At 50.2% G+C, this 1153433-nt stretch overlaps 3 protein-coding genes and 1 long non-coding RNA gene across 12 annotated transcripts in view; 1 reads left to right on the forward strand and 3 right to left on the reverse strand.

Moving 5' to 3' along the window:
• Positions 1-78617: 78617 nt before the first annotated feature.
• Positions 78618-253667, reverse strand: slc22a16 (solute carrier family 22 member 16). Of its 6 annotated transcripts, XM_072500019.1 has the most exons (11): positions 253495-253659; positions 176945-177036; positions 172932-172997; positions 172372-172451; positions 171595-172068; positions 165497-165614; positions 158145-158697; positions 108203-108330; positions 104587-104696; positions 95133-95232; positions 78618-87923 (listed from the first exon to the last, which is right to left on the reverse strand). In XM_072500019.1, the coding sequence occupies exons 4-11, from the start codon at positions 172422-172424 to the stop codon at positions 87660-87662; spliced, it is 1800 nt and encodes a 599-aa protein (XP_072356120.1). In that variant the 5' UTR covers positions 172425-172451; positions 172932-172997; positions 176945-177036; positions 253495-253659; the 3' UTR covers positions 78618-87659. The 6 variants fall into 6 exon arrangements, 3 of the variants coding, with proteins under 3 accessions (XP_072356120.1, XP_072356121.1, XP_072356119.1); XM_072500020.1 differs by lacking the exon at positions 176945-177036; XM_072500018.1 differs by lacking the exons at positions 172932-172997; positions 176945-177036.
• On the reverse strand, positions 178774-206336 carry LOC140411041 (uncharacterized). The gene is made up of 2 exons (XR_011940793.1): positions 201740-206336; positions 178774-178962 (listed from the first exon to the last, which is right to left on the reverse strand). It is a non-coding gene; the product is annotated as an uncharacterized lncRNA (long non-coding RNA).
• Positions 252886-578219, forward strand: LOC140411039 (uncharacterized). 4 transcript variants are annotated; one of them, XM_072500021.1, is made up of 14 exons: positions 252893-253132; positions 271047-271154; positions 362592-362662; positions 377814-377930; positions 380912-380977; positions 382292-382391; positions 382532-382648; positions 385404-385498; positions 417969-418090; positions 420393-420452; positions 421699-421862; positions 449607-449717; positions 500706-500872; positions 577144-578219. In XM_072500021.1, the coding sequence occupies exons 2-14, from the start codon at positions 271070-271072 to the stop codon at positions 577267-577269; spliced, it is 1401 nt and encodes a 466-aa protein (XP_072356122.1). In that variant the 5' UTR covers positions 252893-253132; positions 271047-271069; the 3' UTR covers positions 577270-578219. The 4 variants fall into 4 exon arrangements, with proteins under 4 accessions (XP_072356125.1, XP_072356122.1, XP_072356123.1 ...); XM_072500024.1 differs by lacking the exons at positions 500706-500872; positions 577144-578219 and adding an exon at positions 461865-462098 and having other exon boundaries at positions 252886-253132; XM_072500022.1 differs by lacking the exon at positions 380912-380977.
• Positions 578220-708984: 130765 nt separating this feature from the next.
• Positions 708985-1153433, reverse strand: part of cdk19 (cyclin dependent kinase 19) — a 509018-nt gene continuing 64569 nt past the window's right edge. The window contains exons 3-13 of the mRNA XM_072500031.1: positions 1087366-1087476; positions 1077157-1077297; positions 1004850-1004907; positions 990196-990327; positions 933405-933548; positions 880263-880332; positions 878063-878135; positions 869093-869190; positions 811969-812047; positions 759889-760119; positions 708985-712564 (exon numbers count right to left, since the gene is read on the reverse strand). Of these exons, the coding sequence (XP_072356132.1) occupies positions 712439-712564; positions 759889-760119; positions 811969-812047; positions 869093-869190; positions 878063-878135; positions 880263-880332; positions 933405-933548; positions 990196-990327; positions 1004850-1004907; positions 1077157-1077297; positions 1087366-1087476 (1263 nt within the window). The 3' untranslated portion in view covers positions 708985-712438. The remainder of the gene's footprint in view (positions 712565-759888; positions 760120-811968; positions 812048-869092; positions 869191-878062; positions 878136-880262; positions 880333-933404; positions 933549-990195; positions 990328-1004849; positions 1004908-1077156; positions 1077298-1087365; positions 1087477-1153433) is intronic.

Below are 1153433 nucleotides of genomic sequence, written 5' to 3' on the forward strand. Positions count from 1 at the left end.
TCACTGAGCTATGTCAATGTGTCAGGTGCCAGACGAGACTGTCACTGAGCTCTGTCAATGTGTCAGGTGCCAGAGGAGACGGTCACTGAGCTATGTTAATGTGTCAGGTGCCAGAGGAGACAGTCACTGAGCTATGTCAATGTGTCAGCTGCCAGAGGAGACTGTCACTGAGCTATGTCAATGTGCCAGAGGAGACAGTCACTGAGCTATGTCAATGTGCCAGGTGCCAGAGGAGACTGTCGCTGAGCTATGTCAATGTCTCAGGTGCCAGAGGAGACTGTCACTGAGCTATGTCAATGTGTCAGGTGCCAGAGGAGACTGTCACTGAGCTATGTCAATGTGTCAGGTGCCAGAGGAGACTGTCGCTGAGCTATGTCAATGTCTCAGGTGCCAGAGGAGACTGTCACTGAGCTATGTCAATGTGTCAGGTGCCAGAGGAGACAGTCACTGAGCTATGTCAATGTATCAGGTGCCAGAGGAGACTGTCACTGAGCTCTGTCAATGTCTCAGGTGCCAGAGGAGACAGTCACTGAGCTATGTCAATGTGCCAGGTGCCAGAGGAGACGGTCACTGAGCTATGTCAATGTGTCAGGTGCCAGAGGAGACTGTCACTGAGCTATCTGCTATGTCAACGAGTCAGGTGCCAGAGGAGACTGTCACTGAGTTTTGTTAATGTGCCAGAGGAGACAGTCACTGAGCTAAGTCAATGTGTCAGCTGCCAGAGGAGACGGTCACTGAGCTATGTCAATGTGCCAGAGAGACAGTCACTGAGCTATGTCAATGTGTCAGGTGTCAGAGGAGACTGTCACTGAGCTCTGTCTATGTGCCAGAGGAGACGGTCACTGAGCTATGTCAATGTGTCAGGTGCCAGAGGAGACTGTCACTGAGCTATGTCAATGTGCCAGAGAGACAGTCACTGAGCTATGTCAATGTGTCAGGTGCCAGAGGAGACTGTCACTGAGCTATGTGCTATGTCAATGAGTCAGGTGCCAGAGGAGACTGTCACTGAGCTATGTTAATGTGCCAGAGGAGACAGTCACTGAGCTATGTCAATGTGTCAGCTGCCAGAGGAGACGGTCACTGAGCTATGTCAATGTGTCAGGTGCCAGAGGAGACTGTCACTGAGCTATGTCAATGTGTCAGGTGCCAGAGGAGACTGTCACTGAGCTATGTCAATGTGCCAGAGAGACAGTCACTGAGCTATGTCAATGTGTCAGGTGCCAGAGGAGACGCACTGAGCTCTGTCAATGTGCCAGAGGTGGCTGTCACTGAGCTATATCAATGTGTCAGGTGCCAGAGGAGACTGTCACTGAGGCCTGTCAATGTGCCAGAGGAGACAGCCTCTGAGCTATGTCAATGTGTCAGGTGAAGAGGAGACTGTCGCTGAGCTATGTCAATGTCTCAGGTGCCAGAGGAGACTGTCACTGAGCTATGTCAATGTGTCACATGCCAGAGGAGACTGTCGCTGAGCTATGTCAATGTGTCAGGTGCCAGAGGAGACAGTCACTGAGCCAAGTCAATGTCTCAGGTGCCAGAGGAGACAGTTACTGACCTATGTCAATGTGTCAGGTGCCAGAGGAGACTGTCACTGAGCTATGTCAATGTGTCAGGTGCCAGAGGAGACTGTCACTGAGCTATGTCAATGTGTCAGGTGCCAGAGGAGACGATCACTGAGCTATGTCAATGTGTCAGGTGCCAGAGGAGACTGTCACTGAGCTATGTCAATGTGCCAGAGGAGACTGTCACTGAGCTATGTCAATGTGCCAGAGGAGACGGTCACTAAGCTATTTCAATGTGTCAGGTGCCAGAGGAGACGGTCACTGAGCTATGTCAATGTGTCAGGTGCCAGATGAGACTGTCACTGAGCTATGTCAATGTGTCACATGCCAGAGGAGACTGTCGCTGAGCTATGTCAATGTGTCAGGTGAAGAGGAGACTGTCGCTGAGCTATGTCAATGTCTCAGGTGCCAGAGGAGACTGTCACTGAGCTATGTCAATGTGTCACATGCCAGAGGAGACTGTCGCTGAGCTATGTCAATGTGTCAGGTGCCAGAGGAGACAGTCACTGAGCCAAGTCAATGTCTCAGGTGCCAGAGGAGACAGTTACTGACCTATGTCAATGTGTCAGGTGCCAGAGGAGACTGTCACTGAGCTATGTCAATGTGTCAGGTGCCAGAGGAGACTGTCACTGAGCTATGTCAATGTGTCAGGTGCCAGAGGAGACGGTCACTGAGCTATGTCAATGTGTCAGGTGCCAGAGGAGACTGTCACTGAGCTATGTCAATGTGCCAGAGGAGACTGTCACTGAGCTATGTCAATGTGCCAGAGGAGACGGTCACTAAGCTATTTCAATGTGTCATGTGCCAGAGGAGACAGTCACTGACCTATGTCAATGTGTCAGGTGCCAGAGGAGACTGTCACTGAACTATGTCAATGTGTTAGGTGCCAGAGGAGACTGTCACTGAGCTATGTCAATGTGCCAGAGGAGACTGTCACTGACCTATGTCAATGTGCCAGAGGAGACTGTCACTGAGCTATGTAAATGTGTCAGGTGCCAGAGGAGACTGTCACTGAGCTATGTCAATGTGCCAGAGGAGACTGTCACTGACCTATGTCAATGTGCCAGAGGAGACTGTCACTGAGCTATGTCAATGTGTCAGGTGCCAGAGGAGACTGTCACTGAGCTATGTCAATGTGCCAGAGGAGACTGTCACTGACCTATGTCAATGTGCCAGAGGAGACTGTCACTGAGCTATGTCAATATGTCAGGTGCCAGAGGAGACTGTCACTGAGCTATGTCAATGTGCCCCATCAGTCTCGCGGCAGACACGGAGGAATTCATCAGGCGAATGAGTCTCCGGGAATTCTTCCACAGACCCCAAGAGGCCAACAGCGAACTCAAGCAGACTACCAATGAACTGGAACAGCAGACCGAGAGATCTGCGGTGCGGCAACCGAAGAGGAAAGAGTCGAATTGGATCCCTCCGGAAGGCCGCTGCCTTAGACTCGACATGTATGCTCAAGCCGTCAGGAGTCGCGTCAATGATAGATTCATCAGTCGCATCCACAAGACAGCCCCGAACGTCACCCAAGCACAACGCAACGCCATCCGCGCTCTCAAGACCAACCGCAGCATCGTCATCAAACCAGCAGACAAAGGGGGGGCCACTGTCGTACTGAACAGAACGGACTACTGCAAAGAAGCATACCGACAACTGAACAACCAAGAACACTACAGACAGTTACCCGCAGATCCGACCAAGGAACACACCCGCCAACTCAACAGACTGATCAAGACCTTGGATCCAGATCTTCAGAGCACCCTACGTGCTCTCATCCCACGTACTCCCCGCATTGGAGATCTCTACTGCCTCCCGAAAATACATAAGGCCTACACACCAGGCCGCCCTATCGTTTCAGGCAATGGGACCCTGTGTGAGAACCTATCTGGCTACATCGAGGGCATCTTGAAACCCATCGTACAAGGTACACCCAGCTTCTGTCGCGACACGACGGACTTCCTGCAGAAACTCAGCACCCATGGACCAGTTGAACCAGGAACATTCCTCGTCACAATGGACGTCTCGGCACTCTACACCAGCATCCCCCATGACGACGGCATTGCTGCAACAGCCTCAGTACTCAACACCGACAACTGCCAATCTCCAGACGCAATTCTGCAACTCATCCGCTTCATTCTGGATCACAACGTCTTCACCTTCGACAACAAGTTCTTCATCCAGACGCACGGAACAGCCATGGGGACCAAATTCGCACCCCAATACGCCAACATCTTCATGCACAAGTTTGAACAGGACCTACTCACCGCACAGGACCTTCAACCGACGTTATACACCAGATACATCGATTACATTTTTTTCCTTTGGACCCACGGCGAAGAATCACTGAAACGACTACACAATGACATTAATAAGTTCCATCCAACCATCAGACTCACCATGGACTACTCTCCAAAATCAGTTGCATTCTTGGACACACTCGTCTCCATCAAGGACGGTCACCTCAGCACTTCGCTTTACCGCAAACCCACGGATAACCTCATGATGCTCCACTTCTCCAGCTTCCACCCTAAACACATTAAAGAAGCCATCCCCTATGGACAAGCGCTCCGTATACACAGGATCTGCTCAGACGAGGAGGAGCGTAACAGACATCTACAGACGTTGAAAGATGCCCTCGTACGAACGGGATATGACACTCGACTCATCGATCGACAGTTCCAATGCGCCACAGCGAAAAACCGCACCGACCTCCTCAGAAGACAAACATGGGACACAACCGACAGAATACCCTTTGTCGTCCAGTACTTCCCCGGAGCGGAGAAACTACGACATCTTCTTCACAGCCTTCAACACGTCATTGATGACGATGAACATCTTGCCAAGGTCATCCCCACACCCCCACTACTTGCCTTCAAACAACCGCGCAACCTCAAACGAACCATTGTTTGCAGCAAACTACCCAGTCTTCAGAACAGTGACCACGACACCACACAACCCTGCCATGGCAATCTCTGCAAGACGTGCCAGATCATCGACATGGATACCACTATTACACGTGAGAACACCACCCACCAGGTACGCGGTACATACTCGTGCGACTCGGCCAACGTTGTCTACCTCATACGCTGCAGGAAAGGATGTCCTGAAGCGTGGTACATTGGCGAGACCATGCAGACGCTGCGACAACGAATGAACGGACATCGCGCAACAATCACCAGGCAGGAATGTTCCCTTCCAGTCGGGGAACACGTCAGCAGTCAAGGGCATTCAGACTCTGATCTCCGGGTAAGCGTTCTCCAAGGCGGCCTTCAGGACGCGCGACAACGCAGAATCGCCGAGCAGAAACTTATAGCCTAGTTCCGCACACATGAGTGCGGCCTCAACCGGGACCTGGGATTCATGTCGCATTACATTCATCCCCCACCATCTGGCCTGCGAAATCCTACCAACTGTCCTGGCTTGGTACAATTCACACCTCTTTAACCTGGGGTTACCCCATCTCTGGATCTGTAAAGATTTAATCACCTGCTAATGCTCGCATTCCTAGCATTGTTTGGCATCTTTGAATTTGTCTATATATGTGTTTCTGGAACAGACCTCTTCATTCACCTGAGGAAGGAGCAGCGCTCCGAAAGCTAGTGACATCGAAACAAACCTGTTGGACTTTAACCTGGTGTTGTAAGACTTTGTACTGTGCTCACCCCAGTCCAACGCCGGCATCTCCACATTATGTCAATGTGCCAGAGGAGACTGTCACTGAGCTATGTCAATGTCTCAGGTGCCAGAGGAGACTGTCACTGAGCTATGTCAGTGTGCCAGAGGAGACTGTCACTGAGCTTTGTCAGTGTGCCAGAGGAGACTGTCACTGAGCTATGTCAATGTCTCAGGTGCCAGAGGAGACTGTCACTGAGCTATGTCAGTGTGCCAGAGGAGACTGTCACTGAGCTATGTCAGTGTGCCAGAGGAGACTGTCACTGAGCTATGTCAATGTCTCAGGTGCCAGAGGAGACTGTCACTGAGCTATGTCAGTGTGCCAGAGGAGACTGTCACTGAGCTATGTCAGTGTGCCAGAGGAGACTGTCACTGAGCTATGTCAATGTCTCAGGTGCCAGAGGAGACTGTCACTGAGCTATGTCAGTGTGCCAGAGGAGACTGTCACTGAGCTATGTCAATGTCTCAGGTGCCAATGTGCCAGAGGAGACTGTCACTGAGCTATGTCAATGTTTCAGGTACAAAGTCTTACAACACCAGGTTAAAGTCCAACAGGTTTGTTTCGATGTCACTAGCTTTCGGAGCGCTGCTCCTTCCTCAGGTGAATGAAGAGGTCTGTTCCAGAAACACATATATAGACAAATTCAAAGATGCCAAATAATGCTAGGAATGCGAGCATTAGCAGGTGATTAAATCTTTACAGATCCAGAGATGGGGTAACCCCAGGTTAAAGAGGTGTGAATTGTCTCAAGCCAGGGCAGTTGGTAGGATTTCGCAGGCCAGATGGTGGGGGATGAATGTAATGTGACATGAATCCCAGGTCCCGGTTGAGGCCGCACTCATGTGTGCGGAACTTGGCTATAAGTTTCTGTCAGAAACACATATATAGACAAATTCAAAGATGCCAAACAATGCTAGGAATGCATTATAAACCTGTTGGACTTTAACCTGGTGTTGTAAGACTTCGTACTGTGCTCACCCCAGTCCAACGCCGGCATCTCCACACAATGTCTCAGGTGTCAGAGGAGACTGTCACTGAGCTCTGTCAATGTCTCAGGTGCCAGAGGAGACTGTCACTGAGCTATGTCATTTGCAGTTGTAACTCAAGCCTTGTACCAGGGCATGGACAGCACTGCCTGTGTCTCTCGAGATACTATCCACCTTAACTGGAGCAAAGATATCAGTGGCATCTCCCAGTTGCCAGCCAATTGTTGTATCAGGGAGGTCACTGAAGCTTTATAAACCACAGAAAAGACCAACATCTCTTTTGCCACAGAAGCAGGACAATGAGCACCAGAATATGCACCTGTTTCATTCTTCCCCTGGACCAAGGTTGCCTTCTGTCCTCTCCATCACCAGGAGAGGACAAGCAGCCACCTCTCCCATGGAGGTGGTAAATCCCAAAGCCTCAGGTACCTCATCAATCTGCACATTAGAGTGAGACTAGCTGTGTCACTGTAACAACCTTTAACAATCTGATATGCAGATTTGCCAATAAGTGATCCCTCACATTGGGCAGCGTTGGATCTCACGAGGCATTGCAAGCCGGGAAGATCCCAGGATCTTTTATCGGCCATGCTGTGCCGCGGCGAGCTGTTTTTCAGGCGCAGCGTGGCAATTGGATCATGCCCTGTGTGTGGAGCCAGTGAGTGTTGATGTTTCTGTAAAGCCAATCCAGGTCCATGAATCACTTCACATGTATCCCCTTTAAGAAGGGCAGAATAAAATTCCAATTACTATATAAATATAGGCGGCTGGAATCTCCGTTCCTTTTTTTTAAATATAAATTTAAAGTACCCAATTCATTTTTTCCAATTAAGGGGCTATTTAGCGCGGCCAATCCACCAACCCTGCACATCTTTGGGTTGCGGGGGCGAAACCCACGCAAACACGGGGAGAATGTGCAAACTCCACACGGACAGTGACCCAGAGCCGGGATCGAACCTGGGACCTCGGCGCCATGAGGCAGCAGGGTTAACCCACTGCGCCACCGTGCGGCCCTTCTCCATTCCTGAGGCGGTGTGCTGACGCCGGGGAAGGATTCATGGGCTGGATTCTCCGCATCCCGATGCCGAAATCGCGTCCGGCGCCAGGGCGGAGAATCCAGTTTCCTGCATGGAATCGGGACCGGTGCCGGTTCCTTGAATCTCCACCCCCCCGAAATGCAGCGTACATGGGAAGCACAGCGCACCGCGTATCTCCCATCTGCGGCCATTGCCAGAGGCCCGCTCCGCCATTCTCCGCCCCAAACCAGCCGAAGTCCCGACGGCGTGGATCTAATATGGTCCTGCCATTCGGGATACTAGCGTGGCGGCTGCGGACTTAGTCCACGGCCGCCATGGTCAGGAGCGGGCCAATCGGTGGGCAGCGGGGCCTCATACGGGACCGGGGTATTTTCGAGCGGGCGATCCAGGTTGGGCGCGCGGCCGATCAGGGGCACTATTCAGGAGGTCTGAGGCCGGCATGGAGCACGGCGCGGACGCTGGAGGCCGCCGCCATGCGGATGTGCGGCCTCCGACCCGGAAGTGCAGGGGCCCGTATCTGCAGCAAAAGGTGCGAGATTCCCGATGGGTCCCTGCAGGTCTAGGAATATGGAGCCTTTTGGTGCCAATCTTTCTGCCGTGAAAGGCCACAGTTTTTACGACGGCGTGGGGAACATAGTCCCTGAAATTTAAAATCCAGCACATGGAGCTCCACAACAGCAAAGCAGGCGCCGCACCTGGACCGATTCAACGACCGTTAAGGGGCTAGCAGCAGCGCCAAGTGGAACACAATGGATTCCAATGAGAAACAGTGCGGGATTCAGGAGGCTGAAAAGCTGCAGTCACATATACACACTTCACTCCCCACACATGCTCATCCGAGCCAACAAGATGGCAGCAAGATGTGGAACTGGAGACCCGGCTGGAGGCCATGGAGGAGAGACGGGCAACCCTGTACCCCGGAGTGGAAAACGGGCTGCGAGTCGCCGCCATTCGCCGTGCCTGGGTGCAGGTGGCAGAGGCCGTCAGCGCCGTGGGTAAAACCGTCCGGACCGGCCAGCAGTGCTGGAAGAATCTGCACAACTTCCTCAGGGTGGCCAGGGTGAGTAGGCAACGCTGTGCCCATGGCACCAACCCCCGTCCCACACACCCATAACCTCCCCACCCTGAGGGTGGCCGAACCCCACCCTGCACCACATGCCGGCACCCACACTGGCCGCCATGGCCGGATGCCCTGGACACTGAGGCCACCAGCTACCCACCCCCTGGGCTGCATGTGTCGGACTGTCTAACACACACCACCGCCCCCGGGTGAAGGCCACTGATAACCACTCGGAGTGGGAGCAGACTGGAGGGGGACCACCAGGCCTGCAGCTTTCTCACCGCAGCAGAGCAGCGGGCACTGGACATGGTAACGAAAGGGCAGTTGCCGGGGTGGGGGACGGCATCGGGCAGGGAAGTGGGACCCTGCTGAGTCGCGGTTCCCCATGGCACGTGTGTCACCACCCCCACCCCCATAGCATTCCTACACCCCTGCTTCACCCACAGCACCCAACACCCCCTCAGTACGCCCCCCCCCCGCGATACAATCGTACGTCTTATCCTGTGTCTTGCAGGAGCTGCTGGGGATGGAGTGGGCCTTTCTGGTGTCCCCCGACCCCAGCCACAACCAGAACCCCAGCAGCGAGGACGACAGTGACACGGGCGGGAGCCATCGACCCGAATATCAGGACTAGGGATGACACAGCCGTCCCGTCACAGTTGTCTCCAATACCCTCCATCATCCCGGAGACACTCACCTCATATAACATAGAACATACAGTGCAGAAGGAGGCCATTCGGCCCATGGTGTTTGCACCAACCCACTTAAGCCCTCACTCCCACCCTGTCCCCGTAACCCAATAACCCTATCTAACCTTTTTGGACACTAAGGGCAATTTAGCATGGCCAATCCACCTAACCTGCACGTCTTTGGACTGTGGGAGGAAACCGGAGCACCCGGAGGAAACCCACGCACACACGGGGAGAACGTGCAGACTCCGCACAGACAGTGACCCAGCAGAGAATCGAACCTGGGACCCTGGCGCTCTGAAGCCACAGTGCTATCCACTATGCTACCGTGCTGCCCGACCTCCGTTGGGCACTTGAGTGAAGAGGCTCCTGGGGCACTATCTGGTGGTACCACACATCGCATCTGGTACAGCAGGTGGAGGTAGGAACTCCTGAAGGGGTGGTTGGTCGGAGGGCGGGCCGACCCAGGGACTAGCTGCTATCCAGCGGCTAGGTGCAGTCACAGAGCTAGAGACTACATGAGGGTTGTGGGCAAACATCCAGTACCTTCAGGGTATTTCTATTTATCTCAGTGAACCACAAGTCTTTCCCTTATATTGGTCAAATGTTAGTCAGTTAGTCAGTTCAAAAGAACTGACCAGTTAGTCAGTTCAAAAGATGGTTTATTTACACACACAAGGATTACTTCGACATGCAAACAGAATATCTACTACGAGTTAAACTACACCTATCAGCGACAATAACCTATACTTAACCTCAGGGCGACCAGCACTGTGCAAATAGATAAGGCCTTCATCTTGATTTCACGTGGCTGGTTCGAAGAAGTGGCTCTGTCGCTGCTGGGCTTAGCCGTCAGGTAACGATCGTTGGTCTTAAACTTGGCTGGCTGTTCCTGCTACAGTTGGGCTGGCACAGGCCGGGTCCAAAAGAGGCAGAACACATGGCTGTGTCCCCTTTTATCCCTCTGGGATTTCGCTCTCTTTGGGGCGGTCCTTGATCTTGGACCCAATAGTTCGACAGGGCTCTGATCACTGCCTTCGATATTGGCCAATAAAGGGGCAGGTGCCTTGGTGGCTGGGCGGGTCCTTAGCGGTCATTGACCTTGGCAGTTGGGCTCTCTGAGTAAGGGGAGTGGTGTCGATCAGTCTGTGGCTGTACCGGTTTCTTGATTGGAGTCTTATTGTTCTGGGGAAACGGGCCATTAAAATGCAAATGAGCGGGGTTTCGATCAGGTCCAGCTACCTGCTTTTCAAATTCACAGAAGCTCTGTATTTGTCTGAGTACTGGGTTGGCGATAATTCCCATGGTCCTTTGCAGGTGGCCATCTCAGATGGCTACATCCCGTCCTCTTGATCCTGAACGCGAAGTGTGATGTATCACACTATTGATCCCTATCCATCCTCAGTGTACCAGTCACCCTTGGTCAAGGCCAGGCTCTATTCTATCCTATCCTATGTTTTGGGGCATTTACCTAATATTTATTAACACATCATACATTAATTAATCTCTAACGGGTCACTATAAAACATTTTACTATTAAACATTTACCTTATCCGTACAATTGATTACTAACCAACTCTATCTCAGCTACTCTCATGCTGCTGCCGAATATCAAAAAAACTTATGTACAGCACAAAAATTTTAAAAGAGCAGCATTACATTTCTACTTAATTCTAGTAACGTTTACAGCGGTACATGGCTTTAATTCTTAGCAGCAGTTAATACATTTGTTCAGTTTTGTTGAATTCCAAAGAAGGGGGCTCGGACTGTATATATCGGGGAGCGGGAGGCTTCGACTCGCCTTTTACGGAGTCGGAGTGTCTGAATGACACTGCAGATTATTACAATTACTAGAAGGGCCTCTACTGCGTATGAAAGGGGGTTCCAATTGGTTTTCGCACCAAGTGGGGGTTTTGGTGTTGGTCTGTATGTGTGGTGTGGTGTCCGGGCTAGGGGTGTCATGTTGTGTGGTAGTGTTCGGTCCTGGTGTGGTGTACATTAAAACAGTCCGTTGCGCGCGTAGTTGCAGAAGTCCAGCGATGATCCAAACCCATGTCAGCAGTCCTTGCTTCATCCTGTGTTTTCTGCTTTCCGTGTGATCCTGGGGGTGCAAGCATAGTATCTGTTATTATCTTCGGTCAATATCTCGTTTTATTTGTCTTTCTCTCCTTACTCCAATTTACCCATTATGATCGTCACCATGTGTGACTCCCTCATTTGTTTTTGAAATACTGTTTTGAGGGATAGGACATGCCAAATTTTTCTTTTTAAATGCAGAGATTCTCGCAGCTGGTGGTCGATGCGGGGAGTGGGAGAACGCTTTCTCCGTCCTGTCTTTTCTTTACTACAACCAGTGGTGGTTGAGGCTCATCTGAATCAAATTTTAGGGCGGCCAGTTGTATAAAGTTTCTTTGTCCCAGGGTCCAGAGGTAGTTCGCATGTAGCAGCATATGTGGCAACCAAGTGTATCATATGTGTATGTTGGGATAGCAGGTTGGGAGCGACCAAAGGGTCGCGGAAGGTAAAGGAAAGAGGGGCTGAGTGTACAGAGTGTGGCAAAGGGCATTCTTTAAACCACAATAAAAGAGCAGAGAAGGGGAAACTAAGAGCTGCCACGGACAGCGTAGAGTGTAGGGAACCATTCCAGAGTACTCAAAGTTATGGGAACATGAGGTGAGTGTGGGCCGCTGCAGGGCAAGAATGGGTGGAATCCCTGGGTAGGGCGGTGATCAGTGCCGTTGCTCCACTACCCGAGCTTAACTGCCCAGATGCATTTGGGGTCCTCAGGTAGGGCGGGGATTAGTGCCGTGACTCCCTACCTGGATGACCTAATGGAAAGAATTTGTAGCCATGTGAGATCCAACAATTGTGCCTTTAACGGCCATTGGTCAGTAAATTGTGTCTGTGTCTCTGTGAGATGAATAATTATGACTGTATCAAGAAATTGGGTGTCAGGCCGACATCAATTAAAACCATGTATTGGGAAGAAAACAAGAAGGAAAAAGGCGGGCAGGCTCCATTAGAAATTAGGACACCTTAATACTTAGGCGGTGTCTCTTTCTCATCATCTGGACACCTCAGGGTTCTGTACCAAACAGTGTTGTAAAAGCATTACCGAAACGAGAGTCAATATCTGAATCGTCACCATCTCCCGGTTGCCAGACTCGTGTCTGCCGTTTCTGTGCCATGGCCGTGTGGGCCGTCGTATAATCTGAATCGTCGTGTCTTACCAGTCTACAAGAGTTGTCGCAGTGCCAAAGAGGGGCTTGTTTTTTGTGAGGCGTAGGAGCGGTGGGAGCGGAGGGCGTCACTGTTGTTGGGCGGTGGCTGTGGCGGTGGCTGGGGAGGGGCATTGAAGTGGGAAATGGTTCAAAAGGGCACTTGGCACAGAAGATGGCTGCCTGACACACAAGATGGAGACACAGAGAATAAAGCAGACATAACTGATGCCTGGAGCCCAGCGGGATGCCAGTAGGACAGACAGGAACAGATGCAGGACAAAGGGAGCCAGACAGGAAGATTAAGAAATACATAAATGCGGGACACCACTTGAATAAAGCTGACTTCAGCCGAGGTGTACACAATGATATGCTAATACGAATGTCTTGGGCCATTTCCGAAAACAAAGGGACAATCGATACTACTTTCCTGCTGCTGCCTGTAACCTGTTAAACCTCTTTGACTGTGGCCATGTGTAAATGGCAAAACGCTTACAAATAGCGATGTACAATCTATAAAATGTTTAAAGATTACAAGGTGACAATTGTTTTGTATCTGGGCTCATTGTGAACCCAAAGTATAAAATGAATGACTGCCATTCAAACCGGGAGAAAGGCTGGCTACTGTACCGCGGGGTACGTACGCTTTCTCCCGAAGCTTCATGTAACAATAAAACTGCATTTATCTGATCACAGCAAGTCTGGCTCTTGAAGTGGTTGATTTTTCCCACAACATATTGCCGTAGTCTGGCAGGGTCTTACTTCTGGTGAGTTCCGATCGAAGGCCTCGATCGGAAAGCCGGGGTAAAGATTGTTTCGAATCTGCAGGAGTCAGACAGGTCAAAAGGTGCAGTTTAAAATAAGGTACCTATAGTGATAAGCATAGTGATATAAGTCTTGACTGTATAGTGACATGATAATAGATCAGGTTTGGTACTAACTGCTGATAGTATTAAGGATTTGTGGCTTGTGCTGATCAACAAACGGACAAGGTAGTGCTGCCCCAAACGCCCAGCCTTAGACTGGCTGTCAAGAGGAGGAATAGTGGCTGGGGGATAGTGAAGTCCCTCCAGTAGAGAGCACACTTTACTCATAGTAACCGGGGGTATTGAAGTCTGCGGGATGGCAGACAATGATATAAAAAGGGGATCTGCAGGTTCTCTTATCGAGACATATATGACAGACAGACAAGTGTTGATAAAAAAGATGAAGAAGGACGGCTGGGACACTTCCCAGACCTTAGAACAACAGAGGGGTTGGATAGACAAAGAGAAGAGAAACAAGACTAAAAAGATAGGGATAATGTTAGTACATCAGTTAGCAGGACTAATTGAACAAGTAGGCACCTCTACTGAAAAGTGGAAGGAAGACAAAGAGAAGATCAGGGAATTAGAATCTAGAGTAAGGGAACTGGAGAAACACAACCACGTGCTGAGAGAACAACAAGGGAGGGGGGAAACCGATCCCCTACCCCCTTACGAGCCCACACAGCAGGGGCCAACCGCCCCTCCGGCAGGGTGGGGTGCGTTAGAATACAATTTAACGCCAGTAACCCGAGGGGGGAAAGATGCGCAGCCAAAAGCGAATTATAAACCCTTTACCCCAGGTGAGAGACAGCAGATAATGGCTTCTCTGGGCAAATTACAACCTAGAAGCGCAAACACCAAACTCTGGGAAGAATTAGACACAATCTGGGTAGGACACCAGTTACACCTGAGAGACGTACACCAGCTGGTCAGGGCAGCCTGTCCAGCAGATAAGTGGAGGCAGGTAGCTGGCGGAGCCGCCACTCCTGCAGCCCAGGATTATAACGGGGGACGGTGGACACATGCCGTCGCTTTAACCGCAGAGATAGATGCACAGCAGGACCCCTTCGCCCAATTTAAAACGGAAATCCAGAGAGTGTTAGGGAACGCTGCCACTAACTGGAGCAAGATCACTACCACAAGACAGCAGAAAGGGGAAGCAGCTTCTGAATACGGGGAACGATTGTTCCACGTGTACCAAGAGTGGTCAGGGCTAGGGAACCCATGCCATGGGGATCGGGCGTTCATCCAAGCTTTTAAAGATGGACTCTTTAGTGCTCACCAGGCTATCCTAAAAATGGGAGTGATTATGTCCCAGGATTATGACGAGTTGGTAGAGTGGGCTAGCGGTGTACAGGTAGAGGAGACATCCCAGGTCAGAGCAAGACCAGAAAGAGTAGCAACCCCCAGTAACGGGAACTGAGCCAAGCCAAAACTGCCCTGCCACAATTGTGGCCGGCAAGGGTACTATGCGAGGGATTGTGGGGCCCCACAGAAAGGAGACAGACCAGGAGACAGTGGGAAGTATTGCAGCCACTGTAATAAGTATGGACACTCAGAGGCAGTGTGTTGGGAGAAGCATGGGAGACCCCCGATCCAATCCAGGACCACCACAGAACCGGAGGGATCACGGAACCTCCGAGGTCAGCAGGGCTGACTGTCTGCAGCCCCCAATCAGAAGGGTAAAAAGGAGGGCCAAGTGGGAAGCTGTCCTCCTACCCCCAAGCAAGTCCGTAGTAATAGTAAGAGATATAGGGGAGAATCCAGCAGAAGGGATTTTAGATACAGGAGAGCCACACACCTGTGGAGATGTAGACCGAGATGAAGGAGAAGGTAGAATAAAAGACACATCATTAACAACAGCTGAGGAGACCCTCTTTGTAGATGGGTCACGAAAATATGTGGAAGGATCACCCCGGACAGGGTGGGCAGTAGTGAATGATAAGTTAGAAACCATAAGGTCAGGAAGGATTGACGGAGGTCAATCCACGCAAGTAGCTGAACTAGTGGCGCTCACACAGGTACTAGAGTTATCTGAGGGGAAAACCGTGAACATATACACGGATAGCCGGTATGCATTTGGAATTCTACATGATTACATGACAACATGGGGAAGGAGAGGGTTCATAACCACTGGCGGAAGAAACATCAGCAAAGAATCAAGGCGCTATTAAAAGCCAGTGAGAAACCTCGAGAAGCCACAGTAATCAAAATTAAAGCGCACCAGGAGGAGCCAGGAAGAGACAACCCGGATTGGTTGAATTTCAAAGGAAACCAAGCAGCTGATGCAGCAGCACAACTGGCTCTAGAACAAAAAACGGTTAGCGAGCTACCAATAGCAGCTACAGAACCAGTAGAAGAAGATATAGATATTAGGGAATTACAGGAGAACACCCCAAGTGAGGAGAGAGAGAGGTGGGAAGCGCAGGGTGCAGCCAAAGGGGCTGATGATGTTTGGAGACGCGAGGATAAGGTGATAGCACCGGAATGCATACAGAACACCCTATTGGAATTACACCATGGGCTCTCGCATGTGGGTAGAGAGGCCATGATAACCAGCTTAGGAAGGGAATGGTGGTGGAAAGGGATGGGAAGAGACGTAGCCCGACACTGCCACTGATGTGTGATATGTGCACAACACAACCCTGGTAAACCCATCAAAATTAAAATGGGACACCAACCCAGACCCAAGGGACCCTGGGAACACCTACAAATGGATTTCACAGGGCCACTACCACAATCCCATGGAAAAACTTATTGTCTGGTCATCATAGACCAATTCACCCGGTGGGTAGAAGCATTCCCTACCAGAAATTGTACTGCTACCATGGTAGCCAGAATATTGCAGAGGAAGTAATCCCTAGATGGGGAGTGCCCCTACAAATTGATTCAGACCAGGGGACACACTTCACTGGGAAAGTGATGAAAACAGTATGTAAGCTGATGGAGATAAAACAAAAAATCTATATCCCCTATCATCCACAGAGTTCTGGGGATGGTGGAACGTATGAATAGAACACTTAAGAATACATTAGCTAAAGCCATGCAAACATCGGGAAAAATGTGGACAGAGGTGTTGCCCACTATACTAATGAGGCTAAGAGCTACCACAAACCGGACAACCGGATTAACCCCTTATGAGCTAATGACAGGACGGGCGATGCAATTACCAGAAAGCATCATAACAGGTGGGACCGATCTAGGTCCGCTGAAAGACAGAATCAGGAGATATGTTTCGGAACTGAGCACCCAGCTAAAAGGGATGTGCAAATTCGTAAAAGACAATCAGGAACAAAAAGACACACAAAGGGAGCTTGAAATATTCCCTGATGTCCCAGCAGCGGGAAGTCCGGTTTTTATTAGGACCAGTGTCCTAATAAAAACACTACCTGTTAAGCCAGGATTTGCCCCAAAATGGAATGGGCCATATGAAGTCATAATTAGTGGAGACACCTGTGCCTGTATTGACATAAGAGGGAAGGGAACATGGAAACACTGGACCCAGCTAAAACTGTATAAACCTGAACATGAATGAACTAATCCGATTGCTTTCCCCCAAACACAGGAGGAGACCGCGAGCGAACGACCAGTGTACTCGGAAAGTGGAGAACAGTTCTGCAACCAAGCATACAGACAGATTATAAACTATAGTGTTAGAATTGATACTTGCTCGTTGTAAAAATGTGTGTAACCACGGGGGTGATTATGATACTTTGCGTTGTCACGACTGTAAATTTGACTGGGCTAGAGGATAATCTATTTTACAAAGCCCACATAAACTTACACGGGAATCGAACTGTCTGCTACCCATTAGCGCAGTCGGTCGAAGCCCTATTTGTAGCCACCCCTGGGTGGATCCCGAGCAATTTATATACAGTTGATACATCAGGTGCACCCTGTAAGGGAGAAATCGGAAAGTATAAAAAGGGGATACAGGGGAGATGTGTGAAACTTGTAAATCCCACTGACTCTGGGGGCGGGGAGCTCCAAAAGGAGAGAGGGAAAGCTGGTCAAGATACAGCAAGCTATCCGCTTTGTTTCACAGGGCAGGGATGGGGATGTGCCCATGCCCTGGTCCCCACAAATAATTCCTGCATACAGACGCATTGCATCCACCAGCATTGTCGGGTTAATAAAGGGCAGTTTACTTGCACCTGCAATGAACTAAAAAATGCCTGAACATAACCGCAGGAAGACAGCTCATGTGTGGGCAGTGCAATGGGACTCACGTAAGCTCAGACACGTGGACATACCCGTTTGATACTTACCAGGTGGTGGGATCCAACGGGGAGTCAGGGGAACCGAAATATTGGGAATACAGGCAGACTCATAAACAGGACACTACATGCTACCGGGCAAAGGAGGGATACATCTTCCTCTTCAATGGAACGTACGCGACAGAAACACAACATCTCCCAGGCCTTTTTGCAGTGGGAACCATAGGACCACTCACCGTACCATGCCCTCAGAAGGGACATATTCGGAGAGGAATAGTGACCCGGGCTATCAGCAAGGAATTCTGCGCTGATTGGGAAACCCCGGGCACATTAGGATCATCCTTGGGGTACGGGTTCCTCGGGACTCTATCGCTGGGGGGGAGCAGCAGTTGTGATTAGTGCTAAGAACAGAAATGTAATTGTTTGTGGATTAACAATCTTGGGAAACAGTACCTCAAAAGCGCTAGAGGCTGTCAACCAAGAAATGGCTGAACTCAGATTATATGCACCACAGACACGGTGTGCAGTAGACTACCAGTTAGCCCAACAAGGGGGAGTGTGTACAATCATAGGAGATAAATGCATAACCCATGTCATAGACGAATCCTATAATATTACAGAGGCCATTCACAATATCAGGGAACAACTGGATAACTTCAGACAGGGACCCACAAAAGGAAGTAGCTGGCTAGAGTGTCCAGTGGGAAATACCTGGGGACCCTATTTAATACACGGACTGGTCATGTTCATAACTGTTACACTGATGTGCTGCCTTAGCTTTGGGTATCTAAAAATATGCTGTAGTACCGTAACAAAGGTCGTGTCAGGAGCCAGTGTCCCCCTTAACGAAACCACGATATTCCCCGAAGACTCCAGGAGATGCGGAGAACGACGGGAAGTTGTGGACTTATACCTATGAGCGGTACCGTGGTGTTGGTCTACGGGGCTGTTGGGGCGACAACAGCCCGACCAAAAGGAGGGGTTGAAGTGGGAAATGGTTCAGAAGGGCACTTGGCACAGAAGATGGCTGCCTGACACACAAGATGGAGACACAGAGAATAAAGCAGACATAACTGATGCTGGCTACTGTATCGCGGGGTATGTACGCTTTCTCCCGAAGCTTCGTGTAACAATAAAACTGCATTTATCTGATCACAGCAAGTCTGACTCTTGAAGTGGTTGATTTTTCCCACAACAGGCATATAGGGGACCGAAGATATCTAAGTCGTGATTCCGCGGGCTGGGGTGACTGGGGGCAGAGAGATTGCACCAGTGGTCAGGGATAGTGATCAATTCGGGGAGGCATGCGCTGCCGTTGGAGTCAGGTTCAAGGTGAAAGTCTGTACCTGTGGGCAGAGACAAGTTCGGGTCTGTGGGCGTGGACGTGCTGGCATAGCTGGGGGAGGGCTGGCGTAGGGGTCGGACTAGGTTGTCGATGGGCGGGGCGTGATCGTCTCCTATTGCCAGAGAGATGTGGTGGGAGTGGCTACATTGGGATCCGTAGACTTTGAGTTGGTTGATGTGGAACCAACCAGTTTTGCCATTGGGGTACGTTATCTTGTAGACGGAGGGGCTCACTTTGTCCGAAATGGAGTAAAGTCCTGCAAATTTGGGGGAGAGGAAAGAACTGGGGTTGTAAAGGGAAACCATTACTTGCTGACCGACTGTGTACTCTACGGGGTGGACGGTTTTGTCAAAGCAGGTTTTACTCTGCTTCCTTCTAGCACCTAGTCGGACAGCTGTAGCGAGTTGTGCTGCTTTAATATTATCTGTGACCCGTTGGACTGCTTTTAAGTGGGTGAGGGCGGTTATTGTAGGGCTTGCCAAATCGAGACCTAATAAATATTCAATTCCCTTCATGGGCCGTCCGGTCATGAGAGTGTAGGGGGTGAAACCTGTGGAACTGAAAACGGTGTTCCGAATAAACATAAGGGCAAATGGGAGGGCTGTGTCCCACGTGGTATTATTCTGTTGCACCATCTTTCTAATTGTCGCTTTTAGAGTGTGATTCATTCTCTCGACAATGCCGCTGGAATGGGGGTGATACACTATGTGAAATTTTTGCCTGATTCCAAAAATTGTTAAAACATTTTGCATGACTCTGCCAGTGAAGGGGGAACCTCGGTCTGACTCAATGCTGCGGGGGAGACCCCAGCGTGTGAATATCTGTTGGGTCAAAATCTTAGCAGTGGCCTTTGCTGAGTTTTTGTCCGTGTGGGAAATGCTTCTACCCATTTAGTAAAGGTGCCGATTACAACTAGCGCATATTTGAAACCATTTCTGCAACAGGGGAAGGGGCCAATGTAGTCGAGTTGCAAGTTCTTCATTGAAAATCAAAGGGATATCATTGTCTGAGAAAATGATCTGCTGTAGCAGTGAGGCAACAATGGGCTCATTGACATGAGCAGTGGTGTGTTGTAATCATCCTTTATACAATGAAGGAGCCACAAAGCAAAAAGAAAACTGGCGAGCAGAGATGGTGTTGCTTGATATTGAAGTGGGGATTATGTCGGTGATTAAGGCTGCTGGGGCTCTGGAATTATATTGGGGGTTGAGATGGGTCCAGGGCTAGGTACATCAAAACTTCCTCATCCTTCTTTGGGGGTGACACAAGAGAACTCCAGGAACCTGCGATAGCATGTTTCTAAAGATAAAGCTGATTAACACCTCCGCTCTGTTTTCTGCCCCTGGGACTGCCACTATTGACTGACACCAACTTCAATGCAGCATGCAAGTCCACCTCAAATCCAGCATCTAGTTGCCCCACTTACACTGTTCCACAGGAACCAGCTTACACCAGTAGCTCACAAGGCTTCTTCCACATGGTAGAACTGGCCAAAACTGATTAGGGTGGGAAGGTGGCGACAGACCTGGACATTTGCTGTTAATTAAGTGTGATGTGTGGAGGGATTAGTTCAGTTTTGCTTGCGTAATAATGCCCTGGCACAGCAGCTATTTTCTGGGTTATCTGCCAACATTTCCATAGCAATTTACATCATCCACGCATTCCACCCTCCCCCCCCCCCCCCCCCCCCCCCCCCCCCGCCCCACACACACACCGTTTCCCCTCCAGCCCCACGGCGAGCAGTCAGGAGAGATTATGAGTGATTTTGATATAATTAGAGATAATTACCAAATCATAGTTGACAAGACAGAAACCCCATTTTATTTTTCTGACTTATTCTTTTCTTTTTGAAAATGGTTTCATTGTTGTTTCAAGTAACAGTTACTGAACATAATACAAAAAAAAAGAAAAGAAGAGGAGCTGGGTTTCTCACGGAGAATATCACACACCGATAATGAAGAAAACTGTACATCGGTCTAAACAACCAGCCTCGAGCCCCTCGTCGTCGCCTCGTCCTGACTATTCCGGTTCAATCCAACTATCTGCTTACAACCCAACTAACAACCCCGCCCGGCCTGAGTACACACTCAACCACTTGGGGCGGCACGATAGCACAGTGGTTAGCAATGTTGCTTCACAGCTCCAGGGTCACAGGTTCGATTCCCGGCTTGGGTCACTGTCTGTGTGGAGTCTGCACGTTCTCCCTGTGTCTGCGTGGGCTTCCTCCGGGTGCTCCGGTTTCCTACCTCAAGTCCCGAAAGACGTGCAGTTGGGTAATTTGGATATTCTGAATTCTCCTTCTGTGTACCCGAACATGCACCAGAGTGCGGTGACTAGGAGCTTTTCACAGTAATTTCATTGTGGTGTTAATGCAAGCCGACTTGTGACAATAAAAATTATTACTTATCCCACCCTACCCATTGATGTGTTATGTACTCTGGGATAACACTGGCTGCAACTGGATGCAGCTTTAAACAAAAGATACTCCAGACCTTGAAGTTAGTTCAATCTGATTTATTGAACCAGTAGCACAGTTAGCACAGTTCTCTATGAGTTTGACTCTCTGCTAACCTAAGTGTGGTTACTCTGTCTGACTGAACCAGACTAACTCTTAGCCATGTGCTGGGGGTGTGATACTGTACATACACCCTGACTCACTCTGTAGATGTTCATTAGTGGGAAGAGGCGGAGTGTGAGTGCCTCATGCCTTTTATAGTGAGATACCACCCTTGAGTGTCCTGCCTGCTCATTGGTCATGTCCCGTTCTCTGTGTTCATTAGCTGCCTGTCTATGCCTGTCTGTATATCACCATCACCTGAGTACAGGTCCACAGGTCACTGAAAGGGGCAACACAGGTGGAGAAGGTAGTCAAGAAGGCATACGGCATGCTTGCCTTCATTGGCTAGGGCATTGAGTATAAGAATTGGCAAGTCATGTTGCAGCTGTATAGAACCTTAGTTAGGCCACGCTTGGAGTATGGTGTTCAATTCTGGTCGCCACACTACCAGAAGGATGTGGAGGCTTTAGAGAGGGTGCAGAAGAGATTTACCAGAATGTTGCCTGGTATGGAGGGCATTAGCTATGAGGAGCAGTTGAATAAACTTGGTTTGTTCTCACTGGAACGAAGGAGGTTGAGGGGCAACCTGATAGAGGTCTACAAAATTATGAGGGGCATAGACAGAGTGGGATAGTCAGAGGCTTTTCCCCGGGGTAGAGGGGTCAATTACTAGGGGGCATAGGTTTAAGGTGAGAGGGGCAAGGTTTAGAGTAGATGTACGAGGCAAGTTTTTTACGCAGAGGGTAGTAGGTGCCTGGAACTCGCTACCGGAGGAGGTGGTGGAAGCAGGGACGATAGTGACATTTAAGGGGCATCTTGACAAATACATGAATAGGATGGGAATAGAGGGATACGGACCCAGGAAGTGTAGAAGATTGTAGTTTAGTCGGGCAGCATGGTCGGCACGGGCTTGGAGGGCCGAAGGGCCTGTTCCTGTGCTGTACTTTTCTTTGTTCTCTTTGTTCTCTTTGATCTGCACGTCTGCATATCACGACATCTCCCCTTTTTTTTCATGTTTTGTTGGCACAGGGAACGTACTTACATGTGGTGGCATATTGTAACATATTAACAAGCGGTGGCATATGTGAAAGTATTTACATGTGAAGACAGCTGTCTAATGTGAGAAAACAGAACATAGCAAACAAAACAAATGTTCATAAGTCCAGTCTCTGGGGCTTGCGTCTGATCCTTGTTGACAGGTCGCACAGTTGAGGACCATGTTCGAGATGTCCTGGCTAATACCGGGCCAGTAGACAGCCTGCCTGGCTCTGCGCCTGCACTTCTCGACGCCCAGGTGTCCCTCATGGATTTGGCTGAGCACTAAGCTCTGGAGACTGGGTGGAATGACAATCCGGTCCAGCTTGAGGAGGATACCATCTATCACCGTCAGGTCGTCCTTTACATTGTAAAATTGAGGGCACTGCCCTTTCTGCCAGCCATTGGCGAGGTGGTGCATGACATGCTGCAAGAGGGGTCTTTGGCTGTCTCCTCGCGGATACGAACCACCTTCTCATCAGACGCCGGGAGGGTGCTAGCACACAGCTGCACCTATGATTCAATCTGCCGGATGATTTCCAGCTGTTCACTAGGCAATGTGATGGAGCGGGACATAGCATCAGCGATGATGAGCTCCTTGCCAGGCGTGTACACTAAGTCAAAGTCATACCTTCTGAGTTTGAGGAGGATGCGCTGCAACCGAGGCGTCATGTCGTTCAGGTCTTTGTGGATAATGTGGACCAGAGACCTATGATCCGTCTCGACAGTGAATGTCGGCAGGCCGTAGACATAGTCGTGAAACTTGAGAATGCCAGTGAGAAGACCCAGGCATTCCTTCTCTATTTGTGCATACCGTGTTTCGGTGGGCATCATGGCCCTCGATGCGTAGGCTACCGGTGCCCAGGATGAAGTGTCATCGCGTTGGAGCAGCACCACACAGATGCCATCCTGGCTCGCATCTGTTGAGATCTTCGTCTCCCTGTCTGGGTCGAAAAATGCCAATACGGGTGCAGTGGTGAGCTTGGCTTTCAGCTCCAACCACTCTGCCTGATGTGCTGCCTTCCAGTCTAAGGCAGTGGACTTTTTTACCAGGTTTCGTAGGGCCGTGGTGTGTGAGGCCATGATTGGGATGAACGGGGGGGGGGGGGGTCAGGAGGAAAGGAAAGGCGAACCGCAGGGGGGGAGGAGGGAAGAGACAGAGAACAATAGAGGAGAGCCAGGGTGGTTGGGAGGGGGGGGGAAAGGGAAACGTTAATTAACTTGACATCCACAGGAACAGAGAAAAAGGAGAATACAGGTGGAGGACGGGAGGGCCGGCGGAAGCGGTAGTGTGCACGAGAAGACAACGGCAGCAAAATCAGTCCGGGAGAAGCGAGGGGCAACACCGTCACCAGGCCCACTCGAGGATTGCACTCCGGAAGTGCCTCGCCGGCACCAACGGATGCCTACTTATGTATATATATGTGAGGTAGTCTGTGTTAGAAGGATTACGGTACCTGGTAATGCCGGAATACCATTGGTGGAGAATGTACTTGTTCCCATTGGTTAAGCTTGTATGTTAGCTCCGCCCTGCGAGGCGGGATATAAGAGCCCGTGCTGCCCCAGCAGCTTCCTTCTGTCCTGCGCTGCTGGGGGAAACATCTAGCGTATTAAAGCCTTCAATTGTCTCCAATCTCACTTCTGGAGTTATTGATCGTGCATCAATATAGATATATCATATCCTGTGTACAAAACGGCAAAATATACTCTGTGCAAAAATCCAATAAAAAACATTTTTTAAAAAAGAAAAGGTTTGGGATGAACTTGCCCAGAAAATTGACCATGCCCAGGAAGCGCAACACCGCCTTCTTGTCTTCAGGGACCTTCATGGCTTCGATGGCCTTGACCTAGTCTGTGTCCGGGCGCACACCCTGCTGAGAGATCTGGTCACCTAGGAACTTGAGTGTCGACATGCCAAAGCAACATTTAGACCTGTTCAGCTTCAGGCCATTGGCATGGACACGGCGGAATACCTGCTGGAGACGGGAAACATGCTCTTCAGGGGTCGTGGACCATATGATGATGTCGTCCACGTACACACGAACCCCTTCAATGCCCTCCATCATCTGCTCCATGATGCGATGGAAGATCTCTGATGCCGAGACAATGCCAAACAGCATGCGATTATCGCAGTATCTGACAAACGGTGTGTTGAAGGTGCAGAGCCTTCTGCTGGACTCATCCAGCTGGATTTGCCAAAATCCATGTGACGCATCTAACTTGGTGAAAAAACGTGCGTGTGGCATCTCACTGGTGAGTTCCTCCCGCTTCGGGATGGGGTAGTGTTCACGCATTATGTTCTTATTGAGATCCTTGGGATCAATACAAATGCGCAGGTCTCCCGAAGGCTTTCTAACACATACCATCGAGCTGACCCAGTCAGTCGGTTCGGTTACCATATCACGACACCCATCACACTCACCCATTCACTCATCCATTCATTAACAGGTTGGGCCTTTATTTTTAACCCCCTTATTTTTAAACAGTGACCCCTAGTTCTAGATTCACAAGAGAAACCCCCTCTCCACATCCACCCTGTCAATGGGCGGGATTTACCGAGTAACCTGCCACGAAACCCACGATGGCAGGAAGCGGCCCGCTATTGGCCGGCAGCGGGATCTTCTGGTCCTGCTGTTAGCAATGGGGTTTCCTATTGAATGCACCCCTCTCTGCTGACAAACCCATGGCGGGGGTGCGCCGTCTGAGACAGGAAGATCCTGGCGAGTGAACGGCGGGAAAGTTCCAACCTAATGTTCAATCAAGTCGCCTCTTACTCTTCTAAACTTCAGCAGATACAAGCCCAGCCTGCCCAATCTTTCCTCAAAGGGAACTCGCCTATTCCAGGTATTAGTCTGGTAAACCTCCTCTGAACTGCTTCCAATGCATTGACATCCTTCCTAAAATAAAGTGAACAATATTGTACACTCTACTCCAGATGAGGTCTCACTTGTGCTCGGTGTAACTGAAGCATAACCTCCCTACTTTTATATTCAATTCCCCTTGCAATAAATTATAGCATTCTATTAGCTTTCCTAATCACTTGCTGCACCTCCATACCAGCCTTTTGTGATTCATGCACTGAGGCACCGAAATCCCTCTGCATCTCAGAGCTCTGCAATCTCTCACCATTCAGATCAAACTCTTATTCTTCCTGCTAAAATCGACAATTTCACACCTTCGCACATTATACTCCATTTGTCAGATCTTTGCCGACTCACCTACCTATATCTTTTTGTAGCCCCCTTATGTCCTCTTCACTACTTACGTTCCTACCTATCTTTGTGTCCCCAGCAAATTGGGAACCATCATAGCCTCCCAATGAAGCATTCAAACACCAATCTATTGCAATGGAGATCAAAGGCTATACCAAGATGGAGCCCAGCAGCAAAGGAGCAGGCAGCCTATGCCCACCTCCTAATATGAATAATGAAGTGTTGGTCACATAGTGAGCGCGCCAGTAGCTGGCACAGGTCCTGCCCCTGTATGTAAGTAACCCTGGGCTGGATTCTCTGCAGAAATCGCGTTCGGTGACGGGGCGGAGAATCCCCGATGATGCACAAATCGGGGGCAGCGTGCTTTCACGATGCTCCACCCCCTGAAAAGTGCTGTACTCCAGGAGTGCACCGCATGCCTTATCCACGGCCTCAGGCCATTGCTTGATGCCCGCCCCACGATGTTCCGTCCCCTACTGGCCGAGTTCCCGACGGCATGGGACAAGTATGGTCTCACCCGTCGTGAACTCAGCGTGGTGACTGTGGACTCAGTCCGGCGCCGCCACAGTCGGGAGAGGGCCGATCCGCGGGCAGGGGGGGCTTCAATTGGGACTGGAGCACTGCGGGGGTGCACGGCAGCCGAAGGGGGGAACTATTTTTGCGGTCCGTGTCCGCGGGCTGCGTCCGCCATGAAGCCTGGCTGCTAGACTCCCCCGGCGCAGGGAATCGGCGGCCGTTTTGCGCCAGTTTACGTGACGTAAAACACCACCGTTTTTATGCCGGCATGGGGACTCAGTCTCCCAAATGGAGAATCCAGCCCCCAGGCCCTGGAATTTGAGGCAGGGTCATGACAAGGATAGACGGCGGACAGCTTCTGTCCTGCAGAACATCCAATGGTACATTGGCACTAAGAGAATTGCGAAGCTCGAATCATCCTGCCCCTCCACTAACACCAACATCATCTGCAGTCAATGGAGTTTAGAGGAGCTTCGGTGTATAGGCTGATTTTCAATCTTGTTTAACTTGGACACGTCACCGGTTGTTTGAAAAATTATTTACCAGATCAACCTTCCTTGGATGGTTTACCTAGAACTGTACGAAGTCTTACAACACCAGGTTAAAGTCCAACAGGTTTGTTTCGATGTCACTAGCTTTCGGAGCGCTGCTCCTTCCTCAGGTGAATGAAGAGGTCTGTTCCAGAAACACATATATAGACAAATTCAAAGATGCCAAACAATGCTTGGAATGCGAGCATTAGCAGGTGATTAAATCTTTACAGATCCAGAGATGGGGTAACCCCAGGTTAAAGAGGTGTGAATTGTACCAAGCCAGGACAGTTGGTAGGATTTCGCAGGCCAGATGGTGGGGGATGAATGTAATGCGACATGAATCCCAGGTCCCGGTTGAGGCCGCACTCATGTGTGCGGGACTACCTAGAACTGCCTTCATGCATTAACAGATGGCAGATTTTCAAAGTCTGATGATGTGTGTTTATGGACACGTCATTAACTTGGTTGGAACCCTCATTTGGAAGATGATAGCATCAATAAATTATCCTTGCACTTACAGCTGGGCTTCTGGTCTTCACTTATGGATGATGGATAAGAATATGAAAGCCAGCCTCCTTTTTTTTCCTGATTAAAAATATACTAAACTGCATCTCAAATATTTATTCACAACTAATCTTTATCTCTACAGGGCTCCAATGATACCACAATGCTTAAAACCGATGCCACGTTTACAGCCACTTAAATCCAAGGGGAAAAAAGACTTACAGTTACCATGGTAATGTTACAGTCCATTCGGCCCACCGTGGCTGCACATTCGTCTTTGTCAGTTAACAGTCTAATTCCCTTTTGAATAGCAGCTTATCATGTTTCTCAGGGACCTCTCACTGCTGGAATTGTACCTTTTCTCACCAAACATGGCAGCAGGCAAGAAACGTGGTGTTGAAGCCACCAGCACTAACGGTAGCTTTCTCTGCGATATTAGTGCGAACAGAGGCCATATCATCAGGCGGACAACTGCCCGCCCACAAATTAGTTTTGTAACGATCGGGGCATCATCTTTAAAGTGTAAAAAGGTTAAAATAGACCCCACATCCAACCCTGCAGCCCCCTGCGTAACCCCCACTGCCCCCGTGCAATGCCCTCTGGCAGTGCCAGGGGACGGTGCCAGGGCATTGCAGACCCCTGCGTAACCCCCACTGCCCCCGTGCAATGCTCTCTGGCAGTGCCAGGGGATGGTGCCAGGGCATTACCCTCTTCCTCCCCCGAGCGATGCACCCACCTCAGTTGCAAACAGTGCCGGACATCATCTTGGTTATCAGTGTGGGCGCAGTTAATGAAAGGAGGCAGGTCACAAAGTCCAAAGTTGTGCAATAATTGGTGCCATTGGTGACATTTTGGAGCTCAATAATCCAGTTAATACTCTTAAACTGAACACACGTTGAGCAACTAGAAGGACTCCCCACTATCTCTATTTAAAGAGGTCACAACTACTTACGTGTCATTTATTCCAGCTGGACAGGGTTGTATAGATTTTTAAAGCTTTCCAATGTTCTGTCCTAAGGCACAACTCTACAGAGTGTAGCAGATGCCAAAATACTTATTCTCCACAATCCAGTTGCTGCCAGACATCGATGCAATTGTAGACATTCCCCTGTGAAAGTAAGGTTGAACAGAGGTCATGTAGAGCTGGACAAAATGCTGGAAGAGGGGGAGGAGAAGCGGGTCTCTCAGCAAGGTGGCTCAGAAACAGTCTGGATATCCAGGGAGAAATTCTCCTATCTGAACCTCAGTTAGGAACATGAGACTTCAGTAAGGGCACCATCACTAAAATCTGCCACCAGCCACAGAGCAGGGTGACACCATATTGCCAGTGGCTCTGAAGTAACTGCAGTGATCAACTTTTGTGCGTCTGGGGTCCTTCCAAGCTGGGGCCAGAGATATTTGCAACATCTAGAAATTCGCTGTTGTGTAAAGAAAATCACTGTGACTCTCCATTCAAAGAGACCTAATCTCATTCTCTCTTGTCAGAGATCAGAGGGCACAGACCATTAACCTGCTGACACAACACTTCCACCATCTGGACTGCTCTGGCGCGGAGCAAAAGAGGCCCCCACCATGAGAGGCCGGCCCGCCGATTGGTCGGCCCCGATCACGGGCCAGGCCACGGTGGAGGCATCCCCCCCCCCCCCCCCCAGGGTCGGACCCCCCTCTCCCCCCCCCCCCCGCATCAGGCCGCCCCAGACAGGATGGGTGCCGAGGTCCCGCCGGGTAAGACCAGATATGAACGGCGCCGGCGGGACTCAGGCTTTTCTGGGCGGCCTCCCGGCCCAATCCCGGGCGGAGAATCGGTCACCGGAGAATCGGCGGACCGGCGTCGGGGCGGCGTCACGCGAATCGCGCCCGGCCCGGTGATTCTCCGACCCGGCGTGGGCTGAGAGAATCCCGCGCCGGAAATGCCGGAGTTGATGGAGGGGAAGGGGGCCGATGTTGTGGCCTTCGCTTCTCTGATTGCCCGACAAAGGACCTTGCTGAATTTAAAAAAAATAAATTTAGAGTACTCAATTCATTTTTTCCAATTAAGGGGCAATTTAGCGTGGCCAATCCACCTATCCTGCACATCTTTGGATTGTGGGGGTGAAACCCACACAGACACGGGGAGAATGTGCAAACTCCACACGGACAGTGACCCAGAGCCGGGATCGAACCTGGGACCTCGGTGCCATGAGGCAGCAGGGCTAACCCACTGCGCTACCGTGCTGCCCTCGGAGGTCGGATATGCCGTGAGGGCTGGAGGCCTGGCTGGGGGAGTTGTATGACTTTCTATGGTTCACAGCAACTTCATTGTAGTGCTCATGTAAGCCCGTTGTTGTGTATGTTACTGTTTTTTTATACATTTGTGATAGAATACATTAAATAAAGATAAAATCAAGACTTTGCTCGATTGGATGTTTGCCGCTTCTCAGTAACACAACTTAGCTGTGCCCAGTGGTAACGGACTTTGTGTCTGGTTTTAATATTTATCTACACTGCTCCAGTATAAGATTAATAAGATAGGACAATTGTAAAGCAAGTGCAACGCTGAACATTTGCACTGTGAGGCAAAGGTTTAAAACAAACAGGTTATTTATAAGACGGCTTATGACGTTATTTTGGACGTATTACTAACACCCTCTTGAGCCTCTGGTTTTTCACTTTATAATCTGTAACAACATCATAGAACATAGAACATAGAAAATACAGCACAGAACAGGCCCTTCGGCCCACGATGTTGTGCCGAACCTTTGTCCTAGATTAATCATAGATTATCATTGAATCTACAGTGCAGAAGGAGGCCATTCGGCCCCCTGAGTCTGCACCAGCTCTTGGAAAGAGCACCCTACCCAAACTCAACACCTCCACCCAACACCAAGGGCAATTTGGACATTAAGGGCAATTTTTCATTGGCCAATTCACCTAACCCGCACATCTTTGGACTGTGGGAGGAAACCGGAGCACCCGGAGGAAACCCACGCAGACACGGGGAGGACGTGCAGACTCCGCACAGACAATGACCCAAGCCGAAATCGAACCTGGGACCATGGATCTGTGAAGCAATTGTGCTATCCACAATGCTACCGTGCTGCCCTTAAGAACAAATAAATCTACACTATATCATTTTCCCGTAATCCATGTACCTATCCAACTTTTTATTTAAAGATTTTATTGGCATCAAGGGGTATGGGGAGAAAGCAGGAATTTGGCATTGAGATCAAGGATCTGCCATGATCATATTAAATGACAAAGCAGGCTCGAAGGGCATAATGGCTTACTCCTGGTTTCTATTTTTGTATATGTCCCCCAATCTTTTTCTCCGCCCCACCATCCCACCTTTCCATCCTGAATCTGTTTCTAGCCTCAAATGGGATTACCTGCAAGTCCTTCGATTTATTTGCATCCGCAATCAAACTGCACAGAAATTTCACATAGTCTTCTTCATTTAGCAATGGATAAAATTAAAAACAGGAACCCCCCCCCATTCCTCCAGTAACCCCCACCAAGTTGGTACTCCATTCTTTCACACATAATCATTAAATGAACTGAAGCTTTGCATTTCCAATAAATAATCGCACTGCATGCAGGGGTCTGGTCAAAATCAAGAGCTTGACAACAACGTTTGTGAGTGAATGAGGACCAAGAGTAGATTGGGTAACCCGACACATTGAGAATGAGATATCATCTCCTTCATGTGATCTGTCTACATTATTGTATATGTATTTCACGTACATTTTATTCTGTTACTCCAACAGGCCCAGCTGCAGCAGAACAGAAGTTTGAGGTATGGTGCTAATTCACTCAGTCGTTATTAACATTGGATTCATTTATTCAATTTGAATTGAAGATGGACTTTGGGACAGTTCCATAGTGTGGAGTTGTGTTCACTGCACTATTAATGAAGAAGCCCATTTCAGCCTGGAGGAAATCACCCTTTGGGATGACAAGAAGCAGGCACCATTCTTGCCATGGGCGAAATTCTCCGTTATCGGCGCAAAGTCCGCCGACTGGCGGCAAAAACAGCGCAAATCCCACCTGCATCACGCCGCCAAAAACGTCGCAAAGTCTCCGGCCCGGAATGGGCTAGCAGCGCCGTGATGGGATCCGCGCTTGCTCACGTGGTTCACGCCGTGCGGCGTCATACACGCCGCATGGCGTGACCGGTCATTAAGGACGCGCTGTTCCCCCCACCCGACCAGAACACCCGACCGGATGGCCGCCCGCCGCTCAGCCCCGAGGTTCCAGTCTCGTGACATTGAGGCGCTCCTGGACGCAGTGGAGCAGAGGAGGGACGCCCTGTATCCCGGGCACGGCCGCAGAGTTGCCCCACGCCACAGCCGGCGTCTGTGGAGGGAGGTGGCAGAGGCCGTCACCGCTGTGGCCCTGACACCACGGACAGGCACCCAGTGCCACAAGAAGGTGAACGACCTCGTCAGAGCAGCCAGGGTGAGCCTCCCCTGCCCGATATCCATATCCCCCATCCCCATATCCCCCCTCCCCCATATCCCCCTCCCCATAACCCCCCTCCCCCATATCCCCCATATCCCCCTCCCCATATCCCCCTCCCCCATATCCCCCTCACCCATATCCCCCCTCACCCATATCCCCCCTCCACCATATCCCCCATATCCCCCGTATCCCCCCTCCCCCATATCCCCCATCCCCATATCCCCCTCCCCCATATCCCCCCTCCCCATATCCCCCCTCCCCCATATCCCCCTCCCCATATCTCCATCCCCCATACCCCCATATCCCCCTCCCCCATATCCCCCCTCCCCATATCCCCCTCCCCATATCCCCCTCCACCATATCCCCCCTCCCCCATATCCCCCTCCCCATATCCCCCATATCCCCCCTCCCCATATCCCCCCTCCCCCATATCCCCCCTCCCCATATCCCCCTCCCCCATATCCGCCCTCCCCCATACCCCCCCTCCCCCATACCCCCCTCCCCCATATCCCCCCTCCCCCATATCCCCCATATATCCGCCTTCCCCCATTTCCCCAAGTGAATCCAGCCCTAACCTTAACCTCTGCAATACACGCGCAACTGATGGCGTGCATTCATATACCTGTCTAACACTGTTGCCTTTTACCCCTGCCACCACCCCCCACAGGAGAAGCGCGCACACAACAATAGGGAGCATGTGAGGACTGGAGGAGGCCCAGCTGATGAGAGGCCACTGACCGAACATGAGGGAAGGGCCCTGGAACTGGCTGGCGGACCTGAGGACCGGGAGGTTGCTGATGCAGAGGTCGGGGGCCCACCAGCAAGTAAGCCACCGACAGCCCGTCCCCATATCCCCCCCATCCCCATATCCCCCCTCCCCCATATCCCCCCTCCCTCATATCACCTGATCACTGCCTGATGTCTAACCATGCATGCTTCATTGTGTATCGCAGGAGCAAACGTCGAGGCACCCATCCCCGCAGATGCAGACCGCATGATGCCCCTCGGAGACCACGGGGGACGGAGAGACCCGCACCCTCTGGCATGCGACGCCCACAGGATGCCCCTTGGAGACCACTGGAGATGGAGAGACCCAGACCCTCTGGCATGCGACGCCCGCAGGATGCCCCTTGGGGACCACGGGAGATGGAGAGACCCGAACCCTCTGGCATGCGACGCCCGCACGATGTCCCTCAGAGACCACTGGAGATGGAGAGACCTGGAGCAACAGGGAGACGACGCCCCCGTCTCGTGCGGGTGCGGTGACGCAGGCGTGTGCCACCCAGCGACGAGATGAGCAGCCACAGGCCCCCATCACTGCCGAGCCACGAAACCACTACCCAGGACACCACTACCCAGGACACCACTATCCAGGACACCCCTACCCAGGACACCCCTACCCAGGACACCACTACCCAGGAAGACGAAATACCGGACAGTGACTCAGAGTGGATGGGCGGAGACGAACCCCCACCCCAAAGTGCCAAGGACTCAGAGTGGGACGAAGAGCACGACACAATGCCACTGCTGTCACCAACACCCTCCACCATCTCAGAGACGCTCACCTTGGTTGGGCACTTTAGTGATGAGGCGTCTGGTACACTCACTGGTGCGCACAACACAGCCGTCCCGGTACAGCAGGTGGAGGTAGGAGCAGCAGAGGGGCCGGGCGGTCGGAGGGCAGCCCAGCCCAAGCGAACATCTGCCGCCCAGATGGATCCCGGGTTCCTGCAGTTACCACACCCACCCATAGCCCCGATGCAACCACCGACACGGAGACGAGCGAATAGGGTGACGGGTGGCTTGCGGCGGCTGCGGTCGCAGGTGGAGGAGTCCACCCGCGTCCAGGAGCTGGAAGTGGTGAAGGTCATGCGTGCCACCCAGGCCGACACCGCACAGGTGGCGTCCGCGGTGGAGGCAATGGGTGCGACGGTGTCAGACGTGGGGAACGGTTTGCGAGGCCTGGGGCTTTCCGTGCAGGCGGCGTCTATGGCCCAGGACATGGCTGCCCTCTCACAGGAGGCCATGAGCCAGTGCCAGCGGCAGATGGCAGAGGCGCTCAACGCCATGGCCCAGTCTCTGCAGGCCATGGCCCAGTCTCTGCAGGCCATGGCCCAGTCTCAGCAGGCCATAGCCCAGTCTCTGCAGTCCATAGCCCAGTCTCTGCAGGCCATGGCCCAGTCTCAGCAGGCCATAGCCCAGTCTCAGCAGGCCATTGCTGAGGGCATCGGTGCCATTGCCCATGTGCGAGCCGGCGTCGCACAGTTACAGACAGGGTTCGCCAATCCCCTGAGCTCCATGGCTGCAAACCTGCAGACCCCTGTCGATACCAGCACGGGCCTCCAGGACTGGCAGCGCCAGATGTCCAGGGGGCGTCGGATGGCCAGTCCGTTCGCATCCCCCACCCATGTAGAGGCCTGGGGGCCATTGGGCACCCCGAGGGAGGAGGAGGTGCTGTGGTCCATCCCGGGTCCCTCTGTAGGGGAGATCCCGGAACACCGCGACACCTCGGATTCCCCCCCCTTCCGTCCCAGGTGCATCGGGTGGGCAACGGGCAGGACAGGCTGGCAGCTCACCATCCCAGTCGCCCGGGCCGCCGTCTGGCCCATCTAGGCCAGGACGCCCCAGGAAACAGCCGCCAAAGGGATCCCGTGTCAGAGGGCAGGAATCACAGGAGTCCACCTCCAATTCTGCTGTACCGTCTGGGGAACCACGTAGACGGAGTCATAGGGTCCGTAAGGCCAAACAATTAGACACTGAGTAAGTTGGCACGGGTGCAGGGCACAGATGAGTTTTAGGGGCTAGGGCACGTGCATGAACTCCTTTGGTTATTAAAGTCAATGTTACACCTACCGAAGCTGCCTTTGTGCTCTGTCCAAAGTGTGCGGGCGTGTCATGTACGATGAGCGCAAGTGTGTGTGTGAGGGGTGGTCTTACCTCAGCCCCAGGTGAGTCTGCCCCCTTCCCCCTGGGCCGCCATCAACATCCCCCCGGGCAGAGGACGGGACCGTGCGCTGCAGTGTCACAGCCGCATGCAGGGATGGTCCGGGTGGATGGTGGTACTGTGGCCATGGGTCAGACATAGTCCAACGATGTAGAGCCAGGAGCTCATCGGAGGCGGGTTGTCATCATCCTCCATGGCCTGCGATAGACACGCGTCCACCCGCAACTGGGTGAGCCCGGCCCGTTGTGCCGCCGGTGGATCGGCAATTGGGGGTGGGGGGGTGGTGTGCATGCGGGTGGGGTGTGTGGGGTTGGGGAGGGGGGTGAGGGTGCTGGGTGGGTGGATGGGTGGGGGGTGTGGGTGGTCGGCTGTTGTCATGGTGTGCGGTCTGTGGCCATACTACCCGATTCCCACGCCCATCTAGTCAGTGAAGCGGGCGTCTATCAGTCTGTCCCGTGCCCGCTGGGCCAGCCGGTAACGGTGGACAGCCACCCGCCTGTGTCTACCCCGTCTGCCCTGACCATTGCCCCCATCCCCCTCATCTGGGGAGGACTGGGCCTCTTCCTGCTGCTCCTCCACTCCGCCCTCCTCTGCCTGCGGCACATCGCCCCTCTGCTGGGCTATGTTGTGCAGGACGCAGCACACCACAATGATGCGGCCGACCCTATCTGACCGATACTGGAGGGCGCCCCCAGAGAGGTCCAGGCACCTGAAACGCATCTTCAGCACGCCAAAGCACCTCTCGATCACTCCCCTTGTCGCTACATGGGCATCATTGTAGCGGTTCTCCGCCTCATTGCGTGGCCTCCGTATAGGCGTCATCAGCCACGATCGCAATGGGTAGCCCCTGTCGCCCAGCAACCAGCCCCTCAGCCGGGGATGGCGTCCCTCGTACATGCCGGGGATGGATGACCGCGACAACACGAATGAGTCGTGTACACTGCCTGGGTGACGGGCGCAGACATGCAGGATCATCATGCGGTGGTCGCAGACCACCTGTACGTTCATCGAATAGGTCCCCTTCCTATTAGTGAACACGGCCCTGTTATCTGCAGGTGGCCGCACGGCGACGTGCATCCCATCAATCGCGCCCTGGACCATGGGGAACCCGGCAACGGCAGAGAAGCCCACGGCCCGGGCATCTTGGCTGGCCCGGTCCACGGGGAAGCGGATGTAGCGGTGCGCCATGGCATAAAGGGCATCTGTCACTGCCCGGATGCACCGATGCACCGATGTCTGCGATATGCCGGACAGGTCCCCACTCGGTGCCTGTAATGACCCCGTTGCATAAAAGTTCAGGGCCACCGTAACCTTGACGGACACGGGGAGAGGGTGTCCCCCGCCAGTGCCACGCGGTGACAGGTGTGCCAGCAGGTGGCACATGTGTGCCACGGTTTCCCGGCTCATCCGGAGTCTCCTCCTGCATTCCCGGTCCGTGAGGTCCTGGTATGACTGCCGGGGCCGGTACACACGGGGCGCCCTCGGGTGCCTCCGTTGCCGCGGGGCCACGACGTCCTCCTCCCCCTCCTCGTCCTGTCGGTCAGGTGTCCCTCCAGCCTGGGCGGCTGCCGCCTGCCCCTCTGCGGCAGCCTGCACCGCCTCTCTGGCACGCTCCTCCTCCTCCTCATCCAGGGCAACATAGACATGAGCGGCTGCCACCACGGCGGCCAACATCGCTGGATGGTCTGAAAACATGACGGCCTGGTGGGGGGGAGGGGAACGACGACATGTCATCATTGCCCATATCCCCTTCTCCCCCCAGCCAGGTGGCATGGACCGCATGGGTCCAACTGTTGGAGGCTGGCACCTGGCCAGGTGGACCAACTCATTTGCCCTCCCATCACCCACCCCGGCACGGACCCCCTCCCCAACCCCCAACCTCCACCCCAGCACGGACCCCCCCCCAACCTCCACCCCGGCACGGACCCCCTCCCCAACCTCCACCCCGGCACGGACCCCCTCCCCAACCTCCACCCCAGCATGGACCCCCCCCCAACCTCCACCCCGGCACGGACCCCCTCCCCAACCCCCAACCTCCACCCCAGCACGGACCCCCCCCCAACCTACACCCCGGCACGGACCCCCTCCCCAACCCCCAATCTCCACCCCAGCACGGACCCCCCCCAACCTCCACCCCGGCACGGACCCCCTCCCCAACCCCCAACCTCCACCCCAGCACGGACCCCCCCCAACCTCCACCCCGGCACGGACCCCCTCCCCAACCTCCACCCCGGCACGGACCCCCTCCCCAACCTCCACCCCGGCACGGACCCCCTCCCCAACCTCCACCCCAGCACGGACCCCCCCCAACCTCCACCCCGGCACGGACCCCCTCCCCAACCTCCACCCCAGCACGGACCCCCCCCAACCTCCACCCCGACACGGACCCCCTCCCCAACCCCCAACCTCCACCCCAGCACGGACCCCCCCCCCCAACCTCCACCCCGGCACGGACCCCCTCCACAACCCCCAACCTCCACCCCGGCACGGACCCCCTCCCGGCACTCCCCCGGAGCCCAGCCTACTCTAACCACCCCCCCCCCCCCCCCCCCCCCCGCCGCACACACACACAAGCCGAGACACACCTCTCCTCACGCAATCAGTCTGCGGCCACGCCATTTCCTGCCCAGAGCCAACCCCCCAGGCCGTCACTCACCTCCTCGCTGGTCGGCGTGAGCCTGGAGCACCGGGTCACGCCGATGAAAAGGAGGTTTGATTGACGTCGACGTGAACGGTCATCACGTCGACGGGACTTCGGCCCATCCGGAAGGGAGAATATCGGCAGGCCGAAAATCGGCTGCCTTGCGCAGACCCGTGACATTCTCCGCGGCAGCGGCGCCATTAACGCCCCGCCGACTTTTCTCCCTTCGGAGACTTCGGCGGGGGCGGGGGCGGGATTCACGGCGGCCAACGGCCATTCTCCGACCCGACGGGGGGTCGGAGAATGACGCCCCAGGGGCGAGATTCTCCGACCCCCCGCCGGGTCGGAGAATCGCCGGGGGCTGCCGTGAATCCCGCTCCCGCCGGTTGCCGAATTCTCCGGCACCGGATATTCGGCGGGGGCGGGAATCGCGCCGCGACGGTTGGCGGGCCCCCCCCCCGCCCCCCGCGATTCTCCGGCCTGGATGGGCCAAAGTCCCGCTGCTAGAATGCCTGTCCCGCCGGCGTAGATTAAAACACCTACCTTACCGGCGGACAAGGCGGCGCGGGCGGGCTCCGGGGTCCTGGGGGGCGCGGGGCGATCTGGCCCCGGGGGGTGCCCCCACGGTGGCCTGGCCCGCGATCAGGGCCCACCGATCCGCGGGCGGGCCTGTGCCGTGGGGGCACTCTTTTCCTTCCGCCTTCGCCACAGTCTCCACCATGGCGGAGGCGGAAGAGACTCCCTCCACAGCGCATGCGCGGGAATGCCGTGAGCGGCCGCTAACGCTCCCGCGCATGCGCCGCCCGGAGATGTCATTTCCGCGCCAGCTGGCGGGGCACCAAAGGCCTTTTCCGCCAGCTGGCGGGGCGGAAATTAGTCCGGCGTGGGCCTAGCCCTTAAGGTTGGGGCTCGGCCCCCCAAGATGCGGAGGATCCCGCACCTTTGGGGCGGCACGATGCCCGACTGATTTGCGCCGTTTTGGGCGCCGGTCGGCGGACATCGCGCCGATACCGGAGAATTTCGCCCCTGATTTCAAAATGTGTCCCCTCTACCACCAGTGTCCCTCAGCTGGATGAGATATTATCAATGAGATATGTTTTATTTCTCTGGGTGTGATCGAATGGAAAGTTTTGAAGTGTAATTTGTGGCGGGTTTGGTGGGAGTTTCTCCCCAGCTCTGTTGGCGAGTTCTCCACCGCTATCTAGCCACACTGAGTCACCTTTTTAGAGCCTTGGGGCTTTTCTGTCCTGGCTAACTCACACTTAGGGTGTGATCTTCCGACTGTTCACAACGCCGGCACAGGGGTTCCCGACGACGAGGGGTCTGCAACCCATCTTCAAGATTTCTTGTTGCTGCTAACATTCCAGTATCATTCCAGACTCATGGCGCCGAGGTCCCAGGTTCGATCCCGGCCCTGGGTCACTGTCCGTGTGGAGTTTGCACATCCTCCCCGTGTCTGCGTGGGTCTCACCCCCACAACCCAAAGATGTGCAGGGGAGGTGAATTGTCCACGCTAAATTGCCCCTTAATTGGGGAAAAACGAATTGGGTACTCCGAATTTATTAAAAAAACATTCCAGTATCTTGGAACCACTACAGTGGAGATGGAGGCCATTCGGCCCATCAAGTCTGCACCGACACTCTGAAAGAGCACCCTAACCAGGCTCCTACCCTATCCCTGCAACCCGGCTGGTTTAGCACACTGGGCTAAATCGCTGGCTTTTAAAGCAGACCAAGGCAGGCCAACAGCATGGTTCAATTCCCGAACACCTGCCGGAATGTGGCGACTAGGGGCTTTTCACAGTAACTTCATTTGAAGCCTTCTTGTGACAATAAGCAATTTCCATTTCCATAACCGCACTTAACCCACACATCCCTGGAGGACACTAAGGGGCAATTGATCATGGTCAATCCACCTAACTTGCATATCTTTGGATTGTGGGAGGAAACCAGAAACCCACGCAGACACGGGGAGAACGTGCAAACTCCAGACAGTCACCCAAGGCTGGAATTGAACCCGGGTCTCTAGCACTGTGAGGCAGCAGTGCTAACCACTGTGCCGCCCAGTAGTGCAGGGATTAACGATCATGCAGAGGTTCTGTAAGGAAATTTCAAACATCTGCAGCCCACTCTTGAGGGCAGATGTTCAGTTGTGTTGGATTCTGCCCCATTTTCTGATCAGGGTAATCCCTGAAAAGTGACACTTTTTTCTTTGTGAATGGAGGTAGAGCTGCTATAACCCCAGCCCCATCCTTCCTTTTAGCCACCTTCTTGGTCACATACTGCTGACCAATTCTTTGTCATACAGAAACGCCAAGGTTTTGATGGTTTTTTAAAAAAATTAAATTGTTCTGAAACATCAGTATTCTGTGTGGGAAAGACTTCAAACTTTGGTGTTTAGTTTTGTTCCAATGGATTCTGGGACGATGACGGCTGTGTTTGAAGGTGAGAGACTTTCTGATTGCAGTGGTTCAGTGAGATCCCTCTTGCTTCTGCGACAGAACGTTGTGGGTTCAAGGCCCCATCCTGGAACTTTCTGTAATGGAGGACTTTTTTCTTACACAAGATAATTACACGCTGAATTGCTATTGGCCAGTAGCCCAAGTTGACTGTTCCTGATGGCATTGAGCTTTCCGTGTAATCTGTTAGCCAGTACATTCCACAGCAATATCAACAGTCTGAAGGGAGCGGGCTAAACATTAACTTTTAACTGTTTTAGATTATTCTGCTATCTGACTGCTGCTTCAGTTTTAGACTAAACCACAGAAAACAGCGGGATTCGCGATGGTATGGGGTGGTGACAATGGGAAATCCCAGATATTGGATCAGAGCATGCAGAAATAAATTAAGTGATTTTGGGGATGGTGGGGGGGAAATCTGAGGAGTAATTCTTCTTAAGGGTGGAACCCCTACCCATCCCTTCATATTCATCCACGCATTGCTCATTTTCCTGACTTGAAACTTGAAGCTTTTGAGGTGGGCTCCTGAGGGCTTTGCCACCATTAAGAGGGTGCATGTGGAGCGACGGCGAGAACTTCCGATAGCTTTGCAGCTGACACAGTAATTTGAAACTGATGTTATAGTGCCACCACTGGTGGTAGGATATAATTACAATGTGACCGGTTTACGTTAGAACATAGAACATAGAACATTACAGCGCAGTACAGCCCCTTCGGCCCTCCATGTTGTGCCGATATGTGAAACCACTCTAAAGCTCATCTACACTATTCCCTTATCATCCATATGTTTATCCAATGACCATTTAAATGCCCTTAATGTTGGCGAGTCCACTACTGTTGCAGGCAGGGCATTCCACGCCCTTACTACTCTCTGAATAAAGAACCTACCTCTGACATCTGTCCTATATCTATCTCCCCTCAATTTAAAGCTATGTCCCCTCATGCTAGACATCACCATCCGAGGAAAAAGGCTCTCACTGTCCATCCTATCCAATCCTCTGATCATCTTGTATGCCTCAATTAAGTCACCTCTTAACCTTCTTCTCTCTAACAAAAACAGCCTTAAGTCCCTCAGCCTTTCCTCATAAGATCTTCCCTCCATACCAGGCAACATCCTGGTAAATCTCCTCTGCACCCTTTCCAATGCTTCCACCTCCTTTCTAGAATGCGGCGACCAGAACTGCACACAATACTCCAAACGCGGCCGCACCAGAGTTTTGTACAGCTGCAACATGACCTCATGGCTCCGAAACTCAATCCCTCTACCAATAAAAGCTAACACACCGTACGCCTTCTTAACAACCCTATCAACCTGGGTGGCAACTTTCAGGGATCTATGTACACGGACACCGAGATCTCTCTGCTCATCCACACTACTAAGAATCTTACCAAGAAGTCTGTGTGGGTTTCCTTCCACAGTCCAAACGACATGCAGGTTAGGTGGATTGCACGGTAGCATTAGGGCAGCACGGTAGCATTGTGGATAGCACAATGGCTTCACAGCTCCAGGGTCCCAGGTTCGATTCCCGGCTTGGGTCACTGTCTGTGCGGAGTTTGCACGTTCTCCCCGTGTGTACGTGGGTTTCCTCCAGGTGCTCCGGTTTCCTTCCACAGTCCAAAGATGCACAGGTTAGGTGGATTGGCCACGCTAAATTGCCCTTAGTGTCCAAAATTGCCCTTAGTGTTGGGTGGGGTTACTGGGTTATGGGGATAAGGTGGAGGCGTGGGCTTGGGTAGGGTGCTCTTTCCAAGATCCGGGGCAGACTCAATGGGCCGAATGGCCTCCTTCTGCACTGTAAATTCTATGATAATTGGCCATGATAAATTGCCCTTAGTGACCAAAAAGTTTAGGAGGGGTTACGGGGATAGGGTGGAAGTGAGGGCTTCAGTGGGTCGGTGCAGACTCGATGGGCCGAATGGCTTCCTTCTGCACTGTATGTTCTAAGTACTACATTTGTTTGTATTATATAAAATTAAAAGAACAATTAAGAACAATTTTCTGTTTGCCGAGCAACATTTACAAGTTGCTCAATCATTTTAGGTGTCCATTCATAGTCAGCAAGAACTTTAGTTTGAGTTCAGATCACTGTACAGTCTCTCTTATTATAAATACGGACATTAAAAATTACAATGGAAAGTGTTGATAGGTTGAAAATCACAATCAACAGCTTTAATGAGGTCCCAAAGTGCTTCACACAATTAGTCAATCTCACATTAAGCCACGTAGGAAGATGACAGAACCACGGAACTGGAGGCCATTCGGCCCATTGTGTCTGCAGCAGCTCTGCAAATGAGCATTCTGCCTTTGGGCCATTCCTCCATACCCTTGCATTTTGTGTTGATTTTTTAAAAATAATTTAAAGTGTCCAATTGTTCCCCCCCCCCCCCACACACAACGTCCCAGCCAAGATGGCTGCAAGGAGAGCAACGCCACGGTTCACGGAAGCAGAACTGGAGACCGTCCTGGACGGGGTGGAGGAGAGATGGGTGACCCTGTACCTCGGCCCGGGAGGAAGGGCGCCAGGCCCCGCCATCCGCCGTGCCTGGGCACAGTCAGCGCCGTGGCAACGTCGTCCGGACTGGCATGCGGTGCCGGAAGAAATTCCACGTCCTCCTCAGGGCGGCCAGGCTGAGTTGTCAGCACTGTGGCCCTGGGCACTATCCCGGCACCTGCACACTCCCGTAACCCGCCCACTCCTCCTCCCGGGGGACAACCGGAACCCCACCCGTCAGCACCCATACCAGCCCCAATGGCCTGGTGCCCTGGCCACAAAAGCCACCAGTTACCCCACCCCCTGGGCTGCATGCGTCAGGCCGTTGTTGTATGAGTCTCTCCCCCCCCACCCCCCGCCTGCCAGGAGATGGCTGTGCACAACAGCCGGCAGTGGGAGAAGACCGGAGGGGTACCACCAGCCCTGAGGCCCCTCACCGCAGCCGGGCAGAGGGCCCTGAAAGTGTCCGGTAGCCCAGAGGAAACGGCGAGGTGGAGTGTGGCCACGGGCGAGGAAGTAAGGCCCCGCTGAGTTGCGGTTCCCCATGTGTTGAGACTCCACCCACACCACCTACCCTCATACAACCCTCACCCTCCACCACCCTCACCCTCCACCACCAGCCCAACCCAGCCCTTCCCCCTGGTATTGTTGCCAGGCACTGCCCTCGCTGGGGGCTGCTGTGGGTGTTCCCCGGGGTGGTCTGCTATTGGGTGGCGGCCGGTTGGGCAGGGAGCTTGGAGAAGGCGGGGATCCGTATGGCAGGGCGGGGGTGAGGGGGAGGGGTGCAGGGGGAGCACCCATACGGCCGGTGTCACTGTGCAGACCCAAGGGCCGAGGTGGACAGTCAGTGGTGCGCACCAAAATGGCCACCGTAATGGCGGTCGGTGCCTGGGCACCACCCCTGTCCCGTGGGGGGATCACCCCGGCTGCCCAGCCTTCCCCCCCCCCCCCCCCCCCCCCCCCAGCCAGCACGACCAGTGTCCGGGCCGGCAGCCCGCCGTCGCTCCTGTCCATGTCCTAGCTTCTCTCTCTCACTCTCTCTCAGCAGCCAGCACACCAAGGTTCAGATTTTTGAGGGCACACGTGGACCGGCCCAGCGGAGGCGGAGAATCACTAATGATATGCACAATTCCCACTCGCTACAATGCTTGGAAATTTCTCCGGAAGATCGTGCCCGGAATATGATTATCCGCTGAATAAGGACCTTGCCTGCAATTATGTGACAAGAATTGCTGACCCTGATCAAACATTCCTTTAGCTAACTGAGACTGCATAGTTTGTACATTTTGTGATAGTCATAACAATATAGCCAGTCCATATCAGCTCTCTTAGAACAATCCAATTCAGTCTCATTTCCCTGCTCTATTTATGTAGCCCTGCTCCTTCACTGTTTAGCTATTTCCCTTTCCAACCATTGATTGTCCACTACTTCCACCACCCTCATAGGCAGTATGTTCCAAATCATTCCCACTCACTGCATAAGAAAAAAATGTTCTTACTCACATCATCCTGTTAAGAAGGGAGAACATTAAGATTAAAAAAAGAAAAAAGAAGGTAAAAGAGAGAGTAAAGCCCACTACCGTCTAGAAGGACAAGGGCAGCAGAAGCATGGGAACACCGCACCTGGAAGTTCACCTAAGTCACTCACCATCCTCACTTGGAAATATTTCACCGTTCCTTCACTGTCGCTGGGTCAAAATCCTGGAACTCCCTCCCTAACAGCACTGTGGGAGTACCTACACCACATGGCCTGCAGCGGTTCAAGAAGGCAGCTCACCACCTCCTTCTCAAGGGCAATTAGGTTTGGGCAATAAATGACAGAGGACCTGGTGAAGCCCACATCCCGCAAAAGTTATTTTTAAAAAAAATGTGAATTTGTCTATCAGTGGAAAACAAAAATTACTGCGGATGCTGGATTCTGAAACAGAAATTGAAAATGCTGGACAATCTGTGCAGGTCCAACAGCACCTGTGGATAGAGAACGGAGCTAACATTTTGAGTCTGGATGACTCGATCAAAGCTGCAGAGAATTGTAAATCGGGGTTTATACTGCTGTGGGGGTAAGAGGTGGGAGAGAGTGGGGCTGGACAGAGCACCAGCGATAGGTGGAAATTGACAAAAATGCCATGGACAAAAAGACAAAGGGAATGTAAATGGTGGTGATAATGACTGAGATAATATCTAAGAAGGGTACGGATAGTGGCACATTACGACGCCTCACAATTACTTTCTTAGGGCAATCAGGGGCAATAAATGCTGACCACATTTCTTGAAGGACTTTAACAAAACCTCCATCTAGATTTATTTCCAAATCCTTTAATTTTGTCCTGTTCAGTTTGTCAATGACCGTTTTCTTATGTTGCCAAACGTTTGAGTAACATCTACTAACTGTTCCATCAATCTTCTTTTTTATTTTTTTTATTTTTTAAAATATATTTATTAAAGCTTTTTAACGCAATTTTTCTCCCTTACAAACAATAACCCCCCCACCCCCCGTGTCAAAATAACAAGAAATCGCGCAGAGCAAGATATATACATGGCAAAATGATATATTTACACAGCTTTGTACACTGGCCCTCTCCCGTACGTGCCAGTTTCCCCAACCCTTCATGTTATCTCTTGCTCATCCGCCCTCCCAGGCAATCCCCCATTCCCCCCCTCCCCTCCACCCCCCTCCCAGGACGTCTCCCCCCCCCCCACCCCCCCTAGGTTGCTGCTGCTGCTGACCGACCTTCCTCTAACTCTCCGTGAGATAGTCTAGGAACGGTTGCCACCGCCTGTAGAACCCCTGCGCAGACCCTCTCAAGGCAAACTTAATCCTCTCCAGCTTTATAAACCCAGCCATGTCGTTTATCCAGGCCTCCACGCTGGGGGGCTTCGCCTCCTTCCACATTAGCAAGATCCTTCGCCGGGCTGCTAGGGACGCAAAGGCCAGAATGCCGGCCGCTTTCGCCTCCTGCACTCCCGGCTCGTCCACTACTCCAAATATTGCTAGTCCCCAGCTTGGCTTGACCTGGACTTTCACGACCTGAGATATTGCTCCCGCCACTCCTCTCCAGAACCCCTCCAGTGCCGGGCATGACCAAAACATATGGACATGGTTCGCCGGGCTCCCTGAGCACCTTCCACATCTGTCCTCTACCCCAAAGAATCTACTCAACCTCGCCCCTGTCAAGTGAGCTCTGTGAACCACCTTAAATTGTATCAGGCTGAGCCTGGCACACGAGGAGGAGGAATTAACCCTACCTAGGGCATCAGCCCACAGACCTTCCTCAATCTCCTCCCCCAGCTCCTCCTCCCATTTACCCTTCAACTCTTCTGCTAGCGCTTCCCCCTCTTCTTTCAACTCCTGGTGTATTTCCGACACCTTGCCCTCCCCGACCCATACACCCGAGATCACCCTATCTTGAACTTCTTGTGCCGGGAGCAACGGGAATTCCCTCACCTGTCGCCTCACAAAAGCCCTCACCTGCATATATCGAAAGGCATTTCCTGGGGGTATCTCGAACTTCTCTTCCAGTGCCCCTAGGCTCGCAAACGTCCCGTCAATGAATAGGTCCCCCATTCTTCTGATCCCCGCCCGATGCTAGCTCTGGAACCCCCCCCGTCCATCTTCCCCGGGACAAACCGGTGGTTACCCCTGAACGGGGACCACACCGAGGCTCCCACTGCACCCCTGTGCCATCTCCACTGGCCCCAGATCCTTAGCGTTGCCGCCACCACCGGGCTCGTGGTGTACCTTGTCGGCGAGAGCGGCAGCGGTGCCGTCACCAACGCCCCCAGGCTCGTTCCTTTACAGGACACCATCTCCATCCTCTTCCATGCCACCCCCTCTCCCTCCATCACCCACTTGCGGATCATCGCCACATTTGCTGCCCAGTAGGAGCTCCCTAGGTTTGGTAGCGCCAACCCTCCTCGGTCCCTATTGCGTTCCAGGAACCCTCTCCTTACTCTCGGGGTCCTATTCGCCCACACAAACCCCATTATACTCCTACCTACTCTCTTGAAAAAGGCCTTGGTGATCACGATGGGAAGGCACTGAAACACAAACAGAAACCTCGGAAGGACCACCATTTTGACCGACTGCACTCTACCCGCCAGCGAGAGCGGTAACATGTCCCATCTTTTGATGTCCTCCTCCATTTGCTCCACCAACCTCGTCAGATTCAGTTTATGTAGGGCCCCCCAACTCCTGGCTATCTGGATCCCCAGATACCGAAAGCTCCCCTCCGCCCTCCTCAGCGGTAGGTCCCCTATCCCTCTTTCTTGGTCCCCTGCCTGTAATACAAAGAGCTCACTCTTCCCTACATTGAGCTTATAGCCCGAAAACTCCCCAAACTCCCTTAGAGTCTGCATGACCTCCACTATCCCCTCCATTGGATCCGCCACGTACAGCAACAGGTCATCCGCATATAGCGACACCCGATGCTCTTCTCCCCCTCGGACCACCCCCCTCCATTTATTAGACTCCCTCAATGACATGGCCAATGGTTCGATCGCCAATGCAAACAACAGGGGGGACAGGGGGCACCCCTGCCTCGTCCCTCGGTACAGTCGAAAGCACTCCGACCTCCGCCGGTTCGTCACTACACTCGCCACCGGGGCTCTGTAAAGGAGCTTAACCCAACTGATAAACCCTCCCCCGAACCCAAACCTACGCAGCACCTCCCAGAGGTACTCCCACTCGACTCGGTCAAAGGCCTTCTCCGCGTCCATAGCTGCCACTATCTCCGCCTCTCCCTCCTCCGATGGCATCATTATCACGTTTAAGAGCTGCCACACATTAGTGTTTAATTGCCTGCCCTTTACGAATCCCATCTGGTCCTCGTGGATCACCCCTGGGACACAGTCCTCGATCTTCGTGGCCAGCACTTTTGCCAGCAACTTTGCATCCACATTGAGGAGTGAGATCGGCCTGTACGATCCACATTGCAGTGGGTCCTTGTCCCGCTTTAGGATCAAAGAAATTGTCGCTTCCGACATTGTCGGGGGCAGGGTCCCCTCCTCTCTTGCCTCATTAAAGGTCCGCACTAGTAGTGGGGCCAACAGGTCTACGTATTTCCTGTAGAACTCCACCGGGAACCCGTCCGGTCCCAGGGCCTTACCCGCCTGCATGCTCCCCAAACCCTTGCTCAGCTCCTCCAACCCAATTGGTGCCCCCAAACCAGCCACCTCTTGCTCCTCCACCCCCGTGAATCTCAGCTGGTCTAGGAATCGTCTCATCCCCTCTTCCCCCACTGGGGGCTGGGATTTGTACAGCTCTTCAGAAAAGGCCTTAAATACCTCGTTTATTTTCGTCGCACTCCGAACCGTAGCTCCCCTTCCATCTTTGACACCCCCTATTTCCCTCGCTGCCATCCTCTTACGGAGCTGGTGTGCCAGCATCCGACTAGCCTTTTCCCCATACTCGTAGGTCGCCCCCTGCGCCTTCCTCCACTGTGCCTCCGCCTTCCCTGTGGTGAACAGATCAAACTCCGTCTGGAGCCGTCGTCTTTCCCCAAGTAATCTTTCCTCCGGGGCCTCTGCGTATCTCCTGTCCACTCGCAAAATCTCCCCCACTAACCTCTCCCTTTCCATGCCCTCTGTCTTCTCCCTATGAGCCCTGATGGAGATTAGCGCTCCCCGATCACCGCCTTCAACGCCTCCCATACCACCCCCACTCGCACCTCCCCATTGTCGTTGGCCTCCAAGTACCTTTCGATACACCCCCTCACCTTCCCACAAACCACCTCATCAGCCAGCAGTCCCACATCCAGCCGCCACAATGGGCGTTGGTCCCTCTCCTCTCCCAGCTCCAGTTCCACCCAGTGCGGGGCGTGGTCCGAAACGGCTATGGCCGAATACTCCGTCCCCTCCACCCTCGGGATGAGCGCCCTGCCCAGAACAAAAAAAATCTATCCGGGAGTAGGCTTTGTGCACATGGAAGAAAAAAGAAAATTCCCTGGCCACGGCCTTGCAAACCACCATGGGTCCACTCCCCCCACCTGATCCATAAACCCCCTAAGCACCTTGGCCGCCGCCGGCCTCTTTCCAGTGCTTGATCTGGAGCGGTCCAGTGCTGGATCCAACACTGTATTGAAGTCCCCTCCCATTATCAGGCCTCCTATCTCCAGGTCCGGAATGCGCCCCAACATGCGCTTCATGAATCCTGCATCATCCCAGTTCGGGGCGTATACGTTTACCAACACCACCCACGTCCCTTGCAGCCTACCGCTCACCATCACATATCGCCCTCCATTATCCACTACGATAGTCTTGGCCTCAAATGACACCCGCTTTCCCACCAATATTGCCACCCCTCTGTTCTTCGTGTCCAGTCCCGAGTGGAATACCTGTCCTACCCATCCCTTTCTTAACCTGACCTGGTCCGCCACCTTCAGGTGTGTCTCTTGGAGCATGGCCACGTCCGCCTTCAGTCCCTTTAAGTGCGCGAACACTCGAGCCCTCTTCACCGGCCCATTCAGGCCCCTCATGTTCCACGTTATCAGCCAGATTGGAGGGGCTCTCCACCTCCCCCCCCCCCCCCCCCCCCCCCCCCCCCCCCCCCCCCACCCCCCCGCCAACTAGCCATCTCCTTTTCTGGGCCAGTCCCGTGACCGCGCCTCCCTCACCCTCCAGTCCCCCAGATGGGGACCCCCGTCCCGACCACCTCTTCTGTGTCCCATTCCCTTTCGGCCAGTGCAGCAGCAACCCTTTCACCCCCCTCCCCCCCCCCCCCCGCCCCGCTAGACCCCTGTCTAGCTTTTTTGCTCCCCCCATATCACTCCCGTAAGTCAGCTGACACCTGCTGACCCCGAGTTCCCCCGCCGTCCCATTGACCTCCCCGTGTGGGAGTCTCCCAATCCATATGCATTCCTTCGTTCCCCTTCCCGCCTCTCTTCCCGTGCACGGGAAAAACCCCGCGCTTTCCAAAGCCCGCCCCGCCCCCTCTGGCGCAGCTCCTGTCGCGGCCTTGTCTCTCTCCCCCAGCCCATGTAACATTTCCTGTGCGTGATTGACCCCCTATATACAACAACCATCACACATCAAACCTCAAACATCCCTTCACCCTCACAAACCCTCAGTTAGAGTCCAACTTTTCGGTTTGTATGAAGGTCCACGCCTCTTCAGGCGTTTTGAAGTAATAGTGTTGGTCCTTGTATGTGACCCACAGTCGCGCTGGCTGCAGCATTCCGAATTTCACTCCTTTCCGGTGCAGCACCGCTTTGGCCCGGTTGAAGCCCGCTCTCCGCTTTGCAACCTCCGTGCTCCAGTCCGGGTATATTCGGATCTCTGCATTGTCCCACTTACTGCTCCGCTCCTTCTTGGCCCATTTCAGGACCCTCTCTCTGTCCGTGAACCGGTGAAATCTCACCACCATCGCCCTTGGCGGCTCATTTGCCTTGGGCTTCCTCGCCAGCACCTGGTGTGCCCCGTCCAACTCCAGCGGCCTCGAAGGGGCCTCCGCGCCCATCATCGCCTCGAGCATCGTGCTCACGTATGCCCCGGCATCGGCCCCCTCCACTCCTTCAGGGAGACCCAGGATTCGCAGATTCTTTCTCCTCGAACTGTTCTCCAGGTCTTCGAGTCTTCCTGCCCACCTCTTGTGTAGCGCCTCGTGCCGCTCCACTCTCACCGCCAGGCCCAAGATCTCGTCCTCGTTCTCACTGACTCTTTTCTGTACCTCCTGGATCTTTACCTCGTGGGCCTTCTGGGTCATCCCTAGTCCTTCAATTGCCGACAACATAGGCGCCAGCATCTCCTTGCGCAGCTCCTCGAAGCAGCGCTTGATGAACTCCTGCAGCTCCGGCCCGCATTCCGCTTTGTCCCCGGCCGTCGCCATTTTGGTTTTTTTCCCTCGCTTCTCCCGCTGCTCCAATGCCGCTTTTTTGGCCGTACTTCTGGTCCGGTCCATAAAAGTTGGAGGGGGACCTCTCTCTTCCCTTCCCCACGGGTTTCCTTCGAAAAAATTCAGTTGGGGCTCCTCTAGCGAGCCCGAAAGTCCGTAATAGCGGGAGCTGCCGAATCGTGCGGCTTAGCTCCGCATAGCCGCAACCGGAAGTCCCCCATTAATCTTCTTCACCATCTTGCCTGACACTAAATTAAATCCCTTGCACTTTAAAGCTTTCTCCAAGTATCTTAGTTTCATTTCTCCTGCATCAGATACATTTATCTTAAAATCACTCTGGCTAAAGTTCACCTAAGTCTTGAATACTCCTCTCATCTAAGGAGAGGCTCTTTCAGCTCCTGTGTCATTTCTCTGAACATGGTAAAAAGTTGCTTGTTGGGAAATCCTGCTTTGCCTTCTCGCCTCTCCGCTGCATCCTGTGTCATAGCAGGGATAAAAGTGAAATAACATCAGTCAATTCCACTCTATAACCTCCTCTCTGGTTCCTTTGAGGCTCCACACATGGTATCGTACAGGTTATTCTCCTTGCTCCAGACTCAAGTTACGTCACGCAGTCCCTTTTACAATCCTTTAAAGCTCAGGTTTGGTATCATCGAATAGTTACTTTCTGATCAGCCGCAGCTTCTATTTCATTTTTCCTACACTTTGAGCCTTCAACAGACGTAGATAAGTTAGCAGAATGGACAGATCAGGAGAATTTAACACAAGAAAGTGTGAGGTGTTGCATTTTGGCGGAGGGGAGAGGCAATTCAGACTCAATGCAGGCACAATTCAAAAGAGTGCGCAGGAATAAAGGGACCCGGGATCTTGGAAGGAGACAGAGCATATTTAGAGGGTGGTTCGCAAAACTTACCGGATCTTAGGATTCATAAATAAAGACATTGTCCGGAATTCTCCAGCCATTCACTCACGGTGGGATCTCCTGGTCCCGCCGGTAGCGCACTCTCGTCTGTGGGTTTCCCGGTGGCATGGGGAGGCTTTAATGGGAATTCCCATTGACAGAGAATTCTGACGCCAGTGAATGGCCAGAAACAGGCAGCTGGAAGGCTGGAGAATCCCGCCCATTGGGTACCAAGGAAGGAACAGATGCTGTACCTTGATAAAGCCCTGGTTAGACTGGAGTATTCTGTCCCGTTCTGGTCAGAAAACTGTTGGAGAGGGTGCAGAGGAGATTTACCAGATGGGGGTGGTTTTAGTTACCAGGTTGGTTGGAAATGCTGAGGTAGTTCTGCTTAGAGCAAAGGCAATTGAGGAGAGATTTGACAGAGGTGAACAAGGATATGACGGGCTGAGATAAAGTAGGCAAGGAAAATCTCTTCTCATTATCTGATGGGGCGGCGCGGTAGCAGTGGTTAGCACTGTGGCTTCACAGCGCCAAGGACCCGAGTTTGATTCCTGGCTTGGGTCACTGTCTGTGCGGAGTCTGCACGTTCTCTCCGTGTCTGCGTGGGTTTCCTCCGGGTGCTCCGATTTCCTCCCACAAGTCCCAAGCGACGTGCTTATTAGGTGAATTAGACATTGTGAATTCTCCCTCAGTACCCGAACAGGCGCCAGAATGTGGCGACTAGGGGATTTCCCCAGTAACTTCATTGCAGTGTTAATGTACGCCTACTTGTGACACTAATAAAGATTACTATAAGAAAGATTATTCTAAACACTAGTGGACATCGATTTAAGATTTTGGGACTGTGAGGAAGAATTATTTCATACCGCGAGTGGTATTGACCTGGAGCCCGTTGCCCACAAGGGTGGTGGAAGCAGAAACAGTCAATGATTTCAAGAAGAAATTCGATGGGCACTCGACGGCAATGGCTACAGACTGAGTCAGAGTGTGAGCCTAAGTAGATGGCTCCATGGGGAGCCAGTTTGGATTTGATGAACCAAAACGTCTCCTTCAGTGCTGTAAATGATTCTATAACCTCGGTTTCCCAGTTACCAGCGCAGTATTAAAATTGCTTTCCAATAGCTTACCAGCAACTTTAGGTTAATTGCCGGCCAATCTGTACTATCTTGCTCCGGCAAAGTCCTGTTGGCAGCATATCCTTGGCAGCATAACCATTTTTTCCTATAAATTTAGAGTACCCAATTCATTTTTTCCAATTAAGGGGCAATTTAGCGTGGCCAATCCACCTAACCTGCACATCTCTGTTGTGGGGACGAAACCCACGCAAACACGGGGAGAATGTGCAAACTCCACACGGACAGTGACCCAGGGCTGGGATCGAACCCGGGACCTCGGCGCCGTGAGGCAGCCGTGCTAACCACTGCGCCACCGTGTTGGCAGCATCACCTTGGTGAGTGACCCCATTTGTCTCAGAGATGGCACAGTAAGCTACATTGATCACATGCACTGAAAATAGCATTCAAGAGCTGAGGAGGTTGGTTGTAGAATGACACATGGACAAGGATGAGCCTGAATTCTCCAGGTAAACGATGTGAGAAAGGAGCTGTACCTGCCAACAGCGGCAATCGCAAAATATTCCCTCCTAAAAGGCGTTCCCATCCGTTGAAGTGAATGTGCCTGAGTTGGAAAATAGTTCTGTGACTGGGAGATGGTTGATTGTGTGAAAGAGTGTGATGTACAGGGGTTTGAGTGCAATCGCACGACAGCTGAAATGATTGTCAAGGCTAACTGAACACACCGGCATTTTAAAAAAGGTTATCTTGAGGTCGGGTTATCTTATACCCTCTTATGATTCACCTAGTAAATCAGCTTTTAGAACATTACACATTTGGGTAACCTGGCCCCGCTTATGTGAAGGGCCTCTTCATCATCGAGTCATAGAGTTTTAAAGCACAAAAAGAGACCCTTCGGCCAATGTGTTTGCGCTGGCCTTCAAATACCTATCTATTCCAATCCCATTTTCCAGCACTAGTACAATAGCCTTGTACGCTATGGTGTTTCAAGTGCTGATCTAAATGCTTCCTAAATGTTGTGAGGGTTCCCGCCTCAACCACATTTTCAGGCATTGATTTCCAGATCCCACCACCCTCTGGGTGAAAATGTTCTTCCTCAAATCCCCTCTAAATCTCCTGCCCCTTACCATAAATCTATGCCCCCTGGTTATTGATCCCATTACTGAGGGGAAATGTTTCTTCCTGTCTACCCTAACCATGTCGGACACCTCAATCAGGCCCCCCTCAGCCTCCTCTGCTCGAAGGAGAACAACCCCGCCCCCTATCTTCTGGCTCTACGTCCTCCCCAACCTCTGCGCTGCCCTGTTACTCGGCCTGGACTTCCAGTGCAACCTCCAAAGTCTAACTCTAAAATTCGGCGGACCCCTACCACCCCTCACCGTATGCGGCCTCACGACCCTTAAGGTCGACCCACCCTCCCTGTTTGCAAACCTCACCCCAGATTGCAAACCCTTCGCCACCAGGAGCAGACGGTACAGTGCCCAGGACAGGACCTTCATCAGGTCGGAGGTCCAGCGGCTGTTGCGGGTAGGCATCTTTGAAGCCAGCAACAGCCCCTGGAGAGCCCAAGTGGTAGTAGTAAAGACAGGGGTGGTTATTGACTATAGTCAGACCATCAATCGGTACACCCTCCCACCCATATCTGATATGGTCAATCAGATTGCACAGTACCGGGTCTTCTCCACAGTGGACCTGAAATCTGCCTACCACCAGCTCCCCATCCGCAAGGCGGACCGCCAAGACACTGCGTTCGAAGCAGACGGCCGCCTTTACCACTTCCTTAGGGTTCCTTTCGGCGTCACTAACGGGGTCTTGGTCTTCCAACGTGAGATGGACCGAATGGTTGACTGGTACGGGCTGAGGGCCACCTTCCCGAACCTCGATAACGTCACCATCTGCGGCCACGACCAGCAGGACCACGACGCTAACCTCTTCAAATTTCTCCACACTGCTAAACTCCTTAACCTCACGTACAATAAGGAGAAAGGCGTGTTCCGCGCCAACCGCTTAGCCATCCTTGGCTATGGTGTGGAAAATGGAGTTTTAGGGCCCGACCCCGATCGCATGCGCCCCCTCATGGAACTCCCCCTTCCCCACTGCCCCAAGGCCCTGAAACGATGCCTGGGGTTTTTCTCCTATTAGGCCCAGTGGGTCCCTAACTATGCGGACAAGGCCCGCCCACTCATCCACTCCACAGTTTTCCCCTGACGGCGTAGGCCTGCCAGGCCTTTAACCGCATCAAGGCCGACATCGCCAAGGCAACGATGCACGCGGTCGACGAGACCCTCCCCTTTCAGGTCGAGAGCGATGCATCGGACGTCGCTCTGGCCGCCACCCTCAACCAGGCAGGCAGACCCATGGCATTCTTTTCCCGCACCCTCCATGCCTCCGAAATTCGGCACTCCTGTCAAAAAGGAGGCCCAAGCCATCGTGGAAGCTGTGCGGCATTGGAGGCATAACCTGCTGGCAGAGATTCACTCGCCTCACTGACCAACGATCGGTTGCCTTCATGTTTAATAATACACAGAGGGGCAAGATCAAAAATGATAAAATCATAAGGTGGAGGATCGAGCTCTCCACCCACAATTACGAGATTTTGTATCGCCCCGGGAAGCTCAAAGAGCCCTCCGATGCCCTATCCCGAGGTACATGTGCCAGTGCACAAGTGGACCGACTCCGGTCCCTACACGATGGTCTCTGTCACCCAGGGGTCACCCGGTTCTTTCACTTCATAAAGGCCCGCAACCTGCCCTACTCCATTGCGGAGGTCAGGGCAGTCACCAGAGACTACCAGGTCTGCGCAGAGTGCAAACCGCACTTCTACCGGCCAGACCGAGCGCACCTGGTGAAGGCCTCCCGCCCCTTTGAACGCCTCAGCGTGGACTTCAAAGGGCCCCTCCCCTCCACCGACACAAATATGTACTTCCTGAACGTGGATGAATACTCCAGATTCCCCTTCGCAATCCCATGCCCCGATATGACGTGTGCCACGGTCATTAAAGCACTCAACACCATCTTTGCCCTGTTCGGTTTCCCCGCTTACGTCCACAGCGACTGGAGATCCTCCTTTATGAGTGAAGAGTTGCGTCAGTTCCTGCTCGGCAAGGTCATCACCTCGAGCAGGACGACCAGCTACAACCCCCGGGGAACGGGACGGTTTGGAATGTCGCCCTGCTGGCCCTGCGGTCTAAAAACCTCCCGGTGTCCCGCTGGCAGGAGGTCCTCTCCTCCGCACTCCACTCCATCCGATCGCTACTCTGCACTGCGACTAATGAAACCCCCCATGAACGTCTCCTTGCCTTCCCTAGGAAGTCCACGCCTGGGGCTTCCCTCCCAACGTGGCTGGCAGCTCCAGGACCCGTTCTCCTCCGCAAACACGTGCGGACCCACAAGCGGACCCGTTGGTCGAAAGGGTACAACTACTTCATGCGAACCCGCAGTACGCCTACGTGGCGCAGCCCGACGGCCGCCAGGACACAGTCTCCCTCAGGGATCGGGCACCAGCTGGATCCCCACCCACGGCCCACCACCACCTGACCCCCCCCCTCCGATTGTCCCGGCGCCACCCACCCTCCCCCCAGCGCACCTCACTACAACCCCCGCCCCAGGACGATCCGTCCTCCCACTGGTTCCACCCGGGGATGAAGATGAGGACAACACGCTCCCGGTGTCACAGGCGACCAAGTCGGCGCCTGCATCACCACCGGGACCGAGGCATTCACAACGGAGGATCAAGGCACCCGACCGGCTGAATTTGTAAATTTTCACCAGACTGTAAACTTAAAAGTTTCACAAACCTGTAAAAAATTTTCAACCAACCCGCTGGATTCCTTTTTAACAGGGGGTGAATGTGGTAGTCACCACTGATTGTATAATAGTTGTTATTAGAGGTAATACGGTAAGGCTCCTGCACTACAGGTATGGGGGTAGATCCCTGCCTGCTGGCTCTGCCCAGTAGGCAGAGTATAAATGTGTGTGCACACCGAGCTGCTCCTATTCTGGTAGCAGCTGCAGGAGGCCACACATCTCTGCTTAATAAAGCCTTGATTACTGTCTACTCGCGTCTCGTCGTAATTGATAGTGCATCAAGCGGGGAGAGGGGGCACCCTTGCCTTGTCCCTCGGTGCAGCTTAAAATAGCCCGACAACCGCTGATTCGTATGTACACTTGCTACTGGTGCCTGATACAGCAACCACACCCAATCAATGAAGCCCTGTCCAAACCCAAACCTTCCTAACACCTCCCACAAATAATTCCACTCCACCCGATCAAAGGCCTTCTCCCTATCCATCGCAACCACCGCTTCATTCTCAACCCCCCTCTGAGGGCATCATGATAACGTTTAAGAGCCTTCTAACGTTGGCCGTGAGTTGCCTGCCCTTTACAAACCCCATCTGGTCTTCCCCTATCACCCCTGGGACACAGTCCTCTATCCTTGTGGCCAGTATCTTAGCCAGCAGTTTGGCATCCACATTCAATCGGGAGATCGGCCTGTATGACCCGCATTGCTCAGGGTCCTTCGCCTGTTTCAGAATCAATGAGATCGAGGGCTGCGACATTGTTGGGGGGAAGACTCCCCTCTCCCTTGCCTCATTAAATGCCCGCACCAGCAGTGGGCCCAATATCTCCGAGAACTTCTTGTAGAATTCTACCGGGTAGCCGTCCGGTCCTGGGGCCTTGCCCGACTGCATGACCTCCAGCCCCCCCATTATTTCCTCCATTTCAATTGGGGTTCCCAGCCCTTCCACCAGTTCTTCCTCCACCCTCGGGAACCTCAGCTGACCCAAGAACTGCCTCATCCCCTCCACCCCAGCCGGGCGTTCTGACTCATATAACTTGCTATAAAAGTCCTTTAGCACCTCATTCACCCCATACTGGGTCCAGGACCGCATTCCCACCTCTGTTCTTTACTCTCCCTATCTCCCTGGCCGCCTCCCTTTTCCTCAGCTGGTGTGCTCGCATTCTACTGGCCTTTTCCCCAAACTCATACACTGCTCCCCTTGCCTTCCTCAATTGTTCCACCGCCTTTCCTGTAGATGACAGCCCAAACTCCACCTGTAACCTCCGCCGCTCCTTCAGTAGCCCCGCGTCCGGGGCTTCCGAATATCTCCTATCCTCCTGGAGTATCTCGCCAACCAACCTGTCCCTCTCTGCTCGTTCCACCTTTTCTCTATGGGCCGTATCGAAATTAACTCCCCTCTAACCACTGCCTTCGTAGCTTCCCACACCGTTGCTGCCGAGACTTCCCCCGTATCATTTATTTCCAAATAGTTCTGGATGGACTTGCTCACCCGCCCACCCCCTTATCTGCTAATAGCCCCACATCCAACCTCCATAACGGGTGTTGCCCTCTCTCCAAACTAGCTCATAGATCCACCCAATGTGGGGCATGATCCGACGCTGCTATTGCTGAGTTCTCGGTATCAACCACCCCCGGTAGCAGAGCCCTACTCAGCATAAAAAAGTCGATCCGGGAATATATTTTGTGGACATAGGAGAAAAAATAAAACTCCTTCACTTTTGGTCGTCCGAACCTCCATGGGTCTACTCCCCCCATTTGCTCCATAAACCCCTTTAATTCCTTCCCTACGGCTGGCATCCTCGGTGTCCTAGATTTTGACCGGTCTAATCCTGGATTGATGACTGTATTGAAATCTCCCCCCATGATCAGATTATGTGACTCTAGGTCCGGGACCTTACCTAACACCCGCCTCATAAATCCCGCATCATCCCAGTTTGGTACATATACATTCACGAGTACCACCGCATCCCCTCAATTTCCCACTCACCATAATGTACCTGCCCCCCCACATCTGACGCGATTCTCCCTGCCTCAAATGCCACCCGTTTGTTAATCAGGATCGTGACCCCCCTGGTCTTAGAGACCAGCCCTGAATGAAATACCTGGCCAACCCACCCCTTCCTCAATCTGGTCTGGTCCATAACATTTAGGTGTGTGGCTTGTAACATTGCCACGTCCGCCTTCAATCCCCTCAAATGCGTGAACACGCGAGCCCTCTTAACCGGCCCATTTAGCACTCTGACTTTCCAAGTAATCAGCTTAGTCGGGGGGCTTCCTGCCCCCCCTGCCGATTAGCCATCACCCTTCTTAGGCTAGCCGCCAGCTCGCGTCCCTCGGCTCCTCGGGCCCGCCCTCGGGCATCCACCGTCCTCGACCTCCATTTGTCCCTCAGCAACAGTTCCTCCCCTGTCAGCAGAGCAGCTCCCCCCTGCCTCCCCCCCCAGTAATAGCACCAGAAATCCAACCCCCCATATCAAACTTATCAGCTGCTCACCCCCCACTGCGCTTCCGTGAGCTAGCTAACCTAGCCAGCCTGGTAGCTCCCACCCATGGCACCAGACATCCTATCTCCCCATTGTTCTGCCTCCCCCCCCCCCCCCCCCCCCCGCTTGGACATACATGTACAAATCATCACAGTCCCCAGCAAATGAACAGCAGAAAAAACCCCTCCACCCAACTTCCAATGGAACAGAGTTAACTTTACATTTCTGAGCAGCTGCTCAAACATCGTATCACAACAAAAACCAAAGTAAAAAGGAAGGGGCAAACAAAAATAACCCCTTGTACAGAGAGCACTGCATATTCAAACCAACACAGAAGTGATTTTGACCAAATCGCCACCGCAATGCCCTCCCACAGGGTTCAGTGACCTTAATCCACTGCTAGCCTTTTGTCCTTGATAAAGTTCATAACTTCATCCGGTGATTCAAAATAAAGTTCCTGGCCCTCAAACATGACCCAAAGACGTGCTGGATACAACAACCCGAACTTCACCCCCTTCTTGAAGAGTGCCGATTTTGCCCTGTTAAATCCGGCTCGCCTTCTGGCCAGTTCCGCGCCCAAGTCCTGGTAGATGCGCAACTCACAGATCTCCCGCACACAGCTCCGTACCTGCTTGGCCCACCGCAAAATCTGTTCCTTGTCCAGGAACCGGTGCATTTGCACCACCATCGCCCTCGGCGTTCATTCGCTTGCGGCTTCCTTGCAAGAGCTCTATGCGCTCTGTCCACTTCCAAGGGTCGCGTAAATGCCCCATCTCCCATCAACCTTTCCAGCGTACTTGCCACATATGCCCTCACGTCCGAACCCTCACTGCCCTCAGGGAGGCCGACGATCCTCAGGTACTGACTCCTGGACCTGTTCTCCAATCCTTCAACTTCTCCTGCAACCTTTTCTGGTGGTCCTTCATCAGCCCCACCTCGACCTCCAAAGCGGTTAAATGGTCCTCTTGCTCGGACACCTTTTCCTCCATCTTCTCAAAGAACTTCACCAGCTGTACCGTCGACCACTGTGCCACCTTCCCAGGATCCTGCACCTCCGCCATATTTTCCTGCGCTGCTGGCGCTGCACGCGTCTTCCTTGCTTGACTATGTCTCCTTACACGGCCACTTCTAGTCCACTGCTCCATACAATGGTGGGGGATTTCTCCTCACTATCTCACTCTCTGATTTATCAAGTGAAATTCCTTAAAAAACAGGAGAAAAGGTCCAAAAGTTTCATCACAAGCGGGAACTACCAAATGTGCGACCTACTCCATGGCCGCCACTGGAAGTCTCCTTCATAGGACTTCTTAACCACTTTATCTACCTGTCTGCTGCCGTCCAGGATCAATGGAAATGCACCCCAAGGTCCCTCTGGCTCTCTGTACTTCCTAGCGTCTTACTGTTCATTGTATATTCCCTTGCCTTGCTTGTGCTCCCAAAATGCATCACCTCATACTTTGCAGGGATAAACTCCATTTGCCACTGTTCTGCCCATCTGACAAGCCCGTCTACATCATCCTGTAATCTGTGGTGGTTTCTCCAATTGGGTACAAGCCACAATGTCAACAGTAGGGTCCTAACTGGCGTTGGGACCTCAGTGAACATTTCTACATGCCACTGTCACTTGTGGTCCACCTCACCCGCTGCCGTAGCAGAGGCGTTAAAATTGGAGTGGGAAGTGGGAGCTGCATCATTTCAACTTCTTGCCCACATTGTTTCCGGCCACCACAAACAAGTTGAAGTTCTGCTCTGGGCATTCCTCCCCACCCCACCCCCAAAGGTGAAAGGTCCAGGTGTTTTTTGAAATCCCGCGTAACGTAAATATATGGACAGTAGGAAACGACACCTGAATTTTAAGTTTCGGCGATCACAATCTAACAGGCAGCCAGAGATGAGCAGAAATTATTTTGTCCACGTTTTGGATGAAAGACAGATTAATCCGTATTAGCTTTTTTCTTGATGCTTAGATTGAAACCAATCAAAAGGTCATGTGGATAAGTATAGACGTTGCAAATGAAATACTCTGTGGAATATGATCATTTGTGTGTGGGTATGTCAACTGTGGAATGTGGCTAGTCAGCGTGAAATATTGTACGCTGTAATATTAGATATACAGATTACCGAGCTCTTAACGCTAGTGACATGAGAGCAATTTTACAGTGGTTTGTCTTCTTTCCTGGTTTTTATGTCTGCGTGGGCACCCCCCCCCCCCCCCTCAGGAGTTTTGGGGTATAGCCCATGGTGGGGTAAGTTGTGGAGAGTTTGAGAGAGGGCAGATGATTTTGGTGGGTGGAATGATGCTTGTTCTTTGAGCTGTACTGACTGGGAATAACGAGGGAAAGATGGGAAAGTTAGAGCCACTCAGCTAGTTCAAATTCCTAGGCCCTGAACATTCCTCGGGCTGGAGACAGCAGGGTCTGATTTCTGCTGTAGGGGAGAAACATTTGGCGAGGAGCCAGGACACACTGGATCCCAACAGAAACTCCTTAGTCATTTCAGTTTCTGGCTACTGCCCCTCCTGTCGTTCTGGCCCAGATTTTCTGGCCCATCGTGACGAGCGCCCCCTGGACAGGACGCAGTGGCCCAGCCAAAAGTCCGTTCACAAACCTGGGGGTGGGCAAGGCTGGAGAATCCAGCCCAATAACCCCCCGATCCACTCCTATTTCAGAGAAGCCCTCACAATTTTGAACATATCTATCGAACCTTCCCTTGACCTTCCCGGCTCGAAGGAGAACAATCCCAGCTTCTATCATCTTGCTGCCGAGCTGAAGTCCCTCATCTCTGGTGCCCAGCCATGCCAGGAATCTGTGGGTGTTAGCAGCACCCTGTGGCAACCAGGGGCTGACATGGGTCCCATTGTGCGGTGACAGCATGACTGTTATATGGGGCAGGTACACGTGCAAATATACAAATTACCCCACTGACGGGACTGGGAAGAGATTTTTAATTTACCGTTTAGGGGGAGATGGTGGTATAGTGGTTATGTCGCCAGACTAGTAACCCAGGCTAATGTTTAGTGAAACATAGGTTCAAATCCCACCAAGGAAGCTGGTGGAATTTAAAGATGAACGAATAGAACTGGAATTGAAAGTTGGGGTGCGACTGAACCACCGTGTTGTGCCTGGTGTGGATCTGGGTGGGCCGGTTAAATAACGGGAAAGGCCAAAATCGGCACGAATCGGTTTGCTACCTTATCGGCCCGCTCCCAATGGCGAGTTCCTGATATCACCCAAATAGGGCGAGCATATCATTAACCTAAATTTGCATTAATTTCCATCTCATTAGCGAGATTGAAGCCAAATGCCATGGCGTCCCAGGAACTAGCTGGCTGCCCAGCGAGAAGTCACACTGTTGTTGTTTAATCCTCCTTTTTAAATACGTGAAGCTGGCGCAATGGCAGCTGAGGGGAACTGAGGAGGTGAGGAGCCATTTCCATTTTCAGGCACGCAGCTCAAGAGCACTGGAGCTGCTGCCCGAGTGCTCGGCGGAGGGAAGGTAAGGGACCCCCCGGGAAGAGGGTGGGGGGGCCGAGCTTGGCCGAGGGGACTGAAGAGGCGGTGAGGGGCTTTTCGTTTTTGAGACCTTCAACTCATCTTTAAACGATGTGGATACCCGTAACAGGGGCAACTGCAGCTGCTGCCTGTCCTCCCAAACACCCCCAGGACAGAGCCTTGTTCTTGGTTCTATGATAAAGGTCACTTTAACTCTCTTTGACCTTGAGAAGCCTCTAGCTTCACAGCTGAAGGCTGTTGTTTGCCCTGCTGGTGGCTGCGGGTGCCTGGAGGCTGCAGTTGCTGTTTCCTTCCTTTTCTGTAATTGGAAAGAAGGGCAATTCTTTCTAAGATGCCTGGGTCGTGGAGCACCAGGCTCGGGGAACGTGTCCAGGGAGCAGTTGGGTTTGGGGCGGGGTATGCTGCTGGGCCTGGTGCGCAACATTGGTCCGGGTGGGCTGCCTAGCGAGGCTGTTGAAGAGATGCTTTCGCAGATTACTAATCCTTTTTTTGCTGATGGTGAGTCCTCCATGTGGTTGACACGTCACTGCAGGTCGAACATGTTTGGAGTCGGGGATGCTCGGCTGCACCTTGAGTGCCAGTGGAGTGTGTGTTGCTGGGATTTGGTTCCAGTGGGGTTGGGATGTGTGGGAAGGCTTGCGTGGCTGCAATTCCTGGATGGAGTATGGCGCTGTTGCTTGGCACAGGTGGCACATTGATGGATGGATAATTTCTACGACTGGTTCCTGGACATGAGAACACATTCTTGGGCTTGTCCTCCGTTTCTGTTGATGAACGTGCCCTGGGGGGGGGGCGGGGGGGGGGGGGGGGGGTGATACTGTGTGTTTTGGGTTTTTTTGTGTGAAAATGAGCTGCTGTAGCTTTGTATTGGTGTCAGTGTGGAGTGGTGGTGTTTCCTTGTTCTTTGGTGTGATGTGCGGAATGTTATGTGGTTGATTTTTGGATCTGTTTTGCTGTTGACCATTTAATAAACAAAATATTCTCAAGTGCTGCTGCAGGTTGTGTTTGCTCATTGCTCCTGCTGGTAGTTGCAAATACGTGGAAGCTATGTTTTTGTTTGTTGCCGCTCTTTTGCTTCTGTGGCCAGGAATGAGGGAAGTAAGTAAGATGACCTTTGTTATCAACGATGGGGATTGGGATGGGGTGCTCTTTCTTCTTCTGGCATGCTCTGCGACAGTTTAACATTTCAATGTGATTTTCCACTGTTGGGAGTCTACGTTTGGGAGCTGCGGGAGGGGAAGAAAGAGGCAGATTGATCCAGATGCAGCTCCAGCTGCCTGGACTTTGTGTTCATTCAATTGAGCAACTTGAGGAAGTGTTGAAGAAATGCTTTTGTAGATTGCTGGTGACTTTATTGGACTGTTTCATGTTTCATGCCTGGAGGCTGTGTATTTTCTTGTTGCTGCCCCTTTTGCTTCTGTGGCCTGGGGTGAGGAAAGGGAGGATGTAAGATGACCTGCTACCAGCGCATCGAGAAGGGGATGGGGGCTCTTTCAATCTTCTGACGTGCACTGCGTGGGTGTGATTTTGCGGTGTTTGTTATGCTACCTTTGAGTGACTTTCCACTGATGCGAGTCCACTGTGGGAGGAACAGAGGGAGTTATTGTACGGTTGACTGTTTAATGTTTCGTGTCTGGAGGCCGTCTGTTCGTCTGCTGCTGCCACTTTTGCTTCTGTGGCTTGGAGCGAGGAAAGGGAGGGTGTAAGGTGACCTGCTACCAGTGCTGGAGAAGGGGGAGAAGTGCTGTTTCGTTCTTCTGATGTGCTTTACATCAATGTGACTGTCCGGTGTATTGTTATGCTACCTTCGAGCATCATTCCACTGTTAAGAGCCTACTGCTGGGAGCTGTGGGACGAGGAGAGGGAAGTGGATTGATCCAATCTAGCAAACTTGCCGCAGGTGTTGAAAAAATATGTTTTCAGACTGCTGGTGACTTTATTGTTCTGTTGACTGTTTAATGTTTAATGCCTGGAGGCCGTGTGTTTGTCTGCCGCCACCTCTTTCGCTTCTGTGGCCTGGAGTGAGGAAAGGGAGGGTGTAAGATGACTTACTACCAGCTCTGGAGAAGAGGAAGGGGTGCTCTTTCTGTCTTCTAATTTGTTCTGCATCAGTTTGACTTTCTGGTGTATCGTTATGCTACCCGTGAGCAACTTTCCACTGTTGAGCGTTTATGCTGGGAGCTGCGTGGGGGGGGGGGGGGGGGGGAAGTAACGGATTGATCTGGATGCTGGTGACTTCATTGTATCGTTGGCTGTTTGGTTTTCTTTGTATCAATGTACTGCTGTAGCTTTGTGTTTGTAACGATATTTTATAGCAGCAAGGTATGCCTTTTATTTGTTGGTTACTGGTTTGTGTGATATGTGGACTTTTGAGTAACTTGTTTTCACCTTTTTTGTATGAAGGTACTGTTGACTGTTTTTGCCGCCTCTTTTGCTTCTGTGGCCTGGAGCGAGGATAGGGAGGACGCATGATGACCTGCCATCAGTGCTGGAGGAGGGGAAGAAGTGCTCTTTCTTTCTTCTGGTGCGCACTGCGCCGGAGTGACTTTCTGGTGTGATTTTCCACTGTTGAGGGTCTACTGCTGGGAGCTGCGGGAGGGGGAGAGAGAGATGGATTGAGCGGAATGGGCAACTTGACAAAGGTGCTGAAGAAATACTTTCACAGATTGCTGGAGCCTTTATTGTACTTTTGACTGTCTAATGTTTGCAGTGTGTTTGGTTTTCTTTGTATAAATGCATTATTGTGGCTTTGTGTTTGTAACAATATTCTGAAGTGAAAAGATATGGGGCAAGATTCTCCGGAAACGGCGCGATGTCCGCCGACTGGCGCCCAAAACGGCGCCAATCAGACGGGCATCGCGCCGCCCCAAAGGTGCGGAATGCTCCGCATCTTTGGGGGCCGAGCCCCAACATTGAGGGGCTAGGCCGATGCCGGACGAATGTCCGCCCCGCCAGCTGGCGGAAACGGCCTTTGTTGCCCCGCCAGCTGGCGCGGAAATGATATCTCTGGGCAGCGCATGCGCGGGAGCGTCAGCGGCCGCTGACAGTTTCCCACGCATGCGCAGTGGAGGGAGTCTCTTCCACCTCCGCCATGGTGGAGACCGTGGCGGAGGCGGAAGGGAAAGAGTGCCCCCACGGCACAGGCCCGCCCGCGGATCGGTGGGCCCCGATCGCGGGCCAGGCCACCGTGGGGGCACCCCCCGGGGTCAGATCGCCACCCCCGCAGGACCCCGGAGCCCGCCCACGCCGCCTTGTCCCGCCGGTAAGGTAGGTGATTTAATTTACGCCGGCGGGACAGGCAATTTATCGGCGGGACTTCGGCCCATCCGGGCCGGAGAATCGCAGGGGGGGGTGTCCCGCCAACCGGCGCGGCGTGATTCCCGCCCCCGCCGAATATCCGGTGCCGGAGACTTCGGCAACCGGCGGGGGCGGGAATCACGCCAGCCCCCGGCGATTCTCCTTCCCGGCCGGGGGTCGGAGAATGTCGCCCATGGTGTCATTTCCTGTTGATTAATGGTTAGTGCAATGCATGGACTCGTGTCGTTTGTTTTCATCTTTCAACCATGGGCTGGATTCTCCGATCCTGCACTTATGTCCGCAGAATCCGTCTGGTTTTATGACTCGTAAGTCAGCACCACCCCCGCACCAATCCTCTGTCTGGTGGTGGACTAGCAGCGTAAAGCCCCCATCTTTCTTTACCTGCGGATACGGCCGCAGAATGTCCGGGTCCGTTGCCGCGCACGCGCATGGCGGCAGCCTAGGTGGCCGTGCCAAAAACTGCCCCCCTGTAGCCATTGCAAATACGTGGACCACTCCCCACCAGTGCCCCCAGCCCCCGCCGAAGCCCCCCACTGCCAGTGGAACGGCTCCCCCCCCCGAATGTGGCGACGCTGGACTCAGTCCGCAGCCGCCACGCAAGGTCCCCGAGCAGTGTGAGCACACGCGAGCGACACCATCGGGGACTCGGCCCATCGGGGACGGAGCATCAGGCGACGCCCTGAGGCCGTCCATAGGCGTGTGGTGTACTCCCCGAATATGCTGTTATTGAGGGGGCGGAGCATTGCAAAAACGGCACCACCTCCGATTCCGGTGTAAACGGGGATTCTCCGGCCGATCTGCAAACACGATTTCGACGTCGGCGATCGGAGAATCTAGTCCCACATCTGTGGCAGCCGTGTGCACCATCTACAAGATGCACTGCAGGAACTCACCAAGGCATCACCTTCCAAACCCATGGCAGTTACCATTTAGAAAGTCAAGGGCAGCAAATACAAAAAAACACCACCACCTGGAAGTTCTCCTCCAAGTCATTCACCATCCCAACTTGGAAATATAGAAACATAGACGCACCAGGGACAGGAGGAATCCGAGGTGCTGCAGTGTTCAGGACCTCCCCTGCAGAACTCCAGGGTCTCCTGGGTCGTGGTGTCCTGGGTCGTGGTGCCCTGGGTCGTGGTGCCCTGGGTCGTGGTGTTCTGGGTCGTGGTGTCCTGGGTCGTGGTGTCCTGGGTCGTGGTGCCCTGGGTCGTGGTGTCCTGGGTCGTGGTGCCCTGGGTCGTGGTGCTCTGGGTCGTGGTGCCCTGGGTCGTGGTGTCCTGGGTCATGCTCTCCTGGGTCGTGGTGTCCTGGGTCGTGGTGTCCTGGGTCGTGGTGTCCTGGGTCGTGGTGTCCTGGGTCGTGCTCTCCTGGGTCGTGGTGTCCTGGGTCGTGGTGTCCTGGGTCGTGGTGTCCTGGGTCGTGGTGTCCTGGGTCGTGATGTCCCGGGTCGTGGTGTCCCGGGTCGTGGTGCCCTGGGTCGTGGTGTCCTGGGTCGTGCTCTCCTGGGTCGTGGTGTCCTGGGTCGTGGTGTCCTGGGTCGTGGTGTCCTGGGTCGTGATGTCCTGGGTCGTGATGTCCTGGGTCGTGGTGTCCTGGGTCGTGATGTCCTGGGTTGTGGTGTCCTGGGTCGTGGTGTCCTGGGTCGTGCTCTCCTGGGTCGTGGTGTCCTGGGTCGTGATGTCCTGGGTCGTGGTGTCCTGGGTCGTGATGTCCTGGGTCGTGCTCTCCTGGGTCGTGGTGTCCTGGGTCGTGGTGTCCTGGGTCGTGGTGTCCTGGGTCGTGGTGTTCTGGGTCGTGGTGTCCTGGGTCGTGGTGTCCTGGGTCGTGGTGTTCTGGGTCGTGATGTCCTGGGTTGTGGTGTCCTGGGTCGTGATGTCCTGGGTCGTGGTGTCCTGGGTCGTGCTCTCCTGGGTCGTGGTGTCCTGGGTCGTGATGTCCTGGGTCGTGGTGTCCTGGGTCGTGATGTCCTGGGTCGTGCTCTCCTGGGTCGTGGTGTCCTGGGTCGTGGTGTCCTGGGTCGTGATGTCCTGGGTCGTGATGTCCTGGGTCGTGCTCTCCTGGGTCGTGGTGTCCTGGGTCGTGGTGTCCTGGGTCGTGGTGTCCTGGGTCGTGGTGTTCTGGGTCGTGGTGTCCTGGGTCGTGGTGTCCTGGGTCGTGGTGTTCTGGGTCGTGATGTCCTGGGTCGTGGTGTTCTGGGTCGTGATGTCCTGGGTCGTGGTGTCCTGGGTCGTGGTGTCCTGGGTCGTGGTGTCCTGGGTCGTGGTGTCCTGGGTCGTGCTCTCCTGGGTCGTGATGTCCTGGGTCATCTCGGGCAGGTGGCTGGTGTTCTGGCTGCTCGCCCCGTCGGTGCTCGGCTGTCTGGGGAGGCGCCGGCCCTGGCACTCTCTGGGGGCCCCAGATGGGCGGGGCCCATCCCCGGTTGGTCCTGTAAGGCACAAGACGGCATGTATGGTTAGACAGCCAGACGGGGGTGAGGCGTGAGCTGTTGAGGGCTGGGGTATGAGGTGAGGGGGATTGGGGTTTGGGGTGAGGGAATGAGGAGTGAGGGGGTTGGGGTGTGGGGTGAGGGAGTTTGGGGTGAGGGGGTTTGGGGTGAGGGGGGTTGGGGTGTGGGGTGAGGGGGGTTGGGGTGAGGGGGGTGGGGGTGTGGGGTGAGGGGGTTGGGGTGAGGGGGTCGGGATGTAGGGGTTGGGGTGTGGGGTGTGGAGGGTTGGGGTGAGGGGGGTTGGGATGTGGGGTGAGGGGGTTTGGCGTGTGTGGTGAGGGGGTTTGGGGTGTGGGGTGAGGGGAGTTTGGGGTGAGGTGGTTGGGGTGAGGGGGGTTAGGGTGTGGGGTGAGGGGGGTTAGGGTGTGGGGTGAGGGGGGTTTGGGGTGAGGGGGTTGGGGTGAGGGGATTGGGGTGAGAGGGGTTGCGGTGTGGGGTGAGGGGGGTTGGGGTGTGGGTGAGGGCGGTTTGGAGTGTGGGGTGAGGGCGGTTGGGGTATGGGGAGAGAGGGGTTGGGGTTGGGGGCTTGGGGTGTCGGTTGAGGGGGGGTTGGGTGAGGGCGGATGGCGTGAGGGAGTTTGGGGTGTGGGGGGTTGAGGTGTGGGTCGAGGGGGACTGAGGTGTGGGGTGGCGGTTGGGGTGTGGGGTGAGGGGGTTGGGGTGTGGGGGATTGGGGTGTGGGGTGAGGGGGGTTGGAGTGAGGGGGTTGGGGTGGGGGGGTTGTGTTGTGGGGTGAGAGGGTTGGGGTGAGGGCGGTTGGGGTGTGGAGTGAGGGGGGTTGGGGTTAGGGTGTTTGGGGTGTGGGGTGAGGGGGATTGGGGTGAGGGGGGTGGGGGTTTGGGGTGAGGTAGGTTGGGGTGTGGGGTGAGGGAGGTTGGGGTGTGGGGTTTTGGGGTGTGGGGTAAGGGGGTTAAGGGTGAGGGGGGTTGGGGTGTGGGGTGAGGGGGTTGGGGTGAGGGGGGTTGCGGTGTGGGGTGAGGGGGGTTGGGGTGAGGGGGGTTGGGGTGAGGGGGGTTGCGGTGTGGGGTGAGGGGGGTTAGGGTGAGGGGGGTTGGGGTGTGGGGTGAGGGGGTTGGGGTGAGGGGGTTTGGGGTGAGAGGGGTTTGGGGTGTGGGTGAGGGGGTTGGGGTGAGGGGGGTTGGGGTGAGGGGGGTTGGGGTGTGGGGTGAGGGTGGTTGGGGTGAGAGGGGTTGGTGGTGTGGGGTGAGGGGGTTGGGGTGTGGCGTGAGGGGGGTTGGGGTGTCGGGTGAAGGGAGTTGGGGTGTGGTGTGATGGGGGTTCGGGTGAGGGGGTGTCGGTTGAGGGGAGTTGGAGTATGGGTAGAGGCGGGTTGGGTGAGAGGGGTTGGGGGTGTGGGGTGAGGGGAGTTGGGGTGTGGGGGTTTGGGGTGTGGGGTGAGGGGGGTTGGGGTGTGGGGTGAGGGGGGTTGAGGTGAGGGGGTTGGGGTGAGGGTGGTTGGGGGTCTGTGATGAGGGGGTTGGGGTGGGGGGTTGGGGTGTGGGGTGAGGGGGGTTGCGGTGAGGGGTGTTGTGGTGTGGGGCGAGGGGGGTTGAGGTGTGGGGTGAGGGGGGTTGGGGTGTGGGGTATGGGGGGTTGGGGTGTGGGGTGAGGGGGGTTGTGGTGAGGGGGGTTGAGGTGAGGGGGTTGGGGGTTGAGGTGTGGGGTATGGGGGGTTGGGGTGTGGTGTGAGGGGGTTAGGGTGAGGGGGGTTGGGGTGTGGGGGGTTGAGGTGTGGTGTGAGGGGGGTTGGGGTGTGGGGTGAGGGGTGTTGGGGTAGAGGGGTGAGGGGGGTTGGGGTGAGGGGGGTGAGGGGGTTTGGGGTGAGGGGGTTTGGGGTGAGGGGGTTTGGGGTGAGAGGGGTTTGGGGTGTGGGTGAGGGGGTTGGGGTGAGGGGGGTTGGGGTGAGGGGGGTTGGGGTGGGGGGGGGTTGGGGTGAGGGGGGTCGGGGTGAGAGGGGTTGGTGGTGAGGTGGGTTGGGGTATGGGGTGAGGGGTTTGGGGTGTCGGGTGAGGGGTGTTGGGGTGTGGGGAGTTGGGGTGTGGGGTGAAGGGGGTTGAGGTGAGAGGTGTTGTGGGTGTGGGGTGAGGGGAGTTAGGGAGTGGGGTGTGGGGTGAGGGGGGTTGGGGTGTGGGGTATGGGGGGTTGGGGTGTGGTGTGAGGGGGGTTCGGGTGAGGGGGTGTCGGTTGAGGGGAGTTGGAGTGTGGGGTGAGGGGGGTTGGGTGAGAGGGGTTGGGGGTGTGGGGTGAGGGGAGTTGGGGTGTGGGGGTTTGGGGTGTGGTGTGAGGGGGTTTGGGGTGTGGGGTGAGGGAAAATTGGGTGTGGGGTGAGGGGGGTTGAGGTGAGGGGGTTGGGGTGAGGGTGGTTGGGGTGTGGGGTGAGGGGGGTTGTGGTGTGGGGCGAGGGGGGTTGGGGTGTGGAGTGAGGGGAGTTGGGGTGTGGGGTATGGGGGGTTGGGGTGTGGGATGAGGGGGGTTGCAGTGTGGGGTGAGGGGTGAGGGAAAATTGGGTGTGGGGTGAGGGGGGTTGAGGTGAGGGGGTTGGGGTGAGGGTGGTTGGGGGTCTGTGATGAGCGGGTTGGGGTGAGGGGGGTTGGGGTGTGGGGTGAGGGGGGTTGTGGTGTGGGGCGAGGGGGGTTGGGGTGTGGAGTGAGGGGAGTTGGGGTGTGGGGTATGGGGGGTTGGGGTGTGGGATGGGGGGTTACGGTGTGGGGTGAGGGGGGTTGGGGTGTGGGGTATGGGGGGTTGGGGTGTGGGATGAGGGGGGTTGCGGTGTGGGGTGAGGGGGGTGAGGGTGTGGGGTATGGGGGGTTGGGGTGTGGGATGAGGGGGGTTGGGGTGTGGGGTGAGGGGGGTTGTGGTGTGGGGTGAGGGGGGTTCGGGTGAGGGGGGTTGAGGTGAGGGGGTTGGGGTGAGGGGGAGTTGGGGGTTGAGGTGTGGGGTATGGGGGGTTGTGGTGTGGGGTGAGGGGGGGCACATATTTGTTGTGAGGACCCGCAACCAGGTGGGGGGGGTGGTCTCACTCCTGGGCGCGCCGCCGACCTCCGCATCCTCCCTCTCCTCTGGTCCGCTGACGAAGTCTAGAGCCTCTGCTCGGGCGCGGTGAGGGGACGCAAGTCCACTGGTTCACCTCCATCTTCTCCCGCTCCTGGCGGTTGTGCGCAGCCTTGTCCTGGGGGGGCAAACACAAACGGCAACAGTGTTAGACGCCCCGACGAATGCAGCCCAGGGGTTGGGTATCTGTTGGCATTAGTAACCAGGGCACCTGGCCTTTGCGGCTGGCATGGGTGCAGCAATGTGTGTGAGAGTGGGGGTCTGACATCATCCTGGGGGGGGGGTCACATGTGTGGGGGGTAAGGGGGTTAGTTGGGTGGTGTAGCGCTGGGTACTCACCCTGTCTGCCCTGAGGAGGTTGTGCAGTTTTTGTCTGCACTGGTCTCCAGTCTGGGCCTCCACGCCGGCGGTGCTGACGGGGGTCCCACCTCCGTCCAGGCACGGTGAACGATGGTGCCTGCTGACCTCCGGCCCGGCCCGGGGTGTAGTATCAGCCTCCTCTCCTCCACGGATTAAAGGAGGGTCTCCGGTTCAGCATCCCGGAAGTGCGGCGCTGCCCTCCTTGCGGCCATGTTGGCTGCGACGCTGGCAAGCGTGAGGGGGAGAATGGGTTATGTGCAGTCGCGGCGTCGCGTCAATCACGGAACCCGCGAATCGGCCGCCAGTCCGTTAACAGTGTGTTGTGGTTCCTGATACCCCCGTGCTAGCCCCTTTGCAGTCTCTGAGTAGCTTCACCTGTTGACCTGATCACACCGTCGTGAAACACCAGCGTTTTCACGACGGCGTCAATATTTAGTCCCCAGAATGGAGAATTCAGCCCATGGAATCAGCTGAGGAGGCATTTTAGGGTGGAAGGGATGTCTGTGCTAACACCGGTGTGAGAATCATGGGCGGAATTCTGCCCCCCCCCCCCCCACGCCGAGTGGGAGAATAGCCAGGGCGCTGCGCGAGACACGCCACGCCGCCCCGGCACCCGCACGCGATTCTCCCCCCCCAACCGGGGCGGCGAGAATCACGGCTGGCCGCTGGGAGAATCGCCGCTTGCCGTTGGTAATGGGCGAGCGGCAATTCTCCGGCCCTGATGGGCCGAATGGCCTACCCAACACGATGGCTTCCCGCCGGCGCCGTCCACACCTGGTCGCTGCCGGCGGGAACAACGCGGGAACGCTGGGGGTGGCGGCCTGTGGGGGGGGTGGTGGGGGAGGTTCCTGCACAGGGGGCGACCTCAAAAGGGGTCTGGCCTGCGATCGGTGTGGGCCGGCCTCTCCTTTACTCCATCGCCCCGCAAGATCCATCCGCCATCTTCTTGCGGGGCAGCCTCGGGGAGGACGGCAACCGCGCATGCGTGGGTGACGTCATTTACGCGGCGCTGGCCACGTCATTTATGCAGCGGCGCTTTTACGCGGCGTCAAGGCCCAGCGCGCGTATATGACGCGGCGCCGCTCCTAGCCCTCCGGGGGTGGGAGAATAGGGGGCTGGGAACGGCCTCCGACGCCGGAGTGAAACACTCCGGTTTTCACTCCGGTGTCGGGACTTAGTCTCCCGATGGGAGAATTGCGCCCCTTGGGTTTGAGCCGGTGGGGGGTTGGATAGTGTATACAGGTAGTGGAGCCGGTGGGGGGTTGGATAGTGTATACAGGTAGTGGAGGGAAGTGGGGCTGGTCAAGGTGAGGGATTTGTATTTGGAGAAAGGGTTTGCCAGTCTGGAGGAGCTAAGGGAGAGGGTAGAGCTGCCAAGGGGGAGCGAGTTCACGTATCCTCATGTTAGGGACTTTGCACGAAAGATCTGGAGGGGGTTCCCTAGGTGTCGGAATACATCCTGCGCGAGCGACTGCTGCTTCCGGATGTGGAAGGGGAGGGAAGAATTGGGGGTATATATAAGTGGCTGGGGGAGCAGGGAGGAGAGCGGGTGGTGAAGATCAAGGAGAAATGGGAAGCGGAGGTCAATTGGGGAGTATGGAGTGAGTCATTCAGTCGGGTAAATGGGATCGCCTCCTGTGCAAGGATGAGCCTGATACAGTTTAGGGTGGTGCACATAAAACATACAGTGCAGAAGGAGGCCATTCGACCAATCGAGTCTGCACCGACCCACTTAAGCCCTCACTTCCACCCTATCCCCGTAACCCAATAAACCCTCCTAACCTTCTGGACACTAAGGGCAATTAAGCATGGCCAATCCACCTAACCTGCACGTCTTTGGACTGTGGGAGGAAACCGGAGCACCCGGAGGAAACCCACGCAGACACAGGGAGAACGTGCAGACTCCGCACAGACAGTGACCCAGCGGGGTTTCGAACCTGGGACCCTGGCGCTGTGAAGCCACAGTGGTAGTCACTTGTGCTACCGTGCCGCCCAGGGTGCATATGACTCGGGCGAGAATGAGTGGGTTCTTTCAGGGGGTAGCAGATGAGTGTGAGAGGTGTGGGCGGGGGCCAGTGAATCAAGCCCACATGTTTTGGGGGTGTGAAAAATTGGGACGATTCTGGGCGGGAGTGTTCGCGGTCTCAGCCAGGATAGTGAAGGAGGAGGTGGACCCGGACCCTTTGGTGGCGATATTTGGGGTTTCAGAGAAGCCGGAGCTCATGGAGAGGAGGAAGGCCGATGTCATGGCCTTCACCTCTCTGATTGCACGGTGGTGAATTCTATTAGAGTGGCGGTCGGCATTTCCATCTGGAGTAGCGGCTTGGTCGGGTGACCTGTACAACTTCCTGCAGTCGGAGAAGATAAAGTATGAGTTAAGATTGAGGGGAGATCTAATTGAGATTTATAAGATGTTAAACGGTATTGTCAAAGTAGACGTAGAACAGATGCTTCCTCTTGTGGGGCAATCTAGAACGAGAGGTCATAGCTTTAGGATAAGGTGTAGCAGATTTAAAACACAGATGAAAATAATTTACTTTTCTCAAAGGGACGTCAATCTGGAATTCACTACCCCAGTGTGAGATGGATACTGGGACATTGAGTACATTTAACGAAGAGATAGACAGAACGGGCAGCAAAGTTGAGGACGTGAGGAGATCAGCCATGATAGTATTGAAAGGCAGAGTGGGCTCGAGAGGCTGAATTGCCTACTCCAGCTCCTAGTTCTTATTTTAAGTTGATCAGACATGACCTCCCCTTAAAACCACACTCACTGGTCTTGATTAATCTCTGCCTCTCCAAATGCAGATTAATTCTGTCTCTCAGAGTTGCTTCCAATAATTTCCCCACCTCTTGAGGTTAGACTGACTGGCCTGTAGTTCCCTGGTTTATCCCTTCCTAGCTATCCTCCAGTCATCTGGCACCTTTCCTGTGCCCAGAGAGGAATTAAAAATTATTGCCAGCACCCCTGCTATTTGCCCCCTTGCCTCACAAGTTTGGGATACATTTCATCTGGCCTGAAGATTTGTCTACTTTTCAGCCTACCAGACCACTCGGAACCACGTGTGTCTATGTCAATCTCTTCAATTTTATCACAGACCTTCTCCCTGATTTCTGTATGTCGTGTTGGGTGTTCTGGTCTACAAACAGGTCAACACGGCTGGAGATGGTGTAACTCTATTTTATTAACAACTCAACTGTAATAACATACTGTAAGCTTGGGTACGTGCATTACCAGCTTATCTGTGGACCCTGTCCTATCACTATCTAGGTGAGGCACTCAGCACATGGTGAATGTCTGAGAAGCAGGCTGTGAGCTCTGTGCTCTGAGCTGGCTGCTGCTAGAATGAGCGGGAACTCTGGTGTCCCCTGTCTTTATAGTGCGTGTGCTCTCACTGGTGATTGGCTGCGATGTGTATGCTGGTTGGTCCTACTGTATGTCCATCAGTGTGTCAGTGTGTGTGTGATTGCACCATGATATGCTGATGTATATCATGACATCCCCCTTTTCATAAAGAATATGTGCCTACATGAGAATAAATAAAGTGTAGCGAGTGTGTCTGATCATGTGTGTGCATTATTTACATCAATATGTACATGTGGCTATGCTATATACACGGGAAGGCGCCAGGTGCAGAGGAAAACTATGTTACACCAAGAACAAAACAAATGCTATGAACAAACGATGAAAAACTCTTAAACAGTACGGCAGAACAAGTCAGTGAGTCCAATAGTGCAAGATTTATAACTCATGTCTTTGGGGTGGGCGACGAACACGGGTTGACCGTCAGGGTGGCACACCACTCGTCCGGATCAATGCTGTGCACCGACAGCGGCTGGTGCGTTCGACTCGGGGACAGCTTGTTCTTGTTGATGACAGCAATGCGGAAAGGCTCCCTGTCCTCAGTGTCACTGGTCTGTATGATGTCAGGATCAGACTCGGTGAACGTGGGTAGAATTGCCCGAACATTTCAGCGAGGCTGGTTAAACTGTTGCGAGTTGCCAGGTTCAGGTGCTCGACAGCAGGCAGCATAGTGGCCAAGCCTGCCACAGCGTAGGCATTGTCGCGCTTTGGCCGGACATTGCTGCTTTAAATGGGCGGAGCCACAGTTGCCACACGTCATGACGTCAGTGCGTTCGTTGCGCCACCGCGCATACGTGGTGCGGTCTTGCGTAGTGCGCGCCTGCGCATCGCGTTCCTTCGCGTCAACGTCCCCTCTTTTGGCGCGTACAAGCGCAGGCCTCGGAAAGCGCGCGAAACGGCCGCCCTCCTCCGGGCCGCGGGCCGGGAGGTACTCGATCGTCTGGACCCGCTCTGCCTCGTGGGGTCCCTGCCGCGCCGTTTCAGCCGCCTGGATGTGTGAGTACCGGCTGTAGACGTTCTCGTGCAGGACGCAGGTCTCGATGGCCGTTGCTAGGGTGAGTTGCTTGATTTTAAGGAGCTGCTGGCGCAGGGTGTCTGACATGACCCCGAAAACTATCTAGTCGCGTATCATGGAGTCAGAGGTGGGCCCATAGCCGCAGGACTGCATGAGGATGCGGAGGTGCGTTAAATAAGACTGGAAAGACGAGGGGGAGACGATGGTAGAGGAGCTGAAGGGAAAATGGGAGGAGGAGCTGGGGGAAGAGATTGAGGAGGGGCTGTGGGCAGATGCCCTAAGTAGGGTAAACTCTTCGTCCTCGTGTGCCAGGCTCAACCTGATACAATTCAAGGTTCTACACAGGGCGCATATGACTGGAGCAAGGCGGAGTAGATTTTTTGGAGTGGAGGATAGGTGCGGGAGATGCGCGGGAAGCCCGGCGAACCACACCCACATGTTTTGGTCATGTCCGGTATCGCATGGGTTCTGGGTGGGTGTGGCAAAAGTGATTTCAAAGGTGGTGGGGGTCCGGGTCGAACCAGGCTGGGGGTTGGCTATATTTGGGGTTGCAGATGAGCCGGGAGTGCAGGAGGCGAGAGAGGCCGATGTTTTGGCCTTTGCGTCCCTAGTAGCCCGGCGAAGGATTCTACTTATGTGGAAAGAAGCTAAGCCCCCGGGTGTGGAGGCCTGGATCAATGACATGGCAGGGTTCATAAAATTGGAGCGGATAAAGTACGCACTAAGAGGTTCGGCTCAAGGGTTCACCAGGTGGTGGCAACCGTTCCTCGACTATCTCGCAGAGCTATAAGGGAAAATAGGAAAGGTAGCAGCAGCAACCCAGGGGGGAGAGGGGGGTGGGGGGCTCATTTGGGTCCTCAGGGGTTTTATGTGTGTGTTTATATATTAGTTATTTATATTAGATGTTACGAAGTTACTATTTTAGTTACTATTTCTGTTGTTTCTTATTTTGTTGTTGGCAGTTGCCGTTAGTTAGCATATTATTTATTTAAAAAAACAATCAATGTATATATTATTACAAAGTTGTAAAATGGGAAATTTTTGTTTGATCGAAAAACTTTAATAAAATATATTTTAAAAAATAAAATAAGACTGGAAAGGCTCGTCCTTACCCTGCAGGCGCTGTTGGAACAGGTACCTTTCGAAGCTTTCGTTGACTTCAACGCTGAAGTGTTCATCAAATTTTAGGAGCACCGTCTTGTATTTGGTTTTGTCCTCGCCGTCCGCGAATGTAAGGGAGTTCAAGATGTGGATGGCGTGTTGCCCTGCCGTGGAGAGTAGAAGGGCAATCTTCCTGGTGTCCGATGCATTCTTCCTGTCTGTGGCCTCTAGGAAGAGCTGGAAGCGCTGTTTAAAAAGCTTCCAATTCACCCCGAGATTGCCAGCGATGCGTAGCGGCGGGTTGATGTTCTCCATGCTGCAGGATGGCGGATTGCTGACAAGTTGCACGCAGGTCTCGCAGGTGCTAGTATGCGTCCACTCCTGGAACCATGTCGTGTTGGGTGTTCTGGTCTACAAACAGGTCAACACGGCTGGAGATGGTGTAACTCTATTTTATTAACAACTCAACTGTAATAACATATTGTAAGCTTGGGTATGTGCATTATCAGCTTATCTGTGGACCCTGTCCTATCACTATCTAGGTGAGGCACTCAGCACATACATGGTGAATGTCTGAGAGGCAGGCTGTGAGCTCTGTGCGCTGAGCTGGCTGCTGCTAGAATGAGCGGGAACTCTGGTGTCCCCTGTCTTTATAGTGTGTGTGCTCTCACTGGTGATTGGCTGCGATGTTGTGTATGCTGGTTGGTCCTACTGTATGTCCATCAGTGTGTCAGTGTGTGTGTGATTGCACCATGATATGCTGATGTATATCATGACACTGTATCCACACCGTCCCTCTCATGAGTGAACATCAACACAAAAGTATTCATTTAGAAACCTATTGACATCCACCGGCTCCACACACAAATGACCCCGACGGTCCTTATTGGACCATATTCTTTCCCTAGTTATCCTTTTACCCTTAGTGTACTTATAAAATAAGTTAGGATTTTCCTTCATTTTTCCTGCCAGTACCCTTTCATGCTCCCTTTTGCTCTCCTAATTTCTTTTTTAAGTTCCCTCTTGTAGATTCTATACTTTTAGGGCTTCTGCTGTTTTGAGCTCTTGATAACTGCTATAAGCCTCCCTTTTTCTTTTTATCCAATGTATATCCCTTGATATCCAGGGTTCACTGGATTTGTTGGTCCCACCTTTCTTCTTGTCTTGAACATGTTGGCCCTACACTATTTCCTTCTTGAATGCGTTCCACTGTTCTGTCACAGATTTACCCAGATGCTCCCAGTCCATTCTGACCAAATCATATCTGATCTTATTAAAATCACCCCACCGCCAGTTTAGAACTTTGATTTCAGGCCCAGCCTTGTCCTTCTCCAAATCTTGAATCTAACGGAGTTGTGATCACTGTCTGCAAAATGCTCCCCCACTAACACCTCAGTCAGTTGCCCAGCTTTGTTACCTAAAATTAAGTCCAGGACCGCCCCTTCTCTTGTAGAACCTTTTATGTACTGGCTTAAAAAGTTCTCCTGGATGCATTTTAAAAATTCCGCTCCCTCTAAACCTTTCACACTATGCTACCCCAGTTAATGTTGGGAAGTTGATATCCCTCACTATCACAACCCTATTATCTTTACACTTCTCTGAAATTTGCCTACAAATATGCTCTTCTATTTCTCTCGGCCTGTAAAATTGTTGCAGCAATGTGATTGCTCTTTTTTGGTTTTTAAAGTTTGACCCAACCCACAGGGTTACATTTAAAGAGCCTTCTTAGATGTTGTCCCTCCTTACTACTGTCTCTTCTAATTTTGGCTGTGCATCTCCCCTGCTGAACCTTCTCTCAGGACCCCAAACCTCCCTGCAAGGAAGCTGGTCCCATTTTGATTCAGGTGCAACCTGTCCACCTTGTACAGGTTCCACCATCCCCAAAACACTCCCAATGCCTCAGACATCTTAAGCCCTCCCTCCTGCTCTACCTCTCCAGCCACGCATTCACCTGGACTAACCTCCTATTTCTATACTCACTAGCACGTGGCACCGGAAGCAGTCCAGAGACACCTTCTGTGTCCTGTTTTTTAATCTACTTTCTAGCTCCCTAAATTCTGTTTGCAGGGCCTCATCCTTTTTTTCTGCCTATATCGTTGGTACCAATGTGTACCACAAAATTTGTCTGTTTGCCCCCCACCCCCACTTTTAAGTAAGCCCTGCAGACATTCAGTGACATCCCTGACCCTGGCACCACGGAGGCATCATACCATCCTGGAGTCTCTTTTGCGTGTAATTCCTATGTAACTGCAGTAATTCCTATTTGCATTTTCAGGTTGAAAAAAATATAGCAAACTTGAATTTTAAAACTAAAAATGTTTTTTATCTTTCGTTCTGGTTTATTCTTCATGGTTTGAATTGTGTTTCCACGCGAAAAGTGATAATTCCAAACATTCAAATAATCTTTCAATAAAATTTATTAAAAGAAATTCATATTATGTATAGTAGTGGAAAAGCGAAGAGAATTTCACAGAATTTCAGAATGAACATCCTAGTTCATAAAGACGGTTCCCACACTCAATACCTTTGAGCACTGATATTAGGATTTTCTGGGTTTATATTGAATTAACCCATTATAAACTTATGAGAACCTATATGAATAGGCTTTCAAACTGACAAATTAATGTCACTTTTATTCTCAAAAGGGGAAACCTAGCCTTGTGTTAAAAAGGGTACATTTAATTATTTTTGAGTAAATGCCTATGGCATATGCTGCATCGACATATCATGCTGTAGAACGCTAGCATATGCTAAGTTTCTGATCTCAATCAAACGGTAGCCAGGCACATCATCCAGGAAACAAGAAAAAAATGTTAGATGGCAAATCACCCTAGCCTACTCCGATGCTTGATGGTAACAGTAAATGCACTGCCCGCCTGTCCTGTGAGATCGTCGCTGATAAGGAATAGCCCGAGGAGATGAAAATCACCAAGCCAGGGAGTTCTCGAAGTTTGGAATCAATTTGGATAAATGCTTTATTTCTTCAGCATTAAGACAATGTCACTCCTTCTACTTGCTCTGCATTCTGGGAAAGATGCCATCCCTGTGGCTAGCCTGTGCTCTAAAACATTCCACAGAACTGTACCATTTTAAAAATTAGATAGTGTTCCCTTTTACTTAAAGCAAAAAATGTTTACTCAAAGCAGTCAGGAAAATATTTCACCAGTATATCTAAAATATTCCAGCAATGATTTATTTTTGTATAGTTTCTTGAAGATTGCTTGGATAGACAATTAACAGAAAAAGCTATATGACACCTTCCAGAACCATGTCGATACTCACATTAACAAAACTAAATGACACTAATGCAAGCTCTGCTTAGCTTTCTGGCTTAAAGCCCACATTTGTCCCACAGTGCGTAACTGAAATGAAACTATTAAGCAAAGCACAAACCAATAAATTGCATTTGCTAAGAGTTAGTCAAAGCTAGTATATACACACATAACTTGAGTTACATTCACAGCAATCAGATTTTTAGGTTTTGTGGTCCAATACATTTTTGGGTACAGTATAAATAATACATATTTTAATACAGTGACTTGAATACAGATTCTCTAATCACAAATACAGTTTAATTTCAAACAGCCACAAGTAATCTGCCTAAACACCTACAGCACAGGTCTATTTATATTTGACCTGCCAAAGTTTTTGATTTGGTTCATATTATGAACGCATCAAACCTAATTTTAATCCAATTATGTAAATACAGTGAGGCACTGTTTGCAGCCCCACTGCTTCTTTCCAGTGCCACTACAGAAGTTGTTCTATTCTAATATTTTTATGTTTGAATGCTGTTCAAATGTTGTAAGTTTACACTGCCCCGAGCACCTGTTTGATCTGATTTAAGTTTGCGTCTGTGTTGGTATTCAGTAGTTCATGGTATCAATAAATCCTTCGAGGATTAGGAGGCAGCATCAAAGTGAATGTGAGTTTAATACTTTTTGTTTATTGAGAGACTACTTTGAACAGGAACTTTTCTCTGATGCATTCACTTTTGGTTTGTATCGTGCCTTAGACATTGACTAGTACTTTTCCATGTAGACTACACTTTAACGGGGGGGGGGGTAATGGACAATCTTGGTGACCACAAATGTCTGTTGCGACATGTTTCCACACATTTTAATACTAATCACTTGAATAGCCTCATAATTTTGAGGACAGCAGAGAAATACTGAATTGAGAACTTTTCAATGCCTTTTCCACAATATTAGTCTCAAATCAATTTCAAATTCAGCATTCTAAAAGTTAGAAATACTTGAAACGATAAACTGTGCATCTCTCAGTGTAATGGATCGTATGGACCAATTATTTAAAACTGTTTTTCTAGACTTGCCTTTTCTTTTAAACCATGCTCTCGAGTATTATTTAAAGAAAATCTTAATTTGCTGAATGTTTGTTTTGTAGTGTTCTGTTTAACAAAATGTATCACCCTAATCACTTTATCCGACAAATTTAAACCACTCCTCTAAGTGGATCTAAAAGAGGTTATATGGTTTCCTTTTCCCTATTCCACCACCTCTCCCCCACCCCCTTGCCCCACACAAGGTCTGTTTAAATAGACATTCTGGACCTACTTAAACACTTCAGCAATGTCCATATTTGTTTCTCAAATCGAAGCACCATTACATTTTCATCAGGCCAGTGATAATAAATCCTGTACTGCCCATGCGACTCATTTCCACTCACTGCACGTGTGAATCTGAAAGTACTTAATGCACGAAAAACTTTGGCAAAAATGACCAGCTCTCTTGAACTTTCTGCAGAAGACCAGAATGTCCAGGACATGCTGTACATTTATCGTTACCACAATGTTTAAACTGACTTTTAAGAATAAAACACAATCTGTTGCTTGAAGGATAAAAGTCCATACCCGTCGACTGCCCAACTAAAAAAAAAACTACAGGGTGTGCCAGCTACCCACCTGTTATGGCAGCAAAGACACTGGAGCTGTTTGGAGGCTTGAGTTTGATTGGGTGCTTGCCAATCTGGAGCCACCAATTAGGGATCACAATGCAACTTGGCAGATTCAGGCAGGGTGGACCCACGGTAATTGGCTTTTCAAGTGGGGACTTATCATTTGAAACAGATGGCTACTCTGGCTGCCCAGCAGAAAGCCTCTGTAAATATAGCCTTTCATGAGTTTTAAAATAATCTCTCAAATTCAAAGAAATCTGCCAAGTAGAATAAGATGTGAATCATTACCACTAACCCACTACAGCCACCATTGTTCAGAGAGATGGACTTTAATGATTCTAGCAGTGCATTCCTACCCCTCTCAATTCCCCCTATTGCCCCAATAACATATAATACATGACAGATGGAAGCATTTAGCATAATCCCTATCACTCTCTGACCTAGAGGGTTCTGGTCAGATTCTAGAGCTGATCATCAAATTCATTACAGAAAGTAATAAATAGTGTTTAAAAACAGTGTCCTTACATGTATGAAGGATACATTAAATTTATATTTAAAATATAAACCAATCTCCTTTTTTAATTATGATATTTTTGAAAAGTCCCTTCAAAGCACTTTGTACTTGGTAGAAAAGATGGCTGTTTAAACATTGCTTTTTATGTTATTTTTGGTACAGGCTCCATTGTTATTTGGAATAATAGGAAACAGCAGGATACAAGTGTTGTGGACAAGTGTTAAAATATCAGTTTTCCTTTGGGCATTACGAACACAATGAGGCATGTGCTAATCAGATTGAAAATAGCGCTTCAAAAATAGTCAATGGATTGAATAGACATCTGGGGCGCGATTCTCCGACCCCCACCGTGTCCCGAATTCTCCGCCGCCAGAGATTCGGCGGGGGCGGGAATCGCTGTGCACCGGTCGGCGGAAATCACTCTGGTCGGCGGGCCCACCCCCGGCGATTCTCCGGTCTGCGATGAGCCGAAGTCCCGCCGCTGTCAACCCACGCCAGCCGGCGTGGATTGAACCATCTTTCGAACGGCAGGACAAGGCGGCGCGGGCGGGCTCCGGGTTCCTGGGGGGGGCGCGGGGCGATCTGGCCCCGGGGGGGTGCCCCCACGGTGGCCTGGCCCGCATTCGGGGCCCACTGATCCGCAGGTGGGCCTGTGCCGTGGGGGCACTCTTTTCCTTCTGCCTTCGCCATAGTCTTCACTATGGCAGAGGCGGAAGAGACCCCCTCCACTGCGCATGCGCGGGGATGCCGTGAGCGGCCGCTGATGCTCCCGCGCATGCGTCGCACGGCAAAGTCATTTCCGTGCCAGCTGGCGGGGCGCCAAAAGCCTTTCCCGCCAGCCGGCGGGGCGGAAATCACTCCGCCGCGCCTAGCCCCTCAAGGTGAGGGCTCGGCCCCCCAAGATGCGGAGAATTCCGCACCTTTGGGGCGGTGCGATGCCGGACTGATTCGCGCCGTTTTTGGCGCCGATTGCGGAGAATACCGCCCCTGCTTTCAAATAACCTAGACTGGAAAAATCTGTACATTCGATTTTAAAACATGGCCCCCCCCCCAACCATCCCTTTTAAAAATCATTTTAGTGTTCCCAATTATTTTTTTCCAATTAAGGGGCAAAATTAGTGTGGCCAATCCACCTGCCCTGCACATCTTTGGGTTGTGGAGGTGAGACCCATGCAGACAGGTGGAGAATGTGCAAACTCCATACAGACAGTGACCCGGGGCCGGGATCGAACCCAGGTCCTCAGCGCCGTGAGGCAGCAGTGATAACCACTGTGCCACCCCCTCCCATCCCCTTTTTAAAGACAAATTATCAGCTAATATTTCACTGTCTGTGCACATGCCTCAAAAGGTGCACAATATTTCGAGAGATGTTACATTATCGATAGAAATCCACTGTGCCCACAAATCAAAGTTTTGTGATTTTAGCACTGTTTTGACTGGGACAACAGTAAAGTGTTACAGAATACAAATCTGCATTAGTTTTCCACTGATCAAATGAGCCACACTATGACCAAATCTAAAGGATCATTGGTCTTCCGTTTGTAGTATTAGTATGTGGCGTTAATAAATGTTGTCAATCTAATTAACGCCCTTATTATTACTAGGACTTTCACAACTAACCTGCCCTCTTAGATCTGTAAACTCAATACCTAATTCCCAACTGAAGGGGCCGTATTGCCTTGTTACACCTGCTGCCTCCAAAGGTTGCCGTGAAATTGTCAGTCCAAGCCGACACTGGCCCAGAAACCAGCAGATTGATACTGTTCTACAGGCATCACAGGACCCACTGAAATGGATTTCAAAATATTGGGCACTCTGATTTGCTTCAGCATTCGCACAACAGTGGGAAAAGTAAACCACTGAAGTTCTGCCTGCAAGTGTTTTTTGTTGACAGTGGGCACCCGAGGTTTGAACAATAGAGGAGTACCAATCACTATGAGCGACTTACATAAGTAAGGTGGCATTGTATAATTCAAATCATATTTGTCTGCCTCCTTCCCCAAGGTGTAATAAGGCATCAAATTCTTCACAAGGATTAAATAATAAAGTCACGGGTTCAAAAAGCAGTAGAGTAAGGACATTCACACTAGATTCTCTATCAGCTGAAATCTTGACTCCGGTCTTAAGGGTAAATGACCAATCAGAGACACTTCAGCAGTGCTTGCATTTCAGATATGTTGTTTGGTCCCGTAAGCATTGTTCTTGTATTCCTGGCCATTAACTAGGTACAGAACTACCAAGGCTGGTAATCTGGAAGATCGAACAATAAAAAATTTAAAAATCGGTCTTCCTAGTAGCTGCTCCAAACATTTAGTTTTGGAGCCATCAGAGTGACATCCGTGCTTGGGCAACCGAGCAACATTGGTTTGGGTGTCGCAGGGAGTCCAGTGCCCATTATTGGAGTAAATATCATGCACAAATATGCTTTTTATTCTTTACTTTAGTGAATTGCTAGTAGGTTTAATGCATTGTTATGGTTCCACAAATCAAAGATTATCTTTGCAGGTCTACTGATAGTTAACAGAGTAATACTCTGGCGATATCTACAATCTGTAATCTCCTACCTTCCTGACTACAGAGGGCAATATGGATGTAAAGAAACACATTTGGATGGATTTTTAAAAAATACCAAAATATTTTCAAAAATACTTCAAACGGCCAAATTTCAAAAGGTTATATGAACCCCGCTTTATGATGACAGTTTTCTAATTTTATTGCTGACACAAATTTGGTTGGTGATGACTAAAAATAATTTTATGGACATTTTATTACTGAGTGATGATGCAGATTCAATGGAAATAAACAGAGATAATATTATACAGGTTGATGATTGACCTGATTAGCTTTGTTTATCTGCACAGCTGCTGCCTGATATGCTGAGGTTTTTCTTTGTTGCAATTTTGTTTCTATTTCAGATTTCCAGCATCCACAGTATTTTGCTTTTGTGCTGATATAAATTTTATCTTCTGCAGTATTATAGGTGGGGGTGCCCCAAAGGCTGACGTACTTCCTCACAGGGAAGGAAGGTCAATTAGAAGGATAATCATATCTGGGCCGCATGTTCTAACCAGCACTTGGTAGTACAGAACATGAATATTGCTGAAAAGGGAGACATGCTGCTGAAAATTTTCATCTTGCACTTACAAATGCAAGAATTCCAAATTTCAAACAATCACAACAATTTATACTACAGAGACAGAGGGTGTTGTTGGTCGGCAAGTTGACTCTTTGATTGGCTGAGGCATTGCCCTGGAGAAAGCAATGGCTCTCCAAGCACCCGGCTAATTCAAAAAAGCAGCAGGGCTTGAACATATTCCTTTTGTTTGCTTAACCTGTTGTTTAGAAATTTGAGATATTATAGGTGTGATTTAACGTCCAAAAAACAGTCCCATTTTGGGTGCATACAGAGGGCTCTTTCTCGACGCCCGCAGTGCTTTGAAGGGATTTTTCAAAACATATGACCCCGCTATCAATCAGGACTCTTTGTTTTTTGGCCTCTGCAGCGAATGCCTCGCCAGGGTCGCACTTGCCTCACTTCCTGCACTGATGAGCTCAGCTTGCCAGTGCAGGAAGAGATTGGAGCGCCCTTTTTAAATGCCGTCCCGATCTCTTGACCACCCTTCAGACTCCCCACCGCGGTCTCTGGATCCCCCCAATGCCCCAACTTACCTCTGAGGAGATCCTCAGGCCCCCCTCACCCTACTCTTAAGAACATGGCACTCCCGGTCCGATTCCTGGTTCCAGCCTGGCATTGCCACCCAGGCATCCTGTAAATGACTTGCGAGACCTTCCCAGCTACTGTTCGACCTGGTCCACATTTGTGTGGACCGGTGCAATTCAGCGCCATGGCAAGGTCTCCCAGGCAAGGCCCGGGCCTTGGGAGAATCAGGCGCAGACACATTTAAATGCCCAGTGAGGGTGCGATCCAGATCGTGACGCCTCGAGAGATCTCACGAGGCATTCTGAGCATCACAAATCTCGTGAGTCAGGCGCAATGAGGTTGTTCGATCATGCCCTATCATGCACTTTTCATTTCGAAAGAGGTGTCCTTTGGCCAATTTGTGAGTATGCGTGACACAGAGCAACCAGTGATCTGACCAGGATACCCACTGTCCCACCAGATAGCTTTTATGTGCTCTATTTCTGCATCTAGCTAGCAAGGTGAGCCAATGGCTGGTGCCCTATTTATCACATGATGTGGAGATGCTGGCGTTAGACTGGGGTGGGCACAGTAAGAAGTCTTACAACATCAGGTTAAAGTCCAACAGGTTTGTTTCGAATCACATTCGAAACAAACCTGTTGGACTTTAACCTATTTACAACAGGTGAAGCATGCCATTTCACGCTGAATCTATACAGTAACTACATAAGTGTTTTTTTCCACTAATTGGATGCTGCCATCGGTTCAAAAACAGGACAACTGGGCAACATTGTGTATGAATTTAAGCGCCATTACAATACCAGGTACGTAGACCCATACATTCCAACATTAGCTGAACAACGCAAACAGTATTTGTGGTTGTTCACAATAGGTAAAATACAGACAATACTCAACCACCTCACACTTGGAAATCCTGAGTGTGTTAATAGCTACATGAAAAACCATTTTAAGATAATCAGTCAAGCTCGTAATATAACAGAGGCTGGTTCAGCACAGTGGGCTAAATAGCTGGCTTGTAAAGCAGACCAAGGCCAGCAGCGTGGGTTCAATTTGCGTCCAGCCTCCCCGAACAGGCGCCGGAATGTGGCGACTAGGGGCTTTTCACAGTAACTTCATTTGAAGCCTACTTGTGCCAATAAGCGATTTTCATTTCATAACTTATTTATGTTTGCCCAAAGTGACTGACATATGCGGGGACCTGTTCTCTGCAAACAGAATGAATATACTCGAGCCTTGAGACTTTTAATTACCCAGGAGCTCAAGGAGCCTATAGTTCTCTTACTTTCTCCATAGCAATAATTCGGCCAATGGGAGTTGACCTGCCAACTAATCAGTGCGATTTTCTCCTGTAGTATAAGTTGTAATAGTTTGAAATTTAGTATTCTTGTGTTTGTCCTGATGGATTCAAGATGAAAAGTTTCAGCAATAGGTTTTTCTTTTCAGCAATATTCAAGCCACATATTTTATTACATTAATGACATTAATGGATAGCTTTTGTCCAGAGTTGTGACCCAGAATGATCAGAAAATGGGAAAAACATCAGGATATTTGCCCTCAAAAATATATTTAAATTTTGATGTAAATGTCAGTCCTATCAAAAATATGACACCACTACCAATGAAAATACAAATGATTGTGTTTTTATGTCTATGTTAAACATTTGTAGTTAAAAATTGTGATACTGATTGAGGGTCAAGCCCACCTTAGTGGATCGCTGGTAGCTGATATTCACAGAACCAATTCCAAAATAAGAGGTGTTTTTTTAGTTGGTTGGTCAATATGATGATAGATAACATAGATGACGATCTTCACTCATGATTTGTGTGACTAATACATCAAAATTAGTCGTCTCAGTTTCCTGCAAATTTGAATTCTCTCTCAAAGTAGCACATCCAGTTCTGATTAATGTTTAAAGAAAATCGCAAACAATTAATTTCTGAGGTGCTAGTTGATCAAAATGTAATAGTTTTTTTTAAACCAGAAGAGACAGTTGATCAGAATAAAAAATGCAGCCTACTGTAGGCCATGAGTTAGACTGTTATCAGTCAATATTTATTTTGCAGTTAAATTCCAATATATCTAAATCAGCATGCACTATAATTGGCAAGTTGTTCTCTTGATGTCTAATAGGACTAATTCTTGACCACTTAACTAGAGCAGGGACAATTTACTAAAAATAATATGGGTTTTACTCATATATATATATATATCTATATAGATATTTTTATTCGTAATTGGTGCCAAACTGCTTGTATACTTTTGTTAATTCACAGATTGAAGATATTAGTATCTAATCAGTACCACCGCCATAATACTTGCCCATTTCAAGGCTTTGTGATGAATAAATTAGCTTTACAACCGTGTTAAATGTTCAATCAGATTCTGCTCTTCCTTTGATTTCTCCATTCCATCGATGATATAGTCTGGTTTCTCAATACTCTCCATGGCAGCACTGCTATCTCCTCCACGTAATGAGGCTTTTTGGGCTTTTTCTTGCTTTATTTTGTCTTGTAATTTTGCAGCTTCCTCAAAGGTCTGGGTCAGGGGTCTCCCAAGAGTTTCCGGGAGCAGCAGAGTCAACAAGCCAGTCAGAAAGGACATGATTCCAACGATCAACTACCACAAAGGGATAAGTAAAATATTAGTATTTTTTTTTCAAATGATCACTGTTAAATTTATTGCATATTTCCAGTGTTCCAGCAGAAAGGATAAATAGGGTGGTCACAAGGACTTTAAACTAGCAAGTGGGGGAGGGGGGGGGGGTTAAACTACGGGGAGTAAAATGGCTAATGGGAAGCAAAGCAGCAGGTTAGCAGGTGGGGAGGTGGGTTCAACTACATGGGTAATTATGAAAAAAGTTAAAGGGAAGAAGAACTCAGGAGATGTTATTAATGGAGGTGTTAGAATTTAAAAGAAGGTATAAAACTAGCATCAGGGCACTTTATCTGAAAGCTTATAGCATTCAAAACAAGGTAAATGAGTTGACCGCAGGAATCATCACGAATGAGAATGATTTAGTGGCCAGAGACATGGGTGCAGGGTGGAGGATGCTCACGACTGGGAGTTAAATATCCAGAAAATGTGATGCCCCTCCATTAAAAAAAGGAGGTAGACAAAAGGTGAGTAACTTGGGTTGTAATCTCAGGATTACTCCCTGTGCCACGTGCCAGTGAGGCTAGAAATAGGAGGATAGTGCAGCTAAACACGTGGCTAAACTGGTGGTGTAGGAGGGAGGGTTTCAGACTGTTGGACCATTTGGATCTCTTCCGGGGTCTGGGACATGTACAAGAAGAACAGGTTGCATCTAAACTAGAGGGGCACCAATATCGTGGCTGGGAGATTTGCTAGAGTCACTCGGGAGGATTTATACTAGTATGGCAGGGGGGTGGGAACCAGAGTGTGAGCTTAGAAGGTGTAATAACTGATGGGGAAACAGAGAACCAAAATAAAAGAACAACATCACCCTCAGGCAGAGCAAAAAAGGTGACAACTGTGAGAAGGGAGGTCAATGCAGGACTGAGGGTGTTGTACCTAAATGCGTACAGTATACAGAACCAGGTAAATGAGCTTGTTGCACACATTGAAATTGGCCGGTACGATGTTGTGGGCATCACAGAGACGTGGCTGCAAGGAGATAAGGCTGGGATCTAAATATCCAAGGATATGTGTCCTATCGAAAGGACAGGCAGATGGGCAAAGGGGGCGGGGTTGCATTGTTAGTATGGAATGAAGTTAAATCGATAGAAAGGAGCGATATAGGATCAGAAGGCATAGAATCTCTGTGGGTAGAGTTGAGGAATCGCAAAGGTAAAAAGACCCTGATGGGAGTTATGTACAAGCCCCCTAGCAGTAGTCAGGATGTGGGGCAGAAAATAAATCAGGAGATAGAAAAGGCATGTAAAAAAGGCAATATTACAATAATCATGGGGGACTTCAATATGCATGTGGTCTGGGAAAATTAAGTTGGTGGTGGATCCCCAAAAAAGGAATTTCTGGAATGTCTAAGAGATGGTTTTTTGGAACAGCTTGTGACAGAGCCTACTAGGGAACAGGCAATTCTGGATTTAGTGATGTGTAATGAGGCAGACTTGATTAGGGAACTTAAGGTGAACGAACCCTTAGGGAGCGGTGACCACCATATAGAACACATAGTGCAGAAGGAGGCCATTCAGCCCATCGAGTCTGCACCGACCCACTTAAGCCCTCACTTCCACCCTATCCCCGTAACCCAATAACCCCATCTAACCTTTTTGGTCACTAAGGGCAATTTAGCATGGCCAATCTACCTAACCTGCACGTCTTTGGACTGTGGGAGGAAACCGGAGCACCCGGAAGAAACCCACGCAAACACGGGGAGAACGTGCAGACTCTGCACAGACAGTGACCCAAGCCGGGAATCGAACCTGGGACCCTGGCGCTGTGAAGCCACAGTGCTATCCACTTGTGCTACTGTGCTGCCCTTATTTATCCTGTAGTTTGAGAAGGAGAAGCTGGAATCAGATGCAATGGTATTACAATTAAATAAGGGTAACTACAAAGACATGAGGGAGGAGCTGGCCAGAGTTGATTGGAAAAGAAGCCTAGCAGGGAAGACAGTGGAACACCAATGGCAGGCGTTTTGGGGGGTTATTCAGGAGGCACAACAGAAATTCATCTCAAGGAGGAAGAAACATGCTAAGAGGAGGACAAGACATCCATAGCTGACGAGGGATGTCAAGGACAGCATAAAAGCTAAAGAAAAAGCATACAAAGTGGCGAGGATTAGTGGGAAGCCAGAGGACTGGGAAGACTTTAAAAGTGAGAAGAGGACAACTAAAAAAACAATAAGGGGGAGAAGATGAAGTATGAGTGCAAGCTAGCTAATAATATAAAGGAAGATAGGAAGAGTTTTTTTTCAATGTACAAAAGGTAAGAGAGAGGCAAAAATAGACATTGGACCACTAGAAAATGTGGCTGGAGAAGTAATAATAGGAAACAAAGAAATGGCAGACGAACTGAATAGTTACTTTGGGATGCCAGGGCCAGCATTTTCCAAGCCCGCACCAGGTCGGAGAATTGCCGGTGGCGCGGCGCCGGTCGCTGAAATAGGCCCCCACGGCGATTTTCCGCGGGCTATCAGCCGAACTCCCACCGGCATGGTTTATATCTGGTACCACCTGGCGGGAGCTCGGACCCACGGCCGCGGTCCTGGTGGGATTGGGGAATCTGACTCGGGGGGGGGGCCTCAGCGGTGGCCAGGCTCGCGATCGGGGGCTACCGATCGGCGGGCCATCACGATCTGGGGGGGGACCTACATTCCTCCGCGCAGGCCGCGCGGTCTGTTCAGCAAGGCCCCGCCGGCAGCCAGAGCTGCGGGACGCACACTGGGGCCCTGCTAGACCCTGGAAATCGGAGAATCAACCCGGACTTTAGAGGAAAAAGTCCGGAGTGATTCTCGCCCGTTTTCCGGCGGGCGTGGGGACTTTGTGCCCAAAAGGGAGAATCCCGGCCCAGAGCTGCAGGAGAATCAGGGGGCAGAGGTGAGTGCAGTGACCATTAGTAAGGAGAAGGTTCTGGGGAAACTGGAAGGCCTGAAGGTGGATAAATCACCTGGACCGCATGGACTATACCCCACGGTTCTAAAAGAGATAGCTGAGGAAATTGTGGAGGCATTGGTGATGATCTTTCAGGAATCACTGGAGGCAGGAAGGGTCCCAGAGGACTGAAAAGTGGCTAATATAACACCACTGTTTAAGAAGGGAGGTAGGCAGAAGATGGGAAATTATAGGCAGGTTAGCCTGACTTCGGTCATTGGTAAGATTTTAGAGTCTGTTATTAAAGATGAGATCGTGAAGCACTTGGAAGTGCATGATAAAATAGGACTGAGTCAGCACGGCTTCGTCAAGGGGAGGTCATGTCTGACAAATCTGTTAGGGTTCTTTGAGGAAGTAACAAGGAAGTTAGACAAAGGAGAACCAGTGGACTTGATTTATTTAGATTTCCAGAAGGCCTTGACAAGGTGCCGCATAGGAGATTGTTAAATAAGTTAAGAGCCTGTGGTGTTTAGGGTAAGATCCTGGCATGGATAGAGCCTTGGCTGACTGGCAGAAGGCAGAGAGTGGGGATAAAGGGGTCTTTGTCAGGATTGCAGCCGGTGACTAGTGGTGTGCCTCAGGGGTCTGTGCTGGGACCACTACTTTTCACAATATACTTTAATGATCTGGAAGAAGGAACTGAAGGCACGGTTGCTAGGTTTGCGAATGATACAAAGATCTGTAGAGGGGCAGGTAGTATTGAGGAAGCAGGCACACTTCAGAAGGACTTGGACAGGAGAGTGGGCAGAGAAGTGGCAGATGGAATACAATGTTGGAAAGTATGAGGTTATGCACTATGGAAGGAGAAATGGAGGCGTAGACTATTGTCTAAATGGGAAGATGCTTAGGAAGTCAGAACCACAAAGGGACTTGGGAGTCCTTGTTCACGATTCTCTTAAGGTTAACGTGCAGGTTCAGTCAGCAGTTAGGAAGGCAAATGCAATGTTAGCATTAATGTCGAGAGGGCTAGAATACAAGACCAGGGATGTATTTCTGAGGCTATACAAGGCTCTGGTCAGACCCCATTTGGAGTATTGTGAGCAGTTTTGGGCCCCGTATCTAAGGAAGGATGTGCTGGCCTTGGAAAAGGTCCAGAGGAGGTTCACAAGAATGAACCCTGGAATGAAGAACTTGTCGTATGAGGAATGGTTGAGGACTCTGGGTCTGTACTCATTGGAGTTCAGAAGGGTGAGGGGGGATCTTACTGAAACTTACAGGATACTGCGTGGCCTGGATAGAGTGGACGTGGAGAGAACGTTTCCACTTGTTGGAAAAACTAGGACACAATCTCAGACTAAAGGGATGATCCTTTAAAACAGAGATGAGGAGGAATTTCTTCAGCCAGAGGGTGGTGAATCTGTGGAACTTTTTGCCGCATAAGTCTGTGGAGGCCAAATCACCGAGTGTCTTTAGACAGAGATAGATGGGTTCTTGATTAATAAGGGGATCAGGAGTTATGGGGAGAAGGCAGGAGAATGGGGATGAGAAAATATCAGCCATGATTGAATGGTGGAGCAGACATGATGGGCCGAGTGGCCTAATTCTGCTCCTATGTCTTATGGTCTTAACTATAGGCTGGTTAGCTTAACTTCTGTAATGGGGAAAATGCTTGAATCTATCATCAAGGAAGAAGTAGCGAGGCATCTTTGTACAAATTGTCCCATTGGGCAGATGCAGCATGGGTTCATGAAAGGCAGGACATGTTTAACAAACTTACTGGAATTCTTTGAGGACATTTTGAGCGCAGTGGACAATGGGGAACTGGTGGATGTGGTGTATCAGGATTTTTAGAAGACTTCGACAAGGTGCCGCAGAAAAGGCTGCTGCATAAGATAAAGGGGTACGGCATTACGGGTAATAAATTATCATGGTTAGAGGATTGATTAACTAACAGAAAGCCAAGAGTGGCTAGTGGTGTGCATCACGGATCAGTATTGGGACCGCAATTGTTTACAATTGTTTTCAATTCCCGTACCAGCTGAGAATTTTGAATTCTCGCTCTGTGTACATGAACAGACGCCAGAATGTGGCGACTAGGGGCTTTTCACAGTAATTTCATTGCAATGTTAATGTAAGCCTACTTGTGACAATAAAGGTTATTTGTTTTATAATTATACATAGATGATTTGGAGTTGGGGACCAAGTGTCAAAGTTCGCAGATGACACATAAGATGAGTGGTAGAGCAAAGAAAGTGTGCAGAGGGATACAGGTAGTTAAGTGAGTGGGCAAGGGTCTGGCAGATGGAGTACAATGGTGGTAAATGTGAGGTCATCCATTTTGGTAGTAATAACAGCAAAATAAACTATTATTTAAATGGTAAAAAATTGCAGCATGATGCTGTGCACAGGGACCTGGGTATCCTTGGGCATGAATCACAATAAGTTGGTTTGCAGGTAATTAAGAAGGCAAATGGAATTTTGTCCTTCATTGCTAGAGGGATGGAGTTTAAAAGCAGGGAGGTTATGTTGCAGCTGTATAGGGTGCTGGTGAGGCCACACCTGGAGTACTGTGTACAGTTTTGGTCTCCTTACTTGAGAAAGGGTATACTGGCACTGGAGGGGGTGCGGAGGGGATTCACTAGGTTGACTCCAGAGTTGAGAGGATTGGCTTATGAGGAGCGACTGAACAGACTGGGACTATACTCATTGGAATTTAGAAGAATGAGGGGGGATCTTATAGGAACATATAAAATGATATAGGGAATAGATAAGATAGAAGCAAGAGGTTGTTTCCACTGGCGGGTGAAACCAGAACTAGGGGGCATAGCCTCAAAATAAGGGGGAGCAGATTTAGGACTGAGTTGAGGAGGAACCTCTGCACCCAAATGGTTAATTAAGAGTCTGTGGAATTCCCTGCCCAGTGAAGCAGTTAGGGCTCCTTCATTCAATGTTTTTAAGGCAAAGATGGATTTGAAATGAAAATGAAAATCCCTTATTGTCACAAGTAGGCTTCAAATGAAGTTACTGTGAAAAGCCCCTAGTCACCACATTCCGGCGCCTGTTTGGGGAGGCTGGTACAGGAGTTGAACCGTGCTGCTGGCCTGCCTTGGTCTGCTTTCAGAGCACTGATTTAGCCCTGTGCTAAACCAGCCACAGAGTACAGATTTTTGAACAGTAAAGGAATTAAGGGTTATGGTGGGCGGGTGGGTAAGTGGAGCTGAGTCCACAAAAAGATCAGCCATGATCTTATTGAATGGCGGAGCAGGCTCAAGGAGCCAGGTGGCCTACTCCTAGTTCTTATAAAACAATAATAATACCTGCTAAAATGTTGAAGCTATACAAGCTGGACTAACAGCACTGCAAATTAATATCGCAGCTTCAGGAACAAGGTTTAGAACAATAGAAGTCCACTCAGTTTACAAAGCTGATTGTTTCTAATTAACCATGGGCAACTGCCACTGTCACAAACTCTCCAACTTAATCAAGCAAAAAGAGAAACACTGAATCAACATTCACCTTGGAAAACAATTGAGCAAAGAAAGCCTCCCAAAATATCAATCTAAAGTTGTTCAACACTAACCTAGTTACATTCCACAGATTACATTTATATGGTGCCAACCATTATTTTACATGGGAGAGTTGAATATAAATACTCACACGCCTTAAGAAAGGAGATGATTGCATTTGAAGCAGTTTAGAGAAGGCAAACTTAACTGATTTCTGGGATGGAGGGATTCTCTTGTGAGGAAAAATTGAATAGGTTGGGCCATTATCCATTGGAGTTTCGAAGAATGAGAGGTGATCTTATTGAGACATATTAGGTCCTGAGGGGACTTGACAAAGTTGGATGCTGGGAGGATGTTTCCTTGTACGGGAGTCTAGAACTAGAGGGTACAGTTTAAAAATTAGGGATCTCTCATTCAAAATGGAGATGAGGAGAATTTATTTCTCTCAGTAGGTCAATAGTGTTTGGAATTCTCTTCCCCATTGGAGGCTGAGCCATTGAATTTATTCAAGACAGATAGATTTTTGATCGACAAGGGAATCGTTATGGAGGCACACAGGAATGAGGAGTTGAGGCCACAATCATATTAGCCACGATTGTATCGAATGGTGGAGCAGGCTTAATGGGGCTGCAAGGCTTCCTACTGCTCCTAATTCTTGTGTGCACACAGTAACTTGTATTGGAAAAAGTTTGCTTAAAAAGTGACAAAAGTGTAGGAAGAACATAGACTTGAGTTTACATCAATGCAAGTAATTTCTATTTAAATCCATTATATGCTAGCTAACTTTTAATTAAGAATCTTAATACCTGTGGTAGAAAGATCCACACTGTTGAAAGGAGAACACAAAAAGGTGCCACTGTGCTTCCAACCCGAGCCATCATACTCCCACTGCCGACAGCCAATGAACTGAAAGAGAAACATTTTTCACCATTTGTAGCCTTTATCCAGAATTATTAAACATAGCTTAAACTGTAGCATCTGGAGTTCACACAGGTTTAAGTAAGTAAACTGGCTGTTTAACTAAGTTGCTCAGGGGATCTGCAATATCTTCCAATCAAATTATGAAATTGGGAGACCCACAGAGAACTTAGGGTCAAGGGCAGTTATCGTGCTCTGTTACCATGCCTCTGAACTGGGTGCTTGATCGACCCATTTTCAAAATCCACTTACACTGACTCCCAGTAAAAAACAACACCTGTAAACTAATTATAATTTACTCTTCGACATGAAACGTCAACTCTTTCTCTCTCCACAGATACGGTCTGATGAGTATATTTAGCATTTTCTGAACCTGTTTCATATTTCCAACATCTACAGTATTTTGTTGCTGTTCCATTAAGAGGAGTTTGTCCACAAAGATCCCTGCATTATGGAAGTCTGAAGACGAACATCTTTTCAACCACAAGGAACGTTCGTTGCTGTTAATTTTAGCAACCAAAAAAAATCAATAGACGAAAGCAAAATACTGCGGATGCTGTAAATTAGATGCAAGAGCAGAAAATGTTGGAAATATTTAGCAGGCCAGGCAGCATCTGTGGAGGGAGCAACAGTGTTAAACTGGCCAAACTTTCCTTTTGGGTCCAGGAAATGGACGTCTTCCGGGTCTCAGCTCCTCCCAGTGGAGGTGGTGGGGATGGGTGGGAGAGAGTGCTGTCACGAGCTGTTAATTAGCTGAAGTGCAATTTAGCTGACCAATTAGCTGACATGGGGGCTGGAATGGAGATGGGACTGAGTGAGCGCAGGCCCAATTTAAACAGACCAGGACAGCCATTAGTGAGGCTGTCGTTTTACTCATTGAATTGAAGTAACAGACATGGAACAGGAAAGGCAGAGAGCCTGGAGCACAGGGATTGGTTGCTGCCCACTTCGCAGATGCAGGCCTGGAGGTCCACCTTGAGGCAGGGAGAGAGAGGAAGGAGGTCCTCTTTCCAGAGGGTGGTAGGAGAAGGCCACTCTCCAAAAGCAAGAAGACATTGATCAAAGTTGTTGACACTGATAGGACACAAAGTGCGGTGAGGAGGAAACTCGGTTCAGTGCTGGAAAAGGTTCCAGAATATTTGTCCAGGTAAGGTGTGTGAATGGCAGAACGTCAAGGTTAGTCTTCTGGTATTCAACCTCCAGCAACCACGGCAACTGGGGACCCTGAGGACACCTGCTACTCCTGAACAACTGGGCTAAATAGCTAGCTTGTAATGCAGAACAAGGCATCAGTGTGGGTTCAATTCCCGTACCGGCCTCCCCGAACAGGTGCCGGACTGTGGAGACTAGGGGCTTTTCACAGTAACATCATTGAAGCCTACTTGTGACAATAAGCGATTATTATTATTACATGACAGCAATGCGTGCCCAAGGTACCTATTGACCCCCTCAGCCAGGCTCAGAGCCCTCGTACTGTTGCCAGCACTGATACATGCAACTTCCTGCATCAAGAAACCAATGGCATGGCCGATCAGGGGAAAAAAGCAGCAGCCAGAGCAGTGGCACCACGGCTGGCTCTGATGTTCAGCAGGGAGGGTCAAAGCGCAGAATAGCAATAGTCATAGGGGACTCTCTCGTCGCTTCTGTGGACGTGAAAGAGACTCCAGGCTGGTATGTTGCTTCCCTGGTGCCAGGGTCCAGGATGTCTCAGAATGGGTAGAGGGCATCCTGAATGGGGAGGGCAAACAGGCAGAGGTCGTTGTACATATTGGTACTAACGACATAGGCAGGAAGGGGCATGAGGTTCTACAGCAGGAGTTCAGGGAGCTAGGCACAAAGTTAAAAGCCAGGACCTCAAGGGTTGTAATCTTGGGATTATTCCCTGTGCCACGTGCCAGTGAGGCTAGAAATAGGAAGATAGAGCAGCTAAACACGCGGCTAAACAGCTGGTGTAGGAGGGAGGGTTTCGGTTATCTGGACCAGTGGGAGCTCTTCCGGGGCAGGTGTGACCTGTATAAGAAGGTCGGGTTGCATCTAAACTGGAGAGGCGTAAACATCCTGGCCTTGAGGTTTGCTAGTGTCACACGGGAGGGTTTTAATTAGTATGGCAGGGGGGTGGGTACCGGAGCAAGAGGTCAGAAGGTGAAAAAATTGAGGGAGAACTAGGAAATAGGGCCAGTATGGCTGAGGAAGAGCAGACAGGGAGATGTTGCTGAAAACAGCGAGACTGGTGGCCTGAAGTACATATGTTTTAATGCAAGAAGTATAACAGATAAGGCAGATGAATTTAGAGCTTGGATTAGTACTTGGAACTATGATGTTGTTGCCATTACGGAGACCTGGTTGAGGGAAGGACAGGATTGGCAGCTAAACGTTCCAGAATTCAGATGTTTCAGGCGGGATAGAGGGGGATGTAAACAGGGGTGGATTAGTTGCACTATTGGTTCGGGAGAATACCACAGCTGTACTGCGGGAGGACACCTCAGAGGGCAGCGAGGCTATATGGGTAGAGATCAGGAATAAGAATGGTGCAGTCACAATGTTGAGGGTTCACTACAGGCCTCCCAACAGCCAGCGGGAGATAGAGGAACAGATAGGTAGAGAGATTTTGGAAAGGAGTAAAAGCAACAGGGTTGTTGTGATGGGAGACTTTAACTTCCCTAATATTGACTGGGGCTCACTTAGTGCTTGGGGCTTGGACGAGGCAGAGTTTGTAAGGAGCACCCAGGAGGGCTTCTTAAAATAATATGTAGATAGTCCAACTAGGGAAGGGGCTGTACTGGACCTGGGGCGGGATTCTCCTGAAATTGGCGGGGCGGGCAGAAACGGCGCAGTGGAGTGGCGGGAACCACTCCGGCATCGGGCCGCCCCAGTGATGCGGAATCCTCCACACCTTCAGGGGCTAGGCCGGCGCCGGAGTGGTTTGTGCCCCGCCGGCCGGCGTGGAAGGCCGTTGGTGCCGTGCCAGCCGGGGCAGAAGGGACTCCGCCGGCCGGCGCGGGTCCACGCATGCGCGGGAGCATCAGTGGCTGCTGATGTCATCCCCGCACATGCGCGGGGGGGGGTTCACCTTCGCACCGGCCATCGCGGAGGCTTACACGGCAGGCGCGTAGGAATAGAGTGCCCCCACGGCACAGGCCCACCCGCGGATTAGTGGGCCCCGATCGCGGGCCAGGCCACAGTGGGGGCACTCCCCGGGGCAAGATCCCCCCCCCCCCCCCCCCCCGCCCCGCCGAGGACCCCGGAGCCCGCCCGCGCCGCCAGTTCCCTCCAGTAAGAGACCAACTCCAATTTACGCCGGCGGGACCTGCATAGAACGGGCCCATTGAGGACCAGAGAATCACCGGGGGGAGCCCTCCGACTGGCACGGCGTGGTTCCCGCCCCCGCCAAATCTCCGCCGCCGGATAATTCGGCAGTGTTGGGGGCAGGATTCACGCCGCCCCCCGGCCATTCTCTGACCCGGCGGGGGGTCGGAGAATCCGCCCCTGGTATTGGGGAATGAGCCCGGCCAGGTGGTAGAAGTTGCAGTAGGGGAGCATTTCGGGAACAGTGACCACAATTCAGTAAGTTTTAAAGTGCTGGTGGACAAGGATAAGAATGGTCCTGGGGTGAATGTGCTAAATTGGGGGAAGGCTTATTATGACAATATTAGGCGGGAACTGAAGAACCTAGATTGGGGGCAGATGTTTGAGAGTAAATGAACATCTGGGGTGAAATTCTCCAGTATCGGCGCGATGTCCGCCGACTGGCGCCCAAAACGGCGCAAATCAGTCGGGCATCGCGCCGCCCCAAAGGTGCGGAACGCTCCGCATCTTGGGGGGCCGAGCCCCAACCTTAAGGGGCTAGGCCCGCGCCGGACAAATTTCCGTCCCGCCAGCTGGCGAAAAAGGCCTTTGGTGCCCCGGCAGCTGGCGCGGAAATGACATCTCCGGGCGGCGCATGCGCGGGAGCGTTAGCGGCCGCTGACGGCATTCCCGCGCATGGGCAGTGGAGGGAGTCTCTTCCGCCTCCGCCATGGTGGAGACCGTGGCGAAGGCGGTAGGGAAACAGTGGCCCCACGGCACAGGCCCGCCTGTGGATCGGTAAGCCCCGATCGCGGGCCAGGCCACCGTGGGGGCAGCCCCCCGGGGCCAGATCGCCCCGCGCCCCCGCCAGGACCCCGGAGCCCGCCCGCGCCGCCTTGTCCCGCCGGTAAGGTAGGTGGTTTAATCTACGCCGGCGGGACAGGCATTTTAGCGGCGGGATTTCGGCCCATCCGGGCCGGATATTCGGCGGGGGCGGGAATCGCGCCGCGCCGGTTGGAGGCCCCCCCCCGCCGAATATCCGGTGCCAGAGAATTCGGCAACCGGCGGGGGCGGGATTCACGCCAGCCCCCGGCGATTCTCCGACCCGGCGGGGGGTCCGAGAATCTCGCCCCTGACATGTGGGAGGCTTTCAAATGTTAGTTGAAAGGATTTCAGGACCGGCATGTTCCTGTGAGGAAGAAGGATAAATATGGCAATTTCAGGAACCTTGGATAATGAGAGATATTGTCGGCCTCGTCAAAAAGAAAAAGGAGGCATTTGTCAGGGCTAGAAGGCTGGGAATAGCCTGTGTGGAATATAAGGAAAGTAGGATGGAACTTAAGCAAGGAGTGAGGAGGGCTAAAAGGGGTCACGAAAAGTCATTGGCAAATAGGGTTAAGGGAAATCCCAAGGCTTTTTACACGTACATAAAAAGCAAGAGGGTAGCCAGGGAAAGGGTTGACCCACTGAAGGACAGGGGAGGGAATCTATGTGTGGAGCCAGAGGAAATGGTCGAGGTCCGAAATGAATACTTTGCATCAGTATTCACCAAAGAGAAGGAATTGGTGGATGTTGAGGCTGGTGACTGGTGTGTAGATAGCCTGGGTCACATTGAGATCCAAAAAGACGAGGTGTTGGGCGTCTTGAAAAATATTAAGGTGGATAAGTCCCCAGGGCCTGATGGGATCTAACCCAGAATACTGAAGGAGGCAAGAGAGTAAATTGCTGAGGCCTTGACAAAAATCTTTGGATCCTCACTGTCTTCAGGTGATGTCCTGGAGGACTGGAGAATAGCCAATGTTGTTCCTTTGTTTAAGAAGGGTAGCAAGGATCCAGGGAACTACAGGCCGGTAAGCATACCGGTGAGTGGTAGGGAAATTATTGGAGATAATTTTTCGAGACAGGATCTACTCCCATTTGGAAGCAAATGGGCGTATTAGCGAGAGGCAGCACGGTTTTGTGAAGGGGAGGTCGTGTCTCACTAACTTGATAGAGTTTTTCGAGGAGGTCACAAAGATTGATGCAGGTAGGGCAGTGGATGTTGTCTATATGGACTTCAGTGAGGCCTTTGACAAGGTCCCACATGGCAGACTGGTACAAAAAGGTGAAGTCACACGGGATCAGAGGTGAGCTGGCAAGATTGATACAGAACTGGCTAGGTCATAGAAGGCAGAGAGTAGCAATGGAAGGGTGCTTTTCTGATTAGAGGGCTGTGACTAGTAGTGTTCTGCAGGGTTCAGTGCTAGGACCTTTGCTGTTCGTAGTATATATAAATGATGTGGAGGAAAATGTAACTGGTCTGATTAGTAAGTTTGCGGATGATACAAAGGTTGGTGGAATTGCGGATAGCGATGAGGACTGTCAGAGGATTTAGATCGTTTGGAGAATTGGGCGGAGAGATGGCAGATGGAGTTTAATTCGGACAAATGTGAGATAATCTGATACAGGTAGGGAATATACAGTGAACGGTAGAACCCTCAAGAGTATTGACAGTCAGAGAGATCTAGGTGTACAGGTCCACAGGTCACTGAAAGGGGCTACACAGGTAGAGAAGGCATATGGCATGCTTGCCTTCATTGGTCAGGGCATTGAGTTTGAAAATTGGCAAGTCATGTTGCAGCTGTATAGAACCTTAGTTAGGCCACACTTGGAGTTCAATTCTGGTTGCCACACTACCAAAAGGATGTGGAGGTTTTAGAGAGGGTGCAGAAGAGATTTACCAGGATGTTGCTTGGTATGGAGGGCATTAGCTGTGAGGAGAGGTTGAATAAACTTGGGTTTGTTCTCACTGGAACGCAGGAGGTTGAGTGGCGACCTGATAGAGGTCTACAAAATTATGAGGGGCATAGACAGAGTGGATAGTCAGAGACTTTTTCCTAGGGTAGAGGGGTCAATTACTCATGAAGGTGTGAGGGGCAAGGTTTAGAGGAGATGTACGAGGCAAGTGTTTTTTTACACAGAGGGTAGTGGGTGCCTGGAACTCGCTGCCGGAGGAGGTGGTGGAAGCAGGGACGATTGTGACGTTTAAGGGGAACTTGACAAATACATGAATAGGATGGGAATAGAGGGATACGGACCCCGGAAGTGTAGAAGATTTTCGTTTAGACGGGCAGCATGGTCGGCGCAGGCTTGGAGGGCCGAAGGGCCTGTTCCTGTGCTGTACTTTTCTTTGTGCTTTGTTATAGAGGTCACCAGTACACCTGGGGTGGGATTTCTCCGGCCTCCCAGCAGTGTGTTTCTTGGCAGCGGGATTCTTTGTTCCTGCTGCTGTCAACGGGAATTCCCATTAAAGCCTCCCCACACCGTCAGGAAACCCACGGCTAAGGGTCCAGGCATCAGAACCACGTCTTCAGAAGCTCAATGGTGATCCCTGTATGTAGTGACTCTGGATGTCTTGGGGTCTAGTAAAGGATAAGTAACTATCACTTCAAGGGATATTCCTTGTCCCTTAGAATCTATCCACGTGGACTTTGAGGTAGAGGTGCAGCATTTATTGCCCATCCCGCGATGACCTTCCGAAGGTCATGTGAGTTGCCATCTTGAACCGCTGTAGTCTCCGAGGTGTAGGTACACTAATTGTGCTGTTGGGGAGGGAGTTCGAGGATTTTGACCCAGCGACAGTGAAGGAACGGCGATATATTTCCAAGTCAGGGTGGTGAGTAACTTGGAGAGGAATCTCCAGGTGGTGGGGTTCCCAAGTATCTGCTGTTCTTGTCCTTCTAGATGGTAGCAGTCATGGGTTTGGAAGAATCTGTCTAAGGAAGTTGATTACACTTTATCCCCTGGGAGAATCCAGCCAGAGACAAAACCCACAGCCTTTTGTGTCTGCGAGGCTCCATCGTCCAGTTCTGATGATAAGGACATCAGTGACCTGCGAGATGTGCTGGTGTGCTGCTGTTCGTGAGATGTCGGCAAAGTTGGCAGCAGATCCTTGGAAGCAACCAGCAGCAAAGTAGTTAGATGGCACATTGATGGCTACTGGCAGTACACGGTGAGCAATGCTGCAAGGTCTGAAGACTTCCACCATGAGGGTGCAAATCTCAGTGAGTATCTGCCTGAAGGGTCGTTGTCTCCTACATGGTTAGCACTGCCTGCATCACAGCGCCAGGGACTCAAGTTCAATTCCAGCCTTGAGTGACTGTATATGTGGAGTTTGCACATTCTCCCTTTGTCTGCGTGGGTTTCCTCCGGGTGCACCAGTTCCCTCCCACAGTCCAAAGTTGTGTATGTTAGGTGGATTGGCCATGCTAAATTTACCCCGAAGTGTCCAAAAGGTGGGGTTACTGGATTATGGGGCTAGGGCGGGGGCTCTTGCAGAGGGTTGTGCAGGCATGATGGGCCGAATGGCCTCCTTCTGCACTGTAGGGATTCTATGATCTTTGAAAACTGGTTCTCTGACATCTCAAGTTGGTGTGGAGGGTATGGCCTACATTGTCATCCTGCCGCTTGTACCTATCCTTTGATCTCCTCGTGCCCAGAGCTCTGCCCCCATGTTGCCTCTCGTTGCCACTCAACTCAAAATCTGACAGCCATGCTCCCATGAACATCTGTTGCCTTCCTTGCGCCCAGCTGTTCCTACCCGGCGGGGCGGAGGGTCCCGGCGGGATGGAGTGGCGGGAACCACTCAGGCGTCGGGCATTTCTCCGCACCTTTAGGGGCCAAGCCCTCACCTTGAGGGGCTAGGCCCGCAGCGGAGTGGTTGGCGAGCCGCCGGCTGGCGGGAAAGGCCTTTGGCGCCACGCCAGCCGGGGCCGAAAGGACTTCGCCGGCTGGCGGAAGTCCGCGCATGCGTGGGAGCGTCAGCCGAGGCGGAGGGAAAAGAGTGCCCCCACGGCACAGGCCCGCCCGCGGATTGGTGGGTCCCGATTGCGGGCCAGGCCACTGTGGGGGCACCCCCCCCAGGACTCCGGAGCCCGCCCGCCCGCGCCGCCTAGTCCCGCCGTTATGAGAGGATGTTTGATTCTCGCCAGTGGGACAGGCATTCCAGCAGCGGGACTTTGGCCCATCGCGGGCCGGAGAATCGCCGGGGGTGGGGGGAAAGGCCCGGCACAGCGCGATTCCCGCCCCCGCCGAATATCCGGTGCCGGAGAATTCAGCAACCGGCGGGGACGGGATTCACCCCAGCCTCCGGTGATTCTCCGACCCAGCTGGGGGGGGATCGGAGAATCCCGCCCATGTCTGGAAGCCTCATCTCTTCTCTTATGTCCCCATGATTTCAGGAGGGTGGGGACTCCCTAACTGCCCAAGTGTATTTTGACCACTTTCCCTGCAACCTGCGTTCTCCTGATGGCTCCCATGTGCGACTGACTGAGTTCCCCTATTGGCCATTCTCCCTTCTATAGGTCCAACTAATTTCAGGGGGCAGCCATGACTTGCTCCCCGTTGCTTTGCAACTCCACACACCTAGTCTGCCCCTGAATCAGCACACAACCCATCCACTCACACTAAAATCCTAAACTAGCCCCCTTACAAGCTCTCAACGAGCTCCTTAACTAACTGAACTGAACTTAATGCCAAATCTAGCAGGCTTCCTGGGCCAGCTTTCCTCTAACCAATATTAAATTTGCTAGCGAAGGGAAACCAGCATGCCAGTCAGTGCCACTATTTTCAGCAACTGCCTGTTTACACTCCAGCCTCTGCCAAGCTTTTCAGTTGTGTGACCTGCATTTGAAGCTTATAGAAAGAGGTGTCAAAGGGGCCCAGTAGTAAAACTCGCCAACTATATGGTTGGATAGATATCCTTTTTTAGCTGTTTGGGTGAGGGCAGGTGCTAAAGAGCTGTGCCAAAGTCAGTGCCTTCAGGAGTGGAGGGAAAATAAAAGATCTGTGCCTCTTTCTAGCACCTTGATGGGGTGAGGTGGAATATAAAGACTGTTGAAGGAGCCTAGCCACCAGAAACAAAATTATTGCATAATTTATCAATCTTGATCCTTGAAAGACTGTAAGTTGTGCATTCCACCTAAAGTTTCCAACATGCTCTTTGTCATGGTAAATAGAAGAGCTTTTTATTATATTCATATCTCAAAGCAATTGGAGCACAGTGTTTGTACCACTTACCGTATTATAGTTGGGTACAGCTCAGCAGTGTACAGATAAATCAACCCAAATGCCACAGCTATGGCAAATTTTCCAATCATGCTTAAAGTGATTGATAGAGCCTCAATGTCCTATATAAAATAGAAAAGATATCCTCAGTGTCACTTCCCCAAAACATTTCCCTCCTGAAACTACTTTATGCTCTGCCAACTTCCTCATCTTGACCATGGTTCACAGGAAGGACAGATAAATCTCTGCATATGGGGAAGAAATTCAGAAGGTGGTCTTTCGAACAACGCCCACTCTCTGTTTAGAGGCCTCTGTTTTAAGTGCATCATTGGCAGCCTTGGAAAACCATGGGGAGGAGGAAAGTAAATTCAAATCAGGGCAAAAAACATGAATTGATAGGCATGGCTATGAAGGAGGTGGGACATAATTATTACACTTGTAATACGAATGTGACCTTATCGTTACACCTCATCTAATGGTTAAATATAAGAGCGCTTTAGCTAAGGTTTCTGTTAGCAAGAGGAACAGAAATAAAACTGTAAAAAATAAAGCCACTTACGAGGTTGTCAAATAAGAATTAATTTCATAAATGAGGGGAATTGAATAATTCAGGCAGCATCAACTCCTGGGCCTCATCTATATGTTGGTAAGTTGACCCCCTGAAACCGATGTGAAGCGATCCCTGGCTGGTGGGCTGGAGTGGAATACCAGACAACAGGGATTGGCCCCACAAGAGAATTTTTTAAAAATTGAGCAACTTATTCCTCAGGCCTATTTTGTCCCAGCTGCATTAACCAGGTTTTACTAGTGCCGACAGAAATATATGTTCAGGTTTTATTCAAAAGAGCAGGTATGTTTTAATAAGAATGATTTTATAATTAGTGAACCATTAATTCAATTGTAGAAATACAGGCCAGGACTTTCCTGCCCTTTCATGGCGGGACCCGCCTTGGGAAATGTGGTGGACCGGCCAAAAGACCACCGGGTAGGCCGGCCCAGAAAATTCCTCCTAGTGTTTCAAAATGTTTGATTCCTGAGAATATAATTCTGTTAGCAGTTTGCTAGTTACAGGATCAATCATGCATGCTCCCACTTTTAAGAGGAATCCACTCGCAACAATGTCTGTTTCTAAAGTCTCTCACTCTAAACAGTGTAATTAATGCCCATCAGTGCAACATTGGGTTAAACATGATTAGAGTTTCTGGCCAAGAAATTAAACTGGCTTCCAAAGTGGCTTTGGAACTATAATTTCCCGATGCAAGGTACTTCGGGAAAGGGTTATCTTTGCCTTTTAATAGGGAAATTGGGCAGTGGGAAATTGTGACCTAAAATTGGTTTCCCTAACGGTAATTCTAAGTTAAAAAAAAGGCAAAGATAACGGGGGCGATTCTCTGGCTGCATTGCACCTGACTCAAATCCCGCTATGTTGAAAAAATTGCAGGACAGCCCCAAAGTGGGATTTGTGCCGGTCGCAAATCAGTTTTCCATTCTCCCGGCCTATTCCAGCTGGCATGATCAAGATCTCCCTCAGAACCTGATCACAACTCATTTGCATTCATTTTCATCTAATTAGCGAGATTAAAGTTGAATGCAGCGGCCTCCCAGTATTCACCCGCAACCTCAGCAGGAAGTCACCCGACGTAAATCACTACTGGACCCTAAAAGCAGGGACCAGAGACACTGAGGGGAAGCAAGGGGGTGAGTACCCTCTCTACACTTACCTCCACTCCAGGGAGGTCCTTTAGGGGAGGTGTGGCAAGTCTTCCCTCAGTAGCCTTGAAAACTTCAAACTCTCTCCCAGCATGTTAATGTCATAAATCTGTCAGATAAAGGTAAAAGTCCCCCGTAGCCTCCAAATCTTTGGGGTGTGATTCAGGGGACAAATGTTTAAGTCCTCTTTTGGGCACGTTTGACGGGGTGTTTCTCGGAGACTGCAACGCCGAGAATCACCTAGCTATTCACCGGCACTTTGTCAGATCATTTTGGCCTCGAGGAGTTTCCCCCCGCCGAGGCTCTGCTCAAGTTGATCTCATAAGCAGGAATGGCTGTTCACAGATCGGGGCACCATTTTGAATGGCAGCCCCGATCTTCCCCCCCTCCTTCCAGGAACCCCACCCTCACACCCCAACCTTCTCTAGGGCCCTGGGAAACCCCCCCTCACCTCCTCTCCAAGTGGCAAGGTCCGCCCAGGCCCGGTGTCAACCTGGCAGTGACAAAAGGTGCCCAGGTGCTATGGGGAATGCTGGGCTATCACCTTGCCCTATCCCATACCACCTGGGGGTCTCTAATGCCCTGTGAGTCCCCCTTCCCCCTGAGGTGCTGTTACTGGTTCACGTTTGTGTAGACCTGTACTAAATGGTGCCCTGGCTGGGTCTTGCAGGTGCAGCATTGACACCTGGGCACCGGGTGAATCCGGCGGCCCGGTATTTAAATGAGCCCAGTGGATCAGATCGCGTCAGGCAAAGCGAGTCAGCTGACTCACAATTGGCCCACTGCGGAGTCAGATTGGGGGCTCTCGTGGGATTCGCTCGCACACTTGGATCCGCGTTGGACGGAATGCGATCAATGGATTGCACCCTTGACGTCTCTCCCAACATGTCAAATTCAAAGGTCTGTCAGATAAAAGTAAAGTCTTTCCCTTTTATGTGTCAAAATTCTTTGAATTGCATTGTTTACATTCAATTTCACAGACAATAACATTTTACAAGCCTCTTGATTAATAGGCCCAGGCTGTTTGGAGGGATTGGCTTTGTTTTTTAAAAATTTTCCCAATTAAGGGACAATTTAGCGTGGCTAATCTACCTACCTTGCACATCTTTGGGTTGTAAGGGTGAGACCCACGGGGAGGATGTGCAAACTCCACATGGACAGTGACCCGGGGCCGGGATCAACCCCAGTTCCTTGCCGCTGTGAGGCAGCAAAGCTAACAACTGAGCCATTGTGCCACCATAGCTTTGTTTATTTTTACAGCTCTTCATGGTGCATTAACTCTGAAGTATTTTCCCTTTTGAGCAGGTGTTGTTTCTAACCGTTGTTTTTTCATAGAGGTTTTTTCTTTATTCTGAAGTACAGGTGTTGTTTCTAACTGAAGTTGTTTTCCTGCTATGGTTTCCTCTGTTCTGAAGTACTTCTAGAAAGATTAGGTGCTCTCTCTAAGTGCTGCCCATCGGCACTGCCAACCTAGCAATGCCAAGGGGCGGGACCTGAGGAGGGCCCTGAAGTGAGGGAAGTATCTTTGGTGAACCCATAGTAGGGTGTGGCTCACTTGAGGGTGGGGGCCTTGCCAGCAATTGGGGAGGGGGATGGTGGTACTGTTGTGTTATTCTGAGACTGGGGCAAAGGCCTCCCCTTCTCGGAGGATACGGCCTTGCCAACATCTTCAGGCCCCATGGCACAAATCACCCTGGCTCCAAAAAAATTTCTAACTGTGTGTGGATCACGGTCTAGAATGCACTGATCCACCTGGTGGGAATTGCACCTCGTTTCCCGCTGGACATCACATTTGGAAATCGTTTGGGAGAACTCAGCCCAATGTTAAATTCCTCCCTCTTTAACAGTTGCTTTCTGTCAAAGTAAAAGATTTCCACCCAGAATAGCTTTTGAAGAAAAGATTATCTTAGAAGCTGACCTGAGGAATCACCATGCTGAGAAAACAGGCCACGCCAGTCAGGAACAGGGATGGTGCCAAAGTATTTCTTCTTCCCAATCTGTCCATCACAAAACAAGCAACAATATAGGAAGGAATTTCCACCGCACCTGTCAATAAATATATTGTTATAGATATTGCACTGCTGACACACAAGCAACTAAGGAGCTGTTTAATAAATCCACATAAAGTTCTTTTAAAATATTTTCTTTCTTTCTCTTCCTTTCTTGATCTGTACATGCCACAACTATATGATAATCTGAGGTTGATGAGAATGTCCTACGTTGATCCTTCCCTGTGTGAATTGCTCAGTCACCCCTGTAGCACGGCTAAGATTTGTTAACTCACTAAGAGGGATCACAGCCATACACAATGAAAATCAAGGTTCGGACTTTTCAGATGATAATGTGATAGCATTCAAACATTGAGGCAGATAACCTCAATTATGTTCAGTAAATATGACTGTTAACAAATGTATTGGGAGTTGAGCGGGGTGAAAAATACAAAAACATAATTAGTGAGCCAGTGTTGTTAACCTCTATTATTTGGTGTCAAGACAAATAGTTGAAATATATAAAAGGTGTTCTGATGCATGGTACACAACTGAAACAGAAATAACCTGCCTTTTCTGTTTCCAGATTTATACACTGTTTTAAAGGGATATAGTTTGCTTCGGTAGACAAAAAGGCTGGAATTAAAGGATTACACTTGGAATAATTGTGTACAATGAAACAGGGCTGCATTCTTCCGCCCCGCCAACCGCAAGATCGCCACGGGCCGAGATGCAGACAATGGAAATGTCCATTGACCTCGGGGGGGATTCTTCGTCGCCGGGCGGGGGCGGCCGGACAAGCCCGCCCAACAAGTTGCACATTAGACAGCCAATGAAACGAGGCAAATTTTATATTACGCTTCATGAACTGTTTTATACTTGCATGGAGACCAGCTGCTAAAAAGTAAAATGAAATGAAAAACTGTAGTAAATATACATACATAATGCGCTTGTAAATAGTTCATGGAAGTCTAATAATCCAACTAGATAACAAGTAAACAATATTCCTCAGTGTATTTTCAGAAGTAAATCTGAATTGCAAACCTGGAGTACTTTGCTTTTATATATGGTTTTACTGCATCCTTACTGGAGTACTCAACCTTGCTTATCTAGTGCGTTCATAAGCATTTAAACCACTTCCATAATTGTACAACCTAAAGGGGAACTTTTCCATTTTGAGAAGGAAATTGCCACTGGCTGCAATGGAAAGGAAAGGTTTGTACTGTGGAAACATTAGACACATTTTCCAACATGGGCCTGATTATATATACACTTCTGGTTTGGATTCACTCTACAAGGGCCCACTCTTATCTGGGAAACCGTAAAGCTGGTGACTTTAAAGGGGTTCATAAACTGTTGCTGTGAAAAAGAAGGAGCAGATTTGTTCCATTTTCAGAAGCATACTTGGAAGTGCTGGCAGAGAAAGTGTAGCAAAGGAGTATTGTTCCCTTGATCATCTCAGGGCATCTTCCTCTCAGAAGCAATGCACCAGTTGTTTGGCTAGTAGGCAGCTGTCAGGATAAATGTAGTGTTAGATGTCCAGATAACCTGGAGGCAGATACAGAAAAAACTTTATTAGCCTCAGTAAGTCTGCCAACACTGCACCATATCAAGAAGATGGGATAAATAATTCAAGTTAATAAAGCAGCGGAGCTGCGTGTTGGTTCATGTGGGTGACTTTGGCGACCAGCTCCATTTTTCTCCCAAGACCTTCTGTCATCTGTCTTCAGGCCAAAGGTTTCCGCTTCATACTTCAGGCTAGGTGTAATCGGCATTCCTCAGTTCCTAGCACTGTCCCTTTCTTGCCAATTAATCACATCTGGAGTGCAACCCCATTAGTCAGCTCCAACATTGGGCCAAGAATAAGCATCTTCTGAACCTGATACTTCTTGACTGAAGCTGCAAACACAGCCACCCAGCCTATAACTCTTTCCAAGCTTTAAAGCTTTAAATACACTTTATTTGACACTTCGAACTGCGAATATATGTTGCAGGACCACAGAGCAGGAATTACAAATAACCTACAGTATGAATGTTCAGTGACTCACACAATCTGTGATGCAGGGTGGCCATTTCATACTGAACCCTGTGTGTGTTAGCTTGGCTAAGTGGAGCACTCTCACCTCGTAAGTCTGGAAGTTGTGGTTTCAAGCCCCAAACTTAATCTATGCTGATACACCAGTACAATTCTGAGAGATCCGGGGCTGGATTCTCCGCCTGGCAGCACCACATTTCTGCCCCGACTCGCCGGCGGGATTCTCCATTACGCCGGCCGGTCAATGGGATTTCCCATTGTGAGGCAGCCCCGCGCAGTCGGGAAACCCCCGGGTGCCGGCAAAATGGAGAATCCCGCCCCTGTACTGTCAGAAATGTTATCTGTAAATGGGGATTTGCTCAGGGGAAGTTTTGTAGAGCAGTGGGTAGCGTCCCTGCCTCTTGAGACATTGAAACATAGAAACCAGGAGCAGGAATAGGTAATTCAGCCTGTCGAGTTTGTTCCGTCATTCAGTATGATCATAGCTGACCCTCTATCTCAATGAAATATTCCCACTTTTCCACCATATCCCTTGATATTTTTTGTAATATTCCCTGACTGCATCACCCCACACACTCCATCCCCTCCCCCAAATCAATCAGGCCCCCCCAGTTCTTGTACCCTCGCCTCATCCACCCTCAGGAACTCCAGTCCATCCCAAAACCGCCTTATGCCCTCATCCCCGCCGGGGGCTCCGAACTGTACAATTTCTGATAAAATGCCGCAAACAACGCATTTACCTCCTCTGGCCCCACTACCAGCTTGACAAACCCCCCCGGTTCATCATCCACCCAATTTCTCTCACTGTTGCCTGCCTCCTCAACTGATGCGCAAGCATCTTGCTCGCCTTCTCCCCATACTCGTACACTGTCCGTCTGGCCCTGTGCAGCTGCCCCACTGCCTCCCCCGTCCAAACTCCATTTGAGCTTCTACCTCTCCCTTCAGCAGTGCCTCCTCAGGTGCCACCGAGTATCTGCAGTCCACTGCCAGAATGGCATCCACCAGCCTCCGCCTCTCCGCCCTCACTTTAAGCACCATAATCAAAATAAAATCTCCTCTAATCATTTCCTTCAATGCCTCGCACAACGTAGCCGCCAACACCTCCCCCGTGCTCCACATAGTTTTAGATAACCACCCCTATCTTCTCGCAGACGTCCTTATCGGCCAGTAACCCCACACCCAATCTCCACTGAGGCCTCTGGAAGCTTGCCCCTCTCTACCCGTAAATCCACCCAGTGTGGCATGTGGTCAGTGTGGTGAATGTATTACTGCTACCATTCACCATTGTATTGCATTACATTGTATTGTATTATGTTGATGCCCTTGTGGGCTCCGCCTATGGCTCCGCCCCCTCGGGGGAGGTATATAGATCTGCAGCCTGTAGGCGGCACTCAGTACAGAGCAGTCGCTGGCAGGCACAGATCTAGCTGATTAAACCCACTGTTCACTTCAACTCTTCGTCTCGTGTGAATTGATGGTCGCATCAATTTAATCAGCTAAGATATCGCTATGGAAGCTGCCCTCAAACCTGATCGACTAGAACTCGACCCGCAGGCTGCTGAAGCAAAGGAATCTTTTTGCACTGGCTCCACTGTTTTGAGGCCTACCTCGCCGCCTCCTCCTCGCTCGCCGTCACCGAGGAACAGAAACTGAGTCTCCTCCACACCCGGGTGAGCCACAGAATCTCTGTGCTGATCGAGGAAGCGACTACGTACCCAGACACGGTCGAGATCCTGAAAAGACAGTATGTGAGGCCGATGAACGAAGTGTTTGCGCGGCATCTGCTCACCACTCGCCGTCAACGCCCCGGGGGAATCGTTGGAGGAATACCAACGCGACCTGAAGGTACTCGCTCGAAACTGCAATTACAAGGACGTCACGGCCTCGCAGCATATGGCACTCGCCATCCGGGACACCTATGTGGCTGGAGTCCGGTCCAACTATGTCAGACAGCGCCTGCTCGTAAAGGGCGCCCTTGACCGAGAAGAGACGGTAAAACTATCCACCTCCTTAGAAGTAGCTTTCCAGAGCCTCAATGCTTTCCCCTCCGACCACACGATTCCTTCGTGGACACCCGGCCAGATGGTGTCCCAGGCCTGTGCCGTGCGGCTGCCCGCCCAACCCGGGGGGCTGCCCTGCTATTTCTGCGGCCAGAACCAGCACTTCAGGCAGTGTTGCCCGGCTCGGAACGCGACGGAAGTGACTGCGGCAAGAAAGGACACTTTGCCAAAGTCTGCCTGGCCAGATCCAAAGCTCCTAAATCGCAGGCCCGACTTACAGACTCACAGACCCCGCAGCGTGGCTGCGTGCCTGCTGGTACCGACCCCTTCGGACACATCATCAGCCTCGTGCTATCCATGGGGGCAGCCATCTTTAACCCTACCCGACACGTGCGACTCATGGGGGCCGCCATCTTCAACGCCGCCCGACACGTGCGACCGACGGGGGCTGCCATCTTGAACACCGCCCGACACGTGCGACCGACGGGAGCCGCCATCTTGGGACCACCCCATTACCTCCGACCACCCGCAGCTCGGTGCTGGCACCCTCGACCAGTTACGGCCCAAGCACCTCAGGAACTCGATGATGACCGTCCGGGTCAATGGGCACAAAATGCCCTGCCTGTTTGACTCTGGGAGCACCGGAGAGCTTCATACATCCAGACACGGTAAGGTGCTGTTCTCTCCAAATTTACCCTGCATTCCAAATAATCTCCCTCGCTTCCGGATCGCATTCAGTGCAGATCCGGGGGTACTGTGTCGCGAACCTCACGATACAGGGTGCCGAGTACTCCAATTTTAAACTATATGTCCTCCCCCATCTCTGCACTCCTCTCCTGTTAGGACTGGACATCCAGTGCAACCTCAGGAGCCTGACCCTGAAGTTCTGCAGGCCCTTACCCCCCTCTCACCGTATGTAGCCTTGCGACCCTTAAGGTCGCCCCTCCCCTGCTTTTCGTGAACCTCACCGCCGACTGTAAACCTGTCGCCACCAGGAGCAGGCGGTACAGTGCCCAGGACAGGACTTTTATCAAGTTAGAGGTCCAGCGGCTCATGAGGGAGGGGGTCATCGAGGCCAGTAATAGCCCCTGGAGAGCCCAAGTGGTGGTCGTCAGGACCGGGGAAAAGAGCCGGATGGTTGTAGACTACAGCCAAACCATAAATTGGTACACGCAACTCGATGCGTACCCCCTTCCCTGGATAGTGGACATGGTGAATCAGATTGCACACTACCGGGTTTTCTCCACGGTAGATCTGAAGTCCGCATACCACCAGCTTCCAATCCGCCCGGAAAAATCGGCACAACAACGGCCTTTGAGGCAGACGACCGCCTATTCCACTTCTTCCGGGTCCCCTTCGGAGTCACCAATGGGGTCTCGGTCATCCAAAGAACGATGGACCGAATGGTGGACCAGTACGGGCTGGGGGCCACATTTCCGTACTTGGACAACGTCACCATCTGCGGCCATGATCAGCAGGACCACGACGCCAACCTTCAGAAGTATCTCCAAACCGCCCAAGTCCTCAATCTCACCTACAACAAGGTGAAATGCGTTTTCCACAAAACTCGCCTGGCCACCCTCGGCTATTTTGTGGAAAATAGAGTCCTAGGGCCCAACCCCGACCGCATGCGCCCCCTCCTGCAGCTCCCCCTCCCCTGCCCCAAGGCCCTGAAAAGATGCCTCGGGTTCTTTTCATATTATGCCCAGTGGGTCCCCAACTGTGCGGACAAAGCTCGCCGACTTATCAAAGCCACCATCTTCCCCCTGACGACTGAGGCCCGCCTGGCCTTCAGCCCCATCAAGGCAGATATTGCCACAGCCACGATACCATCTCCTTCCAGGTGGAGAGCGACGCGTCAGATGTCGCCTTGGCCGGTACCCTTAACCAGGCAGGCAGGCCCGTGGCCTTTTTTTCCTGTACCCTCAACGCCTTCGAGATTCGACACTCCTCGGTCGAAAAAGCTCAAGCAATCGTAGAAGCTGTGCGGCATTGGAGGCATACCTGGCTGGCAGGAGGTTCACCCTCGTCACCGACCAATGATCAGTAGCCTTTATGTTCAACAATACACAGTGAGGCAAGATCAAGAACGATAAAATCTTGAGGTGTAGAATCAAGCTCTCCACCTATAATTACGATATTGTGTATTGTCCGGGGAAGCTCAATGAGCCACCAGATGCCCTATCCCATGGCACATGCGGCAGCTCGCAAGATGACCGACTCTGGGCCATCCACAATGACCTCTGTCACCTGGGGGTCACCCGGCTTCTCCACTTCATAAAGGCCCGCAACCTGCCCTCCTCCACCGAGGAGGTCAGGGCCATGACCAGGGACTGCCATGTCTGCGCGGAGTGTAAGCTGCACTTCTATCGACCAGACAAGGCCCACCTGGTGAAGTCATCCCGGCACTTTGAGCGCCTCAGCATCGATTCCAACGGGCCCCTCCCCTCCACTGACCGCAATGCGTATTTTCTTAACGACGTTGACGAGCATTCCCGTTTCCCCTTTGCCATACCATGCCCCGACATGACCGCGGCCACTGTCATTAACGCCCTGCATAGTATCTTCACCTTGTTCAGTTTCCATAAGACCATAAGACATAGGAGCGGAAGTAAGGCCATTCGGCCCATCGAGTCCACTCCACCATTCAATCATGGCTGATTTCAACGCCATTTATGTCCACAGTGACCAGGGCTCCTCATTTATGAGCGACGAGCTGAGTCAGTACCTGCTCAGTAAGGGCATCGCCTCGAGCAGGACTACCAGTTACAACCCCCGGGAAAACGGACAGGTGGAGAGGGAGAACGGTATGGAAGGCCGTCCTTCTGGCCCTACGGTCTAGGAGTCTCCCAGTTTCCCGCTGGCAGGATGTCCTCCCCGACGCGTTCCACTCCATTAGGTCACTCCTCTGCACAGCCACGAACGAGACCCCTCATGACCGCCTATTTGTTTTCCCCAGGAAATCCACCTCTGGGGTCTCGCTTCCGTTCTGGCTGACAACACCGGGGCCTGTCCTCCTCTGAAAGCACGTGAGGAGCCATAAGTCCGACCCCCTGGTCGAGAAGGTCCAGCTCCTTCACGCCAACCCTCAGTATGCCTACGTAGCGCACCGCGACGGCCGACAAGATGCAGTCTCCCTCCGGGATCTGGCACCCGCCGGTTCCCCTGCGACCATCACCTAAACCCCCCCACCCTAAACCGAACACCGTCCCCGCTTCTACATGGCCTATACCCCCCTCCCCCTGCGACGAGTTCAACACCCGTGCCCGCAGCGAAACCAGAGCTCAGGCGATCGCAGCAAACGAGCAAGGCGCCGGACACACTCAATCTGTGAGCCCACTTTGCCCCCGCCGGACTTCAATTTTTAACAGGGGGTGAATGTGGTGAATTTATTACTGCTACTATTCACCATTATATTGCATTACATTGTATTGTATTATGTTGATGCCCTTGTGGGCCCCGCCTATGGCCCCGCCCCCTCGGGGGAGATTATAGATCTGCAGCCTTCAGGCGGCACTCAGTACAGAGCAGTCACAAGCAGGCACAGATCTAGCCGATTAAAACCACTGTTCACTTCAACTCTTCGTCTCGTGTGAATTGATGGTCGCATCAATCAGACACCACAATCGGCGAATACTCGGTCTCAACTACCCCCGCCAGTAGTGCCTTGTCCAAAACAAAGAGAATCAATCTGGGAGAACCCCCTGTGGACATGCGAACATGGCCTCTCAAATCGCCACGGGTCCACTGCTCCCATTCACTCCATAAATCCCAGCAACTCCTTCACCATTGCCGACACCTTCATAGACCAGGGCATGACCTGTCCAGCCTTGGATCCAACACCGAATTAAAATCCAACCCCCCACCATGACCAGCCAGTACATGTCCAGGCCCAGGATCTCGGCCAGGACTCGCCGCAGAAACTTCACATCATCCCAATTTGGGCCATAAATGTTCACCAGCACCACGGGCTCCAACCTCCCGTTCACCATCACAAATCTACCCCCAGGGTCCGCCACCATGCTCTCCACCACAAAGGACACAAAGGGTGGTCAATCGGGCTTTAAACTAAAGATTGGGGGGGAAGGGAAAGTCAGGGAACCAAGAGGTGAAGTAATCAGCGGGGAGCGTAGCTGCTTAGGAATACAAAAAAACACGAACAGACAAAACTCAACAGTGGTTACGATAGTCCCCATCCCACAAAGACACAGTGTATGGAAAGGCTCAGTAAACCAAGGTCCACCACACTAAGAAAACAAAAAGGGACGGTCAATAGAGAATTAAAGGTGCTATATTTAAATGCGCGCAGTGTACGGAACAAGGTAGATGAGCTTGTGACCCAGATTGTGACTGGCAGGTATGATGTGGTAGGCATCATAGAGACATGGTTGCAGGGGGTTCAGGACTGGCATTTAAACATCCAGGGATTCACAACCTATCGAAAAGACAGAGGTGGGCAGAGGGGGCGGGGTTGCCTTGTTAATTAGGAATGAAATTAAATCAATAGCACTAAACGACATAGGGTCAGATGATGTGGAGTGTGTGTGGGTAGAGTTGAGGAACCACAAAGGCAAAAAAACCATAATGGGAGTTATGTACAGGCCTCCTAACAGTGGTCAGGACCGGGGGCACAAAATGCACCACGAAATAGAAAGTGCATGTCAGAAAGGCAAGGTCACAGTGATCATGGGGGACTTCAATATGCAGGTGGACTGGGTAAATAATGCTGCCAGTGGACCCAAGGAAAGGGAATTCATTGAATGCTTACAGGAGGGCTTTTTGGAACAGCTTGTGATGGAGCCCACGAGGGAACAGGCCATTCTGGACTTAGTGTTATGTAATGAGCCAGACTTGATGAAAGATCTTAAAGTAAGGGAGCACTTAGGAGGCAGTGATCATAATATGGTAGAATTCAATCTCCAATTTGAAAGAAAGAAGGTAGAATCAGATGTAACGGTGTTACAGTTAAATAAAGGTAACTACAGGGGCATGAGGGAGGAACTGACGAAAATCAACTGGGAGCAGAGCCTAGTGGGAAAGACAGTAGAACAGCAATGGCAGGAGTTTCTGGGAGTAATTGAGGACACAGTAAGTAAAGAAAGGTTATCAGAGGGGGGGATTAGGCAGCCATGGCTGACAAAGGAAGTTAGGGAATGCATCAAAGCAAAAGAGAAAGCCTATAATGTGGCAAAGAGTAGTGGGAAGTCAGAAGATTGGGAAGACTACAAAAACAAACAGAGGATAACAAAGAGAGAAATAAGGATCAAATTTGAAGGTAGGCTAGCCAGTAACATTAGGACTGATAGTAAAAGTTTCTTTAAATACATTAAAAACAAACGGGAGGCAAAAGTTGACATTGGGCCGCTTCAAAATGACGCTGGTAATTTTGTGATGGGAGACAAGGAAATAGCTGAGGAACTGAATAAGTACTTTGCGTCAGTCTTCACAGTAGAAGACAAGTAATATCCCAACAATTCCAGAGTCAGGGGGCAGAGTTGAATATGGTAGCCATCACAAAGGAGAAAGTGCTAGAGAAACTAAGAGGTCTAAAAATTGATAAATCCCCGGGCCCAGATGGGCTACATCCTAGAGTTCTAAAGGAGATAGCTGAAGAAATAGTGGAGGCGTTAGTTATGATCTTCCAAAAGTCACTGGAGTCAGGGAAAGTCCCAGAGGATTGGAAAATCTCTGTTGTAACCCCCCTGTTCAAGAAGGGAACAAGGAAAAAGATGGAAAATTATAGGCCAATTAGCCTAACCTCGGTTGTTGGCAAGATTCTAGAATCCATTGTTAAGGATAAGATTTCTAAATTCTTGGAAGTGCAGGGTCGGATTAGGACAAGTCAGCATGGATTTAGTAAGGGGAGGTCGTGCCTGACAAACCTGTTAAGAGTTCTTTGAAGAGATAACAAATAGGTTAGACCAAGGAGAGCCAATGGATGTTATCTATCTTGACTTCCAAAAGGCCTTTGATAAGGTGCCTCACGGGAGACTGCTGAGTAAAATAAGGGCCCATGGTATTCGAGGCAAGGTACTGACATGGATTGACGATTGGCTGTCAGGCAGAAGGCAGAGAGTTGGGATAAAAGGTTCTTTTTCGGAATGGCAACCGGTGACGAGTGGTGTCCCACAGGGTTCAGTGTTGGGACCACAGCTGTTCTCTTTATATATTAACGATCTAGATGACGGGACTGGGGGCATTCTGGCTAAGTTTGCCGATGATACAAAGATAGGTGGAGGGGCAGATAGTATGGAGGAGGTGGGGAGGCTGCAGAAAGATTTAGACAGTTTAGGAGAGTGGTCCAAGAAATGGCTGATGAAATTCAACGTGGGCAAGTGCGAGGTCTTGCACTTTGGAAAAAAGAATAGAGGCATGGACTATTTTCTAAACGGTGACAAAATTCATAATGCTGAAGTGCAAAGGGACTTGGGAGTTCTAGTCCAGGATTCTCTAAAGGTAAACTTGCAGGTTGAGTCCGTAATTAAGAAAGCAAATGCAATGTTGTCATTCATCTCAAGAGGCTTGGAATATAAAAGCAGGGATGTACTTCTGAAGCTTTATAAAGCATTAGTTAGGCCCCATTCAGAATACTGGGAGCAATTTTGGGCCCCACACCTCAGGAAGGACATACTGGCACTGGAGCGGGTCCAGCGGAGATTCACACGGATGATCCCAGGAATGGTAGGCCTAACATACGATGAACGTCTGAGGATCCTGGGATTATATTCATTGGAGTTTAGGAGGTTGAGGGAAGATCTAATAGAAACTTACAAGATAATGAATGGCTTAGATAGGGTGGATGTAGGGAAGTTGTTTCCATTAGCAGGGGAGACTAGGACCCGGGGGCACAGCCTTAGAATAAAAGGGAGTCACTTTAGAACAGAGATGAGGAGAAATTTCTTCAGCCAGAGAGTGGTGGGTCTGTGGAATTCATTGCCACAGAGGGCGGTGGAGGCCGGGACGTTGAGTGTCTTTAAGACAGAAGTTGATAAATTCTTGATTTCTCAAGGAATTAAGGGCTATGGAGAGAGAGCAGGTAAGCCAGTGAGCTTAACTTCGGTAGTAGGGAAGATGCTGGAATCTATCATCAAGGAAGAAATAGCGAGGCATCTGGATGGAAATTGTCCCATTGGACAGACGCAGCATGGGTTCATAAAGGGCAGGTCGTGCCTAACTAATTTAGTGGAATTTTTTGAGGACATTAACAGTGCGGTAGATAACGGGGAGCCAATGGATGTGGTATATCTGGATTTCCAGAAAGCTTTTGACAAGGTGCCACACAAAAGGTTGTTGCATAAGATAAAGATGCATGGCATTAAGGGGAAAGTAGGAGCATGGATAGAGGATTGGTTAATTAATAGAAAGCAAAGAGTGGGGATTAATGGGTGTTTCTCTGGTTGGCAATCAGTAGCTAGTGGTGTCCCTCAGGGATCAGTGTTGGGCCCACAACTGTTCACAATTTACATAGATGATTTGGAGTTGGGGACCAAGGGCAATGTGTCCAAGTTTGCAGACGACACTAAGATAAGTGGTAAAGCAAAAAGTGCAGAGGATACTGGAAGTCTGCAGAGGGATTTGGACAGGCTAAGTGAATGGGCTAGGGTCTGGCAGATGGAATAAAATGTTGACAAATGTGAGGTTATCCATTTTGGTAAGAATAACGGCAAAAGGGATTATTATTTAAATGATAAAATATTAAAACATGCTGCTGTGCAGAGACACCTGGGTGTGCTCGTGCATGAGTCGCAGAAAGTTGGTTTTCAGGTGCAACAGGTGATTAAGAGGGCAAATGGAATTTTGTCCTTCATTGCTAGAGGGATGGAGTTTAAGACTAGGGAGGTTATGCTGCAATTGTATAAGGTGTTAGTGAGGCCACACCTGGAGTATTGTGTTCAGTTTTGGTCTCCTTACTTGAGAAAGGACGTACTGGCACTGGAGGGTGTGCAGAGGAGATTCACTAGGTTAATCCCAGAGCTGAAGGGGTTGGATTACGAGGAGAGGTTGAGTAGACTGGGACTGTACTCGTTGGAATTTAGAAGGATGAGGGGGGATCTTATAGAAACATATAAAATTATGAAGGGAATCGATAGGATAGATGCGGGCAGGTTGTTTCCACTGGCGGGTGAAAGCAGAACTAGGGGGCATAGCCTCAAAATAAGGGGAAGTAGATTTAGGACTGAGTTTAGGAGGAACTTCTTCACCCAAAGGGTTGTGAATCTATGGAATTCCTTGCCCAGTGAAGCAGTAGAGGCCCCTTCATTAAATGTTTTTAAGATAAAGATAGATAGTTTTTTGAAGAATAAAGGGATTAAGGGTTATGGTGTTCGGGCCGGAAAGTGGAGCTGAGTCCACAAAAGATCAGCCATGATCTCATTGAATGGCGGAGCAGGCTCGAGGGGCCAGATGGCCTACTCCTGCTCCTAGTTCTTATGTTCTTATAAATGGAGTTGAAATCAGCCATGATTGAATGGTGGAGTGGACTCGATGGGCCGAATGGCCTTACTTCCACTCCTATGTCTTATGGTCTTATGGACACCCTTTTATTAACCAACACTACCACTCCCCTCGTCTTAATATCCAGCCATGAATGAAACACATATACCCACCCATCCCTTCCTCAGCTTCATCTGATCCACCACCTTCAAATGAGCCTCTTGCAAAAAAACCACAATGTCCGTCTTCAGACTCCTCAAACGCGCGAGCACGCATGACTTCTTAACTGGCCCATTTAATCCCCGAACATTCCATGAAATCAGCCATGCCGGGTAAATCCCAGCACCCCCCCGCTGCGGTCAGTCATATCTCCACTTCAACCAGCTCCCCCAGGTTTATGCCTCCTGCACCTCTAGGGCCTCCCCAAGATGTCCACTGCCACCACCTTTAAGCAACTGCTCCATATCAACTCCGTCCACGTCAACAAACCTGCTCCCCCCCCCCCCCCCCCCCCCCCCACCATTTCCAATAAAGAACAAGAAAAAGAAAATGAAAAACACCCCTCCACCCCCCTGTAACAGATCTATCCCCTACTTTACTCCTTGATGTCCTGATTATGCTCCAATTGGAATATTGTGCCCAATTCTGGGCACCACACTTCAGAAAGGGGTCCGGGGTCTTAGAGAGGGTCAGGATGGGAATTACCAGAATAGTAGCAGGGATGAAATGTTTCAGTTAAATAGAGAGGCTAGAGAAACTGGGATTGTTCTGGTTAAGAACACAAGTAGGAATAGACGACCATATAACCTCTTAAGCATGCTTCACCATCCAATACAATCATGGCTAATCTTCTGCCACATCTTCACTTCTCACCCACTACCCATGCTCCTTGGTTACCTGAAATCAAAAATGTATCCATCCTAGCATAGAATATATTCAATGATGGAGCATCCAGCATGAATTGCATAGAAAAGGGTAAGGAGAAACTTGATACAAGTGTTCAAAACCTTGTAGGGTTCTGACAGTGAATAAGGAGAAACTGTTTCCAGAGGTGGAACAGTTGGTAACGATAGGATACAGATGTAAGGCAGATGGTGAAAAAAACAGAGTCAACCTGAGGGGAAAAAAGAATTGTGCAGCAAATTGTCATGATCTGGAATGCACTGCTTGAAAGGGTGGTGGAAGCAGATTCAATAATAACTTTCAAAAGGAAACTTGGTAAATACTTCAACATATGAACATAGGAATGCTCATGTATTATTCCTTTTGAAAGTTATTATTGCTGTGATCTGGGCAAAGAGCAGGGAAGCGGAGGTAATTATATGGTGGAGCTAATTATATGTCAGAGCCAGCACAGACAAGATGGGCCGAATGGGCTTCATTTTTGATTCTATGTGTAGATCTTGACATCGTCACGCAGAGGTGTCAGAAAAATGGCTGGAGTAGAAATGTCAGGGTGGTAACTCTTCTGAGTTTGGGATTAAGCCACATTGCTGGGGACAAAGTTACAACTTTGGAAAGCCTGATTCTGACAATGGATGACAAGGTCTTCCGTTGCCAGCACTCAAGATTTTTTCCAGGTGAACACAAGAAGAAAAAGTGCCTGCCAGTAGATGAAAGAGGATACTGAAACTGGATTCCAGTTTCATTTCAGGTCTCTGCTTACACTGGAGAGACATGTAATTTATATAGATGAGGTAAGATCTATTGATAGAGATGTCTGTTTCTTTGCCATATGCCCCTGGCGTGTGGATTACAGTATAAATTTCATAATACATCTTAATGTGTCTGAGCGACGGAGAGGGACTAAGTAACATTTGAAAGAACAGTCACAAGGTTTCTATTCTTAGCAAGTTTGGAACATGAATGGGCCAATTACAGGCAGAGGAAGGGTAATGTGTAAAGAGCAAACTGCTGATTGATGTACAAGCACATATGTAGATGGGCCATAAAACTGCAAAAATTGCAAATTCCTGATATCAGAAATAAGATTAATGCTTGGTCGGAATTCCTGAAAAATGCAATAGCCCCTAGAATATGTAATTTGATTAAAGCATCAGAGCAGTTTGAGCAAAGTTAAATGCTTGTGACATCCAATCATTTCTAACAGGTTCAGGCTGTTGGCACGCAAGATCTTGTCAGTTTCTCAGGCTGGCAAAAGTGAAAGCCATTTGTTACATTTCCACTCCCTTTTAGAAAATCTTACACATTGGTGCTTCCAAATCTAACCAAGCTAGGACAAACAGCAAGTTGAAAAATAATTGCAACACCAAGTCAGCAAAACTGAGTCATAGGTGATAATAGTAAATTACTGCGGAGGCTGGAATCTGAAACAAAAACAGAAAATACTGAACAATCTCAGCAGGTCTGACAGCATCTGTGGAGAGAGAAGGGAGGTAATGTTTTGAGTCTGGATGACTCTTTGTCAAAGCCTTGTGTTATTATAAAAAGCTTGAAAATTGGTGCCAGGTTAATAATAATAATCGCTTATTGTCACATTTAGGCTTCAATGAAGTTACTATGAGAAGCTCCTAGTCGCCGCATTCCGACGCCTGTTTGGGGAGGCCGGTACGGGAATTGAACCCGTGCTGCTGCCTTATTCTGCATTACAAGGCAGCCCACGGTGCTAAACCAGTCCCTTACAATCCACCCACCCTGCACATCTTTGGGTTGTGGGGGTGAGACCCACACAGACGTGACCAATGTTTACTGAGGAGCATCTGCAAAATATTGGCAGCGGGAAAAGACCCCAAAAAACCTATGCAATATGGTAGCACAATAATCACAAAATAATAACACACGCAAGTATTGAGTGATTTATCTTGCCTCTGCTGCGTAGAATATTGACAAGCAGAGGCCAAGTACTTCCAGGGTGGAGAGGTATATATCTGCACAGGGCTGGTATTCAGTTTAACAGAGGCTTTGATAAAAGTGCAAACAAACATGTTAACCTTTTGGGCATGTTGAGATGCATAGCTAAAAGGAACCTAGGGGAGGAGGGAGAGGAAATGAAAAGTATCTATGTGGTGGTGGAGTGCTTTCTTGTGTCAACGGAATAATAGAACAGGATAACACAAGTTTCATCTCAGTTAGTGGGAGCTTTACAAAGCCTTCTGGAACGGGGAAGGGGAGGGGGCGGTTGCAGTGTTGTTGACTGCCATCCAGAGGAAATCAAGTGAGAGAACAATAGGTAAAGGCAGGATAAGGCATGATGGTTATGACATTCTCTCCCCCACTCTGATTTCTGTGAGGGCTAGCACTCACCAACCTCACTCTGGCAAAATACCAGCTGCTGCTGATGGCCAAACACAGCATTAGTCATCAGTTTCACGGTAGAAAAAGCACAAGAGAAACTAGAAAGAGATTTTAAAAAGGGAGTGGGAAAAAAAGAAACAAAATACCTTCATAATACTAGGCAATAGAAATCTCTCCCTGCTTTCACCACACCTCATTGCCATGACATAGAACACGTCTTCTGCTGGTGGTATTGTTACCATAAAAAGACACTCACTTCTTGGATGTCAATGGAGGCACAGAATCCAGGTCCTTTAGTATTGGCAGATGCTAGCAATGGAACCCAGCAGGTTCAGAAGTAGAAGAAATTACCTTCGTACCATTTCCCAAATTACCTTTTATACTTGGAAATGAAGCACTTGTATTTTACCGAAAGCTGGCTGTTGTCAAACACAACAATTTTAAGGATATCAAAGGTCTTTGAATCAAGAAATGGATATTTGTACCTGCACCTATTTGTTTCATTACATAACTTCAATAAAGGCCTGGATATGGACCTTGGAGTTTCACACGTTCAGACAGCAGAAAGAAGGGATTCCGCATGTCCTCTTCGGGATTTAATAATGCACATGCACTTAATTAGTGGCACTGTGAAAGTACACAGCTTTATAATCATAGGATTTACAGTACAGAAGGAGGCCATGCGGCCCATCGAGTCTGCACCAGCCCTTGGAAAGAGCACACAACCTAAGATCATGCCTCCACCCTATCCCCATAATCTAACCTAACCTATTGGACACTAAGGGGCAATTTAGTATGGTCAATCCACCTAACCTGCACATCTGTCTCCAGACAAAAACAAGTAGACACTGGTTTAGGAATCTCAATTAGTGACTTTTCTTTAGTCATACCGAAAATAAAATAGCTAAATAGATGTTAAATTCCTATATCCATCCTCAGTTGTGGGATAAGGCAAGTAGGCTAATAATTTGCTTAGATACAAACAAGTTGTCAGCTTTAAAGTACAGCTGGTTTAGTCACATAATTATAAAAGGCTTTGCTTTCAAAATAGGAAACAAAATTATAGCAACAAGTTTTTTCAGGCTCAAAATAAGAGGCATCTGATTACGCAATAATTGTGGAAAGGAGATCAACTATCGTGTTGGTTAATCACAGAGCACCTTTGGCTGATGTTCAAAATCTGTTGTGCCACTGAAAAGGAAAACATATGGACTATTAGAGGATTATATTTAACAGTCCAATTAATTTCATAGCACAGCATTTGGAAAGCAGTGGTGTAATCAGACAAAGTCAGTCTGGATTTATGAAAGGAAAATCATGCTTGACAAATATACTAGAATTCTTTCAAGATTTAACTAGTAGAGGGAGAAGTGGTGGATGTCGCTTATTTAGACTTTCAGAAGGCTTTCGACAAGGTCTCATATAGCAGATTAATATGTAAAGTTAAAGTGTATGGGACTATGGGTAGTATCTTGAGATGGATTGTTATAACCTGCCTGCTTACCACTGGCTGGGGACTAATGGCAATCCCACAATCCTTTGGGAGTATGAGCTTCCCCAATGAGGGGTGACGGAGAAATCATTAGCAGATTCCCTGCATAAATAAAGTTTGGAACCGGCGAGAGGAGAGTGAGCAGCAAGGGAAGTTGCTGCTGCTGTATGTTATTGTAAATAAATGTTATTTCTTTCTATCCTTCAACTCGTGCTGGATTCTTCGTGGCCCTCACAAAACTGGCGACAGGGATGGGATGTGAATAGCTGTCTACACTGCTGAAGCCACCTCCCTGGATTTTTGTTGGATACAGGTTGGAAGTTGTTTTCTATTACACCATGCCTCTGTATGGACGTTTGGATGTTTTTGACGCTGCGCTGGAAAGCTGGAACCAGTACGCACAACGGATGCGTTACTATTTCCGGGCAAACAACATCACCGAAAACGAGCGTCAGGTCATATTGCTCACCGCCTGCGGCTTGCATACATTTGGGGTGATTAGGGGCCTTACGTACCCAGCTGCGCCAGACACCAAAACGTTTGATGAACTTGTGAACTTAGTGGGCAACATTTTAACTCAACCCCGTCCATGATAGTCCAACGTTACCGGTTTAATACCACGGAGAGGTCCCCAGGAGAATCCCTTGCTGAGTTTCTATCCAGGCTACGCAGGATTGGGGGAGTACTGTGATCATGGTGAGACCTTATCAGAAATGTTACGCGATCGTTTGGTTTGCGGTATTAACGATGTGGCCACCCTGAGAAAGTTGTTAGTTGAGCCGACATTGACTTTTCAACAGGCCATTCAAATAGTATTGTCCCGAGAGAGCGCAGAACGGGGAGTGCGAGAGCTACAGGGAATGGACGCGCATGCCTTGGGGCACAACTCCTTCCGTCCGAAAGCATCCCTCCCGCACTCCTGCGGTACCTTGGACAAGGCAATGTCCGGATCGACACCAGTGGCCGTCGGACATTCCTCCCCGTAGGGAGCCTTCTCCAGAACTAATGGATGAGGAGCCATATCCGTGTCAGACTTGTGGGCGCCGACCAGGTCGTGGATGCCGGTCCTGGGGCGCCGTCGTTCCAACAGAAACTGGGGCCAGCCCAGGGGCTGTACCTTCCATTTGGATGAACCTGCGGCGACTACAACTGAGGACGTGGAGATGGAGGACGAATGCCTGCAGCTGCATTGTGTGGCAGCTCCCCGTGTGGCCCCCATTAAGGTGACAGTACGGGTCAATGGTCACCCACTTGAGATGGAGTTGGACACTGGCACAACGGTCCCAGTGATCGCCCAGAGGACATTCGACTGCATCAAGCAGGCTATACAGACCCTTTCACTAACCGACACACAGGCCAGGTTGGCCAAGGGGGAACCATTGGACATTGCAGGAACTACGATGACCCCTGTTGTTTATGGACGGCAGGAGGGGCATTTCCCACTTATCGTGGTGCGCGGCCACGGGCCCAGCCTGTTGGGTCGGGACTGGTTGCGCCATTTGCAGCTGCATTGGCAGCACATCCTCCAAACAGTTTCTGGAGGGTTGACTGAGGTGCTAGGACGATTCCCAGATGTATTCCAGCCCGGTTTGGAGAAAATAAAAGCGGCCGTAGCCCGTATCCAAGTCGAACCAGGAGCCACGCCGCCCTATTTCCGGGCGTGCCCGGTGCCTTATGCCTTGCTCGAGAAGGTAGAAGGGGAGCTCACTCGTTTGGAGACTTTAGGTATTATCAGGCCTGTCCGTTTCGCTGACTGGGCAGCACCAATTGTACCTGTAATGAAGCCAGATGCCACGGTTCACTTGTGTGGCGACTATAAACTTAGTGAATACGGCTTCCCGACTCGACCGATATCCAATGCCTCGCATAGAGGATCTCTACGCGAAGTTTGCAGGCGGACTCTCGTTTACGAAATTCGAGATGATTCACGCCTACCTACAATTGGAGCTGGACCCTGCCCCTTGGCCATATGTAACGATTAATACACACCGGGGCCTGTATGAATATACACGGTTGCCCTTTGGAGTATCCTCTGCCTGCGCTATTTTTCAACGAGTCATGGAGGGCATTTTGAGAGGTTTACCGCGTGTCGCTGTCTATTCAGATGACGTTTTGATTACAGGGACATCTGAGCAGAAACATTTGGAAAATTTGGAGGCTGTCCTTAGACGCTTTTCGGAGGCTGGACTCCGTTTACATCACACAAAGTGCGTCTTTCAGGCGAAGGAAGTAGTCTACCTGGGTTATCGGGTGGACCGCGAAGGTATGCACCCCGTCGCAGAGAAGGTGCGCGCAATTCAACAGGCCCCCGCCTCGACTGACACTTCGCATCTTCATTCTTTTCTCAGCCTTGTAAACTATTACGGGAAGTTCCTCCCCAATCTGGCAACTACGCTGGCCCCGTTGCACCGTCTGCTAAAGAAGAATCACACCTGGGTTTGGGGTCAGCCGCAAGAAACCACTTTCCGGCGGGTAAAACAACAATTGTCGTTGTCTGGGTTACTAATCCACTATGATCCTGGAAAGCCTTTGCTCATCACATGTGATGCATCCCCGTATGGTACTGGGGCCGTCCTGTCCCACAAGATGGAGAATGGGACCGAGCGGCCGATAGCTTTCGCCTCCCGCACATTGACTGCAGTGGAAAGAAAGTACGTGCAGATCGAGGAGGGGGGGCCTGACGGTGGTCTTTGCGGTGAAACGCTTCGAACCAGTATGTGTACGGCCGCCACTTCACTATCGTGACTGATCATAAGTCTCTGTTGGGATTTTTCCGCAAGGATAAGCCAATACTGCCCATTGCTTCCGCACGGATCCAGCGCTGGGCTTTGTTGCTCGCTGCCTACGAGTATTCTCTGGAGCACAAACCAGGAACCCAGATAGCGAATGCCGACGCACTGAGCCGATTGCCTTTATCGACCGGCCCCATGTCGACCCCCACGACCGGTGATGTGGTTGCAACCCTAAATTTTATGGACACCTTGCCTGTCACGGCATCACTGATCCGTGAGTGGACCCAGACGGAGCCAGTCCTGTCAAAGGTTCGGCACATAGTCCTGTATGGTGGGCAGCATAGACAGCTCCCAGGCGAGTTGCGGGCATTTTCCTCCAAGCTGTCAGAATTTAGCGTGGAAGACGGCATCCTCTTGTGGGGGAACGCATGTGATTGTCCCGGAAAAAGGACAGGAGCTGATACTAAGAGTCTTGCACAATGGGCATCCAGGTGTGACCAAAATGAAAATGTTGGCCCAGAGTTATGTCTGGTGGCCAGGCCTCTACACCGACATTGAGAAGGTGGCCCAAAACTTCTCCATTTGCCAGGAGCATCAGAAGCTTCCGCCAGCACAAATTCCCTACATCACTGGGAATGGCCAGGGCGGCCTTGGGCGCATTTGCATGCGGATTTCGCCGGCCCTTTTCAAGGATCCATATTCCTTCTATTAATCGATGCCCAGTCTAAACAGCTAGAGGTGCGTAAGATGGTAGGCACAACGTCCTGCCCAACAATCGAGAAGATGCATTTGTCTTTCAGTACGCATGGCCTCCCCGAGGTGCTGGTCACGGACAACGGCACTCCGTTCACAAGTGAGGAGTTTGCGAGGTTCATGAAGATGAATGCCATACGCCATATCCGCACTGCCCCATACCACCCGGCTTCAAATGGATTGGCGGAGCGCGCAGTGCAGACATTCAAACGAGGCCTAAAGAAGCAGTCTTCCGGGTCAATGGACACAAGACTGGCTCGTTTTTTGATTTCATATAGGACCACCCCACATGCGGTGAGTGGGGTAGCTCCCGCAGAACTCCTAATGGGCCGGAGACTTCACACCCACCTTAGCATGGTTTTCCCGGACATTGGCACAAAAGAACGCCGCACACAAGAACGGCAGGGACATGTTTTTCTTGGCATCGGCCGATTCGGTAGTTTGCGCCCGGTGACCCAGTGTTCGTTCAGAATTTTGCTGGTGGTGCCCAGTGGGTCCCTGGCGTAATCTTTCGCCAAATCGGCCCTACCTCTTACCAGGTGCAAGCCCAGGGTCATCTCCAGAGCAAGCATGTAGATCACGTTCGGTCCAGAAGACCATCCCTTTCAAAGATTCCCCGCCCCCGGAACTCATTTCTACAGCCACAGAGACCAGACACAGTGGAAAGTATTCCTCACAATCTTCCTCTGGTGCCGCACTCAAAGCCTCTGCAGGTCGTTGCAGAACCCCGTGGAGATAGAGACGCCGAGATGAAGGAGGCAGCAGACTCCGACTCTGAGATGGAGACACCGGACGTCTGAGGGGGAATCCTCGGGCCCACGGGCCGTGGATGTACAACCGTTACGCCGTTCATCGCGGAAGCGCCGTTCTCCGTCTCGTTACACACCGCCTCGTGCAAATTGTGTCCGGCCTGCGGCAAAACGAGTCCAACGCCCTCCTTCGCCAGGGTCTTCGGTGGATTCCTTGGACTTTGGGGGGGAGGGATGTTATAACCTGCCTGCCTACCGGGCTGGTGGTGTATTTCTTCGGTGAGAACGGCAATGGGGCCGTCACCATAGCTTGTAGGCTAGTCCCCCTACAGGACGCCCTCTCCAATCTCTTCCACGCCGCTCCCTCCTCTTCCCCCATCCTCTTACTCACCATTGAGATATTGGCGGCCCAGTAGTACTCACTTAGGCTCGGTAGTGCCAGCCCCCCCCCCCTATCCCTACTACGCTGTAAAAATCCCTTCCTCACTCTCGGGGTCTTCCCGGCCCACGCAAAACTCATGATACTCTTTTCGATCCTTTTGAAAAAAGCCTTCGTGATCACCACCGGGAGGCACTGAAACACAAAGAGGAATCTCGGGAGGACTACCATTTTAACTGCCTGCACCCTCCCTGCCAGTGACAGGGATACCATGTCCCATCTCTTGAAGTCCTCCTCCATTTGTTCCACCAATCGCGTTAAATTTAACCTATGCAATGTACCCCAATTCTTGGCTATCTGGATCCCCAAGTAACGAAAGTCCCTTGTTACCTTCCTCAGCGGAAAGTCCTCTATTTCTCTGCTCTGCTCCCCTGGATGCACCACAAACAACTCACTTTTCCCCATGTTCAGTTTATATCCTGAGAATTCTCCAAACTCCCGAAGTGTCCGCATTATCTCTGGCATCCCCTCCGCCAGGTCCGCTACATATAACAACAAATCATCCGCATACAGAGATACCCGGTGTTCTTCTCCTCCTCTAAGTACTCCCCTCCACTTCTTGGCACCCCTCAATGCTATTGCCAGGGGCTCAATCGCCAGTGCAAACAGTAATGGGGACAGAGGGCATCCCTGCCTTGTCTCTCTATGGAGCCGAAAGTATGCAGATCCCCCGTCCATTCGTGACCACACTCGCCACTGGGGCCCTATACAACAGCTGCACCCATCCAACATACTCATCTCCAAAACCAAATCTCCTCAGCACCTCCCACAAATAATCCCACTCCACTCTATCAAATGCTTTCTCGGCATCCATCGCCACCACTATCTCCGCTTCCCCCTCTGGTGGGCGCATCATCATTACCCCTAGCAGCCTCCGTATATTCGTATTCAGCTGTCTCCCCTTCACAAACCCAGTTTGGTCCTCATGGACCACCCTCGGGACACAATCCTCTATCCTCATTGCCATTACCTTGGCCAGAATCTTAGCGTCTACATTTAGGAGGGAAATAGGTCTATAGGACCCGCATTGCAGCGGGTCCTTTTCCTTCTTTAGGAGAAGCGATATCGTTGCCTCAGACATAGTCGGGGGCAGCTGTCCCCGTTCCTTTGCCTCATTAAAGGTCCTCATCAGTAGCGGGGCGAGCAAGTCCACATATTTCCTGTAAAATTCAACTGGGAATCCATCCGGTCCCGGAGCCTTCCCCGCCTGCATGCTCCTAATTCCTTTCACTACTTCCTCTATTTCAATCTGTGCTCCCAGTCCCACCCTTTCCTGCTCCTCCACCTTGGGAAATTCCAGCCGGTCCAGAAAGCCCATCATTCTCTCCCTCCCATCCGGGGGTTGAGCTTTGTATAATTTTTTATAAAATGCCTTGAACACTCCATTCACTCTCTCCGCTCCCCGCTCCATCCTCATCCCTCACTCCCCCTATTTTCCTCGCTGCTCCCCTTTTCCTCAATTGGTGGGCCAGCAACCTGCTCGCCTTCTCCCCATATTCGTACTGTACACCCTGTGCCTTCCTCCACTGTGCCTCAGCATAGTGCCTGTCCACCCTCAGAAGTTCTTGCAGCAACCGCTCCCGTTCCCTATTCTCCTGCTTTCCTTTATGTGCCCTTATTGATATCAGCTCCCCTCTAACAGTTGTCAGCAAGTCAAATTCTACGTGTAGCCTTTCCCTTTCCCTGTACAGTCCCTCCTCCGGTGCCTCCGCATAGTGCCTGTCCACCCTCAGAAGTTCTTGCAGCAACCGCTCCCGTTCCCTATTCTCCTGCTTTCCTTTATGTGCCCTTATTGATATCAGCTCCCCTCTAACCACTGCCTTCAGCGCCTCCCAGACCACTCCCACCTGGACCTCCCCATTGTCATTGAGTTCCAAGTACTTTTCAATGCACCCCCTCACCCTTAGACACACCCTCTCATCTGCCATTAGTCCCATGTCCATTCTCCAGGGTGGGCGCCCTTCTGTTTCCTCCCCTATCTCCAAGTCCACCCAATGTGGAGCGTGATCTGAAATGGCTATAGCCGTATACTCCGTTCCCCTCACCTTCGGGATCAACGCCCTTCCCAAAACAAAAAAGTCTATTCGCGAATAGACTTTGTGGACATAGGAGAAAAACGAAAACTCCTTACTCCTAGGTTTGCTAAATCGCCACGGGTCTACTCCTCCCATCTGCTCCATAAAATCTTTAAGCACCTTGGCTGCTGCCGGCCTCCTTCCAGTCCTGGACCTCGACCTGTCCAGCCCTGGTTCCAACACCGTATTGAAATCTCCCCCCATTACCAACTTTCCCACCTCTAGGTCCGGGATGCGTCCTCGCATACGCCTCATAAAATTGGCATCATCCCAGTTCAGGGCATATACGTTTACCAAAACCACCGTCTCCCCCTGTAGTTTGCCACTCACCATCACGTATCTGCCCCCGCTATCCGCCACTATAGTCTTTGCCTCAAACATTACCCGCTTCCCCACTAATATAGCCACCCCACTGTTTTTCGCATCTAGCCCCGAATGGAACACCTGCCCCACCCAACCTTTGCGTAGTCTCACCTGGTCTATCAGTTTCAAGTGCGTTTCCTGTAACATAACCACGTCTGCCTTAAGTTTCTTAAGGTGTGCGAGTACCCGTGCCCTCTTTATCGGCCCGTTCAGCCCTCTCACGTTCCATGTGATCAGCCGGGTTGGGGGGCTTTTTACCCCCCCCCTTGTCGATTAGCCATTCCCTTTTTCCAGCTCCTCACCCGGTTCCCACGCAGCTGTGTCCCCCCCAGGCGGTGCCCCCCCGCCCATCCCACCCCATACCAGCTCCCCCCTCTCCCCAGCAGCAGCAGCCCAATAATTCCCCCCTCCCACCCCCCCCCGCTAGATCCCCACTAGCGTAGTTACACCCCCCATGTTGCTCCCAGAAGTCAGCAAACTCTGGCCGACCTCGGCTTCCCCCCGTGACCTCGGCTCGCACCGTGCGATGCCCCCTCCTTCCTGCTTCCCTATTCCCGCCATGATTATCATAGCGTGGGAACCGAGCCCGCGCTTCCCCCTTGGCCCCGCCCCCAATGGCCAACGCCCCATCTCTTCCACCTCCTTTCCTCCCCCCACCACCTCCTGTGGAAGAGAGAAAAGTTACCACATCGCAGGATTAATAACATAAAACTCCTCTTTCCCCCCTTCTTCGCCCCCCATACTCGCCCCACCACTTTGTTTCAAACGTTCTTTTTTTTAAATAACCCGCTCATTCCAATTTTTCTTCCACGATAAAAGTCCACGCCTCATCCGCCGTCTCAAAGTAATGGTGCCTCCCTTGATATGTGACCCACAGTCTTGCCGGTTGCAGCATTCCGAATTTTATCTTCTTTTTGTGAAGCACCGCCTTGGCCCGATTAAAGCTCGCCCTCCTTCTCGCCACCTCCGCACTCCAGTCTTGGTATACGCGGATCACCGCGTTCTCCCACTTACTGCTCCGAGTTTTCTTTGCCCATCTAAGGACTATCTCTCTGTCCTTAAAACGGAGGAATCTCACCACTATGGCTCTAGGAATTTCTCCTGCTCTCGGTCCTCGCGCCATCACTCGGTATGCTCCCTCCACCTCCAGCAGACCCGCCGGGGCCTCCGCTCCCATTAACGAGTACAGCATCGTGCTCACATATGCCCCGACGTCCGCTCCCTCCGCACCTTCAGGAAGGCCAAGAATCCTTAGGTTGTTCCTCCTCGCGTTGTTCTCCAGCGCCTCCAGCCTTTCCACACATCGTTTATGGTGTGCCTCGTGCATCTCCGTCTTCACCACCAGGCCCTGTATGTCGTCCTCATTCTCGGCAGCCTTTGCCTTCACGACCCGAAGCTCCCGCTCCTGGGTCTTTTGCTCCTCCTTTAGCCCTTCGATCGCCTGTAATATCGGGGCCAACAGCTCCTTCTTCATTTCCTTTTTGAGTTCTTCCACGCAGCGTTTCAAAAACCTGTGTTGTTCAGGGCCCCATATTAAACTGCCACCTTCCGACGCCATCTTGGTTTTTGCTTGCCTTCCTTGCCGCTGCTCTAAAGGATCCACCGCAATCCGGCCACCTTCCTCTCCTTTTTCCATCCGTATCCAGGGGGGATTCCCTTCTGGTTCACCGCACAGTACTTTTAGCCGTTAAAATTGCCGTTGGGGCTCTTATTAAGAGCCCAAAAGTCCGTTACACCAGGAGCTGCCGAAACGTGCGACTCAGCTGGTCATCGCTGCACCCGGAAGTCAAGTCTTGCTATGATTGACAGGTCCTCACCACATCAAAAGCAGCTAAGTGCTTTGACGTCCTCTTTTTCACAGCAGGAAGCTGTATGAGGGTCTGGTGGGTGGGGTGGGGAGAATTCTGTTTGGGGGGCCTGATGGGGAACTGAGTAGTCTGAAGGCTGGGGTCTAATGAGGGCTCGGGTCACCCTCATGCATGCTGTGGGATTAGTGACCCGGAATTCCTATGGTGATGGTGGTTGGGGGGGATGGGGGTGGGGAGGTGGGGTGGTAGGTAGCTGCCCGGACCTCTGAATTAAGCCGCCCACTCAAAATGACAGCCCGAAACTAGGATTCCAATAGAATACTGCAGGCTCTGCTCCATGCATACATTTGCATGGAAAAAGAGAGGGAATCACTCCTGGATATCACTCTTAGTACCAGGGGAGGCCATGAGCGATTCTACTCCGGCAGGAGCACTTCGGGCGGGACTCTCTAATCCCGCGGCAGAGTGTCCACGCCGTCGCGTTTTACGACGGCGTGAACGGGTCGACCCCATGGCTAATTCTGGCCCCTACAGGGGGCTAGCACGGCACTGGTGCGGTTCACTTCGCTCCAGCTGCTGATTCCGGCGTGAAGTGGGCGTCGCGGGGATCGGCGCATGCGCAGTGGCTTCCTTCAACACGCCGGCCCCAACGCAACATGGTGCAGAACTACAGGGGCTGGCGCGTAGGAAAGGAAGCCCCTAGCCAGAGAGGCCGGCCGCCGATCGGTGGGCCTCGATCGGGGGCCAGGCCACATCGGAGGCCCCCCCCCCACGGTCGGACCCCCCTCCCCCCCCCCCACAGGCCGCCCTCCGACCCTTCTACGCCGAGGTCCCGCCGGCTGAGAGCAGGTGTGGACGGCGCCGGCGGGACTCGCCGTTTTCACGACGGTGCTCGGCCCATCCCGGGCCGCGAATCGGCGGGCCGGCCGTGTAGAGCGGCCCGCGACCAGCGCCGCGCCAACCACGCCGATTCCCTGCTCGAATTCAGCCTGCAGTCTCAGGAAGCTTAGCAACAAGAATAGAAATAGAGATCAATTTACAGTGATAAACTCTTAATACATACTTCAGGAGTTCAAAGAGGGAGATTGAAAGTCAGAAATTGCACCAACATTATACGATTGCTTGTAAATTGTGCGGAGGTTCTAAAGCAGAACAAAAATGAATGGCTATAATGGCCAATTTCCACATTTCTCAGGGCTTTCTCTGGTTACAGCAGGACTCTGGGAGATCTCCAATGCAATAACTTCTGTTGTGAAAAATATTGTTGAATTATTCACGAAGTAATGACTGCATGTAGATTGAGTAATGGAGTAAATAAAATCAGAATAACCACTTAATCCAGGAAACACTAGTGGGTAACAGAAAACTATTTTAATTTGGGACCACTTTGATACAAGATAACAGAAGGAAACTACAAATAGATACCCCAATCTCAGGGGTCAATCTTAAGTACTCTTTTATTCATTCTCAGGGTTACGATCGCTGTTAAGGCCAGTACTGTACTTCTTGTACATCACAGTTGTCCTGTGGACATGAGGGTAGGGCTTCTTCTTGGATTGCAGTTATTCTTTATTGTTTGATTTACTGGTCTAGTGACATAACCACTGCACACATGGTAGCACAGTGGTTAGCACTGTTGTTTCACAGCACCAGGGACCCAGATTCGATTCCCGGCTTGGGTCACTGTCTGTGCGGAGTCTGCACGTTCTCTTCGTGTCTGCACGGGTTTCCTCCGGGTGCTCCGGTTTCCTCCCACAAGTCCCAAAAGACGTGCTGTTAGGTGAATTGGACATTCTGAATTCTCCCTGTGTATCCGAACAGACGCCGGAATGTGGCGACTAGGGGTTTTCACACTAGCTTCATTGCAGTCTTAATGTAAGCCTACTTGTGATAATAATAAAGATCATTACTCAGCCGAGTAGTGAGGTAACTAGTTAGTGGAAGTCACAAGTCCCGAGGTGAAGCAGTCAGCAAACAGGGTTATACATCCAGTAAAGCGGTATTGGAGCTTACAGGCAGGCCATACAGGGACTCAGAGCTCACAACAACTCCTATGAAAACCATAAAGATGTTAAAGTCACACTGGACAAATAATGACTATGACGCATTAAGCTCAATGACTCACATCGACATTCATTGGCCTTGCCATTACTGAATCAGCCACTATCAACATCCTGGGGGTTACCGTTGACCAGAAACTGAACTGGACTAGCCATATAAATACCATGGATGCAAGAGCAGGTCAGTGTCTTGGTATCCTGTGACACAGCTGAAGATGAGGGCCTGGATTCTCTGATTTGAAGACTAACTGCTGACGCTGGCATGGGAACAGTGGCGTTTTACGCCCCAAAGAAATTATGCAAAAGCTGCACCGATCTCCGTCTGGTGGGGGGCTAGCCGGCTTTACCTGTGCATACCGTCAGAGAATTGCAGGGTCCGTAACCGCACAGGCGCAGGGCGGCAGCCTGCAGCGGTCGTGCCGTGCAACATGGCGGCAGCCGCGCATGGATCCGGCCTGCCAAAAACTGCCCCCTGTAATCGGCCTCGCCACCTCCGGAACACCTCCCACCAGTGCCCCCAGCCCCCGCCAAAGCCCCCCTGCCCGTGGAACGGCTCCCCCCGACTGGCGGCGCTGGACTCAGTCCGCTGCCGCCACGCATGGTTCACCAGAAAAAAGAGGATAAGTGTCCCATGCCGTCGGGAACTCGGCCCATCAGGGGCGGAGCATCGGGGGAGGTCCTGAGGCCATCCCAATGGCGTGCGGCGTACCCATTGAGTATGCTGTTTGAGGGGGTGGAGCCACCCCCGATTTTGGCGCAAACGGAGATTCTACGGCCGATCACCGAACGCGATTTCGGGGTCGGCGACCGGAGAATCCCGTCCTTGGTGTCTACTTGGTGAAGCTACAACACAGGACTACCTGTATGACCAACAGCATAAGCAGCAAGGAACAGACAGAGGTAAGCAATTCCACAACCAACGGATTGGATCCAAACTCTGCAGTCCTGCTGCATCCAGCCATGAATGATGGTGGACAATTAAACAATTCACTGGAGGAGGAGGCTCCACAAAAATCCCCATCTACAAATAATGGAGGAACCCAGCACAGCGATGCAAAAGACAAGGCTGAAGCATTCACAACAATCTTTAGCCAGAAGTGCCGATTAGATAATCCATGTCGGCCTTCTCCAGAGGTCCCCAGCATCACAGATACCAGTCTTCAGCCAATTCAATTCACTCCATGTGATACCAAGGCTGAAGGTACTGGATACTGCAAAGGCTTTTAGCCCTGACAACATTACAGCAACAATACCGACCACGTGCTCCAGAACTTTCCATGCCCTTAGCTAAGCTGTTCCAGTACAGCCACCACACTGGCATCTACCCAGCATTGTGGAAAATTGCCCAGGTGTGTCCTGTACACAAGAAAGAGACAAATCCAACCCAGCCAATTACTGCCCTATCAGTCTACTCTCAATCATCAGTAAAGTGATGGAAGGAGTCATCAACAGTGCTATGAAGCAGCAGTTACTGAGCAATAACCTGCTCATTGATGCTCAGCTTGGGTTCCACCAGGGTCACAGTTGCTGACCTCACTGCAACCTTGGTTCAAATGTGGACAAAAGAGCTGAACTCCAAGAGGCGAGGTGAGAGTGACTGCTCTTGACACCGCGGCAGCATTTGACGGAGTATGGTTTCAAGAAGCACGAGCAAAACTGGAATCAATGGGAATCAGGAGGAAACCCTCCACTGGTTAGTGTCATATCTGAGTCAAAGAAAGATAGTTGTGGTGGTTGGATGTCAATCCTCTCTGCTTCAGGATATCACTGTAGGAGTTCCTCTGGGAGTTCTAAGCCCAACCATTTTCACCAATGATTTTCCTTCTATCATAAGGTCAGAAATGTGGATGTTTGCTGATGACTGCACAATGTTCAGACCCATTCGTGACTCCTCAGATACTGATTCAGTCCATGTCCAAATGGAACAAAACCTGGACAATATCCAGGTTCGGACTGACAAGTAATATTCATGCCACACAAGTACCAGGCAATGACCATCACCAACAAGAGAGGATCTTATCTTTAAACTTTTCCAATTAAGGGGCAATTTAGTGTGGCCAATCCACATACACTGCACATCTTTGGGTGGTAGGGGTGAGACACACGCAGACACGGGGAGAATGTGCAAACTTCACACAGACGGTGACCCAGGGCCAGGATCAAACCTGGGTCCTCGGCCCGTAAGGCAGCAGTGCTAACCGCTGCGCCACTGTGCCGCCCGTTACAAGAGAGTAGCTAACCATCACCCCATGGCGTTCAATGGCTTTACCATTGCAAAACCCCCACTATCAACATCCTGGGGTTACCATTAATTAGAAACTGAACTGGACTAGCCATATAAACACTGTGGCCATAAGAGCAAGTCAAAGGCTACGAATCCTATGGTAAGTAAGTCACCTCCTGACTCCCCAAAACCTGCCCACCATCTACAAGGCACATGTCAGGAGTGTGATGGAAAACTCTCCACTTGCCTGGCTAAGTGCAGCTCCAACAACACTTAAGAAGCTCGACACCATTCAGAATAAAGCAGCCTACTTGTTTGCAACCCCTTCCACAAACATTCAATTCCCCCCCCCCACCCCCCACAAAGTCAATCAACATCCTGACTTGGAAATATATCACTGTTCATTCACTGTTGCTGGGTCAAAATCCTGGAATTCCCTCCCGAACAGCACATTGACCGCACCATCGCCTTCTCAACGGAAACTAGGGAGGGGTAATAAATACTGGCCTAGCCAGCAATGCCCACATTCCATAAATGAATGAAAAAAAGAGTAACTTACCTCCTGATTCCCCAAAGCCTGTCCACCATCTACAAAGCACAAGTCAGGAGTAATGAACCGATCGCGCTGACCCGTCCTTGTGGAACCCCGGGGCCCGACCAAATCGTGAACATGCCCCCCGGCGACCCAGACGTTATAACCAGCGCCCGGGACCCCGCCAGAAACGACCCCGAAATTGCAACCAGCGCCCGGGACCCCGCCAGAAACGACCCCAAAATCATAACCAGTGCCCTGGACCCCGCCCGAGGCAACCACTTATCTTCCACAAGATCAGACTTCAGATCCCGGGACCGTCTGGAAGCAGCCGCTGATCGAGGAAGAAAGAGAAACACAGCGGTCTGCAGGTGAGACTAAAATAACGTGGTTTAGATTCTCCTCTCACCAGCATATCCCTGGCAAACGTCCAAGCGATCAAAAACAAGCTGGACGAGCTCAACGCTAGTCTTACCTCTCAGAGGGAAGTAAGAGACTGCTGTGTGCTCTGTTTCATGGAGACATGGCACACCCCCGCCTCACCAGACTGCTATACAACCTGACAGCTTCTCAATACACTGGATGGACCGCAGGGTGCCATCGGACAAGGTGAAGGGTGGAGGGGTTTGCCTCCTCATCAGCTCCTCCTGGTGCTCGGATGTGGCGGCCCTGGTGAACTACTGCTCCCTGGACCTGGAATACCTGACTGTTAAGTGCCGCCCATACTACCTTCCACGAGGTTTCACTTCTGCCATTATTACGGCGGTCTACATCCCACCCCAGGCAGAAGTGAGGAAGGTGCTGGACGAACTGTACACAGTTATAAACAACAATAAAACTGAACACCCGGAGGCCTTGTTCATCATGACCGGGGACTTCAACAAGGCCAACCTCAAGAGTGTACTGCCAAAATTCCACCAACACAGCTCCTGTCCCACCAGGAGAAACAACACTCTCAACCACCGCTACACAAAAATCAAGGGCGCCTACCGTTCCATTCCCCGACCGCATTTTGGAAAATCAGACCATAAGACGGAGCTCCTTCTCCCGGCATACAAGCAGAAACTTAAGCGGGGGAATCCAGTTAAGAAGGTCATGCAATGCTAGTCTGAGTATGCCACCATCATCACAGACTTCATCTGTAAATGTGTAGAAGGCTGCATGCCAAGGAAGGTAGTACGTACATTCATCAACTGGTTGGAAACCATGGTTTATTCGGGAGATTCACTCCCTACTGAAGGCCAGATCTGAGGCGTTCAAGACAGGCGACCCTGACCTAAACAAGAAATCCAGGTGCAACCTCCGCAAAGCCATCAGGGATGCCAAGAGACAATACCAGACTAAGCTGGACTCACAGAATAACGTCACGGACTCAAATTGGTTGTGGCATGGCTTAAACAACATAATGGGCTACAAAGCGAAGCTGAGCAGTATCTCCGGCAGCAGCGCACTCCTCCCTGTTGAACTCAATGCATTCTATGCTTGATTCGAGCAGGAAACCATTAAACCGTTGTCAACTCCCCCAGCAGCCAGGCACATACCCATACCCATCTCACAGCTTCTGAAGTCAGATTGGCCTTCTTGAAAGTGAACCCTCGGAAAGCGACGGATCCTGACGGGGTCCCTGGTCGTGCACTCAGATCCTGCATGGCCCAACTGACGGATGTGTTCGCGGACATCTTCGACCTCTGTCTACTCCTTTCCGAGGTTCCCAGCCGCTTCAAGAAGAGCACCACCATACCAATGCCAAAGAAGAACCAGGCAACGTGCCTCAATACTACCATCCGTGGCCTTGACACCGATCATTATGAAGAGCTTTGAGAGGTTGGTCATGAGACACATCAGCCCCATACTCCTAGAATGCCTTTATCCATTGCAATTCGTATACCGCCACAACCTGTCCTCGGCAGACGCCATCTCACTGGCCCTACAATCATCCCTGGAGCATCTCGACAGCAAGGACTCCTACATCAGACTCCTATTCATTGACTACAGCTCCACCTTCAACACCACAATCCCAGCTAAGCTCATATAAAAGCCCCAAAACCTGGAACTTAGCTCCTCCCTCTGCAATTGGATCCTCGACTTCCTGACCCATGGACCATAATCAGTAAGGATAAACAACACCTCCTCCACGATAGTCCTCAATACCGGGGCCCCGCAAGGCTGCGTACTTAGCCCCCTACTATACTCCCGATACACACATGACTGCATGGCAAAATTTGGCTCCAACTCCATTTACAAGTTTGCTGATGACACGACCATAGTGGGTAGCATCTCGAACAACGACGAGTCAAGAGTACAGGAGGGAGTTAGAAAACATAGTTAGCAAAGCTAAAGAGCTAGTCACTGATATCAGGAAGCAAAATATTGTACACGCCTCTGTCTGCATCAATGGTGCCGAGGTGGAGATGATTGACAGTTTCAAATTCCTAGGTGTGCACATCACCAACAATATGTTGTTATGGGCCAGGGTTTAGAGAACCCCAAAGTGTATCATGGAGTTAACCTGACCCACAACTTTTAATAGATTGTGGTTATGGGGAGCACAAGGGCCTACTTTACAGGTGTGATGCAACAGAGAACTAAAGTACTTTTAAATTAAAACAATGTTTATTTATGAAACCAGTTAACACGTTATAAACCCACAGTAAACATCTCAACAACTATCAACACCAATCATCCCCGATACAATATTCTATAAATAATCCTTAATCTTTCCTTGCAACATCCAAAAGACAGAAGATCTTTTTTAAACACAGAAATCAGGTTTAAATTCTCTACTGAGAGCAGTTATCACTTTGAAATCATCCAAATGATCTGGAGACAGTCTTTAGATTGCAGAGAGATCCTTATACAGCTGCTTGCTTTTCCTGCAGCTATGCAGCTCTCAAAACGAAACTAAAAACCCACAGACATACACCAGCTTTTGTTCAAAGCGAAAATGAAAGATAGCCAGCCCAGCTCCACCCATACTCTGACATCACTGCAGCTATTCGATAAACAGCCATTTCTTAAAGGTACATTCACTGCAGCAATTTAATAAACACCCATTTCTAACAAGTACTCTCACATGACACCTACCCCCACGAAAAAAAACCCATCAACTTCAAGATGGTTTCATTTTTCACTTTTTCACTTTCCTTTAAGAAATATGGACAGTGAATATATGTTTTTTTTGACAAAACAAATCCCGCAAACATTTATAATAACATAGTTATTTTAGTTCTTCTTCCTCCACCGAACCGGTTCTTTTAATCACATTCATGACAAAGCAGCGGCTATCGCGTTTTCTCATCCTGCCACATGTATTACTTTTAAATGAAATGGCTGTAACAATAAACTCCATTGAAACAGCCTTGCATTGTTATTCCGAAAACGCTCCAAAAACATCAATGGATTATGATCAGTATATATACCGTGTCAGACGGATTGCTGGTCACATACATGTGAAAATATTGCAAAGCCAGCACCAAGCTCAAAGTCTCCTTCTCAATTGTTGAATACTTCTTCTGGTGAGGATTCAATTTCTTTGAAAAATAACCAATAGGCCGCTCTCATCCTTCATCGTCGTCTTGTAGAAGCACCGCACGAACGCCCACATCACTCGCATCAATAGCCACTTTGAATGGTTTGGTATAATTTGGGATGGCTAACACAGGAGCAGTGGTTAACACAGCCTTCAGGCAGTCAAATTCCTATTGACACTCCGCTGTCCACTTAAATTTGCTACGTTTCTTTAGAAAGTCCGTCAGTGGAGCAACCACACTGCTAAAATTTAGCACAAATTTCCGATAGAATCCACTCATGCCAAGAAATTGCACTATTTCCCTTCATGTCGAGGGTATTGGAAACTCCCCAATAACTTTTGTTTTCACATACCGTGGGACCATTCGACCCTGTCCGATTGTATGGCCAAGGAAAGTGACGTGGGCTTTTCCAAATTCACTTTTGGCTAGGTTTACCACCAAACCCGCCTCTTGAAGTCGATCAAATAACTCCATCAGATGTTTTAAATGTTCTTCCCATGTCTGGCTGAAAATTACCAGATCGTCGATGTATACCGCACAATTGGGTAATCCTGAAACAACTTTGTTAGTTAACTGTTGAAATGTGGATGTGGCGCTTTTCATGCCAAATGGCATCACTTTGAATTGGTATATACCATCTGGACTCACAAAAGCTGAAATCTCCTTCGCCCTTTCGGATAAAGGTACCTGCCAGTACCCATTAAGTAAACCCAGTTTGGAAATAAATGCTGATTGTCCCACTTTCTCAATGCAATCCTCCAAACATGGGATAGGATAAGAGTCCGTTCTTGTAACTGCATTAACCTTTCTATAGTCCACACACAACCGTTGAGTACCGTCTGGTTTTGGTACCATCACATGGGTGAGCTCCATTGGCTGAAACCCACTTCAATTATGCCAATTTTAAGCATTCTCTCAATTTCTTTGTTAACCTGTGCCAATTTTAAAGGGTTAAGTCTATATGGATGTTGTTTAATTGGAACAGCATTTCCCACATCTACATCATGTATAACCATTTTTGTACTTCCCAATTTATCTCCACAAACTTGCCCACGTGATATCAATAACTCTTTCAGGTCAGTCCGTTTTTCCTCTGGAAGGTAACTCAACAATTTATCCCAATTTTTAAGAACATCCTCGTTTTCCAATTTAATTTGAGGTATGTCAAATTCAAAGTCATCTGGATTTGGTTCTTCACCTTGAGTTAGAATCATTAAAACCTCCTCCATTTGCTCTCCTTCCCTTTCAAAGTACCTTTTAAGCATCTTCACATGACACACTCGGTGAGTCTTCCTTCTATCTGGTGTTTTTACCACATAATTCCCCTCACTTAATTTCCTTTCAATCTGATACGGTCCACAAAACCTAGCTTTTAAAGGCTCACCTACCACTGGTAACAACACTAAACCTTTATCCCCACTGGCAAAACTATGAACTTTGGCTTTCTTGTCCGCTACCCGTTTCATCACATTTTGAGCAACTTTTAAATGTTGTCTAGCCAATCGTTCTATTTAATCGTTCCCTAAAATTTGACACGTAATCCAATAGTGTAATTTCCGATTTCTCACCCACCAATATTTCCTTAATCAATTTAAGTGGTCCTCTTACCTCATGACCAAAAATTAGTTCAAAAGAACGAAATTTGGTAGACACATTAGGTGCATCCCTAATTGCAAACAATACGAATGGGATTCCTTTATCCCAATCCTCTGGATAATCGTTACAATAAGCCCTCAACATTGTCTTTAATGTCTGATGCCACCTTTCTAACGTTCCCTGCGATTCTGGATGGTATGTAGTTGATTTAAATTGTTTTATTCCTAAGCTATCCATAACTTCTTTGAATAAATTTGAGGTAAAATTTGATCCTTGATCCGATTGTATTTCTATGGGTAGTCCATATCTAGTAAAGAATTTAAGTAACTCCTCCACAACCTTTTTAGCTGTAATATTGCGTACTAGAATGGCCTCTGGAAACCTAGTAGACACATCCATTATAGTCAGAAGATATTGATTCCCGCAGCGAAACGGCCAAAAAAACAGCACTGGAGCAGCGGGAGAAGAAGGGTAAAATAAACAAAATGGCGGCGGCCGGGGACAAAGAAGAGATGCAAGAATTCATCAAGCGCTGCTTCGAGGAGCTGCGCAAGGAGATGGTGGAGCCGATGTTGGCAATAATTGAAGGACTTGGGGCAACCCAGAAAGCCCACGAGGTGAAGATCCAGGAGATCCAGGACAAAGTGAGTGAGAATGAGGACGAGCTCTTGGGCCTGGCGGTGAAAGTGGAGCGGCACGAGGCGCTACACAAGACGTGGGCGGGAAGACTCGAAGACCTGGAGAACAGGTCAAGGCGAAACAATTTGAGGATCCTGGGTCTCCCAGAAGGAGTGGAGGGGGCCGACGCCGCGGCATATGCGGGCACAATGATCGGGGCGCTGATGGGCGCGGAGGCCCCCCCGGGGTTGCTGGAGCTGGAAGGGGCGCACCGGGTGCTGGCGAGGAAGCCCAAAGCAAACGAGCCACCAAGGGCGATGGTGGTGAGATTTCAACGGTTCACAGATAGAGAGAGGGTCCTGAAATGGGCCAAGAAGGAGCGGAGCAGCAAGTGGGACAATGCTGAGATTAGAATATACCCGGACTGGAGCACGGAGGTCGCTAAGCGGAGTTTTAAAGTGCCAAAGTGGTGCTGCATCGGAAAGGAGTGAAATTTGGAATGTTGCAGCCAGCGCGACTGTGGGTCACATATAACGACCAACACCACTACTTCGAAACGCCCGAAGAGGCGTGGACCTTTATATTAACTGAAAAGGTGTACTCTAATTGAGGGTTTGTGAGGGTGGGGGGTATTTGAGGGTTGAAGTATGATGTCGGTTGTATATAGGGTATCAAGCACACGCAGGGAATGTTATATGGGCTGGGGACGAGAGACAAGGCCGCAACAGAAGCTGCATCAGGGGGAGCGGGGCAGGCTCTGGAAAGCGTGGGGTTTTTCTCCCGCGTGCGGGAAGAAAAGGGGGAGCAGGAGCGTAGGAACGTCTACTGATGGGGAGATTCCGACACGGGGGGGGGTCAAAGGGATGGCGGGAGAAGCCGGGGTCAGCAGGCGTCAGCTGACTTACGGGAGTGATATGGGGGGAGCAAAAAAGCTAGACAGGGGTTTAGCGGGGGGGAGGGAAGGGGGGGGGGGGAAACAGGATTGCTGCTGCACTGGCCGAAAGGGAATGGGACACAGAAGAGGTGGCCGGGAGGGACGGAGGTGAGGGAGACGCGGACATGGGACTGGCCCAGAAAAGGAGATGGCTAGTCGGCAAGGGTGGGGGGGGGCCTCCAATCCGGCTGATAACGTGGAACGTGAGGGGCCTGAACGGACCGGTGAAGAGGGCTCAAGTGTTCGCGCACTTGAAGGGACTGAAGGTAGACGTGGCTATGCTCCAAGAGACACACCTGAAGGTGGTGGACCAGGTTAGGTTAAGAAGGGGATGGGTAGGACAGGTATTTCACTCGGGACTGGACGCGAAAAACAGAGGGGTGGCAATTCTGGTGGGAAAACATGTGTCATTTGAGGCCAAGACTATCGTAGCGGACAATGGAGGGAGATACGTGATGGTGAGTGGTAGGTTGCAAGGGACGTGGGTGGTGTTGGTAAATGTATACGCCCCGAACTGGGATGATGCTGGATTTATGAAGCGCATGTTGGGGCGCATCCCGGACCTGGAGGTAGGAGGACTGATAATGGGAGGGGACTTTAACACAGTGCTGGACCCAGCACTAGACCGCTCCAGATCAAGGATGGGAAAGAGGCCGGCGGCGGCCAGGGTGCTCAGGGGGTTTATGGACCAGACGGGGGGAGTGGACCCATGGTTTGCAAGACCGCAGGCCAGGGAATTTTCTTTCTTCTCCCACGTGCACAAGGCATACTCCCGGATAGACTTCTTTGTGCTGGGCAGGGCGCTCATCCCGAGGGTGGAGGGGACGGAGTATTCGGCCATAGCCGTTTCGGACCATGCCCCACACTGGCTGAAAGTGGGGCTGGGAGAGGAGAGGGACCAACGCCCGCTGTGGCGGTTAGATGTGGGACTGTTGGCAGATGAGGTGGTGTGTGGTAAGGTAAGGGGGTGTATTGAAAGGTACTTGGAGGCCAACGACAACGGGGGAGTGCGAGTGGGGTTGGTATGGGAGGCGTTGAAGGCAGTGATCAGGGGAGAGCTAATCTCCATCAGGGCTCATAGAGAGAAGACAGAGGGCAGGCAAAGGGAGAGGTTAGTGGGGGAGATTTTGCGAGTGGACAGGAGATACGCAGAGGCCCCGGAGGAAAGATTACTTGGGGAAAGGCGATGGCTCCAGACGGAGTTTGACCTGTTGACCACGGGGAAGGCGGAGGCACAGTGGAGGAAGACGCAGGGAGCGACCTACGAGTACGGGGAAAAGGCCAGTCGGATGCTGGCACACCAGCTCCGTAAGAGGGCGGCAGCGAGGGAAATAGGGGGAGTCAAAGATGGTGGAGGAGCCATGGCCCAGAGTGCAACGGAAATAAACAAGGTATTCAAGGCCTTCTATGAAGAGCTGTACAGATCCCAGCCCCCAGGGGGAGAATAGGGGATGGGAAGATTCTTGGACCAACTGCGGTTCCCGAGGGTGGAGGAGCAAGAGGTGGCTGGTTTGGGGGCACCAATTGGGTTGGAGGAGCTGAGTAAGGGTTTGGGAAGCATGCAGGCGGGGAAGGCCCCGGGGCCGGACGGGTTCCCGGTGGAGTTCTATAGAAAGTATGCGGACCTGTTGGCCCCGCTACTAGTGAGGACCTTTAACGAGGCAAGAGAGGAGGGGTCCCTGCCCCCGACAATGTCGGAGGCGACAATTTCCTTGATTCTGAAGCGAGACAAGGATCCACTGCAATGTGGATCGCACAGGCCGATTTCGCTCCTTAATGTGGACGCTAAGCTATTGGCAAAAGTGCTGGCCACGAGGATTGAGGACTGTGTCCCGGGGATGATACATGAGGACCAGACGGGATTTGTAAAGGGCAGGCAATTAAATACGAATGTGCAGCGGCTCTTAAACGTGATAATGATGCCATCGGAGGAGGGAGAGGCGGAGATAGTGGCAGCCATGGATGCGGACAAGGCCTTTGACCGAGTTGAGTGGGAGTACCTCTGGGAGGTGTTGCGTAGGTTTGGGTTCGGGGGAGGGTTTATTAGATGGGTTAAGCTCCTTTACAGCGCTCCGGTGGCAAGTGTGGTGACGAACCAGCGGAGTACGGAGTACTTTCGGCTGTACCGAGGAATGAGGCAGGGGTGCCCTCTGTCCCCCCCCTGTTGTTTGCATTGGCGATCGAACCCTTGGCCATATCACTGAGGGAGTCTAATAAATGGAGGGGGGTGGTCCGCGGGGGGGGGGGGGGGGGGGGGGAGAGCATCGGGTGTCGCTATACGCGGACGACCTGCTGCTGTACTTGGTGACCCAATGGAGGGGATGGTGGAGGTTATGCAGACTTTGAGGGAGTTTGGGGAGTTCTCGGGCTATAAGCTTAATGTAGGGAAGAGCGAGCTTTTTGTACTACAGGCAGGGAACCAAGAAAGAGGGATAGGGGACCTACCGCTGAGGAGGGCGGAGGGGAGTTTTCGGTATCTAGGGATCCAGATAGCCAGGAGCTGGGGGGCCCTACACAAACTGAATCTGACGAGGTTGGTGGACCAAATGGAGGTGGACTTCAAAAGATGGGGCATGTTGCCGCTCTCGTTGGCGGGTAGAGTGCAGTTGGGAAAAATGGTGGTCCTTCCGAGGTTTTTGTTTGTGTTCCAGTGCCTCCCCATCGTGATCACCAAAGGCTTTCTCAAGAGAGTGGGTAGGAGTATTATGGGGATTGTGTGGGCGAACAAAACCCCGAGGGTAAGGAGAGGGTTCCTGGAGCGCAGTAGGGACCGAGGAGGGCTGGCGCTGCCAAACCTAGGGAGCTACTACAGGGCAGCAAACGTGCCGATGATCCATAAGTGGGTTATGGAGGGAGAGGGGGCGGCATGGAAGAGGATGGAGATGGCGCCCTGCAAGGGAACGAGCTTGGGGGCGCTGGTGTCGGCACCGTTGCCGCTATCGCCATCAAAGTACACCACGAGCCCGGTGGTGGCGGCAACATTAAGGATCTGGGGCCAGTGGAGGCGTCATCGGGGTGCAGTGGGATCCTCGGTGTGGTCCCCAATCAGAGGTAACCACTGGTTTGTCCCGGGGAAGATGGACGGGGGTTCCAGGGCTGGCACCGGGCGGGGATTAGAAGAATGGGGGACCTGTTCATCGACGGGACATTTGCGAGCCTAAGGGCACTGGAGGAAAAGTTTGAGCTACCCCCGGGAAATGCATTCAGATATATGCAGGTGAGGGCTTTTGTGAGGCGACAGGTCAGGGAATTCCCGCTGCTCCCGACACAGGAAATTCAAGACAGGGTGATCTCGGGTGTATGGGTCGGGGAGGGCAAGGTTTCGGCAATACGCCAAGAGATGAAAGAAGAGGGGGAAGCGCTAGCAGAAGGGTTGAAGGGTAAATGGGAGGAGATCGAGGAAGGTTTGTGGGCTGATGCCCTGGGTAGGGTCAATTCCTCCTCCCCCTCATGTGCCAGGCTCAGCCTGATACAATTTAAGGTGGTTCACAGAGCGCACTTGACGGGGGTGAGGTTGAGTAGGTTCTTTGGGGTAGAGGACAGATGAGGAAGGTGTTCAGGGAGTCCGGCGAACCATGTCCATATGTTTTGGTCATGCCCAGCACTGGAGGGGTTCTGGAGAGGAGTGGCGGGAGCAATATCTCAGGTGGTGAAAGTCCGGGTCAAGCCAAGCTGGGGGCTAGCAATATTTGGAGTAGTGGACGAGCCGGGAGTGCAGGAGGCGAAAGAGGCCGGCATTCTGGCCTTTGCGTCCCTGGTAGCCCGGCGAAGGATCTTGCTAATGTGGAAGGAGGCGAAGCTCCCTAGCGTGGAGGCCTGGACAAACGACATGGCTGGGTTCATAAAGTTGGAAAGGATTAAGTTTGCTTTAAGGGGGACTGCGCAGGGGTTCTACAGGCGGTGGCAACCGTTCCTAGACTACCTCGCGGAGCGTTAGAGGAAGGTCGGTCAGCAGCAGCAGCAACCCTGGGGTGGGGGGCGGAGGGGGGAACGAGAGATTGCTTAAGGGGACGGATGAGCGGGGGATAACATGGAGGGTGGGGGAAACTGGCACGAATGGGTGAGAGCCAGTGTATAAAGCTCTGTAAATATATCATCTTACCATGTATATAGCTTGCTTAGGGCGATTTTGTGTTACGGGGGGGGGGTTATTGTTTGTAAGGGGGAAAAATTGTTTTGTTTTGTTAAAAAAACTTTAATAAATATATTTAAAAAAAAGAATGAACAACAACACCTGCTCCACAATAGTCCTCAACACCGGCGCCCTGCAAGGCTGCGTACTTAGCCCCCTACTCTACTCCCTGTACACACACGACTGCGTGGCAAAACTTGGTTCCAACTCCATCTACAAGTTTGCTGACGATGCGACCATAGTGGGCCGGATCTCGAATAACGACGAGTCCGAATACAGGAGGGAGATAGGAGAACCTAGTGGAGTGGTGTAGCGACAACAATCTCTCCCTCAATGCCAGCAAAACTAAAGAGCTGGTAATTGACTTCAGGAAGCAAAGTACTGTACACACCCCTGTCAGCATCAACGGGGCCGAGGTGGAGATGGTTAGCAGTTTCAAATTCCTAGGGGTGCACATCTCCAAAAATCTGTCCTGGTCCACCCACGTCGACGCTACCACCAAGAAAGCACAACAGCGCCTATACTTCCTCAGGAAACTAAGGAAATTCAGCATACCAACTTTTACAGATGCACCATAGAAAGCATCCTATTAGGCTGCATCACAGCCTGGTATGGCAACTGCTCGGCCCAGGGCCGCAAGAAACTTCAGAGTCATGAACACAGCCCAGTCCATCACACGAACCTGCCTCCCATCCACTGACTCCATCTACACCTTCCGCCGCCTGGGGAAAGCGGGCAGCATAATCAAAGGTCCCTCCCACCCGGCTTACTCACTCTTCCAACTTATAGAACATAGAACAATACAGCGCAGTACAGGCCCTTCGGCCCACGATGTTGCACCGAAACAAAAGCCATCTAACCTACACTATGCCATTATCATCCATATGTTTATCCAATAAACTTTTAAATGCCCTCAATGTTGGCGAGTTCACTACTGTAGCAGGTAGGGCATTCCACGGCCTCACGACTCTTTGCGTAAAGAACCTACCTCTGACCTATATCTATTACCCCTCAGTTTAAAGTTATGTCCCCTCGTGCCAGCCATATCCATCCGCGGGAGAAGGCTCTCACTGTCCACCCTATCCAACCCCCTGATCATTTTGTATGCCTCTATTAAGTCTCCTCTTAACCTTCTTCTCTCCAACGAAAACAACCTCAAGTCCATCAGCCTTTCCTCATAAGATTTTCCCTCCATACCAGGCAACATCCTGGTAAATCTCCTCTGCACCCGCTCCAAAGCCTCCACGTCCATCCGGCAGGAGATACAGAAGTCTGAGAACACGCACGAACAGACTCAAAAACAGCTTCTTCCCCACTGTCACCAGACTCCTAAATGACCCTCTTATGGACTGACCTCATTAACACTACACCCTGTATGCTTCATCCGATGCCAGTGCTTATGTAGTTACATTGTATACCTTGTGTTGCCCTATTATGTATTTTCTTTTATTCCCTTTTCTTCTCATGTACTTAATGATCTGTTGAGCTGCTCGCAGAAAAATACTTTTCACTGTACCTCGGTACACGTGACAATAAACAAATCCAATCCAATCCAATCCAACTTTATCGTCACTCTCTGATTTCTCCTCTTGTCTTAACCTGTGACTTTGCGTCCTTGTTACTACACAATCTGGAAAAATCGTCCTTCAACACTTCAGTTATCTGATTTTCCACTGGCTTATCAATCATAGTAGGCATCACTTGCGTTCCAGCTATATCATTACCAAGATAAACTGTATTCCTGGACAAGATAGTTTCTCTATTTCTCCTACTACCACATCACCACTCTTCACTGGAATTTCCAACCTTATCTTATATAATGGAACACTACTCTTCTCACCCTGAATTCCACATATTACCACCCTTTCTGGCAATATTCTTCCCAAACTACATAACTCCTCACCTCTTACCATTAAAGATTGACTAGCTCCCGTATCTCTTAAAATTGTGACTTCTTTACCTGCTCCTTCTGATACACATGAGTAAACTTTACCCACACAAGTAAATTCTTTAAAGAGATCTGGCACCTTCTTATCAATCACTTCTTGATCAGGCTGTGCAATCTTTTGTACCTCCTTCGCTTCACTTGGACTTTCCTTTACCACTTTAACAAACCCCACTGCCGTATCCTGTTTTAACACATCAGCCTTCCAGTGCTTTTCTTCAACCACCAACACTGTGACTTTACAAGGCCTAGTTTATTACAGTGAAAACATTTTAAACCTTTCATGTCTCTTCCACCCTCCTGGATTTCTTTTTTAATCTGAGGTTCCACCCTCCTGGATTTCTTTTTAAATCTGAGTTACACTCTCCTTATGATCTCCCATCAGATCTCCTTTACCTCTACCACTTGAGTATTTCTCTTTTCCCCAGTTTCTATCCCTCACCAGCTGAAACTGATGTCGGAAACCAAGATTTGATTCATGAACTAATCCATAATCATCTGCCATTTCTGCTGCGAATCTCGCAGTTTTAACCCTCTGCTCTTCCACATGAGTTCTCACTACATCAGGAATTGAATTTTTAAGCTCCTCCAAAAGTATAATTTCTCTGAGAGCTTCATACGTTTAGTCTATTTTTAAAGCCCGTATCTACCTATCAAAATTACTCTGATTCTTTTAAACACCATGTATGTTTGACCAGGTTCTTTCCTTAAATTTCTAAACCTTTGTCTGTAGGCTTCAGGCACTAGTTCATATGCACCTAAGATGGATTTTTTCACATCCTCATACGTCCCCGATACCTGCTCCGGTAGTGATGCAAACACTTCACTAGCACTACCTACCAACTTTGTTTGAATCAGTAATACCCACATGTCACGTGGCCATTTCATTTGTTTGGCTACCTTCTCAAATGAAATGAAAAAGGCTTCTACCTCCTTCTCATCAAACCTTGGCCATATTTAAATAGAACCCCACCAAGCCTTTGACTATGACGCTCTTTCTCTTTATCCTCATCACTACCCTCCAACTGTACGTTTCCCTTTCCATCCGCCAATTTTAACTGACTGTCATGTTTCATGGACATTTACTGAAGTTCAAACTCTCTCTCTTTTTCCCTTTCCTCTCTCTTTTTCTTTGTCCGGATCTGTATCTCCCTTCTTCTTTCTTTTTGGTCTGCTAGGGCTATTCTTTCTTTGTTTCTTTCTTCGCTCTCCTTTTCTTTTTCCCTGATCTGTATATCCCTTTCTCTCTCTTTTTCTCCTTCCTCTCTCTCTTTTTCCCTGATCTGTATCCCCCTTGCTCTCTCATTTCTTATTCAAGCTGCTTTAATTCTTTGTCATGTTCCAGTTGTTTAATTTGTAACTGAATTTCTGCCAGTTCTTATGAGTCAGACTGTATCTCAGGCAATTTTAAATGCTCAACTAGCGCCATAAGTACCTCTTTTCGCATGCTGTCAGGTAATGTTAACTGCAATGTTTTTTGCCAAATCTAAAAGCCTTTTCTTATTCACCGTTTGGGGGTGAATAAGGTCACGCAGTACCTTACAAAGGCCTCCGAGCCTCTGAAAGAGCCATTGTCCACAACACACTCCCTACTTAAATTGAAATACCACACCTGAAAAGTAACCACAATATGCTCACCCCTCACTGTTTTTAAGTTCACAAAGCCAACCCAATAAATAGACTTTCATCCCCCTCGAGCCACCAATTTGTTTTGGGCCACGGTTTAGAGAACCCCAAAGTGTATCCTGGAGTTCACCTGACCCACAACTTTTAATAGATTGTGGTTATGGTGAGCACACGGGTGTACTTTATAAGTGTGTTGCAACAGAGATAAAGTACTTTTAAATTATAACAATATTTATTTATGAAACCAGTTAACACTTTATAAACTCACAGTAACCATCTTAACAACTATCAACAACAATCATCCCCACAGATACAATATTCCATAAGTAACCCTTAATCTTTCCTTGCAACATCTCGAAGACAAAAGACCCTTTTTAAACAGAGATCAGGTTTAAATTCTCTACTGAGAGCAGTTATCACTTTGAAATCACCCAAATGATCTGGAGATAGTCTTTAGATTGCAGAGAGATCCTTATATAGCTGCTTGCTTTTCCTGCAGCTATCCAGCTCTCAAAACGAAACTAAAAACCCACAGACACACACCAGCTTTTGTTCAAAGCGAAAGTAAAAGACAGCCAGCCGAGCTCCACCCACACTCATCACTGCAGCTATTCGATAAACACCCATTTCTTAAAGGTACATCAACTACAGCTATTTAATAAACACCCATTTCTAAAAGGTACTCTCACATGACACTGTCCTGGCCCACCCACGTTGGCGCTATGATCAGGAAAGCACAACAGTGCCTATATTTCCTCAGGAAACAAAGAAATTTGGCATTTGGCATGTCGACGTTGACTCTTACCAATTTTTAGATGCACCATAGAAAGCATCCTATCGGGCTGCATCACAGCCTGGTATGGCAACTGCTCAGCCCAAGACCGTAAGAAACTACAGAGAACCCTAAACACAGACCAGTCCATCACGCAAACCCACCTCTCATCCATTGACTCTGTCTACACCTCCCGCTGCTTTGGGAAAGCAGGCAGCATAATCAACGACCCCTACAAACAGGGCTATGCTCTCTTCCAATCTTCCATCGGGCAGGAGATGCAAAAGTCTGAGAACACGCATTAACAGGTTCAAAAACAGTTTCTTCCCCGCTGTTACCAGACTCCTGAATGACCCTCTTATGGACTGAACTGATCTCTTCACACATCTTCTATAATAATAATAATAATAATAATAATAATAATAATAATAATAACTTATTGTCACAAGTAGGCTTCAATGAAAATCCCCTAGTCGTCACATTCCGGCGCCTGTTCGGGGAGGCCGGTACGGGAATGGAACCCGCGCTGCTGCCTTGTTCTGCATTACAAGCCAGCTATTTAGCCCAGTGTGCTAAACCAGCCCCTATTTCTCTATAGTGTAGCACTATACTCCGTATGCTTCAACCGTTGCAGGTGCTTATGCATTTACATTGTGCATTTATGTATGTCATGTGTGGATCGATCTGTCTGGACTGTATGCAGAACAATACTTTTCACTGTATCTTGGTACACGTGACAATAAAACAAATCTAATTCAAGATGAAAAACTCACCACTTGTTTATCCAGGAACAAGAGATGCTCCAACGACACTCAAGAAGGTTAACACTATCTATACAAAGCAGCCTGGTGATTGGCACCCCATCCACAAACATTCACTCCATCCACAAATAGCAGCCGCTTGTACCATCTACAAGATGCACTGCAGTGAACTCCCCAAGGTTCCTTAGATAGCGCCTTCCAAACTCACGACATCTACCATCTAGAAGGACAGGATCAGTGGGTACTTGAGAATCCCACCACCTCTAAGCTTGAGAATACCACCATCATCCTGACTTGGAAATATAGCATTGTTCCTTCACTGTCACTGGGTCAAAATCCTGGTACTCCCTGACAAACAGCACTATGGGTGCACCGCATGGACTGCAATTGTGTGGAGCTATCTTTCTTCTACGTCTATACATTAACGTCCTTAGTTAGATATTGCACTCACGGTTAAGAACAGCTACACAACAAACCTAAATGAAAAGAATTACTTATTCACTCCTTCCTCTCTGATGGTCTCCCCTTACCATGCCATGTCTCTGATTGAAAAGACAGGCGAGAAACTTATTACAAGGCCTCTGTTAATGCCATTCTGCAATCAGTGATCAGGAGGAATGCAGCAGCTGTTTGTCTCTAATGATGCACCTATCCTCTGATTGATGCCTTTTAAAAAGATACCACACAATGTACTATTCAATAGAAAGTTTATCCAGGAACAAGAGATGCTAGTTCATGGTTGAGTGCCTTACAGTTCCAATGAGTTACCAGGCATTATATCACAAATGCCACTTAACACATTAGTTCCTTTCTGAAATTTTATGGTTTCACAGTTGTCTTGTCCCAACAAAATCCTTTGCTTTGCAAGTAAAATGGGATGAACCTTCTCAATGTTATCTTGTAATTTAACAACATGATGTGTGCAACTCTTGGTGGATCTTCCGCTTCTTCATTCACAAAATTAAATAATTTAATATGGCAGGGTGCTCCATTCATGAATCAGGCCAAAAGCAAAATAACTCGGGAATAAATAAATGTTCTAAAAAAGATGTTTTTTAAAAATCACAAAAAATATTGGGCGAGATTCTCCGTCCTGCCGCAGCCGTTTTCCGGATACCTTTTAAAACTGAATAGCTAGGATGCCACTGGAGTAGTTTTACATAAGTTACTTTATTACGGATCAAGATGAATTATAGGAAGTGTACGGAGTAATTGTCATTAACCATTAAACATGTATTTTTAGGACATAGCAGTAATAAGTAATCAAATGGGATTTAGGATAGCGAACTTGACCAAAAGGACGTTACTTCTGATATCCTGTGTTTGTGAAACAATCCAGGATGCGGGTTTTGCTGTCCTGTTTCTCACACCATGCTAAAGTTTGCAGATGACATAAAAATTGGTGGTGCTGTTAATAGTCTTAGGCTACCGACTGATATTGATCAGCTGGTAAATTGGGCAGAGTAATGGGGGGCACAGTGGTTAGAACTGTTGCTTCACAGCGCCAGGGACCCTGGTTCGATTCACGGCTTGGGTTTTCCCTGGAGCATAGAAGGCTCAGGGAGAGCCCCACATCTATACACCTATACATCTTCAGACACTAAAGAGCAACCTAGAATGGCCAATTCACCTAACATGCACATCTTTGGTCTGTGAGAGGAAAACGGAGCACTCGGAAGAAACCCCACACAGAAAAAGGGAGAACGTGCAAACTCCACACAGTCACCCAAAGCCAGAATTGAACCCGGATCCCTGACACTGTGAGGCAGCATTGTGCTACCAATTCTTACAATCTCCCCTTTCTAAACCTCATCATATCCCCTCCGAGCCTTCTATGCTTTCCCAACATGCGACGGCCCTTCCCCATCCGTCATCTTTCCAATTGCTGCTTCACCACATGTCTCACCATCTGGGTCTGATAACCAGCAGACATGCCACTCACGGGGAGAGGGAACTTCTCCTCCACAACTTCAGCTACACTTTCCCGACAAAATTCTCCTGTTTTCGGGTAAAAAGAGCTCAAACACATGCCTTCGAGCCGGAGCTGCCCTGTGTGCAACCCCTCAATCCATAGTGGGCAGCACGGTAGCACAGTAGGTAGCATTGTTGCTTCACAGCTCCAGGGTCCCAGGTTCGATTTCTGGCTTGGGTCACTGTCTGTGCGGAGTCTGCACGTTCTCCCTGTGTCTGCGTGGGTTTCCTCCCACAGTCCAGAGACGTGCAGGTTAGGTGGATTGGCCATGCTAAATTGCCCTCAGTGTCCAACAGGATTGGGTGGGGTTACTGGGTTACAGGGATAGGGTGGAGGTTTGGGCTTGGGTGGGGTGCTCCTTCCAAGGGCCAGTGCAGACTTAATTCGATGGGCCGATGCAGACTCTATTAGCCAAATAGCCTCCTTCTGCACTGTAAATTCTATGGTTCTATGGTCGCCACCGGAAGTCACTAAAACCCTATCCCACAGTGCACTTAAACTGTAAAGGTCCCCTTTCGCTATGATACTGCAAAATTCAGTTTCATCAAGCATATCTATTTTCCAGATTTATTTTACTTACGATTTTCCCCCATTTATAATGTCTATTACTCCCTATCAATCCCCAATATAACACAAATCATTCAGGTGACCAGCTCTTAGGAAATCCTAATTATCATCTTTGAGCTGTAAAATACTTACCACCATTTAACTTTGATGTTAGTGCTAATAAATGAAACTGGATCTGTTAAGCCATTAATAATGCTTTGATCCTTCAGTTCTATTTACAATCTGCCAAGAATAGCTATTCACTTATCACGTTACCTGTACTATAGGGAGAAAAGCCAGTTAAAGAAAACATCATAAGTAAGTCATGTCTCCCTTCACAATGTAACATTGACAGCAAAAAGGATACAAGTGGTGCTTTAGTTTTCCAGATCTGGGTAACTGGAAGGTTTTTAATACTAGATTTAATACCAATGGGGTAACTGCCATATTTATTCCTCAATTAGCAAGGTGAATGTAAACTTTCTCTTACCTGCTAGAAAGAGGTTCAGATATTCATTTCCACCCAGATTGACAGAGCCCAAAGAGCTAACATAATAGCCCAGACTGCCAGTGAACCACACAAGCCAAACTGTGACGGTCCTCTTAGCCAAATTCCAGGAACGGAAAAGATCCAGGATACTGGTTTTCTTTACTTTGATTATGCTTTTCTTTCTTGCAATTTCTTTGTCTGTTGAATCCTCAGGACTATTCATTTGCATCACAGAGACGTGACAAGGGATCTTGACTTTGTTCCATCGAGCAATTGTGTCAATCAGTTTCTGGACTTCTTCAAACCGCCCTTTAGCCAGAAGCCACCAGGGTGTCTCCGGCAATAGCCAGCAGCAAAATATGAATGGGATGGTCACAAGCGACAGTATGAGTTGGTAGAAACGCCAGGTCCGTACCAGGAATCCAACCAAGGCAACTACCATGATGCCAACAGCAAAATAAGCATGGACGTGCATAGATGCCCAACTGCGGGCCTTCAATCCAGTATATTCTGTCACATAGACAAAAACTACCACAAGGTAGCCACTAGAAACCTGTTTCAAATACAAAAAAAGAAAGAATTACAGAGAATTCTACAAACATTTTCATTCTTCTATAAACTTTATGTTACTCTCTTCACTTGCAATCCTTTCTCTCTTGCACATTAGACACAAACTAAAGAGTGGGAAATCATTCTGACTTTTTAACCTTCGTCTATGTCTTGTTGCAGATGATTGCTAGGATCCATGGATTCTCCTGTATTTATTTATTTCCCTACTTAACACCCTGCATGGCCAAGTTCAAAGCACTTACATTTTAAATCTAGGGCATGATTTAACTAAATGGGAACAAAGTCCCATAGCGAGCGCATTTAGCCACGTGATTCCCGGCGCTCGCAATGCTGAGAAACATAATGCTATAAAATGTCACTCGCGTTAAGTAAAGGGCCTTTGCGGGGAACCGGCGGCTGATCCACACATAGTCCCGTTTTGTGCAATGAGGAGCTCTGCTCGCTGGAACGCCTCAGTTATGAGAGATCAGGACACTATTTTTAAATGGCATCCCGATCACTGGACAATGCCCGAACGAACCCCCCACCTCCAACACTCGCGTAGGGCACCCTGGCCCGATCACTGTTCAACAAAATGCCAGCTTGGCACCTTGACAGTGCCAAACTGTCCAGGGCCCAGGGCCTCCGATTACCTGGGAGAACCCCACAAGTGCCATTTGTCTGGTCCCCATTTGTGGAGACCAGTACCGAACAGTGCTCGCTCGAGGTGAAAGACAGATCCCACACCTCGGGAAAATCTGCATATTAAAGTGAGACTAGCTGTCTTGCTTTAATATGGGGATTTTCGAAGAAGTGATCCCGCCCACAATGGATAGGATTTACTTCACAACGTCTCAGGAGATTGCGCTAGACCTCGCAAAGTGTTGCGAGCCGGGTAGATCCCAGGAGCTGGGTCTCCCGGCTTCTATCGGCCATGCTGCGCTGCGGCAAGCTGCCTTTCGGGAGCAGCGTGGCCGTAAGCACAGTGGTTAGCACTGTTGCTTCACAGCTCCACGGTCCAAGGTTCGATTCCCGGCTTGGGTACTGTCTGCGCGGAGTCTGCACGTTCTCCTGTGTCTGCATGGATTTCCTCCGGGTGCTCCGGTTTCCTCCGTAGTCCAAGGATGTGCAGGTTAGGTGGATTGTCCAATCTAAATTGTCCTTAGTGTCCAAAAAGGTTAGGTGGGGTTACTGGGTTGCGGGGATGGGGTGGAGATGTGGGTTTAGGTGGGGTGCTCTTTCCAAGGCCCTGTACAATTGCAGCAACACATCCCTGCTTCTATACTCGAAACCTCTTGCAATGAAGGCCAACATACCATTAGCTTTCTTTACCGCCTGCTGCACCTGCATGTTTACCTTCAGTGAATGGTGCACAAGGACACCCAGGTCCCGCTGCACATCCCCCTCTCTCAATTTACAACCATTCCTGCTTTGCTTCCAAAATGAATAACCTCACACTTATCCAAATTATACTGCATCTGCCATTGGTTTGCCCACTCGCCCAACCTGTCCAGATCTTGTTGTAGGATCCCTGCATCCTCGTCACAATTCACCCTCCCACCTAATTTGGTATCATCTGCAAACTTTGAGATGTTACATTTTGTTCCCTCATCCAAATCATTTATATATATTGTGAATAGCTGGGGTCCCAGCACCGATCGCTGTGGTACCCCACTGGTTACTGACTGCCAATTTGAAAAGGACCCATTAATCCCTACTCTTTGTTTCCTCTCTGCCAACCAGTTTTCTATCCACCTCAATACATTTCCCCCAATCCCATGCGCTTTAATTTTGCACAATAATCTCTTATGTGGGACTTTGTCAAACGCCTTCTGAAAGTCCAAATATACCACATCGACTGGCTCCCCCTTGTCGACTGCACTGGTTACCTCTTCAAAGAATTCCAACAGATTTGTCAAGCATGATTTTCCCTTCATAAATTCATGCTGACTCTGATTGATCCTGCCACTGCTTTTTAAATGTTCCATTATAAAGTCCTTGATAATGGATTCAAGCATTTTCCTCACTACCGATGTTAGGCTTACTAATTCCCTGCTTTCTCTCTACCTCCATTTTTGAATATCGGAGTGACATGAGCTACCCTCCAATCTGCAGGGACAGTTCCAGAGTCTATAGAATCCCGGAAGATGACCACCAATGCATCCACTATTTTCAGAGCCACCTCCTTAAGCTCTCTGAGATGCAGATTCTCAGGCCCTGGGGATTTATCTACCTCCAATCCCATCAGTTTTCCCAGCACCATTTCTCTACTAATGTTGATCTCCCTTAGTTCTTCCCTCTCACTAAACCTTTCATTCTCCAACATTTCTGGGATCTGATTTGTGTCCTCATTTGTGAAGACAGAACCAAAGTATGTATTCAATTGCTCAGCCATTTCTTTGTCCCTTATTAGGCATTCCCCTATTTATGTCTGTAGTAGGCCTACATTTCTCTTTACCAATCTCTTTCTCTTCACATATCTGTAGAAACTCTTAGTGTTAGTCTTTATGTTCCCTGCAAGCTTCCTTTTGTACTGTACTTTCCCCTTCTTAATCAATCCCTTTGCCCTTCTTTGCTGAATTCTAAAGTGCTCCCAATCCTCAGACCTATTATCTTTCTTGGCCAATCTGTATGCTTCTTCCTTGTATCAGATACTATTTCTAATTTCCATTGTAAGCCATGGATTGGCCCTCTTACCCCCTTTGCTTTTGTGCCAAACAGGAATGAACAGTTGCTGTAGTTCCTCCATGCGTTCCTTGAATGTTTGCCATTATCTATCCACTGTCATCCCTTTAAGTAACTCTCCTCAATCTATCAAGGCCAACTCACGCCTCATATCCTCATAGTTCCCTTTATTAAGATTCAGCTCCCTAGTCTCCGAATCAACTACTTCACTCTCCATCTTGATAAAAAGTTCTATCATGTTTTGGTCGCTCATCCCCAAGGGGTCTCGTACAGCCAGATTGGCAATGATTCCCTTCTCATTACACAGTACCCAGTCTAAGATGGCCTGCTCTCTAGTTGGTTCCTCCACATATTGGTCAAGAAAACCATCCCGTGTACACTCCAGGAATTCCTCCTCTACGGTATTGGGCTAATTTGATTTGCCCAATCTATGTGAAGATTAAAATCACCCATGATCACCGATATTCCCTTATTAAATGCATCTCTAATTTCTTGTTTAATGCCATTCCCAACTTCATCATTGCAGTTTGGGGATCTATATATGACATCCATTAATGGTTTTTGTCCCTTGGTATTTCTCAACTCTCCCCATACAGATTCCACATTGTCAGAGCTAATATCCTTTCTCACTATTGTGTTAATTTCCTCTTTAACCAGCAGTGCCACACCACCACCTTTTCTTTTATGCCTGTCCTTCCTAAATACTGGTACATACATTATGTAAATACATAATGGTAGCATAGGCATTTACCAATAGCGGGTAACTTTAACCTAACCCGTTGAATGAGAAACAGGCTGGTTTTAGATTGCCCACCTGTCTTCACCACATCGAAAATTACTCTCCTACATTTTTACCCCGTTAAACAATGCCTTGATTGTAAAATTTTCATCCAAGTTTTCAAATCCCTGCATGATCTTGCCCTCCGTATCTCTAACTTTATCCAACGACAACCCACTGAAATATCAAAATTCCTCCAATTTTGGCCTATTAATCATCCCTGATTTTAATCTCTACATTACTAGCAGTCGTACAGACAAATTAGGATCAGGGGCCACTCAGCCCCTCGAGCCTGCCCCACCATTCAATAAGATGCTAAAGCAGATTGACAGGGTGGGTGTAGAGTGAATGTTTCCACTTGTTGGACATTCTAGAACAAGACGCCATAGTTTTAGGTTTAGCGGTGGCAGATTTAAAACAGAAATGAGGAGGAAGAAGGAGGTACAGGCTTGGAGGGCTGAAGGGCCATTCTTGTGCTGTATTGTTCTTTGTTCTTGAATTACTTTATTCAAAGGGTTGTGAATCTGTTGAAATGTCTACCCTAAAATGCAATGTACGCCAAAACACTAAACAAATTTATGGAGGAGATAGACAGATTTTAAATTAGGAGCAGGATGAAGAGTTATTGAGATGGAAATTGGTAGGGCCACACTTGGAATATTGCGCACAATTCTGGTCGTCACACTATCCAAAGGATGTGGAGGCTTTGCAGAGGTTTACCAGGATGTTGCCTGGTCTGGAGGGTGTTAGCTATGTGGAGAGGCTGAATGGACTCGGACTGTTTTCATTAGAGGGGTGACCTGATAGAGATTTACAAGATTACGAGGGACATGGATAGAGTGGATGGTCAGGCACTCTTTCCCAGGGTGGACGGGTCGGGTCAGTCACCAGGGGGCACAGATTTAAGGTCCGTGAGGCAAAGTTTAGAGGAGATGTGTGAGGCAGGTTTTTTATGCAGAGGGTAGTGAATGCCTGGAACGCGTTGCCAGGGGAGGTTGTGGAAGCAGATACATTAACAGCGTTCAAAAGGCATCTTGACAAACACATGGATATAGAGGGATACGGCAGAAGGAAGTGCTGAGGGTTTTTGGCAAAGGTAGGTATCATGACCGGTACAGGCTTGGAGGGCCTGTGCTATACTGCTCTTTGTTCTTGAATTACTTCATTCAAAGGGTTGTGAATCTGTTGAAATCTTTACCCCAAAATGCAATGGACACCAGAACACTAAACAAATTTATGGAGGAGATAGACAACATTTTTAATTAGAAGCAGGATGAAGAGTTATTGGGATAGCAGGCAGGAAAGTGGAGAGATGAGATCAGCCATGATCGTATTGAATGGTGGAGTAGGCTCGAGGGGCTGAATTGCCTAATCCTGCTCCTAGTTCGTATGTAATGTTCAAAGATCATGGCTGATCGGATTGTAACCTCAACTCCGCCATCAATCCGTTAGCTGCCAATAAACTAACCTCTGAAATTTCCTCCCTAAATCTCTCTGGTTCTCCTTTTTACTGGCAACTCCTGCACACCCATTGGCTATCAATATGAAAATGGCTTTTTCGAGACTAGGAAGCAAATTACCAGCCTACCTAGTGGACGTTGTCACATTGAGGTTTGAGTTAATTTTTTTTCATTCAGAGTAACAAATTCTTTTTTTCCCAATTAAGGGGCAATTTAGAGTGGCCAACCTGCCTACCCTGCATTTCTTTGGGTTGTGGGGTTAAGACCATGCAGACACGGGGAAAATTAGCAAACTCCACACGGACAGTGACCCGGAGCTGGGATCGAACCCAGGTCCTCAGCGCCGTGAGGCAGTATTGCTAACCACTGAGCCAACCCAGAGGTTTGAGTTAATTAGAGAGTCAGCATGGATTTGTAAAGGATATATTGTGCTTGAATTTTTTGATGAAGGAACAGAGAAGGTTGCTGAAGGAAGAGAAATGGATGTTGTCTGTACGGAATTTTTAAGAAGGCGTTTGACAAAGTGCCACAGAAAAGGCTAGTTAATGAAGTTGAGGTCGATGGAATAGGAGGATCAGTTCCAGCTTGGATAAAACATTGGCCTGAACACAAGACAAAGTGGCGCAAATGATTTGTTTTAGATTGGGGGATGGAAGGCAAGAATCATTTGCAATGACTTCGCTGCCTGCTCAAGCACCTTTACCTCTGATGCTCCCCAAAAGCATCTATTCTAGGCCCTGTCCTATTTCTCATCAACAGGCTGCCAAAGGCAGTGTTAGTTTTCACATGTATCCCATCCTCCACCTAAATTATCAGACTGCTGATTCAACTTTGTGACCAAATATGACACCAAGGCTTCATTCTGTACAATTGCCAGGGAGATGGGTGGACTCAAAGCTCGGAACAAAGTTTGTAGCAGGAAGTGAAAACAATGAATTGTCTTCCCAATATTTAATTGGAGGAAATTTCTGCTCATCCAGTACTGGATGTCAGATAAATAGCCTGATCTCATATTCATGCTATCACTAAGACTGCCTATTTTCACCTCCATAACACTGCCCGACTTCTGCCCGTCTCAGCGCAACTGCTGTTGAAACTCTTATTCATGCACTGCACTCCTGGCTGGTTCAATCCACTGCACCCTCATGGTCCCATTCTCACTCATCTGAGTCCAGGGATGCAGTGACAATCCTTGGTGAAATCCCTGCAGCCACCACACCCGGCGGCGCTGCCGGCAATGGAAAGCTCCTGGTTTCGGATTGGTTGGCATCTCTCAGTGGGTGTGATTCCACTGCTGGGGTCTTAAGTCATGAAGAATGCTCTACATTGGCCAGTTAAGTGCCTGCAAGACACAGAATTTGGACGGAACACCGCCATGGAAGCAACCTGGGCTTCTCACCATTTCTCCAACGCGTGAATCATAGAATTTATAGTGCAGAAAGAAGCTATTCGGCCCAAGTCTGCACCGGCTGTTGGAAAGAGCATCCTACTTAAGCCCACACCTCCACCCTAGCCCCGTAACCCCACCTAACATTTTTTGGACATTAAGATTAATTTAGCATGGCCAATCCACCTAACCTGCACATTTTGGACTGTGGGAGGAAACCGGATCACCCGGAGGAAACACACGCAGACGCGGGGAGAACGTGCAGACTCCGCAAAGAGAGTGACTCAAGCTGGGAATCGAACATGGGACCCTGCAGCTGTGATGCAACTGTGCTACCCACTGTGCTACCGCCGCCAAAGTGGGAGGGACCCGCACCACGAACAATTAAATTCCGCCTATAATTTGAAGCCTGGATCAATTCTTTACCAAAATTGACTGATCTACCCAACACCTAGTAAAAGGAAATAAACATATGCGGCAGTTCAATACACACCAGGGCTAGGAGGAAACGGACAACGATGAAGCTGTAATAATCATTGGTGAATGCAACAGCCACTCCAAACACAAACTGAGCTGTGCTTGTGAACCACAGTATAGATCGGCGTCCCACCCTACGGAGGTTAAAAAAAGAGATTAAGAATGACAAATTCAAGTATCTGAAATCTCAATGAAATATGTTACTGTACCTAAAACTGTGCAGATAAGTAAAATATTAGCTCACAACTAACATGAGACAAAGATGTTTCTTAGGAAGAGTTCCAAAGATTCAAATTAAGTGGTCAATGCAGTTTGAATCAGAACTATTTCTGCAGTAAACAGAATTGTACAACTGGAAATAATATTTAAAATATTCATACCTAAAAATACAATAGCAGTTTAATTTTAAAAAACAGGATTATCTAGTTTTTAGCATCGAGACCTATCGTGACAATTGGTTCTTTTTGAATCAAAGTGATTTGTTCGTCTAAAACCTACAATTAATGTTATCAATTTGGATACCTGGCAGGTTTGTTTCGCTATGTTGTTACTTTCAGCTGATCTGAGCAAGATGCCTATCTGCTGGGCAAAGAATTGGGAATTTCACCTTGTGAGACAGCTGTGAGCAGCATTGTTAAGTCACAGGAGGCGGAATCTTAACCATATTTTTTCAAATTGTCAGTTGCAATGAGAAACCAGGGAAATCCCGTTGGCACCAATGACGGGAAACCTCACCGCATGTTCAGCCTCTTTAACAATTTTTTTTTCTCCACGTGTATCACGCCGCGCTAATGGCGGCTTGTCTGGGAACATGCCCGTCCTGAGAAAACTGTAATCAGTGGGGCGCTCCTTTTAAACACTTCCCAGCAATTGTTCCAAGTCCAATCAGGGAGATGGCTGTCAGAATGACTGCACCACGTTTTACAGAGGGCGCTCTCAGCAAACCTCTCAATGTGGTTGAGCAGAAGCAGGAAACCGTCTACCCACAATTGGGTAGACGTCCAGCCAGCAAGGTGACCAGCCCCATCTGGGAGACTGTGGCCGTGATTGCCAGCACCAGCTCAATTCAAAAAAGTATGTGGCTACAGTGTCGTCAGAAGATTAATGACCTTCTTCGTGCATCCAGGGTAAGTCTGCCTCATGTTTCATTCAGCACCCCTTAACACAGCCCTCACACCTCCATGAGCGGCACGGTAGCACAGTGGTTAGCATTGTTGCTTCACAACTCCAGGGTCCCAGGTTCGATTCCTGGCTTTGGTCACTGTCTTTACGGAGTCTGCATGTTCTCCCCGTGTCCGCGTGGGTTTCCTTCGGGTGCTCCGGTTTCCTCCCACACGTACTACTGTTGTTAGGTGAATTGGACATTCTGAATTCTCCCTCTGTGTACCCGAACAGGCGGCAGAATGTGGCGACTAGGGACTTTTCACAGTAACTTCATTGCAGTGTTATTGTAAGCCTACTTGTGACAATAAAGATTTTTTTAAAAAAAAAATCTTACTCACACCCACCTCAGGTGTCACATCACTTATTATACGCCCCCTTGCTTCCACCGTATAATGCCCACAGTAGCCCCGGTGCCCTGAAATGACTGCAGCTAATCACCTGCCACTCATACCAGACTTCATCCCAATATGATGTGTTAAGACTCCTGCCTACACTCTTCCCAGCTACACTCAATCAGTGGACCAGCCCAACCATGCTCGCAGCCCTTGGACACCATGGATCCGAGGTAGACATCTTGGAGACCATCAATCTCACTGCAGTCGTTCTCCCCACATAAGGATCTTCAGGCCTCTTGTGAATGGAAAACACCCCTTGTCTGAGTCCCCCACTGCCAATGCAGCCTAGCATCTCATGGGACCTTACCCATGAACCTCACAGTCGTCCCCAGTGCTGACCCTGTGGATTCACCTGCTCCCATCCACTTTCCTGCTGCCCCTTCAGAAGGACAATCACTCAGAGGTGATATCGCCACAAGCCCAGCAAGGAGGACACTGGAAGCGCTGCCTCCATACCAGACACTAGACCCCTTTAAACCTGGAGGCTTCCAGCCACAAAAGGATGCTAAAGCCTGTGAGTGATCCCACTCTCTGAGGTGCCAATTCTGACCCTCACCCCACACCCGACTCCAGGTTGAACTTATTTGGATCCCCTGTGCTCTCTCTGCTGCCCCCTCTGTGACTGACACCCTGGAGGGAATGGTGATCTGAGCACTCACCTCCAACATCCCCTTCAGAGGAGGTGGGGTCGTCAGGTTCTCGCTTTTATACAGCCGTTGTAAACCATGGACCAATGAATATTCAGTAAGGGGGTAGACCCAGCGGTAAGGCTAGCGAATGATTTTATAATGTATCTAAGTGAGGTTCCTGGCTTTCTGTGGCAGGATTTTCATTCCGCCACTGGCGAGTGGCCTGGAAAATCCGAAAACACAATCTTGCCGGCAAGCATTACATTTCCCGATTCTCGGCATTTTTCTGCCCGCATCAACATATTTGCTGACGGCTAACGCGGGCTGAAAACACCACCCAAGGAGTCAGCTATTAATTTGGTTGTTGATTGTGTGTGGTTTGATGAAAAAAAGAGAGAAATGGAGGCATTTCATATGCAAAATAAATCATTCTTACATGTTTTTAAATGAGATCCAGAATTTAAGTGTCATGGGAATGTCACTTTAAGAAATGTTTGTCTGCTCAAGTGGCTGCAGTGATGTCAGAGTGTGGGTGGAGCAGAGCTCTGGTTCTGCTTTTTAGTTCCGCTTTGAGGAAAAGCTTGGGTGTGTCTGTGTTTTTTAGTTTTGTTTTAGTGTTGGAGCTGCAGCCAGCCAAATAAGGCGTAATTTTGATCTCTCTGCAATCTAAAGACTATCTCTAGATCATTTGGTGAATTCAGAGTGATAACTGCTCTCAGTAGAGAATTTAAACCTGATGTGCTTCTGTAAAAAGGGTTTTTGTCTTATGGATGTTAAAAGGAAAGTTTAAGGATTACTTAAGAGTGTTGTATTCTTTGGGGGTTGTATTTGAATTGATGGTTGCTAATATGTTCACTGTAGGTTTTAAAAAGGTTAACTGAGTTCATAGAATAAACATTGTTTTGCTTAAAAAAATACTTTTAGATTTCTGCTGTTTACCTGTAGAGTATGCTGTGTGCTCCCCATATCACAATCTAGTAAAAGTCATGGGTCAGGTGATCTCCATGATATACTTTGGAGTTCTCTAAACCCTGGCCCATAACACAAGGAAGTTGGTTGATGCTGGGATGTCAGACTAGAATGATGGACCTAATTTCTCAGCTCACTGACTAGAGTATTGCGCATTAATTGCATTATTAAATACAATATAAATCTTTCCTTTTATTATTCATAGCATATTTTATAAACTTGTGTAAATTGTATTGGGCAGCACGGTAGCACAGTGGTTAGCATTGTTGCTTCACAGCTCCAGGGTCCCAGGTTCAATTCCCGGCTTGGGTCACTGTCTGTGTGGCGTCTGCACATTCTCCGTGTCTCCGTGGGTTTCCTCCGGGTGCTCCGGTTTCCTCCCACAAATCCCGAAAGGTGAATTGGACATTCTGAATTCTCCCTCTGTGTACCCGAACAGGCACCAGAACGTGGCGACTAGGGGCTTTTCACAGTAACCTCATTGCAGTGTTAACGTAAGCCTACTTGTGACAATAAAGATCATAATAAATTTTTCAAGCCTGTTTGCCTCAAAACATACATGCCAATTGGTTTATCTGAGTCATATTCTCCTTCAGGTTTCCCTATTAGTTGATCTGCTAAATTGCCCCTGAAGTGTGGAGGTTAGATTACGGGGATAGGGTGGGGTGGACGAGGGAGCAGGCCAGGATGGAGTGCTCTTTTGGAGGGTGGGTGCAGACTCAATGGGCCGAGTGGCCTCTTTCTGCACTGTAGGGATTCTATAGATTTCTCTGCAGTATAGACAATGAACCCAGCAGCTGATTTATAAATGGTGCCTTCCGAGCAGCTACTGCTGTCAGCTGTTGTCTGTGGTACTCAAATGTCAATTTTCTCTCCAGCTGATTGAAGAGTGGAAATTTAAAGTCAGCGCTAAGAAGCAAAGTTTAAGTCAGAACAAAGAGCTAAGACTTGATTGTCGGAAGTAGATCAACAGCTCATAGGCATCCACTGACTAAAAGAGAAAGAAAATGCATTTGGGGACACAAAAGAAGCTTTGGCACTTTGGCCCTCATCTCATAAAAGAGTCCTGGGTTCCTGGTGTCATTTTGAGGGTCTGCTTTATTTGTCATTGCCCTATACTTGAGTCATCCCAATATTTTACTCATCAAATTGGTAAATGCACTGCAAATCTGGCACAAACAAATTTACAAGGTTTTCCTTTCCTTTTGCTATTTTATGACTCTTAAGACGAAAACATCACCTTTGGTTTGCAACTTGATATGCTTCTAGGCTTCCGAGATTGACTACCAGTAGGCTGTACAAGAATAACCGAAGAACAGCAAGTAATTTGAATTTTCCTTCTTAGGGTTTTTGCTAAGGAACTGTGCAAATCTCCACACTGTCACTTAGATTATGCATCTAGTACTGAATCAGATTCAGCATTATCAATCCAGTTTCCAATGAATGTTAAGCTCATTGCACAAATTCTCAGTTACATGGTGTTAGGAGAGTAGATGGTAACAAATCTGTTGCAAGCAGATCTCCAATGTGCGATATAGATTTAAAGGAGTCATGGGTGGTGAAAGAGAACTGGTTCAATCTAGTTGAAACGTCATGTGAACATGGTTTCAGATCAGATCCTCTGTCAATATACATAGCAGATACAAAGTCAACTCAGCCCAACTTTCCTGTTGTCAGTTGAGCATTTACTGGAGGTTTCTATAAAAAGTTTTTGGGAATTTCAATCCATACAACATACATGCAAAGAAAATAGATTGATTGGTTATTCATCTCACTGCTGTTTTTGAGACCGTTCTGCATGCACAATAATTTTCTACTGACAATCGTAAATGTGTGGAAATATTGGGCAGCACAGTAGCACAGTGGTTAGCTTTGTTGCTTCACAGCTCCAGGGTCCCAGGTTCGATTCCCGGCTTGGGTCACTGTCTGTGTGGAGTCTGCACGTTCTGCCTGTGCTGCGTGGGTTTCCTCCGGGTGCTCCGGTTTCAATCATAATTCATTGTTGTCAAGTGCTTTGGAATGTTTCTGAGGCATATTAAGGTGCTTATGAGTATAATGTTTTTCTTATTTCTTGTGGGAACTTAGGCCGGGATTCTCCCTTCTGGGGACTAAGTCCCCACGCCGGCGGGAAAACCGGCGCCAACCATTCCGGCATCAACAGCCCCAGAAAGTAAAGAATTCTCCAAACTTTCAGAGGCTAGGTTGACGCCGGAGGGGTTGGCGCCGCTCCAGCCAACGCTGACGGAACATGCAGCCCCCCTCCCCCCCCCCTCCGTGGACCGCCCCCGCATACTCACCTGCCAGGTCCCACCGTGCATGAGGTGAGTAATTCACGCCGGCGGGACTGGCAACAAAATGGACGGCCACTCAGCTCATCGGGGCCCAAAGAATCGCTGGGGGGCTGTCAACGTCCCCTGACCGGCATGGCAGGAATCCCGCCGCCACCCGGAAAACGGCGCCGGAGAAAGGGCGGGGCGGCGAATCCCGGCCTTAGTATCTGAATACAGCTGCATTTGACCTGGGATACTTTCACAATGAATAGAAGGGTATTTAATTGAATTTTCACAATAGAATCCCAACTTATTTTGAGCTAAATATTCAGAAGTTTTAAAAAGGTCAATTTTCCAAAAGCAGCACCGTTGCAGAGAATCAACATGTTGTATTGAACTGTGGAACTCTGCCTATGATTCCTCACAAAATGAGTTCCCTGTGGCGGGAAAACAATTAACAAAAATCATATTGTTTTATAACAGACAGAAAGTAAAATTAGGGGCTAAATGTCCTTGCTCACTCTCGTGTACAACCCTAGTCGTCAATTAGAGAAGAGCATTGGGAGAAGCCCGAGAGCAAGTTTCCAGTCCACCAACTCAGATGGGGAATGGGAATGATCCTCCTTGAAATAAATCACAAATAAAATGTCAGAAGTTAACAGAATTAGCAACAATAGAAAGAATTACCTGTCAGCAATATCCCCAAACACCACAGCCCCCAGTAGGACTCCAAACATAAAGATGGGCTGGATGAGTTTTGCTAGCCATTCCCTGTCACAGACCAGGTCCCACTCAGTCACAATGCTGTTTTCAATGTGGCTTTGATCATAGTTAAAACCATCAGTGCAGGAATAACGTGTCCTGTTGCCTTTAAAGTAATTCACCAGCTCAAAGCTCCCGTTTCTTTTGAAGCGACTACATTGCTCGGCTTCCCAGATCTCTCCATTTTCCATTTGAGCGATAATACTGCGTGATCCCGGAGTCCACAAGTTCCACAGATCTCCAGGGCCAGCTGTCGTATTTGAAACAAGGATTGTGGTCACATTTCCAGGTAACTTGCACACGAACTGTGGTGTTACAGCAAGAAATACTGAGGCCAAATAGTGGATTCCACATGCTATAGTTTGGAAATTAACCACAAAATATACAGAAGCTTGGAATCTGGAAAATACAAAGACATTCTGATTAGCAGCCAATGAAAGCAAAGTTGCACAGCATAATGTTCTTAGCAAAATCATTACTTCTTAAAATAAACAACTTGTTCTCATAAGATCAAAAGCTAGGAGTGAAAAGAAATTAAAAACTGGACAACAGGAATGAGTATTTTAAGAGGAAGTTGCCTTTAGTCTTCAAATGCTGCTGTGTCTGCTGATAAGTATTATTAAGTAATGTCCCTGAGCAAAACTTTTACTTTTTTCCCCCGATGAAAACAAAAGCCAATAAGTACAAGTGTAAAACATTTACCTTCCAAAGTGGCCAAGTTTGTCAAATAGCTTTTCCAGGGTCTGTGGTGCCATGGAGATCAGTGGTACTTGTTGCCCTGCCTTTTCAGAAAGAGTGAAAGTTTAAGAGGACTGAAGGTAATTGGAGATTTGGCATGAGGACAAAGTAGAAGATAAATGGGGTATGGAGCAGCTTGAACTCCTCCCACAACCCAGTGAAAAAAAACACACACAAATTGCATAAACCATACAGTTACTTTCTTTCACATTTTAAAGCATAACAATGGTTAAAATATTAACGTTACCGTCAGTGTACTGTCCCTAACAAACGTCTTACTCCTGCTTAAAGACACATCCATTCTCTTACCCGCGCCCCACCATCACCCGCCCACCCTCCAACAGATCCTGTTTTTCCCCAACCCAGATCAAAAATTGATAAAACGTTATCATTCAGCCACAGCTTTGGAATACTGAAATTACAGGTTTTTCTTTCATTTTCCAGAGCCTACTGAAATCTACAACAATTTCATTTGAAATATTTCACATCGAGCAGTTTTTGTTTCCCCCATCAGGTTTACTTACCCTACATTTTATCACCGGTACTTGAGGGTCCCGTCACATTTTGAACTTATGAACCTGATCTGAAAGCTGCATGACACAGTCATTGGAAAAAGTGTTACTTAACTTTTCATTGTTTTAGCACAGGGATGACAGCTCTGTTCCAACAGCAGCTTCTTGTTATATTTTAAAGCTGTTTATTATTCAATTGTGTGTTTGGTAACTTTGTAGAGGCTGCTGTGTGGTAACTTGTGTCCCCCAACGTTTCATAAACCAATGATTACAATTTATAAAACATTTTATTTTTTAAAAAAATTTATTTGACTTTTGAATTGACTCACAAATGACATTTAGGCCTCTGTAAATATTTGCATCAGGAGTCTAAAAGGGCACCATGTGATCTGTTCTTTTTACCCCAATAGAAGCAAAAATCATTTTGCTTCACACTGGAGACTACACACAGTTGTGCAATCTTCTGTTATCTTGTGGCACATGATAAAATAAAATATAAAAAAAGCAGCCTCCCTTTCCTGAACTTTTACAGACCTAACTGAAACGGATTAGAAACTGCTGCCTTTCTCAAGGGCAATTAGAGATGGGCAATAAATGCTGGCCTTGCCAGCAATGCTCACATCCAAGAACAAATGAACAAAAATCCCTGGTTTGAATTTCTGCAATTATTTCATTCTTCATTAAGGCTGCCTAATCTTTGGAATACTTGCACTTTTAAATACTCCGTGTAAATTGTGAAAAGAAAATATACTTCTCATCAGGAGAAATCACACATAGGAAAATCACAATTGTGTAACTGGTTGCTGAGATTCAAGTTCACTAGCAAGACATTCTGTAGACATAAAGGGCAAATATATCACCAAGAGGCTCCCAAGATAAAGGATCAACACTCTGCCTTGGTATGGATACCATATTCTACAGTTGTTTCAGACCTCATACAAATCTAACTCATCACCTAGTCCTCTATCCAGTCATGGATCCATTGTACAAGTCAATGCAGCAGTCCGCTCCAAACTGTGACACTCATCATGTGCATTTCCTTTCTCAAAAGGTAAAATATTTTTAAAGCTATATAGGAAAGTGTTCCATTTTGTGAAATGGATCACTTTTACATTTCTAAATCAGCTGTAAACCTCAGGGTCACCTATATAACAGGCTGACTCCAGATAGTTTCTATTTATTGTTCGGTTAAATGCCATTAATGTAGCGAATAAAGTTTTTTTTGACAAGAAAAATGATTTGCTCTTCAATATTTAAGGCATAAAATTTAGTCATCATGGTTTTCTCTCAAGTGTATATTTTGAATATTTTAACCTACTGAAGTCACATTTGCACTTTCTGGAAAATGCTTTACTAACAGAAACAAACCTACGGTTTCTAGCTCCTGAAAAGTAGCCAGTGATGAGGGGCTGCTTGCCCTGATCACACCAAAACTATTATTGAGCAACCTAGGTAAGGGGCCAAGGAGCAGACACAACAAAGATTAAATGAATAGGAGAAAAGAGGAGGTAAATCAAGAATTGATAATTATTAGAAATATGAAGGAAATATACTGTACAATGTTGAAGCTTGACAGGCACATCATTGTAAATGAAATACATTAAATGCTGATTGAGTATGCATTTTTCATACTTGCATTAATCTTCATATTTTTCTAAAAGATTCAAAATTGTGCAAAAATGTCTAGGTAGGGACAAATGGGTGCAAAATTCAGATAATACGTACAAGTTGAAGGTAAGAAAATGTTTTAATCTGTTGGTAACTTTTGTTTGCCCCGTCTCTTTTGTTTTATTCAAGCAGTTATGGAGTTTTGTTATTTCCTGCACCTGGCCTATTTGAAGAACATTGTTAAACACTAGCCTATTTTATCATATTCTATCCTTTTCTGATTTTCACAGTTAAGAATCTGGCATCAAAAGGATATATGTTGGATAATAAACAATTTGCTTCTAGAACTTACAAACAATGTTTCCTGTTTGAGCAACAGTGTCAAGAAACTCTGCCATTTTGAACTGCACTGTGTTCTGCTGATTGGATAGTTATACCACTGTTGCGGGCCTATTTTCTGCTAAGCACGGCTTACTGCATTTCCCACCAAATGAAAGTGAAGTAATCCAATTAGAAAGTTATTGCAAGAATCCACTTTAATTAACTTAACTAGAAATTACTTGGTTGACTTCAAGAGTTAAGGTCTGGCAATAGCAACATTAGAACACTGCAGAAAATGGTAGAGAAGCAATGGGAAAGCTGCATTTCACAAAGGCAGAAGTAGAAATGTCGACAAATGAGGCCATGCCAAAAGGGGTCTCCATATTTTCCACATCTATGCACGCAGAGACATGCAGGCAAGCATGTGAAGAATTATGAAGTGGTGAATGCTATTGCTAGGAATAAAGAAAACACTTTGATGTTTCTAGAGTTAATGATGTTACAATTGAACACAAAATAGAAAGGAAGACATCTGCAATTCAGGAAGAACTTGGCACCTCAAGAAGAGGGGTTTGATAACTTCTTCCTGGAAACTCAGGAGTTTGTGATACCAGCAGCTAGTTCATTGAGTCTGGTTAATGTTGCTAAAATAATTACTATTACATTGAAACTGTATGCTGAAGCAGTTTCTTAAAATATAATGGTGAAAACATAGTGGATCAACATTTCCAGTGTGAGAAAATTCTACTTCTAGATGTACCAGGATCATTGTGACTTGCCTGCATCAGTTCTGCTACAGAACTCACAGAAAGAACTATCACAACTACAAACCCTATAGCATTCAATACTAGCAGCAACCCAGAGAGGCTATACCATTACAATAGCCATATTATCACCACCTACATGACATAAGCACCCATGGTTCACTGTGGATATTGAACTGCACCAGGAGAAGCACCCTATTGGATCATGTGATGACATATAGATACAGTATGAGTCTCTATGTAGTGCAATTATCTATTGGACAAAACTGCTTGGCAGCTTACGATGTTAGAAGTAGGCAAAACAGACCTACAAACATGCAGTGGAGCAAACCATGCAGGAACTGCACACTGACATGCATATTGCCCTTTTGCTGACGGAAATTTAATTTATTATGGAACATAATATAAATGACCTTGTTGACAGTTTGCAATCTGAGCTCACTTGACTGTTTTAACAGCCTTAGTGAGGGATTGCAGACTACACTGATGCATGCTTTGATAACATCAGAGCTACAATGCAAATTGCTCTGATTGTAGCTGTTGCTGATACCAGGGAAACGCTCCGAAAAAATCTGTGCAACAGGTAACAAGACTTTGGGCTATACTTGCATACTGCTGTCCCGATGGGATCTTACAGAACTTAAAGATATTAATCACATTGATCTTTAACCGTTGTCAAGTTAGTTAAATGGGTGGCTCCCAAAATCTGCAGAACACATTTAAGATGAGAATCTTCTGGTTATTGTCTGTGGCTGAGACTACATTGAATGACCTCTGTGCAAAAGTTCCAATAGTATGAACTATAGGCACTAAACAACTAAACGTATCAGAACTATTACTCAGTGGCAATGTAGCCTCCACCACTCTAACGTATGATTCTTCCAAACTGATCTAGATAACAGTCCTTTCTCTGCTGGTAGTGCTTCAAATAGAGACACACAAAGATCACAGACACCAATTCATCCACATATTAAAGAGCAGTTCTAAGACATACAAAGTGTCACATTAGAATCTGCAAACACAATGGGCCTGATTTTCACTCTGTTAACGGAGTTAAAATCAGGCCTAATATTGTTTAAAACACTTCAATCATTAGTTTATGATATCTGTTACTCATGAACTGGATCCTTACATACTGATACAATTGTATCTTTTGAAACTTTAAGTCTATTAGTGTGAAAAAGGTAGATATATTGTAATTTTAAGCATAACATTTTTTCATATTATATCAGTTTTATTGCATTCAGATGGGTGACTTGACTGTGACCATGGAAAAGGGAGAGAGTGCTTTAAGCGAACAATGAACTATTAAAGTTTGAACTAGTCTCTCACCATGGTATCTCCCTGTCTCAGGATGTTCAAGGTCCTCTTCGTCCACTGCCGGAATACAGCCATTCTTCTTGTATGTCGAGATATATGCCCTTCTAGATTACAATGTTAAGCAAAATCCACATGGCATACTTTGTGTGGTGAATAATGTACAGTACCTCAAAACCAAAAGATCAGAATTTATTTCTGGAATAGCTTCTTTACATTTGCATACTTAATTATATTTATACTCAGTTCTACTTTCTGACAATTGAAAAGCGTTGGAAGATGTGTACGAAGATTGTAACTTTGGCTCCTCCAAAAACTATTAAAATGAACTAGGTGCAAAAGGTTATGTATGCATGTGCAATGTGTTGACACTATTTCACAGAACTGAAGGATTATGTTTGATTAAAAAGCACTTGCAGTTAACACATCACTGGATTGGTTGACTGCACCAATATCTGTGTGTGGCTACAATCAACCACTAACAGTACTATGTGAAATCCAACAATTGTATTAAACCTTTGGTGTATGGCCAACTGTTTCAATGCCAGCTTACCGTATCACAAAGGGCTGCAGTTGACAGTGCAATGTCATTGTAGTTTCCTCTACCTAACATGTTGTATCTTTATATTGTCACCACCTGAGCACTCGTGGCTCACTGTAGATACGGATGTGCACCAGAAAGGACATGTAAAGCATCCTATTGGCTTACAGATGTAAAAATGCCATACAGCAAGACAACCTGTTTAAAGCAATTGCCCAGTGGACTATGGGGGTGGCACGTGGCGCAGCGATTAGCACTGGGACTACGGCGCTGAGGACCCGGGTTCGAATCCCGGCCCTGGGTCACTGTCCGTGTGATGTTTGCACATTCTCCGTGTCTGCGTGGGTTTCACCCCCACAACCCAAAGATGTGCAGGTTAGGTGGATTGGCCGTACTAAATTACTCCTTAATTGGAGAAAAAATAATAATTGGGTATTCTAAAAAAAATTTTAAACCTTCCATTATTATATAAATGTGTAGAATATCACCATTCAGCTGAGTTATTAAAAAAGAATCAAGATCTTGTTTCAGCTCCTAACTGATGTGGTTCAATGTTGTCCTGATTAAGCTTCAATCTTTGAACACAATGCTTCTCCAATAAACAGAAGTATGTCATGGTCTGATGATGTACCCTTTGAACAGAATATTTCCGGATTAACCTTTCTTTTTTCCCATCTCAGTCTCAGACCTTCCTTATTCAGTTCCAGCAAAACAATTAAAAAATCTTAGCTGTCACGAGAGTTGTATATCTGATCGAAATTTTTGCAGATCTAGGATAATTTGTCTTTAAATACATACAATATGGAAGCCTTGTTATTCAATGGAAATATATCAATAATTGGTTCAACTGCTTTAATTTAGCAGCAGTAAACATTAAATGACATCTCAAACCTTTGTCAGAAAATGTTAGTAATATTATCATTGCGGCCCAAACTAGCACTTTCACATGGCAGTACCATTCCTGCGTGTTAACTTTTTAATCCACTCTCCTTGCAGTTATGGTGGGGTTCATTTTGTGCCTCTTTGTGTGAAGTGCCATTTTGTTTAAAAAGAGACCTCAAATTCACGACTCTTTGAATAAATCGAAAAGCGAATGAGACAAAAGGGTGTTTCTAAGTGTACAACTATCTCTTTTTAGAACATTTAGAAAATATGTGGGGACATTCAAGTAGAATGTTTTTCCTTTTTAAATCTTTTCCACAGATCAGGGAGGATTTTGACTTGGATAGATTTGATTTCTGTAGAATACTGCAAATCAAACTCATCTATTATCAAAATTCAGTATAAATCCAGTCACAACAACTGAGCTTGACCTCTTTATTAAAAATTGCAATACAGCAAAACTATTTTCCATATGCATATTCTACTGTGAGGCAATGTATTTGAAAATAAGGAGCTTCTTAAATCCACCAGGCAGAAGGTCTTGGTACCACCCAATAGATAATGAAGTCTCCTGGTCCTTAGTCCTGAAGAAGGTAAACAAACTTTCCACCTGTAATCAGATTAAAGAGAACCATTTCAAAATTCTTCACAGAAACCATTCTCCTCCTCTGCTTTCTGGCTGAATAAAATCCTGAGCATAATGGGAATTGCATGTGTGCAAAATTGAAATGAGGCTAATCATGTTCTACTTTCAGCTAAACTATTTACAGCTGCAACTGGATTGCTGTAAATCTACTGATGAAACTGTTGTCTGAGTTTGACTTACTCATTATATAAGACTGTACTTAAAAGTCATATAACGTGTTTCTAGAAATATTTTTTTTTGGCTGTTAAAAACATCCAGTGATGTGGTCTTCCTCAGTCTCAAACATGTCTGGCTGAAGTTCACAATAGACTTGCAACTTGTAAAAAACCTTTTTTTCTAATCAATGTGATCATTTTTCATATGTCTGCTCAAATGTTTTTGAAGAAAGCACAATGGTCACAGATAACCAATATTGTGCCACACATCACATTTCCTTTCAGGCAGCTACAGGAGTGCACTGATAAAAGACCAGGAACAGGTTACATGAGTACCCCCCCCCCCCCTTGCACTTATTCAAGGCTGATTTAGGCAGATTATTGATAGACAACACATTTGAGGGTTATGAAGGGCAGATGACAAAAGTGGATTTGAGACCACAACCAGATCAGCGATGACCTTATTGAATGGAAGAGTTAGTTCAAAGGGCTGAACGGCTTACTCCTGCTCCTGAAGCCTATGTTTCTCCCAGCAACCCATCTGCATGAACACAAAGTTCAAAATATGCCTTAGGGTATTTAATACTAAAAGATTCCATGACACTATTATGAAGAGCAAGGAAACTCTCTGGTGTCCAGGCCAGTATTCATTCCAATCATTATCACTAAACCAGATAATCTGGTCATTATCATATTGCTGTTTGTGGGAGCTCGCTGTGCACAATTTAGCTGCTGAATTTCCTACATTACAATAGCGATTACACTAAGTAGTACCTCATTGGCAGTAAAGCACTTTGGGATGTTGGGAGGTCATGAAAAGTACCGTACAAGTGCAATTCTTTCACCTTCTTATTTGCATTGTTGTTTAGTATATACAATATACTAGATGTAGTTAAATACACACAGCTCTGTGCTTACATTACTGCTAAAAATTGAAGTACTACATTCTTTGGTGTTTCATAAGTTGGTATTAGATGTGGAATCAAGTTTGGTGTATGAATTGCTAGAAGTCATTCACGACGTATTCAAAATAAATTGGTGTTATTGGATTATCATTATTTATTTTGCTTAAAATTGCTAACTGCTTTTTTCAGTTTCTTCCAAGGGCAAAATCTATCTGGACCGTTTTCAATTGTTTTAATTTTGTAATCTGATTATTGATTGCAAAATAAGAAAAAGGTTTGAAAAGCTATTTGTACGCATGGTTTGAAAATCAATCTCTGGTTGCGTTTTGTAATTGTTACATTTTAGCTGTTATGAAAACTACTAAATTGGCTCAGATTTCAAAATAGTGAAATTCTTACTTGAAAATCTATTTGTTTCCTAACATTAAAGAGATGTTCTATGATCTACTGCCTCTTTAAATGAGCCTTTAACATAGTAGCTACAAACGTATCATGCAACAATGCCTCTTCCTACTTTAGTCATTTTTTGTGTCAGAGTGTTATAACCTGCCTGCTTACCATTAGCTGGGGACTAATGGCAATCCCATAATCCTTTGGGAGTATGAGCTTCCCCAATGAGGGGGGCGGAGAAATCATTAGCAAATTCCTTGCATAAATAAAGCTGGCCAGTTTGGAACCGGCTAGAGGAGAGTGAGCAGCAAGGAAGTTGCTGCTGTTGTACATATATGTTATTGTAAATAAATGTTATTTCTTTCCATCCTTCAACTCGTGCTGAATTCTTCGTGACCCTCACAAAACTGGCAATGAGGGTTAAAGTGAATAGCTGTCTACACTGCTGAAGCCACCTCCCTGGATTTTTGTTGGATACAGGTAGGAAGTTGTTTTCTATTACACCATGCCTCTGTATGGACGTTTGGATGTTTTTGACACTGCGCTGGAAAGCTGGAACCAGTACGCACAACGGATGCGTTACTAATTCCGGGCAAACAACATCACCGAAAATGAGCGCCAGGTGGTCATATTGCTCACCGCCTGCGGCCCGCATACGTTTGGGGTGATCAGGTGCCTTACATACCCAGATGCGCCAGACACTGAAACGTTTGATGAACTTGTGAACTTAGTGGGGCAACATTTTAACCCAACCCCGTCCATAATAGTCCAGCGTTACCGGTTTAATACCGCTGAGAGGACCCCAGGAGAATCTCTTGCCGATTTTCAATCCAGGCTACGCAGGATTCCGGAGTACTGTGACTATGGTGAGACCTTGTCAGAAATGTTACGCGACCGTTGGCCGTCGGACATTCCTCCCCGAAGGGAGCCTTCTCCAGAACCAATGGATGAGGAGCCATGTCCGTGTCAGACTTATGGGCGCCGACACCGTCGCGGACGCCGGTCCTGGGGGCGCCAGAGATGCTGTCGTTCCGACAGAAACTGGGGCCAGCCCAGGGGCCGTACCTTCCATTTGGATGAACCTGCGGCGACTACTTCTGAGGATGTGGAGACGGAGGATGACTGCCTGCAGCTGCATTGTGTGGCAGCACCCCGTGTGGCCCCCATTAAGGTGACAGTACAGGTCAATGGTCACCTGCTTGAGATGGAGTTGGACACTGACGCAGCGGTCTCCGTGATCGCCCAGAGGACATTCGACTGCATCAAGCAGGGTATACAGACCCTTACATTAACCGACACACAGGCCAGGTTGGCCACCTATACGGGGGAACCATTGGAAATTACAGGAACTATGATGACCCCTGTTGTTTATGGACGTCAGGAGGGGTGTTTCCCACTTATCGTGGTGTGCGGCCACGGTTGGGACTGGTTGCGCCACTTGCGGCTGCAGTGGCAGCACGTCCTCCAAACAGTTTCTGGAGGGTTGACTGAGGTGCTAGGACGATACCCAGATGTATTCCAGCCCGGTTTGGGGAAAATAAAAGGGGCCGTAGCCCGTATCCAAATTGAACCAGGAGCCACGCCGTGCTATTTCCAGGCGCGCCCAGTGCCTTACGCCTTGCTCGAGAAGGTAGAAGGGGAGCGTGGATGCAGTGGGCGGAGGAGCAGCAGGCGGCTATCCAGCACTGCTTCAGGGAGATCAAAGCGGACCTGCTGGAGCCGATGAAGGCTTCTATCGACAAGCTGCTGGAGACCCAGACGGCCCGGGGGTGGCGATGCACGAGGTCTGACAAAAGATCTCTGACAACGAGGACGAGATCTTAGGCCTTGCGGTAAAGGTGGAGGAGCAAGAGGCACTCCACAAGAAATGGCAGGAACGGTTCGAGGAGCTGGAGAATCGGTTGAGGCGGAAGAATTTGCGGATCCTGGGCCTCCCGGAGGGGTCGGACGTGGGAGCCTATGTGGTCACCATCATAAACTCGCTGATGGGAGCGGGGTCCTTCCAGGGGCCCCTGGAGCTGGAAGGGGCCCATAGAGTGTTGGCGAGGAGGCCTAAGGCTAACACGCCGCCGCGGGCGGTGCTGGTGCGGTTTCATCGGTTCGCTAATCGGGAGTGCGTGCTCAGGTGGGCTAAGAAAGAGAGGAGCAGCAGGTGGGAGAACGCGGAGGTTCGAATGTATCAGGACTGGAGTGCAGAGGTGGCGAAGAAGAGGGCCGAGTACAACCGGGTGAAGGCGGTGCTGCACAGGAAGGGGGTGAAGTTTGGCATGCTGCAGCCGGCGCGACTGTGGGTCACCTACAAGGACCGGCACCATTATTTTGAGTCCCCGGAGGAAGCGCGGGCCTTTGTTCAGTCCGAGAAGCTGGACACAAACTGAGGGTCGGGATGGGTTGTCGGGGATTGCTGTTGGTGTGTTACATTTTGAGGGGGTTCTTTGCTCGTTTCTTTTTGGTTCGGTGTGGGTGGTTAGGGTCGGTTGGGCACTGTTTTGGTTGGGTCTGTCGGGTGGGCTCTTGGGGGGGTGTGTGTGTGTAAGTAAATGGAGTAGGGGTGGATGGCTGGAGTAGGGGTGGATGGCCGGTAGGGGGGATGGGCCCTTGCGGGGGATGGGCCCTTGCGGGGGAGGGGCCCTTGCGGGGAGGGTGGTGAGGGGACTGGGCCTGTAAAAGGAGCTGCGTCAAAGGTGGCGGGGCAGGTGGAAAGCGCAGGCTTTTTCCCGCGCTGAAGGGGGCGGGGAAGCGAGGGTTGTTTCCCGCGCTTGGGATGGAAGGGGGAGGCGGAGAGCCCGCTGATGGGTAATGGAGGAGGGCATGTCCCACAATGGGAGGAGTCGAAGGAGAGGCGGGAGTGGCCGGGGTCAGCTGACTTGTGGGAGTGCAATGGGGGGGGGGGAGCAAAGCAGCTAGGAGGGGTCCTAGCTGGGGGGGGGAACCGGGTTGCTGCTGGTATGGTCAAGGGGGAGCTGGAGCGAGTAGAAGAGGTTAGGAAGGGGGGTCTGCCGCCGGGGGGAACGGGCCAGGCGTGGGGTGCGGGCATGTAGCTGGCTGAGGAGGGGTTATGGCTAGTCGGCGGGGCGGGTAGCCCCCTGATCCGGCTGATAATCTGGAATGTAAGGGGACTGAACGGACCGGTCAAGCGGGCCTGGGTGTTCGTGCACCTGAAGGGGCAGAAGGTGGATGTGGTCATGCTCCAGGAGACACACCTGAAGGTGGCAGACCAGGTAAGATTGAGGAAGGGGTGGGAAGGTCAAGTGTTTCATTCGGGGCTGGATGCCAAAAATCGGGGGGTGGCGATCTTGGTGGGAAAGAGGGTGTCGTTCGAGGGGTCGAGCATTGTGACAGACAATGGCGGCAGGTATGTAATGATAAGTGGTAAGCTGCAAGGGGAGAGGGTGGTGCTGGTTAACGTGTACGCCCCGAACTGGAACGATGCGGGTTTTATGCGCCGCATGTTGGGTCGGATCCGGACTTGGAAGTGGGGGGCCTGATAATGGGGGGGGGGGGTTTAACACGGTGTTGGATCCAGCACTGGATCGCTCCAGGTCTAGGACGGGTAGGAAGCCGGCGGCGGCTAAAGTGCTGAGGGGGTTTATGGACCAGATGGGAGGGGTGGTCACTTGGAGATTTGCAAGGCCGGGGGCTAGGGAATTTTCATTCTTCTCGCATGTTCATAAGGCTTATTCCCGGATCGACTTTTTTTATTGAGTAGGGCGCTGATAGCGAGAGTAGAGGATACCGAGTACTCGGCGATAGCCTTTTTGGATCACGCCCCGCATTGGGTAGACCTGGAGCTGGGGGAGGAGAGGGACCAGCGCCCGTTGTGGCGCTTGGAGGTGGGGCTGTTGGTGGACGAGGCGAGTGAGTGAGTGGGTCCGAGGAAGCATAGAGATACCTGGAGGCCAACGATAACGGGGAGGTCTGAGTGGGGATGGTATGGGAGGCACTGAAGGAAGTGGTTAGGGGGTAGCTGATCTCCATTAGGGCCCACAAGGAGAGGAGAAAGCAGAGGGAGAGGGAGGGGCTGGTGGGGGAGATGGTGAGGGTAGACAGGAGGTATGCGGAGGTGCCTGAGGAAGGATTGTTGTGGGAGAGGCGTAGTGTCCAGGCCGAATTTGACCTGTTGACCACCAGGAAAAGCAGAGGCGCAGTGGAGGAAGGCCCAGGGGGCGATTTGAGTATGGGGAAAAGGCAAGTCGGATGCTGGCGCATCAGCTTCGGATGCGGGACGCAGCTAGGGAGATTGGGGGAGCTAAGGATAGGGGAGGGAGTGGGGTTGGCATCAATGGGGTCTTCAGGGACTTTTATGAGGAACTGTATCGGTCCGAGCCCCCACTGGTGGAGGGAGGGATGGGCCGCTTTCTGGACCAATTGAGGTTTCCGAAGGTGGAGGAGGGACTGGTGGTGGGATTGGGGGCCCCGATTGGGCTGGAGGAGCTGGCCAAAGGGATAGGGAGCATGCAGGTGGGGAAGGCACCGGGGCCGGATGGTATCCCGGTCGGATTCTACAAAACATATGTGGACCTGTTGCTAGTTAGGACCTTCAATGAGGCAAGGGGGGGGGGGGCTTTGCCCCCAACGATGTCCCGGGCACTGATCTCCTTGATCCTGAAGCGGGACAAGTATCCCCTGCAGTGTGGGTCTTACAGGCCGATTTTGTTGTTAAACGTAGATGCCAAGGTGCTGGCGAAGGTCTTAGCCACGAGAATTGAGGATTGTGATCCACGAAGACCAGACTGGGTTCGTGAAGGGGAGGCAGTTGAACGTGAATGTGCGGAGGCTCCTGCTCTTCGCACTAGCGATTGAACCCCTGGCACTGAGGGAGTCGAGGAACTGCAGGGGGTTGGTGCAGAGCATAGGGTGTCGCTCTATGCGGACGACTTGCTGCTATATGTGGCGGACCGGGGGGGGGGGGGGGGGGAGAAATGCCGGAGGTAATGAAGTTCCTCAAGGAGTTCGGGGATTTCTCAGGGTACAAGCTCAACATGGGGAAGAGCGAGTTGTTCGTGGTTCACCCAGGGGACCAGGAGAGGGGATTGGCGAGCTCCCACTAAAAAGGGCGGAGAGGAGCTTCAGGTATTTGGGGGTCCAGGAGCTGGCAGGCCCTGCATAGACTTAATTTCACGAGGCTAGTGGAGCAAATGGAGGAGTTCAAGAGGTGGGACGCGTTGCCGTTGTCCCTGGCGGGTCGGGTGCAGTCAGTTAAGATGACGGTGCTCCCAAGGTTTTTGTTCCTGTTCCAGTGCCTCCCCATTCTTATCCCGAAGGCCTTCTTTAGGCGGGTCAACAGGAGCATAACGGGGTTTGTGTGAGCGCGAGGGACTCAGAGGGTGAGAAGGGTGTTCCTGGAGCGGAGTAGGGATGGGGGGGGGCTGGCACTGTCCAACCTCTGTGGGTACTACTGGGCCACCAATGTGGCGATGGTGCGCAATTGGGTGATGGAGGGGGAAGGGGGCTGCATGGAAGAGGCTGGAGACGGCGTCTTGTGAGGGTACGAGTCTGGAGGCGCTGGCAACGGCGCCGCTGCCGCTCCCTCCAATGAGGTATACCACGAGCCCGGTAGTGGCGGCTACCCTCAATCTGGGGGTAGTGGAGGCGGCACAGGGGGGAAGTGGGGGCCTCGGTGTGGACCCCAATGCGGGGGAATCACCGGTTTCTCCCAGGGAGAATAGATGGAGGGTTTTCGGGATGGCACAGGGCAGGGATAAGAAGGTTGGGGGACCTGCTTGTGGATGGTAAGTTCGCGAGCCTGGGTGAGCTCGAGGAGAGGTATGGGCATCCCCCCGGGGAACACCTTTAGGCATTTACAGGTAAGGGCGTTTGCCAGGCAGCAAGTGGTGGAATTGCCGCGGCTGCTGCCACGCACAGTACAGGACAGGGTGCTCTCTGGGGGGTGGGTTGGAGAGGGGAAGATCTCGGCAACTTATCAGGTGGTGCAGGAGGAGGAGGAGGTCTCGGTGGTGGAGTTGAAAGGTAAGTGGGAGGAGGAGTTGGGAGAGGAAATAGAGTAGGGGATGTGGGCAGATGCCCTTGGGAGGGTGAACTCTTTCTCTTCGTGCACGAGGCTCAGCTTCATACAGTTTAAGGTGTTGCACAGGGCACACATGACTGGGACATGGATGAGCTGGTTCTTTGGGGGTGAGGACAGGTGTGTTAGGTGCTCAGGGAGCCCAGCACACCCATATGTTCTGGGCATGCCCAGCGCTGGAGGAATTTTGGAAGGGCGTAGCGAGGACGGTGTCAGGGGTGGTAGGATCCAGGGTCAAACCGGGCTGGGGGCTCGCAATATTTGGGGTTGCAGGGGAGCCGGGAGTGCAGGAGGCGAAAGAGGCCAATATTCTGGCCTTTGCATCCCTGGTAGCCCGGCGAAGGATTCTTGTTCAGTAGAAGGATGCGAGGCCCCCAAGCGTGGAATCCTGGATCAACAATATGGCGGGGTTTATTAAATTGGAGAGGGTGAAATTCACCTTAAGGGGATCGGTACAAGGGTTCTTCAGGCGGTGGCAACCGTTCTTGGACTTCCTGGCAGAACGGTAGACAATGGTCAGCAGCAGCAGCATCCCGGGGGGGGGGGGGGGGGGGGGGGGTCTATTTTATTTTTGTTTATTTACCCTGGGGGATCTGAGGGGGTGTATATATTTGCAATGTTTGCTTTGTGTTAATTCGGGGTGTTCATTTATTATTGATGTATAGGGAGGAGGGGGGCACGGGGGTTATTTTATTTTGTTCTGTATTTAATTCTATTGGGTTCCTTTTTCATTTTGTTGTTGATATTTTGTGAAAACCTCAATAAAAATTATTTTAAAAAAGAGAAAATGAACGGCATACGCCATATCCGCACCGCTCCATAACACCCGGCTTCAAATGGGTTGGCGGTGCGCGCAGTGCCGACATTCAAACGAGGCCTAAAGAAGCAGTCTTCCGGGTCGATGGACACGAGACTGACTCGTTTTTTGTTTTCATATCGGACAACCCCACATGCGGTCACTGGGGTAGCTCCCGCGGAACTCCTAATGGGCCAGAGACTTCGCACCCACTTTAGCATGGTTTTCCTGGACATTGGCACAAAAGTACGCCGCACACAAGAACGGCAGGGACATGGTTTTTCTCGGCATCGGCCGATTCGAGTTTACGCCCGGTGACCCAGTGTTCGTTCGGAATTTTGCTGGTGGTGCCCAGTGGGTTCCGTGGCCTAATCTTTCGCCAAACGGGCCCTATCTTTTACCAGGTGCAAGCATGTAGACCACGTTCGGTCCAGACCATCCCTTCCAAAGATTCCCCGGAGTTCATTTTTACAGCCAGAGACCAGACACAGTGGAAAATATTCCTCAAAATATTCCTCTGGTGTCGCACTCAAAGCCTGCGCAAGTCGTTACAGAACCACGTAGAGATAGAGACGCCGAGATGACGGAGGCAGTGGACTCCGAGATGGAGACACAGGACGCATCAGAGGGGGAATCCTCGGGCCCACGGGCTGTGGATGTACAACCGTTACGCCGTTCATCACAGAAGCGCCGCTCTCAGTCTCCTTACACGCTGCCCGATCGAGCACCTCGTGCAAATGGTGGCCGGCCTGCGGCAAAACGCGTCTGACGCCCTCCTTCTTCAGGGTCTTCGGTGTATTCCTTGGACTTTAGGGGGGGGGGGTTGTTATAACCTGCCTGCTTACCACTGGCTGGGGACTAATGGCAATCCCACAATCCTTTGGGAGTATGAGCTTCCCAATGAGGGTGGGGGGAGGGGGGAGAAATCATTAGCAGATTCCCTGCATGAATAAAGCTGGCCAGTTTGGAACTGGCTAGGAGAGTGAGCAGCAAGGGAGTTGCTGCTGCTGTTGTGTGTATATGTGTTATTGCCAATAAATGTTATTTCTTTCTATCCTTAAACTCGTCCTGGATTCTTCGTGGCCCTCACAAAACAGAGATTGACCAAAACATAATCAAGAAAATGTTTAAATTGTGCTTCTAATTGATTTAGTTGTTTTTTTTCCCATCAAAACATATAGTGCGAGAGAGGGGAAGATACAACTTGCATTTATATAGTATCTTTAATATAGACAAACATCTCAAGGGGCTTCTTAGCGGCATAATCTTAAAAATTGATGTCAACTCAAAAAAGGTCTGAGGAGGAGTATTCAATAACTTGGTTAAAGCAGTCGGGTTGGATGAGGGAGGCTTGGGGTGGGAAGGCCAAAATTCTACAACCTGAGGAAAATGAAAGCACGGCTTTCAACGGTGGAGATTAGAAGATGAATTAAAAACAAAAATTGGAATAGCAGACTTGGAAGGTTGATGAGCTGAAGGAGGTCATGATAGGATGAATGAAGGAGGTTATAAAGAAAAGGAACGGAATAGGCCATGGTATCTGACTAAAACAAGTGGAGTAATTTAGGATCTAACAAAAAGCAAAACAGAGGGCACAACATAATGGCCACACTGTGCCCAAAAAGCAGCTTACCGTGGCGCAGCGTGACGGAAAAAAGCCGACAGGCCCCGCTCCCGGGATCTACCCGGCTCGCAACATCTCGTTTGTGATGTAAATCCCACCCATTGTGAGCAGGATCACTTTTTAGCAAATCTGCATATTAAAGCAAGACAGCTAGTCTCACTTTATTGTGCAAATTCCCGAGTTATTCCAGGCTTGGGATCAATCTCTTTCGCTTCGGGTGAGCCTTGTTCAGTACTGGTCTCCAAAAATGGGGACCAGATGGAACAGCACTTGTGGGGGTCTTCTAGGATAGGCTGGCACCCAAATGGCACCAGCCATGCCAGGGTGCCAGCCTATCCTAGAAGACCCCCACGATGTTGTCATGGTGGCCAGGTTGGCAATATCAAAGTGTAAATTTGGCATTTTTTGTGTGGGTGTGATCAGGCCAGGGATGCCCTGCAGGGGTTGCTTCGGGGGCCTCGGAGATTCCTTGTTACGTTGAGGAGTTCCAGCGAGTGGAGCTCAGTGCTCAAAATGGGGCTATGTGCGGCCATGGCCGCATGTTCCCCACTAAGGCCCCTTATCAAATGTGAGTTGCGTTTTGTAGCCTTGTGTTTCTTGTTGCTGCAAGCGCTTGCTATGGGACATTGCCATTTAGTTAAATCGTGCCCAGAGTCCGTTCTGGGTGGGATTAGAGAGGTTGTCCCGGTGCTTCTAATGGCATTCTGTTTTTGGGCCTCAAATGGGGAATGCTCTGACGAGGATGCACTCAGTCGCATTTCCTGTACTGACCAGCTGAGGGACAGATTACATAAAGTAGGGTTGCATTCCCTGGAATTTAGAACGATAAGGGGTGATTTAATCAAATTTTCCAAGACACTAAGGGGAACCAATAGGATAGATTGTGAGATTAGATTGTGAGAGATTATTTCCACGAGCTGAGTCCAGAACTGGAGGAATATTTAAAAAAAATTAAATCCAGACCTATCAGGAGAAACATTAGTAAACGCTCTACATACAAAAGGTGGTAGGAGTATGAAATTCTCTTCCACAAATGGCAATTGATACTACATCAATTTAATGTTTTTAGATTGTTAGCCAAAAGTATCAAGGGATTTGGGACAAAATTGGGTATGTGGAGTTCAGTCACGGATCAGCTGATCTCTCTCTGAATAACAGGCTTGAGGCGCTAAATAGCTTATTCCAGTTATGTAACTACATTAGTGAGTTTCGCAGATCAATGCTCAAAAATCTGTTTGATCAGAATCTTACCTGTGTGCTAGTAGGTGGGCGAACCGTCGATTGATGTGATGCAGAGATAATTAATTAGAAAATATTTTAATAAAACAAAGTAAAATTAAAATAATAAAAAAATAGCAAAAGCAAGTGGACAGACAGAAAAGCATTTGATTTTTTATTGTATTTTAATATAATTAATAACTTTATTGCTGTCAGATTTTGGTTTGTTGCAGCAAGACAAACAAACTTTACATGTGAATCATAGAATTTACAGTGCAGAAGGAGGCCATTCGCCCAACGAGTCTGCACCAGCCCTGGGAAAGAGCACTCTGCCTGAGCCCATACCTACACCCTATCCCCACACCTACACTCTATCCCCGTAACCCCACCTAACTTTTTTTTTGGACACCAAGGGCAATTTAGCACAGCCAGTCCATCTAACCTGCACATCTTTGGACTGTGGAAGGAAGCCCGGACCTATACAAGAAATCCAGGTACAACCTCTGCAAAGCCATCTGGGATGCCAAGAGAGAATATCAGACCAAGCTAGTCACAGACAAGTGTTACAGACTTTTGTAGGTTGTGGCAAGGCCTAAACAACAGAACGGGCTACAAAGCGAAGCTGAGCAGTATCTCCGGCAGCAGCGCACCCCTCCCCGATGAACTCAATGCATTCTATGCTCGGTTCGAGCAGGAAACCATCGATCCGCTGTAGAGTGCTCCAGTAGCCCAAAACACATCCATACCCACCGTCACAACATCCAAAGTCAGATCGGCTTTCCTGAAAGTGAACCCTTGGAAGGCGACCGGTCTGGACGGGATCCCTGGTCGTGCACTCAGAGCCTGCGTGGACCAGCTGGCAGATGTGTTCGCGGACATTTTCAACCTGTCCCTACTCCGCTCTGAGGTTCCCACCTGCTTCAAGAAGACCACCATCCGGTGCCAAAGAAGAACCAGGCAAAGTGCCTCAATGACTACCGTCCGGTGGCCCTGACTTCAGTCGTAATGAAGTGCTTTGAGAGGTTGGTCATGAAGCGCATCAACTCCATACCCCCAGAACGCCTAGATCCACTGCAATTCACATACCGCCGTAACCGGTCCACAGCAGATGCCATCTCCCTGGCTCTATACTCATCCCTTGAGCACCGAGACACCAAGGACTCCTATTTATTGAGTACAGCTCCGCCTTCAACATCATCCCAGGCAAGCTCATAGCAAAGCTCCAAAACCTAGGACTTGGCTCCTCACTCTGCAACTGGATCCTCGACTTTCTGACCCACAGACCACAATCAGTAAGAATAAACAATACCACCTCCTCCACAATAGTCCTCAAGACCGGGGGTCGCACAAGGCTTACCCCCCTACTGTACTCCCTCTACACATGACTGCATTGCAAAACTTGGTTCCAACTCCATCTACAAGTTTGCTGCCGACACAAGCATATTGGGTTGGATCGCGAATAATGACGAGTCAGAATACAGGACGGAGATAGAGAACCTAGTGGAGTGGTGCAGCGACAACAACCTGCCTCTCCATGCCATCAAAACTATAGACTTCAGGAAGCAAAGTACTGTACACACCCTTGTCTGCATCAACGGAGCGGAGGTGGAGATGGTTTACAGCTTCAAACTCCTAGGAGTGCACATCACTAAAAATCTGTTCTTGGTCCACCCACGTCGACGCTACCACCAAGAAAGCACAGCAGCACCTATACTTCCTCAGGAAACTAAGGAAATTCGATATGTCCACCCTGACCCTTATCAATTTTTACAGATGCACCATAGAAAGCATCCTATCGGGCTGCATCACAGCCTGGTATGGCAACTGCTCGGCCCAGGACCGCAAGAAACTTCAGAGTCGTGAACACCGCCCAGTCCATCACACGAACCTGCCTCCCATCCATTGACTCCATCTACGCCTCCCACTGCCCGGGGAAAGCAGGCAGCATAATCAAAGATCCCTCCCACCCGGCTTACTCACACTTCCAACTTCTTCCATCGGGCAGGAGATACAGAAGTCTGAGAACACGCACGAACAGACTCAAACAGCTTCTTCCCCGCTGTTACCAGACTCCTAAACGACCCTCTTATGAACTGACCTGATTAATACTAAACCCCTGTATGCTTCACCCTTGTGTACCTGGTGTTGCCTTATTATGCATTCTCTTTTCTTTTCATGTACTTAATGATCTGTTTGAGCTGCTCGTAGAAAAATACTTTTCACTGTACCTCGGTACACGTGACAATAAACAAAGAAATCTAAAAATTGTTTAATATTTGGATATTATCTTATTCCGTTTTCAAAAAAACTGTACTCGGTTTTAACTTTCATAGTTCAACTATCCTCTAAGCAAAATATTTTTCTCTAACCTTCCTTTAATTCTTTATTATCTTCGGGCAGCACGGTGGCGCAGTGGTTAGCACGGTTGCCTCACGGCAGCGAGGTCCCAGGTTCAATCCAGGCTCTGGGTCACAGTGCGTGTGCAGTTTGCACATTCTCCCTGTGTTTGCGTGGGTTTCACCCCCACAGCCCAAAAAGATGTGCAGGGTAGGTGGATTGGCCACGCTAAATTGCCCCTTAATTGGAAAAAATGAATTGGCTACTCTAAATTTATTAAAATAATTTTTTTAAATTATCTTCAATTTGTACCCTCTTGGTATCTCACTCACCTGTGGAAAGATTTTTTTGTTACTTGCCATAATCTTGGACGCCTCTACCACATCACTTCTGAACATCGAGAAAAAGGCCTCAACATTCAGGTATACAATAATAACTGTCACCATTTATTTCTGGTAATATCCTAGTCCATCAATACTACATACTTTGCATTGGTTTTATATCCTTCCTAACAGCGTGCAAAAACATTGCATAAGGTTCTGTGCAAATTTATCATTACCTCCTTGGTTTTATATAAAGGCTGCAATATTTTCTTCGGTGCTTAACTTGTCCATACCTCCGACTTTGCCATGCCTTGTTTCCTTGAGTAGGGATCATTGAAAAATGAATGGTGGGCTTCTGCTATCAAGGAGTCTGCTAGTAGTGAGCTGCAAAAACAAAACTATGCTATGCAAAGCTAGGGTGGCACAGTGCTTGGCACTGCTGCCTCACAGCACCAGGAACCCGGGTTCAATTCCGGCCTTGGGTGACTGTGGAATTTGCACTTTCTCACAGTGTCTGTGTGGGTTTCCTCCGGTTTCCTCTCACAATCCAAAGATGTGCAGGTTAGGTGAATTGGCCATCCTAAATTGCCCCTTCGTGTGCAAAGGTTTAGGTGGGGTTATGGGGCTAGGGTGGAGGATTGGGTCTAGGTAGGGTGCTCTTTTGGAGACTCGATGGGTAGGATGGTCTCCTTCCACACTGTAGGGATTCTATTCTATTCTATAGAGGGGCTGGTGATGCAACATTAGAAAAGGCAGCCAGGTTTTTAAAGCATCGGGAGAAACAAGAAAATCAATGAAACTGAAGCCGTTTAGGCCTACACAGGTAAGCAACTGAGCAGATATTAAGGCCCCCAGAAATATGAAAGTGGTGCTGATCCTTCATCTTAGGCAGTCTCTTAAGGTCAAAATGAAGGAAATGCTTATGTGGGGGGAGAGAAAGAGTCCGAAATTAGGGACAGTAGGGGTAAAACAGTCAGTATTAAATCAAATGAGGAAATCAGGACTGTTTCTCCATTCTGTAAAGATCCTCCGGTTTAATCCTTGCCTGTTCCCATTTCCTCCTTTTAATTTCCGTTAACCTGCTCGCTACTGCCATTTTTTTGACCATGGATGGGTTAATGCCTTTAAGATCTAGCAGCTTATCTTAATTTGAAAAAGGAAACATAAGCAGGATGTGGTGTTTGGTCTGAAACCTCTTAATGGACCCAGGCGGTGGCCAACAAGCTGTTTGGTGCTGACCATTCTAGAATGTTCTACAGAGCTGGGAAGGTTTGATCTCGTTGCAGTTTAAACGTCCAGCAGATCAATATTGCTGGGGCTCTCTCCAGGTAAACGGATCGAGCCACCTGTTCCTCCCTATCCAGCCTGAGTGTTTAATACCCGAAGACAGAGCTAGAGGGAACTCTTTGGGTTTCTCTCCCTGAAAGCTTGACAGACTTCTGTAACATCTCCTGGAAGCTTCTTCTCTGATACTCTATTTTTCCTCAGTAAAGCTAGGAAACCAGTTAAGTTTAACCACAGGCTGAAGCGAGGGAGAAGGTGAGACCGAGAGTTTTAAGAATCAAACTGGTCTAAGGCTACTCTTTAGAGTGAAGTCCCAGGGTAATAAAAGAAGTGACTCCCCCAGAGGAAACCCTACAGGGTTTCAACTCCCTACCTGCTAGAAAATCCTTGTTAGCAATCCAATTGGTGATTTCAATCACTCCGTGTCCTGGGAGGACAGGCTGCCGCAGCGACCTCAATACCAGAAACAAGGACAGTCATCCTTTTTCATCTTGATCCCTATTGCTTTAACTCTATCTCTATCCCTCCCTCAGTGTGTGTCTATCTTGTGTGTTTTGCTAGTGGGTGGGACGGTCAAAGGGGGAGCAGTAGATTACCTGGCCGTTATTCTGTTATAATTATTGCATGTTTCAACTTGATTTCTATTATAAATAAAAAGTTGAAATCTGGTGCCTGTAAGTCATTGGAGCAGCCAAGGGCCAAAGATCTCAGAAATGTTATACAAATTATTGGTTAATTCACTTGTTACAGAACCACAGAATAATACTGCAGAGGAGGCCCTTCACCCATCGAGCCTGCACTGTGCATGAAAAACACCTGACTGGCCTACCTGATCCCACTCCAGACAGACAATGACCCAAGCCGCAAATTGAACCTGGAACCCGGTGCTGTGAAGCAACAGTGCTAACCACTGTGCTACTGTGCCACCCCATCAAGTCTGCACTGACACTCTGAAAGAACAATCTGCCTAGGCCCACTGCATAATCTCCATCCCATAACCCCACACATTGATCATAGCCAATCCACCTAACCTGAACATCTTTTGACTGTGGGAGGAAACTGGAGCACCTTAACCATGCATACACAGGGAGAACATACAAACTCCACAAAGACAAGAAGAATTGCCAGGTCCATGGTGCTGTGATGCTGTGTACGAACCAGTATGCTAACAGTTGAATATTGCTGAAAAGAAACATCTGTTGTTGAGGCTTCTGTCTTGCACTGATCAGTACAAATTCAAAGATGTCAAATTTCAAACTATCATGGTACAAATTGTTGTGATTGTTTAAAATTAGTCAGCTTAGCATGGTCCTGATGAGTGCAAGATGAAAAGCTTTTACAACTTGTCTCTCTAATCAGCAATACCTTAAACTTAGTTACCCAGCTTTTTTGCCACTCGAAAGTTTCTCCTTATTTAACCTTCTATTAAATCCCCCCTGAACTTGCTGTGAACCAACTCATATTTATATAAGCACCTAGAACATAACAAAATGTCCTAAGGAACTTCAACAGAGCATTATAAAACTAAATGTAGTCGATATTTGATCTAGCTTTTGATCATCTGACCTGACAAAGAATGAAAGTGAAGTAGAGGTTTGGTCCCTTGTTCCGCACTGTAACTAATCACCGTTTGTCGACATACCACTTGTCAATGTTCTCTGTTGATTATTCTTTTTATCTACTATGTATGTCCCTCGGCCGCAGAAAAATACTTTTCACTGTACTTCGGTACACGTGACAATAAATCAAATCAATCAATCAATCAGAAGCAGGGAGGTGTGGATAGGGTATTTAACTGTGAAGAATGAATCCAGCTTCCCATGTCGATGTAACTGAATTACAGAATCCCTGGTACCATCAGTGAATAATCTCTGCAACCTAAGCCTTTGGCATCCTGCCTAAAAGGTGCGCCCAGAATTAAGCACAGTAGTCCAGGTGGGGCTTAACCGTGTGGTATACAACGTAATACCCTTGCTTTTACACTCAATTCTTGTTTCAAGTCAAGTATCCTATATGCTTTTTTAGTCATCATGGTACAAGAGGCCATTTAGCCCATCAGGTCCATGGCTACTCTCCAAAGAATCAACCAGGTACCATTCCTCCGCTCTATCTCCATAGCCCTAAAAGTTTATTTCCTACCAGATTTCTTTTTCATATTTTTGATGGAGTTTGCTTGTTAGGCTGAGAGTTCCAGGTCATTGCCATTGGTGTGTAAAGCAGCAAAAAAGACTCCTGAACTAGCTCTTCTATCTTCAAAGATTTGTGCACATACACCTTAGCTTAGAATCATAGAATCCCCAATGTAGAACGAGGCCATTCAGGTTATCAAGTCTACACCGACCCTCTGAAAGAGCACCCTACCTAGGCCCACTCCCCGCTCTATCCCCGTAACCCCGGACATGAAGGGCAATTTAGCATGGCCAATCCACCTTATACCCCTATTACGGTTAAGTGGCCACTTAAGGGCCTTTTCATTCCCAGCCTCAATTTTTGGGTTGACACCAGTTGGAACAGGGTCCCAAACTGAAAATGTTAAAAAAACTTCATCTTGGGTTGGGTGCGCCTCAATCTGAAGGCCCCTTCAGATTTGGGGTCACCCCCCTCTGGGACCTCTGGCCAGCCAATCCCCTGGCCTAGCTCCCAACACCGAGATCACCCCCCCTTCCGGCCCCTCAGGGCATCTCCTACCCTGGACCTAGCTGAAGTGCTGTCCCAGTTATTAGGCTCAGGCAGTGCTGCAGTATTTCTTCTGGCCACTGCAGCACTGTGCCTGGAGAGCTGGCGGGATCCATTCAAGGGCAAGTGAAAGTCCCGCCTACTGCCAATCAACACTCAATTGAGCATAAAATGCCAGCGGGCCTGTTGGGTGCGGGAATGGGTTACACACCGACTCTCAGGATAAATTCAAGCTAAAGGAAGGATTTATAGCTCCAAGATGGCCAATGCTGGCCGAAGAGTTAAAGAATCAAATTTAATCTACTAGCTCTTGGTCCATACTTGACCACCTCAAGTATTATCCAAATGTTTATTTCGGATGCAGTGAGGATTTCTGCTGCTACCATCCTTTCAGGCAATTAGTTTCAGACCTCCATGGAGAGGAATAGAATAGGAAAAAGTAGAATACAAACTTCAGCCACATAGAGCACATAGGGGCAGCACGGTAGCCTTGTGGATAGCACAATTGCTTCACAGCTCCAGGGTCCCAGGTTCGATTCCGGCTTGGGTCACTGTCTGTGCGGAGTCTGCACATCCTCCCCGTGTGTGCGTGGGTTTCCTCCGGGTGCTCCGGTTTCCTCCCACAGTCCAAAGATGTGCAGGTTAGGTGGATTGGCCATGATAAATTGCCCTTAGTGTCCAAAATTGCCCTTAGTGTTGGGTGGGGTTACTGGGTTATGGGGATAGGGTGGCGGTGTTGACCTTGGGGCGGGTGCTCTTTCCAAGAGCCGGTGCAGTCTCGATGGGCCGAATGGCCTCCTTCTGCACTGTAAATTCTATGATCTATGATCAGAGCCACTGTCAGACCACACCTGAAGTACTGCAAGCAGTTGTGGACAATACAACTCGGCAGGATATATGGTCTTGGAGGAAGTGCAAAATGAAAGCTGTATTCTATAGGTTAAATTATGAGGCGAGATCACACAAAGTAGGGAATTCACAAGGTGTTGATTCAAAGTTTTCAAGATATTATGGGAAACAGACAAGGTAGATAGAGATAGGATAGATGCTTTTGCTGGTTAGGGAGTCTAGGAGCAATAACACAATGTAAAAGAGCCAGACCTTTCAAGAGTTAAATTAAGAAACATTTCTACTACAAAAATGGTAAAAATTTGGAACTTTCTTCTGTAAATGGCAACGGTTGCTAGGTTATTTATTGATGTTAAATGTGAGATTGCTAACATATTTGCTCACCAAAGGAATATGGGGTAAAAATGCACTATAGAACAATCATCTTTAGCTGCTTTATTAATAACCTTCCTTCCATTATAAGGTAGGAATTGGGGATGTTTGCTGATGATTCAGTACATTCAGCACCATTCCCAACTCCTCAGATACTTGAGCATATGTACGTTCATATGGACAGAGACAGAAACAAAAGGCAGTAAGGGGGAAAGTGTAAGGCAGAGAAGCCATAGTCAAAAATCAAAAAGGGCAACAGTACAAGGTACAGTGACTGAGGGGAGCTCAGTGAATAGGCCCAGTAATACGAAAAGGAATAAAACTGGAAGTAAAAACATAAATGGAAAGCGACGTGGCAGGTTGTTACATGAAGATATGGGTTCAACGACAAGGAAAATTAGGCGAAAAGTTAAGAGGAAATATAATTTAGGAGAGGTTACTGATCAAGGTGTTAAGATTCAAAACAGAGGTATAAAAGCCAACATAAGTGTACTTTAACTGAATGCTCGTAGTATTCGGAATAAGGTAAATGAATTGATGGCGCAAATCATCATGAATGACTAGGGTTTAGTGGCCATTACTGAAACACGGTTAATGGACGGTCACGACTGGGAGTTAAATATCCGAGGGTATCAAACTATACGGAAGGACAGAGTGGCTGGTAAGGGAGGTTGTGTAGCTCTGTTATTTACATCATCTGTTATTTAACATCATCTGTTATTTAAGGATGACATCCGGGCAATAGTAAGGGATGACATCGGTACTATGGCGGATAAGGTTGAATCCATTTGGGTGGAACTCAGGATTAGTAAGGCGAAAAAGTCACTGATAAGAGTGGTCTATAGGTGGGGCAGGCAATAAACAAAGAAATAACTGATGCACGTTGAAATGGTACAGCAGTTATCATGGGGGATTTTAATCTACATGTCGATTGGTTTAACCAGGTCGGTCAAGGCAGCCTTGAGGAGGGGTTCATAGAATGTATCCGCGATAGTTTCCTCGAACAGTATGTAATGGAACCTACGAGGGAACAAGCGGTCCTAGATCTGGTCCTGTGTAATGAGACAGGATTGATTCAGGATCTCATAGTTAGGGATCCTCTTGGAAGGAGCGATCACAATGTGGTGGAATTTAAAATACAGATGGAGGGTGAGAAGGCAAAAATCAAACATTAGTGTTTTGTGATTAAACAAAGGAGATTACAATGGCATGAGAGAAGAACTAGCTAAGGTAGACTGGGAGCAAAGACTTTATGGTGAAACAGTTGAGGAACAGTGGAGAACCTTCCAAGCGATTTTTCACAGTGCTCAGCAAATGTTTATACCAATAAAAAGGAAGGACGGTAGAAAGAGGGAAAATCGACCGTGGATATCATAAGGAAATAAGGGAGAGTATAAAATTTAAGGAAAAAGCATACAAAGTGGCAAAGTTTGTGGGAGACTAGAGGACTGGGAAATCTTTAGGGGGCAAAAGAAAGCTACTAAAAAAGCTATAAAGAAAAGTAAGATAGATTATGAGAGTAAACTTGCTCAGAATATAAAAACAGATAGTAAAAATTTCTACAAATATAATAAAACAACAGAGTGGCTAAGGTAAATATTGGTCCTTTAGAGGATGAGAAGGGAGATTTAATAATGGTGAGGTGAGGAAATGGCTGAGGAACTGAACAGGTTTTTTGGTTCAATCTTCACAGTGGAAGACACAAATAACATGCCAGTGACTATGACAGGTGAGGACCTTGAGATGATTTTTATCACTAAGGAGGTAGTGATGGGCAAGCTAATGGGGCTAAAGGTAGACAAGTCTCCTGGCCCTGATGGAATGCATCCCAGAGTGCTAAAAGAGATGGCTAAGGAAATTGCAAATGCACTAGTGATAATTTACCAAAATACACTAGACTCTGGGGTGGTCCCGGCGGATTGGAAATTAGCAAACGTGACACCACTGTTTAAAAAAAAGAGGGAGGCAGAAAGTGGACCAGTTAGCTTAACTTCGATAGTAGGGAAGATGCTGGAATCTATCATCAAGGAAGAAATAGCGAGGCATCTGGATGGAAATTGTGCATTGGCAGACGCAGCATGGGTTCATAAAGGGCAGGTCGTGCCTAACTAAATTAGTGGAATTTTTTGAGGACATTACCAGTGCGGTAGATAACGGGGAGCCAATGGATGTGGTATATCCAGAAAGTTTTTGACAAGGTGCCACACAAAAGGTTGCTGCATAAGATAATGCATGGCATTAAGGGTAAAGTGGTAGCATGGATAGAGGATTGGTTAAGAGAAAGCAAAGAGTGGGGATTAATGGGTGTTTCTCTGGTTGGCAATCAGTAGCTACTTGTGTCCCTCAGGGAATAGTGTTGGGCCCACAATTGTTCACAATTTACATAGATGATTTGGAGTTGGGGACCAAGTGCAATGTGTCCATGTTTGCAGACAACATAAAATGAGTGGTAAAGCAAAAAGTGCAGAGGATACCGGAAGTCTGCAGAGGGATTTGGATAGGTTAAGTGAATGGGCTAGGGTCTGGCAGATGGAATACAATGTTGACAAATGTGAGGTTATCCATTTTGGTAGGAATAACAGCAAAAGGGATTATTATTTAAATAATAAAATATTAAAACATGCTGCTGTTCAGAGACCTGGGTGTGCTAGTGCATGAGTCGCAAAAAGTTTACAGGTACAACAGGTGATTAAGAAGGCAAATGGAGTTTTGTCCTTCATTGCTAGAGGGGTGGAATTTAAGACTAGGGAGGATAGACTGCAATTGTATAAGGTGTTAGTGAGGCCACACCTGGAGTATTGTTTTCAGTTTTGGGCTCCTTATCTGAGAAAGGACATACTGGCGCTGGAGGGTGTGCAGAGGAGATTCACTAAATTAATCCCAGAGCTGAAGGGGTTGGATTACAAAGAGAGGTTGAGTAGACTGGGATTGTACTCATTGGAATTTAGAAGGATGCGGGGGGATCTTATAGAAACATATAAAATTATGAAGGGAATAGATAGATGCGAGCAGGTTGTTTCCACTGGCGGGTGAAAGTAGAACTAGGAGGCATAGCCTCAAAATAAGGAGAAGTGGATTTAGGACTGAGTTTAGGAGAAACCTTCACCCAAAGGATTGTGAATCTATGGAATTCCCTGCCCAGTGAAGCAGTTGAGGCTCCTTCATTAAATGTTTTTAAGATAAAGATAGATAGTTTGAAGAATAAAGGGATTAAGGGTTATGGTGTTCGGGCCGGAAAGTGGAGCTGAGTCCACAAAAGATCAGCCATGATCTCATTGAATGGCGGAGCAGGCTCGAGGGGCCAGGTGGCCTACTCCTGCTCCTAGTTCTTATATGCAGCTAGAGCTGAACATCATCCAGACTTGGGCTGGTACATAACATTGACACTACCAAATTGCCAGACAATGGCTATCTCAAACAAGAGAGAATTCAACCATCTCGCCATGACATGCAATGGTATTACCATCACTGAATCCCCCACTATCAATATCCTGGGGGGGGGGGGGGGGGGGGGGGGAATTACCATTGATCAGAAATTTAACTTGGCTAATCATATAAGTACTGCAGCTACAACAGCATATCAGGCGAATAACGCTCAGCCTCTCCATCTACTAGGCACAAGACAGAGGTGTGATGGAATTGTCCAACTTGCCTGGATGAGTGCAGTTCTAACAATACTCAAGAAGCTCTTTCATCCAGGACAGAGCAGCCTGATTGATTGACACACATCCATCATCTTAAACATTCACACCCGCCGCCACCTATGTACACTTGGAGCAGTATGTACCATATACAAGATGCACTGCAGCAACTTGTCAAGCCTTCTTCGATAGAACCTTCCAAACCCGTGGGCTCTACCAGCTGGAATGACAATGTAGCAGATGTTTGAGAATGCCATCTCCTGGAAAATTCCCTCCAAGCCACACAGCATCCTGAGCTGGAAATATATTGCAGTTAGGTCAAAATCCTGGAACTCCCACCCTAACAGCACTCTGCGTATACTTACACCACAACAGCAGTACAAGAAGATGGCTCTACTATCTTAAGGGCAATTAGAAATGGGCAACAAATGCTGGCCTTGCCAGTGACACCAATTACCTATGAAAGGATAAATACAAAATGACAGGTAAAAAGTGTCAGGTTTCTGATTAGCCATGGTACCAGTCCAAAGATGTGCAGGTTAGGTGGATTGGCCATGATAAATTGCCCTTAGTGTCCAAAATTGCCCTTAGTGTTGGGTGGGGTTGCTGGGTTGTGGGGATAGGGTGGAGGTGTTGACCTTGGGTAGGGTGCTCTTTCCAAGAGCCGGTGCAGACGCGATGGGCCGGGTGGCCTCCTTCTGCACTGTAAATTCTATGATAATCTATGATTAATCTAGGACAAAGGTTCGGCACAACATCGTGGGCCGAAGGGCCTGTTCTGTGCTGTATTTTTCTATGTTCTATGGGAAGATCGTGCTGGAACATCCACTGCGATCCGCATTGGTTTTACTGCCTAAAATAAGTCATTTTGGGGGATAATTCTGCCCAAAGAACCATTTATAGTACAGCAGTGGTTATTTGGCCTATTGTGTCTATGCCAACTCTCCAGAGTAATCCAGTCAATCCTACTCCCCACTCAATCTTCAAAGCCCTGCAAATGTATTTCCTTCAATGCCCATCCCATCCAATTTATTTTTTAAAGCACTTGACTTTTTTCCCACTTCTATCATCTTTGTGGGTGGCAAGTTGCAGGTCATTATCACACATGCGGGAAAAAAATTCTTCCTCCTTTGGTTCTTGACCCTTCCATCAATGTACTACTAAGCTGTACCAAACCTGCAACCATACTTTCTTGTTTTATCCAATCAGTGCATAACTGTACTAGACATTACACAGAATTAACAAGAACTAATTTGCACCAGGTAGAAAAGAGGTGACAGAGGAAGAAAGGTTGATTTGCAGGGAAAGGCATGACTCAGGATTTTTTTTAATGGCACTTCAGTTCCTGCTCCCGCCTAAATAAATGGGACAAATCCGCCCGAAGTATCCACATGTCTTCAAAGCTGACTTCTAACCTGCAGCATCTGTTTCAAATGTTTTCCCAGATAGCCAACATGTCTTCAGTGTTTTTAAACAGGAATACAATTAATTTCCAAAGGGGTTCCCTTGAATAGCCACATTATACCACATCTTTAGGATTTCCAGATCTTCTGCTTCATATAAAAGCACCGATCAGCATAATTCGGTCTTGGTGGTCTCATACCAAATCCCACTATATTGACTATTTAATCCCCAGCCATCAATTTTCTAATTTCTCACAAACTGCCACCATTTAATTTGGTCCACATTCTTTAAATGTTACTGAGTCGTGAATGTCACTTGCAAAGCATTTAATGCTCATTCACAGTTGCTTTAAACTCAAGTCTTGCTAGGCTATTTCAGAGTCAATCACATTGGTGTAGGACTGGAGTCAAATATCATCCAGGCCAGATGGCTTCTACTTTCCCAAAGGATATCAAAGAATCAATTGAGTTTTGCAACAAGCCGACGGATTTACATGATATTAAATGGCCAAATAAGCATAAGAGGATGAAGTCTATTCCAGATCGTATGAGAGATTTGTGGTCACTTATTAATTGACACCAGCTTTTTAACTATTACAATAAATATTAAAAATCAAATTCTCAAACTGCCATGGTGAGATTAGAACCCGATTTCTATGATGATTAGTTTAGGACTTCGAATTACTAATCAAGTAGCAATATCACTATTCTATCATACCTCTTTAAATACTTTGCTCTTCATTATCCATTCCATCTTTCCTTACCTCATACTTGATCCCCCACATTTCCACTCCTTCACTGAAATCTAAAAATGGACTCCAGGTTTATTCAGGATAAGACTTGGGTCTGAAGATGTACTCCGTATTTACTCAGGATTAGTACTACGGTCTGAAAATGTACTCCGTATTTACGCAGGATTAGTAAGAGGGCAGCACAGTGGCGCAGTGGCCTCACGGCGCTGAGGACCCTGGTTCGATCCTGGCCACAGGTCACTGTCCGCGTGGAGTTTGCATATTCTCCCCATGTCTACGTGGGTCTCACCCCACAATCCAAAAAGGTGTGCAGGGTAGGTGGATTGGCCATGCTAATTGTCCCTTAATTGGAAAAAAAAGAATTGGGTACTCTAAATTGGAAAAAAAAAGGATTAGTACTACGGTCTCAAAATGTACCCTGTATTTATTCAGGATTAGTACTGGGATCTGAAGATGTATTCAGTATTTACTCGGGATTAGTCCAAGAAGCATAAATGGTTAGGTTAGAACATTACAGCGCAGTACAGGCCCTTCGGCCCTCGATGTTGCGCAGACCTGTGAAACCACTCTAAAGCCCATCTACACTATTCCCTTATCGTCCATATGTCTATCCAATGACCATTTGAATGCCCTTAGTGTTGGCGAGTCAACTACTGTTGCAGGCAGGGCATTCCACGCCCTTACTACTCTCTGAGTAAAGAACCTACCTCTGACATCTGTCTTATATCTATCTCCCCTCAATTTAAAGCTATGTTCCCTCGTGCGAGAAATCACCATCCGGGGAAAAAGACTCTCACTGTCCACCCTATCCAATCCTCTGAACATCTTGTACGCCTCAATTAAGTCACCTCTTAACCTTCTCTCTAACGAAAACGGCCTCAAGTCCTTCAGCCTTTCCTCATAAGATCTTCCCTCCATACCAGGCAACATCCTGGTAAATCTCCTCTGCACCCTTTCCAATGCTTCCACATCCTTCCTATAATGCGGCGACCAGAATTGCACGCAATACTCCAAATGCGGCCGCACCAGAGTTTTGTACAGCTGCAACATGACCTCATGGCTCCGAAACTCAATTCCTCTACCAATAAAAGCTAACACACCGTACGCCTTCTTAACAACCCTCTCAACCTGGGTGGCAACTTTCAGGTATCTGTGTACATGGACACCGAGATCTCTCTGCTCATCCACACTGCCAAGAATCTTACCATTAGCCCAGTACTCTGTCTTCCTGTTATTCCTTCCAAAATGAATCACCTCACTTTTCTGCATTAAACTCCATTTGCCACCTCTCAGCCCAGCGCTGCAGCTTATCTATGTCCCTCTGTAACTTGTAACATCCTTCCGCACTGTCCACAACTCCACCAACTTTAGTGTCATCTGCAAATTTACTCACCCATCCTTCTACGCCCTCCTCCAGGTCATTCATAAAAATGACAAACAGCAGTGGCCCCAAAACAGATCCTTGTGGTACACCACTGGTAACTGGACTCCAGTCTGAACATTTCCCATCAACCACCACTCTTTGTCTTCTTCCAGCTAGCCAATTTCTGATCCAAACTGCTAAATCACCCGGAATCCCATGCCTCCTTATTTTCTGTAGTAGCCTACCATGGGGAACCTTATCAAACGCTTTACTGAAATCCATATACACCACATCAACTGCTCTACCCTCATCTACCTGTTCAGTCACCTTCTCAAAGAACTCAATAAGGTTTGTGAGGCACGACCTACCCTTCACAAAACCGTGTTGACTATCTCTAATCAAATTATTCCTTTCCAGATGATTATACATCCTATCTCTTATCAACCTTTCCAAGATTTTGCCCACAACAGAAGTAAGGCTCACTTTAAGTCTAAAGTCTATAGTTACCTGGGTTGTCTCTAATCCCCTTCTTGAACAAGGGGACAACATTTGCTATCCTCCAGTCTTCTGGCACTATTCCTGTAGACAAAGATGACTTAAAGATCAAAGCCAAAGGGTCAGCAATCTTCTCCCGAGCTTCCCAGAGAATCCAAGGATAAATCCCATCCAGCCCAGGGGACCGATCTATTTTCACACTTTCCAGAATTGCTAACACCTCCTCCTTATGAACCTCAAGCTCTTCTAGTCTAGTAGCCTGAATCTCAGTATTCTCCTCGACAACATTGTCTTTTTCCTGTGTGAATATTCATTTAGCACCTCTCCTATCTCCACGGACTCCAAGCAGAACTTCCCACTACTGTCCTTGACTGGCCCTACTCTTACCCTAGTCATTTGTTTATTCCTGATATATCTATAGAAAGCTTTAGGGTTATCCTTGATCCTACCTGCCAAAGACTTCTCATGTCCCCTCCTGGCTCTTCTTAGCTCTCTCTTTAGGTCCTTCCTAGCTAACTTGTAACTCTCAAGCGCCTTAACTGAACCTTCATGTCTCTTTACATAAGCCTCCTTCTTCTTCTTCTTGACAAGTGTTTTTATAAAAAATATATATTTTATTAAAGTTTTTCGATCAAACAAAAAACATAAATTTCCCATTTTACAACTTTGTAATAATATATACATTGATCGTCTTTGAAATAAATAATATGCTAACCAACGGCAACTGCCAACAACAAAATAAGAAACAACAGAAATAGTAACTAAAATAGTAACTTTGTAACATCTAATATAAATAACTAATATATAAACACACACATAAAAACCCCCACGGACCCAAATGGGTCCCCCTCCCCCCCCCCCCCCCCAACCCTCCCCCCTGGGTTGCTGCTGCTACCTTTCCTATTTTCCCTTATCGCTCTGCGAGATAGTCGAACGGTTGCCACCGCCTGGTGAACCCTTGAGCCGAACCTCTTAGTGCGTACTTTATCCGCTCCAATTTTATGAACCCTGCCATGTCGTTTATCCAGGCCTCCACGCCCGGGGGTTTAGCTTCTTTCCACTGAGTAGAATCCTTCACCAGGCTACTAGGGACGCAAAGGCCAAAACATCGGCCTCTCTCGCCTCCTGCACTCCCGGCTCATCTGCAACCCCAAATATAGCCAACCCCAGCCTGGTTCGACCCGGACCCCCACCACCTTTGAAATCACTTTTGCCACACCCACCCAGAACCCATGCAATACCGGACATGACCAAAACATGTGGGTGTGGTTCACCGGGCTTCCCGCGCATCTCCCGCACCTGTCCTCCACTCCAAAAAATCTACTCAGCCTTGCTCCAGTCATATGCGCCCTGTGTAGAACCTTGAATTGTATCAGGCTGAGCCTGGCACACGAGGACGAAGAGTTTACCCTACTTAGGGCATCTGCCCACAGCCCCATCTCAATCTCTTGCCCCAGCTCCTCCTCCCATTTTCCCTTCAGCTCCTCTACCATCGTCTCCCCCTCGTCTCTCATTTCCCTATATATATCTGACACCCTGCCATCACCCACCCATGCCCCCGAAATCACTCTGTCCTGGATCTCTTGCACCGGGAGCTGCGGAAATTCCCTCACCTTTTGCCTCACAAATGCCCTCACTTGCATATAGCGAAATGCATTCCCGGGTGGCAACCCATATTTTTCTGTCAGTGCTCCCATACTCACGAACGTCCCGTCTAAGAACAAGTCCTTCAATTTCGCAATTCCTGCTCGCTGCCAAGATTTAAATCCCCCATCTATCCTTCCCGGGACGAACCTATGGTTGTTCCTTATCGGGGACCACACTGAGGCACCCGTCACTCCCTTATGTCGTCTCCACTGCCCCAAATTTTCAGAGTTGCCACCACCACTGGGTTTGTGGTGTATTTTTTCGGGGAGAACGGTAACGGCGCCGTCGCCAGTGCTTTTAGGCTAGTTCCCCTACAGGACGCCATCTCCAGTCTTTTCCACGCCGCTCCTTCCCCTTCCCTCATCCACTTACATATCATTGACACGTTGGCGGCCCAATAATAATCACTTAGACTCGGCAGTGCCAGTCCCCCTCTGTCCCTACTGCGCTGCAGGAACCCCCTCTTTACTCTTGGGGTCTTTCCAGCCCACACAAAGCTCATAATACTCTTGTCCATCTTCTTAAAAAAGGCCTTTGTAATCAGTACAGGGAGGCACTGGAACACAAAAAGAAACCTCAGAAGGACCACCATTTTAACCGCCTGCACCCTGCCCGCCAATGACAGGGGCGCCATGTCCCACCTCCTAAAGTCCTCTTCCATCTGCTCTACCAGTTGTGCCAAGTTAAGCTTATGCAAGGTTCCCCAGTTCCTGGCCACCTGGATCCCTAAATACCGGAAATCTCTTGTTACCCTCCTCAACGGTAAATCGTCTATTCCCCTGCCCTGTTCCCCGGGGTGCATCACAAACAGTTCACTCTTCCCCATATTCAATTTATATCCTGAAAATTCTCCAAACTCCCTGAGTGTCTGCATTATCTTAGACATCCCCTCCACTGGGTCCGCGACATACAACAACAAATCATCCGCGTATAATTACACCCGATGCTCTTCTCCTCCTCTAAGTACCCCCCTCCACTTCCTAGAGCCCCTCAGCGCTATGGCCAGTGGCTCAATTGCCAACGCAAACAGTAACGGGGACAGGGGACATCCCGGTCTTGTACCCCTATATAGTCGGAAGTGGTCAGTTCGTTGCCTATTTGTAATCACACTTGCCACCGGGGCCCTGTACAGGAGCTGAACCCATCTAATGAACCCCTCTCCAAATCCAAATCTCCTCAGTACTTCCCACAGGTAGTCCCACTCCACTCTATCAAATGCTTTCTCTGCATCCATCGCCACCACTATCTCCGCCTCCCCCTCCGGTGGGGGCATCATCATCACCCCCAGCAGCCTCCGTTAGCATTCAATTGCCTCCCTTTAACAAACCCCGTTTGATCATCATGCACCACCCCAGGGACACAGTCCTCTATCCTCATCGCCATCACCTTGGCCAAAAGCTTGGCATCTACGTTCAAGAGGGAAATAGGCCTGTATGACCCGCACTGCAGCGGGTCTTTGTCTCTTTTCAGGATCAGCGATATCGTCGCCTCCGACATTGTCGGGGGTAATGTCCCCCTTTCCCTAGCCTCATTAAAGGTTCTCGTCAGAAGTGGGGCCAGCAGGTCCACTTATTTCCTATAGAACTCCACCGGGAACCCATCCGGTCCCGGGGCCTTCCCTGCCTGCATGTTCCCAATTCCTTTTACCACCTCCTCCACCTCAATCTGCGCTCCCAGTCCTGTCATCTCCTGTTCCTCAACCTTCGGGAACTCCAGCTGGTCTAGGAAACGCATCATTCCCTCTTTCCCTTCCGGGGGTTGAGCCTTATATAGCCTCTCGTAAAATACCTTAAACACCCCGTTCACCCTCTCCACTCCCTGTTCCATCTTACCCTCCTCGTCTCTAAGCCCTCCGATCTCTCTCGCCGCCCCCCTCTTCCTAAGTTGTTGGGCCAGCAGCCGGCTCGCCTTCTCTCCATATTCATACGGCACTCCCTGTGCCTTCCTCCATTGTGCCTCCGCCTTACCCGTGGTCAACAAGTCAAAGTCCGTGTGCAATCTCCGTCTTTCCCTGTATAGCCCTTCATCTGGAGCCTCCGCATATTGCCTATCCACCCTCAAAATCTCCCCCAACAATCTCTCCCTTTCTTTACCCTCTTGTTTCCTCTTATAGGCCCTTATGGAGATCAGCTCCCCTCTAACCACCGCCTTCAGCGCCTCCCAGACCACTCCCACCTGGACCTCTCCGTCTTCATTAATCTCTAGGTACCTTTCAATACATCCCCTCACCCTTACACATACCCCCTCGTCCGCCAACAGTCCCAAATCTAATCTCCAGAGTGGGCGCTGCTCCTTTTCCTCTCCTACTTCCAGATCTACCCAATGTGGGGCATGATCTGAAATGGCTATAGCCGAATACTCCGTTCCTGTCACCTTCGGGATCAGCGCCCTTCCCAGGACAAAGAAGTCTATCCGGGAGTACACTTTGTGGACATGGGAGAAGAAGGAAAACTCCTTCTTTACTCCTTGGCCTAGTAAATCCCCAGGGATTCACTCCTCCCATCTGCTCCATAAAGCCCTTAAGCACCTTGGCCGCTGCCGGCCTCCTCCCGGTCCTGGATCTGGACCGGTCCAGCCCTGGGTCCAGCACCGTGTTGAAGTCTCCATTACCAACTTTCCCATCTCCAGGTCCGGGATGCGCCCCAACATACGCTTCATAAAGTTTGCGTCATTCCAGTTCAGGGCATATACATTCACCAGCACCACCACCTCACCTTGCAATCTGCCACTCACCATCACAAATCTACCCCCACTGTCCGCCACTATGGTCTTCGCCTCAAACAATACCCGTTTCCCCACCAGTATTGCCACCCCTCTATTTTTCGCATCCAAGCCCGAGTGGAATACCTGTCCCACCCATCCTTTTCTTAATCTGACCTGATCCGCCAGTTTCAGGTGCGTCTCCTGAAGCATGACCACGTCTGCCTTTAGCTTCTTTAGGTGCGCAAGTACCCTTGCCCTCTTAATCGGCCCATTCAACCCTCTCACGTTCCACGTGATCAACCGGGTTGGGGGGCTCTTTACCCCCCCCCTCGTTGACTAGCCATCCCATTTTTAGACCAGCTCCTCACCCGGTTCCCACGCACCCGCTTATCCCCCCGACGGCGCCCTCCCGTCCCGACCATCCCATCCCCTAACAGCTGCCCCTTCTCCTTAGCAGCAGCAACCCAGTTCCCCACCCCCCCGCTAGATCCCTCTCTAGCTTAGTTGCTCCCCCCATATTGCTTCCGGAAGTCAGCAAACTCTGGCTGACCTCGGCTTCCCCCGTTTATCCTTAGCCTCCCATCATGTGAGGCCCCCTCCTTCCTGCGCCCCGCCCCCTTTACCCGCCACAATTTCCATAGCGCGGGAACAAAGCCCACGCTTCCCTCTCGGCTCCGCCCGATGGCGCAGCTCCCTCTCTCCTACCCCTCCCCTCCCCACCGGCACCCACATTTCTTCGTGTCCACCCCCTTCGAGGGGAAAGAAAATTTTCCCCCCATCTGATTCACAGTCCCTTGCCACCACCTCACTACTTCATTTCAAACACTCTTTCTCCAATCTAGTCCAACTTCTCCTCTTCAATAAATGTCCACGCCCCTTCTGCCATCTCGAAGTAGTGGTGTTTACCCTGGTGTGTAACCCACAGTCTTGCCGGCTGCAACATTCCGAACTTCACTTTCCTCTTGTGGAGCACCGCCTTGGCCCGATTGAAACTCGCCCTCCTCCTCGCCACCTCCGCACTCCAATCCTGATACACGCGGATCACCGCGTTCTCCCACCTGCTGCTCAGTGTCTTTTTCGCCCATCTCAGGACCATCTCCCTGTCCTTGTAGCGGTGGAACCTCACCACTATTGCTTGAGGTATTTCTCCTGCCTTTGGTCTTCTCACGAGGACTCGATACGCTCCCTCCACTTCCAGGGGGCCCGTCGTGGCCTCAGCTCCCATTAAGGTATGGAGCATCGTGCTCACATACGCCCCAACACCCGCTCCCTCTGCCCCTTCGGGAAGACCCAAGATTCTTACGTTCTTCCTCCTCGAGCTATTTTCCAGGGCTTCCAGTCTCTCCATACACCTCTTATGCAGTACCTCGTGCTTCACCGTCTTCACCACCAAGCCCTGTATCTCGTCCTTATTTTCGGCAGCTTTTGCCTTCACTCCACGGAGCTCCATCTCTTGGGTCTTCTGCGCCTCCTTTAACCCCTCAATCGCCAGCACCTCCTTCTTGAGCTCCTCCACACATCGCCGGAGGAACTCCTGCTGTTCCAGGCCCCATACCAACTGGCCTCCCTCCGCCGCCATCTTGCTTCTCACTTCCCTTCTTTGCCGCTGCTCCAGAGGATCCTCCGCAATCTGGCCACTATTATCTCTCCTGTCCATTCACATCCGCGGGGACTCCCATCTATGTCACCTCAGTGGGTTTAGCCTTCGAAAATTGCCGTTGGGGCTCCCGATAAGAGCCCAAAAGTCCGTTAAAACGGGAGGTGCCGAAACGTGCGACTTAGCTGGTCATCGCCGCACCCGGAAGTCCTGACAAGTGTATTGACTGCTTTAGTAAACCACGGTTCCCTTGCTCGACCACTTCCTCCCTGCCTGACAGGGACATACTTATCAAGGACACGCAGTCGCTGTTCCTTGAACAAGCTCCACGTTTCCATTGTGCCCATCCCCTGCAGTTTTCCTCTCCATCCGATGCATCCCAAGTCTTGCCTCATCGCATCATAATTGCCTTTCCCCCAGATATAACTCTTGCCCTGCGGTACATACCTATCCCTTTCCATCACTAAAGTAAACGTAATCGAATTGTGGTCACTATCACCAAAGTGCTCACCTACCTCTAAATCTAACACCTGTCCTGGTTCATTACCCAGTACCAAATCCAATATGGCCTCGCCTCTCATTGGCCTATCTACATACTGTGTCAGGAAACCCTCCTGCACACATTGGACAAAAACGGACCCATCTAAAGTACTCAAACTGTAGCGTTTCCAGTCAATATTTGGAACGTTAAAGTCCCCCATAACAACTACCCTGTTACTTTCGCTCCTATCCAGAATCATCTTTGCAATCCTTTCCTCTACATCTCTGGAACTTTTCGGAGGCCTATAGAAAACTCACAACGGGGTGACCTCTCCTTTCCTGTTTCTAACCTCAGCCCATACAACCTCAGTAGACGAGTCCTCATCAAACGTCCTTTCTGCCACCGTAATACTGTCCTTGACTAACAATGCCACAACTCCCCCTCTTTTACCACCTTCCCTGAGCTTACTGAAATATCCAAACCTGTTATTCACTCCTCTTCTCAGCAAGCACTCACTCAGTAACCTCTGCGCCCTGCACGATAACACCCGAGGGAAAAGAAAAGAAAAACTACTTACCAGTCACCAGCCAATCCCTTACCTGCAGGCTGTGATGTCACGGTTCAACTTCTACCCGCCCTCGAGCCTTCCTCTTGATCTTTACAGCAGTTGGGTTTTTTTTGGTTAGAGGAGGGGGTAGGGAGGGAAACACTGAAGAAGTGTTTCGGGTTTAAGTGCCACTTGACAACAGCTCCTCCACAAACCACCTTCAAGTTAGGGTGAGCACAACAGACGTATGCAAATTGCCCCCACAACAGCCAATCAGCAGCTCCACTCTACTGCCCTCTGCTGGATCCACGACTTGGGGCTGCTCCCCCTCCCCCTTAAGGATCCTGAAAACACGATCCGAGACATCACGCACCCTGGCACCTGGGAGGCAACACATCAACCGCGAGGATTTTTCAAGGAAATTATTATTAGACTATGGAATGCATTATGACAAGTAGGTGTTGGAATCAAGTCAATTAGTACATTTGAGAAAAATAAATAAACTCAGAAAATAATAAGGGCGAGGAGAGTAGGGAAATGTGTTGCATTGTTTTGATCTGCAGCTAGTATGGCACAAATTGGGTCTACTATGGTGCCAATATTTCTATGCCTAGGTCATAAGCAATGTTGGGAATGTCTATGCCTGCAACCTTTTAACTTCTGCTTTCAATTTACACACAACTTATTTATTTCTTTGTCCTACATTTCAACCATACCTGCAACTTTGCATATTTACATAAATTTGAATGTTCCACTAAAGTTCTCCTTATTTAATTCCTGCATGACAATTTTATTAGTTGACGTAAACATGGCAGATTTCTTGGATTGCATTGTTCTGGAAAGGGGACTTCTGCTGTGCATCACTGTTGAAGAGAATCAATACTTGAAAAGTGGTGAACATTCTAATTGGTGATATGATTTTACGGAGATATGTGATGGGCAGTGACAGGTTTTGGTCCATCTAATGTTCGGGAGCTATCGAACCAGAGAATGCATTTTCTGTTAATGCCTGTTCTTGTCAGCTTGTACCTAGTATGTCTCTTTTGTGGAGACCATGAACTCAATTCAATTTGTATTGGAATTGGTTTTTTTTTTACAGCAAGCAAGGCGATGGATTAAGGACATGCCCTGTCCACTCTGCTCATTGGCTTTGTAACTCTGAGAAAGGAACAACATTTTAAAAAATAAAATCAAAGCCAGTGCTGTACATGTATCACTTCATTGCTGTACATTGAAGCACTTCAGAGTGCATCATGCTACATGTAGACAACTTTAAATTATCATTGTGCTGTTTGTAATGACGATTTTGAAATGTCTGGAAAGTTCTTTGATTGCATTGAAGCACCTCAGGGTGCAACATGATCTATGTAAAAATAACTTTAATATCAATGCACGTTTTGTAATTACCACTTTGAAATGTTTTGTAATGTTCTTTTAGATATTTTTAAAGTATATTTTTGCAACAAAAACAAATCAAAGTCAGTGCTGTATGCCTGACCAGAGGCAGTGGTGTAGTGGTATTGTCGCTGGACTAGCAATCCAAAGACCCACAGAGTCATGCTCTGAGGACCCAAGTTTTAATTAAAGTTCAATAAAAGACTAACGATGACCATGAAACCATTGGCAATTGTTGACATGTGACTCCAGCAATGTGGTTGACTCTTAAAAGGCGCTCAAGGATGGGCAATAAATCTTGGCCCGGCCAGCGGTGCCCACACCCCATTAAAGAATTTTTTTAAACTTGAGATGTATAATGTAAAAATCAAATCATTACGATTGTATAATGGCACCTTATAGGTTTCAAGGCACTTTGTAATTTTGAAGTTGAAACGTTTTGTATTTTTATAAATTTTATGAATAAAGTATATATTTTTTGGAAACATGTCAAACCAATTCCCAAGTTTTTTTAATTTTGTATTCAGAAAAGTCTTTATGCTCTCTGGAGCATAATTTAGAAGTATTACCAAAAACTTAAATGGCCAAGCAAAAACAGATGAAGCAAAAGATGACAACATATTTTCACCCTGGAGACCAGGGGCTGGATTCTCCGTTTCTGAGTCAAAGTATTGACGCCAACGGAGAATCCGTGGAGTTTCACATCAGAAAAATTGGCGACACACCTGCACCGATTCCGCTACCAGTCAGGGGCTAGCACCAGCACTGCGTGGAACACCAGCAAAACCCACGAAAAATGGTGTGGGAATCGCCGGGTCCGTGATGGACACTCTCAGGGCTGACAAAACTATACACCCCCCACAGACACACTGATCGCGGTCGAAAAGATGGGTCAGGTTGTGCTGGAGCGCCCATACAGCTGATGAGTCGGCTGAGGCCAGAGGGCACCTGGGGGGGGTGCCCCAGGTTTATAGCGGGCGGTCAGTGGCATGCGCAGCCACATGGCTGCCTTGCCGGCTGCGGTAATGATGTTGCGTACCCAACCGCAACTGCTGGCCACCCCCACTACTTCCCCCAGCCCTGGCAGAGGCCCCCCGGTCATTGGCACGGCTGTCGGCAAAGTATGGTGATGTTGAACACTGTCCGTATGCCCCCTTTCTCTCTCAGCAGCCTCACGATCTGTGAGAGCACACGAGGACCGCAACATTGGGAACGCAGCCGATTGGAAGCGCAGCATCGCAGGTGGACCCAACAATGATATGCAAACGGTGTTTCAACTACGCGCAGCGCGCATCACATTGACGCTGTTATCGAGGAGGCGGAGCATCGCAATTCAGCGTCAAATCGAGGCCTGCTGCAATTTCGGTGTCGGAAGCTATTCTCCGCCCAATCACACGCTCCGATTTCGCCATTGGCCAACGGAGAATCCTGACCCACGGATTTTGCCCCAGCGACAGTGAAGGAACGGCAACATACTTCCAAGTCAGGGTGATGTGTCACGTGGAGGGAAACCTCCAGGTGGTGGAGTTCCCAGGTATCTGCTGCTCTTGTCCTTCTGATATCTAGATGGTAGCGGTCGTGGGTTTGGAAGATGCTGTCGAAGAACCTTGGTGAGTTACCAGTGAATCTTGTAGATGGTGCACACGGCTGCCACTGTTCATCGGTGGTGGAGGAATTGAATGTTTGTGGAAGGGGCATTTTATACAGTGCCACACACAACAGACTTTTAAAAATAAAGAAATAAAGGGACAGTAGCACATGGATACAAAATTGTCTGAATGACAAAAAAGGGAAAGTCGTGGTTAATGGATGCTTTTCGTGCTGAAATAAAGTTTGTAGTGAGTTCCCCATGGGGTCGGTATTGAGACCCTTGCCTTTGCTTATATATATTAATGATTTAGAACTTGTGTACAGTGAACAATTCCAAAATTTGTGGATGATACAAAATTTGGAAGTTTGTAATCAGGAGTGTAGAACCTCAAAAGGACATGGACAAGTTGGAGGGGTGGGCAGATAGGTGGCATTTGAAGTTTTTTAAATTCATTCACGTGATGTGGGTGTCACTGGTTGGGCCAGCATTTATTGCCCTTCAGATGGTGGTGCCGAATTGCCTTCTTGAACCGCTGCAGTCCTTGAGGTGTAGGTATACCCACTGTGCTGCTAGGGAGTTCCAGGATGTTGCCTCAGCGACAAATGAAGGAACGGCGATATATTTCCAAGTCAGGGTGGTGAGTGATGTGGAGGGAAACTCCAGGTGATGGGGTTCCCAGGTATCTGCTGCTCATCCTTCTAGATGGTAATGGTTGTGGGTTTGGAAGGTGCTGCCCAAGGAACTTTGGTGAGTTACTACAGTAAATCTTGTACATGGAACACATGACTGTCATTGTTCCTAGGTTTGTGGAAGGGGGAGCAATCAAGCAGGCTGCTTTGTCCTGGATGGTGTCGAGCTCATCTAGGCAAGTGGAGAGCATTCCATTACACTCTTAATTGTGCCTTATAGATGGTGAACAGGCTTTTTTTAGGGCGGGGCGGGGGGGGGTGTCAAGAGGTGAATTACTCGCCATAGAATTCCTAACCTTTGAACTGCCCTGGTAGTCACAGTATTAATATGGCTAGTCCAGTTCAGTTTCTGATCAATGGTAACCCCCAGGATGTGGGGGATTCAGCGATGGTAATGTCATTGAATGTCAAGGGGCGATGGTTAGATCCTCTCTTGTAGGAGATAGTCATTGCCTGGCACTTGTGTGATGCAAATGTAACTTGCCACTTGTCAAACCAAGCCTCATGATTATCCAGGTCTTGCTGCATTTGGACATGGACTGCTTCATTATCTGAGGAGTCGCGAATGGTGCCGAACATCACGCAGTCATCCATAAACATCCCCACTTCTGACCTTATGATGGAAGGGAGGTCATTGATGAACCAGTTGAAGATGATTGGGCCGCGGACACTACCCTGAGGAATGGATAGAGTGGATAGCCAGAGACCTTTCCCCAGGGTGGAAATGGCTGTCACGAGGGGGACATAATTTTAAGGCAATTGGAGGAAGGTATAGTGGAGATGTTAGAGGTAGGTTCTTTACACAGAGTGGTGGGTGTGTGGAATGCACTGCCAGCAGTGGTGGAGTCAGGGTCATTAGGGACGTTTAAGGGACTCTTAGACAGGCACATGGACAGCAATAAATTGAAGGGGTGTAGGTTAGGTTGATCTTAGGTTAGGATAAATGGTCGGCACAACATCGTGGGCTGAAGGGCCTGTACTTTTCTATCCTGAAGGGCCTGTACTGTCCTGCAGTGATGTCCTGGAGCTGAGATGATTGTTCTCCAACCATCGTCCTTTGTGCCAGGTATGACTCCAACCAATGGAGTTTTCCCCGATTCCCATTGGCGCCAGTTTAGCTAGGGCTCCTTGATAATTCTGCCTTGGTGTCAAGGACAGTCACTCTCACCTCACCAATACAGAGAAATATGAGGTGGTTCATTTTGGTACAGAAAACAGAGACAATATAAAATAAGGGGTAAAAGTCTAAAGGGTGGGTGCAGGAGCAGAGTGTGTATATGCGCGCACGTCATTAAAGGTGGCAGGACAAGTTGAGAGAGCAGTTAATAAAGCATGCAGTATCCTAGGCTTTATTAATAGGAGCAGAGTATTGGTTAGATCTCAGCAAGAGTACTGCACACAGGTTTGGATGTTGCATTTTAGGAAAGCATTGGAGAGTGCAGAAGAGAGTTATGAGAATGGTCCCAGGGATGAGAAACTTTGTTATGGAAGATAGACTGGAGAAGTTTGTACTTTTTACTCCTTGGGAGAAAAGATAGCTGAGAAGAGATGTGATAGAGGTTTTCAAAATCAAGGAGGGGCCTGGACAGAGTAGAAAGGGGAAACTGAAACATGCATGACCAGGCACAAATGTCTGAAATCAAAATCATCCAAATTGCTTTTATATGGATTTGGAATTACTTTAGGTTTCTTCACTAGCTGGTAGTAATTGAAGGTCAGTTAGCTAGACGGCTGATTCATGATGCGGAGTGACGCCAACAGTGCAGGTTCAATTCCTGTACTGGCTGAGGTTATCCATGAAGGCCCTGCTTTCTCAAGCTCGCCTGCCCCTTGCCTGAGGTGCGGTGACCCTCAGCTTAAATTATCACCAGTCAGCTCTCTCTCTAAAGGGGAGAGCAACCTACGGTCTTTCATTTCAGTAAACTATATTTTTGATGTTCATTTCCTTTCTCAGAGAAACACATATTGCATGGATTGAGGATTTGATCTCTGTGCAGCATGGATGCTTTTAACTGTTCAGAGGAACCATGACAATCTCATTCCGGTGTTCTTCCATGCGGTTTCCCAAGCCACATGAACTGATGGCCAACTAAAATCATGGGCTGAGAACTCTTGGCATCCCAGCAGCCTTCATCAGACCAGCTCTATTAATAGCTAGCAATGGGTTGCCTCTGGTGAATCCTTAAAAATTGTTCGTTATCTGATTGAAGATATGCCAGATGGTCTGGCTGCATTCAGGAAGCCAAAACACATGCATGACTTTTAATTCATGAAGCCATAGACTGTGTCAAGCAAGTTGATTTAATATACTTAAAAATATATTCTTTAAAATATTTCAAAGAGGTTGTCTCTGAAGTTTAACATTTTAATGATGTACTACTGCAATACTGCACCTGTAGATAATCCTTTGGAACCTTTACTGGTTTTCATGGCTATGGTCATGACCTTAAAGCTGCTAGTGAGAGCCTATAAAGCCTTTGAGAAATAGTAATTAATTTTAGCAGTCCAAGTTGCAGCACAGTGGCTTCACAGCTCCAGGGTCCCAGGTTCGATTCCCCGCTGGGTCACTGTCTGTGCGGAGTCTGCACGTTCTCCCCGTGTCTGCGTGGGTTTCCTCCCGCAGTCCAATCGATATGCCGGTTAGGTGGATTGGCCATGATAAATTGCCCTTGGTGACCAAAAAGGTTAGGAGGGGTTATTGGGTTACAGGGATAGGGTGGAAGTGAGGGTTTAAGTGGGTCGATGGAGACTCGACAGGCCGAATGGCCTCCTTCTGCACTGTATGTTCCAAGTACTACATTTGTTTGTATTATATAACGTTAAGAACAATTTTCTGTTTGCCGAGCAACATTTACAAGTTGCTCAATCATTTTAGGTGTCCATTCATATTCAGCAAGGACTTTAGTTTGAGTTCAGATCACTGTACAGTCCAGAATAGCTCCAGGTCAAAGGTTACGGTTTGAATTGCCCAGAGATTAATCTTACAGCATTGGCTCAAAAAAAAACTGTAGCACTTGTGATGAACAGCCAGGCTGCTTCAGGATGGTTATGGGATACTGGAATGAAGCTACGCCCAAGTAAAACAGTGCAGAAAAATACAGGCGAATCTTGTTGGTGGGCGACGTCTGTAAAATGAAGTTAACTTTGTATTTGAAATACCTCTTTAACAAAATCTTTGAATTTGCATTAAGTCAAAGCTAGTGACCTTTATGTCATCTGGTTTTCCTGGCATTACACCAACTGTCAACAGCTCCATGTAGCAGGAAAAGTGCTACTATAGTTAGTAGCAGCAGAAATCTGTGAGCACGATGCTTTGCCAGTGTCCATTTCAGTTATTTCAATATTTAGCTGCAGTCATCTTTTGCATTGCTCTGTGGATCTGCATTCGCAAGAATATTTCTCAACACTCCGTGTCAAATATCTCCAGCAAACAGCTGAAGAACAAATCATGATTGGTATGTACAAGTTCAGATTGATACTATTCACATGATATAATGGCCCAAGTCTCCAACTGAGTAATAAACTACTAAATCAATTGCCTAATCAACCTCATATCACTGCAATACATGGACTGCTGCACTCAATAATGCTAAACAAACTAGCCAGCTGAAAAGTAGTTTGTTGTCCGACACACCAATATGTTTATATTCCATAATAGGCATCTATTTCTTTGGGTGCACGTAGAAGCTGGTTGGTATGCTTATTTTCATTTCATACTTTAATGTATCTCAAGTAACCTGTGTACCCAACCACAGTGCTTAGAAACATGTAGCTATGATCGACAGGTTAAGTGCTTTCTACTGAGAAAAAGAGGGAAGTGAAAGCACTTAATTCCTTGATGTTTATAAACATTGCGGTTAGGTTCAAAGCAGGCTACTTGAGATAAATTCAAGTCCGAAGGGAAATTAAAATAAACAATCCAGGCATCTGGCTGGAACCTGTCAATTACAGCCTACTAAAAGCCATTTATCCATGAAGTGAATAGAAGCCTTGCAGATCAAAAGATATGAGGGAGTTTAAAGCCTTATGGTGTGGTTTTGGCTTTCTATGAAGTCACAGCTCCTGTATTCCAAACATTTGCCTGAGGCAACAGGTGTAAAGGACAGGCGAGTGAAAAAGTGATTCTTTTCACCGTTTCTGCTGGACTACTGCTTTCAGACAGAGGTGACATCGAGAGAAGGGATGGGCGGGGTCTCTTTTGGGTGGTTCTCATTATTGGGGGAGGGGGGGGAAAGAGGGTGGAGTGGGCAGGTTAGCATTGGGAGGGGTCCGCCGATAGACATTGGGGGCACCTACCTTAAATACTTACTCGCTTGGCCCACTGCAAGGTCCATACGCAAGCAAATACTTGCACCAATCCACGCCAGCGTGACTCCTGCCTCAAGAGGGCCAAAGCCCTCAAAAGGTATGGAAAATCCGGTCCCGCACATTAATAGGATTCAAATGGGTTATTTTTACCCATTTGCATCCTCCCGCTGGTGTGGGACGTGAACCTCAATGTCACCACCAGTGGCGAACCGGAGCATTGCAAGCATTCTTTCTGCCGACACTGGATTCTCCGTCGCATTGTGAGGTACACTATCGGTGGCGGAGAATCCAGCCTCAACTTTGGAAATGATTGCTAACACAAAAGCAAAGAAGACCGAGCAGCTCATTTGAATTCTGGGACCAAATCCTTCACTACGAAGGCACAAAGGTAAATTCTAGAATTCCTAAAGGGCATCAATAAGTAGCCCATGTAGATGAGACTGCAATAATGTCCATTTCTTCCACTGGCGCTGTCTGTACACGTGAAATGGATTATTTATTTGCTATGCCAATCATAGAGTTTCAGCTAATGGGATACCTATCTGGTAGGCAGAATCAAAAATTAGCAATCCCTATGTGTTTCCTCCTCACCTGAACTAATGATGTGTTCTCCACGAGCACAAATGTGTGATTTTATTCCCCTGCCACGGAGTAAATATTCCTAGTATTGAAGATGGTGATACAAGATTGCACCATCAACCATACAAACATGAAAAGTTGAATGATTTTTTCTCACTATATTATTGGTTAGTCAGACCTTTGAAGAGTCCTACAAAGATGTTCTAACTGCAAAGCTGAAAATCCTTCTGTAAATTCTTCTTTTATAAAAATAAGCTAATAGCTCCTTAATAGTTCATTGTATTTACCAAGAATGCTGAGCTTTAAATTAACTGAGTTTGAGCTATCCAGTGTGGATCTAAAGTGATAAGCACTTTGTTTACTTGTTTCTCAAGAATTGTGTTTATCTGCCGTTAAATTGATATGACCTGGTATGAATTCACAGTAAGGCCTTTGTGGTTGTATAACTGTAATATTGAATCTTGTTCTGTTGTCTTCATAGAAGCTCCAATTGACTTAAGCAAACAATTTAATAGATAGAAATGGTCTCATTTTAAATAAGAGTGTGAGTGAACAGAAAATGACCAATCATAAAGAGCAGCAAGAACTTAGACAAGCAAGAAACAAGGCATAAACTCAACACCAGAGTCACATTCATGATGAAGTCTTGCTGAAGTGGTTCTTCAGGAACTCCTGTAATGGCCATCAGTAACTGGCTGCATCTGTAGAACTGACAGCATGTATAAATATATCTTTTCTTTGTTTTGGATTTTATTTATCCAGCTGTAATACAGATAATGATTGATACAGGAATACGTTATATACAGTTCAGAAACCTAGTATTACAACAGGATAAAACTATATATTTGCAGGAAAGACAAAAATGTAACTAGCACATGGACTAGTCTTTCATTTCTACCAAACACAATAGAAGAACATAATTAGCTTGGGATCAGGTATCTGCCAGAATCTTGATGGCACTTGGGAATCAAGAAAAATAAAGTAATTGACAAGGAACAGCTTCAGAAAACGAGAATGAGAATAACAAGAAACAAATGTGAACATTTAGCAGAGATATAGGTGGAATCTTCCACGAGCATAGATTTGAAGGCAGGAGTAGAAATGAGAATAAGGGGTGGGCCCAATCATAAAAGGTGTGGTCCACTCATTAAATAGGTTTGTGTGAGGAGCACGGTGAATTTTGTGGCAGGAGCTAGTGGGATGTGGATGACCCAGCCGCTGAAGCATAACTAGTAGAAGTACAGGGTTGCCTGATGCCAGTATGCCTGAAGTGATCGGTGAACAAACTGCAACAATCCAACTAGTCAGCATATTCTTTAAAGTCCTTTGGCCCTGAGCATTTCAACGAATGGGAAACGCTGTAGCTGGCATTGGTCTACCCTTGGCCTTCCCCCATCATGGTGAAGATAGCCATGACCCTCCACTTGCTATAAGGAGCTGGTTTAGCACACTGGGCTAAATAGCTGGCTTTTAAAGCAGACCAAGGCAGGCCAGCAGCACGGTTCAATTCCCGTACCAGCCTCCCCGGACAGGCACCGGAATGTGGCGCCTAGGGGCTTTTCACAGTAACTTCATTTGAAGCCTACTTGTGACAATAAGCGATTTTCATTCATTTCATTTCATTCATTCAAGCCCACACCTATTACCATTCTCATGCACACCTTGACCCCTCCCATTATCTTTTTTCAGTTTCTGTGACCCACATATGAAACCGTAACCAACCTAAACCCTGGAGGCACTGTTGGGGCGTGGTCCGGGGTTCTCGAGCCGGCCAAAGGAGGAGGCACTATTTTGCAGGCCGGTTCCATGGCGGCCGCGCCATGTTGCACGGCGTGACCGCTGCAGGCCGCCACCCTGTGCATGCGCAGAGGCGGCAATTCTCCGGCCATATCGGCAGCCACAGCCGGGTGCTGTAGGCTGCCGGCATGCTAGCCCCCAGCTACACGGAGGATGAACGTACATCGCGCGACAATTGCCAGGCATGAATGTTCCCTTCCAATCGGGTAACACTTCAGCAATCAAGGGCATTCAGCCTCTGATGTTCGGGTAAGCGTTCTCCAAGGCAGCATTCAGGACAGGTGACAACGCAGAATCGCCGAACAGAAACTTATAGCCAAGTTCTGCACACATGAGTACGGCCTCAACCGGGACCTTGGATTCATGTCGCATTACATTCACCCCCCCCCCCACCATCTGGCCTGGCTTGAGAAATCATACCAACTAGTCCTGGCTTGAAACAATTCACACCTCTTTAACCTGTGATTATCCTTCTCGCCAGTTGCTCCGCCTGGACCTGTAAAGACTTAATTACCTGCAGCTCACATTCAAAGTATCGTCTTGCATCATTGACTGTGTCTATACATTTGTGTTTCTGGAACCCACCTCTTCATTCAACTGAGGAAGGAGCTGTGCTTCGAAAGCTAGTGATTCGAAACAAACCTGTTGGACTTTAACCTGGTGTTGTAAGACTTCTTAATGTGCTCACCCCAGTCCAAAGTCCAAAGCATCTCCACATCTTAAAAGCATTCAACAAGGTAACCTCAATTGCTTCACTGGGCAGAGAATTCCACAGATTCACAACCCTCTGGGTAAAGAAATTCTTCCTCAACTCAGTCCTAAATCTGCTCCTCCTTATTTTGAGACTACACCCCCTAATTCTGGTTTTACCAGTCAGAAGAAACAATCTCCCTGCTTCTATCTTATCTACTCCGTTCATAATTGTATATGTTTCTGTAAGATTATCCCTCATTCTTCTAAATTCCAATGCGTATAGTCCCAGTCTACTCAGTCTCTCCTCATAAACTAATCCTCTCAACTCCGGAATCAACCTAGTGAATCTCCTCTGCACACTTCAAAGAACAAAGAAAGGTACAGCACAGGAACAGGCCCTTCGGCCCCCCAAGCCTGCTTCGACCATGCTGCCCGCTTAAACTCAAATCTTCTACACTTCAAAGAACAAAGAACTCTCCAGTGCCAGTACATCCTTTCTCAAATATGGAGAGTAAAACTGTCCGCAGTACTCCAGGTGTGGACTCACCAGCACCCTATACAGCTGCAACATACTTCCCTGTTTTCCCTACATCCCTCTAGCAATGAAGGACAAAATTTCATTTGCTTTCTTAATTGCCTGCCGCACCTGCAAACAATTTTTTTTACGATTGATGCACAAGGACACCCAGGTCCCTCTGCACAGCAGCATGCTGCAGTTCTTTACTATTTAAATAATAGTCCATTTTTCTGCTATTCCTACTAAAATGGATGACCTCACATTTACCAACATTGTACTCCATCTGTCAGACCCTTGCCCACTGAAACTATATCCGCTGCAGGCTTTGTGTCCTCTGCACACTTTGCTCTACCACTCATCTTCGTATCCTTTGCAAACATTGACACATTACAATTGGTCCCCAACTCCAAATCATCTATGTAAATTGTAAACAATTGCAGTTCCAACACTGCTCCCTGAGGCACACTATTAACCAATGATTGCCAATCAGAAAAACACCCATTTATCCCCACTCTTTGCTTTCTGTTAGTTAACCAATCCTCTATCCATGTCAATATATCACCCATAACACTGTGCGCCTTTATCTTATGCATCAGTCTTTTGTGCGGCACCTTGTCGAATGCCTTCTGGAAATCCAGATACACCACATCCACCGGTTCCCCGTTGTCCATCGCACTCAATGTCCTCAAAGAATTTCAGTAAATTAGTTGAACATGACCTGGTTTTCATGAACCCATGCTGCATCTGCCCAATGGGACAATTTCTATCCAGATGTCTCGCTATTTCTTCCTTGATAGATTCAAGCATTTTCCACATTACAGAGGTTAAGCTAACTGGCCTATAGTTACCCACCTTTTGTTTACCTCCTTTTTTAAACAGTGGCGTCACATTGCTTTTTTCCTATCTGCCGGAACCGCCCCAGAGTCCAGCGAATTTTGTTAAATTTCCACAAGCGCATTTGCTATTTCCCTCGCCATCTCTTTTAGTACCCTGGGATGCATTCCATCAGGGCCAGGAGACTTGTCTACCTTTAGTCCCATTAGCTTGCCCAACACTACCTCCTTAGTGATAATGATAGTTTCTAGGTCCTCACCTGCAATAGTAGCCTCCTTGCCATCAATTATTGACGTGATTTGTGTCTTCCACTGTGACGACCGACACAAAATACCTGTTCAATGCCTCATTTCCCATTATCAAATCCCTCTTCTCACCCTCTGAAGGGCCGTCACCACTCTTTTTATTTGTAGAAACATTTGCTGTCTGTCTTTATATTCCGAGCTAGTTTAATCTCATAATCTATCCTACTTTTCTTTATAGCTTTTTCCTTGGCTTTCTGTTGTCCCTTAAAGATTTCCCAATCCTCTAGTTTTCCACTAATCTTTGCCACTTTGTATGCATTTTCTTTCAATTTGATACCCTCCTTTATTTCCTTAGATATCCATGGCTGATTATCCCTTTCCTACAGTCCTTCCTTTTCACTGGTATATACTTGCTGAGCACTGAGAAAAATCACTTTGAAAGTCGTCCACTGTCCCACCATAAAGTCTTTACTCCCAGTCTACCTGAGCCAACTCATCCCTCATCCCATTGTAGTCTCCTTTGTTTAAGCACAAGACACTGGTTTAGGATTTTACCTTCTCACCCTCCATCTGTATTTTACATTCAACCATACTGTGATTGCTCCTTCCAAGAGGATTTCTAACCTTGAGATCATTAATTATTCCTGTCTCATTAAACAGGACCAGATCTAGGATAGCTTGCTCCCTCGTGAGTTCCATTACTTACTGTTCGAGGAACCTATCGCAGATATTCTATGAATTCCTCCTTAAGGCTGCCTTGACTGACATGGTTTGACCAATCGATATGTAGATTAAAATCCTCCATAATTGCCTTACCATTTTTACATGCATCAGTTATTTCTTTATTTATTCCCCGCCCCACTGTGATGTTATTATTTGGTGGCATATGGACTACGCCTATCAGTGGCCTTTTCGCCTTACTATTTCTAAATTGCACCCAAATTCTCCATAGAAGCTACATCATCTCGCACGACCCCCCTGATATCAACCTTAAATATCAGAGCCAAGTCACTTCCCTTACTTTCCCGTCTGTCCTTCCGAATAGTCTGATACCCCTGGATATTTAACTCCCAGTCGCGACCACCCTCCAACCATGTCCCTGTAATGGCCACTAAATCATACTCATTCGCGATGATCTGTGCCATCAAATCATTTCTCTTGTTTTGAATGCTACGAGCATTCAGGTAAAGTAACCTTATGCTAGTTTTTTAAAAATAAAGCTTCTCTTTGAATGCTAACACCTCCATTAATAACATCTCATGAGTTCTTCTTCCCTTTAACTTTTTTCATAATTTCCCATGTAGTTGAACCCACCTCCCCACATTCTAACTTCTGTTTTGCTTCCCATTAACCATTTTACTTCCCGTAATTTTACCCTTCCTTCGCCCATTTGCTAGTTTAAAGTTCTTGAGACCACCCTATTTATCCTTTCAGCAAGATCAGTTCAGGTGACAACCGTCCCAACGGTACAGATCCCTCCTGTCCCAATACTGATGCCAATGCCCCATGAAATTGGACCCATCTTTCCTGCACCATTCCTTTAGCCACTTTACTTCTCTAAAATACACTGATTGATTTTGCACACCCTCTTAATAGTGTGAATGAATGCACTTCCTTAACACCGGAGCATGTTTCAAAAGTATATGCCTATTATCACAGATCTCCTTCAAAAATAATTAATTCAACAAATTTCCCACTGTTGCAACAGGAACACCAAGTTACTTTTACTCCCATATCCCACAATTGCCCATTAGATAAACCATGTTCTCAAGAGAGAAAATAATTAAAGCAATTCCCCTTCAAGGAATCTAAAGCATTGTCAATATTGGGTTGGTATAAATGATTCTCCTGTATATATTGAAAACAAAATTGCAACTCTTCTGGACTTTGGCAGGTGGGAAGTAAACAATAAAATAATTCTGGATATTTAAATGTTAAATATATAGATCACAAGACGAACCAGTTAGGCTAAAACTTGGCAAATGTAGTTGGTTTTCATTTGAAGAGTGCTAAAAACTCTTCTGGGTAAATAATGTAACCTGAAGCCGTTCTGCTTCTCTTGAAACCCCCCTACTATGAAGATCAAAACTATCACCTGTCAAGGAGTGTGAACTGATCTACAATGGAAATGTGTGGAGGCATGTCTAAATAATACTTAAGTGTAGAATGATGGTTCCACATGGACATGCACCTGGTGCAAGAACACCAAATTGTAATACAATGTGAAATCCGCTCCTGTCCTCTGAACAACAATTTCACACTGGCTGGCCAATTAACTGCTGCCCAGTGTAAAACGTGCTCAGCAGTGGGGAGCCAGGGCAGGGCAGGTACCAAGCCAAGCAAGGGTGCAGGCAGGATTACATAAGCTCCCTGAAGACTGACAACTGCTATGAAGATACCTCAGGGAGCTGCACAATTGTTGGAAGAATATCAGCACACACAAAAATTGCCCAATATCAATAATGAAACAACGAACAACTGACAAAGAGTAATACTCATAATCATCAAATTTCAAGCACATCCAAGCCTTTTTATCCCGTCACTGATCGAGAATGGCACGGAAACATGAATACCGCTGGTCGATTCGCCCATGGGCCAAGCGGAAGCACAGGTATGTAAAATTCAAGACAATTTCAGGTTTGATGGGCTGAATAACCCTTCTAATGGCGTTTTCACATTCTCCCAGTGTTTCCATGGGTCTCACCCCCCTACCCCAAAGATATGCAGGGTAGGTGGATTGGCCACGCTAAATTGCCCCTTCATTGGAAAATAAAAGAATTGGGTACTCTAAACTTATTATTTTTTTTTTTTAAATCACCCTTCTAATTGTTGGCAAGCATGCTCCCGACTCCAGCAAGCACCCAGCGGCTGTAATATTGCACGACGACGCCATAACATTGGGATGCGTGACTGACATTACCTCAAGCAAGTTTGGGTTGGCCTTGTGCCCAATCAAACCACGTAAAGGTTTTGCCCAAGATTCCCTTATCATTGTGGTTATCGGGTTACGGCTCAAGTTGGGCAGCACAGTAGCATAGTTGTTAGCACAAGTGCTTCACAGCTCCAGGGTCCCAGGTTCGATTCCCGGCTTGAGTCACTGTCTGTGCGGAGTCTGCACGTTCTCCCCGCGTGTGCGTGGGTTTCCTCCGGTTTCCTCCCATAGTCCAAAGATGTGCAGGTTAAGTGGATTGGCCATGTTAAATTGCCCTTAAGTGTCCAAAAATGCCCTTAGTGTTGGGCGAGGTTACTGGGTTATGGGGATAGGGTGGAAGTGTGGGCTTGGGTAGGGTGCTCTTTCCAAGAGCTGATGCAGACTCAATGGGCCGAATGGCCTCCATCTGCACTGTAAATTCTATGAATGATTCTCAATGAAAATACCAATCCACGCCTGAGGAGTAAGGTGGAAGGAAAAACAGTGAATATAAAATGGTCTCTTATTTTCATGAAGACTTTTAGTGGCATCTAAAAATGCTCTATACACATGCCATTCTGGCAGGTTAGCCTTATACCTAGGGCAGAAAAAGGATATGGAATCATAGAATTTACAGTGCAGAAGGAGACCATTCGGCCCATCGGGTCTGCACCAGCCTTTGAAAGAGCACCTTACCCAAGCCCACACCTCCACCCTATCCCCATAACCCAGTAACTCCATCCCACCTTTTTGGACACTAAGGGCAATTTATCATGGCCAATCCACCTAACTTGCACATCTTTGGACTGTGGGAGGAAACCCACGCAGACACGGGAGAAAGTGCAAATATGTGGTGGATTCTCCATTGCCTGACGCTGGTAACGGGTTTCCCGATCCAGCAGAGCGGACGGTTACCAGAAAATTGAATCAGCGCCCTTCCAATGCTCCAGTCCCCCGGCGAGCTCGGACCCGCGGCCGCAGTCCTGGTGGGGGGCGGGGCCCTCAGCGGTGGCCAGGCCCGCGTTCGGGGGCCACCGATCGGCGGGCCATCGCAATCTGGGGGGGGGGGGGGGGGGGGGGGGGGCTATCTTACTCTGCGCGAGCCCGCTGTGTGGCTCCACCATGTCGATGGCGCCCGCGCCGAAGTGGGCCGCCGCACGCATGTGCGGACCTGCTTGTGGCCGCTGTGCGCATGCTCGGCCGCGCGATCTGGACAGCAGGGCTCCACCGGCAGCCAGAGCTGCAGGATGCAGTTTTCGAGGAAAAAGTTTGGAGCGTTTCTTGTCCGTTTTCCAGCAGGCGTGGGGACTTAGTCCCCAAAAGGGAGAATCCTGGTCTATATGTCAGGTGAGCTTCATAATACACTTGAGTTTCTAAGCCCTGGCCCATAACAATAATTAAAAATAATCTGGCACTGGCTGTCTAAATTCAAATGAAAAATGCCTTCTGTAAGTCATACTTAGATAAGCAGTAGCCTCAAACACAATTTATACTTTAGTCAAATTGGGACTAATAAAATCAGAAAACTGACTCCATCTGAGCCATTAGTAAGATCCAAGGAGTGAGGGTAAACCACTGGAAGGCAATTCACTGAGTCACAAAAGAAAGTCATTTTGAGATTCAGTAATTCTCTTTTCTATGGAAAACAAAGAACTGGAGAAACACAATATTGATGAAGATTGTGAAGAAACTTAAGACCGGTCAACATCCTGTTTCATCAATATAGGTATTAGCAGTGACAGACAATTCAGTCTTTTCTGAAACTTGATCAATATAGAGCTCAGGAAGTTATAGACTGCATTAAACCGGTTACTGTCAGAGACACTTGACCTACACCAGAAGTGAGTTGCAAAGCAATACAGCAAATAATCTATTCCTGCTTTTTATCATAAACCATACCAGTGTTTGCTCTCCAAAGGTGGTTTGTCAGATAAGAATTTAAGGGCAAGTTTAACCTCCGAAAATACATCTAAATCCGAATCCGTCTCTATTTTATTGGAGGAGGCACAGGGATAGACAATATCCCACGCCCCACTGCTTCAGCTTTCCAAACAACCCCTGACCTCCTCGACATTGCCTGGCTCCATACCCAGATCAGACCCAGCTCCTGTTTGCACCCACACATCTAATTTTTTCCAGCTCCAGATTCAAACTTTCCTCCTGATCTGCTCCCCGGCTAAGGACTGGTGCTTCTTGACAGCAGCCAGCCTCCCAATCGGCTGGCTGCAGCAGGGAAACAGAAAAAAATACAGATCACATACACTACCATCAAATTTGGCAGGACCTTTTCGAAACCCGTTCTTCTGGGTTTCCTGACCTTAAACCCGAACATCCACCACCACCTCCTGACTTGAGGAATAAATAATATCCAGTCATTCGTCTCTGTAATTGATTTATTTAAATAAACACAAATGAAGTATAAATTAACAAGTGCACCACTCCAGGGTGAAGCTATAATTTAGGTTCATATACAAACGTGGTACTGTAGATCATGGGCAGGATTCACCTTTCCCCCCCCGACGCCGATATTGTAATCAGTGATCGGGTGGAGAATCCCTTCTGACGCCCAAATCAGGAGTGGTGCCGTTTTGACGCTGGGTTCCTAACCTCCAAAATGGCGTCATCGCGCTGCAGGAACAGCATTGGCGCGTCACCTGAAGGCCCTCCCCCAATGCTCCGCCCGGGGGATGTGAGGTCTCAGCCATCGGGAATCCGGCGTGGCGGCTGCGGACTGTGTTCAGTGCGCCACAATTGGCCGGGAGCCATGCAGCTGACTGCGGGAAGGATGGGATGGCCAGGAGGCACTATTTGGCAGGTCGGGTCTGCGCACTGCCGGTGCCATGTTTTACAGCGCGGCCGCTGCAGGTTGACTCCGTGCGCATGTGCGGCCACGGACCTAGCCATTCTTCAGCTGTTTATATAGTGGGAGCTGGGAGTTTTACTCAACACGACTGCTAGCCCCTCACTGGTTGCGGGTTCGGTGCTGATTTTGGCGTCGTAAAACGCCACTGTTCCCATGCTGGCATCGGCACTTAACCTGACAAATGGTGAATCCAGCCCGCCATCTTACTGATGAAAGATTAAAATGTGCCACATCTCCAGGAGAATATTCACCCTCTGAGAAACAGAAAAGCTCCTATTTCCACTTTTGAGAAGGCATCAGCTATCCCAGTGTCCTGGCCAATAGCCAATCCTCAACCAATATCAACAAGGATTAACTAGTCATTCATTTTACTGCTGTTTGTAGGAATTTGCTTTGCACAAATTGACTTGTCGTATTTGGCAGGACTGGAAAGCACTTCAGAAGTTCCCGAGGACATGAGAAATGTTACATAAATGCAAATTAAATTTTTCAGTTGGTGACTGGCTGGCAGATTTGCCAAAATGAAAGATAAAGCTGGTTAGTTACCGAAGCCATATTTTAACTCCACCAAATAAAGTCAAACAAGGCTATCCAAAGCTTTCCATTTAAGAAATAGAGCAATCGGGCTCACTAAAACACAAACTATAACCCACAAATTATTTGACTGTACCTCATTACAGGTGGTAGAACTGCACAGTGTTGAACTTTTAAAGATATTGTCCATCTCACTGTCCTTCAATGCATCAGTATTATTCATTTCAACCATTCCATGATAGCCAAGCTCAACATCCTTGCCACTTTTTGGGTGACTAACTTTCTTCTCATTTCCTATTGGGCTTCTCAGTGACGAGCTTACATTTATGGTGTCCAGTTAAATTTCTCCTCACAAGATACAACATCCTCTCCCAAACCACTCGATCAAAACCTTTCATAATTTTAATGATCTCTATTAATTCACCCATGAGCCTTCTATTTTCAACAGAAAAGAGACCCAGCTGTCGATCCTATCCTGATGATTATACCTACGCATTTCGGGTATCATCTTTGTAATCCCCCCCCCCCCATCTTCTTCAGTGCCTCTATGTCTTTTATATAATACAGCGACCCAGAACGACACACTAGAAGACCTGATGACAGTTCAGCACCAAACACACACAGAACCCCTTAGTATTGGAAGATAAGAAACTAATTGCACTTATATTTATTATTCACTGCTTCGTTGCTTGAATTTTGTTTGAGGGAGGGCTGTTCTTAGTATTTTTGACAAGTTGTTGGCGAGTACACCAACACCAGTTAAAATCTGCAACACAATACATGCAAATCAAATGGAATACAGAACTATATGTGGCTCTCTAGGCTGTGTCTTACATCTCTGAAGGCCACAAAGACAAAATTCTTGGGACACTTCAATCAGATACTTAACATCTTAAAACTTCAATCTGAGGAACTAGGAACATTGCTGTCTCTAGATTTATTTTGCATATTACATTTTGTGAAAACCAGTATTTAAGCCAATATGCATCTGTGATTGTTAATTCATCCGATTAAATTGCCTTTATCACTTAGTGGCAAACAGCACATGTTCCAGGCACAAAGGTGTGGAACAGTAGGCCATTTATTCTTCTATGAGCTGCTCCACCATTCAGTTAAGACTGTGGCTGATTTATTGCTGAATTCCAGTTATCCGGATGTATTCCATATCCTTATCCAACACAGAAATTATCAATCGGTCTTGAAATCTATAGTTCTGGCCCTGCCACTCTTTTGGGGGAATGCTAGCCTTTTTTTTCACAAAAGGGCTTTGTGATTTACTCTTCGATGATTTGCCTCTAATTTTAAAATTATGGCTTGGATTTTCACCGAGTCAGGTTGTTCTGGGAGCCCTTTAAAATAAGCAGGTAGGGTCTGATTCCAGGATTGCCAACCCCAGTCCCAGGCTGTGTAATTTTTTTGGGTTCCATCAAAGATTGTGGGTTGGTTCCATCAGAGGTCCGCATCCAAAACGCCCGACCTAGCCGACTCCCTTAGGCAGCTAGGCATCTCCTACTCCACAATTTTCATGCAGTAGTGCCAAGCTTTTAAGGAGTTGTGGTTCACAGCCTCTTAAGATGAGTTGTGAACTAAAGTCTGCATAAGGGGACCTTTTAAAAATGAAAGTTCAAAAGGTCCCCATGATGACCAATATGCTAAGTTCTGCCCTTCCACACATCCCCAGGCCAAACTTTGCCCTTCAATTCACCTCCCATCACCCCTCATGCTACCTATGCCAAGCTATGGAACTTCCATACCCATTGACCCACTGAATACTTTCTAGAACTAATGGACCCTCTTGTGTAAACTGGCATGTATAAAGAAACCTTGAAAATAAATTGTTCATTGAGAACTTCCCCTATGTTTGAAAAAATGGCTGCAGTGCAAGATAACGAAGTTTTCAAAACCACAAGCCCTATAAATCATGAGTGTAAATAAACATTGTAAAATTAAAAGCAGAACCCAGAGTCCCCGAGCTGTCAATCAACAATGGGGAACAGGCATTCTATTATTCTAATAGCTGTCTGGGTTATTAACCAAGAATACATAATGAGGCTCAGATGGGGCAACAGAAGCTTTCGGAGGGTGATGCGGTTTCCTCCGGATGCTCCGGTTTCCTCCCACAAGTCCCAAAAGACTTAGGTAATTTGGACATTCTGAATTCTCCGTGCACCCGAAAAGGCCCGGAATGTGGCAACTAGGGTTTTTTCCACAGTAACTTCATTTTAAATGTTAATGTAAGCCTACTTGTGACAATAAAGATTATTATATTATTATTATGGTTATGTGAGGGGGAGGGCCTTGTGTTTTTCAATTAGCTGGGACATGGATGTATAGCACCAAGGTGGGCCTTGAAAACAACTCGCCTCTGTACCCAGCAGCCACGGTGGCTGCTTTTCAGTCCCGTGTCGGCACCCCCCCCCCCCCCCCCGGAGTCAGCTGGCCCAGTTTCCCCAATACCCTCACCCGTCTCGAGGATGAAAATCCAAACCCATGTCTTGCTTTGAAATTCCCCACTAGGAGAAATAATTTCTATCTAACTTTTGAGTAGCTATCATTTTAAACATCTGAATATCAATCCTGAGTCTTCCGAATTCGAGGCCATACATTCATCCTTTTGATGAATTGGGTGATATTCCTTCCAAAGCGATTACATCGTTACTGACGTTTGTCACTTAAAACCGAGGCCAGTACACTGGATGGAGGTTTGACCAACATCAATTCTCCATTTTTGACTTTAATTCAGATTATGGCCAACATTTCATTCGTATTTTTGCATGGCTGCACTCTTGCCTGAGTCAGTAGATTATCGTTAAAGCCGCACTTTTAAATCTTCCTTGCACATAACCTAAGTGCACACTGGTTTGTTGCAGCAGGAAGAAATTAAACTTTACAACAGTTCAAGACCCATTCAGAGGTGTGAGAACACCCACGAGAATAGTAGTTCAGTGCAAGGGTGATCTCATGCTGCATTGCTGAGTAGTACTGCCTTTCAAGTGAGAATCAAACTCAGTCTTCACATGCTCTCAGGTTGTGCAAGAGACCCAATGGCACCATTCACAAGAAGAGCACTCAGATTCCGTGGTTGCTAAAGGCGCTAGATAATGCAAGTCCTTTCCTTTGGAAAGGAAATATCTGTAAATTAACAGTGTGCTGGGTATTTGCAGGTACACACGAATGTGAAAAATTCATTCTCCATTACACTTGTGTCAGCATTATTTGACTCATCAGCCAATGTTGTTCCAACACATGGGAAACCTGGATACCAGCTGTCATGTGAGAGTACCTTTACGAAATAGGTGTTTATAAATTGGTGTGTGTATAAATATCTGTAGTGAGAGTACCTTTAAGAAATGGGTGGTTACTACTGCAGTGATGTCAGAGAGTGGGTGAGCTGGGCTGTCTCTCAGCTTTTTACTTTCGGTTTAGGCTGTTTGCTGCAGGGTGTGTTTTAGTTTTGTTTTCACAGCTGGATAGCTGCAGTCATAGCCAGAAGGGGTATGAGTTTCTCTCTGTAATCGAAAGACTGTAAATCGATCCTGGTGATTTAAAACTAATAACAGTAGTGACTTGAACCTGATGTGCTTCTGGTAAAAGGTGTTTTAAGTCGTATGGATGTGAAAAGGAAAGCTTAAAGGATTACTTAGTGTTGTATTCTTTGGGGGTTGTATCTGAATTAATGGTTGCTAAGATGTTCACTATTTTTTACAAAGGTTAACTTGAGTTCATAAAATAAACATTGTTTTGCTTTTAAAAAATACTTTTCCATTTCTGCTGCACACCTGTAGAGTGGGCTGTGTGCTCCCCATACCACAATCTATTCAAAGTTGTGTGTCAGGTGAACTCCATGATACATTTTTGGGGTTCTCTAAACCCTGGCCCATAACAAATTGGGGGCTCGAGGGGGATAAAAGTCTATCTATTGGATTGGCTTAGTGCACTTAAAGACAGTGAGGGGTGAGCATATTGTGGTTGCTTTTCAAGTGTGGTATTTCAGTTTAAGTAGGGAGTGTGTTGTGGACAATGACTCTTTCAGAGGCACAGAAGTTTTTGGGGATGGAGACGGTCACACGCAGTACCTTACGGACAGGGACTAAAAGCAGACTTTTAGATTTGGCAAAAACATTGCAGTTAACATTACCTGACAAAATGCGAAAAGAAGAGGTAATTATGGCGGTGGCTAAGCATTTAAAGTTACCGGAGATACAGTTTGACTCATTGGAAATAGCAAAAATTCAGTTGCAAATTAAACAAATGGAACATGAGATTTATAGCAGCTTGAATAGGAAAGAGAGAGAGGAAAAAGAGAGAGAGAGAGGAAAAAGAGGGAGAAGGAAAAGGAAACAGAAAGAATACCCCGAGCAGAACAAAAAGAGAAAGGGAGATACAGATCAGGGAAAAAGATAGAGAGAGTGTTTGAACTTCAGAAAATGGCCATGAAACATGACAGTCAGTTAAAATTGGCAGGCATAAAGGGAAATGTACAGTTGGTGGATAGTGATGAGGATAGTGAGAGAGCGTCACAGTCGAAGACTTGGTGGGAATCTACTTACATATGTCCAAGCATTGCCAAGGTTTGACGAGAAGGAGGTGGAAGCCTTTTTCATTTCATTTGAGAAGGTGGCTAAACAAATGAAATGGCCACAGGACATGTGGGTATTACAGATTCAAACAAAGCTAATAGGTAGGGCTAGTGAAGTGTTTGCATCACGACCGGAGGAGGTATCTGGGACGTTTGAGGAGATGAAAAAATCCATCTTAGGTGCATATGAACTAGTGCCTGAAGCCTACAGACAAAGGTTTAGAAATTTAAGGAAAGAATTTGGTCAAACATACATGGAGTTTGAAAGGATCAAACAGAGTAATTTTGATAGGTGGATAAGGGTTTTGAAAATAGACCAACCGTATGAAGCTCTCAGAGAAGCTATACTTTGAGGAGTTTAAAAATTCAATTCCTGATGTAGTGAGAATTCATGTGGACGAGCAGAAGGTTAAAACTGCGAGATTAGCAGCAGAAATGGCAGATGATTATGAATTAGTTCATAAATCAAAGCTTGGTTTCCAACATCAGTTTCAGCCTGTGAGGGATAGAAACTGGGGACATGAAAAATACTCAAGTGGTAAAGGTAAAGGTGATCTGATGGGAGATAATAAGGAGAGTGTACCTCAGATTAAAAAAGAAATCCAGGAGGGTGGAAGAGACATGAAAAGTTTCAAATGTTTTCACTGTAATAAACTAGGCCATGTGAAGTCACAGTGTTGGTGGTTGAAGAAAAGCACTGGGTAGGCTGGTGTGGTAAAACAGGATAAGACAGTGGGGTTTGTTAAAGTGGTAAAGGAAAGCCCAAGTGAAGCGAAGGAGGTGCAAATGATTGTACAGCCTGCTCAAGAAGTAATTGTTAAGAAGGTGCCAGATCTCTTTAAAGAATGTTCTTGTGTGGGTAAAGTTTACTCGTGTATCAGGAGGAGCAGGTAAATAAGTCACAATTTTAAGAGATACAGGAGCTAGTCAATCTTTAGTTGTGAGAGATGAGGAGTTACATAGTTTGGGAAGAATGTTGCCCGAAAAGATGGTAATATGTGGAATTCAGGGTGAGAGGAGTAGTGTTCCATTATATAAGGTAAGGTTGGAAAGTCCAGTGAAGAGTGGTGAAGTGGTAGTAGGAGTAATAAAGAAACTATATTGTCCAGGAATAGTTTATCTTGGATCATGATATAGCTGGATCGCAGGTGAGAGCGATGCCTACTGTGGTGGATAAGCCAGTGGAAAATCAGACAACTAAAGTGTTGAAGGACGAATATCCTGGGATTTTTCCAGATTGTGTAGGAACAAGGTCGAAAAGTCATAGGTTAAGACAAGAGGGTAAATCAAAGAGTGAAGATAAAAGGTGAAGTGCAATTATTAGAAACGATTTTTGATCAGATGGTTGTAGGTGGAGGATGAAGCGTGTATTTTTAGTTCAGGAAAATTGGCGGAGTTACAACAGAAAGATATAGAAATAAAACGGATGTATCAGAAAGCATACATGGAAGAGGAATCTGAGTGTATACCAGTGTTATTACCGTAAAAATGTCTTGATGAGAAAATGGAGACCTTTACCTATGCAGACGGATGAAAAGTGGGCAGAAGTTCATCAAGTAGTATTGCCAGTCGGGTATAGAAAGGAGGTGTTGCGAGTTGCACATGAGGTGCCAGTGTGAGGTCATTTGGGAATAAGGAAAACTCGAGCTAATATCCAAAAACATTTTTATTGGCCTGGACTACATAAAGATGTAATTAAATGTTGTCAATCATGTCACACATGTCAAGTGATAGGGAAACCTCAAGCAGCGATCAAACGAGCACCCTTAATACCATTCCAGCATTTGAGGAACCTTACACGGGTCCTAATTGATTGCGTAGGACCACTTCCTAAAACGAAAAGTGGGAATCAATATCTTCTGACTATAATGGATGTGTCTACTAGGTTTCTAGAGGCCATTCCAGTACGTAATATTACAACTAAAAAGATTGTGGAGGAGTTACTTAAATTCTTTACTAGATATGGACTACCCACAGAAATACAATCGGATCAAGGATCAAATTTTACCTGAAGGTTATTCAAAGTAGTTATGGATAGCTTAGGAATAAAACAATTTAAATCAACTGTGTACCATCCAGAATCGCAGGAAGCGTTAGAAAGGTGGCATCAGACATTAAAGACAATGTTGAGGGCTTATTGTCACGATTATCCAGAGGATTGGGATAAAGGAATTCCATTCGTACTGTTTGCAATTAGGGATGCACGTAATGAGTCAACCAAATTTAGTCCTTTTGAACTAATTTTTGGTCATGAGGTAAGAGGACCACTTAAATTGATTAAGAAAAAATTGGTGAGTGAGAAATCGGAAATTACATTATTGGAATACTAGTCAAATTTTAGGGAACGATTGAATAGAGCAGGTGAATTGGCTAGACAACATTTAAAAGTTGCACAAAATGTGATGAAACGGGTAGCGGACAAGAAATTTGAGCCATGTGTTTGTCAAGATGCCTTTTGAACACCATGAATGTATCTGCTTCCACAACCTCTGGCAACGCGTTCCAGACACTCACCACCCTCTGCATAAAAAGCCTGCCTCGCACATCTCGAAACTTTGCCCCAGGGACCTCAAACCTATGCCCCCTGGTAACTGACCCCTCCACCCTGGGAAAGAGTGCCTGCCTATCCATGCCCCTCATAATCTTGTAGACTATTAGGTCCCCCTAAACCTCCGTCATTCTAATGAAAACATTCAGCCTCTCCACTCACCTAACACCCTGCAGACCAGGCAACATCCTGGTAAACCTCCTCTGCACCCTCTCCAAGCCTTCACATCCTTCTGGTAGTGTGGCGACCAGAATTGTGCGCAATATTCCAAGTGCGGCCATACCAAGGTGCTATACAACTGTAGAATGATTTGCCAGCTTTTATACTCAATACCTCGTCCAATGAAGGCAAGCATTCCGTATGATTTCTTTTTAAAAATAAATGTAAGTACCCAATTCATTTTTTTCCAATTAAGGGGCAATTTAGCATGGCCAATCCACCAACCCTGCACATCGTTGGGTTGTGGGGGTGAAACACACGCAAACATGGGGAGAATGGGCAAACTCCACACAAACAGTGACCCAGAGCTGGGATCAGGCCCGGGACTACGGTGCCATGAGGCAGCTGTACCCGTATGCTTTCTTGACTAAAAGCAAATTACTGCGGATGCTGGAATCTGAAAAAGAGAAAATGCTGGAAAATCTCAGCAAGTCTGGCAGCATCTTCAGGGAGAGAAAAGAGCTAACGTTTCGAGTCCGATGACTCTTTGTCAAAGCTCTCTTGTCAAAGCTTTCTTGACTACCTTGTCCACTTGTGTTGCCACCTTCAAAGATCTGTGGACCTCCTCCCCATATCTCTCCAATTTTCTATATTCCCAAGAGTTTTACCATTTATGGTATATTTCCCCTCTATGTTAGACCTATCAAAATGCATTACCTCACATTTGTCCGGATTAAACTCCATTTGCCATTTCTCTGCCCAAGTCTCCAACCTATGTCCTGCTGTATCTTCTGACAGTCCTCAACACTATCTGCCACTCCACCAACTTTGGTGTCATCCTCAAACTTACTAATCAGACCGGCAACATTTTCTCCAAATCGTTTATGTACACTCCAGAGGCCCAAGCACAGATCTCTGTGGAACACCACTAGTCACAACCTTCCAATTAGGAAAAACACCTTTCTACTGCTACCCTTTGCCTTCTGTGACCTAGCCAATAATGTATGCGTCTTACCACCTCACCTCTGATCCAGTGTGACTTCACCTTTTGTACCAGTCTGCCATGAGGCACCTTGTCAAAGACTTTACTGAAGTGCATGTAAACAACATCCACCGCCCTCCCCATATCAATCATCTTTGTCACCGCCTCAAAAAACTCGATTAAGTTAGTGAGGCACGACCTCCCCTTCATATAACCATGCTGTCTATTGCTTAGGAGTCCATTTGTTTAGGGGATCCAGCACAGATCCCTGTGGTATGCCACTGGCTTCCTGTCATCCAGTCACTAAGGCAGCCATCTGTCATCATCCTCTGTCTCCTACAGCTAAGCCAATTTTGAATCCATGTTACCCTGTACCACATGTGCATTTGCCTTCTTTATACAAGTCTCCCATGTGGGAACTTGTCAAAAAGCTTTGGTGAAATCCATGTAAACTACATCAACTGCACTATCCTCAACTACACACCTGGCCACATGCTCAAAAACTTCAGTCAAATTTGTTAGGCATGGTCTCCCTCCAACAAAGCAATGCTGATTATCCTTGATCAAACCGTGCCTCTCCAAGTGGTGATAGATTTCAAAGTACAAGGTCAAAGTATGATGCTAATAAATTCAAGAGTGCAGAAATGAATTAAGCCCATTGATGCCCAGTATTGAGAGAGAACAATAGCATCCAATATTTTCATACTTTTCCATAACATCTTGCTCATGAAGAAATTAGCATCACAAATATTTCTGGTGCAATACTAGACCAGATTCACATTTCATCCTAAGAGACAGGCACTTGATCATGATATCACTCACTGGAATACTTACAGATTATTCTAGAAGGCATTCTACAACTCATTTAATATTTTATATTCACCAATTATCTGGGGACTGTTGTGACTACCACAAAAACAAGGTTGGTCCAATTTTGGGACATAAGAATTATTTTTTCTCTTTATAGAAATGTTCCTCACAATGCATTTATATTATACATATAAATACACATATATATCGATCCTCCAAATTTTTCCAGTTCATCTGCAAATAACATCTCGGTGATGGTATTGGAGAAGTTTTCATTGAAGATTTGAAGCCTAAATTCCAGTCACAAGTCTCTTTAACCTCTCCCACTACAGCCAGATTAACCCCTCCCATGCCAATCCTTTACAGAAATGATGTGTCTAATCCAAAAATTGCTTAAGTACCAATACCAAGATTTAGTGTTGTTCCTTCAATAGAATAAAGGTACAGTATTATGAAGTGACCATTGCACAGGTGAATGGGCCCCATGACCTACAGAACAAAGGTTGGCGTGGCTATGTCTCAATGGTATTCCCGTGTTGCACTGCTGAAAAGAAAGCAGATTGAACACCAACAGCTACTGGCAACAGCAATACCTGCAGGGACAAGCAGTACAAAAACATGTGTATCTGGTGGGCTGGATGCGGTAGGTACACATTCACTGGATACAACATATGTTAGACCTGCAGTGAGCTACTGTCCTTGCGCAATGAAGTTCTGGTGAAGGGGAAGATGATCAAAACTTGTTATCTTGTTATCTTTTGGATCACTGTTCCAACATTCCCTTGTCTGCGTACGTTCAATCGATTTGATTTGTAATTTGCAACATTGTCAATCCATTGCACTATTAGTGCCAGTTCCCAAAACACACCTAAACACCTGCTTTCAGGTCTTACTCAAAATTCAGCAGGCGTTAAAGGTAAAAGGCAACATTCTTAGTACAACTGGAACACAGAAGTTCTTACCAGTATGGTCCCTCCGCCTGCACCATAGCCAGGAAAAAAGAGGAACATCCCCAAAAACCTATATCACAATTCTGAAGGGAAGAATAATAGGTTAAAGCTGGATATTGAATATTTCAAACCAGGCAAAACTGATTCACTGTTGCTACATGCAGTTTGCTCTTTCCTATCATTTACCAAATGTACACAATGTATCAAACCTGAATAATGCATGTTCCACTGGAAAATATGTAGTCAAGCATTAATCTTCAATTATATATGCATTTTATCTGCATGACTCTATTAAACTAATTGCATGGAAATGCTCGTTTGAAATCTAATCTCACCATTTCCATGTTCTTATCTATAAAGAATGCACCTAATTTATAGGTGTTTGAACTTTGGTCTCTAAACGCTGCAAGTGTCTGTGCTTAGGATTTCGATTGGAGCATAACTGGACAAGTACAATGAACAGCTTCTTTTTTTTCTGTAGTTGTTGACACGGCGGCAAAGATTTTCAGTTGTTGTGCACGAATCAGCTTTTTCTTGCAGTAATAATCCAGTTCTTCACCAGAAAGCTGGCACCGATCTTCTGACATGTGTCTGTAAGAGTATGTAAATATCTGCAAGGAATCCCCCCATATAATCTGAAAGTTGCATGTTTGTATTTCTGGGACCCAGCGTCTCAGGTGTGCTGGGAACCCCGATTTCAACAGTAAAAAAAAGTTTTTTTCCTGCAAAGATCATACAAACAATTATCACCTTTGTAGGCCAGCAGGAGGAAAAGGATTTCCAACATTAAGGAGTGCAATTCCTCAGAAAACAAAGCAATTAAAATAGCTGCCAATTGGCAAGTAATCCCACCCATTCTCAAGTTGGGTGTGCAGCGCGAGGCAGGTGTAAAGTGCCTCTTCAGTCTCCAATAGGGCAATCAGTTCCCTGTAGTTTAGTCTGGTTTCACCCTGGCACAAAGGTTTTAACACTGCAAGAGGAAAAAAATGGCATAGCATTGAAGCCAGGTCCAGCAGGTCCTCAAGAAAACAGATAAAAAGATAGAGGAGAGAAACATAAAAAGGATGAACATGAGAGGTAGAGGCATGTTCCACATAATACTGCATCGAAGGATACTTTGATCATGTTCACCGGTGCAAGAAGCAAGCAATAAGTAACTGTTTCTTGACAATTAAGTCAGGGAAGAGCTTCATACATGGTAACACATGCAAGACACATGGTTCATGGATATCCCCACTTACTCTCTAATTTCTATTAACTGAAGTAGTAAGGGAGGAAGTCAGCTCTTTTCAATTATTAGAATACAACATGGCTGCACAAGGTGAAACTATATTTTGCTTTTAACTTTAAGAACTTACCTTCCTTTTTAAAAAAAGTATTGGCGTTCGGTCTACAACCAAGAAAGACTGCACCATCAAAACTGCAGTAACCTAACGAGTAGCATAATACAACATTCGCGAGATATAACTTGAAGTAGCAGGTTCCTACCCTGCAGAGATGCGAACATTAGGGCCAGTGGGGTTACATGAAGCCAAAATTAAAGTAAGTTTGGTTATTCATCTCCATATTTTGCAGGACAGGACCCTAAGTGGCTGGTTCAAAGATCAAGCAGTTATTGCTGTCATCGAAGAAGGCAAATCCCAAGATTCAGTGGCTGAGATCTCATAAAAGACAGATCTGAATGAAGATGTACCTGAAGTACAGGAAGTACATAAAATCACAGAAAACAGGAGCTTCTCCAACTATCATTGCACAAATCAGAGCCAGAAGGCAACAAGAGTATGGGAACTATGAAGCTACATCAGTGCAAGATTGTAAGTTTTGATTGGGATGAGAGTAGACTAAACAAAGTCTGTTGACTGTCAGCATCAGGCTACTTTCCTCTATAATATATATGGATGTCACCATCTTTCTTCTTTGCAGTCACTCTTGTGGGATTGTAAGATGATGGAGATCTTAGATTGCCCTGATTCACTGTTGTACATCTACAAATTAAATCAGGAAACTAACAGCAAAATTACTATTTTATTTTGCAACACAACATAATACATTTACTTTTCAAACAAACAATATTTACTTTTTCAGATAAACAATTTTAAATTTCTTCTGCATACAACTTTTTTCTTTTATCCTGGTAACTAAAGTTACCATTCCAGAGTTTTAATCATGAAAACAAAAACTGCTGCTCAGTAGCTATTCCAACTCCTGAGCCTTCATTTTGTGAAGTGTTTTGGTGCACATGATGCTTTTGTCCTCACGCCCCGATTTCAAAACATGTGTGTGTCAATGTGATGTGTACAATACATGTCATTTGTATTCACAGTAGAATTCTGCTCCTATAAATCAAGTGTACAAAATAATGTAATCATACTTGACAATTTATTTTTTTGTTTAAATGTATAATGCATCAGACAAGATCAAAATTCTAGTTGTACAATTCATATCAGATTCATATTTAGCATGTAATATTTGTGAAAAAGTACGTGTCAGAGGTATGGAGTTCTTCTTTAAATATATGTACCTGCTTGATTAAATGCAATAAATTATCTTCCCGCAAACCCGCTAGAACTCAACATAGTTTGGTACACTTTTAGTGTGACATATGCAGTTGCTTTTCCCTGTGTGCAGGGAGCCATCCATCTTCTCTCGTGGTCACAAACATCATCATCGTCGTGGTACAGCAGAGCTTCAGGTAGTTGGTTGTGTCAGATACAGGCAGTAGAATGAAATTCTACGAGGAAGGAAGCACCAAAGGCGCAGCTAATGTCGCATATTAAACTTTATGAAAAAAGTTCTTAGCATTAAAGAATTATACTTCGCCTGTCTAAAATTGGTATGCTTAAACTTCTTTAGTTCTTTCAAAGTGTTGATGCAATCCAATGTTTTCTGACTACAGGCATTTTGTTTAGACTTTTGTTTGGGGATAAACTATTTCCGTCCATTTTTTCTCATATAAATAAAGGAATTAAAATACTGATGATCAGGTCTAGCTATATAGTGCATGTAGACATTTCTTCCAACATTCCAAGATAACATATTGTTTTGGCTTATATTTGTGAGATTCCACTTCTGAAATAATGAATGTGCTGGACATCATCTTTGAGCACCATAAGTGATTTATTTTGAGGATCAAATCAGGGCTTCTCGTGTACAGAGAGAAATGTATTTCTACAATTCTTGTTTTTTGTTGCTTTAAAAGTTAATGTAGCTTTGCAAGTGTTATAATTGTGTAGTTACTTCTCCTACAAGGGTTTGCTCACAGATCCAATAGCATTGTGAGAATTCAAACAAAGACTATTTTAATTGGGCCCAATTTCCTTTTATAGTATGGGACACCACATGTCCTTTGGTGTCAACGGGTGAAATAGGGTTAGCGGGACTTTATAATTGCAGTGTCCAGGGTCATTGACAGTTAATAATTGAGCTCACTGTTGGATTATCTGAAAGAGGGCTCTGGATTTCCTTTGGTGCATACCCACCATTCTTTTGCTTGTTGGTTTGATTTTTCTTCCCTTAAAGCTTCCTATCTTGACTATAAATAGAAGACCTCCTTTGGATCCATCCCCTTTTTCCTCCCCCTCTTAGCAGTCATGCAATCCTTGAAGTTTCTCTTGAGCAGTTTGAAGTACTTTTAACTTTGTATCAGGTTTTGTATCTTGCTCTGCTCTAGATGGATGTTTATGGTGGACTCCAGGTTAAATGATTCCTCATTGTTTGTTATTTTGCGATCAGAATCTTTCAAAAATTAAGCTAGTTACATCTCTACAACCACATCGGTTTTTAGACTTCCAGTAGTTTACTGGCCAAAAATTGCACCCTCTGCAATCAGTTCAGTTAGTTGTTATGTTATTCAATCTTATGCCTCACCTACAAATGAACCTTACAGGCAGAAAGTGTTCTTAAGTATTAGAAATGAATCAAAGGTAAAAACAAAATCACAAGAAGTGAATCAGAAAGAGACAGAAATGAAATTGTTTAGTTTTTGTTAAGAGTGGTGTTTATTTTAGTAGTTTGCATTTCACATTATTGATATTACGAGTAATTTTGATATTCATCACAAGCTTTGTCAGTGTGGCAGCAAATGAATCAAAAACTTAAAAAATGGATATGTAAATTCATCCACTGATTGGTTGAAAAATTAAAAGCTTGGAATTCCATGCTTCTTTCTGCTGGCATTTTGAGTGTTACTGGGGTAAATATTGTCCAACGTTGTATTACCAGCAGTAATAATATATTGCAATGCTCAGTGACGTGCGCTCGGGTAATGCACACAAAGATAATCAAGGTGAATCACTGACATCCATCCGCTGAGGTGTCACTAAGTAATCAGTTGTTCTTCTTTCCCAAGCACCTCCTGACTACTTTCCCAGCTGGCAAGGATAAGGATTACAGAGCATGATGATATTCCTGGTGCTGCTACCATCATCTTATTTATTCTGTGGATACCTAAACGATATAAAGTCAGAAACGGCAAAGAACGTCGCACTGGTTATCTAGGGTTGCAGGAATGTTACAATGCAGATGTTCAAATGCTTTCTTCTGAAGAAATGACTTGACTAGTAACTCAACTTTTAAGCAGAGTTGCATTGGCAACTGATTGATATTCATCATCAAACGCCAGCAGAAAAATGGGAATTCTTAAGAAACCTCACCATCAGTCATCACACCTGGAAACGTGAGTGACGTAAGACGTGGAATTGTATAACTTTGTTTGGCAGGCTACAGAGAACCCATCTTTTACTTGTGGACTCTAACGTCCAAAGTAATTTAGATCATTGGTTCAGATTAAGTTGACATACTCCATCGTCTGTAACATCTGAGACACATTCTGACAGTCCTCTTCAAGATCATGACTGCAGCAGTACCGCAGGACTCGTTTCTGCTTTAGCTAGGCCTCCATGTTTATGCCAGGAACACAAGAGCTGATGCAGTTGCACTTCAACATCCTGTATCATTCCAAACAGTTGACATGGAATACCAGCAGCAAAGCTTCACATGTTCCTGCTCTTACTTGTGGAGCTCTCTCCCAAACAGCACCGTCACCTTGATGTCTGTCTCGTGCGCAGAAATTCAATCACAGTTAAGCATTACTTATTGAACCTGCGTTGTTAGAGCACACAGAGGCCCTGGAAAAGCTCTGGCTTACCAGCTGGTACTCCAGCAAAATTTCTCCAGACCTTTCAAGTGCTCTAAACAAACCATCAGGGTCAAATTTGAGAGTCATCTGTTGTTGTTACAGCTGCCTCCGGCTGTACCCTGCTGTTATTCCACCTAATATACACACACAGAAAAAAAACACTTGTCACACAGCATTTACTCACATTGGGTTATTAGAAATGTATTTATCTCTGAAAATAGTGCCAGTCAGACCAAACAATCATTAAAACTAATTCAACATCAGTAAATCCTGACAAACTAATCTTTTCACAATAATTGTGCCTGTAACAACAATACCCCCCCCCCCATCTTTGCAAACTAAGCATAACATGAAAACAACCATTATTCAAAATTGCAACTGTCATTTACTCCAATGCAATGCATAACATCTTCCCTGAGCTGGACTTTAGCCACATAGCAATGGAGTAAAGATACTAACTTTTAAACAAAGCTTTCATGAATTGAATTATATAATGTACCAAAATGACTCAATGCATGTGCAAAATACATTCTAACAGCACATCCAATACAGAATATGACACACACACAAATCAATGGCACACAACGGACCTGTACCAAGAACACCGTGCAGCTTTAGCATAAAATGTAACTGCCTAGGACGGGTGGCGGGCGGTGCAATTTACAACAATGTTCATTCAATTTTATGTTTTAGAAACTAATCCCAACCCAGACTAATGTGATAAATTTGGGCAGCCTTAACCTAATCCTAGTTCAAAACTGCCCATAATAATTAGCACCGAACTAAAAACCACAAAGATAGCTGGTGTAGGCAATGGAAATGTTAAACGACTGTGTTAGGAAACACTGAATACCTTCACTGAATTAAAATACTGCATATTCTTTCCTGTAGTCACTCCAGCCTTTGTGACCACAAAATCAACCACCTTTTTAAAAATGTGAATAATTTAGTTTATTGACATGCATTCTTCTACAAACATGTCAAGTGCTTCTTCATCCCAGTATATCAACCTTCTCTTCATCGGGTATTTTCCATCCCCCATCTCATGGAAAAACAACACCCGTCCACATTGCTGAGTCAGAGTTCTATTGACAATAATGGCTTCCCAGTCTCATCTCAGGAGCCTGCCTTCATCCCCAATACAATTCCTTCCCATCCATCACCCTCCTTACCGGCTTCTTTCAATTTTTCAACACGAGTGTAGGCCTAGAATTGTCATCCCATCAAACTTCCCTCCAGTTCCAAATCCGTATTTTGCATGATGCCATTTGCCACCCACCATGGCCTGGCAACCATTCCCATATCCTGTTCCTTCAGTGCACATTTTATTCTCAAATATTTTCAAAAGCACTTATTCCCACACCTCAGGTATGAAATGGCCATTCCCATCCATCCTCCCCAAACCAGCATCTATGTACCTGTATTCTGCCAGAGCTGCACCCTCTGCTTTGTTGTAGGACACTCATCATTCCTGCTCCTGGATTATATTCCACCAGTGGAATTCTACCTTCCCTCTTCACATCAACACTTTTCTTTGTCCTATCCATCAACACGGGAGGCTCATATTGTTCCATTCCCTCACCTCACCAATCACACACTTCCATGGCATATGGCCCCTTTCTTATTTCTATTGCGTACCCTCAGGATCCAGTTCACCCTCACTCTGCCATGCTAAGGGTACCACCCCACTTTCTTCCCCCCACAGCTCCCTGGTTCCTATTCTATTTGTCCACTGCACTCATCTGTGTCTCTGTCCTCTTGGATCACAAATATCGATCACTAACCTCCCTTTCCCGTCAAAGCAACCTCTTTGTTCCTCCAAAAAGTTATTTGTAGTACATTAAGAACAATAGGAGTAGGATTAGGCCATCTAGTCAGTTTTCTTATACCCACAGGAGCAGTTGGTTTTTCAACCATACCTACTCACTTCTCGCCACTGCCCATTTAACTGTGCATGCCCACTTCCTCCAATATTTCTATCACCCACTCTGTACTTCAGCAGCAATACAACTTTCCATATCCCTTCCACATCCAGATTTGCCATGAATTGTTTTCCAATCCAGGTGGGTGTATATCAGGCTGAAAACTAAATTAATCAACCATGCACAATCTAAATCCAAAATTCACTTTCCACCAGAATCCCTGTCTCCTTACACCCTCTTTTTTTCCACATATTCACCAACATTACTTCCCTTTTGGCCCAAACCATCAGACAATTTGCAAGTCTGCCCTCTGATGTCACTTGCCAAACCAATTAGTCTGTTTCCCACTGTTGAACACATGTTGAATCTTCTTCACCTGCCCCTAGTCTTGACCACACCTTACACTTCATTCCACTTGTCACTGCACTTGGCTTCCACCTTTCCCCCCCCCTCCCTACTGTGCATTCTCCTGCCCACCCCCCTGCCTCTTGTCAATGAAACAATTCTCCAATTCCCAGCATACACTGTGCATTCCATTTTCCTACACTTCTGCACCTGCCTTATCCAGCTGCTATTATCAGAATTCAGTCTTGCTTACAACTTTCTTGGGAATTGGGACTGTTTTGGTCTCCAGAGCACAAACAAAAAGAGTTTTATCAACACTATGAATCACATACTAGCTGATGCAGCATTTCTACTCGTACCATGGAGACTCGATATTGTCCCATTTTCCTTTACTTGAAAGTAGCAGTATTGATTCCTGACAATGTCAATCTGGGAATGTAAGGCACAAGGACAAATGCAAAGTACTGGGGATGCTGAAAATCTGAAATAAAGACACCAAATGCTGGGAATACTCAACAGGTCAGGCAGCAGTTGTGAAGAGATTTTTCTGGTTAATGACCTTTCTTCAGTATTGGGAAGAGTTAGAGATGTATTAGGTTTTAGGAAAATTGTTTACAAGTACTTGGGAAAAGTTAGAGATTTAAACCTGTACTTGCAAGCAGTATTCTTAAAACCTGTACTTGCAAGCAGTATTCTTAAAACCTGTACTTGCAAGCAGTATTCTTAAAACCTGTACTTGCACGCAGTATTCTTAAAACCTGTACTTGCACGCAGTATTCTTAAAACCTGTACTTGCACGCAGTATTCTTAAAACCTGTACTTGCACGCAGTATTCTTAAAACCTGTACTTGCAAGCAGTATCCTTAAAACCTGTACTTGCAAGCAGTATCCTTAAAACCTGTACTTGCAAGCAGTATTCTTAAAACCTGTACTGGCGAGCAGTATTCTTAAAACCTGTACTTGCAAGCAGTATTCTTAAAACCTGTACTTGCACGCAGTATTCTTAAAACCTGTACTTGCACGCAGTATTCTTAAAACCTGTACTTGCACGCAGTATTCTTAAAACCTGTACTTGCACGCAGTATTCTTAAAACCTGTACTTGCAAGCAGTATTCTTAAAACCTGTACTTGCAAGCAGTAAACTTAAAACCTGTACTTGCAAGCAGTATCCTTAAAACCTGTACTTGCAAGCAGTATCCTTAAAACCTGTACTTGCAAGCAGCATTCTTAAAACCTGTACTTGCAAGCAGTATTCTTAAAACCTGTACTTGCGAGCAGTATTCTTAAAACCTGTACTTGCAAGCAGTATTCTTAAAACCTGTACTTGCAAGCAGTATTCTTAAAACCTGTACTTGCAAGCAGTATTCTTAAAACCTGTACTTGCGAGCAGTATTCTTAAAACCTGTACTTGCAAGCAGTATTCTTGAAACCTGTACTTGCGAGCAGTATTCTTAAAACCTGTACTTGCGAGCAGTATTCTTAAAACCTGTACTTGCGAGCAGTATTCTTGAAACCTGTACTTGCGAGCAGTATTCTTAAAACCTGTACTTGCGAGCAGTATTCTTAAAACCTGTACTTGCGAGCAGTATTCTTAAAACCTGTACTTGCGAGCAGTATTCTTAAAACCTGTACTTGCGAGCAGTATTCTTAAAACCTGTACTTGCGAGCAGTATTCTTAAAACCTGTACTTGCGAGCAGTATTCTTAAAACCTGTACTTGCAAGCAGTATTCTTAAAACCTATCACATTTCTAACTCTTCCCAGTTCTGACAAAAGGTCAAAAGCTGAAACAGTGGGCTGGATTTTACGGCGTAGGCAGTTCCCCGCACCCTAGCATAAATTTCAGGAGTGAGCCTAGCTCCACTGAGCGGCCTCGTCCCTCTGTAATTTTTTGGGCAACAGTTTTTAATTAGATTGAGTTGGAACCTCCATCCATCTGCAGGAGGATGTCTCACTTCATGGAGCTGTGTGCCAATTGGAGGTCAGCAGCTCTGCACACCATCAGCATCAAGCAGGAATGGTGGCCATTGCCGGTACTGCAGTTAGACCAAGGAGATGCCATTCAGCAATGGTGTGGATCATAGAACACCTACAGTGCAGAACGAGGCCATTCGGCCCACCGAGCCTGCATCGCCCCTCTGAAAGAACACCCCACCTAGGCCCAATTCCCCCGCCCCATCCCCACAACCCACCTAACGGTTGGACACCAAGGAGCAATTTAGCATGGTCAATGCACCTAACCTGCACATCTTTGGACTGTGCGAGGAAACTGGAGCACCCGGAGGAAACTCACGCAAACACTTGGGGGAATGTGCAAACTCCACACAGTCACCCGAGGTTAGAATTGAATCCGGGTCCTCAGCGCTGTGAGGCAGCAGTGCAAATCACTGTGCCCCCATGCTGCCCCAAACATTCAGGCAAACTGGGGCCAGGCTGATAGACCCCAACAAGGGAACATGAAAAGCATGTTGGACAAGGCGAGAAAGGTGGCGGCGGGGAGACAAAGCTGTTGGGTGAGCTCTAATCGATTTAGAGGTCCTCGGAAGGAGCCATTGACCAGCAGCGCACTAGGTTAAACCTGCTGGGCTACACTTTGGGCACTGGTCTCTCCCACCTTTTCTTATAATCGGAGCACCAGCAAGATGAGACCCTTAACTGGGCATTGATTGCCCACTTCAGGTCCTCAATTGAGCGAAGGATGGACAATCCCACCCAACACCTCCCCGCCGCCTGTAAAATCATGGCAGGAGTGGGCAGACAGGCACAGTCCCCTAATTTATGGATCCACCCACCACTTTCACTGTCCAAAGTAGGCCCATAAAAGTCAGCCCATTCATTCTGTTTCCCTCTCCCAGAGCTGCCTCATCTGTCGAGTAGTTCCCAAATTTGCTGTTGTATTTGCAAGGCACAGGCAGATCTGGAAAAGAGTGGGAAGCAAAGGGAATTTTGGGAGATTGCATGGTTTGTACAAAAGCTGAAGGTTGAGAAAAGAAATCTGTAGATGCGTACAAAGTGTACGTGCATTTAGTGTCACATCATGTTGGAACACCAACTTACTGTGGCACTATGTCCACAATTATATTACTCTTCCTTGCCTCTATCAATTTTTCACCCCCATTAAAACATCTGCACCCCAGTAATACTCAACAAAAGCAAGGCCACAAGACCTTCACCACCATCATCATTCTGTAACCAGTTAGGTTTACTGGAGAGCATCTCAACTGGTTTGCCTCCACCCCTTGGTAAGAAACTCACTTGTGTGGGGAAAGAGCATATGAACCCACATCTTACCACTGCTTTACACTCACGATTTTATTTCAATTGCATGATGCCCTCAAATTCTTACAACACATTCCTGTAGAGAGAGAATTTCAATAAACATTATACTCGCCAGTCTTCACGGACTGCAAACCCTGTGTATTTTTTTTTTTTACACAAAAAAAAAAATCAGTCAATGGAATGTTTTTTTTTTTTTGAAGAGACGTGGAGGTTGGCACCATCACCTGGGTAGCAGGCGGAAATGTGTGCTGGCCCAGGGATAAGGGGCGAGCTTTCGTTGAGGTAGACTGAATATGTGTATATTTTAAAACTGGCTCAAAAATTGACAAGCCAGACCACACATGTGGCGAAAAGGGGCTTTTCACAGTAATTTTATTCAGATGATGATTAACAGGGGGAGGAAACGGCCAACTTGAGACGGTTGGTTCATGGGTTGGTTCTAACACTCAAGCCTCCCAAAATAAAGGGGATGGGGAGGGAGAATCTGAAACTTGGGAGGCTCCTGGTTTGCAAAGAGGGTTCTTTTATAAATAAAACATAATGTTAAAAAAAAAAATGATTTCGGGGGCGGGGAGGGGGATAAGACATTGCAATGCAAGCCACTAGGAGGCTTCCCATCCTCACAGGCGTCAATAAGGCATTAGATGAGAACAAGAGCAGCTTTCTCTCCCCTTCCCCTGTGTGCGAGTGACCTGCGGCCATTATCCGCAGCGCGTGGCGCGGGCTCGAGCCTCCCGCACCAGCCGTGTCCCCGAGACCGGGGGGAGGGACCCTTTGAGACCCGGCTGCAGCTCCAGTCACGAGAAGCCCCCCAGCCGCCCCCGGGGCACGTGCCCAGCTCCTCACCAACCGCCCGGCTCCCCATCAGCATTTAAAAAAAAAACCGTGAGTAACGTTCATCTGTTTCCAATCATTTAATTTAAACTCACTCATTTTTATTTTTGGTCGAGGTTTTTGGGGTCAATCGTTGGTTTTCTACCCCCCCCCCCCCGCCCCGCGGTGAATCTCCGGCTCTCATTCCTGCCCGGGATGCAGCCGGTGGGGAATCGGGCATCTTCCCCGCTGATGGTTCCCTGACTGTATTCCCGCCGCCAGGAATCCAGAGGGAGGATTTAAACAGGAGCCAGAGAGAAAAAAAGGGTAACGTGGAGATCAGAAAGAGGGAAAGGATGCGTGTCTGGGCGGGGACCGTGTCCCTTTTTTGTTTTAAATAAACATTAAATGATAACGGTTCTGTTTGTTCTTACCTCGTTCCGATAAAAATCAGAAGTTTTGTGATTCTCCGTCTTGCCCGCCATTGCTGCACCCGCGCGTCCCGCTCGCTCCGCGTCTGAGTCCCGGCTGCGCAACGGCGTCAGGGCGCGGGGAAGGAGCCACTCCTTCAGCATCGTCAGCGCCCCCTCCTCATCATCACCTCCTCGTCATCACCCCCTCCTCATCATCAGCTCCTCCTCCTCATCACCTCATCGTCATCACCCCCTCCTCATCGTCATCGCCCCCTCCTCGATATCACCCCCTCATCATCACCTCCTCATCGTCATCACCCCCTCCTCATCACGCCCTCCTCATCATCATCATCTCCTCATCACCCCTCCTCATCACCGTCATCACCCCCTCCTCCTCGATATCACCCCCTCCTCATCATCAGCTCCTCCTCATCACCTCATCATCATCACCCCCTCCTCATCATCATCATCATCTCCTCATCACACCCTCCTCATCGTCATCGCCCCCTCCTCCTCGATATCACCCCCTCGTCATCACCCCCTCCTCATCATCTCCTCATCACACCCTCCTCATCATCATCATCTCCTCATCACCTCTCCTCATCACCGTCATCACCCCCTCCTCGATATCACCCCCTCTTCATCATCAGCTCCTCCTCATCACCTCATCATCATCATCATCTCCTCATCACCCCCTCCTCCTCATCGTCATCGCCCCCTCCTCCTCGATATCACCCCCTCATCATCACCTCCTCATCGTCATCACCCCCTCCTCATCATCTCCTCATCACCCCCTCCTCATCATCATCATCTCCTCATCACCCCTCCGCATCACCGTCATCACCCCCTCCTCATCGTCATCACCCCCTCCTTATCATCATCATCTCCTCATCACCCCCTCCTCATCACCCACTCCTCCTCATCATCATCGCCCCCTCCTCCTCGATATCACCCCCTCCTCATCATCACCTCCTCGTCACCACCCCCTCATCATCATCACCTACTCCTCGTCATCACCCCCTCATCATCACCTCCTCCTCATCGTCATCACCCCCTCCTCCTCATCATCATCTCCCCCTCCTCATCATCATCTCCCCCTCCTCCTCCTCATCATCTCCTCCTCATCACCATCTCCTCCTCATCACCCCCTCCTCCTCATCATCATCACCCCCTCCTCCTCGATATCACCCCCTCCTCCTCGATATCACCCCCTCCTCATCATCACCTCCTCGTCATCAACCCCCTCATCATCGTCATCACCCCCTCCTCATCACCTCCTCCTCATCGTCATCACCCCCTCATCGTCATCACCCCTCCTCCTCCTCATCATCTCCTCCTCATCACCTCCTCCTCATCATCCCCTCCTCATGATCATCATCACCTCCTCCTCATCATCGTCATCACCCCCTCATCTCCTCCTCCTCATCATCATCACCTCCTCCTCATCGTCATCACCCGCTCCTCATCATCACCATCATCATCACCTCCTCCTCATCATCATCACCTCCTCATCGTTATCATCCCCTCCTCATCGTCATCACCCCCTCCTCATCGTCACCATCATCATCACCCCCTCCTCATCATCACCATCATCATTACCTCCTCCTCCTCGTCATCACCCCCTCCTCATCATCGTCATCACCCATCTCCTCCTCCTCATCATCATCATCATCACCTCCTCCTCCTCATCGTCATCACCCCCTCATCGTCATCACCCCCTCATCATCATCATCATCCCCTCCTCATGATCATCATCACCCCCTCCTCATCATCATCATCACCCCCTCCTCATCATCACCTCATCATCATCATCATCACCCCCTCCTCCTCATCATCATCACCCCCTCCTTCAGCATCATCATCACCCCCTCCTCATCATCACCATCATCATCTCCTCCTCGTCATCACTCCCTCGTCATCATCATCACCCCCTCCTTCAGCATCATCATCACCCCCTCCTCATCATCACCATCATCATCACCTCCTCCTCGTCATCACCCCCTCCTCATCATCATCATCACCCCCTCCTCATCATCACCATCATCATCACCTCCTCCTCCTCGTCATCACCCCCTCCTCATCATCATCATCACCTCCTCCTCATCATCATCATCACCCCCTCCTCCTCATCATCACCCCCTCCTCATCATCACCATCATCATCACCCCCTCCTCATCATCACCATCATCATCACCTCCTCGTCATCACCCCCTCCTCATCATCGTCATCATCATCACAACCGCCTCATCATCATCATCACCACCTCCTGCTCCTCATCACCTCCTCTTCATCATCGTCATCACCCCTCCTCATCACCATCACCTCCTCATCATCGTCATCACCTCCTCCTCATCGGCATCACCTCCTCCTCATTGACATCCCCCCCTCCTCATCATCGTCGCCCCCTCCTCATCGTCGTCACCCCCTCCTCATCATCGTCATCACCTCCTCATCATTGTCATCATCACCTCCTCATCATCATCTCCTCCTCCTCACCTCCTCCTCCTCATCAGCTCCTCTCACGCCCCCCCTCACGCCCTCCCCCGTCACGCCCTCCCCCCCTCACACCCTCCCCCTCTCACGCCCTCCCCCCTCACGCCTCCCCTTCACGCATTCCTCACGCCCTCCCCCTCACACCTTCACGCCCCCCCCCCAACGCCCGCCCCCTCACGCCCTCACCCTCCCCCCTCACGCCCTCCCCCCTCATGCCCTCCCCCTCACGCCCTACCCCCCTCATGCCCCCCCACGGCCTCCCCCCTCACGCCCTCCCCCTCACGCCCTTGTGCCCTCCCCCCTCACGCCCTCCCCCTCACGCCCTCCCCCCCACACCCCCCCCTCACGCCCACCCCCCTCACGCCCGCCCCCCTCACGCCCGCCCCCTCACGCCCTCCCCCACCTCACGCCCTCCCCCCCTCACGCCCTCCCCCCCCTCACGCCCTCCCCCCCTCACGCCCTCCCCCCCTCACGCCCTCCCCCCCTCACGCCCTCCCCCCCTCACGCCCTCCCCCCTCACGCCCTCCCCCCTCACGCCCTCCCCCCCCTCACGCCCTCCACTCCACTCACACCCTCACGCCCTCCCCCCCCACTCACGCCCTCCCCCCCACTCACGCCCTCCCCCCCCACTCATGCCCTCCCCCCACTCACGCCCTCCCCCCCCACTCACGCCCTCCCCCCCCCACTCACGCCCTCCCCCCCCACTCACGCCCTCCCCCCCCACTCACGCCCTCCCCCCCCACTCACGCCCTCCACCCCCCACTCACGCCCTCCCCCCCCCACTCATGCCCTCCCCCCCCACTCATGCCCTCCCCCCCCACTCACGCCCTCCCCCCCCCACTCACGCCCTCCCCCCCACTCACGCCCTCCCCCCCCACTCACGCCCTCCCCCCCACTCACGCCCTCCCCCCCCCACTCACGCCCTCCCCCCCACTCACGCCCTCCCCCCCACTCACGCCCTCCCCCCCACTCACGCCCTCCCCCCTCATGCCCTCGCCCCCTCACGCCCTCCCCCTCACGCCTTCCCCCCTCACGCCTTCCCCCCCTCACGCCTTCCCCCCTCACGCCTTCCCCCCTCACGCCCTCCCCCCTCACGCCCTCCCCCCTCACGCCCTCCCCCCTCACACCCTCCCCCCTCACGCCCTCCCCCCTCACGCCCTCCCCCCTCACGCCCTCCCCCCACACGCCCTCCCCCCTCACGCCATCCCGCCTCACGCCCTCCCCCTCACGCCCTCCCCCTCACGCCCTAGCCCCCTCACGCCCTCCCCCCCTCACACCCTCCCCCCTCACGCCCTTCCCCCTCATGCCCTCCCCCCCACTCACACCCTCACACCCTCCCCCCCCACTCACGCCCTTCCCCCCCCACTCACGCCCTCCCCCCATCACGCCCTCCCCCCATCACGCCCTCCCCCCTCCCGCCCTGCCCCCACCTCCCCCTCACGCCCTCCCCCTCACACCCTCTCCACCCCTCCCCCTCCCCCTCCCCTCCCCCTCCCCTCCCCCCTCCCGTCCCACCTCCCCTCCCCCCTCCCCTCCCCCTCCCCCTCCCCTCCCCCTCTCCCCTCCCCTCCCCCTCCCCTCCCCTCCCCCCTCTCCCCTCCCCCCTCTCCCCTCTCCCCTCCCCCCTCTCCCCTCCCCCCTCTCCTCTCCCCCTCCTCCCCCTCCCCTCCCCCCTCCTCCCCCTCCCCTCCCCCTCCCACCCCCCCCTGTCCCCTCCTCCCCCCTGTCCCCTCCTCCCCCTCCCCCTCCCCCTCCCTTCCCCCCCTCCGCTCCTCCCCCTCCCATCCCCTCCCCCTCCCATCCCCTCCCCCTCTACCCCCCTCCCCTCCCCCTACGCCTCCCCTACCCCCTACCCCTCCCCCTCCCCTGTCCCCTCCCCCTCCCGTCCCCTCCCCCCTCCCCCCTCCGCTCCTCCCCCCCTACCCCTCCCCTCCCCCTACCCCTCCCCCTACCCCTCCCCCCTCCCCTCCCCTCCCCCTCCCCCTCCCCTCCCCCTCCCCCTCCCCCTCCCCCTCCCCTGTCCCCTCCCCCTCCCCCCTCCCCTCCCCTGTCCCCTCCCCCTCCCCCCTCCCCTCCCCCTCCCCCCTCCCCTCCCCCTCCCCCCTCCCCTCCCCCCTCTGCTCCTCCCCTCCCCCCTCCGCTCCTCCCCCTCCCATCCCCTCCCTCCCCTACCCCCCTCCCCTCCCCTCCCGCTCCCCTCCCCCTCCCCCTCCCCTCCCCCCTCTGCTCCTCCCCTCCCCCCTCCGCTCCTCCCCCCTCCCATCCCCTCCCTCCCCTACCCCCCTCCCCTCCCCTCCCGCTCCCCTCCCCCTCCCCTCCCCTCTCCCCCCTCCCCATCACCTCTCCCCCCTCCTCATCACCTCCACCCCTCCCCATCATCTCCTCCTCCCCTCCTCCTCCTCCTCATCATCTCCTCCTCACCCAACCCCTCCCCATCACCTCAAACCCTCCCCTCCTCATCCCCTCACCCTCTCCCCTCACCCTCTCCCCTCACCCTCTCCCCTCACCCTCTCATCATTATCTCCTCCTCCCCCACCCCCTCCCCATCACCTCAAACCCTCCCCTCCTCATCACCTCAAACCCTCCCCTCACCCTCTCCCCTCACCCTCTCCCCTCACCCTCTCCCCTCACCCTCTCCCCTCACCCTCTCCCCTCACCCTCTCCCCTCACCCTCACCCTCTCCCCTCACCCTCTCCCCTCACCCTCTCCCCTCACCCTCTCCCCTCACCCTCTCCCCTCACCCTCTCCCCTCACCCCCTCCCCTCACCCTCTCCCCTCACCCTCTCCCCTCACCCCCTCCCCTCACCCCCTCCCCTCACCCCCTCCCCTCACCCCCTCCCCTCACCCCCTCCCCTCACTCCCTCCCCACACCCCCTCCCCTCACCCCCTCCCCTCACACCCTCCCCTCACACCCTCCCCTCCTCCTCATCACCTCCACCCCTCCTCCTCCTCATCATCTCCTCCTCCCCTCCTCCTCATCATCATCATCTCCTCCTCCCCCACCCCCCTCCCCATCATCTCAAACCCTCCCCTCCTCATCACCTCAAACCCTCCCCTCACCCTCTCTCATCACCCTCTCCCCTCACCCTCTCCCCTCTCCCTCTCCCCTCTCCCTCTCCCCTCTCCCTCTCCCCTCTCCCTCTCCCCTCTCCCTCTCCCCTCTCCCTCTCCCCTCTCCCTCTCCCCTCACCCTCTCCCATCACCCTCACCCTCTCCCCTCACCCTCTCCCCTCACCCTCTCCCCTCACCCTCTCCCCTCACCCTCTCCCCTCCCCCTCCCCCCTCACCCTCTCCCCTCACCCTCACCCTCTCCCCTCACCCTCTCCCCTCACCCGCTCCCCTCACCCTCTCCCCTCACCCTCTCCCCTCACCCTCTCCCCTCACCCTCTCCCCTCACCCTCTCCCCTCACCCTCTCCCCTCACCCTCTCCCCTCACCCTCTCCCCTCACCCTCTCCCCTCACCCTCTCCCCTCTCCCCTCTCCCCTCACCCTCTCCCCTCACCCTCTCCCCTCACCCTCTCCCCTCACCCTCTCCCCTCACCCTCTCCCCTCACCCTCTCCCCTCACCCTCTCCCCTCACCCTCTCCCCTCTCCCCTCTCCCTCTCCCCTTACACCCTCCCCTCACACCCTCCCCTCACACCCTCCCCTCACACCCTCCCCTCACACCCTCCCCTCACACCCTCCCCTCACACCCTCCCCTCACACCCTCCCCTCACACCCTCCCCTCACACCCTCCCCTCACACCCTCCCCTCACACCCTCCCCTCACACCCTCCCCTCACACCCTCCCCTCACACCCTCCCCTCACACCCTCCCCTCACACCCTCCCCTCACACCCTCCTCTCACACCCTCCTCTCACACCCTCCCCTCACACCCTCCCCTCACACCCTCCCCTCACACCCTCCCCTCACACCCTCCCCTCACACCCTCCCCTCACACCCTCCCCTCACACCCTCCCCTCACACCCTCCCCTCACACCCTCCCCTCACACCCTCCCCTCACACCCTCCCCTCACACCCTCCCCTCACACCCGCCCCTCACACCCGCCCCTCACACCCGCCCCTCACACCCGCCCCTCACACCCGCCCCTCACACCCGCCCCTCACACCCGCCCCTCACACCCGCCCCTCACACCCGCCCCTCACACCCGCCCCTCACACCCGCCCCTCACACCCGCCCCTCACACCCGCCCCTCACACCCGCCCCTCACACCCGCCCCTCACACCCGCCCCTCACTCCCGCCCCTCACACCCTCCCCTCACACCCTCCCCTCACACCCTCCCCTCAACATCACCTCAAACCCTCCCCTCAACATCCTCTCAAACCCTCATCACCTCAAACCTTCCCCTCAGCATCACCTCAAACCTTCCCCTCAGCATCACCTCAAACCTTCCCCTCAACATCACCTCAAACCCTCCCCCCAACATCCCCTCCTGCCCTCATCATCACCGCCTCCCCTCATCACCTTAACCCTCCCCTCCTCCCCTCATCATTACATAAAACCCTCCCCTCAGCATCCCCTCCTCCCCTCATCATCATCTCCCCTCATCATCACCTCAAACCCTCCCCTCAGCATCACCCCCTCCCCTCATCATCATCTCCTCCCCTCATCATCATCTCCTCCCCTCATCATCACCCCCTGCCCTCATCACCACCCCTCCTCCCCATATCTTCTCCTCCCCTCATCATCACCCCCCTCCCCTCACCATCACCCCCCTCCCCATCCCCTCACCCCCCTCCCCATCCCCTCACCCCCTCCCCATCCCCTCCCCCCTCCCCATCCCCTCCCCCCTCCCTATCCCCTCCCCCCTCCCTATCCCCTCACCCCCTCCCTATCCCCTCGCCCCCTCCCTATCCCCTCCCTCCTCCGCTCCCCCCTCACCTCATCCCCTCCCCCTCACCCCCTCCCCCTTATCCCCTCCCCCCTCCCCATCCCCTCCCCCTTTCCCATCCCCTCCCCCTCCCCATCACCTCAAACCCTCCCCTCCTCATCACCTCCTCCTCCTCATTACCTCCTCCTCCTCCTCCTCCTCCTCCTCCTCAACATCTCCTCCTCCTCCTCATCATCTCCTCCTCCCCTCCTCCTCCTCCTCCTCATCAGCACGGTAGCATTGTGGATAGCACAATTGCTTCACAGCTCCAGGGTCCCAGGTTCGATTTCGGCTTGGGTCACTGTCTGTGCGGAGTCTGCACATCCTCCCCATGTGTGCGTGGGTTTCCTCTGGGTGCTCCGGTTTCCTCCCACAGTCCAAAGATGTGCAGGTTAGGTGGATTGGCCATGATAAATTGCCCTTAGTGTCCAAAATTGCCTTTAGTGTTGGGTGGGGTTACTCGGTTATGGGGATAGGGTGGAGGTGTTGACCTTGGGTAGGGTGCACTTTCCAAGAGCCGGTGCAGACTCAATGGGCCGAATAGCCTCCTTCTGCACTGTAAATTCTATAATCATCTCCTCCCCCACCCCCTCCCCAACACCTCAAACCCTCCCCTCCTCATCACCTCACCCCCTCCCCTCACCCCCTCCCCTCACCCCCTCCCCATCACCTCAAACCCTCCCTTCAACATCCCCACAAACCCTCCCTTCCCCATCCCCTCACCCCTTCCCCATCCCCTCACCCATCCACTCCCCCTTCCCATCCCCTCCCCCTTCCCATCCCCTCCCCCCTCCCTATCCACTCCCCCCCTCCCTATCCCCTCGCCCCCGCCCCCCTCCGCTCCCCCTACCCCTCACCTCATCCCCTCCCCCTCACCCCCTCCCCCTTATCCCCTTCCCCCTCCCCATCCCCTCCCCCCCCTTTCCCATCCCCTCCCCCCTCCCCATCACCTCCACCCCACCCCATCACCTCAAACCCTCCCCTCCTCATCACCTCCTCCTCATTACCTCCTCCTCATCATCATCATCTCCTCCTCCTCATCATCATCTCCTCCTCCCCTCCTCCTCCGCTTCATCATCAGCACGGTAGCATGGTGGTAGCACGATTGCTTCACAGCTCCAGGGTCCCAGGTTCGATTCCGGCTTGGGTCACTGTCTGTGCGGAGTCTGCACATCCTCCCCGTGTGTGCGTGGGTTTCCTCCGGGTGCTCCGGTTTCCTCCCACAGTCCAAAGATGTGCAGGTTAGGTGGATTGTCCATGATAAATTGCCCTTAGTGTCCAAAATTGCCTTTAGTGTTGGGTGGGGTTACTCGGTTATGGGGATAGGGTGGAGGTGTTGACCTTGGGTAGGGTGCACTTTCCAAGAGCCGGTGCAGACTCAATGGGCCGAATGGCCTCCTTCTGCACTGTAAATTCTATAATCATCTCCTCCTCCCCCACCTCCTCCCCAACACCTCAAACCCTCCCCTCCTCATCACCTCACGCCCTCCCCTCACCCCCTCCCTCACCCCCTCCCCATCACCTCAAACCCTCCCTTCAACATCCCCACAAACCCTCCCCTCAGCATCCCCTCAAACCCTCCCCTCAACTTCCCCTCCTCATCACCGCCTCCCCTCCTCATATCAAACTCTCCCCTCCTCATCACCTCAAACCCTCCCCTCAGCATCACCTCAACCCTCCCCTCTTCATCACCGCCTCCCCTCCTCATCACCACAAGCCCTCCCCTCAGCATCCCCTCAAACCATCCCCTCAGCATCACCTCAAATCTTCCCCTCAGCATCACCTCAAACCCTCCCCTCAGCATCACCTCAAAGCATCACCTCAAGCCCTCCCCTCAACATCCCTTCCTCCCCTCATCATCACCACCTCCCCTCCTCATCACCTCAAACCCTCCCCTCCTCCGCTCCTCAGCACCTCAAACCCTCCCCTCATCATCACCTCAAACCCTCACCTCATCATCACCTCAAACCCTCCTCATCACCGCAAACCCTCCCCTCAGCATCACCTCAAACCCTTCCCTCAGGATCACCTCAAACCCTACCCCCAACATCCCCTCCTGCCCTCATCATCACCGCCTCCCCTCATCACCTAAACCCTCCCCTCTTCCCCTCATCATCACCTCAAACCCTCCCCTCAGCATCATCCCCTCCCCCCTCATCATCATCTCTCCCCCTCCACCTCAAACCCTCCCCTCAGCATCACCTCCTCCCCTCATCATCATCTCCTCCCCTCATCATCACCTCAAACACTCCCCTCAGCACCACCTCCACCCCTCATTATCATCTCCTCCCCTCATCATCACCCCCTCCCGTCATCACCGCCTCCTCCTCCACATATCATTCTCTCCTCCCCTCATCATCACCCCCTCACCTCCCCTCATCACCTCAAACACCCCGTTCCCTCATCATCACCCCCCTCAACATCACCCCCCTCAACATCACCCCCCTCAACATCACCCCCCTCAACATCACCCCCCTCAACATCACCCCCCTCAACATCACCCCCCTCAACATCACCCCCCTCAACATCACCCCCCTCAACATCACCCCCCTCAACATCACCCCCCCTCAACATCACCCCCCCTCAACATCACCCCCCCTCAACATCACCCCCCCTCAACATCACCCCCCCTCAACATCACCCCCCCTCAACATCACCCCCCCTCAACATCACCCCCCCTCAACATCACCCCCCCTCAACATCACCCCCCTCAACATCACCCCCCTAAACATCACCCCCCCTCAACATCACCCCCCCCTCAACATCACCCCCCCTCAACATCACCCCCCCTCAACATCACCCCCCCTCAACATCACCCCCCCCTCAACATCACCCCCCCTCAACATCACCCCCCCCCTCAACATCCCCACCCTCAACATCACCCCCCTCAACATCACCCCCCCTCAACATCACCCCCCCTCAACATCACCCCCCCTCAACATCACCCCCCTCAACATCACCCCCCCTCAACATCACCCCCCCTCAACATCACCCCCCCTCAACATCACCCCCCCTCAACATCACCCCCCCTCAACATCACCCCCCCTCAACATCACCCCCCCTCAACATCACCCCCCCTCAACATCACCCCCCCTCAACATCACCCCCCCTCAACATCACCCCCCCCTCAACATCACCCCCCCTCAACATCACCCCCCCTCAACATTACCCCCCCCTCAACATCACCCCCCCCCTCAACATCACCCCCCCCTCAACATCACCCCCCCTCAACAACACCCCCCCTCAACATCACCCCCCCCTCAACATCACCCCCCCCTCAACATCACCCCCCTCAACATCACCCCCCTCAACATCACCCCCCTCAACATCACCCCCCTCAACATCACCCCCCTCAACATCACCCCCTCAACATCACCCCCCTCAACATCACCCCCCCTCAACATCACCCCCCCTCAACATCACCCCCCCTCAACATCACCCCCCCTCAACATCACCCCCCCAACATCACCTCCCCCCAACATCACCTCCCCCCAACATCAGCCCCCCCAACATCAGCCCCCCCAACATCAGCCCCCCAACATAACATCACCCCCCCAACATCACCCCCCCCAACATCACCCCCCCCAACATCACCCCCCCCAACATCACCCCCACTCAACATCACCCCCCTCAACATCACCCCCCCCTCAACATCACCCCCCCCCTCAACATCACCCCCCCCCTCAACATCACCCCCCCCTCAACATCACCCCCCCCCTCAACATCACCCCCCCCTCAACATCACCCCCCCCCTCAACATCACCCCCACTCAACATCACCCCCACTCAACATCACCCCCACTCAACATCACCCCCACTCAACATCACCCCCACTCAACATCACCCCCACTCAACATCACCCCCCCTCAACATCACCCCCCCTCAACATCACCCCCCCTCAACATCACCCCCCCTCAACATCACCCCCCCTCAACATCACCCCCCCCTCAACATCACCCCCCCCTCAACATCACCCCCCCCTCAACATCACCCCCCCCTCAACATCACCCCCCCTCAACATCACGCCCCCTCAACATCAGTCTGGAGAAGGGGGTGTAGATAGCCTGGGTCACATTGTGATCCAAAAAGACGAGGTGTTGGGTGTCTTAAAAAATATTACGGTAGATAAGTCCCCAGGGCCGGATGGGATCTACCCCAGAATACTGAAGGAGGCTGGAGAGGAAATTGCTGAGGCCTTGACAGAAATCTTTGGATCCTCGCTGTCTTCAGGGGATGTCCCGGAGGACTGGAGAATAGCCAATGTTGTTCCTCTGTTTAAGAAGGGTGGCAGGGATAATCCCGGGAACTACAGGCCGGTGAGCCTTACTTCAGTGGTAGGGAAATTACTGGAGAGAATTCTTCGAGACAGGATCTACTCCCATTTGGAAGCAAATGGACGTATTAGTGAGAGGCAGCACGGTTTTGTGAAGGGGAGGTCGTGTCTCACTAACTTGATAGAGTTTTTCGAGGAGGTCACTAAGATGATTGATGCAGGTAGGGCAGTAGATGTTGTCTATATGGACTTCAGTAAGGCCTTTGACAAGGTCCCTCATGGTAGACTAGTACAAAAGGTGAAGTCACACGGGATCAGGGGTGAACTGGCAAGGTGGATACAGAACTGGCTAGGCCATAGAAGGCAGAGGGTAGCAATGGAGGGATGCTTTTCTAATTGGAGGGCTGTGACCAGTGGTGTTCCACAGGGATCAGTGCTGGGACCTTTGCTCTTTGTAGTATATATAAATGATTTGGAGGAAAATGTAACTGGTCTGATTAGTAAGTTTGCAGACGACACAAAGGTTGGTGGAATTGCGGATAGCGATGAGGACTGTCTGAGGATACAGCAGGATTTAGATTGTCTGGAGACTTGGGCGGAGAGATGGCAGATGGAGTTTAACCTGGACAAATGTGAGGTAATGCATTTTGGAAGGGCTAATGCAGGTAGGGAATATACAGTGAATGGTAGAACCCTCAAGAGTATTGAAAGTCAAAGAGATCTAGGAGTACAGGTCCACAGATCACTGAAAGGGGCTACACAGGTGGAGAAGGTAGTCAAGAAGGCATACGGCATGCTTGCCTTCATTGGCCGGGGCATTGAGTATAAGAATTGGCAAGTCATGTTGCAGCTGTATAGAACCTTAGTTAGGCCACACTTGGAGTATAGTGTTCAATTCTGGTCGCCACACTACCAGAAGGATGTGGAGGCTTTAGAGAGGGTGCAGAAGAGATTTACCAGAATGTTGCCTGGTATGGAGGGCATAAGCTATGAGGAGCGATTGAATAAACTCGGTTTGTTCTCACTGGAACGAAGGAGGTTGAGGGGCGACCTGATAGAGGTATACAAAATTATGAGGGGCATAGACAGAGTGGATAGTCAGAGGCTTTTCCCCAGGGTAGAGGGGTCAATTACTAGGGGGCATAGGTTTAAGGTGAGAGGGGCAAAGTTTAGAGTAGATGTACGAGGCAAGTTTTTTACGCAGAGGGTAGTGGGTGCCTGGAACTCACTACCGGAGGAGGTAGTGGAGGCAGGGACGATAGGGACATTTAAGGGGCATCTTGACAAATATATGAATAGGATGGGAATAGAAGGATACGGACCCAGGAAGTGTAGAAGATTGTAGTTTAGTCGGGCAGTATGGTCGGCACGGGCTTGGAGGGCCGAAGGGCCTGTTCCTGTGCTGTACATTTCTTTGTTCTTTGTTTGTTATCACGCCCCCTCAACATCACCCCCCCTCAACATCACCCCCCCTCAACATCACCCCACCTCAACATCACCCCCCTCATCATCACCCCCCTCATCATCACCCCCTTCATCATCACCCCCCTCATCATCACCCCCTCATCATCCCCACACCCTCCCCTCATCACCCCCTCCCCCCACATCATCATCCCCTCCCCTCATCATCACCCCCTCCCCCTCATCATCTCCCCCCTCATATCTCCCCTCCCCCTCATCATCACCCCCTCCCCCTCATCATCTCCCCCTCCCCCTCATCATCACCCCCTCCCCTTCATCATCTCCCCCCTCATCATCTCCCCCTCCCCTCCCCTCATCACCCCCTCCCCTCATCACCCCCTCCCCCCTCATCATCACCCCCCCTCCCTCATCATCACACCCTCCCCCCTCCCCCCTCATCATCACCCCCTCCTCCCTCATCATCTCCTCCCCCCCACATCATCATCACCTCCCCTCCCCATCCACTCTCCCCCTCATCTTCACCGCTCCCCTCCACTCCCCTCATCACCTCAAACCGTCCCCTCATCACCTCAAACCGTCCCCTCATCACCTCAAACCTTCCCCTCATCACCTCAAACCCTCCCCTCATCCCCTCCTCCTCACCTCAAACACTCCCCTCCCTTCATCATCACCCCCTCCCCTCATTATCACCCCCTCCCCTCATCATCACCCCCTCATCACCTCAAACCCTCTCCTCCCCTCATCACCTCAAACACTCCCCTCATTGCCTCAAACCCTCCCCTCCCCTCATCACCTCAAACTCTTCGCTCATCATCACCTCAAACCGTCCCCTCATCATAGAACATACAGTGCAGAAGGAGGCCATTCGGTCCATCGAGTCTGCACCGACCACTTAAGCCCTCACTTCCACCTTATCCCCATAACCCAATAACCCCTCCTAACCTTTTTGGTCACTATGGGCAATTTATCATGGTCAATCCACCTAACCTGCACGTCTTTGGACTGTGGGAGGAAACTGGAGCACCCGGAGGAAACTCACGCAGACACGGGGAGAACATGCAGACTCCACACAGACAGTGACCCAGCGGGGTCACAGTGCTATCCACTTGTGCTACCGTGCTGCTATCATCACCCCCTCCACATCACCTCAAACCCTCCCCTCCCTATCACCCCTCCTGATCACCTCAAACCTCCCCTCCCTATCACCCCCTCCTCATCACCTCAAGCCCTCACCTCCTCATCACCTCAAACCGTCCAATCATCACCTCAAACCCTCCGTGTATCAACTCAAACTCTCCCCACATCCCTTCCCTCATCACCTTAAACTCTCCCTCATCACCTTAAACACTCCCTCATCACCTCAAACTATCCCCTCATCACCTCAAACCCTCCCCTCATCACCTCAAACCCTCCCCTCATCACCTCAAACCCTCCCCATATCACCTCAAACCCTCCCCTCATCAACTCAAACCCTCCCTCTTCACCTCAAACCCTCCCCACATCCCCTCGCCTCATCACCTCAAACCATCTCCACATCCTCTCCCTCATCACCTCAAACGCTCCCCACATCCCCTACTGCATCACCTCAAACCCTCCACTCATCACCTGAAACGCTCCCCACATCCCCTCCCTCAACATCTCAAACCTATGGGTGGCACAGTAGCACAGTGGCTAGCACAGTTGCTTCACGGCTCGAGGGTCCCAGGTTTGATTCCCGGCTTGGGTCATTGTCTGTGTGGAGTCTGCACATTCCCCCGTGTCTGCGTGGGTTTCCTCCGGGTGGTCCAGTTTCCTCCCACAAGTCCCGAAAGACGTGTTGTTAGGTAATTTGGACTTTCTGAATTCTCCTTCCGTGTACCTGAACAGGCGCCGGAATGTGGTAACTAGGGGCTTTTCACTGTACCTTCATGGCAGTGTTAATGTAAGCCTACTTGTGACACTAATAAAGACAATTATTATTATTAAAATCCACCCCTCATCACCTCAAACCCTCCCATCATCATCTCCATCCCTCCCCACATCCCCTCCCTCATCACCTCAAACCCTTCAATCATCACCTCAAACCCTCCCCACATCCCCTCCCTCATCACCTCAAACACTCCAATCATCACCTCAAACCCTCCCCACAACCCCTCCCTCATCACCTCAAACTCTCCCCACATCCCTTCCCTCATCACCTCAAACTATCCATCATCACCTCAAACTGTTCATCATCACCTCAAACCCAGGCAGCACGGTAGCATTGTGGATAGCACAATTGCTTCACAGTTCCAGGGTCACCTAAAACCCTCCCCACATCCCTTCCTTCATCACCTCAAACTGTCCATCATCACCTCAAACCCTCCCATCATCACCTCAATCCCTCCCCTCATCACCTCAAACACTCCCCACATCCCCTCCCTCAAACCCTCCCCTAATCACCTCAAACCCTCACCTCATCACCTCAAACCCTCCCCATATCACCTCAAACTCTCCCCTTATCACATCAAACCCTCCCATCATCATCTCGAACCCTCGCCACATCCCCTCCCGCATCACCTCAAACCCTCCCCACATCCCCTCCCCTCGTCACCTCAAACCCTCCCCATATCCCCTCCCTCATCACCTCAAATCATCACCTCAAACCCTCCCCTCTCTAATCACCTCAAACCATCACCTAAACCCTCCCCTCATCACCTCAAACCCTCTCCTCCCCCTCCTGCATCATCTTAAACCCTCCCCTCAACCTCTCCAGCATCATCCTAAACCCGCCCCTCATCCCCTCAGGCATCATCACCTTGAACTCTCTCCTCATCAACTTCCTTCATCCTCTCCAGCATCATCCTAAACCCGCCCCTCATCCCCTCAGGCATCATCACCTTGAACCCTCTCCTCATCAACTTCCTTCATCCTCTCCAGCATCATCCTAAACCCGCCCCTCATCCCCTCAGGCATCATCACCTTGAACTCTCTCCTCATCAACTTCCTTCATCCTCTCCAGCATCATCCTAAACCCGCCCCTCATCCCCTCCGGCATCATCACCTTGAACCCTCTCCTCATCAACTTCCTTCATCCTCTGCAACGATATCATCCTAAACCCGCCCCTCATCCCCTCCGGCATCATCACCTTGAACCCTCTCCTCATCAACTTCCTTCATCCTCTCCAACGTTATCATCTTAAACCCGCCCCTCATCCCCTCTGGCATCATCACCTTGAACCCTCTCATCATCAACTTCCTTCATCCTCTCCAACGTTATCATCCTAAATCCGCCCCTCATGCATCATCACCTTGAACCCCTCATGCCCCCTGACATCTTCTTAAGCTCCCTATTCCCTTCCGCATCATCATTTTAAACCCTTCCCTTATCTCCTCCGGCATCATCTTAAACCCTCCCCTCATCTCCACTGGCGTCACTTAAATCTCCCCTCATTCTCTCCAGCATCATTTGAAACCATCCCCTCATCCCTTCCCTCATCACCTCAAACCCTCCCCACATCACCGCATCATCACCTCAAACCCCCCCCCCCCATCACCTCAAACCCTCCCCACATTGCCGCATCACCACCTCAAACCCTCCCATCATCATCTGAAACCCTCGCCTCATCCCCTCATCATCACCTCAAACCCTCCCCACATCCCCTCCGGGATCATCTAAACCATCCCCTCATTCAATCTTGCATCAGCTTAGACCCGACCCACATCCCATCATCATTTTAAACCCTCCACTCATCAGCATCCCTTATCCCCCCTCCAGCATCATCGTCTTAAACCCTCCCCTCATCCCCTTCAGCATCATCACTTTTAGCACTTCTCTCATATACATCCCCTACAACATCATCATCTTACATCTCTCCTCATATACATCAGTATCATCATTAAAAACCTCCTATCATCATATTAAACTCTCCCCTCATCAACATCCTTCAGCATCATCATCTTTAATCTGCCCCTCATCCCCGCCGGCATTATCTTAAACCCTCCCCTCATCTTCAGCATCATCATCTTAAACCATCCCTCCTTTCAGTTGGTGGCCTGATCAATCATCATCACAAACAAAAGTTAATCTGGTTCTTAAAATGTTGCTGTTTATGGGTGCTTGTTGTTCACAAATTATCTACCTCATTTTATTCAGTACAACAATGGTGACACTTAAGAATGCTTTATTGGGTGGCATGTTGGGCAATGGTTAGCACTGGGACTGCGGCGCTGAGGACCCGGGTTCGAATCCCGGCCCTGGGTCACTGTCCATGTGCAGTTTGCACATTCTCCCCATGTCTGCGTGGGTTTCATCCCCACAGCCCAAAGATATGCAGGTTAGGTGGATTTGCAACGCTAAATTGCCCCTTAATTGGAAAAGAAAAAAATAATTGGCTACTCTAAATTTAAAATAAAATACTTTATTGACGTCTTGATGTCATAAAGGATGCAAATTTAACCAGGCTCTACTCTGTCCCACCTGTGTCCAAGATTGAGATTTGCTCTGAATGTATGATTCTCAGACATCCTCCAAAGTTCATTCATTCTCTTTCCAGTATTGACTTGCCCTTTGAGGAGGATGGAGTTACCTGTCTTACAGAATTTGACAGATAAAGTGGATTTGTTAAAAGCCACAGTTGCTGAAAAGTCACCAGATATCCAAGGTTAGTGCGAAAAGTCCAATTGCATTGTAATATTGGAATCGTTGTCATCATCATCATCATTATTACAAGTTCACTGAGGGGCACAAATAATGAATTGATACCATACAATCCTATTGCGGGCAACGTTGCAGGCACACTTCAGGTGCACAGAAATCCTCTCAGTTGAACCTGAAAAAATCAGAAGACTGAACTAAACTGGTCATGTTCTGAGAATGCCTGGCACAAAGATTCCTAAGAAAAAATGGCTCTTTTCCCTTATAGAACATAGAACATAGAACATAGAACAATACAGCGCAGTACAGGCCCTTCGGCCCACGATGTTGCACCGAAACAAAAGCCATCTAACCTACACTATACCATTATCATCCATATGTTTATCCAATAAACTTTTAAATGCCCTTAATGTTGGCGAGTTCACTACTGTAGCAGGTAGGGCATTCCACGGCCTCACTACTCTTTGCGTAAAGAACCTACCCCTGACCTCTGTCCTATATCTATTACCCCTCAGTTTAAGGCTATGTCCCCTCGTGCTAGCCATTTCCATCCGCGGGAGAAGGCTCTCACTGTCCACCCTATCTAACCCTCTGATAATTTTGTATGCCTCTATTAAGTCTCCTCTTAACCTTCTTCTCTCTAACGAAAACAACCTCAAGTCCATCAGCCTTTCCTCATAAGATTTTCCCTCCATACCAGGCAACATCCTGGTAAATCTCCTCTGCACCCGTTCCAAAGCCTCCACGTCCTTCCTATAATGCGGTGACCAGAACTGTACGCAATACTCCAAATGCGGCCGTACCAGAGTTCTGTACAGCTGCAACATGACCTCCTGACTCCGGAACTCAATCCCTCTACCAATAAAGGCCAACACTCCATAGGCCTTCTTCACCACCCTATCAACCTGGGTGGCAACTTTCAGGGATCTATGTACATGGACACCTAGATCCCTCTGCTCATCCACACTTTCAAGAACTTTTCCATTAGCCACATATTCCACATTCCTGTTTTTCCTTCCAAAGTGAATCACCTCACACTTCTCTACATTAAACTCCATTTGCCACCTCTCAGCCCAGCACTGCAGCTTATCTATATCCCTCTGTAACCTGCTACTTCCTTCCTCACTATCGACAACACCACCGACTTTAGTATCGTCTGCAAATTTACTCACCCACCCTTCTGCGCCTTCCTCTAGGTCATTGATAAAAACGACAAACAGCAACGGCCCCAGAACAGATCCTTGTGGTACTCCACTTGTGACAGAATTCCATTCTGAACATTTCCCATCAACCACCACCCTCTGTCTTCTTTCAGCTAGCCAATTTCTGATCCACATCTCTAAATCACCCTCAATCCCCAGCCTCCGTATTTTCTGCAATAGCCTACCGTGGGGAACCTTATCAAACGCTTTGCTGAAATCCATATACACCACATCAACTGCTCTACCCTCGTCTACCTGTTCAGTCACCTTCTCAAAGAACTCGATAAGGTTTGTGAGGCATGACCTACCCTTCACAAAGCCATGCTGACTATCCCTGATCATATTATTCCTATCTAGATGATTATAAATCTTGTCTCTTATAATGCCCTCCAAGACTTTACCCACTACAGACGTGAGGCTCACCGGTCTATAGTTGCCGGGGTTGTCTCTGCTCCCCTTTTTGAACAAAGGGACCACATTTGCTATCCTCCAGTCCTCTGGCACTATTCCTGTATCCAATGATGACATAAAAATCAAAGCCAATGGTCCAGCAATCTCTTCCCTGGCCTCCCAGAGAATCCTAGGATAAATCCCATCAGGCCCCGGGGACTTATCTATTTTCAGCCTGTCCAGAATTGCCAACACCTCTTCCCTACTTACCTCAATGCCATCTAATCTATTTACCTGGAGCTCAGCATTCTCCTCCACAACATTATCTTTTTCCTGAGTGAATACTGACGAAAAATATTCATTTAGTATCTCGCCTATCTCTTCAGACTCTACACACAACTTCCCATCCCTGTCCTTGACTGGTCCTACTCTGTCCCTAGTCATTCGCTTATTCCTGACATACCTAAAGAAAGCTTTTGGGTTTTCCTTGATCCTTCCTGCCAAATACTTCTCATGTCCCCTCTTTGCTCGTCTTAGCTCTCTCTTTAGATCCTTCCTCGCTACCTTGTAACTATCCATCGCCCCAACTGAAACTTCACACCTCATCTTCACATAGACCTCCTTCTTCCTCTTAACAAGAGATTCCACTTCTTTGGTAAACCACGGTTCCCTCGCTCGGCACCTTCCTCCCTGCCTGACCGGTACATACTTATCAAGAACACGCAATAGCTGATCCTTGAACAAGCTCCACTTATCCAGTGTGTCCAAAACTTGCAGCCTACTTCTCCACCTTATCCCCCCCAAGTCACGTCTAATGGCATCATAATTTCCCTTCCCCCAGCTATAACTCTTGCCCTGCGGTGTATACTTATCCCTTTCCATCCTTAACGTAAACGTCACCGAATTGTGGTCACTGTCCCCAAAGTGCTCACCTACCTCCAAATCCAACACCTGGCCTGGTTCATTACCCAAAACCAAATCCAATGTGGCCTCACCTCTTGTTGGCCTGTCAACAAACTGTGTCAGGAAACCCTCCTGCACACACTGAACAAAAAACGACCCATCTAATGTACTCGAACTATATCTTTTCCAGTCAATATTTGGAAAGTTAAAGTCTCCCATAATAACTACCCTGTTACTTTCGCTCATATCCAGGATCATCTTCGCCATCCTTTCCTCTACATCCCTAGAACTATTTGGAGGCCTATAGAAAACTCCCAACAGGGTGACCTCTCCTTTCCTGTTTCTAACCTCAGCCCATACTACCTCGGAAGATGAGTCCCCATCTAGCATCCTCTCCGCCACCGTAATACTGCTCTTGACTAGCAGCGCCACACCTCCCCCTCTTTTGCCTCCTTCCCTGAGCTTACTAAAACACCTAAACCCCGGAACCTGCAACATCCATTCCTGTCCCTGCTCTATCCACGTCTCCGAAATGGCCACAACATCGAAGTCCCAGGTACCAACCCATGCTGCCAGTTCCCCTACCTTATTTCGTATACTCCTGGCATTGAAGTAGACACACTTCAAACCACCTACCTGAACACTGGCCCCCTCCTCCGACGTCAAATCTGAGCTCCTGACCTCTATACTCTCATTCTCCCTTACCCTAAAACTACAATCCAGGTTCCCATGCCCCTGCTGCATTAGTTTAAACCCCCCCAAAGAGCACTAACAAATCTCCCCCCCAGGATATTTGTGCCCCGCAGGTTCAGATGTAGACCATCCTGTCTGTAGAGGTCCCACCTTCCCCAGAAAGCGCCCCAGTTATCCAGAAATCTGAATCCCTCCCGCCTGCACCATCCCTATGATTTCCATTTTTTCTTAGGAATCTTTGTGCCAGGCATTCTCAGAACATGACCAGTTTAGTTCAGTCTTCTGATTTTCCTTTGGTCATTTTCCAGTGGTAGGCAGGAGAGGCAAGCCCCATGGCCCCAGTGAGCCATCTGAAAGGGTTCCCCCTCTGATCCGAGTGGCCTGCTTGACTCCTTTCATTTTTTGTTGAAGCACAGGGTTTCGCTCTGTGCGGATGACCTGCTTCTGTACGTTTCGGATCCAATAGAGGGGATGGAGGAAATCATGGGGACGCCAGGAGAATTTGGCCGGTTTTCAGGGTATAAGCTTAATATTGGAAAAAGTGAGATGTTTGTGGTCCAGGTGAGGGGACAGGAGATGCGACTGGGAGAGCTGCCGTTTAGGTTAGTAAAGGGAAGCTTCAGGTACCTAGGCATCCAAGTGGCGCAGGAATGGGACCGGCTGCATTAATTGTATCTGGCCCGGCTGGTGGACCAAATGAAGGACGATTTTCGGAAATGGGACGCGCTTCCGTTGTCTCTGACTGGGAGGGTGCAAACGGTGAAGATGACGGTCCTCCCGAGATTCCTATTTGTATTTCAGTGTTTCCCCATCTTTATTCTGCGGTCCTTTTTTAAGCGGGTCAACAGAGTGATCACGGGCTTCGTCTGGGCGGGCAAGACCACGCGAGTAAGGAAGGTAATGCTGGAGCGGAGTCAGGGAGAGGCCGGGCTGGCGCTGCCAAATTATAGTAACTATTACTGGGCTGCGAATATAGCCATGATCAGGAAGTGGGTGGTGGGGACGGGTCGGCATGGGAGCGTATGAAGGCGGCTTCATGTAAGGGCACCAGTCTGGGGGCGTTGGTAACTGCGCCTCTGCCGTTCCCGCCAGCACGGTACTCCACCAGTCCAATGGTGGTGGTGGCCCTGAGAGTTTGAGGCCAGTGAAGGCGGCATGTGGGAGCAGTGGGAGCATCGGTCTGGGCCCCAATCTGTGATAATCAGCGGTTTGCCCCGGGAAGTATGGACGGGGGGGTTCCGGTTATGGCGGAGAGCGGACTTCACCTTTAGTACCAGTCTGCCATGAGGGACCTTGTCAAAGGCCTTACTGAAGTCCATATAGACAACATCCATTGCCCTACCTGCATCAATCATCTTTGTGACCTCTTCAAAAAACTCTTATCAAGTTAGTGAGAATCGACGTCCCCTTCACAAAACCGTGCTGCCTCTCGCTAATACGTCCATTTCCTTCCAAATGGGATAGATCCTGTCTCGAAGAATTCTCTCCAGTAATTTCCCTGCCACTGACGTAAGGCTCACTGGCCTGTAGTTCCCTGGATTATCCTTGCTACCCTTCTTTACCAAAGGAACAAGATTGGCTATTCTCCAGTCCTCCGGGACATCACCTGAAGACAGTGAGGATCCAAAGATTTCTGTCAAGGCCTCAGCAATTTCCTCTCTTGCCTCCTTCAGTATTCTGGGATAGATCCCACCAGGCCCTGGTGACCTATCTACCTTAATATTTTTCAAGACGCCCAACACCTCACCTTTTTGAATCTCAATGTGACCCAGGCTATCTACACACCCTTCTCCAGACTCAACATCCACCAAGTCCTTCTCTTTGGTGGATGCAAAGTATTCATTTCGTACCTCGCCCATTTCCTTTGGCTCCACACATAGATTCCCTTGCCTATCCTTCAGTGGGCCAACCCTTTCCCTGGCTACCATCTTGCTTTTTATGTACGTGTAAAAAGCCATAGGGTTTTCCTTAACCCTATTTGCCAATGACTTTTCATGACCTCTTTTAGCCCTCCTGACTCCTTGCCTATGTTCCTTCCTACTTTTCTTATATTCCACACAGGCTTCGTCTGTTCCCAGCCTTCTAGCCCTGACAAATGCCTCCTTTTTCTTTTTGACGAGGCCTACAATATTTCTCGTTATCCAAGGTTCTCAAAATTTGCTGTATTTATCCTTCTTCCGCACAGGAACATGCTGGTCCTGAATTCCTTTCAACTGACATTTGAAAGCCACCCACATGTCAGATGTTGATTTACCCTCAAACATCCGCCCCCAATCTAGGTTCTTCAGTTCCAGCCTAATATTGTTATAATTAGCCTTCCCCCAATTTAGCACATTCACTCTAGGACCACTCTTATCCTTGCCCACCAGCACTTTAAAACTTACTGAATTGTGGTCACTGTTCCTGAAATGCTCCCCTCCTGAAACTTCTACCACTTGGCCGGAATCCTTCCCCAATACCAGGTCCAGTACAGCCCCTTCCCCAGTTGGACTACCTACATATTGTTTATAGAAGCCCTCCTGGATGCTCCTTACAAACTCTGCCTCGTCCAAACCCCTAGCACTAAGTGAGTCCCAGTGAATATTGGGGAAGTTGAAGTCTCCCATCACAACAACCCTGTTGCTTTTACTCCTTTCCAAAATCTGTCTACCTATCTGCTCCTCTATCTCCCATTGGCTGTTTGGAGGCCTGTAGTAAACCCCCAACATTGTGACTGCACCCTTCTTATTCCTGATCTCTACCCATATAGCCTCACTGCCCTCTGAGGTGTCCTCCCGTAGTACAGCTGTGATATTCTCCCTAACCAGTAGTGCAACTCCGCCACCCCTTTTACATCCCCCTCTATCCCCCCTGTAACATCAAAATCCTGGAATGTTTAGCTGCCAATCCTGTCCTTCCCTCAACCAGGTCTCTGTAATGGCAACAACATCATAGTTCCAAGCTCTAAGTTCATCTGCCTTACCCGTTATACTTCTTCCATTAAAACATATGCACTTCAGGCCACCAGATCCGCTGTTTTCAGCAACATCTCCCTTTCTGCTCTTCCTCAGAGCCAAGAGTCAAGACAAGAGGAGAAATCAGAGAGTGACGATGAAGTTGAAGTGCAATTATCAGAAATGATTTTTGATCTGATGGTTGGAAAAGAACAAGAACAGGTGGAGGATGAGACGGATATTTTTAGTTCAGGATAATTGGCGGAGTTACAACAGAAAGATGTAGAAATAAAATGGATGTATCAGAAAGCATACACGGAAGAAGAATCTATGTGTGTACCAGAGTGTTATTACCGTAAATGTAATGGGCGAGATTCTCCGACCCCCCCATCGGGTCGGAGAATCGCCGGGGGCTGGCGTGAACCCCGCCCCCGCCGGTTGCCGAAGTCTCCGGCACCAGAGATTCGGCGGGGGCGGGAATCGCGCCACGCCGGTTGGCGGGCCCCCCCCCGCTCGATTCTCCGGCCCGGATGGGCCGAAGTCCCGCCGCTAAAATGCCTGTCCCGCCGGCGTAAATTAAACCACCTACCTTACCGGCGGGACAAGGCGGCGCGGGCGGGCTCCGGGGTCCTGGGGAGGGCGCGGGGCGATCTGGTCCCGGGGGGTGCCCCCACGGTGGCCTGGCCCGCGATCGGGGCCCACCGAACCGCGAGCGGGCCTGTGCCGTGGGGGCACTCTTTCCCTTCCGCCTCCGCCACGGTCTCCACTATGGCGGAGGCGGAAGAGACTCCCTCCACTGCGCAGACGCGGGAATGCTGTCAGCGGCCGCTGACGCTCCCGCGCATGCGCCGCCCGGAGATGTCATTTCCGCGCCAGCTGGCAGGGCACCAAAGGCCTTTTCCACCAGCTGGCGGGGCGGAAATTCGTCCGGCGCCGACCTAGCCCCTCAATGCTGGGGCTCGGCCCCCAAAGATGCGGAGCATTCCGCACCTTTGGGGCGGCGCAATGCTCGTCTGATTTGCACTGTTTTGGGCGCCAGTCGGCGGACATCGCGCCGTTTCCGGAGAATTTCGCCCAATGTCTTGATGAGAAAATTGAGACCTTTACGTATGCAGGCGGATGAAAAGTGGGCAGAAGTTCATCAAGTGGTATTGGCGGTAGGGTATAGAAAGGAGGTGTTGCGAGTTGCACATGAGGTACCAGTGGGAGGTCATTTGGGAATAAGGAAAACTCAAGCTAAAATACAAAAACATTTTTGTTGGCCTGGACTACATAAAGATGTAGTTAAATTTTTCAATCATGTCACACATGTCAAGTGATAGGGAAACCTCAAGCAGTGATAAAACCAGCACCCTTAATACCCATTCCAGCATTTGTGGAATCTTTTACAAGGGTCCTAATTGATTGCGTAGGACTGCTTCCTCAAACAAAAAGTGGGAATCAATATCTTTTGACAATAATGGATGTGTCTACTAGGTTTCCAGAGGCCATTCCAGTACATAATATTACAGCTAAAAAGATTGTGGAGGAGTTACTAAAATTCTTTACTAGATATGGACTACCCACAGAAATACAATCGGATCAAGGATCAAATTTTACCTGAAGGTTATTCAAAGAGGTTATGGATAGCTTAGGAATAAAACAATTTAAATCAACTGCGTCCCATCCAGAATCGCAGGGAGCGTTAGAAAGGTGGTATCAGACATTAAACACAATGTTGAGGGCTTCCTGTCAAGATTACCCAGAGGATTGGGATGAAGGAATTCCATTCGTACTGTTTGCAATTAGGGATGCACCTCATGAGTCAACCAAATTCAGTCCTCTTGAACTAATTTTTGGTCATGAGGTAAGTGGACCACTTAAATTGATTAAAGAAAAATTGGGCAGTGAAAAATCGGAAATTACATTATTCGGTTACGTGTCAAGTTTTAGGGAATGATTAAATAGAGCAGGTGAATTGGCTAGACAACATTTACAAGTTGCACAAAATGTGATGAAACGGGTAGCAGACAAGAAATCATAGTTCACAGTTTTGCCAGTGGAGATAAAGTTTTAGTATTGTTACCTATGGTAGGTGAACTTTTAAAAGCTAGGTTTTGTGGACCTTATCAGATTGAAAGCAAATTAAGTGAGGTGAATTATGTGGTAAAAACACCAGATAGAAGGAAGACTCACCAAGTGTGTCATGTGAATATGCTTAAAAGGTACTTTGAAAGGGAAGGAGAGAAATAGGAGGAGGTTTTAATGGTTCTAACTCAGAGTGACGCACCAAATCCAGATGACTGTGAATTTGACATCCCTCAAATTAACTTGGAAAACGAGGATGTTCTTAAAAATTGGGATAAATTGTTGAGTTACCTTTCAGAGGGAAAACGGACTGACCTGAAAGAGTTATTGATATCACATGGGCAAGTTTGTAGAGATAAATTGGGAAGTACTAAAATGGTTATACATGATGTGGATGTGGTAAATGCTGTTCCAATCAAGCAACATCCTTTAAAATTGGCACAGGTTATCAAAGACATTGAGAGTATGCTTAAAAATGGCATAATTGAAGTGGGTTGCAGCCAATGGAGCTCACCCATAGTGATGGTACCAAATTCAGACGGTACCCAATGGTTGTGTGTGGACTATCGAAAGGTTAATGCAGTTACAAGAACGGACTCTTATCCGATCCCACGTTTGGAGGATTGCATTGAGAAAGTGGGACAATCAGCTTTTATTTCCAAACTGGATTTACTTAAAGGTTACTGGCAGGTACCTTTATCCGAAAGAGCGAAGGAGATTTCAGCTCTTATGACTCCAGATGGTATATACCAATTCAAAGTTATGCCATTTGGCATGAAATACGCACCAGCCACATTTCAACGGTTAACTAACAAAGTTGTTTCAGGATTACCCAATTGTGCGGTATACATCGACGATCTGGTAATTTTCAGCCAGACATAGAAAGAACATTTAAAACATCTGATGGAGTTATTCGATCGACTTTAGGAGGTGGGTTTGGAGATAAACCTAGCCAAAAGTGAATTTGGAAAAGCCCATGTCACGTTCCTTGGCCATACAATCGGACAGGGTCGAATGGTCACACTGGATGTGAAACAGTTATCGAGGAGTTTTCAATACCCTCAAGACGATGGGAAATAATGCGATTTCTTACCATGAGTCGATTTGATCGAACATTTGTGCAAAGGTTTAGTAGCGTTATTGCTCCACTGATGGACTTGCTGAAGAAATGTCAAAAATTTCAATGGACAGCGGAGTTTCAACTGGCATTTGACTGCCTGAAAGCTGTGATAACCAATGCTCATGTGTTGGAGAATTATAAGGGACTCTGTGATCAGATTGAACTAAAGTATCTGACTTTAAAAATAAATGCTGAGGCTTAGAGAAATGGATGGATCGTGCAGAGACCTTCTTGTTCAAAGAGACTGTCAATCGAGAAGAATTTTAGTTGGGGGAAGAAGAACAAAATGGAATATATTATTATATCTGTTTGCTTGTGTTTTTTGAAGCAAAAAAGTATATTTAACGTGTGCATTTCTTAAAGATGAAAAATGAAACCATCTTGAAGTTGATGGTGTATTTTCTTTTCTTGTGGGGAGGTGTCATGTGAGAGTACCTGTAAGAAATGGGTGTTTATAAATGGGTTTGTATATAAATATCTGTAGTGAGAGTACTTTTAAGAAATGGGTGTTTACTACTGCAGTGATGTCAGAGAGTGGGTGGAGATAGGCTGTCTGTCAGCTTTTTACTTTCGTTTTAGGCTGTTTGCTGAAGGGTGTGTTTTCGTTTCGTTTTCAGTGTTGGTGCTGAAGCCAGACAGAGCAGGTGTACTGTTGATCTCTCTGCCATGAAAAGACTATCTCTTGTTCATCTGGTGAATTCAGAATTATAAATGTTCTCAGTAGTGAATGTAAACCTAATGTGCTTCTGTTAAAAGGTGTTTCTTTTGTCTTCTGGATGTTGTTTGGGAAGTTATTAAGGATTACTTCGTGTTGTATTCTTTGGGGGTTGTATTTGAATTGATGGTTGCTAAGATGTTCACTGTATGTTTTAAAAAAGTTAACTTGAGTTCATAGAATAAACATTGTTTTGCTTTAAAAAATACTTTTCCATTTCTGCTGTACCACACCTGTAGAGTGGGCCGTGTGCTCCCCATACCACAATCCATTAAAAGTTGTGGGTCAGGTGAACTCCATGATACACTTTGGGGTTCTCTAAACCCTGGCCCATAACAAGCCTATGAACAGGTTAAACTAGCTTTACAGTGATACAGTCTCTAGGTTAATTTTGACCTGTCAAAAGAGATAGTCCTTTCCTGCGATATGTTCCTTTACAGAATAGGGTGATTTTGGCACATATGATGGAAGATAGTACAGAAATGCCAATCCGCCTATTCCTTAAGGACTTTGACCAGTGCTGAACAAGCTTACTCTGACATTGAAAAGGGGGGACTAGCCGTAATATTCAAAGTCAAAAAGTTCCATCAATACATCTATGGATGACATTTCATATTTACTGGTCACAAGCTCCTGTTGGAGTTATTTTGGGTGGCATAGTGGTTAGCACGGCTGCCTCACAGCGCTAGGGACCCGAGTTCGATTCCGACCTTGGGTGACTGTGTGGGGTTTGTACATTTTCCCTGAGTCTGTTTTCATTTCCTCCGGATGCTCCGGTTTCCTCCCACAGTCCAAAGATGTGCAGGTTAAGTGGATTGGCCATGATCAATTGCCCCTTGGTGTCCAAAGGTTTATTGGGGTTAGAGGGTTACGTCGATAGGGCAGGGAATGGTCTAGGTAGGGTGCTCTTTCAGAGGGTTGGTGCAAGCTAGTTGGGCCGAATGACCTCCTTCTACACTGTAGGGATTCTATGATAAGGCCACTCCCCCACATGTTTAGATAAGGTCCAACACTGGGCTTTATTGTTCGCAGCCTACATATTTCAACATATGCTGGGGACTCACATTTTGCACGTGGACACATCGAGCCGCCTTCCCCCACCTCGCGACTGCTTCTGCCAGTACCACAGGAGATGTTTCTTACTTTGCACTTTCTTGATACATTGCCAGTGTCGGTATAGGTCAAGCTTTGGACCCAAAATGACCCCTTATCTTGAGTCAAGCACATGGTCCTTCATGGCTGCCATTATGATAACACATTTGAGCAGATATGATCCTTTCAGATAAGAAGAGTCAAGTTAAGTTGTAAAGACAGCATATTATTATGGGGATCAAAGGTGGCCGGTCCCCCTCCCACCAGAAGCCACATTCTACCCATTATGGGATGACTAAGATGAAGATGCACGTCTGCAATTATGTGTGCTGGCCCAGGATGGATATCAATATCAACAATCTGGTCAAACAGTGCGACTAGTGTCAAATAAAGCAACACTTGCCATCCTCAGCCATCATACACCCTTGAGACTTGGCCAGGTCGACCTTTGGTGTGGCTACACATCGACTTTGCAGGCCCATAATGTGCTCCATGTTCTTGCTTACTGTAGATGCTCACTCCCAAATGGTTGGAAATACACAAAATGAAGTCCACAACCTCATCAGCAACGGTTGTGAAATTGCGACAGACCTTCGCCACCCATGGTTTGCCTGAGGTTCTGGTCTCAGGTGATGGATCTGCTATTACTAGTGAAGAATTCCAACATTTTATGAGAACCAGTGGCGTTCAACATATTCAAACTGCTCCCTTGCACCCTGCTTCAAATGGATTGGCTGAAAGAGCCATCCAAACATGCAAGGCTGCCATGAAGAAACAGTCATCATCCCCATTACAACTCAGACTGGCTGGGTTCCTGCTCGCCTATCGAACTACACCTAATGTTACACCCGCCGCGTTACTAAGGGCAGGCACATTAGAACATGACTGGATCTTATATTTCCGAATTTGGCAGGGGAGGTGGAGGCTAAACCGAATGCACAGGAAAAACACAACTCAAAGAAAACTGATCGAACATTCGAGGTGGGTGGACGATGGTTTATGTGAAGAATTTTGGTGCTGACCCAAACTGGATGCCGAAGTGGGAAAAACAGGCCCAGTGTCATATGATGTAGATGTTCAAGCGAGAAGGTTAAAAAAAACGTGGACCATGGGTGCAGAAAAGAATTACACACACAACCAATGCAACAACCTGGTCCCAGTAGACTTGTCAGTATCCTTGTTAGGGATGAAAGTAATGCCGCAGCAAGCTACCCTGAGGATGAACCCAGCAATGTTCCACGGGGAACTGAGGAATCTACCTGCTTGGAGGCACCTTCACAAATCAAGACGTGGTGAGGTTCAAACCAGAGTTACCTCTACTGCTGAAACACCTGTGAGTGAATTGCATCACTTTCAAAGGATTAAGTCTCCTGGCCAACTCAGTTTACAAGAGACTGTTTTGAAAGGCACTTGTTGTATATTTTTATAAATAGTTCCTTTGTTAATTGAAGAATGTTAATCAGGAACTTAAAGGAGGTGGGTATGGGTCATGTGTCCCTTTAAGGAGGCGAGTTCCCGGAGGGTCATGTGACCCAGTGGCCAATGGGGCTGGAGTGCACAAACTCTTGGGCGGCGCATGTGTTTCCCAGTTAGTTTGGGGTGTTGGAATATGGTAGCTTTTATCTCACTCTCTGTAAAGAGTTTCTTTGTTTAGTTAATCTGCCTGGTGGTGCTGTCTATCAGGATTCTGCAAGTAAGTTACAAAGTAAAGATCCGTTAATAATCCATACTCATCTGCCCTAATAAATCGTTGTAATAAGCCATATTCATTATTTCGATCTAACACCTTCCACTTTCTACAAGTGGCCTCATGAAAATAAACATCACTAATCCAATGGCCCCAAAATAACTAAAACATATTAAACCACAATATTACCATGGGCAAGTATAACTTGCATCCATTGAATCCTACAAATCCTGGACCTGCAGATTGCAGTTTTAGCCAAATCCAGGAGCGTTCTGCTAGAAGGTCACATGACCAGGTGACCAAAGAAAGTAAGTTCGGCTAAAGCCGTAAGTTTTTTTAAATAAAAATTTTATTCTCCATTTTCACATTTTCTCCCAAATTTACACCCACCAACAATAAACAATAATCAGTAACGAATGCAATGTCAATCCCCATATCAACAACAACAATCCCATCCTCCCTCCAAATAGCAGCCCACATGTTAACATAAACAAATAACAAAAACGAATCCGGAATCACCCATAATCACCATTAACACATACAGTTCCCCCCCCCCCCCCCCACACAATGTTCGTGTAATCCAATTCTCGATAGTGCATAATGAATAACGCCCATGAATTGTAGAACCCCGCCATCCTTCCCCTCAGCTCAAATTTGACCTTCTCAAGAGTCAAGAATTTCAGCAGGTCCCCCCGCCACGCAAAGGCACAGGGTGGAGAGGTTGATCTCCATCCCAACAGGATTCGCCTTCAGGCAATCAACGAGGCGAAGGCTACAACATCTGCCTCCGCGCCTGTTTCCAACCCCGGCTGGTCCAACACCCCAAATATGGCCTCCCGAGGGCACGGGTCCAGTTTCCAGTGGACCATTTTAGAGATTACCCTAAAAGCCTCCTTCCAGTAATCGTCCAGCTTTGGACAGGACCAAAACATATGAAGGTGGTTTGCGCCCCCACCCCCCAACAACGTTCACACACATCTTCTACCCCCTCAAAGAGCTGGCTCATCCTCGCCCTTGTGAGGTGTGCTCAATATACCACCTTCAGCTGTATCAGCCCCAACCTCGCGCACGAGGTGGAGGCGTTCACCCTCTGGAGCATTTCTCACCAGAACCCCACCTCCAGACCCTCTCCCAACACCTCCTCCCACTTTGCTTTGATCCCTTCCAGCGGTGCCTTCTCCTCTTCCAAAATAGCCCCGCAAACCGCCGACACTACCCCTTCTCCAGTCCCCCTGTCGTCAGCACCTCCTCCAGCAATGTGGAAGCCGGCTCCACCGGGAAGCTCTGCGTTTCCTTTCTGGCAAAGTCTCGAACCTGCATGGATCTAAATATTTCCCCCTGCTCCAGCCCATACTTCGCCCCCAGCTCCTTCTATCCTGCAAACCGATCCCCCAAGAAACAAATCTTTTAGTGTCGTCATTCCTTTCTCCTCCCATCTCTGAAAATTTCCATCTCACTTCCCTGGCTCAAATCTATGGTTCTCCCGAATTGGCATTTCCCTTGACCTTGCCCCCAAGCCAAAGTGCTGGCGAAACTGCCTCCAAATTCTCAACGAAGGTATTACTACGGCGCTGGCAAAAGTGGTAAGTTGATGATTTACACCTTTATGAAATTAAATTAAATGAAAATCGCTTATTGTCACAAGTAGGCTTCAAATGAAGTTACTGTGAAAAGCCCCTAGTTGCCACATTCCAGCACCTGTTCAGGGAGGCTGTTATGGGAATCGAACCATGCTGCTGGCCTGCCTTGGTCTGCTTTACAAGCCAGCTATTTAGCCCACTGTGCTAAACCAGCCCCCCGTTTAGATAGGATTGGCATGGAATGTGATGAACGGTTACTGTAACACTGTACCCTTGTCATCATGTAAGGTGATGTCCCCTTTAAGACCGGGCTTGGAACCCTGGGGAACTCCGCCTCCGGCTCCTCCCATCTGGGAGCCGTATATAAGGGGCCGCCTTGTGGGCAGTGCAGTTGTTAGCACACGTCTCGGCACTAGTCTAGTTCTTAGTTTATTAAAGCCTTCTTTATTGTTTACACTCTAAGTGTTATTGAGGGTACCACAATTTAATATACTAAACTACAACAGGATGGACGCAGGCCTAAAACCAGAGAAGCTCAATGTGGAAGCACGGACACCGGAGGCAAAGGAAATGTTTAAACACTGGCTCCGATGCTTCGAGGCCTGCCTGGACTCCTCAGACTCCCATCCTGGGGCCGCGCAAGCTGTGCCTACTCCACGCCCGGGTGAGTCACAGAATCTCCGCCACGCTCGAAAAGGCGACGACTTATGAAGAGGCGGTCGAGCTACTCGGCAAGCGGTTCGTCAAGCCTATCAACGAGGTTCAAGCCAGGCATCTGCTCTCTACCTGCCGGCAGCGCTCGGGGGAATCGCTAGGCGAATTCGTCGAGAAACTCACCGTGCTTACCAGGGACTGTGACCACCAGGATGTGACAGAGGAAATCCATATGAACCTGAACATCAGAGACGCTTTCGTGTCCGGCATCCGCTCGACCTACATCCGGCAGCGGCTGCTCGAAAATGGGGCAAAAGACCTCCAGGACACGCTAACACTCACCTCCTCGCTGGAGGTAGCCCGACATAACTTGGGTACATACCCCGCGGACTCTGCAAGCCCCCCCCCCGGACTTACTCAGACTCCGCCATATTACAGGCCTGCGCCACACGGCGACCCGCTCATCATGGGGGCACACCGTGCTACTTCTGCGGGCAGGGCCAGCACCCACGCTCACGCTGCCCAGCCCGCTTCGCGATCTGCAGTGACTGCGGGAAGAAGGGGCATTTTGCGAGGGTCTGCCTGGCCAGACCCAGGGGCCAGAAGAACAAAGAACAGCCGGCCTGAAAATCAGGCTCTCAGGCCCGTAGGCCTCGCAATGCGGCTGCGCACCGACCTGACACCCCCCCTTCTGACGCGTCATCAGCCTCGTGCGAATCATGGGAGCGGCCATCTTGTCGGCGGCCATCTCCTCGACCCAACACGCGACCGGCCATTTTATGAGTCCGACTTGGCTGACGATTCCGACTACCCGCGAGTGGGAGCGATCACCCTCGACCAAACTCGGCTAAAACACCTGCAGAACTCTCTGATGCAGGTCCAGGTCAACGGGCGCGACACTGCATGCCTCTTAGACCCCGGGAGCACGGAGAGCTTAATCCATCCTGAAACGGTAAGGCGCTGCTCCCTGCGCATCCATCCTGCGTCCCAAATCATAGCCCTCGCATCCGGGTCCCACTCGGTACAAATCAAGGGGTACTGTATCGCGGATCTCTTAATCCAGGGCGCCAAGTACACCCGTTTCAAATGTTATATCCTTCCCCACCTCTGTGCCCCCCTGCTGCTCGGACTGGATTTCCAGTGCAGCCACCGAAGCCTGACACTGAAGTTCGGCGAACCCTTGCCCCCCCTCACGGTATGCTGCCTTGCGACACTAAAAGTCGCACCCCCCTCGCTATTCGCGAACCTCACTCCCGACTGTAAGCCAGTTGCCACCAGGAGCCGGCGGTATAGTGCCCAAGATATGACTTTTATCAAGTCAGAGGTCCAGCGTTTACTGGGAGAGGGGGTCATCGAGGCTAGCAACAGCCCTTGGAGAGCACAAGTGGTGGTAGTCCGGTCCGGGGATAAGAAACGGATGGAAGTGGATTATAGCCAGACCATAAACTGATTCACGCAGCTTGATGCGTACCCCCTTCCTCGCATCGCGGAAATGGTAAATCGGATCGCCCAATACTGAATATTTTCCATGGTCGACCTCAAATCCGCCTACCACCAGCTCCCCATCCGACCAAAAGAACGTCCCTATACTGCCTTCGAAGCAGCCGGCCGGCTCTTCCACCTCCTCAGGGTCCCCTTCGGCGTCACAAATGGGGTCTGAGTCTTTCAAAGGACGATGGATCAAATGGTGGACCAGTACGGTTTGCGGGCTACATACCCGTACTTGGACAATGTCACCATCTGCGGCCATGACCAGCAGGACCATGACGCTAACCTCGAAAAGTTCCTCCAGACCGCCCGAGCCCTTAACCTGACCTATAATGAGGAAAAATGCGTTTTCCACACAACCCGGCTAGCCATCCTCGGCTATGTCGTGAAAACGGGGTCCTAGGTCCCGACCCCGACCGTATGCGCCCCTTAAGGAACTCCCCCTCCCCCGCAGCCTCAAGGCCCTCAAACGGTGCTTGGGGCTCTTCTCCTACTACGCCCAATGGGTCTCCAAGTATGCGGACAAAGCCTGCCCACTCATAAAGACCACCACTTTTCCCCTCTCGGCTGAGTCTCAATTGGCCTTCAACTGCATCAAAGCCGATATCGTCAAGGCCGCTATGCGCCAGGTAGAGAGCGATGCATCAGACATCGCCCTGGCTGCTACCCTCAATCAAGCAGGCAGACCAGTAGCGTTCTTCTCCCGGACCTTCACCGCCTCCGAGGTTCGACATTCTGCAGTCGAGAAGGAGGCACAGGCCATTGTGGAGGCTGTGCGACGCTGGAGGCACTACCTAGCTGGTAGGAGGTTCCCCCTCGTCACCGACCAACGGTCAGTCGCCTATATGTTCGATAACACGCAACGGGGCAAAATAAAAAACGATAAAATTTTGAGGTGGAGGATTGAACTCTCCACCTACACGTACGATATCAAGTATCGTCCAGGGGAACTCAACAAGCCCCCAGATGCCCTGTCCCGCGGCACATGCGCCAACGCACAGGACGACCGCCTGCAAGCCATCCACAATTACCTCTGCCACCCAGGGGTTACGTGGCTCGTCCATTTTATCAAGTCCCGCAACCTACCTTACTCTACCAAGGAGGTCAAGGCCATGATCAGGGCCTGCCAGATCTGTACGGAGTGCAAACTGCACTTCGACCGGCCAGACAAGGCTTGGCTCGTGAAGGCCTTGGGGCCCTTTGAGCGACTGAGCGTGGACTTCAAGGGGCCCCTCCCGTCCACCAATCGTAATGCCTATTTCCTCACTGTTATCGATGAGTTCTCCCGTTTCCCATTCGCCATTCCCTGCCCCGACATGACCTCAGCCACCGTGATTAAGGCACTGCACAGCATCTTCACTCTGTTCGGTTTCCCCGCTTATATCCACAGCGACCGGGGTACATCGTTCATGAGCAATGAACTGCGTCAGTATCTGCTCAGCAAAGGCATCGCCTCGAGCAGAATGACCAGTTATAACCCGCGGGGAAACGGGCAAGTGGGGAGGGAGAACGCGAGAGTGCGGAAGGCTGTCCTTCTTGCCCTACGGTCGAGAAGTCTCCCAACTACCCGCTGGCAGGTGGTTCTGCCCGATGCCCTACACTCCATTAGGTCGCTCCTCTGCACGGCCACGAATGAGACCCCTCCCAACCGATTGTTTGTCCTCCCCAGGAAGTCTACCTCCGGGGTCCCGCTTCCACCTTGGCTGACGGTTCCGGGACCTGTTCTTCTCTGCAGGCACACGAGGAACCATAAAACGGACCCCCTGGTCGAAAAGGTCCGATTACTCCACGCCAAGCCCAGTTACGCCTACGTCGAGTACCCCAACGGCAGGCAAGATACGGTTTCCCTCCGGGATCTGGCACCCGCTGGATCCCCCACTACAGAAGCCCCTTTCCGCGCCGCTCCCCTGCAGGACCCGACAACCCCTACAACACACCTCCTGGCCCCAACCCCGTTGGTGAGCACCCCCCCCCTTTACACACGGCGCCGGCTCCGCTACCCCCGGCCCGCCTATTCTCCCTGCGCCCTGTTCCCCTGCCCCGACCCGGACCGAAGCTCCGACCGCCGTGCTCCCGGACGTACCCTCAACCAGGACGTCCGTGTCCGCCTTCACCACCGCTCGAACTGAGGAGGTCGATGAGGATGATGCGGCCACCGAGATGAATGGACCTATGATGGCACTTCACCCCCGCCGGACACTTTTTAAAAACGGGGTGAATGTGATGAACGGTTACTGTAACACTGTACCCTTGTCATCATGTAAGGTGATGTCCCCTTTAAGACCGGGCTTGGAACCCTGGGGAACTCTAGCTCCGACTCCGCCCATCTGAGAGCCGTATATAAGGGGCCGCCTTGTGGGCAGTGCAGCAGTTAGCACACGTCTCGGCACTAGTCTAGTTCTTAGTTTATTAAAGCCTTCTTTACTGTTTACACTCTAAGCGTCGGTATTGGGGGTACCACAATAGGATTGGCATGGATGGGCACTGGAGGGAAGTAAACTTGCTGGGCTGTTGGGTTAGAGTGGGAGAATGGGACTCACTGGATTGTGTCAGGGAACCAGCTCTGACTCTATATTTGGCCCTAGCTCCAACCTGATGCTTTTGTTTAATTCTGCTACCAGCCTCTGTGCCATGCGCAAGAATTCTTCAACCTCAGGCATTCCCACTAGTAACCCATTGCAAAGCTGTGCCAGAATTGGTAATTAGAAAACTTCACAAACAGCAACAGCAAGCTCCTGACCCCATTCCTTAGTGCTGCCAATGGTGCCACCACCAACAAATTGACACTTCGAAGCACTCAAGCAAATATTTTCTATCAAAAGAGAAAGGGGAACTTAAGCTGAGGGCATTTAGAGGAATTAATGTCTGTGGGCTGGGCTGAATGGCCTTCTTGTGTGTCAGCTGTGGTTCACTCAATGCCATTCTCGCCTCTTTGAGTAGTAGGTTGCATGTTCAAGTTCCATTCTACGACACAAACACAAAAATGAAGGCTGACACTCGACGCAGTATGAAAATGCTGAACTGTTGAAAGTCCTGTCTTTCGAATGAGATGATAAATTGAGGCTGTCTGAGAAAAGACCTCATGGCATTACTTCTCTGATGTTCTGGCCAATCGATATTAACTCTTCAATCAATATCACAAAAACATGGGACGCGATTCACCCAAATGGGAACAAAGTTCCATAACGAACTTGTTTAACCACTCGTTTCCCAGCACTCTCAGTGCCGAGGCTGCATATAGCCCTCCACTCACCGGAACTCCCTGTGTAGCAAGAGACCGGGATGCTCCCGAAGCAATCCTCGACTCCACACCCCCCCGCCCGCCCAAGCCAGCAATCCTCGACTCCGCCCAAGCCAGAAAGCATGTTGGGAGTGTCCTGGGGCAAACCCCCAATACCCACGCAGGCCGCTCCTGGTCCAATCAAGCACGCAAAAAATGCCAGCTTGGCACCGTCAACATGGCAGTGCCCATGGGCGGCACGGTAGCACTACTGTCGCTTCACAGCTCCAGGCTCCCAGGTTCGATTCCCGCTTGGGTCAATGTCTGTGTAGAGTCTGCACGTTCTCCCCGTGCCTGCTTGGATTTCCTCCGGGTGCTCCGCTTTCCTCCCACAAGTCCCGAAAGACGTGCTGTTAGGTGAATTGGACATTCTGAATTCTCCCTCTGTGTGCCCGAAGAGGCGTACGGAGTGTGGCGACTAGGGGCTTTTCATAGTAACTTCATTGCAGTGTTAATGTAAGACTACTTGTGATAATAAAGATTATTATTATTATGCTGGTGGTGCCACCCGGGCAGTGCCAGGCTGCCACCCAAGTAGAACTGCCAGGGTGCCTAGGTGGCACCAGCAGTGCCGGGGACCACCCTGCCCAAAGGGCATGCAGCTGTGGGCCTCTGATCCCCTGGGGGACCCCCACAAGTGTCGTGCCACCTGGTCCCCGTTTGTGGGGATCAATGCTGAACGGCGCTTGTCTGAGGCGAAGGGGATGACTCCGAAAGCCTCGGGAATCCTCATTAGAGTGAGACTAACTTTCTTGCTCTAATACGTAGATTTGCCAAAAAGTGATCCCATCCACAATGGGCGGGATTTACATCGCAATGTCTCCTGAGATTGCGTTTGATCTTGCGAGGCGTTGCGAGCCGGGTCTCCCAGCTTTTATCGGCCACGCTGTACCGCGGTGAGCTGTTTTTTAGTTCAACGTGGCCATTGGATCGCGTCCATGATCTGCCCATGGACATTTTCCTGTTTGCAGATGTTTGCACAAATTAGCTACTGCGTTTCCTACATTACCAAAGTGACTTATTTCAAAAGCACTTCTTTGGCTACAGAGTCCTTTGGGACATCCTTTTATTCTGAAAAGTATTTTATAAATGCAAGTCTTTCTTTCTTTCCTGCTGTGCTTTAATGTCTATATTTTCACTGAATAAGTCACTAATTAGCGCACTCATCAGATGGGAATCTGTGCTGGGAAAGAAGCTGCTCACAAGCATTACTCAGTGATATGGATCATATGACAAGACAAACTATTAACTAGGGCAGACAATTGCATCAGAAGGTACTCATTAGCTTTGCTGGAATACAATTTAATTCCCTGATGGAATGTTTTAGGCACAAACATTAAAAAACGTAACTGTCTCATTGTTTGCTGCAATGATTGTTGTGAATTGCTATGTCCCGTTCTAGTACATGAAGCGTTGAAGTGAATACAACTTTACCAGATTTTGTCAGTTTATCGGTTCCGACAACATGCCGGCAGTAGCAGAACATAGAGTGAGATCTGAGAGGCCACAGTTATAACTAATTCTATGTTTGCTGGTTAGCTATGTTCTTATTTTTAGTGCTAAGCAATTAAGTCCAAGTACATAAGTTCAAGTCTGGCGACCCTGATCTATACAAGAAATCCAGGTACGACCTCCGCAAAGCCACCCGGGATGCCAAGAGAGAATACCAGACAAGCTAGAGTCACAGCCTAGCGTTACAGACTCGGCAGTTGAGGCAAGGCCTAAACAACATAAGGTGTTACTAAGCGAAGCCAAGCAATATCTCCGGCAGCAGTGCATCCCTCCCCGATGAACTCAATGCATTCTATGCTCGGTTCGAGCAGGAAACCAGCGATCCGCTGTCGAGTGCCCCAGTAGCCAAAAATACATCCATACACACCGTCGCAGCTTCCAAAGTCAGATCGGCCTTCCTGGACGTGAACCCTCGGAAGTCGACGGGTTGGGACAGGATCCCTGGTCATGCACTCAGAGCCTGCGCGGACCAGCTGGCAGATGTGTTCGCGGACATCTTCAACCCATCCCTACTCTGCTCCGAGGTCCCCACCTGCCTCAAGAAGACCACCATCATACCGGTGCCAAAGAAGAACGAGGCAATGTGCTTCAATGATTACCGTCCAGTGGCCCTGACATCAATCCTTGACAATGAAGTGCTTTGAGAGGTTGGTCATGAAGTGCATCACCTCCACACTCCCAGAACGCCTTGATCCACTGCAATTCGCATACCGCTGCAACCGGTCCACAGCAGATGCCATCTCCCTGGCCCGACACTCATCCCTAGAGCATCTTGATCACAAGGACCCCTACATCAGACTCCTATTTATTGACTACAGCTCCGCCTTCAACACCATAATCCCAGCCAAGCTCATATCAAAGCTCGAAAACCTAGGACTTGGCACCTCGCTCTGCAACTGGATCCTCGACTTTCTGACCCACAGACCACAATCAGTAAGAATAAACAACAACCCCCTCCTCCACGATAGTCCTCAATACCGGGGCCACACACGGCTGCATACTTACTATACTCCCTGTACACATACGACTGCGTGGCAAAATTAGGTTCCAACTCCATCTACAAGTTTGCTGACGACACGGCCATAGTGGGCTAGCTCTCGAACGACGACGAGTCAAAATACAGGAGGAAGAGGGAACCTAGTGGAGTGGTGCAACAACAACAATCTATCCTTCAATGCCAGTAAAAATAAAGAAGTGGTCATTGACTTCAGGAAGCAAAGTACTGTACACACCCCTGCCTGCATCAACGGGGCCGAGATTCCTTGGGGTGCACATCACCAAAAATCTGTCCTGGTCCACCCACGTTGAAGCTACCACCAGGAAAGCACAACAGCGCCTATACTTTCTCAGGAAACTAAGGAAATTCGGCATGTCCACACTGACTGACCACAGATGCACCATAGAAAGCATCCTATCTGGCTGCATCACAGCCTGGTATGGCAACTGCTTTGCCCAAGACCGCAAGAAGCTTCAGTGAATCGTGAACACCGCCCAGTCAATCACACAGACCTTCCTCCCATCCCATCGACTCCATCTATATCTCCCGCTGCCTGGGGAAAGCAGGCAGCTTAATCAAAGACCCCTCCCACCCGGCTTACTCACTCTTCCAACTTCTTCCATCGGGCAGAAGATACAAAAGTCTGAGAACACGCACGAACAGACTCAAAACAGCTTCTTCCCCACTGTTCCCAGACTCTTAAATGGCCCTCTTATGGACTGACCTGATTAATACTACACTGCTGTATGCTTCACCCGATGCCGGTGTCTATGTATTACATCGTGTACCTTGTGTTGCCCTTTTTATTTAATTTTCTTTTCATGTACCAATGGTATGAGTAGCTCACAGAAAAATACTTTTCACTGTACCTCGGTACACATGACAATAAACAAATCCAATCCAATAAGATTAGTAAGTTTGCAGATGACACGAAGATTGATGGAGTTGCTGATAGTGCCGAGGGTTGTCAGAGGATACAACAGGATGTAGATAGATTGGAGACTTGGGCACAGGAATGGCAAATGGAGTTTATTCCAGACAAATGCGGGGTGATGCATTTTGGAGGATCAAATCTAGGTATGAATTATACTGGGAACATTAGCACACAGAGGGATCTGGGTGTGCAGGTCCACAGTTCCCTAAAAGTGGCAACACAGGTGGCAAGGTGATTAAGAAGGCATATGGCATGCTTGCATTCATAGCCGGGGCATTGAGTACAGGGGTTGGGAAATCATGTCGTAGTTATATAAAACCTTGGTTAGGCCGCATTTGGAGTCTTGCGTGCAGCTCTGGTCACCACATTATAAGAAGGACGTGGAAGCTTTGGAGACAGTGCAAAGAAGGTTCACCAGCATGTTGCCTGGTCTCGAGGGGGTTGGCGATGAGGAGAGGTTGAATGAACTAGAAGTGTTTTCACTAGAAAGACAGGCTGAGGGGAGACGTGATCGAGGTCTAGAAAATTATGAGAGGCATAGACAGGATAGATAGTCAGAGGCTTTTTCCAAGGGCAGAAGTGACAATTACAAGGGGCACAGGTTCACGGTGAGCGGGGGAAAGTTTAAGGGAGATGTGCGGGATACGTTTTTCACACAGAGTGGTGGGTGCCTGGAACAAGCTGCCAAAGATTTTGTGCTGGAAGCAGGCATATTAGCAACATTTAAGAGGCATCTGGATGGATACATGAACAGGGAGGAAATAGAGGGATACGGTCCAAATAAGGGCTATTTTAGTTGGGGCATCATGATCGGTACAGACTTGGAGGGTAGAAGGGCCTGTTCCTGTGCTGTACTTTTCTTTGTTCTTTGTAAGATGGAGGATGTCTATAATCTGTACAGAGCTAAAACGGAATATGGTGATTCCCTGGAGCTGCATATTGCAGTAATATAATACTGGCTTGCAGCCATCTGCCGGCTTCTGGTCTTGGCTAAGACAAGAGAAAACTACATTTATTTTTACTCAACAAAATCAGGCAGCATCTTTGGATAGAAAAACAGTTAATGTTCCAGGTTGATGATCCTTCATTGTAACTAAAAAAAGATGTAAACATAGAGGGCGGGATTCTCCGACCCCCACCAGGTCGGAGAATCCCCGGGGGGCGGCGCGAATCCCGCCCCGACGCTGGCTGCCGTGTTCTCCGCCACGTTTTTCGGGCAGGGGCGGGATTCCCGCCAAGCCGGTCGGGGGCTGTTGGCAACGGGCCCCCCCCGGCAATTCTCTGGGCCCCGATGGGCCGAGCGGCCGTCCGCTTTTGGCCAGTCCTGCCGGCGTGGGTTACGTATGGTCCCGGGCGGCGGGACCTGGCAGGTAAGTTGGCGGGGGCGGCCCTAGGGGGGGTGCGGCGTTTCCTATTCCGTGGGGGCACTTCTTTCTTCCGTGCGGCCCCTGTATTGCTCCAGCATAGGCGGCACGGAGAAGAGAACCCCCGCGCATGTGCCAAAATACGCCGGCCAGTCTGCGCATGCGCGAGATCACGACGGCCGTTTGGCGCATGCGTGAACTCTCCCAGCTGGTGTGGCGCCAACCCCTCCGGCGTCCACCTAGCCCCCGAGATAGGTGAGAATTCCTCACCTTGGGGGCCCGTTGATGCTGGAGTCGTTGGCGCCGGTTTTCCCGCCGGCGTGGGGACATAGTCCCCGAAAGGGAGAATACCGACCAATAAGTTTGGAGAAAGTGAAAGAGGGAAGTGAAGAGGAAGAACAAAAGGGAAGAAGAGCGGAGAGCAGGAGATGATTGTATATAGCATGTTGCACAGCTCGCCAAGTATGGGGGTTTGGGGGGCGGAGAGGTGGGAGGTGGGAAGAGGAGCTGATTGGCAAGCCGCTGTGAATGCATTCCTCCCAAAATGCTTCAATTGGTTTCCTTGGTGATGGCTGCTGGAAGACAGGGCCCCGTGCAGAGTCCCTGCCCCCTCTCATTTCCGCCTCGCGCACTATACAGCGCATGCGTGTCATGTGATCCTTCGCGTAGTCTCGCATCGAGGTGCCTGTGCATGTATGTAAAAGCATTGGATTTGCATTTTTCATTTGTGTTTTAGATTTGTGCAATTCAAGGTGTAAAGCTGTAATTCAGATTGGTGGTGTCATGAGAATGTCACTTTAAGAAATGTTTCTCTGCTCATGTTACTGCAGTGATGTCAGAGTGTGGGTGGAGCTTGAGCTCTGGCTCTGCTTTTTAATTTCACTTTGAGAAAAGCTTAGGTGTGTCTGTGATTTTTTGGTTTTGTTTCAGTGTTGGAGCTGCAGTCAGCCGCAGTTGCTCTCTCTGCCATGTAAAGACTATCTCTTGGATCATTTGGTGAATTCAGAGGGATAACTGTTCTCTGTTGTGAATTTAAACCAGATGTGCTTCTGTTAAAAGTTTTTTTCAAGTCTTTTGGATGTCAAAAGGAAAGCTAAAGGATTACTTAGTGTTATATTCTTTGGGGGTTATATTTGAATTGATGGTTGCCACGATGTTCACTGTATGTTTTAAAAAGGTTAACTTGAGTTCATAGAATAAACATTGTTTTGCTTTAAAAAATACTTATCCATTTCTGTTGTACCACACCTGTAGAGTGGGCCGTGTGCTCCCCATACCATAATATAGTAAAAGTTGTGGGTTAGGTTAACTCCATGATACACTTTGGGGTTCTCTAAACCCTGGCCCATAACAGTGGGCATTTTTTCTTTGAAATGAAAATACCGATTTTACTGCCAAAATACTGATTTTTGGTATCTGGAATATTGATTTCTGAAGAGGAAGGTTGGCAGCTCTGGGGACAAAGTTGTTGGCAGAAACCATCCTTGACTTGAAATGGACCATTGAACTTTCCCTATCTCGAGAACACATGGAGAAAGGCGTGCAGGAGCTGCAGTGGTCCTCGGGCTATGGTGTCCATAGTTTGGCCCGCCCTTCTTTTTAAACTGTATCACAGGATTGTGCCAGTCTGGCCAGACTTCCTCTGAAAGAGCAGCCCCAGAGGCAAGTTTGCAACAGAGTGCGAGTCTCAGGCATTACCTCTGACCGGTGGGATACCTCGCCCGAGGATAAAGGAGAGAACCGGCCACAGTGCCAACTGTGCGGTTGGCAAACTCTTGGTGGCCAAGACCGACAATTCTGGCGCAGAGCATGCCATCCATGACTGCTGAGGAAGAGGTCGGGGGTGGGGGGGGCATGGGGGGGCTTAGTGGGTTGGGTAGTTCGTGGGTGTGTTCTAAATTGTAAAAATGTTGACAATTTGTGGAATAAAATACTTTATAAAAAAAAAGAGAATGCCAATCACTGAGCCCACCGCAAACCAGGGCCTTGCACATGGACTCCCCGGACGTAGAGGGCTGTTTAATGCAGTTGAACTGTAGGGCGGCACTGCGGTGCAGGGGTTATCGCTGCTGCCTCACGGTGCCGAGGACCTGGGTTCGATCCCAGCCCCGGGTCACTGCCCATGTGGAGTTTGCACATTCTCCCCGTGTCTGCGTGGGTCTCATCCCCACAACCCAAAGATGTGCAGGGTTTGTGGATTGCCATGCTAAATTGCCCCTTAATTTAAAAAAATGCAGTTGAACTGTGTCATGACTCTGGAATTTGCACCGATACTGGTCCCGTTGTAGGTAAATGATCATCCAGTGACAATGGAAATGGACACAGGTGCAGCCGTCTCCATTGTGGACCTCTGCACATTTCAGCGGCTTCGTGCAGGGTTCATGCTACTGACAATATGCAATACCACAACATGACTGGAACCTACATTGGCGAGCATTTGAAGATTGTGGGACCTCTGTGACTTGGGTACCGTACGGGCAGTAGTCGGTCCGTCTTCATTTGGTGGTGGTGCAGGAACCGGGGCGGAATCTGTTGGGGCAAGACTGGTTAGGAGTCCTCTGTTTTGACTGGCAACAAGTTTTTTGGCTGGGACTTGGGACCTATAAGATGTGCTGGGTAAATACCCTGAGGTGCCTGGGCAGGATAAAGGGTGCTGAAGGCCATACCTATGTGGATGCTACTGTTCATTTCCGATATTTCAGGACGAGCCCTGTCCTGTGCACGCTGCTTGCGAAGGTCAGTGTGGAACTCATGCGCCTGCGGGATCTGGGGGATGGGTCATACGCCCGGTTCAGTTTATGGAATGGGCTGCATGTGAGGTGCCAGTGATGAAGCCCGATAAAAATGTCCACCTCAGCAGCGATTTCAAACTTACCATGAACAGGACTTCGCATCTGGACCGTTACCCAATGCCCTGTGTATGCCAGACTGGCTGGAGGATGGTCTTACATGAAGCTAGACATGAGCCATGCTTATTTGCAGGTGGAGCCCGACCAGGAGTCCAGAAAGTTTGCAACTATCAACACTCATTGCAGGTTGTTTGAGTACATCCATCTCCCCTTGGAGTTTCGTTGGCCCTGGCGATTTTTCAACGGGCGATGAAGAATATTTTGCAGGGCCCACCAAAGGTGGCAACTAATCTGGATGATGTGCTCATTACGGGATCCACACAAAAGGAACATATGGCAAACCTGCAGGAATGCTCTGGTGGTTTTCCCGCTTTGGACCCGGTGTAGGATAAGGTTTGTGCTATAAAAGGGGCCCAACCCTGAAGAACGCCACCGAGCTCTAGTCCTTTTTGGGATTAGTTAATTACTATGGAAAGTTCATTTCCAACCTGGCCACTCTGTTAGCTCCACTCCATTAAGGAAGAACTCTGAATGGTGCAAAGGCGCTTCACAGGACAAAGCATGTGTTGGTGTTAAGAAGCATCTGTCCTCTATGCAGCTTCTTTTTTTTTTTTTCTATTTTTTTTTTCCTCCCATACCACCCCCACCCGCACCTCCCCGTTGTCGTTGGCCTCCAAGTACCTTTCGATACACCCCCTCACCTTCCCACACACCACCTCGTCCGCCAGCAGTCCCACATCCAGCCGCCACAATGGGCGTTGGTCCCTCTCCTCTCCCAGCTCCAGTTCCACCCAGTGCGGGGCATGGTCCGAAACGGCTATAGCCGAATACTCCGCCCCCTCCACACTCGGGATGAGCGCCCTACCCAGAACAAAGAAATCTATCCGGGAGTAGGCTTTGTGTACATGGGAGAAGAAAGAAAATTCCCTGGCCTGCGGCCTTGCAAACCGCCATGGGTCCACTCCCCCCATCTGATCCATAAACCCCCTAAGTACCTTGGCCGCCGCCGGCCTCTTTCCAGTCCTTGATCTGGAGCGGTCCAGTGCTGGGTCCAACACTGTATTGAAGTCCCCTCCCATTATCAGGCCTCCTATCTCCAGGTCCGGAATGCGCCCCAACATACGCTTCATGAATCCTGCATCATCCCAGTTTGGGGCGTATACGTTTACCAACACCACCCACGTCCCTTGCAGCCGACCGCTCACCATCACATATCACCCTCCATTGTCCGCTACAATAGTCTTGGCCTCGAATGGCACCCGCTTTCCCACCAATATTGCCACCCCTCTATTCTTCGCGTCCAGTCCCGAGTGGAATACCTGTCCTACCCATCCCTTTCTTAGCCTGACCTGGTCTGCCACCTTCAGGTGTGTCTCTTCGAGCATGGCCACGTCCGCCTTCAGTCACTTTAAGTGCACGAACACTCGAGCCCTCTTCAGCGGCCCATTCAGGCCCCTCACGTTCCACGTTATCAGCCGGATTGGAGGGGCTCTCACTTCCCCCCCCCCCCCCACACACACACACGCCCTGCCGACTAGCCATCTCCTTTTCTGGGCCAGTCCCGTGTCCACGCCTCCCTCACCCTCCAGTCCCCCAGAGGGGGGACCCCCGTCCCGACCACCTCTTCTGTGTCCCATTCCCTTTCGGCCAGTGCAGCAGCAACCCTTTTCCCCCCCCCTTCCCCCCCCCTCCCAACCCCCCTGCTAGACCCCTGTCTAGCCTTTTTGCTCCCCCCTTGTCCCTCCCGTAAGTCAGCTGACGCCTGCTGACCCCGGCTTCCCCCGCCGTCCCATTGACCTCCCCGCGTGGGAGTCTCCCAATCCATATGCATTCCTTCGTTCCCCTTCCCGCCTTTCAAAAGCCCGCTCCGCCCCCTCTGGCGCAGCTCCTTGTCTCTCTCCCCCAGCCCATGTAACATTTCCTGCGCGTGATTGACCCCCTATATACAACAACCATCACACATCAAACCCCAAAACATCCCCCCCACCCTCACAAACCCTCAGTTAGAGTCCAACTTTTCGGCTTGTACAAAGGTCCACGCCCCCTCAGGCGTTTCAAAGTAATAGTGTTGGCCCTTGTATGCGACGCACAGTCGCGCTGGCTGCAGCATTCCGAATTTCACTTCTTTCCGGTACAACGCTGCTTTGGCCCGGTTGAAACCCGCTCGCCGCTTTGCAACCTCCGTGCTCCAGTCCGGGTATATTCGGATCTCTGCATTGTCCCACATACTGCTCCGCTCCTTCTTGGCCCATCTCAGGACCCACTCTCTGTCCGTGAACCGGTGGAACCTCACCACCATCGCCCTTGGCGGCTCATTGCCTGGGGCTTCTTCGCCAGCACCCGATGTGCCCCGTCCAACTCCAGCGGCCTCGAAGGGGCCTTCGTGTCCATCATCGCCTCGAGCATCGTGCTCGCGTATGCCCCGGCATCAGCCCCCTCCACTCCCTCAGGGAGACCCAGGATTCGCAGATTCTTTCTCCTCGACCTGTTCTCCTGGTCTTCGAGTCTTCCCGCCCACCTCTTGTATAGCGCCTCATTCTGCTCCACTCTCACTGCCAGGCCCACGAGCTTGTCCTCGTTCTGACTGACTCTTTTCTGTACCTCCTGGATCTTAGCTTCGTGGACCTTCTGGGTGATCCCGAGTCCTTCAATTGCCGAAAGCATAGGCGCCAACATCTCCTTGCGCATTTCCTCGTGCTGCTCCTCGAAGCAGCGCTTGATGAACTCCTGCAGCTCCCCTTTGTCCCTGGCCGCCGCCATTTTGTTTTCTTTTCCTCGCTTCTCTCGTTGCTCCAGTGCCGCTCCTTTGGCCGTCACACTTCTGGTCCGTTTCATAGAAGTTGGAGGGGGACCTCTCTCTTCCCTTCCCCACGGGCTGCGTCAAAAAAAAGTTCCGTTGGGGCTCCTCTAACGAGCCCGAAAGTCCGTGGTAGCGGAAGCTGCCAAATCGTGCGGCTTAGCTCCGCATAGCCGCAACCGGAAGTCGAGAGGGAATCCTTTTGGCAGTGTTCGCTTCACCAGTCTGCCCCAAAAAGTCTATGGAAACTCCTGAAAAGGTCCGAGAGTCAGTTCCAGACGGGAGCTGCCGAATGCGCGACCTACTCCTCCATGGCCGCCACCGGAAGCCTCGTCCCTGCTTCTTCAATGGCCTTGGTAGATCTTTTCACAGTTGTTCCCTCTGCTGCTAGAATTCACCTTTGATAGAGTCAAGTCAGATTGCAGCTTTAAGCTTGCCCTTCCCCCGCCTGCATGCTGGAGAGGCCTTTGCCTATTGCTGCAGCTCAAGCCAAATCTTTTACTGTTTCTGCCGGGTCTGGTAGCCAAAAGACATAAAATTCCTGGGGGACACTGTCAGGGGAATGCTGCAGTCTTCTTGCCACATCTGGAAATGTCAAACAAATGCCGTGGGGGCCCTGCAAAAGAGCCCAAAAGTCCGTTCCAAGCGGGAGCTACCGAATATGCGACCTAGCTCTGCATAGCCGCACCCGGAAGTTCCTCTACGCAGCTTCTAATACATTATAATCCAGCTAGGCCCATAATTTTGACATGTGATGCTTCGCCTTATGGCATTGTGGCATAAGGAATGGAGAGGCTTTCCCAAGCTGCTGGAGTATGCCATGCTGAAGCGGTTGCTCCCAGATGTGGAAGGGGAGGGCAGGATTTGGGATATAAATGGGTGGCTGGGGAAGCACTGGGGAGTGCAGGTGGTGAGGATTAAGAATAAATGGGAGCAGGAGCTGGGGGGGGGGATGGTGGAGATAGAATGTGGAGTGAGGCGTGCATAGGGTAAATTCGACCTTGTTCGCGAGGATGAGTTTGATACAGTTTAAGGTGGTGCAAATGACTTGGGTGAGGATGAGTGGGTTCTTCCAAGGGGTGGCAGACAATTGTGAGAAGTGTGGGCGAGGACCAGCAAATCACGCACATATGTTTTGGGGCTGTGAGACATTGGAGACATACTGGGAGGGGTATTCGGGACGTTTTCGAAGATTGTGGGGGTAGAGGTCATGCCGGACCCAATGGTCGTGATTTTTAGTGTATCAGAAATGCCGGAGTTGATGGTGGGGAGGAGGGCCAATGTTCTGACCTTCGCCTCGCTTATTGTCCAGTGAAGGATATTGTTGGATTGGCAATCGGCAAAGCCCTCGGAGTTGGCGGCGTGGCTGGGGGGCCTGTATGATTTCCTATGGCTGCAAGCCAAAAGATCAAGTTGGAGTTGAGGAGATCAGCGGAGGGCTTTTGGCCGCAGTTGGGTCTGTTCGTGGCAATATTTAAGATATTGTTTGTTTGTAGGGGAAGAGGGGGTGAAAAGGGGAAAGATTTACGCAAACTGAACTGTGGGGGTGTTGATAATGTTTTTGATTCATGTTTTTGTACTTTTGAATAAGTTTGGAATAAAATACATTCTTTTTAAAAAAGCAGCTTGTTTGATTGGTACCCCATCTACCATCTTCAACATTCACTACCTCCATCACCGATGCACAGTGACAACAGTGTATACAGTCTACAAGATGCACTGTAGCAACTCACCAAGGCTCCTTCGGCAGCACCTAGCTACTCCATGACCTCTACCATTGGTAGCAGATGAACGGGAATACCACCCGTTCCCCTCCAAGCCATAAATCATCCTGACTTAGAACTATATCACCATTCTTCACTGTCGAGTCAGAATTTTTGAACTCCCTTCCTAACAGCACTGTGGGTATATCTACACCACATGGACTGCAGCAATTCAAGAAGGCAGCTCACCATCACCTTCTTGAGGGCAATTAGGGATGGGCAATAAATACTGGCCTCGTCGGCGTCACCCAGTGAAAGAAAAAAAAGGTTGGGGGTGGTAATGATGGAAACAGTCTCAGATGAATATCATACAAAAGGGTGTGTGTAAATATATACAGACTACAACAGAATGTAAATGAATTAAATAAAAGAAAGACTTGTATTTCTACAGCGCCACTCATGATCCCAGGTTATCCCAACATGAGTTACACCAATGAAGCTGCTTTCTTTCACAAATGTAGTCACTGTTGAAATGCAGTTAATGATATCCTTCACAGTGTGTTTGTATCAATATATACATTACTCTTGCCTTAAAGGTGTGTAAGGTGAATACCAATATTGCAGTTAGTATGTGCATTGGAATTGAGAGACCTGGCGCAGACCTGCTCACCACATCATAGATTATCATAGAATTTACAGTGCAGAAGGAGGCCATTCGGCCCATCGAGTCTGCACCGGCTCTTGGAAAGAGCACCCTACCCAAGGTCAACACCTCCACCCTATCCCCATAACCCAGTAACCCCACCCAACACTAAGGGCAATTTTGGACACTAAGGGCAATTTATCATAGCCAATCCACCTAACCTGCACATCTTTGGACTGTGGGAGGAAACCGGAGCACCCGGAGGAAACCCACGCACACACGGGGAGGATGTGCAGACTCCGCACAGACAGTGACCAAAGCCGGAATCGAACCTGGGACCCTGGAGCTGTGAAGCAATTGTGCTATCCACAATGCTACCGTGCTGCCCACATTCTTGATGGAATTTGGCCTGCATTCATTCCCCTCCAACTTGAACTGAAATATACCCCCAGCTGCTTTCATGGATCCCTGCCATGGAATGTTCTATGAATACAATTGCAAGTTGCCAACCATGCTTGGAGTAACTTGTTCCCAAGGAGTTATCCATAATTGTCATGATTTTCGCAAGTACAACGTGTACCCTGGGATGGAGGGTTTAATACTTAATGAACAGTTCCAATTTTGTACAAAAAAATCCTGAATGTTTACAATTTTTTGCTGCATGTTTTTGGGAGATGATCTGAAGTAAAAGGGCAGCCCCTTGAAATTTAATGTTTGTTTCATAAAAGTGAATTTGAACATTTTACAATATTTATTTATTCTTTCTTCAGGCTGTATTTAGAATGAAATCTGTGGAGAAGGGTATAATTTTCAAATATGGGATGTGCATGTAAGTCTCAGCAGTCCCTCAACAGCAACTTGTATTTTTATCACACCTTCAGTGGAATAAAATATTCCAAAGGAATAAAAATCGATGCTCAACAGGTCCAGTTTTCAGATAGAAATTGAAACTGATTATTGGCTAGTGTAGGGCATTGTACAGGGCATTGGTGAGGCCACACCTGGAGTATTGTGTGCAGTTTGGTGTCCTTATCTGAGGAAGGATGTTCTCGCTATGGAGGGAGTGCAGCGAAGGTTTACCAGGCTGATTCCTGGGATGGCAGGACTGTCTTATGAGGAGAGACTAAATCAGTGAGGATTATATTTGTTGGAGTATAGAAGAGTGAGAGGGGATCTCATAGAAACTTACAAAATTCAAATAGGATTAAACAGGGTAGATTCAGAAAGAACTGGTTGATGGGACAGTCCACGACTAGAGGTCATAATTTGAGGATCAGGGATAAATCGTTTAGGACTGAGGTGAGGAGAAATTTCTTTACCCAGAGTGGTGAATCTGTGGAATTCGCTACCACAGAAAGTAGTTGAGGCCAAAATTTTGTTAAATTTCAAGTAGGAATTAGATTTCGCTCTTGGGGCTAAAGGGATCAAGGGATCGCTGATGAGCTCAACGCTTTCTATGCCCGCTTTGAGCAAGAGGTCAGCGAGAGCGCACCCTCCACCTAGAAGCCTCGGATGAACTTGTATCTGAGGTCACCATTGGAGATGTCAGAGCAGCCTTCTCGAAGGTCAACCCACGGAAAGTCACTGGCCTCGATGGGGTACCCGGACGAGCACTCAGGACTTGCACGGATCAGCTGGCGGGGAGTATTCACAGACATCTTCAACCTCACTTTACAACAATCTGCTTCAAGAAGACGACCATCAATATTGTACCAAAGAAAAGCCAAGCAGCATGCCTTAATGACTATCATCCAGTGGCTCTGACATCCATCATCATGAAGTGCTTCGAAAGGTTAGTTATGGCACAAATCAACTCCAGCCTCCCAGATTGCCTTGAACCACTACAGTTTGCCTACCGCTGCAACAGGTCCACAGCAAACGCCATCTTCCTGGCCCTGCATTCAACACTGGAACGCCTAGATAACAAAGACACTAATGTCAGACTCCTGTTTATTGACTACAGCTCAGCCTTCAACACCATCATTCCTATGAAACTCATCCCCAAACTACGTGGCCTTGGCCTCGGCTCCTCCCACCGCGACTGGATCCTGACCTTCCTAACCCACAGGCAACAGTCAGTAAAGATCGGCAACAATACCTCCTCCACGATTATCCTCAACACCGGTGCCCTACAAGGCTGTGTCCTCCGCCCCCTACTATACTCCTTATACACCTATGATTCCCCACCAACTCCAATTTCAAATTTGCTGATGACACCACCGTAGTGGATCGGATTTCAAACAATGACGAGACAGAGTATAGGAATGAGACAGAGAATCTGGTGAACTGGTGCGACAACAATAATCTCTCCCTCAATGTCAACAAAACGAAGGAGATTGTCATCGACTTCAGGAAGTGTGGCGGAGAACATATCCCTGTCTACGTCAATGTGAACGAAGTAGAAAGGGTCGGGAGCTTCAGGTTTTTAGGTGTACAGATCACCAACAACCTGACCTGGCCCCCCCCATGCCGACACTATAGTTAAGAAAGCCCACCAACGGCTCTATTTTCTCAGAAGACTAAGGAAATTTGGCATGTCAGCTGCGACTCTCACCAACTTTGACAGATGCACCATAGAAAGCATTATTTCTGGTTGGATCACAGCTTGGTATGGAGCCTGCTCTGCCCAAGACCGCAGGAAACTACAAACGGTCGTGAATGTAGCCCAGTCCATCACGCAAACCAGCCTCCCATCCATTGACTCTGTCTACAATTCCCGCTGCCTCGGAAAGGCAACCAGCATAATTAAGGACCCCATGCATCCCGGACATACTCTCTTCCACCTTCTTCAATCAGGAAACAGGTACAAACGTCTGAGGTCACGTGCCAACCGATTCAAGAACAGCTTCTTCCCTGCTGCCATCAGACTTTTGAATGGACCTATCTCGTGTTAAGTTGATCTTTTCTCTGCACCCTAGTTATGACTGTAACATTACATTCTGTAGTCTCTCCTTCCTTCCCTATGTACGGTATGTGTTGTCTGCATAGCATGCAAGGAACAATACTTTTCATTGTATACTAATGACAATAATAAATCAAATTTTAAAAAAAAAAGGAAGGTGGGATCAGGATTTTGAACTTGATCAGCCATGATCATCATGAATGGTGGAGCAACTCGAAGAGTCGAATGTCCTACTCCTGTTCTATTTTCTATGATTCTATGTTTCTATGAACTGGTCCCAGATGGCCAGTCGAATAATTTCCAGTTGAGCTGATGAGGTATGACCAGTTAGCCCGGTTAAATTTACTGGTTCCATTCGAGACTAGCCTGTACAGAGTGACCAACACTTTAGAAATTAAAAAAACAAACACTTAAATGGTAACATAGTGGTTAGCACTGTTGCTTCATAGCGCCAGGGTCCTGGGTATGGGCCAGGGTTTAGAGAACCCCAAAGTGTATCATGGAATTCACCTGACGCACAACCTTTAATAGATTGTGGTATGGGGAGCACATGGCCCACTCTACAGGTGTGGTACAGCAGAAATGGAAAAGTATTTTTTAAAGCAAAACAATGTTTATTCTATGAACTCAAGTTAACCTTTTTAAAACATACAGTGAACATCTTCGCAACCATCAATTCAAATACAACCCCCAAAGAATACAACACAAAGTACTCCTGAATAAATTCCCAAACAACATCCAGAAGACAAAAGACCCTTTTAACACAGAGATCAGGTTTAAATTCTCTAATGAGAGCAGTTATCCCTTTGAAATCACCCAAATGATCACTCTTTAACTTGTAAAGAGATCCATGGACACCTGCTGGCTTTCACTGCAGCTCGTCTCTCTGAAAACAAAACTAAAAACTCACTCTGTAGCAGCCTGCTCAAAAACAAAAGTAAAGCAAACAGCCCAGCTCCACCCACTCGCTGACATCACTGCAGCTCTCTAATAGACCCTGCCAGTGGGTTCAGTGGCAGGCGGAGGGAGTAGAATTTAACTGGTGTCCATAATTTAGATTTACGCCAGCGAGAAGTTCCCATGGTACCTGGTGCCTGCCATGGTGGATCGGGAAACCTGCTGGAGGCTGGTGTGAAACTGATTTGCATCCTGGCAATGTGATGCAGATGAAGGCCATACGGAATCTTCCACCGACACCTGGGGATGCATTGGTGCAGTGGTATTGTCACTGGACTAGTAATCCAGAGATCGAGGGTAATGCTATGGGTCCTTGAGTTCGAATCCCACTATGGCAGATGATGATATTTGAATTCAATTGAAATCTGGAATTAAAAGTCAAATGATGACCACAAAACCATTGCCGATTGCCCTTAAAAACCCATCTGGTTCACTAATGTCCTTCAGGGAAGGAAATCTGCCCTCCTTACCCGGTCTGGCCTATATGTGACTCCAGACCCACACAGCAGTGTGGTTGACTCTTAACTGCCCCTCACTAAAATGGCCTAGCAAGCCACTCAATTCAAGGGCAATTAGGGTTGGGCTACCAAATGCTGGCCCAGTCAGAGAAGCCTGCATGTCCCAGATGAAAGAGTTCTGCCCAATGTATCTACATGTGCTGTGGGCCAATGCAACTTGACTGGGCTGCACTGTAAGTTTCAGATTTCATTGTGATGCATAAAACACAACACATGGAGCAAAAACCAAATAAACAGCGGAGAAACACAAAAACAATAGTTAGAGTGCTGAAATGTTGAATTGCAGCAGTTAATCAAAATGCTGAACTATTTACGTTCACACATTGAATGGTTCACCAGATCTTGTTGAGATCCTGAATCTTCTTGGATATTGTGAAATTCCCCTGGGTCTGGAGGACATGGGTGAAATGTGCTGTAAAGTAAGGGAGTTCTAAAACAAGCTGACTTCCTGCTGCGAGAAATTGTACCCTCTATGCTGCTTACAATAAAACAGCTTGCCCTTCAGTTTAAAAGACCCACAGATGCCAACGGCAAAATATTTACCGGATAGTGAATTTCACCTTTGTCTGTGTGCTCCATTCCATATTCTGCCTGGTATCTCAATACGACCTAGCAGTTTTACCTGTGAGTAAAATCAGGGACATGCTCAGTGTTGCTAACTTTTGGTTGGTTCAATTGGCTCTGTTTTATAACCTTTGCTCTCGAGTCGCCAGGTATCTTTATGATACCGCCACGAGGTTCAAGTTCAAGTACTGATCAATAACTCAATACACCGATTAGTAAGATTCAAATCAAAGCACATTTATTATACACAGTAAATCGCTATTTATGCATAAATTCTACTTCTAAGCTACTTCTACAACTAACAAGCCTATACTTAGCTTCGGACTGGCCCACCAGGTCAGGGGAACAAATGGCCTTTCGTTCGGGTTCTGAGTCTGCGGGATTCGAAGGTGGTATGGATTGGTATCTAGGAGCACCTATCTCGTAGCGAGCGTTGACTTAAGACTTACGGCAGCAGCTGCACCGGTCACTGTCAAGGGTTGGTTTGTGTTGCTGAGTGACCCGGTCAAGAAGAACGATTTGAACTTGGGGCTTAACTTTTATAGTCCCCAGGGGCTTCCCGCCTTTCGGGGCGGACCCTGTACCTGGTTCTAGGTGATTGGACTTTGTCCAATCGCTTGGTCGATTTCTCCAAACTGGAGCGGTTCCCTGATCGATGGGCGGTCTTGAGGTGTCCGTTAACCTCTTTTGTGTTGGCTCCTGCTGGCGCCGGGGAGTCTGGCTTAGCTTTGTTTGTCCTAAATGTTGCGATTGTTCCCGGGGATTGCTCATTAGTATGTAGATGGCTGCTACATTATTGTGCTGATGGTCGCTGGTATCGATGCTGTCTGGGCTTTTGCAGAGTTTAATACACAGTAAACCTGCACCTGCTGGTTTCTGCCTGTGTTGGCTGAATTTCCCTTCAGCCTTTGCTGTTCTCCATTTTAAATCGGGACTTGGCCAACTCAGGTGGCTACATCAGGATCCTACATGTAAAATTGGAAGATAATACAGACTTAGATTAACAAAAGACTCTACATGAGGTTATTGAACAGTTCAGTCTCAATGAACGACAAGTCATTAGTGATGGAAACAAGTTTAACACTGCACCTCCATCATAATGATCCATCACTGCTTGCTGAAACCAGTGTTGGTTATCAGCTGTTTTGAAAATTAATTCTAAGAAACATTACCTTGCCATCAATTGCAGTGTATAACTGCCACATTGGCCTCTTTGTGCTCCATATAATGGGTGTGCTGATGCTGCCTGGTGGTTCTGGGGGGCAACCATGTCAAACATACTTCGCTTGCGTGTAGTACATTTCCATGCCTAGCAACAAAGAACAATACAGCACAGGAACAGGCCCTTCGGCCCTCCAATCCTGCACCGACAATGGTACCTGCTTAAACTAAAACCAGTTGCACTTACGGAGTCCGTATCCTTCCATTCCCACCCTATTCATATATTTGGCTAGATGTCCCTTAAATGCAGCTATCGTACCTGCTCCTACCACCTCCCCAGGCAGTGCCTTCCATATATTTACCACCCTCTGTGAAAAAAAACTTTAACAATTTTTTTTTTTCAAATTTAGTGTACCCAATTAATTTTTTTCCAATTAAGGGGCAATTTGGCGTGGTCAATCCACCTACCTTGCACATTTTGGGTTGTGGGGGTGAAACCCACGCAAACACGGGGAGAATGTGCAAACTCCACACAGACAGTGACCCAGAGCTGGGATCGAACTTGGGACCTCGGCACCATGAGGCAACAGGGCTAACCCACTGTGCCACCGTGCAGCCCTCTGTGTAAAATACTTGCCTCGCACATTTGTTCTAAACTTTTCCCCACGCACTTTAAACCTATGTCCCCTAGCACTTGACTCTCCTACCCGAGGAAAGAGCATCTGACTATCCACTCTGTCCATGCCACTCATAATCTTGTAGACCTCTATCAGGTCACCTCTCAACCTCCGTCGTTCCAGTGAAAACAGACCGAGTTTATCTAACCTCTCCTCATAGCTAATGCCCTCCATATCAGACAACATCCTAGTAAACCACTTCTGTACCCTCTCCGAAGCATCCACATTCTTCTGGTATAGTGCCAACCAGAATTGTACACAATATTCCAAATGAGGCCTAGCTAAGGTCCTGCACAGCTGCAACATGACTTGCCAATTTTTATATTCAATGCCCTGACCGATGAAGGCCAACATGCCCGTATGCCTTCTTGACCACCTTATCCATGTGCGTTGCCACTTTCAGTAATCGGTGGGCATGCATGCCCAGATCTCGCTGCCTGTCAATACTCACAAGAGTTCTATCATTTAATTGGGGGGGGCTGGCACTGCCCAACTTCTGTGGGTACTACTGGGCCGCAAATGCGACAACGGTGCGCAAGTGGGTGATGGAGGGGGAGGGGGCTGCATGGAAGAGGCTGGAGACGGCGTCCTGTGTGGGTACGAGTCTGGGGACGCTGGCAACGGCGCCGCTGCCGCTCCCTCCAAGGAGGTATACCATGAGCCCAGTGGTGGTGGCGGCCCTCAAAATTTGTGGGCAGTGGAGGCAGCATAGGGGGGAGGTTGGGGCCTCAGCGTGGATCCCATTACGGGGGAACCACCGGTTCGCCGCAGGAAGAACAGATGGAGGGTTTTCGGGGTGGCACAGGGCAGGGATACGAAAGTTGGGGGACCTGTTTGTGGACGGGAAGTTCACAAGCTTGGGTGAGCTGGAGGAGAAGTATGGGCTCCCCCCCGGGGAACACCTTCAGGTACTTACAGGTAAGGGCATTTGCCAGACGACAGGTGGTGGAATTCCCGCGGCTACTGCCACACACAGTACAGGACAGGGTGCTCTCGGGGGGGGGGGGGGGAGTGGGGAAGATCTCGGAAACTTACCAGGTGATGCAGGAGGAGGAGTTGAACGGTAAGTGGGAGGAGGAGTTGGGAGAGGAGACCGAAGAGGGGACGTGGGCAGATGCCCTAGGGAGAGAGAATTCTTCCTCTTCGTGCGCGAGGCTCAGCCTCATACAGTTTAAGGTGCTGCACAGCGCACACATGACCGGGACAAGGATGAGCCGGTTCTTTGGGGGTGAGGACAGGTGTGTTAGGTGCTCAGGGAGCCCAGCAAATCACACCCATATGTTCTGGGCATGCCCAGCGTGGAGGAATTTTGGAAGGGCGTAGCAAGGACGGTGTCGAGGGTGGTAGGATCCAGGGTCAGACCGGGCTGGGGGCTCGCAATATTTGGGGTGGCAGAGGAGCTGGGAGTGCAGGAGGCGAAAGAGGCCGGAATTCTGGCCTTTGCGTCCCTGGTAGCCCGGCGAAGGATTCTCCTTCAGTGGAAGGATGCGAGGCCCCCAAACGTGGAATCCTGGATCAGCGATATGGCAGGGTTTATTAAGTTGGAGAGGGTGAAATTTGCCTTGAGAGAGTCGGTACAAGGGTTCTTTAGGTGGTGGCAACCGTTCTTAGACTTTCTGGCAGAACGGTAGACATTGGTCAATGGCAGAAGCAACTCGGGGGGGGGGGGTTTACTTTATTTTTGTTTATGTTATTTACACTGGAGGGTCTGAGGGGGTGTATACACCTGTTGTCTTAAGTCGGGGTGCTAATGTTAATTTATTATTTATGTACAGGGTGGGAGGGGTTTGGGGGGTTGCTTTTTTTAGATTGTATTTTGTACTTAACCCTGTTGGGTTCTTTTTTCTTTCTAATTTTGTCATTGATATTTTATGAAAACCTTTAATAAAAATTATTTTTTAAAAAAAGAGTTCGACCATTTACTGTGTAATTCCTACATGCATTGGACCTTCCAATGTTCATTACCTCACACTTGTCCGGATTAAACTCCATCTGCCATTTCTCCATTCAAGACTCCAATCAGTTTATATCCTGCTGCATCCTCTGATAATCCTCTTCACTATCCGCAACTCCACCAAGTTTTGTGCCATTTGCAAACTTACTAATCAGACCAGCTACATTTTCTTCCAAATCATTTATACTGCGAACAACAAAAGTCCCAGAACTGATCCCTGTGGAACGCCGCTAGTCACAGCCTCCTATTCAGAAAAGCACCCTTCTACTGCTACCCTCTGTCTTCTGTGCCCACGCCAATTCTGTATCTAACTTACTAGTTCTCCTCTGATCCCATGTGACTTCACCTTTTGTACCAGTCTACCATGAGGAACATTGTCAAAAGCTTTACTGAAGTCTATGTATACAACATCTACTGCCTTTCCCTCATCTATCATCTTTGTCACTTCCTCGAAAAATCGATGAAATTAGCGAGGCACAACCTCCCCTTCATAAAACCATGCTGTCCATCACTAATAAGTCCATTTGTTTCCAAATGTGAGTAAATCCTGTCTCTAAGAATTTTTTCCAATAATTCCCTACCACTGACGCAAGGCTAAACGGCCTATAATTTCCTGGATTATCGCTGCTGCCCTTCTTAAACATTGGAACATCATTGGCTACACGCCAGGCCTCTGGAACTTCTTCTGTAGCCAATGAGACAAAAATTATTGTCAAGGCCCCAGCAATTTCCTCCCCTGCCTCCCTCAGTTTTCTGGGGTAGATCCCATCAGGCCCTGGGGATTTATCTACTTTAATGCTTCATTCACATATCAGAGTTGGAAAACTTTTGCACAATCCAATTAACTTAATCATTTGTTTCCGGTTAGACTGACTGGCATCAGTCACAGAAAGATGTGGACTGTCTAACATTCATCAAGTTATATCTCACCTATTACTACAGCAATTTCATGCTGTAGCTCATGGTTCATTGCTTCCAGCTGCTATTTCATGGACTGGGAGGCTGTATTGTATCAATTCTTCTGTTTGCCATTGTTGCTCTCAGGCCTTTGTTCAGGTAGACTTCTTAATTCTCCCATTGGGAAGATACTTTTGAAATCATCCAGCTTTGAATTGAAAACTCATAAAGAATCCACAACAGAAATCAATGAGAATATATTTACCCTAACTATATTTGCATCTTCGAGTGCTCTTTCGTCCTTGCAATTGCATGGAGCATTGTCATCACTGTCCTTGACAATGAAGTCCACAATCTCGGCACCCTGAACTTTGAGCTGCTCTGTGCCCTTCGCCTGATCTCTTCACGGCTGTCTGTGGATGAAGAACAACGTAACAGCGTTACCCGGCATATTTTAGATTTACCCGTTGAGACATAGAATTTACAGTGCAGGAGGCCATTCTGCACCAGCCCTTGGAAAGAGCACCCCACTCAAGCACACACCTGCTCCACCCCATCCCCTTAACCCAGTGACCCCAATTAACCTTTCTGGACACTAAGGGCAATTTAGCATGGCCAATGCACCTAACTTGTACATCCACCTAACTTGGGGTATTTTATCAGGCAAATGGTTTCAAGTGCTGTAAGATTCACAAATTTCCTCGCTCCTTTGGATGACAGAAATTTTCCTCATATTTTTGGAATCAGCCTGTGAGCATTGGATAAGATGAGAACTTGAAATCCACTTTCTACTCTACCTCGTGTAATCCACCGCAGTTTTGTGGGACCTATTGCGCCATGCAGGACCTTATGTGCCGGGATTCTCCGATGCCGAATGGCCGGGGGGGGGGCAATCCCGCTAAGGGGGGAGTGCCGGAGAGGAGGTCTGGGGAGAGGATGTGCGGGCCGGTGTCGGGGGCGGGTGGGGTGGGGAGCACCAGGGAGGGGGGGTGCGGGCCGGGGAGAGGGGGGTGGGGTGGGGAGTGTGGGAGGGGGGCCGGTGTCGGGGATGGGGGGGGAGGGGCGTGCTGGAGTGGGGGTCTGGGGAGGGGGTGTGCGGGCCGGTGTCAGGGGGTGGGGGTGGGGTGGGGTGGGGAGTTTGGGAGAGTGGGGCCGGTGTCGGGGGGGGGAATGGGGTCTGGGGAGGGGGGTGCGGGCCGGTATCGGTGGGTGGGGTGGGGAGTGTGGGAGGGGGGGCCGGTGTCGGGGATGGGGGGGAGGGGCGTGCTGGAGTGGGGGTCTGGGGAGGGGGGGTGCGGGCCGGTGTCGGAGGGGGGTGGAGGTGGGGTGGGGAGTGTCGGAGAGGGGGGGCCGGTGTCGGGGGTGGGGGGGGGGGGGTGCCGGAGTGGGTGTCTGGGGAGGTGGGGTGCGAGCCGGTATTGGGGGGTTGGGATGGGGTGGGGAGCTCTGGGGGGGGGGGTTCCGTGGCTAGGTGCTAGCTGGCAACAGTGGGGACCATGTAGCCCATGGCACCTGGTTGCGGAGGGGGGTAATGTGCAATGATGATATGTCGTCTACCCCCCCAACCCCTGCAGGCTGCTTTGTTTGGCCATCACCCAGCGATGTTGGCTGCCGTGGCGGGGGCCGCTGCCCTACAGGTCGCCCTATGGGAGCTGGAGCAGGGGCGTGCCAGAGAGGCGGCGGAGGCTGCCGCAGAGGAGCATGCCACAGAGCGGCGCGTGGCAGCCGACCAGGCTGGAGGGCCGCCCGCCCGACAGGACGAGGAAGAGGCGGTGCCACGGCAACGGAGGCATCCAATGAGGCCGTGTGTGTACCGGTGCCGCATGTCCTTCCAGGACCTCTTGGACAGGGCATGCAGGAGGAGACTCCGAATGAGCCGCGAAACCGTCGCCGATATCTGCCACCTGATGGCACACCTGACATCGCATGGGACTGGGGGAAGGACACCCTCTCCCGGTGGCCGTCAAGGTACCTGGGCAGTGTGCATGACTTGTTCATATTGCACAATCGTTCGTCACCGGCACAATCGTTCATCACCGAGGGACGCTACCCCTGGCTGAGGGGTTGGTCTGCTGCGACCTGCACAACATAGCCCAGCAGAGGGGCGATGTACTGGAGGCAGAGGAGGGGGAGGGGGAGGACCACGGCGATGGGCACGCCTCCCCAGATGAGGAGGAAGTGGAGGGGTGGTGGCAAAGTACGGGACATACGGGCTGGATAGGGACGGGGGGGGCTGCCCACCGATACCGATGGGCCAGCTGGCACGGGAAGAGTTGATAGCCGCACGGTTCACACACTAGTGGGGGCGAGGATCGCTGAGCATGGGCACAGTACGGCACCACCCTCACCCCGCCCACCACTGACCACACTCACCCCGTCCACCACCAACCACCTGCATGCACACCAGCCCTCCATTGTACATCCACCTGCGGCACAACGGGCAGGGCTCACACGCTCGCCAGTGGAAGCGGGTGTATTGCATGGCGTGGAGGATGATGCCAACCCGCTCTGTGATGAGCCCCGGGCTCTACATCGTTGGACAGTGTCTGACTCATGGCCACAGTACCATCCTCCAGCTAGGTGGTCCCTGCATGCGGCCTGGGCGCTGGGGGGCGGGCTGGCGAGGACGACCGGGGCGGGGGGGCACATGCCTCACTCACCTGCGCTCGACGTCTCATCACCCCTCACACACACTGGTACCCACTCCCCACCCCCGCACGCATCGGACAGAGCAGAGAGGCAGCTTCTGTAGATGTGAAAGTGATTTTAATTACAAACTGTTCATACTCGTGCCCTAGCCCCTATAACAAGTCTGTGACCTGCACCCGTGCCAACTTACTCAGTGTCTAATTTCTGGCCTTACGGGCCTTATGACTACGATTAGGTGCTTCCCCAGACGGTACAGCAGAACTGTAGGCGGACTGCTGTGATTCCTGCCCTGTGACTAGGGTCATCTTCGGCAGCCGTTTCCTGGGGCCGCCCTGCCTGGATGGGCCAAGCTGCGCCTCGGGCGAGCGGGATGACGTGCTGCCAGCCTGTTCTGCCCGTTGCCCACCTGATGCACCTTGGACAGAAGGGGGGAAATCCAAGGTATTCCGGGGCCTCCTCTGCAGGGGGACCCGGAACGGGCCCCAGCACCTCCTCCTCCCTCGGAGTGCCCGGTGGCCCCCGGGGCTCTACATGGGACGGGGTTGTGAGCGGATCCAGCACCCGAGGCAACCCCGGCACCTGGCGCTGCCGGTGCTGGAGGCACGACCTGGTATCGACCAGGGTCTGCAGTTTGCAGCCATGGAGCCCAGGAAGTTGGCCATACCTGTCTGGGTCTATGCGACGCCAGCCAGCACCTCGGCAATGGCGCTGATGCCCTCAGCGATGGCCTGCGGAGACTGGGTCATGGCCTGCTAAGACTGGGCCACAGCGCTGAGCGCCTCTACGAGCTGCAGCTAGCTCTGGCTCATGGCTTCCTGTGAGAGGGCAGCCATGTCGTGGGCCATGGCCGCCGCCTGCACGGAAAGCCCCAGACCTTGCATACTGCTACCCATGTCCAACACCGTCGCACCCATTGCCTCCACCGCGGGCGCCACTCGTGTGGTTTCGGCCTGGGTGGAACGCATGACCGGTACCACTCCCTTCTCCTGCACATGGGTGGACTCCTCCACCTGCGTCTGCAGGTGCTGCAAGCTGTCCGTCATCCCCTGCACTTGTCCCAGGGTCCCTGATTGCATCGGATCTATGGGTGGGTGTGGGAACTCCAGGAACCCAACACCCATCTAGGCGGCAGCTGGTTTCTGGGGACGGTCTGCCCTCCGACTGTCCGGCCCTCTGCTGCTCCTGCCTCCACCTGCTGTACCGGGACGGCTGTGTTGTGCGCACCAAAGAGTGTCCCAGATGCCTCATCACTAAAGTGCCCAACAGAGGTGAGAGTCTCAGCGATGGTGGAGGGTGTAGGAGATAGCAGTGGCGTTCCATGGAGGTCCTCATCGGACCCAAAGTCCGGGGTCTCCTGGGGTAGTGTGTCCTGTCCGTCCTTCACCTGTGTCAGAGTGTCATGTCCTTCCATCCCCTGCGTCTGGGTGGCCTGTCCGTCCTTCACCTGTGTCAGAGTGTAATGTCCATCCATCCCCTGCGTCTGGGTGGCCTGTCCATCCGTCCCCTGTGTCTGGGTGTCCTGTCCGTCCGTCTCCTGCGTCTGGGTGTCCTGTCTGTCCAACCCCTGCGTCTGGGTGTCCTGTCCGTCCTTCACCTGAGTCTGGGTGTCCTGTCCGTCCTTCACCTGTGTCTGGGTGTCCTGTCCGTCCATCCCCTGCGTCTGGGTGTCCTGTCCATCCGTCCCCTGCGTCTGGGTTTCCTGTCCGTCCATCCCCTGTGTCTGGGTGTCCTGTCCGTCCGTCACCTGCATCTGGGTGCCCTCTCCGTCCGTCCCCTGCATCTGGGTGTCCTGGGTTTGTGTGTCCTGTATATCGGTGTGGGTCCCCTGTGTCATGGTGTCTTGAGTCGATTGGGACGGGGGACTGTTGGTGTGGCTGCCCTCCCCGTCGCTGGATGAGTCCCTATGTCGTGGCCGCACTGGCACGATATGGGGGCGGCGAACGCCTGATGGCCCGGGCCGGTCCCTGGCTTGTGGTCGTCTGGGCACGGCCTGGGGGCGGTCTGCATCCGCAGGGACGGGTGGATCGCCGTGCAATACACAGTACAGCATGCATGGTTAGACAGGCAGACGGGGCTGAGGGGGTGGTGTGAGAAGGGGCGGATGGGAGGTAGGCAGGGGGGGTAGCAGGCAGGGGGTCTCACTTGGTGGTGCGCCTCCGATCTCTGCATCAGCAGCCTCCCGGTCCTCGGGTCCGCCCACGAAGTCCAGGGCCCTCTGTTTATGAACAGCGAGGGGTCGCAATTCAGGTGGACCCCCTCCGGTCCTGGCCACGCTTCCGGTTGTTATGGGCGCGCTTCTCCTGGGGGGGGGGGGGGGGGGGGGGGGGGGGGGTCGGTGCCACATGGGGAGGGGGTTGGGGGCATTGGTGCCATGAGCACAGTGGGGAGCACAATGACCCTGGCTTGGTCATTGACCTTCTTGTGGCACTGGCTGCCTGTCCTGGGGGTTATCCCCACGGCGCTGACAGCTTCTCCCACCTCCCTCCATAGGCGCCGGCTGGTGTTAGCTGCGACTCTATGGCCGTGTCCGGGGTCTCCCTCCTCTGCTCCACTGCATCCAGGAACGCTTTGATATGCCACTCCTGGAACCTCGGCGCTGCGCGGCGGGCGGCCATCTTCCCGCATTGCACTGTTTCTCTGCTGATGGCGTCCATTTAACAGCGGCGCCGTTCCGGGTTGCACTTCCCGTGACGCCCGTGCTGGCCCCTTCCGTGGCACATAATTTGCGCACTTTTGCTGGCCGCGACGTCGGAGTAGTTCACACCGCTTTTGGCGCCCGCGTTGGAACTTGGCCACAGGATCGGAGAATCCCGGCCATGATCAGTCGCTGAGGTGATGGAAAATTTGACGGACATATTGTTGATGGAAGAATTTGGGCAAACTCAGATAGGCATTGACGAATTAAGTGAAAAATGGGATCTAGGTGTGAAAAAAGAGCAAAGATGTTGGCCTGGATTTTTACAAAGAACAAAGAAAAGTACAGCACAGGAACAGGCCCTTCGGCCCTCCAAGCCCGTGCAGACCATGCTGACTGACTAAACTACAATCTTCTTGACATATGGACGATAAGGGAATAGTGTAGATGGGCTTTAGAGTGGTTTCACAGGTCGGCGCAACATCGAGGGCCGAAGGGTCTGTACTGCGCTGTAACAGAACATAGAACATAGAAAATACAGCACAGAACAGGCCCTTCGGCCCACGATGTTGTGCCGAACCTTTGTCCTAGATTAATCATAGATTATCATTGAATTTACAGTGCAGAAGGAGGTCATTTGGCCCTTTGAGTCTGCACCGGCTCTTGGAAAGAGCACCCTACCCAAACTCAACACCTCCACCCAACACCAAGGGCAATTTGGACATTAAGGGCAATTTATCATTGGCCAATTCACCTAACCCGCACATCTTTGGATTGTGGGAGGAAAGCGGAGCACCCGGAGGAAACCCACGCAGACACGGGGAGGACGTGCAGACTCCGCACAGACAGTGACCCAAGCCGGAATCGAACCTGGGACCCTGAAGCTGTGAAGCAATTGTGCTATCCACAATGCTACCATGCTGCCCTTGAGAACAAATAAATCTACACTATATCATTTAACCGTAATCCATGTACCTATCCAATAGCTGCTTGAAGGTCCCTAATGTTTCCGACTCAACTACTTCCACAGGCAGTGCATTCCATGCCCCCACTACTCTCTGGGTAAAGAACCTACCTCTGATATCCCTCCGATATCTTCCACCTTTCACCTTAAATTTATCTCCCCTTGTAATGGTTTGTTCCACCCAGGGAAACAGTCTCTGACTGTCTACTCTATCTATTCCCCTGATCATCTTATAAACCGCTATCAAGTCGCCCCTCATCCTTCTCCGTTCTAATGAGAAAAGGCCTAGCACCCTCAACCTTTCCTCGTAAGAACTACTCTCCATTCCAGGCAACATCCTGGTAAATCTTCTTTGCACCTTTTCCAAAGCTTCCACATCCTTCCTAAAATGAGGCGACCAGAACTGTACACAGTACTCCAAATGTGGCCTTACCAAAGTTTTGTACAGCTGCATCATCACCTCACGGCTCTTAAATTCAATCCCTCTGTTAATGAACGCGAGCACACCATAGGCCTTCTTCACAGCTCTATCCACTTGAGTGGCAACTTTCAAAGATGTATGAACATAGACCCCAAGATCTCTCTGCTCCTCCACATTGCCAAGAACTCTACCGTTAACCCTGTATTCCGCATTCATATTTGTCCTTCCAAAATGGACAACCTCACACTTTTCAGGGTTAAACTCCACCTGGCACTTCTCAGCCCAGCTCTGCATCCTATCTATGTCTCTTTGCAGCCGACAACAGCCCTCCTTACTATCCACAACTCCACCAATCTTCGTATTGTCTGCAAATTTACTGACCCACCCTTCAACTCCCTCATCCAAGTCATTAATGAAAATCACAAACAGCAGAGGACCCAGAACTGATCCCTGCGGTACGCCACTGGTAACTGGGATCCAGGCTGAATATTTGCCATCCACCACCACTCTCTGACTTCTATCGGTTAGCCAGTTCGTTATCCAACTGGCCAAATTTCCCACTATCCCATGCCTCCTTACTTTCTGCATAAGCCTACCATGGGGAACTTTATCAAATGCCTTACTAAAATCCATGTACACTACATCCACTGCTTTACCTTCATCCACATGCTTGGTCACCTCCTCAAAGAATTCAATAAGATTTGTAAGGCAAGACCTACCCCTCACAAATCCGTGCTGACTATCCCTAATCAAGCAGTGTCTTTCCAGATGCTCAGAAATCCTATCCTTCAGTACCCTTTCCATTACTTTGCCTACCACCGAAGTAAGACTAACTGGCCTGTAATTCCCAGGGTTATCCCTAGTCCCTTTTTTGAACAAGGGCACGACATTCGCCACTCTCCAATCCCCTGGTACCACCCCTGTTGACAGTGAGGACGAAAAGATCATTGCCAACGGCTCTGCAATTTCATCTCTTGCTTCCCATAGAATCCTTGGTTATATCCCGTCAGGCCCGGGGGACTTGTCTATCCTCAAGTTTTTCAAAATGCCCAACACATCTTCCTTCCTAACAAGTATTTCCTTGAGCTTACCAATCTGTTTCACACTGTCCTCTCCAACAATATCGCCCCTCTCATTTGTAAATACAGAAGAAAAGTACTCATTCAAGACCTCTCCTATCTCTTCAGACTCAATACACAATCTCCCGCTACTGTCCTTGATCGGACCTACCCTCGCTCTAGTCATTCTCATATTTCTCACATATGTGTAATGTTCTATGTTCTACACTTCCTGGGTCCGTATCCCTCTATTCCCATCCTATTCATGTATTTGTCAAGATGCCCCTTAAATGTCACTATCGTCCCTGCTTTCACCACCTCCTCCGGTAGCGAGTTCCAGGCACCCACTACCCTCTGTGTAAAAAACTTGCCTCGTACATCTACTCTAAACCTTGCCGCTCTCACCTAAAACTTATGCCCCCCCAGTAATTGACCCCTCTACCCTGGGGAAAAGCCTCTGACTATCCACTCTGTCTATGTCCCTCATAATTTTGTAGACCCCTATCAGGTCGCCCCTCAACCTCTGTCGTTCCAATGAGAACAAACCGAGTTTATTCAACTGCTCCTCATAGCAAATGCCCTCCATACCAGGCAACATTCTGGTAAATCTCTTCTGCACCCTCTCTAAAGCCTCCACATCCTTCTGGTAGTGTGGCGACCAGAATTGAACACTATATTCTGTTGCTCTTATTAGTCTTAGTTTTATTAGCTCTAATTCTGTCACCTTTGCTCACGAGTCGCCAGGTTTCTGATACCGCCACGTGGTTCAAGCTCGAGTTATGATTAATAATACAGCACACCGCTTAGTAAATGTTAAATCAACGATCATTTATTATATACAGCAATAAATACTTACACAATAATACTACCTCTAGACTATTACCTACCACTAAAGGCCAATACTTAACTTTGGTGATGGCCCACCAGGTCAGGGAAACGAATAGCTTATTGAATTGGGTCTGGCCTGCGGGGTTCAAAAAGGCTGGTACGGGTCGATAGTCTGGAACACCTATCAGGTAGCGATCGCTGGAGTAAGACTTACTTGTTCTTTCGTCGAAGGGTCTCGAAGGTTGCAAGTAGGAGAAGAAGGGTCGATCTGAACTTGGCCCCTATCTTTATAGTTCCCAGGGGCTTCCCGCCTCTCGGGGCGGACCTTGACCCTGGTCCCAAGTGATTGGACTTGGTCCCAATCACTGGGTTCGATATGCTCCAAGAATGGGGCGATTCCTTGATCGGGGGTGGTCGTTCACCTTTCTTTGTCTCGGCCACTGCTGGCGCCGAGAGGTCTGGATCGGCTTTCAATTGCTAATTTGTAGCAATTGTTCCCGGGGATCGCCGATTAAACTGCAGATGGCTGGGTTGATGTGCTGCTAATGGTTGCAGGTATCGGTCTGGGCCGACTTCCCCAGAGCCGAATTCACTGTTCTGTCTGCAGCTGTCCGTTTGTGCCCTGTTGGCTGATTTTCCCATCAGCCTTTTCAGTTCGCCATTTTACATCGGGGTTGGCCAAATTAATCGTGAATCAGCCATTTTAGGTGGCTGCAACTCCAAGTGTGGCAGAACTAAGGTTCTATACAGCTGTAACCTGACTTGCCAATTCTTATACTCAATGCCCCAGCCAATGAAGGCAAGCATGCCGTATGCCTTCTTGACTACCTTCTCCACCTGTGTTGCCCCTTTCAGTGACCTGTGGACCTGTACACCTAGATCTCTCTGACTTTCAATACTCTTTTTAAAAAAAATATATTTATTAAAGTTTTTTAACACAATTTTTCTCCCTTACAAATAATCCCCCCCCCACACACCCCCGTAACAAAAAAAAACGAGAAAAGATAGAAACATGGCAAAATGATATATTTGCACAGCTTTGTACACTGGCCCTCACCCGTACGTGCCAGTTTCCCCAACCCTTCATGTTATCTCTTGCTCACCCCACCTCCCAGGCAGTCCCCCCTCTCTTCCCCCCCCCCCCCCCGCCCCAACTCCCAGGATGTCCCCCCCACCCCCCGCCAAGGTTGCTGCTGCTGCTGACCGACCTTCCTCTAACGCTCCGCGAGATAGTCTAGGAACGGTTGCCACAGCCTGTAGAACCCCTGTGCAGACCCTCTCAAGGCGAACTTAATCCTCTCCCACTTTATGAACCCAGCCATATCATTTATCCAGGCCTCCAGGCTGGGGGGCTTCGCCTCCTTCCACATTAGCAAGATCCTTCGCCGGGCTACTAGGGACGCAAAGACCAGAATGCCGGCCTCTTTCGCCTCCTGCACTCCCGGTTCGTCCACTACTCCAAATATTGCTAGCCCCCAGCTTGGCTTGACCCGGACTTTCACCACCTGAGATATTGCTCCCGCCACTCCTCTCCAGAACCCCTCCAGTGCCGGGCATGACCAAAACATATGGACATGGTTCACCGGGCTCCCTGAGCACCTTCCACATCTGTCCTCTACCCCAAAGAACCTACTCAACCTCGCCCCCGTCAAGTGCGCTCTGTGGACCACCTTAAATTGTATCAGGCTGAGCCTGGCACCCGAGGAGGAGGAATTAACCCTACCTAGGGCATCAGCCCACAGAACCTCCTCGATCTCCTCCCCCAGCTCCTCCTCCCATTTACCCTTCAACTCTTCTACCAGCGCTTCCCCCTCTTCTTTCAACTCATGGTGTATTTCCGACACCTTGCCCTCCCCGACCCATACACCCGAGATCACCCTATCTTGAACTTCTTGTGCCGGGAGCAACGGGAATTCCCTCACCTGTCGCCTCACAAAAGCCCTCACCTGCATATATCTAAAGGCATTTCCCGGGGGTAACTCGAACTTCTCCTCCAGTGCCCTTAGGCTCGCAAACGTCCCGTCGATGAACAGGTCCCCCATTCTTCCAATCCCCGCCCGATGCCAGCTCTGGATCCCCCCGTCCATCTTCCCCGGGACAAACCGGTGGTTACCCCTGATCGGGGACCACACCGATGCTCCCATTTCACCCCGGTGCCGTCTCCACTGGCCCCAGATCCTTAGCGTTGCCGCCACCACCGGGCTCGTGGTATACTTTGTTGGCGAGAGTGGCAGCGGTGCCGTCACCAACGCCCCCAGGCTCGTTCCTTTATAGGACGCCATCGCCATCCTCTTCCATGCCGCCCCCTCTCCCTCCATAACCCACTTGCGGATCATCGCCACATTTGCTGCCCAGTAGTAGCAGCCAACCCTCCTCGGTCCCTACTGCGTTCCAGGAACAATCTCCTTACTCTCGGGGTCTTGTTCGCCCACACAAACCCCATAATACTCCTGCCTACTCTCTTAAAAAAGGCCTTAGTGATCACGATGGGAAGGCACTGAAACACAAACAGAAACCTCGGAAGGACCACCATTTTGACCGACTGCACTCTACCCGCCAGCGAGAGCGGTAACATGTCCCATCTTTTGAAATCCTCCTCCATTTGCTCCACCAACCTCGTCAGATTCAGTTTATGTAGGGTCCCCCAACTCCTGGCTATCTGGATCCCCAGATACCGAAAGCTCCCCTCTGCCCTCCTCAGCGGTAGGTCCCCTATCCCTCTTTCTTGGTCCCCCGCCTGTAATACAAAGGGCTCACTCTTTCCTACATGGAGCTTATAGCCCGAAAACTCCCCAAACTCCCTTAGAGTCTGCATGACCTCCACCATCCCCTCCATTGGATCCGCCACGTACAGCAACAGGTCATCCGCATATAGTGACACCCGATGCTCTTCTCCCCCTCGGACCACCCCCTTCCATTTATTAGACTCCCTCAATGACATGGCCAATGGCTCGATCGCCAATGCGAACAACAGTGGGGACAGGGGGCACCCCTGCCTCGTCCCTCGGTACAGTCGAAAGTACTCCGACCTCCGCCGGTTCGTCACTACACTTGCCATCGGGGCTCTGTAAAGGAGCTTAACCCAATTGATAAACCCTACCCCGAACCCAAACCTGTGCAGCACCTCCCAGAGGTACTCCCACTCTGCTCGGTCAAAGGCCTTCTCCGCGTCCATAGCTGCCACTATCTCCGCCTCTCCCTCCTCCGATGGCAACATTATCACGTTTAAGAGCCGCCGCACATGGTGTTTAGTTGCCTGCCCTTTACGAATCCCGTCTGGTCCTCGTGGATTACCCCCGGGACACAGTCCTCGATCCTCGTGGCCAGCACTTTTGCCAGCACCTTTGCATCCACATTGAGGAGCAAGATCGGCCTGTACGATCCACATTGCAGTGGGTCCTTGACCCGCTTTAGGATCAAAGAAATTGTCGCTTCCGACATTGTCGGGGGCAGGGTCCCCTCCTCTCTTGCCTCATTAAAGGTCCTCGCCAGTAGCGGGGCCAACAGGTCTGCGTACTTCCTGTAGAACTCCACCGGGAATCCGTCCGGTCCCGGGGCCTTCCCCGCCTGCATGCTCCCCAAACCCTTGCTCAGCTCCTCCAACCCAATTGGTGCCCCCAAACCAGCCACCTCTTGCTCCTCCACCCTCTGGAATCTCAGCTGATCTAGGAATCGTCTCATCCCCTCTTCCCCCGCTGGGGGCTGGGATCTGTACAGCTCTTCATAAAAGGCCTTGAATACCTTGTTTATTTTCGTCGCACTCCGAACCGTGGCTCCCCTTCCCTCTTTGACTCCCCCTATTTCCCTCGCTGCCATCCTCTTACGGAGCTGGTGTGCCAGCATCCGACTAGCCTTTTCCCCATACTCGTATGTCGCCCCCTGCGCTTTCCTCCACTGTGCCTCCGCCTTCCCTGTGGTCAACAGGTCAAACTCCGTCTGGAGCCGTCGTCTTTCCCAAGTAATCTTTCCTCCGGGGCCTCTGTGTATCCCATGACCACTCTGAAAATCTCCCCCACTAACCTCTCCATTTCCATACCCTCTGTCTTCTCCCTCTGAGCCCTAATGGAAATTAGCTCTCCCCTGATCACCGCCTTCAACGCCTCCCATACCACCCCCGCCTGCACCTCCCCGTTGTCGTTGGCCTCCAAGTACCTTTCGATACATCCCCTCACCTTCCCACACACCACCTCGTCCGCCAGCTGTCCCACATCCAGCCGCCACAACGGGCGTTGGTCCCTCTCCTCTCCCAGCTCCAGTTCCACCCAGTGTGGGGCATGGTCCGAAACGGCTATAGCCGAATACTCCGTCCCCTCCACCCTCGGGATGAGCGCCCTACCCAGAACAAAGAAATCTATCCGGGAGTAGGCTTTGTGTACATGGGAGAAGAAAGAAAATTCCCTGGCCTGCGGCCTTGCAAACCGCCATGGGTCCACTCCCCCCATCTGATCCATAAATCCCCTAAGCACCTTGGCCGCCGCCGGCCTCTTTCCATTCCTTGATTTGGAGCGGTCTAGTGCTGGGTCCAGCACCGTATTGAAGTCCCCTCCCATTATCAGGCCTCCTATCTCCAGGTCCGGAATGCGCCCCAACATGCGCTTCATGAATCCTGCATCATCCCAGTTTGGGGCGTATACGTTTACCAACACCACCCACATCCCTTGCAGCCTACCGCTCACCATTACATATCGCCCTCCATTGTCCGCTACAATAGTCTTGGCCTCAAATGACACCCGCTTTCCCACCAATATTGCCACCCCTCTATTCTTCACGTCCAGTCCCGAGTGGAATACCTGTCCTACCCATCCCTTTCTTAGCCTGACCTGGTCCGCCACCTTCAGGTGTGTCTCTTGGAGCGTTGCCACGTCCGCCTTCAGTCCCTTTAAGTGCGCGAACACTCGAACCCTCTTCACCGGCCCATTCAGGCCCCTCACATTCCACGTTATCAGCCGGATTGGAGGGGCTCTCACCACCCCCACACCCCGCCGACTAGCCATCTCCTTTTCTGGGCCAGTCCCGTGTCCACGCCTCCCTCACCCTCCAGTCCCCCAGAGGGGGGATCCCCGTCCCGACCACCTCTTCTGTGTCCCATTCCCTTTTGGCCAGTGCAGCAGCAACCCTTTTTCCCTCCCCTTCCCCCCCCTCCCCTCCCTCCCGCTAGACCCCTGTCTAGCTTTTTTGCTCCCCCCATGTCACTCCCGTAAGTCAGCTGACGCCTGCTGACCCCGGCTTCCCCCGCTGTCCCATTGACCTCCCCGCGTGGGAGTCTCCCAATCCATATGCATTCCTTCGTTCCCCTTCCCGCCTTTCTTCCTGCGCACGGGAAAACACCCCGCGCTTTCCAAAGCCCGCTCCGCCTCCTCTGGCGCAGCTCCTGTCGCGGCCTTGTCTCTCTCCCCCAGCCCATGTAACATTTCCTGCGCGTGATTGACCCCCTATATACAACAACCATAACACATCAAACCTCAAGCATCCCCCCCACCCTTACAAACCCTCAGTTAGAGTCCAACTTTTCGGCTTGTACAAAGGTCCACGCCTCCTCAGGCGTTTCAAAGGAATAGTGTTGGCCCTTGTATGTGACCTACAGTCGCGCTGGCTGCAGCATTCCGAATTTCACTTCTTTCCGGTACACCGCCGCTTTGGCCCGGTTGAAACCCGCTCTCCGCTTTGTAACCTCCGTGCTCCAGTCCGGGTATATTCGGATCTCTGCATTGTCCCACTTCCTGCTACGCTCCTTCTTGGCCCATCTCAGGACCCACTCTCTGTCCGTGAACCGTTGGAACGTCACCACTATCGCCCTTGGCGGCTCATTTGCCTGGGGCTTCTTCGCCAGCACCCGATGTGCCCTGTCCAACTCCAGCGGCCTCGAAGGGGCCTTCGTGCCCATCATTGCCTCGAGCATCGTGCTCGCGTATGCCCCGGCATCAGCCCCCTCCACTCCCTCAGGGAGACCCAGGATTCGCAGATTCTTTCTCCTCGACCTGTTCTCCAGGTCTTCGAGTCTTCCCGCCCACCTCTTGTGTAGTGCCTCGTTCTGCTCCACTCTCACCGCCAGGCCCACGGGCTCGTCCTCGTTCTGACTGACTCTTTTCTGTACCTCCTGGATCTTAGCTTCGTGGACCTTCTGGGTGATCCCGAGTCCTTCAATTGCCGAAAGCATAGGCGCCAACATCTCCTTGTGCATCTCCTCGCGCTGCTCCTCGAAGCAGCGCTTGATGAACTCCTGCAGCTCCCCTTTGTCCCTGGCCGCCGCCATTTTGTTTTTTTCCTCGCTTCTCCCGTTGCTCCAGTGCCGCTCCTTGGCCGTTACACTTCTGGTCCGTTTAAAAAGTCTATGGAAACTCCTGAAAAAGGTCTGAGAGTCGGTTCCAGACGGGAGCTGCCGAATGCGCGACCTACTCCTCCATGGCCGCCACCGGAAGCCTAGTCCCTGCTTCTTCAATGGCCTTGGTAGATCTTTTCACAGTTGTTCCCTCTGCTGCTAGAATTCACTTTTGATAGAGTCAAGTCAGATTGCAGCTTTAAGCTTGCCCTTCCCCCGCCTGCATGCTGGAAGAGGCTTTTGTCTAAACCTGCAGCCAAAGCCAAATCTTTTACTGTTTCTGCCGGGTCTGGTAGCCAAAAGACATAAAATTCCTGCGGGACACTGTCGGTGGAATGTTGCAGTCTTCTTCCCACACCGGGAAATGTCAAACAAATGCCGTGGGGGCCCTGTAAAAGAGCCCAAAAGTCCGTTCCAAGCGGGAGCGACCGAATATGCGACCTAGCTCTGCATAGCCGCACCCGGAAGTGACTTTCAATACTCTTGAGGGTTCTACCATTCACTGTATATTCCCTACCTGCATTAGACCTTCCAAAATGCATTACCTCACATTTGTCCGGATTAAACTCCATCTGCCATCCCTCCGCCCAAGTCTCCAAACAACCTGTATCCTGCTGTATCCTCTGACAGTCCTCATCGCTATTCGCAATTCCACCTACCTTTGTGTCGTCTGCAAATTTACTAATCAGACCAGTTACATTTTCCTCCAAATCATTTAGATATACTACAAACAGCAAAGGTCCCAGCACTTACCCCTGCGGAACACCACTGGTCACAGCCCTCCAATTAGAAAAGCATCCTTCCATTGCTTCTCTCTGCCTTCTATGACCTAGCCAGTTCTGTATCCACCTTGCCAACTCACCCCTGATCCCGTGTGACTTCACCTTTTGTACCAGTCTGCCATGAGGGACCTTGTCAAAGGCCTTACTGAAGTCCATATAGACAACATCCACTGCCCTACCTGCATCAATCATCTTTGTGACCTCCTCGAAAAACTCTATCAAGTTAGTGAGACACGACCTCCCCTTCACAAAACCATGCTGCCTCTCACTAATACGTCCATTTGCTTCCAAATGGGAGTAGATTCTGTCTCGAAGAATTCTCTCCAATAATTTCCCTACCACTGACGTAAGGCTCACCGACCTGTAGTTCCCTGGATTATCCTTACTACCCTTCTTAAACAGAGGAACAACATTGGCTATTCTCCAGTTCTCCGGGACATCACCTGAAGACAGTGAGGATCCAAAGATTTCTGTCAAGGCCTCAGCAGTTTCCTCTCTAGCCTCCTTCAGTATTCTGGGGTAGATCCCATCAGGCCCTGGGGACTTATCAAACTTAATATTTTTCAAGACGCCCAATACCTCGTCTTTTTGGATCTCAATGTGACCCAGGCTAACTACACACCCTTCTCCAGACTCAACATCCACCAAGTCCTTCTCTTTGGTGAATACTGATGCAAAGTATTCATTTAGTACCTCGCCCATTTCCTCTGGCTCCACACATAGATCCCCTTCCCTATCCTTCAGTGGGCCCACCCTTTCCTTGACGAGCCTCTTGCTTTTTATGTACGTGTAAAAAGCATTGGGATTTTCCTTAACCCTATTTGCCAATGACTTTTCGTGACCCCTTCTGACTCCTTGCTTAAGTTCCTTCCTACTTTCCTTATAATCCACACAGGCTCCGTCTGTTCCCAGCCTTTTAGCCCTGACAAATGCCTCCTTTTTCTTTTTGACGAGGTCTGCAATATCTCTCGTTATCCAATGTTCCCGAAAATTGCCGTATTGATCCTTCTTCCTGACAGGAACATGCCGGTCCTGAATCCTTTCAACTAACACTTGAAAGCCTCCCAGATGTCAGATGTTGATTTACCCTCAAACATCCGCCCCCAATCTAGGTTCTTCAGTTTTTAATATTGTTATAATTAGCCTTCCCCCAATTTAGCACATTCACCTTAGGACCACTCTTATTCTTGTCCACCAGCACTTTAAAACTTACTGAACTGTGGTCACTGTTCCCGAAATTCTCCCCTACTGAAACATCTACCACCTGGCCGGGCTCATTCCCCAATACCAGGTCCAGTACCGCCCCTTCCCTAGTTGGACTATCTACATATTGTTTTAAAAAACCCTCCTGGATGCTCCTTACAAACTCTGCACCGTCTAAGCCCCTGGCACTAAGTGAGTCCCAGTCAATATTGGGGAAGTTGAAGTCTCCCATCACAACAACCCTGTTGATTTTACTCTTTTCCAAAATCTGTCTACCTATCTGCTCCTCTATCTCCCGCTGGCTGTTGGGAGGCCTGTAGTAAACCCCCAACATTGTGACTGCACCCTTCTTATTCCTGATCTCTACCCATATAGCCTCACTGCCCTCTGAGGTGTCCTCCCGTAGTTCAGCTGTGATATTCTCCCTAACCAGTAGAGCAACTCCACCACCCCTTTTACATCCCCCTCTATCCCGCCTGAAACATCTAAATCCTGGAACGTTTAGCTGCCAATCCTGCCCTTCCCCCAACCAGGTCTCTGTAATGGCAACAACATCATAGTTCCAAGTACTAAGTTCATCTGCCTTACCCGTAATACTTCTTGCATTAAAACATATGCACTGCAGGCCACCAGACCCGCTGTGTTCAGCAACTTCACCCTGTCTGCTCTGCCTCAGAGCCGTACTGGCCCTATTCCCTAGTTCTCCCTCAATGCTCTCACCTTCTGACCTATTGCTCCCGTGCCCACTCCTCTGCCATACTAATTTAAACCCTCCCGTGTGACACTAGCAAACATCGCGGCCAGGATATTTATGCCTCTCCAGTTTAGATGCAACCCATCCTTCTTATATAGGTCACACCTGCCCCGGAAGAGCTCCCAGTGGTCCAGATAACGGAAACCTTCCCTCCTACACCAGCTGTTTAGCCACGTGTTTGCTACTGTATCTTCCTATTTCTAGCCTCACTGGCACGTGGCACAGGGAGTAATCCCGAGATTACAACCCTAGACGTCCTGTCTTTTAACTTTCTGCCTAGCTCCCTGAACTCCTGCTGCAGGACCTCATGCCCCTTCCTGCCTATGTCGTTAGTACCAATATGTACAACGACCTCTGCCTGTTTGCCCTCCCCCTTCAGGATGCTCTCTACCTGTTCTGAGACATCCTGGAACCTGGCACCAGGGAGGCAACATACCATCCTGGAGTCTCTTTCACATCCACAGAAGCGCCGATCTGTGCCCCTGACTATAGAGTCCCCTATTACTATTGCTCTTCTGCGCTTTGACCCTCCCTGCTGAACATCAGAGCCAGCCATGGTGCCACTGCTCTGGCTGCTGCTGTTTTCCCCTGATAGGCTATCCCCCCTGACAGTATCCAATGGGGTATACCTGTTCGAGAGGGGGACAACCACAGGGGATTCCTGCACTGACTGCCTGCCCTTTCTGGTGGTCACCCATTTCTCTGCCTGCACCTTGGGTGTGACCACATTTATATAACTGCTATCTATGACGCTTTCCGCCACCTGCATGCTCCTAAGTGCATCCAACTGCCGCTCCAACCGAACCACGCGGTCTGTGAGGAGCACCAGTTTGGTGCACTTTCTGCAGATGAAGCCATCCGGGATGCTGGAAACCTCCCGGACCTGCCACATCTCACAGTCAGAGCACTGCACCCCTCTAATTGACATTGCATCAATTAATTAGTAAATTAAATTTAAAAGTTTTTAAAAAAAAGTTACTGTTAACTATATGTTTCCTCGCACTAGATTTCTACTATAAATGTGAAAGCTAAGTACAGTACTCTCCGACCTCTGGCTTAGATACCCCTCTAAATTATAATTAAGTAATTATGTTTAATTTGTTTACCAATGCTTAATTTTTTTAAATTTAGCGTAGATTCCCAACCAGCCAATCAGGTCACAGCTTTTCTGTGATGTCACTTCAGTTTCCGCCCCCCCGCACACACAATTTTAAAAAGGTAATAAAAGTAAAAATGAGTAAAAATCACTTACTTACCGTCTGAGGGTCTCAGATGCTCTCAGGTTCTCTCCCTGCTGATTAAAAGTTACAGGCCAGAAGAAAGAGAGAGAACAAAACAGTAGGGAAAAAGCACCTTCTCCCACTCTGCACCGAATTACCTCACTGCACCAAATTACCAAGTTCCAAATTCCCACTTTGGATGTGTCTCACTCAGGCTGTGTCTCTTTGACCTGCGCAACGCTTGCTGAGACTACTTGACTTGGGAACCCTTTAAAAATGTCAGGGAGTCCTGATTTCAGTGTTCTGGCCCCATTTCCAGGCTGTGCAAATTTTGAGAGTGACTTTAAAGGTGCAGCTGCTTCATGTCAGAAGCGGCATCTGGTAGTCCCAACCTGCCTGACTCCATTACGGAGATAGGCATGTCCTACACTTCTGCAATTTTCACTGAGTTGGGCATGGCTTTTTAAAGAGTAATTTTTCACAGACCCTTAGAGACGATGTAAACCCTAGTGTGAATGGGCATAACTTTTAAAAGGTAAGTTCAAATAGTCCCCCTCATGCCCCATATGTACCCTCATGTTCATTGTGCTAAGCTCTGCTCTTCCACACCCTTTCAGGCCCCTAAGACAATAGAAACATCTATTAGAATAAAGAGAACACTTTCTCCCCAGAGGAAACATTGTTTGATGAATATCGCAGGGTCCCTGACCTCTGCGGTCAATTTCACAATGTTTATTTAAGTAACAAAAGTGCTTTCAAATGTTTGTAATTTGTGGTTTTTGAAACTGGAGCATTGATACTTCAGTTAGTTTCCCCAAACATTTTTCCTTTTTATCCCAGCGCCTCTTTCTCACTCTTTATCCCTGCTCCACTCTCTCCTCTTTATCCCAGCTCCACTCTCTCCTCTTTATCCCTGCTCCACTCTCTCCTCTTTATCCGAGATCCACTTTATCCCAGCTCCACTCTCTCTTCTTTATCCCAGCTCCACTCTCTCCTCTTTATCCCAGCTCCACTCTCACTCTTTATCCCAGCTCCACTCTCTCTTCTTTATCCCAGCTCCACTCTCTCTCTGTCTCCCAGCTCCACTCTCACCTCTTTATCCCAGCTCCACTCTTTATCCCAGCTCCACTCTCACTCTTTATCCCAGCTCCACTGTCTCACTCTTTATCCCAGCTCCACTCTCTCCTCTTTATCCCAGCTCCACTCTCTCCTCGTTATTCCAGCTTCACTCTCTCCTCTTTATCCCAGCTCCACTCTCTCTTCTTTATCCCAGCTCCACTCCCTCTTTATCCCAGCTCCACTCTCCCCTCTTTATCCCAGCTCCACTCTCTCCTCTTTATCCCAGCTCCACTCCCTCCTCCCTATCCCAGCTCCACTGTCTCACTCTTTATCCCAACTCCACTCTCCCCTCTTTATCCCAGCTCCACTCTCTCCTCTTTATCCCAGCTCCACTCCCTCCTCCCTATCCCAGCTCCACTGTCTCACTCTTTATCCCAACTCCACTCTCACTCTTTATCCCAGCTCCACTCTCTCCTCTTCATCCCAGCTCCACTCTCTCCTCTTTATCCCAGCTCCACTCTCACTCTTTATCCCAGCTCCACTCTCTCCTCCTTATCCCAGCTCCACTGTCTCACTCTTTACCCCAGTTCCACTGTCTCACTCTTTATCCCAACTCCACTCTCTCCTCTTTATCCCAGCTCCACTCTCTCCTCTTTATCCCAGCTTCGCTCTCTCCTCTTTATCCCAGCTTCACTCTCTCCTCTTTATCCCAGCTCCACTCTCTCTTCTTTATCCCAGCTCCACTCTCTCTTTATCCCAGCTCCACTCTCCCCTCTTTATCCCAGCTCCACTCTCTCCTCTTTATCCCAGCTCCACTCTCACTCTTTATCCCAGCTCCACTCACTCCTCCTTATCCCAGCTCCACTGTCTCCCTCTTTACCCCAGTTCCACTGTCTCACTCTTTATCCCAACTCCACTCTCTCCTCTTTATCCCAGCTCCACGCTCTCCCCTTTATCCCAGCTACACGCTCTCTCTTTATCCCAGCTCCACTCTCACCTCTTTATCCCAGCTCCACTCTCTCCTCTTTATCCCAGCTCCACTCTCTCCTCTTTATCCCAGCTCCACTCTCACTCTTTATCCCAGCTCCACTCTCTCCTCTTTATCCCAGCTCCACTGTCTCCTCTTTATCCCAGCTCCACTCTCTCCTCTTTATCCCAGCTCCACTCTCACTCTTTATCCCAGCTCCACTCTCTCCTCTTTATCCCAGCTCCACTCTCTCCTCTTTATCCCAGCTCCACTCTCTCCTCTTTATCCCAGCTCCACTCTCTCCTCTTTATCCCAGCTCCACTCTCTCCTCTTTATCCCTGCTCCACTCTCCCCTCTTTATCCCAGCTCCACTTTATCCCAGCTCCAGTCTCACTCTTTATCCCAGCTCCAATCTCTCCTCTTTTTCCCAGCTCCACTCTCTCCTCTTTATCCCAGCTCCACTCTCACTCTTTATCCCAGCTCCACTCTCTCCTCTTTATCCCAGCTCCACTCTCACTCTTTATCCCAGCTCCACTCTCTCCACTTTATTCCAGCTCCACACTGTCCACTTTATCCCAGCTCCACTCTCACTCTTTATCCCAGCTCCACTCTCTCCTCTTTATCCCAGCTCCACTCTCTCCTCGTTATCCCAGCTTCACTCTCTCCTCTTTATCCCAGCTCCACTCTCTCTGCTTTATCCCAGCTCCACTCTCTCCTCTTTATCCCAGCTCCACTCTCACTCTTTATCCCAGCTCCAATCTCGCCTCTTTATCCCAGCTCCACTCTCTCCTCTTTATCCCAGCTCCACTCTCACTCTTTATCCCAGCTCCACCCTCTCCTCTTTATCCCAGCTCCACTGTCTCACTCATTATCCCAGCTCCTCTCTCTCCTCTTTATCCCAGCTCCACTCTCTCCTCTTCATCCCAGCGCCACTCTCACTCTTTATCCCAGCTCCACTCTCTCCTCTTTATCCCAGCTCCACTCTCTCTTCTTTATCCCAGCTCCACTCTCCCCTCTTTATCCCAGCTCCACTCTCTCCTCTTTATCCCAGCTCCACTCTCTCCTCTTTATCCCAGCTCCACTCTCCCCTCTTTATCCCAGCTCCACTCTCTCCTCTTTATCCCAGATCCAGTCTCTCCTCTTTATCCCCGCTCCACTCTCTCCTCCCCATCCCAGCTCCACTGTCTCACTCATTTTCCCAGCTCCACTCTCACTCTTTATCCCCGCTCCACTCTCTCCTCTTTATCCCAGCTCCACTGTATGACACTTCATCCCAGCTCCACTCTCTCCTCTTTATCCCAGCTCCACTCTCTTCTCTTTATCCCAGCTCCTCTCTCTCTTCTTTATCACAGCTTCACCTTATCCTCTTTATCCCAGCTTCACTTTATCCTCTTTATCCCAGCTTCACTCTCTCCTCTTTATCCCGGCTCTTCTCTATCCTCTCTATCCCAGCTCCACTCTCTCCTCTTTATCCCAGCTTCACTTTATCCTCTTTATTCCAGCTTCACTTTATCCTTTTTAACCCAGCTTCACTGTCTCCTCTTTATCCCGGCTCCTCTCTCTCCTCTTTATCCCACCTCCACTCTCTTCTCCTTATCCCAGCTCCATTTTCTCCTCTTTGTCCCAGCACCACTCTCCCCTCTTTATCCCAGCTCCACTCTCTCCTCTTTATCCCAGCTCCACTCTCCCCTCTTTATCCCAGCTCCACCCTCTCCTCTTTGTCCCAGCTCCATTCCTCTTTATCCCAGCTCCACTCTCACTCTTTATCCCAGCTCCACTCTCTCCTCCTTATCCCAGCTCCACTCTCACTCTTTACCCCAGTTCCACTGTCTCACTCTTTATCCCAGCTCCACTCTCACTCTTTATCCCAGCTCCACTCTCTCCTCTTTATCCCAGCTCCACTCTCTCCTCTTTATCCCAGCTCCACTCTCTCCTCTTTATCCCAGCTCCACTCTCTCCTCTTTATCCCAGCTCCACTCTCTCCTCTTTATCCCTGCTCCACTCTCCCCTCTTTATCCCAGCTCCACTTTATCCCAGCTCCAGTCTCACTCTTTATCCCAGCTCCAATCTCTCCTCTTTTTCCCAGCTCCACTCTCTCCTCTTTATCCCAGCTCCACTCTCACTCTTTATCCCAGCTCCACTCTCTCCTCTTTATCCCAGCTCCACTCTCACTCTTTATCCCAGCTCCACTCTCTCCACTTTATTCCAGCTCCACACTGTCCACTTTATCCCAGCTCCACTCTCACTCTTTATCCCAGCTCCACTCTCTCCTCTTTATCCCAGCTCCACTCTCTCCTCGTTATCCCAGCTTCACTCTCTCCTCTTTATCCCAGCTCCACTCTCTCTGCTTTATCCCAGCTCCACTCTCTCCTCTTTATCCCAGCTCCACTCTCACTCTTTATCCCAGCTCCAATCTCGCCTCTTTATCCCAGCTCCACTCTCTCCTCTTTATCCCAGCTCCACTCTCACTCTTTATCCCAGCTCCACCCTCTCCTCTTTATCCCAGCTCCACTGTCTCACTCATTATCCCAGCTCCTCTCTCTCCTCTTTATCCCAGCTCCACTCTCTCCTCTTCATCCCAGCGCCACTCTCACTCTTTATCCCAGCTCCACTCTCTCCTCTTTATCCCAGCTCCACTCTCTCTTCTTTATCCCAGCTCCACTCTCCCCTCTTTATCCCAGCTCCACTCTCTCCTCTTTATCCCAGCTCCACTCTCTCCTCTTTATCCCAGCTCCACTCTCCCCTCTTTATCCCAGCTCCACTCTCTCCTCTTTATCCCAGATCCAGTCTCTCCTCTTTATCCCCGCTCCACTCTCTCCTCCCCATCCCAGCTCCACTGTCTCACTCATTTTCCCAGCTCCACTCTCACTCTTTATCCCCGCTCCACTCTCTCCTCTTTATCCCAGCTCCACTGTATGACACTTCATCCCAGCTCCACTCTCTCCTCTTTATCCCAGCTCCACTCTCTTCTCTTTATCCCAGCTCCTCTCTCTCTTCTTTATCACAGCTTCACCTTATCCTCTTTATCCCAGCTTCACTTTATCCTCTTTATCCCAGCTTCACTCTCTCCTCTTTATCCCGGCTCTTCTCTATCCTCTCTATCCCAGCTCCACTCTCTCCTCTTTATCCCAGCTTCACTTTATCCTCTTTATTCCAGCTTCACTTTATCCTTTTTAACCCAGCTTCACTGTCTCCTCTTTATCCCGGCTCCTCTCTCTCCTCTTTATCCCACCTCCACTCTCTTCTCCTTATCCCAGCTCCATTTTCTCCTCTTTGTCCCAGCACCACTCTCCCCTCTTTATCCCAGCTCCACTCTCTCCTCTTTATCCCAGCTCCACTCTCCCCTCTTTATCCCAGCTCCACCCTCTCCTCTTTGTCCCAGCTCCATTCCTCTTTATCCCAGCTCCACTCTCACTCTTTATCCCAGCTCCACTCTCTCCTCCTTATCCCAGCTCCACTCTCACTCTTTACCCCAGTTCCACTGTCTCACTCTTTATCCCTACTCCACTGTCTCCTCTTTATCACAGCTCCACTCTCTCCTCCCTATCCCAGCTCCACTCTCACTCTTTATCCCAGCTCCACTCTCACTCTTTATCCCAGCTCCACTCTCCCCTCTTTATCCCAGCTCCACTCTCACTCTTTATCCCAGCTCCACTCTCACTCTTTATCCCAGCTCCACTCTCTCCTCTTTATTCCAGCTCCACTCTCTCCTCTTTATCCCAGCTCCACTCTCTCTGCTTTATCCCAGCTCCACTCTCTCCTCTTTATCCCAGCTCCACTCTCACTCTTTATCCCAGCTCCACTCTCTCCTCTTTATCCCAGCTCCACTCTCTCCTCTTTATCCCAGCTCCACTCTCACTCTTTATCCCAGCTCCACTCTCTCCTCTTTATCCAAGCTCCACTCTCTCCTCTTTATCCCAGCTCCACTGTCTCCTCTTTATCCCAGCTCCACTCTCTCCTCTTTATCCCAGCTCCACTCTCACTCTTTATCCCAGCTCCACTCTCTCCTCTTTATCCCAGCTCCACTCTCACTCATTATCCCAGCTCCACTCTCTCCTCTTTATCCCAGCTCCACTCTCTCCTCTTCATCCCAGCGCCACTCTCACTCTTTATCCCAGCTCCACTCTCTCCTCTTTATCCCAGCTCCACTCTCTCCTCTTTATCCCAGCTCCACTCTCACTCTTTATCCCAGCTCCACTCTCTCTTCTTTATCCCAGCTCCACTCTCTCTTCTTTATCCCAGCTCCACTCTCCCTTTATCCCAGCTCCACTCTCCCCTCTTTATCCCAGCTCCACTCTCTCCTCTTTATCCCAGCTCCACTCTCCCCGCTTTATTCCAGCTCCACTCTCTCCTCTTTATCCCAGATCCAGTCTCTCCTCTTTTTGCCAGCTCCACTCTCTCCTCCCCATCCCAGCTCCACTCTCTCCTCTTTATACCCGCTCCACTCTCTCCTCTTTATCCCAGCTCCACTGTCTCACTCATTTTCCCAGCTCCACTCTCTCCTCTTTATCCCAGCTCCACTGTATGACACTTCATCCCAGCTCCACTCTCTCCTCTTTATCCCAGCTCCACTCTCTCCTCTTTATCCCAGCTCCACTCTCTCCTCCTTATCCCAGCTCCTCTCTCTCCTCTTTATCCCAGCTCCTCTCTCTCTTCTTTATCACAGCTTCACTTTATCCTCTTTATCCCAGCTTCACTTTATCCTCTTTATCCCAGCTTCACTGTCTCCTCTTTATCCCGGCTCTTCTCTCTCCTCTCTATCCCAGCTCCACTCTCTCCTCTTCATCCCAGCTTCACTTTATCCTCTTTATTCCAGCTTCACTTTATCCTTTTTAACCCAGCTTCACTGTCTCCTCTTTATCCCGGCTCCTCTCTCTCCTCTTTATCCCACCTCCACTCTCTTCTCCTTATCCCAGCTCCATTTTCTCCTCTTTGTCCCAGCTCCACTCTCCCCTCTTTATCCCAGCTCCACTCTCTCCTCTTTATCCCAGCTCCACTCTCTCCTCTTTATCCCAGCTCCACTCTCCCCTCTTTATCCCAGCTCCACTCTCCCTTCTTTATCCCAGCTCCACTCTCCCCTCTTTATCCCAGCTCCACTGTCTCACTCATTTTCCCAGCTCCACTCTCACTCTTTATCCCCGCTCCACTCTCCCCTCTTTATCCCAGCTCCACTGTCTCACTCATTTTCCCAGCTCCACTCTCACTCTTCATCCCAGCTCCACTCTCTCCTCTTTATCCCAGCACCACTCTCTCCTCTTTGTCCCAGCTCCACTCTCTCCTCTTTAACCTAGCTCCACTCTCTCTTTATCCCAGCTCCACTTTTTCCTCTTTATCCCAGCTCCACTCTCTCCTCTTAATCCCAGCTTCGCTCTCTCCTCTTTATCCCAGCTCCACTCTCTCCTCTTTATCCCAGCTCCACTCTCTCCTCTTTATCCCAGCTCCACTCTCTTCTCTTTATCCCGGCTCCACTCTCTCCTCTTTATCCCAGCTCTACTCTCTCTTTATCCCATCTCCACTCTCTTCTCTTTATCCCAGCTCCACTCTCTCCTCTTTCTCCCAGCTCCACTCACTCTTTATCCAAGCTCCACTTCATCCTCTTTATCCCAGCTCCACTCTCTCCTCTTTATCCCAGCTCCACTCTCTCCTCTTTATCCCAGCTTCGCTCTCTCCTCTTTATCCCAGCTCCACTCTCTCCTCTTTATCCTAGCTCCACTCTCTCCTCTTTATCCCAGCTCCACTCTCTCCTCTTAATCCCAGCTTCGCTCTCTCCTCTTTATCCCAGCTCCACTCTCTCCTCTTAATCCCAGCTTCGCTCTTTCCTCTTTATCCCAGATCCACTCTCTCTTTATCCTGGCTCCACTTTTTCCTCTTTATCCCAGCTTCACTGACTCCTCTTTATCCCGGCTCCTCTCTCTCCTCTTTATCCCAGCTCCACTCTCCCCTCTTTATCCCAGCTCCACTCTCTCCTCTTTATCCCAGCTCCACTCTCTCCTCTTTAGCCCAGCTCCACGCTCTCTTTATCCCAGCTCGAGTCTCTCCATTTTATCCCAGCTCCACTCTCTCCTCTTTATCCCAGCTCCACTCTCTCCTCTTTATCCTAGCTCCACTCTCTCCTCTTTATCCTAGCTCCACTCTCTCCTCTTTATCCCAGCTCCACTCTCTCCTCTTTATCCCAGCTCTACTCTCTCCTCTTTATCCCAGCTCTACTCTCTCTCCTCTTTATCCCAGCTCAACTCTCTCCTCTTTATCCCAGCTCCACTCTCTTCTCTTTATCCCAGCTCCACTCTCTCCTCTTTAACCTAGCTCCACTCTCTCTTTATCCCAGCTCCACTTTATCCTCTTTATCCCAGCTCCACTCTCTCCTCTTTATCCCAGCTTCGCTGTCTCCTCTTTATCCCAGCTCCACTCTCTCCTCTTTATCACAGCTCTACTCTCTCCTCTTTATCCCAGCTCCACTCTCTCCTCTTAATCCCAGCTTCGCTCTCTCCTCTTTATTGCAGCTCCTCTCTCTCTTCTTTATCCCAGCTTCACTTTATCCTCTTTACCCCAGATCCACTCTCTCTTTATCCCAACTCCACTCTCTTCTCCTTATCCCAGCTCCATTTTCTCCTCTTTATCCCAGCTCCACTCTCTCCTTTTTATTCCAGCTCCACGTTATCCCAGCTCCACTCTCTTCTCCTTATCCCAGCTCCACTTTATCCCAGCTCCACTCTCTTCTCCTTATCCCAGCTCCACTCTCTTCTCCTTATCCCAGGTCCATTTTCTCCTCTTTATCCCAGCTCCATCTCTCCTCTTTATCCCAGCTCCACTTTCTCCTCTTTATCACAGCTTCACTTTATCCACTGTATCCCAGCTTCACTGTCTCCTCTTCATCCCGGCTCTTCTCTCTCCTCTTTATCCCTGCTCCACTCTCTCCTCTTTATACCAGCTTCAGTTTATCCTCTTTATTCCAGCTTCACTTTATCCTCTTTATCCCAGCTTCACTGTCTCCCCTTTATCCCGGCTCTTCTCTCTCCTCTTTATCCCAGCTCCATTCTCTTGTCCTTATCCCAGCTCCATTTTCTCCTCTTTGTCCCAGCTCCACTCTCCTCTCTTTATCCCAGCTCCACTCTCTCCTCTTTATCCCAGCTCCACTCTCTCCTCTTTATCCCAGCTCCAACATCTCCTCTTTATCCCAGCTCCACTCTCTCCTCTTTATCCCAGCTCCACTCTCTCCTCTTTAACCTTGCTCCACTCTCTCTTTATCCCAGCTCCACTTTATCCTCTTTATCCCAGCTCCACTCTCTCCTCTTTATCCCAGCTCCACTCTCTCCTCTTTATCCCAGCTTCGCTCTCTCCTCTTTATCCCAGCTCCACTCTCTCCTCTTTATCCCAGCTCCGCTCTCTCCTCTTTATCCCAGCTCCACTCTCTCCTCTTAATCCCAGCTTCGCTCTCTCCTCTTTATCCCAGCTCCACTATCTCTTTATCCCAGCTCCACTTTATCCTCTTTATCCCAGCTTCAATGTCTCCTCTTTATCCCGGCTCCTCTCTCTCCTCTTTATCACAGCTCCACTTTTTCCTCTTTATCCCAGCTCCACTTTTTCCTCTTTATCCCAGCTTCACTGTCTCCTCTTTATCCTGGCTCCTCTCTCTCCTCTTTATCCCAGCTCCACTCTCTCCTCTTTACCCCAGCTCCTCTCTCTCCTCTTTATCCCAGCTTCACTTTGTCCTCTTTCCCCCAGCTCCACTCTCTCCTCCTTATCCCAACTCTACTGTCTTCTCCTTATCCCAGCTCCATTTTCTCCTCTTTATCCCAGCTCCACTCTCTCCTCTTTATCCCAGCTCCACGTTATCCCAGCTCCACTCTCTTCTCCTTATCCCAGGTCCATTTTCTCCTCTTTATCCCAGCTCCATCTCTCCACTTTATCCCAGCTCCACTTTATCCTCTTTATTCCAGCTCCACTCTCTCCTCTTTATCCCAGCTCCACTGTCTCACTCTTTATCCCAGCTCCACTCTCTCCTCTTTATCCCAGCTCCACTCTCCCCTCTTCATCCCAGCTCTACTCTCTCCTCTTTACCCCAGCTCTACTCTCTCCTCTTTATCCCAGCTCCACTCTCTCCTCTTTATCCCAGCTCTACTCTCTCCTCTTTATCCCAGCTCCACTCTCTGCTCTTTATCCCAGCTCCACTCTCTCCTCTTTATCCCAGCTCTACTCTCTCCTCTTTTTCCCAGCTCTACTCTCTCCTCTTTACCCCAGCTCTACTCTCTCCTCTTTATCCCAGCTCTACTCTCTCCTCTTTATCCCAGTCTACTCTCTCCTCTTTATCCCAGCTCCACTCTCTCCTCTTTATCCCAGCTCCACTCTCCCCTCTTTATCCCAGCTCCACTCTCCCTTCTTTATCCCAGCTCCACTCTCCCCTCTTTATCCCAGCTCCACTGTCTCACTCATTTTCCCAGCTCCACTCTCACTCTTTATCCCCGCTCCACTCTCTCCTCTTTATCCCAGCTCCACTGTATGACACTTCATCCCAGCTCCACTCTCTCCTCTTTATCCCAGCACCACTCTCTCCTCTTTGTCCCAGCTCCACTCTCTCCTCTTTAACCTAGCTCCACTCTCTCTTTATCCCAGCTCCACTTTTTCCTCTTTATCCCAGCTCCACTCTCTCCTCTTAATCCCAGCTTCGCTCTCTCCTCTTTATCCCAGCTCCACTCTCTCCTCTTTATCCCAGCTCCACTCTCTCCTCTTTATCCCAGCTCCACTCTCTTCTCTTTATCCCGGCTCCACTCTCTCCTCTTTATCCCAGCTCTACTCTCTCTTTATCCCATCTCCACTCTCTCCTCTTTATCCCAGCTCCACTCTCTCCTCTTTCTCCCAGCTCCACTCACTCTTTATCCAAGCTCCACTTCATCCTCTTTATCCCAGCTCCACTCTCTCCTCTTTATCCCAGCTCCACTCTCTCCTCTTTATCCCAGCTTCGCTCTCTCCTCTTTATCCCAGCTCCACTCTCTCCTCTTTATCCTAGCTCCACTCTCTCCTCTTTATCCCAGCTCCACTCTCTCCTCTTAATCCCAGCTTCGCTCTCTCCTCTTTATCCCAGCTCCACTCTCTCCTCTTAATCCCAGCTTCGCTCTCTCCTCTTTATCCCAGATCCACTCTCTCTTTATCCTGGCTCCACTTTTTCCTCTTTATCCCAGCTTCACTGACTCCTCTTTATCCCGGCTCCTCTCTCTCCTCTTTATCCCAGCTCCACTCTCCCCTCTTTATCCCAGCTCCACTCTCTCCTCTTTATCCCAGCTCCACTCTCTCCTCTTTAGCCCAGCTCCACGCTCTCTTTATCCCAGCTCGAGTCTCTCCATTTTATCCCAGCTCCACTCTCTCCTCTTTATCCCAGCTCCACTCTCTCCTCTTTATCCTAGCTCCACTCTCTCCTCTTTATCCTAGCTCCACTCTCTCCTCTTTATCCATGCTCTACTCTCTCCTCTTTATCCCAGCTCTACTCTCTCTCCTCTTTATCCCAGCTCAACTCTCTCCTCTTTATCCCAGCTCCACTCTCTTCTCTTTATCCCAGCTCCACTCTCTCCTCTTTAACCTAGCTCCACTCTCTCTTTATCCCAGCTCCACTTTATCCTCTTTATCCCAGCTCCACTCTCTCCTCTTTATCCCAGCTTCGCTGTCTCCTCTTTATCCCAGCTCCACTCTCTCCTCTTTATCACAGCTCTACTCTCTCCTCTTTATCCCAGCTCCACTCTCTCCTCTTAATCCCAGCTTCGCTCTCTCCTCTTTATTGCAGCTCCTCTCTCTCTTCTTTATCCCAGCTTCACTTTATCCTCTTTACCCCAGATCCACTCTCTCTTTATCCCAACTCCACTCTCTTCTCCTTATCCCAGCTCCATTTTCTCCTCTTTATCCCAGCTCCACTCTCTCCTTTTTATTCCAGCTCCACGTTATCCCAGCTCCACTCTCTTCTCCTTATCCCAGCTCCACTTTATCCCAGCTCCACTCTCTTCTCCTTATCCCAGCTCCACTCTCTTCTCCTTATCCCAGGTCCATTTTCTCCTCTTTATCCCAGCTCCATCTCTCCTCTTTATCCCAGCTCCACTTTCTCCTCTTTATCACAGCTTCACTTTATCCACTGTATCCCAGCTTCACTGTCTCCTCTTCATCCCGGCTCTTCTCTCTCCTCTTTATCCCTGCTCCACTCTCTCCTCTTTATACCAGCTTCAGTTTATCCTCTTTATTCCAGCTTCACTTTATCCTCTTTATCCCAGCTTCACTGTCTCCCCTTTATCCCGGCTCTTCTCTCTCCTCTTTATCCCAGCTCCATTCTCTTGTCCTTATCCCAGCTCCATTTTCTCCTCTTTGTCCCAGCTCCACTCTCCTCTCTTTATCCCAGCTCCACTCTCTCCTCTTTATCCCAGCTCCACTCTCTCCTCTTTATCCCAGCTCCAACATCTCCTCTTTATCCCAGCTCCACTCTCTCCTCTTTATCCCAGCTCCACTCTCTCCTCTTTAACCTTGCTCCACTCTCTCTTTATCCCAGCTCCACTTTATCCTCTTTATCCCAGCTCCACTCTCTCCTCTTTATCCCAGCTCCACTCTCTCCTCTTTATCCCAGCTTCGCTCTCTCCTCTTTATCCCAGCTCCACTCTCTCCTCTTTATCCCAGCTCCGCTCTCTCCTCTTTATCCCAGCTCCACTCTCTCCTCTTAATCCCAGCTTCGCTCTCTCCTCTTTATCCCAGCTCCACTATCTCTTTATCCCAGCTCCACTTTATCCTCTTTATCCCAGCTTCAATGTCTCCTCTTTATCCCGGCTCCTCTCTCTCCTCTTTATCACAGCTCCACTTTTTCCTCTTGATCCCAGCTCCACTTTTTCCTCTTTATCCCAGCTTCACTGTCTCCTCTTTATCCTGGCTCCTCTCTCTCCTCTTTATCCCAGCTCCACTCTCTCCTCTTTATCCCAGCTCCTCTCTCTCCTCTTTATCCCAGCTTCACTTTGTCCTCTTTCCCCCAGCTCCACTCTCTCCTCCTTATCCCAACTCTACTGTCTTCTCCTTATCCCAGCTCCATTTTCTCCTCTTTATCCCAGCTCCACTCTCTCCTCTTTATCCCAGCTCCACGTTATCCCAGCTCCACTCTCTTCTCCTTATCCCAGGTCCATTTTCTCCTCTTTATCCCAGCTCCATCTCTCCACTTTATCCCAGCTACACTTTATCCTCTTTATTCCAGCTCCACTCTCTCCTCTTTATCCCAGCTCCACTGTCTCACTCTTTATCCCAGCTCCACTCTCTCCTCTTTATCCCAGCTCCACTCTCCCCTCTTCATCCCAGCTCTACTCTCTCCTCTTTACCCCAGCTCTACTCTCTCCTCTTTATCCCAGCTCCACTCTCTCCTCTTTATCCCAGCTCTACTCTCTCCTCTTTATCCCAGCTCCACTCTCTGCTCTTTATCCCAGCTCCACTCTCTCCTCTTTATCCCAGCTCTACTCTCTCCTCTTTTTCCCAGCTCTACTCTCTCCTCTTTACCCCAGCTCTACTCTCTCCTCTTTATCCCAGCTCTACTCTCTCCTCTTTATCCCAGTCTACTCTCTCCTCTTTATCCCAGCTCCACTCTCCCCTCTTTATCCCAGCTCCACTCTTTCCTCTTTATCCCAGCTCCACTCTCTCCTCTTTCTCCGAGCTCCAGTCTCTCCTCTTTATCCCAGCTCCACTCTCTCTTTATTCCAGCTCCACTCTCTCCTCTTTATCCCAGCACCACTCTCTCCTCTTTATCCCAGCACCACTCTCTCCTCTTTATCCCAGCTCTACTCTCTCCTCTTTTTCCCAACTCCACTCTCTCCTCTTTATCCCAGCTCCACTCTCTCCTCTTTATTCCAGCTCCACTCTCTCCTCTTTATCCCAGCTCCACTGTCTCACTCTTTATCCCAGCTCCACTCTCTCCTCTTTATCCCAGCTCCGCTCTCCCCTCTTCATCCCAGCTCTACTCTCTCCTCTTTACCCCAGCTCTACTCTCTCCTCTTTAACCCAGCTCCACTCTCTCCTCTTTATCCCAGCTCTACTCTCTCCTCTTCATCCCAGCTCCACTCTCTGCTCTTTATCCCAGCTTCACTCTCTCCTCTTTATCCCAGCTCTACTCTCTCCTCTTTACCCCAGCTCTACTCTCTCCTCTTTATCCCAGCTCTACTCTCTCCTCTTTATCCCAGCTCCACTCTCCCCTCTTTATCCCAGCTCCACTCTCTCCTCTTAATCCCAGCTTCGCTCTCTCCTCATTATCCCAGCTCCACTATCTCTTTATCCCAGCTCCACTTTATCCTCTTTATCCCAGCTTCACTGTCTCCTCTTCATCCCGGCTCCTCTTTCTCCTCTTTATCACAGCTCCACTTTATCCTCTTTATCCCAGCTTCAGTTTATCCTCTTTATTCCAGCTTCACTTTATCCTCTTTATCCCAGCTTCACTGTCTCCCCTTTATCCCGGCTCTTCTCTCTCCTCTTTATCCCAGCTCCACTCTCTTCTCCTTATCCCAGCTCCATTTTCTCCTCTTTGTCCCAGCTCCACTCTCCTCTCTTTATCCCAGCTCCACTCTCTCCTCTTTATCCCAGCTCCACTCTCTCCTCTTTATCCCAGCTCCAACATCTCCTCTTTATCCCAGCTCCACTCTCTCCTCTTTATCCCAGCTCCACTCTCTCCTCTTTATCCCAGCTTCGCTCTCTCCTCTTTATCCCAGCTCCACTCTCTCCTCTTTATCCCAGCTCCGCTCTCTCCTCTTTATCCCAGCTCCACTCTCTCCTCTTAATCCCAGCTTCGCTCTCTCCTCTTTATCCCAGCTCCACTATCTCTTTATCCCAGCTCCACTTTATCGTCTTTATCCCAGCTTCAATGTCTCCTCTTTATCCCGGCTCCTCTCTCTCCTCTTTATCACAGCTCCACTTTTTCCTCTTCATCCCAGCTCCACTTTTTCCTCTTTATCCCAGCTTCACTGTCTCCTCTTTATCCTGGCTCCTCTCTCTCCTCTTTATCCCAGCTCCACTCTCTCCTCTTTATCCCAGCTCCTCTCTCTCCTCTTTATCCCAGCTTCACTTTGTCCTCTTTCCCCCAGCTCCACTCTCTCCTCCTTATCCCAACTCTACTGTCTTCTCCTTATCCCAGCTCCATTTTCTCCTCTTTATCCCAGCTCCACTCTCTCCTCTTTATCCCAGCTCCACGTTATCCCAGCTCCACTCTCTTCTCCTTATCCCAGGTCCATTTTCTCCTCTTTATCCCAGCTCCATCTCTCCACTTTATCCCAGCTCCACTTTATCCTCTTTATTCCAGCTCCACTCTCTCCTCTTTATCCCAGCTCCACTGTCTCACTCTTTATCCCAGCTCTACTCTCTCCTCTTTATCCCAGCTCCACTCTCTGCTCTTTATCCCAGCTCCACTCTCTCCTCTTTTTCCCAGCTCTACTCTCTCCTCTTTACCCCAGCTCTACTCTCTCCTCTTTATCCCAGCTCTACTCTCTCCTCTTTATCCCAGTCTACTCTCTCCTCTTTATCCCAGCTCCACTCTCCCCTCTTTATCCCAGCTCCACTCTTTCCTCTTTATCCCAGCTCCACTCTCTCCTCTTTCTCCGAGCTCCAGTCTCTCCTCTTTATCCCAGCTCCACTCTCTCTTTATTCCAGCTCCACTCTCTCCTCTTTATCCCAGCACCACTCTCTCCTCTTTATCCCAGCACCACTCTCTCCTCTTTATCCCAGCTCTACTCTCTCCTCTTTTTCCCAGCTCCACTCTCTCCTCTTTATCCCAGCTCCACTCTCTCCTCTTTATTCCAGCTCCACTCTCTCCTCTTTATCCCAGCTCCACTGTCTCACTCTTTATCCCAGCTCCACTCTCTCCTCTTTATCCCAGCTCCACTCTCCCCTCTTCATCCCAGCTCTACTCTCTCCTCTTTACCCCAGCTCTACTCTCTCCTCTTTAACCCAGCTCCACTCTCTCCTCTTTATCCCAGCTCTACTCTCTCCTCTTCATCCCAGCTCCACTCTCTGCTCTTTATCCCAGCTTCACTCTCTCCTCTTTATCCCAGCTCTACTCTCTCCTCTTTACCCCAGCTCTACTCTCTCCTCTTTATCCCAGCTCTACTCTCTCCTCTTTATCCCAGCTCCACTCTCCCCTCTTTATCCCAGCTCCACTCTCTCCTCTTAATCCCAGCTTCGCTCTCTCCTCATTATCCCAGCTCCACTATCTCTTTATCCCAGCTCCACTTTATCCTCTTTATCCCAGCTTCACTGTCTCCTCTTCATCCCGGCTCCTCTTTCTCCTCTTTATCACAGCTCCACTTTATCCTCTTTATCCCAGCTCCACATTTTCCTCTTTATCCTGGCTCCTCTCTCTCCTCTTTATTCCAGCTCCACTCTCTCCTCTTTATCCCAGCTCCTCTCTCTCCTCTTTATCCCAGCTTCACTTTATCCTCTATACCCCAGCTCCACTCTCTCCTCTTTATCCCAACTCCACTCTCTTCTCCTTATCCCAGCTCCACTCTCTCTTTATTCCAGCTCCACTCTCTCCTCTTTATCCCAGCACCACTCTCTCCTCTTTATCCCAGCACCACTCTCTCCTCTTTATCCCAGCTCTACACTCTCCTTTACCCCAGCTCTACTCTCTCCTCTTTATCCCAGCTCCACTCTCTCCTCTTTATCCCAGCTCCACTCTCTCCTCTTTATTCCAGCTCCACTCTCTCCTCTTTATCCCAGCTCCACTGTCTCACTCTTTATCCCAGCTCCACTCTCTCCTCTTTATCCCAGCTCCATTCTCCCCTCTTTATCCCAGCTCTACTCTCTCCTCTTTATCCCAACTCCACTCTCTCCTCTTTACCCCAGCTCTACTCTATCCTCTTTATCCCAGCTCCACATTATCCCAGCTCCACTCTCTTCTCCTTATCCCAGCTTCACTCTCTGCTCTTTATCCCAGCTCCACTCCCTCCCCTTTATCCCAGCTCCACTGTCTCACTCTTTATCCCAGCTCCAGTCTCTCCTCTTAATCCCAGCTCCACTCTCTTTATTCCAGCTCCACTCTCTCCTCTTTATCCCAGCACCACTCTCTCCTCTTTATCCCAGCACCACTCTCTCCTCTTTATCCCAACTCTCCTCTCTCCTCTTTACCCCAGCTCTACTCTCTCCTCTTTATCCCAGCTCCACTCTCTCCTCTTTATCCCAGCTCCAGTCTCTCCTCTTTATTCCAGCTCCACTCTCTCCTCTTATCCCAGCTCCACTGTCTCCCTCTTTATCCCAGCTCCAGTCTCTCCTCTTAATCCCAGCTCCACTCTCTTTATCCCAGCTTCGCTCTCTCCTCTTTATCCCAGCACCACTCTCTCCTCTTTTTCCCAGCTCCACTCTCTCCTCTTTATCCCAGCTCCACTCTCTCCTCTTTATCCCAGCACCACTCTCTCCTCTTTATCCCAGCTCTACTCTCTCCTCTTTTTCCCAGCTCCACTCTCTCCTCTTTATCCCAGCTCCACTCTCTCCTCTTTATTCCAGCTCCACTCTCTCCTCTTTATCCCAGCTCCACTGTCTCACTCTTTATCCCAGCACCACTCTCTCCTCTTTATCCCAGCTGCACTCTCCCCTCTTCATCCCAGCTCTACTCTCTCCTCTTTACCCCAGCTCTACTCTCTCCTCTTTATCCCAGCTCCACTCTCTGCTCTTTATCCCAGCTCTACTCTCTCCTCTTTATCCCAGCTCTACTCTCTCCTCTTTATCCCAGCTCCACTCTCCCCTCTTTATCCCAGCTCCACTCTCTCCTCTTTATCCCAGCTCCACTCTCTCCTCTTAATCCCAGCTTCGCTCTCTCCTCATTATCCCAGCTCCACTATCTCTTTATCCCAGCTCCACTTTATCCTCTTTATCCCAGCTTCACTGTCTCCTCTTCATCCCGGCTCCTCTCTCTCCTCTTTATCACAGCTCCACTTTATCCTCTTTATCCCAGCTCCACATTTTCCTCTTTATCCTGGCTCCTCTCTCACCTCTTTATTCCAGCTCCACTCTCTCCTCTTTATCCCAGCTCCTCTCTCTCCTCTTTATCCCAGCTTCACTTTATCCTCTATACCCCAGCTCCACTCTCTCCTCTTTATCCCAACTCCACTCTCTTCTCCTTATCCCAGCTCCACTCTCTCTTTATTCCAGCTCCACTCTCTCCTCTTTATCCCAGCACCACTCTCTCCTCTTTATCCCAGCACCACTCTCTCATCTTTATCCCAGCTCTACTCTCTCCTTTACCCCAGCTCCATTCTCCGCTCTTTATCCCAGCTCTACTCTCTCCTCTTTATCCCAACTCCACTCTCTCCTCTTTACCCCAGCTCTACTCTATCCTCTTTATCCCAGCTCCACTCTCTCCTCTTTATCCCAGCTCCACATTATCCCAGCTCCACTCTCTTCTCCTTATCCCAGCTTCACTCTCTGCTCTTTATCCCAGCTCCACTCCCTCCCCTTTATCCCAGCTCCACTGTCTCACTCTTTATCCCAGCTCCAGTCTCTCCTCTTAATCCCAGCTCCACTCTCTTTATTCCAGCTCCACTCTCTCCTCTTTATCCCAGCACCACTCTCTCCTCTTTATCCCAGCACCACTCTCTCCTCTTTATCCCAACTCTCCTCTCTCCTCTTTACCCCAGCTCTACTCTCTCCTCTTTATCCCAGCTCCACTCTCTCCTCTTTATCCCAGCTCCAGTCTCTCCTCTTTATTCCAGCTCCACTCCCTCCCCTTTATCCCAGCTCCACTGTCTCACTCTTTATCCCAGCTCCACTCTCTCCTCTTAATCCCAGCTCCACTCTCTTTATCCCAGCTTCGCTCTCTCCTCTTTATCCCAGCACCACTCTCTCCTCTTTTTCCCAGCTCCACTCTCTCCTCTTTATCCCAGCTCCACTCTCTCCTCTTTATCCCAGCACCACTCTCTCCTCTTTATCCCAGCTCTACTCTCTCCTCTTTTTCCCAGCTCCACTCTCTCCTCTTTATCCCAGCTCCACTCTCTCCTCTTTATTCCAGCTCCACTCTCTCCTCTTTATCCCAGCTCCACTGTCTCACTCTTTATCCCAGCACCACTCTCTCCTCTTTATCCCAGCTGCACTCTCCCCTCTTCATCCCAGCTCTACTCTCTCCTCTTTACCCCAGCTCTACTCTCTCCTCTTTATCCCAGCTCCACTCTCTCCTCTTTATCCCAGCTCCACTCTCTCCTCTTTATCACAGCTCTACTCTCTCCTCTTTATCCCAGCTCAACTCTCTGCTCTTTATCCCAGCTTCACTCTCTCCTCTTTACCCCAGCTCTACTCTCTCCTCTTTATCCCAGCACCACTCTCCCCTCTTTATCCCAGCTCCACTCTCTCCTCTTTATCCCAGCTCCACTCTCTCCTCTTTATCCCAGCTCCACTCTCTCCTCTTAATCCCAGCTTCGCTCTCTCCTCATTATCCCAGCTCCACTATCTCTTTATCCCAGCTCCACTTTATCCTCTTTATCCCAGCTTCACTGTCTCCTCTTCATCCCGGCTCCTCTCTCTCCTCTTTATCACAGCTCCACTTTATCCTCTTTATCCCAGCTCCACATTTTCCTCTTTATCCTGGCTCCTCTCTCACCTCTTTATTCCAGCTCCACTCTCTCCTCTTTATCCCAGCTCCTCTCTCTCCTCTTTATCCCAGCTTCACTTTATCCTCTATACCCCAGCTCCACTCTCTCCTCTTTATCCCAACTCCACTCTCTTCTCCTTATCCCAGCTCCACTCTCTCTTTATTCCAGCTCCACTCTCTCCTCTTTATCCCAGCACCACTCTCTCCTCTTTATCCCAGCACCACTCTCTCATCTTTATCCCAGCTCTACTCTCTCCTTTACCCCAGCTCTACTCTCTCCTCTTTATCCCAGCTCCACTCTCTCCTCTTTATCCCAGCTCCACTCTCTCCTCTTTATTCCAGCTCCACTCTCTCCTCTTTATCCCAGCTCCACTGTCTCACTCTTTATCCCAGCTCCACTCTCTCCTCTTTATCCCAGCTCCATTCTCCCCTCTTTATCCCAGCTCTACTCTCTCCTCTTTATCCCAACTCCACTCTCTCCTCTTTACCCCAGCTCTACTCTATCCTCTTTATCCCAGCTCCACTCTCTCCTCTTTATCCCAGCTCCACATTATCCCAGCTCCACTCTCTTCTCCTTATCCCAGCTTCACTCTCTGCTCTTTATCCCAGCTCCACTCCCTCCCCTTTATCCCAGCTCCACTGTCTCACTCTTTATCCCAGCTCCAGTCTCTCCTCTTAATCCCAGCTCCACTCTCTTTATTCCAGCTCCACTCTCTCCTCTTTATCCCAGCACCACTCTCTCCTCTTTATCCCAGCACCACTCTCTCCTCTTTATCCCAGCTCTACTCTCTCCTCTTTACCCCAGCTCTACTCTCTCCTCTTTATCCCAGCTCCACTCTCTCCTCTTTATCCCAGCTCCAGTCTCTCCTCTTTATTCCAGCTCCACTCTCTCCTCTTATCCCAGCTCCACTGTCTCCCTCTTTATTCCAGCTCCACTCTCTCCTCTTTATCCCAGCACCACTCTCTCTTTTTCCCAGCACCACTCTCTCCTCTTTATCCCAGCTCTACTCTCTCCTCTTTATCCCAGCTCTACTCTCTCCTCTTTTTCCCAGCTCCACTCTCTCCTCTTTATCCCAGCTCCACTCTCTCCTCTTTATCACAGCTCAACTCTCTGCTCTTTATCCCAGCTCCACTCTCTCCTCTTTATCCCAGCTCCACTCTCACTCTTTATGCCAGCTCCACTCTCTCCTCTTTATCCCAGCTGCACTCTCCCCTCTTCATCCCAGCTCTACTCTCTCCTCTTTACCCCAGCTCTACTCTCTCCTCTTTATCCCAGCTCCACTCTCTCCTCTTTATCCCAGCTCCACTCTCTCCTCTTTATCCCAGCTCAACTCTCTGCTCTTTATCCCAGCTTCACTCTCTCCTCTTTATCCCAGCTCTACTCTCTCCTCTTTACCCCAGCTCTACTCTCTCCTCTTTATCCCAGCTCTACTCTCTCCTCTTTATCCCAGCTCCACTCTCCCCTCTTTATCCCAGCTCCACTCTCTCCTCTTTATCCCAGCTCCACTCTCTCCTCTTTATCCCAGCTCCACTCTCTCCTCTTAATCCCAGCTTCGCTCTCTCCTCATTATCCCAGCTCCACTATCTCTTTATCCCAGCTCCACTTTATCCTCTTTATCCCAGCTTCACTGTCTCCTCTTCATCCCGGCTCCTCTCTCTCCTCTTTATCACAGCTCCACTTTATCCTCTTTATCCCAGCTCCACATTTTCCTCTTTATCCTGGCTCCTCTCTCACCTCTTTATTCCAGCTCCACTCTCTCCTCTTTATCCCAGCTCCTCTCTCTCCTCTTTATCCCAGCTTCACTTTATCCTCTATACCCCAGCTCCACTCTCTCCTCTTTATCCCAACTCCACTCTCTTCTCCTTATCCCAGCTCCACTCTCTCTTTATTCCAGCTCCACTCTCTCCTCTTTATCCCAGCACCACTCTCTCCTCTTTATCCCAGCACCACTCTCTCCTCTTTATCCCAGCTCTACTCTCTCCTTTACCCCAGCTCTACTCTCTCCTCTTTATCCCAGCTCCACTCTCTCCTCTTTATCCCAGCTCCACTCTCTCCTCTTTATTCCAGCTCCACTCTCTCCTCTTTATCCCAGCTCCACTGTCTCACTCTTTATCCCAGCTCCACTCTCTCCTCTTTATACCAGCTCCATTCTCCCCTCTTTATCCCAGCTCTACTCTCTCCTCTTTATCCCAGCTCCACTCTCTCCTCTTTACCCCAGCTCTACTCTCTGCTCTTTATCCCAGCTCCACGTTATCCCAGCTCCACTCTCTTCTCCTTATCCCAGCTCCACTCTCTCCTCTTTATCCCAGCTCCACGTTATCCCAGCTCCACTCTCTTCTCCTTATCCCAGCTTCACTCTCTGCTCTTTATCCCAGCTCCACTCCCTCCCCTTTATCCCAGCTCCACTCTCTCCTCTTTATCCCAGCTCCACTGTCTCACTCTTTATCCCAGCTCTACTCTCTCCTCTTTATCCCAGCTCCACTCTCTCCTCTTTACCCCAGCTCCACTCTCTCCTCTTTACCCCAGCTCTACTCTCTCCTCTTTATCCCAGCTCCACTCTCTCCTCTTCATCCCAGCTCCACTCTCTCCTCTTTATCCCAGCTCCACTGTCTCACTCTTCATCCCAGCTCTACTCTCTCCTCTTCATCCCAGCTCTACTCTCTCCTCTTTATCCCAGCTCTACTCTCTCCTCTTTACCCCAGCTCTACTCTCTCCTCTTTATCCCAGCTCCACTCTCTCCTCTTTATCCCAGCTCTACTCTCTCCTCTTTATCCCAGCTCCACTCTCTGCTCTTTATCCCTGCTCCACTCACTCCTCTTTATCCCAGCTCTACTCACTCCTCTTTATCCCAGCTCTACTCTCTCCTCTTTATCCCAGCTCAACTCTCTGCTCTTTATCCCAGCTCCACTCTCTCCTCTTTATCCCAGCTCTACTCACTCCTCTTTATCCCAGCTCTACTCTCTCCTCTTTATCCCAGCTCCACTCTCCCCTCTTTATCCCAGCTCCACTCTCTCCTCTTTATCCCAGCTCCACTCTCTCCTCTTAATCCCAGCTTCGCTCTCTCCTCATTATCCCAGCTCCACTATCTCTTTATCCCAGCTCCACTTTATCCTCTTTATCCCAGCTTCACTGTCTCCTCTTCATCCCGGCTCCTCTCTCTCCTCTTTATCACAGCTCCACTTTATCCTCTTTATCCCAGCTCCACATTTTCCTCTTTATCCTGGCTCCTCTCTCACCTCTTTATTCTAGCTCCACTCTCTCCTCTTTATCCCAGCTCCTCTCTCTCCTCTTTATCCCAGCTTCACTTTATCCTTTATACCCCAGCTCCACTCTCTCCTCTTTATCCCAACTCCACTCTCTTCTCCTTATCCCAGCTGCACTCTCTCTTTATTCCAGCTCCACTCTCTCCTCTTTATCCCAGCACCACTCTCTCCTCTTTATCCCAGCTCTACTCTCTCCTTTACCCCAGCTCGACTCTCTCCTTTTTATCCCAGCTCCACTCTCTCCTCTTTATCCCAGCTCCACTCTCTCCTCTTTATTCCAGCTCCACTCTCTCCTCTTTATCCCAGCTCCACTGTCTCACTCTTTATCCCAGCTCCACTCTCTCCTCTTTATACCAGCTCCATTCTCCCCTCTTTATCCCAGCTCTACTCTCTCCTCTTTATCCCAGCTCCACTCTCTCCTCTTTACCCCAGCTCTACTCTCTCCTCTTTATCCCAGCTCCACTCTCTCCTCTTTATCCCAGCTCCACGTTATCCCAGCTCCACTCTCTTCTCCTTATCCCAGCTTCACTCTCTGCTCTTTATCCCAGCTCCACTCCCTCCCCTTTATCCCAGCTCCACTGTCTCACTCTTTATCCCAGCTCCACTCTCTCCTCTTTATCCCAGCTCCACGTTATCCCAGCTCCACTCTCTTCTCCTTATCCCAGCTTCACTCTCTGCTCTTTATCCCAGCTCCACTCCCTCCCCTTTATCCCAGCTCCACTGTCTCACTCTTTATCCCAGCTCCACTCTCTCCTCTTTACCCCAGCTCCACTCTCTCCTCTTTAACCCAGCTCTACTCTCTCCTCTTTATCCCAGCTCCACTCACTCCTCTTCATCCCAGCTCCACTCTCTCCTCTTTATTCCAGCTCCACTCTCTCCTCTTTATCCCAGCTCTACTCTCTCCTCTTTACCCCAGCTCTACTCTCTCCTCTTTATCCCAGCTCCACTCTCCCCTCTTTATCCCAGCTCCACTCTCTCCTCTTTATCCCAGCTCTACTCTCTCCTCTTTATCCCAGCTCCACTCTCTGCTCTTTATCCCTGCTCCACTCACTCCTCTTTATCCCAGCTCTACTCTCTCCTCTTTACCCCAGCTCTACTCTCTCCTCTTTATCCCAGCTCTACTCTCTCCTCTTTATCCCAGCTCTACTCTCCCCTCTTTATCCCAGCTCCACTCTTTCCTCTTTATCACAGCTCCACTCTCTCCTCTTTTTCCCAGCTCCACTCTCTCCTCTTAATCCCAGCTTCGCTCTCTCCTCATTATCCCAGCTCCACTATCTCTTTATCCCAGCTCCACTTTATCCTCTTTATCCCAGCTTCACTGTCTCCTCTTCATCCCGGCTCCTCTCTCTCCTCTTTATCCCAGCTCCACATTTTCCTCTTTATCCTGGCTCCTCTCTCTCCTCTTTATCCCCGCTCCACACTCTCCTCTTTATCCCAGTTCCTCTCTCTCCTCTTTATCCCAGCTTCACTTAATCCTCTTTACCCCAGCTCCACTCTCTCCTCTTTATCCCGACTCCACTCTCTTCTCCTTATCCCAGCTCCATTTTCTCCTCTTTATCCCTGCTCCACTCTCTCCTCTTTATCCCAGCTCCACGTTATCCCAGCTCCACTCTCTTCTCCTTATCCCAGCTCCATTTTCTCCTCTTTATCCCAGCTCCATCTCTCCTCTTTCTCCCAGCTCCACTTTATCCTCTTTATCCCAGCTCCACTCCCTCCTCTTTATCCCAGCTCCAATGTCTCACTTTATATCCCAGCTCCACTCTCTCCTCTTCATCCCAGCTCCACTCTCCCCTCTTTATCCCAACTTCACTCTCTGCTCTTTATCCCAGCTCCACTCCCTCCCCTTTATCCCAGCTCCACTGTCTCACTCTTTATTCCAGCTCCACTCTCTCTTTATCCCAGCTCCACTCTCTCTTTATCCCAGCTCCACTCTCTCCTCTTCATCCCAGCTCCACTCTCTCCTCTTTATCCCAGCTCCACACTCTCTTTATTCCAGCTCCACTCTCTCCTCTTTATCCCAGCACCACTCTCTCCTCTTTATCCCAGCACCACTCTCTCCTCTTTACCCCAGCTGTACTCTCTCCTCTTTACCCCAGCTCTACTCTCTCCTCTTTATCCCAGCTAGACTCTCTCCTCTTTATCCCAGCTCCACTCTCTCCTCTTTATTCCAGCTCCACTCTCTCCTCTTTGTCCCAGCTCGACTGTCTCACTCTTTATCCCAGCTCCACTCTCTCCTCTTTATCCCAGCTCCACTCTCCCCTCTTTATCCCTGCTCTACTCTCTCCTCTTTATCCCAGCTCCACTCTCCCCTCTTTATCCCAGCTCCACTCTCTCCTCTTTACTCCAGCTCCACTCTCTCCTCTTTATCCCTGCTCCACTGTCTCACTCTTTATCCCAGCTCCACTCTCCCCTCTTTATCCCAGCTCCACTCTCTCCTCTTTATCCCAGCTCTACTCTCTCCTCTTTATCCCATCTCCACTCTCCCCTCTTTATCCCAGCTCCACTCTCTCCTCTTTACCCCAGCTCCACTCTCTCCTCTTTACTCCAGCTCCACTCTCTCCTCTTTATCCCAGCTCCACTGTCTCACTCTTTATCCAAGCTCTACTCTCTCCTCTTTATCCCAGCTCCACTCTCCCCTCTTTATCCCAGCTCCACTCTCTCCTCTTTATCCCAGCTCTACTCTCTCCTCTTTATCCCAGCTCCACTCTCTGCTCTTTATCCCAGCTCCACTCTCGCCTCTTTATCCTAGCTCTAGTCTCTCCTCTTTACCCCAGCTCTACTCTCTCCTCTTTATCCCAGCTCCACTCTCTCTTTATCCCAGCTCCACTTCATCCTCTTTATCCCAGCTCCACTCTCTCCTCTCTATCCCAGCTCCACTGTCTCACTCTTTATCCCCGCTCCACTCTCCCCTCTTTATCCCAGCTCCACTCTCCCTTCTTTATCCCAGCACCACTCTCTCCTCTTTATCCCAGCTCCACTCTCTCCTCTTTATCCCAGCTACACGCTCTCTCCTTATCCCAGCTCCACTCTCTCCTCTTCATCCCAGCTCCACTCTCCCCTCATTATCCCAGCTCCACTCTCTCCTCTTTATCCCAGCTCCACTCCCCCCTCTTTATCCCAGCTCCACTCTCTCCTCTTTATCCCAGCTCCACTCTCCCCTCTTTATCCCAGCTCCACTCTCCCCTCTTTATCCCAGCTCCACTCTCTCCTCTTTATCCCAGCTCCACTCTCCCCTCTTTATCCCAGCTCCACTCTCTCCTCTTTATCCCAGCTCCACTCTCCCCTCTTTATCCCAGCTCCACTCTCTCCTCTTTATCCCAGCTCCACTCTCTCCTCTTTATCCCAGCTCCACTCTCCCCTCTTTATCCCAGCTCCACTCTCTTCTCCTTATCCCAGCTCCATTTTCTCCTCTTTATCCCAGCTCCATCTCTCCTCTTTCTCCCAGCTCCACTTTATCCTCTTTATCCCAGCTCCACTCTCCCCTCTTTATCCCAGCTCCACTCTCTCCTCTTTACTCCAGCTCCACTCTCTCCTCTTTATCCCAGCTCCACTGTCTCACTGTTTATCCCAGCTCCACTCTCTCCTCTTTACTCCAGCTCCACTCTCTCCTCTTTACCCCAGCTCTACTCTCTCCTCTTTATCCCAGCTCCACTCTCTCCTCTTTACTCCAGCTCCACTCTCTCCTCTTTATCCCAGCTCCACTGTCTCACTGTTTATCCCAGCTCTACTCTCTCCTCTTTATCCCAGCTCCACTCTCCCCTCTTTATCCCAGCTCCACTCTCTCCTCTTTATCCCAGCTCTACTCTCTCCTCTTTATCCCATCTCCACTCTCCCCTCTTTATCCCAGCTCGAGTCTCTCCTCTTTACCCCAGCTCCACTCTCTCCTCTTTACTCCAGCTCCACTCTCTCCTCTTTATCCCAGCTCCACTGTCTCACTCTTTATCCAAGCTCTACTCTCTCCTCTTTATCCCAGCTCCACTCTCCCCTCTTTATCCCAGCTCCACTCTCTCCTCTTTATCCCAGCTCTACTCTCTCCTCTTTATCCCAGCTCCACTCTCTGCTCTTTATCCCAGCTCCACTCTTGCCTCTTTATCCTAGCTCTAGTCTCTCCTCTTTACCCCAGCTCTACTCTCTCCTCTCTATCCCAGCTCCACTGTCTCACTCTTTATCCCAGCTCCACTCTCCCCTCTTTATTCCAGCTCCACTCTCCCTTCTTTATCCCAGCACCACTCTCTCCTCTTTATCCCAGCTCCACTCTCTCCTCTTCATCCCAGCTCCACTCTCCCCTCATTATCCCAGCTCCACTCTCTCCTCTTTATCCCAGCTCCACTCTCCCCTCTTTATTCCAGCTCCACTCTCCCTTCTTTATCCCAGCACCACTCTCTCCTCTTTATCCCAGCTCCACTCTCTCCTCTTTATCCCAGCTCCACTCTCCCCTCTTTATCCCAGCTCCACTCTCTCCTCTTTATCCCAGCTCCACTCTCCCCTCTTTATCCCAGCTCCACTCTCCCCTCTTTATCCCAGCTCCACTCTCTCCTCTTTATGGCAGCTCCACTCTCTCCTCTTTATCCCAGCTCCACTCTCCCCTCTTTATCCGAGCTCCACTCTCCCCTCTTTATCCCAGCTCCACTCTCTCCTCTTTATCCCAGCTCCACTCTCTCCTCTTTATCCCAGCTCCACTCTCCCCTCTTTATCCGAGCTCCACTCTCCCCTCTTTATCCCAGCTCCACTCTCTTCTCCTTATCCCAGCTCCATTTTCTCCTCTTTATCCCAGCTCCATCTCTCCTCTTTCTCCCAGCTCCACTTTATCCTCTTTATCCCAGCTCCACTTTCTCCTCTTTATCCCAGCTCCACTCCCTCCTCTTTATCCCAGCTCCAATGTCTCACTTTATATCCCAGCTCCACTCTCTCTTCATCCCAGCTCCACTCTCCCCTCTTTATCCCAACTTCACTCTCTGCTCTTTATCCCAGCTCCACTCCCTCCCCTTTATCCCAGCTCCACTGTCTCACTCTTTATTCCAGCTCCACACTCTCTTTATTCCAGCTCCACTCTCTCCTCTTTATCCCAGCACCACTCTCTCCTCTTTACCCCAGCTGTACTCTCTCCTCTTTACCCCAGCTCTACTCTCTCCTCTTTATCCCAGCTCCACTCTCTCCTCTTTATTCCAGCTCCACTCTCTCCTCTTTGTCCCAGCTCGACTGTCTCACTCTTTATCCCAGCTCCACTCTCTCCTCTTTATCCCAGCTCCACTCTCCCCTCTTTATCCCTGCTCTACTCTCTCCTCTTTATCCCAGCTCCACTCTCCCCTCTTTATCCCAGCTCCACTCTCTCCTCTTTATCCCAGCTCTACTCTCTCCTCTTTATCCCATCTCCACTCTCCCCTCTTTATCCCAGCTCCACTCTCTCCTCTTTACCCCAGCTCCACTCTCTCCTCTTTACTCCAGCTCCACTCTCTCCTCTTTATCCCAGCTCCACTGTCTCACTCTTTATCCAAGCTCTACTCTCTCCTCTTTACTCCAGCTCCACTCTCTCTTTATCCCAGCTCCACTGTCTCACTCTTTATCCCAGCTCTACTCTCTCCTCTTTATCCTAGCTCCACTCTCTCCTCTTTATCCCAGCTCTACTCTCTCCTCTTTATCCCAGCTCCACTCTCTCTTTATCCCAGCTCCACTTCATCCTCTTTATCCCAGCTCCACTCTCTCCTCTCTATCCCAGCTCCACTGTCTCACTCTTTATCCCAGCTCCACTCTCCCCTCTTTATCCCAGCTCCACTCTCCCTTCTTTATCCCAGCACCACTCTCTCCTCTTTATCCCAGCTCCACTCTCTCCTCTTCATCCCAGCTCCACTCTCCCCTCTTTATCCCAGCTCCACTCTCTCCTCTTTATCCCAGCTCCACTCTCCCCTCTTTATTCCAGCTCCACTCTCCCCTCTTTATCCCAGCTCCACTCTCTCCTCTTTATCCCAGCTCCACTCTCTCCTCTTTATTCCAGCTCCACTCTCCCCTCTTTATCCCAGCTTCACTCTCCCCTCTTTATCCCAGCTCCACTCTCTCCTCTTTATCCCAGCTCCACTCTCCCCTCTTTATCCCAGCTCCATTCTCCCCTCATTATCCCAGCTCCACTCTCTCCTCTTTATCCCAGCTCCACTCTCCCCTCTTTATCCCAGCTCCACTCTCTCCTCTTTATCCCAGCTTCACTCTCTCCTCTTTTTCCCAGCTCCACTCTCTCCTCTTTATCGCAGCTCCACTCTCTCCTCTTTATCCCAGCTCCACTCTCCCCTCTTTATCCCAGCTCCACTCTCTTCTCTTTATCCCAGCTCCACTCTCCCCTCTTTATCCCAGCTCCACTCTCTCCTCTTTATCCCAGCTCCACTCTCTCCTCTTTATCCCAGCTCCACTCTCCCCTCTTTATCCGAGCTCCACTCTCCCCTCTTTATCCCAGCTCCACTCTCCCCTCTTTATCCCAGCTCCACTCTCCCCTCTTTATCCCAGCTCCACTCTCCCCTCTTTATCCAAGCTCCACTCTCCCCTCTTCATCCCAGCTCCACTCTCTCCTCTTTATCCCAGCTCCAACCTCCTCTTTATACCAGCTCCACTCTCTCCTCTTTATCCCAGCTCCACTCTCCCCTCTTTATCCAAGCTCTACTCTCTCCTCTTTATCCCAGCTCCACTCTCCCCTCTTTATCCCTGCTCCACTCTCTCCTCTTTATCCCAGCTCTACTCTCTCCTCTTTATCCCAGCTCCACTCTCTGCTCTTTATCCCAGCTCCACTCTCGCCTCTTTATCCTAGCTCTAGTCTCTCCTCTTTACCCCAGCTCTACTCTCTCCTCTTTATCCCAGCTCCACTCTCTCTTTATCCCAGCTCCACTTCATCCTCTTTATCCCAGCTCCACTCTCTCCTCTCTATCCCAGCTCCACTGTCTCACTCTTTATCCCAGCTCCACTCTCCCTTCTTTATCCCAGCACCACTCTCTCCTCTTTATCCCAGCTCCACTCTCTCCTCTTTATCGCAGCTCCACTCTCTCCTCTTTATCCCAGCTCCACTCTCTCCTCTTTATCGCAGCTCCACTCTCTCCTCTTTATCCCAGCTCCACTCTCCCCTCTTTATCCCAGCTCCACTCTCTCCTCTTTATCCCAGCTCCACATTCTCACTCTTTATCTTAGCTCTACTTTATCCTTTTTATCCCAGCTCCACTTGATCCTCTTTATCCCAGCTCCACTCTCTCCCCTTTATCACAGCTCCACTTTCTCACTCTTTATCTTAGCTCTACTTTATCCTTTTTATCCCAGCTCCACTCTCTCACTCTATCCCAGCTTCACTCTTCCCGCTTTATCCCAGCTCCTCCGTCTACCAGCTCCACTTTATTATATCTTCACTTTCTCTGCTTTATCCCAGTTGACCATTTGTTTGAATGAATTATATATAACCTTCCAACAGTGCAATAAGTTAGCTTTTGAAACTGTTACCTTGACCAATTATACCTCTAGAATTTGTAAGCAAATCTTTTCTTTTTCGAACTAGTGACCTCAGCAAGAAGAGACTTTGGGTCGTTTCATTCATCCAATGTGCAAGAACTCCTTAGAGCTGTTCAGGTTTGACTTTTATGTATGACTTTTGGCATGGGAAACAGATATTCCTTTTTTTTTGCATTGTAGATAGTATTATGGAGACATTAATTGAAATATTTGCATTGAAAGCCAGGAATTTCTTCTAACCAAGCAACCAGTTGAGTAATGTAATATAGCGATTGAATATGAGTTAATTACAGCATGTCGAAAAGTCTCAAAATTGTAATATTTAAATAGGAGTTTTATGTGGAGAATAGACTGAAGAATTATTCATTTAGATAGTGTTCCTCTGCCACAATGATTACAGGAATACTTAAGCAATTCTAAACTGTTGCCATTATCATTATAACTGCTTCCTGATCTTATAACAATGTCCAGAAGTTTTATACAGTTGATTTAGCAGCATTTATTGAAAGCTGGTGATCACAGAAAATACAGTGCAGAAAAGGCCCTTCGGCCCATTAAGTCTGCACTGCCACAAGTACAGGGAATCCTAATCCCATTTGCCAGCACTTGGCACATAGCCTTGAACGTTAAGACATGCCAAGTGCTCACCCAAATACTTTTTAAAGGATGTGAGGCAACCCGCGTCTACCACCCAGTAGAGGTATATATTTGCCGGCTATATTTGCCGCCCAGTAGTGGTTCCTAAAGTTCGGCAGTTCTCCCACCTCGGCTCTGCTCCAACAGTACTTTCTTTACACGCAGTGTTTTACCCCCCGACACAAACCCAGATATCACCCTATTCACCCGCTTAAAAAAGGTCTTTGGTATAAAAATAAGGAGGCACTGGAAAACAAACAAAAATCTCGGGAGAACCGTCATTTTTACGGTCTGTAACCTCCCTGCCAGTGACAACTGGAGCATGTCCCACCTCCGAAAGTCCTCCTTCATTTGTTCAACTAACCGGACCATATTCAATTTATATAGCTGTTCCCATCCCTGTGCCACCTGAATACCTAAGTAGAGAAAACTCCCTCTCAGCACTTTAAACGGCAACTCCCCCAGTCTCCTCTCCTGCCCCCTCGCCTGGATCACAAAAACCTCGCTTTTACCCATATTCAATCTGTACCCCGAGATCCGGCCAAATTCACCTAAGATCCAAATAATCTCACATCCCCCCTAACGGGTCAAAAATATATAGGAGTAGGTTGTCTACATATTACGAGACGCTGTGTTCCACCCCACCCCCGGACTAGCCCCTTCCAGTCCTTTGACGCGCTCGGCGCCATCGCCAATGGATCTATAGCCAAGGCAAACAACAGTGGGGAGAGGGGACATCCTTGCCTTGTTCCCCGGTGCAGTCGAAAGTAGTCCAAACTCACCTGGTCCGTCGCACACTCGCCACCGGGTGCCTGGTACAGCAGCCAAACCCAGTCAATAAAGCCCTGCCCAAACCCAAACCGACCCAGGACCTTCCAAAAATATTTCCATTCCATCCGGTCAAAGGCATTCTCCGCATCCACAGCAACCACCACCTCCGCCTCTCCCCCCTTGGAGGGCATCATGATCACATTCAGGAGCCTTCTAACATTGGCCATTAGCTGCCTGCCTTTAACAAATCCCGCCTGGTCTTCCCCTATCACCCCCGGAACACAATCCTCTGTATTCGAGGCCAGAATTTTGGCCAGTAATTTGGCATCAACATTCAGCAGGGAGATTGGTCTATATGACCCACATTGCTCTGGGCCATTCTCCTGCTTCAGGATCAATGAGATCGAAGCCTGTGATATTGTTGGGGGAAGAACACCACGCTCCCTTGCCTCACCAATGCCCTCACCAGCAGTGTGCCCACCATTCCAGAAAACGTCTTGTACAATTCCACTTGTAGCCGTCCGGTCCCGGGGCCTTACCCGACTGCATGGCCTCCAATCCCTCTACTACTTCTACAATCCTGGTCGGGGCTCCCAACCCCTCCACCATCCTCAACCTTCGGAAACTTGAACACTTCCAAAAACTGCCTCATCCCCTCCACCCCAGCTGGGGGCTCTGACTCATACAACTGACTGTAAAATTGAACACCCCATTCACCCCCGCTGGGTCCAAGACCGTGTTACCCCCGCTGTCCTTCACTCTTCCTATCTCCCTGGCCGCCTCCCTTTTCCTAAGCTGATGTGCTGGCATCCTACTGGCCTTCTCACCATTCTCATATATCACCCCTCTCGCCCCTGTGCTACTCACTGCACCACCAAGCTGCCCTGGGGGTAGGATGCTTGGCGCCATGGGAGGGGGCTACTCGGCTAGCTGGGTGGGCTAGCTCACTGAAGCGCAGTGGGGGGCGAGCAAGTGATAAGTTTGTTATGGGGGGTTGGGATTGTTATTTTGTTAAGGGGGGTTGGGAGGGGGGAATTGTTCAGCTGACAGGGGAGGGACTGGCGCTTGGAGACAAATTGGAGGTCGATGATGGTGAACACCCGAGGGCGGGCCTGAGGAGGCGCGGAACGCGAGCTGGAGGCTGGCCTACAAAGGATGATAGTTGATCGGGGGGTGGGGGGGGGGGGGGGGGGGGGGGGGGGGGACCAGGCTGATTACATGAAACATGAGAGGGCTGAATGGGCCGGTCAAGAAGGCTCACGTGTTTGCACGTTTGAAGAGTTTGAAGGCGGTCGTTGCAATGCTACAGGAGATACACCTGAGGGTAGTGGATCAGACTAGGCTGAGGAAGGGTTGGGTTGGGCAGGTATTTCATTCTGGGCTAGACTCTAAAACTAGGGGGGTTGCGATCTTGATCAGTAAGCAGGTGACATTTGAGGTAGGGAAAATAGTGGCGGACTCAGTGGGTAGGTATGTTATGGTGAGTGGGAAGCTGGAGGGGATGCTGATGGTGTTAGTGAACATTTATGCACCAAACTGGGACAACGCAGAGTTTATGAGGCGGGCATTGGGGAAGATTCCGGACCTGGACTCAGATAGGTTGATCATGGGTGGGGGAGGGGACTTTAATACAGTCATTGACCCAAGATTGGATTGGTCGACTTCAGGGACAGGGAGGGTGCCAGCCACGGCGAAGGAGATAAAGGGGTTTATGGAACAGATGTGCGAAGTAGATCAGTGGCGGTTCGGACGGCCAAGAACGAAGGAGTTTTCTTTTTTCTCCCATGTTCACAAAGCGTAATCCCAGATTGATTTTTTTCGCTTTGAACAAGGCTTTGCTGGCGGGCGTGGTGGGTGCCGAGTATTCGGCGGTTGTTGTGTCGGACCAATGCCCACACTGGGTGGATTTAAGGGTGAGCAAGGAGGGGGGTTAGTGCCCGCAATGGAGATTGGATGTACGACTGTTAGCGGATGAGGGGGTGTGAGGACGGGTGAAGGAGGCTATCCAGAGTAATTTGGAGATAAATGACATGGGGTAATTTTGGCAGCAATGGTAGGGGAGGCACTGAAAGCAGTGGTTAGAGGGGGGAGCTAATTTCCAAAAGAGCTCATAGGGAGAAGGTGGAGCGAGCAGAGATGGATAGGCTGGTTAGGGAGAATCTCCAGGTAGATAGAAGGTACTCCAAAGCTCCGGAGGCGGGGCTTTGAAGGAGCAGCAGAAGCTGCAGATGGAGTTTGGTCTGATATCCACAGGGAGGGCGGTGGGGCAGTTGAGGAAGGCTGAGGTCCCAGGTTCAATCCTGGCTCTGGGTCCCTGTCCGTGTGGAGTTTTCACATTCTCCCCATGTTTGCGTGGGTTTCGCCCCCACACCCCAAAGATGTGCAGGGTAGGTGGATTGGCCATGCTAAATTGCCCCTTAATTGGAAAAATGAATTGGGAACACAATTTAAAAAAAAAAAAGTATCCTGCCCCCCACTGATCTCCCTCCCCCCGCTCGAACATACATATGCAAAACATAACAATCCCCAACAAACACAAAGACGATAAGTCCAACCACCATGCCCCATTAAGAACAAAGTTAACCCTCATAAAAACCTGTGCAACGGCCCAAACATTGGTACAAAAACAATACATACAAAACCCAAAGAGAAAAGAAATTTAGCAGCATAGGCACCGAGTTACTCGCCCACAAGTTGAATGTCCTCCATCACCTGCCAGTCCCCTGTCCTTAACAAAGTTCATTGCCTCATCCGGCGTTCCAAAATAAAGTTCTTGACCCTCGTAAGTGACCCACAAACGAGCTGGAGACAGCATGCCGAACTTCACCCCCTTCTTTAAGAGGCCGATTTAACTTTATTGAAGATCGCCCTTCTTTTGGCCAGTTCCGCACCCAAGTCCTGGTAAATGCACAGCTCCCTATCTTCCCATTTGCAGCTCCTCATCTGCTGGCCCACCTCAAGATCTGTTCCTTGTCCGGGAACCGGTGCATTCGTACCACCATCGCCCTTGCCAGCTCATTCATCCGCGTCTTCCTCATAAGCGCTCCGTGCGTCCTGTCCATCTCCAAGGGTCAAGTAAACGCACCTTCCCCCAGCAGCTTCTCGAACATACGTGCCATATATGCCCCTGCGTACGATCCCTCGCTGCCCTCCGGGAGGCCAACGATCCTCTGGTTCTGCCTGTGCAACCTGTTCTCCAGATCCTCCGCTTTCTCTTGCAGCCTTTTTTGGTGGTCCCTCATCAGCCCCATCTCCGCCGCCATGGGGGTTAGCTGGTCTTCGTGCTCAGTCACTGCCTCTTCCACCTCCTAGATTGCCTGGCCCTGGGCTTCCAATCTTTGCTCCACCCAGTCGATTCCCATCTTAATCAGATCCAGGTACTCTTGTCTTTGCTCAGCAAAGCTCTCCTGAAGAATTCCACCAGCTGTTCCGTTGACCACTGGGCTGGCGATCCCAGCCCCAGAGCCTCTGCCATGTTTTTCTATGCTGCAGACTCCAATCCCTTCTTTGCCCTATGATCTCTCCTTATCAGACCACTTCCGGCCAACGCAACAATAAACTGGTGGGGAATTCTTCTCCTCTATCTCACCAGTCTCCTACTTTACCGATCAAATCCCCCATAAGTCGGGGAAAAAGGTCCCAAAATCCACCACAAGCGGGAGCTACCAAATAAGCGATCACTCACTCCATGGCCACCAACGGAAATCCGGGATTTCCTTACTTTTACCAGCTAGAGATTTCTCATATCCCCTCTTTGCTCTCCAAATTGCTTTCTTAATTTCCATCCTGCACTTTCTGTACTCTACTAATGCCTCTGTTGATTTGCTCGCCTTGTACTATTTAAAAAGCCTCTCTCTTCCTTCTCATTGTATCCTGTATTTCTCTGTTTATCCATGGTTCTCTGGGCTTGTTACTCCTTCCTAGTAACCTGGAGCCCCCCCCACTGCTTTCTGTAGACCTCCCCACCAGTAACTTGTTCCAATCCACCTTCGCCAGATCCTGCCTTAGTTTACTAAAGTCTGCTGCCCCCCAATCCAAGGGCGGCATGGTAGCACAGTGGTTAGCACTATTGCTTCACAGCGCCAGGGTCCCAGGTTCGATTCTTGGCTTGGTTTCTGCTCTAGTCCACCATGAGCACTTTGGATATTGTTACCGGAGTAGGTAATCATGGGGCTGAGACCATGGTGAAAGGAGTCTCGTGCTTTTTTCCCCCCCAAAAAATGTGGTCTACAAATGTTTGCCAATTGCCTAACAGATTGCAATATCTTGTGGGCGGGGACTCCTCGTCCTCTTTTGGATGCTCAGACTTCTGAATTTGCACTCTGGAGAACTCTTGCTGCTGCTCCTCCAAATTCATACCTCTGTCAGTTGCCAGGGTGTGCAAAGTGCAGAACACAATGAAGGACATTTTGGTAGTTTAGTACAGCAGAATGCTCCTTGCCCTGCAGACCCACTGTTTCATGCAGCCTATTGTGTGTTCAAAGATGCCTTTGGTGCAGGCAAACAGTTCACTGTACTAATTCTGGGCTGCAGTGATGGAGTAGCGGCATATCTGCCTCGATGTCCCTTGATGGGCAATCTTTAACTCACTTGAAGTAAATAACTCACCACTATTCTTAGAATTCCCCCCATACCAAAAAGGGTCAATAAGACATTCTAAATGGTGAACAGGGATTCTCACTCCCTGACTCCTATGCAGAGTTAGGTGGGTGCTATTCGGGTCAATCTATATTTTCAAGTTATGCCCCGGTATAACCCATACCTTCAGAGATGATATCATCTGCTTACCACTTAGTAGCATCGATCCTGGGTCCTGCGTTGCTAAGTAAGTAAAGTAGACTTTGTAATAACCACTGCTTAAGGTTAAAACTTTAAGTTATTTTATCATTATTTTTTTCTTTTAAAAGATAAAATCACTGTCTTTACAAAAAGTTAAAAGATCTTGTTTCTGGAATCTCCTGGTTGGTTGAAAAGACCTTCAGGTCTACCTTAACAATCTTTCTTCTTTAACTTCTGGTTTTCTCCTGGGGCTGTTCTGCTTGGTTTCTGTGTTCTATCCTTCCCATGACCGGGGGCAGCTATGAGAACTGACTCTGCTGGCTGTTACACAATTATGAAGTTTATATGACGTTATCGTAAAGTAACTTTGTTTTGCTCTTGATTGTACAAGGTACCTTTAATCTTAATTTCTTCTAACATGACTATGTATTCATGTTGAGCATGGCTTTAGCTCATCGAACTCTGATTACATTTTTTTTCATTTGTAATGTTCAAAAGTGCTTTGATCCTGGAGGGGTTCTGGTTCCTGCTACTTCTAAAGTTGCTTTATTACCAAATGGTGCCTTTAGCTTGTCAGAACTCTAGCCCCGATTTGGGGTTAACCTGTGCTGTCGTGGACACGTCGTCTCCGGCTTCCCATATTCAACTGGTGTCAACAGGATTTCGTACCTAGACATTTGTCACCCAATTCAACTGAAGATCCTGGCAATTCTTTTTTAGCTGCTTACTAAAATAATTAACTTCAAAGAAGGTGCAAAATATTTTTTCTTTTCATGTAACTAAAAGTTCAATCTGCTTTGAAGTGAAAGACAGGCATCAGTTTTACAGCTTGAATAGTCACAAGCTGTTTTCTTAACGCCTGTTTGATAAAGGCTATCTGCATTTCAAAACCTTCTTTTGCAGCTGCTGTTAACCCTTCGTGGGATTTTTTCCTACATTTTCTCATGTACCCTCAGGTCAGGTTTTGCCAGACTTCCATGTTTCAAATGACATATTTTCTCATTTTACTTTACACCCATTCTTGGAATTTGAAACATAACTATTTCTTTCGGTCAATTATCCCCCCATCCAATTGTACTGACTAACATAGATCCCCGATCTTTGTCATTTGTATATACATGTCGTGATTTTAAATTGTGTACCAAAATCAATCGTATATTTACCCATATCTCAGACCAGTGTCGCTAGACTCTTTTTTTCGTTCTTTCCTCAAGTCCAATCACCATGAACCATAGCTGTAGCTGCTCAGGAAGGTAACGCAATCACTATATCCATGTGATCCACTACCTCCAAAGCATTTTACTTCCTTGTGGGTAGCAGCACCATAGAAGCTTCCTTGTATCCCTTAGAAACAGCACACAACTCAGTTCATCAGTAACCAAAAAGGTCTTTTGTTCTTCACCTGCTGTCCAGTGTCCCATTTTTCCATCGTCCAAATTGCTTTCCGTTTCTCGTTGGAATCGTAAATTATGATATCCACTGATTCCCTGGCCTCATCAATTTAAAAGGTTCAATCGAAATTGCTTCTATTCCTGACTTCCTCTCATTGATGTCTAACACTGTTCTGAACCATGTACATCTGCTAGCCCCTGCTTTACATGAGATAATATCTTTCTGTCAAGTTTCTTCAGATCCCTTTCTTCTGTTATCATTTCCCTGACCACATGAAGCGTATATTTGCCATTAGAACATTTGCAACATAATAAGCCAACAGTAGTCGCAAAACCATCCCTAGGACATCAGTAGGCACATTTAATACATTCAACTTTTGGGGGTACAACCCAATTGAATCCTCTTTTGTCATATCGAACCATCACTTTTTCTTCTATCCAATTAAATATTGAATTCACCCTATTGTGAAATACACAGTCAAAAAAACAAGTTTTATCTTAACACATTGCTCATTACCTAACCACACAAATAGTTTGTGTGTTACAACTTTACATATTTTCAGCAGTTATCACAATTTCAACACCAAAGGATAAAGTACAATATCGACACATCCCTTTGTGGCTCGAGTGCTTTATAAGCCAACACTTGGGACCAATAGTTCTAACATACAAAATATGGCGAGTTAACAACATCAATATTATTTGTGATGTTGCGTGCAGTTAAATCAAGAAAACACACTAAACTACCACTATTATACTTTGTTTATTTATCCCATGTTTACCCCTCTATTAAAACATTCACACAGTTTAGAAAAATCCTCACCTTTGGTGATTGCTGATCAAGTTCTTGAACGGCACACATACCCCCATTATCATACATACTGAAATCCTTGTACTGGTTCATCTTATGCTACGGCTTGCCTTCTTTCTCAATCTCTATTTAACTCTTGTCAGATTCTGTTCTGCTGCTTTTGGCTGGAAGCTTATCAATTGTATCTGTAGACCTCACTCATCTCTTTATCATGAGTTATGGTCCAACTGCACCCAACCCTATCCTAATTGTTTTATTACTCAACCTGCCACCTATTTTAATTTAGTGCATTTTAAACCTCCCTCTTACTAAAATAAATTCCAGCATTCTTTCCTTATCAATTGGACATCTCTTGCCAAGCCATGTTAAGTCCCTTTCTCATACATATATAACGGTCTCTAACAATATACATGATATTTCTTCCTTAATAACTATTACAGCTCTCCAATGCAATATTGTTTGCTGCATTGGTTACAAATTTCCCGCCGTGGCATCAAGCTGCAAAATATTTTTAAACTATTGTCATTTAGCATGTGGAGGTTCCTCGTCAGTCGCTGCTGTCTGCCGAGACCCTTAATAACTCCACCGTGTAGTACGTGCCCTGTGGAGACTGCAGATCATCCATCAGCTGATGTCCAGGACCATGTCCAGTCAGAGATGTGTGACCAAAGATTTCATTTCTCAGTAATCATTTGATATTTTGATTTGTTTCCAACCTGTAAAGTTTTGCTCCGGGCTCTGTCATTTAATTCTCTCAAATATGTAGCCAATTGTATAATTTTTCGCTCTTTCCGTTGATTAATTTTATTGCAACATTTGCAACATAAGTTTTGACATAATTTAAAAATTCCCAATTTCCAGAGCAATGCAGCGACTATTACTCCTACTTGTGGTTTGGTTTTGTAACGCATTTCCTATCTTAACTTGCCCTTTCTCGGGGTTGCATTGAGTATCATTAGTTTTCCCTGAATACTGTCTAAAAATCTTTTAAATTATCGGATACATTTAGTACTTATCCCAGGCTGCTTTTAAGTGCTCCCCATATTTTAACCAATCTAGCCTACTCCTAGTCCTAGCTTTTTCCCTTCCTTCTTCAAACATGATCCTTATTTTTCTCTGGAGTGTAGTTCTCTTTCTTCGTCCGAACAAGTATGTCTGTATTATTTTTTCCACCTGAAAAATCAAACAAACGGGTCAAACGGTTGGAAAGGGCCCTATTCTTTCATTTGTATTTTCTATTTTTGTTTTGGATACTCCAGAAGTGCCCTCACCAGGACTTCCGGATTTCCTTTGCCATCATTTCTTTCTTTTTTCTTTTTTAACTGGTTTGTTTTCCTGATCATTTATGTATATCATACAAGTGAGGCCTGTTAAGCCTCCTCCTCCTATCATTGCACCCCTGAGTGAGATTCGAAGAATGTCAAACTCCTCTTTTGTTCGCTCAGGGGTCCAATCTGGTCGGAAACTTACCCTGATACATTTCGGGCATTGCTACTGCTTTTACTTCAATTTCTTTATTTTTTTACTATGACCGGATTTTCATGAAAGGTAAGTTCTGAACATGACATTTTAACTTTATCATCTGTCCTATCAATGCTGCTAACAGGTTTTAATTCACTGTCGTCTCACTCTACTTCATCACATAATATTAGTAAGTGCAGTAATCCCCTGACACTCATAACCAAACATTCCTTTCCCTTTAAAGCCTCACCACCGTCCGGGGTTTTCAATCTGTCCACAGAACCCCCTTCCCTCTCTCGGGGTTTATTTTGGTTCATATTTTTTCCAAATCCATATCCCGGGTCAATCATTAATTCTTTTTCTCTTGTCCAAGTGGTTTGGGGATATGATCTATCCTGTGGCATGGCATCATTGCAGTGATACAGTCTCTAAACACTGTTAAGCCTAATGTTACGTCCCCAGGTCATCCCAACATCTTTACAACTATACACTCCCTCACTAGTTGGGACTATAAGTTTGCCACTTCTCCACAATCCTGCACATCCTTTCAGAATTAGATCATCATCAGCTAGGTTTTCTCTGCAGTAATTACAGTTTGTCATGATCACACCATCCCATATACAATTACACCTCCCAGGGTCAGAATCTATGTTGTGGTCTCAAACTTTAATCATTAGTGTTGCCTGATATTTTACACAACAATCGTGGCAAAACTGAATTCCCCAAATTTCCCTGGGAGCCACAGCATTTCCCCATCATTGTTGTTTTAAATGCAGTAACAAATCGCCTGAATACTGCCATTCTCCTGGGTTTCATATGACTACTCCCTGTCCAAACAATTGGACTACAAATTGCACCACATCCTTGACACAATGTTTCTTGATGTTCACAATGAATCATTTTAAACTGAGGTCCTTTAATAACAGCCCTTGATCTCTCATCCCATATTCTCAATTCCTTACTGATTACGTTTCTTTGTTTGCTGCCGTAAGGTTACCTATGGAGTATCTTGATCCCTCTATTATTATCCAGTCGGGTCATGTTTTATTTCTGATACAATTTATTTTGCTACAGACACCATGCTTCTCTAATTCAACTGTAGGTTCACCCAGATTCTGAACGATCTTGTCTTTACATTTTACAGCTTCACTGATTACTTTGCCTGTGGTTTTAGTTGGTAGCTTCACCCAAACTTCGTCTGTGTAATCAATTGGTTTTAATATCTTAATTTTTCCTGCATCTATTTTTATTAAATCTTTCCCTGCCATCAGATTCTCATTTCCTGATACTGCAAGTAATTCTCCTAATCTAACTTCTGGTCTAATATCTTTATTCCCTAAAGTTCCTTCTACAATATATTTAACATTCTAAACATCATTTTTCCTGCTAGTGACTTTCTTGTGATCATCAGGCACTAGGACCCTGGTGGAGTTGTGCCATGTCAGTTTCAACGTGTTAGTTTCAAAGTAATTTTCTGCACACAGCTCTGACTGCTCCCGAGTTAACTTCTTTATGTGTTTATGCTAAGACCAATTTAGTTCTGAACATACTGATTTACTATGTCATAATACTGATCACGGGCGAAATTCTCCCCCAACGGCGCGATGTCCGCCGACTGGCGCCAAAGGCGGCGCCAATCAGGCGGGCATCGCGCCGGCCCAAAGGTGCGGAATGCTCCGCATCTTTGGCGGCCGAGCCCCAACATTGAGGGGCTAGGCCGACGCCGGAGGGATTTCCGCCCCGCCAGCTGGCGGAAATGGCGTTTGTTGCCCCGCCAGCTGGCGCGGAAATGCGGCGCATGCGCGGGAGCGTCAGCGGCCGCTGACAGTTTCCCGGCGCATGCGCGGGAGCATCACGGCCGCTGAAAGTTTCCCGCGCATGCGCAGTGGGGAGAGTCTCTTCCGCTTCCGCCATGGTGGAGGCCGTAGCGGAGGCGGTAGGGAAAGAGTGCCCCCACGGCACAGGCCCGCCCGCGGATCGGTGGGCCCCAATCGTGGGCCAGGCCACCGTGGGGGCACCCCCCGGGGCCAGATCGCCCCGCGCCCCCCCCAGGACCCTGGAGCCCGCCCACGCCGCCTGGTCCCGCCGGTAAATACCAGCTTTGATTTACACCGGCGGGACAGGCAATTTCTGGGCGGGACTTCGGCCCATCCGGGCCGGAGAATTGAGCGGGGGGTCCCGCCAACCGGCGCAGCCCGATTCCCGCCCCCGCCCAATCTCGGAGACTTCGGTGGGGGCGGGAGCGGGATTCACGGCGGCCAACGGCCATTCTCCGACCCGGCAGGGGGTCGGAGAATGACGCCCCACATTTCTACCTGCCGTTTATAACTTCTAATTGGTGTGAAACTCGGTTTTGCAAAATACAACATTTTAAAAACTAGAAACACCAAAGGAAATTCACCAATCCTTATCAAACACACACTCATTCATCCACCCAGATCTTGGATCTCTATTCTGTAGGGTTTTAGGTACTCTAACAAAAATTGAGACCCCTCCATTCTGATAAGTCTCTCTTATCCAGGCGTTTTTTGCCTCTGTTAATTTCTTCCACTCTTGTTTCATTGCTTCATCTCTCTTTACCGTGTTTCAGAGCAAGAGGATTATTCTAATTGCCATTTTTTGGATTTCTAACTTCTGTTCCTGGTTGTCCCTTTCAGGTGCACTCTGAAATTAAGGATAAGTACCCAGGACGAAATTCTCCGACCCCCCGCCGGGTCGGAGAATCGCCGGGGGCTGGCGTGAATCCCGCCCCCGCCGGTCTCCGGCACCTGAGATTCAGCGGGGGCGGGAATCGCGCCGCACCGGTTGGCGGGCCCCCCCCGCGCGATTCTCCGGCCCGGATGGGCCGAAGTCCCGCCGCTAAAATGCCTGTCCCACCGGCGTAAATTAAACTACCTACCTTACCGGCGGGACAAGGCGGCGCGGGCGGGCTCTAGGGTCCTGGGGGGGGGGCGCGGGGCGATCTGGCCCCAGGGGGTGCCCCCACGGTGGCCTGGCCCGCGATCGGGGCCCACCGAACCGCGGGCGGGCCTGTGCCGTGGGGGCACTCTTTCCCTTCCGCCTCCGCCACGGTCTCCACCATGGCGGAGGCGGAAGAGACTCTCTCCACTGTGCATGCGCGGGGATGCCGTGAGCGGCCGCTGACGCTCCCGTGCATGCGCCGCTCGGAGATGTCATTTCCGCGCTAGCTGGCGGGGCACCAAAGGCCTTTTCCGCCAGCTGGCGGGGCGGAAATTCATCCGGCGCCGACCTAGCCCCTCAAAGTTGGGGCTCCGCCGTTTCCGGAGAATTTCGCCCCCTTTCTGGGCCCTATCCAAGGGTACTGAGGCACTATCTTCCTGTTTTAGTTAAGGGTCGATTGATTGGTCTCTAAAGGTTTCTAGGCATCCCTGTTTCTCTTGGCTTTCCCTCACAATCTGCCTGACTCTAAGGATGATTTATTTTTTGGCCTCCTTTTACCAGTAATGGATGCAAGATTTTTAGTGCTGTCACTAAGATGTCTTGAAGACTTTTTCTCAGGGTCAGTATCTTCTAGTCTAGTGATTTTCGCACCTAACTTGAGTTTTATGTTCATCCGATCCACAGAATATCCTTTCAAAAGTCGATCACACATGACTTTCCAAACTAAACTCGACAGGTAAAGTTTGACTTGCACATAGACTAGAAACGTCTAATATTCCAGCCTTTGTGCCGGTTAGAAACTTCTAATATTCTAACCGTTGTTTGGGAACTAGAAACTTCTAATATTCTAGCCCCCACTTCACTTAACTATAAACTTCTAATATTCTAGCCTCCACACTAATGACCATAAAGTAAAAAAACTCACCATTATTCTTAGAATTCCCCCTATACCAAAAAGGGTCAATAAGACATTCTAAATGGTGAACAGGGATTCTCACTCCCTGACTCCTATGCAGACTTAAGTGGGTGCTATTCGGGACAATCTATATTTTCAAGTTATTCCCCGGTATAACCCATATCTTCACAGAAGATTTCATCTACATAACACTTAGTAGCATCGATCCTGGGTCCCGCATTGCTAAGTAAGTAAAGTAGACTTTGTAATAGCCACTGTTTCAGGTTAAACTTTAAGTTATTTTATCATTATTTTTTTTTTTTGAAAGATAAAATCAGTCTTTACAAAAAAGTAAAAAGATCTTGCTTCTGAATTCTCCTGGTTGGTTGAAAAGACCTTCAGGTCTACCTTGACAATCTTTCTTCTTTAACTTTTGGTTTTCTCCTGATGGATTTGCTGTTCTGCTCGGTTTCTGTGTTCTATCCTTCGCATGACCGAGGGCAGCTATGAGAACTGACTCTGCTGGCTGTTACCGATTTAGGATTTATATTTCCCTTACCACAATTATTAAGTTCATATGACATTATCGTAAAGTAACTTTGTTTTGCTCTTGATTGTTCAAGGTATCTTTAATCTTAATTACGTCTAACACAACTATATTCATGTTGAGCATGACTTTAGCTCATCGAACTCTGATTACATTCTTTTTCCTTTGTAATGTTCAAAGGTGCTTTGATCCTAGAGGGGTTCTGGTTCATGTTACTTCTAAAGTTGCTTTATTACCAAATAGTGTCCTTAGCTTGTCAGAACTCTAGCCCCGATTTGGGGTTAACCTGTGCTCTCGTGGACATGTCATCTCCGGCTTCCCATATTCAACTGCTGTCAGCAGGATTTCACACCTAGACATTTGTCACCCAATTCAACTGAAGATCCTGGCAATAATTATTAGCTGCTTACTAAAATAATTAACTTCAAAAAAGGAGCGAAATATTGTTTCTTTTCATGTAACTAAAAGTTCAATCTGCTTTGACTTGAAAGACATGCATCAGTTTTACAACTTGAATAGTCACAAGCTGTTTTCTTAACGCCTGTTTGATAAAGGCTATCTGCATTTCAAAACCTTCTTTTGCAGCTGCTGTTAACCATTCGTGGGATTTTTTCCTACATTTTCTCATGTACCCTCAGGTCAGGTTTTGCCAGACTTCCATGTTTCAAATGACATATTTTCCCATTTTTACTTTACACACTGGATGTTTGTAAATAACAATGCACTGTAGACTACCTTGCAATGAAGGCATCAAATGTTGTCAGGGAGTCTTGCATTCACTTGCATGACCTTGTGCCGATGACCGCACATGAGCTGTGCATTGACATTAGAACCCTTTAAAAATGGCTTTACAAAGAAGTACAAAGGCCATCAGTCACTTCCCAGACCTTGGCAAATCCTGCCATGTGGAAAAGTTTAAATGTCCGTGCATATGGATCCATGCATTCCATAGAAAAGACATAGTGATCGACGCAGCATTAATCACTTGATAAGTGCGCCGAAGCATCAAATATGCTGAATACATGGTTACAAATAGTCATTGAATTTTAAAACGTCTATTCTATTATTCTATTTAGGCAGGAAATTATATCCCTCCTTCATTGCCGTTTAACCTACCTCAGTTTTTGTATGAAAATGGAAACACACCACCATTTGGTCAAGAGATGAGGGAAAAACATTTCCTTCTTGAAGAGGTAGGATTTCTCCACTATTTATGAGTAATTGTATAATTTTCTAGATTTTTAATATCTGTTCTCTCACTTCTCCTTTCACCAGTTTTTCTGAACAGTGATCTTAATTCTCTGACTTATCCTCACAAAGAATGGGACGGAAAGGCTGTGTTGGACCCAGCGGGGGTGAACGGGGTATTTCAGGCATTTTACAGGACAGTGTTTGAGTCGGAGCCCCCAGCCGGGGAGGGGGGAGGGGCTGGAGGGGGTTCCTGGATGGATTGGAGTTTCCCAGGGTGGAAGAGGAGTTGGTGCAGGGATTGGGGGCCCTGATCGGGTTGAGAGAGGTGATGGAGAGTATGGGAGCGATGCAGGCAGTGAAAGCCCTTGCCCGGATGGATTTCTGGTGGAGTTTTCTGAAAGGTTTGGGGGGAAACCTGGGGCCACTGCTGGTGATGGCATACAATGAGACTAAGGAGAGGGAGGAACTGCCCCCTAGGCTATCGCAGACATCCATCTCTTTGATATTGAAAATGGACAAGAATCCGGAGCAGTGTGGATCATACCATCCGATATGGTTATTGAATGTAGACGGGAAGTTGCTGGCGAAGGTGTTGGCTTCGCAAATTGAGGACTGCGTACCGGGGGTGATAGGTGAGGACCAAACGGGGTTTGTGAAAGGAGACAGTTGTTGGCAAATGTGAGGAGGCTGCTTAATGTGATTATGATGCCTCCAGAGGGGCAGGAGGTCGAGTTGGTAGTGGCGATGGATGAGGAGAAGGCTTTCGACTGGGTGGCATGGGAAAACTTGTGGAAAGTTCAGGGGTGGTTTGGGTTTGGGCAGGGGTTTGTGGACTGGGTCCGGCTGCTGTACAAGGCACCGGTTGCAAGTGTACGGACAAACTGGGTGAGTTCGGGATATTTCGGGCTGCATTGTGGGACAAGGAAGGGGTGCCTGCTCTCCCCGTTACTTTTCGCCTTGGCTATAGAGCCACCGGCAATGGCGCTAGAGCATCGAGGGTTTGGAAAGGGATTGTGTGGGGGGGAGCACAGGGTTTCGCTGTATATGGACGGCCTGCAGTTATATATTGTGGACCCATTGGGGACATTACGGGGATTTTGGAGGGCTTTGGCCTGTTCTCTGGGTACATGTTGAACATGGGAAAGAGTGAGGTGTTCCCGATGGAGGCTAGAGGGCAGAAGAGGAGGTTAGGAGAGTTGCCGTTTAAGGTAGTGTGGACGAGTTTTAGGTACCTGGGCATCCATGTGACGGGTTGGGCGCTGCTGAACAAGTTACATTTGACTCGGTTGGTGGAGCAGATTAAGGGAGACTTCAAGAGGTGGGATGTGCTGCCACTGTCGCTGGCGGGTCAGGTGCAGACAGTAAAAATAACAGTGCTGCTAAGGTTCCTGCTCACATTTCACAACCTCCCGATCTTTGTCCTGAAGTCATTCTTTAAAAAGGTTAACGTGCTGACCTCTGGGCTTGTATGGGTGGGGAAGACCCCGTGGGTCAAAAGGGACTTTTTGGAGTGGGGAGGACGAATATAATGAACTATACTACTGGGCAGCGAACATCGCTATGGTTAGGAAATGGGAGTGGGTTGGCAGGGGGGCAGATGGAGGCAGCTTCTTGTAGGGGAACGAGTTAAATGGTATGGTGAACAGTGCCTCTGCCGTTCTCGCCAACCAGGTACTCTGTGAGCCCAGCGGTAGTGTCGGCCTTGAGAGTGTGGGGGCAGTAGAGGCAGCATTTGGGACTGGGGGGTCGGTGTGGGCACCGATCTGGGGGCTGGATGCGAGGTTTCAGGGCTGGCGGCAGGCAAGTATTGAGTGAAATGGTGACCTGTTTGTAGGGGCAGTTTCCTGAAATTGGAGGACCTGGAGGATGTGTATGAGCTGCCCAGGGGGAATGGCTTCAGTTACCTGCAGGTTCTTCATTTTGTAAAGAGAGAGATACAGTCTTTCCCAGGGCTACCGCCCTTGGGGTTGTAGGATAAGGTGCTGTCGAATGGGGAGATAGGGGAGGGGAAGGAGTCTGAGGCCTACAAGGCGCTGGGATTGGGAGGGGGCCAAGGTGGGGGATATAAAGCGGAAGTGGGAGGAGGAGCTGGGTGGGGAGGTGGAGGCCGGGAAGTAGGCTGAGGCCTTGCAGAAGGTGAATGCGTCCTCATCGTGTGCGGGGCAAAGCCTTATTCAGTTTAAAGTACTTCACAGGACACATATGGCACTAGTGCGGATGAGTAGGTTTTTTGAGGGAGTAGAGGATAGGTGTGGGTGGTGTGCGATGGGGTCCGTGAATCACGTACACAAGTTTTGGGCATGTCTGAAGCTGAAGGGGTTCTGGCAGGGTTCTGCGGACATAGTGTCCAAGGTAAAGGTGGCCCTGAGTCCAGAGGTAGCAATATTTGGGGTGTCGGAAGATCCGGTAGTCCTGGGGGCGACTGAGGCCAATGTCTTGGCCTTTGCCTCCCTGATGGCCCAGAGATGGATCTTACTTGGATGAGGGACTCAGAGCCGCTGAAAGTGGGGGTGTGGGTGAGTGACCTCGCAGAATTCCTGAGGTTGGAGAAGGTCAAATTCGTTCTGAGGGGGAGGGGATCAGTTGATGGGTTCACCCAGATGCGGAAACCGTTCATTGACTTCTTTAAGAAGGACTGAGGAGTCAGCAAAAGGGGAGGGGTTAAAATGGGGAAGGCAGGACGGGAGGAGCGGGCGTAGTGGGGAGAAGGGGGGTGGAGTGGGTTTTGTTTATTTGCCATGTTGTACAATTTTGCTTTTGCTCCGGTTTGTTTTTTATGAAAATGCCTGAATAAAATATCTTTTAAAAAAGGAATTTGATGAATACTTAAAAGGAAAAGAAAAATACAAGGCTATGGGGAAGGGGCAAACAAATGGGACTACAGCTCTTTCGAAGACATGATGAGCTAAACAGCTTCCTTTTGTGATTCTAGATGTGTGTTCACAGTAATGATTTTGTAATCAACTGTCTTTGCTTTGCACAGGAGACAACATTTATTAATCACGGTGCTTTTGGCAGTACCTTGAAAGATGCTTTGAATGTTGCCCAGGTGAGATCCCAACGGTATTAGCCAAGAGACTCTAGTTGTCATTACAAAGAAACTTGTTCCATTTTGGGTTACAAGGAGGTATTGAGAGTAGAGAATCGCTAATTGCTGTTTAGAAAAAGCAGCTACAGCGTTGAAGACTTGCACTAATCCAATTAAGCTAATTATCACTACTAATAAGTAGTTATGTGGTAAATATTTCACAGCTACTACAATACTTGTGGCATGTTGCCAACTGAAGTTAAAAACTGCTGTTGCCACAATTTGTGTACCTGTACTGGTTAAACTGCTATGGAGGTGAGTTGAAACTTACACTATTTTGCCGTCCTCTAGGATTTCTGACATAGCAAGTAGCTGATTTTCTAAGGATTGTATGCGGGCCTCAGCTGAGGATGTGACATTTTTGATGTTCTGAATCATTTCCTCCGTTTCTAAAGAGTCTTTTATTAGTATTCTGCAGCTCAGTCACATGAGCAGTAATATTCTGTGTCAGCAAGCCGGGATTCTTGTCTATAACAGGGCAGCATGGTGGCATAGTGGTTAGCACAGTTGCTTCACAGCTATAGGGTCCCAGGTTCGATTCCCGGCTTGGGTCACTGTTTGTGCGGAGTCTGCACGCTCTCCCTGTGTCTCCGTGGGTATCCTCCGGGTGCTCCGGTTTCCTCCCACAGTCCAAAGATGTGCGGGTTAGGTGGATTGGCCATGATAAATTGGCCTTAGTGTCCAAAGGGGTTGAGTGGGGGTTGCTGCGTTACGGGGATGGGGTAGAGCCGTGGGATTGAGTAGGGTGCTCTTTGTAGGGGCCGGTGCAGACCCGATGGGCCGAGTGGCCTCCTTCTGCACTGTAAATTCTATTCCATGAAACTCTAATGATGTTCACAGTCATCATCTGCCGTGTCTTCGAGAGCATTGGCTCGAGGTCAAATCGCCATATTCAAAAGTCAGTTCCACCCCAGTTACATCCTTATTATCGCCAAGATGAGTAGAGCCAGAGCCAGCAGAAATGCTGCTATTCCCGCGCCTGAATCACATGCTCTCCTGCCCTACATTTTTAAATGCGAGAGACCAGTTTAGGTTAATGAATAAACTTTATTTTTAAACTCATAAAAACGCTTGCTGCTGAAGTTATTTAAATTGGGACAAACCACTCTGAGGGTAAGAAAATACAAACACCTCACATACAAAATACTTTGATCACGTACCATAAGAAAACACATGAATTGTGCCAATGGCACAAATTTATTTTAATCTTTGTTTTAAATGAATACAGCATTCAGAAGAACAGAAGTCGCTTAATTATTTTAAACTCTCTTATAGGAATGGCAGGTGCATATTGAACGACAGCCACTGCGGTTTTATGACAGAGAACTGCTTCCTCATCTGGTATTTGTTACCAAGCGATTGGCTGAGTTTGTGGGTATGAAATGTTGCATTTTTATTTTCCTCACTTTTGTATATTGCATACGATCTCTGTTTTTGTCTCACAAGGTTTTGATATTTTTGACACACTACATTAACTGTCTACATCTATTAGAGGTTATTTTTGCTGTATTTCAGGTTGCTCTCCCACTGATTTAGTGCTGGTACCAAATGTTACCATGGCAATGAACTGTGTTGTAAGAAGTCAGGATCTGAGGCAGGGAGACACAGTTTTCATGCTGAATGTGACCTATGGTATGTACACTCTCGTGTTAATTAAATTCTAACTGACAGTGTTTCATAAAAATTAAAACCTGTTTTTGTCATTCGTTGACCCCAAAATTCCTTGAAGCGCTCAATGGTTCTACTGTTGCAGTTTTCCTGGGAGACCGTTAGAACTGCACACCCCTGCTCCCTCCCAGGAAAACAGCAAAAGACCTGGTTATACTGGCTCTGCCAATGTCTGGGAAATTTCTGGTTGAATTTGTCAGGGCTTTTATGAGCCTCACTGGGGAGATTCAGGTAAAACAAGCAGCCCAGACTTCCAAGGAAAGACTTCCATTTTCTTCCCTATAATATCCAATCTTGGGGTTTCTCAGTTGGGACCTCACATTATTGGAGAGGATTCAAGAGACTCCAAGATTAATATCGAAATCTTGAGGACCGAATCATAAAAACTGATTATGTACCTATTTGAGGGAAGACTAAGGACAAATTATGTAGGAGTTCAATATGTGTGTGATGTTCACTAGCGGGGTACCCAGGAGCCTGATCGCTAACATTACCTAACGAGGTGATGGTCTCTGCAATGGTGCAGGTGAAAGCACGATTCTGGTCTTGATCGCGCCGACAGGGCTGGCGGGATTCACACGGGTTTTCGGGGCAACAATGACATTTAAGAAAGAAATAGAGAAGTCCCTGGTATCTAAAAATACAAAATATTATTACATTCCTGAATTATGCATGTAGAAGTATATTATAGGGAAAAGAGGTCATTGAATAATAATCGTTATTGTCACAAGTAGGCTCACAGTGGCTGGTTTAGCACAGTGGGCTAAACAGCTGGCTTGTAAAGCAGACCAAGACCAGCAGCGTGGGTTCAGTTCCCGTACCAGCCTCCCCGAACAGGCGCCGGAATATGGCGACTAGGGGCTTTTCACAGTAATTTCATTTGAAGCCTACTTGTGACAATAAGCGATTTTCATTTCACATTAACACTGCAGAAGCTGGTTTAGCACAGTGGGCTAAATAGCTGGCTTGTAAAGCAGACCAAGGTCAGCAGCGCGGGTTCTATTCCCGTACCAGCCTCCCTGAACAGGCGCTGGAATGTGGCGACTAGGGGCTTCACAGTAACTTCATTTGAAGCCGACTTGTGACAATAAGCAATTTTCGATCTTCATTTCATTTCAATGATGTTACTGTGCAAATCCCCTAGTTGCCAGACATCCGGCCCATGTTCGGGTACTCAGAGGGAGAATTCAGAATGTCCAAATTACCTAACTGCACGTCTTTCGGGACTTGTGGGAGGAAACCCATGCAGACACTGGGAGAAATTGCAGACTCCACACAGACAGTGACCCAAGCCGGGAATCGAACCTGACACTGTGAAGCAACAGTGCTAACCACTGTGCTACCGTGCTGCCCACCCTTCATGTATAACCTCAGCTGGTACGGGAATTGAACCCTTGCTGCTGGCCTCCCTCTGCATCGTGAGTCAGCTGTCCAGCCAACTGATCTAAGCCACAGAGTTAGGTGGCCAGGCTGATAGTTTTCTCCTGCTCCAAACATAATAATGTCAAGTTCACTTTACAGTCCTAAAGTACCCCGCCCAGCAGCCAAGGTAAAAGCAAACCTGCCCAGCAAATTCCTAATTGTATTCTGAATGGAATACGGATGCTCCAATCAACTGTAAATGTTATTTTTATTTGTTTCCCAAAGAAAGGGCCACATTTTGCTGTCAACATAATGGTGAGGTTAATGGCACAAGCCATTATTTATACATAGATGCTATAGCAACTTCAGGTGAGTTCAGTTGAACAATTCAACACAGAAATCCAATTATTGCTGTTCAAGATGTGTCATTCCAGCAGTAGCTGAGAGCAATGACAACTCTCGGTTGACCTTACCACTGAAATGTATTCAGTGTGACATTACTGATGGTTTAGCACAAATGGCTGGACAGCTAGTTTGTAATGCAGAGCAAGGCCAACAGCACGGGTTCAATTCCTGTACTGCCCCTCACCTGAGATATGGTGACCCTCAGGTTAAATCACCACCAGTCAGCTCTCCTCAAATGGGAAAGCAGCTTATGGTCACCTGGTACTATGGAGACTTTACTTTACTGACTTTGGCAAAAGATACAAAGGAAACTCACCACAGAAAGTTAAGTCTTATCCAATTCAGACCAACAACTTATTGTTTCCTCCCACAAGTCCCGAAAGACGTGCAGTTCGGTAATTTGGACATTCTGAATTCTCCCTCTGAGTACCCGAACAGGCGCCGGAGTCTGGCAACTAGGGGATTTTCACAGTAACGTCATTGAAATGAAATGAAAACTACAATTAGTTTTCATTTGTGTGCTACATACTCTCTGGCACTGAAAATTAACTATTTTCACACTTATTCCTTTAGATTTAATTGTTGAAGATTTTCAAAATCTGAATAAAAATTTTACTTTTTCTTTCTATCTTTCCCTCTCTTAATCCAATCTCTTTCTGTACCTGGTTTGACATTGAATTCACCATTCAAATCGATATTTTCTTCTCCGTCCTGGTGCTGTTAATTTCACAATCCTTCAATATGATTGGTTAAAAGGCTTGCCCTGTTCACTCAAGTCCCAGATGCCCACTTTGCCTTGCTGATTTCAGAAACTTGCAGCAGTGTATCACTCTGTTTAAGCAGACAGGCTGAAGTCTAACCAATAATGGATGCTATTTGTTTCATTGTGACAGCAAATTATGACTCATTTTCATTCTTTTAAGTACTTTGCCAATCTTTTTGGCCTCCTTAGGTGCTGTGAAAAAGCTTCTTAAAGAAGTTTGTGAAAACCGAGGAGCAACGCTGCAGGAAGAAAGTCTGGAATTTCCGCTTCTTGGACCCAGTCAGGTGCTGTTACCAGGGCAACTTTACACAGGCAATGTTTTCAAGTCCTGTTCTTTCTGCATTCCCAAGGGCAGCACGGTAGCATAGTGGTTAGCACAGTTGCTTCACAGCTCCAAGGTCCCAGGTTCGATTCCCGGCAGGGTCACTGTCTGTGCGGAGTCTGCACTTTCTCCCCGTGTCTGCGTGGGTTTCCTCCGGGTGCTCCGGTTTCCTCCCACAATCTACAGATGTGCCATGCTAAATTGCCCTTAGTGTCCAAAAATGTTCAGTGGGGGTTACAGGGTTACGGGGATAGAGTAGATATGTGGGCTTGAGTAGGGTGCTCTTTGTAAGGGCCGGTGCAGACTCGATGGGCCAAATGGCCTCCTTCTGCACTACAAATTCTATGATTCTAGGTGCTCAAATCAGAGATTAAAAATGGGGGGAAAAGCATTTGCAGTGCCTTTCACAACAACAGATTGTCTCAATGTGCTTTACAGACAATAAAGTATTTCTGAGGTGTAGTCTTTGTTGTATTTAGGAAACATAACGAGCAATGTTTGCACAACAAGATCCTACAAACAATAATATGGCGATGTTGATTGACGAATTAATATTGACGACAACCCGGGATAACCTGTGAAGGCAGACAGGGGCCTCAGTTTAAGGTCTTGGGCGGGATTCTGCGACCCCCCGCCGGGTCGGAGAATCGCCGGGGACTGGCGTGAATCCCGCCCCTGCCGGTTGCCGAATTCTCCGGCACCAGAGATTCGGTGGGGGCGGGAATCGTGCCGCACCAGTTGGCGGGCCCCCCCCCCCCGGCGATTCTCCGGCCCGGATGGGCCGATGCCCCGCTGCTGGAATGCCTGTCCCGCCGGCGTGGATTAAACCACCTCTCTTACCGGCGGGACAAGGCAGCGCGGGCGGGCTCCGGGGTCCTGAGGGGGGCGCGTGGCGATCTGGCCCCGGGGGGTGCCCCCACGGTGGCCTGGCCCGCGATCGGGGCCCACCGATCCGCGGGCGGGCCTGTGCCGTGGGGGCACTCTTTTCCTTCCGCCTTCGCCATGGTCTCCACCATAGCGGAGGCGGAAGAGACCCCCTCCACTGTGCATGCGCGGGGATGCCGTGAGCGGCCGCTAACGCTCCCGCGCATGCGCCGCCCAGCAATGTCATTTCCGCGCCACTGGCGGGGCACCAAAGGCCTTTCCCGCCAGCTGGCGGGGCGGAAATCAGTCCGGCGCAGACCTAGCCCCTCAAGGTTAGGGCTCGGCCGCTCAAGATGCGGAGGATTCCGCACCTTTGGGGTGGCACGATGCCGGACTGATTTACGCCGTTTTTGGTACCGGTCGGCGGATATCGCGCCGATTACGGAGAATTTCACCCCTCTTATCTCTTTGAGTTGATTTGTAAGATACCAACCGTTCTATTGCCTTTTGGTTCTGGTATGCTTTCCAACATATACTCTGATTTCTTTTGTTGGAGTTCGTGGTTGATTTGGTGAAGTGTGCCGTCCCTTCACATTTTTTTGTGCCTGCACATCTGCTGTAACCTAAAGGGTCAACTTGTGACCTGTACAATAATGAAGAAAAGTGTATGTGTTTGAGCTACAAGTGGAGATATTGACTCAACACTTTGTCAAAGAGGTAAGTTTCAAGCAGAGTCTTAGAAACAGAAAGAGTTGTGGATCGAATCAAGGAGGGAAATTCAAACCATGGGGTTTAGATAACTGAAGGCTGCTCCACAAATGGTGGAGCGATGGAAGGTGAGATGATAAGAAGCAGAAGTCAAAGGATCAAAGAATTGAAAAAAGGGCTGCAACACTGCTACAAAAATGGGGGTAAAGCCACGATGCCATCTGCATTTAAGAGGATAGAGAATGAGAGTTGGGAGCAGGATGACCAGGAAAATATTAAAATAATTGAATCTGGAGGTGGCAAAGAAATTGTTGAAGGTTTTAGCAGATGAGGATTTTAAAAATTCTTTCATGAGATATGGGTGTCGCTAGCAAAGCCATCGTTTGTTACTTGTCTCTAATTGTCCTTGAACTGAGTGGCCTCCTAGGTCATTGCGGAGGGCACTTAAGAGCCAACCGCATTGCTGTGGGTCTTGAATCACATGTAGGCTACGTACGGATGGCAGATTTCTTTCACTAAAGGACATTAGTGAATAAGATAGGTTTTTACAACAATCGACTGTGGTTGTCATGGCCACATTACGAAGACTAGCTGATGCACGATAAATGACACAAAGAAGAGAGTTGGATGCAATCGAGGCTTTATTACACTAAGATGTGTGGCCTCCTACAGCAGCTGGCGAAATGGCTGCTGTACGAGGGGCACACATTTATACTCCGCCCACTGGGCAGAGCCAGCAGGTAGGGAACTACCCCCGTACCTGTGGTACAGGGGCCTTACCACAAAGCACCTAATATACACATCAGTGGTGACTACCACACCAGCTTTGTTAATTAAACTCAAATTCCACCAGCTGCCATGGTAGGATTTGAACCCATGTCCTCAGAATATTGGTTTAGGCCTCTGGATTACTGGTTCAGTGACCATCATGCTACGGTCTCCCCAAAGGTGTAGTTGGGCAATGTGACGGAGGTAGAAATTGGCAGTCTATATAATGGAAAGCAATTGGAATCACAGCTTTAAGTCCAATAGGATACGGAGTTTGTAAGCACCTGGTTCCGCCTCAGAAATGGCGGGTGTGGGTGTGACAATCTTTGACCTGGACGCAGGAACAATAAGAAAATATTGTAATTACTTTAAAATGTCTGTGGAATGAAATGTTTGAAAAGGACATTTAAGAGTTTGAGCATCAGTTGTAAATGGTTCAATTGGAATTTTCTTGGCAACCTGGCGACCCTTGACATGGAAACAGACAAAAGAAGGGCGATTAAGTCATGGAAGCCATGTTGCCAGTCTTGCATGACAATGGAGAGCTGGGAGCAAAAGGCAATCAACACACAGGTGCAGACAAAAATAAAGCAGGCAGAGGACAGAAAAGGAACACATAATTTGTGTGAGGAGAAGCCAACAAAGCTCTCTGTGAAAAGGTCAGTAAAGTAAGAAGAAAAATAGAATTCCAGAAACTCCAGAAGGAATGTACAGGGCGGCACGGTGGCTCAGTGGTTAGCACTGCTGCCTCACAGCGCTGAGGACCCGGGTTCGATCCTAGCCCCGGGTCACTGTCTGCGTGGAGTTTGCACATTCTCCCCGTGTTTGCGTGAGTCTCACTCACACAGCTCAAAGATGAGCAGCGTAGATGAATTGGCCACGCTAAATTGCCCGTTAATTTGAAACAAAGAATGTATGAGGGGGCGATAGGGAACTGAATACTGACAATGTTGTGAATAGCTCTGCTATCAGAGGACTAGAGTGTGAACCGGGTATTGTTGGTTGGTCAATTGAAGATGAACACTGGAAAGCTACGCCAACAGAACTGACATGACTCGAATGAGAGAGGGTTCGTAAACCTGCGCCTTGTTAGTATTAGCTGAATTAGGAGACTTTGGACACGGCTGCCAATGAACATGACTCAGGCTCCATAACGGAGGCCGAGTTAGAGAACTTTGGGACTGTGGGTGGTGCCCCATGTGCGGGGAGTGATGCAGGTGTTTGTGTAAGATGTAGCTTTGTTGTATCAGCTATTTAAACTGAAGTTTACCTTTTTGTTCTGTTACTTTAATTTATATTAGTTCTAGTTCATGTTAAAGTAGAAGATACAAGCAGTAAATCTTGTGGTAATTTCCGACTCCTCGCCGGCGGCGTGAACGAATTCCATGCCAGCGGGAGCATGGAAATAAATGCAAATGGATGGTAATGACCCATTTGCATCTATTTAGCGGGCCCAGCCTGAGGCCCTATGTTCCGCCCTCCTGTGATTCTCACCCATGCAATTCCCAGCTGCGAACAGCTCAACAAATCATTAAGTAGAGTTCCGTTTGCGGCTATGCGGAGCTAAGTCGTACATTCGGCGGCTCCCGCAAAAACAGACTTTTGGGCTCTTTTCAGGGCCCCCAACGGCACTTTTTCAAAGTTTCCCGTGTGGGAAGGAGTCTATTTTTTAATTTTTTTTAAAAATAATTTTTATTAAAGGTTTTCATAAAATATCAATAACAAAATGAGAAAGAAAAAAGAACCCAACAGGGTTAAGTACAAAACACAACCTAAAAAAGCAACCCCCCAAACCCCTCCCCCCTGTACATAAATGGGAAGGAGTCTATAACAGCTCCCCGTCAGTATATGAGCGGGGCGACAAAAAAGGTGGTGGTGGACCCGAAGAAGGTGCGAGGAAAGAAGAACAAAATGTTGGCGGGCGGAGACCAGGCAGCGTGGAGGAGGAGCAGCAGGAGGGTATCCAGCGCTGCTTCAGAGAGATTAAAACGGACCTGCTAGAGCCGATAAGCTATTGATAAGCTGCTGGAGACACAGACGGCCCAGGGGGTGGCGATCCGCGAGGCTCGACAAAAGATCTCTGACAATGAGGACGAGATCTTAGGCCTGGCGGTAAAGGTGGAGGCGCACGAGGTGCTCCACAAGAAATGGCAGGAGCGGTTCGAGGAGATGGAGAATCGGTCGAGGCGGAAGAATCTGCAGATTATGGGCCTCCCGGAGGGGCCTATGTGGTCACCGTGTTGAACTCGCTGATGGGAGTGGGGTCCTTCCAGGGGCCCCTGGAGCTGAAAGGGGCCCATAGAGTGCTGGCGAGGAGGCCCAAGGCTAACGAGCCTCCGCGGGCGGTGCTGGTGAGGTTCCATCGGTTCGTCGATCGTGAGTGTGTGCTCAAGTGGGCCAAGAAGGAGAGGAGCAGCAGGTGGGAGAATGCGGAGGTTCGAATATACCAGGACTGGAGTGCAGAGGTGGCGAAGAGGAGGGCCGCGTACAATTGAGCGAACGCGGTGCTGCACAGGAAGGGGGTGAAGTTGGCATGTTGCAGCCGGCACGACTGTGGGTTACCTACAAGGACCGGCACCATTATTTTGAGTCTCCGGAGGAGGCGTGGGCCTTTGTTCAGGCCGAGAAGTTGGACACAGATTGAGGGTCGGGATGGGCGATTGGGGACTGCGGATATTATGTTATGTTTTTTTTTCGAGGGGGGGCCTTTGTATTGCTCTGGGTTTCTTTTTCTCTGTGTTTTCTCTTTCGGGTCGGTGAGGGGGGCTGGTGCGGGTTGGGCACTGTTTTGATTGGGTTAGTCGGGGGGGCTCTTGGAGAGGGGTAGGTAAACGGAACAGGGAGGGTGGATGGTGGTGAGATGGGGTCCCGCGGGGGAGGGGGAGGCCCGAGTCGGGGGGTGAGGGGACCGGGCCTGTAAAAGGAGCTGCGTCAGAGGTGGCGGGGCTGGATATGTGGAAAGCGTGGGCTTTTCCCGCGCTGAAGACTGGAGGGGGCGGGGAAGCTAGGGTTGTTTCCCACGCTTAGAATGGAAGGGGGAGGAGGAGAGCCTATGGATGGGGAACAGGAGAGGAGGGTGTGCCACACAATGGGAGGAGACGACGGAGAGGTGAGAGTGGCCGGGGTCAGCAGGAGTCAGCTGGCTTGCGGAAGTGCAATGGGGGGAGTAAATCAGTTAGGATGGGTCCTACCCGGGGGGGGGGGGGGGGGGGGGGGGAGGTATTTAGTGGGGGGGAATCGAGTTGCTGCTGCTTTGGTCAAGTGGAGCTGGAACGAGTGGGGGGGGGGGGGTCGTCGAGACGGGGGTATGCCGCTGTGGGGAATGGGCCGGGTGTGGGGTGCGGGTGTGTGGCTGGCCGAGGAGGGGTCATGGCTAGTCGGCAGGGGAGGGGGGTGGGTAGCCCCCTGATCCGGCTGATAACCTGGAATGTAAGGGGACTGAATGGGCCGGTTAAGCGGGCCCGCGTGTTCGCGCACCTGAAGGGGCTCAAGGCGGATGTGGTTATGCTTCAGGAGACACACCTGAAGGTGGCAGACCAGGTAAGATTGAGGAAAGGGTGGGTAGGTCAGGTGTTTCACTTGGGGCTGGATGCCAAAAATCGAGGGGTGGCGATCTTGGTGGGAAAGAAGGTGTAATTCGAGGCGTCGAGCATTGTGGCAGATAATGGCGGTAGGTACATAACGGTAAGTGGTAAGTTGAAGGGAGAGAGGGTGGTACTGGTCAATGTGTATGCTCCGAACTGGGACGATGCGGGCTTTATGCGGCGTATGTTGGGTCGGATCCCAGACTTGGAAGTGTGGGGCCTGATAATGGGGGAAGAGGGACTGGTGGCGGGATTGGGGGCCCCGATTGGGCTGTAGGAGCTGATCAAAGGGATAGGAAGCATGCAGGCAGGGAAGGCACCGGGGCCGGACGGTTTCCCGGTCGAATTCTATAAAAAATATATGGACATGTTGGGCCCGCTGTTAGTTAGGACCTTTAATGAGGCAAGGGAGGGTGGGGCCTTGCCCCCGACGATGTCCCGGGCACTGATCTCCTTGATCCTGAAGCGGGACAAGGATCCCCTGCAATGTGGGTCTTACAGACCGATTTCCCTGCTAAATATAGATGCCACGAAGATTGAGGATTGTGTGCCGCAGATCATCCATGAAGGGGTTTGTGAAACGGAGACAGTTGAACGCGAATGTGCGGCGGCTTTTGAATGTTATCATGATGCCGGCGAGGGAGGGGGAGGCGGAGATAGTGGTGGCGATGGACGCTGAGAAAGCCTTCGATAGGGTAGAGTGGGGGTACCTGTGGGAGGTGCTGAAGAGGTTCAGGTTTGGGGAGGGGTTTGTCAAGTGGGTTAAGCTGGTGTATGAGGTCCCGATGGCGAGTGTGGCCACAAACAGGACGAGGTCCGAGTACTTTTGGTTGCACCGAGGGACGAGACAGGGGTGTCCCATGTCCCCCCTGCTCTTCGCACTGGCGATTGAACCCCTGGCTATGGCACTGAGGGAGTCAAGGAACTGGAGGGGGTTGGTGCGGTGTGGGGAGGAGCATAGGGTGTCGCTTTATGCAGACGACTTGCTGCTGTATGTGGCGGACCCGGTGGGAGGAATGCCGGAGGTAATGAGGGTTCTTAGGAAATTCGGGGACTTTTCGAGGGTGCAGGCTCGGCATGGGGAGGAGCGAGCTGTTCGTAGTTCAGCTACGGACCAGGAGAGGGGGATTGGAGAGCTCCCACTAAGGGGGGCGGGGGAGCTTCGGGTATATGGGGGTCCGGGTGGCCAGGAGCTGGGGGGCCCTGCATAGGCTTAATTTTACAAGGCTGGTGGAGCACCTGGAGGAGGAGTTCAAGAGGTGGGACGCGTTGCCGCTGTCCTTGACGTGTAAGGTGCAGTCAATCAAAATGACGGTGCTCCCAAGGTTTTAGTTAGCTTGGTGTTTTTGTCTCCTGACAGAAATAGGTTATATTTATACAACACAATGAAATGTTCAAAGGCACTTTCCAAGTGTAACACTGAGCCACATCAGGAGATACTGATGGGCCTGAATTTCCTCCAGTGTAAGTAAGAGTTGGATTGCCACTCCACTCCTAGTTTCTTCCCCAAAATCTTTCTCACCCGACCTTCCAACTCAGGCTGGGAGAGATATGAGTAGTGCAGCATGTCCCCGAGCTTAGTGTCGAGTGCAGCTCTAGTAGAAGCAAGGAGGCCATGACCCCTTTTTGAGTGATACTAGCAGCCATGTGCCAGCTAAGTTATAGGTCTCGCCAAGTTTAAAATCCTTGACAGGCCAGGAAAAAGGTAAGTAGGTAGGATGTGGGGGTGGGGGAATTGAGGTGGGTTTGGGCCTTGGGTGGGATCGAGGTGAGGGGGGGAATTGGACCTCGAGAGGGAGTTGGGTCAGCCTCGGTAGGGGTATTGGATTGGGTTCGGTTTAGGGTTAGGGTGAGAGTCTGGTATGGTAGGGGATTGAGAGTCATGCCTGAGGGAACAGGGGATGCGGTCAGTCAGGCCTGGCGGGGGAGGGAAAGTGCCTTGTGGAGATGGGACAATCGCTTGAGTTGTGGAGTTCCAGTTGGTGGGATGTAATCCCTTGGGTGGGTAGGGACTCCTGTGGGCAGTGGGTACTTGGGGAAGGATTGGTGGGAAACCCATAAGGGGCCAGGGGTATGGGGGAGTCCGGGGGGGGGGGGGTCCATTTGGATCTACACCAAAGTTACCCAGAGATTAAAATAAGTTTTCATTGATATTATGTGAATTACATCGCATTTTTGGATGGTTCCCAGTGCAGGGTAAATGCCCAGGGGAAGTTTGCGCTTCCAGGCAATTGCCATGAAATCCTTACCTGTGAATATCTGGAGGGGTTTCCCAATGTATCTTTGAGGTCCTCCCCCTCACCACCACACACACACACACAATACGACACGCTGGAGCTCAGAGGTTACAATCCATTCAGTCATATAACCAAAAGCATGAGCGAAGGTGGAGATGTTAAGTAGTGTTGTAAAGGAGGAAGGCAGAGGTAGAGGAGGGTATTCTAAAGTTTGAGACAACTGAAGGCATTGCCACTAATGGTGGAGCAATTAAACTTGGGAACGTACAACAGGCCAGAGTTTGAGGGACGCAGGTATCTCAGAGGGTTGTGAAGTTAGAGGAGATGCACAGAGAGTTGAGGTTGTGTAAGAATTTGAAACAGGGATGAGAATTTCAAAATCAAGACATTACTTGATCGGAAGCCAGGACGCACAGGGATGATAGGGGAATGGAATTTGAGACATTGGCAGCAGAGTTTTGGAAGACCTTCCTTCACAAAGGAAGACATGAATAATGTCCCAGAAGCTTTGAGAAGCACAAGTTTCAGTGAGGAACTGGAGGAAATTAGTATTAGAAAATAAATAGTTTGGGGGAAATTAGTGGGATTGAAGGTGGAGCAAGGCCTGATAATCTTCATCCCAAAGTACAAAGGAAGTGGCCGAGAAATAGTGGACACATTGATGGTCATTTTCAAAAATTCTTTGGACTCTGGAATGGTTTATATCGATTGGAGAGTAGCGAATTTAACCCCACTATTCAAAAAGGGAGGTAGAGAGATAAAAGGGAATATAGACCAGGAGCCTAACATCAATAGTGGGGAATTTGCTGGAGTCAATTATCAAGGATTTCATAGCACAGCATTTGGAAAGCAATGGTGTAATCAGACAAAGTCAGCATGGATTTATGAAAGGAAAATCATGCTTGTCAAATCTACTCAAATTCTTTTAAGATATAACTAGTAGAGTTGACCAGGGAGAACCAGTGGATGTGGTTTATTTAGACTTTCAGAAGGCTTTCGACAAGGTCTCACAAAGGAGATTAATGTGTAAAGTTAAAGCGCATGGGACTGTGGGTAGTCCCTTGAGATGGATAGACAGCTAGTTAGGAGATAGGAAGCAAAAAGTTGGATTAAGTGGGTCTTTTTCTGATTGGCAGGCAATGACTCATGGGGTACCGGAGGGATCTGTGCTAGGACCCCAACTGTGCACATTATATATATCAATGATTTGGACGAGGGAACTAAATGTATTATCTCTAAATTTGCAGATGATACAAAGTTGGATGGGAGGGTGAGCTGTGAGGAGGATGCAGAGATGCTTCAGCAGGACTTGGACAGGCTGAGTGAGTGTGCATATGCATGGCAGATGCAGTATAACTTGGATAGATGTGAGGTTATCCACTACGGTAGCAAAAATAGAAAGGCAGATTATTATTTGAATGGATGTAAATTGAGAGAGGTGGATAGTCAGCAAGGCCTTGGTGTCATCATGCATCAATCACTGAAAGTAAGCGCACAGGTACAGCAGGTAGTAAAGGAGGAAATGGGTGTGTTGGCCTTCATAGCGAGAGGATTTGTGTATAGGAATAGAGATGTTTTACTACAATTGTATAGGGCGTTGGTGAGGCCACACCTGGGGCAGGATTCTCCGACCCCCCCGCTGGGTCGTAGAATCGCCGGGTGGTGGCGTGAATCCCGCCCTGACGCCCCAACACCGGCTGCCGAATTCTCCGGCTCTGGGGTTTTGGCGGGGGCGGGAATCGCGCCTCGCCGGTCGGCGGCCGCTAACAGCGCCCCCCCCCCCCGGTGATTCTCCGCCCCACGATGGGCCAAGCGGCCGCCCGTTTTAAGCCAGTCCCGCCGGCGTAGATCAAACCAGGTCCATACCGGCGGGACTTGGCTCTGCGGGCAGCCTGCAGAGTCCTCGGGGGGTGGGAGGGGGGGGGCGCAGTGGAGATCTGGCCCCGGGGGTGCCCCCACAGTGACCTGGCCCGCGATCTTTCCCTCCGCGCTGGCCGCTGTAACGGTCCGCCATGGCCGGCGCGGAGAAGAACCCCCCCTGCACATGTGCTGGGATCATGCCAGCACACGCTGGCGCTTCCGCGCATGGGCCAACTCGTGCCGGCTGGCGGAGCCCTTCGACGTCAGTTGGCTTGGCGCCAAACACTCCGCCGCTGGCCTAGCCCCTGAAGGTGCGGAGGATTCCCCACCTTTGAGGCGGCCCAACGCCGGAGTGATTCCTCGGCACCGGTGCGGCCCGCCCTGCCGGTTCACGGGAATCCCGCCCCTGGAGTATCATGTGCAAGTTTGGTGTCTTTATCTGAGGAAGGATGTTCTTCTATGGAGGGAGCGCAGCAAAGGTTTACCAGACTGATTCCTGAGATGGCAGGACTGTCATATGAGGAGAGACTAAGTTAGTTAGGATTAGACGGGGTAGCTTCAGAAAAACTTTCCCGATGGTGGGGGTATCCAGTACTAGGTCATAGTTTGAGGATACGAGTCCTTTTAGGACTAAGGTGAGGAGAAATTGTGGTGAATCTGTGGAATTTGCTAGTTGAGGCCAAAACGTTGTGTAATTTCAAGAAAGAATTAGATATCTACTTGGGACTAAAGGGGTCAAAGGATATGAGGGAAAGGTGGGATCATGTATTGAACTTCATACATCAGCCATGAATGGCAGAGCAGGCTCGAAGGGCAGAATGGCCTCCTCCTGCTTCTATTTTTTATGTTTCTATGACCCCATGCTTACGATGGATTAAATGTGGAAGACCAGCCAGTGGTGAATTGGAATAGCCGAGGAGTAATGCTGGCAATAATGATGGATTTAGCGGTAGATGAGCCAGGGCAAAGTTGGGCGATGTGGAAAGGAGGGGAGTTGGTAGCTACAGAGCGGAGTTTGAAACAAGGACTGAAAACTGTGGTTTTCAGAATGTTTAAGTGGAAGAAATTAGGAAACCAACTTGAGAAAATAAGACTTGGTGTTAACTACCTGATTGAGTTCTTCATTGCAGTAACAACGAGGGTTTTTGATGGTAGTGCAGTTGATGCATATGTGGACTTTGGAAAGGTCTTTAATAAATCACCACATAATAAACTTATTCAGAAAATCAAAGCACATGGGATTAAAGGACGGTGGTACGTAATTGGCTAAGGGATAGGAGGCGGCAGAGAGTACTGGGGAACAGATGCTCTTCTGACTGGAACGAAGCACACACACATGAAATGAAAATTGAAATGAAAATCGCTTATTGTCACGAGTAGGCTTCAATGAAGTTACTGTGAAAAGCCCCTAGTCGCCACATTCCGGAGCCTGTTCGGGGTGGCTAGTACGGGAATTGAACCGTGCTGCTGGCCTGCCTTGGTCTGCTTTAAAAGCCAGCGATTTAGCCCAGTGAGCTAAACCAGCCTCTATGGGGTCCCCAGTGGTCATTATTAGGACCATTTTCTTTTTCTGGATGAATAACCTGGAAAGTGCAATTTAGAAGTTTACAGATGACACAAAACCCGGCAATATAGGTAACAGCGAGTGGGACAGGAGCAGAGTTCAGGAGGGCATAGTCATGGTGAAATGGAAAGGCACATACCAGATGCAATTTAATGCGGACTAGTGTGAAATGATATGCTTTGGGAGAAACAACATAGAGACATAAGGTGGAATATTACGGATGGTTTTCACACCTCCCGCCTGACTGCCAACAACAACTGTTTAAGGCATGGCCAGCACTTTATCAGGATCGATTGGCTTGATACCAAGCTTAATTGACCCGTGGTTACCTCTTTAACTATGGCGGGCAGGTTGCCGATTTTGGTGCCTGCCCAACCCCCATATTATGAGAGTGAGCTTGGGGGATGGGTGGGAAGGTGGTGGTGTGAGCATTTGCTGAAAACGTGCCCAGTGGAGGCATATAAAAAGCAGCCTTTAACTGGTGTGCAAGAGCAGAGGGACTTGGGGTACATATTCAAATGTTTTTGAAGGTGACATGGCTATTTCTTATGGTGCTGAAGAAAGCTTGTATGGACATAGACTTAAAAAAAACAAGAAAGACATGCCAAGTTATTGATTAACCCTCAGCTGAAGTATTGTGTATATTTCTGGATGGCACCTTTTAGCAGGACTTTGCTGCGGGTTCTCGCATTGGGTCAATGTGTCCTGTCTGCCATCTTTAATTGGACAGCATTCTGGGACACGGCCTCTTAATTTGTTGCCTTTGGTAAAATCTCACAGATAGTCAGGTTGACATCATCAGTGGGGCCAGGATCCCCTTTGGTCCTGTGAAAACCCTCAAGAGAACCACGAGGGATCACTCATTGATCTCCCCTTGTGGCTCGTGGAGCATGGGATCTCATGGTAGCAGGCGGAGGCTTGTCCAGCTGGGACTCATTATCAAGCCCTTTAAATACCAATCCAGACCCGGAGCGGGAGTTCCTATTAGTCCTGCATGGGACACTACTGTTATATGTCGTGGGTGCAGCTTTACTTTTGAGTTATATAAATTTGGTTCAACTTTATCTTTGTGTCTCCTGGGTTGCTACACTGGCAGCAAGGAGCAAGAATGGGATTCTGAACAGCCCTGCTTAAGGAAAAAAACGCTTCTGGTAAGAAGTGTGCAAAGGGAGCCCGGAAATCCTGTTATTCAAGAAACGTGATCTGTATGATATGGGCATTGAGGATTGAACCCAGTATGTCAAAAGAATGCACTATTTCTTTCATGTGAATGGAATGGAAGGTGACGACTGACAGAAAGTAATACTTTTGACTGCCTTACCTGACAGCCCTGGACACTAAAACGTTTACTGAGCTGGTAGACTTAGTGCCGAGTACTACGACCCAAGACCATCAGTTATTCTCCAGTGCTGCAGGTTTCATACAGCTGGAAGAGTCCCTGGAGAACCTGATTAATAAGGGGATCAGGGGTTATGGGGAGAAGGCAGGAGAATGGGGATGAGAAAATATTGGCCATGATTGAATTGCGGAGCAGACTCGATGGGCCGAGTGGCCTAATTCTGCTCCTATTGTCATGTCAGGGTACCTTTAAGACATGGATGTTTAAGCAATGTACCTTTAAGAAAACAGTGATGTCAGAGAGTGGATGGAGCTGGGCTTTAGGTCAGCCATTTTGGCAGGTTTTTAATTTCAGTTTTGGAAACACAGCTTGTGTGTGTCTGTGGGTCTCCAGAGAGCTGCAGTTTTTGCAGTTTAGTTTTGCAGGTTTGGAGGAAAGCAGTTTGTGTGTGTCTGTGTGTTTCAAGAGAGCTGCAAGTTTTGAAAAGAGCTTGGGAGTGTCTGTGTTTGCAGGGAGCTGGATCGCTGAAATAATAGATTATCTCTGGATCATTTGTGTGATTTAAACTTAGAATAGTGAAGCCTTTAACCTGATGTGATTTTGTTTAAAGGTGTTAAGTCTCTTGGAAGTTTGAAGGAACATTTTGAGGAAGTATTTACTGTTGCAATATTTTCTGAGTTATCTTTGAAGTAAGGGGTGTTAAGAGATCCAATGTTTATTTAAGATGTTAAGTTGAGTTCATGGAATAAACAGTGTTTTGTGTTCAAAAACCCACGTGTCCATAATTGTAATATCACACCTGGGGAACAAGCCGCGTGTTCGGAAAAGCAACAAATCCATTAAAGGGAGAGGTTGGTTGAACTCCATGATACATTTTGGGGTTCTGAAAACGCCTCGCCATAACAATTGGGGGCTCGAGGGGGATAAAAGTCTATCTATTGGATTGGCTTTTGTGAACTTAAAGACAGTGGAGGATTGTTGCTTTTACGGTGTGGTATTTAGTTTAAGTGGGGAGAGTGTTGTGAACAATGGCTCTTTCAGAGGCTCAGAAGTTTTTGGGGGTAGAGAATGTCACACGTAGTACTTTATGGACAGAAACGAAAAGCAGACTGTTAGATTTGGCAAGAACATTGCAGTTAACATTACCTGACAAAATGCAAATTGATGAGGTAATTATGGCGGTGGTTAAGCATTTAAAGTTGCCTGAGATAGAGTCTGACTCATTGGAAATGGAAAATTCAGTTGCAAATTAAACAAATGGAACATGAGACAGAATTAAAGCGGCTGGAATACGAGAATGAGAGAGAGAAAAAAGAAAGAGAGAGACAGGAAAAAGAAAGAGAAAGAGAGAGACAGGAAAAAGAAAGAGAAAGAGAGAGAGAGGAAAAAGAAAAGGAGAGAGAAGAAAGGAGAAAAGAAAGAATAGCCCTAGCAGAACAAAAAGAAAAAGAAAGGGAGATACAAATCAGGGAAAAAGATAAAGAGAGGGAGTTTGAACTTCAGAAAATGGCCATGAAACATGACAGTCAGTTAAAATTGGCAGACGTAAAGGGAAACGTACAGTTGGAGGATAGTGATGAGGATAGTGAGAAAGAGCGTCATAGTCGAAGGCTTGGTGGGAATCTATTTAAATATCTCCAAGCATTGTCAAGGTTTGACGAGAAGGAAGTGGAAGTCTTTTTCATTTCATTTGAGAAGGTAGCTAAACAAATGAAATGGACACAGGACATGTGGGTGTTACTGATTCAAACAAAGCTGGTAGGTAGAGCTAGTGAAGTGTTTGCATCACTACCGGAGGAGGTATCTGGAACGTATGAGGAGGTGAAGAAATCCATCTTAAGTGCATATGAACTAGTGCCTAAAGCTCACAGACAACGAAAGACAGTGGGGTTTGTTAGAGTGGTAAAGGAAAGCCCAAGGGAAGCGAAGGAGGTGCAAACGATTGTACAGCCTGATCAAGAGGTGATTGATAAGAAGGTGCCAGATGTCTTTCAAGAATTTACTTGTGTGTGTAAAGTTTACTCATGTGTATCAGGAGGAGCAGGTAAAGAAGTCACAATTTTAAGAGATACATGGGCTAGTCAATCTTTAATGGTAAGAGATGAGGAATTATGTAGTTTGGGAAGAATGTTGCCAGAAAAGGTGGTGATATGTGGAATTCAGGGTGAGAGGAGTAGCGTTCCATTATTTACGGTAAGGTTGGAAAGTCCAGTGAAGAGTGGTGAAGTGGTAGTGGGAGTAATAGATAAACTATCTTGTCCAGGATTACAGTTTATCTTGGGTAATGATATAGCTGGATCACAGGTGGGAGTAATGCCTACTGTGGTTGATAAGCCAGTGGAAAATCAGTCAACTGAAGGGGTGAAGGACGAATATCCTGGGATTTTTCCGGATTGTGTAGTAACGAGGTCGTAAAGTCACAGGTTAAGACAAGAGGAGAAATCAAAGAGTGAAGATGAAGTTGAAGTGCAATTATCAGAAACGATTTTTGATCAGATGGTTGAGAAAGAACAAGAACAGGTGGAGGATGAGGCGGATATTTTTAGTTCAGGAAAATTGGCGTAGTTACAATAGAAAGTTGTAGAAATAAAACGGATATATCAGAAAGCATATACGGAAGAGGAATCTGAGTGTATACCAGAGTGTTATTACTGTAAAAGTGGTGTCTTGATGAGAAAATGGAGACCTGTACATATGCAGGCGGATGAAAAGTGGGCAGAAGTTCATCAAGTAGTATTGTCGGTAGGGTATAGAAAGGAGGTGTTGCGAGTTGCACATGAGGTACCAGTGGGAGGTCATTTGGGAAGAAGGAAAACTCAAGCTAAAATCCAGAAACATTTTTATTGGCCTGGACTACATAACGATGTAGTTACATTTTGTCAATCATGTCACACATGTCAAGTGATAGGGAAACCTCAAGCAGTGATAAAACCAGCGCCCTTAATACCCATTCCAGCATTTGAGGAACCTTTTACGAGGGTCCTAATTGATTGTGTAGGACCGCTTCCTAAAACAAAAAGTGAGAATCAATATCTTTTGACTATAATGGATGTGTCTACTAGGTTTCCAGAGGCCATTCCAGTACATAATACATAGAACACACAGTGCAGAAGGAGGCCATTTGGCCCATCGAGTCTGCACCGACCCACTTAAGCCCTCACTTCCACCCTATCCCCATAACCCAATAACCGCTCCTAACCTTTTTGGTCACTAAGGGCAATTTATCATGGCCAATCCACCTAACCTGCACATCTTTGGACTGTGGGAGGAAACCGGAACACCCGGAGGAAACCCACGCAGACGCGGGGAGAACGTGCAGACTCCGCACAGACAGTGACCCAGCGGGGAATCGAAGCTGGGACCCTGGCGCTGTTAAGCCACAGTGCTATCCACTTGTATTACCGTGCTGCCCATATTATTACAATTAAAAGGATTGTGGGGTAGTTACTTAAATTCTTTACTAGATATGGACTACCCACAGAGTTTCAATCGGATCTAGGATCAAACTTTACTTCAAAGTTATTCAAAGAAGTTATGGATAGCTTAGGAATAAAACAATTTAAATCAACTGCGTACCATCCAGAATCACAGGGAGCGTTAGAAAGGTGGCATCAGACATTAAAGACAATGTTTAAGATTATCCAATGTCAAGATTATCCAGAGGATTGGGATAAAGGAATCCCATTCGTATTGTTTGCAATTAGGGATGCACCTAATGAGTCTACCAAATTTCGTTCTTTTGAACTAATTTTTGGTCATGAGGTAAGAGGACCACTTAAATTGGTTAAGGAAAAATTGGTGGGTGAGAATCGGAAATTACACTATTGGATTACGTGTCAAATTTTAGGGAACGATTAAATAGAGCAGGTGAATTGGCAAGACAACATTTGAAAGTTGCTCAAAATGTGATGAAACGGGTAGCGGACAAGAAATCCAAAGTTCATAGTTTTGCCAGTGGGGATAAAGTTTAAGTGTTGTTACCAGTGGTAGGTGAGCCTTTAAAAGCTAGGTTTTGTGGACCGTATCAGATTGAAAGGAAATTAAGTGAGGTGAATTACGTGGTAAAAACACCAGATAGAAGGAAAACTCACAGAGTGTGTCATGTGAATATGCTTAAAAGGTACTTTGAAAGGGAAGGAGAGAAAAAGGAGGTTTTAATGATTCTAACTCAAAGTGACAAACCAAATCCAGATGACTGTGAATTTGACATATCTCAAATTAAATTGGAAAATGAGGATGTTCTTAAAAATTGGGATGAATTGTTAAGTTACCTTCCAGAGGAAAAACTATCTGACCTGAAAGAGTTATTGATATCACATGGGCAAGGTTGTAGAGATAAATTGGGAGTACTAAAATGGCTCTACATGATGTAGATGTGGAAAATGCTGTTCCTATCAAACAACATCCATATAGACGTAATCCTTTAAAATTGGCACAGGTTAACAAAGAGATTGAGAGTTGCTTAAAAATGGCATAATTGAAGTGGGTTGCAGCCAATGGAGCTCACCCATAGTGATGGTACCTAAAGCAGACGGTACCCAACGGTTGTGTGTGGACTATAGAAAGGTGAATGCAGTTACAAGAACGGACTCTTATCCTGTCCCACCATTGAAGGATTGCCTGGAGGAAGTGGGAGAATCTGCTTTTATTTCCAACTTCCACACATGGAAAGAACATTTAAAACATCGTACGGAGGTCTTCAATCGACTTCAGGAGGCAGGTTTGGTCATGAACCTAGCCGAAAGTGAATTTGGAGAAGCCCGAATCACTTTCCTTGCGGAGTTTCTGATACCCTCAAGACGAAGGGAAATAATGCGATCTCCTAGCATGAATGATTGTGATCGAACAGGTGTGCAAAAGTTTTGTGGCGTGATTACTCCACTGATGGAATTGCTGAAGAAACGTAAAAACATTCAATGGACAGAATGTTCCTGTATTGAAGAATTGCAAGGGACTGTTGTGGTCAGATTGAACTGAATTATCTGATTCTAAAGAGAAATGCCGAGGAGTAGGGGAATGGATGGATCATGCAGAGACTTTGTTCAAAGAGACTGTCAATCGAAAAGGATTTCGGTTGGAGGAAGAAGAACAAAGAAAAATGGACTATATTATTATACCTGTTTGCGTGTGTTGTTTTTTTAAACAACAAAAAGGTATATTTACTGTGTACATTTCTTAGTGGATGGTGCAAAAGTGAAAAATGAAACCATCTTGAAGTTGATGGTTTATTTATTTTTCTTGGGGTGAGGTGTCATGTGAGGGTACCTTTATGACATGGATGTTTAAGCAATGTACCTTTAAGAAAACAGTGATGTCAGAGAGTGGGTGGAGCTGGGCTTAAGTCAGCCATTTTAGCAGGTTTTTAGTTTCAGTTTTGGAAACACAGCTTGTGTGTGTCTGTGGGTCTCCAGAGAGCTGCAGCTTTTGCAGGTTTGGAGGAAAGCAGTTTGTGTGTGTCTGTGTTTCCAGAGAGCTGTAAGTTTTGAAAAGAGCTTGGGAGTGTCTGTGTTTGCAGGGAGCTGGATCTCTGAGATACAAGACTATCTCTGGACCATTTGTGTGATTTAAACTTAGAATAGTGAAGCCTTTAACCTGATGTGATTTTGTTTAAAGGTGTTAAGTCTCTTGGAAGTTTGAAGGAACATTTTGAGGAAGTATTTACTGTTGCAATATTTTCTGAGTTTTCTTTGAACTAAGGGGTGTTAAGAGATCCAATGTTTATTTAAGATGTTAAGTTGAGATCATGGAATAAACAGTGTTTTGTGTTTAAAAACCCACGTGTCCATAATTGTAATCCCACACCTGGGGAACAAGCCGTGTGCTCGGAAAAGCAACAAATCCATGAAAGGGAGAGGTTGGTTGAACTCCATGATACATTTTGGGGTTCTGAAAACGCGTCGCCCATAACACTATGTCTTATGGTCTTATATAATGGAGTCTCTGACAAGGCTCAGGAAACACCCATACTGTGAGTATGGGCCATCCCTGCCAGAGATGCTATGGGACCGGCTGGTCTGCGCGATAGACAACGGCTCAACACATGGAAAACTGCTTGCCGAACCTGCTCTTGATCTTAAAAGAGCAATAGAACTGGTGCTGCCCCTGGAAAATGCAGAAAAAGGGGCCCAGGAACTCCAAGATTCAATGGACTGCAGCGTGCTCAGCATCGCATGTTCCCCATATTGGATGAGACTGGGGGAAGGCTAATTACAACAGCATTAGGCAGGATCTAGAGAGTGTTGACTGGGTGAGTCTGTTTGAGGGAAAATCAACATCTGACATGTGGGAGGCTTTCAAATGTCAGTTGATTAGAATTCAGGACCGGCATGTACCTGTGAGGACGAAAGATAAGGGTGGCAAGTATAGGAACCCTGGATAACGAGGGATATTATGAACCTTGTTAAAAAGAAAAAGGAAGCACTTGTGAGGTCTGAAAGGCTTAGGACAGATGAAGCCTTTGAAGAATATAAAGAAAGTAGGAAGGAACTTAAGGAAGGATTTGGGAAGTCTAAAAGGGGTCATGAAATGTCGTTGGCAAACAGGATTGAGGAAAATCATAAGGCGTTTCATACATATGTAAAGATAAGAGGGTAGCCAGAGAAAGGATTGATTCATTCAAGGATATTCGAGGGAATCTATGTATGGAACCAAACGAAATGGGAGAGATACGAAATGAATACTTTGCCTCAGTATTCACCAAAGATAAGGACTCGGTGGATGAGGAGTACAGGGTAGAGTGTAGATATTCTGAGTTCTGTTGATATTAATAAAGAGGTGTTGGGTATCTTAAAAAGCATTAAAGTAGATAAGTCCCCAGGGCCTAATGGGATTGACCCCAGAATACTGAGGGAGGCAAGGGAGGAAATTGTTGGGGCCTTGACAGTAATCTTTCTATGCTCACTAGCTATGGGTGAAGTTCCAGAACAATGTTGTTCTGTTGTTTAAGAAGGGCAGCAGGGATAATCCAGGAAATTATAGGCTGGTGACCCTTACGTTAGTGGTAGGCCATAAAAGCACCGACCCTGCGGGACACGATGGAATTGAAGTTATTCCCAGACCTCATCAATTATTAACCTTACTGGCACCCCTACATGCATTGCTAAAGAAAAAGCAGAATATAATATTTATTGTCACCAGTAGGCTTCCACTAACATTGCAATGAAGTTACAGTGAAAAGTCCCAAGTCGCCACATTCTGGCGCCAGTTCGGGGACACAGAGGGAGATATCAACATGTCCACATTACCTAACAGCACGCCTTTCAGGACATGTGGGAGGAAACCGGAGCACCCGGAGGAAACCCACGCAGACATGGGAAGAACGTGCAGACTCTGAACAGAAGTGGTCGTGGCAAGCACCACAGGAAGAAGCATTCACCAAAGTGAAGGAACAGTTGCTGTCATCCAGCAACTTGGTGCACTACGGTCCATGAGACTGCAGGTACTAATGTGCGATGCATCTCCCTACAGTATAGGGCTGGCACCGAGCGACTGCTTACATATGCGTTGCGGACCCTGGCAGAGGCAGTGAGATGCTATGCAAAAATCGGAAACGAAGGTGGGGAGTAAAAAGTCCCATCTGTACGTCTATGGCCGACTTTATGATAATCACAGACCATAAACTCCTGTTGGGTCTTTTTAAAGAGGACAAGGAGATCCCACCCATTGTTTCGGCTTGGATTCAGCGCAGGGCACTCTTTTAAAAAATATATATATTTATTAAAGTTTTTTAACACAATTTTTCTCCCTGACAAACAATAACCCCCCCCGCCGTAACAAACAAAATTGAGAAATCGCGCAGAGCAAGATATATACATGGCAAAATGATATATTTACACAGCTTTGTACACTGGCCCTCACCCATACGTGCCAGTTTCCCCAACCCTTCATGTTATCTCTTGCTCATCCACCCTTCCAGGCAGACCCCCCTTTCCCCCCCCTCCTCCCCTTCCCAGGACGTTGTTTCCCCCCCCCCCCCCACCCCCCCACCCCCCCAAGGTTGCTGCTGCTGCTGACCGACCTTCCTCTAACGCTCCGCGAGATAGTCTAGGAACGGTTGCCACCACCTGTAGAACCCCTGCGCAGACCCTCTCAAGGCGAACTTAATCCTCTCCAACTTTATGAACCCAGCCATATCATTTATCCAGGCCTCCAGGCTGGGGGGCTTCGCCTCCTTCCACATTAGCAAGAACCTTCGCCGGGCTACTAGGGACGCAAAGGCCAGAATGTCGGCCTCTTTCGCCTCCTGCACTCCGGGTTCATCCACTACTCCAATTATTGCTAGCCCCCAGCTTGGCTTGACCCGGACTTTCACCACCTGAGATATTGCTCCCGCCACTCCTCTCCAGAACCCTTCCAGTGCCGGGCATGACCAAAACATATGGACATGGTTCGCCGGGCTCCCTGAGCACCTTCCACATCTGTCCTCCACCCCAAAGAACCTACTCAACCTTGCCCCCGTCAAGTGCGCACTGTGGACCACCATAAATTGTATCAGGCTGAGCCTGGCACACGAGGAGGAGGAATTAACCCTACCTAGGGCATCAGCCCACAGACCTTCCTCGATCTCCTCCTCCAGCTCCTCCTCCCATTTACCCTTCAACTCTTCTACCAGCGCTTCCCCCTCTTCTTTCAACTCCTGGTGTATTTCCGACACCTTGCCCTCCCCGACCCACACACCTGAGATCACCTTACCTTGAACTTCTTGTGCCGGGAGCAACGGGAATTCCCTCACCTGTCGCCTCACAAAAGCCCTCACCTGAATTTATCTGAAGGCATTTCCCGGGGGTAACTCGAACTTCTCCTCCAGTGCCCCTAGGCTCGCAAACGTCCCGCCGATGAACAGGTCCCCCATTCTTCCAATTCCCGCCCGATGCCAGCTCTGGAACCCCCCGTCCATCTTCCCCGGGATAAACCGGTGGTTACCCCTGATCGGGGACCACACCGATGCTCCCATTGCACCCCGGTGCCGTCTCCACTGGCCCCAGATCCTTAGCGTTGCCACCACCACCGGGCTCGTGGTATACTTTGTCGGTGAGAGCTGCAGCGGGGCCGTCACCAACGCCCCCAGGCTCGTTCCTTTACAGGTCGCCATCTCCATCCTCTTCCATGCCGCCCCCTCTCCCTCCATAACCCACTTGCGAATCATCGCCACATTTGCTGCCCAGTAGTAGCTCCCCAGGTTTGGCAGCGCCAACCCTCCTCGGTCCCTACTGCGTTCCAGGAACCCTCTCCTTACTCTCAGGGTCTTATTCGCCCACACCAACCCCATAATACTCCTGCCTACTCTCTTAAAAAAGGCCTTAGTGATCACGATGGGAAGGCACTGAAACACAAACAGAAACCGCGGAAGGACCACCATTTTGACCGACTGCACTCTACCCGCCAGCGAGAGCAGTAACATGTCCCATCTTTTGAAATCCTCCTCCATTTGCTCCACCAACCTCGTCAGATTCAGTTTATGTAGGGCCCCCCAACTCCTGGCTATCTGGATCCCCAGATACCGAAAGCTCCCCTCCGCCCTCCTCAGCGGTAGGTCCCCTATCCCTCTTTCTTGGTCCCCCGCCTGTAATACAAAGAGCTCACTCTTCCCTACATTGAGCTTATAGCCCGAAAACTCCCCAAACTCCCTTAGAGTCTGCATGACCTCCACCATCCCCTCCATTGGATCCGCCACGTACAGCAACAGGTCATCCGCATATAGCGACACCTGATGCTCTTCTCCCACTCCGTCCACCCCCCTCCATTTATTAGACTCCCTCAATGACATGGCCAATGGTTCGATCGCCAATGCGAACAACAGGGCGGACAGGAGGCACCCCTGCCTCGTCCCTCGGTACAGTCGAAAGTATTCCGACCTCCGCCGGTTCGTCACTACACTCGCCATCGGGGCTCTGTAAAGGAGCTTAACCCAATTGATAACCCTACCCCGAACCCAAACCTACGCAGCACCTCCCAGAGGTACTCCCACTCAACTCGGTCAAAATCCTTCTCCGCGTCCATAGCTGCCACTATTTCCGCCTCTCCCTCCTCCGGTGGCATCATTATCACGTTTAAAAGCCGCACATTGGTGTTTAGTTGCCTGCCTTTTACAAATCCCGTCTGGTCCTCGTGGATTACCCCTGGGACACAGTCCTCGATCCTCGTGGCCAGCACTTTTGCCAGCAACTTTGCATCCACATTGAGGAGCGAGATCGGCCTGTACGATCCACATTGCAGTGGGTCCTTGTCCCGCTTTAGGATCAAAGAAATTGTCACTTCCGACATTGTCGGGGGCAGGGTCCCCTCCTCTCTTGCCTCATTAAAGGTCCTCACCAGTAGCGGGGCCAACAGGTCTGCGTACTTCCTGTAGAACTCCACCGGGAATCCGTCCGGTCCCGGGGCCTTCCCCGCCTGCATGCTCCCCAAACCCTTGCTCAGCTCCTCCAACCCAATTGGTGCCCCCAAACCAGCCACCTCTTGCTCCTCCACTCTCGGGAATCTCAGCTGATCTAGGAATCGTCTCATCCCCTCTTCCCCCGCTGGGACAATGTCCTCATAAAAGGCCTTGAATACCTCGTTTATTTTCGTCGCACTCCGAACCGTGGCTCCCCTTCCATCTTTGACTCCCCCTATTTCCCTCGCTGCCATCCTCTTACAGAACTGGTGTGCCAGCATCCGACTAGCCTTTTCCCCATAATCGTAGGTCGCCCCCTGCGCTTTCCTCCACTGTGTCTCCGCCTTCCCTGTGGTCAACAGGTCAAACTCCGTCTGGAGCCGTCGTCTTTCCCCAAGTAATCTTTCCTCCGGGGCCTCTGCGTATCTCCTGTCCACTCTCAAAATCTCCCCCACTAACCTCTCCCTTTCCATACCCTCTGTCTTCTCCCTATGAGCCCTAATGGAGATTAGCTCTCCCCTGATTACCGCCTTCAACGCCTCCCATACCACCCCTACCTGCACCTCCCCGTTGTCGTTGGCCTCCAAGTACCTTTCGATACATCCCCTCACCTTCCCACACACCACCTCGTCCGCCAACAGTCCCACATCCAGCCGCCACAACGGGCGTTGGTCCCTCTCCTCTCCCAGCTCCAGTTCCACCCAGTGCGGGGCATGGTCCGAAAAGGCTATGGCCGAATACTCCGTCCCCTCCACCCTCGGGATGAGCGCCCTACCCAGAACAAAGAAATCTATCCGGGAGTAGGCTTTGTGTACATGGGAGAAGAAAGAAAATTCCCTGGCCTGTGGCCTTGCAAACCGCCATGGGTCCACTCCCCCCATCTGATCCATAAACCCCCAAGTACCTTGGCCGCCGCCGGCCTCTTTCCAGTCCTTGATTTGGAGCGGTCCAGTGCTGTATCCAACACTGTATTGAAGTCCCCTCCCATTATCAGGCCTCCTATCTCCAGGTCTGGAATGCGCCCCAACATGCGCTTCATGAATCCTGCATCATCCCAGTTCGGGGCGTATACGTTTACCAACACCACCCACGTCCCTTGCAGCCTACCGCTCACCATTACATATCCCCCCGCCCCCTGCCGACTAGCCATCTCCTTTTCTGGGCCAGTCCCGTGTCCACGCCTCCATCACCCTCCAGTCTCCCAGAGGTGGGACCCCCGTCCCGACCACCTCTTCTGTGTCCCATTCCCTTTCGGCCAGTGCAGCAGCAACCCTTCCCCCCCCCTTCCCCCCCTCCCCTCCCCCCCCGCTAGACCCCTGTCTAGATTTTTTGCTCCCCCCATGTCACTCCCGTAAGTCAGCTGACGCCTGCTGACCCCGGCTTCCCCCGCCGTCCCATTGACCTCCCCGTGTGGGAGTCTCCCAATCCATATGCATTCCTTCATTCCCCTTCCCGCCTTTCTTCCCGCGCGCGGGAAAACACCCTGCGCTTTTCAAAGCCCGCTCCGCCCCCTCTGGCGCAGCTCCTGTCGCGGCCATGTCTCTCTCCCCCAGCCCATGTAACATTTCCTGCGTGTGATTGACCCCCTATATACAACAACCATCACACATCAAACCCCAAACATCCCCCCCACCCTCACAAACCCTCAGTTAGAGTCCAACTTTTCGGCTTGTACAAAGGTCCACGCCTCTTCAGGCGTTTTGAAGTAATAGTGTTGGCCCTTGTATGTGACCCACAGTCGCGCTGGCTGCAGCATTCCGAATTTCACTTCTTTCCGGTACAACACCGCTTTGGCCCGGTTGAAACCCGCTCTCCGCTTTGCAACCTCCGTGCTCCAGTCCGGGTATATTCGGATCTCTGCATTGTCCCACTTACTGCTCCGCTCCTTCTTGGCCCATCTCAGGACCCACTCTCTGTCCGTGAACCGGTGGAACCTCACCACCATCGCCCTTGGCGGCTCATTTGCCTGGGGCTTCTTCACCAGCACCCGATGTGCCCCGTCCAACTCCAGCGGCCTCGAAGGGGCCTCCGCGCCCATCATCGCCTCGAGCATCGTGCTCGCGTATGCCCCGGCATCAGCCCCCTCCACTCGCTCAGGGAGACCCAGGATTCGCAGATTCTTTCTCCTCGACCTGTTCTCCAGGTCTTCGAGTCTTCCCGCCCACTTCTTGTGCAGCGCCTCGTTCTGCTCCACTCTCACCGCCAGGCCCACGAGCTCGTCCTCCTGGATCTTAGCTTCGTGGGCCTTCTGGGTGATCCTGAGTCCTTCAATTGCCGAAAGCATAGGCGCCAACATCTCCTTGCGCTGCTCCTCGAAGCAGCGCTTGATGAACTCCTGCAGCTCCCCATTGTCCCTGGCCGCCGCCATTTTGTTTTCTTTCCCTCGCTTCTCCCGTTGCTCCAGTGCCGCTCCTTTGGCTGTTACACTTCTGGTCCGTTTCACAGAGGTTGGAGGGGGACCTCTCTCTTCCCTTCCCCACGGGTTGTGTCAAAAAAAAAAGTTCGGTTGGGGCTCCTCTAACGAGCCCGAAAGTCCGTGGTAGCGGGAGCTGCCGAATCGCGCGGCTTAGCTCCACATAGCCGCAACCGGAAGTCGAGAGGGAATCCTTTTGGCAGTGTTCGCTTCACCAGTCTGCCCCAAAAAGTCGATGGAAACTCCTGAAAAAGATCTGAGAGTCGGTTCCAGACGGGAGCTGCCGAATGCGCGACCTACTCCTCCACGGCCGCCACCGGAAGCCTCGTCCCTGCTTCTTCAATGGCCTTGGTAGATCTTTTCACAGTTGTTCCCTCTGCTGCTAGAATTCATCTTTGATAGAGGCCCTCAAGTCAGATTGCAGCTTTAAGCTTGCCCTTCCCCCGCCTGCATGCTGGAAGAGGCTTTTGTCTATTTCTGCAGCTCAAGCCAAATCTTTTACTGTTTCTGCCGGGTCTGGTAACCAAAAGACATAACATTCCTGGGGGACACTCAGGGGAATGTTGCAGTCTTCTTCCCACACCGGGAAATGTCAAACAAATGCCGTGGGGGCCCTGTAAAAGAGCCCAAAAGTCCGTTCCAAGTGGGAGCTACCAAATATGCGACCTAGCTCTGCATAGCCGCACCCGGAAGTCCCCGCAGGGCACTCTTGATGGTAGTTTAAGAATACTCCTTCGAGCACCACTCGGGAATGCACATAGCCAATGCTGACAACCTGAGCTGCCTACCGTTAACTGCAAACTGACCCGCCCCCTACCAAGAATGGACAAGGTCATCAAGACAATGAATTTTATGGACACCCTGCCTGTGTCTGCCAGGCAGATCCAGACATGGACCCAGAAAGATCCCACGCTGGCGAAACTACTCCACGTGATCCTAAGCAGCGATATCCAAGGACACCCCACGGAGGACCTGAAGCCCTCCCTATTGAAAATCTAAGAATTAAGCGTGGAAGATGGCATCATCCTGTGGGGAGCCTGAGTGGCTGTCCTTCGCCCTGGCCGGAAGCTCCACAATGGTCACCTAGGAGTCTCCTAAAATGAAAATGCTCACAAGGAACTATATCTGGTGGTCCCGGCTTGATTCTGATTTGATTTGATTTGATTTATTATTGTCACATGTATTGGTATACAGTGAAAAGTATTGTTTCTTGCATGCTGTACAAACAATGCATACCGTACATAGGGAAGGAAGGAGAGACTGCAGAATATAATGTTACAGTTACAGCAAGGTGTAGAGAAAAGATCAACTTAATACGAGGTAGGTCCGTTCAGATGTCTAATGGCAGTAGGGAAGAAGCTGTTCTTGAGTCGGTTGGTACGTGACTTCAAAATCTTTTTCCTGGCGGAAGAAGGTGGAAGAGAGTATGTCCAGGGTGCGTGGGGTCCTTAATTATGCTGGCTGCCTTTCTGAGGCAGCGGGAATTATAGATAGAGTCAATGAATGGGAGGCTGGTTTGCATGATGGACTGGGCTACATTCACAACCTTTTGTAGTTTCCTGCGGTCTTGGGCAGACAGGCGCCATACCAAGCTGTGATACAACCAGAAAGAATGCTTTCTATGACGCATCTGTAGAAGTTGGTGAAGGTCGTAGCTGAAATGCCAAATTTCCTCAGTCTTCTGAGAAAGTAGAGTCGTTGGTGGGCTTTCTTAACTATAGTGTCGGCATGGGGGGACCAGGACAGGCTGTTGGTGATCTGTACACCTAAAAACTTGAAGCTTTTCACCCTTTCTACTTCGTTCCCATTGATGTAGACAGGGGCATGTTGTCCACTACGCTTCCTGAAGTCAATGGCAATCTCCTTTGTTTTGTTGACATTGAGGGAGAGATTATTGTCGTCGCACCAGTTCATCAGATTCTCTATCTCATTCCTGTACTCTGTCTCGTCATTGTTTGAAATCCGACCCACTACGGTGGTGTCATCAGCAAATTTGAAAATCGAGTTGGAGGGAATTTGGCCACACAGTCATAGGTGTATAAGGAGTATAGTAGGGGGCTGAGGACACAGCCTTGTGGGGCACCGGTGTTGAGGATGATCGTGGAGGAGGTGTTGTTGCCGATCTTTACTGATTGTGGCCTGTGGGTTAGAAAGTTCAGGATCCAGTCACAGAGGGAGGAGCCGAGGCCAAGGCCACGGAGTTTGGAGATGAGTTTCGTAGGAATGATGGTGTTGAAGGCTGAGCTGTAGTCGATAAATAGGAGTCTGACATAGGTGTCTTTGTTATCTAGGTGTTCCAGGGTAGAGTGCAGTTCATGATGATGGATGTCAGAGCCACTGGACGATAGTCATTAAGACACTGCTTGACTTTTTTTGGGTACAGGGATGATGGTCGTCTTCTTGAAACAGATAGGGACCTCAGATTGTTGTAAAGAGAGGTTGAAGATGTCTGTGAATACCCCTGCCAGCTGATCCGCGTAAGACCTGAGTGCTCGACCGGGTACCCCATCCGGCCAGTGGCTTTCCGTGGGTTGACCTTCGAGAAGGCTGCTCTGACGTCTGCAGTGGTGATCTCAGATACACATTCATCTGCAGCTTCTGGGGTGGAGGGCTTGCTCTCGCTGACCTCTTGCTCAAATCAGGCATAGAATGCGTTGAGCTCATCAGGGAGAGGTGCGTTGGAGCCGGCGATTTTACATGCCTTCATCTTGTAGCCCGTTATGCCTTGCAGACCTTGCCATAGACGGCGGGGATCCGTAAGGCTAGCATGGGACTTGAGCTTGGTCCAGTACTGTCTTTTGGCATCTTTGATGGATTTCTTTAGATCATATCTGGCTTTCTTGTATAGGTCAGGGTCGCCTGACTTGAATGCCTCAGTGGATATCCCTGTCATCCAGGGTTTCCAGTTGGGAAACACGTGGATTTGCTTCTTTGGAACACAATCTTCTACCCACTTACTAATGAAGTCAGTTACTGTAGTGGCGTACTCGTTCAGGCTGGTTGCAGATTTTTAAAATACTGACCAGTCCACTGACTAAGCAGTCCCGTTCATCCAATTCCTCAGACCAACAATGCACGACTTTCTTTGACGGATTCTCCGGCTTCAGTTTTTGCCTATAAGCCGGGAGCAGGAGCACAGCCTTGTGGTCAGATTTGCCAAAGTGTGGGCGAGCGATAGAGCGGTAGGCATGTTTGATATTTGTGTAGCAGTGGTCCAGGATGTTTGGGCCTCTGGTGGAACAGGTGACGTGTTGGCGGTAACTCTTGAGCTTGGCCTGATTGAAGTCCCCAGCTACAATGAACAAGGCCTTGGCATGTTTCGTTTCAAGGCTATTTGTGGTGGTGAATATTTCGCCCAGTGCGATTTTCACGTTCGCATGGGGTGGGATGTAAACTGCCGTCAGGATAACGGAGCTGAACTCCCGTGGAAGGTAGTAGGGGCGGCATTTTAGCGTCAGGTATTCTAGGTCCGGGAAGCAGAAACACGCCAGTGTTGCTACATCTAGGCACCAGGAGGTGTTGATTAGGAGGCAGACCCCACCTCCCCTTGCCTTGCCTGACGCCGTACAGTCCATTTGGTGGATTGAGAAGCCCTCTGGTTGTAGGGCACAGTCCGGTGAAGCAGGAGTGAGCCATGTCTCCGTGAAGCAGAGCACACAGCAGTCCCTTAGTTCTCTTTGAAAAGTGAGTCTGGCTTTAAGTTCGTCTATGCTTATTTTCTAGAGATTAGACATTAGCTCGGAGTAAGCTAGGCGGAGGGGCTTTGGGGCCGCTTTGTTTCACTCTCACCTGCGGGCCTGCACGTTTTCCCCGCTTCCTGGAGTGGCTGCCTCTTTTCGAGCCTGGGAGACGGTGAGAGTATGCAGTGTAAAGGGAATAGTTGTGTCCAATGAGGTTATTCACTCTGGTCGGTGTCTTCTAACCTTCACTTCTGACATTGAATGTTTGGTGAAATAGTAACCTTCATGTCAGGAGAATCTGAAGTTCCCACCATCAACCTTGCTACACCTTTGAGAATGGACAGGAAGGTCTTGGTCAGGGTGCACACGGACTACATTGGGCTATTTATGGGGTCAATGTTTTTGATCTTGGACGATGCTCACCCTAAATGGATGGACATATATCGGATTTCCTCCACGACTTCTAGCGCCACTATAGGAAACTCTGATGAGATACCGGAAGTCCTCATGTCCAACAACAGGAACCCCTTCACCAGCGGAGAATTCCAGGCATTCTCAAAGTTTAATGGGTCGAAGCACATTTGAACTGTGCTCTACCACCTGTCTTCTAATGTCTTGGCCGAGCTGTCCAAACGGTATGAAGAAACAGACAAGCCCAGCGACTATCTCAATATCAAACTGACTCAGTTTGTTTCAACGCCAGGATCTCAACACATGTGATGGTGAGGGTTGCACCAGTGGAATTGCTGGTGAGCAGGCGCCTCCGGACCAGACTCCGTCTACTGTTTCCTAACTTAAGTGGGAAAGTGGAGTCAAAACAGGAGGCTCAGAAAAAAAGTTATGACATCCGACGACACAAGAGGACTTTCAGGTCAGGAGACTGTCTATATCCGCAATTTCAGATATGGGAATCCTTGGATCCCAGGGGTGGTAGTTAAGAAGACTGACCCTGTTTCATACAAGTCAAGACCCGGAAGAGGAACGCAAATAAGAATGTGGGCCATCTTCGTAGCAGGGAATCCTCGATTGCAGAGAGAAGGGTGACGTCCTCAATGTCCAGGAACCAATCACCATGCCGCACTGGTCCACACAAATGTGGACCAGGCATATGGGCACCACCTGGGGAATCTCCCAGGCCATCATAGGCCCCCTCGCGGTCAGGCTCTGGGCAGGGTGGTACCTTGGCACTCCTTCCACCCAGGCATATCAGCACTGCCAGCCTTGCACCTCGGAACTGCTGACAAAACACTGAATTCTTTACCCATCAGTCTGGCCTCAATAAAACTCGAGATGGATTTGTAGGTATAGTATTATTTATTTTGAACCAACTTGCAAGGCCGACTCGCTTCACAATGAGCCTCAGAACACACAAGCTGTCTCCTGAAACCCTAGGAACCGAGTGAGGTCGGAGACAAAGAGATCTCTGCAAATTCTTTCAAATGGCATCAAGTTTCACATACAAGATTCCCATAGGTCATCCTATACCCCTCCTGACCTGGCCATACATCCTGATTGGCTCACTTCGCATTCCTTAACCCTGGGCCTCTTGTTACCCAGCATCCTTTTCCCCATCCTTGCCATGCTTTCTGAATTCCTTTGTCCTTTGTCCTTTGTGAACTCACTACTATTAGACTGGCCCACATCTACATTACTGTAACTAATATTTGAACTAACTATTTTATATCACATTCGTCACTGCCACCCAGGCACCATGGCAGTGTCACCCAGACACCTTGGCAATGGCACCCTGGCATTGCCTGGGTGACACTGCCAGGCTGACTGGGGCATTACCAGGGTGCCAGGCTGGCAGTGCCAGGTCCCTGTGCCGGGAATTGGGTCCAGGTGTGCCCTGCCCTTATGAGGTGGGGTGAGGGAGGGCTTGAGAACCACCTAACAGGTAAATTGGGGCATTGGGAGGGGGGGGGGAGGATCCAGAGGCCCCCACCGTGGGGGGTTGAAAGGTCAGAGCTCATCAGTGCAGGAAATGAAGGTAAGTGAAGCCTCGGCAGGGTGATCCTTGCCGAGGCCAAATAAATGCTGTTATTTGGTCTCCCCTGAACCTTTTCTGTTTGGAGGAGGAGAATTACAGCCTGTTTATTCTCTTCACGCAACTGTATTACCTCGTGTCATCCTACTGAACCTCCCTCCTCTGTACCTTTTCCTAGACCTTCATTGTGAATTGGCATAAGATTAATAGCACCATGAAAATATAACCAAGTGATTAGATTCTGTAGAAACTATTATTTAGTGAAAATATGAATACTAAATACAGTGGGTGCGATTTAACCGGGAAAAAAATAATCCCATTGTGGGCGGGTTTAGTGGGGTGGTTACCAGCACTTGGAATAACCCCACTATCGAACAGGACTCTGTTATTTTTTTCTGGCCACAGCAGGAAAGGTCCCACCGAGGCCGCACTTACCTTAATTTCCTGCACCGAGGAACCCACTCGTCAGTGCATCCCCGATCATTTGATCCCCCAACACGGCCTCCGGATTATGAGGGGTTTGGACAGGATAAATAGGAAGCAGCTGTTCCTCTTGCTTTAGGGATCAATCACAAGGGGCCATAGTTTTAGGGTGAGAAGCAGGAGATTTCGAGGGAATTTGAGAACAAAAATTCACTCAAAGGGCGGTGAGAATCTGGAACACAATCCCTGGGAAGGTAGTGAGGGCTGGAAACCTCACAACCTTTAAGAGGCACTTGGTTGAGCACTTGAAACACCATCACATTCAAGGATATGGGTAAGTGGGATCAGTGCAAAATTAGGGGTAGTTATTAGGGGCAGTGCAAAAAGGATATGGTAAGTGGGATCAGTGCAAAATTAGGGGTAGTTATTGTCGGTGCAGACTCGATGGGCTGAAGGGCCTTTCCTGCGCTGCATGACCCGATGACTTTATCTGCAAACTTTGATTGAAGTTTCTTTTGATTGAACTTGAGAAGCTAAGAGATTTGTGGATCGAATATTGGACAATATTTCAACTCAAAATTAAAGAAACGAAATACAGCACGTTTGCTCAGTATTTATTTTTGTGTTCTTTAGATTATTACAAAAGTGAAGGAGTCTTTGCAACCTGGGACAAAATTGGCTGTGTTTGATCACATTCCCAGCAATGCAGCATTTATCAATCCATTACCAGAAATCATCGACATCTGTCACAAAAGGTAATGTACAAGAAAATCCAAGTGTTTCATGCAGCAATTTTAGTAATAGATTTTGGGGGAGGATTGGGTTGCCAAGTGTGGTTTGGTGTATGCCTGGAGGTTGCAATGCATGACGTTCTTTCTCAAACCATCCCAGCCCCACACTCCCTCCAGTAGTCCATGCTCCAAGCACACATGTTCAAAAAAACTAAAAAGCACATTTTTTGAATACTTCTGTGATTTTTCCTCTGGATTGCTTTTAGCACTGTCCAGGATATCAATGTTTAATTCCAAGCGTCTCCAGGGCACCCCTGGAGTGTTGGCAACACTGTGGAAGAAGAATTATGAAGTAAAATTATGTCTGTTAGAAACTATTTATAGCATTCTTTATTCTTCTGAGAGACAATTTGCCTCAAGGAGAATAAAACGGTGCTTTTTAGCATTCGGAGATTGAGATGTTAATTAAAAAGACAACCAACATGAACAATGCCTTAATCTTTTGCTTTATGTTTTACATTGCCAATTGTGGTTTCATTGATGACACCTTTACTAACTTAATTGATATCAAAGGAAGAATTTGTGCTTTTCATTTGAATCATGTATCATATTATGCCATGTATTTCTAAATGAGCTAAAACTAAATTAAAGCCACCAGTAGCTGAAAAGTTGGCTTTCCTTAATTTCCTTTTTTTTTTCGAGTTAAAAGTGTCTTGAGATGTTTATTACATGAAAGGTAATGTTTAAAGTTGATTTCTTCTGCTGAATAACATATTGAAACTGAAATTTGGTTACCGAGTTGTTAATTTTAACTTGTTTACAAATCCCTACTTCCCCTATCCTACTATTTTCATCCTTCGTCAAGGTTCTCGCATTCAGATACCCTCTCCGTTGACAACCATTAATGGTTGATCAGCCAGAGACTAAATTAAAATCAAGTTTGATGGGCAATATTTCTATCCACTAGACTGTAACGGAAAAGGAAGAATGTGAAGGGTTAAGGGAAGAAGGTAGGAGAATGACACTCGGTGAATTGCTCATTTGGAGAACCAGTACCGACACGATGGGCCAAATGGCCTCCTCTTGCACTGTAACAATTCTGTGATTTTGTGATCTCCCCTCCATTCAACACAGAACTTTCGCTTCTCTCAATAACAAACTCCCAAGGGTGTAGGCTTGATTTATTCATCCTCCCATCATAAGAGCAACACTCCCAGCCCACGAACCTGCCGCGCGCCATATTTATGTTTTACGTAGCGCCGGCTAGTCAATGGGGTTTCCCATTGTGGGGCAGCTCCATGCTATTGGGAAACGCCCGGGCTGCCAGCAAAACAGAGCATCCCGCTGGCGGAGAAGCCAGCCCCATAATCCTGATGTGTGTGCAATACTGCTGTGCCATTCTTCTTCACTTTTCTTATTACAATAATGGGTGTGATTTACTGGCCAAATCCAGCTGGAATTGGGACGGGGACATGCCGGTAAATCCCATAAGAGGCTTCTTCCAGGATTCCCGACGGTCGTTATCACCGCGAGACCTAACAAGATCTTGCGAGACATTACGATCCTGCCCACAATGTGCGGGATCCAGATTTGCATAGTTAAGTGAACTTAACTGCTTACTTAACTATGCCTTCGCCAGATCAAACCAGCCCCCGGGATCTATTGGTCTCGCCGAGGAGACCCCAGCCAAGCGATGGTTAGCACTGGTCTCCACAAACGGGGACCAGCCGGAAGAGCACATGGGAAGTCTCCCTGGAAATTGGAGGCCCCCGGGTTGTTGGGACCTGGGCAAGGTGGCACCCTGGCACTGCTTATGCCACCTGGGCACCGTGATACTGTCAGCCTGGCACTGCCAGGTTGGCAGAGCCAAGGACCCCAGGTGGTATTTTGCCCATGCTGGGAATCGGGCCTGGAGATGCCCTGCCTGTGTCAGTTGGGGTGCCAGGGTGAGGGGGGGGGGGGGGGGGGGGGGTGCTGGCTCAGTGACGCCCCAACAGGTGAGTTGGGGTGTTGGGTGGAATTGGGGGGTCATGGCATGGAGGGCCGGGAAATCGGGGCACCTTTTCCAATCTCTTCCTGGACTGGCGAGCGGAGCTCCTCAGAGCAGGAAATGCGACTGAACGTGGTCTCGGCACTGTGTTCCCTGCTGAGACCTGTAAAAATAACAGAGTCTCGTTCGATAGCGGTGTCGTACCCACTGCTGTGACCCTGTTAAACCTGTCCAAAATGGGTCTCTTTTTTCATTAAATTGGGCCCAATATTTCTGAGCAACTTGTTGTAAATTTATCCATTTTTTAATCAGTGAAATCTGTTATATTTCCGATAGAGGTACGAAAGTACTTATCGATGGAGCACACGCACTTGGTGTAATGGATCTGAAGGTCAGGTAAGTAAACCCACCTTGTTAATTTTAGCTGATACTGATTAGAAAGCTGTGTGTTCCAACATGATTTTATCAAGTTGGTTTTTTGACCCTCTCATTCCAGCTCAGTCTGACAGCTGTTTGAAGTCAAGACTCTGGGTTGTCAGTCCAGTGGCACAATTGCTACACTACTTTATCCTCAGTAAAATTCTATTGCCAGCGAATTAAATATGTTTAACCGGAGGGTGAACAGCCAGAGATTGTGGCCCATGTCTTAGGTAGGATGGGGGATGAGGCCCTGAAAACAGATTTCTGGAAACTAAGAAGGAAATTGATAAACAGGACCTCTAATGCAGTAATTGTAGGGCAGTTAGGAATGGGAAATAAATACTGGCCCAGCCAGTGATTCCCCACATCAAATGAGTGAGTAGAGAAAATTATAATTGCCATTACAAAGAACAAAAAACAATACAGCACAGGAACAGGCTCTTCGGCCCTCCAAGCCTGTACCGGTCATGATACCAACCTTTGCCAAAACCTTCAGCACTTCCTTGTGTTCTTCTATACCCATCCAATCCAGTTATTCCTGTGGTGGGGGAAAGGATGCATCTACTTGTCAGCCAGGGGAGGGTGTGGGGGTGCACAATAAAAACATTGGCCGCAATCATATTTTTCATCTCACGGTTCGCACGATCTTGCGCTGTCGGGGGTGAGGGGCCCGCCGCCGGACCTCGGTATTGGGCCACCAGCTCAAAATGGCAGCCTAATACCGGGATTCTGATGGAATCCAGTGAGTTTTTCCCATAAATTAGCATGGTAAAGGGAGAGACTCACATACCGGGCCCCACTCCTGGCGCCAGCGGAGACCTGTAGTGATTCTACATTGGTGGAAACACTTAGGCTCCAGAACAGAGAATCCCAGCCAATATGTTTACCCTGGCTGTGGAATAGAACCGGGGGATGCCATCTCAAAAGAAGGGGTCGGCCACTTAAGACTAAGATGAGGAGGAATTCTTTCACTCAGAAGGTGGTGAACCTTTGGAATTCTCTACCCCAGAGGGCTGTGGAAGCTAATTACTGACTATGTTCCAAATGAAATCAATAGACCAATGTCATCAAGGATATAGAGATAGTGCAGGAAAGTAGTATTGAGGTAGATGATCAGCCATGATCATATTCAATGGTTGAGCAGGCTTGACACATTGATTCTCCTACTCCTGCTCCTATTTCCTATGTTCCTATGTTTAACTGTAATAATTCTGTATCCCAGCTCTATAGGTGCTGACTACTATACATCCAATTGCCATAAGTGGTTCTGTAGTCCAAAAGGTTGTGCTTTCCTCTACGTAAAGCAGGAGCTCCAAAACTGCTTACAGCCACTTGTGATTTCACATGGATTCGGCTTTGGCTTCAGTTCTGAGTACATCTGGACAGGTAAAGCAGATATTCAGCATGTTTACTGTGAACAGATATTTACCATAAGATGCATTTTGCAAATATTGTTTACAAATAAATATGACCAGTCCCTCAACCAATTAGCTCATGACGTTATTAGGGGCGCAATTTAACTAAATGGGAACAAAATCCCATAGCGAGCTCGTTTAGCCACATGTTTCCCGGCGCTCACAGGGCAGAGTAACAACAACGCTGTCAAATGTCACTCGGATTAGATAGGGGGCCTCAGCGGGGAACACGCGGCCAAGGCCACACATAGCCCCGTTTTCTGCACTGAGGATCACTGCTCGCTGGACATCGTCAGTGTAGTGAGAGATGGCAACCCACTCTCCAGAGCCCCCTACACAACGGATCACACACCCCAGCCCCAACTCACTATGAGGGCTTCCCCAGGCCACACCGCACACTCCCCAACACCCGTGCAGGGCACCACCAGCCCAATCGCCGCCATGTGAAAAATGCCAGCTTGGCACCTTAATAGCGCCAATCTGACCCTGCTAGCTAGCAATGCCACATGTGCACCTTGGCAGTGCCAGGCTGCCAGTAGTGCCAGGGTACCACCCTGCCCAAAGGGCAAGCACATGGGATCCTCCAAATCCCCGGGGGACTCCGCTGAGTGACATTTCATCTGGTCCACATTTGTGGAGATCAGAACTGAACAGCGCTCGCCCGAGGTCTCCGAGGTGAAGGGGATAGATCCCAATGCCTTGAGTAAGAGACATAAGACATAAGAGCAGAATTAAGCCATTCGGCCCATCGAGTCTGCTTCACCGTTCTATCATGGCTGATATGTTTCTCATCCCCATACTCCTGCCTTTGCCACATAACGCCTGATCCCCTTATTCATCAAGAACCTATATATCTCTGCCTCAAAGATACTCAGTGATTTGGCCTCCACAGCCTTCCGCTGTTCCACAGATTTACCACCCTCTGGCTGAAGAAATTCCTCCTCATCTCTGTTTTAAAGAATTGTCCCTGCAGTCTGAGGCTGTGCCCTCGGGTTCTAGTTTCTCCTACTTGTGGAAATATCCTCTCCACGTTCATTCTGTCTTAAGCCTCTCAGTATTCTGTAAGTTTCAATAAGATCCCCCCTCGAGTACACACCCAGAATCCTCTACCACTGCTCATATGACTAGTCCTTCATTCCAGGGATCTTCCTCGTCTGGACCCTCTCCAAGGCAAGCACGTCCTTCCTTTGATACAGGGCCCAAAACTGCTCACAATAGTCCAAATGAAAATGAAATGAATGTAAATCGCTTATTGTCACACGTAGGCTTCAATGAAGTTACTGTGAAAAGCCCCTAGTCGCCACATTCCGGCGCCTGTTCAGGGAGGCTGGTACGGGAACTGAACCGTGCTGCTGGCTTGCCTTGGTCTGCTTTAAAAGCCAGCGATTTAGCCCAGTGAGCTAATCCAAATGGGGTTTGACCAGAGGGTTAGACAGCCTCAGAAGTACATCCATGCTCTTGTATTCTAGCCCTCTCAACATGACTGCTGTCACGTGAGAGTACCTTTAAGAAATGGGTGTTTAAGAAATGTACCTTTAAGAAATAGGTGTTTATCAGTGATGTCAGAAATTGTGTGGAGCTGGGCTGTCTGTCAGCTTTTTACTTTTGTTTTAGGCTGTTTGCTGCAGGGTGTGTTTTAGTTTCGTTTTCAGAGCTGGATAACTGCAGTCACAGCCAGAAGGGGTATGAATCTCTCTCTCTGTAATCTAAAAACTGTAAATCGATCCTTTGGTGATTTAAAACTAATAACTGCTCTCAGTAGTGACTTTAACCTGATATGCTTCTGTTTAAAGGTTTTGTTTAAGTCTTACGGATGTGAAAAGGACAGCTTAAGGATTACGTAGTGTTGTATTCTTTGGGGATTGTATCTGAATTAATGGTTGCTAAGATGTTCACTATGTTTTAAAAAGGTTAACTTGAGTTCATAGAATAAACATTGTTTTGCTTTAAAAAATACTTTTCCATTTCTGTTGTACTACACCTGTAGAGTGGGCCGTGTGCTCCCCATACCACAATCTATTAAAAGTTGTGGGTCAGGTGAACTCTATGATACACTTTGGGGTTCTCAAAATCCTGGCCCATAACAATGCTAACATTGCATTTGCCTTAAAAACTGCCAAGTAAACCTGCATGTTAACCTTAAGAGAATCCTGAACTAGGACTCCTAAATCCCTTTGTGCGTCTGATCTCTGAAGCCTTTTCCAATTTATAAAATAGTCTATGCTTCTACCCTTCCTAACAAAGTGCATAACCTCACACTTTTCCACATTGTATCCCATCTGCCACTTCTTTATCCATTCTCCTAACCTATCCAGGTCCTTCAGCAGCCTCCCTGCTTCCTCAACACAACTTGTCCCTCTACATATCTTTGTATCATCTGCAAACTTAGCAACTTGCCTTGGGAACTGCATAATAGAGTGAGACTAGCTTTCTCGCTCAAATATGTAGATTTGCCAAAAAGTGATTCTGCCCACAATGGGTGAGAGTCACATTGTAATGTTTTGCGAGATCGCATTAGATCTCGCGAGGCGTTGCAACCCGGGAGTGGGTCTCCGACTTCTATCGGCCATGTTGTGCTTTTCGGGTGCAGCATGGCCGTTCGATCGTGCCTTATATTTGTAAAGGCAAATCATATAATATGCTGAATCATGCAACCACAGAAGATGCTGTGTTTGAGCATTGGTTGGTGTTAACTTAGCCAATCTCCTATGACTGTGAGGTTGCTACTGTCGGCCTCAGCAACGCCAAGCTAAGTACACACAAAATAAGCTCATTCTCCGTCAAATGGTGGAGAAGGATTGGTTTGGTCTTGGCTTTAATGCTTCTTCTCTCCCGTCTGTTGCCATGGCCGGCACGGTGGCAAAGTGGTTAGCACGGGGAGACGAGGGGTGGGTCTAGGTAGGGTGCTCTTGGTAGGTCTGTGCAGACGGGATCGGCCGAATAATCTCCTTCTGCACTTAGGATTCTTTGTAGGATGAGTCACCAGGGGCGGCACGGTGGCGCAGTGGTTAGCACTACCACCTACAGCACTGAGGACCAGGGTCCGATCCCGGCTCTGGGTCACCATCTGTTTGGAGTTTGCACATTCTTCCCATGTCTGCGTGGGTTTCACCCCCACAACCTGAAGATGTGCAGGGTAGGTGGATTGACCACGCTAAATTGCCCCGTAATTGGAAAAAAAATTAAAACTCTATATTTATTTAAAAATGGACGAGTCACCAGATGACTGACAATGTCTTCATGACTATGCTTCAGTAAACCGCTAATTTCAGAATAGGCTGACGATCATACTTCAAGGTGTTAAAATTATAAAAGAGAGAAAACATTAGAGGAATTTTGCTGGCTTCCTCTGAGCAGGAACTATAAAGTCAAAAGCACGTTCCAATAGTCATCGGATGTCCTGTATATGAGCAATTATTTTCCTTAAAGCAGATGAAAAATGCATCATAGTTATTCCTTAACATCAGATGAATACATTGTACATTACATTGTATAATAGTTCATTATTTAAAAAGCAATGCATCATCCACTTAACCATTAGAAGTCCCATTACAGTTGAATATCCATTAAAACTACATTTGATCCATTTTCTTTATCTATTCACTGTTATTTCGTCAACGAATTCTATATGTTGGGCCAGTATGATTTTTCCTTTTATTATGCCATGCTGATTCATGTTTCTGAAATCAGGAGTGTGCCATTTAGCCCCCTTGGTCCCTTCTGCCTTTCAATTGGATCAATTGGGCAGCACGGTAGCACAAGTGGATAGCACTGCGGCTTCACAGTGCCAGGGCCCAGGTTCGATTCCCCGCTGGGTCACTGTATGTGCATGGAGTCTGCACATTCTCCCTGTGTCTGCGTGGGTTTCCTCCGGGTGCTCCGGTTTCCTCCCACAGTCCAAAGATGTGCAGCTTAGGTGGATTGGCCATGAGAAATTGCCCTTGGTGATCAAAAAAAAGTTAGATGGGATTATTGGGTTACGGGGATAGGGTGGAAGTGAGGTCTTAAGTGGGTTGGTGCAGACTGAATGGGCCGAATGGCCTCCTTCTGCACTGTATGTTCTATGGTTGAACTTGGTATTTTTTAACTGATTGCATAGTGTTTGTGGAGTAAATTTTCAATGCAGTTGTTGTCAATCATCCTCCTGATGTAAAAATGGCCAGATTTTCATTTCCATTGATTTTGATCGACTGTATTCAGATTGTATATTGATATCAATGCTTAAATAATGGGCTGGATTTTGCCTGAGAGGCATCGGAGTTCAGTGTACCGGTTGCCATGATTCCAGAGGCAGCATCTCAGGGAGTGGGGATTACCAGCTGAGCTCATTATTAATTGAGGGAGGTGGTGGCCTAGTGGTGATGTCACTGGACCAGTAATCCAGAAACCGAGGCTAATGCTTTGAGAGGACAGGTTCATAATCCCACTACGGCTGCTGATGAAATTTGAATTCAGTGTCTCAGTCACAATCCCACCTGCTTCATTCGTGTCCTTTAGGGGAAGGAAATCTGTCATCCTTACCTGGTCTGACCTACATGTGAATCCAGATCCACAGCAATGTGGCTGACGCTGCCCTCAGAAATGGCCTAGGGCAACTAAGGATGAGCAACAAATGCTGTTGAGTGGTGCCTGTCAAAGGGGGAAAAAAATCCCTTCCCCATATCTGCAATTTTTTCAGTGGTGTATGTGTCCCCCACGGAAAGCCAAAGTTGACATTTAATTAACCCCTCAGCCGCCACTCCGAAAAAGTGAACATCAGCTGCAGACCCACACTATCCTGTGGAGGGAATACTACTCCATAATGATCACCTAATAGCTGTGGCCTCACTCATTTAAAAATATTCTAGATGCCTTCAAAAAGCTCCTCCATTTTGAGGAATCCTTACAATCCCCTGCAGGCAGTGACCTTCTCCTGGTGGGACTGCCACTTTCCATAACTTCAAAGCCCTCCAATTGGCCCGCTTGGCTGTGCAATCCACCCAGTATTCCTAATTGGACAGGCATTGTGAGGCAGCCTTTAATTGGCTGCCTCCATGAAGATTCCACAGTCTGGCTGGATTCGGACTGCCCGGACTTGCGCCTTGTAAAAGGGCAAGGCCAACGGGAAAATTCAGCAGTGTGTTTCTACATTTAGACTTATTTCGAGGGATTAGGTCTAATAAATTGTTAATGAGGAACCTGGAATTTGCAGTCAGGTCGTAAGTAGGATAAATTCCATGTCCCACACTCTGAAAAAAGTTTCTACTTCAGCCACATAGAACAATGTGATAGTTCTGCATATTTTTGTGAAATATTGAATCCATTTAGCATTTGACCTTTTCAGTTTGGCAGGCAGCATTTCCTGGCTTTGTGCTCACTAAAACTGCTTTGTTGAGGATTTTTCAAACTCATGGGTATGTATAACTATCACGTTAGTGTATGTGACATGCCAACCGCACCAACTTTTAAATCAAGGAATTGGTATAAAAATCACAAATTGCTTTGTTTTCAAACATAAACCAATTGGCAGTTGATTTCTAAACTTTATTAATGGCTTTTTTATCTCTAATATGTAGAGTTATTTACAACATCCGAAATGTGTTACAAAATGTTTTTTAAAAGTGTCATCTGTTTCCACCAGATTGCCATGAACCTCAGTTTAAAGTTATGATGACTGAGTCAGATAACACCTGCCTGAGTGTTCCATATTTAGCAATTTCCAGTAACATTTGGAAAGGTTCCAGACCCCAGCGGACCATTCTATTTATTCTTCTTTTGAGAATAGTAGATAAACCTTGGCTGCATATTCTGGAAGGTGGTTTTGTCTCTGCTTTAAGGAGAAAAAATGTCCCAGAGTAGTCTGATCGTAAGACACAATCAGAAGGATGACTCTTTCCAAAGAGTTGCATACTTTATTTTTGTGCCCCGATTTGTTAAGATCCAGGGCTTTCTCCACCACTCATAGAACATAGAACACACAGTGCAGAAGGAGGCCATTTGGTGCAGAAGAGATTTACCAGAATGTTGCCTGGTATGGAGGGCATAAGCTATGAGGAGCGGTTGAATAAACTCGGTTTGTTCTCACTGGAACGAAGGAGGTTGAGGGGCGACCTGATAGAGGTATACAAAATTATGAGGGGCATAGACAGAGTGGATAGTCAGAGGCTTTTCCCCAGGGTAGAGGGGTCAATTACTAGGGGGCATAGGTTTAAGGTGAGAGGGGCAAGGTTTAGAGTAGATGTACGAGGCAAGTTTTTTACGCAGAGGGTAGTGGGTACCTGGAACTCGCTACCGGAGGAGGTAGTGGAAGCAGGGACGATAGGGACATTTAAGGGGCACCTTGACAAATATATGAATAGGATGGGAATAGAAGGATACGGACCCAGGAAGGGTAGAAGATTGTAGTTTAGTCGGGCAGTATGGTCGGCACGGGCTTGGAGGGCCGAAGGGCCTGTTCCTGTGCTGTACATTTCTTTGTTCTTTGTTTGTTCTTTGGCCCATCGAGTCTGCACCGACCCACTTAAGCCCTTACTTACAACCTATCTCCATAACCCAATAACCCCTCCTAACCTTTTTGGTCACTCAGGACAATTTATCATGGCCAATCCACCTAAACGGCACATTTTTGGACTGTGGGAGGAAACCGGAGCACCCGGAGGAAACCCACGCAGACACGGGGAGAACGTGCAGACGCCGCACAGACAGTGACCCAGCGGGGAATCAAACCTGGGACCCTGGTGCTGTGAAGACACAGTGCTAACCACTGTACTACCGTGCTGCACTCATCCAATTTTATTACTGTATCTGGAAACTGTGCAGTTCAGAATCTACTTGATACTGGTTCCACTTATTGAAAATTGTTTGCTTTCCCTTGTCAGATTTCATTGTACCACCACAAACAATGTCTTCTATTACTGGTAAATTCTTTAGTAGCCTCTGGACAGCTGCAAAGTAAAATATTGTGGCTACAGCATAGAATTTCTGAATTTCCAACATCAGCTTTCAAACCAGCAGATGACTTCTTGACTTTTTCACGATTGGCCTTGGAGATCCACCGGGGTTATTTCATTGACATTGCTTGACATCCGAGTATAAATCAATCAAGCATTGTTTTTTTTGAGCAGTTTAATACGTTCTTCCCAGAGGAAGAAACCACCACCACCTTCTCAAGGGCAATTATGGATGGGCAATAGATGCTGGCTTAGCCTGCAACACCCTAATCTTATGAACGATTATTTAAAAAAAGGTAGGCAACTCTTGACTTGAAAAAAAAAACATTGCAGGCTAGTAGACCACCCAGCATTTACGAACATACGAATTAGGAGTAGGAGTAGGACATTTGGCCCCTCAAGCCTGCTCTACCATTCAATAAGATCAGGGGAGGTGGTGATGCAATGGTATTGTCACCAGACGAGTAAGATCTGCGGACCCGGGTTTGAATCCCACCATAGCACGTGGTGAACAAATGCTGGCATCCCATCAATGAATAAAACATTATGGCCTCAATTCCATATTCCACCTATCCTCAATAATGTTTGTTCGTCAACAACACATCTACCTTTGCCTTATGCTCACTGAACTCCAATGGATCCAAGCCCAGCCTGTCCAACCTATGCTTGTAAGATAGCCCTCTAACTCGAGCATCAGTTAAGCGAACCTTCTCTGAGCTGCTTCTAATACATTTATATCCTTTCTTAAAAAAGACCAAAATTCTACAAAGTACTCCAGATTTCACCAACTGTAAAACTTCATAGCGAGAGGATTTGAGTATAGGAATAGGGATGTTTTACTGCAATTGTATAGGGCGTTGGTGAGGCCACACCTGGAGTATTGTGTGCAGTTTGGTGTCCTTATCTGAGGAAGGATGTTCTTGCTATGAAGGGAGTGTAGCGAAGGTTTACCAGGCTGATTCCTGGGATGGCAGGACTGTCTTATGAGGAGAGACTAAATCGCTTAAGATTATATTCATTGGAGTTTTGAAGAGGGAGAGTGGATCTCATAGAAACTTATAAAATTTTAACAGGGTTACACAGGGTAGATTGAGAAAGAATGTTCCTGATGGTGGGCGAGTCCAGAACTATGGGTCACAGTTTGAGGATACGGGGTTGATGCACGATCAATGACCACTAAAGCGAGGTTGTAGTCCAACTGAAGGCTTTAATAAGCTAGATGTTTCCCCCAGCAGCTCAGGTACAGAATGAAGGCTGCTGGGGCGGCATGGGCTCTTATACCCCGCCTAGCAGGGCGGAGCTACCATACAGTTTGACCAATGGGAAACATACAATATCTGCCAATGGTGTTCCAGCATTACCAGGTACCGTAATACCTCTACAGAGACCACCACATTCACCCCCTGTTAAAAAAGAGTCCGGCGGGGGTGGTGACCTGATATTACAGCATGGTAACATGGTAGGAATTATAGTTATGGAGGTACCGTAATACCTCCATACAGCGTTTTGTAACTATTTACAATTCTATTTACTATTTACAATTTATGATTCATAATTAAGGATACACTTCAAAATGAAGCAATCAGTCGATCGGGGGGCCCTGGTCGTCCTCTGTGATCGTCGAAGCTTCGGTGGTGACTCCGGTGGAGGCTCGGGCGTCTGTGACTCCGGGAACGTGGCCTCGATCCCTGTGGCAGCTTCGACACCCCTAGACGGCGCTGGTGGGGAAAACGGTTGACCTGGGAAGGGAGCGACTGCGGGGTGCGTCGGTGGGTGGGGGGACCTAGACGGGGCCGGTGGAAGGACCTCCTGTAAGGTGCACTGGTGGGAGGGAGGGTGGGACTGGTGACTGGGGTGTGCGTGGGGCTTCGGCGGGCGCCAGGTCTCGTAGGGAGACCGTATCTTGTCGGTCGTCGGGGTACACCACGTGGCGTACTGGGGGTTAGCGTGGAGAAGATGGGCCCTCTCGACCAACGGGTCCGACTTGTGCGTCCATACGTGTTTTCGGAGTAGAATGGGTCCGGGAGCTGCCAGCCGGGTCGGGAGCGAGGTCCCAGAGGAGGACTTCCTGGGGAAGACAAGGAGACGTTCGTGAGGTGTTTGGTTGGTTGTGGTACACAGCAGTGACCGGATGGAGTGGAGGGCATCCGGGAGGACTTCCTGCCAGCGGGAGACTGGGAGATTCCTCGAACATAGGGCCAGTAGGACGGTCTTCCAGACCGTTCCGTTCTCCCTCTCTACCTGTCCGTTACCCCGGGGGTTGTAACTGGTCGTCCTGCTCGAGGTGATGCCCTTGCTGAGCAGGAATTGTCGCAGTTCGTCGCTCATAAAGGAGGACCCCCTATCACTGTATGTAAGCGGGGAATCTGAACAGTGCAAAGATGCTATGGAGGGCCTTGATGATGGTGGTTGCGGTCATGTCGGGGCAGGGGATGGCGAATGGGAACCAGGAGTATTCGTCAATCACGTTCAGGAAGTACGTGTTGCGGTCGGTGGAGGGGAGGGGGCCTTTGAAGTCCATGCTGAGGCGTTCAAAGGGACGGGGAGCCTTTATCAGGTGCGCTTTCTCTGGCCGGTAGATTTGCACTCCGCGCAATTTGGCAGTCCCTGGTGGCTGTCCTGACCTCCTCGATGGAGTAGGGCAGGTTGCGGGTCTTGATAAAGTGGAAAGAGCGAGTGACCTCTGGGTGACAGAGGTCCTCATGGAGGGCTCGGAGGCGGTCCACTTGTGCGTTGGCACATGTGCCGCGGGACAGGGCATCAGGAGACTCGTTTAGCTTCCCGGGACAATACAAGATCTCGTAGTTGTAGGTGGAGTGTTCGATCCTCCACCGCAAGATCTTATCGTTTTTTATCTTGCCCCGCTGTGCATTATCGAACATGAAAGCAACCGACCGTTGGTCAGTGAGGAGAGTGAATCTCCTGCCAGCCAGGTAATGCCTCCAATGTCGCACAGCTTCTACTGTGGCCTGGGCCTCCTTTTCGACTGAGGAGTGGCGGATTTCGGAAGCATGGAGGGTACGTGAGAAGAAGGCCATGGGTCTGCCCGCTTGGTTGAGGGTGGCCGCCAGAGCTACATCAGACACGTCGCTCTCGACCTGGAAGGGGAGGGAATCGTCGATGGCGCGCATCGTGGCCTTTGCAATGTCTGCTTTGATGCGGCTGAAGGCCTGGCGGGCCTCCATCGACAGGGGAAAAACTGTGGTTTGGATCAGGGGACGGGCCTTGTCTGCATAGTTGGGGACCCACTGGGCATAGTAAGAGAAAAACCCTAGGCAGCGCTTCAGGGCCTTGGAGCAGTGAGGGAGGGGGAACGCCATAAGGGGTCGCATACGTTCAGGGTCGGGACCTATAACTCCATTTCACACTACGTAGCCGAGGATGGCTAGGTGGTCGGTGCTAAACACGCATTTATCCTTGTTGTATGTAAGGTTAAGGATCTTTGCAGTCTGGAGGAATTTTCGGAGGTTGGTGTCGTGGTCTTGCTGGTCGTGGCCGCAGATGGTGACATTATCGAGATACAGGAATGTTGCCCGTAAACCGTACCGGTCAACCATTCAGTCCATCTCGCGCTGGAAGATCGCGATTGGAGGAGAGCCAATGTTGTACCGTTATTTAAGAAGAGTTGCAAGAATAACCCGGGTAATTATGGGCCAGTGAACTTGAGTCAATGATAGTGAAATTGTTGGAAAATATTCTCAGAGATAGGATCTATGCACATTTGGAAGTGAATGGTCTTATTAGTGACAGCCCAGCATGGTTTTGTACGAGTTAGGTCATATCTCACTAATTTAATTTAGTTTTTTGAGGAGGTGACATAAATGATTGATGAGGGAAGGGCTGTGGATGTTGTCTACATGGACTTCAGTAATGCATTTGATATGGTCCCTCATGGCAGGTTGGTGCAAAAGATTAAATCACATGGAGTCAGGGGTGAACTAGCTGGATGGATTCAGAACTGGCTTAGAAGACAGAGGGTAGCAGTGAAAGGGTGTTTTTCCGAATGGAGGTCTGTAATTAGTGGTGTTCCGCAGGGATCAGTACTGGGACCTCTGCTGTTTGTAATATATATAAATGACTTCAAGAAAACGTAGTGGGTCTGATTAGCAAGTTTGCGGAAGATACTAAGATTGCAGGAGTTGCGGATATAGATAGGCTGCAAAATTGGACGGAGAAATAGCAGATGGAATTTAACCTGGACAATGCGAGGTGATGCATTTTGGTAGATCCAATTCAGGTGGCAGCTATAAAATAAATGGCAGAGCCATCAGGAGCATAGAGACACAGAGAGATCTGGGCGTGCAGGTCCCACCTGATCCTTAAAAGTGACAGCATAGGTGGAAAAGGTGGTAAAGAAAGTATATGGCATGCTTGCCATCATAGGACGGGGTATCGGGTATAAAAGCTTGAAAATTATGTTACAGTTATATAGAACGTTGGTTAGGCCACATTTGGAATACTGAGTCCAATTCTGGTCACCTCACTACCAGAAGAACATGGAGCTTTGGAGAGCGTACAGAAAAGATTTACCAGGATGTTGCCTGGTGTGGAGAGTATCAGCTATGAGGAGAGATTGAATAAACTGGGATTGCTCTCCCTAGAGAGACAGAGGCTGAGGGGCGACCTGATAGAAGTTTATACAATTATTAGGGATATAGTTAGGCTGCACAGTTGGAGGCTTTTTCCCAGGGCGGAATTGAAAATTACAAGGGGGCACAAGTTCAAAGTGAGGGGGGAAAGGTTCAGTGGATATGTGCAGGGGAAGTTTTTTACACATAGGATGGTGGTGGCCTGCAATGCACTGTCAAGTGAGGTGGTTTAGGCAGATACGTTAGCGACCTGTAAGACTTATCTGGACAGGCATATGACCAGACGGGGTATAGAAGGATACAGGCAGTTGGTCTAGATATGACATGTGATCGACACAGGCTTGGAGGGCCGAAGGGCCTGTTCCTGTGCTGTATTGTTCTTTGTTCTTTGTGTGTAGGGAGCTAAGCTGCTTTGCGGGGCTCTGGTATTGAGGACTATCGTGGAGGAGGTGTTGTTTATCCTTACTGATTGTGGTCTATGGGTCAGGAAGTTGAGGATCCAGTTGCAGAGGGAGGAGCCAAATCCTAGATTTTGGAGCTTTGATACGAGTTTGGCTGAGATTATGGTGTTGAAGGCGAAATTGTAGTCAATGAATAGGAGTAGGAGTCCTTGTTGTCGAGATGCTTTGTTTACTCTTCCGGGGTCCACTGCACTCTGGGGTAGAGAATTCCACAGACTCGTGACCCTTTGAGTGAAGTAATTTCTCCTAATTTCTGTTTTAAATTTGCCAACCCTTAGCCGAAAACTATGGCCTCTCATTCTAGAATGTCCAGCAAGGGGAAAACATCCGCTCTATGTCTACCCTGTCAATCCCATTTAGCATCTTGTATACCTCAATTAGATCTTCTCTCATTTTTCTAACCTCCAGCGAGTATCGCCTAAACTGCTCAATCTCTCTTCATAACACAGGTCCTTCATTACTGGAATTAACCTAGTGAACCTTCTCGGAACTACCTCTAAAGCATTTACGTCCCTCTTCAAGTAAGAGGACCAAAACTATGCGCAGTACTCCAGAAGCAGTCTCACCAATGCCCTATACAGTTGCAACAGCACTTCCTTACTTTTATACTCTGAGCCATTAAAAATGAATGTCAAAATTCCATTTGCCTTCTTTATTACCTTCTGCACTTGCATGCTAATTTTCTGTGATTCATGCTTGAGGACACCCAGATCCCTTTGCGCCAAAGCATTTTGAAGTTTCTCTCCATTTAGATAATTAGCTGCCTTTTTATTCCTCTGACCAAAATGAATGATCTCACACTTATCCGTGTTTAATTCCATCTGCCAAATTTTGGCCCACCTAACCTATCCATATCCATTTGTAAATTTCCTGTTTCCTCATTGCAACTTGTTTTCCCACAAATTTTAGTGTCATCTGCAAATTTGGCGGCTGTATCTTCTGTCCCTGCACCCAAGTCATGAATATGGATTGTAAATAGTTGGGGCCCGAGGACCGAACCCTGTGGCACCCCACTTGTCACAGCCTGCCAACCAGAAAAAGACCCATTTATCCCAACTCTCTTCTTTCTGTTGTTTAGCCAATCCTCTATCCAAGCGAATATGTTACCTCTAATCCCATGTGATCTAATCTTGTGTATTAACCCTTTGTGTGGCACCTTATCAAACGCCTTCTGGAAGTCCAGATATACTACATCTACAGGATCCCCATTATCTACTTTGCTTGTTACATCTTTGAAGAAGTCAAATTAGTCAAACACAATCTATCCTTCATAAAACCACACTGACTGATGGATGCATTTTGACGTTGCAAATAGCCCGTTACTACTTCCTTAATAATGGATTCCAACAATTTCCCAACAACAGAGGTTAGGTTAACTGGTCTATAGTCTCCTATTGTCTGCCTTTTTCCCTTTTTTATTAAGGGTGTTACATTAGCCTGATTCTAATCCATTGGAACATTTCCAGCATCCAGGGAATTTTGGCATATTATAACCAATACCTCCACTTTCTTGACTGCCTTTATTAAAACCCTAGGATGTACAACATCAGGCCCTGGGGACTTGTCTGCCTTTAATCCAAGCAGTTTGCTCAGTACCTTTTCCTTAGTGATGGCGATTGTTTTCAGTTCCTCCAACAGCCTCTGCATTACCTGTTACTACTGGGAAGGTTCCAGTGACATCCACCATGAAACTGAGACAAAATATTGATTTCACTGCCATTCTCTGTTTCCCATTATTAACTGTCCCGTCTTGTCCTCTAAGAGACCAACATTGACTTGTTGATGTTCTCAGAGCAAAGAAAACAAAATGCAAATTCATCTGAAACTCAACTCAGTGGTAACTGCTCCATTCAGCATGTATCTGCACCTGAAGTATTGGTGCATGCTTGAAGGGTCGTTTTACACCATGCTGAAAGCTGGATTTAATCCTGCATAAGGAAATGTTAATTCGGCACTCTCAGCCTCCTCTCACGTATCGCTCTTTAACTGCTCTGGTTCCTAACATGTCTCTCCTTGTTGTCTTCAGCCACTTCACTCATTTCTCAGCCTTCGCTCTCCTTGTCCGCTTCAACTGCACCACTCCATGCCTCACCTTGTCATGTCCACTTCAACCATGAGGTCCCCAGCCTTTAGTCATCTTCTCGACTTCATCCACACGGCTCCAAGCTTGTCCTCCTTATCCATTTCAACCACTCTGTTACCAAGCTCGTTGCCCCTTGCCTTCCCTCTCTCTGTTCAGATGCTCCACTCCCAGCCTCTTCCTGTTCAGCTGCTCCTCTCCCAGCCTCTTCCTTTTCAGCTGCTCCTCTCCCAGCCTCTTCCTGTTCAGCTGCTCCTCTCCCAGCCTCTCCCTGTTCAGCTGCTCCTCTCCCAGCCTCTCCCTGTTCAGCTGCTCCTCTCCCAGCCTCTCCCTGTTCAGCTGCTCCTCTCCCAGCCTCTCCCTGTTCAGCTGCTCCTCTCCCAGCCTCTCTCTGTTCAGCTGCTCCTCTCCCAGCCTCTTCCTGTTCAGCTGCTCCTCTCCCAGCCTCTCTCTGTTCAGCTGCTCCTCTCCCAGCCACTCCCTGTTCAGCTGCTCCTCTCCCAGCCTCTTCCTGTTCAGCTGCTCCTCTCCCAGCCTCTCTCTGTTCAGCTGCTCCTCTCCCAGCCTCTTCCTGTTCAGCTGCTCCTCTCCCAGCCTCTCCCTGTTCAGCTGCTCCTCTCCCAGCCTCTCTCTGTTCAGCTGCTCCTCTCCCAGCCTCTCCCTGTTCAGTTGCTCCTCTCCCAGCCTCTCTCTGTTCAGCTGCTCCTCTCCCAGCCTCTCTCTGTTCAGCTGCTCCTCTCCCAGCCTCTCCCTGTTTAGCTGCTCCTCTCCCAGCCTCTTCCTGTTGAGCTGCTCCTCTCCCAGCCTCTCTCTGTTCAGCTGCTCCTCTCCCAGCCTCTTCCTGTTCAGCTGCTCCTCTCCGAACCTCTCTCTGTTCAGCTGCTCCTCTCCCAGCCTCTTCCTGTTCAGCTGCTCCTCTCCCAGCCTCTCTCTGTTCAGCTGCTCCTCTCCCAGCCTCTTCCTGTTCAGCTGCTCCTCTCCGAACCTCTCTCTGTTCAGCTGCTCCTCTCCCAGCCTCGTCCTGTTCAGCTGCTCCTCTCCCAGCCTCTTCCTGTTCAGATGCTCCTCTCCCAGCCTCTCCCTGTTCAGCTGCTCCTCTCCCAGCCTCTCCCTGTTCAGCTGCTCCTCTCCCAACCGCTCTCTGTTCAGATGCTCCTCTCCCAGCCTCTTCCTGTTCAGATGCTCCTCTCCCAGCCTCTCTCTGTTCAGCTGCTCCTCTCCCAGCCTCTCTCTGTTCAGCAGCTCCTCTCCCAACCGCTCTCTGTTCAGATGCTCCTCTCCCAGCCTCTCTCTGTTCAGCAGCTCCTCTCCCAGCCTCTCCCTGTTCAGATGCTCCACTCCCAACCTCTCCCTGTTCAGCTGCTCCTCTCCCAGCCTCTCTCTGTTCAGATGCTCCTCTCCCAGCCTCTTCCTGTTCAGCTGCTCCTCTCCCAGCCTCTCCCTGTTCAGCTGCTCCTCTCCCAGCCTCTCCCTGTTCAGCTGCTCATCTCCCAGCCTCTCTCTGTTCAGATGCTCCTCTCCCAGCCTCTCTCTGTTCAGATGCTCCTCTCCCAACCTCTCCCTGTTCAGCTGCTCCTCTCCCAACCGCTCTCTGTTCAGCTGCTCCTCTCCCAGCCTCTTCCTGTTCAGCTGCTCCTCTCCCAGCCTCTCCCTGTTCAGCTGCTCCTCTCCCAGCCTCTCCCTGTTCAGCTGCTCATCTCCCAGCCTCTCCCTGTTCAGCTGCTCCTCTCCCAGCCTCTTCCTGTTCAGCTGCTCCTCTCCCAGCCTCTCCCTGTTCAGCTGCTCCTCTCCCAGCCTCTCCCTGTTCAGCTGCTCATCTCCCAGCCTCTCCCTGTTCAGCTGCTCCCCTCCCAGCCTCTTCCTGTTCAGCTGCTCCTCTCCCAGCCTCTCCCTGTTCAGCTGCTCCTCTCCCAGCCTCTCTCTGTTCAGATGCTCCTCTCCCAGCCTCTCTCTGTTCAGATGCTCCTCTCCCAACCTCTCCCTGTTCAGCTGCTCCTCTCCCAGCCTCTCCCTGTTCAGCTGCTCATCTCCCAGCCTCTCCCTGTTCAGCTGCTCCTCTCCCAGCCTCTCTCTGTTCAGATGCTCCTCTCCCAGCCTCTCCCTATTCAGCTGCTCCTCTCCCAGCCTCGTCCTGTTCAGCAGCTCCTCTCCCAGCCTCTCTCTGTTCAGATGCTCCTCTCCCAGCCTCGTCCTGTTCAGCTGCTCCTCTCCCAGCCTCTCTCTGTTCAGCTGCTCCTCTCCCAGCCTCTCCCTGTTCAGCTGCTCATCTCCCAGCCTCTCCCTGTTCAGCTGCTCCTCTCCCAGCCTCGTCCTGTTCAGCAGCTCCTCTCCCAGCCTCTCCCTGTTCAGCTGCTCCTCTCCCAGCCTCGTCCTGTTCAGCAGCTCCTCTCACAGCCTCTCCCTGTTCAACTGCTCCTCTCCCAGCCTCGTCCTGTTCAGCTGCTCCTCTCCCAGCCTCCCTCTGTTCAGCTGCTCCTCTCCCAGCCCCTCTCTGTTCAGCTGCTCCTCTCCCAGCCTCTCTCTGTTCAGATGCTCCTCTCCCAGCCTCTCTCTGTTCAGCTGCTCCTCTCCCAGCCTCTCCCTGTTCAGCTGCTCCTCTCCCAGCCTCTTCCTGTTCAGCTGCTCCTCTCCCAGCCTCTCTCTGTTCAGCTGCTCCTCTCCCAGCCTCGTCCTGTTCAGCTGCTCCTCTCCCAGCCTCTCCCTGTTCAGCAGCTCCTCTCCCAACCTCTCTCTGTTCAGCTGCTCCTCTCCCATCCTCTTCCTGTTCAGCTGCTCCTCTTCCAGCCACTCCCTGATCAGCTGCTCCTCTCCCAGCCTCTTCCTGTTCAGCTGCTCCTCTTCCAGCCACTCCCTGTTCAGCTGCTCCTCTCCCAGCCTCTTCCTGTTCAGCTGCTCCACTCCCAGCCCCTCTCTGTTCAGCTGCTCCTCTCCCAGCCTCTCTCTGTTCAGCTGCTCCTCTCTCAGCCTCGTCCTGTTCAGCTGCTCCTCTCCCAGCCACTCCCTGTTCAGCTGCTCCTCTCCCAGCCTCTTCCTGTTCAGCTGCTCCTCTCCCAGCCTCTCTCTGTTCAGATGCTCCTCTCCCAGCCTCTCCCTGTTCAGCAGCTCCTCTCCCAGCCTCTCCCTGTTCAGCTGCTCCTCTCCCAGCCTCTCCCTGTTCAGCTGCTCCTCTCCCAGCCTCTCCCTGTTCAGCAGCTCCTCTCCCAGCCTCTCCCTGTTCAGCTGCTCCTCTCCCAGCCTCTTCCTGTTCAGCTGCTCCTCTCCCAGCCTCTCTCTGTTCAGCTGCTCCTCTCCCAACCGCTCTCTGTTCAACTGCTCCTCTCCCAGCCTCTCTCTGTTCAGCTGCTCCTCTCCCAGCCTCTCTCTGTTCAGATGCTCCTCTCCCAGCCTCGTCCTGTTCAGCTGCTCCTCTCCCAGCCTCGTCCTGTTCAGCTGCTCCTCTCCCAGCCTCTCCCTGTTCAGCTGCTCCTCTCCCAGCCTCTTCCTGTTCAGCTGCTCCTCTCCCAGCCTCTCTCTGTTCAGCTGCTCCTCTCCCAGCCTCTTCCTGTTCAGCTGCTCCTCTCCCAGCCTCTCCCTGTTCAGCTGCTCCTCTCCCAGCCTCTCTCTGTTCAGCTGCTCCTCTCCCAGCCTCTCCCTGTTCAGTTGCTCCTCTCCCAGCCTCTCTCTGTTCAGCTGCTCCTCTCCCAGCCTCTTCCTGTTCAGCTGCTCCTCTCCCAGCCTCTCTCTGTTCAGCTGCTCCTCTCCCAGCCTCTCCCTGTTTAGCTGCTCCTCTCCCAGCCTCTTCCTGTTGAGCTGCTCCTCTCCCAGCCTCTCTCTGTTCAGCTGCTCCTCTCCCAGCCTCTCCCTGTTCAGCTGCTCCTCTCCGAACCTCTCTCTGTTCAGCTGCTCCTCTCCCAGCCTCGTCCTGTTCAGCTGCTCCTCTCCCAGCCTCTTCCTGTTCAGCTGCTCCTCTCCCAGCCTCTTCCTGTTCAGCTGCTCCTCTCCCAGCCTCTCCCTGTTCAGCTGCTCCTCTCCCAGCCTCTCCCTGTTCAGCTGCTCCTCTCCCAACCTCTCCCTGTTCAGCTGCTCCTCTCCCAGCCTCTCTCTGTTCAGCTGCTCCTCTCCCAGCCTCTCCCTGTTCAGCTGCTCCTCTCCCAGCCTCTCTCTGTTCAGCTGCTCCTCTCCCAGCCTCTTCCTGTTCAGCTGCTCCTCTCCCAGCCTCTCTCTGTTCAGATGCTCCTCTCCCAGCCTCTCCCTGTTCAGATGCTCCTCTCCCAGCCTCGTCCTGTTCAGCTGCTCCTCTCCCAGCCTCTCCCTGTTCAGATGCTCCTCTCCCAGCCTCTTCCTGTTCAGCTGCTCCTCTCCCAGCCTCTCTCTGTTCAGATGCTCCTCTCCCAGCCTCTCCCTGTTCAGCTGCTCCTCTCCCAGCCTCTCCCTGTTCAGCAGCTCCTCTCCCAGCCTCTCCCTGTTCAGCTGCTCCTCTCCCAGCCTCTTCCTGTTCAGCTGCTCCTCTCCCAGCCTCTCCCTGTTCAGCTGCTCCTCTCCCAGCCTCTCCCTGTTCAGCAGCTCCTCTCCCAGCCTCTCCCTGTTCAGCTGCTCCTCTCCCAGCCTCTCCCTGTTCAGATGCTCCTCTCCCAGCCTCTCCCTGTTCAGCTGCTCCTCTCCCAGCCTCTCCCTGTTCAGCTGCTCCTCTCCCAACCGCTCTCTGTTCAGATGCTCCTCTCCCAGCCTCTTCCTGTTCAGATGCTCCTCTCCCAGCCTCTCTCTGTTCAGCAGCTCCTCTCCCAGCCTCTCCCTGTTCAGCTGCTCCTCTCCCAACCGCTCTCTGTTCAGATGCTCCTCTCCCAGCCTCTTCCTGTTCAGATGCTCCTCTCCCAGCCTCTCTCTGTTCAGCAGCTCCTCTCCCAGCCTCTTCCTGTTCAGATGCTCATCTCCCAGCCTCTTCCTGTTCAGCTGCTCCTCTCCCAGCCTCTCTCTGTTCAGCAGCTCCTCTCCCAGCCTCTCCCTGTTCAGATGCTCCACTCCCAACCTCTCCCTGTTCAGCTGCTCCTCTCCCAGCCTCTCTCTGTTCAGATGCTCCTCTCCCAGCCTCTTCCTGTTCAGCTGCTCCTCTCCCAGCCTCTCCCTGTTCAGCTGCTCCTCTCCCAGCCTCTCCCTGTTCAGCTGCTCATCTCCCAGCCTCTCTCTGTTCAGATGCTCCTCTCCCAGCCTCTGTCTGTTCAGATGCTCCTCTCCCAACCTCTCCCTGTTCAGCTGCTCCTCTCCCAACCGCTCTCTGTTCAGCTGCTCCTCTCCCAGCCTCTTCCTGTTCAGCTGCTCCTCTCCCAGCCTCTCCCTGTTCAGCTGCTCCTCTCCCAGCCTCTCCCTGTTCAGCTGCTCATCTCCCAGCCTCTCTCTGTTCAGATGCTCCTCTCCCAGCCTCTCTCTGTTCAGATGCTCCTCTCCCAACCTCTCCCTGTTCAGCTGCTCCTCTCCCAGCCTCTCCCTGTTCAGCTGCTCATCTCCCAGCCTCTCCCTGTTCAGCTGCTCCTCTCCCAGCCTCTCTCTGTTCAGATGCTCCTCTCCCAGCCTCTCCCTGTTCAGCTGCTCCTCTCCCAGCCTCGTCCTGTTCAGCAGCTCCTCTCCCAGCCTCTCTCTGTTCAGATGCTCCTCTCCCAGCCTCGTCCTGTTCAGCTGCTCCTCTCCCAGCCTCTCTCTGTTCAGCTGCTCCTCTCCCAGCCTCTCCCTGTTCAGCTGCTCATCTCCCAGCCTCTCCCTGTTCAGCTGCTCCTCTCGCAGCCTCGTCCTGTTCAGCAGCTCCTCTCCCAGCCTCTCCCTGTTCAGCTGCTCCTCTCCCAGCCTCGTCCTGTTCAGCTGCTCCTCTCCCAGCCTCTCTCTGTTCAGCAGCTCCTCTCCCAGCCTCTCCCTGTTCAGCTGCTCCTCTCCCAGCCTCTCCCTGTTCAGCTGCTCCTCTCCCAGCCTCTCCCTGTTCAGCTGCTCCTCTCCCAGCCTCTCTCTGTTCAGATGCTCCTCTCCCAACCTCTCCCTGTTCAGCTGCTCCTCTCCCAGCCTCTCCCTGTTCAGCTGCTCATCTCCCAGCCTCTCCCTGTTCAGCTGCTCCTCTCCCAGCCTCGTCCTGTTCAGCAGCTCCTCTCCCAGCCTCTCTCTGTTCAGATGCTCCTCTCCCAGCCTCGTCCTGTTCAGCTGCTCCTCTCCCAGCCTCTCTCTGTTCAGCTGCTCCTCTCCCAGCCTCTCTCTGTTCAGCTGCTCCTCTCCCAGCCTCTCCCTGTTCAGCTGCTCCTCTCCCAGCCTCTCTCTGTTCAGCTGCTCCTCTCCCAGCCTCTCCCTGTTCAGCTGCTCCTCTCCCAGCCTCTTCCTGTTCAGCTGCTCCTCTCCCAGCCTCTCTCTGTTCAGCTGCTCCTCTCCCAGCCTCTTCCTGTTCAGCTGCTCCTCTCCCAGCCTCGTCCTGTTCAGCTGCTCCTCTCCCAGCCTCTCCCTGTTCAGCAGCTCCTCTTCCAGCCACTCCCTGTTCAGCTGCTCCTCTCCCAGCCTCTTCCTGTTCAGCTGCTCCTCTTCCAGCCACTCCCTGTTCAGCTGCTCCTCTCCCAGCCTCGTCCTGTTCAGCTGCTCCTCTCCCAGCCACTCCCTGTTCAGCTGCTCCTCTCCCAGCCTCTTCCTGTTCAGCTGCTCCTCTTCCAGCCACTCTCTGTTCAGCTGCTCCTCTCTCAGCCTCGTCCTGTTCAGCTGCTCCTCTCCCAGCCACTCCCTGTTCAGCTGCTCCTCTCCCAGCCTCTTCCTGTTCAGCTGCTCCTCTCCCAGCCTCTCTCTGTTCAGATGCCCCTCTCCCAGCCTCTCCCTGTTCAGCTGCTCCTCTCCCAGCCTCTCCCTGTTCAGATGCTCCTCTCCCAGCCTCTCCCTGTTCAGCTGCTCCTCTCCCAGCCTCTCCCTGTTCAGCTGCTCCTCTCCCAGCCTCTTCCTGTTCAGCTGCTCCTCTCCCAGCCTCTCCCTGTTCAGCTGCTCCTCTCCCAGCCTCTCTCTGTTCAGCTGCTCCTCTCCCAGCCTCTCTCTGTTCAGCTGCTCCTCTCCCAACCGCTCTCTGTTCAGCTGCTCCTCTCCCAGCCTCTCTCTGTTCAGCTGCTCCTCTCCCAGCCTCTCTCTGTTCAGATGCTCCTCTCCCAGCCTCGTCCTGTTCAGCTGCTCCTCTCCCAGCCTCTCCCTGTTCAGCTGCTCCTCTCCCAGCCTCTCTCTGTTCAGCTGCTCCTCTCCCAGCCTCTCTCTGTTCAGCTGCTCCTCTCCCAGCCTCTCTCTGTTCAGCTGCTCCTCTCCCAGCCTCTCTCTGTTCAGCTGCTCCTCTCCTAGCCTCTCCCTGTTCAGATGCTCCTCTCCCAGCCTCTCCCTGTTCAGCTGCTCCTCTCCCAGCCTCGTCCTGTTCAGCTGCTCCTCTCCCAGCCTCTTCCTGTTCAGCTGCTCCTCTCCCAGCCTCTTCCTGTTCAGCTGCTCCTCTCCCAGCCTCTCCCTGTTCAGCTGCTCCTCTCCCAGCCTCTCTCTGTTCAGCTGCTCCTTTCCCAGCCTCTTCCTGTTCAGCTGCTCCTTTCCCAGCCTCACCCTGTTCAGATGCTCCTCTCTCTGTTCAGCTGCTCCTCTCCCAGACTCTCCCTGTTCAGCTGCTCCTCTCCCAGCCTCTCCCTGTTCAGCTGCTCCTCTCCCAGCCTCTCCCTGTTCAGCTGCTCCTCTCCCAGCCTCTCCCTGTTCAGATGCTCCTCTCCCAGCCTCTCCCTGTTCAGATGCTCCTCTCCCAGCCTCTCCCTGTTCAGCTGCTCCTCTCCCAGCCTCTTCCTGTTCAGCTGCTCCTCTCCCAGCCTCTCCCTGTTCAGCTGCTCCACTCCCAGCCTCGTCCTGTTCAGCAGCTCCTCTCCCAACCTCTCCCTGTTCAGATGCTCCTCTCCCAGCCTCGTCCTGTTCAGCAGCTCCTCTCCCAACCTCTCCCTGTTCAGATGCTCCTCTCCCAGCCTCTCCCTGTTCAGCTGCCTCTCTCCCAGCCTCTCTCTGTTCAGATGCTCCTCTCCCAGCCTCTTCCTGTTCAGCTGCTCCTCTCCCAGCCTCTCCCTGTTCAGCTGCTCCACTCCCAGCCTCGTCCTGTTCAGCAGCTCCTCTCCCAACCTCTCCCTGTTCAGCTGCTCCTCTCCCAGCCTCTCTCTGTTCAGATGCTCCACTCCCAGCCTCGTCCTGTTCAGCTGCTCCTCTCCCAGCCTCTCCCTGTTCAGCTGCTCCTCTCCCAGCCTCTCCCTGTTCAGCTGCTCCTCTCCCAGCCTCTCCCTGTTCAGCTGCTCCTCTCCCAGCCTCTTCCTGTTCAGCTGCTCCTCTCCCAGCCTCTTCCTGTTCAGCTGCTCCTCTCCCAGCCTCTCTCTGTTCAGATGCTCCTCTCCCAGCCTCTTCCTGTTCAGCTGCTCCTCTCCCAGCCTCTCCCTGTTCAGCTGCTCCACTCCCAGCCTCGTCCTGTTCAGCAGCTCCTCTCCCAACCTCTCCCTGTTCAGCTGCTCCTCTCCCAGCCTCTCTCTGTTCAGATGCTCCACTCCCAGCCTCGTCCTGTTCAGCTGCTCCTCTCCCAGCCTCTCCCTGTTCAGCTGCTCCTCTCCCAGCCTCTCCCTGTTCAGCTGCTCCTCTCCCAGCCTCTCCCTGTTCAGCTGCTCCACTCCCAGCCTCGTCCTGTTCAGCTGCTCCTCTCCCAGCCTCTCCCTGTTCAGCTGCTCCTCTCCCAGCCTCTCCCTGTTCAGCTGCTCCTCTCCCAGCCTCTCCCTGTTCAGCTGCTCCTCTCCCAGCCTCTTCCTGTTCAGCTGCTCCTCTCCCAGCCTCTTCCTGTTCAGCTGCTCCTCTCCCAGCCTCTCTCTGTTCAGCAGCTCCTCTCCCAGCCTCTCCCTGTTCAGCTGCTCCTCTCCCAGCCTCTCCCTGTTCAGCTGCTCCTCTCCCAGCCTCTCCCTGTTCAGCTGCTCCTCTCCCAGCCTCTCTCTGTTCAGATGCTCCTCTCCCAACCTCTCCCTGTTCAGCTGCTCCTCTCCCAGCCTCTCCCTGTTCAGCTGCTCATCTCCCAGCCTCTCCCTGTTCAGCTGCTCCTCTCCCAGCCTCGTCCTGTTCAGCAGCTCCTCTCCCAGCCTCTCTCTGTTCAGATGCTCCTCTCCCAGCCTCGTCCTGTTCAGCTGCTCCTCTCCCAGCCTCTCTCTGTTCAGCTGCTCCTCTCCCAGCCTCTCTCTGTTCAGCTGCTCCTCTCCCAGCCTCTCCCTGTTCAGCTGCTCCTCTCCCAGCCTCTCTCTGTTCAGCTGCTCCTCTCCCAGCCTCTCCCTGTTCAGCTGCTCCTCTCCCAGCCTCTTCCTGTTCAGCTGCTCCTCTCCCAGCCTCTCTCTGTTCAGCTGCTCCTCTCCCAGCCTCTTCCTGTTCAGCTGCTCCTCTCCCAGCCTCGTCCTGTTCAGCTGCTCCTCTCCCAGCCTCTTCCTGTTCAGCTGCTCCTCTCCCAGCCTCTCTCTGTTCAGCTGCTCCTCTCCCAGCCTCTTCCTGTTCAGCTGCTCCTCTCCCAGCCTCGTCCTGTTCAGCTGCTCCTCTCCCAGCCTCTTCCTGTTCAGCTGCTCCTCTCCCAGCCTCGTCCTGTTCAGCTGCTCCTCTCCCAGCCACTCCCTGTTCAGCTGCTCCTCTCCCAGCCTCTTCCTGTTCAGCTGCTCCTCTTCCAGCCACTCCCTGTTCAGCTGCTCCTCTCCCAGCCTCGTCCTGTTCAGCTGCTCCTCTCCCAGCCACTCCCTGTTCAGCTGCTCCTCTCCCAGCCTCTTCCTGTTCAGCTGCTCCTCTTCCAGCCACTCTCTGTTCAGCTGCTCCTCTCTCAGCCTCGTCCTGTTCAGCTGCTCCTCTCCCAGCCACTCCCTGTTCAGCTGCTCCTCTCCCAGCCTCTTCCTGTTCAGCTGCTCCTCTCCCAGCCTCTCTCTGTTCAGATGCCCCTCTCCCAGCCTCTCCCTGTTCAGCTGCTCCTCTCCCAGCCTCTCCCTGTTCAGATGCTCCTCTCCCAGCCTCTCCCTGTTCAGCTGCTCCTCTCCCAGCCTCTCCCTGTTCAGCTGCTCCTCTCCCAGCCTCTTCCTGTTCAGCTGCTCCTCTCCCAGCCTCTCCCTGTTCAGCTGCTCCTCTCCCAGCCTCTCTCTGTTCAGCTGCTCCTCTCCCAGCCTCTCTCTGTTCAGCTGCTCCTCTCCCAACCGCTCTCTGTTCAGCTGCTCCTCTCCCAGCCTCTCTCTGTTTAGCTGCTCCTCTCCCAGCCTCTCTCTGTTCAGATGCTCCTCTCCCAGCCTCGTCCTGTTCAGCTGCTCCTCTCCCAGCCTCTCCCTGTTCAGCTGCTCCTCTCCCAGCCTCTCTCTGTTCAGCTGCTCCTCTCCCAGCCTCTCTCTGTTCAGCTGCTCCTCTCCCAGCCTCTCTCTGTTCAGCTGCTCCTCTCCCAGCCTCTCTCTGTTCAGCTGCTCCTCTCCTAGCCTCTCCCTGTTCAGATGCTCCTCTCCCAGCCTCTCCCTGTTCAGCTGCTCCTCTCCCAGCCTCGTCCTGTTCAGCTGCTCCTCTCCCAGCCTCTTCCTGTTCAGCTGCTCCTCTCCCAGCCTCTTCCTGTTCAGCTGCTCCTCTCCCAGCCTCTCCCTGTTCAGCTGCTCCTCTCCCAGCCTCTCTCTGTTCAGCTGCTCCTTTCCCAGCCTCTTCCTGTTCAGCTGCTCCTTTCCCAGCCTCACCCTGTTCAGATGCTCCTCTCTCTGTTCAGCTGCTCCTCTCCCAGACTCTCCCTGTTCAGCTGCTCCTCTCCCAGCCTCTCCCTGTTCAGCTGCTCCTCTCCCAGCCTCTCCCTGTTCAGCTGCTCCTCTCCCAGCCTCTCCCTGTTCAGATGCTCCTCTCCCAGCCTCTCCCTGTTCAGATGCTCCTCTCCCAGCCTCTCCCTGTTCAGCTGCTCCTCTCCCAGCCTCTTCCTGTTCAGCTGCTCCTCTCCCAGCCTCTCCCTGTTCAGCTGCTCCACTCCCAGCCTCGTCCTGTTCAGCAGCTCCTCTCCCAACCTCTCCCTGTTCAGATGCTCCTCTCCCAGCCTCGTCCTGTTCAGCAGCTCCTCTCCCAACCTCTCCCTGTTCAGATGCTCCTCTCCCAGCCTCTCCCTGTTCAGCTGCCTCTCTCCCAGCCTCTCTCTGTTCAGATGCTCCTCTCCCAGCCTCTTCCTGTTCAGCTGCTCCTCTCCCAGCCTCTCCCTGTTCAGCTGCTCCACTCCCAGCCTCGTCCTGTTCAGCAGCTCCTCTCCCAACCTCTCCCTGTTCAGCTGCTCCTCTCCCAGCCTCTCTCTGTTCAGATGCTCCTCTCCCAGCCTCTCCCTGTTCAGCTGCTCCTCTCCCAGCCTCTCCCTGTTCAGCTGCTCCTCTCCCAGCCTCTCCCTGTTCAGCTGCTCCTCTCCCAGCCTCTTCCTGTTCAGCTGCTCCTCTCCCAGCCTCTTCCTGTTCAGCTGCTCCTCTCCCAGCCTCTCTCTGTTCAGCTGCTCCTCTCCCAGCCTCTTCCTGTTCAGCTGCTCCTCTCCCAGCCTCTCTCTGTTCAGCTGCTCCTCTCCCAGCCTCTCCCTGTTCAGCTGCTCCTCTCCCAGCCTCTCCCTGTTCAGCTGCTCCTCTCCCAGCCTCGTCCTGTTCAGCAGCTCCTCTCCCAACCTCTCCCCGTTCAGAAGCCGCTCTCCCAGCCTCGTCCTGTTCAGATGCTCCTCTCCAAGCCTCTCCCTGTTCAGCTGCTCCTCTCCCAGCCTCTTCCTGTTCAGCTGCTCCTCTCTCAGCCTCTCCCTGTTCAGCTGCTCCTCTCCCAGCCTCTCCCTGTTCAGCTGCTCCTCTCCCAGCCTCTCCCTGTTCAGCTGCTCCTCTCCCAGCCTCGTCCTGTTCAGCAGCTCCTCTCCCAGCCTCATCCTGTTCAGATGCTCCTCTGCCAGCCTCTCCCTGTTCAGTTGCTCCTCTCCCAGCCTCTCCCTGTTCAGCTGCACCTCTCCCAGCCTTTCCCTGTTCAGATGCCCCTCTCCCAGCCTCTCCCTGTTCAGCAGCTCCTCTCCCAGCCTCTCCCTGTTCAGCTGCTCCTCTCCCAGCCTCTCCCTGTTCAGCTGCTCCTCTCCCAGCCTCTCCCTGTTCAGCTGCTCCTCTCCCAGCCTCTCCCTGTTCAGCTGCTCCTCTCCCAGCCTCTCCCTGTTCAGCTGCTCCTCTCCCAGCCTCTCCCTGTTCAGCTGCTCCTCTCCCAGCCTCTCCCTGTTCAGCTGCTCCTCTCCCAGCCTCTTCCTGTTCAGCTGCTCCTCTCCCAGCCTCTCCCAACACCCACACTGGGCACCCCTGGGCCGATAGCCGCCGTGTACAAAATGCCAGCTTGGCACCTTGGCTGTGCCAATCTGGTAACTTGGTAGTGGCACTCTCGGGTGCCCAGATGGCACCAGCAGTGCCAGGGTACCACCCAGCCCAGAGACTAGCTGTCTCACTCTAATTTGCAGATTTGCCAAAACTTGGTCCCATCCACACTGGACAGGATTCACTTCTCAACGTCTCGTGAGATTCTGTTAGATCTCACAAGGCATCGTGAGCCGGGTATAGCCTGGGGGCAGGGTCTCCCGGCTTTTACCTGCCAAGTTGCACCATGGCTCGCTGCTTTTCGGGCGCAGCATGGCCGTTCGATTGCGCCCATTGAAACCTTTCCGTTAAATCACGCCCATGGTTTGTGATGCAGAGCGAGGCCAACAGCGCGGGTTCAATTCCTGTATCGGCTGAACTTATTCATGAAAGCCCCGTCTTCTCAACCTTGCCCCTCATCTGAGGTGTGGAGATCCTCAGGTTAAATCACCACCAGTCAGCTCTCCGCCGTCCCCCTCTAAGGGGAAAGAAGCCTATGGTCATCTGGGACTATGGCGACTCAAAATTATACCCCACACGTGGAAATCAACTCATCCACCAGTGAGCCTCGCCTTGCCCGAGATTTCCTCAATTTCCTTTTCCCCATAAGTATACAGGAGAATCTGCCCTCCTACTGCTGTCACTATTGGCTGAAATTCTCATAAGATGAAACACAATGCGAATTCCCAATGGCAGCAAGTGTGCCTGGGATTGATGTTTCAGCAGCTCAATCAATACAGGAGGAAAGCACATTGAATTTTCAATGTTCTATTGCAAGATCATGGATGAGTTTGCTTTTTCCTTACAGTTACAACCCCCATGGAGGCCACGGGGTATAGACCATCCGTTTCCCCGTGTCCTCTACTGAATACGAACTTCACTGGTAACGGGGCGAGGCTTCCCCTTTAACGAGGGGAATCCACATAGTCTAAAAACTCCAACCTGATTGTAGGTTGGGGCAGGAGACTCTTCGGGGAGTGGAATCTGTCTGCTCCTTAAATAAACCTTTATTTTGCATCCTACCATTCATTCTGCATGATCTCTCTGTTCTCATTCTACCCTTACAAACTAATGTGTTTACAGCTTACACACTTTCCCATTGCATTTTACCCAATATGGCCTAATTGGCAACTATTTAATTCATAAATGACAAATTGTTACTATAATGCATCTGACTTCAAAGAACAAACAGTTAGCAATCACAATTTCATTTCCAATAGCAATTTGTAAACTGAGGTCCAAAATGTAATGATCTTGTTGTGTTATGGTACAGTATTGTTCTTAAATAATTGACTTATTTCAGGTTTGAAAGACTACAGTGCTTTCCTGGCTCTTCATACTGTGTTGGACTTCTGGGAATCTGTGGGTTTGGAGAGAATTCGAGGATATATCAATAACCTCGTGTCCCAAGCTGGTGAGTGATATTCATTTTTTTATTATTCCTTTATGTGATGTGGGTTTCGCCAGGTGGGCAGCATTTATTGTTCAACCCTAATGTACTTTGACCTGTCAGCACCAAAACCTGATATTATGGTTATTTCTCATTTGGCATTTAACTATACAGAATTAGGTTTCCACGCTGTACCACTAAGCTTAGTAAATGTACAGGGTCTTGCTAAGCTGCTGCTCCTGTCCTAGAGACATAGAGTTTTACAGCACAGAAAGAGGCCCTTTGCCCCATTGTGTCTGTGCCCACGTTCAAACACCTATCTATTCTAATCCCATTTTCTTGCACTTGATCTGCAGCTTTGTATGCTATGACTTTTCAAGTGCTCACCTGACTGCTTCTAAAATGTTGTGAGAGTTCCCGCCTCTACACCCTTTCAGACATTGAGTTCCAGATTCCAACCATCCTCTGGGTGAAACGGTTTTTCTCAAATCCCCTCTAAACCTCCTGCCCCTTACCATAAATCTGTGCCTCCTGGTTACATACATAGAAGATAGGAGCAGGAGGCCCTTCGAGCCTGCTCCGCCATTTATCACGTCCATGGCTGATCATCCAACACAATAGCCCAATCCTGCTTTCTCCCCATAACCTTTGATCCCATTCGCCCGAAGCGCTATATCTACCGCCTCTTGAATATATTAAATGTTTTAGCATCAACTACTTCCTGTGGTAATGAATTCCACAGGCTCACCACTCTTTGTGTGAAGAAATGTCTCCTCATCTCTGTCCGAAATGGCTGACCCTGAATCCGCAGAAGTTTTTCCTGAATCCTCAGGTTATTGATCCCTCCGCTAGGGGGGAATGTTTTTTCCTATCTACCCTATTTATGTCCCCCGCAGGTCCCCCCCCCCCAGCCTTCTCAACTCTAAGGAGAACAACCCCAGTCTAACCAGCCTCTCTTCATAATTGAAGGTCCTGAACATACCTTGGGCGCAATTCTCTGCTCCCGTGCCGTTTCAGAGAATCGCCTGGGTCGCCAAATGTTCCCGCGACGCCGGTCCGACGCCCTCCCGCGATTCACAGAAGCGGCCAGATCGGCACAATCGCGTTTTGCGCGGCGCGGTCCAGTAAATCGCCCGGGATAGCCAAAATGGCGATTCACCGGTACCCCCGCGATTCTCAGTGCCGGATGGGCCAAGCGGCCTGCCCAAAACGGCGGGTTCCCCCCGGCGGCGTCCACACCTGGTCGCTGCCGGCGGGAACAGCGCGGGAACGCTGGGAGGGGGTGGCCTGATGGGACGGGAGGGGGGATCCTGCACCGGGGGGGCCTCAAATGGGGTCTGGCCCGTGATCGGTGCCCACCGATCGTCGGGCCCGCCTCTCTGAAGGAGGACCTCCTTTCTTCCGCAGCCCCGCAAGACCCGTCTTCTTGCGGGGATGACTCGGGGAGGACGGCAACCACACATGCGTGGGTTGGCGCCGGCCAACCCTCGCATGCGCGGGTGACACCAGTTATGCGGCGTAAATGACGCGGTGCCGCTCCTAGCCCATTTTCGGGCCCTGAATCGGTCGGGATAGGGGCCGTTTCGCGCCGTCGTGAACCTCGACGGCGTTCACGACGGCGCGAACATTCTGTCTCCATTTCAGAGAATCGCGCTCCTTGTGTCCAACCTTGTCCAAATTACCATTATTCATGAGTGTGCTGAGCATTGATATTAGCCTGTTTTGACCTCATGCATACATCTGCATGGCCGAGATAGATTACTGTAATGAAAATTAAAAGCAGTAGAAATACATAGCAGGGTAACATCCATAAAACAAAAAATACAGATACTGAAGGTTATATGCCTGAAATTGCATAATATTTGGTTTTTTTTCCATCCTGTGGACATGCCTGATTAGTGCTTAAACACTTGGGAGCTCTGCCTTTGAGAGGAATGTTGCATTCATGATTTAGTACCTATAATATGCCATAGACAGCAAAGATGGGAAGTGGGTGACAGTGGTGTAGTGGTAATGTCACTGGGCTTGTAATCCAGAGGCCCAGGTATGGTGCCATGGGTTCAAATCCCACCAGAGCAGCTGGTGGAATTTAAATTCAATTAATAAGTTATAAAGCTAGTTTCGAGGAGCTGACCAAAGGAATAGGAAGCATGCAGGCGGGGAAGGCACCGGGGCCGGCGAGGGAGGGGGAGGCGGAGATAGTGGTGGCGATGGACACTGAGAAAGCCTTCGATAGGGTAGAGTGGGGGTACCTGTGGGAGGTGCTGAAGAGGTTTGGGTTTGGGGAGGGGTTTGTCAAGTGGGTTAGGCTGTTGTATGAGGTCCCGTTGGCAAGTGTGGCCACAAACAGGAGGAGGTCCGAGTACTTTCGTTGCACCGAGGGACGAGGCAGGGGTGTCCCCTGTCCCCCCTGCTCTTCGCACTGGCGATTGAACCCCTGGCTATGGTACTGAGAGAGTCGAGGAACTGGAGGGGGTTGGTGTGGGGTGGGGAGGAGCATGGGGTTGGTGCGGGGTGGGGAGGAGCATAGGGTGTCGCTCTATGCGGACGACTTGCAGCTATATGTGGCGGACCCGGTGGGGGGAATGCCGGAGGTAATGAGGATCCTTAGGGAATTTGGGGATTTCTCGGGGTACAAGCTCAACATGGGGAAGAGCGAGCTGTTCGTGGTTCACCCAGGGGACCAGGAGAGGGGGATTGGCAAGCTCCCACTAAAAAGGGCGGAGAGGAGCTTCAGGTATTTGGGGGCCCAGCTGGCCAGGAGCTGGGGGGGCTCTGCATAGGCTTAATTTCACAAGGCTGGTGGAGCAAATGGAGGAGGAGTTCAAGAGGTGGGATGCGTTGCCGCTGTCCTTGGCGGGTAGGGTGCAGTCAGTCAAAATGACGGTGCTCCCAAGGTTTTTATTCCTGTTCCAGTGCCTCCCCGTGTTTATCCCAAAGGCCTTTGTTAGGCGGGTCAACAGGAGTATAATGGGGTTTGTGTGGGCGCGAGGGACTCCGAGGGTGAGAAGGGTGTTTCTGGAGCGGAGTAGAGATGGGGGGGCTGGCGCTGCCCAACCTCTGTGGGTACTACTGGGCCGCCAATGCGACGATGGTGCGCAAGTGGGTGATGGAGGGGGAGGGGGCTGCATGGAAGAGGTTGGAGACGGTGTCTTGTGTGGGTACAAGTTTGGGGGCGCTGGCAACGGCGCCGCTGCCGTTCCCTCCAAGGAGGTATACCACGAGCCCGGTGGTGGCGGCTGCCCTCAAAACCTGGGGGCAGTGGAGGCGGCACAGGGGGGAAGCTGGGGCCTCGGTGTGGACCCCAATATGGGGGAACCACCGGTTCGCCCCAGGAAGAACAGATGGAAGGTTTTCAGGGTGGCACAGGGCAGGGATACGAAGGTTGGGGGACCTGTTTGTGGACAGGAGGTTTGCGAGCCTGGGTGAGCTGGAGGAGAAGTATGGGCTCCCCCCGGGGAACACCTTCAGGTGCTAACAGGTAAGGGCGTTTGCCAGGCGGCAGGTGGTGGAATTCCCACGGCTGCTCCCACACACAGTACAGGACAGGGTGCTCTCGGGGGGGTGGGTTGGAGTGGGGAAGATCTCGGAAACTTACCAGGTGATGCAGGAGGAGGAGGAGGCCTCGGTGGTGGAGGTGAAAGGCAAGTGAGAGGAGGAGTTGGGAGAGGAGATCGAAGAGAGGACGTGGGCAAATGTCCTAGGGAGGGTAAACTCTTCCTCATCGTGCGCGAGGCTCAGCCTCATACAGTTTAAAGTGCTGCACAGGGCACACATGACCGGTACAAGGATGAGCCGGTTTTTTGGGGGTGAGGACAGGTGTATTAGGTGCTCAGGGAGCCCAGCAAATCACACCCATATGTTCTGGGCATGCCCAGCGCTTGAGGAATTTTGGAAGGGCGTAGCGAGGACGGTGTCGAGGGAGGTAGGATCCAGGGTCAAACCGGGCTGGGGGCTCGCAATATTTGGTGTCGCAGAGGAGCCGGGAGTGCAGGAGGCGAAAGAGGCCGGAATTCTGGCCTTTGCGTCCCTGGTAGCCCGGCGAAGGATTCTTCTTCAGTGGAAGGATGCGAGGCCCCCAAGCGTGGAATCCTGGATCAACGATATGGCGGGGTTTATTAAGTTGGAGAGGGTGAAATTCGATTCGCCTTGAGAGGGTCGGTACAAGAGTTCTTTAGGTGGTGGCAACCGTTCTTAGACTTCCTGGCAGAACGGTAGACATTGGTCAATGGCAGCAGCAACTCGGGGGGTGGGGGGGGGGGGGGGGGGGGGTGGGTGGAGGGGGGGGGTGTTACTTTACTTTATTTTTATTTTTGCTTTTGTTATTTACACTGGAGGGTCTGAGGGGGTGTATATACCTGTTGTGTTAAGTCGGGGTGTCAATGTTAATTTATTATTATTTATGTACAGGGGGGAGGGGGTATGGAGGGTTGCTTTTCTGGATTGTGTTTTGTACTTAACCCTGTTGGGTTCCTTTTTCATTTTGTTGTTGATATTTTATGAAAACCTTAATAAAAATTATTTGTTGAAAAAAAAGCTAGTTTCAGTAATGATGAAACTGTCATTGATTGTTGTAAAAACCCACCTAATTCACTCAGAGAAAGAAATCTGCATCCTTACCTGACTCACAGTAATGTTGGTTGACTCTTTACTGCCCTCTGAAATGGCCCAGCAAGCCACTCAATTTGAGGGCAATTAGGGATGGGCGACAAATGCTGGCCAGCCAGCAAAGCCCACATTCCATTACAGCGTTTCCTTGTAGCTGTAAATTGTCCATGTTTCACAGCCACACAACAAGGTGCTGAGAGCACCAGCCTTCTAAACCATCAGCTTGGTCCTAAGAGTTGGCTTGGTGTTATCTCATGTGTGTTCTCTGAGTTGGCCAAATGTGGTAGCTGCTTTCCCTATGCTTGTATTGATCTCTTCTTCAAGGGTTACATTGTTTATCATCACAGAAACAACTGCAGCAGAATTTGCTGCCATTTCCAGAGTGATGTTTTTTTTTCCAGTGGAGTTTGAATAAGTGTTAGCTCTCTCTCAAAGTCTTCCCAATGTTAATTATCGGCCTTATTAGTTCTTTCCATAGTAGATACTGGTTCAGTTGGCATAAGGGTATGTGGGAGGATATTAGGGATTCCCAATATTCCCAGGGGGTATGGGAGTAAGGGGTATTAAGACATTGGGGATTCCAGAGGGATTATGGGAGGAGGCGTAGGGGGCAGATGTGTTCACCGATGCCAAAGATGAACCAGGCAACGTGCCTCAGTGACGACTGTCCAGTGGCCCTGACACGATCATAATGAAGTGCTTCAAGAGGTTGGTCATGAAGGGCATCAACTCCATACTCCCAGGATGTCTAGATCCACTGCAATTCGCATACTGTCGCAACCGGTCCACAGCAGATGGCATTTCCCTGGCCCTACACTCATCCCGAGAGCATCTCGACAACAAGGACTCCTACATCAGACTCCTATTTATTGACTACAGCTCCATCTTCAACACCATAATCCCAGCCAAGCTCATATCAAAGCTCCAAAAGCTAGGACTTGGCCGCTCACTCTGCAACTGGATCCTCGTCTTTCTGACCCACAGACCAAAATCAGTAAGAATAAACAACACCTCCTCAACGATAGTCCTCAATACCGGGGCCCCGCAAGGCTACGTATTTAACCCCCACACACCTATACTCCCTATACACACACGGCTGCGTGGCAAAATTTGGCCCCAACTCCATCGACAAATTTGCTGACGACATAACCGTAGTGGGTCGGATCTTGAACAATGGCAAGTCAGAATTCAGGAGGGAGATAGACTCCCATCGAGTAGAACAGCACGGTAGCACATTTTTTTTTTTTCCACCCCGGACCCCCCTCTTGCCCTGGACCCCCATGCCACCCACTCCATTCCCGCCCGGACCCCCTCCCAGCCTCTCCGCTCCTGCCCCGGACCCCTCCCCTTCTCTCTGCTCCTGCCCGGACGCCCTCCCACTCTCTCTGCTCCCTCCCAAACCCCCTCCCACTCTCTGCTCCCGACCCGCTCCCACTCTCTCCGCTCCCGCCCAGACCCCCCTCCCACTCTCTCCGCTCCAGACCCCCTCCCACGCTCTCCGCTCCGGACCCCCTCCCACTCTCTCCGCTCCCGCCCAGACCCCCTCCCCCTCTCTCTGCTCTGGACCCCCTCCCACTCTCTCTGCTCCGGACCCCCTCCCACTCTCTTTGCTCCAGACCCCCACCCCCTCTCTCCGCTCCTGCCCTGGACCCCCCTGCCAGCCACTCCATTCCCGCCCCGGACGCCCTCCCAGCCTCCCCGCTCCCGTCCCAGACCCCTCCCTCTCTCTCTACTCCCGCCCCAGACGCCTCCCAGCCTCATCGCTCCCATCCGGACCCCCTCCACCCTCTCCGCTCCTGCCCAGATTTCCGCTCCCGCCCGGACCCCCCTCTCTTTGCTCCCACCCCGAACCCCCCTCTCTCCGCTCCCACCCGGACTCCCCTCTCTCCGCTCCCGCCCAGCCCCCCTCCCACCCTCTCCGCCCCCGCCCCGGACCCCCTCCCACTAGCACAGTAGCACATTGATTAGCACAGTTGCTTCACAGCTCCAGGGTCCCAGGTTCAATTCCCGGCTTGGGTCACTGTCTGTGTGGAGTCTGCACGTTCTCTCCGTGTCTGCGTGGGTTTACTCTGGGTGCTCCGATTTCCTCCCACAGTCCAAAGATGTGCAGGTTAGGTAGATTGGCCATGCTGAATTGCCCTTATTGTCCAAAAGAGGTGAGGTGGGGTGACGGGCTTACTGCGTGGAGGCGTGGGCTTAAGTGCGGCGCTCTTTCTAAGGGCCGGTGCAGAATCGATGGGCCAAATGGCCTTCTTCTGCACTGTAAATTCTATGATTCTATAATGTTCTGCAGTCCTGAGGGATGATGAGATTGAGATGGGGGCTGGTGTTCCCTGGTCATGCAAGTTTGGGGCAGACTGTACGGTTTGAATGTGTGATTGATGGGATTTCATTCTGTGCTACATTTACGCCAGGGGTGGACCTTCAGGAATTTGAAGCCAAAATGTTAGGTTCCAGGAATAAAACAGCTAGTCTATTACTGAAATAGTTTGTAATTCAGTTAGGGAAAAACAATTGCAGCTTATATCAATAAATTCCAGGCTGAAGATCTAATATTACATTACAATGCTGTTTAGCAAGCCCCATCCCAGACACTTGAGCACATAGCACAGCCTGACATTCAATGCAGTAATGAGGATGTACTATACTGCTGTCGGTACCGGCTTTCAGATGAAACTTTAAAACAAGACCCGGTTCCTTTTAAGACGAACATGAAATATCCCTTGACAGTATTTGAAGAAGAACATGGGTGTTCTCCTTGTCTCGTTGTCAACATTTTCCCCTCTGTCAATACGACTAAAACACATTTGCCATGATTTTGCTCTCGCATGGCGACGATGTTAAGTAATGGGTTAAGAGACATTGCAATTAGCTGTCTCATTTATGTTAAGTATCCATTAATTGACACTGATATGTAAAGGGGCTTCAGGTGGCCTCTGTCAGGTGATGTAAAGTGAGAGTTTTGTGCAAAGGCTGTTGGAAGGAAATAAATGTGTGTTTGTGAAAAAGGAACAGAACTTTAGACTCTTCATATCACAGCAACTAAAACGTCTAACAATTGGTAGCAGAGGATAGTTGCTGTGTAAATGTGAAGGGTTGAAAGATACAACTTTTCCAGATCAAACCAAGGAGTGAGTGAGAAAAGAAAAAAAAAAGGGATATATGGCTGAACCGAGGATAAAGATGGCTGGATATGACTATCCTCCCTTATTTTCTGAAAGGGAATCGTACGACCAATGGAGAAGTGCAGTAGTTATGTGGACTAAGGTAACTGCTTTGGGAAAGAGAAAACAAGGTATGGCATTGGCTCTTTCTCTACCATATGGCAGTAAAATCCGAAACAAAGGCTTTCTGAGCTGGAATTGGAAGAGTTAGACTCAGAAGAAGGTCTGGAGACTTTATTACATTATATGGATAAGATTTATAAGAAAGATGACTTGTTAAGTGTGTATGAAGCACGGTCGGATTTTGATAAGTTCCGGAAAATGGAGGATATCTCCATGGAAGACTATATAATGGAATTTGGCAGACTATATAAAACGCTGCAGAAACACAATCTGGAATTTCCACAGTCTGTGTTGGCCTTTAAATTACTTGACTGTGCTAGAGTGAGCAACATGGGTAGGCTCCTGGTTTTGACAGGAGTTCAGTTTACTGATAAGGATACTTATTCGAACAGATGACAAAAGCTTTACAAAAGTTTCTGGGGAAACATTCGATTCCGATGGCTCTGATGACCCAAATAGGTCAGCTTGCAATAAGGCAGAATATGGAAGATACACTACTAACAGGATGGCGAAATCGTATGGCTACGAACAGGGCTCAAGACTATAGAAGGAGACTGAGACAAGGAAATTATGAAGACAGAAACCCAGTTAGAACCTATAATAGGAAGATGAACCCCAGAAATGCACGTGGCATGACAAATCGATGTTTTCGATGTGACTCTCAATACCCATTATGCTTTCAACTGTCCAACTCGTTATGATAAAGTGTTTGAAGCAACACATGACACGGAAGAGTCAGAAGAGGAAAAAGATAGTGACCAGAAAGAAGGAATTGTCCTATTGCTAATGATGAGTTTTAGGATATGTGTGAAAACGTGAATATCAGAGTTATGAATATGGCTGCAGAAAGCCCATTCATAACTCTGATATTCATGTTTTCACACATATCCCTAAACTCATCATTATCAAATTCTCCCCCATTGTTCGTAAGGAATTTTGCCGGTGGACCCATTCCTGTCCCTATCCCTTTTTCCACGATTTGATCTTTACATCGTACAATCGTTGATTGACTAAATCTGGTTGCTAAATCTACAAAATGCAAAATAAATATATTATTTGCTTTATCCCAGATCTTAAGGTCCATACGAATACTAATAGGAGTAGAAGCCCACATGCACGTGAGATTTTGGTGGCTTCAAATAAATTAGATGAAAAAGTTATCAAAGAATCTAAACAGCAAGAATTGCATAGTTGGAGTGAATTTGGGGTATACACGGAAGTACCGGATAGGGGACAAAGAGCTCTATCCCACAGATGGATTTGCACGGAAAAGCTTCTTCTGGATGGAACTTATAAGGCAAAGGCCAGGCTTGTGGCAAGGGTTTTGAAGAAAACTTAGAAGATCAGGATTTAAGGGTAGATTCACCTACTGCAGGAAAGGTTATTTTAAAGATCTTCTTGGCTCTGTTAGCCACAAAGGCATGGGATTGCAAATCTATAGATTAAAAGCTGCCTTTTTGCAGGGGCATCAGCTCCAGAGAGACATTTTTCTCCGTCCTCCTAAAGAAGCAGCTAACACAGAAGGGGTACTCTGGAAGTTGAACAAATGTGTATATGGATTAAATGATGCACCTAGAGTCTGGTATTTTTCGGTAATGTCAGTTTTGTTAAAGTTAGGCTGTTGCCAGTTGAAAGCAGATCCTGCAATGTTTTACTGGCACTAGAAAGGAAATCTTTCTGGCATTTTTATGATGCATGTCGATGATTTTTTGTGGGGTGGGACTAGTGATTTTGAAGCTATTGTAATATCTGGTTTGAGGAAAGAAATCAGGGTTGGAAGTCAGGTTTCCGGTGCATTTAAATATATTGGACTGGAAATTGGGCAGACTAAGTTAGGGGCAACTTTACGTCAGCAATCTTATTTGGAAAGCATCAGCCCAATAGCAATTAGTCATGGCCGAGTTTCACAAAAAGACGCAATGGTTTCAAAGATAGAAAAAGAGCAACTGCGAAGTTTAATTGGGCAACTGAACTGGTTAGGTTGACAGACTAGACCGGACGTGAGTTTTGATGTCTTAGAGTTGAGTACAAAAATGAATGATCCCAAAGTGGAAGACATAATAAGAGCAAATAAAGCGTTGGCCAAACTAAAAATGTAGGCGTGTGTTTTGAAGTTCCCGGTTTTAGGTGACCTTAGGCACTTGAAACTCATAGTTTATAGTGATGCGTCCTACGGAAATTTATGTGATGGGGTTTCAAACGCAGGAGGTTTTATGATTTTCCTTTTGGGGAACAATGGTAAATGTTGCCCGCTTGTGTGGGAAACAAAGAAAATAAGGAGAGTGGTAAAAAGCACTTTGGCTGCTGAGACGTTAAGCCTTGTAGAGGTGGTGGATATGGCCTTTTATATAAGTATGATATTAACAGAAATTTTGGGATTCGGGGATTTGGGTAATATACCTATTGACTGTCACATTGACAATAAATCCCTGTGGGAAAATGTGCACTCTACAAAAAGTGTCAATGAAAAGAGGTTACGGATAGACATCGCAAGTTTGAAGCAGATGTTGGACAGAGGGGAAATAACAAAAATTATATGGGTCGACAGAAGCTATCAACCGTCAGACTGTTTTACGAAAAGAAGGGCGAGTTCACAGAAACTTTTGTATAATGTTAATGAAGGGCGCTTGTTTCTGTGACTGTTTTTAAAAAATTTCTCGTCCAAACAAAAAATAAAAGGGGGGGGGGGAATCATGTGTGTGTTTTTGAGTTTCTTGAAATTTTGTTTTCACCTAATTATTATTTTTTTCTCCAAGGAAGGGGAGACTGTTAAGTAATGGGTTAAGAGACATTGCAATTAGTTGTCTCATTTATGTTAAGTATCCATTAATTGACACTGAAATGTACAGGGGCTTCAGGTGGCCTCTGTCTGGTGATGTATAGTTAGAGTTTTGTGCAAAGGCTGTTGGAATGAAATAAATGTGTGTTTGTGAAAAAGGAACAGAACTTTAGACTCTTCATATCACAGCAACTAAAACATCTAACAACGTGGGCACAAAATCTCCCAAGACTCGGAAAACAAGAATCTTGCCGGCAAGATCTTATTTTCCGATTTCCCCCCCCCCCCCTCCCCCCATGGTACCCAGTGCCGGTACTATGCCATAGGGCCCCTCTGGGGCGCTCCATTGGTGTGTGGTTCCCCTTATATATGGTGGGGGGGGTTGCCCTTGTGAATGTTTGGGGTTGGGGTTCCTCATATCCATTGGGGGATGCATATTTTAATTGCAGATTGGGTCATCCTTTGTAAAAGCCTCCCCTATCTCTGTAGAGCAGGCAACATGTCTGTATTAGAACCCCCCCCCCCCCTCCGCCCCCAGGCATGACGATAGGTGAATTTGCATTTCATCATTTCTCAAGACGACTGCCTCTAATAAACCCTATTTTACTTTATTAATCTTTATTTTCCCAGCTCTCCCCTTCAAAAAGGGGAAAGCAGCCTATGATCAAGTGGGACTATGGGGACTTCACATTTTACATTTACGCGCTATCCACGACACTCCACCACGCGAATATTCCACAGTGTCCCCAACCGCCGGTCCAGCTCCGAAGCCTAGGCTTCCAGGCGCTTCAGCTGCGGACACTTCCTGTATACGTGTTGGCCCCACATAGAGTAGGAGGAACACACCATGGTTTGGAACCCTCCTGCCATGACTTGCCCCTTTAAAATAAACCTTTGGAAGATACTTAAAATCAAATAATACCAATTGCCCTCTTCCCTGGTCCTTGTTACTACAGAATATAGCCCTTACAAACCACCATTACAAACTATAAGCGATAAATACTTACCTGACCGTACTCACCAAATAAGCTGCCCCCCACTTGCCCCACGTCACTTTTGAATCCTGATGTACCTCAGGAGCTCCAAACTCCAAGCTTGCATTCTGCTCTCAGTTTGCTGTTTTGTCCTCCCCGGCTCTGCTCTTGGTCTCGCTCTTTAAACTTCTGGGTCCGCTCTCCTGGTTTCATGGCCATCGGTAGACATTTAATTCCAGATTCATTTACTGTTTATTGAATTCAAATGTTATCATCTGCCATGGTGGGATTCGAATCCAAAGCATTTTGCTGGGTCTCTGGATTACTAGTAAGTGACAATACCACTACGCCACTGCCCCCTGAAGCTGCAGTATTATCAGCCTCGAGATATCAAAGATTACGATGGTCATTCAAAGAATGATAAAAATCATGATCCTTTCAGTTTGCTAAGCTCTTATATCACCTTTCCTTTTTAAATGTAATCAATAATTGTCCATTTCTCTTGATATTCTATTTTATACAGATATTTTTATGATGTTCTCTCCAACTTGCTGATTCTCAGAAGTAGCAAGTTTGCCAATTCATGGTTAGCAAGGTACAGGGGAGGGAAGAAGAGAAAAATGAAAGATATCAAAAAGATGGTGAAAGAGACAAAATACAAAAGAGAAGATAACAAAACAAGAAGAAAAGAATGATGGACAGCTGAAAGAAAGGGAAAGAATTATCAGTAGAGAAAAAGATAGCAAAGAGAGAGAAACATAATTACGATGAGAGGTAAGGCTCAAGTTACAGAAAGTAAAAACTGCAGAAAGAAATAATCAATTTGGTGTACATGTAATTGTGTTTTGCCATCTACCAGTTCATGGGAACCCAGCAGAAAAATGTGATAAACTCACTATGATATCTGTCTCCTTATCGTATCTCAAGGAAAGGAGGTCCAGCTGAGTTAGAGAGAATACGAGCACAATTCTAATAAAATTATTGGTTCGGTGTTTTTTGTAAAATATTCCACAGTGGTGTAGGTGCAGGACATTTTTGTCATTTTATTATGCTTTGAGTTTGACATAGAAACAGTGGCATCAGCCACTTCTGTTCGTGGTCTGAGCATTTAATTTTGTGGTGGTAACAGCAATATACATTAATATAGCTCTTTCAGCATTGTAAAGCACCCGAAGATACAGAACCTTTATCGAAAAAAATTGATACCAAGCCATAGAAGGAGGATATGAGAGCAGGTGTCTAAAGAGGTTGGTTTTACAAACAAGTTACAGGAGGAAAGAGAGGCAGGGAGATGGACATTTCAAAGCAGTCTGATTGATCGCTGTGGTGTTGGGTGTTCTGATGTACAGATGAGCCAACACAGTTGCATTTGGTACAACGCTGTTTTATTCTAACATGCTATTTACAGTTCTGTCTTGATACTCTGCACGTGGTGACTTCCTGAGTGTGTTGTTAATCAGGTCCTGTCCTTGTCCTGGTCTCTAGATGGACTCCCCACCAGGTGTTGTGTTTCCTCTCTTATACTGTCTCTGTCCTTGTCTGTGATTGGTTGTCGTGTTGTGTGCTGATTTGTCTGTTGGTGTGTCTATCATGATGTGTGTGTTTGAATATCATGACAATCGCAGCCTGTCCACTTGCTTAAATATTCCCTTCCTCCACCATCGGTACATCATGGCTGCAGTGTGTACCTACAAGATGCACTGCAGCAATTCACCAAGGCTTCTTCACAGCACCTTCTGAATCCCTCACTTCTACACCTATAAAGACAGGAGCAGCAGATTCAAAGAAATACCACAACCTGCCAGTTCCCTCCCACCAAAGGTCACACAGCAGGCGCGATCTAACGGCTGCATCGCACCCAACATTGCAATCTGGATCCCACCCCACAATGGGTGCCCAGGTGGAACTACCAGGATGGCAGAGGCATTACCATGGTGGCAGGCTGACAGTATAAAGGTGCCCGAGTGGAATTTTGCCGCATTGGGGATCGGGCCTGGGATTGCCCTTCCCTTATGAGGTGGGGTGCGGGGGGCTCCAGGACCCCCTGGTAGGCGGGTTGGGCGATGGCGGGGTGTGGGGGTTTGGAGGCCGTGGTGGCGGTGTAGAGATCGGTGCCCTGATCTCTTCCTGCACTGGCAAGCGGAGCTTGTTAAAGCAGGAAATGGGACTAAGTGTGGCCCGGCGGGGCCTTCCTCGCCGAGGCCCCGAAATTAAGCAGGTGGTCTTCAATAACGTGGTCTTTCTCGGCACTGCAAGCGCCGGGAAATACCCAGTTAAACACGCTCAACGTGGGACTCTGTTTCATTTCCATTAAATTGTGTCCAACATCTTGAATTAGAAATATCTTTCATCGTCGCTGCATCAAAATCGTGGAACTCCCTCTGGAGCAGAATTGTGTGTGTACTAATGCCACATAGATTGCACAATTCAAGAAGGTGGCTCATCTCCACCTTTTCATGTAGAGAGAAGTAATAAATGCAATGCCATGTCCCAAGAATTTGTTAAAAAAAACAACAGTGCTTCTTGCGGCCTAACTGCTTTTTCACCTACCTCTGTAAAGGTGAACCAAGCAAACACTTGGTGAGTAACCAAGATATAAATTATTACAGTCCTTTATTTCACAATGGAAATAGCTATCATGGCCAAATTGTTTTCCAGTAATAATACAAAAGAAAGGACACGCCATACGAGCACAAAATAGGGGGTCTCTTGAGAAACAAAATAGCTTCAAACCTTTTCAGTCCTGATGCATGTCCGCCCCCAGCGACACACTTCATCAATAGCTGACTGCAAAAGTGATTAACTGCTCAAAATAGCAGCCAATGCCACTTTATTGCCCGGGATTTATCATACCCCGGGCATTCCTGGGGTTCACCTTCCTATTGTAGGTTCTAACTGGGTTTCTGTCTTCATAATTTCCAGTTCCCGATCTCCTTCTATAGTCTTGGAACCTGTTTGTAGCCGTGCAATTTCACCATCCTATTACTAGTGTATCTTCCATATTCTGCTTTATTGCAGACTGACATATTTGGGTCATCAGAGCCATCAGAATCGAATGGTTCCCCAGAAACTTTTGTAAAGCTTCTGTCATCTGATCGAATAAGGTATCCTTATCTGCAAACTGAACTCCTGTCAAAACCAGGAGCCTAACCATGTTGCTCACTCTAGCACAGTCAAGTAATTTAAAGACCAACACAGACTGTGGAAATTCCAGTTTGTGTTTCTGCCAAATTCCATTATATAGTCTTCCATGGAGAATTCCTCTATTTTCCAGAACCTATCAAAATCCGACCATGCTTCATACGCAATTAATAAGTCATCCTTTTTATAAATCTTATCCATATAACGTATTAGAGTCTCCAGACCTTCTTCTGAGTCTAACTCTTCCAATTCCAGCTTGGAAAACACTTTGCTTCGGATTTTACTGTCATAAGGTAGAGAAAGAGCCAATGCCATACCTTGTTTTCTCTTTCCCAGGGCAGTTACCTTGTCCACATAACTACCGCACTTCTCCATTGGTCGTATGATCCCCTTTCAGAAAATAAGGGGGGGTAGACATATCTGGCCATCTTTATCCTCGGTTCAGCCATATATCTTCTTTTTTTTTCTTCTCACTCACTCCTTGGTTTGGTATCTTTCAACCCTTCACATTTGCACAGCAACCATCGACTGCTACGATTTGTTAGCTGTTTAGCTGCTGTCGTATGAAGAGTGAAAGGTACTGCTCCTTTTTACAACCACCTTTATTTCACTTTAACAGACTCTGCATAAAACTCTATCTTCATATCACCAGACACAAAGGCCACCTGAAGCCTTGTTACATATCAGTGTCAATTATTGGATACTTAACATAAATGAGAGAACTAATTGGATTGACTTAACCCATTACGTAACAAGGGAGGAGAGTGGTTGAGGCTCAGTTTTTGTTTGCTGGAGTCCTGACTTTGGGCTGTAGCAGCGTGCTTAAGTTGGAGTTTTGTGACTGAAGTAAATTAAAGGTTAGTTTCTATATAAAGTGTAGTGTTTCTTTAATTTAATAATTAACTAAAAGTTGCTGTTTAGGTTGAAAGAAGGTGAGTTTTAAGCCAGCTTTAGACCATAAGACAGAGGAGCAGAATTAGGCCACTTGGCCCATCGAGTCTGTTCCGCCATTCAATCATGGCTGATATTTTCTCATCCCCATTCTCCTGCTTTCTCCCCATAACCCCAATCCCCTTATTAATCAAGAACCTATCTATCTCTGTCTTAAAGACACTCGATGATTTGGCCTCCACAGCCTTCTGTGGCAAAGAGTTCCACAGATTCACCACCCTCTGGCTGAAGAAATTCCTCCTCATCTCTGTTTTAAAGGATCATCCCTTTAGTCTGAGATTGTGTCCTCTGGTTCGAGTTTTTCCTCCAGGTGGAAACATCCTCTCCACATCCACTCTATCCAGGCCTCGCAGTATCCTGTAAGTTTCGATAAGATCCCCTCTCATCCTTCTAAACTCCAACGAGTACAGACCCAGAGTCCTCAAACATTCCTCATACGACAAGCTCTTCATTCCAGGGGTCATTCTTGTGAACCTCAACTAGACCCTTTCCAAGGCCAGCACATCCTTCCTTAGATACAGGGCCCAAAACTGCTCACAATACTCCAAATGGGGTCTGACCAGAGCCTTATACAGCCTCAGACGTACATCCCTGGTCTTGTATTCTAGCCGTCTTGACATGAATGCTAACATTGCATTTGCCTTCTTATCTGCCGACTGAACCTGCACATTAACCTTAAGAGAATCGTGAACAAGGACTCCCAAGTCCCTTTGTGCATCTGATTTCCTAAGCATTTCCCTTGCTTTAAAACAGGGTTCACTCAGGCTCTGCTTGCAGCTGCAATTAGTTAATTAAGTAACTGGCTTAAGCTGGTTTTCAGAGGCAATATTCATAAAATATAAAAGAGGGCATCTGACGTGCTGACTTTGGGATGCAGAAGAGTGCTTGGGCGGGATTCTCTGCCCCGTTGTGCCACTTTTCTGCCCCGACCCGCCGGCGGAGTCACCGTTACGCCGGCTGGTCAATAGGGTTCCCCATTTTGGGGCAGCCCCACACCGTCGGGAAGCCCCCGGGCTGCCGGCAAAATGGAGCATCCCGCCGGCGGAGAATCCAGCCCCTTAAGTTGGAGTTTTGTGACTGAGGGAGTTCAGTGAGTTTTGTGACTGAGGGAGGGTGTGAGGTGCTCCTTTCATTTCCTACCTGCCATCAAAGGCAAGCAGAGTCCTTGCAACAGGAACCTGCCACCAACAGCAGCTTTCAGAGGCGACGTCACAGTTCATAAAGTGACGTGGGACCTATGGGCACAGCTGATTGGTGAGTAAGCCCTGATGGATATTTTTCAAATTATATTAAATTGTAAGCCATTGTTTTAGCAATGGTAGGGACTTAGTTGATTTCTTTTTATTTAAATATAAAAGTATTCGAAAGTTTTAAATTTAAAGGCTTTTGTCATGGCAAGAGAGCTCAAAGCTGTGATATGCTCCTCCTGTTCTATGTGGGCAGCCAGGCACATTTCCAGCCCCTGAGACCAGCATGTAAGCAAGAAGTGTGACCAGCTGCAGCTCCTAGAAGCTCTGGTTTCAGAGCTGGAAAGGCAGCTGGGGACACTGTGGAGTATCTGCATGTCTGAGAGCATCGTGGATAGCTCATTTAGAGAAGTGGTCACACTGCAGCTGAAGGGGCTTAAGGAATGAAGGGAATGGGTAACCACCAGGCAGTCCAAAAGAAACAGATAGGTAGTTCAGGAGTCCCCTGGATTCCTGCTCGCAAATCAGTATTCCATTTTGGAGGCTGATTTCTCCAGGGAACCACGTTTCTGGCACCACAAGCAGCCCATCTGTACAGGAGGTGGGGGGTGGGGGGGTAGAGCAATAGTAAGATGGGATTCTATAGTCAGGGGAATAGATAGGTGCTACTGTGGCTGTCAGCGTGACTCCAGGATGGTGTGTTGCCTCCCTGGTGCCAAGGTCTGGGATGTCCCAGGGGGAGGGTGATAAGGCAGTGGTCATGGTGCATGTTGGTACCAATGACATAGATTGAAAGAGGGATGAGCTCTTGCATCAAAAATTCAGGGAGCTAAGAAGTAGACTAAAAAGCAGGATCTCTTGGGTTGTAATCTCTGAATTACTCCCAATGCCATGTACTAGCGAGTACAGAAATAAGAGAATAGCGCAGAAGAATGCATTGCTTAAGAGTTGGTGCAGGACGTTCGGTAGCAGCCATGGAGTGAGTGGTCGCACATTTGGCAGCTCCCGCTCGAGACGGCTTTTACGGACCTTTTCCCCGCTTGATGGGTGAATGTTTCAGTGAAAAAAGGTGTAAAGGTAACTGGTGGATGGATCCACGGACCAGAAGTGGGTCAACAAGGAGGGAGTAGCGGTGGTGTGGACGAGCAGGGCGGCCGCAGCAACAAGAGCTCCCGCCGGTGGCCGCGATTCACGGCGATTTCGGGGAAATCCCGAATCTTCACGCACCCCCCGACTATCGTCGGCCTTTGGGGCCGTCACAAGCAGCCAGCGGGGCCGGTTTACAAACCGGCGAAGAACCCCGCGCGGGTGTCGGGCGACGGGGGCTGAGGCGCTGGGCCCGGCGCGGCGTCGAGGTCAGAGCAGCGGGGGCGGAGCTACGAGGCGGCCGAGGAGGCAGGCCCAAGGCCAAGGCACCATGTAGGGAGGGTGCTCAACGTCGGATGGCTCCCACCTAGGATGAAGAAAGGAGGCTGAAACCTGGTCCCAGGGGAGCTCTGGGTGAATGTAGAGGAGAAAGAAAGAAGGTTTAAGGAAGTTTGGTAAAAGTTTTTTTTTTTCTCCCTTTTTTTTTCTCTCCCCCTTTTTTTTTCAAAAAAAGAGTAAGTCAGATTGATGAAGGACAAGAGGGTGAAGGGGGAGAGAGGAGAAAAAAAAGAAGATAAAAAACAATAAGCCGCTAAAGGATGCGAAGAGCAGCATCGAAGAAAGGAGGAAACGCGGGTTCACCGCTGAAGGAGAAGACTAGCAAAAGTGTTGACAGGATGGCGGAAGCCGAACTGCAAGATGGGGCCACACTACTTAGGGTGGAGAAGATGACCGAGGTGATGGCGGTGGAGCTAGAAAAACAGTTTGTGACGCACATGGAGGCCTTGGGGAAAGAGACGGCGGTCGTGGTGAGGTCATTGTTGGAGGAGGCAATCGGCCCGATGAGGGTGGAGGTGGCAAAGGCATCGGCCGAGGTGAGAGAGCTGGGCGAGAAGATGAAGGAGGTGGAGGAGGCCGTGACACGACACAGCAACCAGGTCACCTCGATGGGAGACGCGCTGCGGAGGGTGGTGGAGGTTAACAGAGGACTCCGAGCAAAGCTGGAAGACTTGGAAAACCGCTCTCAAGGCGGCACAATTTGAGAATTGTGGGCTTGCCCGAAGGGACAGAGGGCCCAAGGCCAACGCAATACTTCGCTAAGAAGTTGGCAGAGCTGATGGGGGAGGGCGAGAGCCCCACCCTGTATGAGCTAGACCAAGCTCATCGGTCATTAAGGCCGAAGCCCAAAGTGAACGAGCCGCCAAGGGCAGTAATTATCTGCTTCCATAAGTTTTGCGTGAAGGAGCAGGTATTAAGCTGGGCGAAGCAGGAGCGTGAGGTGCTGTGGGATGGTACTGCGGTTCGGATCTACCAGGACTTGACGGTGGAGTTGGCAAAAAGACGAGCGGCGTTTGGGTGAGTGAAGGCGGCTTTGAACAAGAAGGGGGTGCGATTTGGTGTGGTGTACCCGGCAAAGTTGAGAGTAACATATAACGCCAAAGACTTTTATTTTGAGACAGCGGAGGCGGCTGAGGCTTGGGACAGACGTGAAGAGCGGAACTGGAAGAGAGACTGTGGACTGTGTTTGAGCGGCTGGAAAATGTATAAATGTTACAACTTTCTTTTTACTGATTTGTATTGAAATTTACTTCTCTTTGCATTGTTACAGAGTTCAAGTTAATGGCGTTCTACGTTGCGACGGTTAAACGTTATGTTAGTGAATTGTTGGGGTTGGATTGTTGGGTTTGTTTTGGTGTTTCTTTCTCTGGGACTGGGTGGAATGGGGCGAGAGGTCTTGGCGGGGGGAGCCACCCGCGCTAGCTAACTAGAGTCAGTTAGTGAACGGGGGTGAGGTGAGAGGAGGACTGCGGACGTTGGTGCCTGGATAGCAGGCTTCAATGGGCCTATGAGGCGAGCGAGAGGGGAGGAAGGGATGGATTTTGGGGGATGTTTTTGTAGGGGGGGTTCTTGGGAGGGGGGGAAGGGGTTCGATGTTAACAATGGACAGGGGCGGGTCAGGCTTATGGGGCAGGGCCCGGTGGTATGGTGATGGTGGATAACAAAGGTGGGGGGATGAGAGACCCCCAATAAGGATAGTCACGTGGAATGTGAGAGGGCTAGGAGGTCCGGTCAAGAGGTCAAGGGTGCTTGCACATCTTAAAAGTTTAAAAGCCGATGTAGCAATGTTGCAGGAGACTCACTTGAGGGTGAAGGACCAGGTGAGACTTAAAAAGGGCTGGGTTAGCCAAGTGTTTCACTCCGGATTTGTTGGAAGGGCTCGCGGGGTAGCGGTGCTGGTCAGCAAAAGGATACGCTTCCAGATGGAGAAGGTGGTGGCAGATCAGGGGGATAGATATGTGATTGTGGTAGGGGTGCTGGAGGGGAGATTAGTGGCGCTGTTAAGTGTATACGGTCCCAATTGGGACGATGTGGGATTCGCGAGGAAGGTGGTTGGGGCTATTCCCGACTTAGACACGCATGAGCTGATTGTGGGGGAACTGGAACTTGGTGCAGGAGCCAAGGTTGGACAGATCACGGCCGCGCTCACTAGTTCCATCAGGGGGGGGCGAAGGCGCTGGCTGGGCTAATGGTGGAAATGGGAGGGGTGGACCCTTGGAGGTTCCTGCACCCAAGGGAACGGGAATATTCGTTTTTCTCAGCAGTCCATAAGGTATACTCGCGGATCAACTTTTTTGTGGTGGGGAAGGCTTTGCTGGCTGGAGTCAAGGGGTCGGAATACTCTGCAATTGCAGTGTCAGATCACGCTCCACATTGGGTGGATATGGTGCTAGAGATTTCAGTCGATTTCGGCGTGAGAACAGCTGGTGAGTCAGTTTCAGCGGGAGCAGTGCGGAAGTGGCTGCTGGGAGGTAAGTCTGTCCTTTAAAAGCACTTGTCTTTGCAGGGGCAGGCCAGTCGATTTCGGCGTGAGAACAGCTGGTGAGTCAGTTTCAGCGGGAGCAGTGCGGAAGTGGCTGCTGGGAGGTAAGTCTGTCCTTTAAAAGCACTTGTCTTTGCAGGGGCAGGCCAGTCGATTTCGGCGTGAGAACAGCTGGTGAGTCAGTTTCAGCGGGAGCAGTGCGGAAGTGGCTGCTGGGAGGTAAGTCTGTCCTTTAAAAGCACTTGTCTTTGCAGGGGCAGGCCAGTCGATTTCGGCGGGAGTGGAGCTGGCTGGTTAGTCAATTTCAGCAGGAGCTGAGAATTTTTTTTTTTAAATTAGTGTTTTAGGCGGGAACAGGAAGTCGACCCGCGGACGTCTGGGAAGACCCTCACCAATAAATTCTGGTGGAGAGGAAACCCGAGACACTATACGTGTAGTGTCTCTCACCCGCCCTCCTCCTCTAACCTAATAATAAAACCCATTGGTCTGGGGTAAGTACCATATTTTATTATATTATTATTATTTTTTATAAAAAATTTAATTTAGTTGTTAGCCAGATCTTGGTAGAAAGTTAGAGGAATGGCAGGGAAGGGAGTGCAAAGTTCCTCCTGCAGGATGTTTGAGGTGAGGGATGCAGTTAGTGTCCCTGCTGATTTTACCTGCAGGAAGTGCTGCCATCTCCAGCTCCTCCAAGACCGAGTTAGGGAACTGGAGCTGGAGTTGGAAGAACTTCGGATCATTCGGGAGGCAGAAGGGGTCATAGATAGCAGCTTCAGGGAATTAGTTACACCAAAGATTGGAGATAGGTGGGTAACTGTAAGAGGGACTGGGAAAAAGCAGTCAGTGCAGGGATCCCCTGCGGTCATTCCCCTGAGAAACAAGTATACCGCTTTGGATACTTGTGGGGGGGGGGACTTACCAGGGGTAAGCCATGGGGTACGGGCCTCTGGCACGGAGTCTGTCCCTGTTGCTCAGAAGGGAAGGGGGGAGAGGAGCAGAGCATTAGTAATTGGGAACTCTATAGTCAGGGGCACAGATAGGAGTTTTTGTGGGAGCGTGAGAGACTCACGTTTGGTATGTTGCCTCCCAGGTGCAAGGGTTCGTGATGTCTCGGATCGTGTTTTCCGGGTCCTTAGGGGGGAGGGGGAGCAGCCCCAAGTCGTGGTCCACATTGGCACTAACGACATAGGTAGGAAAGGGGACAAGGATGTCAGGCAGGCTTTCAGGGAGCTAGGATGGAAGCTCAGAACTAGAACAAACAGAGTTGTTATCTCTGGGTTGTTGCCCGTGCCACGTGATAGTGAGATGAGGAATAGGGAGAGAGAGCATTTAAACACGTGGCTACAGGGATGGTGCAGGCGGGAGGGATTCAGATTTCTGGATAACTGGGGCTCTTTCTGGGGAAGGTGGGACCTCCACAGACAGGATGGTCTACATCTGAACCTGAGGGGCACAAATATCCTGAGGGGGAGATTTGTTAGTGCTCTTTGCATTAAACTAATGCAGCAGGGGCATGGGAACCTGGATTGTAGTTTTAGGGTAAGGGAGAATGAGAGTATAGAGGTCAGGAGCACAGATTTGACGTCGCAGGAGGGGGCCAGTGTTCAGGTAGGTGGTTTGAAGTGTGTCTACTTCAATGCCAGGAGTATACGAAACAAGGTAGGGGAACTGGCAGCATGGGTTGGTACCTGGGACTTCGATGTTGTGGCCATTTCGGAGACATGGATAGAGCAGGGACAGGAATGGATGCTGCAGGTTCCGGGGTTTAGGTGTTTTAGTAAGCTCAGAGAAGGAGGCAAAAGAGGGGAAGGTGTGGCGCTGCTAGTCAAGAGCAGTATTACGGTGGCGGAGAGGATGCTCGATGGGGACTCTTCTTCCGAGGTCGTATTTGCTGAAGTTAGAAACAGGAAAGGAGAGGTCACCCTGTTGGGAGTTTTTTATAGGCCTCCTAATAGTTCTAGGGATGTAGAGGAAAGGATGGCGAAGATGATTCTGGATAAGAGCGAAAGTAACAGGGTAGTTATTATGGGAGACTTTAACTTTCCAAATATTGACTGGAAAAGATATAGTTCGAGTACAATAGATGGATCGTTTTTTGTACAGTGTGTGCAGGAGGGTTTCCTGAAACAATATGTTGACAGGCCAACAAGAGGCGAGGCCACGTTGGATTTGGTTTTGGGTAATGAACCAGGCCAGGTGTTGGATTTGGAGGTAGGAGAGCACTTTGGGGACAGTGACCACAATTCGGTGACGTTTACGTTAATGATGGAAAGGGATAAGTAGGGCAAGAGTTATAGCTGGGGGAAGGGCAATTATGATGCCATTAGACGTGACTTGGGGGGGATAAGGTGGAGAAGTAGGCTGCAAGTGTTGGGACACTGGATAAGTGGGGCTTGTTCAAGGATCAGCTACTGCGTGTTCTTGATAAGTATGTACCGGTTAGGCAGGGAGGAAGGCGTTGAGCGAGGGAACCGTGGTTTACCAAGGAAGTGGAATCTCTTGTTAAGAGGAAGAAGGAGGCCTATGTGAAGATGAGGTGTGAAGTTTCGGTTGGGGCGATGGAGAGTTACAAGGTAGCGAGGAAGGATCTAAAGAGAGAGCTAAGACGAGCAAGGAGGGGACATGAGAAGTATTTGGCAGGAAGGATCAAGGAAAACCCAAAAGCTTTCTATAGGTATGTCAGGAATAAGCGAATGACTAGGGAAAGAGTAGGACCAGTCAAGGACAGGGATGGGAAATTGTGTGTGGAGTCTGAAGAGATAGGCAAGATACTAAATGAATATTTTTCGTCAGTATTCACTCAGGAAAAAGATAATGTTGTGGAGGAGAATGCTGAGCCCCAGGCTAATAGAATAGATGGCATTGAGGTACGTAGGGAAGAGGTGTTGGCAATTCTGGACAGGCTGAAAATAGATAAGTCCCCGGGACCTGATGGGATTTATCCTAGGATTCTCTGGGAGGCCAGGGAAGAGATTGCTGGACCTTTGGCTTTGATTTTTATGTCATCATTGGCTACAGGAATAGTGCCAGAGGACTGGAGGACAGCAAATGTGGTTCCTTGGTTCAAAAAGGGGAGCAGAGACAACCCCGGCAACTATAGACCGGTGAGCCTCACGTCTGTAGTGGGTAAAGTCTTGGAGGGGATTATAAGAGACAAGATTTATAATCATCTAGATAGGAATAATATGATCAGGGATAGTCAGCATGGCTTTGTGAAGGGTAGGTCATGCCTCACAAACCTTATTGAGTTCTTTGAGAAGGTGACTGAACAGGTAGATGAGGGTAGAGCAGTTGATGTGGTGTATATGGATTTCAGCAAAGCGTTTGATAAGGTTCCCCACGGTAGGCTATTGCAGAAAATACGGAGGCTGGGGATTGAGGGTGATTTAGAGATGTGGATCAGAAATTGGCTAGCTGAAAGAAGACAGAGGGTGGTGGTTGATGGGAAATGTTCAGAATGGAGTACAGTCACAAGTGGAGTACCACAAGGATCTGTTCTGGGGCCGTTGCTGTTTGTCATTTTTATCAATGACCTAGAGGAAGGCGCAGAAGGGTGGGTGAGTAAATTTGCAGACGATACTAAAGTCGGTGGTGTTGTCGATAGTGTGGAAGGATGTAGCAGGTTACAGAGGGATATAGATAAGCTGCAGAGCTGGGCTGAGAGGTGGCAAATGGAGTTTAATGTAGAGAAGTGTGAGGTGATTCACTTTGGAAGGAATAACAGGAATGCGGAATATTTGGCTAATGGTAAAGTTCTTGAAAGTGTGGATGAGCAGAGGGATCTAGGTGTCCATGTACATAGATCCCTGAAAGTTGCCACCCAGGCTGTTAGGGTTGTGAAGAAGGCCTATGGAGTGTTGGCCTTTATTGGTAGAGGGATTGAGTTCCGGAGTCGGGAGGTCATGTTGCAGCACGGTAGCCTTGTGGATAGCACAATTGCTTCACAGCTCCAGGGTCCCAGGTTCGATTCCGGCTTGGGTCACTGTCTGTGCGGAGTCTGCACATCCTCCCCGTGTGTGCGTGGGTTTCCTCCGGGTGCTCCGGTTTCCTCCCACAGTCCAAAGTTGTGCAGGTTAGGTGGATTGGCCATGATAAATTGCCCTTAGTGTCCAAAATTGCCCTTAGTGTCCAAAATTGCCCTTAGTGTTGGGTGGGGTTACTGGGTTATGGGGATAGGGTGGAGGTGTTGACCTTGGGTGGGGTGCTCTTTCCAAGAGCCGGTGCAGACTCGATGGGCCGAATGGCCTCCTTCTGCACTGTAAATTCTATGCAACTATGAAGCTGTATAGAACTCTGGTACGGCCGCATTTGGAGTATTGCGTACAGTTCTGGTCACCGCATTATAGGAAGGACGTGGAAGCTTTGGAGCGGGTGCAGAGGAGATTTACCAGGATGTTGCCTGGTATGGAGGGAAAATCTTATGAGGAAAGGCTGATGGACAACAAAGAACAAAGAACAAAGAAATGTACAGCACAGGAACAGGCCCTTCGGCCCTCCAAGCCCGTGCCGACCATACGGCCCGACGAAACTACAATCTTCTACACTTCCTGGGTCCGTATCCTTCTATTCCCATCCTATTCATATATTTGTCAAGATGCCCCTTAAATGTCCCTATCGTCCCTGCTTCCACTACCTCCTCCGGTAGTGAGTTCCAGGCACCCACTACCCTCTGCGTAAAAAACTTGCCTCGTACATCTACTCTAAACCTTGCCCCTCTCACCTTAAACCTATGCCCCCTAGTAATTGACCCCTCTACCCTGGGGAAAAGCCTCTGACTATCCACTCTGTCTATGCCCCTCATAATTTTGTATACCTCTATCAGGTCGCCCCTCAACCTCCTTCGTTCCTCGGACTTGAGGTTGTTTTCGTTGGAGAGAAGAAGGTTAAGAGGAGACTTAATAGAGGCATACAAAATGATCAGGGGGTTGGATAGGGTGGACAGTGAGAGCCTTCTCCCGCGGATGGAAATGGCTGGCACGAGGGGACATAACTTTAAACTGAGGGGTAATAGATATAGGACAGAGGTCAGAGGTAGGTTCTTTACGCAAAGAGTAGTGAGGCCGTGGAATGCCCTACCTGCTACAGTAGTGAACTCGCCAACATTGAGGGCATTTAAAAGTTTATTGGATAAACATATGGATGATAATGGCATAGTGTAGGTTGGATGGCTTTTGTTTCGGTGCAACATCGTGGGCCGAAGGGCCTGTACTGCGCTGTATTGTTCTATGTCTATGTTAGAAGGGGGTAGCGCAGAGACCGGGGTGGAAACTGGATGTGGGGCTTTTGGGGAACCAAATGTTCTGTGAGAAAATTGAAAAGGTAATTAAGGAATATGTAGGTTTCAATTGTACGGGTGAGGTGTCGAAGGCAGTCGTCTGGGAGGCTCTAAAGGCGGTGGTGAGGGGTGAGGTAATTTTGTTTAAGGCCAGGGTGGACAAAGAGGAGAGGTTGGAGCGGCAGAGGGTAATAGATGAGATGCTGGAGTTAGATAGGAGGTATGCAGAGGATGGAGACCCGGCGAAGCTGGAAAAGAGGAAGGAACTACAGGCGAGCTTCGACCGACTGTCCACCAGGAAGGCGGTGCGCCAACTGAGACGAGCAAGGGGTGCAGTTTATGAACATGGAGATAAGGTGTATGTTAGCAGGTCAGCTCCGGAGGGAGGCAGCGGCAAGGGAAATTCTTCAGGTGAGGGATAGGGCAGGGGAGTTGGTGGTGGCTCCAGTGCTGATTAACAAGGTTTTTGAGGAGTTTTATGAGAGGTTGTACAAGTCAGAGCCACCCGGGGAGACCGTGAGGTGCAGGAATTTCTAGATTGGTTGGAGTACCCGAGGCTAGGGGAGGGGGACAGGGCTACATTAGAAGGAGCAATAGTGGAGCAGGAGATAAAGGATGCGATTGGGAGGATGCAGTCGGGGAAGGTGGCAGGGCCGGATGGGTTTCCGGTGGAATATTATAAAAGATTTAAGGATAGGTTGGCACCCCTGATGGTGGGGATGTTTGAGGAGGCGATAGGGAAGGGGGTGTTGCCGCAAACCTTGGGGCAGGCATCGATTTCACTGTTGCTAAAAAAAGATAAGGATCCGATGGAGTGTGGGTCGTATCGGCCCATATCACTTCTGAATGTGGACGCAAAAGTGTTGGCGAAGGTACTGGCGGGTAGGCTGGAGGAGTGCCTTCCGAAGGTAATAGGGGAGGATCAGACGGTGTTTGTGAGAGGGAGGCAGCTGTTTTCGAACATTAGGAGGGTTTTGAACGTTGTTATGGCACCGGCAGAAGGGAAGGAAACAGAGGTAGTTGTGGCATTGGACGCCGAGAAGGCGTTTGATCGGGTAGAAAGGGGATACCTGATGGCAGTGCTGGAGCGGTTTGGGATTGGATCAAGGATTGTGAACTGGGTAAAGCTATTATATAAGGAGCCGAAGGCGAGTGTCAGCACAAATAATATCAGTTCGAGATACCTTTCTCTCTGGGACGAGGCAGGGATGTCCTATGTCCACCCTGCTGTTTGCACTTGCTGCTTGCCATTGGCCGTCGCATTGAGACGTTCGGGAGCATGGAAAGGAATAGTGCGGGGAGGGATAGATAACGGTGGGTGGGGGGGGGGGGGGGGGTGGGGGGGGGGGCGCCGCCAATCACGTTCATATGTTTTGGTCCTGTCCAAAGCTAGGGGAGTACTCGAAGGAGGTGTTTAGGGTAATTTCCAAGGTGGTGCGTGTGAAACTGGACCCGGGTCCCCAGGAAGCCATATTCGGGGTGTCGGACCAGCCAGGGTTGGAAACGGGAGCGGAGGCAGATGGCATAGCCTTCGCCTCGTTGATCGCCCGAAGGCGGATCCTGCTGGGATGGAGAGCAGCCTCTCCACCCAGTGCCCTGGCGTGGCAGGGGGACCTGTTGGAATACTTGACCCTTGAGAAGGTTAAGTTCGAACTGAGGGGAAGCTCGGAGGGGTTCTACAAGTCATGGGCACTATTTATTATGCACTTTCAAGAACTGGAGAACATCGAACATTAGTTGGGGGTGGGGGGGGGGGGGGGCTGTGTAGATTAAGGGTGACTATGTGTAATCCCTGATTCCTTTTTGTCATTTGTCGATGTAAACATGCGGGCTGATGTTTGGGGGTCGGTGGGCGGATGGGATTGTTGTTATTGTTATGGGGGCATATCTTGCTGATTATTGTTTATTGTTGATGGGTGTAAATACGGGAGAAAATGTGAAAAAGGAGAATAAAAATATAATTTAAAAAAAAAACAAGAAGGGAGTAGTTAGAGAAAGTGAATCTCCTGGCACCACAGGTCTAGATGGCGGAGGGTAAAGAGTGCCCTGCCTGCCCAGTGGTCAATGGAGCAGCTGGCGGACTTCTTAAATGAGAAGTTCAGCTGGCAGAGGAAGGAAGCCCAGGAAGATCTAGTCAAGGCGGTGGAACCATTAAAAGTGGGAATTGACCATGCGAATCAGAGGCTGGAGTCCCAGGGTGAGGCCATTCGGGAGGTGGAGTTGACGGTGGGGGAGCACGAGGAGCAGCTTGCCTCATTGGCGGCCGATATTGGAATGATGCGGGAGACTCCGAAGCGGTTAAAGGAGAAATTGAAAGACCTGGAGAATCGCTCCCAGGGACAAAATCTAAGAATCGTGGGGATGCCTGAAGGCATCGAGGGAGCGGCCAAGGTGTTGGAGAAGCTGCTGGGGAGGTCGACCGGCGCGTAGGGCACTGATGAGGAAGCCGCAGGCGAATGAGCCGCCGAGGGTGAAGGTGGTGCATCTTCACCGATTCCTAGATAAGGAGATATTGAGGTGGGCGAGGCAGACGAGGAGCTGCACCTAGGAAGACAACGAGCTTCGGGTGTACCAGGACCTGGGCGCGGATCTGGCAAAGAGGAGAGCCGGGTTCAATCGGGTGAAGGCTGCCCTTTTCAAAAAGTGGGTGAAGTTCAGGATGTTGTACCCGGCCCGCCTCTGAGTGAATTTTCACAGCCGAGAACATTATTTTGGGACACCAGAGGAGGCGAAGGAGTTTTTAAGAGACAATGGACTGGTAGGAGAAGGAGGACATTGAACTGTGGCGGAGGTGTGAGGAGATATTTGCTTCTTCTGGCTTTTGTTTTTCTTCATTTGATTGTTGTTGGAGAACTTTTCTCCGGTGAGATGTTTTGTTGGTTTGATGGTGGGATGTTGAGGGTGAATGCACCTTTTCTTCTTGCTCCATTGTTTGTGTTATGGAGGTACGCAAGCGGGGGAGGGGGGGGGGGGGGGGCGGAATCAGTGGGGGAGTAGGAGGCTCAGTTGCTTTGGTCGGGGGCTGCCAGGTTAGCTGGGCGGGCTAGTTAACCGGAGCACATTGGGGTTAGCCAGGCGGTTAGTGTAATAGAGGGGGATGAGGTTGTTGTTTTGTTCAGGGGAGGGATTGGGGCGCTGCTGCCAAAGGTGCGGTTGTTGTGGCGCAGCAAGAAAAGGAGTGGTGTGCCTGGAGGGCCGCGTGACATTGGCCAGGGGCCGAGGGCTGGCCCAAGAAGTGATATGGTTGATTGGCAGGGGAGATGGGGAGAGTACCACCCCCCCCCTCCCCCCAAAACCAGGTTGGTCACATGGAATGTGAGAGGGCTGAATGGGCCAGTCAAATGTGTGTTGGTGCACTTGAGGAACTTGAAGGCGGACGTGGCCTTTTTGCAAGAAACACACTTGAAGATCAGGGATCAGAGGGTGGGTTGGCAAGGTGGGTAGGCAAGTTTTTCAGTCGGGATTAGACATGAAGACGCGGGGGGTGGCGGTGTTGGTAAATAAGCGGGTGGCATTTGAGGTGGGGAACATCAGGGCAGATTTGGGAGGAAGGTTTATGATGGTGAGTGGGAAGCTGGAGGGGATGGCGGTGGTCTTGGTTAATGTTTATGCCTCAAATTTGAACGATGTGTAGTTTATGAGGCGGGTGCTGGGGAAGATCCGGGACCTGGATTCGCACCTGTTGATAATGCGGGGGGGGGGAACTTTAACTCAGTCATTGAACCAGGTTTGGACCAGCTGAGCCCGATGTTGGAGGGTGTCGGCAGTGGGGAAGGAGCTGAAGGATCATGGAGTGCATGGGGGGGCTGTACTCTCGGATTGATTTTGTTTGTGGTGGGCAACAAGCTGCGGGCGGGGATTGTCGACTCGGGTTACTAGGTGATCGTGGTTTCAGACCACACATCATCATAGAATTTACAGAATATCATAGAATTTACAGTGCAGAAGGAGGCCATTCGGCCCATCGAGTCTGCACCGGCTCTTGGAAAGAGCACCCTACCCAAGGTCAACACCTCCACCCTATCCCCATAACCCAGTAACCCCACTCAACACTGGATGGACTTGCAAGTGGGCCGGGGGGTGCCCAACGCCCGCAGTGAAGACCGGGCGTAGGGTTGTTAGTGGATGAGGAGGTGTGTGAGCCGGTGAGGGCCGCCATTTGGGGGTATGTGGAACTGAACGATACGGGGGAGATCTCGGCCGCCACGCTGTGGGAGGTGCTCAAAGCTGTAGTCAGGGGGGTGTTCGTATCGATCCGGGCTCATGGGGAGGTGGAGGAAGCAGAGACGACAAGGTTGGTGGACAGGATTCTGATGGGTGGACAGGAGGTATTTGGAGGCCCCGGAGGCAGGATTGTTGAAGAAAAGACAGATCATCCAGATGGAGTTCGGCCTGGTGTCCTCGGGGAAGGCAGTAGGGCAGTTGCGGAGGGCCAGAGGGGCAGTGTATGAGCACGGGGAGAAGGTGGGTAGGATGCTGGCCCACCAATTCGGGAAGCAGGAGTCCCCGAGGGAGATTGGAAAGGTGAAAGACGGGAGGAGAACAGTGGTACTGGATCCGGTGGGGTTGAATGAGAGGAGTTTTGAATCAGAGGAGTTTTACGGGAGGCTTTATGAATTGGAGCCCCCGGCCAGGGAGAAGGGAATGCGGCGGTTCCTGTATGGGTTGGAGTTCCCCAAGATGGAAGAGGGCCTGGTTTGGGGGGAGGGTAGAGGTGATGGAGGGCATGGGGGCGATGTAGGCAGGGAAAGCCCAGGGTTTCCTGCAGAATTTTATAAGAAGTTTGGGGAGGACCTGGGGCCCTGCTGGTGTGAGCATATAATGAGGCGAGGAAAAGGGGGAAACTCCCCCCTACATTATCGCAGGCGTCCATATCCCTAATACTAAAGATGGATAAAGATCCAGAGCAGTGTGGGTCCTATCGCCCAATATCGCTATTCAATGTGGAAGCTAAGTTGCTGCTAAAGATCCTGGACTCGCGAATCGAGGACTGTGTGCCGGGGTTGATAGGAGAAGATCAGATGGGGTTTGTAAAGGGCAGGCAATTGTAAGCGAATGTTAGGAGATTACTAAACATGTTCCCCATAAGGACAGAACGTAGAGGTGGCAGTGGCAATGGACCCAGAGAAGGCTTTTGATCAGGTGGAGTGGGAGTACTTGAGGGAAGTGTTAGGACGGTTCGGGCAGCGGTTTGTGGACTGGGTTCGATTGTTGTATAGGGTGCCGGAAGCGAGCATGCAGACGAATCGGGTGAGCTCGGGGTACTTCAGGCCACACCGTGGGACAAGGCAGGGGTGCCCACTCTCCCCTTTGCTTTTTGCCTTGGCAATAGAGTCATTGGCAATGGCACTTAGAGCGTGGAGGAGCTGGAGACAGGTGGATTGTGCGGGGTTGGGAGTTGAGCGCAGGGTCCCACTGTATGCTGATGACCTGCTGCTTAATATCTTGGACCCACTGGGAGGTATCAGGGGAATTATGAGTATTCTGGAGAAGTTTGGCCTGTTTTCCGGACATAAGCTAAACATGAGGTGTTCCCGATCGAGGCCAGGCGGCAGGAGAGAAGATTGGAGAGCTACTGTTCAAGGTGGTGGGGACGAGCTTCAGACATTTGGGTATCCAGGTGGCAAGGGGATGGGAGCAGTGCACAAGTTGAACTTTCCACGGTTTGTGGAACAGGTGAGGGGGGATTTCAAGAGATGGGACACGTTGCCACTGGTACTGATGGGGTGGGTGCAGACAGTGAAAATGACGGTCCTCTTTATCTTTCAGAGCCTTCCGATCATCATCCTTCTTTAATCATTCTTTAATATTTTAATCTTGGGGTTTGTGTGAGCGGGGAAATCTACACGGGTTAAGAAGGTGCTGTTGGAACAGGGGTGGATGTTGGCCATGCCAAACATAATGTATTATTATTGGGCAACATACATTGATATGGTGAGGAAATGGGTAATGGGGGAGGGAACAGTGTGGGGCGGATGGAGGTGGCCTATTGCAGGCGTACGAACTTGGGGGCATTGTTTTTTAAAAAAATATATATTTATTAAAGTTTTTTAACAAAACAAAACAATTTTTCCCCTTACAAACAATAAACCCCCCTCCCCCCGTAACAAAATAACGCAAAATCGCCCTGAGCAAGATATATACATGGTAAGATGATATATTTCCATAGCTTTATACACTGGCTCTCGCCCGTTCGTGCCAGTTTCCCCCACCCTCCATGTTATCCCCCGCTCGTCCGTCCCCTCAAACAATCTCTCGTTCCCTCCCCCAGGGTTGCTGCTGCTCTTGCTCATCCACCCTCCCAGGCAGTCCCCCCTTCCCCCCCCCCCCCTCCCAGGACGTCCCCTCAACCCCCACCCCCCCCAAGGTTGCTGCTGCTGACCGACCTTCTTCTAACGCTCCGCGAGGTAGTCTAGGAACGGTTGCCACCGCCTGTAGAACCCCTGTGCAGACCCCCTTAAGGCAAACTTAATCCTCTCCAACTTTATGAACCCAGCCATGTCGTTTGTCCAGGCCTCCCCGCTAGGGGGCTTCGCCTCCTTCCACATTAGCAAGATCCTTCGCCGGGCTACTAGGGACGCAAAGGCCAGAATGCCGGCCTCTTTCGCCTCCTGCACTCCCGGCTCGTCCACTACTCCAAATATTGCTAGTCCCCAGCCTGGCTTGACCCGGACTTTAACCACCTGAGATATTGCTCCCGCCATTCCTCTCCAGAACCCCTCCAGTGCCAGGCATGACCAAAACATATGGACATGGTTCGCCGGACTCTCTGAACACCTTCCACATCTGTCCTCTACCCCAAAGAACCTACTCAACCTCGCCCCGTAAAGTGTGCTCTGTGAACCACCTTAAATTGTATCAGGCTGAGCCTGGCACATGAGGAAGAGGAATTGACCCTACCCAGGGCATCAGCCCACAAACTTTCCTCGATCTCCTCCCCCAACTCCTCCTCCCATTTACCCTTCAACTCTTCTGCTAGCGCTTCCCCCTCTTCTTTCATCTCTTGGTGTATTGCCGAAACCTTGCCCTCCCCAACCCATACACCCGAGATCACCCTGTCTTAAATTTCCTGTGTCGGGAGCAGCGGGAATTCCCTGACCTATCGCCTCACAAAAGCCCTCACCTGCATATATCTGAATGCATTTGCCGGGATTAGCTCAAACTTCTCCTCCAGTGCCCCTAGGCTCGCAAATGTCCCGTCGATGAACAGGTCCCCCATTCTTCTAATCCCCGCCCGGTACCAGCCCTAGAACCCCCCCCGTCCATCTTCCCCGGGACAAACCGGTGGTTACCCCTGATCGGGGACCACACCGAGGCTCCCACTGCACCCCTATGCCGTCTCCACTGGCCCCAGATCCTTAACGTTGCCGCCACCACCGTGCTCGTGGTGTACTTTGATGGCGAGAGCGGCAACGGCGCCGTCACCAGCGCCCCCAAGCTCGTTCCTTTGCAGGACGCCATCTCCATCCTCTTCCATGCTGCCCCCTCCCCCTCCATAACCCACTTACGGATCATCGCCACGTTTGCTGCCCAGTAGTAGCTCCCTAGGATTGGCAGCGCCAGCCCTCCTCGGTCCCTACTGCGCTCCAAGTACCCTCTCCTTACCCTCGGGGTTTTGTTCGCCCACACAAACCCCATAATACTCCTGCCTACTCTCTTGAAAAAGCCTTTGGTGATCACGATTGGGAGGCACTGGAACACAAACAAAAACCTCGGAAGGACCACCATTTTTACCGACTGCACTCTACCCGCCAACGAGAGCGGCAACATGTCCCATCTTTTGAAGTCCACCTCCATTTGGTCCACCAACCTCGTCAGATTCAGTTTGTGTAGGGCCCCCCAGCTCCTGGCTCTCTGGATCCCTAGATACCGAAAACTCCCCTCCGCCCTCCTCAGCGGTAGGTCCCCTATCCCTCTTGCTTGGTCCCCTGCCTGTAGTACAAAAAGCTCGCTCTTCCCTACATTGAGCTTATAGCCCGAGAACTTCCCAAACTCCCTCAAAGTCTGCATGACCTCCACCATCCCCTCCCTTGGGTCCGCCACGTACAGCAGCAGGTCGTCCGCGTATAGCGACACCCGATGCTCTTCCCCCCCCCCCGCGGACCACCCACCTCCATTTATTAGACTCCCTCAATGATATGGCCAAGGGTTCGATCGCCAATGCAAACAACAAGGGAGTCAAAGGGCACCCCTGCCTCGTTCCTCGGTACAGCCGAAAGTACTCCGACCTCCGCCGGTTCGTCACCACACTCGCCACCGTGGCGCTGTAAAGGAGCTTAACCCAGCTAATAAACCCCCGAACCCAAACCTACGCAACACCTCCCAGAGGTACTCCCACTCAACTCGGTCAAAGGCCTTTTCCGCGTCCATGGCTGCCACTATCTCCGCCTCTCCCTCCTTCGATGGCATCATTATCACGTTTAAGAGCCATCGCACATTCGTATTTAATTGCCTGCCCTTTACAAATCCTGTCTGGTCCTCATGTATCACCCCCGGGACACAGTCCTCAATCCTCGTGGCCAGCACTTTTGCCAATAGCTTAGCATCCACATTTAGGAGCGAAATCGGCCTGTACGATCCACATTGCAGTGGGTCCTTGTCTTGCTTCAGGGTCAGGGAAATTGTCGCCTCCGAAATTGTCGGGGGCAGGGACCCCTCCTCTCTTGCCTTGTTAAAGGTCCTCACTAGTAATGGGGCCAACAGGTCCGCATACTTTCTATAGAACTCCACCGGGAACCCGTCCGGCCCCGGGGCCTTCCCCGCCTGCATGCTTCCCAAACCCTTACTCAGCTACTCCAACCCGATTGGTGCCCCCAAACCAGCCACCTTTTGGTCCAACACCCTTGGGAACCGCAGTTGGTCCAGGAATCTTTCCATCCCCTCTTCTCCCCCTGGGGGCTGGGATCTGTACAGCTCTTCGTAGAAGGCCTTAAATACCTTATTTATTTCCGTTGCACTCTGGACCATAGCTCCCCCACCATCTTTGACTCCCCCTATTTACCTCTCTGCCACCTTCTTACGGAGCTGGTGTGCCAACATCCGACTGGCCTTTTCCTCGTACTAGTAGGTCGCACCCTGTGCCTTCCTCCACTGTGCCTCCGCCTTCCCCGTGGTCAACAGGTCAAACTCCGTCTGGAGCCGTCGCCTTTCCCCAAATAATCTTTCCTCCGGGGCCTGTGCGTATCTCCTGTCCACTCGCAAAATCTCCCCCACTAACCTCTCCCTTTCCATGCCCTCTGTCTTCTCCCTATGAGCCCTGATGGAGATTAGCTCTCCCCTGATCACCGCCTTCAACGCCTCCCATACCACCCCCACCCGCACCTCCCCGTTGTCGTTGGCCTCCAAGTACCTTTCAATACACCCCCTTACCTTACCACACACCACCTCATCTGCCAACAGTCCCACATCCAACCGCCACAGCGGGCGTTGGTCCCTCTCCTCTCCCAGCCCCACTTCCACCCAGTGCGGGGCATGGTCCGAAACGGCTATGGCCGAATACTCCGTCCCCTCCACCCTCGGGATGAGCGCCCTGCCCAGCACAAAGAAGTTTATCCGGGAGTATGCCTTGTGCACGTGGGAGAAGAAAGAAAATTCCCTGGCCCGCGGTCTTACAAATCTCCATGGGTCCACTCCCCCTGAGCATCCTGGCCGCCGCCGGCCTCTTTCCCGTCCTTGATCTGGAGCAGTCTAGTGCTGGGTCCAGCACTGTGTTAAAGTCCCCTCCCATTATCAGTCCTCCTACCTCCAGGTCCGGGATGCGCCCCAACATGCGCTTCATAAATCCAGCACCATCCCAGTTCGGGGCGTATACATTTACCAACACCACCCACGCCCCTTGCAACCTACCACTCACCATCAGTATCTCCCTCCATTGTCCGCTACGATAGTCTTGGCCTCAAATGACACATGTTTTCCCACCAGAATTGCCACCCCTCTGTTTTTCGCTTCCAGTCCCGAGTGAAATACCTGTCCTACCCATCCCCTTCTTAACCTAACCTGGTCCACCACCTTCAGGTGTGTCTCTTGGAGCATAGCCACGTCTGCCTTCAGTCCCTTCAAGTGCGCGAACACTCGAGCCCTCTTCACCGGTCCGTTCAAGTCCCTCACGTTCCATGTTATCAGCCGGATTGGAGGGACTCTCACCCCTCACCACCACCACCACCACCACCCCCCCCCCCCCCACCCTTGCCGACTAGCCATCTCCTTTTCTGGGCCAGTCCCGTGTCCGCGTCTTCCTCACCTCCGTCCCGGCCACCTCTTCTGTGTCCCATTCCCTTTCGGCCAGTGCAGCAGCAACCCTGTTTCCCCCCCCCCTTCCCCCCTTCCTTCCCCCCACTAGACCCCTGTCTAGCTTTTTTGCTCCCCCATAGCACTCCCATAAGTCAGCTGACGCCTGCTGACCCCGGCTTCCCCCGCCATCCCTTTGACCCCCCCCGTGTGGGAATCTCCCCATCAATAGATGTTCCTACGCTCCCCCTCCCACCTTTCTTCCCGCGCGCGGGAGAAAAACCCTGCGCTTTCCAGAGCTTGCCCCGCCCCCCCGACGCAGCTTCTGTTGCGGCCTTGTCTCTCGTCCCCAGCCCATATAACATTCCCTGCGTGTGCTTACCCCCCTATATAGAACCGCCATCATACTTCAACCCTCAAATATCCCCCACCCTTGCAAACCCTATATTAGAGTCCAACTTTTCAGTTAATATAAAGGTCCACGCCTCTTCGGGCGTTTCGAAGTAGTGGTGTTGGCCGTTATGTGTAACCCACAGTCGCGCTGGCTGCAACATTCCAAATTTCACTCCTTTCCGATGCAACCCGCTCTCCGCTGAGCGACCTCCGTGCTCCGGTCCGGGTATATTCTAATCTCAGCATTGTCCCACTTGCTGCTCCGCTCCTTCTTGGCCCATTTCAGGACCCTCTCTCTATCTGTGAACCGTTGAAATCTCACCACCATCGCCCTTGGCGGCTCGTTTGCTTTGGGCTTCCTTGCCAGCACCCGGTGCGCCCCTTCCAGCTCCAGCAACCCCGGGGGGGCCTCCGCGCCCATCAGCGCCCCGATCATCGTGCCCGCATATGCCGTGGCGTCGGCCCCCTCCACTCCTTCTGGGAGACCCAGGATCCTCAAATTGTTTCTCCTCGACCTGTTCTCCAGGTCTTCGAGTCTTCCCGCCCACGTCTTGTGTAGCACCTCGTGCCGCTCCACTTTCACCGCCAGGCCCAAGAGCTCGTCCTCATTCTCACTCACTTTGTCCTGGATCTCCTGGATCTTCACCTCGTGGGCTTTCTGGGTTGCCCCAAGTCCTTCAATTAATGCCAGCATCGGCGCCACCATCTCCTTGCGCAGCTCCTCGAAGCAGCGCTTAATGAATTCTTGCATCTCTTCTTTGTCCCCGGCCGCCCCCATTTTGATTATTTTACCCTTCTTCTCCCGCTGCTCCAGTGCCGTTTTTTTGGCCGTTTCGCTGTGGGTCCGGTCCATACAGTTTAGTGGGGGACCTCTCTCCTCTCTTCCCCACGGGTTGGCTGTGTAAAAAATCCCGTTAGGGCTCTTCTATCGAGCCCGAAAGTCCGTCTTCGCGGGAGCTGCCGATTCGTGCGGCTTAGCTCCGCATAGCCGCAACCAGAAGTCACTTGGGGGCATTGTTGACGACGCCTCTGCCATTCTCACCTGCGAGATACGCACGGGCCCAGTGGTGGTGGCAGCCCTGCGTGTGTGGGGACAGTGGTGGCAGCATCTGAGGTTGGAAGGTGCCTTGGTGTGGGCACCGATTTGTGACAACCACAGATTTTCACCAGGGGGATTGAACGCGAGGTTTTGGGGGTGGCGGCAGGCAGGGCTCGAGCGGTGTCCCGAGTTTAGAGAACTTGTAGGATAATAAATGGAGGGGGGTAGTCCAAGGGGGAGAAGAGCATCGCGTGTCGCTATATGCGGATGACCTGTTGCTGTACGTGGCGGATCCAATGGAGGGGATGGTGGAGGTCATGCAGACTCTAAGGGAGTTTGGGGAGTTTTCGAGCTATAAGCTCAATGTAGGGAAGAGTGAGCTCTTTGTATTACAGGCGGGGGACCAAGAAAGAGGGATAGGGGACCTACCACTGAGGAGGGCGGAGGGGAGCTTTCGGTATCTGGGGATCCAGATAGCCAGGAGTTGGGGGACCCTACATAAACTGAATCTGACGAGGTTGGTGGAGCAAATGGAGGAGGATTTCAAAAGATGGGACATGTTACCGCTTTCGCTGGCGGGTAGAGTGCAGTCGGTCAAAATGGTGGTCCTTCCGAGGTCTCTGTTTGTGTTTCAGTGCCTTCCCATCGTGATCACTAAGGCCTTTTTTAAGAGAGTAGGCAGGAGTATTATGGGGTTTGTGTGGGCGAATAAGACCCCGAGAGTAAGGAGAGGGTTCCTGGAACGCAGTAGGGACCGAGGAGGGTTGGCGCTGCCAAACCTGGGGAGCTATTACTGGACAGCAAATGTGGCAATGATCTGCAAGTGGGTTATGGAGGGACAGGGGGCGGCATGGAAGAGGATGGAGATGGCGTCCTGTAAAGGAACGAGCCTGGGGGCGTTGGTGACGGCACCGCTGCCACTCTCGCCGACAAAGTATACCATGAGCCCGGTGGTGGCGGCAGCGCTAAGGATCTGGGGCCAGTGGAGACGGCACCGGAGTGCAATGGGAGCATCGGTGTGGGCCCCGATCAGGGGTAACCACCGTTTTGTCCCGGGGAAGATGGACGGGGGGTTCCAGAGCTGGCATCGGGCAGAGATTGGAAGAATGGGGGACCTGTTCATCGACGGGACATTTGCGAGCCTCGGGGCACTGGAAGAGAAGTTCGAGTTACCCCCGGGAAATGCCTTTAGATATATGCAGGTGAGGGCTTTTGTGAGGCGACAGGTGCGGGAATTCCCGTTGCTCCTGGCACAAAAAGTTCAAGATAGGGTGATCTCGGGTGTATGGGTCGGGGAGGGCAAGGTGTCGGAAATGCACCAGGAGTTGAAAGAAGAGGGGGAAGCGCTGGTAGAAGAGTTGAAGGGTAAATGGGAGGAGGAGCTGGGGGAGGAGATCGAGGAAGGTCTGTGGGCTGATGCCCTAGGTAGGGTTAATTCCTCCTCCTCGTGTGCCAGGCTCAGCGTGATACAATTTAAGGTGGTCCACAGAGCGCACTTGACGGGGGCGAGGTTGAGTAGGTTCTTTGGGGTAGAGGACAGATGTGGAAGGTGCTCAGGGAGCCCGGCGAACCATGTCCATATGTTTTGGTCATGCCCGGCACTAGAGGGGTTCTGGAGAGGAGTGGCGGGAGCAATATCTCAGGTGGTGAAAGTCCGGGTCAACCCAAGCTGGGGGCTAGCAATATTTGGAGTAGTGGACGAACCGGGAGTGCAGGAGGCGAAAGAGGCCGGCATTCTTGCCTTTGCGTCCCTAGTAGCCCGGCGAAGGATCTTGCTAATGTGGAAGGAGGCGAAGCCCCCCCAGCCTGGAGGCCTGGATAAATGATACGGCTGGGTTCATAATGTTGGAGAGGATTAAGTTCGCCTTGATAGGGTCTGCGCAGGGGTTCTACAGGCGGTGGCAACCGTTCCTAGACTATCTCGCGGATCGTTAGAGGAAGGTCGGTCAGCAGCAGCAGCAACCTTGGGGGGGGTGGGGGTGGAGGGGACGTCCTGGGAGAGGGGGGGAAGGGGACACTGACTGGGAGGGTGCATGAGCAAGAGATAACATGAAGGGTTGGGGAAACTGGCACGTACGGGTGAGGGCCAGTGTACAAAGCTGTGTAAATATATCATTTTGCCATGTATATATCTTGCTCTGCGCGATTTCCTGTTATTTTTTGTTACGAGGGGGGGGGTTATTGTTTGTCAGGGAGAAAAATTGTGTTAAAAAACTTTAATAAGTATATTTTTTTTTTAAAAAGAGAACTTGTAGGAAGAATATGAGCTGCCCAGTGGGAATGGGTTCAGGTACTTACAAGTCCGTTTCTGATGCCAGCGGGGGAAGTGTGGCGTTTTACGCCAGAAAATATGGCGCAACAGCTGCACCGATTCAGCTGCTTTAAATGGTGTGTAACGCAATCAATTCCATGGAAAACGGCGCCGGATTCACCGGGTCCGTGATTGGCACTCATGAGGCTCACACGCCACAGCCGCACTTAAACGGTCCTTCCGCCCACACACACCGTCCCAGCCAACAAGATGGCTGGAAGGAGAGCAGCACTATAGTTCAGGGATGCTGAGCTGGACACCCTTTTGGACGTGGTGGAGGTGAGAAGGATGACCTTGTACCTGGGCCCGGGAGGAAGGCCACCATTCGCCTTGCCTGGGCGCAGGTGGCAGAGGCGCTTAGCGCCGTGGGCATCGCGTCTGCACTGACATGCAGTGCCAGAAGAAACTGCACAACCTTCTCAGGGCGGCCAATGTGAGTCGGCTGCTTCGTGCCCCAGGCACTAACCCCGTTCCTACACCCCCCCGTAACCCGGCCCCTGCCTCCCCCGGCCGAACCTCCACCCTGCCCAACATGCCAGTACCCATCCCATCCAACACGGCCCGGTGTCCTCGTCACTGAGGCCCCCATCAAGCCAACCTCTGGGCTGCATGCGTTGGACCAGCTAACGGTCTCGCTGTTTGTGTGTGTCCTCCCCCCCCCCCCCCCCCCCCCCCCCCCCCCCGAGAAGGCCGCGCAAAACCACCAGGAGCGGGAGAAGACCGGAAGGGGACCAGCAGAACTGCGGCCCCTCACCATGCCCGAACAGTGGGCCCTGAACATGGCTGATGGCCAGACGAAAGGGATGTCGCCGAGGTGGAGTGCGGTCATGGGTGAGAAAGTGAGACCCCACTGTGTTGCGGTTTTCCATGACAACATGTGTGGGCACCTCACCCCCAACCCTCCTCACACGCTCATCCCCCCGGCCCGCTGTCTAATCATACATGTCGTCTTGTGTCTTACAGGACCTTCCGGAGATGGTGCCGGTCCACCCGGAGTCCCCCGTTCCCAGCAGTGCCAGAGCCAGTGTCCCCCAGCCAGTCGAGCACTGACGGGGAGAGCAGCCTGGATACCAGACCTCCACCCGAGACTCAGGACACCCCGGAGCTCGGGTCAGAGGACATAGATTTTCCATCACAGGTGTCCCCTACACCCTCCACCATCCCAGAGACTTCACCTCTGTTTGGCACATTAGTGAAGAGGCTCCTGGGACACTATCTGGTGCGCACCACACATCGCAGGTGGAGGTAGGAGCAGCCGAGGGGCCGGACGGTCGGAGGGCAGGCTGACCCCAAGAACCAGCTGCCGTCCAGACGGGTCCCAGGCTTCTGGAACATCCAGTCCCAGCCAGAGTGCAGATGCAGTCGGAGAGCCAGGGGCTACCACAGGGGATGACGGCAGGCATCCAGCACCTGCAGGCACAGGTGGAGGAGTCCAACCGCGTGCAGGAGCAGGGTGTGGTGCCGGCCATGCGTGTCACCCAGGCCAACATCGCATGGGTGGTGTCTGCAACGGAGACATTGGTGGCGACGGTTTTGGCTATAGACCATCATGCCCAAGGTCTGGCGCATTCTGTGCAGGTGCTGGCTGAGGCCCAGGACAGGGCTGGCCTCTCACAGGCAGCCATGTGCCAGAGCCCCCTGGACATAGCAACGGCGCTCCTCAGCGTGGCCCAGTCACAGCAGGCCATAGCTGGAAACGTCGGTGGCATTGCCCAGGCGGTGGCTAGCGTTGTGCAAACACGGAGGGAGGTGGCCCAGTTACTGGCTGATGTGGCACAGACCCACAGGGTGATGGCACAGTCGCAGCGTAATGTGGTGCAGTCCCAGACAGAGATGATCCACTCTGTGCTCCATGGGCGTGAGCATGCAGACCATGGTCAAGACCAGAGCGGGCCTCCAGGTCTGGCAGCGCCAAGTGGTGGGGGGGCCTCAGGCCAAGGCTCCGCTCGCACCCCAGTCCCATGGAGTAGCCCGGGGGCCATCGGGCACCCCGAAGGAGGAGGTGATGGGGCCCGTGCCGGTGACCCCCGCAGCGGAGGTGGCGGAACACCACATCACCTCGGACTCTCCCTCTCTCTCTCTCTCCCACCCCACTGTCCATGGTACATCTAGTGGGCAGCGGACAGAACAGGACGGCACCATGCCACCCGGGACACCCGAGCAGCGGCCGGGCCCATCCAGGTCGGGTTGCCCCAGGAGATGCGTGCCAACAGGGACCCTTGTCGCAGGGCTGGAGTCACAGCAGGCTGCCTCTACTCCTGCTGTACCCAGACCAGCTGTATGTTCATTGAGTGGCACCCCTTTCGGTTTGTGTAGAGTGGCCTGTTATCTGCAGGTGCCCGTAGAGCGACATGCACCCCGTCTATCGCTTCCTGGACCCGGGGCATCCCGGCGATGACGGTGAACCCCGCTGCCCGGGCATCCTGGTGGGTTCGGTCCACATGGAAATGGATGCACTGCTCCGCCTGGGCATATAAGGCCTCCATGACAGCATGGGTGCACCTGTGCATCGAGGTCTGTGAGAACCCGGAGAGGTCCCCACTCGGCAACTGGAAGGACCCCGTCGCGTAGAGGTTCAGGATGACCGTCATCTTGACGGTCACTGGGAGCGGGTGTCATCCCCCATACCCCAAAGTGCCAGGTCTGCCATCATCTGGCAGATATGTCGGCATGCCCAGTCCGGCAGGTCCTCGAAAGACAGGCTCTGCCGGTACACACAAGGCCTGCTTGGCACCTCCTCCTCCTCGGCCTGTTAGGCGGCCGGCCCTGCTGCCTGTGCAGTCACCACCTGCCCCTCTGCAGCATGCTCCTCTGCAGCCTGCTCCTCTGCATCCCGGTCCTCCGCTGGCCACTCTGCTGCTGCCCACCCCGCTGCTGCAGTTTCCCCTTCCTCTTCGAATAGCTCCCGCTCACACGGCCGCAGGGCTTCTTGAAGAGCTGCGGCCATCACCACGGCGGCCACCATTGCTGGTTGAACGCCAAACGCCATTGTCTGCATGGAGTGAAGTGTCAACATGTTCGCATGGTGCATACTCCTGTGCCCAACCGGGTTCAGTGGTCTACACGGTGGCACCGGCTGGCAGTGCGGGCTCCGCCTACACATGTCCCTCTCCCACGCATGACCCTCCTCCACCACCGCACCATTCATGGCCCCGCTCCTGGCTCCCATCCTTGATGCCAGAGGTACCATTGGCTGTCACTATCCTCGCTGGGGCTGCTGTGGATGTGGCCCTGGGTGGTCCACCAGTGGGTGGCAGCCGGTTGGGCAGGGTGTATGGGGTCGGGGTGGAGGGGGTGGGGGTGTTGCCGAGGTGGGCGCACCCATATGGCCGGTGTCACCGTGTAGAACCAAGGGCCGAGGTGGCTGATCAGTAGTTGTGCAGCAAGATGGCCGCCATAATGGTGGTCAGTGCCTGGGCAACGCCCAGTCCTGTGGGGGTGGGGGGGGGCACCCCGGGGGGGGGGGGGGGCACCCCGGCTGCTCGGCCTGTCCCCCGCCCTTCCCCCGGTCGGCAATCCCGTCCAGGGTCTCCCATTTAAGGCTGAGATGAGGAGAATTTCTTTCTGTGGGTCAGAATTAATCAGGAATTCTCTTCTTCAGAGAGCTGTGGAGGCGAGGTCATTGAATATGTTAAAGGCTGAGCTAGAATTTTGATCAGCAAAGGTTATGGGGACAGACAGGAGTGTGGAGGTGTGGCCACAGTCAGATTAGCGATGATCTTCTATAATGATGAAGCAGCCTCAAAGAGCTGCTGTGTTCTGCTAACTGTCAATTAGTGAATTACCTTGCTGAGCAATTCTGAAAGCCACTGAATTATTGATACTGAAACACTAAACCATCTACATAATGCAGGAATAAATTGAGCTATTATAATATTGCGATATGGTGAATGATCATTTTCAGCACATCATTCCAGTTTGTGTTTTCCACATTAACAGCATAAAATAACTTTACTCTCCAACTTGATATGACAAATTTTAGAGGGGTTATTATTCAGCTAGTTAGGCAGCATTTGTGAAGAGAAACAAGGAGCGGAATGTTCTGGCCCCACTGCGGTGGGCTCCCTCACAGTAGATGGTGGATGTGGCAAGGCAGTCAAACGTCCACTGACTTCAGTGGGACCAGGCGATCCTACTGGCGGGAGGGGCCAAAACATTCCGGCCAGGATTCGCTGATTTCCACCTCTTCGATCAGGAATCCCAAATGGGCGGAGAATCGAGCGTCGAACGAAAACCGGGATCGGCGCCAGGCAGCAGAGCCATCCCAGTCTCCACTTTCACGCCAGCTGGAACATGCAAAGTGCTGACTTGCATGCATCCGCAAGCAATTATTCTCCTGCCTGTTGCTCCGACCCCCACAGCGGGAAATCCACAGGGTGGGCTTTGGTGTAAGTATGGCCAAGCGCACCCAGGACTGCTCTGCCTGACGGCTGATGAGCAGTCCAGGCAGTTCAGGAAAGAATCAAAGCAGGAACATTTTCCATTTCCTGACATCTGCTCCCTCAGCCCGAGGCCTTTGAACCTGCAGCTTTTTGAAGTGTCAGAGCCTTCCGAGAAAGCCTCAACACTTGAAACCGGCTTCAAATCCCCAGAGATCTTTTGAAATGCTAAGCATCCATAAGACCATAAGACATAGGAGCGGAAGTAAGGCCATTCGGCCCATCGAGTCCACTCCACCATTCAATCATGGCTGATTTCAACTCCATTTACCCGCTCTCTCTCCATAGCCCTTAATTCCTCGAGAAATCAAGAATTTATCAACTTCTGTCTTAAAGACACTCAACGTCCCGGCCTCCACCGCCCTCTGTGGCAATGAATTCCACAGACCCACCACTCTGGCTGAAGAAATTTCTCCTCATCTTTGTTCTAAAGTGTCTCCCTTTTATTCTAAGGCTGTGCCCCCGGGTCCTAGTCTCCCCTGCTAATGGAAACAACTTCCCTACATCCACCCTATCTAAGCCATTCATTATCTTGTAAGTTTCTATTAGATCTCCCCTCAACCTCCTAAACTCCAATGAATATAATCCCAGGATCCTCAGATGTTCATCGTATGTTAGGCCTACCATTCCTGGGATCATCCGTGTGAATCTCCGCTGGACCCGCTCCAGTGCCAGTATGTCCTTCCTGAGGTGTGGGGCCCAAAATTGCTCACAGTATTCGAAATGGGGCCTAACTAATGCTTTATAAAGCTTCAGAAGTACATCCCTGCTTTTATATTCCAAGCCTCTTGAGATGAATGACAACATTGCATTTGCTTTCTTAATTACGGACTCAACCTGCAAGTTTACCTTTAGAGAATCCTGGACTAGGACTCCCAAGTCCCTTTGCACTTCAGCATTATGAATTTTGTCACCGTTTAGAAAATAGTCCATGCCTCTATTCATTTTTCCAAAGTGCAAGACCTCGCACTTGCCCACGTTGAATTTCATCAGCCATTTCTTGGACCACTCTCCTAAACTGTCTAAATGTTTCTGCAGCCTCCCCACCTCCTCCATACTACCTGCCCCTCCACCTATCTTTGTATCATCAGCAAACTTAGCCAGAATGCCCCCAGTCCCGTCATCTAGATCGTTAATATATAAAGAGAACAGCTGTGGCCCCAACACTGAACCCTGCGGGACACCACTCGTCACCGGTTGCCATTCCGAAAAAGAACCTTTCATCCCAACTCGCTGCCTTCTGCCTGACAGCCAATCGTCAATCCATGTTAGTACCTTGCCTCGAATACCATGGGCCCTTATTTTACTCAGCAGTCTCCCGTGACGCAGCTTATCAAAGGCCTTTTGGAAGTCAAGATAGATAACATCCATTGGCTCTCCTTGGTCGAACCTATTTGATATCTCTTCAAAGAACTCTAACAGGTTTGTCAGGCATGACCTCCCCTTACTAAATCCATGCTGACTTGTCCTAATCCGACCCTGCACTTCCAAGAATTTAGAAATCTCATCCTTAACAATGGATTCTAGAATCTTGCCAACAACCGAGGTTAGGCTAATTGGCCTATAATTTTCCATCTTTTTCCTTGTTCCCTTCTTGAACAGGGGGGTTACAACAGCGATTTTCCAATCCTCTGGGACTTTCCCTGACTCCAGTGACTTTTGAAAGATCATAACTAACGCCTCCACTATTTCTTCAGCTATCTCCTTTAGAACTCTAGGATGTAGTCCATCTGGGCCCGGAGATTTATCAATTTTTAGACCTCTTAGTTTCTCTAGCACTTTCTCCTTTGTGATGGCTACCATATTCAACTCTGCCCCCTGACTCTCCGGAAATGTTGGGATATTACTCATGTCTTCTACTGTGAAGTACTTATTTAGTTCCTCAGCTATTTCCTTGTCTCCCATCACGGGCAGCACGGTAGCCTTGTGGATAGCACAATTGCTTCACAGCTCCAGGGTCCCAGGTTCGATTCCAGCTTGGGTCACTGTCTGTGCGGAGTCTGCACATCCTCCCCGTGTGTGCGTGGGTTTCCTCCGGGTGCTCCGGTTTCCTCCCACAGTCCAAAGATGTGCAGGTTAGGTGGATTGGCCATGATAAATTGCCCTTCGTGTCCAAAATTGCCCTTAGTGTTGGGTGGGGTTACTGGGTTATGGGGATAGGGTGGCGGTGTTGACCTTGGGTAGGGTGCTCTTTCCAAGAGCCGGTGCAGACTCGATGGGCCGAATGGCCTCCTTCTGCACTGTAAATTCTATGATTCTATGATTCTATCACAAAATTACCAGCGTCATTTTGGAGTGGCCCAATGTCAACTTTTGCCTCCCGTTTGTTTTTAATGTATTTAAAGAAACTTTTACTATCATTTCTAATGTTACTGGCTAGCCTACCTTCATATTTGATCCTCTCTTTCCTTATTTCTCTCTTTGTTATCCTCTGTTTGTTTTGGTAGCCTTCCCAATCTTCTGACTTCCCATTACTCTTTGCCACATTATAGGCTTTCTCTTTTGCTTTGATGCATTCCCTAACTTCCTTTGTCAGCCATGGCTGCCTAATCCCCCCTCTGATAACCTTTCTTTTCTTTGGGATGAACTTGGGATGTACTGTGTCCTCAATTACTCCCAGAAACTCCTGCCATTGCTGTTCTGTCTTTCCCACTAGGCTCTGCTCCCAGTCGATTTTCGTCAGTTCCTCCATCATGCCCCTGTAGTTACCTTTATTTAACTGTAGCACCTTTACATCTGATTCTACCTTCTTTCTTTCAAATTGGAGATTGAATTCTACCATATTATGATCACTGCCTCCTAAGTGCTCCCTTACTTTAAGATCTTTAATCAAGTCTGGCTCATTACATAACACTAAGTCCAGAATGGCCTGTTCCCTCGTGGGCTCCATCACAAGCTGTTCCAAAAAGCCGTCCTGTAAACATTCAATGAATTCCCTTTCCTTGGGTCCACTGGCAGCATTATTTACCCAGTCCACCTGCATATTGAAGTCCTCCATGATCACTGTGACCTTGCCTTTCTGACATGCACTTTCTATTTCGTGGTGCATTTTGTGCCCCCGGTCCTGACCACTGTTAGGAGGCCTGTACATAACTCCCATTATGGTTTTTTTGCCTTTGTGGTTCCTCAACTCTACCCACACAGACTCCACATCATCTGACTCTATGTCATTTAGTGCTATTGATTTAATTTCATTCCTAATTAACAAGGCAACCCCGCCCCCTCTGCCCACCTCTCTGTCTTTTCGATAGGTTGTGAATCCCTGGGTGTTTAAATGCCAGTCCTGAACCCCCTGCAACCATGTCTCTGTGATGCCTACCACATCATACCTGCCAGTCACAATCTGGGCCACAAGCTCATCTACCTTGTTCCGTACACTGCGCGCATTTAAATATAGCACCTTTAATTCTCTATTGACCGTCCCTTTTTGTTTTCTTAGTGTGGTGGACCTTGGTTTACTGAGCCTTTCCATACACTGTGTCATATTTTGTGGGATGGGGACTATCGTAACCTCTCCTGAGTTTTGTCTTTTCGTGCTTTTTTGTATTCCTAAGCAGCTATGCTTCCCACTGATTACTTCACCTCTTGGTTCCCTGACTTTCCCTTCCCCCCCCAATCTTTAGTTTAAAGTCCATTCAATTTCACAGAGCAATACCTTTCACTAGCCAGTGATTGACAGCTTAATAGTTCAGACACAGCTGCTAAGGGGTTATGGAGTCAAAGAGGGCGACAGCACAGAAAAGGCCCTTCGGCCCATCGTGTCTGCGGAGGTCAGTATTCAAATACCATTTTCCAGCACTTGTCTGCCTTTGCAAGTGCACATCTAAATACTTCTTAAATGTTATAAGAGTCTCTGCCTCCACCATCCTATCCGGCAGTTAGTTCCAGATTCCCACCACCCTCTGGGTGAAAAGATTTTCTCTCCCATCCCCTCTAAATCTCCTGCCCCTTATCTTAAATCTATGCCCCTGATCCTCGATCATTCTACCAAGGGGAAAACTTTGTTCCTGTCTACTTTATCTGTGCCCCTCATAATTTTATGCCTCTCAAACATGTCCCCCCTCAGTCTCCTCTGCTCCAAGCAAAACAATGCGGGCGGGATTCTCTAATCCCACGTCAGAGTGTCCACGCTGTCGTAAGCGGCGTCACGTTTTACGACGGCGTGAACAGGCCGCTCCCACGTCTAATTCTGGCCCCGACAGGGGGCCAGCACTGTGCTGGAGCGGTTCGTGCCGCTCCAGCTGCAGATCCCGGCACAAACTGGGCACACCATGCGCGGTGGTGCCGGCGCCAACGAGGACATGCGCAGTGGCCTCTTTCAACGCACCGGCCCCGACGCAACATGGCGCAGGGTTACAGGGGCCAGCGCGTAGGAAAGGAGGCCGCCAGCCAGAGAGGCCGGCCCGCCGATCGGTGGGCCCCGATCGCGGGCCAGGCCACATCGAAGGCTCCCCCCGGGGTCGGACCCCCCCCACAGGCCACCCCCAGACCCTTCCACGCCGAGGTCCCGCCGGCTGAGAGCAGGTGTGAACGGCACCGGCGGGACTCGGGTTTTTTCCGACGGTCGCTCGGCCCATCCCGGGCCGAGAATCGGCGGGTGGACCCCGTAGACCACGCCGGCGCCAATGCCGCCGATTCTCTGTTCTGTGGAGAATCGCGCCCCTGCGTTGGGGTGGCGTGGCGCGATTTGCGCCAGTCGTGGGGATTAACCCGGGCTGAGAGAATCCCACCCCCTGTTCTTAAACTCTGTGTCACGGCTAACAAAGGCAAGTATACCATGTGCCTTTTTAACCACTGTATCTACCTGCTACCATAAGAGACCAATGTATACGCACACCAAGGTCTCCAATCCTCAGTGCTTCCCTGGGTCCTGCTGGTCATCATGTATTCCTTTACCTCGTTTGTGCTGCCCAAGTGCATCGCCTCACACTTCTCTGGATTGAATTTTATTTACCACTGATCAGCCCATCTGACCGACCCGTCTATATCGTCCTGTAATCGAAGGCTATCCTCCTCACAGTTTACCACTCCACAAATTTTCATATCATCCGCAAAGTTACTGATCAACCCTCTTACATTCATGTGCAAATCATTTATATAAACTGCATACAATAAGGGTCCCAACACTGCTCCCTGCGAGACCCCACTGGACACAGGCTTCCAGTTAAAAGCATCTAAGTAGTTTCACTTCCTCCTTTCTAACCGCAGAAAGCCTTTAGCATTGTTGAAGTCAATCGTAACATGAGGGTTTATAAACATTGTGGTTAGGATCAATTGGGGGGGGGGGAGGTACTTCAGCATTCAAGCTGAAGGGAAAGATAAATAAACAAACCCTCCGGCGGCTGTGTTGAACACCATTCAGCTGTCAATCAGAGGCTAGTGAAAGTTACTGACTGAAATTGAATGAATGCTTACCATTTCACCTGAGGAAGGGGCTGCGCTCTGAAAGCTAGTGATTCAAAACAAACCTGTTGGACTTTAACCTGGTGTTGTAAGACTTCTTACTGAGTTCCAAAAGCAGCAGATTTACAATCATTGGGCTGACGGAGTAAGTGTGAGGATAGGCAAAGTCTTCTTGACTGGAACCTTCAATGAACTGTCTGATCCGTTCTGAACCTAACAGGCAGAGCAGTTCAGAGTGAGAAGGCCACTTCAGCATTTAAACAGACCAGACCAGGATGAAGAATTTGAAGAGAGGCTGCCTGAGATCACCATGCCAATAATGATCTACAGGCTTTCCAGGACTTTAAAGGGGAATACAGACACAGGGAAGGTCCCGGTACCCACAGCCCAAGCCTACCCAAAACAAGAACCCTTGAAGAACCTCCCACCTCTGAAGCCTGGCAGCGGCATTAGCAATGGGATAATCCCCTTGACCCACCCCCCTCAGGGTTCATCACACCAGGCTAGGGTGTCACTGCCAGGGTGTTAGTGCTGTGGTGCCAGAGGGCAGAGCACCATTGGCAATGCCAGGGGGCGGGGACTGAAGGATGGTGACTGAAGGGAGGTGCTGAGGGGGAGGGGGGGAGCTGGGGCTGGGGCTGTCGGGTGGGGGATTTGGCCACCCAGTGCATACGTGGTGTGGGGTAGGATTACCCATTATTCCTGTGGTGGGGGGAAGATACCCCTCCTTGATGGGTGGTTGGGGCTGCTCCTCTTGTCAGCAGGTGGTCGACATTTGCACTGCGGGTGGGAGGGGGGTCCAGCTGCTGGACTTTGAGATCGGGGTACCCATTCCAAATTGCAACCCGAGCCAGGGAGTGAGGAGAGACGCACTTGCCACTCTGCATATACATATATGCAAGCCAGAGGTTCAGGCTGGAAATGGTGACGAGATATCTGCAATGATTTTTCTTCTCGTCTTTTATATTCAGAGTTCCTGTTCATTGTGCCCAATTACTTGTTTGTATTTTCACTCTTTTCGTGTGTGTAGAAATAGAGCTCATTTGCAATTATTATTTAAATGCCCAAGTAACCTTTTTGCCTTTGCCCAGTGGATTTACTCGTGAATCGTTGGAAAACTGGATTGCTGGTCCCAAGAGAAATGCTTGGCTCTATGGCATGTGTTCGGCTCCCAGAATGTCTATTTAAATATGGATATGCAAATTATGAGCAAGCAGAGATCATCCAGAATGTCCTTTACAGCCGGTATAACATTGAGGTATGGTCGATGATATTTATCTCACAATTCCTGTTTGTTTTTCACATTGCCAGCATGAAATATTTTAGCTTTCACCTCCTCATGTAACTAAGGATCATTGAAACCATTGAGGAAACCTAGAAGGCCACACAGGTAGCAGTCCCATGGCATTGTCAGTCCCCGGCTGACGTAGTCTGCCTAGCGCCACATTGAAGTGGCTTTACCTGAATGAATTTTTCTCACTTTGATTTTTACAGGTAATGGTGCAGGATTTTTGTCTGGGCAGATTCTAACCAGCAATCTTTTAAATATAATATATGCCTACCAGAATTGTAATTGAGATGTCCCTGGGCTCATGTTTATTTAAATTCCCTCTGAATGAGATCATGCTGCAGTACCATGGCTGAGATGACAGCAGCACCCCTGCAATGTGCAGGGCAGCACAGTAGCACAAGTGGGGGCAGCACGGTAGCACAAGTGGATAGCACTGTGGCTTCACAGCGCCAGGGTCCCAGGTTTGATTCCCCACTGGGTCACTGTCTGTGCGGAGTCTGCACATTCTCCCCGTGTGTGCGTGGGTTTCCTCCGGGTGCCCCGGTTTCCTCCCACAGTCCAAAGACGTGCAGGTTAGGTGGATTGGCCATGATAAATTGCCCTTAGTGACCAAAAAAGGTGAGATGGGGTTATTGGGTTACGGGGCAGGGTGGAAGTGAGGGCTTAAGTGGGTCGGTGCAGACTCGATGGGCCGAATGGCCTCCTTCTGCACTGTATGTTCTATTTTTTTTTAAATCTTCCTTGAAAGGGATGAGTAATAGCGACACTGTAGTTCTAAGCAGGAGGTAAAGGGAACAGGGTGCAAAGAAAGATGGCACGGTGGCACAGTGGTGAGCATGGCTGCCTGACAGCGCCAGGGACCCATATTCGATACTGACCTCGGGTCTGCGTTCCCCCCATGTCTGTGTGGGTTTCTTCTGGGTGCTCTGGCTTCCTCCCAAGTCCAAAGGTGTGCAGGTTAGGTGAATTGGCCACTCTAATATTGCCAAAAGGTTAGGTGGGGTCACGAGGATAGGGGTGGGGGATTAGAGCACTTCGGAGCAGAGGCTGGTGCAGACTCGAAGGGCCGAATGGCCTCCTGCACTGTATGGATCCTATGATTTCTATGATGTGATATGGGTGGATGAGGGTGCTAACCCTCCCAATTTGGATGGGACTCTAGTAGAATTAGTGATAGGCCTCTTGAATGCTGGTGACTTGGGAGATGTAATGTTCTCTGTATGTACGGATGGCGATGTCTTTGTGGGTGAAGTGCTCCGGGAACATATGGCTTTATAAATGAACAAAACTGTTTATTAACTAACTAAACCACTAAAGGGTTTCTATGATGTCTACTATGATTACAGTTGAATACTATGGCTAAATACAAATAACTTTGATTAACTCATTTTAATTACTATTGACTAAGGAGCTACTTGATAAGCGACTAGACTCTACACCTGCTCTCCATGTTCTGCCTCACCTGTGTCTGTGTTCCAGTAGCATTCTCCTGTCGCCACACCACCTGTGGTTGGATGCTAGAATTGTAATCTATACATGCAGGCACAAATGTTTATATACAGTTTGGTTATTATAGTCTAATACAATTCACATATCATCACAGGAGAAAGGGTTCTTGTTTGCATGAATTGTCCATGCGCAATATCCTGATTATCATCGCTTACAATCAAACTGCGTTGCCTGAGCTCACAGGTCTCCCTGCTATTTGGAAACATCACTTCATTGTCTATTATGAGGTTGACATTATTGAGGCATAAGAACATCACAAAGCAAATAAGAGCAGATGGAGGCTATTTTGTCCCTCAAGTCTACTCCGCACTCCTAGCATGGTATGATCATTCGTGCCTAGAGGATGAGGCTGAGATAGACAGATTTTTAATTGGTAAAGGAATCAAGGGTTATGGGGATAAGAGGGGAAAGGGGAGTTGACGATTATCATTTCAGATCAGTCATGATCTCATTGAATGCTCTGGGGACCTGGGTTCGAATCCCACCATGGCAATTGGTGTAATTTGAATTCAATAAAAATCTGGAATTAAAAGTCTAATGATGACCATGAAACCATTGCCAATTGTCGTAAAAACCCATCTGGTTCACTAATATCCTTTAAGGAAGGAAATCCTTACCTAGTCTGGCCTACATGTGACTCCAAACCCACAGCTATGTGATTGATTCTTAAATGCCCTCAGGGATGGGCAATAAATACTGGCCCAGCCAGCGATACCCACATCCCAAGAACAAATTTATAAAAGAAGAATAGCAGAGCAGCCATAATGGGCCAAATGGCCTACTTCTGCTCTGACATCTTATAAGATCATTAATTCATCACTGTCTCATTGCACATTACCAGACCAAAATAGTCTGTTCCTGGTTGGTTTCAGAACATATTGTTCTAAGAAACTGTCCCGAGTACATCTACAAGCTCACCCACAACTAAACCTAGCTTTACCAATTTGAATTGTTCAATCTATAAGAGGATAAAAATCTCCCATGATTATTATGCTACTTTTTTTACAAGCCCCCATTATTTATTCATTTATACTCTTCCCTACAGTGTAACTAGTGTTGGGGGGGGGTGGGGGGGGGGGGGAGAGCCTATAAACTCCTCCATTTACTATTTTCCATTGCTATTTCTAATGTCCACCCAAACTGATTCTACATCTCCACCATCTGAGCCAAGATCATTTCTCACCACTGGATTGCTCTTATCCTTAATTAACAGAGCTCCCCCACTTATCTTTCCTTCCAAAATGTCAAATTAATTTGAATATTCAATTCTCAGCTTCGGTCACCTTGCAGCCACGTCTCTGTTTCAGGTTCATATGAGGGGAGATGTGTAATGAGGCAGACTTGATTAGGGAACTTAAGGTGAAGGAACTCTTAGGGGGTAGTGACCACAATATGGTAGAATTTACCCTGCAGTTTGAGGAGGAGAAGCTAGAATCAGATGTAATGGTATTACTATTAAATAAAGGTAACTACAAAGAAATGAGAAAGAAGCTGGCCAGAGTTGATTGGAAAAGGAGCCTAGCAAGGAAGCCAGTGGAACAGCAACGGCAGGAGTTTTGGGGGTTATTCGGAACTAGAACGAAGGAGGTTGAGGGGCGACCTGATAGAGGTATACAAAATTATGAGGGGCATAGACAGAGTGGATAGTCAGAGGCTTTTCCCCAGGGTAGAGGGGTCAATTACTAGGGGGCATAGGTTTAAGGTGAGAGGGGCAAGGTTTAGAGTAGATGTACGAGGCAAGTTTTTTACGCAGAGGGTAGTGGGTGCCTGGAACTCGCTACCGGAGGAGGTAGTGGAAGCAGGGACGATAGGGACATTTAAGGGGCATCTTGACAAATATATGAATAGGATGGGAATAGAAGGGTACGGACCCAGGAAGTGTAGAAGATTGTAGTTTAGTCGGGCAGTATGGTCGGCACGGGCTTGGAGGGCCGAAGGGCCTGTTCCTGTGCTGTACATTTCTTTGTTCTTTGTTCTTAGTGGTGCGCCTCAGGGGTTGGTGTTGGGTCCACATGTTTTCACAATACACATTAATGATCTGGAAGAAGGTACTGAAGGCACTGTTGCTAACTTTGCAGATGATACAAAGATCTGTAGAGGGACAGGTAGTTTGAGGAAGCAGGCGGGCTGCAGAATGATGTGGACAGGCTAGGAGAGTGGGCAAAGAAGTAGCAGATGGAATACAATGTGTGGAAAAGTGTGAGGTTATGCACTTTGATAGGAAGAATGGAGGCATAGACTATTTTCTAAATGGGAAAAGACTTAGGAAATCCGAAGCACAAAGGGACTTAGGAATCCAAGATTCTCTTAAGGTTAACGTGCTGGTTGAGTCAGCAGTTAGGAAGGCTAATGCAATGTTAGCATTCATGTCGAGAGGACTAGAATACAAGAGCGGGGATGTGTTTCTGAGGCTATATATGGCTCTGGTTTTGGGCCGCGTATCTAAGGAAGGATGGGCTGGCATTGGAAAGGATCCAGAGGAGGTTCACAAGAATGATCCCTGGAATGAAGAACTTGTTATATGAGGAGCGGTTGAGGACTCTGGGTCTGCACTCGTTGAAGTTTAGAAGAATGAGGGGAAATCTTGTTGAAACTTACAAGATACCAAGAGGCCCAGATAGAGTGGACGTGGAGAGGATGTTTCCACTTGTCGGAAAAACTAGAACCAGAGGCCGCAGTCTTAGAAGTGAATGAAAATGAAAATCACTTATTGTCACAAGTGGGCTTCAAATGAAGTTATTGTGAAAAGCCTCTAGCCGCCACATTCCGGCGCCTGTTCGGGGAGGTTGGTACGGGAATTGAATCCGAGCTGCTGGCCTTGGCCTGCTTTACAAGCCAGCTATTTAGCCCATTGTGCTAAACCAGCCTATATGAAGGGACTAAAGGGACGATCCTTTAAAACTCAGATGAGGAGGAATTTCTTCAGCCAGAGGGTGGTGAATCTGAGGAACTCTTTTCCACAAAAGGCTGTGGAGGCCTAATTACTGAGTGTCTTTAAGACAGAGATGGATAGGTTCTTGATTAATAAGAGAATCAGGGGTTATGGGGAGGAGTTAGGAGTATGGGGATGAGAAACACATCAGCCATGATTGAATGGCGGAGCAGACATGATGGGCCAAATTACCTAATTCTGTTCCTGGGTCTTATGGTCTTATGGACAGACAGATCAAACACCAAATCAAACATAGCAAAGGCATTGAATATTTTCATGGGACAGATGGGGGCAGTGGACCCATGGAGGTTCACGCCCCCAGGGGGAAAGGAGTTCTCCTTCTTCTCCCAGGTACACAGGGTATATACCAGGATCAACTTCTTTGTAGTGGGGAAAGCGGTGCTTCCAGGGGTAGTCGGAGCAGAGTACTTCGCACTCATAATCTCCTGGCATGCTCCACGCTGTGTGGATGTGAGGTTGGAAATGAGCACCATTTGGCAGGGCCAGTGCTGGCTAGAATTTTATGCAGAAGTCCGCCGGGAATCATCTGGCCCCGGTGCCTTTCCCACCTGCATCCCCGAGGCATTTTTTAAAAAAGTCGACAAACTAATCATGCCGGTTGTGAGGGGATTGAAGAACCCAAGGATCCAAAAGAAGGTCCTCCAAAGGAAAAGAAACGTAGGATGCCTGGCCCTCCCGAACCTACAGTTCTACTACTGGGTAGCCACCCCAGACAGAGTAGGGGTATGGGTGAAGAAACCGGGTGCAGAGTGGGTGAAGATGAAGGAGAGATCCTGCGTAGGGACATCCCTCTGAGCCCAACACGCCCAAAACGGGACTCTGGTTTTTTCCCCATTAAATCGCACCCATAAGGTCCTGAGGGATCTTGACAGGGTGGATTTGGAAAGAATGTTGCAAGACCAGAGTTGGCATCTTTAATATAATAAAAAAGAGAAAATGCTGGAAATACTCAGCAGGACTGCGAGCATCAACGGAGAGAGAAATAGAGTTAATATTTCACCTTAACAACTCTACCTGAGAGAAATGGCTGCTCTCTAATTTTCCAAGGTACCTTTGAAGCTTAAGGCAAGGCAACCAAGGGTAAGGCTTATAGTTTCTGTCTGTGGGAGGCATAGTGCCAAGAGAAATAAAGAATATGTTGGGACGAGGTGGAACGGAATGAGGGAGAAAATCCCTCTGTGCTGTATGAGCTATATGCTAGGTGGATAAAAATGATTGGACTGCATGCCTAAAGAGAAGGCCAGGTTACCAATGCTTCTGGCTTTAATGAAGATGTCTGATTTTGCCTGATCTCAAGCTAAGCCGACTCAGGCCTGGTTAGTACTTGGATGTGAGACCATCTGTGATACTAGGTGCAGTAGGCATTTGCTGCCAGCAGAGGCTGCTCACATCACCCCCTCTCCACATTGACTCTGCCGCGCTTTCTTTCTCCACCACCCTCACTTTATTTTGTCCATTTCTTTGCTTCTAAAAAAGTCTAGGTCATCAACACAGAGTGAAATGAAAGCAGAAAAACAAAATTGGCGAGCAAAAATCAAATACAAAGCACCAGGGGTAATAATTAAATAGGAGCGTACATGTATGACAACTAGTGTCAGATCTACCACCTAATATACACAGTTCCCAAGATGAAGTTCAAGCACAGTCAATACCCTCGTCTTCCCCACCACCCCCTCACCCTTCCCCTCCTCCTCGCATTCGCCTTCCCCCGCCTGTGCCTCGTTTACGCCTCTGCCATGCACTCACCTTCCCCCAACACCTCCTTCGCTTTCCCCTCTTACACATACTCGCCCTCCCTCTGCCTCTCCCTCACTTGCCCCCCTGCTGCAGACTCATCTTCCCCTGCCTCTCCCTCACTTTCCCCTCTGAAAGGTAGAGGCAAGAACTCTCACAACATTTAATAATAATTTAGATAAGCGCTTGAAACATACATGGTTACGGGATTAAAATGGATAGATGATTAATGTCTGACATGGACACGATGGACAAGAGGGCCTCTTTCTGTGCTGTAAAACTCTATGCCAATTTGATTCACTCCACGTGCTATCATGAAACAGCTGAAGGCACTGGATACTGCAAAGCCTGTGGGCCCTGATAATACTCCAGCAATAGTACTGAAGATTTGTGCTCCAGAACTTGCCGCACCCGTAGCCAAGCTGTTCCAGTACCGCTACAACACTGGCATCTACTCGGCAATGTGAAAAATTGCCCAAGTACATCCTGTACCCAAACAGGACAAATCCAACCCAGCTAATTACCGCCCAATCAGTCTACTCTCCACCATCAGCAAAATGATGGAAGGTGTCATCAACTGTACTATTAAGCGGCACTTATTCAGCAATAACCTGCTCATGGACACTCAGTTTGGGTTCCATCAGGATCACTCAGCTCCTGACCTCATTGCAGCTTTGTCCAAACATGGACAAAAGTGCTGAATGCCAGAGGTGAGGTGAGAGTGACTGCCCTGATATCAAGGCAGCATTTGACCGAGTGTGACATCAAGGAACCCTAGCAAAACTGGAGTCAATCGGAATTGTTGTAACTACACGGAACCCACTAGGCCGGGCCGATTTGGCTCCTGTCATGTGAGAGTACCTTTAAGAAATGGGTGTTTATCAGTGATGTCAGAGTTTGGGTGGAGCTGGGCTGTCTGTCAGCTTTTTACTTTTGTTTTAGGCTGTTTGCTGCAGGGTGTATTTTAGTTTCGTTTTCAGAGCTGGATAGCTGCAGTCACAGCCAGAAGGGGTATTAGTCTTTCTCTCTGTAATCTAACGACTGTAAATCGATCCTTTGGTGATTTAAAACTAATAACTGCTCTCAGTAGTGACTTTAACCTGATGTGCTTCTGTTTAAAGGTTTCTTTTTCAAGTCTTATGGATGTTAAAAGGACAGCTGAAGGATTACGTAGTGTTGTATTCTTTGTGGGTTGTATTTGAATTAATGGTTGCTAAGGTGTTCACTGTATGTTTTAAAAGGTTAACTTGAGTTCATAGAATAAACATTGTTTTGCTTTAAAAAATACTTTTCCATTTTTGCTACACCTGTAGAGTGGGCCGTGTAATCTATTAAATGTTGTGGGTCAGGTGAACTCCATGATACACTTTGGGGTTCTCTAAATCCTGGCCCATAACAAATTGGGGGCTCGAGGGAGATAAAAGTCTATCTATTGGATTGGCTTAGTGAACTTAAAGACAGTGAGGGGTGAGCATATTGTGGGTGCCTTTCAGCTGTGGTATTTTAGTTTAAGTGGGACAATGGCTCTTTCAGACGGTCTGAATTTTTGGGGGTGGAGAAGGTCGCACGCAGTTCCTTACGGACAGAGACTAAAAGCAGACTGTTAGATTTGGCAAAAACATTGCAGTTAACATTACCTGACAAAGTGCAAAAAGATGAGGTAATTATGGCAGTGGCTAAGCCTTTAAAGTTGCCTGAGATATAGTTTGACTCATTGGAAATGGCAAAAATTCAGTTACAAATTAAACAAATGGAACATGAGAAAGAATTAAAGGAGCTTGAATATGAAAGAGAGGAAAAAGAAAGAGAGAGAGAGTGGAAAAAGAAAAAGAGAGAGAGCGGAAAAAGAAAGAGAAAGAGATAGAGAGGAAAAAGAAAAGGAGAGAGAAGTAAGGGGAAAAGAAAGAATAGCCCTAGCAGGACAAAAAGAAAGAGAAAGGGAGATACAGATCAGGGAAAAAGATAAAGAGAGAGAGTTTGAACTTCAGAAAATGGTCATGAAACATGACAGTCAGTTAAAATTGGCAGACGTAAAGGGAAACGTACAATTGGATGATAATGATGAGGATAGTGAGAGAGCGTCATAGTCAAAGGCGTGGTGGGGATCTATTTAAATATGTCCAAGCATTGCCAAGGATTGACGAGAAGGAGGTAGAAGCCTTTTTAATTTCATTTGAGAAGGTAGCCAAACAAATGAAATGGCCACAGGACATGTGGGTATTACTGATTCAAACAAAGATGATAGGTAGGGCTAGTGAAGTGTTTGCATCACTACCGCAGGAGATTTCTGGGACGTATGAGGAGGTGACAAAATCCATCTTAGGTGCAATAGAACTAGTGCCTGAAGCCTACAAACAAAGGAATAGAAATTTAAGGAAAGAATTTGGTCAAACATACATGGAGTTTGAAAGGCTCAAACAGAATAATTTTGGTCGGTGGATAAGGGCTTTGAAAATAGACCAAACGTATGAAGGTCTCAGAGAAATTAAACTTTTGGAGGAGTTTAAAAATTCAATTCCTGATGTAGTGAGAACTCATGTGGAAGAACAGAGGGTTAAAACTGCGAGATTAGCAGCAGAAATGGCAGATGATTATGAATTAGTTCATAAATCAAAGCTTGGTTTCCGACATCAGTTTCAGCCTGTGAGGGATAGAAACTGGGGGCATGAGAAATACTCAAGTGGTAAAGGTAAAGGTGGTCTGATGGGAGATAATAAGGAGAGTGTACCTCAGACTAAAAAAGAAATCCAGGACGGTGGAAAATAAATGAAAAATGTCAATGTTTTCACTGTAATAAACTAGGCCATGTAAAGTCACAGTGTTGGTGGTTGAAGAAAAGCACTGGGAAGGCTGATGTGGTAAAACAGGATAAGACAGTGGAGTTTGTTAAAGTGGTAAAGGAAAGTCCACGTGAAGCGAAGGAGGTGCAAAAGATTGTACAGCCTGATCAAGAGGTGATTGATAAGAAGGTGCCAGATCTCTTTAAAGAATTTACTTGTGTGGGTAAAGTTTACTCATGTGTATCAGGAGGAGCAGGTAAAGAAGTCACAATTTTAAGAGATACGGGAGCTAGTCAATCTTTAATGGTTAAAGCTGAGGAGTTATGTAGTTTGGGAAGAATATTGCCCGAAAAGGTGGTGATATGTGGAATTCAGGGTGAGAGGAGTAGCGTTCCATTATATACGGTAAGGTTGGAAAGTCCAGTGAAGAGTGGTGAAATGGTAGTGGGAGTAATAGATAAACTATCTTGTCCAGGAATACAGTTTATCTTGGGTAATGATATAGCTGGATCACAGGTGGGAGTGATGCCTACTGTGGTTGATAAGCCAGTGGAAAATCAGACAACTGAAGTGTTGAAGGACGAATATCCTTGGATTTTTCTGGATTGTGTAGTAACAAGGTCACAAAGTCACAGGTTTAAGACAAGAGGAGAAATCAGAGAGTGACGATGAAGTTGAAGTGCAATTATCAGAAACGATTTTTGATCAGATGGTTGAAAAAGAACAAGAACAGGTGGAGGATGAGGCGGATATTTTTAGTTCAGGAAAAGTGGCAGAGTTACGACTGAAAGATGTAGAAATAAAACGGATGCATCAGAAAGCATACACAGAAGAGGAATCTGAGTGTATACCAGAGTGTTATTACCGTAAAAGTGATGTCTTGATGAGAAAATTGAGACCTTTACATATGCAGGCGGATGAAAAGTGGGCAGAAGTTCATCAAGTAGTATTGCCGGTAGGATATAGAAAGGAGGTGTTGCGAGTTGCACGTGAGGTACCAGTGGGAGGCCATTTGGGAAGAAGGAAAACTCAAGCTAAAATACAAAAACATTTTTATTGGCCTGGACTACATAAAGATGCAGTTAAATTTTGTCAATTATGTCACACATGTCAAGTGATAGGGAAACCTCGAGCAGTGATAAAACCAAATTAATACCCATTCCAGCATTTGAGGAACCTTTAACAAGGGTCCTAATTGATTGCGTAGGACCGCTTCATAAAACAACAAGTGGGAATCAATATCTTTTGACTATAATGAATGTGTCTACGAGGTTTCCAGAGGCCATTCCAGTATGTTATATTACAGCTAAAAAGATTGTGGAGGAGTTATTTAAATTCTTTACTAGATATGGACTACCCACAGAAATACAATTGGATCAAGGATCAAATTTTACCTCAAGGTTATTCAAATAAGTTACGGATAGCTTAGGAATAACACAATTTAAATCAACTGCGTACCATCCAGAATCGCAGGGAGCATTAGAAAGGTGGCATCAGACATTAAAGACAATGTTGAGGGTTTATTGTCATGATTATCCAGAGGATAGAGATAAAGGAATTCCATTCGTACTGTTTGCAATTAGGGATGCTCCTAATGAATCAACCAAATTTAGTCTTTTTGAACTAATTTTTGGTCATGAGTTAAGAGGACCACTTAAATTGATTAAGGCAAAATTGGTGAGTGAGAAATCGGAACTTACATTATTGGATTACGTGTCAAATTTTAGGGAACAATTAAATAGGGCAGGTGAATTGGCTAGACAACATTTAAAAGTTGCACAACATGTGATGAAACAGGTGGCGGACAAAAAAATCCAAAGTTCGTAGTGTTGCCTGTGGAGAAAAAGTTTTAGTATTGTTACCAGTGGTAGGTGAACCTTTAAAAGCAAGGTTTTGTGGACCTTATCAGATTGAAAGGAAATTAAGTGAGGTGAATTATGTGGTAAAAACACCAGATGGAAGGAAGACTCACCGAGTGTGTCATGGGAATATGCTTAAAAGGTACTTTGAAAGGGAAGGAAAGGAAAAGGAGGAGGTTTTAATGATTCTAACTCAGTGACAAACCAAATCCAGATGACTGAATTTGACATACCTCAAATTAAATTGGAAAACGAGGATGTTCGTAAAAATTGGGATAAATTGTTGAGTAACCTTCCAGAGGAAAAACGGACTGACCTGAAAGAGTTATTGATATCACGTGGACAAGTTTGTAGAGATAAATTGGGAAGTACCAAAATGGCTACACATGATGTTGATGTGGGAAATGCTGTTCCAATCAAACAACATCCAAATCGACGTAACCCTTTACAATTGGCATAGGTTAACAAAGAGATTGATAGTATGCTTAAAAATGGCATAATTGAAGTGGGTTGCAGCAAATGGAGCTCACCCATAGTGATGGTACTGAAACCAGACGATATCCAATGGTTGTGTGTGAACTATGGAAAGGTTAATGCAGTTACAAGAAGGAACTCTTAACCTATCCCACATTTGGAGATTGCATTGAGAAAGTGGGACAATCAGCTTTTATTTCCAAACTGGATTTACTTAAAGGTTACTGGCAGGTACCTTTATCCAAAAGAGCGAAGGATATTTCAGCTTTTTTGATTCCAGATAGTATATACCAATTCAAAGTTATGCCATTTGGCATGAAAACGCCCCAGCCACATTTCAACGGTTAACGAACAAAGTTGTTTCAGGATTACCCAATTGTGTGGTATACATCAACGATCTGGTAATTTTCAGCCAGACATGGAAAGAACATTTAAAACATCTGATGAAATTATTTGATCGACTTCAGGAGGCGGGTTTGGTGATAAACCTAGCCAAAAGTGAATTTGGAAAAGCCCACGTCACTTTCCTTGGCCATACAATCAGACGGGGTCGAATGGTCCCACGGGATGTGAAAACAAAAGTTATTGGGGAGTTTCCGATACCCTCGACACAACGGGAAATAATGCGATGTCTTGGTATGAGTGGATTTTACTGGAAATTTGTACCGAATTTCAGCAGTGTGGTCGCTCCACTGACGGACTTGCTCAAGAAGCGTAACAAATTCCAGTGGACAGCGGAGTGTCAACGGGCATTTGATGGCCTGAAGGCTGTGTTCACCACTGCTCCTGTGTTAGCCATCCCAAATTATACCAAACCATTCAAAGTGGCGGTTGATGCGAGCGATGTGGGCGTAGGTGCGGTGCTTCTACAAGATGACGACGAAGGGCTAGAGCGGCCTATTGGTTATTTTTCAAAGAAATTGCATTCTCACCAGAAAAAGTATTCGACGATTGAGAAGGAGACATTGAGTTTGGTGCTAGCTCTGCAACATTTTCACATTTATGTGACCAGCAATCCGTCTAACACCGTTATATATACTGATCATAATCCATTGACGTTTTTGGAGCAATTCTGGAATAACAATGCAAGGATGTTTCGCTAGAGTTTGTTGTTGCAGCCATTTCATTTAAAAATAGTACATGTGGCAGGACGAGAATACGTGATAGCCGATGCTTTGTCACGAATGTGATGAACGGAAGCAGTTTCAGTTGGAGGAAGAAGAACAAAAAAAAATGGACTATATTATTATACCTGTTTGCGTGTGTTGTTTTTTGAAACAAAAAAGTATATTTACTTTTCTTAAAGTAATTTCTTAAAGGATAGTGAAAAGGTGAAAAATGAAACCACCTTGAAGTTGATGGGGGGTTTTTTTTTCTTGGGGGGAGGTGTCATGTGAGAGTACCTTTAAGAAATGGGCGTTTATCAGTGATGCCAGAGTGTGGGTGGAGCTGGGCTATCTGTCAGCTTTTTACTTTTGTTTTAGGCTGTTTGCTGTAGGGTGTGTTTTAGTTTCGTTTTCAGACCTGGATAACTGCAGTCACAGCCAGAAGGGGTATTAGTCTCTCTCTCTCTGTAATCTAAAGTCTGTAAATCGATCCTTTGGTGATTTAAAACTAATAACTGCTCTCAGTAGTGACTTTAACCTGATGTGCTTCTGTTAAAAGGTTTCTTTTAAAGTCTTATGGATGTTAAAAGGACAGCTTAAGGATTACTTAGTGTTGTATTCTTTGGGGGTGTATTTGAATTAATGGTTGCTAAGATGTTCATTGTATGTTTTAAAAAGGTTAACATGAGTTCCTAGAATAAACATTGTTTTGCTTTAAAAAATACTTTTCCATTTCTGCTGTACCACACCTGTAGAGTGGGCCGTGTGCTCCCCATACCACAATCTATTAAAAGTTGTGGTCAGGTGAACTCCCCGATACACTTTGGGGTTCTCTAAATCCTGGCCCATAACACTCCTCATGAGTTTGGTGGAGTATGAGCTTCCCTACTGAGAAGCAGAGCCCCTTATCAGTGGGAGAGAAAATCAGAATACGTAAACCTGGCCCAAGTGTGAGCCGGGGTGGTGGTCCCATCCGGGACCTGTGTACATAGTCTTTTTGCATCTCGGTATATAAACCTTTCCTTCCTGAGGCTTCCTGTGCGGCTGCTTCTGTGAACTAAGTGCTAGCAAAGAGAATTAAGTGGAGTTGCAGACGGCGCTGTTTTTGCTAAAGTCAGCCACCTCTGTGGATCTCTGGAGGACGGTTCGCCCACTGTTATGATGTTGCACTCCAGGAAGCTAGATGTATTCAACGCAGGTGTCGAAGATTGGTCCCAAAATGTCAAACGGGTGCATTTCTTTGGGGGGTCAACGCCATTATTGGGGATGACGCCAGACCATGATCATCTTAACACCTGTGGGGCACCCATATTTAGCATGAATAAGAGCTTGACATACCCTGCCGCCTCGGATTCAAAGTAATTTGCAGATCTGGTACTCGAGTGGGCGATCATTGCAACCCTAAGCCGTTGGTCATCGTCCAGCGCTACTGCTTCAAAAGGGCCAAGAGGACCCCTGGGGAATCCATAACGGATTTCTTGACGTGTCTCAGGGTTCTTGCAGAATTCTGAAAATATGGCAAATATCTCTGAAATGTTGCAGGTAGATTGGTCCGTGGTGTTCATAACACGGTGACCCAGCGAAAGTTGCTCACTGAGCCACAGCTGGACCTCAAACAGGCTGCGGAAATCACCCTGTGACAAGAAAGCATGGTGCAGGGTGTTCAGGAATTACAAGGTTATCAGCCTCGAGCAGGAGCTTGCAGGGGGCGAGGCGGGTGGTCTAGGACCCCGACGGTGAGGCGGGACCTCCCACCCGAACCTGGAGGAAGATCCCGGGCATTGTGGGAGTCAGAGAGGTCACAGGGAGAGCAGTGACTGCGGGATAGTCTTTCCGCTCCGCTAGAACAGGTCGCCCGCACCTTTTATACGGAAGAGCCCACGGATAATTGCCTGCAGTTGAACTGCGTCACTTCACACAAAGTCACCTCGATTAGGGTCATTGTTTTGGTCAATGGCCGCCCATTGCTAATGAGACACAGGTGTTACCGTCTCAGTTGTCGGAAGGCACACTTTTGGGAAGTTCAGGATGGGCACGCAGCTCCCGTCGCTGCGGGACACTGAGGCTCAGTTGACCATGTGTACCAGAGAACCACTGGCCACAGCTGGGTTAACGGTGACCCCAGTGGCCTATGGGCAGCAGTCCACTTGTTTGCCCCTGATTGTGGTGAAAGATGATGCCCCAGTTGGCTACAATATCTCCATTTTGATTAGTAGAAGGTTTTCCAAATGGGCTCGGAGGGCCTGATGTTGTTGAAGTACCTCGAGGTTTTACAGACTGGGCTGGAGATGATCCGCAGTGCCATGGCAAAGATCCATGTGGACCCAACAGTACAACCGAGGTATTTTTGTGCTCACCTGGTTCCCTACGTGCTGCTGCCTAAGGTAGAGGCAGAGCTCGGTCGGCTTGAAGACCTGGGGATCATCCAACCGGTGAGGTTGTGGACTGGGCGGCGCCAGTCATCCTTAACATGAAGCCCGATGGCACAGCTCGCATCTGCGGCAATTATAGATTAATGATAAATAAGGCCTCCAAATTGGACCAGTATCCGAGGCCACGGATTGAGGATTTATAGAACATTGAACATAGAACAATACAGCGCAGTACAGGCCCTTCGGCCCACGATGTTGCACCGAAACAAAAGCCATCTAACCTACACTATGCCATTATCATCCATATGTTTATCCAATAAACTTTTAAATGCCCTCAATGTTGGCGAGTTCACTACTGTAGCAGGTAGGGCATTCCACGGCCTCACTACTCTTTGCGTAAATAACCTACCTCTGACCTCTGTCCTATATCTATTACCCCTCAGTTTAAAGTTATGTCCCCTCGTGCCAGCCATATCCATCCGCGGGAGAAGGCTCTCACTGTCCACCCTATCCAACCCCCTGATCATTTTGTATGCCTCTATTAAGTCTCCTCTTAACCTTCTTCTCTCCAACGAAAACAACCTCAAGTCCATCAGCCTTTCCTCATAAGATTTTCCCTCCATACCAGGCAACATCCTGGTAAATCTCCTCTGCACCCGCTCCAAAGCCTCCACGTCCTTCCTATAATGCGGTGACCAGAACTGTACGCAATACTCCAAATGCGGCCGGACCAGAGTTCTGTACAGCTGCAACATGACCTCCCGACTCCGGAACTCAATCCCTCTACCAATAAAGGCCAACACTCCATAGGCCTTCTTCACAACCCTATCAACCTGGGTGGCAACTTTCAGGGATCTATGTACATGGACACCTAGATCCCTCTGCTCATCCACACTTTCAAGAACTTTACCATTAGCCAAATATTCCGCATTCCTGTTATTCCTTCCAAAGTGAATCACCTCACACTTCTCTACATTAAACTCCATTTGCCACCTCTCAGCCCAGCTCTGCAGCTTATCTATATCCCTCTGTAACCTGCTACATCCTTCCACACTATCGACAACACCACCGACTTTAGTATCGTCTGCAAATTTACTCACCCACCCTTCTGCGCCTTCCTCTAGGTCATTGATAAAAATGACAAACAGCAACGGCCCCAGAACAGATCCTTGTGGTACTCCACTTGTGACTGTACTCCATTCTGAACATTTCCCATCAACCACCACCCTCTGTCTTCTTTCAGCTGCCAATTTCTGATCCACATCTCTAAATCACCCTCAATCCCCAGTCTCCGTATTTTTTGCAATATTTATATGCTAAATTAGCCGGAGGTCACTCGTTCACCAAGCTCGATATGAGCCACGCATACCTCAAGTTGGAGCTGGACCCCAAATTCCGTCGGTACGCGGCGGTAAATAATGGGCTGTACGAGTATACGAGGTTGCCTTTTGATTTATCAGCGGCTGCGCCATTTTCTGACACGTGATGGAAAATATTCTGTGGGGGTTGCTGCACGTAGTGGTCTATCTGGACGCCGTCTTGGTTATGGGTACGTCTGAGAGGGGTCACCTGAATAGCGTGGCCGAGGTGCTCTGCCGCCTTGCGGAGTCAGGCATTCACCTCCACAGAGAAGTGACCTGTCTGGGTTATCGCATGGACCGGGAAGGCCTTCAGCCGATTGAAGACAATGTCCGGGCCAACCAACAGGCCCCACATGTCGACAGAGCTCTGTTCATTCCTGGGGCTCGTAAATTACTATGGGAAGTTCCTCCTGGGCCTTGCGACTATGTTGGCCCTGCCCCTCCCCCGCATCATTTACTCAGAAAGAACCAGGAGTAGGTGTGGAGAGCACCGCAGGAAGCAGCGGTCACTGTGGTAAAAAGGAAGCTCACTTCTTCTCAGTTGCTGACCCACTCTGATCTCACTAAACCGCTCTTGGTCACCTGTGATGCCTCGCCTTAGGTCATCGGTGCCGTGTTGTCCCATTGGATGGCGACGATAAGGAGTGTCCAACCGCTTTTGCCTCAAGAACGCTGGCTGCGGCTGAGCGCAATTATGCTCAGATAGAGAAGGAGGGTCTGCCTGTGGTCTTTGCTGTAAAGAAGTTCCACTAGTACATCTACAGGCTTCATTCCACGGTATTGACTGATCACAAGCCGTAGTTGTGGTTATTCAAAGTCAGGGCCATCCACCTATAGAATTCAGCAATAGGCCCTCTTATTGGCGGCTTACGAATACCCTGGAACACCGTCCTGGGACGTAGATTGTGAACACTGACACATTGAGCAGGCTCCTGCTGCCGACGAGGCCTCTGACATCCCCCAGATCCGATAAGATCGTCGCTACCGTGCATTTTGTGGATATATTGCCAGTCACAGTGGCCCAGTACATGCATGGACACAGACTGACCCCCAGTTGTCCAAAGTTCATAATAATAATCATAATGACCCCCTGTTGTCCAAAGTTCATCATATCATGTTGTATGGGGCCAACATCACACCCTTCCCAGTGAACTGAAAGCTTTACCTTGAAGATCGCTGAGTTTATTGTGGAGGATGGTATACTCCTTTGGGGTGGCTCTACACAAGGGACAAGGTCCCATCTTGGCCGTCCTCCATAATGGACACCCCGGGTGTCGAAGATGAAGATGCTCACCCAAAGTTATGTATGGTGGCCAGGGTTGGATGTGGAGGTTGAGTGGCTCGAAAGAGTGCCAGGAATAGCAGAAGCTCCCACTTATAGCACCGCTCCATCCCGAGGAGTGACCAGGTTTGCCATGGTCTCCAAGCTGATTTTGCCGGCCCTCGTCGTCGATGCGCAATCAAAATGGATGTCATCAATGACTTTGAGACCAATGATTGGAAAGCCCAGGCTTTCTTTTAGCACACATGGCATCTCGGAGGTACTGGCCTCCGACAATGGACCACCGTTTACTAGTACGGACTTTGGAAATTTCATGTGGTCTAATGTTGTGCGCCAAATACGCACTGCCCCCTATCACCCCATTTTGAATGGGGTGGTCGAAAGAGTGGTCAAGACGTTCAAGCGTGACATGAACAAGCAGATCTCGGGGTCCCTTGACACACGTTTGGCACACTTCCTTTTCTGTTACCACTCCATGCCACACGCTGCCACCGGCTTAGCACCGGTGGGACTACTCATGGAACGTCAGCTTAGAACTCGCCTCAGCATGGCGTTGCCCGATATCGGCAGGTAGGTATGCCACGGACAGGAACAGCAGGGGCTTTGTCCTGTAGAGCGTCCTCCACACAGATGACTCATGCCAGGTGACGCAATCCATGTGCGCAACTTCAGAGGCAGAGCCAAGGGTATTCCTGGCATTATCATTCAGCAGACCGGGTCTGTGTTGTACCAGGTTCGTGTGCAGGACCGGGAATTAAAGAGGCACCGCGATCATCTTCGTGGAAGGAACCCTGTGGTGTGCGATCCCCTTTTGGAGGAACCGGCACAACGCCAATCTGCCCCTGCGCCGGCGGCTCCGCAGGTGCCATCCCACAGGGGACTTGACACAAAACTGCAGACAGTTGAGGATTCCAACTCTGCAATGGAGGTTCAGTGTACAGAGAGGGGCTGGTTTAGCACAGTGGGCTAAACAACTGGCTTGTAATGCAGAACAAGGCCAGCAGCGCGGGTTCAATTCCTGTACCGGCCTCCCCGAACAGGCGCCAAAATGTGGCGACTAGGGGCTTTTCACAGTAACTGCATTGAAGCCTACTTGTGACAATAAGTGATTATTATTATTAGATCAGTGATGGGTATGCATTTTGCAAATTCTGTTGTAAAGTTTTTTTAATATAAATTTAGAGTACACAATTATTTTTTTTCCAATTAAAGAGCAATTTAGCGTGCCCAATCCACCTAACCTGCACATCTTTGGGTTGTGGGGATGAGACCCACGCAGACCCAGGGAGACTGTGCAAACTCCACACGGACAGTGATCCAGGGCCGGGATTTTAACCCGGGTCCTCAGTGTCATAGGCAGCAGTGCTAACCACTGTGTCACCGTGCCACCCAAGTTGTAAAGTTTAATATGCTCATATAGCATAGTTTCCTTCCTGTTCTCCCATATGTATAGTTTATTTCTCAGTGCAGGAGGCATGGGGCAATCATTTTGGTGGCACAGTAGGAATAATTTTCTAATTCCCATATTGTACTGCTGTATTGTAGATTGGAAGACTCATTGAATAAATTATATAAATAGTTAAATATGACCATTCATATAATTTCTGGGGTGAGAAGGGGTGGGTTTACCCAGATCTCTCACTAATGTTATGTCCGTCTGCCAATATTCTATTATCCCCAACTCCGTGAGCCCTTATGTTATCTTTTGTGTGGCACCTTGTCAAATGCCTTTTGGAAATCTAAGTTTTTGTCATCTACTGGTTCCCATTTATGTTTCCCATTTATTCCTACTGTGCCATGTAGAGGGTGCCATCTCTGCTACTCCACTACTGGGCCGATATCTGGGGTTTGAGTATCTGTGTGTGTCTCTCTCCAGCTGGCACTGAAACTTCAGAGGCCAGGGGATGCCGCACTGGGACACTTCCACTGAAGAGAGCACTGAATCAAGCCTGCCGTTTATCCCTAACCGGAAGCCTGAGGCTTATATCACACAGATCTCCAGACCCCTACCAATACCCAGGTGATTCTCTCTCTTGCCGGTGGTGCAACACCCACCCGGTTCCTACTTCGCTGGAGTAGCTTTCCCAAGAGAGAGAATAGGACACTGCTGTTTATTACCTAACCAGCAGCCTGTCCTGAGTGAATCGCTCAAGATGACCCTTGATTCTTGAACCCGGAATTAAGGTGAGGAATATTTTAACAATGACTTGGTCAGAGATCGCTGGTGAGAGATTGAAGAATTTAAACGACTCCAATTATCAGCAAATCAAGGTTTATTGCAAAACCCAGGTCAAAATCATCAACAGAAGAAAATATAATAAAATCTTAAACTCTAACACAAACTAAGTCTATACAGAAAGTACTATAACGGACACAACGAAAAATCTTATTGTTATACAGTTTTAGCAATGGCACAAACACAAATCAAGTCCCCTTCCCCAAAGCCTCAACCACTATCAAAGTCAAGGGAGTTTCGCAAGCTGCTGCAGGGTACTTACGGTCACAGGCTGCAGAGGTCAAGTCAAAGGTGGAGAGGTCGAGCCAAGAGACCCTCAATCGAAACACAGCCCCTTTTATATCCGTTTTACCTGGCTTTTTCCTGTGTTCGGCCAGCCCCTTTTGCATTGAATTGGTAAGGTTTAAAGTTCCCGCTGGTCCTGCCCCCTTTGAGCCGGTCAGACCTGTCAAGATGGGAGTACCTCCCCTAGGTCCGCCTCCAGTCTGCTTTTCGAGATAACGAGGTTGAGCTCCCTTGTGAAGATTTTCAAAGTCTTCCATCTGCTCCGGAGATAGCTGCTATGTTGATGGGGTGTTGATTGGATTCTGCTCTGGTGGAGGCAAAGTCATTTACATCTGCATGGGGCTATGACCATCCCATTGTCCTGCTTGCAGGCAGGCCCCCTGTGTATTCCCGTGCCCCTTTGTCTGTGTTTTAATCTTATCTCGTTGTCTGGCTCCTTCTTCCTTGTAGCTCCTAGGGGGGGGGGTTTGTAAATACCTATGCCCCTACTCAGCTCAGCGGACCAAGCCTGCTGGGAAATCTGGTTACGTTCTTTTGGCTGACAAGTGTCCAGTTTACAGTCTCTGGGTTTTATTCCTGGGCAGTCCAAAAAAGGCCGGATTGCCCGAAAACCTTACAGATGCCCCTTCGATACGTCCCTACCTGCTTGGACCATATCGACACAGGCGAAGGGCAATCATTTCCTTTTGTGTGGACCGTAGGCCCCTTCTCAACAACATGCGAAACTACAAGTCCCAAGACAGTTCCCTTAATCTAGGCTACCCCTAATTTCATTGAAAGGGAAAGACAAGACCATACTTAATTCAAACACACAGTAACATACACACATTTCACCGGAACCCCAAACGTAAGGGTCCCTGTACATATATCACAATCAAATAACTGAAACCCGCGAATCCATACAACTATTTACATTTGAATCTCTTTATTTCACTAAGGATCCTCTTTTCTGGGCTGCACTTCGCTTCTTCCCGTTGAAGGCTCTTCATTTTTCCTCCGTCGTCGATACCTGCAGCTGAGAGGTTTAGTCCAACTGAGGCGACAGCATAATGTACCCCCTTGTACAACATTTTCTTTGTGGGGACAAACACTAAACCATTCTCAGGCCCCCCTGGTGGTGATCGGACAGTTGTGAGGGTCGATTGGTTGGGCTGTGGGCAGGGGTCGCTTTACCTGAACCAGCAGTTCAGTAGCTTTTACAGTCATCCCTTCCCTGGGCGTTACACATCCCTCCCCACTGCGGTCAATTCATCCCGTTCCCTGGGTTCTGCCACCGCCTAACAAAAGTGATCGATGCCCCTTGTGGACATGCCTTGGTAGACCCCCATAAACACAAATAAATGCCCTGGTCAGAAGCCCTCCACTTATCCCAGCAAACGGTGATCCTACCCGGTGACCTCGTGATGGTCCGGTAGGTGTTGTCCAGGCGTTCCCAGTCCGAGGACCGATCCTCATGTCCAGGCTCAGCTTCCTGAGCCACCACCATCTCCCCAAAGGAACGTCCCCCTTACAGGTTAACCACACCCGCCTGCCCTCAGTCACCCTAACCCGGTCAGTCGCCACCTGTATCTCCTCGCAGAGTACAGAGGCCTCTCCATAGGTGAAGCTCTGGTGGCTGGAGTACCTGGTCGAGTTCGACCCCAGCCACCCAGGCCACCTCCCCAGGTGTGAGTAGCGGGTCTGCTCTGTGGCCACCTGGCCTCCCTGTCCGGTAGTGACAAGAGGGGCTCTGCCGCCAGAGCACCCGTAGACGAAGGACTCTTCCGTCTCGCCTCTGCGGAGTTCTCCCGGTCCCACCATCGCCAAGATCATCAGCAAGCTCCACATCGTCGGGTGCCCCATCTGTAAAACAGACAAAACACATCCTTGCCTCTACAGACCTACCTACCTTAAAGTGCATGGCTTCTATCCAGCGGCAGCAGCAGCTTCCGCTTTGAAGTTGTGAAATCAACATGAAATTGCCGCAGCCTGTCTGTGGTTCTGTGTCCACAGCCCGGCTCCACCAGGGTCCTAGTGCCTGCTGCTATCCGGCGGCAGCAGCAGCTCCCGCTTTGAAGTTGCCGCAGCCTGTCTGTGGTTCTGTGTCCACAGCCCGGCTCCACCAGGGTCCTAGTGCCTGCTGCTCCATCATTATACCATTGCACTAGGCGCTTCTGTGATCCCACGATCCTAAATAACCCACACACCACTACACACTAATTAGAACTAGGAGGGGGAAAATGATATATACAATGCCACCCGTCTCCGGGTGGCCAAATTAAAACTGGGCCCCGCTAAACTGGGGCATTTCACCTGTTTGGACCAACGGCTCGGGCCAGACCGTCCCCTCCCGGGGTTCGGGCTGCCCCTTGCCTCTCCTTCCCCAACAGGGTTCGGGGATCCCTCAGCGTTCCCTTCTACTCGGGCCCCCTTACTGCGGGACCGGGTTCTAGGGAGGTGTGATGGGGACCATCTTAGAGGGGGCTTGGAGACCCGATTGCTCCTTCGTCCCCTGAATGGTTCCCAAGCCCAAGGTGATACCTCCACTTCCTCCGCCTCCTTAGCCTCTATACTAAGGCAGGCCACCTGACCCACAGGTAAGGGCTTGGGAATCGTTACTGTCCCTGGGCTGGGTGCTTGCAGCACTGTCGTTTTCTTTGGGACTGCCCCTTCGGAACAGCACCTTGTCACCGGTTGTGTGACCGTGGATTCAGGGACCTCCCCCACCGTCGTTAATTCTACGGGGGGTTTCTCCACTACCACCCCCAGTCTTCCCCCCACCTTGCTCTTTCTTGCCCTTATGGGGTGGAACAATTTAAATTGGCTGATGTAGCGTTCGCATGGGTCCCACCTTAAGGGATTTAAACTGCAAATAGCCGCTGAGGCAGCCTCCAGAATGGGACCCTGCACCTGGACCGGACCAGGGTCTGGGGCTAGAACTACCCCTGCGCTCCCTTTTTCCTGAGGCTGCTCCCTGGGTAGTCATACGGGTTCTTGTGGTGTGGGTGCGGGCAGGCCCTGGCCCGTTGCCACCTGTCCCGACCCAGCTGCTAGGCTCTGCAAAAAGGCTAAAAGTTTCTTTACCTCGATGGTTTCCGGGACAGCTGCTCCTGCCGCCGGGGTCTGACTCTCTACTGCGGGAGCCCTCTCCTGCTTGCTAGGGTTTTTACATTCCCTCTTGAAATGCCCGGCCTTCCCACACCCGTAGCATATCGGTTTCTTGTCGGAGGTCCGGGTGCCCTCATGCTTCCACTCTCTCTTAGGGGCTGCTGGCACGATTTCATGCACCCTACCCTTAAGGGGCTTGTCCTCACCCCTCTCCCCATTACGATATGCGAGGGTAAGTTTCCTAAGGACCTCTTCCTCATTAAGGGCCGGGGTCTGCGGGTCGAACCAGTGTTCGGCTTTTGCCCTAACGTTAGGGAGACAGTTGGCAACTAGGGTCTTCAGCCAGTGGGCGGTTCTTTCCCCTAAATTCCGTCTATCCGCGGGAACCCCGCATGCCTCCATATAGACAATCCACAGCCTGTCTGCGAACATGGTGGGAGATTCCCCTGGTTGCTGCTTGGTTTCCCCCACCCTCATGAAAGGGCTCCCCAGATTCAAGCCCATCGCCTCCAGAACAGCAGTCTGTGCTGCCGCCCATGTGTCAGGTCTTCCCCCATTCCCAGAGGTCACTGCCCTGCATAGCTGTGCATCTAGGGTCATCAGGAGCATCCTTATTTGCTCCCCCTCGTCGCAGTCATTAATGCTGGCTGCCTGCTCCACCTCCATAAAATGAAGCGACGGATCCCCTTTTGGAGTTAGCCTGGGAACGTGGGCCACCATCCCCCTGAGCGCGGATGCCCCATGAGGAATGATAATGTCGCCCTCAACCAGTCCCCTATTTGCCAGCCCCGCCGGGGGACCATACCTTCTCTGCCTGACAGGGCACATCCGCCCTACCTGGGGTTCCTGCTCCTCCGCCTCACTGTCTGACTCTCCTGCCCCGTTGGGTAGCCCCCCTGTCCCCGGGCTAGCTACCCATATAGGAGACGCCGCTATCTGGGGATACACTGCCGACCCCCCTTGGACTTGCCCCTGAACGTGCAGCCCGATCCCCCCCTGCCGACCCGGACACAATCCCGGTGCCTCAGGAGGCGGTCTATTCCCCTTGGCCTTTGGGGAATCATCCGCTGCGAGGAGCACCTTGCCCCTTGGGAACCCCCCTGGACCTACCAGGTGTATCTGTCCCCTGAACTTGGACAAGGTCTCCTCCAACTCCGTTATTCGTGCCCGGCACGGCCCATGGGCACAGTCCCCTACTTCCTCGCGAGCCACTCGGTACGCTGCCTGGATGTCCCGGAACTTCCCCTCCAGCTTCCTACACTGCTCTGTACTCCGAGCATAGAGTTCCTGGAGCCTCCGTTCCTTTTCTTTACCCTCCACTATCTGGCAGTGGAGATAGTCCTTCTCACACCTGTTAGACTCGCTTTCCTGTTTCATTTCTGCCAATTCCTCCCGCAGTCGTTCCGCTGCGCTAGCCTCCTGCTCTAACTCTTCGATCCTTTGCTCTGCGTTGACTACCTGCTGAGACAGGCAAACCAGCCAAACTGCCTTCTCCAAGTGCTTTTTGTGCGCCTTACTTTCTGTCCATGTAGCCGCTGCCATTACCGGTTGCTCCGCATTGATTAGTTCTGAGACCCAAGGTTTGGTGAGGTTGACCTTTTGCCACAAATACGAGGATATTCTCTCCTCCATTTTACTTCGTTCCCTCACCCCCTCTGCAAAGTCACATACTCCAAACCACCGGGGTCCTGCCGCGGTCGCCATTGTAGAGGGTGCCATCTCTGCTACTCCACTACTGGGCCGATATCTGGGGTTTGAGTATCTGTGTGTGTCTCTCTCCAGCTGGCACTGAAACTTCAGAGGCCAGGGGATGCCGCACTGGGACACTTCCACTGAAGAGAGCACTGAATCAAGCCTGCCGTTTATCCCTAACCGGAAGCCTGAGGCTTATATCACACAGATCTCCAGACCCCTACCAATACCCAGGTGATTCTCTCTCTTGCCGGTGGTGCAACACCCACCCGGTTCCTACTTCGCTGGAGTAGCTTTCCCAAGAGAGAGAATAGGACACTGCTGTTTATTACCTAACCAGCAGCCTGTCCTGAGTGAATCGCTCAAGATGACCCTTGATTCTTGAACCCGGAATTAAGGTGAGGAATATTTTAACAATGACTTGGTCAGAGATCGCTGGTGAGAGATTGAAGAATTTAAACGACTCCAATTATCAGCAAATCAAGGTTTATTGCAAAACCCAGGTCAAAATCATCAACAGAAGAAAATATAATAAAATCTTAAACTCTAACACAAACTAAGTCTATACAGAAAGTACTATAACGGACACAACGAAAAATCTTATTGTTATACAGTTTTAGCAATGGCACAAACACAAATCAAGTCCCCTTCCCCAAAGCCTCAACCACTATCAAAGTCAAGGGAGTTTCGCAAGCTGCTGCAGGGTACTTACGGTCACAGGCTGCAGAGGTCAAGTCAAAGGTGGAGAGGTCGAGCCAAGAGACCCTCAATCGAAACACAGCCCCTTTTATATCCGTTTTACCTGGCTTTTTCCTGTGTTCGGCCAGCCCCTTTTGCATTGAATTGGTAAGGTTTAAAGTTCCCGCTGGTCCTGCCTCCTTTGAGCCGGTCAGACCTGTCAAGATGGGAGTACCTCCCCTAGGTCCGCCTCCAGTCTGCTTTTCGAGATAACGAGGTTGAGCTCCCTTGTGAAGATTTTCAAAGTCTTCCATCTGCTCCGGAGATAGCTGCTATGTTGATGGGGTGTTGATTGGATTCTGCTCTGGTGGAGGCAAAGTCATTTACATCTGCATGGGGCTATGACCATCCCATTGTCCTGCTTGCAGGCAGGCCCCCTGTGTATTCCCGTGCCCCTTTGTCTGTGTTTTAATCTTATCTCGTTGTCTGGCTCCTTCTTCCTTGTAGCTCCTAGGGGGGGGGGTTGTAAATACCTATGCCCCTACTCAGCTCAGCGGACCAAGCCTGCTGGGAAATCTGGTTACGTTCTTTTGGCTGACAAGTGTCCAGTTTACAGTCTCTGGGTTTTATTCCTGGGCAGTCCAAAAAAGGCCGGATTGCCCGAAAACCTTACAGCCACTAAAGTGATTGGGAAAGTCCTGTGGACTTGCTCTTGCACTTTTTCATGGCATTAGCCTGTTGGTCGCTTTTAGTAAGGGTAAATTGTGCAAGGCCCTGGGGCAACCGTAAACTTCATATACATTGGATGCAGTTTGCAAAATATGGCCAATGGCTCTCTGTGCAGGTACAAATGATCTGGATAATTGGATCCACTTTGTCGCTAACCACCCTCCATTTAGCTGGGCCCTGTGCTTTTAGAAGGAAGTGCCCATCAGTTCCTAAAAAGGTCACCGCCATTTGCTGCACCTCCTGCATTTGGATCTCCAACTCCCCAGCATCATCGAGGTAAGAGCTGCTATGCTACTGCAAACAAGGAGGTTACTTCCACCACGTGCCTCCTCTTCCATAGTTTTTTGAGGATATAATTAGTAGGGTACATAAATGGGATCTACATAGATGAAAAATACTTAGGTGTCCAAAAGGCATTTAATAACAGACAGGAACGAAAGGGTAAGGGTTAATGGAGAATTTTCAATTTGGCAGGCTGTGACTAGTGACATGCTGCAAGGATCAGTGCTAAAGCCACAGCTATTACGGTCTGTAATAATGACTTAGGTGGGATTTTGTCCAGGGGCCAACCCGCATTGGGGAAGAAAGTGACAGAGTCATCATAATGTTTATGCAAAAAGTTGTTCAATGTGTTGTACAATACGCCATTACCACCAACCTCCCTGGACCCCACCCCCTACCTAACCCCTCACCCCTACTCCAGTACCCTCAGTGATGCTCAACGTGCTTGGCCCTCCTAGCTCTACCACAACGTTTCCCCAGGATGCACATCTGAGGTGGAGGCAGCCAGGTGCTTACTTCATCCCGTGGCCTTCGATGCCACTGGCGGGCGTCCTCTGGGGCCAGAGGACCCCAGCTAACTTGTCGATGGCAAATGCACAGCCCTGCCAACCTGTCCCGTGTGCTGACCCCGAGACGCGGCCTCATCAGAGGGGTGGAACCCGGGAGTGATGGTGGCCACCGTCGCTGCCCCATGGGACGGGCCCAGCTTGGCACTCAGCGCCCCCTCCTCCCGGTCATTGCCCATAGGGCACTGGGGTTCACCTTGGGATGGAGGGGCAGCTAGTTCGAGCCTTGGCTGCCCCCACATCATCTGGATCTGCCAACCCTGGTGGTTCCCCTTAGTCCGCACCATTGTGTCGACACCCTCAGCGATGCTCCTCAGTGACCGGGACAAATCCCCCAGTGACCGGGCCATGCTCTGCAGTACCTCAGTCATGCCCACCTGCGAATGGGACAAGCTCCACAGCGCCTCGGCCATTCCCATCTGAGAGTTGGACATGTCCCGCAGAACCCCAACAAGATCGGCCTGGTACTGGGTGACATCCCCCAGTGAGGCAATCATACTGCCGAGACCCTTAGCCATGGCTGTCATCGACTGCGTGACATCTTGGACACCTTCAGTCATGGTGCCGACGTCGTGCACCGGGCTCTCCACTGCGGCTGCCACCCTAGCAGTGTTGGCCTCGGTGCCACTCATTGCTGCCGTCATCGCCTGCGCCCTTAGCCTCGGGGACTCCTACAATCGGCTATGGATCTGCTGGAGTGAAGCTGACATCTCCCTCTGTACGTCCAGGTTGGTCCCTATCGTCCCCATCAGCCCCGGAGGTTCAGCATCAGGCTGGGACCCAGCTGGGTCCAGGGATCCAGCAGGCCTGTAACTGCTGTCTCGCCTGTGTGTTCCAGCACCCACCAGATGGACATCAGCAGCAGTGTGGTGCTCACCAGATTGTGCCCGAGGAGCCTGTCCGCTAACTTGTCCCACCGAGGTGTGTGTCTCTGCGCTGGTGGACGGTGGGGATTACAGCTGTGCAGCGACTATAACTGCTGCATCCTCAGAGCTCTCTCTGAAGTGTTCTCCTCGGAGTCAGGAGAGGGGGGCCGCCCAGGATGGGCCGGCGCCATCGGCTGGAGCCCTGCGGGAGAATGGACATGTGGTCAATGGGAGGGATGGGTCAGTCAGTAAGGCAATAGAACTCACGTTTCACAGGTCCTCTGGATGGAGCCTTGTGGTCCCTCACCTCTGCAGCATACGCCAATTCCGCGTTGGTGACCGCCCTCTCCTCGGCCACACCAGTCACCTCCAGGGCCCGCTCCTCGAAGGAGGTGAGGATTCTTAAGTCTGCCACTCCACCGCCAGTCTGGGCCCTCTACCGCCGATTATTGGAGAGCTTTTCCTGAGGGGACACAGAGAGGGCATCGTTAGCCACACGCGTGGTTCACAGTTGTGAGGGGGTGTGTGAACGGAGGGTTGGGTTAGAGAGAGGGTTGAAGGGGTGGGTGGAGGGAGTGCTGAAGGGGGAGGGGGTGGAGGAAGTGTTGGAGGCCGCTTGGGGGATGCTACCTTTGGGGGGTGGGACCTAGGTGTCTCCTCACTCGTGCCGGTAGGGCGTTGACCTTTTGGCACTGGAGGCCAGTCCTCCTGGTCACACTGCCCGAGCTGACTGCTGTCGCCACCTCTTCCCAGGCAGCACTGGCTGCCTTATGGCTCACCCTCCGGACCCTCGGGGGAACAGGACATCCCTCCTAGCCTCCACACCATCCAGCAGCCTCCCAGGTCAGCGTCCCCGAATCTTGAGCGGGCCGGGGTTGCCTGAGCATGTGCAGCTTAATTGCTGCTTGACGTTGTTAGCGGGGGGATGGCGAGCGCGGTCCCTGGGAAGCAGCTGGCAAGCCGGCATTCAGGCGAGGAGCCTGTGAGGCCTCGATATGTGGACCGATTAACATTGAATAGTGTTGCTGGCCTCGCTGGGCCGAGCGCTGGGAAACCTGCAGCAATTCCCGCTCGCATGCAGCATTTGGAACTGTTTCCAGAGAATCGCGCCCGTAGTCTTTAGTATGAGGGCAAGGTTTTGTTTGCCTTGCTCCTATTTGTATTTCAACTTGGGTCTGTTCGCATTCAATGTTGAAGGCATTGGGGAGAGGGGAGTGGGGGTAGTTTGCTGATGGTGTCTGTTGATTTTTCTTTGTTCAGCCTTTTGGTTTGGTGGCCACCTTGGGAATTTTTGCTTTACCTTTTAAGTATCACTTGCTTAATCTCTCTTGGTGGAAATAGCTGACTCCGGATTGAGGAGGGGTGGGAGCCCTCGGATTGAGGAGGGGTGGGAGCCCTCAGATTGAGGAGGGGTGGGAGCCCTCGGATTGAGGAGGGGTGGGAGCCCTCGGATTGAGGAGGGGTGTTATGGAGTTTAACCTGGACAAATGTGAGGTAATGCATTTTGGAAGGGCTAATGCAGGTAGGGAATATACAGTGAATGGTAGAACCCTCAAGAGTATTGAAAGTCAAAGAGATCTAGGAGTACAGGTCCACAGATCACTGAAAGGGGCTACACAGGTGGAGAAGGTAGTCAAGAAGGCATACGGCATGCTTGCCTTCATTGGCCGGGGCATTGAGTATAAGAATTGGCAAGTCATGTTGCAGCTGTATAGAACCTTAGTTAGGCCACACTTGGAGTATAGTGTTCAATTCTGGTCGCCACACTACCAGAAGGATGTGGAGGCTTTAGAGAGGGTGCAGAAGAGATTTACCAGAATGTTGCCTGGTATGGAGGGCATAAGCTATGAGGAGCGATTGAATAAACTCGGTTTGTTCTCACTGGAACGAAGGAGGTTGAGGGGCGACCTGATAGAGGTATACAAAATTATGAGGGGCATAGACAGAGTGGATAGTCAGAGGCTTTTCCCCAGGGTAGAGGGGTCAATTACTAGGGGGCATAGGTTTAAGGTGAGAGGGGCAAAGTTTAGAGTAGATGTACGAGGCAAGTTTTTTACGCAGAGGGTAGTGGGTGCCTGGAACTCACTACCGGAGGAGGTAGTGGAGGCAGGGACGATAGGGACATTTAAGGGGCATCTTGACAAATATATGAATAGGATGGGAATAGAAGGATACGGACCCAGGAAGTGTAGAAGATTGTAGTTTAGTCGGGCAGTATGGTCGGCACGGGCTTGGAGGGCCGAAGGGCCTGTTCCTGTGCTGTACATTTCTTTGTTCTTTGTTGTTCTTTGTTTGTTCTTTGGGTGGGAGTCCTCGGATTGAGGAGGGGTGGGAGCCCTCGGATTGAGGAGGGGTGAGAGTCCTCGGATTGAGGAGGGGTGGGAGCCCTCAGATTGAGGAGGGGTGGAAGCCCTCGGATTGAGGAGGGGTGGGAGTCCTCGGATTGAGGAGGGGTGGGAGCCCTCGGATTGGGTGGGAGCCCTCGGATTGAGGAGGGATGGGAGCCCTCGGATTGAGGAGGGGTGTGAGCCCTCTGATTGAGGAGGGGTGGGAGCCCTCGGATTGAGGAGGGGTGGGAGCCCTCGGATTGAGGAGGGGTGGGAGCCCTCGGATTGAGGAGGGGTGGGAGCCCTCGGATTGAGGAGGGATGGGAGCCCTCGGATTGAGGAGGGGTGGGAGCCCTCGGATTGAGGAGGGGTGGGAGCCCTCGGATTGAGGAGGGGTGGGAGCCCTCGGATTGAGGAGGGGTGGGAGCCCTCGGATTGAGGAGGGTTGGGAGTCCTCCAATTCATTTGGTCACCTGGAACGTTAGGGCTTTGAATGGCCCAGTGAAAAGATCGAGGGAATCTGCTTATCTCAAGAGTTTAAACTCCAATGTTGTGATTTGCAAGAGACCCATTTGCGGGTCAGAGATCAAACTAGGCTGTGCAAGGGTTGGGTAGGGCAGGTTTTACATTCGGGTTTCAATGGCAGGGCCAGGGGTTCGGCGATTCTAATTAATAAAAGGTTCAGTTTTCCGCCTCTAGGATTATAGTCAACCCCAACAGTGAATATGTTATTGTCTGTGGCTCCCTGGTAAGCAACCCGGTTGTCATGGTTAACACTTACATCGCCAACTTGGATGATGCAAAGTTTATTAATTTCCTGCTGCCCTCAAAGAACAAAGAACAAAGAAATGTACAGCACAGGAACAGGCCCTTCGGCCCTCCAAGATCGTGCCGACCATGCTGCCCGACTAAACTACAATCTTCTACACATCCTGGGTCCGTATCCCTCTATTCCCATCCTATTCATGTATTTGTCAAGATGCCCCTTAAATGTCACTATCGTCCCTGCTTCCACCACCACCTCCGGTAGCGAGTTCCAGGCACCCACTACCCTCTGCGTAAAAAATCTTGCCTCGTACATCTACTCTAAACCTTGCCCCTCTCACCTTAAACCTATGCCCCCTAGTAATTGACCCCTCTACCCTGGGGAAAAGCCTCTGACTATCCACTCTGTCTATGCTCCTCATAATTTTGTAGACCGCTATCAGGTCGTCCCTCAACCTCCGTCGTTCCAGTGAGAACAAACCGAGTTTATTCAACCGCTCCTCATAGCTAATGCCCTCCATACCAGGCAACATTCTGGTAAATCTCTTCTGCACCCTCTCTAAAGCCTCCACATCCTTCTGGTAGTGTGGCGACCAGAATTGAACACTATACTCCAAGTGTGGCCTAACTAAGGTTCTATACTGCTGCAACATGACTTGCCAATTCTTATACTCAATGCCCCGGCCAATGAAGGCAAGCATGCCGTATGCCTTCTTGACTACCTTTTCCACCTGTGTTGCCCCTTTCAGTGACCTGTGGACCTGTACACCTAGATCTCTCTGACTTTCAATACTCTTGAGGGTTCTACCATTCACAGTATATTCCCTACCTGCATTAGACCTTCCAAAATGCATTACCTCACATTTGTCCGGATTAAACTCCATCTGCCATCTCTCCGCCCAAATCTCCAAACAATCTAAATCCTGCTGTATCCTCTGACAGTCCTCATCGCCATCCGCAATTCCACTAACCTTTGTGTCGTCTGCAAACTTACTAATCAGACCAGTTACATTTTCCTCCAAATCATTTACATATACTACAAACAGCAAAGGTCCCAGCACTGATCCCTGCGGAACACCACTGGTCACAGCCCTCCAATTAGAAAAGCATCCTTCCATTGCTACTCTCTGCCTTCTATGACCTAGCCAGTTGTGTATCCACCTTGCCAGCTCACCCCTGATCCCGTGATACTTCACCTTTTGTACTAGTCTACCATGAGGGACCTTGTCAGAGGCCTTACTGAAGTCCATATAGACAACATCCACTGCCCTACCTGCATCAATCATCTGAGTGACCTCCTCAAAAAACTCTATCAAGTTAGTGAGACACGACCTCCCCTTCACAAAACCGTGCTGCCTCTCGCTAATACGTCCATTTGCTTCCAAATGGGAGTAGATCCTGTCTCGAAGAATTCTCTCCAGTAATTTCCCTACCACTGAAGTAAGGCTCACCGGCCTGTAGTTCCCTGGATTATCCTTGCTACCCTTCTTAAACAGAGGAACAACATTGGCTATTCTCCAGTCCTCCGGGACATCACCTGAAGACAGTGAGGATCCAAAGATTTCTGTCAAGGCCTCAGCAATTTCCTCTCCAGCCTCCTTCAGTATTCTGGGGTAGATCCCATCAGGCCCTGGGGACTTATCTACCTTAATATTTTTTAAGATGCCCAACACCTCGTCTTTTTGGATCTCAATGTGACCCAGGCTATCTACACACCCTTCTCCAGACTCAACATCTACCAATTCCTTCTCTTTGGTGAATACTGATGCAAAGTATTCATTTAGTACCTCGCCCATTTCCTCTGGCTCCACACATAGATTCCCTTGCCTATCCTTCAGTGGGCCAACCCTTTCCCTGGCTACCCTCTTGCTTTTTATGTACGTGTAAAATGCCTTGGGATTTTCCTTAACCCTGTTTGCCAATGATTTTTTGTCACCTTTTAGCCCTCGTGACTCCTTGCTTAAGTTCCTTCCTACTTTTCTTATATTCCACACATGCTTCGTCTGTTCCCAGCCTTTTAGCCCTGACAAATGCCTCCTTTTTCTTTTTGACGAGGCCTACAATATCTCTCGTTATCCAAGGTTCCCGAAAATTGCCGTATTTATCCTTCTTCCTCACAGGAACATGCCAGTCCTGAATTCCTTTCAACGGACACTTGAAAGCCTCCCACATGTCAGATGTTGATTTGCCCTCAAACATCCGCCCCCCAATCTAGGTTCTTCAGTTCCCGCCTAATATTGTTATAATTAGCCTTCCCCCAATTTAGCACATTCGCCCTAGGACCACTCTTATCCTTGTCCACCAGCACTTTAAAACTTACTGAATTGTGGTCACTGTTCCCGAAATGCTCCCCTACTGAAACTTCTACCTACTTAAGCAGGGAGTCAGGAGGGCTAGAAGGGGTCATGAAAAGTCATTGGCAAATAGGGTTAAGGAAAATCCCAAGGCTTTTTACACTTACATAAAAAGCAAGAGGGTAGCCAGGGAAAGGGTTGGCCCACTGAAGGATAGGCAAGGGAATCTATGTGTGGAGCCAGAGGAAATGGGCGAGGTACTAAATGAATACTTTGCATCAGTATTCACCAAAGAGAAGGAATTGGTAGATGTTGAGTCTGGAGAAGGGGGTGTAGATAGCCTGGGTCACATTGTGATCCAAAAAGACGAGGTGTTGGGTGTCTTAAAAAATATTAAGGTAGATAAGTCCCCAGGGCCGGATGGGATCTACCCCAGAATACTGAAGGAGGCTGGAGAGGAAATTGCTGAGGCCTTGACAGAAATCTTTGGATCCTCGCTGTCTTCAGGGGATGTCCCGGAGGACTGGAGAATAGCCAATGTTGTTCCTCTGTTTAAGAAGGGTGGCAGGGATAATCCCGGGAACTACAGGCCGGTGAGCCTTACTTCAGTGGTAGGGAAATTACTGGAGAGAATTCTTCGAGACAGGATCTACTCCCATTTGGAAGCAAATGGACGTATTAGTGAGAGGCAGCACGGTTTTGTGAAGGGGAGGTCGTGTCTCACTAACTTGATAGAGTTTTTCGAGGAGGTCACTAAGATGATTGATGCAGGTAGGGCAGTAGATGTTGTCTATATGGACTTCAGTAAGGCCTTTGACAAGGTCCCTCATGGTAGACTAGTACAAAAGGTGAAGTCACACGGGATCAGGGGTGAACTGGCAAGGTGGATACAGAACTGGCTAGGCCATAGAAGGCAGAGGGTAGCAATGGAGGGATGCTTTTCTAATTGGAGGGCTGTGACCAGTGGTGTTCCACAGGGATCAGTGCTGGGACCTTTGCTCTTTGTAGTATATATAAATGATTTGGAGGAAAATGTAACTGGTCTGATTAGTAAGTTTGCAGACGACACAAAGGTTGGTGGAATTGCGGATAGCGATGAGGACTGTCTGAGGATACAGCAGGATTTAGATTGTCTGGAGACTTGGGCGGAGAGATGGCAGATGGAGTTTAACCTGGACAAATGTGAGGTAATGCATTTTGGAAGGGCTAATGCAGGTAGGGAATATACAGTGAATGGTAGAACCCTCAAGAGTATTGAAAGTCAAAGAGATCTAGGAGTACAGGTCCACAGATCACTGAAAGGGGCTACACAGGTGGAGAAGGTAGTCAAGAAGGCATACGGCATGCTTGCCTTCATTGGCCGGGGCATTGAGTATAAGAATTGGCAAGTCATGTTGCAGCTGTATAGAACCTTAGTTAGGCCACACTTGGAGTATAGTGTTCAATTCTGGTCGCCACACTACCAGAAGGATGTGGAGGCTTTAGAGAGGGTGCAGAAGAGATTTACCAGAATGTTGCCTGGTATGGAGGGCATAAGCTATGAGGAGCGATTGAATAAACTCGGTTTGTTCTCACTGGAACGAAGGAGGTTGAGGGGCGACCTGATAGAGGTATACAAAATTATGAGGGGCATAGACAGAGTGGATAGTCAGAGGCTTTTCCCCAGGGTAGAGGGGTCAATTACTAGGGGGCATAGGTTTAAGGTGAGAGGGGCAAAGTTTAGAGTAGATGTACGAGGCAAGTTTTTTACGCAGAGGGTAGTGGGTGCCTGGAACTCACTACCGGAGGAGGTAGTGGAGGCAGGGACGATAGGGACATTTAAGGGGCATCTTGACAAATATATGAATAGGATGGGAATAGAAGGATACGGACCCAGGAAGTGTAGAAGATTGTAGTTTAGTCGGGCAGTATGGTCGGCACGGGCTTGGAGGGCCGAAGGGCCTGTTCCTGTGCTGTACATTTCTTTGTTCTTTGTTTGTTCTGGCCGGGCTCATTCCCCAATACCAGGTCCAGTACCTCCCCTTCCCTAGTTGGACTGTCTACATATTGTTTTAAGAAGCCCTCCTGGATGCTCCTTACAAACTCTGCCCTGTCTAAGCCCCTGGCACTAAGTGAGTCCCAGTCAATATTGGGGAAGTTGAAGTCTCCCATCACCACAACCCTGTTGTTTTTACTCTTTTCCAAAATCTGTCTACCTATCTGCTCCTCTATCTCCCGCTGGCTGTTGGGAGGCCTGTAGTAAACCCCCAACATTGTGACTGCACCCTTCTTATTCCTGATCTCTACCCATACAGCCTCACTGCCCTCTTAGGTGTCCTCCCGTAGTACAGCTGTGATATCCTCCCTAACCAGTAGCGAAACTCCTCCACCCCTTTTACATCCCCCTCTAACCCGCCTGAAACATCTAAATCCTGGAATGTTTAGCTGCCAATCCTGCCCTTCCCTCAACCAGGTCTCTGTAATGGCAACAACATCATAGTTCCAAGTACTAATCCAAGCTCTAAGTTCATCTGCCTTACCCGTAATACTTCTTGCATTAAAACATATGCACTTCAGGCCACCAGACCCGCTGTGTTCAGTAACTTCTCCCTGTCTGCTCTGCCTCAAAGCCACACTGTCCCTATTCCCTAGTTCTCCCTCAATGCTCTCATCTTCTAACCTATTGCTCCCGTGTCCACCCCCCTGACATACTAGTTTAAACCCTCCCGTGTGACACTAGCAAACCTCGCGGCCAGGATATTTATGCCTCTCCAGTTTAGATGCAACCCGTCCTTCTTATATAGGTCACACCTGCCCCGGAAGAGCTCCCAGTGGTTCAGATAACGGAAACCCTCCCTCCTACACCAGCTGTTTATCCACGTGTTTAGCTGCTCTATCTTACTATTTCTAGCCTCACTGGCACGTGGCACAGGGAGTAATCCCGATATTACAACCCTAGAGGTCCTGTCTTTTAACTTTCTGCCTAGCTCCCTGAACTCCTGCTGCAGGATCTCATGCCCCTTCCTGCCTATGTCGTTAGTACCAATATGTACAACAACCTCTGCCTGTTTGCCCTCCCCCTTCAGGATGCCCTCTACCCGTTCGGAGACATCCTGGACCCTGGCACCAGGGAGGCAACATACCATCCTGGAGTCTCTTTCATGTCCACAGAAGCGCCTATCTGTGCCCCTGACTATAGAGTCCCCTATGACTATTGCTCTTCTGTGCTTTGACCCTCCCTTCTGAACATCAGAGCCAGCCGTGGTGCCACTGCTCTGGCTGCTGCTGTTTTCCCCTGATAGGCTATCCCCCCCTGACAGTATCCAAAGGGGTATACCTGTTCGAGAGGGGGACAACCACAGGGGATTCCTGCACTGACTGCCTGCCCTTTCTGGTGGTCACCCATTTCTCTGCGTGCACCTTGGGTGTGACCACATTTATATAACTGCTATCTATGATGCTTTCCGCCACCTGCATGCTCCTAAGTGCATCCAATTGCTGCTCCAACCGAACCATGCGGTCTGTGATGAGCTCCAGTTGGGTGCACTTTCTGCAGATGAAGCCATCCGGGACGCTGAAAGCCTCACGGACCTGCCACATCTCACAGTCAGAGCACTGCACCCCTCTAACTGACATTGCGTCAATTAATTAGTAAATTAAAGTTAAAAGTTAAAACATTTTTAAAAAGTTACTGTTAACTATCTGTTTCCTAGCACTAGATGTCTACTATAAATGTAAAAGCTAAATATAGTACTCTCCGATCTCTAGCTTAGATACCCCTCTAAATTATAATTAAGTAATTATGTTTAATTAGTTACCAATGCTTAATTTTTTTAATTTAGTGTAGATTCCCAACCAGCCACTCAGGTCACAGCTTTTCTGTGATGTCACTTCAGTCCCCCCCCCCCCCAACACACACACACACACACACACACACAATTTGAACAGGTAATAAAAGTAAAAATGAGTAAAAATCACTTACTTACCTTCTGAGGGTCACAGATGTTCTCAGGTTCTCTCCCTGCTGATTAAAAGTTACATGCCAGAAGAAAGAGAGAGAACGAAACAGTAGGGAAAAAGCACCTTCTCCCACTCTTCACCGAATTACCTCACTGCACCAAATTACCAAGTTTCAAATTCTCACTCTGTCTGTGTCTCACTCACTCAAGCTGTGTCTCTTTGACCTGCACAACGCTTACTAAGTGCGCTTTCTGTCTGTCTTTTATACAGACTTTAGGATGACTCACACTATTTAAACTTCAAAGAGAAGAATACATTGTGTACCTTTGTGCCCCTAAATAGGCCTCAGGTGACTGCCAGATAACTGCCTCTCAGCAATTAGGGCGGGGGCAGCTTCAGCCAATCAGACACTAATCTACACTGCACTTTTAACTGTAAAACAACAGAATTAGATTCATCACTTACCTTTCCTGGTTACCTCACTGCACCAAATTACCAAGTTTCAAATTCTCACTCTGTCTGTGTCTCACTCACTCAGGCTGTGTCTCTTTGACCTGTGCAACGCTTACCTCCCTCTCCAGATAAGGCAAAGGAGAATCCAAACAGCTTCTACAAATACATAAAGGGCAAAAGAGTAACTCGGGAGAGAGTGGGGCCTCTTAAAGGTCTACCAGGTCATCAATGTGTGGATCCACAATAGATAGGTGAGATCCTAATTTAATATTTCTCTTCGGTATTTACTGTTGAGAAAGGCTTGGATGTTAGAGAACTTGGGGAAATAAATAGTGATGTCTTGAGGAATGTACATTTTACAGAGAAGGAGGTCTGGAAGTCTTAAAGCACATCAAGGTAGATAAATCCCCAGGAATTGATGTAATGTATCCCAGGAGTTGTGGGAGGCTGGGGAGGAAATTGTAGGAACCCTAGCAGAGATATTTAAATCATCGACAGAGGCAGGTGAGGTGCCGTAAGATTGGAGGGTAGTAAATGTGTGCCTTTGGTTAAGAAAGGCTGCAGGGAAAAGCCTGGGAACTACAGACCCGTGAACCTAATGTTTGTGGTGGGTAAGTTGTTAAAAGGTATTCTGAGAGAAAGGGGGCTGGATTCTCCCAAAATGAGACTATGTCCCCACGCCGGCGTAAAAACGGTGGCGTTTTACTCCCGAAATTCCTAGAAAAAAGTTAAACGAATTCTTAGCCCTGCAGGGGGCCAGCAGGGACCCGGAGTCAATCTCGCAGCTTTTGCTGCAGAAAAGCGCCCCCGCAATTCCGGGTCAGAGGCCGCGCCGTGCTCCATGGCGGTCTCGGGCTGCGGAGCCAGACCGAAGATAGAGACCCCCCTCAACCCCTACGCATTTAATTCCCGCCGCCTATCAGGCCCCAACCTGGTCCGATCCGCCCGCCCCCAAACAGGGCAGCCGCCACACGAGCATCCCGACCGGCAATAGGTGGTTAGTTCCACTCGGTCGGTCGGGAGCGGAGGATTGATGAGCGGGTCTCTGGCAATGGCCCCTCGGCGGCCCGGCGTACTCCACGGTGATGCGAATTTTCAGTGCCCGAAGAATCGCCGGACCGGCGCCAGGTCCGATTACGGCGTCAAACTGGATTCTCTGCCCCGGCACCGCCCATGATTTTCACATCAGGCTGCAGAGAATCCAGCCCAACATCTTTCCCCAAAGATAGGGGAGTCTAAAACTAGAGTACTGAAGGAGGCAAGAGAGGATATTGCTGAGGCCTTGACAGAAATCTTTGGATCCTCACTGTCTTCAGGACTGGAGAATAGCCAATGCTGTTCCTTTGTTTAAAAAGGGTAGCAAGGATAATCCAGGGAACTACAGGCCGGTGAGCCTTACTTCAGTGGTAGGGAAATTACTGGAGAGAATTCTTCGAGACAGGATCTACACCCATTTGGAAGCAAATGGACATATTAGCGAGAGGCAGCATGGTTTTGTGAAGGGGAGGTCGTGTCTCACTAACTTGATAGAGTTTTTCGAGGAGGTCACAAAGATGATTGATGCAGGTAGGGCAGTAGATGTTGTATATATGGACTTCAGTAAGGCCTTTGACAAGGTCCCTCATGGCAGACTGGTACAAAAGGTGAAGTCACACGGGATCAGAGGTGAGCTGGCAAGATGGATACAGAACTGGCTAGGTCATAGAAGGCAGGGAGTAGCAATGGAAGGGTGCTTGTCTAATTGGAGGGCTATGACTAGTGGTGTTTCGTTGGGATCAGTGCTGGGACCTTTGCTGTTCGTAGTATATATAAATGATTTGGAGGAAAATGTAACTGGTCTGATTAGTAAGTTTGCGGACGACACAAAGGTTGGTGGAATTGCGGATAGCAATGAGGACTGTCAGAGGATACAGCAGGATTTAGATCGTTTGGAGACTTGGGAGGAGAGATAGCAGATGGAGTTTAATCTGGACAAATGTGAGCTAATGCATTTTGGAACGTCTAATGCAGGTAGGGAATATACAGTGAATGGTAGAACCCTCAAGAGTATTGACAGTCAGAGAGACATTCGGAGAGATCTAGGTATACAGGTCCACAGGTCGATGAAAGAGGCAACACAGGTGGAGAAGGTAGTCAAGAAGGCATACGGCATGCTTGCCTTCATTGGCCGGAACATTGAGTATAAAAATTGGCAAGTCATGTTACAGCTGTATAGAACCTTAGTTAGGCCACACTTGGAGTATAGTGTTCAATTCTGGTCGCCAGACTATCAGAAGAATGTGGAGACTTTAGAGAGGGTGCAGAAGAGATTTACCAGGATGTTGCCTGGTATGGAGGGCATTAGCTATGAGGAGCGGTTGAATAAACTCGGTTTGTTCTCACTGGAACGACGGAGGTTGAGGGGCGACCTGATAGGGGTCTACAGAATTATGAGGGGCATAGACAGGGTGGATAGTCAGAGACCTTTTCCCCAGGGTAGAGGGGTCAATTATGAGGGGGCATAGGTTTAAGGTGCGAGGGGCAAGGTTTAGAGGAGATGTAAGAGGCAAGTTTTTTACACAGAGGGTGTAAAGAACTTGGCAGCACGGTAGCCTTGTGGATAGCACAATTGCTTCACAGCTCCAGGGTCCCAGGTTCGATTCCGGCTTGGGTAACTGTCTGTGCGGAGTCTGCACATCCTCCCCGTGTGTGCGTGGGTTTCCTCCGGGTGCTCCGGTTTCCTCCCACAGTCCAAAGATGTGCAGGTTAGGTGGATTGGCCATGATAAATTGCCCTTTGTGTCCAAAATTGCCATTAGTGTTGGGTGGGGTTACTGGGTTATGGGGATAGGGTAGAGGTGTGGACCTCGGATAGGGTGCTCTTTCCAAGAGTCGGTGCAGACTCGATGGGCCAAATGGCCTCCTTCTGCACTGTAAATTCTATGAAATTCTATGAAATAGGGTAGTGGGTGCCTGGAACGCGCTGTCGGAGGAGGTGGTGGAAGCAGGGACGATAGTGACCAGTGTCTGGAACAAGCTGCCAGAGGCAGTAGTAGAGGCGGGTACAATTTTGTGTTTTTAAAAGCATTTAGACAGTTATATGGGTAAGATGAGTATAGAGGGATATGGGCCAAATGCAGGCAATTGGGACTAGCTTAGTGGTAAAAACTGGGCGGCATGGACATGTTGGGCCGAAGGGCCTGTTTTCATGCTGTAAACCTCTATGACTCTCTAATTATTTGTTCTGCAACTCTGCTCCTCCACGTTTTATTTTTAAAAGTTATGGGACGGGATTCTCCATCCCTGAGACTAAGGGTTGGATTCTCCGATTCTGCGGCTATGTCCGCAGGATCCGTCTGGTCTTACGACCAAAATGTCGATGCCGCCACTGCACCAATGCTCCAGCCGATGGGGGGGCCTAACAGCCGCACCATGTAAAAGCTCATGCTTTACCTGCCAATACGGATGCAGAATGGCTGGATCCGCGGCTGTGCATGCGCACGGTGGCGGCCTGTGGGGGCCACGCCTACAACATAGCACCGGCCCCGCATGGACCCGGCCTGCCAAAACTGCCCCTCCTGTAACCCCCTTCGCCACCTCCAGACCATCCCCATCAGTAACCCCAGTCCCTGCCGAAGCCCCCCCCTTCCAGCGGATCAGCTGCCCCACGCCCCCCCCCCCCGGACTGTGGCGACCGCTGGACCCAGTCCGTAGCCGCCACGCCAGGTTTACAAAAAGTGAGAGGACACGTGTCCCACGCCTTCGAGAAGTCGGGCCATCATAGAACATAGAACATTACAGAGCAGTACAGGCCCTTCGGCCCTCGGTGTTGCGCCGACCTTTGAAACCACTCTAAAGCCCACTTACACTATTCCCTTATCGTCCATATGTCTATCCAATGACCATTTGAATACCCTTAGTGTCGGCGAGTCCACTACTGTTGCAGGCAGGGCATTCCACACCCTTACTACTCTCTGAGTAAAGAACCTACCTCTGACATCTGTCTTATATCTATCTCCCCTCAATTTAAAGTATGTCCCCTCTTGCTAGACACCACCATCCAAGGAAAAAGGCTCTCACTCTCCACCCTATCCATTCCTCTGATCATCTTGTATTCCTCAATTAAGTCACCTCTTAACCTTCTTCTCTCTAACGAAAACAGCCTCAAGTGCCGCAGCATTTCCTCCTAAGATCTTCCCTCCATACCAGGCAACATTCTGGTAAATCTCCTCTGCACCCTTTCCAATGCTTCCACATCCTTCCTATAATGCGGCGACCAGAATTGCACGCAATACTCCAAATGCGGCCGCACCAGAGTTTTGTACAGCTGCAACATGACCTCATGGCTCTGAAACTCAATCCCTCTACCAATAAAAGCTAACACACCGTACGCCTTCTTAACAACCCTCTCAACCTGGGTGGCAAATTTCAGGGATCTATGTACATGGACACTGAGATCTCTCTGCTCATCCACACTGCCAAGAATCTTACCATTAGCCCAGTACTCTGTCTTCCTGTTATTCCTTCCAAAATGAATCACCTCACACTTTTATGCATTAAACTCCATTTACCACCTCTCAGCCCAGCGCTGCAGCTTATCTATGTCCCTCTGTAACTTGTAACATCCTTCTGCACTGCCCACAACTCCACCGACTTTAGTGTCATCTGCAAATTTACTCACCCATCCTTCTACGCCCTCCTCCAGGTCATTTATAAAAATGACAAACAGCAGTGGCCCCAAAACAGATCCTTGTGGTACACCACTAGTAACTGGACTCCAGTCTGAACATTTCCCATCAACCACCACCTTTTGTCTTCTTCCAGCTAGCCAATTTCTGATCCAAACTGCTAAATCACCCTGAACCTTATCAAACGCGTTACTGAAATCCATATACACCACATCAACTGCTTGGAGCATCGGAGGAGGGCCTTAGGTGATGTCCTGAGGCCGTCCCGACAGCGTGCAGCGTACTCCTCGAGTATGTTGTTTTTGAGGGGGCGTAGCATAGGAAACATGGCGCCGCCCCCGATTTTGGCGTAAAAATGTATTCTCCAGCAGATCACTGAACGCGATTTCAACGTCAGCGATCGGAGAATCCCGCCCTAAGTGTTGAAGCCAGGGTAGGATTCGTGGACTTCCACGACCGCAAATCTGGTGCCGCAGCTCGGCGATTCAGCGATTGTTGAGGGGCAAACACCAAAACCATATGGTGCACAAACAATTCCAATGGGAAATGGGGCAGGATTCTTTCAGCCCAGGCCGGGCCGGAGAATCGCCAGGACGGGCGCGAATCGTGCGACACAGCCCCAGCACGACGCCGGTCGGCCCTGGCGATTCTCCGCCTGGGATGAGCCGGCGGCCGTGCAAAAAATCCGGATGCTCTTACCCGGCGGCACCTCGACGTGCATGCATCCAGGGGCGGCCTACTGGGTGTGGAAGGGGCTTCGACCCTGGGGGGGGGCCTCCGCTGTGGCCTGGCACGCGATCAGGGCTTATCTATCTGCGGACCGGCTGTGGTGGTATGTATTAGGGGTCATGTGGGACTGTGAAGCCAAGATGCTATTGCCTGACAGATCCCGGGTCCTGGTTGGCTGCCGACTCCTGGCTCCGCCTGAAGGCGGAGTATAAGAACCCGAGCTTCTCCCCGCAGCTTCATTCTGTTGCTGAACTGCTGGGGACAAGCATCGCTTCATAAAGCCTGGATCGACTTCATCACTTCTCGTCTCTCGAAGGTCATTGTGCGCTACACCGGCCTCTCGTGCTGGGGGCCTCATTTATTCCGCGCCGGCCTCTATAACCCTACGCCATGTTGCGTCGGGGCCGGCGCGGAGAAGGAAGCCACTTCGCAGGTGCGCATTGGTGCCGGTCCCACTGCGCATACGCAGACCCGCGGCGCCCATTTGACACCGGCATTGGCAACTGGAGTGGCATGGGTCGCTCCAGTGCCGTTCTGGCCCCCTGCAGAGGTCAGAATCGCTGCTCCTGAGGGCATGTTGACGCCATCGTGAAACGCGACAGCGTTTACGACGGCGCGAACACTTCACCTCAGGATCAGAGAATCCCGCCCATGGTGTGGGATTCTCCGGATCTGCGATTGACACTCAGGAGGCTGAAAAGCTGCACGCGCATCTACACACTTCACTCCCCACACAGCCTCATTCTAGCCAACAAGATGGCATTGGTTGCGCTGGAGCCTGCCCATCCTGCTGATTTGCGGCTAGGGCCAGAGGGCACCTCGGGGGTCCCTGGGGACACACCCATACGATCTGTCGTCCTTAGTTCACAGTGGTCAGTCAGCGGCGTGAGCAGTTGCATGGCTGCCTTGCAGGCCGCGACAATGTGCTCATCCACCCCAACCCCACAGCCCACCTTCTGGCCAACCCCGCTACTGGCACGACTGTCAGAAAACCATGGCGATGTTGGACACTTTGAGTATCCCTTCTTTCTCACGATTTTTAAAAGCACAAGCGAATCTCACATTCGAGAATTCCCCCCAGTGGAGGTGGAGAATCGCGGAGGCCCCAGAGACTACTGGGTCAGGCCTGATAATGATATGCCAACTGCGTTTACTGTACGTGCGGTGGAACGCATTGACGCCGCAGCCGAGGCACCGGGGAATTGCGATTTGGCCTGAATCCGGCGCCCACCACAATTTTGGCGTTAAAACCAATTTTCAACCAATCGCGTTTTCGGATTCCGCCGTCAGCCAACGGAGAATTCCGCCCACGGTCTTTTGAGCTAGGCTTCCATGCTAATTACATCAACTGGGATTGTAACTATTGATCCAAATGGATTTAATTTGTTTTTTAATATTTAGGATACAAAATGAGTTATTGTTAGGGTGAAAGTGACTGCTGCAAAATTGTTCATGTGTGTAATGAGTAAATAAATATTAAAATTTACTGAGAAATGTAAATGTAATAAATGAATTCTTAATTTTTGCAAGTTAGTAAATGTGACTGAGTAAATTTGATCAGTTGAATGTGGTGGGTAAAGTCTAAATGACAGAATGTGGAAGTGCTCCGTGTGTATGACCTCAATTTTGGCCCAAAATGAGTTCTGTGTGGAGTGGAAGAAACTGTTGTGAGGTTGTGAAATCTGGAAGAACAGGTATCCTGCCACATTTAACTGCAAGGCAGATCCAAATTTCTTTCCGTGGAGTTCCTGCCCATAACTTGATTATCAGGCTTGGCGGCCTCTCAGATGTGAAGCCTGCTTCACAGGGCTGAAGCCTACAACATTGAGGAAGTGAAAAAGATCATGGGGTGAGGGCTGGGGAGAAGGGATTCGAAGGTGGCCTACAATGTTCTGATCCTGGTTAAGGGGAGCAGATGCTAGTTTGGGGATCTAATGACTTGAAAGATGACTGGCAGATGGGTTTGGAGTTACTGCGGTAGTCTGTCATGGCTGGAAGGAACACCCTTGTTTCTGCTGTTCCCCTGGCCTACTAACAACACCATAAAAACACCTCATGAATTCAGCCAATATTGCTTTCTTTCAGCTGCCAAGTTTCCCAAGGCCCAGGCAACCCGCCAGCCTATAGTTAAAGTGGAATCATTGTTAAAATTAAGGTGTTATAATATTTAAACCACCAACCCACTTGCCACCCAGAACCAGGGGCGAAATTCTCCGGAAACGGCGCAATGTCCGCCGACTGGCGCCCAAAACGGCGCAAATCAGTCGGGCATCGCGCCGCCCCAAAGGTGCGGAATGGCCTAGCCCTTTAAGGTTGGCCGAGCCCCAACCTTAAGGGGCTATGCCCGCGCCGGACGAATTTCCGCCCCGCCAGCTGGCGGAAAAGGCCTTTGGTGCCCCGCCAGCTCATAGATCATAGAATTTACAGTGCAGAAGGAGGCCATTCGGCCCATCGAGTCTGCACTGGCTCTTGGAAAGAGCACCCTACCCAAGGTCAACACCGCCACCCTATCCCCATAACCCAGTAACCCCACCCAACACTCAGGGCAATTTTGGACACTAAGGGCAATTTATCATGGCCAATCCACCTAACCTGCACATCTTTGGACTGTGGGAGGAAACCGGAGCACCCGGAGGAAACCCATGCACACACGGGGAGGATGTGCAGACTCCTCACAGACAGTGACCCAAGCCGGAATCGAACCTGGGACCCTGGAGCTGTGAAGCAATTGTGCTATCCACAAGGCTACCGTGCTGCCAAAATGACATCTCCGGGCGGCGCGTGCGCGGGAGCGTCAGCGGCCGCTGACGGCATTCCCGCGCATGCGCAGTGGAGGGAGTCTCTTCCGCCTCCGCCATGGTGGAGACCGTGGCGAAGGCGGAAGGGAAAGAGTGCCCCCACGGCACAGGCCCGCCCGCGGATCGGTGGGCCCCGATCGCGGGCCAGGCCACCGTGGGGGCACCCACCGGAAAGGACCCCTGAGCCCGCCCGCGCCGCCTTGTCCCGCCGGTAAGGTAGGTGGTTTAATCTACGCTGGCGGGACAGGCATTTTAGCGGCAGGACTTCGGCCCATTCGGGCCGGAGAATCGCGGGGGGGTGGCCCGCCAACCGGCGCGGCGTGATTGCCGCCCCCGCCGAATATCCGGTGGTGGAGAATTCGGCAACCGGTGGGGGCAGGATTCACGCCAGCCCCCAGCGATTCTCCGACCCGGCGGGGGGTCGGAGAATCTCGCCCCAGAAGTGAGTAGGTTCAAGGTGAGTTCATGTTAACCTCTGACATGACCCCAACTCATTAATTTTGGGGAATTAAGATTCAGCCAAAATGACATTATGGGAAATAGAGGAACATGCACCAATGCTGACCATTTGGTTTGCAAAGGCTGGGTTAAGGATGGGAAAGGAACACTGCAAAATGCAGTCATATAAGTTAAGCAGTTGTTTAATATGTGTACTGTACCTATGAAGGCAAGTGAGTGGGAATATATGTAGCTCTAGGGTGGCACAGTGGTTAGCACTGCTGCCTCACAGCACGAGGGACCTGGGATCAATTCCGGTCTCGGGTGACTATGTGGAGTCTGCACTTTCTCCCTGTGTCTGCGTGGGTTTCCTCCCACAGCCTAAAGATGTGCATGTTAGGTGGATTGGCCATGCTAAATTGCCCCTTGTGTCCAAGAGGTTAGGTGGGGTTACGGGGATCGGGTGGAGGCGAGGGCTTTCCAAGGGCCGGTGTAGACTCGATGGGCCGAATGGCCTCCTTCTGCACTGTAAATCCTATGATTCTAATGCTGCATCATTCAGGTTACTTGGGAATGAAGCCTCGGTCTGAGAGCGGCAGATTAATGGGTCCAAAACACACAGGACATGGCTCATGCATACATGACCTCAGGATATCCCAAAGCATTTTACAGGCAATGGATTGCTTTTGAAGTGCAGACATTATTGTCATGTAGGAAATTATAGATATATCACTGAAGTTTATTCATAGTTTGAATGACAGTGCCAATGCAGAAAAACAAAGTGCATTAAAATGAAATAGCTCACAAACAGGCCTTCATAGGCCAGCAGCACGGTTCAATTCCCGTAACAGCCTCCCCGAACAGGCGCCGGAATGTGGCGACTAGGGGCTTTTCACAGTAACTTCATTTGAAGCCTACTTGTGACAATAAGCGATTTTCATTTCATTTCATTTCATTCATCAGTCCTTCTGAATCCACATACCTGGAAATGAAACCCAGTGCTTTGTGAGCATTTGCATTGCTCTGTGTTGTTAAATCACTTTGCCCTTCTATCCCATTCAGTTTATTGTTTTCTAAGCTGTTGATGATGTTTCAATTTTTCCTACCAAAGCGCATGATGTCACTTTTATGAGTGTTAAAAGTTCATTTATCATAAAATGGACAAGTCTGCGAGTTTTCTAATGGCCATTAGTTAACATTGAGGAATTAATACACAATGATTACACAATTTCTACCATTGCCCATGAGTTCAGAAATGGTGGGTAAGATGTGAAGAATGGACAGTCGGAATGGAGAGGGAAGAGTGATTGAAGTTTTTAATAGATAAATAAATTATTTCAAAAATGAAACCTGATCTGGTTGTAGGTTTTCTCTGTAAAATGTTCTTGTGGAGCAGAGAGGGGCTATTCTACTTGAGTGTTCATTGTTGACTGTGCGGCAATGGGTTGGAAGAACTGGGCAGGGCTGGAAGACAATCGCCTGTTGAAACCAGAGGGTGAACTTTATTCCATTAGAGTGAGTCATACTGATGCCATTTCCATTTGTGAGATAGAAGGCTAGCCACACACAATTTCACGGAGGCCTTCATTCCCAAGGCAGCAATGTTGGCATCAGCTGATGCATGGCAGGTGCGGCACCATATATATGTATTTTTTTTAATATGTTTATTCAAGGTGTTCAATAAATTTTTACAAAACACTCCAAAAAGGAAAGAAAATATACATAAGAAAAATAAAAAGGGGGGCCTTACACCATCCCCTCCAACAACTTAAACCACTAAACATTAAACTATCTAACAAACTAAGAACAAACGCCCCTCACAATAACAAAAACAAGCCAAACCACCACCCCCCCCTCCCTTCTCCCCCCTGGGTTGCTGCTGCTCTTGACCTCCACCTAACGTTCCGCGAGAAAGTCTAGGAACGGTTGCCACCGCCTGGAGAACCCCTTGCACAGACCCTCGCAAGGCAAACTTTATCCTCTCCAACTTGATGAACCCTGCCATGTCATTAATCCAAGCCTCCATGCTTGGGGGTTTCGCATCCCTCCACATTAGTAGGATCCTCCTCCGGGCTACTAAGGACGCAAAGGCCAGAACTCCGGCCTCTTTCGGCTCCTGTACTCCCGACTCATCTGATACCCGAATATTACAATCCCCCAGCTCGGTTTTACCCGAGTGTCCAAGACTTTGGACATAGCCTTTGCGAAACCCCTCCAGAACCCCTCTAGCGCTGGGCACGCCCAGAACATATGGGCATGATTCGCTTGGGTCCCAGAGCACCTCACGCATCTGTCCTCCACCCCAAAAAACTTGCACATCCTCGCCCCTGTCATATGTGCCCTGTGAACCACTTTGAACTGGATCAGGCTAAGTCTGGTGCAAGATGAGGAGGAGTTAACCTTGCCCAGGGCCTCCGCCCACAAGCCCTCATCCAGTTTCTCGCCCAGCTCCTCCTCCCACTTGCCCTTCAGCTCCTCCACCGAGGCTTCCTCCGCCTCCTGCAACTCCTGATAGATCGCCAAGACCTTGCCCTTTCCCACCCATACACCCCAAGGTCGCCCTGTCCTGAATACTCCGTGCGGGAAGCAGCGGAAATTCCCTGACCTGCCTTCTCACAAACGCCCTCACCTGCATGTACCTAAAAGCGTTTCCGGGGGGTAACCCAAATTTCTCCTCCAGCGCCCCCAGGCTAGCATTAGCTCCGTCGATAAATAAGTCCCCCATCCTTTTAATCCCGGCCCGATGCCAGCTTAGGAATCCGCCATCTATCCTGCCTGGTGCAAACCTATGATTATTCCATATTGGGGACCAAATTGCAGCCCCCAACTCACCCCTGTGCCGTCTCCACTGCCCCCAGATCCTCAGTGTCACTGCCACCATCGAGCTCGTGGTGTACCGCGTCGGCGGTAGAGGCAAAGGTGCCGTCACCAGCGCTCCCAAGCTAGTGCCCACGCATGAGGCCGCCTCTAATCTTTTCCACCCCCTCTCCCTCCATTACCCATTTCCGAATCATTGCCACATTGGCTGCCCAGTAATACAGTAATACAGGTTCGGTAGCACCAGCCCACCCCTGTCCCGACTACGCTCCAGAAACAGCCTCTTGACCCTCGGGGCCTTACTTGTCCATACAAACCCCATAATGCTCCTGCTTACTCGCTTAAAAAAGGCCTTGGGGATGAGGATGGGCAGGCACTGGAACCCAAACAGGAACCTAGGGAGGACTGTCATCTTAACGGACTGCACCCTGCCCGCCAGGGAAAGTGGCAACACGTCCCATCTCCTCAAGTCTTCCTCCATCTGGTCTACCAACCGCGCCAAATTAAGCTTATGCAGGGCCCCCCCATCTCCTAGCTACCTGGATACCCAAATATCGGAAACTCCTCTCCGCCCTCTTAAGCGGCAGCTCCTCCAGCCCCCTTTCCTGGCTCCTCGCATGCACCACAAAGAGCTTACACTTCCCAACATTGAGCTTGTATCCTGAGAAGTCCCCAAACTCCCTAAGGATCCGCATGACCTCCACCATCCCCTCCACTGGATCTGCGATGTACAAAAGCAGGTCATCAGCATACGATGAGACCCGATGTTCCTCCCCTCCCCGGACCAACCCTCTACAGTTTCTAGATTCCCTCAACGCCATGGCCAGCGGCTCAATTGCCAAAGCAAACAACAGCGGGGACGGGGGCACCCCTGTCTCGTCCCACGGTACAACCTAAAATATTCTGATCTCCGCCGGTTCGTAGATACGCTCGCCACCGGGACCTGGTATTTGACCCACCCTATGAACCCCTCCCCAAGCCCAAACCTGCCCAGCACTTCCCACAGGCACTCCCACTCCACACGATCAAAGGCCTTCTCCGTGTCCATTGCCGCCACCACTTATGCCTCCCCATCTTCCGAGGGCATCATAATCATATTCAGGAGCCTCCGCACATTTGCATTTAACTGCCTGCCCTTCACGAACCCCGTCTGGTCCTCGTGTATCACTCCCGGGACACAATCCTCAATCCTTGTGGCTAGGACCTTTGCCAGCAACTTGGCATCTACATTAAGGAGCGAGATCGGCCTGCATGCTCCCCAACCCCGTAACCAGCTCTTCTATCCCAATCGGGGGCCCCAGGCCTTCCACATGCCCCTCCTCCACTCTCGGGAACCTCAATTGATCCTGGAACTGCCGCATCCTCCTCCTCCTCCCCCACCCGCCCACAAACCTCCTCATCCCGCTCCAGCTGCTTTGGGATGTCCTGTTCCAGCTGCTTTGGGCAGTCCCGCTCCAGCTGCTTTGGGATGTCCTGTTCCAGCTGCTTTGGGATGTCCTGTTCCAGCTGCTTTGGGCAGTCCCGCTCCAGCTGCTTTGGGCAGTCCTGTTCCAGCTGCTTTGGGCAGTCCCGCTCCAGCTACTTTGGGCAGTCCCGCTCCAGCTGCTTTGGGATGTCCTGTTCCAGCTGCTTTGGGATGTCCTGCTCCAGCTGCTTTGGGCAGTCCTGTTCCAGCTGCTTTGGGCAGTCCCGCTCCAGCTTCTTTGGGCAGTCCCGCTCCAGCTGCTTTGGGATGTCCTGTTCCAGCTGCTTTGGGATGTCCTGCTCCAGCTGCTATGGGCAGTCCTACTCCAGCTGCTTTGGGATGTCCTGTTCCAGCTGCTTTGGGCAGTCCCGCTCCAGCTGCTTTGGGATGTCCTGCTCCAGCTGCTTTGGGATGTCCTGCTCCAGCTGCTTTGGGCAGTCCTGTTCCAGCTGCTTTGGGCAGTCCCGCTCCAGCTGCTTTGGGCAGTCCTGCTCCAGCTGCTTTGGGATGTCCTGCTCCAGCTGCCTTGGGCAGTCCTGCTCCAGCTGCTTTGGGCAGTCCTGTTCAAGCTGCTTTGGGCAGTCCCGCTCCAGCTGCTTTGGGCAGTCCTGCTCCAGCTGCTTTGGGATGTCCTGCTCCAGCTGCTTTGGGCTGTCCTGCTCCAGCTGCTTTGAGATGTCCTGCTCCAGCTGCTTTGGGCAGTCCTGCTCCAGCTGCTTTGGGCAGTCTTGCTCCAGCTGCCTTGGGCAGTCCTGCTCCAGCTGCTTTGGGCAGTCCTGTTCCAGCTGCTTTGGGCAGTCCCGCTCCAGCTGCTTTGGGCAGTCCTGCTCCAGCTGCTTTGGGATGTCCTGCTCCAGCTGCTTTGGGCAGTCCTGCTCCAGCTGCTTTGGGCAGTCCTGTTCCAGCTGCTTTGGGCAGTCCCGCTCCAGCTGCTTTGGGCAGACCCGCTCCAGCTGCTTTGGGATGTCCTGCTCCAGCTGCTTTGGGATGTCCCGCTCCAGCTGCTTTGGGCAGACCTGCTCCAGCTGCTTTGGGCAGTCCTGCTCCAGCTGCTTTGGGGAGTCCTGCTCCAGCTGCTTTGGGCAGTCCTGCTCCAGCTGCTTTGGGCAGTCCTGCTCCAGCTGCTTTGCGATATCCTGTTGCAGCTGCTTTGGGATGTCCCGCTCCAGCTGCTTTGGGATGTCCTGCTCCAGCTGCTTTGGGCAGACCTGCTCCAGCTGCTTTGGGATGTCCTGCTCCAGCTGCTTTGCGATGTCCTGTTGCAGCTGCTTTAGGATGTCCCTCTCCAGCTGGTTTGGGCAGTCCTGCTACAGCTGCTTTGGGCAGTACCGCTCCAGCTGCTTTGGGATGTCCTTTTCCAGCTGCTTTGGGCAGTCCTGCTCCAGCTGCTTTGTGATGTCCAGCTCCAGCTGCTTTGGGCAGTCCTGCTCCAGCTGCTTTGAGCAGACCTGCTCCAGCTGCTTTGGGATGTCCTGTTCCAGCTGCTTTGGGATGTCACGCTGCAGCTGCTTTGGGCAGTCCTGTTCCAGTTGCTTTTCGATGTCCTGCTCCAGCTGCTTTGGGCAGTCCCGCTCCAGCTGCTTTGGGCAGTCCTGTTCCAGCTGCTTTGGGATGTCCTGTTCCAGCTGCTTTGGGCAGTCCCGCTCCAGCTGCTTTGGGCAGTCCTGTTCCAGCTGCTTTGGGATGTCCTGAGTGAGTGAGACACAGACAGAGTGAGAATTTGGGCAGTCCCGCTCCAGCTGCTTTGGGCAGTCCCGCTCCAGCTGCTTTGGGCAGTCCCGCTCCAGCTGCTTTGGGATGTCCTGAGTGAGTGAGACACAGACAGAGTGAGAATTTGGGCAGTCCTGTTCCAGCTGCTTTGGGCAGTCCCGCTCCAGCTGCTTTGGGCAGTCCCGCTCCAGCTGCTTTGGGATGTCCTGCTCCAGCTGCTTTGGGCAGTCCCGCTCCAGCTGCTTTGGGCAATCCCGCTCCAGCTGCTTTGGGATGTCCTGCTCCAGCTGCTTTGGGCAGTCCTGCTCCAGCTGCTTTGGGATGTCCTGCTCCAGCTGCTTTGGGCAGTCCTGCTCTAGCTGCTTTGGGCAGCTCTTCTATCCCAATCGGGGGCCCCAGGCCTTCCACATGCCCCTCCTCCACTCTCGGGAACCTCAATTGATCCTGGAACTGCCGCATCCTCCTCCTCCTCCCCCACCCGCCCACAAACCTCATCATCCTGTTCCAGCTGCTTTGGAATGTCCTGCTCCAGCTGCTTTGGGATGTCCTGTTCCAGCTGCTTTGGGCAGTCCCGCTCCAGCTGCTTTGGTATGTCCTGTTCCAGCTGCTTTGGGATGTCCTGCTCCAGCTGCTTTGGGCTGTCCAGCTCCAGCTGCTATGGGCAGTCCTGCTCCAGCTGCTTTGGGATGTCCTGCTCCAGCTGCTTTGGGCAGTCCCGCTCCAGCTGCTTTGGGATGTCCAGTTCCAGCTGCTTTGGGCAGTCCCGCTCCAGCTGCTTTGGGATGTCCTGCTCCAGCTGCTTTGGGCAGTCCCGCTCCTGCTGCTTTGGGATGTCCTGTTCCAGCTGCTTTGGGATGTCCTGCTCCAGCTGCTTTGGGCAGTCCCGCTCCAGCTGCTTTGGGCAGTCCTGTTCCAGCTGCTTTGGGCAGTCCTGCTCCAGCTGCTTTGGGATGTCCTGCTCCAGCTGCTTTAGGCAGTCCTGCTCCAGCTGCTTTGGGCAGTCCTGCTCCAGCTGCTTTGGGCAGTCCTGTTCCAGCTGCTTTGGGCAGTCCCGCTCCAGCTGCTTTGGGCAGTCCCGCTCCAGCTGCTTTGGGATGTCCCGCTCCAGCTGCTTTGGGCAGTCCCTCTCCAGCGGCTTTGGGCAGTCCTGCTCCAGCTGCTTTGGGCAGTCCTGCTCCAGCTGCTTTGGGCAGTCCCGCTCCAGCTGCTTTGGGCAGTCCTGCTCCAGCTGCTTTGGGCAGTCCTGTTCCAGCTGCTTTGGGCAGTCCCGCTCCAGCTGCTTTGGGCAGTCCTGCTCCAGCTGCTTTGGGATGTCCTGCTCCAGCTGCCTTGGGCAGTCCTGCTCCAGCTGCTTTGGGCAGTCCTGTTCCAGCTGCTTTGGGATGTCCTGCTCCAGCTGCTTTGGGCAGTCCTGCTCCAGCTGCTTTGGGATGTCCTGTTCCAGCTGCTTTGGGCAGTCCCGCTCCAGCTGCTTTGGGATGTCCTGTTCCAGCTGCTTTGGGCAGTCCCGCTCCAGCTGCTTTGGGATGTCCTGCTCCAGCTGCTTTGGGATGTCCTGTTCCAGCTGCTTTGGGCAGTCCCCCTCCAGCTGCTTTGGGATGTCCTGTTCCAGCTGCTTTGGGATGTCCTGCTCCAGCTGCTTTGGGCTGTCCCGCTCCAGCTGCTATGGGAAGTCCTGCTCCAGCTGCTTTGGGATGTCCTGCTCCAGCTGCTTTGGGCAGTCCCGCTCCAGCTGCTTTGGGATGACCTGTTCCAGCTGCTTTGGGATGTCCTGCTCCAGCTGCTTTGGGCAGTCCCGCTCCAGCTGCTTTGGCATGTCCTGTTCCAGCTGCTTTGGGCAGTCCCGCTCCAGCTGCTTTGGGATGTCCTGCTCCAGCTGCTTTGGGATGTCCTGCTCCAGCTGCTTTGGGCAGTCCCGCTCCAGCTGCTTTGGGATGTCCTGTTCCAGCTGCTTTGGGATGTCCTGCTCCAGCTGCTTTGGGCAGTCCCGCTCCAGCTGCTTTGGGCAGTCCCGCTCCAGCTGCTTTGGGATGTCCTGCTCCAGCTGCTTTGGGATATCCTGCTCCAGCTGCTTTGGGCCGTTCCGCTCCAGCTGCTTTGGTTACTCCTGCTCCAGCTGCTTTGGGCAGTCCTGTTCCAGCTGCTTTGGGCAGTCCCGCTCCAGCTGCTTTGGGCAGTCCTGCTCCAGCTGCTTTGGGATGTCCTGCTCCAGCTGCTTTGGGCAGTCCTGCTCCAGCTGCTTTGGGATGTCCTGCTCCAGCTGCCTTGGGCAGTCCTGCTCCAGCTGCTTTGGGATGTCCTGCTCCAGCTGCTTTGGGCAGTCCTGCTCCAGCTGCTTTGGGCATTCCTGCTCCAGCTGCTTTGGGCAGTCCCGCTCCAGCTGCTTTGGGATGTCCTGCTCCAGCTGCTTTGGGATGTCCTGCTCCAGCTGTTTTGGGCAGTCCCGCTCCAGCTGCTTTGGGATGTCCTGTTCCAGCTGCTTTTAGCAGTCCCACTCCAGCTGCTTTGGGCAGTCCCGCTCCAGCTGCTTTGGGATGTCCCGCTCCAGCTGCTTTGGGCAGTCCCGCTCCAGCTGCTTTGGGCAGTCCTGCTCCAGCTGCTTTGGGCAGTCCTGCTCCAGCTGCTTTGGGCAGTCCTGCTCCAGCTGCTTTGGGCAGTCCTGTTCCAGCTGATTTGGGCAGTCCGGCACCAGCTGCTTTGGGCTGTCCCGCTCAAGCTGCTTTGGGCAGTTCTGTTCCAGCTGCTTTGGGCAGTCCCGCTCCAGCTGCTTTGGGCAGTCCTGCTCCAGCTGCTTTGGGATGTCCTGTTCCAGCTGCTTTGGGCAGTCCCCCTCCAGCTGCTTTGGGATGTCCTGTTCCAGCTGCTTTGGGATGTCCTGCTCCAGCTGCTTTGGGCTGTCCCGCTCCAGCTGCTATGGGAAGTCCTGCTCCAGCTGCTTTGGGATGTCCTGCTCCAGCTGCTTTGGGCAGTCCCGCTCCAGCTGCTTTGGGATGACCTGTTCCAGCTGCTTTGGGATGTCCTGCTCCAGCTGCTTTGGGCAGTCCCGCTCCAGCTGCTTTGGCATGTCCTGTTCCAGCTGCTTTGGGCAGTCCCGCTCCAGCTGCTTTGGGATGTCCTGCTCCAGCTGCTTTGGGATGTCCTGCTCCAGCTGCTTTGGGCAGTCCCGCTCCAGCTGCTTTGGGATGTCCTGTTCCAGCTGCTTTGGGATGTCCTGCTCCAGCTGCTTTGGGCAGTCCCGCTCCAGCTGCTTTGGGCAGTCCCGCTCCAGCTGCTTTGGGATGTCCTGCTCCAGCTGCTTTGGGATATCCTGCTCCAGCTGCTTTGGGCCGTTCCGCTCCAGCTGCTTTGGTTACTCCTGCTCCAGCTGCTTTGGGCAGTCCTGTTCCAGCTGCTTTGGGCAGTCCCGCTCCAGCTGCTTTGGGCAGTCCTGCTCCAGCTGCTTTGGGATGTCCTGCTCCAGCTGCTTTGGGCAGTCCTGCTCCAGCTGCTTTGGGATGTCCTGCTCCAGCTGCCTTGGGCAGTCCTGCTCCAGCTGCTTTGGGATGTCCTGCTCCAGCTGCTTTGGGCAGTCCTGCTCCAGCTGCTTTGGGCATTCCTGCTCCAGCTGCTTTGGGCAGTCCCGCTCCAGCTGCTTTGGGATGTCCTGCTCCAGCTGCTTTGGGATGTCCTGCTCCAGCTGTTTTGGGCAGTCCCGCTCCAGCTGCTTTGGGATGTCCTGTTCCAGCTGCTTTTAGCAGTCCCACTCCAGCTGCTTTGGGCAGTCCCGCTCCAGCTGCTTTGGGATGTCCTGCTCCAGCTGCTTTGGGCAGTCCCGCTCCAGCTGCTTTGGGCAGTCCTGCTCCAGCTGCTTTGGGCAGTCCTGCTCCAGCTGCTTTGGGCAGTCCTGCTCCAGCTGCTTTGGGCAGTCCTGTTCCAGCTGATTTGGGCAGTCCGGCACCAGCTGCTTTGGGCTGTCCCGCTCAAGCTGCTTTGGGCAGTTCTGTTCCAGCTGCTTTGGGCAGTCCCGCTCCAGCTGCTTTGGGCAGTCCTGCTCCAGCTGCTTTGGGATGTCCTGCTCCAGCTGCCTTGGGCAGTCCTGCGCCAGCTGCTTTGGGCAGTCCTGTTCCAGCTGCTTTGGGCAGTCCCGCTCCAGCTGCTTTGGGCAGTCCTGCTCCAGCTGCTTTGGGATGTCCTGCTCCAGCTGCTTTGGGCACTCCCGCTCCAGCTGCTTTGGGATGTCCTGCTCCAGCTGCTTTGGGATGTCCTGTTCCAGCTGCTTTGGGCAGTCCCGCTCCAGCTGCTTTGGGCAGTCCCGTTCCAGCTGCCTTGGGCAGTCCTGCTCCAGCTGCTTTGGGCAGTCCTGTTCCAGCTGCTTTGGGCAGTCCCGCTCCAGCTGCTTTGGGCAGTCCCGTTCCAGCTGCTTTGGGATGTCCTGCTCCAGCTGCTTTGGGCAGTCCTGCTCCAGCTGCTTTGGGCAGTCCTGCTCCAGCTGCTTTGGGCAGTCCTGTTCCAGCTGCTTTGCGCAGTCCCGCTCCAGCTGCTTTGGGCAGTCCCGTTCCAGCTGCTTTGGGATGTCCTGCTCCAGCTGCTTTGGGCAGTCCCGCTCCAGCTGCTTTGGGCAGTCCTGCTCCAGCTGCTTTTGGCAGTCCTGCTCCAGCTGCTTTGGGCAGTCCCGCTCCAGCTGCTTTGGGCAGTCCTGCTCCAGCTGCTTTGGGCAGTCCTGTTCCAGCTGCTTTGGGCAGTTCTGTTCCAGCTGCTTTGGGCAGTCCCGCTCCAGCTGCTTTGGGCAGTCCTGCTCCAGCTGCTTTGGGATGTCCTGCTCCAGCTGCTTTGGGCAGTCCCGCTCCAGCTGCTTTGGGCAGTCCTGCTCCAGCTGCTTTGGGATGTCCTGCTCCAGCTGCCTTGGGCAGTCCTGCTCCAGCTGCCTTGGGCAGTCCTGTTCCAGCTGCTTTGGGCAGTCCCGCTCCAGCTGCTTTGGGCAGTCCCGTTGCAGCTTCTTTGGGATGTCCTGCTCCAGCTGCTTTGGGCAGTCCTGCTGCAGCTGCTTTAGGCAGTCCTGCTCCAGCTGCTTTGGGCAGTCCTGCTCCAGCTGCTTTGGGCAGTCCTGCTCCAGCTGCTTTGGGCAGTCCTGTTCCAGCTGCTTTGGGCAGTCCCGCTCCAGCTGCTTTGGGCATTCCCGTTCCAGCTGCTTTGGGATGTCCTGCTCCAGCTGCTTTGGGCAGTCCCGCTCCAGCTGCTTTGGGCAGTCCCGCTCCAGCTGCTTTGGGCAGTCCTGCTCCAGCTGCTTTGGGCAGTCCCGCTCCAGCTGCTTTGGGCAGTCCTGCTCCAGCTGCTTTGGGATGTCCTGCTCCAGCTGCTTTGGGATGTCCTGTTCCAGCTGCTTTGGGATGTCCTGCTCCAGCTGCTTTGGGCAGTCCTGTTCCAGCTGCTTTGGGCAGTCCCGTTCCAGCTGCTTTGGGCAGTCCTGCTCCAGCTGCTTTGGGATGTCCTGCTCCAGCTGCTTTGGGCAGTCCTGCTCAAGCTGCTTTGGGCAGTCCTGTTCCAGTTGCTTTGGGCAGTCCTGCTCCAGCTGCTTTGGGCAGTCCCGCTCCAGCTGCTTTGGGCAGTCCTGCTCCAGCTGCTTTGGGCAGTCCTGTTCCAGCTGCTTTGGGCAGTCCCGCTCCAGCTGCTTTGGGCAGTCCTGCTCCAGCTGCTTTGGGATGTCCTGCTCCAGCTGCTTTGGGCAGTCCTGCTCCAGCTACTTTGGGCAGTCCTGTTCAAGCTGCTTTGGGCAGTCCCGCTCCAGCTGCTTTGGGCAGTCCCGCTCCAGCTGCTTTGGGATGTCCTGCTCCAGCTGCTTTGGGCAGTCCTGCTCCAGCTGCTTTGGGCAGTCCTGCTCCAGCTGCTTTGGGCAGTCCTGCTCCAGCTGCTTTGGGCAGTCCTGCTCCAGCTGCTTTGCGATATCCTGTTGCAGCTGCTTTGGGCAGTCCTGCTCCAGCTGCTTTGGGCAGTCCCGCTCCAGCTGCTTTGGGCAGTCCTGCTCCAGCTGCTTTGGGCAGTCCCGCTCCAGCTGCTTTGGGCAGTCCTGCTCCAGCTGCTTTGGGCAGTCCTGTTCCAGCTGCTTTGGGCAGTCCCGCTCCAGTGCTTTGGGCAGTCCTGCTCCAGCTGCTTTGGGATGTCCTGCTCCAGCTGCCTTGGGCAGTCCTGCGCTAGCTGCTTTGGGCAGTCCTGTTCCAGCTGCTTTGGGCAGTCCCGCTCCAGCAGCTTTGGGCAGTCCCGCTCCAGCTGCTTTGGGATGTCCTGCTCCAGCTGCTTTGGGCAGTCCTGCTCCAGCTGCTTTGGGCAGTCCTGCTCCAGCTGCTTTGGGCAGTCCCGCTCCAGCTGCTTTGGGATGTCCTGCTCCAGCTGCTTTGGGATGTCCTGCTCCAGCTGCTTTGGGCAGTCCCGCTCCAGCTGCTTTGGGATGTCCTGTTCCAGCTGCTTTTGGCAGTCCCGCTCCAGCTGCTTTGGGCAGTCCCGCTCCAGCTGCTTTGGGATGTCCTGCTCCAGCTGCTTTGGGCAGTCCTGCTCCAGCTGCTTTGGGCAGTCCTGCTCCAGCTGCTTTGGGCAGTCCTGCTCCAGCTGCTTTGGGATGTCCTGCTCCAGTTGCCTTGGGCAGTCCTGCTCCAGCTGCCTTGGGCAGTCCTGTTCCAGCTGCTTTGGGCAGTCCCGCTCCAGCTGCTTTGGGCAGTCCCGTTGCAGCTTCTTTGGGATGTCCTGCTCCAGCTGCTTTGGGCAGTCCTGCTGCAGCTGCTTTGGGCAGTCCTGCTCCAGCTGCTTTGGGCAGTCCTGCTCCAGATGCTTTGGGCAGTCCTGCTCCAGCTGCTTTGGGCAGTCCTGTTCCAGCTGCTTTGGGCAGTCCCGCTCCAGCTGCTTTGGGCAGTCCCGTTCCAGCTGCTTTGGGATGTCCTGCTCCAGCTGCTTTGGGCAGTCCCGCTCCAGCTGCTTTGGGCAGTCCCGTTCCAGCTGCTTTGGGCAGTCCCGCTCCAGCTGCTTTGGGCAGTCCTGCTTCAGCTGCTTTGGGCAGTCCTGTTCCAGCTGCTTTGTGCAGTCCCGCTCCAGCTGCTTTGGGCAGTCCTGCTCCAGCTGCTTTGGGATGTCCTGCTCCAGCTGCTTTGGGCAGTCCTGCTCAAGCTGCTTTGGGCAGTCCTGTTCCAGTTGCTTTGGGCAGTCCTGCTCCAGCTGCTTTGGGCAGTCCCGCTCCAGCTGCTTTGGGCAGTCCTGCTCCAGCTGCTTTGGGCAGTCCTGTTCCAGCTGCTTTGGGCAGTCCCGCTCCAGCTGCTTTGGGCAGTCCTGCTCCAGCTGCTTTGGGATGTCCTGCTCCAGCTGCTTTGGGCAGTCCTGCTCCAGCTACTTTGGGCAGTCCTGTTCCAGCTGTTTTGGGCAGTCCCGCTCCAGCTGCTTTGGGCAGTCCCGCTCCAGCTGCTTTGGGATGTCCTGCTCCAGCTGCTTTGGGCAGTCCTGCTCCAGCTGCTTTGGGCAGTCCTGCTCCAGCTGCTTTGGGCAGTCCTGCTCCAGCTGCTTTGCGATATCCTGTTGCAGCTGCTTTGGGCAGTCCTGCTCCAGCTGCTTTGGGCAGTCCCGCTCCAGCTGCATTGGGTAGTCCTGCTCCAGCTGCTTTGGGCAGTCCCGCTCCAGCTGCTTTGGGCAGTCCTGCTCCAGCTGATTTGGGCAGTCCTGTTCCAGCTGCTTTGGGCAGTCCCGCTCCAGCTGCTTTGGGCAGTCCTGCTCCAGCTGCTTTGGGATGTCCTGCTCCAGCTGCCTTGGGCAGTCCTGCGCTAGCTGCTTTGGGCAGTCCTGTTCCAGCTGCTTTGGGCAGTCCCGCTCCAGCAGCTTTGGGCAGTCCCGCTCCAGCTGCTTTGGGCAGTCCTGCTCCAGCTGCTTTGGGCAGTCCTGCTCCAGCTGCTTTGGGCAGTCCTGCTCCAGCTGCTTTGGGCAGTCCAGCTCCAGCTGCTTTGGGCAGTCCCGCTCCAGCTGCTTTGGGCAGTCCTGCTCCAGCTGCTTTGGGCAGTCCTGTTCCAGCTGCTTTGGGCAGTCCCGCTCCAGCTGCTTTGGGCAGTCCTGCTCCAGCTGCTTTGGGATGTCCTACTCCAGCTGCCTTGGGCAGTCCTGCGCTAGCTGCTTTGGGCAGTCCTGTTCCAGCTGCTTTGGGCAGTCCCGCTCCAGCTGCTTTGGACAGTCCTGCTCCAGCTGCTTTGGGTTGTCCTGCTCCAGCTGCTTTGGGCAGTCCTGCTCCAGCTGTTTTGGGCAGTCCTGTTCCAGCTGCTTTGGGCAGTCCCGCTCCAGCTGCTTTGGGCAGTCCCGCTCCAGCTGCTTTGGGATGTCCTGCTCCAGCTGCTTTGGGCAGTCCTGCTCCAGCTGCTTTGGGCAGTCCTGCTCCAGCTGCTTTGGGCAGTCCTGCTCCAGCTGCTTTGGGCAGTCCTGCTCCAGCTGCTTTGGGCAGTCCTGCTCCAACGGCTTTGCGATATCCTGTTGCAGCTGCTTTGGGCAGTCCTGCTCCAGCTGCTTTGGGCAGTCCTGCTCCAGCTGCTTTGCGATATCCTGTTGCAGCTGCTTTGGGATGTCCCGCTCCAGCTGCTTTGGGCAGTCCTGTTCCAGCTGCTTTGGGCAGTCCTGCTCCAGCTGCTTTGGGCAGACCTGCTCCAGCTGCTTTGGGATGTCCTGCTCCAGCTGCTTTGCGATGTCCTGTTGCAGCTGCTTTAGGATGTCCCTCTGCAGCTGGTTTGGGCAGTCCTGCTCCAGCTGCTTTGGGCAGTCCCGCTCCAGCTGCTTTGGGATGTCCTGTTCCAGCTGCTTTGGGCAGTCCTGCTCCAGCTGCTTTGGGCAGTCCTGCTCCAGCTGCTTTGAGCAGACCTGCTCCAGCTGCTTTGGGATGTCCTGTTCCAGCTGCTTTGGGATGTCACGCTCCAGCTGCTTTGGGCAGTCCTGTTCCAGTTGCTTTTCGATGTCCTGCTCCAGCTGCTTTGGGCAGTCCCGCTCCAGCTGCTTTGGGCAGTCCTGCTCCAGCTGCTTTGGGATGTCCTGCTCCAGCTGCTTTGGGCAGTCCCGCTCCAGCTGCTTTGGGCAGTCCTGTTCCAGCTGCTTTGGACAGTCCTGTTCCAGCTGCTTTGGGATGTCCTGAGTGAGTGAGACACAGACAGAGTGAGAATTTGGTGCAGTGAAAGGTAAGTGGTTAATCTAATTGTGCTGTTTTTCAGTTAAAAGTGCAGTGTAGATTAGTTTCTGATTGGCTGAAGGTGCCCCCACCCTAATTGCTGAGAGGCAGTTATCTGGCAGTCACCTGAGGCCTGTTAAGAGGCACAAAGGTACACATTGTATTCTTCTCTTTGAAGTTTATGTAGTGTGAGACATCCTAAAGTCTGTATAAAAGACAGACAGAAAACGCACTTAGTAAGCATTGCGCAGGTCAAGGAGACACAGCCTGAGTGAGTGAGACACAGACAGAGTGAGAATTTGGTAATTTGGTGCAGTGAGGTAATTTGGTGAAGAGTGGGAGAAGGTGCTTTTTCCCTACTGTTTTGTTCTCTCTCTTTCTTCGGGCCTAATTTCGGGAGCCGTTCGGAGAAGGAGGAGCAGTCTCTGTGAGTATAAAAACCTAACGGTAACTTCCTGTATTCCAGGTTTTTTCCCCAAATGTGACGTCAGAGGGAAGCTGTGATCTGATTGGTTGATAGCAAATCTGCCCCAAATCTAAAAAAAAAACACACAGCTAAGCTCGTAAACTTAAATTAAACTAATTAATTAATTAGTGATGGCTGGTCAGGTGATGTGCTTGAGCTGCTTGATGTGGGAGCTGGCAGATCCCATTGTGAGCTGCAGCGACCACATCTGCAGTAAGTGTTGGCTGCTCGAAGAGCTCCGGCTCAGAGTTGATGAGCAGGAGTCTGAGCTTCAAACACTGAGGCACATCCGGGAGGGGGAGACTTACCTGGACACTGTGTTTCAGGAGGCAGTCACACCTGTCAGAGTAAGTAGTTTAAATCCTGCCCGTGGCCAGGGACAGCAGGGTATGACTGCAAGTCAGGCAGGTAAAGGGAACCAGCAGTCAGGAACTCAGGAGCCTCAGCCCTTGACCCTGTCCAACAGGTATGAGGCACTTGCTCCCTGTGTGGATGGCGAACAGGGCTGCAGGAAGGATGAGTCAGCTGACCAGGGCACCATGGTTCAGCAGGCCATTCAAGGGGAGGGAGTAAATAGGCAAGTTGTAGTTGTAGGGGATTCTATTATCAGGGGGATAGATAGTATCCTTTGTGAGCAGGATAAAGAGTCCCGCATGGTATGTTGCCTGCCCGGTTCTAGGGTGCGGGACATCTCTGACCGGCTTGAAAGGATACTGGAGAGGGAGGGGGAGGATCCAGTTGTTGTGGATGCTTTGTGATGTCCTGCTCCAGCTGCTTTGGGCAGTCCCGCTCCAGCTGCTTTGGGCAGTCCTGCTCCAGCTGCTTTGGGCAGTCCTGTTCCAGCTGCTTTGGGCTGTCCCGCTCCAGCTGCTTTGGGCAGTCCTGCTCCAGCTGCTTTGGGATGTCCTGCTCCAGCTGCCTTGGGCAGTCCTGCTCCAGCTACTTTGGGCAGTCCTGTTCCAGCTGCTTTGGGCAGTCCCGCTCCAGCTGCTTTGGGCAGTCCTGCTCCAGCTGCTTTGGGATGTCCTGCTCCAGCTGCTTTGGGCAGTCCTGCTCCAGCTGCTTTGGGCAGTCCCGCTCCAGCTGCTTTGGGATCTTCTGTTCCAGCTGCTTTGGGCAGTCCCGCTCTAGCTGCTTTGGGATGTCCCGCTCCAGCTGCTTAGGGATGTCCTGCTCCAGCTGCTTTGGGATGTTCTGTTCCAGCTGCTTAGGGATGTCCTGCTCCAGCTGCTTAGGGATGTCCTGCTCCAGCTGCTTTGGGCAGTCCTGCTCCAGCTGCTTTGGGCAGTCCTGCTCCAGCTGCTTTGGGATGTTCTGTTCCAGCTGCTTTGGGATGTCCCGCTCCAGCTGCTTAGGGCTGTCCTGCTCCAGCTGATGTGGGACTCGAAGGTACATATATTAATAGAGGGCCCTGTTCTTTGCAGACAGAAAGAACATTGAGCCTACTTCAGCTAAACAAAATAAGTGACAGCCAGTAACTGACTTAGTCCTTCGGGCAATGTCTTGATCGATCAAGATGTGGAGATGCCGGCGTTGGACTGGGGTGAGCACAGTAAGAAGCCTTACAACACCAGGTTAAAGTCCAACAGGTTTGTTTCGAATCACTAGCTTTCGGAGTGCTGCTCCTTCCTCAGGTGAATCACTCAGGACTTGATACAGGCTGTTGGTTAGCCAAGAATGTGTATCTAGGAAATGTAATATTAAAACTTTCAAGAGGTCATAAACTTGCATCATGTGATGTTGCATTATTGATCCAGTAAAATAGAAAATAAATTTCCCTACTTTTAAGATAAATACAGGAATTACATTTTACAAAGGTATTTCAAGGCTTCTTCCATTCAGTCTGTGTTCACTTCCACCAATCTATCGGTCGATAGGAGTCATGCTTAAATACTATGGCAGCATTTTTTACATGTAGTTTTTGTGTGACCCACACCCAGGTAACAGTTTCTGATTTTTATCTATATAATCATAGAATGTTTACTGCACAGAAGGAGGGCATACAACCCATCAGCTTTGTTCCAGCTCTCTGCTAGAGTTGTTCACCCAGGTCCACTGTCTTTTCCCCATCGCCCTGCATTTTGTTTCTCTCCACACAATGATCTAATTCTCTTCATAGCTACACCTGAACCTGCCTCTACCACAATCTCAAGCTGTGTATTCCAGACCCTAACCACTTGCTGGGTAAAATGTTTTCCCCATGTCGCCTTTGCTTCTTTTGCCAGTCACCTTAGCTTGGTGTCCACAAACTTTCTCTTCCGCTACTCTGTCCAGACCCCTCGTGATCTTGAACACCTCCACCAAATCTTCTCTCAACCTTCTCTAAGAAAAATGGCATTAGCTTCTCCAATTTGTAATTAAAGTTCCTCACCCTGGAATCATTCTCGTGAATCTTTTCTAAATCCTGCCTTCACAGCCTAAAGTATGATGCCCAGAATTGGGCACAATACTCCAGTTTAGGCTGAATCATTGTTTTATACAAGTTTATTTTAACTTCATTGTTTTTGTCCTCCATGACCCTAGTTATGAAGCCCAGGATCCCTGATCCTTTATTAGCCACACTCTGAATCTGCCGTGTCACCTTCAGTAATTGGTAATATGCTGTTTTGATGTTAAATTAGGTTTGGGGTCAAGCTTTTCTTTTGCTTTCTCTCACATTCATGCGCACACATTCTGTTTGGAAAAGACAGTTTAAATTAGAGATTGCTAACATAAAAAAATGAGTTTGATTCATATCAAATGACAAGAGTACACAGTTATTATCGACATTCGCTTGGTAGCACAGGAATTGAACGTTGCTGAAAACAGAGCCAAGTTACCAAGGCTTTTCATCTTGCACTCATCAGCTTGGGTTTGTCCTGATGAGTACAAGACGATAAGCTTTGGAAACCTGGGCGGAATTCTCACCCCCTCCCCAACGCTGGGTGGGAGAATCGCCGGGGCGCAGTGCGAGTCCCGCCAGGCTACCCCGACACCCGCACGCGATTCTCCCCCCCCCCCCCCCCCCGCCAAACCAGTGGCGCGAGAATCCCGCCTGGCCGCTCGGAGAATCGGCGCTCGCCGCTTGCAAAAGGCGATTCTCCGGCCCGGATGGGCCTAGCGGCTGCCCCAACACGACAGGTTCCCGCCGGCGCTGTCCACACCTGGTCGCTGCCGGCAGGAACTGCGCGGGAACGCTGGGAGGGCGGCCTGTGGGGGGTTCCTGCACCGGGGGGGGGGGACGACACACACGACCTCCGATGGGGTCAGTGCCCACCGATCGGCAGGCCGGCCTCTCTAAAGGAGGACCTCCTTTCCTCCGCCGACTCGCAAGATCCATCCGGCATCTTCTTGCGGGGCGGCCTCAAGGAGGACGGCAACCGCGCGTGCACGGGTGACGTCAATTACGCGACGCCGGCCGCATCATTGACGCGGCGCCGCTTTTTGTGCGGCGCCAAGGCCCAGCGTGCGTAAAATACGCGACGCCGCTCCTAGCCCCCGGGGGCGGGAGAATAGGGGGCTGGGAGCGGCCTCCGATGCCGGTGTGAAACACTCCGGTTTTTACTCCGGCGTCGGGACTTTGTCTCCATTTCGCAGAATCGCGCTCCTTGTCTCTCTTGTCAGCAACACCTCGTATCTCCACAAGCTGTGAGTCATTGCCAAATTGTAAAAGTACTGCCTTAGTGTGTGGCACTGTAAACATAATACTTTTTCCAATCTTGGAATGTGATCAGCACTGACAAGGTCAGCATGTATTGCTTATCCAGCATGGTAGCATAGTGGATAGCACAATTGCTTCACAGCTCCAGGGTCCCAGGTTCGATTCCGGCTTGGGTCACTGTCTGTGCGGAGTCTGCACGTCCTCCCCGTGTGTGCGTGGGTTTCCTCCGGTTTCCTCCCATAGTCCAAAGATATGCAGGTTAGGTGGATTGGCCATGATAAATTGCCCTTAGTGTCCAAAATTGCCCTTAGTGTTGGGTGGGGTTACTGGGTTATGGGGATAGGGTGGAGGTGTTGACCTTGGGTAGGGTGCTCTTTCCAAGAGCTGGTGCAGACTTGATGGGCTGAATGGCCTCCTTCTGCACTGTAAATTCTATGAAAAAAGAAAATCCCTATTTATCTTTGAGAAGGTGGTAAGCCACCTTCTTGAATCGCCACAGTTCACATAATGTAGGTAAACCCACAGTGCCGTTAGGCGGTGGGGGGAATTCCAAAATCTTTATGCAGTGACGATGAGGGAGCACCAATATATTTCCAGGTCAGGATGCTGTTCGGCTCGGAGGGGATCATGCAGGTGATGGTATCCCATGAGTCTGCTGTCCTTGCCCTTCTAGGTGGTAAGGATTGTGCATTTGGAAAGTGCTGGAAGGAGGCCTGACGAGTTGCTGCAGTGCATCTTATAGATGGTGCTCAATGCTGCCACTGTGCACTGATGATGGAGGAAGTAACTGTGGCTGTGGATGGGATATCAATGGCAGGTGGAGAGTATTCCATCACACTTCCAATTTGTATTTTGTCAATAATGGATAGACTTTGGGCTGTAAAAAGCAAGTCACTCACCGCAGACTTCCCACCCTTTGACCTGCTCTTGTAGCAACAATATTTATGTGGGCTGGTCCAGTTAGGTTTCTGGTCAATGGTGTCCTTCAGGATTTTGATGTTCGGAGATTCAACAATGATATGAATGTCAGGAAGAGATAATTAGGCTCTTTCTTGTTGGTGATGGCTATAGTCGGGCACTTGTGTGGCACAGCCTGAATGTTGTCCAGGGTTTGTTGCAAGTAGGCTTGTACTGTTCTGAAGTATTGTGAATGGTGCTGAGCATTGCGCAGCTATCAGCAAACAACCCCTGCTTCTGACCTTATGTTGGAGGGAAGGTCATTGATGAAGTATCTGAAGATGGTTGGGCCTAAGATATGACCCTGACGAGTTCCTGCAGCAACTTCCTGGGACCGGGATAATTGGCCTTCAGTAACCACAACCATTTTCATCTGTGCTAGGTATAGTTCCGTGGAGAGTTCCCCCGATTCCCATTGACTTCAATTTTACCAGGGCTTCTTTTTTTTAAAATAAATATATTTTATTAAAGTTTTTCGATCAAACAAAAATTTCCCATTTTACAACTTTGTAATAATATATACATTGATCGTTTTTTTAAATAAATAATATGCTAACTAACGGCAACTGCCAACAACAAAATAAGAAACAACAGAAATAGTAACTAAAATAGTAACTTCGTAACATCTAATATAAATAACTAATATATAAACACACACATAAAACCCCATAGGACCCAAATGAGTCCACCACCCCCACCCCTCCCCCCTGGGTTGCTGCTGCTACCTTTCCTATTTTCCCTTATCGCTCTGCGAGATAGTCGAGGAACGGTTGCCACCGCCTGGTGAACCCTTGAGCCAAACCTCTTAGTGCGTACTTTATCCGCTCTAACTTTATGAACCCCGCCATGTCATTGATCAAGGCCTCCACACCCGGGGGCTTAGCTTCTTTCCACATAAGTAGAATCCTTCGCCGGGCTACTAGGGACGCAAAGGCCAAAACATCGGCCTCTCTCGCCTCCTGCACTCCCAGCTCATCTGCAACCCCAAATATAGCCAACCCCCAGCCTGGTTCGACTCGGACCCCCACCACCTTTGAAATCACGTTTGCCACACCCACCCAGAACCCATGCAATACTGGACAGGACCAAAACATGTGGGTGTGGTTCGCCGGGCTTCCCGCGCATCTCCCTCACCTATCCTCCACTCCAAAAAATCTACTCAGCCTTGCTCCAGTCATATGCGCCCTGTGTAGAACCTTGAATTGTATCAGGCTGAGCCTGGCACACGAGGACGAAGAGTTTACCCTACTTAGGGCATCTGCCCACATCCCCTCCTCAATCTCTTCCCCCAGCTCCTCCTCCCATTTTCCCTTCAGCTCCTCAACCATTGTCTCCCCCTCGTCTCTCATTTCCCTATATATATCTGACACCCTACCATCACCCACCCATGCCCCCGAAATCACTCTGTCCTGGATCTCTTGCGCCGGGAGCTGTGGAAATTCCCTCACCTGTTGCCTCACAAATGCCCTCACTTGCATATAGCGAAATGCATTCCCAGGTGGCAACCCATATTTTTCTGTCAGTGCTCCCAGACTCGCGAACGTCCCGTCTAAGAACAAGTCCTTCAATTTCGCAATTCCTGCTCGCTGCCAAGATTTAAATCCCCCATCTATCCTTCCCGGGACGAACCTCTGGTTGTTCCTTATCGGGGACCACACTGAGGCACCCGTCACTCCCTTATGTCGTCTCCACTGCCCCCAAATTTTCAGAGTTGCCACCACCACTGGGTTTGTGGTGTATTTTTTCGGGGAGAACGGTAACGGCGCCGTCGCCAGTGCTTTTAGACTAGTTCCCCTACAGGACGCCATCTCCAGTCTTTTCCACGCTGCTCCTTCCCCTTCCCTCATCCACTTACATATCATTGACACGTTGGCGGCCCAATAATAATCACTTAGACTCGGCAGTGCCAGTCCCCTTCTGTCCCTACTGCGCTGCAGGAACCCCCTCTTTACTCTTGGGGTCTTTCCAACCCACACAAAGCTCATAATACTCTTGTCCATCTTCTTAAAAAAGGCCTTTGTAATCAGTACAGGGAGGCGCTGGAACACAAAAAGAAACCTCGGAAGGACCACCATTTTAACCGCCTGCACCCTGCCCGCCAATGACAGGGGCGCCATGTCCCACCTCCTAAAGTCCTCTTCCATCTGCTCTACCAGTCGTGCCAAGTTAAGCTTATGCAAGGTTCCCCAGTTCCTGGCCACCTGGATCCCTAAATACCGGAAATCCCTTGTTACCCTCCTCAACGGTAAATCGTCTATTCCCCTGCCCTGTTCCCCGGGGTGCATCACAAACAGTTCACTCTTCCCCATATTCAATTTATATCCTGAAGATTCTCCAAACTCCCTGAGTGTCTGCATTATCTTAGACATCCCCTCCACTGGGTCCGCGACATACAACAACAAATCATCTGCATATAATTACACCCGATGCTCTTCTCCTCCTCTAAGTACCCCCCTCCACTTCCTAGAGCCCCTCAGTGCTATGGCCAGTGGCTCAATTGCCAACGCAAACAGTAACGGGGACAGGGGACATCCCTGTCTTGTACCCCTATATAGTCGGAAGTGGTCAGATCGTTGCCTATTTGTAATCACACTTGCCACCGGGGCCCTGTACAGGAGCTGAACCCATCTAATGAACCCCTCTCCAAATCCAAATCTCCTCAGTACTTCCCACAGGTAGTCCCACTCCACTCTATCAAATGCTTTCTCTGCATCCATCGCCACCACTATCTCCGCCTCCCCTCCGGTGGGGGCATCATCATCACCCCCAGCAGCCTCCGTATATTAGCATTCAATTGCCTCCCTTTAACAAATCCTGTTTGGTCATCATGCACCACCCCAGGGACACAGTCCTCTATCCTCGTCGCCATCACCTTGGCCAAAAGCTTGGCATCTACGTTCAAGAGGGAAATAGGCCTGTATGACCCGCACTGCAGCGGGTCTTTGTCCCTTTTCAGGATCAGCGATATCATCGCCTCCGACATCGTCGGGGGTAGTGTCCCCCTTTCCCTAGCCTCATTAAAGGTTCTCGTCAGAAGTGGGGCCAGCAGGTCCACGTATTTCCTATAGAACTCCACCGGGAACCCATTTACCAGGGCTTCTTAATCCCACATTAGTCCAGTACTGCTTCAATGTCAAGGGCAGTCACACTCACCTTACCTCTGGAATTGAGCAATTTTGTGTGTGCCTAGACCAAGGCTGTTATGAGGTCAGGAGCTGAATGTCCGTGACGGAACCCAAACTGAGCATCAGTGAGGAGGTTACATTGTAGTGAGGGTATCGTCTAAGGAAAGAATCCAAATCCATGCTTGCAACTAAATAGTTAACAGTTTTCAAAGGAAGTCTGAAAAGATCATGAGAAAATAAAAGCACTTGAAAAATGTCGAGAAAGTTAGAAAGCAATGTATCAACCAAGCATTGGAAACAAAGAGCCCATCCCACAGGCTGACCTTGGCTAAGCAGTATCCTGGCAGTGAAACGGCAAGAAAAGGAACAACACAATCCTACCCTCCCCTCCCCTCCTCTCTTGGCTTCCATCCTCCTTCGCCTTCTCCTCCCCCACAGCTAACAATGTCCATTATCACTGAGGCAATTATAGCAGCTCCTACCATTCCCCCCCACTCACTCACACACACATACTGGGGTAGGTGACAAAGAATTGGCAGTCCCTTCCCTCATTTCCCCCACCGACATTCCTTTCCTACTGTAAGTCATTTGAAAATTCTGTTGCCGAAGAAGGGTTTTTAATAAAATATATTTTATTCATAAAATTTGTAAAAGTACAATGCACAACAGTTTACTTGATTAAAAATGTACAATGAAGTCTTTCAATACAATATATGGCATTCTGAGGTACCTCGCTACATTTCCAATTACAGGTTATATTTACAATATACATTTCATGCCCAACATACCCTGGTGTATACAGCCGAGGGCTTTTACACACATTCCAACCCCTCGGTGGACTGTGGCCTTTGCCCGTTGAACCTTTGTGCACTGCCCCAAGCTTTCATGCATCCATCAGCACATGGTTTTGAACCTTGTAATGTGCCAGTTTGTAACATTGAGTCTTTGTACTGGAAGACCAACAAGGCAGACCAAAGGGCGAGCTGATGATCCTCCACCAGCAATTGATGTTTGTCTCTGTATATGTCCTGGGAACAGCCCATAAAGCACAGAGTCCGGCGTTACGGAGCTGCTTATAATAATATAATGATCTTTTATTGTCACAAGTAGGCTTAAATTAACACTGCAATGACGTTATGAAAAGCCCCTAGTCGCCACACTCCGGCGCCTGTTCAGGTACACTGAGGGAGAATTCAGAATGTCCAATTACCTAACAGCATGTCTTTTGGGACGTGTGGGAGGAAACCGGAGCACCCGGAGGAAACCCACGCAGTCACAGGGAGAACGTGCAGACTCCACACACTCACAGTGACCCAAGCCGGGAATCGAACCTGGGAACCTGGCTCTGCAAAGCAACAGTGCTAACCACTGTGCTACCATGCCGCCCTAACTCCTGGGATAGGCCTCGCACTGAAGCAAGAAATTGCCCAACTTGGGAGATCCACTCGGTAAGAAAGTGCCTTGTCTGACCCACTTTCCACTCGGTGAGTGGGTACGGGTTAGAGGCAGGCCTACCGCCCTCAGAAGCAGGTCCAAGGCATCCACAGGGCTGGACAAGTGCTAAGGCGGGCTGGTTAAAAGATCACCTTAGTTCTCTGGAACTTTGATCCAGTTGTTCCATTAAAGGTCCTCTAGTCCTCACCCCTCATAACACATGAACACGCTATCTACTGCCCATGTCATCTCCATGCCACTCATATCCTCCATAGAAACTTGTTTTCCACACACCACATGGCCCCTTGTATCACCATGCCAATGTAACCCATGACAATGCATGCTCCCCACCAACCCCATGGCCCTTACACCCTCCATGCCAACTCACCCAGTATTCACCATGTTAAGATGAAATAAAGTCCTAAATTGTAATGCAGCCTCCCGCAACAGCCTCCCCGAACAGGCGCCGGAATGTGGCGACTAGGGACTTTTCACAGTAACTTCATTTGAAGCCTACTTGTGACAATAAGCGATTTTCATTTCATTGTATTATTTTTAAAAATCCCTTTCAAACTTTTATAATCTCCTCAATGGCTAATCTCTTAGAAAAGCAAATTTGTATTCGTAACCCCAAACCAAAGACAGCTAATCCTTTAATAGCCTATTTGAGCTGCCAGTCAAGCTATGAGGCCAAGCCTTGCTTCCACTTCACCCTCCCCACACCAAAAAGATGTGGGCCAGAAGTAAGTGCCCCCCTCACACACTCAGGGATGGGCCAGGCAGACAGTGATATGTCATCCAAAATACAGGAGTTAGTCTCTCTCAGATAATGAGGAGCACCAGAGCTCACCCCATAGCGAGTCATCACCATCCTCCGTCCTGCTGAGGAGACCCGCTGACACTTCCACCCCAGGTCCATCACCCTGGTGTGATGTAAAGATAAACTTTGGAGGGGGAAGGGGGAGCACTGGTCATGCAAAGGGGGACAAAGTTGAAGGGAAGGGGGCTGGGAACATTGGTGATGAGAGGGGTGTGTTTAAGGGTAATGGGAAAGCTTGGTTGAAGCCAAGTTGCATCCTCTTGCCATCGGGTGTCCTTGAAGAATTGTGTCTCTTCATTCAGGAGGTTCCTCAAAGTAGGTCTTTTCTGAGCAAGGGTCTCCCAGGTCTTCAGGGAAGGTGGTGGCGTACTGGTCTTGTCACTGGACTAGTAATCTAGAGGCCCAGAGTACTCTGGGGTCCCAGGTTCAAATCCCGCCTCTGCAGATGGTGAAATTTAAACTCAATAAAATATCTGCAATTAAAAGTCTAATGATGACCATGAAACCATTGTCGATTGTTGTAAAAACCCATCTGGTTCACTAATGTCCTTTAGGGAAGGAAATCTGCCCTCCGTACCCGGTCTGGCCCACATGTGACTCCAGACCCACAGCAATGCGGTTGACTCTTTACTGCCCCTCAAGGGCAATTAGGGATGGGCAATAAATGCAGGGACACCCACGTCCATGAACGAATAAAGAAAAATTGTTTCCAGTTTTCCTCCACTCCATTAGAATAGACACTTTGAAGATTTTGGTGCAACCTTTTGGTCTCGGGATCAGATGTTAATGAAGTCAATCATGTACTAGTGCTTTGTCTTTTTGACAGAACTTTATGTTAGTGGGGCGGCACGGTGGCGCAGTGGTTAGCACTGCTACCTCACGGCGCTGAGGCCCAGGATCGATCCCGGCCCCGGGTCACTGTCTATGTGGACATCGCACATTCTCCCTGTGTCTGCACAGATCTCACCCCCACAACCCAAAGATGTGCAGGATAGGTGGATTGGCGATGCTAAATTGCCCCTTATTTGGAAAAAGAAAGAATTGGATACTCTAAATTTATATTTTAAATAAGGACCGTGTGTTAGTGATGACAAGCTGGTGGTCCTGGTGGTGAGCAGGAGACCCCCAATGGAGTTGCAATTCCCAACTCCTTCCTTTCCAATGGTTCCTTTCCAATTTGGGAGTCCTTTCCAACCCTGGCGTTAAAGTCCCTGAGAGGATGATCTTATCTTCCTTCGGCATGCTGAAGGGTATGGTGTCCAGGGTGGAGTAAGAGCCTTCGTTGCACTCATGATTGGCATCAAGGGTTGGGGCGTAGGCACTCAGGACCATTGCCTGCTTGGCAACTTGTAGACTCAGCATCATGAGGTGCTCGTTGATGCTGACAGGGAGCTCAGAGAGTCGGTTGACAAGTTTGTTCTTGATGGCGAAACCAATTCCATGTGCCCTGCTGATCCTCAGGTTTTCTTTTCCAGAAGAAGGTGTAACTGCTGCCATCTTCCCTCAGCTACCCTTCGCCTGCTCTTCAGGTCTCTTGCAAGGAAGCGACTTTAATGTTGAAGTGCCTGAGTTTACAGGCATCAAGAGCAGCTCTCCATTCCGGTCGATTGTTTTCAGAGAATCATATAGTGCAGAAGGAGGCCATTCGGCCCATTGAGTCAGCACCGACCCTCCAAAAGAGCACCCTACCTAGGCCCATGCCCATACCCTAATCCAGTAACTCCACCTAAACCTTTGGACACTAAGGGCAATTTAGCATGGCTAATCCACCTAATCTGCACATCTTTGGACTGTGGGAGGAAACCAGAGACCGTGGAGAAAATGCAAACTCCACACAGACAGTCACCCAAGGCCAGAATTGAACCCGGATCCCTGGCACTGTGAGGCAGCAGTGCTAACCACTGCGCTGCCCATTGCTCATTATCCATAAGGGTTCGCATATTCCAGGTTCTAAAATTCAGTTTCACTTTGATTTTCTAACCGCAGGTCTGCTGGATGCAGCTTTCCAACCAGGGGAAGGAACAAACTATTTCTAGGGCACCTTTTCTAGCCTTTCCCCATGGGGGGGGGGGGGGGGTGAGCTGAGTGGATCCTGAAGAGAGCTGCTCAATCGTGAAGAAAGCTGCTAAAACCCTCTCCTGTGCCTATGCCAAGAGCGCGAGGATTGAAGCAAACTCCACCTCCTTTGTGCCAGTCTGAAGCTAGGGACTTCCAGACCCAAGGTCCTGTCGCCGATCGCCGCAGATCTTGTCTGTGTGGGGGTTGGTTTCTTCTAGGTAGACACTTGGTGCAGGACATCTTTAATGTGGGTTTGCTGTTGCACATCAGCAGACACATGGTCCTTGATACAGGGTAGGTCCAGTTCCAGTGACAAGGGAACCTCGATGACTGGGGATCTTCCGATTGCTGCAGTCTTCTTTCCTGTTTATAGCATATGAGCATATTCCGCCTGATCTGCCATTGAGGATTTGTTTTAGATTGCGCTTTGTTTGGTTCCTCTCCTCCAATCTTACAGTCATGGATGACCCTGCCAGGAGCTTAACGCTCCTGACGACATTCCTCTTGGGATCAAAGAAACATTTCTTGGATTGCCAGCTTGCCAATGTGAAATAATGGACGTACTTGCCACTAGGGGGAGCAGTATTGCTTTACGTCCTTACACCGAGAAAGGGAAGCTCAGGGCCGGGATTCTCCGAACCCCGCCGGGTCGGTGAATCGCCGGAGGGGGGGTGGGGGAGACGCGCCATGCCGCTCCGACCCGCCGATTCTCGGGCACCCACAGGATAGCCGCCACGCCGGTCGGGTGCCGTTGAAAGCAGCCTCCCCGGCGACACTCCGCGCCTCGACAGGACGAGTGCCCACCGAGTTCGGCCGAGTCCCGCCGGCGTAGGTTACGTATGGTCCTATCCGGCTGACCTTCTGAGTTCTGGCTGCGGGAGCCGTCCTGGTGGGGGGGGGGGCGGGGAGGATCCGACTCCGGGGGGGACCTCCACTGTGGCCTGGCCCGCGATTGGCGGGCAGGCCATTTCCGTGGGTGTTCCTATGTTCCTCCACGCCGGGCTCCTGGAGGGCTCCACCTTATTGCCCGTGGGCCGGCGCTCCTGTAGGGCTCCACCTTATTGCCCGGAGACGGGAACCTACGCGTATGTGCGAACTCGCGCCGGCCGTGGCGCGCCGGCTTTCGAGCAGCGGACTCCACTTTGGCGCCATACTAGCCCCTGGGAAGGGGTGAATACCTGGGCTTGGAGGCCACTTGAAGCCGGAGTGGCTCGGGCAGCTTTTGGTGCCAGCGCAGAACTTGGCCGCGGGATCGGAGAATCCCGGCTCAGTTATGGGCCAGGCCATACAGATCTTTAGCATGTAAACTGGTCACCACTTTCGATCGCTTATCCAGCTCAAGGAATGAAAAATAATAAAAACTAATTCAGTTTGAAACATATGGCGCGGGATTCTCTGTTGCCCGATGCCGATATCGTAATTGGCGGAGAATCCCTTTTAACGACGAAAGTGGATGCGGCACCTTTTTTCAGAATCTCTGCCCCCTCCATAACGGCGTCATTGGGAGTATGATGCGCGCTGTTGGGACGCCCTCAGGACGTCACCTGAAGATCCTGGCCCGATGCTCCGCCCCCCCAATTGGATGACTTCCCGATGGCGCGAGACATGAGTGCTCTGAGCTTTCATCAACCTTGAGTAGCGGCTGCAGACTGCGTCCAGTGCCGCCACAGTACCGGGGGGGGGGGGGGGGCACTCTGCTGGCAGGGGGCACTATTTGGCAGGTCTGGTCCGAGCACGGCCGGCGCCATGTTGTACGGCGTGTCCGGGCAAGTCACCGCCATCCGCATTCACGGACCCGGTAGTTCTCCTGCTGTTTATGTCGGGAACGCCGGGAGTTTTACATGGCATGGCTGATGGACCCCACCAGGCAGAGCATCGGTGCGGGGGCGCCGCCGACTTTTTCACCGTAAAACTAGACACGTCCTCCGGACATAACCTCAAAATCGGAGAATTCAGCCCATGGGATTGGATTCTTCGCTGTCGGGATTCTCCGTTACACAGGCAACGCACCCACGCCCGGGAATTTCCTGACGGTGTGGGGCTGCCCACATTAGGAAACCCCATTGGCCGGCTGGCGGGACGAAGATACCCGCTGCCGGCAGGGGCAGGCCGCAGCAGAAAATGGGACGGAGAATCCTGCCCACGGTTCTGCTGCTTTTATCCATTGTATATTTTCATATAAGTCATATAAATTTAATAGAGAATATTATTTATTAATTTCGCATTTTGCTGGTAATTGCAAACAAAATTTCAAAAATCTTTGCTACCCACACTTTATATGAACTCATTTTATTTTTTTGACTGACAACATTTTGATCTTCTTGCTTCTGATCAGGTGCCAGTCAAAGCACTGGGAGGAAAGCTGTATGTTCGGATCTCCATACACATCTACAATGAACTGAAGCAGTACCAAAAACTTGCAGATGCAATTGAAGAAATGACACAAGAGAAAACGAGATAGTCAAGGCACTTGTCCTTCAGATTCCTGGCTAAATGTGGTCTTACTACTAGTCTTCTGATTCCACTATTTACCCTTGTACTTGAATTTACCACTGATGATAATGAGAAAAGTCAGTTTTGTTTTGATGGTTCTACTAGTTGAGATTCAGGACAAGAACAACATTCCATGAATGATTCTCCAATCATGTTGCAGATTAATGGAATAAATGAGAATTGTGAAAATTGGATGCAAACCACAGCATTGCTGTATTTAGAATCTGTAGTTAGAATCATAGAGCTTACAGTGCAAAAGGACGCCATTCAGCCCATCGAGTCTGCAACAGCCCCTAGAAAGAACACCCTACATGTTCCCACGCCTCCACCCTATCCCGGTAACCCAGTAACCCCACCCAACCTTTTTGGACACTAAGGGGCAATTTATCATGGCTTATCCACCTAACCTGCACATCTTTGGACTGTGGGAGGAAACCGGAGCACCCGGAGGAAACCCACGCACACACAGGGAGTCCTTGCAGGGGCTGGTTTAGCTCACTGGGCTAAATCGCTGGCTTTTAAAGCAGACCAAGGCAGGCCAGCAGCACGGTTCAATTCCCGTACCAGCCTCCCCGAACAGGCGCCGGAATGTGGCGACTAGGGGCTTTTCACAGTAACTTCATTGAAGCCTACTCGTGACAATGAGCCATTTTCATTTCATTTCATTTCAACGTGCAAACTCCTCACAGATAGTGACCTGAGGCCGGAATTGAACCCAGGTCCCTGGAGTCGTGAGGCAGCAGTGCTAACCACGGTGCCACAGTGTCGCCCCAAAGTTGTTGGACATTCCACTGCTGCCAATGGTAGTTTAGCCGTAAAGACCATCAAAGGTGAAGTTGCATGTATTACACAAAGTGTCTGCATTTTGTTCTGCCTTGGATGCTTTGTATTAATAAACACAGTGTTAAAAGGTCTAAAGCTAGTTTTCGTCGTTGATCGACATCTACCCCTCTGGATTATGTGGATAGCTGTGCTTCTTTTAGAGTCACTGGTCTACAAAATGTAACATCTTGGACATCCCTGGTATTGGGCATCAGGCTTCTTTGTTATAGACTTGGAGTGGTGTATCCCGTCGACAAAGAAAGGAGAGGAGTGAAGGAAAATTGAGTCACTGCAAGATCCACAACAACCGTCACACAAGAGAGTCCAGGTATCTACTTGGGGATGGAGTGGTGGGGGCAGCTAGGGTGGGGGGGGGGGGGGGTGGGGTGGGGGGGGGGGGGGGGGGATTGTGAAAGCAACTGAATGGAAACCATAACATTGTCAGAGCCAATGTGCTGAAGTGAGTCTCAATGTTTTATTTCATTCATGGGATGTGGACTTCGCTGGTTGGGCCAGCATTTATTGGTCATCCAGGAGTCAACCACATTGCTGTGGATCCGGAGTCACGTGTAGGGCGGACCAGGTAAGGACGACAGACTTCCTTCCCTCAAGGAGAAGGAATTTTATCCATATGCCTAAGCAAATTGAATTAACGGTAAAAAATAAAACATCGCTACTGCAAAACGTATTAATGAAATAAAAGCAGCGATCATTAATAAATTAATCACACACCTACAGGGAGAGCAAGCTGGGACTATTTTTAACTTGACTTTCTCTGGAGCTGCATAAATGATCAGAAATTCTGAAGGAAGGTTTGTGGTTCGGATTTTAAACTCAGTTGAAAGGACTGAATAAAAACACCAAATTCAAATTAAGCAAACTAATTTATTGATATTTAGATTTTTACACATCCTCTAAGTGTTATGTATGAACCATTTGTGTGGGTATTTAGAATCTAAGCATTAACGCTGCAGGGTGTAGGAAAGTGAGAAGCTTTACAAGCAGGTAGAAGTGGTGGTGACATTGAAGGACTGGGAGGAATAGTCGTATTAGACTCAGAAGGACATGACAGGATGTTGCTAATGACCGAAGGTTCTGTGAGAATCTTCCAAGGGTATGGTTCAGTTCCATTCATACTCACTTTATTGCAAAACCCTTTAGACTTTGAGATAAGTGCAGTAGGGAGCTGTGAGCCAGTACATCAACAAATAAGGCAGCCACAGCCACATAACTGATGCTGTGAGGAATTCATTAAGTTCACATTAAAAGTTGTCAGGTGACACCTTTAACTCCGCCTTTTACAAACATGTCAGTACAAAACACCTTGGGTGGGATTCTCCGTTGGCCGACAGCGAAATCGCGAATCGCAATTGGGTGGAGAATCGGTTCCGACGCCAAAATTGCGGCAGGTGCCGATTTGACGCCAAATCGCAATTCTCCGTCACCTCGACAGCGGCGTCAATGCGTACCGGAACGCTGGTACAGTAAACACTGTTTGCATGTCATTAGCGGGCCCGACCCGGTATTCTCTGGGGCTTCTCCTCCTCCAACAGGCCAAGTTCCCGACGGCACGGTTCACATGTGCTTTTCGGAATCGTGAAACTGGCATCAGAGGAGGTAGGGCGTGGGGATAAGCGACTGTGGGCTGCCGGGCTGGACACTGGTCGGGTTGGCTGAGGTGGGGAGTACCCTGCCAGGGCCAGGGGGTGTGGAGGGGGGTTGACCAGGGAGGACAAGTGGTCGGGTTAACCCCCCCCATGGGACTGGGAAGATGTCCAGGCATGGACCACCATTGCTGCAGCCAACGTGCTGCGCACACCACAGACCGCTGGGCGGGAATCTCCGTTGCCTGACGCCGATATTATAATTGACGATCGGGCGGAGAATCCCTTTTAACGCCGAAAGCGGATGCGACACCTTTTTTCAGAATCTCTGCCCCCTCCATAACGGCGTCATTGGGAGTATGATGCGCGCTGTTGGGACGTCCTCAGGACGTCACCTGAAGATCCTGGCCTGATGCTCCGCCCCCCCAATTGGATGACTTCCCGATGGCGCGAGACATGAGTGCTCTGAGCTTTCATCAACCTTGAGTGGCGGCTGCAGACTGCGTCCAGTGCCGCCACAGTACTCGGGGGGGGGGGGGGGGGCACTCTGCTGGCAGGGGGCACTATTTGGCAGGTCTGGTCCGAGCACAGCCGGCGCCATGTGGTACGGCGTGTCCGGGCAAGTCACCGCCATCCGCCCGGTAGTTCTCCGGCTGTTTATGTCGGGAACGCCGGGAGTTTTACATGGCATGGCTGATGGACCCCACCAGGCAGAGCATCGGTGCGGGGGCGCCGCCGACTTTTTCACCGTAAAACTAGACACGTCCTCCGGACATAACCTCAAAATCGGAGAATTCAGCCCATGGGATTGGATTCTTCGCTGTCGGGATTCTCCGTTACACAGGCAACGCACCCACGCCCGGGAATTTCCTGACGGTGTGGGGCTGCCCACATTAGGAAACCCCATTGGCCGGCTGGCGGGACGAAGATACCCGCTGCCGGCAGGGGCAGGCCGCAGCAGAAAATGGGACGGAGAATCCTGCCCACGGTTCTGCTGCTTTTATCCATTGTATATTTTCATATAAGTCATATAAATTTAATAGAGAATATTATTTATTAATTTCGCATTTTGCTGGTAATTGCAAACAAAATTTCAAAAATCTTTGCTACCCACACTTTATATGAACTCATTTTATTTATTTATTTATTTTTAAAAATATTTTTGATTAAGGTTTTTTAACAACACAATTTTTCCCCTTACAAACAGTAACCCCCCCCCGGTAACAAAATAACGCAAAATCTCCCTGAGCAAGATATATACATGGCAAGATGGTATATTTACATAGCTTTATACATTGGCTCTTGGCCGCACGTACCGTTTCTCCCCACCCTCCATGCTCGTCCATCCCCTCAAACAATCTCTCGTTCCCCCCCCCCCCTCCCCCCCAGGGTTGCTGCTGCTGCTGACCGACCTTCTTCTAATGCTCCGCGAGATATTCTAGGAACGGTTGCCACCGCCTGTAGAACCCCTGCGCAGACCCTCTCAAAGCAAACTTAATTCTCTCCAATTTTATGAACCCCGCCATATCGTTTATCCAGGCCTCCAGGCTGGGGGGCTTCGCCTCCTTCCACAATAGCAAGACCCTTCGCCGGGCTACTAGGGACGCAAAGGCCAGAATTCCGGCCTCTTTCGCCTCCTGCACTCCCTCTCATCCACTACTCCAAATATTGCTAGTCCCCAGCTTGGCTTGACCCGGACTTTCACCACCTGAGATATTGCTCCCGCCACACCTCTCCAGAACCCCTCCAGTGCCGGGCATGACCAAAACATATGGACATGGTTCGCCGGGCTCCCTGAACATCTTTCACATCTGTCCTCTACCCCAAAGAACCTACTCAGCCTCGCCCTCGTCAGATGCGCTCTGTGAACCACCTTAAATTGTATCAGACTGAGCCTGGCACACGAGGAGGAGGTATTAACCCTACCCAGGGCATCAGCCCATAGCCCTTCCTCAATCTCCTCCCCCAGCTCCTCCTCCCATTTACTTTTGACTTCTTCTACTAGTGCTTCCCCCTCTTCTTTCATCTCTTGGTATATTTCCGACACCTTGCCCTCCCCGACCCATACCCTCGAGATCACCCTATCTTGAACTTCTTGTGCCGGGAGCAACGGAAATTCCCTCACCTGTCGCCTCACAAAAGCCCTCACCTGCATATATCTAAATGCATTTCCCGGGGGTAACTCAAATTTCTCCTCCAGTGCCCCTAGGCTCGCAAACGTCCCGTCAATGAACAGGTCCCCCATTCTTCTTATCCCCGCCCGATGCCAGCCTTGGAACCCCCCGTCCATCTTCCCCGGGACAAACCGGTGGTTACCCCTGATCGGGGACCACACCGATGCTCCCATTGCACCCCTGTGCCTTCTCCACTGGCCCCATATCCTTAGTGTTGCCGCCACCACCAGGCTTGTGGTGTATTTTGTCGGCGAGAGCGGCAGCGGTGCCGTTACCAACGCCCCCAGGCTCGTTCCTTTACAGGATGCCATCTCCATCCACTTCCATGCCGCCCCCTCACCCTCCATGACCCACTTGCGGATCATTGCCACGTTTGCTGCCCAGTAGTAACTCCCTAGGTTTGGCATGCCAACCCTCCTCGGTCCCTGGTGCGTTCCAAGAACCCTCTCCTAACCCTCGGGGTCTTATTTGCCCACACATGCCCCATAATACTCCTACCTACTCTCTTGAAAAAGCCCTTGATGATCACGATGGGGAGGCACTGAAACACAAACAAAAACCTCGGAAGGACCACCATTTTGACCGACTGCACCCTACCCGCCAACGAGAGCGGGAGCATGTCCCATCTTTTAAAATCCTCCTCTATTTGCTCCACCACCCTCGTCAAATTCAGTTTATGTAGGGCCCCCCAACGTCTGGCTATCTGGATCCCCAGATACCGAAAAATCCTCTCCGCCCTCCTCAGCGGTAGGTCCCCTATCCCTCTTTCTTGGTCCCCTGCCTGTAATACAAAAAGCTCACTCTTCTCTACATTAAGCTTGTAGCCCGAGAATTCTCTGAACTCCTTCAGAGTCTGCATGACCTCCACCATCCCCTCCATTGGGTCCGCCATGTATAGCAGCAGGTCATCCGCATATAGCAATACCCGATGCTCCTCTCCCCCGCGGACTATCCCCCTCCATTTCTGAGACTCCCTAAGTGATATGGCCAAGGGTTCGATCGCCAATGCAAACAACAGGGGGGACAGGGGGCACCCCTGTCTCGTCCCTCGGTACAGCCGAAAGTACTCCGACCTCCGCCGGTTCGTCACTACACTCGCCACCGGGACGCTGTAAAGGAGCTTAACCCATCTAATAAACCCTCCCCCGAACCCAAACCTGCGCAATACCTCCCAGAGGTACTCCCACTCTACTCGGTCAAAGGCTTTTTCCGCATCCATAGCTGCCACTATCTCCGCCTCTCCCTCCACCGATGTCATCATTATCACGTTTAAGAGCCGCCGCACATTGGTATTTAACTGCCTGCCCTTTACGAATCCCGTTTGGTCCTCGTGAATCACCCCCGGGACACAGTCCTCAATCCTAGTGGCCAGTACCTTCGCCAATAGCTTAGCATCCACATTGAGGAGCGAAATCGGCCTGTACATTCCACATTGCAGTGGATCCTTGTCTCGCTTTAGAATCAAGGAGATTGTCGCCTCCGACATTGTCTGGGGCAGGGTTCCCTCCTCTCTTGCCTCGTTGAAGGTCCTCACCAGTAGCGGGGCCAGCAGGTCCACATAGAACTCCACCGGGAACCCGTCCGGTCCCGGGGCCTTCCCCGCCTGCATGCTCCACAAACCCTTACTCAACTCCTCCAACCCAATTGGTGCCCCCAAACCAACCGCCTCCTGCTCCTCCACCCTCGGGAACCCCAGCTGGTCCAGGAATCGCCTCATCCCCCCTTCCCCCCCTGGGGGCTGGGATCTGTACAGCTCTTCATAGAAGTCCTTAAATACCTTATTTATTTTCGTTGCATTTCGAACCGTGTCTCCCCTTCCATCTTTGATTCCCCCTATTTCCCTCGCTGCCGCCCTCTTACGGAGCTGGTGCACCAGCATCCGACTAGCCTTTTCCCCGTACTTGTAAGTCGCCCCTTGCGCCTTCCTCCACTGTGCCTCCGCCTTGCCTGTGGTCAGCAGGTCAAACTCCGTCTGGAGCTGTCGCCTTTCCCCAAGTAATCTTTCCTCCGGGGCCTCTGCGTATCTCCTGTCCACTCGCAAGATCTCCCCACTAACCTCTCCCTTTCCTTTCCCTCTGTCTTCTCCCTATGAGCCCTGATGGAGATCAGCTCTCCCCTGATCGCCGCCTTCAACGCCTCCCATACCACCCCCACTCGCACCTCCACGTTGTCGTTGGCCTCCAAGTACCTTTCGATACACCCCCTCACTTTCCCACACACCACCTCGTCCTCCAGGAGTCCCACATCCAACCGCCACAGCGGGCGTTGGTCCCTCTCCTCTCCCAACTCCAGTTCCACCCAGTGCGGGGCATGGTCCGAAATGGCTATGGCCGAATACTCCGTCCCCTCCACTCTCGGGATGAGCGCCCTGCCCAGAACAAAGAAATCTATCCGGGAGTAGGCCTTATGCACGTGGGAGAAAAAAGAAAATTCCCTGGCCTGCGGTCTTGCAAACCGCCATGGGTCCACTCCCCCCATCTGATCCATAAACCCCCTCAGTACTTTGGCCGCCGCCGGCCTCCTTCCCGTCCTTGATCTGGAGCGGTCCAGTGCTGGGTCCAGCACCGTATTGAAGTCCCCTCCCATTATCAGTCCTCCTACCTCCAGGTCTGGAATGCGCCCCAACATGCGCTTCATAAATCCAGCATCATCCCAGTTCGGGGCGTATACATTTACCAACACCACCCACGTCCCTTGCAACCTACCACTCACCATCACATATCTTCTACGTTCTATGGCATTTAAAAGTTTATTGGATAAACATATGGATGATAATGGCATAGTGTAGGTTAGATGGCTTTTGTTTCGGTGCAACATCGTGGGCCGAAGGGCCTGTACTGCGCTGTATCGTTCTACGTTCTACATATCTCCCTCCATTATCCGCTACGATAGTCTTGGCCTCAAATGACACATGCTTTCCCACCAGAATTGCCACCCCTCTATTTTTTGCATCCAATCCCAAGTGAAATATCTGTCCTACCCATCCCTTTCTTAACCTAACCTGGTCCGCCACCTTCAGGTGTGTCTCTTGGAGCATAGCCACGTCTGCCTTCAGTCCTTTCAAGTGCACAAACACTCGAGCCCTCTTCACCGGTCCGTTCAGGCCCCTCACGTTCCACGTTATCAGCCGGATTGGAGGGGCTCTCACCCCCCCCCCACGCCCTGCCGACTAGCCATCTCCTTTTCTGGGCCAGTCCCTTGTCCGCGTCTCCCTCACTCTCCAGTCCCCCAGCCGGGGGACCCCCGTCCCAGCCACCTCTTCTGTGTCCCGTTCTCTTTCGGCCAGTGCAGCAGCAACCCCCCCCCCCCCCCCCCCCACCCCCCGCTAGATCCCCGTCTAGCTTTTTTGCTCCCCCCATATCCCTCCCGTAAGTCAGCTGACCCCGGCTTCCCCCGCCATCCCATTGACCCCCCCCGTGTGGGAATCTCCCAATCAATGTACATTCCTTTGTTCCCCTTCCCGCCTTTCTTCCTGCGCGCGGGAAAGACAACCCCGCGCTTACCAAAGCCTGCCCCGCCTCCCATGGCGCAGCTCCTGTCGCGGCCTTGTCTCTCTCCCCCAGCCCATATAACATTTCCTGCGCATGGTTGACCCCCTATGTACAACCACCATCATACTTCAACCCTCAAACACCCCCCTCCCACACAAACCCTCAATAAGAGTCCAATTTTTCAGCTAATATAAAGGTCCACGCCTCTTCGGGCGTTTCGAAGTAGTGGTGTTGGCCATTATGTGTAACCCACAGTCGCGCTGGCTGCAACATTCCAAATTTCACTCCTTTCCGATGCAGCACCGTTTTGGCCCGGTTGAAACCCGCTCTCCGTTTAGCGACCTCCGCGCTCCGGTCCGGGTATATTCTGATCTCCGCATTGTCCCACTTGCTGCTCCGTTCCTTCTTGGCCCATTTCAGGACCATCTCTCTGTCTGTAAACCGGTGAAATCTCACCACCATCGCCCTTGGCGGCTCTTTTGCCTTGGGCTTCCTCGCTAGCACTCGGTGCGTCCCGTCCAGCTCCAGCAATCCCGGGGGGGCCTCCGCGCCCATCAGCGTCCCGATCATTGTGCCCGCATATGCCGCGGCATCGGCCCCCTCCACTCCTTCTGGGAGACCCAGGATCCTCAAATTGTTTCTCCTTGATCTGTTCTCCAGGTCTTCAAGTCTTCCCGCCCACGTCTTGTGCAGCGCCTCGTGCGGCTCCACTCTCTCCGCCAGGCCCACGAGCTCGTCGTCGTTCTCACTCACTTTTTCCTGGATCTCCTGGATCTTCACCTCTTGGGCTTTCTGGGTTGCTCCAAGTGTTTCAACCATTGCCAGTATAGGCGCCACCATCTCCTTACGCAGCTCCTCGAAGCAGCACTTGATGAACTCTTTCATCTCCTCTCTGTCTGTGGGCGCCGCCATTTTGTTTTTTTCTTTTTCTTCTTTCTTCTCCCGCTGCTCCAGGGCCGCTTTTTCCGCCGTTTCGCTGCGGGTCCGATCCATGCAGGTTAGTAGGGGACCTTTCTCCTTCCTTCCCCACGGGTTGGTTTTTTAAAAACGTGTCGTTGGGGCTCCGTTAGCGGGCCCAAAAGTCCGTCTTCGCGGGAGCTGCCGAATTGCGCGGCTTGGCTCCGCATCGCCGCAACCCGGAAGTCCTCATTTTATTTTTTTGACTAACAACATTTTGATGTTGCTTCTGATCAGGTGCCAGTCAAAGCACTGGGAGGAAAGCTGTATGTTCGGATCTCCATACACATCTACAATGAACAGAAGCAGTACCAAAAACTTGCAGATGCAATTGAAGAAATAGAACATGGAACATAGAACATTACAGCGCAGTACAGGCCCTTCGGCCCTCGATGTTGCGCCGACCTGTGAAACCACTCTAAAGCCCATCTACACTATTCCCTTATCGTCCATATGTCTATCCAATGACCATTTGAATGCCCTTAATGTTGGCGAGTCCACTACTGTTGCAGGCAGGGCATTCCACACCCTTACTACTCTCTGAGTAAAGAACCTACCTCTGACATCTGTCCGATATCTATCTCCCCTCAATTTAAAGCTATGTCCCCTCGTACTAGACATCACCATCCAAGGAAAAAGGCTCTCACTGTCCACCCTATCTAATCCTCTGATCATCTTGTATGCCTCAATTAAGTCAACTCTTAACCTTTTTCTCCAACGAAAACAGCCTCAAGTCCCTCAGCCTTCCCTCATAAGATCTTCCCTCCATACCAGGCAACATTCTGGTAAATCCCCTCTGCACCCTTTCCAATGCCTCCACATCCTTCCTAGAATGCGGCGACCAGAATTGCACGTAATACTCCAAATGCGGCCGCACCAGAGTTTTGTACAGCTGCAACATGACCTCATGGCTCCGAAACTCAATCCCTCTCCCAATAAAAGCTAACACACCGTACGCCTTCGTAACAACCCTCTCAACCTGGGTGGCAACTTTCAGGGACCTATGTACATGGACACCGAGATCTCTCTGCTCATCCAACCTACCAAGAATCTTATCATTAGCCCAGTACTCTGTCTTCTTGTTATTCCTTCCAAAATGAATCGTCTCACACTTTTCTGCATTAAACTCCATTTGCCACCTCTCAGCCAGCGCTGCAGCTTATCTATGTCCCTCTGTAATCTGTAACATCCTTCCGCACTGTCCACAACTCCACCGACTTTAGTGTCATCTGCAAATTTACTCACCCACCCTTCTACGCCCTCCTCCAGGTCATTTATAAAAATGACAAACAGCAGTGGCCCCAAAACAGATCCTTGTGGTACACCACTAGTAACTGGACTCCAGTCTGAACATTTCCATCAACCCTTTGTCTTCTTCCAGCTCCCAATTTCTGTCCCAAACTGCTAAATCACCCTGAATCCCATGCCTCCGTATTTTCTGCAATGACACAAGACACAAATGACACAAGAGAAAGTGAGATAGTCAAGGCACTTGTCCTTCAGATTCCTGGCTAAATGTGGTCTTACTACTAGTCTTCTGATTCCACTATTTACCCTTGTACTTGAATTTACCACTGATGATACTGAGAAAAGTCAGTTTGTTTTGATGGTTCTACTAGTTGAGATTCAGGACAAGAACAACATTCCATGAATGATTCTCCAATCATGTTGCAGATTAATGGAATAAATGAGAATTGTGAAAATTGGATGCAAACCACAGCATTGCCGTATTTAGAATCTGTAGTTAGAATCATAGAACTTACAGTGCAAAAGGACGCCATTCAGCCCATCGAGTCTGCAACAGCCCCTAGAAAGAACACCCTACATGTTCCCACGCCTCCACCCTATCCCGGTAACCCAGTAACCCCACCCAACCTTTTTGGACACTAAGGGGCAATTTATCATGGCTTATCCACCTGCACATCTTTGGACTGTGGGAGGAAACCGGAGCACCCGGAGGAAACCCACGCACACACGGGGAGAACGTGCAAACTCCTCACAGATTGTGACCTGAGGCCGGAATTGAACCCAGGTCCCTGGAGTCGTGAGGCAGCAGTGCTAACCACTGCGCCACAGTGTCGCCCCAAAGTTGTTGGACATTCCACTGCTGCCAATGGAAGTTTAGCCGTAAAGACCATCAAAGGTGAAGTTGCATGTATTATACAAAGTGTCTGCATTTTGTTTTGCCTTGGATGCTTTGTATTAATAAACACAGTGTTAAAAGGTCTAAAGCTAGTTTTCGTCTTTGATTGACATCTACCCCTCTGGTTTATGTGCCGTCACACAAGAGAGTCCAGGTATCTACTTGGGGATGGAGTGGTGGGGGCAGCTAGGGTGGGGGGGGAGGGGGGGATTGTGAAAGCAACTGAATGGAAACCATAACATTGTCAGAGCCAATGTGCTGATGTGAGCCTCAATGTTTTATTTTATTCATGGGATGTGGACTTCGCTGGTTGGGCCAGCATTTATTGGTCATCCAGGAGTCAACCACATTGCTGTGGATCCGGAGTCACGTGTAGGGCGGACCAGGTAAGGACGACAGACTTCCTTCCCTCAAGGAGAAGGAATTTTATCCATATGCCTAAGCAAATTGAATTAACGGTAAAAAATAAAACATCGCTACTGCAAAACGTATTAATGAAATAAAAGCAGCGATCATTAATAAATTAATCACACACCTACAGGGAGAGCAAGCTGGGACTATTTTTAACTTGACTTTCTCTGGAGCTGCATAAATTATCAGAAATTCTGAAGGAAGGTTTGTGGTTAGGATTTTAAACTCAGTTGAAAGGACTGAATAAAAACACCAAATTCAAATTCAGCAAACTAATTTATTGATATTTAGATTTTTACACATCCTCTAAGTGTTATGTATGAACCATTTGTGTGGGTATTTAGAATCTAAGCATTAACGCTGCAGGGTGTAGGAAAGTGAGAAGCTTTGCAAGCAGGTTGAAGTGGTGGTGACATTGAAGGACTGGGAGGAATAGTCGTATTAGACTCAGAAGGACATGACAGGATGTTGCTAATGACCGAAGGTTCTGTGAGAATCTTCCAAGGGTATGGTTCAGTTCCATTCATACTCACTTTATTGCAAAACCCTTTAGACTTTGAGATAAGTGCAGTAGGGAGCTGTGAGCCAGTACATCAACAAATAAGGCAGCCACAGCCACATAACTGATGCTGTGAGGAATTCATTAAGTTCACATTAAAAGTTGTCAGGTGACACCTTTAACTCCGCCTTTTACAAACATGTCAGTACAAAACACCTTGGGTGGGATTCTCCGTTGGCCGACAGCGAAATCGCGAATCGCAATTGGGCGGAGAATCGGTTCCGACGCCAAAATTGCGGCAGGTGCCGATTTGACGCCAAATCGCAATTCTCCGTCACCTCGACAGCGGCGTCAATGCGTACCGGAACGCTGGTACAGTAAACACTGTTTGCATGTCATTAGCGGGCCCGACCCGGTATTCTCTGGGGCTTCTCCTCCTCCAACAGGCCAAGTTCCCGACGGCACGGTTCACATGTGCTTTTCGGAATCGTGAAACTGGCATCAGAGGAGGTAGGGCGTGGGGATAAGCGACTGTGGGCTGCCGGGCTGGACACTGGTCGGGTTGGCTGAGGTGGGGAGTACCCTGCCAGGGCCAGGGGGGGTGGAGGGGGGTTGACCAGGGAGGACAAGTGGTCGGGTTAACCCCCCCCATGGGACTGGGAAGATGTCCAGGCATGGACCACCATTACTGCAGCCAACGTGCTGCGCACACCACAGACCGCACACCTTGGCTCCTGCCTCTGCAGGGTGAGCCCCACCCCCACCACCACCACCACCACACCCCACTCTCCGCCACACCAGCCCCCACCCGGCCGCCACTCGCCAGCGACCCACCAAGGACAACACCCACCCCTAGCCCCTATGGAGGCCGCGGAGCGTACCCCTGTAAGGTTTTCGGGCAATTCGGCCTTTTTGGAACTGCCCAAGAATAAAAACTCAGAGACTGTAAACTGACTTTTCAGCCAAGAGAACGGAACCAGTTTTCCCAGCAGGCTTGGTCCGCTGAGCTGAGTAGGGACATAAGTACATAAGTATTTACAAACCCCCCCTAGGAGCTACAAGGAAGAAGGAGCCAGACAACGAGATAACATCAAAACACAGACAAAGGGCACGGGAATACACAGGAGGCTTGCCTGCAAGCAGGACAATGGGATGGTCATAGCCCCATGCAAATGTAAATGACCTGGCCTCCACCAGAGCAGAATCCAATTAACACCCCATCAACATAGCGAGGTGAGAATAGCAGCCATCTCCGGAGCAGCTGGAAGACACTGAAATTCTCCACAAGAGAGCCTAACCTCGTTATCCTAGAAAACAGACTGTCTGGGTTCAGTATATTGCGCTGGAAAAGCCCCTAGAAGATCAGCGGTAGAGAAAAACCAAGTTGGAGGCGGACCTGGGGGAGGTACTCCAATCTTGACAGAAGCTACCGGCAGAAACTCACTGGGAGGAGGGGGGCGGAGCCAGCGCCAAATTCAAATCGCGCAGGTCTGAAAAAACCAAGTTGGAGGCGGACCTGGGGGAGGTACTCCAATCTTGACAGAAGCTACCGGCAGAAACTCACTGGGAGGAGGGGGGCGGAGCCAGCGCCAAATTCAAATCGCGCAGGTCTGAAAAAACCAAGTTGGAGGCGGACCTGGGGGAGGTACTCCAATCTTGACAGAAGCTACCGGCAGAAACTCACTGGAAGGAGGGGGCGGAGTCAGCGCCAAATTCAAATCGCGCAGGTCTGCCTAGCTGGAAGGGGCGGACCTGCGAGGAATACCCGGAAACATACAGCTCTGGCCGGCTCAAAGGGGGCGGGACCAGCGGGAACTTTAAAACTTACCTTTTTCAATGCAAAAGGGGCTGGCCGATCACAGAACAAAGCCAGGTAAAACAATATAAAAGGGGCTGTGTTTTCGATTGGGGGTCTCTTCGTTCTTGGCTCGACCTCTGCACCCCTGACTTGACCTCTGCAGCCTGTGACCGTAAGTAACCCGCAGCAGCTTGCGAAACTCCCTTGACTTTAATAGTGGTTGAGGCTTTGGGGAAGGGAACTTGTTTTGTGCCTTGTGCTATTGCTAAAAACTGTGTAATCATAAGAATTTTCGTTGTGTCCGTTATATTACTTTTGAATAGACTTAGTTTGTATTAGAGCATAAGATTTTATTGTATTTTCTTCTGTTGATGATTTTGACCTGGGTTTTGCAATAAACCTTGATTTGATGATAATTGGAGTCGTTTAAATTCTTCAATCTTTCACCAGCGATCTCTGACCAAGTCATTGTTAAAATACTCCTCACCTTAATTCCGGGTTCAAGAATCGAGGGTCATCTTGAGCGATTCACTCAGGACAGACTGCTGGTTAGGAAATAAACAGCAGTGTCCTATTCTCTCTCTTGGGAAAGCTACTCTAGCGAAGTAGGAACCGGGTGGGTGTTGCACCACCGGCAAGAGAGAGAATCACCTGGGTATTGGTAGGGGTCTGGAGATCTGTGTGATATAAGCCTCAGGCTGCCGGTTAGGAATAAACGGCAGGCTTGAATCAGTGCTCTCTTCAGTGGAAGTGTCCCAGTGCGACATCCCCTGGCCTCTGAAGTTTCAGTGCCAGCTGGAGAGAGACACACACAGATACTCAAACCCCAGATATCGGCCCAGTAGTGGAGTAGCGGAGATGGCACCCTCTACACCCCTGGTGAGTGCAGTGCCAGCCAATGGTAGCCCAGACATCAGAGATGGGCGCCAGGGTCAAGGCCCCCATCGTGCTGGCCACCGATAGGGCCAGGGGTGCGGAGATGGGTGGGGGACACACGGTGCCAACCGGGGTCACAATGTAGCCGAATGGACTTGGTTGGGCACAGGGGTATGAGCCATGCTAACATGTCAGCCTTTCACCTCCTGCAGACAATAGTGGCCTTCCTGCTAGTTGCCACAGCCCTGGGGAATGCACTGCGGCTGAATGAGCTGGAGCTGCTCGAGGAGGAGGAAGCTGCAGCAGCGAAGCGTGCACCCGCGGATCATGCAGCAGCGTAGCGTGCACCCGCGGATCATGCAGCAGCGGAGCGTGCACCCGCGGATCATGCAGCAGCGGAGTGTGCACCCGCGGATCATGCAGCAGCGGAGCGTGCACCCGCGGATCATGCAGCAGCGGAGTGTGCACCCGCGGATCATGCAGCAGCGGAGAGTGCACCCGCGGATCATGCAGCAGCGGAGCGTGCACCCGCGGATCATGCAGCAGCGGGTCGAAGAGTTAGAGCAGGAGTTGAGAGAAGTGAGGGCCAGCGCAGGGGACAGCGCTAGCGCAGCGGAACGACTGCGGGAGGAATTGGCAGAAATTAAACAGGACAGCGCGAGCGTAGCGGAACGACTGCGGGAAGAAATGGCAGAAATGAAACAGGAAAGCGAGTCTAACCGGTGTGAGAAGGACTATCTCCACTGCCAGATAGTGGAGGGTAAAGAAAAGGAACGGAGGCTCCAGGAACTCTATGCTCGGAGTACAGAGCAGTGTAGGAAGCTGGAGGGGAAGTTCCGGGACATCCAGGCAGCGTACCGGGTGGCTCGCGAGGAAGTAGGGGACTGTGCCCATGGGCCGTGCCAGGCACGAATAACGGAGTTGGAGGAGGCCTTGTCCAAGGTCAGGGGACAGGTACACCTGATAGGTCCAGGGGGGTTCCCAAGGGGCAAGGTGCTCCTCGCAGCGGATGATTCCCCACAGGCCAAGGGGAATAGACCGCCTCCTGAGGCACCGGGATCGTGCCCGGGTCGGCAAGCGGGGAACGGACTGCACGTCCAGGGGCAAGTCCAAGGGGGGTCGGCAGGGTACCCCCAGCTGGAGGCGTGTCCGCCTGGTTTCGTATGTGGGTCCCCATGGGATGGGGACAGACCGCTGCCTGGGATGCCGGTGATGGGGCCGGGTCAGCAGGTAGGGTTTGGACCGCCCGGTCAGGGGCCGGTCCAAGGGGGGTCAGCGGTGTATCCCCAGATAGCGGCATCTCCTATATGGGTAGCTGGCCCAGGGACAGGGGGGCTACCCAACGGGGCAGGAGAGCTGGACAGTGGGGAGGAGGAGCAGGAACCCCAGGTAGGGCAGATGTGCCCTGTCAGGCAAAGAAGGTATGGTCCCCCGGCGGGGATGGCAAATAGGGGACCGGTCGAGGGCGACATTATCGTTCCTCATGGGGCATCCGCGCTCAGGGGGATGGTGGCCCACGTTCCCAGACTAACTCCAAAGGGGGATCCGTCGCTTCATTTTATGGAGGTGGAACAGGCGGCCAGCATTAATGACTGCGACGAAGGGGAGCAAATAAAGATGCTCCTGATGACCCTAGATGCACAGCTATGCAGGACAGTGACCTCGGGGAATGGGGGAAGACCTGACACATGGGCGGCAGCACAGACTGCTGTTCTGGAGGCGATGGGCTTGAATCTGGGGAGCCCTTTCATGAGGGTGGGGGAAACCAAGCAGCAACCAGGGGAATCTCCCACCATGTTCGCAGACAGACTGTGGACTGTCTATATGGAGGCATGCGGGGTTCCCGGGGATAGACGGAATTTAGGGGAAAGAACCGCCCACTGGCTGAAGACCCTAGTTGCCAACTGTCTCCCTAACGTTAGGGCAAAAGCCGAACACTGGTTCGACCCGCAGACCCCGGCCCTTAATGAGGAAGAGGTCCTTAGGAAACTTACCCTCGCATATCGTAATGGGGAGAGGGGTGAGGACAAGCCCCTTAAGGGTAGGGTGCATGAAATCGCGCCAGCAGCCCCTAAGAGAGAGTGGAAGCATGAGGGCACCCGGACCTCCGACAAGAAACCGATATGCTACGGGTGTGGGAAGGCCGGGCATTTCAAGAGGGAATGTAGAAACCCTAGCAAGCAGGAGAGGGCTCCCGCAGTAGAGAGTCAGACCCCGGCGGTAGGAGCAGCTGCCCCGGGAACCATCGAGATAAGTAAAATTTTAGCCCTTTTGCAAGGCTCAGGACAGGTGGCAATGGCAACGGGCCAGGGCCTGCCCGCACCCACACCACAAGAACCCGTATGACTACCCAGGGAGCAGCCTCAGGAAAAAGGGAGCGCAGGGGTAGTTCTAGCCCCAGACCCTGGTCCGGTCCAGGTGCAGGGTCCCATTCTGGAGGCTGCCTCAGGGGCTATTTGCAGTTTAAATCCCTTAAGGTGGGACCCATGCGAACGCCACATCAGTCAATTTAAATTGTTCCACCCCATAAGGACAAGAAAGAGCAAGGTGGGGGGAAGACTGGGGGTGGTAGTGGAGAAACCCCCCGTAGAATTAACGACGGTGGGGGAGGTCCCTGACTCCACGGTCACACAACCGGTGACAAGGTGCTGTCCCGAAGGGGCAGTCCCAAAGAGACCGACAGTGCTGCAAGCACCCAGCCCAGGGACAGTAACGATTCCCAAGCCCTTACCTGTGGGTCAGGTGGCCTGCCTTAGTATAGAGGCTAAGGAGGCGGAGGAAGTGGAGGTATCACCTTGGGTTTGGGAACCAGTCAGGGGACGAAGGAGCAATCGGGTCTCCAAGCCCCCTCTAAGATGGTCCCCATCACACCTCCCTAGAACCCGGTCCCGCAGTAAGGGGGCCCGAGTAGAAGGGAACGCTGAGGGATCCCCGAACCCTGTTGGGGAAGGAGAGGCAAGGGGCAGCCCGAACCCCCGGGAGGGGACGGTCTGGCCCGAGCCGTTGGACCAAACAGGTGAACTGCCCCAGTTTAGCGGGGCACAGTTTTAATTTGGCCACCCGGAGACGGGTGGCATTGTATATATCATATTCCTTTTTCTTTTCCCCTGCTAGTTCTAATTAGTGTGTAGTTGTGTGTGAAGTATTTAGGATCGTGGGAACACAGAAGCGCCTGGTGCAAGGGTAAAATGATGAAGCACCAGGCACTAGGACCCTGGTGCAGCCGGGCTGTAAACACAGAATCACAGACAGGCTGCGGCAACTTCAAAGCGGGAGCTGCTGCTGCCGCCGGATAGCGGCAGGCACTAGGACCCTGGGGAGCCGGGCTGTAAACACAGAATCACAGACAGGCTGCGGCAACTTCAAAGCGGGAGCTGCTGCCGCCGCTGGATAGAACCCATGCACTTCAAGGTAGGTAGTTCTGTGGAGGCAAGGATGTGTTTTGTTTTTCTTACAGATGGGGCACCCGACGATGTGGAGTTTGCTGATCCTGGCGATGGTGGGACCGGGAGAACTCCGCAGAGGCGAGACAGAAGAGTCCTTTGTCTATGGGTGTTCTGGCGGCAGAGCCCCCCTGGTCACTACCGGACAGGGAAACCAGGTGGCCATAGAGCAGGCCCGCTACTCACACCTGGGGAGGTGGCCTGGGTGGCTGGGGTCGAACTCGACCAGGTACTCCAGCCACCAGAGCTTCACCTATGGAGAGGCCTCGGTACTCTGCGAGGAGATACAGGTGGCGACTGACCGGGTTAGGGTGACTGAGGGCAGGCGGGTGTGTTTAACCTGTGAGGGGGACGTTCCTTTGGGGAGATGGTGGTGGCCCAGGAAGCTGAGGCTGGACATGAGGGATCGGTCCTCGGACTGGGAACGCCTGGACACCAACACCTAACGGACCATCACGGGGTCACCGGGTAGGATCACCGTTTGCTGGGATAAGGGGTGGGCTTCTGACCAGGGCATTTATTTGTGTTCATGGGGATCTACCAAGGCATGTCCACAAGGGGCACTAATCACTTTTGTAAGGTGGTGGCAGAACCCAGGGAACGGGATAAATTGACCGCACTGGGGAGGGATGTGTAACGCCCAGGGAAGGGATGACTGTAAAAGCTACCGAACTGCTGGTTCAGGTAAAGCGACCCCTGCCCACAGCCCAACCGATCGACCCTCACAACTGTCCGATCACCACCAGGGGGGGGCCTGAGAATGGTTTAGTGTTTGCCCCCACAAAGGAAATGTTGTCCAGGGGGTACATTATGCTGTCGCCTCAGTTGGACTAAACCTCTCAGCTGCAGGTATCGACGATGGAGGATAAATGAAGAGCCCTCAACGGGAAGAAGCGAAGTGCAGCCAAGAAAGGAGGATCCTTGGTGAAATAAAGAGATGCAATTGTAAATAGTTGTATGGATTCGCGGGTTTCAGTTACTTGATTGTGATATATGTACAGGGACCCTTACGTTTGGGGTTCCGGTGAAATGTGTATATGTTACTGTCTGCTTGAATTAAGTATGGTCTTGTCTTTCCCTTTCATTGAAATCAGGGGTAGCCTAGATTAAGGGAACTGTCTTGGGACTTGTAGTTTCGCATGTTGTTGAGGGGGGGGCCTACGGTCCACACAAAAGGAAATAATTGCCCTTCACCTGTGTCGATACGGTCCAAGCAGTAGGGACGTATCGAAGGGGCATCTGTAAGGTTTTCGGGCAATTCGGCCTTTTTGGAACTGCCCAAGAATAAAAACTCAGAGACTGTAAACTGACTTTTCAGCCAAGAGAACGGAACCAGTTTTCCCAGCAGGCTTGGTCCGCTGAGCTGAGTAGGGACATAAGTACATAAGTATTTACAAACCCCCCCTAGGAGCTACAAGGAAGAAGGAGCCAGACAACGAGATAACATCAAAACACAGACAAAGGGCACGGGAATACACAGGAGGCCTGCCTGCAAGCAGGACAATGGGATGGTCATAGCCCCATGCAAATGTAAATGACCTGGCCTCCACCAGAGCAGAATCCAATTAACACCCCATCAACATAGCGAGGTGAGAATAGCAGCCATCTCCGGAGCAGCTGGAAGACACTGAAATTCTCCACAAGAGAGCCTAACCTCGTTATCCTAGAAAACAGACTGTCTGGGTTCAGTATATTGCGCTGGAAAAGCCCCTAGAAGATCAGCGGTAGAGAAAAACCAAGTTGGAGGCGGACCTGGGGGAGGTACTCCAATCTTGACAGAAGCTACCGGCAGAAACTCACTGGGAGGAGGGGGGCGGAGCCAGCGCCAAATTCAAATCGCGCAGGTCTGAAAAAACCAAGTTGGAGGCGGACCTGGGGGAGGTACTCCAATCTTGACAGAAGCTACCGGCAGAAACTCACTGGGAGGAGGGGGGCGGAGCCAGCGCCAAATTCAAATCGCGCAGGTCTGAAAAAACCAAGTTGGAGGCGGACCTGGGGGAGGTACTCCAATCTTGACAGAAGCTACCGGCAGAAACTCACTGGAAGGAGGGGGCGGAGTCAGCGCCAAATTCAAATCGCGCAGGTCTGCCTAGCTGGAAGGGGCGGACCTGCGAGGAATACCCGGAAACATACAGCTCTGGCCGGCTCAAAGGGGGCGGGACCAGCGGGAACTTTAAAACTTACCTTTTTCAATGCAAAAGGGGCTGGCCGATCACAGAACAAAGCCAGGTAAAACAATATAAAAGGGGCTGTGTTTTCGATTGGGGGTCTCTTCGTTCTTGGCTCGACCTCTGCACCCCTGACTTGACCTCTGCAGCCTGTGACCGTAAGTAACCCGCAGCAGCTTGCGAAACTCCCTTGACTTTAATAGTGGTTGAGGCTTTGGGGAAGGGAACTTGTTTTGTGCCTTGTGCTATTGCTAAAAACTGTGTAATCATAAGAATTTTCGTTGTGTCCGTTATATTACTTTTGAATAGACTTAGTTTGTATTAGAGCATAAGATTTTATTGTATTTTCTTCTGTTGATGATTTTGACCTGGGTTTTGCAATAAACCTTGATTTGATGATAATTGGAGTCGTTTAAATTCTTCAATCTTTCACCAGCGATCTCTGACCAAGTCATTGTTAAAATACTCCTCACCTTAATTCCGGGTTCAAGAATCGAGGGTCATCTTGAGCGATTCACTCAGGACAGACTGCTGGTTAGGAAATAAACAGCAGTGTCCTATTCTCTCTCTTGGGAAAGCTACTCTAGCGAAGTAGGAACCGGGTGGGTGTTGCACCACCGGCAAGAGAGAGAATCACCTGGGTATTGGTAGGGGTCTGGAGATCTGTGTGATATAAGCCTCAGGCTGCCGGTTAGGAATAAACGGCAGGCTTGAATCAGTGCTCTCTTCAGTGGAAGTGTCCCAGTGCGACATCCCCTGGCCTCTGAAGTTTCAGTGCCAGCTGGAGAGAGACACACACAGATACTCAAACCCCAGATATCGGCCCAGTAGTGGAGTAGCGGAGATGGCACCCTCTACACCCCTGGTGAGTGCAGTGCCAGCCAATGGTAGCCCAGACATCAGAGATGGGCGCCAGGGTCAAGGCCCCCATCGTGCTGGCCACCGATAGGGCCAGGGGTGCGGAGATGGGTGGGGGACACACGGTGCCAACCGGGGTCACAATGTAGCCGAATGGACTTGGTTGGGCACAGGGGTATGAGCCATGCTAACATGTCAGCCTTTCACCTCCTGCAGACAATAGTGGCCTTCCTGCTAGTTGCCACAGCCCTGGGGAATGCACTGCGGCTGAATGAGCTGGAGCTGCTCGAGGAGGAGGAAGCTGCAGCAGCGAAGCGTGCACCCGCGGATCATGCAGCAGCGTAGCGTGCACCCGCGGATCATGCAGCAGCGGAGCGTGCACCCGCGGATCATGCAGCAGCGGAGTGTGCACCCGCGGATCATGCAGCAGCGGAGCGTGCACCCGCGGATCATGCAGCAGCGGAGTGTGCACCCGCGGATCATGCAGCAGCGGAGAGTGCACCCGCGGATCATGCAGCAGCGGAGCGTGCACCCGCGGATCATGCAGCAGCGGGTCGAAGAGTTAGAGCAGGAGTTGAGAGAAGTGAGGGCCAGCGCAGGGGACAGCGCTAGCGCAGCGGAACGACTGCGGGAGGAATTGGCAGAAATTAAACAGGACAGCGCGAGCGTAGCGGAACGACTGCGGGAAGAAATGGCAGAAATGAAACAGGAAAGCGAGTCTAACCGGTGTGAGAAGGACTATCTCCACTGCCAGATAGTGGAGGGTAAAGAAAAGGAACGGAGGCTCCAGGAACTCTATGCTCGGAGTACAGAGCAGTGTAGGAAGCTGGAGGGGAAGTTCCGGGACATCCAGGCAGCGTACCGGGTGGCTCGCGAGGAAGTAGGGGACTGTGCCCATGGGCCGTGCCAGGCACGAATAACGGAGTTGGAGGAGGCCTTGTCCAAGGTCAGGGGACAGGTACACCTGATAGGTCCAGGGGGGTTCCCAAGGGGCAAGGTGCTCCTCGCAGCGGATGATTCCCCACAGGCCAAGGGGAATAGACCGCCTCCTGAGGCACCGGGATCGTGCCCGGGTCGGCAAGCGGGGAACGGACTGCACGTCCAGGGGCAAGTCCAAGGGGGGTCGGCAGGGTACCCCCAGCTGGAGGCGTGTCCGCCTGGTTTCGTATGTGGGTCCCCATGGGATGGGGACAGACCGCTGCCTGGGATGCCGGTGATGGGGCCGGGTCAGCAGGTAGGGTTTGGACCGCCCGGTCAGGGGCCGGTCCAAGGGGGGTCAGCGGTGTATCCCCAGATAGCGGCATCTCCTATATGGGTAGCTGGCCCAGGGACAGGGGGGCTACCCAACGGGGCAGGAGAGCTGGACAGTGGGGAGGAGGAGCAGGAACCCCAGGTAGGGCAGATGTGCCCTGTCAGGCAAAGAAGGTATGGTCCCCCGGCGGGGATGGCAAATAGGGGACCGGTCGAGGGCGACATTATCGTTCCTCATGGGGCATCCGCGCTCAGGGGGATGGTGGCCCACGTTCCCAGACTAACTCCAAAGGGGGATCCGTCGCTTCATTTTATGGAGGTGGAACAGGCGGCCAGCATTAATGACTGCGACGAAGGGGAGCAAATAAAGATGCTCCTGATGACCCTAGATGCACAGCTATGCAGGACAGTGACCTCGGGGAATGGGGGAAGACCTGACACATGGGCGGCAGCACAGACTGCTGTTCTGGAGGCGATGGGCTTGAATCTGGGGAGCCCTTTCATGAGGGTGGGGGAAACCAAGCAGCAACCAGGGGAATCTCCCACCATGTTCGCAGACAGACTGTGGACTGTCTATATGGAGGCATGCGGGGTTCCCGGGGATAGACGGAATTTAGGGGAAAGAACCGCCCACTGGCTGAAGACCCTAGTTGCCAACTGTCTCCCTAACGTTAGGGCAAAAGCCGAACACTGGTTCGACCCGCAGACCCCGGCCCTTAATGAGGAAGAGGTCCTTAGGAAACTTACCCTCGCATATCGTAATGGGGAGAGGGGTGAGGACAAGCCCCTTAAGGGTAGGGTGCATGAAATCGCGCCAGCAGCCCCTAAGAGAGAGTGGAAGCATGAGGGCACCCGGACCTCCGACGAGAAACCGGTATGCTACGGGTGTGGGAAGGCCGGGCATTTCAAGAGGGAATGTAGAAACCCTAGCAAGCAGGAGAGGGCTCCCGCAGTAGAGAGTCAGACCCCGGCGGTAGGAGCAGCTGCCCCGGGAACCATCGAGATAAGTAAAATTTTAGCCCTTTTGCAAGGCTCAGGACAGGTGGCAATGGCAACGGGCCAGGGCCTGCCCGCACCCACACCACAAGAACCCGTATGACTACCCAGGGAGCAGCCTCAGGAAAAAGGGAGCGCAGGGGTAGTTCTAGCCCCAGACCCTGGTCCGGTCCAGGTGCAGGGTCCCATTCTGGAGGCTGCCTCAGGGGCTATTTGCAGTTTAAATCCCTTAAGGTGGGACCCATGCGAACGCCACATCAGTCAATTTAAATTGTTCCACCCCATAAGGACAAGAAAGAGCAAGGTGGGGGGAAGACTGGGGGTGGTAGTGGAGAAACCCCCCGTAGAATTAACGACGGTGGGGGAGGTCCCTGACTCCACGGTCACACAACCGGTGACAAGGTGCTGTCCCGAAGGGGCAGTCCCAAAGAGACCGACAGTGCTGCAAGCACCCAGCCCAGGGACAGTAACGATTCCCAAGCCCTTACCTGTGGGTCAGGTGGCCTGCCTTAGTATAGAGGCTAAGGAGGCGGAGGAAGTGGAGGTATCACCTTGGGTTTGGGAACCAGTCAGGGGACGAAGGAGCAATCGGGTCTCCAAGCCCCCTCTAAGATGGTCCCCATCACACCTCCCTAGAACCCGGTCCCGCAGTAAGGGGGCCCGAGTAGAAGGGAACGCTGAGGGATCCCCGAACCCTGTTGGGGAAGGAGAGGCAAGGGGCAGCCCGAACCCCCGGGAGGGGACGGTCTGGCCCGAGCCGTTGGACCAAACAGGTGAACTGCCCCAGTTTAGCGGGGCACAGTTTTAATTTGGCCACCCGGAGACGGGTGGCATTGTATATATCATATTCCTTTTTCTTTTCCCCTGCTAGTTCTAATTAGTGTGTAGTTGTGTGTGAAGTATTTAGGATCGTGGGAACACAGAAGCGCCTGGTGCAAGGGTAAAATGATGAAGCACCAGGCACTAGGACCCTGGTGCAGCCGGGCTGTAAACACAGAATCACAGACAGGCTGCGGCAACTTCAAAGCGGGAGCTGCTGCTGCCGCCGGATAGCGGCAGGCACTAGGACCCTGGGGAGCCGGGCTGTAAACACAGAATCACAGACAGGCTGCGGCAACTTCAAAGCGGGAGCTGCTGCCGCCGCTGGATAGAACCCATGCACTTCAAGGTAGGTAGTTCTGTGGAGGCAAGGATGTGTTTTGTTTTTCTTACAGATGGGGCACCCGACGATGTGGAGTTTGCTGATCCTGGCGATGGTGGGACCGGGAGAACTCCGCAGAGGCGAGACAGAAGAGTCCTTTGTCTATGGGTGTTCTGGCGGCAGAGCCCCCCTGGTCACTACCGGACAGGGAAACCAGGTGGCCATAGAGCAGGCCCGCTACTCACACCTGGGGAGGTGGCCTGGGTGGCTGGGGTCGAACTCGACCAGGTACTCCAGCCACCAGAGCTTCACCTATGGAGAGGCCTCGGTACTCTGCGAGGAGATACAGGTGGCGACTGACCGGGTTAGGGTGACTGAGGGCAGGCGGGTGTGTTTAACCTGTGAGGGGGACGTTCCTTTGGGGAGATGGTGGTGGCCCAGGAAGCTGAGGCTGGACATGAGGGATCGGTCCTCGGACTGGGAACGCCTGGACACCAACACCTAACGGACCATCACGGGGTCACCGGGTAGGATCACCGTTTGCTGGGATAAGGGGTGGGCTTCTGACCAGGGCATTTATTTGTGTTCATGGGGATCTACCAAGGCATGTCCACAAGGGGCACTAATCACTTTTGTAAGGTGGTGGCAGAACCCAGGGAACGGGATGAATTGACCGCAGTGGGGAGGGATGTGTAACGCCCAGGGAAGGGATGACTGTAAAAGCTACCGAACTGCTGGTTCAGGTAAAGCGACCCCTGCCCACAGCCCAACCGATCGACCCTCACAACTGTCCGATCACCACCAGGGGGGGGCCTGAGAATGGTTTAGTGTTTGCCCCCACAAAGGAAATGTTGTCCAGGGGGTACATTATGCTGTCGCCTCAGTTGGACTAAACCTCTCAGCTGCAGGTATCGACGATGGAGGATAAATGAAGAGCCCTCAACGGGAAGAAGCGAAGTGCAGCCAAGAAAGGAGGATCCTTGGTGAAATAAACAGATGCAATTGTAAATAGTTGTATGGATTCGCGGGTTTCAGTTACTTGATTGTGATATATGTACAGGGACCCTTACGTTTGGGGTTCCGGTGAAATGTGTATATGTTACTGTCTGCTTGAATTAAGTATGGTCTTGTCTTTCCCTTTCATTGAAATCAGGGGTAGCCTAGATTAAGGGAACTGTCTTGGGACTTGTAGTTTCGCATGTTGTTGAGGGGGGGGCCTACGGTCCACACAAAAGGAAATAATTGCCCTTCACCTGTGTCGATACGGTCCAAGCAGTAGGGACGTATCGAAGGGGCATCTGTAAGGTTTTCGGGCAATTCGGCCTTTTTGGAACTGCCCAAGAATAAAAACTCAGAGACTGTAAACTGACTTTTCAGCCAAGAGAACGGAACCAGTTTTCCCAGCAGGCTTGGTCCGCTGAGCTGAGTAGGGACATAAGTACATAAGTATTTACAAACCCCCCCTAGGAGCTACAAGGAAGAAGGAGCCAGACAACGAGATAACATCAAAACACAGACAAAGGGCACGGGAATACACAGGAGGCCTGCCTGCAAGCAGGACAATGGGATGGTCATAGCCCCATGCAAATGTAAATGACCTGGCCTCCACCAGAGCAGAATCCAATTAACACCCCATCAACATAGCGAGGTGAGAACAGCAGCCATCTCCGGAGCAGCTGGAAGACACTGAAATTCTCCACAAGAGAGCCTAACCTCGTTATCCTAGAAAACAGACTGTCTGGGTTCAGTATATTGCGCTGGAAAAGCCCCTAGAAGATCAGCGGTAGAGAAAAACCAAGTTGGAGGCGGACCTGGGGGAGGTACTCCAATCTTGACAGAAGCTACCGGCAGAAACTCACTGGGAGGAGGGGGGCGGAGCCAGCGCCAAATTCAAATCGCGCAGGTCTGAAAAAACCAAGTTGGAGGCGGACCTGGGGGAGGTACTCCAATCTTGACAGAAGCTACCGGCAGAAACTCACTGGAAGGAGGGGGCGGAGTCAGCGCCAAATTCAAATCGCGCAGGTCTGCCTAGCTGGAAGGGGCGGACCTGCGAGGAATACCCGGAAACATACAGCTCTGGCCGGCTCAAAGGGGGCGGGACCAGCGGGAACTTTAAAACTTACCTTTTTCAATGCAAAAGGGGCTGGCCGATCACAGAACAAAGCCAGGTAAAACAATATAAAAGGGGCTGTGTTTTCGATTGGGGGTCTCTTCGTTCTTGGCTCGACCTCTGCACCCCTGACTTGACCTCTGCAGCCTGTGACCGTAAGTACCCTGCAGCAGCTTGCAAAACTCCCTTGACTTTAATAGTGGTTGAGGCTTTGGGGAAGGGAACTTGTTTTGTGCCTTGTGCTATTGCTAAAAACTGTGTAATCATAAGAATTTTCGTTGTGTCCGTTATATTACTTTTGAATAGACTTAGTTTGTATTAGAGCATAAGATTTTATTGTGTTTCTTCTGTTGATGATTTTGACCTGGGTTTTGCAATAAACCTTGATTTGATGATAATTGGAGTCGTTTAAATTCTTCAATCTTTCACCAGCGATCTCTGACCAAGTCATTGTTAAAATACTCCTCACCTTAATTCCGGGTTCAAGAATCGAGGGTCATCTTGAGCGATTCACTCAGGACAGACTGCTGGTTAGGAAATAAACAGCAGTGTCCTATTCTCTCTCTTGGGAAAGCTACTCTAGCGAAGTAGGAACCGGGTGGGTGTTGCACCACCGGCAAGAGAGAGAATCACCTGGGTATTGGTAGGGGTCTGGAGATCTGTGTGATATAAGCCTCAGGCTGCCGGTTAGGAATAAACGGCAGGCTTGAATCAGTGCTCTCTTCAGTGGAAGTGTCCCAGTGCGACATCCCCTGGCCTCTGAAGTTTCAGTGCCAGCTGGAGAGAGACACACACAGATACTCAAACCCCAGATATCGGCCCAGTAGTGGAGTAGCGGAGATGGCACCCTCTACACCCCTGGTGAGTGCAGTGCCAGCCAATGGTAGCCCAGACATCAGAGATGGGCGCCAGGGTCAAGGCCCCCATCGTGCTGGCCACCGATAGGGCCAGGGGTGCGGAGATGGGTGGGGGACACACGGTGCCAACCGGGGTCACAATGTAGCCGAATGGACTTGGTTGGGCACAGGGGTATGAGCCATGCTAACATGTCAGCCTTTCACCTCCTGCAGACAATAGTGGCCTTCCTGCTAGTTGCCACAGCCCTGGGGAATGCACTGCGGCTGAATGAGCTGGAGCTGCTCGAGGAGGAGGAAGCTGCAGCAGCGAAGCGTGCACCCGCGGATCATGCAGCAGCGGAGCGTGCACCCGCGGATCATGCAGCAGCGGAGTGTGCACCCGCGGATCGTGCAGCAGCGGAGAGGGCACCCGCGGATCATGCAGCAGCGTAGCGTGCACCCGCGGATCATGCAGCAGCGGAGCGTGCACCTGCTGATCATGCAGCAGCGGAGCGTGCACCCGCGGATCATGCAGCAGCGTAGCGTGCACCCGCGGATCATGCAGCAGCGGAGCGTGCACCCGCGGATCATGCAGCAGCGGAGAGTGCACCCGCGGATCATGCAGCAGCGGAGAGTGCACCCGCGGATCATGCAGCAGCGGAGCGTGCACCCGCGGATCATGCACCAGCAGAGCATGCACCCGCGGATCATGCAGCAGCGGAGAGTGCACCCGCGGATCATGCAGCAGCGGAGCGTGCACCCGCGGATCATGCACCAGCAGAGTATGCACCCGCGGATCATGCAGCAGCGGAGAGTGCACCCGCGGATCATGCAGCAGCGGAGAGTGCACCCGCGGATCATGCAGCAGCGGAGAGTGCACCCGCGGATCATGCAGCAGCGGAGCGTGCACCCGCGGATCATGCACCAGCAGAGCGTGCACCCGCCGATCATGCAGCAGCGGAGCGTGCACACGCGGATCATGCAGCAGCGGAGCGTGCACACGCGGATCATGCAGCAGCGGAGCGTGCACACGCGGATCATGCAGCAGCGGAGCGTGCACCCGCGGATCATGCAGCAGCGGAGAGTGCACCCGCGGATCATGCAGCAGCGGAGCGTGCACCCGCGGATCATGCAGCAGCGGAGCGTGCACCCGCGGATCATGCAGCAGCGGAGCGTGCACCCGCGGATCATGCAGCAGCGGAGCGTGCACACGCGGATCCTGCAGCAGCGGAGCGTGCACACGCGGATCATGCAGCAGCGGAGAGTGCACCCGCGGATCATGTAGCAGCGGAGCGTGCACACGCGGATCATGCACCAGCAGAGCGTGCACCCGCCGATCATGCAGCAGCGGAGGGTGCACCCGCGGATCATGCAGCAGCGGAGCGTGCACACGCGGATCATGCAGCAGCGGAGAGTGCACCCGCGGATCATGCAGCAGCGGAGCGTGCACCCGCCGATCACGTAGCAGCGGAGCGTGCACACGCGGATCATGCAGCAGCGGAGAGTGCACCCGCGGATCATGCAGCAGCGGAGCGTGCACCCGCCGATCATGTAGCAGCGGAGAGTGCACCCCCGGATCATGCAGCAGCGGAGCGTGCACACGCGGATCATGCAGCAGCGGAGAGTGCACCCCCGGATCATGCAGCAGCGGAGCGTGCACACGCGGATCATGCAGCAGCGGAGCGTGCACCCGCGGATCATGCAGCAGCGGAGCGTGCACCCGCGGATCATGCAGCAGCGGAGCGTGCACCCGCGGATCATGCAGCAGCGGAGCGTGCACCCGCGGATCCTGCAGCAGCGGAGAGTGCACACGCGGATCATGCAGCAGCGGAGCGTGCACACGCGGATCATGCAGCAGCGGAGCGTGCACCCGCGGATCATGCAGCAGCGGAGCGTGCACCCGCGGATCATGCAGCAGCGGAGCGTGCACCCGCGGATCATGCAGCAGCGGAGCGTGCACACGCGGATCCTGCAGCAGCGGAGAGTGCACACGCGGACCCTGCAGCAGCGGAGCGTGCACCCGCGGATCATGCAGCAGCGGAGCGTGCACCCGCGGATCATGCAGCAGCGGAGCGTGCACACGCGGATCATGCAGCAGCGGAGAGTGCACCCCCGGATCATGCAGCAGCGGAGCGTGCACACGCGGATCATGCAGCAGCGGAGAGTGCACCCGCGGATCATGTAGCAGCGGAGAGTGCACCCGCAGATCATGCAGCAGCGGAGAGTGCACCCGCGGATCATGCAGCAGCGGAGTGTGCACCCGTGGATCATGCAGCAGCGGAGAGTGCACCCGCGGATCATGCAGCAGCGTAGCGTGCACCCGCGGATCATGCAGCAGCGGAGCGTGCACCCGCGGATCATGCAGCAGCGGAGTGTGCACCCGCGGATCATGCAGCAGCGGAGCGTGCACCCGCGGATCATGCAGCAGCGGAGCGTGCACCCGCGGATCATGCAGCAGCGGAGTGTGCACCCACGGATCATGCAGCAGCGGAGAGTGCACCCGCGGATCATGCAGCAGCGTAGCGTGCACCCGCGGATCATGCAGCAGCGGAGCGTGCACCTGCTGATCATGCAGCAGCGGAGCGTGCACCCGCGGATCATGCAGCAGCGTAGCGTGCACCCGCGGATCATGCAGCAGCGGAGCGTGCACCCGCGGATCATGCAGCAGCGGAGAGTGCACCCGCGGATCATGCAGCAGCGGAGAGTGCACCCGCGGATCATGCAGCAGCGGAGCGTGCACCCGCGGATCATGCACCAGCAGAGCATGCACCCGCGGATCATGCAGCAGCGGAGAGTGCACCCGCGGATCATGCAGCAGCGGAGAGTGCACCCGCGGATCATGCAGCAGCGGAGAGTGCACCCGCGGATCATGCAGCAGCGGAGCGTGCACCCGCGGATCATGCACCAGCAGAGCGTGCACCCGCGGATCATGCACCAGCAGAGCATGCACCCGCGGATCATGCAGCAGCGGAGTGTGCACCCGCGGATCATGCAGCAGCGGAGGGTGCACCCGCGGATCATGCAGCAGCGGAGAGTGCACCCGCGGATCATGCAGCAGCGGAGAGTGCACCCGCGGATCATGCAGCAGCGTAGCGTGCACCCACGGATCATGCAGCAGCGGAGAGTGCACCCGCGGATCATGCAGCAGCGGAGCGTGCACCCGCGGATCATGCACCAGCAGAGCGTGCACCCGCGGATCATGCAGCAGCGGAGCGTGCACCCGCGGAACATGCAGCAGCGGAGCGTGCACCCGCGGGTCATGCAGCAGCGGAGCGTGCACCCGCGGATCATGCAGCAGCGGAGCGTGCACCCGCGGATCATGCAGCAGCGGAGAGTGCACCCCCGGATCATGCAGCAGCGGAGCGTGCACACGCGGATCATGCAGCAGCGGAGAGTGCACCCGCGGATCATGTAGCAGCGGAGAGTGCACCCGCAGATCATGCAGCAGCGGAGAGTGCACCCGCGGATCATGCAGCAGCGGAGTGTGCACCCGTGGATCATGCAGCAGCGGAGCGTGCACCCGCGGATCATGCAGCAGCGGAGCGTGCACCCGCGGATCATGCAGCAGCGGAGTGTGCACCCGCAGATCATGCAGCAGCGGAGCGTGCACCCGCGGATCATGCAGCAGCGGAGCGTGCACCCGCGGATCATGCAGTAGCGGAGCGTGCACCCGCGGATCATGCAGCAGCGGAGAGTGCACCCGCGGATCATGCAGCAGCGTAGCGTGCACCCGCGGATTATGCAGCAGCGGAGCGTGCACCTGCTGATCATGCAGCAGCGGAGCGTGCACCCGCGGATCATGCAGCAGCGTAGCGTGCACCCGCGGATCATGCAGCAGCGGAGCGTGCACCCGCGGATCATGCAGCAGCGGAGAGTGCACCCGCGGATCATGCAGCAGCGGAGAGTGCACCCGCGGATCATGCAGCAACGGAGCGTGCACCCGCGGATCATGCACCAGCAGAGCATGCACCCGCGGATCATGCAGCAGCGGAGAGTGCACCCGCGGATCATGCAGCAGCGGAGAGTGCACCCGCGGATCATGCAGCAGCGGAGAGTGCACCCGCGGATCATGCAGCAGCGGAGCGTGCACCCGCGGATCATGCACCAGCAGAGCATGCACCCGCGGATCATGCAGCAGCGGAGCGTGCACCCGCGGATCATGCAGCAGCGGAGCGTGCACCCGCGGATCATGCAGCAGCGGTGCGTGCACCCGCGGATCATGCACCAGCAGAGCATGCACCCGCGGATCATGCAGCAGCGGAGTGTGCACCCGCGGATCATGCAGCAGCGGAGGGTGCACCCGCGGATCATGCAGCAGCGGAGAGTGCACCCGCGGATCATGCAGCAGCGGAGAGTGCACCCGCGGATCATGCAGCAGCGGAGCGTGCACCCGCGGATCATGCACCAGCAGAGCGTGCACCCGCGGATCATGCAGCAGCGGAGCGTGCACCCGCGGATCATGCAGCAGCGGAGCGTGCACCCGCGGATCATGCAGCAGCGGAGCATGCCACAGAGGGACAGGTGGCAGCCGCCCAGGATGGAGAGCCGGCCGCCCAACAGGCCAAGGAGAATCATAGAATTTTCAGTGCAGAAGGAGGCCAATCGGCCCATCGAGTCTGCACTGGCTCTTGGAAAGAGCACCCTACCCAAGCCCACACCTCCACCCTATCCCCATAACCCAGTAACCCCACCCAACACTAAGGGCAATTTATCATGGCCAAGCCACCTAACCTGCACATCTTTGGACTGTGGGAGGAAACCGGAGCACCCGGAGGAAACCCACACACACACGGGGCGAACGTGCAGACTCCGCACGAGAAGGACGTGTCGCATGAGGCTTCACATGTACCGGCACCGCCAATCATTCGAGGACCTGCTGGACCGGGCATGCCGTCGAATACTCCGACTCTGCTGGGAGACAGTGTGACATAACTGCCAGATGATGGCACATCTGGCACCGCGGTGGCATGAGAGAGGACCTCCACTCCCAGTGGCCGTCAAGGTGATGGTTTCCTTGAACGTTTCCGCGTCAGGACCTTCCAGGTGCCGAGTGGGGACCTGTCTGAGATCTCACAGACCTCGGTGCACAGGTGCATCCGTACCATGACAGATGTTCTATATTCCCAGACGGCTCAATACATCCATTCAATGTGAACCAGGCCGACCAAGCTGCCCGGCCGGCGGGGTTCGCCGCCATTGCCAACATGCACCGATTGGCGGGATGCATGTTCCCCGACGAGCACCTGCAGATGTCAGGCCGCCAGCTGATATGTGACCATCATGCATCATTCACCTCTGCGCCCGATACCCAGGCAGTGTGCACGACGCCTTCGTCCTGGCACACTCAACGATTCCTGACATGTTCGAGACGCATACCCCCCCCTCCCCCCCACCCCCACCCCCGCCGCCGCCATCAGCTCCTGGGCGACGGGTTATCCACTGCGGTCGTGGCTGATGACACCTATCTGGAGGCCACAGACAGAGACCCGCTACAATGTAGCCCATACAGCAACCAGGAGTGTGATCGAGCGGTGCTTCGGGCTCCTGAAGATACGGTTCAGGTGCCTGGACCGCTCTGGAGGGGCCCTCCAGTATGATGCTGGGAGGGTCGCCCACATCGTGGCCGCCTGCTGTGTCCTCCACAACATCGCACAGCAGAGGGGTGACCTGCCGGTATCGGAGGATGAACACCAGGCCACGTCTGACAAGGGGGAGGGGGAGGGGGAGGAGGAGCAGGAGATGGGGCTCAGGCAGGCATGGGAGGCCGCACAAGATGTCCGCTAGGGTCAACGCGCACAAGAAGCTCTGATCGCCTCCAGGGTCACTGACTGGGGGGGGGGGGCTGTCCTGGGTCGGCAGTAACAGTGGTTCTTGTCGACGGGATGGAGGAAGATGACAACCCGCTCTGCGATGAGCTCTGGTGCTCCGCATCGTATGCCAATTTCTGATTCCTGCCCACGGTAGCACCTACCTCCTGGGTGCTCCCTGCATGCGAGCTGGCAATTCCATCACAAAGTCCCATCGGATCCCTGGGGTGGCTGTGGTGGGGATGGGGGTGAGGGGGAGCCCTGCCCACCCACAATGTTCGTAAAATATCCCCCACCCCTGGCCAGCCCAGACCAACCCACCCATCTGACAGAGCACCGAGGCAGGTTGTAACAGTGTGGACAGCTGTTTAATGTGAACAAATATTGACAGGTTTGTGCCCTAGCCCCTATAACTAAACTGTGTCTTGCACCCGTTCCAACTTAACTGGTGTCAACTTTCTGGCCTTACCGGCTACATGTAGGTGGTTCCCCAGATGGTACAGCAAGAGTGGAGGCGGCCTACTGTGATTCCTGCCCTGCGACCTGGTGGGCCTCTTCTGGGGCGACCGGGCCTGGATGCTGCCCACCAGATGCACCAGGGACCCAGCGGGGGCGGGGGGGGGGGGGGGGGGGCTCCGAGGCGCTGCGGTGTTCTGGCACCTCCCTTGCAGGAGTCACCAGCACAGGCCCCATCACCTCCTCCTCCCTCGGGTTCCCGATAGCCCCGGGCTACTCCACGGGACGGGGGTGAGAGGGGAGCTTTCCCCTGAGGCTCCCCTGCCATCTGGCGCTGCCAGTCCTGGAGGCCCACGCCCACGGCTGTGGAGCACAGGTGTGGACCATCTCTATCTGGGACTGTGCCACCACCTTCTGAGTTTGTGTCTGATCAGCCAGTGACTGAGCCATCTCCCTCTGGAACTGGGCCACCTCACTCTGTGTCATTGACACGCCGGCCAGCGCCTGGGCAATGCTGCAACATTCCCAACCGTGGCATGCTGTCACTGGGCCACGCTCAAGAGTGTCGCTGCGATGGCCAGGTGGCTCAGGCACATGCCCTGCCCTGGTCCCCGTGCAGCATTTGCACAGAATGCCCCTGGCTTTGGACATGCTGATCCATCGCCAAAACCGTCGCCTCCAATGCCTCTACCACGGACACCACCCATACCTGTTGGCCTGGGTGCCACGCATGGTCGGCACCACCTCCTGCTGCTGTACATGTTTGGACTCCTCCTGCTGCTGTACAGGTGCTGGATGCTCGCTGACAACCCTTCATGTAGCCCCTGGCTCTGTGAATGCATCTCCACGATTGATGGGATTGTCCGTTCCAGAAACCCGCGGCAGTTAGTCCGTGGGGTCGACCCACTGTCCAACCGTCCGCGCCCTCGGGAGTTCCTACCGCCACCTGCTGTACCGGAGCATCTGTGTGGAGAGCAGACAGTGTCCCAGGAGCCTATTCACTAATGTGCCCAACCGAGGTGATAGCCTCCAGGATGGTGGAGGGTGTTGAAGACAGCTGTGTCGGAAAGTCAGCGTTGTCCTCCAACTAGTGCTCCAGGGTCTCCTGAGTCTCGGGTGGAGGGCTGGTGTCCGAGCTGCCCTCCTGGCCACTGCTCGGCTCACAGGGGTCTCCGGCTGTGGCACTGGCTGGGGGCGGGGGACGCCAGATGGACCCTCCCCAGCACCAGCAGACCCCGTAAGACACAGGATAGACGCATGATTAAACCATGAGCCGGGGAGGGGGAGTGAGGGTGAGCGTGTGAGTGGGGGGGGGGGGGGGGGGGGGGGAGTGGCGCAGGGAGGGTGTATGGTGAGGGTGTGTGGCAAGGATTGTGTGGGGGTGGCGTTGGAGCGGACATTGACACACATATCATGAGGAACCGGTGACCTCCCTTTCCTCCGGGCCACCGCCAACGTCCTGGGCCCTCTGCACTGCCATGGTTACGGGACGCAGGGCCCGCGGTCCCCCTCCTGCCTTCTCCTGCTCCCGGTGGTTAGGTGCGGCCTTCTCCTGGGGGAGACACAGGTGGGACACGGGTTATCACAGTATTAAACAGCCCAGGGGGTGGGTAGCTGGTGGCCTCAGTGGCCTGGGCACCTGGCCATGGCGGCCATATGGTGCAGGGTGGGGGTTCGGCTGCCTTCTGGGTGCGGGTGTGTGTCAGGTTACGGGGGTTAGTGCCAGGGGCACAGTGCTGCCTACTCACCCTGGCCACCCTGAGGAGGTCGTGCTCTTTTGTATGGCACTGCTGGCATGTCCGGACGATGTTGTCCACAGCGCTGACGGCCTCTGCCACCTGAGCCCAATCACAGCGAACGGCCGTGGCTGGCAGCCTCCTTCCCGGGCCGGGGTACAGTTCAACATCGATAAATCTTGGGGCTGCTCTCCTTGTTGCCATCCTGTTTGCTGGGGTGGTGTGTGTGGGGAGTGAAGTGTGCATATGTGGCTGCAGCTTGTCAGCCTCCTGAGTGTCAATCACGAATCCAGCATCCCATTGGAACGGCCTCAGGACGTCACTGAAGTACCTCCCCCGATGTTTTGCCCCCGATGGGCCGAGTTCCCGACGTGTGCTCTGAGTTTCCGTCAACCTCACGTGGTGGCTACGTACTGTGTCCCGTGCGCCACAGTCGAGGAGTGGAGCCATTCTGCTGGCCCGGGGGAGCTTCGGCGGGGTCTGGGGTGGCGAGGTGGGGTACTATCTGGCAGGCCGAGTCCGCGAGCGGCCGACGCCATGTTGTACGGCACAACCTCTGCAAATCGTCGCCGTGTGCATGCGCGGCCACGGATCCGGTAATTCTCCGGCCGTTTATGGCGGGAACGGCGGGAATTTTACCTGGCGCAGCTGCTAGCCCCCCACCAGGCGGAGCATCGATGAGAGGGCGCCGCCAACTTTTTCATCGTAAAACTAGACACTTCCTCCGAACATAGCCTCAAAATCGGAGAATCCAGCCCTTAGACTCAGAAAGGAGAATTCCATCCCTTATCATTGAAAAGTAATTCACGTGGAAATGTGTGCATTGCTAAAATAATGAGATAATCCTTCCACTTAATAAAGCATTAGTGCGACTGGATGTGAAAAGCTGTGTACAGGTCTGGTTGCCACAATAGAGAAAAGATATTGCAGCTTCTGTACGGATATGGGAGAGGGTAACCACAATGGTTCAAGCGCTGGCGGGATGGGTTATATGGAGTGATTCATAAACTCGGCACATTCTCACTGGAAAATAGAGGGGCCTAGAAAGGGGGCTGAAGTGACCTCCTGATCAGGAGTGACCTGAAAGAAACTGGAGAGAAAGCGTGTGTGGTCCAGGACATGAACCTTAAGGTATTCAGCCGAAAGGCTAGATAGAGGGGACAGAAGGGTGAAAAATAAAGCAGCATAGGCAGTACCAGCAGGAGAGACAAAACTACAGCAAAGAGCAGAATCATATTTTAAATATTGCAGGAAATAAATACAAAATTAGCAATAATACATATTAAGTTTAAACAACTTATCGGAGAACAACTTTGGCCGTCTGGATCTGGGGGCCAGAATCGCAGCATATGTTCTCAACCTTATACAAACATGACAGCTAATATTTTCATTAAATTTGTTTTAAAACACAGGGCTACATTTTACCTGCCTCCTGTCAAGTCTGTATTCGGCAGGGATGGATGGCACATAAGTTCATAAGATATCGGAGCAAATTTAGGGTATTCGGCCTGCCAATAACTGCCCCCTTTGACCAGTCTCGTCACCCCCGGACCACTCCCCACCAGTGCCCCCAGCCTCCACCGAAGCCCCCCCCTGCCAGCGGAATGGCTCCCCCCCCCCCCCCCCCCCCCCCCCCGACTGTGGCGGTGCTGGACTCAGTCCACAGCCGCCACGCCGGGTTCATGACAAAAAGGATAAGTGTTCCAGGCCGTCGGGAACTTGGCCCATCGGGAGCGGAGCATTGGGGGACGGCCTCAGTTGACATCCTGATGCCGTCTCGACGGCACGTCCGCTGTTTTCGGGGGTGCGGAGCATCGCAAAAGCGATGCCGCCCCCAATTTCGGCACAAACGAGGATTCTCCGGCCGATCGCCGAACACGATTAAACGGGGAAATTCGCCCATGGTGTCAGGGGAAGAGAGGGTGTTAGCCTTTGGGTCCCCTTGGTCCAATGAAGGTAAACAACCCCCACGATCAACCCCCTTAAACCCTCCCCTTGTACCTGGTTCCCCCTTGCCTCCACTCACATCCCTCATTGTGGCTCCCAACGGCGAACTTTTCTGTCAATCCAGGTTCACATCGGGAGCTACCTGTAGTCCCAGCAGTGGCCAGCACCTCTGGTGGTGCTGGTGGGAAACAAAGCTGTCAGCAAATATGATTGGCCAGCAGCTCGGTAAATCCTCCCCCAAAAAGGGTGAAAGTCTTGCCTTAAAGCAGTTAACACAGGACAAGCATCAGACCCCCCCCCAATATTAAGCTGGGGAGGCCGAGGCTATGGCATCCCCTAAAATCCGGGCCGTGTTAAGTCCACAAGGACAGCACAAATGAGCGGTGGCTCCAAAATGCCAGTAGGTGGCAGCCTAGACACATGCTGTTAATGAGAAATTAAAACCTTGAAACTTGGTGTTGCTCACATACACCATTTGAAAAGCACCATACCTGTGCAGATTGAGTTCAAAGATGAAAAAGTGAACATGTTATTTTGTATCTGATGTTGCTCTTCCGAAGTTAGAGAGTTCACGGACTTCTGCTCAATGCAACAAACTTACAAAATACACAATTAGCCTTTTGTCAGACATATCAGTATTGCATGTTGAGAACCTCTGAAATAATCATCAAAGCACAAAGGTGGGAGTATGAGGGGAGAATAACGAGAGTAGACACATATCTCAGCATGCTTGCAGCCACACCTGAGGTAACCCAGTCAGAGAAAAAGCATTGACATGCATTGACAAATAGGAAAGGAAAATTGCAATCAACTTTAACTGTAAATAATGTGTTTCCCCTCAGAAAAACTGGTGCAACATCTTTCCATCATTACTATACTGGTCCTCGTCATTTTAGATTCAGAAATTCAACACTTCAGTATCCTTGGTTGCCTGGAGTTGTGAAACGTTAGCAAAGCAATATTTAGATCAGTTTTCTGGTCTGGGAATATGATTTTTCTTTTCTTTTCACCTTCCCCACTGCTGATGCCCTTTTATCATTCCAGCTTTGCTACTGAAGGGTTGACTGATCTGGCCAGGTCAAGGACACGCTTTAGCGTAACTCACCATGGCTTTTGTGTACAACCCCCCTCCTCCCAGAAGCCACATGTGCCAAGTTCCAAAGCAACCTCAAGATGTAGGTTTGTCACATTACGTGTAAATGTTCTGTACTGCTTCCTGTTGATCCATTGCACTGTGTAGTCTGATTTCTCAAAGCGAATGTCTTTCACAGTTGGTGGAATCTCTACTTCCTTTCACAGAGAAATCTAGGAAATGGGATCAGGAATACACACAGCTCTTCCAGTCTACCAGTCAATATGATCATGTCTGATCTTCTGCCTCACTCCGCCTCTCTGTCTGCTCCCCAGATCCCTGATTCCCTGAGACCAAAGACCTCTATATCAGCCTTAAATATATTTAACGATGGCACAGCCACAATCCTGTGGTGCGAAGAATTCTAAATATTCACTCTCTAGTCCACAAAACGAGGAGGATACTTGCCAAGGCAAGAACCTGCACTAGAGTCTTATAACGTATAGAAGCTGTTGACTGATCAGGAGATCCTCCCACTCTTACTGCCTGCCTTTGGCACATTAGAAGGATTTGTAGGCTGATAATTAACCTGTCTGGTCACATTATGAACACAACATCCATGGCCATCAAGTCCTGGAGTGGGACCTTGGGGCTTAGCGTAGGGATACTACCATTGTGCCATAAGATCTCCTCTGCAAAAACTCACAAACCTCTTGCATATTAACCTTTTGTGTGACACTTTATTTAATGCCTTACATCCAATGCCCTTATCTGCCATATTAATTATCTCCTCAAAGAAACTCTAATAAATTTGTCAAACATGAATTCCCGTTCATAAAACCATCTTGACGTTTTTTGACTATACTATTATATGAGACTTCCTCAGCAATAGATTCCAGTATTTTCCTGGTGACTAATGTTCGGACAACTGGCTTGTAGTTCCTATTTTCCCGCTCCCTCCTTTCTTAAATAACATTTGCGTTTCAGTTCCTCACTCTGACTAGCCCTTTCATTGCCCTCTATTTCTGGCATGTAATATGTATTCCTCATTCCCCACGATAATTTCTCCTGTCCCTACTTCTAAGGACCTTCGAAGGGTTATTTACTTAAAAATCCACTTGCACGCAGCCAAGGGCCGGATTAAGGTAAGTCTTACAAATCAATCATTACAAGTAAAATATAAATTACAAAAGATGACCGAGAGAGTAGAATAAAATAGTGCACCAACCATTAGGTGAGAGTCTTTAGATTATCAGGGTCCAAAATCTAACAGTTAATGGACTTTGCTGATTGAGTGGAAGAGATATGGCACTGGATTATTCTTAAATCTTGTCGCTTTACATCTTAATTCAGCTAGTTTTTTTGAAATTCCAAAGCTGGTAGTTACTGTGGGACCCGTCTGCAGGTAATTAGTAGTGACGTTTGAAGATCAGCAGCAAAAGAATGGCAGAGTTGATTGTGTCTTTCTCGAGTGTCTTGGACTGTAGCCGCCTAAGTAACCAGAGCAATTCTGGCCGAAAATAACTTTGCAACCCTTTTCTGAACATCCTCAATGGCTTTCCATTTGTTGATTTGTGCCCACTTGACCACACAGGTGACCTGTAATCCAGTACAGTAAATGTGGTTACTAGATCATTGCTTGAGAGGGAGTGGTATTTCAGCTTACAAAGAATGCACAGAATGAAGTTCACAGTAGAACTGATTCTATTTTAGAATTGCCTGGTTAAATATATGAACATACAAATCCGATGTAGTAGACCATTCAGCCCCTCAAACATGTTCCATCATTCTGTTATGGGCGAGGCATTTTCAGAACCCCAAAATGTATCATGGAGTTCAACCAACCTCACCCTTTAATGTATTTGTTACTTTTCCTAGCACACGTCTTGTTCCCTCGGTGTGGGATTACAATTATGGACATGTGGGTTTTTAAATACAAAACACTGTTTATTCCATGAACTCAACTTAACATTTTAAATAAATATCGGATCTCTTAACACCCCTTACTTCAAAGATAACTCAGAAAATATTGCAACAGTAAATAATTCCTTAAAATGTTCCTTCAAACTTCCAAGAGACTTAACACCTTTGAACAGTAACACACCAGTCACAGTTAATATATATATTTTCTGTTTTATGGCAGAGATATATATGCTTGGTTGACTTCAGCTCCAGCACCTTGCTTTCTTCCTGCAGCTCTCTGGAAACACATAGACACACACCCAGCTTTTTTCCTCCAAACTCCCTTCAAGCAGATCCAGCAAACCAGAACTTCTCAAGCTGCTGTCTCAAACTGGCTTTCTCCTTTTAATCAGCTCACAGCAAAACAGCCAGGCACTTTTAAACGGCTCTCAGCAAAACCAGCCAGGCACTTTTCAAAACTGAAATTTCAAAATGGCTGAACTGCTGAGCTCCACCCACTATGACATCACTGTTTTCTTAAAGGTACATCGCTTAAAGATCCATGTCTTAAAGGTACTCTCACATGACACCTCCCACAAAGAAAAAAAAATAAACCATCAACTTCAAGATGGTTTCATTTTTCACTTTTGCACCATCCACTAAGAAATGTACACAGTAAATATACCTTTTTTTTAAAAACAACACACGCAAACAGGGATAATAATATAGTCCATTTTTCTTTGCTCTTCTTCCTCCAACCGAAGTCCTTCTCGATTGACAGTCTCTGTGAACAAAGTCTCTGCACGATCCATCCATTCCTCTACTCCTCGGCATTTCTCTTCAGAATCAGATAATTTAGTTCAATCTGATCACAGAGTCCCTTGCAATTCTCCAATACAGGAGCATTGGTTACCACAGCTTTCAGGTAGTCAAATGCCTGTTGAAAATCCGCTGTCCATTGAAATATTTTAGGTTTCTTTAGCAAGTCCATCAGTGGAGTAATCACACCACAAAACTTTCGCACAAAGGTTCGATCAAATTCATTCATGTTAAGAGATCGCATTGCCTCCCTTCGTTTTGAGGGTATCGAAACTCCTCAAGGAAAGTGATTTGGGCTTTTCCAAATTCACTTTTGGCTAGGTTTATCACCAAACCTGCCTCCTGAAGTCGATCGAATAACTTCATACGATGATTTAAATGTTCTTTCCACGTCTGGAAGTTGTAAATAAAAGCAGATTGTCCCACCTTCTCCATGCAATCCTTCAATGGTGGGACAGGATAAGAGTCCGTTCTTGTAACTGCATTCACCTTTCGATAGTCCACACACAACCGTTGGGTACTGTCTGGTTTAGGCACCATCACTATGGGTGAGCTCCATTGGCTGTAACCCACTTCAATTATGCCATTCTTCAGCATACTCTCAATCTCTCTAATAACCTGTGCCAATTTTACAGGGTTAAGTCTATATAGATGTTGTTTGATTGGAACAGTATTTCCCACATCTACATCAATAACTCCTTCAGGTCAGTTCGTTTTTCCTCTGGAAGGTAACTTAACAATTCATCCCAATTTTTAAACACATCCTCATTTTCCAATTTAATTTGAGGTATGTCAAATTCACAGTCATCTGGATTTGGTTCGTCACTTTGAGTTAGAATCATTAAAACCTCCTTTTTCTCTCCTTCCCTTTCAAAGTACCTTTTAAGCATATTCACATGACACACTCGGTGAGTCTTCCTTCTATCTGGTGTTTTTACCACATAATTCACCTCACTTAATTTCCTTTCAATCTGATACGGTTCACAAAACCTAGCTTTTAAATGCTCACCTACCACTGGTAACAACACTAGACCTTTATCCCCACTGGCAAAACTACGAACTTTGGATTTCTTGTCCGCTACCCGTTTCATCACATTTTGTGCAACTTTCAAATGTTGTCTAGTCAATTCACCTGCTCTATTTAATCATTTTCTAAAATTTGACACATAATCCAATAGTGTAATTTCTGATTTCTCACCCACCTCTTACCTCATGAGGTCCTCTTACCTCATGACCAGAAATTTGTTCAAAAGGACTAAATTTGGTAGACTCATTTGGTGCATCCCTAATTGCAAACAATACGAATGGAATTCCTTTATCCCAAACCTCTGGATAATCTTGACAATATGCCCTCAACATTGTCTTTAATGTCTGATGCCACCTTTCTAACGCTTCCTATGATTCTGGATGGTACGCAGTTGATTTAAATTGTTTTATTCCTAAGCTATCCATAACTTCTTTGAATAACTTTGAAGTAAAATTCGATCCTTGATCCGATTGAATTTCTGTGGGTAGTCCATATCTAGTAAAGAATTTAAGTAACTCCTCCACAATCCTTTTAGTTGTAATATTACATACTGGAATGGCCTCTGGAAACCTAGTAGACACATCCATTACAGTCAAAAGATATTGATTCCCACTTTTTGTTTAAGGAAGCGGTCCTACACAATCGATTAGGACCCTTGTAAAATGTTCCTCAAATGCTGGAATGGGTATTAAGGGTGCTGGTTTTATCACTGCTTGAGGTTTCCCTATCACTTGACATATGTGACATGATTGGCAAAATTTAACTACATCTTTATGTAGTCCAGGCCAATTAAAATGTTTCTGGATTTTAGCTTGAGTTTTCCTTATTCCCAAATGACCTCCCACTGGTACCTCATTTGCAACTCGCAACACCTCCTTTCTATACCCGACCGGCAATACTACTTGATGAACTTCTGCCCACTTTTCATCCGCCTGCATATGTAAAGGTCTCCATTTTCTCATCAAGACATCATTTTTACGGTAATAACACTCTGGTATACTCTCAGATTCCTCTTCTGTATATGCTTTCTGATATATCCGTTTTATTTTGACATCTCTCTGTTGTAACTCCGTCAATTTTCCTGAACTAAAAATATCCGCTTCATCCTCCACCTGTTCTTGTTCTTTTTCAACCATCTGATCAAAAATCGTTTCTGATAATTGCACTTCAACTTCATCTTCACTCTTTGATTTCTCCTCCTGTCTTGACCTGTGACTTTGCGCCCTTGTTACTACACAATCCGGACAAATCCCAGGATATTCATCCTTCAGCAGTTCAGTTGTCTTATTTTCCACTGGCTTATCAACCACAGTAGGCATCACTCCCACCTGCGATCCAGCTATATCACTACCCAAGATAAACTGAATTCCTGGACAAGATAGATTCTCTATTACTCCTACTACCACTTCACCACTCTGCACTGGACTTTCCAACCTTACCTTATATAATGGAATGCTACTCCTCTCACCCTGAATTCTACATATCACCACCTATTCTGGCAACATTCTTCCCAAACTACATAATTCCTCATCTCTTATCATTAAAGATTGACTAGCCCATGTATCTCTTAAAATTGTGACTTCTTTACCTGCTCCTCCTGATACACATGAGTCAACTTTACGCACACAAGTAAATTCTTTAAAGATATCTGGCACCTTCTGAACAATTACTTCTTGGACAGGCTGTACAATCATTTGCACCTCCTTTGCTTCCCTTGGGCTTTCCTTTACCACTCTAACAAACATGATAATTCAATAAGGTCAACTCCACTTGCCTGTCTGCCCCCGATAACCTTTGACTCCCTTGTTAGTCAAGAATTGATCTACCTCTGCCTTAAAATCATTTCATGACCCTGCCTCCACCCCTCCCTGGGAAGAGTATCAGAGACTCACAGCCCTCTCAGAGAAAGAATTCTTCCCCATCTCTGTCTTAAATCTCCCTTATTATAAAACTTTGTCCACCTAGTTCTAGTCTCTCCCACAGGGGGAAACACCCTTACAGCAGCCATCCTGTCAACTCCTCTCAGGATCTTACATGTTGAAATGAAATGAAAATTGCTTATTGTCACAAGTAGGCTTCAAATGAAGTTACTGTGAAAAGCCCCTAGGCGCCTGTTCGGGGAGGCTGGTACGGGAAGGTGTTTCAATAAGGTCACCTCTCAATGTTCTAAACTCCAATGGATACAGACCGAGCCTGTCCAATCTTTCCTCAGAAGATAACCCCCAACCCATCCCAGATATCAGAACCTTCTCTGAACGGCTTCTCATACATTGATATCCTTTCTGAATTAGGGAATCCACAATTGTACACAGTACTCCAGATGTGACTAGGGAGTCACTTCCTTACTGTTATATTCCATATGGGCTGGTTTAGCACAGAGGGCTAAATCGCTGGCTTTTAAAGCAGACCGAGGCAGGCCAGCAGCACGGTTCAATTCCTGTACCAGCCTTCCCGAACAGGTGCCGGAATGTGGCGACTTGGGGCTTTTCACAGTAACTTGATTGAAGCCTTCTTGTGACAATAAGCGATTTTCATTAATTTCATTTGTTCCCTCCCAATAAAGAACAACATTCCATTTGCCTTCCCAATCACTTGCAAAAGAACCTTTTGTGATTCATGTACCTGGACACCCAGTTCACTTGATACCTCAAGAGTTCTGCAATCTCTCTCTATTTGAAAAATGGACTGCTTTTCCATCTCAACTCCCAAAGTGGACAAGTTCACATTCTTCCACGTTATACTCCCACCTGCCCAATTTTGCCCACTCAGCTTATCTATATCCCGTTTCAGGCCCCTTATGATCTCTTGGATTTGGATTTTGTTTATTGTTACATGTACGGAGGTACAGTGAAAGTATTTTTCTGCGAGAAGCTCAACAGATCATTAAGTACACGAGAAGAAAAGGAAATAAAAGAAAATACATAATAGGGCAACACAAGGTACACAATGTAATTACATAACACCGGTATCGGGTGAAGCATACAGGGGTGTAGTGTTAATGAGGTCAGTCCATAAGAGGGTCGTTTAGGAGTCTGGTAACAGCGGGGAAGAAGCTGTTTTTGAGTCTGTTCGTGCGTGTTCTCAGACTTCTGTATCTCCTGTCCGATGGGAGAAGTTGGAAGAGTGAGTAAGCCGGGTGGGAGGGATCTTTGATTATGCTGCCCGCTTTCCCCAGGCAGCGGGAGGTGTAGATGGAGTCAATGGATAGGAGGCAGGATCGTGTGATGGACTGGGCTGTGTTCATGACTCTCTGTAGTTTCTTGCGGTCCTGGGCCGAGCAGTTGCCATACCAGGCTGTGATGCAGTCTGATAGGATGCTTTCTCTGGTGCATCTGTAAAAGTTGGTATGAGTGGACATGCTGAATTTCCTTAGTTTCCTGAGGAAGTATAGGCGCTGTTGTGCTTTCTTGGTGGTAGCAGCGACGTGGGTGGCCCAGGACAGATTTTTGGAGATGTGTACGCCTCGGAATTTGAAACTGCTAAACAACTCGACCTTGGCTTCACAACTTATTTTCTTACCTATCTTTGTGTCAGCAGCAAATTTAACAATCATACATTCGGTCACTTCATCTAAGTCATTGCTATAGATTATACATAGCTCCATTTGTTACACCTTAGCAACCCAGAAATTACCCATTTATGCCTATTCTCAGTTTCCTCTGAGCTAATCCTCTGTTCCTGCCACTCCCTGCACCACGAGCTCCCATTTTGCAAAGTAACCTTTGATGTGGCACTCTATCTAATGCCTTAAATCTAAATACATCACATCCGCAGGTTCCCCTGTATCTACGTTACTTGTTACCTCCCCAAAGAACTCCAATAAATTCAACATGGGGGTGGATTCTCCATTCAACACCTCTCCAATCAAGAATTCAGCTCCGCCAGTGGCCTCCGTGCGCTACCTGCCCTGCGCCAGCAGGAGGATGTAAATCAAGCATTTAAATAAATGTTAATGTTATTAACGGGCTCGAAGCCCAAGTACCCCTGCTCCCCCCCCCCAACCCTCCCCCCCCCCCATTATGCTCTGAACCCCACAGGAGAAATCCACTGGGTGGCTTTGGTGCAAGTTTGCCCAAGCATGGCTCCGAGGTGGGTAAAAGAGAGTCCGAGCATAACTGAGGTGCTGCCCAAAGTCCATCGGAAGGCCACCTACCCCCCACAGCACAAATCCTGTCTCCTACTCACTAATAGTTAGGGCCATCCCCCCCCAACCATGGCAATAACAGGTTACCCCTCCCACCCACAGCACGCATGGATGAGGGTGACCTAACACCTCCCCCCACGTCCCGACCGACCCCCCCCCCCCACCCTATCAAACCCCCCATCAGTCACCCCCATCAGAGGCCCCCATCAGTCTCCACTGCCTGAAAGCTGAAGAGCAGTCCAGGCAGTAGAGTGAAAAATCACTGCATTTTCACTTACACTTTCCTAACATCTTCTGTCTCAGACAGAGGTACTTAAAGCAGCTGCTGTTACAAGTGTCAGAGACTTCCTGGAAAGCCAAGTACACTTCAATGGACTTCAAATCCCTTGACAACCTTTGAAATGCAAAACTCCCATTCAATTTCACACAGCAATACAGGTCACTAGCCAGTGATTGACAGTTTTATTGGCCCAGACGCAGCTTCAGGGGGTTTGTTTATGTATCTTTCCCTTCACACTTGAATGCATCTCAAGTACCCAGCAAGTAACCACGAAGGTCATAGACACTCTTTCTATGATTGACAGCTCCTCACCACATCAAAAGGAGCAAAGTGCTTTCTGCTGAGAAGAATTTAAGTCTACGGAGCAAATGTCCTTTTTGTCACTTATAGGCATAGTTCCATTCTCAAGCCCACTTCCCAAATTCAGATGTGATGAATTCACATTTCGATTTAACACAGTCAAAATGCAATTTATGTGCATTAACATCTCATATCTTGACTTGTCAAATTTCTTTTTAGCTGTTTCAAGAATGTTGTTAAGATGCTTCTGACAGACTTCCGTGTGCGGCTATGCAGAGCTAGGTCGCATATTTGGCAGCTCCCGCTTGGAACGGACTTTTGGGCTCTTTTACAGGGCCCCCACAGCATTTGTTTGACATTTCCCGGTGTGGGAAGAAGACTGCAGCATTCCCCTGACAGTGTCCCCCAGGAATGTTGTGTCTTTTGGCTGCCAGACCCGGCAGAAACAGTGAAGGATTTGGCTTGATCTGCAGCAATAGACAGAGGCCTCTTCCAGCATGCAGGTGGGGGAAGGGCAAGCTTAAAGCTGCAATCTGACTTGACTCTATTAAAGGTGAATTCTAGCAGCAGAGGGAACAACTGTGAAAGGATCTACCAAGGCCATTGAAGAAGCAGGGACAAGGCTTCTGGTGGCGGCCATGGAGGAGTAGGTCGCGCATTCGGCAGCTCCCGTCTGGAACCGACTCTCAGACCTTTTTCAGGAGTTTCCATAGACTTTTTGGGGCAGACTGGTGAAGCAAACGCTGCCAACTTCTATGAAACGGACCAGAAGTGTAACGGCCAAAGGAGCGGCACTGGAAAGAAAACAAAATGGCGGCGGCCAGGGACAAAGGGGAGCTGCAGGAGTTCATCAAGCGCTGCTTCGAGGAGCAGCGCGAGGAGATGCGCAAAGAGATGTTGGCGCCTATGCTTTCGGCAATTGAAGGACTCGGGATCACGCAGAAGGCCCACGAAGCTAAGATCCAGGAGGTACAGAAAAGAGTCAGTCAGAACGAGGACGAGCTTGTGGGCCTGGCGGTGAGAGTGGAGCAGAACGAGGCGCTACAGAAGAGGTGGGCGGGAAGACTCGAAGACCTGGAGAACAGGTCGAGGAGAAAGAATCTGCGAATCCTGGGTCTCCCTGAGGGAGTGGAGGGGGCTGATGCCGGGGCATACGTGAGCACGATGCTCGAGGCAATGATGGGCACGAAGGCCCCTTCGAGGCCGCTGGAGTTGGACGGGGCACATCGGGTGCTGGGCAAGAAGCCCCAGGCAAATGAGCCGCCAAGGGCGATGGTGGTGAGATTCCACCGGTTCACGGACAGAGAGTGGATCCTCAGATGGGCCAAGAAGGAGCGGAGCAGTATGTGGGACAATGCAGAGATCCGAATATACCTGGACTGGAGCACGGAGGTTGCAAAGTGGAGAGCGGGTTTCAACCGGGCCAAAGCGGCGTTGTACCGGAAAGAAGTGAAATTCGGAATGCTGCAGCCAGCGCGACTGTGGGTCACATACAAGGGCCAACACTATTACTTTGAAACGCCTGAGGGGGCGTGGACCTTTGTACAAGCCGAAAAGTTGGACTCTAACTGAGGGTTTGTGAGGGTGGGGGGGATGTTTTGGGGTTTGATGTGTGATGGTTGTTGTATATAGGGGGTCAATCACGCGCAGGAAATGTTACATGGGCTGGGGGAGAGAGACAAGGCCGCGACAGGAGCTGCGCCAGAGGGGGCGGAGCGGGCTTTGGAAAGCGCGGGATTTTTTCCCCCGCGCGGGAAGAAAGGCGGGAAGGGGAACGAAGGAACGCATATTGATTGGGAGACTCCCACACGGGGAGGTCAATGGGACGGCGGGGGAAACCGGGGTCAGCAGGCGTCAGCTGACTTACGGGAGTGACATGGGGGAGCAAAAAAGCTAGACAGGGGTCTAGCGGGGGGGACAAAGGGTTGCTGCTGCACTGGCCGAAAGGGAATGGGACACAGAAGAGGTGGTCGGGACGGGGGTCCCCCCTCTGGGGGACTGGAGGGTGAGGGAGGCGTGGACACGGGACTGGCCCAGAAAAGGAGATGGCTAGTCGGCGGGGCGTGGGGGGGGGGGGGGGGTGAGAGCCCCTCCAATCCGGCTGATAACGTGGAATGCGAGGGGCCTGAATGTGCCGGTGAAGAGGGCTCGAGTGTTCGTGCACTTAAAGGGATTGAAGGCGGACGTGGCCATGCTCCAAGAGACACATCCTAAGGTGGCGAACCAGGTCAGGCTAAGAAAGGGATGGGTAGGACAGGTATTCCACTCGGGACTGGACGCGAAAAATAGAGGGGTGGCAATATTGGTGGGAAAGCGGGTGTCATTTGAGGCCAAGACTATTGTAGTGGACAATGGAGGGCGATATGTAATGGTGAGCGGTAGGCTGCAAGGGACGTGGGTGGTGTTGGTAAACGTATACGCCCCGAACTGGGATGATGCAGGATTCATGAAGCGCATGTTGGGGCGCATTCCGGACCTGGAGATAGGAGGCCTGATAATGGGAGGGGACTTCAATACAGTGTTGGATCCAGCACTGGACTGCTCCAAATCAAAGACTGGAAAGAGGCCGGCGGCGGCCAAGGGACTTAGGGGGATTATGGATCAGATGGGGGGAGTGGACCCATGGTGGTTTGCAAGGCTGCAGGCCAGGGAATTTTCTTTCTTCTACCATGTACACAAAGCCTACTCCCGGATAGATTTCTTTGTTCTGGGTAGGGCGCTCATCCCGAGGGTGGAGGGGACGGAGTATTCGGCTATAGCCGTTTCGGACCATGCCCCGCACTGGGTGGAACTGGAGCTTGGAGAGGAGAGGGACCAACGCCCGTTGTGGCGGCTGGATGTGGGACTGCTGGCGGACGAGGTGGTGTGTGGGAAGGTGAGGGGGTGTATCGAAAGGTACTTGGAGGCCAACGACAACGGGGAGGTGCGGGTGGGGGTGGTATGGGAGGCGTTGAAGGCGGTGATCAGGGGAGAGCTCATTTCCATTAGGGCTCACAGGGAGAAGACAGAGGGCAGGGAAAGGGAGAGGTTAGTGGGGGAGATTTTGCGAGTGGACAGGAGACACGCAGAGGCCCCGGAGGAAAGATTACTTGGGGAAAGACGATGGCTCCAGACGGAGTTTGACCTGTTGACCACGGGGAAGGCGGAGGCACAGTGGAGGAAAGAGCAGGGGGCGACCTACGAGTATGGGGAAAAGGCTAGTCGGATGCTGGCACACCAGCTCCGTAAGAGGATGGCAGCGAGGGAAATAGGGGGAGTCAAAGATGGAAGGGGAGCCACGGTTCGGAGTGCGACGAAAATAAACGAGGTATTCAAGGCCTTTTATGAAGAGCTGTACAGATCCCAGACCCCAGCGGGGGAAGAGGGGATGAGACGATTCCTAGATCAGCTGAGATTCCCGAGGGTGGAGGAGCAAGAGGTGGCTGGTTTGGGGGCACCAATTGGGTTGGAGGAGCTGAGCAAGGGTATCTCTGAGAGGTGCGATAAGACTGCTGTAGAGGATGTGGAATGTAGCTTTCTTGCATCAGCCATGGTTGTAAATGCTTCAGTGTCCTGCAGTTACTTCACCCACTAAACCTGGTGCTGCTCAGATAGCAGAACTGAAGATGGTGAAATAAGCAAACTCCCCTTAAAGGAGCAGCAACTGAGAAACCTGCAGCAAGCGAAGAGGGTCATTAGAGGATGGAAAGAAAGAACTTGCAATGATGTGGCATCATATCACATCCTCAGTGTTTCGCATACATTTCACATCAACTGGATTTTGCAATAAAGTCATTCTTGCTTTGTCGGCAAATACAGCAGCAAATATGTGCCCACCAGGGCCCTCAATAAGCAAATGAATGAATAAACTATTTTTGGTGGTGATGGTTGTGAGCGGAATATCTTCTTAAAAATTAATTATTGTCATAGACAGGCTTACATTAACATAGAACATACAGTTCAGTAGAAGGCCCATCGAGTCTGCGCCAACCCACTTAAGCCCTCACTTCCACCCTATCCCCGTAACCCAATAACCCTTCCTAACCGTTTTGGACACTAAGGGCAATTTAGCATGGCCAATTCACCTAACACTGCAATGAAGTTACTGTGAAAATCCCCTAGTCGCCACATTCCGGCGCCTGTTCGGGTACACAGAGGGAGAATTCAGAATGTCCAAATTACCTAACAGCACGTCTTTCAGGACTTGTTGTAGGAAACCGGAGCATCCGGAGGAAAACCACGGAGGAAACCCACGCAGACATGGGGAGAACGTGCAGACTCCGCACAGACAGTGACCGAAGCCGGGAATCAAACCTGGGACCCTGACGCTGTGCTACCATGCCGCCCTCCACTGTGCTAACATGCTGCTTGAGCTGGACATCAGCAGAACTCCCTACTCCTCTGTAAATTATGCTCTGGGGTGTTTTGCAATAGTCACTTTCAAAGTCAGGGTCGCAACCTGTGGGTGGGTCGGGGGAGCCCTCAGTCGCGGCGTTCCCTGTCGTGGGAATAAGTGCCCTACGGCCACAACTGGCTTTTAAAAATGCCTGCCGTGACGGGCTTTCAGAATGCCAGCCTTCCTGCGCATGCGTGCCCCCTCAGCAGTGTGCAGGCCTGGAGCCCAGCGAGGCAGACCACCTCCTCCTCACGTCAGAGCACTGACCCAGGAGCAGATTCTTTTGAAAACCCGATGGGGTCTTCCTGCCTGGAACGATGGCAGAGAGCAGGTTATGTGCCCTGGATGCTGACGTTACGTGTTCTGGGCATGACAGAGATGCCTCCATTTTGTAGCTGCCAGCAGTGCTGGTGTGAACTCCAGGGCTTCTGGTGAACAACCCATGGAGAAGATGCTGAAAACAGGAACAAAGCAGCATAAAGATGATTACTTGGGGTATGGGTTTATTAATTGTCCCACTGCAAATCAGCGGCTGCCGTTTCACGCTGGCGTTTCACGCCGGACTTCCCATATAAACATTTACAGTGATTCTCCAATCTGCAGGGGGCTGGCAGGGCCCTGGAGTGCTGCTCGCAGCTCTGGTTGCGGATACGGGCCCCCGCACTTCCGGTCGGGGGTCCGCTCATGCGCTCGGCGATGACCTGCAGTGGCTGCGCCGTACGCCATGGCGGACGTGGACCGCAGAGGCAGCTGCAAGATGTAAGCACCCCTGAAATGGCACGTGCCCGCGGACCCGCTGCCCTGGCCGTCCATGAGGCCCCCCCCCCCCCGGTGCTCGATCCCCTCACCCCCCACCAGGGTGGCCGCGGACTGAGTCCACAGCCACCACCGTTCGAACCATGCCATTGGGAACTCAGCAAGTTTTGCCACATACACGCTCACACACCATACACACAGACCACACATACATACACACACTCGCACACCACACAAACACACACACATACACAAACAAATACACACACCACAAACACACAGATACGCACACATATATGCACATACACACATACGCACACACCACACATGCATATCCACCATATACATACGCACAAATGCACACACACACATACATGCACTCAAACGCACACACAAGTGCATGCACACACACATACGCACACACACCATACACACATACACAGAAACACACATATAGACACACACTGTCATGTGAGAGTACCTTTAAGAAATGGGTGTTTAAGAAATGTACCTTTAAGAAATGGGTGTTTATCACTGATGTCAGTGAGTGGGTGGAGCTGGGCTGTCTGTCAGCTTTTTACTTTTGTTTAAGGATGTTTGCTGCAGGGTGTGTTTTAGTTTAGTTTTCAGAGCTGGATAGCTGCAGTCACAGCCAGAAGGGGTATTAGTCTCTCTCTCTCTGTAATCGAAAGACTGTAAATCAATCCTTTGGTGATTTAAAACTGATAACTGCTCTCAGTAATGACTTTAACCTAATGTGCTTCTGTTTAAAGTTTTTTTTTAAAGTCTTATGGTTGTTAAAAGGACAGCTTAAGGATTACTTTGTGTTGTATTCTTTGGGGGTTGTATTTGAATTAATGGTTGCTAAGATGTTCACTGTATGTTTTAAAAATGTGAACTTGAGTTCATAGAATAAACATTGTTTTGCTTCAGAAAATACTGTTCCATTTCTGCTGTGCCACACCTGTAGAGTGGGCCGTGTGCTCCCCATCCACAATCTATTAAAAGCTGTGGGTCAGGTGAACTCCATGATACACTTTGGGGTTCTCTAAACCTTGGTCCATAACAAATTGGGGGCTCGAGCGGGATAAAAGTCTATGCATTGGACTGGCTTAGTGAACTTAAAGACAGTGAGGGGTGAGCATATTGTGGGTGCTTTTCAGGTGTGGTATTTCAGTTTAAGTAGGGAGTGTGTTGTGGACAATGGCTCTTTCAGAGACTCTGAAGTTTTTGGGGGTGGAGATGGTCACACACAGTACCTTAGACAGAGACTAAAAGCAGACTGTTAGATTTGGCAAAACATTGCTGTTAAGTTGCCTGAGATACAGTTTGACTCATTGGAAATGGCAAAAATTCAGTTACAAATTAAACAAATGGAACATGAGAAAGAATTTTTTTAAAAGAGAGAGGAAAAAGAAAAGGAAAGAAAAGAAAGCATAGCCCAAGCAGAACAAAAAGAAAAAGAAAGGGAGATACAGATTAGGGCAAAAGATAAAGAGAGGGAGTTTGAACTTCAGAAAATGGCCATGAAACATGAAAGACAGTTAAAATTGACAGACGTAAAGGGAAACATACAGTTGGATGATAGTGATGAGGATAGTGAGAAAGAGCATCATAGTCGAAGGCTTGGTGGGAATCTATTTAAATATGTCCAAGCATTGCCAAGGTTTGATGAGAAGGAGGTAGAAGCCTTTTTCATTTCATTTGAGAAGGTAGCTAAACAAATGAAATGGCCACAGGACATGTGGGTATTACTGATTCAAACAAAGCTGGTAGGTAGAGCTAGTGAAGTGTTTGCATCACTACCGGAGGAGGTATCTGGAATGTATGAGGAGGTGAAGAAATCCATCTTAAGTGCATATGAACTAGTGCCTGAAGCCTACAGACAAAGGTTTAGAAATTTAAGGAAAGAATTTGATCAAACATACGTGGTGTTTGAAAGGCTCAAACAGAATAATTTTGATTGGTGGATAAGGGCTTTGAAAATAGACCAAACGTATGAAGCTCTCAGAGAAATTATACTTTTGGAGGAGTTGAAAAATTCAATTCCTACCCCCGGGAAATGCCTTTAGATATATGCAGGTGAGGGCTTTTGTGAGGCGACAGTTGAGGGAATTCCCGTTGCTCCCGGCACAAGAAATTCAAGACAGGGTGATCTCGGGCGCATGGGTTGGGGAGGGCAAGGTGTCGGCAATACACCAGGAGATGAAAGAAGAGGGGGAAGCGCTGGTGGAAGAGTTGAAGGGTAAATGGGAGGAGGAGCTGGGGGAGGAGATTGAGGAAGGGCTATGGGCTGATGCCCTGGGTAGGGTTAATTCCTCCTCCTCGTGTGCCAGGCTCAGTCTGATACAATTTAAGGTGGTTCACAGAGCTCACTTGACGGGGGCGAGGTTGAGCAGGTTCTTTGGGGTAGAGGACAGATGTGGAAGGTGCTCAGGGAGCCCGGCGAACCATGTCCATATGGTTTGGTCATGCCCGGCACTGGAGGGGTTCTGGACAGGCGGGAGCAATATCTCAGGTGGTGAAAGTTCAGGGTCAAGCCAAGCTGGGGGCTAGCAATATTCGGAGTAGTGGACGAACCGGGAGTGCAGGAGGCGAAAGAGGCCGGTATCCTGGCCTTTGCGTCCCTAGTAGCCCGGCGAAGGATCTTGCTAATGTGGAAGGAGTCGAAGCCCCTCAGCGTGGAGGCCTGGATAAACGATATGGCTGGGTTCATAAAGTTGGAGAGGATTAAGTTCGCCTTGAGAGGGTCTGCGCAGGGGTTCTACAGGCGGTGGCAACCGTTCCTAGACTATCTCGCGGAGCGTTAGAGGAAGGTCGGTCAGCAGCAGCAGCAACCTGGGGGGGGGGGGGGGGAGGGGACATCCGGGGATGGGGGGAGGGGGAGGGGGAGCTGCCTGGGGGGGTGGATGAGCAAGAGATAACATGAAGAGCCGGGGAAACTGGCACATACGGGAGAGAGCCAGTGTACAAAGCTATGTAAATATACTATTTTGCCATGTATATATCTTGCTCCACGTGATTTCTCGTTTCTTTTTTTTTGTTACAGGGGGAGGGTTATTGTTTGTAAGGGAGAAAAATTGTGTTAAAAACTTTAATAAATAAAAAATTTTTTTAAAAATTCAATTCCTGATGTAGTGAGAACTCATGTGGAAGAACAGAGGGTTAAAACTGCGAGATTAGCAGCAGAAATGGCAGATGATTATGAATTAGTTCATAAAGCAAAGATTGGTTTCCGACATTAGTTTCAGCCGGTGAGGGATAGAAACTGGGGACATGAGAAATACTCAAGTGGTAAAGGTAAAGGTGATCTGATGGGAGATAATAAGGAGAGTGTACCTCAGATTAAAAAAAGAAATCCAGGAGGGTGGAAAAGAGATGAAAAGTTTCAAATGTTTTCACTGTAATAAACTAGGCCATGTAAAGTAACAGTGTTGGTGGTTGAAGAAAAGCACTGGGAAGGCTGATGTGGTAAAACAGAATAAGACAGTGGGATTTGTTAGAGTGGTAAAGGAAAGCCCAAGGGAAACGAAGGACGTGCAAATGATTGTACAGCCTGCTCAAGAAGTAATTGTTAAGAAGGTGCCAGATGTCTTTAAAGAATTTACTTGTGTGGGTAAAGTTTACTCATGTGTATCAGGAGGAGCAGGTAAAGAAGTCACAATTTTAAGAGATACAGGGGCTAGTCAATCTTTAATGGTAAGATATGAGGAATTATGTAGTTTGGGAAGAATGTTGCCAGAAAAGGTGGTGATATGTGGAATTCAGGATGAGAGGAATAGTGTTCCATTGTATAAGGTAAGGTTGGAAAGTCCAGTGAAGAGTGGTGAAGTGGTAGTAGGAGTAATAGAGAAACTATCTTATCCAGGAATACAGTTTATCTTGGGTAATGATATAGCTGGATCGCAGGTGGGAGTGATGCCTACTGTGGTTGATAAGCCAGTGGAAAATCAGACAACTGAAGGGTTGAAGGACGAATATCCTGGGATTTTTCCAGATTGTGCAGTAACAAGGTCACAAAGTCACAGGTTAAGACAAGAGGAGAAATCAAAGAGTGAAGATGAAGTTGAAGTTCAATTATCAGAAATGATTTTTGATCAGATGGTTGAAAAAGAACAAGAACAGGTGGAGGATGAAGCGGATATTTTTAGTCCAGGAAAATTGGCGGAGTTACAACAGAAAGATGTAGAAATAAAACGGATAGACCAGAAAGCATATACGGAAGGGGAATCTGAGAGTATACCAGAGTGTTATTACCGTAAAAGTGATGTCTTGATGAGAAAATGGAGACCTGTGCATAGGCGGATGAAAAGTGGGCAAAAGTTCATCAGGTAGTATTGCCGGTAGGGTATAGAAAGAAGGTGTTGCGAGCTGCACACGAGGTACCAGTGGGAGGTCATTTGGGAATAAGGAAAACTCGAGCTAAAATCCAGAAACATTTTAATTGGCCTGGACTACATAAAGATGTAGTTAAATTTTGTCAATCATGTCACACAGGTCAAGTGATAGGGAAACCTCAAGCAGTGATAAAACCAGCGCCCTTAATACCTATTCCAGCATTTGAGGAACCTTTTACAAGGGTCCTAATTGATTGTGTAGGACCGCTTCCTAAAACAAAAAGTGGGAATCAAATCTTTTGACTATAATGGATGTGTCTACTAGGTTTCCAGAGGCCATTCCAGTACGTAATATTGCAGCTAAAAGGATTGTGGAGGAGTTACTTAAATTCTTTAATAGATATGGACTACCCACAGAAATGTAATCGGATCAAGGATCGAATTTTACTTCAAAGTTATTCAAAGAAGTTATGGATAGCTTAGGAATAAAACAATTTAAATCAACTGCGTTCCATCCAGAATCGCAGGGAGCGTTAGAAAGGTGGCATCAGACATTAAAGACAATGTTGAGGACGTATTGTCAAGATTATCCAGAGGATTGGGATAAAGGAATTCCATTCATATTGTTTGTAATTATGGATGCACCTAATGAGTCTACCAAATTTAGTCCTTTTGAACTAATTTCTGGTCATGAGGTAAGAGGACCGCTTAAATTGATTGAGGAAAAATTGGTGGGTGAGAAATCGGAAATTACACTATTGGATTACGTGTCAAATTTTAGGGAACGATTAAATAGATCAGGTGAATTGGCTAGACAACATTTGAAAGTTGCACAAAATGTGATGAAACGGGTAACGGACAAGAAATCCAAAGTTTATAGTTTTGTCAGTGGGGATAAAGTTTTAGTGTTGTTACCAGTGGTAGGTGAGCCTTTAAAAGCTAGGTTTTGTGGACCGTATCAGATTGAAAGAAAATTAAGTGAGGTGAATTATGTGGTAAAAACACCAGATAGAAGGAAGACTCGGCGAGTATGCCATGCTTAAAAGGTACTTTGAAAGGGAAGGAGAGAAAAAGGAGGTTTTCATGATTCTTACTCAAAGTGACAAACCAAATCCAGATGATTGTGAATTTGTCATACCTCAAATTAAATTGGAAAATGAGGATGTTCTTAAAAATTGGGATGAGGTTACCTTCCAGAGGAAAAATGAACTGACAGAAAGAGTTATTGATATCACATGGGCAAGTTTGTAGAGATAAATTGGGAAGTACTAAAATGGCTATACATGATGTAGATGTGGGAAATGCTGTTCCTATCAAACAACATCCATATAGACTTAATCCTTTCAAATTGGCACAGGTTAACAGAGTATGCTGAAGAATGGCATAATTGAAGTGGGTTGCAGCCAATGGAGCTCACCCATAGTGATGGTACCTTAACCAGACGGTACCCAACGGTTGTGTGTGGACTATCAAAAGGTGAATGCAGTTACAAGAACAAGATATCCTACAAGATAGGATATCTTATCCTATCCCACGTTTGGAAGATTGCATTGAGAAAGTGGGACAATCCTCTTTTATTTCCAAATTGGATTTATTGAAAAGTTACTGGCAAGTACCTTTATCTGAAAGGGCGAAGGGAATTTCAGCTTTTGTAACTCGAGATGGTATCTTCCAGTTCAAAGTCATGCCATTTGGCATGAAAAACGCACCAGCAACATTTCAACGGTTAACTAATAGTCATTTCAGGATTACCCAATTGTGCGGTATACATCGACGATCTGGTAGTTTTCAGCCAGACATGGAAAGAACGTCTGCGGGAGTTATTCGATCGACTTAAGGAGGCGGGTTTGGCGATAAACCTAGCCAAAAGTGAATTTGAAAAGCCTAAGTCACTTTTCTTGGCCATACAATCGGACAGGGTCGATTGGTTCCACTGGATGTGAAAATGAAAGTTATTCGGGAGTTTCCAATACCCTTGACACGACGGGAAATAATTTGATTTCTTGGCATGAGTGGATTTGATTGAACATTTGTGCAAAAGTTTTGTAGCGTGATTGCTCCACTGATGGACTTGCTGAAGAAACGTTTAAAAATTTCAAATGACAGCGGACTTTCAACAGGCATTTGACTGCCTGAAAGCTGTGGTAACCGATGCTCCTGTATTGGAGAATTGCAAGGGACTCTGTGATCAGATTGAACTGAAGTATCTAACTTTAAAGAGAAATGCCAAGGCATAGAGGAATGGACGGATCGTGCAGAGACTTTCTTGTTCAAAGAAACTGTCAATCGCGAAGGATTTTGGTTAGAGGAAGAAGAACGAAAAAACAAATGGACTATATTATTATACCTTTTTGCGTGTGTTGTTTTTTTTGAACCGGTAAAGTGTTTTTACTGTGTGCATTTCTTAATTGATGGTGCAAGGTGAAAAATGAAACCATCTTGAAGTTGATGGGGTTTTTCTTTTCTTGGGGGGAGGTGTCATGTGAGAGTACCTTTAAGAAATGGATGTTTAAGCAATGTACCTTTAAGAAATGGAGCTGATCATATTACTGAAGTGATGTCAAAGGGTGGGGAGAGCTGAGCTCACTTCTGCTTTTTGAGTTTCAGTTTGAGAACGCAGCTGGGAGTGTCTGTGTGTTTTGCTGTGAGCTGCAGGAAGAAACACAGAGCTGGTCTGTTGATTTCTGCATTCCAAAGACTATAAATATATTGAATGTAACCTCATGTGCTCCTATTTTTGAAGGTTTGAAGTATTTTGGATGTTTAACAGAACAGTTTGAAGGATTATTTAGTGTTGTAGTCTTTTGGGGTTATCTTTGAAGTAATGGGTGTTAAGATATTCAATGTTTGTTTTTAAAAGGTTAACTTGAGTTCATAGAATAAACATTGTTTTGTTTTAAAAACCACTTGTCCATTTCTGCTGTATCACACCTGGAGAGCACGCCGTGCGCTTCCCAGACCACAATCTATTATACGTTGTGGGTCGGTTGAACTCCATGAAACACTTTGGGGTTCTGTAAACCCGGACCCATAACAACACACACACGTGCACATAAACACATATGCACACACATCACAAATGTACACACATGCACACCCACCACATACACATATATATACAGACACACAAACACACCCATACATACACACACACCTACGTGTGCACACATACGCACACACATACACAAACATACACGCATATACATACCACACATACACACAAATATACGTGCATACACATGCACCACACATATGCACACAGAAATACGCACACATACATACACACACCACACACATCATACACACATGCACACACAAATATATGTGCACATACACATGCACACACGCATACATATGCACACTCATATGCACACACCATACACACACACACCACACGTACACAACACACATACATACACACACAACAGACACACACCACACATACATACAGCCATACTCAGAAACCACACACACGCATACAAACACACACACCATACACACAAACACATACACACTCACACACCACCCATCCACCCACACATGCACAAAAACACCCATACAGACACCCGCATACATACACACATGTACACACTTGCACACCACACACATACACCACATACATATGCACACATACGCACACACCACACAAGCACACATACACGCACATATGCACGCACACATACCCAACACGTGCACACACACAAACACAATCATATACACGCCACACAGAAACACACATACACATACACCACATACAGACACAAACATACAAGCACACACCACACACACGTATATAGACACCACCCACACATACACGCACAACACACACATACACACCCACACACACACAAACACCACACACGCCTACATGCACACGCACCACACACATATACACACCACACACATACCACACGCATAAAAACACCAACACCACACACACACACACATATACATATAAACACACAGCACGTGCACACACTCACAAACACACACACATACACACACATGGGGAGGCAGTGGTGTAGTGGTATTGTCACTGGACTAATAATCCAGGGACCCAGGGTAATGCTCTGCGGACCCGGGTTCGAATCCCACCACTACAGATGGTGAAATTTGAATTCAATAAAAATTCTGGAATTAAAAGTCGAATGATGACCATGAAAGCATTGTCGATTGTTGTAAAAACCCATCTGGTTCACTAATATAGTTTAGAGAAGCAATCTGTTGTCCTTACCTGGTCTGGCCTACATGTGACTCCAGACCCTCAGCAATGTGGTTGACTCTTAACTCCCCCCGAGGTGAGGTGAGAGTTACTGCCCTTGACATCCAGGCACCATTTAACCGAGTATGGCATTAAGGAGCCCGAGCAACACTGAAGTCAGCGGGAATCAGGTTGAAAGCTCTCCACTGGTTAGAAGCATACCTGACACAAAGGAAGATGGTTGTGGTTATTGGGGGTCAGTCATCTCAGTCCCGGGAAATCACTGCAGGAGTTCCTCAAGGTAGTGCCCTAGCCCAACATTTCAGCTGCTTCATTATTGACCTTCTCTCCACCATAAGGTCAGAAGTGGGGATATTTACTGACAATTACACAACATTCGCAAGTCCTCATATACAAAAGCTGTGTGCGTTTATTTGCAGAAAGACCTGGACAATACCCAGGTTTGTGCTGACAGGAGGTAAGTAATATTCGCGCCACACAAGTGCCAGGCAATGATCATCTCCAACAAGAGAGAATCTAACTAGTTCCCCATGACATTACCATCAAAAGGCACAAGTTGACTTCCGGGTGTGACCATGGAATGAGTGCTCCCACTGGTGGCAGTTTCAATCCCACCACAGCAGATGGTGAAATTTGAATTCAATTCAAATCTGCTCCCAATACTCCTTTCGATAGGACACATATCTTTGGATATTTAGATCCCAGCCCTGGTCCCCTTGCATCTCTGTGGTGCCCACATCGTACCAGCCAATTTCAATGTGCGCAACAAGCTCATTTACCTTGTTCCATATACTGCGCGCATTTAGGTACAGCACTCTCAGCCCTGCATTGAGCACCTCCCTTCTCATACTTGTCACCTTTATTTGCTGTGCCTGAAGTTAGATTCCTGCCACCTTCTATACTTTCTGTTCTATTAAGTGGTCTGGAAACTTTATTAACCTCTCCTGAGCCCTCGGCTCCTTTAACAGTTGAAAGTCCTCATCATTAACCTGGACTTTTACACTCTCCTTTAACTTTGATATTCTAATTCTCCATACAACTGAACCCTCCCCCCACTATTTATCATCCAAAGCACAGAATCCAGCTCATCAACTCTGAGGTTCCTCAAGCAACCAACACTATTACGGAACCACAATGGAGTCCACCAGCTCCCACTTCATGCATGAACAACACATCACCTGACCCTCCATCTCTATTTTATTTAATTAGTTTTTACTTTGGTTTAAGAGCCCATGGTGTTAGGGCCAAGGTACTGGTATGGATAGAAGATTGGCTGACTGGCAGAGAGTGGGGATAAAGGGGTCTTTTTCAGGATGGCAGCCGGTGACTAGTGGTGTGCCTCAGTGGTTGGTGCTGGGACCACAACCTTTTACAATATACATTAATGATCTGGAAGAAGGAACTAAGGCACTGTTGCCAAGTTTGCAGATGATGCAAAGATCTGTATTGAGGAAGAAGGGAGGCTGCAGAAGGACCTGGACAGGAGAGTGGGCAATGAAGTGACTGATGGAATACAATGTGGAAAAGTGTGAGGTTATGCACTTTGGTAGGAAGACTAGAGGCATAGACTATTGTCTAAATGGGAAGATGCTGAGGAAATCAGAATCACAAAGGGACTTGGGAGTCGTTGTTCACGATTCTCTTTAGGTTAATGTGCAGGTTCAGTCGGCGGTTAAGAAGGCAAATGCAATTTAGCATTCATGTCAAGAGGGCTAGAATACAAGACCATGGATGTACTTCTGAGGCTGTATAAGGCTCTGGTCAGACCCCATTCTGAGTATCATGAGCAGTTTTGGGCCCCGTATCTAAGAATGGCCTTGGAAAGGGTGCAGAGGAGGTTCACAAGAATGATATCCCTGGAATGAAGAGCTTGTCGAATGAGGAATGGTTGAGGACTCTGGATCTGTACTCGTTGGGAGTTTAGAATGAGGGGGAATTTTATTGAAACTCACAGGATACTGAGAGGCCTGGATAGAGTGGACGTGGAGAGGATGTTTCCACTTGTAGGAAAAACTGGAACCCCGAGGCTGCAGCCTCAGACTGAAGGGACGATCTTTTAAAACAGAGATGAGGAGGAATTTCTTCAGCCAGATGGTGATGAATCTGTGGAGGCTGTGGAGGTCAAATCACTGAGTGTCTTTAAGACAGAGATAGATAAGCTCTTGGTTAATAAGGGGATCAGGGGTTATGGGGATGCTGGAGAATGGGGATGAGAAAAATATCAGCCACGATTGGACAGGCCAAAGACCTTTTTCTTTGGAGCATCGGACACTGAGGGGTGATCTTCTAGAGGTGTATAAGATTATGAGAGGAATGGATAGGGTGAATGCACTCAATCTTTTTCCCAGGGTTGGGGAATCAAAAATTAGAGGGCATAGGTTTAAGTTAAGAGGGGAAAGAATGAATGGGAACCTGGAGAGCAATCTTTTTACACAGAGGGTGGTAGGTAAGTGGAATGAGCTGCCGGAGGAAGTGGCTGAGGCAGGGACATTGACAACATTTAAAAGACATTTGGACAGATACGTGGATAGGAAAGTTTGAGAGAGATACGGGCGAAATGCAGGCAAATGGGGTTAGCTTGGATGGGCTTTTTGGTTGGCATGGACCAGTTTGGGACAAAGGGCCTGTCTCCGTGCCGTGGATTCTATGATTGAATGGCAGAGCAGACTCGATGGGCCCAATGGCCTAATTCTGCTCCCATGTCTTATGGTCTTAAATGTTAATGTCTTGGAGATCCTAGTGCCTCTGCTGTGTGGGAACAGTTGATGTTAAACCAGGAACCATCTCAACATTTAAAAATGTGATTGATAACAAAAGAATCCTAACGCCAGTCTGTTAGCAGACTAACAGTGTACATGTGAGGGACGCCTTAGTTAAATCCGTTCTTTCAGAAAGAGGAAAAAGCCGTTAGTTCACTGTGGCAATGTCTTCGAAATGTCCCCTGGCACAGGGGCAAGGTTGAGTAGGTTCTTTGGAGTGGAGGACAGATGTGGGAGGTGCTCGGAGAGCCCGGCAAATCACGTCCATATGTTCTGGTCGTGCCCGGCACTGGATGGGTTTTGAAGGGGTTTTGCGAGGACTATGTCCAAGGTGGTGAATGCCCGGGTCAAGCCGAGCTGGGGATTAGCATTATTTGGGGTATCGGACAAGCCGGGAGTGCAGGAGGCGAAAGAGGCCGGTATTCTGGCCTTTGCGTCCCTGGTAGCCCGGCGGAGGATTTTGCTACTCTGGAAGGATGCAAAGCCCCGTAGTGTGGAAGCTTGGATCAATGACATGGCAGGGTTCATCAAGCTGGAGAGGATAAAGTTTGCCTTGCGAGGGTCTGTGCAGGGGTTCCTCAGGCGTTGGCAACCGTTCCTAGAATATCTCGCGGAGCGTTAAGAGGAGGTCAGTAGCAGCAGCAGCCCAAGGGCGGGGGGAGGAGGGAGGGAGGGGGGGTTTCTTTTGAGGTGGCATTTGCGTGAAGGTGGGGGGGTCTTTCCCTATTTGTGCTTTTTACTGTTATATGGGGGGGTTACTGTGTATGGGGGAAATCCAATGTATAATTTCTACTTGTTGTGTTCTTGTTGCTTTCTTTTTGTTGGGGGAGGGTTTTGTTGAAAATGTGTTGAAAAACTTGAATAAATATATTTTTTTTTTAAAATGAAATGTCCACTGGCCAAAATCATCATTTCCCCTTGTCTAAAGGAGAAAGTTTGACTTCGGGCAAGAACTTCACAGTAAACACAGTCTTTAGTTTAGAAAACAAAAAAACATTAAAAATATAATCAATGCTCGCATTCTTCGATTGTCCATTGCTCCTTCCTCATCCTATCCCATTTCCTCTAACTTGGGAGTTCAATACAAGTTGGGTGACTGTCAAGCAGCACCTGTTTAAAAAAAAGTCAAATGGTTTTCTTGAAAGGTGTTTTCCCCCCTTGTAGTTTGTCCCTGTTGCACAAGAGGGAAATATTTCAACTCCCTCTCACATGGCATTCATATTTTGCTGCCATGAGCAAAACAAAGCTGGTTAAATATATACACTGCTGACAGATTGATAATGGTTTGGAATTTTTGCACTTAACAATGTATTCTGCCAAGATTACTTTAAAAAATAAAATGTGAATACTACTTCCCTCTCTAGGTACTGGTTTATCCATGGCCAGTCCAGAACATGCATTACATAGATTTTACTGCTACAGAAATAGGCCATTTGGCCCGACTGCTCGGTGCTGGTGCTTAATGCTCCATCCAACCTTAGAAAAGTTACAGTTCTCCGCATGTCTGCGTGGGTTTCCTCCGGGTGCTCCGGTTTCCTCCCACAGTCCAAAGATGTGCCATGTGGATTGGCCATGATAAATTGCCCTTAGTGTCCAAATAGGTTGGGTTGGGTTATGGGGATAGGGTGGAGGTGTGGGCTTGGGTAGGGTAGGGTGCTTTTTCCAAGGGCTGGTGCAGACTCGATGGGCTGAATGGCCTCTTTCTGCACTCTAAATTCTATGATCCAGGTACCTTTAAAGCCTCCTCTCAACCTACTTCATCTTATATTCTCTGCATAACCCTAATTTCCTTTCTCATTTGTATACTCATCAATAATTTTTTTCAAAATTTAGAGTACCCAATTCATTTTTTCCAATTAAGGGGCAATTTAGTGTGGCCAATCCACCTAGCCTGCACATCTTTTGGGTTGTGGGGGTGAAACCCACGCAAACACGGGGAGAATGTGCAAACTCCACATGGACAGTGACCCAGAGCCTGGATCGAACCTGGGACCTCGGCGCCATGAGGCAGCAGTGCTAACCCACTGTGCCACCGTGCTGCCCCCTTCAATAATTTTAAAGGCCTCCATTAGGTCACCCCTCTTTTCTTTTTTAACAATATATTTTTATATTAAAGTTTTGCAAAGTTTTTCATAATAAATAGTAATAATCCTAACACAGCAAAATAGAGTCAACATTAACATAGTGCAAAAAGAGAATATACAATAGCAATTGACTAGACGTGACCCCACGCGCCTCAGTCTTCCCACACCCTCCCAACGGAGCACTCACCCCCACTCCCCTACGGGTCGCTGCTGCTGCTGACGTTTTAATTTTCCCTGAGAAGCCATCGGACGGTATTATGCCCCCGCTCAACAGCAGCAGCTCTGTACACTTGGCAAAATTATTTACACACATAAGTATGCATCTGTTCATGGTGTTGTCGTCCCTTGCTTCTCCCAGACAGAGTTCGCTGCCGTTGTCGTCTCGTTCCGCTTCTGCGCACTTCCGCTTCTGCGGCCCTCCCGTCTTCCCCGTTTTCTCTGTTCCCACCTCTCTTTTCTAATGGAAACACGTCCAGCCTAACAATCTTTCTCTGTCTGAGAGGCTAGAAAACAAAGATTTGCCAAAATCAGCAAAGCAGCAGTTCTCCCTCTCATTTTAATTTCCTTCCTGTGGAGACCTACTTTCCCTCATCCTTGGGTCTTCTACTGATTGAAATCAGAAAGTTACAAGGTGCGATATGACTATTGCATGAGACACATTGCAGAAGCACAGGTCCTTTAACAGAGTGAGTTTGATATCACAGCTTCAATTAACTTTCAGACTTGGAAACAGTAGCAAGCACGCATTTTATTATAACAGGATATAAAATAAATTCTCAGAACTTGTTTCCAAGTTAGTTATAACAGTCCTTTTTTTAATCAGCAAAGTTGTTTTTACATTTTAATGACAAAAGCAATTAATAATCTGCTTTATAATTGCAGTGATGTTGTGTCTGTTTTCACCATGACATCTTTGTATCGCCATTGTTAAAAGCTATGAAATCACAGTAACAAAGCTTCAGAAATTCACATATCTGATACATTACACAGTAGTAAAACTAAGGAGAATGTTCATATTCATTTGCTAATACATAAAAAGGAGGAAATATGATTTGCACATAACCTCAACAAGGAAAAGCTGGGGAGTAAAAAAACAAGTGTCACTGCTAAATACTCAGTACTTTGTGATTTAAAATGTAATTTTTGACAGTGATAAAGTTCACCATACCATTATTCCCACCACATAACTCTTTTTCTTTTAACGTCTGAGACGACAATTGCTTAAAAAAAATATTAAATATACTGGAATAATTTATCCAAAAGATTATAGAGATAACAGTAAAAGCCATGCCAAGCAGAGAAATCCTTTATTCTGCAAATTAGCACTAATATTGCAGAATATACACAGCATATGGGGCGAAATTCTCCCCCAACGGCGGGATGTCCGCCGACTGGCGCCAATCAGACGGGCATCGCGCCAGCCCAAAGGTGCGGAATGCTCCGCATCTTTGGGGGCCGAGCCCCAACATTGAGGGGTTAGGCCGGCGCCGGAGGGATTTCCGCCCCGGCTGCTGGCGGAAATGGCGTTTGTTGCCCCGCCAGCTGGCGGAAATAGCGTTTGGTGCCCCACCAGCTAACGCGGAAATGCGCGCATGCGCGGGAGCATCAGCGGCCGCCGACAGTTTCCCGCGCATGCGCAGTGGGGAGAGTCTCTTCCGTCTCCGCCATGGTGGAGGCCGTGGCGGAGGCGGAAGGGAAAGAGTGCCTCCACGGCACAGGCCCGCCCGAGGATCGGTGGGCCCCGATCGCGGGCCAGGCCACCGTGGGGGCACCCCCCCCGGGGTCAGATCGCCCCGCGCCCCCCCAGGACCCTGGAGCCCGCCCACGCCGCCTGGTCCCGCCGGTAAATACCAGCTTTGATTTACGCCGGCGGGACAGGCAATTTCTGGGCGGGACTTCGGCCCATCCGGGCCGGAGAATTGAGCGGGGCGGCCCGCCAACCGGCGCGGCTCGATTCCCGCCCCCGCCCAATCTCCGGTACCGGAGACTTCGGCGGGGGCGGGGGCGGGATTCACGGCGGCCAACGGCCATTCTCCGACCCGGCGGGGGGTCGGAGAATGATGCCCATGTTATCAATCTAAAAACAAATTAACATTAAAAAAAATTGTCTCAGGCAATATGTTCCAAATGTTTTTTTTTGCCTTTGTAAGTAGTGCTTGTCTGGTCTATAAAATATAGAAGAAAAGCTTTTGTTGGGAATTTGTATTGGGTAGATATGATTATATATAGATATGATTGTATAAGTATAGGTAACTTGTCCTAGATATGATATAACCTAGATATGGCATGAAGAATCATAGTGTTTAGTGAAATAATAAAGTAGAGTTAGGTGAGCAATGATTCAAACACAGCATAGACAACCTAATGTCATCAAGTATAGTTGATATAATCAAAGCAGAAAACCCAGAAAAGTAGCTTAGCAATTACCAATTAATAAAAGCAACTACTAATCACTTGGGAATACAGTGAATACTGCTTCGTGACTTACTTTAATAATAAACCATAATAAAACAGAATAAAGAAAGCAGATGTTTCCTATACATTCGGCCTAAATCAGCTAAACCACGATTGTTGCACAAGCAGAAAAGTATAGATAAGAGCAGGAGTTATAACCACTATGGTTTAAAAGACAGAGAGAGGAAAAAGGAAGCGACCAATCGTGACTAAAACAGATAAAAGGCATCTAAAAATAATAGTGGCCAAAAGCGAGGTCCGGCTGTAGAGTAAGATAAGAGAGATGAGGACCTTGAGATATGGAACTAAAATGTATATAAAAAGCCTGTAAGCCTGAGGGCTCTTCGGATTGTTCCGGACATCCCGATTTTATTCTCTTGTACTAGCTGAATAAAATCTGCTGCTTGGAAGATCGCTGTTCAGACTCTCTGATTTAATCGGTAAACACGAATTGTCGTCCTGGGGAACCACGACAGAATTGGCGCTGCGAGCAGGGTTGGAGTGAGATCGCCCAGAAAAAAACATCTGGAAGGAGTGGCGGAGACGGAGGTCCGACCGGGGCTGGACATCCCAAAGCCGGCATTCTGACAGCAAGGTGAGCAAATTTATATTGCATGTAAATCCTTGTTGTCGGAAAAGGGATCTCGAGGCCCGGCGCACCCGGCTCTTTGCTGGCCCTGGATCTCCCCAAACCCAAAAGATATCCTGCAAAGGTGAAGCTAAATTGTGTAAAGTACTTTGAGAGACTGAGCCTGATCTGAAGAGTGGAGCATTGCATGCAAAAGCGCGCTGAGAATACTGTATTGTCTGTGAATGGGTAAAAAGTGAGACGGGAAAAAAGACCGAACGCTAAATTGATGCAATTAGGTTAAGTCAAGCGGTTTGGAGCGGGTTTTTCAGGTCACGACTTGCCCGGAAGAGAGTAAGTGTGGAAGAATCTGCCAGTCCAAACCTACCCAGGACCTCGGGAAACGGACGTCAACCGAGAGGGAGAGAGATCAGTGAGAGATCGCTCTCTGACCTAATACGGTAATTAAAAGCACATTACACTGACACGACCACCTAGTGGAGAGATTGATATAACAGGCTGAGAAGAAAAATCAGGGGATTAAAAATTAACAAAAAACAGAAGCAACCCTGGAGTGGGAAAAGATTACACATGTAACTAATTTAGAAGAGATAAAAGATGAGTGGCCGTATGTGAACTGGGAAGAAATAACCGACAGAAATTGGATAGACGAGATAGAATTAGAAACTCTAGAGAAATTAATAAAGGAATCTGACCGGTACAGGGTTTCTGTACAAATAGACAAACAAGTGAGAACATACTACCCCATAGCCCGGGAGAGGAAGATAGTACCGGGACAGGGGACTACTGGGAAGTGGATATTGGAACCCCGGTTAGAGTTACAGATATTGACAAAGGAAACCCAAGAGAAAGGTAAACAGGGGACTAAACAAGGGAAAATAATACAGCAAGTAATCATCACTGTGATACCTAACTCTGACGAATTGAGTGATAAAGATTGTGACAATAACCCAAAAAGACGAATAATGGAACACAAGTTTAGAACACCAGTGGAGAAATTAGGGGAGAAGTTCCCAGCCCTTAGGGGAGATATAGAACACGTTTCTAAAAAATGGGCCAAAAGGACAAGTAAGACCAATACACAGTGGCCGGAGGAAGGCACATGGGATGTAGAGAGGTGTGAGGACCAGAAAGGAATGATAAAGAATTATAAAATTAAGGATAAATCGAGCAAAAGAAGGGAGAAGCGAGAAAAGGAGTTAGAGATACTAGCGCTATTTGAACAAGAGGGGAAAGAGAAAAGAAGGGCATGGAGGGGAGACAGGAGGCAGATGCCAGTACAATTTCGGGAAAAAGCAGAGTTGGAAGATCCAAACGAAGCCCCGCCCCCATATTTGGGGGAACAGAGCTCCAAGGGACTGTACCCAGTTATATCAGGTACAATGAACTTTGAGGGAGAATATAACATGGAACCAATGACAAAGGATGAATGGAAAGAAAGGGAGAGAGAAAAGAGACAAGATATAGAAGAAGCGGCAAGGAAAGTAGAAGAGGATTTGGATGAGCTGAGTCAAAAAAGAAAGGAATTGACAGAAGAAGTAAATATGGTAGAACTTTTGGAATGGGCAAAGAAGTCAATGAAAGAGGATAAGGAAAGAGAAAGGAAAGGAAAGAATGTTAGAGATGGAGGCAAGTGGAGGACAGAAGAAGATCTCTCCAAGTATGGGAGTGAGGCGGCAGAGGAAAAAATAGAAGGAAAAAGAGTAGGATGGAACAGAGAGGAAAAAGAAGAGATAGGCTGGGAAGCACCCGAAGGGACAAATAGACAAAGATTGGAAAAACCATGGACATGGAAACACCCAGAGAGGTACCCGGAGAAAAGTAGAATAAAGGGAAAGATGGAAGAAGAGACAGAAGCAAGTAGTGAAGATGAAGGAGGACAATCAGTGTTAGGGGGACGAAGAAAGTCAATGCGGAAAAAACACAAACCTGTGAAGTTTCCAGCTGAGGATAGGAGAGAAAAGAGCGTGTTCCCGGTGATTCTGAAGGGTGGCAGACTGCAGTATATCCCTTGGTCAGGACAGGATCTGCCTAGTTTAATTAATGAATTACCCAATATTTTGGATGGAGCTGGAAGGTGGATTGGACAGTTGGAGGCGGGAATGATGGGGAAAAGGATGGCACTGGGTGACATCAAAGCTCTCTTGACAAAGGTGCTAGGAATGGACCAAATGGCAGAGATAATGAGACGTGCAGGTATCCCGATGGCAGCTTATGACCCAGACGTAGATGGGACACCCATGGACCCGTATCGCCAAGACATATGGCAGGCATTGCGGGATACATACCCCAACCGAATGGATGTAAAAACCCTAAAGGGGGAGCCATTGGGTGAGGAGGAGAATGCGGCTGTGTATGTGGAAAAACAATTAAGAAGATGGAGAAGGGACACGGAAAGGGACATTCTAATAGACCCACTGACCAATGCCATGTTTCGGGCTACAGTGCTGGAGGGCTTGCCAGCCCCAGCTAAAACAAGACTGGAGGAGGTAGTGGGCTTGGACTCAAAAAGTTACCGAGAGTTTGTTGATTATGTTGCCCATGCAGTGGAGAGATATCGCAAAGATGAAAAGAATGCAGATAAACAGTTGAAGGAGATACAACGTAAACTCCTTCAGGCACAGTTGGAGGAGATCAAAAACAAGGATAAGATAAAAGCAAAAGAGGATCTCGTACCCAGAAAGATAGCACCGGTGGTGGTGGAACAAAAATTGGAGGAACAACCAGCACCAATAATATTAGGGGGGAGCGGAGATGGAGGCCAACCCATCGTAACCTATAACATTTCTGCCTTCCCGCTGTCCATGAACCCAGAAGCTTGTGGCCTAAATTATCAAAACCCATACGCCCTGCAAAGTCAAAATGACTGGAATAGAAATGGGAAAGGACAGGGAGGTGGTAGGCCACCCTATCAGAATCAAAGAGGACAGGGACAGGTTAGTAATCAGGCTCCAAGACAGGGACCATTGCCTGGCCCTCCAGGTGTGTGTTGGGGTTGCGGGGAAGCAGGGCACATAAAAAGGAATTGTCCGCGAAATTCCTACAGGCAGGGAGAGAACCAGCGGCAGACAAGCCAGCAAATGATCCAAGTGTCACCAAACAGCATCCCGACGTTTCAAGGGCCGGTAAATCATCAAATTTCCCCATAGGGAGGCCCAGAGAACCCCAAAATGGTAGGACAGTACGTACAAATAACAGAAACCGCAGAGCAAGAACCTATAGTTAACGTTAGAGTAGGAGGGATCGAGGTCCCCATGATGATAGACACCGGCGCCACATGTACGTGCATACAAACGAAATATGCGGATCACTTACCATTGTCAAACCAGTTTATAAAAACTGTGGGGTTCTCGGGAAAAGTAACATTAGCTCGAATGACGACGCCGGTGCCTGTTACCATTGGAAACAAGACTACCCATGTACCTGTTTTAATATATGATAAAACTCCTTTAAATCTATTGGGAAGGGATGCAATCCTAGGTTTGGGACTAAAATTAGAATGTACAGAACAGGGAATTGATTTGATGGGAATATATCCACTTGAGATACCAGGAGATGAAAGGGTTAATGTATATTGGTTGGGAGATATAGAAGAACAAGTTAAAAGAGAAATATGGGAAATTTGGGGAAAACTTATAGATGCCAGGATACCACAAGCCAAATGGCCAAGAACAGAATTACACAGTACAATGATATTTGATGAGAAGCAGGAACCTGAGATTCAGGAGAAATGGGAAAGAGAGGCGGGACAAGAACAGGAAATAGAGACAGGAAGTATTTTAATTGGACTAGAGGGAGCAGCCCTCACAATCGTTAGGAATAAATGGGTTGATAAATGGTTTTCTGTACCTAGATCAGAGCCACATGTCACATTGAAAGTGAATCCGCAATATAGATCAAAAGACCTAGGCCCAATGGTGTTGAAAGCACAAGACTTAGAATTTGTTCAGACAGACAATGAAAATATTTGGACGTCTAGTGACGGACAAATGACGAAGATAGTTTTGGATATTAAGTTGCTTGGGAAACCAAAGCAAGTAACAATAGGAGTGCAAAGTGAGAGACAGGAACTGGAATGGAGAGAGAGTTTAGAGAAGGATTTGAACTCCCTCCCACAGGAGTTGTGGTCCAGACAGGACACGGATGTGGGAAGGGTCAAAACTGCTAATCCAGTTGAAGTTAGATTAAAGACAGGACGCCAGGGGCCTTATAGGCCCCAATATCCAATCAAGACAGAAGCAATTGAGGGAATTAGAGGAACAATTAAGGGATTGATAGAAGCAGGGGTATTAAAAGAGACCCGGAGCAGGTGTAATACACCGCTGCTACCGGTGAAGAAAGCGGACGGAGAAAAATGGAGATTGGTGCATGACCTCAGAGCAATTAATGAGGTAGTGGAAGATATGCCGGTAGAAGTTCCAAACCCTTACACCTTGTTGACAAATATACCACCTGAAAGTAAATGGTTTACTGTGATAGACCTATGTTCGGCATTTTTTAGTGTACCATTAGCTCAAGAAAGTCAGTATCTCTTTGCATTTACGTTCGAAGGGAAACAATACACATACAACAGGATGCCCCAAGGATTTAAACACTCTCCACATGTATTCAATCAGGTGTTGAAAGAAGATTTAACAGGAGTGCAGTTGGAAGGAACACTGATACAATATGTGGATGATTTGTTGTTATGCACAGAAACACAAGAACAATGCAGGAAGGATAGTTTAAAACTGTTAGAAAGACTAGCAGAAGGGGGCCACAAGGTGTCCAGGAAAAAGCTGCAGATGTGCCAGGAGAAAGTAGAATACCTGGGAAGAGAAATATCAGCAGGACAGAAAGGGATAGCTTCTCAACAGATCGAAGCTGTATTAAAGATTCCGAAACCGCAGACAGTGGGCCAAATGATGACATTTTTGGGAATGACAGGATTCAGTTCAGAATGGGTGGAAAATTATGCAGAAAAGACACATGCACTACGAAAGGTGATGAAGGAGGCAGGTTGCGAAGAATTGAGAGCCAAGCTGAAATGGGATAACGATGCTTCAGACGCATTTGAGAAAATAAAGACAGAAATGGCACAAGCTCCAGCATTGGCTTTACCAACATATGACAAACCCTTTGACTTATTTGTGAGTAACAGGGAAGCCGGATTTGCTACAGCAGTGCTAACACAGGAAAATTGCAAGGGTAGACGAAGGCAGGCTGTAGCATATTACAGCACCAGGCTAGACGACGTAGCAATGGGATATCCTCCGTGCTACCAAGGCCTGGCAGCAGCTTGGTGGGCGTATGAAAAAGCATCTACAGTCACAATGGGATATCCGATAAACATACATGTGTACCATAAGGTAGCTGAATTGATTGAAAAAGGGAAGTTTGTTTTAACACCGGCTAGAATTCATCATTTTCAAATGTTGACCACTTTCCCGGACATTACGATAGTGAAGTGTAATAGGGCCAACCCAGCTGACTATATGCCACTACCACATGAGGGAGAGGAGCATGAGTGCGTAAGAGAGACAAGAGCGTTTATGAAATTAAGGAACGACTTGAGGGCAGATAGCTTAAGCACAGAAGGGAAGAGGACGTTGTACGTGGATGGTTCATGTTGTAGGGATCATAAGGGAAATCATGCTGGCTATGCAGTAGTTGAACAAAAAGGGGAATCGTTTGAGGTAATAGAGGCGAAAGAATGTGAACAGCCATGTTCAGCCCAGTTAGCGGAGCTTGAAGCATTGACCAGAGCATGTGAGTTGGCAAACGGAGAAGCAGTGGAAATTTATACTGATTCGGCCTATGCCCATGGGGTCTGCCACCTGTTTGGGGCAATATGGAAGCAAAGGGGATTCATGAAAAGTGGAGGAGGACCAATACACCACGAGGGTCAAATTAGAGCTTTAATAAAGGCCATGATGGGCCCAAAAGAATTAGCCATAATTAAGTGTCAGGCGCACAAAAAGGGGACGGATAGCATCACACAGGGAAACATCAAAGCAGACCAGGCAGCTAAGGAAGCATCAGGATACATTGAGGCTACAATAGCCCCAGTAGAGATAGCAAGGCCACACCCAGGGCCAGGAGTGGGGAATATTGAACCTCAAATCACTTTAGAAGATGTGGCACAATTACAGGAGGAAGCCCCTGTAGCTGAAAAGATAATGTGGAAAGACAGAGGAGCGATACAAGGACAACATGATCAAGTGTGGAGAAATGGGGAGGGATTGGTCATAGCACCCACAACATTACTGACCGTACTAATCAGCGAAGCACATGGAGTGGACCACTGTGCCAGAGGAGAGGTGGCTAGAAAGATCAAGAAAGAAGGATTCTGGTCACCATACCTGCAAAACTCAATTGATTACATATTGAGTCAGTGTGAGGTGTGTGCTCAGAATAATATCAGAAAGGGCATTACTGCCCCAATAGGACATATACCCATTCCCGAGGGACCATTTCAACATTTATGCATGGACTATGTAGATATGGGAAAGGTGGTGAGGGGGAAAAGATACATGCTAGTGGTTATTGATCGATTCAGCAGATGGATAGAAGCAATACCATCCAAGGATCAAGGATCTGGAACTGTCATTAACTTCCTGTCAAAAGAACTTATCCCGAGATTTGGCATACCCATGCAATTAAGTTCCGATAATGGGTCTGCTTTTATAGGGAGGGCACTAAGGGAAACGCTCTCAGCACTCCGAATAAAGCAGAGGTTTGGATGTGTGTATCATCCTCAATCCCAAGGGATGGTGGAGAGAGCAAACGGAACCCTTAAGGCTAAAATCAGCAAAATTTGCAGTGACACAGGAAAAAATTGGATGGATGCTCTGCCATTAGCTTTAATGCAATACAGGTGTCAGGAGAACAGAATCACACATCTGAGCCCACATGAGATGATGACAGGAAGAGTAATGCCGGTACCAAAGATCAGGGGAGCAGGTGGCCCCGCGCTGGAATGTTTAGATCAGGACGCAAGAGAGTATGTGCGACAATTAACTATTATACATAGAACTATATTTGAACAGGAAAAAGCCAAAGAGGAAGAGAGCCCTGCAGCAGAACACCAGATCAGACCTGGAGACCGAGTATACATCAGGAAGTTCCGGAGACGTTGGAACGAGCCGAGAAGGGAAGGACCATTTGAAGTCACTAAAGTGTCTCCCACGGCGTTGCAAGTTGAAGGCAGCACACTGTGGTATCACTTGAACCATTGTACCAGAACGGTAACAGGGGTAGAAGAGAGAGGGGAGGTTGAGGACGGTGCCGGTGCGGATCAAAGTAGCAGTGAGGAGGACATAGAGCAAGACGAGGAGACTCGTGGGGAGGTAGAACAGAATCAAAGTAGACCGGAAGGAGTAGATGATGATGAAAGTAGTCCTGTGCATGGGCTGGCTGATGGTACAAATGCCCAGCCTGAGCCTGTTAGTCAAGGTGTCGAGGAAGGTGAGAACAGGGAAGGGCCCTCATTCCCTACCTGGGACTTGGAAACTATTTCCTTTGAGGACTTCCTTGAACCATGACAACGGGAAATGGGGTACAGAGACCATAAGGGTGCAGATTCAGGGAAGTGGAGCATTAAGACAAACAAGACGTAAGCGATCAACTAGTACAGATACTGTATGGGAGAAAGCACAGACAAACGCCTGGTGGAAATGGGCTGCATATACTGGTAAGAAAAATAATGATGGGAAAGACTGTGTGATATGTGCGGCGGACAGACCACGCACCCAGGTAGCTGATATACCATGGGGGTCAGGAGACTGTTGGACCATGATATTAAAATGGAAAAAAGAAATGTGTCGTCCATATAGCACAATCCCACGTGTTTATGTACACAAGAATCGAACTTACAAGTATAATACAATAAACTGTTCAGGAAACGCATGTGATAACCTTTGTAAGGGGCAAATGCCTAGGTGTCAATTTGAATGTATCCTCCGTGCTGGGGCAAAACATCTTTCCTCCCATGTGGCCCGCGAGTGTCCAATATGGCCAAAGTCGGCTGTGGATGCGGCCCCAGAGGAATGGCAGGTAAAACCCAACTTACGCGTCCAAGATTGCTATTGGCGGGAAGACAAGGTGGGAAGTGATTTGGGGAACTACACGGGACAGTGTGAACGGATTTGGGACATCTCCGACATCCGTGGCCTTCTCAACCCTGCTAATGGCAGACTGACAGGGGGAATGTCGCCCCCTCCCTATGTATTGGAATATCAATCAAATCAATTGGCCGATCTCTGGTGGCTTTGTGGCCCGGAAAAAGGGCTGCTAGCTACGTTACCACCAGATTGGCATGGCCTGTGTGCTCGAGTAATGCTGGCCCAGAGCACTGTGATACTACCGGTGGAAAGCGGTATTACATCACATAGAGTTAAGAGAGCATATACCCTTGACCCTAACGTTAAACTGGATGCAATTGGCCAACCCCGAGGTATCCCGAATGAGTTTAAAGCTAGGAATGAAATAGCCGCTGGGTTTGAATCCATCTTTTTCTGGATATCACCCAATAAGAATACCGAGTGGATCAATTACATTTATTATAATCAGCAGAGGTTTATTAATTATTCGAACGATGCCCTGGCGGCTTTGGGAGAGCAGTTGGATGCAACCAGCAAAATGGCATGGCAAAATCGCCAGGCATTAGATTGGCTTCTAGCTGAAAAAGGAGGTGTGTGTGTTATGTTTGGAGATCAGTGTTGCACCTTTATCCCTAATAACACTAGTCCAGAGGGGTCATTTACAAAGGCCATGAATAAGTTAAAGAATCTTGCGACGGAAATGAAAGATAATGCTGGGTTTGGACAGGGGGTATGGAGTTGGCTGGATAGAATGTTCGGAAAATGGGGGGCATGGTTTGCCAAGGCCGGAGCTATAGCAGTCACAACAATAGTTATTTTGGGATTAATCTTTTGTTGCTTCCTACCCGTTCTGAGATCTTTCCTTTCCAAGATCGCGGCACGACAGATGGTAACTCGGGTGCTCAGCGGTTCACGCCCAAGACGAACAACAGAGGAATGGGGAGACTTTAAGTCGCCCCCACGAAGTGAATTTACCATGACTTTGGTTGAAGTTGAATCTCGTCACTCTGTGAACTAACTGAGGTTCTGGACGATCGCCTGGTGACATGGATATGCACCTTGTTGAACATCGCGGCTGCCCAAAAGAACTTAGTCTGTAAACAGGAATCAGTCTTTTTTCCTTTCCTTGACAAATATGGGGAGGTTTTTTGCTGATGACTGTTAGGGGCAGGCAACCTGGGGGAGCAGCCTGAGAATCTGAATCTGGCTAACCGCATTATGTTAAAAAATATAACAGGGGCATTGGTCCCTGGCCAAAATATTCAGCTCCTCCACATTGCCTGCAGAGAGCGATTTGTTTATTTGGGATTGGTAATTGTGATGAGGCTAGGAGATAGCCTCAAAGGGGGGACATGTTGGGAATTTGTATTGGGTAGATATGATTATATATAGATATGATTGTATAAGTATAGGTAACTTGTCCTAGATATGATATAACCTAGATATGGCATGAAGAATCATAGTGTTTAGTGAAATAATAAAGTAGAGTTAGGTGAGCAATGATTCAAACACAGCATAGACAACCTAATGTCATCAAGTATAGTTGATATAATCAAAGCAGAAAACCCAGAAAAGTAGCTTAGCAATTACCAATTAATAAAAGCAACTACTAATCACTTGGGAATACAGTGAATACTGCTTCGTGACTTACTTTAATAATAAACCATAATAAAACAGAATAAAGAAAGCAGATGTTTCCTATACATTCGGCCTAAATCAGCTAAACCACGATTGTTGCACAAGCAGAAAAGTATAGATAAGAGCAGGAGTTATAACCACTATGGTTTAAAAGACAGAGAGAGGAAAAAGGAAGCGACCAATCGTGACTAAAACAGATAAAAGGCATCTAAAAATAATAGTGGCCAAAAGCGAGGTCCGGCTGTAGAGTAAGATAAGAGAGATGAGGACCTTGAGATATGGAACTAAAATGTATATAAAAAGCCTGTAAGCCTGAGGGCTCTTCGGATTGTTCCGGACATCCCGATTTTATTCTCTTGTACTAGCTGAATAAAATCTGCTGCTTGGAAGATCGCTGTTCAGACTCTCTGATTTAATCGGTAAACACGAATTGTCGTCCTGGGGAACCACGACACTTTCCACGGATAATAGTTCGACTGTTCTACAATAAGTAGAATACAATTTACAAAAAGCATTGATTGCAAATTAAATTGATTTTGTCTTTAAACTTTTGTTATTGTTTTTTTACAAAAATGGCTGAAATTTAAAATTTTCTTTCAGAAAGAAAGCCTCAGCTGCTCCAGTTATGTATGGACAGGTTGCTATTGAGGTAAAAGATGAAAGGGAGACTTGTGGAAGTCTATTGTGTGCAGCTAGAGTCGTTATAGAGAGAAATGTAGAGTTCTTTAGATTGCCCGATCTGTTCTATGGTTATATTGGCTGAAGGGTCAAGCCGTGTAGTGGATAATCTTTCTGAGACATACATTTATATACAGCTGAAATCAGAAGGCATTGTCTTGAGCTGCAAATTACTTTAATTGTGTGCCACAATGATGCATTTTCAGAAAGGCAGGATGTAAACATCAGGGGAACAGAATATTAGATTACAGACTGCGCACCTTAATTGTACTTTGACAGGTTTACTATGGAACCACTGAGTTATGAAAGCTTTTTTTGTGAGTGAACGAACAGCAGTGCCCTGCACCTGCTATCACATTGTTACCCATGAACAATGGGAGCAGTGTGTTCTTGCAGTGCAGGAATACAATGGGCCATATTTCTACTTTCTGATGCACAAGTGCAAACATGGATTTGCTGCAGGACAAAGGCAGTCCCTGAGCAATCTCACATTGCTTTCCTACTTGTGCATTGCAGCAGCAGAATTTAGTATCTGGACATCAGGTGGCAGAAGCGGCTGTTGCTGGCACGCAAAAGGTTATTTATTCCTCCAGTGATCGGAAAACTGTGACCTTAAAAAGGTCTCATCTGCACAGTCTCAACAAATTTAAACTCACTGCTCAGTGTGGGATAACTGCCTTATTGGGTAGTGCTGTAAATTCCTCAGTGCATAGAAGAAATTGAGAATTGCATGTGGTGTGATCTTAGCATCAGTAACAACACTGAATATAATTTTTGTGTGTGTAAATGTTAGGGAAGTAATAAAACAATCTTTTTTTAAGGTTAGGACACTGCAAAGTGCTCGCGCTTTGACAATATTTTATTGTTCTGCCACTCACTAAAGTAAACACTATCACCTGAAACAGCAACAATTTTCTTAGAAAATTATACTTTTCCCAAAGGTTTGTTGTTGAATTGAGTTTACATATATTCTTGATATACATTAATAACTCAGACATAGGTATATGAGGAGGATAGTGATAGACTTCAAGGAGACATAGACAGGCTGGGGAATGGGCGGACACGTAGCAGATACAATTTAATGCAAAGTGCAAAGTGATTTTGGTAGGAAGAATAAGGAGAAGCAATATAAACTAAAGGATATTATTCTAACGGGGGTGCAGGAGCAGAAACCTGAGGGTATATGTGCACAAATTGTCAAGAAAGTGGTTTAAAAAGGCATAGAAGATCCTGGGCTTTATAAATTGAGACATAGAATACAAAAAGGGAGCTGTTTAGCACAGGGCTAAATCGCTGGCTTTGAAAGCAGACCAAGGCAGGCCAGCAGCACAGTTCAATTCCCGTAACAGCCTCCCCGAACAGGTGCCGGAATGTGGCGGCTAGGGGCTTTTCACAGTAACTTCATTGAAGCCTACTTAATAATACTTAATAAGCGATTTTCATTTCATTTCAAAGTGGAGGTTATGGCGAACCCTTACAAAACACTGCTTCCATCTCAACTGGAGTATTGTGTCTAGTTCTGCTGGTTAATGACCATCTTGAACAAATTGAAATCAGCCTTCAGTACCTACAGCATTGACATCTAGGAGGTCATCATAGAAAAGAAGCTTATCTAGATCATGCTCAGGGGTAAGGCAAAGGCTGGATCTTCATGTGTCACAGCTATTACAGGGTTTCATAAAATCATAGAAAAGTTACAGCACAGAAGGAGGCCTTCGGCCCAGCCCGAGGACACCCAGTGCCCTTTCTAATCCCACCTTCCTGCACCCGGTCCATACCCCGTAGCTTGCAGCACTTTAGGTGCAGGTCCAGTTCTTTTTAAGAGTTTAGGGTCTCTGCCTCCACCACCAACTCGGGCAGTGAATTCCAGACACCCACTACCTTTAAGTTGGATGGTGGAAATACTAACTAAGCACTTGGATTGGTGAATGCAGCAATACACAAGAATGTCCTTGTCACTGGGGTAATGAATCAAATCCCACCCCCTGCATCACCAGCACATTGTGATTGTAATACTACAGGCAGCAGTGAAGTAACCCACATGGTCACTTCAACAGCACCTCCATTCTCCGCAATCTCTTGCATCAAGAAGGACAATGTCATGGAATACTATCATCTCCAAATCACATATTCGCTTTATTAGAACATATGCTGTTCTTTCCTCATCACTAAGTCAATAACATAGTATAGCTTACCTAATACAGCCATCACCCACGCTCGCTGACCTACCCTGATCTGACAACACCTCCATTTTAAAATTCTCATCCTTGTTTTCTAATCTGCCCAAGCCATCAACCCTTTCCATCTCTGTAACCTCCTCCAGCCCGATAGCCCTTGGAGATATCTGCCTATTCCAATTCAAGTCTCTTGAGCACTCCCGTTTTCATCACTCTCCCACTGGTGGCTATGCCTTAAGCTGCCAAGGCCTTAAACTCTGGCAATCTCTCCTTAAACCTCCACCTTGTTTCCCTCCATTTCCTGCTTTAAGTTGTTCCTTAAACTTTAACTGAGCTTTTAATCACTTGCCTTACTACCTCCTTATGTGTGTTACATTTTGCTTGACAAAGTTCCTGTCACGTGTTCTCAGACATTTTAATATGTTAACGGTGTTATAAAAATGTGCGTTGTTGTGGTTGGTGGTGGGAGCTCTGTCCCCACAAGGTCAACAAAGATTCAAGGAGAAGACCTCACTACCTTCAAACAAATAAGTATCAGCAATAAATATGGGCTTGCCCACATCCTGGGAGCAAAAGTAAATAATGGAGAATGCCTTTTGACCAAAGAAATTCAGATGGTTGGACTTTTGGAGATGAATGTAGCTCGAAGTATAATTAGAAGGCTTCCCAAATCCTCTTTGAGTCTTACTAGCAATCTGCTGTCGATATAATCAATGAATTACCAAAGCAGAGGATGTCACCAACCGTGAGTGAAACCCAGACATCCGGTGGTGGCTGTGTGCTGAGCAGTCGCACACTTGGTGGCTCCCACCAGGTACTTTGTTTTAGGTGTTTTTGCCCAGTTTTTGGGTGTTGTTTGGGTGGAAATTTGATTGGTTTCATGGGATAAGGTCCCCTGATAAAAGTAATGCCCAAGTATAATACAAGGCATCAATTGGGCAAAGAACCGTCGCCAGACTCAGAAACCCCTCGAGACTCGTTGGTGGGGAAAATGGTGTCGGCTCCTTCTGTGACTTTGGCCTCTCCGTGGACGGCCGAGAAACTGACAAACTTCATGGCGAATGAACTCAAGTAACAGTGGCAGACGGTCCCTGCGGGCCTTGATAAGGCAATAGAAGGGGCTCAAGCCCTCACCTGTGCGGCCTTAGAGGAGATGGATCGGAAGGTAAAGGAGCAAGGCGCAGTGATAAAAGGGGTGGAGGTGGCACTCTCGAACCAGTGACCGGATTCTTTCCTGGAGGCAGAGATGGCAGTGCTGGCTGAAGGCATGAAATATTGAAGGCCAAGGTAGATGATCTGGAAAACCTGCAAAATTTAAGAATCGTTGGACTGCCGGAGAGTCTGGTGGACCCAAATCCTACCGACTGTCTGTCCAAGATGTTTGGGAAGATAGTGGGGGATTGCCATCCCCTCCCAAGTTGGACCGAACCCATCGGTCACTGAGGCAGCAGCCCTGATCATCATCAGCTTTCATAGGTACCAAGATAAGGTCCTGAGGTGGGCGAAAGACCATTAAGACTATAGATAGGATGGCCATGCCGTCAGGATATATCAGGACATGGGAGAGAATTGGTGAGAAGACGTGCAACGTTCAACAGGGCCAAGGCTGCGTTGTACAAGAGTAATGTGCGATTTGATGTGGTATACCCGGTTAGGTGGGGTTACGGGGATGGGGTGGAGGTGTGGACTTAAGCTTAAGTGGGGTTCTCTTTCCGGGGGCATGTGCGGACTCAATGGGCCGAATGGCCTCCATCTGCACTGTAAATTCTATGATTCTAGTCTTGCAATTAGCAGCTTGCTTCAACAAATAAATAGAGCCCAGCTGTCATCAACATATTAATAAACAATGGGCATCATCTTCTGCTCCTGGAGGAGGCACGCTTGGAGGTGGCAAGGGCACTTCATTAGGTTGAGGGGTAGCGTATCTAAACCCTGCTGCCTTCCTGCCTCTGCCAGAATTATGTTCTGGGCGGGAAGGCCTATAATTAACCTACCTTTTGAAATGGTGGATGGGACCTGATTCCAGGATTCCCACCCTCAGGCCACTCCAGAAGGGTGGCATGGTAGCACAGTGGTTAGCACAGTTGCTTCACAGTGCCAGGGACCCGGGTTCGATTCACTGTCTGTGCTGAGTCTGCACGTTCTCCCCTTGTCTGTGTGAGTAACCTCCCACAAGTCCCGAAAGACGTGCTGTTAGGTGAATTGGACATTCTGAATTCTCCCTCTGTGTACCCGAACAGGTGCTGGAATGTGGCGACTAGGGGCTTTTCACAGTAACTTCATTGCAGTGTTAATGTGAGCCTACTTGTGACAATAAAGATTATTATTATCATTCACAATGTGGGCCTGGATGCGGGAACCTCCTAAAACATAACTCCAAATACTCTCATGTCACTCATGTTAACCTCCCCTCCGCCCAACTCACAAGTGGTTCCTCATACCCTCCATGGCAACTCACACTCCCATATCAATTCATCCATATACACTCCATACAGAATCAATTAACTCTATAGGAACAATGCTTTAAAAAAGCCATTCAACTTTAAAATACCAGGTGAGGGACTTTGTGCAGAGGCAGGTATTGACCTTCCCGCACCTACCGCCCCAGAGGCTGCAGGATAAGATACTGTCGAAGGTAGGAGTGGGGGAGGGGAGAGTATCAGGAATATATAAAGTGCTTATGGATTGCGAGGGAGCCCAATAGGGGAAGTGAAGCGGAAGTGGGAGGAAGACTTGGAGGCTGGGTGATGGGAGGAGGCCCTGAGGCGAGTCAATGCGTCCTCATCGTGTGCCAGGCTCAGCCTGATACAATTTAAGGTGGTGCAAAGGGTGCACATGACTGGCCCGGATGAGCAGGTTCTTTGAAGGGGTGGAGGATAGGTGTGGGCGGTGTGCGGGAGGGCCCGCGAATCATGTCCACATGTTTTGGGCATGTCCAAAGCTCAGGGGATTTTGGCAGGGGTTCGCTGATGTCATGTCGGAAGTACTGAAGGTAAGTGTTCCGAGTCCAGAGGTGGCGATTTTTGGTGTGTCAGAAGACCCGGGCGTCCAGGGGGCGGGAGAGGCCAGTGTCTTGCCCTTTGCCTCCCTGGTAGACCGGAGACGGATTTTGCTGACACGGAGGGACTCGGAGCCCCCAAAGTTGGGGGTGTGGGTTAGTGACATGGCGGGCTTCCTCAGGCTTGAGAAGATTAGGTTCGTCCTGAAGGGATTGATCTAGAGTTTGCCCAGAGGTAGCAGCTGTTTATCGACTTCTTTGTGAAAAATACCAGGGCCAGGATTCTCTAAAAACGCGGCTAAGTGTTGACGCCAGCGTAAACACCGGAGTATTTCACGACGACGTCAGCAGGCCTCTTGGCCCAGCGATTCTGTAGCCTACAGGGGGCCAGCATGGGGCCGGATTGCTCCGTGCTGCTCCAGCTGCCGTACGTGGCCCTACACTGCTTGCCACGGGTCCGCGCAGTGGCCGCTTGCACGGCAGCGCCGCGCAACATGGCGGAGCCACACAGCAGGCTGGTGTGGAAGAAGGTAGGCCCTCCCCAGATTGTGTGTGGACCCCGATCGTGGACCTGGCCGTCGTGGAGGCCCCTCTCCGGAGACTGATCCCCCTGCCCGCCACCAGGAAGGCCGCCGCAGCCGCGGCACTGAGCTTCCGCCGGGTGGAACCATACCTGAACCACGCTGGCGGGAACCTGGCCGGTTAACCGCGGAGAATCGCTGCAGGAGCCTCTTTCAACGGCCCCCGACCGGCGCAGCATCAACCGTGCGCACGACTGCCGCCGATTCTCCGGTCGCCGGAGAATCGCGTCCCGGAGTCTGACCCGATCGTGGGTCTGAGGCCCCATTCTCTGCCCCCGTGCCGAGCGCCATTTCGGAGCGGAGAATCCCGGCCCTGGGCTCTCAATCAAGCATGCATAACAAGGCTCATGTCCACTCATTCATGATTCCTCCATTAGAGGAAGTATGTTGCTAACCTATTCAATCTTTTCTGTCATTTTTTTTTAACCTGGGACATGTAAATTGCTGGTGTCACATCAGCTGACTTCACCTTTGCTGCAGTATGCCAATATTTTAGTTGGGGTGTCCCTGTCACCTCGGCCCTCCTAAGGGGTAAAGTTATACCTGGCTTTCCTTCGCAGTTGCACAGGCATTATTGCTATTATTATTCTCTCAAAAGGAACTTCCTTAGCTTTACTTTGGGACTACAGAACGTCTAGACTCTCTTTTGGACATTTTGCTGGGACTGGCTGTGAGCAAATCTACTTTCTGGGTCCCACATTGTCAGCACCAAAGAATCTCTCCCCTCCTCTAAGAGCCTCCATCCCTGCTCCTATCCAGCTTCAGTGATGGTTCCAAATGTGGAGCTCTTTCTAAAATTCTGTGTGTCTCCATACTTGTCCAAGCCAGATATATCCAAACCCATTGTAATAACTATCCAGCGCAAAGAAAATAGTCACGTGTTTCTTACTATTGCACTATTGGGCAAAGCCAGTTCCTGATCAATCTTAAGTGCTTTTGAATTTGTTCTTTCCTTCTCTCAACATCGAGGAAATGGTGAGGCTAATCATAATTATTTGCAATGGTGTGATTTTTTGAATTGGGTGCTAAATAAATGGCTTTTCACAGCTTGCCCTTTTAAATGTTAAAAGTAAATTTCCAAAATAAAAGGTCTCATAAAACTAAAGAATTACATTTTAAAAAACAATCATGGAGTTACTATCCAATCATGGGAGAAAGATGAACAGCAGGGGCGTCATTCTCCGACCCCCTGCCGGGTCGGAGAATGGCCGTTGGCCGCCGTGAATCCCGCCCCCGCCCCCGCCGAAGTCTCCGAAGGGAGAAAAGTCGGCGGGGCGTTAATGGCGCCGCTGCCGCGGAGAATGTCACGGGTCTGCGCAAGGCAGCCGATTTTCGGCCTGCCGATATTCTCCCTCCCGGATGGGCCGAAGTCCCGTCGACGTGATGACCGTTCACGTCGACGTGAATCAAACCTCCTTTTCATCGGCGTGACCCGGTGCTCCAGGCTCACGCCGACCAGCGAGGAGGTGAGTGACGGCCTGGGGGGTTGGCTCTGGGCAGGAAATGGCGTGGCCGCAGACTGATTGCCTGAGGAGAGGTGTGTCTCGGCTTGTGTGTGTGTGCGGCGGGGGGGGGTGGTTAGAGTAGGCTGGGCTCCGGGGGAGTGCCGGGAGGGGGTCCGTGCCGGGGTGGAGGTTGGGGGTTGTGGAGGGGGTCCGTGCCGCGGTGGAGGTTGGGGGGGGGGGGTCCGTGCTGGGGTGGAGGTTGGGGGTTGGGGAGGGGGTCCGTGCCGGGGTGGAGGTTGGGGAGGGGGTCCGTGCCGGGGTGGAGGTTGGGGAGGGGGTCCGTGCCGGGGTGGAGGTTGGGGGGGGTCCGTGCCGGGGTGGAGGTTGGGGGGGGGGTCCGTGCTGGGGTGGAGGTTGGGGGTTGGGGAGGGGGTCCGTGCCGGGGTGGAGGTTGGGGGTTGGGGAGAGGGTCCGTGCCGGGGTGGAGGTTGGGGGAGGGGTCCGTGCTGGGGTGGAGGTTGGGGGAGGGGTCCGTGCTGGGGTGGAGGTTGGGGGTTGGGGAGGGGGTCCGTGCCGGGGTGGAGGTTGGGGGAGGGGTCCGTGCTGGGGTGGAGGTTGGGGGGGGGGGGGTCCGTGCTGGGGTGGAGGTTGGGGGTTGGGGAGGGGGTCCGTGCCGGGGTGGAGGTTGGGGAGGGGGTCCGTGCCGGGGTGGAGGTTGGGGAGGGGGTCCGTGCCGGGGTGGAGGTTGGGGGGGGGGTCCGTGCCGGGGTGGAGGTTGGGGGGGGGTCCGTGCTGGGGTGGAGGTTGGGGGTTGGGGAGGGGGTCCGTGCCGGGGTGGAGGTTGGGGGTTGGGGAGAGGGTCCGTGCCGGGGTGGAGGTTGGGGGAGGGGTCCGTGCTGGGGTGGAGGTTGGGGGGGGGGGTCCGTGCTGGGGTGGAGGTTGGGGGTTGGGGAGGGGGTCCGTGCCGGGGTGGAGGTTGGGGAGGGGGTCCGTGCCGGGGTGGAGGTTGGGGGGGGGTCCGTGCTGGGGTGGAGGTTGGGGGGGGTCCGTGCTGGGGTGGAGGTTGGGGGTTGGGGAGGGGGTCCGTGCCGGGGTGGAGGTTGGGGGGGGGTCCGTGCTGGGGTGGAGGTTGGGGGGGGGTCCGTGCCGGGGTGGAGGTTGGGGGGGGGGGGGGTCCGTGCCGGGGTGGGTGATGGGAGGGCAAATGAGTTGGTCCACCTGGCCAGGTGCCAGCCTCCAACAGTTGGACCGATGCGGTCCATGCCACCTGGCTGGGGGGAGGAGGGGATATGGGCAATGATGACATGTCGTCGTTCCCCTCCCCCCCCACCAGGCCGTCATGTTTTCAGACCATCCAGCGATGTTGGCCGCCGTGGTGGCAGCCGCTCATGTCTATGTTGCCCTGGATGAGGAGGAGGAGGAGGAGGAGGAGGAGCGTGCCAGAGAGGCGGCGCAGGCTGCCGCAGAGGGGCAGGCGGCAGCCGCCCAGGCTGGAGGGACACCTGACCAACAGGACGAGGAGGGGGAGGAGGACGTCGCGGCCCCACGGCAACGGAGGCACCCGAGGGCGCCCCGTGTGTACCGGCCCCGGCAGTCATACCAGGACCTCACGGACCGGGAATGCAGGAGGAGACTCCGGATGAGCCGGGAAACCGTGGCACACATCTGCCACCTGCTGGCACACCTGTCACCGCGTGGCACTGGCGGGGGACACCCTCTCCCCGTGTCCGTCAAGGTTACGGTGGCCCTGAACTTTTATGCAACGGGGTCATTCCAGGCACCGAGTGGGGACCTGTCCGGCATATCGCAGACATCGGTGCATCGGTGCATCCGGGCAGTGACAGATGCCCTTTATGCCATAGCGCACCGCTACATCCGCTTCCCCGTGGACCGGGCCAGCCAAGATGCCCGGGCCGTGGGCTTCTCTGCCGTTGCCGGGTTCCCCATGGTCCAGGGCGCGATCGATGGGATGCACGTTGCCGTGCGGCCACCTGCAGATAACAGGGCCGTGTTCACTAATAGGAAGGGGACCTATTCGATGAACGTACAGGTGGTCTGCGACCACCGCATGATGATCCTGCACGTCTGCGCCCGTCACCCAGGCAGTGTACACGACTCATTCGTGTTGTCGCGGTCATCCATCCCCGGCATGTACGAGGGACGCCATCCCCGGCTGACGGGCTGGTTGCTGGGCGACAGGGGCTACCCATTGCGATCGTGGCTGATGACGCCTATACGGAGGCCACGCAATGAGGCGGAGAACCGCTACAATGATGCCCATGTAGCGACAAGGGGAGTGATCGAGAGGTGCTTTGGCGTGCTGAAGATGCGTTTCAGGTGCCTGGACCTCTCTGGGGGCGCCCTCCAGTATCGGTCAGATAGGGTCGGCCGCATCATTGTGGTGTGCTTCGTCCTGCACAACATAGCCCAGCAGAGGGGCGATGTGCCGCAGGCAAGGGAGGGCGGAGTGGAGGAGCAGCAGGAAGAGGCCCAGTCCTCCCCAGATGAGGGGGATGGGGGCAATGGTCAGGGCAGACGGGGTAGACACAGACGGGTGGCTGTCCACCGTTACCGGCTGGCCCAGCGGGCACGGGACAGACTGATAGACGCCCGCTTCACTGACTAGATGGGTGTGGGAATCGGGTAGTATGGCCACAGACCGCACACCATGACAACAGCCGACCACCCACACCCCCCACCCATCCACCCACCCAGCACCCTCACCCCCCTCCCCAACCCCACACACCCCACCCGCATGCACACCACCCCCCCACTCCCAATTGCCGATCCACCGGCGGCACAACGGGCCGGGCTCACCCAGTTGCGGGTGGACGCGTGTCTATCGCAGGCCATGGAGAATGATGACAACCCGCCTCCGATGAGCTCCTGGCTCTACATCGTTGGACTATGTCTGACCCATGGCCACAGTACCACCATCCACCCGGACCATCCCTGCATGCGGCTGTGACACTGCAGCGCACGGTCCCGTCCTCTGCCCGGGGGATGTTGATGGCGGCCCAGGGGGAAGGGGGCAGACTCACCTGGGGCTGAGGTAAGACCACCCCTCACACACACACTTGCGCTCAACGTACATGACACCCCCGCACACTTTGGACAGAGCACAAAGGCAGCTTCGGTCGGTGTAACATTGACTTTAATAACCAAAGGAGTTCATGCACGTGCCCTAGCGCCTAAAACTCATCTGTGCCCTGCACCCGTGCCAACTTACTCAGTGTCTAATTGTTTGGCCTTACGGGCCCTTTGACTACGTCTACGTGGTTCCCCAGACGGTACAGCAGAACTGGAGGTGGACTCCTGTGATTCCTGCCCTCTGACACTGGATCCCTTTGGCGGCCGTTTCCTGGGGCGTCCTGGCCTAGATGGGCCAGGCTGCGGCCCGGGCGACTGGGATGGCGAGCTGCCAGCCTGTCCTGCCCGTTGCCCACCCGATGCACCTGGGACGGAAGGGGGGGAGTCCGAGGTGTCGCAGTGTACCGGGACCTCCCCTACAGAGGGAGCCGGGACGGACCACACCACCTCCTCCTCCCTCGGGGTGCCCGATGGCCCCCAGGCCTCTACATGGGTGGGGGATGCGAACGGACTGGCCATCCGATGCGCCCCCGACATCTGGCGCTGCCAGTCCTGGAGGCCCGTGCTGGTATCGACAGGGGTCTGCAGGTTTGCAGCCATGGAGCCCAGGGGGTTGTCGAACCCTGTCTGCGACAGTGCGACGCCAGCTCGCACATGGCCACTGGCGCCGATGCCCTCAGCGATGGCCTGCTGAGACTGGGCCATGGCCTGCAGAGACTGGGCCATGGCCTGCAGAGACTGGGCCATGGCCTGCAGAGACTGGGCTATGGCCTGCTGAGACTGGGCCATGGCCTGCTGAGACTGGGCTATGGCGTTGAGCGCCTCTGCCATCTGGCGCTGGCACTGGCTCATGGCCTCCTGTGAGAGGGCAGCCATTTCCTGGGCCACAGACGCCGCCTGCACGGAAGGCCCCAGGCCTTGCAAACCGTTCCCCATGTCTGACACCGTCGCACCCATTGCCTCCACCGCGGACGCCACCCGTGCGGTGTCAGCCTGGGTGGCACGCATGACCGGGACCACTCCCAGCTCCTGGACGCAGGTGGACTCCTCCACCTGCGACCGCAGCCGCCGCAAGCCACCCGTCACCCTATTCGCTCGTCTCCGTGTCGGTGGTTGCATCGGATCTATGTGTGGGTGTGGTAACTGCAGGAACCCGGGATCCATCTGGGCGGCAGATGTTCGCTTGGCCTGGGCTGCCCTCCGACCGCCCGGTCCCTCTGCTGCTCCTACCTCCACCTGCTGTACCGGGACGGCTGTGTTGTGCGCACCAGTGAGTGTACCAGACGCCTCATCACTAAAGTGCCCAACCGTGGTGAGTGTTTCTGCGATGGTGGAGGGTGTTGGTGACAGCAGTGGCGTTGTGTCGTGCTCTTCGTCCCACTCTGAGTCCATGGCACTTTGGGGTGGGGGTTCGTCTCCACCCATCCACTCTGAGTCACTGTCCGGTATTTCGTCTTCCCGGGTAGGGGTGTCCTGGGTAGTGCTGTCCTGGGTAGTGCTGTCCCGGGTAGTGCTGTCCCGGGTAGTGCTGTCCCGGGTAGTGCTGTCCCGGGTAGGGGTGTCCTGGGTAGTGGTGTCCCGGGTAGGGGTGTCCTGGATAGTGGTGTCCTGGGTAGTGGTGTCCTGGCTCGGATGTGACGGGGGCCTGTGGCTGCCCCCCTCATCGCTGGGTGGTCGCTCCCGCACGTGACGGGGGTGTCGTCTCCCTGTTGCTCCAGGTCTCTCCGTCTCCCGTGGTCTCCGAGGGACATCCTGCGGGCGTCGCATGCTGGAGGGTTCGGGTCTCTCCGTCTCCCGTGGTCTCCGAGGGACATCCTGCGGGCGTCGCATGCTGGAGGGTTCGGGTCTCTCCGTCTCCCGTGGTCTCCGAGGGGCATCCTGCGGGCGTCGCATGCTGGAGGGTTCGGGTCTCTCCGTCTCCCGTGGTCTCCGAGGGGCATCCTGCGGGCGTCGCATGCTGGAGGGTGCGGGTCTCTCCGTCTCCCGTGGTCTCCGAGGGGCATTCTGCGGGCGGTCTGCATCTGCGGGAATGGGTGCCTGGACGTTTGGTCCTGCGATACACAATGAAGCATGCATGGTTAGACATCAGGCAGTGATCAGGTGATACGGGAGAGGGGGATATAGGGGAGGGGGGATATGGGGACGGGCTGTTGGTGGCTCACTTGCTCGTGGGGCCCCGACCTCTGCATCAGCAACCTCCCGGTCCTCAGGTCCGCCAGCCAGTTCCAGGGCCCTTTCCTCGTGTACGGTCAGTGGCCTCTCATCAGCGGGCCCTCCTCCAGTCCTCACATGCTCCCTATTGTTGTGTGCGCGCTTCTCCTGGGGGGGGGGGGGGGGTGGCAGGGGTAAAAGGCAACAGTGTTAGGCAGGTATATGAATGCACGCCATCGGTTGCGCGTGCATTGCAGAGGTTAAGGTTAGGGCTGGATTCACTTGGGGATATGGGGGATATGGGGGAGGGGGGGATATGGGGGAGGGGGGATATGGGGGATATGGGGGAGGGGGGATATGGGGCATATGGGGGAGGGGGTATTATGGGGGATATGGTGGAGGGGGAATATGGGGGATATGGGGGAGGGGGGATATGGGGGATATGGGGGAGGGGGGATATGTGGGAGGGGGGATATGGGGAGGGGGGATATAGGGAATATGGGGCAGCGGGGATATGGGGGAGGGGGGAATATGGGGGAGGGGGGATATGGGGGAGGGGGGATATGGGGGAGGGGGGATATGGGGGAGGGGGGAATATGGGGGATATGGGGGAGGGGGGATATGGGGGATATGGGGGAGGGGGGATATGGGGAGGGGGGATATAGGGAATATGGGGCAGGGGGGATATGGGGGAGGGGGGATATGGGGGAGGGGGGATATGTGGGAGGGGGGATATGGGGAGGGGGGATATAGGGAATATGGGGCAGGGGGGATATGGGGGAGGGGGGAATATGGGGGATATGGGGGAGGGGGGATATGGGGGATATGGGGGAGGGGGGATATGGGGGAGGGGGGGATATGGGGAGGGGGGATATAGGGAATATGGGGCATGGGGGATATGGGGGAGGGGGGATATGGGGGATATGGGGGAGGGGGGATATGTGGGAGGGGGGATATGGGGAGGGGGGATATAGGGAATATGGGGCAGGGGGGATATGGGGGAGGGGGGAATATGGGGGAGGGGGGATATGGGGGATATGGGGTAGGGGGGATATGGGGGAGGGGGGAATATGGGGGATATGGGGGAGGGGGGATATGGGGAGGGGGGATATGGGGGATATGGGGGATGGGGGATATGGGGGAGGGGGGATATGGGGGAGGGGGGATATGGGGGATATGGGGGAGGGGGGATATGGGGGAGGGGGGAGTATGGGGGATATGGGGGAGGGGGGATATGGGGAGGGGGGATATGGGGGAGGGGGGATATGGGGGAGGGGGGAATATGGGGGATATGGGGGAGGGGGGATATGGGGGATATGGGGGAGGGGGGGATATGGGGAGGGGGTATATGGGGAATATGGGGGAGGGGGGATATGGGGAGGGGGGATATGGGGGAGGGGGGATATGGGGGATATGGGGGAGGGGGGATATGGGGCATATGGGGGAGGGTGTATTATGGGGGATATGGTGGAGGGGGAATATGGGGGATATGGGGGAGGGGGGATATGGGGGAGGGGGGATATGTGGGAGGGGGGATATGGGGAGGGGGGATATAGGGAATATGGGGCAGGGGGGATATGGGGGAGGGGGGAATATGGGGGATATGGGGGAGGGGGGATATGGGGGATATGGGGGAGGGGGGATATGGGGGAGGGGGGATATGGGGGAGGGGGGAATATGGGGGATATGGGGGAGGGGGGATATGGGGGATATGGGGGAGGGGGGGGATATGGGGAGGGGGGATATGGGGAATATGGGGAGGGGGGATATGGGGGAGGGGGGATATGGGGGAGGGGGGGATATGGGGGAGGGGGGATATGGGGGATATGGGGGAGGGGGGGATATGGGGGAGGGGGGGATATGGGGGAGGGGGGGATATGGGGGAGGGGGGGATTTGGGGGAGAGGGGATATGGGGGGTATGGGGGACGCTCACCCTGCCTGCTCTGACGAGGTCGTTCACCTTCTTGTGGCACTGGGTGCCTGTCCGTGGTGTTAGGGCCACAGCGGTGACGGCCTCTGCCACCTCCCTCCACAGACGCCGGCTGTGGCGTGGGGCAACTCTGCGGCCGTGCCCGGGATACAGGGCGTCCCTCCTCTGCTCCACCGCATCCAGGAGCGCCTCCACATCGCGTGACTCGAACCTCGGGGCTGAGCGACGGCCAGCCATCAAGTCGGGTGTTGCGGTCGGCTGTTCCGGTCGGGTGGGGGGGAGCTGCGCGGCCTTATGAGCCGTCACGCCGTGCAGCGCGTATGACGCTGCACGGCGTGAACCACTGCGCAAGCGCGGATCCCGTTACGTCGCTGCTAGCCCATTTCGGGCCGCAGACTATCGACCCATTTTTATGACGTGACGCAAGTGGGATTTGCGCCGTTTTTTGCGCCGATCGGCGGAGTTTCCGCCGATAACGGAGAATTTCGCCCCAGGTTTTTGACTGCTTGAGACAATATTTTAAAAAACACACACTTTATAACACAGTTACAATTATGATATGACAAAAACAGGTCAACATTAGGAAGCCTGGTCATTCCACAGGGATTCTCGGGTGGAATAATCGAAATGGCCACTTGCAAAGTTATGGCAGGAGCTCTGAAGAAACTTGTGAGAATTTAGGGCCAACTTGCTCACTCCAGTTCTACTCACTGGTACATGTGAAATGAGTAATTTATATTTAAATTCTAACATTCCCAGTAGCATCAAACCAAAAATAAATTGTCTTGTATGTTCAAGCTACTCTGTATGAGTCATAGAGTCATAGATGTTTACAGCATGGAAACAGCCCCTTCGGCCCAGCTTGTCCAAGGCGTCCAGTTTCTATCACTAACCTGGTCCCACTTGCCCACATCTGGCCCATATCCCTCGATACCCACCCTGCCCATGTAACTGTCTAACTGTGTTTTAAAGGAAAGAACTGTACCCGCCTCTACCACTGCCTCTGGTAGCCCATTCCAGATGCTCACCACCCTCTGTGCGAAGATATTTCCCCTGTGGTCTCTTTTGTATCTCTCCCCTCTCTCCTTAAACCTATGCCCTCTAGTTCTAGACTCCTCTACCTTTGGGAAAAGATGTTGGGCGCGATTCTCCACTCCGCGCCAGTTGGGAGAATCCCCTGGCGCGCCATTTTTCCCCGCGATGCCGGTCCGACGCCCTCCCGCGATTCACCCAAGCGGCGAGAACGGCCCCATTGAGTTCTGCACGGCGCAGGCCGGAGAATCGCCCGGGACACCCAAAATGGCGATTCTCCGCAACACCCGCTATTCTCCGGCCCGGATGGGCCGAGCAGCCTGCCCAAAACGATGGCTTCCCGCCGGCGCCATCCACACCTGGTCGCTGCCGGCGGGAACAGCGCGGGAACACTGGGGGCACGGCCTGTGGAGGGGCCGAGGGGGGTTCTTTCACCAGGGTAGGACTCAAAAGGGGTCTGGCCCGCGATCGGTGCCCACTGATCGGCGGGCCGGCCTCTCTGAAGGAGGACCTCCTTTCCTCCGCGCACTGCAAGATCCATCCGACATCTTCTTGCGGGGCGGCCTCGGGGAGGATGGCAACCACGCATGTGCGGGTTGACGTCAGTTACGCCTTTTACGTGGCGCCAATGCATGGCGCGCGCTGACGACACTGCTTTCGCGACACGCCCCCCGAGTTTCTCGCAGCCCCGATCCTAGCCCATTTTCGGGCCCTGAATCAGTCGAGATCGGGGCCGCTTCGCGCCGTCGTGAACCTCGACGGCGTTCACGACGGCGTGGGCACTTAGTCACGGGAGCGGAGACTTGCGCCCGTTGACTATCTACCTTATCAATGCTCCTCATTATTTGATAGACCTATATAAGATCACCCCTAAGCTTCCTACGCTCCAGGGAAAAAAGTCCCAGCCTTTCCTTATAGCTCAGACCATCAAGTCCTGGTATGCTATCAGCAGAAATGTTCAATGACAGGCCATATGCATAAATATAACGCCACCCTGCAACCCTGCAAAAGCATCCCATCGATCATGCGGGGAAATTCAGCACCGTTAGTGCAAGGATCGAAGTATTTGGACAATTGTGTTTTTGATCAGTTCACTCTTTGAGCACCACCAACTAAATTATTTCAGGACAAATTCAATGCACATAGTTGTATATGTTCCTGAAGAATCTTGAGTCTTAAGAACTGTTTTTGTCTAACTAGTCTGATTGATATTCAAAGGATATTTAATGATATTTAAAGGGCAACATTAAATAACTGTTAATTTTTAATACCAATCATAGGGTACAATTTATCTGGCGGCTTTGAAGGCTGAAGGCTTATAAACTGGAGCTGCCGGCCTCTCAGACCCCAGACACGGCCCCTCAGACCCCAGTTCCGGCCCCTCAGGCCCCAGTCCCGGCCCCTCAGACCCCAGTCCCGGCCCCTCAGGCCCCAGTCCCGGCCCCTCAGACCCCAGTCCCGGCCCCTCAGACCCCAGTCCCGGCCCCTCAGGCCCCAGTCCCGGCCTCTCAGACCCCAGACACGGCCCCTCAGACCCCAGTTCCGGCCCCTCAGGCCCCAGTCCCGGCCCCTCAGACCCCAGTCCCGGCCCCTCAGGCCCCAGTCCCGGCCCCTCAGACCCCAGTCCCGGCCCCTCAGACCCCAGTCCCGGCCCCTCAGGCCCCAGTCCCGGCCCCTCAGACCCCAGTCCCGGCCCCTCAGACCCCAGTCCCGGCCCCTCAGGCCCCAGTCCCGGCCTCTCAGACCCCAGACACGGCCCCTCAGACCCCAGTCCCGGCCCCTCAGACCCCAGTCCCGGCCCCTCAGACCCCAGTCCCGGCCCCTCAGGCCCCAGTCCCGGCCTCTCAGACCCCAGACACGGCCCTTCAGACCCCAGACCCGGCCTCTCAGACCCCAGTCACGGCCCTTCAGACCCCAGACCCGGCCTCTCAGACCCCACACACGGCTCCTCAGACCCCAGTCCCGGCCCCTCAGACCCCAGTCCCGGCCCCTCAGACCCCAGTCCCGGACCCTCGGGCCCCAGTCCCGGCCTCTCAGACACCAGTCCCGGCCCCTCAAACCCCAGTCCCGGCCTCTCAGACCCGGCCTCTCAGACCCCAGTCCCGGCCCATCAGACCCCAGTCCCAGCCTCTCAGACCCCAGACACGGCCCTTCAGACCCCAGTCCCGGCCTCTCAGACCGCAGACCCGGCCTCTCAGACCCCAGTCCCGGCCCCTCAGACCCCAGTCCCGGCCCCTCAGACCCCAGACCCGACCCCTCAAACCGCAATCCCGGCCCCTCAGACCCCAGTCCCGGTCTCTCAGTCCCAGGCCCGGCCCCTCAGACCCGAGACCCGGCCTCTCAGACCCCAGACGCAGCCTCTCAGACCCGAGACCCGGCCCCTCAGACCCCAGTCCCGGCCCGTCAGACCCAAGACGCTGCCTCTCAGTCCCAGACCCAGCCTCTCAGACCCCAGACCCGGCCCCTCAGACCCAGACTCGGCCCCTCAGACCCAGACCCGGCCCCTCAGACCAAGACCCGGCCTCTCATTCCCAGACCCGGCCTCTCATACCCAGACCCGGCCTCTCATACCCAGACCCGGCCTCTCATACCCCGACCCGGCCTCTCAGACCCCAGACGCGGCCACTCAGACCCCAGACTCGGCCCCTCAGACCCTAGACCCGGCCTCTCAGACCCCAGACGCAGCCTCTCAGTCCCAGACCCGGCCTCTCAGTCACAGACCCGGCCCCTCAGAACCCAGACCCGGCCTCTCAGGCCCCAGACCCGGCCTCTCAGACCCCAGACCCGGTCTCTCAGACCCCAGACGCTGCCTCTCAGTCCCAGACCCAGCCTCTCAAACCCAAGACCCGGCCCCTCAGACCCCAGTCCCGGCCCCTCAGACCCCAGACGCTGCCTCTCAGTCCCAGACCCAGCCTCTCAGACCCCAGACCCGGCCCCTCGTACCCAGACCCGGCCCCTCAGACCCCAGACCCGGCCCCTCGTACCCAGACCCGGCCTCTCATACCCAGACCCGGCCTCTCAGACCCCAGAGCCGGCCACTCAGACCCCAGACTCGGCCCCTCAGACCCTAGACCCGGCCTCTCAGACCCCAGACGCAGTCTCTCAGTCCCAGACCCGGCCTCTCAGTCACAGACCCGGCCCCTCAGAACCCAGACCCGGCCTCTCAGGCCCCAGACCCGGCCTCTCAGACCCCAGACCCGGCCTCTCAGGCCCCAGACCCGGCCTCTCAGACCCCAGACCCGGCCTCTCAGACTCCAGACACGGCCCCTCAGACCCCAGACCCGGCCCCTCAGACCCCAGTCCCGGCCCCTCAGACCCCAGTCCCGGCCCCTCAGACCTCAGGCCCCAGTCCCGGCCCCTCAGACCCCAGACGCAGCCTCTCAGAACCCAGACCCGGCCTCTCTGATCCCAGACCCGGCCTCTCAGATCCCAGATCCGGCCACTCAGACCCCAGACCCGGCCCCTCAGACACCAGTCCCGGCCCCTCAGACCCCAGACCCGGCCTCTGAGAACCCAGACCCGGCCTATCAGGCCTCAGTCCCGGCCCCTCAGACCACAGTCCCGGCCCCTCAGACCCCAGACCCGGCCCCTCAAACCCCAATCCCGGCCCCTCAGACCCCAATCCCAGTCTCTCAGTCCCCAGTCCTGGCTTCTCAGACCCCAGACGCAGCCTCTCAGACCCAAGACCCGGCCCCTCAGACCCCAGTCGCGGCCCCTCAGACCGCAGACGCTGCCTCTCAGTCCCAGACCCAGCCTCTCAGACCCAAGGCCCGGCCCCTCAGACCCAGTCCCGGCCCCTCAGACCCAGAACCGGCCCCTCAGACCCAGAACCGGCCCCTCAGAAACCAGACCCGGCTTCTCAGACCCCAGACGCAGTCTCTCAGACCCAAGACCCGGCCCCTCAGACCCCAGTCCCGGCCCCTCAGACCCCAGACGCTGCCTCTCAGTCCCAGACCCGGCCTCTCAGACCCCAGTCCCGGCCCCTCAGACACAGAACCGGCCCCTCAGACCCAGAACCGGCCCCTCAGACCCAGACCCGGCCTCTCAGACCCCAGACCCGGCCCCTCAGACCCCAGTCCCGGTCTCTCAGTCCCAGACCCGGCCCCTCAGACACCAGACCCGGCTTCTCAGACCCCAGACGCAGACTCTCAGACCCAAGACCCGGCCCCTCAGACCCCAGACGCAGACTCTCAGACCCCAGTCCCGCCCCTCAGACCCCAGTCCCGGCCCCTCAGACCCAGAACCGGCCCCTCAGATCCAGCACCGGCCCCTCAGACCCAGACCCGGCCTCTCAGACCCCAGACCCGGCCCCTCAGACCCCAGTCCCGGTCTCTCAGTCCCAGACCCGGCCCCTCAGACACCAGACCCGGCTTCTCAGACCCCAGACGCAGACTCTCAGACCCAAGACCCGGCCCCTCAGACCCCAGTCCCGGCCCCTCAGACCCCAGACGCTGCCTCTCAGTCCCAGACCCAGCCTCTCAGACCCCAGACCCGGCTTCTCACACCCCAGACGCAGCCTCTCAGACCCAAGACCCGGCCCCTCAGACCCCAGTCCCGGCCCCTCAGACCACAGACGCTGCCTCTCAGTCCCAGACGCAGCCTCTCAGACCCAGACCCGGCCTCTCAGACCCTAGTCCCGGCCCCTCAGACCCAGAACCGGCCCCCCGGACCCAGAACCGGCCCCTCAGACCCAGACCCGGCCTCTCAGACCCCAGACCCGGCCCCTCAGACCCCAGTCCCGGCCTCTCAGGCCCCAGACCCGGCCTCTCAGACCCCAGACCCGGCCACTCAGACCCCAGTCCCGGCCCCTCAGACACCAGTCCCGGCCTCTCAGGCCCCAGACCCGGCCTCTCAGACCCCAGACCCGGCCACTCAGACCCCAGTCCCGGCCCCTCAGACACCAGTCCCGGCCCCTCAAACCCCAATCCCGGCCCCTCAGACCCCAGTCCCGGTCTCTTAGCCCCAGATCCGGCCTCTCAGACCCCAGACCCGGCCCCTCAGACACCAGACCCGGCCTCTGAGAACCCAGACCCGGCCTATCAGACCCCAGTCCCGGCCCCAGACCCCAGTCCCGGCCCCTCAGACCCCAGACCCGGCCCCTCAAACCCCAATCCCGGCCCCTCAGACCTCCGTCCCGGTCTCTCAGTCCCAGACCCGGCCCCTCAGACCCCAGACCCGGCTTCTCAGACCCCAGACGCAGCCTCTCAGACCCAAGACCCGGCCCCTCAGACCCCAGTCCCGGCCCCTCAGACCCCAGACGCTGCCTCTCAGTCCCAGACCCAGCCTCTCAGATCCCAGACCCGGCCCCTCAGACCCAAACCCGGCCTCTCAGACCCCAGTCCCGGCCCCTCAGACACAGAACCGGCCCCTCAGACCCAGAACCGGCCCCTCAGACCCAGACACGGCTTCTCAGACCCCAGACACGGCCCCTCAGACCCCAGACCCGGCCACTCAGACCCCCGTCCCGGCCCCTCAGACCCCAGTCCCGGCCCCTCAGACCCAGACCCGGCCTCTCAGACCCCAGACCCGGCCCCTCAGACTCCAGTCCCGGTTTCTCAGTCCCAGACCCGGCCCCTCAGAAACCAGACCCGGCTTCTCAGACCCCAGACGCAGTCTCTCAGACCGAAGACCCGGCCCCTCAGACCCCAGTCCCGGCCCCTCAGACACAGAACCGGCCCCTCAAACCCCTATCCCGGCCCCTCAGACCCCAGTCCCGGTCTCTCAGTCACAGACCCGGCCCCTCAGACCCCAGACCCGGCTTCTCAGACCCCAGACGCAGCCTCTCAGACCCAAGACCCGGCCCCTCAGACCCCAGTCCCGGCCCCTCAGACCCCAGACGCTGCCTCTCAGTCCCAGACCCAGCCTCTCAGACCCCAGACCCGGCCCCTCAGACCCAAACACGGCCTCTCAGACCCCAGTCCCGGCCCCTCAGACACAGAACCGGCCCCTGAGACCCAGACCCGGCCCCTCAGACCCAGACACGGCCTCTCAGACCCCAGACCCAGCCTCTCAGACCCAAGACCCGGCCCCTCAGACCCCAGTCCCGCCCCTCAGACCCCAGTCCCGGCCCCTCAGACCCCAGACACGGCCCCTCAAACCCCAATCCCGGCCCCTCAGACCCCAGTCCCGGTCTCTCAGTCCCAGAACCTGCCCCTCAGACCCCAGACCCGGCTTCTCAGACCACAGACGCAGCCTCTCAGACCCAAGACCCGGTCCCTCAGACCCCAGTCCCGGCCTCTCAGACCCCAGACACGGCCCCCCAGACTCCAGTCCCGGCCCCTCAGAACCCAGACCCGGCCTCTCAGACCCCAGACACGGCCCCTCAGACCCCAGACCCGGCCACTCAGACCCCCGTCCCGGCCCCTCAGACCCCAGTCCCGGCCCCTCAGACCCAGACCCGGCCTCTCAGACCCCAGACCCGGCCCCTCAGACTCCAGTCCCGGTTTCTCAGTCCCAGACCCGGCCCCTCAGAAACCAGACCCGGCTTCTCAGACCCCAGACGCAGTCTCTCAGACCGAAGACCCGGCCCCTCAGACCCCAGTCCCGGCCCCTCAGACCCCAGACCCGGCTTCTCAGACCCCAGACGCAGACTCTCAGACCCAAGACCCGGCCCCTCAGACCCCAGTCCCGGCCCCTCAGACCCCAGACGCTGCCTCTCAGTCCCAGACCCAGCCTCTCAGACCCCAGACCCGGCTTCTCAGACCCCAGACGCAGCCTCTCAGACCCAAGACCCGGCCCCTCAGACCCCAGTCCCGGCCCCTCAGACCACAGACGCTGCCTCTCAGTCCCAGACGCAGCCTCTCAGACCCAGACCCGGCCTCTCAGACCCTAGTCCCGGCCCCTCAGACCCAGAACCGGCCCCCCGGACCCAGAACCGGCCCCTCAGACCCAGACCCGGCCTCTCAGACCCCAGACCCGGCCCCTCAGACCCCAGTCCCGGCCTCTCAGGCCCCAGACCCGGCCTCTCAGACCCCAGACCCGGCCACTCAGACCCCAGTCCCGGCCCCTCAGACACCAGTCCCGGCCTCTCAGGCCCCAGACCCGGCCTCTCAGACCCCAGACCCGGCCACTCAGACCCCAGTCCCGGCCCCTCAGACACCAGTCCCGGCCCCTCAGACCCCAGACCCGGCCTCTCAGACCCAAGACCCGGCCCCTCAGACCCCAGTCCCGGCCCCTCAGACCCCAGACGCTGCCTCTCAGTCCCAGACCCAGCCTCTCAGACCCCAGACCCGGCTTCTCAGACCCCAGACGCAGCCTCTCAGACCCAAGACCCGGCCCCTCAGACCCCAGTCCCGGCCCCTCAGACCACAGACGCTGCCTCTCAGTCCCAGACGCAGCCTCTCAGACCCAGACCCGGCCTCTCAGACCCTAGTCCCGGCCCCTCAGACCCAGAACCGGCCCCCCGGACCCAGAACCGGCCCCTCAGACCCAGACCCGGCCTCTCAGACCCCAGACCCGGCCCCTCAGACCCCAGTCCCGGCCTCTCAGGCCCCAGACCCGGCCTCTCAGACCCCAGACCCGGCCACTCAGACCCCAGTCCCGGCCCCTCAGACACCAGTCCCGGCCTCTCAGGCCCCAGACCCGGCCTCTCAGACCCCAGACCCGGCCACTCAGACCCCAGTCCCGGCCCCTCAGACACCAGTCCCGGCCCCTCAGACCCCAGACCCGGCCTCTCAGACCCCAGACCCGGCCCCTCAAACCCCAATCCCGGCCCCTCAGACCCCAGTCCCGGTCTCTTAGCCCCAGACCCGGCCCCTCAGACACCAGACCCGGCCTCTGAGAACCCAGACCCGGCCTATCAGACCCCAGTCCCGGCCCCTCAGACCCCAGTCCCGGCCCCTCAGACCCCAGACCCGGCCCCTCAAACCCCAATCCCGGCCCCTCAGACCTCGGTCCCGGTCTCTCAGTCCCAGACCCGGCCCCTCAGACCCCAGACCCGGCTTCTCAGACCCCAGACGCAGCCTCTCAGACCCAAGACCCGGCCCCTCAGACCCCAGTCCCGGCCCCTCAGACCCCAGACGCTGCCTCTCAGTCCCAGACCCAGCCTCTCAGACCCCAGACCCGGCCCCGCAGACCCAAACCCGGCCTCTCAGACCCCAGTCCCGGCCCCTCAGACACAGAACCGGCCCCTCAGACCCAGAACCGGCCCCTCAGACCCAGACACGGCCTCTCAGACCCCAGACCCAGCCTCTCAGACCCCAGACCCGGCCCCTCAGACCCCAAACCCGGCCTCTCAGACCCCAGTCCCGGCCCCTCAGACACAGAACCGGCCCCTCAAACCCCAATCCCGGCCCATCAGACCCCAGTCCCGGTCTCTCAGTCACAGACCCGGCCCCTCAGACCCCAGACCCGGCTTCTCAGACCCCAGACGCAGCCTCTCAGACCCAAGACCCGGCCCCTCAGACCCCAGTCCCGGCCCCTCAGACCCCAGACGCTGCCTCTCAGTCCCAGACCCAGCCTCTCAGACCCCAGACCCGGCCCCTCAGACCCAAACCCGGCCTCTCAGACCCCAGTCCCGGCCCCTCAGACACAGAACCGGCCCCTGAGACCCAGACCCGGCCCCTCAGACCCAGACACGGCCTCTCAGACCCCAGACCCAGCCTCTCAGACCCCAGACCCGGCCCCTCAGACCCCAGTCCCGCCCCTCAGACCCCAGTCCCGGCCCCTCAGACCCCAGACACGGCCCCTCAAACCCCAACCCCGGCCCCTCAGACCCCAGTCCCGGTCTCTCAGTCCCAGACCCTGCCCCTCAGACCCCAGACCCGGCTTCTCAGACCACAGACGCAGCCTCTCAGACCCAAGTCCCGGTCCCTCAGACCCCAGTCCCGACCTCTCAGACCCCAGACACGGCCCCCCAGACTCCAGTCCCGGCCCCTCAGAACCCAGACCCGGCCTCTCAGACGCCAGACACGGCCCCTCAGACCCCAGACCCGGCCCCTCAGACCCACGTCCCGGCCCCTCAGACCCCAGTCCCGGCCCCTCAGACCCAGACCCGGCCTCTCAGACCCCAGACCCGGCCCCTCAGACTCCAGTCCCGGTTTCTCAGTCCCAGACCCGGCCCCTCAGAAACCAGACCCGGCTTCTCAGACCCCAGACGCAGTCTCTCAGACCGAAGACCCGGCCCCTCAGACCCCAGTCCCGGCCCCTCAGACCCCAGTTGCTGCCTCTCAGTCCCAGACCCAGCCTCTCAGACCCCAGACCCGGCCCCTCAGACCCAGACCCGGCCTATCAGACCCCAGTCCCGGCCCCTCAGACCCAGAACCGGCCCCTCAGACCCAGAACCGGCCCCTCAGACACAGACCCGGCCTCTCAGACCCCAGACCCGGCCCCTCAGACCCCAGTCCCGGTCTCTCAGTCCCAGACCCGACCCCTCAGACACCAGACCCGGCTTCTCAGACCCCAGACGCAGACTCTCAGACCCAAGACCCGGCCCCTCAGACCCCAGTCCCGGCCCCTCAGACCCCAGACGCTGCCTCTCAGTCCCAGACCCAGCCGCTCAGACCCCAGACCCGGCCCCTCATACCCAGACCCGGCCTCTCATACCCAGACTCGGCCTCTCATACCCAGACCCGGCCTCTCAAGACCCCAGAGCCGGCCCCTCAGACCCCAGACTCGGCCCCTCAGACCCTAGACCCGGCCTCTCAGACCCCAGACGCAGCCTCACAGTCCCAGACCCGGCATCTCAGTCACAGACCCGGCCCCTCAGAACCCAGACCCGGCCTCTCAGGCCCCAGACCCGGCCTCTCAGACCCCAGACCCGGCCACTCAGACCCCAGTCCCGGCCCCTCAGACACCAGTCCCGGCCTCTCAGACCCAGACTAGGCCTCTCAGACCCCAGTCCCGGCCCCTCAGACCCCAGTCCCGGTCTCTCAGTCCCAGACCCGGCCCCTCAGAAACCAGACCCGGCTTCTCAGACCCAGACCCGGCCTCTCAGACCCCAGACCCGGCCCCTCAGACCCCAGTCCCGGCCCCTCAGACCCCAGTCCCGGTCTCTCAGTCCCAGACCCGGCCCCTCAGAAACCAGACCCGGCTTCTCAGACCCAGACCCGGCCTCTCAGACCCCAGACCCGGCCCCTCAGACCCAGACCCGGCCTCTCAGACCCAGACTAGGCCTCTCAGACCCCAGTCCCGGCCCCTCAGACCCAGAACCGGCCCCTCAGACCCAGAACCGGCCCCTCAGACCCAGACCCGGCCTCTCAGACCCCAGACCCGGCCCCTCAGACCCCTCTCAGTCCCAGACCCGGTCCCTCAGACACCAGACCCGGCTTCTCAGACCCCAGACGCAGACTCTCAGACCCAAGACCCGGCCCCTCAGACCCCAGTCCCGGCCCCTCAGACCCCAGACGCTGCCTCTCAGTCCCAGACCCAGCCTCTCAGACCCCAGACCCGGCCTCTCATACCAAGACCCGGCCTCTCATACCCAGACCCGGCCTCTCATACCCTGACCCGGCCTCTCAGACCCCAGAGCCGGCCCCTCAGACCCCAGACTCGGCCCCTCAGACCCTAGACCCGGCCTCTCAGACCCCAGACGCAGCCTCTCAGTCCCAGACCCGGCCTCTCAGTCACAGACCCGGCCCCTCAGAACCCAGACCCGGCCTCTCAGGCCCCAGACCCAGCCTCTCAGACCCCAGACCCGGCCCCTCAGACCCCAGTCCCGGCCCCTCAGACCACAGTCCCGGCCCCTCAGGCCCCAGTCCCGGCCTCTCAGATCCCAGACCCGGCCTCTCAGACCCCAGACGCAGCCTCTCAGATCCCAGACCCGGCCTCTCAGACCCCAGACACAGCCCCTCAGACCCCAGTCCCAGCCCCTCAGACACCAGTCCCGGCCCCTCAGACCCCAATCCCGGCCCCTCAGACCTTAGGCCCCAGATCCGGCCTCTCAGACCCCAGACCCGGCCCCTCAGACACCAGACCCGGCCTTTGAGAACCCAGACCCGGCCTATCAGACCCCAGTCCCGGCCCCTCAGACCCCAGTCCCGGCCCCTCAGACCCCAGACCCGGCCCCTCAAACCCCAATCCCGGCCCCTCAGACCTCGGTCCCGGTCTCTCAGTCCCAGACCCGGCCCCTCAGACCCCAGACCCGGCTTCTCAGACCCCAGACGCAGCCTCTCAGACCCAAGACCCGGCCCCTCAGACCCCAGTCCCGGCCCCTCAGACCCCAGACGCTGCCTCTCAGTCCCAGACCCAGCCTCTCAGACCCCAGACCCGGCCCCGCAGACCCAAACCCGGCCTCTCAGACCCCAGTCCCGGCCCCTCAGACACAGAACCGGCCCCTCAGACCCAGAACCGGCCCCTCAGACCCAGACACGGCCTCTCAGACCCCAGACCCAGCCTCTCAGACCCCAGACCCGGCCCCTCAGACCCCAAACCCGGCCTCTCAGACCCCAGTCCCGGCCCCTCAGACCCAAACCCGGCCTCTCAGACCCCAGTCCCGGCCCTTAAAAAACAGAACTGGCCCCTCAGACCCAGAACCGGCCCCTCAGACCCAGACACGGCCTCTCAGACCCCAGACCCAGCCTCTCAGACCCCAGACCCGGCCCCTCAGACCCCAAACCCGGCCTCTCAGACCCCAGTCCCGGCCCCTCAGACACAGAACCGGCCCCTCAAACCCCAATCCCGGCCCCTCAGACCCCAGTCCCGGTCTCTCAGTCCCAGACCCGGCCCCTCAGACCCCAGACCCGTCTTCTCAGACCCCAGACGCAGCCTCTCAGACCCAAGACCCGGCCCCTCAGACCCCAGTCCCGGCCCCTCAGACCCCAGACGCTGCCTCTCAGTCCCAGACCCAGCCTCTCAGACCCCAGACCCGGCCCCTCAGACCCAAACCCGGCCTCTCAGACCCCAGTCCCGGCCCCTCAGACACAGAACCGGCCCCTGAGACCCAGACCCGGCCCCTCAGACCCAGACACGGCTTCTCAGACCCCAGACCCAGCCTCTCAGACCCAAGACCCGGCCCCTCAGACCCCAGTGCCGCCCCTCAGACCCCAGTCCCGGCCCCTCAGACCCCAGACACGGCCCCTCAAACCCCAATCCCGGCCCCTCAGACCCCAGTCCCGGTCTCTCAGTTCCAGACCCTGCCCCTCAGACCCCAGACCCGGCTTCTCAGACCACAGACGCAGCCTCTCAGACCCAAGACCCGGTCCCCCAGACTCCAGTCCCGGCCCCTCAGACCCCCGTCCCGGCCCCTCAGACCCCAGTCCCGGCCCTTCAGACCTCAGGCCCCAATCCCGGCCCCTCAGACCCCAGACGCAGCCTCTCAGACCCCAGACCCGGCCTCTCAGATCCCAGACCCGGCCTCTCAGATCCCAGTCCCGGCCCCTCACACCCCAGACCCGGCCTCTGAGAACCCAGACCCGGCCTATCAGGCCCCAGTCCCGGCCCCTCAGACCACAGTCCCGGCCCCTCAGACCCCAAACCCGGCCCCTCAAACCCCAATCCCGGCCCCTCAGACCCCAATCCCAGTCTCTCAGTCCCCAGTCCTGGCTTCTCTGACCCCAGACCCGGCCCCTCAGACGCCAGTCCCGGTTTCTCAGTCCCAGACCCGGCCCCTCAGAAACCAGACCCGGCTTCTCAGACCCCAGACGCAGCCTCTCAGACCCAAGACCCGGCCCCTCAGACCCCAGACGCTGCCTCTCAGTCCCAGACCCAGCCTCTCAGACCCCAGACCCGGCCCCTGAGACCCAGACCCGGCCTCTCAGACCCCAGTCCCGGCCCCTCAGACCCCAGACGCTGCCTCTCAGTCCCAGACCCAGCCTCTCAGACCCTTGTCCCGGCTCCTCAGACCCAGAACCGGCCCCTCAGACCCAGAACCGGCCCCTCAGACCCAGACCCGGCCTCTCAGACCCCAGACCCGGCCCCTCAGACCCCAGTCCCGGTCTCTCAGTCCCAGACCCGGCCCCTCAGACCCCAGTCCCGGCCCCTCAGACCCCAGACGCTGCCTCTCAGTCCCAGACCCAGCCTCTCAGACCCCAGACCCGGCTTCTCAGACCCCAGACGCAGCCTCTCAGACCCAAGACCCGGCCCCTCAGACCCCAGTCCCGGCCCCTCAGACCACAGACGCTGCCTCTCAGTCCCAGACGCAGCCTCTCAGACCCAGACCCGGCCTCTCAGACCCTAGTCCCGGCCCCTCAGACCCAGAACCGGCCCCCCGGACCCAGAACCGGCCCCTCAGACCCAGACCCGGCCTCTCAGACCCCAGACCCGGCCCCTCAGACCCCAGTCCCGGCCTCTCAGGCCCCAGACCCGGCCTCTCAGACCCCAGACCCGGCCACTCAGACCCCAGTCCCGGCCCCTCAGACACCAGTCCCGGCCTCTCAGGCCCCAGACCCGGCCTCTCAGACCCCAGACCCGGCCACTCAGACCCCAGTCCCGGCCCCTCAGACACCAGTCCCGGCCCCTCAGACCCCAGACCCGGCCTCTCAGACCCAAGACCCGGCCCCTCAGACCCCAGTCCCGGCCCCTCAGACCCCAGACGCTGCCTCTCAGTCCCAGACCCAGCCTCTCAGACCCCAGACCCGGCTTCTCAGACCCCAGACGCAGCCTCTCAGACCCAAGACCCGGCCCCTCAGACCCCAGTCCCGGCCCCTCAGACCACAGACGCTGCCTCTCAGTCCCAGACGCAGCCTCTCAGACCCAGACCCGGCCTCTCAGACCCTAGTCCCGGCCCCTCAGACCCAGAACCGGCCCCCCGGACCCAGAACCGGCCCCTCAGACCCAGACCCGGCCTCTCAGACCCCAGACCCGGCCCCTCAGACCCCAGTCCCGGCCTCTCAGGCCCCAGACCCGGCCTCTCAGACCCCAGACCCGGCCACTCAGACCCCAGTCCCGGCCCCTCAGACACCAGTCCCGGCCTCTCAGGCCCCAGACCCGGCCTCTCAGACCCCAGACCCGGCCACTCAGACCCCAGTCCCGGCCCCTCAGACACCAGTCCCGGCCCCTCAGACCCCAGACCCGGCCTCTCAGACCCCAGACCCGGCCCCTCAAACCCCAATCCCGGCCCCTCAGACCCCAGTCCCGGTCTCTTAGCCCCAGACCCGGCCCCTCAGACACCAGACCCGGCCTCTGAGAACCCAGACCCGGCCTATCAGACCCCAGTCCCGGCCCCTCAGACCCCAGTCCCGGCCCCTCAGACCCCAGACCCGGCCCCTCAAACCCCAATCCCGGCCCCTCAGACCTCGGTCCCGGTCTCTCAGTCCCAGACCCGGCCCCTCAGACCCCAGACCCGGCTTCTCAGACCCCAGACGCAGCCTCTCAGACCCAAGACCCGGCCCCTCAGACCCCAGTCCCGGCCCCTCAGACCCCAGACGCTGCCTCTCAGTCCCAGACCCAGCCTCTCAGACCCCAGACCCGGCCCCGCAGACCCAAACCCGGCCTCTCAGACCCCAGTCCCGGCCCCTCAGACACAGAACCGGCCCCTCAGACCCAGAACCGGCCCCTCAGACCCAGACACGGCCTCTCAGACCCCAGACCCAGCCTCTCAGACCCCAGACCCGGCCCCTCAGACCCCAAACCCGGCCTCTCAGACCCCAGTCCCGGCCCCTCAGACACAGAACCGGCCCCTCAAACCCCAATCCCGGCCCATCAGACCCCAGTCCCGGTCTCTCAGTCACAGACCCGGCCCCTCAGACCCCAGACCCGGCTTCTCAGACCCCAGACGCAGCCTCTCAGACCCAAGACCCGGCCCCTCAGACCCCAGTCCCGGCCCCTCAGACCCCAGACGCTGCCTCTCAGTCCCAGACCCAGCCTCTCAGACCCCAGACCCGGCCCCTCAGACCCAAACCCGGCCTCTCAGACCCCAGTCCCGGCCCCTCAGACACAGAACCGGCCCCTGAGACCCAGACCCGGCCCCTCAGACCCAGACACGGCCTCTCAGACCCCAGACCCAGCCTCTCAGACCCCAGACCCGGCCCCTCAGACCCCAGTCCCGCCCCTCAGACCCCAGTCCCGGCCCCTCAGACCCCAGACACGGCCCCTCAAACCCCAACCCCGGCCCCTCAGACCCCAGTCCCGGTCTCTCAGTCCCAGACCCTGCCCCTCAGACCCCAGACCCGGCTTCTCAGACCACAGACGCAGCCTCTCAGACCCAAGTCCCGGTCCCTCAGACCCCAGTCCCGACCTCTCAGACCCCAGACACGGCCCCCCAGACTCCAGTCCCGGCCCCTCAGAACCCAGACCCGGCCTCTCAGACGCCAGACACGGCCCCTCAGACCCCAGACCCGGCCCCTCAGACCCACGTCCCGGCCCCTCAGACCCCAGTCCCGGCCCCTCAGACCCAGACCCGGCCTCTCAGACCCCAGACCCGGCCCCTCAGACTCCAGTCCCGGTTTCTCAGTCCCAGACCCGGCCCCTCAGAAACCAGACCCGGCTTCTCAGACCCCAGACGCAGTCTCTCAGACCGAAGACCCGGCCCCTCAGACCCCAGTCCCGGCCCCTCAGACCCCAGTTGCTGCCTCTCAGTCCCAGACCCAGCCTCTCAGACCCCAGACCCGGCCCCTCAGACCCAGACCCGGCCTATCAGACCCCAGTCCCGGCCCCTCAGACCCAGAACCGGCCCCTCAGACCCAGAACCGGCCCCTCAGACACAGACCCGGCCTCTCAGACCCCAGACCCGGCCCCTCAGACCCCAGTCCCGGTCTCTCAGTCCCAGACCCGACCCCTCAGACACCAGACCCGGCTTCTCAGACCCCAGACGCAGACTCTCAGACCCAAGACCCGGCCCCTCAGACCCCAGTCCCGGCCCCTCAGACCCCAGACGCTGCCTCTCAGTCCCAGACCCAGCCGCTCAGACCCCAGACCCGGCCCCTCATACCCAGACCCGGCCTCTCATACCCAGACTCGGCCTCTCATACCCAGACCCGGCCTCTCAAGACCCCAGAGCCGGCCCCTCAGACCCCAGACTCGGCCCCTCAGACCCTAGACCCGGCCTCTCAGACCCCAGACGCAGCCTCACAGTCCCAGACCCGGCATCTCAGTCACAGACCCGGCCCCTCAGAACCCAGACCCGGCCTCTCAGGCCCCAGACCCGGCCTCTCAGACCCCAGACCCGGCCACTCAGACCCCAGTCCCGGCCCCTCAGACACCAGTCCCGGCCTCTCAGACCCAGACTAGGCCTCTCAGACCCCAGTCCCGGCCCCTCAGACCCCAGTCCCGGTCTCTCAGTCCCAGACCCGGCCCCTCAGAAACCAGACCCGGCTTCTCAGACCCAGACCCGGCCTCTCAGACCCCAGACCCGGCCCCTCAGACCCCAGTCCCGGCCCCTCAGACCCCAGTCCCGGTCTCTCAGTCCCAGACCCGGCCCCTCAGAAACCAGACCCGGCTTCTCAGACCCAGACCCGGCCTCTCAGACCCCAGACCCGGCCCCTCAGACCCAGACCCGGCCTCTCAGACCCAGACTAGGCCTCTCAGACCCCAGTCCCGGCCCCTCAGACCCAGAACCGGCCCCTCAGACCCAGAACCGGCCCCTCAGACCCAGACCCGGCCTCTCAGACCCCAGACCCGGCCCCTCAGACCCCTCTCAGTCCCAGACCCGGTCCCTCAGACACCAGACCCGGCTTCTCAGACCCCAGACGCAGACTCTCAGACCCAAGACCCGGCCCCTCAGACCCCAGTCCCGGCCCCTCAGACCCCAGACGCTGCCTCTCAGTCCCAGACCCAGCCTCTCAGACCCCAGACCCGGCCTCTCATACCAAGACCCGGCCTCTCATACCCAGACCCGGCCTCTCATACCCTGACCCGGCCTCTCAGACCCCAGAGCCGGCCCCTCAGACCCCAGACTCGGCCCCTCAGACCCTAGACCCGGCCTCTCAGACCCCAGACGCAGCCTCTCAGTCCCAGACCCGGCCTCTCAGTCACAGACCCGGCCCCTCAGAACCCAGACCCGGCCTCTCAGGCCCCAGACCCAGCCTCTCAGACCCCAGACCCGGCCCCTCAGACCCCAGTCCCGGCCCCTCAGACCACAGTCCCGGCCCCTCAGGCCCCAGTCCCGGCCTCTCAGATCCCAGACCCGGCCTCTCAGACCCCAGACGCAGCCTCTCAGATCCCAGACCCGGCCTCTCAGACCCCAGACACAGCCCCTCAGACCCCAGTCCCAGCCCCTCAGACACCAGTCCCGGCCCCTCAGACCCCAATCCCGGCCCCTCAGACCTTAGGCCCCAGATCCGGCCTCTCAGACCCCAGACCCGGCCCCTCAGACACCAGACCCGGCCTTTGAGAACCCAGACCCGGCCTATCAGACCCCAGTCCCGGCCCCTCAGACCCCAGTCCCGGCCCCTCAGACCCCAGACCCGGCCCCTCAAACCCCAATCCCGGCCCCTCAGACCTCGGTCCCGGTCTCTCAGTCCCAGACCCGGCCCCTCAGACCCCAGACCCGGCTTCTCAGACCCCAGACGCAGCCTCTCAGACCCAAGACCCGGCCCCTCAGACCCCAGTCCCGGCCCCTCAGACCCCAGACGCTGCCTCTCAGTCCCAGACCCAGCCTCTCAGACCCCAGACCCGGCCCCGCAGACCCAAACCCGGCCTCTCAGACCCCAGTCCCGGCCCCTCAGACACAGAACCGGCCCCTCAGACCCAGAACCGGCCCCTCAGACCCAGACACGGCCTCTCAGACCCCAGACCCAGCCTCTCAGACCCCAGACCCGGCCCCTCAGACCCCAAACCCGGCCTCTCAGACCCCAGTCCCGGCCCCTCAGACCCAAACCCGGCCTCTCAGACCCCAGTCCCGGCCCTTAAAAAACAGAACTGGCCCCTCAGACCCAGAACCGGCCCCTCAGACCCAGACACGGCCTCTCAGACCCCAGACCCAGCCTCTCAGACCCCAGACCCGGCCCCTCAGACCCCAAACCCGGCCTCTCAGACCCCAGTCCCGGCCCCTCAGACACAGAACCGGCCCCTCAAACCCCAATCCCGGCCCCTCAGACCCCAGTCCCGGTCTCTCAGTCCCAGACCCGGCCCCTCAGACCCCAGACCCGTCTTCTCAGACCCCAGACGCAGCCTCTCAGACCCAAGACCCGGCCCCTCAGACCCCAGTCCCGGCCCCTCAGACCCCAGACGCTGCCTCTCAGTCCCAGACCCAGCCTCTCAGACCCCAGACCCGGCCCCTCAGACCCAAACCCGGCCTCTCAGACCCCAGTCCCGGCCCCTCAGACACAGAACCGGCCCCTGAGACCCAGACCCGGCCCCTCAGACCCAGACACGGCTTCTCAGACCCCAGACCCAGCCTCTCAGACCCAAGACCCGGCCCCTCAGACCCCAGTGCCGCCCCTCAGACCCCAGTCCCGGCCCCTCAGACCCCAGACACGGCCCCTCAAACCCCAATCCCGGCCCCTCAGACCCCAGTCCCGGTCTCTCAGTTCCAGACCCTGCCCCTCAGACCCCAGACCCGGCTTCTCAGACCACAGACGCAGCCTCTCAGACCCAAGACCCGGTCCCCCAGACTCCAGTCCCGGCCCCTCAGACCCCCGTCCCGGCCCCTCAGACCCCAGTCCCGGCCCTTCAGACCTCAGGCCCCAATCCCGGCCCCTCAGACCCCAGACGCAGCCTCTCAGACCCCAGACCCGGCCTCTCAGATCCCAGACCCGGCCTCTCAGATCCCAGTCCCGGCCCCTCACACCCCAGACCCGGCCTCTGAGAACCCAGACCCGGCCTATCAGGCCCCAGTCCCGGCCCCTCAGACCACAGTCCCGGCCCCTCAGACCCCAAACCCGGCCCCTCAAACCCCAATCCCGGCCCCTCAGACCCCAATCCCAGTCTCTCAGTCCCCAGTCCTGGCTTCTCTGACCCCAGACCCGGCCCCTCAGACGCCAGTCCCGGTTTCTCAGTCCCAGACCCGGCCCCTCAGAAACCAGACCCGGCTTCTCAGACCCCAGACGCAGCCTCTCAGACCCAAGACCCGGCCCCTCAGACCCCAGACGCTGCCTCTCAGTCCCAGACCCAGCCTCTCAGACCCCAGACCCGGCCCCTGAGACCCAGACCCGGCCTCTCAGACCCCAGTCCCGGCCCCTCAGACCCCAGACGCTGCCTCTCAGTCCCAGACCCAGCCTCTCAGACCCTTGTCCCGGCTCCTCAGACCCAGAACCGGCCCCTCAGACCCAGAACCGGCCCCTCAGACCCAGACCCGGCCTCTCAGACCCCAGACCCGGCCCCTCAGACCCCAGTCCCGGTCTCTCAGTCCCAGACCCGGCCCCTCAGACCCCAGTCCCGGCCCCTCAGACCCCAGACGCTGCCTCTCAGTCCCAGACCCAGCCTCTCAGACCCCAGACCCGGCTTCTCAGACCCCAGACGCAGCCTCTCAGACCCAAGACCCGGCCCCTCAGACCCCAGTCCCGGCCCCTCAGACCACAGACGCTGCCTCTCAGTCCCAGACGCAGCCTCTCAGACCCAGACCCGGCCTCTCAGACCCTAGTCCCGGCCCCTCAGACCCAGAACCGGCCCCCCAGACCCAGAACCGGCCCCTCAGACCCAGACCTGGCCTCTCTGACCCCAGACCCGGCCCCTCAGACTCCAGTCCCGGTTTCTCAGTCCCAGACCCGGCCCCTCAGAAACCAGACCCGGCTTCTCAGACCCCAGACGCAGTCTCTCAGACCGAAGACCCGGCACCTCAGACCCCAGTCCCGGCGCCTCAGACCCCAGACGCTGCCTCTCAGTCCCAGACCCAGCCTCTCAGACCCCAGACCCGGCCCCTCAGACCCAGACCCGGCCTCTCAGACCCCAGTCCCGGCCCCTCAGACCCAGAACCGGCCCCTCAGACCCAGAACCGGCCCCTCAGACCCAGACCCGGCCTCTCAGACCCCAGACCCGGCCCCTCAGACCCAGACCCGGCCCCTCAGACCCAGACCCGGTCTCTCAGTCCCCAGTCCCGGCCTCTCAGACCCATAACCGGCCCCTCAGACCCAGACCCGGCCCCTCAGACCCAGACCCGGCCTCTCAGACCCCAGTCCCGGCCCCTCAGATCCAGAACCGGCCCCTCAGACCCAGAACCGGCCCCTCAGACCCAGACCCGGCCCCTCAGACCCAGAACCGGCCCCTCAGACCCAGACCCGGCCCCTCAGACCCAGACCCGGCCCCTCAGACCCAGACCCGGCCTCTCAGACCCCAGACCCGGCCCCTCAGACCCAGAACCGGCCCCTCAGACCCAGAACCGGCCCCTCAGACCCAGACCCGGCCTCTCAGACCCCAGTCCCGGCCCCTCAGACCCAGAACCGGCCCCTCAGACCCAGAACCGGCCCCTCAGACCCAGACCCGGCCCCTCAGACCCAGACCCGTCCTCTCAGACCCCAGACCCGGCCCCTCAGACCCCAGTCCCGGCCCCTCAGACCCCAGACGCTGCCTCTCAGTCCCAGACCCAGCCTCTCAGACCCCAGACCCGGCCCCTCATACCCAGACCTGGCCTCTCATACCCAGACTCGGCCTCTCATACCCAGACCCGGCCTCTCAGACCCCAGAGCCGGCCCCTCAGACCCCAGACTCGGCCCCTGAGACCCTAGACCCGGCCTCTCAGACCCCAGACGCAGCCTCTCAGTCCCAGACCCGGCCTCTCAGTCACAGACCCGGCCCCTCAGAACCCAGACACGGCCTCTCAGGCCCCAGACCCGGCCTCTCAGACCCCAGACGCTGCCTCTCAGTCCCAGACCCAGCCTCTCAGACCCCTGACCCGGCCCCTCATACCCAGACCCGGCCTCTCAGACCCCAGACGCTGCCACTCAGTCCCAGACCCAGCCTCTCATACCCAGACCCGGCCTCTCATACCCAGACCCGGCCTCTCAGACCCCAGACTCGGCCCCTCAGACCCTAGACCCGGCCTCTCAGACCCCAGACGCAGCCTCTCTGTCCCAGACCCGGCCTCTCAGTCACAGAACCGGCCCCTCAGAACCCAGACCCGGCCCTCTCAGGCCCCAGACCCGGCCTCTCAGACCCCAGACCCGGCCCCTCAGACCCCAGTCCCGGCCTCTCAGATCCCAGACCCGGCCTCAGACCCCAGACACGGCCCCTCAGACCCCAGTCCCGGCACCTCAGACCCCAGTCTCGGCCCCTCAGACCTCAGGCCCCAGTCCCGGCCCCTCAGACCCCAGACGCAGCCTCTCAGACCCCAGACCCGGCCTCTCAGATCCTAGACACGGCCTCTCAGACCCCAGATGCAGCCTCTCAGATCCCAGACCCGGCCCCTCAGACCCCAGTCCCGGCCCCTCAGACCCCAGACCCGGTCCCTCAAACCCCAATCCCGGCCCCTCAGACCCCAGTCCCGGTCTCTCAGTCCCAGACCCGGCCACTCAGACACCAGACCCGCCTTCTCAGACCCCAGACGCAGCCTCTCAGACCCAAGACCCGGCCCCTCAGACCCCAGACGCTGCCTCTCAGTCCCAGACCCAGCCTCTCAGACCCCAGACCCGGCCCCTCATACCCAGACCCGGCCTCTCAGACCCCAGTCCCGGCCCCTCAGACCCAGAACCGGCCCCTCAGACCCAGAACCGGCCCCTCAGACCCAGACCCGGCCTCTCAGACCCCAGACCCGGCCCCTCAGACCCAGACCCGGCCCCTCAGACCCAGACCCGGTCTCTCAGTCCCCAGTCCCGGCCTCTCAGACCCAGAACCGGCCCCTCAGACCCAGACCCGGTCCCTCAGACCCAGACCCGGCCTCTCAGACCCCAGTCCCGGCCCCTCAGACCCAGAACCGGCCCCTCAGACCCAGAACCGGCCCCTCAGACCCAGACCCGGCCCCTCAGACCCAGAACCGGCCCCTCAGACCCAGACCCGGCCCCTCAGACCCAGACCCGGCCCCTCAGACCCAGACCCGGCCTCTCAGACCCCAGACCCGGCCCCTCAGACCCAGAACCGGCCCCTCAGACCCAGAACCGGCCCCTCAGACCCAGACCCGGCCTCTCAGACCCCAGTCCCGGCCCCTCAGACCCAGAACCGGCCCCTCAGACCCAGAACCGGCCCCTCAGACCCAGACCCGGCCCCTCAGACCCAGACCCGTCCTCTCAGACCCCAGACCCGGCCCCTCAGACCCCAGTCCCGGCCCCTCAGACCCCAGACGCTGCCTCTCAGTCCCAGACCCAGCCTCTCAGACCCCAGACCCGGCCCCTCATACCCAGACCTGGCCTCTCATACCCAGACTCGGCCTCTCATACCCAGACCCGGCCTCTCAGACCCCAGAGCCGGCCCCTCAGACCCCAGACTCGGCCCCTGAGACCCTAGACCCGGCCTCTCAGACCCCAGACGCAGCCTCTCAGTCCCAGACCCGGCCTCTCAGTCACAGACCCGGCCCCTCAGAACCCAGACACGGCCTCTCAGGCCCCAGACCCGGCCTCTCAGACCCCAGACGCTGCCTCTCAGTCCCAGACCCAGCCTCTCAGACCCCTGACCCGGCCCCTCATACCCAGACCCGGCCTCTCAGACCCCAGACGCTGCCACTCAGTCCCAGACCCAGCCTCTCATACCCAGACCCGGCCTCTCATACCCAGACCCGGCCTCTCAGACCCCAGACTCGGCCCCTCAGACCCTAGACCCGGCCTCTCAGACCCCAGACGCAGCCTCTCTGTCCCAGACCCGGCCTCTCAGTCACAGAACCGGCCCCTCAGAACCCAGACCCGGCCCTCTCAGGCCCCAGACCCGGCCTCTCAGACCCCAGACCCGGCCCCTCAGACCCCAGTCCCGGCCTCTCAGATCCCAGACCCGGCCTCAGACCCCAGACACGGCCCCTCAGACCCCAGTCCCGGCACCTCAGACCCCAGTCTCGGCCCCTCAGACCTCAGGCCCCAGTCCCGGCCCCTCAGACCCCAGACGCAGCCTCTCAGACCCCAGACCCGGCCTCTCAGATCCTAGACACGGCCTCTCAGACCCCAGATGCAGCCTCTCAGATCCCAGACCCGGCCCCTCAGACCCCTGTCCCGGCCCCTCAGACCCCAGACCCGGTCCCTCAAACCCCAATCCCGGCCCCTCAGACCCCAGTCCCGGTCTCTCAGTCCCAGACCCGGCCACTCAGACACCAGACCCGGCTTCTCAGACCCCAGACGCAGCCTCTCAGACCCAAGACCCGGCCCCTCAGACCCCTGACGCTGCCTCTCAGTCCCAGACCCAGCCTCTCAGACCCCAGACCCGGCCCCTCATACCCAAACCCGGCCTCTCATACCCAGACCCGTCCTCTCATACCCAGACCCGGCCTCTCAGACCCCAGAGCCGGCCCCTCAGACCCCAGACTCGGCCCCTCAGACCCTAGACCCGGCCTCTCAGACCACAGACGCAGCCTCTCAGTCCCAGACCCGGCCTCTCAGTCACAGACCCGGCCCCTCAGAACCCAGACCCGGCTTCTCAGACCCCAGACGCAGCCTCTCAGACCCAAGACCTGGCCCCTCAGACCCCAGTCCCAGCCCCTCAGACACCAGTCCCGGCCCCTCAGACCCCAGACCCGGCCTCTGAGAACCCAGATCGGCCTATCAGGCCCCAATCCCGGCCCCTCAGACCCCAGACCCGGCCCCTCAGACCCCAGACCCTGCCCCTCAAACCCCAATCCCGGCCCCTCAGACCCCAGTCCCGGTCTCTCAGTCCCAGACCCGGCCCCTCAGACCCCAGACCCGGCTTCTCAGACCCCAGACGCAGCCTCTCAGACCCAAGACCCGGCCCCTCAGAACCCAGTCCCGGCCCCTCAGACCCCAGACGCTGCCTCTCAGTCCCAGACCCAGCCTCTCAGACCCCAGACCCGGCCCCTCAGACCCAGACCAAGCCTCTCAGACCCCAGTCCCGGCCCCTCAGACCCCAGTCCCGGTCTCTCAGTCCCAGACCCGGCCCCTCAGAAACCAGACCCGGCTTCTCAGACCCCAGACGCAGCCTCTCAGACCCAAGACCCGGCCCCTCAGACCCCAGTCCCGGCCCCTCAGACCCCAGACGCTGCCTCTCAGTCCCAGACCCAGCCTCTCAGACCCCAGACCCGGCCCCTCAGACCCAGACCCGGCCTCTCAGACCCAGACCCGGCCATGTCAGACCCCAGTCCCGGCCCCTCAGACCCAGACCCGGCCTCTCAGACCCCTGACCCGGCCCCTCAGACCCCAGTCCCGGCCTCTCAGATCCCAGACCCGGCCTCTCAGACCCCAGACACGGCCCCTCAGACCCCAGTCCCGGCACCTCAGACCCCAGTCTCGGCCCCTCAGACCTCAGGCCCCAGTCCCGGCCCCTCAGACCCCAGACGCAGCCTCTCAGACCCCAGACCCGGCCTCTCAGATCCTAGACCCGGCCTCTCAGACCCCAGATGCAGCCTCTCAGATCCCAGACCCGGCCCCTCAGACCCCAGTCCCGGCCCCTCAGATCCCAGACCCGGTCCCTCAAACCCCAATCCCGGCCCCTCAGACCCCAGTCCCGGTCTCTCAGTCCCAGACCCGGCCCCTCAGACACCAGACCCGGCTTCTCAGACCCCAGACGCAGCCTCTCAGACCCAAGACCCGGCCCCTCAGACCCCTGACGCTGCCTCTCAGTCCCAGACCCAGCCTCTCAGACCCCAGACCCGGCCCCTCATACCCAAACCCGGCCTCTCATACCCAGACCCGTCCTCTCATACCCAGACCCGGCCTCTCAGACCCCAGAGCCGGCCCCTCAGACCCCAGACTCGGCCCCTCAGACCCTAGACCCGGCCTCTCAGACCACAGACGCAGCCTCTCAGTCCCAGACCCGGCCTCTCAGTCACAGACCCGGCCCCTCAGAACCCAGACCCGGCTTCTCAGACCCCAGACGCAGCCTCTCAGACCCAAGACCTGGCCCCTCAGACCCCAGTCCCAGCCCCTCAGACACCAGTCCCGGCCCCTCAGACCCCAGACCCGGCCTCTGAGAACCCAGATCGGCCTATCAGGCCCCAATCCCGGCCCCTCAGACCCCAGACCCGGCCCCTCAGACCCCAGACCCGGCCCCTCAAACCCCAATCCCGGCCCCTCAGACCCCAGTCCCGGTCTCTCAGTCCCAGACCCGGCCCCTCAGACCCCAGACCCGGCTTCTCAGACCCCAGACGCAGCCTCTCAGACCCAAGACCCGGCCCCTCAGAACCCAGTCCCGGCCCCTCAGACCCCAGACGCTGCCTCTCAGTCCCAGACCCAGCCTCTCAGACCCCAGACCCGGCCCCTCAGACCCAGACCAAGCCTCTCAGACCCCAGTCCCGGCCCCTCAGACCCCAGTCCCGGTCTCTCAGTCCCAGACCCGGCCCCTCAGAAACCAGACCCGGCTTCTCAGACCCCAGACGCAGCCTCTCAGACCCAAGACCCGGCCCCTCAGACCCCAGTCCCGGCCCCTCAGACCCCAGACGCTGCCTCTCAGTCCCAGACCCAGCCGCTCAGACCCCAGACCCGGCCCCTCAGACCCAGACCCGGCCTCTCAGACCCAGACCCGGCCATGTCAGACCCCAGTCCCGGCCCCTCAGACCCAGAACCGGCCCCTCAGACCCAGAACCGGCCCCTCAGACCCAGACCCGGCCTCTCAGACCCCAGACCCGGCCCCTCAGACCCCAGTCCCGGTCTCTCAGTCCCAGACCCGGTCCCTCAGACACCAGACCCGGCTTCTCAGACCCCAGACGCAGACTCTCAGACCCAAGACCCGGCCCCTCAGACCCCAGTCCCGGCCCCTCAGACCCCAGACGCTGCCTCTCAATCCCAGACCCAGCCTCTCAGACCCCAGACCCGGCCTCTCATACCCAGACCCGGCCTCTCATACCCAGACCCGGCCTCTCATACCCAGACCCGGCCTCTCAGACACCAGAGCCGGCCCCTCAGACCCCAGACGCAGCCTCTCAGTCCCAGACCCGGCCTCTCAGTCACAGACCCAGCCCCTCAGAACCCAGACCCGGCCTCTCAGACCCCAGACCCGGCCCCTCAGACCCCAGTCCCGGCCCCTCAGACCACAGTCCCGGCCCCTCAGGCCCCAGTCCCGGCCTCTCAGATCCCAGACCCGGCCTCTCAGACCCCAGACGCAGCATCTCAGACCCCAGTCCCGGCCCCTCAGACACCAGACCCGGCCTCTGAGAACCCAGACCCGGCCTATCAGACCCCAGTCCCGGCCCCTCAGACCCCAGTCCCGGCCCCTCAAACCCCAATCCCGGCCCCTCAGACCTCGGTCCCGGTCTCTCAGTCCCAGACCCGGCCCCTCAGACCCCAGACCCGGCTTCTCAGACCCCAGACGCAGCCTCTCAGACCCAAGACCCGGCCCCTCAGACCCCAGTCCCGGCCCCTCAGACCCCAGTCCCGGCCCCTCAGACCCCAGACCCGGCCCCTCAAACCCCAATCCCGGCCCCTCAGACCCCAGTCCCGGTCTCTCAGTCCCAGACCCTGCCCCTCAGACCCCAGACCCGGCTTCTCAGACCACAGACGCAGCCTCTCAGACCCAAGACCCGGTCCCTCAGACCCCAGTCCCGGCCTCTCAGACCCCAGACACGGATCCCCAGACTCCAGTCCCGGCCCCTCAGACCCAGAACCAGGCCCTCAGACCCAGAACCGGCCTCTCAGACCCCAGACCCGGCCCCTCAGACCCAGATCCGGCCTCTCAGACCCCAATCCCGGCCCCTCAGACCCAGACCCGGCCCCTCAGACCCAGCCTCTCAGACCCCAGACCCGGCCTCTCAGACCCCAGAGCCGGCCCCTCAGACCCCAGACGCGGCCCCTCAGACCCTAGACCCGGTCTCTCAGACCCCAGACGCAGCCTCTCAGTCCCAGACCCGGCCTCTCAGTCACAGATCCGGCCCCTCAGAACCCAGACCTGGCCTCTCAGGCCCAGACCCGGCCTCTCAGACCCCAGACCCAGCCTCTCAGACACCAGACAGGGCCCCTCAGACCCCAGTCCCGGCCCCTCAGACCCCAGTCCCGGCCCCTCAGGCCCCAGTCCCGGCCCCTCAGACCCCAGTCCCGGCCCCTCAGACCCCAGTCCCGGCCCCTCAGACCCCAGTCCCGGCCTCTCAGGCCCCAGTCCCGGCCTCTCAGCTCCCAGACCCGGCCTCTCAGACCCCAGACACGGCCCCTCAGTCCCCAGTCCCGGCCTCTCAGACCCCAATCCCGGCCCCTCAGACCCAGACCCGGCCCCTCAGACCTAGCCTCTCAGACCCCAGACCCGGCCTCTCAGACCCCAGAGCCGGCCCCTCAGACCCCAGACGCGGCCCCTCAGACCCTAGACCCGGCCTCTCAGACCCCAGACGCAGCCTCTCAGTCCCAGACCAGGCCTCTCAGTCACAGACCCGGCCCCTCAGAACCCAGACCTGGCCTCTCAGGCCCAGACCCGGCCTCTCAGACCCCAGACCCGGCCCCTCAGACCCAAACCCGGCCTCTCAGACCCCAGTCCCGGCCCCTCAGACACAGAACCGGCCCCTCAGACCCAGAACCGGCCCCTCAGACTCCAGTCCCGGTCTCTCAGTCCCAGACCCGGCCCCTCAGACACTAGACCCGGCTTCTCAGACCCCAGTCCCGGCCTCTCAGACCCAAGACCCGGCCCCTCAGACCCCAGTCCCGGCCCCTCAGACCCCAGTCCCGGCCCCTCAGACCCCAGACCCGGCCCCTCAAACCCCAATCCCGGCCCCTCAGACCCCAGTCCCGGTCTCTCAGTCCCAGACCCTGCCCCTCAGACCCCAGACCCGGCTTCTCAGACCCAAGACCCGGTCCCTCAGACCCCAGTCCCGGCCTCTCAGACCCCAGACACGGATCCCCAGACTCCAGTCCCGGCCCCTCAGACCCAGAACCAGGCCCTCAGACCCAGAACCGGCCTCTCAGACCCCAGACCCGGCCCCTCAGACCCAGATCCGGCCTCTCAGACCCGAATCCCGGCCCCTCAGACCCAGACCCGGCCCCTCAGACCCAGAACCCGGCCTCTCAGACCCCAGTCCCGGCCTCTCAGACCCCAGACACGGATCCCCAGACTCCAGTCCCGGCCCCTCAGACCCAGAACCAGGCCCTCAGACCCAGAACCGGCCTCTCAGACCCCAGACCCGGCCCCTCAGACCCAGATCCGGCCTCTCAGATCCCAATCCCGGCCCCTCAGACCCCAGACCCGGCCTCTCAGACCCCAGAGCCAGCCCCTCAGACCCCAGACGCGGCCCCTCAGACCCTAGACCCGGCCTCTCAGACCCCAGACGCAGCCTCTCAGTCCCAGACCCGGCCTCTCAGTCACAGACCCGGCCCCTCAGAACCCAGACCTGGCCTCTCAGGCCCAGACCTGGCCTCTCAGACCCCAGACCCAGCCTCTCAGACACCAGACAGGGCCGCTCAGACCCCAGTCCCGGCCCCTCAGACCCCAGTCCCGGCCCCTCAGGCCCCAGTCCCGGCCCCTCAGACCCCAGTCCCGGCCTCTCAGACCCCAGTCCCGGCCCCTCAGACCCCAGTCCCGGCCCCTCAGGCCCCAGTCCCGGCCCCTCAGACCCCAGTCCCGGCCCCTCAGACCCCAGTCCCGGCCCCTCAGACCCCAGTCCCGGCCTCTCAGGCCCCAGTCCCGGCCCCTCAGGCCCCAGTCCCGGCCTCTCAGCTCCCAGACCCGGCCTCTCAGACCCCAGACACGGCCCCTCAGTCCCCAGTCCCGGCCTCTCAGACCCCAATCCCGGCCCCTCAGACCCAGACCCGGCCCCTCAGACCTAGCCTCTCAGACCCCAGACCCGGCCTCTCAGACCCCAGAGCCGGCCCCTCAGACCCCAGACGCGGCCCCTCAGACCCTAGACCCGGCCTCTCAGACCCCAGACGCAGCCTCTCAGTCCCAGACCAGGCCTCTCAGTCACAGACCCGGCCCCTCAGAACCCAGACCTGGCCTCTCAGGCCCAGACCCGGCCTCTCAGACCCCAGACCCGGCCCCTCAGGCCCAAACCCGGCCTCTCAGACCCCAGTCCCGGCCCCTCAGACACAGAACCGGCCCCTCAGACCCAGAACCGGCCCCTCAGACTCCAGTCCCGGTCTCTCAGTCCCAGACCCGGCCCCTCAGACACTAGACCCGGCTTCTCAGACCCCAGTCCCGGCCTCTCAGACCCAAGACCCGGCCCCTCAGACCCCAGTCCCGGCCCCTCAGACCCCAGTCCCGGCCCCTCAGACCCCAGACCCGGCCCCTCAAACCCCAATCCCGGCCCCTCAGACCCCAGTCCCGGCCCCTCAGACACAGAACCGGCCCCTCAGACCCAGAACCGGCCCCTCAGACTCCAGTCCCGGTCTCTCAGTCCCAGACCCGGCCCCTCAGACACTAGACCCGGCTTCTCAGACCCCAGACACGGCCCCTCAGTCCCCAGTCCCGGCCTCTCAGACCCCAATCCCGGCCCCTCAGACCCAGACCCGGCCCCTCAGACCTAGCCTCTCAGACCCCAGACCCGGCCTCTCAGACCCCAGAGCCGGCCCCTCAGACCCCAGACGCGGCCCCTCAGACCCTAGACCCGGCCTCTCAGACCCCAGACGCAGCCTCTCAGTCCCAGACCAGGCCTCTCAGTCACAGACCCGGCCCCTCAGAACCCAGACCTGGCCTCTCAGGCCCAGACCCGGCCTCTCAGACCCCAGACCCGGCCCCTCAGACCCAAACCCGGCCTCTCAGACCCCAGTCCCGGCCCCTCAGACACAGAACCGGCCCCTCAGACCCAGAACCGGCCCCTCAGACTCCAGTCCCGGTCTCTCAGTCCCAGACCCGGCCCCTCAGACACTAGACCCGGCTTCTCAGACCCCAGTCCCGGCCTCTCAGACCCAAGACCCGGCCCCTCAGACCCCAGTCCCGGCCCCTCAGACCCCAGTCCCGGCCCCTCAGACCCCAGACCCGGCCCCTCAAACCCCAATCCCGGCCCCTCAGACCCCAGTCCCGGTCTCTCAGTCCCAGACCCTGCCCCTCAGACCCCAGACCCGGCTTCTCAGACCCAAGACCCGGTCCCTCAGACCCCAGTCCCGGCCTCTCAGACCCCAGACACGGATCCCCAGACTCCAGTCCCGGCCCCTCAGACCCAGAACCAGGCCCTCAGACCCAGAACCGGCCTCTCAGACCCCAGACCCGGCCCCTCAGACCCAGATCCGGCCTCTCAGACCCGAATCCCGGCCCCTCAGACCCAGACCCGGCCCCTCAGACCCAGAACCCGGCCTCTCAGACCCCAGTCCCGGCCTCTCAGACCCCAGACACGGATCCCCAGACTCCAGTCCCGGCCCCTCAGACCCAGAACCAGGCCCTCAGACCCAGAACCGGCCTCTCAGACCCCAGACCCGGCCCCTCAGACCCAGATCCGGCCTCTCAGATCCCAATCCCGGCCCCTCAGACCCCAGACCCGGCCTCTCAGACCCCAGAGCCAGCCCCTCAGACCCCAGACGCGGCCCCTCAGACCCTAGACCCGGCCTCTCAGACCCCAGACGCAGCCTCTCAGTCCCAGACCCGGCCTCTCAGTCACAGACCCGGCCCCTCAGAACCCAGACCTGGCCTCTCAGGCCCAGACCTGGCCTCTCAGACCCCAGACCCAGCCTCTCAGACACCAGACAGGGCCGCTCAGACCCCAGTCCCGGCCCCTCAGACCCCAGTCCCGGCCCCTCAGGCCCCAGTCCCGGCCCCTCAGACCCCAGTCCCGGCCTCTCAGACCCCAGTCCCGGCCCCTCAGACCCCAGTCCCGGCCCCTCAGGCCCCAGTCCCGGCCCCTCAGACCCCAGTCCCGGCCCCTCAGACCCCAGTCCCGGCCCCTCAGACCCCAGTCCCGGCCTCTCAGGCCCCAGTCCCGGCCCCTCAGGCCCCAGTCCCGGCCTCTCAGCTCCCAGACCCGGCCTCTCAGACCCCAGACACGGCCCCTCAGTCCCCAGTCCCGGCCTCTCAGACCCCAATCCCGGCCCCTCAGACCCAGACCCGGCCCCTCAGACCTAGCCTCTCAGACCCCAGACCCGGCCTCTCAGACCCCAGAGCCGGCCCCTCAGACCCCAGACGCGGCCCCTCAGACCCTAGACCCGGCCTCTCAGACCCCAGACGCAGCCTCTCAGTCCCAGACCAGGCCTCTCAGTCACAGACCCGGCCCCTCAGAACCCAGACCTGGCCTCTCAGGCCCAGACCCGGCCTCTCAGACCCCAGACCCGGCCCCTCAGACCCAAACCCGGCCTCTCAGACCCCAGTCCCGGCCCCTCAGACACAGAACCGGCCCCTCAGACCCAGAACCGGCCCCTCAGACTCCAGTCCCGGTCTCTCAGTCCCAGACCCGGCCCCTCAGACACTAGACCCGGCTTCTCAGACCCCAGTCCCGGCCTCTCAGACCCAAGACCCGGCCCCTCAGACCCCAGTCCCGGCCCCTCAGACCCCAGTCCCGGCCCCTCAGACCCCAGACCCGGCCCCTCAAACCCCAATCCCGGCCCCTCAGACCCCAGTCCCGGTCTCTCAGTCCCAGACCCTGCCCCTCAGACCCCAGACCCGGCTTCTCAGACCCAAGACCCGGTCCCTCAGACCCCAGTCCCGGCCTCTCAGACCCCAGACACGGATCCCCAGACTCCAGTCCCGGCCCCTCAGACCCAGAACCAGGCCCTCAGACCCAGAACCGGCCTCTCAGACCCCAGACCCGGCCCCTCAGACCCAGATCCGGCCTCTCAGACCCGAATCCCGGCCCCTCAGACCCAGACCCGGCCCCTCAGACCCAGAACCCGGCCTCTCAGACCCCAGTCCCGGCCTCTCAGACCCCAGACACGGATCCCCAGACTCCAGTCCCGGCCCCTCAGACCCAGAACCAGGCCCTCAGACCCAGAACCGGCCTCTCAGACCCCAGACCCGGCCCCTCAGACCCAGATCCGGCCTCTCAGATCCCAATCCCGGCCCCTCAGACCCCAGACCCGGCCTCTCAGACCCCAGAGCCAGCCCCTCAGACCCCAGACGCGGCCCCTCAGACCCTAGACCCGGCCTCTCAGACCCCAGACGCAGCCTCTCAGTCCCAGACCCGGCCTCTCAGTCACAGACCCGGCCCCTCAGAACCCAGACCTGGCCTCTCAGGCCCAGACCTGGCCTCTCAGACCCCAGACCCAGCCTCTCAGACACCAGACAGGGCCGCTCAGACCCCAGTCCCGGCCCCTCAGACCCCAGTCCCGGCCCCTCAGGCCCCAGTCCCGGCCCCTCAGACCCCAGTCCCGGCCTCTCAGGCCCCAGTCCCGGCCCCTCAGGCCCCAGTCCCGGCCTCTCAGCTCCCAGACCCGGCCTCTCAGACCCCAGACACGGCCCCTCAGTCCCCAGTCCCGGCCTCTCAGACCCCAGTCCCGGCCCCTCAGACCCCAGACCCGGCCTCTGAGAACCCAGACCCGGCCTATCAGACCCCAGTCCCGGCCCCTTAGACCCCAGTCCCGGCCCCTCAGACCCCAGACCCGGCCCCTCAGACCCAGACCCGGCCTCTCAGACCCCAGTCCCGGCCCCTCAGACCCAGACCCGGCCACTCTGACCCGGCCCCTCAGACCCCAGTCCCGGCCCCTCAGACCCCAGATGCTGCCTCTCAGTCCCAGACCCAGCCTCTCAGACCCCAGACCCGGCCCCTCAGACCCGGCCTCTCAGACCCCAGTCCCGGCCCCTCAGACCCAGAACCGGCCCCTCAGACCCAGAATCGGCCCCCTCAGACCCAGACCCGGCCTCTCATACCCAGACCCGGCCTCTCAGACCCCAGAGCCGACCCCTCAGATCCCAGACGCGGCCCCTCAGACCCTAGACCCGGCCTCTCAGACCCCAGACGCAGCCTGTCAGTCCCAGACCCAGCCTCTCAGTCACAGGCCCGGCCCCTCAGAACCCAGACCCGGCCTCTCATACCCAGACCCGGCCTCTCAGACCCCAGAGCCGGCCCCTCAGATCCCAGACGCGGCCCCTCAGGCCCTAGACCCGGCCTCTCAGACCCCAGACGCACCCTGTCAGTCCCAGACCCGGCCTCTCAGTCCCAGACCCAGCCACTCAGTCCCAGACCCGGCCTCTCAGACTCAGACCCGGCCTCTCAGACCCCAGACCCGGCCTATCAGACCCCAGGCCCAGCCTCCCAGACCCCAAACCCGGCCTCGCAGACCCCAGACCCGGCCTCTCAGACCCCAGATGCAGCCTCTCACCCCAGACCCTCAGCCCCAGACGTGGTCTCTCAGGCCGCAGACCCGGCCTCTCAGACTCAGACCCGGCCTCTCAGACCCCAGATGCAGCCTCTCAGCCCCAGACCCTCAGCCCCAGACGTGGTCTCTCAGGCCGCAGACCCAGCCTCTCAGACTTAGACCCGGCCTCTCAGACCCAGACCCAACCTCTCAGACCCCAGATGCAGCCTCTCAGTCCCAGACCCGGCCCCTCAGACACCAGACCCGGCCCCTCAGATCCCATTCCGGCCTCTCAGACCCCAGACCCGTCCTCTCAGACCCCTGACCCGGCCTCTCAGACCCCAGACGCAGCCTCTCAGTCCCAGACCCGGCCCCTTAGACCCCAGATCCGGCCTCTCAGACCCCAGACCCGGTTTCCCAGACCCCAGACCCGGCCTGTCAGACCCCTGACGCAGCCTCTCAGTCCCAGACTAGGCCCCTCAGACCCCATACCCGGCCTCTCAGACCCCAGACCCAACCTCTCAGTCCCAGACCCTCAGACCCCAGACCCGGCCTCTCAGACCCGAAGCCCGGCCCCTCAGACCCCAGACCCGGCCGCTCAGACCCCAGACACGGCCCCTCAGACCCCAGACCCGGTCTCTCAGACCCCAGACCCGGCCTGTCAGACCCCTGACGCAGCCTCTCAGTCCCAGACCAGGCCCCTCAGACACCAGACCCGGCCTCTCAGACCCCAGACCCCAGACCCGGCCTCTCAGACCCCAGACCCAACCTCTCAGTCCCAGACCCTCAGACCCCAGACCCGGCCTCTCAGACCCGAGACCCGGCCTCTCAGACCCCAGACCCGGCCTCCGAGACCCCAGACCCCAGACCCGGCCTCCCAGACCCCAGACCCGGCCTCCCAGACCCCAGACCTGGCCTCTCAGACCCCAGACCCGGCCTCTCAGACCCCAGACCCGGCCTCTCAGTCTCAGACCCTCAGACCCCAGACCCAGTCTCCCAGACCCGGCCTCTCAGACCCGGCCTCTCAGACCCAGACCCAGCCTCTCAGACCCGGCCTCCCAGACCCGTCCTCTCAGACCCAGACCCGGCCTCAGCCCCGGTCTCTCAGACCCCAGACCAGGCCTCTCAGACCCAGACCCAGCTCCTCAGACCCGGCCTCAGACCCCAGACCCGGCCATTCAGACCCGGTCTCAGACCCCAGATCCGGCCTCTCAGGCCCAGACCCGGCCTCTCAGATCCGGCCTCAGACCCCAGACCCGGCCTCTCAGACCCCAGACCTGGCCTCTCAGACCCCAGACCCGGCCTCTCTGTCCCAGACCCGGCCTCTCAGTCCCAGACCCGGCCCCCTCAGACCCCAGACCCGGCCTCGCAGCCCCGTCCTCTCAGACTCAGCCTCTCAGTCCCAGACCCGGCCTCTCAGACCCGGCCTCTCAGACCTGGACTCTCAGACCCCAGACCCGGCCTCTCAGACCCGGCCTCACTGTCCCAGACCCGGCCTCTCAGTCCCAGACCCGGCCCCCTCAGACCCCAGACCCGGCCTCTCAGACCCCAGACCCGGCCTCTCAGACCCGGCCTCTCAGACGGCAGACGTGGCCTCTCAGACGTGGCCTCTCAGACGTGGCCTCTCAGACCCGGCATGGCCTCCAACCGTCCGCTCCACCTTGGAATTTGTCTCCAGTGGGAGGCATTAAACTCCACCTAAGGACTCAGGTTGAGAAATCAGATTAAAAGTACCGGCTCCATTTATATTATTCTTTCATCTTCTAACTTGTAAGGAGAAAGAAGACTTAAAACACTTCTTCAAATTGCTGATTATTGAAGGATGTCTAGCATCAGTACAGGTCAGTACAGGTCAGTAAAGACAACAAATAGATTACTGTAACGATAATCTAATCCTCATAGTTCAGTCATTTGTTGTGCTAATAAAATTGGAAGGGGCAGCACAGTGATTAGCACTATTGCCTCACAGCGCGAGGGACCTGGGTTTGATTCCAGCCTTGGGTGACTGTCTCTGTGGAGTTTGCACTTTCTCCCCATGGGTTTCCTCCGGGTTCTCCGGTTCCTTTCCCCAGACCAAAGGTGTGCAGGTTGGATTGGCCAAGCTAAATTTATGCTTAGTGTCCAGGGTTTGGACAGGAGAGTGGCCAGGTGCTCTTTCAGAGGGTCAGTGAAGACTCAATGGGCCAAAAGGCCCCCGTCTGCACTGTAGGAATTCTATTCTATGAATTCTCATTTTGTTTTCTTATTGGACGTGGGTTTCACTGGCAAGGCCAGCATTTGTTGCCCATCCCTTGAAACGGAGGGGCTTGATGGGCTATTTCAGAGGGTCGTTAAAAGTCAACCACATGTGTGTCTGGAGTCACATGTTGGCCAGACCAGGTAAGGATGGCAGATTTCCTTCCCTAAAAGGCAGTAATCAACTGGAAGTTTTCTTACAACAATCAATGATGGCTTCATGATTACTGAGACTAACTCTATATTCCAGATTTATTACCTGAATTTAAATTCCACTAGCTGCTGCCAGCTGAACCCACATCGCAGAGAATCAGCCAGGCAAATTCTAGGTTACTAATGACTCGGCCACGATCACCCCCGAATAAATAATTTGAAGTAAGCAACATAAATAACACAATGAAGTGGAGAAATATTGGCTAAAATTGAGATAATTTGAATTAACTAATAGTCCAAAGAAGTGCAGGTTAGGTGAATTGGCCATGGTAAATTTTCCCATTAGTTTCAAAAAGGTGAGTTGGGTTTTCTGGGTTACGGGGATAGGGTGGGGTTGTGGCACTGTAAGAAAATGAGGTATATTTCTGCTTCCAATCATTATTTTGAATATATAGCTAAACATACTACCAATACTGAAAATACAACACGGATCAGCAACACAAAGGCAAAACGCTACAGATACTGAAAATCTGAAACCAAAGCAGAAATGTTTGAAAAACTCAACAGGTCAGGCAGCATCTGTGGAGAGAAACAGAGCTAACGTTTCAGGTGGTCATTATCCTTCATCAGAACATACTGCAGTATTTATTAACAGAGTTTATTAATCCACAGGCCCTTTTGAGAGAGTAGTGATGGATTTTAAAGAGTATTTTACAATCATGAAAGACAGCTCCCAGAATAATTTAAATATTTGCAGGTGCAGCAAAGTCAGCTTTCAGTCTTTGCACAGTAGGAATAGTTCACCATACCTTACTATTGCGCCTCGTCAAGCATTTAACTTCAATATCAATGTCTGGTTCGGCAGACAGTACATAGATAATAATCATTTTTCATAATATTTTTGAAATGGTTCCCTGAGCAGTCTGAAATTATCTTTTAAGTGGTTGAAATGCCGTTAATTATTCCTCAAATTAAGTTATTTTTTTCATCAAAGGTAGGCCATTTTTTAAATCAAAGAGCCTCTTAAATTATACAGCATGTTTCTAATAATATTTTGAAAAGACCATAAACTCAGAAAATAGCTGGTAAAATCTTTTGCTGACATAGTTTGCTAAGCACAAATTCTCAGCAAAGATCCAGGTTTGACCAGAGCAGGAGAAATATCAGAAAGTAACGCACTCTGTCAGATTGATCTGTTAAAGGCCGATCTACAATCCCCCATAGATGAGATAATGGTGCTGGAGGCTGATTAAAACACTTGGCAGTTGGCCACCTCATGCTTTAACCATCTTAAATGGAGTTTGGTAAATGTGGACTAATTAATATTATTTTTGAAGAATATCTTCCCATGTCATTTCAAATACAAATAACTTAAATAAACCAACCTGTGAAGGACCAGATGCCCTTTCTTGCTGATCATCTTAGAGTCCTGATTAAATGCCCATTATTTTCGTTTATGTGAATTAAGCTATGGGGTGGGATTCTCCAATCCTGCGGCAGAGTGTCCACGCCGTCGTGTTTTACGACGGTGTGAACGGGCCGACCCCACGACTAATTCTGGCCCCTATACGGCGCTCCAGCTGCTGACCCCGGCGTGAACTGGGCGCCGCGGGATCCGCGCATGCGCAGTGGCGCCAACGCGCACATGCGCAGTGGCTTCCTTCAACGCGTTGGCCCCGACGCAACATGGCGCAGGACTACAGGGGCCGGCGCGTAGGAAAGGAGGTCCCCAGCCAGAGAGGCCGGCCCGCCGATAGGTGGGCCCCAGTCGCGGGCCAGGCCACACCGGAGGCCCCCCCCTGAGGTCGGACCCCCCACCCCCATCCCACAGGCTGCTCCCCGACCCTTTCACGCCGAGTTCATGCCGGCTGAGAGCAGGTGTGGACGGCGCTGGCGGGATTTGGCGTTTTCACGACGGCCGCTCGGCCCATCCTGGGCCGGCCCGCGACTGCCGCCGGTGTCGGGGTGGCGTGCCGGTGTCAGGCGGCGTGGCGCGATTCGCGCCAGTCGCGGGCATTCTCCAGCCCCGCCCGAGAGAATCTTGCCCATGATGTTTGGAATAATTAGAAAAGAATAAAAAGTTGCTGAGAATGGGCAAAAGGTTGTATGAATATAATTAGAGGATTGTGATCAGATGAAATATCTGTGGTCTTGAGGTCAATATTGTCACCAGCGGAGGTGAAAAAATTTATGAAGTTATGCCGTATACACTTAGTTGACAGTTATTAGAATAATGTAGCTTATTAATACTGAATGTTTGGATCAATTGTCTAAAGATACGGGGTAAACCATTTAGGACAGTGATGAGGAGAAATTTCTTCACCCAGAGAGTGGTGAGCCTGTGGAATTTGCTACGACAGAAAATAGTTGAGACCAAAACAGATGTTTTCAAGAAGAAGTTATATTTGGCTCTTATGGTTAAAGGAATCGGAGGTTATGGGGGAAAGCAGGAACAGGTTCCTGAGTTGAATGATCAGCCATGATTATATGGAATGGTGGAGCAGGCTCGAAGGGCAGAATGGCCTACTGCTGCTCCTATTTTTCTATGCTTCCTAATCTTCATAAGACACCATTCCAAAATAGCCAACAAATAGTGTATATATTTCAGTTATTAATCTGCCTCTCATTTCTCGTTTCACGTTTTAAAAAGAGATTTAGAAAGATAATTGTGAACCTGACCTTTAGGCAGTACTTAAATTAAGTCAACAATCAAGTTAGTTACTTGCGGCTTCACAAATGGGCCCCTAATGAAGAGTCAGGCAGAAATATTACATGATCAGATATGAGGAATTGCCACAAATTTGCAACTGTAGTAAGTTTAAGATATCATAACCGCATAAACAGAAATGTGGGAGTCAACTATTGTCTAAATATATGAAGATCCAGTTGTTAAAATGATATAATCGATAAAATGGCAGTTGTCAATTTACCGACCTGGCATATTACTGACATTGAGTTAACACAAATATAGATATTTCCCTTCATGTAGTTCTGTTTTCCAATAGTAAATGGTATCCCATGCAGTGACCACACTTTTGTGAATTTCATTTAGAGCTGCACAGAGAATAAATATTCCCCAAAATAAGAAGAAGCCCTTCAAGTTCAAAAAAGTAAACATTTTACTCCATGAACACCGGAAATCATATATGCTAGACAAAAAAACAAGATTCCAGCATTTTAACCTAATCTCTGGTTTAGGAGGCGGATTCAGGCTTTGTCTATGTATTTATTGTTCCTTTTGAGTACCTCAATTAGTTACACCCACAGAAATTAATATATCATTAATTTCTGCGAGATACTATGGCTATTAGCATCATCAGTCACAGATTCACTGACACACTAACAAACAGACAGACACACAGATACATATACACACACACACACACATACACAAGGAAGACACATATACAGATACACACACACACAGATATATACACACACACATACACACTTACCACGCAGACACACAGACATACACGCAGACACAGATAAACAGACATATACAGACACGCAGATACACACACAGACAGACATGCAGGCACACAAACACACAAAGATACATACACAGACCCTCACAGACACAGACATACACAGACTCAGATACACGCACAAATATGTACAGAGACACACGCAAACACAAATACACACAGATGTACACGCAGACACACACAGATACACACACACATTCGCAGATGTACACGCAGGCACACAGACATACATGCAGACACAGATACACACGCACAGATGTACACGCAGACACATACAGACATACACACACATGTACACGCAGACACACACAGACATACACGCAGACATAGATGCACACACACAGACATACACACACAGATGTACACACAGATGCACACAAACACACAGACATACACACAGACACATACACACACACATGTACACGCAGACACACACAGACATACACCCAGGCTCAGATGCACACAAACACAGGCAGACACATACACATATACAGATGTATACGCAGACACAGATACACAAACACACAAGTGTTCATGCAGACACATACATACACAACTGGCACACTGGAAGTTTGTGTTCTGCTACTAAAAATTGAAACAAAATCTGTTAAAAAAAGTGAATTTGATAGAAAGAAGGAAAGAGCTGAAAATACTGAAAACTGAAGATTCCCTGAGAAACTGGCTAACTGGAAGCTCAAAGAAGTGGGAAGCATTGCTCTAAAGACAGAGGAGCAACACTCGGATGGATTTTTAGAAGGTGTGGTAGAAATAAAGGGCTATATTTACAATTTAGTGCTCCAGAGGGTGTGATTTTAACTCTATGTAGGTGGCCAAAGTTTGACTGAATTAAAATCTCTACCGGTGGTTTGCTTAATGGAAGCACGTCTCAGCATTTCAGGCAGATGGCTTGGTACAACTGATTTATAGCTGCCACAATTTTCTTCCCATAGTTCATGGATAAAAATATGTTCATGGTACCAATCAAGGATGTTGTCCTCCACACCACATTCTGCGTGTGTGCTCCAGATACACTGAGAAAACAAAAGTGTGAAATTCAGTCTGCAGTGTTGGGAACAGTCAGTGTAATTAACAGGTAGATTCTGTGGAGTAAAGCTGAGGCTTCAAGTGCATATTAAACTGTGCACTGCAAAATTTAAACAATATAGAATGCTTTTTACACTTGCTGCAGAGGTCATTTTCTTTAAACCTTTTACATTTAACATTGTTAAAACTGAAGCTTTTACACAGGGAAATAAAGAAAACCTTTCCAAATTAAATATCTGCAGAATGTTTTAGATATGCAGCATACTATAATGTCCCAATTGGAAGTACAGGTTTAAGAACATAGAAACAGGTACACAATACCAATCAGTGCTTGAAGAGTTCATTGATTAATGGTGTGTAAGTGTGTGTGGTTTAAACATTTTTAAAAAGCTATATGCCGAGAAAATATGATTCCTACATTTGTGATCTTAGGACAAGGAAACCCTGCCACTGCGTCAAAAAGTGCTCTGAAAACAGTGAACACATTTCACCTGCTCCTTAGTTGAGGAAATGCTGAGTTCAAAGCTATCTTCTTGTTTTTTTAAAGGATATTTACACAAAACTTCACAGAAATGGTCTTGACTGGAACTTCCATTGGTATCTGAAAACGTCCAGGCAGTCAGAACATTATTTCGTGAACATTTTTTCTCTAATAATTTTCGCTAAATAATGCCAGTTTATACTTCTGAATACAAGAAAATGTACATGCACCAGGCAAGTTCGCTGGGTTCCTATCATTGGAACCTTTTACCGTAAAATATTGCTGAAGGCTTTCCTTTGAAGTCCTTTCTGCCAGCAGTGCTGATCAGTATCTGTGAGACTGGTGTGAATACTGAGAGCTCTGCTGAGTTGAAGAAGAATATCCTGTAGTGCTCTGGGACTGGGAAGATCCCTGGACATTGCTTTGGTAACCCAGACGTGTACCAGGGTGCTGCAAACAAACAAAAATACAAGGTCAACATAACGAGCTTTGCCACAACTGTTTGACAATTGAGTCAATTTCCCGAGTTTACCCTGCCTGCAGACTGGATTTAAGATGACTAGAATAAGCTCTGCCAGTTCACTAAGAGAGGGGAATGGACAACATTTTCAGCTTTAGGGCAGCACAATAGCAGGGCCAGAGAGGTTGAGGCAGCATTGGTCATATACAAATCCCTACTGTAAGGATTAAAGTCAAATGTTTTTGTTATTGAGTGTCCTGTTAAATAGTGACTGAGACCATTCCGCTGTCCACCCCCTTACATTATATATCTAAATGTAGCTAAGTGCATCACAGTTAAACATTCAAATCATAGATTTGCCACTATCTCTAAGGTATAGTGTGTACTCATTCGCTAATTTATGTACGGAATGACAGGCCATTATATATTAGATTTAACAGTGAGTCAGATTTAGTAATAATAATCTGTGTTGTCGCAAGTAGTGTTTTGGGCCAGGGTTTAGAGAACACCAAAGTGTATCATGGAGTTCACCTGACCCACAACTTTTAATAGATTGTGGTATGGGGAGCACACGGCCCACTCTACAGGTGTGGTACAGCAGAAATGGAAAAGTATTTTTAAAGCAAAACAATGTTTATTCCATGAACTCAAGTTAACCTTTTTAAAAATACAATGAACATCTTAGCAACCATTAATTCAGATACAATCCCCAAAGAATACAACACTAAGTAATCCTTCAGCTGTCCTTTTAACATCCATAAGACTTAAAAAAGAACGTTTAACTGAAGCACATCAGGTTAAAGTCACTATTGAGAGCAGTTATTAGTTTTAAATTACCAAAGGTTCGATTTACAGTTTTTCGATTACAGAGAGAGAGAGACTAATATCCCTTCTGGCTGTGACTGCAGCTATCCTGCTCTGAAAAGGAAACTAAAACACACCCTGCAGCAAACAGCCTAAAACGAAAGTAACAAGCTGACAGACAGCCCAGCTCCACCCACACTCTGACATCACTGATAAACACCCATTTCTTAAAGGTACATTTCTTAAACACCCATTTCTTAAAGGTACTCTCACATGACAGTAGGCTTACATTAACACTGCAATGTACTGAGAAACCCCAGTCGCCACATTGCAGAGGGAGAATTCAGTATGCCCAAATTACCTAACAGCACGTCTTTCGGGACTTATGGAAGGAAACCAGAGCACCCGGAAGAAACCCACATAGACATGGAGAGAACGTTCAGACTCCACACAGACAGTGACCCGAGCCGGGAACCTGGGACCCTGATGCTGTGAAGCAACAGTGCTACCCACTGTAGCACCGCCCACAACAGTTAAGAGCCTAATGGTGCATGAATATTGATTGAGTTCAACCTCGTGTTTGAATAGGAGAAATACGAAACAGCATAAAAAAGATTGTAGATTTAGGTAAGGCTAACTTAGGTAAGGTGATGAGACACATTGGTTGAGCCACGGTGGTTAGCACTGCTGCGTCACAGCACCAGAGACCCGAGCTTGATTCCGACCTCGGGTGACTGTGTGGAGTTTTTCTCCCAGTGTCTGCGTGAGTTCCCTCCGGGTGATCCGGTTTCCTCCCACAGTTCAAAGATGTTCAGGTTAGGTGATTTGGTCATTCTAAATTAATAATAATAATCGCTTATTGTCACGCGTAGGCTTCAGTGAAGTTACTGTGAAATGCCCGTAGTCGCCACATTCCGGCACCTGTTCGGGGAGGCCAGTACGGGAATTGAACCCACGCTGCTGCCTTGTTTTGCATTACAAGCCAGCTGTTTAGTCCACTGTGCTAAACCAGCCCCTCAGTGTCCAAAAGGATAGGTGGGGTTACAGAGATATGGTGGGGGTGTGGGCCTAGGTAGGGTGCTCTTTCAGAGGGTCGGTGCAGACTCAATGGGCAGAATGGCCTCCTTCTGCACTGTAGGGATTCTATGGGACATGGACAGACTACCAGTAAACTGGGCAAGTCTGCTAATGGAAAAATAAGAGTGTCAGTGTGATGTTCAAAAATTAATTTAATCTTGTTTAATCCAGTTTATATTTCTAGGGGGCAAGAGCTCTACTTTCCATATAAAGCAGCCATGAATAGCTAAATAGGTATGGAACAATATCAAACTAAAATACAAAAATGAAAAAAAAACACAGATCCTGTAAAATGGAAAAAATGGGGAAAATGGCAAAGTGTGACAAAATAAGAGAAAAGGGGAGTATGAAAATAAACTCCCCAGACCTCTCTCGATTTGGGAACCATTACAGAGAAAATATTTAGAACAGTTAACTTAAGCCACGTACCATCCAGACTTGGAACTATATTGCTGTTCCCTCACTGTCCATGGAATGCCCTTCCTAACAGCACTGTGGGTGTACCTACACAAGATGGATAGCAGTGGTTCAAGGTGGCAGCTCACCATCACCTTCTCATGGGCAATGAGGGATAAGCAATAAATACAAGCCCAGCCAAATGCTCACATCCCAGGACATCTTGAAAACGTTCAGCTGATTACAGAAAGCCAGTATTGATCTTCAAAGGGTAGATCATACCTCAATCTTACTAAATGTTGTGAAGAGATGGCTAATGTAGTGGACATTATTTATATTGTTACAAAAACGTTTTATATAAGTGAAAAGATACAATTTCTTATATCTTTTTTAATGCTTAATTTTGAATAAACTAATTCCATTAAAAGAAATCAGCCAGTTGAAAATACACTTGCATTCTACCCCCTAAGAGGGATGAAAAGGAACAAATTCTCAACAGCCCTGAGAGCAAGAAATACCCCATCTGCTGTTGACTTTTACAAATTACTCTTCGAAAGGATCTGAGATGAGATATCAAAAAGTGTAATTACCTGTTCTCCATGGTATTTAAATGCCTCTGGAATATACAACCAGCAAGGCTTTTTATGAACTGAGATTACCAAGTTGGAGTAGAGATTGGAATGATATAATGAAAGGCTTCTCTCAGAAGTATTGAGCACTGATATTGCAGAGTAAGCATCCTGAGGAGAGGTTAGGTTGCAGAAATCGGCTCTGTAAACCTCCACCTAGGAAGGCAACGGAACAAAACGCCCGCAATGTGGGATCACTGCATCAAGACCAGCCAAAGGGGATGTCCGGTGGCGGCTATGAGGGAGTAAGTCGCACATTTGGAGACTCCCGCTCTGGCCGGACCTTTGGACCTTTTTCCCCGACTTTTATATGGTTCTGAGTACTGGCTTTGACGGCGAAGTCAATTTGGCACTGGATCCACACATTGGTGTATGGAACGTTGAACCCCAAGGGATCGAAAAGGAAGAAATAAGGAAATAAGCAAGGGCTGGGTGGAGGTTGTGGCTCAAGACAATATGGCTGATGTTCGGATCCCTGCTGCGACGGCCCAACCATCTGATGCAGGAGCTGATGCAGGTCATCCAAGAGGGCTGTGCGAGGCAGTAATGGGACTGTCTTGACCCAATAAAGGAATCGATCGATCGGCTGGAGCGCTGGCTGGATGCCCAGGATCGGACTATTCAGAAGCTGGAGAAAGCGCTGGTGGACCAGGAGGAGCACCAAACGGTGGCCAAGCTGGTGGTGGGGATGCCGAATAATCAGCAAAAAAGGCTGCTGGAGAAGGTAGAAGACCTGGAGAATAGAGCTCGCCGGCAGAACTTAAGAATTGTCGGTCTCCCAGAAGGGGCTGAGGGGGCTGATGCTGGCGCATTTGTGGCGAGTATGTTTCAGAAGCTTCTGGGGGAGGGGGCTTTTCCCCGACCGTTGGAGGTGGACAGGGCGTACAGGGCGATGGCGAGGAAGCCGCGGCCGGGGAGACCCCCAAGGGCGATGGTGGTCCGGTTCCACAGATTTTTGAACAAAGAGTGTGTTCTCCAGTGGGCCAAGCGTACGCAGAGCTGCAAATGGGACAATAGCATTTTGGGTGTCTATCAGGATCTGAGTGGAAGTGGCCAGAAGGAGAGCAGGCTTCAATCAAGTTAAGGCGAAGAAGAAGGTGAAATTTGGGCTGCTATACCTGGCGCATCTTTGGGTCACGCACGAGGACCAGCACCATTATTTTGAGTTGCCCGAAGACGCGATGGACTTTGCCAAGAAGAAAGGGCTGGTGCTGAACTAAGAACTTTTTGTTTTAAGTTGTAACTTTTCTGAGTGATGTTTATACGTTTTGATTGTCGTTTTTCTTCTGCATTTGAGTTTGGGTGAAGATGGGGCAAGTAAAAGTTATTCGGTTTCTATGGGTTTTCGGTGTTTTGATGGGGGTGGCTGGTGCATCTTTTAGCTTTTTATTACTTTGATTTGCACTATGTGGGGGGTTCTTGGTGGGGTTTTTCGTTCTGGGCTGTCTCCTATGGTAATTGGGCGATTGTTTGGGGTCGGTTTAATGAGTTAAGTGGTTTCGATGGGCGGGCGGGGGGTGGGGGGGAGTGAGGGGACAATAGGTGGGAGACTTCTTGGCACCGGAGGTGAGGGGCCAACAGGCTAGCTGGGTGAGCTAGTCTACAGAAGCACAGTGTGGGGCATGATCATTATATGGTAGGGGTTAGGTTACAAAGTGGTGCTGCTAGGGGGGGAGGGGGGAGTTACTCTGCTGACGAGGGAGGGACTTAGAATTTGGGACAGTGAGGAGGTCGGGGATGGGAGCTGCCAAGAGGTGGGTCGATGGAGACGCGCGCATGGCCTGGACGCGGGCCCTGGAAAGGGGATGGCTGATCGGCGGAGGGGGGTCACGGTGTCCCCCAACTAGGCTGATCACCTGGAATGTTAGAGGGTTGAATGGGCCGGTTAAGGGGGCACGTGTGTTCGCGCATCTGAGGGCTCTGAAGGCGGACGTGGTAATGCTGCAGGAGACACACCTGAAAGTGGCAGATCAAGTCAGGCTAAGGAAGGGTTGGGCCAGTCAGGTCTTTCATTCGGGGCTGAACACCAAGACTAGAGGGGTGGCGATTTTAATCAACAAGCGGGTGCAATTTCAGGTGGGCAGTATAGTCTCGGGGGGGGGGGGGGGGGTGCCGTTATATCATGGTTAGCGGTAAATTGGAAGGGAGGAAGGTAGTCTGGGTTAAATTGTTCGTGCCAAACTGGGACGATGTAGAATTCATAAAGAGGGTGCTGGGGAAGATACCTGACCTGGACTTGCACAAGTTGGTTATGGGAGAAGATTTTAATACAGTCATTGATCCCGGCCTGGATCGGTCGTGTTTGAAAACGGGGAGGGTGCCAGCAGTGGCGAGGGAACTGATAGGGTTCATGGAACAAATGGGGGGGGTCGACCCATGGAGGCTTAGGCAGCCGACGGGGAAGGGGTTTTCTTTTTATTCGCATGTTCATAAGGTTTATTCCTGGATAGACTTTTTCATTTTGAGCAGGGATTTGCTGGCGTGGGTGGTGGACTCGGGGTACTCGGCCATCACGATTTCGGATCATGCCCCACACTGGGTTGAACTGCAGGGTGGTGAGGAGAGCTTCTAGCGCCCGCAATGGAGGTTGGACATGGGCTTGTTGGCGGACGAGGCGGTGTGTGAGAGGCTGAGGAAATACATGCAGAACTACCTGCAGGTTAATGACACAGGGGAAAGTGTCAGCAGCGGTGGTCTGGGGGGCGCTGAAGGCAGTGGTGAGAGGGGAACTGATTTCGATCCGGGCTTATAGGGACAGGACGGATAGGGCAGAGACGGACCGACTGGTTAAGGAGATCTTACAGATAGATAGGAGGTATGCGGTGACCCCGGGGGTGGAGCATTTAAGGGAACATCGGAGGCTTCAGGCGGAGTTTGGGGTGCTGGGACTATTTATGGGAGGGGCTGGGACGATTTGGGTTCGGTAGGGGCTTTATCGACTGGGTTAGGCTGTTGTACCAGGCCCCGTAGGCTAGTGTAAGGACGAATAGGGCGACCTCGGACTATTTTAGACTGCACCGGGGGACAAGACAGGGGTGCCCCCTCTCCCCATTGCTGTTTGCATTAGCTATAGAGCCGCTGGCAATTGCTCTGAGAGCTTCAAGGGGCTGGAAGTGGTTGGTTCGGGGGTGGGGGACATAGAGTCTCGTTGTACGCGGGCGACCTGCTCTTATACGTATCAGATCCAGGGGCAGGGATGGGTGAAATCATGGCGATTTGGGGGGAATTTGGCCGGTTTTCAGGATATAAACTGAATATGACAAAGAGTGAGATGTTTGTAGTCCAGGCGAGGGGTCAGGAGGGTCGACTGAGGGAGCTGCCGTTTAGGTTGGTAGGGGACAGTTTCAGGTACTTAGGGATACAAGTGGCGCGCGACTGGAGCCGGTTACTCAAGTTGAACTTGTCCCGGTTGGTTGAGCAGATGAGGAGCGAGTTCCGGAGATGGGATGCGCTGTCGTTGGCTGGGAGATTGCAGATGGTCAAAATGACGGTCCTACCGAGATTTTTATTTGTATTTCAATGTCTCCTAATTTTCATCCCGCGGTCCTATTTTAAGAGGGTTAACAAAATCATCCTGGGCTTTGTGTCGGCGGGTAAGTCCCCGCGAGAGAAGAAGGTGATGCTCAAGCAGAATCGGGGGGAGGGGGGGCTTGCTCTGCCAAATTTCAGTAATTATTATTGGGCAGCTAACATAGCCATGATAAGGAAGTGGGTGGTGGGGGCGGGGTCAGCGGATGGAGGCAGCTTCATGTAGGGGCACCAGTCTGGGGGCATTGATAACAGCACCTCTGCCGTTCCCACCGGCGAGGTACTCCACCAGCCCCGTGGTGGAGGCGACCTTGAGGATCTGGGGTCAGTGGAGGAGGTACGTTGGAGAAGTGGGAGCATCGGTCTAGTCCCCAATATGTGACAACCGCCGGTTTGCCCCGGGGAGCTTGGATGGGGGGTTCCGAGTATGGCGAAGGGCGGGAATTGAGAGGATGGGGAACATGTTCTTAAAGGGGAGCTTCCCTAGCTTGAGGGAGCTGGAGGAGAAGTTTGGGCTGGCAAGGGGGAACAAATTTAGATATTTACAGGTGCGGGACTTTCTGCGCAGGGGTTTGATGGACGTCATGTCCAGAGTTTTGAGAGGGTTAGTGTTAGGGTTCGGCCGGAGGTGGCAATCATTCATCGACTTCTTCACGGAGAATTAATCACCAGCAGGGGGAGGGGGTGGGTTAGGGTAGCGTAGAATAGGGGGTCAAATGGGCGGGTCTTGGAGGGATGGGAGTTGGTGATTGCATTATGTTTGTTGTTCTTTGTACATTGTTTTTATACTGTTGCTGTTTGCAATGCCAAAAATACCTAATTATAATTGTTTATTAAAAAAAAAGACCAGCCAAAGGACAGTTAGCCACATATTTCTTAGATTGCTTATTTTCTTCACAAACTGTAAAAAGAAAATTAGGTCTATCCTTGTATTACTATCTGTACTAGTGTGTGTGGGGGGCCCCAGGGAATGTGGGTGACATATGAATGAGTGTTACAATTAATCTTGTTATTTTTCAAATTAAGGAATTAGGGCCAATAAACTTATCAGGAAACCTGTCTGATTAATTCTATATAACCTGAAAGCCTACATAGTGGGACTCCTGCAGTACTGGCAAAGCACAGCTTGTTAAATTCTGTTACAGTCAAGCCTGGAATGGTAAATTAGGAAAGTCAATTTTTACCCTCCTCACGTGGTCATAATGATATGAACTTGATAAAGTCCCTCATAAAAGACTATTTGTTAAAGCTGAACCCATGGAATTAAAGGCAAATTATTGACGTGGTTATGAAATTGGCTAAGTCACAGGAGACAGAGAGTAGGGATAATGGGCAGATTTTCCAACTGACAGGATGTCATTAGTGGTGTCCCGCAAGGATCTTTGTTGGGGCCTCAACTATTCATATATTTATTATCATTTGGATCATGCAATAGGAACCAGCATATGGTACTGGGCAATGAACCGGGCCAAGTGTTAGATTTGTTTGTGGGAGAGCACTTTGGAGATAGTGACCACAATTCGGTGTCTTTCACTATTGCAATGGAGAGGGATAAGGCCATACGGCAGGGCAAGGTTTATAATTGGGGGAGGGGTAATTATGATGCGATTAGGCAAGAATTAGGGAGCATAAGAAGGGAACAGAAACTGTCAGGGAAAGGCACAAATGAAAAGTGGAGCTTGTTCAAGGAACGAATACTGCGTGTCCTTGATAGGCATGTCCTTGTCAAGCAGGGAGGAAATTGCCGTGTGAGGGAACCATGGTTCACAAAAGAGGTTGAATATCTTGTCAAGAGGAAAAAAGAAGAGTATGCAAGGATGAGAAAACATGGTTCAGTAGGGTCGCTTGAGGGTTACAAGGTAGCAAGGAATGAGCTGAAAAAAGGGCTTAGGAGAGCTAGGAGGGGGCATGAGAAGTCCTTGGTGGGTTGGATCAAGGAAAACCCCAAGGCTTTTTACTCTTATGTGAGAAATAAAAGAATGACCAGGGTGAGGTTAGGGCCGGAGTCAGAAGAAATTGGAGAGGCGTTGAATTAATACTTTTCTTCAGTGTTCACAAAGGAGAGGGGCCATGTTTTTGAGGATGAGAGTGTGATTCAGGCGGGTAGGCTGGAGGAGGTAGATGTTCTGAGGAAGGATGTATTAGCAATTTTGAAAAACCTGAGGGTCGACAAGTCCCCTGGGCCAGATGGGATATATCCAAGGATTCTTTGGGAGGCAAGGGATGAGATTGCAGAGCCTTTGGCTTTGATCTTTGTGTCCTCGTTGTCCACGGGGATAGTGCCAGAGGACTGGAGAGTGGCGAATGTTGTTCCTCTGTTCAAGAAAGGGAATAGGAATGACCCTGGTAATTATAGGCCAGTTAGTCTTACTTCGGTGGTCGGTAAGATAATGGAAAAGGTCCTGAAGGATAGGATTTATGACCATTTGGAAAGATGCAGCTTAATCAGGGATAGTCAACACAGATTCGTGAAGGGTAGGTTTTGCCTCACAAATTTGATTGTATTCTTTGAGGAGGTAACTAAGTGTGTAGATGAAGGTAGAGCAGTTGATGTCGTATATTTGGAGTTTAGTAAGGCGTTTGATAAGGTTCCCCATGGTTGGCTCATGAAGAAAGTAAGGAGGGTGTGGGATAGAGGGAAATTTGGCCAATTGGATAAGTAACTGGCTATCACATAGAAGACAGAGGGTGGTGGTGGATGGAAAATTTTTAGACTGGAGACCAGTTACCAGAGGTGTACCACATTGATCAGTGCTGGGTCCTCTGCTATTTGGGATTTTTATCAATGGCTTGGAGGAGGGGGCTGAAGGGTGGGTCAGTAAATTTGCTGATGACACCAAGATTGGTGGAGTAGTGGATGAGGTGGAGGGTTGTTGTAGGCTGCAAAGAGACATTGATAGGATGCAGAGCTGGGACGAAAAATGGCAGATGGAGTTTAACCCTGATAAGTGCGAGGTGATTCATTTTGGTAGAAAAAATTTGAATGCGGATTACAGGGTCAACGGCAGGGTTCTGAGGAATGTGGAGGAACAGAGAGATCTTGGGGTTCATGTCCACAGAACTCTGAAGGTTGCCACTCAAGTGGATAGAGCCGTGAAGAAGGCTATAGTGTGTGAGCGTTTATTAACAGGGGGCTTGAGTTTAAGAGCTGCGGGGTTATGCTGCAACTATACATGACCCTGGTGAGACCACATTTGGAGTATTATGTGCAGTTCTGGTCACCTCATTATAGGAAGGATGTGGAAGCATTGGAAAGGGTGCAAAGGAGATTTACCAGGATGCTGCCTGATTTGGAGGATAGATCTTATGAGGAAAGGTTGAGGGAGCTAGGGCTTTTCTCTTTGGAGCGGAGGAGGATGAGAGGCGACTTAATAGAGGTTTATAAGATAATGAGGGGGATAGATAGAGTGGACGTTCAGAGACTATTTCCTTGGTGGATGTAGCTGTTACAAGGGGGCATAACTATAAGGTTCAGGGTGGGAGATATAGGAGGGATGTCCAAGGTAGGTTCTTTACTCTGAGAGTGGTTGGGGTGTGGAATGGACTGCCTGCTGTGATAGTGGAGTCGGACACTTTAGGAACTTTCAAGCGGTTATTGGATAGGCACATGGAGCACACCAGAATGGCAGGGAGTGGGATAGCTTGATCTTGGCGTCGGACAATGCTCGGCACAACATCGAGGGCCGAAGGGGCTGTTCTGTGCTGTACTGTTCTATGTTCTATGTCCATATCCAAATTTGCTGATGACACAAAGATAGATGGCATTATAAGCAGTGCAGATTAAAGCATACAATTATTTAAAAAATTAATGGATTAAATGAATGGGTGAAATGTGACAAATAGATTTCAAATAGAATCAAATGTGATGTCATCCACCTTGGCCTATAATGCTCAGAAAAGAATAAAAGCTACAAACTGTGGAGTCCAACAGACTTAGGGTTCAGGAATGTAAATCAGGAATATGTCAGGGCTGCACGATAGCATTGTGGATAGCACAATTGCTTCACAGCTCCAGGGTCCCAGGTTCGATTCCCCGCTGGGTCACTGTGCGGAGTTTGCACGTTCTCCCCGTGTGTGTGTGGGTTTCCTCCAGGTGCTCTGGTTTCCTCCCACAGTCCAAAGATGTGCAGGTTAGGTGGATTGGCCATGATAAATTGCCCTTAGTGTCCAAAATTGCCCTTAGTGTTGGGTGGGGTTACTGGGTTATGGGGATAGGGTGGAGATGTGGATTTGGGTAGGGTGCTCTTTCCAAGAGCCGGTGCAGACTCAATGGGCCGAATGGCCTCCTTCTGCACTGTAAAATCTATGTAATGTACAGAAAATAACAAAAACACCACAATTGAATGATAATTCTATCTAGAGGACTAGAATACAAGTGGGTAGAAGTCATGCTGGGTACCACACCTAAATAAGGAAAAATTGACATTGGAGGGAATGCAGCACAGGTTTACCAGAATGATACTTGGACTCCAATGGTTAATTTATGTGGAGAGATTACAAAAACTAGCGCAATATTCCCCAGAATTTAGAAAGTTAAGTGGTAATTCAATTAAGGTTTTCAACAGGTTGGGTAGTGTGGTAATCTGGAACGGCCTGGATTTTAGGCCCAATAAAATTGGACACTCTAAATTAAGAACTGGGCATTTTAAATCAAACTGCAGTCAACTCCAGGCAGGCTGATGGCAATTTGAATTTGACCAAACTTTAATACACTAAGCACAGACAAACTGCCAGGACATGTCTGGGCTTGTCTTGTCAATCATCCATCAGGAGACAATCGGCTACATTCAGATGCATCATTGGATTGACCAGATCAAGCCAGACCTTCTGGCACCCAGATTTCCCACCGTTACCTTATGCAGCAGCAAGTTACATGCGAACAACACCACCGGAGATGGACACCTAGAGGCAGGTCCTGGTGGCCCGTTGAGCAGTCATCACCACGTCTCTTAGGTACTGTGACTCCCTCCCGACACCTCATTGGCCAAGGTCCAGAGAAGTTTCTGGAAAGGTGCGAAGGGAAAGGGATAAAGGTGAACCCCCAGGACACACCCTCGCGAAGAATTGGTGTGGAGGTGAAGATTTGGAAGACTGACCAGAGACACAAGAAAGCAGTCAGCGAGACCCACCTCTGCAACAAAGACCCCGAGGAACGTGAGACTCAGAGAATCGGACCCACGGCATAGTTGAGTCCATCGGCATGGGTTGTATTATGAAATTTGAGACCTTTTAGTGAATGTTTTTGGGATAATTTAAGGGTTATTGATACTGTGTTAATTAATTTGGTTGAATTTTATACTTGTGTTGTCCTTTGTTCAGCTCATCAATAAAGACATCTGGGCAAAATGTTTGATTAATAAACTGGTCGAAATGTCTGAAGTTTTACAGACAACAGTAGACACACACCTCTGCTATTGGGGAATCTGGGGCTGTTTAGCACAGGGCTAAATCGCTGGCTTTGAAAGCAGACCAAGGCAGGCCAGCAGCACAGTTTGATTCCCGTAACAGCCTCCCCGAACAGGCGCCGGAATGTGGCGACTAGGGGCTTTTCACAGTAACTTCATTTGGAGCCTACTTGTGACAATAAGTGATTTTCATTTCATTTCATTTTCATTTTCATTAGTTTAAAAATTAAAGCAGATCTTTCAGGATGAAATTAGGAAACACACAAGGGATGGCAGAAATTTGGAACCCTCTTTTTAAAAAATATTTTTATTAAGGCATTTATAAATATACATTAAACACAACCAAAACCAAAAAAGTGAACAGACAGGAAATCTTATAACAAATAAATAACCCCCCCTACTTAATTAAAGCATACAATTATTAAAAAAATTAATGGATTAAATGAATGGGTGAAATGTGACAAATAGATTTCAAATAGAATCAAATGTGATGTCATCCACCTTGGCCTATAATGCTCAGAAAAGAATAAAAGCTACAAACTGTGGAGTCCAACAGACTTAGGGTTCAGGAATGTAAATCAGGAATATGTCAGGGCTGCACGATAGCATTGTGGATTAATTATCCTTGAAGAAATCGCTAAACGATTTTGATCTCCAATCAAACCTCTCCACTGACCCTTGTGGTGATATACATCACTGTAAGTACACACAGGGTTAATGTACATACACTACACCTAGCTCGACACCAGAGGGAACACCAGAGCCATGACACACAGACAGTCAACCAATAGGTCAGTATGATAGGACACGACCCATGGGCAGTCACGATACACATAGAGGTGACACTACCACAGGAGGGCATTACACCAACCCATATAAAAGGACACATTACACATGCTCAGTCTCTTTCCAGTGGAGACACTCAGTGAGTACAGACACAGGGTTGATTGAACATCACACCCACCACGTGGATTGTAGCAGACTGAGAACATAGCCTCAAAATAAAGGGGAGCAGATTTAGTACTGAGTTAAGGAGGGACTTCTTCACCCAAAGAGTTGTGAATCTATGGAATCCCCTGCCCAGTGAAGCAGTTGAGGCTATATCGTTTAATGTTTTTAAGGCAAAGGTAGATAGATCTTTGAACAGTAAAAGAATAAAAGGTTACGGTGAGCGGGTAAGTGGAGCTGAGTCCATAAAGAGATCAGCCATGATCTTATTGAATGGCTGAGCAGGCTCAAGGGACCAGATGGCCTACTCCTGATCCTAGTTCTTATGTTTATATTTTCTTATTAGCCAGGTCCTCAGTGGGTACCCCTCATCCCCCAAGAGCCAGCCACCCATCCTGAGGTGGTCCTCGAAAAGGCCGGGGATGACTGACTGCCCCAGCTGTTGTGAGTACTCCCCAGGAAGTGTGCATACGTGTGCAGGAACTTCTTGTGGTGGTTGCACACGAGCTGTTTGTTCAGGGAGTGGGACCCCTTCCTGTTAACATAGGGCACTCCTCTGGACCTGTGGCATCCTGGTAATGGTGGAGAATCCTGCATCCTGTTGGGCTTGGTCCATGTCAAAGTTGATGTAGTTTTCCGCCAGACACACCTGTGGACCGTCGCCTGAGGGATGCCACGCAGGTCCCCGCTTGAGTCCTAGAATGACCCTGAGGCATATAAGTTCAGGGCTGTAGTAACCTTGCCAACTACTGGGAAGGGGTGTCCTCCTTCTCCATGTGGTTCCAAGTCCACGAGGATATGGCATAGGTACCACACCCTCTCCTTGTTCAGGCAAGGCCTCCTTGGGAGTGAGTTCTCCCAGTGAGCCAGAGAGAAGACAGAGCCAGGAGTGAGACACAGCAAAGAGTGAGTTTGGGAATTTGAATCGAGGTGGGAATTCAAAGCTGGGTGGGGAGGAAGTGCTTTTTGTGACTGGTAAGTAGTGTTTCTGTTTTTCTGTTTCTTTTCATTGGTATATTTATTTATTTTTTTCTTCATTGTTTATTTGTTTATTTAAATTTTTTGGGGGGGAAATTGAAATTGTTGAAGTTAACCGAAGGTTTAAGACATGGCAGGAGATCTCAGACCCGTGTCATGCTCCTCGTGTGCGATGTGGGAGCTCAGGGACACGTCCACTGTCCCTGGCTCCTTCATGTGCATGAAGTGTGTCCAGTTGCAGCTCCTGTTAGACCGCTTGACGGCTCTGGAGCTGCGGATGGACTCACTTTGGAGCGTCCGCGATGCTGAGGACGTCGTGGATAGCACGTTTAGCGAGTTGGTCACACCGCAGGTGAAAGGTACTGAGGGAGATAGTAAATGGGTGACCAAAAGACAGAGCAAGAGTAGGAAGGCAGTGCAGGTGTCCTCTGCGGTCATCTCCCTGCAAAACAGATATACCGCTTTGGATACTGTTGAGGGAGATGGCTCACCAGGGGAAGGCGGCAGCAGCCAGGTTCATGGCACCGTGGCTGGCTCTGCTGCGCAGCTGGGCAGGAAGAAGAATGGCAGGGCTATAGTGATAGGGGACTCAATTGTAAGGGGAATAGACAGGCGGTTCTGCGGACGAAATCGAGACTCCAGGATGGTATGTTGCCTCCCTGGTGCAAGGGTCAAGGATGTCTCGGAGCGGCTGCAGGACATTCTGGGGGGGGGGGGGGGGAAGGTGAACAGCCAGCTGTCGTGGTGCACATAGGCACCAACGATATAGGTAAAAAACGGGACGAGGTCCTACAAGCTGAATTTAGGGAGCTAGGAGTTAAACTAAAAAGTAGGACCTCAAAGGTAGTAATCTCAGGATTGCTACCAGTGCCACGAGCTAGTCAGAGTAGGAATGTCAGGATAGAGAGGATGAATACGTGGCTCGAGAGATGGTGCAAGAGGGAGGGATTCAAATTCCTGGGACATTGGAACCGATTCTGGGGGAGGTGGGACCAGTACAAACCGGACGGTCTGCACCTGGGCAGGACTGGAACCGATGTCCTAGGGGGGGTGTTTGCTAGAGCTGTTGGGGAGAGTTTAAACTAATGTGGCAGGGGGATGGGAACCGATGCAGGAAGTTGGAAGGTAGTAAAACAGGGACAGAAGTAAAAGGCAGTAAGGGGGAAAGTGTAAGGCAGAGAAGCCATAGTCAAAAATCAAAAAGGGCGACAATACAAGGTACAGTGACTGAGGGGAGCTCAGTGAATAGGACCAGGAATACTAAAAGAAATAAAACGGGAAGTGAAAACATTAATGGTAAGCGATGCGGCAGGTTGTTACAGGAAGATGTGGGTTCGACGACAAGGAAAATTAGGAGAAAGGTTAAGAAGAAATATAACTTAGGAGAGGTTACTGATCGAGGTGTTAAGATTCAGAACAGAGGTATAAAAGCCAACATAAGTGTACTTTACCTGAATGCTTGTAGTATTCGGAATAAGGTAAATGAGTTGATGGCGCAAATCATCGTGAATGACTATGATTTAGTGGCCATTACTGAAACATGGTTAAAGGATGGTCACGACTGGGAGTTAAATATCCGAGGGTATCAAACTTTTCGGAAGGACAGAATGGATGGTAAGGGAGGTGGTGTAGCTCTGTTATTTAAGGATGACATCCGGGCAACAGTAAGGGATGACATCGGTGCTATAGAGGATAAGGTTGAATCCATTTGGGTGGAAATCAGGAATAGTAAGGCGAAAAAGTCACTGATAGGAGTAATCTATAGGCCACCAAATAGTAACATTATGGTGGGGCAGGCAATAAACAAAGAAATAACAGATGCATGTAGAAATGGTACAGCAGTTATCATGGGGGATTTTAATCTACATGTTGATTGGTTTAACCAGGTCGGTCAAGGCAGCCTTGAGGAGGAGTTTATAGAATGTATCCGCGATAGTTTCCTCGAACAGTATGTAATGGAACCTACGAGGGAACAAGCGGTCCTGTGTAATGAGACAGGATTGATTCAGGATCTCATAGTTAGGGATCCTCTCGGAAGGAGCGATCACAATATGGTGGAATTTAAAATACAGATGGAGGGTGAGAAGGTAAAATCAAGCACTAGTGTTTTGTGCTTAAACAAAGGAGATTACAATGGGATGAGAGAAGAACTAGCTAAGGTAGACTGGGAGCAAAGACTTTATGGTGAAACAGTTGAGGAACAGTGGAGAACCTTCCAAGTGATTTTTCACAGTGCCCAGCAAAGGTTTATACCAACAAAAAGGAAGAACGGTAAAAAGAGGGAAAATCGACCGTGGATATCTAAGGAAATAAGGGAGAGTATCAAATTGAAGGAAAAAACATACAAAGTAGCAAAGATCAGTGGGAGACTAGAGGACTGGGAAATCTTTAGGGGGCAACAGAAAGCTACTAAAAAAGCTATAAAGAAGAGTAAGATAGATTATGAGAGTAAACTTGCTCAGAATATAAAAACAGATAGTAAAAGTTTCTACAAATATATAAAACAAAAAAGAGTGGCTAAGGTAAATATTGGTCCTTTAGAGGATGAGAAGGGAGATTTAATAATGGGAGATGAGGAAATGGCTGAGGAACTGAACAGGTTTTTTGGGTCGGTCTTCACAGTGGAAGACACAAATAACATGCCAGTGACTGATGGAAATGAGGCTATGACAGGGAGGACCTTGAGAGGATTGATATCACCAAGGAGGTAGTGATGGGCAAGCTAATGGGGCTAAAGGTAGACAAGTCTCCTGGCCCTGATGGAATGCATCCCAGAGTGCTAAAAGAGATGGCTAAGGAAATTGCAAATGCACTAGTGATAATTTACCAAAATTCACTAGACTCTGGGGTGGTCCCGGCGGATTGGAAATTAGCAAACGTGACACCACTGTTTAAAAAAGGAGGTAGGCAGAAAGTGGGTAATTATAGGCCAGTGAGCTTAACTTCGGTAGTAGGGAAGATGCTGGAATCTATCATCAAGGAAGAAATAGCGAGGCATCTGGATGGAAATTGTCCCATTGGACAGACGCAGCATGGGTTCATAAAGGGCAGGTCGTGCCTAACTAATTTAGTGGAATTGTTTGAGGACATTAACAGTGCGGTAGATAACGGGGAGCCAATGGATGTGGTATATCTGGATTTCCAGAAAGCCTTTGACAAGGTGCCACACAAAAGGTTGTTGCATAAGATAAAGATGCATGGCATTAAGGGGAAATGGATAGAGGATTGGTTAATTAAGAGAAAGCAAAGAGTGGGGATTAATGGGTGTTTCTCTGGTTGGCAATCAGTAGCTAGTGGTGTCCCTCAGGGATCAGTGTTGGGCCCACAACTGTTCACAATTTACATAGATGATTTGGAGTTGGGGACCAAGGGCAATGTGTCCAAGTTTGCAGACGACACTAAGATAAGTGGTAAAGCAAAAAGTGCAGAGGATACTGGAAGTCTGCAGAGGGATTTGGACAGGCTAAGTGAATGGGCTAGGGTCTGGCAGATGGAATACAATGTTGACAAATGTGAGGTTATCCATTTTGGTAAGAATAACGGCAAAAGGGATTATTATTTAAATGATTAAATATGAAAACATGCTGCTGTGCAGAGAGACCTGGGTGTGCTCGTGCATGAGTCGCAGAAAGTTGTTTTTCAGGTGATTAAGAAGGCAAATGGAATTTTGTCCTTCATTGCTAGAGGGATGGAGTTTAAGACTAGGGAGGTTATGCTGCAATGTATAAGGTGTTAGTGAGGCCACACCTGGAGTATTGTGTTCAGTTTTGGTCTCCTTACTTGAGAAAGGACGTACTGGCACTGGAGGGTGTGCAGAGGAGATTCACTAGGTTAATCCCAGAGCTGAAGGGGTTGGATTACGAGGAGAGGTTGAGTAGACTGGGACGGTACTCGTTGGAATTTAGAAGGATGAGGGGGGATCTTATAGAAACATATAAGATTATGAAGGGAATCGATAGGATAGATGCGGGCAGGTTGTTTCCACTGGCGGGAGAAAGCAGAACTAGGGGGCATAACCTCAAAATAAGGGGAAGTAGATTTAGGACTGAGTTTAGGAGGAACTTCTTCACCCAAAGGGTTGTGAATCTATGGAATTCCTTGCCCAGTGAAGCAGTAGAGGCTCCTTCATTAAATGTTTTTAAGATAAAGATAGATAGTTTTTTGAAGAATAAAGGGATTAAGGGTTATGGTGTTCGGGCCGGAAAGTGGAGCTGAGTCCACAAAAGATCAGCCATGATCTCATTGAATGGCGGAGCAGGCTCGAGGGGCCAGATGGCCTACTCCTGCTCCTAGTTCTTATGTTCTTATGTTCCTGCGGCACACGCTGTCCGTCATCTGCTGAAATGTCCAATGATGCCTGTACACCCTGGGCCGTCGCGGGACTCCCCCTCTGGGTCCGTCCCTGGCCTGATGGGTGGCCGGTCCTCAGGTTGTGGAGTGGGGTCCGGTCCATGGGCCGCCGCCTCAAGCAGCTGCAGACACTGCTGCTGCCGCCGTCTCCGGCGTCTGGCCGCCTGTCCTAGCAGCAGCACCACTTGGGCAACCTCTGCATCCAAAATCCCTGCCATAGCGTTCAATATCTGTAAGGAATTGGGAGAGGGTGCTAGACTGACAAACAGCGGCAGCTCCCAACCCGGGATTCCCCCAATGATTTCCCCCCACCCGGAACGCCCTGCCACACACACACCCGGCAGCAGCGGGCCCCCCTCAACGGACCCCAGACCCTGTACCCCGGACACATGCTCATAACGTCACCTGGACTGGGAGCTGGTCCCCACCCATGGCACTCACCCACCCTCAGCCGTGGACTTGTCCCCGGAGCTGTGTCCCATCCCCAGGGTGTTAGCTGCTGCATGTGTGGTGTTGTCTCCCGCAGTGTTCAAGCACAGGGTCCAAGCATCACGGGCTGATTGGGATGCTATGCAATGACTCCCACATGCTACATGGCCCACCCACCTATTTGAGTTGTGTGAAGTGCTCACTTAGCCATGATTGCCAATTCCTTATTAGCGATAGCCTTCCCTCGCACGGCCAGAGGCCTCGGCAGTCGGTAGGGGTTAAGGGTGGTTGGTGGGGCAGATGGGCAGGGAGAAGGGCTGTTCCCAGAACGGGTACATGCGAACCAGGGGTTGGCATGGTGGTGCTGCGTGGTGGATTGGCCATGCTGAATTACTGTTTAGTGTCTTTCGGAGGGTTGGAGTGGAATCGACGGCCGAATGGCTTCCTTCTGCACTGTGGGGATTCTCTGATATACAAAATCAGTCAAGCATCAATTGAATAAACAAACTGCAGATATTATTATTGACACTAGCACAATAATATGAAAAAGTATGAATGCTTTTCTTCAATGCTGTAAGTGCGTTTGATGTTTTAGCAACAGTTCTGGTTGTCTCAAGTTATTTCTTGTAAAGAGCAAGAAGACAAGGAACCAGAACAGCAACATTCCTGGATTTTGTCGAACTGCGAGGCTCTCCATGACATGTCTTCATATCATAGATTATACAGTGCAGAAGGAGACCATTCGGCCCATCGAGTCTGCACCGGCTCTTGGAAAGAGCACCCTACCCAAGGTCAACACCTCCACCCTATCGCCATAACCCAGTAACCCCACCCAACACTAAGGGCAATTCTGGACACGAAGGGCAATTTATCATGGCCAATCCACCTAACCTGCACATCTTTGGACTGTGGGAGGAAACCAGAGCACCCGGAGGAAACCCACGCACATACGGGGAGGATGTGCAGACTCCGCACAGACAGTGACCCAAGCTGGAATCGAACCTGGGACCCTGGAGCTGTGAAGCAATTGAGCTATCCACAATGCTACCGTGCTGCCCTTAAACTGACATGCACTGGTTGGGACAAATGGCCTGTTTCTGTGTTGTTTATTCAACATAATTAGATACCAGCCAGCACAATTATGAGCTTTTGGTAAAGCAAGTGTACACTTCCAGCCTGCAGGTAGGGCTGTAGAATGTTGGGAAGATTAGTCAAGTGAAGGTCTTCAGAGTCTTTTCAAAAAATGTTCCCGTCCAACCCAAAAAATATTTGCAATCATATAGAGTGCTTTCTCAAAAAGAACATTTGTTGCATAGGAAATAGAATTGGCTGAAACAGGTTCCAACCAAGATGCTTGTGATATGGTCGAAGCTCCCCCACTTTCTTTAAATGCAAAAAATCATCGGCTATTTAGAGATTGATATGTTTTAATGGACATTTCTGAACTTTTTTTTAAAAAGCAGTGAACAGATTCAAGCAGATTCAGAACTGGGACCTTTTGCTTGGTTAACAGTGGTTCGAATGGGAGTGTCTGAATTCTCTTGTCTGCTTCTAATGACACTCCTGACTTTAAAAAAAAATAAACATTTTATTGAGGTATTTTTGGTATTGCAACAACAAAATAAACAATGTGCATGAATCTATAAACAGAGTGCAAAAGCCGTCTCCCTCCCTTACAGGTCCCACCTTTATCAACCCCCTACTCTAAGCTAAACTACTCCCCCCCCCCCCCCTGCTGACGATTAATTTTCTGTAAAGAAGTCGACGAACGCTTGCCACCTCCGGGTGAACCCTAACATTGACCCTCTTAAGGCGAACTTAATTTTCTCCAGACAGAGAAAGCTAGCCATGTCCGATAGCTAGGTCTCTGACTTCGGGGGCTTTGAGTCCCTCCAAGCTAATAGTATCTGTCTCCAGGCTACCAGGGAAGCAAAGGCCAGAACGTCTGCCTCTTTCTCCTCCTGGATTCACAGATCTTCTGACACCCTGATAATCGCCACCTCTGGACTCGGTGCCACCCTTGTTTTTAACACCATGGACATGACATCTGCAAACTCCCACCAAAATCCCCTAAGCTTCGGACATGTCCAGAACATGTGGACATGGTTCGCTGGTCCTCCCGCACATTTTGCACACCTGTCTTCCACCCCAAGAATCTGCTCATCCAGGCCACTGTCATGTGAGCACGATGAACGACCTTGAATTGTACCAGGCTGAGCCTGGCACATGTTGTGGACGCGTTGACTCTACTCAACGCGTCCGCCCAGAGACCATCCTCTATCTCTCCTCCCAGCTCCTCCTCCCACTTGCGCTTCAGCTCCCCAGTCTGCATCTCCTCTGACCCCATAAGTTCCTTGTAAATGTCAGAAATGCTCCGCTCTCCTACCCAGCCTCTGGAAACTACCCTGTCCTGAAATTGGTGTTAGGAGAGGGAAGGTTGACACCTGTTTACGTAGGAAGTTCGCACCTGCAGGTACCTGAATTCATTTCCCCTCGCCAACCCAAACTTCTCCTCCAGCGCCCGCATACTCGAAAAGCTCCCCTCTATAAACATATCCCCCATCCTCTCAATCCATGCTCTCCGCCATATCCGGAACCCCCATCCATACTACCCGGGGCAAACCGGTGATTATTACAGATTAGGGACCAGACCGATGCTCCATCTGCTCCCACATGTCTCCTCCATTGCCCACAGACTCTCAGGGCCGCCACCACCACGGGGCTGGTGGAGTATCGTGCCAACGGGAACGGCAGAGGCACGGTTATCAGTGCCCCCAAGTTGGTGCCCTTTCATGAAACCGCCTCCATACACTCCCATGCCGACCCTCCCCCCACCACCCACTGCCTGATCATGGCTATATTCGCCGACCAGTAATAGTTACTAAAATTTGGCAGCGCCAGCCCGGCCTCTCCCCGACTCCGCTCAAGCATTACCTTCCTTACTCGCGGGGTCTTGCCCGCCCAGACAAAGTCAGTGATCACTTTGTTGACCCGCTTAAAAAAGGACCGCGGAATAAAAATTGGGAGAGACTGGAATACAAATAGGAATCTTGGGAGGACCGTCATCTTCACCGTTTACACCCTCCCAGTCGGAGACAACGGAAGCACGTCCCATCTCCGAAAATCGTCCTTCATTTGGTCTACTAGTCGGGCCAGATTTAATTTATGCAGCCGGTCCCATTCGCGCCACTTGGATGCCTAGATACCTAAAGCTTCCCGCTACAAATCTGAATGGCAGCTCGTCCAATTGCCTCTCCTGTCCCCTCGCCTGGATCGCAAACATCTCACTTTTCCCCATATTTAGCTTATACCCCAAAAAAACGGCCAAATTCCCCTATAATCCTCATGATTTCTTCCATCCCCTCTATTGGGTCCGATATGTACAGAAGCAGGTCGTCTGCATAAAGCGAGACTCAGTGCTCCACCACCCCCCCTGGACCAGCCCCTTCCAGACCCTTGATGCTCTCAGAGCAATTGCCAGCGGCTCTATAGCTAGCGTAAACAACAGTGGGGAGAGGGGGCATCCCTGTCTCGTCCCCCGGTGCCGGCTAAAGTAGTCTGATGTTGTCTTATTTGTCCGTACGCTTGCCACAGGAGCCTGATACAGCAACCTGACCCAGTCAATAAAGATCCGCCCGAATCCGAAACATCCCAGAACCTCCCACAGATATTCACATTCTACCCGATCAAAAGCCTTCTCTGCCTCCATTGCGACCGCTACCTCCACCTCCCTTCCTTCCGGGGGCATCATGATCATGTTTAATAGCCTTCTTATATTGGCCACCAACTGCCTACACTTAACAAACCCCGTCTGGTCCTCCCCAATAACGTCCGGAACACAATCCTCAATCCTGGAGGACAAAATTTTGCCAGCAGTTTGGCGTCCACATTCAACAAGGATATCGGCCTGTAGGACCCACACAGCTCCGGGTTCTTGTCCCGCTTCAGGATCAGTGAAATTGTGGCCTCTGACATTGTCGGGGGCAGCACCCCACTCTCCCTTGCCTCATTGAACATCCTCAGTAGCAACGGTCCCACTATCCCAGAGAACATTTTATAGAACTCCACTGGGTACCTGTGTTGATTTACCCAACTGCATGGCGTTCAGACCCTCCACTATCTCTTCCAACCCGATCGGGGCCCCCAGCATTCTACCAGCTCCCCGTCCACCTTTGGGAAATTTAGTCCTCCTAAGAAGTGCCTCACCCCCTCCGTCCCCATTGGGGGTTCCGACCCATACAGCCTACTGTAAAAATCCCTAAATGCCTTATTCACCCCTGTTGAATCTCCAACATTTACTTTCCCTATCTCCTTGGCTGCCTCCCTCTAAGCTGCCGTGCAAGCATTCTGCTGGCCTTCTCTCCATGCTCATAGATCACCCCCCTCGCCTTTTTCAGCTGCTCTACCGCCCTCCCTGTGGTTAACAAGCCGAACTCCGCCTGTAGCCTCCGCCGTTCCCTTAAAAGCCCTGCCTCTGGGGTATCCGCATACCTCCTATCGATCTGTAGTATCTCCTTTACCAGTCGGTCCATCTCTGCCCTGTCTACCTTCTCCCTGTGGGCCCGTATCGAGATCAGCTCCCCTCTAACCACGGCCTTCAGTGCTTCCCAGACCACCGCTGCTGAAATTTCCACCGTGTCGTTGACCTGCAGGTAGCTCTGAATACATTTCCTCAGCCACTCGCACACCTCTCAGCCACTCGCACACCTCTTCGTCAGCTAAAAGTCCCACATCTAACCTCCAGTGCGGGGGCTGGTTACTGTCTTTACTAACCTGCAGGTCAACCCAGTGCAGAGCATGGTCTGAGATTGTGATCGCTGAGTACCCCGTGTCCACCACCCCAGCCAGCAAGGCCCTGCTCAAAATAAAGAAATCAATCCGGGAGTACACTTTATGCACGTGTCAGTAGAAGGAGAACTCCTTCACCCTCGGCTGCCCAAATCTCCATGGATCCACCCCACACATCTGTTCCATGAACCCCTTTAGTTCCCTTGCCATTGCTGGCACCCTGCACATTTTCGAGCTTGACCGGTCCAAGCCAGGGTCCATAACTGTGTTGAAATCCCCTCCCATGACCAACCTGTGCGAGTCCAGGTCCGGTATCTTCCCCAGCATCCTCTTTATGAACTTCACATCATCCCAATTTGGCGCATACACATTTACTAATACCACCTGCACCGTCTCCAGTTTCCCACTGACCATAATGTACCGACCTCCCTCATCTGAGACTATTCTACCCGTCTCAAACACCACCCGCTTATTGATCAGGATCGCGACACCTCTAGTCTTTGAATCTAGTCCCGAGTGAAAGACCTGACTGACCCAACCTTTCCTCAATCTAATCTGGTCAGTCCCCGCCCCCAACCTCCTTTCTGTCCCTTAGCACAAGTCCCTTCCTCGTCAGCAGAACATTTCCCCCCCCTCCCCCCACTAGTAACAACACCAATATAACTCAACCCCTTTGATATGCACCCCCCCACTATGCTTCCGTGAGCTAGCCCGCCCAGCTAGCTTGGTGGTCTCCACCCCTGGCACCGAAAAGTCTCCCACCTATTGTTCCCCCCCCTCCCCCCCCCCCCCCCACTCATATATAAATATTCCAATAACAAATAATCTCAACATAATTGCCCGACAGAAAAAACAGGAAGAAAAAAAATATGCTAACAACGATCAAGTAAGAGATCCAAAATCTAAACAAGCACACCTCCATTCCCCAATAGTGCAAGTGTAAACCTTAACTCACTCAGCTCTGCCACTAGTCCCAAATCAATACAGAAAGCCTTACAGACAGCTTCGACAAAATGAAAAACGATAAACTTTAAAAAAAGAAAAACATGAACATTACAGCAAAGTTCAAAAGTTCTCAGTCCACCACCAATCCTTTCCTTTTCGCGAAGTCCAGCGCATCCTCAGGCGACTCAAAATAAAAGTGCTGTTCCTCGTACGTGACCCAGAGGCGGGCCGGATACAACAGTCTGAACTTCACCTTTTTCTTAAAAGAGTCGACCTGATTTGGTTAAAGCCCGCTCTTCTTCTGGCCACCTCCGCACTCGGGTCTTGGTAGATCTGCAGGATATTGTTGTCCCATTTGCAGCTCTGTGTCTGCTTGGCCCACTGTAGAATGCGCTCCTTATCCAAGTACCTGTGGAATCTCACCACCATTGCCCTTGGGGATTCTCCCACTCTTGGCTTTCACGCGAGCGCTCTGTGAGCTCTGTCCACCTCCAAGGGTCGGGAGAATGCCCCATCCCCCAGCAGCTTCTCAAACATGTCCGCGACGTATGCCCCAGAGTCTGCTCCTTCGGACCCCTCCGGGAGCCCAATGATTCTCGAGTTCTGCCGGCGGAACCTATTCTCTAGGTCCTCCACCTTCTCCAGGAGCGTCTTCTGCTGGTCTCTCAGCATCCCCACCTCCAACTCCACCAAAGTTTGATGTTCCTCCTGCTCATCTCTACCTTCTGGATCGTGTGATCTTGGGCATCAAATCTAAGCTCCAGCCGCTCAATTGACTCTTTTATCGGGTCCAAGCAGTCCCGCTTCAGCTTGGCGAAGCCCTCCTGAATAACTTGCATCAGCTGCTCCGTTGACCGCTGGGTCGACAAGCCAGAGGTCCGGTCCTCCACCATGTTTCCTCCCGGTGCAGCTTCAGCCCAAGTCTTCTCTCTCCGTCAGTTTCTGCCTTTGCGAGCACTTCTAGTCCTCCTCTCCATGCACCGATGTGGGAATCCAGTACACAATTGCCTCTGTCATCAATTTTCCAAATCATGTCCGGTAGAAAATCGGGGGAAAAGGTCCAAAAGTCCGACCCGAGTGGGAGCGACTTACTCCTTCATAGCCGCCACCGGGAGTCCGACACTCTTGACTTGATGAGTGTAATTTCAAGGGCTGGCATTTTACTCTCGATGTCAAACTTAAAACAGTCATTGCAATTTGAATCGAAAATGAAATCAAGGACTTGTTTTTTTAACATTAACAAAACCGAAATATAACCGAATTGCTTCAAAGCAATTCCAACAGTCAACCTAACCAGGTTTCAACAAATACCTTGTTTTGCTCAGTTTTCTCAGGTTCAGTAATTGTACCTATCAAAACAAAGAGCTGCAACCGAACAGAATTTACTAGCATAGACCAGAGATAATGGGTGCGAGGGTGTGGTTTATCACAGGGCTAAATCGCTGGCTTTTAAAGCAGACCAAGGCAGGCCAGCAGCACAGTTCAATTCCCGTACCAGCCTCTCCGAATGTGGCGACTAGGGGCTTTTCGCAGTAACTTCATTTGAAGCCTACTTGTGACAATAAGCGATTTTCATTTCATTAAACTAGATGGCAACAAAGTCTCATAGCGAGCGCGTTTAGCCACATGCTGAGAGAAACAGATTATCATACGTCACTCAGGTTTGGTAAGGGACATCAGTGGGGAACGTGTGGCCAGGCTGCACATAGCCCCGCTTTCTGCACTGAGGAGCTCCGTTTGCCTATCGCGAGATCGCGCCACCATTTTTAAATGGCATGGCAGCAGTGCCACCCTGCCCAAAGGTCATGCACATGGGGGGCCTCCAATCCCTGGGAAACCCCAACGATTGCCGGTCCATCTGGTTCCCATTTTTGGAGACCAGTACTGAACGGTGCTCGCCCGACGGCACCTCCGAGGTAAAGGGAATAGATCCCAATGACTCGAGTGCCTTGGGAAACTGTTTTTTACAGTGAGACTAGCTATATCCCTCTAACATACAAATTTGTCAAAAAGTGAATTGTAACTCGATCTTGTGAGGTGGAGGGCGGGATGGTGGCACAGTGGTTAGCACTGCTGCCTCACAGCACCGGGGACCCGGGTTCGATCCTGGCTCCGTGAAACTCTGTGTGGAGTTTGCACATCCTCCCCGTGTCTGCGTGGGTCTCACCCCCACAACCCAAAGATGTGCAGGGTAGGTGGATTGAACTTTAATTGGAAAAAAATAATTGGATACTCTAAAAAAAATTTTTTTTTAAATGGGTCTGGTGAGGCGTTGTGAGCCGGTAGATCCTGGGAGCGGGGTCTCCCAGCTTCTATTGGCCATGTTGCGCCACGGCGTGTTGCTTTACTGTGCAGCATGGCTGTTCGATCGCGCCGAACTATAGTGTTGGCATGGGGGGACCAGGACAGGTTGTTGGTGATTTGTACACCTAAAAACGTGAAGCTCTCGACCCTTTCTACTTCATTCCCATTGATGTAGACAGGGGCATGTGCTCCACTACGCTTCCTGAAGTCGATGACATTCTCCTTTGTTTTGTTGACATTGAGGGAGAGATTATTGTCGTCGCACCAGTTCACCAGATTCTCTATCTCATTCCTGTACTCTGTCTCGTCATTGTTTGAAATCTGACCCACTACGGTGGTGTCATCAGCAAATTTGAAAATCGAGTTGGAGAGAATTTGGCCACACAGTCATAGATGTATAAGGAGTATAGTAGGGGGCTGAGGACACAGCCTTGTGGGGCACCGGTGTTGAGGATGATCGTGGAGGAGGTGTTGTTGCCTATCTTTACTGATTGTGGCCTGTGGGTTAGAAAGTTCGGGAAAGTTGGCTGAGGCCAAGGCCACGGAGTTTGGAGATGACTTTTGTAGGAATGATGGTGTTGAAGGCTGAGCTGTAGTCGATAAATAGGAATCTGACATAGATGTCTTTGTTATCTAGGTGTTCCAGGGTAGAGTGCAGGGCTATGGAGATGGCGTCTGCTGTGGACCTGTTGCAGCGGTAGGCGAACTGTAGTGGATTAAGGCAATCCGGGAGGCTGGAGTTGATTCGTGCCATGACTAACCTTTCGAAGCACTTCATGATGATGGATGTCAGAGCCACCGGATGATAGTCATTAAGGCAGGCTGCTTGACCTTTTTTGGGTACAGGGATGATGGTCGTCATCTTGAAGCAGACAGGGATCTCAGATTGTTGTAAAGAGAGGTTGAAGATGTCTGCGAATACCCCCGCCAGCTGATCCGCGCAAGACCTGAATGCCCGTCCGGGTACCCCATCCGGGCCAGTGGCTTTCTGAGGGTTGACCTTCGAGAAGGCTGCTCTGACGTCTGAAATGGTGATCTCAGATACAAGTTCATCCGAGGCTTCTGGGGTGGAGGGCTTGTTCTCACTGACCACTTTTTCAAAGCGTGCATTGAATGCGTTGAGCTCATCAGGGAGGGGTATATTGGAGCCGGTGATTTTACATGCCTTCACCTTGTAGCCTATTACGTCTTGCAGACCTTGCCATAGACGGCGGGGGTCCGTGTGGCTAGCCTGGGACTCGAGCTTGGTCCGCTACTGTCTTTTGGCATCTTTGATGGATCTCCTTAGATCATATCTGGCTTTCTTGTATAGGTCAGGGTCGCCTGACTTGAATGCCTCAGACCTAGACTTCGGCAAGCAGTGGATGTCCCTGTTCATCCAGGGTTTCCACTTGAGAAACACGCGGATTTGTTTCTTTGGCACACAGTCTTCTACACATTTACTAATGAAGTCAGTTACTGTAGTGGCGTACTCGTTCAGGCTGGTCGCAGAGTTTTTAAATACTGACCAGTCCACTGACTCTAAGCAGTCCGTAGGAGATCATCCGATTCCTCAGACCAACAATGCACGACTTTCTTTGACGGATTCTCCCGCTTCAGTTTTTGCTTATAAGCCGGGAGCAGCCTTGTGGTCAGATTTTCCAAAGTGTGGGCGGGCGATAGAGCGGTAGGCATGTTTGATATTTGTGTAGCAGTGGTCCAGGATGTTTGGGCCTCTGGTGGAACAGGTGGCAGGATTGGCGAGAAGGAAAAAGCTACAGGGGCAATTCGATAGGTTGACGGCAGGAAGAGCTTAAACGTCACTATCAACCCTGCTTCCACCACCTCCTCCGACAGCGAGTTCCAGGCAATCACTACCCTCTGTGTAAAAAACTTGCCTCGCACATCTCCTCTAAACCTTGCCCCTCGCACCTTAAACCTAGGCCCCCTAGTAATTGACCCCTCTACTCCGGGAAAAAGTCTCTGACCATCCACTCTGTCTATGCCCCTCATAATTTTCTAGACCTCTATCAGGTCACCCCTCAACCTTCTTCGTTCCAGTGAGAACAAACCAAGTTTATTCAACCTCTCCTCATAGCTAATGCCCCCCATACCAGGCAACATCCTGGTAAATCTCTTCTGAACCCTCTCTAAAGTGACCAGAATTGAACACTGTACTCCAAGTGTGGCCTAAGGTTCTATACAGCTGCAACATGACTTGCCAATTCTTATACTCAATGCCCCGGCCAATGAAGGCAAGCATGCTGTATGCTTCTTGACTACCTTCTCCACCTGTGTTGCCCCTTTCAGTGACCTGCAGACCTCTACAGCTAGATCTCTCTGACTGTCAATACCCTTGAGGGTTCTACCATTCACTGTATATTCCCTACCTGTATTAGACCTTCCAAAATGCATCACCTCACATTTGTCCGGATTAAACTCCATCTGCCATCTCGCCGCCTGAGTCTTCAAACGATCTAAATCCTGCTGTAAGAAGGGGACATGGGGCCGTTTTTGGACGGGCTGGAGTTCCTTTCAACTGGAGGAAGAGAAGAGGCAGGCGAGAGGGAGCTGTTGGGGCTGAGGGAGGTATTGGACAGAATAAGAGGTATGAAGTCGGGAAAGGTTACCTGGCGGAAGTTTATAAATTTGCGACGGAACTGGCACCGTACATGCTGGGGGCATTTTGGGGGCACTGGAGAAGGGGGAGCTGTCGGAGGCAATGACACAGGCGATGATCACATTGATACCAAAGAAGGGAAAGGACCCTTTAGAAAAAGAGTCATCCAGGCCCATTTCATTGTTAAATACGGGTGTAAACGTGCTGGCTATGTTCGTTGCGGGGAGGATGGAAAGTTGTGTCTCGGGAGTGGTTGCGGAGGACCAGACAGGTTTCCTAAAGGGCAGCTCTCCAGTAATATAAGGCAGCTGTTAAATGTGATTATCACCCCGACGAGAGGACGGGTACCGGAGATAGTGTTGTCCATGGATGCGGAGAAGGTATTTGACCGGGTGGAGTGGCGGTACCTGTTCGAAGGTTTGGGTTTGACCGAAGTTTGTAACGTGGGTACGCCTGCTATATGTGACACCGGTGGCAAGTATACGGATAATGATATGGGCTCACAAAGCTTTGCGTTACATAGGGGAACAAGACAGGAGTGCCCGCTCTCGCCGTTGCTGTTCGTGCTAGCAATAGAGCCTCTGGCTCAGAGGGTTGGCAGAGTGGCAAGGGATTACGAGGGGGAATAAGAAGCAGCGGGTGTCGGTATATGCGGACGACCTGTTACTGTACGAATCGGACCCGCTGGAGAGCATGGTGAGCATTATGGGCCTTTTAAGAAGGTTTGGGGAGTTCTCAGGATACAAGTTGAAAGTAGGGAAAACTGAAGTGTTCCCAGGAAACAAATTGGGTCGGAGAGCCAAACTAGGTGGGCTGCCATTCAAAGTAGCCTGACAGATTCAGATACCTGGGGTCTAAGTAGCGGGAGAGTGAGCGACGTTGCATAAATGGAATTTAACAAAGCTGGTAGAGGAGGTTAGGGAAGATCTTAAGATGTGGGATATGCTGCATCTGACTCTGACATGGAGGGTCCAAGTGGTGAAGATGAATGTCCTGCCATGGTTCTTATTCATATTCCAGACACTTCCGATTTTTGTACCAAAGGCGTTTTTCCGGAAGTTGGATACGATTATTTCAGAGCTTGTGTGGGCGGGGTAGGTGCCAAGAGTAAAGAGGACCCTTATATAGAGGCAGAGACAGAAGTGGGGGAAACCTGTTACATTATTATTGGGCAGCAAATGTGGAGAAGGTGAGGCGGTGGTGAGAGGGAGGGAGGGGGGGTGGGGGCAGAATGGGTTAAGGTGAAGGAAGGAACTTGTAGGGGGTCCAGTTTGAGGACCATGGTGACTGCGGCGTTGCCACCAGCGCCAAGGAAATACACGGAGAGCTCAGTGGTGCAGTCCACAGTGAAGGTGTGGAACCAGTTGAGGAGGCACTTTAGGATAGAGGGTGTTAATGCTTTTGTGCGAAAACCAAGGATTTGAACCGGGGGGGGGGATACAGACAGACGGTTATGTACAGGAAGCGGAGAGAACTGGGGCTGGTCAGGGTGAGGGATCTCTACCTGGAAGAGAGGTTTGCTAGTGCAGAGGAATTGAAGGAGAGGGTAGAGCTCCTGAGAGGAAGCGAGTTTAGATATTTACAGGTGAGGGACTTTGCACGGAAGGACTGGGAAGAGTTCCCCAAGCTACTGAACTATGCCCTGCTGGAGCGGCTGCAGCTCCCGCACGTGGAAGGGAAGGGCATAATCTGGTACATATATGGATGGCTGGGAGAACACGGAGGTGAGCAGGTGGTGAAGAATAAGACGAAGTGGGAGGGGGAGCTGGGAGTGGTGATAAATTGGGGAGTGTGGAGCGAGTTTCTACGTAAGGTAAATGCGATCTCCTGTTGTGAGGACGGGCCTGATACAATTCAAGGTGGTACACAGGGTGCATATGACTCAGGCGAGAATGAGTGGATTCTTCTAGGGAGTGGCAGGTGAATGCGAGAAGTGTGGGCGGGGACTAGCAAACCACACGTATATGTTCTGTGGCTGTGAGAAATTGGAGAGAAACTGGGCAGGAGTTTTCTTGACGCTAACGAAGATTGTGGGGGAGGAGGTTGGGGTGGACCCTATGGTGGCGATATTCGAGATATCAGAGAAGCCAGAGCTGATGGAGAGGAGAAAGGCCGATGTTGTGATCTTTGCCTCTCTGGATGCCTGGTGAAGGATCTTGTTGGAATGGCGGTTGGCAACCCGTCGGAGGTGTTGGCTTGACTAGGAGACTTATATGACTTTCTCCATTTGGATAAGAATAAATATGAACTGAGGGGTTCAGCAGAGTGCTTCGAGACAAGGTGGGGGATGTTCATGGCCACGTTTGAGGAGCTGTTGGGGGAGAGGCGGTGAAAATGGGGTAAAGTCCTTACAAACTGTGAAATCGTGCGATGGGGACATGTTCCCCGGATTGTTTATGTTTTGTAACAGTTTGAAAACGTTTGGAATAAAGCACATTTTTAAAAAATGCTTGTGTGTTGACTGGGGGTGCGTGGTGCAGAAGCGTTTAAAAGCAGCTCCCTTTGTTAGCAGCGAGCGGGCCTGGCGAATCAGATGGCGAGACAGCTAGTAATGACGAGAAGCTCATGAGGCTATTGTCGGCACTAAATCCTGTTAAATACAGGCCATGATCTCGCCAATGCGGCTACTGGGAAACCCCCTTCCAATCGTGCCCTAAATGACACTTGGAACTTTTTCCATTAAATCGTACCCAATGAATTTCCTTCACTATGATTCTGTGAAGCAAATCCACACAACAAAAGGAATCACTGAGCAATGCAATGGACGAGGCACAGTGAATACTGATGAATGAAGCTGTTAAACATCACTTGAGACCAAATGGAGAATATTTATAGCTTCAAACTTTGAAGCCACTTTTATAGTGAGCTAGTGTTGCCAACTGCCAACATCTATTAGGCCGGTGGCAGCAAAAATAGTTTAAACACACCTTATGTCAATAATGTCTTTAATTTTAATATAGTAAAATAAAAACTGACATACCTTTGAGCAGCTTCATGGTTCGTGGGCCAGCTTTAAATAAAAACTCGGAATGATCTGCTGTTTTTTTTTCAAAAAGCTGAAGGACTTTTTCTGTCCCCCAAATCTTGCCCCCCTCAGTAAATGCCAAGTTTGCCTAATGGCTGCACGGGCACTGCCCATGTAATTGGCCAAGCCAAAGGGCTAGAGTCCTATTGGCCTGACAAAATACTGATCTTTTGGGCAATGGTAATCTTGGCCATTAGACCATAAGACAGAGGAGCAGAATTAGGCCACTTGGACCATCGGGTCTGCTCCGCCATTCAATCATGGCTGATATTTTCTCATCTCCATTCTCCTGCTTTCTCCCCATAACCTCTGATCCCCTTATTGATCAAGAATCTATCTCTGTCTTAAAGACACTCAGTGATTTGGCCTCTACAGCCTTCTGCGGCAAAGTGTTCCACAGATTCACCACCCTCTGGCTGCAGAAATTCCTCCTCATCTCTGTTTTAAAGGATCGTCATAAAGACATATAAATAAAACCATTTAAGTTATACTAAATTTAAATCCTAAAACTCAAAGAGGTTAATCTTTGACAGACTTCAGTACTTTTTATCCATTGGAGATGGTTTGTATTTCATTGTAACTCATGAATATATCTCCTTACTCACTTAACAGAAACTTTTACCATAAAAGATTAGTAGTAGAAATAAACAATCTGTCCCTGAAGTGCAAACAAACCACAGCAAAACTTTCTTTCATGTACAGGAGGTCAAGATTACATTATGTGTTCTGTGCTGATATGCATTTAGCATTGAACCAGAAATACTTTAAACAAATGATTAGATCATATTTTCAAATGACAGTAGTACTGACATAAGTAACGTAAAATGTCCAAGTTTCAATGCGAATCAATATGAATCAATCTATTTTGTTTTCTTTACGCCCTTCTGTCTTTGAGTTACTACCCAGTTTAAATGAGCTTTCAAATGTAACTGGGATACTGTTTTTTACTGTCAAAATAATCTCAACTTTCCTTCGCCCAGCAGGTCTAATTCCACAGGCAGCACCATCCATTTGACTAGTTTCCATCGGAAGGTCTGGATCTTGAATGTGGGGATGAAAGAATGGTCAATCCTGCCCTCATCCAATGCTGACACAGGAATGCTTTCAGGATGGGCAATTGGAAAGTTATCATGAATCAGAGGAGAGAGTGAGACTTCACTTGGTGAGCAGTGAGATAGAGTGCAGACTGAGCAGGGTATAAATAATTTAATAAATCTGTGCTGACTCTCCTTAATTAAATCAAACCTCTCCAATTATTTGTTCATTTGTTTCCCTGATTATTGTTTCTAAAAGCTTACCCACCACTTGTAGTCCTTATACATTTTCTTAAATAAGATTGGAAGAGTTGGGCAAGCCCTTCTGCTATCCCCATTCTCACTTCCATTAACAACCTGAGGTGCAAACTATTTGGACTTGGTGACTTATCCACTCTAAGGATAGGGCAGCACGGTAGCACAGTGGTTAGCACAGTTGCTTCACAGCTCCAAGGTCCCAGGTTCGATTCCCAGCTTCGGTCATTGTCTGTGTGGAGTCTGCACATTCTCCCCGTGTCTGTGTGGACTTCCTCTGGGTGCTCCGGTCTCCTCCCACAGTCCAAAGATGTGCAGGTTTGGTGGATTGGCCATGCTAAATTGTCCCTAGTGTCCAAAAAGGATAGGAGATAGGGTGGAGGTGTGGGGATAGGGTGGAGGTGTGGGCTTGGCTAGGGTGCTCTTTCCAAGGTCCAGTGCAGACTTGATGGGCCGAATGGCCTTATTCTGCACTGTAAATTCTATTATTCTACGATCAGCTTTTCTTGCAAAAATAAGCAATGGCGAGATGAGTAAAAACTTTTTACACAGCAAGTGGATAAGATCTGGGATATACTATCTTGAGTGAGTGGTGGGCAACTGCAGCCTGGGGGCCAAACGCAGCCCATCTGGGATCTGAGTGCAACCCACAAGACATTTTGTTGACTATTGCCCATGCGCAAGGTTGCCATATTTTGCAGGTTTCCACTTGTATAGTTTTTTTCCTATAACTGAAATGACACGCATATAGAGCAAGGGTAATGAAGTAATGTGAGTGTTGATTGCACACAACAGTAACTGTGAGAGCCACGCATCCAATCAAGCGCAAATGTTTCTTTTGTTTTAACCCTTGTGGTATTATACGTATTACGGTACCTGATAGGCTAAAGCACCATTGGTGGAAACTGTATGCTTTCTATTGGTTAGAATGTATGATAGCTCCGCCCTGCTCGGCGGGGTATAAGAACCAGTGCCGCCCCAGCAGCCTTCATTCTGTACCTGAGCTGCTGGGGGAAACATCTAGCTTATTAAAGCCTTCAGTTGGACTACAACCTCGCTTTAGTGGTCATTGATCGAGCATCACCACTTGAAGTTGATGACAGTTCTATTAATATATGAATGACTTAAGCATTTTCTATAACTTGTAATGAAATATCCAGAGGGCATTAAATGTATTCAATCTTATTCAAGGGTCAGAGTTAGTGAACATGCCCAATTTCAATCTTGCGGCCCCATGAGACGAAGGAGCGCCAGTCATACGCCCCTCTCATTAGCCTAGTTTGCCCATCACTGATGTAGCTGCATGGTGGACTACTCGCCCTCTCAGAGCCAGTTATCAGTGAAATCTGTTGGTGTAGCGAGAACGTCCTCTTTTCTGCTTTTACATTATTGTTAGAAAACTTGCTCAATCACGTATCACTAGGTTTTTAGTAGCAATCTGAATCATAACTCCTGTTGACCCACAGATCTGGCCCTGAAAAAAAAGTAATATTTGTGGAGTGTTGTTAAATTATTAATTACTTGATTCTTTAGATCAGTGTTTTTCAAACGTTTTTGCCCGGGACCCATTTTTACCAATCATAATTACTATGAGTAGGAGTAGGCCATCTGGCCCTTCGAGCCTGCTCCGCTAATCGGCCATCCTTTGGGACCCACGCTGCCCGAACTTTGCGACTCACCATTTTCACTTACCTTTAATGTGACAGGTGAGCCTGCTTGGTCCTCACGATCTCACTTGCTTTGTCATTCAATGTTACAATTCTGATAGTAACTTCAGCTGAAGATTTAAGATCTCACTGCATCCGTTGAAAAGAAAAAGAGTTTTGTCCTTGAACTTGCCATGTTTAGTCTTCAAATGTCTTTGAAGTTTTGAGGATTTTAATCCTTCATTTGCCAGTACTTCCCTGCATATAACACACATGGGGCTGGATTCTCCCAAAATGAGACTATGTCCCCACGCCGGCGTAAAAACGGTGGAGTTTTACTCCTGAAATTGCTTGAAAAAGATTAGACTAATTCACTGCCCTGCAGGGGGCTAGCAGGGACCCGGAGAAAAGCTTGCAGCTTTTGCTGCAGATCCGGGACCCCGGGTCAGAGGCTGCGCATGTGCACGACGGCGGCCTCCAGCGGTGGCGCCATGCTCCATGGCGGACTCAGAGCCATACCGAAGGAAGAGATCCCCCCGATCGGCCACGTGCCCGAGCCTCAAACCCTGCGTCTTTAATCGCCGGCCGCCTATAAGGACCCCCCTGGTCCTCGATCCGCCCACCCCCAACCAGGGCGGCCACGGATCGAGTCCGCAGCCGCCACGCGAGCATCACAACCGGCAATAGGTGGTTAGTTCCACGCCGTCGGGAACTCGGCCAGTCGGGGGTGGAGGATTGATGAGCGGGCCTCTGGCAATGGGCCCCCGGCGGTGCACCGTACCCCACGGCGACGTGACTTTCGGTGCCCGGAGAATCGCTGGTCCGGGGCCGGTCCCGATTACGCCATCAAACTGGATTCTCTGCCCCGGCACCGGTCGCGATTACAGCGTTGGGCTGCGGAAAATCTAACCCATGAACTTTGAATCCTGATTTGCATTGGCACAATGAATAAACCCATAACTCAAGTAATCATCTTTATGCTGCTTTGTTCCTGTTTTCAGCATCTTCTCCATGGGTTGTTCACCAGAAGCCCTGGAATTCACACCAGCACTGCTGGCAGCTACAAAATGGAGGCATCTCTCTCGTGCCCAGAACATGTGACCTGCTCTCTGCTGCTGCTTCCGGTGGGAGGACTCCATATTTTGCTGAAAACAACTGGCTCTGGACAGCGCACTGACATCAGGAGGAGGTGGTCCACACCACTCAGCTCCGGCCCTGTGCACTGCTTGAACCGGCTTACATGTGTGGGATGGCTGGCAATCTGAAATATCCGTTGCAGCCAGCATTTTTAAAAGCCAGACACGGTCGTTGGGCATTCCTCCCACAATTGGGAACGCCGCGACCTTCCCAAAACCTGCTTGTAACCCACCCACGGATCACGACCCTGAGTTTGAAATCCCTGCTTTAGATTAGAATGGTTCTTAATGATATTTCAGCTTCTGCCTTAACCAATGTTCCATTAATTTTTCTCGATGTAAAATTTTTAAGTAATTTCATTTTATTGCCTTTCATTTTCTGGTAGGCTGCGTGTGAGAATTCTTTCATGTAATTGGCTACATGATGATGGTATCGCTGCAGCTCTACGTGGGAATCCCCATTATGCAGAAACATTCCGTTTTATTATCCACAAACATTCAAACCCTCCACCAACAAACAGTGGCAGCCGTGTGTACCATCTACAAGATGCATTGCAGTAACTCACCAAGGTTCCTTTGACAGCACCTTCCAAACCCACAACCAGTACCATCTAGAAGGATAAGAGCAGCAGATACGTGGGAACACCACCACTTTGAAGTTCCTTCATTGTTGCTGGGGCAAAATCCTGGAACTCCCTCCCTAACAGCACTGTGGGTGTATCTACACCACATAGACTGCAGCGGATCAAGAAGGTAACTCACCACCACCTTCTCAAGGACAATTAGGGTTGGGTAACAAATTCTGACCTAGCCAGCAAGCCCATATCCCATAAAAATGAATTTTTAAAAAATCTACTACATGTTGAGACAGGGAGATTGCTAGATCGCTTCGCAAGGTGAGGTCAGCAGTGAGTGCCCTTGTTTCACTGCTGACTGCAAAATCTAGGCCTTTACACTTGGTTCCCGCATCTATCTCACTGATATAAATTGTAAATAGCTGAAGCCCAAGCGCTGACTGCTGGTTACACCCTGCTATCCTGCAAATGTCCTGTTTATTCCTCCCCTTTAATTCTGTCCATTGGCCAATCCTCTACCTATGCAAACATATTAGGAGCCCTATTGTCCAGCCTGTCCTCATAAGGGACGTGATTTAGTGGCCTCGTCGCGTCCGACTTGGTGTTGGGATGAGGCTACTCGCGTGATTTCCGGCACACGAAACGCCTTGCGAGATTTAACAAAATCTCGCCCTCATAATAATAATCATAATAATCTCACTGGGCGTGATCTAAATCTGCACATATAAATGAGCCGGTGGGATTCTCCCGGCACCCTGGACATAACAGCTGCACCCTGGAGATCTCGCCAGGATGCCGTTTAGTACTGGTTTCCACAAATGTGGACCAGTCTTAATGGTACCTGGGGGGGTGTGGTCTCCTAGGCCATTAGAGACCCCCAAGAAGTCTTCAAGGCCATTAGAGACCCCTAGGCGGGACGGAACAGGGAAGGGTGGCACCCTGGCACACACTCTGTCAGCTGGGCACCTTGGCCATGCCACCCTGGTTGGGGGATGGGGGAAAGGATTGGGGCAGCCAGACTAAATGGCGGCCTGATCTACGAGGAGCCTTTACTTCCAGGCTCGGCAACAGGAAATGACTGGAGTGCGACCTCAGCAGAGGGAAACTCCCCGAGGCCAAAATAAAAGGCAAAGTGCTGTTGAATAGCAGGGTGTTCCTTGGTGGCATAGATATTTTTCGATTGAATCATGCCCAAAACCTCCCAGTCCGGAGAATAATCTAATAAATCTTTGAACTGATTCCGGCATTTATAGCACAGTGGGCTAAATCGCTGGCTTGTAATGCAGAACACCAGGTTCAAGTCCTGTACCAGCCTCCCTGAACAGGTGCCAGAATGTGGCGACTAGGGGCTTTTCACAGTAACTTCATTGAAGCCTACTTGTGACAATAAGTGATTATTATTATTACATCTTTCCTGAAATGAGGAGACCATTACTCCAGTTGTGGTCTCACCATTGCCCTGAATAACTGAAACATAACCTCCTTACTCTTGTATTAAATTCCCCTCGCAATAAATTATAACATTCTATTAGCTCTGCTAATTACTTGCTGCACCTGAACGACCGTTTGCGAATCATGCACAGACACCCAGATCTCTCTGCACTCTGAGCTCTGCGATCTCTTACCATTTAAATAATACTCCTGCCAAAATGGCTATCCTCACATTATACTCCATTTGCCAAATCTTTTTATTTGTCCATGGGATGTGGGCGTCACTGCTGGACCATTTGTTGCCCATCCCTGAGGGTATTTTAGAGTCAATCACATTGCTGTGGATCTGGGGATCTGGAGTCACATGTAGGCCAGACCAGGGAAGCACAACAGATTTCCTTCCCTAAAGGACTTTAGTAAACCAGATGGATTTTAACAACAACTAACAATGGTTTCATAGTCATCATTAGACTTTTAATTCCAGATTTCATTGCATTCAAATTTCACCATCTGCAGTGGTGGATTCACACCCAGGTCCCCAGAGCATTACGCTGGGTCTCTGGATTACTAGTCCAGCAACAATACCACTACGCCACTGCCTCTCCTACTCTGCTACAACATCCTGGGCAAGTCAGTTCCAGCCACACTGGTCCCGGAGTCACAACACAAGTGAATTAACCAATAATTTCTAGTGCCTTAATCTAGAACACTTTCTCGCCCTAATTCCAACCTCCTCACTTCCATCTCCATTTCTTTTTCCTTTTCCTTCATCTTCATTTCTTCCCATTTCTTTCTGCTGCATCTCCATTTCTTTTTGCTGCATTTCCAATTGTTTCATTTGTAGCTGGATTTTAGCTAATTCTACTCATTGCGGCCATGACCCAGGCTATGTTTATGACATTTCTTTTGAATTTAAATGCTGAGAAACCATGTCAATTATAATAATAATCCCTTATTGCCACAAGTAGGCTTCAATTAAGTTACTATGAAAAGCCTCTAGTCACCACATTCCAGCACCTGTTCAGGGAGGCCGGTACAGGAATTGAACCCATGCTGCTGGCATTATTCAGCATTGCAAGCCAGCTATTTAGTACACTGTGCTAAACCAGCCTGTATCTCACCTTTATCTCACCTTCCTAGCTCTAGCTGGTAACTCAATTTCTAAATCACATACCAATTTGACTGGCTTGCCTTTGAGAAGCTCTTTTAAATAAATCAGAGACAAGTCATCCACCTGAAGAAAACGCTTAACGGCTTCCAGAGCCATCTTGTTATATCACTGCAAGCTTGGTGTCTCTTAATTTACACTGTAATCCAAACCTCGGCATCTACCATTTCAAAAATCCTGGACCCGAGCCCCTAAATTATGTTATGACACTCTGGTGCATGGTGAGTTCCAGTCCCACTCGTCCTGGAGTCACAACATAAGTGAATTAACCAATAATTCTTATAAAAATACCCGAAGGGTAGAAAGGGATAAAAGTCATACGGGAAAGGAAAAAAAGAGTCCTTGCTTCAGATGATGGTTCTTAGCACACTTCTCTTCACAGCACGCTTGCAGATTAAAGTATTTGTTGCAGCATATACTGGTCTTCAATGTAGATTAATTCAGTCAGGTTCTCTGTAGTTTAAAAATACAGTACTCACAACTTTCCTGGAGAGGCACTTTATTTCTCTTCAAACCCTTGCTTTCATAGATTATCATAGAATTCACAGTGCAGAAGGAGGCCATTCGGCCCATCAAGTCTGCACCGGCTCTTGGAAAGAGCACCCTACCCAAAGTCAACACCTCCACCCTACCCCCATAACCCAGTAACCCCACCCAACACTAAGGGCAATTTTGGACACTAAGGGCAATTTATCATGGCCAATCCACCTAACCTGCACATCTTTGGACTGTGGGAGGAAACCGGAGCACCCGGAGGAAACCCACGCACACACGGGGAGGGCGTGCAGACTCCGCACAGACAGTGACCCAAGCCGGAATCGAACCTGGGACCCTGGAGCTGTGAAGTAATTGTGCTATCCACAAGGCTACCGTGCTGCCCAAGTTCAGTTCATGGTTTGTATTCTGACCTCTGTAGTTTCAGGAATACAACGTCCACAGACATCTTGGAGAGAGAGAGAGAGAGACAGCCCTCATGGCAGCCTTCTGGAGAGATTTAGCTGGATCATTCTGGAGAGGGTCAGCTGGATTTTCCCTCTGTGCTCCAGAACCAAAACTGAAACCTCAGGTCTCAGAGCCATTCCACCGGGATTAAATCCAACTACCACCGGTTACCAGGCAGAGCACAGTCTTTTGGGCCAATTCATTGGATGAACATCCCCATTTCTTACCTTGTGACAGAAGCAAAGTCACTGATGAAGCAGCTGAAGAGGGTTGTGCCTAGGGCACTACGCTGAGGAACTCCTACAGTGATGCCCTGGGACTGAAATCATTGACATCCAACAACCATAAGCGTTATCCTTTGTGCTAAGTATGACTCCAACTAATGGAGAGTTTCCCATTGACTTCAATTTTGCTCGGGTTCCTTGATGTTACAGTCGGTTAAATGCTGCCTTGATGTCAAGGCAATAGTAGAACTGGCCTACTTGGTGTTCAGGAAAATTAGTGTTGATCTAATTGAAATGTACAAATTCTTACTGTACACACCTTACTGTACAATATTCTACACATCCCTGTCAGCATCAACGGGGCCGAGGTGGAGATGGTCAGCAATTTCAAATTCCGAGGGGTGCACATCTCCAAAATCTGTCCTGGTCCACCCACGTCAACGCTACCACCAAGAAAGCACAACAGCGCCTATACTTCCTCAGGAAACTAAGGAAATTCGGCATGTCCACATGAAAATGAAAATGAAAATGAAAAATGAAAATCGCTTATTGTCACAAGTAGGCTTCAATGAAGTTTCTGTGAAAAGCCCCTAGTCATCACATTCCGGCGCCTGTTCGGGGAGGCTGGTACGGGAATAGAGCCTTGCTGCTGGCCTGCTTGGTCTGCTTTAAAAGCCAGCGATTTAGCCCAGTGTGCTAAACCAGCCCCTTACCATTAACTCTTACCAACTTTTACAGATGCACCATAGAAAGCATCCTATCTGGCTACATCACAACCTGGTATGGCAACTGCTCGGCCCAGGACCGCAAGAAACTTCAGAGAGTCGTGAACACAGCCCAGTCCATCACACGAACCTGCCTCCCATCCATTGACTCCATCTACACCTCCCGCTGCCTGGGGAAAGCGGGCAGCATAATTAAAGACCCCTCCCACCCGGCTTACTCACTCTTCCAACTTCTTCCATCGAGCAGGAGATACAGAAGTCTGAGAACACGCACGAACAGACTCAAATACAGCTTCTTCCCCGCTGTTACCAGACTCCTAAATGACCCTCTTACGGACTGACCTCATTAACACTACACCCCTGTATGCTTCACCCGATACCGGTGTTATGTAGTTGCATCCTGTACCTTGTGTTGCCCTATTATGTATTTTCTTTTATTTCCTTTTCCTTTCATGTACTTAATGATCTGTTGATCTGCTCACAGAAAAATACTTTTCACTGTGCCCTGATACACGTGACAATAAACAAATCCAATGCAATCCAATCCTTAAGTGGTTTGGCATAATAAATGTTTAGGGAACCTAGAACACAGGAGCACAATCTTAGAATGAGGGATCGGCCATTTAGAAATGAGATGAGGAGTCATTTCTTCAATAAGAGGATTGTGAATCTTTGGGATTCTCTACATCAGTTATCAGTGGTACCTCAGCCTTTGAGTACACCTGAGACAAAGATCGACAGAATTTAGGGTACTAAGAGAATTAAAGGTGATGGGCTAGTGCAGGAAGCTGGAGCTGAGGTAGAAGATAAACTATTACCTTGTTGAATAGCAGAGCAGGCACAAACAGCCAAATAGCCTACTACAGCACGAGAGGTGAGTGAGCCGGGACATTGAAAACAGCGCGAGAGGTGAGTGAGCGGGGACAGTGAAAACAGCTCGAGAGGTGAGTGAGCCCCGGGACATTGAAAACAGCGTGGGAGGTGAGTGAGCCGGGACATTGAAAACAGCGCGAGAGGTGAGTGAGCCGGGACAGTGAAATCAGCGCGAGAGGTGAGTGAGCCGGGACATTGAAAACAGCACGGGAGCTGAGTGAGCCGGGACATTGAAAACAGCGCGGCAGGTGGGTGAGCCAGGACAGTGAAAACAGCGCGGGAGGTGAGTGAGCCGGGACATTGAAAACAGCCCGGGAGGTGAGAGAGCCAGGACAGTGAAAACAGCGCGGGAGGTGAGTGAGCCGGGACATTGAAAACAGCGCGGGAGGTGAGTGAGCCGGGACAGTGAAAACAGCGCGAGAAGTGAGTAAGCCGGGAAATTGAAAACAGCGCGGGAGGTGAGTGAGCCGGGAGATTTAAAAAGCGCAGGAGCTGCGAGTCAGAGCGGAGATTTTAAAAGATCGCGGCCTAGTTTCGGGAGCCGTTCGGAGGAGGAGGAGCAGTCTCTGTCAGGGAGAGAACCTGAGAACATCTAAGACACTTAGAAGGTAAGAAGGTAAGTAAGTGATTTTTACTCATTTTTACTTTTATACCTTTTTCAAATTGTGTGTGTCGGGGGGAAACTGAAGTGACATCACAGAAAAGCTGTGACCTGAGTGGCTGGTTGGGAATCTACACTAAATTTAAAAAATTAAGCATTGGTAACTAATTAAACATAATTACTAAATTATAATTTAGAGGGGTATCTAAGCCAGAGATCGGAGAGTACTATATTTAGCTTTCGCATTTATATTAGAAATCTAGTGCTAGGAAACAGATAGTTAACAGTAACTTTGAAAATTTTTTTTAAAAATATTAAAACATTTTTAAAAAAACTTTAAATTTTAATTAATTGACGCAATGTCAGTTAGAGGGGTGCAGTGCTTTGACTGTGAGATGTGGCAGGTCCGGGAGGCTTCCAGCGTCCCGGATGGCTTCATCTGCAGAAAGTGCACCCAACTGGAGCTCCTCACAGACCGCATGGTTCGGTTGGAGCAGCAATTGGATGCACTTAGGAGCATGCAGGTGCCAGAAAGCGTCATAGATCGCAGTTATATAAATGTGGTCACACCCAAGGTGCAGGCAGAGAATTGGGTGACCACCAGAAAGGGCAGGCAGTCAGTGCAGGAATCCCCTGTGGTTGTCCCCCTCTCAAACAGGTATACCCCTTTGGATACTGTCGGGGGGGGATAGCCTATCAGGGGAAAACAGCAGCAGCCAGAGCAGTGGCACCACGGCTGGCTCTGATGTTCAGAAGGGAGGGTCAAAGCGCAGAAGAGCAATGGTAATAGGGGACTCTATAGTCAGGGGCACAGATAGGCGCTTCTGTGGACGTGAAAGAGACTCCAGAATGGTATGTTGCCACCCTGGTGCCAGGGTCTAGGATGTCTCCGAACGGGTAGAGGGCATCCTGAAGGGGGAGGGCAAACAGGCAGAGGCCGTTGTACATATTGGTACTAACGACTTAGGCAGGAAGGGGCATGAGGTCCTGCAGCAGGAGTTCAGGGAGCTAGGCAGAAAGTTAAAAGACAGGACCTCTAGGGTTGTAATCTCGGGATTACTCCCTGTGCCACGTGCCAGTGAGGTTAGAAATAGGAAGATAGAGCAGCTAAACACGTGGCTAAATAGCTGGTGTAGGAGGGAGGGTTTCCGTTATCTGGACCACTGGGAGCTCTTCCGGGGCAGGTGTGACCTATATAAGGAGTTGCATCTAAACCGGAGAGGCATAAATATCCTGGCCGAGAGGTTTGCTAGTGTCACACGGGAGGGTTTAAACTAGTATGGCAGGGGGGTGGGCATGGGAGCAATAGGTCAGAAGGTGAGCGCATTGAGGGAGAACTAGGGAATAGGGACAGTGGGGCTCTGAGGCAGAGCAGACAGGGAGAAGTTGCTGAACACAGCGGGTCTGGTGGCCTGAAGTGCATATGTTTTAATGCAAGAAGTATTACGGGTAAGGCAGGTGAACTTAGAGCTTGGATTAGTACTTGGAACTATGATGTTGTTGCCATTACAGTGACCTGGTTGAGGGAAGGGCAGGATTGGCAGCTAAACGTTCCAGGATTTAGATGTTTCAGGTGGGATAGAGGGGGATGTAAAAGGGGAGGCGGAGTTGCGCTACTGGTTAGGGAGAATATCACAGCTGTACTGCGGGAGGGCACCTCAGAGGGAAGTGAGGCTATATGGGTAGAGATCAGGAATAAGAAGGGTGCAGTCACAATGTTGGGGGTTTACTACAGGCCTCCCAACAGCCAGCGGGAGATAGAGGAGCAGATAGGTAGACAGATTTTGGAAAAGAGTAAAAACAACAGGGTTGTGGTGATAGACTTCAACTTCCCCAATATTGACTGGGACTCACTTGGTGCCAGGGGTTTAGACGGGGCGGCGTTAGTAAGGAGCATCCAGGAGGGCTTCTTAAAACAATATGTAGACAGTCCAACTAGGGAAGGGGCGGTACTGGACCTGGTATTGGGGAATGAGCCCGGCCAGGTGGTAGATGTTTCAGTAGGGGAGCATTTCGGTCACAGTGACCACAATTCAGTAAGTTTTAAAGTACTGGTGGACAAGGATAAGAGTGGTCCTAGGATGAATGTGCTAAATTGGGGGAAGGCTAATTATAACAATATTAGGCGGGAACTGAAGAACATAGATTGGGGGCGGATGTTTGAGGGCAAATCAACATCTGACATGTGGGAGGCTTTCAAGTGTCAGTTGAAAGGAATTCAGGACCGGCATGTTCCTGTGAGGAAGAAGGATAAATACAGCAATTTTCAGGAACCTTGGATAACGAGAGATATTGTAGGCCTCATCAAAAATAAAAAGGAGGCATTTGTCAGGGCTAAAAGGCTGGGAACAGACGAAGCCTGCGTGGAATATAAGGAAAGTAGGAAGAAACTTAAGCAAGGAGTCAGGAGGGCTAGAAGGGGTCACGAAAAGTCATTGGCAAATAGGGTTAAGGAAAATCCCAAGGCTTTTTACACGTACATAAAAAGCAAGAGGGTAGCCAGGGAAAGGGTTGGCCCACTGAAGGATAGGCAAGAGAATCTATGTGTGGAGCCAGAGGAAATGGGCGAGGTACTAAATGAATACTTTGCATCAGTATTCACCAAAGAGAAGAAATTGGTAGATGTTGAGTTTAGAGAAGGGTGTGTAGATAGCCTGGGTCACATTGAGATCCAAAAAGACGAGGTGTTGGGTGTCTTAAAAAATATTAAGGTAGATAAGTCCCCAGGGCCTGATGGGATCTACCCCAGAATACTGAAGGAGGCTGGAGAGGAAATTGCTGAGGCCTTGACAGAAATCTTTGGATCCTCACTGTCTTCAGGGGATGACCCGGAGGACTGGAGAATAGCCAATGTTGTTCCTCTGTTTAAGAAGGGTAGCAAGGATAATCCAGGGAACTACAGGCCGGTGAGCCTTTCTTCAGTGGTAGGGAAATTACTGGAAAGAATTCTTCGAGACAGGATCTACTCCCATTTGGAAGCAAATGGACGTATTAGTGAGAAGCAGCATGGTTTTGTGAAGGGGAGGTCGTGTCTCACTAACTTGATAGAGTTTTTCGAGGAGGTCACTAAGATGATTGATGCAGGTAGGGCAGTGGATGTTGTCCATATGGGCTTCAGTAAGGCCTATGACAAGGTCTCTCATGGTAGACTAGTACAAAAGGTGAAGTCACACGGGATCAGGGGTGAGCTGACAAGGTGGATACAGAACTGGCTAGGTCATAGAAGGCAGAGAGTAGCAATGGAAGGATGCTTTTCTAATTGGAGGGCTGTGACCAGTGGTGTTCCACAGGGATCAGTGCTGGGACCTTTGCTGTTTGTAGTATATATAAATGATTTGGAGGAAAATGTAACTGGTCTGATTAGTAAGTTTGTAGATGACACAAAGGTTGGTGGAATTGCGGATAGCGATGTGGACTGTCAGAGGATACAGCAGGATTTAGATTGTTTGGAGACTTGGGCGGAGAGATGGCAGATGGAGTTTAATCCTGACAAATGTGAGGTAATGCATTTTGGAAGGTCTAATGCAGGTAGGGAATATACAGTGAATGGTAGAACCCTCAAGAGTATTGAAAGTCAAAGAGATCTAGGAGTACAGGTCCACAGGTCACTGAAAGGGGCAACATAGGTGGAGAAGGTAGTCAAGAAGGCATACGGCATGCTTGCCTTCATTGGCCGGGGCATTGAGTATAAGAATTGGCAAGTCATGTTGCAGCTGTATAGAACCTTAGTTAGGCCACACTTGGAGTATAGTGTTCAATTCTGGTCGCCACACTACCAGAAGGATGTGGAGGCTTTAGAGAGGGTGCAGAAGAGATTTACCAGAATGTTGCCTGGTATGGATGGCATTAGCTATGAGTAGCGGTTGAATAAACTCGGTTTGTTCTCACTGGAACGAAGGAGGTTGAGGGGAGACCTGATAGAGGTCTACAAAATTATGAGGGGCATAGACAGAGTGGATAGTCAGAGGCTTTTCCCCAGAGTAGAGGGGTCAATTACTAGGGGGCAAAGGTTTAAGGTGAGAGGGGCAAGGCTTAGAGTAGATGTACGAGGCAAGTTTTTTACGCAGAGGGTAATGGGTGCCTGGAACTCGCTACCGGAGGAGGTGGTGGAAGCAGGGACGATAGTGACATTTAAGGGGCATCTTGACAAATACATGAATAGGATGGGAATAGAGGGATACGGACCCAGGAAGTGTAGAAGATTGTAGTTTAGTCAGGCAGCATGGCCGGCACGGACTTGGAGGGCCGAAGGGCCTGTTCCTGTGCTGTACATTTCTTTGTTCTTTGTTTGTTTATTTGTTTGCTGTAATTAATCAATATTCTTCGCAGAGTATTGATTCTAGAACACTTACAATGCATTGCTATGTTTACTGCTGAACACTTTCATGTTTTCAAATAATAATTATAGCATAGTTTTTCAAAAAATCAAATGCTTAGACAGTGTGAGAAGAACTCTTAGTGCAATTCTGATAAGCAACAGTTGCCCAGATTGCAATTACCTGGTAATCAGTTGGCATGGCCGATCCACCAGAGGTTGTTGATGATGTACCTAATCGAGGTTTCTTGTTTGGAGGTCCTTGATTGAGACTGCTGTCCTGGTTATGTTGTAGGCCTCCTCCACCGCCTCCTCCTCCAGCAGCAGTTCCATTTGTCTGGGTGCTGTTTTGTTGGGGCGCTTGCTGTTGCTGTTGATTCTGTTGTGTTGTCTGCTGCTGGTGCTGCTGAATCTGCTATTCAAGATAATGTAGAGAGTAATTAATCTATCCACAATCCCAACAGCCTCATTGCCGGGATAATGTATACACACTATCTTAGTCCTGCATTGAGGAAACACAATGAACCGCAGATACACAGTAATTTCAGCATTGACTGTAATCATTCATCAAAGGGACATGAATTTGAGGGGCCTGACTGTGTCAGAGACCTAGAAGTTTAAAGCCACAAATATTGCTTGCTAACAGCTAAGTATGTGCAAGTTTCCAACATGCGATAGTAACAATGCAACAATGTTTTGACAGAAGATTACTGGTTAATATAGCATACCGATTTAAACCTCATAGATCCATTGCTTTTATTAGATCATCTTTCCTAACAGGGATTTTAAAGGCCATGGTTTTCTGTACCATTTACCTTTAGTGGTAACCTGTTACATCTGTTCCATCGCCTTCTTACTAAAAATAAATTGCCTATTTTCTTGGAGTTTTCTGTGTATTTATACCCAGAGATATGGGTAATAGGGGTATAACCCAGGTACCTGCCATAAAAGATTGAAGAAACTTGGGCACCCATACTTTTTATTCCCGTATTGATCTCTGCACCTGAATGTATTATGACCCATGTTCCAAGAGCTGACCTATAATTATATGGGCTCAAAGTCGACATAAAATTAAGGTCAAGATTTTAGGCACAATAAGAAACAGTAATTGTTTTATTCTTTAATCCCAATTTCTGAAGTGACTTTTTTGTATTCATAGAATCATGACAACTGCTCGGTCCAAGATCGCAAGAAACTGCAGTCTGTGGTGAATTCAGCCCAACGCATCACACAAGCTTGCCACCCTCCCATTGATTCTGTCTACACCTCCCGCTGCCTCAGGAAGGCAGACAGCATTGTCAGAGACCCCTCACACCCAGGCTTTGCCTTCTTCCAGGCCCTTCCATCAGGCTCATCATGTTTGTGCTGGCTGAAAAGCGAGCCACCCAGCCTAATTCCGCTTCCCAGCATTTAGTCTGCAGCCCTGCAGGTAAGGGCACTTGAGATGCATATCCAAACACCTTTTAACCAGTTGAGGGCTTCCCTCTTGATGTGCTTGCCCAGGGGCAGTGCTGAGAAGGTTTACCAGACTGATTTCTGAGATGGCAGGAGGAGAGATTGAGTTGGTTAAGATTGCATTTGCTGGAGTTCAGAAGAATGCGGAGGGATCTCAAAGAAAGCAATAAAATTTAACCGGGCTATGCAGGGTAGATGCAAGAAGGATATTCCTGATGGTGGGGTTGTCCAGATCCAGGGGTCACAGTCTGAGGATACGAGGTAGACCATTAAGAACAGCGATGAGGAGAAATTTCTTCACCCAGAGAGTGGTGAGCCTGTAGAATTTGTTGCCAGAGAAAGTAGTTGAGGCCAAAACATTTATATTTTCAAGAAGTTCTTTGAAGATGTAACAAGCAAAGTGGATAATGGGGATCCTGTCAATGTAGTAAATCTAGACTTCTGGAGGGCGTTTGATAAGGTGCCGCACAGAAGAGTAATTCACAACATTAGATCACATGGGATTAGGAGTAATTTATTAGTTTGAATAGAATACTGGCTGACGGACAGAAGACAGAGAGTCGGGTGAAATAGTTTTTTCTCTGGATGGCAAGATGTAACTAGTGGCCACAGGGTTCGGTCCTTGGGCCCCAGCTATTTGCAATCTATATAAACGACATGGATACAGGTATGTAAGGTTCTATAGCCAAATTTGCAGACAACACAAAAATAGATAGGACGGTAAGTTGAAAGGGGGAAATAAGAACCTTACAAATGGACATAGATAGGTAAGGAGAGTGGGCCAAAATGTGACAGATGAAATTTAACATGGATGAATGTGAGGTCATGCATTTTGGTCGTAAAAATGGAAAGGCCACTTATTATCTAAATGGGGAGAGACTTCGGGGGCTCCGATGCAGAGGGATCAAGGGGTCCTTATTCATGAGTCAAAGAAAACTAGCATGCAGGTATAGCAGATAATAAAGAAAGCAAATGGAATGTTAACATTTATAGCTAATGGAATAAAGTATAAAGGTAAGAAAGTGTTGTTGCATTGTTGAGACCGCACCTGGAGTATTGTGCACAGTTTTGGTCCCCTCATTTGAGGAAAGATGTAGTGGCATTGGAGGCAGTTCAGAGGAGGTTCACTATGTTGATTGCAGAGATGCCTATATTCTTTAGAGTTTAGAAGAATGAGGGGAGATCAAATTGAGATATACAAGATGGTAAAATAGACCTGGAGCAGACGCTTCCTCATATGGGGCATTCTAGAACAGTGTTTATCAAACTTTTTTTCCGGGGACCCATTTTTACCAACCGTCCAACCTTCGGGACCCAACCCAGCCAACCTTCGCGACCCACGCCGGCCGACCTTTGCGGCCCACGCCGGCCGACCTTTGCGGCCCACGCCGGCCGACCTGCGCGACCCACCATTTTCTCTTACCTTGTTTGTTGCTGACAAAAATGGAGGAAATGGTTTTGGGTCCCGTTGGCCCCAATGGTCCCTTTGTCCCTCTGGCCCCCCGAGCTTGAAAGAAAAAAGCTGCGACCATATAAAAAAAAATGCAGCCACACTGCGCATGCGTGCCCGATGATCGGGCACGCATGCGCAGTGCGGCCACATTTTAAAAATCTATTGCTGGCCATTTTGAAGGCCACTCGCCGCTAGCATTATTAAAAGCCGGCTGCTGCGGCTGTTGCGCGCAGATTTGCACGATCGGGAGCGCCGCAATGATCGGCTGCGCGACCCTCCTGACACCCGCCCCTGAGTTTGACAATGCCTGTTCCAGAATGAGAGGTCATAGCCCGAGGATAAGAGGTAGCAAATTTAAAACAGATTTGAGGAGAAACTACTTCTCCCAAATGGCTGTGAATCTGTCGAATTCGCTACCCAAAGTGTGGTAGATGCTGCGACAGTGAATAAATTTAAGGAGGAGTGAGACAGATTTTTAATTGGTAATGGATTGAAGGGTTATGGAGAATGGGCAGGACGGTGGAGTTAAGGCCAGGATGAGATCAGCCATGATCGAATGGCGTAGCAGACTCGATGGGCCAAATGGCCTAATTCTGCTCCTATATCTTAAGAACTTACAAGCAGTCAGATGTAGCATGATCCAGGCTTGGGCTGACAAGTGGAAAATTACTTTCAAGCCACACAAGTGCCAGGCAATGAACATCTCCCACAACAGATGATCTAACCATCGCCCCTTGACATTCAATGGCATTACCATTGCTGAATCCCCCACAATCAACATCCTGGGGATTATAATTGATCAGAAACTGAACTGGACTAGCTATATTAATACTGTGGCTACCAGAGCAGGTCAAAGGCTAGGAATTCTGCAGCGAGTAACTCACCTCCTGATCCCCCAAAGCCTGTCCGCCATCTACAAGGCAAAGTCAGGAGGGTATTGGAATATTCTCCACTTGCCTGTGTTATGGGCGAGGCGTTTTCAGAACCCCAAAATGTATCATGGAGTTCAACCAACCTCTCCCTTTAATGTATTTGTTGCTTTTCCTAACACACGGCTTTTTCCCTAGGAGTGGGATTACAATTATGGACATGTGGGTTTTTAAACACAAAACAATGTTTATTCCATGAACTCAACTCAACATCTTAAACAAACATTGGATCTCGTAACACCCCTTACTTCAAAGATAACTCAGAAAATATTGCAACAGTAAATAATACCTCAAAATGTTCCTTCAAACTTCCAAGAGACTTAACACCTTTAAATAGAATCACATCAGGTTAAAGGCTTTATGTGTTTAAATCACCCAAATGATCCAGAGATAGTCTTTCATGGCAGAGATCCAGCTCACTGCAAACACAGACACTCCCGAGCTCTTTTCAAACTGCAAAACTAAACTTCAAAATGGCTGACCTGACCTCAGCTCCACCCACTCTCTGACATCACTGTTTTCTAAAAGGTACATTGCTTAAACATCCATGTCTTAAAGGTACTCTCACATGACACCTCCCCCCAAGAAAAAAAAATAAACCATCAACTTCAAGATGGTTTCATTTTTCACTTTTGCACCATCCACTAAGAAATGTACACAGTAAATATACTTTTTTTTTTAAAACAACACACGCAAACAGGTATAATAATATAGTCCATTTTTCTTTGTTCTTCTTCCGCCAACCGAAAACCTTCTCAATTGATCACATTCGTGACAAAGCATCAGCTATCACATTTTCCCGTCCTGCCACATGTACTATTTTTAAATGAAATGGCTGTCACAACAAACTCCAGCGAAACAACCTTGCATTGTTATTCCAGAATCGCTCCAAAAACGTCAAAGGATTATGATCGGTATATATAATGGTGTCAGACGGATTGCTGGTCACATAAATGTGAAGATGTTGCAAAGCCAGCACCAAACTCAAAGTCTCCTTCTCAATCGTCGAATACTTTTTCTGGTGAGAATTCAATTTCTTTCAAAAATAACCAACAGGCCGCTCCAGCCCTTTGTCGTCGTCTTGTAGAAGCACCGCACCTACGCCCATATCGCTCGCATCAACAGCCACTTTGAATGGTTTGGTATAATTTGGGTGGCTAACACAGGAGCAGTGGTTAACACAGCCTTCAGGCCGTCAAATGCTCGTTGACACTCCGCTGTCCACTGGAATTTGTTACGCTTCTTGAGCAAGTCCGTCAGTGGAGCGACCACACTGCTAAGGTTTGATACATATTTCCGGTAAAATCCACTCATACCAAGAAATCGCATTATTTCCCGTCGTGTCGAGGGTATCGGAAACTCCCCAATAACTTTCGTTTTCACATCCCGTGTGACCATTCGACCCTGTCCGATTGTATGGCCAAGGAAAGTGACTTGGGCTTTTCCAAATTCACTTTTGGCTAGGTTTATCACCAAACCCACCTCCTGAAGTTGATCGAATAACTTCCTCAGATGTTTTAAATGTTCTTTCCATGTCTGGCTGAAAACTACCAGATCGTCGATGTATACCGCACAATTGGGTAATCCTGAAACAACTGTATTAGTTAACCGTTGAAATGTTGCTGGGGCGTTTTTCATGCCAAATGGCATAACTTTGAACTGGTATATACCATCTGGAGTCACAAAAGCTGAAATCTCCTTCGCCCTTTCAGATAAAGGTACTTGCCAGTTACCTTTCAGTAAATCCAATTTGGAAATAAAAGCGGATTGTCCCACTTTCTCAATGCAATCCTCCAAACATGGGATAGGATAAGAGTCCGTTCTTGTAACTGCATTCACCTTTCGTTAGTCCACACACAACCGTTGGGTACTGTCTGGTTTAGGTACCATCACTATGGGTGAGCTCCATTTGCTGCAACCCACTTCAATTATGCCATTCTTCAGCATACTCTCAATCTCTCTGTTAACCTGTGCCAATTTTAAAGTTTTAAGTCTATATGGATGTTGTTTGATAGGAACAGCATTTTCCACATCTACATCATGCATAGCCATTTTAGTACTTCCCAATTTATCTCTACAAACTTGCCCATGTGATATCAATAACTCTTTCAGGTCAGTTTGTTTTTCCTCTGGAAAGTAACTTAACAATTCATCCCAATTTTTGAGAACATCCTCATTTTCCAATTTAATTTGAGGTATGTCAAATTCACAGTCATCTTGAGTTGGTTCGTCACTTTGAGTTAGAATCATTAAAACCTCCTTTTTCTCTCCTTCCCTTTCAAAGTACCTTTTAAGCATATTCACATGACACACTCGGTGAGTCTTCCTTCTATCTGGTGTTTTTACCACATAATTCACCTCACTTAATTTTCTTTCAATCTGATACGGTCCACAAAACCAAGCTTTTAAAGGCTCCCCTACCACTGGTAACAACACTAAAACTTTATCCCCACTGGCAAAACTACGAACTTTGGATTTCTTGTCCGCTACCCATTTCATCTCATTTTGTGCAACTTTCAAATGTTATCTAGCCAATTCACTTGCTCTATTTAATTGTTCCCTAAAATTTGACACGCAATCCAATAGTGTAATTTCCGATTTCTCACCTACCAATTTTTCCTTAATCAATTTAAGTATTCCTCTTACCTCATGACCAAAAATTAGTTCAAAAGGACTAAATGTGGTAGACTCATTAGGTGCATCCCTAATTGCAAATACAAATGGAATTCCTTTATCCCAATCCTCTGGATAATCTTGACAATACGCCCTCAACATTGTCTTTAATGTCTGATGCCACCTTTCTAACGCTCCCTGCGATTCTGGATGGTACGCAGTTGATTAAATTGTTTTATTCCTAAGCTATCCATAACTTCTTTGAATAACTTTGAAGTAAAATTCGTTCCTTGATCCGATTGAATTTCTGTGGGTAGTCCATATCTAGTAAAGAATTTAAGTAACTCCTCCACAATCCTTTTAGCTGTAATATTACATACTGGAATGGCCTCTGGAAACCTAGTAGACACATCCATTATAGTCAAAAGATATTGATTCCCATTTTTTGTTTTAGGAAGCGTTCCTACACAATTGATTAGGACCCTTGTAAAAGGTTCCTCAAATGCTGGAATGGGTATTAAGGGCGCTGGTTTTATCACTGCTTGAGGTTTCCCTATCACTTGACATGTGTGACATGATTGACAAAATTTAACTACATCTTTATGTAGTCCAGGCCAATAAAAATATTTCTGGATTTTAGCTTGAGTTTTCCTTATTCCCAAATGACCTCCCACTGGTACCTCATGTGCAACTCGCAACACCTCCTTTCTATACCCTACCGGCAATACTACTTGATGAATGTCTGCCCACATTTCATCCACCTGCATATGTATAAGTCTCCATTGTCTCATCAAGACATCATTTTTACGGTAATAACACTCTGGTATACTCTCAGATTCCTCTTCCGTATATGCTTTCTGATATATCCATTTTATTTCTACATCTTTCTGTTGTATCTCCACCAATTTTCCTGAACTAAAAATATCTGCCACATTCTCCACCTGTCCTTGTTCTTTTTCTTTTTTTTTTTAAATAATATTTTATTGAAAATTTTTGGTCAACCAACACAGTACATTGTGCATCCTTTACACAACATTGTAACAATACAGATAATAATGACCTTTTTAAATTTAAACAAAAACAACAATAAATAAATAAATATTAAATAACAAAAAATAAAAACTAGCCCTAATTGGCAACTGCCTTGTCTCAGGCCACCCCCCCCCCATCCCCCCCCATCCCTCCCCCCCCCCCCCCCAAGTCCTGGGCCGCTGCTGCTGCCTTCTTTGTTCTCCCCTATCTATCTTTCCGCAAGATATTCGACGAACGGTTGCCACCGCCTAGTAAACCCTTGAGCCGACCCCCTTAGGACGAACTTAATCCGCTCTAACTTTATGAACCCCGCCATATCATTTATCCAGGTCTCCACCCCCGGGGGCTTGGCTTCTTTCCACATTAGCAATATTCTGCGCCGGGCTACTAGGGACGCAAAGGCCAAAACATCGGCCTCTTTCGCCTCCTGCACTCCCGGCTCTTGTGCAACCCCAAATATAGCCAACCCCCAGCTTGGTTCGACCCGGACTCCTACTACTTTCGAAAGCACCTTTGTCACCCCCATCCAAAACCCTTGTAGTGCCGGGCATGACCAAAACATATGGGTATGATTCGCTGGGCTTCTCGAGCACCTCGCACACCTATCCTCCACCCCAAAAAATTTACTGAGCCGTGTTCCAGTCATATGTGCCCTGTGTAATACCTTAAACTGAATCAGGCTTAGCCTGGCGCACGAGGACGACGAGTTTACCCTGTTTAGGGCATCTGCCCACATCCCCTCCTCAATCTCCTCCCTTAGCTCTTCTTCCCATTTCCCTTTTAGTTCGTCCATCATAGTCTCCCCTTCGTCTCTCATTTCCCTATATATATCCGACACCTTACCGTCCCCCACCCATTTCTTTGAGATGACTCTGTCCTGCACCTCTTGTGTCGGGAGCTGCGGGAATTCCCTCACCTGTTGCCTCGCAAAAGCCCTCAATTGCATGTACCTGAATGCATTCCCTTGGGGCAACCCATATTTCTCGGTCAGCGCTCCCAGACTCGCAAACTTCCCATCCACAAATAGATCTTTCAATTGCGTTATACCTGCTCTTTGCCACATTCCATATCCCCCATCCATTCCCCCCGGAGCAAACCTATGGTTGTTTCTTATCGGGGACCCCCCCAGTGCTCCGGTCTTTCCCCTATGTCGTCTCCACTGTCCCCAAATCTTCAGTGTAGCTACCACCACCGGATTCGTGGTATAGTTCCTTGGTGAGAACGGCAATGGGGCTGTCACCATAGCCTGCAGGCTGGTCCCCCTACAGGACGCCCTCTCTAATCTCTTCCACACCGCTCCTTCCTCCTCTCCCATCCACTTACTCACCATTGAAATATTAGCGGCCCAATAATACTCACTTAGGCTCGGTAGTGCCAGCCCCCCCCCTATCCCTACTACGCTGTAAGAATCCCTTCCTCACTCTCGGAGTCTTCCCGGCCCAAACAAAACCCATGATACTCTTTTCTATCCTTTTGAAAAAAGCCTTCGTGATCACCACCGGGAGACACTGAAACACAAAGAGGAATCTCGGGAGGACCACCATCTTAACCGCCTGCACCCTCCCTGCCATTGACAATGCTACCATATCCCATCTCTTGAAATCTTCCTCCATCTGTTCCACCAACCGCGTCAAATTTAGCCTGTGCAATGTGCCCCAATTCTTAGCTATCTGGATCCCCAGGTAACGAAAGTCTCTTGTTACCTTCCTCAACGGTAGGTCTTCTATTTCTCTACTCTGCTCCCCTGGATGCACCACAAACAGCTCACTCTTCCCCATGTTCAATTTATACCCTGAAAAATCCCCAAACTCCCCAAGTATCCGCATTATTTCTGGCATCCCCTCCGCTGGATCCGCCACATATAGTAGCAGATCATCCGCATATAAAGATACCCGGTGTTCTTCTCCTCCCCTAAGTATTCCCCTCCATCCCTTGGAACCTCTCAGCGCTATCGCCAGGGGCTCAATCGCCAGTGCAAACAGTAATGGGGACAGAGGACATCCCTGCCTTGTCCCTCTATGGAGCCGAAAATATGCCGATCCCCGTCCATTCGTGACCACACTCGCCACTGGGGCCCTATACAACAGCTGCACCCATCTAACATACCCCTCTCCGAACCCAAATCTCCTCAACACCTCCCACAGATAATCCCACTCCACTCTATCAAATGCTTTCTCGGCATCCATCGCCACTACTATCTCCGTTTCACCCTCTGGTGGGGCCATCATCATTACCCCTAACAACCTCCGTATGTTCGTGTTCAGCTGTCTCCCCTTCACAAACCCAGTTTGGTCCTCATGAACCACCCCCGGGACACATTCCTCTATTCTCATTGCCATTACCTTGGCCAAGACCTTGGCATCTACATTGAGGAGGGAGATTGGTCTGTAGGACCCGCATTGTAGCGGATCCTTTTCCTTCTTTAAAAGAAGCGATATCGTTGCTTCTGACATAGTCGGGGGCAGTTTTCCCCTTTCCTTTGCCTCGTTAAAGGTCCTCGTCAGTAGCGGGGCGAGCAAGTCCAAATATTTTCTGTAAAATTCAACTGGGAATCCGTCCGGTCCCGGGGCCTTTCCCGTCTGCATGTTCCTAATTCCTTTCACCACTTCTTCTACCGTGATCTGTGCTCCCAATCCCATCCTTTCCTGCTCTTCCACCTTGGGAATTTCCAGCCGATCCAAAAACTCCATCATTCTCTCCCTCCCATCCGGGGGTTGAGCTTCATACAATTTTTTATAAAATGTCTTAAACACTTCATTCACTCTCTCCGCTCCCCGCTCCGTCTCTCCATCTTCGTCTCTCACCCCCCCTATTTCCCTCGCTGCTCCCCTTTTCCTCAATTGGTGTGCCAGCAATCTGCTCGCCTTCTCTCCATATTCATACTGTACACCCTGCGCCTTCCTCCATTGTGCCTCTGCAGTGCCTGTGGTCAGCAAGTCAAATTCCACATGCAGCCTTTGCCTTTCCCTATACAGTCCCTCCTCCGGTGCTTCTGCATACTGTCTGTCCACCCTCAAAAGTTCTTGCAACAACCGCTCCCGTTCCTTACTCTCCTGCTTCCCTTTATGTGTCCTTATTGATATCAGCTCCCCCCTAACCACCGCCTTCAACGCCTCCCAGACCACTCCCACCTGAACCTCCCCATTGTCATTGAGTTCCAAGTACTTTTCAATGCATCCCCTCACCCTTAAGCACACCCCCTCATCCGCCATTAGTCCCATGTCCATTCTCCAGGGTGGACGCCCTCTTGTTTCCTCCCCTATCTCCAAGTCTACCCAGTGTGGGGCATGATCCGAAATGGCTATAGCCGTATATTCCGTTCCCCTCACCCTCGGGATCAATGCCCTACCCAACACAAAAAGTCTATGCGTGAATAGACTTTATGGACATAGGAGAAAAACGAGAACTCCTTACTCCTAGGTCTACTGAATCTCCACGGGTCCACCCCTCCCATCTGCTCCATAAAATCCTTAAGCACCTTGGCTGCTGCCGGCCTCCTACCAGTCCTGGACTTCGACCTATCCAGCCTTGGTTCCAACACCGTGTTAAAGTCTCCCCCCATTATCAGCTTTCCGGTCTCTAGGTCTGGGATGCGTCCTAGCATTCGCCTCATAAAATTGGCATCGTCCCAATTCGGGGCATACACGTTTACCAACACCACCATCTCTCCCTGTAATTTGCCACTCACCATCACGTATCTGCCCCCGTTATCCGCCACTATAGTCTTTGCCTCGAACATTACCCGCTTCCCCACTAATATAGCCACCCCCCTGTTTTTCGCATCCAGCCCCGAATGGAACACCTGCCCTACCCATCCTTTGCGCAACCTAACCTGATCTATCAGTTTCAGGTGCGTTTCCTGTAACATGGCCACATCTGCTTTAAGTTTCTTAAGGTGTGCGAGTACTCGTGCCCTCTTTATCGGCCCGTTAAGCCCCCTCACGTTCCACGTGATCAGCCGAGTTGGGGGGCTTCCCACCCCCCCCCCCTTGCCGGTTAGCCATCATCTTTTTCCAGCTTCTCGCCCAGTTCCCACGCAGCTGTATTTCTCCCAGACGGTGCCCCCCCGCCCATCCTTTCCCGTACCCACTCCCCCCTTTCCCCAGCAGCAGCAACCCAGTAATTCCCCCCTCCCCCCCCCCTCCCGCTAGACCCCCCGCTAGCGTAATTACTCCCCCCATGTTGCTCCCAGAAGTCAGCAAACTCTGGCTGACCTCGGCTTCCCCCCGTGATCACGGCTCGCCCCGTGCGGCGCCCCCTCCTTCCTGCTTCTCTATTCCCGCCATAATTATCATAACGCGGGAAACAAGCCCGCGCCTCTCCCTCGGCCCCGCCTCCCATGGCCAACGCCCCATCTCCTCTCCCTCCCCACCTCCCCCCATCACCACCTGTGGGAGAAAGAAAAGTTACCATACCGCAGGATTAATCATACAATCCCTCTTCGCCCCCCCCCCCACTCGTCCCACCACTTTGTCCAAACGTTCATTTTCGTAGTCCAATCATTCCAATTTTTCTTCTACAATAAAAGTCCACGCTTCATCCGCCGTCTCAAAGTAGTGGTGCCTCCCTTGATATGTGACCCACAGTCTTGCCGGTTGCAGCATTCCAAACTTTATCTTTTTTTTGTGAAGTACCGCTTTGGCCCGATTAAAGCTCGCCCTCCTTCTCGCCACCTCTGCACTCCAATCTTGATAGACGCGGATCACCGCGTTCTCCCATTTACTACACCGAGTTTTCTTCGCCCATCTAAGGACCATTTCTCTATCCTTAAAACGGAGAAATCTCACCACTATGGCTCTGGGAGCTTCTCCTGCTCTCGATCCTCGCACCATAACTCGGTATGCTCCCTCCACCTCCAACGGACCCGTCGGGGCCTCCACTCCCATTAACGAGTGCAGCATCGTGCTCACATATGCCCCGACGTCCGCCCCCTCCACACCTTCAGGAAGGCCAAGAATCCTCAAGTTGTTCCTCCTTGCGTTATTTTCCAGTGCCTCCAACCTCTCCACAGATCGTTTCTGGTGTGCCTCCTGTATCTCCGATTTCACCACCAGGCCCTGTATATCGTTTTCATTCTCTGCTGCTTTCGCCTTCACGACCCGAAGCTCCTGCTCCTGGGTCTTTTGTTCCTCTTTCAGCCCTTCAATCGCCTGTAATATCGGGGCCAACAACTCTTTCTTCATTTCCTTTTTTATCTCCTCCACGCAGCGTTTCAAAAACTCTTGTTGTTCAGGGCCCCATATGAAACTGCCACCTTCCGACGCCATCTTGGTTTCTGCTTGCCTTCCTTGCCGTTGTTCCAAAGGATCCGCTGCAATCCGGCCACTTTCCTCTCCTTTTTCCATCCGTGTCCAGGGGGAACACCCTTCTGGTTTACCGCACGGTGATTTCAGCCGTTAAAATTGCCGTTGGGGCTCCTATCAAGAGCCCAAAAGTCCGTTTCACAGGGAGCTGCCGAAACGTGCGACTCAGCTGGTCATCGCCGCACCCGGAAGTCGTCCTTGTTCTTTTTCAACCATCTGATCAAAAATCGATTCCGATAATTGCACTTCAACTTCATCTTCACTCCTTGATTTCTCCTCGTCTTAACCTGTGACTTTGCGACCTTGTTACTACACAATCCGGAAAAATCCCAGGATATTTGTCCTTCAACACTTCAGTTGAATGATTTTCCACTGGTTTATCAACCACAGTAGGCATCACTCCCACCTGCGATCCAGCAATATCATTACCCAAGATAAACTGTATTCCTGGACAAGATAGTTTATCTATTACTCCTACTACCACTTCACCACTCTTCACTGGACTTTTCAACCTTACCTTATATAATGGAACGCTACTCCTCTCACCCTGAATTCCACATATCGCCACCTTTTCTGCCAATGTTCTTCCCAAACTACATAATTCCTCATCTCTTACCATTAAAGATTGACTGCTTTACCTGCTCCTCCTGATACACATGAGTAAACTTTACCCACACAAGTAAATTCTTTAAAGACATCTGGCACCTTCTTAACAATTACTTCTTGAACAGGCTGTACAACCGTTTGCATTTCCTTCGCTTCCCTTGGGCTTTCCTTTACCACTCTAACAAACCCCACTGTCTTATCCTGTTTAACTACGTCAGCCTTCCCAGTGCTTTTCTTCAACCACCAACACTGTGACTTTACATGGCCTAGTTTATTACAGTGAAAACATCTGAAACTTTTGATTTCTTTTCCACCCTCCTGGATTTCTTATTTAATCTGAGGCACACTCTCTTTATTGTCTCCCATCAGATCACCTTTACTTTTACCACTTCAGTATTTCTCATGTCCCCAGTTTCTATCCCTCGCCGGCTGAAACTGATGTCGGAACTAATTAATAATCATCTGCCATTTCCACTGCTAATCTCGCAGTTTTAACCCTCTGTTCTTCCACATGAGTTCTCACTACATCAGGAATTTAATTTTTAAACTCCTCCAAAAGTATTATTTCTCTGAGAGCTTCATACGCTTGGTCTACTTTCAAAGCCCTTATCTACCTATCAAAATTACTCTGTTTGTGTCTTTCAAACTGTATGTTTGTTTTGACCAAATTCTTTCCTTAAATTTCTAAACCTTTGTCTGTAAGCTTCAGCACTAGCTCATATGCACTTGAGATGGATTTCTTCACCTCCTCATAAGTTCCAGATACCTCCTCCGGTAGTGATGCAAACACTTCACTAGCTCTACCTACCAGCTTTGTTTGAATCAGTAACACCCACATGTCCTGTGGCTATTTCATTTGTTTAGCTACCTTCTCAAATGAAATGAAAAATGTTTCCAATCCAGCTCACTGCAAATACAGACACTCCCAAGCTCTTTTCAAACTGCAAAACTAAACTGCAAAATGGCTGACCTGACCTCAGCTCCACCCACTCTCTGACATCACTGTTTTTTTAAAGGTACATTGCTTAAACATCCATGTCTCAAAGGTACTCTCACATGACACTTGGATTAGTGCAGCTCCAAAAACACTCAAGAAACGAGATACCATCCAGGAAAAAGCAACCCTTTTGATTACTAGCCCTTCCACAGACATCCAAACCCTCCACCACCGACGAACAGTGGCAGCCGTGTGTACTATCTACAAGATGCACTGCAGTAACTCACCAAGGTTCCTTTAGCAGCACCTTCCAAACCCACGACCACTACCATCTAGAAGGACAAGAGCAGCGGATAACTGGGAACCCCACCACCTGAAGGTTCCTATCCAGGTCACTCACCACCCTGACTTGGAAATATATTGCCTTTTCTTCACTGTCGTTGGTTCAAAATCCTGGAACTCCCTCCCTAACAGCACTGGGGGTGTGCCTGCATCTCAGGGACTGCAGTAGTTCAAGAAGTCAGCTCACCACCACCTTCTGAAGGACAACTAGGGATGGGCAATAAGTGCTGACCTAATCAGCGACACCCACATACCGGAAACGTGGGGTGAAGGGGATCAAAGGATATGGGGGTAAGGCAGGACCAAGCCATTGAGTTGAATGATCAGCCATGATCATAATGAGTGGCAGAGCAGATTCTAAAGGCCGAATGATCTCCTGCTCCTATTTTCTATGTTACCTTTCAGACAGTGATTTCCAGGCCCCTGCGATCTTCTGCTCTGCATCTTCTAATCTTTCTACCAATCACTTTAAATCTGTGCCCCTGATCACTGACCTCACTGTGAAGATAAATAGGTCCATCCACTCTATTCAGGCTCCTCACAATTTTGTACATCACAATAAAACCTCCCTTCAACTTCCTCTGTTCCAAGGAAAACAACCCCAGCCTACCCAATCTTTCCTCAGAGCTGTATTTTTCTAGTCCTGACAACATCCTCATAAATTTCCTCTATACCAGCTCGAATATAATTACATCCTTTCTGTAATGGGGTGACCAGAACTGCACACAGTCATCAAGTTGTGGCCTACCTGATGTTTAAACAGTTCCAGTTCTTATATTCTATACTTCATAGAATCTTCTGTTCTTAACCACCTTTTTGACCTGTCCTGCGACTTTCAGGAATCTGTGGACAGTCACTCCAAGGTCCCTCACTTCCTCTAAGTATTCTCCCATTAATTTTGTATTGTCCTAGCAAAGACTGGCACTTAACTTTCAAGCTTTTTGAATGCATTGTTATGGCATCAATGTGAATCACATTAAAATTCAAAAGATTTTATGATCGCATGTTCTTAAACATATGCACAAATAATTGTTAGATAGCTTTAAAAATAAATATATGATAGTGGTTAGCACTGCGGCCTCATGACGCCAAGGTCCCAGGATTCGATCCCGCATCTGTGTCACTGTCTGTGTGGAATTTGCACATTCTCCCTGTGTTTGCGTGGGTTTCGTCCCCACAACCCAAAAGATGTGCAGGGTATGTGATTGGCCACGCTAAATTGTCCCCAACTGGAAAAGAATGAATTGTGTACTCTAAATTTATAAAAGAAAATATAAATAAATAAATATATGATAATGAGTTTGGCACTTTCCTCAGGCCCCCACTGCTTATGCTGATTTCTGCCTGCTTGAACTCAAGTTTTTTTTATGGATTACGTTAATAAGATTGGCAGAAAATCGGGGTGTGTATATGGCTCAGCAAAATGGTAAATTAGCTTTAAACTTCCCAATAATGTTCCCACAGGAAATTCCACCCCAACTTGCTTCAGAACATCACACATTGACTAGCACCAATGATTTTTGAACTAATTTAGTGAAATTTGCAAATCTAAGTCATCATGGATAATATTCTGTCCTATAAACCATTCATTAAAATAAAACAATGAGCCCTAATATGCACTCACCTCTCCCAGCAATGAGGCCAGGGTTGCTGGGAGAGGTGAGTGCATATTTAAAAGAGACTTCAGTTCCTGGAGCAGGCCACAGGCTGCAGGGTTGCTGGGAGAGGTGAGTGCATATTTAAAAGAGACATCAGTTCCTGGAGCAGGCCGCAGGCTGCAGGGTTGCTGGGAGAGGTGAGTGCATATTTAAAAGAGACTTCAGTTCCTGGAGCAGGCCACAGGCTGCAGGGTTGCTGGGAGAGGTGAGTGCATATTTAAAAGTGCTTAGTTTACAGGTCGGGTGGCAGTTGGAGACTTCACTTCCTGGAGCGGGCCTATTGGCTCATTGGAAATCAGGCAGGGTACAAAAGAAGTGGCAGGATTGCCTTTAGTCACAGAGTCCTTTTATGTCTAGTTTTCAGCAAAGCATCAGACCAGCCTAATCCTCTGACTTTCCTAATCTTTCCTATGGGTATTCACTTTGACAATCGGTATGCTGGGTTGAAAAGTATCAAATGACTTCCTGAAAAACTATCAACTGCCTTCACCTATTATCTTTCTGCTTCTCTCTGGGTTTAAATCAACATTGCAGTATTAATTGTGTGGATTCCAGGACAATGGTAACTTTGGCACACTGCAAAACTACTTCAGTACAAGCAAGTTATTGAATCCTAGCCTAGCTTTAATGCCATCTTTGATTTTCTCCTTTGTAACTGTTCAGGTAGCATATAGTTTTGTCAAACCCTCTCCGTTACCCGGTAAGTTGTTATTCAGGTCATTGAACTCATATTAACTATTTCTCTCGCCATAGACACTGCCTGATCTGCTGAGTTTTTGCAGTGTTTTCTGTTTATATTCCAGATTTCCAGCGCTTATGCTTAATGTGGCATTGCATATGGAGGCCAAATTGTAATGGCCCTCGCCAGGGCGGCACGTTAGGAGGTCCGGGGTGGGATAAAATACTGTCATTTACCAGTGGCCAGAAGTACAGAAGCACAGCCAATTTAACTAATTTAATGCCCAATTGAGGGCCATCTGCCCAGGACACTACTGCATGCGGAAACTGCTAATGCAAGAGGTGACCTCCATGCGACTCTTCAGTGTGCAACCATCAGAACCAGACGTTCCATGGTCCAAGTGGGTCACACCCAAGGCCCCTCCTGCTCACATTTTAAACCCTTTTAGCAACAAATTAGCTGCCATCAGGTCTCCTGGCTCTTTGAAGGGCCAAGAGCTCGCCGCCAAGTGTTGCTGAAGCTGCAGAGTTGCTACCCTCTGATTAGGCTGGGAGTAAAGCTGGCAGTGCGAAGTGCAAGCCCACTGTCTTCTATTGGACAGTGAGCCTGACTGTGGCCAATATAGAGGCCACCGCACAGATTGCCACTGTGGTCTGTTGCTTGTCCACTCAGAGTTGGGACTCACTTGGGGCCCCATATGTTCGAGACCGCCTCCTCTTGAGAAAAAGCGGACTGTGGTTTTCAATAATTACAAATTGTTGTGATGAATTTTGAACATTTATTGCAGAAAGCTGGTTTGCTAGGATGACCTGAATGGGTGGCTTTGATCTTGTGACAGTGGTAGAAATGGGGCAATTCTTGAGTAACATACACTGCTGATAGAAAGGTCGGTTGACTGCTGATAAAAAGGGCAGTTGGAGTACATCATAACATATGGTGGGTTAGTTGCAGGCTTACATGTGACTACATTTGAAACTGCAAGATACCTAATCAGCCAACCTTTGCAACTTTGAGTGCAAAGAATGAGATAAATATAATGCTATCTACTTACAAGAACTCAGTGCCTGGTTGAACACAAATACACAAATTAAAAGCTAGCTCACCCGCCGAGTCATTGGGGCATATTGATGAAGCAAATATTTTTTTTAGTCAGTCACGTGGTGCTATTTTGTTAAATAGGATGAGGGATGTAAACGGTTGTATCCTCTTAGCATCAAGGACACCTGGATTAGGTACAGCACTGATTGGATGCAATACAGAGCTCTTCCCTTCGATTCACCCAAGGAGCTACACTCCTCACTCTATCTATGTTAGATTTCTATTTTCTTCTGTAAACAAACTACTAGATGAAATTATCCAATACAATGCAAGATATGAGGAAATAAGTCAATAAGTGCAGAGATTGATTCCTAGTATTTGGAATATATTTCATTTTAATACTGCAAAAGGACCATACTCAAGTAATGCATCCAAACTTTGAATTGACAACCACATTAGTGTGTGGATTGAGGTTGACATAACAGAGCTTCAGCTGTTTATTGGCCATTAAAGAAGAGTATGGGCTTCCCAAATACCAAACACAAGCTCTTCATTTCTGCTGACCATGCTGTCCTCTCTAAAACAGGTCTGCAGCCCTTGTTATGGTTCTTACTTTATTGAGCTGAACATCAACACGGGGTCAAATGGTTAAAAGTAAAATGTAAAACACTGTTAAATTAATTTCATATTTTACATTTCTTTAACTGGACCAATGTCATGAGAAAACCCAAAGCACATGGATGCAAGCTAACTACAGGATGAAGAAAGTAAGTGGGGAGGTGACATTCATGTTGTCTCTCGGTGAAATCGAAAACCGTCTGCAGATTAAATGGGACAGTCTCACCACCAGGGTCATGTACAGTTGCAGCATAATCCCGCGGCTCTTAAACTCAAGCCCCCCGTTAATAAACGCTAACACACTATAGGCCTTCTTCGCGGCTCTATCCACTTGAGTGGCAACCTTCAGAGATCTGGCGGTGACTGAGTCAGTGGAGACTTTTAGATTCAGCAGAACAAATAGCTGGAGATGAAATACATTCCATTGAACCTGAGGAATTTTATTGTGATATTCTGTTGAACAGTTTCAATAAACACAGCTCTTATTAGTTCACTGAAATGCTCAATCTTAGTAACCTAAAGATTAGCTGATGGGCTAAAAACATATCACTGATATGATGTCATATCATATTCCTGGTATTTTCTCATATTATGAAACAGTCCCAGACTATTTCCAGTTTAAATTCCCCAGTTTTGAGGAGGCAATTTAAAATAATGGGCTAGCAAAACATTCTATTGTTATATCAGGGTGGTGGGGAAGCTCGATGACTGACTGGAAAGGTGAGGCTAACACGGTAGTTATTGTGAGGGGGGCCTGCCTCAGCCTCAGCTTACAGGTTACAGCCATCTTGCAAATAATTAGCTGCCATAAGGTCCCCATGTCCCTTTGATGGTACAAGAGCCTGCATCCAAGAGCTGTGAGCTAATTGCAAAGCCTGATTTAAGGGCAAATTGGAGGACCAGGGGGAGTTCTGATGGGCTTGAGGGGTGGCAAATTGGGGAGGGGCTGATGAATCGATGGGGGCTGGTGAATCGGGGTGGGGGAAGGAGCTGCCGAATTGTAGGGAGGAGCAGGTATTGCTTTTTATAAAAATATTTTATTGCGGCATTTATACGAACAACAAACACAGCAAATAAGAGCAGAAGCAAAATTGTACAATAAAGCCCCCCTGCCCTTCCCCTCCTCCCGTCCTGCCTCCCCCATGTTAACCCACTTATCCACGCCCCCTCACCCCCTCTGCTGACACCTCTGTCCTCCTTAAAGAAGTCAATGAACGGCTTTCACCTCCGGGTGAACCCATCAACCGACCCGCTCAAGACGAACTTGATCTTTTCGAACCTCAGGAATTCCGCCTGGTCACTAACTGATAGATTACTGATTTATTGATTCACTGATTTGTTGCTTCTTTCTCTTGGTAATGCTTGTGTCCTAGTCTATGCTTTTATTTAAGAGAACAAATTTTGATACTCTGGCCATCACCCAAGGCATCTAGACCATACATGGAGAGATAAGCAACAACTTTGAGATATTTTGATAAGATCACAAAAGGTTCAAGAATGTGTGGTATGACATTGGGGCACTGTGTACGTGTACAAATGAGTTACGTGTGAAGTAACTCATTATGAATTGTGAATCATTATGCATTGAATAGCAGGCCCCATGCATGCACACTACTTGACAAACAGTATGGCTGGAAATGGTCAATGGGGCCAACAGAGTGAAACAACATAATTAAGTGATCAAGGCACTGACACATATTCCATTGAGAAACTGACTTTAAAACAATTGGGATAGAATCAAACACACTGTTACCTGTCGAAATGAGCATAATTGAAATGACAGGGTAAATTATTTGGATAAGAACAAGTAAGGGCCTGGTAGCAAGTAAACCTGATGCGGAATATCCACAAGATAGATACAGACAATTTGGAGAGCTAGAGAATATTTTTAAGTCTATGCATGATGTTATTTGAATTATATTTGATTGAGATGATTTGCAAATAGGGAGTGTCAGAGGGAAAAGTGTACGAATCCAATTATTCAGAGATCCCATTCAAGTTACAATACATTATGGAATAAACTGGAATTTAACATAAGTTATGAGGAGAGGAAACTGGAATCGAAAACAAAAACAAAGAAGTGAATTTTCTCCCTGCACAGATCACCCCACTCAAGGGCTAGAGGAAAAAAGTGACCAAGAATAATAATGAGATAAGCGGTGGAAGAGTAAGATCTCACCCTGTGATAACTGGAAGCATATTATACGTTTCTCACAAGTTGAAATACCATTTATTTTAGTTTAGTTAACACATTGTGTCATGGGAGTGTCCCTTGAAGAAATGTTTTTGTCTGATCACATGGCTTCAGTGATGTCACTGTGTGGGTGGAGCTGGGCTCTGGGTTTATACTTTCGTTTTTGAGTTGGGAGCTGGCTGTGGCTCTGAGTTTTACTTTCGCTTTGAGTTTGAACTGGTTTTGTTCTGCACAGGTTGAAAGAAGTTTTTTTTCTCCATCTGCATTTTAAAAGCTGTTTCCAGACTGCTTGATCACTTGAAAATAAATAATTGTTTTCTGGAAAAAATTCAAACCTGCTGTTTTGGAAAGAGCACAAGTCCATCCAAACCAGGGCTCGAGTGCTGTGTGCTGGGCCACACCTTTGAAAAGGGTTTTCTGGTTTATGGGATCTTGTTATTAAATTGGAACAGTTTAAGGGGGAAATGTATTAAGGGTTATATATAGATTACTGTAGCTGTGTGGGGTATTTATGTTTGTAGTTGATAAAAATGCTTACTGTGTGTGTTTATAAAAATGTTAACTAAATTTGTAGAATAAACTTTGTTTTTTTATTAAAAGTGCTTACGGCCTCTGCTGAATAACACCTGAAAGGCAGACCCTTGTGCTCATCATAACCCAAATCAATAAACAGTTGTAGGTCAGGTGAACTTCATAATATACTTCGGAGTTTTCTAAACCCTGGTCCATAACAATTGTTTGTTCCTTTTTAAGGTCATGCCAAGGTAGCCAAAGAGTTTAATAAAATGGCAGTCATCATAGAAAAGGTAGCTAATGTCACCTCCGTAGCCCCGTTCAAGATTTCCGCTGAATTGCTAGCTATCCGCTTTGCAAAATCGAATGGCTCTTGATTATATTCTCGCCAAGGAAGGTGGGACGTGTGCCCTGATTGGATCAGAATGTTGTACTTATATTCCAGATAGCCCCAAATAAATCACTGATTTGACAAAACACATTAAAAGTGAGGTTAAGAAGCTTAAGCAACCCAGATCCAGTACTCTTTGCAGTTGGGTTACTGGGTGGTAAGGATCCTTGGGAGACTCAGTGGTATAAGGCTTGGTCATGTTCTTCATAGTTATTTTTGCTATGTGTGTTTCGGACAATTGAATGTGTCTGTAAGAGAAAGTCCAAAATGCCCTGAAATAGTAATACCTTTACAATATATGAAGGGTGCTTACTATTAATTTTTCACTGCAAAGGATCATCAAAAATAACTGTTCATAAATGTGTTTCCTTCTTCTTCAACCTTTCTCTTCTTTCTTTTTTACTATTGTAAATGATCTATTCTATTTTTGTTTAGAATAATCAAAAGGGGGGAATGATAGATTACTGATTTATTGATTCACTGATTTATTGCTTAACTGATTTATTTGGTGCCTTTAAGAATTGATTCAGTGTGGTTCTACATTTCATAATTCAGTGCACAGACAAAGGATGGAATAGCCACAAGTCCAATGTGGAAAGTTGGTCATTGTTTCAGATAATGAAGAAGAATTGCTATGCAGGAATCTAACATTGTTTCATGAAATGTTGCATAAAAGCCTCTTGTAATAAATAAACCATTGTTATTCAATACATTTAGTAATGAAAATGTTTCACAGCCTTAGCAACAGTCTTAGCAACAGCAACATTTAGTAATGAAAATGTGTCAAAGCCTTAGCTACAGCAAGGTTAATGCAAACACCAAATCTTTATAAGATTGGCGTACGTGGCAGGCATACGTAGACATTTAATTAATTTGATGGACATTAACAAATCTTAAGTAATGACCAATGTTTGAATAACAAATCATTTTCTAAGTGACAGACATCTATTTGAACAAATTAGGAGGTTTCAGCTGAGAATTCGAAGCCAATGAGAGTAAATGAGGGATTATGCCATAGACGTGGATTCCCTTAAAAGTAAGACCTCGTGGGCGAGGTTTCGTTCTTGAATTCCTCCCTTCCTGAATTCTTGAATCATCTATTTTTTATACTTTTCTTATGCTTTTATGTTTAATGCTTTTCGCTACGTTCTGACCAGTTTATGTATTATTTGATCTACGTTTATATTTAATTCTTATGCAAGTGTGTTAAAGGGAATAATTTGCAATAAAGTTACATTTTTGGACACCTCCAAGCAACCTGACCTTGGGTTCTTATTTGAAGATAAAATAAGTGTTCGTATACTAACCCACACACCCGCTTTCGGCGGCTCCGAGTCCCTCCACCCAAGCAAAATCCGTCTCCAGGCTATCAGGGAGGCAAAGGCCAAGACATCGGCCTTTCTTGCCCCCTGGACTCCCGGGTCTTCCAACATCCCAAATGTCACTACCTCTAGACTCGGGGCCACCTTTATCCCCAACACTAGGTTTGCTAGAGTCACTCGGGAGGATTGAAACTAGTGTGGCAGGGGGGTGGGAACCAAAGCGGTAGCTTAGAAGGTGTAAAAATTGAAGGGGAAATAGAGCACAAAAATAAGAGAACAACATCGCCCTGTCTGCTCAAACACAGTGGTTTGAAGTGTATTTGTTTCAATGTCAGAAGTATAGCGAGTGAGGCAGATGAACTTAGAGCAGTTATTAGTACTTGGAATTGCGATGCTGTGGCTATCACAGAAACATGGTTAAAGGAAGGGCAGGATTGGCAGCTGAATGTTGGAGGAGTTGGATGCTTCAGGAGAGATCAAGGGGGATGTAAAAGGGGTGGGGGAGTAGCATTACTGGTTTAGGAGAATATTATAGCCGTACAGCGGGAGGACACCTTGGAGGGCTCATACAATGAGGCAATCAGGGTAGAGCTTAGGAACAGGAAGGGGGCAATCAAAATATTGGGTGTTTATTACAGCCCCCCCTCCCCCTCAACTGCCAGCGATAGACAGATAGGTAGAGAGGTTTTGGATAGGTGCAAAAGTAACAGGTTTGTTGTGGTAGGGGATTTTAATCTCCCCTATATTGACTGGGACTCACTTCGTGCTAGGGGTTTGGATGGGGTAGAGTTTGTAAGGTGCATCCAGGAATGCTTCTTGATGCAATATGTAGATAGTCCAACTGAGAAAGGGACAGTACTGGATCTGGTATTGGGGAATGAGCCTGGACAGGTAGTTGAGGTTTCAGTAGGGGAACATTTTGGGGGTAGTGACCACAATTCCGTAATTTTTAAGGTACTTTTGGACAGGGATGAGGGTAACTCTCGTGTTAAGGTGCTAAACTGGAGAACGGCAAATTATGATAACACTAGACAGGAATTGAAGAATTTGGATTGGGTGCGGCTGCTGGAGGGTAAATCAGCATCGGACATGTGGGAGTCTTTCAAGCGACAGTTAATTAGGATTCAGGAAAGTCACATTTCTGAGAGAACGAAGATAAGTATGGGAAGTTAGGGAGCCATGGATAACGAGGGATATTGTGAACCTCGTCAAAAAGAAAAAGGAGACTTTTGTACTGTCCAGAAGCGTGGGGACAGTCGAAATCCTTGAGGAGTATAAAGAAAGTAGGAAGGTAATGAAACGGGCAATTAGGAGGGCTAGGAGGAGTCATGAAAAGTCCTTGGTAAGTAGGATTAAAGTGAATCCCAAAACTTTTTATTCACATGTAAAAAGCAAGTGGTTGGCCAGGGAAAGGATTGGACCACTGAGGGACAATGGACAATAATCTATGTGCTGAGCCAGAGGAAATGGGCGAGGTACTAAATGAATACTTTGCATCAGTGTTCACTAAAGAAAGGGACTTTGTGGAAGTTGATTCTTGGGTAGGATGTATGGACAGTCTGGATCATCAAAAAGGAAGTGGTATTGGGTCTTTTAAAAGACATTAAGGTAGATAGGTCTCCTGGGCCAGATGGGATTTACCCCCAGAATACTGAGGGAAGCAAAGGAGGAAATTGCTGGGGCCTTGACTGACATCTTTGTATCCTCATTGGCTACAAGTGAGATCCCAGAGGACTGGAGAATAGCTAATGTGGTACCGCTGTTTCAGAGAGGTAGCAGGGATAATCCTGGAAACTATAGGCCGGCGAGCCTCACGTCGGTAGTAGGTAAATTAATGGAGAGAATTCTCAGGGACAGGATTTATACCCATTTGGAAACAAATGGACTCATTAGCGATAGCATGGTTTTGTGAAGGGAAGGTCGTGCGTCACTAACTTCATCGAGTTTTTTGATGAGGTGACAAAGATGATTGATGAGGGGAGGGCGGGGGATGTTGTTTACATGGACTTCAGTAAAGCCTTCGACAAGGTACCTCATGGCAGACTGGTACAAAAGGTGAAGTCACACGGGATCAAAGGTGAGGTGGTAAGATGGATACAGAAGTGGCTCGGTCACAGAAGGCAAAGGGTAGCAGGAGAAGGGTGATTTTCTGAATGGAATGTTGTGATTAGTGGTGTTCCACAGGGATCGGTGCTTGGGCCTCTGTTGTTTGTGGTGTACATAAACGATTTGGAGGGAAATGTAGCCGGTCTGATTAGTAAGTTCGCGGATGACACCAAGGTTGGTGGAGTGGCAGATAGTGTTGAGGATTGTCAGAAGATACAGCAGGGCATAGATAAGTCAGAGACTTGGGCAGAGAAATGGCAAATGGAGTTTAATCCGGACAAATGTGAGGTCATGCATTTTGGTAGGTCTAACATAGAGGGGAAATATACCGTAAACCCTTAGGAATATAGAAAGTCAGAGAGATCTGGGTGTGCAGGTCCACAGGTCTTTTAAGGTGGCAACACATGTGGACTTGTGGAATGCTTGCCTTCATTGGACCGGGCATAGAGTATAAAAACTGGCAAGTCATGCTTCAGTTGTATAGAACCTTGGTAAGGCCGCACTTGGAATATTGCGCACAATTCTGGTCGCCACACTACCAGAAGGATGTGGAGGCTTTGGAGAGGGTGCAGAGGAGGTTTACCAGGATGTTACCTGGTCTGGAGGGTGTTAGCTATGTGGAGAGACTGAATAGACTGGGACTGTTTTCATTAGAAAGACGGAGGTTGAGGGGTGACCTGATAGAAGTCGACAGGATTATGAGGGGCATGGATAGAGTGGATGGGCAGGCACTCTTTCCCAGGGTGGAGGGGTCAGTCACTAGGGGACATAGGTTTAAATTCCGTGGGGCAAATGAGATGTGTGAGGCAAGTTTTTTACGCAGAGGGTGGTGAGTGCCTGGAGGTGTTGCCAGGGGAGGTTGTGGAAGCAGATACATTAACGGCATTCAAAAGGCATCTTGACAAACACATGGATAGGATGGGTATAGAGGGATAGGGCGCAAGAAAGTGCTGAGGGTTTTGGCAAAGGTTGGTATCATGACCAGTACAGGCTTGGAGGGCCCAAGGGCCAGTTCCTGTGCTGTATTGTTCTTTGTTCTAACACTTCGGACATTAAGTCTGCAAACCACTGCCCAAAACATGTGGACATGGTTCATAGGCCTCCTTGCGCATATTCCACATCTATCCACTACTCCCTAAAACAGTCTACTCATCCTTGCCACCGTCACATGTACCCTGTGGACTATTTTAAACTGAATAAGGCTGAGCCTTGCAGACAACGAGGATGCATTTACCCTCCAGAGGGCCTCTTCCCACGTCCCAGCCTCCACTTCCCCCCAGCGCCTTCCGTTTAACATCTCCTATTGGGGCTCCCGCCCAGTCCTTATTTTTTTTAAAAATATATTTTTATTGAAGTATTTGCAAAATTCTTATAACAATAACAAACGCAATAATAATAACGTAAACATCAACATGGTAAAAAAGACATTTCCCATCTAACCCCTTCTCTTCATCCCTCAACCATATTGCACCTACCCGCCACCCCCCCCCCCCCCCCCCCCCCCCCACCCCCTCCTTCGGAATGCTGCTACTGCCGACATTTTAATTTTACCCGAGAAAGTCGACGAACGACTGCCACCTCCGAGAGAGCCCTAGCATTGACCCTCTCAAGGCAAACTTTACTTTCTCCAGCCTGAGAAACCCAGCCATGTCACTGACCCAAGTCTCCACACTCGGGGGCTTCGAGTCCCTCCACATTAAAAGGATCCGTCTCCAGGCTACCAGGGAGGCAAAGGCCAAAACGTCGGCCTCTTTCACTCTCTGGACTCCCGGATCTTCTGACACTCCAAAGATCGCTATCTCCGGACTCGGCACCACCCGCGTGTCTAGCACCCTGGACATTTAGCAAACCCCTGCCAAAACCCTCTAAGCTTCGGGCATGTCCAAAACATGTGGACATGGTTTGCTGGGCTTCCCGCACACCTAGCACATCTATCTTCTACCCCGAAAAACTTGCTCATCCTCACTACCGTCATGTGTGCCCAGTGTACCACCTTAAACTGTATTAAACTGAGCCTGGCACATGATGAGGAGGAATTAACCCTGCTTAGGGCGTCCGCCCACAGACCTGCCTCCAACTCCCCACCTAGCTTCTTCTCCCACTTGCCCTTCAGTTCCTCCACCGGGGTCTCCTCCGCCTCCAACAACTCCTGATAGACATCTGACACCTTCCCACCCAGGTACTGGACACTACTCTGTCCTGTATCCCCCATGGCGGTAAAAGCGGGAAAGCCAACACCTGTTTTCTCAGAAAGTCCCGCACTTGCAAATATCTGAAACCATTCCCCGGCGGCAACTTGAACTTATCCTCCAGCGCCTCCAGACTGGGAAAACTCCCGTCTATGAATAGATCCCCCATCCGTTTAATTCCTGCTCTCTGCCAGCTCCGGAACCCGCCATCTATCCTGCCCGGTGCGAACCTGTGGTTATTGCAAATCAGGGTCCAGACCGACGCACCCTCCACCTTCTTATACCTCCTCCATTGCCCCAAGATCCTCAGTGCCGTCACCACCACCGGGCTAGTGGAGTAGCGAGCCGGCGAGAACGGCAGAGGTGCCGTTACCAATGCTCCCAAACTGGTACCTTTGCATGACGCCGCCTCCATCCGCTCCCATGCCGACCCCTCCCCCACTACCCACTTACTAATCATCGCTATATTAGCCACCCAGTAGTAGCTGCAGAGGTTCGGCAGCGCCAACCCACCCTCCCCCCGACTGCGCTCCAGCAACATTTCCTTCACTCGGGGTTTTACTCGCCCACACAAAGCCGGAAATAATCTTGTTCACCCGCTTGAAAAAGGCCTTAGGGATGAAGTTGGGGAGGCACTGGAAAACAAACAGAAATCTGGGGAGGACTGTCATTTTCATGGCCTGTACCCCCCCCCCGCCAACGACAGCAGGAGCATATCACATCTTTTAAAGTCCCCTTCCATTTGCTCTACCAGCCGGGTTAGGTTGAGCTTTTGTAATGCCTCCCATTTCCGAGCCACCTTTATTCCCAGGTAGCGAAAGCTCCTCTCTACCATCTTGAGTGGCAGCTCCTTCAGTCTCCTCTCCTGCCCCCTTGCCTGGATCACGAACAATTCACTTTTTCCCATGTTCAACTTATACCCCGAAAACCTGCCGAATTCCCCCAAGACCTGCATAACCTCCCCCAACCTCTCCACCGGGTCCGAAATATACAAGAGCAGATCGTCCGCGTAAAGCGAAACACGATGCTCCCCCCCCCTCCCAATTACTTGACACTCTCAGCGCCAAGGCCAGTGGCTCTATAGCCGGAGCGAACAGCAACGGGGAGAGGGGGCACCCCTGCCTCGTCCCTCGGTGTAACTTAAAATACCCTGACTTCAGCCGGTTCGTGCACACGCTCGCAACAGGTGCCTGTAGAGCAATCGCACCCAGTCACTAAAGCCCTCACCAAACCCAAACCTTCCCAGCGTCTCCCACAGGTACTCCCACTCCACCCGATCAAAAGCCTTCTCCGCGTCCATCGCTACCACCACCTCAGCCTCCTCTCCTTCTGAGCATCATAATTACATTTAAAAGTCTCCGGACGTTAGCATTGAGCTGTCTGCCTTTAACGAATCCAGTTTGGTCCTCCCCTATCACCCCCGGGACACAGTCTTCTATCCCAGTGGCCAGAATCTTAGCCAGCAGCTTGGCATCTAAGTTCAAAAGCGAAATCGGCCTATATGACCCACATCGCTCCGGATCCTTCTCTCGTTTAAGAATGAGTGAAATCGAGGCCTGCAACATCATTGAGGGGGAGGATTTCCCTCTCTCCAGCCTCGTTAAAAGTCCTCACAGCAGTGGGCACAACATATCTGAGAACTTCTTATAAAATTCTACCAGGTAACCGTCGGCCCAGGAGCTTTGCCCGACTGCATGCCCTCCTGTCCTTTAACAATTTCCTCGACCTCAATCGGAGCCCCCAGCCCTTCCACCAGGTCCTCCTCCACCCTCGGAAACCTCAACTGATCTAGGAATTGCCTTCTGCTCTAGCCGGGGGTTCCGACTCATATGATTTACTATTAAAAAAAATGTAAAACTTTGTTCACCCCCCCTGGGTCCATGACCATGTTACCCTCCCTATTCTTTATTCTCCCAATCTCCCTGGCTGCCTCTATCTTCCTAAGCTGGTGCGCCAGCATCCTGCTCGCCTTTTCCCCGTATTCGTAAACTGCCCCCTTTACTTCCTCAACTGTTCCACTGCTTTCCCTGTGGTCAACAACTCAAACTCCGCCTGTAGCTTCCGGCGCTCCCTCAGCAGCCCAGCGTCCGGGGCCTCCGCATATCTCCTATCTACTCGAAGTATCTCCTCCACTAATCTCTCCCTCTCTGCTCGTTCCTCCTTTTCTCTATGGGACTGAACCAAAATTAGTTCCCCTCTTACAACTGCCTTCAGAGCCTCCCAAACCGTCGCTGTTGATACCTCTCCCGTGTCATTTGTTTCCAGGTAGTTCTGGATGGACTTATTCACCCGCCCACAGACCGCTTTGTCCGCATAACACCAAGGGCAATTTTGGACACTAAGGGCAATTTAGCATGGCCAATCCACCTAACCTGCACATCTTTGGACTGTGGGAGGAAACCGGAGCACCCGGAGGAAACCCACGCACACACGGGGAGGATGTGCAGACTCTGCACAGACAGTGACCCAAGCCGGAATCGAACCTGGGACCCTGGAGCTGTGAAGCAATTGTGCTATCCACAATGCTACCGTGTTGCCCCATTATTAGAAGCCGCCTCCATCTGCCCCATACCGACCCGTCCACCACTACCCATTTCCTAACCATAGCAATGTTAGCCGTTCAGTAATAATTAATCATATTCGGCAACACCAGCCCACCATCTCCTTGCCCCCGTTCCAAAAACACCCTCTTGACCCGCGGGGTCTTCCCTGTCCACACAAACCCCCAAATTAGCGCATTGACCTTTTTCGGAACGAAGATCGGGAGGTTCTGAAATACGAACAGGAACCTTGGCAACACCGTCATCTTTACTGTCTACACCCGTCCGGCCAACGACAATGGCAGCCTATCCAGTCTTAAAATCCCCCTTCTTCTGCTCCACCAACCGAGCCAAATTCAACTTTTTCAGCTGCGTCCAACCCTGCGTCACCTGGATGCCCAGGTACCTGAAATTCTCCCCCTCCACCTTTAACGGAATATCCCTCACCTCCTTTCCTGCCCTCTGGTCTCAATCAGGAACACCTTGCTCTTTCCCATGTTCAGCTTGGCCAAAGCCCTCCAAAATTCCAATAATTCAGCCAATGCCCCACTGTGGATCCAAAATATATTGCAACAGGTCATCCGCATACAGCTCAATGTCCCTGCACAATCTCTTTCCAACCCCTTGACGCTCTAAGCGCCAGGGCCAACGGCTCTGCTGCCAGGGCAAAAAGCAACGGGGAGAGTGGGCACCCCTGCCTTGTCCCACAGCGCAACCCAAAATATCCCGGCTCGTCCGCACATTTGCTACTGGGGCCCGATACAGCAACTGGATCCAATCCACAAACCCCTGCCCGAATCCAAACCATCCCAACAAATCCCACAGATATTCCCAATCCACCTGGTCGAAAGCCTTCTCTGCATCCATTGCCAATGCCGCCTCTACTTCCTGACCATTCAGGGGCTTCATAATCACGTTAAGTAACCTCCTCACATTTGCCGACAACTTCCTCCCCTTAACAAACCCCGTTTGGTCCTCACCTATCACCCCCAGGAAACAGTCCTCGATTTGTGAAGCCAACACCTTCGCCTGCAATTTGCCATCCAGATTTAACAACGATATCGGATGGTAGGATCCGCACTGCTCCAGATCCTTATCTTTCATTAGTATCAGGGAGATGGATGCCTGTGATAGTGTAGGGGGGATATCACCCCTCTCCCTAGCCTCAACGTATGCCCTCACCAGCGGCCTCAGATTCCGACCAAACCTTTTATAAAACTCCGCCGGGAACCCATCTGGGCCCGGAGCCTTCCCTGCATGCATCACTCCCATTCTCTCCATCACCTCCCTCAACCCAATGGAGGCATCCAGCCCCTCCTCGAGGCCCTCGCCCACCTTGGGAAACTCCAGCCCATCCAGAAACTGCCACATCCACTTCCTCCCAGCCGGGGACTCCCACTCATATAGCTCCCTATAAAACTCCCCATTCACTCCCACCGGGTCCAGTACCACCCTTCCTGTCCCATCCTTCACTCTTACAATCTCCCTCGCCGCCTCCTGCTTCCTAGGTTGGTTGGGCCAGCATCCTGCTCGCCTTCTCCCCGTACTCGTACATTGTCCCCCTGGTCCACCGTAACTGCCCTACTGCCTTCCCTGTAGACACCAGCCCAAACTCTATCGGGAGTCTCTGCCTCTCCTTAAACAACCCTGCCGCCAGAGCCTCCGAGTAACTCCGATCGACTTTCAGAATCTCTTCCACCAACCTTGCCATCTCTGCTTGTTCCACCTTTTCCCTGAGTGCCCGAATCAAAATAAATTTCCCCTAAACACCGCCTTGAGTGCCTCCCACAGCTTGGCAGCCGTAACCTGCCCTGTATCGGTGAGTTCCACATACTCCCTGATGGCAGCCCTTACCCACTCGCACACCTCCTCTTCCGCCAACAACCCCACATCTAGCCTCCACTGCGGGCGCTAGGCCCACACTCTGGTCGACTTGCAAATCTGCCCAGTGCGACGCGTGGACTGAAACCACAATCGCTGAATACTCTGAGTCGACCATCCCCGCCAACAACGCCTCGTTCAGCGCAAAAAAGTCAATCCGGGAGTACACCCGGTGCACATGAGAAACTACGAAAGCTCCGTCGCCCTCGGCCTCCCAAACCTCTACGGTCTACCCTCCCACATCCGTTCCATGAACCCTTTCAGCTCCTTAGCCACTGCTGACACCTTCCCCGATCTCGGGCACGACTGGTCCAAACGTGGCTCAATGACCGTGTTAAAAGGATGATCCAGAGGTGGCAACCATTCGTCGACTTCTTTGCGGGAAATTAATCGTCAGCAGACGGGGAGGGGGAGGGGTAGTTTAGATTAGAGTAGGGGGTCAATAAGGGTGGAACCTGTACAAGAGGTAAATGGCTTTTGCACTATGTTTATGGTTTCATGTATATTGTTTATTTTGTTGTTGTTACTATACCAAAAATACCTCAACAAAATGTTTATTAAAAAAAAAGCATGATCAACCGGTGCGAGTCCAGGTCAGGGATCTTCCCCAGCACCTGACCCAAACTCCACATCGTCCCAGTTTGGGGCATAAACATTCACCAAAATCATGGGCAACCCTTCCAGCTTCCCACTAACCATCATAAACCTCCCACTCCCCCACCCCAAAATGTCACAATGTTCCCCACCTCGAATGCCACCCAGTTATTTACCAACTCCGCCACCATCCTCGTCTTCATGTCCAGTCCCAAATGAAATACCTGCCCCATCCATCCTTTCCTCAACCTTGCCTATCCCCTATCTTTAAATGCGTCTCTTGTAAGACATGTCCGCCTTCAGATTCCTCAGATGCGCGAACACACGTGGTCGTTTGACCGGCCCATTCAGCCCCCTCATGTTCCACGTGACCAGCCTGATTGGTTGGCTCCCTGCCCCCCTCCCCTGCCGATCAACCATATCCCTTTTTGTGTCAGCCCCTGGCCCGCATCACGCGGCCCTCCAGGTTACCCCTCGGATGTCCACCGTCATCACTCCCTCGCCCGCTGCGCCACAGCAACCACACCATTGTCAGCAACCACCCCCCCTCCCCCAAGCAAAACAGCAACCCCATCCCCCACCCCTCCACTGTATTCCTATAAACTAGCCCACCCAGCTAGCCTGGCAGCCCCCCTCCCGAGACCTCCAAGCCTCCTACCCCCACTGATTCCCCTTCCACCCTGTTCGCACCCCCTGAAGAAACAAACAAGTAGAAAAAGGTGCACTCACCCTTGATGCTCCCCAAGCACCCCGCCACCTATCCCAACAAAACATTTCAAAGGAGAAGAGCTTTCCAACAACCATCAAAAGAAACCACCTCCTCACACTTCCTCAAAGTTCAATGTCCTCCTTCTCCTGCCAGTCCATTGTCCCTCAAAAATCCCGTCGCCTCCTCTGGCGTACCAAAATAATGTTCCCGATTCTGGAAAGTCACCTGGAGGCTGGCCATGTACAACACCCCAAACCTCACCCCCTTCTTGAAAAGGGCAGCCTTGACCCAGTTAAACCCGGCCCTCCTCGTCGCCAGTTCTGCGCCCAGGTCCTGGTACACCCGCAGCTCGTTCCTTTCCCAGGTGCACCTCCTCGTATGCCTCGCCCATCGCAGAATCTTCTCCTTGTCCAGGAAACGGTGCAATTGCACCACCATCGCCCTCGGTGGCTCACCCGCCTGTGGTCTCCTCATTAGCACCTTGTGCGCTCGGTCGACCTCCAGGGGCCGGTTGAAGGCCCCCTCCCCTATCAACTTTTCTAACACCTTGGTCACATACGTGCCGACCTCCACACCCTCAATGCCTTCGGGCATCCCCATGATCTTCAAGTTTTGTCTTCTGGGGCGGTTTTCCAGATCCCCCACCTTCTCCTTCAGCTGCTTTTGGGTCTCCCGCATCACTCCCATTTAGGCCACCAATGAGGCGAACTGTTCCTTGTGCTCCACTTTCTGGATCACCTGGCCCTGGGACTCCAGCTTCTGCTCCACTTGGTCAATTGCCGCTTTAAGCAGCTCTACCACACTGGCTAGGTCCTCATGGGCTTCCCTTCTCTGCTGGCTTATTTATCATTTGAGAAGTCCACCAGCTGCTCCGTTGACCACTGGGCGGGCAGAACAGGCCCTTTGCCCTCCGCCATTTTGACCTGTGGCGCATAAAGATTCTCTTGCTCCAACAGCTCCCTTCTTCTCAATCCACTTCTGGTCAGTGGATCTATCCACCAGCCACACAGGATAGAAATGGCAGGATACGGGGAATTATAAGCTTAGTCAAAAGGAAAAAGGAAGCATATGATCGGTCTAGGCATCTAAAAACTGACAAAGCCCTTGAGGAGTACAGTGAAAGGAGGAAGGAACTTAAACGTGGAATACGGAGGGCTAAAAGGAGCCATGAAATGTCTTCAGCAAACATGGTCAAGGAGAATCCCAAGGCTTTTTATGCATATATTAGGAGCAAGAGGATAGCAAGAGAAAGAGTAGGCCCACTTAAGGACAATTGAAGGACGTTATGTGTGGAACCACAGGAAGTGGGGGAAATCCTTAATGAGTACTTTGTATCGGTATTCACCAGGGAGAAGGACATGACGGATGTTGAAGTCAGGGATAGGTGTGTGAACTCTCTTGAGAACATCAATATATCAAAGGAGGAAGTGTTGAGTATCCTAAATTGCATTAAGTTGACAAGTTCCAATGACCGGATGGGATCTATCCCAGGTTACCGCGGGATGCAAGGGGGGGAAATCGCTGGGCCTTAGCAGATATCTTCACATCCTCTTTGACCATATTGAATATGCAACCTGTTCACGCCGATTGTGGGCAAGATCCAAATCATGGCGCCTCATGAGATCTTGGTAGATCTCGGGAGGCATAACGAGCGTCATAAATCTCATGAGAGGTTAATGGCTGCGTCGCGTCCCGAGTCGGGCGCGATGAGGCCGGTAGATCGTACCCACAGAAACTATTACCTTTGGGAAAAGGTTTGAGAACCCGAGGATCCCAATTTAAGGTGGTTGGCCAAAGAAACAATGATGAAAGGTAAAACTGCAGCAGGTGGTTAGGATCTGGAATGTACTGCCCGAGTGTGGTGTAGGGAGATAAAATCCTTTCTTTCAAAAGGGAATTGGAGAAAGAAATTGCAGGTCCAACTGAAACTTGCTCTTGCATAGCGTTGGCGAAGAAGAGAGCTGAAGGGCTAAACGGCCTCTTTCTCAGCTGCAACCATTCGATGATAAATAGTGCAGTATTTCAACAGAAAACCACTGACGCAATGTTTATTATTGTTTCTAAATCAACTGTGGAAATACCAGTTCCTTGTTCCAGTCATGTGAAGTACCTGCTTACTCAATAAGATATGGGTGAAGATCACAGAAGAAACTACAGGTCCTGCACTCAAGGGTAAGCCCGGAAATTTACCCTCTCATAGACGACGCAGAGGATTTCCCGGCGGCGCTCGCAGCACTAAAGAGCGTCTACGTTCGCCCAGTGAACCAGGTCTACGCACGCTACCAACTCGCAACGAGACGGCAAAGTCCCGGAGAATCGCTAGAGGAGTTCTACGCCGCGCTGCTAATTTTGGGACAGGGCTGCGGCTGCCCGCCGGTAAACGCGACTGAACACACGGACATGTTAATTCGCGATGCGTTTGTGGCAGGTATGAACTCTCCCCAAATCCGCCAAAGACTTTTAGAAAAAGAGTCGCTAGGACTCTCAGAGGCACGGGCCATCGCAGCTTCCCTAGATGTGGCCTCGCAAAATGCCCGCGCCTACGGCCCCGACCGCGCGGCAGCCCCTTGGGCTCCGTGGACCCCCGTCGCGACAAACCGCCCCCCCCCCCTCCCTCACAGGCTTGCGCGGTTAAGACGCCAGATCATCCCGGGGGGGCCCGCTGCTATTTCTGCGGGCAGGCGAAACACCCCCGGCAGCGCTGCCCGGCCCGCGCAGCGACTTGCAAGAGCTGCGGGGAAAAGGGCCATTTCGCGGCTGTGTGCCGGTCCCGGGGGGTCGCCGCTGTCCCCGGAGAAGAAAGAGTCCAGCGCATCCCAAACGCTCCCCAACCCCACCCAGCGCCCCATGTGCGACCCGCGGGCGCCACCATTTTGGGTCCCGGCCACCACGAGGGGAGGATGGGCGCCGCCATCTTGTGACCCCCCAGCCATGTGCGATGCATGGGGGCGGCCATTTTGTCCACCCCCGACCACGTGCGATCCGTGGGGGCGGCCAGTTTGTCCACCCCCGGCCGCGTGCGATTCATGGATGCCGCCATCTTGGATGACAACAAAGGACCCCAGCATCGACGGCTCCACGGGGTCCGAAGAAGACGCTGAGACACTACGACCACATCTGGCCTCGGTGACGCTGGATCAAGCACGGCCCCGGACGCTCCAGACGACGACAACAACGGTGCTGATCAACGGACACGAGACACCATGCCTGATCGACTCCGGGAGCACCGAAAGCTTCATCCACCCCGACACGGTAAGACGCTGTTTTTTGACCATCCGTCCCAGTACGCAAAAGATTGCCCTAGCTGCAGGATCCCACTCCGTAGAGATCAAAGGGTTCTGCATAGTGACCCTAACGGTGCAAGGAAGGGAGTTTAAAAACTACAGGCTCTACGTCCTTCCCCAACTCTGCGCGCCCACATTACTGGGATTAGATTTCCAGTGCAACCTGCAGAGCCTAACGTTTCAATTCGGCGGCCCAATACCCCCACTCACTATCTGCGGCCTCGCAACCCTCAAAGTTGAACCGCCATCCTTGTTTGCAAACCTCACCCCGGATTGCAAACCCGTCGCCACTAGGAGCAGATGGTACAGCGCCCAGGACCGGACATTTATCCGGTCCTAAGTCCAGCGGTTGCTGAAGGAAGGCATAATCCAGGCCAGCAATAGTCCCTGGAGAGCACAGGTGGTAGTAGTAAAGACCGGGGAGAAGCAAAGGATGGTCATAGACTAGAGCCAGACCATCAACAGGTACACACAGCTAGATGCGTACCCTCTCCCCCGCATATCCGACATGGTAAATCGGATTGCCCAATATAAGGTCTTCTCCACCGTGGGCCTCAAGTCCGCCTATCACCAGCTCCCCATCCGCCCAAGTGACCGCAAGTACACAGCCTTCGAGGCAGATGGGCGACTATATCACTTCCTAAGGGTCCCATTTGGCGTCACAAACGGGGTCTCGGTCTTCCAACGGGAGATGGACCGAATGGTTGATCAACACGGGTTACAGGCCACGTTCCCGTATCTCGACAACGTAACCATCTGCGGCCACGATCAGCAGGACCACGACGCCAACCTCCAAAAATTCCTCCAGACCGCAAACGCCTTGAACCTCACATACAACGAGGACAAGTGCGTGTTTAGCACAAACCGGCTGGCCATCCTGGGATACGTAGTGCGCAATGGGATAATAGGCCCCGACCCCGAACGCATGCGCCCCCTTATGGAATTTCCCCTTCCCCACTGCTCCAAAGCCCTGAAACGATGCCTGGGGTTTTTTTCATCTTACGCCAGTGGGTCCCCCAGTATGCAGACAAGGCCCGCCCACTAATACAGACTACTACCTTCCCCCTGTCGACAGAGGCTCGCCAGGCCTTCAGCCGCATCAAAGCGGATATCGCAAAGGCCACGATGCGCGCCATCGACGAGTCCCTCCCCTTCCAGGTCGAGAGCGACGCCTCCGATGTAGCTCTAGCGGCCACCCTTAACCAAGCGGGCAGACCCGTGGCCTTCTTCTCCCGAACCCTCCACACCTCAGAAATCCGGCACTTCTCAGTGGAAAAGGAAGCCCAAGCCATAGTGGAAGCTGTGCGACATTGGAGGCATTACCTGGCCGGCAGGAGATTCACTCTCCTCACTGACCAACGGTCGGTAGCTTTCATGTTCGATAATGCACAGTGGGGCAAAATTTAAAATGACAAGATCTTAAGGTGGAGGATCGAGCTCTCCACCTTCAACTACGAGATCTTGTACCGTCCCGGAAAGCTGAACGAGCCGTCCGATGCCCTATCCCGCGGCACATGTGCCAACGCACAAATAGACCGTCTCCAAACCCTCCACGAGGACCTCTGCCACCCGGGGGTCACTCGGTTCTACCATTTTATAAAGTCCCGCAACCTCCCCTACTCCGTGGAGGAGGTCCGTACTGTCACCAGGAACTGCCACATCTGCGCTGAGTGCAAACCGCATTTTTTCAGGCCAGATAGAGCGCACCTGATCAAAGCTTCCCGCCCCTTTGAACGCCTCAGTCTGGATTTCAAAGGGCCCCTCCCCTCCACCGATCGAAACACATACTTCCTGAACGTGGTGGACGAGTACTCCCGTTTCCCTTTCGCCATCCCCTGCCCCGACATGACAGCGGCCACAGTTATTAAAGCCCTTAGCACTATATTCACACTGTTCGGTTGCCCCGCATATATCCATAGCGACAGGGGGTCCTCCTTCATGAGTGACGAGCTGCGCCAGTTCCTGCTCAGCAAGGGCATAGCCTCGAGCAGGACGACCAGCTACAACCCCCAGGGGAACGGGCAAGTAGAGAGGGAGAACGGCACGGTCTGGAAGACCGTCCTACTGGCCCTAAGGTCCAGGGATCTCCCAGTTTCACGGTGGCAGGAGGTCCTCCCGGACGCTCTCCACTCCATCCGGTCTCTGCTGCGTACCACCACTAACCAAACGCCGCATGAGCGCCACCTTGTCTTCCCCAGGAAGTCCTCCTCCGGAACGTCGCTGCCGACCTGGCTGGCGGCCCCAGGACCCATCTTGCTCCGGAAACATGTGCGGGCGCACAAGTCGGACCCGTTGGTCGAGAGGGTTCATCTCCTCCACGCGAACCCGCAGTACGCCTACGTGGCATACCCCGACGGCCGACAGGACACGGTCTCCCTGCGAGACCTGGCGCCCGCCGGCAACACGCACACCCCCCCGACACCGATCACCCCCTCCCTGCCACCGGCGCACCCCGCGACCGCCCCCTTCCCGGGAGGATCGGTCCTCCTCCCATGTCCGACCAGGAGTGAAATAGAAGCAGACACCGAAAAGCTCCTGGAGACGACAACGCGGGAACAAGCACCTGCACCACCACCGGGGCTGAGGCGATCGACAAGGAAGACCAGACCGCCCGCTCGACTCGTGGCATCGGTGTAACACAAGAATGTTGTGGACTCTAATGAGAATGTTCTTTTCCTCTTACGAATATTGTAAATAGTTCACAAACCCTGTACATAGCCCAATGTAGGGCAAAGTGTAGAGCATTGAAAGGACATGCCAAAAATGTTCTCCTCCCAGGACCAGCCTTGTAAACCCCTACCACCATGCGAAGCACCACCCCGCCGGGTTCATTTTTAACAAGGGGTGAATGTGGTAGTATGCATTAGGGGTCATGTGGGACTGTGAAGCCGTGATGCTATTGGCTGACAGATCCCGGGTCCTGGTTGGCTGTTGATCCCTAGCTCCGCCCTGAAGGCGGAGTATAAGAACCTGGGCTTCTCCCCGCAGCTCCAGTCTGTTGCTGAACTGCAGGGAACAAGTCACGCTTAATAAAGCCTCATCGACTTCACCTCTATTCGTCTCTCTCGTAAGTCATTGTGCGCTACAATGGGTTAACAAAGATAGATGCTATTGCCATAACATTGTCTTCATTGCAATTGTGTTGCATCCAGAAAGAATTATGAAGGCGAAGGGAAATATATTACACATATTTCTTATTTAACTTTTACAGCAATGAATGATCTTATGAACATGGCTGATCATCAAGTTCAATACCCTGATCCTGCCTTCCCCCATATCTCTTGATCCCTTTAGCCCCAAGAGCTATATCTAACTCCTTCTTGAAATTACACAACTTTCTGGCCTCAATTACTATCTGTGGTAGTGAATTTCACAGATTCACCACTCTCTGGGAGAAGACATTTCTCCTCACCTCAGTCCTAAAAGGTTTATCCCTTATCCTCAGACTGTGACCCCCTAGTTCTAGACTCTCCCACCATCAGGAACATTCTTTCTGAATCTACCCGGTCTAATCCTGTTAGAATTTTATGAATTTCTATGAGATCCCCTCTCACTCTTCTAAACTCCAATGAATATAATCCTAACCGGCTTAGTCTCTCCTCATATGACAGTCCCGCCATCGCAGGAATCAGCCTGGTAAACCTTTGCTGCACTCCCTCCACAGCAAGAACATTGTTCTTCAGATAAGGAGACCCAAACTGCACATAATACTCCAGGTGTGGCCTCACCAATGCCCTGTACAATTGCAGTAAAACATTTCTATTCCTATACTCAAATCCTCTCGCTATGAAGGCCAACATACCATTTACCTTCTTTACTGCCTGCTGTACCTGCGCGTTTACTTTCAGCGACTGATGCACGAGGATACCAAGGTCTCGCTGAGTATTCACCTCTCTCAATTTACACCCATTTAAATAATAACTTGCCTTCCTATTTTTGCTACCAAAGTGAATAACCTCCCATTTATCCACATTATACTGCATCTGCCATGCATATACCCACTCACTTAGCCTGTCCAAATCCCACTGAAGCATCTCTGCATCCTCCTCACAGCTCACCTTCCCACCCAACTTTGTATCATCTGTAGATTTAGAGATACTACATTTAGTCCCAAAACATTAATATATAATGTGAACAGTTGGGGTCCTAGCACGTATGCTTGCCAATCGGATAAAGACCCATTTACTCCAATTTATGCTTCTTGTCTGCTAATCAGATTTCTTTCCATTTCAAGACACCACCTGCAATACCATGCAGCAGGGTGGTGGCCCTGGCACTGCTGGTGCCACATTTGGTACTCTGTCAGTGCCAGCCTGGCAGAGCCACCAGCCACTACCAAGGTTGCACTGGCAGGGGTGGTGCCAGGTTGGTGGTGCCAAGCTAGCATTTTTTTGTGCACGTGCGATTGGGCTGGGGTTGCCCACCGGGCGGGGGTGGGGGAGGGGGGAGGTGTTGGCAGATGAGGGGGACCCTTCCAAGTTGTGTCCGGCTGCGGGGAGGTCGGGGATTTAGAAATGGCATCCTGATCTCTCGCTACAATGGAGAGTTCTGGCGGGCGGAGCTCCTCGTTGCAGAAATGGGGCTATGTGCGGCCTCGGCCGAGTTCCCCGTTTAGGCCCCTGTTGAATAGCCACTTTGAGTGCTGGGAAACACGCGGTTAAACAGGCTCGCTAGGAGACTTTGCTCTTTTCTGGGAAGATTGCGCCCATTGGCTTTGTACTGTGCATATGCTGATGGCATTAGCACTCTCCAGGGCCTCGGAGTTCGTGACCTTGTCCTGCCAAGAGATGCTGAGGATACATCTGAGACAGCAAAGGTGGGAACTGTTCAGCCTTTTCTCCTGCCTAACACCAGTTGTCCAGGTCTCATTGTAATAGCAGAGTGTGCTGAGGATGCAATTTTGACAGGCTCACAGTTTGGTGTAAGTCAAGTTCCTGTTGGCCCACTCAGCTTGGACCTAATGGTTGTAGCTTTTGTAATATGTGTGTTGATTTCAGTATCAAGTGACAGATTGCTGCTGACTGCAAAGCATAGATAAGTGTGTCACATTGTCAAAGTGCTGGTGAAATGACAACATTCTAGACCATGACCTTTGTCTTCCTGATGTTGATGGTCAAATCAAACACGCTAGAGGTATGAGTGAGTCAGTCTATTTGCCACTGAAGTTTTTCCTTGGTATGAAATATATTTCTAAAAAGCAAGTTGCTGAAATCCATTCAATAAATTTGAACCTCAGTTTTAATTTTCAGCTTGAATTCACAAGTAGTCAGATGCTGACAAATATTCCATTAATTTTTTATTATGTGGAAGAACAAAATTGCCACTTTCTAGCCCTTAACTAAGCTGTTCCAGTAGAGTGGCAATACTGGCATTTACCCAGCAATGTGGAAAATTTCCTGGGTATGTCCTGTAGGTAAAAAGCAGGACAAATCCAACATGGTAAATTACTGCCCCATCAGTCCAATCGCGATCACCAGTAAAGTGGAATGGCGTTGACGGTGCTATCAAGCAGCACTTACTCAGCAATAACCTACTCACTGACACTCAGTTTGGGCTCTGCCAAGAGCCACTCAGCTCCTGATCTCATTATATCCTTGGTTCAAACTTGGACAAAAGAGCTGAACTCCAGAGGTGAGGTGAGAGTTACTGCCCTTGACATCCAGGCACCATTTAACCGAGTATGGCATTAAGGAGCCCGAGCAATACTGAAGTCAGCGGGAATCAGGTTGAAAGCTCTCCACTGGTTAGAAGCATACCTGACACAAAGGAAGATGGTTGTGGTTATTGGGGGTCAGTCATCTCAGTTCCGGGAAATCACTGCAGGAGTTCCTCAGGGTAGTGCCCTAGCCCAACATTTCAGCTGCTTCATTATTGACCTTCTCTCCACCATAAGGTCAGAAGTGGGGATATTTACTGACAATTACACAACATTCGCAAGTCCTCATATACAAAAGCTGTGTGCGTTTATTTGCAGAAAGACCTGGACAATACCCAGGTTTATGCTGACAGGAGGTAAGTAATATTCGCGCCACACAAGTGCCAGGCAATGATCATCTCCAACAAGAGAGAATCTATTTCCCCATGACATTGAACGACATTAGCATCACTCAAACCCCCACGATTAACATTCTGGGTGTTAACATTGACCAGAAACTGAATTGAACTAACCACATAAATAAAGTGGTTTCAAGCGCAGAGCAGAGGCTGAGAATCCTGCGGAGTGTAACTCACCTCCTGACGCCCCAAAACCTGTCCACGGTCACCCATTCAAAAGGCACAAGTTAAGTGTGGCGAAATATTCTCCACTTGCTCAGGAAGTTCGACAACAGCACAAAGCAGCTGTATGATTGACTCCCCATCCACCAGTTTAAACTGCATTCACTGTGTTTTGAGAATGGGGACCATCTTTCATCACAAAATTGGCTGAATAATAGCAAACAGAAAAATATCAATGGATATTTTTTGGGCTTGGGGAAGGTTTGTAGCAGTGTTCTCCAGGGGTCTTTTTATGGCAGAGTTGCTGTAAGGGTGGGGCCGGACAGGAGAGGGCAGTCAGTCCGGGAGGGTAGGCGGGGAAGCAGGGTCAGACAGGGGGGGGGGTCAATCCGTGGGGAGGAGGTGGGGGGCGGGGGGGGCGGGGGGGGGAGGGTGCTGTGTTGGACCAGGGGGGAGCCTAGGGATTTGTGTGACTGGGGGTTGTACCGTACGAGGTGGGGTCTGGGTTTTTGAAAATAGTTACTCTGGAGTTAGGAGTGATTGTTTTCCTCTAACTCTTTCATAAGGACAGGTAGTACTGAGGAAGCAGGGAGGCTGCAGAAGGACTCGGGCAGGCTAGGAGAGTGGGCAAAGAAGTGGCAAATGGAATACAATGTGTAAAATTGTGAGGTTGTGCACTTTGGTAGGGAGAATAGAGGCTTGGATTATTTTCTAAATGGGAAAAGGCTTAGGAAATCAGAAAGGGACGTAGGAGTTCTAGTTCAAGATTGTCTTAAGGTTAACACCATAATAAGGCCATAAGACATAGGAGCAGAATTAGGCCACTCGGCCCATCGAGTCTGCTCCGCCATTCAATCATGGCTGATACATTTCTCATCCCCATTCTCCTGCTTTCTCCCCATAAACCCTGATCCCTTTATTGATCAAAAACCTATCTATCTCTGTCTTAAAGACACTCAGTGAATTGGCCTCTGCAGCCTTCTGCGGCAAAGAGTTCCACAGATTCACCACCCTCTGGCTGAAGAAATACTTCCTCATCTCTGTTTTAAAGGATTGACCCTTTAGTCTGAGATTGTGTCCTCTGTTTCTAGTTTCTCTTACAAGTGGAAACATCCTCTCCCCGTCCACTCTATCCAGGCCACGCTGTATCCTATACGTTTCAATAAGATCCCCCCTCATCCTTCTGAACTCCAACGAGTAAAGACCCAGAGTCCTCAACTGTTCTTTAAGATAGAGATAGAAAAGAGCTGGGAGAGAGCATCGGGTTGTGGTGTGAGGTGCTCCAGAGGGTAAATGCCTCAACTTTGTGGGCAAGCTGAAGGTGGTGTATAGGGCGCACCTCACAAAGGCGAGGATGAGCCGACTCTTTGAGGGGGTAGAGGATGTTTGTGGACATTGCGGGGGGGAGGGGAGGATTGGCCCGCAAACCACATTCATATGTTTTGGTCCTGTCCAAAGCTGGAAGGGTATTGGAGGCAGGTGTTCAGGGTAATCTCAAAGATGGTACTTGTTAGGCTTGAGCCGGGTCCTCTGGAGGCTATATTCGGGGTATCGGATCGGCCAGGGTTGGAGGCAGATGTTTTAGCCTTCGCCTCGCTGATCGCCCGAAGGCGGATCCTGTTGTGGTGGAGGTCAGTCTCTCCACTCTGTGCCCTGGCGTGGCGGGGGGATCTGTTGGAATTTTTAACACTTGAGAACATAGAACATAGAAAATACAGCACAGAACAGGCCCTTCAGCCACGATGTTGCGCCGAGCTTTTGTCCTAGATTAAGAACAAATTAATCTACACCCCATCATTCTACCGTAATCCATGTACCTATCCAATAGCCGCTTGAAGGTCCCTAATGTTTCCGACTCAACTACTTCCACAGGCAGTGCATTCCATGCCCCCACTACTCTCTGGGTAAATAACCTGCCTCTGACATCCCCCCTATATCTTCCACCATTCACCTTAAGTTTATGTCCCCTTTTAATGGTTTGTTCTACCCGGGGAAAAAGTCTCTGACTGTCTACTCTATCTATTCCCCTGATCATCTTATAAACCTCTATCAAGTCTACCCTCATCCTTCTCCGTTCTAATGAGAAAAGGCCTAGCACCCTCAACCTTTCCTCGTAAGACTTACTCTCCATTCCAGGCAACATCCTGGTAAATCTCCATTGCACCTTTTCCAAAGCTTCTACATCTTTCCTAAAATGAGGTGACCAGAACTGCACACAGTACTCCAAATGTGGCCTTACCAAGGTTTTGTACAGCTGCATCATCACCTCACGGCTCTTAAATTTAATCCCTCTGCTAATGAATGCTAGCACACCATAGGCCTTCTTCACAGCTCTATCCACTTGAGTGACAACTTTCAAAGATCTATGAACATAGACCCCAAGATCTCTCTGCTCCTGCACATTGCCAAGAACCTTACCGTTAACCGTGTATTCCGCATTCCATTCATATTTGTCCTTCCAAAATGGGCAACCTCACACTTTTCAGGGTTAAACTCCATCTGCCACTTCTCAGCCCAGCTCTGCATCCTATCTATATCTCTTTGCAGCCGACAATAGCCCTCCTCACTATCCACAACTCCACCAATCTTCGTATCGTCTGCAAATTTACTGACCCACCCTTCAACTCCCTCATCCAAGTCATGAATGAAAATCACAAACAGCAGAGGACCCAGAACTGATCCCTGCGGTACGCCACTGGTAACTGGGCTCCAGGCTGAATATTTGCCATCCGCCACCACTCTCTGACTTCTATCGGTTAGCCAGTTTGTTATTCAACTGGCCAAATTTCCCACTATCCCATGCTTGCTTACTTTCTGCATAAGCCTACCATGGGGAACCTTATCAAATGCCTTACCAAAATCCATGTACACTACATCCACTGCTTTACCTTCATCCACGTGCTTGGTCACCTCCTCAAATAATTCAATAAGACTTGTGAGGCAAGACCTACACCTCACATATCCGTGCTGACTATCCCTAATCAAGCAGTGTCTTTCCAGATGCTCAGGAATCCTATCCTTCAGTACCCTTTCCATTACTTTGCCTACCACCAAAGTAAGACTAACTGGCCTGTAATTCCCAGGGTTATCCCTATTCCCTTTTTTGAACAGGGGCACGACATTTACCACTCTCCAATCCCCTGGTACCACCCTTGTTGACAGTGAGGATGAAAAGATCATTGCCAACGGCTCTGCAATTTCATCTCTTGCTTCCCATAGAATCCTTGGATATATCCCGTCAGGCCCGGGGGACTTGTCTATCCTCAAGTTTTTCAAAATGCCCAACACATCTTCCTTCCTAACGAGTGTCTCCTCGAGCTTACCAGTTTACCAGGGGCTGGTTTAGCACAGGGCTAAAGAGCTGGCTTTTAAAGCAGACCAAGGCAGGCCAGCAGCACTGTTCAATTCCCGTACCAGCCTCCCCGAACAGGCACCGGAATGTGGCGACTAGGGGCTTTTCGCAGTAACTTCATTTGAAGCCTACTTGTGACAATAAGCGATTTTCATTTTCATTTCATTTCAGTCTGTTTCACACTGTCCTCTCCAACAATATGGCCCCTCTCATTCGTAAATACTGAAGAAAAGTACTCGTTCAAGACCTCTCCTATCTCTTCAGACTCAATACATAATCTCCCGCTACTGTCCTTGATCGGACCTACCCTCGCTCTAGTCATTCTCATATTTCTCACATATGTGTAAAAGGCCATGGGGTTTTCCTTGATCCTACCCGCCAAAGATTTTTCATGCCCTCTCTTAGCTCTCCTAATCCCTTTCTTCAGTTCCCTCCTGGCTATCTTGTATACCTCCAGCGCTGTCTGAACCTTGTTTCCTCAGCCTTACATAAGTCTCCTTCTTCCTCGTAACAAGACATTCAACCTCTCTTGTCGCCCATGGTTCCCTCACTCGACCATCTCTTCCCTGTAAGCGTTCTCCAAGGCGGCCTTCAGGACACGCGACAACGCAGAATCGCCGAGCAGAAACTTATAGCCAAGTTCCGCACACATGAGTGCGGCCTCAACCGGGACCTGGGATTCATGTCGCATTACATTCATCCCCCACCATCTGGCCTGCAAAATCCTACCAACTGTCCTGGCGTGACACAAGTCACACCTCTTTAACCTGGGGTTACCCCATCTCTGGATCTGTAGATTTAATCACCTGCTAATGCTCGTATTCCAAGCATTGTCTGGCATCTTTGAATCTGTCTATATATATATGTTTCTGGAACAAAGCTCTTCATTCACCTGAGGAAGGAGCAGCGCTCCGAAAGCTAGTGACATCGAAACAAACCTGTTGGACTTTAACCTGGTGTTGTAAGACTTCTTACCATGCTCAACCCAGTCCAACGCCGGCATCGCCACATCCTGCCTGACAGGGATATACATATCAAGGACACGTAGTATCTGTTACTTGAACAAGTTCCACATTTCAATTGTGTCCTTCCCTGACAGCCTATGTTCCCAACTTATGCACTTCAGTTCTTGTCTGACAGCATCGTATTTACCCTTCCCCCAATTGTAAACCTTGCCCTGTTGCACGCACCTATCCCTCTCCATTACTAAAGTGAAAGTCACAGAATTGTGGTCACTATCTCCAAAATGCTCCCTCACTAACAAATCTATCACTTGCCCTGGTTCATTCCCAAGTACTAAATCCAATATGGCCACCGCTCTGGTCGGAGAATCTACATACTGTGTTAGAAAAGCTTCCTGGACACACTGCACAAACACCACCCCATCTAAACTATTTGAATCTAAAGTGTTTTCACTTGATGGGCGCTATTCTCCACCCCCCATGCCGGGTGGGAGAATCGCCGGGGCGCCGCGCGAATCGCGCCACGCCGCCCTGACACCCTCACGTGATTCTCCTACCCCCCCCCGGAAACCAGCAGCGCGCGCGATTCGCACCGGGCCACTCGGAGAACCAGCGAGCAGCGATTCTCCGGCCGGGTGGGCCAAGCGGCCGCTACGACACGAAAGGTTCCCTGGTCGCTGCCGGCGGGAACTCTGCAGGAACGTTGGGGGAAGCGGCCTGTGGGGGGGGGGGAGGGGGACTCCTTTACCGGGGTGGCCTCCGATGGAGTCTGGCCCGCGATCGGGGCCCACCGATCGGCGGGCCGGCCTCTCCCCCCCGGGTCTACCTCCTTCCGCGCGCGGCCCCAGAACACTGGCTCCATGTTGGTGAGGGGCCGGCATGCGTAAGACATTCCCCGTGAATGCGCAGGATAGCGCGGCCCAACTGTGCATGCGCGGGTTGGCGCGGCGCCCATTTGGTGCCGTGTAAGGACACTGGAGCGGCGTGAACCATTCCAGCGCCGTGCTGACCCCCTATGGGGGCCAGAACAGGTCGTGTCCGGACCCTGTTTGCGCCGTCGTGAAACGCGACGGCGTTCACGACGGTGTGAACACTTGGCCTCAATATCGGAGAATCGCCCCCAATATTTGGGAAGTTAAAGTCACCCATGACTACTACCCTGTGACGCCTGCACCTTTCCAAAATCTGTTTCCCAATCTGTTCCTCCACATCTCTGCTACTATTGGGGGGCCTATAGAAAACTCCTAACAAGGTGACTGCTCCTTTCCTATTTCTGACTTCAACCCACACTACCTCAGTAGGGTGATACTCCTCGAACTGCCTTTCTGCAGCTGTTATACTATCTCTAATTAATAATGCCACCCCCCCCCCCCCCACCTCTTTTACCACCCTCCCTAATCTTATTGAAACATCTATAACCAGGAACCTCTAACAATCATTCTGACCCTCTTCTATCCAAGTTTCCGTGATGGCCACCACATCGTAGTCCCAAGTACCAATCCATGCCTTAAGTTCACCCACCTTATTCCTGATGCTTCTTGCGTTGAAGTTTGCACACTTCAACCCATCTCCGTGCCTGCAAGTACTCTCCTTTGTCAGTGTTCCCTTCCCCACTGCCTCACTATACGCTTTGACGTCCTGAACATCGGCTACCTTAGTTGCTGGACTACAAATCCGGTTCCCATTCCCCTGCCAAATTAGTTTAAACCCTCCCGAAGAGTACTAGCAAACCTCCCTCCCAGGATATTGGTGCCCCTCTGGTTCAGATGCAACCCGTCCTGCTTGTACAGGTCCCATCTTCCCAAGAATGCACTCCAATTATCCAAATACCTGAAGCCCTCCCTCCTACACCATTCCTGCAGCCAGGTGTTCAACTGCACTCACTCCCTATTCCTAGCCTCGCTATCACGTGGCACCGGCAACAAACCAGAGATGCCAACTCTGTCGGTCCTGGCTTTTAACTTCCTGCCTAACTCCCTCAACTCGTTTATTACATCCACACCTCCTTTCCTACCTACGTCGTTGGTACCAATGTGCACCACGACGTCTGGCTGCTCCCCCTCCCCCTTAAGGATCCTAAAGACACGATCCGAGACGTCATGGACTCTGGTACCCGGGAGGCAACAAGCCACCCGAGAGTCTCGCCCGTGCCCACAGAACCTCCTGTCTGTACCTCTAACTATTGAGTCCCCGATAACTAGTGCTCTCCTAATCTCCCCCCTTCCCTTCTGAGCCCCAGAGCCGGACCTCGTGCCAGAGACCCGGTCACTGTAGCCTACCCCTGCTAGGTAATCCCTACAGTATCCAAAGCGGTACACTTATTGTTGAGAGGAATGACCACAGGGGATCCCTGCACTGACTGCTTCCTCCTCTTCCCACCTCTAACTGTTACCCAGCTACCTTTGTTCTCAGGTGTAACTATGTCCCTGTAGCTTCTAACTATCACCCCCTCAGCATCCCGAATGATCCTCAGTTCATCCAGCTCGCTCCAGTTCCCTAACACGGTCTGTGAGGAGCAGGAGATGGCTGCACTTCCCGCAGGTGAAGTCAGCAAGGACACCGGTGGTCTCCCTTACCTCGAACATTCTGCAGGAGGAACATTCCACTGCCCTAGCTGCTATCACCTCTACTTAGTCTCCCAGCAAAAAAGAAAGAAAAAAAAAAAGTAAATAGCTTACCTGCTCACAGCACTGAGTCTTTTTTTTTAGGTTAGAGGAGGAGGGAGGGTGGGATACACGACACGTGTAGTGTCTCGGGTTTCCTCACCGTTCAAATTTATTGGATAATACAAACCTTCCCAGGTCTCCCCACGGCCGACTTCCGGTTTCCTGCTGCTCTGAGAAAAAAGAAAGCTCTGAAAAAGTAAGATAAAAATCAAAACTCAGCTTACCTTCCAGCTCTCCCCTCCAAAAATCGCTCCCCTCTCTGCCCGCTCCGCTGGAAGAATGGCGTTTGTGTTGAGGGGAAGGATGGAAGGGTTCTACAATTCATGGGCTTTGTTCATTATGCACTTTCAAGAATTGGATGACATCGAACATTGGGGGGGGGAGATGGACTGTGTATGTTGTTGGTGACTATGTGTGGGTGGATTCCTGAATCCTTTTCTTTGATGTTTATATTTAAAATGTTGAGGGTTGTTTGGGGGTTGGTGGGAGGGGGGAATTGTTGGCCAGGGGATTGACATTGTATTTGTTACCGTTGATTGTTTGTTGGTGGGTGTAAATTTGAATGAAAATGTGAAAAAGGAGGAGAGTAAAAATATTTATTAAAAAAAAGATAGAGATAGATAGGATATTGATTCATAAGGGGAACAGGGGTTATGGAGAGAAGGCAGGAGAATGGGGATGAGCAACATATCCGCCATGATTGAATGGCGGAGCAGAATCGATGGGCTGAATGGGCTAATTCTGCTCTGTGTTTTATGGTCTTACGGCCTAACTATCAGTAAGACTTGCAGAACCACTTTAAGTTAGCGATTTAAATCACTTCTGACCAGTGGTCCAGTGCGATTGTCCAGAGGAAGTTAGCACTTCTGGGCAATTGCTGAGTAAACCATTATGTGGGAACGTCCTAGAGGGATTCCCCAGCACATCATTGGGATACCCCTCAAATGCAACACAGGGAAACCAGAAAGATATGGGCTATTATATTGTACCCTGTAAGTTGAAATACTTTACATTGCTAAATTCCTACATACGTAAATCAAATAACTTTTAAAATAAAATTTATTTTAAAATACCAAACAATTGTAATTTTCTGCTTCGAATGCCACCTGCTCACCACCAATCCTGCTTCCCGAATCTCTTGTTCCCTAATCCTACTGGTCACTGCAGATTTCTAGCACCCTGAATCCTCTCCCCTCCCCGACCTCCAACTTGCAGCCTTTTCCTCCCCTGACCTCTGACTATAATAATAATCTTTATTGTCACAAGTATTATTATTATTATTAGGCTTACATTAACACTGCAATGAAGTTAATGTGAAAAGCCCCTAGTCGCCACACTCCAGCGCCTGTTCAGGTACACAAGGAGAATTCAGAATGACCAATTCACCCAACAGCATGTCTTTCGGGACTTGTGGGAGGAAACCCACGCAGACACGGGGAGAGCATGCAGACCCCGTACAGACAGTGACCCAGCCAGGAATCGAAACTGCGACTCTGAAGCTGTGAAGCAACAGTGCTAACCACTGTGCTACCGAGTGGTTTCTTCTCTTCCTGACTTGCAGCCTTTTCCTTCCCCTACTTCTGGCTTCTTCCCTTTCCAACCTCTTGACTTGCAGGCTTTTCCTTTCCTTGACCTCTGACTCGTGGCTTCTCCCAGTGCCTGACATGCCGTCTTCCCGAACCACCCTATCGGTGACTCACCCTCCCTCTCCTGAGCCTGCATTCACCTCTCAAAATCCAGATCTGATCCGAGGCCAGAGCTCCGGCGTTGTGAAAGTGTGAGCCCCGATGGTGCAGTTTTTAAATGTTCCTGCTTGCCACTTCCTTCTCCCAAGCCCTCACTGTGAGCCAGGGTTCTGGGGATGAGCAGCAAGGCAGAAGGAGAAACTGTGAGTCATTTAAAGAAATACTAAGGAGATTGGCCACAGATTTGGGGGTCGGGCACAGGAAGAGGGTGGAGGTCAGAAACAACGGAGCCACAGGTCCGGGTGGGCGTCCTCTGGGGTGCCTTGGTAGTGTCAGGGTGGCAATGCCAATGTGCCAACGAGGAGAGACCGCTAAAATATGACACCAATCGGTTCACGTGGCAAAGATGTTAAAAGTAATCTCATGATGCTCAACGAGATTAGAAGGGTGACACAGTGGTTAGCAATGTTGCTTCACAGCGCCAGAGACCCGGGTACAATTCCCAGCTTGGCTTGGTGCGGAATCTGCACTTACGCCCCGTGTCTGCATGGGTTTCCTCTGGTTTCCTCCCACAAGTCCTGAAAGACGTGCTTGTTAGGTGAATTGAGATGTGCTTGTTAGGTGAATTGGACATTCTGAATTCTCCCTCTGTGTACCCGAACAGGTGCCGCAGTGTGGTGACTAGGGGCTTTTCACAGTAACTTCATTGCAGTGTTAATGTAAACGTACTTGTGACACTAATAAAGGGTATAAAAAATTACTCTCTTCTGTTTGTCATGCAGCCAGCTAGCTATCCATTCTGCTACTTAACCCCTGAAAACCTGTGCAGCAAATTTATTCATTAGTCTGTTTTTTGTACCTTATGTAAGGCCTTATGGAAATACAGTTAAATATGAATAAAATAATGTTCATTGAAAGGTGCATTACAAGGATACACAGAGTAGGTTGACTTTAGATTTGAAATAAGCTGCGAGTACCATATGTTGCCTTTTCTTACCTTTTCACCTTTCTCTTCTGGCTCATCTTCATTTAGGAATTCTCGCTTCGGATATGGGATCTGGCAACCTGCAAAGACGCTAAAATGTAAAAAGAAATTGTAAATTTGCAAGGGGCAGCACAAAAAAATCATTGTTACTGGTTTGACATATATTTTTTAAACTCAAACATAGAAATAAAGCACACATTAAATAGCATATTCAAATGTTTGTAACCAATCCAACATTACCTCCCAATACACATGCTATTATAGACATCATTGTGCAATGTCAGACATCAAAATAAACTATGGTGAATAAAGACACAGTGAAACCAAGTTACGATGAACTTTATCATAACCATCTTGTAAAAAATTGGATATTAGCCCTTTTTCAAACTACATGAGGTCAGAACAAAGGTTTTGAAAGGACGAACTGTTGAGGAGAACCATTTGTCAGCCATAACAGGGTCACCAGGCTGTAAATTGCCTGAGGTTGTGCTTCTAGCCCAATGAGAGAGAAAGTCCCACCTCCAAAAGCTGCTAGACAATCAGATGACCATCAGCTCTCCAGTCCAAGTAGCACTATCAGGACCAGTGCCTAATGTGGGGCTGTAGTCAGTACCTGAGCTGTAGTGTGCTAGAGGCCATTCTTTAAGGTAAGTGGGGCAGCCTTGCTAGGGTCAGTCAGGCAGGCCTCAGCATGCCATGGAGGAGGAGGAAGCTCTTAAGTGGCCTTAATTAGTCATGGGTAGAAAGACAGGCCACCTACCCTAAAATACCAGAGAAGGTTGATAGGCAACATGTATGGTGTCCCTGCCATTCCTTCCAGTGGAAAATGTTTGTAAACTGGTTCAATAACAATTCTCTTAAATTGAATGAGGAAAAAGGCCAGTTAATGATATCTTCTCTGTAATGATTCATGGTGAGGGTGCTGAAATAGTTACTAATTACGAGTATCTATGCATCATGATAGTGTCCAAAGGTTAGGTGGAGTTACAGGGATGGGAATTGGGCCGAGGTGGGGTGCTCTTTTGGAGAGATGGTGCAGACATGATGGGCCGAATGGCCTCCTTTATCACTGTAGGGATTCTATGATCTTGAATTACAGATGCAGCTGCCAAGGACTAACAAGATTATATCACATGAGAAAATTAAAATCCTTTCAAGTGGATCCCACAAACATGAAACTCTTCTACATGGCTGATGTTCTGAGTACTATCCTTTGTGGGTGCGTCTTGTAGGCCTGAGACCTGCAGAAACTATTTTTTGCAATTTTCCATATTTATATTTTATTTCTGCTTTGTTCTTGATTTTTAATCTTAACCCAGCTTTGATTGTGCCTTGATTAATTAATCAGTAATAATCAGTAGTGATCTGTTTTTCTGGACCTTGTTTTTTTTCATACTGGCCGCACATAGCAGGTATTTAGACTACAGGCGCGATTTAACCTCCGCATTGCGCCCAGTGCAGATCCGATTAAATAGCAGGAAAGGCCAAAATCGAGATCCTTCCTGGGTGTGAATCAGCTTGTTATCTAACCGGCCCACTCCCCATGGCGAGTTCCAGATCCTGCCCAAATATGGCAAGCATATCATTAATCCTCATTTGCATGAATTTCCATCTCATTTGCGAGATTGAAGTCGAATGCAAAGCGCTCCTGGGAATTAACCAGCTCCCCAGCGAGAAATCACGTGGGCATCATTTAGCACTCCTTTTTAAAAATGCAAAGCTGGTGCAATGGCTGCTATGGGGAACTGAGGAGGTGAGTAGCCATTTCCATTTTCAGGCATGCAGCTCAAGGGCACTGCTGATTTGATTGATTGTTGGTCTCTCTCCCTCTCCAATTCATTACAGATATAACAATATGGCTGCTTATGTTAGTCCCACAGAGGGTGCCCGTGCATGGCTGGTGGCAGCCGAGGCGGCCAGACACTGGAGAAGGCAGCCCTATGTGCAGGGGAAAGCCGCACACCGTGAAGATCCGCCTGCCCATCAGGCCGAGGAGGACCCCAGAAGGGGACATCCGCGATGGCCCGAGGTGTACAGGCATTGTTGGTCTTTCGAGAATATGATGGACAGCATGTGCTGCAGAAGATTCCGTCTCAACAAAGAGATAATGCTGTACCTGTGCCACGTCCTCGCAGACTTGGCACCCATTGGAGGAGCACACCTGCTCCCGGTGACCGTGAGGATCACTGCAGCCCTGAGCTGCTATGCTACTGGTTCATTACAGGGCTCGAGCGGGAACATGTACGGCATTTCCAAGCTACAGCCCTCAAGTGTATCCGTGAGGTCAAGGATGCCCTGTATGACCGGGTATCAGATTTTATCAACATTGAGCTGGATCAGGCCCAAATGCCTGGGCTTCAGGATTCTCTGCCATCGCCAGGATGCCCTAGGTCCAAGGGGTAATTGATGGCATGTCACCTTGCGTGCACTGGGGTTTCAGGGAATGCCTTTCATTAACAGGAAGGGGTTCCATCCCTGAATGTTCAACTCCTGTGTGGCCACTACCTCAGATCTTCCTGTTGGTAGCACCGTTGCTTCACAGTTCTAGGGACCCAGGTTCAATTCCTGGCTTCGGTCACTGTCTGTGTGGAGTCTGCATGTTCTCCCTGTGTCTGCGTGGGTTTCCTCCGGGTGCTCCAGTTTCCTCCCACAAGTCCCGAAAGATGTGCTGTTAGGTGAATTGGACATTCTGAAATCTCCCTCTGTGTGAATTGTCCCACAGGCAATGTGGGCCTCCCGGAATGTGGCGACTAGGGGCTTTTCACAGTAACTTCATTGCAGCGTTAATGTAAGCCTACTTGTGACAATAAAGATTATTATCCATACCGATCTACATCCCAGAATCCCAAAAAAAGTCCTGCGCAAGGTTAATGCAGCTAAAAGTAGTACACAGAGCTCACTTTACCAGAACCCAAATGAGCAAGTTCTTCCCGGAGGTGGAGAATAAATGCAAACGCTGCCAAGGATGCCCCGCCAACCACCCCCACATATTCTGGTCTTCCCCCAGACTTGTCGGATTCTGGACAACCTTCTTTGAGGCAATATCTAAGGCGGTGAGTATGAGGGTGGAGCCATGCCGAGAGTGGCAGTCTTCGGGGCATCTGAACAACCATATCTCTTCATGGGGAGGAGGCCCGTTGTCCTTGCCTTTGCCTCCCTAATTGCCCGCCGGAGAATCCTGCTCAGCTGGCGGTCAGCAGCACCACCCAAAGCTGCAGACTGACTGTCTGACCTATCGGAATTTCTCCAATTGGAAAAAAATCTGATTTGTCATCCGGGGATCGGAAAAGGGCTCCCACGCATTAACCCAGTTGTTCCAAGACCTGTTTGTAGCCAACAGCTAATAAGTCAGAGGGAGGGAGGGGGAAGTCATACTAAAACAACAGACACAAACAAAATGAGAGTTGGGGGGGGGGGTGCGGAGAGGAGGAGAGGGAGAGAAGGGGGGGAATAGGGAGGCATGGAGCCCAACCATGCCCAGCACATAACAAGATACACAGCATCATGCTACCCCAACTGGAAGACGATAAAAGAATCAATGAGGGAAATATAATAAGCACCGAGAACATAGAACATAGAACAATACAGCGCTGTACAGGCCCTTCGGCCCACGATGTTGCACCGAAACAAAAGCCATCTAACCTACACTGTACCATTATCATCCATATGTTTATCCAATAAACTTTTTAATGCCCTCAATGTTGGCGAATTCACTACTGTAGCAGGTAGGGCATTCCACGGCCTCACTACTCTTTGCGTAAAGAACCTACCTCTGACCTCTGTCCTATATCTATTACCCCTCAGTTTAAAGCTACGTCCCCTCGTGCCAGCCATTTCCATCCGCGGGAGAAGGCTCTCACTGTCCACCCTATCCAACCCCCTGATCATTTTGTATGCCTCTATTAAGTCTCCTCTTAACCTTCTTCTCTCCAACGAAAACAACCTCAAGTCCATCAGCCTTTCCTCATAAGATTTTCCCTCCATACCAGGCAACATCCTGGTAAATCTCCTCTGCACCCGCTCCAAAGCCTCCACGTCCTTCCTATAATGCGGTGACCAGAACTGTACGCAATACTCCAAATGCGGCCGTACCAGAGTTCTGTACAGCTGCAACATGACCTCCTGACTCCGGAACTCAATCCCTCTACCAATAAAGGCCAACACTCCATAGGCCTTCTTCACCACCCTATCAACCTGGGTGGCAACTTTCAGGGATCTATGTACATGGACACCTAGATCCCTCTGCTCATCCACACTTTCAAGTACTTTACCATTAGCCAAATATTCCACATTCCTGTTATTCCTTCCAAAGTGAATCACCTCACACTTCTCTACATTAAACTCCATTTGCCACCTCTCAGCCCAGCTCTGCAGCTTATCTATATCCCTCTGTAACCTGCTACATCCTTCCACACTATCGACAACACCACCGACTTTAGTATCGTCTGCAAATTTACTCACCCACCCTTCTGCGCCTTCCTCTAGGTCATTGATAAAAATGACAAACAGCAACGGCCCCAGAACAGATCCTTGTGGTACTCCACTTGTGACTGAACTCCATTCTGAACATTTCCCATCAACCACCACCCTCTGTCTTCTTTCAGCTAGCCAATTTCTGATCCACATCTCTAAATCACCCTCAATCCCCAGCCTCCGTATTTTCTGCAATAGCCTACCGTGGGGAACCTTATCAAACGCTTTGCTGAAATCCATATACACCACATCAACTGCTCTACCCTCATCTACCTGTTCAGTCACCTTCTCAAAGAACTCGATAAGGTTTGTGAGGCATGACCAACCCTTCACAAAGCCATGCTGACTATCCCTGATCATATTATTCCTATCTAGATGATTATAAATCTTGTCTCTTATAATCCCCTCCAAGACTTTACCCACTACAGACGTGAGGCTCACCGGTCTATAGTTGCCGGGGTTGTCTCTGCTCCCCTTTTTGAACAAAGAAACCACATTTGCTATCCTCCAGTCCTCTGGCACTATTCCTGTAGCCAATGATGACATAAAAATCAAAGCCAATGGTCCAGCAATCTCTTCCCTGGCCTCCCAGAGAATCCTAGGATAAATCCCATCAGGTCCCGGGGACTTATCTATTTTCAGCCTGTCCAGAATTGCCAACACCTCTTCCCTACGTACCTCAATGACATCTAATCTATTTACCTGGAGCTCAGCATTCTCCTCCACAACATTGTCTTTTTCCTGAGTGAATACTGACGAAAAATATTCATTTAGTATCTCGCCTATCTCTTCAGACTCTACACACAACTTCCCATCCCTGTCCTTGACTGGTCCTACTCTTTCCTAGTCATTCGCTTATTCCTGACATACCTATAGAAAGCTTTTGGGTTTTCCTTGATCCTTCCTGCCAAATACTTCTCATGTCCCCTCCTTGCTCGTCTTAGCTCTCTCTTTAGATCCTTCCTCGCTACCTTGTAACTATCCATCGCCCCAACTGAAACTTCACACCTCATCTTCACATAGGCCTCCTTCTTCCTCTTAACAAGAGATTCCACTTCCTTGGTAAACCACGGTTCCCTCGCTCGGCACCTTCCTCCCTGCCTGACCGGTACATACTTATCAAGAACACGCAGTAGCTGATCCTTGAACAAGCTCCACTTATCCAGTGTGTCCAACACTTGCAGCCTACTTCTCCACCTTATCCCCCCCAAGTCACGTCTAATGGCATCATAATTTCCCTTCCCCCAGCTATAACTCTTGCCCTGTGGTGTATACTTATCCCTTTCCATCCTTAACGTAAACGTCACCGAATTGTGGTCACTGTCCCCAAAGTGCTCACCTACCTCCAAATCCAACACCTGGCCTGGTTCATTACCCAAAACCAAATCCAATGTGGCCTCGCCTCTTGTTGGCCTGTCAACAAACTGTGTCAGGAAACCCTCCTGCACACACTGTACAAAAAACGACCCATCTAATGTACTCGAACTATATCTTTTCCAGTCAATATTTGGAAAGTTAAAGTCTCCCATAATAACTACCCTGTTACTTTCGCTCTTATCCAGGATCATCCTCGCCATCCTTTCCTCTACATCCCTAGAACTATTTGGAGGCCTATAGAAGACTCCCAACAGTGTGACCTCTCCTTTCATGTTTCTAACCTCAGCCCATACTACCTCGGAAGATGAGTCCCCATCTAGCACCTACTGAAAAACAAAAAGCAAGAAATAGTAACCAATGTAAATTTAGAAAGAAAAGATGTACAGAATGGAAGACAACTGATGTAAATATATATATTTTGGTGTATGTTCATGCTCATCTTTGTTCTGTATAATTTGAAAAACCCTTAATAAATAAACATTTTTTAAAAAGGAAGGCAAATGGTATTTTAGCCTTAATTGCAAGAGGATTTGAGTACAGGAGCCTTGCTGGAGTTGTTCAGAGCATTGGTGAGACCGCACCTAGATATTCTGTACGATTTTGGTCTCGTTACCATAGAGAGAGTGCAATGAGAGTTCACCAAATTGATTTCTGGGATGGCGGGATTGTTCTATGATGAGAGATTGAGGAGACTGGGCCTGTATTCATTACAGTTTGGAGGATTTTGTTTTTATTCATTCATGAGAAGTGGGCGTCAGCATTTATTGCCCATCCTTGAGGTCATTTAAGAGTCAATACATCTGGAGTCACACGCAGGCCAGACCAGGTAATATCCCTAAAAGACATTAGTGAACCAGATGGGTTTTTCCGACAATCAAGAATGGTTTCCTGGTCTCCTTTAGACTTTTAATTACAATTTTTTATTGAATTCAAATTTCACCATCTGCAATGGCAGGATTCGAACCTGGGTCCCCAAAGCGTGACTCTGGATTACTAGTCCAGTGACAATACCACTACGCCACTGACTCCCCTGAATGAGAGATGGTCAAGGAGACACAGCCTGAGTGAGTGAGACACAGACAGAGTGAGAATTTGGTAATTTGGTGCAGTGAGGTAACCAGGAAAGGTAAGTGGTTAATCTAATTTTGCTGTTTTTCAGATAAAAGTGCAGTGTAGATTAGTGTCTGATTGGCTGAAGCTGCCCCCACCCTAATTGCTGAGAAGCAGTTATCTGGCAGTAACCTGAGGCCTGTTAAGGGGCACAAAGGTACACATTGTATTCTTCTCTTTGAAGTTTTAGTGTGAGTCATCCTAAAATCTGTATAAAAGACAGACAGAAAGCGCAAATTAGTAAGCATTGCGCTGGTCAAGGAGACACAGCCTGAGTGAGTGAGACACAGACAGAGTGAGAATTTGGTAATTTGGTGCAGTGAGGTAATTCGGTGAAGAGTGGGAGAAGGTGCTTTTTCCCTACTGTTTTGTTCTCTCTCTTTCTTCGGGCCTAATTTCGTGAGCCGTTCGGAGGAGGAGGAGCAGTCTCTGTGAGTATAAAAACCTGACGGTAACTTCCTGTTTTCCTGTGTTTTTCCCAAAGGTGACGTCCGAGGGAAGCTGTGATCTGATTGGTTGATAGCAAATCTGCCCCAAATTTTAAAAAAACACAGCTAAACTCGTAAACTTAAATTAAACTAATTAATTAATTAGTGATGGCTGGTCAGGTGATGTGCTTGAGCTGCTTGATGTGGGAGCTGGCAGATCCCATTGCGAGCTGCAGCGACCACATCTGCAGTAAGTGTTGGCTGCTCGAAGAGCTCCGGCTCAGAGTTGATGAGCTGGAGTCTGAGCTTCAAACACTGAGGCACATCCGGGAGGGGGTGACTTACCTGGACACTGTGTTTCAGGAGGCAGTCACACCTGTCAGAGTAAGTAGTTTAAATCCGGCCAGTGGCCAGGGACAGCAGGGTGTGACTGCAAGTCAGGCAGGTAAAGGGAACCAGCAGTCAGGAACTCAGGAGCCTCAGCCCTAGACCCTGTCCAACAGGTATGAGGCACTTGCTCCCTGTGTGGATGGCGAACAGGGCTGCAGGAAGGATGAGTCAGCTGACCAAGGCACCATGGTTCAGCACGCCATTCAAGGGGAGGGAGTAAATAGGCAAGTTGTAGTTGTAGGGGATTCTATTATCAGGGGGATAGATAGTATCCTTTGTGAGCAGGATAAAGAGTCCCGCATGGTATGTTGCCTGCCCGGTGCTAGAGTGCGGGACATCTCTGACCGACTTGAAAGGATACTGGAGAGGGAGGGGGAGGATCCAGTTGTTGTGGTCCATGTCGGTACCAACAACATAGGCAAGTATAGGAAAGAGGACCTGTTTAGAGATTATAAAGAGCTAGGATTCAAATTAAAAAACAGGTCCTCAAGGGTCATAATCTCCGGATTACTGCCCGAGCCATGTGCAAATTGGCATAGGGAGGCAAGAATAAGGGAAGTTAACACGTGGCTGAAAGAGTGGTGTGGGAAAGAGGGGTTCCTTTTCATGGGACACTGGTATCGGTTTTGGGACAGGGGGGACCTATACCGTTGGGATGGTCTCCACCTGAACCGAGCTGGGACCAGTGTTCTGGCGAAAAGAGTAAATAGGGTGGTCAATAGGACTTTAAACTAAAGATTGGGGGGAAGGGAAAGTCAGGGAACCAAGAGGTGAAGTAATCAGTGGGAAGCGTAGCTGCTTAGGAATACAAAAAAGCACAAAAAGACAAAACTCAGGAGAGGTTACGATAGTCCCCATCCCACAAAATATGACACAGTGTATGGAAAGGCTCAGTAAACCAAGGTCCACCACACTAAGAAAACAAAAAGGGACGGTCAATAGAGAATTAAAGGTGCTATATTTAAATGCGCGCAGTGTACGGAACAAGGTAGATGAGCTTGTGGCCCAGATTGTGACTGGCAGGTATGATGTGGTAGGCATCACAGAGACATGGTTGCAGAGGTTCAGGACTGGCATTTAAACATCCAGGGATTTACAACCTATCGAAAAGACAGGGAGGTGGGCAGAGGGGGCTGGGTTGCCTTGTTAATTAGGAATGAAATTAAATCAATAGCACTAAACGACATAGGGTCAGATGATGTGGAGTCTGTGTGGGTAGAGTTGAGGAACCACAAAGGCAAAAAAACCATAATGGGAGTTATGTATAGGCCTCCTAACAGTGGTCAGGACCAGGGGCACAAAATGCACCACAAAATAGAAAGTGCATGTCAGAAAGGCAAGGTCACAGTGATCATGGGGGACTTCAATATGCAGGTGGACTGGGTAAATAATGCTGCCAGTGGACCCAAGGAAAGGGAATTCATTGAATGTTTACAGGAGGGCTTTTTGGAACAGCTTGAGATAGAGCCCACGAGGGAACAGGCCATTCTGGACTTAGTGTTATGTAATGAGCCAGACTTGATTAAAGATCTTAAAGTAAGGGAGCACTTAGGAGGCAGTGATCATAATATGGTAGAATTCAATCTCCAATTTGAAAGAAAGAAGGTAGAATCAGATGTAAAGGTGTTACAGTTAAATAAAGGTAACTACAGGGGTATGAGGGAGGAACTGACGAAAATCGACTGGGAGCAGAGCCTAGTGGGAAAGACAGTAGAACAGCAATGGCAGGAGTTTCTGGGAGTAATTGAGGACACAGTACAGAGGTTCATCCCAAAGAAAATGAAAGGTTATCAGAGGGGGGATTAGGCAGCCATGGCTGACAAAGGAAGTTAGGGAATGCATCAAAGCAAAAGAGAAAGCCTATAATGTGGCAAAGAGTAGTGGGAAGTCAGAAGATTGGGAAGGCTACAAAAATAAACAGAGGATAACAAAGAGAGAAATAAGGAAAGGGAGAATCAAATATGAAGGTAGGCTAGCCAGTAACATTAGGAATGATAGTAAAAGTTTCTTTAAATACATTAAAAACAAACGGGAGGCAAAAGTTGACATTGGGCCGCTCCAAAATGACGCTGGTAATCTAGTGATGGGAGACAAGGAAATAGCTGAGGAGCTAAATAAGTACTTTGCGTCAGTCTTCACAGTAGAAGACATGAGTAATATCCCAACAATTCCAGAGAGTCAGGGGGCAGAGTTGAATATGGTAGCCATCACAAAGGAGAAAGTGCTAAAGAAACTAAGAGGTCTAAAAATTGATAAATCTCTGGGCCCAGATGGGCTACATCCTAGAGTTCTAAAGGAGATAGCTGGAGAAATAGTGGAGGCGTTAGTTATGATCTTTCAAAAGTCACTGGAGTCAGGGAAAGTCCCAGAGGATTGGAAAATTGCTGTTGTAACCCCCTGTTCAAGAAGGGAACAAGGAAAAAGATGGAAAATTATCGGCCAATTAGCCTAACCTCGGTTGTTGGCAAGATTCTAGAATCCATTGTTAAGGATGAGATTTCTAAATTCTTGGAAGTGCAGGGTCGGATTAGGACAAGTCAGCATGGATTTAGTAAGGGGAGGTCGTGCCTGACAAACCTGTTAGAGTTCTTTGAAGAGATAACAAATAGGTTAGACCAAGGAGAGCCAATGGATGTTATCTATCTTGACTTCCAAAAGGCCTTTGATAAGGTGCCTCACGGGAGACTGCTGAGTAAAATAAGGGCCCATGGTATTCGAGGCAAGGTACTAACATGGATTGACGACTGGCTGTCAGGCAGAAGGCAGAGAGTTGTGTTAAAAGGTTCTTTTTCGGAATGGCAAACGGCGAAGAGTGGTGTCTCACAGGGTTCAGTGTTGGGGCCACAGCTGTTCTCTTTATATATTAACGATCTAGATGACGGGACTGGGGGCATTCTGGTCAAATTTGCCGATGATACAAAGATAGGTGGAGGGGCAGGTAGTATGGAGGAGGTGGGGAGGCTGCAAAAAGATTTAGACAGTTTAGGAGAGTGGTCCAAGAAATGGCTGATGAAATTCAACGTGGGCAAGTGCGAGGTCTTGCACTTTGGAAAAAAGAATAGAGGCATGGACTATTTTCTAAACGGTGACAAAATTCATAATGCTGAAGTGCAAAGGAACTTGGGAGTCCTAGTCCAGGATTCTCTAAAGGTAAACTTGCAGGTTGAGTCCGTAATTAAGAAAGCAAATGCAATGTTGTCATTCATCTCAAGAGGCTTAGAATATAAAAGCAGGGATGTACTTCTGAAGCTTTATAAAGCATTAGTTAGGCCCCATTTAGAATACTGTGAGCAATTGTGGGCCCCACACCTCAGGAAGGACATACTGGCACAGGAGCGGGTCCAGCGGAGATTCACATGGATGATCCCAGGAATGGTAGGCCTAACATACGATGAACGTCTGAGGATCCTGGGATTATATTCATTGGAGTTTAGGAGGTTGAGGGGAGATCTAATAGAAACTTACAAGATAATGAATGGCTTAGATAGGGTGGGTGTAGGGAAGTTGTTTCCACTAGCAGGGGAGACTAGGACCCGGGGGCACAGCCTTAGAATAAAAGGGAGTCACTTTAGAACAGAGATGAGGAGAAATTTCTTCAGCCAGAGAGTGGTGAGTCTGTGGAATTCATTGCCACAGAGGGCGGTGGAGGCCGGGACGTTGAGTGTCTTTAAGACAGAAGTTGATAAATTCTTGATTTCTCGAGGAATTAAGGGCTATGGAGAGAGAGCGGGTAAATGGAGTTGAAATCAGCCATGATTGAATGGTGGAGTGGACTCGATGGGCCGAATGGCCTTACGTCCGCTCCTATGTCTTATGGTCTAATGGTCTTATGGAATGAGAGAAGGTCTCATTGAAATGGACTAAATTCTTCCAGGGCTTGACAAGGTAGATGTCAGGTGGGTGTTTCCCTTGGCAGGGGACGGAGGGGGGTCTCTAGAACCAGGGGATACAGTCTGAGAATAAGGGTAGGCCATTTAGGACTGAGATAAGGAATTTCTTCACTCATAGATTTTACAATGCAGAAGAAGGCCACTTGGCCCATCGAGTCTGCACCGGCCCTTGGAAAGAGCACCCCACTTAAGCCCACCTTAACCCTGTAACCCCGGAACCCAACCCAACCATTTTGGACACTAAGGGCAATTTATCATGGCCAATCCACCTAACCTGCACATCTTTGGACTGTGGGAGGAAACCAAAGCACCCGGAGGAAACCCACGCACACACGGGGAGGATGTGCAGACTCCACACAGGGGATGAATCTTTGGAATTCTCTACCCCAAAGGGTAGAGCGTGTTCAAGATAGACCAATATCTTTCTAGATAGTAAAGATATCAAAGGATAGGGGAGCAGCGTGGGAAAATGCCATTGAAGTAAAAGATCAGCCAAGATCTAGTTGAATGGCAAAGCAGGCTCGAAGGGCCGAATGGCCTACTCCTGCTCCTATTTCTATGATCACTGGTACATAGACAACCTCCTAACAGTGACCACCATTAATACAAAAAATATTGGGGGTATCCCCATGTATTGCAGTCTCATGGAATTGTTTGATCCCCATTGAGGGGTTGGTTCAGTCGAGAATGTCTGTTTTAACAATTAGAAATCTCTGCCCCAACCAATTTTCTATGCCGTTCTTCTACTGAAGATGGTGACCTCCTGCGGGGGTATGATTCCAAAGGTCTCAGTTTCCTTCCAGTACCTCACCTAAATGGTCATTATTTCCATTTGATACCTTACAGCAAATGGTAGCAGGCTAGTCAATAACTGGGGATTGGTGAACCTGATCATTCTTTTACCCAATTCCCATGCACATTAACAATCCAATAATCAAGAGCAAGATATTTGAAGAATTTCCCAACCATAGCTCAGGACCCTGCAGGACGTTAAGCCTCCCACTACCATGACCCAGTTGAGCACAGTCCAGAGATTAGAATAGCGGTCTAACTTTCTGTAAGATTACTTATTGAATAATTAATCATCGGGGGAGACAGTGGCGTAGTGGAGACCCATGGTAACTGAAATTTGAATTCAGTAAAAATCTGGAATTAAAACTCAAATGACCATTGTTGAAAAAAACCATTTGATTCACAAACGTACTTCAGGGAAGAAAATCCTTTCTGTGTGAGAAGATTAAAAAATGGGGAGAAAATGTATTTTACATCATCGAGTGGAATTATTAAGTCATGGGAAGCTAAATACAGCTTATGCCAAGACATTAAAATGATGATAAACACATGTTTACTGTTACTTTGTCTGGGGCTGGTTTAGCACAGTGGGCTAAATAGCTGTCTTTTAATGCAGAACAAGGCAGCAGCGCAGGCTCAAATCCCGTACCGGCCTCCCTGAACAGGCGCCGGAATGTGGCGACTAGGGGCTTTTCACAGTAACTTCATTGAAGCCTACTTGTGACAATAAGTGATTATTATTATTATTGTCATTCCATAGGGCGTCATTCTCCGAGCCCCCGGTGGGTCGGAGAATGGCCGTAGGCCGCCGTGAATCCCGCCCCCGCCCCCGCCGAAGTCTCCGGTACCGGAGATTGGGCGGGAATCGGGCCGCGCCGGTTGGCGGGACCCCCGCTGGATTCTCCGGCCCGGATGGGCCGAAGTCCCGCCCAGAAATTGCCTGTCCCGCCGGCGTAAATCAAACCTGGTATTTACCGGTGGGACCAGGCGGCGTGGGTGGGCTCCGGGGTCCTGGGGGGGGGCGCGGGGCGATCTGGCCCCACGGGGTGCCCCCACGGTGGCCTGGCCCGCGATCGGGGCCCACCGATCCGCGGGCGGGCCTGTGCCGTGGGGGCACTCTTTCCCTTCCGCCTCCGCCATGGCCTCCACCATGGCGGAGGCGGAAGAGACTCTCCCCACTGCGCATGCGCGGGAAACTGACAGCGGCCACTGACGCTCCCGCGCATGCGCCGGGAAACTGTCAGCGGCCGCTGACGCTCCAGCGCATGCGCCGCATTTCCGCGCCAGCTGGCGGGGCAACAAACGCCATTTCCGCCAGCTGGCGGGGCGGAAATCCCTCCGGCGTCGGCCTAGCCCCTCAATGTTGGGGCTAGGCTGCCAAAGATGCGGAGCATTCCGCACCTTTGGGCCGGCGCGATGCCCGTTTGATTGGCGCCGTGTTTGGCGCCAGTCGGCGGACATCGCGCCGTTGGGGGAGAATTTCGCCCATTGTCTCTAAAAAACATCAAAAGAGAGTATTCATGACCTACAATACACAACCCTATTATTTACAGGGTCAGGCAATGACCAGTTACAAAAGGATTAAATATTAAACCCCTCAGACGCATAGGTCAGCATATGCATAGTACTCAGTTTCCCAAGACTTCCAATTGAGAGTGCTGATTCACTGCACATTCCACAGACAGAGCAAATAATTCACTACATTGTCAGCTTCAGCCATGCCACCATGGTGAAGTACAGGACAGGCACCTCCTGGACTATGGGAGGAAACCAGAGAACCTGGAGGAAACCCACGCAGACATGGGGAGAACGTGCAAACTCCACACAGTCACCCAAGGCGGGGAATTTAACCCGGCGCTGTGAGGCAGCACTGCTAACTGCTATGGCACTGTGTTGCCAACAAGTGTGCAATACCAGGCAACTTAAAGGATCTGTGTTAACTCTCAAATCAAAAATACTCAGAACTATCATAATTTGCCCTAATGGTCATAAATATGCAGAGAAACAAATGCAATAATAATAAGAAAAGCCTCACTCTCCATGTTAAAATGTGCTATTGTCAGAAATAGACAGTGATCAGTTGACAAATTAACTTACAGCTAATTACTCCAAGTCACCCATTGACACAATGCAAATTGAGTGTTGTGCAAATTCTTCAGAGCAGTTATGAGGTAATGTTTGTGAGATGCTTTTGTGAGATTTTTGTTTGTCTCTAATAATTTTTACCATATGCGTGGAAAGTAAAGATCAACAGAGAACACTTCTGCTCACTGCTACTTCAAAGCATTTGTAGAACTCTTAAATTTAATTAATCTGCTCTTTTAAATGTCAGCTTGTTAGAAATGACTGAAGGGGGAATGTAAATTCTGAAGTTTGAAAATTACTGGCAGGATATGATCCCATCAAAACATTCTGATTTTTGATACTCGTTTTCATGCATATTGGCATTTTGGAGCCTATTGTAAACCTGAATGCAATTGTTTATATCAAGTAATATGCAGCACCCTACCAACTTCAATTACCAATTTCGTCCCTGCAATGACAGAGGCAAGAATTTGTAAATAAACATATTTACATAGATTTTACATAGAACATAGAACAGTACAGCACAGTACAGGCCCCTTGGCCCACGATGTTGTGCCGCATGCGCAGGTTGACGCGGCGCCCACTTGCCGCCGGGAAGGGAGGCTGGAGCGACGTGAACCGCTCCAGCGCCTTGCTGGCCCCCTGTGGGGGCCAGAATCGGTCACCCCGTGCCCGTTTCGCGCCGTTGTGAAATGCGACGGCGTTCACGACAGCGCGAACACTTGGGCTCCATTTGGGAGAATCGCCCCCAATATTCCAAGTGTGGTCTAACCAGGGTTTTTAAAGCTGCAGCAAAACCTCTTAAACTCAATCCCCCTGTTAATGAAAGCCATCACACCATACGCCTTCTTAACAACCCTATCAACCTGGGTGGCAACTTTGAGGGATCTATGTACGTGGACCCCAAGATCCTTCTGTTCCTCCACACTTCCAAGAATCCTGCCTTTAACCCTGCATTCAGCATTCAAATTTGACTTTCCAAAATTAATCACTTCACATTTATCCAGGTTGAACTCCATCTGCCACTTCTCAGCCCAGCTCTGCATCCTGTCAATGTCCTGTTGGAACCTGCAACAGCCCTCGACACTATCTACAACTCCAACAACCTTCGTATCATCGGCAAATTTACTAACCCACCCTTCCACTTCCTCATCCAAGTCATTTATAAAAAACACAAAGAGCAGAGGTCCCAGAACAGATCTCTGCGGGACACCACTGGTTACCGACCTCCAGGCGGAATACTTTCCATCCACTACCACTCGCTGTCTTCTTTCGGCCAGCCAATTCTGTATCCAGACAGCCAAATTTCCCTGTATTCCATACCCCCTGACTTTCTGAATGAGCCTACCATGGGGAACCTTATCAAATGCATGAGGGAACATCTACCTTATTTTAAAATTGCAGATTCAATCATCTTTAAAAAATAAATCTTCAAATCAAACATGTAGGCATAAAACGCTAACAATCATTTGAAACAACAATGGCTGGCATTTAAGGAATACGTTTGTAATGTCTGCACCAAAGCTATCTGAGGATTTGATCAATTTAACAGTTAAATCTTTCCTAATTTATTAATAACAACAAACATGTGGTTCTATTAAACTGATTTGCTATCCTGTAGAATTCTTCCAAAAAACAAAACAATGGAAATTAAGAAACCAAAGAGAGTCTGTGGAAAATAGCTGTATTTACAGTATACAAATATAAAATACCGAAACATTACTCCACCACTATAATCATAATCTAGGTTCAGATGCTTTTTGGAGGTTCTGAAGATGTGTCCAAGGTCAGTGCTGAGCCATTTCCATTGCTCAACCTACATATTTTCAATTCATAAGTTCATAAGCTATAGGAGCAGAATTAGGACATTCAGCCCATCGAGTCTGCTCCACCATTCTATCATGGCTGATATGTTCCTCATCTTCTACCTACAATGTTACAGACCAAGAGCTGGATTGCGACATCAGCCAGAGCATGGTTGACCATACATGCTCCTGCATTATTCATTCACTTGAATATTTATTAAAAAAACACGAATTACTGAAAACACTTTATAGGTTCATCAGGGATCTCATAGATTAGGTTCTGTTGCCATTTGGATAAATTAGAAACCACATTTTGCAAGACAACATCTACATTCTAAAACCTGGAAATGTGCTGACAGAATATTTTAAAAAGTAATTTCTTTATTTTGCCAATTTTCTCCTTCTCCCTCCCATCTGAAGCTGACTCCGTGCTACTGTAAGGTGTCAAAGATATAAATGGCATCAAGTACACAGTTCAAATGGCTTTCATACTCTGCATGGTAAATAACAGCAGTCAAACAACTGAGCGGTGAGAGCAACAATTATCGAGCTAGATTTTGTCCTCAAGGCGGATAGCAGGAGTTGGAAATATTCCAGGCTCAACCCGCCTGCCTCAGGGGAATGTGCCCGCAAAGACGTGATTGGCTGTGATGAAATCTGCCAACCTAAGGGGAAGGCAGTCACAGGGGCTGCCGGGTTCTGAGGCGGGCTGTTGAAAAGGCCTGCCTCGCGGTGCTGAGGCGGGCTGTTAAAAAGGCCTCCCTCGGTGCTGAGGCAGGCTGTTGAAAAGACCTGCCTCGGTGCTGAGGCGGGCTGTTGAAAAGGCCTCCCTCGGTGCTGAGGCGGGCTGTTGAAAAGGCCTGCCTCGGTGCTGAGGCGGGCTGTTGAAAAGGCCTCCCTCGGTGCTGAGGCGGGCTGTTGAAAAGGCCTCCCTCGGTGCTGAGGCGGGCTGTTGAAAAGGCCTCCCTCGGTGCTGAGGCGGGCTGTTGAAAAGGCCTGCCTCGGTGCTGAGGCGGGCTGTTGAAAAGGCCTCCCTCGGTGCTGAGGCGGGCTGTTGAAAAGACCTGCCTCGGTGCTGAGGCGGGCTGTTGAAAAGGCCTCCCTCGGTGCTGAGGCGGGCTGTTGAAAAGGTCTGCCTTGGTGCTGAGGCGGGCTGTTGAAAAGGCCTCCCTCGGTGCTGAGGCGGGCTGTTGAAAAGGCCTCCCTCGGTGCTGAGGCGGGCTGTTGAAAAGGCCTGCCTCGCGGTGCTGAGACGGGCTGTTGAAAAGGCCTGCCTCGGTGCTGAGGCGGGCTGTTGAAAAGGCCTGCCTCGGTGCTGAGACGGGCTGTTGAAAAGGCCTCCCTCGGTGCTGAGGCGGGCTGTTGAAAAGGCCTGCCTCGGTGCTGAGGCGGGCTGTTGAAAAGGCCTGCCTCGGTGCTGAGGCGGGCTGTTGAAAAGGCCTGCCTCGGTGCTGAGGCGGGCTGTTGAAAAGGCCTGCCTCGGTGCTGAGGCGGGCTGTTGAAAAGGCCTCCCTCGGTGCTGAGGCGGGCTGTTGAAAAGGCCTCCCTCGGTGCTGAGGCGGGCTGTTGAAAAGGCCTGCCTCGGTGCTGAGGCGGGCTGTTGAAAAGGCCCGCCTCGCGGTACTGAGGCGGTCTGTTGAAAAGGCCTCCCTCGGTGCTGAGGCGGGCTGCTGAAAAGGCCTGCCTCGCGCTGCTGAGGCGGGCTGTTGAAAAGGCCTCCCTCGGTGCTGAGACGAGCTGTTGAAAAGGCCTGCCTCGCGGCGCTGAGACGGGCTGTTGAAAAGACCTGCCTCGGTGCTGAGACGGGCTGTTGAAAAGACCTGCCTCGGTGCTGTGGGGCATTGTCCCACCCTACAATAAAAATAGAAAGGCCTCTAACCCTCACCCCCACACACTCCCTAAGCTCTGTCCGGGCCGCCTCATTTTCTCCATCCACCCCCATGGCCCCTCATACCCCTAATGACAGGCAATGACACTTCCATGTCAATTAACCCACTAAACACTGTATAGAACTAACAAACTGGATAACAATAATAGTATGTGTTAAAGCTTTATTAAAAATCACTCATTAAAAACTTTTCACTTTCTTAAAGCCTTTTTTAAAATTATTTTCACGGGATGTGGACATTACTGGCTAGGCCTGCATTTTTCTTGCACATCCCTAATTACCCTTGGAAAAGTGCTGGCGAGCCTTTGTGAACCACTGCAGTCCATGCGGTGTAGGTACACTCACAGTGCTATTAGGAAGGGAGTTCCAGGATTTTGACCTAGCAACAGTGCAGGAATGGTGATATATTTCCAAGTAAGAATGCTTGTGTGGCTTGGAGGGGAATTTTCAGATGGTGGTATTTCCATGTATCTGCTGTTCTTGTCCTTTTGTGGCCATAACAGGGGAAACCACAGCTGTAACTTGTCTGTCCTACCAAACACTTTCAGGATAGAGCCCTACTGTGGCTTCTTTCCTGAAAGTCAATATCGCCCTCTTTGACTGTGAGCAGCCTGCAGATTCACAGCTGAAAGCTATTTCAACTGAGGAATTAGCCTTGTTAATTGTGAGAGCACTTCAGAGCTGCAGGATGTGTTTGCTGTTTGCTCCTGCTGGTGGCTGCAGATGCCTGGAGGGTGCTGTTGCCGTTTCCTTCCTTTTCTGTAGCTGGAAAAAAGGACAATTTTTTCCAAGATACCTGGGGCGAAATTCTCCGTTATCGGTGGAAAGTCCGCCGATTGGCGCAAAAAACGGCGCAAATCCGACTTGCGTCACGTCGGAAAAATGGGTCGAAAGTCTCCGGCCCGAAATGGGCTAGCAGCGACGTAACGGGATCCGCGCTTGCGCAGTGGTTCACGCCGTGCAGCGTCATACCTGCTGCACGGCATGACGGCTCATAAGGCCGCGCTGCTCCCCCCCACCCGACCGGAACACCCGACTGGAACACCCGACTGGATGGCTGGCCGCCGCTCAGCCCCGAGGTTCGAGTCACGGGATGTGGAGGCGCTCCTGGACGCGGTGGAGCAGAGGAGGGACGCCCTGTATCCCGGGCACGGCCGCAGAGTTGCCCCACGCCACAGCCGGCGTCTGTGGAGGGAAGTGGCAGAGGCCGTCACCGCTGCGGCCCTGACACCACGGACAGGCACCCAGTGCCACAAGAAGGTGAACGACCTCGTCAGAGCAGGCAGGGTGAGCCTCCCCCATATCCCCCCTCCCCATATCCCCCCTCCCCCATATCCCCCATATACCCCCTCCCCCATATCCCCCTCCCCCATATCCCCCCTCCCCCATATCCCCCCTCCCCATATCCCCCATTCTCCCATATCCCCCATCCCCCATATCCCCCCTTCCCCCATATCCCCCCTCCCCCATATCCTTGTTGTTTAATGCTCAGTGTGATATGTGAAATGTTACGCTGTTGATTTTCAAATCTTTGTTACTGTTGACTGTTTAATAAATAAAATATTCTCAACTCTCAAGTACCTTCTTGATGGTAAACATGCCATGTCTCAGAGGATGATGAGTGTGTAACATGTCAAACAAACTTTGATGCCTGAAGAGTGTGCCTGAACTCTAGGACCGTCAGCACCATCGAGACAGCTGCCAGCAATCAGTGGTTAGCACAATTGCTTCACATCTCCAGGATCCCAGGTTTGATTCCTGGCTTGGGTCACCATCTGCGGATCTGCAGGTTCTCCCCGTGTCTGCGTGGGTTTCCGCCCTGTGCTCCGGTTTCCTTCCACAGTCCAAAGATGTGTAGGTTAGGTGGATTGGCTAGACTAAATTGCCCTTCGTGTCCAAAAAAGGTTAGGCGGGGTTACAGAGATAGGGTGGAGGTGTGGGGATAAGGTGGAGGTGTGGCTTGGGTAGGGTGCTCTTTCCAAGGGCCAGTGCAGACTCGATGGGCCGAATGGCCTCCTTCTGCACTGTAAATTCCATAATAGCCACAGAAACCAAGGGGAAAGAGTGCTAATGGCAGTCCCCAGAGAGAGTAAAAGGTGTGAAAGGCTAAGCAGCAGAGAAATTAAAATCAGAGGGCAAGCTGTGACAGATGTAGGGGGAAGGGGGAAGCAAAGGGGAGAAAAGGTAAGGTGAGGGGGGATAAGATAGGGGGGGAAATATATTTAAATAAAGAAAGAAATAAAAGGTAAAAGACAGTTAAAATGAAATGGAATGAAAACAAAGGGGTTGAGGTGGGGTCGATCGAACTGATCTGTCGGTCCCTCCTCCTTCTGCAATTCCTTTCAGATCAAACAATATTTGCTTGTGTCACTCCCGCCGAGGCTGCTCTCGCATTGCTGGTGGCAGCCGAGATGGGCAGTTGCCGAAGAAAGCAGCAGCGATGATGCAGACTGGAGACGGAAGCCCATGTGCAGGGGGCCACTGCACACCCTGATGACCCGGCCGCCCATCAGGCTGAGGAGGGACTCAGACAAGAAGGCCAGCAACAGCACAAGGTGTACAGGAGTCATTGGTCATTCAATGAGCTGATGGACACCATGTGCTGCAGAAGACTCCATCTCAGCAGAGAGACAGTGTGGCTCCTGTGCCATGTTCTTGCGGATTTGGCACCCTGTGGAGGAAGAGGACACCCGCTCCCGCTGGCCGTGAAGGTCACCTCAGCCCTCAGATTTTATGCCACCGGGTCATTCCAGGGTTCGAGCAGGGACCTGTAAGGCATTTACAGCCTATAGATGCATCTGGGAGGTGATGGATGCTCTGTATGCCCGGGCAGCAAGCATCAGGGCATCAGGGAGCGCCGTATTAATCCAATCCCTGCATATTCAGATTGAAGAGGTAGCAACTCACCCTTGCAGCTCAGTGGAGGTCGTTGGTCTTCTTCCGATATTGGACACCAATCCTCCTTGTCATGCTGCCCGAACTGATAGCCGCTGTCACTGCCTCACTGACCTTGTTGCTAGCCCTCTGACCCCTTCGGAGGAACACAGTGGCCCGCCTCTCATCCACAGCATCGAGCAGCCTGGCCAGGTCGGCATTGCCAAAGTAAGGAGCAGGTCTGAGCGTTGCCATGCTGGTGTGTTGACTAGGAGTAAGTGGTGTAGAAGCACTTAAAAGCAGCTGTCTCTTGTTAGTGGTGAGAAACTGAGGCGCGGGTCAGGCAAATCAGACGGTAAGGGGCTCAATAATGGAGAGAATCTTGTGTGGGCTCATTTTTGGCACAAAGTGTTATTGAGTACGGGCCGTGATCTTGCCAACACGACTGTCGAGAAACACCCCGCGAAACGTGCCCAAAATGACACTTTGAAATGTTTCTGTTAAATTGCGCCTGTTGTGTTCAGTTCAGCAAGATGATGTAGTTAATGGGAAGCCAGGGATTGAAGCATTCAGGTGTTGAGCTTTTCAGTGTTAGTTTTTGGATGGAAAGTGAGCTGAGAAGGTTTTCTGAAGACGTACAGCCAGATATTCTGCATTATTCTGAAAGGCTTCCGGTCTCTTTCTTTAAAGCAGTCTCAAACGATCTCTCTTTCTCAAAGTGGAGTATCCAAGGCACCTTGATAGATTTAGATTTGTTACCACATGTACTGCGGTACAGTGAAAAGTATTATTCTGTGTGCAATCCAGGCAGATTGTTTCATACATGAAAAACATAGAGCCCTGGATTCTCCAATCGCCGACGGCAAAATCGCGTTCGGCGGTTAGCCGGAGAATCCATTTTTACGCTGGAATCGGGGGCGGTGCCATTTTTCCGATGCTCCGCCCCCTCAAAAACAGCATACTCGAGAAATATGTTGCACACCGTCGCAACAGCCTCAGGACGTCACCTGAGGCCCTCCCCCGATGCTCCGCCCCTGATAGGCCGAGTCCCCCACAGCATGGGACACGTGTCTTCACAACGTTCTGGCGCCTCGCGTGGCGGCTGCGGACTGTGTCCAGCGCCGCCACAATCGGGAGGGGGGGGAAACCGTTCCGCTGGCAGGGGGGCTTCGGTGGGGGCTGGGGAGGGGCTCTGGTGGGGGGATGGTCCGGCAGTGGCGAGGCTGGTTACAGGGGAGCAGTTTTTGGCAGGCCTGGTCCACGCGCAGCCGGCGCCATGTTGCACCCGCCACCATGCGCATGCGTGGCCACGGACCCGGCCATTCTACGGCCGAATCTGAAGGTAAAGCTGGGACGCTAAGCGGCTGCTAGCCCCTCACCAGGCAGAGCATCGGTGTGAGGGCAGTGCGACTTTCTAGTCGTCAGACCAGATGGATCCTGTGGACATAGTCGCAGAATCGGAGAATCCAGCCCAGTACATACAATAAATACACAATGTGAATACATAGACATAGACATCGGGTGAATCATACGGAATATAGTGCTACAGCAGTGGAGAAGATACATGGAGAGATCAGTTCAGTCCATATGAGGGCCATTCAGGAGTCTGGTAACAGTGGTGAAAAAGCTGTTTTTGAACCTGTTAGTGCGTGTTCACAGACTATGCAGCAAGTATTCCTGTATTTAAAAGTAGATTGAGACCCAAGATGGTTTTCTTGTTTGAGTGGAAAAAAAGATAGCAGTTAAGGGTTATTGTGTCTCTGTATTGAATAGCAGTGTTTAAGGGGTAATTGTAAGCTGTTTTCTTGTATGGTGTTCAAGCAATTTTAACACTGTCTGAGTAATAAAGTTTGTTTCAATATACCACATCCCTATTTTGGGTGAAATCACTCTTGAAGCGACAGTTCCATTTCTCAAAGTCTTACAAAATTAAAATATTGGGGTTTCTGTCCAGTATCCTAACCACTGGTGGGGTCCGCTCTGGAATCGTAATACGCTAACTACCCTGTGCAACTCCCTTTTTGAATATTGGAGTGACGTGACCTACCCTCCAATCTGCAGGGAGTGTTCCAGAGTCTATAGATTCCCAGAAGATGACCACCAATGCATCCACTATTTCCAGAGCCACCACCTTAAGCACTCTGGGATGCAGATTCTCAGGCCCTGGGGATTTATCTGCCTTCAATCCCATCAATTTTCCCAGCACCACCATTTCTCTACTAATGTTGATCTCTCTCAGTTCTTCCCTCTCACTATACCTTTCATTCTCCAACATTTCTGGTATCTGATTTGTGTCCTCTTTTGTGAAGACAGACCAAAGTATGTATTCAATTGCTCAGCCATTTCTTTGTCCCTTATTACAAAGAACAAAGAAAAGTTCAGCACAGGAACAGGCCCTTCGGCCCTCCCAGCCGGCGCCAACCATGCTGCCCGTCTAAACTAAAATCCTCTACACTTCCGGAGTCCGTATCCCTCTATTCCCATCCTATTCATGTATTTGTCAAGATGCCCCTTAAATGTCACTATCGTCCCTGCTTCCACCACCTCCTCCAGCAGTGAGTTCCAGGCACCCACTACCCTCTGTGTAAACAAAACTTGCCTTGTACATCTACTCTAAACCTTGCCCCTCGCACCTTAAACCTATGCCCCCTAGTAATTGATCCCTCTAACCTGGGAAAAAGTCTCTGACTATCCACTCTGCCTATACCCCTCATAATTTTGTAGACCGCTATCAGGTCGCCCCTCAACCTCCGTCGTTCCAGTGAGAACAAACCGAGTTTATTCAACCACTCCTCATAGCTAATGCCCTCCATACCAGGCAACATCCTGGTAAATCTCTTCTGCACCCTCTCTAAAGCCTCCACGTCCTTCTGGTAGTGTGGCAACCAGAATTGAACACTATACTCCAAGTGTGGCCTAACTAAGGCTGCAACATGACTTGCCAATTTTTATACTCAATGCCCCGGCCAATGAAGGCAAGCATGCCATATGCCTTCTTGACTACCTTCTCCACCTGTGTTGCCCCTTTCAGTGACCTGTGGACCTGTACACCTAGATCTCTCTGACTGTCAATACTCTTGAGGGTCCTACCATTCACTGGATATTCCCTACCTGTATTAGATCTTCCAAAATGCATTACCTCACATTTGTCCGGATTAAACTCCATCTGCTAGCTCTCCGACCAAGTCTCCAAATGATCTAAATCCTGCTGTATCCTCTGACAGTCCTCATCGCTATCTGCAATTCCACCAACCTTTGTGTCGTCCACAAACTTACCAATCAGACCAGTTACATTTTCCTCCAAATCATTTATATATACTACGAACAGCAAAGGTCCCAGCACTGATCCCAACGAAACACCACTAGTCATAGCCCTCCAATCAGAAAAGCATCCTTCTGTTACTACTCTCTGCCTTCTGTTACCTAACCAGTTCTGTATCCATCTTGCCAGCTCACCTCTGATCCCGTGTGACTTCACCAGTCTGCCATGGGGGACGTTGTCAAAGGCCTAGTGGAAGTCCATATAGACAGCATCCACTGCCCTACCTGCATCAATCATTTTTGTGACCTCCTCGAAAAACTCTTATCAAGTCAGTGAGAAACGACCTCCGCTTCACAAAACCATGCTGCCTCGCGCTAATACGTCCACTTGCTTCCAAATGGGAGTAGATCCTGTCTCGAAGAATTCTCTTCAGTAATTTCCCTATCACTGACGTAAGGCTGACCGGCCTGTAGTTCCCTGGATTATCCTTGCTACCCTTCTTAAACAAAGGAACAACATTGGCTATTCTCCAGTCCTCCGGGACATCATCTGAAGGCAGTGAGGATCCAAAGATTTCTGTCAAGGCCTCAGCAATTTCCTCTCTAGCCTCCTTCAGTATTCTGGGGTAGATCCCATCAGGCCCTGGGGACTTATCTACCTTAATATTTTTCAAGATGCCCAACAACTCGTCTTTTTGTATCTCAATGTGACCCAGGCTATCTACACACCCTTCTCCAGACTCAACATCCACCAATTCCTTATCTTTGGTGAATACTGATGCAAAGTATTCATTTGATACCTTGCCCATTACCTCTGGCTCCACACATAGATTCCCTCCCCTGTCCTTCAGTTGGCCAACCTTTTCCATGGCTATCCCCTTGCTTTTTACGTACCTGTGAAAAGCCTTGGGATTTTCCTTAACCCTATCTACCAATGACTTTTCGTGACCCCTTTTAGCCCTCCTGACTCCTTGCTTAAGTTTCTTCCTATTTTCCTTATATTCCACACAGGCTTCCTTTGTTCCCAGCCTTCTAGCCCTGACAAATGCCTCCTTTTTCTTTTTGACGAGGCCTACAATATCTCTCGTTATCCAAGGTTCCCGAAATTTGCCGTATTTATCCTTCTTCCGCACAAGAACATGCCAGTCCTGAATTCCTTTCAACTGACATTTGAAAGCCTCCCACGTGTCAGATATTGATTTACCCTCAAACATCCACCTCCAATCTAGGTTCTTCAGTTCCCGCCTAACATTGTCATAATTAGCCTGTAGCCATCTGGGATGGCCACGTCCTGATTACAAAATGGACACTTGCAAAGAATGCAGGGAAAATTGGACAATACTGAAAAGCAAGCAGGTGCAAGTTCTGTCTGTTGATTAGAGCAGTGGCTCTCAGACAGAACCGGTACTGCTAAGCCATCTACATACTAATGAGCCATCTCCGGGGACAAAAGGGAAACATTTAGATAAACAATGTTAAGGCAGACACCCCGACTAACAAAACGGCCAACTAGGACATGCCCAGCAACCAGGGAACCCACCCCTCTATTGGAGGAAGATCGATAAGAATGATTGGGGAAGGCCCAATTAATTGAGGCCAAGTTCAAGGCCCGCCCAAAAGCGCGCAAAGCCCTTTCGGGTATAAAAAGGATTCCACAAGGAATCTGTTCTTTCTTCTTTGGCCTTGGCTCTCAGTGAAGAGAGAGACCAGCCGAGCAGCTATGCCAGACCAAGTAAGTTCCAAGTCAACGCACGCTACGAGAGAGACGCTCCTAGTTGCTATCCTGTAAACAGCTCAACCCAGCAGCCTCAGAACCGAGCAACGGTCATTGTTCCTCTGACTGAGTGGGCACCCGAAGCTAAGTATAGGCTTTAGTAATAGTGATAGTTTAGGTTGTAGAGTTTTATGCATGAGTAGATTTGACTGTGTAAATAAATGAGCATTGCTTTTGAACTTAATAACTGGTGTATCGAGTCTTTGATCAGTATTCGGTTTTGAACCTTGTGGCGGTGTCGAAAGATACCTGGGGACTCTTGAGCAAACGTAATTAAACAGAGCCAAATTAAGAGACAACACCAAAGAGAGCAACATTTACTGGCGAGTCTGCCGGGACCTGAACTTAGAAGTGGCCTAACCACACCGAGAGAACCCAAATTTGAATTGAGAATCCAACTGGAAACTGAAAAACCACAAGTGTAAGAACAGTACTGATCAAGCCTCTGAGATTCGGAAGTGTGTTAATGCATGCGTACTAACAGGGATATAAGGTAAACCTGAAAGATTTTGTTGCGTAAAACTGTCGGGAGTTTTGTAGGCCGGAAATTAGCGTAAGCCGTACCCCATGTTTACATCACCACTTTATCACTCCCTGTTCCAAATTCAGGAGAGAACCTAGATAGAGAAAATGGCAATGAAGGCAATGGAATGCCTTATGAACCCCCAGGAATTTGAGGTTGCAGCGCCCAGTAGAGTAGGACAGTGTCCCGTTCAGGAAGATGAGATCAGGAAATATCTCAAAGGGAAAGGATGGCCCCTTTGGAGTGAATTCTGCGATAATGAGGAAACAGGTCCCGGGAGTATAGGACATACTTCGTGGGTGAACATGTCACAGATACACAAGAAGAGCTTTGGGAAAGCTCGCAAGCCGATGGCAATCGTGTCCTGCTTGGCACAATTGCGAGACACAGAGGAGGTCGTTAGGACGCTCCGTAGAGAGATAGATGAGAGAGACAGAAGTAGTGAGGTAGACGTGAGCGAGGTGGAGAAGAAGAATAGAGATTTAAAAGAGCAGTTAGCAGCAAGGGACAGAAAGGTGGATGGTGCCAAGAGGGCACACCATCAATCTTGTCTCGCGCATTTGAACAGTTTTCAGACGCAATATGATAAGGCCTACCAGGACACGCAACGTGCGGTCTTGGTAAGACAAGAGACAGAACAGCAAGTGGAGAAATTGCAGATACAGTGCAATGATCTGAAAGCAGCCCTACGAGCACGCCATACTTCCACGACGGAACAAAGGCAGAGCTCCGTAGACCACGCAAAGTGCCGGAAGCAAATTGCAGAATTGCAATCTCTGCTTTCCGTTCAAAATGGGTTTCAAAGCACATTCAGACCCCAATTAGATCAGGAAAACGGCCCCGATTGGCAGGAATTGAACAAAACTGCCCATAGATACGTACATGGGACATGCACACAGGAAAAACCCCAGAAAAGGAGAGCGCCCCAACCCCCAACCGAACAGGCAGAACGCCCCCCCATGAACCCTGTAACCACACACCGCAGGGCCGCAGGAGAAGGAGAAGCAGATTTCCTTTACACAACCCAGTTAAACGTGACCCAATTACGGGACGCTAGTGGAATAATTACACCGTTCCTTTCCTCATCAGACCCCCACCAATTTTTCGCGAAAGTCAAACAGCAGGCAACCATGTACGGCCTGGACGAAAAGGAGCAAGTGAAGCTCACAGTTTTAAGCCTCGACCCTTCAGACCCACAGAATGTAGGAGGAGGCACACTCCAAGAGATGCACACAGCGATCCTAGATGAGATCGGCTATAACAGAGGAGACCCCGTAGAAGGCCTAAATAAGTGTAGGCAAAAGAAGACAGAGCACCCCACAGCTTTTGCTGGACGCTTCTGGATACACTTCACAGCAGTTTTCGGAGAGTTAGCCTGCGCCCATTTGTCCTCAGATAATATGGCCAAGTGGACCCGAATTCTAGTTTCCCACGCCACAGAAGCAGGACGAAAAGCTTGTGCAAATTATGACCCCTCAGATGAGGCCCACAATGAAAAATGGGTTTTGAAGAGATTGTCCCGTGCTTGGGAGCAAATGCAGGCAAAACTGCATTTATAACACCCGATGAAGAGCAGGCAGAGATGAGCCCAGTTAAAGCACACCAGAACCCCGCATGGGTAAATGAGGGCAGGAACCGCCCACCCCAGCCCAAAGCTCAGGAATGTTACAACTGTGGCCAGCTAGGACACTTTGCGCGAGAGTGTCAAGCATCCCAGAAGCAGCAGAGAAGCCAACAGACAGGGACCCTGAACAGGAATAGGGCAAAGCCGATCCATAGCGTTAGCGCCCGTTCAGAGAATGCAGACATGAACAGCACCGACTGACGGTGTTCGGGCTCCCCAACTTGGGTCTGCGACACCCTTTGGGACAAGTCCGGTAGACCGATAGTGGCAGGCAAAGTTCAGGGACACCCCGTAGAATTTCTTTGGGACACAGGTGGGTCCCGCATCACACTCAATTCCTCCACGATGTTTCAGCGAAACACGTGGCCCACAACAGACACCATCACACTCAGCGGTTTTACAGGCCATTTACAACAGGGACACATCACAGCCTCTGTAGCGATACAAATAGGGAACATCACAGCTAAGCACCCCGTAGTTTTGGTTGATCTGCCCCAGAGAGCAGAACATATCCTTGGGATCGATTTCATGAGCGCCCAACACCTTTCTTTTGACCCAGCTAACAAGTGTGTTTGGAAAATTGAAAAGGCAGCACGAGCCCCCGCCATGCTCACAGTTAGAGAGTATGTAAACAGGATTAGCTCAGTAGGAGACTTCTGGTTCGACCCTCGAACCATTAGTGCAGACAAACAAGTTAGAGCAGTCCTGCAGGAACATAAAGCAGCATTTGCACAGCACAAGCACGACTGTGGCAAATTGGCTGGCTTTGTGAACATTACAGGTCCTGACCCCAAACCCCAGAAGCAGAACGGATTTCCCCAGGAAGCAGAGGGAGAAATCTCCAAACTAATAGAGAGTTTGTTGGATCAAGGCGTACTCAGATCAGTAGCCTCCACAAACAACGCACCAATTTGGCCCGTCAGGAAACCGGATGGATCATGGCGATTGACCATTGATTACCGGGAACTGAACAAACTAACCCCAGCAGCAGCCCCCACCGTAGCCATGAGTCCCGAGACCATGCTCAAACAGGGACTCCAGTCAAAATCTTTTTCGGTTTTGGACATTAGTATTGGCTTTTGGTCCATTCCATTGACTAAAGCGTGCCAGTACAAATTCGCCTTTACATTCCAAGGGCAACAGTACACGTGGACATGCCTTCCACAAGGCTTCCACAACTCCCCCTCCATTTTACACCGACAGCTGGCAAATGGATTAGCAAAATTTTCCCGCACCGATTGTCTGGTCCAGTACGTAGACGACTTGTTACTACAGACAGACACAAAGGGATAGCACATTTCGCTTCTCGCCAAACTCCTAGCACTCCTAAAAGAAATTGGTTGTAAAGTCAACCCCAAGAAGGCCCAGATTTTGAAAGAGAAAGTGATCTACTTGGGAACAGTGATCACACGTGGTAAACATGAGATCGAGCAAAAGAAAATTGATTCGATCATCAAATTGCCCCTCCCCCACAATGTCTCAGCCCTCCCGTCATTTTTAGGACTGGTTGGCTACTGCCGAAACCATATTGAGTGTTTCGCCACTAAAGCAGCGCCCCTTTCCGAACTTCTCAAGAAGCAGGCACCTTGGGAAAGGCTTCCACAGCATACGGATGCCGTGGATGCTTTAAAAAGAGCACTCAGCACAGCCCCCGCACTACAGGTCCCAGGTCCACTTTCCCTGTACGCAATCGAAGTTGCAAGCACCGACCGAACCCTTTCGGCCGTGCTCCTCCAGGAACGCCATGACCAATTACGCCTCGTAGCATCGCCTCACGTGTTAGACCCCGAGAGCAAGGATTTTCTGCCTGTGAAAGGCACCTGCTTGCAGTTTTTGGGGCAGTACAATACTTTGCCTACTTTACAGGACTCAACCCCATCACCATCCTCACAGAACACACCCCAACACAGCTATTGTTAGACGGACGACTTACGGATGGCACAGTCAGCCAAATCTGCGCAGCCCGTTGGACACTTCTTTTACAGGGACGGGACATCACAGTAAAACGAACCAAGACCCACATTGTGATGAACGGTTACTGCCTTATCATCATGTAAGGTGATGTCCCCTTTAAGACCGGGCTTGGAACCCTGGGGACTCCGCCTCTGGCTTCGCCCATCTGGGAGACATACATAAAGGGCAGCCTCATGGTCTGTGTAGCAGTCAGCTCTCGTCTCTAGCTCTAGCGTAGTTATTAGTCTAATAAAGCCTTCTTTACAGTTTAATCTCGAAACGTCATTATTGAGGGTACCTCAATTTATTAGACTAAACTAGATTCAGGATGGACGCAGGCCTAAAACCAGAGAAGCTCAATCTGGTAGCACGAACGCCGGAGGCGGAGGGAATTTTTAAATACTGGCTGCGGTGCTTCGAGGCCTACCTGGACTCCGCAGAGACTCCCATCCTGGGGCCACGCAAGCTGCGTCTACTCCACGCCCGGGTAAGTCACAGAATCTCCACCACACTCGAAAAGGTGACAACTTATGAGGAAGCGATCGAGTTGCTCCGCAAGCGGTTTGTCAAACCCATCAATGAGGTGCACGCCCGGCATCTGCTCTCTACCTGCCGGCAGCGCTCGAGAGAATCGCTCAACGAGTTTGTTGAAAAACTCACCGCGCTTGCCAGGGACTGTGACCATCAGGATGTGACAGGGGAAGTCCATATCAACCTGCACATCAGGGACGCTTTCGTGTCCGGCATCCGCTCGACCTACATCCGGCAGCGGCTGCTCGAAAACAGGGCAAACGACCTCTAGGAGACGCTAACGTCGCCTCCTCGCTGGCGGTGGCCCGACATAACTTGGGTACGTTATGACTCTGCCAGCCCCCCCCGGACTTCCTCAGACTCAACTGTATTACAGGTCTGCGCCATGCGGCAACCCGCTCACCATGGGGGCACACCATGCTACTTCTGCGGGCAGGGCCAGCACCCACGCCCACGCTGCCCAGCCTGCTCCGCTATCTGCAGCGACTGCGGGAAGGGCACTTTGCGAGGGTCTGCCTGGCCAGACCCAGGGGCCAGAAAAACAAAGAACAGCCGGCCCGAAAATCAGGCTCTCGGGCCCGCAGGCCTCGCAATGCTGCTGCGCACCGACCCGACCTCTTCTGACGTGTCATCAGCCTCGTGCGAATCATGGGATCGGCCATCTTGGCGGCGGCCATCTTCTCGACCCGACACGCGCAGCCGGCGGCGGCGGCCATTTTACGAGTCCGACTCGGCTGAGGACTCCGACTACCCGCGACTGGGTGCGATCACCCTTGATCAAACTCGGCCAAAACACCTGCAGAACTCCATGATGCAGGTCCAGGTCAACGGGCACGACACTGCATGCCTCTTCGACTCCGGGAGCACGGAGAGCTTTATCCACCCTGAAATGGTAAGGCGCTGCTCCCTACGCACCCATCCCGCATCCCAAACCATAGCCCTCGCATCCGGGTCCCACTCGGTACAAATCAAGGGGTACTGTATTGTGAATCTCTCGATCCAGGGCGCCAAATACACCTGTTTCAAATTCTATATCCTCCCTCACCTCTGTGCCCCCCTGCTGCTTGGACTGGATTTCCAGTGCAGCCACCGAAGCCTGACACTGAAGTTCGGTGGACCCTTGTCCCCCCTCACGGTGTGCTGCCTTGCAACACTGAAAGTCGCACCCCCCTCGCTATTCGCGAACCTCACTCCTGACTGTAAGCCTGTCGCCACCAGGAGCCGGTGCTACAGTGCCCAAGATATGGCTTTTATCAAGTCAGAGGTCCAGCGTTTACTGGGAGAGGGGGTCATCGAGGCTAGCAACAGCCCTTGGAGAGCGCAAGTGGTGGTAGTCCGGTCCGGGGAGAAGAAACGGATGGTCGTGGATTATAGCCAGACCATAAACCGATACACAAAGCTAGATGCGTACCCCCTTCCTCGCATCGCGGAAATGATAAATCGGATCGCCCAATACCGAGTCTTTTCCATGGTCGACCTCAAATCCGCCTACCACCAGCTCCCCATCCGACCAAAAGACCGCCCCTATGCTGCCTTCGAAGCAGCCGGCCGGCTCTTCCACTTCCTCAGGGTCCCCTTTCGTGTCACAAATGGGGTCTCCGCCTTTCAAAGGGCGATGGACCAAATGGTGGACCAGTACGGTTTGCGGGCTACATACCCGTACTTGGACAATGTCACCATCTGCGGCCATGATCAGAAGGACCATGACGCTAACCTCAAAAAGTTCCTCCAGACCGCCCGAGCCCTTAACCTGACCTATAACAAGGAAAAATGCGTTTTCCACACCACCCGGCTGGCCATCCTCGGCTATGTCGTGGAAGACGGGGTCCTAGGTCCCGACCCCGACTGCATGCGCCCCCTTAAGGAACTCCCTCTCCCCCGCAGCCTCAAGGCCCTCAAACGGTGCTTGGGGCTTTTCTCCTATTACGCCCAGTGGGTCCCCAAGTATGCGGACAAAGCCCACCCACTCCTAAAGACCACCACTCGTACGATATCAAGTATCGTCCAGGGGAGCTCAACGAGCCCCCAGATGCCCTGTCCCGCGGCACATGCGCCAACGCGCAGGAGGACCGCCTGCAAGCCATCCACAATGACCTCTGCCACCCGGGGGTTAACCGGCTCGTCCATTTCATCAAGTCCCGCAACCTACCTTACTCAACCAAGGAGGTCAAGGCCATGGTCAGGGCCTGCCAGGTCTGTGCGGAGTGCAAACCGCACTTCTATCGGCTAGACAAGGTTCGGCTCGTGAAGGCCTCGGGCCCCTTTGAGCGACTGAGCGTGGACTTCAAGGTGCCCCTCCCGTCAACCAACCGTTATGCCTATTTCCTCACCGTGATCGATGAGTTCTCCCGTTTCCCATTCGCCATTCCCTGCCCCGACATGACCTCAGCCACGGTGATTAAGGCACTGCATCTTCACCCTGTTCGGTTTCCCCCCTTATATCCACAGCGACCGGGGTACATCGTTCATGAGCGATGAACTGCATCAGTATCTGCTCAGCAAAGGCATCACCTTGAGCAGAACGACCAGTTATAACCCGCGGGGAAACGGGCAGGTGGAGAGGGAGAACGCGACAGTGTGGAAGGCTGTCCTTCTGGCCCTGCGGTCGAGAAATCTCCCAACCACCCGCTGGCAGGAGGTCCTACCCGATGCCCTACACTCCATTAGGTCACTCCTCTGTATGGCCACGAATGAGACCCCTCACAATCGATTGTTTCTCTTCCCCAGGAAGTCTACCTCCGGGGTCTCGCTTCCACCTTGGCCGATGGCTCCGGGACCTGTTCTTCTCCGGAGGCACGCGAGGAGCCATAAAACAGACCCCCTAGTTGAAAAGGTCCGACTGCTCCACGCCAACCCCAGTTACGCCTACGTGGAGTACTCCAACGGCAGGCAAGATACGGTTTCCCTCCGGGATCTGGCACCCGCTGGATCCTCCACCACAGACGCCCCTTCCCGCGCCGCTCCCCTGCAGGACCCGTCGCCCCCTACAACACACCCCATTCCGGCCCTACCACCCGTTGGTGAGCCCCTACCGTGCGCCCCTTTACACACCCCGCCGGCGCCGGTACCCCCGGCCCTGCCTAGTTCCCCTGCCCCGACCCGGACCAAAGCTCCGACCGCTGTGCTCCCGGATGTGTCCTCAACCGGGACATCCGTGCCCGCCGCACCACCGCCCGAATTGAGGAGGTCCAGGAGGACGATCCGGCCACCGAGACGGATTGACCTATGATGGCACTTCGCCCCCGCCGGACTCTTTTTTAAACAGGGGGTGAATGTGATGAACCCTGGGGACTCCGCCTCTGGCTTCGCCCATCTGGGAGCCATACATAAAGGGCAGCCTCATGGTCTGTGTAGCCGTCAGCTCCCGTCTCTAGCTCTAGCATAGTTATTAGTCTAATAAAGCCTTCTTTACAGTTTAATCTCGAAGCGTCATTATTGAGGGTACCTCACACATCTTCCTTGCCGATAATTTGCAGTATGCAGGCACCCCTCATGAGTGTGAGATCATCACCACAAAACAGAACACAGGCCCATTTATTCCTAAAACACCCCCCAGGAAAACAGGTCGTACACCCCAGAGACCCCAGCCCACAGACACGTGCGCACCCCTGAAGATTTATGTGGATGGCTCCTCCACAGTGTTAAATGGAAAGAGAATTACCGGTTGAGGTAATTACGTAGAGGATGCGCAGGGACGCGCCCTCGATGAGATTGCATTAAAGTTGCCAGGACACTTAGGCTCGCAGATAGCAGAGCTGGCAGCAATCGCTTATATTGTAGACCACCCCGACTCGTTCCCGTGTCCAGCAGACATCTATTCGGACAGCTTGTATGTCTGCAACAGTTTGACGGAATTCCTACCCCTGTGGGAAACGAGAGGATTTGTTTCCGCGGACGGTAAACCCCTACCCTCAGCCCCATTACTACGCCATATCTTAGAGACAGCGAAGGATCAAAAATATGGAATAATTAAGGTTCGCAGTCATCGCCGTTCTTCCCCCCCTGGTAATGTTAAAGCAGACGCCCTAGCGAAGGCAGGCTCCAGGCATGGTTATTTTTGGAACCCTCCCGAAAGCACCCCAATACACGCAGTTCAGGTCTCACAGACCAATATTCAGGATCTAGCAAAGGCACAGAAAGAGGACGAGAAACTCAGGGAAGTTTTAAAGGGAACTTCCCAGCCCCGTTTGATAAATACAAGAACGCAATCACCACACAAGACGGTGTGATTTTAAAGGATGGCATTTATAGAGTTCCCAGCCAGGACAGGAACCAGATCATTTGTCAGTTCCATGACAATCATGGACACCAAGGAATTGAACCCACCCTAGCTCACCTCAGACCACTCTGTTGGTGGCCTGATTTAAAAACCAATGTAACGCACTACATAGAGTATTGCTTAATCTGTGCCCAGAACAATCCAAAAAGGCTCAACTTAGTCATACCCGCCCCGTTAATGGACCCTGGACAAATCTCCAGATAGATTATATAGGACCCCTACCCCCGTGCAGAAATGGTTACAAGTATGTGTTGGTGGTCACAGGCACCTTCACAAAATGGGTGGAAGCTTTTCCATCACGAACTAATATGGCCAAGACGACGGCTAAAATATTAACACACCACATCTTTATAAGATGGGGCCTCCGCCGCAGTATAGAGTCCGATCAAGGTTCCCATTTCACAGGACGTGTTATGAAAAACGTCCTCATGATTTTTGGCATTCGACAAAAGTTTCACATTCCATATCACCCCGAGTCAAGTGGTATTGTCGAACGAATGAAGAGGACATTGAAAGCCACCCTCAGGAAGATGGTACAGCAGAATAATACCACCTGGGATTCAGTTCTCCCTTTTGCTTTAATGTTTATAAGAAACACGGTATCCACGTCCACAGGATACACCCCCCACACCCTCATGACCGGACGCCCCATGAACGGCACTGAGTATTTATTAGGACTGGATTTGGCCAGCCCCGCAGTTACAGCCCTCACGCATGAAAATGCGGTTCAACAACTGATACAGAACATAAAGGCAGCCCCACTCGCAGCAGCTGTGAGACTTGGAACCAGGAAGAAACAGAACAAGGCTTGTTTCGACAAAACAGTACACGCCACTGAGTTTACAGTAGGGCAACAAGTCATACTTTCTCTATACAACCCCAGTCCATTCCTTTCCCCTAAATTTTCCAGACCGTACTCCATTTCGGATAAAGTAAGCCCCTCGGCATACAAAGTAACATATCCCAATGGTAAGTCTGTGTGATTTCATATAAACCAGCTCAAGGTTTATGGCTCGAAGAATAACCACACACACCACATCCTGGTCGCAGCAGCAGACGATCACGCCCCGCCCACACATGACGTATTCCTACCTTCCCCCACCCAGTCCAGCCCGCCCTCAGACACGACTTCAACTCCACCCCCAGAGGCACGACTCCGTCTCTCCCTTCCCTCAACCAGCAGCGACAGCGACAGTGATAGCGATCACGATGACGATAGCCACAGCACACCACGTTACGATTATACCCCTGTACCAGGCCCCACTCCCAGCGAATCCGAGCATGATTCTCCTGACCCATTTGAGATCACTTATATCAGAGCCCCTGACCCAGACCCACCGCCCGATGATAATGGTTTGAAAACTAGTAACTCCAACCTCGACACACGATTCTGGCACCGAGACAATTCGTTCAGGGTCATCCGGAACGATGAGATGGACCCCAATTCGCTCCAAGCAGCTTTAGCACGGTTACTACAGACAAGAGTTTGGCAGCCGGGAGAAGATGATGACATAGAGTCTGACTCCCACCAAACAAATCCCTTTGCGACCCTGTTCGCTATTGAGCAGTGAGGTGTCCAGATGATGGAGAAAAAAGGAACCGATGGAGAGATACGGTGTCCTTTCTGATGGAACCTGCACCATGTTTGTTGTATGTTTGTTCGTTAGTGCTAATGTTAAGTGTTGTTTGTAAACTCGAAAGTTTTCATGGCCCCACGTCACCACTCCTTTAACGCCCCCTGGCAGTTAATGGAACAAGTTGCCCCCAGACAATAGTTCAGAGGAACTAGTTTGTCAACAGAAACCAGTTTAAAGGTACAAGTTTGTCGCCAGACAACCGTTCAGAGGAACTAGTTTGTCGACAGACACGACTCATAGCTACTCTCCTAATTCGAGAGGCAGCCCCACGACGACCACATTCTTACCCGTTCTTGACGGTTGCTCAGGCAGTGGAGAAACGGCATTGGTCCCCGCCCTGCCTGAGGACCCCCCTCTGGTCAGCTACGCTCGGGTAGAGCACAAACAGCATTGATCACTGTCCTACCCGAGGATTCCACCCATTTCTTACCCGCCGCGGCCCATACACACCCCATTTTGACTTGTTACGTTCAAAATTCTTTTGTATGGTTTTGGCAACCCTTCCATATGTTATTTACATCCTAAAACACTAGGATGGTAGATCACACAGGCTGCGAGACAGCTCGCACTATGTCAGTATTTTTCTCGGATGTCTTGTCTCAAATATTTGGTTTTTTTAAAAATGAGGGAGTCACAGATGGTGACCAATTATAAAGGGAAATTGGCAATAAAGGACAGACAGACAGATATACGAGATCTTAAGCAAGATAATAACAGAAATTATGCTTGTGTTCACAGAACTCCGGAACCTCAGGAACCCCAGAGGAAGACAAAGAAGAGGACCGACAAAGATGAAGACAGCCTTCGTGTTCACATGGATCTTAGCGGGATCCCTTCAGTTGCGCGCAGACGCTACCCCCCTGACCCCTACCACACAAACCGTAAATGATTTTCACCCCTGCAATACACGGAACCCCGAGATAACTACCCCCGCGACAGCTAGCAATACACCGACCTGGTGTGATAATTTTATCACCTGGTACTCACTCTCATATGTAGTCGAAGCACTCTTAGTGCTGGCGATACTTTGCAGTGTCGTGCAGATATTTAGAGTTAGGAAATGGCAAAAGAGAGCATATTGCTCTCGCACCCCGGTATACAGGTTTAGGTCCCCCATTTTCGGATTTCACCAGACCCCCGAACCCCTTGGGACGGATTAAAGTGCATCCATTTTTCTTTATGTATTCTGTGGAATAAAGAGATGTAAACCTCTGTGTCTGACTGCCAGGCCAGAGAAATTTGTGTGCTGCTATTTTGTACAGGTTAAGATGTATAGAGTATTTTTGGAGTATTTGAATAAGGATAGTTTATTGAGAATAGTTAGAGGTTCCAGTTTTTTTACTTTTCTGTAATGCATGTATTTATGTCATAGCGTCCCGTAGAGTTTTATAATAATCAATGTATTTAAAATGGTTTAGGTAAAATTGTGTTGCACAGGATAGGACAGTGTAGAGCCTAAGTATGGGTGCCCTGTTTGGTCAGAGGATGAAGACGACGTAGGATTGTGATCCTTCATGCTTCGCGTTGAGGATCACAAGGAGGGAGTGTAGCCATCTGGGATGGCCACGTCCCGATTACAAAATGTACACTTGCAAAGAATGCAGGGAAAATTGGCCAATACTGAGAAACAGGCAGGTGCAAGGTCTGTCTGTTGATTAGAGCAGTGGCTGTCAGACAGAACTGGTACTGCTAAGCCATCTACATACTAATGAGTCATCTCCGGGGACAAAAGGGAAACATTTAGATGAACAATATTAAGGCAGACACCCCGGCGCCAGAGGAGACTCAAACAAAGTAAACAAACGGCCACCTAGGACACATCCAGCAACCAGGGAACCCACCCCTCTATTGGAGGAAGATCGATATGATTGGGAAATGTTTGGGAAAGGCCCAATTAATTGAGGCCAAGTTCAAGGCCCGCCCAAAAGCGCGCAAAGCCCTTTTGGGTATAAAAAGTATTCCCCAAGAGAGAATCTTTCTTCTTTGGCCTTGGCTCTCAGCGAAGAGAGACCAGCCTAGCAGCTACGACAGACCAAGTAAGTTCCAAGTCAACGCACGCTACGAGATAGACGCTCCTAGTTGCTATCCTGTAAACAGCTCAAGATAGCAGCCTCAGAACCGAGCAACGGCCATTGTTCCTCTGACTGAGTGGGCACCCGAAGCTAAGTACAGGCTTTTAGTAATAGTGATAGTTTAGGTTGTAGAGTTTTATGCATGAGTAGATTTGACTGTGTGTAAATAAATGAGCATTGCTTTTGAACTTACTAACTGGTGTATTAAGTCTTTGATCAGTATTTGGTTTTGGACCTTGTGGCGGTGTCGATAGATACCTGGCGACCCTTGAGCAAACGTAATTAAACAGAGCCAAATTAAGAGACAACACCAAAGAGAGCAACTTGACTTCCCCCAATTTAGCACATTCACCCGAGGACCACTCTTATCCTTGTCCACCAGCACTTTAAAACTTACTGTTCCCAAAATGCTCCCCTACTGAAACTTCTACCACCTGGCCAGGCTCATTCCCCAATACCAGGTCCAGTACTAGTTGGACTATCTACATATTGTTTTAAGAAACCCTCCTAAAGAAGCTCCTTTATTATGCATTCCCCTGTTTCTGTCTGTAGGTGGCCTACATTTCTCTTTACCAAACCACTGCAATTCGCATACCACCTACAAACGGTCCACAGCAGACGGCATCTCCCTGGCCCTACACTCATCCCTGGAGCATCTCGACAACAAGGACTCCTACGTCAGACTCCTATTCATTGACTAGAGTTCTGCCTTCAACACCATAATCCCAGCCAAGCTCATTTCAAAACTCCAAAACCTAGGACTTGGCTCCTCCCTCTTCAACTGGACTTCCTGACCCATAGACCATAATCGATCAGGATAAACAAGACCTCCTCCACAATAGTCCTCAGATCAAGCCCCACAAGGCAGCATACTCAGCCCCTTACTGTACTCCCTATACATCAGTTTGCTGATGACACGACCATAGTGAGTTGGAACTTGAAAAATGATGAGTCACAGGAGGGAGATAGAGAATCTAGTGGCGTGGTGTAATGACAATAATCTCTCCCTCAACGTCAGCAAAACTAAGGAGCTGGTCATCGTCTTCAAGAAGCGAAGTATCGTACATACCCCTGTCTGCATCAATGGTGCCAAGGTGGAGATGGTTGACAGCTTCAAATTTCTAGGTGTGCACATCACCAACAATCTGTCCTGGTCCACCCTTATCGACTCTACATCCAAGAAAGCACAACAGCGCCTATACTTCCTCAGAAAACTAAGGAAATTCGGTATGTCCACATTGACTCTTACCAATTTTTACAAATGCACCATAGAAAGCATCCTATCTGTAGAATCACAGCCTGGTATGTCAACTGCTCGATCCAAGACTGTAAGAAACTAGAGTCGTGAACACAGCCCTGTCCATCACATGAATCTGCCTCCCATCCATTGAATCTGTCCACACCTCCCGCTGCCTTAGGAAAGTGGGCAGTATAATCAAAGACTCCTCCCACCCAGGTTATTCCCTCTTCCAACCTCTTCCATCAGGCAGGAGATACAAAAATCTGAGAACATGCACTAACAGATTCAAAACAGCTTCTACCCCGCTGTTACCAGACTTCTGGAATGACCCTCTTATAGACTGAACTGATCTGTCCACTTATCTTCTCTTCTGAGTAGTACTACATACCGTATGCTTCACCCAATGCCTGTGTCTATGTATTTACATTGTGTATTTATCATATGTTCTTTTTTTCATGAATGGAACGGTCTGTCTGGACTGTGTACAGAACAATACTTTTCACTGTACCTCAGTATACATGACAATAAAGCCAAATCCAATCCAAATCAAGATGCCAGTGTTGGAGATCTGCTGGAACAGCTTGGCTAAAGGCACAGCCAGTTCTGGAGCATAAGTTTTCAGTACTATTGCTGAAATGCTGTCAACCATTGCCATAGCCTTCAGCTATTTCTTGACGTGGATTGGCTGAAGACTGGCATCTGTGATGCTGGGGACCTCAGCAGGAGGCCAAGATGGATCATCCACTTGGAACTTCTGGCTGAAGATTGCTGCAAATCCTTCAGCCTTGTCTTTTGCACTGATATGTTGGGTTCCCCTATCATTGAATATAAAGATATTTGTGGATCATAAGACCATAAGACAGGAGCGGAAGTAAGGCCATTCGGCCCATCGAGTCCACTCCACCATTCAATCCTCCTCCTCCAGATAGCTGTTTGAATGTCCACCACCATTCCTGGCTGGAAGTGGCATGGCTGCAGAGCCTAGAATGACGACTGCACATGGACAGATGCATCTGCGACAGGTAGATTGGTGGGGACAAGGACAAGTAGGATTTTCTCTCACCATCTGCAGATCCAGCATCCTTTAGGAGTCAGCCGGTTTTCTCAGTAGCGGTGCTATCAAGCCAGTTTTGTGATGGACATTGAAGTCAGGGAGGAGGGCTAATACATTAGCTGAGTGGGGGTAGGGGCGGGAAGTAATCAGCAGGAGGTTTCCTTGCCCATATTTGGCCTGATGCTATGGGCTCAGATTTCACGGGGTCCAGACCTGATGTTGAGAACTCCCAGGGAAACTCCCTCCCTACTGTATACCACTGTGCCATCACAATTGACATTGGTTTCAAGGCTACCGTTGCTGAGACTAGCTTTATATTCCAGATTTATTTACTGAATTTAAATTCCATCAGCTACGATGGTTGGATTCGTACATGTGTCCCCAGAGCATTAGCCTGAGCCTCTGTAGGGGGAGATGCCCGGAGAGATGGGCCAAGGATTCGGTCAGCCTGCATTGCAGAAGAAAGTGAGAGAGGCATCATATTAGTTGTGCACAAAGGTGTTTAATTGTATGTAACAATACCCCACTCTCCTAATGGTGCCACCCCCTCCCTCCCACCCACCCACCCTCACCCCCTACCTGCTCCTCAGTGATTGGGCCATACTCCACACTGCCTCTGCCAGTCCCATCTGAGAGCGGGACACGTCCCGCAAAACCTCATCAAGGTCAGCCTGGTACTGGGTAACACCCCCCAGCCAGGCGGACATTCTGCTGACACCCTCAGCCACGGCTGTCACCGACTGCGCGACGCCTTGGACACCATGACTAATCGTGCTGGTGTCGTGCACCAGGCTATCCACTACAATTGCCACCCTAGCAGGGCTGGCCTCGGTGCCAAGCATTGCCGGAGATATCTCCTAGCCCATAGCCTCTGGAACTCCTGCTGGAGTGACGTTGACATCTCCAATTTATACAACACCAATTTATACAAATGCACAAACAGGAATGAGCCTCCTAATGCACTTGCAAACAGTTCTAAATTTGACAGTTCAAGCTGGAACAAAGCCTACTAGACATTATCCAGTTTGCAAGTCTCCACCATTTCTATCACTTCCAATCTGTTGCCTTGGTTACCAATGCACCTTAACACATAATTGGAAACTAACTGAAGTGTAATGTGCTTCAACGACAATATTTTTTGTAATAAAAAAATAATCCATGCTGTCCAGTTCTATTTACTGAGGCAGTTTTGACCAGGCCATGTTACACAAATAATGCCATTCCTGACAATTTGGGAATTAAGTTTTGATTTATATTAATAATTTGCCATTGGAAATTCTGATCTTATTCATCACTTGATGCTTTTTATCCCCAGAATATTAATTTTCAAACAAGAAAAATCCCATCTAAATTGCAAGACAATACTCAAAGGCAGAGGATGGAGACCATGCACTCACTATAGGTGGAAAAAGAGAACTGGAAGAGAATCATTGAGGCCGCTCTCTCATTAATCACACAGAATACAGAAGTGAAAGGCCTCTTGGCCCATCAAAGCTGATCTGTTGAGAAAAAAAAATGCTACCATCCCTGAACAATATTCAATTATTTTGGACTGAAGCAAGTCTTCCTCAATCCCAAGTAACTGCCATTGAGAAGAAACGATTTCCTAAATACCAAGATTTTGCTTCCATTGTACTACAAGGTAATCCATTCCACATGCTGGGCACTGTGTGAAAACTTAATTTTTTGACATCAATTCTGAATTTCTTTTTCAGTAGTTTGAACCTGGATCCTCTTATCCTCTTGCCATGGTTAAATTTAATGTCCTAAATGTACCTTTCTTCTTGCATAACTCCCAGAATGGCAATCCAAATTTGATAATGGTAGTGACCTGGGAAGTGCAAGAAGAAAGGTACATCTAGGACATTAAATTTAACCATGGCAAGAGGATAAGAGGATCCAGGTTCAAACTACTGATGTGTTGGATGGAGGGTAGATGTTAGTGATATTGGTGCAACACTTACATTTTTAAAAATAAGATAAGCCTTACCATGCATGAGACACAAAATCTTATTGATTGAAGACATAAATATTGGGCTGATTTTTACGCTCCCCTGCCAGTGGGTTTGAAGATGGGGAGAATGTAAAATCCAGTGGTATCCTTCCTGCTCCCTACCTTCCACCACCAAACTGTCTGAAATTTAACTGGGGTGGGGCTAAGTTTTAGGTAGCCTGCCCGCCTGCGGACATATTGAGGGCTTGAAGTGGATAAGTTATGGGCATTTAAGGGTCTCATCCTGCTGCCACCAGTGTCTTACCCGGTAGGGGGAACACCATGCGGGAAACCCAGCAGCGTTAGCTATGCAGGCTGATGTCCAGCAGGAGAGGCAGAATCTCCTTTACAGACCCCCTGGCCCCACTGGAGGTAACCCCACAAGGTTCCAATGTTAAATCACTGCTGGGCAACTGTGCACCCACCTTTTGTGAGAGCATGAGTTGGAGGCAGAAATGGCCTTCGTGGCATTTCATGGAAACCTAACTTGCTGTCCTCTACTAAAGGGCCCACAGCACCAAGGAAAGGGTGACCAAGCGAAGAATGTCAAATGCTTTTTGACATTTAAGTGGATACATCCATAATCTGCAAAGATCAGCTGACAGGAAAAGATATCATCACAGGATCCAGCTGTTGCTTGACATACTCGTGTTATGATCCTAGACCAGACTCCCAACGTTTGGTAAGATTAGGTTAGGATCCAATGAGGTTTTTTTTAAAGTAGAAAAAGGTTGAGATATAAGACACTTTCTCTGAGAATAAAGCCACAGGAATCCATGGGTTTTGAACAAAGAAATCTTGACGATAAAGAAAAGAAAGAAAAACAATTTACAATATCTATATTTAACATTCAGTTAATATAAGGTACATGTGAATTAACAGGCAACACCACACTGCACACCAAATAGCAAATGCAACCAATACAGAGTCCATGGATTTCTCAACAACTCACCCAGACATCTGGAAACACAATGAGTCAACCAATGTCATCTCTTTCACAAGAGATTCCAGTCTTCACCTTCGAAGATCTTGGGTGCGATTTAACAAAAGAAAAACAGAGTCCCATTTTGGGTGAGTTTTGGCAGAGTGTCTTCCGGCACTTGTCCGCCGGGGACGACCCTGCTAGCAAACAGGACACTGTTATTTTCTTGGGCCTCGGTGGGGAACACCTCCCGAGGAAGCACTTAGCGTCATATCTGCACTGAGGAGCTCCGTTCGCCAGCGCAGGAAGAGATCGGGGTGCCATTTTTAAATGGTGCCCCGATCACTCAAGCCCCTCCTACATGATCCCTGAAGACTCCCCCCACAACAGCTCAACTCACCTGTTGGGAGGTCCTCATGCCCCCGCACCCAACATCTTATGGGTGGGATCCAGATCTCGATGTCTCATGAGATCTTGATATATAACACGGGGTATAACGAAAGTTGGGAACCCCAGAAGAGGCCTCTTGCAGGATTCACTGGTTGCATCCTGTCCCAATTCCAGTAGGACGAGGCTGATAAATCACACTGCATGCTTTGAAATTCTCTTCAAAAGACGCTCCAACTCAGGTTTCAACAATGGTTCACTTCACAGGGTTCACGGTCCTGAGTCGCACTCAAGCATCAACTCAGAAGCACAACTTGAGCTCTTCGGTTGTGCTGAGCAGAACACTACTGCTCTTTAACACCAACAGCCCGCAGCATGGATCATCAATCTTCTGCTGTCTCCCTGGATCTTCAGGCCCTCTTTGATTATCAGGGCTTCTACTGAGCATTCTTAACTTAAAAGTCTGCTGACTGCAGCTTTTTGTACTTGGAGCCACTTTCTCATCTCCTCTCTTCTTAACTTAAGTTTTAAAAAATATATATATTTATTCAAATTTTTCAACAAATTTTCAACATACCCCCCCAACAAGAAGAAAGAAACCAGAACACAACAAGCAGAAATTACACATCGGATTTCCCCCTTATACAATAACCCCCCATATAACATTTAAAAACACAAATAGGGGAAAAAAAAACACCTTCACCCAATTCACCCAAACGCCACCCCAAAAGAACCCCCCCCCTCCCCCCGCCCTTGGTCTGCTGCTGCTGCTGACCTCCTCCTAACGCTCCACAAGATAGTCGAGGAACGGTTCCCACCGCCTGAGGAACCTTTGCACAGACCCTCGCAAGGCAAACTTTATCCTCTCCAGCTTGATGAACCCTGCCATGTCATTGATCCAAGCTTCCACACTAGGGAGCTTTGCATCTTTCCATAGTAGCAAAATCCTCCGCCGGGCTACCAGGGACGCAAAGGCCAGAATACCAGCCTCTTTCGCCTCCTGCAATCCCGGCTCGTCCGCTACCCCAAATAATGCTAATCCCCAGCTCGGCTTGACCCGGGCGTTCACCACCTTGGACATAGTCCTCGCAAAACCCCTCCAAAACCCATCCAGCGCCGGGCACGACCAGAACATATGGACGTGATTTGCTGGGCTCCCCGAGCACCTCCCACATCTGTCCTCCACCCCAAAGAACCTACTCAACCTCACCCCTGTCATATGCGCTCTGTGAGTAACTTTGAACTGTATTAGGCTGAGCCTGGCGCAAGAGGAAGAATTAACCCTACTCAGGGCAACAGCCCACAGACCCTCATCTATCTCCTCCCAAGCTCCTCCTCCCACTTGCCCTTTAACTCCTCCACCGAGGCCTCCTCCTCTTCCTTCAGCTCCTGGTAAATCGCCGAAACCTTGTCTTCTCCAACCCATACACCCGAAATCATCCTGTCCTGAATCCCACGTACCGGGAGCAGCGGGAATTCCCTCACCTGCCGCCTCACAAACGCCCATGCTTGCATCTACCTGAAAGCGTTTCCCAGGGGTAGCCCAAACTTCTCCTCCAGCGCCCCATGGCTCGCAAACGTCCATCGATGAACAGGTCCCCCATTCTTCTAATCCCTGCCCGATGCCAGCTCCAAAATCCCCCACCCATCCTTCCCAGGACGAACCGATGGTTCTCCCGAATCGGGGACCAAACCGAGGCTCCCACCTCGCCCCTGTGTCGCCTCCACTGCCCCCAGATCTTCAGCGTCGTCGCCACCACCGGACTCGTGGTGTACCTTGTCGGCGAGAGCGGCAGCGGTGCCTTCACCAGCACCCTCAGGCTCGTGGCCACACAGGACACCATCTCTAGCCTCTTCGACACCGCCCCCTCTCCCTCCATTACCCACTTACGGATCATCGCCACATTGGCTGCCCAATAATAGCCACACAAATTCGGCAGCGCCAGCCACCCCCCCCTGTCCCTGCTACGCTCCAGAAACACTCTCTTCACCCTCGGGGTCTTATTTGCCCACACAAATCCCATGATGCTCCTGCTTACCCGTTTCAAAAAGGCCTTGGGGATCAAAATGGGAAGGCACTGAAACACAAAGAGAAACCTCGGGAGGACCGTCATTTTGACCGACTGCACCCTACCCGCGAGTGAGAGTGGCAGCATATCCCATCTTTTAAAATCCTCCTCCATCTGCTCCACCAACCGCGTCAAATTGAGCTTGTGCAGGGCCCCCCAACTCCTAGCTACTTGGATCCCTATGTACCGAAAGCTCCTTTCCGCCCTCTTCAGCGGTAGCTCGTCTATCCCCCTTCCCCGCTCCCCTGAATGCACCACAAAGAGCTCACTCTTCCCTATGTTGAGTTTATACCCCGAAAAGTCCCCAAACTCCCGAAGGATCCGCATGACCTCCGCCATCCCCTCCACTGGATCCGCAACATACAACAACAGGTCATCGGCATAAAACAACACCCGGTGTTCCTCTCACCCTCGGACCAATCCCCTCCATTTCCTGGACTCCCTCAGTGCTATGGCCAGCGGCTCAATTGCCAGTGCAAACAACAAGGGGGATAAGGGGCCCTGCCTCATCCCCCGGTACAGCCGAAAGTACTCCGACCTCCGCCGGTTCGTAGCCACACTCGCCACCGGGGCTCTATATAGCAGCCTGAACCAACTGATGAACCCCTCCCCGAACCCAAAGCTCCGCAACACTTCCCAAAGATACTCTCACTCCACCCGATCAAAGGCCTTCTCCGCGTTCATAGCTGCCACTACCTCCGCTTCCCCCTCCACCGAGGGCATCATAATCACATTGAGGAGCCTCCGCACATTTGTATTTAGCTGCCTACCCTTCACAAAACCCATCTGGTCCTCATGAATCACCCCCGGGACACAGTCCTCAATTCTCGTAGCCAGGACCTTCGCCAGCAACTTAGCGTCAACAGTGAGGAGCGAGATCGGTCTATACGACCTACATTGCAATGGATCCTTGTCCCGCTTCAAGATCAAAGAAATCAGCGCACTGGACATTGTCAGGGGCAAGGTCCCCCCCCTTCCTCGCCTTATTAAAAGTCCTCGCTAGCAACGGGCCCACGTATTTCCTGTAAAATTCAACCGGGAACCCATCCGGCCCCGGGGCCTTCCCCGCCTGCATGCACCCCAATCCTTTAACCAGCTCCTTCAGCCCAATCGGTGCCCCCAAACCAGCCACCTCCTCCTCCTCCACCCTCGGGAACCTCAGCTGATCTAGGAATCGTTGCATCCCCTCCTCCCCCGCTGGGGGCTCAGACCTGTACAGATCCCCATAGAAGTCCCGAAATACCTTGTTTATTCTCACCGCACTCCGCACCGTATTCCCCCCCTCTATCCTTAACTCCACCAATCTCCCTCGCTGCCTCCCTCTTACGAAGCTGATGTGCCAGCATCCGACTTGCGTTCTCCCCATACTCTTGCGCCGCCCCCTGCGCTTTCCTCCACTGTGTCTCTGCTTTCCCCGTGGTCAACAGGTCGAATTCCGTCTGGAGGTTCCGTCGCTCATTGAGGGGGCCTCTGCATAACTCCTGTCCACCCTTAAAATCTCCCCGACCAACCTCTCCCTATCCCTCCTCTCTCTCTTCTCCCTGTGGGCCCTAATGGAGATTAGCTCTCCCCTAATGCGGAATATTTGGCTAATGGTAAAGTTCTTGAAAGTGTGGATGAGCAGAGGGATCTAGGTGTCCATGTACATAGATCCCTGAAAGTTGCCACCCAGGTTGATAGGGTTGTGAAGAAGGCCTATGGAGTGTTGGCCTTTATTGGTAGAGGGATTGAGTTCCGGAGTCGGGAGGTCATGTTGCAGCTGTACAGAACTCTGGTACGGCCGCATTTGGAGTATTGCGTACAGTTCTGGTCACCGCATTATAGGAAGGACGTGGAGGCTTTGGAGCGAGTGCAGAGGAGATTTACCAGGATGTTGCCTGGTATGGAGGGAAAATCTTATGAGGAAAGGCTGATGGACTTGAGGTTATTTTCGTTGGAGAGAAGAAGGTTAAGAGGAGACTTAATAGAGGCATACAAAATGATCAGGGGGTTGGATAGGGTGGACAGTGAGAGCCTTCTCCCGCGGATGGATATGGCTGGCACGAGGGGACATAACTTTAAACTGAGGGGTAATAGATATAGGACAGAGGTCAGAGGTAGGTTCTTTACGCAAAGAGTAGTGAGGCCGTGGAATGCCCTACCTGCTACAGTGGTGAACTCGCCAACATTGAGGGCATTTAAAAGTTTATTGGATAAACATATGGATGATAATGGCATAGTGTAGGTTGGATGGCTTTTGTTTCGGTGCAACATCGTGGGCCGAAGGGCCTGTACTGCGCTGTATTGTTCTATGTTCTATGTTCTATATGTTCTAACCACCGCCTTCAACGCCTCCCAGACTACCCCCACCTGCACATTGTGGATCACGTTGGCCCGTTGTCGTTGACCTCCAAATATCTTTCAATACACCCCCGCACCCGCCCGCACACCTCCACATCCGCCAACAGTCCCACATCCGTTCCCGGCGGGAGCTGACGATCATGCGACCTACCTAGGCATAGCCGCAACCGGAAGTCTCTTTTTAACTTAACTGGGACTGCTCCCTGTTCCTGCCCAGGCTCGGAACTTCAATGAAACAGGGTTTTTGCACCATTTCCCTTTATGTGCATCCCGTTCCCGGTCTGTGCATGTACGGAAACTCTGAGGTCTGTTGGGATTGGAGATCCCGACCCTTGCTCTTAACTCCATGGCAAGTCGGCTTTCGTAACACTAGTAAGAGCTCTTCAGCAGCATGCATATTTACTAATTTACTACTCTAATCTTTAAATAAAGAACTCACAATATAACAGAAACAAAATACTGTGAATGCCTGAGTTCCAAATAGAAACAGAGTTAAAGCTTCGAGGCCAATTTCATTCTTCTTCTGTGACGTCCGGTTGTGCGATGTAGGGGAAGAGCACGTGGTCATTCTCCCGATGATCCTTTTTACAAGTTCTTTCTTAATACTGTTATTTCCCGCCACAAAAATTAATTTAAACACTCAAGGAACATGTTTTTTTCAAATAAGCTCAAGAATTTAAAACATCCAGGCTGGAGAATATTAAATGATAGATACCCCTGCCGAGACGGCTACAGTTAAGATGGTAGCTGGCTCTCCCGTGTTTCTAACAACTGAAATTCTGAGCAAAATTCTAGTCATTGAGCTCGACAACGAAGTTTGGCTCTGGAGCTGAAAAATTCATTGGGAGAATCACTGGGTGCTATTCGCTCCTCTCCTTTGACATCATTCATTTAGCTGTCAACTCTCACGCCAACATCGAGACAACCCTTTCGGACTATAAGACAAAGGAGCAGAATTAGGTCATTTGGACCATCGAGTCTGCCCCGCCATTCAATCATGGCTGGTATGTTTCTCATCCCCATTCTCCTGCCTTCTCCCCATAACCCTGATCCCCTTATTAATCAAGAACCTACCTATCTTTGACTTAAAGGCACTCCGTGATTTGGCCTCCACAGCCTTCTGCGGATTCACCACCCTCTGGCTGAAGAAATTCCTCCTTATTTCTGTTTCAAAAGATTGTCCCATCAGTCAGAGGCTGTGCCCTTGGGTTCTAGTTTCTCCTGCTAGTGGAAATATTCTCTACTTGTGCGCTCTATCTAGGCCTCTCAGTATTTTGTAAGTTTCAATGAGCTCTCCACATATCTTTCTAAACTCCAACGGGTGGCACGGTATCATAGTATTTAGCACTGCTGCTTCACAGTGCCAGGGACCCAGGTTTGATTCCCGGCTTGGGTCACTGTCTGTCCGGAATCTGCACGTTCTCCCCTTGTCTGCGTGGGTTTCCTCCCACAAGTCACAAAAGACGTGCTTGATAGGTGAATTGGGCATTCTGAATTTTCCCTCTGTGAAGTCCTTTCGGTCCCGGCTGGCGTGGCGCCAAATGCCTTTCCCGCCGGCTGGCGGCGCACCAACCACTGTGAGGGCTTGGCCCTTAAAAGTGTAGAGAAATCCACACCTTTGGGGCGGCCCGACGCCAGAATGGTTCACGCCACTCCATCCCACCGGGACCCCCCACCCGCCAGGTAGGGGAGAATCCCGCCCCTGGAAACTGAGTTAAGGGACTGCCGCTTGAAAGGCAACTTGAAAGGAAAGGGATAGGCAACTGCATAGCCACCCTCCGGAACGACTTGGTGACTTAGGAACCCAGGCCCACTCGCAGAACCGCTCCCATGCAAGGAAAAATTAGGACCAGACTGACAGCAGCCCCAGCAGTTTTTCGCCCGGCAAGATATTGTAGTTGTTGCCAGAGAATGGAGCCAAAAAGGAGAAATAGAAGCCCAAACCAACATCTTGGAAAGGACACATAGACCGGGGTACAGGAGAATGCACACCCCAGAAGCCCCACCTACCTCCGACGAGGAACAACTAAATTGTATCGCGATGGTTAAATCAAAACCCATTAAATTAACCATAAGTTGAATGGACGTCCCACATTAATGGAAGTCGACACCGGAGCAGTAATAGGGGAAAGAGTATTTAATAAAGTTCGCACTGGACTCCAACCCTTATCCCGAACCAGGACCTCTGCAAAACTGAGGACATACACAGGGGAACCACTGAGACTGTTGGGCACAACACATGTACCTGTGGATTATGGAGAGGAACTGGTTAGGCTGCCTTTAATGGTAGTGAAAAGGGCGGGACCAAGCTTATTGGGATGAAACTGGCTAAAAGAGATCCAGCTGGATTGGGTAAACATTTTCCATCTGGAAAATGGTCGCCTGAGTGAACTCCTGTGCAAATACCCAGAAGTTTTCCGAGAAGGGCTCGGAATAATAAAGGGAGCAAAGGTGACATTACACGTAGATCCAGAGGCAGTTCCAAAATTCTACAAGGCCCGACCGTTACCCTTCGCGTTGAGGCAGAAAGTTGATACGGAAATCAAAAGATTAGAGCGGGAAGGAAGAATAAATAAATAGAAAAATAAGCGGGAAGTTTGGAGACTGGGCGGCACTCGTGGTGCCTATCCTTATGCCGGACGGCTCAGTCCACCTTTGTGGCGATTTCAAACAAACGATTAATCGCTACTCGCAACTGGACAAATACCCAATTCCCCAAATTGTGCAGGTGCAAGGGGCAGGTGGTGTTGGAGCCAGAGAAAACGAATGAAGTATTTGAGGCCTTTTATTGGGGTTGTACAGAGCTGAGCCTTGAGAGCCTTGACAGACATGGGTCAGTTTCCGGACGGGTAGGTGTTCCCGGGGTTGGAGGTGGGAAACGGCAGACACTGGAGGAGCCGTTGGGGTTGCAGGAGTTAGTGCAATGTATTGGGATGATGCAGTCGGGATAGGAGTCAAGGCCGAATGACTTTCCGGCAGAACTTTATAAGCAGTTCATTGGGGGAATTGGCCTCGCATCTTCTGAGTATGTTTAATGAGGAGATGGAGAAGGGGGGACTACCAGCTATGTTGGCACAGGGGACTATTTCGCTGATCCCGAAAAAGGACAAGGATCCACTGGAGTACGGGTCCTATAGGCCCATCTTGTTGCTGAGCACAGGTGTTAAAGTATTGGGCAAGTTGTTGGCGAAATGGCTGGAGGTGGTGTCATAGGATCACATGGGGTTCGTGAAGGAGTGGCAGATTTCTAGTAATATTAGGAGGCTATTGAATGTGGTCATGCCTCCAGTCCAGGAGGTGGTCATGTCGATGGGCCAGGAAAAGGTGTTTGATCAGGTGGAGTGGCGGTACTTGTTCGAGATGTCGGGAAAGTTTGGATTTGGACCGAAGTTTCCTTAATAGCTCTTGAGGAGTGGTGGTGAGCTGCCTTCTTGAACCACTGCAATACATGTGGTGTAGCAACACCCACAATGTTGTCAGGAAGGGATTATAAAATACCAGACCATGGAGGAATGGAAGAATCAGGGCAGGCAGCAGATGAGTTGCAATCTATCAAAGCAGCAAACCTGCTACTGCAGCGGCAGTGAGTGGAAAATACAGCGCCTGGAGTGCTGGGTTGAATGGCTGCATATTTCTGATTAATTGAAATGGATAATTCCTTTCTTTTGTGGTGTTCTCTTCAATACTGTTTTCTGAACTTTAAAATAATTATCTCTAAATAAAACGGTTCTGCTTGAGCTCTATTTATATATCAAAAACAATGCTCGAAGAACAACAACTGTACAAATTGCATGATTTTTTTCCGACATGATAGACTCTGACAGCAGTGTTTTGTGGGAAATGAAAGAAATGGGGGCGAGATGCTCCAGCTGTTCAGGCCAGCGGGACCATTGGGTTTTCCATAAGCCGCGGACGGCCAGAGAATCTCCGCCCTTGGAATGGCAAGGTACATCACTTCCTTCGGGAAAGGGATGGGGCTATTTTCCAGAACAACATGGACTTTCAGATACATTCAAAAGTGACAAGGAGAAAGATATGAATGGAATAATGTGACTAGGAATAGTATTGACAGGATCAGTAAGTCAACAACACTACAAATTTCAAAATGCAGAGCCTGGCAAGAAGCTACTTTTGGTTTTCCTCCCACCATCGGTAGCACAGTGGTTAGCACAGTTGCTTCACAGCTCCAGGGTCCCAGGTTCGATTCCAAGCTTGGGGTACTGTCTGTGTGGAGGCTGCACGTTCTCCTCGTATCTGCGTGGGTTTCCTCCGGGTGCTCCGATTTCCTCCCACAGTCCAAAGACGTGCAGGTTAGGTGGATTGGCCATGATAAATTGCCCTTAGTGTCCAAAAAGGTTAGGTGTGGTTACTAGGTTATGGGGGTAAAGGGGATAGAGTGGAGGTGAGGGGCTTAAGTAGGGCGCTCTTTCCAAAGGCCGGCGCAGACTCGATGGGCTGAATAGCCTCCTTCTGCACAGTAAATTCTATGATGATTCTATGATCACCTTTTCAAGGTAAATCTTGACCTGTATAAGAAGGACGGGTTGCATCTAAACTGGAGAGGCATAAATATCCTGGCCGCGAGGTTTGCTAGTGTCACACGGGAGGGTTTAAACTAGTATGGCAGGGGGGTGGGCACGGGAGCAATAGGTCAGAAGGTGAGAGCATTGAGGGAGAACTAGGGAATAGGGACAGTGTGGCTCTGAGGCAGAGCAGAAAGGGAGAAGTTGCTGAACACAGCGGGTCTGGTGGCCTGAAGTGCATATGTTTTAATGCAAGAAGTATTACGGGTAAGGCAGATGAACTTAGAGCTTGGATTAGTACTTGGAACTATGATGTTGTTGCCATTACAGAGACCTGGTTGAGGGAAGGGCAGGATTGGCAGCTAAACGTTCCAGGATTTAGATGTTTCAGGCGGGATAGAGGGGGATGTAAAAGGGGAGGCGGAGTTGCGCTACTGGTTCGGGAGAATATCACAGCTGTACTGCGAGAGGACACCTCAGAGGGCAGTGAGGCTATATGGGTAGAGATCAGGAATAAGAAGGGTGCAGTCACAATGTTGGGGGTTTACTACAGGCCTCCCAACAGCCAGCGGGAGATAGAGGAGCAGATAGGTAGACAGATTTTGGAAAAGAGTAAAAACAACAGGGTTGTGGTGATGGGAGACTTCAACTTCCCCAATATTGACTGGGACTCACTTAGTGCCAGGGGCTTAGACGGGGCGGAGTTTGTAAGGAGCATCCAGGAGGGCTTCTTAAAACAACATGTAGACAGTCCAACTAGGGAAGGGGCGGGACTGGACCTGGTATTGGGGAATGAGCCCGGCCAGGTGGTAGATGTTTCAGTAGGGGAGCATTTCGGTAACAGTGACCACAATTCAGTAAGTTTTAAAGTACTGGTAGACAAGGATAAGAGTGGTCCTAGGATGAATGTGCTAAATTGGGGGAAGGCTAATTATAACAATATTAGGCGGGAACTGAAGAACATAGATTGGGGGCGGATGTTTGAGGGCAAATCAACATCTGACATGTGGGAGGCTTTCAAGTGGCAGTTGAAAGGAATTCAGGACCGGCATGTTCCTGTGAGGAAGAAGGATAAATACGGCAATTTTCGGGAACCTTGGATGACGAGAGATATTGTAGGCCTCGTCAAAAAGAAAAAGGAGGCATTTGTCAGGGCTAAAAGGCTGGGAACACAGGAAGCCTGTGTGGAATATAAGGAAAGTAGGAAGGAACTTAAGCAAGGAGTCAGGAGGGCTAGAAGGGGTCACGAAAAGTCATTGGCAAATAGGGTTAAGGAAAATCCCAAGGCTTTTTACACGTACATAAAAAGCAAGAGGGTAGCCAGGGAAAGGGTTGGCCCACTGAAGGATAGGCAAGGGAATCTATGTGTGGAGCCAGAGGAAATGGGCGAGGTACTAAATGAATACTTTGCATCAGTATTCACCAAAGAGAAGAAATTGGTAGATGTTGAGTCTGGAGAAGGGTGGGTAGATAGCCTGGGTCACATTGAGATCCAAAAAGACGAGGTGTTGGGTGTCTTAAAATATATTAAGGTAGATAAGTCCCCAGGGCCTGATGGGATCTTCCCCAGAATACTGAAGGACGCTGGAGAGGAAATTGCTGAGGCCTTGACAGAAATCTTTGGATCCTCGCTGTCTTCAGGGGATGTCCCGAAGGACTGGAGAATAGCCAATGTTGTTCCTCTGTTTAAGAAGGGTAGCAAGGATAATCCCGGGAACTACAGGCCGGTGAGCCTTAATTCAGTGGTAGGGAAATTACTGGAGAGAATTCTTCGAGACAGGATCTACTCCCATTTGGAAGCAAATGGACGTATTAGTGAGAGGCAGCATGGTTTTGTGAAGGGGAGGTGATGTCTCACTAACTTGATAGAGTTTTTCGAGGAGGTCACTAAGATGATTGATGCAGGTAGGGCAGTGGATGTTGTCTATATGGACTTCAGTAAGGCCTTTGACAAGGTCTCTCATGGTAGACTAGTACAAAAGGTGAAGTCACACGGAATCAGGGGTGAGCTGGCAAGGTGGATACAGAACTGGCTAGGCCATAGAAGGCAGAGAGTAGCAATGGAAGGATGCTTTTCTCATTGGAGGGCTGTGACCAGTGGTGTTCCACAGGGATCAGTGCTGGGACCTTTGCTCTTTGTAGTATATATAAATGATTTGGAGGAAAATGTAACTGGTCTGATTAGTAAGTTTGCAGACGACACAAAGGTCGGTGGAATTGCGGATAGCGATGAGGACTGTCGGAGGATACAGCAGGATTTAGATTGTTTGGAGACTTGGGCGGAGAGATGGCATATGGAGTTTAATCCGGACAAATGTGAGGTAATGCATTTTGGAAGGTCTAATGCAGGTAGGGAATATACAGTGAATGGTAGAACCCTCAAGAGTATTGAAAGTCAAAGAGATCTAGGAGTACAGGTCCACAGGTCATTGAAAGGGGCAACACAGGTGGAGAAGGTAGTCAAGAAGGCATATGGCATGCTTGCCTTCATTGGCCGGGGCATTGAGTATAAGAATTGGCAAGTCATGTTGCAGCTGTATAGAACCTTAGTTAGGCCACACTTGGAGTATAGTGTTCAATTCTGGTCGCCACACTACCAGAAGGATGTGGAGGCTTTAGATAGGGTGCAGAAGAGATTTACCAGAATGTTGCCTGGTATGGAGGGCATTAGCTATGAGGAGCAGTTGAATAAACTCGGTTTGTTCTCACTGGAACGAAGGAGGTTGAGGGGAGACCTGATAGAGGTATACAAAATTATGAGGGGCATAGACAGAGTGGATAGTCAGAGGCTTTTCCCCAGGGTAGAAAATATCCAGAGCAGGTGGCAAATTCAGATTTCCCTGATTCACATAATTCACCCACATGAGCACTATTCATTGCAGCTATGTGCATGCGACAAAGTGGAAACTGGGATATTGGATATAGACCGTAGATTAGCACAAAATTGGTTTGTTATTGATATCAATGCAAAGCCAATCTAGGTAGTAAATGTACAAAAGGGAGATAGATATTGTGTAAATGCAGTTCAAAAATGTTGCAATGTGATGGAAGTGTATAATGCAATTCGGTTGCTGTTAATGTAGAATTATCTACGTTTAGATATCGATATTTCCCACATATCCGAACATTCTAGTCCTATTCGGTCTGAATAACTGACAACACTAACTTAATTTTTTTTAAAAACACAATTATTCTTGCACTCTTCTACCTGACTGAAGGTGTTAACTCGTTGCTTGGGTATAATGCCACATTCACCAGGCACCACTCAGTACTTTGCTTAAGTGACTATTACTGTGTGAACCTTGATGATGAGTGCAGTCAGAGGTTTTCAACCCTATTGTTATCACAGCTGTACCTGATTCCACCATTGCCAGTTATCCATATGTGCAGGGGTTATTGATAGCATATATGGGCAAGAATCCTACCTATGTTTCCCCTTCCTAACCCAGTCCATAGAGCTCTTCTTATAGGTCATCTGCTCCTGGAATAGCCACTAAAAATCACATGAAAACAAGTCAGCAACAACTCTCTGATTTTCCCTCACTGTGCTTCACCTCTGTACCAGGATGGAAGCAAATATACCATCCTGCGCAAGCATGATGCACCAAATGGCCTCCTTCTGAAATATATAGTCCTATCCTCCATAGCTGATACACCAACAGACTCGAACCACAATTCTGCATTTAAAGATTCTGAAGATATTAAGATTTCTCCCAATAGTCTCAATAACTAAGAGGTCAATGAACTAACAGGTGGCAGTTTATATTAGCTACAACAAGCCTGAAAACAATAAATATCAGCAATTGTCTTCCCTTTTGAACAAAGTCAAAAGATAAACCTACTCTGTCGTTGGTAAAGGTTCTTCCAAGAAGTATGGGTCCTGGAGAGCTTGCTCAGAAGTGATCCTTTTTGTTGGATCCATAGTCAGGAGTTTTTGCAGCTGAAATAAGAATCAGGTAAGCATTAGTAATGAGGTCTGTGCAACACCAGAAGTAGGACTGCACGCTTCAGGACAGAAAAGGGTGACATTTAAAGCAATTATGTTCAAGGCTCAAAATAATGGTTTTGTAATAATCAGAAGGATACAGAATTTCAGTTGCTAAATTGGGCTAAACTGTTTCTAAAGAAAGTTAGAAACTCAACCGAAACATTTGCACTATATGAGCACAGATCTTTGTTAACTATGCCAATTTAGTTACTGTACACAGCTCCAAATCCAAGAGAGATAAAGGTAGCATGGTGGCACTGCTGCCTCACAGTGCCAGGGACCCGGGTTCACTTCCAGCCTTGAGTCACTGTCTGTGCGGAGTCTGCAAGTTCTTCCCGTGTCTGAGTGGGTTTCCTCCGGATGCTCCGGTTTCCTCCAAAGATGTGCAGGTTAGGTGGATTGGCTATGATGAATTGCCCCTTCGTGTCCACGGATGTGCAGGTTAGGTTATGGGGATAGGGCGGGGTGGACAGAGGAGTGGACATGTGTACAGTGCCCATTCGAAGAGTTGGTATAGACTCGATGGGCCGAATGGCCTCCTTCTGCACTGTAGGGATTCTATGATTCTATGAAGTATAGAATTAGAGAAGGCCACCACCAGCTTCTCTGGACAGCAGAAAATGGGGAAGATATGCATCATTGTAAGCATTGCTGAGAAAAATGTGACAAGTCTTGTGGTTTCTAAACAGGGATTTCCTGAACTCTAAAGGGCGAATGAGAAAAATCATCGGGGCCCACAGGAAGGCAGATTTCTGTCTCTGGTGTCATACTCCTTTGCTTGTTATTTTTTAACTGTATATTAATAAAGAAGAAACATTTTTGGCAAACAATAGCCATAAGACTGCCATTTCAAAGTTAGGACAGGGCCCTTGAATACAAGTGAATATTTTAATGTTTGATATCATTTGTGACTCCTCAGATACTCAGTCCATGTCCATATGTAGGGAGACCTGGACTTGGACTAGGCTTGGACTGATAAGCAGCAAGAAACATTTGCAATAAGGTAGACAAATTAACAGCGCAACAGGTAAAATATGATTGTAATTGCAAAGACATGGCTGCAGGATGATCATGGCTGGGAACAAACTGTCCAAGGGTATTCATATTTAGGAAGGACAAGCAAAAAGGAAAAAGTGGGGTAGCGTTGTTAGTAAAGGATGAAATCAAGGCAATAATGAGAAAGGACATTGTGTCAGGTGGATGTACCTTTAAGAAATGGGTGTTTATCAAATAGCTGCAGCTCAGTGTGTGGGTGGAGCTGGGCTGTCTGTCTTTCACTTTAATTTTGAGCTGGGAACTGCAATGTGTTTTTGGTTTCGTTTTCAGAGTTGGAGAGCTGTATTCAAAGCAAGCAGATATGTAAAATGGTCTTTCTCTCTACAAGCTAAAGAATGTCTTCAGCTCATTGATGATTTCAAAATAATACCTGTTTCTGTAAAGAATTTAAACCTGCTGTCTTTGTAAAAAGAAAAAGGGTTTAACTTATGGATATTGCTAGGAAAGATATCAAGGGTTACCTATAGAGTATTGAATCTGTGAGTTACGTGTGCTGGTATTTGATAAGATGTTTACTGTGTGTTTATAAACTGTTAACTGGGTTCATAGAATAAACATTGTTTTGTTTTAAAAATACTTTTTAGATCTCTGTTGCATCACACCTGTAAAGTGGGCCCTTGTGCTCCACATAACCAAAATCTTTAAAAGTTGTGGTTCAGGTGAACTCCATGATATACTTTGGGGTTCTCTAAGCCCTGGCCCGTAATAATTGGCTCAGAACATCTAGATGTTGAATCAGTCTGGATGGAGCTAAGAAACAACAAGAGGCAGAAATCATTAGTCTGAGTTGTCTATAGGTCTCCAAACAGCAGTGGTAGCGTAGGGGACACTAGATATTTAGATATGCATGTAATAAGAGTACTACAGTAATCTTGGGTGACTTTAATCTTCATATAGGGCTGGATTCTTCGTTTGGGATACTATTCCCGCCAGAACTGAATAGCATGCCATTCTCATTCCTGTTGGGGCACATTTTGTGCCACAATTCAGGACATGCAATTGGGCCAACACTCTGCCGGCATGAATTGAAAGCAATTCCCGATGTAACCGCTGGGGCCGGAAATCGCACTAAAGAGCCTGACAAGCTGGAGCTGCTTAACAGCGCTCCACTCACTACATATTCATTGCAGCCACAAAGATGGTCAGAGAAGACCTGCCCCGATTTTGGGAATCTGAAGTGGACCCATTGCTTGATGCGAGTGAGGAGAGGTGGGTGGGCCACAGACTCAAGCCCGCTCTTCTGAACAGCACCTGGGAGGATGTGGCTGAGGGTGCTGCCAGCCTCACCAGGAGGAGATAGCCCGTGATCCTGAGGGGAGGGGAGGGGGTCACTGGTCTGAGAGGGGCAGTGGTGGGTTCCAAAGGCCACGGTACAGCTGTCCTTTCATTGGGGTGAGCTCTGCAAATCCCCTGCTTCCTCTGCAGTAGGGCTGCGCTTCTGAGTAGTGCCAACAAGTGATGGGCCAGTGATGGGGCTTGGCCATGCCCATCCCCTCGATGATACTGCTGGGGAATGAACGGCAGCCTGGGTGGGCTCCCTCATCACCAGAGGCTCACAGGACATGTGAGCAAACAGCCGTGTGAACAGCCAGGAGTCTGTAAGTAGCACCAAAGGTGTGTGTTTAAATCCACATACTGAAGCAATGACAATCTAAGCCAGACCATCCCGATCCGGAGGGGGACACCCTGTGTCCACGGATTTGGTACAAAGGCATTCCCCATTACGCCCCCGGCCCAAACAGCAAGCCCCACAAGTTTTGAGAATTTTTGTTAACCTCCCGCTCCCTCTTAACGGACATGGTGCCCCGGCCCTGCTTGTACATACTTGCACCAAGCACGGTAGCACAATGGTTAACATGGTTGCTTCACAGCGCCAGGGACCCAGGTTCGATTCCCGGCTTGGGTCACTGTCTGTGCGGAGTCTGCATGTTCTCTCCGTATCTGCGTGGGTTTCCTCCGGGTGCTCCGGTTTCCTCCCACAGTCCAAAGATGTGCAGGTTAGTTGGATTGGCCATGCTAAATTGCCCTTAGTGTCCAAACAGGTTAGATGGGGTTGCTGGGTTACGGGGATAGGGTGGAGGTGCGGGGCTTACGTGGGGTGCTCTTTCCAAGGGCCGGTGCAAACTCGATGGGCAAATGGCCTCCTTCTATGTTCTATGTAATACGCGCCTGTGTGACTTCCGCCTGAGAGAGGTGGAACATCACGCGGGGGTGGAGCATGCAGTGTCCAACCCGCTAATGAGATTTAAATCCATGCAAATGACGGTTTTGCATGGGGCCGCCGGCACGTGGCGCAAACTTCACTACAGTCGCCAGCGGGGACCGGAGCATGGCGTCAGAATCGGCACTGGGTGCAAATTGCGATTTTTCCATTGCGCGCTATTGTCTGCCCAATTGTAATTCTCGCTGCCGGCAGCGGGAAGTGGAGAACTCAGCCCATAGAATAGGCAAACCATTTTAGCAATAATACTTGGCGGATGAATTCCTGGAGTTTGTACAGGAGGTTTTTTTGGACTATTATGTTGAGGAGCCAACTAAATTTGGTATTGTGCACTGAGAAGGGGTTAATTAATAATCTTGATGTGGGGAATCCTATAGGGAAGAGTGACCTGACCACCAGGTTTTGTGGAAGCCTTCGTCCAATCCTCTGATAGCATGCTTTATTTTTTCTAGTCTGAGAAATTCTGCCAGGTCGGACAGCCAGTCTGCAGCCTTGGGTGGTGCTGCCAATCACCAGCCGAGCAGGAGTCTCCAGCGGGCGATCAGGGAGGCAAAGGCCAGGGCGTCTCCCCCTCTCCCCATGAACAGCTCTGGCTGTTTTGATACCGCGAAGACTGCCACCAGTGGGCACGGCTCCACCCTCCCCCCACAACCCTGGACATGGCCTCGAAGAAGGATGTCCAGTACCCGACAAGTCTGGGGTAGGCCCAGAACATGTGGGTCTGTTTGGGCAGGCCGGCCTGGCACCGTTCACACGTGTCCTCCACCTCCAGGAAGAACCCGCTCATTCTCATCCTGGTTAGCTGCGCCCTGTGCTCCACCTTTAGCTGCGTTAGGCTCAGCCCTGCGCATGTGGAGGTGAAGTTTGACCTGTGCAGTTCTTCGATCCAGAGTCCAGCCCATATCTCCCTGCCTAGTTCTTCCTCCCACTTACTTCTTGTCTCATCCAGGGGTGAGCGTACCTCCTCCAGCAGTCTTCCATACTTGTCCATACAGTTCCCCTGCCCTAATGGGCAGCAAGGTAGCACAGTGGTTAGTATTGTGGCTTCACAGCGCCAGGGTCCCAGGTTCACTTCCTGGCTGGGTCACTGTCTGTGCATCTGTAGTCTGCTCATTCTTCCCGTGTCTGCGTGGGTTTCCTCCGGGTGCTGCAGTTCACTCCCACTAGTCCTGAAAGACGTGGGGCGAGATTCTCCACTCCCGCGCCGGTTGGGAGAATCGCCTGGGCCGCCAAAATTTCCCGGGACGCCCTCCCGCGATTCTCCCAAGCGGTGGGAACGGCCCGGTCGAGTTCCGCGGGCCGCAGAATCGCCGGAGACACCTAAAATGGCAATTCTCCGGCACCCCCGCTATTCTCAGGCCCGGATGGGCCGAGCGGCCAGGCCAAAACGGCGGGTTCCCCCCGGCGCCGTCCACACCTGGTCGCTGCCGTCGGGAACATTGCGCGAACGCTGGGGGGCGCGGCCTGCGGGGGGGGGGGGGGGTGCGAGGGGGGATCCTGCACTGGGGGGTACCTCAAATGTGGGGTGGCCCGAGATCGGTGCCCACCGATCGTCGGGCCGTCCTCTCTGAAGGAGGACCTCCTTCCTTCCACGGCCCCGCAAGATCCGTCCGCCATCTTCTTGCGGGGCGGACTTAGAGAGGACAGCAACTACGCATGCGCGGGTGGCGCTAGTTATGCGGCGCCGGCTGCGTCATCTATGCGGCGCCGCCTTTACGCGGCGACAAGGCCTGGCGCGTGTAGATGACGCGGCCCCGATCCTAGCCCATTGTCGGGGCCTGAATCGTTCGGGATCGGGGCCGTTTCGCGCCGTCGTGAACCTCCTTCGGCGCGGAAGTGGAGAATCCCGCCCGTGCTGTTAGGTAATTTGGACATTCTGAATTCTCCCTCTGTGTACCCGAACAGGCGCCGGAATGTGGCGACTAGGGGCTTTTCACAGGAACTTCATAGCAATGTTAATGTAAGCCTACTTGTGACATTAAAGATTATTGTTATTATAGTTCGTCCGCAGTTAGTAGCTGGTCCAGTAGTGTGTCCCCCGGTATCCTGGGGGAATGTCGTTGTTTCGTTGTTGAGGAAGCGTTGGACTTGGTTATATCTGAGTTTGTTCTCTTTCAGGAGCTGGAACTTGTCCATACGCTCCCCCAGGTGTGCTACTCTGCCCTCTCTGTACATGTCTCTAAACATCAGTGTCCCTCGTCCAGTCTCCACCTTTTGAAAGAGGTGTCCATTGCCTCGGGGGGGTGAACTCTTTGCAGGTGGGGGCTATGGTGGGCATCTTGGTTAGACTGAAGTGATGTCGCATTTGGTTCCATGTTCGAAGTGTGGCAACTACCACTGGGCTTTTTGAGTATTTGGTTGGCGGGGAATGGGAGTGCGGTCGTGACCAGGGCTCGGAGGGATGGCTCTGTGCAGGAACTCTCCTCAAAGAACAAAGAACAACACAACACTGGAACAGGCTTTTCGGCCCTCCAAGCCTGTGCCGGTCATGATACTAGCCTTAGCCAAAACCCTCAACACTTCCTTGTGCCGTATCCCTCTATACCTCTATCCATGTGTTTGTCAAGATGCCTTTTGAACGCCGTTAACGTATCTGCTTCCACAACCTCCCCTGGCAACGCGTTCCAGGCACTCACCACCCTCTGTGTAAAAAAACCTGCTTCGCACATCTCCTCTAAACTTTACCCCACAGACCTTAAACCTATGCCCCCTGGTGATTGACCCCTCCACCCTGGGAAAGAGTTCCTGCCCATCCACTCTATCCATGCCCCTCATAATCTTGTAGATCTCTATCAGGTCACCCCTCAGCCTCCGTCTTTCTAATGAAAACAGTCCGAGTCTATTCAGCCTCTCCACATAACTAACACCCTCCAGACCAGGCAACATCCTGGTAAACATCCTCTGCACCCTCTCCAAAGCATCCACATCATTCTGGTTATGTGGCGACCAGAATTACGCGCATTATTGCAAGTACAGCCTTACAGAAGTTCTATACAACTCCATTCTGAATCATTCTGCTCCCAGTTGCTTGACTCATCCAAGTGGCCGCCCAAGTGGTAGAACCGGAGGTTGGGTAGGGCCAGGCCTCCCACGTTTCTCCTTCTTTGTAGGACCTTCTTCTTAATCCTCAGGCTCTTCCGCCCCAAACAAACGGCATGATTAGTTTATCAATTGTGGTGAAAAAGACCTTGGAGATGAAAATCAGGAGGGATCTGAACAGGAAGAGGAACCTGGGCAGCATGTTGATCGTCAGCACACTCCCCGCCAGGGAGAGCAGGAGAGTCCCACCTCTGAAGGTCCCTTTTAACTTCCTCCACCAGACACACCAGGTTCCATTTGTGGAACCGTGTCCAGTCATGGGCTATTTGAATCCCCAGTTACTGGAATTTGGTCTGAGCCTGTTTGAACGGCAGTCTCTCCGGTTCTGCTCCTCCCCTCTGGTTTTACAGGGAAGATTTCACTCTTACTCAGGTTCAGTTTGTAATCTGAAAAGGTTCCAAACTATTTCAGGAGTTTCATTATTCCTTCCATTTTGGCTATTGGGTTTGAGATGTACAGGAGCAGATCATCCTTTCTCCTTTGGATACCTCTCCACCCTTGCGCTGCTCTGAGAACGATCACCCACCAGTGGCTCAATTGCCAGAGTGAACAGTAGCGGGGATAAAGTGCATCCCTGCCTCATGCCTCTGTGCAGCCAGAAGTATTCAGAGCTGGTGGTATTTGTCCATATGCTCGCCATGGGAGTGCTGTCCAGTAGATTCACCCATGAGGTAAACTCTGGCCCAAACCCAAACCATTCTAGTACCTCCATGAGGTATTTCCAATTGCCCCTGTCGAAGGCCTTTTCTGCATCCAGGGAGATGACCACCTCCGGTGTTCTTTCCCCGGGTGGGATCATGATCACGTTCAGCAGGCGCCTGATGTTCACTGTTAATTGCCTGCCCTTGACAAAGCCCGTCTGATCTTCTTCAACTTCCTCTGGTCGCAGCTCTCCATTGCTGCACCAGGGCCTTCGCCAGGATCATGGCGTCAGTATTAAGGAGTGAGCTCTGTATGGCCCACACTCCGTTGGGCCTTGTCGTTTTTGCGGATCAGTGATATTGAGGCCTGAGCCAGCGGTGCTGGCAAGGTTCCTCTTGATAGTGATTCAGCGAACATCTCCCGCAGGTGCGGGTTCAATGCTGGCACAAATTTGTTGTAGAGTCCGCTGGGAATCAATCCGTCCCCGCCGCTTTCCCCGTCTGCATGGAGTTGTTGCGCTCCATGACTTTCCTCAGTTCTAATGGTGCTTCCTGGCCCCATCTCCCATCCCCCAGCCCCAGACCCTCCCCCCAACCTGAAAATGACCCATTTATATCCGTGGTGATATGTTACCTGCTACAGCATGAGCTCTTATTTTGTGTAATAACCTCGTCAAATGCCTTCTGGATATTAAAGTACAACACATCCACAGGTTCCTCATTATTCACATTGCTTGTTACTTCCTCAAAGAACTCTAATGAAATAGTTAAACAAGATTTCCCTTTCACAAAGCTCTGCCTGAAAGCATTGAGATTTTCCAAGTGCCCCATTATAACCTCCTTAATAACATTTTCTCTATATTAAGCTAACTGGCCAGTAGTTTCCTTTTTGGAAGTTTATTTTTCCATGGAATGTGGGCATTGTTGGCCAGGCCAGCATTTGTTGCCCATCCCTAATTGCCCTGGAATTTGGTGGTTCAATCAGCCATTTCCCTATCATCAATAATCAATTCCCAATAATCAATGATAGTTATCACTGTCAACAATACTGAGATTTATAAATTGAATTCAAATTCTACCAACTACCATGGTGGGAATTTTACCCGTGCCCTCAGAGCATCAGCTTGGTCCTCTAGATTACTAGTCCAGTGACATTACCACAATGCCACCATCCTATCTTGAATGGAGGAGTTACATTTGCTATTTTCCACAGTGATGAGACCGTTCCAGAAGCTAGGGACCTTTGGAAAATTAAAACCAAATGCAACTACTATCTCAGCAGCTACTTATTTTAAGATCCTAGGATGAAGTCCATTAGTACCTGGAGGTTTGTCAGCTTTTAGCTCTGATAATTTCCTCAGTACTCTTTCCACAGTGATTGTAATTTGTGTTAAGTTCCTTCCTCCCTTTCATTTCTTGATGCACGTTTATTTATGGAATGTTACTTTCGTCCTGTACAGTGAAGACAGATGCAAAATGTTCAATTCTTCAGCCATTTCCTTGTTTCCCATTATTAGTTCCCCAAATTCACTCTGTGGAGAACCAATTCATTCTTTTAAATGCCTGTCGAAAGTCTATCTGTTTTTATATTTCTAGTTAGCTTTCTCTTGTATTCCAATTTCTCCCTCATGGTGGAATTCGAACTTCTATTCTGCCAGCTAGTCAGGAATATTGGTTTCCTGATCACTCTGGATATTTCCTAATCCTGATTATTAAAAGATAAATTTCCATGAGGTTCTCCCATTTGCCACCATAACAAAGATCCTTTCGAACAATTCTTTGGAAAAACTTGAGGGGAAAAACTCACCAGAAGAAATACTTTACTGTCGGGCTTGACTTTGTGTTTCTCCATGTACTTAATGAGGCTGCTGTTAGCATAGCTGAATACAAGAGAAGATCAATAAGTTAGATTTCTCACCTATTTAGCACGAATTGGACAAGATAAGGCAATATTTAGTGTTGACGATTTGCTAAGAAAACAATGATTAAATTGCACTGTTCACTATTCTTCACCACATTATCAGCAAACCAAAAACTAGCAAACGATTAATCTGGTCACACTCACACATCACTCAGCTGTTTAAGAGCCACAAATGGCTGCCCTCCCTCTCATTCAAGGTATAGTGTGTGGCCTGGGGGAACCAAAGAAAAGGAAGAGAAAGTATAATAACAAAGGTCTTTTCCTGTTGATTAATATTTGTTTTAACTCCCATTACAGTAGTTCTGATGAAATGGCTTTGGGTATAAAGAACTTCTGAATGGTTTGGAAAACTGATGGCATGAAAGGGTTAATTTGATATCCTACTTTGTGGTTACGAAAGCAGAGACAGAAACAAAATAATATATTTTTTTTAATGTTGTTCTCGCAATGTGGTCATGCAGGAAACTCGACTTATATCCCATTTCTAGCTACTTTGAGAAGGTGTAGTTGTGACAATGATTCGTTTTCTCGGACATTTCTGTGTGGAACTGGAGATTCATTTATACCAGGCTGGATAAGTGTGTTCCCATCTCCAAAAGACTTGAGGTGCAATTTTCCAAGAGTGTTTGATCAGGCGAGGAAAGCTGGGTGAAACCCGCCGGCTTCACAGAGGCATTGACTCACTGATCTTCACAGTAACTTCATTGCTAATGTAAGCCTACTTGTGACACTAATAAAGATTATGGGCTGAATTCTCCACCGTCGGGATGCTCTGTTTTGCCGGCAGACGGCGTGGGGCTGCCCCACGATGGGAAACCCCATTGACCAGCCAGCAAAACGGGGAATCCCGATGGCGTGCCGGACCAGGACGGAGAAACCCGCTCTATGATTATGATTTAACAGCATTTCAGAGAGGTTGTGAGGATTACACAACCAGCTGGTGGGGCAGGGCCTAAACATGCCGGCAATGCTGGCAGAGGGTGCCCCAATCTCAGAGTTAAATTAAAGGCCCCCACCCTCACAGAGCAAAGATCGGGGCATCCCCCACCGGTAAGCATCAGCGTGACCGCCCCCCTCAAAGACATCGGGGCGACCCCCTTCCACACCACTGGCATTGCCCCCATTTAAGAATTTAAAAATTTATTAAAATTCATGGAAATCAGTTTCATGCCCTGATCATGTCGCTGGCGGGCAGCAGGGAAGATTTCAAACTGGGATCTCGCCGGCGCAAATCCTGTTATGGCACTGTTGCAAGATTTAGTGGCCATAACAGAATTTACACCGGCGGCAAACAGGCCCTCTAAACTCCGCCATTAATGTTTCATTCTGTGCATAAATCTAAAACTGAGCAAAGATCAGCTTCTGGTCCCTTACTTCCCTAACTGATTGTCAGAAGTTTTACAATGTGACATTATTCACTGTCTCTTAAAAACAAAATGGGAGTTTTTATTATCTGGTGCCACTGGATAGGAAATTGATGATAGATGCTAACTTTTCACAAAATGGCCATTTCCAGCATGGAGAAATTGATTGCCTATTCAGGATGGCAGAGGAATACTGATATATTTTAGCAGTCTCTGTTCTGAATAATTTTCTGGGATTTCATACATGGGAACCAGAACTCCATGCCAATTTCTTTGCTGCATCACAAATTTTGGAAGATCTGTTCAGTAAAACAAGTTAAAATGTTCTTAAAGCAAAGGGCAGCACGGTGTTGCAGTGGTTAGCGCTGCTGCCTCACGGTACCGAGGTCCCCAGGTTCAATCCCGGCTCTGGGTCACTGTCCGTGTAGAATTTGCACATTCTCACCATGTTTGCGTGGGTTTCGCTCCCACGATCCAAAGATGTGCAGGGTAGGTGGATTGGCCACACTAAATTGCCCCTTAATTGGAAAAAGTACTCTAAATTTATATTTTAAAAAATTCCTCAAAGCAGCTACAAAAACAAGGAAAATCTGCTTCCCATTGAAGAAAATAGGAAATATAGCATGACGTATGTGGTGTGAATGTACCTTCAGCAAATCATTATGACACAATACGGATCCCAGACACCAGAAACAGATACTGGTGGAGACTTCAGAACTTACGTTGTTCTCCTGAAGTCTTTCTGCAGTGTTGGGTATTCAGGCATCTTGCGGATATCTTCCCAGTCTTTATCTTGCAAAAAAAGAACAATTATGCAATATGTGCCAAGAACATATACATTTATTGGCTGGGATCCTCCGTTCTGGAGCTAAAGTGTTCCCGGCAGCGGAGAACCGTTACTGGTCTGTGCTGGCGCATGGAGCGGGGCCCAATATGTGAGTCTCTCCCCTTCACCAGTCTAATTTATACATGGGGGGAAACTCACCGGATTCCATCAGAATCCTGGTATCAAGTGCCATTTTGTGCTTTCTGCTGAGAAAAAGTGGAAGTGAAAGCACTTAACTCCTTTTGATATGGTGAGGAGCTGTCAATCATAGCAAGAGTGTTTGTAAACATTGTGGGGTAACAGATTCATTCAGGGTCAAGGCGAGGATAAATAAACCTCCTAAGTAGCTGTGTCTGGACCAATAAAACTGTCAATCACTGGCTAGTGCAATGTATCACTGTGTGAAATTGAATATAAGAATTACATTTCAACGGGACTGAAACCCTTTCAAGTGTACTTGGGCTTTCCAGGAAGCCTCTGACACTTTTAACGCCTGCTGTTTTAAACACTTTTGTCTGAGGCAGCAGATGTTAGGGATGGGTAAGTTACCTCCGCACCTTCAGGGATAGGCCGGCGCCGGCGGGGTTAGCGCTGCTCCAACCGGCGCGGAAGGGGCTTGGCGCCGTGCTAACCGGTGCCGAAGGGCCTCCACCGGCCGGCATGCACGGGAGCACCAGCGTGTGCTGGCGTCATCCCAGCACATGCGCAGGGGGGTTTGTCTCCACACCGGCCATGGCGGAGGTCCACAGCGGCCGGTGCGGAGGGAAAGAGTGCCCCCACAGCACAGGCCCGCCCGCAGATTGGTGGGACCCGATCGCGGGCCAGGCCACCGTGGGGGCACCCCCGGGGCCAGAACCCCCCCCCCCCCGAGTACCCTGGAGGCCGCCCGCAAAGCCAGGTCCCGCCGGTAAGCACCAGGTCTAATTTACGCCAGCGGGACTGGCCTAAAACGGGCAGCCGCTGGGCCCATTGCAGGCCGGAGAATCGCCGGGGCAGCCGCTGCCAGCGGCCGCCGACTGGCACAGCGCGATTCCCAAACCCCGGCGCCGGAGAATTCGGCAGTCGGCAGAGGCGGGATTCACGCTGTCCCCCGGCAATTCTCCGGCCCGGCTGGGGGTCGGAGAATCCCGTCCCAGTTGTCCGGAATATCTTTCAGTTGGCCCCACAACTCTCAGACTCATCACTCCTGGCATTTCAACATATCGTGGGTGAAAAAAGATAACTACAAAGACATGAGGGAGGGACTGGTCAGAGTTGATTGGAAAGGGAGTCTAGCAGGGAAGACGGTCGAACAGCAATGGCAGGGTTTTTTGGTTTTTTTCAGGAGTTACAACAGAAATTCACCCCAAGGAGATGGAAACATTCTAAGTAGAGGGCGAGGTGACCATGGTTGACAAAGGAAGCCAGGGGCAGCATGAAAGCAACAAAAAAAAAGCATACAATGTGCAGAAGATTAGAAGCCAGAGGATTGGGAAGCCTTTAAAAGCAAGCAGAGGACAATAAGGGGGGAGAAGATGAAATAGTAGTGTAAGTTAGCTAGTAATATAAAAGAAGATAGCAAAAATGTTTCTCGATATATATTAAGTGCAAGAGAGGCAAGAATGGATCATTGGACCATTGGAAAATGAGGCTATAAAAGTAGTAATGGGGAACAAAGAAATGGCAGAGGAACTGAATACGTACTTTGGATCAGACTTCACGGTGAAAGACACCAGTGGCATCCCAGAACTTCAAGAGGGTCAGGGGGCAGAGGTGAGTGTAGTGGCCATCACTAAGGAGAAGGTGCTGGGGAAGTTGAAAGGTTTGAACATGGATAAATCACCTGACCGGATGAACTACACTGAAGGTGATAGCTGAGGAGATTGTGGAGGCATTGGTGATGATCATTCAGAAATCACTGGAGGCAGGAAAGGTTCCCAGAGGACTGGAAAATGGCTAATGTCACACCCCTGTTTAAGAAGGGAGGGAGGCAGAAGACAGGAAATTATAGGCCGGTTAGCCTGACTTTGGTCGTTGGTATGATTTTAGAGTCCATTATTAAGGATGAGTTTGCAGCATACGTGGAAACCAATGGTAAAAAGGACTGAGTCAGCATGGTTTCGTCAAGGGGAGGTCATGTCTGACAAATCTGTTGGAATTCTTTGAGGAGATATCGAGGAAGTTAGACAAAGGAGAGCTAGTGGACATGATCTACAAGGTGCCAAACAGAAGGCTGCAAAATAAATAAGAGTCCACGGTATGAGGGGCAAGGTACTGACATGGATAGAGGATTGGCTAATTGGCAGAAGGCAGAGACTGAGGATAACGGGGTCTTTGTCAGGATGGCAGCTGGTGACTAGTGGTGTGCCTCAGGGGTTGGTGTTGGGACCACAACTTTTCACGAATTACATTAACGATCTGGAAAAAGGAACTGAGGGCATTGTTGCTAAGTTTGCAGATGATATGTGAGGGATAGGTAGTGTTGAGGAAGCAGAGAGGCTGCAGAAGGCTAGGAGAGTGGGTATGGAAGTAGCAGATGGAATATAATGTGGAAAAGTGTGAGGTTATGCACTTTGGTCGGAAGAATAGAGGCATAGGCAATTTTCTAAATGGGAAAAGACTATGGAAATCAGCACAAAAGGACTTTAGGAGTCATATTCAGGATTCTCGTAAGGTTCAGTTGGCAGTTAGGAAGGCAAAAGCAATATTAGCACTCATGTCGAGAGGGCGAGAATACACGAGCAGGGATGTAGTGTTGGGGCTGTATAAGGCTCTGGTCAGACCCCATTTGGAATATTATGAGCAGTTTTGGGCCAGTATCTAAGAAAAGATGTGATGGCCTTGGAGAGGGTCCAGAGGAGGTTCACAAGAATGATTCCTGGAATGAAGGTCATATGAGGAGTGGTTGAGGACTCTGGGTCTGTACTCGATGAAATTTAGAAGGATGAGGGGGGATCTTATTGAAACTTACACAATACTGAGAGGTCTAGGTAGAGTGAACCTGGAGAAGATGTTTCCATTGGTCGGAGAGACTAGAACCTAAGGGCACAGCCTCAGACTGAAGGAACGATCCTTTAAAACTGAGATGAGGAGGAATTTCTTCAGCTAGAGGGTGATGAATCTGTGAAACTCATTGCCAAACAAGGCTGCGGCACTCAAGTCTCTGAATGTCTTTAAGACAGAGATTGATAGGCTTTTGATTAATAAGGGGATCAGGGGTTACGGTGGGAAGGCAGGAGAACGGGGATGAGAAACATATCAGCCATGGTGGAATGACAGAGCAGACTCGATGGACCAAATGGCTTAATTTGCTCCTATATCTTATGGTCTATGTTCCAAGTGTTATCAGTGACCAATTGAAGTTCTGGAGTGTGGGGACAAAATGGTCATGCAGCTAAACTGGGCACACCTTGCTGTGTTTCTGCACCTGCCTGTCTGCTGTAGGCTTCATACCCTGGGTTGCAAGATAATTCTTTGGACCACTGGTCAATTCTATCTGGGTCAGCCAGTTTATGGACTATATGTTGATCATCTTGGGCTCGAGTGATCCTCCAAACCCCTCTGTGAAAACTGGAATTTATCATACGTTACTCACAAGTTGAAATTACGTTTATTTTGTAGCCTTTTCTGGAACTACTTTTATTTTGATGTCTTTTCTTTTACTCTCCCGTATCCCAAGGACGATTCACTGTACTCTCAAACGTTTTACAATTTAATTTTGTGCAAATGTATTCAGTGAATTCTTGAAAAATAAAGAGTGCTTGGATACCTCTTCAAGCAGACTAAGTACCTTATCCCGAGTAGAGATTAGAAGACCTTACAGGGGCCCAGGGTTAAATTCTCTGTGTGTGTTTGAAAGTATGGTAATCTTACTGTTCCATCTGCACTGCCTACAATACATTATCGTTCAATGGCATTACCATCGCTCAATCCGCCACATCAACATCCCAGAAATTGAACTGGACCAGCCACAAGTACTGTGGTTACAAAAGCAGGTCAGGGACTGGAAATTCTGGGGTAAGTAATTCACCTCCTGACTCCCCAAATCCTTTCTACCATCTGCAAGGCAAGTTAGAAGTGTGATGGGAAACTCCCAACTTCCCTTGGTAAGTGCAACTCCAACAACATGCAAATAGGGGCTGGTTTAGCACAGGGCTAAAGAGCTGGCTTTTAAAGCAGACCAAGGCAAGCCAGCAGCACGGTTCAATTCCCGTACCAGCCTGCCCGAACAGGTGCCGGAATGTGGCGACTATGGGCTTTTCACAGTAACTTCATTTGAAGCCTACCCGTGACAATAAGCGGTTTTCATTTCATTCATTATTGTGGTTTATTTAAGTAATTAAGTTTGGAAATGTATCTACAGTTTTATCAAGTGATTTAACTTGAGATAATAGCTTAAGTTAAGTTATAATAGCTTTAGTTAAGCTCTAAATTTAGTGCAATATTTATATCTCCCCAGTACCAGTGAAAACCAGTTCCGCTTAGAGAGAGAAAAATTAACTTAATATTATTTGTCACAAGTAGGCTGACGTAAACACTGCAATGAAGTTACTGTGAAAATCCCCCAGCTACATTTTTTTTAGCTAGGGACTGGTGGATAGCTATGTGGGGACTGGTGGATAGCTATGTGGGGACTGGTGGACAGCTATGTGGGGACTGGTGGATAGCTATGTGGGGACTGGTAGATTACTATGTGGGGACTGGTGGACAGCTATGTAGGGACTGGTGAATAGCTATGTGGGGACTGGTGAATAGCTATGTGGGGACTGGTGGATAGCTATGTGGGGACTGGTGAATAGCTATGTGGGGACTGGTGGATAGCTATGTGGGGACTGGTGAATAGCTATGTGGGGACTGGTGGATAGCTATGTGGGGACTGGTGGATAGCTATGTGGCGACTGGCGAATAGCTATGTGGGGACTGGTGGATAGCTATGTGGCGACTGGTGAATAGCTATGTGGGGACTGGTGGATAGCTATGTAGGGACTGGTGAATAGCTATGTAGGGACTGGTGAATAGCTATGTGGGGACTGGTGGTTAGCTATGTAGGGACTGGTGAATATCTATGTAGGGACTGGTGAATAGCTTTGTGGGGACTGGTGGATAGCTATGTGGGGACTGGTGAATAGCTATGTGGGGACTGGTGGATAGCTATGTGGGGACTGGTGGATAGCTATGTGGGGACTGGTGAATAGCTATGTGGGGGCTGGTGGATAGCTATGTGGGGACTGGTGAATAGCGAAGTGGGGACTGGTGGATAGCTATGTGGGGACTGGTGGATTGCTATGTGGGGGCTGGTGGATAGCTATGTGGGGACTGGTGAATAGCTACGTGGGGACTGGTGGATAGCTATGTGGGGACTGGTGAATAGCTATGTGGGGACTGTTGGATAGCTGTGTGGGGGCTGGTGGATAGCTATGTGGGGACTGGTGAATAGCTATGTGGGGACTGGTGGATAGCTATGTGGGGACTGGTGGATTGCTATGTGGGGGCTGGTGGATAGCTATGTGGGGACTGGTGAATGGCTACGTGGGGACTGGTGGATAGCTATGTGGGGACTGGTGGATAGCTATGTGGGGACTGGTGGATAGCTATGTGGGGACTGGTGGATAGCTATGTGGCGACTGGTGGTTAGCTATGTGGGGACTGGTGGATAGCTATGTGGGGACTGGTGGATAACTATGTGGTCACTGGTGGATAGCTATGTGGGCACTGGTGGATAGCTATGTGGGGACTGGTGGATAGCTATGTGGTCACGGGTGGATAGCTATGTGGGTACTGGTGGATAGCTATGTGGGGACTGGTTATTAGCTATGTGGGGACTGGTGGATAGCTATGTGAGGACTGGTGGATAGCTATGTGGGGACTGGTGGATAGCTATGTAGGGACTGGTTATTAGCTATGTGGGGACTGGTGGATAGCTATGTGGGGCCCGGTGGATAGCTATGTGGGGACTGGTAGATAGCAATGTGGGGACTGGTAATTAGCTATGTGGGAACTGGTGCATGGCTATGTGGTCACTGGTGGACAGCTATGTTGGGAGGGGGACTGGTGGATAGCTATGTGGGGACTGGTGAATAGCTATGTGGGGACTGGTGGATAGCTATGTGGAGACTGGTGGATAGCTATGTGGGGACTGGTGGATAGCTATGTGGGGACTGGTGAATAGCTATGTGGGGACTGGTGGATAGCTATGTGGTCACTGGTGGATAGCTATGTGGGGACTGGTGGATTGATATGTGGGGGCTGGTGGATAGCTATGTGGGGACTGCTGGATAGCTATGTGGGGACTGGTGGATAACTATGTGGTCACTGGTGGATAGCTATGTGGGCACTGGTGGATAGCTATGTGGGGACTGGTGGATAGCTATGTGGGGACTGGTGAACAGCTATGTGGGGACTGGTGGATAGCTATGTGGGGACTGGTTATTAGCTATGTGGGGACTGGTGGATAGCTATGTGGGGACTGGTGGATAGCTATGTGGGGACTGGTGGATAGCTATGTGGGGACTGGTTATTAGCTATGTGGGGACTGGTGGATAGCTATGTGGGGCCTGGTGGATAGCTATGTGGGGACTGGTGGACAGCTATGTGGGGACTGGTTATTAGCTATGTGGGAACTGGTGGATGGCTATGTGGTCACTGGTGGATTGCTATGTTGGGAGGGGGACTGGTGGATAGCTATGTGGAGACTGGTGGATAGCTATGTGGGGACAGGTGGATAGCTATGTGGGGACTGGTGGGTAGCGATGTGGGGACTGGTGGATAGCTATGTGGGCACTGGTGGATAGTTATGTGGGGACTGGTGGATAGCTATGTGGTCACGGGTGGATAGCTATGTGGGAACTGGTGGATAGCTATGTGGGGACTGGTTATTAGCTATGTGGGGACTGGTGGATAGCTATGTGGGGACTGGTGGATAGCTATGTGGGGACTGGTGGATAGCTATGTGGGGACTGGTTATTAGCTATGTGGGGACTGGTGGATAGCTATGTGGGGACTGGTGGATAGCTATGTGGGGACTGGTGGACAGCTATGTGGGGACTGGTTATTAGCTATGTGGGAACTGGTGGATGGCTATGTGGTCACTGGTGGATAGCTATGTTGGGAGGGGGACTGGTGGATAGCTATGTGGGGACTGGTGGACAGCTATGTGGGTACTGGTTATTAGCTATGTGGGAACTGCTGGATGGCTATGTGGTCACTGGTGGATAGCTATGTTGGGAGGGGGACTGGTGGATAGCTATGTGGGGACTGGTGGATAGCTATGTGGGGACAGGTGGATAGCTATGTGGGGACTGGTGGGTAGCGATGTTGGGACAGGTGGATAGCATTCTGGGGACTGGTGGATAGCTATGTGGGGCCTGCTGGATAGCTACGTGGGGACTGGTGGATGGCTATGTGGTCACTGGTGGATAGCTATGTTGGGAGGGGGACTGGTGGATAGCTATGTGGGGACTGGTGGATAACTATGTGGGGCTGGTGGATAGCTATGTGGGGACTGGTGGATAGCTATGTGGGGGCTGATGGATAGCTATGTGGGGCCTGGTGGATAGCTATGTGGGGACTGGTGGATAACTATGTGGGAACCGGTGAATAGCTATGTGGGAACTGGTGGACAGCTATGTGGGGACTGGTGGATGGCTATGTGGGGACTGCTGGGTAGCTATGTGGGGACTGGTGGATAGCTATGTGGCGACTGGTGGATAGCTATGTGGGGACTGGTGGATAGCTATGTGGCGACTGGTGGATAGCTATGTGGGGACTGGTGGATAGCTATGTGGCGACTGGTGGATAGCTATGTGGGCACTGGTGGATAGCTATGTGGGGACTGGTGGATAACTATGTAGGGACTGGTGGATAGCTATGTGGGGACTGGTGGATAGCTATGTGGGGACTGGTGGATGGCTATGTGCGGACTGGTGGATAGCTATGTGGGGACTGGTGGATGGCTATGTGCGGACTGGTGGATAGCTATGTGGGGACTGGTGGATAGCTATGTGGGGACTGGTGGATAGCTATTTGGGGACTGGTGGATAGCTATGTGGTGACTGGTGGATAGCTATGTGGGGACTGGTGAATAGCTATGTGGGGACTGGTGGATAGCTATGTGGGGACTGGTGGATAGCTATGTGGGGACTGGTGGATAGCTATGTGGGGACTGGTGGATAACTATGTAGGGACTGGTGGATAGCTATGTGGGGACTGGTGGATAGCTATGTGGGGACTGGGGGATAGCTATGTGGGCACTGGTGAATAGCTATGTGGGGACTGGTGGATAGCTATGTGGGGACTGGTGGATAGCTAAGTGGGGGCTGGTGGATAGCTATGTGGGGACTGGTGGATAGCTATGTAGGGACGGGTGGATAGCTATCTGGGGACTGGTGGATAGCTATGTGGGGGCTGGTGTGGGGACTAGTGGATTGCTTTGTGGTTTCTGGTGGATAGCTATGTGGGGACTGGTTGATAGCTTTCTGGGGACTGGTGGATAGCTATGTGGGGACTGGTGGATCGCTATGTGGGGACTGGTGGATAGCTATGTGGGGACTGGTGGATAGCTATGTGGGGACTGGTGGATAGCTATGTGGGGGCTGGTGGATAGCTATGTGGGGACTGGTGGATAGCTATGTAGGGACGGGTGGATAGCTATGTGGGGACTGGTGGATAGCTATGTGGGGGCTGGTGTGGGTGCTGGTGGATTGCTATGTGGGGGCTGGTGGATAGCTATGTGGGGAATGGTGGATAGCTATGTGGGTACTGGTGGTTAGCTATGTGGGGACTGGTGGATAGCTATGTGGGTACTGGTGGATAGCTAGGCGGGGGCTGGTGGATAACTATGTGGGGACTGGTGGATAACTATGTGGGGACTGGTGGATAGCTATGTGGGGACTGGTGGATAGCTATATGGGGACTAGTTGATAGCTATGTGGGTACTGGTGGATTGCTATGTGGGGGCTGGTGGATTGCTATGTGGGGACTGGTGGATAGCTATGTGGGGACTGGTGGATTGCTATGTGGGGACTGGTTGATAGCTATGTGGGGCCTGGTGGATAGCTATGTGGGGGCTGGTAGATTGCTATGTGGGGGCTGGTGGATAGCTATGTGGGTACTGGTGGATAGCTATGTGGGTACTGGTGGATAGCTATGTGCGGACTGGTGGACAGCTATGTGGGGACTGGTGGATAGCTATGTGGGGACTGGTGGATAGCTATTTGGGGACTGGTGGATAGCTATGTGGTTACTGGAAGATAGCTATGTGGGGACTGGTGGATAGCTATGTGGGGACTGGTGGATAGCTATGTGGGGACTGGTGGATAGCTATGTGGGGACTGGTGGATAGCTATGTGGGGACTGGTGGATAGCTATTTGGGGACTGGTGGATAGCTATGTGGTTACTGGAAGATAGCTATGTGGGGACTGGTGGATAGCTATGTGGGGACTGGTGGATAGCTATGTGGGGACTGGTGGATAGCTATGTGGGGACTGGTGGATAGCTATGTGGGGACTGGTGGATAGCTATGTGGAGACTGGTGGATAGCTATGTGGTGCCTGGTGGATAGCTATGTGGGGGCTGGTGAATAGCTATGTGGGGACTGGTGGATCACTATGTAGGGACTGGTGGATAGCTATGTGGGTCTGGTGGATAGCTATGTGGGGGCTGGTGTGGGGATTGGTGGATTGCTTTGTGGTTTCTGGTGGATAGCTATGTGTGGACTGGTGGATAGCTTTCTGGGGACTGGTGGATAGCTATGTGGGGACTGGTGGATCGCTATGTGGGGACTGGTGGATCGCTATGTGGGGACTGGTGGATAGCTATGTGGGGACTGGTGGATAGCTATGCGGGGGTTGGTGGATAGCTATGTGCGGACTGGTGGATAGATATGTGGGGACTGGTGGATAGCTATGTGGGGACTGGTGGACAGCTATGTGGGGACTGGTGGATAGCTATGTGGGGACTGGTGGATAGCTATGTGGGTACTGGTGGATTGCTATGTGGGGGCTGGTGGATAGCTATGTGGGGACTAGTGGATAGCTATGTGGGGACTGGTGGATAGCTATGTGGGGACTGGTGGATAGCTATGTGGGGACTGGTGGATAGCTGTGTGGGGACTGGTGGATAGCTATGTGGGGGCTGGTGGATTGCTATGTGGGGGCTGGTGGATAGCTATGTGGGTACTGGTGGATAGCTATGTGGGGACTGGTGGATTGCTATGCGGGGGCTGGTGGATAGCTATGTGGGTACTGGTGGATAGTTATGTGGGGACTGGTGGATAGCTATGTGGGGACTGGTGGATAGCTATGTGGGGACTGGTGGATAGCTATGTGGGGACTGGTGGATAGCTATGTGGGGACTGGTGGATAGCTATGTGGGGACTGATGGATAGCTATGTGGGGACTGGTGGATAGCTATGTGGGGACTGGTGGATAGCTATGTGGGGACTGGTGGATAGCTATGTGGGGCCTGGTGGATAGCTATGTGGGGACTGGTGGCTAGCTAAGTGGGTACGGGTGGATAGCTATGTGGGGACTGGTGGATAGCTATGTGGGGACTGGTGGATAGCTATGTGGGGACTGGTGGATAACTATGTGGGGACTGGTGGATAGTGATGTGGGGACTGGTGGATAGCTATGTGGGGGCTGGTGGATAGCTATGTGGGGACTGGTGGATAGCTATGTGGGAACTGGTGGATAGCTATGTGGGGACTGGTGGATAGCGATGTGGGGACTGGTGGATAGCTATGTGGGGACTGGTGGATAGCTATGTGGGAACTGGTGGATAGCTATGTGGGGACTGGTGGATAGCTATGTGGGGCCTGGTGGATAGCTATGTGGGGAATGGTGGATAGCTATGTGGGGACTGGTGGATAACTATGTGGGGACTGGTGGATAGCTATGTGGGGACTGGTGGATAGCTATGTGGGGACTAGTGGATAGCTATGTGGGTACTGGTGGATTGCTATGTGGGGGCTGGTGGATTGCTATGTGGGGACTGGTGGATAGCTATGTGGGGACTGGTGGATAGCTATGTGGGGACTGGTGGATAGCTATGTGGGGCCTGGTGGATAGCTATGTGGGGGCTGGTAGATTGCTATGTGGGGGCTGGTGGATAGCTATGTGGGTACTGGTGGATAGCTATGTGGGTACTGGTGGATAGCTATGTGCGGACTGGTGGACAGCTATGTGGGGACTGGTGGATAGCTATGTGGGGACTGGTGGATAGCTATTTGGGGACTGGTGGATAGCTATGTGGTTACTGGAAGATAGCTATGTGGGGACTGGTGGATAGCTATGTGGGGACTGGTGGATAGCTATGTGGGGACTGGTGGATAGCTATGTGGGGACTGGTGGATAGCTATGTGGGGACTGGTGGATAGCTATGTGGGGACTGGTGGATAGCTATGTGGAGACTGGTGGATAGCTATGTGGTGCCTGGTGGATAGCTATGTGGGGGCTGGTGGATAGCTATGTGGGGACTGGTGGATCACTATGTAGGGACTGGTGGATAGCTATGTGGGTCTGGTGGATAGCTATGTGGGGGCTGGTGTGGGGATTGGTGGATTGCTTTGTGGTTTCTGGTGGATAGCTATGTGTGGACTGGTGGATAGCTTTCTGGGGACTGGTGGATAGCTATGTGGGGACTGGTGGATAGCTATGTGGGGACTGGTGGATAGCTATGTGGGGACTGGTGGATAGCTATGTGGGGACTGATGGATAGCTATGTGGGGACTGGTGGATAGCTATGTGGGGACTGGTGGATAGCTATGTGGGGACTGGTGGATAGCTATGTGGGGCCTGGTGGATAGCTATGTGGGGACTGGTGGCTAGCTAAGTGGGTACGGGTGGATAGCTATGTGGGGACTGGTGGATAGCTATGTGGGGACTGGTGGATAGCTATGTGGGGACTGGTGGATAACTATGTGGGGACTGGTGGATAGTGATGTGGGGACTGGTGGATAGCTATGTGGGGGCTGGTGGATAGCTATGTGGGGACTGGTGGATAGCTATGTGGGAACTGGTGGATAGCTATGTGGGGACTGGTGGATAGCGATGTGGGGACTGGTGGATAGCTATGTGGGGACTGGTGGATAGCTATGTGGGAACTGGTGGATAGCTATGTGGGGACTGGTGGATAGCTATGTGGGGCCTGGTGGATAGCTATGTGGGGAATGGTGGATAGCTATGTGGGGACTGGTGGATAACTATGTGGGGACTGGTGGATAGCTATGTGGGGACTGGTGGATAGCTATGTGGGGACTAGTGGATAGCTATGTGGGTACTGGTGGATTGCTATGTGGGGGCTGGTGGATTGCTATGTGGGGACTGGTGGATAGCTATGTGGGGACTGGTGGATAGCTATGTGGGGACTGGTGGATAGCTATGTGGGGCCTGGTGGATAGCTATGTGGGGGCTGGTAGATTGCTATGTGGGGGCTGGTGGATAGCTATGTGGGTACTGGTGGATAGCTATGTGGGTACTGGTGGATAGCTATGTGCGGACTGGTGGACAGCTATGTGGGGACTGGTGGATAGCTATGTGGGGACTGGTGGATAGCTATTTGGGGACTGGTGGATAGCTATGTGGTTACTGGAAGATAGCTATGTGGGGACTGGTGGATAGCTATGTGGGGACTGGTGGATAGCTATGTGGGGACTGGTGGATAGCTATGTGGGGACTGGTGGATAGCTATGTGGGGACTGGTGGATAGCTATGTGGGGACTGGTGGATAGCTATGTGGAGACTGGTGGATAGCTATGTGGTGCCTGGTGGATAGCTATGTGGGGGCTGGTGGATAGCTATGTGCGGACTGGTGGACAGCTATGTGGGGACTGGTGGATAGCTATGTGGGTCTGGTGGATAGCTATGTGGGGGCTGGTGTGGGGATTGGTGGATTGCTTTGTGGTTTCTGGTGGATAGCTATGTGTGGACTGGTGGATAGCTTTCTGGGGACTGGTGGATAGCTATGTGGGGACTGGTGGATAGCTATGTGGGGACTGGTGGATAGCTATGTGGGGACTGGTGGATAGCTATGTGGGGACTGATGGATAGCTATGTGGGGACTGGTGGATAGCTATGTGGGGACTGGTGGATAGCTATGTGGGGACTGGTGGATAGCTATGTGGGGCCTGGTGGATAGCTATGTGGGGACTGGTGGCTAGCTAAGTGGGTACGGGTGGATAGCTATGTGGGGACTGGTGGATAGCTATGTGGGGACTGGTGGATAGCTATGTGGGGACTGGTGGATAACTATGTGGGGACTGGTGGATAGTGATGTGGGGACTGGTGGATAGCTATGTGGGGGCTGGTGGATAGCTATGTGGGGACTGGTGGATAGCTATGTGGGAACTGGTGGATAGCTATGTGGGGACTGGTGGATAGCGATGTGGGGACTGGTGGATAGCTATGTGGGGACTGGTGGATAGCTATGTGGGAACTGGTGGATAGCTATGTGGGGACTGGTGGATAGCTATGTGGGGCCTGGTGGATAGCTATGTGGGGAATGGTGGATAGCTATGTGGGGACTGGTGGATAACTATGTGGGGACTGGTGGATAGCTATGTGGGGACTGGTGGATAGCTATGTGGGGACTAGTGGATAGCTATGTGGGTACTGGTGGATTGCTATGTGGGGGCTGGTGGATTGCTATGTGGGGACTGGTGGATAGCTATGTGGGGACTGGTGGATAGCTATGTGGGGACTGGTGGATAGCTATGTGGGGCCTGGTGGATAGCTATGTGGGGGCTGGTAGATTGCTATGTGGGGGCTGGTGGATAGCTATGTGGGTACTGGTGGATAGCTATGTGGGTACTGGTGGATAGCTATGTGCGGACTGGTGGACAGCTATGTGGGGACTGGTGGATAGCTATGTGGGGACTGGTGGATAGCTATTTGGGGACTGGTGGATAGCTATTTGGGGACTGGTGGATAGCTATGTGGTGACTGGTGGATAGCTATGTGGGGACTGGTGAATAGCTATGTGGGGACTGGTGGATAGCTATGTGGGGACTGGTGGATAGCTATGTGGGGACTGGTGGATAGCTATGTGGGGACTGGTGGATAACTATGTAGGGACTGGTGGATAGCTATGTGGGGACTGGTGGATAGCTATGTGGGGACTGGGGGATAGCTATGTGGGCACTGGTGAATAGCTATGTGGGGACTGGTGGATAGCTATGTGGGGACTGGTGGATAGCTAAGTGGGGGCTGGTGGATAGCTATGTGGGGACTGGTGGATAGCTATGTAGGGACGGGTGGATAGCTATCTGGGGACTGGTGGATAGCTATGTGGGGGCTGGTGTGGGGACTAGTGGATTGCTTTGTGGTTTCTGGTGGATAGCTATGTGGGGACTGGTTGATAGCTTTCTGGGGACTGGTGGATAGCTATGTGGGGACTGGTGGATCGCTATGTGGGGACTGGTGGATAGCTATGTGGGGACTGGTGGATAGCTATGTGGGGACTGGTGGATAGCTATGTGGGGGCTGGTGGATAGCTATGTGGGGACTGGTGGATAGCTATGTAGGGACGGGTGGATAGCTATGTGGGGACTGGTGGATAGCTATGTGGGGGCTGGTGTGGGTGCTGGTGGATTGCTATGTGGGGGCTGGTGGATAGCTATGTGGGGAATGGTGGATAGCTATGTGGGTACTGGTGGTTAGCTATGTGGGGACTGGTGGATAGCTATGTGGGTACTGGTGGATAGCTAGGCGGGGGCTGGTGGATAACTATGTGGGGACTGGTGGATAACTATGTGGGGACTGGTGGATAGCTATGTGGGGACTGGTGGATAGCTATATGGGGACTAGTTGATAGCTATGTGGGTACTGGTGGATTGCTATGTGGGGGCTGGTGGATTGCTATGTGGGGACTGGTGGATAGCTATGTGGGGACTGGTGGATTGCTATGTGGGGACTGGTTGATAGCTATGTGGGGCCTGGTGGATAGCTATGTGGGGGCTGGTAGATTGCTATGTGGGGGCTGGTGGATAGCTATGTGGGTACTGGTGGATAGCTATGTGGGTACTGGTGGATAGCTATGTGCGGACTGGTGGACAGCTATGTGGGGACTGGTGGATAGCTATGTGGGGACTGGTGGATAGCTATTTGGGGACTGGTGGATAGCTATGTGGTTACTGGAAGATAGCTATGTGGGGACTGGTGGATAGCTATGTGGGGACTGGTGGATAGCTATGTGGGGACTGGTGGATAGCTATGTGGGGACTGGTGGATAGCTATGTGGGGACTGGTGGATAGCTATTTGGGGACTGGTGGATAGCTATGTGGTTACTGGAAGATAGCTATGTGGGGACTGGTGGATAGCTATGTGGGGACTGGTGGATAGCTATGTGGGGACTGGTGGATAGCTATGTGGGGACTGGTGGATAGCTATGTGGGGACTGGTGGATAGCTATGTGGAGACTGGTGGATAGCTATGTGGTGCCTGGTGGATAGCTATGTGGGGGCTGGTGAATAGCTATGTGGGGACTGGTGGATCACTATGTAGGGACTGGTGGATAGCTATGTGGGTCTGGTGGATAGCTATGTGGGGGCTGGTGTGGGGATTGGTGGATTGCTTTGTGGTTTCTGGTGGATAGCTATGTGTGGACTGGTGGATAGCTTTCTGGGGACTGGTGGATAGCTATGTGGGGACTGGTGGATCGCTATGTGGGGACTGGTGGATCGCTATGTGGGGACTGGTGGATAGCTATGTGGGGACTGGTGGATAGCTATGTGGGGGTTGGTGGATAGCTATGTGCGGACTGGTGGATAGATATGTGGGGACTGGTGGATAGCTATGTGGGGACTGGTGGACAGCTATGTGGGGACTGGTGGATAGCTATGTGGGGACTGGTGGATAGCTATGTGGGTACTGGTGGATTGCTATGTGGGGGCTGGTGGATAGCTATGTGGGGACTAGTGGATAGCTATGTGGGGACTGGTGGATAGCTATGTGGGGACTGGTGGATAGCTATGTGGGGACTGGTGGATAGCTGTGTGGGGACTGGTGGATAGCTATGTGGGGGCTGGTGGATTGCTATGTGGGGGCTGGTGGATAGCTATGTGGGTACTGGTGGATAGCTATGTGGGGACTGGTGGATTGCTATGCGGGGGCTGGTGGATAGCTATGTGGGTACTGGTGGATAGTTATGTGGGGACTGGTGGATAGCTATGTGGGGACTGGTGGATAGCTATGTGGGGACTGGTGGATAGCTATGTGGGGACTGGTGGATAGCTATGTGGGGACTGGTGGATAGCTATGTGGGGACTGATGGATAGCTATGTGGGGACTGGTGGATAGCTATGTGGGGACTGGTGGATAGCTATGTGGGGACTGGTGGATAGCTATGTGGGGCCTGGTGGATAGCTATGTGGGGACTGGTGGCTAGCTAAGTGGGTACGGGTGGATAGCTATGTGGGGACTGGTGGATAGCTATGTGGGGACTGGTGGATAGCTATGTGGGGACTGGTGGATAACTATGTGGGGACTGGTGGATAGTGATGTGGGGACTGGTGGATAGCTATGTGGGGGCTGGTGGATAGCTATGTGGGGACTGGTGGATAGCTATGTGGGAACTGGTGGATAGCTATGTGGGGACTGGTGGATAGCGATGTGGGGACTGGTGGATAGCTATGTGGGGACTGGTGGATAGCTATGTGGGAACTGGTGGATAGCTATGTGGGGACTGGTGGATAGCTATGTGGGGCCTGGTGGATAGCTATGTGGGGAATGGTGGATAGCTATGTGGGGACTGGTGGATAACTATGTGGGGACTGGTGGATAGCTATGTGGGGACTGGTGGATAGCTATGTGGGGACTAGTGGATAGCTATGTGGGTACTGGTGGATTGCTATGTGGGGGCTGGTGGATTGCTATGTGGGGACTGGTGGATAGCTATGTGGGGACTGGTGGATAGCTATGTGGGGACTGGTGGATAGCTATGTGGGGCCTGGTGGATAGCTATGTGGGGGCTGGTAGATTGCTATGTGGGGGCTGGTGGATAGCTATGTGGGTACTGGTGGATAGCTATGTGGGTACTGGTGGATAGCTATGTGCGGACTGGTGGACAGCTATGTGGGGACTGGTGGATAGCTATGTGGGGACTGGTGGATAGCTATTTGGGGACTGGTGGATAGCTATGTGGTTACTGGAAGATAGCTATGTGGGGACTGGTGGATAGCTATGTGGGGACTGGTGGATAGCTATGTGGGGACTGGTGGATAGCTATGTGGGGACTGGTGGATAGCTATGTGGGGACTGGTGGATAGCTATGTGGGGACTGGTGGATAGCTATGTGGAGACTGGTGGATAGCTATGTGGTGCCTGGTGGATAGCTATGTGGGGGCTGGTGGATAGCTATGTGGGGACTGGTGGATCACTATGTAGGGACTGGTGGATAGCTATGTGGGTCTGGTGGATAGCTATGTGGGGGCTGGTGTGGGGATTGGTGGATTGCTTTGTGGTTTCTGGTGGATAGCTATGTGTGGACTGGTGGATAGCTTTCTGGGGACTGGTGGATAGCTATGTGGGGACTGGTGGATAGGTATGTGGGGACTGGTGGATAGCTATGTGGGGACTGGTGGATAGCTATGAGGGGACTGATGGATAGCTATGTGGGGACTGGTGGATAGCTATGTGGGGACTGGTGGATAGCTATGTGGGGACTGGTGGATAGCTATGTGGGGCCTGGTGGATAGCTATGTGGGGACTGGTGGCTAGCTAAGTGGGTACGGGTGGATAGCTATGTGGGGACTGGTGGATAGCTATGTGGGGACTGGTGGATAGCTATGTGGGGACTGGTGGATAACTATGTGGGGACTGGTGGATAGTGATGTGGGGACTGGTGGATAGCTATGTGGGGGCTGGTGGATAGCTATGTGGGGACTGGTGGATAGCTATGTGGGAACTGGTGGATAGCTATGTGGGGACTGGTGGATAGCGATGTGGGGACTGGTGGATAGCTATGTGGGGACTGGTGGATAGCTATGTGGGAACTGGTGGATAGCTATGTGGGGACTGGTGGATAGCTATGTGGGGCCTGGTGGATAGCTATGTGGGGAATGGTGGATAGCTATGTGGGGACTGGTGGATAACTATGTGGGGACTGGTGGATAGCTATGTGGGGACTGGTGGATAGCTATGTGGGGACTAGTGGATAGCTATGTGGGTACTGGTGGATTGCTATGTGGGGGCTGGTGGATTGCTATGTGGGGACTGGTGGATAGCTATGTGGGGACTGGTGGATAGCTATGTGGGGACTGGTGGATAGCTATGTGGGGCCTGGTGGATAGCTATGTGGGGGCTGGTAGATTGCTATGTGGGGGCTGGTGGATAGCTATGTGGGTACTGGTGGATAGCTATGTGGGTACTGGTGGATAGCTATGTGCGGACTGGTGGACAGCTATGTGGGGACTGGTGGATAGCTATGTGGGGACTGGTGGATAGCTATTTGGGGACTGGTGGATAGCTATGTGGTTACTGGAAGATAGCTATGTGGGGACTGGTGGATAGCTATGTGGGGACTGGTGGATAGCTATGTGGGGACTGGTGGATAGCTATGTGGGGACTGGTGGATAGCTATGTGGGGACTGGTGGATAGCTATGTGGGGACTGGTGGATAGCTATGTGGAGACTGGTGGATAGCTATGTGGTGCCTGGTGGATAGCTATGTGGGGGCTGGTGGATAGCTATGTGCGGACTGGTGGACAGCTATGTGGGGACTGGTGGATAGCTATGTGGGTCTGGTGGATAGCTATGTGGGGACTGGTGGATAGCTATGTGGGGACTGGTGGATAGCTATGTGGGGACTGGTGGATAACTATGTGGGGACTGGTGGATAGTGATGTGGGGACTGGTGGATAGCTATGTGGGGGCTGGTGGATAGCTATGTGGGGACTGGTGGATAGCTATGTGGGAACTGGTGGATAGCTATGTGGGGACTGGTGGATAGCGATGTGGGGACTGGTGGATAGCTATGTGGGGACTGGTGGATAGCTATGTGGGAACTGGTGGATAGCTATGTGGGGACTGGTGGATAGCTATGTGGGGCCTGGTGGATAGCTATGTGGGGAATGGTGGATAGCTATGTGGGGACTGGTGGATAACTATGTGGGGACTGGTGGATAGCTATGTGGGGACTGGTGGATAGCTATGTGGGGACTAGTGGATAGCTATGTGGGTACTGGTGGATTGCTATGTGGGGGCTGGTGGATTGCTATGTGGGGACTGGTGGATAGCTATGTGGGGACTGGTGGATAGCTATGTGGGGACTGGTGGATAGCTATGTGGGGCCTGGTGGATAGCTATGTGGGGGCTGGTAGATTGCTATGTGGGGGCTGGTGGATAGCTATGTGGGTACTGGTGGATAGCTATGTGGGTACTGGTGGATAGCTATGTGCGGACTGGTGGACAGCTATGTGGGGACTGGTGGATAGCTATGTGGGGACTGGTGGATAGCTATTTGGGGACTGGTGGATAGCTATGTGGTTACTGGAAGATAGCTATGTGGGGACTGGTGGATAGCTATGTGGGGACTGGTGGATAGCTATGTGGGGACTGGTGGATAGCTATGTGGGGACTGGTGGATAGCTATGTGGGGACTGGTGGATAGCTATGTGGGGACTGGTGGATAGCTATGTGGAGACTGGTGGATAGCTATGTGGTGCCTGGTGGATAGCTATGTGGGGGCTGGTGGATAGCTATGTGGGGACTGGTGGATCACTATGTAGGGACTGGTGGATAGCTATGTGGGTCTGGTGGATAGCTATGTGGGGGCTGGTGTGGGGATTGGTGGATTGCTTTGTGGTTTCTGGTGGATAGCTATGTGTGGACTGGTGGATAGCTTTCTGGGGACTGGTGGATCGCTATGTGGGGACTGGTGGATAGCTATGTGGGGACTGGTGGATAGCTATGTGGGGGTTGGTGGATAGCTATGTGCGGACTGGTGGATAGATATGTGGGGACTGGTGGATAGCTATGTGGGGACTGGTGGATAGCTATGTGGGGACTGGTGGATAGCTATGTGGGGACTGGTGGATAGCTATGTGGGTACTGGTGGATTGCTATGTGGGGGCTGGTGGATAGCTATGTGGGGACTAGTGGATAGCTATGTGGGGACTGGTGGATAGCTATGTGGGGACTGGTGGATAGCTATGTGGGGACTGGTGGATAGCTGTGTGGGGACTGGTGGATAGCTATGTGGGGGCTGGTGGATTGCTATGTGGGGGCTGGTGGATAGCTATGTGGGTACTGGTGGATAGCTATGTGGGACTGGTGGATTGCTATGCGGGGGCTGGTGGATAGCTATGTGGGTACTGGTGGATAGCTATGTGGGGACTGGTGGATAGCTATGTGGGGACTGGTGGATAGCTATGTGGGGACTGGTGGATAGCTATGTGGGGACTGGTGGATAGCTATGTGGGGACTGGTGGATAGCTATGTGGGGACTGATGGATAGCTATGTGGGGACTGGTGGCTAGCTAAGTGGGTACGGGTGGATAGCTATGTGGGGACTGGTGGATAGCTATGTGGGGACTGGTGGATAGCTATGTGGGGACTGGTGGATAACTATGTGGGGACTGGTGGATAGTGATGTGGGGACTGGTGGATAGCTATGTGGGGGCTGGTGGATAGCTATGTTGGGGCTGGTGGATAGCTATGTGGGGACTGGTGGATTGCTATGTGGGGACTGGTGGATAGCTATGTGATCAATGGCAACGACATTGGACGTAAGTCTCTGCAGCTTGAGAAACTTCCGCTCCGAATTGATGAGCTGGCGTCTAAGCTTTGAACACTGAGATGCAAAAGGGAGGGGGTATGTTACTCGGACACTTTGTTCCATGAGATAGTAACCCGTAGACTACATACTTAGATTTTGATCTGTGGTCAGGGACAAGAGGGTGTAACTGCGAGTGAACATAGAACATAGAAAATTACAGCACAGGACAGGCCCTTCGGCCCACGATATTGTGCCGAACGTTTTTCCTAGATTAAGAACAAATTAATCTACACCCCATCAGTGAGGCAGGTGTGGGGATCAAAAAGGGAGCACTGGAAGAGTTTCAGCTCTTGCATTTGCCCATCAGGTTTGGGAATCTTGCAGCTTGTGTGGATGAGAGAAAGGCCTTGCAGGGAGGATGTGGAGACTGATCACGGCACCGTGGTCCAGGGAGCCAAAGAATCATAGAAAATAGGAGTAGATGATTCAGCCATTCTAGCCTGCTCTGCCAATCTATATGGTCATTGCTGATCGTCCAACTCAGTAACCTGTTCCTGCCTTTCTCCATTTCCTTTGATCCTTTAGCCCCTGGAGCTAGATCTAACTGCTTCATGAAAACATACAATGTTTTGGCTTCAACTGAAGCCAATTCCACAGGATCACCACTCTCTTGGTGAAGAAAATTCTCCTCATCTTAGTCATATATGGTCGAGCTCGTATCCTTGGACGGTGGCCTCTGGTTTTAGACTCATTTACCATAGGGTACATCCTTCCTGCATCTACCTTCTCTAGTCCTGTTAGAATTTTATAGGTGTCTATGAGATCCCTCCTCATTCTTCTAAACTCCAACGAACATTGTCCGAACCAATTCTAATTTTCCTCATACGTCAGTCCCGCCATCCCAGGAATCAGTCAGGTAAACCAGTCAACCAGGTAAATAAGTCAGGAACTATGATGTTGTTGCCATTGCAGAGACCTGGTTGAGGGAAGGACAAGATTGGCAGCTAAATGTTCCAGGATTTAGATGTTTCAGGTGGGATAGAGGGGGAATGTAAAAGGGGTGGCGGAGTTGCGCTACTGGTTAGGGAGAATATCACAGCTGTACTGCGGGAGAACACTTCAGAGGGCAGCGAGGCTATATGGGTAGAGATCAGGTCCCTCATGGTAGACTGGTACAAAAGATGAAGTCACACGGGATCAGAGGTGAGCTGGCAAGATGGATACAGAACTGGTTAGGTCATAGAAAGCAGAGAGTAGCAATGGAAGGGTGCTTTACTGATTGGAGGGCTGTGACTAATGGTGTTCAGCAGGGATCAGTGCGAGGACCTTTATTGTTTGTAGTATATACAGATGATTTGGAGAAAAATGTAACTGGTCTGATTAGTAAGTTTGCAGACGACACAAAGGTTGGTGGAATTGCAGATAGCGATGAGGACTGTCAGAGGATACAGCAGGATTTAGATCATTTGGAGACTTGGATGGAGAGATGGCAGATGGAGTTGAATCCAGACAAATGTGAGGTAATGCATTTTGGAAGGTCTAATGCAGGTAGGGAATATACAGTGAATGGTAGAACCCTCAAGAGTATTGACAGTCCGAGATCTAGGAGTACAGGTCCACAGGTCACTGAAAGGGGCAACACAGGGGGAGAAGGTAGTCAAGAAGGCATACGGCATGCTTGCCTTCGTTGGCTGGGACATTGAGTATAAAAATTGGTAAGTCATGTTGCAGCTGTATAGAACCTTAGTTAGGCCACACTTGGAGTATAGTGTTCAATTCTTGTCGCCACACTACCAGAAGGATGTGGAGGCTTTAGAGAGGGTGCAGAAGAGATTTACCAGGATGTTGCCTGGTATGGAAAGCATTAGCTATGAGGAGAGGTTGAATAAACTCAATTTGTTCTCACTGGAAAGACGGAGGTTGAGGGGCGACCTGATAGAGGTCTACAAAATTATGAGGGGCATAGACAGAGTGGATAGTCAGAGGCGTTTTCCCAGGGTAGAGGGGTCAATTACTAGGGGACATAGGTTTAAGGTGCGAGGGGCAAGGTTTAGAAGAGATGTACGAGGCAGGTTTTTTACACAAAGGGTAGTGGGTGCCTGGAACTCGCTGCCGGAGGAGGTGGTGGAAGCAGCGACGATAGTGATGTTTAAAGGACATCTTGACAAATAGAGGGGTAAGGATCCCGGAAGTGCAGAAGATTTTAGTTTAGACTGGAAACATGGTCGGCACAGGCTTGGAGGGCCGAAGGGCCTGTTCCTGTGCTGTACTTTTCTTTGTTCTTTGTTCGCTGCACTGCCTCTATGACAATAACATCCTTCCTCAGATAAAGAAACCAAAGTTGCACACAATATTCCAGGTGTGGTCTCACCAAGGCCCTGTATAACTGCAGCAAGACATCCATGCTCCTGCACAGTAGCACAGTGGTTAGCACTGTTGCTTCACAGCACCAGGGTCCCAGGTTCGATTCCCGGCTTGGGTCACTGTCTGTGGGGAGTTTGCATGTTCTCCCCATGTCTGTGTGGGTTTCCTCCTACAAGTCCTGAAAGACGTGCTGTTAGGTAATTTGAACATTCAGAATTCTTCCTCCGTGTACCCAAACAGGCGCCCGAGTGTGGCGACTAGAGGCTTTTCACAGTAACTTCTTTGCAGTGTTAATGTAAGCCTACTTGTGATAATAAAGATTTTTATTGTTATTACTCAAATCATCATGCTGTGACAGCCAACATACCATTTGCCTTGTTTCAAGTACACTGCTATCGAGAATGAGAGCCCTGAAGGCTGTGTTGCTTGCCCACTGCCAGGGTTAAGAACATCTCCTTGGGGCTGTAGAGGAACCTGGAGTGGGAGGGGAAGGATCCAGTTGTCATGGTCCACATGGGTACCAATGGTAGAACTCTTGCGAGTATTGACAGGCAGAGAGATCTGGGCGTGCATGTCCACTGATCACTGAAAGTGGCAACGCATGTGGATAAGGTGGTCAAAGAGGCATACATCATGCTGCCGTTCAGAGAAGAGGTTAGATAAACTAGGTCTGTTCTCACTGGAACGACGGAGGTTGAGAGGCGACCTAATAGAGATCTACAAGATTATGAGTGGCATGGACAGAGTGGATAGTCAGATGCTCTTTCCTCGGGTAGGAGAGTCAAGTGCTAGGGGACGTAGGTTTAAAGTGCGTGGGGAAAAGTTTAGAACAGATGTGCGGGGCAAGTTTTTTGCACAGAGGGTGGTAAATATATGGAAGGCACTGCCTTGGGAGGTGGTAGGAGCAGGTACAATAGCAGAATTTAAGGGGCATCTAGACAAATATATGAATAGGGTGGGAATGGAAGGATACGGACTCTGTAAGTGCTGACGGTTTTAGTTTAGGCAGGTACTATGGTCGGCGCTGGCATGGAGGGCCGAAGGGCCTGTTCCTGTGCTGTATTCTTTGTTCAATGACATAGGTAGGGCTAAAAAAGGAGTTCTGCTAAGGGTGTATGAGCAAATGGAGACTAAATTAAAAAGCAGAACCAGAAAGGTAATCATCTCTGGATCGATACCTTAGCCACGATCAAACTGGCACAGTATAGATACAATCATAGATGCCAGTCTTCAGCCAATTGGATTCACCCCACATGATATCAAGAAACGGCTGAAGGCACTGGATACTGCAAAAGCTATGAGCCCTGACAATTTTCCGGTAATAGTACTGAAGATTTATGCTCCAGAACCTGCTGCACCCCTAGCCAAGCTGTTCCAGTTGAGCTACAACATTGACATCTACCTGGCAATGTGGAAAATTAACCAGGCATCAGGCATGTCCTGTATACGAAAAGCAAGACAAATCCAAAAAGGCAAATTACCGCTCTGGCAGTCTATTCACAATCATCAGTAAAGTGATGGAAGGGGTCATCAACAGTGCTATCAAGCTGCACTTACTCAGCTCCTGCTCACTGACGCTCAGTTTAGGTTCCGCCAGGATCACTCAGCTCATTACAGCCTTGTTTCAAACATGGACAAAAGGGCTGAATGCCAGAGGTGTGACGACAGTTGGTGCCCTTGATATCAGGGCAGCAGTTGACTGAGTGTGGCATCATGGAGCCCTAGCAAACTGGAGTCAATGGGAATCAGGGGGAAACTCTCCGCTGGTTGGAGTCATACCCGGCACAAAGGAAGATGGTTGTGGTTGTTGGAGGTCAATCATCTCAGTCCCAGAACAACACTGCAGGAGTTCCTCAGGATAGTATCCTAGGCCCATTTATCTTCAGCTGCTACATCAATGACCTTCCTTACATCATAAGGTCAGATGTGGGGATGTTCACTGATGATTGCACAATGTTCAGCACCATTTGTGACTCCTCAGACACTGACGCAGTCCATTTGCTTGGGCTGATAAGAGGCAAGTAACATTCGAGCAATACAAGTGCCAGGCAATGACTCCAAACCATCGCCTCATGACATTTAATGGCGTTACCATCGCTGAATCCCCCACTATCAACTTCCTGTGGGTTACCAATGACCAGAAACTGAAATGGACTAGCCATATAAATACTGTGGCTACAAGAGCAGGTCAAAAGCTAGGAATCCTGCAACGAGTTACTCACTTCCTGACTCCCCAAAGCCTGGCCATCATCTACAAGGCACAAGTCAGGACTGTGATCGAATACTTCCTGCTTGCCTGGGCGAGTGCAAATCCAACAACACTCAGGAAGCTCTACAGCACCCAGTATCCTTGCTGCGAGAAAGTCCCTTCCGCCGCTTGGCAATCGGTCTGAGGTCAATCGAGGGTGGGAGCAGATCTGACAGCATGAACTGAATTATCATGGAATCCCTACAGCGCAGAAGGAAGCCAGTCAGACCACCTAGTCTGCACCGACCCTCAGAAAGAGCACCACCATGCCCACTCCCCTGCAAACCCATAACCCTACTTAACCTTTGGACACTAAGGGGCAATCCACCGAACCTAATTGTGGTTAGCACTGTTGCTTCACAGCTCCAGTGTCCCAGGTTCGATTCCCGGCTTGGTTCACTGTCTGTGCGGAGTCTGCACGTTCTCCCCGTGTCTGCGTGGGTTTCCTCCGGGTGCTCCGGTTTCCTCCAAAGATGTGCAGGTTAGGTGGATTGGCCATGACAAATTGCCCTTAGTGACCAAAACGGTTGGGTGGGGTTACTGGGTTATGGGGATAGGGTGGAGGTGTAGGCTCTTTCCTAAGGGCCGGTGAAGACTCGATCGGCCAAATGGCCTCCTTCTGCACTGTAAATTCTATGAAAACTGTAAATTCTATGAAATAACCTGCACATCTTTGAACTGGAGGACAAAACCGGAGCACCCGAACGAAACCCATGCAGACACAGGGAAAATGTGTAAACTCCACAGTCACCCAAGGCAGTGAGGCAGCAGTGCTAACCACTGTGCCACCGTCCCACCCAAGTTTGGGAATAGCAGGTTTAGTCTTGTATGAAGTCACCGCCCAATTAACAATTCCACTGGGGCAAGTCTTGTCGTTGTGTAAGGAGTGGTCCTATAGTCGAATAAGAATTGTGTCAATTTGGTTTCTCTGGATGCCGCAGGTTGTTTCTTCATGACAGTTTTAAAAGTCTGAACCGCCTTTTCCGCCAGCTCATTTGACAATGGGTGATAAAGTGCTGTTCTGATGTATCTGATGCCATTGGATAGCATGAGGTTATGGAACTCACTACTGGTGAAGACAGTGCAGTTATCAGAATCCAGGACTTCTGATAATTTCTTGATTGTAGCCTGGCAGGTTTGTATCCCCAACCAGTTGGAGCGTGCATCTACCAGGATCAAAAACATGAAACCCCTAAAAGGCTCGGCAAGTCCGCATACATTCGAGCAGCATGGTAGCATAGTGGGCGGAGTCTGCACATTCTCTCCGTGTGTGCGTGGGTTTCCTCCAGGTGCTCCGGTTTCCTCCCACAGTCCAAAGATGTGTGGGTTAGGTGGATTGGCAAGGCTAAATTGCCCTTTGTGTCCAAAAAGGTTAAATGGGGGTTACTGGGTTACAGGGATAGGGTAAATACGTGGACTTGAGTAGAGGGCTCTTTGTAAGAGCCGGTGCAGACTCGATAGGCCGAATTGCCTTCTTCTGCACTGTAAATTCTATGATTCACACTGATGGCCTACCAGGCCACTCCTAAGGTTGCAGTGAGGCTGTGTGGGGGGGGGGGGGGGGGGGGAATTTTTGATTCTCCTGGCATAGATGGCACCATCTCACCAGGTCCGTGATGTCTGAATCGAGGCCAGGTCACCAGAGGTAGATCCTGGTGAGCATTTTCATTTTCGATATTCCTGGGTGGACATTATTTAGTTCCATAAGTATCGGACACCGCCCTGGGCGAGGGACAACTATTTAGGATCCCCAAAGAATGATACCATCCTCAACACTGAGCTCATCTTTCTTAGTCAGATGGGGTTTAATTTCTTCTGAGGGTTGTCCGGATCATGTACTTTAGTTTAGACAGAGCTGAATCTTTTTGCATCCAGACCTTAGCTTGCCTAGTGGGCACCAGCAGTCTCCAAAGAAATTTAGGGTCATCGCGACCCCTTCCAATGCTTTTTATAAAATTTCAGTTAAGAGGCATTTTAGCGTGGCCAATCCACCTATCCTGCACATCTTTGGGTTGTGGGGGTGAGGCCCACGTAGACACGGGGAGAATGTGCAAACTCCACACGGACAGTGATGGGGCCGGGATCGAACCCGGGTCCTCGGCGCGGTGAGGCAGCAGTGCTAACCACTGCAACACCATGTCGCCCTGACCTCTTCCAATGCTGGTAAAGGAGCCAGGCTGTGGACAGCAGGAGGTGAATCAACGCATCGGTGTTAGCTATCTGGGTTCCAGGGCGGTGCTCTAAAAGGTATTCATAAGCTGCAAGTAACAGGGCCCACTGTATCCGGGTGGAGGCAAAAGGTGGAATTACCTTAGCCTCTTTAAAAAGTCCTAATAAGGGCCTACCGTAGCCGTTTTGGTGGAACGTTTTTACACCAAACAGGAGTGAAAAGCCCTCTTTCACAATTTGAGAATACCTCTGGTCAGCATACGAAGGGTCCTGGACGCATATACGATAGGCCTTTCAGTTCCGTCTTTCCAGCAGTGTGAAAGTATCGCCCCAATCCTGTAAGGTGAAGCATTACATGTCAAAACGAGTTCCTCCTTCGGGTCAAAATGGGCTAATAAGTTGGATGATAGCAGTTGTTGTTTAACTTTATTGAAAGCCTCCACCTGTGGTGCCGCCCAAGATCTCCTTTGGTACTTCCTTAGTCGAGTATATAAGGAGGTCAGGAAGGAGGCCAAATTCGGGATAAATTCTCCGGCATGAAAGTACTTCCGGTGGTGAAATGTGAGGGGAAGACATGCACAAGGTGGTTCTATGGCTCTCTGGACAGGCACTTTGTGTCTTGTGTCTTTTCATGTCCGTTCTTTGGTTGTGCTCTTGTTGCCTTTGGTTAGATTTGAGAGATCTCTGCTATTTATTTTTTACATTGATATATTGTTCCCTTTAATCTTTTTATTATTATTTGGCGTGACCTTTAATCGCTAACGAGGCGTTGTAAGTTAAATAAGTCTTTAATCTCCATTTGGGATCTTTAGGTCATGGTAGTTTTTTTACCAAGTCTATTAATTCATTAAAAGTCTTCTAGACAGGGGCATCTGGATAGGTCAGACTTTTTATCACGCTGAATGCCGGGGCCCCACATGCTGTCAGTATGAATACTTTCTGTTTTTCATCTCCCTCAATATTATTAGCCCAGTAGAAGTAATCATACAGAACAGAAGCAGTCCTGTGAATTGGGTCCAGTCTTCTCCACTTACATCATATGTTCAGGTTTACTGAAGAGAAGCATTTTTTTTTCTTACCAGTGAAGCCACTTGTTCTTGACAATGAATGATGATCGGAGAAAAGGCTTATTCCATCCTCGTCGCAATGTAATAATCTCGCCAATGCCAGTCTTCCGACACCATACTCCTTTATTTACATAACGGAAAAGGTGCTCTTTGGTACTCTTTCCAAGAGCCAGTGCAGACTCGATGGGCTGAATGGCCTTCTTCTGCACGGTACATTCTATGAAAAGGCCGCAGCTACAGCTTACAGCACACAAGTCCAAGCCTGGGGTCCTACGAATACCAGGCTGAAGAAGCGGGTTTTAAGCTCTCATTGTTTATTTCCCATTGGGTGAGCTCCCACCCACTCAATAGGGAAGTTTGTACTTCACAAAGCCCACAGGGCGATCTATAGATGATTCCCCGAGTCATTCGTGGCCCCATTACAATCTGCCTCCTACCTACCACCCCCAGTGTCCCAGCAGTCTCTATTTATAAGTGGTCTAGGTACTTAATTAGACAATTAGCCCTTCTTCTATTTATCTTAAGAGTATAAATAAATAAATGAAATAAATAAATAATCTTTATTGTCACAGTAGGCTTACATTAACACCGCAATGAAGTTACTGTGAAAAGCCCTTAGTTGACTTCCGGGTGCGGCGATGACCAGCTGAGTCGCACGTTTCGGCAGCTCCCGGTGGAACGGACTTTTGGGCTCTTAATAAGAGCCCCAACGGCAATTTTAACGGCTAAAAGTACTGTGCGGTGAACCAGAAGGGAATCCCCCCTGGATACGGATGAAAAAAGGAGAGGAAGGTGGCCGGATTGCGGTGGATCCTTTAGAGTAGCGGCAAGGAAGGCAAGCAAAAACCAAGATGGCGTCGGAAGGTGGCAGTTTAATATGGGGCCCTGAACAACACGAGTTTTTGAAACGCTGCGTGGAAGAACTCAAAAAGGAAATGAAGAAGGAGCTGTTGGCCCCGATATTACAGGCGATCGAAGGGCTAAAGGAGGAGCAAAAGACCCAGGAGCGAGAGCTTCGGGTCGTGAAGGCAAAGGCTGCCGAGAATGAGGACGACATACAGGGCCTGGTGGTGAAGACGGAGATGCACGAGGCACACCATAAACGATGTGTGGAAAGGCTGGAGGCGCTGGAGAACAACGCGAGGAGGAACAACCTAAGGATTCTTCGTCTTCCTGAAGGTGCGGAGGGAGCGGACGTCGGGGCATATGTGAGCACGATGCTGCACTCGTTAATGGGAGCGGAGGCCCCGGCGGGTCCGCTGGAGGGAGCATACCGAGTGATGGCGCGAGGACCGAGAACAGGAGACATTCCTTGAGCCATAGTGGTGAGATTCCTCCGTTTTAAGGACAAAGAGATGGTCCTTAGATGGGCAAAGAAAACTCGGAGCAGTAAGTGGGAGAACGCAGTGATCCGCGTATACCAAGACTGGAGTGCGGAGGTGGCGAGAAGAAGGGCGAGCTTTAATCGGGCCAAGGCGGTGCTTCACAAAAAGAAGATAAAATTCGGAATGCTGCAACCGGCAAGACTGTGGGTCACATATCAAGGGAGGCACCACTACTTTGAGACGGCGGAGGAGGCGTGGACTTTTATTGTGGAAGAAAAATTGGAATGAGCGGGTTTTTAAAAAAAAAAGAACGTTTGAAACAAAGTGGTGGGACGAGTATGGGGGGCGAAGAGGGGGGTAAAAAGGGGGGAAAGAGGAGTTTTATGTTATTAATCCTGCGATGTGGTAACTTTTCTCTCTTCCACAGGAGGTGGTGGGGGGAGGAAAGGAGGTGGAGGAGATGGGGCGTTGACCATTGGGGGCGGGGCCAAGGGGGAAGCGCGGGCTCGGTTCCCGCGCTATGATAATCATGGCGGGATTAGGGAAGCAGGAAGGAGGGGGCGTCGCACGGTGCGAGCTGAGATCACGGGGGGAAGCCGAGGTCGGCCAGAGTTTGCTGACTTCTGGGAGCAACATGGGGGGTGTAACTACGCTAGTGGGGGATCTAGCGGGGGGGGTGGGAGGGGGGGTGGGAGGGGGGAACTATTGGGCTGCTGCTGCTGGGGAGAGGGGGGAGCTGGTATGGGGTGGGATGGGCGGGGGGGCACCGCCTGGGGGGGACACAGCTGCGTGGGAACCGGGTGAGGAGCTGGAAAAAGGGGATGGCTAATCGACAAGGGGGGGGGTAAAAAGCCCCCCAACCCGGCTGATCACGTGGAACGTGAGAGGGCTGAACGGGCCGATAAAGAGGGCACGGGTACTCGCACACCTTAAGAAACTTAAGGCAGACGTGGTTATGTTACAGGAAACGCACTTGAAACTGATAGACCAGGTGAGACTACGCAAAGGTTGGGTGGGGCAGGTGTTCCATTCGGGGCTAGATGCGAAAAACAGGGGGGTGGCTATATTAGTGGGGAAGCGGGTAATGTTTGAGGCAAAGACTATCGTGGCGGATAGTGGGGGCAGATACGTGATGGTGAGTGGCAAACTACAGGGGGAGACGGTGGTTTTGGTAAACGTATATGCCCCGAACTGGGATGATGCCAATTTTATGAGGCGTATGCTAGGACGCATCCCGGACCTAGAGGTGGGAAAGTTGGTAATGGGGGGAGATTTCAATACGGTGTTGGAACCAGGGCTGGACAGGTCGAGGTCCAGGACTGGAAGGAGGCCGGCAGCAGCCAAGGTGCTTAAAGATTTTATGGAGCAGATGGGAGGAGTAGACCCGTGGAGATTTAGCAGACCTAGGAGTAAGGAGTTTTCGTTTTTCTCCTATGTCCACAAAGTCTATTCGCGAATAGACTTTTTTGTTTTGGGAAGGGCATTGATCCCGAAGGTGAGGGGAACGGAGTATACGGCTATAGCCATTTCGGATCACGCTCCACATTGGGTGGACTTGGAGATAGGGGAGGAAACAGAAGGGCGCCCACCCTGGAGAATGGACATGGGACTAATGGCAGATGAGGGGGTGTGTCTAAGGGTGAGGGGGTGCATTGAAAAGTACTTGGAACTCAATGATAATGGGGAGGTCCAGGTGGGAGTGGTCTGGGAGGCGCTGAAGGCAGTGGTTAGAGGGGAGCTGATATCAATAAGGGCACATAAAGGAAAGCAGGAGAGTAGGGAACGGGAGCGGTTGCTGCAAGAACTTCTGAGGGTGGACAGGCAATATGCGGAGGCACCGGAGGAGGGACTGTACAGGGAAAGGCAAAGGCTACACGTAGAATTTGACCTGCTGACAACGGGTACTGCAGAGGCACAGTGGAGGAAGGCACAGGGTGTACAGTACGAATATGGGGAGAAGGCGAGCAGGTTGCTGGCCCACCAATTGAGGAAAAGGGGAGCAGCGAGGGAAATAGGGGGAGTGAGGGATGAGGAAGGAGAGATGGATCGGGGAGCGGAGAGAGTGAATGGAGTGTTCAAGGCATTTTATAAAAAATTATACGAAGCTCAACCCCCGGATGGGAGGGAGAGAATGATGGGCTTTCTGGACCGGCTGGAATTTCCCAAGGTGGAGGAGCAGGAAAGGGTGGGACTGGGAGCACAGATTGAAATAGAGGAAGTAGTGAAAGGAATTAGGAGAATGCAGGCGGGGAAGGCTCCGGGCCCGGATGGATTCCCAGTTGAATTTTACAGGAAATGTGTGGACTTGCTCGCCCCGCTACTGATGAGGACCTTTAATGAGGCAAAGGAAAGGGGACAGCTGCCCCCGACTATGTCTGAGGCAACGTTATCGCTTCTCCTAAAGAAGGAAAAGGACCCGCTGCAATGCGGGTCCTATAGACCTATTTCCCTCCTAAATGTAGACGCTAAGATTCTGGCCAAGGTAATGGCAATGAGGATAGAGGATTGTGTCCCGAGGGTGGTCCATGAGGACCAAACTGGGTTTGTGAAGGGGAGACAGCTGAATACGAATATACGGAGGCTGCTAGGGGTAATGATGATGCCCCCACCAGAGGGGGAAGCGGAGATAGTGGTGGCGATGGATGCCGAGAAAGCATTTGATAGAGTGGGATTATCTGTGGGAGGTGCTGAGGAGATTTGGTTTTGGAGATGAATATGTTGGATGGGTGCAGCTGTTGTATAGGGCCCCAGTGGCGAGTGTGGTCACGAATGGACGGGGATCTGCATACTTTCGGCTCCATAGAGGGACAAGGCAGGGATGCCCTCTGTCCCCATTATTGTTTGCACTGGCGATTGAGCCCCTGGCAATAGCATTGAGGGGTTCCAAGAAGTGGAGGGGAGTACTTAGAGGAGGAGAAGAACACCGGGTATCTCTGTATGCGGATGATTTGTTGTTATATGTAGCGGACCCGGCGGAGGGGATGCCAGAGATAATGCGGACACTTCGGGAGTTTGGAGAATTCTCAGGATATAAACTGAACATGGGGGAAAAGTGAGTTGTTGGTGGTACATCCAGGGGAGCAGAGCAGAGAAATAGAGGACATTCCGCTGAGTAAGGTAACAAGGGACTTTCGTTATTTGGGGATCCAGATAGTCAAGAATTGGGGTACATTGCCTAGGTTAAATTTAACGCGATTGGTGGAACAAATGGAGGAGGACTTCAAGAGATGGGACATGGTATCCCTGTCACTGGCAGGGAGGGTGCAGGCGGTTAAAATGGTAGTCCTCCCGAGATTTCTCTTTGTGTTTCAGTGCCTCCCGGTGGTGATCACGAAGGCTTTTTTCAAAAGGATCGAAAAGAGTATCATGAGTTTTGTGTGGGCCGGGAAGACCCCGAGAGTGAGGAAGGGATTCTTACAGCGTAGTAGGGATAGGGGGGTCTGGCACTACCGAGCCTAAGTGAGTACTACTGGGCCGCCAATATCTCAATGGTGAGTAAAGTGGATGGGAGAAGAGGAGGGAGCGGCGTGGAAGAGATTGGAGAGGGCGTCCTGTAGGGGGACTAGCCTACAAGCTATGGTGACGGCCCCATTGCCGTTCTCACCGAAGAAATACACCACAAGCCCAGTGGTGGTGGCGACTTTGAAAATTTGGGGACAGTGGAGACGGCATAGGGGAAAGACGGGAGCCTTGGCGGGGTCCCCGATAAGAAATAACCATAGGTTTGCCCCGGGGAAAATGGATGGGGGATTTGGAATATGGCAAAGAGCAGGAGTAACGCAACTGAAAGATCTGTTTGTGGATGGGAAGTTCGCAAGTCTGGGAGCGCTGACCGAGAAATATGGGTTGCCCCAAGGGAATGCATTCCGGTATATGCAACTGAGGGCTTTTGCGAGGCATCAGGTGAGGGAATTCCCGCAGCTCCCGACGAATGAGGTGCAGGACAGAGTGATCTCAAAGACATGGGTGGACGGTAAGGTGTCAGATATATATAGGGAAATGAGGGACGAGGGGGACATTATGGTAGATGAGCTGAAAGGGAAATGGGAAGAAGAGCTGGGGGAGGAGATTGAGGAGGGGCTGTGGGCGGATGCCCTAAGTAGGGTAAACTCATCGTCCTCGTGTGCCAGGCTAAGCCTGATTCAATTTAAGGTGTTACACAGGGCGCATATGACTGGAGCACGGCTCAGTAAATTTTTTGGGGTAGAGGATAGGTGTGCGAGATGCTCGAGAAGCCCAGCGAATCACACCCACATGTTCTGGTCATGTCCGGCACTACAGGGGTTCCGGGTGGGGGTGACAAAGGTGCTTTCGAAAGTAGTGGGGGTCCAGGTCGAACCAAGCTGGGGGTTGGCTATATTTGGGGTTGCACAAGAGCTGGGAGTACAGGAGGCGATAGAGGCCGATGTTTTGGCCTTTGCGTCCCTAGTAGCCCGGCGCAGGATTCTGTTGATGTGGAAGGAAGCCAAGCCCCCGGGTGTGGAGACCTGGATAAATGACATGGCAGGGTTTATAAAGCTGGAAAGGATTAAGTTCGTCCTAAGGGGATCGGCTCAAGGGTTCACCAGACGGTGGCAACCGTTCGTCGAATACCTCACAGAAAGATAGAGGGAATGGAAAAAAAGAAGGCAGCAGCAGCAGCCCAGGGGGGGGGGGGGGGGGGAGGAACCAGAAGGACTCTCAGGGTTGTTAATATATATGTATAATATGTATAGGTCGTTGCTATAAATAATTGTATGTTGGACTGTTAAATCCTATTTTTGGAGAGTGTTTATCTGAGACAAGGCAGTTGCCATTTAGTTTTAGTTTTCGTTATTTATTATTTATTTTTGTTTATAAAACAGGTCATTGTTATTTATACGGTTATATTATTGTGTAAAGGATACACAATGTACTGTGATGGTTGACCAAAAATTTTCAATAAAATATTTTAAAAAAAAGAAAAGCCCTTAGTTGCCACATTCCAGCGCCTGTTCGGGTACACGGAGGGAGAATTCAGAATTCTCAGCTGGTACGGGAATTGAACCCGCGCTGCTGGCCTTGTTCTGCATCACAGACCAGCTGTCTAGCCCACTGAGCCCCCATAAGTAACATACCATTAACATATAAGATTTTATCAAATGCCTTCTGGAGTCCATACGAATAATATCCATTAACATTCTCCTGTGCATTGATTTAGTCACTCTTCAAATCCAAAATAGTCATGCATGATCGTTTCAAAATCTATGCTAGATCTCTCTGCAGCTGAAAATTTTCAAGGTGTTCAGGCACACTATCCTTAATCATAAATCATAGAATCATACAGAACAGAAGGGGCCCTATAGCCCATCAAGCCTGTACCGACAGAAAAAAGTATTCTCATCTACACTAATCTCACTTCCAGCAGTTGGCCCACAGCCTTGAATGTTATGACATTTCAAGTGCTCATCCAAGCACTTTTTAAAGATTGTGAGGTTTCTTGCCTCAACTATCCTCCTGGGTAGTGCATTCCACATTCCCACCACCCTCTGGGTGAAAACATATTTTCTCAAATCCCCTCTCAACCTTAAAATTATGCCCTCTTGTTACTGACTCTTCAACTAAGGAGAACTGCTGCTTTCTATCCACCGTGTCCAGGACCCTCATAATCTTATACACCTCAATCAAGTCCCCTCTCAGCCTTCTTTGCTCCAAAGGAAAAAACAACCTGCACTTATCCTGTCTCTCTTCATAGCAAAAATGCCTGATCCCAGGCAACATCCTGGTGAATCTCCTCTGCACCCTTTCTCGTGCAATAAGGGCAGCACGGTAGTACAGTGGTTAGCACAGTTGCTTCACAGCTCAAGGGTCCCAGGTTTGATTCCCGGCTTGGGTCACTGTGTGCGGAGTCCGCACGTTCTCCCCATGTTTTTTTGCACTGAGTGCTGAATTTGGTGCATTTGAGTGCTATAGTGAGAGTTTGGTGACTGAGGGAGTATAAGGCTTAATTTTTATCTAAAGTCTAGGCTTTTTTTAATTTAGTTAATTAACTTAAAAGTTGCTGTTTGGTTTAGAAGAAGGTGAATTTTCAATCAACTTTAAACAAAGCTTCTACTTGTACGCACTTGCAGCTGGAGCTTGTTAATTAGTTAATTGGATTAGGCCAGTTTTCAGAGGGTAGATACACAGTATAAAAGTGATCCCCTACAGTGCAGACTTTGTTTGCACTGAGTGCTGAATTTGGTGCATTTGAGTGCTATAGTGAGAGTTTGGTGACTGAGGGAGTGCTGAATTTGGTGCATTTGAGTGCTATAGTGAGAGTTTGGTGACTGAGGGAGTGCTGAATTTGGTGCATTTGAGTGCTATAGTGAGAGTTTGGTGACTGAGGGAGTTAGGTGAGGAGGGAGTAAGGTGCTCCTTTCATTTTGTTTCCTACATTTCCGCAAAGAGTGAGAAGAGAGCCAGGAGTTTACAGAGAGTGCAGCTGACTGGGAGCAGAGTCGAAGGGCGGAGATCCAGTTGGTCCACAGGGCAGCTATATTCTGTAAGGTAAGAGGGGATGGAGGCTAGGCCAGTTGCATGCTCCTCCTGTAAGATGTGGGTGGTGAGGGATACCACCGAGTCTAAGGTAGCCGATGTTCAGGACGCCAAAGCGTGTAATGAGGCAGTGGGGAAGGGAACACTGACAAAGGAGAGTATTTGCAGGCACGGAGATGGGTTGAAGTGTGTATCCGTCAACGCAAGAAGCCTCAGGAATAAGGTGGGTGAACTTAAGGCATGGATCGGTACTTGGGACTACGATGTGGTGGCCATCACGGAAACGTGGATAGAAGAGGGGCAGAAATGGTTGTTGGAGGTCCCTGGTTATAGATGTTTCAATAAGATTAGGGAGGGTGGTAAAAGAGGTGGGGGGGGGGGGTGGCATTGTTAATTAGAGCAGTATAACAGCTGCAGAAAGGCAGTTCGAGGAGTATCAGCCTACTGAGGTAGTATGGGTTGAAGTCAGAAATAGCAAAGGAGCAGTCACCTTGTTAGGAGTTTTCTATAGGCCGCCCAATAGTAGCAGAAATGTGGGGGAACAGATTGGGAAACAGATTTTGGAAAGGTGCAGAAGTCACAGGGTAGTAGTCATGGGTGACTTTAACTTCCCAAACATTGAGTGGAAACTCTTTAGATCAAATAGTGTGGATGGGGTGGTGTTTGTGCAGTGTGTCCAGGAAGCTTTTCTAACACAGTATGTAGATTGTCCGACCAGAGGAGGGGCGACATTGGATTTAGTACTTGGTAATGAACCAGGGCAAGTGATAGATTTGTTAGTGGGGGAGCATTTTGGAGATAGTGACCACAATTCTGTGACTTTCACTTTAGTAATGGAGAGGGATAGGTGCGTGCAACAGGGCAAGGTTTACAATTGGGGGAAGGGTAAATACGATGTTGTCAGACAAGAATTGAAGTGCATAAGTTGGGAACATAGGCTGTCAGGGAAGGACACAAATGAAATGTGGAACTTGTTCAAGGAACAGGTACTACGTGTCCTTGATATGTATGTCCCTGTCAGGCAGGGAAGAGATGGTCGAGTGAGGGAACCATGGTTGACAAGAGAGGTTGGATGTCTTGTTAAGAGGTAAAAGGAGCCTGATGTAAGGGTGAGGAAACAAGGTTCAGACAGGGCATTGGAGGGATACAAGATAGCCAGGAGGGAACTGAAGAAAGGGATTAGGAGAGTTAAGAGAGGGCAAGAACAATCTTTGGCAGGTAGGATCAAGGATAACCCCAAGGCCTTTTTCACATATGTGAGAAATATGAGAATGACTAGAGCGAGGGTAGGTCCGATCAAGTACAGTAGCGGGAGATTGTGTATTGAGTCTGAAGAGATAGGAGAGGTCTTGAACGAGTACTTTTCTTCTGTATTTACAAATAAGAGGGGCCATATTGTTGGAGAGGACAGTGAAACAGACTGGTAAGCTCGAGGAAATACTTGTTAGGAAGGAAGATGTGTTGGGCATTTTGAAAAACTTGAGGATAGACAAGTCCCCCGGGCCTGACGGGATATATCCAAGGATTCTATGGGAAGCAAGAGATGAAATTGCAGAGCCGTTGACAATGATCTTTTCGTCCTCACTGTCAACAGGGGTGGTACCAGGGGATTGGAGAGTGGCGAATGTCGTGCCCCTGTTCAAAAAAGGGAATAGGGATAACCCTGGGAATTACAGACCAGTTAGTCTTACTTCGGTGGTAGGCAAAGTCATGGAAAGGGTACTGAAGGATAGGATTTCTGAGCATCTGGAAAGACACTGCTTGATTAGGGATAGTCAGCACGGATTTGTGAGGGGTAGGTCTTGCCTTACAAGTCTTATTGAATTCTTTGAGGAGGTGACCAAGCATAGATGAAGGTAAAGCAGTGGATGTAGTGTACATGGATTTTAGTAAGGCATTTGATAAGGTTCCCCATGGTAGGCTTCTGCAGAAAGTAAGGAGGCATGGGATAGTGGGAAATTTGGCCAGTTGGATAACGAACTGGCTAACCGATAGAAGTCAGAGAGTGGTGGTGGATGGCAAATATTTAGCCTGGATCCCAGTTACCAGTGGCATACCGCAGGGATCAGTTCTGGGTCCTCTGCTGTTTGTGATTTTTATTCATGACTTGGATGAGGGAGTTGAAGGATGGGTCAGTAAATTTGCAGACGATACGAAGATTGGTGGAGTTGTGGATAGCGAGGAGGACTGTTGTCGGCTGCAAAGAGACATAGATAGGATGCAGAGCTGGGCTGAGAAGTGGCAGATGGAGTTTAACCCTGAAAAGTGTGAGGTTGTCCATTTTGGAAGGACAAATATGAATGCGGAATACAGGGTTAACGGTGGAGTTCTTGGCAATGTGGAGGAGCAGAGAGATCTTGGGGTCTATGTTCATACATCTTTGAAAGTTGCCACTCAAGTGTATAGAGCTGTGAAGAAGGCCTATGGTGTGCTAGCGTTCATTAACAGAGGGATTGAATTTAAGAGCCGCGAGGTGATGATGCAGCTGTACAAAACTTTGGTAAGGCCACATTTGGAGTACTGTGTGCAGTTCTGGTCGCCTCATTTTAGGAAGGATGTGGAAGCTTTGGAAAAGGTGCAAAGGAGATTTACCAGGATGTTGCCTGGAATGGGGAGTAGGTCTTACGAGGAAAGGTTGAGGGTGCTAGGCCTTTTCTCATTAGAATGGAGAAGGATGAGGGACGAATTGATAGAGGTTTATAAGATGATCAGGGGAATAGACAGAGTAGACAGTCAGAGACTTTTTCCCTGGGTGGAACAAACCATTACAAGGGGACATAAATTTAAGATGAATGGTGGAAGATATAGGGGGGATGTCAGAGGTAGGTTCTTTACCTAGAGAGTAGTGGGGGCATGGAATGCACTGCCTGTGGAAGTAGTTGAGTCGGAAACATTAAGGACCTTCAAGCAGCTATTGGATAGGTACATGGATTACGGCAAAATGATATAGTGTAGATTTATTTGTTCTTAAGGACAGCACGGTAGCATTGTGGATAGTATAATTGCTTCACAGCTCCAGGGTCCCAGGTTCGATTCTGGCTTGGGTCACTGTCTATGCGGAGTCTGCACATCCTCCCCGTGTGCGCGTGGGTTTCCTCCGGGTGCTCCGGTTTCCTCCCACAGTCCAAAGATGTGCAGGTTAGGTGGATTGGCCATGATAAATTGCCCTTAGTGTCCAAAATTGCCCTTAGTGTTGGGTGGAGGTGTTGACTTTGGGTAGGGTGCTCTTTCCAAGAGCCGGTGCAGACTCAATGGGCTGAATGGCCTCCTTCTGCACTGTAAATTCAATGATAATCTATGATTAATCTAGGACAAAGGTTCAGCACAACATCGTGGGCCGAAGGGCATGTTCTGTGCTGTATTTTTCTATGTTCTATGTTCTATGTCTGTGTGGGTTTCCACTGGGTGCTCCGGTTTCCTCCCACAGTCCAAAGATGTGCAGGTTAGGTGGATCGGCCTTGCTAAATTGCCCTTAGTGTCCAAAAAGGTGAGGTAGGGTTACTAGGATAGGGTGGAGGCGTGGGCTTAAGTGGGGTGCTCTTTCCAAGGGCTGGTGCAGACTCGATGGGCCGAACGGCCTCCTTCTGCACTGTAAATTCTATGAAATCTATGAAACACCCTTTCGATAGTGCGAAGACCAGAACTGAACACAGAACTCCAGCTGTGGCCTAACCAAAGTCCTGTACAGCTCTAACATATCTGACAGCACAATAGCGCAGTACTGCTGCCTCACAGCGCCAGGGACCCTGGTTCAATTCCGACCTCCAGTGACTGTATGGAGTTTGCATTTTCTCCCCGGTCTTCGTGGCTTTCCTCCAGGTGTTCCGGTTTCCTTCCACAGTTCAAAGATGTGCAGGTTAGGTGGAGGGTCAGTGCAGGCCCGCTGGGCCGAATGGCCTCCTTCTGCACTGTAGGGATTCTGTGAACCTCTCTGCTCTTATAATCTATGCTACGACTGATCAAGGCAAGTGCCCCTAAACTATAGCAATTCCCCAACAATGAACATTAGGTTACCTGATCTTTCATTCCCTGGTGTCCCTTGTTTACCTTTCTTAACTAGTGAACTAGTAATTTTTCAAATTAAGGAATGGTTCACGAATAGTGAGAACCTTTGACAGGTTAGTCGTCTGACATTGTCTAACACTATCCTCCCAGTTCTGATATCTCATCACTTTAGTTGCAAGCTGATGAATATTATGATCACCGATTGATATCATGGTCTACCTCTCTGCTTACTCCCAGGAGATGTTCACTGTTTGCTGACACATTCCCCAATATGACGTCCTGCATGATAGGCCCCACAAGTGCTTTTGTGCACCGCCAACACCATACTGGAGCTCTAAGGACACTCAACCTTGGACGTTATCCAAAACAAAGGGTGCCAATGAGCACAATTTCTCACCGTTTGCATCATCTGTTAACTTGCTGGCTCTTCCTTGAATGCCCTGGTCCAGAACCTTATTAAAGTGAAGGACGATTGGAATGCAGCCACCTACAGGAATCAATTATCAACTGATCTCCATGCAGAACCATTACCATTAATAATATCCCTTTGCCTTTGAGCATGAAACTGCTCCTTATCGACCCGAGAATCTGCCTTCTAATCCCACAGGACTCTACTCTAGTTTAGCCACCACTGCCATACACCAAAGAGGAAATCAGTCAAGAAAGCGAAACACAAGAACAGCAGCAAATATGACTGTACCCATACGGTGACAGGAAATTGAACATAGATAGCTCGCTTGTCAATCACTGTGACTGTAAATGGTTATTATTCTTGGTAAGGAAAGAAATATCACATTTACAATTTTAAAAATCATGGTTGGGGAGTACAAAAACATTCTTATATTAATGGCCATTTTAGTTCAGATTCAAGGAGACCAGAGTTCATGAGCCAGCTCGTAACTGTGGAATGTACCCCTCTTACTCCGAGCACAGACTCATAGACACACTTTTTTGGGCTCTGTGGTTTTGTCGCCAGATCATATGAGTTACATTTAACAGATGTTCACAGAGGCCAGTCTCCCAGAATTGTAACTAAAATAGCTACAGTTTTAAAATAGCTTTTGTAGACAAAAGGAGAGCCCTGGATTGTGTATAAGGCACATTCTCACTCTTCGACTTTGTAACTAATGTTCATTTACATCTGCTGATAAAAGATCTGACAATGGGGACACTGTAGAAAGGAGTGAAACTTTCTTTCACAGCACATGCAAAAAGCAGTTATTTTCTAAATACCATTATTGTAATCAAACTGTTACAATGCTCCATAGGAATGTTTATCTGAAAAGTCCTATTGATACTTGTCATGATATGCTGACAGGCACTTAATGAGATACAGACAGGCAGCTAATGAGCACAGGGAATAGGACATAACCAATCAGCAGGCAGAACACTTGGGAGGTGGTTTCACACTCACACTCCATCTCTTTCCACTAGGGACATCTATAGATTGGGTCCAGTGTACATATCAAGTAACGCATATAGCAAGTGGAGAAGATCTAGTACGGTTCAGTCTAGATAGAGAAATCACAGCTAGGTTAGCAGAGTGTCGAACTCACATAGAACTGTGCTAACTGTGTGACAGGTTCAATAAATCAAGTTGAACTAAACTCAAGGTCTGGAGTCTACTTGAGTTATAGCTGCATCCAGTTGCAGGCCATGTTATCTCAACGTGCTTAACACGACATGGTACCAGTAGTCTGCTTTATCTAGGTGGGTTACCTCAATCTGTTCATGACGACCAGCAAAGACATCCCGGCATCATGGAGAAGATCCAGCCTCCTCAACTGCTGCGCACCTCTGGCAATCTCAGTGTCAACTGGTGGACCTTCAAGCAAAGGTTTCTGCTGTACATTGAAGCCTCAGACCTCGAGGGTGCATCTGATACCAGGAAGATTGCGCTCCTCCTAAAATTCTGCGGGGATCAAGCCATCCAAACACTCGTTCAACTTCGCCGATGGCCAGGACAAGACGAGGTTTCAGACCATCCTGAGTTTTCCAGTCATTGTGAAGTGGACACCAATGAAATCTTCGAGCGCGATATTTTTAAGCAACACCTACAAGGTAAAGACAAATCTTTCAACTCTTTTCTAACTAATCTTCGTCTACTAGCGCTATCCTGCAACTTTGGTGACATTGCTGACTCCATTATCAGGGATCAGATCGGTTTTGGCGTTCAGTCCGATCCGCTGAGGGAGCAGCTTTTGAAAATCAAACATATGACCCTGTCAGTCGTGATCGAAACATGTACGGTGCATGAGCACGCCAAAAATCGATATTCCCAATACAAATCGGCTGAAATTGAGAAACGTGCCTCCCATGAGGCAGAGAGTGTGCAGGCCATCATCCAGATGCAGCGCCTCAGCCTTGATGAAAGCGACCATTTCGCATGCTCTTTCCGGGGACCCACGCATGCGAGATGCGAATGGGATAATATAGCGGCCGACTAACACACTGCGCAGGTGCGAACGTCTGCTGATCGCACTGCGCATGTGTGACGACGCACGGAGCGTAACGACGTCACGATGTGCCCGAACTGTGACACCGCCCAATTAAAGAAACACCGCCCTGCAAGAGGCAGGCGATGTTTGAATTGCGGAAAGCCTAGACACTATGCAGTCTTGTGCAGGTTTGCACCACCAGTCAAGTGCCAGCGCTCCCAATTCCAACGCATCCACGTTCGGAGTGTACAGCACGGAGTACAAGATTCAGATCCTGGCATATCACGGATCCGGAGGACAATTGCCTGGAGTTCCCCCTACCATGTAAGCATCATCACCATGCATGAACATGCCTCGCCAACAGCATCACAAAGCCTGCTCATCCTCACTGTGGATTCTGCGGACGAATGGCGTGCGGTGATGCAAGTAAATCAATGCTCTATCCAGTTCAAGCTGGACACAGGTGCTTCTGTCAATCTCCTTTCACAGGCGGATTTCCACCGCATCAAAAAGCCACCCAAGCTCCTTCCAGCAGCCAGCCAGCTCCTGGACTATAACGGCAATGCCATCACAGCACTGGGATCCTGCCATCTGCTTGTCTCCAACAGAAGCGTTCATGTGAGGCTCAGGTTTGAAATCATCAAGCCTGACAGGGCCTCCCTGCTCGGCGCACATCCATGCAAGCAGCTGAACCTGGTGCAGCAGGTCTATACGATGACCTCCCCCAATGTGGATCTTCAAGCCGGCATTGATGACATCCTCGCTCAATATCCGGATGTATTTGACGGGATGGGCACTCTGCCATATCGCTACAAGATCCTGCTGCGGCCTGATGCCACGCCTGTGGTCCACGCTCCACACCGGGTTCCGACTCCACTGAAGGAGTGCCTGAAGTTGAAGAACAGTTGAAGAATCTTCAGGACCAGGGCATTATCTCCAAAGTCACAGAACCGACTGACTGGGTCAGCTCGATGGTCTGTGTAAAGAAACCGTCAGGGGAGCTGCGCATCTGTATTGATCCCAAGGATCTAAACCAGAATATAATGCGGGAACACTACCTCATCCCGAAGTGGAGGAACTGACAAGTGAGATGGCGCACGCCCGGTTTTTCACAAAGCTGGATGCATCACATGGGTTCTGGCAAATCCAGCTGGATGAGTCCAGCAGAAGGCTCTGCACCTTCAACACACCGTTTGGCAGGTACTGCTACAATTGTATGCCGTTCGGGATTATTTCGGCCTCAGAGATCTTCCATAGAATCATGGAGCAGATGATGGAGGGCATTGAAGGGGTTTGTGTGTGTGTGGACAACGTTATCATTTGGTCCACTACCCCCGAAGAGCACATCTCTCGTCTTCAGCAGGTATTTCGTCGTGTCCATGCCAATGGCCTCAAGCTGAACAGGGCAAAATGCTCTTTTGGCATGACAACACTGAAGTTCTTGGGTGACCAGATATCTCAGCAGGATGTGCGCCCGGACACAGACAAGGTCAAGGCCATCAAAGCCATGAAGACCCCTGAAGACAAGAAGGCGGTGCTGCGCTTCCTAGGGATGGTGAACTTCCTGGGCAAGTTTATCCCGAATCTGGCATCACACACCACGGCCCTCAGACACCTGGTAAAGAAATCCACTGCCTTTGAATGGCAGGCAGCTCATTGGAGCTGAAAGCCAAGCTCAACACTGCACCTGTGTTGGCTTTCTTTGATCCTGACAGGGAAACGAACATCTCGACAGATGCGAGCCACGACGGCATCGGCGCGGTGTTGTTCCAGCGCGATGACACCTCCTCCTGGGCTCCGGTTGCCTAAGCATCACGGGTGATGACACCCACCGAGCAGCGGTACGCCCAGATCGAAAAGGAATGCCTGGGCCTGCTTACTGGAATCCTCAAGTTCCACGATTATGTGATTCACAATGGTTGATGGCATCCTCCTAAAGCTGGATCGCATCGTCATTCTACTCAGTCTCGAGCTTGGTGCTCCGGCAAATCCACGAGGGACATCTGGGTGTCGAGAAGTGCAGGCGTAGAGCCAGGCAAGCTGTCTACTGGCCTGGGATCAGTCAGGACATCTCAAACATGGTCCTCAACTGTCCGACCTGTCAACGCTTCCAGCCAGCACAGGGTAAGAAGACGCTTCAGCAGAACGAGATTGTGACCTCCCCGTAGTCTAACGTGGGCATCGACCTCTTTCATGCCAATGGTCATGACTATGTGCTCCTCATCGATTAGTTCTCCAACTACCCAGAGGTTATGAAGCTCTCGGACCTCACGTCATCAAGGCCTGTAAGGAGACGTTCTCCAGGCATGGTATTTCCCTCACTGTCATGAGTGACAATGGTCCTTGCTTCAGCAGCCTGGAATGGTCGAGATTTGCCCAGCTATATCAGTTTAATCACGTCACTTCAAGCCCACATTACCCGCAGTCCAATGGGAAGGTTGAGAAAGGGGTGCACATAGTAAAGGAGCCTATCTGCAAGGCCACGGATTCTGCTTCTGACATCAACTTTGCGCTGCTCGCATACAGGGTGACCCCTCTGTCTACCGGCATGTCACCAGCTCAACTCCTGTGAAACAGGGACCTGCAGATGACTCTTCCAGCCATACACTTGCCTGATCTGGATCACCTCCCGGTGCTGCAGAAGGTGCAGAAGCTCAGGGACCAGCAAAAGCAGGGCTATGATGCCCATGCCACTAATTTGCCTGTGCTATCCCCGGCAGGTACGGTCCGGATCCAGCTGCCTGACGGAGGCTGGTCAGCTCCAGCGGTTGTTGTCCGACAGGCTGCTCCTCGATCGTACGTTGTGCGGCGCAACAGAAGAGCCCTGCGCGCAGTTGCATGCCCGCAACCACATTCTTTGTTGTTTCCATCTGTTATTGTGCCACCTCCGGACCACGAGGCCACCAGTCTGGCTGCAACCCCGCCCATCAAGGCGCCGTCGTCCCCGCCACCATCTCTCCGGCGGTCGACCCGGATCAGACGCAAGCCCCAGAGACTGGACTTAGGAACAATTGTTTTGTTTGCCATGTTCTGTTTGTGCACATTAGACACCTGGGGCGGGATTCTCCCGTACCCGGCAGGGCGGGGGGTCCCAGCGGAACGGAGTGGCGTGAACCATACAGCGTCAGGCCGCCCCAAAGGTGCGGAATCCTCCGCATCTTTAGATGCTAGGCTCGCACCTTTAGGAGCTAGGCCCGCCCCAGAGTGGTTGGCGCCCCGCCGGCTGACGTAGAAGGCCTTTGGCGCCATGTTGACGTCATCCCCGTGCATACTCAGGGGTGTCACCTACACGCCGGCCATCGCGGAGGCTGATATGGTCGGCGCATAGGAAAAGAGTGCCCCCACGGCACAGGCCCGCCCGCGGATCAGTAGGCCCCGATCGCGGGCCAGGCCACCGTGGGGGCACTTCCTGGGGCCAGATCGCCCCGTGCCCCCCCAGGACCCCGGAGCCCGCCCGCGCTGCCAGGTTCCGCCAATAAGGGACCCAGTTCAATTTACGCCGGTGGACTGGCATAGAAACAGTGGGACTTCGGCCCATCGTGGGCCGGAGAATCGCCGGGGGGGGGCCACGACCGGCGCGGCATAATTCCCGCCCCCGCCGAATCTCCAGTGCCGGAGAATTTGGCGGCCGACGGGGACGGGATTCACGCCGGCCGACGGGGGCGGGATTCACGCCGCCCCCCGGTTATTGTCCGACCTGGCGGGGGGTCGGAGAATCCCGCCCCTGTTCTCATATGTACATTTTTTTTTATTTACTGTCATCTCATGTAAATATGTTAGTTTTTCAGCCTACACATGTAAATATCTTCACATAGGCTGCAGAAAAACTTTTCAAAGGGTGAGATGTCATGATATGCTGACAGGCACTTAATGAGATACAGACAGGCAGCTAATGAGCACAGGGAATAGGACATAACCAATCAGCAGGCAGAAAACTTGGGAGGTGGTTTCACACTATAAAAGGCACGAGGCACTCACACCGCCTTTTTCCACTAGGGACATCTATAGACTGGGTCCAGTGCACATATCATGTAACACACACAGCAGTGGAGAAGAGCTAGTCTGGTTTAGTCTAGATAGAGAAATCACAGCTAGGTTAGTAGAGTGTCGAACTCACATAGAACTGTGCTAACTGTGTGACAGGTTCAATAAATCAAGTTGAACTAAACTCAAGGTCTGGAGTCTACTTGAGTTATAGCTGCATCCAGTTGCAGCCTGTGTTATCTCAACGTGCTTAACACAACATTATTAAGATTGCAGGGGCTGGTTTAGCACACTGGGCTAAATTGCTGGCTTTTAAAAAGAGACCAAGCAGGCCAGCAGCACGGTTCAATTCCCGTACCAGCCTCCCTGAACAGGCGCCGGAATGTGGCGACGAGGGGCTTTTCACAGTAACTTCATTGAAGCCGACTTGTGACAATAAGCGATTTTCATTTTCATTCATTTCATTTTATTTATTGTTGATAAGCAGAGCAAATGTATTTTTTGAAGACCCACAGAACAGTATGAGCTTCCATTGTAAGAAAAGAAGACGGCATATTTTGATCTTCTGCTAAAGTGGTTGCGGGCATCTTAATAAATCACTGTGGAATCAATGTGACAACTGACTGTCAGAGCACTGTGAAATATGCACGGGTCCTCAGCCATAGTGCTGGCGGAGTGTTCTAATCCTCGCTTGCGGGGCCTATTCCTAAATAATAATTAAACTTACTACATGTATAATCAGCTCATACCTCTTCCATCTTACAACAAGGAGATTAGGGGCGGGATTCTCTCAGCCCACGCTGGTTCGGGGAATCAACGGGCCGGGAGCGATTCGCGTGACGCTGGTCTGCCGATTCTTTGGTTACCGGAGAATCGGAGCCATTGTCGTCGGTGCGGCGCCAGTCGTGAGGCGCTCTACGCAGCCCCCCGGTGATTCTCCGCCCAGGATGGGCCGAGTGGCTGCCAACAAAGCCCGAGTCCCGCCGGCGCCGTTCACGTGATCTTACCCGGCGGGACCTCGCCGTCCATCCTGTCGGGGGCGGCCTGGTGGGGGAGGAGGGGTCCAACCCCGGGGGGGGGGCCTCCACCGTGGCCTGACCCATGATCGGGGCCTACCGATCGGCGGGCTGGCCTCTCTTGGAGGGGTCCTCTGTTACTCTGCGCCGGCCCCTGTAGTCCTACGCCATGTTGCGTTGGGGCCGACGTGGAGAAGGAAGCTACCGCGCATGCGCGCCGGTCGCAGCGCGCATGCGTAGACCCGTGGCGCCCATTTGACACCGGTATCAGCAGCTGGAGCGCCGTGGATCGCCCCAGTGCCGTGCTGGCCCCCTGTAGGGCAGAGGATCGCTACACTTAGCGGTCCAATGACGCCGTCGTTAAACTCTCCAGTTTTTACAACGGCGTCAACACTCTGCCGTCAAAAGGGAGAATCCCGCCCTAGATTTTTAAGTAAACTTTGATGATTCTGACCTACATAAAACATCACCTGGAAAAATTAAATTAAAATCAAATGATTGTGTCAGGCTTACTAACCGAGAAATCTTTGACATACATATCAATCTCCTATCACTTCATAGAACAATATATTGATACAGCAAGGTGTTGCAGCAATTGACTATCCTCTTTTCAATACCTGTTTTTTCAGATCAGTACACTGAAGCGAATGAACAACAGGTTGTCATGATATTCAAACATGATATTCATGATAGACAGACCAACAGACCAATTAGCACACATAACACGACAGCCAATCACAGACAAGGGCAGACACAGTATAAGACAAGAAACACGACACCTCGTGGACAGTCCATCTGGAGACAGGACAAGGACAGGACCTGATTAACAAGACACTCATTCAGTCACCACGTGCTTAGTACCAAGACAGATCTGTAAATAACAAGTTGGAATAAAACTGCGTTGTACCAATCGCAACCGTGTTGGTTCGTCTGTACCTCAGAGCACCCAACACCACATGATACCAGTGAGTGGATCGATACCTGCCGCCATACCTCAGCGTACAGAGACAACCAGCAATACCCAGGCAAGATGTACGGGCTCCCGATTCCACAGCATCTCCAGTGCCAAGGCGATCTCCGCGAAAACTCGCAGCGATTCCGGCAAACGTTTGAATTCTTCCTGGTGGCAGCCGAACTTAAAGACCTGGCCGATGATGAAAAAATAGAGTTTCTCCTCACCATCGGCGGTGCAAGAGCAGAAGAAATCTTTTAAAAATTCAAGTTCTCCAAGGGGCAAAACAGGTACAATTTCCAGGCAGTCCTGGACAAATTCGCCAAATACTGTGAGGAAAACACACTCCAATCGGCAAGGAAAGGTAAGAAAAGCAGCAGTACTCACCTCGAGGCCAAAATTCTGGACCAGAGAACGATTGGTTGGGTCGAGGTCGGCGGCCATCTTGCTAAAGGGATTACACTAGCGCAGTTGCGCGAGAAGTGCGCAGAACCGGAAGGTTCGTTTGTGCATGCGCGAGACGCTGTGCATGCGCAATCAAGAAAACGGCCATCGGTAAAGGAACAGCGATCTGCGCATGCGCAATCGCTTCCTACGTGCTACGTCACGCGCGTCATGACGTCAGAGGCCCCAGACCGCACCAATTTAAAGGGGAAACGTCCCAAATCCAATTTAAAGGGGAAACGTCCCAAATCAAAGAAAAAATCTTTTAAAGCTGTAAAACAACCTTCCTTCACCTGGAATGACAGCACAATGCCTCAAATTGAACCAGGAAATGAATTTAACCTCCGAAGAACCCTGCAACAAGCAGTTACCTACGCACAAACCGATGATTCCGACCTCGAATACTTCGATACCGATCTTTACATTTTTTCCGGACCTCGAGAGCCCAATGACAGCTCCATGGTCCTAGACGGCTACGACCCGGACGAACCTTTCAGGTTGCACATTGACGACCCCCGCATTGAATCCGACGCAGATGCGGATTCACTTTTCAGATCTGAGGATCTTCAACCCAGCAGATACGACGTCCCAACTCATCAGTGCAGGATGATGCTGCAGCCTGAAATTAAGAGACAGAAAGCGGTACAAGCCCACAGAGTGCGGCCTGCTGCCACACAGAGCGTGGTCCACGCCCCGCTCAGGGTTCCCGACCCTACGAGGGAAGCAATGCAAGACTCCAATGCGCAGTCCTTGCAGGAACAAGACCATGAGGGTCTAGCAACCTCCTCTGACCAACTAGCGGCAGATGATGCAAGTCTGCCATGCTCACGTAAACAGCAAGAAGGCTATAACAGTCCACCACGCTCCAGTGCACAGCAGGACGACCATGACGGTCTATCATGCTACAATGAAGGGCACAGCGCTGATGACTGTTCAAGCCCAAATGAAGACAAGCCAAAGGAATCCCCTCTTCCAAGCCCGAAGAAAAAAGGATTATGCGCTGACCTTCAGGATCATTAATAATGCTGCACAGTCACAGAAGAATGCTGAGGATTTGCTAAAGAAATTACTTGTATGTCTAACTTGCAAGGAGCAGACTGAAAATTGCCATTGCTTTAGTACGGATCGAAAAAATGGACGACATTGATCCTCATTTAATGGAAATAACACAACCTGAATCATATCTACAGCAGGGACAACTGTCTCCCTTCAACACAAAATCGCAAAGTCCTAACTTCAGAGACCAGCAGTTAGTCAGTAATAACTCTTCAAACCCTGATGGGAATATTAATCGCATTGAACCTATGCACACTCCACTGATAAATGAGAACATTGGAGCAAGAATCCTGAGGACACCGACATCGAGTAGCCAGACAAAGCACTTAAAACCCGCAGCAGTTTCAAGTGAACCAATTGTGCTTTCCAGTGATGGTGAAGATGCAGATAAGGTCGACCCGATTATCCATTGTACCACATTAACTCCAGAGATTAAGCATTTATGTCTGGGGAGTAGAATGTGGGCAATTGAGAACAGTAAAAGAGAGACTGTGACTATGCCAGTCCCAGCAAAATCAGACCCAGAGACTATGAAGGCATGTACATTAGAAAAGGATACATATGAAGTAACTGAGAAGAAAATTGAAACGGACTGTTCTTTGGAAACTAGTACAATGACGAAAGAAACATTGGATCCAACATTTGATGCCCTACATACGGGAGAAATTGAGGGAAATGAACAAAGTTCTGTAATGTCTGGGAGAAGATTTAAAATTCCACAGAAGAAAAGCCCAAATGAAGGACAACGGCAAGACAATGACAGTCCACCCACATGGTTTGCACCACCAGATGAAAACTCTGACAATTTACCCAACTCTAGTGAACAGCAAGCAGCGACTGAAGATCTACCCACGGTATGTGAAACGAGTGACGACAGCATCCCACTTCCCATGCAAAAGGTGCAAAGTGACAGACCTCAGCTAGTGCGTACAGAGGCACTCGACGATCACGGTGAGACCACTGGTGACTACAGTGACACCACACTACTTCCACCCTCAATTGCTTGAACCTCTCCACTAGTCAATGCATTCCTGCATGTTCCGACTCCAGAAGTGCAGCTTCAAGAAATCTCAGCTGACTCCAGTGAACCTGCAAAGACTCCGGACGGGGAGCATCAACAAAAAAACAGACCAGACTCCAGATGGGGAGCAACCAAACGTCGACTCTGATTCACATAAGCCAGACTTTACTCCAGACAGGCAGTGTCGCAACTCAGTGATGGCACGCTCAGGGTGACAGCAGATGCCACAACGACAGGAGATGGATCACGTGACAATCACACTGGGTCAGCAATAACAAGCAGCAGCTACAGTCCAAGAGGAATACACCAATTTTCACCACAGCTATGTCCACACATTTGTTCCACACCGACAGTGCGGCCAATGACAGCTCATGCTGGACAAACCCAGTGTTCAAGCCTGCAGCAGCCAGCAGTCTATGCAGCATATTCTCAAACAGGCCAGCACTACGGATTGCCCACTAATGGAATCAAGACCGAAGGAGGACTACCGCCAGCGCAATCTGCACTACAGACTGGATGCCTTAGTTACTGCCCAGGATTTGCTGCACCACAGCCTGGCCAGATAGCATATTCCTATCAGATGCAAGGTTCTAGTTTCACACCATCACCAGACATTGATGCGAGCAGCAATTCTGTCTCCAAATCGACATGCTTCAACGCTTCTCAGCAGAATCACCCTTCCAGCACAGCATGTGGCCAGAACCAGTATGCACAGTCTCATCCGACTTCAACATCTGGCACATCCATGACCTTGAATGGTATTGTTGATGGTACCTCTTCAATGTCAACGACCCATCAGCTACAAGATGACATCCGACAGCACCACCACAAACATAAACAGAAAAAGACTCCACCTCGTTCCTGGTACGCATGACGGATGGATCGGTGCGTAGGCGCAATCGGCGAGCCCTTCGCCTACTTCCACGCTCGCAACGGAACCACACACAGACGCCGTGTCCTCCAATGGTTCCTGATAGTGACTTCGTGGAGCTGCCATATACCATGCCACTTCTGTCGCCACCCGTGGCCAGGCTCGCACCTCAGCCAGTGGTTCTCGACCCACCCTTGAGGCGGTCAACCCGAATTCGTCGCCCACCTACTAGACTGGACTTATGAGACTGTTCACACGTCAAAGTTTAGCAACTATTGTATTGTAACATGTTACTGTTTTATCGTTCCAGATCTCGTTTGACTGGACCACACTTCAAAGTTTTTCATCTTTTGTTATGGTACAACCTTGTTGGCATGCCACACCTGACATCGCCCCATGTATATAGTTACGCCACATGTACATGCTATAAATATCACGCACACACACCTTTAGCTGCACTCAGGACACATCATATTTATAACCACGTAGGCACATAATCTTGTAAAAAAGGGGGGATGTCATGATATTCAAACACACACATCATGATAGACAGACCAACAGACCAATTAGCACACATAACACGACAGCCAATCACAGACAAGGGCAGACACAGTATAAGACAAGAAACACGACACCTGGTGGACAGTCCATCTGGAGACAGGACAAGGACAGGACCTGATTAACAAGACACTCACACAGTCACCACGTGCTGAGTACCAAGACAGATCTGTAAATAACAAGTTGGAATAAAACTGCGTTGTACCAATCGCAACCGTGTTGGTTCGTCTGTACCTCAGAGCACCCAACACCACACAGACCAGAGTTCTTTTGTGAACTACATCAAACCTATTTTCTACTACAAATTATAGCTTGCATCAACTAAACAATCTCACCAGCAGGAAATCCCATAACACTGAAAATACGATCCAGCTGGTCATGATGAAATGGGTTACTTGTTTTGATATCTTCCTGGCGGCAATGAAAGATGGGTTCTGACGTTAGAAGTTCTGCGAAAATGCATCCAATTGCCCAAATATCTAAAGTAAAAGACGAGATATAAAATGAGACAGAAATTTACAATGTTAAATTCATTGTGATCCATGACATGTTTATCATTGTTTGGAGGTTGTAGGGCGCGATTCAGTTGAAATTAAATTCAATTTCGGGCACGTTTGGCAGGATGTTTCTCAGCGGTAGCAGCACCGAAGTTCACCCCGCCATTCACCGGCACTTTACAGTTTTTTTGGGCCTCTGGGAGTTTCTCCCCGCTGAGGCCTCGATTTCCTGCTGGCGAGCAATGGCCCCTCGCTGATCGGGTAGCCCCGAGCTCTGCATCCCCTCCTTCAGCTGTCAACATCCTAAACTGCGTAGCCTCACCTGACAGTGCTAAACCCCTCAGTCCTGACAAGGTTCACCCCCTTTCTCACCCCCAAAAGGGATCACATGCCTTTCCTTCACACTTGACAATGTTGAGCCTCTTCCTCACCCACTGACTTTCTTCACCGCCCCCTCGCACCCTGAACAGTGTTCACCCCCGCTCTTCCCACATAAACACAGAGAGGCACAACCAACCCTCTGCCCAAAATCCCACACTCTCCCAAAATGCTACTCTTCCGACTTGGGCTGGACAGGAGCCAGGGATTTGGATGATCAATTGGACGTCGGGGTGTGGGAGGGGTCGACAATGTTCCGGGGAGTATGGGGGTAGGAGGTGAGCATCATTTGACGCCTTGGAAGGATTCAACACAGTCCAGGGTTCAGGAATATCTGAGCCCTCTCCAGGTTGTGGGAGGGGGTGACCCCTGTTCAGGGTGGGGGAGGGGGGTGAGCACTGTTCAGGCGGGGGGGGGGGGGGGGGGGAGGCCTGTTCAGGGTGGGGTTGGGGGGGGTGAGCCCTGTTCAGTGTGGGGGGGGAGGGGTGAGCCCTGTTCAGGGTGTGGTGAGCCCTGTTCAGGGGGGGGAGGGGGTGAGCCCTGTTCAGGGAGGGGGAGGGGGTGAGCACTGTTCAGGGTGGGGTGGGTGGGGGGGTGAGCCCTGTTCAGGGTGTGGGAGGGGGAGCACTGTTCAGGGAGGGGGAGGAGGTGAGCCCTGTTCAGGGAGGGGTAGGGGGTGAGCTCTGTTCAGGGAGGGGGAGGAGGTGAGCCCTGTTCAGGGAGGGGGAGGGGATGAGCCCTGTTCAGGGAGGGGGAGGGGGTGAGCTCTGTTCACGGTGGTGGAGGGGGTGAGCCCTGTTCAGGGTGGGGGAGGGGGTGAGCCCTGTTCAGGGAGGGGGAGGGGGTGAGCCTTGTTCCGGGTGGGGGAGGAGGTGAGCCCTGTTCAGGGAGGGAGAGGGGGTGAGCTCTGTTCAGGGAGGGAGAGGGGGTGAGCTCTGTTCAGGGTGGGGGAGGGGGGTGAGCACTGTTCAGGGTGGGGGGGGGGGGTGAACACTGTTCAGGCGGGGGGGGGGGGGGGGGGGAGCCCTGTTCAGGGTGGGGTTGGGGGGGTGTGAGCCCTGTTCAGGATGGGGGAGGGGGTGAGCCCTGTTCAGGGTGGGGTTAGCCCTGTTCAGGGGGGGGGTGAGCCCTGTTCAGGGTGGGGGAGGGGGAGCACTGTTCAGGGTGGGGGAGGGGGTGAGCCCTGTTCAGGGAGGGGGAGGGGATGAGCCCTGTTCAGGGTGGGGGAGGAGGTGAGCCCTGTTCAGGGTGGGGGAGGAGGTGAGCCCTGTTCCGGGTGGGGGAGGAGGTGAGCCCTGTTCAGGGTGGGGGAGGGGGTGAGCCCTGTTCAGGGAGAGGGAGGGGGTGAGCCCTGTTCAGGGAGGGGGAGGGGCTGAGCCCTGTTCACGGTGGTGGAGGCGGTGAGCCCTGTTCAGGGTGGGGGAGGGGGTGAGCCCTTTTCAGGGTGGGGGAGGGGGTGAGCCCTGTTCAGGGAGGGGGAGGGGGTGAGCCCTGTTCCGGGTGGGGGAGGAGGTGAGCCCTGTTCCGGGTGGGGGAGGAGGTGAGCCCTGTTCAGGGTGGGGGAGGTGAGCCCTGTTCAGGGAGGGAGAGGGAGTGAGCTCTGTTCAGGGTGGGGGAGGGGGTCAGCCCTGTTCAGGGTGGGGGAGGGGGGTGAGCACTGTTCAGGGTGGGGGAGGGGGTGAGCCCTGTTCAGGGAGGGGGAGGGGGTGAGCCCTGTTCCGGGAGGGAGAGGGGGTGAGCTCTGTTCAGGGTGGGGGAGGAGGTGAGCCCTGTTCAGGGTGGGGGAGGGGGTGAGCCCTGTTCAGGGAGGGGGAGGGGGGAGCCCTGTTCAGGGTGGGGGAGGGGTGAGCCCTTTTCAGGGTGGGGGAGGGGGTGAGCCCTGTTCAAGGAAGGGGAGGGGGTGAGCCCTGTTCCGGGTGGGGGAGGAGGTGAGCCCTGTTCCGGGTGGGGGAGGAGGTGAGCCCTGTTCAGGGTGGGGGAGGTGAGCCCTGTTCAGGGAGGGACAGGGAGTGAGCTCTGTTCAGGGTGGGGGAGGGGGTCAGCCCTGTTCAGGGTGGGGGAGGGGGGTGAGCACTGTTCAGGGTGGGGGAGGGGGTGAGCCCTGTTCAGGGAGGGGGAGGGGGTGAGCCCTGTTCCGGGAGGGAGAGGGGGTGAGCTCTGTTCAGGGTGGGGGAGGGGGTCAGCCCTGTTCAGGGTGGGGGAGGGGGGTGAGCATTGTTCAGGGTGGGGAGGGGGGGGAGCCCTGTTCAGGGTGGGGTTGGGGGGGGGGTGTGAGCCCTGTTCAGGATGGGGGAGGGGGTGAGCCCTGTTCCGGGTGGGGTTAGCCTTGTTCAGGGCGGGTGAGCCCTGTTCAGGGTGGGGGAGGTGGAGCACTGTTCAGGGTGGGGGAGGGGGTGAGCCCTGTTCAGGGAGGGGGAGGGGGTGAGCCCTGTTCACGGTGGTGGAGGGGGTGAGCTCTGTTGAGGGTGGGGGAGGGGATGAGCCCTGTTCAGGGTGGGGGAGGGGGGTGAGCACTGTTCAGGGTGGGGGGGGGGGGGGTGAACACTGTTCAGGCGGGGGGGTGAGCCCTGTTCAGGGTGGGGGAGGGGGTGAGCCCTGTTCAGGGAGGGGGAGGGGGTGAGCACTGTTCAGGGTGGGGTGGGGGGGGGGTGAGCCCTGTTCAGGATGGGGGAGGGGGTGAGCCCTATTCAGGGAGGGGGAGGGGGTGAGCCCTGTTCACGGTGGTGGAGGGGGTGAGCTCTGTTCAGGGTGGGGGAGGGGGTGAGCCCTGTTCAGGGTGGGGGAGGAGGTGAGCCCTGTTCAGGGAGGGGGAGGGGGTGAGCTCTGTTCAGGGTGGAGGAGGGGGTCAGCCCTGTTCAGGGTGGGGGAGGGGGGTGAGCACTGTTCAGGGTGGGGGGGGGAGCCCTGTTCAGGGTGGGGTTGGGGGGGTGAGCCCTGTTCAGGGTGGGGGGAGGGTGAGCCCTGTTCAAGGTGGCGTTGGGGGGGGGGGGGTGAGCCCTGTTCATGGTGGCGTTGGGGGGGGAGGGGGTGAGCACTGTTCAGGTTGGGGTGGGAGTGGGGGGGTGAGCCCAGTTCAGGGTGGGGGAGGGGGGAGCCCTGTTCAGGGTGCGGGAGGGGGTGAGCCCTGTTCAGGGTGGGGGAGGGGGTGAGCCCTGTTCAGGGAGGGGGAGGGGGTGAGCCCTGTTCAGGGTGGGGGAGGGGGTGAGCCCTGTTCAGGGAGGGGGAGGGGGTGAGCCCTGTTCAGGGTGGGGGAGGGGGTGAGCCCTGTTCAGGGTGGGGGAGGGGGTGAGCCCTGTTCAGGGAGGGGGAGGGGGTGAGCCCTGTTCAGGGAGGGGGAGGAGGTGAGCCCTGTTCAGGGAGGGGGAGGGGGTGAGCTCTGTTCAGGGTGGGGGAGGGGTCAGCCCTGTTCAGGGAGGGGGTCAGCCCTGTTCAGGGTGGGGAGGGGGTGAGCCCTGTTCAGGGTGTGGGAGGGGGTGAGCCCTGTTCAGGGAGGGGGAGGGGGTGAGCCCTGTTCAGGGTGGGGGAGGGGGTGAGCCCTGTTCAGGGTGGGGGAGGGGGTGAGCCCTGTTCAGGGAGGGGGAGGGGGTGAGCCCTGTTCAGGGAGGGGGAGGAGGTGAGCCCTGTTCAGGGAGGGGGAGGGGGTGAGCTCTGTTCAGGGTGGGGGAGGGGTCAGCCCTGTTCAGGGAGGGGGTCAGCCCTGTTCAGGGTGGGGGAGGGGGTGAGCTCTGTTCAGGGTGGGGGAGGGGTCAGCCCTGTTCAGGGAGGGGGTCAGCCCTGTTCAGGGTGGGGGAGGGGGTGAGCCCTGTTCAGGGAGGGGGAGGGAGTGAGCCCTGTTCAGGGAGGGGGAGGAGGTGAGCCCTGTTCAGGGAGGGGGAGGGGGTGAGCTCTGTTCAGGGTGGGGGAGGGGTCAGCCCTGTTCAGGGAGGGGGTCAGCCCTGTTCAGGGTGGGGGAGGGGGTGAGCCCTGTTCAGGGTGTGGGAGGGGGTGAGCCCTGTTGAGGGTGAGGGAATGTTCAGGGTGGGGGAGGGGGTGAGCCCTGTTCAGGGTGGGGGAGGGGGTGAGCCCTGTTCAGGGTGAGGGAATGCTCAGGGTGGGGGAGGGGTGAGCCCTGTTCAGAGAGGGGGAGGGGTGAGCCCTGTTCAGGGTGGGGGAGGGGGTGAGCCCTGTTCAGGGTGAGGGAATGTTCAGGGTGGGGGAGGGGGTGAGCCCTGTTCAGGGTGGGGTTGGGGGGGGAGGGGGGAGCCCTGTTCAGGGTGGGGGAGGGGGTGAGCCCTGTTCAGCGTGGGGGAGGGGGTGAGCCCTGTTCAGGGAGGGGGAGGAGGTGAGCCCTGTTCAGGGAGGGGGAGGGGGTGAGCTCTGTTCAGGGTGGGGGAGGGGTCAGCCCTGTTCAGGGAGGGGGTCAGCCCTGTTCAGGGTGGGGGAGGTGGTGAGCCCTGTTCAGGGTGTGGGAGGGGGTGAGCCCTGTTGAGGGTGAGGGAATGTTCAGGGTGGGGGAGGGGGTGAGCCCTGTTCAGAGTGGGGGAGGGGTGAGCCCTGTTCAGGGTGGGGGAGGGGGTGAGCCCTGTTCAGCGTGGAGGAGGGGGTGAGCCCTGTTCAGGGTGAGGGAATGTTCAGGGTGGGGGAGGGAGTGAGCCCTGTTCAGAGTGGGGGAGGGGTGAGCCCTGTTCAGGGTGGGGGAGGGGGTGAGCCCTGTTCAGGGTGGGGGAGGGGGTGAGCCCTGTTCAGGGTGAGGGAATGTTCAGGGTGGGGGAGGGGGTGAGCCCTGTTCAGGGTGGGGGAAGGGGGGAGCCCTGTTCAGGGTGGGGGAGGGGTTGAGCCCTGTCCCTGTTGCCTTCCACACCAATCCCCCAACTGCAAAACTGGTGCCTTTTCTCCAACATTGCCCCAACTGCAACCCCGGTGCCCTCACCACCCATCCAACACCCCTCACCCCCCACACCACACCGAGATACCCTGGAGAACCAGTCCGGAGACGACACTGACTTCCTGTCACAGCTGTCTCCAACAGCCTTCAGCCTCTCAGACAACCTCAGTTGGGCATTTTAGTGAAGAGACTCCTGGGGCACCTCTGGTGCGGACCACACGGGTGCTGTGGTACATCAGGCAGAGGTAGGAATCCCCGGCGACAGACGATTGAAGGGCAGCACGACCCTAGTGACTAGCTGCGTCCAGACGGATCTCAGGCTTCTGGAATGGACAGTCCCATCAATAATGGAGATGCAGACACAGAGCCGGGGACTACATGAGGGGCTGTCACCAACCATCCACCGCCTGCAGGTGCAGTAGGGAGAGTCCACCCCAAGCCCCTGGCACTCTGCCCCCCACACCCCACCCCTGGCCCTGCCGTTACCCGGCATCCGGTGCTAGCGGTACGCTCTGCGGCCGCCTGCTGGCATCCTCCTGGAGGGGCTACAGTGGTCGCGTCCCCCTTGGGTGGGCTGCATGATGCCCCGCAGGCAGGTGGCATCTGGTTCTGTCTGTGGGGGCTGAGTGTGATCGGTGGGGTGGAGTGTGGGGGTGGGGCAACCATACGGTCAGTGTCATTCTGCGCACCCATCAGCCACGTTGGGCAGTCAGTGGGGTGTGCAGCAAGACGGCTGTCTTACAGGCTACGGCAGTGGCAGTCCATGCCTGGACACCTTGGTCCTGGGGTGGGAAATCGGGGCCCACGGTCACCCCCCCCCCCCCTTCACGCGGCCCTGGCAGACGCCACCTTCCTCCCCCCCTCCACCAGCCAGCCCTGTGGCAGGTCCGGCAACCCACAGTCACGCCTCTGGGAAGATGTCCTGCCTCCTCCTCTCTCCCTCAGCAGCCATGGCGCCTGTTTCTTGATTTTTAAAACCACAAGTGAAGCCCACCAACAGTAATTCCTCCTGATGGCGGCAGAGCATGGCGAAGGCCCCAGAGAATGGTCAGGTTCAGTAATGATTTTCCAATGGTGTTTACTGTAAGTGCAGAGTTGAATGCATTGACGCCGCTGTCGAAGCACCAGAGCATGGCATTCCGTCAGGCACCTTGCACTGGCCATGATTTTCACCTCATGTTCATGCGTGATTCTCCGCCCAATCGCGTTCCGCGATTCTGGCATCGCTGGACGCAGAATCCCACCCCATATTTTTCAGATTGACAAAAGTAGCAGCGAACTAACCCACACTCCACGGTTAGCTTTAGTCAGGACAAAATGTGCTCAGTATGAAAATGATGCGATCTCAAAAAAAAAGTTTTAGCAGCCTCAGGCTGTGGGAACTAGAAAAGTTATGCAACGTTGAGAACCTAAACTGAGGTGGTGAAGTTTTTATTCAGCTTTCATGGATCAGTGACTCATAGGTGATAACAACAATGAAAGCATGTTCTGGCTCCACTAGCCAAACCTAGTCAGCCAAATTATCTACAACCAGATTATAATGAACAAATTATTTTCAATGCAAACAAATTAACATTCCTCATCCTGGAGGTGGAATTGAACACACATATTAGAGTTGTAAACACACAGGGCCATCTTGAATCTTAAGAAGATTGAAAAAATAGTATGTGTAAAGCAGAAGGTCATTCATCTCGCAGACCCAACTAAGTCATCAAGCAGCAGGTCAATGGACACAGGCAAGGCTCCCGGAGTAATGGAGCCCAGTAGCGTCTGAGTAAGTGACTGGAGACTGTGGGAGAGAGAGTGCGAGGGCATTGGGGGCAAGAGAGTGTGGGAGGGCAGAGAGAGTGTGGGAGGGGCAGAGAGAGTGTGGGAGGGGCAGGGAGAATGTGGGAGGGGCAGAGAGTGTGGGAGGGGCAGAGAGAGTGTGGGCGAGGCAGAGTGTGGGAGGGGCAGAGAGAGTGTGTGAGGAGCAGAGAGAGTGTGGGAGGGCAGAGAGAGTGTGAGAGGGGCAGAGAGAGTATGGGAGGGGCAGGGAGAGTGTGGGAGGGGCAGAGAGAGTGTGGAGCAGAGAGAGTGTGTGAGGAGCAGAGAGAGTGTGCGAGGGCAGAGAGAGTGTGAGAGGGGCAGGGAGAGTGTGGGAGGGGCAGAGAGAGTGTGGAGCAGAGAGAGTGTGGGAGGGGCAGAGAGAGTGTGGGAGGGGCAGAGAGAGTGTGGGAGGGGCAAAGAGAGTGTGTGAGGAGCAGAGAGTGTGGGAGGGGCAGAGAGAGTGTGGGAGGGGCAGAGAGAGTGTGGGAGGGGCAGGGAGAGTGTGGGAGGGGCAGAGAGAGTGTGGAGCAGAGAGAGTGTGGAGCAGAGTGTGGGAGGGGCAGGGAGAGTGTGGGCGGGGCAGAGAGAGTGTGGGAGGGGCAGAGAGAGTGTGTGAGGAGCAGAGAGAGTGTGGGAGGGGCAGAGAGAGTGTGGGAGGGGCAGAGAGAGTGTGGGAGGAGCAGAGAGCGTGTGGGAGGAGCAGAGAGAGTGTGGGTGGGGCAGAGAGAGTGTGGGAGGGGCAGAGAGTGTGTGGGAGGGGCAGAGAGAGTGTGGGAGGAGCAGAGAGTGTGGGAGGGGCAGAGAGAGTGTGGGAGGAGCAGAGTGTGGGAGGGGCAGAGAGAGTGTGGGAGGGGCAGAGAGAGTGTGGGAGGAGCAGAGAGAGTGTGGGAGGGGCAGGGAGTGTGTGGGAGGAGCAGAGAGAGGGTGGGAGGGGCAGAGAGAGTGTGGGAGGGGCAGAGAGAGTGTGTGAGGAGCAGAGAGTGTGGGAGGGGCAGAGAGAGTGTGTGAGGGGCAGAGAGAGTGTGGGAGAGGCAGAGAGAGTGTGGGAGGGGCAGAGAGAGTGTGGGAGGGGCAGAGAGAGTGTGGGAGGAACAGAGAGCGTGTGGGAGGAGCAGAGAGAGTGTGGGTGGGGCAGAGAGAGTGTGGGAGGGGCAGAGAGTGTGTGGGAGGGGCAGAGAGAGTGGGAGGAGCAGAGAGTGTGGGAGGGGCAGAGAGAGTGTGGGAGGAGCAGAGTGTGGGAGGGGCAGAGAGTGTGTGGGAGGGGCAGAGTGTGGGAGGGGCAGAGAGAGTGTGGGAGGAGCAGAGAGAGTGTGGGGGGGCAGGGAGTGTGTGGGGGCAGAGAGAGCGTGGGAGGGGCAGAGAGAGTGTGGGAGGGGCAGAGAGAGTGTGTGAGGAGCAGAGAGTGTGGGAGGGGCAGAGAGAGTGTGGGAGGGGCAGAGAGAGTGTGTGAGGGGCAGAGAGAGTGTGGGAGGAGCAGAGAGAGTGTGGGTGGGGCAGAGAGAGTGTGGGAGGGGCCGAGAGAGTGTGGGAGGAGCAGAGAGAGTGTGGGTGGGGCAGAGAGAGTGTGGGAGGGGCAGAGAGAATGTGGGAGGAGCAGAGAGAGTGTGGGTGGGGCAGAGAGAGTGTGGGAGGGGCAGAGAGAGTGTGGGGGGGGGCAGAGAGAGTGGGGGGTAGTTGGGAGAGAGAGTATGGGAGGGGCTGAGAGAGTGTGTGAGGGGCAGAGAGAGTGTGGGGGAGTTGGGAGAGAGAGTGTTTTACTTTAATTCTTTAGCTGTGATGGCCTGAGAATGTGAGTGGTGGATAGTGTTTGTATTCCCTGTTGACAGCTTTACATGCAATATACAGCTCAGAAATAGGTCATTTGGCCCACCCCATCTATGTTGGTATTTATGTCCCATATCGGACCTCATCCCACTCTTCTTGATCACACTATCAGGATAACCTTCAGCTTCTTTCTTCCTCATGTGTTAATCAACTTTCTTGAACTTAACTATACTAGAATCATAGAATAGTTACAGCACAGAAGAGGCTATTCAGCACATTGTCATTATGTCAGTTCTCGGCAACAGAAACTCAACTATCCCCACTACTCCACCTTTTTTCCTGTAGCCCAGGAAAATCTTTTCTCTTCAGAAATTCATCCAGTTCCCTTTTGAAAACTGCAATTGAATCTCCACCACACACTCAGCAGTGCATTCCAGATCCAAACTACTTGTTGCTTAAAGAGGTTTTTCCTCATATCGCCTGTGGTTCTTGTTAGTCAGCTTTGAATTCTCAACCTTCTGCTGTTGGAAATAGTTGCTCCCACTTCACACTCACTAGACCCACATGATTTTAATTTTGACAAATCTCCTCTCAACCTTCTCTTCTCCAAGGAGAACAACCCCAGCTTCACCAATCTATCCACATAACTGGAGTCTCTCATCCTCGGAACCATTCTCGTAAATCTTTTCTGCACCCTTTCTAAAACCTTCACATCCTTCCCATTGAGACTGAGCCAGTGTTTTATGAAGGTTGATAACTTAATTGCTTTTGTACCCTGTGCCGCTGTGTGTAAAATGCAAGATTCAGTGTAATTTATTGACTGCTTTCTCAACCTAACCTGCAACCTTAAATAATTTATGCTCATTTACACCCAGATCCCTCTGCACCTGCATTCCTTTAGAATTTATTTTCCTTTATTTTCTATCACCTCTCCTCGTTCTTCTGAATAAAATAACACTTCTCCACATTAAATTTAATCTGCCATGTATCTGCCCGTTCCATGAAACCGTCGATGTCCTCTTGAAGTTTAGCACTACCCTCCTCAGTTCACAAGACTTCTAAGTCTTGAATCATTGTCAAATTTTGAAATTGTGCCTGTACACCCATTGTGGTACCCTCAATAACGACGCTTAGAGTGTAAACGGTAAAGAAGGCTTTAATAGACTAAGAACTATGCGAGAGCCGAGACATGTGCTAACTGCTGCACAGTCCACAAGGCAGCCCCTTTTTTATATGACTCACAGATGGGCGGAGCCAGAGGCAGAGTCCCCAGGGTTCCATGCCCGGTCTTAAAGGGGACATCAGCGTACATTATGACAAGGCAGTAACCGTTCATCACACCCATGTCTAGGTTATAAATATAAATCATAAAAAGCAGTGATTCTCTCCACTTACCACCTCCCAGTCAGATATCTTCTATAATTCATGCTTTTAATAGGATTTTGTAAAATGATTAAATATTGCACAATGAAATTCTAGTTACACAAAATGATTCAATGATTCAAAATACCACATGTTTTGAAATAAAATGCCTCCTGGCACTAATATTTTTCACTTAAAAAGCATAGTTTTACTGATGTTTGGTGACTCAAATGATTAATACATAGGAAAACAAGATATCAGTAGATTTAGAAATGATAGAGCCACCATGTTTTCTTATAGAGCTCCTGCATCCTACTACACCACTGCGAACAAGGATCTATCTATCTTCACCTCAAAAATATTCAGTGACGCCGCATCCACTGCCTCCTGAAGCAGAGAATTCCAAAGTTGCACAACCCTCTGAGAGAAAAATGTTCTCCTCATCATCTCAGTCCTAACAGAACCATCCCAAAATCCATAAAGTGTACTCCCGGATAGATTTTTTTGTTTTGGGAAGGTCGTTGATCTCTAGGGTGTAAGAAGTTGAGTACTCAGCCATAGCGGTTTCGGATCATGCCCCACATTGGGTGGACCTGGAATTAGGAGAGGAAAGGGAGCAAAGAACACTCCGGCGATTAGATGTGGGACTGATGGCGGATGAGGGAGTGTGTGCAAGAGTGCGGGGGTGTATTGAGAGATACCTGGAGGTCAATGACGACGGCGAGGTCCCTGTGGGAGTGGTATGGGAAGCACTAAAAGCGGTGGTCAGAGGAGAGCTGATCTCCATTGGGGCCCACAAAAGGAAAACAGAGGCCAAGGAAAGGGAAAGATTACTGGGGGAGATTTTAAGGGTGGATAGGGAATTTGCAGAGACCCCGGAGGAGGAATTGTACAGGGAGAGGAGACGACTCCAGACGGAATTTGACCTTCTGACCACCAGAAAGGCGGAGGTGCTGTGGAGGAAGGCACAGGGGAGGAGGTATGAATATGGGGAAAAGGCTAGTCGCCTGTTGGCTCATCAATTGCGAAAGAGGGCAGCAGCGAGGGAGATAGGAAGAATTAGAGACGAAAGGGGAGACACGGTGCGAAGGGCAGGAAAGATAAATGAGGTGTTCAAGACCTTCTATGAGGAACTGTATAGGTCTCAACCCCCAAAGGGAGAGGAGGGGATGCGGCAGTTCCTGGACCAATTGAGGTTCCCGAAAGTGGAGGAGCGGGGGGTGGTAGGCCTGGGGGCACCGATTGGGGTGGACGAGGTTATTAAGGGACTGGGAAGCATGCAAGCAGGGAAGGCCCCAGGACCAGACGGGTTCCCGGTGGAGTATTACAGAAAATATGTGGACTTGTTGGCCCCGTTGATGGTGAGGACGTTCAATGAGGCCAGGAAAGGGGGGACTCTACCCCCGACGATGTCGGAGGCGACGATATCGTTAATTTTGAAGAGGGATAAAGATCCGTTGCAGTGCGGGTCCTATAGACCCATTTCATTATTGAACGTGGACGCCAAATTGTTGGCAAAGGTACTGGCATCGAGGATAGAGGACTGTGTCCCGGGGGTGGTGCACGAAGACCAGACAGGGTTCGTAAAAGGGAGACAACTGAATGTTAACGTGCGACGACTATTAGGGGTGATAATGATGCCCCCAGTGGAGGGGGAGGCAGAGATAGTGGCGGCAATGGACGCAGAGAAGGCATTTGATAGGGTGGAGTGGGAGTATTTATGGGAAGTGTTAAGGAGGTTTGGGTTTGGGAACGGGTTTATTAGCTGGGTTAAACTTCTTTATGGGGCTCCAATGGCAAGCGTAGTTACAGGTCGACATAGATCGGAGTATTTCCGACTATATAGGGGAACAAGACAGGGATGCCCGCTGTCTCCATTGTTGTTCGCGTTGGCAATTGAACCTCTGGCCATGGCGTTGAGAGACTCCAGGAAATGGAGAGGGGTGATTAGAGGGGGAGAAGAACACCGAGTCTCGTTATACGCGGATGACCTATTGTTATACGTGTCGGACCCAGCGGGGGGGATGATAGAGGTTATGCGAATTTTGAGGGGGTTCGGGGATTTCTCGGGGTATAGGCTAAACATGGGGAAGAGTGAATTATTTGTGATACATCCAGGGGACCAGAGTAGAGAGATAGAAGGCTTGCCTCTAAGAAAAGTGGAAAGAAACTTCCGATACCTGGGGATTCAGATCGCTCGGAGCTGGGGAACCTTGCACAAACTTAATCTGACACGGTTGGTTGAACAAATGGAGGAGGACTTCAAGAGGTGGGACATGCAGCCTCTATCGCTGGCGGGCAGGGTGCAAGCAATTAAGATGATGGTCCTCCCGAGGTTCTTATTTGTATTTCAATGTCTCCCTATACTAATCACCAAGACCTTTTTTAATAAAATAGACAGGAGCATCACGAGCTTCGTGTGGGCAGGGAAAGTTCCGAGAGTAAGGAGGGGGTTCCTTCAGCGTAGTAGGGACAGAGGAGGATTGGCACTACCGAACTTGGGCGATTACTATTGGGCCGCCAATGTGGCAATGATACGTAAATGGATGATGGAGGGTGAGGGAGCGGCGTGGAAAAGACTGGAGAGAAAGTCCTGTAAAGGGACGAGTTTAGAGGCGCTGGTGACGGCGCCGCTACCGATCTCACCTAAAAAGTTTACCACGAACCCGGTGGTGGCGGCAACATTGAATATCTGGGGACAGAGGAGGCGACAGAGAGGGGTGCGGGGAGCCCTGGTGGGGTCCCCAATCAGGAACAACCATAGGTTCGCCCCAGGAAGAATGGATGGAGGATTTCAGAGCTGGTACCAGTTGGGAATTAGGAGGGTGGGAGATTTATTTATAGATGGGACTTTTGCGAGCTTGGGAGCATTGGAGGAAAAGTATAAGTTGCCCCGGGGAAATTTCTTGAGATATATGCAGGTGAGGGCGTTTACTAGACAACAGGTGAGGGAATTTCCGTTGCTCCCGACACAGGGGATACAGGACAGGGTGCTTTCAGGGGTGTGGGTCGGAGAGGGCAAGGTGTCAGAGATTTACCGAGAGATGAGGGAAGAGGGGGAGGAGTCGGTGGGCGAACTAAAAGGAAAGTGGGAAGAAGAACTAGGGGAGGAGATAGAGGAGGGTATGTGGGCTGATGCCCTAAGCAGGGTAAATTCCTCTTCCTCATGCGCCAGGCTTTGCCTGATTCACTTTAAGGTGCTACATAGAGCACACATAACGGGAGCAAGATTGAGCAGGTTCTTTGGAGTGGAGGACAAATGTAGGAGGTGTGGCGGGAGCCCGGCAAACCACGCACATATGTTTTGGGCGTGTCCGGCACTGGAAGGGTATTGGAAGGGAGTGACGGGAGTGATTTCGCGGGTGGTGAAGGCCCGGGTCAAACCAGGCTGGGGGTTAGCTCTATTTGGAGTTGCGGAAGAGCCAGGAGTGCAGGAGGCGAAAGAGGCCGGCGTTGTGGCCTTTGCGTCCCGAGTAGCCCGGCGCAGGATCCTACTCATGTGGAAGGAGGCGAAACCCCCCGGACTGGAGGCCTGGGTAAATGATATGGCGGGGTTCATTAAACTGGAGCAGATAAAGTTTGCCCTGAGAGGATCGGCTCAAGGGTTCACCAGGCGGTGGCAGCCATTTCTCGACTACAAACAAAGAACAAAGAACAAAGAAATGTACAGCACAGGAACATACCTAGGGGAACGTTAGAGGGAAGACAGATGACCAGCAGCAGCAACCCAGGGGGAAGGGGGGGGGTGGTTTAGTTTAGTTTAGGTCAAAGATAAAGGGGTTTTGTTACTTGTGTATTGTTAAAAATTTCTGTATTGTTATTGTTGCGTTTGCTTTGTAAGAGGGGAAAAATTGTTGTTTGGGAACAAAATTTCAATAAAACATATTTTTTTTAAAAAAGAACCATCCCAAAACAGTGGCCCCTCGTTCTGGACTCACCCACATGAGGGAATACCCTGATCAAGACTGTTCAGGTTCTTATACACTTCAATCAAGTCACCCCTCAATCTTCTGAACTCCAGTGGAAACAGACCCAGTCTGTCCAACCTTTTCTCATAAGACAACCCACTCATTCTAGGCACCAATCTAGTAAACCTCCTCTGAACTGGCTCCAACACATTTACATCCTTCCTTAAATAACGAGACCAAAACTGGTTCGTCTCTCTGGGTCTGATCGAACGGATTTGTTGCATCCAACTCAGGACATGACGAAGCAGTTAAATGTCGCGAGGGACCACTCAAGATTTACGACACTTGGGATGCCCCATTAGATGTAACAAGATCTCCCGAGACGTCGCAATCTGGATCTTGCCCTCACTGGGCGGGATGCAGATTTGCATATTTAAGCAGGTAGACTCGCTTAAATACGTCGGCACCTGATGCTCCCAAGGCCTGGGATTGAATGCCTGTGCCTGGGAGACCACCATGGCGCCATTTAGCAGTGGTCCACATAAATGCGTAATGGCACCTGCGAGGGGTCACTCAGGCCATCTGAGGCAGCAGGTGAGCGGGTTCTGGGCAAGGTGATACCCTGGCACTCCCGCTGGCATGTGTGCACTGCCACCTGGGCACCCTGGCTTGGCCACTGCCAGGGCGACAGGCTGGCAGTGCCAAGGTGCTCAGATGCCAGGTTGTCATTGCCAGGGATCAGGCCCGGGTATGTTGGGAGTGAGGGAAGGGGGGGGGGGGGGGTGGGGGGGGGGTCCAGAGGCCGCGGGATGGGGCATCCAAGGGGGACCCAGAGATCGGGGAGACATTTAAAAATGACACCTCAATCTCTTCCTGCACTGACGAGCTGAGCTGCAGGTAAGTGTGGCCTCGGCAGGGCACTCCTCACAGAGGCTGAAAAAAAAGTATCCCATTTGATAGTGGGGTGGTTAAATGTGCCCCAAACGGTACTGTTTTTTCCCTGTTAAATCGTGCCCTCCCTCGCGCAAAGGGAGGATGGGGGGAGAGGGGTGGTGAGGTGCAATTTGAAGGGATATGCTAATGTACGGCGTAGATGATGATCTACCACTGACACCGGTCAGTCATGTGTCAGAGACTCTCAAGAGTAGTTGAAACCATGCCTAGAAGCAACATGCCTAGTCTGTAACCTGTTTTGATGTAGTACAAATAAACAAGTATTGAGCAGAAACCAGAGTATATCTACAGTCGGTATATGAGCCAAGTCCCACGCCTAGAGTCCAAAGTAGAAGAACACAGTCTGATGTCAGTAGTGGGGAAAATTCTAGAATCCATCATCAAAGATTTTATAGCAGAGCACTTTGAAAACAGTGGCAGGATTGGACACAGTCAGCATGGATTTACGAAGTGGAAATCATGCTTGACAAATCTACTGGAATTCTTCGAGGATGTAGTAACTAGTAGAATTGATGCCAAAGAAAGTAGTACATACATTCCCCAAACAGAAACCATGGCTTAATCGGGAGATTGACTCCCTACTGAAGGACAGGTCTGATGCGTTCAAGTAATGCGACCGTGACCTATACAAGAAATCCAGGTACAACCTCCACAAAGTCATCAAGGATGCCAAGAGAGAATATCAGACCAAGCTAGAGTCACAGACTAACGTCACGGACTCTCGTCGGTTGTGGCAAGGCTTTTGTTATGGATCAGGGTTTAGAGAACTCCAAAGTGTATCATGGAGTTTCATGGAGTTCACCTGACCCACAACTTTTAATAGATTGTGGTATGGGGAGCACACGGCCCACTCTGCAAGTGTGGTACTTCAGAGAGAGAAAAGTGACCACGACACCACACAACCCTGCCATGGCAATCTCTGCAAGACGTGCCAGATCATCGACATGGATACCACCATTACACGTGAGAACACCACCCACCAGGTACGCGGTACATACTCATGCGACTCGGCCAACGTTGTCTACCTCATACGCTGCAGGGAAGGATGTCCCAAAGCATGGTACATTGGCGAGACCATACAGACGCTACGACAACGAATGAATGGACATCGCGCGACAATCACCAGGCAGGAATGTTCCCTTCCAGTCGGGGAACACTTCAGCAGTCAAGGGCATTCAGCCTCTGATCTCCGGGTAAGCGTTCTCCAAGGCGGCCTTCAGGACGCGCGACAACGCAGAATCGCCGAGCAGAAACTTATAGCCAAGTTCCGCACACATGAGTGCGGCCTCAACCGGGACCTGGGATTCATGTCGCATTACATTCATCCCCCACCATCTGGCCTGCGAAATCCTACCAACTGTCCTGGCTTGACACAATTCACACCTCTTTAATCTGGGGTTACCCCATCTCTGGATCTGTAAAGGTTGATCACCTGCTAATGCTCGCATCCCAAGCATTGTCTGGCATCTTTGAATCTGTCTATATATATATGTTTCTGGAACATACCTCTTCATTCACCTGAAGAAGGAGCAGCGCTCCGAAAGCTAGTGATATCAAAACAAACCTGTTAGACTTTAACCTGGTGTTGTAAGACTTCTTACTGTGCTCACCCCAGTCCAACGCCAGCATCTCCACATCTTGGGAAAGCAGGCAGCATAATCAATGACTCATCCCACCCTGCTTACTCACTCTTACAACATCTACCATCAGGCAGAAGATACAAAAGTCTGAGAACACGCACGAGTAGATTCAAAAACGGCTTCTTCCCCACTGTTACCAGACTCCTAAACGACCCTCTTATAGACTGATGGACTTATGGACTGATCTGATCACTTCACACATCTTCTCTACTGAGTAGTACTACACTCCTGTAGCTTCACCCAATGCTTGAGGCTATGTATTTACATTGTGTATTTTATGTTTGCCCTATTGTGTATTTTCTTTTTATGTACAGAATGATCTGCCTGAACTGTACACAGAACAATACTTTTCACTGCACCTCAGTACACGTGACAATAAACCAATCCAATCCAGTGAAGGAGAGCCAGTGGATGTGGTGCATTTGGACTTTCAGAAGGCTTTTGACAAAGTCCCGCATAAAAGATTAGCGTGTAAAATTAAAGCGCATGGGATTGGGTGTCATGTATTGAGATGGATAGAAAACTGGATGGCAGAGAGGAAACAAAGAGTAGGAATTAATGGGTCATTTTCAAATTAGTAGGCAGTGACTACTGGGGTACCGCAGGGATCGGTGCTAGGACCCCGGCTATTCACAGCATATATTAATGATTTAGATGAGGGAACAAAATGTAATTTCTCCAAATTTGCAAATTACACCAAGTTGGGTGGGAGGGTGAGCTGTGAAGAGGATGCAGAGATCTTTCAGTGTGACTTGGACAAGTTGAGTGAGTGGGCAAATGAGTGGTAGATGCAATATAATGGGGATAAATGTGAGGTTATCCGCTTTGGTAGCAAAAACAAGAAAGCAGATTATTGTCTGAATGCCCATAAATTAGGAGAAGAGAATGTGCAACAAGACCCGGGTGTCCTCTGACACCAGTCACTGAAGGTAAGCAGGTAGAGCCGGTGGTAAAAGAGGCAAATGGTATGCTGGCCTTGAGGATTCGAGTATAGGAGCAGGGATGTAATGCTGCAATTATACAGGGCCTTGGTGAGGCCACACCTGGAATATTGTGTGCAGTTTTGGTCTCCTTATCTGAAAAAGGGCATTCTAGTTATAGAGGAGTGCAGTGAAGGTTTACCGGACTGATTCCTGGGATGGCGGGACTGACGTACGAGGAGAGATTGAATCGGTTAGGATTGTATTCGCTAGAGTTCAGAAGAATGGGGGGCAATCTCATAAAAACCAATAAAATTCTAACAGGACTGGACAGGGTAGATGCATGAAGGATGTTCCCGATGGTGGGTGTGTCCAGAACCAGGGAGCACCGTCTGAGGATACGGGGTAGATCGTTTAGGACAGAGATGACGAAAGATTTCTTCACCCAGAGAGTGGTGAGCCTGTGGAATTCGTTATAGAATTTACAGTGCAGAAGGAGGCCATTCGGCCCATCAAGTCTGCACCGGCTCTTGGAAAGAGCACCTTACCCAAGGTCAACACCTCCACCTCATCCCCATAACCCCCATCCAACACTAAGGACAATTTATCATGGCCAATCCACCTAACCTGCACATCTTTGGACTGTGGGAGGAAACCAGAGCACCCGGAGGAAACCCACGCACACACGGGGAGGATGTGCCGACTCCGCACAGACAGTGACCCAAGCCGGAATCGAACCTGGAACCCTGGAGCTGTGAAGCAATTGTGCTACCACAATGCTACCATCCTGCCCCTTGCTACCGTGTTACCACAGGAAGTAGTTGAGTCCAAAACTTTTTCACCCAAAGGGTTGTGAACCTATGGAATTCCCTGCCCAGTGAAGCAGTTGAGGCTCCTTCATTAAATGCTTTCAAGATAAAGATAGATGGTTATTTGAATAAAGGAATAAAGGGTTATGGTGTTCGGGTGGGAAAGTGGAGCTGAGTCCACAAAAGATCAGCCATGATCTCATTGAAGAGCCAGATGGCCTACTCCTGCTCCTAGTTCTTATGTTCTCACGGCGCCGACGACCCGGGTTCAATCCTGGCTCTGGGTCACTGTTTGTATGGAGTTTGCACATTCTCCCCGTGTCTGCATGGGTCTCACACCCACAACCCAAAATATGCGCAGGGTAGGAAGATTGGCCACACTAAGTTGTCCCTTAATTGGAAAAAAAAGAATTGGGTACTCTAAATTTTTTTTTTCATAAATAAGAATTAGAGCGGTTACATAAATAGAGACTATTATGAGATATGCACGTACCTACAAACAAGTGTACTCCAAAATGCTGAATAATGCATCAAAATAAAAGTTAAAAACACAAACATAGACCTTTAAGAAAATAACTGCAATAATTTCAGCACTCACATCACCCTTCATAAAATCCGTTCGTGAGTGAGGAGAAGAAGGCTTTGATTTATTTTTGGTTCTCTGTAACTTTCTTCAGTCTTTCGACTCTGACCTCTTGTATCTACTTTTGCCTTATCAATGACAACTGTGCCTTCAGTGTCTCGGTATTACACTTTAAATTCCTTCCCTAACCCTCTAAGCCTCTGTCTTCTTTAAAACCAACATCTTTGACCAAACTTTCTATGTTGTCTTTACACCAGTCCATTTCTGTCTGATTACACTTCTTTGGACCACTTTAGAATGGTTTCCTGCAACAATGTAAATCAATGAAAGTTGTTCTGCCATTGATACTGAGATACCAAGAATTGTTCGAACCAAAGTTTGGAGAAAATGACTTCAAACTTACTCCTCTGTCTCGATCAGCTGTACAGTTCCAGCAGTTTCTTATTTTATTTCAGATTGTCGGAATTTGCAGAGTTTAACTTGAATTCTGCAAGTTAAATTTCCATTTCGACTAAATGGGATCCTGGTCGAGCATTCCATCTATTTTCATTGAAAACACATCTACAAAAGGGACTGAAGTTTATACTTAGTCAGGTTTCAATGCCTGGAGATTGCTTTCTCAGTTTCTTTTCATCTTTTTCTTGAAAAGTGAAAACCAGTGGCCTTGACATTAAGAACTGATTCCATCAAAATAGGCCATACAGACTGAATAGATTAGTATCCTGATTCTTCAATAACCTTTCATTTCAAAACAGCACACAATTTCTACAGGAGATCAAGTACAAAATGGAACAATGCATCATCAATTTAAATGAAAACATTGTAGATGCTTAAAATTCATTTATCATAGATGTCTTTTGACTATGTTGCACCACAAACAAATATTGAATCACCTTATATGACTAAGTCTTCAATTTTCCTTTCCAATGTCTTTGCTGGATTGTCTGCTTATGCTGACGTAAACTTCTATCACTCTGCTAACAGAATGTTGATGTAATATTTACTGCAGCATATTTACAATACGTTTTTGTAAAGTAGTAACTAAACATTCAACACTGAGATTTCACTGGTGGATGCCCGAGGGAGGGCCGACAGAGGCGAGGGACGTGAGCTGGAGGCTGGCCGCAGAAGGGTGATGGCTGATCGACGTGGGGGGGGGTGGTATTCGGCAATTGCTGTGTCGGACCATGCCCCACATTGGGTGGATTTACGAGTGAGCAAGGAGGGCGGTCAGCACCCGCAATGGAGATTGGACGTGGGGCTGTTGGCGGATGAGGGGGTGCGTAGGCGGGTGAGGGAGTCCATCCAGAACTATCTGGAAATAAATGACGGGGGAGGTCTCGGAAGGTTTGCAAGTGCTGAAGGCAGTGGTTAGCGGGGAGCTAATCTCGATAAGGGCCCATAGGAAAACGGTGGAGCGGATATTCAGAGGCCCAGGAGGCAGGGTTATTGAAGGAGCGGCAGAAGCTACATGGAGTTTGGTCTTTTATCTACAGGGAAGGCGGTGGAGCAATTGAGGAAGGCGAGGGGGGCGATGTACGAGTATGGAGAAACGGCCAGCAGGATGCTTGCACGCCAGCTGAGGAAAAGGGAGGCAGCCAGGGAGATAGGGAGAGTGAAGGACAGAGGAGGGAACACGGTCTTGGACCCAGCAGGGGTGAACGGGGTGTTTAAGGAGTTTTATAGCCGGCTATACGAGTCGGAACCCCCAGCTGGGGTTGAGGGGATGAGGCAGTTCCTGGGTGGGCTGGAGTTTCCGAGGGTGGAGGAAGGGTAGGTGGAGGGGTTGGGAGCCCTGATTGGAATTGAAGAAATAGCAGAGGGGCTGGAGGCCATGCAGTTGGGTAAGGCCCCGGGACCGGAAGGTACCCAGTGGAATTCTACAAGTAGTTCTCTGAGGTGCTGGGCCCGCTGCTTGTGCGGGCATTTAATTAGGCAAGGGAACGGGGTGTCATTCCCCCAACAATGTCGCAGGCCTCGATCTCACTGATCCTGAAGCGGGAGAAGGACCCAGAGTTATGCGGGTCACACAGGCCAATCTCCCTGTTGAATGTTGATGCAAAACTGTTGGCTAAAATCTTGGCCTCAAGGATAGAAGACTGTGTCCCGGAGGTGATAGGGGAAGACGAGACGGGGTTTGTTAAGGGCAGGCAGCTAACGGCCAACGCCAGAAGGCTCTTAAATGTTATCATGATGCCCTCAAAGGGGAGGGAGGTGGAGGTAGTGGTTGCGATGGACGCGGAAAAGACCTTTGACCAGGTGCAGTGGAATTATTTGTGGGAGGTGTAGGACGGTTCGGGTTTGGGCAGGGCTTCACTGACTGGGTTCGGCTGCTGTACCAGGCACCAGTAGCAAGTGTACAAACAAATCGGCTAATGTTGGGCTATTTTAAGCTGCAACGAGGGACAAGGGAAGGGTGCCCCCTCTCCCCACTGTTGTTTATTCTGGCCATAGAGCCACTGGCGATAGCGCTAAGAGCATCTAGGGACTGGAAGGGGAGGGGGGTGGAACAGGGTCTCGCTGTACACTGACAACCTGCTCTTGTATATTTCTGACCCGTTAGGGGGGATGGGGGAGATTATGCGGATCTTAGGAGAATTTGGCCGGTTTTCAGGGTATAAATTGAATATCGGCAAAAGTGAGATATTTGCGATCCAGACAAGGGGGCAGGAGAGGAGACTGGGAGAGCTGTCGTTTAGTGTGGTGGGAGAGATTCCGCTATTTGGCGATCCAGGTGGCACAGGAATGGGAGACATTAAATAAGCTAAACCTGACCCGGCTAGTAGAACAAATGAAGGAGGATTTTAGAAGGTGGGACATGCTCCCGCTGACACTGGCGGGGAGGGTACAGACCGTGAAAATGACGGTCCTCCCCAGATCTCTGTTTGTTTTCCACTGCCTCCCCATCTTTATCCCGAGAGCCTTTTTAAACGGGTAAACAAGGTGATCTTGGGTTTTGTGTGGGCGGGTAAAACCCCGCGAGTGAAGAAAGTGTTGCTGGAGCGTAGTCGAGGGGAGGGTGGGCTGGCGCTGCCGAACTTTAGCGACTATTACTAAGCGGCAAATATAGCCATGATTAGGAAGTGGGTAGTGGGGGGGTGGGGAGGGTGGTACTCCACAAGCCCGGTGGTAGTGGCGGCCCTGAGAGTCTGGGGGCAGTGGAGGAAGCACATGAGAGTGGAGGGAGCATTGGTCTGGGCTCCAATTTGTAACAATCATCGGTTTGCACCAGGAAGGCTGGATGGGGGGTTTCGGAGGTGGCAGAGACCTGGGATCGAGAGGATGGGGGATTTATTCATAGATGGGAGCTTCCCCTGTTTGAAGGATTTAGAGGAGAAATTTGAATTGCCAGCAGGAAACGGATTCAGGTATCTGCAGGCACTGGATTTTATATGAAGGCAGGTTTCGATCTTTCCGCTCCTACCGCCACGGGGGATACAGGACAGGGTGGTTTCTAGAACGGGGGTGGGGTAGGGGAAGGTATCGGATATCTGCAAAGAACTCATGGAGTCGGAGGTAACTCAGACAGAGGAGCTAAAGGGCAAATGGGAAGATGAGCTAGGGGGAGAGATAGAGGCAGGTCTGTGGGCGGATGCCTTGAGTAGTCAATACGTCCTCATCATGTGCCAGGCTCAGCCTGATACAATTTAAGGTAGTTCACCGGGCACACATGACGGTGGCCCAGATGAGCAAGTTTTTTGGGGTAGAGGACAGGTGTGCGAGGGGGCCAGCAAATCATGTCCACATGTTTTGGGCATGTCCGAAGCTTAGGGGATTCTGGCAGGATTTTGCAGATGTCATGTCCACGGTGCTGAAAATGCGGGTGGTGCCGAGTCCAGAGGTGGCGATTTTTAGAGTGTCGGAAGATCTGGGAGTCCAGGGGGCGAGAGAGGCCGATGTCTTGGCCTTTGCCTCCCTGGTAGCCCGGAGACGGATATTGCTAGTGTGGAGGGACTCGAAGTCCCTGAAATCAGAGACCTGGGTTAGCGACATGGCTGGGTTTCTCAGTCTTGAGAAAATCAAGTTCACCCTAAGAGGGTCAATGCTAGGGTTCGTTCAGAGGTGGCAGCCGTTTGTCGACTTCTTCGGGGGAAATTAACAGTCAGCAGAGGCAAAAAATTTAAAAGGGGAGGGGGCGGGGAGTTAGGCTATTTTCTGTTTAGGGGAGGAGGGACTTGTTAGGGAGGGAGATGATTTATGCTATATGTTTATATTTGGATTTGCATTGATTACTGTTGTTGTTACTGTTATTATTATAAAATTAAAAATACCTTAATAAAATGTTTTTTTTTTAAATTACTGTTGACCACAAAAGCTTTAAATGGCTTTAAAACATAAAGCCACGAGTAGATATCAACTTTTACTTCTGGAAATAAAAGATGCGGTCACCATGAAAAGCAAAGTGAGCTCTGCACTCAATAACAGATGAAAACATACCTGTTGCATTTACTGTGTGCATTCCTGTTCCCATTCTCCAGTCTCTCCCATCCACTCTCCATCCTCTGTTAGCCAACACATCTGCTACTTCCAACAAAATTCCTCCAAATAGTTCTTCTTCTTTCTTCCTTGAAGGTATCACTCCTTTCTTAACACCTTGATTTATTTTTTCCACCAGCACTTTCTGACACTTTCCCCTGCAGGTTACAGGAGATGCAACATTGCCTATTCACACTCTTTCTTGTGAGACAGCGCTTTGTGTGTACTTCCTCCGTGCTCTTTCACAGTGACAATGCTCTGTGACAGGACTGCCAACACACAAAGTATCTCTATGACCAGCAACATTCTCCTGTATGCCACCTCACCAAAATCCTCATATAAGGCCCATGCAGAAGAACTAATCTGTGACTTGACCCTCACCAGTTGGGGAGCCAGCACTTGGGCTGCCCTTTTCCCCCTCGCCCAACAACTTTCAAGAAGTTTAATGCTATGTAGGACAAAGCAATCCAGTTGATTGGCATCCCATTCATCACTTTAAAACTTTCACGCCCTCCACCAACACGCATACTGGCAGCAGTTCTTACCATCTACAAGATACACTGAAACACCTCACCAAGGGTCCTTCAGCAGTAACTTCCAACCTTCAGATCACTACCACCCAGAAGGACAAGCAACACCACCATCTGCAAATTCCCCTTTCAATCACACAGAATCCAGACTTGGAGCTTTATCATTGTTCCTGCGCCATTGTTGTGTCAAAATCCTGGAATTCTCTCATTGACAGTACTGCGGGTATACCGATACAAAGACTGCAAGTGGTTCAGGGAGGTGGCTCACCTTCTCGGGGGCAATTAGGAATAGGCCAGCGAAGCTCAAATCCCCATGGATAAATATTTTTTTTAATGTTAGTGACTGCAATTTGTGTTGCAATTTGTTTGGCTGATGTGCCTGTCATTGCTGAATAGCTGTAAGTATGTAGAAAGTGCAAGGTGTGTGAGAGTGAGGTACAGTATATGACTGTAAGACATGAGTCCTGATTGGTAGAGATTTCTAATGTGTGAGTTATGGGGTGCAGTGGTTAAGCAGTGTTGGAGGGTAGGTGCTGTGGTGAGTAAAAGTCACTGGAAGTTGCATGTACTGACTGACCTTGATCGCTCGTAAGAGGACACAACTTTTTCCAGCACTGCAGCCAGGTTCTTAAGGTTAGAGTCCTGGGATTCACTTCCGTAGTCACCTGTACACATTCTCTTCTCATTTCCTGCTTAAACATGACCTTTCCTAATTTTGATAAATGTCTCCAGCACTCCAGCAGAGAACCTGGGAGCCCTCTTTCTTCCTGTTGCTCCATTGCTAGTGTTACTCCTTCCCTCAAAGCCTTTCATTAACACTTTGACCAGCTGCTGCAGCCTGACTGGACCTCTCTTTGAGAAGTTCAGGCTAGCTGTAAGTTGTATTAACTACCCCGGCTGAGCTTACATGGAATTTTGTGATGGGCTGAATGCTGCAATCATTGAGATGAACTGGCTGCATAAACCTATGTGCTGCCTGCAACGCCTTCACCGGGGATGGGTAATTGAGCATTGCTATCTTCAGGCTCATTAAAGAACCTAACCAAATTATTAGCCTCTTTTACCTTGGAATGATTTTGGCACAAACATTTCCTGGGGTATGTTTCCAAGGACACAGTAGTCTCCCTGTATCTCACCCAAGCATCCATTTTTCAAATGTAAGCCTAGGCAGGTTGTTATAATCCCCTTTTGGGGCCAGGGACTGTGCTCCAGCTGAGTATGAACTCCCCTGGTAAGTGGGGGCAGGCTTTCCCCTTAACAAGGGAAATCCACACAGTATAAAAACGCTGACCTGGCAGCAGGTCAGGGAAGATGGCCCTTCGGGGAGAGGATTTATAATTCGTAGTTTTGTGCACACAGTAATAAACCTGTCATTTATTTCTCCCCTACCGTGTCTCCCTGTCATCTCTCCCATTCGGGATCTACTGTAACACCACCCGGACCGCGGATCCCACATGCCGACCCATTGAGCCGCCTACCTTACTCCACAAGAACACCGTCAATGACCTCCGCAGCGTAAGTATTAACGGCCCTCCACTTTATGGATTCTTTGCCGGTTGTGGTAGTATGCATTAGGGGTCATGTGGCACTGTGAAGCCATGATGTCATTGGCTGACAGGTCCCGGGTCCTGGTTGGACGTTGACCTCTAGCTCCGCCCTGAAAGCGGAGTATAAGTACCTGGAGTCCTCCCCCGCAGGCAGTCTACTACCGAACTGCGGGGGAACAGTCACGCTTAATAAAGCCTCATCGACTTCACTCTATTCGTCTCTCGGAGTCTTAGTGCGCTACAATTTATTAAGCGTGACTAAAAAGGACTATGGAGCTCAGGATCATCCCGGAATGCCTGAGGATCAGCCCCCACGCAGTGAACGCGGCAGCAGCTTTCAAGCACTGGCAGACTTGCTTTGAGGCCTACCTCAGAACGGCCACCGGCCGGGTCACAGAAGACCAAAAACTACAGGTCCTGCACTCGAGGTTAAGCACGGAGATTTTCTCTTTCATCGAAGACGCAGAGGATTTCCAGACGGCGTTCGCAGCACTAAAAAGTCTCTATGTCCGCCCAGTAAACCAGATCTACGCTCGCTATCAACTCGCAACGAGACGGCAAAGTCCCGGAGAATCAATAGATGAATTCTACGCCGCGCTACTAATTTTGGGACGAGCCTGCAGCTGCCCGTCGGTTGACGCAAATGAACACACGGACATGTTAATGCGCGATGCTTTTGTGGCAGGTATGAACTCCTCCCAAATCCGCCAAAGACTTCTAGAAAAAGAGTCGCTAGGACTCTTAGAGGCACGGGCCCTAGCAGCCTCCCTAGACGTGGCCGCGCGAAATACCCGCGCCGAAGGCCCCGACCGCGGGGCAGCCCATTGGGCTCCGTACGTACCCGTCGCGACAAACCCACCCCCCCCCCACCCGGACACCCCACAGGCTTGCGCGGTCCAAACGCCAAGTCGCACCGGGGGCGCCCGCTGCTATTTCTGCGGCCAGGCGAAACACCCCCGGCAGCGCTGCCCGGCCTGCGCAGCGATCTGCAAGAGCTGCGGGAAAAAGGGCCATTTTGCGGTGGTGTGCCGGTCCCGCGAGGTCGCCGCTGTCCCGGGAGAACAGGGAGCCCTGCACGCCGCTTACGCTCCCCAACCCCCCCTGCGCCCCATGTACGACCCGCAGGCGCAGCCACTCTGGGTCCCGACCACCGCCGTCCCGGGAGAACAGGGAGCCTGCACGCCGCTTACGCTCCTCAACCCACCCCCCGCGCCCCATGTATGACCCGCCGGCGCTACCACTTTGGGTCCCAACCACCGCTCTCCCCGGAGAAGAGGGAGTTCTGCGCGGCTCTAACGCCCCCCAAACCCCCCCCCCCGCGCCCCACGTATGACCCGCCGGCGCTACCAATTGGGGTCCCGACCACCGCTGTCCCCAGAGATGAGGGAGCCCCGCGCGTTCCTAACGCTCCCCAAACCCCCCAGCGCCCCATGTGCGACCCGCAGGCGCAGCCATTTTGGGTCCCGGCCACCACGAGGGGTGGAAGGGCGCCGCCATCTTGGACCACCCCAGACCTGTACGACGCATGGGGGCGGCCATTTTGTCCACCCCGGCCGCCATCTTGTGACCCCCCAGCCATGTGCGATGCATGGGGGCAGCCATTTAGTTCAACCCCGACGCCATCTTGGACGGCAACAACGGACCCCAGTGTCAACGGCTCCACGGGGTTCGAAGAAGACGCTCAACTACTACAACCACGTCTCGCTTCAATAACGCTGGACCAAGCTCACCCCGGACACTCCAGACGACGACGACAACGGTGCTGATAAACGGGCACGAGACACCATGCCTAGTCGACTCCGGGAGCACGGAGAGCTTTATCCACCCCGACACGGTAAGACGCTGTTCTTTGACCACCCATCCCAGCGCACAAAAGAGTTCCCTAGCTGCAGGATCCCACTCCGTACAGATCAAAGGTTTCTGCATAGTTACCCTAACGGTGCAGGGGAGGGAGTTCAAAAACTACAGGCTCTCCGTCCTTCCCCAACTCTGCGCCCCCACATTACTGGGATTAGACTTCCAGTGCAATCTACAGAGCCTTACCTTCAAATTCGGCGACCCAATACCCCCGCTCACTATCTGCGGCCTCGCAACCCTCAAGGTGCAACCCCCGTCCTTGTTTGCAAACCTCACCCCGGATTGCAAACCCGTCGCCACTAGGAGCAGACGGTACAGCGCCCAGGACCGGACCTTCATTCGGTCCGAAGTCCAGCGGCTACTAAAGGAAGGCATAATCCAGGCCAGCAATAGTCCCTGGAGAGCACAGGTGGTAGTAGTAAAGACAGGGGAGAAACAAAGGATGGTCATAGACTATAGCCAGACCATCAACAGGTACACACAACTAGACGCGTACCCTCTCCCCCGCATATCCGACATGGTCAATCGGATTGCCCAATATAAAGTCTTCTCCACCGTGGACCTCAAGTCCGCCTACCATCAGCTCCCCATCCGCCCAAGTGACCGCAAGTACACAGCCTTCGAGGCAGACGGGCGATTATACCATTTCCTAAGGGTCCCATCTGGCGTCACAAACGGGGTCTCGGTCTTCCAACGAGAGATGGACCGAATGGTTGATCAACACGGTTTGCAGGCCACGTTCCCGTATCTCGACAATGTAACCATCTGCGGCCACGATCAGCAGGACCACGACGCCAACCTCCAAAAATTCCTCCAGACCGCTAAAGCCTTGAACCTCACGTACAACGAGGACAAGTGCGTTTTTAGCACCAACCGGCTAGCCATCCTGGGCTACGTAGTGCGCAATGGGATAATAGGCCCCGACCCCGAACGTATGCGCGCCCTCATGGAATTTCCCCTCCCGCACTGCTCAAAAGCCCTGAAACGCTGCCTGGGGTTCTTTTCATACTACGCCCAGTGGGTCCCCCAGTACGCAGACAAGGCCCGCCCCCTAATACAGACCACGACCTTCCCTCTGTCGACAGAGGCTTGCCAGGCCTTCAGTCGCATCAAAGCGGATATCGCAAAGGTCGATGCGCGCCATCGACGAGTCCCTCCCCTTCCAGGTCGAGAGCGACGCCTCCGACGTAGCTCTAGCGGCCACCCTTAACCAAGCGGGCAGACCTGTGGCCTTTTTCTCCCGAACCCTCCACGCTTCAGAAATCCGCCACTCCTCAGTGGAAAAGGAAGCCCAAGCCATAGTGGAAGCTGTGCGACATTGGAGGCATTACCTGGCCGGCAGGAGATTCACTCTCCTCACGGACCAACGGTCGGTAGCCTTCATGTTCGATAATGCACAGAGGGGCAAAATCAAAAACGACAAGATCTTAAGGTGGAGGATCGAGCTCTCCACCTTCAACTACGAGATCTTGTATCGTCCCGGAAAGCTGAACGAGCCGTCCGATGCCCTATCCCGCGGCACATGTGCCAACGCACAAATTAACCGCCTCCAAACCCTCCACGAGGACCTCTGCCTCCCGGGGGTCACTCGGTTTTACCACTTTATCAAGTCCCGCAACCTCCCATACTCCTTAGAGGAGGTCCGTACAGTCACAAGGAACTGCCACATCTGCGCAGAGTGCAAACCGCATTTTTTCAGGCCGGATGGTGCGCACCTGATTAAGGCTTCCCGCCCCTTTGAACGCCTTAGTCTGGATTTCAAAGGACCCCTCCCCTCCACCGACCGCAACATATACTTCCTTAATGTGGTGGACGAGTACTCCCGCTTCAAAGGACCCCTCCCCTCCACCGACCGCAACATATACTTCCTTAATGTGGTGGACGAGTACTCCCGCTTCCCATTGACCATCCCCTGTTCTGACATGACCGCGGCCACAGTCATTAAAGCCCTGAACACCATATTCACACTGTTCGGTTGCCCCGTATAAGTCCACAGCGACAGGGGGTCCTCTTTCATGAGTGACGAGCTGCGCCAGTTCCTGCTCAGCAACGGGATAGCCTCGAGCAGGACGACCAGCTACAACCCCCAGGGGAACGGGCAAGTAGAGAGGGAGAACGGCACGGTCTGGAAGACCGTCCTACTGGCCCTACGGTCCAGAGACCTCCCAGTTTCACGGTGGCTGGAGGTCCTTCCGGACGCCCTCCACTCCATCCGGTCACTACTGTGTACTAGCACTAACCAAACGCCTCATGAGCGCCTCCTGGTCTTCCCCAGGAAGTCCTCCTCTGGAACGTCGCTGCCGACCTGGCTGGCGGCCCCAGGACCCATCTTGCTCCGAAAGCACGTGCGGGCGCACAAGTCGGACCCGTTGGTCGAAAGGGTTCACCTGCTTCACGCGAACCCGCAGTACGCTTACGTGGAGTACCCTGACGGCCGACAGGACACGGTCTCTCTGCGAGATCTGGCGCCCGCCGGCAACACACACACCCCCCCGACACCAATCACCCAACCCCCCCCTTCCTGCCACCGCCGCACCCCGCGACCGCCCCCTTCCCAGGGGGATCAGTCCTCCTCCCAGGCCCGACCAGGAATGAAGCCCAAGCTGAAACCGTAAGGCTCCCGGAGAAGACAACACCGAAACAAGCACCACCACCACCACCGGGGCCGAGGCGATTGACACGGACAACCAGACCGCCCGACCGACTTGTGGCGTCGATCTAACAGTACAATGTGGACTTTGTGGACTTTTAACGAGAACATTTTGTCTTTTCCTGACGATTACTGTAAATAGTTTGAAACAAAAAAAACCTTGTACATACTGTTATACCATGTGAAAGTTTTCCTCCCAGGACCAGCCTTGTAAACCCTTACCACCATGCGAAGCATCACCCCGCCGGGTTCATTTTTAACAAGGGGTGAATGTGGTAGTATGCATTAGGGGTCATGTGGCACTGTGAAGCCATGATGTAATTGGCTGACAGATCCCGGGTCCTGGTTGGACGTTGACCTCTAGCTCCGTCCTGAAGGCGGAGTATAAGTACCTGGAGTCCTCCCCCGCAGAGTCACGCTTAATAAAGCCTCATCGACTTCACTCTATTCGTCTCTCGGAGTCTTAGTGCGCTACACCGGTAACATGTAAAATAGAATCAGACGGACCTGCAGCTACCGATGTTCCCACACATGGTCCAGTATGGGGGCCAGCACAGAGCTTTGCCCTACGATCTTCAGGCTTGTACGTCAAAGCTCCCGGAGCTGAGCATGGAGGATGACATCCTATTGTGGGGTACACGAGTGGTCGTCATGTAATAGGGTCGAGCGCTTTTGTTGCAAGACCTCCACAACGGATACCCGAAAGTGTCCATGATGAAGATGCTTGCCCGCAGCTATGTCTGGTGACCCGGGATCGACTCAGATATCGGGAAGGCGGACCAGCACTGCAGCCCATGTCAAGAGAACCAGAAGGTCCCGCCGGCTGCACCAATACACCCTTGGGAATTGCGGGGAAAACCGTGGGCCCGCATTCATATCGACTTCATCGGCCCGAAGCGACATTTCTCTTGGTGGTGGGCGTTCACTCGCAGTGGCTCAAGGTTCACAAGGTGCAGACCGTGACCTAGAAGACAACAGTAGACTTCCGGTTGTGGCTATGCGGAGCTAAGTCGCACGTTCAGCAGCTCCCGCTAAAAACGGGCTTTTGGGCTCTTTTTAGGGCCCGTAACGGCACTTGTTCGACATTTCCCGGTGTGGGAAGGGATTAGCAACATCCCCCCAATAGTGTATGGAGTGGACCAGGAGTGGGGCGATTTAAAAAGTGGCATTGAAGCAAAGAAAGGTGCGAGGGAGGAGGACCAAGATGGCGGCGGGCAGAGAACAGGCAGCATGGGGGCAGTGGGCGCAAGAGCAGCAGGAGCTTCTCCAGCGCTGTTTTAAGGAACTGAAAACAGAGCTGCTGGAGCCAATGAAGGCTTCAATCAATAAGCTGCTGGAGACCCAGACGGCCCAAGGGGCAGCTATCCGGGAGGACTGGCAGAAGGTCTCGGAGAACGAGGACGAGATCCTGGGCCTGGCGGTGAAGGTGGAGGCGCACGAGGCACTCCACAAGAAATGGCAGGCGAGGTTCGAGGAGATGGAGAACGGGTCGAGGCGGAAGAACCTGCGGATCCTGGGTCCCCCGGAGGGGCTGGAGGGATTGGCCGTGTGGGCCTATGTGGTCACCATGCTGAATTCGCTGATGAGAGCGTGGGCCTTTCAGGGGCCCTTGGAGCTGGAGGGGACCCACCGAGTGCTGGCGAAGAGGCCCAGGACCAGCGAGCCTCCGCAGGCGGTGCTGATGCGGTTTCACCGGTTTGCTGATCGAGAGTGTGTGTTAAGGTGGGCCAAGAAGGAGCGGAGCAGCAGGTGGGAGAACGCGGAGGTCCGGATCTACCAAGATTGGAGCGCTGAGGTGGTGAAGAAGAGGGCTGGTTACAACCGGGCGAAGGCAGTGCTGCACAGGAAGGGGGTGAAGTTCGGTATGCTGCAGCCGGCACGTTTGTGGGTCACCTATAAGGATCGACACCACTATTTCGAGTCCCCGGAGGAGGCGTGGGCCTTTGTTCAGGCCGAAAAACTGGACTCAGACTAAGGGCCGGGGATGAGGGGTCGCGGCGGAGGGATGGTTGGGGATTGTTGGGTTGTGTTTCGAGGGGGGGTTCTTTGTTTTTTGGGGTTGATTGGGCATTGTTTTAATTAGGTCCGCCGGGCGGGCTCGTGGGGGGGTAGGTAAACTGCTTGGGGGTTGATGGTCGCTAGGGGAGATGGGGCCCCTTGGGAGGGTGGGGGGGAGGGGGGCCTGAGTTGGGGGTAGTGGGACTGGGCCTGGAAAGGGTGCTGCGCCAGGGGAGGCGGGGACGGGCGAGTGGAAAGCGCGGGCTTTCTTTCCCCGCGTTTAGGGCTGAAGGGGCTGGAAAGCGTGGGCTTTTTCTCACGCGCTGGGAGTGCAATGGACGAGACCCCGCTGGTGGACAGGGGGTCCGGGGGGGGGGGGGGGGAGTTCCACACTGGGGGGGTCGATGGAGCGGCGGGAGTGGCCGGGGTCAGCAGGAGTCAGCTGACTTACGGGAGTGCAATAGGGGGAGCAATGCAGCTAGGGGGACCTAGCTGGGGCGGGGAGAGGGGGGGACCTGTTGCTGCTGGAATGGCCATGGGGGAGCGGGAGTTGTTAGAGGAGGTCGGGGCAGGGGTCTGCCGCTGTGGGGAACGGGCCGTGGGGGGGCGCGGGCACGTGGCTGGCCTAGGAAGGAATATGGCTAGTCGGCAGGGGGAGGGGTGAGTAGCCCCCTGATCCGGCTGATTACCTGGAATGTAAGGGGACTGAATGGGCCGGTCACACGGGCCTGGGTGTTCGCGCACCTGAAGGGGCTGAAGGCGGATGTGGCCATGCTTCAGGAGACGCACCTGAGGATGGCGGATCAGGTAAGGTTGAGAAAGGGGTGGGTAGGGCAGGTGTTTCATTCGGGTTTGGATGCAAAAAATCGGGGGGTGGCGATCTTGGTGGGGAAGAGAGTGTCGTTCAAGGCGTCGAGCATAGTGGCAGACAATGGCGGTAGGTATGTGATGGTAAGTGGCAAGCTGCAGGGGGATCGGCTGGTGTTGGTCAATGTATATGCCCCGAATTGGGACAATGCGGGGTTCATGCGGCGTATGCTGGGCCGGATTCCGGACCTGGAGACAGGGGGCCTGACAATGGGAGGGATTTCAACACGGTGCTGGATCCGACATTGGATCGCTCTAGGTCTAGGATGGGCAGGGGGCCGGCGGCGGCCAAGGTGCTGAGGGGGTTCATGGACCAGATGAGAGGGATGGATCCATGGAGGTTTGCGAGACCGGGGGCCAGGGAATTTTCATTCTTCTCCCATGTTCACAAGGCCTACTCCCGGATTGACTTTTTTGGCATGAGCAGGGTGCTGATTCCGAGGGTTGAGGATACGGAATACTCGGCGATAGCCATTTCTGATCATGCTCCGCACTGGGTGGACCTCAAGTTGGGGGAGGAGAGGGACCAGCGCCCGCTGTGGCGCCTAGAGGTGGGGTTGCTGGCGGACGAGGAGGTGAGCGGGCAGGTCCGGAAGTGTATAGAGAGGTACCTGGAGGCTAATGGCAATGGGGAGGTGCAGATAGGGGTGGTCTGGGAGGCGCTGAAGGCGGTGGTCAGAGGAGAGCTGATCTCCATTAAGGCACACAAGGAGAGGGGGGAGAGGAGAGAAAGGGAGAGGTTGGTGGGGGAGATGGTGAGGGTGGACAGGAGGTACGCGGAGGCCCCGGAGGAGGGATTGCTTAGGGGGCGGCGTAGCCTCCAGGCTGAGTTCGATTTGTTGACCACCAGGAAGGCGGAGGCGCAGTGGAGGAAGGCGCAGGGGGCGGTATATGAATATGGAGAAAAGGCGAGCCGTATGCTGGCGCACCAGTTTCAGAAGCGAGAGGTAGTTAGGGAGATCAGGGGAGTTAGGGATGGAGGAGGGAACACGGTGCAAAGTGCGGTGGGTATCAATGGGGTCTTCAGGGACTTCTACGAGGAACTGTACCGGTCTGAGCCCCCACTGGTAGAGGGAGGGATGGGTCACTTCCTGGACCGGCTGGGGTTTCCGAGGGTGGAGGCAGGGCAGGTGGAGGGGTTGGGGGCGCCAGTTGGGTTGGAGGAGTTGGTCAAAGGGATAGGGAACATGCAGGCGGGGAAGGCACCGGAGCCGGATGGGTTCCCGGTTGAATTTTATAAGAAGTATGCGGACCTGCTGGGCCAGCTGTTGGTAAGGACCTTCAACGAGGCAAGCCCCCGACGATGTCTAGACCTCTGATTTCCCTGATCCTGAAGCGGGACAAGGATCCCCTAAAGTGTGGGTCATATAGGCCGATCTCACTCTTAAATGTAGACGCAAAGTTGCTGGCAAAGATTTTGGCCATGAGCATAGAGGACTGTGTGCCGCAGGTCATACACGAGGATCAGACGGGGTTCGTGAAAGGGAGGCAGTTGAATACCAATGTACGGAGGCTCTTGAATGTTATAATGATGCCGGAGGTGGAAGGGGAGGCGGAGATAGTGGCGGCGATGGATGTGGAGAAGGCCTTTGATAGGATGGAGTGGGGGTACCTGTGGGAGGTGTTGGAAAGGTTCGGGTTCGGGGAGGGGTTCGTCAGGTGGGTGAGGCTGCTGTATGAGGCCCCGGTGGCGAGTGTGGCCACGAACAGAAGGAGGTCAGAGTATTTCCGGCTACACCGGGGGATGAGGCAGGGGTGTCCTCTGTCCCCCCTGCTCTTTGCACTGGCGATTGAACCCCTGGCCTTGGCGTTGAGGGAGTCGAGGAACTGGAGGGGGCTTGTGCGGGGTGGGGAGGAGCATCGGCTGTCGCTCTATGTGGATGATTTGCTGCTATATGTGGCGGACCCGGTGGGGGGAATGCCGGAGGTGATGAGGATTCTTAGGGAGTTTGGAGATTTCTCCGGGTACAAGCTTAATATGGGGAAGAGCGAGTTGTTCGTAGTACACCCGGGGGACCAGGAGAGGGGGATTGGTGAGCTCCCTCTAAAAAGGGCAGAGAGGAGTTTCAGGTACCTGGGAGTCCAGGTGGCTAGGAGCTGGGGGGGCCCTGCATAAGCTTAACGAGGCTGGTGGAGCAGATGGAGGAGGAGTTTAAGAGGTGGGACGTGCTGCCACTCTCCTTGGCGGGTAGAGTGCAGTCAGTTAAAATGACGGTGCTCCCGAGGTTTTTATTCCTGTTCCAATGCCTCCCCATCCTGATCCCTAGGGCCTTCTTCAGGCGGATTAACAGGAGCGTTATGGGGTTTGTGTGGGCACAGAAGACCCCAAGGGTGAGAAGGGTGTTCCTGGAGCGGTGCAGGGATGGGGGGGTTGGCACTGCCTAACCTCTGTGGGTATTATTGGGCCACCAACATGGCAATGGTGCGTAAGTGGATGATGGAGGGGGATGAGGCGGCATGGAAGAGGCTGGAGATGGCGTCCTGTGTGGGCACGAGCCTGGAGGCGCTGGTGATGGTGCCACTGCCGCTTCCTCCAACCAGGTACACCATGAGCCCGGTGGTGGTGGCTACCCTCAAAATCTGGGGGCAATGGAGACTTCACAGGGGGGAGGTGGGGGCCTCGGTGTGGTCCCCGATTTGGGGGAACCACCGGTTTGTCCCAGGGAGGATGGATGGAGGGTTTCTGAGCTGGCACAAGGTAGGGATTAGAAGGATGGGGGACCTGTTTGTGGATGGGAAGTTCGCGAGCCTGGGTGAGCTGGAGAAGAAATTTGGGCTCCCCCCGGGGAACACCTTCAGATATATGCAGGTCAGGTCGTTTGTTCGGCGGCAGGTGGTGGAGTTCCCACTGTTGCCGCCACGCAGGGTCCAGGACAGGGTGCTGTCGGGGGTTTGGATTGGAGAGGGGAGGATCTCGGCAACGTTATCAGGTGATGCAGGAGGAGGAGGAGGCCTTGGTGGAGGAGCTAAAGGGTAAGTGGGAGGAGGAGTTGGGTGAGGAGATTGATGAAGGGATGTGGGCGGATGCCCTGGGGAGGATGAACTCTGCCTTCTCTTGCGTGAGGCTCAGCCTCATACTTTTAAGGTGCTGCATAGGGCTCACATGACCGGGGCAAGGATAAGCCGGTTCTTTGGGTGTGAGGACAGGTGTGCTAGGTGCTCAGGGAGCCCAGCAAATCACACCCACATGTTCTGGGCCTGCCCAGCACTGGAGGACTTTTGGAAGGGCGTAGCGAGGACGGTGTCGGGGGTGGTAGGTTCCAGGGTCAAGCCGGACTGGGGGCTCGCAATATTTGGGGTGGCAGAGGAGCCGGGAGCGCAGGAGGCGAAATAGGCCGGAATTCTGGCATTTGCGTCTGTGGTAGCCCAGCGAAGGCTTCTTCTTCAGTGGAAGGATGCGAGGCCCCCAAGCGTGGAATCCTGGATCAGCGATATGGCGGGGTTTATTAAGTTGGAGAGGGTGAAATTCGCCTTAAGGGGGTCGGTACAAGGGTTCTTCAGGCGGTGGCAACCGTTCTTAGACTTCCTGGCAGAACGTTAGATGATGGTCAGTAGCGGCAGCAACCCGGGGGGGGGGGGGGGGTCGTTTTTCGTTTTTCTTGAGTGGGCGTGTATATTTGCCTTTGTGTTGATGAAGGCTGTTCATTTATTATTTATGTTTATGGGGGGGGGGGGTTGTTCTTTTCTTTCTGTATATTGTTGTTGATATTTTCTGAAAATTTGAATAAAAATGTTTTTAAACATTTTTTAAAAGAAGACAACAGTAGATAAGACTGCGACACACATTCAGCACCTTGGCACACGAAAAGTGCTTGTGTCGGGTAACGGGCCAGCGTTCACCAGCAAGGTGACTGCAAACGGAATTCGACATGTACGGGCCACTCCGAACCACCCAGCATCGCCAAGAAGACGGTCCAAACTTTCAAGATGGTGATAAAAAAACTGACCACAGGGTCTTTGGAGATGCAGCTGATCCGGTTTCTATGGGCGAACACCCCCCCCCCCACCCCCCGGCCCACGGTTGTGGAACTGGCAGAGATGCTGATTGGCCGTCGGCTCTGGACCCTCGTCTAACCTGGTCATCCACATTGGTGCTTGGGTCCGCCAGCGCCAGGACCGTTCCGAGATGGACGCAGTAGCGCGAGTTCAAACCAGGGATGCAGCATACGTGCACAATTTTGGTGCCAGCACCATATGGATCTCAGGCGCGGTATTCCGGGCCATGGGTCCAGTTTCATACTCGGTCAGGGTGCAGGGACATGAAGCAAACCGCCATCTTGACCACATCCGCGACGCATGCGGGAGCCCCCAGAACAGGCTCAGGACGCACCAGTCCAGGTCCGCCCGTGGTCCCTGTTTCTGCCTAGAGCACCATGCTGGTCACCGTCACCTCGGCACGTCGAAGCCTGAGAAGCTGAGATGCCTGACGCCACATTGGAAGACTCCAACGTCAACTCAGACATATTTTGAATCACTAGCTTTCGGAGCACAGCTCCTTCCTCAGGTGAATCACCTGGTATTGTAAGACAACTCAGACATGGACATTGACCCGCCTGCCATGGTCATCCAGACGCCTGCAGCACTGACACTTTCGCCGGCCACAGCCATGCCACCCCGCTTCGACGATCCACTCGCAAATATCGGTCGCTGGTACATTACACACCATCGGACCCAACCTGTCAAAACCGGACCACCTTCCACTCCCAAAGCGGGCAAGAGGGCCTCAGCCCGAGGACATGGACGTTTCTCTGGACCTGTGTGGTAGAGGTCTAAAAACCCTGACCTGGGTGCAGGTCAGGGAGGGTGGTCCTTCAGGAAGAGCAGTTATAGTCGTTCGTAGTTTTGTGTACACCGTAATAAACCTGCCGTTTATTTCTTTTTTTTTATATAAATATTTTATTGAAAATTTTTGGTCAACCAACACAGTACATTGTGCATCCTTTACACAATATTATAACAACACAAATAACAATGACCTATTTTATAAACAAAAAATGAATAAATAATAAATAACAAAAATGAAAACTAACCCTAATTGGCAACTGCCTTATCACAAGTAACACTCTCCAAAAATATAATTTAACAGTCCAATATATAATTATCTGTCGCAACGACCTATACATATTATACAGTATATATTAACAACCCTGAGAGTCCTTCTGGTTCCTCTTCCCCCCCCCCCCCCCTCCCCCCCCTCCGATCCTGGGCTGCTGCTGCTGCCTTCTTTTTTCCATTCCATCTATCTTTCTGCGAGATATTCGACGAACGGTTGCCACCGCCTGGTGAACCCTTGAGCCGACCCCCTTAGAACGAACTTAATCCGCTCTAGCTTTATAAACCCTGCCATGTCATTTATACAGGTCTCCACCCCCGGGGGCTTGGCTTCTTTCCACATTAACAATATCCTGCGCCGGGCTACTAGGGACGCAAAGGCCAAAACATCGGCCTCTCTCGCCTCCTGCACTCCCGGCTCTTGTGCAACCCCAAATATAGCCAACCCCCAGCTTGGTTCGACCCGGACCCCCACTACTTTTGAAAGCACCTTTGTCACCCCCATCCAAAACCCCTGTAGTGCCGGGCATGACCTAAACATATGGGTATGATTCGCTGGGCTTCTCGAGCACCTCGCACACCTATCCTCCACCCCAAAAAATTTACTGAGCCGTGCTCCAGTCATATGCGCCCTGTGTAATACCTTAAACTGAATCAGGCTTAGCCTGGCACACGAGGACGACGAGTTTACCCTGCTTAGGGCATCTGCCCACAGCCCCTCCTCGATCTCCTCCCCCAGCTCTTCTTCCCACTCTGTCCTGCACCTCTTGTGTCGGGAGCTGCGGGAATTCTCTCACCTGTTGCCTCGCAAAAGCCCTCAGTTGCATATACCTGAATGCATTCCCTTGGGGCAACCCATATTTCTCGGTCAGCGCTCCCAGACTCGCGAACTTCCCATCCACAAACAGATCTTTCAGTTGCGTTATTCCTGCTCTTTGCCACATTCCATATCCCCCATCCATTCCCCCCGGGGCAAACCTATGGTTGTTTCTTATCGGGGACCCCCCCAAAGCTCCAGTCTTTCCCCTATGCCGTCTCCACTGTCCCCAAATCTTCAGTGTAGCCACCACCACCGGGCTTGTGGTGTAGTTCCTCGGTGAGAACGGCAATGGGGCTGTCACCATAGCCTGTAGGCTAGTCCCCCTACAGGACGCCCTCTCTAATCTCTTCCACGCCGCTCCCTCCTCCTCTCCCATCCACTTACTCACCATTGAAATATTAGCGGCCCTATAATACTCACTTAGGCTCGGTAGTGCCAGCACCCCCCCCCCCCTATCCCTGCTACGCTGTAAGAATCCCTTCCTCACTCTCGGGGTCTTCCCGGCCCACACAAAACCCATGATGCTCTTTTCAATCCTTTTAAAAAAAGCCTTCGTGATCACCACCGGGAGGCACTGAAACCCAAAGAGGAATCTCGGGAGGACCACCATCTTAACCGCCTGCACCCTCCCTGCCAGTGACAGGGATACCATATCCAATCTCTTGAAATCCTCCTCCATTTGTTCCACCAACCGCGTTAAATTTAACCTATGCAATGTGCCCCAATTCTTGGCTATCTGGATCCCCAGGTAACGAAAGTCCCTTGTTACCTTTCTCAACGGTAGGTCCTCTATTTCTCTACTCTGCTCCCCTGGATGCACCACAAACAACTCACTTTTCCCCATGTTCAATTTATACCCTGAAAAATCCCCAAACTCCCCAAGTATCCGCATTATTTCTGGCATCCCCTCCGCCGGGTCTGCCACGTATAGTAGCAAATCGTCCGCATACAAAGATACCCGGTGTTCTTCTCCTCCTCTAAGTACTCCCCGCCACTTCTTGGAACCCCTCAACGCTATCGCCAGGGGCTCAATCGCCAGTGCAAACAATAATGGGGACAGAGGGCATCCCTGCCTTGTCCCTCTATGGAGCCGAAAATATGCAGATCCCCGTCCATTCATGACCACGCTCGCCATCGGGGCCCTATACAACAGCTGCACCCATCTAACATACCCCTCTCCAAAACCAAATCTCCTCAACACCTCCCACAAATAATCCCACTCCACTCTATCAAATGCTTTCTCGGCATCCATCGCCACTACTATCTCCGTTTCCCCCTCTAGTGGGGCCATCATCATTACCCCTAACAGCCTCCGTATATTCGTGTTCAGCTGTCTCCCCTTCACAAACCCAGTTTGGTCCTCGTGGACCACCCCCGGGACACATTCCTCTATTCTCATTGCCATTACCTTGGCCAGGATCTTGGCATCTACATTTAGGAGGGAAATAGGTCTATAGGACCCGCATTGTAGCGGGTCCTTTTCCTTCTTTAAGTGAAGCGATATCGTTGCTTCAGACATAGTCGGGGGCAGTTGTCCCCTTTCCTTTGCCTCATTAAAGGTCCTCGTCAATACCGGGGCGAGCAAGTCCACATATTTTCTATAGAATTCGACTGGGAATCCATCCGGTCCCGGGGCCTTTCCCACCTTCATGCTCCTAATTCTTCTCACCACTTCTTCTACCTCGATCTGTGCTCCCAGTCCCATCCTTTCCTGCTCTTCCACCTTGGGAAATTCCAGCCGATCCAAGAAGCCCATCATTCTCTCCCTCCCATCCGGGGGTTGAGCTTCATATAATTTTTTATAAAATGTCTTGAACACTCCATTCACTCTCTCCGCTCCCTGCTCCATCTCTCCTTCCTCATCCCTCACTCCCCCTATTTCCCTCGCTGCTCCCCTTTTCCTCAATTGGTGTGCCAGCAACCTGCTCGCCTTCTCCCCATATTCGTACTGTACACCCTGTGCCTTCCTCCATTGTGCCTCTGCAGTGCCCGTAGTCAGCAAGTCAAATTCTACATGTAGCCTTTGCCTTTCCCTGTACAGTCCCTCCTCCGGTACTTCCGCATATTGTCTGTCCACCCTCAAAAGTTCTTGCAGCAACCGCTGCCGTTCCTTACTCTCCTGCTTCCCTTTATGTGCCCTTATTGATATCAGCTCCCCTCTAACCACCGCCTTCAGCGCCTCCCAGACCACTCCCACCTGGACCTCCCCATTATCATTGAGTTCCAAGTACTTTTCAATGCACCCCCTCACCCTTAGACACACCCCCTCATCTGCCATTAGTCCCATGTCCATTCTCCAGGGTGGGCGCCCTCCTGTTTCCTCCCCTATCTCCAAGTCCACCCAGTGTGGAGCGTGATCCGAAATGGCTATAGCCGTATACTCCGTTCCCCTCACCTTCGGGATCAACGCCCTTCCCAGCACAAAAAAGTCTATTCGCGAGTAGACTTCATGGACATAGGAGAAAAACGAGAACTCCTTACTCCTAGGTCTGCTAAATCTCCACGGGTCTACACCTCCCATCTGCTCCATAAAATCTTTAAGTACCTTGGTGGCTGCCGGCCTCCTTCCAGTCCTGGACTTCGACCTATCCAGCCCTGGTTCCAACACCGTATTAAAATCTCCCCCCATTATCAGCTTTCCCATCTCTAGGTCCGGAATGCGTCCTAGCATCCGCCTCATAAAATTGGCATCATCCCAGTTCGGGGCATATACGTTTAATAAAACCACCGTCTCCCCCTGTAGTTTGCCACTCACCATCACGTATCTGCCCCCGTTATCCGCCACTATAGTCTTTGCCTCGAACATTACCCGCTTCCCCACTAATATAGCCACCCCCCTGTTCTTTGCATCTAGCCCCGAATGGAACACCTGCCCCACCCATCCTTTGCGTAGCCTCACCTGGTCTATCAGTTTCAGGTGCGTTTCCTGTAACATAACCACATCTGCCTTAAGTTTCTTAAGGTGTGCGAGTACCCGTCCCCTCTTTATCGGCCCGTTCAGCCCTCTCACGTTCCACGTGATCAGCCGGGTTGGGGGGCTTCCTACCCCCCCTCCTTGTCGATTAGCCATCCCCTTTTTCCAGCTCCTCACCCGGTTCCCACGCAGCTGTATCTCCCCCAGGCGGTGCCCCCCCGCCCATCCCCTCCCATACCAGCTCCCCCCTCTCCCCAGCAGCAGCAACCCAGTAATTCCCCCCTCCCACCCCCCCCCGCTAGATCCCCCGCTAGCGTAATTACTCCCCCCATGTTGCTCCCAGAAGTCAGCAAACTCTGGCCGACCTCGGCTTCCCCCCATGACCTCGGCTCGCACCGTGCGACGCCCCCTCCTTCCTGCTTCTCTATTCCCGCCATGATTATCATAGCGCGGGAACCAAGCCCGCGCTTCTCCTTTGGCCCCGCCCCCAATGGCCAACGCCCCATCTCCTCCACCTCCCCTCCTCCCCCCATCACCACCTGTGGAAGAGAGAAAAGTTACCACATCGCAGGATTAGTACATAAAACTCCTCTTTCCCCCCTTTTTAACCCCCCTCTTCGCCCCCCACATTCGCCCCACCACTTTGTTCAAACGTTCTTTTTAATAACCCGCTCATTCCAGTTTTTCTTCCACAATAAAAGTCCACGCTTCATCCGCCGTCTCAAAGTAGTGGTGCCTCCGGACTTCCGGGTGCGGCGATGAGCAGCTGAGTCGCACATTTCGGCAGCTCCCTGTGAAACGGACTTTTGGGCTCTTGATAGGAGCCCCAACGGCAATTTTAACGGCTGAAAACACCGTGCGGTAAACCAGAAGGGTGTTCCCCCTGGACACGGATGGAAAAAGGAGAGGAAAGTGGCCGGATTGCAGCGGATCCTTTGGAGCAGCGGCAAGGAAGGCAAGCAGAAACCAAGATGGCGTCGGAAGGTGGCAGTTTCATATGGGGCCCTGAACAACAAGAGTTTTTGAAACGCTGCGTGGAGGAGATAAAAAAGGAAATGAAGAAAGAGTTGTTGGCCCCGATATTACAGGCGATTGAAGGGCTGAAAGAGGAACAAAAGACCCAGGAGCAGGAGCTTCGGGTCGTGAAGGCGAAAGCAGCAGAGAATGAAAACGATATACAGGGCCTGGTGGTGAAGTCGGAGATACAGGAGGCACACCAGAAACGATCTGTGGAGAGGTTGGAGGCACTGGAAAATAACGCAAGGAGGAACAACTTGAGGATTCTTGGCCTTCCTGAAGGTGTGGAGGGGGCGGACGTCGGGGCATATGTGAGCACGATGCTGCACTCGTTAATGGGAGTGGAGGCCCCGACGGGTCCGTTGGAGGTGGAGGGAGCATACCGAGTTATGGTGCGAGGATCGAGAGCAGGAGAAGCTCCCAGAGCCATAGTGGTGAGATTTCTCCGTTTTAAGGATAGAGAAATGGTCCTTAGATGGGCGAAGAAAACTCGGTGTAGTAAATGGGAGAACGCGGTGATCCGCGTCTATCAAGATTGGAGTGCGGAGGTGGCGAGAAGGAGGGCGAGCTTTAATCGGGCCAAAGCGGTACTTCACAAAAAAAAGATAAAGTTTGGAATGCTGCAACCGGCAAGACTGTGGGTCACATATCAAGGGAGGCACCACTACTTTGAGACGGCGGATGAAGCGTGGGCTTTTATTGTAGAAGAAAAATTGGAATGATTGGACTACGAAAATGAACGTTTGGACAAAGTGGTGGAACGAGTGGGGGGGGGCGAAGAGGGATTGTATGATTAATCCTGCGGTATGGTAACTTTTCTTTCTCCCACAGGTGGTGATGGGGGGAGGTGGGGAGGGAGAGGAGATGGGGCGTTGGCCATGGGAGGCGGGGCCGAGGGAGAGGCGCGGGCTTGGTTCCCGCGCTATGATAATTATGGCGGGAATAGAGAAGCAGGAAGGAGGGGGCGCCGCACGGGGCGAGCCGTGATCACGGGGGGAAGCCGAGGTCAGCCAGAGTTTGCTGACTTCTGGGAGCAACATGGGGGGAGTAATTACGCTAGCGGGGGGTCTAGCGGGGGGGGGGGGGGGGGAGGGGGAATTACTGGGTTGCTGCTGCTGGGGAAAGGGGGGAGTGGGTACGGGAAAGGATGGGCGGGGGGGCACCGTCTGGGAGAAATACAGCTGCGTGGGAACTGGGCGAGAAGCTGGAAAAAGATGATGGCTAACCGGCAAGGGGGGGTGGTGGGAAGCCCCCCAACTCGGCTGATCACGTGGAACGTGAGGGGGCTTAACGGGCCGATAAAGAGGGCACGAGTACTCGCACACCTTAAGAAACTTAAAGCAGATGTGGTCATGTTACAGGAAACGCACCTGAAACTGATAGATCAGGTTAGGTTGCGCAAAGGATGGGTAGGGCAGGTGTTCCATTCGGGGCTGGATGCGAAAAACAGGGGGGTGGCTATATTAGTGGGGAAGCGGGTAATGTTCGAGGCAAAGACTATAGTGGCGGATAACGGGGGCAGATACGTGATGGTGAGTGGCAAATTACAGGGAGAGATGGTGGTGTTGGTAAACGTGTATGCCCCGAATTGGGACGATGCCAATTTTATGAGGCGAATGCTAGGACGCATCCCAGACCTAGAGACCGGAAAGCTGATAATGGGGGGAGACTTTAACACGGTGTTGGAACCAAGGCTGGATAGGTCGAAGTCCAGGACTGGTAGGAGGCCGGCAGCAGCCAAGGTGCTTAAGGATTTTATGGAGCAGATGGGAGGGGTGGACCCGTGGAGATTCAGTAGACCTAGGAGTAAGGAGTTCTCGTTTTTCTCCTATGTCCATAAAGTCTATTCACGCATAGACTTTTTTGTGTTGGGTAGGGCATTGATCCCGAGGGTGAGGGGAACGGAATATACGGCTATAGCCATTTCGGATCATGCCCCACACTGGGTAGACTTGGAGATAGGGGAGGAAACAAGAGGGCGTCCACCCTGGAGAATGGGCATGGGACTAATGGCGGATGAGGGGGTGTGCTTAAGGGTGAGGGGATGCATTGAAAAGTACTTGGAACTCAATGACAATGGGGAGGTTCAGGTGGGACTGGTCTGGGAGGCTTTGAAGGCGGTGGTTAGGGGGGAGCTGATATCAATAAGGACACATAAAGGGAAGCAGGAGAGTAAGGAACGGGAGCGGTTGTTGCAAGAACTTTTGAGGGTGGACAGACAGTATGCGGAAGCACCGGAGGAGGGACTGTATAGGGAAAGGCAAAGGCTGCATGTGGAATTGGACTTGCTGACCACAGGCACTGCAGAGGCACAATGGAGGAAGGCGCAGGGTGTACAGAATGAATATGGAGATTGCTGGCACACCAATTGAGGAAAAGGGGAGCAGCGAGGGAAATAGGGGGGGGTGAGAGACGAAGATGGAGAGACGGAGCGGGGAGCGGAGAGAGTGAATGAAGTGTTTAAGACATTTTATAAAAAATTGTATGAAGCTCAACCCCCGGATGGGAGGGAGAGAATGATGGAGTTTTTGGATCGGCTGGAAATTCCCAAGGTGGAAGAGCAGGAAAGGATGGGATTGGGAGCACAGATCACGGTAGAAGAAGTGGTGAAAGGAATTAGGAACATGCAGACGGGAAAGGCCCCGGGACCGGACGGATTCCCAGTTGAATTTTACAGAAAATATTTGGACTTGCTCACCCCGCTACTGACGAGGACCTTTAACGGGGCAAAGGAAAGGGGACAACTGCCCCCGACTATGTCAGAAGCAACGATATCGCTTCTTTTAAAGAAGGAAAAGGATCCGCTACAATGCGGGTCCTACAGACCAATCTCCCTCCTCAATGTAGATGCCAAGGTCTTGGCCAAGGTAATGGCAATGAGAATAGAGGAATGTGTCCCGGGGGTGGTTCCTGAGGACCAAACTGGGTTTGTGAAGGGGAGACAGCTGAACACGAACATACGGAGGTTGTTAGGGGTAATGATGATGGCCCCACCAGAGGGTGAAACGGAGATAGTAGTGGCGATGGATGCCGAGAAAGCATTTGATAGAGTGGAGTGGGATTATCTGTGGGAGGTGTTGAGGAGATTTGGGTTCGGAGAGGGGTATGTTAGATGGGTGCAGCTGTTGTATAGGGCCCCAGTGGCGAGTGTGGTCACGAATGGACGGGGATCGGCATATTTTCGGCTCCATAGAGGGACAAGGCAGGGATGTCCTCTGTCCCCATTACTGTTTGCACTGGCGATTGAGCCCCTGGCGATAGCGCTGAGAGGTTCCAAGGGATGGAGGGGAATACTTAGGGGAGGAGAAGAACACCGGGTATCTTTATATACGGATGATCTGCTACTATATGTGGCGGATCCAGCGGAGGGGATGCCAGAAATAATGCGGATACTTGGGGAGTTTGGGGATTTTTCAGGGTATAAATTGAACATGGGGAAGAGTGAGCTGTTTGTGGTGCATCCAGGGGAGCAGAGTAGAGAAATAGAAGACCTACCGTTGAGGAAGGTAACAAGAGACTTTCGTTACCTGGGGATCCAGATAGCTAAGAATTGGGGCACATTGCACAGGCTAAATTTGACGCGGTTGGTGGAACAGATGGAGGAAGATTTCAAGAGATGGGATATGGTAGCATTGTCAATGGCAGGGAGGGTGCAGGCGGTTAAGATGGTGGTCCTCCCGAGATTCCTCTTTGTGTTTCAGTGTCTTCCGGTGGTGATCACGAAGGCTTTTTTCAAAAGGATAGAAAAGAGTATCATGGGTTTTGTTTGGGCCGGGAAGACTCCGAGAGTGAGGAAGGGATTCTTACAGCGTAGTAGGGATAGGGGGGGGGCTGGCACTACCGAGCCTAAGTGAGTATTATTGGGCCGCTAATATTTCAATGGTGAGTAAGTGGATGGGAGAGGAGGAAGGAGCGGCGTGGAAGAGATTAGAGAGGGTGTCCTGTAGGGGGACCAGCCTGCAGGCTATGGTGACAGCCCCATTGCCGTTCTCACCAAGGAACTATACCACGAGTCCGGTGGTGGTAGCTACACTGAAGATTTGGGGACAGTGGAGACGACATAGGGGAAAGACCGGAGCACTGGGGGGGTCCCCGATAAGAAACAACCATAGGTTTGCCCCGGGGAGAATGGATGGGGGATATGGAATGTGGCAAAGAGCAGGTATAACGCAATTGAAAGATCTATTTGTGGATGGGAAGTTTGCGAGTCTGGGAGCGCTGACCGAGAAATATGGGTTGCCCCAAGGAAATGCATTCAGGTACATGCAATTGAGGGCTTTTGCGAGGCAACAGGTGAGGGAATTCCCGCAGCTCCCGACACAAGAGGTGCAGGACAGAGTCATCTCAAAGAAATGGGTGGGGGACGGTAAGGTGTCGGATATATATAGGGAAATGAGAGACGAAGGGGAGACTATGATGGACGAACTAAAAGGGAAATGGGAAGAAGAGCTAGGGGAGGAGATTGAGGAGGGGATGTGGGCAGATGCCCTAAACAGGGTAAACTCGTCGTCCTCGTGCGCCAGGCTAAGCCTGATTCAGTTTAAGGTATTACACAGGGCACATATGACTGGAACACGGCTCAGTAAATTTTTTGGGGTGGAGGATAGGTGTGCGAGGTGCTCGAGAAGCCCAGCGAATCATACCCATATGTTTTGGTCATGCCCGGCACTACAGGGGTTTTGGATGGGGGTGACAAAGGTGCTTTCGAAAGTAGTAGGAGTCCGGGTCGAACCAAGCTGGGGGTTGGCTATATTTGGGGTTGCACAAGAGCCGGGAGTGCAGGAGGCGAAAGAGGCCGATGTTTTGGCCTTTGCGTCCCTAGTAGCCCGGCGCAGAATATTGCTAATGTGGAAAGAAGCCAAGCCCCCGGGGGTGGAGACCTGGATAAATGATATGGCGGGGTTCATAAAGTTAGAGCGGATTAAGTTCGTCCTAAGGGGGTCGGCTCAAGGGTTTACTAGGCGGTGGCAACCGTTCGTCGAATATCTTGCGGAAAGATAGATAGGGGAGAACAAAGAAGGCAGCAGCAGCGGCCCAGGACTTGGGGGGGGGGGGGGGGCGGGGGGGGATGGGGGGTGGCCTGAGACAAGGCAGTTGCCAATTAGGGTTAGTTTTTTTTTTTTTGTTATTTAATATTTATTTATTTGTTGTTGTTTTTGTTTAAATTTAAAAAGGTCATTATTATCTGTATTGTTACAATGTTGTGTAAAGGATGCACAATGTACTGTGTTGGTTGACCAAAAATTTTCAATAAAATATTATTTTAAAAAAAAAGTAGTGGTGCCTCCCTCGATATGTGACCCAAAGTCTTGCCGGTTGCAGCATTCCAAATTTTATCTTCTTTTTATGAAGCACCGCCTTGGCCCGATTAAAGCTCGCCCTCCTTCTCGCCACCTCCGCACTCCAGTCTTGATAAACGCGGATCACCGCGTTCTCCCATTTACTGCTCCGAGTTTTCTTTGTCCATCTAAGGACCATTTCTCTATCCTTAAAACGGAGGAATCTCACCACTATGGCTCTGGGAATTTCTCCTGCTCTCGGTCCGCGCGCCATCACTCGGTATGCTCCCTCCACCTCCAATGGACCCGCCGGGGCCTCCGCTCCCATTAACGAGTGCAGCATCGTGCTCACATATGCCCCGACGTCCGCTCCCTCCGCACCTTCAGGAAGACCAAGAATCCTCAGGTTGTTCCTCCTTGCGTTGTTCTCCAGTGCCTCCAACCTTTCCACACATCGTTTCTGATGTGCCTCATGCGTCTCCGTCTTCACCACCAGGCCCTGTATGTCGTCCTCATTCTCGGCTGCCTTTGCCTTTACGACCCGAAGCTCCCGCTCCTGGGTCTTTTGTTCCTCCTTTAGCCCTTCAATCGCCTGTAGTATCGGGGCCAACAGCTCTTTCTTCATTTCCTTTTTGAGCTCTTCCACACAGCATTTCAAGAACTCTTGTTGTTCAGGGCCCCATGTTAAACTGCCACCTTCCGACGCCATCTTGGTTTTTGCTTGCCTTCCTTGCCGCTGTTCTAAAGGATCCACTGCAATCCGGCCACTTTCTCCTCCTTTTTTCATCCGTATCCAGGGGGGATTCCCTTCTGGTTTACCGCACAGTGTTTTTAGCCGTCAAAATTGCCGTTGGGACTCCTATCAAGAGCCCAAAAGTCCGTTTCACCGGGAGCTGCCGAAACGTGCGACTCAGCTGGTCATCGCCGCACCCGGAAGTCCCTGCCGTTTATTTCTACCCGTGTGTTCCTGTTGTCGCTCCCGTTTGGGTTCTATGTAGGCCATGCAGAAGCTTCCTTGTTTTTTTTTAAAATATGTTTTATTGAAATTTTTTCGAACAAACATTTTTCCCCCCTTACAGAACAAACATAACAGTAAAGAAAGTTTAACAATAAACAAATGGCTCATCAACATAGTCATTTAACATAAACTAAAACTTCCACCCTCCGTCCCCCCCCCTCCCCCCTGGGTTGCTGCTGCTGGTCATCTGTCTTCCCTCTAACGTTCCTCTAGGTAGTCGAGGAATGGCTGCCACCGCCTGGTGAACCCTTGAGCCGATCCTCTCAGGGCAAACTTTATCCGCTCCAGTTTTATGAACCCCGCCATATCGTTTACCCAGGCCTCCAGTCCGGGGGGTTTCGCCTCCTTCCGTGAGTAGAATCCTACGCCGGGCTACTAGGGACGCAAAGGCCACAACGTCGACCTCTTTCGCCTCCTGCATTCCCGGCTCATCCGCAACTCCAAATAGAGCTAGCCCCCAGCATGGTTTGACCCGGGCCTTCACCACCTTAGAAATCACTCCCGTCACTCCCTTCCAATACCCCTCCAGTGCCGGGCACGACCAAAACATATGTGCGTGGTTTGCCGGGCTTCCGCCGCACCTCCCACACTTGTCCTCCACTCCAAAAAACCTGCTCAGTCTTGCTCCCGTTATGTGTGCTCTATGTAGCACCTTGAATTGAATCAGGCTAAGCCTGGCGCATGAGGAAGAGGAGTTTACCCTGCTTAGGGCATCAGCCCACATACCTTCCTCTATCTCCTCCCCTAGCTCTTCTTCCCACTTTCCTTTTAGTTCGCCCACCAACTCCTCCCCCTCTTCCCTCATCTCTCGGTATATCTCTGACACCTTGCCCTCTCCGGCCCACACCCCCGAAAGCACTCTGTCCTGAATCCCCTGTACCGGGAGCAGCGGAAATTCCCTCACCTGTTGTCTAGTGAACGCCCTGACCTGCATATGTCTAAGGAAGTTTCCCCGGGGCAACTTATACTTTTCCTCCAATGCTCCCAAGCTCGCAAACGTCCCATCTATAAATAAATCTCCCACCCTCCTAATTCCCAACTGGTGCCAGCTCTGACATCCTCCATCCATTCTTCCTGGGGCAAACCTATGGTTGTTCCTGATTGGGGACCCCACCAGGGCTCCCCGCACACCTCTCTGTCGCCTCCATTGTCCCCAGATATTCAATGTTGCCGCCACCACCGGGTTCGTGGTAAACATTTTCGGTGAGAACGGTAGCGGCGCCGTCACCAGCGCCTCTAAGCTCGTCCCTTTACAGGACTTTCTCTCCAGTCTTTTCCACGCCGCTCCCTCTCCCTCCATCATCCATTTACGAATCATCGCCACATTGGCGGCCCAATAGTAGTCGCCCAAATTCGGTAGCGCCAATCCTCCTCTGTCCCTGCTACGTTGTAGGAACCCCCTCCTTACCCTCGGGACTTTCCCTGCCCACACGAAGCTCGTGATGCTCCTGTCTATTTTTTTGAAAAAGGTCTTCGTGATTAGTATAGGGAGACATTGAAATACAAATAAGAACCTCGGGAGGACCATCATCTTAATTGCCTGCACTCTGCCCGCCAACGACAGAGGCTGCATGTCCCACCTCTTGAAGTCCTCCTCCATTTGTTCTACCAATCGTGTCAGATTAAGTCTGTGCAAGGTTCCCCAGCTCCTAGCGATCTGAATCCCCAGGTATCGGAAGTTTCTTTCCACTTTCTTTAGAGGCAGGCCTTCTATCTCTCTACTCTGGTCCCCTGGGTGTATCACAAATAGTTCACTCTTCCCCATGTTAAGCCTATATCCCGAGAAATCTCCAAACTCCCTCAACATCCACATAACCTCTATCATCCCCCCCGCTGGGTCCGACACATACAACAGTAGGTCATCCGCGTATAGCGAGACTCGGTGTTCTCCTCCCCCTCTAATCACCCCTCTCCATTTCCTGGAGTCTCTCAACGCCATGGCCAAAGGTTCAATTGCCAACGCGAACAACAGTGGAGACAGCGGGCATCCCTGTCTTGTTCCCCTATATAATCGGAAATACTCCGATCTTTGCCGACCCGTGACTACACATGCCGTTGGGGCCCCATAAAGAAGTTTGACCCAGCTAATAAACCCGTTCCCGAACCCAAACCTCCTTAACACCTCCCATAAATACTCCCACTCCACCCTATCAAATGCCTTCTCTGCATCCATTGCCGCCACTATCTCTGCCTCCCCCTCCACTGGGGGCATCATTATCACGCCTAATAGTCGTCGCACGTTAACATTCAGTTGTCTCCCTTTTACGAACCCTGTCTGGTCTTCGTGCACCACCCCCGGGACACAGTCCACTATCCTCGATGCCAGTACCTTTGCCAGCAATTTGGCGTCCACATTCAATCATGAAATAGGTCTATAGGACCCGCACTGCAACGGATCTTTATCCCTCTTCAAAATTAGCGATATCGTCGCCTCCGACATTGTCGGGGGTAAAGTCCCTCCTTCCCTAACCTCATTGAACGTCCTCACCAACAACGGGGCCAACAAGTCCACATATTTTCTATAAAATTCCACCGGGAACCCGTCGGGTCCCGGAGCCTTCCCTGCTTGCATGTTCCCCAGCCCCTTAATAACCTCGTCCACCCCAATCGGTGCCCCCAGGCCTTCCACCTCAGGCTCCTCCACCCTCGGGAACCTCAATTGATCCAGGAACTGCCGCATCCCCTCCTCTCCCTCTGGGGGTTGGGACCTATACAGTCCCTCATAAAAGGTCTTGAACACCTCATTTATCTTCCCTGCTCTTCGCACCGTGGCTCCCTTTTCGTCACTAATTCCCCCTATCTCCCTCGCCGCTGTCCTCTTTCGCAACTGATGAGCCAGCAGGCGACTAGCCTTTTCCCCATATTCATACCTCCTCCCCTGTGCCTTCCTCCACAGTACCTCCGCCTTTCTGGTGGTCAGGAGGTCAAACTCCGTCTGGAGTCGTCTCCTCTCCCTATACAGTCCCTCCTCCGGGGTCTCTGCAAATTCCCTATCCACCCTTAAAATCTCCCCCGGTAATCTTTCCCTTTCCTTGGCCTCTGTTTTCCCTTTGTGGGCCCCAATGGAGATCAGCTCTCCTCTGACCACCGCTTTTAGTGCCTCCCATACCACTCCCACACGGACCTCCCCGTCGTCATTGACCTCCAGGTATCTCTCAATACACCCCCGCACCGCACTCTTCCACACACTCCCTCGTCCGCCATCAATCCCACATCTAATCGCCAGAGTGCTCTCTGCTCCCTTTCCTCTCCTAGTTCCAGGTCCACCCAGTGTGGGGCATGGTCCGAAACCGCTATGGCTGAATACTCAGCTTCTTCCACCCTTGAGATCAACAACCTTCCCAAAACAAAAAAATCTATCCGGGAGTACACTTTATGGACATGGGAGAAGAAGGAGAACTCCCTGGCCCTCGGTCTAAGAAATCGCCATGGATCCACTCCCCCCATTTGATCCATAAACCCCTTGAGCACCTTGGCCGCTGCTGGCCTTCTTCCGGTCTTTGAGCTGGATCTATCTAGCCCTGGGTCCAGCACGGTATTGAAGTCCCCTCCCAATATCAAGTTTCCTACCTCCAGGTCTGGTATACGACCCAGCATCCGTCTCATAAATCCCGCATCGTCCCAATTCGGGGCATATACATTAACCAACACGACCTCCATTCCCTCCAGCCTGCCACTCACCATTACGCTATCTGCTACGATGTTCTTTGCTTCAAATGCTACCCGTTTCCCCACCAATATGGCCACCCCTCTATTCTTTGCGTCCAGTCCTGAGTGGAACACCTGTCCCACCCATCCTTTCCTTAACCTAACTTGGTCCGCCACCTTCAGGTGCGTCTCTTGGAGCATAGCCACGTCTGCCCTTAGTCCTTTCAAATGCGCGAGCACTCGGGCCCTTTTAATCGGTCCGTTCAGGCCTCTCACGTGATCAGCCTCACTAGGGGGCTACCTGCCCCCCTCACGTGTCGACTAGCCATCACCTTCTCTAGGCCAGTCCCATATCCCGCCTCCGCGCTCCCACTCGCTCCCCAAGCGTCGCATTCCATCCCCGTCCACCCACTCTTTAGCCATTTCCTTTTTGATTTCCGCAGCAGCAACTCAGTTGTCCCCCCCCCCCCCCGCTAGATCCCTTTCTAGCGTGATTACTCCCCTCATATTACTTCCGTAAGTCAGCTGACTTCAACTGACCCCGGCTACTCCTGCTCACTCCTTGACCTCCCCGTTGGGGAACTCCCATCCGCCTTGCGCCTGTCTTCCCGCCATAATCTTTCTGGCGTGAGAACATCCCTTTATCTGACCCGCCTCTTGTGGCGCAGCTCCCTTTCCCCTCCCCCTCCCATTCCTCATTCTCCGCCTATGTCCCTTCTTTCCCCCCTCACCGGCGCCCACATTTCCTAGTGTCTCCCCCCATCCCAATTTACTTCTCTATTTACATCAACCATAACATTAACAATAACATTCCCTGCAGTATCAGTCCCTCAGTTCCGATCCAATTTCTCCTCTTTAATAAAGGTCCATGCTTCTTCCGCCGTATCGAAATAATGGTGTCTCTCCTGGTACGTGACCCACAGTCGTGCCGGCTGCAGCATCTCGAACTTCACCTTCTTTTTGTGTAACACCTCCTTGGCTCGGTTAAAACTCGCCCTCCTTCTCGCCACCTCCGCACTCCAATCCTGGTACACCCGTACCACTGCATTCTCCCATCTGCTACTCCGCACCTTTTTAGCCCATCTCAGGACCTCTTCTCTATCTTTAAGACGGTGAAATCGCACGATTGTCGCCCTGGGTGGTTCTCCCGTTTTTGGTCTTCTCGCCGGGATCCGATGTGCCCACTCCACCTCCAAGGGGCCCGCAGGGGCCTCAGCACCCATCAATGAGCTTAGCATCGTACTTACATAAGCTCCACAGTCCGCTCCTTCCACTCCCTCAGGGAGACCCAGTATCCGAAAGTTCTTCCTTCGCGCTCTGTTTTCTAGGGCCTCGATCCTTTCAATACACTTTTTATGGAGTGCCTCGTGCGTCTGTGTTTTGACCGCCAGGCCCAGGGTCTCGTCCTCATTATCCGTCACCTTCTGCTCTACCACGCGGAGCTCTGTCTCCTGGGTCCTTTGTGCCTCCTTGAGCCCCTCAATTGCCTGTAGCATCGGGGTCAGCACCTCCCTCTTTAGTAGCTCCACACACCGTCTCAAAAATTTGTCTTGCTCGGGCCCCCATGTCGCCTGAGCTTTCTCCGCCGCCATCTTGTGTCTTCTCCCTTTCTGTCCCTTTCGTCGACGATTCCTCGCGCTGCAGCCGCCGCCGCCGATATTTTCCTCCTTCGTTGGGGGGGGGGACTCCCTACTCACTCACCCCACATCGGGTTGCGTCGCCCAAACATTTCCCGTTGGGGCTCTTAAAAGAGCCCGAAGGTCCGTCGGAGCTGGAGCCGCCGAAACGTGCGGCTAGCAAGGCATCGCCGCAACCGGAAGTCCCAAAAGCTTCCTTGTTGTGTAACCCTTTTACCACTGACATAATTTGATGCCTCCCAGTGGTGTTTGAAGGCGGGAGGTTATTTAATCAGGCATGTGGATGCTGGTGGCGACCCCCATCTGCCTGATTAAGTCACGGTGTGAAGTTCGTGGGTGTCCTTCCCACCCAAACACTAATTCAAGCCCTTAAATGCCCACTTAAGGGTGTCACCCCATCATCATGCGAGAAGCCTGAAATGCAAACCATGTCAGCTTTCATTGGGCGGGGCGGAGAGTACTTCATTCCAGATCGAGGAACCCCACATTTGGATGGTGGGGGAACTTGCTCAGAGCCACCCCTGTCCTTTCTTTCAACCCGCTCTTCTCCTCCAACGAGCAATTACCTCCTCACCACCCCCATCCTGCTCTCAATCACATGTGTTCTACGTTCCTCAGAGATTCAAGGCCTCTGGGAAATGCCTTTCTGGCAGCAGCCAGCTTTCCCAGTGGTCTGACTGGCAACGGGGGGCATCCAGCTTTTAATTGCTCAGAGTACAGTAAATAAGATTAGGGAGTTACAGGTCCAGATTGGAATGTGGAAATATGATGTTGTGGTGATAACAGAGAGCTGACTCATTTGAAGGGCAGGGCTGAGTGTTAAATATTCCTGGGTATAAGGTGTCCGGAAAAGTGGGAAAGAAAGGAAACGGGGAGGGTTGGCGGTACAGGTTAAGGGGAGCATTACAGTGCACCAAGTCAGAATGCTCATTCGGAGAGTCGGTGTAGATACAATGAACCGAATGGCCTCCTTGTGCACCATACAAATTGTGTAATTCTGTGATTGGTCAGCAGCTCTTGGAAGCTGGGGTTGCGATGCCCACCCCTGGGGTCTTAAATGGAGGGGAGGCAGTGGTGTAATGGTAATGTCACTGGACAATAATCAAGCGACCCAGAGGAATGCTCTGGGGGTCTGGGTTAAAATCTCACCACAGCAGATGGTGAAATTTTAATTAAATAAAAATCTGGAATTAGAAGTCTAATGATGACCATGAAACCATTCTCAATTGTTGTAAAAATCCATTTGGTTCATTAAGGCCTTTTAGGGACGGAAAACTGACATCCTTACCTGATCTGGCCATATTTGGATTTGGATTTGTTTATTATCATGTGTACCGCGGTACAGTGAAAAGTATTTTTCGGCGAGCTGCTCAAGCAGATCATTTAGTACATTAAAAAAAAAGAAAAGAAAAAGAAAAAACATAATAGGGCAACACAAGGTACACAATGTAATTACATGGACACCGGCATCGGGTGAAGCATACAGGGGTGTAGCATTAATCAGGTCAGTTCATAAGAAGGTTGTTTAGGAGTTTGGGAACAGCGAGGAAGCAGCTGTTTTTGAGTCTGTTCGTGCATGTTCCCAGACCTTTGTATTTCCTGCCCGATGGAAGAAGTTTGAAGAGTGAGTAAGCCAGGTGGGAGGGATAGGGGCTGGTTTAGCACAGTGGGCTAAACAGCTGGCTTGTAATGCAGAACAAGGTCAGCAGCGCGGGTTCAATTCCTGTACCGGCCTCCCCAAATAGGTGCCGGAATGTGGTGACTAGGGGCTTTTCACAGTAATTTCATTGAAGCCTACTTGTGACAATAAGCGATTATTATTATTATTATTCTTTGATAATACAGGCAGCGGGAGGTATAGACAGAAAATGCCCCTCAAAGGCAATTAGGGATGGGCAATGATTGCTGGCCCATCCAGCGATGCTCACATTCCAGGAATGGAAAAAAATCCGAAGGCCCAGTGCGGGCTAATTAAATGCCTGATGAGCACTTTATCCTAGCAGGCCTTCACCAACTGAGGAGACGTGGGGCTCCCACCAGTTCTCCAGCCAGCAGGTGAGACTCCAGTCACCAACATAAAATTCCGCCCAACGGACTGCTCATTTAATTCTGAAATTCTGCTATTCTTCACATTGAGTTCCTAATCTAAATGATTACATTGTAGATCATCATTGAAAATTTTAATTGTTCTGGTCCAAAAGTAAGCTGTGAGGAGGATGCAAAATAATATCTACTGGATTAATTGACTGAGCAAGAAGAAGCATCATGTGGGGAAACATGAAATTATCCACTTTGGTTTCTCACAAGGAACCTCATTTAGTAACCTACCAATTGCTTTTGTGTAATGTCTGGCTCCCAGCAGTAACTCCGGTGCACGATACCAAAATGTTACTACAACTGGATCCAAATCAGCCAAAGGCTTTAGTGGAGAATTAAACAGTCTGGCAAAACCCATGTCCGCTGGAAATTAAAAATATGTAAATTACAATTTAAAACATGACTTCTTTTTAATTACTTACATGAATAATCTCAATTGTACAGGTATTCCCGAAATTGTGTACGGTTTATATAAAGTTGCATTACCAAAAACCTTTGGCGGGGCCCCAATCAGTACATTAACTAAATTATCATCCATTACTTTCAGCACTTTAAAATAGGAGTTAAAAAAAAGGCTCATAATCCCTTTAACACATGTTCAATATTTTGGGATTATGGCAGAGACCAGATTCACCTTTTTCCTTACCTCACTCCTAAATGCACAAATACTAAATAGATGGAACCTAAATGCAAGTTAAATCATTATTTTGAAGTTCAATTCTTACTGTGAAAGGCAACATTTTTACCTTACAATGAAAGATCATCTCAACCTGAAACAGTAACTGTTTCTCTCCACAGAGGCTACCTGACCTATTGAGTATTTCCAGCATATTTAGCTTTTATTTTTAAATTCCCAGCATCCGCTGTATTTTGCCTTTGTATTAATGTTTTTACCTTGCCTGGTCAGAATCATTACAGTGCAGAAGAAGGCCATTCGGCCCATCGAGTCAGCACCGATCCTCTGAAAAAGAACCCCCACCTATGCCTGCTCCATCCCCGCAACGCCACCTAACCCGCACATCTTTGGACACTAAGGGGCAATTTAGCATGGTCAATTCACCTAACCTGCAGATTTTTGGACAATGGGAGGAAACTGGAACACTGAGATGAAGCCCACGGAGACAAGGGGAGAATGTGCAAACTCCACACAGTCATCCAAGGCTGGAATTGAACCTGGGTCCTGAGCAATGGGGCTGAGGCACCATTGTCGCCCTGCCCACGCATCAGCATGCTGCTTTCAAGCATTAAGGAAGTAACTGATTTAAATAGTAAATGAAAATTTCCCAGTGATGTTGTTGGCCTACAATAGGAAAACAACCAAATTACTTGTACAAGTGTATTGTTTATAAAACTGTAATAATTCCAGGATGCGCAGGCTAAAAGGCAAAGCCGCAGAGTATAAAACAAATGTCCCAGCCAGGGTCTACGGGAACTGCCAGTCTGGGTCTCAATATTTAAGGCCCCACTGGTGAGCCTCTATTGGGTGGGCCCCCATCCGCTCAACACAGGAACCCATAATCTACGATGCCCATGGGGAGATCAATCAGTGATCCCCATGCCTTTGTGAGGGTTACAACAAAAATCAAGCTTCTTGTGTCTTTGTTCCTTTAGTAACAAGAAAGCAGGCAAAAACCTATTTTAACTATGGACAAAATTCTGCGTAAAGCAGAATCTTGCTCCCAGTACAATGATGCTGGGAGGACTAGTCTGTCTCGGCCCTGCCTTGGGCCAGCTTTTATATTAGTACATAACCGGCCCCAGGCAGGTGGCCTCGGAAGTCCCACGGGAAGATCAATGATGGTTTCCCCGTGATCCTCGTGAGAGTTTTGACAGTTCCTAATTTCTCTTTCCTGAAGGAACTGGTATATAGTAGCAACCTTCTGGCGTGAAAGCAAAAATATCCATCTTTTATCAGACAAGGAGAGTCGGCAGGTGACCTGACCATGGAGAAATTAGCTTTCTTTTGCCTTCATCTGACATTCTTTTCTACGCACTTTGCAGTTCAGGGTCAGTGAAAACAATCAGGAACACAATCTCATACTAGCCCAAAGAAGCTGGGAACTCCCAAATGTCTCTCTAATGAAGATTGGTCTTGCAGCAATATCTGCAAACACACAACTATGTATAGGATATCTGATTTGTTCTGAATCTATTCCAGTTACCACAGTGGTAGTGTAAAGGTAGGACTTCATCTCTATTGTGGGGTCACACTTAACAATGCTTACGTAGGATGAGATAGGATACATGGCACAGAAACAAGCCAGTCAGCGCAACAGTCTGCGCCAGTCTTTACGCTCCATAGAATCGAAGAATCCCAGTAGTGTTGCCTCACAGCGCCAAGGAACTGGGTTCGATCCCGGCCCAGGTCAGTCCGTGTGGAGTTTGTACATTCTCCTCGTGCATGCATGGGTCTCACCCCCAGAACCCAAAGATGTGCAGGGGAGGTGGATTGGCCACGCTAAATTGTCCATTAATTGGAAAAATAATCTTAAAAAAAGAATCATTGAATCCCTACAGTGCAGAAAGAGGCCATTCAGCCCATCACATATGCACCGACCCTCTGAAGGAGCACCTGACCGAGGCCCACTCCTCTGCCTTATCCCCGTAACCTGTACCTTTTTCTTGGACACTAAGAGGCAATTTAATATAGCCAATTCAACTAACCTACACATCTTCGGACCTCCACTTGAGCCTCCTCCCATCTTTTCTCATCTAAATCTACCATTATAACTATCTATTCCCTTCTCCATCAATTACTTGTCTAGTTCCCCTTAAGTGCATCCATACCATTTGTTTCAACCACTTCCTCGTCGTGAGTTACACATTCATACCACTCTAACAGTAAAGACGTTTTTTCTGAATTCACCATTGGTGAATATCTGACATCGATGGCCTCTAGTTTTGCTATTTCCCACAAGAGGAAACACTACTCTGTATTCACTTCATCAAAGCCTTTCAGAATTTTAAAGACCTTTATTCAGTCCCCCCACAGCCTTCTTTTTTGAAGGTGTACACCAACACATTTGGATATAGTCCTTGTAAATCTCCTCTGCACCCTCTCCAATGCCATTATGTCTTTTCTATAATACAGCAATCAGAACTGCACACATTCAATTCCCGTAACAGTCTCCCCGAACAGGCGCCGGAATGTGGCGACTAGGGGCTTTTCACAATAACTTCATTTGAAGCCTACTTGTGACAATAAGCGATTTTCATTATTCTGTGTAGGTTCACTACTTTTCAATTCTATCTCTTGAGGAATAAAGCCCGGTGCTTGATTTTCTTTTTATACCCTTGTTGACGTGTGGCATAACTTTTTTAAAAATATATATTTTATTCAACTTTTTCGGCCATACAAAACTGTACAAAGGTTTTTCCCCTTTTTACAACAGCAAAACAATATAAATAACCGTGACCGTATTTTAACAAATAAATAAATAATATATAAACTAAATGGCAACTGCCATAACAAAAATAATAGCTCTCCCAAATAATAAAATCAGCAATTCAATATACATAACCAAGTACCAATATCTTTACAAAAACACCCCTGAGGACCCACCTGAGCCCTCCCCCCCCCCCCCCCCTCCCCCCTGGGTTGCTGCTGCTACCTTCCCATTTCCTTTATCGTTCTGCGAGGTAGTTAATGAACGGTTGCCACCGCCTGGTGAACCCCTGAGCCGAACCCCTTAGTGCAAACTTTATCCGTTCCAGTTTTATAAACCCTGCCATGTCATTTATCCAGGTCTCCATGCCTGGAGGCTTGGCTTCCTTCCACATAAGCAGTATCCTTCGCCGGGCTACTAGGGACGCAAAGGCCAAAACATCAGCCTCTCTTGCCTCCTGCACTCCCGGCTCTTCTGCAACCCCGAATATAGCCAGCCCCCAGCCTGGCTTGACCCGGACCCCCACTACCTTTGAAAGCACCTTCGCCACCCCCACCCAGAACCCCTGCAGTGCCGGGCATGACCAAAACATGTGGGTGTGGTTTGCTGGGCTTCTCGAGCATCTCCCACACCTATCCTCTACCCCAAAAAATGTACTGAGCCTTGCTCCGGTCATATGTGCCCTGTGCAAAACCTTAAATTGTATCAGGCTAAGCCTGGCGCACAAGGACGAAGAGTTTACCCTACGTTGGGCATCTGCCCACAGCCCCTCTTCAATCTCATCCCCCAGCTCTTCCTCCCATTTTCCCTTCAGCTCATCCACCATGTTCTCCCCCTCGTCTCTCATTTCCCTGTATATATCTGACACCCTACCATCCCCCACTCATGTCCCTGAGATCAGTCTATCCTGAATCTCCTGCGTCGGGAGCTGTGGGAATTCTCTCACCTGTTGCCTCGCAAAAGCCCTCAGTTGCATGTATCGAAATTCATTCCCTTGGGGCAACCCATATTTTTCCGTCAGCGCTCCCAGACTCGCAAACGTCCCGTCCAAGAACAGATCCCTCAGTTGCACAATCCCAGCTCTCTGCCATGCTCCAAATCCCCCATCTATTCTCCCCGGGACAAACCTATGATTATTTCTTATCGGGGACCGCACCGAGGCTCTCGTCATTCCCCTATGCCGTCTCCACTGCCCCCAAATTTTCAGTGTTGCCACCACCTTGTGGTGTATTTCTTCGGGGAGAACAGCAGCGGTGCCGTCACCAGTGCTTGTAGGCTGGTTCCTTTGCAGGACGCCATCTCCAATCTCTTCTACGCCGCTCCCTCCCCTTCTCCCATCCACTTACACACCATTGAAACATTGGCGGCCCAATAGTACTCACTTAAGCTCGGTAGTGCCAGTCCCCCCCTATCCCTGCTACGCTGCAAGAACCCCCTACTCACTCTCGGGGTCTTCCCAGCCCACACAAAACTCATAACGCTTTTCTCGATCTTCTTGAAAAAAGCCTTCGTGACCATCACCGGGAGGCACTGAAACACAAAAAGGAATCTCGGGAGGACTACCATTTTGACCGCCTGCACCCTCCCCACCAGTGACAGGGGCACCATGTCCCATCTCTTAAAATCCTCCTCCATCTGTTCCACCAATCGTGTTAAATTAAGCCAATGTAAGGTTCCCCAACTCCTGGCTATCTGGATCCCCAAGTACCGGAAATCCCTTGCTACCCTCCTCAGCGGTAAATCCTCTATTCCCCTGCTCTGCTCCCCCGGATGTACCACAAACAACTCACTCTTCCCATGTTCAATTTGTACCCCGAGAATTCCCCAAACTCCCCGAGCGTCTGCATTATCTCAGGCATCCCCTCCACCGGGTCCGCAACATACATCAGTAAATCATCTGCATACAATGATACCCGGTGTTCTTCTCCTCCCCTGAGTACTCCCCTCCACTTCCTGGAGCCCCTCAGTGCTATGGCCAGGGGCTCAATTACCAATGCAAACAGTAACGGAGACAGGGGACACCCCTGCCTCGTCCCTCTATAAAGACGGAAGTAGTCAGACCTCTGCCTGTTCGTGATCACACTTGCTACCGGGGCCCTATATAGCAGCTGTACCCATCCAATGAACCCTTCACCGAAACCAAATCTCCTCAACACTTCCCACAGGTAGTCCCACTCGACCCTGTCAAATGCTTTCTCGGCATCCATCGCCACCACTATCTCCGCCTCCCCCTCTGGTGGGGGCATCATCATCACCCCTAGCAGCCTCCGTATGTTCGTGTTCAGCTGTCTCCCCTTAACGAACCCAGTTTGATCCTCATGGACCACCCCCGGGACACAATCCTCTATCCTCGTCGCCATTACCTTGGCCAGGAGCTTAGCATCTACATTCAAAAGGGAAATGGGCCTGTAGGACCCACACTGCAGCGGGTCTTTATCCTTCTTCAAAAGTAACGATATTGTCGCCTCCGACATAGTCGGGGGCAACTTCCCCCTTTCCCTGGCCTCATTAAAGGTTCTCGTCAAAAGCGGGGCCAGTAGGTCTATATATTTCCTTTAAAATTCCACCGGGAACCCATCCGGTCCCGGGGCCTTCCCCGCCTGCATGCTCCCGATCCCCTTTACCACCTCCTCCACATCAATCTGTGCTCCCAATCCCGCCCTCTCCTGCTCCTCCACTTTCGGGAATTCCAGCTGATCCAGGAAATGCATCATTCCCTCCTTCCCTTCCGGGGGCTGAGCCTTATACAACCTCTCATAGAATGTCTTAAACACCCCATTCACTCTCTCCGCTCCCCGTTCCATCTCTCCCTCCTCATCCCTCACCCCACCTATCTCCCTCGCCGCTCCCCTCTTCCTCAATTGTTGGGCCAGTAACCGACTCGCCTTCTCTCCATATTCATACTGCACTCCCTGTGCCCTCCTCCACTGTGCCTCTGCCTTACCCGTGGTCAGCAGGTCAAATTCCACATGTAACCTTTGTCTTTCCCTGTACAGTCCCTCCTCCGGTGCCTCTGCATATTGCCTGTCCACCCTCAGAAGTTCTCTCAGCAATCGCTCCCTTTCTTTACTCTCTTGCTTCCCTTTGTGTGCCCTTATGGATATCAGTTCCCCTCTGACCACCACCTTCAACGCCTCCCAGACCACTCCCACCTGAACCTCTCCATTGTCATTAAACTCCAAGTACCTTTCGATACACCCCCTCACCCTTAGACATATCCCCTCATCCGCCAACAGGCCCATATCCATTCTCCAGAGTGGATGCTGTTCCTTTTCCTCTCCTACCTCCAGATCTACCCAGTGTGGAGCGTGGTCCGAGATGGCTATGGCCGTATACTCCGTCCCTGTCACCTTTGGAATCAGTGCCCTTCCCAGGACAAAAAAGTCTATCCATGAATATACCTTGTGAACATGGGAGAAGAATGAGAACTCCTTACTCCTAGGTCTGATAAATCTCCAAGGATCTACTCCTCCCATCTGCTCCATGAAGTCCTTAAGCACCTTGGCCGCTGCCGGCCTCCTCCCGGTCCTGGACCTCGACCGGTCCAGCCCTGGATCAAGCACTGTATTGAAATCTCTCCCCATTACCAACTTTCCCGCCTCCAGGCCTGGGATACGCCCCAACATACGCCTCATGAAGTTTGCATCATCCCAGTTCGGGGCGTACACGTTCACCAGAACCACCGCCTCCCCTTGCAGTCTGCCACTCACCATCACGTATCTACCCCCACTATCCGCCACTATGGTCTTTGCCTCAAACAGTACCCGTTTCCCCACTAAAATAGCCACCCCCCTATTCTTCGCATCCAAACCCGAATGAAACACCTGTCCCACCCATCCTTTACATAGTCTGACCTGATCTGTCAATTTCAGGTGCGTCTCCTGCAACATAACCACATCTGCCTTTAATTTCTTTAGGTGTGCGAGTACCCGCGTCCTTTTAATCGGCCCATTCAGCCCTCTCACGTTCCACGTGATCAACCGGGTTGGGGGACTAGCCATCCCCTTTTTTACCCCAGCTCCTCACCCGGTTCCCACGTGCCCGTATATCCCACCGACGGTGCCCTCCCGCCTCGACCGCCCCGCCCCATAACAGCTCCCCCTTCCCCTTAGCAGCAGCAACCCAGTTAGCTCCCTCCCCCCCCCCTCCGCTAGATCCCCCTCTAGAGTAATTACACCCCCCATGTTGCTCCCAGAAGTCAGCGAACTCTGGCTGACCTCGGCTTCCCCGTTTGCCCTCGGCCTCTCACTGTGCAAGGCCCCCACCTTCCCGCGTCCCCGTTCCCGCCATAATTACCATAGCGCGGGAACGAGGCCCGCGTTTCCCACTCAGCCCCGCTTTCCTACCCACCGGCGCCCACAGTTCCTCATACTCCCCCCCCCCCACCCAAACGAGGGGAAGAGAGAACATTTACAGGATTAAAGAGTTAACAATTGAAAAATCATCCCCCCCCCTTCCTCGTCCCACATAGTCACCCCACCACTTTGTCCCAGAAGCTCTTTCTCTCGCCAGACTATTCCAGCTTCTCGTCCACTATGAATGTCCACGCCTCTTCTGCCGTCTCAAAGTAGTGGTGCTTCCCTTGGTATGTGACATTCCAAATGTCACCTTCTTTTTGTGAAGCACCGCCTTAGCCCGATTGAAGCTTGCCCTCCTTCTCGCCACCTCCGCACTCCAATCCTGGTATACGCGGATCACCGCGTTCTCCCACCTGCAGCTCCGAATTTTCTTCGCCCATCTTAGGACCATCTCTCTGTCATTATAGCGATGAAACCTCACCACTATGGCTCGAGGTATTTCTCCTGCCCTTGGTCTTCGCGCCATAACTCGATAAGCTCCCTCCACCTCCAAAGGGCCCGTCGAGGCCTCCGATCCCATTAGCGAGTGAAGCATCGTGCTCACATATGCCCCGACGTCCGCCCCCTCTGCGCCCTCGGGAAGACCTAAGACTCTTAGATTCTTACTCCTCGAATTATTCTCCAGGCCTTCCAACCTCTCCACACACCTCTTGTGCTGCGCCTCGTGCGTCTCTGTCTTCACCACCAGGCCCTGAATTTCATCTTCATTTTCAGCAGCCTTTGCCTTCACGACCCGAAGCTCCAGCTCCTGGGTCCTCTGCGCCTCCTTTAACCCTTCAGTCGCCTGTAGCATCGGGGCCAACAACTCCTTCTTCAGCTCTTCCACACAGCGCCGCAGGAACTCTTCTTGCTCCGGGCCCCATATCGAACGGCCATCTTCCGACATCTTGCTTCGAGCTTCCCTTCCTTGCCGCTGCTCCGAAGGATCCACTGCAATCCTGCCGCTATCCTCTCCTTTTTCCATCAGTATCCGGGGGCTTCCCTTCTATTTCACCGCACAGTGATTTTGGCCGTTTAAAATTGCCGTTGGGGCTCTTATCAAGAGCCCAAATGTCCGTTCCAACGGGAGCTGCCGAAACATGCGACTTAGCTGGTCATCACCGCACCCGGAGGTCCGTGTGGCATAACTTTTAATGATTGATGTATTTGTACTCCAAGGTTACCTGTTTCCCCTCCCCACCGAGAATTGCAGCTTCCAGGAATGTGACCTACCTTGGTTATTTGTACTGAACTTCAGTTGACAATTATTTTCACAAACTGTAAGTTTGTTTATTTATTTTTTCTTCTTTTTTTAAATAAATTTAGAGTACCCAGTTATTTTTTTCTCCAATTAAGGGCCAATTTAGCATGGCCAATCCACCGAACATGCACATCTTTGGGTTGTGGGGGTGCCTCCAGGATCTATTCAACTACTGTAGAACCCAACCCCCTGGATTCTCACTTTCGATTGTTCATTGGCCTTTTCCATATTTATTTTCTACTTGGCTCACTTCATTCCTAAGAACCAGGTCGAGCAGTGCCTTCTCGTTGGACTGAAAAAAATCCTGCTAAATACAGGGGAATAGAAGATTTACCGTTGAGGAGGTTAACAAGGGATTTCCGGTATTTAGTGATCCAGGTGGCCAGGAACTGGGGACCCTTGCATAAGCTTAACTTGGCACGACTGGTAGAGCAGATGGAAGAGGACTTTAGGAGGTGGGACATGGCGCCCCTGTCATTGGCGGGCAGGGTGCAGGCGGTTAAAATGGTGGTCCTTCCGAGGTTTCTTTTTGTGTTCCAGTGCCTTCCTGTACTGATTACAAAGGCCTTTTTTAAGAAGGTGGACAAGAGTATTATGAGCTTTGTGTGGGTTGGAAAGACCCCAAGAGTAAAGAGGGGGTTCCTGCAGCGCAGTAGGGACAGAGGGGGACTGGCACTGCCGAGTCTAAGTGATTATTATTGGGCCGCCAACGTGTCAATGATATGTAAGTGGATGAGGGAAGGGGAAGGAACGGCATGGAAAAGACTGGAGATGGCGTCCTGTAGGGGAACTAGTCTAAAAGTACTGGCGATGGCGCCGTTACCGTTCTCCCCGAAAAAATACACCCCAAACCCAGTGGTGGTGGCAACTCTGAAAATTTGGGGGCAGTGGAGACGACATAAGGGAGTGACGGGTGCCTCAGTGTGGTCCCCGATAAGGAACAACCATAGGTTTGTCCCGGGAAGGATAGATGGGGGATTTAAATCTTGGCAGCGAGCAGGAATTGCGAAATTGAAGGACTTGTTCTTAGAGGGGACGATCGCGAGTCTGGGAGCACTGACAGAAAAATATGGGTTGCCACCTGGGAATGCATTTCGCTATATGCAAGTGAGGGCATTTGTGAGGCAACAGGTGAGGGAATTTCCGCAGCTCCCGCGGGGCGCAAGAGATCCAGGACAGAGTGATTTTGGGGGCATGGGTGAGTGATGGTAGGGTGTCAGATATATATAGGGAAATGAGAGACGAGGGGGAGACGATGGTAGAGGAGCTGAAGGGAAAATGGGAGGAGGAGCTGGGGGAAGAGATTGAGGAGGGGCTGTGGGCAGATGTCCTAAGTAGGGTAAACACTTCGTCCTCGTGTGCCAGGCTCAGCCTGATACAATTCAAGGTTCTACACAGGGCGCATATGACTGGAGCAAGGCTGAGTAGATTTTTTGGAGTGGAGGATAGGTGCGGGAGATGCGCGGGAAGCCCGGCGAACCACACCCACATGTTTTGGTCATGTCCGGTATTGCATGGATTCTGGGTGGGTGTGGCAAAAGTGATTTCAAAGGTGGCGGGGGTCCGGGTCGAACCAGGCTGGGGGTTGGCTATATTTGGGGTTGCAGATGAGCTGGGAGTGCAGGAGGCGAGAGAGGCCGATGTTTTGGCCTTTGCGTCCCTAGTAGCCCGGCGAAGGATTCTACTTATGTGGAAAGAAGCTAAGCCCCCGGGTGTGGAGGCCTGGATCAATGACATGGCAGGGTTCATAAAATTGGAGCGGATAAAGGGTTCACCAGGCGGTGGCAACCGTTCCTCGACTATCTCGCAGAGCAATAAGGGAAAATAGGAAAGGTAGCAGCAGCAACCCAGGGGGGAGAGGGGGGGCTCATTTGGGTCCTCAGGGGTTTTATGTGTGTGTTTATATATTAGTTATTTATATTAGATGTTACGAAGTTACTATTTTAGTTACTATTTCTGTTGTTTCTTATTTTGTTGTTGGCAGTTGCCGTTAGTTAGCATATTATTTATTTTTTAAAACGATCAATGTATATATTATTACAAAGTTGTAAAATGGGAAATTTTTGTTTGATCGAAAAACTTTAATAAAATATATTTATTTAAAAAAAAGAGTGCCTCTCCGCCGCATTTTAGTACTTCAGTGTAGATTCCATCTGTGCCGGAAGCCATGTTGTTTTTCAGCTGTCAGAAGGTTTTTTTGACCTCATGGCTTGTTTGGGTTGTGATGAGATGGTGGCAGGTAATGTGGGGTGGCGTTGAGAGCACATATGCCAAGAGCTGCACCTTGGTTGAGGAGATCCTCGAAATGCTCTCTCCAGCGGGCATAGACTGCCTCTCTGTCTTTGATGAGCGCCTCTCCGTTTTTGGCTCTTAGTGGGGTAGGTCCTTGGTTACTCGGACCATAGATGGTTTTAATTGTGCACGCCATGGGTGTTAGCGAGTTGCTGAGTCTCCTGCGCTCTTTATACCCGCCATCTGTTGTTTAGGTTATGGGTTTGTTATGCTTCTGGACCAGGGTGAGCCATCGGGTCATGAGGCATTCACTCACCCCGCAGGGGAATTCATTGAGACGCCCGACCAATTTGTTTTTTACGGCAAAGCCGACCCCGTAGAGACGACATTCTTCTTCTGGTTTGCCTTTCCAAACTAAGGTGCATCCACCACCTTGTTCTTTAAGCTGGCCTTCTTCAGCCAATCATGTCTTACTCATGGGGGCGATGTCAATGTTGTGGCGACAAAGCTCCCAGTCTATGATGGCGGTGCAACCTTTGGGTCTGTCGCTGTTGGGATTGTCCATCAGGGTCCTGATGTTCCAGGCCCTAAAATTCATTTGGGTGGGTGGAGTGGGGTTGGGGGTGGAGGATGCCTGTGTGTGGATTCTTTTAACTTGGGGTGGTTGTTACACACCAACCACCACATAGTCCCAGCGGAGCGAGCTCTTGGCCCAATGGAAGGGACACCCAAGACAACTGGGATGTCCACTCTTCCCGTTGCTTTTCGCCTTGGCGATAGAGCCATTGGCAATGGCGCTGAGAGCATTGAGGGATTGGAAAGAGATTGATTGGGGGAGGTTCCGAGCATAAGGTTTTGCTTTACGCGGATGATTTATTATATAGTGCAGACCCGGTGGACAGCATTGGTGGGATTACGGGGATTTGGGAGAAATTTGGCCGGCTTTCGGGGTATAAATTGAAAATGGGAAAGAGTGAGATGCTCCCGATCAATGCCAAAGGGCAAAGTGAGCAGATTAGGGAAGTTGCCGTTCAGGATGGAGGGGACGAACTTTAGATATTTAGGAATCTAAGTGGCGTGGAGCTGGATCCAGCTACACAGATTAAATTTGGCTCGGTTGGTAGAGGGAATAAAGGCGGATTTTAAGAAGTGGGATCTGTTGCTGCTGTCGCTGGCTGGGCGCATGCAGATGCTGAAAATGACGGTGCTGCCCAGGTTTCTCTTCGTGTTCCTGAACCTCCCTATCTTTGTCCCAAGTCCTTTCTTTCGGAAGGTTGATGGGTTAATTTTGCGGTTTGTGTGGGCAGGGAAGACCCCTTGAATGAGGCGGGTAATCTTGGAGCTGGTGTTGCCGAATTTGATTAATTACTATTGGGTGGTGAATATTGCGATGGTGAGGAAATGGGCTATGTAGGAGAGGTCGGTCTGGGAGCGGGTGGAGGCGGCGTCGTGTAGGGGAACGGATTTGAGGGCTCCATTATTGTCACCTCTTCCGTTCTTACCAGAGAACTCCGTGAGCCCAGTGTCGGCGTTAAGAGTGTGGATTGAGTGCAGGCAACATTTTGGGCTGGAGGGCATGCCATTGTGGGTGTTGATATGCGACAACCATAGGTTTTTGCCGACGATCCTGGATGCAAGATTCCGATGGTGGCGGCAGGTGGGATCAGTATTTTAGGGACTTGTTTATAGGGGCAAATTTGCGGGGCTGGAGGAGTTGGAGGAATTGAATGAGTTGCCCAAGAGGAATGGCTTTAGATACTTGCAGGTGAGGGATTTTGTGAGGAGAAAGGTGCCGTGCTTCCCAGGGCTGCCGTCTCCGGTGTTGCAGGACGCAACAGAGGAGGGGAGGGTGTTGGATATTTACAAGGAATTGATCGAGACGGAGGACGCTCTGGTGGAATAGATCAAGTGCAGGAGGGAGGAGGAACGGGGAGAGGAGGTGCGGGCCGGGACGTGGGCAGGAGCCTTGTGGAGGGTGAACTTGTCCTCGTCGTGTGTGATGTTAAGCCTCATCCAGTTTAACGTGGTGCATAGGGCCCATATGCCGGTGGCGAGGATGAGCCGATTCTCTGCGAGGTGAAAGATGGGCCTGGGCAGTGCACGAGGCGGGCTGGGAATCACATCCACATGTTCTGGACATGTACAAGACTGAGGGGGTTGTGGCAGGGGTTCTCGGATGTTGCGTCCGGGGTTCTGGGTGTGGGGATGGCCCCAAGTCAGGAGGTAACAATATTTTCTGTGTTGGAAGACTTTGCTGTCCGGGGCGGGGGTGGCTGATATATTGGCCTTTGTCTCCCTCATACCCGGAGATGGATTTTGTTGCGTTGGCGGGACTCGGACCGCCAAAGGCAGATATGGGGGTGAGCGACCTGGCCGAGTTCCTTAGGTTGGAGAAGATCAAGTTTGCTTTGTGGAGTCGGTAGAAGGGTTCAAGCGGAGGTGGAAACCATTCATTGATTTCTTCCAGGAGGATTGAGGGGTCAGCAAGGGGGTGGGGGGGGAGTAAAAATGGGGAAGGCGGTCGTGGTGGGGTGTTGGTATCAGGGGAGGTTGGGGATCTGTAGTTGTTTGTTTAGGTTGATGTGTTGTTCTTCTGATATTTTGTGTCTATATGTGAAAAGCGACAGGAAACAGAGTAGTGGTTAATATGAGTGGGATTTTCCGCATAAGCTGCCTGCAGCAGAGACAGCCCACCATTGGCTGGCAGTGGGATCAACTGGTCCCACCGATTGCAACAGTGTTTCCCATTGAATGCACTCTTCGCTGCTGGGAAAACCACAGTGGGAGTGTGCCATGTGCGGGACTGGCAGAGATCACTGGCGTGAATGGCCTGAAAATTCTATAGAATTTTGAGCTGGAGGGTTTGCCATGTAGTTCCCCAGGGGTCAGTGTTTTACTTGGAGAAAAGAAGGCTGAGAAGAGATTTGATTGATGCATTCAAAACCATGAGGGGTCTGGACAAAATAGATAGGGAGATACTGTTCCCACCCACAAAAGGATTGAGAAAAGGAGAGCACAGATTTGAAATAAAAACGATGTGAGGAAATAACATTTTCCTGCAGCGTGTTAAGGTACACTGCCTGACAGTGTGGTGGAGGCAGCTTCAATCTAAGCATTCAAAAAGCAATGAGACTGCTATTTGAAAAGAATGAAATGTGCAGGGTCACAAGGAGAAGGCAGGAAAATGGCACTAAAAGGTTGCTCATTCAGAGACACGATGGCCGAGTGATGTCCTTCTGCACTGTAACAATTCTGTGATTCTGTATTCGGGTCTCCATGTCCGCAAAGCATGGTTCAGTTTTCATCGAGGGTGGCAGAGATGTATATCAGGGTGAGGTTTCTTCTTTTTCTTCTACTGATTGTTTCTCAGTTAAGGTACTTGTAGCATATTCTGTATAAACTCCATGTCACATCAAAAATCTACCTCGCTGTATTTTTTGCTTTATGTTTTGATTTAAGTTGACTTGACTTAGTATAACTTTTTGAAGCCATACACAGAACTTCCCCATAGTTGTGCTTCTTGAAGAACTCTATCATTTCCTTAACCTGTTCTTGAATTAACTTTGTAGGCTTGTCCTTGTGTGGTCTAAAAGGCCACCCATATCATTTAACTTTACACACAGAGGAAGATGTACTTCATCATGAAAAAGTGTGAAATAGTGGGTTTACCTATTTTTACACGGCCTCGTTCTGGCCCTTCCCCCATTACTAGGATATTTGCTGGTTTCTGGAGCAAAAACAAAAAGGGAATGAAAGACACATTAATCATTCACAACTAAAGTTGAAATATAAACAGTGGGTTAGTATAATATGGATCACACATCTTTATATTTATAGTTTAAGCATCATTCCGCAAAAGAATTTCCACAATTACTTGCACGCATCATGGGTTCGGAATGAAACAGGCTGCATCAAAGTGTTGAGACCAATTTTCAAGCTTGCATTTCCCACAGGTTCCTGTCACAAACATATCACATGTGAAGTATTGGTAGGATTTTCCCACGGGTTTAGGAACCCTGATGTCAAGACCAGTTTGGGGTCCCAAGCCCACAGTGATTGGCAGTGAGATCAGTACAGCGACACTCCAGGAGGCAGCCTCTGAATTGGATACCTCTGAGCTGACTGTCCTAATGAGAATGGTGGGCTGGTTCCCAAGGCTGGCAGCCAAATCACGGGGCTGGAAGCTCTGAAATCTCGGCAGCCTCATCACGAGGGGCTGTTTAGCACAGGGCTAAATCGCTGGCTTTGAAAGCAGACCAAGGCAGACCAGCAGCACGGTTCAATTCCTGTAATAGCCTCCCTGAACAGGCGCTGGAATGTGGCTTTTCACAGTAACTTCATTGAAGCCTACTTGTGACAATAAGCGATTTTCATTTCATTTTCAAGAGAGAGATTGCACTGGAAAAGAAGTCCCGCCTCCAGCCCATTAATACTCCTCAGAGAATTATACGGCTGCATGGCAGCCATGCGGCATCGGCAGGTATGCATCCTCACCAACGTCTTGGGAAAGCCTGCTATCCTGTAAAATCCTGCCCATGAAACTAATCCTGAGTATAAGTCCACCAAATTTAACATGAGCAATCGAACCTTTGACTGCACTGATTTCAAACCGACAAAGATACAAGAAATCATGACAGTGGTGAGTTAAATGGATAGTTTACGCTGGATTTACAACTGCATTACTTCTTTTCAATGCATCATTACTTAAGTTTAAAAACACACAGTTGGGGGGGGGGGGGGGGGGGGGGGGGTCACGTGATATGAGTGTTGGAGCCAGTGCGTTTTTGTGAGCTCTGTCTCTGCTTGTCTTTTAATCCTTTACTTTTATCTTTGCGCGCATTTCTTTTTGGGATATATGCTTTGCAATATGTCCCTGGATGATCCTGATTGGAGTTTTGTGATGAGCCAAGCTAAATGGTAAAGAATCCTTGTGTGATTGAGATGGTTGGAGTTACCTGGGTGTGGCCCAGTTTGCGGTGGTGTTGTTGCTGATGAGCGGGCCTGCACCACATCAGGATGATGACCGCCTCTGAGAGTGTTGTTCCGGATGATAATCTCGATTCCATGTTGCAGATCTTTGATGCTCACCTTGAGGAACCGTAAAGTATCCTTGAAAGAATGAAGGGGCAGAAGAGCACTTTTGATAAGAGCACTTTCCTTGATAAGGGCCCACCTTTGGTTCATTGAGGTCCTGTTGCATGGTGTGTCACATATACAGGCTGGTTTAGCTCAGTGGGCTTGATAGCTGGTTTGTGATGCAAAACAAGGCCAGCAGCGCAGGTTCAATTCCTGTACCGGCTGAGAATTCTGAATTCCCCCTCCGTGTATCCGAACAGGTGCCGGATGTGGCGACTAGGGGCTTTTCACAGTAACTTCATTGCAGTGTTAATGTAAGCTGACTTGTGACAATAATAAATATTTTTAAAATTTATTTATTTATATTCTGACGAATTTGGGAGGCAAGGCCGGGTAAGTAGCGTCCATGTGTCCGGTTTCTAGCAGGAAATGAGAGGAGAGTTCCTGACTGAGTTGAAAGATTGCCTGCCATGCTTTAGTGATCCTTTGATTTGATTTGATTTATTATTGTCACATGTATTAGTGTACAGTGAAAAGTATTGTTTCTTGCATGCTATGCAGACAACACATACCGTACATAGGGAAGGAGAGACTACAGAATGTAATGTTTTTTTTTTTAATGTTTATTAAGAATTTTTAGCAGAATTTTCAACCATATAAACAAACCCCGCCCCCCCACCCCCCTCTGTAATATAAAAGAAGAAAAAACTCGCATAGCAAGACATAAACATGGCAAATCAATATGATACAGATCTTTGTACATTGGATTCCTCCCGTACACATCAGTTTTCCGGATCGTTTATGTATTTTCTTGCTCAGATGCCCCTACGAAGAACCCCCCTTCCCTATCCCTCCCTCTCCCCCCCCCCCCCCCCCCCCCCCCCCACGGGTTGCTGCTGCTGTCGACCGAACTCCATCTAACGCTCCGTGAGATAGTCTAGGAACGGTTGCCACCGCCTGGAGAACCCCTGCGCGGACCCTCTCAGGGCAAACTTTATCCTTTCCAACTTGAGAAACCCTGCCATGTCGTTTATCCAGACTTCCACACTGGGGGGCTTCGTATCCTTCCACACGAACAAGATCCTTCGCCGGGCTACCAGGGACGCAAAGGCCAGAATGCCGGCCTCTTTCGCTTCCTGCACTCCCGGCTCGTCCGCTGCTCCAAATAGTGCTAGCCCCCAACTTGGCTTGACCTGGACTTTCACCACCTTAAATACTGTTCTTGCAACTCCCCTCCAGAACCTATCCAGTGCCGGGCATGACAAAAACATATGGACATGGTTCGCCGGGCTTCCTGAGCACCTCCCACATCTGTCCTCCAACCCAAAGTATCTACTCAGCCTCGCCCCCGCCATATGCGCTCTGTGAACAACCTTAAATTGTATCAGGCTAAGCCTGGCACATGAGGAGGAGAAATTAACCCTACTTAGGGCATCAGCCCATAGACCTTCCTCAATCTCCTCCCCCAGCTCCTCCTCCCATTTACCCTTCAGCTCCTCTACCAACGCCTCCCCCTCTTCTTTCATCTCCTGGTATATCGCCAACACCTTGCCCTCTCCGACCCATACGCCCAAAATCACCCTGTCTTGAATCCCCTGTGCCGGGAGCAGCGGGAATTCCCTCACCTGCCGCCTCACAAACGCCCTCACTTGCATGTACCTGAAAGAGTTTCCCGGGGTTAGCCCAAACCTCTCCTCCAGCGCCCCTAAGCTTGCAAACGTCCCATCGATGAACAGGTCCCCCATTCTTCTAATCCCTGCCCGATGCCAGCTCTGAAACCCCCCGTCCATCCTTCCTGGGACAAACCGATGGTTATCTCTGATCAGGGACCACACCGAGACTCCCATCGCACCCCTGTATCGTCTGCCACTGCCCCCAGATCTTTAGCGTTGCCGCCACCACCGGACTCGTAGTGTATCTTGTCGGCGAGAGCGGCAGCGGTGCCGTCACCAGCGTCCCCAGGCTCGTTCCTTTACAGGATGCCATCTCCAGCTTCTTCCATGCCGCCCCTCTCCCTCCATCACCCACTTACGGATCATCCCCACATTGGCTGCCCAGTAGTAGCCACCCAGATTCGGCAACGCCAGCCCTCTTCTATCTCTACTACGCTCCAGGAACCCCCTCCTTACCCTCGGGGTCTTGCTCGCCCACACAAATCCCATAATGCTCCTGCTTACCCTCTTAAAGAAGGCCTTGGTAATCACAATTGGGAGGCATTGGAATACAAAAGGAAACCTCGGGAGGGCCACCATTTTAATCGACTGTACCCTACCTGCTAGCGAGAGTGGCAACATGTCCCACCTTTTAAAGTCCTCCTCCATCTGTTCCACCAGCCGCGTCAAATTAAGTTTGTGCAGTGCCCCCCAGCTCCTAGCTACCTGGATTCCCAAGTATCGAAAGCTCCTTTCCGCCCTCCTCAACGGTAAGTCGTCTATCCCTCTTCCCTGATCCCCCGGATGCACCACAAAGAGCTCACTCTTTCCCACATTGAGCTTATAGCCCGAGAAGTCTCCAAACTCCCTTAGGATCTGCATGACCTCAACCATCCCCTCCACTGGATCCGCCACATACAGCAACAGGTCGTCTGCGTACAGCGACATTTGATGCTCCTCTCCCCCTCGGACCACCCCCCTCCATTTCCCCGACTCCCTTAACGCCATGGCCAAAGGTTCAATTGCTAATGCAAACAGCAGGGGGGACTGGGGGCACCCCTGCCTCATCCCTCGGTACAGCCGGAAATACTCCGACCTCCGCCGGTTCATGACCACACTCGCCACCGGGGCTTTATACAGGAGCTTAACCAAACTAATAAACCCTCCCCCGAACCCAAACCTCTTCAACACTTCCCAGAGATACTCCCACTCTACTCGGTCAAAGGCCTTCTCCGCGTCCATAGCTGCCACTATCTCCGCCTCTCCCTCCACCGATGGCATCATAATCATATTCAGCAGCCTCCGCATATTGGTGTTTAGCTGCCTGCCCTTTACAAACCCCGTCTGGTCCTCGTGAATCACCCCCGGGACACGGTCCTCAATCCTCGTAGCTAACACTTTTGCCAGCAGCTTAGCATCTACGTTGAGGAGCGAGATCGGCCTATAAGACCCACATTGCAGTGGGTCCTTATCCCGCTTCAGGATCAAAGAGATCATCGCCTCCGACATTGTCGGGGGCAGAGTCCCCCCCTCCCTTGCCTCATTGAGAGTCCTTACCAGCAACGGGGCTAACAGGTCTACATACTTTCTATAGAACTCAACCGGGAACCCATCCGGTCCCGGGGCCATCCCTGCCTGCATGCTCCCCAGTCCTGTAACCAGCTCCTTTACCCCAATTGGCACCCCCAAACCAGCCACTTCCTGCTCCTCCACCCTCGGGAACCTCAGTTGGTCCAAGAATCGTCGCATCCCCTCTTTTCCCCCTGGGTGCTGGGACCTGTACAGATCCTCGTAGAAGGCCTTGAATGCCTCATTCACTTTCACCGCACTCCGCACCGTAGTTCCCCTTCCATCCTTGACTCCACCTATTTTCCTGTCTGCCATCCTCTTACGGAGCTGATGTACCAGCAGCCGGCTCGCCTTCTCCCCATATTCATACATCGCCCCCTGTGCCTTCCTCCACTGTGTCTCTGCCGTCCCTGTGGTCAACAGGTCGAACTCCGTCTGGAGACTTTGCCTCTCCGAGTAGTCCCTCATCAGGGGCCTCTGCATATCTCCTGTCCACTCTTAAAATCTCCCCCACTAACCTCTCCCTTTCCCTACCCTCTCTCTTCTCCCTATGAGCCCTGATGGAGATTAACTCTCCCCTGACCACCGCCTTCAGCGCCTCCCATACTACTCCTACCTGCACCTCCCGGTTGTCGTTGGCCTCCAGATAACTTTCGATGCACTCCCGCACCCTCCCATACACTTCCTCGTCTGCCAACAGTCCCACATCCAACCGCCACAGCGGGCGTTGGTCCCTCTCCTCCCCCAGCTCTAATTCCACCCAGTGCGGGGCGTGGTCCGAAAAGGCTGTGGCCGAATACTCCGTTCCCTCCACTTTCGAGATCAATGCCCTGCCCAGAACAAAAAAATCTATCCGGGAGTAGGCCTTGTGTACATGGGAGAAAAAAGAAAATTCCCTGGCCAAAGGCCTGGCAAATCTCCACAGGTCTACTCCCCCCATCTGGTCCATAAACCCCGAGCGCCTTGGCCGCAGCCGGCCTCTTTCCGGTCCTGGATCTGGAGCGATCCAGTGCTGGGTCCAGCACCGTGTTGAAGTCCCCCCCCCATTATCAAACTTCCTACCTCCAAGTGCGGGATGCGCCCCAACATATGTTTCATGAATCCAGCGTTGTCCCAGTTCGAGGCGTATACATTTACCAATACCACCCCCGTCCCCTGCAACCTACCACTCACCATCACGTACCGGCCTCCGTTATCCACCACGATGTTCTTGGCCTCAAACGACACCCGCTTCCCCACCAGTATTGCCACCCCTCTATTCTTCGCATCCAGCCCGAATGGAACACCTGTCCTACCCATCCCTTTCTTAACCTGACCTGATCTGCCACCTTCAGATGTGTCTCCTGAAGCATGACCACGTCTGCCTTCAGTCCCTTTAAGTGTGCGAACACTCGGGCCCTCTTAATCGGCCCATTTAGGCCTCTCACATTCCACGTGATCAGCCGGATTTGGGGGCTACCCCCCCCCCTTGCCGGCTAGCCATCTCCTATTTTAGGCCAGTCCCGTGCCCACGTCTCCCGCACCCTCCAGTCCCCCAGACGGGGAACCCCCGCCCCGACCACCTCTTCCATTTTCAGTTCCCCCTCGGCCATTGCAGCAGCAACCCTATTGTCCCCCCCTCCCCACCCCGCTAGATCCAAATCTAGCTCTTTTGCTCCCCCATAATACTTCCGTAAGTCAGCTGACACCTGCTGACCCTGGCCCCTCCCCGCCTTCCCGTTGACCCCCCCCGTGTGGAAATCCCTCCTCATCTTTGCGCTCCTCCATCCCCCCCCCTCCCTAGCGCTTTCCTAAGCCAGCCCCGCCCCCTGTGGCGCAGCTCCTGTTGTGGCCTTATCCTAATTCCCCCATCCCTGAGTCTCACCTCCCTCCATCACCGACGCCCACATTTCTCACTGTCCCCCCATCAAAAACTCTTCCCCCATCCCCATCCATTGTCCCACCCACTGAAACATTCTTTACCCATATTTACAACCCTGTATACAGTCAACATCTCCCCCACTACCACAGCCCCTCAGTTCGAGTCCAATTTTTACGTTTGAATAAAGGTCCAAGCCTCTTCTGGCGTTTCGAAATAGTGGTGTCGGTCCTGGTACGTGACCCACAGTCGCGCTGGCTGCAGCATTCCGAATCTCACCCTTTTTTTATGCAGCACCGCCTTGGCTCGATTGAAGCCAGCTCTCCTTTTTGCCACCTCCGCGCTCCAGTCCTGATACACTCGGATCACCGCATTCTCCCATCTACTGCTCCGCTCCTTCTTGGCCCATCTCAGGACACTCTCGCCATTGGCGGCTCACCGTCCTTGGGTCTCCTCGCCAGGACCCGGTGAGCCCCTTCTAGCTCCAGGGGGCTCGGAGAGGCCTCCGCACCCATCAGCGAATGGAGCATCGTGCTCACATACGCCCCAGCATCAGCCCCCTCCACTCCTTCGGGGAGACCCAGACTCCGGAGATTCTTCCTCCGTGACCTGTTCTGCAGGACTTCGAATCTCTCGGCCCACCGCTTGTGCAGCGCCTCGTGCGCCTCCATCTTCACCGCCAGGCCCAAGATCTCGTCCTCGTTCTCATTAGTTTTTTCCTTCACCTCTCGGAGCTCTACTGCCTGGGCCTTCTGGGTCGCCTTCAGCCCCTCGATCACTAACAGCATTGGCGCCAGCACCTCCTTTTTAAGCTCCTCCACGCAGCGCCTGAGAAACTCCTGCTGGTCCGGCCCCCATGCTGCTCGATCTCCGCCCTCCACCATCTTGTTTTCTCCCCCTCGTTTCTGCCGCTGCTCCAGCGCTTCTTTTTTTGTCCCTCCACTTCTAGTCCCCTCCATATACGATGGAAGGGGGACCTTACTTCACCTTCCCACACGGGATTCAATCAAAAAAGCTCCGCTGGGGCTCCTCCGGAGAGCCCAAAAGTCCTTTCTAGCGGGAGCTGCCGAAATGTGCGGCTTAGCTCTGCATCGCCACAACCGGAAGTCACAGAATGTAATGTTACAGTCATAGCTAGGGTAGAGAGAAAAGATCAACTTAATACGAGGTAGGTCCATTCAAAAGTCTGATGGCAGTAGGGAAGAAGCTGTTCTTGAGTCGGTTGGTACGTGAACTCAGACTTTTGTATCTTTTTCCTGATGGAAGAAGGTGGAAGAGAGTATGTCTGGGATGCGTGGGGTCCTTAATTATGCTGGTTGCCTTTCCGAGGCAGCGGGAATTATAGACAGAGTCAATGGATGGGAGGCTGTTTTGCATGATGGACTGGGCTACATTCACGACCTTTTGTAGTTTCCTGCGGTCTTGGGCAGAGCAGGCTCCATACTAAGCTGTGATACAACCAGAAAGAATGCTTTCAATGGTGCATCTGTAAAAGTTGGTGAGAGTCGTAGCTGACATGCCAAATTTCCTTAGTCTTCTGAGAAAGTAGAGTTGTTGGTGGGCTTTCTTAACTATAGTGTCGGCATGGGGGGACCAGGACTGTTGGTAATCTGGACACCTAAAAACTTGAAACTCTTGACCCTTTCTACTTTGTTCCCATTGATGTAGACAGGGGCATGTTCTCCACTACGTTTCCTGAAGTCGATGATAATCTCCTTCGTTTTGTTGACATTGAGGGAGAGATTATTGTCGTCGCACCAGTTCACCAGATTCTCTATCCCATTCCTGTACTCTGTCTCGTTATTATTTGAAATCCGACCCACTACAGTGGTGTCATCAGCAAATTCGAAAATCGAGTTGGAGGGGAATTTAGCCACACAAATCCTGATTTGGAGGCTGGGCGTATTGGGTTCAACGAAGCCCGATGTATTTGGTCTTCGAGGCCTGTGGTCGGTTGGGCCCCCAACCACTGGCCTTATATTATTCTCTTCAGTGAAGGTACTTTGTTAATTGGAATTATTGAGAAATCATCAAACTGCTGTTGACTCCCCCAGCAGCCCCGGATATACCCATACCCACCATCAGTTTTTTTTCCTTCTCAACGATAGTAGGTGTGCGCCAGGAGAATAAGGGCCCATGGTTGGGTCCTGACCCTTTGTTATCCTGTGATCCAATCCTGAAAGTTCCCAATCGTTTTTGTTGGGAGGTGTTAACGGCACTGATCATAATCCGAATATATAGCTGCTGGTCATCTCTGTATAATTCTATGCAATGATGCTGGTTCTGTACTGGGATTATGTTGCGTTGTGTGGTAAATATGTAACATCCTTTTAGAACTGGGGTTCTTGTGAATTTTCTTTTTTTTTCTTTTTATGCGTGGGTGTAAGGAATCCGTGATATGATGCTGCAGGGTTACAGACAGATCTGTATCCAATGGAAGGAGGTGGCAGTGTTTCATTGGTGCCTCTGACACTGTTGGAGTTCAGGGAAATGTATACTGGTGCGTGCCCAAACATGGCGTGAAGAATTTGTCCTGAACTCTCGTGGTAATTGCGCCCAATTGCGTGGGAAAGTGTGAACTATTTAACTATGTTTTCATGGCTTTATCCTGTTTCTCCCTTTTTCTCTGATGGGGCTTTTAGTTATGTCTAATGATTGTATTGACCCAGTTGTACTGCTGTTCACCTCTGAATTCATGTATGTTGAGCCTTTAACTTTTCTTGCGGTGCTGTGCCATTTCTGTGGTTTTGTTGTGTTGTTTGTTAAAATGTAGACCCTCAATAAATATATATTTTTTTAAAACACAGTACTGCAAAATGAATTCAGAATAGATTCTGAAATCCATGTTCATCTAAATTTAGATTAATATATGATTTATTTGTCTTCAAAATCAGAGATGGACTTTTTTCCTTACAGATGCTGGAAGACTTGCTGTGTGTATCCAGCTGTTATTTTTAATCCCCCCCCCCCCACGCCCCAATCTAAATAAAAGATTGTTGCACAAATCCAGTAATCAAAGCTTGGTTACAAGCTAAGAAGACATTTATCAGTTCAGGGTTTTAATACTTTTCCAACATGAAAGTATTACATATTTCAACAATCACATGTGTTCCTTCTTGGCTAGAAAATGTAGACAAATTGCACAGGATTATGGCACAGAAACAGGTCAGTCATCTCAATCAGTCCACACCAGTGTGTTTTGCTCCACTCAAACCTCTTCCCATCTTTATTCATCTTCCTCTACCTTCATGGCCAACCCTCTCCCCAAGTATTTATCTCGTTTCCCCTTTAATACATCTATACTATTTACATTAAACGCTCCCTGTGATTCTACATTCTTACCACTCTTTGGGTAAAGAATTTTGTTCTGAATTCCTCATTTGTTTTCTTGGTGATGATCTTATATTTATAGCCTCTTCCCACAAGAGGAAATGTTCTCTCTGTATCCACTCTTATCAGGCTGCATATCATTGGAAGATATGCAATTAAGTAATATTTTCTCCGGAACTGTTTGTACTGAATTGTTTGGGAAACTTAAACACCTCATCCTCAGCTAGAAATACTTTACTAATTAAAACAATGTTCTGCTGAACGATGGGGACTATTCCAATGCTGAAAAATAACAAAAAAATGGCAAATTTGTGGAGCTGACAGAATTGCCGACCTTCACGCTGAATCAGATTTCCACAATATATTATTTACAATCACATCGGTCTAGATACGTTTCTACAGAGCTGTAATGTCTGCATGAAAAAATTATTTAAATAGCTTTGGCAGTGGTGTGTTGAACTTTACTACCTATCAAAGAAAGAGATGCATAACTGGAAAATTGAATGCTTTTCCATTTTTGGCACCATTTGGTTTAACATTCGAGGCTGTCGGCCAATTGCTGACAGATGGCATTAGGTGGGCAGATCAGGTGCCTTTCATGCGGCGGTACAGACTCGATGCCGAAGGGCTCTTTTTGCACTGTATTTTTCTGTGATATTCTTTAGAGAAGAAAATCTGTTGTCCTTAACCGATCTGGATTAATAATATAGTAATAATCCTTATTAGTGTCACAAGTAGGCCCACACCAACATTGCAATTAGGTTATCTGTGATTCCAGATCTACAGCAATATGGCTAATTCTTAACTGCCCTCTAAAATATCTGGAGTAAGCAACTCAAGAAGGTGGCTCCCCATGTGGTGCAGCACAGTAAAAGGTCTTACAACACCAGGTTAAAGTCCAACAGGTGTATTTGGAATCACTAGCTTTCGGAGTGTAGCTCCTTCATCAGGTGAGTGATGAGGTAGGTTACACAAACACAGCATATATAGACAAAGCCAATGATGCAACATGATACTTTGAACGCGGGTAATTAAGTCTTTACAGGTCCAGACGGTGCGACTGGAGAGGGATAATCACCGGCATCTCCACATCATGTGTCGGGCACGCTGCTACTGGTAAAATGTCAGTGGAGGCAAGCCGAGGCCCTCAATTGTCCACTTAAGTAGCTGAATTGAGGTCTGGGCAGAGGGGCATACTAGCCTTCCTATTTCTGACTGCATCCTCCAAGAGCCTGGAAAATCTTGGCCAGTATTTTCTTCCTCAAAGATGCCCATTCCAGGTTTAAAGTCATTATTTAAACTTTGCTAAAACACAGCAATGGCCAAATGTCCGATGCTTCCCTCTAGCTCTGGCAATTTTATTCAGTTAGAATTGACCTCCATATTTCTATTGACAGGTTTGTCCTGTTCAAATTATGTCAGTCTCAAAATCTGAAAAAGTCAGTTGCGAATACTTTTACTTCATTCCGGGATAAATGCCAAGTCAAATCACCATCAGTGTCTACAGCTTGTGATGGAGGCAAGTTAATGGAAACACAGCTTCGCTTAAACTTTATATGAGGACTGAGAAGTTTCATGGTACACACGAAAAACAGAAGGTTTGGGCACTCCTACTCCAGCTGTACATTGCTATGCATGGAAATAAGGAACTGTCGATAAGAAACTGGGCAGTCTAAATCTGGAACAAGAAAGGACAAATTATCATTTCTGTGAGAGAACTGATAACTAAAAGATAAGCAAACTTTTTTAAACCAATTTTAAAAGAGAAAAACAAAATGGAACAGAAATAGGCCATTCAGTCCATCCAGTTTGTTCTTTTTTAAAATAAATTTAGAGTACCCAATTCATTTTTTCCAACTAAGGGGCAATTTAGCGTGGCCAATCCACCTAGCCTGCACATCTTTGGGTTGTGGCGGCGAAACCCACGCAAACACGGGGAGAATGTGCAAACTCCACACAGACAGTGACCCAGAGCCAGGATCGAACCTGGGACCTTGGCGTCGTGACATCCAGTTTGTTCTTAATGGAGGAAAAATACTAGAGACCACAATCTGAGAGTGCAAATTAATGGCCTGAACTGTTTAATAGAAAACCAAAAGTATAATTATTAGCACCAGCCAATGTAAAGGCGTTAAAAGCAGAACATGAGTTAAGAATGTGAAAAGATATGGGAAAGGCCCACAAAAGCAAAAAGAGAAAAAGATGGAGAGATAAAGGTGGAAAACAACTGGAAAAATTATAGAATTATAGAATGTCGTAGGTATCCAAGTTTACCAACGTTAATATCCATGTCACAATAATGGGGTACATTAAGTGCAGCCGGTGGTATTCCAGCCGTCCCATTAGATTGGAAGTTGGCAAATGTTACATAAGTTTTCAAGAAAGGAGGGAGAGAAAAAACAAGGAGCTACAAGCCATTTAGTCTAACAACATCAGTTGTTGGGAAAAGGCTAGATTTGATTATTAAGAAAGTTTTACCAGGTCACTTAGGAAAGTATAATATGATTTGAACAAGTCAACATGGTTTTACTAAAGGGAAATTTTGTTTGACAAATGTACTAGTTTTTTGAGGATGTACCTTGTAAGGTAGATAAAGAAGAACCAACAGACGTAATATGCCTGGATTTCCAAAAAGTATTCAGTAAGGTGCCACACGAAAGGTTAATAGGCAAAATAAGGACTCGGAGTTTGGAGCGATATTTTAGCATGGATAGAAGATTGGTTAATGGATTGAAAGCATGGAATGCACCTAAACTGGGCTTTTTCAAGTTGGCAGGCAGTGACTAATGGACTGCTACAAGGATCGATACTGGGCCTCAGCTATTTGCAACCTATATTCATGACTTAGATGAAAAGACAGAGGGCGATTTTCCAGATATTGGAAATGGCTGATACTGGCGGGAAAAGCAGTATTGGAGCCGGCAGCAGCAACAGTGGCATTCTCTGCCGTTTTGTGCAGGGCTTAATCTGAAAAGTATAAGTGGGTCCCATGAAGTCAGATTGTTGGGGTGGGCACCGCCCTGTAAGCAGCTTAGTCCTCGAAGATCATTTTTAAAGGCTGCCCCAGCGCACAAGATCATGAGTACCACCTCCCCCCCCCCCCCCCCCCCCCCCCCCCCACCGGTGGAAAGGTAAACTCAGGGGAAGACACAGAGAGACTGTAAAGAGATAAGAGACAGGTTAAGTGAGTGGGCAACAAGATGGCAGGTGGAGTATAATGTAGGGAAGGGTGAAGTTATTTGCTTTGGTCATTAAGAATGTAAAAGCAGAAAGAATTTTTTTTGAAAGTGTTTGCAACTTGTAAGTGTTAATGTTCAAAGAGACTTGATTGTGTTTGTACAAGGAATGCAGAATGTTGGTAAGCAGGTGCAGCAAGCAATTAGGAAGGTAATTGGTGACTTCCGGTGGCGGCTAAAGGGATCAAGGGGTATGGGAGTGGGATACTGAATTTGGTGGCTCCCACTCGAGATGGAATTCTGTTGCCCTTTTTTCACCCAAATTAAGGAGTGTAGGTTGGTGAAAGGCACATGAGCACCAAGGGTTAGTGGTGCTCTGTTGGTGAGTCCAAAAACAGGAAGGCAGATTATTATCTGAATGGTGTTCAAAAAAGGGACCAGGGAATAACCCTGGGAATTACAGGCCAGTTAGTCTTACTTCGGTGGTAGGCAAAGTCATGGAAAGGATACTGAAGGATAGGATTTTTGAGCATCTGGAAAGACACTGCTTGATTAGGGATAGTCAGCACGGATTTGTGAGGGGTAGGTCTTGCCTTACAAGTCTTATTGAATTCTTTGAGGAGGTGACCAAGCATGTGGATGAAGGTAAAGCAGTGGATGTAGTGTACATGGATTTTAGTAAGGCATTTGATGAGGTTCCCCATGGTAGGCTTCTGCAGAAAGTAAGGAGGCATGGGATAGTGGGAAATTTGGCCAGTTGGATAACGAACTGGCTAACCGATAGAAGTCAGAGAGTGGTGGTGGATGGCAAATATTCAGCCTGGATCCCAGTTACCAGTGGCGTACCGCAGGGATCAGTTCTGGGTCCTCTGCTGTTTGTGATTTTCATTAATGACTTGGATGAGGGAGTTGAAGGGTGGGTCAGTAAATTTGCAGACGATACGAAGATTGGCGGAGTTGTGGATAGTGAGGAGGGCTGTTGCCGGCTGCAAAGAGACATAGATAGGATGCAGAGCTGGGCTGAGAAGTGGCAGATGGAGTTTAACCCTGAAAAGTGTGAGGTTGTCCATTTTGGAAGGACAAATATGAATGGGGAATACAGGGTTAACGGTAGAGTTCTTGGCAATGTGGAGGAGCAGAGAGATCTTGGGGTCTATGTTCATACATCTTTGAAAGTTGCCACTCAAGTGGATAGAGCTGTGAAGAAGGCCTATGGTGTGCTAGCGTTCATTAACAGAGGGATTGAATTTAAGAGCCGTGAGGTGATGATGCAGCTGTACAAAACCTTGGTAAGGCCATATTTGGAGTACTGTGTGCAGTTCTGGTCGCCTCATTTTAGGAAGGATGTGGAAGCTTCGGAAAAGGTGCAAAGGAGATTTACCAGGATGTTGCCTGGAATGGAGAGTAGGTCTTACGAGGAAAGGTTGAGGGTGCTAGGCCTTTTCTCATTAGAACGGAGAAGGATGAGGGGCAACTTGATAGAGGTTTATAAGATGATTAGGGGAATAGATAGACAGTCAGAGACTTTTTCCCCGGGTGTAACAAACCATTACAAGGGGACATAAATTTAAGGTGAATGGTGGAAGATATAGGGGGGATGTCAGAGGTAGGTTCTTTACCCAGAGAGTAGTGGGGGCATGGAATACACTGCCTGTGGACGTAGTTGAGTCGGAAACATTAGGGACCTTCAAGTGGCTATTGGATAGGTACATGGATTGCAGTAGAATGATGGGGTGGAGATTAATTTGCTCTTAATCTAGGACAAAAGTTCGGCACAATATCATGGGCCAAAGGGCCTGTTCTGTGCTGTATTTTTCTATGTTCTATGTTCTAACACATTCCACCTCTTAAAGTCCTCCTTCATTCCCTCCACCAGCTGCGCCAAATTCAGCTTATGCAACTGGGCCCACCTCTGCGCCAAGGTAGCGAAAACCCGTTCCCACCAACTGAAACGGCAGTTCCCCAGCCTCCTGTCCTGCCCCCGTGCATCGATTGGAAACAACTCGCTTTTCCCCATATTCAACTCATGCCCAGAAAAGGTTAAACTCCCCCAGCATCCTCAGGAAGCGAAGTCTCGTACACTCCCCTGCCTGCCTTCATGGCGCCGAGGTGGAGTTGGTTGACAGCTTCAAGTTCCTAGGTGTGCACATCACTAACAATCTGTCCTGGTCCACCCACGTCAATGCTACGACCAAGAAAGCACAACAGCGCCTATACATCCTCAGGAAACTTAAGGAAATTCGGCATGTCCACACTGACTCTTACCAACTTTTATAGACGCACCATAGAAAGCATCCTATCTGGCTGCATCACAGCCTGGTATGGCAACTGTTCGGCCCAGGACCGCAAGAAACTTCAGAGAGTCGTGAACATAATCAAAGACCCCTTCCATCCTGGTTATTCTCTCTTCCAACCTCTTCCATCGGGCAGGTGATACAAAATTATGAGAACACGCACTAACAGATTCAAAAACAGCTTCTTCCCTGCTGTTACCAGTCTCCGAAACGACCCTCTTGTGGACTGAACTGATCTCTCCATGCATCTTCTCTACTGAGTAGTACTAGACTCCGTATGCGGGTGGGCCTGTGCCGTGGGGGCACTCTATTCCTATGCGCCGGCCGTGTAAGCCTCCGCGATGGCCGACGCGTATGTGAACCCCCCCTGCGCATGCGCGGGGATGACGTCAGCAGCCGGAGTCCCTTCGGCCCCGGCTGGCGCAGCGCCAACCACTCCGGGGCGGGCCTAGCCCGAAGGTGTGGAGGATTCCGCCCCTTTGGGGCGGACCGACGCCGGAGTGGTTCACGCAACTCCGTCCCGCCGGGTACGGGAGAATCCCGCCCATGGTGCACTCCTGCTCCTATTTCGTGTGTTCTTATTTCCACATAAATATATTATTTCATTTCACACAAATAAGTCCCTGATGCAAAATTATGCTAAACATGTTCAGTTTGTCCCTTATTTAGATAATTTTGTCCATTTCTGTTTTCCTTTTTTTGACTCCAGATTTAACAAGGGGCTACCGATTGAAATGGTGCTCAGAGAAAAGCAGTATGTATATAATTGAACTGCAGTACTTGAGCCTAATGAATAAATGGATTGAATAATTAGCTTGTTCTTATCTCTGGGGGCATTTTGAATTTTGGCTATGAGATGAAATGAAAAATGAAATGAAAACGCTTATTGTCACAAGTAGGCTTCAAATGAAGTTACTGTGAAAAGCCCCAAGTCGCCACATTCCGGCGCCTGTTCGGGAGGCTGGTACGGGAACCATGATTGTAACCATGTTACTGTGAGCAGCATTTAAATGTCGGCCGTAGCTAGTTTTTCCATGTGGATGTGAGACTGAACTACGCCACGTGCTTTGCAGCCAATTAAATATTTTGAAATGTAATTTAATAATAATAATAATAATAATAATTGTGATTAGTGTCACAAGTCGGCTTACATTAACACTGCAATGAAGTTACTGTGAGAAGCCCCTAGTCGCCACATTCTGGCGCCTGTTCGGGTACACAGAGGGAGAATTCAGAATGTCCAATTCACCGAACAGTACATCTTTCAGGACCTGTGGGAGGAAACCGGAGCACCCGGAGGAAACCTGCGCAGACACGGGGAGAACGTGCAGACTCCGTATAGACAATGACCCAGCCGGGAATCGAAACTGAGACCCTGGCGCAGTGAAGCCACAGTGCTAGCCACTGTGCTACCGTACTGCTGTTTCTGTAGCAATGAAGCAGATGTTCCGAGTAATAGCAGATCGTGGTATTCTGAGTCAATTCTCCGTTTGGGAGACTAAGGGCACGATTCTCCCAAAAGAGACCAAAATCCCGAGGCTGCATATAGCCCCGTTTTTTACTGTGGAGAGCTCCGCTCACTGGAACTCCTCATTGCAGCAAGAGATCGGGACGCCATTTAAAAATAGCATCCCGATCTCCGAGGCCCGCTGAAAGAATCCCCAAGCTCAAACTCAACGTGGGAGGGTGCCCGCCGCTCACCCACCTAAGCCAGGCAAAAAAGTGCCAGCTTGGCACATTGTCAATGCCAACCTTGTAGTGCCCATGCCAGCTGGCAGTGCCATCTGGGTACCTTGGCAGTGCCAGGTTGGCACCAAGATGGCACCAGCAGTGCCAGGGCACCACCCTGACCAAAGGGCATGCGGCTGGGGCCTCCGATCCCCTCAGAAACCCCCAGAAGTGCCATTCCATCTGGTCCCCGATTGTGGGGACCAGTACCAAACAGCGCTCGCCCAAGATCCCTGAGGCAAAGGGGTTGAATCCCAAAGCCTCAGGTACCTCAGGAATCTGCACATTGGAGTGAGGCTAGCTACCTCGCTCTAATATGCAGATTTTCTAAAGTGTGATTGCTTTGAATCTTGCGAGGCATTGCAAGGTAGGTAAATCCCGGGAGCACTAACACACAGCCACGCTGTGTCACAGCGAGCTGCTTTTTCCGGTGCAGCGTGCTCGTAGAATCGTGCCCTAAGCCGCCTGGACTGAATTGCATGTGGTTTGCACTCTCATTGGAGGCACTATTCAGGAAGTGATTCAGGACATGTGAATGGGCCAGCACCTTGCCCACGTGAATCGAGAGCAATTCCCATTCCCACCCAGGTCTGATTCGCTGTGTGGGAATTGGTGGTGGAGTGCCTGACAAGCTGGGTCTGTTTAAAAGCACTCCACTCCCCTCACACAGTCATTTCAGGCAAACCGCCCCCCCCCCCCCCACCCCCTCCGCCCCGTAGAACTCACCTACCATGCCCTTTACAGTGAAAACAGCGCGAGAGGTGAGTGAGCCGGGACAGTGAAATCAGCGCGCGAGGTGAGTGAGCCGGGACATTGAAAACAGCGCGAGAGCTGAGTGAGCCGGGACATTGAAAACAGCGCGGGAGATTTTAAAAGCGCAGGAGCTGCGAGTCAGAGCGGAGATTTTAAAAGATCGCGGCCTAGTTTCGGGAGCCGTTCGGAGGAGGAGGAGCAGTCTCTGTCAGAGAGAGAACCTGAGAACATCTAAGACACTCAGAAGGTAAGAAGGTAAGTAAGTGATTTTTACTCATTTTTACTTTTTTACCTTTTTCAAATTGTGTGTGTCGGGGGGAAACTGAAGTGACATCACAGAAAAGCTGTGACCTGAGTGGCTGGTTGGGAATCTACACTAAATTAAAAAAATTAAGCATTGGTAACTAATTAAACATAATTACTTAATTATAATTTAGAGGGGTATCAAAGCCAGAGATCGGAGAGTACTATATTTAGCGTTCGCATTTCTATTAGAAATCTAGTGCTAGGAAACAGATAGCTAACAGTAACTTTGAAAAAAATTTAAAAAAAATTTTTTTTAAAAAATGTTTTAAACTTTTAATTTTAATTAATTGACGCAATGTCAGTTAGAGGGGTGCAGTGCTCTGACTGTGAGATGTGGCAGGTCCGGGGCTTCCAGCATCCCGGATGGCTTCATCTGCAGAAAGTGCACCCAACTGGAGCTCCTCACAGACTGCATGGTTCGGTTGGAGCAGCAATTGGATGTACTTAGGAGCATGCAGGTGGCGGAAAGCGTCATAGATCGCAGTTATATAAATGTGGTCACACCCAAGGTGCAGGCAGAGAAATGGGTGACCACCAGAAAGGGCAGGCAGTCAGTGCAGGAATCCCCTGTGGTTGTCCCCCTCTCGAACAGGTATACCCCATTGGATACTGTCGGGGGGGTATCCTATCAGGGGAAAACAGCAGCAGCCAGAGCAGTGGCACCACGGCTGGCTCTGATGTTCAGAAGGGAGGGTCAAAGCGCAGAAGAGCAATAGTAATAGGGGACTCTATAGTCAGGGGCACAGATAGGCGCTTCTGTGGACGTGAAAGAGACTCCAGGATGGTATGTTGCCTCCCTGGTGCCAGGGTCTAGGATGTCTCCGAACGGGTAGAGGGCATCCTGAAGGGGGAGGGCAAACAGGCAGAGGCCGTTGTACATATTCGTACTAACGACATAGGCAGGAAGGGGCATGAGGTCCTGCAGCAGGAGTTCAGGGAGCTAGGCAGAAAGTTAAAAGACAGGACCTCTAGGGTTGTAATCTCGGGATTACTCCCTGTGCCACGTGCCAGTGAGGCTAGAAATAGGAAGATAGAGTAGCTAAACAGCTGGTGTAGGAGGGAGGGTTTCCGTTATCTGGACCACTGGGACCTCTTCCGGGGCAGGTGTGACCTATATAAGGACGGGTTGCATCTAAACCGGAGAGGCATAAATATCCTGGCCGCGAGGTTTGCTAGTGTCACACGGGAGGGTTTAAACTAGTATGGCAGGGGGGTGGGCACGGGAGCAATAGGTCAGAAGGTGAGAGCATTGAGGGAGAACTAGGGAATAGGGACAGTGGGGCTCTGAGGCAGAGCAAACAGGGAGAAGTTGCTGAACACAGCGGGTCTGGTGGCCTGAAGTGCGTATGTTTTAATGCAAGAAGTATTACGGGTAAGGCAGATGAACTTAGAGCTTGGATTAGTACTTGGAACTATGATGTTGTTGCCATTACAGAGACCTGGTTGAGGGAAGAGCAGGATTGGCAGCTAAATGTTCCAGGATTTAGATGATTCAGGTGGGATAGAGGGGGATGTAAAAGGGGAGGCGGAGTTGCGCTACTGGTTCGGGAGAATATCACAGCTGTACTGCGGGAGGACACCTCAGAGGGCAGTGAGGCTATATGGGTAGAGATCAGGAATAAGAGGGATGCAGTCACAATGTTGGGGGTTTACTACAGGCCTCCCAACAGCCAGCGGGAGATAGAGGAGCAGATAGGTAGACAGATTTTGGAAAAGAGTAAAAACAACAGGGTTGTGGTGATGGGAGACTTCAACTTCCCCAATATTGACTGGGACTCACTTAGTGCCAGGGGCTTAGACAGGGCGGAATTTGTAAGGAGCATCCAGGAGGGCTTCTTAAAACAATATGTAGACAGTCCAACTAGGGAAGGGGCAGTACTGGACCTGGTATTGGGGAATGAGCCCGGCCAGGTGGTAGATGTTTCAGTAGGGGAGCATTTCGGTAACAGTAACCACAATTCAGTAAGTTTTAAAGTACTGGTGGACAAAGGATAAGAGTGGTCCTAGGCTGAATGTGCTAAATTGGGGGAAGGCTAATTATAACAATATTAGGCGGGAACTGAAGAACATAGATTGGGGGCGGATGTTTGAGGGTAAATCAACATCTGACATGTGGGAGGCTTTCAAGTGTCAGTTGAAAGGAATTCAGGACCGGCATGTTCCTGTGAGGAAGAAGGATAAATACGGCAATTTTCGGGAACCTTGGATAACGAGAGATATTGTAGGCCTCGTCAAAAAGAAAAAGGAGGCATTTGTCAGGGCTAAAAGGCTGGGAACAGACGAAGCCTGCGTGGAATAAAAGGAAAGTAGGAAGGAACTTAAGCAAGGAGTCAGGAGGGCTAGAAGGGGTCACGAAAAGTCATTGGCAAATAGGGTTAAGGATAATCCCAAGGCATTTTACACGTACATAAAAAGCAAGAGGGTAGCCAGGGAAAGGGTTGGCCCACTGAAGGATAGGCAAGGGAATCTATGTGTGGAGCCAGAGGAAATGGGCGAGGTAGTAAATGAATACTTTGCATCAGTATTCACAAAAGAGAAGAAATTGGTAGATGTTGAGTCTGGAGAAGGGTGTGTAGATAGCCTGGGTCACATTGAGATCCAAAAAGACGAGGTGTTGGGCGTCTTAAAAAATATTAAGGTAGATAAGTCCCCAGGGCCTGATGGGATCTACCCCAGAATACTGAAGGAGGCTGGAGAGGAAATTGCTGAGGCCTTGACAGAAATCTTTGGATCCTCACTGTCTTCAGGGGATGTCCCGGAGGACTGGAGAATAGCCAATGTTGTTCCTCTGTTTAAGAAGGGTAGCAAGGATAATCCAGGGAACTACAGGCCGGTGAGCCTTACTTCAGTGGTAGGGAAATTACTGGAGAGAATTCTTCGAGACAGAATCTACTCCCATTTGGAAGCAAATGGACGTATTAGTGGAGGCAGCATGGTTTTGTGAAGGGGAGGCTGTGTCTCACTAACTTGATAGAGTTTTTCGAGGAGGTCACTAAGATGATTGATGCAGGTAGGGCAGTGGATGTTGTCTATATGGACTTCAGTAAGGCCTTTGACAAGGTCCCTCATGGTAGACTAGTACAAAATGTTAAGTCACACGGGTTCAGGGGTGAGCTGGCAAGGTGGATACAGAACTGGCTAGGTCATAGAAGGCAGAGAGTAGCAATGGAAGGATGGTTTTCTAATTGGAGGGCTGTGACCAGTGGTGTTCCACAGGGATCAGTGCTGGGACCTTTGCTGTTTGTAGTATATATAAATGATTTGGAGGAAAATGTAACTGGTCTGATTAGTATGTTTGCAGACGACACAAAGGTTGGTGGAATTGCGGATAGCGATGAGGACTGTCAGAGGATACAGCAGGATTTAGATTGTTTGGAGAATTGGGCGGAGAGATGGCAGATGGAGTTTAATCCGGACAAATGTGAGGTAATGCATTTTGGAAGGTCTAATGCAGGTAGGGAATATACAGTGAATGGTAGAACCCTCAAGAGTATTGAAAGTCAAAGAGATCTAAGAGTACAGGTCCACAGGTCACTGAAAGGGGCAACACAGGTGGAGAAGGTAGTCAAGAAGGCATACGGCATGCTTGCCTTCATTGGCCAGGGCATTGAGTATAAGAATTGGCAAGTCATGTTGCAGCTGTATAGAACCTTAGTTAGGCCACACTTGGAGTATAGTGTTCAATTCTGGTCGCCACACTACCAGAAGGATGTGGAGGCTTTAGAGAGGGTGCAGAAGAGATTTACCAGAACGTTGCCTGGTAGGAGGGCATTAGCTATGAGGAGCGGTTGAATAAACTCGGTTTGTTCTCACTGGAACGAAGGAGGTTGAGGGGCGACCTGATAGAGGTCTACAAAATTATGAGGGGCATAGACAGAGTGGATAGTCAGAGGCTTTTCCTCGGGGTAGAGGGGTCAATTACTAGGGGGCATAGGTTTAAGGTGAGAGGGGCAAGGTTTAGAGTAGATGTACGAGGCAAGTTTTTTACGCAGAGGGTAGTGGGTTCCTGGAACTCGCTACCGGAGGAGGTGGTGGAAGCAGGGACGATAATGACATTTAAAGGGCATCTTGACAAATACATGAATAGGATGGGAATAGAGGGATACGGACCCAAGAAGCGTAGAAGATTGTAGTTTAGTCGGGCAGCATGGTCGGCACGGGCTTGGAGGGCCGAAGGGCCTGTTCCTGTGCTGTACATTTCTTTATTCTTTGTTCTTTATGTGTCCCCTAAGACAAGGTGGCCAATAATCGCATCGAGCGTGAGAAAACCCTCAGGGACATCTCAGACTTGCGAGTACAGACTTGCGGAGCAGAGGGCGATGGAGCTAACTGGCAAAGTAGAGGAGAGGGCTGTCTCTGAAGCGGAGGTTGGCATGCGGCAACCAATTGAGCTCCCAATGATGTCCCTATAGCAAGTGAGTCAATACCTCTCCCACAGCGCACTCCTTCTCACGATCTCACCATGTCTGTTGTCATTTGCCTTGCAGGAACACCATCAGACCAGGCCGGGTCTTCTGGACTCTCCCTTCCCCCAGCCAGATCACCAGCATACCCGGAGCACCAGTCCAGGGAGAACACTGACATTTCATCACTGCTGTCACCTGCATCCTCCACCATCGCAGAGACTTTCATGTTGGTGGGGCATTTCAGTGATGTGGTTCCTGGGTCACCATCTGGTGCACACTACACACATGCTGCAGCACATCAGGTGAAGGCAGGGACTCCCAAGGGAACGGGTGGTCAGAGGGCTACCCGATATCAGGAAACAGCTGTAGTCTAGACTTCTGGAAAGTATTATCCCATCACTGATACAGATGCAGACACAGAGCCCGGATTTACAGAAGGGAGTGTGAGCAACTTTCCAGCGCCTGCAAGTGCAGCTGAAGGAGTCCAACCGCTTTCAGGCACAGGAGATTGTGCCAACAATGCATGGTACCCAGGCCAACACGAATGGGTGGCTTCTGCTGTGGAAGCCCTGGGACAAGAGGTCAGAGCCATGGGTCAAGAGATCCAAGGCTTGGGGCAATCTGTGCAGTCGATGGCTGAGGCACAGGACAGGGGAGCCCAGTAACAGGCAGACATGTCCCAGGCCCACATGGACATTGCTGTGGCATTTCAGAGCTTGGCCCTGTCACAAAGGGTCATGGCTGAGTGCATTAAGAGCATTGGCTAGGTGCTGACTGAACTTGCCCAGTCACAGAGAGACATGACTGAGGCACAGAGGGGCATTGCACACTTCCAGAAGGACATGACCGAGGCAGTGAGGGACATGTCTCACTCGCTGAGAGACATGTCCCAGTCTCAGTGTTCAATGGCTGAGGGCATTGAGACCCTGGTTCAGAGGAGGGTGAGCCTCTAGGACTGGCAGCACCAGGTGACAATGGAGCCTCCAGAGCTCACTCCGACATCAACTCCCATGGAGCATCCCAAGGGAGGAGTAAGTGATGGGGCCCGTGCCAGTGCCTCCCACAGTGGAGATGGAACACCTCAGCGCTTCTGAATCCCTTCCACCTGACGCTGGCACATCTCATGGGCAGCGGGCAGAACCAGATGGTACTTCCAGGTCCAGGCTCTCCAGATGACGGCTGCCAAAGGCATCACAGGTCAAAGGGTGAGAACCACAGTAGGCCATCTCCAAGTCTGATATGCTGTCTGGCGTCACACCTAGGAGCGGTAGGCCACAAAAAAATTAGAAAGTGAAGACACCAGTTAAACTGGCACGGGTGCGGCACATAGGTTAGAGGTAGGGGTCAAGCACAAAAATGCATAGTCACCAGTAAACACATTTTCACCAACATTTCAACCTGCCTCAATCCTGTGTCAAGTGTATTAGAGATGGGCTAGGTGGGGTGTAGAGGATGTGCCGGGTGTGGGGGGGGGGGGGGGGGGGGGGGGGGGGGTGATATTTGAGGATGGCGCGGGGCAGGGCCCCCAGGACACTTGAATATCCCACCTTGGGTCACCCTCAGAGAGAAGTGGCAGAGAGCGAGGTCCCAGTATGGCAGCTTGTCCAGTGAATGACCCGTCACCGCTCACCATCTCCACAACCGCAGTCAACCCCCCTCCCATCCCCATAGAATATATTGGCCATGAGATGGAATAGCCAGCAAACGTGCAGGGCTCACCCAGACGGACATTGGAATGTGATGCAGGAGTCAGACTTGGTCAAATAATGAGGAGCACCAGAGCTCTTCTCACAACGAGTCGTCATCATCCCCCGTCGCTGACACTGCCTACCCAGGGCCAGCACCCTGTGGTGATGCTGGTTGGACCCTCGGAGTGGGGAGGGGGAGCTGGGGTGGTGGGATGGAGTGAAGGACTGTGGGACAGGGAAGGTGGAGTGAAGGACTGTGGGACAGGGAAGGTGGAGTGAAGGACTGTGGGACAGGGAAGGTGGAGTGAAGGGAGGAGGGACAGGGGAAGGTGGAGTGAAGGACTGTGGGACAGGGAAGGTGGAGTGAAGAGAGGAGGGTCAGGGGAGGTGGAGTGAAGGGAGGAGGGACAGGGAACGTGGAGTGAAGGGAGGAGGGTCAGTGAAGGTGGAGTGAAGGGAAGAGGGTTAGGGGAGGTGAAGTGAAGGGAGGAGGGACAGGGAAGGTGGAGTGAAGGGAGGCGGGATGGGGAAGGTGGAGTGAAGGGAGGAGGGACAGGGAAGGTGGAGTGAAGGGAGGAGGGACGGGGAAGGTGGAGTGAAGGGAGGAGGGACAGGGAAGGTGGAGTGAAGGGAGGAGGGACAAGGGTGGAGTGAGGGGAGGTGGGACAGGGGAGGTGAAGTGAAGGGAGGAGGGACAGAGAAGATGGAGTGAAGGGAGGAGGGACAGGGGAGATGGAGTGAAGGGAGGAGAGACAGGTAAGGTGGAGTGAACGGAGGAGGGACAGGGGAGGTGGAGTGAAGGGAGGAGAGACAGAGAAAATGGAGTGAAGGGAGGAGGGACAGGGGAGGTGGAGTGAAGGGAGGAGACAGGGGAGGTGCAGTGAAGGGGGGAGGGACAGGGGAGGTGCAGAAAAGGGAGGAGAGACGGGGAGGTGGAGTGAAGGGAGGTGGGACGGGGGAGGTGGAGTGAAGGGAGGTGGGATGGGGGAGGTGGAGTGAAGGGAGGAGGGACAGGGGAAGTGCAGTGAGGGGAGGAGGGACAGGGAAGGTGGAGTGAAGGGAGGAGGGACAGGGAAGGTGGAGTGAAGGGAGGAGGGACAGGGGATGTGCAGTGAAGAGAGGAGGGACAGGGGAGGTGGAGTGAAGGGAGGAGGGATGGGGAGGTGGAGTGAAGGGAGGAGTGATAGTGAAGGTGGAGTGAAGGGAGGAGGGACAGGGAGGATGCAGTGAGGGGAGGAGGGACAGGGAAGGCACCACTTAGAAGGGGAGGGCGGGGTTCTGGGGTGTTGGGACAGGCCGGCGGAGCTGCCAGTGGCCAGGTCTCTTTTGGTTGGCAAATCGTGGCATGTTGAGGTTGCCCCATGTGCGGCAGCCCTTGGGCTCTCTTTGGGCAGTCTGCAATGCCAGCCTGGCCTCCACACCTGGGGCGCGATTCTCTGCTCCTGCGCCGGTTTGGAGAATCGCTTGGCGCGCCATTTTTCCCCGCGACGCCGGTCCGACGCCCTCCCGTGATGCACCCAAGCGGCGAGAACGGCCCCGTCGAGTTCTGCGCGGCGCAGGCCGGAGAATCGCCCGGGACACCCAAAATGGCGATTCTCCACTACACCCGCTATTCTCCGGCCCGGATGGGCTGAGCGGCCTGCCCAAAACGACGGCTTCCCGCCGGCGCCATCCACACCAGGTCATTGCCGGCGGGAACAGCGCGGAAACGCTGGGGGGGGGGCGGCCTGTGGGGGGGCGAGGGGGGTTCTTTCACCAGGGTTGCACTCAAAAGGGGTCTGGCCCGCGATCGGTGCCCACCGATCGGCATGCCAGTCTCTCTGAAGGAAGACCTCCTTTCTTCCGTGCCCCGCAAGATCCATCCGACATCTTCTTGCGGGGCGGCCTCGGGGAGGACGGCAACCACGCATGCGCGGGTTGGCGGTGACGCCAGTTAGGCAGCAGATGATGCGGCGCAGCGTTTATGCGGCGCCAATGCCCGGCGCGCGCGGACGACGCTGCTTTAGCGACACGCCCCCAGAGTTTCTCGCGGGCCCGATCCTAGCCCATTTTTGGGCCCTGAATCGGTTGAGATCGGGGCCGTTTCTCGCCGTCGTGAACCTCGACGGCGTTCACGACGGCGTGGGCACTTAGTCGCAAGAGCGGAGAATCGTGCCCCTGGTTCTTCCTGGACATCAGCCTCATTAGATAAGGCTTGGTGCTCTTCCTCCTCCTCCAACATGTCCCCCCTCTGCTGCGCGATGTTGTGCAGGCAGCAGCAGGACAGCATGGTACAAACCCTCCTGGGGCTATATTGGAGAGCTCACCAGAGTGGTCCAGGTATTGGAAGCGCATCTTAATCACACTCCTGGCTGCTGCATGGGCATCGATATAATGGGTTTCTACCTGGGCCTGGGAACTACAGACAAGCGGCATTAACTAACCTCAGCAGGAAGCCCTTCTCGCCCAAGAGCCATCCCTCACCCAAGGAAGCACCTCGAAGGTGCAGGAACCTCAGAGAGCACCAGGACGTATACACTGCGTGTGCTGCGTGGGTATCGGGCGCAGACATGCATGATGTGCCGCTGGTGGTCACACACTAATTGCACATTCAGGGAGTGGAAGCCTTCCTATTGATGAAGGGCACCCCCTGATGAGCCGGTGATCAGAGGGGGACATGCGTCCCATTGATCACGTCCTGGACCTGGGGCATGCGAGCGGTGGCGGCAAATCCTGCTGCCCAGGGATCCTGGTGTGCCTCGTTGATTGAAGTTTATATAATCCGCTGCCCATGCGCATAGGAGATTGGTTACTGCTCGGATGCACCTCTGTGCGGATGTCTGAGATCCCGGACAGGTCCCCGCTCAGCCCCTGGAAGACCCAGAGGTACAAAAGTTCAGGGCAACTTTCACCACGGTCTCCCTGGTTAGCCGGTGTTTTCGGCGGCATGTGTGGTCCGGTAGCTTATCAAAGGACAGGGGCAGATGGTACACATGCGGCGCCTCCTTTGCACCTCCTCCTCGGCCTGTTGAACGGCGAGCACTCGAGCCTCACCGGCTGGTTCCTGCTTTCCTGTGGCAGGCTCCTCTTGTGCAGGGTCCTTCCGGAGCAGGCCCTGTTCCTCCAGTTTCCATGCGTCTGAAATGGCAGCTGCAGCCAGGTAGACAAGGAGGATTGCTGGCTGTACTCTGAAATTAATTCCCTACCGCGAGGGAAAAGAGAAGACGTTAGCGAGATGAGTATTCCCTTGTCAATCGAAATCCAACAGGCTACATGATGACCCTGAGTTACACTTCAGCCAAATCCCACTCCCACTCCTCAGCCACTCCCTTCCATACTGCACCCCTGACCCCAGCAGTGAGTGGCACCGGGCCTGTGATGTGGGAAGCCTCTATCCTCGCCACCAATCCCTGTCAACAGGCATATCGGTGGCTGCTGCTACACATGTCAGCGATAGGCTCTGTGGCCCCTGTCCTGTTTCCCCAGTGGTGTCTACAGTGGGTTTCCTCACTGGGTGGGATGCGAGTTAACCCAACAGCAGGTTGGCACCTGGTTGTACGGTGGAGACGGTCACGGTGTGCCACCAATCGCCTGCACGCTTAGTGGCTTGTGTGTGGGCAGGTCCTACGGATGGGGTGAGCGAGAAACGTGTGCATCTGCTGGGAGCTTAGCTACAGTGTGAAGTGAGTCCTGAGTGTGACACACAAGTTGTGACAAAATGTCCAAGAGCAGGATGTTTGGAAGCAGGAGTGCGGTGGACAGGCAGCGCATGGAGACAGCTGGTGGTCCTGAGGGGTGGGCTAGCTGTTGGTGTCACTAGTGAGGCCTCTGCCTTAAAAAGGGGCAGTGTGCCAGGGAGGGTGTCAAAGGCCACAGTGCATGTGTCCTTTATGTGGGGTGAGCTCTGCTATTCCCCTGCTTCCACTTCAGTCAGCAGAATGAGCAGCCAGGGGCCTATAACTTGTCCCAAATGTGTGCGTTTAAATCACAGATAATAATAATAATCTTTATTATTGTCACAAGTCGGCTTACTACACAGCAATTAAGTTACTGTGAAAATCCCCCAGTCGCCACATTCCGGCACCTGTTTGAGTACACAGAGGGAGAATTCAGAATGTCCAATTCACCTAACAAGCACGTCTTTCGGGACTTTAGGGAGGAAACCGGAGCACCCGGAGGAAACCCACGCAGACTCGGGGAGAACGTGCAGACTCCGCACAATCAGTGACCCAAGCCGGGAATCGAACCTGGATCCTGGCGCTGTGAAGAAACAGTGCTAGCCCCCCAACAAGCGCAACGCCTTTGGACAGTTTTTAAAGTTGTGCTTACCTTCTCGCTCCCCCTCAGCAGCCATGGCGCCCTGTTTGTAAGTACTTGCACTAATTCACACCCACGTAACTTCCGGTTGAGAGGGGTGGAGCACGTGGAAGGGCTGAGCACAAACCTTGGTTTTTTTCATGACATCTGATTCTCCACCCTATTCATGTTCCTGGCGTCGGGTGGTGAAAAATTCAGCCCACGAGTGAGGCAAAAAGGCCAAGTAAAACCTATCCAAACACTCAGGCTATCCAAAAATTCAAATTTGACAAATTTGTCAGTATTATATTTAAGTCCAGGTAGATTTGTATTCCCTAGATCTCATAGGTTAGATTCTGGTTACAAAGGCTTCATAAGGCTCGCAGGTCAGAGGGCGCGATTCTCTAGCCTCGTTACGCTCTCGCTCATGCGAAACAAGGCCAGTGAATAGTGGGAGAGGCCAAAATTCAGAACGTCAGGAGGCACCAAACAGTTTGCGATGCAACCGGCCCGCTCCCGTAGGCGAAATCGGGATCTCGCTGTAGCGTGGCGAGAAACAAATTATCACCACTTAATACCAATTTCCACACAATTAACGGGAGCCACCCCATATCCAACGGCCTGCCATCATTCAGCGGCCTCCCCAGCAAGTGGTCACTCTGGAGCCGATTAGAACTCCTTTTGAAAAACGTGGAGATGACGTGGGGAGCCGAGAAGGTGAGTAGCCATCTCTGCTCACAGGCAAAGAGCCCAGGGTCGCTGGGATTGCTGCCCCAGTGCTTGGCGGGGGGTGGGGAACCTTCCCCAGGGCTGAGCCGCCATAGGAGGGTGAGGGGGGCGAGGCACTGGGGGCCAACCAGTCTTAGCACCACCATGCCAACCTCTGGATCGTGTTTACACGTTCCAGGGGCAACCATTGTCCCTGCCCGTTAGCCCCACCAACTACTGATAACTCCCACCGACTGCCGAAGCCTCTGGCTGTGCGGCTGAAGGTTATTGCTAACAGGAAATTGGCAATCGTGGTTAAGTGAGAACTTCACACAACCCAAGTGTATTCCCGTGGGTGGGTGGGCCATGTAGCATGTGGGAGTCATTGCCTCGTATTCCAATCACACCTTGATGCCTAGACACTGTACTTGAACACTGCAGGAGGCAACACCACACACGCAGCAGCCAACATCCGAACATCCAGGGGATGGGACACAGCTCTGCGGACATATCCGCAGCCAGAGGGTGGGTGGTTGCCACAGGGAGGTGGAGACGCCTGGAGAGATGGGCCAATGGTTCGGAGGTCGGCCTGCATTGTGGCAGAGGCACCATATTAGTTGTGCAGAAGTCTGTTTAATATGTAATACAAGTCCCCACTCTCCCAAAGGTGCTGCCGCCCACCCCTCCAACCCCCTAGCAACCTCTCCACCGCCTCCCCCCCCCCCCCCCCCCCCCCCCCGACCCTAGTGATCCTCAACTTGCTTGGCCCTGCTAGCCCTACTGCTACGTCTAGGCGTGTCCCCAGGATGCACATCAGAGGTGGAGGCAGCCAGCTACTTACCTAGTCCCGTGGCCTTCGAAGCCCCTGGCGGGCCTTCTCTTGGGGCTCTGAGGCCAGAGTTCCCCGACTCACTTATCGGCATACATGCACAGCCGTGCCGCCCTGACCTGTGGGCTGATGGATCAGCAGCAGGGTGAAACCCAGGGCAGCTGGTGGCCACTGTCGACATTCCATGGGACGGGTCCAGATTGGCACTCAGTGCCCCCTCCTTCCACCCGGTGCCCCATGGGCCCTGGGATTCACCTTGGGATGGAGAGATATATGGTTTGAGCCCCAACTGCCCCTGCATTGTCTGGCTCTGCCAGCCCTGGTGGTTCCCCATGGTCCACACCATTGTGTCGACACCCTCAGCGATGTTCCTCAGTGACTGGGATCGGCTATGCCCATCTGAGAATGGGGCATGTCCCGCAGAACCTCATCAAGGGTGGCATCCTCAGCCAGGCAGACATTCTGCCGAGACCCTCAGCCATGGTCGTCACCGACTGCGCGACGCCTTGGACACCTTCACTAATGGTGCCGATACTGTGCACCAGGCTCTCCACTGAGGTCGTCACCCTGGCAGTGTTGGCCTCAATGCCACTCATTGCCACTGACATCTCCTGTGCCAATAGCCTCTGGGACTCCTCCAAGCGGCTATGGATCTGCTGGAGTGATGCTGACATCTCCCTCTGAATATCCCAGCTGCTCCCTATCATCTCCATCAGCTCTGGGTATCTCAGCATCAGGCTGAAACCAAGCTGGGTCCTGGGATCTAGCTGACCTCCGACTGCTGTCCCGCGTGGGCGTTCCTGCCTCCACCTGATGTGCATTAGCAGCAGTGTAGTGCTCACCAGAATGTACCCGCGAAGCCATCCCACTAACATGTCCCACCGAGGTGTGTGTCTCTGCGCTGGTGGAGGGTGGGGATGACAGCTGTGCCGCGACTATTATGGCGGCATCCTCGGAGATCACCTCCGAGGTGGTGTCCTGGGAGTCAGGAGAGGGAGTTGCCCGGGATGGGCCGGCACCACCGGCTGGAAGACCTACAGGACAATGGACATGTGGTCAGTGGGAGGGATGGATCCGTTAGTCAGGCAATAACAACTCACATTTGACAGGTTCCCCCAGGTAGAGCCTGGTGGCTCCTCACCTCTGCGCCGTCCACCAGCCTCCACGTGGGTGACTGATCCGTCCTCGGCCACCCCAGTCATCTCCTCGAAGGTGGTGAGGATTCTTAAGTCCGGTATCCCTCCGCCAGTCTGGGCCCTCTCCCGACGATTATGGGACCGCTTTTCCTGAGGGGATACAGAGGGGGACATCGTTAGGGGATGGAGGGAGGGATGGGGTCGCATGGGGAGTTAGGGGGGTGGGGTGGATGCACCCTTGGGGACGCGGGGGGTTGGTGTCTATTCACACGTGCTGCCAGGTGTAGGTCATTGACCTTTTTCCTCCATTGGAGGCCAGTCCTCCTGACCACACTCCCGAGCTCACAGCTGTCGCCATCTCATACCAGGCAGTTCTGGCTGCCCTATGGCTCACCCGCCGGAACCTTCAGGGGAACAGGACATCCGTCCTGGCCTCCACAGCGTCTCGGAGCCTCCCAGGTAAGCGCCCCGAATCTTGGGGCTGGTCTCCTCGGCGCCATTGTTGCAAGCTGGCTGGGGTTGGCTGAGCAAGTGCAGGTAAGTGCTGCTCGACCTTGTTAACGGAGGGCTGGCGAGCGCTGACCTGGCGAATCAGCTGGCAAGCCTTCATTTGCAGCGAGAAGCCCATGAGGCCTCGTTAAGTGGTCCAATTGACGTTGAATTGTGTTGCCAGCCTCGCTGGGCCAAGCGCCGGGAAGCCTGTGGCAATTCCCACTCGCTAGCTCAGTGCGTTAGACAGCTGGTTTGTAATGCAGAACAAGGCCAGCAGCGCAGGTTCAATTCCCATACCGGCCATCCCGAACAGGCGCTGGAATGTGGTGACTAGGGGCTACATTGTGACAATAAAATATTATTATTATTCCACTTAGAAATGTTTCTGAAGAATCCTGCCCATAGTCTGATATTCAGAAGTAAAGTCTTATTAATAATTGGATTCCTGATTATACCCTCCAATGAAAAAAATATGTTTCTTTTATTTTGTTAAAAATCAATCCCTCACAGAACAGAGCGAAAGAGTTCCAGCTTTGAATGAAGGCTATTATGAATGTTACTGAGAAATGTGCAGCAGCGATCAACAAAATACTCTCCCCCCTCCAATATTTTTATATCCCAAGTTAAACAGTGGGCGGAACTCAACCAAAAGATATCTCATTATCATTTTGGGTGAGTTTGGTGGAGTGTTTCCTACCGACCTTTTGGGTAAGATCCACACTGGTATTCACCCTCACTTCGTAAGTGGCTGAAATTCTGCGGTCATCCGGATTCATTTTTCCAGTTGGCAGGGCCCCAGCGGGTTTTGTGGTGACATTACGTGGTTTCAAAGGCAAATCCCTTTGAAAATAGAGTGCCGCTGCCAGTGAATGGCACACAGCCGAGATAGATGTGGATGGGGGCCAGGGAATCCCATTATTTTAGGCTCTGGGGGGGTTTTATACACTGGGGAGCTCCGCTCACCGGAACTCCCCAGTGTAGCAAGAGATCAGGATGCCAGTTTAAAATCTCCGAGGTCCTCAAAGTGACCCCCGAAGAGGCATTGCTGAATCTGGTTTTGGGAATGAGCTCAGTCAAGCGTATAAAAAGTGTCAGAAGAGAACTTTTAGAAGCAGTGATGAAAATGAAAATCGCTTATTGTCACAAGTAGGCTTCAATGAAGTTACTGTGAAAAGCCCCTAGTCGCCACATTCCGGCACCTGTTCGGGGAGGCTGTTACGGGAATCATAGTATCATTGGGTTCAGGTTAGCTAGGGAAGAGGTCCAGAAGCATTTTAAAGTAAAAATAATTCATTGGAGGAGAGTCAATTTTAGTGAGGTAAGAATGGATCTGGCCCAGGCTTGATGAACAGATGGTTTGTGTATAGTTGAGGTACACTTTCCTGTATGTGTGAAAGGTTGGACAACCTAAGTCAGAGCTCCCTGAATGAACAAAAGAACTCAAGAGACAGCAGAAGTTGGGTTTCAACACCACTTTCCTGGCTGTTCCCTATATCCCTGAAAGACCAACCATAAGGCTTTCTTAGCCTTAAATATAGTCAATGATGGAACAACCACAGCCCTCTGGGGTACAGAAATCCAAAGATTTACAACCCTTTGAGCAAAGAAATGTCTCCTCATCCCTTGAGTCACAGTTTAATATGCTGGTAAGACAGGGAAGTGAAGTTAAGATTCTGCACAGAGCTGCTCCTCCAGTCACATTTGCTGCTACGAAGCTTGCTTGTGCCGGGCGCATGGCACCTAAGAGGCTGTGAGGCCAGTGGGGAATTAGCGGCTGTGGGCTACGTGGGGTCTGAGAGGCTGGAAAGATGGCACTTGAGAGGAAGCGGGGCCTGAGATGCTGCAGGGCCTGTGAGGACTAAGAGGCTGTGGGGACCGTGGGGACTGAGAGGCTGTGGGGACCGTGGGGACTGAGAGGCTGCGGGGCCCGAAGGGACTGAGAGGGCCATGGGGGCTGAGAGGCTGCGGGGCCCATGGGGACTGAGAGGCCCATGGGGGCTGAGGCTGCGGGGCCCATGGGGGCTGAGAGGCTGCGGGGCCCGTGGGGACTGAGAGGCCCATGGGGGCTGAGAGGCTGCGGGGCCCATGGGGACTGAGAGGCTGCGGGTCCCGTGGGGACTGAGAGGCCCATGGGGGCTGAGAGGCTGCAGGGCCCATGGGGGCTGAGAGGCTGCGGGGCCCATGGGGACTGAGAGGCTGTGGGGACCGTGGGGACTGAGAGGCTGTGGGGCCCATGGGGACTGAGAGGCTGCGGGGCCCATGGGGGCTGAGAGGCTGCGGGGCCCATGGGGGCTGAGAGGCTGCGGGTCCCCTGGGGACTGAGAGGCTGTGGGGACCGTGGGGACTGAGAGGCTGTGGGGACCGTGGGGACTGAGAGGCCCATGGGGACTGAGAGGCTGTGGGGCCCATGGGGACTGAGAGGCTGCGGGTCCCGTGGGGACTGAGAGGCTGCGGGGCCCATGGGGACTGAGAGGCTGCGGGGCCCGAAGGGACTGAGAGGCCCATGGGGGCTGAGAGGCTGCGGGTCCCCTGGGGACTGAGAGGCCCATGGGGGCTGAGAGGCTGTGGGGACCGTGGGGATTGAGAGGCTGCGGGGCCCATGGGGGCTGAGAGGCTGCGGGGCCCATGGGGACTGAGAGGCTGCGGGGCCCGAAGGGACTGAGAGGCTGCGGGTCCCCTGGGGACTGAGAGGCTGCAGGGCCCATGGGGACTGAGAGGCTGCGGGTCCCCTGGGGACTGAGAGGCTGCAGGGCCCATGGGGACTGAGAGGCTGCAGGGCCCATGGGGACTGAGAGGCTGTGGGGCCCATGGGGACTGAGAGGCTGTGGGGACCGTGGGGACTGAGAGGCTGCAGGGCCCATGGGGACTGAGAGGCTGCGGGGCCCATGGGGACTGAGAGGCTGTGGGGCCCATGGGGACTGAGAGGCTGCAGGGCCCATGGGGACTGAGAGGCTGCGGGGCCCATGGGGACTGAGAGGCTGTGGGGCCCATGGGGACTGAGAGGCTGCAGGGCCCATGGGGACTGAGAGGCTGCGGGGCCCATGGGGACTGAGAGGCTGTGGGGCCTGTGGTAAATGAGAGGCTGCGGGGGCCTGGTGCGTCGGCGAGGCTGTGGGGGCCCAGTGGGGACGGCGAGGCTGTGGGGCCTGTGCAGACAGAGGATGCGGGGGACCGTGGGAGCTGAGAAGCTGCGGGGACTGTGGGGGCTGAGAGGATGCAGGGTCCGTGGGGATTGAGAGGCTGTGGGGACCGTGGGGACTGAGAGGCTGCAGGGCCCATGGGGACTGAGAGGCTGCGGGGCCCATGGGGACTGAGAGGCTGCGGGTCCCGTGGGGACTGAGAGGCTGTGGGGACCGTGGGGACTGAGAGGCTGCGGGTCCCCTGGGGACTGAGAGGCCCATGGGGGCTGAGAGGCTGTGGGGACCGTGGGGACTGAGAGGCTGTGGGGACCGTGGGGACTGAGAGGCTGCGGGGCCCATGGGGACTGAGAGGCTGTGGGGACCGTGGGGACTGAGAGGCTGTGGGGACCGTGGGGACTGAGAGGCTGCGGGGCCCGAGGGGACTGAGAGGCTGTGGGGACCGTGGGGACTGAGAGGCTGCGGGGCCCATGGGGACTGAGAGGCTGTGGGGACCGTGGGGACTGAGAGGCTGTGGGGACCGTGGGGACTGAGAGGCTGTGGGGACCGTGGGGACTGAGAGGCTGCGGGTCCCATGGGGACTGAGAGGCTGCGGGGCCCGAGGGGACTGAGAGGCTGTGGGGACCGTGGGGACTGAGAGGCTGCGGGGCCCATGGGGACTGAGAGGCTGTGGGGACCGTGGGGACTGAGAGGCTGTGGGGACCGTGGGGACTGAGAGGCTGTGGGGACCGTGGGGACTGAGAGGCTGTGGGGCCCGTGGGGACTGAGAGGCTGCGGGTCCCATGGGGACTGAGAGGCTGCGGGGCCCGAGGGGACTGAGAGGCTGCAGGGCCCGAGGGGACTGAGAGGCTGTGGGGACCGTGGGGACTGAGAGGCTGCGGGTCCCCTGGGGACTGAGAGGCTGCGGGTCCCCTGGGGACTGAGAGGCTGCGGGGCCCATTGGGACTGAGAGGCTGTGGGGCCCATGGGGACTGAGAGGCTGCAGGGCCCATTGGGACTGAGAGGCTGTGGGGACCGTGGGGACTGAGAGGCTGCGGGGCCCGAGGGGACTGAGAGGCTGCAGGTCCCGTGGGGACTGAGAGGCCCATGGGGGCTGAGAGGCTGCGGGGCCCATGGGAAAGGGGAGGTTGCAGGCCCGAGGGGACAGCGTCTGTGGGTCCATGGGGATTGAGTGGCTGCAGGGGCCTGTGGTGACAGAGGCTGTGGGTCCCTGGGGACTGAGAGGCTGCTGGGTCTGTGGGGAATGAGAGGCCCGAAAGACGTGCTTGTTCGGTGAATTGGACATTCTGAATTCTCCCTCTGTGTACCAGAACAGGCGCCGGAATGCGGTGACTAGGGTTTTTTCACAGTAACTTCATTGCAGTGTTAATGTAAGCCGACTTGTGACACTAATAAAGATTATTATTATTATTGTTATAGTGAGGAGGATAGGAGAATGAGGGCAAATACGAGGCGATGGAACACCCCAATGTGACGTTTGAATGCACTGGATTTGATCGCATGGTTGGCCGTGGCACAAGGGATGACTTGATAAGGCACAGGCGCCAATAGATTCTGAGTTCCCAGCCGCACAGATTTGAGTGCGCCATCTATTCAAGACTCAGGGGCGAAATTCTCCGGTATCGGCGCGATGTCCGCCGACTGGCGCCAGAAACGGCGCAAATCAGTCGGGCATCGCGCCGCCCCAAAGGTGCGGAATCCTCCGCATCTTGGGGGGCCGAGCCCTCACCTTGAGGGGCTAGGCCCGCGCCGGACTGATTTCTGCCCCGCCAGCTGGCGGAAGTGCCCCGCCAGCTGGCGCGGAAATGACATTGCCGGGAGGCGCATGCGCGGGAGCGTTAGCGGCCGCTCACGGCATCCCCGCGCATGCGCTGTGGAGGGAGTCTCTTCCGCCTCCGCCATGGTGGAGACCGTGGCGAAGGCGGAAGGAAAAGAGTGCCCCCGCGGCACAGGCCTGCCCGCGGATCGGTGGGCCCCGATCGCGGGCCAGGCCACTGTGGGAGCACCCACCAGGGCCAGATCGCCCCACGCACCCCCCCCAGGACCCTGGAGCCCGCCCGCAGCGCGATTCCCGCCCCCGCCGAATCTCCGGTGCCGGAGAATTTGGCAACCGGCGGGGGCGGGATTCACGCCAGCCCTCGGCGATTCTCCGACCCGGCGGGGGTCGGAAAATCTTGCCCCATATCTCAAAATGGTCACAACATGGCCTTGTCCATGTTTTTTTTATTTGTTTATGGGGTGTGGGCGTTACTGGCTGGGCCAGTCTTTATTGCCCATCCCTGATTGCATTTAAGAGTCAACCACATTGCTGTGGATCTGGAGTCACATATAATGCAAGAACGACAGATGTCCTTCTGCTAAAAGACATTAGTGAATCAGTTGGGTTTTTACAACAATCGACAATGATTTCATGGTCATCATTAGACTTTTAATTCTGGATTTTTATTGAATTCAAATTTTACCATCTGCAATTGTGGGATTCGAACCCTGATCCCCAGAGCATTATTACCCTGGGTCTCAGGATTACTAGCCTAACGACAATACCACTACGCCACTGCCTCCCCCTTAATCATATCGATGCACCATGGCCTGCCTCAAACACGTTACTAGACTTCAATGATGCTAAGCAAGTTGAACAGCAATAATATATTCAGATAAGCTCTGTAAGAGGGACAGTGGGGATCAAGGTTTGTTCACACAATGTGGATGAGAAATGTAGTTATCATTATAAAAGGTGAACCATGATGTGGAGTTCCCAGCGTTGGACTGGGGTGAGCACAAAAAGACCAGGTTAAAGTCCAACAGGTATGTTTGGAATCATTGCTTTTGGAGCACAGCTCCTTCATCAGATTATAAAAGGTGACGACTGCGGTGTTTTCTTAAATGTTTCCAAGTAATCCAGTGCAGTTCACTACCATCCCTTGCGGCAGCATCACTCGAGAGAGGCACCTGATCTGAAACACTCCTTGCCTTGGCCGACTTTGGCGGTCAGCTTCGGTGCAGCTGATGCCTTGAGTGTTCCGCCAGGGCGGAAAACACCTGCTGAATGGATGAAGTCTGTGTCAATGGTGAATGGACCGAAGAACTGCTGTCCCCATCAGAAGGCCCTCACATGGGCAGCTGTGTTCATCTCCTGCCACCAGGGCAGTTTTGGCCTTCCCAACTTCCCATGAGGTTCCGGAACTAGCGCAGTGTCCTGGCTCCCAGTCCCCCCTGACTTTGAGCTCCTAGAATGCTTTCAATGCAGAAGGAGGCCATTTGAAACCATTGCGTCTGCACCAACCTTCTGAAAGAGCACCCTACCTAGGTCCCATCCTCGCAACCCCACCTAACCTGCACATCTTTAGACACAAAGGGGCAATTTAGCATGGCCAATCCACCTAACCTGCACATCTTTGGACTGTGGGAGGAAACCAGAGCACCCGGAGGAAACTCACGCAGACACGGGGAGAAGGTGTAAACTCCACACAGTCAGCCAAGGCTGGAATTGTTCCCCATGCGCTGTGAAAACAAAGAACAAAGAAAAGTACAGCACAGAAACAGGCCCTTCGGCCCTCCAAGCCTGCGCCGACCATGCTGCCCGTCTAAACTTAAATCTTTTACACTTCCGGGGTCCGTATCCCTCTATTCCCATCCTATTCATGTATTTGTCAAGATGCCCCTTCAACGTCACTATCGTCCCTGTGAAGCAGCAGTGCTAACCACTGTGCCAGCGTGCCGCTCCTGAGCTCAGAGTCAGCGTGGTGGTGTGCAGGTTGGAGCACATACTTCGATTGCATCAGCAAAACGTTAGCAAGACAGTTGTCAGCCTGTCCATGGATGAAGCCTGGTGCTCTGAAGAGTTGGGTGATCGCAATGCACATGGTCTGGATGGACACTTCCACAGTCTGGGCTAGAACATGCAACCTCTCTGGTATATCCGCCAATTCTCCATGCACTCCACGCTGGATCTCTTACGTCTACTGCCTTACGGGTGACTCCAAAGGTCATCATGAATCAGGATCAGTCTCTGGCACTTCTCATACTGCCTGAGACCTGCTGCACCACATCAGCAACTGTGCATGCGATCATGAAGTGCCCTCACCAGTTTGTGCCTGGCCCTGTCCCGACACTTTAATTCCAGTTGAATTGTCAGTATCTGTGTTGGTGTGAGGGCCATAGAGAGGATATGCATCCTCCCAGGTTTCTTCATCATCCTCAGAAGGAAATGATGGGCCAGCCACAAGATGACGGCCAAATGAGGAGGCTTCATCTGTGCCAGAGGGACAGAAATAAGGGTGTTAGCGTTATTCTGACCCTTCCACAGAACTATACACTCACAATGCTCAGCAACAAGTCTATCAAGTGAACCATGAGATATGAAACAATTGTAGACTCTATACAAGACTTTCAGTTAAATCAGAAGCTTCTGACCGAGAATCCCCTGGGTTTTAGTGTTGGTCAGATTTTCTTGCCCCTTGCTATAGCCCAACATCCGTCAATCCACCTCCCACTCTCCCTCTTTATCCACACGTCTGACGTTTACAATCTAACCAGACAGCTCCTTCCTCCAATCTAGTCTCTGCTAATGGACTTTGAAGGTTGTTTTTTAAAATAAATTTATCGTACCCAATTATTTTTTCCAATTAAGGGGCAATTTAGCATGGCCAATCCACCTACTCTGCACATCTTTGCGTTGTGGGGGTGAAACCCACACAAACCACAGGGAGAATGTGCACACTCCACACAGACAGTCACCCAGAGCAGGGATCGAACCTGGGACCTCGGCGCCATGAGGCGACCTCAGGAGATCATTGAGCCTCTTCTGACACTGATCTGATGTGAACCACACTAACCTGATGTCCCTGAACTCAATTGTTACCTCCTGCCAGACTATGCCTTTCCATGGTAGCTGCCATTAGCAATTCCCATTGGCTGAACACAGACCAGAGGAGAGCACTGAGTGAGTCATTCTCAAATTGAGGGACTGCTTTTCCCTGTCTCCCTCCTCGCTCAGTGACCTCTGCCATCTATGGAAGGAAGCATGTAACAGATAAACAACTCCTCTATGTTGAGATCTGGGGAAGTTCAGTAAGAATGCCAGCAGTGAACAGTGACAAGCCAGGCACATTTCATAGTAAGCTTAAATAAGTGCATATTTACCTTGAGGGCCTGCAGATATCCTTACTTCCACATTGATGTGAATCTGTGAACAGTTGCTGGCTCAAACTGACACTAACCCTGTGCCAGGTGTCCCAACCATGGCTTTCTTCTGGGTCACTGCCAACAAGCTCCAATGCTGGAGGTACCACCCTCCAGCTCTGATTGAGTGGGATCCTTTCCGTCCGTTGCCCTTAACCCACCCTGCACTTGCAATTGGCCCAACTGATGTATTATTTGGTGTTTTAGGGTAGCGGGCTCAGATGTCGGAATGCCAGCCGCTTCTGGGTACAGGTCGCACCTGCCGAGTATGATGCAACTGTGTGTGTGTGTGTGAGCTTTTTTAGTCATTCAAGGGATGTGGGCACCATTGGCTAGGTTAGCATTTATTGCCCATCCCTAATTGCCCGAGAAGGTGGCGGTGAGCTGCTTTCTTGAACCACTGCAGTCCATGTGCTGTAAGGAGGGAGTTCCAGGATTTTCATCCAGTGACAGTGAAGGAACTGTAAGTCGTGAATGGTGCTGAACATTGTGAAATCATCAAAGATCATCCCCACTTATGACCTTATGATGGAAAGAAGGCCATTGATGAGGCAGCTGATGATGGTTGAGCCAAGAGCACTTTCCTGAGGAACTCCATCATTGAAAACGGGGATATTTGTGGAGTCTCTTCCTCCAGTGAGTTGTTTAATTGTCCGCCCCCATTCACAGCTGGATGTGACAGGACTGCAGAGTTTAGATCTGATCCGTTGGTTGTGGAATTGCTTATCTTTGTCTCCCACTTGTTTCATAGGCTGAATGGCACACAAGTAGTCCTGTGTTGTAGCTTCATCAGGTTGCAGTGTGTACCATCCACAAGATGCACAGCAGCAACTCACCAAGGTTCCTTTGACAGCACCATCCAACCCCACAACCTCTGACAACCTAGAAAGATAAGGGCAGGAAATGTATGGAAACACCACCATCACCTGCAAGTTCCCCTCCAAGTCATATACCATCCTGACTTGGGAATATATCACCGTTCCTTGAGTGTTGCTGGATCAGAATCTTGGAACTCCCTCCCAAACAGCACTGTGGGCTGCAGCGGTACAACCGTCTCAAAGGGAAATTAGGAATAGCCAATAAAAATTTTGCCTGATGCATTCTCCCTGGCAACGCTCAATTAGTGGACATACCAATCAATCAGCATCTCCTTACTCATAGAGTATAAATTTGGCATTCTTGTGTTTGTCCTGATGAGTGCACGATGAAAAGCTTCACCAGCATGTCTCATTTTTTCAGCAATAATCAAGCTTTGTACTACCAACCAACTGTCCTAAATCTGCTTGAATGGGGCACAAGTAGCCACTGGAGCTTGGTGAGAACAGGGCTGATGACATTTTGCACAGGCGAGGACTTTAGAAGTTTGTGACCGTTGGAGACCAAAAGCAAGTTGGTTTGTGTTACTAGTCCTTGTGATATTTAAAAACTGGACAAGAGTTTCAGCAGCAACAAAGATGAGCTAAAGGTGTAAGCAGACAATCTCCCAGAGATGGAAGAAAGTAATGTTGAACAGGATTTGCCTGAATCAGTAAGTTGGGGGGAATTAAACAGGATATTAAAGTATTATGTCTGTCTTGTTCTATGTTGCAGGATGACTGACACCATTGCTTTAAACTAACTTTATTATCAACACATTTTAAGAGCATGAACACACACTGAAGCCTCATTACAATCTTCCTTGACCTTCAACCCCCAGGTCAGGTGACCCCATGAATTCCAGAGTGTACCTACATATTGTATCTGAACTGGAGTCCACAACCACAATCACCCTGTTAACATGACATAAAAAACAAAAACATTTCAGACGAGTTTCTGTTAGAACAATATAGGTTGTGAGTATAGCATACTCAAGTACACAAAGTCTCTTCTCTATTCTCCCGCACTCTATTTTGATCAGTCTGTTTTGTCTTTTACTCATCTCTGAACCTCTGATTTTTTTTCACAATTCTTCCATTGAGTGTTCTGAATGGTGACAGAAATTATTTTGAAGGACAATGGGCTTGTTTCAGCTCGGTGTCGCTTTAACCCCTTAGATAGTTTTCAGGATTCTCAGGCTCGGTTTGGTTCACTGGTGGATTTTGCTTCTTGAACTTCAGCCACACTTGCTGGTTCAAAGCAGGGCCCTGTTTCATTTGTTTACCGCAGGAATTCCCGGTTTCTCCTGCACTGTTGTCAGTTTGGAGTCTGCACTATGTAAGACCTAGGTTCTCCTGTGATTCCTGTGGCCAGGGTTCCAGATCCCTTCTTGTTGAATCCTCACGTCTCTCCCATGTTCAGTTCAGACAAGAGGTCAGATCCTCGATCACAGTAGTGTTTCAGATTCTATTGTCTCAGTTTGAGCAGGTGCTGATTGTTGTAGCTCACTGACTGTGGAAAAAACAGTTTGGGCAAAGTTGGAAGCTTTGTTCTTAGTCTTATCCCCATTCGGATCTGTGCTGGAGATGATCCAAAGCCCTCTAATGGAGTCTTGCTGAAATCCAGCAGGGTAAAGTTGGGGCATCTTCCGTTCACCTTCGTGAACAGGTCTTTTAAGGTCTGCATTGTGCGTTCCACCAATCCGTTGGATTATGGATATTTGGGACTGGCTAGTGTGGCAAAACTCCCAGTCCTGTGCAAATTTGTGAAACTCAGTGCCTGTAAATTGCAGACGGATGTGTGAAATGAGCATTCCAGGCATGCCGTGGTGAGCAAATATTGATTTCAAATGATTTATTACAGTGATTATCTTACTATCCTTTCTCAGCAGCATAGACTCCAAATACTTTGAGTAGTAACCTACCGCGAGTAGGTGCTCACTGGTGTCAAATGTGAAGAAGTCCACTCCAATTTTCTGCAGGGTCTCTCTGGAACAATGGGTGGTTGAAGTGGTTCTTTTTGTTGTGACTTACTGTCCTTTTGGCACAATGCACGTGCCTTTACCATTTCCCCGATATGTGCTCCCATTTCAGGTCAACACATTAGGGCGTGAGCTCTACTCCTGTATGTTTCCATGCCAAGGTGGCTTCATGTATGCGTCGCAGCATTTCTTTTCTCAGTGTTGCAGGAATTATCTTTTCTCCCTTGAAAAGTATTCCCTCTGCTACATTAGGTTCCTCACAAAAGTTCCAGTAATCTGTACAGCAGAAGGGGCTCTGTTCGACGTGTGGGCCAGCTTGCTGCAGTTTACTCAAGGTGGCACCGTTCTTGGTCGCTTCCTTAAACATATCCAATTTGGTTTCAGCCACATACAAGTTCTTCGTCAGCATGTGAACTTGCATTTCCGTTTCTTTGTCCTCTTCTTCCACAATGGGTAGGAACGCACTTGACAGAGAGTCTACGATGTACGCAGTAGTAATCTTTGGATTCTTGCTGGTGCAGAGTTCAGGGGCTTTTTAAGTACAGCTCCAAAGGCTTACGATCAGACTCTACCTCTAAGTCTTTGCCATCGACAAATGGGTGGAATCATTCTAGGACAAACAATGAATTACTCTCCCTGTTTGGGCATAATGCTGCTGTGTTTCAGTCATTATCTTTGAAGTTTACGCCACTGCTGCTTCATTTTACAAAAGCGCAGCTCCCAGGTTGATTTTAGAAGTGTCCACTGATATCTTGACCGGCCGACTCACATCTTAATTCTTTAGCACTGGTGTAGGGTCAGCGTTCTCTTCAGATTGGTCAAAGCTTCTTGGCAACTTTGTTCCCAGTGTCATTCCACATCATTTTGTAAAAGTTCTCGGCGAGATGCTGTCAGGTCTGACATTTGCGGAATGTATTTTCCAAGAAAGGTCACCATGCCCAAAAACCTCGCCAAGTCTTTCTTACATTCTGGGGGTGGCATGTTCACAACTGCTTCAAATTTACTCTAACCCAGCTTCAGTCTCTCACTTGTTAGCATGTGTCCCATCTACTCGATTGCGTGAAAACCTATTTTCACTTTTCCTTCTTGAGCTTGAGGTTCCTTTCTCTAGCACTTGCCAGCACCTGCCTGTGGTCATTCTCTTCTTGAGTTGTTCTCCAGACCAGCACATGGTTGATATAGGTTTCCGTGTCCTCTAGCTCTTCAAACAGTGCTTCACTGTTCTGTGCAACGCCTCAGGAGCTGAATTAATACCAAAAGGTTAGCGTAAAAACCTGTAATGTCCATATGGTGTGTTGAAGGTATAGAGATAGGAGCTGTGTTCATCTAGCTTGACCGCCAGAATCCAGAATCCAAGATTGAATAGTATTTAGCATCAGCTGGCTTACATATAATCTCATTTATTGTGGGCAACTGATAATGCTCTCTTTGTACTGAATGATTCCTGGTTTAGGTCTCTGAGATTCCCATCTGATTTTTTTACAATTACGATTGGATTAACCCACTTTGTCGGATCTTCAATGTTCTTGATGACGTGAAGTGCCTCCATCCTGTCCAACTCTGCTTTTGGTCAGTCTCTCAGCACATGTGGTACTTTTCTGGGCAGGTGTATTTTGGGTGTCACAGTTTCGTCAATCTTGATTGTGTGTTGTAACAAGGCTGCAGATGCCTTGTAGTTGTGCATTCATGTTCTGAAAATGTGTTAGTAATAAAGTTAGTTTATAGTAATGGCGTCAGTATTCCTGCATCATAAAAACAATACATGGTGTCAGCAGTGACTAAACACAACAATTAAGTTTCTGAATCGACCGACAGAGCTCAGTTTGGAGGGAAATCTCATCTAAAACTGGAGGAGATTCCAGAAGCACTGTACCTTTCAGCGACGGGCAGTAACAAAGACCCGCAGGTACAGTCTTCCATCTTTCTTCACGTAGCAGGGGAAGAAGCCCTAGAGGTTTATAACACATTCACGTTTGAAAGTGATGAGAAATTAAATGACTTGAAAGAAATAATGAAAATATTTGAAGCTTACTGCAGCACTAAAAAAAAAATCACGTATGAAAGATACAAATTTCTTACATGCACACAAGGCAGTGACAACATTAGTGTGGCGCAACAATTACTCACACAAGTCGAGAAGTGATGAAGTCAATCGAGGCTTTATTAAGCAAGACTTGTTCCCCAGCAGCTCAGTTACAGAATGCGGTTGCTGGGAGAACTCGGGCTCTTATGCTCCGCCTTTCTGGGCGGAGCCAACAGGCGGCAGATCCAACCAGGACCCGGGACCTGTCAGCCAATAGCCTCTCGGCTTCACAGGTACCGTACTACCCCTAATACATACCACCACATACACCCCTTGTTAAAAAAGAACCCGGCGGGGTGGTGGTTCGCATGGTGGTAGGGGTTTACAAGGCTGGTCCTGGAACTAATTTCGTACAGTGGCTATGCATTTAGCCCAACAGTTAACTATGTACAGGTTTTGTCAGAATTATTTACAGATTTTCTTTCACGCAGATTCCACTAGTCGAGCGGGTGCCCTGGTCGTCCTTGTCGATCGCCTCAGCCCCGGTGGTGGTGCAGGCGCTGGTTCGGGCACTGTCATCTCTGGGAGCGTTGCGCTGTTCGTACCTGTTTCTTTACTCCTGGGCGGGCACGGGAGGAAGACCGATCCACCCGTGAAGGGAGCGGTCGTGAGGTGCGCCGGTGGGAGGGAGGGGGTGATTGGTGTTGGGAGTATGTGTGTGTTTCCGGCGGGCGCCAGGTCCCGCAGGGAGACCGTGTTTTGTCGACCGTCGGGGTACGCCGTAGAGGCGTACTGAGGGTTTGCGTGGAGAAGGTGAACCCTCTCGACCAACGGGTCCGATTTGTGCGCCGCACATGCTTTCGGAGCAAGATGGGCCCTGGGGCTTCCAGCCAGGTTGGCAGCGACGTTCCGGAGGAGGACTTCCTAGGGAAGACAAGGAGGCGCTCGTGAGGCATTTGGTTAGTGGTGGTACACAACAGCGACCGGATGGAATGGAGGGCATCCGGGAGGACTTCCTGCCACCGGGAAACTGGGAGATTTCTGGACAGTAGGGCCAGTAGGACGGTCTTCCAGACTGTACCGTTCTCCCTCTCTACCTGACCGTTCCCCCGAGGGTTGTAGCTGGTCGTCCTGCTCGAGGCAATGCCCTTGCTGAGCAGGAACTGACGCAGTTCGTCGCTCATGAAGGAGGACCCCCTGTCGCTATGGATGTATGCAGGGAAACCGAACAGTGTAAAGATGGTGCCGAGGGCTTTAATGACTGTGGCCGCTGTCATGTCGGGGCAGGGGATGGCGAAGGGGAAACGGGAGTACTCGTCCACCACGTTTAGGAAGTATGAGTTGCAGCCAGTGGAGGGGAGGGGGCCTTTGAAATCCAAACTGAGGCGTTCAAAGGGACGGGAAGCCTTTATCAGGTGCGCTCTACCTGGCCTGAAAAAGTGCGGTTTGCACTCTGCGCAGGTTTGGCAGTTCCTGGTACGGTACGGTACAGTACGGACCTCCTCAACAGAGTAGGGGAGGTTGCGGGACTTCACAAAATGGTAGAATCGAGTGACCCCCGGGTGGCAGAGGTCCTCGTGGAGGGCTTGGAGGCGGTCTACTTGTGCGTTGGCACATTGACGCGGGATAGGGTATCCGATCTCATAGTTATAGGTGGAGAGTTATCCAAGATCTCATAGTTATAGGTGGAGAGCTCAATCCTCCACCTCAAGATCTTGTCATTCTTGATTTTGCCCCGCTGTGCATTATCGAACATAAAGGCTACCGACCGTTGGTCAGTGAGGAGTGAATCTCCTGCCGGCCAGGTAATGCCTCCAATGTCGCACAGCTTCCACTATGGCTTGGGCTTCCTTTTCCACTGAGGAGTGGCGGATTTCTGAGGCGTGGAGGGTCCGGGAGAAATAGGCCATGGGTCTGCCCGCTTGGTTGAGAGTGGCCACCAGAGCTACATTGGATGCGTCGCTCTCGACTTGGAAGGGGAGGGACTCGTCGATTGCCTGCATCGTGGCGTTTCTTCCGACCCCGTGGAGCCGTCTATGCTGGGGTCCTTGGCTATCAGCCAAGATGGCGGCGTCCATGGATCGCACGCGGTCGGGGGTGGACAAAATGGCCGCCCCCATGGATCGCACGTGGCCGGGGGGTCACAAGATGGCGGCGCCCATCCTCCCCACGTGGTGTCCGGGACCCAAAATGGCAGCGCCCGAGGGCCGCACATGGATCGCTGGGGGGGTTGAGTCTGCTGTTCCCGTTCTCCCCCGGAGATTGCGGCGACCCCCCCCGGGACTGGCACACCGCTGCGTAATGAACCTTTTTGCCGCAGCTCTTACAAGTAGCTGAGCGGGCCGGGCAGCGCTGCCGGGGGTGTTTCGCCTGCCCGCAAAAATAGCAGCGGGGCCCACCGGGATGGTCTGGTGCTCTAGCCGCGCAGGCTTACGGGGGGCTGCCGGGGAGTCGGTCGCAACGGGGGTCCACGGAGCCCAAGGGGCTGCCGCGCGGTCGGGGCCGTAGGCGCGGACATTTTGTGAGGCCACGTCGAGGGAGGCCGCAAGGGCCCATGCCTCTGTGAGTCCTAATGAGTCTCTCTCTAACAGTCTTTGGCGAATTTGAGAAGAAGTCATACCTGCTACAAAAGCATCCCTGATTAGGAGCTCCGTGTGCTCGCTCACGCTCACCAACGGGCAGTTGCAGTTCCTTCCCAAAATCAACAGTGCGCTGTAGAACTCGCCGAGCGATTCTCCGGGGATTTGCCATCTCGTCGCGAGTTGGTGGCGTGCGTAGACCTGGTTTATGGGCCGAATGTAGACTCCTTTCAGCATGGCGAGCGCCGTCGGGAAATCCTCCGCGTCTTCGATGAGCGTGTAGATCTCCGGCTTACCCTGGAGTGCAAGACCTGCATTTTCTGATCTTCCGTGGTCCGGCCGGAGGCCGTTCGAAGGTAACCTTCGAAGCATGCTAGCCAGTGTTTAAACACGGCCGCCGAGTTTACTGCATGGGGGCTGATTCGCAGACACTCCGGGGCGATCCGGAGCTCCATAGTCTTTTTAAGCTTGCTTAATAAATTGTAGCGCAACAATTACTCACTCAAGTCGAGAACTGATGAAGTCAATCGAGGCTTTATTAAGCAAGACTTGTTCCCCAGCAGCTCAGTTACAGAATGCGGCTGCTGGGAGAACTCGGGCTCTTATACTCCGCCTTTCTGGGCGGAGTCATCAGGCGGCAGGTCCAACCAGGACCCGGGACCTGTCAGCCAATAGCCTCTTCGGCTTCACAGGTACCGTACTACCCCTAATACATACCACCACAATTCGCCAGTAGGTAACTGAGTTGAGAAAACAAGCTAACTTGTGTGAATTTGGAAAGCTTAAAGAATCATTCATCCAAGATAGAATAATTTGCGGGATCGCAAATGATTCTCTGAGCGAAGAGCTTTTGAGAGAAGTGGATCTCACGCAGGAGAAAACAATAAAGATCTGCAGAGTGGCAGAGACAACAAAATGCCAGATTAAACACATGACGGAAGATGATCGGTCGCACAGTCAAGCAGTTACATGCAGTTGACCAGGAACAGCACGGGAGAAAAATAAATAGATAGTCTGCAGGTAAAAACTACAAAACTGCTATCGCGGCACTATGGCACAGTGGTTATCACTGCTGCCTCACAGCACCAGGGACCCGGGTTCAATTCCAGCCTTGGGTGACTGTCTGTGTGAAGTTTGTACGTTCTCTCCATGTATGCATGGGTTTCCTCCAAGTGTTTTTGTTTCCTCTCAGCCCAAAGATGCACAGGTTAGGTAGATTGGCCATGATAAATTGTCCCTTAGTGTCCAAAAGGTTAGGTGGGATTACGGGGATAGGGTGGCCGTGGGCCTGGGTAGGGAGCTCAGAGGGATGGTACATACTCGATGGGCCGAATAGCCTCCTTCTGCATTATAATGATTCTAAAACATTAAAATGCAGTTGATGCAGAGCATAACACAACTGCAAGGCACTTGCATCCATGTTACAATCTTCCCTTGTGCTGTCTGACCTTCGACTCCCAGGTCAGGTGACCCCAAAAAGTACAGAATGTAGCATATTGAATCTAATATTGAAGTCTACTACTATAATCACCCTACAATCCTATCGGACCTAATTCATCATCCCTTTCAACAAATAATTTTTTAAAATGAGATTGCGTCTATCCTAAAACTTCGGCTGGTCACGTTTAATACTGAGAACTGATTGGACTTTCGTTTTGAAGAACAAGTACAATCTCTTAAAAGGAGTAGGTTTGACATGTCCAACTAATGTAGATCAATCATCAACTTAGCAAGATTCCAATTTTATTGTCTGAAGTCATGTTTTAAAAAATCATTATAAGACTGATTGCCAAAGTTGAGGTCAGTATTAACTTGGCTAAAAAAAAATGTAACGGTTAGAAAACAGTCATTTGTGATGAATAGCTGTCTTTTAGACTGAAGCATGGTTGAAATTGGTTTTCCCCATGGTTAAGCGCCAGGATTCTTTCAAGATGATCCGATGATACCAAACTTGGAACTGCAGCAAACAGTGAGGATGATACAAATCGACTGCAAAAAGACACAGACAGGTTAGCAGAATGGGTGGAAAAGTGGCAGATGGAATTTAATACAGAGGCGTGAAGTGATACATTTTGGCAGAAGAGATCGTGAAAGTCAATATGGGCTTAATGCCATAATTCTAAAGAATATGCAGGATTAGAGGGACCTGTGGGTTCATTGGCATAGGTCTTTGGAGATGGCATGACAAATCCAGCATAGTTAGCAAAACAGATGATATCTTGATCTTCATAAATAGAGGTTTTGAATACAAAAGCAAGGAAGGTATGCTGAACCTTTATAAAACTCTGATTAGGCCACAATTGGAGTATTGTGTCCAGTAATGATCACTACACTTCACAAATGATGTGAAAATCCTTGAGAGGGTGCAGAGGAGATAGAACAGAATAATTACAGGGATTAGGGATTTTAGCTCCAAGGTTAGGTTGAGGAAGGGACAAAGGAAATTGACGGGAGATTTATTAGAGATGTTCAAGATTCTGATATATATAAATTAGGTGGTACAACTTTGAGGGGAGCACAGGAGCAGAGTTCTCAGTTCAGGTGTATAATTCTCTGAAGGGGCCAGGTAGGTTGAAACAGTTGTTCAGAAGGCTTATAGCATCCTTGGGTTTAGAAATAGAGGCATAGAGTATGAAAGCAGAGAAGTGATGCTACACCCCTACAAGTCATTGGTCAGACCACATTTGGAGGATTGTGTTCAGTTCTGCGCACCTTATTTAAGGAACTATGTTAAAGTCCTGGAGAGAGGGTGCAGAGGAGATTTACTAGAATGATACCAGGAATGAGAAATTTTAGATACAAAGAAAGATTGGAGAAATTGGGTTTGTTCTCCTTGGAGCAGAGAAGATTAAGAGGTGACCTTATTGAGGTGTTCAAAATTCTGAACAATTTTGACAGGGTAAAGAAGGATATTCTGTTTCCACTGGTTGGTAAGTCAGTGACTAGGGAGCCACAATTTCAAGATGGTCAGCAAGAGAGCTAGGAGTGAGATGAGGGGGAACTTCTTTACTCAGAGAGTTGTTGGGGTTTGGAAGAGTGGGGAGGTGGATTCCATAGGAGGTTTCAAAAGAGAGCTGGATATATATTTGAAAGTGATAAATTTATAGAGCTACGGAGATTGGGCTAGGGAATGCGACTAGCTAGGTTGCTCTTTTGGGAGCCAGTGCAGACACGATGGGCCGAATGGCTTCCTTCTGTGCCGTAAATAACAAACAAACAAAGATAAGAAAAGCAGTTCCCATTAACTGATGGTACAAGGACTAAAGGACAAAGGTTTAAAGTTTTGGGCAAGAGATGCTGGGGAGATGTGATGAAGAACCTTTTACACTTCGAGTAGTAATGACTAGGAACTCGCTGCCGATAAAGGTGGTGGATTTTGAGGAAAAATTATTTCTCCCAAAGGACCGTGTCCATGGACTACAACCAGGCCAGCCTCAAGCGTGTACTGCCAAAATTCCACCAACACCTCTCCTGACCCACCAGGGGCCCCAACATCCTTGACCACTGCTACACAAACACCAAGACCACCTACCGATCCATCCCCCAACCACACTTCAGAAAATCGGACCACAAGACCTCCTTCTCCCGGCATATATGTAGAAACTTAAGCGGGAGAATGTTTTCCAATAAGGGGCAATTTAGCGTGGCCAATCCACCTACCCTGTACATCTTTGGGTTGTGGGGGTGAGACCCACGCAGATACGGGGAGAACGTGCAAACTCCACACGGACAGTGACCCGGGGCTGGAATTGAACCCGGGTCCTCACCGCTGAGGAGAATCTGGTTAAGAAGGTTGTGCAATGCTGGTCTGAGGAAAAGGAAGAGCTCCTACGCAACTGGTTGGAGTCAGTGGACTGGTCCGTATTCAAGAACTCAGCGGCCAACCTAAACGAGTATGTCACCACCATCACAGACTTCATCAGTAAGTAATAATAATAATCTTTATTGTCACAAGTTGGCTAACATTAACACTACAATGAAGTTACTGAGAGTTAGTGTGTCGATGATTGCGCGCCAAAGAAGGTAGTACGTGCGTTCCCCAACCAGAAACCATGGTTTAACCGGGAGATCTACTCCTACTGAAGTCCAGGTCTGAGGAGTTCAATACAGGGTACCCTGGCCTACGCAAGATATCTAGGTACGACCTCCGAAAAGCCACCTGGGACGCCAAGAGACAATACCAGACTAAGCTATAGTCACAGAATAACGTCACGGACTCTCTTCGGTTGTGGCAAGGCTTAACCAACATAACGGCCTGCAAGGCAAAGTCGAGTAGAATCTCCAGCAGCAGCGCACCCCTGCCCGATGAACCCAATGTATTCTGTGCTCGTTTCAAGCAGGAAGCCAACAAACCATTGTCAACTGCCCCAACAGCCTCGGACATACCCATACCTACCGTCACAGCCTCAGATCAGATCAGCCTTCTTGAAAGTGAACCCACAGAAAGCAACGGGTCCTGACGGGAGTCCCTGGTCATGCACTCAGATCCTGCATGCACCAATTGGCGGGCATGTGTGTGTGAGCAGACATCTTCAACCTCTCCCGACTCAGTTCTGAGGTTTCAAAAAGACCACCATCGTAATAATAATAATCTTTATTAGTGCCACAAGTAGGTGCCAAAGAAGAACCAGGTAATGTGCCTCAATGACTACTGTCCGCTGGCCTTGACATCTATCATTATGAAGGGCTTCGAGAGGTTGGTCATGAGACCCATCAATTCCATACTCCCAGATTGTCTTGATCCACTGCAATTTGCATGCTGCCACAGCAGACGCCATCTCGCTGACCCTACGTTCATCCCTACAGCATCCCGACAACAAGGACTCCTACGCCAGACTCCTATTCATTGACACTACAGCTCCGCCTTCAACACCATAATCCCAGCCAAGCTCATATCCAAACTCTAAAACCTTGGAATTGACCAATAGACCACAATCAGTAAGGATAAATAATGACATCTCCTCCATGCTAATCCTTAATATGGGACCCCGCTACGCTGCATGCTTAGCCCCCTACTATGCTCTTTATACACACACACGACTGTGTGGTTAAATTCGGTTCTAAGTCCATCTACAAGTTTGCTGATGACACAAACGTAGTGGTCGGATCTCGAACAACGATGAGTCAGGGTACAGGAGGGCGATAGAGAAACTAGAGGCTTGGTGTAACAACAACAATCTCTCCCTTAATGTCATAGAAACATAGAAAATAGGTGCAGGGATAGGCCATTCGGCTCTTCAAGCCTGCACCACCATTCAATATGATCATGGCTGATCATGCAAATTCCATATCCCACTCCCGCTTTCTCTCCATATCCCTTGATCCCTTTAACCACAAAGGCCACATCCAGCTCACCCTTTGAATATATCCAACAAACTGGCCCCAACAGCTTTCTGCGGTAGAGAATTCCACAAGTTCACAACTCTCCGAGAGAAGAAGTTCTACCTCATCTCAGTCCTGAATGACTTACCCCTTATTCTAGGCTGTGACCCCTAGTTCTGAATGCCCCCAACAACGGGAACATTCTTCTCGCATCTAGCCTGTCCAGTCCCATTAGGATTTTATATATTTCTATGAGATACTGTTAATTCTTCTAAACACCACTGAATACAAGTTCAGTCAGTTCTACCATCCCGGGAATTAGTCCGGTGAACCTTCAATAGCAAGAATGTCCTTCCTCAAACTAGGAGACCTAAACTCAGCCAGCCTGTCCAAGACACCCTGCAGCATCTTTGCATCCTCCTCACAGCACACACGACCACCCAGCTTAGTATCGTCAGCAAATTTGGAGATATTGCATGCAATTCCTTCATCCAAATCATCAATGTATGTTGTGAACAGCTGGGGTCCCAGCACTGAACCCTGCGGTACCACACTAGTCACTGCCTGCCATTTATTCCCACTCTCTGCTTCCTGTCTGTCGACCAATTCTCTATCCACGTCAATACATTACCCCAATACCATGAGCTTTTAATTTTGCTTACCAATCTCTTGTGTGGGACCTTGTCAAAAGCTTTTTGAAAGTCCAGATACACAGCATCCACTGGTTCACCCTTGTCCACTCTACTGGTCACATCCTCAAAAAATTCCAGAAGATTTGTCGAGCATGATTTCCCTTTAGTGAATCCATGCTGATTTGAACCGATCCTGTCCCCACTTTACAAATGCTCAGTTATTTCATCCTTAATAATTGACTCCAGCATTTTTTCCACCACCGATGTCAGGCTAACCAGTCTATAATTCCCCGTTTTCTTTCTCCCTCCTTTTTTAAAAAGTGGGGTTACATTAGCCACCTTTCAATCCATGGCAGCATGGTAGCACAGTGGTTAGCACTGTTGCTTCAGAGCGTCAGGCTCCCAGGTTCGATTCCCGCTTGGGTCACTGTCTATGTGGAGTCTGCACGTGTCTGCGTGGATTTCCTCCAGGTGCTCCGGTTTCCTCCCACAAGTCCTGAAAGACGTGCTGTTAGGTGAATTGGACATTCTGAGTTCTCCCTCAGCGTACCCGAACAGGCGTCGGAATGTGGTGACTAAGGGATTTTCACAGTAACTTCATTGCAGTGTTAATGTAAGCCTACTTGTGACAATAACAAAGATTATTATCCATTGGAACTCTTCCAGAATCTATAAAATACTGGAAAATGATCACCAATGCGTCCACTACTTCTAGGGCCACTTCCTTAAGTACTCTGGGATGCAGAGCATCAGGCCCTCGGGACTTATTGGGTTTTAATCCCATCAATTTCACCAAGACAATTTCCTGACTAATAAGGATTTCCATCAGTTCCTCCTTCATGCTAGACCCTGTCTCCTAGTATTTCCAGAAGATTATTTGTGTCCTCCTTAGTGAAGACAGATCCAAAGTATTTATTCAACTGGTCGGCCATCTCTTTGTTGCCCATTATTATTGCCCAAAATTGCCCTGTTCTCGTCACATATCTATAGAAGCTTTTGCAGTCAATTTTTATGTTTTCTGCAAGCTTACTCTCATATTCTATTTTCCCCTTCCGAATTAAACCCTTTGTCCTCCTCTGCTGAATTTTAAATTTCTCCCACGCCTCAGGCTTACTGCTTTTTCTGGCCAATTTATATGCCTCCTCTTTGGCTTTTACACTATCCCTGATTTCACTTGTTCGAAGGTGGTTGACCCATCTTCCCCGTCTTCCACTTGCGCCAGACAGGGATGTATAATTGTTGAAGTTCATCCATGTGTTCTTTAAATGTCTGCCATTGCCTATCCACAGTCAACCCCTTAAGTATCTTTTGCCAGCTTGTCCTAGCCAATGCACGTCTCACACCACCAAAGTTAGCTTTCTTTCAGTTCAAGACCCTCGTCTCATACTTAACTGTGTCACTCTCCATCTTAATGAAGAATTCTACCGTATTATGGTCACTCTTCCCTAAAGGATCTCGCACCACAACGTAGCTAATTAATCCTCTCTCATTGCACAATATCCAGTCTAGGATGGCCTACTCTCTAGTTGGTTCCTCAACATATTGATCGAGAAAACCATCCCTTATACACTCCAGGAAATCCTCCTCCATCGCATTGCGATGTGATTAGCCTAATCAATATGCAGATTGAAGTCACCCATAATAACTGCTGTACCTTTACTGCACGCATCTCTAATTTCCTGTTTGATGTCATCCCCAACCTCACAACTATTATTTGGTGGTCTGTACAAAACTCCCACTAACAAATTTTGCTCTTTGGTATTCCGCAGCTGCACCCATACAGATTCAGCATCGTCCACGCTAATGTCCTTCCTTACTATTGCGTTAATCTCCTCTTTAACCAACAACGCTGCCCCACCTCCCTTTCCTTTCCTTCTGTTTTTACTGAATATTGAATACCCCTGGATGTTGAGTTTCCATCCTTGGTCACCCTGGAGCCAGGTCTCCGTGATCCCAATTTCATCATATCTGTTAATGATTGTCAGCGCAGCTAATTCATCAACCTTATTATAAATGCTCCTCGCGTTGAGACACAGAGAGTTCAGACTTATTTTTTTGACATTTATTACCCTTTAGAACTATTATTTTTGTCTTTGGTTTTTCTGCCTTCCACTTTTCCCTTTACTGCCTTTTGTTTCAGTCCCCACCTTCTTCCCTCTGGCTTCCTGCATCATTTTCCATCCCCCTGCCGTAATAGTTTAAACTCTCCCCAGCAGCACTATCAAACAACCCCTCGACCTAGGACATTGTTTCCGGTCCTGCCCAGGTGCAGACCGTCCGGGTTGTACTGGTTCCAGTTCCTCCAGAACCGGTTCCAATGTCTGAGGAATTTGAATCCCTATCTCTTGCACCATCCCTCAAGCCACATATTCATCTAAGCTATCCTGACATTCCTCTTCTGACTAGCACGTGTCACTGGTAGCAGTCCTGAGATTACTACCTTTGAGGTCCTGCTAAATTCAGCTTGTAGGAACTCATCCCGTTTTTTACCTATATCGTTGGTGCCTATTTGCACCACGACCGCTGGCTGTTCACCCTCCCCCTCCAGAATACCCTGTAGCCACTCCAAGGCATCCTTGACCCTTGCACCAGGGAGGCAACACACCACCCTGGAGTCTTGTTTGCTGCTGCAGAAAGGCCTATCAATTCTCCTTACAATTGAATCCCCTATCACTATAGCTCTGCCACCCTTTTCCTGGCCTCCTGTGCAGAGAGCCAGCCATGGTGCCATGAACCTGGCTGCTGCTGCCTTCCCCTGGTGAGCCCTCTCGCCCAACAGTATCCAAAACAGTATGTCTGGTGGTCACCCATTCCCTATCTTCCTCAGTAATTTCTATCTGCGGTGTGACCAACTTACTGAACGTGCTATCCACAATTTCCTCAGCATCGCAGATGCTCCGAAGTGAATCCACCTGTGGCTCCAGAGCCATCAAGCAGTCTGACAGGAGCTGCAGTTGGACACACTTCCTGCACGTGAAGGAGTCAGAAACACCGGAAGGGTCCCTGAATTCCAACATTGCACAGGAGGAGCATGACATGGGTCTGGGATCTCCTGCCATGACCTAACCTGTCAACAAAACTAAGGAGCTGGTCAGCGACTTCAGGAAGCAAAGTGCTGTACACACCCCTGTCAGAATTAATCTTGCCGAGGTAGAGATGGTTTGACAGTTTCAAATTCCTTGGGGTGCACATCACCAACAATCTGTCCTGGTCACTCCATGTCGATGCCATGACCAAGAAAGCACAACAGCGCCTATACTTCTTCAGGGAACTAAGTAAATTCGGCTGGTCCACATTGACTCTTACCAATTTTTACAGATGCACCATAGAAAGCATCCTATTTGGCTGCATCACAGCCTGGTATGGCAACTGCTCGGCCCAAGGCCGTAGCAAACTACAGAGAGTCGTGAACACAGCCCAGTTCATCATGCAAACGCACTTCCCATCCATTGACTCTGTCTACATCACACGTTGCCTTGGGAAAGTAGACAGCATAATCAAAGACCCTTCACATCCGGGGTATTGTCTCTTCCAACCTCTTGCATCGGGTAGAAGATACAAAAGTCTGAGAACACACACGAACAGATTCAAAAGCAACTTCTTCCCAGAAGCCTGAATGATCCTCTTATGGACTAATCTGGGGCGTCATTCTCCGACCCCCCGCCGGGGGGTTCTAATATAATAGTTCTAATAAACACCTCAACCGATGAACATTAAGGGGCAATCTATCATAGCCAATCCACCTATCCTGCACAGCTTTGGACTGTGGGAGGAAACTGGAGCACCTGGAGGAAACCGACGCAAACACGGGGAGAAAGTACAAATTCCACACAGTCACCCAAGCCAGAATTGAACCCAGGTTCCTGACGCTGTGTGGCAGCAGTGCCCACACCTTCGCTCCTCTTTTGCCCTGAGAGACCTTCTTCTTCCCTGCTAATCCCCCCTCTCCTTCCTCAGGTGTCTCCCTCTTGTTTCCTCCTCTCTCTATTTATTAATATTCTGCTTTACTATTCTTCCCACCAAAGCATATAAGCTTCATACATTATACTACATTAAGCTCATTTTTGCCCAATCACTAAATCCTTTGCAGAATCTTTGCATTCTTCTCACAAGTTGTTTTTGTACTGTCAGCAAATGGTTATAATACACTATGTTCTTCATCCAGCGAGGCTGGTCAGGCCCAACACTGATCCCCGTGGCACCCGCTTAGTTGGTTTGCCAACCTGAAAATCACTTGCTGCTTTGTGTTATTTAGCCAATCCACACAAATGTTCTGAGCCCCAAAAAACATGAGTTCTTAACTTGTATAATAACTGTTTATGTGGTACCTTATGAAATTCCTTTCAAAAATCCAAATACACTGCATCTAATGATTCCCCTTTTTTCACCCTGCTTGTCACATCCTCAAAGAACTGTGATAAATTTGTGAAACACCAACTACCATTAATTTATAAAAAGCAGGCAGCTTGTCTTTCATCTTCCTTCTCTTTTCTCCCCTGTATTTTTCTCTCTCTCTTGCCAACTAAAAAGATTACCTTGCAAGCTCGGAAGTCTCTTTGGTCACTCGGGGGACATCAGTTTCAGGACTACTGATAGATAAGCATCCCGAGGTGTTTTACAGGAGAATTATAAAACAAAATATGACACTGAGGCACATAAAGATATTATGGCAGAAGACCAAAAGCTTAATCAAAGAGGTAGGTTTTAAACAGTGGTTATTATTGGTTTCCTTGGCCGTTTCTCAGTTTGGGAGACATTGGGGTGAATTATCCGCCCATGGGATTCTCCGGTCTGCCGGCAGCGCACCTTCGCCTGCGGGTTTCCCAGTGGAGTGGCATGACCACAACAGGAAATCCCATTGGCCGGCTGTGGGAACGGACAATCCGCCGAGGAACACGGGGCTGGGGAGATGGGGAATCCCCGGGGGCGATTCTCTGAGACCCGCGCCGGAGAATCGCCGCAACCACGCCACGACGCCAGCGCGCGATTCTCTGAGGTGCGGAGAATCGGCGCCATTTGGGCTGGCGCGTTTGACACGACGCCGGCTGTGGGAATCTTTCCGGCCCGGATGGGCCGAGCAGCCACGCGGATATGACAGAGTCCCGCCAGCGCCGTTCATCCCTGGTCATTACTGGCGGGAACTCTGCGCGAAGGACCGGGGGGGCAGCCTGTGGGGCAGGGAAAAGCGATCCTTCACCGGGGTGGGCCTCCGATGGGGTCTGGCCAGCGATCGGGGCCCACCGATCGACGGGCCAGACTCTCGCCCCCCACCAGGCTTACTTTCCTGCGCGGCCGGCCCCTGAACACCGACTCCATGTTGAGTCGGGGCCGGTGCGCTGAAGAAGTCACCCGCGCTTGCGCAGGTTGGCGCGGCCCAAGTGCGCATGCACGGGTTGGCGCGGCGCCTATTTGGCGCCGGGAAGGGAGGCTGGAGCGGCACGAACCGCTCCAGCGCCATGCTAGCCCCCTGTGGTCATCCCCATGTCCGTTTCGCGCTGTCGTGAAACGCAATGACGTTCACGACGGCACGAACACTTGGACTCCATTTGGGAGAATTGCCCCCCCCCCCTCCTCCCCCGTGTTCCTCGGCGGATTGTGGGCGGGATTCTCCCAACGTGGTGGGATTCTCCGACCCCCCACTGGGTGGGGGAATCTCCGGGGGTCGGCGTGAATCCCGCCCCCGCTGTCCTCCCAATTCTCCCACCCCTCAAAAGTTGGCGTGGCGTGAGTCGCGCCGCCTGCCTCGGAGAATGGCAGGGACCGGCGCGACTCAATGGGTCCCGGGGCCGCCCGAATTCTCCGGCCCGCGATGGCCTGCAGTCCTGCCCGTCTTTTGCCAGTCCCGTCGGCGTAAATTGGAGTAGGTCCTTACCAGCAGGACCTGGCGGCGCGGGCGGCGTCCGGGGTTCTTGGGGGGTGCGGGGGGACCTGGCCCCAGGAGGTGCCCCCACGGTGGCCTGGCTCGCGATCGGTGTCCACCGATCCACAGGCGGGCCTGTGCCGTGGGGGCACTCTATTCTTCCGCACCAGAGGCTGTATCGGTCCGCCATTCCCGGCGTGGAAACGAAGCCCTCTGCGCATGCACGGAGATGACGCCAGCACACACGCATGCGCCAACTTGCGCCGGCCGGCGGAGGCTCTTCGGCGCCGGTTGGCGTGGTGCCAAGCCCCTTTCCCACCGGCCAGCGGTGTGCAAACCACTCCGGGCGGGCCTAGCCCTCCTCCGCACCTTTGGGGAGGCCCGACGCCGGAGTGGTTCACGCCACTCCGTCCCGCCGGAGTTGCCCACCCCGCCGATTACAGAAGAATCCCACCCTGTATTTCCACCGGGACCGAATAGCGTGAGATTCTCATTTCCACCCGGGGCATTATCCGTTCCACGATTCAGGACATGCAAATGGACCAGCACTCTGACAGTGTGAATTGAAAGCAATTCCCTCCCGGACCAGCAGGCGGTGTAACTACTGGGGCTGGAAGTAGCACTAAAGAGCTTAACAGCTGGTTTTAAGCGCTCGGCTCACCACACACATTTGCAGCTTTAAAATGGTTCAGAGAAGACCTGCCTCCTAATCTCAGGACTCTGAGGTGGACTCACTCCCCGATGTCAATGAGGAGAGGAGGGACACCCTCTTCCCCAGGATGGGCTGCAGACTCAAGCTTGCTCTCTTGAACACAGCTTGGAGGTGGCAGAGGGAGTCAGCCTCACCGCCTGGCACGGGCCTCAATTTTGGCCAGACTCCCGATTCTCCACCTGATCGTGGTTCATGTTTGCGGCGTCGCAAGGCAGAGAATTCCAGTCAGTTTCCTGCCATTTTCATTTTGGTTGAGAATTCTCTGAAATTACCTTTGACACACTTTTGACATGAAATCTCGTGGCCTTGCCCACAACCTTCCAATTAGTTGCTGTGGGTTATGACACTGTACTGAACAAAACAAAAGCTGTCTCAATATTTTAAGAGTCGACAAACTTATCAAAGCCACAAGTTGCCTAATGTAATAAAATAGAAGAAATATTGTCTAATTTTATGTTACCCAAGCAGAAAGTTAGTTCTGGTGTCAAGAAAACAGCTCTCAAACTTGCTGTACATGAGGCCATTAATCAATTACTACAAAAGATATTAATTGTGTCTGCAATAATACTATGAAAAATGTATTTTGAAATGAAATGAAAATCACTTATTGTTACAAATAGGCTTCAAATGAAGTTACTGTGAAAAGCCCCTAGTCGCCACATTCCGGCACCTGTTCGGGGGAAGGCTGGTACGGGAATTGAACGGTGTTGCTGGCCTGCCTTGGTCTGCTTTCAAAGCCAGCGATTTAGCCCTGTGCTACTATTTGTGCCAATTATCAAGAAGTCAAACGTATTTAATTCTCCCAGATCCCAGAGCCAAGAATCTGCAGCACAGGGTGAATTTCAGCAAAATTTGTAAAAACACATCTGCTTTCTTCAGAATCTCTAGTTCATCATGATATCTGAAAAAGTGTTTGGATTTTAAATGTAAATTGGAAGATTCCATCACCCATTTTGTAAAATAAATTATGCAAAGTCCCAGATTCCAAATGGACATCGACCCTTTTCCAATTTAATTCTTAGATGTGAGCCACTTTGGAAATTATTTTTTAAACTCTATTTTATTTCACATAGTAACATTCACAAACAGTAATCAACTTGCAACAGATTACAGTTTGAAAAAGTCACCCCTCCCCACCCTTTGACGACAAAAAATGATTTAAACAGTGTCAGAAAGAGCTTCCATCTTTCAAAGAACCCTTCTTCCCACCCTTTGAGTGCATCTTTAATTTTCTCTAACTTCAAGAATCTTCCAGCCATGTCGACACCCCTGGTGGCACCACCGTTCTCCAACCCAATAGGATTTGTGGCCTTGCAATCAGCGAGGCAAAGGCCACCATGTCCCCTCCAACAGCTCCGGCAACTCTGAAACCCCAAAGATTGCCACCAAAGGGCATGGTGCCAGCTTGACCAACATTATCTCCGCTATTGTGTCAAACACTACAGCCCAGAAACCCCTCAGCTTTGAGCACTCCCAGAACATATGCAAACTCATGAGGAAACAAGGATAGTTCTTTGCATACAAAGTTCCGGGCCTGAACATATGTAAATGTGCTCCCTCTAGGCAACTCAAATTTCTCATGTAATTCCTCCAGTTTTGCACGGTGGCACAATGGTTAGCACTACTGCATCATAACTCCAGGGACCCGGGTTCAATTCCGACCTCAGGTGACTGTCTGTGTGGAGTTTGCAAAACCTCTCCGTGTCTGCGTGGGTTTCCTCCGGATGCTCCGGTTTCCTCCAACAATCTAAAGATATGAAGGTTAGGTGGATTGGCCATGCTAAATTGCGCATGTGTCCAACGGTTAGGTGGGGTTACAGAGATTGGATGTGTGTAGGGTGGTCTTTCAAATGGTGGGTGCAGACTCGATGGGCCGAATGGCCTCCTTCTGCACTGTAGGGATTCTATGAAACTTTCCTTCAATAAACAGGTCCCTCAACCGTTCTACCCCTTCACCTACCATACATCGCATCCCTCTTTCCTGGCATAAACCGACGATTCCTACGTACTGACATGCCTCTTAGCCCAAAGTACCGTCTCAGTTAGCTGCATATTCTGAGCAAAGATGCAACTACGGGATTTCTAGCATATCTGCCCAGAGAGAACAAGAGTGGGGGTGCCGCCAAGGCCCTCAAACTCAACCCCACACAGGTCTCATCCACCCAGACCCACTCTGATTCCTCTTCCCCCCCTATGAACAGTATGTCGTCAGCATTGAGCAATATTCCCTGCTCTCTGGCTCCCCTAACAATATCTCTCCACTCTTTGGACTCCCACAATGCAACAGCAAGGTGTTCAATCACCAGTGCAAATAACAACGGTGACAACGGGCAACCTTTCTACATTCCCCTATGCAACCTAAAATACCCCGAGTCCATCCCATTTAACATAGTCCATAGAACATAGAACGATACAGCGCAGTACAGGCCCTTCGGCCCACGATGTTGCACCGAAACAAAAGCCATCTAACCTACACTATGCCATTATCATCCATATGTTTATCCAATAAACTTTTAAATGCCCTCAATGTTGGCGAGTTCACTACTGTAGCAGGTAGGGCATTCCACGGCCTCACTACTCTTTGCGTAAAGAACCTACCTCTGACCTCTGTCCTATATCTATTACCCCTCAGTTTAAAGCTATGTCCCCTCGTGCCAGCCATTTCCATCCGCGGGAGAAGGCTCTCACTGTCCATCCTATCCAACCCCCTGATCATTTTGTATGCCTCTATTAAGTCTCCTCTTAACCTTCTTCTCTCCAACGAAAACAACCTCAAGTCCATCAGCCTTTCCTCATAAGATTTTCCCTCCATACCAGACAACATCCTGGTAAATCTCCTCTGCACCCGCTCCAAAGCCTCCACGTCCTTCCTATAATGCGGTGACCAGAACTGTACGCAATACTCCAAATGTGGCCGTACCAGAGTTCTGTACAGCTGCAACATGACCTCCTGACTCCGGAACTCAATCCCTCTACCAATAAAGGCCAACACTCCATCGGCCTTCTTCACAACCCTATCAACCTGGGTGGCAACTTTCAGGGATCTATGTACATGGACACCTAGATCCCTCTGCTCATCCACACTTCCAAGAACTTTACCATTAGCCAAATATTCCGCATTCCTGTTATTCCTTCCAAAGTGAATCACCTCACACTTCTCTACATGAAACTCCATTTGCCACCTCTCAGCCCAGCTCTGCAGCTTATCTATATCCCTCTGTAACCTGCTACATCCTTCCACACTATCGACAATACCACCGACTTTAGTATCGTCTGCAAATTTACTCACCCACCCTTCTGCGCCTTCCTCTAGGTCATTGATAAAAATGACAAACAGCAACGGCCCCAGAACAGATCCTTGTGGTACTCCACTTGTAACTGAACTCCATTCTGAACATTTCCCATCAACCACCACCCTCTGTCTTCTTTCAGCTAGCCAATTTCTGATCCACATCTCTAAATCACCCTCAATCCCCAGCCTCCGTATTTTCTGCAATAGCCTACCATGGGGAACCTTATCATGTAGCCAATGATGACATAAAAATCAAAGCCAAAGGTCCAGCAATCTCTTCCCTGGCCTCCCAGAGAATCCTAGGATAAATCCCATCAGGACCCGGGGACTTATCTATTTTCAGCCTGTCCAGAATTGCCAACACCCTCTTCCCCACGTACCTCAATGCCATCTATTCTATTAGCCTGGGTCTCAGCATTCTCCTCCACAACATTATCTTTTTCCTGAGTGAATACTGACGAAAAATATTCATTTAGTATCTCGCCTATCTCTTCAGACTCCACACACAATTTCCCATCCCTGTCCTTGACTGGTCCTACTCTTTCCCTAGTCATTCGCTTATTCCTGACATACCTATAGAAAGCTTTTGGGTTTTCCTTGATCCTACCTGCCAAATACTTCTCATGTCCCCTCCTTGCTCGTCTTAGCTCTCTCTTTAGATCCTTCCTCGCTACCTTGTAACTATCCATCGCCCCAACTGAAACTTCACACCTCATCTTCACATAGGCCTCCTTCTTCCTCTTAACAAGACATTCAACTTCTTTGGTAAACCACGGTTCCCTTGCTCGACGCCTTCCTCCCTGTCTGACCGGTACATACTTATCAAGAACACGCAGTAGCTGATCCTTGAACAAGCTCCACTTATCCAGTGTGCCCAACACTTGCAGCCTACTTCCCCACCTTATCCCCCCCCAAGTCACGTCTAATGGCATCATAATTGCCCTTCCCCCAGCTATAACTCTTGCCCTGCGGTGTATACTTATCCCTTTCCATCATTAACGTAAACGTCACCGAATTGTGGTCACTGTCCCCAAAGTTCTCTCCTACCTCCAAATCCAACACCTGGCCTGGTTCATTACCCAAAACCAAATCCAACGTGGCCTCGCCTCTTGTTGGCCTGTCAACATGTTGTGTCAGGAAACCCTCCTGCACACACTGTACAAAAAACGACCCATCTAATGTACTTGAACTATATCTTTTCCAGTCAATATTTGGAAAGTTAAAGTCTCCCATAATAACTACCCTGTTACTTTCGCTCTTATCCAGGATCATCCTCGCCATCCTTTCCTCTACATCCCTAGAACTATTTGGAGGCCTATAGAAGACTCCCAACAGGGTGACCTCTCCTTTCATGTTTCTAACCTCAGCCCATACTACCTCGGAAGTGAGTCCCCATCTAGCATCCTCTCCGCCACCGTAATACTGCTCTTGACTAGCAGCGCCACACCTCCCCCTCTTTTGCCTCCTTCTCTGAGCTTACTAAAACACCTAAACCCCGGAACCTGCAACATCCATTCCTGTCCCTGCTCTATCCATGTCTCCGAAATGGCCACAACATCGAAGTCCCAGGTACCAACCCATGCTGCCAGTTCCCCTACCTTATTTCGTATACTCCTGGCATTGAAGTGGACACACTTCAAACCATCTACCTGAACACTGGCCCCCTCCTGCGACGTCAAATCTGTGCTCCTGACCTCTATACTCTCATTCTCCCGTACCCTAAAACTACAATCTAGGTTCCCATGCCCCTGCAGCATTAGTTTAAACCCCCCCAAAGAGCACTAACAAATCTCCCCCCCAGAATATTTGTGCCCCTCAGGTTCAGATGTAGACCATCCTGTCTGTAGAGGTCCCACCTTCCCCAGAAAGAGCCCCAGTTATCCAGAAATCTGAATCCCTCCCGCCTGCACCATCCCTGTAGCCACGTGTTTAATTGCTCTCTCTCCCTATTCCTCATCTCACTATCACGTGGCACGGGCAACAACCCAGAGATAACAACTCTGTTTGTTCTAGTTCTGAGCTTCCATCCTAGCTCCCTGAAAGGCTGCCTGACATCCTTGTCCCCATTCCTACCTATGTCGTTAGTGCCAATGTGGACCACGACTTGGGGCTGCTCCCCCTCCCCCCAAGGACCCGGAAAACACGATCCGAGACATCACGTACCCTTGCACCTGGGAGGCAACATACCAAACGTGAGTCTCGCGCGCTCCCACAAAATTTCCTATCTGTGCCCCTGACTATCGAGTCCCCAATTACTAATGCTCTGCTCCTCTCCCCCCTTCCCTTCTGAGCAACAGGGACAGACTCCGTGCCAGAGGCCCGTACCCCATGGTCCCTCCCCACAAGTATCCAAAGCGGTATACTTGTTTCTCAGGGGAACGACCGCAGGGGATCCCTGCACTGACTGCTTTTTCCCAGTCCCTCTTACAGTTACCCATCTATCTCCAATCTTTGGTGTAACTAATTCCCTGAAGCTGCTATCTATGACCCCCTCTGCCTCCCGAATGATCCGAAGTTCTTCCAACTCCAGCTCCAGTTCCCTAACTCGGTCTTGGAGGAGCTGGAAATGGCAGCACTTTCTGCAGGTAAAATCAGCAGGGACACTAACGGCATCCCTCACCTCAAACATCCTGCAGGAGGAACATTGCACTCCCTTCCCTGCCATCCCTCTAACTTTCTACCAAGATCTGGCTAACAACTAAATTAAATTTAAAAAATAATAATAATAATAAAATATGGTACTTACCTCACACCAATGGGTTTTATTATTAGGTTAGAGGAGGAGGGCGGGTGGGAGACACTACACGTGTAGTGTCTCGGGTTTCCTCTCCACCAGAATTTATTGGTGAGGGTCTTCCCAAAAGTCCGCGGGTCGAACTTCCTGTTCCCGCCTTAAACACTAAAATTTTTTTTTAAAAACAGCAAAGAGGGACCGAAAACAGGACCAGGTAAGTGTTTACCGCTGAAATTGACTAACCTGCTCCGCTCCCGCTGAAATCGACTGGCCTGCTCCTGCAAAGACAAGTGTTTTTAAAGGAGAAACTTACTTCCCAGAAATCACTTGCGCACTGCTCCCGCTGAAATTGACTAACCTGCTCCGCTCCCGCTGAAATCGACTCACACATTTGTTCTCACACTCGCCGTGAGTGCTGCATATAACAACCATACCCATGTTATAAACGATGGGTGAAACCCAAATCTCCTCAGGGTCTCAAACCGGTACCTCCATTCTACCCTGTCGAAGGCCTTCTCTGCATCCATCAATGTAATAACCTCCGAGGACTACCGGTTGCGACTATGCGGAGCTAAGCCGCACGATTCGGCAGCTCCCGCTACCACAGCTTTCGGGCTCGCTAGAGGAGCCCCAACGGAACTTTTTTTGACGCAACCCGTGGGGAAGAGAAGAGAGAGGTCCCCCTCCAACTTCTATGAAACGGACCAGAAGTGTAACGGGCAAAAAAGCGGCACTGGAGCAACGGGAGAAGCGAGGGAAAAAAAACAAAATGGCGGCGGCCAGGGACAAAGGGGAGCTGCAGGAGTTCATCAAGCGCTGCTTCGAGGAGCAGCGCGAGGAGATGCGCAAGGCGATGTTGGCGCCTATGCTTTCGGCAATTGAAGGACTCGGGTTCACCCAGAAGGCCCACGAAGTTAAGATCCAGGAGGCACAGAAAAGAATCAGTCAGAACGAGGACGAGCTCGTGGGCCTGGCAGTGAGAGTGGAGCAGAACGAGGCACTACACAAGAGGTGGGCGGGAAGACTCGAAGACCTGGAGAACAGGTAGAGGAGAAAGAATCTGCGGATCCTGTGTCTCCCTGAAGGAGTGGAGGGGGCCGATGCCGAGGCATACGCGAGCACGATGCTCGAGGCGAAGATGGGCACGAAGGCCCTTTCGAGGCCGCTGGAGTTGGACGGGGCACATCGGGTGCTGGCGAGGAAGCCCCAGGCAAATGAGCCGCAAAGGGCGATGGTGGTGAGGTTTCACCGGTTCACGGACAGAGAGTGGGTCCTGAAATGGGCCAAGAAGGAGCGGAGCAGTAAGTGGGACAATGCAGAGATCCGAATATACCCGGACTGGAGCACGGAGGTTGCAAAGCGGCGAGCGGGTTTCAACCGGGCCAAAGCGGTGTTGTACCGGAAAGAAGTGAAATTCAGAATGCTGCAGCCAGCGCGACTGTGGGTCACATACAAGGGCCAACACTATTACTTCGAAACGCCTGAAGAGGCGTGAACCTTTATACAAACCGAAAAGTTGGACTCTAACTGAGGGTTTGTGAGGGTGGGGGGGAAGTTTGAGGTTTGATGTGTGATGGTTGTTGTATATAGAGGGTCAATCACGCGCAGGAAATGTTACGTGGGCTGGGGGAGAGAGACAAGGCCGCGACAGGAACTGTGCCAGAGGGGGCGGAGCTGGCTTTGGAAAGCGCGGGGTTTTTTCCCGCGCGCGGGAAGAAAGGCGGGAAGGGGAACGAAGGAATGCAAATTGATCGGGAGACTCCCACATGGGGAGGTCAATGGGACGGCGGGGGAAGCCGGGGTCAGCAGGCGTCAGCTGACTTACGGGAGTGACATGGGGGAGCACAAAAGCGAGACAGGGGTCTAGCGGGGGGAGGGGAGGGGGGGAAGAAAAGGATTGCTGCTGCACTGGCCGAAAGGGAATGGGACACAGAAGAGGTGGTTGGGACGGGGGGTCCTCCGTCTGGGGGACTGGAGGGTGAGGGAGGCGTGGACACGGGACTGGCCCAGAAAAGGAGATGGCTAGTCGGCAGGGGGCGGGGGGGGATATGTAATGGTGAGGATTTCAAAAGATGGGACATGTTACCGCTCTCGCTGGCGGGGATAGTGCAGTCGGTCAAAACGGTGGTCCTTCCAAGGTTTCTGTTTGTGTTTCAGTGCCTTCCCATCGTGATCACTAAGGCCTATTTTAAGAGAGTAGGCAGGAGTATTATGGAGTTTGAGTGGGCAAATAAGACCCCGAGAGTAAGGAGAGGGTTCCTGGAACGCAGTAGGGACCAAGGAGGGTTGGCGCTGCCAAACCTGGGGAGCTACTACTGGACAGCAAATGTGGCGATGATCCGCAAGTGGGTTATGGAGGGAGAGGGGGTGGCATGGATGAGGATGGAGATGGTATCCTGTAAAGGAACGAGCCTGGGGCGTTGGTGACGGCACCGCTGCCGCTCTCGCCGACAAAGTATACCACGAGCCCGGTGGTGGCGGCAAAGCTAAGGATCTGGGGCCAGTTGAGACGGCACCGGGGTGCAATGGGAGCATCGGTGTGGTCCCCGATCAGGGGTAACCACCGGTTTGTCCCGGGGAAGATGGACGGGGGGTTCCAGAGCTGGCATCGGGCGGGGATTGGAAGAATGGGGGACCTGTTCATCGACGGGACGTTTGTGAGCCTAGGGGCACTGGAGGAGAAGTTCGAGATACCCCCAGGAAATGCCTTTAGATATATGCAGGTGAGGGCTTTTGTGAGGCGACAGGTGAGGGAATTCCCGTTGCTCCCGGCACAAGAAGTTCAAGATAGGGTGATCTCGGGTGTGTGGGTCGGGGAGGGCAAGGTGTCGGAAATACACCAAGAGATGAAAGAAGAGGGGGAAGCGCTAGTAGAAGAGTTGAAGGGTAAATGGGAGGAGGAGCTGGGGGAGGAGATTGAGGAAGGGCTGTGGGCTGATGCCCTGGGTAGGGTTAATTCCTCCTCCTCTTGTGCCAGGCTCAGCCTGATACAATTTAAGGTGGTTCACAGGGCGCACTTGACGGGGGCGAGGTTGAGTAGGTTCTTTGGGGTAGAGGACAGATGTGGAAGGTGCTCAGGGAGCCCGGCGAACCATGTCCACATGTTTTGGTCATGCCCGGCACTGGAGGGGTTCTGGAGAGGAGTGGCGGGAGCAATATCTCAGGTGGTGAAAGTCCGGGTCAAGCCAAGCTGGGGGCTAGCAATATTTGGAGTAGTGGACGAACCGGGCGTGCAGGAGGCGAAAGAGGCCGGCATTCTGGCCTTTGCGTCCCTAGCAGCCCGGCGAAGGATCTTGCTAATGTGGAAGGAGGCGAAGCCCCCCAGCCTGGAGGCCTGGATAAATGATCTGGCTGGGTTCATAAAGTTGGAGAGGATTAAGTTCGCCTTGAGAGGGTCTGCGCAGGGGTTCTACAGGCGGTGGCAACCGTTCCTAGACTATCTCGCGGAGCGTTAGAGGAAGGTCGGTCAGCAGCAGCAGCAACCTTGGGGGGGGGACAACGACGTCCTGGGAGGGGGGACGGACTGCCTGGGTGGGTGGATGAGCAAGAGATAACATGAAGGGTTGGGGAAACTGGCACGTACGGGAGAGGGCCAGTGTACAAAGCTGTGTAAATATATCATTTTGCCATGTATATATCTTGCTCTGCGCGATTTCTCGTTTTTTTTGTTACGGTGGGGGGGGTTATTGTTTGTAAGGGAGAAAAATTGTGTTAAAAAACTTTAATGAATATATTTTTAAAAATATATATAATAACCTCAGTCTCTCTCTCTCGCCTTTGATAGAGTCATTACTATATTTAACAACCGTCTAATATTACTGGCCAGCTGCCGCCCCTTAACAAACCCAGTCTGGTCCTGAGGCCACCTCTGGCACACACCCTTCTAACGTCCGGCTAGTACTTTGGCCACGATCTTCAAATCCATATTTAGTCAGAAGATGGGTCTATAAGATCCACACTCTGCCGGGTCTTTATCCTTTTTTGGTATCAACAAAATTGAGGACTGTGCAAGCGAGGCCGGTAACTCCCCTCATGCCCTCGATTCATTATACATAGCCAGGAGATGGGGCGCTAGTTCTGCCAAAAAATGTCTATAGAACTCTACTATGAATCCATCTGGCCCTGGTGCTTTGCCCGATTGCATCAACCCTATCCCCTCCATTATCTTAGCAACTCCTCCAATCTTTGCCTCCTCTCCTCATCAACCGCTGGAAACACCAACCCATCTAAGAACCACCCCACCTCTCCTTGATCCCCCCTGAGTTCTGATCTGTAAAATCCCCGGTACAAATCCTCAATTGCCCTATTTATTTTTTCCGGCATTGTTACCAACCGTCCCCCTGCTTCTCTTATTTGTGCAATTTCCCTTGTGGCAGCCTGTCATCTCAACTGATGGCTAGCAATCGACTAGCTATTTCTCATATACATATTGGACCCCCCTCCTCGAACAGCGAAGCTGTCCCACTGTCTTCGTCAGAAGATGAAAACCTGACAACTGGACCAATCGAGATGAAGGAAACAAAAAAATAAGAGAAATTAAAAAAGTCAAAACCCCCAAAGCTTGAAATCTGAAATAAAATTGAGAAAGGCCGACTCATATAAAATAATTAAAGGGAAAATAAATTTCAGGAGGTTTTTGAGCGAAAAGGAATAAACAATTCCCAATATAGGGAGGAGCATAATATCAACTCAGGGAGTACAATATCAACTAAGGAACAGACATGAATCGAGCTGAGTAGACAGACACCAATTAGTTCAAAATATAGTAAACAGCATGTGGTATTATCAGGTATTGCAGTACCCGAGAGGCTGAAGACCATTGGTTAAACCTAGGAGTTTACCATTGGCTGTTTGGCATGTAGCTCCGCCCTGACAGGCAGGGTATAACAACCGGTGCCATCTCAACAGCCCTCATTCTGTACCGAAGCTGCTGGGGAACAGTTCTAGTCTATTAAAGCCTTCAGTTATGTTACTACCTCGTCTTTAATTGTAATTGATCGTGCATCACAGCAATTAAGTAGTTTGGAACTATATTGACTCATTGTATTGCACAGGCAATTTACTCACAACATCCTCTTTCTCACCCTTCCTCCATTCCCCCCATTTCCTGTGGTAGTTAGTGCAGCCAGGCTTGGCTGTGTGCATAGTTTGAGCTCAAAGCTGAACAGAAGCGGCACTTTTCTCTGGGAGAGGAGAGTTTAAATATGTTCAATTTGAGCCCAGAGATAATAATGCTGGAGGTGACGAGTAGAGCAGAATCTCTGACTCGCCCAGGAGTGAATGAATAAATGAGGCAGGAGCAGCCTTACCGGGGCAGGGTTCGAATGTGTAACAGAGTACGGCTGTGGCAGCTGCGAGTCTCCCAAATGCCCCACACTACTATTCTGCATTCCCCAATCTCCCACTCCACTGTCAGTGGTCCCAATGCTCCCTCAAGTTCAAGAATTCATTCGGGCATTCTTCAAAGCAAAAGTTGAGACAGGAGAGATCCCTTTGTCTTCGATCTCTCAATAACTCCTTCCCACCTGACTGATGGTGAGTGTTAATTGTTTTTGCACATTGTGTGCTTTGTGTTTTGCCTATTTTTGGCTGATGAATATGGTGTATTTCATTCACTCCGGCCAAAGATCTTGGGATGGAAATGCATCTCCTGCTATTATGCATTTAAAAGTTACTTTGATATAAGTAATTTTGCTTTAAGTAGTGGTTTTCAAGAACATATCTACTACATAAAACTAGGTATTTTATATATGTGTGTAAAATTCAAAACTTCTAAACACGAAGACAAATCTGAATAGGAGACTAACTTCAAGGCCATCCGCTCAAAGTTACGCCATGTTGTGAGTATAACCCTTGTTTAATGACCTTTAAGGTTGCCAGGCAGATTGCTCAGTGCTAATTGGTAACGATAATGTATACTTTCGATCAGCCACCTAGCACTTCTGCTTTGCAACAGACAAATTCAAGGTCATCTTTTCACAATAACAAGCTGACTTCTTTTGAAAGCTTTAATTTTATCAACATAGTAACAGAGCATCCTGTCTGACTGAACATTTCAGGCCTGTGCAAACCTAGATAAAAGTACACACAATTTCCAAAGATCAATGCACTACTGATTCTCCCCAGAGTATATCTCAGGCACCATATTCAAATAAGGCGTGCCCTGAGCATTACTCAGTTTTTCTGGTTTACAAAGCATGGACAGTCTGATGTGGTCATATGGAACTTACTGACTCGTCCTTTAAAGATAATAGGGTGTAAATAGATCTTGGCGGTGCACACGTAACCACCAGCACAAAATTGGGCTTTGGGATCCAATAACATTTCTTATGTAAGCATGTGATAACTCAGGTTTAGTTCCTTTATTAACTTTCTGAGAGTATTATACTTACCAAGTCTCTGTGAAGAACCCAGTTTGCATGGAGGTAATGAATTCCATCTAGTATTTGATAAAGCAGTGATTTGACCATTCCCCTTGGTAGCTGTACTGGCTTTTTATTCACTTTAGAGGCACGATGGAACTTGATAATATGCTGCATAAAAAGCAAAATAAATTTTAAAATAGTTCACCTTAATGTCTACGCAATGCATTTTACTTTGCGAGCATTCTACCTTACACTGTTTAATGGTGACACCACAACAAATAAATTCCCTGATCCTGACATTTGTTTTACAATAATGAAAATACGTTTTTCATTAACAAGATTTAAATCAAATGTTCTGGCCCCCGAGGAAGTCTCCCAGGCACAAATCACTACTGTCCCTTAAAAGCAGGGGCCAGGCGCCATCGACCCCGAAGGGGAGCAAGGAGGTAAGTACTGCTCAGAACTTGCCTCTAGGGTGCATAAGGGCAAATCAGCTGCAGCCATGGTGGAGGAGGGAGGGGCCCTCATGGGAGCCGGGCTTGAGGGGCTCAGGTTGGGCTGGAGGGCTTCAGGTCAGGGGTTTCCACCAGGATGGGGGAGGGAGTCGCATGGCCAGTCTCTCTGCTTGCTGAAAAGCCTTTGAAGTATATAATTTCAGGTCCGTTTCAAAGTCCAGTCATGTTGCAATGGCCACTCTGCCCTCTGTTTGCATTAAAGGCTCTGTGGATTTTGTTGACATTTCACTTCCCATTAACTATTATAGGCACCAGTTCTGGCAGCAGTTGCCTCAGGCAAAGGAGCTTATCATATACTAACACAGCACTTCATGCTGCATCAACCCTGAAGTGCTTTCAAGAATGCGCACCTGTTATCAACACATTTACAGTACAGAAGGAGGACATTCGGCCTACTGATTCTGCATCGGCCCTTGGAAAGAGCACCCTATTAGAGCCCACACCTCCACCCTATCCTTGTAATACCACCTAACCTTTTGGACACTAAGGGGCAATTTAGCATAGCTAATCCACCTATCCTGCACATTTTTGGACTGTGGGAGGAAACCAGATCACCCGGTGGAAACCCACGCTCACACGGGAGAAAGTGCAAACTCCACACAGACAGTCACCCGAGGCTGGAATTGAACCCGGGTCCCTGGAACTGTGAGGCAGCAGTGCTAACCACTGGGCCGCTGTGCCGCTCCAAATACCTGGTATTCCCAGGTAGTCTCCCATCCAAGTACTAACCAGGCCTGAGTCTGCTTAACATCTGAGATGAGAGATCGGGCGTTTTCAGACTAGTGTGGCCGTTAGCTCATGATTTTTAGACAGGGATTTTTTTCTATCTCGTCTTAACTGCATGGCTTTCCTGGAAGCTACTTTTCACCATACAAGCAGGTAGGCCCACTCAGAAATGATAGGGTACCTCAATAAGGATCTTCTCAACAGTCATTACTATTCTCTCTGTGAGCGCCAGAGAACCGAGCACAATCTACCACATATTGCTGCCAGTGGCCTGGGGGGGTTCAAAGCTCCACATCTGGGTTGGAGGGAGACTAAAGATTCAGAGAGAGAAGGCGGGATAGTCACGAGGTAGGGGGCAATATTTAATTCCCCATTGGGCTTTAAGTTATTGATCATGCATTGACAGCCGACTGCCCAGGTGCATTATTATGGCAGAACAGCAATAAGATTACAAGATGTCCACGGTGCATATTAGTCTGGCCCTTGTCTGTTTCCAGCGAGTCATGATCGTCCAATCAATTGTCCATGATCATATATTCTTCACGAGTCTCAGCTACCACACTGTATTAGCTGAAGGTAAGGACTTCATACAACACTAAGTAGGCAGGATAACAACTAGTTTTATTTACAACAGTCACAAGACTACAATTACACTATTCCCCACCCATAGAGTCACCCTCCCCACCTGCCCCCAGGTCGGGGTTTATATCCTGTGAGGTTCCTCCTAATTTTATATTAAAGCTAGTCTCCACCCCCCCCCCCCCAACCCCCCCAACCTCCCAAATCACCTGGGGAGTTTGTCCTCCAAGGTGTAGAAGAGGAACTGGATACAATATAGAGTTTGTGCCTTGAGGGGGTCGTAACACACACTCTCCAAGTTAGGGTTAGTGGAATCCTTAATTGCCGAGGATTGAAGGTTGGGCCTAGACATCAGGAAAGGTAGGATAGGGGGCGGTATGGTGGCGCAGTGGTTAACATTACTGCCTATGGCGCTGAGGACCTGGATTCGAATCCTAGCCCTGGGTCACTGTCCATGTGGAATTTGCACTTTCTCCCCGTCTGCATGGGTTTCACCCCCGCAACCCAAAGATGTGCAGGATAGGTGGATTGGCCACGCTAAATTGCCCCTTAATTGGAAAAAATAATTGGGTATTCTAAATTTATTTTTAAAAAGTAAAGATAGGTTAGTGCCCCGCAGCACCAACCTGCACTGGGGGATCCAGGAGCCATCATGCCACACTTTGGCGTCCATGAACCATTGCACATGAAGAGCTACTACTAATGTGCGGAGAGAGAGCAGCTCGATGGGAGGCCTTTGGTGACTATGAGGTAGCATGGGCAGTGCCCGTGTTATGGCCGACAGTTAACTGAGGTGGTGCATGCCGTCAGAGATGGAGTAGGGTTGTTCAGCCTCCAGGATTAGAAGAAGGGGTGTTGGGAGGGATTGAGTGTCCTGGGATGGATAATCTTACTGACCATCTCTCTCCCCTTCTCCCATTCCTCCCAGAGTAACGATGAATTTTATATTAAAGCTATTCGAGCTGGCAATAAATCTGATTAATACAGTGGTGGCAGATAGACGTCACCGATTGCGGCAAGGCCAACCCAGGCTGGAGCCTGCGCCAGAACAACAGGGGGCCACTGGTCAACTCAAGACCCGGCCACCCATCAGGCCAAGGAGACAGCGGAGAAGGAGATCTTGGCTATACAGGACTCGCATGTCCTACAACAAGCTGTCAGACACCATGTGCCGCCGAAGACGCAGCCTCACCAAGGAGACAGTGCAGCACTTGTGCCACTCGTGGACCTGGCACCACGTGGAGTAGGAGGGCACCTGTTCCCTGTGGCCTTGAAAGTCACTGCAGCCCTGAATCTATTGAAGGGCTACAGCAGAGACCCGTCTGGGATTCTCCAGGCATCGGCCCACAAGTGCAACCGGGAGGTCACGGTGCTTTGTATGCCCGGGCATCCCAATATATTCCCTTTGACCTGGATCAGGCGCACCAAAATGCTCGGGCTGCAGGATTTGCCACCATCGCCGGGATGCCTCAGGCCCAGGGAGCCATCAATGGTACGCATACTCCAGGATCTCAAATCTTTCCTCATAAATATATTTTCCCCTCTGATGAATCTGGTTTTAACTTTATTTCTACAATTCGAGAACATAATTACAGAGGCCTCTGGTTCAACCAATGTTCTGTATAAATCTATTATTACTTCTTTTATGCTTATACTCTATGCCTCTATTTATAAAGTCCCAAATTTGTTTGGTATTTATATCTACTCGTACTTTCAAGGAGAACATCAAGGACTCTTTGTTCATTGTTCATTCTTGTTCACTGTTCAGTGTCTTCCATAGGAACAGGAGAAGGACATTTAGCCCCAAGAGCCTGTTACTCCATTAGGGAATCCATGACTGATCTATGACCTAACACCATATACCATCTTTCTCAAAGGCAGCACTTTGGCATTCCCTTTGGTTGGCATTGCCTTTGCCGGACCTGCTTCATTATTATTGGGCGGCGAATGTGGATAGGGTGCTGCGATGGTGGGAAGGAGAAGGGGTTGAGTGGGTTAGGTTGGAGGAGGAATCTTGTAAGGGGTCTAGTTTGAAAGCTATGGTGACGACATCGCTGGCAATGGCACCGAGTAGATATTCAGGGAGCCCAATGGTGCAATCCACGATGAAGATATGGAATCAGTTGAGGAGGCATTTTAGGGTGGAAGAGATGTCGGTGTTAACGCTGCCGTGCGAGAATCATGGGTTTGAGCCAGTGGGGGGATGGATAGTGTATACAGGAGGTGGAGGGAATTGGGGCTGGCCAAGGTGAGGGATCTGTATTTGGAGGAAGGGTTCACCAGTCTGGAGGAGCTAAGGGAGAGGGTAGAGTTGCCGATGGGGAGTGAGTTCAGGTATCTGCAGGTTAGGGACTTTGTGTGAAAGGTCTGGAGGGGGTTCCCTAAGTTGCCGGGATACACTCTGTTGGAGCGACTGCTGCTTCCGAATGTGGAAGGGGAGGGAAGAATTGGGGATATATACAATTGGCTGGGGGAGCAAGGAGGCGAGCAGGTGGTGATCAAGGAGAAATGGGAAGCGGAGTTGGGAGGGGAGATCAATTAGGGAGTATGGAGTGAGGCACTGTGAAGGGTAAATGAGACCACCTCCTGTGCAAGTTTACGGTGGGTTTTTCCAGGGGGTGGCAGATCGAGTGTGAGGGGTGTGGACGGAGACAGCGAATCACGCGCACATGTTCTGGGGCTGCAAAAAGCTGGGAGGGGGAGGCTGGTGAAAAAGGGAAAAATTTATAGTTGATTGTTGGGAAGCTTGATTCCCAGTTTGTTTATGTGTTGTAACTTTTTTTATATACGTTTGGAATAATTAACATTACTTATAAAAAATACCACCTTTAATCCCTTTGGTTAACAAAAATCTATTAATCTCAGATTTAGAATTAACAACTAATCGAGCATTAATTGCCTTTTGTGGAAGAGAGTTCCAAACATCTACCAGCCTTTGTATATAGATGTGCTCCTGAAATGTCTGACTCTTTTTTCAACGATATCCTCTAGTCCTAAACTCTCCAACTGATGCAGATAGTTTATTTCTATGTACTTTATTTGTTCCTCTCTAAAATCACCTTGCAACCGCTTAAACTCGAGGGAATACCATCTTATTTTGTGAAATCTCTCCTCAAAATTAAACTCGAACTCCAAATATAATTCTAGTAAATCTGCACTACTCATGCTCCAAAGTCCAATGGTTGGAATTTTGTCGATTGGGTGGACAGCCTGACATCAGAATGAAAAGTAGATTGCCGCCACATGTGGACAGCCAGCAGGACTATTGCCTCAACTTTACAGGCGGCAGTCAATTAAGACAAAGAAATCACTGGGGCTGCGGGGGCTGCATTCCCTACCTGCAGCCCCATCTTTGCCAGACCAGGTAAGGGCAACAGATTTCCTTCACTTATGGGTTTTTACAACAACGGTTTCATGGTCATCATTAGACTTTATTGAATTAAAATTTCATCATCTGCCCTGGTGAGATTTGAACCTGGATCCCCAGAGCATTACGCTGGGTCTCTGGATTACTAGTCCAGTGACAATACCACTGCGCCACTGCCTCTCCTTGATTTTCCAAACTGCCTCCATAAAAACTGCCACCTGTCAACCGGACAATTTCCTAATCAGGTCAATAATTTGCTTCAAATTCCACGAGTTTCAGCTTCAGGAGTCTTGGATGAGGTACTTTATCAAATGCCTTCTAGAAATCAACATAAATAACGGCCATGGACATCACCCTACTTTAGACATCTTTCCAAAGATTTCAATCAGAATCATCAGACATGATGTACCCTTTACAACTCCGTGCTGGTTCTCTCTGATGAGCTGCAAATTTTTTTTAAACGGCAGGAATGATGTCTTCAGAACGCCACCCAGTAAATTCCACTCTCACCTCTATGACCTTCCCCCAACAATAGGCGGGATTCTCCGTCCCAGAGTCTAAGTGCTCCCGCCAGTGCGGTATGACACCTGGAGCAGCTTTTAAGCGCTCCACACAGCCTCCACACTTCATTACAGCCCCAACAGCACGGCAGCTAAAATACCCGTTCCCCGATTTCTGGATATCGACATCAACAGGATGCAGGATACTGTCGAGGAGAGGCACCCTCGTCCCCTGGGTGGATCAGAGACAGCAGCCACCTATAATGAACAAAGCCTGAGAGGATGTGGTATTTGCAGTGACTGCTGGCAGCCTCACCAAGAGGACCAGTATGCAATGCAGGAAAAAGATGAACGACTTCCTTCGAGCAGCTCGGGTGGCATCACTCCCACCCTTTACCCCTCACATGTGTCCCCAATCCCCTATATGGCAGTAACACCCCTGCTGCCAGCATGTTCCTCAGAACCCATCCTCCAGGAACTCCTACACATAGAATTATAGAAACGTTACAGCACAGGAGGCCATTCAGCCCATCTTGTCCCTACCAGCCAAATGACACCCAGGTGCTCTTTCTAATCCCACCTTCCTGCACCCGGTCCATAGTCCAGTAGCTTACAGCACCCAAGGTGCAGATCAAGGTACTTTTTATAAGTTTAGGGTCTCTGCCTCCACCAACTCGGGCAGCGAATTCCAGACCCTCTGGATAAAAAAAGGTCTTCCTCATGTCCCCTCTACACCTTCTGTCACTTATCTTGAATCTATGTCCCCTGGTTTTAGAATTCTCCACCAAGGGAAAGTATTTTATTCTGTCCACTCTTCCCTTTATATCCTCCCTCTTTGGCCAGATGCCTTGCCCACACATGCCGCCAGCTAGAAACCTCCCCCCCCCCGCAATTTAAAACTGGCGTGCCGGCATCTCACAATGTCCTTTCTGTATCTCCAAGGATAAAGCTGGCCATAATCGTGGGAGCTATTACTGATCAGGCATCCCTCTGGTGAGTACCACACACACACCTCAGGTGGAGGCAGCGACTCCCGACGGAGCAGACAGGTGGAGGGCAGTCCGATCCCTTGGAACAAATGGCGCGCCTCTGGAAAAGTTTATCCCATCGCCTGCAAGGACAGCTGGTGGGGTCCAAGGGCCTTCAGGCGCAGGGGATGTTGCCGACAATGCGTAGCACCCAGGCCAACACTGAAGGATGGAAGGACTGGGGCAAGAAATCAGAGTCCTGTGTCAGGACATTCAAGGATTGGGTGCACTGTGCTGTCCATGGCTAATGTGCAGGGCAGGAGGGCCCAGCCACAGGTGGACATGTCCCGGGTGCAGATGGACATTGTTGCAGCACTCCAGAGCTTGGCTCATAAAGCATCATGGCTGAGGGCATTGAGAGCATTGGCTGTGAGCTGCCTGACCGTAGCAAGTCTCAGAGGGACATGTCACAGTCACAGAGGGACAAGGCTGAGGTAATGAAGGACATGTCCCAGTCACAGAGCTCCATGGCTGAAGGCATCAACACCATGGTTCAGACGAGGGTGGGCCTCCAGGACCAGCAGGGCCAGGTGACAATCGGGGTTCCAGATCTCGCCTGAACTTCCCCTCCGTCCCATGGAGTAGCCAGGGGACCACTGAGCACACTGACGGGAGGACAAAGTGGTAGGGCCTTTCCGACGCCTCCTAATTGAAAAATCGGGATGGGATCAGGTTGTCCTGGTGCGACGGTCCTGAATGACTCATTCGGCGGCCTGTCGAGCCAGCTCCAGGTCCTTGGCTGGCTTTACCTGGACACCATCCCTGTCCGACGAGGCCTGCCTTACTTCCCCCCTCTCCAGCATGCCGCCCCGCCACCGCGCCATGTTGTGTAGGATGCAGCAGGCTACCACGATGCATCCGACCCTCTAGGGGGGGTTGTATTGGGAGGCCCACCAGAGTGGTCCAGGCAGCGGACGTGCATTTTTAGGAGCCAGATGTATCGCTCGATGACGCTCCTGGTTGCTGAGTGAGCATCATTAGAACAGTTCTCTGCCTCGGTCTGGTGCCTCTGGCGTCATCAGCCATGGCCTCAGTAAGAAGGCGTTGTCGCCCACTGGCCAACCCCTCACCCGAGGGAGCGCCTCAAAAGTGCCGGGAACCTCCGAGTGCACCAGGACGTAAGCGCTGTGCACACTGTCTGCATATCGTGCACGTCTGTGCAGCTGGTGAATGCACACCAACTACACATTCAGGGAGTCCTTCCTGTTAATGAAGGGCACCCCCTGTCGGGCTGGTTCTCTGAGTGCGACATGCATGCCATCAATAACCCCGTGGACCTGGGTATGCCAGCAATAGCAGCAAATCCTGCCGCGCAGGCATACAGGTGGCTCTGGTCAAGGTTAAAGTGGATGCAGGTTGCTGCCGGCGCATAGGACATTCGTGACATCTCGGATGCACCTGTGGGCGGACGATTGTGAATAAGCAAGAGGCAATATGTTCGAGGCCAATGTCAACTTGATGGCCACTGGAAGTGAGTGTCCTCCTCCTAACCCTCACTGTGCGAGGTGCACTACCATCTGGCACAGGTGTCGCACGGTGTCCTTGGTGAGCTGAAGTTGGCGCCTGCACACGCGGTCCAGTACCTCCTCGAAGGATAAGAGGTGACGGTTTAAATGTGGCCTGATGTGGCACCGCCTTCGCACCATCTCCTCAGCCTGGTGGACGGGCAGCACCTTGGGCCTCACCAGCTGGCCCCTGCTGCTCTGGGCAGGCTCCTGCTGTGCTCTCTCCACCGTGCCACCACGATAGCAGCAGCGACCATGTAGATAGGTAGCATTGATGGCTGTAGTCGGAAATCCATGTCTCTGCAGTTACAGAGACTGCCAGCCAAGATGACAGTTCCCTATACTAGCCATAGCCACCAAATTACATGACCACCCTGAGTTGCACTGCTGCACCACCCCCAACATCCCACCACGCACCCCTCCGCTGCCCCATTCAAGATCATATTGTCTAAATTGCATCCTTGTCCCCATCAGTGACTGGTTGTGGGAAGTCTCTATCCTCAACACCCGTCTCTGCCCATTGGGGTACCAGTGGCTGCCATGGCATGTGTTAGCGATGGGCTCTGTGACCCTTGTCCTGTTTCTCCCAGTGGGGTCTATTGTGGGTTTCCTCACCGAGTGAGCCTTGTTCCCCTCCCGCCAGAAGGGTGGCAGCTGGTTGTGCGGTGGAGACATTCATACTGTGCAGGCATGCGGCTCTATGCTAAGAGACTGTTGTGTCGACAGGTCCTTTTCTGGGAGCATAGCTCCTGTGTAATTTTTACAAAGAGGTTGTGACAGGGATATGGTCAGGCTTCCTGGGTGAGTCAGGGATGGACGGATTCACACGGTTTAATACCAATGGGGCACTGTAGACCTGCAGGGCTTGGAGGACATTGTCTGTTCCTTATGAGTGGGTTAGCTAATAGTCTCACGAGTGAGGTTGTTACTCTGATTGTGGCAGTGTGCCAGGGAGAGTTCCTGCAGCACCAGTACGTGTGTCCTTTGCTTGGGTCAACTCTGTTAATTCCCTGCTTCCTCTGCTCTGCATCTGTGCATCTAAGGTGTGCAATGAGAAGTGCCAAAACCCAGTGGTCCAGTGACTGCTCATGGCCATGCTCATCCTCTTGATTATACTGCTGAGACATAAGGGTCTCCAGGTGGGTGGACTGGATGGGTTCCCACATGATCAGGAGATATTAGAGCATTTCCTGGATGCTGGCAGCAGTCAACAGTCTCAACAGTCAGGAGCTTTAAGTTACATCAAAGGGGTGGGGTGCAATGCTTTTAGAGCAGCAATGGAAGTTTCTGCCAGGGCACCCTGATCCCGAGGGAGATACCCTGAGTCAGTCGGACCCCACTAGTCCCAGAGCAACAGGCATACATCCCCTAGCAAGCCCGATTAATGTAAAACGCTTTCTCACCTCTTTGCTCCCCCTCACAGGCCATGGGGCCGGGCCCCATTTGTAAATACTTGCACCAAATTACGCCCGCCTGACTCCTGTCTGGGAGGGATGGAGCATAACAGGAGATTGGGGCTGGAGAACTGGGCAGCTAGCCCGTTAATCACATTGAAATGTGTGTAAATTGATGGTTTGCATGTTTGTGCCAGCGCAGGGAAAGTTGCACGCCATGGCCAGAGGAGGCGATGTGAAGAATGGGAACGGGTCTCTGCCCAGCGGTGATCTCATTTTTTGGTCGAACTTCCATTCTCCGTCCGATCTGGATTCCTGATCATAATGGCGGGGAACGGAGAATCCTGGCCAATATATTTGACTCTGTGTGCTAAGTAAAAAGTCAGAATAAACAAATACGTTTCTTCAAAACAGCTTCCGCATAGGTCGCCTACATCTATATATAAAATTATTATGGAGAGGAGGAGCATATAAATACATATTCGTGATTGGAAATTTTGAGGAACTAACAGTGGTTGTTTTGACAGACAATAGAGGATGGATCTGGAAGATCTAATCAAGTTGGCACCTTTGTTGCATAAGGAATTTGGAGTGATTGAGATTCTAGTGATCATGTCCTTACCCATAAATCATGTTCTGCATAATCAAACAGGAGCCAGACTTTTCTGTCACTGTGTGAAAGAAACACCTTCTGCAAAGCAATCACGTTGGGGTGCTTCAACTCTCGCAGCAACTGGTAGAGACAAAAAGTTAAAAATAAATGGGTAACAATATTCAATATAGGTGTGAAACTGATCTTCACAGTCATAGAAGACATGCATAACAGGCTTGGTATAATGATATATTGTATGTTATCCTCACTGTACCTGTAAGTTGCCAGATAGCTGTAGCACAATCTTTATACTTTAATATACAGAAAGAAGAATGATGCTAGGATCACCAAATCTTACTATATTATTGCACACTATTAAAACAATCAAAGATTTTCTTAGAAGTCTAATGTGCTGGTGTGTGAAAATATCTACATGATACTACATTTGTATCATCGATTTGTGTAAGAAAGTATTTGAGGATATATGCTGGCACCTGTTGAATTTCAAATTAAATCATGTAAAAACAAAGTAACTGGAAATTGTGGGTTGGTGTCCAGTACTTTTATTGATATTTATTGTCACACGTACCGAAGAACAGTGAAAAGTATTTTTCTGCGGCCAAGGGAACGTACACAGTACGTACGTAGTAGACAAAAGAATAATCAACAGAGTACATTGACAATGGTACATCAACAAATAGTGATTGGTTACAGTGTGAAACAAGGGCCAAACAAGGACAGCATAGGGTGTCGTGAATCGTGTTCTTACAGGGAACAGATTAGTCCAAAGGAGAGTCGTTGAGGAGTCTAATAGCTGTGGGGAAGAAGCTGTTCCTATGTCTGGATGTGCAGGTCTTCAGACTTCTGTATCTTCTGCCTGATGAAAGGGACTGGAAGAAGGCAAAGCCTGGGTGGGAGGGGTCTCTGACAATGCTGTCCGCCTTTCTGAGTCAGCGGGAGGTGTATACAGAATCAATGGGAGAATGGCAAGCTTGTGTGATGCGTTGGGCTGAGTTCACTACACTCTGCAGTTTCTTGCAATCTTGGGCTGAACATTTGCCATACCAAGTTGTAATGCAGCCGGTTAGGATGCTCTCTATGGCACATCTGTAGAAGTTTGTGAGAGTCGATGCAAACATGCCAAATTTCTTCAGCTTCCGTAGGAAGTTGAGACGTTGTTGGGCTTTCTTGACTGTTGCATCAACGTGAGTGGACCAGGATAGACTGCTGGTGATGGTGACCCCCAGGAACCTAAAGCTATTGACCATCTCTACTTCGGAGCCATTGATATAGACGAGGGGGTATGGCGTGCTACGCTTCCTGAAGTCGATGATCAGTTCCTTGGTCTTTCCAACATTTAGTGAGAGGTTGTTTTCGGTACACCATGTGTAGCCACATAAAATGGCTGCGTTCCGATTAATCTGGCCAAAACCCAGTTTGAAATTGCTAACCCGAAAGACTGCTGGGAAAAGCAGCTAACAAGGCACAAGCAGGCAGCTGCAGACAGTATTGCATATTCGGCTCTGGGGAAGTTAGCCCAAATCGATACTCAGGGCTATCAACAGCCCATCAACTCAGGTATTTGCAGTTACATTCAGGACTGTTTGCAGCCCATCTATCCAGACATCTGCAGTTAAATCGGCTATCCCCGGGAACAATTGCAAGGGCCAGACCTGTCGGTGCCTGCAGTGGCCGAAACAAAGACAGGTGAACGACCACCCCCCGATCGAGGAATCGCCTCACCATTGGACACATCGACCCCAGGGATTGGGAACAAATCCAATCACTTGGGACTCAGAGTCAAGGGCCGCCCCGGAAGGCGGGAAGCCCCTGGGCCCTATAAAAGTGAGGGGCCAAGTTCAGATCTCTCTCTCTCTCCTCTTCGCCTGCTCGAGACCTTCGCAAGAACAGCAACCGGCAACAGTAAGTTTGAATCCAGCGATCGCTATCCGGTAGAGACACCTAGCCACCGACCTGTAGCTGCCTTTTGAATCCCGCGGGCCAGATCTGATTGGCCAAGCCATTCGTTTCCCTGACCTGGTGGGCTCTTCCTAAGTTAAGTATTGGCCAGTAGTGATAGGTTTATTATATAGAAAGTAGTATTAGGGTATTAATATTGCTTGTTGTATATAATAAATGACCGTTGTTTTAATCCTTACTAAGCGGTGTGCTGTATTATTAATCATAACCTGAACTTGAATCACGTGGCGGTATCATAAAGATACCTGGCGACTCGTGAGCAAAGGTGACGTAATCAGAGCCAATAGACTAAGGCTAAAAAGAGCAACACATGCAACCAAGTGATCTATCTCCCTTCTGTAGTCTGATTCGTTGTTGTTTGAGATACGACCCACCACAGTCATATTATCTGCAAACTTACAGAATTTGAGTTGAATCTTACCACACAGTCGTGTGTGTATAGGGAGTACAGTAGAGGACTGAGCACACATCCTTGTGGGGCCCCGGTGTTGAGGACTGTTGTGGAGAAGGTATTGTTACCTATCCTGAGAGATTGCGGTCAGTTGGTGAGGAAGTCAAGGATCCAGCTGCACAGGGAGGGGTCAAGTCCAAAGTTGCAGAGTTTGGTTAGTAGTTTTGTTGGGATAATGGTGTTGAAGGCGGAGCTGTAGTCTATGAACAACAGTCTGACGTAGGTGTCCTTGTTGTCAAGATGTTCGAGAGTTGTTTGTAGGGCCAGAGAGATAGCATCTGCTGTGGATTGGTTGCCGCGGTAGGCAAACTGCAATGGATCGAGATCATCTGGGAAGCTAGCGTTGATCCATCTCATGACTAGTCGTTCAAAGCATTTCATAACAGACGTCAGGGCCACTGGTCGGTAGTCATTGAGGCAAGTCTACTTGTTCTTCTTTGGAACTGGTATTATGGTGGTCTTCTTGTAGCAGGTCGGAACCTCGGAGCGGAGAAGTGAGGTGTTGAAGATATCTGCGAATACATTCGCCAGTTGGTCAGCGCAGGCTCTGAGTGCTCGCCCAGGGACTCTGTAGGGGCCCGTCGCTTTCCGTGGGTTTACTTTCAAGAAGGAAGCCCTTAGCTCCGAGGCTGTAATAGTGGGTATTGGTGTGTCCAAGGCTGTTGGGGCGGATGGCACTGATGTATTGGCTGACTGTTCAAAGAGGGCATAGAACTTGTTCAGTTCATCGGGGAGGGATGCTCCAGCCCCAGAGATTCCGAGCACCACATCCGAGCACCAGGAGGTGTTGATGAGGAGACAAACACTCCCGCCCTTCGACTTGCCTGAGGCCATCGTGCGGCCCATCCAGTGGATCTCAAAGCCTTTGGGTTGGATGGCGCAGTCTGGTGTGACCGGAGTAAGCCATGTCTCGATGAAGCAGGGCACACAGCAGTTCCTCACTTCCCTCTGGGAGGTAAGTCTAGCATTGAGGTCATCCAGCTTGTTTTCAATCGCTTGAAGCCGCATAATTTAAGTCTCACCTTCAGACCAGCGCATTTTCCTTGCTTCCTGGGTCAGTGGTTGCCCTTAGATGGGAGGGCTGGATTTCCGTAAGGTAGGTGGTTACGTCTGATGGAGTCGTGGATGATGGTAGCGGTGGCAGATTCACTGGAGGGGTTTGTACGTGGGTTAGTCTGGTATTGTGGGGCGGCGAGGTCGGGTTCACCTTCCGGTGTGGTCAGGCGGGTACCTGTACAGTACAAGGTTAGCCGTGATGATAACAAAAACAACACCAACAGCAACTTTGACTTATATACAGCCTTTAATTGCATTGTGCTTCAAAAGAAGTGTTACTGAACAAAATTTGACACCTTGCCACATAAGGATATATTTAGAAAAATTACCTGGAGCTTTGTGAAAGAGGGGGAGAAGAAAGAAAAAGAAGGATTTGGAGCTGGATTTCCCTGGCGAAGGTGGGAATCGGAAGGCAGGATTGATTCCGGGTCGCAAACCCACCCGTCTCCAGTGGCCATTATAGAGCAATGAACATGTTATTGAGACTAGAATATTAATGATGCAACTTTGACATCAGAATTCAGATAACCAAGAAGCTCCAGGAGAGCTGGAGCAGAACAGTCTGCCTCCTGAACAATCATATGCTTTTTATGATTTCTTGTAAATAGTGTAAATAAATCATTTTAACAGAACTATACAGACTATCTGTACAAGTCACTTGTAGCCAGGTAAATCCTGACTAAAACATGTTGGCAACAATGGAGGCCTCAGTTTAGCAAATGGTGGCTACAGGTCAATGACCCACAAGTGACAGTAATAAAACCAGGAAACTGACTCCACAAGGACGATGATTAGGTCCAAAATAGAAATAGTTCCTGGAGCTCAGGGAGGATGCCTCTCTGCTGGGGTAGATCTCCACTTTCCTGGAACAACTCTTTTAACATCTGTGCTATGGTCACAGGGCATTTAAAGGCTTCCCAACAAATTACGATTAAACAGACAGACAGACACGTAACAACCTGCACTCTCCAGCCAGGAGACCACGTAGTGCTGCTACCCCGACCAAATAACCCTAGCAGAGGCTCATATTTGGTGGCCAATTACTTGATCCATACCCCTGTTAGGGAGGAAAAAGCACTGGTTATGCCAGCTTAACATGCTAAACCATAGTTGCAGATCTAGTCAACCAGTGAGTGTTTGCCATAAGAGGGTAGATATAACCAAGGTCAGCCGGGGGAGTCAAACAAGGAGGATGAATGAATTGGAGGGCTCCCAGGTTACACCACCGGCTGTTAGGTTGACAATGAAATTCTGGAAGACTTAAAAGCCCTATTAGCTCACCTGATACAAGAGCAGCAGAAGGATGTAGCCATTCTGCTTCAAGAAATGTGTAGGGACCAGACAGGGCAGCCCCCACCAACAGTGGATATAGGGAATTCTTCACCAACAAAGCAAATCCCTGCCCACTGAGCCCTGATACGCTGGCTTAGGACAAGCAAGAATTCAAAAGCAAGCTAGGCAATGATATAATAGAGCCCAGCCAGACGAGCTTGAGCTCCCCATTATACTGATTCCAAAACCAGATAGACTCATCATTGCACCAACCTTCCAGTAGTCAATGCACAGGACCAATTCATAACCAATTCCACGTATTGAGGACTATACAGATCATAGAATCATAGAATTTACAGTGCGGAAGGAGGCCATTCAGCCCATCAAGTCTGCACTGGCCCTTGGAAAGAGCACCCACACTTCCACCCTATCCCCAGTATCCCCACCAACACTTTTTTCGACACTAAGGGCAATTTAGCATGGCTAAATTTAGCACCCAATCTGCACATCTTTGGACTGTGGGAGGAAACTGTAGCACCTGGAGGAAACCCAGTCACAGGGAGAACGCGCAGACTCCGCACAGACAGGGACCCAAGCCGGTAATCGAACCTGGGACCCTGGAACTGTGAAACGACAATGCTAACCACTGTCTGTGCGGATGGTAGGTAGGTCACTCTGTGTACCTCAGTAAAATCAACATCATAAAAAGGATATTCACAAGTCCCTAAGACCCCCAGAGCGAAAGGAATCTTAGTGTGCATCGCCTCCAGAAACCTATACCAGGTCTTAAAAATGCCCCAGCAATCATTAGGAAGGAGCGGCATGGTGGTGCAGTGGTTAGCACCGCTGCCTCACAACATCGAGGACCCTGTTTTGAACATGACCCCGGGTCACTGTCTGTGTGAAGTTTGTACATTCACCGCATATCGGCGTGGGTCTCACCCCCACAACCCAAAGATGTGCAGGGTAGGAGGAATGGCCACGCTAAATTGTCCCTGAAGTGAAAAAAGGAAGAATTGGGTACTATAAATTTATTTTTAGAAAGCAATCTTTTGGAGATTACCAAACCAGATCGTAACTGGATTAACCAACTATGCCTGGTTAACCTGTTCATTTACAATGAAACCTGGAAGAATACCTGGACGACCTGTTCATTTGCAATGATACCTGGAAGCATATCTGGGCAACGTGTTCATTTACAATGATAGCTGGAAGAATACCTGGACGACCTGTTCATTTGCAATGATATCTGGAAGAATACCTGGACGACCTGTTCATTTACAATGATATCTGGAAGGATACCTGGACGACCTGTTCATTTACAATGATATCTGAAAGGATACCTGGGAGATCTGTTCATTTACAATGATACCTGGAAGGATACTTGGGCAACGTGTTCATTTACAATGATACCTGGGAGGATACCTGGGAGATCTGTTCATTTACAATGATACCTGGAAGGATGCCTGGAAGATCTGTTCATTTACAGTGATACCTGGAAGGATACCTGGGCAACCTGTTCATTTACAATGATATCTGGAAGGATACCTGGGAGATCTGTTCATTTACAATGATATCTGGAAGGATACCTGGTAGATCTGTTCATTTACAATGATACCTGGAAGGATACCTGGGATATTAGTTCATTTACAATGATATCTGGAAGGACAACTGGGAGATCTGTTCATTTACAATGATACCTGGAAGGATACCTGGGATATTAGTTCATTTACAATGATATCTGGAAGGACAACTGGGAGATCTGTTCATTTACAATGATACCTGAAAGGATAACTGGGAGATCTGTTCATTTACAATGATACCTGGAAGGAAACCTGGACGAACTGTTCATTTACAATGATACCTGGAAGAATACCTGGATGAACTGTTCATTTGCAATGATACCTGGAAGAATACCTGGGAAACCTGTTCATTTACAATGATATCTGGAAGGATACCTGGTAATCTGTTCATTTACAATGATACCTGGAAGGATACCTGGGAAACCTGTTAATTTACAATGATACCTGGAAGGATACCTGGGAAACCTGTTCATTTACAATGATGCCTGGAAGGATACCTTGAAACCTGCTCATTTACAATGATACCAGGGAGGATACCTGGGAGATCTGTTCATTTACAATGATGCCTGAAAGGATACCTGGAGTACCTGTTAATTTACAAGGATACCTGGGAGGATACCTAGAAGATATGTTCATTTACAATGATACCTGGGAGGATTGCTGGGTGATCTGTTCATTTACAATGCTACCTGGAAGGATTGCTGGGTGATCTGTTCATTTTCAATGATACCTGGAAGGATACCTCGGAAACCTGTTCATTTACAATGATACCTGGAAGGATTGCTGGGAAACCTGTTCATTTACAATGATATCTGGAAGGATACCTGGGAAACCTGTTCATTTACAATGACACCTGGAAGGATACCTGGGAAACCTGTTCATTTACAATGATGCCTTGAAGAATACCTGGATGAACTGTTCATTTACAATGATACCTGGAAGAATACTTGGACCACCTGTTCATTTACAATGATACCTGGAAGAATACTTGGACGACCTGTTCATTTACAATGATACCTGGAAGAATACCTGGATGAACTGTTCATTTACAATGATACCTGGAAGGATACCTGGAAAACCTGTTCATTTACAATCATGCCTGGAAGGGTACCTGGACGAACTGTTCATTTTCAATGATACCTGGAAGGATACCTCGGAAACCTGTTCATTTACAATGATATCTGGAAGGATACCTGGGATTTCTGTTCATTTACTATGATACCTGGAAGGATACTTGGGCAACGTGTTCATTTACAATGATACCTGGGAGGATATCTGGGAGATCTGTTCATTTACAATGATACCTGGAAGGATGCCTGGAAGATCTGGTCATTTACAGTGATACCTGGAAGGATACCTGGGCAACCTGTTCATTTCCAATGATATCTGGAAGGATACCTGGGAGATCTGTTCATTTACAATGATACCTGGAAGGATAACTGGGAGATCTGTTCATTTACAATGATACCTGAAAGGATACCTGGGAGATCTGTTCATTTCCAATGATATCTGGAAGGATACCTGGGAGATCTGTTCATTTACAATGATACCTGAAAGGATACCTGGGAGATCTGTTCATTTCCAATGATATCTGGAAGGATAACTGGGAGATCTGTTAATTTACAATGATACCTGAAGGATACCTGGGAAACCTGTTCATTTACAATGATATCTGGAATGCTACCTGGGAATCCTGTTCATTTACAATGACACCTGGAAGGATATCTAGGAAACCTGTTCATTTACAATGAAGCCTGGAAGGATACCTGGTAATCTGTTCATTTGCAATGATACCTGGAAGGATACCTGGGAAATCTGTTCATTTGCAATGATACCTGGGAAACCTGTTCATTTACAGTGATGCCTGAAGGATACCTGGTAATCTGTTCATTTGCAATGATACCTGGAAGGATACCTGGGAAACCTGTTAATTTACAATGATACCTGGAAGGATACCTGGGAAACCTGTTCATTTACAATGATGCCTGGAATGATACCTTGACAACTTGCTCATTTACAATGATACCTGGGAGGATACCTGGGAGATCTGTTCCTTTACAAAGATACCTGGAAGGATACCTGGGAGATCTGTTCATTTACAATGATACCTGGGAGGATACCTGGGAGATCTGTTCATTTACAATGATGCCTGAAAGGATACCTGGACTACCTGTTTATTTACAAGGATACCTGGGAGGATACCTGGAAGATATTTTCATTTACAATGGTACCTGGGAGGATACCTGGGCAACCTGTTCATTTACAATACTACCTGGAAGGATTGCTGGGAGATCTGTTCATTTACAATAACACCTGGAAGGATACCTGGACGACCTGTTTATTTACAATGATATCTGGAAGGATAACTGGGAGATCTGTTCATTTACAATGATACCTGAAAGGATACCTGGGAGATCTGTTCATTTACAATGATATCTGGAAGGATACCTGGGAGGTCTGTTCATTTACAATGATACCTGAAAGGATCCCTGGGAGATCTGTTCATTTACAATGATATCTGGAAGGATAACTGGGAGATCTGTTCATTTACAATGATACCTGGAAGGATACCTGGATGACCTGTTCATTTACAATGATACCTGGAAGGATACCTGGAAAACCTGTTCATTTACAATGATACCTGGAAGGATACCTGGACGAACTGTTCATTTTCAATGATATCTGGAAGGATACCTGGGAGATCTGTTCATTTACAATGATACCTGGAAGGATACTTGGGCAACGTGTTCATTTACAATGATACCTGGGAGGATACCTGGTAGATCTGTTCATTTACAATGATCCCTGGAAGGATGCCTGGAAGATCTGTTCATTTACAGTGATACCAGGAAGGATACCTGGGCAACCTGTTCATTTACAATGACATCTGGAAGGATACCTGGGAGATCTGTTCATTTACAATGATACCTGGAAGGATACCTGGGAGATCAATTCATTTACAATGATATCTGGAAGGATAACTGGGAGATCTGTTCATTTACAATGATACCTGAAAGGATACTTGGGAGATCTGTTCATTTACAATGATACCTGGAAGGATACCTGGGAGATCAGTTCATTTACAATGATATCTGGAAGGATAACTGGGAGATCTCTTCATTTACAATGATACCTGAAAGGATACCTAGGAGATCTGTTCATTTACAATTATATCTGGAAGGATACCTGGGAAACCTGTTCATTTACAATGATGCCTGAAAGGATACCTGGACTACCTGTTTATTTACAATGATACCTGGAAGGATACCTGGGAAACCTGTTCATTTACAATGATACCTGGGAGGATACCTGGGCAACCTGTTCATTTACAATGCTACCTGGAAGGATACCTGGGAGATCTGTTCATTTACAATGATACATGGAAGGATACCTGGACAATCTGTTCATTTACAATGATAACTGGAAGAACTTCTGGGAGATTTGTTAATTTACAATGATACCTGGAATGATAACTGGGAGATCTGTTAATTTACAATGATACCTGGAAGGATACCTGGGAGATCTGTTAATTTACAATGATACTTGGAAGGATACCTGGGAGATCTGTTCATTTACAATGATACCTGGAAGGATACCTCGGAGATCTGTTAATTTACAATGATACCTGGAAGGATACCTGGGAGATCTGTTCATTTACAATGATTCCTGGAAGGATACCTGGACGAACTGTTCATTTTCAATGATACCTGGAAGGATACCTGGGAGATCTGTTCATTTACAATGATATCTGGAATGATAACTGGGAGATCTGTTAATTTACAATGATACCTGGAAGGATACCTGGGAGATCTGTTAATTTACAATGATGCCTGGAAGGATACCTGGGAGATCTGTTCATTTACAATGATTCCTGGAAGGATACCTGGACGAACTGTTCATTTTCAATGATACCTGAAAGGATACCTGGACAATCGGTTCATTTACAATGATAACTGGAAGAACTTCTGGGAGATTTGTTCATTTACAATGCTACCTAGAAGGATTGCTGGGAGATCTGGTCATTTGCAATGATACCTGGAAGGATACCTGGGAGATCTGTTCATTTACAATGATACCTGGAAGAACTTCTGGGAGATTTGTTCATTTACAATGATACGTGGGAGGATACCTGGGAGATCTGGTCATTTGCAATGATACCTGGAAGGATACCTGAGAGATCTGTTCATTTACAATGATACCTGGAAGGATACCTGGGAGATCTGTTCATTTACAATGATACCTGGAAGGATACCTTGACGACCTGTTCATTTACAATGATACCTGGAAGGATACCTGGGAGATCTGTTCATTTACAATGATAACTGGAAGAATACCTGGGAGATCTGTTCATTTGCAATGATACCTGGGAGAATACCTGGGCAACCTGTTCATTTACAATGCTACCTGGAAGGATTGCTGGGAGATCTGTTCATTTACAATGATACCTGGAAGGATACCTGGGAGATCTGTTCATTAACAATGATACCTGGAAGGATACCTGGGAGATCTGTTCATTTACAATGATATCTGGAATGATAACTGGGAGATCTGTTAATTTACAATGATACCTGGAAGGATACCTGGGAGATCTGTTAATTTACAATGATACTTGGAAGGATACCTGGGAGATCTGTTCATTTACAATGATACCTGGAAGGATACCTCGGAGATCTGTTAATTTACAATGATACCTGGAAGGATACCTGGGAGATCTGTTCATTTACAATGATACTTGGAAGGATACCTGGGAGATCTGTTCATTTACAATGATACCTGGAAGGATACCTCGGAGATCTGTTAATTTACAATGATACCTGGAAGGATACCTGGGAGATCTGTTCATTTACAATGATACCTGGAAGGATACCTGGACGAACTGTTAATTTTCAATGATACCTGGAAGGATACCTGGGAGATCTGTTCATTTACAATGATACATGGAAGGATACCTGGACAATCTGTTCATTTACAATGATAACTGGAAGAACTTCTGGGAGATTTGTTCATTTACAATGCTACCTGGAAGGATTGCTGGGAGATCTGGTCATTTGCAATGATACCTGGAAGGATACCTGGGAGATCTGTTCATTTACAATGATACCTGGGAGGATACCTGGGAGATCTGTTCATTTACAATGATACATGGAAGGATACCTGGACAATCTGTTCATTTACAATGATAACTGGAAGAACTTCTGGGAGATCTGTTCATTTACAATGATACCTGGAAGGATACCTGGGAGATCTGTTCATTTACAATGATACCTGGAAGGATACCTGGGAGATCTGTTCATTTACAATGATATCGGGAAGAATACCTGGGAGATCTGTTCATTTACAATGATACCTGGAAGGATACCTGGGAGATCTGTTCATTTACAATGATATCTGGAATGATAACTGGGAGATCTGTTAATTTACAATGATACCTGGAAGGATACCTGGGAGATCTGTTAATTTACAATGATGCCTGGAAGGATACCTGGGAGATCTGTTCATTTACAATGATATCTGGAATGATAACTGGGAGATCTGTTAATTTACAATGATACCTGGAAGGATACCTGGGAGATCTGTTAATTTACAATGATGCCTGGAAGGATACCTGGGAGATCTGTTCATTTACAATGATACCTGGGAGGATCCATGAGGTCATGTTGCAGCTGTACAAAACTCTGGTGCAGCCGCATTTGGAGTATTGCGTGCAATTCTGGTCACCGCATTATAGGAAGGATGTGGAAGCATTGGAAAGGGTGCAGGGGATATTTACCAGAATGTTGCCTGGTATGGAGGGAAGATCTTATGAGGAAAGGCTGAGGGATTTGAGGCTGTTTTCGTTAGAGTGAAGAAGGTTAAGAGGTGACTTAATTGAGGCATACAAGATGATCAGAGGATTGGATAGGGTGGACAGTGAGCGCCTTTTTCCTCGAATGGTGATGGCTAGCACGAGGGGACGTAACTTTAAATTGAGGGGAGATAGATATAAGACAGACGTCAGAGGTAGGTTCTTTACTCAGAGAGTAGTAAGGGTGTGGAATGCCCTGCCTGCAACAGTAGTGGACTCGCCAACACTAAGGGTATTCAAATGGTCATTGATAAGGGAATAGTGTAAATGGGCTTTCGAGTGGTTTCACAGGTCGGCGCAACATCGAGGGCCGAAAGGCCTGTACTGCGCTGTAATGTTCTATGTTCTATGTGTGTTCTATGATACCTGGGAGATCGGTTCATTTACAATGAAAACTGGTAGGATACCTGGGCAACCTGTTCATTTACAATGATACCTGGGAGGATACCTGGGAGATCTGTTCATTTACAATGATACCTGGGAGGATACCTGGGAGATCTGTTCATTTACAATGATACCTGGAAGGACTTCTGGGAGATCTGTTCATTTACAATGATACCTGGGAGGACACCTGGGCAACCTGTTCATTTACAATGATACCTGGAAGGATACCTGGGAGATCTGTTCATTTACAATGATACCTGGGAGGAAAACTGGGCAACCTGTTCATTTACAATGATACCTGGAAGGATACTGTTGCTACTTTTATTATCGAACCACAAGCAGCGAGTATGTTTCTTGTATTGACCAAATGACCACACAACCAGTATGGTAGTTCAATGGACAGTTTGTTATTAAACACAAGACTTACCTCTCTGTGCAATGATACACACGGCTACGTATTAAACAACACCTATCAACTAAGATGACCTTTACTTAACTTCTGGATGACCGGCTCTGTGCAGGTAGATAAGATCTACCTGGATCAGAATCCCCACGTGTTGGCTGGAAGTCGTCAGGTTCGGCTCGGCTCGTCTCTCTCAGGTAGTGATCGCGGTCTTGAACTTGACTGGTCGTTATGCTGCGACTGGTGTGGGCACAGGCCGGCCCCAAAAGAGACTAAACACATGGCTGCATTGTCTTTTATTCCCCTGAGCTTTTGCGTCCTAACTCAGGATCCAATGAATCGATCGTATTTCGATCACCCTAATCAATTCTGGCCAATTAGGGTGATGCAACCATCAATTCGCACAAAACCAGGAGTAGAAGTAAACTGTGGCTTTAATCAACTGCGACTGGTCTGCTAGTGAGGGCCGCCTACAGGGCTACTGCTCTTTATACCTCCCCTGAAGGGGTGGAACCAGGGGCGGAGCCCACAAGGCACCAACAATACCTTACAATGGTCCATAGGTGGAGCCCACATGGGCAACAGCGTGATACAGTTATATACATGGTGAATGGTTACTGCAAAACATTCACCACATTCACCCCCTGTTAAAAAATAAAGTCCGGCGGGGGTGGAGGGTTCATATATTCAGCCTGTCCGGTGCACGGATCATGCGCTGTGATCGTCGAAGCTCTGGTATCGCAGCTGGCCCTGGTGTCGAGCTCATCTGTGCTGGCGTGGGTAGTGAAGTCGCCGGTGCGGGCACAGACGTGGACTCTGGGAGCGTGTATTCTGGAGCTTCATTCCTGTGGGTCGGTGAAGGGGGAATGGAGGGCGGAAGGGGGTGTGGGTGCCATGTAGGGGCGGGGGCGCTGGTCAGCGTAGGTCGGGCGGGGTAAGTTAGGGTGGCGGTGGTAGTGGAACCCGCGGGTGCCATGTCCCGGAGGGAAACCGTATCCTGTCGGCCATCGGGGTGTTCAATATATGCATACTGGGGGTTGGTGTGTAGGAGCTGGACCCTCTCGACCAGGGAGTCGGACTTATGGCTCTTGACGTGTTTGCGGAGCAGGACGGTCCCCGGTGTTTTCAGCCAGGACGGAAGCGAGGCCCCGGAGGTGGATTTCCTGGGGAAAGCAAATAGGCGGTCATGAGGGGTCCCGTTTGTGGCCGTGCAAAGGAGGGACCTAATAGAGTGGAGTGCGTCGGGGAGGACCTCCTGCCAGTGGGGGACTGGGAGATTCCTAGACCGTAGGGCCAGGAGGACGGTCTTCCAGACCATCACGTTCTCCCTCTCCGCCTGCCCGTTTCCCCTGGGGTTATAACTGGTAGTTCTGCTCGAGGCGATGCCCTTACTGAGCAGGTACTGACGCAGTTCGTCGCTCATGAACAACGAGCCCCGGTCACTGTGAACATACGTGGGGAAACCAAACAGGGTGAAGACACTATGTAGGGCTTTAATGACGGTGGCCGTGGTCATCTCGGGACAAGGGATTGCAAAGGGGAAGCGGGAGAACTCGTCGAAGATGTTGAGGAAATATGTGTTGCGGTTGGTGAAGGGGATGGGCCCTTTGAAATCAATACTGAGGCGCTCAAGGGGGCGGGATGCCTTTACCAGGTGGGCTTTATCCGGTCGATAGAAGTGCGGCCTACACTCCGCACAGATCTGGCAGTCCCTGGTCATGGCTCTGATCTCCTCAGTGGAGGAGGGCAGGTTGCGGGCCTTGATGTAGTGGAGAAGCCGGGTGACCCTCGGGTGGCAGAGGTCAACGTGGAGAACCCGTAGTCGGTCATCCGCGGGACAGGGCATCGTTGAGCTTCCCAGGACGATATACTATATCGTAGTTATAGGTGGAGAGTTTGATCCTCCACCTCAAGATCTTATCATTCTTGATCTTGCCCTGCCGCGTATTATCAAACATGAAGGCTATCGATTGTTGGTCGGTGACAAAATAAAACGTCCTACCAGCGAGGTAGTGCCTCCAGCGCCGCACGGCTTCCACGATGGCTTGATCTTCCTTTTCGACCGAGGAGTGTCGAATTTCGGAGGTGGTGAGGGTTCGTGAAAAAAATGCTACTGGCCTGCCTGCCTAATTGAGGGTAGCGGCGAGGGCGACCTCTGACGCGTCGCTCTCCACCTGGAAGGGGACGGGCTCGTCCACCGCGCGCATTGCGGCTTTTCCGATATCCGCCTTGATGCAGCTGAAGGCCTGGCGGGCCTCAGCCGCCAGTGGGAAGATGGTGGCCTTGATTAGTGGGCGGGCTTTGTCCGCATAGTTGGGGACCCATTGGGTGTAATGAGAAAAGAACCCGAGGCACCTTTTCAGGGCCTTGGGGCAGTGGGGAAGGGGGAGTTCAAGCACATACGGTCAGGGTGGGGTCCTAGAACCCCGTTTTGCACGACGTAGCCGAGGATGGCTAGTCTGGTTGTGAGGAAATAGCATTTCTCCTTGTTGTAAGTGAGGTTAAGGGTTCGGGCGGTTTGGAAAAATCTCTGGAGGTTGGCATCGTGGTCCTGCTGATCATGGCCGCAGATGGTGACGTTGTCCAAGTACAGAAATGTGGCCCGCAGCCCGTACTGGTCCACCATTCAGTCCATCGTTCTTTGGAAGACTGAGACCCCGTTCGTGACGCCAAAGGGGACCCGGAGAGGCAGCCGTCTGCCTCAAAAGCCATGTAGTGGCGGTCCCCCGGGCGGATTGGGAACTGGTGGTACGCAGATTTCAGATCCGCCATGGAGAACACCGGTAGTGCGCGATCTAATTAGCCATGCCTGCGATTCGGGGAAGGGGGTACGCATCGAGGTGCGTGTACCGGTTTATGGTTTGGCTGTAATCTACAACCATCCGGTTCTTTTCCCCGGTCCTGACGACCACCACCTGAGCTCTCCAGGGGCTATTGTTGGCCTCTTTCATGCAAGAGTCCCTGAACCTCGGACCTGATAAAAGCCCTGTCCTGGATGCTGTACCGCCTGCTTCTGGTGGTGACTGGTTTGCAGTTAGCGGTGAGATTTGCGAAAAGCGGGGGAGGGTCGACCTTTAGGGTCGCGAGGCTACATACGGTGAGTGGGGGTAAGGGGCCCACCGAACTTCGGAGTTAGGCTCCTGAGGTTACACTGGAAATCCAGTCCTAACAGAAGAGGAGCGCAGAGGTCAGGGAGCACATATAATTTAAAATTGGCGTATTCGGCGCCCTGTATTGCTAGGGTTGCGGTAGTGCAGCCCCGGACCTGCACAAAGTGCGACCCGGAAGCAAGGGAGATGGTTTGATGTGCCGGGAAGATTGGGAGCGAGCAGCGTCTTACCATGTCTGGATGAATTAAGCTCTCCGTGCTCCTGAAGTCGAAGAGGCAGGGCGTTTCGTGTCCATTTACCCGGACGGTCATCATAGAGCTCCGGAGGTGTTTGGGTCGCTATTGGTCAAGGGTGACCGCGCTGAGTTGCGGGTAGCCGGCGTGGTTGGGTGTGCTTGGATGATCCCAAGATGGTCACACGTGTCGGGCGGCATGGCAGATAGTGGCCAAGACGGCGGCCCCCGTCGGTCGCACGTGTCAGGCGGTGAGGAAGATAGCGACCAAGATGGCAGCCCCCATGAATCGCACATGGCGGGCCTCGTAGGCGAAGATAGCCAAGATGGCGACCCCCATGGGTTGGGTGGGGTGGAAGATGGCTGCCCCCACGGACAACACGAGGCCGATGACGCGTCCGGGGGGGGAGGGGCGGAGCCGGCAGACACGCTGCCACACTGCGGGATCTGCGGGGATATGAGTCTGAGGGTCGGGCCTGCGATTTAGAGTTTTTGGACCTGGCCAGGCAAACTTTAGCAAAATGTCCTTTTCTTCCGCAGTCGCTGCAGTTCGCGTTCCGGGCCGGGCAGCGCTGCCTGGGGTGTTGATGCTGGCCACAGAAATAACAGGGTCGGCCCCCATGGTGTGCGGGCAGCCGCGCGGCACTGGCCTGGAGTACTCTTTGGTCAGCGGTCCACGAGGGGGGTCGCGTGATCGGACGGGAACGCGTTAAGGCTTTGGAACGCTACTTCTAGCGAGGAGGCTAATTTTACTGTCGCTTCCAGGTCTAGGGCACCTTTTTTGAGTCGGCGCTGTCTCATGTAGTTGGACCTGACTCCAGCCACGTAGGTGTCCCGGACGGCGAGGTCCATATATTGAGTGGCCGTAACGGCCTTGTAATTGCAACTTCGTGCAAGGACTTTGAGGTTGCGTAGGTACTCTTCCAGCGATTCCCCGGGGCATTGGCGGCGAGTAGCGAGGAGATGCCGCGCATTCACTGCCCTTACATAGAGGCGCTGTAGCATCGCGAGGGCGTCTGCGTAAGTGGAGGCTTCCTCGAGTTGAACAGAGATTCGATGGCTCACCCGGGCATGGAGGTGACTCAGCTTCTGTTCGTCGGTGACAGAAGGCAAGGAGGAGGCGGCAAGGTAGGCCTTGAACAGTGGAGCCAGCGCAAAAAAATCCCTTTCGTCTCTGCGGCCTGCGGATCGAGTCCCAGTCGGTCAGGTTTGAGGGCCGATTCCATAGTGGCGTTGTAGTTGATTAAATTGATGCGACCATCAATTCACACAAAACCAGGAGTAGAAGTAAACTGTGGCTTTAATCAACTAGAACAGTGTCTGCCTGCGACTGGTCTGCTAGTGAGGGCTGCCTACAGGGCTACTGCTCTTTATACCTCCCCTCAATGGGTGGAGTCAGGGGCGGAGCCTATAAGGCACCAACATGATACATTACAGGTAATATCTTACAATGGTCCATAGGTGGAGCCCACATGGGCAACAGCGTGATACAGTTATATACATGGTGAATGGTTACTGCAAAACGTTCACCACATAGGGGCGGGTACCTTGATGGCTGGGCCAATCCTTAACTTGAGTCTATTGTCCTGGGGAAATTGGTGATTGACCTTTAACAGGTGCAAGTTTCAGTCCGGTCTGGTTTTCCTTTGCTCAATACACAGGGGCTGTGTACCGTCTGTGGCCCAACTTGACCACAATTCCCATTATCCTTTGCGGGCGGCCACAATACCTGGGAGATTTGTTCATTTACAATGATACCTGGGAGGATACCTGGACAACCTGTTCATTTACAATGATACCTAGAAGGATACCTGGGCAACCTGTTCATTTACAATGATACCTAGAAGGATACCTGGGCAACCTATTCATCAAAATTGATACCTGGGAGGATACCTGGACAACCTGCTCATTTACAATGATACCTGGAAGGATAACTGGGAGATCTGTTCATTCACAATTCTATTACACAATCCCTGCTCTATTTGAACAAACCTTTGCAAGCAGTATCAATAGTGTATGCATCAAGAGAGATTGTCTAATCCAAGAAAGTGCCTTTCAGGGTGTGCAAAGTGCCATCAGTGAACTGTGAGTGAATTTACTAAATTAGGATGCATTAAATATAAACTGAGGAGATCTTGTGGTGCAGTGGTTAGCGTCCCTGCCTCTGAGCCGGAAACTCTGGGTTCCAATCCCACTACAGGACTTGATGGCCAAAGAAAGTGTATTCGCAACATGGCCAAACAGTTGATTATCAACTTGTTAATTCTTCCAATACACGGCAATGGCAGGAAGTAAGGGTGGGAGAGTCTTCTGGTCAGCTATGCTTGATGTGGAGCCTCCCCCCCCCCTGCAAAAGCTGTAGCCTCTGGCGACCGGCTGACGACTTGTCCCAGGAAAAGGTAGCTATGGAAACAGAGCTAAGTACGTGCTTTTTCTGCCTGAGGCATCTCTAGGTGCAGGAGTGAATTAAAAAGAATATAAACCACGGTGAGATCATTCTAGTGCTTCAGCATCGTAAATCATTCTGTCGCTCCATCCCAATTGCTCTGAAGGATTGAACACCAATGAGAATTATATTACTGAATAAAACTCAGTAATGGAATCAAGATAATCCAGTTTTAGAGAGAGATAATCTGACACTGTCTGCCATCCTACTCGGTAACTACGTGGCTGCATTGACAGTGCTGAGAGGGGAGAGAGACTGCCTTGATCTGTCTGCTGGTCTGGCATTTGAGACACAGGTCTTTGTCAAGGGTGAGAAAAATGGGAGGGACTTTCAACACTTTATTTCAGTTCTATAATAATTGATTTGTCGAACTGTATACACAATTTAACTTTTGTTTCTTCTAAAATATAATCATTTACAGCAGGCTGAACAATTATAAATTTACATTTTATCACTTTTTCCTGAAGCTCAAAAATTGTTTCTGCTTAACACTGATAACTACTGAAGTACTTGCGTCATACCAAACCATTAATAACTGCAAGTATAGTAGGATACCCTTTACATGACTGTGTTTCCATTTCAGTACAATTCTGTTGGTGCAGCCTACTAGTGCATGTGCAGTAAAATGAAACCATGTATGGAAATCACACAGTAAGCGATCCATCACAGATGGAACACCAATTGAAAATGATTCAGCAGCATACTACATTTCAGATCTAACAGCAAATAAGTAAAGGATAGCATTTCAATAGACATTAATGTTACAACATAAATCACGAACAACATTCCTCAGTAATTTCAGATTTTACCTGCACCTTGACTATGACTGTCTTATATAGAGGTTAAGCCACTTCCCTGCAGCATAAGGGATACAAGACCGTATACGATTTTAAATCAAATTAGGGTCCCACAGAAATTCAATTTAAATGTGAGTGATGTAAATTCATTCATGGAGTACAGGTATCCTGCCAATATTAAGGCTATGTGAAGTCAGTGCTCTCATTCACTCATTCATTCACGGTCAAAGACACAATAAATTATTGCAGAGCAATTAACCACAAATTTACCAAGGCAGGGATTTTTCCTTTCCCGATTGCATCGGGCAGGTTTGACAACAGGAGTGGAAAATATTGTGCGAACAACCATAAGACCATAAGACATAGGAGCAGAATTAGGCCATTCGGCCCATCAAGTCTGCTCCGCCATTCAATCATGGCTGATATTTTCTCATCCCCATTCTCCTGCCTTCTCCCCATAACCTCTGATCCCCTTATTAATCAAGAACCTATCTATCTCTGTCTTAAAGGCACTCAGTGAATTAGCCTCCACAGCCTTCTGCGGCAAAGAGTTCCACAGATTCACCACCCTCTGGCTGAAGAAATTCCTCCTCTTTAATCTGAGATTGTGTCCTCTGGTTCTAGTTTTTCCTACAAGTGGAAACATCTTCTTCACGTCCACTCTATCCAGGCCTCGCAGTATCTTGTAAGTTTCAATAAGATTCCCTCTCATCCTTCTAAACTCCAACGAGTACAGACCCAGAGTCCTCAAACGTTCCTCATATGACAAGTTCTTCATTCCAGGGATCATTCTTGTGAACCTCCTCTGGACCCTTTCCAAGGCCAGCACATCCTTCCTTAGATATGGGGCCCAAAACTGCTCACAATTCTCCAAATGGGGTCTGACCAGAGCCTTATACAGCCTCAGAAGTACATGCCTGGTTTCGCGTTCTAGCCCTCTTGACATGAATGCTAATATTGCATTTGCCTTCTTAACCGCCGACTGAACCTGCACATTAACCTTAAGAGAATCGTGAACAAGGACTCCCAAGCCTTTGTGCTTCTGCTTTCCGAAGCATTTCCCTATTTAGGAAATAGTCGATGCCTAGATTCCTCCTTCCAAAGTACATGACCTCACACTTTTCCACATTGTATTTCATTTGCCACTTCATTGCCCACTCTCCTAGCTTGTCCAAATCCTTCTGCAGCCCCCTTGCTTCCTCAACACTACCTGTCCTTCTACAGATCTTTGTATCATCTGCAAACTTAGCCACAGTGCCTTCAGTACCCTTTCCAGATCATTAATGTATATTGTAAAAAGTTGTGGTCCCAGCACAGACCCCTGAGGCACACCACTAGTCACCGGTTGCCATCCTGAAAAAGACCCCTTTATCCCCACTCTTTGCCTTCTGCCAGTCAGCCAATCCTCTATCCATGCCAGGATCTGACCTTGAACACCATGAGCTCTTAACTTATTAAACTAAATCCCTTCAATGTAAACACATGATGCGATTGTCCCCTCTCCATCAGTGACGGGGCACGTTTCCTGACATTCAATGCGGGAACATCATTTGAACACATTAGGATATAATTATCAAGCCCCCTGCATAATCCCCCGCACCCCCCATCAGAACGGCGTTAAACTCAACTGCTCTCCCAAGGCATGTACCAAACAAGCAGACCTCCCAAGGGAGCTCAGGTGAGTGTAGCGCTCAGAGAGGAGAGGTCGTGCCTGGGGGCAGTGCCTGAGGGTAGTGCCTGGAGGCAGTGCCTGGGGGAAGTGCCTGGAGGCAGTGCCTGGGGACAGTGCCTGGGGGCAATGCCTGGGGACCGTGCCTGGGGGCAGTGCCTGGGGACAGTGCCTGGGGGCAGTGCCTGGAGGCAGTGCCTGGGGCAGTGCCTGGGGGAAGTGCCTGGAGGCAGTGCCTGGGGGCAGTGCCTGGGGACAGTGCCTGGGGGCAATGCCTGGGGACAGTGCCTGGGGGCAGTGCCTGGGGACAGTGCCTGGGGGTAGTGCCTGGAGGCAGTGCCTGGGGGCAGTGCCTGGAGGCAGTGCCTGGGGACAGTGCCCGGGGCAGTGTCTGGGGGCAGTGCCTGGGGGCAGTGCCTGGAGGCAGTGCCTGGGGACAGTGCCCGGGGCAGTGCCTGGGGGCAGTGCCTGGGGGCAGTGTCTGGGGGCAGTGCCTGGGGGCAGTGCCTGGGGGCAGTGCCTGGAGGCAGTGCCTGGGGACAGTGCCCGGGGCAGTGTCTGGGGGCAGTGCCTGGGGGCAGTGCGTGGAGGCAGTGCCTGGGAACAGTGCCCGGGGCAGTGCCTGGGGGCAGTGCCTGGGGACAGTGCCTGGGGGCAGTGCCTGGGGGCAGTGCCTGGGGACAGTGCCTGGAGGCAGTGCCTGGGGGCAGTGCCTGGAGGCAGTGCCTGGGGGCATTGCCTGGGGAGTGCCTGGGGGCAGTGCCTGGGGGCAGGGCCTGGAGGCACTGGGCAGTGCCTGGAAGTGCGGGGGGTTTCAGGGTGAAAATGTTTTGCACTGGAGCAGCCTTTAAAAATGTCTGCCCGATTCTCACGTGAATAAGATGCTGGTGGGGCAGGTAAATCAGAGGTCATCCAGATTTGTGGGACCCAGCACTTGATTCGCATTTCTAAGTGCTGTACTATACAGCGGTGAATTTGGGGCTGACAACCTCCTCCATAGCTGCCCAGTGTCGTCCACGCAAAAACCAGACAGCACTGAAACCAGCAGCCATCTGCATAGTAATGAGCGATTCCAAGGCACAATTGCAACACTGAAGGTGAATAAAGCCAAGCCAGACTCCTCAAAGCCAGCAGGAGCCAAGACAAAGGAAGGCCAACAGACATTTAGGGACCGCCCAGCGATCAGGGAACAACTCCAGTATTGGAGAAATCGATCCAAGTGATTGGGACGCAGTCCAATCATTTGGAACCAGGTACAGGGTCCGCCCCGAAGGGCGGGAAGCTCCTGGGGAACTATAAAGTAAAGCCCCCAAGTTCAAATCGGTCTTCTTGGCAGGGTCACTCAGCAACTTGAATCAACCCATGAGAGTGACCTGTCTAAGCTGCCGCACCAACCAAGTAAGTCTCCAGTCAACGCTCGCTACGAGATAGGTGCTCCTAGCTACAAGTCCATACCAGCTTTTGAATCCTGCAGACTCAGGACCTGAACGAAAGGCCATTTTGTTCCCCTGACCTGGTGGGCCAATTCCGAAGCTAAGTACAGGCCTTTTAGTATAGAAAATAGTCTAGAAAGTAGAGTTATGTGCATAAGTAGTGACTTACTGCATATAATAAATGTGTTTTGATTTGAATCTTACTAATTGGTGTGTTGAGTTATCGATCAGTACTTGAACTTGAACCTCGTGGCGATATCATAAAGATACCTGGCGACTCTAGAGCAAAGGTTAAACAAACAGAGCAAATTGCGAATTAAGAGCCAACCAAAAGTTAGCAACATATTACTGGCAACATCCTGACGGGAACCGACTTAGAAGTGGCTTAACCACTCCGGGAGAACCCAAAATTTGAATTAGAATCCAATTGGGAACAGAAAAACCTCAAGTGTTCAAGCAGTTCTGATCAATCCTTGTAATTCGGAAGTGTGTTAATGCATGCATAACTAACAGGGCTATAAGGTAAAACTGATAGATTTTTGTTGCGACAAAACTGTCGGGAGTTTGTATTCCGGAAAATAGCGATAGCCGTACCCGTAATTACAGCACCGCCTTAGCACTCCTCGCTCCAAATTTTAAGAGAGTATTTAGAGAGGAAAGATGGCAATGCAGGCAATGCAACGCCTCATGAACCCTGAAGAATTTGTGGTCGCAGCAACCAGCAGCAGAGTAGGACAGTGTCCCGTTTGGGAAGAAGAGATCAGAAAGTTCCTCAAAGGGAAAGGATGGCCCCTTTGGAGTAAATTCTGTGAGAATAAGGAAACTGGACCCGGGAGTATAGGACATACTTGGTGGGAGAACCTGTCAGAGGTTCATAACAAAAGCTTAGGGAAAGCTCGCAAGCCGATGGCAATCGTGTCCTGTTTGGCACAATTGCGAGGCACAGAGGAGGTCGTTCGGACGCTCCGTAAAGAGATAGAAGGAATACATCGAATGAGCAAGGTCGATGTAAGTGAGGTTGAGAAAGAGAACATAGAGTTGAGAAGGAAGTTAGCAGCAAAGGACGGAGAGGTGGATGATGCCAGTCTTGTCTGGCGCACCTAAGCAGCTTCCAGACACAGTACGAAAAGGCCTATCAGAACACGCAACGTGCAGTCCTGGTAAGAGAGGAAACAGAGAAACAGGTAGAGGCATTGCAAAGGCAGTGTAGCGACCTGAAAGCAGCATTACGAGCACTCCATGCTGCCACCACGGAGCAGATATAAAGCTCATTAGATCACGCAAAGTGCCGAAAGCAGATTGCAGAACTTCAGTCTTTGCTTTCAGTTCTGAATGGATTCCACAGCACCTTTGGATCCCAGTTAGATACAGAAGACGGCCCGGATTTGGAAGAATTAAATGAGACCGCGCATAGATATGTTCAGGGAATATGTGCGCAAGGAAAGCCCCAGAAGAGAGAAGCGCCCCAACCCCCACAGAGCAGATAGTTCAGACACCAATGAATCCAGTAACCACCCACTGCACGGTCACATTGGAAGGAGACACAAAATTCCTTTACACCACCCCCTTAACCGTGACCCAATTACGGGACGCGTGCGAGAAAATCACACCATTCCTCCCCACCACTTCTTTGCCAGAGTAAAGCAGCAGGCGACCATGTACGGCCTGGACGAGCGTGAGCAAGTGAAGCTCACGGTTTTGAGCTTAGACCCTTCGGTCGTAGCAGCCCTTTCCGAGCCACAGAATGTAGGAGGAGGCACCCCTGCAGAAATGCACACAGCGATCCTAGACGTGATCGGCTACAACAGAGGTGACCCAGTAGAAGGCCTGAATAAGTGCAGGCAGAAAAAGACAGAACACCCCACAGCGTTTGCTGGGCGCCTGTGGATTCATTTTACAGCCGTTTTCGGTAATCTAGACCGTGCCCATTTGTCCCAAGAAGGTATGGCCAAATGGACCCGCACCCTTATCTCCCATGCCACAGAGGCAGGACAAAAAGCCTGTACCAACTATGACCCCTCAGAAGAAGCGCATAATGAGAAATGGGTTTTAAAGAGATTGTCCCGCACCTGGGAGCAATCTGTCCAAAACAAACCCGCAGTTAGGAAACCCGAGGAATAGCAGGCAGAAGCAGACATCCAAGTGGTTAAAGCACACCAGAACCCCGCATGGGTAAATGAGGGCAGGAACAGCCAACCCCAGCCCAAAGCTCAAGAATGTTACAATTGCGGACAATTAGGACATTACGCACGAGAATGTCAAGCCCCCCTGAAACAGCAACGGAATCAGCCCACAAATGCCCCCCGAACCAGCAAAGACACCAACAGCCCTGACCCCCCCACCCAGGGAACCATATCCAAGGGAGCAATACCCCAGCGAGCCTGCTCCACCTTATGTGCCCCAGGGGTCATGGTACAACTGTGGGCAGTTAGGACACTTGGCCCGAGATTGCAGCAGACCCCACCAGCTAGACTAGTCCCCAGATATGAAAGAGAACACCACCCACAGCAGCTACAAGGTCCCAGCTGCCCTATGCAAACTGTGAGCGCTTGCCCACCACTTCTACTGGCAGGGACACCTCAGCGAGGCCACTTCATTTTTGTTTCACTCCTCCTTCCTCTCTTCTTCGGCCACACTACACTGCCTCCATATGCTAGTTACACCCCAATCCAAATGTGATTTACGATGTCCTTTCTGATGAAACCTGCAGCATGTTTCTTCAATGTTTGTTTGTTAATGTTATCGTTAAGTGTTGTGTGTAAACTCGAAAGTTTCCACGACCCCATGTCACCACTCCTTTAACGCCCCACGGCTGTTAAAGGTACAAGTTTGTCCCAGACAATAGTTCAGAGGAACTAGTCTGTCGGCAGACAACAATCATGACTACTCTTCTGGTTCGAAGGTAGAACCTTTACGGCAACCCTCCCACGATGACTACATTTTTGCCCGTTTTTGCCGATTGCTCAGGCAGTGGAGAAACGGCATTGGTCTCCGCCCTGCCTGAGGAACCCCCTCTGGTCAGCTATGCTCGGGTAGAGCACACTCGGCATCGGTCACCATCCTACCCGGGGATTCCATCCAATTCTTACCCGTCGCGGCCCATACGCACCTCATTTCAGCACTCTTGGTTCAAAAAGCTTTGTTTTGTTTTCCGGCAACCCTTAGATTGCCTTCCCTATGCTATTTACATCCTCAAACATTTGGATGGTAAATCGCACAGCCTGCGAGACGGCTCGCACTGTTTCAGTATTTTTAAGTGTGTCTTTTCCTGAATATTCGTTTTTTTTTTTAAATGAGGGAGTCACACAAGGTGACAAATTGTAAAGGGGAATTGGCACTAAAGGACAGACATACTAACAGATGAGATATTAACCAAGATAGTAACAGAAACTATGCTTGATCCCACAGAACTCCAGAAGCCCCAAGTAAAGAAAAGAAAAGAGAAAGAAGAACAATGAGGACATCCTCCGTGTTGATCACCACCATTATAATGTGTATTCGGTTGCGCGCGAATGCGAACCCCCTGACCCCCAACGGACATTTAGGGACCGCCCAGCGATCAGGGAACAACTCCAGTATTGGAGAAATCGATCCAAGTGATCGGGACGCAGTCCAATCATTTGGAACCAGGTACGGGGTCCACCCCGAAGGGTAGGAAGCCCCTGGGGGCTATAAAGTAAAGCCCCCAAGTTCAAATCGGTCTTCTTGGCAGGGTCACTCAACAATGCGAATCAACCCCTGAGAGTGAACTGCCCAACTGCCGCACCAACCAAATAAGTCTCCAGTCAACGCTCGCTACGAGATAGGCGCTCCTAGCTACAAGTCCATACCAGCTTTTGAATCCTGCAGACTCAGGACCTGAACGAAAGGTCATTTGTTCCCCTGACCTGGTGGGCCAATTCCGAAGCTAAGTATAGGCCTTTTAGTGATAGAAATAGTCTAGAAAGTAGTTATATGCATAAGTAGTGACTTACTGTATATAATAAATGTGTTTTGATTTGAATCTTACTAATTGGTGTGTTGAGTTATTGATCAGTACTTGAACTTGAACCTCGTGGCAGTATCGTAAAGATACCTGCCGACTCTAGAGCAAAGGTTAAACAAACAGAGCAAATTACGAATTAAGAGCCAACCAAAAGTTAGCAACACCAGAGATTTTAGCTGGAAGTGGCGAGGCCGGGGAAGGGGGGTGCAGGCTGATGAGTGATGAGAGAGAGGCCATGATCGGTGGAGAGGAGACTGAAGGCTTCTTTGAGTTGCTGGGAATTTCCTTCTATCCCACAAGGGATAGTGAAAAAGGCACCGCCTCCCTTTTACTGCCAGGTTTCGTGAACCTTGGGAAATCTGCAAGGCAACTGTTAAACTTAAATGTAATGGGCTAGAATTTTCCATCAGCAGCAAAGTGATTTAAAAAAAAATTATAATGAAAGAATTTGACACTCCGCAATTACAACTTCAGTTTTTCATCGGCCATCGAAACTGTCCACAAAAATTATGAATTTAGCATCACACTAAAAACACAATTACACCTCATTCAGCAATATCCTGATTACCCTTTCTTGTATCTCTTTTGAATTGATATCTGTTTTCGGCTGATTACACCCTGTGAAGTGGATTGGGACAGTTTCCATGTTAAAGGTTGCATATAAATAAAGGCTTTTGATATTGATCTGCCCTTAGATAGCTAATCTCAACTAGAGCAGGACCAATACTACTAGCAATGCATTTTCCATCCCTGAACTAGCTAATCATGGAAAAATTGGACATGGTTTTGAATTGTGACTGCTAGCTAATGACTCAAGCTTGTCAGGGTGGCTGTCAGATGAAAATAGTTTCATGTTCAGCTGTGAGAGAATCCAGGGGAAAAAAAACTTGATCATTTCTTTTGTCCAGGCCCAGGTGAAGAATGGTTGTTATGGACCATGGTTTAGAGAACCGCAAAGTTTATCATGGAGTTCACCTGACCCACAGCTTTTAATAGATTGTGGTATGGGGAGCACACGGCCCACTCGACAGGTGTGGTACAGCAGAAATGGAAAAGTATTTTTTTAAAGCAAAACAATGTTTATTCTATGAACTCAAGTTCACCTTTTTAAAACATACAGTGAACATCTTAGCAACCATCGATTCAAATCCAAAGAATACAACATTAAGTAATCCTTAATAACTTCCCAAACAACATCCAGAAGACAAATGAAACACCTTTCAACAGAAGCACATTAGGTTTACATTCACTACTGAGAACATTTATAATTCTGAATTCACCAAATGATCAAGAGATAGTCTTTTCATGGCAGAGAGATCAACAGTACACCTGCTCTGACTGGCTTCAGCTCCAATACTGAAAACAAAACTAAAACACACCCTGCAGCAAACAGCCTAAAACAAAAGTAAAAAGCTGGCAGACAGCCCAGCTCCACCCACACTCTGACATCACAGATAAACACCCATTTCTTTAAGGTACATTTCTTAAACACCCATTTCTTAAAGGTACGCTCACGTGACAGGTCTAATGTGAAATTTAAAGGATTGTTATGTTTGGGATGTCTCTTTAAGGCAAGGAGGAGGAATGAAGTGGGTCATTGACCTGCACTGAAATCTGACTGACGACAAGCCTGGGTGGCTTGGCTGCTACGGGGACAGTGAGGCCTGGATTGTTTTACTGGGGGGAACAAACAAGCTGTTCACACCTGTAGAAAATAGTCAGAGCAGTTGTGCTCACTGTGGATAAGACTTTCAATCTCCAAATCTCACAGGGCGGGGTAAGGAATGTCAAGTTTTATGAATGGTTATACTTTAAACTGTCTGGTTAATTCAAAGCTAGAATTGAGTTGGAGGTCTGGAAGATAGTCAATTAACATTTCTACATGGATACATGGCCCATGTTGCCAAGGAAGTGAGCTTGGAGATGCAAAAGGGCCATAGAAAACCATTGTACTATTGGATTACAGGATTTGTAAGCTATCATTGAACTACACAGACACAAGTCAATCTTTAGCCATCTGACAGTAATAGAGCAGGAGATAGAAGCAGCTAGTCCTGCACCTAAAGCAGAGAAAATGCTGACCTTCTTGTTCACCATGCAGAATGTGGGTGGGAGCTCACGCTCACATTGTCACGCTCAGTCCAAAAAATGTGCAGGTTAGTTTGATTGGCCATGCTACATTGCCCCTTCGTGTCCAAAGGTTAGATAGGATTAAGGGGAGTGGGGTGTCCTTTCAAAGGGTCTGTGCAGACTCGGTGGGCCAAATGGCCTCCTTCTGCACTGTAGGGATTCTATGATTGAAGAGACTGAGTTTGTAAGGTTTTCAGGAAGGCTGGAAGATTCAATAGCTTGAGCTAGAAAGAAGGAATCTCCAGTGTAACTCCCACGATGGAAGTCAGTTCTGGGATTAGAAGTTACCTAGCCGGGAAAGGAAACGCAGGCAAGCCCTTGGGAACAGAGCGTAATTGGGAATGATTCCTGGAGAATAAGGGATTTAAGGTGCCTTATAATGGCATAATAGTAGTGGGGAGTTTAAAAGTTAAATGGGGAATTTCTTGTCTGTGGTTCAGTGTATTAGTTGCCTGTTTAAACTTGGTTGCTTTTAGTTGGTTTGGTACAATAAAAGTCTTAAAACTTCAATTCTTGCGGTGTGATCCTTTCAGGCAATCATAAAGTTCAAACATACTTTTAAAAACTCAGTCTCTACTGGGATCATAAGGTACCAGTGGGCTCTTGGTAGTTATGGAACCAGATACCAGTTAAAGTCATACCTTTAAGATGGGAAAGAATAATGATGGAGAGAAAGGTACAACAAATTGAATGAGAACATCAAATATTGTTTTTAATTTGTGACTTATTTGTTTTATTGACACTTAGTTTGCCAGCATGGAAAATAGTACCACAGATCACAGAATCGCAGAATAATACAGTGCAGAGAAGGCCCTTCGGCCCATTGAGTCTGCCCCGATGAAAGACACTTGACCTGCCTACCTAATACTATTTGACAGCACTTGGCCCATAGCCTAGTAATAGGAAACCCAGTATACACCTTGCTCTGGGAGCACTTTCATGGCAGTGATTTGCAACACTGCAAATACAGTCCTAATGTCCCCTGAAATATTTAGCTGGCATTCACTGCACTGGCACTGCACTGTGTTCAAGCACAACATCAAGCTATTAATATCAATGTTCAAAGTTGGGTGATTTTTCAGTTAGCATCACAGAAAAATACAGTGCAGAAGAGGCCCTTCGGCCTTACGAGTCTGCACAGACACATGAAAAACACCCAACCTATCTACCTAATCCCAGTCGGCAGCAGTTGGCCCATAACCCTGAATGTTACTCACAGAATTTACAGTGCAGAAGGAGGCCATTCGGCCCATCGAGTCTGCACCGGCACTTGGAAAGAGCACCCTACCCAAGCCCACACCTCCACCAAGGGGCTGTTTAGCACAGGGCTAAATCGCTGGCTTTGAAAGCAGACCAAGGCAGGCCAGCAGCACGGTTCAATTCCCGTAACAGCCTCCCCGAACAGGCGACAGAATGTGGCGACTAGGGGCTTTTCACAGTAACTTCATTTGAAACCTACTTGTGACAATAAGCGATTTTCATTTTCATTTCATTTTAATATCCCCGCAACCCAGCAACCCATCTAACCTAAGGGCAATTTAGCATTTGTGTACAATTCTGGTCACCACACACCAGAAGGATGTGGATGCTTTGGAAAGGGTACAGAAACGGTTTACTAGGATGTTGCATGGTATGGAGGGCATTAGTAACGAGGAGCGGTTAGATAAACTCGGTCTGTTATCACTGGAACGACGGAGGTTGAGAGGAGACCTGATAGAGATCTGCAAGATTATGAGTGGCATGGACAGAATGGATAGTCAGATGGTCTTTCCTAGGGTAGTAGAGTCAAGTCAAGTTTAAAAGTGCGTGGGGGAAAGTTTAGAACTGATGTGCGAGGCAAGTTTTTTACACAGGGAGTGATAAATATATGGAACGCACTGCCTGGGGAGGTGGTGGGAGCAGGTACGATAGCAGAATTTGAGGGGCATCGAGAGAAATACATGAATAGGGTGGGAATGGAAGGAAATGGACTTCGTAAGTGCATACCATTTTCGTTTAGGCAGATAGCATGGTTGGCGCATGCTTGGAGGCCCGAAGGACCTGTTCTTGTGCTGTATTGTTTTTTGTTCTTCGTTCTTTGTCCATAGGTGAGTTTATGAGTGGCTTGTGTTAAAACAGGAAATTACGCAATACGGGCATACATCAATTCTGAGGAGATTAAATCCAGGAAGCTGTGCATAACAAATTAATTTGTAAACATGAGAGTGCGAAGCTAGGAGAATGTTTTAAACCAGGGGAGAGTGTAAAACCAGAGGGGTGTGCACAACAAGAGACTGTGTGAACCAGTGCAGTGTCCAAATAATTGGAAGTGGTTAAAGCAGCTTAGTATATAAACAATGTGGTGTATGAAACCAGGTGAGAGTATAAACCAGAGGGATGTATAACCCAGGTGAATGTATGAACCAGAGGGATGTATAAACTAGGTAAGTGTATGAACCAGGGGGATGTATAAACCAGGTGAGTGTATGAACCAGGGGGATATATAAACCAGGTGAGAGTATAAACCAGGGGGATGTATAAACCAGGTGAGTGTATAAACAGTGTAGTGTAGAAACCAGATCAGTGTATGAACCAGGGGGATATATAAACCAGGTGAGTGTATGAACCAGGGGGATGTATAAACCAGGTGAGTGTATGAACCAGGGGGATATATAAACCAGGTGAGTGTATGAACCAGGGGGATGTATAAACCAGGTGAGTGTATGAACCAGGGGGATATATAAACCAGGTGAGAGTATAAACCAGGGGGATGTATAAACCAAGTGAGTGTATAAACAGTGTAGTGTAGAAACCAGGTGAGTGTATGAACCAGGGGGATGTATAAGAACATAAGAACTAGGAGCAGGAGTAGGCCATCTGGCCCCTCAAGCCTGCTCCACCATTCAATGAGATCATGGCTGATCTTTTGCGGACTCAGCTCCACTTTCCGGCCCGAACACCATAACCCTTAATACCTTTATGCTTCAAAAACCTATCTATCTTTATCTTTAAAACATTTAATGAAGGAGCCTCTGCTTCACTGAGCAAGGAATTCCATAGATTCACAACCGTTTGGGTGAAGAAGTTCCTCCTAAACTCAGTCTTAAATCTACTTCCCTTTATTTTGAGGCTATGCCCCTTAGTTCTGCTTTCACCCGCCAGTGGAAACAACCTGCCCGCATCTATCCTATCTATTCCCGTCATAATTCTATATGTTTCTATAAGATCCCCCCGCATCCTTCTAAATTCCAATGAGTACAGTTCCAGTCTACTCAACCTCTCCTCGTAATCCAACCCCTTCAGTTCTGGGATTAACCTAGTGAATCTCCTCTGCACACCCTCCAGTGCCAATACGTCCTTTCTCAGGTAAGGAGACCAAAACTGATCACAATACTCCAGATGTGGGCTCACTAACACTTTATACAATTGCAGCATAACCTCCCTAGTCTTAAACTCCATCCCTCTAGCAATGAAGGACAAAACTCCATTTGCCTTCTTAATCACATGTAAATCAACGTTTTGCGAGTCATGCACTAGCACACCCAGATCTCTCTGCACAGCAGAATGTTTTAATATTTTATCATTTAAATAATAATTCCTTTTGCTGTTATTCCTACCAAAATGGATGACCTAACATTTGTCAACATTGTACTCCATCTGCCAGACCCTAGCCCATTCACTTAACCTATCCAAATCCTTCTACAGACTTCCGGTATCCTCTGCACTTTTTGCTTTACCACTCATCTCAGTGTCCTCTGCAAACTTGGACACATTACACTTGGTCCCCAACTCCAAATCATCTATGTAAATTGTGAACAACTGTGGGCCCAACACTGATCCCTGAGGGACACCACTAGCTACTGATTGCCAACCAGAGAAACACCCATTAATCCCTACTCTTTGCTTTCTATTAATTAACCAATCCTCTATCCATGCTACTACTTTACCCTCAGTGCCATGCAGCTTTATCTTATGCAGCAACCTTTTGTGTGGCACCTTGTCAAAAGCTTTCTGGAAATCCAGATCTACCACATCCATTGGCTCCCAGTTATCTACCGCACTGGTAATGTCCTCAAAACATACCACAAAATTAGTTAGGCACGACCTGCCCTTTATGAACCCGTGCTTGTCTGCCCAATGAGACAATTTCCATCCAGATGCCTCGCTATTTCTTCCTTTGTAGCCACCTGGGTTGGCCAACTCCCGACATAAAATGGAGAACAGCAAAGGCTGAAGGGAAATTCAGCCAACACAGGCAGAAACTAGCAGGTGCAAGTTTACCTTGTATTAAACTCTGCAAAAGCCGAGACAGCATCGATACAAGCAGCCATCTGCATAATAATGTAGCAGCCATCTACATACTAATGAGCGATCCCCGGGAACAATCGAAACATTTGGGATATACAAGGCCAAGCCAGACTCCTCGGCGCCAGCAGGAGCCAACACAAAAGAGGTTAACGGACATCTCAAGACCGCCCATCGATCAGGGAACCGCTCCAGTATTGGAGAAATCGAACCAAGCAATTGGAACAAAGTCCAATCACTTGGAACCAGGTACAGGGTCCGCCCCGAAAGGCGGGAAGGCCCTGGGGACTATAAAGTTAAGCCCCCAAGCTCAAATCATCCTTCTTGACAGGGTCACTCAGCAACGCGAACCAACTCTTGAGAGTGAACTGTTCAGCTGCCGCCAAAACACCGTAAGTCTCAAGTCAACGCTCGCTATGAGATAGGCGCTCCTAGCTACCAGTCCATGCCAGCTTTTGAATCACGCAGACTCAGAACCCAAACGAAAGGCCATTTGGACTGGTATAGACAGAGTGGATAGTCAGAAGCTTTTCCCCAGGGTAGCGGGGTCAATTACTAGGGGGCATAGGTTTAAGGTGAGAGGGGCAAGGTTTAGAGTAGATGTACGAGGCAAGTTTTTTACACAGAGGGTAGTGGGCGCCTGGAACTCGCTACCGGAGGAGGTGGTGGAAGCAGGGACGATAGTGACATTTAAGGGGCATCTTGACAAATACATGAATAGGATGGGAATAGAGGGATACGGACCCAGGAAGTGTAGAAGATTGTAGTTTAGTCGGGCAGCGTGGTCGGCACGGGCTTGGAGGGCCGAAGGGCCTGTTCCTATGCTGTACATTGTTTTGTTCTTTGTTCTTTGTTTCCTGACCTGGTGGGCCAGTCCAAAGCTAAGTATAGGCCTGTTAGTTGTAGAAGTAGCTTAGAAATAGAATTTATGCATGAGTAGCGATTTACTGTGTATAATAAATGTGCTTTGATTTGAATCTTACTAATTGGTGTATTGAGTTATTGATCATTACTTGAACTTGAACCTCGTGGTGGTATCATAAAGATACCTGGCGACTCGAGAGCAAAGGTTACAAAACAGAGCCAATTGAACCAACCAAAGGTTAGCAACATCTTGATGATAGATTCCAGCATCTTCCCTATTACCGAAGTTAAGCTAACTAGTCTATAATTATCCACTTTCTGTGTACCTCCTTTTTTAAACAGTGGTGTCACGTTTGCTAATTTCCAATCCGCCAGGACCACCTCAGAGTCGAGTGAATTTTGTTAAATTATCACTAGTGCATTTGCAATTTCCCTAGCCATCTTTTTTCGCACTCTGGGATGCATTCCATCAGGGCCAGGAGACTTTGTATGCTTTTTTCCTTCAATTTGATACTCTCCCTTATTCCCGGAGATATCCACAGTCAATTTTCCCTCTTTCTACCGTCCTTCCTTTTTGTTGGTATAAACCTTTGCTGAGCACTGTGAAAAATTGCTTGGAAGGTTCTCTACTGTTCCTCAACTGTTTCACCATAAAGTCTCTGCTCCAAGTCTACCTTAGCTAGCTCTTCTCTCATCCCATTGTAATCTCCTTTGTTTCAGCACAAAACACTAGTGTTTGATTTTGCCTTCTCACCCTCCATCTGTATTTTAAATTCCACCATATTGTGATCGCTCCTTCCGAGAGGATCAATAACTATGAGATCATTAATCAATCCTGTCTCATTACACAGGACCAGATCTAGGACCACTTGTTCCCTCGTAGGTACCATTACATGCTGTTCTAGGAAACTATCACGGATACATTCTATAAACTCCTCCTCAAGGCTGCCTTGACCGACCTGGTTAAACCAATCGACATGTAGATTAAAATTCCCCATGATAACTGCTGTGGAATTTCTACATGCATCAGTTATTTCTTTGTTTATTGCCTGCCCCACCATAATGTTACTATTTGGTGGCCTATAGACTACTCCTATCAGTGACTTTTTCACCTTACTATTCCTGATTTCCACCCAAATGGATTCAAACTTATCCTCCATAGCACCGATGTCATCCCTTACTGTTGCCCGGATGTCATCCTTAAATAACAGAGCTATACCACCTCCCTTACCATCCACTCTGTCCTTACGAATAGTTTGATACCTTTGGATATTTAACTCCCAGTCATGACCATCCTTTAACCATGTTTCAGTAATGGCCACTAAATCATAGTCATTCACGATGATTTGCGCCATCAACTCATTTACCTTATTCCGAATACTACGTGCATTCAGGTAAAGTACACTTATGTTGTCTTTTATACCTCTGTTTGAATCTTAACACCTTGATCAGTAACCTCTCCTAAGTTATTTTTCCTCTTAACGATTCTCCTAATTTTCCTTGTCGTTGAACCCTAATCTTCATGTAACCTGCCGCGTCGCTTTCCATTTATGTTTTTACTTCCCGTTTTATTCCTTTTAGTATTATTGGGCCTATTCACTGAGCTCCCCTCAGTCACTGTACCTTGTACTGTCGCCCTTTTTGATTTTTGACTATGGCTTCTCTGCCTTACACTTTCCCCCTTACTGCCTTTTGTTTCTGTCCTTGTTTTAGTACCTTCCGACTTCCTGCATCGGTTCCCATCCCCCTGCCACATTAGTTGAAACACTCCCTGACGAATGTGATATAAAATAGTTACTTTAGAGATATTAGTTACTGTAATGTAGAGATAGGCCAGCCTCATTCTGGTGAGTTCACAGACAAAGGATTTCAGACCGCATGGCAAAGCAAGGAGGAGGTGTGTCCACCAAAGGAGGAGAAAAGGATGCTGGGTAATAGGGGCCAGAGGAAGGGATTGGAAGTGAGCCAATCAGAATATATCAACAGGTCAGGAGGGATATAGGATGACCTATGGGAATCGTGTATGTGAAACTTGATGCCATTTGAATGTATCAGTACAGACTCCTTTGTTCTACAGCCTCACTTGATTCCAGAAGTGTACGAAGCAGGATGTGCTTTGTGCTCCTGAGAATTGAGGAAAGCTTGCAAGCTAAATAAAATAACTAATGCTGTACCTGCAAATCCATCTTGACTTTTATTGAGGCCAGACTGACGGTAAAGAAATTTTGGATTTGACATCCCCAACCGCTCAAGCAAATAGCCCCCCCAGGACACCAGTTCCTGTCCTGCCCAGGTGTAACCCATCCAGTTTGTACAGGTCCCACCTCCCCCAGAACCGGTCCCAATGCCCCAGGAATCTGAAACCCTCCCCCTGACACCATCCCTTCAGCCACATATTCATCCTACATATCCTGTCATTTCTACTCTGACTAGCACGTGGCACCGGTAGTAATCCTGAGATCACTACCTTCGAAGTCCGATTTCTTAACTTCCTTCCTAGCTCCCTGTATTCTGCTTTTAGAACCTCATCCCTTTTTTTACCGATGTTGTTTGTACCGATGTGTACCACAACCACTGGCTGTTCATCCTCCCCCTCCAGAATGTCCTGTACCCGCTCCGAGACATCCTTGACCCTAGCACCAGGAAGGCAACATACCATCTTGTAGTCTCGTTTGTGACCAAAGAAACGCCTGTCTATTCCCCTTGCAACTGAGTTAAGACGTGTCAAGTGTTCATCCAAGTACTTTTTAAAGAATGTGAGGCAACCCGCCTCCAACACCCTCCCTGACAGTGAGCTTCCAGACCACTCTCTGGGTAAAAATGTTTTTCCTCAAATCCCACCTAAACGTCCCGCCCCTCACCTTGAACTTGGGTCTCTTTGTGACTGACACTTCAACTAAGGGGAACAGCTGCTCCCTATCCACCCTGTCATGCCCCTCATAATCTTGTAGACCTCAATCAGGTCGCCCCCTCAACTTTCTCTGATCCAGAGAAAACAACCCAAGCCTGTCCAACCTCTCTTCCTAACTTAAATGTTCCATCCCAGGCAATAGCCTGATGAAGCTCCTCTGCACCCCCTCCAGTGCAATCACATCCTTCCTAGAATGTGGTGACCAGAATTGCACTCAGTACTCCAGCTGTGGCCTCACCAATGTTCTATACAACTCAACATGACCTTCCTGCTTTTGTAATCCATGCTTCGATTGATAAAAGCAAGTATCCCATATGCTGTTTTCACCATCCTATTAACCTGTCTTTTATGAAGCCAGGAGAGTTGTATCAAAGAAACTTAGGTTTATTTGCGAGGTTATAATAAACAGCTCCCGGTAGTTCCCAATTGGGTCCAAACAGGTCGGTGGTCAACCTTATAGACAATATAGACTGAGCTTCCCTGCCCCCGAACAGGGGAGCTCGTCACCCACCTGGAACATAGGGAAGACAATCATTCCCACCCCGTAGGTTATGACATTGCCCTTCCGCCTTCAGAGATCTATGGACAAACACGCCAAGATCCCTTTGTTCCTCGGAACTTCCTAATGTCAGGCCGTTCATTGAATACTTACTTTTTTAATTAATTTACGGGAAGTGGGATTCGCTGGTTAGGTCAGCATTTATTGCCCATTCCTAGTTGCCCTTCAGAAGGTGGTGGTGAGTTGTCTTCTTGAACCGCTGCAGTCCCTGAGGTGTAGGTACACCCACTGTGCTGTTCGGGAGGGAGTTCCAGGATGTTGCCCCGTTTCCTTGCCAAATGACTCCTTCCAAAGTGTGTCACCTCACACTTTTCAGGGTTAAATTCCATCTGACACTTATCTGCCCATTTGAACATTCCGTCTATATCTTCCTGTAACCCAAGACACTCAACCTCACTGTTGTTTAAAAAAAAATTATTCACCTTGTTCCATTTTATACATTACCCAAAACAAGACAACACATCAAACAGATCAATCCCCCCCTCATCAATACATACAACCCCCAGAACCTAATCCCACCCCTCCCAACAACCTAACCCCTCTCTATCTTCCCTCCCCCACCCCACTCCCCCTTAACAACTGACAGTGACCAGCTCTTAGAAATACACAAGGTGGGGCAGCACGGTGACGCTGTGGGTTAGCACTGCTGCCTCATGGCACCGAGGTCCCAGGTTCGATCCCGGCTCTGGGTCACTGTCCGTGTGGAGTTTGCACATTCTCCCCGTGTTTGCATGGGTTTCACCCCCACAACCCAAAGATGTGCAGAGCAGATGATTGGCCCACACTAAATCCACCTACTCTGCACATCCTTGGGTTGCGGGGGTGAAACCCACGCAGACACGGGGAGAATGTGCAAACTCCACACAGACAGTGACCCGGGACTGGGATCAAACCCAGTGCTAACCACTGCGCCACCGTGCCACCCTACTTGGGCCTCAACCTAAACCTCTCCAACACCGCAAACAAATATTCCCATTCTACGCTGTCGAATGCCTTCTCAGCACCCAATGCAACGATTACCTCTCTTCCAGCCCATCCGATGGTAACAGCACCACTTTTAACAACCGCCGTACATTGGACGACTGTCAGCCTTTAACAAAACCCGTCTGATCCTCCCCAATAATTTGAGGGAGACACTGCTCCAGCCTCAGTGCCAACACCTTGGTCAATATCGTAGCATCAACGTTCTTTGAAGAAATAGGGCGGTTTGACCCGCATTCCACCGGGTCCTTATTCTTTTTTAAAGAAGTGAAATGGACGCTTGCATCAGCGTCTTGGGCAGGGAACCCCAGGTTATTGAATCCTCGAGCATCTCCACTAATAATGGTATCAACTGTCCTGCAAACGTCTTAGAAAATTCTACCAGAAACCTGTCTGGCCCGGGGCCTTACCCGTCTGCATTCGCCCTATCGCTGTCAAGACCGTCTCTGCACCAAACGGCTCTTCCAGCTCTTCGTGCTCCTCCTGAACCACCTTAGGACAATCCAACACTTCCAAGAACTCCAACATACTTGACCTCTTCCTGGTCGGCTCTGACCTATATAGGTTCTTACAGAATGCTTCAAACACCCCAATAACTTTGTCCGGTGCGGACACCAGCCGCCACCCGAGTTTCTGACCTGAATAATCTCTCAGAAGGCTGCCTGCCGCCTCAACTCGCAATCCAAGAGACAACTGGCCTTCTCCCCATAACCCCCCTCGAGCGCCGCAACTGGCACATCTGTAGAAATAGATTAAATTGCTTCTTCCTGCTAGCTAGGAGCTCTGGTGTTGAGTTACTTGAAAAACTGCGGTCTACTGGCAAGGTATAATCCACCGACTTTTGGCGTTCCTCCCTTGCCTCCCTGTCTATATTCGCTTTGTGCAAAATTATCTCCCCTCTCACCACTGTTTTCAGGGCCTCCCACAGAACTGAGGGCAAAATTGACCCATTCCTATTAAACACCACATACCCGTCTATCGCCCTCGATATCCGTCCGTAGAACCCCAGGTCTGCCAATAACCCCACATCCAGCCTCCATGTCGGACGCTGAACTGGACCTATTTCCAATGCCAAATCTACCAGATGCAGAGCGTGGTCTGAGATTACTATCACAGAGTATTCCGCTTTCCTCACCCCCGGCAAAAGAGGCCTTCCCATCATAAAAAAGTCAATCTGCGATATACTTTATGTCGGGGAGAAATAAGAGAATTCCTTACCCCCAGGGTGCATAACCGCCACAGATCCCGCCCCCCCCCCCCATCCCCTTCATAAATGCCATTAGCACCTTTGCTACCCCCAAAGGGACCAACGGCTTTGGCTTACAGCGAGGGTAGGTCCGATCAAGGACAGTAGCGGGAGATTGTGTATTGAGCCTGAAGAGATAGGAGAGGTCTTGAACGAGTACTTTTCCTCTGTATTTACAAATGAGAGGGGCGATATTGTTGGAGAGGACAGTGTGAAACAGATTGGTAAGCTCGAGGAAATACTTGTTAGGAAGGAAGATATGTTGGGCATTTTGAAAAACTTAGGATAGACAAGTCCCCCGGGCCTGACGGGATATATCCAAGGATTCTATGGGAAGCAAGAGATGAAATTGCAGAGCCGTTGGCAATGATCTTTTCGTCCTCACTGTCAACAGGGGTGGTACCAGAGGATTGGAGAGTGGCGAATGTCGTGCCCCTGTTCAAAAAAGGGACCAGGGAATAACCCTGGGAATTACAGGCCAGTTAGTCTTACTTCGGTGGTAGGCAAAGTAATGGAAAGGGTACTGAAGGATAGGATTTCTGAGCATCTGGAAAGACACTGCTTGATTAGGGATAGTCAGCACGGATTTGTGAGGGGTAGGTCTTGCCTTACAAGTCTTATTGAATTCTTTGAGGAGGTGACCAAGCATGTGGATGCAGGTAAAGCAGTGGATGTAGTGTACATGGATTTTAGTAAGGCATTTGATAAAGTTCCCCATGGTAGGCTTATGCAGAAAGTAAGGAGGCATGGGATAGTGGGAAATTTGGCCAGTTGGATAACGAACTGGCTAACCGATAGAAGTCAGAGAGTGGTGGTGGATGGCAAATATTCAGCCTGGATCCCAGTTACCAGTGGCGTACCGCAGGGATCAGTTCTGGGTCCTCAGCTGTTTGTGATTTTCATTAATGACTTGGATGAGGGAGTTGAAGGGTGGGTCAGTAAATTTGCAGACGATACGAAGATTGGTGGAGTTGTGGATAGTAAGGAGGGCTGTTGTCGGCTGCAAAGAGACATAGATAGGATGCAGAGCTGGGCTGAGAAGTGGCAGTTGGAGTTTAACCCTGAAAAGTGTGAGGTTGTCCATTTTGGAAGGACAAATATGAATGCGGAATATAGGGTTAACGGTAGAGTTCTTGGCAATGTGGAGGAGCAGAGAGATCTTGGGGTCTATGTTCATACATCTTTGAAAGTTGCCACTCAAGTGGATAGAGCTGTGAAGAAGGCCTATGGTGTGCTCGCGTTCATTAACAGAGGGATTGAATTTAAGAGCCGTGAGGTGATGATGCAGCTGTACAAAACTTTGGTAAGGCCACATTTGGAGTATTGTGTACAGTTTTGGTCGCCTCATTTTAGGAAGGATGTGGAAGCTTTGGAAAAGGTGCAAAGAAGATTTACCAGGATGTTGCCTGGAATGGAGAGTAGGTCTTACGAGGAAAGGTTGAGGGTGCTAGGCCTTTTCTCATTGGAACGGAGAAGGATGAGGGGCGACTTGATAGAGGTTTATAAGATGATCAGGGGAATAGATAGAGTAGACAGTCAGAGACTTTTTCCCCGGGTGGAACAAACCATTACAAGGGGGCATAAATTTAAGGTGAAAGGTGGAAGATATAGGAGGAATATCAGAGGTAGGTTCTTTACCCAGAGAGTAGTGGGGGAATGGAATGCACTGCCTGTGGAAGTAGTTGAGTCGGAAACATTAGGGACCTTCAAGCAGCTATTGGATAGGTACATGGATTACGGTTAAATGATATAGTGTAGATTTATTTGTTCTCAAGGGCAGCACGGTAGCATTGTGGATAGCACAATTGCTTCACAGCTCCAGGGTCCCAGGTTCGATTCTGGCTTGGGTCACTGTCTGTGCGGAGTCTGCACGTCCTCCCCGTGTCTGCGTGGGTTTCCTCCGGGTGCTCCGGTTTCCTCCCACAGTCCAAAGATGTGCGGGTTAGGGGAATTGGCCAATGATAAATTGCCCTTAATGTCCAAATTGCCCTTGGTGTTGGGTGGAGGTGTTGAGTTTGGGTAGGGTGCTCTTTCCAAGAGCCGGTGCAGACTCAAAGGGCCGAATGGCCTCCTTCTGCACTGTAAATTCAATGATAATCTATGATTAATCTAGGACAAAGGTTCGGCACAACATCGTGGGCCGAAGGGCCTGTTCTGTGCTGTATTTTCTATATTCTATGTTCTATGTATGGCCTCGTTACAGATTCAGAACACAGTTCAAGTCTCCCCCCCAAGATCAAAGTCTGGGTATTGCGGCCAACATTCTCTTCATAAATGCTACATTGCCCCAATTTGGGGCGCACACATTCACCAACACCACTAACATACCTTCCAACATCCCAGTGACTATTACGTACCTACCTCCCTGGTCCGCCACGGCCCTACCTTCCAAAAACCGGACCCGTTTGTTAATTAAGATTGTCAGCAACCAGGCCCTGCTATCATAGCCCGAGTGGAACCTCACTGTTAACCACCTGGCTAATCTTTGTGTCATCCGCAAACTTACTGATCCTATACCCCACATAGTCATCTATGTTGTTTATATAAATGATGAATAATAGGGGACCCAGCACAGATCCCTGTGGTGCACCACTGGACAGTGGTTTCCAGTCACTAAAGCAGCCATCTTTCATCATCCTCTGTATCCTACAGCAATGCAAATTTAATCAGAAAGTGTCATAAGATAAGAGTAGGATGTGATACGGGGCAGTATCAGCTGCAACCAGCACGAGAAGTGACAGGAGCATTATCAGACCAATTAGTTGGGATTGTAAAGTGTCCAGGACAGCCTACTGCTCTCATTTATGGATTTAATATCAGCTAGATGGGAAGGTAAACTGTGAAGAGGATGCAAACAGATATACTTCAGTCCAGTGACCAGACAAAAAGATGGCAGATTGAGCATAATGTGGAGATGTGAGTTAAGAAGAATGAAAAAGCAGAATATATTCTGAGAATTTGGCAGGCTAGTAAATATTGGTATACAGAGGATTTGGGTATCCTTTTACACAAATCACAGAAAGTCAACATGTTGGTACAGCATACAAGTTAGGAAGACAAATGGTATGTTAACCTTTATTACAAGGACTTCCGGTGCCGGCTATGAAGGAGTAGGTCGCACATTTGGTGGCTCCTGCTCAGGTCGGAACTTTGGACCTTTGGACCCGATTTTTTGTCAGATCTGAAGTGGAAAATTGATGTTGGATACAACTGTGACGAGGAATCCTACATCAGTGCAAGGAGAAGCGGACCAGGAGTGCTCGCAAAGGAAGAAATAGGCAAACGGAGAAGGCTTGGGCTGAGGCTGCAGCGGCAGAAAGCATGGCAGAGGACCGGAGTCCTGGCTTGATGACCCAGCGGTCGACAGAGCAGTTGATGCAGTTTATACAGGAGGGCTTCGCCAAGCAGAAACGGGACTGCTTGGACCCGATTAAGGAGTCGATTGCGTGACTGGAACTCAGACTGGATGCTCAAGATCGGGCGATCCAGAAAGTGGATAAGGCACTGACTGAGCAGGAGCACCAAGCTGCAGGGGAGTTAGAGGTGGGAATGTTGAGAGACCAACAGAAAAGGCTCCTGAAGAAGGTGGAGGATCTAGAGACCAGGTCCCGCCGGCAGAACCTGAGAATCGTGGATCTCCCAGAGGGATCTGAAGGAACGGACGCAGGGGCATACATAGCGGCTATGTTTGAGAGGTAGCCGCGTGTAGGTGACCCCCCCCCCCCCCCGAGAGCAATGGTGGTGAGATTCCACAGGTACCTTGACAAGGAGTACATTCTACGGTGGGCCAGGCAGACGCGGAGCTGCAAATGGGAGAACAGCGTCCTGCGTATAATCAGGATCTGAGCGCGGACGTGGCCAGGAGAAGAGCAGGGTTCAACCAGATAAAATCGACCCTTTTTAAGAAGAAGGTAAAGTTTGGACTACTGTACCCGGCCCGTCATTGGGTTACGCACGAAGAGCAACATTTCTACTTTGAGTCGCCTGAGGAAGCGATAGGTTTCGCGAGAAGGAAAGGGCTGGTAGCAGACTGAGTTGTTTGGATTAAACTTTGCTGCAGTGTTCATGTGTTTTTTTTTCTCTTCTCTTCAGTTATTTTTAAAAACAAAGAAAAGTTTTTGTCTTTGGATGTTACTTGTAATGCCTTTTGTATTGAATTGGGGTCTGCGGACGAGCTGCTTGAGTTAAAATTTGCATTTGCACTGATAGGGAATGGAGGTGTGAATGTTAGATGTTTGATCTTTTTAATTTTCTTTGTCTGTTTCTTTTGGGCAATTGGGTTGGGATTGTTTACGTTTATATATGTGTGTCCGAGCGGGGGGAGGTGGGGGAGGGAACAATAGGTGTGATAACGTCTGGCGCCATGGGCGGGGGCCACCAAGCTAGCTGGGCGGGCTAGCTCACGGAAACGCAGTGGGGGGTGTGCAGATGGTATGCTTGTTGGAGGGGGCTGTGTGTATAGTTACTAGGGGAGGGGAGGGGGGGAAGTGTTCTGCTGACGGGGGAGGACACACACCTTAGAGTAACTGACCAGGTCAGACGAAGGAAGGGATGGGTCGGACAGGTTTTCCACTTGGGGCTGGACTCTAAGACTAGAGGTGTCGCGATCCTGATTAAAAAGCGTTCATAATAAAATGCACTGAGTGCTGAATTTGGTGCATTTTGAGTGCTATAGTAAGAGTTTGGTGACCAGGGGAGTATAAGGCTTCATTTTTATCTAAAGTTTAGTCTTTCTTTTATTTAGTTAGTTAACTTAAAAGTTGCTGTTTGGTTTAGAAGAAGGTGAATTTTCAATCAGCTTTAAACAAGCTTCTACTTGTAGGCACTTGCAGCTGGAGCTTGTTAATTAGTTAATTGGATTAGGCCAGTTTTCAGAGACTAGATTCACAGTATAAAAGTGATCCCCTACTGCACTGAGTGCTGAATTTGGTGCATTTTGAGTGCTATAGTAAGAGTTTGGTGACCGAGGGAGTGCTGAATTTGGTGCATTTTGAGTGCTTATAGTAAGAGTTTGGTGACCGAGGGAGTGCTGAATTTGGTGCATTTTGAGTGCTATAGTAAGAGTTTGGTGACCGAGGGAGTTAGGTGAGGAGGGAGTAAGGTTCTCCTTTCATTTTGTTTCCGACATTTCCGCAAAGAGTGAAAAGAGAGCCTGGAGTTTACAGAAAGTGTAGCTGACTGGGAGCAGAGTCGGAGGGCGGAGATCTAGTTAGTCCACAGGGCAGCTATATTCTGTCAGGTAAGAGGGGATGGAGGCTAGGCCAGCTGCATGCTCCTCCTGTAGGATGTGGGTGGTGAGGGATACCACCGGTGTCCCCGCTGACTATACCTGTGGGAAGTGCACCCAACTTCAGCTCCTCAAAGACCGTGTTAGGGAACTGGAGCTGAAGCTGGATGAACTTCGGATCATCCGGGAGGCAGAGGGGGTGATTGAGAAGAGGTATAAGGAGGTAACCACACCCAAGGTACAGGACAAGAATAGCTGGGTTACAGTCAGGGGGGAAAAAACAAACAGGCAGACAGTACAGGGATCCCTCATGGCCGTTCCCCTTCAAAACAAGTATACCGTTTCGGATGCTGTTGGGGGGGATGACCTACCGGGGGAAGGCCCTAGCGGCCAGGTCTCTGGCACTGAGTCTGGCTCTGGGGCTCAGAAGGGAAGGGGGGAGAATAGAAAAGCAATAGTAGCAGGAGATTCAATGGTTAGGGGAATAGATAGGAGATTCTGTGGTCGCGAGCGAGACTCCCGGAAGATATGTTGCCTCCCGGGTGCCAGGGCCAGGGATGTCTCGGATCGTGTCTTCAGGATCCTTAAGGTGAGCAGCCAGAAGTCGTGGTGCACATTGGTACCAACGACATAGGTAGGAAAAGGGGTGTGGAGGTAATAAACAAGTTCAGGGAGTTAGGCTGGAAGTTAAAAGCCAGGACAGACAGAGTTGTCATCTCTGGTTTGTTGCCGGTGCCACGTGATAGCAAGGCTAGGAATAGGGAGAGAGTGCAGCTGAACACGTGGCTGCAGGAATGGTGTAGGAGGGAGGGCTTCAGGTATTTGGATAATTGGAGCGCATTCTGGGGAAGGTGGGACCTGTACAAGCAGGACGGGTTGCATCTGAACCAGAGGGGCACCAATATCCTGGGAGGGAGGTTTTCTAGTACTCTTCGGGAGGGTTTAAACTAATTTGGCAGGGGAATGGGAACCGGATTTGTAGTCCAGCAACTAAGGAAGCCGATATTCAGGACGCCAAAGCGTGTAATGAGGCAGTGGGGAAGGGAACACTGACAAAGGAGAGTATCTGCAGGCACGGAGATGGGTTGAAATGTGTATACTTCAACGCAAGAAGCATCAGGAATAAGGTGGGTGAACTTAAGGCATGGATCGGTACTTGGAACTACGATGTGGTGGCCATCACGGAAACTTGGATAGAAGAGGGGCAGATATGGTTGTTGGGAGGTCCCTGGTTATAGATGTTTCAATAAGATTAGGGAGGGTGGTAAAAGAGGTGGGGGGTGGCATTGTTAATTAGAGATAGTATAACAGCTGCAGAAAGGCAGTTCGAGGAGTATCACCCTACTGAGGTAGTGTGGGTTGAAGTCAGAAATAGGAAAGGAGCAGTCACCTTGTTAGGAGTTTTCTATAGGCCGCCCAATAGTAGCAGAGATGTGGAGGAACAGATTGGGAAACAGATTTTGGAAAGGTGCAGAAGTCACAGGGTAGTACTCAGGGTGACTTTAACTTCCCAAATATTGAGTGGAAACTCTTTAGATCAAATAGTTTGGATGGGGTGGTGTTTGTGCAGTGTGTCCAGGAAGCTTTTCTAACACAGTATGTAGATTGTCTGACCAGAGGAAGGGCAATATTGGATTTAGTACTTGGTAATGAACCAGGGCAAGTGATAGATTTGTTAGTGGGGGAGCATTTTGGAGATAGTGACCACAATTCTGTGACTTTCACTTTAGTAATGGAGAGGGATAGGTGCGTGCAACAGGGCAAGGTTTACAATTGGGGGAAGGGTAAATACGATGTTGTCAGACAAGAATTGAAGTGCATAAGTTGGGAACATAGGCTGGCAGGGAAGGACACAAGTGAAATGTGGAACTTGTTCAAGGAACAGGTACTACGTGTCCTTGATATGTATGTCCCTGTCAGGCAGGGAAGAGATGGTCGAGTGATGGAACCATGGTTGACAAGAGAGGTTGAATGTCTTGTTAAGAGGAAAAAGGAGACTTATGTAAGACTGAGGAAACAAGGTTCAGACAGGGCATTGGAGGGATACAAGATAGCCAGGAGGGAACTGAAGAAAGGGATTAGGAGAGCTAAGAGAGGGCATGAACAATCTTTGGCGGGTAGGATCAAGGAAAACCCCAAGGCCTTTTACACATATGTGAGAAATATGAGAATGACTAGAGCGAGGGTAGGTCCGATCAAGGACAGTAGTGGGAGATTGTGCATTGAGTCTGAAGAGATAGGAGAGGTCTTGAACAAGTACTTTTCCTCTGTATTTACAAATGAGAGGGGCGATATTGTTGGAGAGGACAGTGTGAAACAGATTGGTCAGCTCGAGGAAATACTTGTTAGGAAGGAAGATGTGTTGGGCATTTTGAAAAACTTGAGGATAGACAAGTCCCCCGGGCCTGACGGGATATATCCAAGGATTCTATGGGAAGCAAGAGATGAAATTGCAGAGCCGTTGGCAATGATCTTTTCGTCCTCACTGTCAACAGGGGTGGTACCAGGGGATTGGAGAGTGGCGAATGTCGTGCCCCTGTTCAAAAAAAGGGACTAGGGATAACCCTGGGAATTACAGGCCAGTTAGTCTTACTTCGGTGGTAGGCAAAGTAATGGAAAGGGTACTGAAGGATAGGATTTCTGAGCATCTGGAAAGACACTGCTTGATTAGGGATAGTCAGCACGGATTTGTGAGGGGTAGGTCTTGCCTTACAAGTCTTATTGAATTCTTTGAGGAGGTGACCAAGCATGTGGATGAAGGTAAAGCAGTGGATGTAGTGTACATGGATTTTAGTAAGGCATTTGATAAGGTTCCCCATGGTAGGCTTCTGCAGAAAGTAAGGAGGCATGGGATAGTGGGAAATTTGGCCAGTTGGATAACGAACTGGCTAACCGATAGAAGTCAGAGAGTGGTGGTGGATGGCAAATATTCAGCCTGGATCCCAGTTACCAGTGGCGTACCGCAGGGATCAGTTCTGGGTCCTCTGCTGTTTGTGATTTTCATTAATGACTTGGATGAGGGAGTTGAAGGGTGGGTCAGTAAATTTGCAGACGATACGAAGATTGGTGGAGTTGTGGATAGTAAGGAGGGCTGTTGTCGTCTGCAAAGAGACATAGATAGGATGCAGAGCTGGGCTGAGAAGTGGCAGATGGAGTTTAACCCTGAAAAGTGTGAGGTTGTCCATTTTGGAAGGACAAATATGAATGCGGAATACACGGTTAACGGTAGAGTTCTTGGCAATGTGGAGGAGCAGAGAGATGTTAGGGTCTATGTTCATTCATCTTTGAAAGTTGCCACTCAAGTGGATAGAGCTGTGAAGAAGGCCTGTGGTGTGCTCGCGTTCATTAACAGAGGGATTGAATTTAAGAGCCGTGAGATGATGATGATGCAGCTGTACAAAACTTTGGTACGGCCACATTTGGAGTACTGTGTACAGTTCTGGTCGTACTGTGTACAGTTCTGGTCGCCTCATTTTAGGAAGGATCTGGAAGCTTTGGAAAAGGTGCAAAGGAGATTTACCAGGATGTTGCCTGGAATGGAGAGTCGGTCTTACGAGGAAAGGTTGAGGGTGCTAGGCCTTTTCTCATTAGAACGGAGAAGGATGAGGGGCGACTTGATAGAGGTTTATAAGATGATCAGGGGAATAGATAGAGTAGACAGTCAGAGACTTTTTCCCCAGGTGGAACAAACCATTACGAGGGGACATAAATTTAAGGTGAAAGGTGGAAGATATAGGAGGGATATCAGAGGTAGGTTCTTTACCCAGAGAGTAGTGGGGGCATGGAATGCACTGCCTGTGGAAGTAGTTGAGTCAGAAACATTAGGGACCTTCAAGCAGCTATTGGATAGGTACATGGATTACGGTAAAATGATATAGTGTAGATTTATTTGTTCTTAAGGGCAGCACGGTAGCATTGTGGATAGCACAATTGCTTCACAGCTCCAGGGTCCCAGGTTCGATTCCGGCTTGGGTCACTGTCTGTGCGGAGTCTGCACATCCTCCCCGTGTCTGCGTGGGTTTCCTCTGGGTCCTCCGGTTTCCTCCCACAGTCCAAAGATGTGCAGGTTAGGTGGATTGGCCATGATAAATTGCCCTTAGTGTCCAAAATTGCCCTTGGTGTTGGGTGGAGGTGTTGAGTTTGGGTAGGGGGCTCTTTCCAAGAGCCGGTGCAGACTCAAAGGGCCGAATGGCCTCCTTCTGCACTGTAAATTCAATGATAATCTATGATTAATCTAGGACAAAGGTTCGGCACAACATCGTGGGCCGAAGGGCCTGTTCTGTGCTGTATTTTCTATGTTCTATGTCATTCGAAGCGGCAAGAATAGTTGCGAACGTGGGGGATCGGTATATAATGGTCAGTGGAAAGCTGGAGGGGCTGCCGGTGGTACTTGTGAATGTGTACACGCCGAATTGGGATGATGTGGAGTTCATAACGGGGATGTTGGGGAAGATCCCGGACTTGGATTTGCAAAGCTGGTTATGGGGGAGGGGGGGCTTCAACATAGTCATTAACCCAGGGCTAGACTAATCTAGCTCAAGGACAGGCGGGTGTCAGCAATGGCAAAGGAGCTAAAGGGGTTTATGGAGCAGATGAAGGGGGGTGGACCTATGGAGATTTGGGCGGCCGAGAGTGAATGAGTATTCCTTCTACTCGCACGTTCATAAAGTGTACTCCCGGATTGACTTTTTTATCCTGAACAGGGCTTAACTGATGGGGGTAGTGGATACTGAGTACTCAGTGATCACGGTCTCGGATCATGCCCCACACAGGGTTGACCTACAGGTGAGCAAGGAGAGTAGCCAGCGCCCGCACTGGAGGCTGGACATGAGACTTTTAGCTGATGAGGTGGTGTGTGGGAGGCTGATGAAATGTATCCAGGACTATCTGGAAGTCAACGACATGGGGGTAGTTTCGGCTGCGGTCGTCTGGGAGGTGCTGGAGGCGATGGTTAGAGCGGAGCTGATCTCGATACGGGCCTATGGGGAGAAGGCAAACAGAGCAGAGACAGACCGACTGATAAAGGTATGCAGGTCAACAGAAGGTATGCGGAGACCGCAGAGTCACGGCTTCTAAGGGAACGAGGGGGCTACAAGTGGAGTTTGGCTTGCTAATTACAGGGAAGGCGGTGGAGCAGCTGAGGAAGGCGAGGGGGGCGATGTATGAATATGGGGAGAAGGCCAGTAGAATGCTTGCGCAGCATTTTAGAAAGCAGGACGCAGCCAGGGAGATTGGGAAAGTAAGGGACAGAGATGGGAACCCGGTCGGAGATTCAACTGGGGTCAATAAGGCGTTCGAGGAATTCTACAGCAGTTGTATGAGTCGGAACCTCCAGCTGGGCCAGAGGGGATGAGGCAATTCTTAGGGGGGCTGAAGTTCCCGAAGGTTGATGAAGACTTGATAGAAGGGCTGGGGGCCCGATCGGGTTAGAAGAGATAGCAGATGGGCTGAAGGCCATGCAGTCGGGTAAAGCCCTGGGACTGGACGGGTACCCAGTGGAGTTTTATAAAATGTTCTCTGGGATACTGGGGTCGCTGTTGATGAGGACATTTAATGAGGCAAGGGAGAGAGGGGTGCTTCCCCCGACGATGTCGCAGGCCACAATCTCATTGGTCCTGAAGCGGGAGAAGGACCCGGAGTTATACGGGTCCTACAGACTGATCTCCCTACTAAATGTAGACGCCAAATTGTTGGCTAAGATCTTGTCCTCAAGGACTGAAGACCCGGATATGATTGGGGACAACCAGACGGGATTTGTTAAGGGGAAGCAGTTGGCTGCCAACGTAAGAAGGCTGTTGTATGTTATCATGATGCCCCCAGAGGGTAGGGACGTAGAGGTAGTGGTCGCAATGGACGCAGAGAAGGCGTTTGACCGGGTGGAATGGGATTATCTGTGGGAGGTACTGGGGCGGTTTGGATTTGGGCGGGGCTTCATTGACTGGGTCAGGCTGCTGTATCAGGCGCCCGTGGCAAGTGTTCGGACGAACAGGCTGACATCGGGCTAATTTAGGCTCCACCGGGGGACGAGGCAGGGATGCCCTCTCTCCCTGCTGTTGTTCGCACTGGCCATAGAACCGCTGGCAATTGTGTTGAGAGTCTCAAAGGGCTGGAAGGGACTGGTCCGGGGGGGGGGAGACAGAGTTTCGCTATACGCGGATATTCTGCTCTTATGTCGGACCCATTGGAAGGGATGGAAGAAATTATGGGAATTCTGGGGGATTTTGGCCGGTTTTCGGGTTATAAATTGAACATGGGGAAAAGCGAGATGTTCGCAATCCAGGCAAGGGAGCAGGAAAGACAATTGGGGGAGCTGCCGTTTAGAGTGGTAGGGGGAAGCTTTCGGTACCTAGGCATCCAGGTGGCGTGGGAATGCGAACGGCTGCACAAGCTTAATCTGGCCCGACTAGTAGACCAAATGAAGGAAGATTTTCGGAGGTGGGACGTGCTCCCGTTGTCACTAGCTGGGAGGGTAGACAGTGAAAATGACGGATATCCCGAGATTCCTGTTTGTGTTTCAGTGTCTCCCCATCTTTATTCCTCGGTCCTTTTTTAAATGGGTCAACAAGGTGATCTCCGGTTTTGTATGGGCGGGTAAGACCCCGCGAGTAAAAAAGGGAATGGTGGAGAGCAGCCGAGGGAGGGCGGGCTGGCACTCCCGAACTTTAGTAATTATTACTGGGCGGCGAATATAGCAATGATTAGTAAGTGGAATGTGGGGAGGGGGTCGGTGAGGGAGCGAGTAGAGGTGGCATCTTGTAAGGGCACTAGTTTGGGGGTGTTGGTAACAGCGCCTCTGCCGTTCCCGCCAGCACGCTCCTCCACCAGCCCCGTGGTGGTCGCAGCCCTGAGAGTCTGGAGACAATGAAGGAGACATGTGGGAGCAGAGGGAGCATCGGTCTGCTCCCCAATTTGCAATAATCACCGGTTTGCCCAGGAGAGGTTAGATGGAGGGTTCCGGAGGTGCCAGAGAGCAGGGATCGAGAGGATGGGCGATATGTTTATAGAGGGAGCTTTCCCAGCTTGAGGGAACTGGAGGAGAAATTTGAACTGACGGGAGGGAATGAATTTAGGTACCTGCAGGTGCGATACTTCCTATGCAGGCAGGTCTCAACCTTCCCGCTCCTACCACCAAGGGGGATACAGGATAGAGTAGTTACCAGAGTGTGGGTGGGAGAAGGGAGGGTTTCGGACATTTATAAGGAGCTTGTGGGGCAGAGGAAACACAGACTGAGGAGCTGAGACACAAATGGGAAGAGGAGTTAGGTGGAGAGTTAGAGGATGGTCTCTGGGCGGATGCGTTGAGCAGGGTCAACGCGTCCACACCATGTGCCTGGCTCAGCCTGATACAATTTAAGGTCTCACATGACAGTGGCCCAGAAGTGCAGGTTCTTTGAGATAGAAGACAGTTGCGCAAGGTGTGCGGGAGGACCAGCAAACCATGTTCATATGTTCCGGGCATGCCCGAAGCTTAGGGGATTCTGGCAGGGGTTTGCGGACGTCATGTCCAAGGTGTTCAAAACAAGGGTGGCGCCGAGTCCAGAGGTGGCGATTTTCGGGATGTCGGAGGATCCGGGAGTCCAGGAGAAAGAGGCAGACGTTCTGGCCTTTGCCTCTCTGGTAGCCCAGAGACAGATATTATTAGCTTGGAGGCACTCGAAGTCGGAGACCTGGCTAACTGACATGGCTAGCTTTCTCTGTCTGGAGAAAATCAAGTTCACCTTGAGAGGGTCAATGTTGGGGTTTGCCCAGAGGTGGCAGCCGTTTGTCAACTTCTTTAGGGAAAATTAACCGTCAGCCGAAGGAGGGTGGGGGTGGGCTGTGGGGATAGTTTAGTGTAGAGTAGGAGGCTAGAAAAGGTAGGACCTGTGAGAGAGGAAGATGCTTTTGCACTAGGTTTATAATTGTATTTACACTGTTTCTTCTGTTACTGTTATAAAACCATAAATACCTCAATAAAATGTTTATTAAAAAAAACCTTTATTACAAGGGGGTTGGAGATAAGAATAAAGAAATTCTACTACAATTAATGATAATAATCTTTATTAATGTCACATGTAGGCTTACAAAGGCCTTTGGAGAAACCATTTGAAGTGTACTGTGTACAATTTTGGTCTCCATACTCAAGGAAAGATATTTGAGGAGGTGCATTAAAGGTTCACTAGTTTGATTCCTGGGATGGAAAGCTATCCTACAAGAACTGATCGAGTTCAATCGGCCTTTATTCCCTGGAGTTTAGAAGAATGAGAGGTGATCTCATTAAAATGTATAAAATTCTTAGAGAATGTGGCAGGGTAGATGCTCAGACACAAATTTCCTTTGCAAAAGTCTAGGATATTTGGTCAGGATTATGTCACAGGATATTAGGTCAGTAGTTTAAGACTGAGATTAGGAGAACTCCTTCACTCAGATGGATATTAATTTTTTGAATTCTCTAACTCAGAGAGCTGTGGATGATCAGTTGATGAGTGTTTATCCAAGACAAAGATAATAGGGCACCAAGTAAATCAAGGAATTTGGTGACAGTGGAACTGAGGTAGAAGTTTAGCCACGATCTTAATGAATGGTGGTGCAGGTTCCAGGCTCATTTGTCCTAATCATGTCCTGATGTTGTATCTTCTATGTTCTTATATAACAGCACAGACATTGGGTGGAAATTCTATCCCACCTCACTTCTCTCTCCCTCTCTTTGTGAAGGCCTCCGTGTAGTACCAGCAGCAGCCACTGCTTTCAATAGTGCTGCCAGTACCGAACAGCTGCCAGCTAATGATCGGTCAGCATCTCATGGGGGCAGAATTTCCACTCTTAATGTGACGGGAAGCCTGATATTGTCCAGGTCAGTGCCTGATTACCTAGTAATTGTGTCAGGCCTCCCAGAGAAAAGCGACACGCCTGCGGGATTCCCATCGCCAACACTAACAACCGCTCATCAAAACTGTTTTTCTCCAGCAAAAGTTGATATCTTTTAAGAAGATTACTATTACTACTATTGCTTAATTTGTGTTTTCAATTCCAGTGGAATTGAAGGAGACAATGAACTAATAGCAATAGTTAGCACGGTGACTGTAACAGAAATATTCAAGAAGGCTTCATGGGAACGTATAGTGCAAAGAAGTACTTTACTTAAGACTTCCAGAATGGTTTTCATAAAATCCTTAAGATCGTTGTTGTCTTGCACGTTCTAAGAGTAGGCTATGACACTTTTGGTGTATTAATGTTCTGGCAAAATGTCATGAGTTCAGCCATTTTGGGCCACCAATTAGGTTGATTACTATTATGCAATCAACATTTTTGAATTCCCCAGTTTGTGTAAATTCCAAATCAATGATATCTTCAGGAATCAGTTTTATTACCAATTCACAAGATTTGTCTCATTTGCATACAGATTGGCTTTCTGAGAGAAATCCACTTTCCCGGTGACTTCTTCAGCTTACAGGCATTAACTGTCGGCAGCGGATGCTTCTATAAATCACTGTATCATCTCTGACCTTACAGATTGTTAACAAGCATTTGATAGAGTAGATGGAAAGCAACTGTTTCCTCAGTGAGGGAGTCCACAACAAGGGGGGCATCAGCTTAAAATTGGAGCTAGGCCGTTCTGGGGGACGATGTTTGGAAGCACATCTTAATACAAAGGGTCTTGGAAATCAGGAACACTGTCCCTCAAAAAGATGCTGAGATGAAGCCAATTGAAAATTCAAGATTGAGAAAGATAACATTTTGAAGGCAAAATATTACGTGTGGATGCTGGAAATTTGAAATAGAAACAGAAAATGCTGGAAAAATTCAGCAGATCTGACAACATCTGTGGGAGGAAATACAAGTTGGTGTATTGAGTCTGTATGACTCTTCAGAGTTAAAGAGGGAGGAAATTAGATGGATTTTAGACTGTATAAGAGAGTGGAGCAGAGTAGAAGGTCAGTGATAGATGGGAGCTAGGAGAGATTGCAACAAAGATGTGTAGGGCACAAGAAAGAGGAAGTGTTAATGACAGTGTGAAGGACTCTGGGAGGTGTTGATGATGGCATTAAGGCAAGTGAGCAGAACTGTTAATAGGACAATAAAGGACAGTGGAGCACAAAACTCGTTGGATATAAATGGGGTCTAGATGGATGAGAAAAATTAGTCTAAAGTTGTTGAACACAATGTTGAGTACCGGGAGCTGTAACGAGCCTAATCAGAAGCCTATCCCCCACGATAGTCCTCAATTCAATGCCCCGTAAGGCTGTGTGCTTAACCTATTACTATGCTCCCTACTATACACACGACTGTGTGACAAAATTCGGCTCCAACTCTATCTACAAGTTTGCTGATGACACTACTGCAGTGGGCCTAGGTGTGCACATCACCAAAAATCTGTCTTGGTCCACCCACGTCAATGCTACGACCAAGAAAGCACAACAGCGCCTATTCTTCCTCAGGAAATTAAGGAAATTCAGCATGTCCACATTGACTCTTACCACTTTCTATAGATCTACCACAGAAAGCATCCTATCTGTCTGCATCACAACCTGGTATGGCAACTGCTCGGTCCAAGACCGTAAGAAACTACAGAGAGTCGTGAACACAACCCAGTCCATCACACAAACCTGCCTCCCACTCTTGCGTCCCCAATGCCACTATATGGGCAGCATGGTAGCATAGTGGTTAGCACAATTGCTTCACAGCTCCAGAGTCCCAGGTTCAATTCCCGGCTCTGGGTCACTGTCTGTGCAGAGTCTGCAGGTTCTCCCCATGTCTGCGCGGGTTTCCTCCGGGTGCCCCGGTTTCCTCCCACAGTCCAAAGATGCGCAGGTTAGGTGGATTGGTCATGCTAAATTGCCCTGACTGTCCGAAAAAGGTTGGGTGGGTTTGCTAGGTTATGGGGATAGGGTAGAGGCGTGGCCTTATGTGGGGGTGTTCTTTCCAAGGGCTGGGGCAGACTAGATGGGCCGAATGGCCTCCTTCTGCACTGTAAATTCTATGATTCTATGACTCTGTCTACACCTCCCGCTGCCTTGGGAAAGTCGGCAGCATAATCAAAGACCCCTCCCACCAGAACTATTCTCGCTTCCAACCTCTACCATTGGGCAAAAGATACAAAAGTTTGAGAACACACACCAATAGATTCAAAAACAGCTGTTCCCACTGTTACCAATGACCCTGAATGACCCTCTTAGGGTCTGAACTGATCTTATGGACTGAACTGATCTTTCTACGCATCATCTCTACAGTTCTAGCACTATATACCGTATACTTCACCCACTGTCTATGTTTATATATTTTCATTATGTATCCTCATGTATTTATCATATGTTCTATGTTTTCATGTATGGAGCGACCTGCCTGGACTGTAGGCAGAACAATACTTTTCACTGTACCTCGGTACATGTGACAATAATTCTGAATGTTAGATGAGGTGCTGCTCCTCCAGTTTTTGTTGGGTTTCACTGGAGCTTTACAGCAAGTCAAGGACAGACATGTGGGCATGAGAGCAAGATGCTGAGTTGAAATGGCAAGCAACCGGAAGATTGGGGTCTCAGAGAAAGAGACATGACAAGCAGCTCAAAGAATCATTTTCGATCAGTTGCTCCGTCTGGACCTGTAAAGACTTAATTACCTGCAAAGACTCGCATTCAAAGTATCGTCTTGCATCATTGACTTTGTCTATATATATATATATATGTTTCTGGAACCTACCTCTTCATTCACCTGAGGAAGAAGCAGTGCTCTGAAAGCTAGTGATTCGAAACAAACCTGTTGGACTTTAACCTGGTGTTGTAAGACTTCTTAGTCTGCTTTCAAAATGGACAGAGCAGTGAACTTCAAATTTTCACCAATGGGGCGTTAGTGATAGCAACAAGCATCCTTGCAGTAAATAGCCAACCGAAAGCTCTTCCCTCAAGTCCTGACTTCCCAGCTTATGTATGTTCATTTCCTCCACCTTTACCTCAAATAGATTAAAACTAAATGAGGGAACAAAATGTAATATCTCCAAATTTGCAGATGACACAAAGTTGAATGGGAAGGTGAGCTGTGAGGAGGAGAGAGATGCTTCGGTGTGATTTAGACAAGCTGAGTGAGTGGGAAAATGTATGGCAGGTGCAGTGTCCTGAGGTTATCTACTTTGGTTGCAAAATCAGGAAGGCAGATTATTATCTGGCTGTAACTTGAGAGGTGTGACGAATGCAGGATTTTTAGATATATTGGACTATAAACATTTGGCAATTTAAGGGTTAAAAGCTTGGTTAGAGTGTTTGACTGCAGTAGTCATGTTTTTAAAAGAATCTTGTTTTGCAAGACCAGAAAGCATTTAGGAGCCAGAGGCGAAATTGACCAGAGTTAAAAAGCCTTGGCAATGCACTGTTGTTTGACTAAAGGAAGTCCCTTGGGAGTTAATGTGTTTACAGCCTGGGGAGTTAATGGGCTGGATTCTCCGATTCTGGGGTGATGTCCCCACACCAGTGTGGGAATGATGGCGTTTTAAGCCAGAAAAACTGGCGCAAAACTGTCAATTCCCCGTTTGGCTGGGGGCTAACAGGATGACAGCGTAGAGCGTCTAGCTGCCGATAAGCCCTGGAGAATTGCCGGGTCCGTGGCCGCACATGTGCACGGCGGCGGCTTGTAGCGGCCGTGCCGTGCAACGTGGTGACGTGTTAAGTAATGGGTTAAGAGACATTGCAATTAGTTGTCTCATTTATGTTAAGTATCCATTAATTGACACTGATATGGAAAGGGGCTTCAGGTGGCCTCTGTCAGGTGGTGTGTTGTTAAGAGTTTTGTGCAGAGGCTGTGGAAGTGAAATAAATGGTGTTTGGTGAAAAGGAACAAGAACTTTAGACTCTTCATATCACAGCAACTAAAACGTCTAACAATTGGTAGCAGAGGATGGTTGCTGTGTAAATGTGAAGGGTTGAAAGATACAACTTTTCCAGATCAAACCAAGGAGTGAGTGAGAAAAGAAAAAAAAAAGGGGATATATGGCTGAACAGAGGATAAAGATGGCTGGATATGACTATCCTCCCTTATTTTCTGAAAGGGAATCGTACGACCAATGGAGAAGTGCAGTAGTTATGTGGACTAAGATAACTGCTTTTGGAAAGAGAAAACAAGGTATGGCATTGGCTCTTTCTCCACCATATGGCAGTAAAATCCGAAACAAAGTGCTTTCTGAGCTGGAATTGGAAGAGTTAGACTCAGAAGAAGGTCTGGAGACTTTATTATGTTATATGGATAAGATTTATAAGAAAGATGACTTGTTAAGTGCGTACGAAGCATGGTCGGATTTTGATAAGTTCTGGAAAATGGAGGATATTTCCAAGGAAGACTATATAATGGAATTTGGCAGACTATATAAAAGGCTGCAGAAACACAATCTGGAATTTCCACAGTCTGTGTTGGCCTTTAAATTATTTGACTGTGCTCGAGTGAGCAACATGGATAGGCTCCTGGTTTTGACAGGAGTTCAGTTTACTGATAAGGATACCTTATTCGAACAGATGACAAAAGCTTTACAAAGGTTTCTGGGGAAACATTCGATTCCGATGGCTCTGATGACCCAAATAGGTCAGCCTGCAATAAGGCAGAATATGGAAGATACACTAGTAACAGGATGGCGAAATCGTATGGCTACGAACAGGGCTCAAGACTATAGACAAGGAAATTATGAAGACAGAAACCCAATTAGAACCTACAGTAGGAAGATGAACCCCAGAAATGCACGGGGCATGATAAATCGATGTTTTCGATGTGACTCTCAATACCATTATGCTTTCAACTGTCCAACTCGTTATGATAGCGTGTTTGAAGCGACACATGACACGGAAGAGTCAGAAGAGGAAAAAGATAGTGACCAGAAAGAAGGCATTGTCCTATTGACAAGCAGTTTTACGCCAGTAATGAGGGTGTTGGTTGCAGAATCCATCAACTGTGCTGTATTGGACAGTGGCTGCACATCTACTGTGTGTGGAATTGACTGGTTAAAATGTTACCTGGACTCTTTGAATGCTGAAAATCGTAACAAGGTTAAGGAATTTGAAAGTTCCACAAGTTTCAGGTTTGGGGATGATAATACTCTGAAGTCGCTGAAAAGAGTGGTGATCCTTTGCAATATTGCCGGAGTGAATCATTTCATTCGCACGAATGTTATATCAAGTGATATCCCTTTGCTTCTGAGCAGACCGTCGATGAAGAAAGCACACATGAAACTGGATATGGAACAGGATAAGGCAACAGTTTTTGGAAAGACGGTGGACTTACAATTTACACAGTCGGGACACTATTGTATTCCACTACTGACAAATAATATTTCAAGTAGAGTGGTTAAGGATGTGTTAATGGCAGTTGAAAATGGGACTTTAGCTGATAAAAAGCTTGTGGTATTAAAACTGCATAGGCAATTTGCACATCCGTCTCCTCTGAGGCTGAAAAATTTATTAAAGGTTGCAGTGGTAAGGGATGCCGACTATACTAAACTGATAGAACAGGTTAGTGACCGCAGTGAAGTTTGTAGGAAATACAGAAGGAAACCAGCACGACCGATAGTAACCCTACCTTTGGCCTGGGATTTTAACGACATTGTGGCCATGGACAAAAGATCTGGGATAAAGCAAATAATATATTTATTTTGCATTTTGTAGATTTAGCAACCAGATTTAGTCAATCAACGATTATACGAAGTAAAGAAAAGAGAGTAATTCTGGATCAAATCGTGGAAAAATGGATAGGGACAGGAATGGGTCCACCGGCAAAATTCCTTACGGACAATGGGGAGAATTTGCTAATGATAAGTTTAGGGATATGTGTGAAAACATGAATATCAGAGTTATGAATACTGCTGCAGAAAGCCCATTTAGTAATGGTGTCTGTGAAAGAAATCATGCTGTCATCGATGACATGCTTCGGAAAATTTTGGCAGATCGACCAAATTGCAGGCTAAATTAAGCTTTAGCAGGGGCAGTACATGCAAAGAATTCATTGCAGATGGTTGGGGGCTATAGTCATTATCAATTAGTGTTTGGTAGAAATCCTAAAATTCCGTCCATTTTGGATGACCAGCCTCCAGCTTGGGAGGGGACTACAATTAGCTCTGGTTTTGCTGAACATTTAAATGCATTACATAGCAGTAGAAAAGCTTTTTTGGAAGCGGATGGCTCTGAAAGAATTCGCAGAGCTCTAAGACATAACGTACTGCCATCAGATGCCGTTTTTCAGCAAGGAGGCATGGTATACTATAAGAGAGACAATTCTAATGAATGGAAAGGCCCAGGGAAGATCATAGGCATAGATGGCAAAACAATTATTTTGCAACATGGTAATCAAACTGTTAGGGTACATTCATCAAGGATAATAGGTACAGATTACAAATTTTCAAATTTAGACAGAGCAGACAGACATGATGAGGAACCAGAGTCATCTGGTACTCATGTGTTACAGAACTATGATGACCAATTAAGTGATATAGACAGGGTTTCTGTGGAGGAACACAACACCTCTGGTGAATTAGAACAGGCCATTTTTCCGAAAGGGCAACTGCCAAAAGTTGGTACAAAAGTGACATACTTGCCTGAAGGGTCTAGACAATGGAAGGATGCAACTGTTATTAGTAGAGCAGGGAAGGCCACTGGAAAGTATAAACATTGGTTGAATGTACAGCATTCAGGGGAAGGAGTCAAGACAATGGATTAGGAAAACAAAGTTCAAAAATGGAGGGCACAGAAACGCAGTGCTAGTTCAGATAGTACATCGGATAGTGAACAGGTCTGCAGGAAAAGGTCGAGAACTATTGAAAGGACATCCCACAGCAGAAGGGAAAGATCAAGCAGTAGCAGTACAGAACGAGATACCAGGCGGGAGAGGGGACGTAGTTTGTCAAGTTCTCGGAACATGAGTAAGACTACAAATACCAATAGTAGAAGCCCACATGTACGTGAGATTTTGGTGGCTTCAAATAAATTAGATGAAAAAGTTATTAAAGAAGCTAAACAGCAAGAATTGCATAGTTGGAGTGAATTTGGGGTATACACGGAAGTACCAGATAGGGGACAAAGATCTCTATCCCACAGATGGATTTGCACGGAAAAGGTTCTTCCGGATGGAACTTATAAGGCAAAGGCCAGGCTTGTGGCAAGGGGATTTGAAGAAAACTTAGAAGATCAGGATTTAAGGGTACATTCACCTACAGCAGGAAAGGTTATTTTAAAGATATTCTTGGCTCTATTAGCCACAAAGGCTTGGGAATGCAAATCTATGGATATAAAAGCTGCCTTTTTGCAGGGGCATCAGCTCCAGAGAGACATTTTTCTCCGTCCTCCTAAAGAAGCAGCTAACACAGAAGGGGTACTCTGGAAGTTGAACAAATATGTATATGGATTAAATGATGCATCTAGAGTCTGGTATTTTTCGGTAAGGTCAGTTTTGTTAAAGTTAGGCTGCTGCCAGTTGAAAGCAGACCCTGCAATGTTTTACTGGCAAAGAAAATCTTTCTGGCATTTTTATGATGCATGTCGATGATTTTTTGTGGGGTGGGACTAGTGATTTTGAAGCTATTATAATCTCTAGTTTGAGGAAAGAATTCAGGGTTGGAAGTCAAGCTTCCGGTGCATTTAAATATATTGGACTGGAAATTGGACAGACTAAGTTAGGAGCAACTTTACGTCAGCAATCTTATTTGGAAAGCATCAGCCCAATCGCAATTAGTCGTGGCCGAGTTTCACAAAAAGACGCAATGGTTTCAAAGATAGAAAAAGAGCAACTGCAAAGTTTAATTGGGCAACTGAACTGGTTAGGTAGACAGACTAGACCGGACGTGAGTTTTGATGTCTTAGAGTTGAGTACAAAAATGAATGATCCCAAAGTGGAAGACATAATAAGAGCAAATAAAGCATTGGCCAAACTAAAAATGCAGGAGTGTGTTTTGAAGTTCCCGGTTTTAGGTGACATTAAGCACTTGAAACTCATAGTTTATAGTGATGCGTCCTACGCAAATTTATGTGATGGGGTTTCAAGCGCAGGAGGTTTTATAATTTTCCTTTTGGGGAACAATGGTAAATGTTGCCCGCTTGTGTGGGAAACAAAGAAAATAAGGAGAGTGGTAAAAAGCACTTTGGCTGCTGAGACATTAAGCCTTGTAGAGGCGGGGGATATGGCCTTTTATATAAGTATGATATTGACAGAAATTTTGGGATTAAGGGATTTGGGTAATATACCTATTAACTGTCACATTGACAATAAATCCCTGTGGGAAAATGTGCACTCTACAAAAAGTGTCAATGAAAAGAGGTTACGGATAGACATCGCAAGTTTGAAGCAGATGTTGGACAGAGGGGAAATAACAAAAATTAAATGGGTCGACAGGAGCTATCAACTGTCAGACTGTTTTACGAAAAGAGGGGCGAGTTCACAGAAACTTTTGGATATTGTTCATGAAGGGCGCTTGTTTCTGTGACTGTTTTTTTTTCTTTCTTGTCCAAAATAAAAAGGGGGGAAATCATGTGTGTTTTTGAGTTTCTTGAAATTTTGTTTTCACCTAATTATTTTTTTTCTCTAAGGAAGGGGAGACTGTTCAGTAATGGGTTAAGAGACATTGCAATTAGTTGTCTCATTTATGGTAAGTATCCATTAATTGACACTGATATGTAAAGGGGCTTCAGGTGGCCTCTGGCAGGTGGTGCGTTCTCCGCGGTCGACCGGTCGAGTTCCTGCCGGCATGGCTCTAACATGGTACCATCCGGCGGGAGCACGGACCCGCGGCCACGGTGGCCGTCCAGGTGGGGGCGGCGTGGGATCAGACTCCGGGGGGGCCTCCACGATGGCCAGTTTTGTGCAGAGGCTGTGGAAGTGAAATAAATGGTGTTTGGTGAAAAGGAACAAGAACTTTAGACTCTTCATATCACAGCAACTAAAACGGCTAACATGGCGGCCGTTCGCGGACCTGACCCGTGAAATAGTGTCCCCCGTCAGCCGGCTCGTGCGCCCTGGACCACCACCCACAGTGCCCCCAACCCCAAATAATGTCCCTGCCTGCCCCGCCACGCCGAGTTCCCGACGGGTGAAACCATGAGAGACCCACGCCATCGAGAACCTGGCCGGTCGGGGGCGGAGCATAGGGGGGGCGGGCCTCCTGAAGCCATTGATAAGTGGCGCGGCGTACTTGCGAAAGTGGCACCACATCCAATTTCATCGGAAACTTTGATTCTCCGGCCGGTCGTCGAACGCAATATCAACGTCGGTGACCGGAGAATCCAGCCCAATGTGTTTTCAGCCTGGGGAGTTAATTTGTTTGCAGCTTGGGGAGCTAATGTCATTGCTGGGTGGAGCTACGGTATTCAGACATTTTAAGAAAGATTTTGAGATTTTGAGCTGAGTTCGGATCTGGCTACCCTTTAAAACACAAGTACTGGCCGGGATTCTGCAATACGGCAGCTAAGTGTTGACGTCGGCGTAAACTCCGGAGTGTTTCACGCCAGCGTCAACAGGCCTCCTGACCCAGCGATTCCGTGGCCCACAGGGGGCCAACACGGCGCCGGAGTGCTCAACACAGCGCCGGTGGCGATGCGCGGCCCTGCACAGCCAGCTGAGGGTTCGCACATGCGCGCGGTGGCCGCGTCCGCACCGGGCCAGCACAACATGGCTGAGCCACACAGCGGGCCGGCACGGAAGAAGGTAGGCCTCCTCTCCGGATAGCGCGCGCCCGCCGATCTGTGGCCCCCGGTCGCAGGCCTGGCCGTCGTGGAGGCCCCCCCGGAGTCTGATCCCCACACCGCCCCCACCAGGACGCCCACCGTGGCCGCAGGTCCGGGCTCCCGCCGGATGGAACCATGTTAGAGCCATGCCGGCGGGAAATCGGCCGGTCGACCACGGAGAATCACCGCGGGGGCCTCTTTCAACGTCCCCCGACCAGTACCGCATCGATCGCACCCGGCTGGCGGGGATTCTCCAACATGACCTGGGTGTCCACATACAGTAGTCACTGAAGATAAGTGTGCAGGTGCAGCAGGCAGTAAAGAAGGCAAATGGTATGTTGGCCTTCATAATAAGAGGATTCTAGCACAGGAGTAGGGATTTCTTGCTGCAATTATACATGACCTGAATATTGTGTACAGTTTTGGTCTCCTTATCTGAGGAAGGATGTTCTCGCTATACAGGGAGTCCAAAGACGTGCAGGTTAAGTGGATGAGCCATGTTAGGTTGGTTTACAGGGATAGGGTAGGGGAGTGGGCCTAGGTTGGGTACTCTTTCAGAAGGTCGGGTGCAGACCTGATGGGCCGGATGGCCTCCTTCCGCACTGTAGGGATTCTATTGAGTGCAGAGAAGGTTTACAAGGCTGAATTATGGGATGGCAAGATTAACGTATCAGGAGAGATTGAGTCAGTTGGGAATATATTCGCTGGAGTTCAAAAGAATGAGCGGGAAATTGCATCAAAACCTATAGAATTCTAAGGATGTTCTGGATGGTGGGGCGTCCAGAGCCAGGGGTCATAATCCAAGGATTTGGGGTTAATCTTTTAGGACTGAGGTGAGGAGAAATCTCTTCACCCAGAGAGTGGTGAGCCTGTGGAATTCGTTACCACGGGAAGCAGTTGAGGCCAAACCATTGGATGTTTTCAAGAAGGAGTTAGATGTAGCTCTTGGGCGAAGTGGAGCAAAGGATATGGGGAGAAAGCGGGAACAGGTTACAACGTTTTTTTTAAAATTTAGAATACCCAATTAATTTTTTCTAATTAAGGGGCAATTTAGTGTGGCCAATCCACCTACCTGCACATATTTGGGTTGTGGGGGCGAAACCCACGCAAACACGGGGAGAATGTGAAAACTCCACACGGACAGTGACCCAGAGCCGGGATCGAACGTGGGACCTCGGCACCGTGAGACTGCAGCGCTAACCACTACGCCACCATGCTGCCCCCAGGTTACGGAGTTGAATGATCAGCCATGATCATATTGAATGGCGGAGAGAATTGAAGGACCGAATAGCCTATTCCTGCTCCTATGTTTCACCTTATAATTTTTAATATTGTTAAAATATTCCATAATTTACTTAGAAACTGGACAGTATTCACCTTTCTTATGGAAAATGCTAATAAAATATGCCATAAAGCTGGGCAATTGGCAAAAAAGGGTAAATTTACCAACTTCCGGACATTCAATCATTCACACCTGTCTAACCAAGATATGTGACAAAGAAAGGTCACTTAGTACTGTCACATACACTAAAGGACAAACATTGTTGATGGAAAAATGTTAAGCTCCCAAAATACACAAACTCTGTATACAGCAAGCATGGCACCCAAGAGTTATTCATTTCTGTAAATATAGGCAGGTGTAAAAACACTACAGAGATCAGAATGTGATATATTCCGATGTTACTGAAGAAGCGGAAGAGCAAAATGTATTGGAATGGGTGTAGAGAATGCTCTATATTTGCACTTTTGAACCATTGCTGCTTCTTCAATCGGCTTCTCACATTTTATTTGAGGCTATCACAATGCTGATTGATCACCATCTCCATCTCTTCCTGTCAGTAACCCATTCTTCTTCCAATTCCGCTGCAATCAGTCTCTCTTCACTATTTTTTTCATCTGGTCTTAGGTCTTTCTCTTCTCCTTCTTCCTGACAGTCCTATCTCTACCACTCGACTCACCACATTTCCCCTCTCTCGTCACAACTAAATACCAGACCATTTCAAACTTCTTCTTAGCTACTTTCTTTGATGCTCACAGACACGGGGAGAACCATGATGTAGTCCAGCTGATTGTTGACAATTTTGACTTTTTTCACCCACAAAAACATGCACAAAGCATTGCCAAGACTTGTATCTTAATTTTGGCAGAACTCCAAAAAAGGCATACAACATCAAAGACAACATCTATTATTGCTATTTCTCCACAGTCTCCCCGATCTTCCAATGGAGTTCCAGCAGATTGGGTGAATCCAAAGGAATTTTCCACTCATAGAACATAGAATATAGCATGAAATACAGCTAACAGCTAATGCACCAACGATAATTCACGTGAACGTGCACAAATATAAGCATTTTCAGATCAAATGAATCCGATTTCCTTGCCTCAATGAAGGATAACAAATGTATGTATTCACTTTAGTCACATTTTAGTTTTCAATCTGCATTCATTGACATTTACATTAAATTTCAATTTTACACTCAGACGAGTATACAGTAAGAAGTCATCAACACCAGATCACCTGATGAAGGAGCTGCACTCCGAAAGCTAGTGATTCGAAACAAACCTGTTGGACTTTAACCTGGTGTTGTAAG

Source organism: Scyliorhinus torazame, chromosome 4, assembly GCF_047496885.1.
Source record: "Scyliorhinus torazame isolate Kashiwa2021f chromosome 4, sScyTor2.1, whole genome shotgun sequence".
Taxonomy (NCBI): domain Eukaryota; kingdom Metazoa; phylum Chordata; class Chondrichthyes; order Carcharhiniformes; family Scyliorhinidae; genus Scyliorhinus; species Scyliorhinus torazame.

Bases quoted from the DNA above. Each gene is read 5' to 3' on its own strand.
- slc22a16 (XM_072500018.1), bottom strand. From the start codon at position 253,635: ATGCTGAAGGAGTGGCTCCTTCCCCGCGCCCTGACGCCGTTGCGCAGC. The intron at 108,331-158,144 runs GTAAGAGAAAGT...ATTTATTGACAG, and splicing joins TCTGAACCTCTTTCTAGCAG to GTGCGGTGGAAATTCCTTCC. The intron at 95,233-104,586 runs GTAAGTGGTACA...TTTCTCTTTCAG, and splicing joins CTGTACCCAACTATAATACG to TTCATTGGCTGTCGGCAGTG.
- LOC140411039 (XM_072500021.1), top strand. From the start codon at position 271,070: ATGGAGTTACCTGTCTTACAGAATTTGACAGATAAAGTGGATTTGTTA. The intron at 382,649-385,403 runs GTATGTACACTC...TGGCCTCCTTAG, and splicing joins CATGCTGAATGTGACCTATG to GTGCTGTGAAAAAGCTTCTT. The intron at 418,091-420,392 runs GTAATGTACAAG...TATTTCCGATAG, and splicing joins ATCGACATCTGTCACAAAAG to AGGTACGAAAGTACTTATCG.